The sequence below is a fragment of the Triturus cristatus genome, chromosome 9 (genome assembly GCF_964204655.1).
Source record: "Triturus cristatus chromosome 9, aTriCri1.1, whole genome shotgun sequence".
Lineage (NCBI taxonomy): Eukaryota > Metazoa > Chordata > Amphibia > Caudata > Salamandridae > Triturus > Triturus cristatus.
This window is the reverse complement of record NC_140592.1, coordinates 444788994-445942426: the sequence shown is the minus strand read 5'-3', so window position 1 is coordinate 445942426 and position 1153433 is coordinate 444788994. Positions and strand designations below refer to the sequence as shown.

The window sequence follows — 1153433 nt, the reverse complement described above, 5'->3', positions numbered from 1 at the left end:
TGTAGCTTTGCAATTGTGCAAAACAGTACATAGGAGTGTAATGGTAGACATTTGTTGGTTCTCCCCCGGGTATTCCTGTGAGACTCTCTGGATGCAGTGTGGCATGCAGCTTCTCCTCTCATTAAGTGAATGTCAGTGGTGGAATGGAAGGGCCACCGCCAGTCCTCTGAGCCAGCTCATGGTTCTTGTTGGCACGCTCTTTCACCCTGGTCTTGAGGTTATGCCACCTCCTCCTGACGTCCTTCAGGGTGCGCGGGGTGGTCCTTACTGCATTGACTTTGTTGACTATCCTTGCCCACATTTGATTTTTTGTGGCTAATGGTGTCTGTTGGACCATGCTTCCAAACAAATGTGGTTCTACTCTGATTAACTCATCTACCATCACTGACAACTCGTTGTCAGTGAATTTGGGCATCTTCTTCTGTGCCATGGTGTGTGTTGTGCAAATGGGTGAGAAGTGCAGGTGGGAAGGTGGTGGTGGTGATATGTGTGGTGTGTGTGTGATTTGATGGTGTGATGTTTGATGATTTGCCTCTCCTTTGTGCTATGGGGTTGGGCCCTTAAGTTGTGGAGTTGTGCAAATGATTCCGGGCAGGGAAGGGGCTGGTTTTATACTCAGCTATGTGGGTGGGTCAAAATGGAGCATTAATGTCAGGTGTGTTGTGTGGGTTGACCTGGGATTTGTAAATTTTTATTTGCCATGGGGATGTGTCATTGGGGTGTGTTAGGTGTTTTTTGAGGCTGAGCCAGGTATACAGCCACACTTGGCAGCCTTGTTGTGTGGTTGCTTTCGACCACCATTACTCTACCAGTGCGACCACAGCAGTCGGAATTCAACAGCCCTTCTGCCGGCTCTCCCATTTATCATTTGCTGCGATCGCGGCGGTGGGAAACAACTGATCGTTCCGCTGGCACCGCCATCGTATCGTAATTTTACTTGCGGTCATTCCGCTAGTTGAACGGCGGTTTTGGGTCTTTCTGCAGGAAATCTGACCGCCGCGGACAAATTTTCAACTGTTCTGGACATTACCGGCGGAGTTGCGTGGAATCCATCCGCAGTGGTCGGATTTTTCTGGTGGTGCATCCTAATCTGGCTGCTGGTTTTGCCGCGAGATATGCGAATGGTCAATTTCGGCTACCACAGCAGTCGGAATGCTTTTTTGATCACCATCCTAATCGACCCCATAGTAACCAAACACTTCAACAGTTCTAGAAATTAAGTAACTATAATTTTTATTCGACTTCATTTAGAGAAAAAATGACTGGTCATTGTGTATTATGGCTCTGTAATGCCAACATGAAGTTTTGTTGGTCTGAAAATCAACCATGATTACTTCATTAAGGAATCATGCCTTGATTATTCTTCCCAGGGCATTTATTGACTTTCTGTTTCCAAGGGTTATGCATTCATGAAGAGAGACAACTGAAACGGGATGGACATATCACCATCATCGACAAAGACTCCTTGATCTGCAAATACACACTGGCAACTACACTTTCCACTTTTGAGAGCTTATAACCTTCACTTGCTTTATCACTATCCTTCACATCTCAAATCAAAATGTATTGACTATTACAGATCCCTGTGCCTAGTAGGGCTGACAATAAAATGCCATGGGCAAAATCAACAGTGATATGGGCAATCCTAAATGAAAGTCATTCACTGCCCCAGAGAACCTTTTGCATCTCCATAATCTTGAAAGCACTCAACTCCCACCATTAAGTAAAGGAATGGCACTGAACACTATCATTGCATAGGCAGGCATGTTGGAATGTTTTCAATATCAACCGATTAGAATTTTTTCCTTTCTGATTTTCTCTTCTGATCTGCACCACAATATATTCCTTTTTACTGCAACCAAGGACAATGTTGTGTTGCTGTGCGAAAACATTTCCAAAGTGGCTCATGAGCTTCTCTTGCCCAGGCACAACCATATTAATCTATACAAGCAACTATCTACAATCTATTTATTTAACCCCACCACTCACTGGTTGTCAGATTAATGAACTTTGTCATGCTACTACTTTGCCTCGTACAATATTTCCACATAAATTCACTTATAATGGCACCTGTGAAAGGTCCTCCAGCATAAGTTATAGCTCAGTATTCCTACATGTACTATTGCCAAATAGTTCAATAAAATGGTATTGCAATGTAATATTCTGTGGCTACTATTTTTCGGGGTTGTACTTTGAGCTTGGATATCTGGCCTGTGTTGCAGGGCTAAAACACACTTAATGCTTAGTTTGTTTGTTGGATATGTATTTCTTCAATCAGCCACTTTCAAAATGTAAGCTTCCCTTTCTGCAACATGAGCGCCTAAGTCAATAACATTTAAGAATATCCATCAGGAGCTGAAACATAGGATTACTATGTAGAGCTAGGGAGTGCAGATTCATCATCCCCTGTGTTATAAAACCTGGACAAGACACCCCCTTCTCCAGACAGCAAAAGAATTGTCTATTGTCCTAACATTCTTTCTTGCAAATAACAGTAAAGTCTTGTATGCTGGTAAACATAGGATGAATTAAATCAAAAGTAAGGCTCTCTGTTTTCCGTTGTAACTGATTTTTAACAGATAAATATAGATAGAAAAACATTTAATTTCCTGTCTGTATTTATTTTTGATAGTGAATAAAAAACAGAAATTAGGGTGTTTTTTGAGTGATTCTAAATAACTGCTAGGCCACTAGCTGTGCGGAAATAGAGGACTTTTAGTAATGAGATTTATACAGTAGCACATATGCACCAGGTTTACACAAATGTTTATGTCTTCAGTGGGGCCTGATTATGATTTTGGCAGTGTGGTAGCAAACCTCCATGCAAGTGGTCCGCTTCGGCACTGTAAAACTTGTATATGGGCCACCCGCAAGGTTATGAGTTTCCACGTGTCTGGCAGGCTTGATTTTGGCATTCCCATGGTGGTGCCTCTGAAAACAGGCACCACAACAGGAACACCAAAAACAGTTTCTGCACGGCATGGTCTGAAAAGTCCATGCTGTGCAGGAACTGGGGTGCATTCGCAAAGGGGGGCATATGTTGGGCCCCCTTGCATGCACCCTAAGGCAACAAGGATCAACGGGGGCCCTGTAGGGTGAAACGTTTCAGCACTCCTTCATTGTGTTTGCTTTGTTTGCACTAAGTGAGCAGGGTATGCTCAGACATGGGTCCCTTGCTCACTTTGCCACTGGATTCAAGCTAGCCTGGCTGATGAGTGGTGTTACCCAGAAACCGGTCCTAGAATGCTTGTTTCCAGTCCAGTGGAAACCTGGCTTGTCAGTTTAGGCTGGACTGTTCTCATGAGGAACAGGGTCAAGACTGATTGGCACATGGCTGGGTCTGAACTGGGGTGGCTAAGTGAGCTAAAGAACGATGCAGGATTTAACCCAGATCTTATAGTGACTAGGGGTGAGTGCCTGAAAAGTTTCAGCACTACGACCATCATCTCCTTGTGTTTACTTTGGCCCAGTAGGTCTCCCATTGTTTCCTCTTCACCACAGTTTTCATGGCGGAGGAACCGCCATGAAAACCGTGGCGGAGAGAAAAGTTGTGATATGCTTGGTGGGACCGTGGTGATCCCGTCAAACATATTGCTGCCTCAAGACTCCCGTGCCACCACGAGGGAACCCAGGGAACAGCAGTTCCTTGGCAGCTGTGGCAGTGCAATGGCAGTCTGACAGGCCTAGTTGAAATAGGGCAGTTGAAGCTCTGATGCAGCGGTGGCTGGAGCGCCATCGCAGTGCTCCCATAAGTCTGGTGGTCCTCGGACCACCAGACTTATAATTAGGCTTTCCTGTTTTCAGTTTCTATTTTTGGTAAATTCTGGTGGGGGGTTTTCAGTGTTTTCTAGTGGTTTCAATACCTTAAAAAACAGTGGTTATCAGTGGTTACAAATTTCCGCGCCATTAAAAACAACAGAAACAGTTTTTTTCCGGTGTTTATGGAACTTTTTGCTTTTATTATTGCTTGCTTTCTACACTGATAGTGCATGGTATATAGAAAGTTTAGGTACATTATAAATGAGGTCCAAATACATTTTTACAAATCAAACTTATCGTAGTACACTATACAATACTTCTTCAGTAACTCTTTAGTCGTGCATGCTCGCTCTTTCCTTCCCATGTAAACTTTTATCTGTGAAAATGCCCTCTCAACATTGGCACTTGAGATAGGCAACGCTAAAATAGCCAGTACACAATTTGCTAACTTTGGCCTCTGACATAGCTTTCCATGCCAATACTGGTCCACCTGAAGATTATGATTCTCTGCAACAGGTTCTGCAAAATTTGCGTTGATCTGGGTGCGTATACCCTCAGAGTTCTTGAAGTGGTCACAAATGAGGCAGCACTTTTGATACTCCGGAGTACATTTCGCTTTATGGTAGGGATCTATAACTTGTGCAGAGTACCACAGTGAGGCTTTAAGGACTTCAAAGGTCATGGTTGGTGAATGGCTATTTCTCATACATTGTAAAATAAAAGTTTCTGAATTGCTCCTCAACATTTCTTTGTTTACCAAGTGACAAGCACTCTAACATGGAATATGGTGCCGTGCCAAGGTCACTGAAAGTTTCACCCAGCCTACTCTCAAGGAGATGTTTCACATCTACACCAATTATGCTGAACACTTTGCAAACAAGGGCTTTTTCAGACTCTATTTTTTTTCTATTATGTCCACTACAGCAGCCATGCTGTCCTATAAAAATCTAAGAATGCAGTAGAGTGTACTTTTTTTCAAATCACTATCAATATCTGACCAAAGATCCTCACTTTTCTTGCCTTTGGCATCATCACTCAGCAAAAGTTCTGTAAAGGGTTGCCTCATGGATAATATAGCATTCATGGCCTCTAGGACTGAGAACCATCAGCTAAGCTACACCGTTGGGATGACTCTTTCTTTGATGCCACACAAAGCACAAAATGAGAAATATTGGCATTTTAGTTTCTCTGCATAACAAAACAGTGCACCAAAATGAACTAAAATGTCTATAGCATTCTTCATTAACTCTGAAGATTGTAAAGATGCTTTCAGCATACCATCTAACAAGTGGCAAGGATCTCTTACCAGGAATCACTTTAGCTCAGGTATCGATTTTGACAGGTCATCACACAACTTTTTCATATACGTAGCTGAATCACAGTAAATACAAACAAAATCACTACAATCTTTGTTGAACTTGGTAAGAACTTTTTGCAGCAGCATTCAAAGTGACACTACGTTCCATGTTTTTCAAAAGTCGGGTGTCATGTTTTCACCAGTATCCCAGATGCTTTGTGACTGCACTCTTTTCACATATACCTGTCACTATACCTTGCATTGAATGTTTAAAGCCTGAGGTGTTTGGCAATTCTCCTACTGTCAATACTGACTTACTAGAAAAGGGGGCTGATGTATCAAGGGTTTTTACCCATTCTCTGTGAGTAAATGTGATGGTACATATTGGGAAAAATTCTTATGAAACGTACATTGTTCCCATCAGTGAAAGACTCAAACGTAGCCAAAAAATCTGATATGATTTTGATATTTCCTGATTTTCTACAGTTTATAAAATAAATATTCAACACCTAAAACATGCCTCTAACCCTTGAATCTTTAGACCAAAGACCATAAAACTGAAAAAAGGAAGAATAAACAATATTTTAGTGACATCCCTAAACAACAAAACTCAAGCAGAATAATGTTAGGCTAATCTTTCTTACTGCTACCTTATATAACAAAGTTACATTGTATTGGCCCTTTCAGGAAGAAATAAAGATGCCTCTTTCACTCTCCTTTTCCTTACTTTGAATGGCATTTAGTTTGCGGTTGTGCAAGGGTTTTTTCAGTGTTTATATGTTTATACTGGTGAGAGCTATTTCCCATCGGGTGGGGTTTTATCAGTTATTATAGGTTTAAACCTAAAACCGGACAGCCTACTTATAATTAGGCCCTAAGTGTATTGATGTATCATTTGTGGGTGTTCATGTGATTAAAACCTGTCAGGCATTCAGTTAAGAGCATACGTTTATCGGCTAGATAAATGGAGAAATTTACTAGGAGACAGAAATGTAAAAAAAAAAATACCATAGAACTAGGAACCCTAATAATAACTAATGAATTGTATGCAACCACCACCATTTTCTACCATCTTACAAAATAAAGAATGGGTGCATGACACCCGCATTTCTTATAGAAGATTCGAGTAGGGTGAAAGGTCATATTAGGGTGAAACCAAAGAAACAGTCACAATGTGTTTTTAAAGTCACCATTTGCAAATGCCACACCTAAAAAGTCCACCTCGTACCAGGTCTACAGACTCATTCCTCAAAATGCAACATGTGTAATATTTGTAATGAATTCTGTGAAAATGTCTTGACCCTAAGCCTACTGTAAAAGTTGTAAATTCATGTTATGTTGGAGCCAATGCTACTGGTACAGTGCACTTCAATACGCCATACATGTTGTCTAGAAAAAGACAGGTCTAGTTGCACCAATGCATAGAGGAGCTACTTCAAAAGGCTGATGACAGACTTCTGCAAAACTTCGCACTTCCATCCTCTTTTGCTCTAGAAGACATGCATGCTCATGAGGCTCGTAGTACCACATCGTGTGGGACCAGCATGCAAAGATTAGAGTGTACACATTGTGTGGGACCAGCACTCAAAGATAAGAGCATCTCATTCTGCATCTTGCCTGTGCCATCCCACCAAGACCAAAGTTCAGGTGATTGAGCTTCTGGTTTGTACAGTTAAAATCAAGTAGAATTCCTTTGGGAGGTGATTAGATAAGGGCTCCCATGCTCACACACTCTGGACCAAACCACTTCTAAACCTAAAATTGCAACTGTCCCCTAACAATTCCTGCATCCAAAATTGTATATACTACATGTTGTTTTGTAGCCTTATTCCGAATTGGCGCAGGTCATGGAGAGACATGCTTTTGTCGACAAGGGTTTTATCAGAAGTCATGCAATACAGAATAAATTGTCTTAGAATTGGGACATTTTAAACAGACAGTCATCAGATTCATCATACATTCAATGGTAAGTAGGTCCACAAACCTGGATCCACAAGTCTTTATTTAAATGCAAATTCTAAGTGATTAACCAAACCTTTTCATCTACTTCCACTTTTATTTAGGTCCTTAAATTCCCTTTCAGATCAGCATAAAGCTTATAACTAGATTTGATCCTTTCTGACGACTATTGGGCTCCTTTCTGAATTGCTTGAAGTTTATTTAAATGGTATTCAGCCAGTCAAACAAGCTTTATTCGACATATAGTCATAAAAGCACATAAAACATTTAAGTGGTAATACAATAATGCAATAAATATCAGACAAATTATAAAATAAGCATGTTTGACAAATGGGCAATTTATATACATCATAAAATACAGCAATAGATCGCTATCTTCTAGAGTAATCTCCACTATAGCAGTTGGTCAAACCCTAGCACAGGAAACACATTTCATGAAGCGCTATAAATAGAAATTCATACAAAAATGATAAAATCAATGTGCCTGAAAGATGTTTTAATCAATTATACGAGCACGTTTTGAACAGGTCTGGATTTCAACCTGATTATCCACATCCACCCTAGGTATTTTGCAACTGCTAAGGAGATAGGGGATGTGGTATTGGTACGCAGGATTCTTTCCGCTACCAGACTGCTTTTTGTCCCCATGGTCTTGCATATAGGGCTCAACCACACCCTTCGTGGTATTTCGTAAGCTGGGCAAACAAATAGCATGTGTGCAACTGATTCATTACATGCCTGGCAACTAGGACACTTGCTATCGCCTGATTTGTTCCACCTTGATGTAAAAGACCCTAAGGGCAGCGAACCTGCTCTCAGCTGAAAATACAGCTTCCTGTCCTGTGATTTAGTGACAGAGTCCCAATAAGGTTCCAGACTCGGGGTGATTTTAAAATCCAAGAATCTTCCTGTTAATGAAGAAGATTCGCTAGTTGTTAATTTATTGAATGCGACCATTTCCCAATATTCTTTTAAAACCTTTTTTGAGGGAAAACAAGCAGTTGCGGGGCCTCCCAAAGCATCGACATACCAATTTTGGCTAGGATATCTCTAATGCCATGAAGCCAACTGATTTTGTGGAAGGTGTCAGATTTTATTATATCCGTAAAGCCAGCGGCATAAGGTGCCAATTCTGGTGTAGTCCACAGTCTACACCAGTATAGCACAATACGTAGCTTTGCGGTGTCAAAAAGGGGTTTTCTCCCGAGATCATAAAACAACAGGCACAATGGCGTGCTTTGTGGAAGGTTGGTAATCCCCCGTAGGAACTTGTTTTCTGACAAGCTAAGCATGGATATGTTATCTAGTACCCATAATTCTACACCATAAAAAGCTGAGCTCACCACTTTAGTGTCATATACCTAATGTGCTCAAGACGTAGTGAAGAACCAGACCTTTTGGGCCTGGCGGCGCATGGTACGCCTTAATCTCCTGGGTTCTCCTGCTCAGCTACACAGAGACACGGGACACCCTGTTAGGCGTTAGAAGATCAGATTTATTAGCTGCAGCTAGTACAGTTATCCCAGAAGTACACAAGGTAGGTTCTTAGGAGACTGCCACTTCACTCTGTGGCGCACAATCTTATATACTACATAGGTGACATATACATTAACCAAATACACACCCAGAATATATAAGAAAGAGCCAATAAGGAAAGTTGGAAAACAGGACAGAACCAATAGAAAAGGTTTGAAAACAAAGTGTCAGATGACTCGAAGAAACCTCTCCTCCAACTGTGTTTGTCACCCCTCCCTCAAACTAATTTATTAACAGATCCGCAACTAACTTGCAGGTGGCGAGATACGTTTGTGTGAGTTGGAGGACAGTTGTGAAATGAGAGAATACTAGCAGAGGACCAGAGATGGCCAGACGATAATATAAAGTCAGAAGAGAATAGTGTGAACCAATAGATAGTTGAGACGGGGATTTGAAAAACCAGACAGGGATTAGTGTACTCGGCCAGTCCTAACACCAGCTTTGCAAATAGAGGCAGAAGGCTTATTTTGACACAAGGCTGCAGAAAAAGCAGAATAGACTTTGTTCGCCGTGCTGCCTGAGTGAAGGCAACACAAAATGGCGGCGGAGCACAAAATGGCGGGTCGATTCGATCACGATCGAAAATCGAATTTCCTCAGACCCTCCTTTTGCCAGAACTCAGGCAAGATAGACTCATGTTAATCTGAGTCAATGTCGATGGCCATAAGGTCATCGAGCTGTTGCTGTAACATCATTCCTATGTTCTCTGTTACTTGTGGTTTGGGTTTAGGGATGCACATAGTAGCACACAAGTCGCAGATGGCAGGACCACAGTACATACAAAGGCAACAAGAGAAAATAATGGTCAAAATCATTCCAAGGAATGTCAACGCTTTCCAACCCCATTTGGACAGTAGTCCCCAAAACCACTCCGTAAATTACCAATCTCCTTCGTCCTGATAAATCGACTCAGAGATTATATGCAACTTGGAGATAGCTTGGTATACTGTCGGAGCATCATTAGGTATGAAAATACAGCAACTTGACCCGATCAATTTGCACACTCCACCACGATCCGCAAGAACAAAATCTAAGGCAACTCGATTTTGTAACGTCATAAGACGATCCGCCTGTAGTTCTGCCGTGATGTTACTTAAGGCTCCTACAGTGATGTCTATTGTGGTTTCTACGACACAAACCAGTTGCCTTATATTTCTGCTGTTGGCCATTGGACCCCAAAAAGGAAGAAATCCTTTGAGGATATCTCCTCCCTCTTGTCCTGCTGTGTCTTTTGAATCAATAATCCCTCTGCCATATCTGTTTTGATGAAAGTTTGCAGAAGCGGTGTACGTAGGGGGCAGAAGGAAAGCTATATAGCAGGTACCAGAAAAACCAGTTGGCAACCACGTGTAAGCTCTATTGTGGCAGATAAAATACATGCCTTGAGATGGCACTAGAGGAGGCGAGTTCTGAGAGGAGTAAACGTATGTGTGAGAACAGCTGTTTCTTTGTATGGTGTGAGAAGCCCAATCATTTATTTGCAGACAGAAATTTCCCTGATGAGGAATAGTCCAAATTGGTGGAGATTTTCTTTGTTTAACCTTATCACTAAGGCTAGTGACATAATGGGTGACGTTCCAGTTTGTATACGCTTTCCTTTCGTCAACGGAAATCTTACTATTTTCCATGATTTTAGCCATAGCTACCATTCCCTTTATCAACGAGCTATGACTAAAATCTGGACCACCAATATATGAATTAACGGATCGTTTGAATTTACTTTGGTAGGCATTGGAGAAAATAACAAAATAGGCCCAAGCAGAACCCTCATAAGAAAAGGGGAGAACTAAATATGGCATTCCTTTCTCTGCGGTATGTGGCATAAGTCCACACACCCAACAATCAGTTGTGTTGACCACTAACTGGTGTTGATGTAATAACTGGACAAAGGAATTGTTATAATATTCAGTTCTTCTAATAAGTTCATGTTGAGGAAGGGTATGAAATAGATGTGGAAAGACAGTAGAAGAAGACGAAGAGGAAGAAGGAGAGCCAGCTTTTTGCTGCAGGACATAAACAATCCAACTTATAAACGCCAGAAGGATACACAATAATATAATAATACATAAGGTTATACTGAAACGACTGTACATTAATTTACAGAATTCTTTTTTCATTTCATCCTTTCTCTCTCTTTTGCCTAGTGTAGTTTCCATCTTTCTAATGGATGCTCACGGCAATCTTCCTCGATCACTTAATTATGATTATCTGCCGTCCTATGACACTGCAAGTCCTGCAGGCCTATTGCCACTACTCAGGTCACAATGAAGACTCCTACCGTGACCCTGCAACTGGGATAGAATGCTACACAGGAGAGAAAAACCTTAAGTGTTCTTTGGTCTGGGTCTCAGATTATAATGTTCTTTATCAGGTATGGTTTGGTTCTGGAACAATGTGCGTGGATTTGTCGTATCCAAGCGACGATGTGGTGTTATCGCTTCCTGCAGAATGTCGTCGTCCTCTTTTTCAGACAATGTCCCATTAAGGCGTGCATCGCTAAAAGGTACGAATCGTGGAACCTTTTCACTTTCAGAGTCACCAATGCCTCTATGCACCTATTGATCAAAAGGTAAAGGCAAAGGCACTTTCTTACAATGCACGCAGTGAATCCAGTTTTTCTTTCCTTCGACCTTTACTGCCGTTCTCGTGGTCAAAAGCACTAAACGAGGCTCTCTCCACCTGGGCTCCAAATTTTTCGTCCTTTGAAAATTCTTGGTGCAGACCCAGTCACCTGGTCGGATGGTATGACCTGGGTCTGTGGAGGCCTCTGGTAAAGCACTCTGACCCTGTTGATGGAGAACACGCAATTTAGTTTCGAGTTCATGCAAGTAATCAATCAACATTGGATATGGCAAGTCTGAGTATTTCCTAGGGCGAGGGACTCCCCATACATTAGCTGGACGCCCAAAGACCACTTCGTAAGGACTAAGTCCCAAACGAAAGTGCACAGCAGTTCGGGTGGATAGAAGAGCCAGGGGCAAAGCATCGGGCCAATTAAGTCCTGTACTAGCTTGGACTTTTGCCAGTTTTAACTTCAAAGTTCCGTTATAACATTCCACTAGACCTGCTGACTGTGGATGGTTTGCCGCGTGAAACTTTTGCTTGATACCAAGTCCCGCACAAACCTTTTGCATGACTTGGCCCACAAATTCGCTCCCATTGTCACTCCAGACAATGCGCGGCAAACCAAACCTGTGGAAAAATTCTTTCAGTAAGATTTTGGCTGTGGATAAGGCTGTCGTGTCTTTTAGAGGGTATGCTTCTATCCATCTTGAAAAGGCGCATACTACCACCAGAACGTATTTGAGATTGTTGCATCGTTCCATGTGTATGTAATCGATCTGCAACACCTCAAATGGATATGTCGGAGGAGCAAAGTGACCCGCTGGAGTTGGGGTTCCCTTTCCTGGATTGTACATTAAACAAACAATACAATGTTTTACTACATTGTCTGCGCATTTTGGAATTCCTTCGTTTTGCCACACTGGAGCCAAAAGCTTGCATATACCTTTCGCACTTAAGTGGGCTGGACCATGTGCCATAGTAACCACTGGTAGTACATAGGCATCCGGTAACAGCCAACGTTAGTGTTCAGATAACTCCACCCAACAACCCATCTCATCTAACATTCCCGTACTTTCTTTCCACCTACTTAATTCCTTCTCTGTGGCCTCTTTCTGGATCGATTTTACACTTTCTACTGTGTTCTCATACATTCCCCTCTCTCTGACCCAATTCGCAGGACCCGCCACATACATTTGACTTGTAGCGTCTCTCGCTGTCTTTTTCGCTACTTCGTCTGCAAATGCATTTCCTCAGCCAACATCATCTGTAATCTTTTTGTGCGCACTACACTTCACAATTGCTATTTGGGTGGGCAAGGCAAGTGACTCAAGAAGATCAGTCACCAACTGACCATGTTGGATTTTAGTGCCATGTGAAGTGAGGAATCCCCTCTCCTTCCAAAGATGCCCAAAATTGAACGCTACACCAAAGGCGTATTGACTGTCGGTGTATACGTTCACTCTTTTCCCTTTTGACAATACACATGCTCTCGTTAAAGCTATCAGTTCTGCTGCTTGAGCTGAATTGTGTCTGATGCGTGCTGTTTCCACAACTGTATGTAAAGTAGTTACAGCATAGGCTGAAACTGTATCTCCATTAGGCATTTTAAAACAAGAACCATCTACCCATAGAGTTCCATCCGGATTCTCTAGCGGCGTATCTCTCAAGTCAATTCTTCCTTTTGTCTCTTCCTCGGTACGGAAGAAACAATCTTGTTGCTCCTCAACACTTTTCTCATCTGGAAGGGGCAACAGAGTAGCTGGATTTAGGGTATTACATCGTTTGATGTGTACGTGACTAGCCAAAAGCGTCAGCTCGTATCCTGTTAGACGAGCACTCGTAAGATGCTGCATTTTCGTTCTGTTTAGTAAAGTATCCACTGCATGTGGTACCATGACAATGAGAGTATTATCCAACACCACTCCAGCAGACCGTCGAATAGAAATTGCTGCTGCTGCTGTCGCTTTGAGACAACTAGGCAATGCTTTTGCTACGGGATCTAACGTAGCCGAAAAATAGGCACATGGCCGCTGTTTGTCTCCAAATTGCTGTGTTAGAACAGACAACGCACAACCCTCTCTCTCATGAACATAGAGTATAAAAGGCTTACTGTAATCAGGGGTGCCTAGTACAGGAGCAGAACACAGAGCAGTACGTAAGTCAGTGAAACTCATCTGACACTCGTCAGTCCAAGGAAGAGGCTGAGGCATATCTTTCAAAGTGAGTGTCAACAAAGGCTTGGCCAACAGAGAGAAGTTAGGGATCCACTGCCTACAATAGGAAGTAATGCCCAGAAAGGCACGTACCTCCCTTTGTGTGCATGGCACAGACATTTGCGTAATCGCCTGAATTCGTTCTGGTGTTAATCGGCGTCCCTCCTTTGATAGGAGATGACCCAAATAGGTAACCTCTCAACGGACATATTGTAGATTGGAAGGTGAAACCTTGTGATTCAGATTAAACAAATGGCGTAACAATGCAACAGTGACATTTTCGCAAATATCTTCTGAATCAGCAGCGATCAACAAGTCATCCATGTATTGTATAAGAGTAGCACCAGACGGCAAATAAAAAGTATCAAGATGACATTTTAAAGCTTGGCTGTAAATGGAAGGACTTTCACAATAGCCCTGAGGTGCGCGCTTAAACCGGAAGCTTCGGCCTCCAAGAGAGAAACCAAAAATGTCCCTACCCTCTTCGGCAATGGGAATACTAAAGAAGGCATTCTTTATATCGATAACAGAGAACCAAGTCGCTGTGGAAGGTATAATTGTCAACAGAGCAGTGATATCTGGGACGACAGGAAATTGTGGTACAACAATTTTGTTTACCTCCCGAAGATCAATTACGAAACGATATACAGGAGGCTGAGAAAAATCAGTGCGTTTAAGAACAGGAAGAATAGGACTATTGCATATGTTTCCTCTCGTTTCCTCAACCACATCCTTCTGAATCAAATCATGAATGATTTCCAAAAGCGCTTTTTCACCTTCAGTGGAAATTCTATACTGAGGAATACGAGGCAATTCAACATTAGGTTTGAGAATGACAACATAAGGTGGAATCTCAAGACAGCCCACATCGTTCAGACCCGTGGCCCAAAGCGTTGTCGGAAGAGAAAGCAATTCAGGTGGAAACTGATCTTTGGACAAATACATAGGAGAAATCAGTTTCTGTCCTAGAGTAAGATGTACACCAGAAGGAGAACAATATATCGTAGCATGCATTCTTTTCAATAAGTCTAAACCCAACAGATTCTCACCGCAACCATTCGTCAACAAAAGTGGAGCTTCCAAATCATAAGGGCCAATTGAGATAGGCAGAGGGCAAGAAACCGGATTACGAACAGGGGCGCCAGAAAATCCTACAGATACATTCGTTAAGCCAGACAAAGGTGCCCCAGGGAGTTTAGAATGAATGATAGAACTTCTCATCGCCCCAGTATCTAGAAGAAATGGCTCTAAAACACCCATTGTAGTGACGTTAACATAAGGTCCATTCTGATCTACTGGAATCGATACAACTCCCTTGCTTTGTCCATGGCTGTCCTAGTTAGCATGAAGACTTTCGTTCCCGTCTTCAATGTAACAATCCTCATTGTAGTACTGTGTAGACCGAACGTTCTGCTGTTCAAAGTAATTCACGGAATTAGTAGGAGGAAGCGAACGCCGTTCTTGGGTCAACATACCCCGACCTCTACCTTTGTTTGCTGACTGGAGGCCAGCACGACCTCGTGAAGCAGGTGGTGTGCCATTACGCTGCAGTAAAACCGGACAACTATTCTTGAAGTGACCTTCCTCTCTACAATAGGCACATTGATTAGGTCCTAACAAAGGTCGCGGAATATATGGCTCAGGCTTTTGATACACCCTCTGAAACTGCGGAGGCTGTTGAAACTGAGGCTGAGCATAGCGAGGAGGATAAGCTTGTTGCAAGAGAACCTTCGTTTTCAATTCTTTCGTCTTCTTCGCTTGCTTTTCTTTTTCCTCTTTATCTCTGTTTTCATAATATTGTGCAGTAGCCAATATCTGGGCAGCAGAGGAAACAGCCCATGAACTTTCTGAATCTTTTAATTTGTGTGACCGCTTGGGAAGCAAATTAAATACAAATTTGTCCACAAATAATCGCTGCCCACCCTCTGTAGCCATATCTTGACCACTGTGATCAATAAATGTCTCCTCGAAACGAGTGAAGAAATCAGAGACACTTTCATCTTTCTTTTGTTTGCATGCCGCTAATTTATCCTAATTAACTCTCAATGCAGGCATCACCGTTTTCATTAATGTAATAATCCTACCGGGGAGTTCTGAAATCAAAGCGTCAGGCTTTGCACCACCCACTTGGTCTCTATCTGTGGCACTTATAACATCCCAAGTAGTACCTAATTCCTGTGCGTGGTTTTCCTTACGAATCTTAGCCCATATTGTCTGTGGGACTACATTTCCCATTAACATATCAATATCAGCTAGGTTCATGATGCAAGCATCAACTGTCTGTGTTAATTCTTTATAAAAACCCGCAGGGTTTTTACGAGGATCCGGTAGAGTCTGTTTTAGGGCCAAAACTTCAGATCTCTTCCAAGGGACATGTACCCATATACGCTGAAAATGGGCAGGAATAACTGGATTAGCACCTACTGCTGCAACCTCTTCCTTCCATACCGGAGGAACCTCTCTCATGGGATAATTTTTCAGTGTCAGTTTAACCGACGGATCAGAATGAAGGAAAGTCTGAGAGGATAATAAGTTTCTAAAGGAAATAAGTGTCCTTACAGCATTTTCAACTTTGGAACCCACAATAAGTCCTTTATCAAAGTCAACCTGAACATCTAACAAGCCCTGTGGAACCGAATTTAAATTCGCATCCTCCCATTCTTTAATGAGAGTATCGCACATTACATCGAAAACATATCTTTGCGTGGGTGCATTCCATTGTGAGAAGGTAGGCATAATATCAAGTACACTGTATTGGGGACCCTTTTGGATCCATTTTCGTGCGAGAGATTCCAATCTCTCTCGTTCTTCCAAATCTGGGAACTGACTACGAGATTGTCTTTGAGCAAAAGCCGGAGACACATTTAAAGCTTCAAAGAAAGGAGACAGAATACCAGTGACAGTGTCCGTGAGTCGCTTACGCATAGACGGAGAGTTGGACATGAGAATAGGAGACAAAGTATTAGGCAAGCTAATGGAAGGAGAACCAATAATTGCGGGAGGTGCAGAAGGCAAAGGAGATCGAAGATCAGGAGATGAGGGCAAAGAAGTCGAAGTTAATGGTAAAGCTGGCAGAAGCGGTAATACTGGAGGAGGCAAATATGGAAGAGCCGGAACAGGCGGAGGTACCGCTGGCGGCTGAACAGGCTACAACAACTGGGGTGCATTCGCACCTTGTGCATAGGGCAGAGGCAATCTCAATAAGTGAGGATCTTCTTCTAAATCTTTCTTATTTTCGGAAGGGGAAACAGGCAACACCGGATAGCATTTATCTATTGCCATACGATGCTGTCTCTCTGAGATTTCTGTCGCATTATCAATTTCATCGTTTTTAAACTGTTGGGCAGCCTGTATAATTGTCATACCCTGTGCTTTTCTATCTCGTTTTGCTTGCTTAATTTCTTTCTGTTTGGCTTCCTTACGCCAAAGGCGGAAAGAGTCAAACATTGCCGGACGGGCCTTTCTTTTGAACAAGACTGCTTCTAAATTGTCTAACACATCAGGATCAAAACTACCATTTTCTGGCCATTTTAGAACACCATCTTTCTTTGTGTATCGGGTCCACGCCTCGTTAAAGGCAATGGGGCCAATACCATGTTTTGAATAGAGCTCATATGTGGGAGATCCAACCGAAGGAATCGGACAAGAGTCCTCAAGCCGGGAATCCCTTTTACAACCAAAGCAACAAATTCTTCCAAACTTAGTCAGACCAGGCATCTCGTGATTCCACCGGACTGTTCACAAACTTCAAGGGGGTAAAACTCAGTTTACGCAGCACAAATGCACTTACCCCTCGGCTTCGGCTATTGCAATAGTCGAATCTAAGAGACCAGAAGATCAAAGTAACTAAGAAAAAACAAAATTGTGGGAGCGACCCACCAAATACTTAACTAAAGACGTCTTCTCACGCCAACAGAGGCCCGTCTCGCCTTACCATACATCACCAAAGAAAGGGCCAAGGCAGGGCGGCAGTCAGGGCAGCAGTTGTCAGTAGCCATCAGGAAGGAGTAACCACGCTGAAAAAGACCTTCGGACCACTTTCGACATACAGGGGTCGCTTAATGTGGCTCGCGAATCCTCTGGAATTTTCTTGCTGGGTTCCTCACGACCTTCAGGCAGAACCGGTACCACTGAAGCCGCCCCACATTGGGCGCCAGTTGAAGAACCAGAACCTTTTGGGCCTGGCGGCGCAGGGTACGCCTTAATCTCCTGGGTTCTCCTGCTCAGCTACACAGAGACACGGGACACCCTGTTAGGCATTAGAAGATCAGATTTATTAGCTGCAGCTAGTACAGTTATCCCAGAAGTACACAAGGTAGGTTCTTAGGAGACTGCCACTTCACTCTGTGGCGCACAATCTTATATACTACATAGGTGACATATACATTAACCAAATACACACCCATAATATATAAGAAAGAGCCAATAAGGAAAGTTGGAAAACAGGACAGAACCAATAGAAAAGGTTTGAAAACAAACTGTCAGATGACACGAAGAAACCTCTCCTCCAACTGTGTTTGTCACCCCTCCCTCAAACTAATTTATTAACAGATCCGCAACTAACTTGCAGGTGGCAAGATACGTTTGTGTGAGTTGGAGGACAGTTGTGAAACGAGAGAATACTAGCAGAGGACAGTGAAGGCCAGACGATAAGATAAAGTCAGAAGAGAATAGTGTGAACCAATAGAGAGTTGAGACGGGGGTTCGAAAAACCAGACAGGGATTAGTGTACTTGGCCAGTCCTATCACCAGCTTTGCAAATAGAGGTAGAAGGCTTATTTTGACACGAGGCTGCAGAAAAAGCAGAATAGACTTTGTTCGCCGTGCTGCCTGAGTGAAGGCAACACAAAATGGCGGCGGAGCACAAAATGGCGGGTCGATTCGATCACGATCGAAAATCGAATTTCCTCAGTAGGGCCCCTGAGAGTTGCCTGTGTTTCAGCGTAGCCATATCAATCTGGTGATTCCACTTGAGATCACTCTGTATGTTCACCCTTAGATATATGAACTCCCTAACTTGCTCCAGAGGGTGATTGTTCATTATAATTCCTCCTTTTAGAACTTTATGTTGGTTAAAAGTCATGAATTTTGTTTTCGACACGTTGACTTCGAGATCACGAGCAGTGCAAAAATCCTCAAGTACTTTCAGAGCTCGCTGGAGCCCGCTCGGGGTCTTCGAGATTATCAACGTGTCGTCCACGAACATTAAAATCGGGATTTTAGACTCGGCTAAAATCGGAGCATCAGTGTTCACACGGGTCATGCAGTCAACTACACTGTTAATAAACACAGTGAACAAGGTTGGCGCCATGACACAACCCTGGCGCACACCCGCTCAACAGGAAAGGAACTAGTAACTTGTCCATGGGAGCCCCAACGTATCTTAGCATAATTTACCCTCATGCATTCTCTTTATGAGAATCAAAATTTCATTGGGTAAGCCAAGTTCTTGGAGGGTAGTCCAAAGACTAGAGCGGGAAACAAGATCAAAGGCGGATTTTAAGTCGACAAAGACAGCATACAGACTGCCTTTGCCCAAGACCACCACTTTCCAGTGCATTAAAACAAAACGGAACACCTGGTCAATGGTGCTTATGGATGCACGAAAATCGGCTTGCAAAGGTGACAATATACTATACTCCTCAATCCAGTCCTGTATTTTATTGAGAATCAATCTCCCTAATAATTTTTGTGCTGAGTCGATCAGGCTGATGGTTCGATAATTCCCCGGCAGTGACTTATCACCTTTTGTATACACAGGGATTATTTCTGCTCCTTTCCACGAGACCGGTACAGTGGCTCCTTGTGCAATTGCATTAGCCAGTAGCATTATGTACTTTCCCCGTCTGGTTTTATCATGAAGGAACACATCAGCAGGGATGTCATCTGGACCAGGTGCTCTCCCTCCTACCACTGCACCAAGAGCTATCTCTACATCCCTGCTGGTAAAGGCCTCCTCTTCATAAAACACATGGCCTAGACCTTCCGTGGTTGGTTCAAATGGGCTGCATGTATATTGTGGTTCAAAATGTTTAACCCAGTCTTCCTGTGAGACATGATTATGTGGTGGGTCTGGAATGCCCTCCCTGTTCCACTTTATGATGTTCCAGAATTGTTTGCTGTCTTTCTTAATGCTGGCATCCTTGAGATCCTGCCATCTTTTGTCGTCCCAAGAACGTTTGGCTGTGGACATGGGTTTTTTATATGCCTGCCTGGCTGTACGTACTGCAACTGGTTCGCCACCTCTGATGGCCTTCCCTAGGAGAGCTCTTGACTGCCGACAATCAATTTTGTACCAAGGCTGGCTTTCTGGTTTGTTGCTTTTCTAGGCTTATGTAGTTTATTAAAATAAGTTTTCATACGAGAAAAAAAACTATCATGAAACCTAGCGACAATCTCAGGACCTGAGCTAGTGCGGCATACACTATCCAACGTTAATAAGGCATGATCAACATCCTTTGCCATCATTTCTAGGGCCCCTGGGTTTTCAACTATGCTTGACCACTTAAGTCGTCTCATGTCATTGGTAGGGACAACATCATGCAAGTGTAAATCAACCTCTCTACCGGGTGTTTTTGCCGGCTGCCACCAGCTAGAGGATACGCACAGGGAAATATGGTCGCTTTCAAGACGAACCCTTACTTCCATATCATCAATGGTATGCCAGAGTTTCAGACTCACAAGTATGTAATAAATCCTGCTTGAGCTGGATCCATTACTAAATGTGTTTGACCCTGGTCTATCTAGGGAAGTCCTACCATTCAGAGCCCTAAGCCCCTTCTCTAGGCAGATAGAGTTTATTTGGATTACCGCCTCTGTCCATTTCTTTATTGGAGCCAGCTCCAGTTTTGGAATTCCTCATTGGGCATCTTCCTCATCAGTAGTGAGCCATTTATCATCGATGAGTGGCTCAAATGTTGAATTAAAATCACCCTCTAGGATTATATTGCATCCTGGCGAGTGTAGTTCGAGGAGGTCTTCTAAAGCCGCTAGAACTTGAGACCTACCCCCTCTTGTTCCCCTCACGTAGATGTTATAGATGTCGACTTTGCCTATTATTCCCAGGTTTACTCTCACTACCTGGATGTCATTGCTGTTAGAAGGTAGTTCCTTAATGCTAATACCAAGTGCTTGCCGTACCCGTATGATCAATCCACCCGAGGGACGGCCTTTATACCCTTTTACTGCTGGCACATAATAATTTAAAAAGCCTACCCGATGATGTGGAGATAGAAACCACGTTTCTTGAAAACAACAGATGTCGAATAAGTCAATAAAAGTAAGCCAATCTGGTGATGAAAGTTTGGAACGAACTTCTGCAATATTCCATGATACCAGTGAGTCCCTATTAGTGGCGTAACCACTACATATTGGGTCTACATGATTCCCAGTAGGAGGACTACTGAGCCCTATTAGGCACACAAGTTCAGGTAATTGCAGGATTTGATTTTGAGCTAACATATTTGACATGCCTTGAACACCACAAGTCAAAATCCCTTGACTGCTTTCTCTAGTTGTAAACAAATCTTCAGCGCTATCAGTTCGAGATCTAGGTACTCCAATCAGTCAATCATTACATTCGAGCGTAGCTATCTATCCGCTCTTCTGCCAAATGCTCTATGTGGTTGTGGGGCTTACTCGTGGGCGGATTTTGCTGGAACTGGATAGACGAGTGGTCAGGTGAGCAAGTTCTATATTCTAATGCTAATAAGTTTTCAGCTAATGCATCACTCAGGAAGGTTAATTCAATACAGTCTAAGGGGTTGGTGGGAGAAGCGAGCCTACGCGCTTTCATAATATCGTCCCTTATTACTGAGCGGCAGCCCCTTACATGCCGTATCCAGTGTATGGCCTTGTTGGTCAGTGAGTCTGCATTTTCAATTTTGTTTTGCCCCAACTTCAGCACATTCACCATAAAAATTTGCTGATTATTTTGCGGCTTAGAAATAGCACAGTTCCCCCTCCCTTCACTGGTAACTCGCTGGTTAGTCAAAGGTATACCATTATTAATATTCCTACCCTGCTGTGGCTGTGTCCTAGGTGTAAGATTAAATAAGGGGCTGTCAGTGGTTCTAATGTTGCATAATACTTTGCTTTCAGAGGAAAACACTATAGGAGGATTATTTTGCTTGGTCACCTCGCTGCGCGTGGAGGTCACTTTTCTCTGCATTTCTCTATCTCGAGGGGTAGGTGATTTTACCTGGTCTGGTGGTTGATTATGTAGAGTGAGAGCGCTACAGGTTGGGCAAATAATACTAGAAGACCTTCCTTGTGTTAGGAGAGTAATCATAGATGTTAGGTTTTCCAACATTGTCTTCAGAGACCCTACTTCGGATTGAAGTGAATGTACTGCAAGGATAGTCTCATGTGTATCTAGAGTATGCTTTTAAGCCTGGTTATCAACCTGCTCTATGCTATTTACGATTGGGAATTCCAAGCACTTTGTACATCCCTCCAGCTGGGGACTTGACAATATGGCATATCTGTTAGTACAGATAACTGTGGGATCAATTAGTATGGGATGATGACCATCGAGTTCAGTGGAATTTGGGACGGTGTCAGAGGAGGCTTCATCCCTGCCAGAATGTATACGACTCTCGTCTATGATCTTGTTAGAACTCCTTTTATTTTTAAGAAACATGTTAGGGATATCAGAACGATTTTTTAGGCTATCGCTAATGGGATGTTATGTGCTGGTCAGGGAATTTTCTGCCACCTCATGTAGATTTGATTCACTTACTAACAGATCGTCACATTCCTCTATAAGTGTGTCAATACGATCCAGTACACAGTTACTAGCTGGATGTTTAGGTGCCCTCTTTGCTTTTTTCCCTTTACAAATTTTACTACCCATACCATCGTCTCCCCCCACTCACCCCCTTCCATAGACTTTCTTTTCCACATCTTACAGAGTACTGATGGTGTTTAAGCGAGTTTGCACAAGTCAACAGTGATTAGCAATTGGCGATTGTCCAAGTTGACCACAAAAATAGTTGAGGAAAGGCGAATATCACCTGAACAGTACCTTATCAATGTTATCACGATCCCCGTTTGTGCCTGCCCGAGTCTTCAAACGAAGGGGGGGTGGCCCTGCCCTGCCTCTTCCTGGCACCGACGGGCAAGGACGGACCTGCCCTTGGCCCGGGCTTCGCCCGGGTGCGGCCCGCGCGCATCACGCGCCATGGTGGTGTGAAGCGCTTTTTCAGCGCGCTGCCTGTGACACGCTCCTCCCGCCTGGGTAGCAAGGAATCCTGGGACTTGATGTCCCCAGAACCAACAAAGGACCTCAGGGCAGCAGTAAGTGTCCTCGAATAGCGCGTCCCGTGCCGCAGTGGTGTAAATCGCTTTTTCAGCTCGCCGCCTGTGAAATGCTCCTCCTGCCTGGGGAGCAAGGAATCCTGGGACTTGATGTCCCCAGCAACAACAAAGGACCTCAGGGCAGAAGTAAGTGTCCAAGAATAGCGCCTCCCGCACCGCGGTGGTGTAAAGCGCTTTTTCAGCGCACCGCCTGTGACACGATCCTCCCGTCTGGGGAGCAAGGAATCCTGGGACTTGATGTCCCCAGCAACAACAAAGGACCTCAAGGCAGCAGTAAGTGTCCTCGAATAGCGCATCCCGTGCCTGTGTAAAGTGCTTTTTCAGCGCGCCGCCTGTGACACGCTCCTCCCGCTTTGGGAGCAAGGAATCCTGGGACTTGATGTCACCAGCAACAACAAAGGACCTTAGGGCAGCAGTAAGTGTCCTCGAATAACACGTCCCGCGCCGCGGTGGTGTAAAGCGCTTTTTCAGCTTGCCGCCTGTGTCACGCTCCTCCCCCCTGGGAAGCAAGGAATCCTGGGACTTGATGTCCCCAGCAACAACAAAGGACCTAGGGGCAGCAGGAAGTGTCCTCAAATAGCGCGTCCTGCGCCACGGTGGTGTAAAGCGTTTTATCAGCGCGCCGCCTGTGACACGCTCATCCTGCCTGGAGAGCAAGGAATCCTTGGACTTGATGTCCCCAGCAACAACAAAGGACCTCAGGGCAGCAGGAAGTGTCCTCGAATAGCGCGTACTGCACCGCGGTGGTGTAAAGCGTTTTATCAGCGCGCCGCCTGTGACACGCTCCTCCCGCCTGGAGAGCAAGGAATCCTTGGACTTGATGTCCACAGCAACAACAAAGGACCTCAGGGCAGCAGGAAGTGTCCTTGAATAGTATTGTACTGAAGGCATAGGTGTGGAGGAAGGTAAATGTAATGGTAGCATTCTAAGTTGATAACTATTCATACAAACATACATACCATACACACAATAGAAGGTGACAAACTATAAGAAATAATCAATGTTAATATAGGTTAGTTCTGGTAACAAAATGTTATTACTCCAATCTTTATCCTGCACCAATCATTGGTAGCTCAAATATTGTTCAACATATTGAAGCAAATATTCTATCTGTCTGTCTGTCTGGGGGAGGGGGGTTAATAACTTGTTCGCAAACAATCAATCATATCTAACAGCCCAATATAGAAATTTGGTGAGCGGAAAACAAGTCCATCAAGGCAACAGAGTCCCCACCTGCCAAATTTAGAAATAACCGCCAAGCCAACAGGTATTTCTGAAACATTGGCAGGAACCATCATCACAGCAGCTCCTGTCCATGCTTTTATCAAATTTGTCCCATAGCCCCGTCAAATGTATTTTTTTATTTCAAAAAGAAAACTCAAAAGTGGGATTTTCAATTGGAATGGTTTTTTAAAATTCAATGCCCCACTGGCCATGAAAGTCTTCTCCCATGGCAAGGGGCATCTTTCCATTTTTACTGCTCCTTACAACCAGAGTTTTCCATACAGTGACAGGCAGGATAAAATAGCTATATGTCCATCTATATTGGGCGAGTGGCATGTAGCCATTTCTCCAACGGCCTTAACTCCATCGAATCATCGGAGAAGTTTGGCCACAGTGGAGACAAGTCTGATCTGCTCAAAACTGAAGTCAGTGGGTGGACCGCTATATTGGCTTAAGGATACTCTGTCGCTGTTGTGACGGAGTATGCCTACTGCCAATATATAAATCAGGACCTAATTCCTTCCACTAGGCAGATCAGAACTTGGATATAAACTGAAAGCCTCTGTCAGTAATCAAATTCTATGGAATTCCAAGGAAAAGCAATATGGCTTGCAAACATCTGTGATCATTTCTTAGAGGAAAATAACCCTGTTATAGTAATGAGAATTCTGACTTCTGATAAATGATCAACAACAACCAGGATCATTGAACAATTTTGACTCTCCCATGTCTATTACAAAGCCCGGGTGATATTTAAATTATGCTGATGTAATTCACACATTTTGAGGAGTTTTGCAATATGCTTGAAATTCCTAAAGTTACACCAGTACTCTACATCATGTAATTACGCTATTGTTTGCATCACATTTATAGCTTGTTAACAATGCAAACGACTATAAAGCAAGCAGCAGATGTTCTCAGCACAGTTAAAATGTATAGCTAAATGATGAATTTATATTTCACATTATGACACATAATTTTGCAGAATTTCCATGAAATCTCAAGTAATTATGCTAGTGCTTGAATTTTGCACACACCTACATGTTACAGACATTCCATGATATATATTTGGATAGAATACTCTTTTTACAAAAACTCAACCTCATCACTAGATGCTGGGTGAACCCTCTAGAAAGCTCCCAGAAACCTATTCTTTTACTGCTTTGGCAGATCTTAGAATTTACAGCAGTTTTGCTTTTCAGAGAGTGAAGCTATGTGACTGTTTTTTTCCCAAGACATGACTGCTAATAGACAAATGCTAAGCTTGATCCTATAACATCGGGAAATGAAGGAATATAGAAGTCTTTGCCTGTGCTCTGGTATATTTTTTGAGGGCTAAATTTGGATATCTTTGAATTCTACACATTTTGCAGTCATTCTATTTTCAGTCCCATTGAAGGAATAGTTTTTTCTCAAAAGGTCTTAGGGAGATCTTCTGTTTGCAGACATTAAATCATTACTCTTATCTTCATGGGTTGTTCAAATTAATGGATATTTTTCCCTGGGCATTACTAGTGAAAACTAACTAATTAAATAAATACAAGTTTCCAAAGTATAGTTTCTTTAAACAGATTGCAAACAAAGTCTCCCAAAAATATTTCTCACCAAATGATGACATGTACAACAAATAGCAAGTTAAAACGTACACCAAAGCACGGTAAAAAAAGCACTGTAGACATATTTGCAAATTAACATTTGTAGTAACTACTTTTGATATTCCTATTTTTAGATGTAACACTCCTGAATAAAATGGAGAACATGAAGGGTTATCTTTACTGTGAAGTTCACAATACTGAAATGTAATGAAATGTAAATTTGTAAAGCACACTCTTGCTTGGAGGCATCTAGGCTCCGACCAGACTGAAAGGCTAAAAGCAATGAAAGGAATTCAAATTATAAAGTGATCTATTGGTTGAAAAGCAACGTTTCAGACGTTTCCTGAAGGGGAGCAGTCCAGTCATTTTCTTAAGATAAGGAGGGAAGAGTATTCCAAAGGCACAGGTAACAAAGCTTCTGCCTCCCTATTTTGACCTTCTGACTTTTGGAACAATTATATTACCTGCCGAAGGACCTGAGGGGAGTAGAACAACTTCTGAAATCAGATTTTAATTCAGAGGATCTGTAGTGAACCAACCTCAGAACATAACCCCTCTGCCAATTCAACTTAAATAGTAGTTTGAGGAAATTTACTGCAACTGAAAAACTAGTTACCACATCCAAATAGACCTTTGGTGCAGTACTAGGGGGGTATAAAAAACACCATTAGTCATATTGCTTGTGTTGTAACATCCACACCAAAATTTAAATAGCATAATAAGTTGAAAAAGACAGTCAGCAATAGTTCCTCCTCAAACTAAAATGTTTAGTGGCTTGGACATCCTACATCCTCTAATAGAAACATATAACAATGAACCCTTCCTTATATAAAAAGAATTCTAATTTGTGATACTCTCCGTAACAAAGTTATCCTAGAGAATAGAATAATTTGGATGAGGGATGGAACAATAAAGTCATCACCACATCCATTTGCCCAAATTTACACTATTAAATAATGAATGCTACCATTATGCCTCTACTGTATATGCGTTGTATGCAGTCCGTCGCCTAGAGTGAATTGTTAACGATTGTTAAGGAAACAAAAGCAAAAAGTAAAAGTTGTATGAAACTAATTGGCTATAAAATGTCAAAGATTTTGAGTATTAAAAGAATTTACATGAAACATAAATTTAAGTGTTTTTTCTACTTTTGTCAGCCAATTTGGAAACAAAATAAAAAAATAAAAAAACATCCTAAGCAGGTGACTATATGTCTGATCCTACATTACTGTATGAAATAAAGTACTAAGTGCATTAACTTTTCTTCCCTCCTACACACGTATATTATTTCTACATTTCTACACAGCTATTTTAGAGCAAAGGAACTCTGTAGTTTGGCCAGGGTTCTCACATAGTAAAGTATTAGGAAAATAAAATGTGTTTAGTAAACTTGAAAAAAATTATAACAAATATTCTTTAATGTAAATGTATTTTATATATGTATTCTACATATAGAAGTACATTAAAAAAAGGCTTCAGCATGATGGATATAGTAATATTGTGATGTCAAAAATAGAGTGGACATAAATATCGAAGGTAATAATATCGTTTTTAGTCTTGTTTTTAATATCATTGCAAAATATATAATTTACTAACATTGTTGCATATAATGTTGTTTTTTATTATGTTTTGTTAAAATATTGTATTATTTTACATGTATCACATGTAGTTAATTTAAAAATATGTTGATGTTCTGTAGAGATTTTAAAAATGAATCATAATGTTTATTTTATTTAATTTTGATTTGTATTAATCAAAACATTAAAAGAAATTATATCTAAAAAAAATGTTGGGTTTGGAAGATTTTTAAAGTATTTACATTTATATTTTTTATATTTCAGAAAATGCTCAATTCCCAAATTGATAAGTACATTCTAAAATTATTTTCCCTGTTTGATGGGCGGATCCCCACCACGTCAGTCGTGGTCTACCCAACAATCAGTGACTCGGTCCAACAGTCAAATTACAATGACGGCAGTCGGAACAGAAACTGTGGGGGGAAAGACCGCCATCTCCGACAGGCTCTACGATCCCATCGCGGTGGCGGTCGTAATCCTATTACTTTAATGGCAGCGGTGCTGAGCAGTCACCGCCATTGGGATTATCATTGCCATTTGCCACAGCCTTTTCATGCTGGTTTCACCGCCATTGAAAGGCTGTCGGAAATGGCATTTGGAGGCTCCACACTGGGCCCCCCTCTGGTATGGGCTACTGAAAAGTGGCCCTGGTTTCAAAATCAGTGCCCCCACGCACAGACATTTACTGTGGGGCATGGCAAATGGTGCACGGATGTGCACACATTGTCCTTTTCTGTTGCAGCATGTGCTGTGTGCCTTTACCTGGGTCGCAGCACAAGCCGCAATGGAAAAGGACAAATACCGACCAACACACCGGTGGTCCTATCATATTTTGGCAGTCGGAACAACTGCCTGCATGTCAGCCGGTCTTCCGAAAGCTGTAATGTCTGGTGGCAGTCCCGCCTCCCGCCATCATATTCAGGCCCACTCTGTTCATGTTTAATAAAATGTAAACCTTTAAAAAATGTATGTATGTATGTATTCTCGCCCTGTTCATTTGACTGTTTTAATGATAAACTAATTCCAATTCAGTTTGTTTTTGGCTTGACTTTTCATAGATGTTAATGTTTTCTAGATTTGATTTGTTAATTACAGTATATATTTATTAAATATTTAAGTTACAATTTTATTGTATTTTATTGTCTGCAACTTACATTTTTTTTAATTTTTTTTATTGAAAAATGTTTAATGATATACTCAATAGTGCTATGTTGGGTGTATAGTGGAAGTGATTGTGGAGATTTTTTAAGCACATGTTGTTATATTTATATTTCATTTGGTGTTTTGGGTTTATAAGTATTGTATTTCTACATTTTTGTTTTAAAAATGTTAGAGTTTGAAATTTAAAATTTAATATTGAAAAAAGTTTGCTTCGTGTTTCATAATTGTTACATTTTTATGTTTATTCTTATATAAATTATCAAATATTGCTTCTATTAATGTTATTATTTTAATCTTAACAAAATCTATTTTCATTGTGTGTTTATATAAAAGTATTGTATGTATGTATTATGGTAACTTTTTATTATCTCTCAGTGTTTTATAAATGCATTATTCAATCAATCAATCAATCAATCAATTAATCAATCAATCAATCAATCAATCAATCAATCAATCAGAGACTCTGGAGCTCTCTCCAGCTAGAACTATAAGAGGAAACCCAACTGCTGACTTTTATGAAGGCATTAAAAACCTGCCTTTTTAACCTCTAACATCTCGGGTTAGCTTCTGCCGTTCTCGCTTTGAGCTAGTGCCTAGACACCCTTGGGTATTAGTTACACTATACAAATGTTTCTTTCATTTCATTTCAATCAATCAAGGGTGAGGGTCTCAAGTCGCTGGGGGAAGGTGTGGATCAGATCCATCTAAGTGCTGGGGTCATTCGAAGAACCAGGTCTTGAGGTCCTTCTTGAACTGGGGTAGTGTGGGAGATAGTTTGAGGTGGAGCAGTAGGGTGTTCCAGGTCTTGGCAGCGAGGAAGGAGAAGGATGTTCCGTCAGATCTGGTCTTGCAGATCCATGGGACGGTGGCCAGGGCAAGATGGGCGGAGCAGAGGTGTCTTTTGGGTGCAATGAAGGAGAGGTGGCTGTTAAGGTATGCTGGTCTGGGGTTCTGCAGGGCTTTGTAAGATTGGGTGAGAAGTTTGAAGGTAACTTTTCTGTCTGCTGGGAGCCAGTGGAGTTCGCTGAGGTGTTGAGTGATAAGGCTGTGTTGGGGAGATCAAGGACCAGTCTGGCTGCGACGTTCTGGACATTCTAGAGCTTGCTGAGGTTTTCCTGGATAACGCCAGTGTAGAGTGCATTGCCATAGTCGAGTCTGCTGCTGATGAGTGCAAGAGTGATGGTCTTTCCAGATTCAGTGGGGATTCATCAGAGGGTCTTTCACAGCAGGCAGTGGGTATTGAAACAGGCCGAGGATACTGAGTTGGTCTGGCGGTCCATAGTGAGTGATGCATCTAGCATGATGCCGAGGTTTTGTGTGTGGTCTGTTAGGATGGGGGGAGTTCCTAGCACAGAGGAACTTCATCATCCCATGTGGAGGGGTGGATTCCAGGATGGGGACTTCTGTCTTGTCTGAGTTGAACTTAAGGCAGCTGTTCTCCATCCAGGTGGTGACGGCTTTCATCTCTTCTTGGAAGTTGTGCCTTGTGACATGGGGTTCGTTGGTGAGGGAGAGGATCAGTTGTGTGTTGTCGGCGTAGCAGACGATGTTATGTCTGTGGTTCCTGACGATGGTTGAGAGGGGGGCCATGTAGATGTTGAAGAGGGTGTGGCTGAGAGAGGAGCTCTGAGGCACTCGGCAGTTGGTCTCTGTCAGTTCCGAGAGGTATGGCGGAAGTTTGACCCATTGGGTTCTGCATGTGAGGAAGGGTCGGATCCAGTTGAGGTCCTTGTCGTGGATGCCGGTGTCATGGAGACCAGTGGTTAGGGTGCGGTAGAAATGGTGTTGAATGCTGCAGAGAGGTCCAGGAGGATGAGGGCTGCGGTTTTGCCCTGGTTGAGAAGGGAGCAGCTGTCATCGGTGGTGGCGAGGAGGACAGTCTGGGTGCTGTGATTGCTTCAGAAACCAGATTAGGAATTAGGAGATGTCCAGGATGTTGTTTGTTTCAATGAAGTCAGCTAGTTGGATGTTGACAGCTTTTTCAATGATTTTGGCTGGGAAGGGGAGCAGGGAAATGGTCTGTTGGGTCCATGGAGGGTTTCTTCAGGAGTCTGTCAATTTCGGCATGTTTCCAGTTATCGGGAAAGGAGGCTGTCTCGAGGGAGCAGTTGATGGTTCGGTGTTATTTTGGTGTGATGCCAGGGGCGGCTTTGTAGAAGATGCGTTGCGGGCAGGGGTCTTATGGTGCTCCAGAGTGGATGCTTTTCATGGTCTTTAGGGGTCTGTGGTGAGTGGGGTCCAACTGAGCAGGGTCTGTTGGAGGGCATCGATTGAGGCACCATTCCACATGTGCCATGTCATGGAGATTGATACATGTGCTCTTATATGCAACAATACACATTACCAGAGACAAACCAACATCTCTGATACTTTGAGTATTGCATGTTAAGAAAGTAGATAGAAAACACAACAGCAAAATCAGAGTTCAGAGCAAACAGGACATTATGGTATTGTGAATGTTAGTGAAGTGTAAGTTAGCAGACTCCACTCCCCCAGCTATTCCTGTCAAGCTCTCAGAATGCAGAGAAAGGATTGTAATGGAGTGCTGGGAGGGCCATTGCCAGTCCTCTGGGCCTCCAGGTGCTTGTTGTTGCACCAGATACGCACCTTGAACCTGAGGTCGGTCCCCTCCTTCTAATTTCAAGTTGTGTGCGAAGGGTGGTACCAACAGCATTCATTGTTGACAAACCTGTCTCCCAATTCTGATTTCCTTCGGAGAGGAGTATGCTGGACTTGGGAACCAAACATTTGTGGTTCTACTCTAATAATTTCATCCACCATGACTGTAAATTCAGCCCCAGTGAACCTGGTGTTTTTGGGGCCAGGCTTGATTAAAAAAAATCTAAGTGACTATATAAAAGGAAATAAAAACAAATGATATTGGTGAAAAAGTGCAAAAATAAAATTAAAGGTGGTTGAGGGTGCTAAATGGTGAGGTGAGAGGAAAAAAGGGGGTTGCGTTGGGTCACAATGGTGTCTCCTGTGTTCTATGCCGTAGGTGAGAAGCAGAGGATCCTGGTCAGGGATGGGGTGTGTTTTATATCGTGATTTGCATGCTTGTCCACTTGGAAAACAAAAGACACACAATTGAAGGACGGAATGCAGAACAAATCAAAACATTCTCCCCCAGTCAAGAGATCTGGGTTAAATCCATCATTCTTTTGCTAACCATGCCACCCCAGTCTTGACCCTGTGCCTCATGGGAACAGTCCAGCCCGAACTGCCAATCCAGGTCCTCCCTGTCCCAGAAAAAACCATCCTAGGACCGGTTTCGGGGTTTCACCCCTCTTCAGCCAGGATAGCTTGATTCCAGTGGCACAGTGAGCCCGGGACCTACGTCTAGGCATACCAGGCGCACTTAGGGCGAGAAAGCAAAAGACACAAAATTGATGGACGGAATGCAGAACAAATCAAAACATTCTCCCCCAGTCAAGAGATCTGGGTTAAATCCATCATTCTTTTGCTAACCATGCCACCCCAGTTTAGACCTGGCCATATGCAAATCTGTCTTGACCCTGTGCCTCATGGGAACAGTCCAGCCCGAACTGCCAAGCCAGGTCCTCCCTGGATCAGAAACAAGCATCCTATGACCGGTTTCGGGGTTTCACCCCTCTTCAGCCAGGATAGCTTGATTCCAGTGGCACAGTGAACCCGGGACCTACGTCTAGGCATACCCGGCGCACTTAGGGTGAGAAGGCAAAAGACACACAATTGACGGACGGAATGCAGAACAAATCAAAACATTCTCCCCCAGTCAAGAAATCTGGGTTAAATCCATCATTCTCTTGCTAACCATGCCACCCCAGTTTAGACCTGGGCATATGCAAATCAGTCTTGACCCTGTGCCTCATGGGAACAGTCCAGCCCGAAATGCCAAGCCAGGTCCTCCCTGGACCGGAAACAAGCATCCTAGGACCGGTTTCGGGGTTTCACCCCTCTTCAGCCAGGATAGCTTGATTCCAGTGGCACAGTGAGCCCGGGACCTACGTCTAGGCATACCCGGCGCACTTAGGGCGAGAAAGCAAAAGACACACAATTGATGAACGGAATGCAGAACAAATCAAAACATTCTCCCCCAGTCAAGAGATCAGGGTTAAATCCATCATTCGTTTGCTAACCATGCCACCCCAGTTTAGACCTGGCTATATGCAAATCAGTCTTTACCCTGTGCCTCATGGCAACAGTCCAGCCCGAACTGCCAAGCCAGGTCCTTCCTGGACGGGAAACAAGCATCCTAGGACCGGTTTCGGGGTTTAACCCCTATTCAGCCAGGATAGCTGGATTCCAGTGGCCCAGTGAGCCCGGGACCTACATCTAGGCATACCCGGCGCACTTAGGGCGAGAAAGCAAAAGACACACAATTGATGGACGGAATGCAGAACAAATCTAAACATTCTCCTCCAGCCAAGAGACCTGGGTTAAATCCATCATTCTTTTGCTAACCATGCCACCCTAGTTTAGACCGGGCAATATGCAAATCAGTCTTGACCCTGTGCCTCATGGGAACAGTCTAGCCCGAACTGCCAAGCCAGGTCCTCCCTGGACCAGAAGCAAGCATCCTAGGACCGGTTTCGGGGTTTCACCCCTCTTCAGCCAGGATAGCTTGATTCCAGTGGGACAGTGAGCCCGGGACCTACGTCTAGTCATACCCGGCGCACTTAGGGCGAGAAAGCAAAAGACACACAATTGATGGACGGAATGCAGAACAAATAAAAACATTCTCCCCCAGTAAAGAGATCTGGGTTAAATCCATCATTCTTTTGCTAACCATGCCACCCCAGTTTAAACCTGGCCATATGCAAATCAGTCTTAACCCTGTGCCTCATGGGAACAGTCCAGCCCGAACTGCCAAGCCAGGTCCTCCCTGGACCGGAAACAAGCATCCTATGACCGGTTTCGGGGTTTCACCCCTCTTCAGCCAGGATAGCTTGATTCCAGTGGCACATCGAGCTCGGGACTTACGTCTAGGCATACCCGGCGCACTTAGGGCGAGAAAGCAAAAGATACACAATTGATGGACGGAATTCAGAACAAATCAAAACATTCTCCCCCACTCAAGAGATCTGGGTTAAATCCATCATTCTTTTGCTAACCATGCCACCCCAGTTTAGACCTGGCCATATGCAAATCAGTCTTTACCCTGTGCCTCATGGGAACAGTCCAGCCCGAACTGCCAAGCCAGGTCCTCCCTGGACCGGAAACAAGCATCCTAGGACCGGTTTTGGGGTTTCACCCCTCTTCAGCCAGGATAGCTTGATTCCAGTGGCACAGTGAGCCCGGGACCTATGTCTAGGCATACCCGGCGCACTTAGGGTGAGAAAGCAAAAGACACACAATTAATGGACGGAATGCAGAACTAATCAAAACATTCTCCCCCAGTCAAGAGATCTGGGTTAAATCCATCATTCTTTTGCTAATCATGCCACCCCAGTTTAGACCTGGGCATATGCAAATCAGTCTTTACCCTGTGCCTCATGGGAACAGTCCAGCCCGAACTGCCAAGCCAGGTCCTCCCTGGACCGGAAACAAGCATCCTAGGACCGGTTTCAGAGTTTCACCCCTCTTCAGCCAGGATAGCTTGATTCCAGTGGCACAGTGAGCCCGGGACCTATGTCTAGGCATACCCGGCTCACTTAGGGTGAGAAAGCAAAAGACACACAATTAATGGACGGAATGCAGAACTAATCAAAACATTCTCCCCCAGTCAAGAGATCTGGGTTAAATCCATCATTCTTTTGCTAACCATGCCACCCCAGTTTAGACCTGGCCATATGCAAATCAGTCTTGACCCTTGCCTCATGGGAACAGTCCAGGCTGAACTGCCAAGCCAGGTCCTCCCAGGACCGGAAGCAAGCATCCTAGGACCGATTTCGGGGTTTCACTGCTCTTCAGCCAGGATAGCTTGATTCCAGTAGCACAGTGAGCCCGGGACCTATGTCTAGGCATACCCGGCACACTTAGGGCAAGAAAGCAAAGGACAGACAATGGAACGGGCATGCTCAGTCGTAAGTCCTGTGCTCTCCATACCACTGGAATTAAGCTATCCTGGCTGAACAGGGGTGACACCCCAAAACCGGTCCTAGGATGCTTGTTTCCAGTCCAGGGAGGACCTGGCTTGGCAGTTTGGGATGGACTGTTCCCATGAGGCACTCTATCTGCCAGCCAACGGGCTATCCACTGAAGCTGCGCAGCCAGATGGTAATGTTCGAAACACGGCATTGCAAGCCCTCCCTGGTCAGTGGGAAGGTACAGCTTGGGCAATGCGACCCTGAGACGCGTGGCACCCCACAGGAAGTCCCGGAGGGATCGCTCCAATCCTGCGAAGAAGGACGCCGGGACATAAACGAGCAGATTGGCGAAATAGTACAGGAGATGGGGTAAAATCACCATTTTAACTAATGCTATTCGGCCAGTGACCGAGAGAGGAAGCGTACCCCAGAACCTCATCTGAGCCCAGACTGCGGATACTGCTCTGCCCAAGTTGCCCTCCACAAGATCCGCTGGCTGACGGTATATTTGGATACCCAGATAGCGAAAGGTGTCCGGTCGCCATTGCACCTGCACTCCCCCAAGATGATAACTCGGATCTTGGGTGTCAGCCCTGAACGCATAGAGGCAGGACTTAGCAGCGTTCACCCGGAGACCTGAGAGGGCCTCGAATTCCAGCAGAATACGCTCCAGGTCAACAGGAATGTGAGACACATTCCTGACAAAGACCAATAGGTCGTCCGCATAGAGTGACACTTGATGTGTCGCATCACCTAGGGGAATGCCGTCAGTCAGCTCCCAGCGGAGTGTGGCCGCCAGCGGCTCCATCGCGATCGCAAACAGGAGGGGCGAGAGCGGGCACCCCTGCCTGGTGCTGCGACCAATAGGGATGGCATCAGATATGTACGGCCCGGTTCTCACTCTCACCGTGGGGTCCTTGTACAAAAGGGCTGCCAGCTGGAGGAAGCCGAGGCCCAGCCTGAAGTGCGACAATGCCGCCACCAAATATCCCCATTCCAGGCAGTCAAAGGCCTTTTCAAGGTCTAAATCTAGGCAGCCCGCCCTGGGCCATTGTTGGACACTGTCTGACGCCACTCGAAAAATCGCCGCAAGTTAAGAGAGGTACTGTGTTTAGGTATAAAGCCATTTTGGTCGACATGCACCAGCGCCGGCACCGCTGGCGCCAGGCGCTCTACCAGCACCCTCGCCAGAATTTTATAATCCGCAGTAAGCAGAGCGAGGGGGCGGTAAGACCCCAGCTGGGTGGGATCCCACCCAGGTTTGAGCAAAGATACCAGATAGGCCTCTCGCATTGAACCGGGTAAGGGACGCTTCTCAAGGGCAGCCAAATAAAGAGTGTGCAATTTGGGTATTAGTGTTGCCCGATAGGTTTTATAATATTCCGCCGGGAGCCCATCGGGGCCCGGCGCCTTCCCAGTGGCCAAAGAGGCAACCGCATCCCTGATCTCGTCCGCAGTAAGGGGACTCTCGAGTGACTCCTTGTGCTCATCTGGGACCGTGGGCAGACAAGCAGCCTCCAAGAACTGATCCAAGTCATGTGCCCGCCTACATCCCGTCAAACGATACAGGGACGCGTAATGCGCCGTCATTACCTGGTGGATCTCCCACTGCGTGTACACCAACGACCCGTCAGGCCCGCATATAGCGCTTATCGGAGCGTGAACAGTCTCCTGCCTGAGCAGCCAAGCCAGTAGCCTCCCTGCCCTATCTGACGTGGCATGAACACGAGCCGAGTGGGCCGCATAATTGTGACAGTGCAGGCGCTCCAGCAGTTCGGCATGGCGCGCCCGAAGTCTCAGCAGCTGGGCCGAGTCACGACCACTGCCCTCCCCGAGCCGTTCGCACAAGAGTAGGTGAGATTCCAAGGCAGCAGGCGACAATGTGAGTTGCTTGCGGATATTCCACGTCACGCCTAAGCAATGCCCCCTGATGCTGGACTTATGGGCATCCCACTCTATCAGTTCGCTGCTCATGGTACCCTCGTTCAGATCAAAGAACTGCTCTATCGCGGTGCCCAAGGAGGCTCGGTATTCTATATCCTCCAGAGCTGCCAACTGGAGGCGCCACGTAGGGATTGGGGGAAGTCCAGGGTTCCATCGGAGGCATAGCCTAAGAGGATTGTGATCGGAGTGCGTCCGACCTAGATATTCTGTCTGATCTAACGGGGGAAGTAAAGGATAGGAGCCCACCACCCTGTCGAGATGCACATGGAGGTCATGTACCGCCGAGTAGTACGAGTAGACGTGGTCGTCAGGGTGTATATTGCACCACACATTGACCAAAGCCCAGCGCGACATCCAGTCATTCAGATCCTGTGCGTTCGAGCCTACTTGTGTATTACAGAGGGGCCGAAAGAACCGGTCAAGGTGCACGTCGAGGACCGAGTTGAAATCCCCACCCAGTAGCCAAGGGATACCCGCATACGGTGCTAGCACTGTGGACAGACGGGCAAGGAATGATGGCTGGTCAACATTCGGGGCATACAATGAGCCTAGCAATATGTGTTGCCCATTAACCCCTTCGCTGCCAGGCCTTTTCCCCCTCCTGTGCCAAGCCTTTTTTTGGCTATTTGGGGTAGTGCGCACTTAGGCCCCTGTAACTTTTTGACCACATTAGGTATCCACGCCAAATTTGCGTCCTTTTCTTCCAACATCATGGGGATTCTAAAGGTACTCAGGGTTTGTGGATTCCCCTGGAGGGGTCACAGAAATGAGCCAAAATACAGCAAAATTGTGTTTTTTTTGGAAAAATTTGAAAAACGGGCTGCAAATGAAAGCATCTGGGTTTTTCCCTGCAAATGTCATCAAAAAAGGGTTTGTGGGGTTGAAATCACCATTTTCCCAGCTTTTCAGGGATACCAGACTTTTGTCAGAAACCCAACATTTTTTACACAGTTTTGGCATTTTTCTGGGACATAGCCTATTTTTGCTATTTTTTTACCTCCTTCCAGTTAATGGCAGAAATGGGTACAAAAGCAATAATGGATCCTGGAAAGCTATACATTTCCGAGAAGAAGACACAATTCTGAATTCAGCAAGGGGTCATTTGTGTAGATCCATCAAGGTTTTTTTTATAGAAACAAACAGTTAAATATAGGATAAATTGGAAATTAGTTGAAAAAAACTGCCTTTTGTGTCAACGTTTTCAGCTGTAACTTCTTCTAATTATGACAGCTCTTTGAAAGCAATATACCGTTGCATCCGCTGGACATTACTGGTTGTGGGGATATATAGGACTTGTAGGTTCACCAAGAACCCGACGAACCCAGAGCCAAAAACTGAGCAGCACCTTGCAATGGTTTTTTATAATGTACCGGGTATATAGTAATTATTCTGTAAAAATGTGTACATGGAAAAATCGGTATCGAAGACACCTATGTATTTCTGAAATGGGAACAAAATATAGAGTTTAGAAACAGTAGATATTTGCACATTTCTGAAATTGGGAATACTCATACTAGCATGAGAATTATCAGTCATTTTTTAGAATGGCTTATTTTTTACACAATGTCTTTCATTTGGACGGCAGAAATGCATCGAAAGTCAATAGAAAATAACAGTTCCTTTACAAATCTGAATTACCCTAAGTCTCCCGATAAAAATGGTACCTCACTTGTGTGGGTAGGCATAGTGCCCGTGACAGGAAACGGCGCAAAACGCAACGTGGTCACAACTCAATATCGCAGTGAAAATTTACCCTTTTTTGGCAAAGTGCCTAGCTCTAGTTTTTTAACCCTAGCTCTGCGGGCACCTTTGGAAACCTAGCAAACCTATACATTTTTGAAAACTAGACACCCAGGGGAATCTAGTATGGGGTGACTTGACTGCCTCCCACCAGGGTCTGTTACCCAGAATCCCTTGCAAACCTAAAAAATTGTCCAAAAAAAAACATTTTCCCCACATTTCTGTCGTGGAAAGTTCCGGAATCTGCGTCGATCCACAAATTTCCACCCACCCCGCGTTCCCCAAAGTCTTACGAGAAAAACGGTACCTCACTTGTGTGGGTTGGCCTAGTGCCCGCGACAAGAAACGGCCCAAAACGCAACGTGGGCACACCTCAATTTCGCAGTGAAAAATGACTCTTTTTTGGCAAAATGTCTAGCTGTAGATTTTGAACCCTAGCTCTGCGGGCACCTTGGGAAACCTAGCAAACCTATACATTTTTGAAAACTAGACACCCAGGGGAATCCAAGATGTGGTAACTTGACTGCCTCCCACCAGGGTCTGTTACCCAGAATCCCTTGCAAACCTAAAAGATTGTAAAAAAAACCACATTTTCCCCACATTTCTGTTGTGGAACGTTCCGGAATCTGCGCGGATCCACAAATTTCCACCCACCCCGCGTTCCCCAAAGTCTTACGAGAAAAAACGATACCTCACTTGTGTGGGTCGGCCTAGTGCCCGTGACAGGAAACGGCGCAAAACGCAACGTGGTCACATCTCACTTTCGCAGTGAAAAATGACCCCTTTTTGGCAAAATGTCTAGCTGTAGTTTTTGAACCCTAGCTTTGCCGGCACCTTGGGAAACCTAGAAAACCTATACATTTTTGAAAACTGGACACCCAGGGGAATCCAGGATGGGGTGACTTGACTGCCTCCCACCAGGATCTGTTACCCAGAATCCCTTGCAAACCTAAAAAATTGTCCAAAAAAACACATTTTCCCCACATTTCTGTCGTGGAAAGTTCCGGAATATGCGTGGATCCACAAATTTCCACCCACTCCGCGCTCCCCAAAGTCTTACGAGAAAAACGGTACCTCACTTGTGTGGGTCGGCCTAGTGCCCGCAACAGGAAACGGCGCAAAACGCAACGTGGTAACATCTCAATTTCGCAGTGAAAAATGACCCTTTTTTGGCAAAATGACTAGCTGTAGTTTTTGAACCCTAGCTCTGCGGGCACCTTGGGAAACCTAGCAAACCTATACATTTTTGAAAACTAGACACCCAGGGGAATAAAGGATGGGGTGACTTGACTGCCTCCCACCAGGGTCTGTTACCAAGAATCCCTTGCAAACCTAAACAATTGTCCAAAAAAACAAATTTTCCCCACATTTCTGTCGTGGAAAGTTCCGGAATATGCGTGGATCCACAAATTTCCACCCACCCCGCGTTCCCCAAAGTCTTACGAGAAAAACGGTACCTCACTTGTGTGGGTCGGCCTAGTGCCCACGACAGGAAACGGCCCAAAACGCAACGTGGTCACACCTCAATTTCGCAGTGAAAAATGACTCTTTTTTGGCAAAATGTCTAGCTGTAGTTTTTGAACCCTAGCTCTGCGGGCACCTTGGGAAACCTAGCGAACCTATACTTTTTTGAAAACTAGATACCCAGGGGAATCCAAGATGGGGTAACTTGACTGCCTCCCACCAGGGTCTGTTACCCAGAATCCCTTGCAAACCTAAAAGATTGTAAAAAAAACCACATTTCCCCACATTTCTGTCGTGGAACGTTCCGGAATCTGCGTGGATCCACAAATTTCCACCCACCCCGCGTTCCCCAAAGTCTTACGAGAAAAACGGTACCTCACTTGTGTGGTTCGGCCTAGTGCCCACGACAGGAAACGGCGCAAAACGCAACGTGGTCACACCTCAATTTCGCAGTGAAAAATGACCCTTTTTTGGCAAAATGTCTAGCTGTAGTTTTTGAACCCTAGCTCTGCGGGCACCTTGGGAAACCTAGCAAACCTATACATTTTTGAAAACTAGACACCCAGGGGAATAAAGGATGGGGTGACTTGACTGCTCCCACCAGGGTCTGTTACCCAGAATCCCTTGCAAACCTAAACAATTGTCCAAAAAACCAAATTTTCCCCACATTTCTGTCGTGGAAAGTTCCGGAATCTGCGTGGATCCACAGATTTCCACCCACCCCGCGTTCCCTGAAGTCTTACGAGAAAAATGGTACCTCACTTGTGTGGGTCAGCCTAGTGCCCGCGACATGAAACGGCACAAAACGCAACGTGGTCACACCTCAATTTCGCAGTGAAAAATGACCCTTTTTTGTCAAAATGACTAGCTGTAGTTTTTGAACCCTAGCTCTGTGGGCACCTTGGGAAACCTAGCAAACCTATACATTTTTGAAAACTAGACACCCAGGGGAATCCACAACTTTCTCACAGAAAAATGTGTGATAAAAGTGATTTTTTCAGCTAAAATTGAGGTTTGCAGGGGATCCTTGGTAAGGAAATGTTGGGGGATCCACGCAAGCCATACCTCCCTGGAAGCCCCCGGGTGTCTAGTTTTCAGAAATGTATGGGTTTGGTAGGTTTCCCTAGATGGCCGCCGAGCACCGGGCCAAAAACCCAGGTGACCCCCCTTGCAAAACCAGGTGGTTTTGAGATAGGCAATTTTGATGTCACCTCAGTACGTTTTGGGCCCTTGCCTGTCGCGGGAACTTGGGCCTCCCACAAAAGTGAGGCACCAATTTTACCGGGAGACCCAGGGGAACGCTGGGAGGTGGGAAATTTGAGTGAGCCCGGTGATGCCACAACTTTCCCACACAAGAATGTGTGAAAAAAAGTGATTTTTTCAGCTAAAATTGAGGTTTGCAGGGGATTCTGGGTAAGGAAACATTGGGGGATCCACGCAAGCCATACCTCCCTGGAAGCCCCCGGGTGTCTAGTTTTCAGAAATGTACGGGTTTGGTAGGTTTCCCTAGATGGCCGCCAAGCACCGGGCCAAAAACCCAGGTGACCCCCCTTGCAAAACCAGGTGGTTTTGAGATAGGCAATTTTGATGTCACCTCACTACGTTTTGGGCCCTTGCCTGTCGCGGGTACTTGGGCCTCCCACACAAGTAAGGCACCATTTTACCGGGAGACCCAGGGGAACACTGGGAGGTGGGAAATTTGAGTGAGCCCAGTGATGCCACAACTTTCCCACACAAAAATGTGTGAAAAAAGTGATTTTTTCAGCTAAAATTGAGGTTTGCAGGGGATTCTGGGTAAGGAAACGTTGGGGGATACACGCAAGCCATACCTCCCTGGAAGCCCCCGGGTGTGTAGTTTTCAGAAATGTATGGGTTTGGTAGGTTTCCCTAGATGGCCGCCAAGCACGGGCCAAAAAGACAGTTGACCCCCATGCAAAACCAGATCATTTTGACATTGTTTCTACAGCGTGAGAATTTCGGCACAATATTGCAAGGAAAATGTGACAGACATTTTGAGGTTTGCAGGACATTGTGGATAAAATAACTTTTTGGAATTCACAAGCGAGACATCACCATGAACTCCTGTGGGTTTACGACTATATGCACAGTTGGTGGGTTATTCCTACATGGAACATACACCTTGGCAGAGAAACTAAAAAGACAAAGATTCCTGCACAGCCATCTATTCCTCAAACGCACACACATACTGGTTGGATATGACATGAGGGCGAGTGATGGTTCAGTATATTAAATTTTATTAACAAGAGATTTCACAAAAATGAAATGCACTGTCAATAATTAAATGGAGAAAAAACTGAACCCATGACTCGCAGCTCGTGAGCTGTAAAGCCACGGCAAGGCACCGACCGCTTTACAGGCCATTCACACACCTTTCATACGTGATACACACAAGACCATTCACACCACCAGGCACAAAAACAACACATTACAAAATTCACAAAAGGGACAAGGTACACCCTGCTTCAGAAAGGCAAATATTACTGCACAGCCATCTAATCCTCAAGCACACACACATACTGGTTGGATTTGGAACGAGGGTGAGTGATGGTTCGGTATATACAATTGTATTAGCAAGTGATTTCACAAAAATGAAATGCACTGTTAATAATTGAAAGGGCGAGAAACTGAACCATTGACTCACAGGCCATTCATACACCTTTCATACGTGTGAGACATACAAAACCATTCACACCGCCAGCCGCGGGCCCATCACCTAACAAAACTCACACCAGCACACAGCGCCATTCAAGGGCCCATCACTTTCACACGCCCACATTCCTGATACAGCAAATGCACAAGCTGATGGATTGCGTGGAGTGGCACTCAGCTAGCAGTGTGTGTAGTGACCAGCAGCAAGTCACTACTCACACACCGCCAGCCAAGCACCATTCCACGCACACCGCCAACCAAGTGCCAGTCCACACACACCGGCAACACATTTAGGATTTTTTTTAGACAAAAATAAAAACACAAACAAATCGCAAATAGATACAAATCTACAAACACAAAATCAGAAACTAAATACATTACACTAACGCCAACCTTGAAACAGAATCAAATTTTTCAAAGAATACAGACCAGGCAGTTCACTTTACCACTCATGAATGCTCCCAAAAATTATTTTGCGTGTGGTACGCTCTAAAACAAGCAGGGACACACAGCCCAGGTTTAGAAGGACAGTCGGGGCAGTACATACGAATCTCCTTCCGCGTACCTCTTCGCCAACAGAATCTGCATCTCCTAGTGGAAAAATCTTTTGCCGGTGTGGGAGGGATGAAATCAGGAAAGTGGCGATCTTTCAATCGAACCACATCCTCCACCACTCCAAATCTAGGAACACTTGCCTGTTCCACAACAACAAGGCTAGCTATCACAGAGTGCTGAAACTGAAGAAATTTCAACTTTGACGCAGGAGAACACTCCTTGAACACAATAAAAGCATTGAAATTTGCTAATTCGAAGAAATGGATGGCCAACTTCTTATACCAAACATAAGCCTTCCGAATAGCAGAGGAAGGTTCCAACCTCTGATCTACTCTGTCAACACCACCCATGTGCTTATTGTAGTCTAGAATGCACTCAGGTTTGCGCACTTCAGCAACCTGACCCCAAACAGCCACAGGTGAAGGACTCTCATCATGGATGGTAGTCAGCATGTACACATCCCTCCTGTCCACAAATTTTACAGATAGTAGTTCATCACTACGCAAGGAACTGCACTGCCACCTCTGAAGTTTTTTGCAAACAAGCTCTTTCGGATAACCTTTACGGTTAGAGCGGATTGTGCCACATGCAAAAGTGTCCAGTTTATACAATTCCTTAAATAATTGCACAGCAGTATAGAAGTTATCAAGGTACAAATGGTGGCCTCTGTTAAACAGTCTTCTAGCAAGATCCCACACAATTTTCTCTGAAACTCCAAAAGTGGACAGACAACCTGGGGGGTCAATAGTAGAATCTCTACCAGTGTACACACGAAAATTAAAAACATATCCTGTCCTACTCTCAGACAACATATACAGCTTAATTCCATAGCGTTCCCTCTTGCTAGGGATGTACTGCCTAAAAACCAAACGGCCCTTGAACAAAACCAAAGACTCATCAATACATTTTTCTTTCCCTGGAGTATAGATCTCAGAAAATCGATCTACAAAGTGATCAAGAACTGGCCGAATCTTAAAAAGACGGTCACAGTCAGGGTGATCTCGTGGCAAGGCCATAGAATTATCAACAAAATGCAGCATACGTAGCAAAAGTAAATACTGATTACGAGTCATAACTGCAGGAAATATGGCAGTTGCCAACAAGGGGCTAGTAGACCAATACGAAGCCAAGGTTGGCTTCCTTACCACACCCATCAATAAAGTCAAACCCCAAAACTTCTTAATCTCTTCCAGATATGTGGGAGTCCACCGGGTAGCTCTAGACTGGGACCTAAGTTTGTCGCTGTTGTCCCTCAAAAACTGTTCAGCATACAAATTCGTCTGCTCAACAATCTCACCCAAAAATACATCATCCATAAACAACTGAAAAAACTGTATAGGCAAAAAGTGTTCACAATCCACTGTACACCCTGCATCACTGCTAAAGGCAGGCAACACCGGCTGCACCATGTTTGGATCAAACCAAAGTCCAGCACTTCCAGTAGGAAGCCTAGCAGCCTCAGACTGCAATCCAGATGCATCTTGCACCATCGGCACAGCAGTTTCCTCCTCTAAGACAGGCACTTCATCCGCACCAAGAGTACCTTCATCTGCACTGAGAGTACCTTCATCATCTGATGATTCCATGTTGAGAGAAAACTCACTGCCAGACTCTTCCCCTCCCTCCTCTCCCTCAGACGCACTGTCAGTCTCATAATCATGCTCAGAGGAAGATTCAAGAAGCATACCAACCACCTGTTGAGCAGTCATTCTACGGCTAGCCATATTGCTTACTAATAAAGGTAACTTGTCAAACAAGTCAACAACAACAAACACTTTGTAAAATAATTAATAAACAAAAAGCACCTTTATCAAAAACTCATATATACTCCAAAACAATATCACTGACTTGCAAGAGGCAGCTAAACTACTCACCACCACCTACTCTGTACAGACACAGTATGGATCAACAATATCCCACTAAAAAAGAAAGAGAAAAGCAATTACACATAAGACTATGCAAAACACATTGCAAAGAATTTCATGCTCAAACCACTAACTAAATATGCCGCCATTATGACATCACTTACAAAAACATTCATTCAGACATTACAATATTACTCATTTGGAGTAAATACAACAAAAAAAAAATTCTTACCAAAACAATGCAACTACACAAAACTGCAGAACAACCACTGTCGAAACTGGAAACAGGAATCAAAAGCTTTAGACTAGAATAAAAAGGAGAAAAAAACGTTATTGTCACATATGCATATAATGCTCTAGACCATCACGTACTGCGCAAAATGTATTACCTGAACCTCCCACTTTCAAGAAGGAAAGATCAATGGCCCAATCCTTTACAAGCAACGCGGCGAGAATATGGTACTCAGCCTCAGCTCCGGACCACCCCCTCCCTCTTCCCAGTCCTTCAAAACAGACCTCAAAGTTCTCCTCCTGCAAAGACACTTCCAAACTTAATTCACACCCTCTCTATTGTCTGAAGGAAGTCTTTACATTATAGGAAATTCTGTTCTCCATGCCCGTAGAAGTGCCTTCCCAGTGTGTTCCTGTGTTTCGAGTGTCTGCCATTTATTGCACTTTTATACCTCTACTTGTACTTTGTACTCTTTTGTAACTTGCACACATGTTACTTTTCCTCTTGTAACGTATTGTTTGCTACCTCTTGTATTTTGTTTGCTTTTGATACATGCACAATTACCACCATTGCCTCATGTAACGTAACGTTTGCTCTTGTTTTCAGAGTGTCTGCCATTTATTGCAGTATTTTACCTCATGTGACATCCATCAGAGAGCTGCGTGAATAATTACCTGGTAATCCCCTCAGCACAATGCAAACATGCACATCCATGACACTGTTCAGGGATCTATCATCTACAGCTGACATTAAATGACCATTCATCATGGTCCCCCCATTAAAGCAGTGCACTTTGTGATCTGCATGGTACATGTTCTTTGCAGCAGGCACATTAAACCTCTGTGCTACCTTTCCAGGAGTCAACCCTTCCACTACACAAAACTCCATCTCTCTCTAGGAAGAACATTGATCACCAAAGTTATCATGACATTTTAATTGTTTCTGAAAATTGCTGGAGGCCAGGAAGGAGGCAGCAAGTTTTTTTCAAACCATAATTACTTGCAAACACTACGCACCGACCCGAAATAGGTACCCAGTGAGGTCACACCGTTCGCATCACCCTAACCTGCTCAAGGTTCATGTGACCTCAGTGACAGAGTCACAGCGACTGGATCACAGTTGCTCAAGGGTGTGCTGCTTCGTAGGCCTGCCCGCAAGACTGAAGATGAACTTCAGTATGGATTGTGGTGGACAGGCCTTCAAGGTTAACCCACAATTGACACCACTAGGGTACACCTGCTTGTGCTAAGACATCAAGCCTTCTAACGTCTAGTGGGGCCTTCTACGGTCTAGCATGGGAATGTGCTCCCTCAGTACAGTGGTGTGGTGGACTGGTCATGAATGCTGAACCCGGTTCCCCAGTTCCAAATTCCACAGCTCTGGCCATAGTGCCATATCCCCACTGAACACCATATTTGCCCACTGAGAGAAACTCGCACTGCCTTCAGCTATAACCTAATTGTGCCCGCTATAAACACTTGGATGTGGCTCAATTCAAATTATGCACTTGATAAGAGTAATATGCTGCCTAAAAAAAAAAAAAAAAAAAAGCATCCACTCATAGGGAATGCAAAGCATGTGAAATGTAAGCAGAAACAACATGGTTCCCTAAACAATCTCTCACTAACTATTCAGAAATCAGCGAGTGGTTTCACCTGAAAAGTTATGGACATGACTAGAGGGCCCTGAAGGGAACCGTTTCACTGTCCATTGCTTACATCCTTACAAAACGTAAGCAGTATGGTATAAAAAGACCACATCCATAAACACAGAGCCATGGTACACATTATGTTTCCCAATCCACCCATCAACCAGGTATTGCAGTACCTCCAGGAATGGTACACTCTCCCAACCTGGAAACAACAATGCTTTTCAAAGAAAGACCAGAAAACGAAAGTAGCACTTCACTGGCAAACTCTGTAAAGTGATGCTGGTGTATTTGGTTATTTAGTTAGGTATTTAATTCTCATACAAGAAATTCTATTTCTCTACATGCTGCTGCACTTTGGATTTGTAAAATTCAAAAGAGGGGCATTGCTCGGCATTTTTGGATCCATTTCACAGGGAAGCAACTAGAAAGACGAGCGTTTTTCAATTTTGGATCCATTTCACAGGGAAGCGACAACAGGCACACACGAACGAAGCAGAGCCTCGTGGCATGCCTGGGCCTTCCAAAGTGCCCCCACCCTAACCCAAACCCGCTGATGCAAAAATCCCCCCTCCCCAGCCCCAAAACTCACCTTTACTCTCCGACGCGCAGGAAGCAAATGGCTTCCTGCGCCTCGGAGAACAAAGGGGAAACCTCCAATGACGTCAGCGCGGCTCGCGCGCTGATGTCATTGATGACGCAGGGGGCGGGGGGGAGGCAGGGGAAGGTCTTCCCCTGCCTTCCCAGTAAAAAAAAAAAAGATCGACCACTCACGGGGGGAGCGCCAGCGGGTCCCCCGTGGCTGGGTGCCGTGACGAGCTGGACTCGTCATGGGCACAGCGCGACTGTGCTCCATGACGAGTCCAGCTCGTCATGGGCACAGAAAGGGTTAAGTCGCCCGGCTGGGTCGACCAGTACCTCAATATATGCGAACGGGGTGCCCGCCCTCACCCAGACCAACGTGCCCCAGGCGCGTGCTGAATATGTGGTTCCGAATAGCTTACCCCTCCAGCGGGTACGCAACCGGGCTATTTCTGTCCGTGTCATGTGAGTCTCCTGAAGGAGGGCTATGGCCGCCTTGTGTCTCTGCAGATAAGCGAAAATGGAATATCTACGCGCTGGCGTGTGCATGCCCCGAATATTCCATGTGATTATGTTAGTGGTGGCCATTTGGAACAATTATAGTCTGCATAGGTGGCGGGCCGGGGTCCGTTCGGCCAACATGGGGAACAGGAGCTCTATATGTCAAGCCGGTGCGATGCATTAGTAAACATAACAAAGAAACATATACGCGGTGCCAAGCATGCGAACTGAACAGCAAAACCAATATAACTGTCAGAGCAAACCCCTGTGCGGGCATTCGTCCAAACTGTAAGCTAACGCTTATGGAGTAAAACTAAGCCAGGTAGTGGCTAACGGGTGCTTATTGCGGCTTTAGCTGCCATGAGCTGCTCCCCTACCATGGTGCCCCCGCACGCTGTGGGTGTCTCCTGTGGCATGGCTTGGACAGGTATAGGCGGGTGACCTAACTGCAGCTATCTACGCCTCCTGTTGCAGATTCCGCCTGGCATGCCGTCCCCACCCTGGGGGCAGGGGCTCCCGTCCCCCCGCACTCACACAACTGCCAGCTAGACGCAGCACCGCCATCACACAGCCCTTTACCACTTTATACATCAGAGCCTTTAAGCAGTCGGCCGCCAAGACCCATTGTCTATCGCTTGGGGACGTGCATGTCAATGTGTGCTGTCTCCATGCCGCTCCCAGCTCACATGATCTGTTCGGAAGTCTGGGGGGTCACCAGCGGCATTAGTTGGTCCTCGGAGAGCGTGGTGGATGGAGAGGACGATCTGATGGTCTCAGGATCGCTATGCCTGTGAGTGTCCTCATCTCCCTGACTACTTGTAGATCCAAGGGTTGCCACTGCTGCCAGCGCTCCCTGGCGCTCCAGGCGTATCCGCTCCGGGCTAGGCGCCACTCCCGGGGCCAGTCCTGCATCTCTTCGGGACCCTCTCCGCCGCCTCCGCAGGGGCCTCATTCCCCTATGATTGCCAGGTTCCGGATCCAGCAGTCTCTGTCCACCACACCGCCCCGTCTCCTCTAGCCATTCCCAGACCTCCGATGGGGCATCGAAGAAGCGGGTCCCTTCCTTTGGGACCACTCTGAGGCGTGACGGAAATAGCAGAGAGTATGGGATCTCCAGGTCACCCAGCCGGCGCTTCACCGCCAGATAGTTTCTCCACCGCTTCTGCACCACCGCCGTGTAGACCGGGAAGAACATCACCTGCCCACTTCCCACTGCGATTGCGCCCAGCTTCCTGGTCTCGCGGAGCACCACATCTCTGTCCCGGTAATTGAGGAGTTTGAACAAGAAGGGACGGGGCCGAGCCCCCGGCTTGGGCCGCTGAGCTAGGACCCTGTGGGCCCGTTCCACCACAAACTGTGGGGAGAGTACCCCCGGACCTAGCAGATCTCGAAGCCATCCCTCGACGTATTGCTCTGGCTGTCGTCCCTCCTCGCCCTCCGGCAGTCCCACCACCCTGATGTTACTGCGCCGGGAGCACCCTTCGGCATCCTCGTCCCGATCCTCCATGGTGTGGACGCGATCTATTTAGTCCTGCAGGGTTACAGTATGGTTGTTCACCACTGGTTGGACATCCTGGAGGGCCTGGCGCTGTAGGGCCACCGTGTCCGCTAACTTGTGGTGGTCCGCATGAAGGAGGGTGAAGTCCACCGTAACCTTGTCGATTCAGGATTCTAGGGAGGCCTTTGTCTGCTCCAGCGTAGAGCCGATTCGCTCTACTGAAGCAAGCACTGTGTCCAATTTCTCCACCAGCGCCGCCGCCTTAGGCTCCACGCCTGCACGCGACTCTCCGCCATGGGGTTCGAGCCCGCCACCAGTGTCCGGCCCTCCTTTGGCATGTTTTGTAGCCGGCCCATGACCAATTGCTGAGCCGTAGGCATCTACTGGTACCTTCAGCACCAGGCAGGCGGCCCGGGCCTAGACCCCCAGTCCACCACAACAGTAGAGAGCCGACACCGTAGGCCACCGGCACCGCCGCGCAGAGTGGGGGACAGAGAGGGAAAGCCAGAGCCCTCCCCGCAGAGTCCGCCGCCACAGACCAGGAGACGCCAGACCCCCGCTACTCACTGATGCCACGGGACCACAGCGGTTGCCATTCGTCACTCCCCCGATGTGTCTGAATCCCTTTTCGGTCACCTCTCCTCCACCTGAGCATCGGTGTCCCCTGGATATTAGGGCTGGTGAATGTCCACCGCCCCTCCTCTTGGCAGTTGCTCCTGTGTAATTGCCCGCTGTTGGGGACCACTTCAGCGCTACAGGCGCGGTACCGGTGGTGACACACCTCAAACGGCTCCTCGGTGCCAGCTATGACAGGGTACTGCGTGTAGCGCACGCCATCTCCAGCGCCTACAGGTCCGTCCGTGCCTCTCCTAGTCCCTCGTTGTCTTACTGCATACATGGTTCCAGGCACCGCCACCACATGCCAACACCTTCGATGTGTGATAGGAGTCCAGGTGCTCCCCTCGCGCCAATGCCAGGTGGTCTCCCCCTCCTCCACCTCCGCTCACCTCGCTGACCGGCACCAGGTTGTCCGCTGGTCGCCCACCAGACTCCGGGGCTCCAGGCCTCCGCACAGGCACAGCAGGTCACTGCTCAATCCGCCCCAGCGAGGGCCACCCCAGTGTCCGGCGCCAGGCCCACCGCTCCACTGCTGCACATAGGGAGGTCCGCCTTAACCACCCGACCACCTCACTGCATCTGACCGGTCTGCGGAGCCCCTTCAGCGATCGCCGTCTAGCGCTCCGCCGGTCCACTCACCGGGTCACCTCAGGCACTTGGTCAGAGCCGTTGCAGCACCCCAGGGAGTCCGCAGGGGGCCCCCCGGCACCGCCACACCGCAAGGCTGCTCGCCACGCGGCGCCACCAGCAGGCCGCGATCACCTCCGCACCTCCGCCGCTGTCAGCACTACGTCTCTGGTGTCTCTTTATGTCAGGACAGCCCTGGCCGCTCACCACGCGACCGGTCCTGCTACCGCTGTCGCTGCTGGCCCAGGGCACCACATTCAGAAGTTCCAGCGGCTCCACGCCTCCTCCGTCACCGGTGCTCCAGCCCGTGCGGCCTGAGTCCCTCGTGGCGAGCCGCGGGCTAAATTTGTTGATGCGGCCGGCCGCAGCACACGCCCACCGCACTGCGTCTTCCGGCTCCAGCTCTCATGCAGCAGAACTGGAGCGCCTCACAGCCACGCCAACTAGCTCATGTTCTATGGCGGCGAGGGGGACACGGGGCTCACCATCGTTAGCGTCCAGAGTCTGGAAGAAGCCCAGCCAGGAGAAAGTGCCAGGATAACGGCACCGGGCGGCGGGAGCTTCACTCTCTTATGGCCATCGTGTAAGCGCACCCAGCCACACCCCACCTTAAAGCATGTTTATATTATCAAATATAATAAATGTTTTTCACAAAAGGATTAACTTTAAAATGATGCTATTTTCAGACACCATGGCACAAAGAGCCACATATATCACATCACAGAAAGGCAGACAATGGCCTTTGCACTAACCCTGGGCAGAGTACTCGTAGTGGCCCTCCGCAGAGTTCCACGGAATTAAAAAAAAATCTGTCGAACTCCACTCTGCTCCGCTCCCCCCTCCCATTACAAAATATGCTTGTACGTCTTGCGTGGACTGAGCAAACCCCTACGTACAGAGTAGGGGTTTGTGACCGGCGAGGACGGAGAGGAGGAAAGACCACGGCGAGGAGAAGGGCAGTCCAGACATGCCAGAGCAGGTTAGTGGGTTTTTTCTTTCTATTTTGTATTGGGCGTGGGCAGGGGCTAACTCCACTCCACTGTGGAGTCAGATTTTTTCCTGAACTCCGTGTTCCTAATGGAGCGCGTGTTGGCAAATCTCCAAAAACTCCGCTGGCGGATCGGAGTTCGCCACCCGGGCCTGCTATGCACATGAGAGACAAGTACAACCAATGAAAGCACAAGCACTAAGAATATTATTTTGTAAATGTACTAAATACTATACAAATGTTTGGTATTGAAGGGCTACATCAAAACAAACAATATTGTAGAGCACAACCACCCCCCAAATACAACAAAGACAGAAGTAAGGCACGTACTTCAAGATTGAAAAGGAGGCAAGCACTAGTTCCCAAAAGCCACTACTAAAATTCAAGACAAACTCCCTAAAGTAATTGAGCATAATACAAGTCAGTTGTCAGCAATTCCTAATGTAAAAATACTAATATCATGTACTAATAAAGACAAAAGGTAAACATTTGCTACCCATTGACGATACCAAGATGCACAGATTCCAGAACACCTAGGCACTAAACACAATTGTGAACCCTTCCTCTTTCATGACAAGCACAGTAATAACAGAAGAATAATCAAATTTGAATCTAAGACTGAGGCAATGTGAAGCATGGATGATGGATGGAACGTTTAAAATGTGCCCTCCACCACTCACACAGATATACTCCATAAATGATAACTCTCCTAACACTAACATACCCCTTATTTATGCACTGCTATCTAACAAACAAGGTGCAACATACTGTGAACTGTTAAACCACATCAAAATAAAAATGTACAACTACTTTTCACACATAATTATAAGAGACTTTAAAAAGGCAATGATACATACAATATTTAAAATATACCGACAAACTGCCATACAAAGGCTGCTTTTGTAAATTCATCTATAGCATTTAAAAATATCTGTTAAAATCTCCACTAAGGGTCTAATTATGAGTTTGGTGGTCCAGGAACTGCTGTGGGCGCAGTGGCGATGCCACCTCTGCAACCTTGGCAGTCCGACAGCCGTATTACAAGACATTTATTTACATGAAAGAAACACCGTTGCAGTCCCGGTGACAGTGACATCCAAATACGTGCGCTTCAGTCACGGAATAGGCCAATGAGCCTGGAGAGGCTAGGACTACCAGTGAAAGCACAGGCCGAATTATGAGTTGTTTAACAGCCGGTGTTACAGTGGCTGTCCAACCACCACATCTGAGATGGCAGAAAGGGAGGTATATAAGGTTGAATCTCAGCTCTACTCGATCGGCTTGTGCTGCCATGGAGCCGATCATACATGTCCTGCCACTGCTATACCAGCTCGATCACGTCTAAAATCCACTCCATTGCAGACAAGATCAGTGGTAAGTCATACAGTTACCATTTTCCATAGACTCCTCAGCAAAAAGGTGACCCACCATGGACCAGGCAAGTGTGTTGGGGTTCCTAAGTAAAACATATGTGAGAAGCAAAGGATCCTGGTCAGGGATAGGGTGTGTTTTGTAGTGTGATTTTCAGGCGTGTCCACTTCGCAAAATCACACCAACTGTGTAGTTTCTAAATCCATCCAATGGTCACTGTTGTGGTGATTTGTTGCATGCGTACCATCATCCCAGGACCCATGATATGTGTTAATATGTAAATTTATTGTCCATCCCAAATGCATGTTGCAAACAGGTATGCTACACAGTTTTTCTAGTGTTGATAATGTGAGATTGAAGTGAATACAAATACCATGAAGCCCTGTGAGTGGAAATGTAACCAAGATGCTATACTCCTTTTGCCCCTTCTCACTTGTCTGCCATGTTACAACTGATGTTCACTGATCATGCAGGTAACCGTTTGTCAAGTGTTGGTAAGTTGAGATAGATTGCACTACAACTACCATTAGACCCTGTGACTTGAACGCTAACCAAGATGCTATATTCCTTCAGCCCCTTCTCACTTGTCTGTCATGTTACAACTCATGTTCACCAATCATGCAGGTCACCATTTGTCAAGTCTTGGTAAGTTGACATAGAAAGGACACCACTACTACAATGAAGGCCTGTGACTGGAACTCCGATCAAGATACTATACTCCTTTGGCAACTCTTCACTTGTCTGCCATGTCACAAGTGATGTTCAATAATCACATGATGAACAATGTGAAATATACACCCAGGGTGTGTGTTTCATTGTATTCTACACACCTAGGCCTTGGAATGGTCAAATGCACGTTATGACAACACTGTGTTATTTGCAATGTTTTGCAAATATCATGTCTATCCCTATAGCTAAAATACCACATAAAAGCACATCTAATGAGCTGATGAAATCTACTACATGTCTTTAAATGTCTAGTAACCAACTTCAACTCCACGCAAATTGATGACAGTACTAATCTCTACCCATTTACTTTCAACCAAGGTCTCTATTTACTTTGACACAAACGATGTGGATGTAAATACCTCACTTCCACCAATAACAATGCTCTCTATATCTCAACAGGTCAATTGGCCAAGCACCAGCCCAGAGGTTGGACACCGAAGAGACTTCTAATCCACCAGTGTGAAGCCCTCAGCGATGACAACACTCCTGGAGATGTGGATGTGGACAACAGTCCTGACCCATCTGGTCAGCTTGGGCAGACGGCAATAGTGGGGCTCCCTGTGCCCACAACAACACCTTCCACCCCAGCTGCAACACCACAGCCAACCCCTGCACCCCCAAACTGTATACCTGGAACACTCAGTACCTTCCTGTGTCCCCAGTCCTGGATTCTGTGTTGGCTATCACCACCCCAGCCAGTGAGGAACCAGGACCCAGTAGGGGGGTGCAGCCTATACCAAGGGCACAAGACTATTGGGGTAGGGGTCATGGGAGGGTAACTGTGGGCCCACTGAGTGAGCCTATTTGGGTCACTACACCCAGGCTGCCATCACCCAAGTCCTGGAAGTCTAACAGGCTGCCAAGGTGTGATGGGCCCGGTACCAACCATCATCTGGAAATTGAAGCAGCTGCAGAGGGACACTTACCAGGGGAATGCTGGCATCCACACTGAGGTGGTGCATCAACACCATCATGGCCTTCCTGATTGGGGTGCTGTGGGGCATCATCAACACCACCCTCTGTAGGGCTTTTTCACCTGTAGCTACCCCTTCCTGTGGTCAAAGTCCATCCAGACCATCAACATCTGCCGCAGCCACAGAAAAGGAGTCCCTGTCAGAATAGGACTTGCTTGCATGCACCCCTGTTTCAGCACCTGCAGATCCCCCCTTGGGTATAAAGGGGGGACATCCATGCAAAAATCCAGGAGGTGGGTATGGTAAGATACCCACCTGCAAGCGACCTTGTCCCTAATTTCCTCCTGTGTGGGCGAACCATTCACTATGTGGACTATTCCTGCCCACTTTTCCATATCTGACAAGAGTAGTATGTAGGACTTTGGACACCAGACAATTTGGACTCTACAACGATGGTTACATCTACCATGGCCAACTATTTCACTTTTGGTTTTCAATGTTTAATTTATAGTGCACTTTTTGACCTTATGCTTGTTCACTTAAGTAAATGCAAACATCACCAAATCATTGTAATTTTCACATATACCAATGTAAATGTACTACCATGTGAACTTGCAATGACATAAATTAGGTATTTTTGGAAGCATGGGTATGTTGTATGTAAACAATTTTCAACTCAGGATCACTACCATGCCACAGCAACACATACATACAAGTGTCTGATCTGATAACATCTTCATTCCATTGTTCAATTCATAGGCTGACATGATGTCAGAAACACAGTAAATATGACATGACTCAATTCTTCTGTGTCAGTGATCACAATAAGCAGTTGCAGACCTCCACAACATGGAAGTAGGGGTTACATCTGAAAATATCCTCTACAATAGGCAACATTGAATTAGGTCTACATCATCAGATGAAGCCACATTGCCTACCTCATGACAGAAATCCTACATCAAATAAACAGACACATGTTAGTGCAACAGTTTCAGACCACATGGTCTTTCCAATCCAGTGTTGCTTGCATTTGGTGAAATGCCCACAAACAAATTTCAGTGATGTGCCGCAAGCACTTTGGCCTACAATGAGGAGACACATCAACAGCTACATGCAGTTCATACACAAGGAGGATTTAACCAATATGAAGGGAGAGTAGCATGAACTGGGCCCAACACAACATTGTGTTGGATCACATGATGGCACACATATTGCATTAGGACCAACACACCACAAGGAGCAAGTCCAATGGAAGCCATGCAACTTCCATCCTATCGCTGTGCAAGCTGTCTTGGTACTGGTTCTGTACACCAAAACTCTGAGACTGACATTCCCAGCTACAATCTATGTCCACTTCATACGTCTGAAGAGCATCATATACCTGCTAATGTCACAACTTTGAAATGTCCAATTGAAGATGCCATGGTATAGGAATCTAAAACAGGCCAACACAGAGAGGAATTAGCTAAGAAACAATACATTTGGCACAAATCCAATTGCCAACTCCTAGAGAACACACTCACAGACAACATTTACAGCTAAACAAAGCTACAGTTACAAAACAAACCCCTTTCCCCAGATTTTGTCAGAGCCATATATTCCTAGTATGCTGCATTACCATCCTCCTCACAACATCAAAACAACAGTTTCAATAATAGGCAAGGTTGTGGACACTGGGATGAATACCAGGGGGAAACAGGGAAAAAACAAAACAGCCATGGTTATAAACCCCAGAAAGAAGGGAAAAAGGGTTTGTAAGCCAGTGGGAGCACAAGATAGAGAGGCAGGGAAAATAGATAAAGCTCAAAACACAGACACCACTGATAGTGGTAATAGCACCAGGGTGCAACAGGTATCTAAGAGTGCCCTAGTTGAGGACCAGGCACATGTGTGCGACCTAGAAAAGTTTGAAATTCTACTAACAAAACTTTTGGATCCGATCATCAAAAAGCTTTCAAGTATAGAAGATAGACTAGCACTCATAGAAGGGAATAGTGGGTGGAAATCTGATACCAGACAAGTCACCTCACAAATTAACATAGTAGAAACGCCGTTAAGGGGCAATTCTAAGGTACATAATGGTGAAACATTAACGAGAAGAGAGGCCCCGGACAATACAGCTGATCCCTCTGTCCCATTAACTGAAACATTTACCACTCAGGGGCCCCAGGAATCTAAAAAGTCCAATAGCACCGTTGATAGACCAATGATCACTCGGGAACTGTTTTCCCCTGACCAACATCCCCAGGAACCTCTTTCGATTGATCTTCCATTGGAGTCCACACCATATACTGTAATCCTGAGTAATGTCCCCCAACTGAAGGACGGGGTCACAGAGGACTTTGGTCAACTTAAAAATAAATTGAATCAATGGTTTACTAATAATTTATACAGGGGACAGGATGTTAATAGATTCATAATAATGGCCCGTAGAACCAACTGGATTGGCAAAAGGACCAAATCCTTTAATGGTGACTGTATTGTTGTGAACTTTGATAACCCACATACTGCCAAGAAAATATTACAGGAATTTGATAAAGGTTATTTGGGTTCGGGTTCTAATATAGTCATTCTGTCCCTTAGTTACTTTTATTCTCACGAACCTTGGATGTACAGAAAGGATATTAGTAGTAAGGACTACACACATCCAAGGGCTTCTATGAGACAGAATTCTTGTCACCATCCACCTACTTGTTTCCAACCCCCGATGAACATGGTAAATCCCCCTCTCCCCTTAGGACTAGAGTTAAGGAATAGATACCTGCCATTATCAGATATCAATGAGTGTGACTGACTAATCCCTCAGTCATCAAGTGCAACAAGTTCCCATACTCCAATACAGGATCTCAGTAAAGACAGTGTCATGGTTAGCCCACTTACCCCTAAATATAACATTTTATCCTGGAACATCGCAGGGTTGGCTAGAAAAAGTAATGATCCACGCTGGATTGCGTTTGTCAACCAGTACATGATTATAAGTCTTCAGGAAACATGGGACATGGAAAACAATTTCTATCTAGATGGCTATAAGGCCTTCTTTGTTCCGGCCTCCCCTTCGACTAGGGGCAGGCCTAAGGGAGGCCTTGTAATTTATGTCTCACTAAATATCAAATGCCAGGTGCGTTTGATCACACACTCCCATCCTGGAATTCTAGCTATTACACTAAGGAAGGGGCATACTGAATGGGGGATAATACATTTTTATAATTCCCCATATATTCAGGCAGAAGGAGGAAATATAAAGTTATTGGCTACCTTTATAAAACAATATATGGCCAATATTAAGCACAGTTTGATTATTACAGGGGACTTTAATATTCACCCATGTGGTAATCCTTCTACCACATGTTTAGCAAACTTAAGTTACCCGCTAATATCGGGTTTTCACTTCGAACATACGCTGCATGGAGAGGAACTTAATGATTTCCTGTGTGATTTTGATATGGGGTCAGTCATGGCCTTTATGGGCTCGTCCACACTGTTCCCTATTCCAACTTTTATTGGAAAAGGGAATGGCACTTTTATTGACTATATTTTTATCTCATCATCGTTAGTACCCCTTTTAGGGGATTTTACTATTTTAACAAATTAATTTAGCGACCATAACCCGCTGTCGGTTTATCTTGGAGGTGTATTGTCTGACCCCATCTGCAATAAACCAGTTATAGGAGCTTTAAGACCTACTGATGGGAAAAGGAGGTTAAGGTGGACCCAAATATCACCCAGTGTTTTTAACGAAAATGTAAAGAACCAGTGTACTGGAGAAATAGCTACATGTACATCCGCTGGATCAAACGCAAAATGCGTCTTGGACGCTTTTTCAAATCTAACTGTGAAAATATCCAAACTACTGTTAAAAAACTCAGGACATACTGTCAACCAGGGCCCCAAATGGTTCGATGACAAATGCACAAAGGCGGCTAAAGCCCTAAGAGAAGCCCTGGCAAAAAAAAACAGAGATTCAACGGCAGTACGTACCTTGAGAAGGTCGTACAGGGATGCCTTAGCCTCCCGTAAGGCTTCTTTAAAAGAAGCAGCATGGGAAGAATTAGTTGACAGTAGCACTCTGAATAACAGTGCCAGGTTCTGGAAAGTTGTTAACGGCCCCCTTTTCCATCAGGAGGGAGGCGATGGTTTGGTGGCTCACATTGGTGAAGGTGATTGGGTTCATCATTTTGAAGCTATGTTTGATATCCCGGCTGAATTAAATATTAGCACAGTGAGTCGTGGGGAGGCTCCAGCCATATCCTTTACCGAATCAGAGATATTAGATGGTATCAATGGTCTGACCTGCAATAAAGCCCCGGGACCTGATGGGATTCCCCCAGATCTCTTTAAGTCAGACCCCCATTTTTGGGCACCCATCCTCTGCCCGGTTTTCAACGCGGCTGCCACAGAAGGATGTTTGAACAGTTGGGCATTGTCAACTATAGTGCCGGTCTTCAAGAAAGGCAATAGAAACGACACTAGCTGCTATAGACCAATATCACTTATTGATTCGGTTGTGAAGGTAATAGGGCGGGCTATCTTAAACAGGCTGAAGGAATGGGCGGCTGACAATAAGTTTTTAACAGACTGTCAGTATGGTTTTCACGCAGGGCGTTCTACCATCACACAGTGTCTAAACCTGTACCTACTACTTAATAAATATACTGTGGTGCATTCTGGCTCAATCCACCTCGCCTTCATGGACCTCTCATCTGCTTTTGATTGTGTCAAAAGGTCAAAGCTATGGCAGGCCATGGAGGCGAGTGGTGTAGATGTGGGGTTGATTAACTTTTTACAAGACCTACATTCTTCAACCCGTGCCAATGTTAGGTACGGTAAAGACCTGAGAGTCACGCATGACTTTTCAATTAAGAAAGGTGTTAGACAGGGATGTATCATGGCCCCGTTTTTATTTAATTTTTACATTAATGACCTTGAGAGGACCCTGTTAGAGACTGGTGCAGATTTTCCGCGTATAGCTGGACGGGGTATACCCGTTCTGCTATATGCGGATGATGCCGTACTACTAGCTAGAACGGAAATTGGGCTTCAGACCCTGCTAAACTCCTTTTATGGATTCATGAATAAGCTAGATTTAAAAATCAATTGTACAAAGTCCTATACTATGAGCTTGGGCAAACGCTCTAGTAAGACATTTATCTTTAAAACAGGAGGAGATCTAATTCCTAGCACCAAGGTGTTCTCTTATTTAGGTGTCTTATTCGACGACAAACTTAAGTGGGATGCCGCGATACACAAAAAAAGGGGGGAGATGGCTCGGGCCAATGCTGCAATCTTTAACTTTGCTTCCAAAATAGGGAAGAAACCAACTGGGGCTATGCTTCAGGTTTATAGAGCAAAGAGTATTGCCATAGCATCTTATGGTAGCGAGTTGTGGGGACTTGGTGTGACCAAACCTATACAGGTCGAGGAAAATAAGTTCTTGAAAAGACTTCTATGTGTTCCGCAGAGTACTCCAAACTTGGTGGCCCATGAAGAACTGGGAGTACCTTACATAGATGACCAGTTAGTGCTGGGCCCCCTGACTCTCTGGCTACAGTGCTGGCTTAATCCGGACATACCCTTGACACAAGGTATACTTAGGGATTGCCTGGCTTTAGAGAACAGGATACGAATCCCTTGGTTTAAACACATCAAAAGGGGATTCGAATTAATCGGTAGGGGTTCTCTATTTTCCAAGCCTGAAACGATCCTCAAAAAGGATATTCTACTGGTTAAAACCCTTTTTTTGAAATTTAGGACGCAAGAAAGGGAAGGGAACGAGCTTAACAAACCCAGTGTCCGGGCATATCTCACCTTAAAAACTACCCCAACTGTTGAGCCTTATTTAATGTCTTCTCTTACAACCCACGAAAAATTTTTACTAACTAGCTTTAGATGTAACACATACCACCTCTTAGTGGCTAGACCCAGAGTGGGTTATTCGGGACAGATGCTACCTGCTTGTGACTGTGACGGACATTCACCACAAAATTTAGAACACTTCATGTTTTTTTGCAAAATTTATTTAGTTCCAAGGAAAACCTACCTGATACCTATTTTAAAGAAAATGAACTTTACCCAGGTTAAACCCGCCCTAATGTTTTTACAATTACTGCACACGGATTGTATATATTTTATTGTCCGTTTTTTAAAATCTACACTGAAATCAAGAGCGGTTATGGATTGTTAAATCTGTCAAGGGAACTTTATTTTCCTTATTTTTTACAAACTTTTGGCCGTGTATCTTATTTTTGTATGTATGTGACTTTTTATGAATTTACACACTAAATTCGAAATAAAGTATCTTTTGATTTGAATAGGCAAAGTCATCGCTTCTCACACCATACTTACACTCAGGAGAAGAAGTTTTAGATGACATCTTGATGCAAATCCATTCCTTCCTCTTCACCACTATCATCCTAATCTTTTGCCATTTCACTTTTCTCCCCCAGTGCCTCTTCATGGCCAGCATCCTCGATGATGTAAGGGATGTTCCACTGCAAGGCATTGTTGTGGAATAAGCAGCAGGCCACTGTGATCTTACACACCTTCCTGGGTGAGTAGTGGAGAGTTCCCTCAGTCCTGTCCATTCCAATTCTAGTGGTCCCTTCCAGGCTGGAAGTGAAAACCATGTCCATCAAGTTACCAGGTACAAAAAGCATCAATCCCACCACGTGGAAGATTAAGGAGCGAGGAGTTCCAGGGGACCCTTCTTTAATAGGTTGCTGTTAGAGATGAAAGTTATATTTTGGGGCCCCCTGTTTGGAATAATTTTGAATTTTATTATTTATTTTGTGGTAACTGAAGCAAGTGTAATCCCCAACAATATTAAACTAGGTTAAACTTTTAGGAACTGCTTCACACAAAAAGAGATCATATATATCTTGCCAGAGCCCCCAAAATACTTATAATTGCACTAGAGAGGGGGAGAGATTGAGATAGAAAATTATACCGAGATGATATGGAGAGAGATCACCTTCCCAGCGGGCCCCTATAAAGCTAGGGGCCCTGTGCAATTGTCCACTTTGCCCATGCCTTAACCCCTTGAGTGCCGAGGACAGAACGGTTACGTGCTCAGCTGTGGCACTGGTGTGCCAAGGACGTAACCACTATGTTCTTGGCACACCACCACCTATTCCGTCTGCTCTAAACAGCAGAGAGATTTCCTTTTTTTGCATCGGGAGGTGGGGAAGAGCTTTCCCATCTCCCAAGGTATTTATTCATTTTTTAATGTAATGACGATCACTCGCATGTCACGCTGATGTCATTACATTGAAACTGAAACTGAAATGAGCTGATCGAATCATTACTTTTTCACTGTTTCAGTGCTCGTGGGGCTATCTCAGTCCTCCGAGCATGGAAACACACAGGAGAGGTATCGTTGGACAGGGGAGAATCTCCCCATTCCAATGGGAATCCATTCCCTAGTAGATCCCTGCTTTGAGATCATCGCAGAAGGGTGATCCCCAAGCAAGGATCCACCATTAGACACCAGGGAGGGGCGAATGCCCCATTATGAAAATGCCTTTGCTCCCCCATATTCATTTGAGCAAATTCAATCTTTTTGCCTACCCTGGGGGCAGAAAGTCCCCTAGACACCAGGGATTTGTTTTAGCACTTAGGGGTGGGGGCTACTCCAAATGGGTACTATAATGCCCTGCCCCTTCTAAACGATTGTCACTCTTTTTGTCCCCCCTGGGGTGCAGATGGAGCAATAGCCCCCTATCTGCCCCCGGGGGGCAGAAAGCCCACTAGGCACCAGGGATAATTGTTTTTTTTATAAAAGAGGGGTGGGGCTGCCCAATATGGGCTTGTCAATGCCCCCAACCCAACACAAAAGGGACAGTCTTTCTGCTCCCCCGGTAGGCAGATGGGGGTTATTACCTCCAATCTACTCCAAGCCCACTAGACACCAGGGATAATTTTTATTTTAGTACTTAGGGCTGCCCTAAATTAGCACTATAATGCCCCCACTCCTCCCCACAATTGCCACAGTCTTTCTGCCCCGAAAGCCCACTAGGCACCAGGGAAGATTGTTTTTGTTTTTGTTTTTTTATACATGAGGGTTGGGCTGCCCACAGTGGGAATGCCAAGGCCTCCACCCCCAACACAAAAGAGGTGGTCTTTCTGCACCCTGGGAGGCAGCAGGGGGGTTAACTCCGATCTGCACCCGGGGGAGGGACAGAAAGCACACTAGGCAACAGGGATTTTGTGCTTTGAATATGTAAGGGTGGGGGCTGCCCAAAATGGGCATGCCAATGCCCCCACCCCCCAGCCAAAAAAGGGACAGGCTTTCTGATTCTAGAACTTTCCATCACAGAAATATGAGGAAAATGTGTATGTTTTTAAAAGTTTGAGGTTTGTAAGGACCTCTGTGTAACAGAGCATGGTGGGAGCCATTAAAGTCATACCATATTGGATTCCCCTGGGTGTCTAGTTTTCAGAAATGTACAGGTTTGCTGGGTTTCCCTAGGTTTGTTGTGAGCTAGGGCCCAAAATCCACAGTAAGGCACATTGCAAAAAAAGGGTCAGGTTTCACTGGAAAAAGAGATGTGTCCATGGTGTGTTTTGGACCATTTTCTGTCATGGGTTCTAGGCCTAGCAACACAAGTAAGGTGCCCTTTTTATTGGGAGACTTGGGGCAATGCTGGGTGGGTGGATGTTTGTGGCTCCCCAGATATTCCAGAAATTTCCATCACAGAAATCTTAGGAAAATATATATATTTTTTTTACAGAGTTTGAGCTTTGCAAAGGACTCTGGGTAACAGAAGCTGGTGAAAGCAACACCAGTGACCCCAGCCTGGATTCCCCTAGATCTCCAGTTTGAACAAACATACAGGTTAGATAGGTTTCCCTAGGTACCAGCTGAGCTAGGGCTCAAAATCCACAGCTAGGAACATTGCAAAAAAAGGGTAAATTTTCACTGGAAAATGTGATGTGTCCACGTTGTGTTTTGGGCCGTTTCTTGTCGTGGGCACTAGGCATACACACACAAGTGAGGTACCATTTTTATTCGGAGGCTGGAGGGAATACTGGGTGGATGGAGGTTTTGTGCTCCCCATAGATTCCAGAACTTTTCATCACAGAAATGTGAGGAAAATTAGTTTTTTTAATACAGTTTGAGATTTGCAAGGGACTCTGGGTGACAGAACTTGGTGACAGCCACACAAGTCCCCAACTCTTGGATTTCCCTGGGTGTCTAGTTTTTAAAAATCAACAGGTTTGCTAGGTTTCCCTAGGTACCGGCTGAGCTAGGGCCCAAAATCCACAGCTAGGCCCATTGCAAAAAAGGTACGTTTTCACTGGAAAAATGTCATGTGTTCACGTTGTGTGTTGGGCCGTTTCCTGTCATGGGCACTAGGCCGACCCACACAAGTGAGGTACCACTTTTATTGGAAGACTTGGGGGAATGCTGGATGGGTGGAGGTTTCTGGCTCTCCACAGATTGCAGAACTTTCCATCACCGAACTGTGAGGAAAATGTGTTTTTTTCTCACAAATTTTAACCTTTGCAACAGACTCTGGGTGAAAGAACCTGGTGAGAGCCACAAAAGTCACTGCATCCTGGATTTCCCTGGCTGTCTAGTTTTTAAAAATGTACAGGTTTGCTAGGTTTCTATTGGTACCTTTTGAGCTACGGCCCAAAATCCACAGCTAGGCAAATTGCAAAAAAAAGGGTCAATTTTCACTGGAAAAATGTGATCTGTCCACATTGTGTTTTGGGCCGTTTCCTGTTGCAGGCATTATGCCTACCCACACAAGTGGGATACCACGTTCATCAGGAGAATTGGGCGAATGCTGAGTGGGTGGAAGTTTGTGGCTCCCCACAGATTCCAGAACTTTTTATCACAGAAATGTGAGGAAAATGTGTTTCATTTGACAAAGTTTAAGCTTTGCAAGGAATTATGGGTTACAATACCAAGTGAGAGCCACACAAGTCACCCCACCCTGTGATCCCCTCAGTGACTAGTATTCCCTAGATGCCGGCTGAGCTAGGCCCCAAAATCCACAGCTAGGCACTTTGCAATAAAAGGGTCAGTTTTTTGTGGAAAGACGTGATGGGTCCACGTTGCGTATTGGTCCGTTTACTGTCGCGGGCACTAGGCCTATCCACACAGTGAGGGTCCTATTTCTATCAGGAGACCTAGGATAACACAGAATAGTAGAACAAGTGTTATTACCAGTTGTTTTTCTCTGCATTTATACCTTCCAAATGTGAGACATTGGGTAAAAAAGGAGATATTTTGAAAAATGCCCTTCAATTCGCATGCATGTAAGGCTACCCACAAATTAAGAAATGTGCAAATAACCACTGCTTCTAAACTCCATATATTGTTCCCATTTTGGAAATACATAGGTTTCCTCTGTGCCTATTCTTCACTTTTAGAGGCAGATTTACAAGCCCCTTACGACACATTTACGCCACCGTTGCGTCACTTCTGTGACGCAGTGGCAGCGGAAACCATGTGCCACATTGTGACTTATTTACAATGTGACGCATCTAGGGAGATGCGTCACATTGTAAAGCCCTGCGCCACATTAAACCTGCATCAAGTTTAATGTATGCAGGGTGGGCGTTCCGTTGAAAGAAGCCTCGTAAAAGTGACGCAGTGAAATCTACAAGATTTCACTGAGTCACTTTTCATAGGACACTGTGACAAAACCGTATGCCTGCTTGAAGCAGGCAGAAGGAGTGGCGCAGCACGTTAGGTATGGGCGGTCCGTAGTCTTTGCTAGAGTTGCGTTGCACTTGCGACACGACTCCAGCAATGTGCCGCCCTTACGCTATCTGTTGGAACATGCATCTGTCTATCCCTGCGCCACAGTGGGCCGCATTGTAAATGCGACGCATCCATGGTGGCGCAAGGGTAGAAATGCGTGTCGCATCAGTACTGGTGCATCCCTGCTAGTATGCAGGGATGCGCCAGTCCTTGTAAATCTGCCCCTTTATATTTTACCAAATGAATTGCTGTATACCCGGTACACAATGAAAAACCATTGCAAGGTTCAGCTCAGTTATTGGCTCTGGGTACCTCGGGTTCTTGGTGAACCTACAAGCCCTATATATCCCTGCAACCAAAGTGGTCTCACAGATGTAACAGTATATTGCTTTTAAAGATCTGCCATATTTAGAAGAAGTTCCAGGTGAAAATGTAGGCACAAATGGCTGTATTTTTCAACTCAATTTCAATATGTTTTTATTTCTACTGTTGGTTTCTATAGGAAAACCTTGGAGGATCTACACAAATGATCCCTTGCTGAATTCAAAATTATATCTACTTTTCAGAAATTTATAGATTTCTGGTATCCATTATTGGTTTAACACCTGTTACGCCGCGGGCCGACTCATGACCCGCCTCACCACCCGTTACCTCTTCGCCGGCTATGGTGCGGCTCACGGCGACCCTCCCTCCTCTTCGGGGGTGCCGCGATACAGCATCGCAGCCCACTGTGGCGATTTCAACGACATCGTGGAAAGCACACCGATGCCTGTTGGTTTGCAGGCATGCCACATACTTGCACTGTGGCCCATCTGCTTCCCAAGGCACCTTGGGACATTACACTCACCTGCTGTGGACGTCTGGTGATCCCCCTTCCTTGGAGCCATATTATTGCACTTCACTCTTTTCCCTTCCCAAGATGGCGACACCTCTCCTTCCTGTTTTGTCACTTCCTGTTCCTGTATGTCACTTCCTGTATGTCACTTCCTGTTTTTTCTGTATATAAAGGATCAGAACCTTTCCTTCCTTGCGTTGCAACACTCCTTGTTCCTGCTGGTGTGTCCTCGCTTCTGTTAGTTCCTGCTGGTGTGTCCTCGCTCCTGTTGGTCCTGTGGCTCCTCTTTTGGTGATTCCTTCCATCTGTTGGCGCTTTATTCCCCTTTCGTCTTCTGTTCCAGCTTGTCTTCCAGTCTTCTCCTGGTTCCTTTTTGGGCTCCTGGTTTTCCAGTGTTTCGCTGCTCCTTGTCTTCTACTTCATTCCTGGAGTCTCATCATCAACATCAGAGGTTTTTTTCCCTCCAGGTATTTTCCTCTCGGGACTCCTTCTGGAGGGCACTGGCTGCTTAGGCTTTCATTGCTGGCAGGACCGTGGCTACCGGAAGGGGTTGGCCCTATCTCGGCCAAACCAGGACTTACAAAAACTGAAGCCGGGTACCGTCCCAATGCCTTGGGACTGGTAAGAAAGACCCTAAACCCGACAAAACACCCATTTCTACAACTAACTGAAAGGAGGTTGGAAGCACAAAAAATAGGAAAAATAGACTATGTCCCAGTAAAATGCCAAAAGTGTGTAGAAAATGTTTTTCAGAAAAACGAATGTTTCTCCCTGAATGCTGGGAACGTGGTGATTTTAGCACCACAAACCCTTCAATAATACCATTTGCAGGGAAAAAAGAGAGATGCTTTCTTCGGCAGCACTTTTTCCCCCACTTTTCCCCCAAACCCCTAAATGTAGCTGCATTTTGCCTAATTTTTTGGTCCCCTCCAGTGGAATCCACAAACCCCTGGTACCTATAGAATCCTCAGGATGTTGGAAGAAAAGGACCCGATTTTGGCATGGATAACTTATGTGAACAAAAATGTTAGTGGGGCCTAAGCACGTACCTGGCAGTGAAAGGTTAAAACATCTCTGTTGACATTTGATACATAGAAGCCTCAAAGACACCGAACTGATCTGTCTTCCTGTGTGCCTCTATCCTGATGTCGAGCTTTCTTTATTGAGTTATTATTCTTATGTGGCTATAAAGATTTAAATGAGTTATTTTCAGAGTGCAGTAAATTTTCATATACAACTCAAAAGTGAGAAAGACAGGCGACACCAATATCCAGGCATGTAAAAGCAAACGAAAGGGGATTCGTGCAAAGAACTGGTAGTAGAAACCTTTAACATTCTTAGAGTTCAGTCTTGTTCTACTCATGTATGAAAGGAGGTTTATGTTCCACATGTAAAGAATTGTTCTCCATATTGAGATATATTTTCCTTGAAAACCGGTTCCGTAATCCTGCCCATTATACAGCTGTACTATAAGATTAAGTCATTTTGGGCAGAGCGTGACATAGGAATAGGATTTGTAGGGCTGAGAAGGTGAGACCGTGGATAATTATTCGTAATTATCGTGTTCTCCACGCTTTAGTACGATCTGGGAAAATCTACAGTAGCGCAGTTTCTGTTTAATTATTTTATATAGTGAAAAAACATGTTAATTGAGTAGCCCTTTAGTTCCACACTTGTGCCAGCTGAGTGTTACACAAATGCCAATTACAGTGTAGGCGAATGAGTGATGCCGTGATTCATACAGCATCATGCACTCCACATTTACATGTGCAGACAAATGGAGACTCGCTTAAAACTGAGACATTCAAAACTCTGAAACCTTTCGACATTAAAATTCAATTTTACCGTCTTCTGGTGCATCATATAGCGAGAAAGATAATCGAGGATCTTGTAATTTGTTGGTAAATTGTAATGGTTTGTGCATCTGTCCAAAACATCTTGAGGCAGACCATAAAGTCAGCTGGTTACATAACTCAGAGTGACTGGAAACATGTATTGTTTTCTTCTTTTTTTTACCAGCAGAAACAGAATTCTAATGTTTTTAATCACTTTTCGTTCTCTATTCTCCATGTGCTAACCATTAAATGGTCTTTACCTATGTTCCCTCTTCTGCGCCCTCCCACATGCTGCCTTCCTGTCGCGCAGAGAGTCTGAAAGCGCGCATTTAATTCAAACCGAACACAAAGCAATTATCATCCTGAAATGGGCCATTAATTCCACTAAACTAAGGCGCTCATACTCTGCATTTTGTTTTGTTTTTTTGGCAGATTTATAAAGCGCAAACTCGACCCCGAAGGTATTGGAGCGCTTCATATAAGCCCAGTTACGTTGCACAAGGATACATTATTTTTAGGTTGAGTATTCAAGACCTCTTGTATATACTTTAGTATATACTTATATGTGTATGTACTTTGTGGGCTCTGGAGTTCAGCCCTAGGACTTGTCTGCTTTCGCTTAGGGACTTTTTTATGTTCAACTGCCTCTATTTAACTGTCTTGATATAAAACGACCAGCAGAGGTCAGTAAAATACCAGAATTGCTTTCTGCTGAGGGATTTTCTTTTTCAAATTTTTCTGGCAACTGCTTCTATAACTTTCTTGATTGAATACGACCAGCAGAGGTCACGAAAATACCAGAATCACTTCAGCATTCTCTAGATTCCAGTCCATAGAAATTGTCTTCCATGAGCACCCGTAGACAGTAATATTTTTTTCAAATCTTGTATTTTCAATGATATGACCACCGAAGGCCTGCTTTTATATTAAAAACAGAGTTTTGGACTATACCATTTCTCGCTGAAAGGCAAATTTCTCTCCATGTGATCCCATACCTGGCGTGTCACGCAGTTTGGTGCTTACTTTTCCTCCATGTCAAAGAACAGTAGATGTTTCAGCACCCAGGCTAATAATGTGCTGCATAGCTAAATACATATGAGGTCCCAAATGTGAGACCGATTGCATTGCAAATGATTGTTTTGGTAGGCACGGGGAAATTAAATGATTTACCATGAATCACAGGATGTGGACTCGACCCCGTGGCTCAACCCTTGGTTTCCCAGCTCCAAGGCCGGCATGCTATTGTGAGCCACATCCTCTTCCCATTGAACACTACATGAACATTTCTCTGCTGATTTACAACTGTTTCCCACCCTTATCAGGCCTCATCAAAGCTAAGCAAATGTTTAAATGTTTGTGATGCAGGTACTGACCTTGCTTGGCAACATTCAACTTTCCTGAAAGTGTGCCCTAATCACTCTCTGTCCGGGACAGTAAGGCCTGTACAGGTTTGGTTACACAAACTGCTCAAGAAGACATTTTTTCTTCAACAAAATAACATTTTAAAAGGCTTTGTACCATTCGTTGTTACTCTCAGCTCTCTCTACCATTGAGCCTATGAACATGGTAAAACCAGGCACTATTTCTAAATGGGTAAATGTAACTTTTTATAGATTTAAAAATGTTGACCAGTTTTCCTTAAAAATGCATATTTGATGCCATTAACAGTCATAACACAAACCCTAAGCAGAAATGTTGATTGACTCAGACAACAATAAGTAACTTATTTTAAAAAGACAAGACAACCCAAAAGTCTAATAGTTCTGGCTTTGGTGAGCTGGTGCGATGGTCAATTAAAATTATATATATCTATATATATATATCTATATATATATATATATATATCAAGCAGAAAAAACCCCCGAGCAGGGAGCCTCCAACCCTTCAGGGCGGCCTCTAGACCGGCACAGAGAAACCCGTTGGATTCGAGCATCGAAGCAACAGAGAATAGAGGACCATTTTGTGAAGAAAAGCTCTTTATTCAGAGGCAATGCCGCATACATGCTTCCTTAGTCCTACATGTTTCGGCTTCTCTTCTGCCTTGGTCACGGACAGGATGCGATGGCAATGTGATTCCATGCTGGCATTAAGTAATTTGACACACATGACTGTTAAGTGCCTCCAATTCCCATAATGCACCACAACGTATAAATAAGTCATTTATTCAAAAGACAATGCTTCATTTGCTGAAAAGTTCTTAATTCACTCAGAATTGTGGTGCATTAAATACGATATCCAAGTGGGAAAAGTCACGGACACACATTACTTTAGTATATACTTATATGTGTATGTTCAGTTCAGTTCAGTTCATTAAGTCTTTATTTCGATTATAAAACCATAAAAGACATTACAATCAATTAAAATTAAGCAAGTTAAAAATACTTAGTTAAAAAATGGTTGAGTCAAGACAGAAATAGCATTATTGTGAAACAATAACTTAAGATGTTTAAAAAAAGGTAATAATCCAACAGATCAGCAAACTCTGATATACTATAAAAACAATTAATTATGAGAATGGGATTTAGAATATGTCCACACAGCTTTGGTTGGTTAGTAAAAAGAAAGTGGTAAAACCAGGCAGGTATAGCAGTCTGAAAGATAAAAGTCTACCCCGGTCATTCATAAGATCAATAGCCCTACCTCAAGAGTCAAAAGGGTGGCAAATTCAAAACTGCCACGCATCCCACAAAATTAGGGCAAAACAGATTAAGACAGGTCAGAACAGTAGGCCCTTAATTTTTTGGCCCGTATCGCCCATGCCCAACTCAGGAATTTTGCCATGGCAATAACAATGATTTCCTGAGTGCATGTCTGTAGTAGTCTCAGGGCCTCTTTAGCAGCTTTCGTGCCAAGGGTGTTACAGATGGGTTTAAGCCATTTCAACCTTGGTAGCCTGTAGGCCGGGCAAACAAATAGGATATGGACGATTGATTCAGACTGTGCTGAACACGTCGGGCACAATTCTGTCGTTGGCTTGGACCATCTGCTTGAGAAAGCTCTAGTCGGAAGGGAACCTACCCTAAACTGATGGTAGAGCTTCCTGTCCATTGGTTTTAGAATAAAATCCCAATATGGTTCAAACCCGAGCTCATGTTTAATCAAAAGAAAATCCCTGGTCAGAGTTGGCCTTGTGATGGAAGACAAGCGCTTCGTCTTCACCATGTCCATGTAAACTGCTTTAAGCTCTTTTTTTGTCGGCAACGGAAGCTTTTCTGGGTTATCCCACAGTGTACTCATTCCCATTTCTAGCAGGGTTTTTTTAATATACTGAAGGCACTTGATCTTACTTAAACACCCTACCCCCCTAAAATCGAAAAGGGCTTTGGCATACAAAGAGAGCTCAGGGGTAGCCCAAAGCCTTCTCCACAGGGCTATAGGCCTGAATTGAGCCAGATCCTCGATGCAGAAACATCCCAGGTCCAAAAATAAGGGCACCAATGGAGTTGATTGCGGCAGACCAGTTAATGCCCTCATGAATTTATTTTGAGCAATAACCAGGGGGATAATGTCCTCATGGCCCCACAGTTCAGCGCCATGTAGGATTGCACTAGCAACTTTGGAGTTGTATATTTTAAGGGCGGGAGCTATGGATTTGGTGAAAGAGAGCCTATGCTCTTTTAAAAGAGCCCCAGCCAGCTGCGCATGCTTCAAAGCAAGCATGTCGATCTGTGGCTTCCAATGTAGCTTCATGTTTAAAGTTATCCCCAGGTAGGTAAACACTTCATTCTGCTCTAAAAGAACATTATTCATGTAGACTTTGCCCTTAATAGCTTTGTGCGTGTGGAGAACCATGAACGTTGTCTTATCCACATTGACCACCAACTCATGGTCGCAACAGAACTCCTCAAAACAAGACAGGGCCACCTGTAGCCCTGTTTGAGTCTTGGATAGAATCAAGGTGTCGTCCGCGAACATGAGTAGGGGTTTTTACAAGCCCCCCAAGGTTGGAGCATTAGTGAGGCACGTGGAATAGTACTGTACCACCCTATTAATAAATAGAGAAAACAGTGTAGGAGCGAGGACACATCCTTGGCGCACACCCTTTAACACCGGAAATCTATCTGTAACTTCTCCGTGTGTGCCCCATCGGACCTGTGCGTGGTTGGAGTCGTGCAGTTTGACTATCATTGCTAGCAGCTCCAACGGCATCTCCACATCCATAAAAGCTCTCCACATTTTGTTACGAGGTAACCAAGTCGAAGGCAGACTTCAGGTCAATGAAGGCCGCATATAGCGGGCCCCCACCTAGGGACATCACAAATCTAAGCACCTGATCGATCGTGCTGGTGTGGGGGCGAAAACCTGCCTGCATGGGAGATAATATCTTAGATTCCTCTATCCACAGCTGGATGCGACACAGTATCAACCTGGCAACTATTTTCTGAATGGAATCTATAAGGCTAATAGGCTTATAGTTGCCAGGTAGTGCACGGTCCCCCTTTTTATATACCGGTATAATAACTCCACTGAACCAGGTGTCAGGAATGCGCGCACTACTAGCAATGGCGTTAGCAAGATAGGTGATATAAACCACCCAATTGTCCTTATCATGGACAAATAGATCCGCCGGTACGCAGTCAGGGCCTGGGGCCCTTCCTCTCGGAATTAAGGAGAGGACTGTCTCAACCTCAGAATTGGTAAATAAAAGGGTGGGTATCAAGGAAGGGATTTTAAAATCTTCCAAGTTATTAGCGGGGGTCGAGAACTGGGCCATGTAGTACAAGGCCCACTGTTCCGGCGGTACATAATTAATAGGTGTAAAAGGTGTCCCGCCACTCCCCCACTTCACTAGCTGCCAGAATTTTGCCATGCTTTGCTCGTTACTGGCTAAAAGCAAGTCGTGCCAGCGATTATCGTCCCACTCCTTTATAGCTTTAGATTGGGTTGCTTTGTAATTTGCCCTGGCATGTTTAACTTCTCCCATATCTTTGGATCTAATGGCCTAACTTCTCCCATATCTTTGGATCTAATGGCCCTTGTCAGTAAACTATAAGCCTCTCTACAGGTTTTATTGTACCAGGTGGCCATTGGTACCCCTGCCTTTGCCTTCTTTTCACTGGTCTTGATAAAATATGATTTTAGTTTTGAAAACAGGTCTCTATGAACCTGGGGAACGATTTGGTTAATATCCTCCTGTGAGACACAGCTTTGAAGACAGGTTATTGAATGGGCATCCAGGGCCTGCATCGCGTCCAGATCCTCTTCCTTCTCAATAAGCCAAGACCATCTTACTCTCCTCATATCATTTGAGAGCGATACATCTGGTGGTATGTCCTCTATGACATTTTTATGGATATTTAAAAAGCCCGGGACCTTGATTGTCAAAATAAGTGGGTCATGGTCACTTTTTATGCGTTCCTGGACCAGCATGTCAAGAAGGGAGTGCCATGATTCAATATTAAGGAAAATAAAATCAATACGACTACTCCTTATACCATTGTAAAATGTATGCGCGCCCTTCCTGTCCGATCGGGACCTCCCATTCACTGCTCGCACACCCCTTTCCAGGCATAGCCCCTTAAGTTGCAAAGCAGCTTCTGTCCATTTTTTAATTGGGCGCAAATCTAGGGACGGGATATTCCACAGCAAATCCTCATCGGTACTTAAATTACCATCCTCTAGATCAAGCGGTTCGAAGGTGCAATTAAACTCTCCCATTATTAGCAAGTTCCACCCACCCCTCTGCCTATCCAGAAAACTATCAAGGAGGGCGACAGTTTCAGAGCGCCTTCCGCCTGGTTGCCCTCTAGCGTAGATGTTAATTATCAATGTATCTTGAACTTGGTCCATCCGAAGCCGTAGTGCCATAATATCTGGACTATCAATAGGGACGACCTCGACCCTGCAACCCATTTGCTGTCTCAACCAACAAGTGAGACCGCCAATGGGTCTACCTTTCCATCTCCCTTGAGCATGTTTGGAAAAATGTAAAAACCCGGGATGATATACCTCATCAATGGACCAGGTCTCCTGGAATACCAGAATGTCAAACTGTTCAATAAAAGCTGCCCAATCGCAGGATGCGATTTTGGGCAGAAGACCTGCAATATTCCAGGAGCCCACTGTCATAACAGACTTAAGGTGCCCCTGGGATGGGCTTTCTGGTAAGGGATAGGGAGGAGGTACGATCTCAGCCACCTGCTTGTCTGAGCCATAGGGACAATCAAATGAGATGGAACCTGCTAAGTGAGCATTGACCATGATTCCCCACCCCTCCATTCTCTGTTCCACTTGGACGGTGTGGACCCCCCCCCCCCCCGTGCTGGCCAGGGTTTTTACCTAATGCGTCCCGCTCCGTTATATTATCCCGAGTTCTTTGAGGGGAGTCGGGTGGGGTGCAAGTAGGGGGGCAATTACCATAGGCCTCAGAGTCCCTAAATATACCAGTCCCAGATATGTGTATGTACTTTGTGGGCTCTGGAGATCAGCCCTAGGACTTGTCCGCTTCCGCTTAAGGACTTTTTTATGTTCAACTGCCTCTATTTAACTGTCCTGATAGAAAACGACCAGCAGAGGTCAGTAAAATACCAGAATTGCTTTCTGCTGAGGGATTTTCTTTTTTTAATTTTTCTGGCAACTGCTTCTATAACTTTCTTGATAGAATACGACCAGCAGAGGTCAGTAAAATACCAGAATCACTTTAGCATTCTCTAGATTCCAGTCCATAGAAGTTTTCTTCCAAGAGCACCCGTAGACAATAATATTTTGTTCAAATCTTGTATTTTCATTGATATGACCACCGAAGGCCTGCTTTTATATTAAAAACAGAGTTTTAGACTATAACATTTCCCGCTGAAAGGCACATTTCTCTCCATGTGTTCCCATACCTGGCGTGTCACGCAGTTTGGTGCTTACTTTCCCTCAATGTCAAAGAACAGTAGATGTTTCAGCACCCAGGCTAATGTGGTGCATAGCTAAATACATATAAGGTCCCAAAGGCGAGACCGATTGCCTTGCAAATGCTTGTTTTGGTAGGCACTGGGAAATTAAATGATTTACCAAGAATCACAGGATGTGGAGTCGACCCCGTGGCTCAAACCTTGGTTTCCCAGATCCAATGTCGGCAGTCTAGCGTGAGCTACATCCTCTCCCCATTGAACACAACATGTACATTTCTCTGCTGATTTACAACTGTCTCCCACCCTTATCAGGCCTCATCAAAGCTAAGCAAATGTTTAAATGTTTGTGATGCAGGTACTGACCCTGCTTGGCAACATTCAACTTTCCTGTAAGTGGCCCAAATCACCCTCTGTCCGGGACAGTAAGACCTGTACAGGGTCGGTTACGCAAATTGCTCAAGAAGGCATTTTTTCTTCAACAAAATAACATTTTAATGGGCTTTGTACCATTTGTTTTTTCTCTCAGCTCTCTCTACCATTGAGCCTATGAACATGGTAAAACCAGTCACTATTTCTAAATGGGTAAATATAACTTTTGATAGATTTAAAAATGTTGAACAGTTTTCATTAAAAATTCACATATTATGCCATTAGCAGTCACAAACCCCTAGCAGAAATGGTTATTTACTCAGGCAACAATAAGTAACCTATTTTAAAAAGACAAGACAACCCAAAAGTCTAATAGTTCTGGCCTTGGTGAGCTGGTGCAATGGTCAATTAAAATTATATATATATATATATTCACTGAAAAAACCATAGGTTTCACACACGTTATAGTTAGGAATTAGCATTTAAAAAACCTTAGAAATTCAGTGAAAAAACCATAGGTTTCACACATGTTATAGTTAGCTGGACATTTTACTCGTAAAAAACCAATGAAATTGCCCCGTTATAGTTAGTTCAGCTAACTATAACTCGCGCGCCCGCAATGCACTGCTGATGACGTCACATATTACATCACTCATGACATGGTCAGTGACATCACTCATGACATCACTGATGACATCTCAAATGACATCACTGATGACATCACTGATGACATCATCCAGTGAATGTGTGTTTTTCTGAAAATTAAATATGTTTTATATATGTGTATCTCAAGGTCGATGGAAGAATAAATGGGTATATAAGTGTCTAAATGGATGATTTGTTTTTGAAAAATTGATTGTGTTACTAACTGATTAAGTGTATCTCTCACTTTGTGTATAAGTGGCTGCATGGGTTGGTGAGTAGCTACATGGGTGTCTATATAGGTTATTAGTTGTTTTTTTGAGTATCAGTCTGAGTGTCTGTATGGTACGGTGGGGGGTATTACGTAGTGCATAGATGCATGAATGAGTGACTCACTGTTTGTATGTGTTGAAGACAGCATGTGTGCAGGACTGTATGGGTGGATGAGTGTGTGTATGGGTGTGTTAGTGAGTGAATGACTGTCTCAATAGTGTCTTCAGGAGTAACTACATATGTTTTTAACTAGTATATGTGACTATTGGTGTATATATGTGAGTATATGTGAGAGGGAGAGATTGAAAGAGTTCCTGTATGAATAAGTATGTGTTTCTATAAGTGATTGTTTAAAAGACTAAGTATGTGTACGTTTCCGTAGAAGTAAGTATGGTGGTGTGTGTATTACTGTATATGCAAGTAAATGTATGTTTTATTCTTTATTAGCATGAGTGACTATGTGTGTGAGTAACTCTATGGATGAGTGGCATTGTGTAACAGGATGTATAGATGTATGAGTACATATGATGAGTGAGTACATGTATGAGTGACTGTATAGGACTGTTGGTGAATGAGTGGATGTGTATGTGGATCTTAGAATTACTGAAGAGGTTGTTGTAACTGGTATTGGTATGTCCATTGTTTTGAAATTTTTAGTCTCTATTTTTGAATGTGTGTATCAAAGCTTATATTAAGGTGAGAGGAGGTCTGCCACTCTATCACAAGGATGATGTCATCAGTGATGTCATCAGTGATGTCATTTGAGATGTCATCAGTGATGTCATGAGTGATGTCACTGACCATGTCATGAGTGATGTAATATGTGACGTCATCAGCAGTGCATTGCGGGCGCGCGAGTTATAGTTAGCTGAACTAACTATAACGGGGCAATTTCATTGGTTTTTTACGAGTAAAATGTCCAGCTAACTATAACATGTGTGAAACCTATGGTTTTTTCACTGAATTTCTAAGGTTTTTTAAATGCTAATTCCTAACTATAACGTGTGTGAAACCTATGGTTTTTTCAGTGAATTTCTAAGGTTTTTTAAATGCTAATTCCTAACTATAACGTGTGTGAAACCCATGGTTTTTTCAGTGAATTTGCAAGGTTTTTTAAATGCTAATTCCTAACTATAACGTGTGTGAAACCCATGGTTTTTTCAGTGAATTTGCAAGGTTTTTTAAATGCAATTTTTTTTTTTTATTCTTCATTTTTTTCAAACATATTTTTAATTTAATTTTCTTATCTTTTATAAAGACTATGCTTAAATTTTTAAAATCCTTAAATATTTTTTTTATATATATTTTTTAAAATAAACATGTAAAATTTATTTCCAGTTTTTTTTTTTTTTTTTTAATTTTTTTTTATAGTACGCGTACCGTAAGCTCACGGTAAGCGTACGGTTTACGCAACGCCCGTAATCTATCTACGCTGCTTGCGTATAGTTACGTACTTTGCGTAGCCGCGCGTACTGTGCGTGGGACGCGTGCGCGCTTACGCAACACGCGTACGTTACGCGGAAGTGCCGGGGAGTGACTGTTATGCGCATGCGCGCAAGCGCGTGTCTTTTTTACGCGCACGCGTACTTTTTGCCGTAAGCGTACCGTAAGCGTACCGTAAGCGTACGGTAGGTCATGTGATCTTGAAACACAACTTTTGATTGGTTGAAACTACTTTCAGTTCTAGAACTCTCCTACACCACACCCATTCCCCTCATTTCTGCTTGTGATCCCTTGGGAGAAGGAGCTGGTTTGTCTTTGGGATACGATGGCAGAACAGCAGAGCTCTTCTGAGAGTGAGGCTAGCACCAGCAGCACTGTCTTGAGGCAGAGAGCGAGGAAAGTAAAGCCTTCTTATGTTTGGGATTATTTTACTTTTCCAGAAGGCCAGCAAAAGGTGAATGCACCCTTAGTTACTTGCAAGCTGTGTAAGCGTGTACTTTCTAGAGGTAATCCTAACAGGAAGTATTCCTTTGGGAATCACACCATGAAGAGACACCTCCAGGAAGTACACAGAAGGACACATGGTCATCTTTTTGGAGGTAACTCTTCAGAAAGACGAGCCAGTACATCCACAGCAGCTCAGCCTGGACCATCATCTGCAGGGCAGACTCCTTCTTCTGCAGGTCAGGTGAGCCCTTCATCTGTGGGGGGAGAATCTCCTTTTGCTGGCCCTCTGGAAATTAACCCTCGGTTTGCGAGGGTTGAAGTACGGTGCGCCACTTGTCACGATCTAATTACTTATAGGGAGACCAGTGTTTCCCTGGTGAACAGTAAAATAGATCAGCACACTTGTCGTACCGTCTAATATTCCCAATCTTTCTTTCCTCTGTCCCTGCATGAACACAACGGTTCTTTTAAGAGCCAACCTTATCTTTCATCTTTTTTTTTCTTTTTTTTTAAAAACTTTTTTTTTTTTTTTTACCGTACGCGTACGGTAAGCGTACCTTTTTTTTATTTTTTAAAAAAAAACACTAAAAATCATTTATCTCATTACAAAGTCCAAGACGCAATAAATCTCTGCCTATAATTCTTCTATGCACACAGAGTCATGTTTTCACATTAGTGCCAAAACGAAATTTCTTTGCCAATTTGAAAGCACACTTACTGCTCTTTTTTTTTCGGGCCAAGTGAAAATCTCTTTTTACAATTTGAAATCACTTTTACAGACTGACACATTCTGAATCCTTTTTTTTAAAATTTATTTAAATGCACATGTCCAAGCTGTTTTTTTTTCAGACCACCACCGTGTGTATTCTCTGTGACTGCCTACACTCCAGCAGGGGCAACCAGCCTTAGTGATGCTGAATGTATTTGCATTACAGACTTAAACCTGAAAACCCCACTCGCTTCTAATTACTGTGCATGACTATACATGGCAAGCACATGGGTGTGTGCTAAGCCTCTGCTTCTTCCCCCAAAAATTCGCTCCCCCTTTCCATCTACTGCAACTGTGAAATCACCAGAGCAAGATGCAATAAATCTCTGCCTATAATTCTTCTATGCACACAGAGTCATGTTTTCACATTAGTGCCAAAACGAAATTTCTTTGCCAATTTGAAAGCACACTTACTGCTCTTTTTTTTTCGGGCCAAGTGAAAATCTCTTTTTACAATTTGAAATCACTTTTACAGACTGACACATTCTGAAACCTTTTTTTTAAATTTATTTAAATGCACATGTCCAAGCTGTTTTTTTTTCAGACCACCACCGTGTGTATTCTCTGTGACTGCCTACACTCCAGCAGGGGCAACCAGCCTTAGTGATGCTGAATGTATTTGCATTACAGACTTAAACCTGAAAACCCCACTCGCTTCTAATTACTGTGCATGACTATACATGGCAAGCACATGGGTGTGTGCTAAGCCTCTGCTTCTTCCCCCAAAAATTGGCTCCCCCTTTCCATCTACTGCAAATGTGAAATCACCAGAGCAAGACGCAATAAATCTCTGCCTATAATTCTTCTATGCACACAGAGTCATGTTTTCACATTAGTGCCAAAACGAAATTTCTTTGCCAATTTGAAAGCACACTTACTGCTCTTTTTTTTTCGGGCCAAGTGAAAATCTCTTTTTACAATTTGAAATCACTTTTACAGACTGACACATTCTGAAACCTTTTTTTTAAATTTATTTAAATGCACATGTCCAAGCTGTTTTTTTTTCAGACCACCACCGTGTGTATTCTCTGTGACTGCCTACACTCCAGCAGGGGCAACCAGCCTTAGTGATGCTGAATGTATTTGCATTACAGACTTAAACCTGAAAACCCCACTCGCTTCTAATTACTGTGCATGACTATACATGGCAAGCACAAATCACCAGAGCAAGACGCAATAAATCTCTGCCTATAATTCTTCTATGCACACAGAGTCATGTTTTCACATTAGTGCCAAAACGAAATTTCTTTGCCAATTTGAAAGCACACTTACTGCTCTTTTTTTTTCGGGCCAAGTGAAAATCTCTTTTTACAATTTGAAATCACTTTTACAGACTGACACATTCTGAAACCTTTTTTTTAAATTTATTTAAATGCACATGTCCAAGCTGTTTTTTTTTCAGACCACCACCGTGTGTATTCTCTGTGACTGCCTACACTCCAGCAGGGGCAACCAGCCTTAGTGATGCTGAATGTATTTGCATTACAGACTTAAACCTGAAAACCCCACTCGCTTCTAATTACTGTGCATGACTATACATGGCAAGCACATGGGTGTGTGCTAAGCCTCTGCTTCTTCCCCCAAAAATTCGCTCCCCCTTTCCATCTACTGCAACTGTGAAATCACCAGAGCAAGACGCAATAAATCTCTGCCTATAATTCTTCTATGCACACAGAGTCATGTTTTCACATTAGTGCCAAAACGAAATTTCTTTGCCAATTTGAAAGCACACTTACTGCTCTTTTTTTTTCGGGCCAAGTGAAAATCACTTTTACAGACTGACACATTATGAAACCACCATGTGTAACTACAACAAAAACAATTCCCATTTCTATTATTCATTTCTTAAGTTACCACATACATCCCCTCTCAAACTGTAAACTCACCTTTAAAATTAGTTAGTTGTGAAAGAAATGTGACACTCAAACAGCAGATTATCAGAGCCAGGATCTCTGTTCTCTACACCTCTCTCCTCTCAGCAGAACCAGATAATGGCAAACTTTCCCTCTATTTTTCCACACATATACATGTAAGTTTCAAATCTCAGTGCTTCCCCCTTTTTTTCAAATGTAATGACACATTTCTATTGGTTGAAAACCAACCCTTTTCCAAAAGTACCCTGCCCCCAACTTGACTTCTGCCTAGTACCCTTCCCCCAACTTGACTTCTGCCTGCTACCATAGCAACAGCTCATGGAACACTGCTGTGTGCAGTTAGGTCAGAAGTTCGACACACAATGTTTCAATTCCACAGAGCAAGAGTGCTTGACTTTTCAAACCTAACAGCAAATCCATAGTACTGTTCTTTGGTTACACATTTTTTTGTACCAATACAAAACATGCTTCTTTTAATTTTCACATACAGCCTAGTTTTTTTTCTAGAATGGTATGAAACAGCCAATCAGTTCTTTTTGTTTTGTAAAAAATATGTATGCCTCCATTTCCAAACTGTCTTTCTTTTCATATTGCCATTCTACTGAAAGACACCTCCTGAGTGCATCCAGTTCTCCTTTGAAGATGTTCACAGTGTGGATTGTAGGGCACAGCTATGTCTTCTGGAGTGAAAAGTTTGCAGAGAAAACAGATATGGTGAGAGACCTTGCTTTGCCAAATGTAGACATTAAATGGATTGGTCAGAGAGGGTTAAAGTGGCACCAATTGATGCCATTGGTGAAATCCTTCATTCAAATCCAACACCCTGACCTCATAATAGTGCACTGTGGTGGCAATGACCTAGGCACTTTGACTGGGGTAGGTCTGGAAATGCTTATGAAGGACACCTTTGCACAACTGTTTACACTTTTCCCTAAAACTGCCTTTGTGTTTTCCAACATATGCCAAAGGCAAAAATGGAACTGGTCCAATCATTTCTGTCCTCAGATTGACAAAGCAAGAAAGCACGTCAACAAATCTGTTTCTGCTTTCCTCCGTGACTATGGTATGGGTGCCATTTACCACAACAACTTGCGTTACGACATGCAAGACATTTATAGAGGAGATGGTGTGCACTTCAATGATGAAGGGAACAGAGTCTTCCTCTTGAACCTTAGACTCTGCATCGGTACTTACTTGTAGGTACCACTAAAAAAATGACTCCATAAACACAACAGCTCTTTTTAGAGCTCCCTAATTTCTAAACTCTTAAATCTGCTTTTCATTTATTTATTTATTTATTTTTTTACCGTACGCTTACCGTAAGCTTACCGTACGCGTACCCCGTGATTTTTTTTAAAATCAATAAATGTTTTTTTTGTACTTTTCTGTCCTTCTTTAACCCCCTTACAATTGTTAGGGGGTCTGTAACTCTCCTCATTGCCCCCTTTCCTTGTTTTCACTCTTTTGTTTCAGAGTGAAATACACAAAATGGCGGCCGCCGCTTCCTGGTTTCGGCCGATTCGAATGTTTACTAAGATCTAAGAGCCAATCAGAATCGCGCTCGCGCACGCCACCGTACGCTTACCGTAAGCGTACGGTAAGCGTACCGTAAGCGGGCTCAGATATATATATTGATTTAAAGGCTATTTTCTCAGAATCTACTGAACAGATTTACACCAAACCTACAAAAGGCACTTCCTTGACCTAGGGACTACCTCTCTGCCAAATTTTGAGTAATTCTGTTCAGCCGTTCGGGCTGTAGCTCGTTCTAAAGGTCCTATGGAAAAATGCATGGGAAAAACGCGTTTTGGGACCCCCCTTTTATCTCAGCCCCCGCTTGACGGATCCCCCCGAGACTTTCAGGGTAGGAGCGGAGCGTAGCGCCCCACCTATTTTGAGAAATTCGCGAGGATTCGTCGACCGGCGCCAAAGTTATTCAAAATAGAATGTTGAGGTTTTCCTATGGAAACGTGGTCCTAACTATAACTACCTACTGGCGACTGCCAGTAGGTAATATATATATATATATATATATATATATATATATATATATATATATATATATATATATATATATATATATATATATATATATATATATATATATATATATATATATATATACATATATTGTCACTTCTTGGTTGCCCTGCATTAGGAAGCACTCTGAGGCTGTTCGTAGGTCAAAAACCATTTATTGGTACAGGGGTGGCAAAGACATCGAACGCTTGAACAGTTCAGCCCAGTCCAAAAGCCTGACGCGTTTCGAAGTATAAAGAAACTTCTTCCTCAGAGGCAAGGACCTGCTGAAAGTATGCGCCCCGTGAACCAGCTCGTTATATTGCTGAAAGGTCCGCCCTGGATGGGCCACTCCCCTCGATCCAAGCAGGGATGCTGGGTCATGAATATATCCAGACACCCGGCCCTGATTGGCCGCTTGTCACACTGGGAGTGAGGAATGCTGGGCCTTGTGGTCCAAGGATCCCCGCATGATGAGCTGCCGCAATTTTCAGCCCGTTGATGGGCCTCGATGTCTGTATCACTCCTTAAATCCAGCACAGTCTCCCCAAAAAGAGGTCAGATGAATATCCGTCCTCCTGGCCCCCGATGATGGGGTGGTGCATTCCCGACGGCTGGACCCGCCGTCTCTAAATTGTCGCTTCTTGGTTGCCCTGCATTAGGAAGCACTCTGAGGCTGTTCGTAGGTCAAAAACCATTTATTGGTACAGGGGTGGCAAAGACATCGAACGCTTGAACAGTTCAGCCCAGTCCAAAAGCCTGACGCGTTTCGAAGTATAGAGAAACTTCTTCCTCAGAGGCGAGGACCTGCTGAAAGTATGCGCCCCGTGAACCAGCTCGTTATATTGCTGAAAGGTCTGCCCTGGATGGGCCACTCCCCTCGATCCAAGCAGGGATGCTGGGTCATGAATATATCCAGACACCCGGCCCTGATTGGCCGCTTGTCACACTGGGAGTGAGGAATGCTGGGCCTTGTGGTCCACGGATCCCCGCATGATGAGCTGCCGCAATTTTCAGCCCGTTGATGGGCCTCGATGTCTGTATCACTCCTTAAATCCAGCACAGTCTCCCCAAAAAGAGGTCAGATGAATATCCGTCCTCCTGGCCCCCGATGATGGGTGGTGCATTCCCGACGGCTGGACCCGCCGTCTCTAAATTGTCGCTTCTTGGTTGCCCTGCATTAGGAAGCACTCTGAGGCTGTTCGCAGGTCAAAAACCATTTATTGGTACAGGGGTGGCAAAGACATCGAACGCTTGAACAGTTCAGCCCAGTCCAAAAGCCTGACGCGTTTCGAAGTATAAAGAAACTTCTTCCTCAGAGGTGAGGACCTGCTGAAAGTATGCGCCCCGTGAACCAGCTCGTTATATTGCTGAAAGGTCCGCCCTGGATGGGCCACTCCCTTCGATCCAAGCAGGGATGCTGGGTCATGAACATATCCAGACACCCGGCCCTGATTGGCCACTTGTCACACTGGGAGTGAGGAATGCTGGGCCTTGTGGTCCACGGATCCCCGCATGATGAGCTGCCGCAATTTTCAGCCCGTTGATGGGCCAGCATCCCTGCTTGGATCGAGGGGAGTGGCCCATCCAGGGCGGACCTTTCAGCAATGTAACGAGCTGGTTCACGGGGCGCATACTTTCAGCAGGTCCTCGCCTCTGAGGAAGAAGTTTCTTTATACTTAGAAACGCGTCAGGCTTTTGGACTGGGCTGAACTGTTCAAGCGTTCGATGTCTTTGCCACCCCTGTACCAATAAATGGTTTTTCACCTACGAACAGCCTCAGAGTGCTTCCTAATGCAGGGCAACCAAGAAGCGACAATTTAGAGACGGCGGGTCCAGCCGTCGGGAATGCACCACCCCATCATCGGGGGCCAGGAGGACGGATATTCATCTGACCTCTTTTTGGGGAGACTGTGCTGGATTTAAGGAGTGATACAGACATCGAGGCCCATCAACGGGCTGAAAATTGCGGCAGCTCATCATGCGGGGATCTGTGGACCACAAGGCCCAGCATTCCTCACTCCCAGTGTGACAAGCGGCCAATCAGGGCCGGGTGTCTGGATATATTCATGACCCAGCATCCCTGCTTGGATCGAGGGGAGTGGCCCATCCAGGGCGGACCTTTCAGCAATATAACGAGCTGGTTCACGGGCGCATACTTTCAGCAGGTCCTCGCCTCTGAGGAAGAAGTTTCTTTATACTTTGAAACGCGTCAGGCTTTTGGACTGGGCTGAACTGTTCAAGCGTTCGATGTCTTTGCCACCCCTGTACCAATAAATGGTTTTTGACCTACGAACAGCCTCAGAGTGCTTCCTAATGCAGGGCAACCAAGAAGCGACAATTTAGAGACGGCGGGTCCAGCCGTTGGGAATGCACCACCCCATCATCAGGGGCCAGGAGGACGGATATTCATCTGACCTCTTTTTGGGGAGACTGTGCTGGATTTAAGGAGTGATACAGACATCGAGGCTTATCAACGGGCTGAAAATTGCGGCAGCTCATCATGCGGGGATCCGTGGACCACAAGGCCCAGCATTCCTCACTCCCAGTGTGATAAGCGGCCAATCAGGGCCGGGTGTCTGGATATATTCATGACCCAGCATCCCTGCTTGGATCGAGGGGAGTGGCCCATCCAGGGCGGACCTTTCAGCAATATAACGAGCTGGTTCACGGGGCGCATACTTTCAGCAGGTCCTCGCCTCTGAGGAAGAAGTTTCTTTATACTTCAAAACGCGTCAGGCTTTTGGACTGGGCTGAACTGTTCAAGCGTTCGATGTCTTTGCCACCCATGTACAAATAAATGGTTTTTGACCTACGAACAGCCTCAGAGTGCTTCCTAATGCAGGGCAACCAAGAAGCGACAATATATATATATATATATATATATATATATATATATAATCTACGGGCGGTCGCCAGTGGATAGTTATAGTTAGGACCGAGTTTCCATAGGAAATCTAAAAATTCTATTTTGAATAACTTTGGCGCCGGTTGACGAATCCTCACGAAATTTTCAAAACTAATGGGGCGCTCCGTTCAGCTCCTACCCTGAATGTCTCAGGGTGATTCGTCAAGCGGGGGCCGAGAAAAAACGGGGGTCCCAAAACGCGTTTTCCCCATGCATTTTTATATAGGACCTTTAGTCGAAGGTACAGCCCGAACGGCTGAACAGAATTACTTGAAATTTGGCAGAGAGGTAGTCCTCAGGTCAGGGAAGTGCCTTTTGCAGGTCTGGTGTCAATCTGTTCAGTAGTTCCTGAGAAAATAGCATTTAAAAGCATATAAATATCTATAAGCGCGCACCGTGCGCGCACCGCGTGCGCACCGCGCGAGCACCCTAACGTGCGCGAGCGTAATTCTGATTGGTGGTTACATGTTAGTCAACGTTCGAATCGGTCGAAATCAGGAAGTGTCGGCCGCCATTTAGTTTGTTTTCAGTGCGAGAGTGAAAAAGGAAGGTGGCGAATGTGAAAAGGGGGCAGGGTAGAGAGTTCCTGACCCCCTAGCCTTTGTCAGGGGGTCCCTGAGAAAAAATCGCGGGGGTGCGCATTTAAAAAACCGTACAAATTCACTGAAAAAAACATATGTTTCACACACGTTATAGTTAGGAATTAGCATTTAAAAAACCTTGCAAATTCACTTAAAAAACCATAGGTTTCACACATGTTATAGTTAGGTGGATATTTCACTCGTAAAAAAACAATGAAATTCCCCCGTTATAGTTAGTTCAGATAACTATAACTCGCGCGACCGCGACTCTATCACAAGGATGATGTCATCAGTGATGTCATGAGTGATGCCACTGACCATGTCATGAGTGATGTAATATGTGACGTCATGAGCAGTGGATTGCGGGCGCGCGAGTTATAGTTATCTGAACTAACTATAACGGGGGAATTTCATTGTTTTTTTACGAGTGAAATATCCACCTAACTATAACATGTGTGAAACCTATGGTTTTTTAAGTGAATATATATATATATATATATATATATATATATATATATATATATTATCTACTGGCAGTCGCCAGTAGATAGTTATAGTTAGGATCGTGTTTCCATAGGAAATCCGCAACATTCTATTTGGAATAACTTTGGCGCCGATTGACGAATCCTCGCGAAATTTTTAAAATAGGTGGGGCGCTCAGCTCCGCTCCTTCCCTGAAAGTCTCTGGGGGATTCGTCAAGCGGGGGCTGAGAAAAAGGGGGGGTCCCAAAACCCGTTTTCCCCATGCATTTTTCCATAGGACCTTTAGTCCAAGCTACAGCCCGAACGGCTGAACAGAATTACTTGAAATTTGGCAGAGAGGTAGTCCTCAGGTCAGGAATGTGCCTTTTGCAGGTCTGGTGTAAATCTGTTCAGTATTTCCTGAGAAAATAGCATTTAAAAGCATATATATATCTATAAGCGCGCACCGTGCGCATACGGTAAAACTTACCGTACGCGCACGCTGCCGTGCGCGAGCGCGATTCTGATTGGTTGTTAGATCTTAGTAAACATTCGAATCGGTCGAAACCAGGAAGTGTCGGCCGCCATTTTGTCTCTCGCAGTCTGAGGGGGTGAGAAACAAAGGTGGAGAACGTGAAAAGGGGGCAGGGTGGACAGTTCCTGACCCCCTAGCCTTTGTCAGTGGGTCCCAGAAGGACCCCCAAGGGCCAAAATTTCCTTGAATTTTTTTGCAAAAAATTGCGGAGTACGCGTAGCGTGCGCGTACGGTAGAAAAGGAAAAATTCCGCAAACCGTGTAACATGGGCGCGCGGTGCGCGAAGCGCACTGTGCGCGTATGGTACACGCACGGTGAAAAACCTTAAAAAAAATATATATATATAACTTAGCATTTAAAAAACCGTACAAATTCACTGAAAAAACCATAGGTTTCACACACGTTATAGTTAGGAATTAGCATTTAAAAAACCTTGCAAATTCACTTAAAAAAACCATAGGTTTCACACATGTCATAGTTAGCTGGACATTTCACTCGTGAAAAACCATTGAAATTCCCCCGTTATAGTTAGTGCAGGCAACTCTAACTCACGCGACCGCAATCCTCTGCTGATGACGTCAGATATTACATCACTGATGACATATTTGTAATATATGTATAGCTAAAAATTAATGTAAGAAGACATGGGTAAATAAGTGTCTAAATACAGTGATGTAATATCTGACGTCATCAGCAGAGGATTGCGTTCGCGTGAGTTATAGTTGCCTGCACTAACTATAACGGGGGAATATCAATGGTTTTTCACGAGTGAAATGTCCAGCTAACTATGACATGTGTGAAACCTCTGGTTTTTTAAGTGAATATATATATATATATATATATTCACTGAAAAAACCATAGGTTTCAGGGGTGTTATAGTTAGCTGGACTTTTCACTTGTACAAAACCATTGAAATTCCCCCGTTATAGTTAGTTCAGCTAACTATACCTCGCGCGCCCGCAATGCACTGCTGATGACATCACATATTACATCGCTCATGACATGGTCAGTGACATCACTCATGACATCACTGATGACCTCTCAAATGACATCACTGATGACATCACTGATGACATCATACAGTGAATGTGTGTTTTTCTGAAAATTAAATATGTTTTATATATGTATATCTCAAGGTCGATGGAAGAATAAATGGGTATATAAGTGTCTAAATGGATGATTTGTTTTTGAAAAATTGATTGTGTAACTGACTGATTAAGTGTATCATAGTGAATACATGGCTTAGTGAGTAATGTTTAAATATGTAAATATCTGTATCAGTCTCTCACTTTGTGTATAAGTGGCTGCATGGGTTGGTGAGTAGCTACATGGGTGTCTATATAGGTTATTAGTTGGTTTTTTGAGTATCAGTCTGAGTGTCTGCATGGTTCGGTGGGGGGTATTACGTAGTGCATAGGTGCATGAATGAGTGACTCACTGTATGTGTTGAAGACAGCATGTGTGCAGGACTGTATGGGTGGATGAGTGTGTGTATGGGTGTGTTAGTGAGTGAATGACTGTCTCAATAGTGTCTTTATGAGTAACTACATATGTTTTAAACTAGTTTATGTGACTATTGGTGTATATAAGTGAGTATATGTGAGAGTGAGAGATTGAAAGAGTTCCTGTATGAATAAGTATGTGTTTCTATAAGTGATTGTTTAAAAGACTAAGTATGTGTAAGTTTCCCTAGAAGTAAGTCTGGTGGTGTGTGTATAACTGTATATGCAAGTAAATGTATGTTTGATTCTTTATTAGCATGAGTGACTATGTCTGTGAGTAACTCTATGGATGAGTGGCATTGTGTAACAGGATGTATAGGTGTATGAGTACATATGATGAGTGAGTACATGTATGAGTGACTGTATAGGACTGTTGGTGAATGAGTGTATGTGGATCTTAGAATTACTGAAGAGGTTGTTGTAACTGGTATTGGTATGTCCATTCTTTTGAAAATGTTAGTCTCTATTTTTGAATGTGTGTATCAAAGGTTATATTAGGGTGAGAGGAGGTCTGCCACTTTATCACAAGGATGATGTCATCAGTGATGTAATCAGTGATGTCATTTGAGATGTCATCAGTGATGTCATGAGTGATGTCACTGACCATGTCATGAGTGATGTAATATGTGACGTCATCAGCGGTGCAAGACCCCGACCGACCCGCCAGACGTACTCCGCCGCCACCCTCTTCGCTCTCAACACCGGCCGACTACCGGAATGCCATCAAGCCACTCCAAGACATACCCACGGACCTTTCAGCTGCCACGCCTGCAAATTCACCTGCATCCGGACCAGCCCCGCACCAGCACCCGCCAAGTCGAACACCAGCAGCACCCACCTCAAGTGCATCCTGCTCAACACCCGCTCCGTCCACAGACACGCCATCGAACTCTGGAACCTTCTAGACACCACAGCCCCTGACGTTGCCTTCCTCACGGAGACCTGGATGAACGCCTCTTCAGCTCCCGACATCGCCATCGCTATCCCAGAGGGCTACAAGATCGTCCGGAGGGACCGAAACGCCAACCAGATGGGAGGAGGCATCGCCATCATCCACAGGAACACCATCCGTGTCACGACCAGCACCGACAACACCCTGACCAGCGCCGAACACCTGCATTTCCAGATCCACACCAACCCGAACACCACCCTCAGAGGCACCCTGATCTACCGACCCCCTGGACCACGCACGCAATTCAGCGAGGACATCGCCGACTTCGTCAGCCCGCATGCCCTCCCCTCCGCTGACTACATCCTCCTCGGAGACCTCAACTTCCATCTGGAGAACAACAACGACCACAACACCAGCACCCTGCTCGACAACCTCGCCAACCTGGGACTCAAGCAACTGGTGCCCACCCCCACCCACCTCGCCGGACACACACTCGACGCCGTCTTCTCATCCAGCACAGACATCGACTTCAGCCACGCCACAGAGCTTCAATGGACGGACCACAGCTGCGTCCACTTCACCTTCAAGAGAACGACGACCCACCAACACCAGCAACACACCGCCCGCAGAAGCTGGAACAAGATCACAGCAGACCAGCTCGCCACCTCCCTGAGCCAACACCCTCCGGCCAGCTCAGCGAACCCCAGCCAGGCCGCCGATAACATCACGAAGTGGATCAGCAACTGCGCGGACGAACTCGCCCCGCTGAGGACCCCGCCTAGCAGACCCGGCAGCAAGAAGGCCCCATGGTTCACCGACGAACTCAAGAGCTCCAAGAAGAACTGCCGAGCCCTCGAGAAAGTCTGGAAAAGGAATCCGACACCGGACAACAGGACCTCCTACAAACTTGCCACCCGGAAACACCACCAGCTGATCCGCGCCGCCAAGAGAACAGCATTCAAGGACCGGTTGGACAACAACGCACACAACAGCAAGGAACTCTTCAACATCGTGAAAGAGCTTTCCAACCCCAACGCAGGAAACAACGACATCACCCCATCGCAAGACCTCTGCAACTCCCTCGCCTCCTACTTCCACAACAAGATCACAGACATACACAGCAGCTTCAACAACCAGCCAACGCACACCACGACCGACCAGCCACCCCCCCCCACCACCACCCTCCACGCCTGGACCCCGATCAGCACCGAAGACACCATCCGCACGATGAACTCAATCCACTCCGGATCACCAACCGACCCCTGCCCTCACCACATCTTCAACAAGGCCGACGCTGTCATCGCACCCCACCTGCGAGACATCATCAACACTTCCTTCGACACCGCCATCTTCCCCGAGAGCTGGAAACACGCCGAACTCAGCGCTCTACTCAAGAAACCAACAGCGGACCCCACCGACCTCAAGAATTACCGCCCCATCTCGCTTCTCCCGTTTCCAGCCAAGGTCATCGAGAAGACCGTCAACAAGCAGATGGCCGCCTTCCTCGAGACGAACGGATCCCTCGACCCCTCACAGTCCGGCTTCCGAGCCAAACACAGCACCGAGACCGCCCTCATCGCCGCCACCGATGACATCCGAGCCCTGATGGACAATGGAGAAACAGCGGCCCTCATCCTCCTAGACCTCTCCGCGGCATTCGACACGGTCTGCCACCGCACCCTGGTACGGCGCCTCAGCAACATCGGAATCCAGGACAAGGCGCTGGAATGGATCATCTCCTTCCTCGACGGAAGAACACAGCGAGTCCGCCTACCACCGTACAAGTCAGAGGCCTCCGAAGTCATCTGCGGCGTCCCCCAAGGATCATCCCTGAGCCCCACCCTCTTCAACGTCTACATGAGCCCCCTCGCGGCCATCGTACGCAAACACCACCTCAGCATCATCTCCTACGCCGACGACACCCAGCTGATCCTCTCCCTGACCAACAACCCCGCCGCCGCCAGAGCCAACCTACACGAAGGGATGAAAGAGGTAGCCGAGTGGATGACGACCAGCCGCCTGAAACTGAACTCGGACAAGACGGAGGTCCTCATCCTGGGCTCCTCTCCCTCCGCCTGGGACGACTCCTGGTGGCCTCCCGCCCTGGGCACCGCACCCAAACCGACAGACCATGCACGAAACCTGGGCTTCATCTTGGACTCCTCCCTCTCCATGACCAGGCAAGTCAGCAGCGTCTCCTCGGCGTGCTTCAACATCCTACGCATGCTACGGAAGATCTTCTGGTGGATCCCCACTGAGACCAGGAAGACCGTCACCCAGGCCCTCGTCACCAGCCGACTGGACTACGGCAACGCCCTCTACGCCGGGACCACCGCCAAGCTCCAGAAGAGACTCCAGCGGATCCAAAACGCCTCAGCCAGACTCATCCTCGACATCCCACGATCCAGCCACATCTCCGGACATCTGAGAGACCTTCACTGGCTCCCCATCAACAAGAGAATCACCTTCCGCCTCCTCACCCACGCACACAAAGCCCTACACGACCAAGGCCCGAGCTACCTCAACAGCCGAGTCAACTTCTACGCTCCCAAACGCCACCTCCGATCAGCCAACCACGCCCTCGCCGCCGTCCCCCGCATCCGAAGAGCGACTACAGGAGGAAGGTCCTTCTCCTACCTGGCCGCCAAGACCTGGAACTGCCTCCCGTCCGACCTGCGCCTGACCCAAGACCACCTCTCCTTCAGGAAGAAGCTGAAGACCTGGCTGTTCGAGCAGTAGCGGCACCCCCCCCCCCCCCAGCGCCTTGAGACCCTATGGGTATGTAGCGCGCTTTATAAGTGTCACTGATTGATTGATTGATTGCGGGAGCGCGAGTTATAGTTAGCTGAACTAACTATAACGGGGGAATTTCAAGGGTTTTGTACAAGTGAAAAGTCCAGCTAACTATAACACCCCTGAAACCTATGGTTTTTTCAGTGAATTTCTGAGGTTTCTTAAATGCTAATTCCTAACTATAACGTGCCTGAAACCTATGGTTTTTTCTGTGAATATATATATACATATGCAGTTGCCTGTAGGTAGTTATAGTTAGGACCTATTTTCCATAGGAAATCCACAGCATTCTATTTGGAATAACGTTGGCGCCGATTGAGGAATCTTCGCGAAATTTTTCAAACTTTTGGCCAGCTCCGGTCCGCTCCTATCCTGAAGATTTCACGGTGATTCGTCAAGCGGGGGCCGAGAAAAAAGGGGGGTCCCAAAATGCGTTTTCCCATTGGACCTGTTGACGCAGCTACAGCCCGAACTGCTGAACGGAATTACACCATATTTGGCAAAGGGGTAGTCCTCACTTCAGACTCGTGCCTTTTGCTTAAATTGTGTAAATTCGTTCAGTAGTTCCTGAGAATATTAGAGTTAAAAAGATAGATATATCTGGGCGGAGCCTAACCACACATCTCATCGTGAGATCTGATTGGCTGTCAGTACTTCATCCAAGAAGTGTTGTCAGCCCTCTTGGGACCAATATACATGATAGTACCTCATTAAAAAGCATTGCAGTTAATAGAAGGTTTTACGAATTTAGTTACATTATAAATCATTTGTTGATGGTACCATACTCATTTTAGGAATAGTGGTGTGTTCTAAGGTGATTTTACCATGTGAAAAAGCTTTCTGCTGTGATATCATGAATCATGTTTGAGAGAAAACTATTTTCTCATGCTTTTCCCACAGAGGTTTGGAAGGTGATCTATAAGCTAAACTGAGACCATATTTTCTGTAAATTCACATTATCTTTCTCAGTCATGTGAGAATGAAGTCTGACATTCTCAGTAAAACATGTACATCCAACAAGGGCAGAGACTGTCAGTTGATTCCTTTGTGTTCTACTGCAGCTTCCCAGAGTGTACTAAAGAACAACTAGAGCGCTAACAGTCCTACTTATGACATATGTATTGCACACCTGAAGCCATCTTGATTGGAATAAAGTGGTAACACTTAAAACATTTATTTTACAAAGGAACAAAATGAGGGGGTTCATTTTGCCATAGAAATTATGATTAGTGCTGAAGAAAGAAAAATTAGGGCACAGTTTGAGTGACTTCTCAAATCCTCTTCTATTTCATTAAAAAATTCTGATATGCAGACTGAAACATGCAGTTTTAATATCAGCAGCAGACTTCCGTTGTGAGCAGTAGCTTTACTACAGTGATCTAATGAGCAACTAGAGTGCTAACATTCAGAATTTATGGCAAATGTGTGACATATCTGAATACCTTCTTGATGGAATCAAAGTAAAAAACTGAAAGCCTTTCCTACTGAGGAGACTGCAGTAAATGAGGAAATTAGGAAACTTCATAACAAATAAATCTCCCAAGATGGCCACCAGAGACAAAAGAACCCAAATGCAGCACAAATATCACCCAGATGTAGCCCACATGTAGCCCAATGACAGAAGTGTGCAAAACACTTATTTTTTGTGTATTTGCAGTTTTATATAGTGCAGACTTGTCAGGTATTGGAGTGCTTTACATGAGCATTGGTTACATCACACAAGATCAAATTCATTTTGGTTGTAGACATGGGGAGATTACGTGGTTTGACCAGAATCACAGAATGTTGAGCTGAAGCAGAAACTCCAACCTGGTTCCCCAGTTGGAAAGTCTGGAAGTAACACCACATCCTCTCCCCTAAGTGCAACATTTAATCAAGTGGTCAACTGGATAAAAAAACATAAAGATTACAAATAATTTAAAAGTTTTTTGTCGCTATTTGAAAACTCAGAAAATATGTCCTCATTTTAGTTTTTTAGAGCACTAACCATAATTTTGATGCGAATTAGACCCTCTCATATATGTAATTTCTAAAGGAAATGCTCTAGGTATTACAGTTTTGATTACATCAAAATGACGTCAGGCGTTCCACACTTTTGTAATAAATATAGAATGTTAGCAATCTAGTTGTTCATTGGGATACTGTTGAGAGACAGAGGCCAGGAGCACGGACTCTGAAAATTTGAGGCAGGTAGGAGAGTGCAGAGGCAACAATTTGACCACACTGGGCAGGCAGGAAGGGCAGTGGCAGCACAACAGACTATAGAGGGCAGTGGAAAAGGGGGCAGGGGCAATAAACCAACAATACAGGACTGGCAAGAGAGGCTGTGGCAATATAATAGACCATTGTGGGCAGAAGGAAGAGGCAGTGGTAGTACAACCATTTTTTTATAAAACCGTTTTTATTGCAGAACAATAATAGCAGCAGCATACATTCTTACTTTGCCAGCATCGCTGTTAACAATGCCACATGCCCCGTGGCCATTTGGCTAGTCGTACACAGCTCATGAGCCCACATCCCGGAGGCCAGGCAGCGATGTTCAGGGTATCATTATACTGGACTGTATGTTGAACTTTACTTTGTTGCTAACACAGTAAGGTGGCTACGTTCCGCTTTAGAGTTTTCCTCCTCCCCGTCCCCCGCCCCCCCAACACTGCCCCTCCCCCATCCCAGTCTCCATCCCCCTCCCTCCCCCCCCGCTGCCCGTGCCCACGCCCGCGACTGCGACTGTTCCCGGCCCTCACATCTAGTCTGGGGTACAATTCAGAAGTATATAACTATTCACTGTGTTTGTGTGGTTGGAATGCTTCGGGGGGCCCCGTTGGGCTCGGACGGCGGCCCGTCCTCCTCCAGCATACTATTACGCAGGGCTTGTACCAATCCCTCCCATGCCGCTGCCGCCTCCAGTGCCCTATCATCAGCCTTGCGGGTCGCTAGTTGATATCGAAGCGTGCTTTCACTTGCCGCCCATTTCTGTAGCTCCTTGGCCCACCTCCCGTGTGTGGGGCCCGTTTTTGACTTCCAGAGTCTCGTCACCTCCCTTTTAGCTAATAGGAGACCCATGTCGATAAATCGGATTGTATTTTTGTTTTTGGGTGTGTGAGGAAACCAGTGTAGGACACAGACCGCCTTGGTGTACTGTAAGTCCCTGTCCGTCACCTCAGTCAGCGTCAGTGGTAGTACAACCATACATGCCAACAGACCCGTTTCAGCCAGGAAACGGCCAATGTTTTTAGGCTCAAATGGGCTTCATTTGATCTGTCTCCAGTCTACAATCTCCTCTTTTTCAATGTAACTCAAAGGGGAAAATCAATACCCCAGTTTTTTTCAAAATCTCCCTCTTACCAAGTTCAAAATGTTCGCAAGTATGGTACATTGGATCATGGTAGGCAGGAGGAATTGGGGTAGGAACATGGACTCGGATATCAGAGGACAGGAGGGACATGGAGAAGTGCACCAAACTGACCCTACAGGGCAGGTATCATTGTTTGCAGCAGCACAATACACCACACAGAGCATGCGGGACAAGAGTGCAGCACAACAATCCATAGAAAGCAATAGGGAGGGGACAGGACCATGCACATGGACAACAGAGAACAGAGGGGAAAGAGGCAATGGTAGCTAGCTGACCATAATTTACAGACAGGAGAGAAAGCTGCAGCATAACAGACCAGAAAGGGCAGGAGGGATGGATCAGGGGCATCACAATGGAACAGACAAGCCAGGAGGGAGGGATAGGGGTCTGCACATGGAAACAGAGGGCTGGGGGCAAGGGGACAGTGCAGGAGCAGCAAGATGACCATGGAGGTCAGGCAGGATGGGCACTAGAAAAAAGACACACCATGGAGAGCAACAGTGAGACTATGATGGCATACACACAGACCATGGAGGGAAGGTGGGAGGGGGTCGATAAATCGGCTTGTATTTTTGTTTTTGGGTGTGTGAGGAAACCAGTGTAGGACACAGACCGCCTTGGTGTACTGTAAGTCCCTGTCCGTCACCTCAGTCAGCGTCAGTGGTAGTACAACCATACATGCCAACAGACCCGTTTCAGCCAGGAAACGGCCAATGTTTTTAGGCTCAAATGGGCTTCATTTGATCTGTGTCCTGTCTACAATCTCCTCTTTTTCAATGTAACTCAAAGGGGAAAATCAATACCCCAGTTTTTTTCAAAATCTCCCTCTTACCAAGTTCAAAATGTTCGCAAGTATGGTACATTGGATCATGGTAGGCAGGAGGAATTGGGGTAGGAACATGGACTCGGATATCAGAGGACAGGAGGGACATGGAGAAGTGCACCAAACTGACCCTACAGGGCAGGTATCATTGTTTGCAGCAGCACAATACACCACACAGGGCATGCGGGACAGGAGTGCAGCACAACAATCCATAGAAAGCAATAGGGAGGGGACAGGACCATGCACATGGACAACAGAGAACAGAGGGGAAAGAGGCAATGGTAGCTAGCTGACCATAATTTACAGACAGGAGAGAAAGCTGCAGCATAACAGACCAGAAAGGGCAGGAGGGATGGATCAGGGGCATCACAATGGAACAGACAAGCCAGGAGGGAGGGATAGGGGTCTGCACATGGAAACAGAGGGCTGGGGGCAAGGGGACAGTGCAGGAGCAGCAAGATGACCATGGAGGTCAGGCAGGATGGGCACTAGAAAAAAGACACACCATGGAGAGCAACAGTGAGACTATGATGGCATACACACAGACCATGGAGGGAAGGTGGGAGGTGGTCAGGGGCAGCTAGCTGACCACACAGGGAAGGTGGGAGGGGCCATGGCAGCACAGAAGACCATGCATGGCAAGCGGGAGGGTTAGTGGCAGCACAATGGCTATGATGGGCAAGAAGGAGGGTGCAGGGGCATGCACAAAGGACCATGGAGGATAGAAGGGAGGGTCAGGACCTGGGCACAGACAAGAGAGTTCAGGGGAAGGGGCCTCACAACAGACCGCGTGTGGCAGGCAGGAGGAGCAGTTGCAGCACAACAGACCAGGGAGGGCAGAAGAGTGTGGCAGTAAAATGGACCATGGAGGACAGGAGGAAGGGGATAGGGACATGGCGTATGGACAGGCAGGGTGGAGGTGGCAGGGACAGGTTACAGTCATCTGACAATGCTAGGCAAGTGGGAGGGGAGTGGCAGCTCAACAGAACACTCAGAGTAGATAGGAGTGGCAGGTCCATGGAACATGGTGGGCAAAAATGATGGAGCAGGGGCATGCACAAAGACATCAAAGGGCAGGGGGAAGGAGAATAGGGGCAGCAAGCTAAGCATAGAGGCTAAGCAGGAGGTCAATGATGGGCCATAGAATTGGGCAATGGAGGGCAGGAGGAGTGGACTGGTACATCATGCTAAATGGAGGGCAGTGGCAGCACATCAGACCATGCATGGCAGGAGGGAGGAGGCTAGTCCATGGATTCAGTCAACTGAGGATAGGGAGGAGGTGGATGGGGCAGCAAGCTAACTGTTCAGAGAAGGTGGGTATTAGGAACACTATTGTTTTTAAAATGTGTGTCTGTGCAAACTGCTTAAAATATGAACAAGTATGCAGCATAATCTCACTTTTATTCAGGAAGAAGAGGACGATTGTGACTGTGACTCCGGGCTCACTTGGCAGAAACACCTCCTGACGTTCCACCCCATCGTAAAATGTAATGCCCGTGAAAAGGGTAGGTGGACGCAGTGTTATTTAGAACATAGTCCTGAGAGCACGATTGAAAATGAAAACTAGATATAGTATATGGTATAAACTATGCACCAAAAAGTGTGATATAAGATGAACCGGGGTGAGAAATATAATATGCAATACATTGTGCGCCATGACAGATTCATTGGAGAGCGCGAGATAGCACAGGCACTAGCGCATGCTATGCGATATGCGCCTTGGAGTGTAATATGCACAGGGCAGTGTTGTGTAACCTAACTAGTCTCTAAAGTTGTAATATAAAATATGTGCTGGGGAGTGTAACGTTGCATATGCACTGTGACAAAGATATGGATCCCAGATTGTAATATGTATGGCATAGCGCTGTGCGTTATAACATAGGCCTCGAGGAAGGCACGTTAGATTGGGCAATATAACCCGTGCGAAGGCAAGTGTGGCATGACATATTCACGGGGTGGTGTTACAATGCACATGGGCTAGAGAGTATCATAGCATACGCACTAGCTGGTGGAATACAACACAGAGGTGTGTGGCACTCGGCGGGCACTGGTGGGTGTAACACAGCATTGGGCTCAGCCAGGAGCATGCTGTGACTCTCAAGTGAGGGTTATCTCCTTTCCAGAGAGTAAAATAAAAAGTATTACACATCCGGCGGTGGATGTGTGTTTTATTAACTGTGAGGGGGGTCTCTTGCATAGTTTGGTTGAATTTTTGTCGAATCCCCTTTGAATGGCTTGGTGTGCGTGTGTATTAAATGCGCCCGTCAATAGCTACCCATGTTTGTATAAATAAACAAAAAGGGTGTCTACTTGGAGAGTACCCACCAGCGGGCGCGCCGGGATTAGGCACGGTAGGGCGTCAGGCACATCAGAGCTTCACTAGCGGTGTAAATACATTCCACGTGGATTCATTGTATGCATAGTCGCCTTTTAACGAATATCACGCACATTTTCATGGTGATAGGTACATACGGTTTGTCCAGCATGTCCTAGGTGTTTCTATAAATATATATTTTTTTAAAATAATAAAAAAAACAAAGGCCGGCCCCGGGGGATGGGGTCCCTGGGGCCATAAGTGGCCTGAGGAGGGGGGCAACGCAGCCCCCCTCCTAAAGAATAAAAAAAAAAAGGCCATGACCCGGGGGTTAGGGTCCCCGGGGCCGATTAAGGCCTTGGGAAGGGGGCCACACGGCCCCCTTCCAAATGTATTTTTTCAACAAAAAAAATTAGGGTGCAGGTCCTGGGGGATGGTGTCCCCAGGGCCAAAAAATTAGAAAAAGAAGGAGGGGCACACAGCCCTCCTTCTTAAAAAAATAAAATAAATAAAAGACAGGCATCGCGCCGGAGGCCACGCCCCCTCCTTGCAGCACTCTGAAAACGCGCCCCCTGGCCAGTTGTAAGTTGGGGAATTAATTCCCCTTCAATACTGAGGGTCCCTGAGGGCCAACTAGCCCAGCAGGTATCTCCAGTATGTGCCAGGGAGCTGCGTTGCAGACAGGTGTTCTGAGGCCACGCCCCTTTTTACACCTCTATGCAACACAGCTCTGTGGCGCTTACTGGAGGTACCTAGTGGGCTAGTTTGACCCTAGGGACCTTTAAGATTCAAGGGGACTTAATCTCTCAACTTAGAACGGCCACAGGGCGCGTTTACACAGTGGTGGAGGGAGGGGACGGGGCCTGAGGTGACGTGTGCAAACACGCCATGTGGCGCGTTTTAAGTTGGGGAAATAATTACCTTTCAATCATGAGGGACCCTGGGGGCCCACTAGCCCACCAGGTGCTTCCAGTAAGCGCCACTGCGCTGCATTGCAGAGAAGTGGTCTAGGCCGTGCCCCTTTTTACATCTCTCTGCAACGCAGCTCTGTGGCACTTACTGGAGGCACCTAGTGGGCTAGTTGGACCCTAGGGACCCTCAGGATTCAAATTAACTTAATCTCCCAACTAAAAGCGGCCACAGGGCGTGTTTACACAGTGGTGAAGGGAGGGGACGGGCCTGAGTTAACGTGTGCAAACATGCCCTGTGGCTCGTTTTAAGTTGGGGAAATAATTCCCCTTCAATCCTGAGGGACCCTGGGGGCCAAGTAGCCCACCAGGTGCTTCCAGTAAGCGCCACTGCGCTGCGTTGCAGAGAGGTGGTGCAGGCTGTGCCCCTTTTTACACCTCTCTGCAATGGCGCTTACTGGACGTACCTAGTGGGCTCTTTTGCCCCTAGGCACCCTCAGGATTCAAGGGGACTTAATCTCCCAACTTAAAACGGCCACAGGGCATGTTTACACAGTGGGGAAAGGAGGAGACGGGGCCTGAGGTGACGTGTGCAAACACGCCCTGTGGCGTGTTTTAAGAGGTAGTTTTAATCCCCTGCCCTATTAATATACCAGGGGCTTACAGAGAAGGTCGTGCTAATCACAGGGGGACACCAACGCATAGTGTTCCCTAGTGTATGTAGGTGTTTTCACTGTATTCTGAGTGTCTTTTAACATAGATTTGGCTCTAGGACTGGTTAGTCAGACTCAGTTACCACCAGTATCCGTCTGAAAAAGTTGAGGGTACAGGATGATTTTGCAACAAGGCTTCTTTCTGCTCTTCTGTTTGTTCTTTCTGCACGTTATCCTTCTTCCTGCACTTTTCTTCATCTTTGAGGACTTCTGTTGCTTCTTTCTGCATTTCTTTTTTTTCTTTCTGTGCGTCTTTTCTTCTTTCTTCACATGTCCTGTCTCTGTAGGCATAGTTAGAAATTAACATTTAAAAAACCTTTTAAATTCACTGAAAAAAACATAGGTTTCAGGCACGTTATAGTTAGGAATTAGCATTTAAAAAACCTTAGAAATTCACTGAAAAGACCATAGGTTTCAGGGGCGTTATAGTTAGCTGGACTTTTCACTCGTACAAAACCATTGAAATTCCCCCGTTATAGTTAGTTCAGCTAACTATAACTCGCGCGCCCGCAATACACTGCTGTTGACTTCACATATTACATCACTCATGACATGGTCAGTGACATCACTCATGACATCACTGATAACATCTCAAATGACATCACTGATGACATCATCCTTGTGATAGAGTGGCAGACCTCCTCTCCCCTAATATAACCTTTGATACACACATTCATATAGAAACTAAAATTTTCAAATCAATGGACATACCAATTCCAGTTACAACAACCTATTCAGTAATTCTAAGATCCACATACACATCCACTCATTCACCAACAGTCCTATACAGTCACTCATACATGTACTCACTCATCATATGTACTCATACACCTATACATCCTGTTACACAATGCCACTCATCCATAGAGTTACTCACACACATAGTCACTCATGCTAATAAAGAATCAAACATCCATTTACTTGCATATACAGTTATACACACACCACCACACTTACTTCTACTGAAACTTACACACACTCAGTCTTTTAAACAATCACTTATAGAAACACATACTTATTCATACAGGAACTCTTCCAATCTCTCACTCTCACATATACTTACTTATATACACCAATAGTCACATATACTAGTTTAAAACGTATGTAGTTACTCATAAAGACACTATTGAGACAGTCATTCACTCACAAACGGACCCATGCACACACTCATCCACCCATACAGTCCTGCACACATGCTGTCTTCAACACATACAAACAGTGAGTCACTCATGTATGCACCTATGCACTACGTAATACCCCCCACCGAACCATACAGACACTCAGACACTCATATTGATACTCAAAAAACCAACTAATAACCTATGTAGACACTCATGTAGCTACTCACCAACCCATGCAGCCACTTATACACAAAGTGAGAGACTGATACAGATATTTACATATTTAAACATTACTCACTAAGCCATGTATTCACTAAGATACACTTAATCAGTCAGTTATACAATACATTTTTCAAAAACAAATCATCCATTTAGACACTTTTATACCCATTTATTCTTCCATCGACCTTGAGATATACATATATAAAACATATGTAATTTTCAGAAAAACACACATTCACTGGATGATGTCATCAGTGATGTCATTTGAGATGTCATCAGTGATGTCATGAGTGATGTCACTGACCATGTCATGAGTGATGTAATATGTGACGTCATCAGCAGTGCATTGCGGGTGCGCAAGTTATAGTTAGCTGAACTAACTATAACGTGGGAACTTCAATGGTTTTGTACGAGTGAAAAGTCCAGCTAACTATAACGCCCATGAAACCTATGGTTTTTTCAATGAATATATATATATATATTTATGTATATCATGAAAATGCAATTACATGAGTTAGAAAAATAAACAGAATAAAAGAGACACCACTCAAGCATGGCACCCAAATGATTCCCAAAAAAATAAAAAAAAATAATCATTGCACATAATTCTAAATAAACGGTAGCAGTATTTCCTAGCATGTGTACATAGTACAGATGTGGAGACCCTTTTTAGTTGTGTACATAATGGGAACATATGATTCGTATTTGCACAAATAAAGAGACTGTTGGGTTTGAATTGCAGCAACCCGAATACCTACTTTAAACATACAAGGTTTAAAAAATCAAGATTCTTTTGAAGTAGATGTGCACATGTGAACAGGCGAAATTATGTCATTCACATTGCAGGAGAGCTAGTGGTTGCAATTGGCTGACGCACTGCCCTTTGCTGAATTCTGTGATGGGTGAAAATAACACAAATGACAGCGAAATAGACTAAATGATTAAGAGGTATGACTCAAAGTATGTTATGCGATGTAAAGCTTACTTATACAGCACCAGTACACTGATGCTTCTTGGTACTATAATAACCTAACCGTAGTGACAGTGGTAGGGTCAGTTTAAGAATAAGCATGTTTTCAAGGGTAATAAGTGAGGATTTCAAATTAATGGATAAGGGTAGAGATTATTCATACTGTCTTTAACTGAGAAGGCACTGCTGCCCAAGGTGACAGTTTGGGGGGACTTAAGAAGAAACTTATCATTCGACCTTCAACTCAGTGGGTGCTTGTCCCAGCATTATTTACAAGCAATAAAATGTGGGAAGGGTTGAAAAACAGCTCTATCCACTATTAACTTAATAACATTTTTTTTATGGACCAGAAGCCTCTGTAATTGTTTTAGAAAAGGTGAAATATTTTGGTATTTTGGAACCTTTCATATCAAACGGGCAGCCGCATTGTTTCAGTGATTGCTCACCAGCTGAATGGAGTCACATTGTCATTATCAAGGCGGGTCTGAACATATGCTTTGATCAGAGGAATCCATTATATGCAACTGGCAGAGTATCTCATGTAGTTTTCAAATGGAAAAAAAGAGGCTTGAAATCTTGGAAGCATGAGGGCCAAACAAAAGTTAGCACCAGGATAGGTTTCCAAATAATAGATTGCTTTGTAGAAGTAGGGCAGGAGTTTATTATTGAAGGCCAGGTCAGACAAATCCAGTGTACCTGTGCCCCCAGAAATATTTGGCAACTCAGTCTTGGCTGGATTTAATATCAAGCAGTTCTGTGACATCCATGAGCTTATCAGAAGACTCTGCGCTGGGAAAGAAGTATTGTATTGGTCCATCACAACCTCAAAGCTCAATTGTGTGTCTTTTGTATACATATAACATTTCACACTCCCTTTCTTTAACAGTTGGACCAGAGGGTTCATGTACATATTGAATAAAAAGAGGTGAAAGTATCCAGGCATGAGGGACACCTTAAATGTGAACTTCGGGTTTCTACACATTCACAATGGCCATGATTTGAGAACTATATTTTAATTTATGATTTTTTTACATAAGAATTGTGAGGCAGCTAAAGCTGGCCCTGGGCCAGACCTAAAATGTATTTGATGCATACATCGATATGCATGAACCTCGTATTAGCACCTACATGCCATATTCATTTTTCAACCACAGCTTAAACTCTTTCGTAGACCAAACTTATAACTGTTTGTGGTGTCTTTGAACATTATATTTCTGGGTGTTGTGAGCTTCTCTAAGTACCTGATTTGCCAATATACAGGGAGTCTCTTATGATATTGAAAGATAAAACAAAACAAATCAGTAGGGTCAGTTTCACACAGTAGTAGTATCAGTGGCGGGCGGTACAGATCGGGGGTGGGGAGGGTTGGTGAGGGGGTTAAAAATAAATAAAAGATAAACTTACCTCAACATGTTTTATTAATTTTTGCAAGAACACATTAGCAATTCTGTTACAGGGTTGCATCGATTAGACCACACGCTTTTAGACCATAAAATTCTTTGCAGGCCCTGCATAACATTTCTTTTTCTGTCCCTGCATCGTCTCTCCAGGCTGGAACAGGGAAGCGGGAAGCACCCATCTCCCAGGCTCCCCATAGTCACTCACAATGCTGCAATTCATTGTTGTGATTGGTCTGAGCACCGTGGTTCATCGCTCAGCCAGGGAATGGGGGCCTGGGCATGTTCTCCATGCATGCTGTAGTGGAGCCTGCAAGCACAACATGCAATGTGCAGATGACTGTTTGGCCGGCCCCAGAGAGCAGGCCAAACATTCATGAGCACGTATGGAGTGCAAATGACTGCTCCCCTGCGCTACTGTGTAAGCAGAGCAGCCCCGTGCCCCACAAAGCTTCTGCAGCAGGGAAACATAACATGATAATAACAACAAGTTATTATCATTTTATGTTTCCTTTATTTCACTGCTGCAAAGCAGTGGGGTGACGCTCCTCCGAGAATCCACTGAGTAGGATCGGGTTTACAAAGTAATAAGCAGGAGTACTGGATTATGTGATTGTGTGGCAATTTTCACATAATTATAGATGTGCCCCATTTCCCACATAGTCCATCATCTGCTGCATAATCTTCAGATTTTAACAAACATTTTTTGGTTCTAGCTCAAAAATGCAGCAACATGTGTTGCAGCGCACTGAAAGGCTCTTTTCAAAGCTGGACTGGTCACCTTTTTGTTGCTTATTGCTATACGTGGGTCTTCAAATGGTACTAATGAGGTGCAACCAATGCTCAGACAGTGTTACCAAGTTTAAAACTGACAAAATGATGAAGTAATACTATTAAAAAACGTGCCTCATTATGCTGCATAGTTTGGCTTTTCATGCAACATAATTTACTCATCCCGCCGCATAATTTGGCCCTCTCCAGCCCCATAATTCCAGTGGTCCTGGTGATAAAGCAAGACTTCTCTTCCAGAACTTACCCTTTCACACCCCATGCTATTTCTTTTGAGTGTAGCTTTACAATGATAACTTGCTTGTGACCTAGGGGCATATCTGTAACAATGAAAGGTTTTGCGATTTCCAAATAGCGATTTTTAGAGAATCGCTATTTGGGAATCGCAAAACGAGATTTAATCAAAAAATCTCAAGTCTTTTGTGATTCCCTCATATTCCTTAATTGCGACTCGCAAATTGCGAGTCTCAATTAAGGAATTCCTTCCCATCCATTCCTATGGGCCAAAAGGCCCATAGGAATGAATGGAAATTGCATGCGCAAATTGCGAGTACCCAATAGGTACTCGCAAACAGTGTACGCAATTTCAAGGTTGCAAGGGTTCCAAAAGGACACCCTGTGGCACCCCTGAAATGTGCATGTGTGCACATGTGGTGCACATAAATGCCTATGATCACTTCACAGTGTCTCATTTCAACTGTCAATTGCGCACACAGTCAGGCAATGTGCACACACAAACATGCTATTACTGCACACAGGGAAACATTATTATAGGGAACATTGGTCCTTACTGGATCCTCTTTGTGAGTCTGACTCTACAGCACTCAATTGCCCCCATGTGAAAGGCCTCTGAAATAGTAGAAGTGGATGTTGTCCCATTAGATTGATCTAGTCATTAACTACTGTAAACCAGTCTATTTGTGACTGCAGCACAGTGGCTCCACTGAAAACATTTTTCACAACAATTTGGGCAAGGCCTACTTTACCGAGCACGCCATCTGAGGATGGAAGCTGTATCCGTCTTGGTCAGCTGGGCATTTGTAGATGTACTGACACTGATTAGCAGTGAGATAGTGCCCAAATACTAGGACTATGAATTTAAGTGAAAGCTACACTTGAGAATGTTACAATGCTTCATTGACACATAACTGTGTGGTCATCGCCATCATGCTCTCTGAATATGGGACTTAAGGTGGCCGTTTATCTCAAGTCTAACACTCAGTGGCCGCTCCTCCGCTAAGGCGGAGGAATGTCATCCCACTGCTTTTCAGCAGTTCAAAGAAGGAAAAATAAAATAATAACAATACAATGTTGTTATCATTTTATTTTTCTGTGTTGAAGCAGGTTTTGGGGTGGGGCTTGGCTGTTGTCACAGCCAGCAGGGGGAGGAGGAAATATGTGCACTTAAGTGCGCATGACGGTTTGGCCGTCTGTCTCGGTCAGCCAAACAGTCATGCGCACTTAGCATGTTCCCGACTAGGCTGTACTGCATAGCCTGGTGGGAAACATGCACAGGCTCCCACTGCCTGTCTGAGCACCGAACCACAGCACTCAGACTAATCACAACGTTGCTAACAGCAGCATTGCAATTGGCTTAGGGGAGTCTGTATGCTTCCTGACTCTGGACAGGAAGAGTTAAGCAGATGAGAGACGATGATAGAAGAGAGTCGGCACACTTATGAAGGTAAGAGATACATATATTTTTTTAACCCCACCACCCTTCTTCAGTACCAGCCACCAATGCTAACACTTAGCCTGATGGCCTAGTGAAGCTCTGCCGGACTGCACTGCGGCTGACCTTAAGTGTGTGCAAGCTCATAGCCAACCCAAGGAGTCCATAGAAATAGACCATGATAGGCAAGAAACACTCTATATGAACACAGATGAGAGACCCTGCCCAAGATCTATCTATTTCTCAGTGCATGTGCGTTATGTCCCAAATCTACCTGGGCTTCCATTTCCTCCCTCTACCAACATTTGCTTGTTGCTCATTGTTCCGCTTGGTAGAACTGTCAAGATCTAATCACTCACCTCCAAATCAGGGTCATGCAGAAGCAACATAGATTCCATCTTGGCCCTTGTTTCTTCAGTTCCAAAACCCCACCACAGATGCGGGAATTTGTCATGATGAATCTGCGGAAAGGGTAGAGCACTGAGACCGACAGCTCATAGTATTGTTGGTGTCAGCTCAAGATGTGGCTGCTTTGCCTTCAGATGTTTGCGGATGGCAGTTTCATTGGCAATTTCCTGTGGTATTTAGGATCATGATTGTTTTGCTACTGTCGTCTTCAAGGAATATGCAATCCATAGAAACATAAACTTTAAAAGTGATTGTCTGTTTTATATAGCAACTGCTTTCTTTTGTATGATATTTGAATTGGCTGTTTGTGTGCTTTTGAAATCTTGTTATATCAATCTGTGATAAAATCACACTGAGATAACTTTCCTTAATTCTCAGTGTCAATGCATGAATAAGAACATTGTTGAACCTCAAGCACTAGGGAATTCTCTGTGTCTTAATAACACTTTGTTTCTGATAATTTACTTTCAATAAGGAGTTTGTTACATCTAAATCTACGTAAAGTTGTACATCTCTTGCATTGTGGTAAATCAGACATTAGCCCAGATCTATGGACTGTACATTAAATGAGTTTTTTTTACTAGAGAAGCATTAAATAAAGATGACTTCTTGTTTTGTTTCCAGCTTTCGATGCTGTGAACCTTGAAAAGAGGTACTCCGAATCTAACAGGGTTAAGATCTTGCAGTCAGGAGTTGGAAAATTGCCAGCAGGAACTTGGTGAACTAAAGAAAACTGTGAGGATAATTTTCCACAATCACTCAGTTAGCAAGAGGGATCCGGAAAGAGGGCCTCTCCGCTAGAGAATCTCAAAGCTAGGCTGGGAGCCGTTGTTGGGCACAGTTTAAATAGGCAACCACTCCCAAGATATTTGTTTAATGTCAAGAGACTTTGACAGATTCTGTTTCACAATACAGGTCCTGCATTTGGTGTAACAACCCGTGGCATCCATGAAACAGTACATCAACAATATGAAGCCTGCTTTTTCTCTTACACTCACCCCTTCTCCTGCAATGATTGTCCCTCAAAGTCCCATCTCTTACTGACGTTGACATCATACTCAACTGCCTCATAAGTACTTCCTATGAAAATTATGTCTTACACTCTCCTTCTTAAAGCTCTGTGGAATCTCTCTCACCTCTACTTACCATTGTCAACCTCACCCTCACTCAAGACATCTTCCCAGTAGTGCTCTATTCTCTAGGCAAGCCAGATTGTCATAATATTAAAGAAACTTACTCTAAACCCTGATGACGTCATCAGCTACTGGCCCATTACTCAGCTACCCTTCATCATCAAGATCATAGAAAAAGCACTCTACACCCAACTCCAAGATCAAATCAATGCAAATCATCTCCTGCACAACTACCAACCTGGCTTCCGATCATACTGCAGCATGAAAACCACTACTTTACATAATATAGAAAATTACTGGGCTTCTCAGCTGCCTCCGGCACAGTCGACCATCCTCCCCTCATCTCACTACCTAGAGTATCAAATGGGATTCAGAAGTAATATCTTTTACTGGTTCTCCTTTCCAACTGCAAAAAAACAGTTGATGGACAGAATGCAGAACAATGTCATACATTCACCCCAGTACAGAGATCTTGGCCTAAATCCATTGTTTTTTTGCTCACCATGCCGTTCCAGTTTGAACCCAGCCATATGCAAATCAGTCTTGACCCTGTGCCTCATGGGAACAGTCCGGCCCAAACTGCCAAGCCAGGTCCTCCCTGGACTAGAAACAAGCATCCTTGGACCGGTTTCGGGGTTTCACCCCTCTTCAGCCAGGATAGCTTGATTCCAGTGGCATGGAGAGCAAGGGACCCACGTCTGGGCATACCCTTCCCACTCGGGTTGACAAATGCAAAAAACTGTTGATGGACAGAATGCAGAACAATGTCATACATTCACCCCAGTACAGAGATCTGGGCCTAAATCCATCGTTTTTTTGCTCACCATGCCGTTCCAGTTTAAACCCAGCCATATGCAAATCAGTCTTGACCCTGTGCCTCATGGGAAAAGTTCAGCCCGAACTGCCAAGCCAGGTCCTCCCTGGACTGGAAACAAGCATCCTAGGACCAGTTTCGGAGTTTCACCCCTCTCCAGCCAGGATAGCTTGATTCCAGTGGCATGGAGAGCAAGGGACCCACGTCTGGGCATACTCCAACTGACCAGTTCATTCAGATTGGCACCTCAAGAATCCAAAATATTCCTATCACCTGTGGAGTTCTGAAGGGTTTTTATACTGTTCCTATCATCTTCAACATCTACTTGGAGCCCCTTGGGGCTCTCCTCGCAGTTAACATCATCATAGTTCACCAATATGCAGACGAAACACAACCCTACTTTAAAGTCTCCTCCATTCCAGAAATCAGGCACCTCAAACACTGCCTACGACTCATCCTGACATAGGTGTCCTGAATCTACATGAGCTCAAGCCCACAAAGACAGAATTCCTTCTATTTGTCAAAAACAACAAGCAAAAGATGAACAACCATAGTTTAAGGACATGAACCTTAACAACTTTGATCCCCAACTTTCACAGATGCCAAGTCACCTGGATTTACTCTGAACACACTACCTCACCCCCAAAGAGTACAATGCCAAAAGAAACAGACAATCTGGCACCAGTTATCTCTTCTATGCAATGTGGAACTCTTTATTCCAATAAGCAACTTCAGAACCGCTATTCAAAGATTGGTACTCTCACGTTTGGATTATGGTAATGCCCATGCTCCATGGCCTCCCCGACTACACATTTCCCTTCTCCTTAAGGGTATTCTACATGCCGCAGCATGTTTCATTCCGGGCCTGAAGAAATATGATCATACCACCTCCATCCTGATGGATCTCCATTTGCTGTGCTTGCCAGCCCACACCCATGCTTATCTTGCACACAAGCTCACCTTCTCTGGTGGCTCCCAGGACATCAACAGCCAAGACACCATCAGACTGGAAACTAAGAAGTGGGAAAAAGAAAAAACAAGGCACCAGTCCCTTTCCATATATACAGCTAGGATCTGGAACAAATTACCTGCATCCATTAGAAGCACTCCAAGGCTGCTCTAATTTAGACTAGAGGTAAATACACGCCTCTTTAAACAAAACTACATCCTAATGCTGTAATATTACAATTCTGCTCCCAATAATTCAGCTACTTTATGTACCACCCATTAGCTGTATGTTGCCCAAGTACAAATCTCATGTCGCTCACTATTATGGTTAAATGGGATCTGCTTCTCTGGTGGTTTGGCCAATACTGTTGTTAGTGAATGGAACAATACTGACCCACACAAAACGTAGTGCTGAATTGTTCATATGCACTGCTCCCAGATAGCCTATATTGCCTCCTAAACAATGAGAGAGGCCAGACCTGGCAATCTTGTCCATGCTTAGACCACAACACCACTTTTTCCTTTTCTCTTAACTTTTCTAGCGACCAAAATCCACTGAGTAACATTTCCTCCCTCTTTTTTCCCGCACCACCCAAACTTTTTCTTGAAAATGTTGTGAAGCAGAAAATGGCAGTTAAAGTACAACACCAAAAATAATTTAAACACATAATCAATGCAAACCTCTGAGATGCTTGAACAGGACTAAAATATAGATATTGATGCATCAATGCACTAAAACACACGAGAAACATTATATAGCAAATAATCATTGGCAACAGAGTATGTCTGAGATTAAAGTACGAATCTATGCAACAAATGCACATCAGAGCGAGACATATGAGAGGGAGCCAACTAGAGTGGACATAGAGGGTTATTGGCATTAAGTGGTGCCTTATTCAGTTCAATGCAAGCACAGGGCTGCAGTGAAAGGGTACACCCAAACAACAAACATTATGTAAGAAATAGCTCAGTCAAGACATGATTGACAAAGTATCAAGCCAAAGGGTGAAAAAGGCTAGTGAAAAAAGCCAGTTGTTGAAAGGGGTGGACACAAAGCCTACTCGATGTATTTGCCTTAACAGCATGTGTGATTGACAGCTGCATTGTCAAAACCCTGACTTAAAACTGAGGGTGAAGAATAAAAGGGTACAACCATGCCAGGCAATTCAATTATCGAAACTATGAAACAGTATCTCCAATTTCTGCACCTCAATTAGAAGAATCTTGTCGAGATATTATCTGTGGAATGTGCAAAATGGGTGAATATTGAACTAGGTAAGTGGACTATTTCTGCTTGACAACCATGGCCACTGAGTGTTCACTGATTTTAAATCTGTGTATGTCTTAACTGGAAGCCAGAACACATACTGATAACAATGGTTTATCAGATGCTTTGCAAACGTCTCGTCTAAGTATTCTAAATGTATTGCATGTGTCTGATGATACTCAGGCCACTCAGAAGCGTTTGTGGGGCCTGAGGCAAAAATGATTTGCAGGTCCCTGACCAAGAGAACCATGTTGAATTCCCAGCTTCAAGATTGACCAAAGAATGTGACCATGGTCAATTACTTTTCTTCACTGTGACTCCTTTTGTGTAATCATCACTAGGGCTGGGCGAAAATTCCACTCTGCCGGCGGAGTTATTGGAGTTTTGCTGCAGAACGCAGAGTTCTGGCAAAACTTTGCCAACTTTCGTGTGGTTGAGTTTTTGCTCATGCATTGATCACCAATGTAAAGTTGGCGAGCGCAAATTTGTATCCCCCTAGCGTGAGTTTCAGGTGCTAGAACACTTCCCAGCGAGAATTCTCAACACTGGCGGTGGCAGCAGGTTGCAACTGTTCACATTGAGAAACCTGCTGCTTCATTAGAAAATGTACTCAAGCAGCAGAAAGAATCAGCACCCTCTGGGCACCTTGCACCAGTCCAAACAACCCTTACGGTGATTCAAGAGGTCAAAGATAAGCTTAGAAAGCTATCCAAGTGGTAGCAGTGGCGAGCAGCCTTCAGGTTTAGTCTTGAAGGAATGTTAAGCAGCTTGTTTTACCAGAGTGCAATCTTATAGTATTGGTTAAATGAAAGGAGAACCACACAGTTGTTATACAAATATATATTTATTGTTATAACACACGTTAAATACCTCACAGTATCTGCTACAAGTAGATAGACACAAAGAACACAATACTGTAGCACAGAAACAAGCATAAGTAGTACTAATACACAGTGGGCTCCGGGGGGAGACCAAACCATTTACTAAAATAGTTGTATAAGAACCACAACTCGAGTCCAGACAATACACCAGGAGAGATATTTGATGGCGGACTAATGCTTCTGCACCTCACACTAGTTTCAAATGTCGTAACATTCCAGCGCAACAAGCTCGGGCATCAGCCGTCAAGTGATGCCTCTGTGATTCAGATCCTAATCGAAGCAAGAGGTGGGCGTGCACAGGTAATGAAGTCCAGAGAGTTGGTATTGGGTTTTCAAAATAGTCTTTATTTGCAATTAATTATTTCTCACGATATGGGAGCATTACACACAGCCAATGCATTTTGTTCTCACATGGAGAACTTCATCAGGGCTGAAAGTGACATTAGGTTACATTTAATATAAGAAAATAATAACAAAAAAAGAAGAAAGGAAGAAAGACAGTGAGAGAGACATGAAAGTAGAAAAACATATTTAGCGAAATTGTACATGAAAGATAAGACATAATATCACCAAAATTAACAAAATAAATACTACTTGAGACAATGAGCACAAAAATATTAGACATTAGTGGCACACTTCAGTAGTGTGTACGGCGAGGGTATTCACTGCATTACAAACTATGGAGTGGGTCAGATGCAAAAGAAAAGGGAAAGTAAAAAATGTACTGAAGCATTGTGAAAGCAGGAGGACAGTATGTCTTAAAGACAGAGGTATACAGAGCACGCACAGGTTGAGTAACGCTTAGTTATGCGTAATAAAAAAACATTAAACAGTTAAAAGGAACTCTCGCTAGAGAGGGGAGAACAAGCACGTGGGCATTTGATTTGACAAAAATGGATGTGTGATTTAAAAACATGCATAGTAGCGTGGTGTGATATATAGGGATAGCAAGAAAAGAGAAGAAAGAGCTGAAAAAAGGTGGGAGAGCAAGCATATAAAAGCATTCGATTGAGGGATATTGAATGCGTGAACTAAAATCAATGAACATGGGCGTGGTAACATTGCAGGAAAAAGCAAAGAGAAGATAATCCATTGAAAAAGGCCCCACCAGTGAATCCAAGGCTGGACAATGCCAGGAAGTAAATTATCCATTGGAATAAATCTCACCTCAATAAGGCAAGTATCCTCACGAAACTGAAGTATGGCTACACAGAAAGTGCGCTCCAATAAAGTACACTAGGCACAATGTAGGACGTTCAAAAGGCCTGGTCCTGCCTCTGGTATTAAATCTGAAACTCAGAGGTACAAAAAGAGGGTGGGTCTTAGTAGTCTACATGGGTGAGGTGTTGGTAATAATGAACATGAGCGAAATTTACTCTCACCTAAATAAAGGCGAGTATCCTTATGATAAGGAAGAGATCATACAAAATCGCGCTCCAGAGAAGTACACAAAGCCAAATCTGGCCTCTGAGCGTAGATCTGCAATCCAAAAGTCAGAAGCAGTCGGTCAGAAATGTAAAACAGTTTAAAGATCCATAACTCACAAGGGATATAAGAATCCGGAGTAATGTGCTCTCACCTGTGTTGAATGAAGAAATTGTAGTAGAATTGTATGGTTGGTGCTCCAGGCAATAACAATTGACGCAATCTGAAATTCCCATGGCCAATTATGGCCAAAAAGCAAAAATCAAAGGTCAAGAAAGCTGACTGGGTGTGTAAGAAAAGTTTAAAAGGCCTTCATGAAAACAAGTAATTCTGCATACATGGAGCAGCAGCAACCATAGTGTGTTGCACCACTAACAAATCATAGACACCGAAAAAGGCATATGCCCGATTAGAAATCCTCTGAGTATAGTTACCCCAGAGCAGGGTGTAATGGAACCTAAGTACCTTAACAGATCACAGTGCCCGTTGAGAGCCCACCTAATCAGGACACGCGTGGAAAATACCATACGCCAGAAAAACCTCCAGAATAAACCGGGGACGTGAGTCAAAAGACATGTAGTATCTTAATCTAACCAGCGACATGCAGGAAGAACCACGGATGTCCTGGGTTGTGGTAGATGTATACGGAGAGCCCCAGAGGGATGGGGGATGAGCCGTGTAAATGTAAAAGGTGGGGAGGAGCCGGGGGAGGCAAAGGCAAGATGAAACCTCAGACGGGCTTACAGCAAAAACATCATGGCGCTGTCCCCTGAATTGAAAACTCCCACAGGCTTAAAGCAAAAAATCATGGCGCTGCCCCCAAGGCACCAGTTGGTAATAACGGGCTAACCATAAACCCCATTAAAGAGATATCCCTCCAAAGGGACGCCTTATCTAAAGGACCCAAGGAAGAGAACGGTAATCCCTAATATTCCTTACCACTCAAAAGCTATGATACCATCAGATTTGCCTTGGAGAGTCGTTCGCACCATTGTGCCTTAAGACACCGCACTTCCGGAAGAGGCGTGGCCGGAGAAACGTCATATACGTAAATGCAAAAGATCTAGAATGCAAAGATTACGAGCTGCGGAAAACTGAAACATCTTGTCCCGGAAGGTGGGAGGTCTGAAGTGTGGGAGTACTAACCAAAAGGGAAAAGGTGTCTAACACAAAGATAGCGTGGCCGCCATGTTGGAGATGTGAAACCGAGGTGAACTGTGTATGTAAGAACTAAAACTGCAGAAATAACCACCTATCAATCGGAAATCAATGTGGGAATGTCTAGGCCTTCATGGATAGGGGGTATGGTACAAGTCTGAAAGTCTCCGTTTTTTAGACAGTACAGCTAGAGAAAATGGAAATAAATATATAATCAATGTAGATAATTGCGTATCATCGTGGATGTCAAGTCTTTAAAAAAGGAAAAAGGGAATTAATAGTGTAGCAATAACCGCATATCAATGGTATAGAGTAACGAGAACTTGAGGAACAGGAATGGCCAAAGGCAGAGGGAGCCCCAGACAGCGGGGTATCAATAGTAGGGCCAGAATTTACCATAGACGACAGTGTACTTGTAAAAGCTCTTAGACAGAGCAAAGATATCAACAAGAGTAAATAGAATATAGTTAATTAGTAAGGGGGATTAAAGTGCATGTAGAAAATAAAAACAGGGTGTATGACACTGGGAAGGGGCCTCAATAGGTCACCCATGTTACAGTGATGTGCAAGTGAGTAGGGCAGACAGAACCGAAACATAAAATCCGAGTGAGAATAAATAAGCCAGGATTACATAATGCGCTAATGACATGTCACATGGGATTCTTTTTGAAAAACATTAGCGCAACAATGACCTTTTGCATCACTGGTCAGTGTATCACAGAAATAGACAATGACATATCCGATGGGTTACATGTAGGATAAAATACCAGAGATTTGGTAAGCATCACATCAGGATAGCTGTTGCTACACAAAGACATAATGAACGAAGACAAATAGAATTGACGTCGTAACAGAGTATAATATCAGGAGTCAAGGGGTATCATGAGTTGTAATTAAGAAAGAAATGCATCACATTATCGGTGTTGTGACAATGTGTCATAGAACGTAATTTGCATATCCGCATTGTCTTAAATTGAGTTCCCTGTTACCACCCCTCTGTCCTGATTCTATATGGTCAATACCATAAAACCAGAACGTATTTTCTCCAGGGTGGGTTTTGGCATAGTATTCTGCCAAGGGGTATTTTATGTTGCCATTCATAATGGCCCTCCGATGTTCCTGAAAACAGAACTTCAGATTTCTCTTTGTGCTTCCAATGTAAATCAAGTCACACGGGCACCCAATAACATAAATCTCAAAAGTTGTATTGCAGTTGATAAACTGTCTGATCGTCTATGAGGTGGATCCGTTGTGGCTGAATTTCTTAGTCTTATTAACCCCAAATTTCCAGATGTTGCAGGAACTGCAAATGTAAAACCCACTGGGCTATTCGGGGAGCCACGTTTCTCTCCTAGCAGTAGTGTTGACATAACTGGGGCACAGTTTGTTTCTAAGGGTGGACCCTCTTCTGTATGTGATAGAAAGGTTGTTGCAAATAGTGCCCTTAAGGCTAGGAATTGCTTGAGGGAGATGTCAATTGCGTATGAACAGCCTAAAGATCTCATCACTGTGGGTTGTGTACTGTGTTTTGAAGCGTACATTCCTGTTGTTCCCACATTCCCTCTTGCTTGTGGTTTTTTCTGACAAGGTGGTTTCTCGGTTGAAGGTGTGTGCCATTTTCTCTGCTGTGTCAAGGTTCTTAACAGTATAGCCCCTAGCCCCAAATCTCTTCTTTGCCTCAGTGATGTTCCCAATGCAGGTCTCTTCCTCACTGCAGTTGTGCCTGATTCTTACCATCTCGCCAAAAGGTATATTGCGAATCACAGAGCTGCCATGGGCTCTGCTGGCAGGTAACACACTGTTGCAAGCCTTGCTTTTGCGTTAGATGGTGCTATATACCACCCCATCCTTCCTATAGAAGTGTAAGTCCAGGAAATTATTTTTTTCAGGGTGAAAGTCCATGGTAAGGCTAACATTAAAGGGATTTCTGTTGAGGTATGCAAAGAAGTCCCGCAGGGAGGGCTCTGATCCTGACCATAGACAGATGATATCTTCAATGTACCTACCCCAGAACACAATGTGTTCAATCCACGGGGAGGCACATTTGCCCCAGGCATACTCGCTCTCATACCACGCCATAAATAGGCAGGCATGGGATGGAGCAAACCTGGAGCCCATGACGGTGCACTGTTTTTGATGGTACCAAGTACCGTTGCGGAGAAGGTCATCTCAAGGACCATTCCGTTGTGTTCATAGTAATCAGCACCCTCTTTATCAAGGAAGGACCTGACCACCGAGAGACCATATCGGTGTTCAATGCAGGTATATAAACTGGCTACATCGAAAGTCACAAAAAGCAGGTCTTCAGACCAACTAAGGTCTTTGAATTTAGTCAGGATGTCCTTACTGTCACGAACATAGGAGGGCAAAATCAGTACATATGGCTGCAGTTTGAGGCCCACATATTCAGAGAGTCTCTCAGTCGGGGAACCCACACCTGATATGATTGGCCTGCCAGGGGGAAAGTGCCCTCCCTTGTGTATCTTGGGTAGAATCTAGATACAAGGGTATTTGGGACTCTTTACTTTCAGATACCGATATTCATTGTTAGATAGCAGGCAGATATTTTTCCATTCTGTCAATTTCATGTTGATGTCCCTGGCGAGTGCACCCATACGGTTGGTCCCAACCCGTTCATAGCAATTGTTGTTGTCAAGTTCTTGCGCGATTTCACCCATGTAGGCTGGTGTGTTCATCGCGACAACATTGCACCCCTTGTCCACCTCCCTAATCACAATGTTGTGATCATTCTGTAGTGTAGTGAGGGCCTTTCTTTCACCAAAAGTCTGATTTGTAGGGGGTCTATTCCTAGACCTATTAGGGGTCTCCATTTTGTATAGTCCTTCAGTTACTTTTTCATAAAACAAACAAGTCAATGTTCGGTGGTAAAATGTGGAGGGAATACATTTAGACTTGGGCTTAAGGCCGCTCTCCGTGTTGAGGTTCTCTGTTATATTTAGTTTGTCAAGTATGGTTTGTATGTTAACATCTACATCCCCCTCCAAAGAAAGTAAACATTGTATATTCTTGATGTCCCCTACAGTGTGTGATGAAGGTGTTGAAGTGTGAGTGGACATAGGTACAGATTGCAATTTCTAATGAAAAGAATCTTTTGATTTGACAAATCTGATACATTTAAACAGGTCACCCTGAGTATCTACCAAGTTACCATCCTGGGTCTAACAGAAGTTAAGATTCTTACACAATAGTTTTTCCTCATCAGTATCAAGTAGTCTGTGCGAGAGGTTAACAATTTTCAAATCACTGTCATGCAATCCATGTGATGTGTCAATCTCATTACTAGAATTGGTTACTATCTCTGTTTCTTTTTGGAACGGGTTGACATCCTAAGATCTTCTTTGGTTGCCCATCCTGTGCCACCCTTTGGACCTAAGCCCTCCTCTCCTTGTTTTTTTTGGGTCTTTCTTTCTTTTTTTGTGAATGATTTGTAGCTTTGCTAGTTCTCTCTGAAAGGAGGTACCCTCCTCTAAAGGGTGGTCATTAGTGGTATTGCTTGATGCAACACTGCTCACTGAGGAGATAAAGATACTACTCGCTGGTCTGGCCTTGTTGCTCTCCTCTCTCATCCTCTTTCTATCGTCTGTTCATGTGATTTTTGTTGAACTTCTTGGTGAAGGTATAGATACGACCTTCTTTGTAGTCCCTATCATCGCGCCTTACTTTGCACATTTTCTTTTCCTTGAGATAATTCTGATGTTCCTCAATCACCTTCCTAAGTATCTTATAGTTCTTATCAATGAGCACCTTAAACTTCTCCGGCAGGCAAGAAACTCCTACAACAAGCACATCCTCAACTCTAAAAAAGAATACTTCAGATCGGAATTGGGGAATGCCACGAATAGACCCCGCAAGCTCTTTGAACTGGTCAAACACCAATCAAACAAGCTGGCCAAAACCCCTAAAGAATCCCCTAAGTCTCTTATATCTCCTCCTTCTTCGCTGAGAAAATCGCCTCTCTAGGAATCGAACTCAGTACCGCCTCTTGCTCTCAACCCCCTCATGACCAACCCCCTCTTTCTGCACTACCCTCACCTAAAAACAAAGCTTGCTGGACTGACTTCAAATACTATGACGAAGACTCCATTGCTAAAATCCTCTCTTCCTTAAACCCAAATAACCACTTCAATGACCCGCTAACATCCAACTGCCTTGCTGCGGCCTCCCATGCCATTGTTCCTTGCTGGACTGCGATAATCAACGCCTCTCTCCAGCAGGGATCGATTACGGACCCCTTGAAAGCCGGCCAAGTCCTCCCTATTCTAAAAAAAACAACGCTGGATCCTGCCTCACCAGACAATTTCAGACCCATCTCCAATATACCTTTGTTAGCCAAAGTGTTAGAGAAGTGCGTACAACACCAACTAAGTCAACACATCAACAACTTCCACCTACTCGATGACTTCCAATCCGGATTCAGACCGGGGCACAGCACGGAAACGACTATGCTCCACATTATGGATGACGCCCTCCAAGCCCTTGACCAAGGCAAAACATGCCTCCTAATCCTTTTAGATCTATCTTCCGCCTTCGATATGGTCAATCATGAAAAATTAGTCGAACGCCTTAAACTCAGGATAGGTTTGGACGGCGTTGTCCTAGAATGGTTCAGGTCCTTCCTCCATAACCGATCTCAGAGATTCCTCATTAACGGCAACCTATCAGCTCCCACCCCGGTCATGGTTGGAGTCCCCCAAGGCTCAACCCTGTCCCCTACCCTCTTTAATCTTTACTTAGAGCCACTCACTGAAGTTCTTCGCTCCGCCAATATCTCCTACCATATGTACGCGGACGACACCCAAATTTACATCAATATTTCATCACTCGAGGAGATCCTCGCCCTGAACGAAACCCTGATACTAACTGTCCAGTGGCTTGCCACTAACCAACTGTGGGGTTCTTCCGCGTTCGGGATCTTTGCACGGAACCTGGAATGAAGGTTCCGTGCAGGGAATGTGGAGCGGTCGGAGTTGGCAGTTGCTGCCGGGGAATCCGAGTGTCTGGATCGAAATAAAGAAGCTCTCCTTCGCTTACTTACATCGTCTTCTTTTCATTGGCGACGGGCTGGTCCAGCTCTCAGTTCCCCTTCATTAGTCCGGCGATGTCGTTTCCTGCCTGCACTGCTGTGTGACGACGAATCGTAGAAGTTGAGTCTTGTCTGTCTTGTCGAGCTTGGGGGATCGCCGGACTTGGAATCTTTCCCTGCTGCTCTCCTTCAACCTGATCTTCGCCGGTGAGAGCGTTTTGGTTTTTTTCCCTTTCTTCTGGTATTTGCTCGGCGCGTAGATCGGCGCGCGGCGTTAGCACGAGCGTCACGTTCTGACGTTCTTCGTCTTGTTGTGGACAGTAGCCTTGGCAACCTGGAGTTATGAGGCATGCGCTTTGAATAGAAGTAGCGCGTGTAGCCCAGCGCTACTTCTTGTTTATAGAGAAGTGTCATGATGGCACAAGGAGCAATTTAAAAGCCTCAATTCCACAATTATTAAGCTTTGTGGTAATGTACTGTCATTTTCACGTGAAAGCACTTTGTTTATGCAGGAAACGACAATATACAGCTACGTGCACATGTAGTCATTCTTAAGCAGAAGAGTGCATTTTTTTTTTTTTTTTTGAAGTTTCATTGGAAGTATTAATTCTTTTAAGTGACATTTGCAGCATAGTGTTAATCTTAGTGGCGGCAACTCACCCACGCAAGATTGATAATGGATAATATTGCTGCTCCACCTCCATTTTTACAGTTACCTGGTCCTCCTCCTATGCTATGGCCACAATGGAAGGCCACTTTTGAGGCCTATTTAGAAGCAATCGATGGTGACACTTTCACGTCCAAGAAAAAGAAGGCTTTACTAATGTACAATGTTGGTGCTGAGGCAAGGTCGATCCTTCAAACTTTACCTCTGGAGTCAGTGTGGACGTGCACCAGCGGTGGTGAAGATGGGGATGCACTAATTGTCGATGATTATGCTTCCTTGGTAAAAACTCTTGATAAAAGGTTCAATCCCAAGCGCAATGTAGTTCTGGAACGACACAAATTTTTAAAACGTGCACAGATGCCTGGTGAATCCATTGACGACTTTGTTGCGGCTCTCAGAATTTTGGCTCTCAAATGTAATTATAGAGAATTCCGTGATGAAATAATTTGTGATCAGCTTATTGAGCGTACGTGTGACAAGAAAGTTCAACAGAAGCTCTTATCCTCTGATGATCCTGATCTTGAGACTGCCCTTATCTTAGCAAAGAGGGTTGAACATTCTCAACTATGCATGAAAGAGTTGAATACACCTGTATCGACATCTGAAACCACTTCTGCATCTGAGGTCAAGCTGGTCACCACAAAAACTCCGGCTAAATCGACCAAGAGTATTAACGTCAATGCTTCCCGGACACCATCCGTGTTTAATTTCCCGAAAACAAGAGTTGAACAACATCCTTCGTGTTATCGTTGCGGCAGCACCTCACATCTGGGAAACTTCAAGTTTTGTTATGCCATAAATCAGACTTGTTTCAAGTGCGGCAAGAAAGGACACTTAGCGCGGATGTGCAAAGCAACTGTACCACAGAGGGTACCTCCTCGTACTGTGAGGACCATTGAAGAGGACTGTGTGTATGAAGATGATGAGCGCTATGAATTATTAATGTTATCTTCATCATTTGCACAAGAAGATGGGGTTGTAGAGATAGCTTCCATCGGGGAGGGTCAAAGAAGGAAAAGTCCTATGTGTATCATAAATGTGAATGGGAATGGCATGAAGTTTCTTGCTGATTCCGGTTCCCCTTTTACTCTGGTTAATGTCAAGGATTTTGAAGGTCTAGGCAAGATTCCAGTAGTTCACTCCAGCATAAGAATTTTTGCGTATGGTGGTAAAAGAGTGAAAGTAATTGGCAAATTCAAGGGAAAGTTAGAATTCAAGGATGAGTGCATTTACTGTACTGTATTTATTGTGGAGGAGGGTGCGAATTTATTAGGATGGCATGAACAAGGCGAACTTGGAATCATTCTTGATCCTAATCACGCTGATATGGTGTTGTCTAAACGGGAGGCTAGACAATACTATGCCAGTCTTTCAGAGGTTCCTCCAGTACGTACGATCACGACTGATGTGTGCGTTGAGAGTGATTGGTTTAAAAGTTATCCCGAGGTATTTAGTGGTAAGTTGGGCAAACTCAAGGGATTTCAACATCGCATAGTTCTCAAGGATGGTGCAAGGGCTGTGGCGCACAAGGTACGGAAGGTACCACTCAGTATGCGTGGGGAATTGAGGCTTGAGTTAGAACGGTTATGCGCACTGGGTGTGATTGAAGCTCTTGAAGGATCTGAGTGGTTGTCACCCATTGTTTTAGCGCGCAAGGCCGATAAGTCCCTCAGGATGTGTGTGGACTTGCGTGATCTGAACGCGTGCATCTGGGTAGATCGACAGCCCCTACCCAACATCAATGAGATGTTGTCGACTTTGGAGGGTGCCAAGTATTTTACTACTCTTGACATATCCTCTGCGTACCATCAAGTCGAACTGTGCAAGGACTCCAGACATCTTACGTCATTCGTGACTCCTGATGGTGCTTTCCAGTATTTACGCATGCCGTTTGGGTTGGCATCGGCTTCCGCAGTGTTCCAGCGTCTCATGGGGAATTTGTTCAGGAACACTGTGGGGGTGGTGTTTTTCCAGGACGACATTCATGTTCACGGGAAGACCATACAGGAGCACGATGTCAGGGTTAAGCACGTGTTGGACATAGTCAAATCTAGTGGTCTGACGTTAAGGAGGGACAAGTGCAGATTTTTGCAAGATGGAGTAGATTACCTTGGTCACCATATCTCCGCTAGGGGGGTAGAACCAAAAATGAAGTTACTGGATGCCATTAAGGACGCACCTGAACCCATAAACAAAGACCAGTTACGTTCCTTTCTGGGGCTAGTTGAATATTATGCCAAATTGGTACCCAACTTTTCAGACAGAACGGTATGTTTGCGTAGTCTTCTTAAGAAAAACGTGAAGTATACTTGGTCTGAGCAATGTGCGTCTGATTTTAAGTTACTTAAAGAGGTTATTGTACAGGCACAGCCACTCAAACTTTTCGACATCAACGACAAATGCATTGTCACCACCGACGCCAGCAATGTTGGTCTAGGTGCTGTTTTAATGCAGAGGAGATCGGACAATAAGGAAGAGATTTTTGCTTTTGCATCCAGAACACTTCGTGGTGCTGAAGGAACCTATTCTACCATCGAAAAGGAGGCGTTGGCACTATGGTGGGGTGTACAGTATTTTCGTAATTTTCTGTGGGGAAACAATTTTGTTCTCAGAACTGATCATAAGCCTTTGGTAGACCTGTTTACCACCAAGGGTGGTGGCAGAGCTACGCCTCGTATTGCCAAATGGCAGTACAGGCTGAATGAATTTAATTACTGTCTAGAGTACGTTGCTGGTGTGAAGAACTGTGTGGCTGACTGTTTGTCTAGGCTGCCTCTTTCTGGCAGTGTTAGTGAACCTGCTAATGATTTTGTGGAAATGGTGTGTGCAGTCAGCACTATTGCTGATACGGGAGCTGCTTTATCTGAAGGGGATTGGAAATTGGCCATTTCTGAAGATGTGGAGCTTTGCAGGGTAATCGATTTGGTAATCCAGGGCTGGCCCAACAGTGCCGCTATTCCTGAGGAATTGATTCCCTATTCGAGAATTAGTGATGAGTTGTCTCTGGTTGATGGGATTTTGCGCAGGGGCGGGCTCCTGGTGGTTCCCTTGTCATTACGGAAGAAAGTTTTGGACTTAGCCCATGAAGGTCATTTGGGCATTCGAGCAATGAAGCGGAGGGTGAGAGAAGATTTTTGGTGGCCGGGTGTTGATAGGTCCATCGAACATTGTGTCAGGGATTGTGGTGCGTGTGTGCTGAGCGACAAATCTCAAGTAACTTGTCCGTCCTCCGTTAGTCCCGTTGTAGTCAAGGAGACACCATGGTTTAAATTGGCTTTTGATGTGGCGGGTCCATTCAGTGGTTTAGGGGTTTCTCCCAAATACGGGCTAGTTTTGATTGACTATATGTCCAAGTGGCCAGAGGTTAAATTTGTGGATGGTATCAACTCTAGTGTGGTTATTACATTTTTGATGGAGGTTTTCCTTCGGGAGTGATTTCCAGAGGAGTTGGTGACAGATAATGGTACGCAGTTGGTGTCTACTGAGATGCAAAGTTTTTTGAGCAAGCATGGCATCAAACACACTCTTACCTCCCTTTACCATCCACGCAGTAATGGGTTAGTCGAGCGTTTTAATCGTGTCATCAAGGAACAGCTACAGTTGGCCTCCGTTAATAGTCTTGATTGGAAGGTTGTGATTTCGGATGTGTTGTGGGCAATGAGGACAACTCCTCACTGTAGTACTGGTATGTCTCCATTTTCCTTGTTGAGGGGTAGAGTTGCGGGTTCGAAGCTCAACAAGGATTGGATGCTAAGGAAGGTAGTGGATCCACTAAGGTTGGGTGCGGTGGCGGACGTTAGAGCTGCTACTCAGGCCAAGTATGGCTCTAATTGTCCTAAGCAGTCTTCTGTGTGTGAAGGTGATTGGGTTAGGATTAAAAAACCTGTTTTTGTTCGCAAGGGTTTTTCTCGTTTTTCTGCCCCTGTTAGGGTCAGTAAAGTGAGAGATCATGTGGTTGTTCTGGACAATGGCAAGGTCTGGAATAAGTCTGCTGTTTCTGTGGTACCAAAGTCCAAGGTGGAGTTTGTGAGAACCAAATTTGGTGTTGGTACTCAGGGTACAATTCTACCTTCCAGCATTGATATCCATGGTGGTTGCACTTCGGAGAATAATCTTGCTTCTCAACAGGGTCCTTTGAGAATCAAGTTTCTTCCTGCTAGGTCCAGGTCATCTCCTGTTAAGTTAAGGGATTATGTTAGATTTTGACCATCTGTATTTGGGGATTAATGCATCTATATGTGGGTAGTTTTTGTTTTTACGTAATGAGGGGTTTGTGTTGTTTGTGAAGGATGGGGGGTGTGTGGGGTTCTTCCGCGTTCGGGTTCTTTGCACGGAACCTGGAATGAAGGTTCCGTGCAGGCAATGTGGAGCGGTCGGAGTTGGCAGTTGCTGCCGGGGAATCCGAGTGTCTGGATCGAAATAAAGAAGCTCTCCTTCGCTTACTTACATCGTCTTCTTTTCACCAACTAAAACTCAATGCTAGGAAAACTGAATTTCTCCTGATCTACCCCCCTAAAGTCAACCCGGAGATACAGGTGTGGATCAAGGCCATCACAGCCTTAAATTGCCCGCCGACCATTGTGGATTCTGCCAAGTCACTGGGCATATTTCTCGACTGCAACCTGAACATGCGAGGCCACATTAACTCAATGGCCAAGTCAGCCAGATTCCACCAGAGCTGCCTTTGGAAACTAAAACCCTTCATCGATGCTCCGGTCTTAAAAATGGCAGTCCAAGCTCTAGTCATCTTCAGAATGGAATTTGGATGTTCCACCCTCATAGGATTACCCAAGATCTCCCTGGCACCTGGAGACTGATAGTAGCAAAAACTCTGTGGTGGCTATCAACTTGTCAGTTTGGGATTCTTCAGCTCTTGTGTCCCTGGATCTGGTTCCAGAGGATCAGCGAACTGACCCTTGGAGCCACTGCTGTAGGTTGGAGCTGGAAATCAACTGTTCCCCAAGCCAGGAGCCGCAGACACAGTCCAAACTCTGCTAGCCAATAGTGCAGCAGGTGCAGTTCTTGTGATGATGCAGCCCCTCTTTGAGCTCTTTCAAGGGCAGCAAATCGGTCCCCTTCTATGCTCTTTTCTCTTATTCCAGCTGAACTAAGAGGCAGTGTGCCAGGCGTGCCACATTTATACCAGGAAAGGGGACTATGCGGTTACTAGCCATTGGGATACTGGGTCCCCTCCAACCTAGTGATGTGTTTCCTGCAATGTTTGACATCTAGCAATACCAGAGTGCACCGTTCTTGCTCCTTTCAAAATGGCCTGGTCTTCCATAGTCATCAGGAGCACAATCGCTCACCCTAGAGGTGAGGCTAACAGTGGACTACACGCCCACGGGAAAACTGGTTTGGGGATGGGTTTTGCTTCTCTGGCTCTGTCTCCTAACAGAATAAAAGGCATCCTGCTTATCGGTGTAGTTGCAGTCAGCCTTTTGAGCTAGCACCCTGAGTGGCCTTCTGGGGAGATGAGGTCACACCTCGCTCTGCCACAACTGCCTTTGTTCCTGGGCGGGGGAGTCGTTCACACATCTCCCTAGATGGGCAAAAAGCTATCTACATGCCAGGGACTTTGTAAGGTCGCTGGATTAGCTGGAGTACAGAGTGGCAACTCTCTAAAAGTTGCTTTCTTTAATAGTGACATTCAATTCAAACAGGGCATCAGGTCGGGTTTAATGCCATGATTAATTTGATACCTTACTTGACCCACTTAGGTTTTCCCATTCAGAGGTTAGCCAGGCTGGGATGCCAGTTGGTAACCCTGTGTTAGCCGATAAGGCTACTAGCCTTTCCACAGTAAAACGACAATATGGAAGTGTTTCTGTTAAGTCAAATGCAAATTATATGCCCTACTTAATAATATATAGCTTCATGCAATAGGGCTCCATAGGCCTTCGTTAAGGGAGACTTACACATAATATACTAAGGGAAGTGCGGGCTTTGCCATTAGTTGTAATGGGAAAGTCGAACTAGCAGTGTAAGCATGGCCATCTCAGTCTACAGTGGGAGACTGTGAGCCATTGTGTCCTTGTCACATTCAGGGTGGCGCAAACAGTGCGGCAGTCCTGGAGGAAAACTCTGCCTTACCTACCCTAGGTACCGAAGGTACCACATACTAAGGCCTTAGAAGCAAGTTGATACTTGCCAATTGGGTGGATCTAATTCAACATACATTTTGCATAGGATTAGAACACTGACACTGAGGTCTAGGTTAGCAGGCCTCAGTATTCTCTCAGAGTCAAAAAACAGCAGCATCAGTCCAAAAAATAAGGGGGTGATCATACGAAAAGAGGCATTTCCTTACATTCCCTAAACCAATGTTTGCAAACAGCTTTTGTTCCCAAGTTTTGGCTGGTGATACCTCACCTAAATCACAGGAGCAAACATCCACCATGTGTACACAAATGGTAGTCCCACTTTGGGGTGAAATATAAGATTGCAACCAAAATGGACTTTGCTGCCACATCGTGATCAGAGCCTAAAAAGTTTCTAAACCACCTGCAGAGAAATATCTGACTATTCTGCAGAACAGAAAGCCACACCTACATAGCACAGGTTGTATCCTTGGATTAGATTCTCTACTAAGCACGCAGTGTCCCTCTCCATTTCTAGGAAAGCCAGAGTTTCCTCTTCTGGACGTTATATTTATTTTGCAGCATTGTAGTGGTGCCAGTGTACCATTGTGTGAGTGTGTACCCCACACTAACGTTAAAATGCCAACCTCGAATGTTCACTGTGAGCTTGCAGATATATATAGGTCTTTGGGGTTACAGGGACAAAATGAAATAATTGTTACAATGCTTACCCTGCTATCCCTCTACTATTCCCTGTTTGTTCTCTCTGTCCAGAAGTAAACGTGTCTCATCATTTTTCAAAAAAAGAGTTTTAAATTCTGTTTTTATTTTGATTGTACTTAGATAACTTCGTGGGGGAGGCCTCTGTAACCCTGACTTTGGCATGTTCATGGCTGTTTAGGTGTTTAATTTAAGCTGTAAACTATTGGCGTTTGAGGAATAGTTTTTACAATGCGACTTTATCATTGAAGACAAAATATATTACATTATTCTAGTCAGTAAAGAACGGCATGCAAGTGCACTCACTCTCTGTTCCATTCGTACACTCTTGTTACTAACAACACTCAGCCCCTGATTTCTCGTTTCCTCCCTGCCTTGCAGTGCTTAATTTGAGCAGGTGGGGCCCACCACCACACATTTTTGGGAACTTGGACTTATTTTTTCATCACCAGACTTTAACCAGGAACATGGTGGAGAGAGGCAGAAAAGGGGGAAGAGAGTTGGAAAAACAGCGGCAAGAGGAGAAATATGGATGATAATTAACCTGGAAGAGTGAAAGAAAGAGGCAGGGAGTGGAGGGTGGAGGATGAGAGAGGGATGAGGGATGAGGCAGAATCAAGACTAGCCAGCCTTGGTATTTGAGTGTGCATGTAGTTGCTAAAGATACAGCATGGCAACATCATTTGTTTACCAATTATCCTAGCCCAGAATAATTGCCTGCTTCATGCTTTATCATCGGGAGAAGTGTTATGCTTCAAAAAGAAAAATGCCTTTAATGTGAAGCTTGTCTCAGTCCATGAAACCAGCTACGCAGGTAGGTGTGAATTTAATTCCCTGTGTGCCTTTCAGAGAGGATTTGCAAATCAAAGATTACTCCCTGCTCAGGAATGAATGGGTTAAATACAGGTGAACTTTGTGAAGGCGTACGACTTGTGGGAGGGAAGGCTGGCTTTCTTGCTCAATGACTGTATATCTTTTGCTCTAGCCGGGTATAAATATCATATGATGGGAAGAACATTCTACAGAAATTAGGTCGAGAGGTCCCGCTTGAAAAGGAGCCAGTAGAAAGGATTTCATTTCAATCACCTGTGGGTTCCACTCTCATCTTGGAGGCAGGCCAGTAAAAGGTGAGTGTATCTGCATACTATCTGTAACTATCAGCAAAATATTTGAACACTGCCCAACTATGTGTTGCACTGTACCGGCTAGGCTGCTTTATTGAATTAAATCCACTCTCCAGTGGAGTAACACAGAATTATGGTGGCCCCCTCGCAGAATGTGGTGAGGGTCCCATTGAGCCTCCCATATTGGACATAAATCTTTAAGCCTGGTGAAGAATAGCTTCCCCCTGAAGGTGCCCCCCCCTTGCTGCTGAGGCTGCAGTGGCCAGTGTTAGCCCACCTTCACACTCTTGATTTTTGCATCAGCCAGTATCCAAAAGCTGAATCCATGATTCTTGTCTCTATACTTTTGCGTTCCATATTTAACATTCTAAATATCACAGCTGACTTCATCCTAGCTTTTGACCCGTTCAGGTTAACTTTGTGTTGTTGAGTTACTATGTAAGCTGCCCTGGAAGGCACCTCCCAACTTCCCTGGAAGGTCCTTGAGAGCAGATATTCTGCGAGCAGCATCTTGTTTTACCCCAAAAAGAGGCAATGAAATGTGTGAGGTTGAGTAGGTGAAAAGGGGAAGTTTAGGTGATAGCCAATAAATGAAATAGTTGTAAGAAGGAATATCATTAGCTGTAGTGACGATATGGGATGGCCGGATATTGTTTTCGTGTGGGTCAATACATTTTTCATCTCACTGACATCAAAAAGGAGGACACTTCCCATCTAATTTGCTTCTCTGTTTAAAGTTCGGGTACTTTGCGGACCCGATCTCCCTTCTCTATTTTCATTTGCTGTTGTTTTATTTTCTAGACACCACAGAAGTAAGGTCTAGGGGCCTGAGTTATATATAACCAGGTGATCCTGCCAGGTCCTCGGAGGAAGTTACTAAGTCGCCCTGGTTTAGGTACCACCCGTTAAATTTAAAATTGACTGCCAAGCTGCATTCAGTACCCTATTTAAGCACTTACTGTAAGTCCAGAAAATTTAGAATTATCTGAAAAAATTGTCTGCCCCTTAGACTTCGAGTCACCCAAATCCCTGTGGGACCGTTTGTGAAATAGACCACCATGACACCATAGAGATGCTACTTTAGCCCTTAGACCTTATATAACCTCCTACTTGCTGGTAAGGGGCTAGTGTCAAGTTCGCAGAGGGGACACCAGAGAAAGGGAACATGGCTCCTACGTGACCGTTTACTTTCTGTGACTTCCGCTGCCTCATGACCTAAAACTGTGGCTTTCAAGGGCAGTATCAGGGTTACCAAATGGCAAGCTAGGGTAGCGAGTTCTACCTCTGGTCACCCCAGCAGACATCCATGTTCTGACCTTCCCCACACGAGACCATCATGGATAAAAAAGAAGTTAAATTAATACACCAGGAAATACACTCGCATTTATATGACAAAATACGCATCAAATCCGATGTATTTTGAGCACTGCATGCACCATCATGCTGGAATTCAGAATGAAACAACCCCAAGATATTGCAGGCCATCAGAATGACCTGCAGCACCCTGTATTTGTTTATTTATGATAAGCATAGGATGACAGACAGGCACAAAAAAACTAAGCTTCAAGCAGCTATAGGCACCTAAGAAAGAGTATGCATTTTGGAAGAGGAAACTTTTACTTCCTTTTAATTTTTGTTGTGTTCTATATTTTATTTTATATATTTTTTTTTTATTTATTTAGTTTTTTGTAATAACGAGTTGACTTTATGCACGGTCATTGTCGATTCATGCTTTGATTGCAGTCAGATATTTATGCCACTGTTAATACTGAAATGTTCCACCCCTCTCAGGACAGGAGAGAACCACGAGCAGTGCGGGATGGAATTCAGCACAGCAATCCTGTTACTCCTAATCCTCTGCTTATCCTGCCTGATTCTTCTTCGCATTAGAAAAGAGGGGAAAAGGCGCGCGCAGCTGCCACCCGGTCCATCTCCGCTGCCAATTATAGGCAACTTGTTGCACGTGAACACAAAAGATATGGTATCATCGCTCAATGCAGTAAGTCACATTTAATAAACTAGGATTTTCTTGTTTACCTTTGACCTATAGCATAATGCTATTAAAGCATAATACTTTAAATATAATTTCAATGTCACTATAGGACTTAAAACATCTTAAATCAGTAGCATTGTAAGATACCTAGGGCCGGATTAGGAAGTGCTCGTTCTATTCCGACCTGTGCGTAAACCCCCATTTAGTAGGGCTTGGAATTCCTATGAAAGGATATTTATTGTAGTACTGGGTGGTAAATACTGTTCCGTTCGCGGAATTTGGCTACTTTTGCGTTCTGCGGTGAATGCAGAATTGCCCAAAATTCCGCGATCTGTGGCTTTGCGGAATTTTTTGCTTGTTAGAGCTTTTAAAATGCGTGTTCGCAAGATATTTCCCTCCAAGAGCACGCAAACAGCGTTCGCGAACAGGAAAAAAGCATTGCAAATGGGCGGAACAAGCAATTCCGCGTGTTCGCGGAACTCTGCGTGCTCGTGGAGTTTTTTTACCGTTTCGCTGAGCTTTGCGTAGCGCGACTACGCAAATTCCACCCACCCCTAATTTTATGTTTCCAGTAATTATCGGATGCGTTAAATACCTCGAAGCTCATTAAATTTTGGTAGGTCAAAGCATATAGTATTTACAGTATTGTGTGGATTTTGGTGCGTTAAACACTAAAACCTGCATGTTAGTCCCCATTCACTCATAATAGATGCTTTTTATTGCCTTCGATAAATAACGGGCTCCATGGTATCATTATTTATCAGGTGAGCTAATTAGCACTGACACTCGTAATCAGGTGCCCTACAATCAGTACATTGAGCCTTTGATCAATATGTTGAGTATGCTTGGATACGACCCATCAGTCTTCTTGTCTATTTTTATACAGGACAAATTATTTTAACTAGTGTAATGGTTAGATTAGGATAGGTAGCTAAGTCTCCCTGTGCAAAGAAGGAAAGTGGTCATAAAAGGATTATATAAAGGTATCACACCGCAAACAGTCTTGAACAGTGGATAACCAGCGAGCAATAAACATGGGAATTCTGCGAAGGGAGGATAAATTAATATTACGTGTTTGTCTACTTCCTGGTGGTGATCCGAATATAATCAGAGTCTAGTTTGCCACCTTCTGTGGTTGTGATCAGCTTAGAGATAGTTAGACAATCTGAATTATAGGACTGATGATAGTGGGAAGAGATGAGGGTGCTACAAGGACAAATTAAAAGTTGGTATCCCTGCCATAATATATAAATGCGTGGAATCATAGGGCCTCAGCTGGTATTTACATAGTAGTCTGAAAAAACACAGATAAGCAAAAGTTATTGGGATTTGGTAGAACACCTCTACAAGAGGACAAGATACCAACACCTTGAACGAAGCCAGGCTAACATTCTTAAAAGGATGGGCAATGGAGGTCAGATGTACAAAGCCATTTAGTGTTAACAGATCCTAAGATTTGCTAAATCAATGGGTTTGCCCTGCTAAATCACTTTTTACTAGTTACTAAATCCATTTTGTATATCGAATAACAATTTGGAAAGTGCATCCATTCCAACTTGCATTTTGGAATGCTGTGTTTCCATAGTTTGCCAGTGCAATTTCAATCGCAAACTATTTATATTTTACCAATGTCTTTCCTAACAGAGGTGGTAACTATTCAGAAAGGTAAAGTTAAAGTTTAGGTGGGAATGGGCAATGGTCCAGGGCACAACTGCCCGATCTTAACGTTTTTAGGTCTCGCCTGACCCAGCGCATGCGCTGGTCTGGCGAGACTTATTGAGAGGGCTCCAAAAAGTGCTACCAGGCCAGCCTAGACCTACAGTGCACGTGCGCGGGCGCGCGAGCCGCGCTTGACGCGAGTACTTTAACTTTCGCGGCCGCACGGCCGCTTTGATGTTTGATCGCGATAGGTCTCGCTTTTGGGCCCTTATAAGTATTCAGTTATGCAACTGTTGCATGGCTAAACACTTATAAGGTCCCAAAGGCGAGACCTATTGGCTATGCCAGTGCTTGTTTTTTTTTTAAGTCTCTTTTACCTACATAAGAAAAACAGGCTGCATTTAAACACAAATATTTAAACAGGTAAAGTGGTCTGCTGCCACCAACCCGGTGATTGCATCCAATCAGAGTGAGTGGCAATTTGTGACCTATCTCATGAGTAGTAGCAAGGTAGGTCGAATTGTGACCCACTCCTAATTGTGATTTTGCGAACTGACCTAATAATACGTAGGTTTGTTTAAAAAATCAGAATCAATTGATAAAATGACAGTGCGCAATCACTGCATGTCAATTGTTAGTACATCTTGCCTATCATCTCTTACTCTGGCGATACGTAGACACGCTCACTTCCATCTGCTCTGACCAACAGTAGCGGCTGCTACCAGATGGGAGTGATGAGGCGGGGAGGGGAAGGGAATGAAAAATAAAAAATAAAATACAGAAACACACGCACCTCGCTACAGCCGGCTGCCGCCTCTCCCCTGCCCTCTTCCTCGATTCCAGCACCAGGAAGCACCTTGGCTCCCAGGATCCCCACAGCCAATCACAAATCACAGTGCTGCAATGCAGCATTGTGATTGGTCTGAGAGTTGTGGTTTGGCACTGAGACAGGCAGTGGGAGCCTGGGCAGGGTCCCCACGCAGGCTTCATGCAGCCTGGGTGGAGACCATGCAAAGTGAGCATCAGGGCCGGACTGGCCGTAGCGGGAACCGGGCAATCCCCCGGTGCGCCGCACGGGTAGGGGTCGGTTTTGGGCCCCTGGGGGCCGTTTTTGTTACAGGGCCGTTTTTGCAGCATAGCTTCAAAATCGGACCTGTATCAAAATCGGCCGAAATCCGGCCCTGGCAAAGAGCTCGGCGGCACCCCCAAGCCCCGGGGGGGCCGGCCGAGCACTTTGCCAGGGCCGGTTTTGGTTCCCAGTCCGGCCCTGGTGTGCATGATGCTTAGGCCGGCCCTAGACGGCTGGCCAAAGCGTCATGCCCACTTGGAGTGCCACTACTACTCCCCATGCAGTGCTCTGGTGTCACGGAGCCCATCTCCACACTCATATGACAACTGAGCCACTGCAGTAGGAAAAATAAATTGATAATAACTTTGCTTGTTAATATGTTTTATTTTTCCTTCTTGAAGAGCTCAGGGAGCAGTGGGGTGATGCTCCTCCGCCTTAACAGAGGAGCTGCCGCTGCTGACCAACTTCAACAAGTAAAACTATAAAATTTCTCTTAAAATAGGAGCACATTTTTTGAGGTCGCCCATTTTTTCTAAGTTTTAACTAAGCTAGTTGAAGAAGTGGAGGCAATAAATTATGTTACAATAAAACAAGCAAGATGCGTGTTCATAATTTGATTTATCGCAACATTGATCTCGCCAACTTGCTGCTTGTTGACTGTTCCAAGCATCAACTAATCTAACCAAGATTGGGAATATTGCATTCAGACTTACCTTGGATTGGAAAAACTGGGACTCAACAGTGTCTCAGCCTTCACTGCCTACTCATCAGGCAGCACAAAAACATTAAGAGCCACTGGCTTGATCTATAAATTCCTGTCAGAAATTGCCCATTTGCTTCATCTTTAAAACAAGCATTGGCAAGACCAACGGGTCTGTTCTTGGCCAGAGCATTGGCAAAAAGGATGGGAGAGTTCACATGAAAGGAACAAACAGAATATGAGAACACAGGGTGGGAGAGGACAGAGAATGGCACATGGTGGAGAAAAGCACACAATGCAGAAAGAACAGCATAGGAGAAGAGAGGAGAGGACTAGGGAGAGAATTCGTGGACAAAAAGAAGAAAGCAGAGAATGAAGATTATTGTTTTGAGTGTACAATCAGAGAATGCAAGAAGGGACAGAGACCAAATGGTAGATCACAGGATAACAGAAGCAGAGGATAGAAGAGAACAAAAGATGGCTGCAGGTGAACGAGAGTGCAGGATGTAGTCGACCATAGATTGGGAAAGGGCACAGAAGAAGGGTGAGAACATGGCGCCTGGGACCAGAGGCTGGGAAAGAGTATATTATGGGAGGACTCATTCTATGATGGGAGAGGACAGGGTGGATGAGAGCCTGAAATTTGAAAGAACAGAGAAGAGAAGGGAGAGCACAGAATAGGAGAGGTAACATAACAAGAAATGATGAGAACCGAGGATGGAATAGTGGGAAATAGGAATGCAAATGAGCACATGTGGAATGTGGGAGAGAACAAGATAGATACATGGAGGAAATATACGACACAGGAATGGGGAGAGCACACAGAAGAACAGCATGTCGCTGGTTGCATAGTGTGGGAAAATGCAGCCACAGAACGAAACATTGAGAGCACAGAAGACAGATGAGAACTGTGGATCAGAAAGAACAAGTGATGGGAGAGCACAATATGTTACTGGGCTGACTGAAGAAGACAACAATTGAGAATAAAAGTAGGACAGTTAAATGCACGTGAGAATGGAGATGTGGATGAGAGGGTAAAGGGTGATGGGGCACTGGATGTACGTGGGCAGGAAGGACAAGAACACAGATTGGCTGAAGCACATAACATCAAGGATGAGAACACATTTGAAAGACACAGAAACGGGGAGCATCGAATGAGGGGTCACAGAATGCAATAGATTGGTCTGGGAGAGAGCACAGTATGGGGAACATAGGATCACAGAGCACAGAAAGACAGGTTCATAGTACTGAGGCACAGGACGGAGGAGGCAGTATCGTAATTGAAAACGGCATGATGGAATATTACAGTGCCCGGAAGAGCAGAGGATGGGTGGAACATAGGAGAGATGAACACACAACATGATAGAGAAGAACCTCAGAGGAAGAACTCAAAATCTGAATGGAACACAATGGGATATAGCTGTAGATGGGCGAGAGAATGCACGATGGAAGAGCACAGGATGAGGAGGCACAGCATATATGATTTTTGAACGGAATGGCATTAGAAAAGGTTTTATAGGACTAAAGAGGGCACAGAATAGGAGGAACCACACAACATGAAAATGCAGACTGGAATGAAAATAAGAGCAACCATGTTTTAGAAGACCAAACAAGATTCGGGAGCAAAGGCGGTGGGAGAACGTATAATGGTCGAGAATGGGCTGGGCAGATCCAAGCATGGCAGGCCATATCATAAGAGATCCCAGGAGAGGAAATGTTGAAAGACAAGTTGTGTGGAGAATGTACAAAATCACATGAGATGCTGACATTCACTATGTTATTGTAAGAGCAGCCGAAATATTTGGGATTTAGGCTGCTATACTGACTCCTGGCATAATAGTATTACTGAACCACAATAGTTTCCAACTTGTCCATTTCCCCTCAAAGTATGAACTACTGCTTCGTTTATTCCTCTTTTTCTGTGCTGTTGCTTACATTTACAAGAAACTTCCAGTTACATAGCAATGTTTCTAATACAAGTGCTTACCAATTCATTAGTTTGTGGCCGAAAATATGGAGTGATTATCTTGGTTCAAGTTTATTAAAGCTTGCTTTTGCCAAATAAATATGGAAGCCATAGGTCTTATTATGCGACATTATGCCAAACCTTGCAAGTGCATGCTTCACAGCGTTGTGTGTCGGTGATCAGGCTTGCTCTTCTTAGTCTGGCATTTGGCATCAGGTTACTGTGAAAAGTTTAGCATGGTATAGTTACTCTTAGATGACGCAACTAGATAGTCTTAGGTGGGATTTAATCATAGATATTCACATTAACCCTGTGAATACTCTATATATGGTAAATTTGTCATCATAAAAATACTTTGTATATGCTTAAATATGGTAACCTTGCCATCGTAGGAATACCTTTTATACCATGGGTACCTGATGGTCACTATATTTTAAGCCTGCTTCCATAATTGATGTAACACGGGTTTCTAGCAAACACGTTCTCCGGCCATTCATGAAATTATCTCTTTGATGGATTGTACCAATCCATAATTTTGTGTCTGTGTACTTTGTCTGCAATGTATTGGCCCTCTACAAGCAAACAATAAATATGGTTCATCTTTCACAGTTCAGTGAAAAATATGGCCCTGTCTACACCATATACTTGGGGCCCACTCCCTCAGTGGTGCTGAATGACTACTTATCCGTGAAAGAGGCGCTGATTGATCAAGGAGAAGACTTCAGCGGCCGAGGAGATGTACCTATGTTCTACCACTTCTCCCAAGGAAATGGTAAGAGTCTGTTGAAAGGATATCTAGGAACAATCACCATTTTAAACAAAATGTGTCTCTTAATGCTTAAGTGTAAAGTTTAAAATATGTTGCTCTGCTCTGAATAGTAGATGTCAAAAAACAGCAAGATGGCGGCATTGTTTAGTGGAGGATGTTTATAGAGCAGGTTTGTAACGGGAGGGGTCTCTGTGAACTTGAAAAGGGATATCTGCAAATAGATACAGTAGCTGAACAAACTTTAGAGAGGTCACTGCACTGTCTGAGTAGAACAAAATACAGAGGAGCTCACTGAAGGAGCATTCATGAAGGAAACGAGAAGGGACATTAAAAGAGGTGATCAACAACAGACAGACACAGAACCTCATTCCAAATGTTTTTTCTTATTCTGATGGATCCTGTAACTGAAATTACGGGCCCAATAAGAGTGGTTTGTTTAATCTGAATACTACTGCTGAGTGGTAATCACCTAGATTTCACCTGGTGCATGCAAGAGATGTTTCTGGGTGGAATAATTGGAAAAACAAGCAGAGATCAGCACTGTTAATCAGTTTCCCACATGCTACTCCCCAAACACCTTTGCTACCCATTATTTCCTTCCTCCAAAATCACAGTGATTCCCAATAACAGTAAGCTGGGGAATATAATGGGCCATTTGTAATCAGGACACAGATGCATTAAATCAAACTACACCAGCAATAGGTGTAATAGACGTAAATGGGGCAAATGAATTACTGGTAGATTAAAACCATTGATAAGACTACTGAAGAGCAATAGGGAGGAAATAAATCAAGCAAAAAATTAACATTTGTCTTGGACTAGTTCAAATCTTAAAAAGCGAACAGAAGACCAATTGGGTAAGGCGATGGAAGGCAGGTGGTTTTAAACAAGTTTTGAGGATAAAGCCAAGAGGCTACAGATATATCTGCTCAAGTGAGAAACTGAGCAAATGTATATTAGTAGAGAAGGATACAGAACATGATAACAAAAGAATGCATCTCTTCGTATCGCTGGCCAAGGAGTATAGGTTGAGGAGAGGGATCTAGTGAGAAATTCTATGTTCACAAAGCATTAGATATCTAGCATAATGAACTACAGGGACCTTGTAGAAACTGTTTCTAGTAAGCAAACTAGAGGAAAAACTTTAACTAGAAGACAACCATGACTGGAGGATCTTCTAAGAAAGTGGTAATTATTTATATGAGGGTTGTGTAAGAAGAGTGAAACCAAAGATTACAATCATAGAGAGCAAGCAATGAATCATGCAACAGGAGCAGCTTAGTGTGAGAGAGAGAGAGAGAGAGAGAGAGAGAGAATGTATTGAGTGTGGTGAAATAAGTGGATATGCCAGCTTCGGAAATATCTGACGCAGAGGACACAGAGCGGAGATAATTTGTGCCATGGGAACAGATTTGTTCACATCAATAATTCAATGGCTATGTACATGAAACCTGAAACACTCAAACACATACTTGGGCAGGTTGTTGTTGCTTCTGTTTACTCTATAACAGAAGGTTTAGTGCTAAGCTGCACATGTATTAGCTAACACTCTACAAACATTTACTTACAGATTAAACCGGTATTGCTGGAGCTCAGATTGCAGTGTGACTTGTTTGCTAGATCTAAGAAGCAGTGTTGTTTCACCTTAGTCTAATGATTGGAATGTGCAGTGCCTTTCTCCTTTAGGGGCATATCAACAAGCCGGTGAAAAAAAATTATCGCCGCTTTTGCGTCCGTTTTTGGACGAAAAGCGGCGATAATTTTGTCGCCCTATTAGCATGGACACGCTAACCCGTGATTCCATGCTTCAGCGCCCATTTTCTTATTGCCTTCCTCCTATCGCTAATGAGATGCGAGGTAGGCTTTCCCGTGAGAAATACAGCAAAAATAATCGCTAATGAAGGATCTCCCTATTAACAAGGGAAATGCTAACCTGTCTAGCGACATTAAAAGTAGCGCTAACCGGCTTTATCGCCGGTTCCTTACGCCTGCTAAATCTGTGAGTTAGCCATGTTTAACATGGGAGGTGGATCTTCATGCTGAGTCCACATCTCCCTATCGCCGTTTTTTTGGTTATCACTGCTTTTTTATCGCAGGTTATCCTGCGTTATTGCTCCTTATGGCCGCTATTGCCGTGAATTCTATCGCCTCGGCGATGCGCCTTGCTGATAGTGCGCTCACCGGGCGATAGAAGCCGGCGATAGGCGGCGTTAATTTTGTGCACGTTAAACACTGCCAGCGATAATTATCGCTGGCCGTTGATGTTGATGATATGCCCCCAAGTCTGTTGGCACGTCAAATGTACCTAACGACGTAATTAATAGTTGTTACCTTGTAATCTCATTTTACTTCTTAGATGTGCATCCTAATCGCGTTTAGCCCAGTCAAAGTTTTTTTCATGTACAACATGTGTTGGAATAGAAAGTTCCTAAAAAGCCATATTTATTTATTTACTCAATACTCAATAAGTTGGAAAACACTGTTCGCCACAGAACAGGTTCATGACACTTAAATAATGGTAGCTAAAGAACAACATCTTAGTACTCTGACATATCTCAAGAGCAACATAAATGAAGTCTGAGAATTTTCAGCATCACTCTTTGCATTTCGGTTTTAGAGGCTTTTACTCACACCACCTCTGGAAAACAGTGGACCTGTTAATTCTTTAAAAGTACCTGAATAAACAAGTACTTCAAGTCAAGTCAAGTCAAGTCTCGCTTTACTACTTGGTTAGATTTAAAATATAAAAACTGTACAATTAAATAAATTATTACATTATTATTAAAACCTTATTGCACTCTTCTGTGGTCACCCTGAACTAAGGAACATTCACGGTTTGTGGCCAGAGGATGAGACTAGGACTATCATGGCTAGAGAGTAAAGTTGACAGAATGGTTTCTGGAATCTGGACAAATGTTTTATAACAGTGTCCATAAAGTATGGATGTTCAGCTAGTAAACAATAAGTTTAAGGCATGGCCTACTCAAAGCCTCTTGCCTAAGGTGCAAGTCATTCTCTAAAGAACATCTGTAACTCTGGGATAATTAGTTGCCACTGATGGGATAGTCTTGTAAACAATTTTTTAATGTATGGCCTGGTGGTAGGAGCACTCCTTTGATGATAGTGGCTGTAATTCAAGACTAGGGACTTATTTAGAGTTTGACAGATCAAGACATCCATGAAAAAGATGTAGACATTCTGTCCACCATGTTTGGCATCAGTACACTCTTAATATGGTAGATGGAGCAACCACTTCTTTTTAGTAAATGTCGAACATCTGCCAAATTATATATAAGGTCCTTAGTGATTCTGCTTTGCACTCTTTCACTCAAAGGCACTGCTTAATTTGTATGTGAATGAGTGCCGGTGCCAAAAGCTCAGCTCAGAAGCTCGTGGCCAGTGCAATTATATCTCTTGGTAGAGGGCTTGCTTGCAGTACTTAATCCTAAAGGGGTTAGGCATTATCAGTGGAATTTTATAGGAGACTGACAGAAAGGAATTCATCTGGAAAGCAGAAGTTCAGCCTTGTGGTACTATAGGATGATCTCTCTCAATTCCTTTTAAAGGTAATAATTTCACTGAGTATTTCATAATTTGAAAATAATCAACATTGGTCATTATTGTATAATTTATGCAAAATTGATCTTTATTGAAAATTATAGTACAGCCAGCCAGCACGTGTTTCGAGAGATAACTCTCTTCTTCAGGGCTAATATTGTCCATTGATAATTGCATCCATGGTATATTTTTTACCAAACAGTTTCTTAGGTATAGGACAAAATTTGCCCTATTCATATATCAGAAATCCTGCCGCATCTACATGTGTTGGCTGGCTTTACAGGAGGGGAAACAGAGCATATCATGCCACCAAACCCTGGAACTCCTTACCCCTTTTTATTTGACTCTCTCCATACAAATCTTCAATCCATAAAGGTGGTCGAGGACATTATGTTCACCACTGTGATAGATTATTCTGCTTCAATTCTAAAGCTGACCCCAGGTCCAGTTGTCATCTCTGTACATTGAAAGAAACTGCAGCCACAGCTGTTCCGTTCAAAGGTTTGGTGGATGACAAATGTCAGTTTTACCAGCCGGTCCTCGAAGTCTTCAAAGTTTTAGTTTTTCTGAAGCAAACTCTGTAAGCGGGAGTTAGTTTGAAAAAAACCTATTCTTGACCATCACACACTTGGAGAGGTCTCCAAGGTTGTGGGGGTCATCATTTATTTCTGTCTCTCAACACTAGGTCTTTCCTGGTGGTAATCGACAAGAAAAACAGCATTACAACATCCACCTTAAGTAATGCTGAGGGTGCAGTGTCATTCCTCCGAAGACCCCAACTCCATTGAAATTTCAGAGGAAGTTTTCTGTTGACAGAGCAAAATGGGGCTTCGCTGATAGTAATCTTAACATCTGTCCATCTCCAATGAGGAAAATGCACTGGGGCTTTGAAGGACAGTGTACTCCATCGCACTTGCAACAGAGTACCCTGTCATTTAACTCTACAGGCCTGATTCACAAAGGGCCTCTGCACTTCTGGTAGAGCCCCACAGTCGTGGGGGAGTATTCGCACTTGGGGCGTAATATCTGTGATCAGAAAGCTCATTTCAGAGGTTCCACCTCAATTGTGGAGACTCCCCCATGACTGCGGGCACTCAGCCACAAGTGCAGAATCCCTTTGTGAATCCGGCCCTAGGTGAGGCCTTTAGTTTTACTTGGAGTTCTAAAAACAACTCTTTTCTTTGTTTTTGTTCTCATATCATGCAAAGGTGAGATATAGTAAGACCAGGATCCCATTCAGGCAACTTTACCAACCCGGATCATTCTCACCTCTCCTGGAACTGTGACGACCTTCTTGGTCTGAGGTCGAATACTGTCTTGAATCTCCTTTGAAAAAGTCACTAGTGGTGCCACCACTGTGCCAGATCCAGAATTTGTTATTGCGGAGCGAGTAATCATTGGGCTTTCCTTCCTGCCTTACCCTGTCGTCTTAACCTACTCTAAGAGTCATTCTTATCCCAGACCTCCCAGAACTTAATCCGCTTTCTTCCCTCTCTGCTCAGATCCAACCTCTTAATCTTGCACATTGATGTCAACCAATCATTTACTGTAGGGGGGCTGCTATAATCTATTTTATGCATATCTCCCATCTGGCAAGTAAAATTAATACAAACAGAAGATCTTTTTGCAGAACATTTAAATGTAAAGGGCCCGTTATCATTTGTCACTTCAAAAATAGTTAAGTCCACGCTTACCTCTATGTCTTCTCCCATTACTTAATTTAACACCTTACCCATTTCAGACCAGAATTGCTGTAATTGAGGGCACTCCTGGAACATGAGTGTGTCGTTTGCCTTTATCACTCCACATCTTGGACAACTTTTCACCACCTGTTTATTTATCTTGGTTAACTTCCCCAGCGTCCAATAAGCCCTGTGTAATGTAAAAAGAGGATTTTTCCTAAGAGGTGCAGATTGTATAACACACCATAGAGTAGTCATAGATACTTGCCATAAGTGTCTGAGATCCCTCAATGGCAAGTCTCTGTCCCAGAGCTTCATTGGAAGTGTGAAATCTTCTGCCCCTGCTAGAGATAAATTTTAAAACCAATATCATTTGGATATCTCCTTCCTTGGTCGGTCTCTACAAAAATAACTCTTGCAGTTAGCCTACAATGTGTTTCTCTAGCTGGCACTCAATAAAGACATCCATAAGTTTAGCTTAAGGAATATCCAGATTGTTTTGTAGTGCTTACACCATGATCCCATTTTCCAGATTGCTTTGTGGTGCCTACACTATGATCCTGTTTAGAGTGCTTGAAGTGCTCCTTGGAAAGTTGGACCTCAAATAGTTATCGAGCTGAGGAGAATTGCAGCATGTTAGAAAGATGCTATACAACATAAATTAACCCTGAATTTATTATATTTGTTTTAATACATCTTTATTTTAATTTGATCTTTTCCTCTCTTTCTTCCAATATCAGGGATAGCTTTCAGCAATGGAGAAAAATGGAAAATTCTGCGTCGATTCGCTTTGCTGACATTAAGGAACTTCGGGATGGGCAAGAGAAGCATCGAAGAGCGTATTCTTGAAGAGGCACAATATCTGGCCAAAGAATTTAGACACACAAAAAGTTTGTATCTGAAAAATGAAATACAATGTGTTGTTTTTCATTGTTTTGGATAGAGAGGGTGTGTGATGATACAATCATAGTGTTTCAGTTGTGCCTCGGTTTGAGATCTCTGATATTGACCAAAAAGTATCTGAGGTGTACTTTAATGCACATATGTTATATCCTTCAAAACTACTAGTAGAAAGTCATTTGGAAGGAATACAAAAAAACACTTTCCAACTGCACCTCCATATTACCCACATAGCATATAAAGTCATATAATATCCCTACTTCAAATGAGAGATCACCCTGAGGTAACCTAGTGAAGAACTGTGAGAAACAAGGGCTTTTTGCAGTGCCCCCCCACATTTTGCCCCCATTTTTTTACTACAAGATGCTGCTTTCTGGCTGATTGTGCCCTGGGTTCTACTAACCAGACCTAGGGTCTGTGCTCTAATTAAAAGTACATGGTAATTAGGTGTAATTACAATTGGTACTGGCAACCTACCTGTAAGTCACTAGTATATGGTAAGGGTGGGCAGGGCTCGCAGAGTTGCTCTATGCGGAATCCTGCGGAGTTGCAGAAAAACTCCATGGAATTCCGCGGAGTTCCGCAAGTGGGCAGAGTTGCTCCATTCGCCCATCCTGGCAGAAGAGCACTTACTTTTGTAGGAGCCAAACCACCGCTGCATGATGTGCAGGGGCAACAAGGTCCATCAGGGCACCCTGGATGCCTCCAGCCGCACCCCGGTCACCTGCCCACCATACAGTTGAAGGGCCCAGCAGGTTCAATGCCCAGAGTGACCTGCACCTGCCACGGAGCCGGCCTAGTGGCTGCACAGCCCCATGATGTCCCCCGCTGCACGGTACTGTCCTTAAATATCCTGGGCCAAGCGAAGGTGGTGGCTCTGCCTCAATGCCTTACCTTACTGTCCGCTGCCTGTAGGCTGGGGCAGAGAAAAAAACACGTCTCTTAGCTGGAACCCATTGTGCGGTTCAAACCTCGTTTTCAGTCAGTTTCTCTTGCAAACTGAAAATGAGGCTTGAACCACACAAGGCATTCGAGCTAAGAAAGCTGCACGCCCGAGGCGTCAAATCACTCGGAGTCTTGCCTTTCTGAATCTCCTGACTAAGATCTTTACAAATGGAAAAATGTCAAGGTACTATCATATCACACATCATCGGTGTGAATATGTGATGTTGCAACGTGTGGTGTTACCACACGGTAGGTAACAACGCGGTTGTTACATTGTCCGCGTTGTTACCACACATGGCATTACATCGCAAGTCGTTTCAATGACTTGCAGTAAATGGCGTGCTGGACTTAGGAATAGTATAAATTACTATTCCTACTCTAGTTAGCACAACAGCAGGGAAGGTGTTGGATATAAAGTCCAACACATTCCCTGCTGTTGCACGCCACCTAGCGCAAGTCATTGAAATGACTTGCGATGTAATGCCATGCGTGGTAACAACGCGGACGAAGTAACGTCCGCGTTGTTCTCAACCTGCGTGGTATTACCAGCGTTGTAAACACTGTCTCCCCATTGGTGTGCATCTACTGAATACGCAGTGCAGAGAACACTCTATCTAATGAAGATCCCATTGTCCCGAGTCCCGACTCCTGGTGCAGATGGGGCAAACTCCGCTACGTGGCAGAATCAGACTTTTTTTTTTAACTCCATGCCCTGAGTAGAGGTGGGCGGAATTAGCTTGGTTGCGCTACGCAATGTTCCGCGAAATGGTAAAACATCCTCGCGAGCACGCAGAAATTCCACGAACATGCGGAATTGCTTGCTCGCAATGCTTTTTTCCTGTTCGGGAATGCTGTTTGCGTGCTCGGGGGGAAATATCTCGCGAATACGCATTTTGACAACGCGAACAAGCAAAACATTCCGCGAAGCCGCGGAACGCAGAATTTTGGGCAATTCCACTTTCTCCGCGGAACACGAAATTACCCAAATTCCGCAAATTCGAGCGGACTTTACCGTCCAGGCCTAGCTCTGAGCGGAGCGCAGAATCGCAAAATTTCACAAACTCCGTCCGCGGAGCAGAGTTAACCACCCAGACTTAGTATATGGTAGGGCATATAGGTTTAGAGGCCCAGCAGGTTTAATACATTTAAGTATGCATTGCTCTGTTGACTGCTGTTATTTTAAAGGCAGCCCAGCTTTGCAGGCTGCTTCTAATATTAAATTGTATGCAAATTCGAATTAAAGGCACTTCTAGTGTCTAGAACTACCTATATTGTACATTGAAGTTACCCATAAGGTATCCCGTATGTGCCCCAGGAGTAAGGTGCCTTGTAACTATAAGCAGAGACATTATAAAATATGTTTTATCTGCCAGGGAAAAACTGCCAATTCGTTTTTCCCCATTGTAGCACATTGACTCTATATTCTAACATGGGAATACTTTAATAAAGTATAACTATTGATAGAAATGAGCTAAAAAAAATCTTATAGTATGCAAACGATGGTTAGAATAAATCCAACAACATGCCAAGTTTAGATTTGTTATAACTATCACGGACAAGAAGTTATAGAAATTGATTTTATGATGTGCTAACATCCAGCCTTCCAGCAGCCATTCCTGATCGGCCCGCCTTTGACAGGCTGAGCCAAACTATTCTGATGAAATATGAAGTGGCCCGCATAGAGACAAAGGACATCTAGTGGAAAGAGACCCGCTGCTGCAGAGCAAAAGGCAGGATGGGGGTGGAGTAGCCAAACTAGTCATCCTAAGAGAGAATGACAGTTAGGGCAGGACACAAACTCACCCCCACATCATGCACCCCCGGCCAGACAGGAGCCCCAGTGATTGAATTGACAGAGAGGCTAAAAGGGGAGTGTTAGGGAAAGTTAGCCATGCCAGTTGGATGGCTTAGCCAGATCTTGAACTCCAGTAGAGAGTTTTTCCATTTTGAATTTTCAAGGAATACTGCTTTCTGGGACTTGAATATGCCACACTTTGAAGACAGCTATCATACTTCTGGGTGGGACCCTGTACCCCATTGGTCAGGGCTGCCCCCCAGCTTGTCACCCAGGAATGGTGAAAAAATGGGAGAGGCACCCAGCAACTCCGATTCCTGCCTTGAAACTACCAGAAGAAGATGGACTGCTCTGCTGGTTTCTTGGACTGCACAAGTGACTCAAACTTTGACTTTGTCCTGGGCAAGCGTGACCAGATGTCCCAAGTTGGCACCTTTTGTTTTTAGGCACTGGAAAGTTTTTTGGGGCCTAGTACGAAAGTTCACCCGTCACCGCAACGGAGCACAGGACCGACCGCCGAAGTTGAGGCGGTCATGCCAGGCAAATTAGGATGCACCTGCCAAAATGGTGGCCGCATCCTCGACATTTACATTGCGGCGGACGGTGCTGTAATCAGCACCCACTGCAATGTTCATGCCCATGTTGAGCATTGCCATGCACAATGTGACAGGCACTGCGCACTGCCTGCCACCTTGTGCACGGAAATGCCTTTCCATGGCGGAGTCTCCGCCATGGAATGGCATGCATCCTAATATGGATGGCGGTGCCTGCAAGGCACTGCCACCATTACCCATACCTTTCCCGCCCGACCGGCATTCTGACCGGCGGAAAAGCGGCGGACGGTCTTTCCGTCCGTCGCGGTGCCTCTCGCCATACTAATATGGCAGGGGTGAAGATGGGTCATTTAGCGGGCGGATTGCCACCGCTGGGCCGACGGTGACCACCGCCGGCTCGACAGTGGCGGTCTGGCCGTGATCATCATGGGCCCCTTAATCTTTAAAAATTCATATCTCCGGTTCCCTACATTGGATTTTTGTCATTTTGGTGTCATTCTAATCATAACAATATTTCATATTTGTATACATGTATGGTGTTGGATTTCTATTGTGTGTTTTGTCTTATTTATTTAATGTATTGGTGCTCCTAAATGCTTTGCACACCTGTCTCCTAAGTTAAGCCTACATGCTCGCAGCCTGCTTCCAAGGACTGGGCAAGGGAATCATTTATTGAGCCCTTGTCTGGACCTTATATTGTGCTTGTGTCCTTATTACTAGCGGTAGTTACCTACCTACACCTATTAATGAACCACCTTCCAACAGGAACTCAAAAACATAAACAGAAACATATTATAGTTTTTGGGGGGGGCCAATGCAGCCATTAATACCAAAACAAAATCCCCAGAACTTACACACAAATTAATTACAACACAAGGGATTACCTGACCATCTTAAAAAGAATGACCAGTTTCTGAAACCTTAAAACACTCAGCCAGCAGCATCCAAAGATGCTAGCACACATCGTTCAGATTTAAAGCCAACAGTACAATGGTATGTAAAACTCACTTGCACTAATAAAACACACTAACTGCAGGTGTGAGTCTGCTTGATGAAATATGATAATGAGCTGACTTTCATCGAGATCTAAATCTCGGAGGTCAATCAACACAAACACTTTCTTTATCACAGAAGTGATTCACTTCTCCCGGAAACAAGCTCAATTTTTTGGGGTACAATCCTAGAATTATCAGTAACTTATTAGCACTGGCCCCAAAAAACTCATCTTAAGGGATACCGATCAATGGGTTAATAGCTCTGAGAAAAGATAAATATTTAAAAAAAAACTAGAGGCACTATTAAATATAGCAACGTATACAGTTGAACAAATCTGGAGATGTCGTTTAGAACTAATATCGAAACAACAATCTTAACAGGGCTACTCCAGTTTCGGCTCATGATGATGAGGAGTATAATGATTTTTTATTTATAGAGCACGAGCTGCCACCCAGGAAAGTGTTCTGGTACAAGAGGATTAAAGGTTGGGTGAACGAAAGGTTTATGTGATTAGATACTGTGTGGGTAGAAGTGAGTCTTAAGTGCTTTCTGAAATTATACATGATCTTCAATCGTCCTTAAGGGTGTGGAATGGGAACTCCATATTTTGGTTGCCAGATATAAAAATGATCAGCTTCCCAGTTGTGACTTGTCAACGCTGAGCATTTTCGAGAGCATTTTCAAGAAGAATTGAAGCTGCCGAGTGCGATGGCACAACTCCATTTTTTTTATCTGAAGAGTGGGCCAAAACTGTTTATACCCTGTGTGCAATACACAATGCCAGCAAGAAAAGCTTATGTGATGTGAAATGTGCACATGTTTTGTTAGGTTATAGATTAGTCATACTGTTGCATGTTGGATGCAGACAAAGAAAGGCATCAGAAAATTTGGCAAGCCAAGCTATAGGGAGTTGAAGTAACCCAGCTGTGCCTAGATTACTACCTGAACTACAAACTGGTAACAGAAATGTTCTAAGAAAGGAATAATTTTCTTGAGAAGCCTTACAAGGTAAAATAAAAATAATGACATTCTGTTGATTTGTGGAGGGAGTGAAAGTGACTTCTCGAATCACAATCTCAGGTTTTGGACATTTTTTGCCAGAATCAGTTGTTCACGGTGTTCAGATAGTCATTAGAAAGTTGGTTGTGAGTTTGAGTTTTTCCCTAGCAGGAGAAACTTTTTTTTGTCAGTGATACCTTTCATGAATATTCTCACATCTATTCAACTGCTGCAATTAGACATTTTGAGATGTTCAGATAAAAGTCAACTATGATCCTGTGTACTATACTATAATGTGTTTATGCAATATTCTGTACACTTTAGCAGCAGTGGTGATTGTACACCAGTAGAATCACAATTGTTGCTACATGGTACATAATATTGATTTGCAAGGACTCACATTACGTACATTGATACAAATCAACAGAGTATTGGCAGAAAGGATGCTTGAATGAGTGGTTGGCTGTATGCAGTAGTTAAAATTGTTAATAGTTTCTTAATAATTTGAACAAGTCATATTTTTTATTACATCAAAACATTTTTTTTATTTAGAAAGATGTTGTTTGACATATTTTATATTTAATATATCATATTTAAATATAGATTTGGAATACATTTCTAGTGTGGGTGATATGTGTGCAAATATCAGGATACACAACACATAATAATAATGGTGTTATATTTATACATTGCTCCTTCAATTATTGTCTTGGAGATCCGAATTACTTTCAGAGTGAGTAATATTGTGACACTATACCCATATTGAGCTTTTATAATGAAGTACAGAAGAGAGTTTTAGTTGGTGTTTAATAGTATTGTTCCTTTGTAATAAGGGAGATTACTCTTTTTCTGTTTCTGCTGGGTGATCACTAGTATGCCTACTACAATGACATAAAAAGTAGGTGGCCTCATGACTCCAATAAGAACACCCAATTGACCAGAGAGGACAGGAACGTGCAGCTGCCTTTCAGGTGAAAGACCTGGTGCCTAGAAGCCTCTTTGGCAATTTGGAGGCTGTAGTAGTGTCCAGAAATGACTTTTCTAACAGGTGCAGAAAAGGGAACATTAGGGTCTTATTTAGAGTTTGGGAGGAGGGATATGACATCAAAACTTGGCAGATTTATTACAAGTACCATAGGCTATAAAGCACTTGTAATAAGACACGTGTGGCATTCGCCACTTTAGTGACAGCGTATTCTGTCTAAGTACAAATTAAGTCCTCAATTCTTTTTCTTCCACATCTGGAGATTTGTGGCAAGATTTTGAGGCTTCCATAAAGGTGTCACACCATAGGTTTGTATAATAAACATGTATAGTGAGCTTGAAACTTTTTCTTGGGCTTAAAATGGTTTCACTAAGCCCTCATGGTAAAGTTACCCGGCTTTGTGTAGCCCTGCCAGGCTGCAGCTACCAGTCTAGACCCTCTGGAAGATTTTAAGTACCAAAAAAGGGATGAAGGTAATTCTAGTGATGGGGTGATGTAGCAAATAGTATTTAGACAAAATATTAAAATTTTAATACCGATCTATATAAATATTGAGTTGCAAATATCGTGGTACAGAAATATCATCATCAATAATATAGTTGACAAGCATATAGATTTTAAGTTAAGTAATATTGATATTAAAAATATAAAAGTGTTAATATCGATTACAAAAAAATCTATGTTGTTAATATCAATGTTAAAAATAACATTGCTAATGATATCGATTTTTAATTATTTTGTGTATTTTAATATATATGTTAATCGTATTTTTAGTAGTTTTTAAATGCAATTTAATAGTGTTTTGTCATTTTTAGTCTGTAGTCATGTGAGTTAGGGTGGGAACTAAATTATTTATAGTTAATTAATTATTTTCTTCCATTATTATTAATGATTTAATTGATAATTATTTATGTAAATTGTATTTTTTTTTAGCTAAGTTTGAGATGTGGGTTGTGGGCTGTTTAGGGGTATAAGGTGGGAAGTAAATTATTTATCATTAATTAGATATTTTTTAAATGATTATTAATTATTTAATTGATAATTATTTAGGTAAATTGTATTTTTTTTAAAGTTAAGTTTGAGATGTGGGTTGTGGGTTTTGTAGGGGTATATGGTGGGAAGTACATTAATTAATAATTTATTTTTGCCGCTCGCCGGACTAGCTTGCTGGATACTACGAGGCTGCTGTTTTCCCCTGCCTGGGTCTGCTGAACTTACCGACTCTGCTCTTGGGAGGTTGCTGTACAACATCGCTGCTCCGGGACTGCGAGGACCAGGGTGCTCGCTGTTGTCTTGATCCAGCACACCTGTGTCCTCTTCCCGGCCCCTCCCCCAGCCAGTACATTACCTCTCGCGGCCCCCGCTTCGCGGGTGCCGCTCGCCGGACTAGCTTGTTGGATACTACGAGGCTGCTGTTTTCCCCTGCCTGGGTCTGCTGAACTTACCGACTCTGCTCTTGGGAGGTTGCTGTACAACATCGCTGCTCCGGGACTGCGAGGTCCAGGGTGCTCGCTGTTGTCTTGATCCAGCACACCTGTGTCCTCTTCCCGGCCCCTCCCCCTATTTCCAACTTCCTTGTAATTTAAGAGTCCCGCCTCTACGCGCCAGCGGAACGCGCCCGGAGCGAAGACCGGGCTAAGAGCGGGCCGTTTGAGGCCGTGCGAGGTCTGGTCGGGGCCACCTTCTTTTGTTCTTTGTCCAATATTTCTGTGTTTGAGCCTAAATTGTTAAACCATTTTATTATTTTATCCCCACTGTTAAGTCAGGGGGTTGCCCTTGTTGTTGTTGATAAGCTATGTGCACCAGGTTAACACGGAGTAAGGCTGCCAAGGGCGGTCTCCCAATTAATGGTCCTATGGACGATTTTATCACCCGTACCAACACAGCTATAGACCATGAAATTTCCAAACTTCAGACTCGTGTCTCCCTGGAATTGACATCCGCTAGGAGACTGTCCCAGGTAATCAACCTGTCAAAAAAATCCTCCCTGGGCCATATAGCTACCGCGGTTACCCCGGTGCGTCCAGCTTTCCCCCATTGTGTAGTCACGCAGGTTGATGTCCACCATACCCCGACTTTTCCTTCACTCCCCTCTACTTTAGAGCCATCGACTCAGGATAGTACAGTGAATCTACCTACCATTTCTCTCAAGCAGGATGCTAGTTTTAATTCTCCCATCCCTGCAATTCTTTCACCTAGGTGCACCATTAGCAAAGATAACCAATCTAAAAGAAAATGCACCTTCCGGTCTGCTTACTGGCGTAAGAAGGCTAAAATTGCGGTTGCACAACAGCTGAAATTGTCTAGTGTTCCGGTTTCTAATCCCACAGGAGGGTGTGTTTCCAGGGAACAACCACAATGTGAGGGAGTTAAAGAGGGGACAGTTTCTGCTTTCTCCACTGCCTTTTCCACCACTATGGCAGAGGATGAGGGCTTACACGCAGAGAGTGTGGAAAGGAATGAAGGGGAATTTATAGGTTTAGTTTGGGAAACTCTTAAGAAACTTCTTTCCCCCCTTGATCTTAGACTCTCACGCATTGAGAATAATTTGCTTGAGATGGAAAAGAGCATTGTTGCTCTGCCACTCTCGGCCTGAGAAGTCTAGAAAATCAGGGCTTTCCTGTAGTTGAGCCATCACCTCATGTCCTAATTCCTCAAGTCCCGCAATCCCCCCCTCCAGTATCAGCTTTTACACGATCGGTTCCTACATTGGGGACTGTGGGTGTGGATCTTACTACCACCGCCCCTAAACTTAAGGCTCCCAAGCGCCCCACCCCTCAACCATTAGTTAAACCCAATGCAGGCGCACCGCATAGACCCCCTCCCAGTGAAGTGGCGTACCATCCAACTCAGAGCCCTCCTGTTAAGAATAACTTTAGAGGGGGCTACATTGATCTCCCTCCAGAGGCCAATGATTATGTGGTTGTGTTGACGGGCGTCCCCCAGATGGGAAATGGCCAATATGAGAACCACTGGTCTCTGAAGAATAAGATAATGCATTGGCTCAATGTGAATAGACCAATTCCCAATGGCCGGAGAAGTAGAGTCTTGATGGTACGTAGAATCCCCTGGGTGGGTCCCACAAGGAAATCTAGTCCCGGGGACTGTATAGTGGTGACCTTTGAGGACCCTCATACGGCACACCACATCTGTTCCTGGCCTATTGGCGAAGGTTCTCTTGTTATACCTAGGCCATTGTCCTTTTTTTATCCACCGCGCCCTAGATTTACACGGGAAGAGGACTGGTCTCTAGTACACCACCATAATTGGAGGAGTCATACCAAAAAATTCCAAGATTCCCCCTTAAACTGGAATGGCTTCCCAACCTCGAATAGGTTTGCTGGTCTTGAGGAGGTAGATTGACTCGTATGCCAATCTGCTCTCCAAGTTCCTTTACCACAGGTTATAGGGCTCACAGAATCTTTTCCTGTGTTGATTGATCCTTCTGTTGTTCGTTCTCTAGGCCTAGAGGGAATGCATTTTGTTTCACCTACAGAGGCGGGTTTGAATACGTCATGTATTTTTAAATCCCAAGTCGTAACGGAACGACTGTACCTACCTCGTATGATTCCCTCGCCTCCAATTCAGAATGTTTCAACAAATAGGAAGTTGACTGATGCAGCAATGGCTCCCTACCACCACCAGACTGAGCCACTGCTTAGGTTAAATAGAACTGCTGCGGGGGTGGCAGGACCTGTGTCCAATTTAGCTACACTAGATAACCCTCTAAGGCAGATTACCTCAGACGACCCCTTGCTAAAGATTATAAGTTGGAATGTGGCAGGGCTCGCCCGCAATTTTGAAATTCCTGAATGGAATGCCTTTTTGGCCTCTTATAACATCTGTCTTTTGCAGGAAACTTGGTGCCTTGAACCTAGGCATAGAGTGGGCTTTACGACCTACTTCGTCCCAGCTTTCCAACAACATGGATGTAAAGGTCGCCCGTCTGGTGGCCTTCTTATATGGGTCAATATCGCACTAGGTTTAAGTGTAAGCCAAAAGTCCACTCATTCTCCTGATCTTCAGAGGATAACCATATTATGCCCAGGGGGAAGGAAGCTAGAAGTTTTTAATCTCTATTTAAGGGGGGCCAGGGGCGGGTCATCAACTCTATCCTCTACAGGATTAAACAGTGATCTAGCCGCCTGCAGTATTGATTCTTACGTTCTTCTCGCAGGCGACTTCAATTGCTGTTTTGAACCTTTGGCTAGGGAGGATATTTTGGACACCTGGGATGAGGACACAAGGAGAGGTATTCCCACCCTGACCCTAGACCCGATCCCTAAATGGTCCCAGAGTGCGGTAGAAATCAATGCACTCTGTATGGAACACGACCTAAGATCAACCAACGGACGATCTAAATCGGATCCTATGGGTGCGCATACCTACAACAGGATGGGACATACCTCCAGAATAGACTATGTTATGTTGAATTACAATTTGTGGTCATTCCATTATGATATGGAGGTTATAGCGTCTTGTGATAGCGACCACAATCCTCTCTCCTTAACCTTGACTCCGCCCTGGCAGGTTGGGAACTTAATCAAGTTTCCCCACAAGTGGAAAACCTCTCATGAACTTGTACCTTCGTCCTGTGGCAGGCGCCTAAAGTGGGCTAAAGTAGCAGCGGACGAGGAAAGGATGGCTCAGGCAGGGACTATCATGTTAGCGGTGGGGCTGCGCCTTGATGCCCTGGGTGCTACCAGCCAAATTGTTTTACCAATATTCACAGAAACCATTGCGGTATTAAGCGATTTGTTTATTATACCCCAAATCAGCGCGAGGGTTTCTGCGAAAGGTGCTCCTAGGGCAAGAAATAAGTGGTATTCCTCTAAATGTCGGGTTGCTAAGGGGGAACTTATTTCCGCAGTGAAAAGCAAGGATCCAGGCAATATTAGATTGGCGAGGAAACTCTATAAAAAAGTTGTAGCAGAGGCCAAGGAGGCCCATGAATACAGTTTTTGGTGGGATCTAGTGGAGGCAAGCACCAGGAAAGACTCCAAGGGGTTCTGGGATCTGTTGAGAGCTAGGGACAAACCTCTTGATCTCCAGTTTACTTGTAATATCCCTGGTGATGTCTGGTTTGCCCACTTTTCCAAACTGTACTCCGTCCAATGTGGGGCATCCCATCTTAATACGGGTCTTCTCGCCAGTTTTCCAGCCGAGATTTCCACTAATGACTGCCCCTTCGGCACTGAGGAAGTTGAAAGGGCAATCAGCTGTATTGTATATAATAAGGCTGCTGGACCTGATGGAATTCCGGGCGACCTGCTGAAGAAATATCCATCACTGTGGAGTAGATTAATTGCCTCACTCTTGAATGAGGCTTTGCTGGGAGGTTCTCTCCCTGACTCATGGAGGGGCGCTGAGGTCGTCCCTATTTTTAAAAAAGGTTGTCGGGACGACCCAGCTAACTATCGCCCTATTAGCCTGCTCGACTCAACACAAAAGGTCGCGGGCAAAGTGGTATTAGGCAGGATCTTGCAGTGGGTCGAAGAAAACCGGGTTTTGTCAGATTTCCAGGCAGGTTTTAGGACAGGGATGGGTACCATCGAGCAGACGTTTCGCCTTTTAATGATATATTGGAAAGTGGTGTTCTGGGTGGGGGCAGTTTGTATTTAATCTTTATAGACTTGCGAACTGCCTTCGACCTGGTCCCACAAGTCCAATTGTGGAATGTCCTCGATAGGTTGGGCATACCTTCTTATTTGTTGGCCTTGCTCATAAAGTTTCATGAAAGCAACTTTGCTCAGATTAGATGGGGTACCCAGGGGGAAAAAACATCTCGCATTCCTGTAGATAGGGGCGTCCGCCAGGGGTGTGTGCTTGCCCCCACTCTGTTTTCTCTTTATGTTAACGGAGTGGTGGAGCATCTGCTTCAACATCCGTCAGATGCACCATCCTTGGCTGGTAGGAAAGTTCCTACGCTCCTATTTGCGGATGACACCCTCCTAATCTCAAAATCACCAGCAGGTATCCAAAAGTTGCTTTCTAGCTTTAAGACCTTTTGTGACATCAAGGGCCTGTCCATAAACATAAGCAAGACCAAATTCCTTGTTCTTAACCCCCCCCAGGAAAACTGTTGTTCCTCCTACCTTAGACTCTGTTCCTCTTGAAAGAGTCAATGAATTTGACTATCTAGGCATTCGACTGTGTGTTAATATGAGTTGGAAGGCGCACCACCAAAAGGTGTTTCTGACCCATAAGAGGGTCACAGGGGCCCTGCTCAAAGAACAACGTGCCTCATTTTTAAAATCTATTGGGGCACTACTAGACATTTATAGGGCAAGGGTGGTGAGTGCAGCATTGTATGGTGCGGAATTGTGGGGCACACAGAGAGTTGACATCTTGACCCACCTCGAAAACAATTTCTATAAAGATCTTATGAAGTTACCCCATAGTACCCCTACAATTCCCCTCTTGCTAGATGCAGGCACACGCCCAATTTGCGAGCAAGCTAGGCTACGTCCCCTTTTATTATGGGCCAGGATATGGAATGTCCCTGAATTGAGTAGCTATGCAGATGCCCTAAGCGAAATCTTATCCTTATCTGGCTGGTACAAGGTAACCTGGCTCAGGGAGGTTAAGCGACTTCTTTATGAGTTGGGTTTAGGAGATGCTTGGGTCAATAGAACAGCACCTTCAAAACAAATGCTAAAGAAGGCTTATTTGCTTTGGGTGGATAATGAGAGGTTGTGCAATCCTAATCATTGCAAATCTGTTGCCCAGTTTCTGCTAGTTAAGGAGCTCCCTTTTAGAGAACCTTACCTAGACTCAATCCATAACCCGGGTGACAGAGCATTATACTTTAAATTTAGGGTGGGTGTTCTTCCTTTAGGATTTCTAACTTCTACCTGGAAACCTCCATTCCAAACTATACCTTATTGCCCCTTTTGTGACTCAAGGGTTGAGTCCATAGCTCATTTGTTGTTTGAGTGCCAAGCTTATGTTGTGCCTAGGTTGAGATGGTTGAAGCCTTTATGTAGGAGTCTGGGCACAAGATCATATTTGGAAGCTTTACGCATATTGCGCTCAGATGCCCGTCCTTTCTTTGCCTGCTGTATGGCTAAATTTCTGGGCTGGGCTTGGAGGATAAGAACTGCAAAGAAACAGTTGATACAGTAATGTGTTTCTGCTTGTATTGGCTTTTAAAACTTGGCTATTACTTTATGTTTAAAAAAAAAAAAAAAAAAATTCACTGTTGATTCTGTAGGCTTTTATACTGTGTTTTGTCAAACTGTTCTTTTTTCCTCTTTTTTATTGATGTTATGTATTACTTTTATGACATGTCTTTATGTCGAAATAAAGTTCAAATACAAATTTATTTTTAGCTAATAACAAATATTTAATTCATAATTATTTATGTTAATTGTATAATTAATAATGTTTTTGAGTTAAGATTAATGTGCAGGTTGTGTGTTTTGCAAGGGGCATAGGGTGGGATGTAAATTATATATAAATATTTAAAAAATATTTATTATTATAATTAATTATTTAATTGATAAATGTTTGGGTGTGGTGTGTTTTTTTGTATGGGTGAAAGGTATTTAGGAAATGAAATATAATAATAAATGTTAATTGATAATAATTAGATAATAGATAATTAATTATGCAAATTGTGTAATTGTGAAACTCTTTAGGGCATATATCAGGTGTGACTTGTATTTGTAGGGGTAAAGTGTGGGCAGTTAATTAAATACAATTAATTTATTATTAGTTAATTATTAATGTACATTTTTTACTTGATAACTAATTATATACATTTCGTAATTATTATTTTTTGTAAATTCATAAATTAGTTGTGAGTTTTTAGTTTTGTACAAATACATTTTGAGAAGGTAATTCAAAATAATTATTTTTGCTATTCGTTAATAGTTATTAATATTGTAATTGAAAATTAATTATGTAAAATGTGCAAATATTATAATTTAAAACAACTTTTTTAGATATGTGTTGTGTACTATGTTGAGGTTTAGGGTAGAAAGTTGTTTAAGTACTAACCCATTTAAAAATAATCAATTATTTTTTTATTTATGTTATTTATTATTGCTTGTCTTAATTGTATTCTGCTTTTTAATTGTAAATAATATTGTAATTGAGAATATAGGGGGTGATTGTGATGGGGGACGGACTTAAGTCCATCCATTGTCATCCCAGGAATCGGGACTGCCCCCCCATATGGCAGCAGTCCCGCACATGCAATTACAATGCGACCGCCACTGTGGCGGTCGCATTGTGCATGTTTACCATTGCGGCGGGTGCTGCTGGCTGCAGCTTCCGCTGCAATGGCAAAAATGCATGTTGTGCATTTGCCTGCACTACGTGGCAGGCATCATAGTTGCACAATTCCCATGCCCCTGCACAAGGAGGTCCCGCAACGGGCCCCCAAAGTACATCCCCACCAGCCTTTGAATGGTGGTTGAGCCACCATTGAATGGCTGGCTTGAAGCAGCATCCTGCTAGGCACTTCCAAAAATTTCGGTTTCCTGGCCGGGTCCCACAGGCAATCATAACGATTGCCTGGTTCGGACCAGTGGCAGACGGGCTTTCCGTCCGCCAGCACACTGTCCGCCATCCTTATCTGATGGGTGGTATTTGGCTGCCGGTGGCGGTTTCACCGCTATCATAATGACCCCCATAGTTTGGTATTTTAATTATAATAATAATCATATTAAGTTTGTGATCTGTATTAAAGATTATAAAAATATGTAATTTGTTTATTGTGAAAACATATATATATATATAGAATTTTTAAATATTTATATTTTTTGTTATTTAGTATAGTTTTACAAATATTGTATTTTCTGGAAGTTAATTAGTCTGTTTCTAATGTTGCAGTGGGAGCAGTAAATGCAACCCTCTGCTATCCAATACTTTCCCTACTTTTGCACTGAGTGGAGTGGGAATAGTAAATTTTACCCCTCCGCAATCCAACACTCTCCCCACTGCTGCACTGACTGGAGTGGGAATAATACATTTTACCCTTCTGCAATCCAACATTTTCCCTATTTTTGCACTGACTGGGGAGGGAATAGTAAGTTTTGCCTCTCCGCAATCCAACACTTTCCCTACTGTTGTATTGACTGGAGTGGGAACAGTAAATTTTACCCCCATTGTTTGTCGACTAATTCTGCTGGTTTTGAATTCCAAACATTAAGCGCTGCCATCCTGGCCCTAATGCATGTGCTCTGGCACTAAAACATGACAGTATTGGCTAACTTCTAATTGGTATATTTAATTTTCCATTAAGGCTATTATTATATATGTTAAACAAAATATATGGAAATGTAAATATCACCTGTGGACTGCAGCACGTGTTCTGCAACCAGCTAGGCTGACAAAAACATAGCTCCAGGCCTGCTTGTGCAGCCTGGCTGATGCAGTCTTTAAACCTGCAGACATATCTTTAAAAATAGCCTTTTTTGATGGTAACGATCCACATGTTAAATATTAAATAGGTTACCCATAAGTAGGTCTTGAACCCCACAAGGTAGGGTGCCCCGTATTTTAAAGTGGTATGTGCAAGAACTCAGTGTGGTGTGCACCTACATTGAGTAGCCCGCAAATTACATATTCTTTGTAAAATCATACATCTGATATTTTTTGTGTGGGACAAGCTACCAAAAGGATTCATTAAAGATTATTCTTACTGATTCTACCACTATTTTTAATGCTCATTTAATATCCAATCAATGGTGAAGATTGTGTCTGCCAAAACCCTTAGCCTGCTAATTAGCATTAGCCTGCCAGCAGCTGACCCCTACCAGTGCTTACCCTTAATGAGGTGTGAAAACTGCTCTCAGAGCAGAAACAATGGCTTATGTCTTTTGGCAGTAAGACATGGGTGTGAGGCATGTGACTGACTCCTATCAGATAAGGAAGAGTAGTTGGGAAGAATTTAGGAACTTCCGTATCTTGAAGGAGCCTATGGTGAGGCTTACAGATTCATAGTTAAGTGCAAAAGGAGACCTGAGGAAGGGGGAGCTGGTTCCAAGACCATTTTGGTATTGAGAAGGAGGGAACTGTCCATTTGCCCAAACAAGCCCTTGGCTGGCATACCAGTCACCTCTAAGGACAAAAAAATGCCCATATTGGATTTGCCTCAGATTAGTACACTGTCAGATAGCTTGCAGTAAGACAAACAGGATGTGCTTCAACAATTAAGAAGCTTGCCCATGGAAGGTGTTTTCTCATTGGTTAGGAAGTGTCTAGAGGTGATTGCCCCCACTGGCTAGTGAGTCCTACACAAATACCACCTCACCCACAGCTTATTAGAAAACATTTGGACCTGAGGAAGAGAAGAAGGTTAGAGGAACCACTATCTGTAACCTGTATGGATTCCTGAAGGACAGGACCTGCTCCTTCTGTTCCCAGGACTGAGACGTGATAAGTTATGCAGGTTTGTAGAGTGCACAATCACCTGGGACAGTATCCTGGTGCTGAGCATGGGTGAGTCTAGGCACACCTAGTGGGACTACTCAACAAGCCAGGTCTTCAGCTTTTTGCAGAATTCAAGAAGTGAGAAGGAGGTTCATATTTGTAGGTCAGGTTGTTCCATGCTTTAGAAGCGATGTAGGAGAAGGCTTGACTGCCAGATTTGGTTTTCCACATGCATGGGGTTTGTGCAAGTCAGAGTCCAGATAAGCAGAGGTGTCTGGAAGGTTTGTGAAAACTGATGAGATTGTTGAGGTATGGTAGGCCAGTGTTATGTACTGGCTTGAAATTGTGGGTGAGGAGTTTGAATTGTGCTTGTTTGTGAATTGGGAGCCAGTGGAGCTCCTTCAGGTGTGGAGTTATGTGATGTGAGTATTGTGTTTGTTGATCCTGGCATAGAGTGTGTTCCCATATTCCAGTGTGCCTGTGACCAGAGCGTGTGTGACGGTTTTATGCGTGCTGAATGGGAGCCATTTGAAAATCTTCTTCAGCATCTTCATGCTATGGTATCAGGAGACAGTGACAGCATTGACTTGGATAATCATGCAGAGTTTGATGTCGATGATGATCCTGAGGTTCTTGGAATGGGCCGTAGTTATGGGTATCAGACCTATCTCTGTTGGCCACATGTCCTACGGTGATGTGCTCCTCTTACCAGTCATGTAGATGTCATCCATGGAGGCCATGAGGGCAGTTTCCATGCTGTGATTGGGTATGAAACCAGACTTTGTGGTGTTGAGTAGTTGGTGGTTGTTAAGGTCATCGGTGAGGTGTCTGTTGGTGATTTTCTTTAGGCGTTTGGCTGGGAATGAAAGCCGGTGGATCGGTGTGTAGTTGGCGAGCAGTGAAGTGTATGCTGAGGGTTTCTTAAGCAATGGGAGGAGAGTGTCATGTTTCCAAGAATCTGAGAAGGTCGCAGAAAAAGTGGAGGTATTCAGAATGAGTGTGAACATGATGCTGATGGGTTGCAGTCCTCTGGAGTAGGCATGGTGGGGCAGCAGTCCGATGGGGCCCCTGAGGCTATGGACTTCATGGTAGCTTCAGTTTCTTCTGGGGTTATGAGAGGCCATGTAGTTAGATGTGTTTTGGGGTAAGAGCTGGTAGCATCTGGCATGGTCTTTCAGGTCTGGCTGCATACTGAAGTAGCTGTGATGGTGGTGATTTTGTTGCTGAGGAATAGTTGCAGCGGTTCTGCAAGGTGGTGATTCAGTTGGAATTGGCCAATGATGAGGTGAAATCTTTCATAATGGTGAAGATTTCTTTACTTCTGTTGGTGCTGGCACTGATGGGGTCCACCAGAGCAGCGCGTTTGATAGCCCAGATCATTTGCTAGTTGCCTCTCAGGGTGGATTTGAAAGTGCTTCTGTCTGAATTGTCCTGACCCATTCTTCATTTGTGCACCAGTTATTTGCAGTGGATTTAAGGGGTCAACTGGCTGAACTCATGTGTGGCTAGAGGACACAACAAACTGCAAGAGGGCTTTTTCTGGAGTAACCAGCTGACCAGTAGCAGCTGGACCTGAACTGGACGCTGAAGGTGGCCTCTGTTTGAGTGAGCCCTGACCCCTAAGTGCTGCCCCCTGTGATCTTGGAAGCCTTAGAAGAGACCAAGAGGAGCTGCTCCAGAAAGTGTGAAAATTTGCCAATTATAAAATATTTGGCCTTTAGATTCCTCCAGAGCATCAGCAGACCTTGCAGCAAAGGTGTCCAATAGCGAAAGGACTTCTTAAAACGATACTAAGTCCAAAAATAGAAACTTTGACCAGGTGAAGGCACAAAGGTTATTCTTCTAATGAAAGTTCTTCGAAGGCTGCGAAATTCAAATTTTCCTGCTTGTAGATTTTACAGGCAAATCCAGCAGCTTCAGCTGGATGTCGTCTATGGCTATCCAATTTTGAGAAGACTTTGCCGGGTTTTGATTCCAGCAGATAAAATCTTTGACAGGGATTTACCTCTTGGTATAGCCAACATCTACTCTATAGGGGTCGGCCTGAAAAAGCTCCTAGGTCCTGTCAATGAGCAAACAGTTACTTATGATTGATGTTTACTTTTTCCTGGAGTTCTTTGCCAAAATATTTTTTTAATTATTTCTCCCGTTCTCCTTATTAGATTTTAGTTGTTTTGGTGTGAATATTATTCAGATTACCTTTTTTCCAACTTTTAACCCCTTCAGTGCCCGCCCCTTTCCCCGCCCTGTGCCGGCCGTTGTATTAGCGGGCGGGGTCTATGACGAGCTGGACTCGTCATGGGCACAGCGCCACCGCGGCCCATGACGAGTCCAGCTCGTCATGGGCACTGAAGGGGTTAAAAATTAGTTTTATGATGCTTATTATGTTGTATTTTGATTTTTTATTTGTTTCAATACTGCTAAATATTTTACTCACTTTTTTCTATGTTAAGCCTGGCTGCACTAGCCCTACATACTAAGGGGCAGATTTACAAGCCCTTTGCACCACCGGTGAGTCATTGTTTGTGACGTACCGGTGGCGCATTTTACTGCTCCATATTTACAAGGACCGGAAAAGCCACCCTGCGTGGCTTTTTTTGTCCTTGTAAATATGGCACCTTTGCACGCAGCACTTTGCGTGAAAGGGGTGTTCCATGGGTGTTACTGTGGGTATTCCCACACAACTCCCATGGAACCAGACACATTTCCAGATTTACGAGGAATCGTAAATCTGGAAATGAGTGTGTATGCTGCGCAGGGAGGCGCAACGAGGAGAAATGTATTCATTTGTCCTCGTTTTCTTTTCCTCTTTCTATGCGTGCTGCATTCTGCAGTCTGCAGCACACATAGAAAGAGGAAATCACCTCTAATAATTGTTCATGTACAGGAAGGTGTCCCTTCCTGCACATAAACAATCACTGAAACAATGACGTTTTTAAACTTCTATGCGTGCTAATGCAGAACACATAGAAGTTGGAAAACGACATTTCAGATTGTTTTTGTGCAGGAAGGGACCTTCTCCTGGACAAAAACAATCACCCCACGATGCAGCATCCTCGGTGCAAGGGTGCCTGTGCCGGCGCATGCCAGCAGTTTGTGCACCAGCGTAGGGGGAAGCACAGAGATGTGACATATTGTTGTAAATATGTTGCATCCCTGTGCTTTGAAAGTGACTCAGTGCGGCACAGCCAAATGGCTTGCAGCACGCACTGAGTCACTTTGTTGTAAATCTGCCCCTAGATGTTTAGCCCTTGTTCATTTATTGAACTTGTGTGTTATGCCTAACAGGTTTTGGACTTATTACTTGGGAAAGACTCACATCTTACCCAACTAATAACCCACTTTCTTACAGGATGAGTGTCACAACACCAAGACCTTGCAATTTAGAATTATGGATGGAAATCTGCTGTTACAAGCAGGACTTCATCCAACATTTGTAAGCTTTACACTATGAGTCACAAACCAATTCTGCCTAATTAAGATTAATTAGGCATGTCGTTTTAAACCCCTCATACAATATGTAATGGTACCTATTTGTACATAGATGGATTCTTCACTTGGGCGGGGGAGGAAACTGCGAACTGCGCAGAAAATAATAAAATGGCAATGAAAAGATTTCATTGCCCTTTTAATTTTTTACCATGGTGCTTGCTGTAGCAGCCAGCCTGCCCTGAGCCCAAAGATATATGGAACGTGTGCTTAACTGTCCGATTCTCAGCAGAGGACAGGAGCAGTGGCAGGCTGGGTGCTCCAAAGAGCGCATATCAGTTTGGACTGCTGACTTGCGCCACTCAAAGTGACGTGCACTTTGAAGCTCTCCACCTAACTGTCTTAGACAGCTGGGTGGAGACCAAGCACAGACCTAAAGTGCCTGAAGAATCATTCAGCCAGGACACTTCATCCAATCCTGGCCCTGTAGAGCAGTGCCATGATTGGTTAAGCAAGTCGGCTGGTCCTGTGTTGCAGGAAAGAGAAAGGTCGTGTCCGGAGTGAGGATCAGGTAAGTGGCTTTTTAGGTCTCACCTGACCCAGCGCATGCGCTGGTCTGGCGAGACTTATTGAGAGGGCTCCAAAAAGTGCTACCAGGCCAGCCTAGAGCTACAGTGCGCGGGCGCGCGCGCCACGCTTTACCGCGATTACTTTTGGTTTTGCGGCCGCTGTGATGTTTGATGTGCTCGCGATCACTTTCACTTTCGCGGCCACTTTGCATAGCCAATAGGTCTCGCTTTTGGGACCTTATAAGTATTTAGTTATGCAACTGTTGCATGGCTAAACACTTATAAGGTCCCAAAGGCGAGACCTATTGGCTATGCCAATGCTTGTTTCTTTTTTCAATAGCTAGCAGCTGCCACTGATTTTGATGTACATCCTTGGTCTACAAATAAGAATAGTTCATGAGGTTTTCAGCTTTTTTCTATGATTGATGTTTGTAAACAAGTAGGAAAGAAACATGTATTTTGATGTTGCTGGTGTTCTAGTCACACTGCAAGGTTGATTTCTGTGTATTTTACTGTAGAGATAAAGAGGGCAATATTCGCTGTGACATAAAAGGAAATTTAAATCATGGGCTGCAATATACGAGTATGTGTGTACCTTTTTAATCGATATTCATCCTAGATACAGAAACCTTGGGCCCGATTCACATAGGTAAACTGAGGCGAAAGTCTAACTTTACGACTTTTCAGTAGAGGCTCGTGGAGGGAGTTCGGTGGGGCAGTGAGGCGGGACGGGGGAGGGGCAGGGTGGAGAAATGTAAACACCGGAATATGGATGAACGGAGGTAAGTACACATTTAAATAAATAAAACGAATTTCGTTGCGCGCGCTGCATCGCAAAGTGCGATGCAGCACGCGCAAAGGAATTCGTTTTATTTATTTAAATGTGTACTTACCTCCGTTCATCCATATTCCGGTGTTTACATTTCGCCACCCTGCCCCTCCCCCGCCCTGCCTCACTGCCCCACCGAACTCCCTCCATGAGCCGCTGCTGCGACTTTTGGTCTTCAGAAAGGGCTTTTACTACTCGTAAATGCCCTTTATGAACACCAAAAGTCGCACTTTACGACTTTCAGTATTCACAAAAGGCATTTATGAGCAGTAAATGTTCTTTGTGAATACGAAAAGTTGTAAAGTTGTTAGACTTTCGTCTCATTTTACCGTTGTAAATCAGGCCATTTGTTTTGATCAAAATCACAATTGGTAAATGACTCTGCTTGATCATTACAACTTTATTATCTGTGAGTTATACTTCAGGAAATGTTAACATTTTTTAACAGATTCTTTGATTTTCAGTGAAATTAAGTTCGATGTCCATAAACTTCATTGTACTTCATTCCTTCCAGCATTGCCCTTTGATCCTACTTTGTACCTGAGTCGCGCTGTCTCCAACGTCATCTGCTCCATTGTTTTTGGGAACCGCTTTGACTATGAAGATGACAATTTTCGAACGTTGCTCAGCCTGATCAATGAGAACTTCCAGCTCATCAGCTCTATTTGGGGAACGGTAATGAGTGCATTTAATTGATGATGTCACTGAAAATGTAATCACATATCTGTTTACCTTATCTTCTTTTTTTTGTTAAATATTTCTTATTAATATTTGGAAAGCAGTAACAGTATATATAACAAAAAAAATATGACAATGGTATATATTACAGAGCAGTATAACTGTTAGTCAAATTCACGCATTTTTTTACCCTTCTGTTTATACATACCGGTCTCAATGTTATGAATACTCAACAACCTAGAAAGCCACATTTGAAAAGAAGGGGCCGTAGTATCTTTCCAGCCTGAGGAGATTAAAATCCTCAATACCGCAACCGACACAAAAACCAACGCTTCTTCAGCTTGAGATAGTTTTTGCTTATTATCACAACCCAGCAGCATCAGGGTAGGGGATAGATCGATCTTATGACCTAGCAGCCCCTCCCAAAACTTACAGACTTCCCTCTGCACTGGAGCAAGTGAGCTGCAATGGAAAAACATATGCAGGAGATCTGCTTGCCCAGAATTACATCTAGGACATCTATCATCCCCCCTGACCCCCCAGGCATATAATTTGGCTGGAGAATGATATAGATTAAATACTGTTTTGTAATGCTGGGCCCTCAGGTTGGTGGATCTGAAAACTTTTTTATTCAAGGAAATGGCCAGGTCTAGGTCAGCATCGGGGTCATCTAATTTCCGGGCTAGAGATGCTTCCGTTTTTTCCATATCATCTGGTATTTCCAAGATAAGCTGCTTATATACCAATTTAATCTTTTTAGGCCCTGCCATTAACAGTTCAATAACTGAGACAACCTCCATTGACAGGGGTTTTGGTCTCACTGCCTTTAATGCCCGGGCGACTTGACCATAGAGGAACCACTGATTGGTCAGAATACCATACAAATGTTAGATAGTATCAAAACCAAGCGGAGCATGGTTCCCCCAAATATCGCCTAGAAACCTGATACCAAAATTTCTCCAAGTCTGTAAATTCCTATGAGACCCGACAAAGGGAAGTAAACTAGAGTTACAGAGCTGGAGGTAACGATTTACTTTAGGGATTTTACATAGCTTCGAGATAGACCTCCAAACCTCCCATACCCCTTCCAAGATCTTCAAACGAGGCCTCTTATAATACCTACGGTCCACCTCTCGCCACAACAACCCGACGGCCTGTTCCCCGATTAACAGCTCAAAGATAGAAGGTAGATCTGAGGTTAACAAATTAACACCATCAGAGTTAACCTCCTGTTGGAACAGGATGGACATTTGTGTCAAAAGGCATGACCAATGATACAATCTTAGATTTGGTAAGGCCAGACCACCCCTTTCCCTGGGGAGGGACATATAATTTGTTGATCGCCTAATCCTGCCATACTGCCAGACAAATTTAATAAAGATAGACTCCAGCCTTTTAATAATCTTCTCATCCAAAAATAAGGGTATGGCCCTAAACAAATAGAGAACTCTAGGGAAGATAGACATTTTTAAAACGTTTACCCGCCCAATCAAAGAAAGATGTAGCACGTCTATCCTCTTTAGCTCTTTTTCAATCGATTTTATGATTGGGTTCTCAGCAATTATTTCCCCGACTGAGGCGTTGATCTTAATCCCTAAATAGGTTGCTGACTCCACATACCTCGAGTCGGTTTTAACTATATTCGGGGAGCAAATTATTTGAGTTTTGGTCTCGTTAATAAGGTAACCAGACCTCTTACCAAATTCCTCTGCTATTTCAACCAAGGCCGTAAGCGCCTGCTGGGGATTATCTGTAATTATTGCCAGGTTGTCGGCATAGGCGAGGATTTTACTAGTATGGCCATTGCATACCACCAGACTAATCCTAGAAGACCCCAAGATTTTCTGAATAAGAGGGTCTATATAAAGCGCAAAGAGGATTGGGGAGCATGGGCAGCCTTGACGGGTGCCCCTCTTAATAACTAATTTCTCGGAGCTCTCACCCATAACCACCACCCTAGCAACAGGATCTACATACATTGCTTTGAGAGCTCTGATAACCTTTTCACCAAATCCTCTGCCCACCAATACACCCCAAAGGAAGTCCCAGACAACCCTGTCGAAGGCCTTTTCTGCGTCGAGCTGAATCATGGCGATCTCCCCTCCCCCTGCCCCCTGGGCGTCAAACAGTGCTATAGCTCTTCTAACATGATCAGTTGTACCGCGGCCCGGAATAAAACCATGTTGCCAGGGGGAGACAAGACCGCCAATGATCCTGCCCAACCTCTTAGCCCATACCTTAGAGTATAACTTTGTGTCAGCATTTATGAGCAAAATCGGGCGATAAGAGCCGAGTTTCTCCGAGGGTTTCCCCTTCTTATGAAAAACCACGATGTTAGTTTCTCGCCAGGAGGCTGGAACCACCCCCGTGAACATTATTCCGTTGAACAAATCCACTAATAATGGAATGAATACCGGTTCAAGACTTTTATATACTTCCAGGGGGATCCCGTCCGGGCCGGCGGCCTTACCAGAGGCTAGTTCGTGCAAAGCTTCTAAGATTTCCCCCTCACTAATATCCCTATCCAGTTCAGCCTTCTCCGAGGTGTTAAGACGGGGGCCGTTATCGTCCACATCGAGGCCTTGTTCATCGTCCTGAGCTTCTTCGTCATACAGGCGCTGATAGAAATCTTTAAAAGCCTGAAGAATCTCGTTTGGCTGTGTAAATATCTTGCCATTTTCCTCGACCAAGGAAATAATATTCCTGGCTCTCCCCTGTCTTATTTGCAGGGCCAATACTCTACCTGCCTGCTCCCCCGTTTCGTATCGTTTAGCCCTGGATGTCTGATGCTCTGCCGAGGCTTTATGAGTCAAAGACTTCTGAAGTTCAGCTCTGATTTTTAACAGATCACTCTGACTCCCCCTACTGTCCCTGCCCCTGATTATATCTCTCATATGCTGTTCTTCAGCTGTGGCCAGAATACCTACTAACCTCTCACCTTCCCTCTTGTCTTCCTTTCTTAATCTAGCACCGAAGCCTATGGATTCCCCCCTTAAAGCCGCCTTAAAAGAGTCCCAAACAATGATCCTGGAGGCACTATAGCGATTGGCGGCAAAAAACGCATCTGCCCATTTCAGAATATGCCCGGAAAATCTGGGATCTCCCAATAGTTGCCTCTCAAATGTCCACCTAGACCTGACCCTAACAGGACCAGATATTTCATAGGACAATATAAGCGGATTATGGTCGGACAGTATCTTCGGGGGTTTAGTTATTCCAACCTTATTTAATTCATTGGCAGAGATGAAGAAATAGTCCAATTTGGAGAATTTCTGATAGGGATTTGAGAAGTAAGTATAACCCTGATTTAATGGCTCTTTTGCATCCCAGACGTCCTTAAGCCCATGTGAATTAATGAGGGCCTTTATTGCCCTAAACACTCTTGGTTTTCTACCCAGATACAACACGGAGTTACTCCAATCAGCAGAGATATTGAAATCGCCACACATAATGATGGGGGCTGGCCAGGACGCAAGTTCTAATTCTAGAAAATTAAATAGCTCCGGATCGTCTTCATTTGCGCCATACACCACACAGAGTGTCTGGCCGCTTGCGAGTTCGACCAGAACCCATCTACCATTGCTATCTGATTTAGTCCTTCTAACTCCACCCAGAGTTTTTTTTACTAAGATCGCGACCCCCCTAGCTGTAGAGGATTGAGTAGAACATGCTACCAACTCAAAGCCAGTAAGGAACAACAATTTCCTTTTAGACCATGGAAGGTGGGTCTCTTGAAGGCAGAGTATATCAATTCTGTTATTCTTGGTAAAATATCCCAACCTTAAACGTTTCTTCCAATCATTCAACCCACCTATATTCAGAGAGCAAACCCTAATGCAGACCATCTTGACATGAAAAAACAACGGCCCTATAAACCTGCTTTTTAAACTGCTTCTGAAGCACTAACGCTAGTATCTGACAGAAAAGAAAAAACAAAAAGAAAAAGATAAACAAGGTGAAACAAACTGCTTTTTTTATCCCAATTTTCCCCCCATCGAACCCCAAACCTCCACCTCCCCCCCGGCCACCCTGAACTCCCTCCCTACCCGTGAGGTCCCCACCCCTGAGGCTATCCCTCACCAGGACCCCCCTAAGTGAGGTGCTCAGACTAAGTCTGTGCATATGATGGTAACGCAGTACATGAGTGAGGGCAATGCCGGAAAAGACCAAATAGTTAAAAGACCCCTAAATGCCCCTTAATTTAACAATATTTCCTTACATCTATTTTTACTCAGCAGAGCAAACAACAACCCCATCACCCCAATGAAAGAGAGATTGACACCCGAAGTCCAGTCTACCGGTTAGTCGGCCTTCTTCTCCAGAGAAGCCAAGTACTCCTTTGCTTTTATTTCTGACGAAAAAAAAAGGTCCTCACTTCATTAACCACTTTTAACTGAGCCGGGTTAAGAAGAAAGGCCTGGATTCTCTTCTCCTAGAATGGTTTGATCATTTCCCTCAAGCGCCACCTCCTTTCCACAGTCATATGACAGTAGTCCGGACGGACAAAAAAGGAAAACCCGTCACCATTCCTCCTAGCATTTGGCCTAGCCTTTTCTGCGATAGACTGTCTCAAAATGAAGTTTCCAAAAAATATTAGCACTGCTCGGGGTTTATCATCTTCCTTAGCGTTGGACCGGATCTTAAAGGGAGTACGATGAACTCGTTGAATCTCGTTGGCCCAATTCCAGCTTGAAAGCTCAGGAAATGCTTGATTAAAAAGCTTGATTATAAATGCCTTTATGTCCGGCCCTTCCATCCCCTCCGGAATCCCCAAGACCCTCAGGTTGTTTCTCCGGAGCCTGTTCTCCATCTCTTCCATTTTCCAGTGTATGTCTGTAACCTGAGAGCAATGGGCGTTCACTTTGCTAGTAGCCTCGGCTACCTCGGCCTCCGTAGACACCACCCTCTCCTCCAAATTTGAGACTCTATCAGCCGTATTAGTGCAGGCTTTCGAGAGTTTCCTAACCACTCCCTGCATCTTCCTCATGGCAGCCAGGACTTTGCGATTATCCTGGCGCGTTTCTTCTCTGTGAGCCAGGATCTCCTGATGAATGGCTTCCAGGAGGGGACGATCAGAACTATCCGCTACAGGTCCTCCCTGCAATGCTAAGTCGGGAGTGTGATCCCATCTCAATTCTCTGGAAGAGTGACCCATTTTCAAAGTCTGACTTTTAGCCACCGGGGGCCGCACAGTAGTTGAAGTAAGATCCTCCTCTGATTCTGAATCGGAGCCTAGGTAGGAGCTATGTTCTTCTTCTTTGGACCACTCCGCACCATCGGAAACTGAAAAGTAATATTCACTTGGCACTTTTTCCTTATCAGCATTTACGCCAGTTAGCAACAGGACAGTTTTCTGTAATTCTGTATTTGCCTCTGCTCCTGACCCTGACTGATTTTCCAATGTACTACTGCTCTCCTTCCCAGTAACTAGGGAGGCTTCAATAATATCCACGGGGGTCGGCTCATCGAGGGCAGCTATAAAAACTGAAGAGGTGGGGGCAGTGCATTCCTCCGAGATCGTACAGGGATTACTAAACATACTATCCACCAAGGAATTTGCGCCGACCCCCAGTAACTCAGAGCCCTTCTCCTTTTCCTTTTCCTTTTCCCTCCTCGCCTTGGGGAAAATATCTGCAATTGATGCTGCCGCCAGCCGGGTCCTACCTGCCACCTGCTGCTTCCTCTTAGATTGTGCAGGTAAAATTTGGGATCCTTGTGAGACCTCCACTCCTTCTGGCTCTATCACATCTTTTTGAGATTTTTCCCTGTACGGTATTGGTTTACCCCCCGCAGCCAACTTTGGAGCCATAACAGCCCTCTGTGCTCTCTGCACTCTGCTCTCCGCTCTCTGTACTCTCAGCCCCAGTGATTGAATTCCTCGATTGCCTCTGTTTCCAAGCTGGGAGCAGCACGTCGTCGCTCTCCGGTGCCTCGAGACGAGGCTCCGACTCCCCTCACTTCTGCGAAGTTCGCGAGTTCTGCAAGCAGAGAGAACGGCTGGAAACGCAGCCAAGGCGAGACGGAGAGCCAGCTTCCACTGCTTCAGCTGCTGACACCCGGTAAGTACTGACGGCATATTCGGTTTCAGTGATCCGTTATTCCGATTGTATTGATGAGTCCGTGACTGCGGGCAGACGCTCCTCGGGGGCTTAACTCATTGCCCTCACTACACTGCTGCGTCGGCATCGGTTACGGGGCCGCCATCTTGCCTTTCCCATTCCACAGTAGTGTGTTTGTGTTAGGGGGTGATGTGAAAGGTAAGTTGTGTAAGATAAGAAGCAATCCATTTGAAAGAATTGCCATGAATTCCAGTTTCGAATAGCGTATGGTGGGCAGTGTCAAATGCAGATAATATGTCTAGAAGAAATAAGCCAGCTACTCCGTTTTTGTCCTCAGTGAGTTTAAGATCACCCCAGATGGATATGATGGCTGATTCTATATGCTCTTTTAGTTTCCAGACTGGACTTCAGTAATGCCATTCTGGAGAGAAGTCCCTTCACACATTTAGCCCTACTCTAAGATGTGCTCTAATCAGGGCTGGACTTTTTTTTACAATGCAAAAACTATGACAATGTCACACCTGTTTTCCATGACCTTTTACTGACTCTGCTTCGCAGTCACAAGCCAATCCAAAATACATGTCCTTGCTCACAAGGCCATAGATAAGAAAAGCCAAACCTACCTCATGACTGAACTTATTACCATTCTCATGAAGTTCTAGGGGATGGAAAACTACTGACACTTTGCTGGTAAAAGTTCCCAAATTTAAGACTTCAAAAAACATTTTTCTGGTGCAGTGGTGTTAGCATAAAACCCTCCCCCTAGGCCAACCCAAAGGACATTGGAGCTCACATTATGAAATTCCAATGTCCAAAAATGAGTTGCTCTTTGCTTAATGATATAAAGCCTTGAGAGTACAAGTCGTTTTTTTGAGCCTGTGAAAATGAAAAAACGATCTTTCAAAACAAAAATCAGCAACCTGATAACTTATAGTCTAAATTATGAAGCCTGAGTTGCAAAAAATATAATGCAGGTTCTTGCTGAAACACATTGTTGAATAGATGGTGGCTTGGAATGATAGGTATCCAAGCAATCTTGTCCTCTTAAAGGGGATCAGTTTGGTGCAACACTTCAACACTACAGCATCTGTATATTCAAAGGGAAGTCTAGTCTAAAACTATTTAGGCAAATCATTGTGGTAGAAGTAGTATTGTAATGTTTGGTAGGCATAAAATAAACCTCTAATAATACTATAACAAATGGTCAATAGTAGACCAGGTCGAAATGTTCAGTATGCTAGCTTAATCTTGCAGAATCTCGCAAACTATGTGTTACGCTTGTTGTGTGAAATTCCCAAAATAGCTCATTAAACTACAGGAACAAAGCGAACAACCAAAACTAGCTTCTGTTGATCCCAGGACTTGCATTTGTTCCTCTGTTTTTTTATCATGAAATGGGTTCTTCATTCCAATGAGGACGTGAGGTTGTATGTTGCACTAAAATATAGCATTAAATGCTGGTTTTGAAATTCACATGATCCAGCCGCGGCCCGTTGAGGGAGTTCCGTGGGGCAGAGAGGCGGGGCGGGGGAGGGGCAGGGTGGGGGTTACTAAAAACCGGAATATGGATAATTGGAGGTAAGTAAACAATTAAATAAATAAAACGAATTTCGTAGCGCGCGCTGCATCGCAAAATGCAATGCAGCGCGCGCTACGGAATTCGTTTTATTTATTTAATTATGTACTTACCTCCAATTATCCATATTCCGGTTTTTAGTACCCCCCACGCTGCCACCCCCCGCCTCACCTCTCTGCCCCACGGAACTCCCTCCACGGGCCGCGGCTGACATGATTAGACAAAAGCAAATTGTGTTAATTTTGCACACTCCTAAAAAGCAATTGTGATACATGCAATGTCCTGGTCTATATCATGAAGGAAAGTGGGCTAAATTTGAGAAAGCGCATTTACCGCTTAGGGGCATATTATCAAGCACGGCGTTAAAATTATCACCGCTTTAGCAGCAGAAAACTGCCGCTAAAGCAGCGATAATGGGCTTGATAATATGCCGCAGAGAATTCCCATAGAAGCCCATGTTCTGGTGTCAACATGGGCTTCTATGGGAATTCTCTGCGGCATATTATCAAGACCATTATCGCCTCTTTAGCGGCAGTTTTCTGCTGCAAAAGCGGTGATAATGTTAACGCCGTGCTTGATAATATGCCCCTTAGTTTGTCTTTCGGCCTTGAACTCGGTTGTTTAGCTGGTATGGGTTTGCCGTTACTTAGGAATAGGTTTGCAAAAGAGTGTCCATGGAAAGAAGCACCTGATGTAAGAGAACAACAGAAAAAAGTACAACAGAAGAAAACTTGAAGGGCTGAAATCTGAAGTAACATTTTTCTTTGGCAAAGGAAGTCAAAACCAGCCGCGGCCCGTGGAGGGAGTTCCGTGGGGCAGAGAGGCGGGACGGGGGAGGGGCAGGGTGGGGGTTACTAAAAACCGGACTATGGATAATTTTAGGTAAGTAAACAATTAAATAAATAAAACAAATTTCGTAGCGCGCGCTGCATCGCAAAATGCAATGCAGCGCACGCTACGGAATTCTTTTTATTTATTTAATTATGTACTTACCTCCAATTATCCATATTCCGGTTTTTAGTACCCCCCACACTGCCCATCCCCCGCCCCGCCTCTCTGCCCCACGGAACTCCCTCCACGGGCCGCGGCTAGTCAAAACTGTATTGTGTGGTTGTATGACACTACATGAAGGTCAATAAAATCAAGCTACAATACCTACATTTTGCCTACATCACACAGCACTATACTGTTATTGTGAGGATATTTTTGTTATTCTTATTGGTGCATCAACTTACGTACTCTTACTTTGCAAGGAGTTGGTTAGAGCTATGTAGTGGCTCAATAATATTGTAATGCTGTATAATGCATGTGAAAGAGTGAGGCGTATGCCTATCAAATTCTTCATTAAAAGGAAAATACATTTTTATTTTTGAGAAAAAGAAATAGCTGTGTTTTCAGACAAGGTAATGAACACCTGGGAAACAGTGATTAAAAAGCATCTGAAGGCTGAATTGTGCACGAATATTCATTCCCCAGATGATGTATTTTATCCTTGCAGATGTACAACATGTTCCCCTCTATCATGAAACACCTACCAGGACCTCACAACAAAGTTTTTGACAACTTTGAGAAGCTAAGGCTGTTTGTGTTGGAGAGAGTCAAAATGCATGAGGCGTCGTTCGACCCCAGCTGTCCTGGGGACTTCATAGACTGTTTCCTCACCAAAATAAAGCAGGTAGGTGTGCCTAGCCAAAAACATTTCTGTAGCTGTGGTTGTGTGGCTATTGTAATAACTTCTGCTTTCCTTCTTATGCGTTTGTGTGTGTTCTGTGACATTGTCTTCAAAGCAGCCGCGGCCCGAGGAGGGAGTTCCGTGGGGCAGAGAGGCGGGGCGGGGGATGGGCAGTGTGGGGGGTACTAAAAAACTGGAATATGGATAATTGGAGGTAAGTACATAATTAAATAAATAAAACGAATTCCGTAGCGCGCGCTGTATTGCATTTTGCGATGCAGCACGCGCTACGAAATTCGTTTTATGTATTTAATTGTTTACTTACCTCCAATTATCCATATTCCGGTTTTTAGTAACCCCCACCCTGCCCCTCCCCCACCCCGCCTCTCTGCCCCACGGAACTCCCTCACACACCTGTTAAGGCATCATGCTTGATCACTAGGAATTTAGCTCCTCATGGGGAAGGTGCTGCAGTCCCCCACGGGCCCCGCGAGGGGGATCTTTAGTGGAGATCTTTTGAGAGGAACGACGTAGTAGTGCGTGAGGGTCTGGGGGAGTGTGCAGGTGAGTTAAAAATAACAAAAGGGTACCCTTAGTAATATTTATTCTCGGATCCGTTCGGTATGATAAAAAGCAGATAAAAGAACGTAATTACCCTTACTCCAGTGAGGAGGGTCAGTTCGTTTTCCAAAAAGTTGAATAGTGATAAAGGTCATTGGGTTGACATGTTTCACGCCCTATTGCTCCCTACCGGATCCTTGGCGTTTCATCAGGACCAGAATTGTTTTGCAAAAGTGCGAAGGTCAAAATCAGACAGGGGTCTAAGGAAAAGGTACACCTAGTTACATAAACCTGAATCAGGTGAGTGGTCGTTGTTGTCTGGTCACAGTCGTTTAGAGCCACTCCTACGTATTAGTCCAAACCCAAACAATACCCAGGAATGCCTCAGCGGGGGAAGCAGTCGTCTCAAAGGTTAGCAGATGAGGGCAGTTATGAATGCGTTACCGCAGAAGATCAATGTAAGGTTGCCTAGAGTGGCAGAAGGGGCTTTGGAAAAAACAACAGGTTCTCTGAAGTTGGTAATTTGGTGCCTGATTTGGAACTGAGTAGTAACAAAAAGGCCTTCAATTTTGTAGAAAAAGTGCCAAATTCTAAGTTGGTGAATTATTTTCTTTGGAGAACCTGCCATCAGAGTTAATTTGCAGGTATAGCCTCATAGGTGCCTGAATAGCCTCATACATCCCGCATAGGGACAAGATTTTGTGCCTCATGCAGAGTCAATACAGTTGCTGCCCAGAGATGACTGCACTACCTATGTCTAATCACCTGCCAATCCTGGGGAACATATTTATCATTGTTGTTTTGCTGCCCTTGTGTCACTCAAAGGGGCTCAAGGGCGACGCAACAACAAAGTCAGATTTATCCTGTGTAGTAGCCCTGCACGACTTGTTAAATTCAGAGTAATGCAACGCAAAAGGAGGCATCCGCTGGGCGGAGCTTGGGTGTTCCAATGCATCAACCCATGGATTTTGGCACATTCCCAGATTTACCATTAGTGGTAGATCTGGGAATGCGTCAAAATGCTACACCTCACCACGTGGGGCATAACGAGGAGAAATATCTTTTATTTCTCCTCATTCTACAGTACGCATAGAAAGAAGAAAATACTTCTTTTGTGCAGGAAGGTACAGGGTGCCTGTATTGGCGCTAGACAGCCAAGAGTGTGCCAGCACATGGAAGGGACAGGCATGTACCACAGGATGTTAAATACAGCTCATTCCTGTCCTTTCCCCACAGGCAGCAAGGTGGCTTGCTGTGTTGTGCTGCATGACAATTTGATAAATGTGCCCCTGTATCCATTAACAAAATCGGCTTTGGGCCAAACCCCTAAGGTGGCCACTCATTAAAGAATTGTCAGAAGAACTACCATCATTTAAAGGATTTTCAGCTTGTAATATTTTAGTTAATGTTGCGATTGGGAATAGGATCAACATAGAAGTAATTTCAAACCTCTACTTTAACTGGAAGAGGAAGAAAATTAAACAAAATCACACAAAATAACATGAAAAATGCAAGCTTTAGAATCTGAAATTCCCCCCAAAATTAATTAAATGAATAACTATTTCTTGGAATTAGATTTCTCACATACTTTGGAAACTCTCTGTGAAGCAATGTGATCCGAACAAGATCCACCTTCTCCTTTGCATTTTATGTACATAGGTAGCGTTATATTTTAAAACATAATGGTGTCGTACTGCATGACCTGCACGACTACTATTGCAGTCACTCATGAAATACTAGTGCAGGTTGATACTCTGGGGGGGGGGGGTGCTTCAGAATGCCTTGTTTTACCTCGAACTTGCCACTATAGCATAGGTGCAGTCAGAACTTATGCAGACTTTAATCAAAATGGCACATTAATACAATAGCAGTGCTAATTTAAGGACAAATTGGCAATTTAGTTATGGATTGTTTGTGAAAATATTCAGAATTTTGACTATTATATTGCGTTTAAAAGGAGGTAGACAACAGTTTGGTGATCGTGACATTGTGCATGTTTGTGACTCCTTATATTATGAGCTAGATCAAAATGCTTCTATTATTCATCATGTAGTGCTCGTGCAGAGCAGCTTTAAATGTGCAAGAGATATTTTTCCTTAATGTGTGGTTAATGAGGATTGAAAGGTATTTGTAGCGATCCTTCATAATGCACAATGCTCAGAAGCCCTTGGGTCTTGTTAGAGTTCCAGAAGCCACATCTCAGCTCCAAAAAAATCTGTTCCAAGAATTTATTTTATGATCATTATTCAGACCAGAGGTTTTGAGGTCTCCAAGGGAAATGCAGCTTCAGTGTGTACTGATTTTTTAATACATTATAATTAGAAAAAATGTTTTCGGCTTCAAGACTGATGTAAGCAATTGAATGTTGGAACATTTTAGAACATTGAGTATACACTTTTGGGTGAAGTTCTGCAAATAATTTACTTCTGATCCATGCTTGCTTGCATGAAACATTTTACAGAGGAAGGAGGTCATTTCCCAGCCCGCTAGGTCAGCGGAGGTCCTGGCTTCCCCTATGCTGCCTTCACAGATAACGACTGTCATATTTTGAGATCCCTGCCTGTCTGCTGGGATCTCACTGCTTACAATGCATTGATCGGCACAGTAGATGCATTTCTAAGCTGGTGCCATTTTTTTTGTTCCCAATTAGCAAAGTTTTCTGTTCTTTTTTAAAACCATGCTCTCAAAGTTCTTGTTTGTTTTAGATAAACAAAAAGCTATTGCCATTGTACTCAGTGAGTTTTCTCCCTGTGAACTAGGGGCCACTTATTGATTTCCATTCCATTGATTGTTTTCTCTGTGGCGGAGCGGGCATTGCCATGTGAAGCATGGCGTCCTGGGCAGGGAAATCCAAGGACAATCGACTTGTCCTAAATAGAGTGGGTTGACCATAATTGATCCCTCATGGCCCTTAGGCAGATGAGCAACCAGGTAAATGGTTTCAGCCATCTCTGGCCCTGACAGCGAAACCCATGGAGTTCCCCACTTCTAAATGGAGCACCTGAACTGCAAATTTGAGAGATGTGGCATCTGCTATTTTCTTTCTGGATGACCTGCATCCACCAAACTCAAATTACCCATTACCAGGTCCCCAGACCCTATGGTCCACCCTAATAAGTAACTTACATGGACAGCCTTCTCGTGGTTGGCTGGTGAGGGCTGAATAACACTGGCGCAAGGGAGCCAAATTCCAGTTTGCAGACCACAAGTGATCACAAAACCTTAACGTCTTTATTTTTATCTGGCCTTTCGCAGACAGTCTATATCTGATTTCAGGACCTGTCAGCAGAGACCAGTCGGCTCAGTCAAATCACAGTAGGATTTTTAGACTGCCAAACTCTAGCTCAAAATGCGCCTTCCTCAAAGCCCTTGATTACTTTTTTAGTGTTTAATTAGTAAAAAGATATAAGTGGGCAAACGAGTACATAGATATCCATCCGGGGGGCATCAGGTGAAAACGAAGATGGGAAGCAAAATAAGTTATATAGATATGAAGGCATGTTGATTTAGAGTACAAATCCTTGAAGCTCAATGTACTAGCACCTTTCTAGAATGCTTATCATCTCTGATGTCATCCGAGTTCTTTGAGCCTGTCAAACTTACCATTATACTATACTGTTGATTGCTTTTCAATATAATATTTAAATAAAGTTTTAAAAAGGAAAGAAAAGGAAGAACAGAATCCCAAAATGTGTCTAGGGTACCCAGTGCTGCTCGGTGCTGCTGTGGAAATTCCTGTGGGAGGTGATGCCACAGTATTAATATAAATCCACTCTATTAACTGGGCACAAAGGACGTATTCAGCTCCTTGTGCTAAGTTTGTAATTAAAGGTCTATTTCAGCATCTATTGAAATTCAGCTTGGCACAAGACAAGGCTGCCTTCTTTCTCACACGCTGTTTGCAACGTATATGGAACCTATTGTTTGGAAATTAGCAGCCTCACTTCCACCAGTTAGATGTGAAGGCTACAAGTTTATCGTCGCTGCCTCCACCAATGACGTAGTACTTGATATTGCAAATTTGGAGATGACAACTAAAACAAATGAAAAGTTAGCACGGGAATTTGGTATCGCCACTAGCTAAAAGCATTATAAATCAAGTCTTCCTTCATAAATATCTTTATTTGAATACAAGTGTATAATCATAAAAGAGCAAACAGATTTAAAATACATAAAATGATTGCGTAAGCAATTTCATATAAAATGCTTTAAAAGGCAAGATAAAAGATAATTCAAAATATTAAAATCATGCGATGCATCAGTTCCCTATAAAACACTCCCACCTAATTGGAGAATACTCAATATCACAGTCTAGTCAATAACAGAAAAATAACAGCTAAGAAGGCATATTCAGAGGACAATAATCAAAGGGCCTGATTATGAATTCCCGAGCCCATGGTGGAGGTTCTGTGGCAGTTTGGGCCCTCCGCACTAGTGGTCTGGCTGCAGTATTACGAGCACGGCAGTTCGAGCATTTTTGGGATCGCTGCAAATACCAGGGATCCGCGATCCCTGGAGGTGGCGCAGTAATCTGGGAAAGCAATATGCATGGTGGCACCAACATTCATTACGAGTTCCCCAGCCATAGCCTTTTCATGGAGGTGAGCTCGCCATGAAAAGGCTGGTGGTGGGGAAACAAAGGAGGCCCTATAGGGGTCCCTGTGCATGGGGATGCTGGCATGGAGGCACTTGTTGTGACCCCCTGTGTGCTTGCACCTCTGATCCTGCAAGGCATGGACCTGCTTAGTCCAGGCCATGCAGGAACATCCATTGGCAGTCCCACGGCGGTGCAGATATGACGCCCACTAGGAGCCTTTAAACTGCACGACCATGGGGGCACCACACCCCCTGCCCGCCAGACAACAAAATACTCGTAATCTAGTGGGTGGGCAATGGAAGAGTTTGGCAGCCCTGGAGCTAGGCGCTGGCTACTTTATTTATGTTTTTACACCTACTATTTTTCAATCGGGTGGTGTTGTGTCAGGTATGGGCCGATATTACAAACTATCAAACACCCTGACCAGTGCCGGCCACCATAAACAAAGGGTGGTGAGGCGGGTGGGGGCACGCAGAAGGCATCGTGCGGGAGGCATTGCGGTGTGTGAAGCATTCAGTATTAAAAAAAAACGTACCTTCAGCCACCAGCCATCTCCAGTGTTGCACTGCCTCTCCTCCTCTTCCTGTGTCCCAACAACCCTGGGATGAACTCCTATCCAATCCCCATGCTGCAGAGCAGCGCAGATATTGGTCTAAGCAGGCAGGAAAGATGCCCTGCTCAGACAAGGGAGTCTGTGGAGGTTTCTCCAGCCTGACTTCTCAATGTAGCTGGGTTGGAGAAAACCTAACTGCGCATGTGTGTTTTGGTCGGCTTGAGACAGCCGGCCACACACACATGAGAACTTGGGAGTGGAGTCCAGTAGCATTCCTCCTCTGCCCTCCCATGCAGTGGTCCCGCCCCTCCCAACAGTGCTGGCTAAGAGCTGGCAAATGTAAAATAAAACGATGCAGGAACATCATTTTATTTTACATTTGCTGGTTCTGAGCCTGGCATTGGGGCGACTCTCCTCCGCCATTGTGGAGGATCAGCCACTGACCCTGACTACATGCTGTTATTGTACGCACAACTTGAGGCATAAAGATACACTGTGATCTTCAAATATATATTTTATACCTTCGGACAAGGAGTTTTGGGCTGTAGGCATATTGGTTAGGAAGAATGAAATCACAAATAATCTACTGCATGCAACTGACTATGACTGTATCTCATGATAGCCGGGTCTGGTGGCTCAGTGGACTAATGTGTCTGCTGCAGGGGCCTGTGTTCGACCTCATGGTCACAGGTTCAAATCCCGGCAGGTCCACTCAGCCTTTCATCCATCTGAGGTCGATAAAATGAGTACCATTGAGTTGGGTAACAATAAACATCTGTTATTCAGCGCCAAGATACCCGTAGTGGTGAACGTGCGCTTTACAAATACATGTGTTATGATGTTATGTTATAGTGAGACACTGAAAACCCTAAGTTACCATAATCCAGAGCAATCACAAGGAATTTAATGGAGAAGGCTTAGAAAACAAGTATTGGAAATGTCAAATGGTCTCGCTTACCACTGTTCAGCGAACTACGTGATCAGCCTTTGCAACAGCAAAGGCTCCTCCGCAAAGGAGGAGGCGTGTCGTTCAGCTGGTTCAGAACCAGCAGCTGAAAAATAAAACAATCTTTCAATATTTTTCATTTGGGATGTCACCAGTGATGTCATCAGTGATGTCACTGACCATGGCATGAGTGATGTAATATGTGAGGTCATAAGCAGCTCATTGCGGGGCATGAGTTATAGTTAGCTCAGCTAACTATGGGGCATATTATCAAGGCCGGCGTTAAAAATGATCGCCGGTTTAGCGGTAGAAAACTGCCGCTAAAGTGGCGATAATGGGCTTGATAATATGCCCTATTCCAATAGAAGTTCATATTCTGGTGTGAACATGGGCTTCTATTGGAATTCTCCAGGGCATATTATCAAGCCCATTATCGCCGCTTTAGCAGCAGTTTTCTGCCGCTAAACCAGCGATAATTTTTAACGCCGTCCTTGATAATATGCCCCAATAACGGCTGAATTTCACTGGTTTTGTACGAGTAAAATCTGACCCTACTTATAATGTGCCTGTAACCTTTGTTTTTTTTAGTGAATTGCAAGGTTTTTTTAAATTCTATGTGCTAACTAGAACGTCCCTATTACCTTTGTTTTTTTGAGTGAATATTAAAGATTTATAAATGCTATTTCCTAAATGTAAAGTCCTTGTAACCTTTGTTTTGCTGTGAATTTCCATGTTTTTTTTAACTAGCAGTCGCGTTTGCAGAGTGGTGGCGAAAGGGGGCTGTGCCACCCACCAGCACTTAGGAATCTCACTGTGTAGGACTTACAGGAGGTACCAGGAGAGCTTCTTGGGCCCCAAGGTCCCTCAGGAATAAAGTAAACATCATGAGCCAACCAGTAGTGCACCACAAGCCGTGTTTGCAGAATGATGGAGAAAGAGGACGTGGCCGATAACACCTCTTAGCAATCCTGCCGTGTGGGACTTACTCGAGATCACATGAGGGGTAGTTAGCCCCCAAAGATGTCCTTGGTGGCAAGCTACCCCTCCTGTTACCTCCAGTAAGTCCCACACAGTGGGATTGATGAGACCTGGTAGGAGGCCACGCCCCTTTTCTCCACCACTCTGCAAACACACATCCTCATGCACTATTAGTAGACAGATGAAGTCCCATAGGCTATTGATGCTCCTTGGGGCCAACTACCCCTCCTGTTACCTCCATCAAGTCCTACACAGTGGGTTTGCTGAGAGGTTTCAGTGGCCATGCCCCCTTTCTCAACCACTCTGCAAAAACACCTCCTTGCGCTCTACTAGTTGGTGGTTGAAGTCCCTTTGGCTCTTGAGGGTCTTTGGGGGCCAATTAGCCCTCTTGTTACCTCCAGTGAGACCCACACAGCTGGATTGCTGAGAGGTGGTCAGAAGCCATGCCTCCTTTCTCCACCACTCTGCAAACACGCCTACTGGCACAATCCTGGTTGGGGAAAGAAGTGCACTTTAGTCCTAAGGACCTCTCAGCAATCCCACAGTGTGGGGCTTCCTGGAGGTACCAGGAGGCCTTGTTTGTCCCGTAAGGACCCTAACCAGCGAAGGGGACATTTTCCCCTAAACCTGGGCTGTTTTGAACACCATCCCTCGGGGCCTGCCCCTTTTAAAAATAAATAAAAAGGACGGTGGCCCCCCCTCCTGAGGGCAATTTTGGGCCCAGAGACCCGAGTCGTCAGGGACCCTGGCCATCCCTTTTTTAAATTAATTAATTTGTTTAAGTAAAGGAAGGGGGCCGTGTGGAACCTCTTCCCTGTGCTATTTTCGGCCATGGGTATGCCATACCCAGGGGCCTGACCCCTTTTAAATGTCTTTTTTTTTTTTTTTTAAAAAGGGAGGCGGTCCAAACGCCGTTTTTGGCCTGGACGACCCTATCTCTTGGGGTCAGGCAACTTCGCTGGGGACCGTGGGGGACGCCTGAAGGGATACGGCATTGCTTTTACACGCAGGGAGAGGCTGCCATGCAGATCCTTGTTTATAAAAGCAAAGCGTGCTTCCCTTTGAGAAAGCAAGAGCAAAATGCGGAGCACACTGTTTGCTATGGCATGGCGGGAGGCCATAGCAAACTGTAATGTCCAGGGGGTGGGCACCCCAGGACATTTCTGGAGCTGGCCCTGTGGGATGGCGGTTCCCAGGGCCAACTAGGGCTCCAGGAGGGGGGTTGAGTGGCCCCCTCCTTTTTTAGTTACGCCCAGGGAGGTGATGGTCCCCCTTAATTATTTTCTTTTTGTGCCCCTGGGAGGTGGCAGTCTCTGGGGCTGCAGTAGGCCAGGCAGGCGCCCTGCATTGCTAATGTAAAGTTCCCCAAGGATGTGGTGGTCCCCGGGGCAGCAAAGGAGGCCGTAGTGCCTCCACTGCATTTATTAGAAAGAATATATGTGCCCCAGGGAGGTGGCGGTCCCCCTGCATATAATTATATGACTGCCCAGGGGGGAGGCAGGGGGCTTTGAATAGCAGAATTATGCCCCCTGGACCTTTCCCCCCGGGGGCCAAAATTAAACGATTAAAATTATTTTCAACAGGAGTCGCAAATCCTATGTGACTCCTGCCTACAAGGCCTAGGGGGTCATGGGGTTTCCACCTTGCCCTCTTTTCTTTTGTTTAAATCTGTGACTCGGTTCAACTGAGTCTCAAGATTTCTGCCAACACTTCCAGGTTTCAAGTGTTGACAGCCAATCAGATCTCAGGCACGAGATCGGGAGGGGTTACAGATTCAATGCTGCCTTAGTTGTATACCTGAGAAATCTTTACATTTCTCAGCAACTACTGAACAGATTTACACTATTTAAAAAAAGAGTGCTTTCTGTACCAAGAGCTACCTTTATGCCAAATTTTGTGTCATTCTGTTCAGCAGTTCGGGCTGTAGCTGTGTCTAAAGTTTCCTACGGAAATGAACATGGAGGAAAAGCATTTTGGGACCCCCCCTTATTTCTCGGCCCCCACTTGACAGATCATTACCAAATGTTTAAGACAGCAGCTGAAGTGATTTGTGAATTTGTTTTGAAAATTTCGCAAAGATCAGTGAAATCGCACCAAAGTTATTTTCAAATGAAAGAATGCCAGGGCTGGTCTTATTACCTCCTGAGGTGACCACCATTGGGAGATAGCTGTTTGCTATGGCTAGACGGGAGCTTTACCGCTCCATGTCAAACTGCGCTCACTTTCAGCAAGCATAGCATTCAAAATGCTCTCGCTTGCTGAAAGGGAGCACAATTGCTTTGACAGAGAGTGAGCTGCATGCTAACAGCTCCATCTGTGTCAAAGCAATGCTGGCTCTCGCAGAAGGTGAGGAACCTTCAGGGATCAACATTGCCAAGCGGGTGCCCTGGGTGGGTCAAGGGCACCCACACTAGAAGCAGGGCCATGGGGGATGGGCTCCCCGGGCCTGAATTCATCCCAGAACGGCGGGCCACTTGGTCCCCTCGCTTTTTAAATTATGCTTTAATAAATTAGTAAAAAAAAGGCTGGGCCCCGGGGGATTTGGTACCCGGGTGGAAAATGGCCCAGGGAAGGGGGGCCATGCAGCTCACCTCCCCTAAAAAATGTTTCAACAAAAAAGGAAAAAAAACTCCAGCAAGTCGCCGGAAGCCACACACCCTTCACCACCACTCTGCAAATGCGCCTCCTGGTGCACTTATGCTTGGGGGATGAAGTCCCCCTTGGCTCTAGAGGGTCCTTGGCAGCCAACATGCCCTCCTGTTACCTCCAGTAAGTCCCACACAGTGGGATTGCTGACAGTTCTTTGGAGGCCATGCCCCCTTTCTCCACCACTATGAAAATGTGCCTCCTGGAACATTGCAGGTAGGGGGATGAAGTTCCAAACCAGTAAAATTCAGCAGTTACAGTTAACTGAGCTAACTATAACTCACGGACCCGCAATTCACTGCTTATGACCTCAGATATTACCTCACTCAGGACATGGTTAGTAACATCACTCATGACATGATCAGTGACAATAAAACGAGGCCCAAGGTATCGCCCCTCCCGATTAGCAATACATCAGCCACCCCCAGGGTTCTGATCCATCCCGGGGATCTCAAAATTAAAACAGGTGGAAGAGTTGTTTTTTATGGAAGCCATAGTTCCTCCGTGGATCTGAATTGCCAATAAAAAAAAATTAAGTATATGGCCCTGGTGTGGAGTACCTTTGGGACCACATCAGGCCTACGGGAGCAGTGTATCCCTACCCTGCCCCCTACAAGTTTTAAAAAACTTTTTTGATAGGACAGGGGACTAAGTCACTGAGTCCTAAAACGGCTGCCACCACATCTTTGTTGATGTGGTGACAGCCAATCAGATCTAACCTCAATATCTTGCGGCTCTGGGGACCCTACTTGGCATGAAATATCTATACATTTTTAGGCTTAATTTCTCAAAAACTACTGAACACATTTACACCAAATCGCAAAAGCATGCTTCTGGACCAACATCTAGATTTCTGCCAAATTTGTATAATTTTGTTCAGTCGTTTTGGCTGTAGCCATGTCTACTTTTTCCAATGAAAATTGCTTTGGAGAACACCTGTTTTGGGACCCCCCTCTTCCTCTATCCCTGTTTGAGAGATCACTCCAAAACTTCACAGGAAGGTCATGAGGTGAATAAACAATTTTTGGAATGTATTGTGTAGATTCGTCAAACAGTAGCAAACCAAACAAGCATTTGCAATGCAATCGGTCTCGCTTTTGGTGCCTTATATGTATTTAGCTATGCAGCACATTAGCCTGGTGCTGAAACATCTACTGTTCTTTACCATGGAGGGAAAAGAAGCACCAAACTGCGTGACACGCATGGTATGGGAACACATGGAGAGAAATAGTGCCTTTCAGCGGGAAATGGTATAGTCCAAAGGTCTGTTTTTAATAAAAAAACAGGGAGGGGGAGAAGTGCGCCAAGAAGCGCTGTACAGACAGTTCCAGTTACGTGGTTGTGAGAGAGCGAGTGAGCGAATGCTGCGGGAGTAGCAGAGCAGCGGGACGAACAGAGGAGCACACAACGGAGGGAGAAGAACGGTGAGAGGCTCCGGACCCGGGCATGAGCGGTGCCTGATTCTAACTGCCCCTCCTGCGCGGTTCGGCTCAACTCTGCTAAACTCCGCCAAACACAACTCATCTAGACCTGACCTGACCTGATTGTTAGGAGGAAGAGCCCCCACTGGAGACCTACTGGAGGCAAGCGCGGCTGCTCTTTAGCAGGTGGCCGCAGCAAGCGTGAGCCTCTGGCGACTTGCGGAGGTGGCCTGACTAGACCAGGTGCAGCCTGCAACTCAGCCTCGAGAGCCCCACTTGCCTCGTCCTCGCACCAGCTCCCTACCGCCTCACCATAATCATCTCTATTCCACCACAACCATCTCCATTTCGTCACTTCGCCTCCGGCCACAGTCACAGAACTGGCTCAGCCGTAATTCTAACTTGCCACAGAACCACTCCATTTTCATTCCACAGTCTATTGTCACCAGCACTCCTATCTGAAGAAGAAGACAAGGAGTGGGAGCTTGTGTCCAGGTGATACCCAGGCTTTTCCTCAGTTGTCCCCCGGCAGCCTAGCTTACCCAGCACCCATCAAACCCGGCTGCCTAGGTAGGACAATCAATCATTTAAATTGCAAAATAACTACAATCTTTTGCAACCTACAAGTCTCAAGATCCTTTTAAACAACAAATCATCAGGAAGACGGGCAGCCCCTCTTACCAGCAAAAGCTCCCTAAGAATGAGATCTGGGTGAGTGAGGAAAGCTCCAACAGGGCCCACTAAAAAAAGCGCAAAGATGAAGGCTTCCCCTGACTGCTTGGCTGCATCCACAGTGGCCCTCATGAAACCTCAATCACCTACAAATCTAAAACCAGACTTTGACTCAGGGCACAAATCTCAATTCTGGCAACCCTTGCTGCAAGCCCAATCCGTCAAAGCCCCCTGCCACATCAGGCTTCGGGGGGGTAGCCACGGCCCAGGAACATCAGATCAATGAAAGCCAAAATCAGGCCCTACAGAACCCATAAAACCTACGATAAAGAAGACTTCATTAAGGGACTACTTTAGGAGCACAGCACCAGCGATAGTCTTGAAGAAAAAACCTAGTCCCTTGGATAAGTTTCAGGCCCCCTCTTATACAATCACAGCAGCAGTGTTGCATCAAATTTTGGATCAGCCCATGATCCACGCGGCAATAGCACTAAAACTCCCAATCTCAACCTTACCCGATTACCAAATAAGGAGCACTAAAGTTCTGTCACCACAAGTCATGACCCACCCATGGGCTCATCTCAGCAACTTTAAACAATCGCATTTAGAAAGCCCTTCAGATACTCCTGACCAAGGTGAGCAAATGGTCCACCCAGAAGGGCCCCACGAGAATATAAATCACACCCCTTTAGACTTATCGTTCTTCATCAACAAACCTCAAAAGTCCACCGCCCAGGAAAACCCTCCATCAATTGACCTTAACGACCTTTGGTCACAATTACTGCACACCCTTAAAACCATGGCTGCAGCATTAACCTACCATTCGGACACAATGGACCTGCAGGTGCACCTTTTGAACACACTTGCGGGTGTACACCGCCGGGATTGATCAAAAACTTGAGGCGCTTAACTCACTCTCTATAAAAGCTCAATCCCAAGTCTAACTGGTCCAATCAGTATGCTGCTTCTCCCCCATTATTGACTCTCTATCGTCTTTACCTCAATTTCTTTCCTTAGTACTAACTGAAATTAAGAAGCTACCAGTGCCGGGGCCACCCGATTCTCCGTTCCAGGCTTTCAGCTCGGTCCAAGGGCCTACTCCTGTGGAAGTGCAACCTTTTCTCCGCATCTCACGGAGCCAGCGGATTGCAAAGCAATTCCCACTGAACCAACTCACCATCATAACACGCATTGGTTGTTGAAACGGAAAGAAAAAGACAGCGGAAGATCCGGAAAAACACATAAATGAAACCAAAATAAGTGTGAGTTATTTCCCAAAGATCAATTCAGAGTCACCAGGGGAATAGCCAGCTACGTCAGGAGCAAACCCGAGCTCGCAATTAATAGCGCACCCACTGGTTCCTCAGACAGAACTCTCACAAATTAACAGTCAAACAGCAGGTCCAGCTCAAAATCTACGGCTCTTCTCGCAGCTACCCACCGAAGCAACATCCGGACCTAACCAATTGCCAACAGAGGCGCCAGCATCCGACAAAGGGCGACCGGGAACTGCAAACTCCCAGACGCCACTTCTAGACGTCAGCTCCATCTGCCCATCTACAGTGGAGGACAACAATCTAGCCCTGCAGTGCACAGTTAAAGAGCTTGTCCACTTGAATCCCCCAAATTCATCAAGCCACCAACAGTTGGTGGTCGTGTGCAAAAGATCTCCCGTTTTACCTTTAACTACCCATCACCGAGAATTGTCTCTTCTTTTGCCCCTTATATGTACAACCAAGCTGGTCCCTGGAGAAAATTCAAAGCAAACAAAGTCGTTAACCATTGACAGGGTCTTTGCGCAAGCAACTAACAGCCCAGGCACCAAACTGCTGCTAACCCCAGAATACGTTTCCAGAGGCCCTCATGAGTTTCTTAATCGAGGGAACATTCTAAGACTTTTCAAATCATCCCCGCATTTAAGCACTTTGCAATCGAAAGACATAATTGCCATTGAATTCATTTTTTTTAAAAACAGACTTTTATTGAGTTTCACAAGATAACATATTCAAATCCCCTGCCCCCTAACAGGCCACCCAGGTGAACCAGAATGTAGTGAATCGATCAGTCCGCAAATCGGAGCTCAACGGCATATCTCTCTTCTCATAAGGCGTCGGTACAAGAATGCAGACCGTCCACAAGAGTGGTCCATTACCATAGAGTAACACAATCAAAAGACCCCCCCTCTCTCCCTGTCAAATCTCCCCCAACAGCACCCCCCACCCCAACCACCCTCCCAAGCATGTCGCCAGGATCTGATGTAGTCAAGTGGACACTGAAGCCTCCCGCGCTGCCTGACGGATTCCCCTCCCACAGGGCATAGCAGCAAGTATAGCAAGAGTCCAGGAGGAAGCTGCTTATCCCTGGTCCAGGGTCCTCCCCTCGCCCCGCACTCCCAAGAACATGGAGAAAGTCTCAAGGGTCACCTGCCCCAACCCCCTCCCCAGGCTCCTCCTCTCCGTCCTCAACCGGCTGTTTGAACAGTTCCAGGAGTGCCACCCATGCCCGGGCCATTTCCTGCGATTTCTCACTTTCATTCCGCCGAGCCATGCACAGCCTATAGTTCCCCTCGCTTCCCGCCCACTTCACCATCTCCCTATTCCACTGCAAGAGATTAGGCCCTTTCCTCGCCTTCCAATGAGAAGTAAGTTCCCGTTTGGCCAAGACCAACCCCAGGTCAATGAACTGGCTGGTGACCTTAGTCTTAGCAGTGTGCGGGAACCAATGCAACAAGCAGACCTCCGGTACCACCTCCAGTTCCCTCTCAGTCACAGTCCGCAAAGCAGTCGTCACCGCCCGCCAAAAGTCTCCCACCCGTGGACAGTCCCAGAACATGTGGAGGAAGTTTGCCCCATCTTGGTCACAATGGAACCGCGCATTTCGGGAACATTTCCATGGGCGCTCCATAATTCTGTCCCAGGCTTTTTCCGCAATGGGATCCCCCATATCCGCCTCCCACTTGAGTCGCAGTGCAGTCAGGGGTTGACGCATATCGCAGGTAATCCGCCGATAAAGGCAGGTCACGGCCTTAAAAGTCCCCGCCGCCATCACTACATACTGACAGGCAAGGGATGTGGTCGGCTCCACCAGTCCCTGTCGCCAGTGTTTCCTGATAGCCGCAGTTAAAGCTGCATGCAAGAGGAAGTCCCCCCGCAGGAGATGGTGCCGCTCCTTGAGGTCATCAAAAGTGAGAAGATTACCATCCTCATAGAGGTCACCCAGTGCCATAACTCCCGCCTCTTCCCAGGCCGACAACTGGCTCCAATCTCCCCTGTGAGGCAACACCCCACACATCCTCAAGGGGATATCAGGTGCATAGGGAACCGGAACATGCGTCCTCCAGGCTAAGCGCGCCCAGCATTGTCGCACCGCCCTCAAATCCGATGGCATCGAAGCATCTCTCATCGGAACTCGGAGCAGCACACAAGATAAATGGTGCCAGCTCGGGTCCGGCCCTCCCCGGTCCTCCGGGCGCCGGATGTGACGCGCCACCCACTTCGTGAACCACTGGAGCTGTGCAGCATGATAGTAGGCCTCCAGGTCCGGCAGCGCAAGGCCCCCCTCTCCCCTGGGCCTCCATAGAGTAGGTAACGCTACTCTCCATCTCCCAGCGCCCCAGATGAATCCCGTAATCAAAGTGTTCAGTTGCACAAAGAGTTTACCCGGGATCCAAACTGGGAGGGTCCCAAAGTAATAAAGAAACCTGGGCAATATGACCATTTTCACCAGGGCGACCCTGCCGGCCACAGACAATGGGAGGGTCCCCCAAAAGTAAAAACAGGTTCTCACCCCGCGCACTGCTCGCCCCACGTTGCCCTCCAATAGATCAGCGGGTGCATGATAAATCTGAGTCCCCAAGTAGGACAAACACCGAGGCTCCGATGGGACATCCCCCGGACGGACCACCCCGTCTGGCTCGGTGGGGAACAGACATGACTTGGTCCAGTTCACCCGAAGACCCGCCACCCTCCCCAAGGTCTCCAGCAGGCTCCGTGCCCCCTGCAGGGCCTCCCCAGCATCCGGCAAGAAAATGAGGAGGACGTCCTCATACAATGCTATGTGTTGCACTCGTCCCTCTACTAAGAGCCCCAGAAAATACCGTCCTGATCTGGCATGCGCAGCCATGGGCTCCAGTGCCAGCGCAAACAATAGAGGGGACAACGGGCACCCCTGCCTCGTCCCCCGAGCGAAATCAAACATCCATCCTCACTCTAGCAGTGGAAGCACTGTAGAGAAGTGCCGTCCATTGAACGAACCGTTCCCCCAGCCCAAATGCCCGCAATTCCTCAAAAAAGGTAAGGCCACTACAGACTATCAAAGGCCTTTTCAATGTCGACCGCGAAAATGCAGTCCTCCGCCTTGTCATATGAGCCGGACCCCAAGATCCGCAGAAGTCTGCGAACATTCATCGCAGTGGTATGGGAGGGAATGAACCCAGCTTGGTCCTCATGGATCAGTTTCAGCATATGGGGCATCAATCGACGAGCCAGGATGCGACTCAAGATCTTGTAGTCAAGATTGAGCATCGCCAGAGGTCTATACGAGGAACGATCCCACGCAGGTTTACCCGGCTTGAGAAGGGGGACTATGAGGGCTTCTCGCGTGGTGGCAGGGAGGGCCCCCTCTCGGTGCGCCGTGTTATAAAGCGCCACCAAGCAGGGAACTAAAACATCCATGTAAGCTGCATAGAATTCAACAGGGAGCCCATCAGTGCTGGGGTCTTATTCCTGGCCATGTGCTTTATGGCACTACGTACCTCACCCGCTTCAATGTCCCGACCCAGAACCTCAGCATCCGCAGCCGCAAGCTGCGGGAGCCCTGCACCCGGCACAAACTCCTCATCCCCCGGGCACCCAGGACCCAATCTGCTCCGGTACAGGTCAGCGTAATACTGTAAGAAGTGATCATTAATGTGCTTTTGGGAGCACAACACCTCAGCACCCTGCCCCCGCAGTTCGACTATCGGGGTCCGCCTGCGCGCCGGGTTGGCCAGCCAGGCTAGCAACGTCCCCACCTTATCGCGTTCCACATGCGCCTTATCTATGTAGGCCTTATAGTCATAGCAGCGCAACCTCTCGATTTGAACTGCCAATGCCTCTCGAGCCTCAAGCAGCCCCGCCTGCCTGTCTGGGCGCTCCGGACGCTCTTTCTCCAACTCGCGCACCTGCCGTTCAGCCCGCTGAACGTCCTGCAGCAACCCCCTGCACGCTCCCACCACCTCGCCGATACAGCGCCCCCGAACTAGAGACTTAAAGGCGTCCCATTCCACCACCAGGGATGACGCCGTATTGGCGTTGAGTCGAAAACAATCCTCTATGGCCGACCCAATGTTAGCGCGAAACACTGGGTCCTCTAACGTGTCGGGACGAAGCCGCCACGTAGGAATGGCAGGGCGATCTCTCATCCAGTGTAACACTGTCAGTAGTGGATTATGGTCAGAGGATGTCCTGGCCAGGTACTTACTGTGTACCATCGCCCCATGAACATCTGGAGAACCAAGGATCGAGTCCAACCGAACATGGAGAGCATGCAATGAAGAGAAATAAGAATAATCTCTCTCACCCGGATGGTGCACCCTCCAGGTGTCAGTCAGCCCCCACTGTCGCTGCCAGTCGCGCCTCACCATAGCCAATCGATGTACAGGGGAATCAGCAAGAGGGGGATGAGAGCGATCCAGGGAAACATCCGCAATGCAATTAAAGTCGCCCCCCAGGAGCACCGAGCCAGTCAGCAAGGGGGCCAATGTCCCAGACAAGTGCACAAAAAAGGAAGCCTGATCCGTACTTGGTGCATAAATACTCCCTAGAACAATGTCCCTACCATCCAATCTCCCCTTCACCTGAACAAATCTGCCATCCGGGTCAATTACCTGTCCAGTACTTTGAAACGGCACCCCCACCCGAACCCAGACCAGCACACCCCTTGCATATGCTGAATACGTGGTACAGAATACCTGTCCCCGCCACCTCCCCTGCAATGCCAGCGCTTCTTGCTTGTTCAGGTGTGTTTCCTGTAGCAGTGCTATCTGCACCCCACGCCGACGAAGATAAGCATGGATCATGTGGCGGCGAGTCATACTGTGCATCCCTCTAATGTTCCAGGACAAACACGTAATACCTACGGCGGTATCCATGGCATGGTAAAAATAATACTGTACATCCTATCTCCCCCTGCGACATGCTTGGTCCCACCCTCACCTCCCCCTACCCCAACACCCCAACTCCCCCAACTCCCACACCCCAGGATAGGTTCCCCAAAACTAGCCCCCATCCAAACTAAAAGAACCATCAACCTTGCCAACATGGAGAGTGAGACGTGCGCCGACCCAAAAGAGGACCTAGTGCCCCCAGCCAGCCCTCCCCCACCATATATGACAGGATCAACAACAGCCCTTCGGAGGCCCCAATAAGGTCATTCAAAGAGGGCCAAGTCCCCTGTGTTCGCTGGGGAAAATCCCCCTCCACCCGCCAGACCTGGGCTGCAGTACAAGGACATCCATCCCCGCCAGCCGACCCCAGTTCAGCCAAACAAGTCCACCGTCTGCGGGGTTATCACCGGAAGTTCAATCTCGGAATCCCCACTCGTGCTGCCATCCGGAGAGGACCCCGGGCTCTCCCTCACTCATCCAGGAGAAGCAGGAGCTGGCGCCACCCCGACTGATCGCCACCACTGCCCGCACAGCACTGTCCCGTTCACGGCAGTGGTCTGGCAATGAGGGAGCCCTCGATGGACTCACAATGTCAGGAGATCGTCTCTCTGCAGCGCTTTCCGGGGACCTCCGATCCAGTCCCGTCTGTCTAGTTTCCAGCCAGCGCCACGCATCCTGTGGGGTGGTGAAGAAGAGAGTGCTAGGGCCATCCACCACCCTCAGCCGCGCCGGGAAGAGCATCGCATATGGAATGCGCAGCCGCCGCAGTTTCCGCTTGAGAGCCACAAAGGAGGTACGCTGTTTCTGAACCTCCCGTGTGTAATCCAGGAAAAGCATCACCCTAGAGTTGTCGATTTGTTGGCGCTGTTTCTCTCGAGCTTGCTGCAGAAGGTGATCTCTATCTCTGTAGTGCAGCAATCTCACCACCATCGGTCTCGGGGGTGCTCCCGGCTTGGGAGGCTGCGCTGGGACCCTGTGAGCCCTTTCAAGGGCAAAAAACGGGGACAACCTCTCCGGGGCCACCTCCGATCGAAGCCAGCCCTCCAAGTACCGGACTGCCTCAACCCCCTCCGCTCGCTCCACAACTCCCACTATCCGGAGGTTATTCCTTCGAGAGTGCCCTTCACTGTCCTCCGCGCGTAACTCCAGTGTCCGCACCCTATTTTCCATCTGCGTCAAGGACTGTTGCAAGGCATTCACCCTATCCGGCACGTCCTCCAGCGTCTTCTCGGTCGCTTTCACCCGCTCTTTCAGTTTCCTGTGATCGTCCCTCAGCAACGCAAGGTCCACTCCAATAGTGTCTATCTTTGTTTCGAGGGCCTCCCGAGAAGCCGTGATGGCCTGCATAATATCTGCCAAGGACGGGCCGCTCGGAACCTCCACACCAGGGGTGCGTGTCACGACCTCCTCATCCTCCGACCGATGCTCCCCCTCTACGTCCTGGAGGGCCGTGAACCCCCTTCTCCTCGATGTCCGCCCCATCCTAGGCGCTCATCCAGGGCCCCAACAGCCACCACCAGCCTCAAGTTACCATCTACCCCAGCAGCGCTGGAGCAATGCAGCCAATCCACTCAGCGAGCCAGTTACAGTAGGTCAATCTCCGGACAGCGTTCGTTCAGGACGGGCAGCTATACCGGCATCTAGTAATCCAGGGGAGCTCAGGCTCCGGCTCCCGCACCCCCGCTGCCAGATTTAGGAGGACGGAAGGGGCCAGCACCCCGCCACCAACCAGACGCCGGGGTCACCCAGCCACCCGCGTCCACCGTGCTGCGGTGCAGAAAGGTGCCGCCAAAAGCCAGCCAGCCACCCACGGGCAGGGTCTCAGAGCCCCCAGTCCATCCAAGTATCTCCCAGCCACCGGTGGAGAACACGGGGCAACTCGAGCAGGACCCTCTGCTATTCCTCCAGCGTGCGCCTTCACCTCCGGAACTGTCAGCCCCTACGCGGGGGCCACGCTCCTGCACCGGCCAGGCAAGGGGCGGTCACCCGAGAGGGCAGCAACGCACCAACCCAACTCGCAGCCACTCCGGAGGGCTCACAGCCGATCCACACCTCCTCCGACAGGCTCCAGCCGCACCGGGGGCACCAGACCGCGTAGTCCCTCACCCCAACAGCTGCCTCTACTCCACAGCGATCGCTCAACAGTCTCGCCCCACCTCAGTTAAGTCCCAGCGTCATTCCGGGCCCCCAGCAGGAGGCAAGGAGCGGCTCCACTCTGCCATCCACTCAAAAGCCCGCATCGTCCACCACTCCGCTCTGCAGGCCGCTCCCCAGCGTCCGCTCCGAGCTGCCATCTTAGGATGAGGCAGCAGTAGCGGTCAGCCTCAACCCTCCGTTCAGCCCACTCTCCACGGACACCTTGCTCACCAGCCACCACTGCAGGGCAAGCTCCAGGGCTCTCCGCTGCTCTACCAGGCGATGCGGCCGCCATCTTGAGCCGATTCAGGTAGAAACGCGGCGTGGAGGAAAGACTGGCCCCACTCCTTCACCGGGACACCTCCGCCGTCGCAGGAGCGCCCTCCCGGTCCCCAGGTATGTTCAGTTAGTTTGGAGGACTAGGGGGCCCCCGTAATGGCTCAGGATCTACTCGGACAGAGGGAGGCCGCGGAGGAGCTCCGGAGTCCCCGTCCGTCTACATCGGCGTCAGGCCACGCCCCCCCATGATTGCCATTGAATTCATACCAACCATAGGAACCCATGGGGGAGAAGCAACCCAAATCCCACTAGCGTCTCCAGGAATTCAAGAACTGGTTCAGTCAAAACCTGATCAATTTATAACCTGGGGCAAATTAATAACAACACCCAGTGTCCCCCGCTATCCATTAATACTAGAAAACAATCAGGTTCATGCTCTCAGTGTAACTTCGGCTCCTTTTTCAGTACTAAAGTCAGCAAGAAGCCGTTCGCCAGCAGCAACCCTAGAGCATATAACTAATCAGCAAAATCCTGAAAGGGCAGACTGGTCATGGCTACCAGGATCTTGATCCAGAAGCCAGAACAATTAAAAGACCTCCCATCACGGTCTAACAATATGTTCCTGGAATATCAACGGATTTTAGCAGAAAAATCAATCTGCAGCCACCCTTGGCTTTTTAAAGGAACATTACATTATTCTCTTACCGGAAACCTGGGCAGTAGATAGTATCCCCGTTGAAGGCTACCCGGAATTTACGTCCTTTGCCTCAAGACAGTCTAAGTTCGGCAAGCCGAGCAGCGGCCTCACGATCTATGCATCAACCAAACTATCCCAAAGCATCAAACAGATAAAACTTGAAGAAGACTGGCTCTTCGGAATAGTATTGGGAAGCCCACCCACTGATAGCCAGTTACTCCCTTCAATAATTATATCTCTCCACGTACCATCGAGAAAAAATCAAAAATGGATTGTTTGACCAACATCGTTTGCAACCTACTAAGTGAGCACAGCAGCATACCTAACATAATTTCAGGAGATTTCAACACCAACCTCTATTGCAACCCGTCCGAGGACATAGGTATTGCTTCCCCAATGGTTCCCCACACCTCGCTTCACAATCGACCCCCGTAGAAAATAGACCATCGAAACTGGGGAAGTAAGCAGTCATCCAGCTAAGCAGCACAGGGTTCACTGTATTGAATTGGCACTTTCACATGGATACTCCTCCCGCCTGGACATGATCAGACGGCCGTACCCACTCCTTTTTGGACTTTTCTTTAGGGAGTAGTGAAATACTCCCTCTGATTGAGAGTTATTACATCACACCACAAGGCAAGAGCGACCATCATCCACAAATTATAACACTATCCACCAACATCTCACGTCATCAGGAACTTTCCCATACTCATTCAGGTTGTCATAGAGAGAACCTAAGGTGAATGAAATGGTCGGATGATGCGGCTCTCCCTTTGATGGAAAAATGTAACGCTCTACTACACTCATTACTGAATACAGATTCTTCGGTTATCAGTGGCTGGACTAGCTTCATTAACCAATTATTTGGAGAAGTTCCACCTAAGAGGAGCACCCAGCAACAAGTATTTCAATTCCGCATCCCTCCAGCTACAAAAAAATTAAAGGCACACAGAAACCGAGCCCTCCGCTCATCAAGGAAGAGCCCAGGTAACAAAACTAAATTCAACAACTACAAGAAACCCCAAGCAGCTTTCAAGTTTGCTAAACACAGTGAAAAACAAGCCGTCTCAGATCAATTTTGGGTCTGCCGCCTCTAACCAGTGAGCCACACCTCGTGGAGAGGTGTGGCTCACTGGTTAGAGGCGGCAGACCCGTAAGCAGAGAATCGGCCAGGGACCAGGGTTCAATTCCCGACGCGGCAGGGTCGTGGACCAGGGTCAAAACGGACTCGATAATTCTCGCCGCGGTACCTACTCTAACCAGGAACACACTCAGCAACTCTGGGCATTAAGCTTGCCTCATCTCTACAACGGCCCCCCACAGACGCCGGGGATGCCTGGTTTCACCTTGGAGATACCCAGAAAGGGACCATCTCACAGGGATAGCCAGGACGGGTTCCCCAGCGGTCTATAGCGCCCTGACACTTCCGAGTAGCTGTGCGCTGAATAAATTAAAATTAAATAACAAGCTTATTCATGAAAGCAAGAACCCCAATTCAAAGCAATTCTGGTCTCTCGTAAATATGGGCTTACAAGGAAAAAGCAGCCACAGTAGCGCAAACATCAGCGCAGACAAATTGAGCCAGCTTTTATCATCTCAGACTTTGGCAGGAAATATTGAAAAGTCACACCAGCCAGAAATATCGGGATCACCTGGATCACAATTACTTGGAGTCAAGGAATTCTGGGGAACAAACCCCTCACAGCCTGCACTAATGGTAGCCATCAAGAAGAGCGCCAAGCTGTGGTCATTTCATTCAGACAGGGCAATACTGTGAAAAAGGAAACATGCTTGGGCAGTGATTTCCAATTGTAAACCAGGCGTCAAGTCACCCTATTTATTAAGCAAGTTCGCACTTTATTGAAAACAAAAGTTTTTAGCTCTGAGGATGGGTGAATGGCCTTTTTTAGCAGACAAGAACTAGGGCTGATATCCAGAGCACCCAAAGTACATACACCTATAAGTATATACTAAAGTATATACAAGAGGTATTGAATGTTCAACCCAAAAATGGTACCCAAAGGCAACTGCCACTGGATAATATCTCTCTACAGAAACCAATATTTATTGAGAGGCCTGCATATCTAGCAAGTTTTCCCACTGTTCAAAAGGTTTTGCATTTTGATGGGATATAATCTTTTGTTTGATGTTAAATGGACATTTTATGGTTGAAAAACATTTTTGCATTGCATGAACTTGGCCACTCTTTGACATGACCCTGTTACCAAGGTTACACCCCTTGAGATCCCCACTTCTGTAACTATATGCATATTTAAGGACTGCATGCATTACGCAAGATGTAGTACCGAAATAGTGTAACCAAAACGTTGTCTGACAGAAATATCGTGTCTTGAATTTCGCCTTTTAAATTATCACGTCACTGAAGTCAGTAATATAAAAAATAAACGCAGTTGTAGGATTTTTTTAAAAACTATATTTAGTATACCATATGTCTGTGAAAGTATATTTAGCTAGCAATATTTTCAAAAAACAACCTTATGCAAAGGTAAAATATATTACACCTATTTATTGTGCACTAACGTGTCAGCTTGCTCTAGGTCTATGAATCATCAATACATTTCCCTCTTGAATAAAACATTTACCTGCATGCATAGCTTCTGGCTTTTTTCAGGAGTATGTTACCGTAATATATTAGTATTTGTGGAGCACTTTCTTACCCCTTGTGAGGCCCAAGGAACCTTCTGGATAGTCCGATGGCTTTATTTATATAGTGCTTCATACCCCCTGATTATGTTATGAGATGGACGGTCTGATTTTCGCGAGACTTTTAGAGGTCAAATTATGTTTTTGCTCTAAATTTATTTTAAGGGTAAAAACATAAAAATTATAAGTGCACAAAATGAAAAAAAAATTTTTTTAATTCTTTTATCTCTATTACTGCGTTGGTTTAAACACTAATGATGATGTTTGTGATCTGTTGCTAGGAGGAGAAGAACCCCAAGACTTATTTTCAGACTGAAACTTTAGTGATCACAACTCACAACCTATTCTTTGGTGGAACAGAAACCGTCAGCACGACCTTAAGATATGGATTCCTGATTCTCATGAAGCACCCGGAAGTGGAAGGTACAATGTAATATTAGACTGTGTCGCTCAGAACGGAAACTAAAAGATTAAAAACAACTGCTACTTCAAAAATTAAATATTTCTTCTCTGATGCATTGCTTGCACTTCCCTATTCAACAACTAATGCCTTATTGAAATTTTGGGGTAATGGAATATCTCTATGATTTCTAAAGAAAATGGTACATCTACATAAGCTACTGCAGTGAGTGTTCTTTTCCCTCATATTAATAGGCGTGGGCAAAATTTCAATTATGCTGTAGTATTCAGAGTAATTTTGGTAATTGTGCATTACTTTTTGATGTGAAATTGCAGATAATTATGTGATTACTTCATCTTGTATAATTTAGAGTAATTTGAGGGGAATTTCCTACAAAAATAGCACAGTTGGCGAGCACGAGCGGCAGTTCAAGCTCGCTTTTCATGTTCTGCTGAATATTTATTTTTTTGCAGTTTTATATAGCACAAACTCGACCTACAGGTATTGGAGAACTTTTCATGAGCATTGATCCAGCGGTAATTACCTGGTAATTTCCCCATTCAAAACCACATCACCTATGGTTTACCGCTGTAAAGGGTGAAAAATGATGGATCTTTTGATGATCGTGTTTCACCAAACAGGAGACTTTACATATATATAAAAATTAAATGCAAACAATATTAGAGGCAATAATGAGAGTGGTGAGTTATTTTAAATGGTTTTATTTAAGTCAAAAGTTAAGGTTCTCTGACTCTTTATTCATTAGTCAAATATCAATCAGGTTACAGAATTGAAAAATAGCATTAATACAGAACATATTACAGTCTGCATATAAGCATCACATATAGGAAGGGAAATGTGGCTCAAATTGTCAGTCAAAACTCTTAAAGAGTTTCTAAGAAAAAGAGTAAGTCTTACAAGGTTAATCAATAATTAATAATGGCAAAAATATCCCATAAAAAGAAATAAATGCAGTTTAGCACCTAAAATCTAAATCTGTTCTGATCCTTTCAGCTCTTTCCCTCTGCCTCTGCTTCGCTGTGCTAGTCTGTGTCTCTGTCTCAAGCTGCACCATAGCCCCCACAGAATGCAGCCCCTCCCTGTCTCTGTGTCCAGCACAGAAACTGGGCCTGGCCCTCAGAAAAATGAAAAAAGAAGAGAGAGGCAAAAAGCACTCCTCCCACTTTTAAGCCATATTTCAATAAAGGTTCACGTGCTCAGTCCTCATAGCTGGTCCAATCAGAACTTCAAGACATGTCATCTCCCCATGAGCTGACTGGATACGTCATTAATCAGGCTTGTTCCTGTTCAAATTTCAGTCTTGTGATTTATGAAAAAAAAAGTGTGTTCTTCTCTCCACGTTTAAACAGGCTACAAAAATATGCAACATTGTGTGAAGGTCGAAGGAAGCTGTAGGCAGAATTTTTAACAGAGCCCTTTGATTGAAAGTTGGGAGGGAAGAAGAACATATTCCAATGTAATGTTTCAAGGGCAAACTTCAGTTTGCCTGAGTCCACTAAAGCAAACTAAAATCACATGATTTTCTACACTGTGAAACACAATTCAGCAAATTTTTACTCTTGCAAAAATACATGATGCCATTTTGACAGTACAAATACATTTTCTAAATTAAGATGCATTCTATAGTGAGATCAGGCCCTATGTTTTCATCTTGCTTTTCCACAATCTGCGTGCCATTTTAGAACTCATGTCTGCAGCTTTTTGGTCATATAATAATGCATACATTTTATAGGTGAAATCTAAGCTCCATCAATTCACCCTTTTGATAAATATCAAATCATTGTACCTCAAATGATTTTGAAATTTATCACACTAATTTAATTTCACATGTTACATTTGTTTAAAGAACAAAAAAACATCATTAGTTGAGTCAAATATATGTTTTTCTCTACCTAAAATATTACAACTCATCTTTAGTACACAGGTGTCTAAAAGAAAACCTTACTAAATTAGTATGTTCTTTATCACTGGTTATTACAAAAGCTGAGCATATAACAATGTTACCTCTATTTCCTAGGCCACACAAATTTGGTCTGTAAGCAGATCATATATGGCCCAGCTCAAATGTTGTTGTGCAGATTTCTGTAAGTAGCTTCTTGGAACAGTTTGACAGTTCTCATTTATTTGTTTCAGCAAATTTTGGCTCCTTGTCACCTGCTTGCCTTCAGGGTGGCTCATACAGTGTGGCATCCTGTACTTTTTCCATGCATTTTGACCACTCAGGTGCTGAAAAACTCTGACAGAGCACCATCAATTCCGAGCACTTTTCCAATCCAAGCTTTTCACTTTTATTTTCACTTTGATCAGAATCAGATGTTTCAGCTATGTGTGCAAATGATTTTTCAAGGGACCACTGCAAATTTTTTGGATTCCCTTTCAGCCAGCTTTTTCCTACCTCCACTCGTAGGCCCACAGCACAAATTTCTTCTTCAGAGGCTGCATCTGACTCTTTCACCCTAAGGATACCGCTTTCATCTGAGTCAGTTTCCACTTTTTGCTTTTCCAGTGCCACCTCAGTTTTCTCTAGTGCTGCTTTAAACTCTGTGTGTTCCCTTACAGCTTGACTGACCCTCTTCTGTGGACTTTTGACCACTGCTGGCATTTTTTCTTGAAGAGGAGCTGTTTTATCAGGGGGACAAAAGACCATTCTTGTGTGAGAGGCATGCACCCATTTTGGAAGGCCACCACATTTCACAACAGTCTTTGCCAGGATCATTTGTAACAGGCATTTCCATTTCACAGCATCTCTCAGATCAAAGTTTTGACACCATTCATTATGTAGATCTTGTGTAGCAGCTAGCTGCAATCTGGTGAGAAACTGCACGCTCCACATCAGTCAGACCTTCACGGCAATGGCTAGTCTTTTCATTAGTCGTTTTCACAAGTGCATTTGCATGTAAATACTCAAGCAACTTTGGTGATGCTGAAACACAGTCTTTTGCAAAGTGTAACTCTGTGCTGCCTTTATGTTGCTTTATTATGCTTGAAACTTCAGGCAAATAGCTACAATCCACTTCTTGTCCAGTCTGTGGTTTTGCACTCATCATCTTTGAGACCTCATTATGATCTGATTTCAGAAAAACTGGCAATATATACCTGGGCATCAGCTTTTGCAATAACACATTTGAGACTAACAGGATACAATATTGTGCAACTGAATTAGCATTTCTCTTTCCCAGGACAACAGTGACTCTCAATTGAGAAATTATATTGCATGTTATGGTAAGGGCAATCAATCTCAAATTGTGGGCTGAGGTAACTGCTGACAGCCATGAAACTTTGACAACATAATGTATAGGAAGCACATCATGTGTTGTTCTTAATGTGTCATTGTTACCTTTCAAATATGGTCCATCTACAAAATGGTTGGGCTGAATCAGATGTTCATCATTAAAGTCTAACTTTGTTTTCAGGCAGAAATTCATGACATTTAAACATTTAGGTTCAGTTTGATCACAAACAATTTCATTTGCTGTCAGTAAGCTAAATACATTTGAATTTAGACATTTCTTGGTCACAGTATTTTCCCAAAACAACTCCACAAAGGAAGCAACCATTACAATAATTGGAAATTCCATTATTATAAACTCACTCTCTTTATGACTGACATCTACCACAGCTACTAAATTAAGGCAGCTGGGCATTTCTGTGACGTTAGGGTCAAGGGTCACTGGGAAATATGTCACAGACCTTTGAACGCATTCATGTTTTTGAACAGGCACTGAGAGAGCGCAGCCCTCCCTCTCACTGCACATCAGTGTATTTTCTTTTAACCCCTTCAGCGCGGCGCGGATTTCCGCGCCACGCTGAAGGTTCTGTGCGCGGGCGTGGCCATGACGGAATGGTTCCGTCATGCGCACAGCGCAACCGACGTGCATGACGGAACCGTTCCGTCATGCGCGTCGAACGGGTTAAATAAACTTGCATTACTAGTGCCGGGGCGCGACACCTTTTCTCTTTCAACTCTAGGAATGTTTTTGTGCAATTGTTGTCCAATGGAAGCGGATCAGACACATCCTTGTGTGTCAGCCTCAGTAAAGGCTTAGCCACTAGGGAAAGGTTTAGTAACCAATCACTACAGCAGCTAACCATTCCCAAAAACTTCCTGACTTCTTTCTGAATTTGAGGTGGATTCATCTGGTAAATTATTTCCACTCTCTCTGGTGACACCTTTCTAGGTCCCTTTCCAAGTATGTGTTCCAGACATTCATTTTCTTTCTGACAGTACTCCTCACTAGCTTCATGCAATGGCACTGTGACATGAACTTGGCAAAAATCAATACCAGTAAGCCATTCTTCAGCACATGGAATGTGAAAAAACATATTGGCTGGATTCGGTACCTCAGGACAACATGGAAAAATTATGCTATTAATCTCCTGCTCTAATCTGTTCTTTTTATTTAGTTTCTGCGAACCTATGATCAGAAAGTTACATAAACTTCCAATCAATTCCATCAAAAATCCTTTTATGTTTAAAATTCCTGCAACTGATGCTGTTCTTGAATACATGTCATCTAATTCTAATTTGAATAAGACATGCTCTGCACATTTTATTAATCTGACATTTTTCTCTGTGAACTCCCTTACTTCTGTGTTTATTATTTCTTTCAAATCAGAAGGTAATTTTTGAACTGTCTTTTCTGAAAACAATGCTACAGCTGTCTCTTGTTGGGCCATTTTAAAATGTACATCCTCATCAGGAATCTGAAAATTAACATTATCTGGTGTACAGTAATCTGTGCTGTTTAATTTGCAAAACAATTGTTTTTTCTGTCAGGCCTTGTTTCTGGAAATTATTCCCATTTGCTCTGGACAACTTATTTAAATTAATTTTAGCATTTTCCATATTTTGTGGGACAATTTGGGCTTGAAACATTTCTGCCATTGGTACCTGTTTCTGAACTGACATTTGCATTTGCTTAGCTGGCACCTCTTGCACCTGCATTTTTCTCTGTTTTTGCACATTTCCTACTGCTGCATCTTGTTTAAATTTAAATTTCTTCTTCCAGTGCTCAAAGCTGTCACAAAGATGGCAAAAGGACACTTTTTCCAGCAGTACAACAGCCGTACCTGAATTTGCACAAACCAAAACACCTTTATTTCCATCCTGTGGAACACCAAATCTTTCTTGAGCACTTTTTACCTCTGATTGTAAAACATCACCCTGTACCACAAGTGCATTCTCTGCAAACAGCTTATTCTGAAAACTTTTCTGTGCAAACCTTCTCTGTACCATCATAGGTTTTTCTTCAAATTCTTTTGGCTTCATTCCCTGTCCAGCACAATAGTAACCTTCATCCTTTAGGTGCCATTCTATCAGCTTTTGCTGTATGTGCACACTGATCTGATCAGAAAATATTAAACCAATAACCAACTGAGTCACAAAGAATATTATGCTGGTGGCATCTGGACATACTCTACCACTGTTTTGATAAAACATTAAACACACACTTTCACTAAACTCATAAACCAATTTTAGCTCCTGTTTTGTTCTTTTAATCTGTACCCAATTAACATATTTTGCTGGCACTCTGCCCTTCAGAAAAGTAATCACTGCTTCATTTTTCTCAACAACAAGAGAAAATGATGGTGCATTCATGCAAACATTTTTCACTGTCTCCTCACCTGGCCTTTGCACCGCAACTTTAGATTCAAACCATAATTCAGTTTGCATGGCAGTGTCAAAAATCATTTCCAAATTAGTACACAACTCCTTTAAAATTTCGATAAATCCATCAACTTGTGGGTACCACAGCATAAGTTTGTCCCTCAATTTCGGGAATGTATTCAGAAATTCTGCACATTCACTTTTGTTCCGTGGCACATGAACATGCACTTCTCCCACCATTTTTCTCAATGAGCAAGCAAAAGCTTCTCCCTCATTCTGCTTATTATTTTCCTCAACTAAATCTGGTGGTTTCTTTTTCTTATCCAGTTTCCATGCTAGGTCTGGTGGTTTCTTTTTCTTCTCATGTTTTCTTGTGCACTTGTCTCCTAATTTCTCAAACCCATTGCATTTAAAAATATATTTAGTTTCTGCAATGTGCAATTGCATTTCTGAAAAACACATTGTCTCATTTGCCTCATCATCCACATATACCCTGAAACTTTTCTGAAATGGAAAACTTCCTGAAACAATAATTTCATATTTTTTAGCCAAATCGGTCAGTCTACCATGTGTAGTTACTGCACATGTATTTATTTCCTTACTCAGGGAAATTAATTCTTTTTCCTGACACTGGTTCACATTTTCATGATTTAAATAGCAAGGACTGTTAATTTCTCCATGCTCAAATGTTGAATTTAAAACACTAAGGCCCACATGCATCAAAGCAAAAACCGGTCGCAAACGGGCAGATTCTCAGAATCTGCCCCTTTGCGACCGTTTTTTTTGCATTTGGGATGCATCATCCCAAAAGCAAAAATCGCAATTTAAGTAATCTCTAAATTGCGATTACTTAAATAGCGATAGCATTTAAGGAATCTCAAACTGAGATTCCTTAAATGCAATGCATTAAAGTAAAAATATTAGCGATTTCGCTAATAGGGGGAGCAAATTACCATGAAGTTGAACTTCATGATAATTTGCAATAACTTTGAAAAATGCACTAAAGTGCATTTTTCAAAGTTCCATTTTACAGACACACATGCCCTTGGGGCATGTGTGTGTGCAAGATGTACTCATATGCAGATTTCAGGGGTGCAACAGGGTGTCCTTTTGACACCCTGGCACCCTTGAAATTGCATGAGCAATTTGCGATTCTCTAATTGAAAATCGCAAATTGAGAAAGTCTTCCCATTCATTCCTATGGGCATCTAGGCCCATAGGAATTAATGGGGAGGTATTCCTTAATTGCGACTCGCAATTTGCGAGTCGCAATTAAGGAATGTTTAGAAATCGCAATTTTGTAAGCGATTTCTACATGCATAGCCTTTTGCTATTCCTTATAAGCGAATCCTTATCTTTCGCTAATAAGGAATCGCAAATGGCATTGTTGATGCATGTGCCAGTATGCTGTTTCTGTTTTTCGGGGTCTGGGTTAATTTGTTCCCCCATGCTTTCTATCTTTTTAATTACTGCTGCTTCCTCAAAGTAGGTTTGAAAAATCTCATCTTCAAATATATTTATTTTATCCTGGGCTGTGGGTGCTGTAAACACCATTTTTTCCCCATCTTTCAATGCTTGGACTGTCTGGGGTAATTTCTGTTCAATAATCTGTGCATTCTGAGTTTCTCGAATAAACCCTGACATATTTACTCCTTCTACAACTCTTTGAACCTTTTGAGTAGGGCCCATAATAATTTGAACAGTAATAATTTGTCTAGGCACTGTCTGTGCATCTGCAGCTTGTAGTTTTTTCACTGAATCAGTCACATTTAAAGCAGTAACACCTGGAGGTGTCACTGTCAGTGCTAAATCAACAGGTAGTGGGTCAATCTGAAATGTCTGCACATTTCTCTCTGTTCAACAGAAGCAGTAGCCACTGTAGTACTTACTGGTACACTATTATCAGTATTTTCAATGGGAACCACATAAAGTGGCGGACACTCAGTTAACAATGCATCCATTATTTCTTCCCCTGAATCATTATTTATTTGAAGCTTTTTATTATCATTAATTCCCTTCTCCTGCATCTGGTGCTTTACCTTTTTATCCTCACTTGCTTTGTCTCTTGCTGCTTTTTCCCACATGCTTAAGCCCTCAAATTGTGCAGCTCTAGATGGTGTCTTTCTTTCACATAACACTTCCCTTAATTTGTCAATAACTTGCAATTCATCTTTTGGAAACCTCAAAGGACCCTCTTTTTTAGTAATCTTGCACCATTGGTGAACCCACATACATGAATTTTGTCCCAAATTGGTAGACATAAAATGCACAGGTGTTCCTTCAGGAGCATCACCAACAAAAAACGAATTTTTCACTTTACCTCCAAACAGCTTCTTTAAACCTTTAAACAATTCCCTTTCTACAATATTTTAATGCAATTTATTTTCTCCAGTCCTGCCACAATTTACAGTTTCAATCTTTTTAACTCCTGCTACTGACAGGGCTCACTACACACCCACTGTCTCGTTCAGTGCCAGCGTGGTTCTTTGGGACGTCAGTTTTCCTCCTGCTACTAGCCCTCCCTTTACAAAACCTTAAGGCAATCTTTTTCTTATGTTCTCTTTTACTCAAAATATGTTAGTAACAACATAAAAACGCCACCATTATCTGTTTCGCTAACCAAAGTATAGTTTTCCCTCTGCCTCAGCTTCGCTGTGCTAGTCTGTGTCTCTGTCTCAAGCTGCACCATAGCCCCCACAGAATGCAGCCCCTCCCTGTCTCTGTGTCCAGCACAGAAACTGGGCCTGGCCCTCAGAAAAATCAAAAAAGAAGAGAGAGGCAAAAAGCACTCCACCCACTTGTAAGCCATATTTCAAGTAAAAGTTCACGTGCTCAATCCTCATAGATGGTCCAATCAGAACTTCAAGACATATCATCTCCCCATGGGCTGACTGGATACGTAATTAATCAGGGTTGTTCCTGTTCAAATTTCAGTCTTGTGACTTATGAAAAAAAAAGTGTGTTCTTCTCTCCACATTTAAACAGGCTACAAAAATATGCAACATTGTGTGAAGGTCGAAGGAAGCTGTAGGCAGGATTTTTAACAGAGCCCTTTCATTGAAAGTTGGGAGGGAAGAAGAACACATTCCAATGTAATGTTTCGAGGGCAAACTTCAGTTTGCCTGAGTCCACTAAAGCAAACTTGTCGGGACGGGGCAGTAAGTAGCCAGAGACCAGGTCTGCTGTTAAAAGGCTTTATTCCCCTGTATTTACTTTTTCCATACAAGGGCCTTCGTTTATACAGTTCTTTAGAGGGGTCCGTCTTCCTTGACTTCCCACGGGGAGTATCAGTCCTTTTCTTCTCAAGGGTGGTTGATGTCTCCTCTTCTCGGGTAGGGTAGGAGTCTCTGTATGTGGTTTTCTACCGTCTTCGGATCTGGTCTCGTCCTCCGGACTTTCCCTCGCGAGTGGGAGAAAAGGACAGATAGGGAAGGGGTCAGTTATCGTTGGTCAATGTAATGGAGGATTCCCAAGGGACCGGGAGTGAAGGAGTACAACCAAAACAAAATAGTGCTTTCTGAACATGCACTTTAGTGAAGGATTGGAGGTGGGTGCGTTTAATGCAAAGGGGAGAGGGGGGGAAGAGAAGGAACAACGCTGTTGCGACAGATCTACGTTCGCACTGCTATGTTTGTCCTAAACGCCGCGACTACACTGGCGCCCTCTCCCGCCTTCCCAACACCCTTGACAGCCGCTCCCGTACCTGTAGAAGCCACGCACCCCTTGGTACGTGGCTCGGGGATTAGCCGGGTCGTTGGCCTCCTGGCTCGCCTTCCGTTGCTCCTTCTTCCTCGTTGGTTCCCGTCTTCGTCCTCTCCGATGTCGACTGTTCCTCAGACCTCCGAAATGCCTCCTCTCCCGTAGTCTTCGCATCCGTGTTGCTCGCGCTGGTCGCATGCCACACCTCCTTCGGGGTTTCCGGATATTTGTCCAGTGAGAGTGCCATGACGTTGCTGGAAGGTGGGGCTTCATGTAGACTCGGACTCAGTTTAAAGGGGCCGTGGTTCCTCTCGTGTGGAGACGCCGACTCCCAGTCATCCAGGCTTTCTCTCCAATCTTCCTGATGGGGAGAAAACAGAGGGACTGAAGGGGAAGAGGCAGACCACCAGTCATTCGTGCCCTTAGAGGTATCGCGTGTCGGGACCCCCTTGTCACATTCCTCCCCATTGGACTCTCCCGATCGGGGAGAGAAGGGGATCTTGAGAGATAATTTGCATTCCCGTTATCCTTCCCTTTTTTGCTTCTCACTTGAAAGGAAAAGGGCTGCAGAGACAAAAACCAGCGAAGCACCCTGGGGTTTTGTGTCTTATTTCTATACATCCATTGTAGTGGAGCATGGTCGGTGTACAGGAGAAATGGACGGCCCTCTAAGTAAAACCTCAATTTATCTATCGCCCATTTGACGGCTAAGCATTCCCTCTCGATTGTGGAATATTTACACTCCCTGGGGAATAGCTTCCGACTAATGAAGAGAATGGGGTGTTCCATCCCATCGTCTCCCTCCTGTGACAACACCGCCCCCAGACCTGTGTTTGAGGCATCTGTGGTTAGAACAAACTGTTTTTGGAAATTAGGGGAAATGAGAATTGGATTGGTGGTAATCAGGTGTTTCAGGGACCTGAAGGCTTCCTGCATTTCTTTGGATGGGTTCAAAAGTTGTTTGACTTGGACCTCTTTTCGTAACATGTCTGTCAGAGGGGATGCAATGTCGGAAAATCCGGGAATAAATCGACGATAATAACCTATCAAACCTAGAAAGGATCTTAACTCACGTTTTGAAGTGGGAAAAGGGGTGTTGGTGATGGCTTTTATTTTCTCCGTTTGAGGGGCTATTATCCTGTCCCCCAAGACATAGCCTAAATATTTAACTTTGTGGAAGGATGCCCGCGATTTTTTTGAGTTGATATGTAGTCCCGCCCGTTGGAGGGTTTGTAGGATGACATTCAGGTCCTGTAGGTGTTTTGACCAGGTTGGGCTAAAAATGACAATGTCATCTAGATAGGCTGAACAAAAAGAAGAAAAAGGCAATAAGATGGAGTTCATTAGCCTTTGAAATGTGGCGGGAGCGCCATGTAAGCCGAATGGCAGGACGTTGAACTCGAAGAGACCCTCATCAGTTGAAAATGCTGTTTTCTTACGGTCTTCTTCTTTTAAGGGCACTTGCCAATAACCTTTGGTAAGGTCGAAGGTCGTGATAAATTTGGCATCCCCCAGCTTCTCAATTAGATCGTCTACCCTGGGTATTGGGTAGGCATCGAAGTTTGAGATGGCATTCAGGGCCCGAAAATCCATGCAAAAGTGGGTGCTTCCATCGGGCTTAGGTACCATGACAATCGGCGATGATCAGTTACTGTGGGATGGTCTGATCACACCCAGGCGAAGCATGTCTTGCACTTCTCTCTTTACGTCCGCCCGTCGAGCCTCTGGTATTCTGTAGGGCTTCTGTTTGACATGTTTTCCCGGTTGAGTCTCTATATGGTGTTCCGCAAGAGTCGTTCGACCTGGTAGATCCGAGAAGATATGGTCATACTTCCGGAAGAGATGTTGAAGGTCTTCTTTCATGCCGCCTGTCAGCTCTTCGTTAATGGGAAGCTGAGATAACGTTGTATTTCCTGATGAGGAGGGCAGGATTAACTGAGAATCTTTCGGTGGGGGTCCTAGCCATTTTTTTAACATGTTTATATGAAAGCACTGGGTCCGGTTGGGGGTCATTTGCAGTCTATAGGTTGTTCTTCCAATGGTGCTGCGGACTGGATAGGGGCCAGACCACTTGTTTTGAAACTTCTGCGCAGTGGTCGGCAACATGACCAGGGCCCAGTCGCCAATCTCCAATTTTCTCCATGTTTTCCCTTTGTTGTAGCTTCTCTTTTGTCGTTCTTGACTTTTCCTCAGATTACAATGGGCCATGTCACGTAGTTTTCCCAGCTTAGATTTGAGTCGGCATGTATAGTCTAGAAGGCATCTTCTGTCCGCGTCTGCTTCGTTTTCCCACGCATCTTGTGTAATTTCTAGTAATGAACGCGGCATTCTTCCATACAGGAGTTCAAAGGCAGAGCAACCGAGGCTGCTTTGGTCCTGTGCCCGTATCACATACAAGGCTAAGGGCAAGAGTTGGTCCCATTCTTTTTTTTCCACTTCCAACATTTTCTTCAGGGTTCCTTTTAGCGTCTTGTTGTATCGCTCAACCAATCCATCAGTTTGTGGATGGTAAACTGACATTCTAAGATGATCTAGGTTTAACGTCTGGCATATCTCTCCCATGAGCCGGGACGTAAACGGAGTGCCTTGGTCAGTTAAGATGGCCTTAGGAAACCCTACCCTTGAGAATAGTTCGATCAATTTTTCACTGATATTTTTGGTGGTAGGGGCTTTCAAAGGGAAGGCCTCTGGGAACCTGGTGGCGTAGTCCACTACGACCAGGGCATACGTATTACCCTTCGAGGTCTTAGGGAGGGGTCCTATCAGGTCCATGCCCACTCGTTCGAACGGGGTTCCGATCACGGGTAACGGTTGGAGCGGGACTCTTGGAGGTCGTTGGTTGTTTCCCCTCTGACAGATCTCACAGGTCTGGCAATATTGTAGGGTCTCTTTGTAAATACCTGCCCAATAAAAGAAACGTTGAAGGTGTTTTGTCGTTTTCTCTGCCCCTGAATGTCCGGCGACCAGGTGGGCGTGCGAATAGAACAAGATCTGCTCCCTAAAGACTTTTGGTACCAGCAACTGCAGGGGTTCGCCTTTTTTTGCTTCTCTGTACAAGAGGTCAGTATGGATTACAAAACGAGGGTACACAGGGGTTGGAGCGTCTTGGGTCTGGTGGGCCTTTTCCCATGCATTAAAAAGGGTGGGATCATTAGCTTGAGAAAACCTGAAGCTACCATCCAAAGCCCATGGTTCTGACGTAGTAAATGCCACTGGCTTTTTTTTTTTCTGCTAGCTGATTTAGAATCTCTGAGTGAAAAAGGGATAGAAAATGAGGATTATCAATTCCTAATATCAGATCTTCTGGAAGCGACTCTACCACCCCCACCCTTACTGTGCACGGCGAGTGGTCTTGGGTGTTTACTGTCAACCGTGCCACTGGATAGGTTTTAACGTCTCCATGAACGCATTTAATGTGTACTTTTTCTGTGGGTAGGAATTGCTCTTGTAGAACCATATCTTTCTGAACCACAGACTGCCTACACCCTGAGTCTAATAGCGCCTTTATCTTTTTATCGTTAACCCAGACACTCACGTAGAAGGAGTGGCCCATTTCAGCAGTGTACAACACTGCCCTTGGAATGTACCCAACCTCCATGTGTTCCTCCGCTGGTTTTCTGCGAGGACACATCTGGGCGATATGGCCCCATTCCCCACACTCGAAGCATTGGGGTCCCTTCAACGGCGGGGGCTCGACTTTACCAAAACGTGCTTTGGGGGCCTCTGAAAGGGGTTTTATCTTCTTGTCTGTTCTATTGTGTGAGGCTCCTCCTTTGCCTGCTTTTTCTATGTCCCATGGCATTAGTCTTGGTTGTGCTCGTGAGAAATTAGTCGCCATGTCGACAGCTTGTTCCACAGAGAGAGTAGAGTGCTGTCTGAGCCATCTTTGGGTACCATACGGAAGAGCTTCTATAAATTGTTCCAGAGAAATCTGGTTCATTATCTCTTCCTTCGTACTAGTGGAGGGCCGAAGCCACTTGTCTGCGGCCATCTTTAGTCTAAAAAAAAGAGTTTTAGGGTTTTGTCCGACGTTCCCCTTCTCTTTTCTGAAGCGTACTCTATATGCTTCGCTGTCGAGTCCCAGATGGTCCAGTATGACTTCTTTGACAATGGCATAAGGGGTGTTACCGGCGTTATTGGCCACTTGGTATGCGGCCTGCGCTTCTACACTCAGAAGCGGTGCTAAAAAGAAGGGCCATTTTTCTTCAGGCCACCCACAGGCTCTGGCCACTCATTCAAAATTAGAGAGGAAGGCGTCTGGGTCTTCTCCAGTGTTGTACTTCTGAAAGGAGACCCCGGAATGATGCGGATGGGTGGACCTCCCTTCAGCCGGCTGTAGTGTTGGGGCCGGTTGCACGACTCTCTGTAGGCTGTCTATCCGGGCTGTAACCGTGTCTCTAAATGCCTCTCGATCGGCTTGGGCCAACGTCAATTGTTGACTCACTGCCCATTCTAGTTTCTCTTGTCCGACTATGAGCTGTTGGACGACGGCCTCCATCACGGGCGTACTGATGGATGATGTGAAGGATCCCACTTCTGATACCAGTTTTCGGGACGGGGCAGTGAGTAGCCGGAGACCAGGTCTGCTGTTATAAGGCTTTATTCCCCTGTATTTACTTTTTCCATACAAGGGCCTTCGTTTATACAGTTCTTTAGAGGGGTCCGTCTTCCTTGACTTCCCACGGGGAGTATCAGTCCTTTTCTTCTCAAGGGTGGTTGATGTCTCCTCTTCTCGGGTAGGGGTAGGAGTCTCTGTATGTGGTTTTCTACCGTCTTCGGATCTGGTCTCATCCTCCGGACTTTCCCTCGCGAGTGGGAGAAAAGGACAGATAGGGAAGGGGTCAGTTATCGTTGGTCAATGTAATGGAGGATTCCCAAGGGACCGGGAGTGAAGGAGTACACCCAAAACAAAATAGTGCTTTCTGAACATGCACTTTAGTGAAGGATTGGAGGTGGGTGCGTTTAATGCAAAGGGGGAGGGGGGGAAGAGAAGGAACAACGCTGTTGCGACAGATTTAGGTTCGCACTGCTATGTTTGTCCTAAACGCCGCGACTACACTGGCGCCCTCTCCCGCCTTCCCAACACCCTTGACAGCCGCTCCCGTACCTGTAGAAGCCACGTACCCCTTGGTACGTGGCTCGGGGATTCGCCGGGTCGTTGGCCTCCTGGCTCGCCTTCCGTTGCTCCTTCTTCCGCGTTGGTTCCCGTCTTCGTCCTCTCCGATGTCGACTGTTCCTCAGACCTCCGAAATGCCTCCTCTCCCGTAGTCTTCGCCTCCGTGTTGCTCGCGCTGGTCGCATGCCACACCTCCTTCGGGGTTTCCGGATATTTGTCCAGTGAGAGTGCCATGACGTTGCTGGAAGGCGGGGCTTCATGCAGACTCGGACTCAGTTTAAAGGGGCCGTGGTTCCTCTCATGTGGAGACGCCGACTCCCAGTCGTCCCGGCTTTCTCTCCAATCTTCCTGATGCGGAGAAAACAGAGGGACTGAAGGGGAAGAGGCAGACCACCAGTCATTCATGCCCTTAGAGGTATCGCGTGTCGGGACCCCCTTATCACAAAACTAAAATCACATGGTTTTCTACTCTGTGAAACACAATTCAGCACATTTCTACTCTTGCAAAAACACATGATGCCATTTTGAAAGTAAAAATACATTTTCTAAATTAATGTGCATTCTATAGTGAGATCAGGCCCTATCAGGCACATGCATCATCATAGGGTTTTGCGATTCCTTAATAGCGATTATTAAGGAATCGCAATTAAGGAATAGCAAAACCCTATGCATGTAGGAATCGCTAAAGAATTAGCGATTCCCACAAATTCCTTAATTGCGATTAGCAAATTGCGATTCGCAATTAAGGAATGTCTTCCCATTCATTCCTATGGGCCTCCAGGCCCATAGGAATGAATTAGAGATTGCGGGAGCAATTTGCGAGTACCAGTAGGTACTCGCAAATTGCTCCCGCAATTTCGATGGTGCAAGGGTGTCAAAATGACACCCTATTGCACCCATGTATGTTCACTCTGCACAAATGTTGCATACACACATGCTCTAAGGGCATGTGTGTGGGCAACATGTAACTTAGAAAAATGCAAAGAAGTGCATTTTTCTAAGTTTTCGCAAATTACCATGAGGTCCAGCCTCATGGTAATTTGCTCACGCTATTAGCGAAATCGCTATTTTTTAAAGTGTAATGCATTGCATTTAAGGAATCTCAATTAGGGATTCCTTAAATGCAATCGCTATTTAAGGAATCCCAATTTAGAGATTCCTTAAATAGCGATTTCTGCATTTGGGATGATGCATCCCAAATGCAAAAATACCGGGAGCAAAGGGTCAGATTCTGAGAATCTGCCCGTTTGCGACCGGTATTTTGCTTGATGCATGTGCCTGTATGTTTTCATCTTGCTTTTCCACAATCTGCGTGCTATTTTAGAACCCATGTCTGCAGCTTTTTGTCATATAATAATGCATACATTTTATAGGTGAAATCTAAGCTCCATCAATTCACCCTTTCTATTGTAATCAATTTACCCTTTACCAGTTACATTACAGAAGGACACATTCATTTTGTAAGCACAGGGAGATTAAGTGATTTGCCCAGAATCACAGGATGTTCAGCCAATGCTGAGACTCAAACCTGGTTAACCAGTTCTAAAGTCGCCAACTCTGGCTAATACGCACGCCCATGTTGAGGGTGGCATTTTGCACGAAGAGAACAGTACTATATGCAGGTGCTAAGTTGGGGGAAAATGCAACCCCAAGAGCGCATTTAGCCAGTGCTGGTGGATGCCTGTGCAAGCTATTAATTTTCTGTTGCATTTAGCGCTGTCTTAACACAAAAAGCATCCTTGCGTCCATTTTGGACATTTTTGTTCTAAGAAATAGTGCTAAATGCAGAATTAGTCTTCTATCGTGATTCAAGAATAATCTTGCAGAATTTATAGGCAATTTCGCATGATTACGCTACATGGATTTATGCAAGTTATGCCCAACTCTACATATTAGCACTATGGTGGATAAAATTCTAACAATGAATTGTTTGCCAGATTTAGCACTTCATAAATAAATTTAGAGAATTGTCTGCTAATTCCCTAATATCAAAGAGGCCCTGATCTCTGTATTTATGCATTTATGTGTATATTCACTGTCACTTCTGATTTTAAGTGACCTTGACTATCAAAGAAAGACTAGAAACATGCCACAGCAAAAGAACTACACTTTTCTTTTATTGGTTATTGTGAAAACTTTGCAATGAGTAGGTTTCACTTACTCTTGGATTACTCTTTACTTACTACCAAATTTCTGTTGTAAGCCAGGAGTACCCCAATGCTAAGTAACAGCAACGTTTCTTGAATCAGTCCCACAATATTACTTTTCCTTTTTGGATGTGTTTCAGACCTCTCTTAGTGGCAAAATCACCCCATGTCACGTGTGGCATCTTCAGCCGGTCCCAATTGTTAGGTTGCGGGATAGTGTTATATATGAGTTCCATGGGAAGTCATTATCTAAAACACAGTTTTAGAAACCTGGTGATTCACTTTCCTGACGTAAGAGCAGTAAAAGATCAGTAGTAGAGCCCCAGTCTTCAAGGCTCTGGTCAGATTGATGGAGATCACACTTGATCACCAGACCTCTGCAAACCCGAGGGAGGTAGGGCAAGTGTGGGTGGTTGTCCTGTGCCATGAACTCTAATTTCCTTTGTCATCTGCGCGCTCACGCTGACAGGATAAATCAAGCTGAAGTAAAAAGTATCTCTCAAAGAGCTGCTGTCAGAACCACGTTGACTCTCCACCCTCCACTCTCAGGGCCTTATATACAAGAAAATGCCGCAGCGCGGCACTGCAAGCCCTTTGGCTGCGCCACCCTGTGGCACTTTCAAAGCACAGGGATGCATCATATTTACAACAATATGACGCATCCCTGTCCATTACCTTGTCCTGACGCACAATTGGCTGCCATGGTGCATGGGTGCCTGCGTTGCAGGGAGATTGTTTCTGTGCAGGAAGCGGTACCTTCCTGCACAAAAATGATAACATAAAATAGGTGTTTTCCTCTTCCTATGTGTGCTGCAGAATGCAGCACCCCTTGAAAGAGGAAAAATAAGGAGAAATTTAAAAATGTCTCATTGTTGCGCCTCGCTTAGCCACCCCTGGGGTGGCGTACCATTCTGACGTATTTCCAGGTTTACGAATTCTCGTAAATCTGAAAATGTGGCAGAATACATGGGTGTAGCGTAGGAACAGCCACAGCAACACTCATGTCATGCCCCTTGTTAGAATCCGGGTTCTCTAGTTGGCACATGTAGGTACTTGTATCAAGCAGGGAACCTTTCTTCCAGTCAGGGTAGGGGGGTACACTCCAACAATAACCCCTGCTCACCCTCTAGGTAGCTTGGCGCGAGCAGACAAGGCCTATCTCTGAGCGTTTAGGTTAAGCATTTGTGAACACACACACAGTAACTCAGTGACAACCCCACAAATGGACTCCACACTGGGATATATAAAAAAATAACACTTTATATATACATAGCACAAGACCAGATAATGTTTAAACAGCCCACAATACTTATTAGACAAAGAGTTCTTGGGTTTAGCGTAGTTTTAAAGTTTGGTGCGCTTCGTTCCTTTCCGTACGCTTTGTATGCTGTAAAAACTGCTTGGGAACGGGTCTCACACACACTGTAGGCACTTCGGGATGAAGCATACACCCTACGGTGCGAACAGGCACAGTACCTTTATCTTTTGGTGAGTTCGTCACGGATGCTGCGCTGACATCAAGCGCGATGTACGGTGCGTTGTCCTCCTGGTGCGATGCATACTACGGTACGATAGACCTTGGGCGTGCAGGGCTTCAGGGGACGGTGCCTAGGTACGGTGCTTTCAATGTTCATCGCGGCATTCACGCCGTACCGGGAGATCGGCAATCTTGAGTTGAAATGCTGGACACAAGCGAACAGTACGCACCGCTCAGGGGAGACGTACACGACTACCGTATGCACCGTAGCCTATCCAAAGCAGGGGAAAGGAGTGTTCGCTGGGCAGTACGATTCGTAGGGGATAGAAGCAAGTACGGTTCGCAGTCCTTCCGTTACGGTGCGAGCTACGGCTCGTAGGGGCCTGTTAGTCGCGTTGCTCAGGCCGGACGATACCTTCCTTTGCGGCGCGAGCTACGGCTCGTAGAGGGGCCTCAGACGCTTTGTTCGGGCCGGACAGCAGGATACCAGCTTGCAGGGGGTACGCTGCGATCAGCGAGACGTACGCTGCAGTTCGAGTCGAAGATGCGGGGAAAACAGTCCGTTTTCCAAGGCGATCTCACGGCGGTGAAGTCCACTGGTCCTGGGACTTCGTTCAGGGGGAAAGCTCACTCACAAGCCCTTGGAGATTTCTCAGCACAAGTCAAATAAAAGTTTCTTGAGTCTTTTCTTCCTCTTCTTCAGCAGCAAGGCAACCACTGCAGGCCAATCCCCCAGGTCAGGGACAGTACTCCTCCATGCAGCTTTTCAAGTTCCTTCAGGTCGGACAGAGGTTTCTTCTTGGCAGGACAGGATCTAGTTTTTTAGGAGCAGGGCTCCTACATTTATACCACAAATCCTTTGTTCTCTCAGGCCAGGGGGACCCTTGTCTAGTTCAGTCCAGTTCTGGAGCACTTTGTTGATGCGATGCAGGCTTCTTCTTTCAGGGTGCAGGGCAGAGCCATCAGACGCTCCACAGGGGGTGGAGCCAGCATTGTGGTGGCAGAGCACAGCCCTATTCAGAGTCCAGGTGTACTCCTCCCACCCATCTACCGACCAATATTCCTATTCACCACCAGGCTACCTAGTCCTGCCCCTCTGGGTTTCCCCAGCCCTGTCACTCACACAAGCCAGACAGCAGATACACATCACACAGAGGTGGGCTGAAATGGTTAGGCAAGCAAAGGCCAACTTTCTAAAAGTGGCATTTGCAAACGCAGAATATTAAAACAAACCTTACTAAAAGATGTACCTTATTATTCTGAGTTCAGGCATACTAAACTCGATTTTCTACCACGTTCCCTGGGTCTGTTAGGATCATAGGATGTAACAATCTTAACAGCCGATTCAGGCCTATGAGAACAGGGTAGCCTTACAATAGTAATAAACGAAAATGGCTGTAATTCACTATTAGGACATGCCACACACATCAGGGCTTGTCCTACCTTATGCTACAATGCACCCTGCCCTTGGGCCTACCATAGGGGTGACTAACATGAAGTTAAGGGAAGGTTTAGGGACTGGCAAGTGGGTGCACTTGCCAGTCAGCATGTCAGTACCAGACTGCCCGCAGGTTCTGCAATGGCAGACCTAGACACATTTTACCAGGCCGCTTCTGTGGGTGGCACAACCAGTGCTGCAAGCCCACCAGCGGCATTTGTATTTACATGCCCTGGCACTCTGGGTGCACTTTACTGGGGTCTGATAGTAAACCAAATAGGCCAATCATGGAATCCAACCAACATAGAAACTTTACATAGGGAGCACTTGCATGGTTGGCAGTGGCACAGTGCTCTGAGCGGCCAACACCATAAAAACACATGAGGCACAGCGACAAAAAAGTGGAAGGGAAACTCACGCCAAGGTGCCAGGTCTAACACCCCTTTCATTCAAAGTGTTGCGTGAGAAGGGGCCATATTTACAAGGACAGGAAAAACCGCGCAGGGTGGCTTTACCTGTCCTTGTACACATGGGGCAGGAGGTTGTGCCAGCGGTGCATCACAAAAAAGTGATGCACCGGTGATGCAAAGGTTCTTGTAAATAAGCCCCTCAATGTGATGGCTTGGTGCAGGGAGAGAGAGGGGATGCTAACCAATTTAGAAACTTGTCCAAAGAGTATACAAAAGTCTAGGTATACATGTAACATAGTGGCAATTTATGTCTGACATACAGCTTTCTCTGGTTTGCTTTATTAGCCAGTGTATACAATAAATTCTCAGTAGTATTACTGAGAGAGGAAAAACAACAGGAGTGATACAACAGTCATAATTTCTATTGTGGTGGTTTGAGGGTGTAGGTATTTCATGGCACTGGTGCATCTCTGTTTAATGTTACTATAAAATGTAACCATGTTCTGTGTCTGACTGAACTACACCAGTCTCTACAAAACATAGTTTATGCAGCTAATAATACTGATGCCAGTACAGTAAAGGAAAGAATGGTCAAAGCGGCTAGAGCTGAGTGGATCCCCAAAGGATGTGTTACTTTTAACTTTTATATAGGCAATGATTGGGAAAGAGTAACAACTTTGGAATCTGATCTGAGCTTGATGTGATTTGCACGTGGTTTTTGGTAGCTTCCAGCCAATTCAGAGAACTCTGACCAAAAGTAGGCAAAGAAATGTTCTCCAAATTCGAAGTCAAATTAAAATCTTAAAAAGAAAAGCTGATTAATTGGATAGGAGCCAGTAACATTCTTGAGTTTTCTTGTTTAATTTGAGGATCCCATGTATTTCTTACTTTGTCATACAAAATTTTGTATCCATGTTACATACATGTAGCATTCATTTTACATGTATGCGGCATGTGTTATACAACAATTTTACATGCCTGCATATTCACTGAATCAGGCCACCAGCAAACATTGACCCCATGTGGACCTGGATGTTTTCCTCAGGAAAGTCCAGATATTTCTCCTGAATGGGAGTCTTTTGTCCTCTCCAACTCAGATTCGTTATGCCTCCCTCCCTCCAGTTCTCCATCGGGTGTCTAATACTTCCATCCCACCCTGTCTCAACAGGCTTGACAGATAGACCTTCCCCATAAAGCCTACTGTTAACTAAAATGTCCTTTTGACTTATAGGGTACTTCACTGCACAAGATGACAACATACTGCACTCCCTACTGTATTCCAGTTTCAATCAGGTCTCCTTGCCAGACCATCTCTGAATCAGGTACTCGGCATCCATCTTGTTTCTCAGGGTCCCTGTGGCCAACTCCCTCCGAGGGTGTCCTGTGTCCCCTGCTTTTAACTGTCCACACCTTTCTTCAGGTCCCCGTGCTCATATTACCCCAGTTTTGCGCCTCTGACCATCATGCCCTTGAACAAACGCCCCATCAAGGTCTTACATCTCTGAAGTTGTCTTCTTCCTCCCCAACAGCTTCCTCTGTGACTTTGCCTTATGCAAGAGATGTAAAGAGTGATAATGATGTATGGCATTTAATGTTACTGCAAAATATGGTTTGATGGATACAAACGCACGCAATCATGGACATCCACAATAAACACACATACAGTCACCAGCTCCTACATTCATCTATTCACTCAACTAATCAATTTCACAGAGGAACTGAGAACCAGCTGTGATCAACATGGTCAGGGTTTTACTAGATGAAAGATACTGTAATGGAAGAGAGTAATATTCAATTAACAGTTCATATGCTGTGATTTTAAAGGGAAAGGTCTAACCAGAAAGCATCTTCTATGTAAATGTCGTAGCTGCCGCTTGGTAAAATGTACAAAATTGATTCCTGGAGCTAAGCATGCTCTTAGGCTTAGCTAATTTAAAACATTTACTTTAAAGTTTTCGGTTTCTCTAAAACTGTCCTACTTGTGAGCTGTGGACAGAAGGCAGCATCCCTTCATTCTCACCCACCTACTCACTCACTCTACAATGCATGTAGTTAGCTTCCTGGGCTTAACGGCATGCTCCGCCACTTTGGAAACGCAAGGCTGCACCATATTTACAAGAATGTGGTGCAGCCTTGCATTTCCCCCTGTGATGGCGCTAAGTTTAACAACTTAGCACCAATGCAGGCACCGCAAGGGTGTCTTTGTGCAAGGGAGCAATGGTTATGTGTAGGAAGGTGTCCCTTCCTACACATAAACAATCCTAAAATGTAATTTTGTAACTTTCATGTGTGCTGCTTCATGCAGCACACATGAAAGTTACAATAGCATTTTTTAAAACGTTTGTTTATGTACAGGAAGGGACACCTGCCCATAAACAAACCATGGCATTTTGCTTTTTCCATGTGTGCTGCACTAGGCAGCACACATGGAAAAAGCAAAAACGAGGAGAAATAATGCATTTCTCCTCGTTTCACCAACTTAAGACCAGGATTTTCCTGGCCTTAATTTTGGCGCTGCCTCCTATGTACGCCACCCTTGTACATATGGGGCAGCATCAAATACAGTGGGTGTTGCGGTGGAAGGCCACTGCACGCCCCTTTCACGCTAAACATAGCGTGAAAGGATGCCTTATGTACAAGGCAAGGTCACTATCGCCATGGGAATGTCACAAAAAGTGACATTCCCGTGGCAATAGGGGCTTGTACATATGTCCCACAGTGTCAACTATTCACAGAATCGGATGAATCAACGTGGTTACACACTCATACATTGCCCAATTCATCTACACTAGCATCCACAGAACACCTAAAACACACACACGCAAATTGTACAAACACGCCAACTTACACAACAGTACAACACTAATGCAAATCCAGAATTCTTCTACGGGTTTTTAATAATTCTACTGAAATGCACTGTGTTTGTGCTTACATCTCTCCCATGATGGAACTGAAATCAAGTGGAAAATGGCTGTTACAGTGAAAAAAAAACCTTTAATTGCAGCATAGTACGCCCACTGTGAAAGTGATAATAGTGAAGGTGGAGTTACTAGTGCATTGAAAAAAACAGGAAATTGTGAAATTTTGATACTCAAAGTCCTGTGAAAAAAGTGACAAGTTTTACGTAATTTTCTTAATAATAATGTTCAATTTATTAGAGTTTGCGGAACATACACAAAGCCAAAATAATTCATGAAATAGAATCAAAACATCTACAACAACTTTACAGTTGCCCTTCAGTGGCACAGCTGTCCTTCCAGAGTGCCAAGAGGGATAAACAAGACTCATAGCAGACTCGGTGGGGCAGATTTACTAACACTTGACTCAGTGCAAAGCATCAAGGCAACTTGCTGGGCTGCATCAAATGGAGAGGGCAGGAATGTGCAGTATCTACTATGATTTGTCACATTCCTGCTCTCTGTCTATGGTGGTGCACTAGTGGTTGCCAAGTCTCAATGCAGGTACCCTTGCACTATGTGCCTGCATTGCAGGGAGGATTGTTTTTGTGCAGGAAGGGACAACTTGCTGCACAAAAACAATACTCTGAGTCTTTTTCCTGCTTCTATGTGTGCTGCAGAACGCAGCATAATTAGAAAGAGGAAAATACTAGGAGAAATAAATATCTGTTTTACCTCGTTACGCCTCCCCTGGAGAGGCGTAGCATTTTGACGCATTCCCAGGTTTACTACTGTTAATAAATCTGGGCATACAAAAAAGTGAACCGTGAGTGGGTGCGTGAGAACACTCAAGCTCCACCCATGGAACGTCTTCCCAGGGCAGAGTAACGCAAGGCAACAACTTGTGCTATCTTTCCTTACTCCAACCATGCAAGGTGGCTGGCTTGGCATAGTAAATCTCACTTATGGGCTTTGCAATGCAAGCCCTTAGAATATCTAGGCGAGTGTTTTTAAGCAATGGACAAAGCCAGCCTTTTATAGTGGCATGATATTTAAGATGAGAGAACAATATAAGCAGGAGTGTTGTATGAAGAAAGCAATTGGATGTTATTTAGATTTATCATTATTTGATGCACCACAATGCAACACAGTAAGACAATTTGGAGCGAGCAGGAATGCGCCACATTTACCAACATATGGCAAATTCCTGCTCTCTGCAGTGGTGCAATGTGTGCTGACGAGAGGTACATACGGGCACCCTTTCACCATAGTGCAAGTGTGCTTGCCTTAAGGCAGGGTTGTTTTTGTGCAAGATGGTGGTACATGTTCCTGCACAAAACAATCCTTAGAGGCATTTTCCTCTTTCTAAGTGTGCTGCAGATTGCAGAGTAAAAAACAAAGAGAAAAAAGATATTTCTCCTGGTTGTACCTCCATTGGGGAGGTGTAGAATTTTAGTAACAGAGTAACGCAAGACCGCAAATTGTGCAGTCTTTTTTCACGCCACATTTACAAAGCAACACAGGGCTATGCAAGGTGTACTTGCGAAGCATTGTAAATCTGACTTAAGGATTGTGTTGCCCTTGCATTCCCTTCCGTGACGCAAGGGCAATGCAATCCTTTGATGAATCTGGCTCACGTATATTTTTGTTCAGATCTGTATTTACCTTGAAGAACTGAAAAGACAAGAGGCGTTTGGCAAAGCAGGAGCAAGCTGGTTTAATTAAACGCAGCACCCAGGAGAGCATCGGCAGAGACATGTCTGAAGATAGTCTCAATGTACTGAGGTTTGGGCCGCACATTCATACAACTTGTGTGGTACAATAAACCAATTTAGTATTCTTACATTCTTGTACAACTTGTTTTACCAATGTCTAGCCATAAACCAGAAATCCAACCAACTGATAAGGGGACGCAGATTGCTTTTGACTTTGTGGAGCGCTAGTGTGGGCCAGTGTGTATGTGTCCAGATTTTCGGCATGAGGAGCGTATGATCACTACGTGTGGTGTGTATTGATTGGCTGAGTGCTACTAACTTCTGTGGCATCTGACTTTGTGGTATTGTGAAACTTGCGCCTCTCGCCGATCTGGGTTTTCCTTTGCATGCTTTTGTCTTTGGACTAGGTGTAACACCACATGTGGTCTATCAATCAGTAGGCTTGGGTTTTGGGTCACAGGGCATGGCCGATTACGTATCTCTGACTAAGAGTTGATGGGGAGGTCATCTTGGGTGAATTCAACAGCAATGATACAAGTTCATTATTGTGTTTACATATAACCTGGCAGTCGTTGATATCATATTTACCGAAATTTTCACTATTAAGCATACAGATAGTTTAGTCTTCTTCGACATTGTCTTTACTGATATTAACAATGTTATGTGTGCATTAAGTACGGTGTACATCAAGGTCCCTGCTAATATTAACATTGCTATGCATGCATGGGTTTTGCCGTACATTGATATTGCATTTATTGGTATTGCCGTTGCTATACATGCATATTGACATTGCATTCATCATTATTAACATTCTTCCCTCTAGTGGAATTTTCAACTACATCATTTTCCTTGTACTTCATGACAGTGACATTATTCAAAACAGTGTGTGCTGCTGGGGTGTCTGTTATCCTTTCCCTAGCTATTTGCAGACCATGTAATTTGAGGACCTATTTTTCACAGCAGTAAATCCCCACTTGTAGGAAACCATACAATAGAAGTACAACACTGACAACAGGGAGTAGTGATGTGTATAGCCTGGCTAACCATAGGGGGAGCCATGAGAAAATACCATGAAACCAGTCCTGGTCAGGGGCACCCTCTCCTTCCTCATGTCTGCTTGTAGATGATGCAACGTTTGGATGGCAGGAGCAATAGTTCAATTTTCAAGATCATTCTCAAGTGCAACAGGAAGCCCTAATCTTGGCAAACATCCCTCCCTCCATCATGGCCATCAAGTTCAACACATACCGGTGTTACATCACCATGAGGCGAACAGCTCTTAATTCTTCCCTGATAGCATTTAGGCAGAGCTCAGGGTCAGTGATAATTTTTAGTAGTTCCCACCTGGTTATTTGCTTTTGTTTGTAAGGTGAAGAAAGGTATGAACCCTCCTGCGTTCACCTTATTGTCCGAGAACAGTCTGAATTCTTCCAGTGTGTCCTTGTACTGAGACCAACCAAAATAGTCAGCAGCTCTTCTTCTTCGAGCCTGATGCAGCAGAGTTGATTTCATCCATAGCGGATGTTGGAGCAGCCAAGACAGATCTTTTCCTGGAATGACCAGGGTCGGGGTGTGTATGGTCACAAGGGCACAGAGGCCCCACCATCCAGGAATGAGGTGGGCATAAGCAAAGTCACCACAATAGCAAAAAAAAATCCATTTGTGTGGACGTGGCCCATTGCATGTCCGGTATGTGCAGTGCCACTTTGCGGTTGACATTCGTATCCAATAGTATCACCCCTTTGCCTCTAAAACACAAACAATACTGTGTACATTTCCGTACAATTAGGGGTTGCCCCTTCCTGTCCAGCCATGTGTACCTACTTATCTTGGTCCCCAGATTTCCTGGCATGGGGTAACTGTGTTGCCATTCAATGCCCTCCCATAGGACTAATTTCCCGTAGCGTCATTGAGGTGGATGGACCTACACTGGAATTCCATACAAGGGGTTCCATTAATAAAGACTGCCCCAAATATTTTAAGGGCTACCCCAGGACCACAGACAGAAGCAGGAGCGGACTTATTAGTGCACCGGTGCGACAGCTTTGCTACATCTAAGAACTTATTTTCTATGACATCTCGGGCCAAACAGTGTACTTCCCTACAGTCCCCTGTCTGCGCATCCGGTCTAACTCGGTATGAATGTCACTGGGATCGGTAAAAGGTACAGTGCTGTGGAATTGGCTTTGTATCGGGAGAAGTTTATCACTACTCTATAGGGCTTCCCTCGACTGGGTTGTATCTTTGCCCTAATCCTACAGAAGTACAGGAGGATGAAACATTTGGCTTTCTCAGGGGCTATCTCTTGCGGTAAATAAAGTCTGTCTGTGCCTACAGGGTGGGCCGTCAATGAACATATGTAATATGACTTGTTTGTGGATTGGGTTCCCCCAATAGTCATGTGCTGAAAGCATGTTTTGTGTAGAAATGCGCCGTATAGTGCATGTGGAATGCTAGCGTTGGGCTCAGTGTAGGTGTAAGTGAGGTGTGAGAACTTGAAGTCCCTGCGCATGCGTTGTAAGAATGTTGAGGCGGGTTCTTTGGAAATAGGCAGATTTCTTGTTCTGAGAGGGTACAAGAACACCCAGGCTAGGAACAGAGTGTAGAAGAATGCAGAAATACATAGCTTAAAAAAACATTTGTAGGCTGTATGATGGTCTTCGGGGTAGATGTCTGCCGTCTGGGCACGCAGAGGTGTCTTGACTTGATAAAGTGTAAAAAAGAGTCTGTTTTTAAGGCAAATAAATGTCTGTGTTCTCGCAATTGGTACTGTTAAAGTTTCATTTGGGAGCTCCTGCCAAAGGGATGGTGAATGCTGTAAACATGGTGCACTTGCGGTTAGATCACATACCTGTTGGATAAGAGCTGGGGTTATTGGTTAACTTGGAAAAAACACAGCGTTACACAGTTTTAGGAACAATTGCTGTGCTTACCCTTTTAGAGGTACACTCTACAGTTTCATTTGTGTTCGTGAAACTTCCTATTAGGGTATTGAAAAGTGGTGAAAGCACCTTTTAGAGGATGGAGAGTTTAAGCTGGTTTTAGTGCTATTTGTGCTTTGGTTCCCCCCTCTCCTTGCTACGGTGGGGGACAGTAATTTCCTCTGTGTGCGGCTCTGTTACACATGTGTGTGACGTTTTACCGGTACAAGAGTGTCCTTTTGACCTACACGAGCTGTGTGTAATGTGGGGGGAAGTGGATGTTTAACTTTTAGGTTGATGCTTCCATTGTCACTTGCATGTCCCTCCTATCTCTGCATGGGTTGTGTAGTGAGGGTCTCATTTAATTAAGTTGTCTTATTGGTCTATGCCCTCTTTCTGGAAGGTTGAGAATTTTGGGCTGCTTCTGCTGGGCATTTACCTGTGGTTTGGGTGATGCTGTTTTTCATGTAGTATGCTGGAGGTAGTCAGTGGGTTGCTCGTGATCCCCTGTATGTCCCTGCAGGGGAATGACTGGGATTGTATTTGTTTGCTGTTGTTTCGACTAGAGTCGGGCATGCAGGTGAGATTTGTCATGGTTGGCCTGATGTGGGTAACGCTAATGGACTTAATGGATTTTTTGCTACAGACTGGGGTTATGTGGTTGCTTTTTTTGGGGTTTTGAGGACATCTTTAACCTAAGTGAGTGAGGAACCTGGCTCCCAACACCAGAGCATTTTGCCTCATTTTGGAACAGTAGGTGGGCCTCCATTTGGTGAAAACTGTAAGGTGGGCCAGAAATACATGGCTGGCTCGGACTGCTAAACCTGGGTGCCATTTTTTATGCCCCAGTCGGGGTCCCCCTGCCCCTTCATCACACTGTCCTCCCCCAGTGGAGTGATCAGCAAGTTCTGACCCGAGGATCAACAGCAAAGGGAGGCCTAGGCCCCTTTGGTCCCCTGGATGGCGAATTACTACATGATCTCCTGATCGACCGAGTATTTTGCAGACCTCAAAGCTGTTGCAGATGTAGGTAAGGAAATGTATCTTAACAAGGGTATGAATGTGATACATCTTGTTGGGGAGGTCTTGCACTACTGCGTGTTTGTATTCCGTGATTGTCCAATGGCTTTGCCTCCCTAAACAGTACCTCTCCCTACCGCGGCTGTGGCCCTGGTCCTTGCTGGGCTCTCTGTCTTCTGTTACTGTTGCCATGTGCTCAGCCAACCATCTGGTCCCTGCTATGGCGAGGCACTGGTTGCCGGATTTCCCTGGGGCTGATTGTACGATGTACTGGCACTGCTCTTTGATTGATTTTGTTTGGATGGATATTTTGTGGAGGCTGCCTTGAGACTATTCCTTTCTTCTCAAGATATGCTTTTAAGTGACATTGGCTGGCCGTGTTGCCCAGTCTCTGACAATAGTGGCACTCTATGAGGCCTGGCTGTGGCCAGCTTCCCTGACCTTTGCTGCAAGGGTTGGGAGGATATCCCCTGGGATCTGGGGGTGGAGCTTCTTTCAAGACTGGCAACAATTGGAAGGTCACACCCAATGTGGCCCCCTTGAAGGCAGTCTTCTTCAATTTGTGCTGGACTAATTTGACAGTGCTTCTTTGGGCCTGCTTTTCCTTGTCCAGCTCCTGTTTTTTCTGGTAATAATGTAATATGTGAGCCTGTATCTCTTGTTAGTGTTTGGTATCAAGCCCCACTATGCCATCTAGTCTGATCTGGATCTCAGTGGGTAGTCCATTTTGAGGATGTTGTAAAAGAATGCAATCTAGGGATCTGCGTCGGTCCAGGGCTGTCCTGTCTCTTGCCCCCATCATTCCCTCATGCTATCTAGGAAATCAGTTATGGTCTCCACAGACTTCATGCTTTCTACCATCAATCCTATCATGTCTGGGCAGTCCAGGAATATCTCCCTCAAATCCATCTATATCTGGTGACTAACTGAGTTAAAAGAGATCCTGTCATGTTTGATGTTAATCAGTTTGACTGCGGGGATGCGGGCGCGAGAAAACACTGTGTTGGTCTGCTCCCTGATGAGACTGCTGAGAAAACCTTTGATGTCACCTGTGGCACAGTGTTTTTCTCGAAACAAGTGATCCACTTACCTGCCTTGTCCATCAATTGGGGCAGTTTCTTCCTGAGCCCTTCCTTATCCATTTATGCCCAAGGCATTTTAAATGGTCCCCTACACACATTTCTGTAGCAGTGGACATATTTTGGCACTGAGTGGCTCTGTCGGCTTCTCCCTGACATAGCACTCCTATCGCCTCAGGCATCTCTGCATGTAGGGTTAGTTCCATTGCGGATTCTCCCTCCATGCCGAATACATTCCTCTGCAAAGGTCATGTTTTCTGGTTCAAAGGATCCCTCCTCCGCCCAGGGTCATTCATACTGGCCCTTCCTTTTGGTCCAGTAGGCCAGTCGATGGCAGAAGAGCCACGCAAAGGCATCACCTTCTACTCTGGACATTAGCTCTCGAGGGGACAGTTTGCCTGACAGGCATGCTCAAGGGGAGCGGTGGGCGTCCTTGTTACTGCTCTCCTCATGCTCGCGTAAAGGTGCCATTCTGCTTCTCCTGTGCCTTCATTGTGTTTCTGTTAGGCTATCCTGACTTTTTATTTCTTGGTCGGCCCCTCTTCTATGCCGATGGGCGGGTGGCATGTGCATTTCTGTAAAGGCGTGTAACAAGAGGGAGAGAGAGGACTAGTTAGCTAGTCCGAGTCCCCGAGGGTTTATATGTGATTAAACAAAGAGGACTAGCTTAAGTTGACCAAAGTGTTACAGTACTCAAATTAGTTCTGTCACGGGCACCTTGTTGGTGTATTCATGAAGCCCTCAACCACCAACCTAGTTGGTGGCATGCTTCATCATCGGGCCCACCCAGTGACACCTAGTATGTCCCGGGTGTGCTACGACGCCTGATTACAGCGGAGCTGGTATATTGCTGAGAGTGCAGTGAGGTTGGGTGAGTTGTGATTTAAAACGGCTTGGTGGTGGTCCCAGTACCCGAGGGTAAATTAAATTTTAATAACTGAGCCGTCACCAGCGGTTAAAAGTAAGGCTACAGGACGCGTGAGGGTGGCGAGTTACTGCCCCCTGCGTCCTTCAGATGGTCGACATGTTTCAGCCAGTGCCTTAGAGTATTCTGGCTTTCCTCACGACCGTTTTTAAAAAAAAAAGGTGTGGTGAAATAAAACAGACTTAGTGTTGTGGTACAGACTATGTGATACACTCACTAAGGCGTTTTTCTATATGTGAGAGGAGGATTCCCTTCTCATGCATACGCTTTGGATTATTAGTCAAGGCTTCCTGGAGGGAAGCGGTAAGGGGATGACCAGTCTTTCTGGTCAGTGCCTGCCTTGTACCTGTTGTCCCGCCGTCGTCCTCCGGTAGGACATATAGAAAAACGCCTTAGTGAGTGTATCACATAGTCTGTACCACAACACTAAGTCTGTTTTATTTCACCACACCTTTTTTTTTTTAAAACGGTCCTGAGGAAATCCAGAATACTCTAAGGCACTGGCTGAAACATGTCGACCATCTGAAGGACGCAGGGGGCAGTAACTCGCCACCCTCACGCGTCCTGTAGCCTTACTTTTAACCGCTGGTGACGGCTCAGTTATTAAAATTTAATTTACCCTCGGGTACTGGGACCACCACCAAGCCGTTTTAAATCACAACTCACCCAACCTCACTGCACTCTCAGCAATATACCAGCTCCGCTGTAATCAGGCGTCGTAGCACACCCGGGACATACTAGGTGTCACTGGGTGGGCCCGATGATGAAGCATGCCACCAACTAGGTTGGTGGGTGAGGGCTTCATGAATACACCAACAAGGTGCCCGTGACAGAACTAATTTGAGTACTGTAACACTTTGGTCAACTTAAGCTAGTCCTCTTTGTTTAATCACATTTCTGTAAAGGGCCATTCTTCTAACTCCGCCATGGGATCATTCTCATGTGGGCCCAAGTCCTAGCTTTGGTTTCCTCCAGGGGAGGATGAGCTTTTGTCCCTCCCTGCTGGGCTTACCAGGCAAGAGATCTTCCTCTTGCTAACCTTAGCTCACGCCTCTCCTCTAACTCTGACCTGGGCTTCCTCCTTTGCTCAATGCTGCGTGCTGTTCTTCTGGATAACTTCTTGGCCTCAAGCTCCCTCCCTGATGCTTCCTCTGCAACCTGACCATACCCCAGAGTAGCATGTCCTGGAGCTCCCCCTCTGCGTCAGACATTGGAGGGCTAGGACCCCTGCCTTCCCCTCCACTGGTGGAATCATCTTCCAGACCTTCTACAAACTTCCCTCGGACCTTAGGGCATTCTGTGGGGCAGTTAAAATGTATGCTCCTCATTCTGCTGGGACCTGATGGGTCACAAACAATGTGTAGGGGGTCGAATTTCAAGGGATCCTGACACTGAAATGAAAGGGGGCTGACTTTGCCTGGGCTGGTTGGTTCAGTGGCCTTCTCCCCCTGGGTCTGGTGGCTTGCTGTCTGGGTAGGGCCCACTAGCCTCCTCGACATGTGGATTGGTGTAACTCTGCGCAGGGGCAACTGAGATGGCAGTAGTCAGCGAGATCACATCCTTGCTGGTGTATGGTGTGATAGGTGAAGGGGATGCAGCGTTTACATTGCATGCGGTACAACGCATGCAATAACAACGTGGTCGTTACAATTACCGCGTTGTTACAACGCTAACCATTACAACCCAAGTCGTTTCTAAGACTTGCTGTAGGGGGCACTCTAAACTAAGGTGTAGTATAATTTCATTATTCTAACACCTTCCCTATTGTTGCGCAGGCTGGAGTTGGAATAGTAAATTATACTATTCCTAAGTCCAGCGGGCCCCCTACAGCAAGTCACAGAAACAATTTGTGATGTAATGGTATGCAGTGAAACAACGCGGTCGTTGTAATGACCACGTTGTAATCGCATGCGTTGTACCACATGCGATGTAACATGGCATATTCTAGGTGAAGATGCCTTGTATATAGCCTCAAGGATAGTCTTGTAGGGCGGGGCCACCTCGAAGATGGCCCATAGTTTTAGTAGGGCATCTCTCTTAGCCCTTTTCTGACCTGCATACCTGGTCTGTATGTGTGTTCTTGTGTGTTCGAGGGTGTTGGTGTCGAAAGTTCCCCCCATGGCATGGCAATGTGTCTCCATTTTCTGAGCCTATGTGAGGAACCCAGCTTGCATTTGGCTTAGCGGGGTGTTCATGGTATTTAGGGAATTTGTTAAGGAGTTTGCAAACTTTTGATGTTACGAGATTTTTGAATGATTACAAATTCTACTCTGATTGAGGGGAAAACTGTGTACACAGGGTTATACTAAAACAATCTTTTGGTTACAAGCTCTATATAAACGGATGCATCAAAAACGTTCAACAATTTGACAAAGACAAAATACAATGAAATAATAATCTGCACAAAAAGTGCAATGGTTAGTTCAGAACAAAACAAGTTAATTTTAGCAAAATAGCAATTATGGAATTTCGATTTGTGTAAAAATAGTTAATATGTCATAGACACAATACTTACTAGAATGGCATAACATTTACAAATGAAATACAATTGCAAAATTTTAACAGTGCCTCAACATCAACAATACATACAATGGAAAACCTAAAAGAGACTAGAAGAGGAAAGGTTGAAGGAAAAATAATTATTTTGCCACCAAGAAAAACTTAGCCCCATCGTAGTGTCGACAGCCCAAGGAGAGGGGTGCTCTGTGTGGTACACAGAGCTAAGTAAGCCCGATAGGTGGTCAGTATCAGTTAGGGGTAAAAAATTAGCAACAATTTTTGTGGAGAAAAAGGAACAACTGACAAATGTTGGCCCTCTGAGGTTATCCACAATCTTTACCTTATTCACCATCGTTTGAATTTTCCCTAATGTCTGAATTACACCGTATATCACTCCCAAGGGTCAAGCGTACCTTCTGTGTCTCACCTAGCAGTCCAAGTGAAAAAATCCATCTTCTCACTTCTTTTAGGCACTGTCAGTGTTAAGAAGCCAATAGTCCTAAGAAAACTCCTTCATTAAAAACCTAAGATCAAGGTAGTTACCCTTTTTAACACACCAAGTGCCTAAGTGTACCAATTGTGTGCGCTTCACGGTTCAAGCTAAATAAATAAGTGACCCTATATAACACACCAAGGGTCCGGGGTTTAATCAGCTGAGTCACGCCCAGCAGTTCCAGTGAGAAAATAAGTGGCCCTTTATAGCATGCCAAGGGTCCGGGGTGTATTAGTGGTGTATGCTCAATGGTTCAAGCGGAAAAAAACTGTACCTAAGATCACCTTTTCTAATGTGCTGGCTAGGGAAATAAGTAGCGCTTGTCCTAGTTTGCCCCATGTTGAAACTAAGGATCAGATGTAGACTCTTACACTGTGACAGCTGCCTCCGGATGGACCTCCGCCCCGTGGATCCAGCAGAACCTCTAATCAATTATAGCGTCTGCTCACTGATCTTGTTGCACAGATGTGAATCCATTCAGGCAGGGGTCTATCTTTCGGCAGCATTAATGCTCAATAAACCAATCTCTCCTGGCTGGCTCGCCAAAATGTTGCTCGGATATGAATTTAGCTGGGAGAAATGAAAAGACAAGAAGCACTCTACAAAACCGGAACAAGTTGGTTTTATTAAATGCAGCGGCTGGGAGAGCATTACTCTTGATGTACAGAACTTTTGGCTGCACATTTATATAGTTTGTGGGGTTCAATAAACTAATTTAACATCCTTACATTCTTGTACAACATGTTTTACCTACGTCTAGGCATGAACCATAAATCCAACCATCTGGCAAGGGTACGCAGATGGCTCTCGACTTTGAGGAGAGCTAGTGTGGGCCAGTGTGTATGTGTCCAGATGTCCAGCGTGGGGAGGGTGCGATCACTACGTGTGGTGTGCATGACTACATGTGACATCTGACTCTGCGGTATTTTGGGATCAGGCACCTCTGGCCAAAACGTGTTTTATTGGGGCCAATTTCTTCAAGCCTGTTGTAGCGTAGCTGCCTATCTGTGGGATTGATCTGGGTTTTCATGTGTGTGTATTTGTCTTTGGGCTAAGTGTAACATCACATGTGGCCTATCAATCAGTATGCTTAGGTTTTGGGTCACATGGCCGGTCTCACCACATACCTTTGACTCAGAGGTGATGGGGATGTCATCTTGGTTGAATTTGACAGCAATGATACAAGTTCATTATTGTGTGCACATATATACTGGCGGTCATTGATATCATATTTACCAACATTCTCATTATTATGCAAATAGTTGTGATAGCCTACACCAACATCATCTTTACTGATATTAACATTGTTATAAATGCATAAAGTATGGTGCATATCAACATGGTCCTTGCTGATATGAACATTGCTATACGTGCATAGCTGATGGTGTACATCGATATTGCATTTATAGATATTGCTGTTGCTATGGGTGTACATTGACATCACATTCATCAAAATTAACAATATTGTACTGTATTAGCTGCGGGACAAGGTGCTTACTAGGGCATGTTGGAAAGTGCACATTTTGTTTACTTTGGTATTACTAAAACATTAATTGTGTTTACTTAGGTATTACTTAGGTATAATGGGAGCAGTGGATTGTCCATACTTAGCCATTAAGAAAATAATGAACATGTGCTTATTGTGCCAATATAGAGAATGCGCAATATGCATACTGAACATAGGTTCAACATGCTTAACGAGATATTGTTAAACAAGCCAAACCTGAACGCTGGGTCGTACTGTATATATAAAATGCTAACTGAGGAACAATGGGACATTTGTGGAAACTGTTCACAATGTGTAAATGAGGCATTTTAGCAAATGCATATTCTTCATGCTTATAGCAACATAATGAAAATTATGCGATGTCAATTTCTTTTCAACATAAAAATGAGACCACTTTCAGATGTTATCATCTCCTATAGTCTAAACTGCCATTTGTACACTAATAATAAGAATCAAAAGGAGAGGGAGGAAAGGTACTAGAGGCAGTTCACTTCCCCTGGTATATATGTTTTATCAAAGAGAACTAGCTCTGGAGGGGGTGCTCCTAGCGTATGTTTGTTTTGGAAAGGAAACACATTATGTTTATAGTAAGGCCCTCACTCATCAACCTAGTTGGTGACATGCTTCAACATCGGGCCCAACCCAAGGCACTGAGTGCACCTTGGGTGTGCTACGACGCCTGGATACAGCGGAGTTGGTATTGTGCAGTGAAAGGAAGTGAGTGAATGTTAAAAAAGCTGTCCTAAGGGGCCCTGGGATAAAACATGACTATTTTTAATGAGTGGGCCCTTGGCAATTAATAAAAATGAGAGTCAGATATTTAAGGAGATCTTAAGGTAACTCCAATATCCTAGTCGGTCAACATGTTTCAGCCATGCTCTCTTAGTGGTATTGCTTTCTTCAGGACCTATGTGTAGTGCAGAGTGAGTGGTTTAAAAACGTGTTATTAAAATACCATATATGTGACACAAGCGTTAAGGTGTGATATGTGGTAGAGGAGGATTTCCTCTAGGGGCGCTTTCCTGTGGGGAAGGAAAAGACAAACAAACATACAGAGAAATATTTAACATACTGGTTTGGTTGTTTCAGGAGAAGAGTGTCCGTGCTCTTATGCTGTCAAAGGCACAGTGAGGACGGGGTGTGGCGTAATTAGTTATACTAGACGCCTGGTAATTTATGCTCAGAGTTTAGGGCAGTGCAGTGGTGTTCGGGCAGTGTAGGGGGTTGTGCTGGGGGTTGGTGTTTCTGGGTTTAGGGCAGTGCAGTGGTGTTTGGGCAGTGTAAGGGGTCGTGCTGGGGGTTGGTGTTCTAGGGTTTAGGGCAGTGCAGTGGTGTTCGGGCAGTGTAGGGTGTCATGCAGGGGGTGGTGTTTCAGGGTTTAGGGTAGTGCAGTGGTGTTCGGGCAGTGTAGGGGTTGTGCGGGGGGTGGTGTTTCAGGGTTTAGGGCAGTGCAGTGGTGTTTGCACAGTGTAAGGGGCCATGCGGGGAGTGGTGTTTGAGGGTTTAGGGCAGTGCAGTGGTGTTCGGGCAGTGTAAGGGGCCAAGTGGGGGGTGGTGTTTCAGGGTTTAGGGCAGTGCAGTGGTGGTCGGGCAGTGTAAGGTGTCATGCAGGGTGCTGTGTTTCAGGGTTTAGGTCAGTGCAGTGGTGTTCGGGCAGTGTAGGGGGTTGTGCGGGTTGTGGTGTTTCAGGGTTTAGGGCAGTGCAGTGGTGTTGGCGCAGTGTAGTGGGTCATTCTGGGGGTGGTGTTTCAGGGTTTAGGGCAGAGCAGTGGTGTTCGGGCGGTGTAGGGTGTCATGTTGGTGGTGGTGTTTCAGGGTTTAGGGTAGACCAGAGGTGTTCGGGCAGTGTAGGGGTTGTGCTGAGAGTGGTGTTTTAGGTTTTAGGGCAGAGCAGTGGTGTTCGGTCAGTGTAGGGTGACGTGCTGGGGTTGGTGTGTTAGGGTCTAGGGCAGTGCAGTGGTGTTCGGGTAATGTAGGGGGTCGTGCGGGGTTGCAATTTCAGGGTTTAGGGCAGTGCAGTGGTGTTCGGGCAGTGTAGGGGGTCATACTGGGGGTGGTGTTTCAGGGTTTAGGGCAGTGGTTTTTGGGCAGTGTTGGAGGTCGTGCTAGGGTTGGTGTTTTAGGGTTTAGGGCAGGGCAGTGGTGTTCGGGCAGTGTGGGGTGTCGTGCTGGGGGTGGTGGTTCAGAGTTTAGGGCAGTGCAGTGGTGTTCGGGTAGTGTAGGGGGTTGTGCTGGGGGTTGGTGTTTCTGGGTTTAGGGCAGTGCAGTGGTGTTCGGGCAGAGTAGGGGGACGTGCCAGGGGTGGTATTTTAGGGTTTAGGGCAGAGTAGTGGTGTTTGGGCAGTGTAGGGGGTTGTACTGGGGCTGGTGTTTCAGGGTTAAGGGCAGTGCAGTGTTGTTTGGGCAGTGTAGGTGGTCATGCTGGGGGTGGTGTTTCAGGGTTTAGGGCAGTGGTGTTTGTGCAGTGTATGAGGTCGTGCTGGGGATGGTGTTTCAGAGTTTAGGGCAGTGCAGTGGTGTACGGGCAGTGTAGGGGGTCATGCTGGGGGTTGGTGTTTCTGGGTTTAAAGCAGTGCAGTGGTGTTCGGGCAGTGTAGGGGGTCGTGCAGGGGGTGGTGTTTCAGGGTTTAGGGCAGTGCAGTGGTGTTCGGGCAGAGTAGGGGAGTTGTGCAGGGGGTGGTGTTTCAGGGTTTAGGACAGTGCAGTGGTGTTCGGGCAGTGTAAGTGCTGTGCAGGGGTGGTGTTAAAGGGTTTAGGGCAGTGCAGTTGTGTTCGGGCAGTGTAAGGGGTCGAGCGGAGAGTGGTGTTTCAGGGTTTAGCGCAGTGCAGTGGTGTTCGGGCAGTGTAAGGGGTCATGCGGGGTGTGATGTTTCAGGGTTTAGGGCAGTGCAGTGGTGTTCGGGCAATGTAGGGGGTCATGCGGGGGGTGTTGTTTCAGGGTTTAGGGCAGTGCAGTGGTGTTCGGGCAGTGTAGGGGGTCATGCAGGGTAGTGGTGTTTCAGGGTTTAGGGCAGTGCAGTGGTGTTCGGGCAGGGTAGGCGGCCATGCTGGGGGTGGTGTTTCAGGGTTTAGGGCAGAGGTTTTTGGGCAGTGTAGGAGGTCGTGCTGGGGTTGGTGTTTTAGGGTTTAGGGCAATGCAGTGGTGTTCGGGCAGTGTGGGGTGTCATGCTGGGGGTGGTGTTTCAGAGTTTAGGGCAGTGCAGTGGTGTTCGGGCAGTGTAGGGGGTTGTGCTGGGGGTTGGTGTTTCTGGGTTTAGGGCAGTGCAGTGGTGTTTGGGCAGTGTAGGAGGTCGTGCTGGGGGTTGGTGTTCTAGGGTTTAGGGCAGTGCAGTGGTGTTCGGGCAGTGTAGGGTGTCATGCAGGGGGTGGTGTTTCAGGGTTTAGGGTAGTGCAGTGGTGTTCGGGCAGTGTAGGGGGTGTGCGGGGGGTGGTGTTTCAGGGTTTAGGGCAGTGCAGTGGTGTTTGCACAGTGTAAGGGGCCATGCGGGGAGTGGTGTTTGAGGGTTTAGGGCAGTGCAGTGGTGTGGTGTTCGGGCAGTGTAAGGGGCCAAGTGGGGGGTGGTGTTTCAGGGTTTAGGGCAGTGCAGTGGTGTTCGGGCAGTGTAAGGTGTCATGCAGGGTGTTGTGTTTCAGGGTTTATTTCAGTGCAGTGGTGTTCGGGCAGTGTAGGGGGTTGTGCGGTTGTGGTGTTTCAGGGTTTAAGGCAGTGCAGTGGTGTTCGGGCAGTGTAGTGGGTCATGCTGGGGGTGGTGTTTCAGGGATAAGGGCAGAGCAGTGGTGTTCGGGCGGTGTAGGGTGTCATGTTGGTGGTGGTGTTTCAGGGTTTAGGGTAGACCAGAGGTGTTCGGGCAGTGTAGGGGTTGTGCTGAGGGTGGTGTTTTAGGTTTTAGGGGAGAGCAGTGGTGTTCGGTCAGTGTAGGGTGACGTGCTGGGGTTGGTCTGTTAGGGTCTAGGGCAGAGCAGTGGTGTTCGGTCAGTGTAGGGGTTCGTGCTGGGGCTGGTGTGTTTCAGGGAGTAGGGCAATGCTGTGGTGTTCGGGCAGTGTAGGGGTTTGTGCTGGAGCTGGTGTTTCAGGGTTTAGGGCAGTGCAGTGGTGTTCGGGCAGTGTAGGGGGTCGTGCTGGGGCTGGTGTTTCAGGGTTTAGGGCAGTGCAGTGATGTTCGGGCAGTGTAGGTTGTTGTGCTGGGGCTGGTGTTTCAGGGTTTAGGGCAGTGCAGTGGTGTTCAGGCAGTGTGGTGGGTCGTGCTGGGGCTGGTGTTTCAGGGTTTAGGGCAGTGTAGTGGTGTTCGGGCAGTGTAGGGGGTCGTGCTGGGGCTGTTGTTTCAGGGTTTAGGGCAGTGCATCGATGTTTGGGCAGTGTAGGTTGTCGTGCTGGAGCTGGTGTTGCAGGATTTAGGGCAGTGCAGTGGTGTTCGGGCAGTGTAGTGGGTCGTGCTGGGGGGGTGGTGTTTTAGGGTTTTCGGCAGTGCAGTGTTGTTTGGACAGTGTAGGGGGTCGTGCTGGAGGTGGTGTTTTAGGATTTAGGGTAGTGCAGTGGTGTTCGGGCAGTGTAGTGGGTCGTGCTGGGGGTGGTGTTTCAGGGTTTAGGGCAGTGCAGTGGTGTTCGGGCATTGTAGGGGGTCGTGCTGGGGTGGTGTTTCAGGGTTCAGGGCAGTGCAGTGCTGTTCCAACAGTGTAGGGGGTTATATTGGGGGTGGTGTTTTAGAGTTTAGGGCAGAGCAGTGGTGTTCGGGCAGAGTAGGGGGACATGCTGGGGGTGGTTTTTTAGGGTTTAGGGCAGAGCAGTGGTGTTCGGGCAGTGTAGGGGGTTGTACTGGGGGTGGTGTTTCAGGATTTAGCGTAGTGCAGTTGTGTTTGGGCAGTATAGGGGGTCGTGCAGGGGGTGGTGTTTCAGGGTTTAGGGCAGCGCAGTGGTGTTCGGGCAGTGTCGGGGGTCTTGCTGGGGGTGGTTTTTCAGGGCTTAGGGCAGAGGTGTCTGGGCAGTGTAGGGGGTCGTTGCTGGGGGTGGTGTTTCAGGGTTTAGGGCAGTAGTGTTCGGGCAGTGTAGGGGGACTTGCTGGGGGTGCTGTTTCAGGCTTATGGGCAGTGATGTTCGGGCGGTGTAGGAGGTCGTGCTGGTGTTTCTGTGTTTAGGGCAGTGCAGTGGTGTTCGGGCAGTGAAGAGGGTTGTGCTGGGGCTGGTGTTTCAGGGTTTAGGGCATTTGCAGTAGTGTTCGGGAAATGTGTAGGGGGTCATGCTGGGGCTGGTGTTTCAGGCTTTAGGGTAGTGCAGTGGTGTTCGGAAAAGTGTTGGGAGTCGTGCTGGGGCTGGTGTTTGGGGGTTTAGGGTAGTGCAGTGTTGTTTGGGAAGTGTTGAGGGTCGTGCTGGGGCTGGTGTTTCAGGTTTTTTTGGCAGTGCAGTGGTGTTCTGGCAGTGTAGGGGGTCGTGCTGGGGCTGGTTTTTCAGGGTTTAGGGCAGTGGTGTTCAGGCAATGTAGGGGGTCTTGCTGGGGGTGGTGTTTCAGGGTTTTGAGCAAAGGAGTGGTGTTAGGGCAGTGTAGGGTTCATGCTGGGGCTAGTGTTTTAGGGTTTTGGGCAGAGCAGTGGTGTTCGGGCAGTGTAGGGGTTCGTTCTTGGGGTGGTGTTTTAGGGTTAAGGGCAGTGCAGTGGTGTTCGGGCAGTGTAGGGGGGCTTTCTGGGGATGGTGTTTCAGGGTATAGTGCAGTGGTGTTCGGGCAGTTTAGGGGGTCTTGCTGCGGGTGATGTTTCAGGGTTTAGGGCAGTGCAGTGGTGTTCAGGCAGTGTAGGGGGTCGTGCTGGGGCAGGTGATTCAGGGTGTTTTGCAGTGCAGTGTTGTTCGGGCAGCGTAGGGGTTTTTACTGGGGCTGGTGTTGCAAGGTTTAGGGCAGTGCAGTGGTGTTTGGGCAGTGTAGGGGGTGGTGCAGGGGCTGGTGTTTAAGGGTTTAGGGCAGTGCAGTTGTGTTCGGGCAGGGTAGGGGTCGTGCTGGGGCTCGTGTTTTAGGGTTTAGGGCAATGCAGTGGTTTTCGGGCATGTAGGGGGTCATGCTGGAGCTAGTGTTTTAGGGTTTTGGGCAGTGCAGTGGTGTTTGGGCAGTGTAGGGGGTGATGCGGGGGCTAGTGTTTTAGGGTTTTGGGCAGAGCAATAGTGTTTGGGCAGTATAGGGGGTTGTTCTTGGGGTGGTGTTTCAGCGTTTAGGGCAGTGCAGTGGTGTTTGGGCAGTGTAGGGGGTCATGCTGGGGTTGGTGTTTTAGGGTTTAGGGCAGTGCAGTGGTGTTCGGGCAGTGTAGGGGGTCGTGCTGGTGCTGGTGTTTTAGGGTTTAGGGCAATGCAGTGGTGTTAGGGCAGTGTAGGGGGTCGAGCTGGGGCTAGTGTTTTAGGGTTTTGGGCAGTACAGTGGTGTTCGGGCTGTGTAGGGGGTGATGCTGGGGCTAGTGTTTTAGTGTTTTGTGCAGAGCAGTAGTGTTTGGGCAGTGTAGGGGGTCGTGCTTGGGGTGGTGTTTTAGGGTTTAGGGCAATGCAGTGGTGTTCGGGCCGTGCAGGGGGTCGTGATGGGGCTGCTGTTTGCGGGTTTAGGGCAGTGCAGTGGTGTTCGGGCAGTGTAGGGGGTCATGCTGGGGCTGGTGTTTAAGGGTTTTGGGCAGTGCAGTGGTGTTCGGGCAGTGTAGGGGTCGTGCTGGGGTTGGTGTTTCATGGTTTAGGGCAGTGGTGTGCGGACATGTAGGGGATAATGCTGGAGCTAGTGTTTTAGGGTTTTGGGCAGTGCAGTGGTGTTTGGGCAGTGTAGGGGGTGATGCTGGGGATAGTGTTTTAGGGTTTTGGGCAGAGCAATAGTGTTTGGGCAGTATAGGGGGTTGTTCTTGGGGTGGTGTTTCAGGGTTTAGGGCAGTGCAGTGGTGTTTGGGCAGTGTAGGGGGTCATGCTGGGGCTGGTGTTTTAGGGTTTATGGCAGTGCAGTGGTGTTTGGGCAGTGTAGGGGGTCGTGCTGGTGCTGGTGTTTTAGGGTTTTCGGCAGTGCAGTGGTGTTCGGGCAGTGTAGGGGGTGATGCAGGGGCTAGTGTTTTAGTGTTTTGTGCAGAGCAGTAGTGTTCGGGCAGTGTAGGGGGTCGTGCTTGGGGTGGTGTTTCAGGGTTTAAGGCAGTGCAGTGGTGTTCGGGCTGTACAGGGGGTCGTGATGGGGCTGGTGTTTCAGGGTTTAGGGCAGTGCAGTGGTGTTCGGGCAGTGTAGGGGGTCGTGCTGGGGCTGGTGTTTCAGGGTTTAGGGCATTTGCAGTGATGTTTGGGCAGTGTAGGGGGTCGTGCTGGGGCTGTTGTTTCAGGCTTTAGGGTAGTGCAGTGGTGTTCGGGCAGTGTAGGAGGTCATGCTGGGGCTGGTGTTTGAGGGTTTAGGGCAGTGCAGTGGTGTTCGGGCAGTGTAGGGGGTCATGCTGGGGCTGGTGTTTAAGGGTTTTTGGTAGTGCAGTGGTGTTCGGGAAAGTGTTGGGAGTTGTGCTGGGGCTGGTGTTTGGGGGTTTTGTGCAGAGCACTAGTGTTTGGGCAGTGTAGGGGGTCGTGCTTGGGGTGGTGTTTCAGGGTTTAGGGCAGTGCAGTGGTGTTCGGGCCGTGCAGGGGGTCGTGATGGGGCTGCTGTTTGCGGGTTTAGGGCAGTGCAGTGGTGTTCGGGCAGTGTAGGGGGTCATGCTGGGGGTGGTGTTTCAGGGATTAGGGCAGAGCAGTGGTGTTCGGGCGGTGTAGGGTGTCATGTTGGTGGTGGTGTTTCAGGGTTTAGGGTAGACCAGAGGTGTTCGGGCAGTGTAGGGGTTGTGCTGAGGGTGGTGTTTTAGGTTTTAGGGGAGAGCAGTGGTGTTCGGTCAGTGTAGGGTGACGTGCTGGGGTTGGTCTGTTAGGGTCTAGGGCAGAGCAATGGTGTTCGGTCAGTGTAGGGGTTCGTGCTGGGGCTGGTGTGTTTCAGGGAGTAGGGCAATGCTGTGGTGTTCGGGCAGTGTAGGGGTTTGTGCTGGGGCTGGTGTTTCAGGGTTTAGGGCAGTGCAGTGGTGTTCGGGCAGTGTAGGGGGTCGTGCTGGGGCTGGTGTTTCAGGGTTTAGGGCAGTGCAGTGATGTTCGGGCAGTGTAGGTTGTTGTGCTGGGGCTGGTGTTTCAGGGTTTAGGGCAGTGCAGTGGTGTTCAGGCAGTGTGGTGGGTCGTGCTGGGGCTGGTGTTTCAGGGTTTAGGGCAGTGTAGTGGTGTTCGGGCAGTGTAGGGGGTCGTGCTGGGGCTGTTGTTTCAGGGTTTAGGGCAGTGCATCGATGTTTGGGCAGTGTAGGTTGTCGTGCTGGGGCTGGTGTTGCAGGATTTAGGGCAGTGCAGTGGTGTTCGGGCAGTGTAGTGGGTCGTGCTGGGGGGGTGGTGTTTTAGGGTTTTCGGCAGTGCAGTGTTGTTTGGACAGTGTAGGGGGTCGTGCTGGAGGTGGTGTTTTAGGATTTAGGGTAGTGCAGTGGTGTTCGGGCAGTGTAGTGGGTCGTGCTGGGGGTGGTGTTTCAGGGTTTAGGGCAGTGCAGTGGTGTTCGGGCATTGTAGGGGGTCGTGCTGGGGTGGTGTTTCAGGGTTCAGGGCAGTGCAGTGCTGTTCCAACAGTGTAGGGGGTTATATTGGGGGTGGTGTTTTAGAGTTTAGGGCAGAGCAGTGGTGTTCGGGCAGAGTAGGGGGACATGCTGGGGGTGGTTTTTTAGGGTTTAGGGCAGAGCAGTGGTGTTCGGGCAGTGTAGGGGGTTGTACTGGGGGTGGTGTTTCAGGATTTAGCGTAGTGCAGTTGTGTTTGGGCAGTATAGGGGGTCGTGCAGGGGGTGGTGTTTCAGGGTTTAGGGCAGCGCAGTGGTGTTCGGGCAGTGTCGGGGGTCTTGCTGGGGGTGGTTTTTCAGGGCTTAGGGCAGAGGTGTCTGGGCAGTGTAGGGGGTCGTTGCTGGGGGTGGTGTTTTAGGGTTTAGGGCAGTAGTGTTCGGGCAGTGTAGGGGGACTTGCTGGGGGTGCTGTTTCAGGCTTTTGGGCAGTGATGTTCGGGCGGTGTAGGAGGTCGTGCTGGTGTTTCTGTGTTTAGGGCAGTGCAGTGGTGTTCGGGCAGTGAAGAGGGTTGTGCTGGGGCTGGTGTTTCAGGGTTTAGGGCATTTGCAGTAGTGTTCGGGAAATGTGTAGGGGGTCATGCTGGGGCTGGTGTTTCAGGCTTTAGGGTAGTGCAGTGGTGTTCGGAAAAGTGTTGGGAGTCGTGCTGGGGCTGGTGTTTGGGGGTTTAGGGTAGTGCAGTGTTGTTCGGGAAGTGTTGAGGGTCGTGCTGGGGCTGGTGTTTCAGGTTTTTTTGGCAGTGCAGTGGTGTTCTGGCAGTGTAGGGGGTCGTGCTGGGGCTGGTTTTTCAGGGTTTAGGGCAGTGGTGTTCAGGCAATGTAGGGGGTCTTGCTGGGGGTGGTGTTTCAGGGTTTTGAGCAAAGGAGTGGTGTTAGGGCAGTGTAGAGTTCATGCTGGGGCTAGTGTTTTAGGGTTTTGGGCAGAGCAGTGGTGTTCGGGCAGTGTAGGGGTTCGTTCTTGGGGTGGTGTTTTAGGGTTAAGGGCAGTGCAGTGGTGTTCGGGCAGTGTAGGGGGGCTTTCTGGGGATGGTGTTTCAGGGTATAGTGCAGTGGTGTTCGGGCAGTTTAGGGGGTCTTGCTGCGGGTGATGTTTCAGGGTTTAGGGCAGTGCAGTGGTGTTCAGGCAGTGTAGGGGGTCGTGCTGGGGCAGGTGATTCAGGGTGTTTTGCAGTGCAGTGTTGTTCGGGCAGCGTAGGGGTTTTTACTGGGGCTGGTGTTGCAGGGTTTAGGGCAGTGCAGTGGTGTTTGGGCAGTGTAGGGGGTGGTGCAGGGGCTGGTGTTTAAGGGTTTAGGGCAGTGCAGTTGTGTTCGGGCAGGGTAGGGGTCGTGCTGGGGCTCGTGTTTTAGGGTTTAGGGCAATGCAGTGGTGTTCGGGCATGTAGGGGGTCATGCTGGAGCTAGTGTTTTAGGGTTTTGGGCAGTGCAGTGGTGTTTGGGCAGTGTAGGGGGTGATGCGGGGGCTAGTGTTTTAGGGTTTTGGGCAGAGCAATAGTGTTTGGGCAGTATAGGGGGTTGTTCTTGGGGTGGTGTTTCAGCGTTTAGGGCAGTGCAGTGGTGTTTGGGCAGTGTAGGGGGTCATGCTGGGGTTGGTGTTTTAGGGTTTAGGGCAGTGCAGTGGTGTTCGGGCAGTGTAGGGGGTCGTGCTGGTGCTGGTGTTTTAGGGTTTAAGGCAATGCAGTCGTGTTAGGGCAGTGTAGGGGGTCGAGCTGGGGCTAGTGTTTTAGGGTTTTGGGCAGTACAGTGGTGTTCGGGCTGTGTAGGGGGTGATGCTGGGGCTAGTGTTTTAGTGTTTTGTGCAGAGCAGTAGTGTTTGGGCAGTGTAGGGGGTCGTGCTTGGGGTGGTGTTTCAGGGTTTAGGGCAATGCAGTGGTGTTCGGGCCATGCAGGGGGTCGTGATGGGGCTGCTGTTTGCGGGTTTAGGGCAGTGCAGTGGTGTTTGGGCAGTGTAGGGGGTCATGCTGGGGCTGGTGTTTAAGGGTTTTGGGCAGTGCAGTGGTGTTCGGGCAGTGTAGGGGTCGTGCTGGGGTTGGTGTTTCATGGTTTAGGGCAGTGGTGTGCGGACATGTAGGGGATAATGCTGGAGCTAGTGTTTTAGGGTTTTGGGCAGTGCAGTGGTGTTTGGGCAGTGTAGGGGGTGATGCTGGGGATAGTGTTTTAGGGTTTTGGGCAGAGCAATAGTGTTTGGGCAGTATAGGGGGTTGTTCTTGGGGTGGTGTTTCAGGGTTTAGGGCAGTGCAGTGGTGTTTGGGCAGTGTAGGGGGTCATGCTGGGGCTGGTGTTTTAGGGTTTATGGCAGTGCAGTGGTGTTTGGGCAGTGTAGGGGGTCGTGCTGGTGCTGGTGTTTTAGGGTTTTCGGCAGTGCAGTGGTGTTCGGGCAGTGTAGGGGGTGATGCAGGGGCTAGTGTTTTAGTGTTTTGTGCAGAGCAGTAGTGTTCGGGCAGTGTAGGGGGTCGTGCTTGGGGTGGTGTTTCAGGGTTTAAGGCAGTGCAGTGGTGTTCGGGCTGTACAGGGGGTCGTGATGGGGCTGGTGTTTCAGGGTTTAGGGCAGTGCAGTGGTGTTCGGGCAGTGTAGGGGGTCGTGCTGGGGCTGGTGTTTCAGGGTTTAGGGCATTTGCAGTGATGTTTGGGCAGTGTAGGGGTCGTGCTGGGGCTGTTGTTTCAGGCTTTAGGGTAGTGCAGTGGTGTTCGGGCAGTGTAGGAGGTCATGCTGGGGCTGGTGTTTGAGGGTTTAGGGCAGTGCAGTGGTGTTCGGGCAGTGTAGGGGGTCATGCTGGGGCTGGTGTTTAAGGGTTTTTGGTAGTGCAGTGGTGTTCGGGAAAGTGTTGGGAGTTGTGCTGGGGCTGGTGTTTGGGGGTTTTGTGCAGAGCACTAGTGTTTGGGCAGTGTAGGGGGTCGTGCTTGGGGTGGTGTTTCAGGGTTTAGGGCAGTGCAGTGGTGTTCTGGCCGTGCAGGGGGTCGTGATGGGGCTGCTGTTTGCGGGTTTAGGGCAGTGCAGTGGTGTTCGGGCAGTGTAGGGGGTCATGCTGGGGCTGGTGTTTAAGGGTTTTGGGCAGTGCAGTGGTGTTCGGGCAGTGTAGGGGTCGTGCTGGGGTTGGTGTTTCATGGTTTAGGGCAGTGGTGTGCGGACATGTAGGGGATAATGCTGGAGCTAGTGTTTTAGGGTTTTGGGCAGTGCAGTGGTGTTTGGGCAGTGTAGGGGGTGATGCTGGGGATAGTGTTTTAGGGTTTTGGGCAGAGCAATAGTGTTTGGGCAGTATAGGGGGTTGTTCTTGGGGTGGTGTTTCAGGGTTTAGGGCAGTGCAGTGGTGTTTGGGCAGTGTAGGTGGTCATGCTGGGGCTGGTGTTTTAGGGTTTATGGCAGTGCAGTGGTGTTCGGGCATTGTAGGGGGTCATGCTGGTGCTGGTGTTTTAGGGTTTAGGGCAATGCAGTGGTGTTCGGGCAGTGTAGGGGGTCGTGCTGGGGCTAGTGTTTTAGGGTTTTCGGCAGTGCAGTGGTGTTTGGGCAGTGTAGGGGGTGATGCAGGGGCTAGTGTTTTAGTGTTTTGTGCAGAGCAGTAGTGTTCGGGTAGTGTAGGGGGTCATGCTTCGGGTGGTGTTTCAGGGTTTAGGGCAGTGCAGTGGTGATCGGGTCGTGCAGGGGGTCGTGATGGGGCTGGTGTTTCAGGGTTTAGGGCAGTGCAGTGGTGTTCGGGCAGTGTAGGGGGTCTTCCTGGGGCTGGTGTTTCAGGGTTTAGGGCATTTGCAGTGATGTTTGGGCAGTGTAGGGGGTCATGCTGGGGCTGTTGTTTCAGGCTTTAGGGTAGTGCAGTGGTGTTCGGGCAGTGTAGGAGGTCATGCTGGGGCTGGTGTTTGAGGGTTGAGGGCAGTGCAGTGGTGTTCGGGCAGCGTGGGGGTGTTCGGGCAGTGTAGGGGTCGTGCTGGGTTTGGTGTTTCATGGTTTAGAGCAGTGGTGTCCGGGCAGTGTAGGGCGTCTTGCTGGGGGTGGTGTTTCAGGGTTTAAAGCATTGGTGTTCGGGCAGTGTATGGGGTTATGCTGGGGCTGGTGTTTCAGGGTTTATGGCATTTGCAGTGGTGTTCGGGCAGTGTAGGGGGTTGTGTTGGGGCTGGTGTTTCAGGTTTTAGGGTAGTGCAGTCATGTTCGGGCAGTGTTGGGGGTCGTGCTGGGGCTGGTGTTTCAGGGTTTAGGACAGTGCAGTGGTGTTCGGGCTGTGTCGGGGGTTGTGCTGGGGCTGGTGTTTCAGGGTTTTGGGCAGTGCAGTGGTGTTCAGGCAGTGTAGGGGGTCGTGCTGGGGCAGGTGATTCAGGGTTTTTTGCAGTGCAGTGTTGTTCGGGCAGTGTAGGGGTTTGTACTGGGGCTGGTGTTGCAGGGTTTAGGGCAGTGCAGGGGTGTTCGGGCAGTGTAGGGGGTGGTGCTGGGGCTGGTGTTTTAGGGTTTAGGGCAGTGCAGTTGTGTTCGGGCAGTGTAGGGGGTCGTGCTGGGGCTGGTGTTTTAGGGTTTAGGGCAATGCAGTGGTGTTCGGGCAGTGTAGGGGGTTGTGCTGGGGCTGGTGTTTCAGGGTTTAGGACAGTGCAGTGGTGTTCGGACTGTGTAGGCGGTTGTGCTGGGGCTGGTGTTTCAGGGTTTTGGGCAGTGCAGTGGTGTTTGGGCAGTGTAGGGGGTAGTGCTGGGGCTGGTGTTTCAGGGTTTAGTGCAGTGGTGTTCGGGCAGTGTAGGGGGTCTTGCTGGGGGAAGTTTCAGGGTTTAGGGCAGTGGTGTTCAGGCAGTGTAGGGGTCTTGCTGGGGCTGGTGTTTCAGCTTTTAGGGCAATGCAGTGTTGTTGGGGCAGTGTAGGGGGTTGTGCTGGGGCTAGTGTTTCAGGGTTTAGGGCAGTGCAGTCATGTTCGGGCAGTGTAGGGGATCATGCTGGGGCTGGTGTTTCAGGGTTTAGGGCATTTGCAGTGGTGTTCGGGGAGTGTAGGGGGTCGTGCTGGGGCTGGTGTTTCAGGGTTTAGGGCAGTGCAGTTGTGTTCGGGCAGTGTAGGGGGTCATGCTGGGGCAGGTGTTTCAGGGTTTAGGGCAGTGCAGTAGTGTTCGAGCAGTGTAGAGGGTCATGCTGAGGCTGGTGTTTTAGTGTTTAGGGCAGTGCAGTGGTGTTCGGGCAGTGTAGGGGGTTGTGCTGGGGCTGGTGTTTCGGGGTTTGTGGCAGTGCCGTGGTGTTTGGGCAGTGTAGGGGGTCGTGCTGTGGCTAGTGTTTTAGGGTTTTGGGCAGAGAAGTGGTGTTGGGGCAGTGTAGGGGTTCGTGCTTGGGGTGGTGTTTCAGCATTTAGGGCAGTGCAGTGGTGTTCGGGCAGTGTAGGTGGTCGTTCTGGTGGTGGTGTTTCAGGGTTTAGGGCAGTGGTGTTTGGGCAGTTTAGGGGGTCTTGCTGGGGGTGATGTTTCAGGGTTTAGGGCAGTGCAGTGGTGTTCAGGCAGTATAGGGGGTTGTTCTGGGGCTGGTGTTGCAGGGTTTAGGACAGTGCAGTGGTGTTCGGGCAAAGTAGGGGGTCGTGTTGGGGCTGGTGTTTTAGGGTTTGGGCAGTGCAGTGTTGTTCGGGCAGTGTAGGGGGTCGTGCTGGGGCTGGTGTTTTAGGGTTTAGGGCAATGCAGTGGTGTTTGGGAAGTGTAGGGAGTCATGCTGAGGCTTGTGTTTTAAAGTTTTGGGCAGTGCAGTGGTGTTCGGGCAGTGTAAGGGGTGATGCTTGGGCTATTGTTTTAGGGATTTGGGCAGAACAGTAGTGTTCGGGCAGTGTAGGGGTTCATGCTTCGGATGGTGTTTCAGGGTTTAGGGCAGAGCAGTGGTGTTCAGGCAGTGTAGGGGGTCTTGCTGGTGGTGGCATTTCAGGGTTTAGGGCAGTGGTGTTCGGGCAGTGTAGGGGGCATTGCTTGGGTGATGTCTCATGGTTTAGGGCAGTACAGTGGTGTTCGTTCAGTGTAGGGGGGCTTGCTGGGGTTAGCGTTTCAGGGTTTAGGGCAGTGCAGTGGTGTTCAGGCAGTGCAGGGGCTCGTGCTGATGGAAGTGTTTCAGGGTTTAGGGCAGTGCAGTGGTGTTCAGGCAGTGTAGGTGGGCGTTCTGGTGGTAGTGTTTCAGGGTTTAGGGCAGTGCATCGATGTTTGGGCAGTGTAGCTTGTCGTGCTGGGGCTGGTGTTGCAGGATTTAGGGCAGTGCAGTTGTGTTCGGGCAGTGTAGTGGGTCGTGCTGGGGGGGTGGTGTTTTAGGGTTTTTGGCAGTGCAGTGTTGTTTGGACAGTGTAGGGGGTCGTGCTGGAGGTGGTGTTTTAGGATTTAGGGTAGTGCAGTGGTGTTCGGGCAGTGTAGTGGGTCGTGCTGGGGGTGGTGTTTCACGGTTTAGGGCAGTGCAGTGGTGTTTGGGCAGTGTAGGTGGTCATGCTGGGGCTGGTGTTTTAGGGTTTATGGCAGTGCAGTGGTGTTCGGGCATTGTAGGGGGTCATGCTGGTGCTGGTGTTTTAGGGTTTTGGGCAATGCAGTGGTGTTCGGGCAGTGTAGGGGGTTGTGCTGGGGCTAGTGTTTTAGGGTTTTCGGCAGTGCAGTGGTGTTTGGGCAGTGTAGGGGGTGATGCAGGGGCTAGTGTTTTAGTGTTTTGTGCAGAGCAGTAGTGTTCGGGTAGTGTAGGGGGTCATGCTTCGGGTGGTGTTTCAGGGTTTAGGGCAGTGCAGTGGTGATCGGGTCGTGCAGGGGGACGTGATGGGGCTGGTGTTTCAGGGTTTAGGGCAGTGCAGTGGTGTTCGGGCAGTGTAGGGGGTCTTCCTGGGGCTGGTGTTTCAGGGTTTAGGGCATTTGCAGTGATGTTTGGGCAGTGTAGGGGTTCATGCTGGGGCTGTTGTTTCAGGCTTTAGGGTAGTGCAGTGGTGTTCGGGCAGTGTAGGAGGTCATGCTGGGGCTGGTGTTTGAGGGTTGAGGGCAGTGCAGTGGTGTTCGGGCAGTGTGGGGGTGTTCGGGCAGTGTAGGGGTCGTGCTGGGTTTGGTGTTTCATGGTTTAGGGCAGTGGTGTCCGGGCAGTGTAGGGGGTCTTGCTGGGAGTGGTGTTTCAGGGTTTAAAGCAGTGGTGTTCGGGCAGTGTATGGGGTTATGCTGGGGCTGGTGTTTCAGGGTTTATGGCATTTGCAGTGGTGTTCGGGCAGTGTAGGGGGTTGTGTTGGAGCTGGTGTTTCAGGTTTTAGGGTAGTGCAGTCGTGTTCGGGCAGTGTTGGGGGTCGTGCTGGGGCTGGTGTTTCAGGGTTTAGGACAGTGCAGTGGTGTTCGGGCTGTGTCGGGGGTTGTGCTGGGGCTGATGTTTCAGGGTTTTGGGCAGTGCAGTGATGTTCAGGCAGTGTAGGGGGTCGTGCTGGGGCAGGTGATTCAGGGTTTTTTGCAGTGCAGTGTTGTTCGGGCAGTGTAGGGGTTTGTACTGGGGCTGGTGTTGCAGGGTTTAGGGCAGTGCAGGGGTGTTCGGGCAGTGTAGGGGGTGGTGCTGGGGCTGGTGTTTTAGGGTTTAGGGCAGTGCAGTTGTGTTCAGGCAGTGTAGGGGGTCGTGCTGGGGCTCGTGTTTTAGGGTTTAGGGCAATGCAGTGGTGTTCGGGCAGTGTAGGGGGTTGTGCTGGGGCTGGTGTTTCAGGGTTTAGGACAGTGCAGTGGTGTTCGGACTGTGTAGGCGGTTGTGCTGGGGCTGGTGTTTCAGGGTTTATGGCAGTGCAGTGGTGTTCGGGCAGTGTAGGGGGTAGTGCTGGGGCTGGTGTTTCAGGGTTTAGTGCAGTGGTGTTCGGGCAGTGTAGGGGGTCTTGCTGGGGGAAGTTTCAGGGTTTAGGGCAGTGGTGTTCAGGCAGTGTAGGGGTCTTGCTGGGGCTGGTGTTTCAGCTTTTAGGGCAATGCAGTGTTGTTGGGGCAGTGTAGGGGTCGTGCTGGGGCTAGTGTTTCAGGGTTTAGGGCAGTGCAGTCTTGTTCGGGCAGTGTAGGGGATCATGCTGGGGCTGGTGTTTCACGGTTTAGGGCATTTGCAGTGGTGTTCGGGCAGTGTAGGGGGTCGTGCTGGGGCTGGTGTTTCAGGGTTTAGGGCAGTGCAGTTGTGTTCGGGCAGTGTAGGGGGTCATGCTGGGGCAGGTGTTTCAGGGTTTAGGGCAGTGCAGTAGTGTTCGAGCAGTGTAGAGGGTCATGCTGAGGCTGGTGTTTTAGTGTTTAGGGCAGTGCAGTGGTGTTCGGGCAGTGTAGGGGGTTGTGCTGGGGCTGGTGTTTCAGGGTTTGTGGCAGTGCAGTGGTGTTTGGGCAGTGTAGGGGGTCGTGCTGTGGCTAGTGTTTTAGGGTTTTGGGCAGAGAAGTGGTGTTGGGGCAGTGTAGGGGTTCGTGCTTGGGGTGGTGTTTCAGCATTTAGGGCAGTGCAGTGGTGTTCGGGCAGTGTAGGTGGTTGTTCTGGTGGTGGTGTTTCAGGGTTTAGGGCAGTGGTGTTTGGGCAGTTTAGGGGGTCTTGCTGTGGGTGATGTTTCAGGGTTTAGGGCAGTGCAGTGGTGTTCAGGCAGTATAGGGGGTTGTTCTGGGGCTGGTGTTGCAGGGTTTAGGACAGTGCAGTGGTGTTCGGGCAAAGTAGGGGGTCGTGTTGGGGCTGGTGTTTTAGGGTTTGGGCAGTGCAGTGTTGTTCGGGCAGTGTAGGGGGTCGTGCTGGGGCTGGTGTTTTAGGGTTTAGGGCAATGCAGTGGTGTTTGGGCAGTGTAGGGAGTCATGCTGAGGCTTGTGTTTTAAAGTTTTGGGCAGTGCAGTGGTGTTCGGGCAGTGTAAGGGGTTATGCTTGGGCTATTGTTTTAGGGATTTGGGCAGAACAGTAGTGTTCGGGCAGTGTAGGGGTTCATGCTTCGGATGGTGTTTCAGGGTTTAGGGCAGAGCAGTGGTGTTCAGGCAGTGTAGGGGGTCTTGCTGGTGGTGGCATTTCAGGGTTTAGGGCAGTGGTGTTCGGGCAGTGTAGGGGGCATTGCTTGGGTGATGTCTCATGGTTTAGGGCAGTGCAGTGGTGTTCGGGCAGTGTAGGGGGGCTTGCTGGGGGTAGCGTTTCAGGGTTTAGGGCAGTGCAGTGGTGTTCAGGCAGTGCAGGGGCTCGTGCTGATGGAAGTGTTTCAGGGTTTAGGGCAGTGCAGTGGTGTTCAGGCAGTGTAGGTGGGCGTTCTGGTGGTAGTGTTTCAGGGTTTAGGGCAGTGCATCGATGTTTGGGCAGTGTAGGTTGTCGTGTTGGGGCTGGTGTTGCAGGATTTAGGGCAGTGCAGTGGTGTTCGGGCAGTGTAGTGGGTCGTGCTGGGGGGGTGGTGTTTTAGGGTTTTCGGCAGTGCAGTGTTGTTTGGACAGTGTAGGGGGTCGTGCTGGAGGTGGTGTTTTAGGATTTAGGGTAGTGCAGTGGTGTTCGGGCAGTGTAGTGGGTCGTGCTGGGGGTGGTGTTTCAGGGTTTAGGGCAGTGCAGTGGTGTTCGGGCATTGTAGGGGGTCGTGCTGGGGTGGTGTTTCAGGGTTCAGAGCAGTGCAGTGCTGTTCCAACAGTGTAGGGGGTTATATTGGGGGTGGTGTTTTAGAGTTTAGGGCAGAGCAGTGGTGTTCGGGCAGAGTAGGGGGACATGCTGGGGGTGGTTTTTTAGGGTTTAGGGCAGAGCAGTGGTGTTCGGGCAGTGTAGGGGGTTGTACTGGGGGTGGTGTTTCAGGATTAAGCGTAGTGCAGTTGTGTTTGGGCAGTATAGGGGGTCGTGCAGGGGGTGGTGTTTCAGGGTTTAGGGCAGCGCAGTGGTGTTTGGGCAGTGTCGGGGTCTTGCTGGGGGTGGTTTTTCAGGGCTTAGGGCAGAGGTATCTGGGCAGTGTAGGGGGTCGTTGCTGGGGGTGGTGTTTCAGGGTTTAGGGCAGTAGTGTTCGGGCAGTGTAGGGGGACTTGCTGGGGGTGCTGTTTCAGGCTTTTGGGCAGTGATGTTCGGGCGGTGTAGGAGGTCGTGCTGGTGTTTCTGTGTTTAGGGCAGTGCAGTGGTGTTCGGGCAGTGAAGAGGGTTGTGCTGGGGCTGGTGTTTCAGGGTTTAGGGCATTTGCAGTAGTGTTCGGGAAATGTGTAGGGGGTCATGCTGGGGCTGGTGTTTCAGGCTTTAGGGTAGTGCAGTGGTGTTCGGAAAAGTGTTGGGAGTCGTGCTGGGGCTGGTGTTTCGGGGTTTAGGGTAGTGCAGTGTTGTTCGGGAAGTGTTGAGGGTCGTGCTGGGGCTGGTGTTTCAGGTTTTTTTGGCAGTGCAGTGGTGTTCTGGCAGTGTAGGGGGTCGTGCTGGGGCTGGTTTTTCAGGGTTTAGGGCAGTGGTGTTCAGGCAATGTAGGGGGTCTTGCTGGGGGTGGTGTTTCAGGGTTTTGAGCAAAGGAGTGGTGTTAGGGCAGTGTAGGGTTCATGCTGGGGCTAGTGTTTTAGGGTTTTGGGCAGAGCAGTGGTGTTCGGGCACTGTAGGGGTTCGTTCTTGGGGTGGTGTTTTAGGGTTAAGGGCAGTGCAGTGGTGTTCGGGCAGTGTAGGGGGGCTTTCTGGGGATGGTGTTTCAGGGTATAGTGCAGTGGTGTTCGGGCAGTTTAGGGGGTCTTGCTGCGGGTGATGTTTCAGGGTTTAGGGCAGTGCAGTGGTGTTCAGGCAGTGTAGGGGGTCGTGCTGGGGCAGGTGATTCAGGGTGTTTTGCAGGGCAGTGTTGTTCGGGCAGCGTAGGGGTTTTTACTGGGGCTGGTGTTGCAGGGTTTAGGGCAGTGCAGTGGTGTTTGGGCAGTGTAGGGGGTGGTGCTGGGGCTGGTGTTTAAGGGTTTAGGGCAGTGCAGTTGTGTTCGGGCAGGGTAGGGGTCGTGCTGGGGCTCGTGTTTTAGGGTTTAGGGCAATGCAGTGGTGTTCGGGCATGTAGGGGGTCATGCTGGAGCTAGTGTTTTAGGGTTTTGGGCAGTGCAGTGGTGTTTGGGCAGTGTAGGGGGTGATGCTGGGGCTAGTGTTTTAGGGTTTTGGGCAGAGCAATAGTGTTTGGGCAGTATAGGGGGTTGTTCTTGGGGTGGTGTTTCATCGTTTAGGGCAGTGCAGTGGTGTTTGGGCAGTGTAGGGGGTCATGCTGGGGTTGGTGTTTTAGGGTTTAGGGCAGTGCAGTGGTGTTCGGGCAGTGTAGGGGGTCGTGCTGGTGCTGGTGTTTTAGGGTTTAGGGCAATGCAGTAGTGTTAGGGCAGTGTAGGGGGTCGAGCTGGGGCTAGTGTTTTAGGGTTTTGGGCAGTACAGTGGTGTTCGGGATGTGTAGGGGGTGATGCTGGGGCTAGTGTTTTAGTGTTTTGTGCAGAGCAGTAGTGTTTGGGCAGTGTAGGGGGTCGTGCTTGGGGTGGTGTTTCAGGGTTTAGGGCAGTGCAGTGGTGTTCGGGCCGTGCAGGGGGTCGTGATGGGGCTGCTGTTTGCGGGTTTAGGGCAGTGCAGTGGTGTTCGGGCAGTGTAGGGGGTCATGCTGGGGCTGGTGTTTAAGGGTTTTGGGCAGTGCAGTGGTGTTCGGGCAGTGTAGGGGTCGTGCTGGGGTTGGTGTTTCATGGTTTAGGGCAGTGGTGTGCGGACATGTAGGGGATAATGCTGGAGCTAGTGTTTTAGGGTTTTGGGCAGTGCAGTGGTGTTTGGGCAGTGTAGGGGGTGATGCTGGGGATAGTGTTTTAGGGTTTTGGGCAGAGCAATAGTGTTTGGGCAGTATAGGGGTGTTAGAATCCGGGGTCTCTGGTTGGCGCAGGTATGCACTTGCGACAAGCAGGGACCCTTTTCATCTAAGTCAGGGCAAAGGATCACCTCTTTAAAAATAACCCCTGCTCGCCCTCTAGGTAACGTGGCGCGAGCAGTCAGGCTAAATTTCCAGAGGGAATATGGTTAAGCGTTCAAGTTGTCCCACACAATAATCACCACCCCACCACACAAAAGACACAAGGCTGTATTTATCAAAAGTAGAAGTCTTTATATAAAAGGGTTTTCTTTTAGGCAGGTTGAATAAATACAGTTCTCTTAGCGAATCTCAATCCAGTTACTCTCAAAATGCTTTACGGGCAGTCCACAGTTGTAAAAATGGCACAGTTCTCTTTAAAATAGGTTTCTTAGGTCTTCTGGGCACTTCGTAGCGCCTTTGGGGTGCCCTTGGCAAGGTTTTTACAGTGCCTTGCCGTTTCCCACGCTTCTCGCGTGAGCCGGAGTACGCTTGCCGAGTCTCACTCTTCTCGAGTGAGCACCGGTAATGCTTTTCAATGCAGTACGGTTAAAACGTAGGTACGGTTCGAACCTTGCTGTTCCCAGGGTAAGTACGGGTCGAACCAAGGCTGTTACGGCTCGAACTCAGCCAAAAGGAGCACTTTTCAAAGCGCCATTATTTCAGCTAGCAGTACGATGCGAACCAGGCACAAGTATGTCTCGAACCCAGGAGCAGTTCCAAAGCAGTTACGGGGCGAACTGGGCTGACTTCTTAGTACGGTGCAAATGTACGGTGCGAACAGCGGTACACTCAGGCACAGTACGTCCCGAACCCAGGATTTACGAAGGCAGTACAGTGCGAACCCAGCAGCAGTTCAAAAGCAGTTACGGGGCGAACTGGGCTGACTCCTCAGTACGGTGCAAATGTACGGTGCGAACAGCGGTACACTCAGGCACAGTACGTCTCGAACTCAGGATTTACGAAGGCAGTACAGTGCGAACCCAGCAGCAGTTCAAAAGCAGTTACGGCCGTACGCAGGTTAGTACGGGCCGTATTTCTGCGCGCAGAGCCACAAATACCTTGGTTCTTTCACTGCAAGTGTTCGCGGCGGCCTGCAGAAGTCAGCCACGAGTGTCCCACGTCGCGTCTTGGTCCCGGCTCCTCCGTGGACGCGGATGCTTCGTGGGGGGCACTCCTTAGTTCCACAGCACACCAGCGAGGGCAGAAGCAGAGGGGGCAGCCTGGGGGCGAGATCTCAGCGCAGCGCGCTGTCGGCTTCGTCCGGTTGGGGCGAACAGTGCACACAGGTCCTCACGGTGATTTCTGCAGCCCGGGGGGGTCGCAGGGCTCGATGTTTGGACAGGGATCTCCTCCGTACTTTGCGAGCACGGCTCGAGGGGGCAGTTGCTTACTGTGTTTAGGCTTGTGGGCCCTCACGATGCTCACAGCTACTCCGGCGCAGAGGTCGCGTTGCTCAGGGAGATTTAAGGCACAAGCTTCTCCGGGGTCAGCGGTGTAGAATCACCCACAGCAGTCTCTTCTCCTTCAAGGGGGGGGTAGCGCCCAATGTTCCTGGGGCGCAGTTCAGGAGGCAAGTTCTCTAGCAAGCCCTTGGAGATAGTTCAGCACAAGTTGATGCAAAGTCTTTTCTTTAAGTCTTTTCCTCTCCTTCTTGTAGCAAGGCACCCACTGCAGGCCAGTCTCACAGGTCAGAGACAGTAGTCCTCCTTCAGCTTTCCCAGGTCCTTCTCTTCGGGCAGAGGTTCGTCGTTGTGTAAACAGGATCTGATTTCTTAGGAGCCAGGCTCCTACTTTTATACACCAATTCTTTTGTTCTTTAGCGCCAGGGGGCCTGGGCCTGGCTCAGTCCAGTTTTTGGAGCACTGTGTTGTGGATGACTCTGCGCTTTCCTTTCAGCAGCAGGGCAGAGACATCAGCCGCTCCACAGGGGGCGGCGTCGGCTTTGTGCTGGCAGAGCACAGGTCTATTCAAGAGTCAGGGTGTACTTCTCCCACCCATCCTGGTGTAATCTCTCTACCCACCACCTGGCAGCCAACCTGTCTCTGGGGTTTCCCCAACCCTGCTCCTTACTGTTGCTAGGCAGAACACACACACACACAGCGCAGAGGCGGACTGAATGGCCAGATCAGTAAATACTAACTTTCTAAAAGTAGTATTTACAAACGCAGGATATTAAAATAAACTTTACTAAAAGAAGTATTTTATTATTCTGAGTTCAGGCATACTAAACATAACTTTCTACCATGCTCTATGAGTCCACTGGGATTACAGGGTGTAGTAATTCCAGTAGCCCATTCTGGCCTATGGAGAGCAGGTAGCCTTCAATAGTGAAAAACGAAAATGGCTGTAATTCACTATTAAGACATGCCACACACATCAGGGCATGTCCTACCTTATGCCTATAATGCACCCTGCCCTTGGGCCTACCAGAGGGGTGACTAATATGTAGTTAAGGGAAGGTTTAGCGACTGGCAAGTGGGTGCACTTGCGCAGTCAGCGCGACAGTACCAGACTGCGCGCAGGTTCTGCAGTGGCAGATCCTAGACACATTTTACTAGGCCGCTTCTGTGGGTGGCACAACCAGTGCTGCAAGCCCACCAGCAGCATTTGTATTTACAAGCCCTGGCACTCCTGGTGCACTTTACTAGGGGCTGACAGTAAACCAAATAAACCAATCATGGACACCAATCAATGTATACATTTTACCATAGGGAGAGCATATGCACCTTAGCACTGGTCAGCAGTGGTAAGGTGCCCAGAGTCATAAATCAGCCAACACCAGGTCAGAAAAAATACAGGAGGAAGGCAAAAAGTGTAGGGATGACCCTTCAAAAAGGGCCAAGTCCAACAAGGGGGTTGTTCTTGGGGTGGTGTTTCAGGGTTTAGGGCAGTGCAGTGGTGTTTGGGCAGTGTAGGGGGTCATGCTGGGGCTGGTGTTTTAGGGTTTATGGCAGTGCAGTGGTGTTTGGGCAGTGTAGGGGGTCGTGCTGGTGCTGGTGTTTTAGGGTTTAGGGCAATGCAGTGGTGTTCGGGCAGTGTAGGGGGTCGTGCTGGGGCTAGTGTTTTAGGGTTTTCGGCAGTGCAGTGGTGTTCGGGCAGTGTAGGGGGTGATGCAGGGGCTAGTGTTTTAGTGTTTTGTGCAGAGCAGTAGTGTTCGGGCAGTGTAGGGGGTCGTGCTTGGGGTGGTGTTTCAGGGTTTAAGGCAGTGCAGTGGTGTTCGGGCTGTACAGGGGGTCGGGATGGGGCTGGTGTTTCAGGGTTTAGGGCAGTGCAGTGGTGTTCGGGCAGTGTAGGGGGTCGTGCTGGGGCTGGTGTTTCAGGGTTTAGGGCATTTGCAGTGATGTTTGGGCAGTGTAGGGGGTCGTGCTGGGGCTGTTGTTTCAGGCTTTAGGGTAGTGCAGTGGTGTTCGGGCAGTGTAGGAGGTCATGCTGGGGCTGGTGTTTGAGGGTTTAGGGCAGTGCAGTGGTTTTCGGGCAGTGTAGGGGGTCATGCTGGGGCTGGTGTTTAAGGGTTTTTGGTAGTGCAGTAGTGTTCGGGAAAGTGTTGGGAGTTGTGCTGGGGCTGGTGTTTGGGGGTTTTGTGCAGAGCACTAGTGTTTGGGCAGTGTAGGGGGTCGTGCTTGGGGTGGTGTTTCAGGGTTTAGGGCAGTGCAGTGGTGTTCAGGCCGTGCAGGGGGTCGTGATGGGGCTGCTGTTTGCGGGTTTAGGGCAGTGCAGTGGTGTTCGGGCAGTGTAGGGGGTCATGCTGGGGCTGGTGTTTAAGGGTTTTGGGCAGTGCAGTGGTGTTCGGGCAGTGTAGGGGTCGTGCTGGGGTTGGTGTTTCATGGTTTAGGGCAGTGGTTTGCGGACATGTAGGGGATAATGCTGGAGCTGGTGTTTTAGGGTTTTGGGCAGTGCAGTGGTGTTTGGGCAGTGTAGGGGGTGATGCTGGGGATAGTGTTTTAGGGTTTTGGGCAGAGCAATAGTGTTTGGGCAGTATAGGGGGTTGTTCTTGGGGTGGTGTTTCAGGGTTTAGGGCAGTGCAGTGGTGTTTGGGCAGTGTAGGTGGTCATGCTGGGGCTGGTGTTTTAGGGTTTATGGCAGTGCAGTGGTGTTCGGGCATTGTAGGGGGTCATGCTGGTGCTGGTGTTTTAGGGTTTAGGGCAATGCAGTAGTGTTCGGGCAGTGTAGGGGGTCGTGCTGGGGCTAGTGTTTTAGGGTTTTCGGCAGTGCAGTGGTGTTTGGGCAGTGTAGGGGGTGATGCAGGGGCTAGTGTTTTAGTGTTTTGTGCAGAGCAGTAGTGTTCGGGTAGTGTAGGGGGTCATGCTTCGGGTGGTGTTTCAGGGTTTAGGGCAGTGCAGTGGTGATCGGGTCGTGCAGGGGGTCGTGATGGGGCTGGTGTTTCAGGGTTTAGGGCAGTGCAGTGGTGTTCGGGCAGTGTAGGGGGTCTTCCTGGGGCTGGTGTTTCAGGGTTTAGGGCATTTGCAGTGATGTTTGGGCAGTGTAGGGGGTCATGCTGGGGCTGTTGTTTCAGGCTTTAGGGTAGTGCAGTGGTGTTTGGGCAGTGTAGGAGGTCATGCTGGGGCTGGTGTTTGAGGGTTGAGGGCAGTGCAGTGGTGTTCGGGCAGTGTGGGGGTGTTCGGGCAGTGTAGGGGTCGTGCTGGGTTTGGTGTTTCATGGTTTAGGGCAGTGGTGTCCGGGCAGTGTAGGGGGTCTTGCTGGGGGTGGTGTTTCAGGGTTTAAAGCAGTGGTGTTCGGGCAGTGTATGGGGTTATGCTGGGGCTGGTGTTTCAGGGTTTATGGCATTTGCAGTGGTGTTCGGGCAGTGTAGGGGGTTGTGTTGGGGCTGGTGTTTCAGGTTTTAGGGTAGTGCAGTCGTGTTCGGGCAGTGTTGGGGGTCGTGCTGGGGCTGGTGTTTCAGGGTTTAGGACAGTGCAGTGGTGTTCGGGCTGTGTCGGGGGTTGTGCTGGGGCTGGTGTTTCAGGGTTTTGGGCAGTGTAGTGGTGTTCAGGCAGTGTAGGGGGTCGTGCTGGGGCAGGTGATTCAGGGTTTTTTGCAGTGCAGTGTTGTTCGGGCAGTGTAGGGGTTTGTACTGGGGCTGGTGTTGCAGGGTTTAGGGCAGTGCAGGGGTGTTCGGGCAGTGTAGGGGGTGGTGCTGGGGCTGGTGTTTTAGGGTTTAGGGCAGTGCAGTTGTGTTCAGGCAGTGTAGGGGGTCGTGCTGGGATTCGTGTTTTAGGGTTTAGGGCAATGCAGTGGTGTTCGGGCAGTGTAGGGGGTTGTGCTGGGGCTGGTGTTTCAGGGTTTAGGACAGTGCAGTGGTGTTCGGACTGTGTAGGCGGTTGTGCTGGGGCTGGTGTTTCAGGGTTTTTGGCAGTGCAGTGGTGTTCGGGCAGTGTAGGGGGTAGTGCTGGGGCTGGTGTTTCAGGGTTTAGTGCAGTGGTGTTCGGGCAGTGTAGGGGGTCTTGCTGGGGGAAGTTTCAGGGTTTAGGGCAGTGGTGTTCAGGCAGTGTAGGGGTCTTGCTGGGGCTGGTGTTTCAGCTTTTAGGGCAATGCAGTGTTGTTGGGGCAGTGTAGGGGTCGTGCTGGGGCTAGTGTTTCAGGGTTTAGGGCAGTGCAGTCGTATTCGGGCAGTGTAGGGGATCATGCTGGGGCTGGTGTTTCAGGGTTTAGGGCATTTGCAGTGGTGTTCGGGCAGTGTAGGGGGTCGTGCTGGGGCTGGTGTTTCAGGGTTTAGGGCAGTGCAGTTGTGTTCGGGCAGTGTAGGGGGTCATGCTGGGGCAGGTGTTTCAGGGTTTAGGGCAGTGCAGTAGTGTTCGAGCAGTGTAGAGGGTCATGCTGAGGCTGGTGTTTTAGTGTTTAGGGCAGTGCAGTGGTGTTCGGGCAGTGTAGGGGGTTGTGCTGGGGCTGGTGTTTCAGGGTTTGTGGCAGTGCAGTGGTGTTTGGGCAGTGTAGGGGGTCGTGCTGTGGCTAGTGTGTTAGGGTTTTGGGCAGAGAAGTGGTGTTGGGGCAGTGTAGGGGTTCGTGCTTGGGGTGGTGTTTCAGCATTTAGGGCAGTGCAGTGGTGTTCGGGCAGTGTAGGTGGTTGTTCTGGTGGTGGTGTTTCAGGGTTTAGGGCAGTGGTGTTTGGGCAGTTTAGGGGGTCTTGCTGTGGGTGATGTTTCAGGGTTTAGGGCAGTGCAGTGGTGTTCAGGCAGTATAGGGGGTTGTTCTGGGGCTGGTGTTGCAGGGTTTAGGACAGTGCAGTGGTCTTCGGGCAAAGTAGGGGGTCGTGTTGGGGCTGGTGTTTTAGGGTTTGGGCAGTGCAGTGTTGTTCGGGCAGTGTAGGGGGTCGTGCTGGGGCTGGTGTTTTAGGGTTTAGGGCAATGCAGTGGTGTTTGGGCAGTGTAGGGAGTCATGCTGAGGCTTGTGTTTTAAAGTTTTGGGCAGTGCAGTTGTGTTCGGGCAGTGTAAGGGGTTATGCTTGGGCTATTGTTTTAGGGATTTGGGCAGAACAGTAGTGTTCGGGCAGTGTAGGGGTTCATGCTTCGGATGGTGTTTCAGGGTTTAGGGCAGAGCAGTGGTGTTCAGGCAGTGTAGGGGGTCTTGCTGGTGGTGGCATTTCAGGGTTTAGGGCAGTGGTGTTCGGGCAGTGTAGGGGGCATTGCTTGGGTGATGTCTCATGGTTTAGGGCAGTGCAGTGGTGTTCGGGAAGTGTAGGGGGGCTTGCTGGGGGTAGCGTTTCAGGGTTTAGGGCAGTGCAGTGGTGTTCAGGCAGTGCAGGGGCTCGTGCTGATGGAAGTGTTTCAGGGTTTAGGGCAGTGCAGTGGTGTTCAGGCAGTGTAGGTGGGCGTTCTGGTGGTAGTGTTTCAGGGTTTAGGGCAGTGCATCGATGTTTGGGCAGTGTAGGTTGTCGTGTTGGGGCTGGTATTGCAGGATTTAGGGCAGTGCAGTGGTGTTCGGGCAGTGTAGTGGGTCGTGCTGGGGGGGTGGTGTTTTAGGGTTTTCGGCAGTGCAGTATTGTTTGGACAGTGTAGTGGGTCGTGCTGGGGGTGGTGTTTCAGGGTTTAGGGCAGTGCAGTGGTGTTCGGGCATTGTAGGGGGTCGTGCTGGGGTGGTGTTTCAGGGTTCAGAGCAGTGCAGTGCTGTTCCAACAGTGTAGGGGGTTATATTGGGGGTGGTGTTTTAGAGTTTAGGGCAGAGCAGTGGTGTTCGGGCAGAGTAGGGGGACATGCTGGGGGTGGTTTTTTAGGGTTTAGGGCAGAGCAGTGGTGTTCGGGCAGTGTAGGGGGTTCCACTGGGGGTGGTGTTTCAGGATTTAGCGTAGTGCAGTTGTGTTTGGGCAGTATAGGGGGTCGTGCAGTGGGTGGTGTTTCAGGGTTTAGGGCAGCGCAGTGGTGTTTGGGCAGTGTCGGGGTCTTGCTGGGGTTGGTTTTTCAGGGCTTAGGGCAGAGGTGTCTGGGCAGTGTAGGGGGTCGTTGCTGGGGGTGGTGTTTCAGGGTTTAGGGCAGTAGTGTTCGGGCAGTGTAGGGGGACTTACTGGGGGTGCTGTTTCAGGCTTTTGGGCAGTGATGTTCGGGCGGTGTAGGAGGTCATGCTGGTGTTTCTGTGTTTAGGGCAGTGCAGTGGTGTTCGGGCAGTGAAGAGGGTTGTGCTGGGGCTGGTGTTTCAGGGTTTAGGGCATTTGCAGTAGTGTTCGGGAAATGTGTAGGGGGTCATGCTGGGGCTGGTGTTTCAGGCTTTAGGGTAGTGCAGTGGTGTTCGGAAAAGTGTTGGGAGTCGTGCTGGGGCTGGTGTTTCGGGGTTTAGGGTAGTGCAGTGTTGTTCGGGAAGTGTTGAGGGTCGTGCTGGGGCTGGTGTTTCAGGGTTTTTTGGCAGTGCAGTGGTGTTCTGGCAGTGTAGGGGGTCGTGCTGGGGCTGGTTTTTCAGGGTTTAGGGCAGTGGTGTTCAGGCAATGTAGGGGGTCTTGCTGGGGGTGGTGTTTCAGGGTTTTGAGCAAAGGAGTGGTGTTAGGGCAGTGTAGGGTTCATGCTGGGACTAGTGTTTTAGGGTTTTGGGCAGAGCAGTGGTGTTCGGGCAGTGTAGGGGTTCGTTCTTGGGGTGGTGTTTTAGGGTTAAGGGCAGTGCAGTGGTGTTCGGGCAGTGTAGGGGGGCTTTCTGGGGATGGTGTTTCAGGGTATAGTGCAGTGGTGTTCGGGCAGTTTAGGGGGTCTTGCTGCGGGTGATGTTTCAGGGTTTAGGGCAGTGCAGTGGTGTTCAGGCAGTGTAGGGGGTCGTGCTGGGGCAGGTGATTCAGGGTGTTTTGCAGGGCAGTGTTGTTCGGGCAGCGTAGGGGTTTTTACTGGGGCTGGTGTTGCAGGGTTTAGGGCAGTGCAGTGGTGTTTGGGCAGTGTAGGGGGTGGTGCTGGGGCTGGTGTTTAAGGGTTTAGGGCAGTGCAGTTGTGTTCGGGCAGGGTAGGGGTCGTGCTGGGGCTCGTGTTTTAGGGTTTAGGGCAATGCAGTGGTGTTCGGGCATGTAGGGGGTCATGCTGGAGCTAGTGTTTTAGGGTTTTGGGCAGTGCAGTGGTGTTTGGGCAGTGTAGGGGGTGATGCTGGGGCTAGTGTTTTAGGGTTTTGGGCAGAGCAATAGTGTTTGGGCAGTATAGGGGGTTGTTCTTGGGGTGGTGTTTCAGCGTTTAGGGCAGTGCAGTGGTGTTTGGGCAGTGTAGGGGGTCATGCTGGGGTTGGTGTTTTAGGGTTTAGGGCAGTGCAGTGGTGTTCGGGCAGTGTAGGGGGTCGTGCTGGTGCTGGTGTTTTAGGGTTTAGGGCAATGCAGTGGTGTTAGGGCAGTGTAGGGGGTCGAGCTGGGGCTAGTGTTTTAGGGTTTTGGGCAGTACAGTGGTGTTCGGGCTGTGTAGGGGGTGATGCTGGGGCTAGTGTTTTAGTGTTTTGTGCAGAGCAGTAGTGTTTGGGCAGTGTAGGGGGTCGTGCTTGGGGTGGTGTTTCAGGGTTTAGGGCAGTGCAGTGGTGTTCGGGCCGTGCAGGGGGTCGTGATGGGGCTGCTGTTTGCGGGTTTAGGGCAGTGCAGTGGTGTTCGGGCAGTGTAGGGGGTCATGCTGGGGCTGGTGTTTAAGGGTTTTGGGCAGTGCAGTGGTGTTCGGGCAGTGTAGGGGTTGTGCTGGGGTTGGTGTTTCATGGTTTAGGGCAGTGGTGTGCGGACATGTAGGGGATAATGCTGGAGCTAGTGTTTTAGGGTTTTGGGCAGTGCAGTGGTGTTTGGGCAGTGTAGGGGGTGATGCTGGGGATAGTGTTTTAGGGTTTTGGGCAGAGCAATAGTGTTTGGGCAGTATAGGGGGTTGTTCTTGGGGTGGTGTTTCAGGGTTTAGGGCAGTGCAGTGGTGTTTGGGCAGTGTAGGGGGTCATGCTGGGGCTGGTGTTTTAGGGTTTATGGCAGTGCAGTGGTGTTTTGGCAGTGTAGGGGGTCGTGCTGGTGCTGGTGTTTTAGGGTTTAGGGCAATGCAGTGGTGTTCGGGCAGTGTAGGGGGTCGTGCTGGGGCTGGTGTTTTAGGGTTTTCGGCAGTGCAGTGGTGTTCGGGCAGTGTAGGGGGTGATGCAGGGGCTAGTGTTTTAGTGTTTTGTGCAGAGCAGTAGTGTTCGGGCAGTGTAGGGGGTCGTGCTTGGGGTGGTGTTTCAGGGTTTAAGGCAGTGCAGTGGTGTTCGGGCTGTACAGGGGGTCGGGATGGGGCTGGTGTTTCAGGGTTTAGGGCAGTGCAGTGGTGTTCGGGCAGTGTAGGGGGTCGTGCTGGGGCTGGTGTTTCAGGGTTTAGGGCATTTGCAGTGATGTTTGGGCAGTGTAGGGGGTCGTGCTGGGGCTGTTGTTTCAGGCTTTAGGGTAGTGCAGTGGTGTTCGGGCAGTGTAGGAGGTCATGCTGGGGCTGGTGTTTGAGGGTTTAGGGCAGTGCAGTGGTTTTCGGGCAGTGTAGGGGGTCATGCTGGGGCTGGTGTTTAAGGGTTTTTGGTAGTGCAGTGGTGTTCGGGAAAGTGTTGGGAGTTGTGCTGGGGCTGGTGTTTGGGGGTTTTGTGCAGAGCACTAGTGTTTGGGCAGTGTAGGGGGTCGTGCTTGGGGTGGTGTTTCAGGGTTTAGGGCAGTGCAGTGGTGTTCGGGCCGTGCAGGGGGTCGTGATGGGGCTGCTGTTTGCGGGTTTAGGGCAGTGCAGTGGTGTTCGGGCAGTGTAGGGGGTCATGCTGGGGCTGGTGTTTAAGGGTTTTGGGCAGTGCAGTGGTGTTCGGGCAGTGTAGGGGTCGTGCTGGGGTTGGTGTTTCATGGTTTAGGGCAGTGGTGTGCGGACATGTAGGGGATAACGCTGGAGCTAGTGTTTTAGGGTTTTGGGCAGTGCAGTGGTGTTTGGGCAGTGTAGGAGGTGATGCTGGGGATAGTGTTTTAGGGTTTTGGGCAGAGCAATAGTGTTTGGGCAGTATAGGGGGTTGTTCTTGGGGTGGTGTTTCAGGGTTTAGGGCAGTGCAGTGGTGTTTGGGCAGTGTAGGTGGTCATGCTGGGGCTGGTGTTTTAGGGTTTATGGCAGTGCAGTGGTGTTCGGGCATTGTAGGGGGTCATGCTGGTGCTGGTGTTTTAGGGTTTAGGGCAATGCAGTAGTGTTCGGGCAGTGTAGGGGGTCGTGCTGGGGCTAGTGTTTTAGGGTTTTCTGCAGTGCAGTGGTGTTTGGGCAGTGTAGGGGGTGATGCAGGGGCTAGTGTTTTAGTGTTTTGTGCAGAGCAGTAGTGTTCGGGTAGTGTAGGGGGTCATGCTTCGGGTGGTGTTTCAGGGTTTAGGGCAGTGCAGTGGTGATCGGGTCGTGCAGGGGGTCGTGATGGGGCTGGTGTTTCAGGGTTTAGGGCAGTGCAGTGGTGTTCGGGCAGTGTAGGGGGTCTTCCTGGGGCTGGTGTTTCAGGGTTTAGGGCATTTGCAGTGATGTTTGGGCAGTGTAGGGGGTCATGCTGGGGCTGTTGTTTCAGGCTTTAGGGTAGTGCAGTGGTGTTCGGGCAGTGTAGGAGGTCATGCTGGGGCTGGTGTTTGAGGGTTGAGGGCAGTGCAGTGGTGTTCGGGCAGTGTGGGGGTGTTCGGGCAGTGTAGGGGTCGTGCTGGGTTTGGTGTTTCATGGTTTAGGGCAGTGGTGTCCGGGCAGTGTAGGGGGTCTTGCTGGGGGTGGTGTTTCAGGGTTTAAAGCAGTGGTGTTCGGGCAGTGTATGGGGTTATGCTGGGGCTGGTGTTTCAGGGTTTATGGCATTTGCAGTGGTGTTCGGGCAGTGTAGGGGGTTGTGTTGGGGCTGGTGTTTCAGGTTTTAGGGTAGTGCAGTCGTGTTCGGGCATTGTTGGGGGTCGTGCTGGGGCTGGTGTTTCAGGGTTTAGGACAGTGCAGTGGTGTTCGGGCTGTGTCGGGGGTTGTGCTGGGGCTGGTGTTTCAGGGTTTTGGGCAGTGCAGTGGTGTTCAGGCAGTGTAGGGGGTCGTGCTGGGGCAGGTGATTCAGGGTTTTTTGCAGTGCAGTGTTGTTCGGGCAGTGTAGGGGTTTGTACTGGGGCTGGTGTTGCAGGGTTTAGGGCAGTGCAGGGGTGTTCGGGCAGTGTAGGGGGTGGTGCTGGGGCTGGTGTTTTAGGGTTTAGGGCAGTGCAGTTGTGTTCGGGCAGTGTAGGGGGTCGTGCTGGGATTCGTGTTTTAGGGTTTAGGGCAATGCAGTGGTGTTCGGGCAGTGTAGGGGGTTGTGCTGGGGCTGGTGTTTCAGGGTTTAGGACAGTGCAGTGGTGTTCGGACTGTGTAGGCGGTTGTGCTGGGGCTGGTGTTTCAGGGTTTAGGGCAGTGCAGTCGTGTTCGGGCAGTGTAGGGGATCATGCTGGGGCTGGTGTTTCAGGGTTTAGGGCATTTGCAGTGGTGTTCGGGCAGTGTAGGGGGTCGTGCTGGGGCTGGTGTTTCAGGGTTTAGGGCAGTGCAGTTGTGTTCGGGCAGTGTAGGGAGTCATGCTGGGGCAGGTGTTTCAGGGTTTAGGGCAGTGCAGTAGTGTTCGAGCAGTGTAGAGGGTCGTGCTGGGGCTGGTGTTTCAGGGTTTAGGACAGTGCAGTGGTGTTCGGGCTGTGTCGGGGGTTGTGCTGGGGCTGGTGTTTCAGGGTTTTGGGCAGTGCAGTGGTGTTCAGGCAGTGTAGGGGGTCGTGCTGGGGCAGGTGATTCAGGGTTTTTTGCAGTGCAGTGTTGTTCGGGCAGTGTAGGGGTTTGTACTGGGGCTGGTGTTGCAGGGTTTAGGGCAGTGCAGGGGTGTTCGGGCAGTGTAGGGGGTGGTGCTGGGGCTGGTGTTTTAGGGTTTAGGGCAGTGCAGTTGTGTTCGGGCAGTGTAGGGGGTCGTGCTGGGGCTCGTGTTTTAGGGTTTAGGCCAATGCAGTGGTGTTCGGGCAGTGTAGGGGGTTGTGCTGGGGCTGGTGTTTCAGGGTTTAGGACAGTGCAGTGGTGTTCGGACTGTGTAGGCGGTTGTGCTGGGGCTGGTGTTTCAGGGTTTTGGGCAGTGCAGTGGTGTTTGGGCAGTGTAGGGGGTAGTGCTGGGGCTGGTGTTTCAGGGTTTAGTGCAGTGGTGTTCGGGCAGTGTAGGGGGTCTTGCTGGGGGAAGTTTCAGGGTTTAGGGCAGTGGTGTTCAGGCAGTGTAGGGGTCTTGCTGGGGCTGGTGTTTCAGCTTTTAGGGCAATGCAGTGTTGTTGGGGCAGTGTAGGGGGTTGTGCTGGGGCTAGTGTTTCAGGGTTTAGGGCAGTGCAGTCATGTTCGGGCAGTGTAGGGGATCATGCTGGGGCTGGTGTTTCAGGGTTTAGGGCATTTGCAGTGGTGTTCGGGCAGTGTAGGGGGTCGTGCTGGGGCTGGTGTTTCAGGGTTTAGGGCAGTGCAGTTGTGTTCGGGCAGTGTAGGGGGTCATGCTGGGGCAGGTGTTTCAGGGTTTAGGGCAGTGCAGTAGTGTTCGAGCAGTGTAGAGGGTCATGCTGAGGCTGGTGTTTTAGTGTTTAGGGCAGTGCAGTGGTGTTCGGGCAGTGTAGGGGGTTGTGCTGGGGCTGGTGTTTCAGGGTTTGTGGCAGTGCAGTGGTGTTTGGGCAGTGTAGGGGGTCGTGCTGTGGCTAGTGTTTTAGGGTTTTGGGAAGAGAAGTGGTGTTGGGGCAGTGTAGGGGTTCGTGCTTGGGGTGGTGTTTCAGCATTTAGGGCAGTGCAGTGGTGTTCGGGCAGTGTAGGTGGTCGTTCTGGTGGTGGTGTTTCAGGGTTTAGGGCAGTGGTGTTTGGGCAGGTTAGGGGGTCTTGCTGGGGGTGATGTTTCAGGGTTTAGGGCAGTGCAGTGGTGTTCAGGCAGTATAGGGGGTTGTTCTGGGGCTGGTGTTGCAGGGTTTAGGACAGTGCAGTGGTGTTCGGGCAAAGTAGGGGGTCATGTTGGGGCTGGTGTTTTAGGGTTTGGGCAGTGCAGTGTTGTTCGGGCAGTGTAGGGGGTCGTGCTGGGGCTGGTGTTTTAGGGTTTAGGGCAATGCAGTGGTGTTTGGGAAGTGTAGGGAGTCATGCTGAGGCTTGTGTTTTAAAGTTTTGGGCAGTGCAGTGGTGTTCGGGCAGTGTAAGGGGTGATGCTTGGGCTATTGTTTTAGGGATTTGGGCAGAACAGTAGTGTTCGGGCAGTGTAGGGGTTCATGCTTCGGATGGTGTTTCAGGGTTTAGGGCAGAGCAGTGGTGTTCAGGCAGTGTAGGGGGTCTTGCTGGTGGTGGCATTTCAGGGTTTAGGGCAGTGGTGTTCGGGCAGTGTAGGGGGCATTGCTTGGGTGATGTCTCATGGTTTAGGGCAGTGCAGTGGTGTTCGTTCAGTGTAGGGGGGCTTGCTGGGGGTAGCGTTTCAGGGTTTAGGGCAGTGCAGTGGTGTTCAGGCAGTGCAGGGGCTCGTGCTGATGGAAGTGTTTCAGGGTTTAGGGCAGTGCAGTGGTGTTCAGGCAGTGTAGGTGGGCGTTCTGGTGGTAGTGTTTCAGGGTTTAGGGCAGTGCATCGATGTTTGGGCAGTGTAGGTTGTCGTGCTGGGGCTGGTGTTGCAGGATTTAGGGCAGTGCAGTTGTGTTCGGGCAGTGTAGTGGGTCGTGCTGGGGGGGTGGTGTTTTAGGGTTTTTGGCAGTGCAGTGTTGTTTGGACAGTGTAGGGGGTCGTGCTGGAGGTGGTGTTTTAGGATTTAGGGTAGTGCAGTGGTGTTCGGGCAGTGTAGTGGGTCGTGCTGGGGGTGGTGTTTCAGGGTTTAGGGCAGTGCAGTGGTGTTTGGGCAGTGTAGGTGGTCATGCTGGAGCTGGTGTTTTAGGGTTTATGGCAGTGCAGTGGTGTTCGGGCATTGTAGGGGGTCATGCTGGTGCTGGTGTTTTAGGGTTTAGGGCAATGCAGTGGTGTTCGGGCAGTGTAGGGGGTCGTGCTGGGGCTAGTGTTTTAGGGTTTTCGGCAGTGCAGTGGTGTTTGGGCAGTGTAGGGGGTGATGCAGGGGCTAGTGTTTTAGTGTTTTGTGCAGAGCAGTAGTGTTCGGGTAGTGTAGGGGGACATGCTTCGGGTGGTGTTTCAGGGTTTAGGGCAGTGCAGTGGTGATCGGGTCGTGCAGGGGGTCGTGATGGGGCTGGTGTTTCAGGGTTTAGGGCAGTGCAGTGGTGTTTGGGCAGTGTAGGGGGTCTTCCTGGGGCTGGTGTTTCAGGGTTTAGGGCATTTGCAGTGATGTTTGGGCAGTGTAGGGGTTCATGCTGGGGCTGTTGTTTCAGGCTTTAGGGTAGTGCAGTGGTGTTCGGGCAGTGTAGGAGGTCATGCTGGGGCTGGTGTTTGAGGGTTGAGGGCAGTGCAGTGGTGTTCGGGCAGTGTGGGGGTGTTCGGGCAGTGTAGGGGTCGTGCTGGGTTTGGTGTTTCATGGTTTAGGGCAGTGGTGTCCGGGCAGTGTAGGGGGTCTTGCTGGGAGTGGTGTTTCAGGGTTTAAAGCAGTGGTGTTCGGGCAGTGTATGGGGTTATGCTGGGGCTGGTGTTTCAGGGTTTATGGCATTTGCAGTGGTGTTCGGGCAGTGTAGGGGGTTGTGTTGGGGCTGGTGTTTCAGGTTTTAGGGTAGTACAGTCGTGTTCGGGCAGTGTTGGGGGTCGTGCTGGGGCTGGTGTTTCAGGGTTTAGGACAGTGCAGTGGTGTTCGGGCTGTGTCGGGGGTTGTGCAGGGGCTGGTGTTTCAGGGTTTTGGGCAGTGCAGTGGTGTTCAGGCAGTGTAGGGGGTCGTGCTGGGGCAGGTGATTCAGGGTTTTTTGCAGTGCAGTGTTGTTCGGGCAGTGTAGGGGTTTGTACTGGGGCTGGTGTTGCAGGGTTTAGGGCAGTGCAGGGGTGTTCGGGCAGTGTAGGGGGTGGTGCTGGGGCTGGTGTTTTAGGGTTTAGGGCAGTGCAGTTGTGTTCGGGCAGTGTAGGGGGTCGTGCTGGGGCTCGTGTTTTAGGGTTTAGGGCAATGCAGTGGTGTTCGGGCAGTGTAGGGGGTTGTGCTGGGGCTGGTGTTTCAGGGTTTAGGACAGTGCAGTGGTGTTCGGACTGTGTAGGCGGTTGTGCTGGGGCTGGTGTTTCAGGGTTTTTGTTAGTGCAGTGGTGTTCGGGCAGTGTAGGGGGTAGTGCTGGGGCTGGTGTTTCAGGGTTTAGTGCAGTGGTGTTCGGGCAGTGTAGGGGGTCTTGCTGGGGGAAGTTTCAGGGTTTAGGGCAGTGGTGTTCAGGCAGTGTAGGGGTCTTGCTGGGGCTGGTGTTTCAGCTTTTAGGGCAATGCAGTGTTGTTGGGGCAGTGTAGGGGTCGTGCTGGGGCTAGTGTTTCAGGGTTTAGGGCAGTGCAGTCGTGTTCGGGCAGTGTAGGGGATCATGCTGGGGCTGGTGTTTCAGGGTTTAGGGCATTTGCAGTGGTGTTCGGGCAGTGTAGGGGGTCGTGCTGGGGCTGGTGTTTCAGGGTTTAGGGCAGTGCAGTTGTGTTCGGGCAGTGTAGGGGGTCATGCTGGGGCAGGTGTTTCAGGGTTTAGGGCAGTGCAGTAGTGTTCGAGCAGTGTAGAGGGTCATGCTGAGGCTGGTGTTTTAGTGTTTAGGGCAGTGCAGTGGTGTTCGGGCAGTGTAGGGGGTTGTGCTGGGGCTGGTGTTTCAGGGTTTGTGGCAGTGCAGTGGTGTTTGGGCACTGCAGGGGGTCGTGCTGTGGCTAGTGTTTTAGGGTTTTGGGCAGAGAAGTTTTGTTGGGGCAGTGTAGGGGTTCGTGCTTGGGGTGGTGTTTCAGCATTTAGGGCAGTGCAGTGGTGTTCGGGCAGTGTAGGTGGTTGTTCTGGTGGTGGTGTTTCAGGGTTTAGGGCAGTGGTGTTTGGGCAGTTTAGGGGGTCTTGCTGTGGGTGATGTTTCAGGGTTTAGGGCAGTGCAGTTGTGTTCAGGCAGTATAGGGGGTTGTTCTGGGGCTGGTGTTGCAGGGTTTAGGACAGTGCAGTGGTGTTCGGGCAAAGTAGGGGGTCGTGTTGGGGCTGGTGTTTTAGGGTTTGGGCAGTGCAGTGTTGTTCGGGCAGTGTAGGGGGTCGTGCTGGGGCTGGTGTTTTAGGGTTTAGGGCAATGCAGTGGTGTTTGGGCAGTGTAGGGAGTCATGCTGAGGCTTGTGTTTTAAAGTTTTGGGCAGTGCAGTGGTGTTTGGGCAGTGTAAGGGGTTATGCTTGGGCTATTGTTTTAGGGATTTGGGCAGAACAGTAGTGTTCGGGCAGTGTAGGGGTTCATGCTTCGGATGGTGTTTCAGGGTTTAGGGCAGAGCAGTGGTGTTCAGGCAGTGTAGGGGGTCTTGCTGGTGGTGGCATTTCAGGGTTTAGGGCAGTGGTGTTCGGGCAGTGTAGGGGGCATTGCTTGGGTGATGTCTCATGGTTTAGGGCAGTGCAGTGGTGTTCGGGCAGTGTAGGGGGGCTTGCTGGGGGTAGCGTTTCAGGGTTTAGGGCAGTGCAGTGGTTTTCAGGCAGTGCAGGGGCTCGTGCTGATGGAAGTGTTTCAGGGTTTAGGGCAGTGCAGTGGTGTTCAGGCAGTGTAGGTGGGCGTTCTGGTGGTAGTGTTTCAGGGTTTAGGGCAGTGCATCGATGTTTGGGCAGTGTAGGTTGTCGTGTTGGGGCTGGTGTTGCAGGATTTAGGGCAGTGCAGTGGTGTTCGGGCAGTGTAGTGGGTCGTGCTGGGGGGGTGGTGTTTTAGGGTTTTCGGCAGTGCAGTGTTGTTTGGACAGTGTAGGGGGTCGTGCTGGAGGTGGTGTTTTAGGATTTAGGGTAGTGCAGTGGTGTTCGGGCAGTGTAGTGGGTCGTGCTGGGGGTGGTGTTTCAGGGTTTAGGGCAGTGCAGTGGTGTTCGGGCATTGTAGGGGGTCGTGCTGGGGTGGTGTTTCAGGGTTCAGAGCAGTGCAGTGCTGTTCCAACAGTGTAGGGGGTTATATTGGGGGTGGTGTTTTAGAGTTTAGGGCAGAGCAGTGGTGTTCGGGCAGAGTAGGGGGACATGCTGGGGGTGGTTTTTTAGGGTTTAGGGCAGAGCAGTGGTGTTCGGGCAGTGTAGGGGGTTGTACTGGGGGTGGTGTTTCAGGATTTAGCGTAGTGCAGTTGTGTTTGGGCAGTATAGGGGGTCGTGCAGGGGGTGGTGTTTCAGGGTTTAGGGCAGCGCAGTGGTGTTTGGGCAGTGTCGGGGTCTTGCTGGGGGTGGTTTTTCAGGGCTTAGGGCAGAGGTGTCTAGGCAGTGTAGGGGGTCGTTGCTGGGGGTGGTGTTTCAGGGTTTAGGGCAGTAGTGTTCGGGCAGTGTAGGGGGACTTGCTGGGGGTGCTGTTTCAGACTTTTGGGCAGTGATGTTCGGGCGGTGTAGGAGGTCGTGCTGGTGTTTCTGTGTTTAGGGCAGTGCAGTGGTGTTCGGGCAGTGAAGAGGATTGTGCTGGGGCTGGTGTTTCAGGGTTTAGGGCATTTGCAGTAGTGTTCGGGAAATGTGTAGGGGGTCATGCTGGGGCTGGTGTTTCAGGCTTTAGGGTAGTGCAGTGGTGTTCGGAAAAGTGTTGGGAGTCGTGCTGGGGCTGGAGTTTCGGGGTTTAGGGTAGTGCAGTGTTGTTCGGGAAGTGTTGAGGGTCGTGCTGGGGCTGGTGTTTCAGGTTTTTTTGGCAGTGCAGTGGTGTTCTGGCAGTGTAGGGGGTCGTGCTGGGGCTGGTTTTTCAGGGTTTAGAGCAGTGGTGTTCAGGCAATGTAGGGGGTCTTGCTGGGGGTGGTGTTTCAGGGTTTTGAGCAAAGGAGTGGTGTTAGGGCAGTGTAGGGTTCATGCTGGGGCTAGTGTTTTAGGGTTTTGGGCAGAGCAGTGGTGTTCGGGCAGTGTAGGGGTTCGTTCTTGGGGTGGTGTTTTAGGGTTAAGGGCAGTGCAGTGGTGTTCGGGCAGTGTAGGGGGGCTTGCTGGGGATGGTGTTTCAGGGTATAGTGCAGTGGTGTTCGGGCAGTTTAGGGGGTCTTGCTGCGGGTGATGTTTCAGGGTTTAGGGCAGTGCAGTGGTGTTCAGGCAGTGTAGGGGGTCGTGCTGGGGCAGGTGATTCAGGGTGTTTTGCAGGGCAGTGTTGTTCGGGCAGCGTAGGGGTTTTTACTGGGGCTGGTGTTGCAGGGTTTAGGGCAGTGCAGTGGTGTTTGGGCAGTGTAGGGGGTGGTGCTGGGGCTGGTGTTTAAGGGTTTAGGGCAGTGCAGTTGTGTTCGGGCAGGGTAGGGGTCGTGCTGGGGCTCGTGTTTTAGGGTTTAGGGCAATGCAGTGGTGTTCGGGCATGTAGGGGGTCATGCTGGAGCTAGTGTTTTAGGGTTTTGGGCAGTGCAGTGGTGTTTGGGCAGTGTAGGGGGTGATGCTGGGGCTAGTGTTTTAGGGTTTTGGGCAGAGCAATAGTGTTTGGGCAGTATAGGGGGTTGTTCTTGGGGTGGTGTTTCAGCGTTTAGGGCAGTGCAGTGGTGTTTGGGCAGTGTAGGGGGTCATGCTGGGGTTGGTGTTTTAGGGTTTAGGGCAGTGCAGTGGTGTTCGGGCAGTGTAGGGGGTCGTGCTGGTGCTGGTGTTTTAGGGTTTAGGGCAATGCAGTGGTGTTAGGGCAGTGTAGGGGGTCGAGCTGGGGCTAGTGTTTTAGGGTTTTGGGCAGTACAGTGGTGTTCAGGCTGTGTAGGGGGTGATGCTGGGGCTAGTGTTTTAGTGTTTTGTGCAGAGCAGTAGTGTTTGGGCAGTGTAAGGGGTCGTGCTTGGGGTGGTGTTTCAGGGTTTAGGGCAGTGCAGTGGTGTTCGGGCCGTGCAGGGGGTCGTGATGGGGCTGCTGTTTGCGGGTTTAGGGCAGTGCAGTGGTGTTCGGGCAGTGTAGGGGGTCATGCTGGGGCTGGTGTTTAAGGGTTTTGGGCAGTGCAGTGGTGTTCGGGCAGTGTAGGGGTCGTGCTGGGGTTGGTGTTTCATGGTTTAGGGCAGTGGTGTGCGGACATGTAGGGGATAATGCTGGAGCTAGTGTTTTAGGGTTTTGGGCAGTGCAGTGGTGTTTGGGCAGTGTAGGGGGTGATGCTGGGGATAGTGTTTTAGGGTTTTGGGCAGAGCAATAGTGTTTGGGCAGTATAGGGGGTTGTTCTTGGGGTGGTGTTTCAGGGTTTAGGGCAGTGCAGTGGTGTTTGGGCAGTGTAGGGGGTCATGCTGGGGCTGGTGTTTTAGGGTTTATGGCAGTGCAGTGGTGTTTGGGCAGTGTAGGGGGTCGTGCTGGTGCTGGTGTTTTAGGGTTTAGGGCAATGCAGTGGTGTTCGGGCAGTGTAGGGGGTCGTGCTGGGGCTAGTGTTTTAGGGTTTTCGGCAGTGCAGTCGTGTTCGGGCAGTGTAGGGGGTGATGCAGGGGCTAGTGTTTTAGTGTTTTGTGCAGAGCAGTAGTGTTCGGGCAGTGTAGGGGGTCGTGCTTGGGGTGGTGTTTCAGGGTTTAAGGCAGTGCAGTGGTGTTCGGGCTGTACAGGGGGTCGGGATGGGGCTGGTGTTTCAGGGTTTAGGGCAGTGCAGTGGTGTTCAGGCAGTGTAGGGGGTCGTGCTGGGGCTGGTGTTTCAGGGTTTAGGGCATTTGCAGTGATGTTTGGGCAGTGTAGGGGGTCGTGCAGGGGCTGTTGTTTCAGGCTTTAGGGTAGTGCAGTGGTGTTCGGGCAGTGTAGGAGGTCATGCTGGGGCTGGTGTTTGAGGGTTTAGGGCAGTGCAGTGGTTTTCGGGCAGTGTAGGGGGTCATGCTGGGGCTGGTGTTTAAGGGTTTTTGGTAGTGCAGTGGTGTTCGGGAAAGTGTTGGGAGTTGTGCTGGGGCTGGTGTTTGGGGGTTTTGTGCAGAGCACTAGTGTTTGGGCAGTGTAGGGGGTCGTGCTTGGGGTGGTGTTTCAGGGTTTAGGGCAGTGCAGTGGTGTTCGGGCCGTGCAGGGGGTCGTGATGGGGCTGCTGTTTGCGGGTTTAGGGCAGTGCAGTGGTGTTCGGGCAGTGTAGGGGGTCATGCTGGGGCTGGTGTTTAAGAGTTTTGGGCAGTGCAGTGGTGTTCGGGCAGTGTAGGGGTCGTGCTGGGGTTGGTGTTTCATGGTTTAGGGCAGTGGTGTGCGGACATGTAGGGGATAATGCTGGAGCTAGTGTTTTAGGGTTTTGGGCAGTGCAGTGGTGTTTGGGCAGTGTAGGGGGTGATGCTGGGGATAGTGTTTTAGGGTTTTGGGCAGAGCAATAGTGTTTGGGCAGTATAGGGGGTTGTTCTTGGGGTGGTGTTTCAGGGTTTAGGGCAGTGCAGTGGTGTTTGGGCAGTGTAGGTGGTCATGCTGGGGCTGGTGTTTTAGGGTTTATGGCAGTGCAGTGGTGTTCGGGCATTGTAGGGGGTCATGCGGGTGCTGGTGTTTTAGGGTTTAGGGCAATGCAGTAGTGTTCGGGCAGTGTAGGGGGTCGTGCTGGGGCTAGTGTTTTAGGGTTTTCGGCAGTGCAGTGGTGTTTGGGCAGTGTAGGGGGTGATGCAGGGGCTAGTGTTTTAGTGTTTTGTGCAGAGCAGTAGTGTTCGGGTAGTGTAGGGGGTCATGCTTCGGGTGGTGTTTCAGGGTTTAGGGCAGTGCAGTGGTGATCGGGTCGTGCAGGGGGTCGTGATGGGGCTGGTGTTTCAGGGTTTAGGGCAGTGCAGTGGTGTTCGGGCAGTGTAGGGGGTCTTCCTGGGGCTGGTGTTTCAGGGTTTAGGGCATTTGCAGTGATGTTTGGGCAGTGTAGGGGGTCATGCTGGGGCTGTTGTTTCAGGCTTTAGGGTAGTGCAGTGGTGTTCGGGCAGTGTAGGAGGTCATGCTGGGGCTGGTGTTTGAGGGTTGAGGGCAGTGCAGTGGTGTTCGGGCAGTGTGGGGGTGTTCGGGCAGTGTAGGGGTCGTGCTGGGTTTGGTGTTTCATGGTTTAGGGCAGTGGTGTCCGGGCAGTGTAGGGGGTCTTGCTGGGGGTGGTGTTTCAGGGTTTAAAGCAGTGGTGTTCGGGCAGTGTATGGGGTTATGCTGGGGCTGGTGTTTCAGGGTTTATGGCATTTGCAGTGGTGTTCGGGCAGTGTAGGGGGTTGTGTTGGGGCTGGTGTTTCAGGTTTTAGGGTAGTGCAGTCGTGTTCGGGCAGTGTTGGGGGTCGTGCTGGGGCTGGTGTTTCAGGGTTTAGGACAGTGCAGTGGTGTTCGGGCTGTGTCGGGGGTTGTGCTGGGGCTGGTGTTTCAGGGTTTTGGGCAGTGCAGTGGTGTTCAGGCAGTGTAGGGGGTCGTGCTGGGGCAGGTGATTCAGGGTTTTTTGCAGTGCAGTGTTGTTCGGGCAGTGTAGGGGTTTGTACTGGGGCTGGTGTTGCAGGGTTTAGGGCAGTGCAGGGGTGTTTGGGCAGTGTAGGGGGTGGTGATGGGGCTGGTGTTTTAGGGTTTAGGGCAGTGCAGTTGTGTTCGGGCAGTGTAGGGGGTCGTGCTGGGATTCGTGTTTTAGGGTTTAGGGCAATGCAGTGGTGTTCGGGCAGTGTAGGGGGTTGTGCTGGGGCTGGTGTTTCAGGGTTTAGGACAGTGCAGTGGTGTTCGGACTGTGTAGGCGATTGTGCTGGGGCTGGTGTTTCAGGGTTTTTGGCAGTGCAGTGGTGTTCGGGCAGTGTAGGGGGTAGTGCTGGGGCTGGTGTTTCAGGGTTTAGTGCAGTGGTGTTCGGGCAGTGTAGGGGGTCTTGCTGGGGGAAGTTTCAGGGTTTAGGGCAGTGGTGTTCAGGCAGTGTAGGGGTCTTGCTGGGGCTGGTGTTTCAGCTTTTAGGGCAATGCAGTGTTGTTGGGGCAGTGTAGGGGTCGTGCTGGGGCTAGTGTTTCAGGGTTTAGGGCAGTGCAGTCGTATTCGGGCAGTGTAGGGGATCATGCTGGGGCTGGTGTTTCAGGGTTTAGGGCATTTGCAGTGGTGTTCGGGCAGTGTAGGGGGTCGTGCTGGGGCTGGTGTTTCAGGGTTTAGGGCAGTGCAGTTGTGTTCGGGCAGTGTAGGGGGTCATGCTGGGGCAGGTGTTTCAGGGTTTAGGGCAGTGCAGTAGTGTTCGAGCAGTGTAGAGGGTCATGCTGAGGCTGGTGTTTTAGTGTTTAGGGCAGTGCAGTGGTGTTCGGGCAGTGTAGGGGGTTGTGCTGGGGCTGGTGTTTCAGGGTTTGTGGCAGTGCAGTGGTGTTTGGGCAGTGTAGGGGGTCGTGCTGTGGCTAGTGTTTTAGGGTTTTGGGCAGAGAACTGGTGTTGGGGCAGTGTAGGGGTTCGTGCTTGGGGTGGTGTTTCAGCATTTAGGGCAGTGCAGTGGTGTTCGGGCAGTGTAGGTGGTTGTTCTGGTGGTGGTGTATCAGGGTTTAGGGCAGTGGTGTTTGGGCAGTTTAGGGGGTCTTGCTGTGGGTGATGTTTCAGGGTTTAGGGCAGTGCAGTGGTGTTCAGGCAGTATAGGGGGTTGTTCTGGGGCTGGTGTTGCAGGGTTTAGGACAGTGCAGTGGTCTTCGGGCAAAGTAGGGGGTCGTGTTGGGGCTGGTGTTTTAGGGTTTGGGCAGTGCAGTGTTGTTCGGGCAGTGTAGGGGGTCGTGCTGGGGCTGGTGTTTTAGGGTTTAGGTCAATGCAGTGGTGTTTGGGCAGTGTAGGGAGTCATGCTGAGGCTTGTGTTTTAAAGTTTTGGGCAGTGCAGTGGTGTTCGGGCAGTGTAAGGGGTTATGCTTGGGCTATTGTTTTAGGGATTTGGGCAGAACAGTAGTGTTCGGGCAGTGTAGGGGTTCATGCTTCGGATGGTGTTTCAGGGTTTAGGGCAGAGCAGTGGTGTTCAGGCAGTGTAGGGGGTCTTGCTGGTGGTGGCATTTCAGGGTTTAGGGCAGTGGTGTTCGGGCAGTGTAGGGGGCATTGCTTGGGTGATGTCTCATGGTTTAGGGCAGTGCAGTGGTGTTCGGGCAGTGTAGGGGGGCTTGCTGGGGGTAGCGTTTCAGGGTTTAGGGCAGTGCAGTGGTGTTCAGGCAGTGCAGGGGCTCGTGCTGATGGAAGTGTTTCAGGGTTTAGGGCAGTGCAGTGGTGTTCAGGCAGTGTAGGTGGGCGTTCTGGTGGTAGTGTTTCAGGGTTTAGGGCAGTGCATCGATGTTTGGGCAGTGTAGGTTGTCGTGTTGGGGCTGGTGTTGCAGGATTTAGGGCAGTGCAGTGGTGTTCGGGCAGTGTAGTGGGTCGTGCTGGGGGGGTGGTGTTTTAGGGTTTTCGGCAGTGCAGTGTTGTTTGGACAGTGTAGGGGGTCGTGCTGGAGGTGGTGTTTTAGGATTTAGGGTAGTGCAGTGGTGTTCGGGCAGTGTAGTGGGTCGTGCTGGGGGTGGTGTTTCAGGGTTTAGGGCAGTGCAGTGGTGTTCGGGCATTGTAGGGGGTCGTGCTGGGGTGGTGTTTCAGGGTTCAGAGCAGTGCAGTGCTGTTCCAACAGTGTAGGGGGTTATATTGGGGGTGGTGTTTTAGAGTTTAGGGCAGAGCAGTGGTGTTCGGGCAGAGTAGGGGGACATGCTGGGGGTGGTTTTTTAGGGTTTAGGGCAGAGCAGTGGTGTTTGGGCAGTGTCGGGGTCTTGCTGGGGGTGGTTTTTCAGGGCTTAGGGCAGAGGTGTCTGGGCAGTGTAGGGGGTCGTTGCTGGGGGTGGTGTTTCAGGGTTTAGGGCAGTAGTGTTCGTGCAGTGTAGGGGGACTTGCTGGGGGTGCTGTTTCAGGCTTTTGGGCAGTGATGTTCGGGCGGTGTAGGAGGTCGTGCTGGTGTTTCTGTGTTTAGGGCAGTGCAGTGGTGTTCGGGCAGTGAAGAGGGTTGTGCTGGGGCTGGTGTTTCAGGGTTTAGGGCATTTGCAGTAGTGTTCGGGAAATGTGTAGGGGGTCATGCTGGGGCTGGTGTTTCAGGCTTTAGGGTAGTGCAGTGGTGTTCGGAAAAGTGTTGGGAGTCGTGCTGGGGCTGGTGTTTCGGGGTTTAGGGTAGTGCAGTGTTGTTCGGGAAGTGTTGAGGGTCGTGCTGGGGCTGGTGTTTCAGGGTTTTTTGGCAGTGCAGTGGTGTTCTGGCAGTGTAGGGGGTCGTGCTGGGGCTGGTTTTTCAGGGTTTAGGGCAGTGGTGTTCAGGCAATATAGGGGGTCTTGCTGGGGGTGGTGTTTCAGGGTTTTGAGCAAAGGAGTGGTGTTAGGGCAGTGTAGGGTTCATGCTGGGGCTAGTGTTTTAGGGTTTTGGGCAGAGCAGTGGTGTTCGGGCAGTGTAGGGGTTCGTTCTTGGGGTGGTGTTTTAGGGTTAAGGGCAGTGCAGTGGTGTTCGGGCAGTGTAGGGGGGCTTTCTGGGGATGGTGTTTCAGGGTATAGTGCAGTGGTGTTCGGGCAGTTTAGGGGGTCTTGCTGCGGGTGATGTTTCAGGGTTTAGGGCAGTGCAGTGGTGTTCAGGCAGTGTAGGGGGTCGTGCTGGGGCAGGTGATTCAGGGTGTTTTGCAGGGCAGTGTTGTTCGGGCAGCGTAGGGGTTTTTACTGGGGCTGGTGTTGCAGGGTTTAGGGCAGTGCAGTGGTGTTTGGGCAGTGTAGGGGGTGGTGCTGGGGCTGGTGTTTAAGGGTTTAGGGCAGTGCAGTTGTGTTCGGGCAGGGTAGGGGTCGTGCTGGGGCTCGTGTTTTAGGGTTTAGGGCAATGCAGTGGTGTTCGGGCATGTAGGGGGTCATGCTGGAGCTAGTGTTTTAGGGTTTTGGGCAGAGCAATAGTGTTTGGGCAGTATAGGGGGTTGTTCTTGGGGTGGTGTTTCAGGGTTTAGGGCAGTGCAGTGGTGTTTGGGCAGTGTAGGGGGTCATGCTGGGGCTGGTGTTTTAGGGTTTATGGCAGTGTAGTGGTGTTTGGGCAGTGTAGGGGGTCGTGCTGGTGCTGGTGTTTTAGGGTTTAGGGCAATGCAGTGGTGTTCGGGCAGTGTAGGGGGTCGTGCTGGGGCTAGTGTTTTAGGGTTTTCAGCAGTGCAGTGGTGTTCGGGCAGTGTAGGGGGTGATGCAGGGGCTAGTGTTTTAGTGTTTTGTGCAGAGCAGTAGTGTTCGGGCAGTGTAGGGGGTCGTGCTTGGGGTGGTGTTTCAGGGTTTAAGGCAGTGCAGTGGTGTTCGGGCTGTACAGGGGGTCGGGATGGGGCTGGTGTTTCAGGGTTTAGGGCAGTGCAGTGGTGTTCGGGCAGTGTAGGGGGTCGTGCTGGGGCTGGTGTTTCAGGGTTTAGGGCATTTGCAGTGATGTTTGGGCAGTGTAGGGGGTCGTGCTGGGGCTGTTGTTTCAGGCTTTAGGGTAGTGCAGTGGTGTTCGGGCAGTGTAGGAGGTCATGCTGGGGCTGGTGTTTGAGGGTTTAGGGCAGTGCAGTGGTTTTCGGGCAGTGTAGGGGGTCATGCTGGGGCTGGTGTTTAAGGGTTTTTGGTAGTGCAGTGGTGTTCGGGAAAGTGTTGGGAGTTGTGCTGGGGCTGGTGTTTGGGGGTTTTGTGCAGAGCACTAGTGTTTGGGCAGTGTAGGGGGTCGTGCTTGGGGTGGTGTTTCAGGGTTTAGGGCAGTGCAGTGGTGTTCGGGCCGTGCAGGGGGTCGTGATGGGGCTGCTGTTTGCGGGTTTAGGGCAGTGCAGTGGTGTTCGGGCAGTGTAGGGGGTCATGCTGGGGCTGGTGTTTAAGGGTTTTGGGCAGTGCAGTGGTGTTCGGGCAGTGTAGGGGTCGTACTGGGGTTGGTGTTTCATGGTTTAGGGCAGTGGTGTGCGGACATGTAGGGGATAATGCTGGAGCTAGTGTTTTAGGGTTTTGGGCAGTGCAGTGGTGTTTGGGCAGTGTAGCGGGTGATGCTGGGGATAGTGTTTTAGGGTTTTGGGCAGAGCAATAGTGTTTGGGCAGTATAGGGGGTTGTTCTTGGGGTGGTGTTTCAGGGTTTAGGGCAGTGCAGTGGTGTTTGGGCAGTGTAGGTGGTCATGCTGGGGCTGGTGTTTTAGGGTTTATGGCAGCGCAGTGGTGTTCGGGCATTGTAGGGGGTCATGCTGGTGCTGGTGTTTTAGGGTTTAGGGCAATGCAGTAGTGTTCGGGCAGTGTAGGGGGTCGTGCTGGGGCTAGTGTTTTAGGGTTTTCGGCAATGCAGTGGTGTTTGGGCAGTGTAGGGGGTGATGCAGGGGCTAGTGTTTTAGTGTTTTGTGCAGAGCAGTAGTGTTCGGGTAGTGTAGGGGGTCATGCTTCGGGTGGTGTTTCAGGGTTTAGGGCAGTGCAGTGGTGATCGGGTCGTGCAGGGGGTCGTGATGGGGCTGGTGTTTCAGGGTTTAGGGCAGTGCAGTGGTGTTCGGGCAGTGTAGGGGGTCTTCCTGGGGCTGGTGTTTCAGGGTTTAGGGCATTTGCAGTGATGTTTGGGCAGTGTAGGGGGTCATGCTGGGGCTGTTGTTTCAGGCTTTAGGGTAGTGCAGTGGTGTTCGGGCAGTGTAGGAGGTCATGCTGGGGCTGGTGTTTGAGGGTTGAGGGCAGTGCAGTGGTGTTCGGGCAGTGTGGGGGTGTTCGGGCAGTGTAGGGGTCGTGCTGGGTTTGGTGTTTCATGGTTTAGGGCAGTGGTGTCCGGGCAGTGTAGGGGGTCTTGCTGGGGGTGGTGTTTCAGGGTTTAAAGCAGTGGTGTTCGGGCAGTGTATGGGGTTATGCTGGGGCTGGTGTTTCAGGGTTTATGGCATTTGCAGTGGTGTTCGGGCAGTGTAGGGGGTTGTGTTGGGGCTGGTGTTTCAGGTTTTAGGGTAGTGCAGTCGTGTTCGGGCATTGTTGGGGGTCGTGCTGGGGCTGGTGTTTCAGGGTTTAGGACAGTGCAGTGGTGTTCGGGCTGTGTCGGGGGTTGTGCTGGGGCTGGTGTTTCAGGGTTTTGGGCAGTGCAGTGGTGTTCAGGCAGTGTAGGGGGTCGTGCTGGGGCAGGTGATTCAGGGTTTTTTGCAGTGCAGTGTTGTTCGGGCAGTGTAGGGGTTTGTACTGGGGCTGGTGTTGCAGGGTTTAGGGCAGTGCAGGGGTGTTCGGGCAGTGTAGGGGGTGGTGCTGGGGCTGGTGTTTTAGGGTTTAGGGCAGTGCAGTTGTGTTCGGGCAGTGTAGGGGGTCGTGCTGGGATTCGTGTTTTAGGGTTTAGGGCAATGCAGTGGTGTTCGGGCAGTGTAGGGGGTTGTGCTGGGGCTGGTGTTTCAGGGTTTAGGACAGTGCAGTGGTGTTCGGACTGTGTAGGCGGTTGTGCTGGGGCTGGTGTTTCAGGGTTTAGGGCAGTGCAGTCGTGTTCGGGCAGTGTAGGGGATCATGCTGGGGCTGGTGTTTCAGGGTTTAGGGCATTTGCAGTGGTGTTCGGGCAGTGTAGGGGGTCGTGCTGGGGCTGGTGTTTCAGGGTTTAGGGCAGTGCAGTTGTGTTCGGGCAGTGTAGGGAGTCATGCTGGGGCAGGTGTTTCAGGGTTTAGGGCAGTGCAGTAGTGTTCGAGCAGTGTAGAGGGTCGTGCTGGGGCTGGTGTTTCAGGGTTTAGGACAGTGCAGTGGTGTTCGGGCTGTGTCGGGGGTTGTGCTGGGGCTGGTGTTTCAGGGTTTTGGGCAGTGCAGTGGTGTTCAGGCAGTGTAGGGGGTCGTGCTGGGGCAGGTGATTCAGGGTTTTTTGCAGTGCAGTGTTGTTCGGGCAGTGTAGGGGTTTGTACTGGGGCTGGTGTTGCAGGGTTTAGGGCAGTGCAGGGGTGTTCGGGCAGTGTAGGGGGTGGTGCTGGGGCTGGTGTTTTAGGGTTTAGGGCAGTGCAGTTGTGTTCGGGCAGTGTAGGGGGTCGTGCTGGGGCTCGTGTTTTAGGGTTTAGGGCAATGCAGTGGTGTTCGGGCAGTGTAGGGGGTTGTGCTGGGGCTGGTGTTTCAGGGTTTAGGACAGTGCAGTGGTGTTCGGACTGTGTAGGCGGTTGTGCTGGGGCTGGTGTTTCAGGGTTTTTGTTAGTGCAGTGGTGTTCGGGCAGTGTAGGGGGTAGTGCTGGGGCTGGTGTTTCAGGGTTTATGGCATTTGCAGTGGTGTTCGGGCAGTGTAGGGGGTTGTGTTGGGGCTGGTGTTTCAGGTTTTAGGGTAGTGCAGTCGTGTTCGGGCAGTGTTGGGGGTCGTGCTGGGGCTGGTGTTTCAGGGTTTAGGACAGTGCAGTGGTGTTCGGGCTGTGTCGGGGGTTGTGCTGGGGCTGGTGTTTCAGGGTTTTGGGCAGTGCAGTGGTGTTCAGGCAGTGTAGGGGGTCGTGCTGGGGCAGGTGATTCAGGGTTTTTTGCAGTGCAGTGTTGTTCGGGCAGTGTAGGGGTTTGTACTGGGGCTGGTGTTGCAGGGTTTAGGGCAGTGCAGGGGTGTTTGGGCAGTGTAGGGGGTGGTGATGGGGCTGGTGTTTTAGGGTTTAGGGCAGTGCAGTTGTGTTCGGGCAGTGTAGGGGGTCGTGCTGGGATTCGTGTTTTAGGGTTTAGGGCAATGCAGTGGTGTTCGGGCAGTGTAGGGGGTTGTGCTGGGGCTGGTGTTTCAGGGTTTAGGACAGTGCAGTGGTGTTCGGACTGTGTAGGCGATTGTGCTGGGGCTGGTGTTTCAGGGTTTTTGGCAGTGCAGTGGTGTTCGGGCAGTGTAGGGGGTAGTGCTGGGGCTGGTGTTTCAGGGTTTAGTGCAGTGGTGTTCGGGCAGTGTAGGGGGTCTTGCTGGGGGAAGTTTCAGGGTTTAGGGCAGTGGTGTTCAGGCAGTGTAGGGGTCTTGCTGGGGCTGGTGTTTCAGCTTTTAGGGCAATGCAGTGTTGTTGGGGCAGTGTAGGGGTCGTGCTGGGGCTAGTGTTTCAGGGTTTAGGGCAGTGCAGTCGTATTCGGGCAGTGTAGGGGATCATGCTGGGGCTGGTGTTTCAGGGTTTAGGGCATTTGCAGTGGTGTTCGGGCAGTGTAGGGGGTCGTGCTGGGGCTGGTGTTTCAGGGTTTAGGGCAGTGCAGTTGTGTTCGGGCAGTGTAGGGGGTCATGCTGGGGCAGGTGTTTCAGGGTTTAGGGCAGTGCAGTAGTGTTCGAGCAGTGTAGAGGGTCATGCTGAGGCTGGTGTTTTAGTGTTTAGGGCAGTGCAGTGGTGTTCGGGCAGTGTAGGGGGTTGTGCTGGGGCTGGTGTTTCAGGGTTTGTGGCAGTGCAGTGGTGTTTGGGCAGTGTAGGGGGTCGTGCTGTGGCTAGTGTTTTAGGGTTTTGGGCAGAGAACTGGTGTTGGGGCAGTGTAGGGGTTCGTGCTTGGGGTGGTGTTTCAGCATTTAGGGCAGTGCAGTGGTGTTCGGGCAGTGTAGGTGGTTGTTCTGGTGGTGGTGTATCAGGGTTTAGGGCAGTGGTGTTTGGGCAGTTTAGGGGGTCTTGCTGTGGGTGATGTTTCAGGGTTTAGGGCAGTGCAGTGGTGTTCAGGCAGTATAGGGGGTTGTTCTGGGGCTGGTGTTGCAGGGTTTAGGACAGTGCAGTGGTCTTCGGGCAAAGTAGGGGGTCGTGTTGGGGCTGGTGTTTTAGGGTTTGGGCAGTGCAGTGTTGTTCGGGCAGTGTAGGGGGTCGTGCTGGGGCTGGTGTTTTAGGGTTTAGGGCAATGCAGTGGTGTTTGGGCAGTGTAGGGAGTCATGCTGAGGCTTGTGTTTTAAAGTTTTGGGCAGTGCAGTGGTGTTCGGGCAGTGTAAGGGGTTATGCTTGGGCTATTGTTTTAGGGATTTGGGCAGAACAGTAGTGTTCGGGCAGTGTAGGGGTTCATGCTTCGGATGGTGTTTCAGGGTTTAGGGCAGAGCAGTGGTGTTCAGGCAGTGTAGGGGGTCTTGCTGGTGGTGGCATTTCAGGGTTTAGGGCAGTGGTGTTCGGGCAGTGTAGGGGGCATTGCTTGGGTGATGTCTCATGGTTTAGGGCAGTGCAGTGGTGTTCGGGCAGTGTAGGGGGGCTTGCTGGGGGTAGCGTTTCAGGGTTTAGGGCAGTGCAGTGGTGTTCAGGCAGTGCAGGGGCTCGTGCTGATGGAAGTGTTTCAGGGTTTAGGGCAGTGCAGTGGTGTTCAGGCAGTGTAGGTGGGCGTTCTGGTGGTAGTGTTTCAGGGTTTAGGGCAGTGCATCGATGTTTGGGCAGTGTAGGTTGTCGTGTTGGGGCTGGTGTTGCAGGATTTAGGGCAGTGCAGTGGTGTTCGGGCAGTGTAGTGGGTCGTGCTGGGGGGGTGGTGTTTTAGGGTTTTCGGCAGTGCAGTGTTGTTTGGACAGTGTAGGGGGTCGTGCTGGAGGTGGTGTTTTAGGATTTAGGGTAGTGCAGTGGTGTTCGGGCAGTGTAGTGGGTCGTGCTGGGGGTGGTGTTTCAGGGTTTAGGGCAGTGCAGTGGTGTTCGGGCATTGTAGGGGGTCGTGCTGGGGTGGTGTTTCAGGGTTCAGAGCAGTGCAGTGCTGTTCCAACAATGTAGGGGGTTATATTGGGGGTGGTGTTTTAGAGTTTAGGGCAGAGCAGTGGTGTTCGGGCAGAGTAGGGGGACATGCTGGGGGTGGTTTTTTAGGGTTTAGGGCAGAGCAGTGGTGTTTGGGCAGTGTCGGGGTCTTGCTGGGGGTGGTTTTTCAGGGCTTAGGGCAGAGGTGTCTGGGCAGTGTAGGGGGTCGTTGCTGGGGGTGGTGTTTCAGGGTTTAGGGCAGTAGTGTTCGTGCAGTGTAGGGGGACTTGCTGGGGGTGCTGTTTCAGGCTTTTGGGCAGTGATGTTCGGGCGGTGTAGGAGGTCGTGCTGGTGTTTCTGTGTTTAGGGCAGTGCAGTGGTGTTCGGGCAGTGCAGAGGGTTGTGCTGGGGCTGGTGTTTCAGGGTTTAGGGCATTTGCAGTAGTGTTCGGGAAATGTGTAGGGGGTCATGCTGGGGCTGGTGTTTCAGGCTTTAGGGTAGTGCAGTGGTGTTCGGAAAAGTGTTGGGAGTCGTGCTGGGGCTGGTGTTTCGGGGTTTAGGGTAGTGCAGTGTTGTTCGGGAAGTGTTGAGGGTCGTGCTGGGGCTGGTGTTTCAGGGTTTTTTGGCAGTGCAGTGGTGTTCTGGCAGTGTAGGGGGTCGTGCTGGGGCTGGTTTTTCAGGGTTTAGGGCAGTGGTGTTCAGGCAATATAGGGGGTCTTGCTGGGGGTGGTGTTTCAGGGTTTTGAGCAAAGGAGTGGTGTTAGGGCAGTGTAGGGTTCATGCTGGGGCTAGTGTTTTAGGGTTTTGGGCAGAGCAGTGGTGTTCGGGCAGTGTAGGGGTTCGTTCTTGGGGTGGTGTTTTAGGGTTAAGGGCAGTGCAGTGGTGTTCGGGCAGTGTAGGGGGGCTTTCTGGGGATGGTGTTTCAGGGTATAGTGCAGTGGTGTTCGGGCAGTTTAGGGGGTCTTGCTGCGGGTGATGTTTCAGGGTTTAGGGCAGTGCAGTGGTGTTCAGGCAGTGTAGGGGGTCGTGCTGGGGCAGGTGATTCAGGGTGTTTTGCAGGGCAGTGTTGTTCGGGCAGCGTAGGGGTTTTTACTGGGGCTGGTGTTGCAGGGTTTAGGGCAGTGCAGTGGTGTTTGGGCAGTGTAGGGGGTGGTGCTGGGGCTGGTGTTTAAGGGTTTAGGGCAGTGCAGTTGTGTTCGGGCAGGGTAGGGGTCGTGCTGGGGCTCGTGTTTTAGGGTTTAGGGCAATGCAGTGGTGTTCGGGCATGTAGGGGGTCATGCTGGAGCTAGTGTTTTAGGGTTTTGGGCAGAGCAATAGTGTTTGGGCAGTATAGGGGGTTGTTCTTGGGGTGGTGTTTCAGGGTTTAGGGCAGTGCAGTGGTGTTTGGGCAGTGTAGGGGGTCATGCTGGGGCTGGTGTTTTAGGGTTTATGGCAGTGTAGTGGTGTTTGGGCAGTGTAGGGGGTCGTGCTGGTGCTGGTGTTTTAGGGTTTAGGGCAATGCAGTGGTGTTCGGGCAGTGTAGGGGGTCGTGCTGGGGCTAGTGTTTTAGGGTTTTCAGCAGTGCAGTGGTGTTCGGGCAGTGTAGGGGGTGATGCAGGGGCTAGTGTTTTAGTGTTTTGTGCAGAGCAGTAGTGTTCGGGCAGTGTAGGGGGTCGTGCTTGGGGTGGTGTTTCAGGGTTTAAGGCAGTGCAGTGGTGTTCGGGCTGTACAGGGGGTCGGGATGGGGCTGGTGTTTCAGGGTTTAGGGCAGTGCAGTGGTGTTCGGGCAGTGTAGGGGGTCGTGCTGGGGCTGGTGTTTCAGGGTTTAGGGCATTTGCAGTGATGTTTGGGCAGTGTAGGGGGTCGTGCTGGGGCTGTTGTTTCAGGCTTTAGGGTAGTGCAGTGGTGTTCGGGCAGTGTAGGAGGTCATGCTGGGGCTGGTGTTTGAGGGTTTAGGGCAGTGCAGTGGTTTTCGGGCAGTGTAGGGGGTCATGCTGGGGCTGGTGTTTAAGGGTTTTTGGTAGTGCAGTGGTGTTCGGGAAAGTGTTGGGAGTTGTGCTGGGGCTGGTGTTTGGGGGTTTTGTGCAGAGCACTAGTGTTTGGGCAGTGTAGGGGGTCGTGCTTGGGGTGGTGTTTCAGGGTTTAGGGCAGTGCAGTGGTGTTCGGGCCGTGCAGGGGGTCGTGATGGGGCTGCTGTTTGCGGGTTTAGGGCAGTGCAGTGGTGTTCGGGCAGTGTAGGGGGTCATGCTGGGGCTGGTGTTTAAGGGTTTTGGGCAGTGCAGTGGTGTTCGGGCAGTGTAGGGGTCGTGCTGGGGTTGGTGTTTCATGGTTTAGGGCAGTGGTGTGCGGACATGTAGGGGATAATGCTGGAGCTAGTGTTTTAGGGTTTTGGGCAGTGCAGTGGTGTTTGGGCAGTGTAGCGGGTGATGCTGGGGATAGTGTTTTAGGGTTTTGGGCAGAGCAATAGTGTTTGGGCAGTATAGGGGGTTGTTCTTGGGGTGGTGTTTCAGGGTTTAGGGCAGTGCAGTGGTGTTTGGGCAGTGTAGGTGGTCATGCTGGGGCTGGTGTTTTAGGGTTTATGGCAGCGCAGTGCTGTTCGGGCATTGTAGGGGGTCATGCTGGTGCTGGTGTTTTAGGGTTTAGGGCAATGCAGTAGTGTTCGGGCAGTGTAGGGGGTCGTGCTGGGGCTAGTGTTTTAGGGTTTTCGGCAATGCAGTGGTGTTTGGGCAGTGTAGGGGGTGATGCAGGGGCTAGTGTTTTAGTGTTTTGTGCAGAGCAGTAGTGTTCGGGTAGTGTAGGGGGTCATGCTTCGGGTGGTGTTTCAGGGTTTAGGGCAGTGCAGTGGTGATCGGGTCGTGCAGGGGGTCGTGATGGGGCTGGTGTTTCAGGGTTTAGGGCAGTGCAGTGGTGTTCGGGCAGTGTAGGGGGTCTTCCTGGGGCTGGTGTTTCAGGGTTTAGGGCATTTGCAGTGATGTTTGGGCAGTGTAGGGGGTCATGCTGGGGCTGTTGTTTCAGGCTTTAGGGTAGTGCAGTGGTGTTCGGGCAGTGTAGGAGGTCATGCTGGGGCTGGTGTTTGAGGGTTGAGGGCAGTGCAGTGGTGTTCGGGCAGTGTGGGGGTGTTCGGGCAGTGTAGGGGTCGTGCTGGGTTTGGTGTTTCATGGTTTAGGGCAGTGGTGTCCGGGCAGTGTAGGGGGTCTTGCTGGGGGTGGTGTTTCAGGGTTTAAAGCAGTGGTGTTCGGGCAGTGTATGGGGTTATGCTGGGGCTGGTGTTTCAGGGTTTATGGCATTTGCAGTGGTGTTCGGGCAGTGTAGGGGGTTGTGTTGGGGCTGGTGTTTCAGGTTTTAGGGTAGTGCAGTCGTGTTCGGGCATTGTTGGGGGTCGTGCTGGGGCTGGTGTTTCAGGGTTTAGGACAGTGCAGTGGTGTTCGGGCTGTGTCGGGGGTTGTGCTGGGGCTGGTGTTTCAGGGTTTTGGGCAGTGCAGTGGTGTTCAGACAGTGTAGGGGGTCGTGCTGGGGCAGGTGATTCAGGGTTTTTTGCAGTGCAGTGTTGTTCGGGCAGTGTAGGGGTTTGTACTGGGGCTGGTGTTGCAGGGTTTAGGGCAGTGCAGGGGTGTTCGGGCAGTGTAGGGGGTGGTGCTGGGGCTGGTGTTTTAGGGTTTAGGGCAGTGCAGTTGTGTTCGGGCAGTGTAGGGGGTCGTGCTGGGATTCGTGTTTTAGGGTTTAGGGCAATGCAGTGGTGTTCGGGCAGTGTAGGGGGTTGTGCTGGGGTTGGTGTTTCAGGGTTTAGGACAGTGCAGTGGTGTTCGGACTGTGTAGGCGGTTGTGCTGGGGCTGGTGTTTCAGGGTTTAGGGCAGTGCAGTCGTGTTCGGGCAGTGTAGGGGATCATGCTGGGGCTGGTGTTTCAGGGTTTAGGGCATTTGCAGTGGTGTTCGGGCAGTGTAGGGGGTCGTGCTGGGGCTGGTGTTTCAGGGTTTAGGGCAGTGCAGTTGTGTTCGGGCAGTGTAGGGAGTCATGCTGGGGCAGGTGTTTCAGGGTTTAGGGCAGTGCAGTAGTGTTCGAGCAGTGTAGAGGGTCGTGCTGGGGCTGGTGTTTCAGGGTTTAGGACAGTGCAGTGGTGTTCGGGCTGTGTCGGGGGTTGTGCTGGGGCTGGTGTTTCAGGGTTTTGGGCAGTGCAGTGGTGTTCAGGCAGTGTAGGGGGTCGTGCTGGGGCAGGTGATTCAGGGTTTTTTGCAGTGCAGTGTTGTTCGGGCAGTGTAGGGGTTTGTACTGGGGCTGGTGTTGCAGGGTTTAGGGCAGTGCAGGGGTGTTCGGGCAGTGTAGGGGGTGGTGCTGGGGCTGGTGTTTTAGGGTTTAGGGCAGTGCAGTTGTGTTCGGGCAGTGTAGGGGGTCGTGCTGGGGCTCGTGTTTTAGGGTTTAGGGCAATGCAGTGGTGTTCGGGCAGTGTAGGGGGTTGTGCTGGGGCTGGTGTTTCAGGGTTTAGGACAGTGCAGTGGTGTTCGGACTGTGTAGGCGGTTGTGCTGGGGCTGGTGTTTCAGGGTTTTTGTTAGTGCAGTGGTGTTCGGGCAGTGTAGGGGGTAGTGCTGGGGCTGGTGTTTCAGGGTTTAGTGCAGTGGTGTTCGGGCAGTGTAGGGGGTCTTGCTGGGGGAAGTTTCAGGGTTTAGGGCAGTGGTGTTCAGGCAGTGTAGGGGTCTTGCTGGGGCTGGTGTTTCAGCTTTTAGGGCAATGCAGTGTTGTTGGGGCAGTGTAGGGGTCGTGCTGGGGCTAGTGTTTCAGGGTTTAGGGCAGTGCAGTCGTGTTCGGGCAGTGTAGGGGATCATGCTGGGGCTGGTGTTTCAGGGTTTAGGGCATTTGCAGTGGTGTTCGGGCAGTGTAGGGGGTCGTGCTGGGGCTGGTGTTTCAGGGTTTAGGGCAGTGCAGTTGTGTTCGGGCAGTGTAGGGGGTCATGCTGGGGCAGGTGTTTCAGGGTTTAGGGCAGTGCAGTAGTGTTCGAGCAGTGTAGAGGGTCATGCTGAGGCTGGTGTTTTAGTGTTTAGGGCAGTGCAGTGGTGTTCGGGCAGTGTAGGGGGTTGTGCTGGGGCTGGTGTTTCAGGGTTTGTGGCAGTGCAGTGGTGTTTGGGCACTGCAGGGGGTCGTGCTGTGGCTAGTGTTTTAGGGTTTTGGGCAGAGAAGTTTTGTTGGGGCAGTGTAGGGGTTCGTGCTTGGGGTGGTGTTTCAGCATTTAGGGCAGTGCAGTGGTGTTCGGGCAGTGTAGGTGGTTGTTCTGGTGGTGGTGTTTCAGGGTTTAGGGCAGTGGTGTTTGGGCAGTTTAGGGGGTCTTGCTGTGGGTGATGTTTCAGGGTTTAGGGCAGTGCAGTTGTGTTCAGGCAGTATAGGGGGTTGTTCTGGGGCTGGTGTTGCAGGGTTTAGGACAGTGCAGTGGTGTTCGGGCAAAGTAGGGGGTCGTGTTGGGGCTGGTGTTTTAGGGTTTGGGCAGTGCAGTGTTGTTCGGGCAGTGTAGGGGGTCGTGCTGGGGCTGGTGTTTTAGGGTTTAGGGCAATGCAGTGGTGTTTGGGCAGTGTAGGGAGTCATGCTGAGGCTTGTGTTTTAAAGTTTTGGGCAGTGCAGTGGTGTTTGGGCAGTGTAAGGGGTTATGCTTGGGCTATTGTTTTAGGGATTTGGGCAGAACAGTAGTGTTCGGGCAGTGTAGGGGTTCATGCTTCGGATGGTGTTTCAGGGTTTAGGGCAGAGCAGTGGTGTTCAGGCAGTGTAGGGGGTCTTGCTGGTGGTGGCATTTCAGGGTTTAGGGCAGTGGTGTTCGGGCAGTGTAGGGGGCATTGCTTGGGTGATGTCTCATGGTTTAGGGCAGTGCAGTGGTGTTCGGGCAGTGTAGGGGGGCTTGCTGGGGGTAGCGTTTCAGGGTTTAGGGCAGTGCAGTGGTTTTCAGGCAGTGCAGGGGCTCGTGCTGATGGAAGTGTTTCAGGGTTTAGGGCAGTGCAGTGGTGTTCAGGCAGTGTAGGTGGGCGTTCTGGTGGTAGTGTTTCAGGGTTTAGGGCAGTGCATCGATGTTTGGGCAGTGTAGGTTGTCGTGTTGGGGCTGGTGTTGCAGGATTTAGGGCAGTGCAGTGGTGTTCGGGCAGTGTAGTGGGTCGTGCTGGGGGGGTGGTGTTTTAGGGTTTTCGGCAGTGCAGTGTTGTTTGGACAGTGTAGGGGGTCGTGCTGGAGGTGGTGTTTTAGGATTTAGGGTAGTGCAGTGGTGTTCGGGCAGTGTAGTGGGTCGTGCTGGGGGTGGTGTTTCAGGGTTTAGGGCAGTGCAGTGGTGTTCGGGCATTGTAGGGGGTCGTGCTGGGGTGGTGTTTCAGGGTTCAGAGCAGTGCAGTGCTGTTCCAACAGTGTAGGGGGTTATATTGGGGGTGGTGTTTTAGAGTTTAGGGCAGAGCAGTGGTGTTCGGGCAGAGTAGGGGGACATGCTGGGGGTGGTTTTTTAGGGTTTAGGGCAGAGCAGTGGTGTTCGGGCAGTGTAGGGGGTTGTACTGGGGGTGGTGTTTCAGGATTTAGCGTAGTGCAGTTGTGTTTGGGCAGTATAGGGGGTCGTGCAGGGGGTGGTGTTTCAGGGTTTAGGGCAGCGCAGTGGTGTTTGGGCAGTGTCGGGGTCTTGCTGGGGGTGGTTTTTCAGGGCTTAGGGCAGAGGTGTCTAGGCAGTGTAGGGGGTCGTTGCTGGGGGTGGTGTTTCAGGGTTTAGGGCAGTAGTGTTCGGGCAGTGTAGGGGGACTTGCTGGGGGTGCTGTTTCAGACTTTTGGGCAGTGATGTTCGGGCGGTGTAGGAGGTCGTGCTGGTGTTTCTGTGTTTAGGGCAGTGCAGTGGTGTTCGGGCAGTGAAGAGGATTGTGCTGGGGCTGGTGTTTCAGGGTTTAGGGCATTTGCAGTAGTGTTCGGGAAATGTGTAGGGGGTCATGCTGGGGCTGGTGTTTCAGGCTTTAGGGTAGTGCAGTGGTGTTCGGAAAAGTGTTGGGAGTCGTGCTGGGGCTGGAGTTTCGGGGTTTAGGGTAGTGCAGTGTTGTTCGGGAAGTGTTGAGGGTCGTGCTGGGGCTGGTGTTTCAGGTTTTTTTGGCAGTGCAGTGGTGTTCTGGCAGTGTAGGGGGTCGTGCTGGGGCTGGTTTTTCAGGGTTTAGAGCAGTGGTGTTCAGGCAATGTAGGGGGTCTTGCTGGGGGTGGTGTTTCAGGGTTTTGAGCAAAGGAGTGGTGTTAGGGCAGTGTAGGGTTCATGCTGGGGCTAGTGTTTTAGGGTTTTGGGCAGAGCAGTGGTGTTCGGGCAGTGTAGGGGTTCGTTCTTGGGGTGGTGTTTTAGGGTTAAGGGCAGTGCAGTGGTGTTCGGGCAGTGTAGGGGGGCTTGCTGGGGATGGTGTTTCAGGGTATAGTGCAGTGGTGTTCGGGCAGTTTAGGGGGTCTTGCTGCGGGTGATGTTTCAGGGTTTAGGGCAGTGCAGTGGTGTTCAGGCAGTGTAGGGGGTCGTGCTGGGGCAGGTGATTCAGGGTGTTTTGCAGGGCAGTGTTGTTCGGGCAGCGTAGGGGTTTTTACTGGGGCTGGTGTTGCAGGGTTTAGGGCAGTGCAGTGGTGTTTGGGCAGTGTAGGGGGTGGGGCTGGGGCTGGTGTTTAAGGGTTTAGGGCAGTGCAGTTGTGTTCGGGCAGGGTAGGGGTCGTGCTGGGGCTCGTGTTTTAGGGTTTAGGGCAATGCAGTGGTGTTCGGGCATGTAGGGGGTCATGCTGGAGCTAGTGTTTTAGGGTTTTGGGCAGTGCAGTGGTGTTTGGGCAGTGTAGGGGGTGATGCTGGGGCTAGTGTTTTAGGGTTTTGGGCAGAGCAATAGTGTTTGGGCAGTATAGGGGGTTGTTCTTGGGGTGGTGTTTCAGCGTTTAGGGCAGTGCAGTGGTGTTTGGGCAGTGTAGGGGGTCATGCTGGGGTTGGTGTTTTAGGGTTTAGGGCAGTGCAGTGGTGTTCGGGCAGTGTAGGGGGTCGTGCTGGTGCTGGTGTTTTAGGGTTTAGGGCAATGCAGTGGTGTTAGGGCAGTGTAGGGGGTCGAGCTGGGGCTAGTGTTTTAGGGTTTTGGGCAGTACAGTGGTGTTCAGGCTGTGTAGGGGGTGATGCTGGGGCTAGTGTTTTAGTGTTTTGTGCAGAGCAGTAGTGTTTGGGCAGTGTAGGGGGTCGTGCTTGGGGTGGTGTTTCAGGGTTTAGGGCAGTGCAGTGGTGTTCGGGCCGTGCAGGGGGTCGTGATGGGGCTGCTGTTTGCGGGTTTAGGGCAGTGCAGTGGTGTTCGGGCAGTGTAGGGGGTCATGCTGGGGCTGGTGTTTAAGGGTTTTGGGCAGTGCAGTGGTGTTCGGGCAGTGTAGGGGTCGTGCTGGGGTTGGTGTTTCATGGTTTAGGGCAGTGGTGTGCGGACATGTAGGGGATAATGCTGGAGCTAGTGTTTTGGGGTTTTGGGCAGTGCAGTGGTGTTTGGGCAGTGTAGGGGGTGATGCTGGGGATAGTGTTTTAGGGTTTTGGGCAGAGCAATAGTGTTTGGGCAGTATAGGGGGTTGTTCTTGGGGTGGTGTTTCAGGGTTTAGGGCAGTGCAGTGGTGTTTGGGCAGTGTAGGGGGTCATGCTGGGGCTGGTGTTTTAGGGTTTATGGCAGTGCAGTGGTGTTTGGGCAGTGTAGGGGGTCGTGCTGGTGCTGGTGTTTTAGGGTTTAGGGCAATGCAGTGGTGTTCGGGCAGTGTAGGGGGTCGTGCTGGGGCTAGTGTTTTAGGGTTTTCGGCAGTGCAGTCGTGTTCGGGCAGTGTAGGGGGTGATGCAGGGGCTAGTGTTTTAGTGTTTTGTGCAGAGCAGTAGTGTTCGGGCAGTGTAGGGGGTCGTGCTTGGGGTGGTGTTTCAGGGTTTAAGGCAGTGCAGTGGTGTTCGGGCTGTACAGGGGGTCGGGATGGGGCTGGTGTTTCAGGGTTTAGGGCAGTGCAGTGGTGTTCAGGCAGTGTAGGGGGTCGTGCTGGGGCTGGTGTTTCAGGGTTTAGGGCATTTGCAGTGATGTTTGGGCAGTGTAGGGGGTCGTGCAGGGGCTGTTGTTTCAGGCTTTAGGGTAGTGCAGTGGTGTTCGGGCAGTGTAGGAGGTCATGCTGGGGCTGGTGTTTGAGGGTTTAGGGCAGTGCAGTGGTTTTCGGGCAGTGTAGGGGGTCATGCTGGGGCTGGTGTTTAAGGGTTTTTGGTAGTGCAGTGGTGTTCGGGAAAGTGTTGGGAGTTGTGCTGGGGCTGGTGTTTGGGGGTTTTGTGCAGAGCACTAGTGTTTGGGCAGTGTAGGGGGTCGTGCTTGGGGTGGTGTTTCAGGGTTTAGGGCAGTGCAGTGGTGTTCGGGCCGTGCAGGGGGTCGTGATGGGGCTGCTGTTTGCGGGTTTAGGGCAGTGCAGTGGTGTTCGGGCAGTGTAGGGGGTCATGCTGGGGCTGGTGTTTAAGAGTTTTGGGCAGTGCAGTGGTGTTCGGGCAGTGTAGGGGTCGTGCTGGGGTTGGTGTTTCATGGTTTAGGGCAGTGGTGTGCGGACATGTAGGGGATAATGCTGGAGCTAGTGTTTTAGGGTTTTGGGCAGTGCAGTGGTGTTTGGGCAGTGTAGGGGGTGATGCTGGGGATAGTGTTTTAGGGTTTTGGGCAGAGCAATAGTGTTTGGGCAGTATAGGGGGTTGTTCTTGGGGTGGTGTTTCAGGGTTTAGGGCAGTGCAGTGGTGTTTGGGCAGTGTAGGTGGTCATGCTGGGGCTGGTGTTTTAGGGTTTATGGCAGTGCAGTGGTGTTCGGGCATTGTAGGGGGTCATGCTGGTGCTGGTGTTTTAGGGTTTAGGGCAATGCAGTAGTGTTCGGGCAGTGTAGGGGGTCGTGCTGGGGCTAGTGTTTTAGGGTTTTCGGCAGTGCAGTGGTGTTTGGGCAGTGTAGGGGGTGATGCAGGGGCTAGTGTTTTAGTGTTTTGTGCAGAGCAGTAGTGTTCGGGTAGTGTAGGGGGTCATGCTTCGGGTGGTGTTTCAGGGTTTAGGGCAGTGCAGTGGTGATCGGGTCGTGCAGGGGGTCGTGATGGGGCTGGTGTTTCAGGGTTTAGGGCAGTGCAGTGGTGTTCGGGCAGTGTAGGGGGTCTTCCTGGGGCTGGTGTTTCAGGGTTTAGGGCATTTGCAGTGATGTTTGGGCAGTGTAGGGGGTCATGCTGGGGCTGTTGTTTCAGGCTTTAGGGTAGTGCAGTGGTGTTCGGGCAGTGTAGGAGGTCATGCTGGGGCTGGTGTTTGAGGGTTGAGGGCAGTGCAGTGGTGTTCGGGCAGTGTGGGGGTGTTCGGGCAGTGTAGGGGTCGTGCTGGGTTTGGTGTTTCATGGTTTAGGGCAGTGGTGTCCGGGCAGTGTAGGGGGTCTTGCTGGGGGTGGTGTTTCAGGGTTTAAAGCAGTGGTGTTCGGGCAGTGTATGGGGTTATGCTGGGGCTGGTGTTTCAGGGTTTATGGCATTTGCAGTGGTGTTCGGGCAGTGTAGGGGGTTGTGTTGGGGCTGGTGTTTCAGGTTTTAGGGTAGTGCAGTCGTGTTCGGGCAGTGTTGGGGGTCGTGCTGGGGCTGGTGTTTCAGGGTTTAGGACAGTGCAGTGGTGTTCGGGCTGTGTCGGGGGTTGTGCTGGGGCTGGTGTTTCAGGGTTTTGGGCAGTGCAGTGGTGTTCAGGCAGTGTAGGGGGTCGTGCTGGGGCAGGTGATTTAGGGTTTTTTGCAGTGCAGTGTTGTTCGGGCAGTGTAGGGGTTTGTACTGGGGCTGGTGTTGCAGGGTTTAGGGCAGTGCAGGGGTGTTTGGGCAGTGTAGGGGGTGGTGATGGGGCTGGTGTTTTAGGGTTTAGGGCAGTGCAGTTGTGTTCGGGCAGTGTAGGGGGTCGTGCTGGGATTCGTGTTTTAGGGTTTAGGGCAATGCAGTGGTGTTCGGGCAGTGTAGGGGGTTGTGCTGGGGCTGGTGTTTCAGGGTTTAGGACAGTGCAGTGGTGTTCGGACTGTGTAGGCGATTGTGCTGGGGCTGGTGTTTCAGGGTTTTTGGCAGTGCAGTGGTGTTCGGGCAGTGTAGGGGGTAGTGCTGGGGCTGGTGTTTCAGGGTTTAGTGCAGTGGTGTTCGGGCAGTGTAGGGGGTCTTGCTGGGGGAAGTTTCAGGGTTTAGGGCAGTGGTGTTCAGGCAGTGTAGGGGTCTTGCTGGGGCTGGTGTTTCAGCTTTTAGGGCAATGCAGTGTTGTTGGGGCAGTGTAGGGGTCGTGCTGGGGCTAGTGTTTCAGGGTTTAGGGCAGTGCAGTCGTATTCGGGCAGTGTAGGGGATCATGCTGGGGCTGGTGTTTCAGGGTTTAGGGCATTTGCAGTGGTGTTCGGGCAGTGTAGGGGGTCGTGCTGGGGCTGGTGTTTCAGGGTTTAGGGCAGTGCAGTTGTGTTCGGGCAGTGTAGGGGGTCATGCTGGGGCAGGTGTTTCAGGGTTTAGGGCAGTGCAGTAGTGTTCGAGCAGTGTAGAGGGTCATGCTGAGGCTGGTGTTTTAGTGTTTAGGGCAGTGCAGTGGTGTTCGGGCAGTGTAGGGGGTTGTGCTGGGGCTGGTGTTTCAGGGTTTGTGGCAGTGCAGTGGTGTTTGGGCAGTGTAGGGGGTCGTGCTGTGGCTAGTGTTTTAGGGTTTTGGGCAGAGAACTGGTGTTGGGGCAGTGTAGGGGTTCGTGCTTGGGGTGGTGTTTCAGCATTTAGGGCAGTGCAGTGGTGTTCGGGCAGTGTAGGTGGTTGTTCTGGTGGTGGTGTATCAGGGTTTAGGGCAGTGGTGTTTGGGCAGTTTAGGGGGTCTTGCTGTGGGTGATGTTTCAGGGTTTAGGGCAGTGCAGTGGTGTTCAGGCAGTATAGGGGGTTGTTCTGGGGCTGGTGTTGCAGGGTTTAGGACAGTGCAGTGGTCTTCGGGCAAAGTAGGGGGTCGTGTTGGGGCTGGTGTTTTAGGGTTTGGGCAGTGCAGTGTTGTTCGGGCAGTGTAGGGGGTCGTGCTGGGGCTGGTGTTTTAGGGTTTAGGGCAATGCAGTGGTGTTTGGGCAGTGTAGGGAGTCATGCTGAGGCTTGTGTTTTAAAGTTTTGGGCAGTGCAGTGGTGTTCGGGCAGTGTAAGGGGTTATGCTTGGGCTATTGTTTTAGGGATTTGGGCAGAACAGTAGTGTTCGGGCAGTGTAGGGGTTCATGCTTCGGATGGTGTTTCAGGGTTTAGGGCAGAGCAGTGGTGTTCAGGCAGTGTAGGGGGTCTTGCTGGTGGTGGCATTTCAGGGTTTAGGGCAGTGGTGTTCGGGCAGTGTAGGGGGCATTGCTTGGGTGATGTCTCATGGTTTAGGGCAGTGCAGTGGTGTTCGGGCAGTGTAGGGGGGCTTGCTGGGGGTAGCGTTTCAGGGTTTAGGGCAGTGCAGTGGTGTTCAGGCAGTGCAGGGGCTCGTGCTGATGGAAGTGTTTCAGGGTTTAGGGCAGTGCAGTGGTGTTCAGGCAGTGTAGGTGGGCGTTCTGGTGGTAGTGTTTCAGGGTTTAGGGCAGTGCATCGATGTTTGGGCAGTGTAGGTTGTCGTGTTGGGGCTGGTGTTGCAGGATTTAGGGCAGTGCAGTGGTGTTCGGGCAGTGTAGTGGGTCGTGCTGGGGGGGTGGTGTTTTAGGGTTTTCGGCAGTGCAGTGTTGTTTGGACAGTGTAGGGGGTCGTGCTGGAGGTGGTGTTTTAGGATTTAGGGTAGTGCAGTGGTGTTCGGGCAGTGTAGTGGGTCGTGCTGGGGGTGGTGTTTCAGGGTTTAGGGCAGTGCAGTGGTGTTCGGGCATTGTAGGGGGTCGTGCTGGGGTGGTGTTTCAGGGTTCAGAGCAGTGCAGTGCTGTTCCAACAGTGTAGGGGGTTATATTGGGGGTGGTGTTTTAGAGTTTAGGGCAGAGCAGTGGTGTTCGGGCAGAGTAGGGGGACATGCTGGGGGTGGTTTTTTAGGGTTTAGGGCAGAGCAGTGGTGTTTGGGCAGTGTCGGGGTCTTGCTGGGGGTGGTTTTTCAGGGCTTAGGGCAGAGGTGTCTGGGCAGTGTAGGGGGTCGTTGCTGGGGGTGGTGTTTCAGGGTTTAGGGCAGTAGTGTTCGTGCAGTGTAGGGGGACTTGCTGGGGGTGCTGTTTCAGGCTTTTGGGCAGTGATGTTCGGGCGGTGTAGGAGGTCGTGCTGGTGTTTCTGTGTTTAGGGCAGTGCAGTGGTGTTCGGGCAGTGAAGAGGGTTGTGCTGGGGCTGGTGTTTCAGGGTTTAGGGCATTTGCAGTAGTGTTCGGGAAATGTGTAGGGGGTCATGCTGGGGCTGGTGTTTCAGGCTTTAGGGTAGTGCAGTGGTGTTCGGAAAAGTGTTGGGAGTCGTGCTGGGGCTGGTGTTTCGGGGTTTAGGGTAGTGCAGTGTTGTTCGGGAAGTGTTGAGGGTCGTGCTGGGGCTGGTGTTTCAGGGTTTTTTGGCAGTGCAGTGGTGTTCTGGCAGTGTAGGGGGTCGTGCTGGGGCTGGTTTTTCAGGGTTTAGGGCAGTGGTGTTCAGGCAATATAGGGGGTCTTGCTGGGGGTGGTGTTTCAGGGTTTTGAGCAAAGGAGTGGTGTTAGGGCAGTGTAGGGTTCATGCTGGGGCTAGTGTTTTAGGGTTTTGGGCAGAGCAGTGGTGTTCGGGCAGTGTAGGGGTTCGTTCTTGGGGTGGTGTTTTAGGGTTAAGGGCAGTGCAGTGGTGTTCGGGCAGTGTAGGGGGGCTTTCTGGGGATGGTGTTTCAGGGTATAGTGCAGTGGTGTTCGGGCAGTTTAGGGGGTCTTGCTGCGGGTGATGTTTCAGGGTTTAGGGCAGTGCAGTGGTGTTCAGGCAGTGTAGGGGGTCGTGCTGGGGCAGGTGATTCAGGGTGTTTTGCAGGGCAGTGTTGTTCGGGCAGCGTAGGGGTTTTTACTGGGGCTGGTGTTGCAGGGTTTAGGGCAGTGCAGTGGTGTTTGGGCAGTGTAGGGGGTGGTGCTGGGGCTGGTGTTTAAGGGTTTAGGGCAGTGCAGTTGTGTTCGGGCACGGTAGGGGTCGTGCTGGGGCTCGTGTTTTAGGGTTTAGGGCAATGCAGTGGTGTTCGGGCATGTAGGGGGTCATGCTGGAGCTAGTGTTTTAGGGTTTTGGGCAGAGCAATAGTGTTTGGGCAGTATAGGGGGTTGTTCTTGGGGTGGTGTTTCAGGGTTTAGGGCAGTGCAGTGGTGTTTGGGCAGTGTAGGGGGTCATGCTGGGGCTGGTGTTTTAGGGTTTATGGCAGTGTAGTGGTGTTTGGGCAGTGTAGGGGGTCGTGCTGGTGCTGGTGTTTTAGGGTTTAGGGCAATGCAGTGGTGTTCGGGCAGTGTAGGGGGTCGTGCTGGGGCTAGTGTTTTAGGGTTTTCAGCAGTGCAGTGGTGTTCGGGCAGTGTAGGGGGTGATGCAGGGGCTAGTGTTTTAGTGTTTTGTGCAGAGCAGTAGTGTTCGGGCAGTGTAGGGGGTCGTGCTTGGGGTGGTGTTTCAGGGTTTAAGGCAGTGCAGTGGTGTTCGGGCTGTACAGGGGGTCGGGATGGGGCTGGTGTTTCAGGGTTTAGGGCAGTGCAGTGGTGTTCGGGCAGTGTAGGGGGTCGTGCTGGGGCTGGTGTTTCAGGGTTTAGGGCATTTGCAGTGATGTTTGGGCAGTGTAGGGGGTCGTGCTGGGGCTGTTGTTTCAGGCTTTAGGGTAGTGCAGTGGTGTTCGGGCAGTGTAGGAGGTCATGCTGGGGCTGGTGTTTGAGGGTTTAGGGCAGTGCAGTGGTTTTCGGGCAGTGTAGGGGGTCATGCTGGGGCTGGTGTTTAAGGGTTTTTGGTAGTGCAGTGGTGTTCGGGAAAGTGTTGGGAGTTGTGCTGGGGCTGGTGTTTGGGGGTTTTGTGCAGAGCACTAGTGTTTGGGCAGTGTAGGGGGTCGTGCTTGGGGTGGTGTTTCAGGGTTTAGGGCAGTGCAGTGGTGTTCGGGCCGTGCAGGGGGTCGTGATGGGGCTGCTGTTTGCGGGTTTAGGGCAGTGCAGTGGTGTTCGGGCAGTGTAGGGGGTCATGCTGGGGCTGGTGTTTAAGGGTTTTGGGCAGTGCAGTGGTGTTCGGGCAGTGTAGGGGTCGTGCTGGGGTTGGTGTTTCATGGTTTAGGGCAGTGGTGTGCGGACATGTAGGGGATAATGCTGGAGCTAGTGTTTTAGGGTTTTGGGCAGTGCAGTGGTGTTTGGGCAGTGTAGCGGGTGATGCTGGGGATAGTGTTTTAGGGTTTTGGGCAGAGCAATAGTGTTTGGGCAGTATAGGGGGTTGTTCTTGGGGTGGTGTTTCAGGGTTTAGGGCAGTGCAGTGGTGTTTGGGCAGTGTAGGTGGTCATGCTGGGGCTGGTGTTTTAGGGTTTATGGCAGCGCAGTGGTGTTCGGGCATTGTAGGGGGTCATGCTGGTGCTGGTGTTTTAGGGTTTAGGGCAATGCAGTAGTGTTCGGGCAGTGTAGGGGGTCGTGCTGGGGCTAGTGTTTTAGGGTTTTCGGCAATGCAGTGGTGTTTGGGCAGTGTAGGGGGTGATGCAGGGGCTAGTGTTTTAGTGTTTTGTGCAGAGCAGTAGTGTTCGGGTAGTGTAGGGGGTCATGCTTCGGGTGGTGTTTCAGGGTTTAGGGCAGTGCAGTGGTGATCGGGTCGTGCAGGGGGTCGTGATGGGGCTGGTGTTTCAGGGTTTAGGGCAGTGCAGTGGTGTTCGGGCAGTGTAGGGGGTCTTCCTGGGGCTGGTGTTTCAGGGTTTAGGGCATTTGCAGTGATGTTTGGGCAGTGTAGGGGGTCATGCTGGGGCTGTTGTTTCAGGCTTTAGGGTAGTGCAGTGGTGTTCGGGCAGTGTAGGAGGTCATGCTGGGGCTGGTGTTTGAGGGTTGAGGGCAGTGCAGTGGTGTTCGGGCAGTGTGGGGGTGTTCGGGCAGTGTAGGGGTCGTGCTGGGTTTGGTGTTTCATGGTTTAGGGCAGTGGTGTCCGGGCAGTGTAGGGGGTCTTGCTGGGGGTGGTGTTTCAGGGTTTAAAGCAGTGGTGTTCGGGCAGTGTATGGGGTTATGCTGGGGCTGGTGTTTCAGGGTTTATGGCATTTGCAGTGGTGTTCGGGCAGTGTAGGGGGTTGTGTTGGGGCTGGTGTTTCAGGTTTTAGGGTAGTGCAGTCGTGTTCGGGCAGTGTTGGGGGTCGTGCTGGGGCTGGTGTTTCAGGGTTTAGGACAGTGCAGTGGTGTTCGGGCTGTGTCGGGGGTTGTGCTGGGGCTGGTGTTTCAGGGTTTTGGGCAGTGCAGTGGTGTTCAGGCAGTGTAGGGGGTCGTGCTGGGGCAGGTGATTCAGGGTTTTTTGCAGTGCAGTGTTGTTCGGGCAGTGTAGGGGTTTGTACTGGGGCTGGTGTTGCAGGGTTTAGGGCAGTGCAGGGGTGTTCGGGCAGTGTAGGGGGTGGTGCTGGGGCTGGTGTTTTAGGGTTTAGGGCAGTGCAGTTGTGTTCGGGCAGTGTAGGGGGTCGTGCTGGGGCTCGTGTTTTAGGGTTTAGGGCAATGCAGTGGTGTTCGGGCAGTGTAGGGGGTTGTGCTGGGGCTGGTGTTTCAGGGTTTAGGACAGTGCAGTGGTGTTCGGACTGTGTAGGCGGTTGTGCTGGGGCTGGTGTTTCAGGGTTTTGGGCAGTGCAGTGGTGTTCGGGCAGTGTAGGGGGTAGTGCTGGGGCTGGTGTTTCAGGGTTTAGTGCAGTGGTGTTCGGGCAGTGTAGGGGGTCTTGCTGGGGGAAGTTTCAGGGTTTAGGGCAGTGGTGTTCAGGCAGTGTAGGGGTCTTGCTGGGGCTGGTGTTTCAGCTTTTAGGGCAATGCAGTGTTGTTGGGGCAGTGTAGGGGGTCGTGCTGGGGCTAGTGTTTCAGGGTTTAGGGCAGTGCAGTCGTGTTCGGGCAGTGTAGGGGATCATGCTGGGGCTGGTGTTTCAGGGTTTAGGGCATTTGCAGTGGTGTTCGGGCAGTGTAGGGAGTCGTGCTGGGGCTGGTGTTTCAGGGTTTAGGGCAGTGCAGTTGTGTTCGGGCAGTGTAGGGGGTCATGCTGGGGCAGGTGTTTCAGGGTTTAGGGCAGTGCAGTAGTGTTCGAGCAGTGTAGAGGGTCATGCTGAGGCTGGTGTTTTAGTGTTTAGGGCAGTGCAGTGGTGTTCGGGCAGTGTAGGGGGTTGTGCTGGGGCTGGTGTTTCAGGGTTTGTGGCAGTGCAGTGGTGTTTGGGCAGTGTAGGGGGTCGTGCTGTGGCTAGTGTTTTAGGGTTTTGGGCAGAGAAGTGGTGTTGGGGCAGTGTAGGGGTTCGTGCTTGGGGTGGTGTTTCAGCATTTAGGGCAGTGCAGTGGTGTTCGGGCAGTGTAGGTGGTCGTTCTGGTGGTGGTGTTTCAGGGTTTAGGGCAGTGGTGTTTGGGCAGTTTAGGGGGTCTTGCTGGGGGTGATGTTTCAGGGTTTAGGGCAGTGCAGTGGTGTTCAGGCAGTATAGGGGGTTGTTCTGGGGCTGGTGTTGCAGGGTTTAGGACAGTGCAGTGGTGTTTGAGCAAAGTAGGGGGTCGTGTTGGGGCTGGTGTTTTAGGGTTTGGGCAGTGCAGTGTTGTTCGGGCAGTGTAGGGGGTCGTGCTGGGGCTGGTGTTTTAGGGTTTAGGGCAATGCAGTGGTGTTTGGGCAGTGTAGGGAGTCATGCTGAGGCTTGTGTTTTAAAGTTTTGGGCAGTGCAGTGGTGTTCGGGCAGTGTAAGGGGTGATGCTTGGGCTATTGTTTTAGGGATTTGGGCAGAACAGTAGTGTTCGGGCAGTGTAGGGGTTCATGCTTCGGATGGTGTTTCAGGGTTTAGGGCAGTGCAGTGGTGTTCAGGCAGTGTAGGGGGTCTTGCTGGTGGTGGCATTTCAGGGTTTAGGGCAGTGGTGTTCGGGCAGTGTAGGGGGCATTGCTTGGGTGATGTCTCATGGTTTAGGGCAGTGCAGTGGTGTTCGGGCAGTGTAGGGGGGCTTGCTGGGGGTAGCGTTTCAGGGTTTAGGGCAGTGCAGTGGTGTTCAGGCAGTGCAGGGGCTCGTGCTGATGGAAGTGTTTCAGGGTTTAGGGCAGTGCAGTGGTGTTCAGGCAGTGTAGGTGGGCCTTCTGGTGGTAGTGTTTCAGGGTTTAGGGCAGTGGTGTTCGGGCAGTTTAGGGGGTCTTGCTGGGGGTGATGTTTCAGGGTTTAGGGCAGTGCAGTGGTGTTCAGGCAGTATAGGGGGTTGTTCTGGGGCTGGAGTTGCAGGGTTTAGGACAGTGCAGTGGTGTTTGGGCAGAGTAGGGGATCGTGTTGGGGCTGGTGTTTTAGGGTTTGGGCAGTGCAGTGTTGTTCGGGCAGTGTAGGGGGTCATGCTGGGGCTGGTGTTTTAGGGTTTAGGGCAATGCAGTGGTGTTTGGGCAGTGTAGGGGGTCGTGCTGGGGCTTGTGTTTTAAAGTTTTGGGCAGTGTAGTGGTGTTCGGGCAGTGTAAGGGGTGATGCTTGGGCTATTGTTTTAGGGATTGGGGCAGGACAGTAGTTTTCGGGCAGTGTAGGGGTTCATGCTTTGGATGGTGTTTCAGGGTTTAGGGCAGTGCAGTGGTGTTCAGGCAGTGTAGGAGGTCTTGCTGGTGGTGGCATTTCAGGGTTTAGGGCAGTGGTGTTCGGGCAGTGTAGGGGGCATTGCTCGGGTGATGTCTCATGGTTTAGGGCAGTGCAGTGGTGTTTGGGCAGTGTAGGGGGGCTTGCTGGGGGTAGCGTTTCAGGGTTTAGGGCAGTGCAGTGGTGTTCAGGCAGTGCAGGGGCTCGTGCTGGTGGAACTGTTTCAGGGTTTAGGGCAGTGCAGTGGTGTTCGGGCAGTGTAGGGGTCGTGCTGGTGGAAGTGTTTCAGGATTTAGGGCAGTGCAGTGGTGTTTGAGCCGTGTAGGGGGTCATGCTGGGGCTGGTGTTTCAGGGTTTAGGGCAGTGCAGTGGTGTTCGGGCAGTGTAGGTTGTCGTGCTGGGGCTGGTGTTTCAGTGTTTGGGGCAGTGCAGTGGTGTTCGGGCAGTGTAGGGGGTCATGCTGTGGGGTGGTGTTTCAGGGTTTAGGGCAGTGCAGTGGTGGTCGGGCAGTGTAGGGGGTCATTCTGTGGGGTGGTGTTTCAGGGTTTAGGGCAGTGCAGTGGTGGTCGGGCAGTGTGGGTTGTCGTGCTGGGGGTGGTGTTTCAGTGTTTAGGGCAGTGCAGTGGTGTTCGGGCAGTGTAGGGTGTCGAGCTGGAAGTGGTGTTTCAGGGTTTAGGGCAGTGCAGTGGTGTTCAGGCAGTGTACGGGGTCGTGCTGGGTGTTAGAATCCGGGGTCTCTGGTTGGCGCAGGTGTGCACTTGCGACAAGCAGGGACCCTTTCCTCTAAGTCAGGGCGTAGGATTACCTCTTTAAAAATAACCCCGGCTCACCCTCTAGGTAACGTGGCGCGAGCAGTCAGGCTAGATCCCAGAGGGCATTAGGTTAAGCATTCAAGATATCTCACACAATAATCACCACCCCACCACACAAAGACACAAGGCTGTATTTATATCAAAATAAAGTTCTTGATATAAAAGATTTCTTCAAGCAGGATGTCAAAATACAGTTCTTTCACTTAAATAAGGTTCCAGTTACTTTAAATGCTTTTTAGGCAGTCCACAGTTCTTAAAATGGCACTTTTCTACTTATAATAGGCTTCTTTGGGGTTCTGTGCGCTTCGTAGCGCCTTCGGTACGCTTCGTACTAAGTTTTGGACGTCTCTTGCCGTTTCTCACGCTTCTCGTGTGAGTACGCGTACTCGGGACGTGAACCGTACGGACCGTACCCTCGTAGGTACGTGTCGTACACGTTCGGTACGCCTCTTCCCAAACCTCACGCTTCTCGCGTGAGCAACGTACTATACTTTTAATGAGGGACGGTTCGTACCTTTCCGGGTCGCTTCGTACAGTCGCTCCGAAGGTTGCTAAAGTGCAGGCTTTACGCGTGAGCAGCATAGCGGGTCTCAAGCGTCAGTACGGCCCGAACCAAGCAACGGATGGGTCGTACCAAAGCGCTGAACACAGTACCTTGAAATTCTTTTTGGGCAAAGGTCCTGGTGGCTCCAGAAGTCGGTGAGGGGTGTCCCACGTCGCGTTGCTGTCCCTGGAGGTCAGAGGATGGCGATGCTTCGTGGGGCACGTCTAGGCTTCCGGACATGCACCAGAGGGTAGAAGAAGGAGGGGCAGCTTGGGGGCAATTTCTTCAGCGCGTCGCGCTGCCGGCTTCACAGAAAGGACACACAGGGCTTCGTAGGTCCTTACAGGGGCTTCCACGGCCAGGGGGGTCACGGAGGCTCGGCGCTCGGAGCCTAGTCAGTTTCTTCTTTGCGTTGCGAGCTACGGCTCGGGGGGCAGATGCTTGCAGTGCTTGGACCAGGTAGACAGGTCTTTGCGGTGCTTGCAGTAGCCCCGGTGGCAGATGTCGCAGTGCTCAGAGGAGGGGCACACAGGTCCTCAGGGGTCAGCGTCACAGGATCGCCTCCAGCAGCTTCTCCTCTTCTTGGGGAAAGGTAGCACCCACTGTTCCTGGGGCGCAGTTCAGGGGCAAGTTCACAAGCAAGCCCTTGGAGATTGTTCAAAGCACAAGTTGATTCAAAAGTATTTTCCTTTAGTCTTTTCCTCTCCTTCTAGCAGTCAGGCACCCACCGCAGGCCAGTCTCTCAGGCATAGAGACAGTACACCTCCATGCAGCTTTTCCAGGTCCTTCTCCTACAGGCAGAGTTTCTTCTTGGCGCAAACAGGATCTGATTTCTTAGGAGCAGGGCTCCTTCTTTTATAGCACAATTCTTTTGTTCTTTGTCGCCAGGGGGCCTGGGCCTGGCTCAGTCCAGTTTTGGAGCACTTTGTTGTAGTGACTCTGCTCTTTCCTTACAGCAGCAGGGTAGAGACATCAGCCGCTCCACAGGAGGCGGAGCCGGCATTGTGGTGGCAGAGCACAGGTCTATTCAGAGTCAAAGGTGTACTCCTCCCACCCATCCTGGTGTAATCTCTCTACCCACCACCTGGCAGCCATCCTGTCTCCTGGAATTTCCCAGCCCTGCTCCTCACTGTTACTAGGCAGAACACACACACACACAGCAGAGGCGGACTGAAATGGCCAGGTCGGTAAATACTAACTTTCTAAAAGTAGTATTTACAAACGCAGGATATTAAAATAAACTTTACTAAAAGAAGTATTTTATTATTCTAAGTTCAGGCATACTAAACTTGACTTTCTACCATGCTCTCTGAGTCCACTGGGATTACAGCATGTAGTAATTCCAGCAGCCCATTCTGGCCTATGGAGAGCAGGTAGCCTTCAATAGTGAAAAACGAAAATGGCTGTAATTCACTATTAGGACATGCTACACACATCAGGGCATGTCCTACCTTATACCTACAATGCACCCTGCCCTTGGGCCTACCAAAGGGGTGACTAATATGTAGTTAAGTGAAGGTTTGGGGACTGGCAAGTAGGTGCACTTGCGCAATCAGCGCGACAGTACCAGACCGCGCGCAGGTTCTGCAGTGGCAGACCTTAGGCACATTTTACTAGGCCGCTTCTGTGGGTGGCACAACCAGTGCTGCAAGCCCACCAGCAGCATTTGTATTTACAAGCCCTGGCACTCCTTTTGCACTTTACTAGGGGCTGATAGTAAACCAAATAAGCCAAACATGGACACCAATCAATGTATACATTTTTCATAGGGAGAGCATATGCACCTTAGCACTGATCAGCAGTGGTAAGGTGCCCAGAGTCATAAAACAGCCAACACCAGGTCAGAAAAAATACAGGAGGAAGGCAAAAGGTTTAGGGATGACCCTGCAAAAAGGGCCAAGTCCAACACTGGGGGTGGTGTTTCAGAGTTTAGGGCAGTGCAGTGGTGTTCTGGCAGTGTAGGGGGTTGTGCTGGGAGTGGTGTTTTAGGGTTTAGGGTAGTGCAGTGGTGTTTGGGCAGTGTAGGGGGTCGTACTGGGGGTGGTGTTTCAGGGTTTAGGGCAGTGCAGTGGTGTTCGGGCAGTGTAGGAGGTCATGCTGGGGGTGGTGTTTCAGGGTTTAGGGAAGAGCAGTGGTGTTCGGGCGGTGTAGGGGGTAGTGTTGGGGGTGGTGTTTCAGGGTTTAGGGCAGACCAGAGGTGTTCAGGCAGGGTAGGGGTTGGTCTGAGGGTGGTGTTTTAGGGTTTAGGGCAGAGCAGTGGTGTTCGGTCAGTGTAAGGGGACATGCTGGGGTTGGTGTTTTAGGGTTTAGGGCAGAGCAGTGGTGTTCGGTCAGTGTAGGGGTTCGTGCTGAGGCTGGTGTGTTTCAGGGAGTAGGGCAATGCAGTGGTATTCGGGTAGTGTAGGGGTTCGTGTTGGGGCTGGTGTTCCAGGGTTTAGGGCAGTGCAGTGGTGTTCGGGCCGTGTAGGGGGTCGTGCTGGGGCTGGTGTTTCAGGATTTAGGGCAGTGCAGTGATGTTCGAGAAGTGTAGGTTGTAGTGCTGGGGCTGGTGTTGCAGGATTTAGGGCAGTGCAGTGGTGTTCGGGCAGTGTAGTGGGTCGTGCTGGGGCGTGGTGTTTCAGGGTTTAGGGCAGTGCAGTGTTGTTTGAACAGTGTAGGGGGTCATTCTGGAGGTGGTGTTTCAGGGTTTAGGGCAGTGCAGTGGTGTTCAGGCTGTGTAGTGGGTCGTGCTGGGGCTGGTGTTTCAGGGTTTAGGCCAGTGCAGTGGTGTTCGGGCAGTGTAGGGGGTTGTGCTGGAGCTGGTATTTCAGAGTTTAGGGCAGTGCAGTGGTGTTCGGGCAGTGTAGGTTGTCGTGCTGGGGCTGGTGTTGCAGGATTTAGGGCAGTGTATTGGTGTTCTGGCAGTATAGGGGGTCATGCTGGTGTTTTAGGGTTTAGGGCACTGCAGTGGTGTTTGGGCAGTGTAGGGGGTCATGCTAGGGCTGGTGTTGAGGGTTTAGGGCAGTGCATTGGTGTTCGGGCAGTGTAGGGGGTCATGCTGGGCCTAGTGTTTTAGGGTTTTGGGCAGTGCAGTGGTGTTCATGCGGTGTAGGGGGTCTTGTTGGAACTAGTGTTTTAGGGTTTTGGGCAGAGCAGTGGTGTTCGGGCAGTGGTGGGGGGTGCTTAGGGTGGTGTTTCAGGGTTAAGGGCAGTGCAGTGGTGTTCAGGCAGTGTAGGGGGTCTTGCAGGGCATGGCGTTTCAGGGTATAGGGCAGTGGTGTTCGGGCAGTGTAGGGGGTCTTGCTGGGGGTGATGTTTCAGGGTTTAGGGTAGTGCAGTGGTGTTCTGGCAGTGTAGGGGGTAGTGCTGGGGGTGGTGTTTCATGGTTTAGGGCAGTGATGTTCGGACAATGTAGGGGGTCTTGCAGGGGGTGGTGTTTCAGGGTTTAAGGCAGTGGTGTTCGGGCAGTGAAGGGGTCTTGTTGGGGGTGGTGTTTCAGGTTTTAGGGAAGTGCTGTGTTGTTTGTGCAGTGTAGGGGGTCGTGCTGGGGCTAGTGTTTCAGGGTTTAGGGCAGTGCAGTGGTGTTCGGGCAGTGTACGGGGTCGTGCTGGGGCTGGTGATTCAGGGTTTAGGGCAGTGCAGTTGTGTTCAGGCAGTATAGGGAGTCATGCTGGGGCAGATGTTTCAGGGTTTAGGGCAGTGCAGTAGTGTTCGGACAGTGTCGGGGGTCGTGCTGAGGCTGGTGTTTCAGTGTTTAGGGCAGTGCAGTGGTGTTCGGGCAGTGTAGGGGGTTGTGCTGGGGCTGGTGTTTCAGAGTTTTTGGCAGTGCAGTGGTGTTTGGGCAGTGTAGGGGGTCGTGCTGGAGCTAGTGTTTTAGGGTTTTGGGCAGAGCAGTGGTGTTCGGGCAGCGTAGGGGTTCGTACTTGGGGTGGTGTTTCACGGTTTAGGGCAGTGCAGCGGTGTTCGGGCAGTGTAGGTGGGCGTTCTGGTGGTGGTGTTTCAGGGTTTAGGGCAGTGGTGTTTGGGCAGTTTAGGGGGTCTTGCTGGGGGTGATGTTTCAGGGTTTAGGGCAGTGCAGTGGTGTTCAGGCAGTGTAGGGGGTTGTTCTGGGGCTGGTGTTGCAGGGTTTAGGACAGTGCAGTGGTGTTCGGGCAGTGTAGGGGGTCGTGTTGGGGCTGGTGTTTTAGGGTTTAGGGCAGTGCAGTGTTGTTCGGGCAGTGTAGGGGGTCGTGCTGAGGCTGGTGTTTTAGGGTTTAGGGCAATGCAGTGGTGTTTGGGCAGTGTAGGAGGTTGTGCTGAGGCTGGTGTTTCAGTGTTTAGGGCAGTGCAGTGGTGTTCAGGCAGTGTAGGAGGTTTTGCTGGGGTTGGTGTTTCAGGGTTTTGGGCAGTGCAGTTTGTTCGGGCAGTGTAGGGGGTTGTGCTGGGGCTAGTGTTTTAGGGTTTTGGGCAGAGCAGTGGTGTTCGGGCAGCGTAGGGGTTCGTGCTTGGGGTGGTGTTTCAGGGTTTAGGGCAGTGCAGTGGTGTTCAGGCAGTGTAGGTGGGTGTTCTGGTGGTGGTGTTTCAGGGTTTAGGTCAGTGGTGTTCGGGCAGTTTAGGGGGTCTTGCTGTGGGGATGTTTCAGGGTTTAGGGCAGTGCAGTGGTGTTCAGGCAGTATAAGGGGTTGTTCTGGGGCTGGTAGTGCAGGGTTTAGGAGAGTGCAGTGGTGTTCGGGCAGTGTAGGGGGTCGTGTTGTGGCTGGTGTTTTAGGGTTTGGGCAGTGCAGTGTTGTTCAGGCAGTGTAGGGGGTCGTGCTGGGGCCAGTGTTTAAGGGTTTAGGGCAATGCAGTGGTGTTTTGGCAGTGTAGGGGGTCATGCTGGGGCTTGTGTTTTAGGGTTTTGGGCAATGCAGTGGTGTTCGGGCAGTGTAAGGGGTGATGCTTGGGCTATTGTTTTAGGGATTTGGGCAGAACAGTAGTGTTCAGACAGTGTAGGGGTTCATGCTTCGGATCGTGTTTCAGGGTTTAGGGCAGTGCAGTGGTGTTCAGGCAGTGTAGGGGGTCTTGCTGGTGGTGGCATTTCAGGGTTTAGGGCAGTGGTGTTCAGGCAGTGTAGGGGGCATTGCTGGGGGTGATGTCTCATGGTTTAGGGCAGTGCAGTGGTGTTCGGGCAGTGTAGGGGGGCTTGCTGGGGGTAGCGTTTCAGGGTTTAGGGCAGTGCAGTGGTGTTCGGGCAGAGCAGGGGGTCGTGCTGGTGGAAGGGTTTCAGGGTTTAGGGCAGTGCAGTGGTGTTCGGGCAGTGTAGGGGGTCGTGCTGGTGGAAGTGTTACAGGGTTTAGGGCAGTGCAGTGGTGTTCGGGCCGTGTAGGGGGTCATGCTGGGGCTGGTGTTTCAGGGTTTAGGGCAGTGCAGTGGTGTTCGGGTAGTGTAAGTTGTCGTGCTGGGGCTGGTGTTTCAGTGTTTGGGGCAGTGCAGTGGTGTTCGGGCAGTGTAGGGGGTCATGCTGTGGGGTAGTGTTTCAGGGTTTAGGGCAGTGCACTGGTGTTCGGGCAGTGTAGGGGGTCTTGCTGGTGGTGGCATTTCAGGGTTTAGGGCAATGCAGTGGTGTTCGGGCAGTGTAGAGGGTCATTCTGGGGCTGGTGTTTCAGGGTTTAGGGCAGTGCAGTGGTGTTCGGGCAGTATAGAGGGTCGTGCTGGTGGTAGTATTTCAGGGTTTAGGGCAGTACAGTGGTGTTCGGGCAGTGTAGGGGGTCATGCTGGGGCTGGTGTTTCTGGGTTATGGGCAGTGCAGTGGTGTTCGGGCAGAGTAGGTTGTCGTGCTGGGATTGGTGTTTCAGGGTTTGGGGCAGTGCAGTGGTGTTCAGGCAGTGTTGGGTGTTGTGCTGATGGTGCTGTTTCAGGGTTTAGGGTAGTGCAGTGCAGTTCAAGCAGTGTAGGGCGTTGTGCTGAGAATGGTGTTTCAGGGTTTAGGGCAGTGCAGTGGTGTTCTGGCAGCATAGGGGGCCGTTCTGGGGGTGGTGTTTCAGGATTTAGGGCAGTGCAGTGGTGTTCGGGCAGAGTAAGGGACCGTGCGGGGGTGGTGTTTCATGGTTTAGGGCAGTGCAGTCCTTTTCGGGCAGTGTAAGGGGTCATGCGGGGTGTGGTGTTTCAGGGATTAGGGCAGTGCAGTGTTGTTCTGGCAGTGTAGGGGATTGTGCGGTGGGTGGTGTTTCAGGGTTTAGGGCAGTGCAGTGGTGTTCGGGCAGGGTAGGGGCACATGCATGGGGGTGGTGTTTCAGGGTTTAGGGCAGTGCAGTGGTGTTCGGTCAGTGTAGGGGGACATGCTGGGGTTGGTGTTTTAGGGTTAAAGGCAGAGCAGTGGTGTTCAGTCAGTGTAGGGGTTCGTGTTGGGGCTGGTGTTTCAGGGTTTAGGGCAATACAGTGGTGTTCGGGCAGTGTAGGGGTTCGTGCTGGGGCTGGTGTTGCAGGGTATAGGGCAAGTGTAGTGGTGTTCAGGCAGTGTGGGGGATCGTGCTGGGGCTGGTGTTTCAGGGTTTAGGGCAGTGCAGTAATTTTTTGGGCAGTGTAGGTTGTCGTGCTGGGGCTGGTGTTGCAGGATTTAGGGCAGTGCAGTGGTGTTCGTGTAGTGTAGTGGGTCGTGCTGGGGGTGGTGTTTCAGGGTTTAGGGCACTGCAGTGTTGTTTGGGCAGTGTAGGGGGTCATTCTGGAGTTGGTGTTTCAGGGTTTAGGGCAGTGCAGTGGTGTTCGGGCAGTGTAGTGGGTCGTGCTGGAGGTGGTGTTTCTGGGTTTAGGGCAGTGCAGTGGTGTTCAGGCATTGTAGGGGGTCGTGCTGGGGGTGTTGTTTCAGGGTTTAGGGCAGTGCAGTGCTGTTCCAGCAGTGTAGGGAGTTGAGTTGGGGGTGGTGTTTTAGGGTTTAGGTTAGAGCAGTGGTGTTCCGGCAGTGTAGGGGGTTGTACTGGGGGTGGTGTTTCAGGATTTAGGGTAGTGAAGTGGTGTTCGGGCAGTGTAGGGGGTCATGCAGGGGGTGATTTTTCATGGTTTAGGGCTGCGCAGTGGTGTTCGGGCAGTGTAGGGGGTCTTGCTGGGGGAGTTTTTCAGGGTTTAGGACAGAGGTGTTCGGGCAGTGTAGTTGTTAGAAATGGTGATTTCTGGTTGGCTGAGGCTTGCGCAAAAGCCAGGCAGAAACCACCACTCTAGTCAGGGCTGGGGAGTTACACGCCAAAGATAACCCCTCCTCACCCCCTTGGTAGCTTGGCACGAGCAGTCAGGCTTATACCGGAGGCAATGTGTAAAGTGTTTGCGCGCGCACCCAGCAACAACATCCAAGGCCCACCACAAAAGAAACTCCACACAAGGTATTATATAAAAATAGCCTTTGTATTATACCAAAACACATTAGATAATAAATACACACTTTACAATGTGCCACTGGCATGGGCAGAATTTACAGGGGGATTATCTACATGGGACAGGGCCTCATGGACCACTGTCAGGAATAAGCACTTTTAGAACTAACACTTTAGACCATAGGACATACAATCACTGTAGCACCAATCAGAAAATGTAGCGCACAACCAGTAACCACTGGTAACAGGTAAGTACCACCTACGCAACCCTAACCACCTTAGGAAAATATACGCAGGGAATCATGAACACATCAGCGTAACCTATACCAGGAAAAACCCTCTCCTACGCATAGGTACACAGTTAGAAATAAACATGGCATCAAGGCATTGCGCAGGCGTAAAAGTACACCGGTAACAATAATCAGGTACCCTAGGTGAGGGCACCACACAAGATAACTGGCCCTAGGCCAACTTGGCCTATCAGGGGCTCAAACGCCCTTTGTCCAGCAGAGTCAGGGCTTGACTGCGCAGGCTGCGCAAGCCACAGTGTAAAGGGCACAGCCTAAACGTTGCAGCTGCCCACTAAGTGCTGGGCAGCTGGCAAAATGAGCGTGGGCACCACTGTGCCTTTCAACAAATATTACACACGTTGGAGCCTCTGGTGCTCGTGATGAATAATGCCCCCAACGTTGGAGCCTTCGAGGCTCTAAACAAATGATGGGGCCAAACGTGGGAGCCTCACAGGGCTCGAGATCACCAAAGAAATGCCCCCGAAAAACGTTTGAGCCTCTTGGGCTCTGAAAACAATATGCCCCTGTGGAGCCTTCTAGGCTCTAAACAAACAATGCGCCCCGCGTTGGAGCCTCACAAGCTCTAACCAAACAATCTGGGGGACGTTGGAGCCCTCTAGGCTCTTTAACCTCTCTGCCCCCTTTACCATTGGAGTCCCGCTCGGGGGACTCAAAACTAGTAATGCCCCCGGGGTTGGAGCACACTCGGGCTCTGAATCGAACAAGGCGGGGCCGCTCAGTATGGGAGGAGAGAAGCCCCTACTCACCGGCAGCACTCGTCGGCTTCGTGGGTTCTTCTCTCGCGGCTGGGCTGGTGGCCGTCACGGCACTTCTCCTCTTTCTTCTTTCCTCTGGGGGAGCACGGGGTAGGCTCCCATCCGCTTCCTCCAATGACGCCCTCACTTCACCCGGGCCCCCTCCTGGGACCCGGGACTCGAATGCAACCCACAGGTCAGCACATCCCAGTGCGGGGTGGGCTCCCGTCTGGGTCGGGGGATGCGGTGCTTCTCTTCCGGCTACAGGAGTGCGGGGTAGGCTCCCGTCCGCTTCCTGCTCACGCCCTGCCCACATCCTGCAAGGGCTGCCTGACTTCCTGGGTTTCCCTGGCCGCGGCGGTAATTCTCCGGCCGTAAGAGGGGTAGGCTTCCTTGTAATAAAACCACAGAAAGTCCTTGGCGGGGTGGGCACCCGCGACAGCACCAGTATGCGGGGTGGGCTCCCGCTATAAAAATAATTAAATAAGCGGGGTGGGCATCCGCCAACGACCGCCACAATGCGGTGTGGGCACCCGCTTTAAATCCCGGCAACAGCGGGGAATCCCTATGTCGGGGTTCTCCCGCAAATCCTTGCAGCTCAGCGCGGCTGGCCACAAGTGAGGCGCTCCTCAGTCCAGACAAGGCACTTCTCAGTAAATCAAGGTGTAGCGCTTCCCAGGCGCTAGGTTCAGGGAAAGTCTTCAGGAAAAGTCTCAGAAGTAGGGGGGGCAAAGACTGAGCCCAGGGGCCAGCTCACAGGGCCCTCCAGCAGGGAGGCAGTCCCCAGTGGCGGTCTCTCCTGGCACCCAGCAGCAGCAGACCCACCTCCAGTTAGGATCAGAAGAGAGAACACTGTACATGGGGTCACAGCCCCTTCTTATACACAGGTTTACCTTTGTCTCAAGGTGCAGGGGAGGGGCGAACCAGTTACAACTGGTTCCTGAGCACTTTGTCTTTCTCAGCCCCTCTCCCTATTCAGAGAGCAGGCCACATGGGGCAGAGCCAGCATTGTGTGGGGAAAGCCCAGCCCTATTCAGGTCCTAGGTGTACTCCTCCCACCCATCTGGCTGCTGATCTCCCCATTCACCACTGGGTGACTCCTCCTGACTCTGGGGATTCCCTAGCCCGTCACATGACCTCAGCCAGCCAATCACCCGACAGGCAGTCACTGCACATTCATGCCAGCGTCTAGAACTGGCACTTCCATACTAGCTACATGGACACCGCACACATCATTGCGCAGCATTTAATCACACGAGTCCGCACATACCAAACTCGCACCTGCACTCCCCACGCATCAGGAACTACCAGGGACACATACATTCCCCCATGCATTCCTATGGGAGGGCCGGCCAACCTCACTACACGCACGCACTTTACCCTGGGACACAACGGTAAAGTGCGCAGAAGCCAAAAATTACTAACACGGACGCAGGCCCGCAATGGCAGGGACACTCTCCGTTTTTACGCCACTCTGAATTCACGTGGTTCCCTCTGAAAAAACTCGGCGGACTAACTGGGCTACCCAACTGGTACTCCTCAGCTGTCCGCGTCCAGGACCAGGCCCTAGGCCACCCAGATACCACTGGTCCTTGACTATCCACAGAGTGGGGGGTAGTAACCCCTGGCACATAGCAACCATTCTCCACTCTACCCCTCATCAGGGCAGTTCTAAACTGCCACTGATCCTCCAGCCTAGGGTCTGTACCCTCAAGCTCAAGGCTCTCCTCCCCCTACCTCTTCTTCTAGGGTTCCGTCCTCTCTTCCTCTGAGAGGCGACCTCATAACGTAATTCACCCACCAGCTCAGGACCTGTTCCTGTGAACTGGTCTCCCAACCTACGGTTTAGTGCAGTGGTGTTCTGGCAGCGTAGGGGGTCGTGCTGGGGGTGGTGTTTCAGAGTTTAGGGCAGTTCAGTGGTGTTCGGGCAGAGTAAGGGGCATTGTGGGGGTGTGTTTCATGGTTTAGGGCAGTGCAGTGGTGTTCGAGCAGTGTAGGGGGTCATGCAGGGGGGTGGTTTTTCAGGGTTTAGGGCAGTGCAGTGGTGTTCGGTCAGTGTAGTGATTCGTGCTGGGGCTGGTGTTTCAGAGTTTAGGGCAATGCAGTGGTGTTATGGGCAGTGTAGGGGTTAATTTTGGGGCTGGGGTTGCTGGGTATAGGGCAGGGCAGTGGTGTTCAGGCAGTGTGGGGGGTCGTGCTGGGACTGGTGTTTCAGGGTTTAGGGCAGTGCAGTAATTTTCAGGCAGTGTAGGTTGTCGTGCTGGGGCTGGTGTTGCAGGATTTAGGGCAGTGTAGTCGTGTTCGGGCAGTGTAGTGGGTCGTGCTGGGGGGTGGTGTTTCAGGGTTTAGGGCACTGCAGTGTTGTTCGGTCAGTGTAGAGGGTGATGCTGGGGCTATTCTTTTAGGGTTTTGGGCAGAGCAGTAGTGTTCGGGCAGTGTAGGGATTCGTGCTTTGGGTGGTGTTTCAGGGTTTAGGGCAGTGCACTGGTGTTCGGGCAGTGTAGGGGGTCTTGCTGGTGGTGGCATTTCAGGGTTTAGTGCAGTGGTATTCGGGCAGTGTAGGGGTCTTGCTGGGGGTGATGTCTCAGGGTTTAGGGCAGTGCAGTGGTGTTCGGGCAGTATAGGGGGTCTTGCTGGGGGTAGCGTTTCAGGGTTTAGGGCAATGCAGTGGTGTTAGGGCAGTGTAGAGGGTCGTACTGGGGCTGGTGTTTCAGGGTTCAGGGCAGTGCAGTGGTGTTCGGGCAGTGTAGAGGGTCGTGCTGGTGGTAGTATTTCAGGGTTTAGGGCAGTGCAGTGGTGTTCGGGCAGTGTAGGGGTTCATGCTGGGGCTGGTGTTTCTGGGTTATGGGCAGTGCAGTGGTGTTCGGGCAGAGTAGGTTGTCGTGCTGGGATTGGTGTTTCAGGGTTTGGGGCAGTGTAGTGGTGTTCAGGTAGTGTAAGGTGTCGTGCTGGAGGTGCTGTTTCAGGGTTTAGGGTAGTGCAGTGGTGTTCAGGCAGTGTAGGGGGTCGTGCTGGGGGTGGTGTTTCAGGGTTTAGGGTAGTGCAGTGGTTTCCTGGCAGAGTAAGGGGTCGTGCGGGGGTGGTGTTTCATGGTTTAGGGCAGTGCAGTCGTTTTTGGGCAGTGTAAGGGGTCATGCAGGCTGTGGTGTTTCAGGGATTAGGGCAGTGCAGTGGTGTTCAGGCAGTGTAGGGGGTTGTGTGGTGGGTGGTGTTTCAGGGTTTAGGGCAGTGCAGTGGTGTTCGGGCAGTGTAGGAGGACATGCAGGGGGGTGGTGTTTCAGGGTTTAGGGCAGTGCAGTGGTGTTCGGTCACTGTAGGGGGACGTGCTGGGGTTGGTGTTTTAGGGTTAAAGGCAGAGCAGTGGTGTTCAGGCAGTGTAGGGGGTCATGCTGGGGGTGTTGTTTTAGGGTTTAGGGCAGTGCAGTGCTGTTCCAGCAGTGTAGGGGTTCGTGTTGGGGCTGGTGTTTCAGGGTTTAGGGCAATGCATTGTTGTTTGGGCAGTGTAGGCATTCGTGCTGGGGCTGGTGTTGCAGGGTATAGGGCAGTGCAGTGGTGTTCAGGCAGTGTGGGGGATCGTGCTGAGGCTGGTGTTTCAGGGTTTAGGGCAGTGCGGTAATTTTTTGGGCAGTGTAGGTTGTCGTTCTGGGGCTGGTGTTGCAGGATTTAGGGCAGTGCAGTGGTGTTCGGGCAGTGTAGTGGGTCGTGCTGGGGGTGGTGTTTCAGGGTGTAGGGCACTGCAGTGTTGTTTGGGCAGTGTAGGGGGTCGTTCTGGAGGTGGTGTTTCAGGGTTTAGGGCAGTGCAGTGGTGTTCGAGCAGTGTAGGGGGTCCTGCTGGGGGTGTTGTTTCAGGGTTTAGGGTAGTGCAGTGGTGTTCGGGCAGTGTAGGGGATCATGCAGGGGGTGGTTTTTCAGGGTTTAGGGCAGCGCAGTGGTGTTCGGACAGTGTAGGGGGTCTTGCTGGGGGTTGTTTTTCAGGGTTTAGATTGGGCAGTGTAGTGTTAGTGTTTCAGGGTTTAAGGCAGTGCAGTGGTGTTCGGGCAGTGTAGGGGGTCATGCTGGGGCTGGTGTTTCTGGGTTAAGGGCAGTGCAGTGGTGTTCAGGCAGTGTAGGTTGTCGTGCTGGGATTGGTGTTTCAGGGTTTGGGGCAGTGCAGTGATGTTCGGGCAGTGTAGGGGGTCATGCTGTGGGGTGGTGTTTCAGGGTTTAGGGCAGTGCAGTGGTGTTCGGGCAGTGTAGGTTGTCGTGCTGGGGGTGGTGTTTCAGTGTTTAGGGCAGTGAAGTGGTGTCCAGGCAGTGTAGGGTGTCGTGCTGGAGGTGGTGTTTCAGGGTTTAGGGCAGTCCAGTGGTGTTCAGGCAGAGTATGGGGCATTGTGGGGTGGTGTTTCATGGTTTTGGGCAGTGCAGTAGTTTTCGGGAAGTGTAAAGGGTCATGCGGGTGTGGTGTTTCAGGGTTTAGGGCAGTGCAGTGGTGTTCAGGCAGTGTAGGGGTCGTGCTTGGGGTGGTGTTTCAGGGTTTAGGGCAGTGCAGTGGTGTTTGAGCAGTGTATGGGGTCATGCAGGGGGGTGGTGTTTCAGGGTTTAGGGCAGTGCAGTGGTGTTCGGTCAGTGTAGGGGTTCGTGCTGGGGCTGGTGTTTCAGAGTTTAGGGTAATGCAGTGGTGTTCGGGCAGTGTAGGGGTTCGTGCTGGGGCTGGGGTTGCTGGGTATTGGGCAGTGCAGTGGTGTTCAGGTAGTGTGGGGGGTCATGCTGGGACTGGTGTTTCAGGGTTTAGGGCAGTGCAGTAATTTTCGGGCAGTGTAGGTTGTCGTGCTGTGGCTGGTGTTGCAGGATTTAGGGCAGTGTAGTGGGTCGTGCTGGGGGTGGTGTTTCAGGGTTTAGGGCACTGCAGTGTTGTTTGGGCAGTGCAGGGGGTCGTGCTGGAGGTGGTGTTTCAGGGTTTAGGGCAGTGCAGTGGTGTTCAGGCAGTGTAGTGGGTTGTGCTGGGGGTGATGTTTCTGGGTTTAGGCAGTGCAGTGGTGTTCGGGCATTGTAGGGGGTCGTGCTGGGGGCTGTGTTTCAGGGTTTAGGGCAGTGCAGTGCTGTTCCAGCAGTGTAGGGGGTTGTGCTGGGGGTGGTGTTTCAGGATTTAGGGTAGTGCAGTGGTGTTCGGGCAGTGTAGGGGGTCGTGCTGGGGGGTGTTTTTCAGGGTTTAGGACAGAGATGTTCGGGCAGTGTAGGGGGTCTTGCTGAGGGTGGTGTTTCAGGGTCTAGGGCAGTGGTGTTCGGGCAGTGTAGGGGGACTTGCTGGGGGTGGTGTTTCTGGCTGTAGGGCAGTGGTGTTAGGGCAGTGTAGGGGATCTTCCTGGGGGTGATGTTTCAGGATTTAGGGCAGTGCAGTGGTGTTCGGGCAGTATAGGAGGTCATGCTGGTGTTTCAGGGTTTACGGCAGTGCAGTGGTGTTCGGGCAGTGTAGGGGGTTGTGCTGGGGCTGGTGTTTCAGGATTTAGGGCATTAGCAGTGGTGCTCGGGCAGTATAGGGGGTTGTGCTGGGGCTGGTGTTTCAGGGATTAGGGCAGTGGTGTTCAGGCAATGTAGGGGTCTTGCTGGGGGTGGTGTTTCAGGGTTTTGAGCAGAGCAGTGGTGTTAGTGCAGTGTAGGGGGTCGTGCTGGGGCTAGTGTTTTAGGGTTTAGGGCAGACCAGAGGTGTTTGGGCAGTGTAGGGGTTTTGCTGAGGGTGATGTTTTAGGGTTTTGGGCAGAGCAGTGGTGTTCGGTCAGTGTAGGGGGACGTGCTGGGGTTGGTGTTTTAGGGTTTAGGGCAGTGCAGTGGTGTTCGGGCAATGTAGGGGGTTGTGCTGGGGCTGGTGTTTCAGGATTAAGAGCATTTGCAGTGGTGTTCGGGCAGTGTAGGGGGTCGTGCTGGGGCTGGTGTTTCAGGCTTTAGGGTAGTGCAGTGGTGTTCGGGCAGTGTAGGGGGTCATGCGGGGGCTGGTGGTTGAGGGTTTAGGGCAGTGCAGTGGTGTTCGGGCAGTGTAGGGGGTTGTGCTGGGGCTGTGTTTCAGGATTTAGGGCATTTGTAGTGGTGTTCGGGCAGTGTAGGGGGTCGTGCTGGGGCTGGTGTTTCAGGCTTTAGGGTAGTGCAGTGGAGTTTGGGCAGTGTTGGGAGTCGTGCTGGGACTGGTGTTTGGTGGTTTAGGGCAGTGCAGTGGTGTTCGGGCAGTGTAGAAGGTCGTGCTGGGGCTGGTGTTTCAAGGTTTTGGGCAGTGCAGTGGTGTTCGGGCAGTGTAGGGGGTCGAGCTGGGGCTGGTGTTTCAGGGATTAAGGCAGTGGTGTTCGGGCATTGTAGGGGTCTTGCTGGGGGTGGTGTTTCAGGGTTTTGAGCAGAGCAGTGGTGTTAGGGCAGTGTAGGTGGGTCATGCTGGGGCTAGTGTTTTAGGGTTTTGGGCAGAGCAGTGGTGTTAAGGCAGTGTAGGGGTTTGTGCTGGGGCTGGAGTTTGGGGGTTTAGGGCAGTGCAATTGTGTTCTGGCAGTGTAGAGGGTCATGCTGGGGCTGGTGTTTCAGGGTTTTGGGCAGTGCTGCGGTGTTCGGGCAGTGTAGGTGGTTGTGCTGGGGCTGGTGTTTCAGGGATTAGGGCAGTAGTGTTAAGGCAATGTAGGGGGTCTTGCTGGGGGTGGTGTTTCAGGGTTTTGAGCAGAGCAGTGGTGCTAGTGCAGTATAGGGGGTCGTGCTGGGGCTAGTGTTTAAGGGTTTAGGGCAGACCAGAGGTGTTTGGGCATTGTAGGGGTTTTGCTGAGGATGATGTTTTAGGGTTTTGGGCAGAGCAGTGGTGTTCGGTCAGTGTAGGGGGACGTGCTGGGGTTGGTGTTTTAGGGTTTAGGGCAGTGCAGTGGTGTTTGGGCAATGTAGGGGGTTGTGCTGGGGCTGGTGTTTCAGGATTAAGAGCATTTGCAGTGGTGTTCGGGCAGTGTAGGGGGTCGTGCTGGGGCTGGTGTTTCAGGCTTTAGGGTAGTGCAGTGGTGTTCAGGCAGTGTAGGGGGTCATGCGGGGGCTGGTGGTTGAGGGTTTAGGGCAGTGCAGTGGTGTTCGGGCAGTGTAGGGGGTTGTGCTGGGGCTGTGTTTCAGGATTTAGGGCAGTGCAGTGGTGTTCGGGCAGTGTAGTGGGTCGTGCTGGGGGTGGTGTTTCAGGGTGTAGGGCACTGCAGTGTTGTTTGGGCAGTGTAGGGGGTCGTTCTGGAGGTGGTGTTTCAGGGTTTAGGGCAGTGCAGTGGTGTTCGAGCAGTGTAGGGGGTCGTGCTGGGGGTGTTGTTTCAGGGTTTAGGGTAGTGCAGTGGTGTTCGGGCAGTGTAGGGGATCATGCAGGGGGTGGTTTTTCAGGGTTTAGGGCAGCGCAGTGGTGTTCGGACAGTGTAGGGGGTCTTGCTGGGGGTTGTTTTTCAGGGTTTAGATTGGGCAGTGTAGTGTTAGTGTTTCAGGGTTTAAGGCAGTGCAGTGGTGTTCGGGCAGTGTAGGGGGTCATGCTGGGGCTGGTGTTTCTGGGTTAAGGGCAGTGCAGTGGTGTTCAGGCAGTGTAGGTTGTCGTGCTGGGATTGGTGTTTCAGGGTTTGGGGCAGTGCAGTGATGTTCGGGCAGTGTAGGGGGTCATGCTGTGGGGTGGTGTTTCAGGGTTTAGGGCAGTGCAGTGGTGTTCGGGCAGTGTAGGTTGTCGTGCTGGGGGTGGTGTTTCAGTGTTTAGGGCAGTGAAGTGGTGTCCAGGCAGTGTAGGGTGTCGTGCTGGAGGTGGTGTTTCAGGGTTTAGGGCAGTCCAGTGGTGTTCAGGCAGAGTATGGGGCATTGTGGGGTGGTGTTTCATGGTTTTGGGCAGTGCAGTAGTTTTCGGGAAGTGTAAAGGGTCATGCGGGTGTGGTGTTTCAGGGTTTAGGGCAGTGCAGTGGTGTTCAGGCAGTGTAGGGGTCGTGCTTGGGGTGGTGTTTCAGGGTTTAGGGCAGTGCAGTGGTGTTTGAGCAGTGTAGGGGGTCATGCAGGGGGGTGGTGTTTCAGGGTTTAGGGCAGTGCAGTGGTGTTCGGTCAGTGTAGGGGTTCGTGCTGGGGCTGGTGTTTCAGAGTTTAGGGTAATGCAGTGGTGTTCGGGCAGTGTAGGGGTTCGTGCTGGGGCTGGGGTTGCTGGGTATTGGGCAGTGCAGTGGTGTTCAGGTAGTGTGGGGGGTCATGCTGGGACTGGTGTTTCAGGGTTTAGGGCAGTGCAGTAATTTTCGGGCAGTGTAGGTTGTCGTGCTGTGGCTGGAGTTGCAGGATTTAGGGCAGTGTAGTGGGTCGTGCTGGGGGTGGTGTTTCAGGGTTTAGGGCACTGCAGTGTTGTTTGGGCAGTGCAGGGGGTCGTGCTGGAGGTGGTGTTTCAGGGTTTAGGGCAGTGCAGTGGTGTTCAGGCAGTGTAGTGGGTTGTGCTGGGGGTGATGTTTCTGGGTTTAGGCAGTGCAGTGGTGTTCGGGCATTGTAGGGGGTCGTGCTGGGGGCTGTGTTTCAGGGTTTACGGCAGTGCAGTGCTGTTCCAGCAGTGTAGGGGGTTGTGCTGGGGGTGGTGTTTCAGGATTTAGGGTAGTGCAGTGGTGTTCGGGCAGTGTAGGGGGTCGTGCTGGGGGTTGTTTTTCAGGGTTTAGGACAGAGATGTTCGGGCAGTGTAGGGGGTCTTGCTGAGGGTGGTGTTTCAGGGTCTAGGGCAGTGGTGTTCGGGCAGTGTAGGGGGACTTGCTGGGGGTGGTGTTTCTGGCTGTAGGGCAGTGGTGTTAGGGCAGTGTAGGGGATCTTCCTGGGGGTGATGTTTCAGGATTTAGGGCAGTGCAGTGGTGTTCGGGCAGTATAGGAGGTCATGCTGGTGTTTCAGGGTTTACGGCAGTGCAGTGGTGTTCGGGCAGTGTAGGGGGTTGTGCTGGGGCTGGTGTTTCAGGATTTAGGGCATTAGCAGTGGTGCTCGGGCAGTATAGGGGGTTGTGCTGGGGCTGGTGTTTCAGGGATTAGGGCAGTGGTGTTCAGGCAATGTAGGGGTCTTGCTGGGGGTGCTGTTTCAGGGTTTTGAGCAGAGCAGTGGTGTTAGTGCAGTGTAGGGGGTCGTGCTGGGGCTAGTGTTTTAGGGTTTAGGGCAGACCAGAGGTGTTTGGGCAGTGTAGGGGTTTTGCTGAGGGTGATGTTTTAGGGTTTTGGGCAGAGCAGTGGTGTTCGGTCAGTGTAAGGGGACGTGCTGGGGTTGGTGTTTTAGGGTTTAGGGCAGTGCAGTGGTGTTCGGGCAATGTAGGGGGTTGTGCTGGGGCTGGTGTTTCAGGATTAAGAGCATTTGCAGTGGTGTTCGGGCAGTGTAGGGGGTCGTGCTGGGGCTGGTGTTTCAGGCTTTAGGGTAGTGCAGTGGTGTTCGGGCAGTGTAGGGGGTCATGCGGGGGCTGGTGGTTGAGGGTTTAGGGCAGTGCAGTGGTGTTCGGGCAGTGTAGGGGGTTGTGCTGGGGCTGTGTTTCAGGATTTAGGGCATTTGTAGTGGTGTTCGGGCAGTGTAGGGGGTCGTGCTGGGGCTGGTGTTTCAGGCTTTAGGGTAGTGCAGTGGAGTTTGGGCAGTGTTGGGAGTCGTGCTGGGACTGGTGTTTGGTGGTTTAGGGCAGTGCAGTGGTGTTCGGGCAGTGTAGAAGGTCGTGCTGGGGCTGGTGTTTCAAGGTTTTGGGCAGTGCAGTGGTGTTCGGGCAGTGTAGGGGGTCGAGCTGGGGCTGGTGTTTCAGGGATTAAGGCAGTGGTGTTCGGGCATTGTAGGGGTCTTGCTGGGGGTGGTGTTTCAGGGTTTTGAGCAGAGCAGTGGTGTTAGGGCAGTGTAGGTGGGTCATGCTGGGGCTAGTGTTTTAGGGTTTTGGGCAGAGCAGTGGTGTTAAGGCAGTGTAGGGGTTTGTGCTGGGGCTGGAGTTTGGGGGTTTAGGGCAGTGCAATTGTGTTCTGGCAGTGTAGAGGGTCATGCTGGGGCTGGTGTTTCAGGGTTTTGGGCAGTGCAGCGGTGTTCGGGCAGTGTAGGTGGTTGTGCTGGGGCTGGTGTTTCAGGGATTAGGGCAGTAGTGTTAAGGCAATGTAGGGGGTCTTGCTGGGGGTGGTGTTTCAGGGTTTTGAGCAGAGCAGTGGTGCTAGTGCAGTATAGGGGGTCGTGCTGGGGCTAGTGTTTAAGGGTTTAGGGCAGACCAGAGGTGTTTGGGCATTGTAGGGGTTTTGCTGAGGGTGATGTTTTAGGGTTTTGGGCAGAGCAGTGGTGTTCGGTCAGTGTAGGGGGACGTGCTGGGGTTGGTGTTTTAGGGTTTAGGGCAGTGCAGTGGTGTTCGGGCAATGTAGGGGGTTGTGCTGGGGCTGGTGTTTCAGGATTAAGAGCATTTGCAGTGGTGTTCGGGCAGTGTAGGGGGTCGTGCTGGGGCTGGTGTTTCAGGCTTTAGGGTAGTGCAGTGGTGTTCAGGCAGTGTAGGGGGTCATGCGGGGGCTGGTGGTTGAGGGTTTAGGGCAGTGCAGTGGTGTTCGGGCAGTGTAGGGGGTTGTGCTGGGGCTGTGTTTCAGGATTTAGGGCATTTGCAGTGGTGTTCGGGAAGTGTAGGGGGTCGTGCTGGGGCTGGTGTTTCAGGCTTTAGAGTAGTGCAGTGGAGTTTGGGCAGTGTTGGGAGTCGTGCTGGGACAGGTGTTTGGTGGTTTAGGGCAGTGCAGTGGTGTTCGGGCAGTGTAGAAGGTCGTGCTGGGGCTGGTGTTTCAAGGTTTTGGGCAGTGCAGTGGTGTTCGGGCAGTGTAGGGGGTCGTGCTGGGGGTTGGTTTTCAGGGTTTAGGACAGAGATGTTCGGGCAGTGTAGGGGGTCTTGCTGAGGGTGGTGTTTCAGGGTCTAGGGCAGTGGTGTTCGGGCAGTGTAGGGGGACTTGCTGAGGGAGGTGTTTCTGGCTGTAGGGCAGTGGTGTTAGGGCAGTGTAGGGGATCTTCCTGGGGGTGATGTTTCAGGATTTAGGGCAGTGCAGTGGTGTTCGGGCAGTATAGGAGGTCGTGCTGGTGTTTCAGGGTTTACGGCAGTGCAGTGGTGTTCGGGCAGTGTAGGGGGTTGTGCTGGGGCTGGTGTTTCAGGATTTAGGGCATTAGCAGTGGTGTTCGGGCAGTGTAGGGGGTCGTGCTGGGGCTGGTGTTTTAGGGATTAGGGCAGTGGTGTTCGGGCATTGTAGGAGGTCTTGCTGGGGGTGGTGTTTCAGGGTTTTGAGCAGAGCAGTGGTGTTAGAACAGTGTAGGTGGGTCATGCTGGGGCTAGTGTTTTAGGGTTTTGGGCAGGGCAGTGGTGTTCAGGCAGTGTAGGGGTTTGTGCTGGGGCTGGAGTTTGGGGGTTTAGGGCAGTGCAGTTGTGTTCTGGCAGTGTAGAGGGTCGAGCTGGGGCTGGTGTTTCAGGGTTTTGGGCAGTGCAGTGGTGTTCGGGCAGTGTAGGGGGTTGTGCTGGGGCTGGTGTTTCAGGGATTAGGGCAGTGGTGTTCAGGCAATGTAGGGGTCTTGCTGGGGGTGGTGTTTCAGGGTTTTGAGCAGAGCAGTGGTGTTAGTGCAGTGTAGGGGGTCGTGCTGGGGCTAGTGTTTTAGGGTTTAGGGCAGACCAGAGGTGTTTGGGCAGTGTAGGGGTTTTGCTGAGGGTGATGTTTTAGGGTTTTGGGCAGAGCAGTGGTGTTCGGTCAGTGCAGGGGGACGTGCTGGGGTTGGTGTTTTAGGGTTTAGGGCAGTGCAGTGGTGTTCGGGCAATGTAGGGGGTTGTGCTGGGGCTGGTGTTTCAGGATTAAGAGCATATGCAGTGGTGTTCGGGCAGTGTAGGGGGCCGTGCTGGGGCTGGTGTTTCAGGCTTTAGGGTAGTAGAGTGGTGTTCGGGCAGTGTAGGGGGTCATGCGGGGGCTGGTGGTTGAGGGTTTAGGGCAGTGCAGTGGTGTTCGGCAGTGTAGGGGGTTGTGCTGGGGCTGTGTTTCAGGATTTAGGGCATTTGCAGTGGTGTTCGGGCAGTGTAGGGGGTCGTGCTGGGGCTGGTGTTTCAGGCTTTAGGGTAGTGCAGTGGAGTTTGGGCAGTGTTGGGAGTCGTGCTGGGACTGGTGTTTGGTGGTTTAGGGCAGTGCAGTGGTGTTCGGGCAGTGTAGAAGGTCGTGCTGGGGCTGGTGTTTCAAGGTTTTGGGCAGTGCAGTGGTGTTCGGCAGTGTAGGGGGTCGAGCTGGGGCTGGTGTTTCAAGGATTAAGGCAGTGGTGTTCGGGCATTGTAGGGGGTCTTGCTGGGGGTGGTGTTTCAGGGTTTTGAGCAGAGCAGTGGTGTTAGGGCAGTGTAGGTGGGTCATGCTGGGGCTAGTGTTTTAGGGTTTTGGGCAGAGCAGTGGTGTTCAGGCAGTGTAGGGGTTTGTGCTGGGGCTGGAGTTTGGGGGTTTAGGGCAGTGCAATTGTGTTCTGGCAGTGTAGAGGGTCATGCTGGGGCTGGTGTTTCAGGGTTTTGGGCAGTGCAGTGGTGTTCGGGCAGTGTAGGTGGTTGTGCTGGGGCTGGTGTTTCAGGGATTAGGGCAGTAGTGTTAAGGCAATGTAGGGGGTCTTGCTGGGGGTGGTGTTTCAGGGTTTTGAGCAGAGCAGTGGTGCTAGTGCAGTGTAGGGGTGGTGCTGGGGCTAGTGTTTTAGGGTTTAGGGCAGACCAGAGGTGTTTGAGCAGTGTAGGGGTTGTGCTGAGGGTGATGTTTTAGGGTTTTGGGCAGAGCAGTGGTGTGCGGTCAGTGTAGGGGGACGTGCTGGGGTTGGTGTTTTAGGGTTTAGGGCAGAGCAGTGGTGCTCGGTCAGTGTAGGGGTTTGTGCTGGGGCTGGTGTTTCTGGGTTTAGGGCAATGCAGTGGTGTTCGGGCAGTGTTGTGGTTTGTGCTGGGGCTGGTGTTTCAGGGTTTAGGGCAGTGCAGTGGTGTTCGGGCAGTGTAGGGGTTCATGCTGGGGCTGGTGTTTCAGGGTTTAGGGCAGTGCAGTGATGTTTGGGCAGTGTAGGTTGTCGTGCTGGGGGTGGTGTTTCAGTGTTTAGGGCAGTGAAGTGGTGTCCAGGCAGTGTAGGGTGTCGTGCTGGAGGTGGTGTTTCAGGGTTTAGGGAAGTGCAGTGATGTTCAGGCAGTGTAGGGGGTCGTGCTGGAGGCGGTGTTTCAGGGTTTAGGGCAGTGCAGTGGTGTTCTGGCAGCATAGGGGGTCGTGCTGGGGGTGGTGTTTCAGAGTTTAGGGCAGTCCAGTGGTGTTCAGGCAGAGTATGGGGCATTGTGGGGTGGTGTTTCATGGTTTTGGGCAGTGCAGTAGTTTTCGGGAAGTGTAAAGGGTCATGCGGGTGTGGTGTTTCAGGGTTTAGGGCAGTGCAGTGGTGTTCAGGCAGTGTAGGGGTCGTGCTTGGGTTGGTGTTTCAGGGTTTAGGGCAGTGCAACGGTGTTTGAGCAGTGTAGGGGGTCATGCAGGGGGGTGGTGTTTCAGGGTTTAGGGCAGTGCAGTGGTGTTCGGTCAGTGTAGGGGTTCGTGCTGGGGCTGGTGTTTCAGAGTTTAGGGTAATGTAGTGGTGTTCGGGCAGTGTAGGGGTTCGTGCTGGGGCTGGGGTTGCTGGGTATTGGGCAGTGCAGTGGTGTTCAGGTAGTGTGGGGGGTCATGCTGGGACTGGTGTTTCAGGGTTCAGGGCAGTGCAGTAATTTTCGGGCAGTGTAGGTTGTCGTGCTGTGGCTGGTGTTGCAGGATTTAGGGCAGTGTAGTGGGTCGTGCTGGGGGTGGTGTTTCAGGGTTTAGGGCACTGCAGTGTTGTTTGGGCAGTGCAGGGGGTCGTGCTGGAGGTGGTGTTTCAGGGTTTAGGGCAGTGCAGTGGTGTTCAGGCAGTGTAGTGGGTTGTGCTGGGGGTGATGTTTCTGGGTTTAGGCAGTGCAGTGGTGTTCGGGCATTGTAGGGGGTCATGCTGGGGGCTGTGTTTCAGGGTTTAGGGCAGTGCAGTGCTGTTCCAGCAGTGTAGGGGGTTGTGCTGGGGGTGGCGTTTCAGGATTTAGGGTAGTGCAGTGGTGTTCGGGCAGTGTAGGGGGTCGTGCTGGGGGTTGTTTTTCAGGGTTTAGGACAGAGATGTTCGGGCAGTGTAGGGGGTCTTGCTGAGGGTGGTGTTTCAGGGTCTAGGGCAGTGGTGTTAGGGCAGTGTAGGGGATCTTCCTGGGGGTGGTGTTTCTGGCTGTAGGGCAGTGGTGTTAGGGCAGTGTAGGGGATCTTCCTGGGGGTGATGTTTCAGGATTTAGGGCAGTGCAGTGGTGTTCGGGCAGTATAGGAGGTCGTGCTGGTGTTTCAGGGTTTACGGCAGTGCAGTGGTGTTCGGGCAGTGTAGGGGGTTGTGCTGGGGCTGGTGTTTCAGGATTTAGGGCATTAGCAGTGGTGTTCGGGCAGTATAAGGGGTTGTGCTGGGGCTGGTGTTTCAGGGATTAGGGCAGTGGTGTTCAGGCAATGTAGGGGTCTTGCTGGGGGTGGTGTTTCAGGGTTTTGAGCAGAGCAGTGGTGTTAGTGCAGTGTAGGGGGTCGTGCTGGGGCTAGTGTTTTAGGGTTTAGGGCAGACCAGAGGTGTTTGGGCATTGTAGGGGTTTTGCTGAGGGTGATGTTTTAGGGTTTTGGGCAGAGCAGTGGTGTTCGGTCAGTGTAGGGGGAAGTGCTGGGGTTGGTGTTTTAGGGTTTAGGGCAGTGCAGTGGTGTTCGGGCAATGTAGGGGGTTGTGCTGGGGCTGGTGTTTCAGGATTAAGAGCATTTGCAGTGGTGTTCGGGCAGTGTAGGGGGTCGTGCTGGGGCTGGTGTTTCAGGCTTTAGGGTAGTGCAGTGGTGTTCAGGCAGTGTAGGGGGTCATGCGGGGGCTGGTGGTTGAGGGTTTAGGGCAGTGCAGTGGTGTTCGGGCAGTGTAGGGGGTCGTGCTGGTGCTGGTGTTTCAGGCTTTAGGGTAGTGCAGTGGTGTTCAGGCAGTGTAGGGGGTCATGCGGGGGCTGGTGTTTCAGGGTTTAGGGCAGTGCAGTGGTGTTCAGGCAGTGTAGGGGTCGTGCTTGGGTTGGTGTTTCAGGGTTTAGGGCAGTGCAACGGTGTTTGAGCAGTGTAGGGGGTCATGCAGGGGGGTGGTGTTTCAGGGTTTAGGGCAGTGCAGTGGTGTTCGGTCAGTGTAGGGGTTCGTGCTGGGGCTGGTGTTTCAGAGTTTAGGGTAATGTAGTGGTGTTCGGGCAGTGTAGGGGTTCGTGCTGGGGCTGGGGTTGCTGGGTATTGGGCAGTGCAGTGGTGTTCAGGTAGTGTGGGGGGTCATGCTGGGACTGGTGTTTCAGGGTTCAGGGCAGTGCAGTAATTTTCGGGCAGTGTAGGTTGTCGTGCTGTGGCTGGTGTTGCAGGATTTAGGGCAGTGTAGTGGGTCGTGCTGGGGGTGGTGTTTCAGGGTTTAGGGCACTGCAGTGTTGTTTGGGCAGTGCAGGGGGTCGTGCTGGAGGTGGTGTTTCAGGGTTTAGGGCAGTGCAGTGGTGTTCAGGCAGTGTAGTGGGTTGTGCTGGGGGTGATGTTTCTGGGTTTAGGCAGTGCAGTGGTGTTCGGGCATTGTAGGGGGTCATGCTGGGGGCTGTGTTTCAGGGTTTAGGGCAGTGCAGTGCTGTTCCAGCAGTGTAGGGGGTTGTGCTGGGGGTGGCGTTTCAGGATTTAGGGTAGTGCAGTGGTGTTCGGGCAGTGTAGGGGGTCGTGCTGGGGGTTGTTTTTCAGGGTTTAGGACAGAGATGTTCGGGCAGTGTAGGGGGTCTTGCTGAGGGTGGTGTTTCAGGGTCTAGGGCAGTGGTGTTCGGGCAGTGTAGGGGGACTTGCTGGGGGTGGTGTTTCTGGCTGTAGGGCAGTGGTGTTAGGGCAGTGTAGGGGATCTTCCTGGGGGTGATGTTTCAGGATTTAGGGCAGTGCAGTGGTGTTCGGGCAGTATAGGAGGTCGTGCTGGTGTTTCAGGGTTTACGGCAGTGCAGTGGTGTTCGGGCAGTGTAGGGGGTTGTGCTGGGGCTGGTGTTTCAGGATTTAGGGCATTAGCAGTGGTGTTCGGGCAGTATAAGGGGTTGTGCTGGGGCTGGTGTTTCAGGGATTAGGGCAGTGGTGTTCAGGCAATGTAGGGGTCTTGCTGGGGGTGGTGTTTCAGGGTTTTGAGCAGAGCAGTGGTGTTAGTGCAGTGTAGGGGGTCGTGCTGGGGCTAGTGTTTTAGGGTTTAGGGCAGACCAGAGGTGTTTGGGCATTGTAGGGGTTTTGCTGAGGGTGATGTTTTAGGGTTTTGGGCAGAGCAGTGGTGTTCGGTCAGTGTAGGGGGAAGTGCTGGGGTTGGTGTTTTAGGGTTTAGGGCAGTGCAGTGGTGTTCGGGCAATGTAGGGGGTTGTGCTGGGGCTGGTGTTTCAGGATTAAGAGCATTTGCAGTGGTGTTCGGGCAGTGTAGGGGGTCGTGCTGGGGCTGGTGTTTCAGGCTTTAGGGTAGTGCAGTGGTGTTCAGGCAGTGTAGGGGGTCATGCGGGGGCTGGTGGTTGAGGGTTTAGGGCAGTGCAGTGGTGTTCGGGCAGTGTAGGGGGTTGTGCTGGGGCTGTGTTTCAGGATTTAGGGCATTTGCAGTGGTGTTCGGGAAGTGTAGGGGGTCGTGCTGGGGCTGGTGTTTCAGGCTTTAAGGTAGTGCAGTGGAGTTTGGGCAGTGTTGGGAGTCGTGCTGGGACAGGTGTTTGGTGGTTTAGGGCAGTGCAGTGGTGTTCGGGCAGTGTAGAAGGTCATGCTGGGGCTGGTGTTTCAAGGTTTTGGGCAGTGCAGTGGTGTTCGGGCAGTGTAGGGGGTCGTGCTGGGGGTTGGTTTTCATTGTTTAGGACAGAGATGTTCGGGCAGTGTAGGGGGTCTTGCTGAGGGTGGTGTTTCAGGGTCTAGGGCAGTGGTGTTCGGGCAGTGTAGGGGGACTTGCTGAGGGTGGTGTTTCTGGCTGTAGGGCAGTGGTGTTAGGGCAGTGTAGGGGATCTTCCTGGGGGTGATGTTTCAGCATTTAGGGCAGTGCAGTGGTGTTCGGGCAGTATAGGAGGTCGTGCTGGTGTTTCAGGGTTTACGGCAGTGCAGTGGTGTTCGGGCAGTGTAGAGGGTTGTGCTGGGGCTGGTGTTTCAGGATTTAGGGCATTAGCAGTGGTGTTCGGGCAGTGTAGGGGGTCGTGCTGGGGCTGGTGTTTTAGGGATTAGGGCAGTGGTGTTCGGGCATTGTAGGAGGTCTTGTTGGGGGTGGTGTTTCAGGGTTTTGAGCAGAGCAGTGGTGTTAGAACAGTGTAGGTGGGTCATGCTGGGGCTAGTGTTTTAGGGTTTTGGGCAGGGCAGTGGTGTTCAGGCAGTGTAGGGGTTTGTGCTGGGGCTGGAGTTTGGGGGTTTAGGGCAGTGCAGTTGTGTTCTGGCAGTGTAGAGGGTTGAGCTGGGGCTGGTGTTTCAGGGTTTTGGGCAGTGCAGTGGTGTTCGGGCAGTGTAGGGGGTTGTGCTGGGGCTGGTGTTTCAGGGATTAGGGTAGTGGTGTTCAGGCAATGTAGGGGTCTTGCTGGGGGTGGTGTTTCAGGGTTTTGAGCAGAGCAGTGGTGTTAGTGCAGTGTAGGGGGTCGTGCTGGGGCTAGTGTTTTAGGGTTTAGGGCAGACCAGAGGTGTTTGGGCAGTGTAGGGGTTTTGCTGAGGGTGATGTTTTAGGGTTTTGGGCAGAGCAGTGGTGTTCGGTCAGTGCAGGGGGACGTGCTGGGGTTGGTGTTTTAGGGTTTAGGGCAGTGCAGTGGTGTTCGGGCAATGTAGGGGGTTGTGCTGGGGCTGGTGTTTCAGGAATAAGAGCATATGCAGTGGTGTTCGGGCAGTGTAGGGGGTCGTGCTGGGGCTGGTGTTTCAGGCTTTAGGGTAGTGCAGTGGTGTTCGGGCAGTGTAGGGGGTCATGCGGGGGCTGGTGGTTGAGGGTTTAGGGCAGTGCAGTGGTGTTCGGGCAGTGTAGGGGGTTGTGCTGGGGCTGTGTTTCAGGATTTAGGGCATTTGTAGTGGTGTTCGGGCAGTGTAGGGGGTCGTGCTGGGGCTGGTGTTTCAGGCTTTAGGGTAGTGCAGTGGAGTTTGGGCAGTGTTGGGAGTCGTGCTGGGACTGGTGTTTGGTGGTTTAGGGCAGTGCAGTGGTGTTCGGGCAGTGTAGAAGGTCGTGCTGGGGCTGGTGTTTCAAGGTTTTGGGCAGTGCAGTGGTGTTCGGGCAGTGTAGGGGGTCGAGCTGGGGCTGGTGTTTCAGGGATTAAGGCAGTGGTGTTCGGGCATTGTAGGGGGTCTTGCTGGGGGTGGTGTTTCAGGGTTTTGAGCAGAGCAGTGGTGTTAGGGCAGTGTAGGTGGGTCATGCTGGGGCTAGTATTTTAGGGTTTTGGGCAGAGCAGTGGTGTTCAGGCAGTGTAGGGGTTTGTGCTGGGGCTGGAGTTTGGGGGTTTAGGGCAGTGCAATTGTGTTCTGGCAGTGTAGAGGGTTGAGCTGGGGCTGGTGTTTCAGGGTTTACGGCAGTGCAGTGGTGTTCGGGCAGTGTAGGGGGTTGTGCTGGGGCTGGTGTTTCAGGATTTAGGGCATTAGCAGTGGTGTTCGGGCAGTATAGGGGGTTGTGCTGGGGCTGGTGTTTCAGGGATTAGGGCAGTGGTGTTCAGGCAATGTAGGGGTCTTGCTGGGGGTGGTGTTTCAGGGTTTTGAGCAGAGCAGTGGTGTTAGTGCAGTGTAGGGGGTCGTGCTGGGGCTAGTGTTTTAGGGTTTAGGGCAGACCAGAGGTGTTTGGGCATTGTAGGGGTTTTGCTGAGGGTGATGTTTTAGGGTTTTGGGCAGAGCAGTGGTGTTCGGTCAGTGTAGGGGGAAGTGCTGGGGTTGGTGTTTTAGGGTTTAGGGCAGTGCAGTGGTGTTCGGGCAATGTAGGGGGTTGTGCTGGGGCTGGTGTTTCAGGATTAAGAGCATTTGCAGTGGTGTTCGGGCAGTGTAGGGGGTCGTGCTGGGGCTGGTGTTTCAGGCTTTAGGGTAGTGCAGTGGTGTTCAGGCAGTGTAGGGGGTCATGCGGGGGCTGGTGGTTGAGGGTTTAGGGCAGTGCAGTGGTGTTCAGGCAGTGTATGGGGTTGTGCTGGGGCTGTGTTTCAGGATTTAGGGCATTTGCAGTGGTGTTCGGGAAGTGTAGGGGGTCGTGCTGGGGCTGGTGTTTCAGGCTTTAGGGTAGTGCAGTGGAGTTTGGGCAGTGTTGGGAGTCGTGCTGGGACAGGTGTTTGGTGGTTTAGGGCAGTGCAGTGGTGTTCGGGCAGTGTAGAAGGTCATGCTGGGGCTGGTGTTTCAAGGTTTTGGGCAGTGCAGTGGTGTTCAGGCAGTGTAGGGGGTCGTGCTGGGGGTTGGTTTTCATGGTTTAGGACAGAGATGTTCGGGCAGTGTAGGGGGTCTTGCTGAGGGTGGTGTTTCAGGGTCTAGGGCAGTGGTGTTCGGGCAGTGTAGGGGGACTTGCTGAGGGTGGTGTTTCTGGCTGTAGGGCAGTGGTGTTAGGGCAGTGTAGGGGATCTTCCTGGGGGTGATGTTTCAGCATTTAGGGCAGTGCAGTGGTGTTCGGGCAGTATAGGAGGTCGTGCTGGTGTTTCAGGGTTTACGGCAGTGCAGTGGTGTTCGGGCAGTGTAGAGGGTTGTGCTGGGGCTGGTGTTTCAGGATTTAGGGCATTAGCAGTGGTGTTCGGGCAGTGTAGGGGGTCGTGCTGGGGCTGGTGTTTTAGGGATTAGGGCAGTGGTGTTCGGGCATTGTAGGAGGTCTTGCTGGGGGTGGTGTTTCAGGGTTTTGAGCAGAGCAGTGGTGTTAGAACAGTGTAGGTGGGTCATGCTGGGGCTAGTGTTTTAGGGTTTTGGGCAGGGCAGTGGTGTTCAGGCAGTGTAGGGGTTTGTGCTGGGGCTGGAGTTTGGGGGTTTAGGGCAGTGCAGTTGTGTTCTGGCAGTGTAGAGGGTTGAGCTGGGGCTGGTGTTTCAGGGTTTTGGGCAGTGCAGTGGTGTTCGGGCAGTGTAGGGGGTTGTGCTGGGGCTGGTGTTTCAGGGATTAGGGTAGTGGTGTTCAGGCAATGTAGGGGTCTTGCTGGGGGTGGTGTTTCAGGGTTTTGAGCAGAGCAGTGGTGTTAGTGCAGTGTAGGGGGTCGTGCTGGGGCTAGTGTTTTAGGGTTTAGGGCAGACCAGAGGTGTTTGGGCAGTGTAGGGGTTTTGCTGAGGGTGATGTTTTAGGGTTTTGGGCAGAGCAGTGGTGTTCGGTCAGTGCAGGGGGACGTGCTGGGGTTGGTGTTTTAGGGTTTAGGGCAGTGCAGTGGTGTTCGGGCAATGTAGGGGGTTGTGCTGGGGCTGGTGTTTCAGGATTAAGAGCATATGCAGTGGTGTTCGGGCAGTGTAGGGGGTCATGCTGGGGCTGGTGTTTCAGGCTTTAGGGTAGTGCAGTAGTGTACGGGCAGTGTAGGGGGTCATGGGGGGGCTGGTGGTTGAGGGTTTAGGGCAGTGCAGTGGTGTTCGGGCAGTGTAGGGGGTTGTGCTGGGGCTGTGTTTCAGGATTTAGGGCATTTGTAGTGGTGTTCGGGCAGTGTAGGGGGTCGTGCTGGGGCTGGTGTTTCAGGCTTTAGGGTAGTGCAGTGGAGTTTGGGCAGTGTTGGGAGTCGTGCTGGGACTGGTGTTTGGTGGTTTAGGGCAGTGCAGTGGTGTTCAGGCAGTGTAGAAGGTCGTGCTGGGGCTGGTGTTTCAAGGTTTTGGGCAGTGCAGTGGTGTTCGGGCAGTGTAGGGGGTCGAGCTGGGGCTGGTGTTTCAGGGATTAAGGCAGTGGTGTTCGGGCATTGTAGGGGGTCTTGCTGGGGGTGGTGTTTCAGGGTTTTGAGCAGAGCAGTGGTGTTAGGGCAGTGTAGGTGGGTCATGCTGGGGCTAGTGTTTTAGGGTTTTGGGCAGAGCAGTGGTGTTCAGGCAGTGTAGGGGTTTGTGCTGGGGCTGGAGTTTGGGGGTTTAGGGCAGTGCAATTGTGTTCTGGCAGTGTAGAGGGTCATGCTGGGGCTGGTGTTTCAGGGTTTTGGGCAGTGCAGTGGTGTTCGGGCAGTGTAGGTGGTTGTGCTGGGGCTGGTGTTTCAGGGATTAGGGCAGTAGTGTTAAGGCAATGTAGGGGGTCTTGCTGGGGGTGGTGTTTCAGGCTTTTGAGCAGAGCAGTGGTGCTAGTGCAGTATAGGGGGTCGTGCTGGGGCTAGTGTTTTAGGGTTTAGGACAGACCAGAGGTGTTTGGGCATTGTAGGGGTTTTGCTGAGGGTGATGTTTTAGGGTTTTGGGCAGAGCAGTGGTGTTCGGTCAGTGTAGGGGGACGTGCTGGGGTTGGTGTTTTAGGGTTTAGGGCAGTGCAGTGGTGTTCGGGCAATGTAGGGGGTTGTGCTGGGGCTGGTGTTTCAGGATTAAGAGCATTTGCAGTGGTGTTCGGGCAGTGTAGGGGGTCGTGCTGGGGCTGGTGTTTCAGGCTTTAGGGTAGTGCAGTGGTGTTCAGGCAGTGTAGGGGGTCATGCGGGGGCTGGTGGTTGAGGGTTTAGGGCAGTGCAGTGGTGTTCGGGCAGTGTAGGGGGTTGTGCTGGGGCTGTGTTTCAGGATTTAGAGCATTTGCAGTGGTGTTCGGGAAGTGTAGGGGGTCGTGCTGGGGCTGGTGTTTCAGGCTTTAGAGTAGTGCAGTGGAGTTTGGGCAGTGTTGGGAGTCGTGCTGGGACAGGTGTTTGGTGGTTTAGGGCAGTGCAGTGGTGTTCGGGCAGTGTAGAAGGTCGTGCTGGGGCTGGTGTTTCAAGGTTTTGGGCAGTGCAGTGGTGTTCGGGCAGTGTAGGGGGTCGTGCTGGGGGTTGGTTTTCAGCGTTTAGGACAGAGATGTTCGGGCAGTGTAGGGGGTCTTGCTGAGGGTGGTGTTTCAGGGTCTAGGGCAGTGGTGTTCGGGCAGTGTAGGGGGACTTGCTGAGGGAGGTGTTTCTGGCTGTAGGGCAGTGGTGTTAGGGCAGTGTAGGGGATCTTCCTGGGGGTGATGTTTCAGGATTTAGGGCAGTGCAGTGGTGTTCGGGCAGTATAGGAGGTCGTGCTGGTGTTTCAGGGTTTACGGCAGTGCAGTGGTGTTCGGGCAGTGTAGGGGGTTGTGCTGGGGCTGGTGTTTCAGGATTTAGGGCATTAGCAGTGGTGTTCGGGCAGTGTAGGGGGTCGTGCTGGGGCTGGTGTTTTAGGGATTAGGGCAGTGGTGTTCGGGCATTGTAGGAGGTCTTGCTGGGGGTGGTGTTTCAGGGTTTTGAGCAGAGCAGTGGTGTTAGAACAGTGTAGGTGGGTCATGCTGGGGCTAGTGTTTTAGGGTTTTGGGCAGGGCAGTGGTGTTCAGGCAGTGTAGGGGTTTGTGCTGGGGCTGGAGTTTGGGGGTTTAGGGCAGTGCAGTTGTGTTCTGGCAGTGTAGAGGGTCGAGCTGGGGCTGGTGTTTCAGGGTTTTGGGCAGTGCAGTGGTGTTCGGGCAGTGTAGGGGGTTGTGCTGGGGCTGGTGTTTCAGGGATTAGGGCAGTGGTGTTCAGGCAATGTAGGGGTCTTGCTGGGGGTGGTGTTTCAGGGTTTTGAGCAGAGCAGTGGTGTTAGTGCAGTGTAGGGGGTCGTGCTGGGGCTAGTGTTTTAGGGTTTAGGGCAGACCAGAGGTGTTTGGGCAGTGTAGGGGTTTTGCTGAGGGTGATGTTTTAGGGTTTTGGGCAGAGCAGTGGTGTTCGGTCAGTGCAGGGGGACGTGCTGGGGTTGGTGTTTTAGGGTTTAGGGCAGTGCAGTGGTGTTCGGGCAATGTAGGGGGTTGTGCTGGGGCTGGTGTTTCAGGATTAAGAGCATATGCAGTGGTGTTCGGGCAGTGTAGGGGGTCGTGCTGGGGCTGGTGTTTCAGGTTTTAGGGTAGTGCAGTGGTGTTCGGGCAGTGTAGGGGGTCATGCGGGGGCAGGTGGTTGAGGGTTTCGGGCAGTGCAGTGGTGTTCGGGCAGTGTAGGGGGTTGTGCTGGGGCTGTGTTTCAGGATTTAGGGCATTTGCAGTGGTGTTCGGGCAGTGTAGGGGGTCGTGCTGGGGCTGGTGTTTCAGGCTTTAGGGTAGTGCAGTGGAGTTTGGGCAGTGTTGGGAGTCGTGCTGGGACTGGTGTTTGGTGGTTTAGGGCAGTGCAGTGGTGTTCGGGCAGTGTAGAAGGTCGTGCTGGGGCTGGTGTTTCAAGGTTTTGGGCAGTGCAGTGGTGTTCGGGCAGTGTAGGGGGTCGAGCTGGGGCTGGTGTTTCAGGGATTAAGGCAGTGGTGTTCGGGCATTGTAGGGGGTCTTGCTGGGGGTGGTGTTTCAGGGTTTTGAGCAGAGCAGTGGTGTTAGGGCAGTGTAGGTGGGTCATGCTGGGGCTAGTGTTTTAGGGTTTTGGGCAGAGCAGTGGTGTTCAGGCAGTGTAGGGGTTTGTGCTGGGGCTGGAGTTTGGGGGTTTAGGGCAGTGCAATTGTGTTCTGGCAGTGTAGAGGGTCATGCTGGGGCTGGTGTTTCAGGGTTTTGGGCAGTGCAGTGGTGTTCGGGCAGTGTAGGTGGTTGTGCTGGGGCTGGTGTTTCAGGGATTAGGGCAGTAGTGTTAAGGCAATGTAGGGGGTCTTGCTGGGGGTGGTGTTTCAGGGTTTTGAGCAGAGCAGTGGTGCTAGTGCAGTGTAGGGGGTGGTGCTGGGGCTAGTGTTTTAGGGTTTAGGGCAGACCAGAGGTGTTTGAGCAGTGTAGGGGTTGTGCTGAGGGTGATGTTTTAGGGTTTTGGGCAGAGCAGTGGTGTTCGGTCAGTGTAGGGGGACGTGCTGGGGTTGGTGTTTTAGGGTTTAGGGCAGAGCAGTGGTGCTCGGTCAGTGTAGGGGTTTGTGCTGGGGCTGGTGTTTCTGGGTTTAGGGCAATGCAGTGGTGTTCGGGCAGTGTTGTGGTTTGTGCTGGGGCTGGTGTTTCAGGGTTTAGGGCAGTGCAGTGGTGTTCGGGCAGTGTAGGGGTTCATGCTGGGGCTGGTGTTTCAGGGTTTAGGGCAGTGCAGTGATGTTTGGGCAGTGTAGGTTGTCATGCTGGGGCTGGTGTTGCAGGATTTAGGGCAGTGCAGTTGTGTTCGGACATTTTAGGGGGTCGTGTTGGGGGTGGTGTTTCAGGGTTTAGGGCAGTGCAGTGCTGTTCCAGCAGTGTAGGGGGTTGTGTTGGGGGTGGGATTTTAGGGTTTACGGCTGAGCAGTGGTGTTCGGGCAGAGTAGGGTGACGTGCTGCGGGTGGTGTTTTAGGGTTTAGTGAACAGCAGTGGTGTTCCGGGAGTGTAGGGGGTTGTACTGGGGGTGGTGTTTCAGGATTTAGGGTAGTGCAGTGGTGTTCGGGCAGTGTAAGGGGTCGTGTAGGGGTGGTTTTTTAGGGTTTAGTGCAGCGCAGTGGTGTTCGGGCAGTGTAGGGGGTCTTGCTGGGGTGTTTTTTCAGGGTTTAGAGCAGAGGTGTTCGGGCAGTGTAGGGGGTCTTGCTGGGGGTGGTGTTTTAAGGTTTAGGGCAGTGGTGTTCGGGCAGTGTAGGGGGACTTGCTGGGGGTGGTGTTTCAGGCTTTAGGGCAGTGGTGTTCGTGCAGTGTTGGGGATCTTCCTGGGGGTGGTGTTTCAGGGTTTAGGGCAGTGCAGTGGTGTTCGGAGAGTGTAGAAGGTCGTGCTGGGGCTGGTGTTTCCAGGTTTAGGGCAGTGCAGTGGTTTTCGGGCAGTGTAGGTGGTTGTGCTGGGGCATGTGTTTCAGGGTTTAGGGCATTTGCAGTGGTGTTCGGGCAGTGTAGGGGGTCGGCTGAGGCTGGTGTTTCAGGCTTTAGGGTAGTGCAGTGGTGTTGGGCAGTGTTGGGAGTCATGCTGGGGCTGGTGTTCGGGGGGTTAGGGCAGTGAAGTGGGCTTTGGGCAGTGTTGAGGATCGTGCTGGGGCTGGTGTTTCAGGGTTTTGGGCAGAACAGTGGTATTCGGGCAGTGTAGGGGGTCATGCTAGGGCTGGTGTTTCAGGGTTTCGGGCATTGGTGTTTGGGCAATGTTGGGGGTCTTGCTGGTGATGGTGTTTCAGGGTTTTGAGCAGAGCACTGGTGTTAGGGCAGTGTAGGGGGTCATGCTGGTGGTAGCGCTTTAGTGTTTTGGGCAGAGCAGTGGTGTTCGGGCAGTGTAGGGGTTCGTGCTTTGGGTGGTGTTTTAGGGTTTAGGGCAGTGCAGTGGTGTTTGGGCAGTGTTGGAGGGCTTTCTGGGGATGGTGTTTCGGGGTTTAGGGCAGTTGTGTTTGGGAAGGTTAAGGGGTCTTTCTAGGGGTAATGTTTCAGCTTTTAGGGCAGAGCAGTGGTGTTCAGGCAGTGTAGGGGGGCGGTCTTGGGCTGGTGTTTCAGGGTTTAGGGCAGTGCAGTGGTTTTCTGGCAGTGTAGGGGGTCGTACTGGGGGTGGTGTTTCAGGGTTTACGGCATTGCAGTGGTGTTTGGGCAGTGTAGGGGGTCATGCTGGGGGTGGTGTTTCAGGGTTTAAGGCAGTGCAGTGGAGTTCGGGCGGTGTAGGAGGTCGTGTTGGGGGTGGTGTTTCAGGGTTTAGGGCAGACCAGAGGTGTTCGGGCAGTGTAGGGGTTGTTCTGAGGGAGGTCTTTTAGGGTTTAGGGCAGAGCAGTGGTGTTCGGTCAGTGTAGGGGGATGTGCTGGGGTTGGTGTTTTAGGGTTTAGGGAAGAGCAGTGGTGTTCGGTCAGTGTAGGGGTTCGTGCTGGGGCTGGTGTGTTTCAGGGAGTAGGGCAATGCAGTGGTGTTCGGGCAGTTTAGGAGTTCGTGCTGGGGCTGGTGTTTCAGGGTTTAGGGCAGTGCAGTGGTATTCGGGCAGTGTAGGGGGTCGTGCTGGCAGTGGTGTTTCAGGGTTTAGAGCAGTGCAGTGGTGTTCGGGCAGTGTAGTGGTTCGTGCTGGGGCTGGTGTTTCAGGCTTTAGAGCATTTGGAATGGTGTTCGGACAGTGTAGGGGGTCATGCTGGGGCTGTTTTTTCAGGGTTTAGGGCAGTGCAGTGGTGTTCGGGTAGTGTAGGGGGTCGTGCTGGGGCTAGTGTTTTAGGGGTTTTGGCAGAGCATTGGTGTTCGGGCAGTGTAGGGGTTCGTACTTGTGGTGTTGTTTCAGGGTTTAGGGCAGTGCAGTAGTGTTCGGGCAGTGTAGGGGGTTTTGCTGGGGGTGGTGTTTCAGGGTTCAGGTCAGTGCAGTAGTGATCGGGCAGTGTAGGGGGTCGTGCTGGGGCTGGTGTTTCAGGGTTTAGGGCAGTGCAGTGGTGTTCGGGCAGTGTGGGGGGTCATGCTGGGGGTGGTGTTTCAGGGTTTAGGGCAGTGCAGTGGTGTTCGGGCAGTGTAGGGGGTCGTGCTGGGGCTTGTGTTTCAGGGTTTTGGGCAGTGCAGTGATGTTCGGGCAGTGTAGTGGGTCGTGCTGGAGCTGGTGTTTCAGAGTTTAGGGCAGCGCAGTGGTGTTCGGGCAATGTAGGGTGTCATGCTGGGGCTGGTGTTTCATGGTTTAGGGCTGTGCAGTGGTGTTCAGGCAGTGTAGGGGTTCATGCTGGGGCTAGTGTTTTAGGGTTTTGGGCAGATCAGTGGTGTTTGGGCAGTGTAGGGGCGTGCTTGGGGTGGTTTTTCAGGGTTAAGGGCAGTGCGGTGCTGTTCGGGCAGTGTAGGGGGACTTGCTGGGGGTGGCGTTTCAGGGATTAGGGCAGTGGTGTTCGGGCAGTGTCGGGGGTCTTGCTGGGGGTGATGTTTCAGGGTTTACAGAAGGTCAGTGGTGTTTGGGCAGTGTAGGGGGTCGTGCTGGCGGTGGTGTTTCAGGGTAGTGCAGTGGTGTTCGGGCAATGTAGGGGCTCTTGCTGGGGTAGTGTTTCAGGGTTTAGGGCAGTACAGTGGTGTTCGGGCAGTGTAGGGGGTCATGCTGGGGTTGATGTTTCAGGGTTTTGGGCAGTGCAGTGGTGTTCGGGCAGTGTAGGGGGTCATGCTGGAGCTGGTATTTCAGAGTTCAGGGCAGTGCAGTGGTGTTCGGGCAGTGTAGGGGGTCATGCTGGGCCTGGTGTTTCAGGGTTTATGGCAGTGCAGTGGTGTTCGGGCAGTGTAGGTGATCGTGCTGGGGCTGGTGTTTCTGGGTTTAGGGCAGTGCAGTGGTGTTCGGGCAGTGTAGTGGTTCGTGCTGGGGCTGGTGTTTCAGGCTTTAGGGCATTTGCAATGGTGTTTGGACAGTGTAGGGGGTCATGCTGGGGCTGTTTTTTCAGGGTTTAGGGTAGTGCAGTGGTGTTGGGGCAGTGTAGGGGGTCGTGCTGGGGCTAGTGTTTTAGGGTTTTTGGCAGAGCATTGTTGTTTGGGCAGTGTAGGGGTTCGTACTTGCGGTGTTGTTTCAGGGTTTAGTGCAGTGCAGTAGTGTTCGGGCAGTGTAGGGGGTTTCGCTGGGGGGGTGTTTCAGGGTTCAGGTCAGTGCAGTAGTGATCGGGCAGTGTAGGGGATCGTGCTGGGGCTGGTGTTTCAGGGTTTAGGGTAGTGCAGTGGCGATCAGGCAGTGTTGGCGATCGTGCTGGGGCTGGTGTTTCAGGGTTTAGGGCAGTGCAGTGGTGTTCGGGCAGTGTGGGGGGTCATGCTGGGGGTGTTGTTTCAGGGTTTAGGGCAGTGCAGTGGTGTTCGGGCAATGTAGGGGGTCGTGCTGGGGCTGGTGTTTCAGGGTTTTGGGCAGTGCAGTGATGTTCGGGCAGTGTAGTGGGTCATGCTGGAGCTGGTGTTTCAGAGTTTAGGGCAGTGCAGTGGTGTTCGGGCAGTGCAGGGGGTCGTGCTGGGGCTGGTGTTTCAGGGTTTAGGGCAGTGCAGTGGTGTTCTGGCAGTGTAGGGGGTCGTGCTGGTGTTTTAGGGTTAAGGGCAGTGCAGTGGTGTTTGGGCAGTGTACGGACTCATGCTGGGGCTGGTGTTTCAGGGTTTAGGGCAGTGCATTGGTGTTCGGGGAGTGTAGTGGGCGTGCTTGGGGTGGCGTTTCAGGGTTAAGAGCAGTGCGGTGGTGTTCGGGCAGTGTAGGGTGTCTTGCTGGGGCTGGTGTTTCAGGGTTAAGGGCAGTGGTGTTCGGGCAATGTAGGGGGTCTTGCTGGGCGTGATGTTTCAGGGTTTAGGGCAGTGCAGTGGTGTTCGGGCAGTGTAGGGGGTCATGCTGGGGGTGGTGTTTCAGGGTTTAGGGCAGAGTGGTGGTGTTCGGGCAATGTAGGGGGTCTTGCTGGGGGTAGTGTTTCAAGGTTTAGGGCAGTGCAGTGGTGTTCGGGCAGTGTAGTGGTTCGTGCTGGGGCTGGTGTTTCAGGCTTTAGGGCATTTGCAATGGTGTTCGGACAGTGTAGGGGGTCATGCTGGGGCTGTTTTTTCAGGGTTTAGGGTAGTGCAGTGGTGTTCGGGCAGTGTAGGGGGTCGTGCTGGGGCTAGTGGTTTAGGGTTTTTGGCAGAGCATTGGTGTTTGGGCAGTGTAGGGGTTCGTACTTGCGGTGTTGTTTCAGGGTTTAGTGCAGTGCAGTAGTGTTCGGGCAGTATAGGGGGTTTTGCTGGGGGTGGTGTTTCAGGGTTCAGGTCAGTGCAGTAGTGATCGGGCAGTGTAGGGGATTGTGCTGGGGCTGGTGTTTCAGGGTTTAGGGTAGTGCAGTGGCGATCAGGCAGTGTTGGTGATCGTGCTGGGGCTGGTGTTTCAGGGTTTAGGGCAGTGCAGTGGTGTTCGGGCAGTGTGGGGGGTCATGCTGGGGGTGTTGTTTCAGGGTTTAGGGCAGTGCAGTGGTGTTCAGGCAATGTAGGGGGTCGTGCTGGGGCTGGTGTTTCAGGGTTTTGGGCAGTGCAGTGATGTTCGGGCAGTGTAGTGGGTCATGCTGGAGCTGGTGTTTCAGAGTTTAGGGCAGTGCAGTGGTGTTCGGGCAGTATAGGGGGTCGTGCAGTGCAGTGGTGTTCTGGCAATTTAGGGGGTCGTGCTGGTGTTTTAGGGTTAAGGGCAGTGCAGTAGTGTTTGGGCAGTGTAGGGACTCATGCTGGGGCCGGTGTTTCAGGGTTTAGGGCAGTGGATTGGTGTTCGGGGAGTGTAGGGGGTCTTGCTGGGTGTGATGTTTCAGGGTTTAGGGCAGTGCAGTGGTGTTTGGGCAGTGTTGGGGGTTGTGCTGGGGCTGGTGTTTCAGGGTTTAGAGCAGTAGTGTTCGCGCAGTGTAGGGGGTCTTGCTGGGTGTGATGTTTCAGGGTTTAGGGCAGTGCAGTGGTGTTCGGGCAGTGTAGGGGGTCATGCTGGGGGTGGTGTTTCAGGGTTTAGGGCAGTGTAGTGGTGTTTGGGCAATGTAGGGGGTTTTGCTGGGGGTAGTGTTTCAAGGTTTAGGGCAGTGCAGTGGTGTTCGGGCAGTGTAGGGGGTTGTGCTGGGACTGGTGTTTCAGGGTTTAGGGCAGTGCAGTGGTGTTTTGGCAGTGTAGGGGATCGTGCTGGGGCTGGTGTTTCACGGTTTAGGGCAGAGCAGGGGTGTTTGGGCACTGTAGGGGGTCGTGCTCGGGCTGGTGTTTCAGGGTTTAGGGCAGTGCAGTGGTGTTCGGGCAGTGTAGGGGGTCGTGCTGGGGCTGGTGTTTTAGGGTTTAGGGCAGTGCAGTGGTGTTCGGGCAGTGTGGGGGGTTGTGCTGGGGTGGTGTTTCAGGGTTTAGGGCAGTGCAGTGGTGTCCGGGCAGTGTAAGGGTTTGTGCTGGGGCTGGTGTTTTAGGGTTAAGGGCAGTGCAGTGGTGTTCGGGCAGTGTATGGGGTCATGCTGGGGCTGGGGCTGGTGTTTCAGGGTTTAGGGCAGTGCAGTGGTGTTCGGACAGTGTAGGGGGTCATGCTGGTGCTGGTGTTTTAGGGTTTAGGGCAGTGCAGTGGTGTTCGGGCAGTGTAGGTGGTCATGCTGGGGCTGGTGTTTCAGAGTTTAGGGCAGTGCATTGGTGTTCGGGCAGTGTAGGTGATCGTGCTGGGGCTGGTGTTTCTGGGTTTAGGGCAGTGCAGTGGTGTTCGGGCAGTGTAGTGGTTCGTGCTGGGGCTGGTGTTTCAGGCTTTAGGGCATTTGCAATGGTGTTTGGACAGTGTAGGGGGTCATGCTGGGGCTGTTTTTTCAGGGTTTAGGGTAGTGCAGTGGTGTTGAGGCAGTGTAGGGGGTCGTGCTGGGGCTAGTGTTTTAGGGTTTTTGGCAGAGCATTGTTGTTTGGGCAGTGTAGGGGTTCGTACTTGCGGTGTTGTTTCAGGGTTTAGTGCAGTGCAGTAGTGTTCGGGCAGTGTAGGGGGTTTCGCTGGGGGGGTGTTTCAGGGTTCAGGTCAGTGCAGTAGTGATCGGGCAGTGTAGGGGATCGTGCTGGGGCTGGTGTTTCAGGGTTTAGGGTAGTGCAGTGGCGATCAGGCAGTGTTGGCGAGCGTGCTGGGGCTGGTGTTTCAGGGTTTAGGGCAGTGCAGTGGTGTTCGGGCAGTGTGGGGGGTCATGCTGGGGGTGTTGTTTCAGGGTTTAGGGCAGTGCAGTGGTGTTCGGGCAATGTAGGGGGTCGTGCTGGGGCTGGTGTTTCAGGGTTTTGGGCAGTGCAGTGATGTTCGGGCAGTGTAGTGGGTCATGCTGGAGCTGGTGTTTCAGAGTTTAGGGCAGTGCAGTGGTGTTCGGGCAGTGCAGGGGGTCGTGCTGGGGCTGGTGTTTCAGGGTTTAGGGCAGTGCAGTGGTGTTCTGGCAGTGTAGGGGGTCGTGCTGGTGTTTTAGGGTTAAGGGCAGTGCAGTGGTGTTTGGGCAGTGTAGGGACTCATGCTGGGGCTGGTGTTTCAGGGTTTAGGGCAGTGCATTTGTGTTCGGGGAGTGTAGGGGGCGTGCTTGGGGTGGCGTTTCAGGGTTAAGAGCAGTGCGGTGGTGTTCGGGCAGTGTAGGGTGTCTTGCTGGGGCTGGTGTTTCAGGGTTAAGGGCAGTGGTGTTCGGGCAGTGTAGGGGGTCTTGCTGGGCGTGATGTTTCAGGGTTTAGGGCAGTGCAGTGGTGTTCGGGCAGTGTAGGGGGTCATGCTGGGGGTGGTGTTTCAGGGTTTAGGGCAGTGTGGTGGTGTTCGGGCAATGTAGGGGGTCTTGCTGGGGGTAGTGTTTCAAGGTTAAGGGCAGTGCAGTGGTGTTCGGGCAGTGTAGTGGTTCGTGCTGGGGCTGGTGTTTCAGGCTTTAGGGCATTTGCAATGGTGTTCGGACAGTGTAGGGGGTCATGCTGGGGCTGTTTTTTCAGGGTTTAGGGTAGTGCAGTGGTGTTCGGGCAGTGTAGGGGGTCGTGCTGGGGCTAGTGGTTTAGGGTTTTTGGCAGAGCATTGGTGTTTGGGCAGTGTAGGGGTTCGTACTTGCGGTGTTGTTTCAGGGTTTAGTGCAGTGCAGTAGTGTTCGGGCAGTGTAGGGGGTTTTGCTGGGGGTGGTGTTTCAGGGTTCAGGTCAGTGCAGTAGTGATCGGGCAGTGTAGGGGATTTTGCTGGGGCTGGTGTTTCAGGGTTTAGGGTAGTGCAGTGGCGATCAGGCAGTGTTGGTGATCGTGCTGGGGCTGGTGTTTCAGGGTTTAGGGCAGTGCAGTGGTGTACGGGCAGTGTGGGGGATCTTGCTGGGGGTGTTGTTTCAGGGTTTAGGGCAGTGCAGTGGTGTTCAGGCAATGTAGGGGGTCGTGCTGGGGCTGGTGTTTTAGGGTTTTGGGCAGTGCAGTGATGTTCGGGCAGTGTAGTGGGTCATGCTGGAGCTGGTGTTTCAGAGTTTAGGGCAGTGCAGTGGTGTTCTGGCAATTTAGGGGGTTGTGCTGGTGTTTTAGGGTTAAGGGCAGTGCAGTAGTGTTTGGGCAGTGTAGGGACTCATGCTGGGGCCGGTGTTTCAGGGTTTAGGGCAGTGGATTGGTGTTCGGGGAGTGTAGGGGGTCTTGCTGGGTGTGATGTTTCAGGGTTTAGGGCAGTGCAGTGGTGTTTGGGCAGTGTTGGGGGTTGTGCTGGGGCTGGTGTTTCAGGGTTTAGAGCAGTGGTGTTCGGGCAGTGTAGGGGGTCTTGCTGGGTGTGATGTTTCAGGGTTTAGGGCAGTGCAGTGGTGTTCGGGCAGTGTAGGGGGTCATGCTGGGGGTGGTGTTTCAGGGTTTAGGGCAGTGTAGTGGTGTTTGGGCAATGTAGGGGGTTTTGCTGGGGGTAGTGTTTCAAGGTTTAGGGCAGTGCAGTGGTGTTCGGGCAGTGTAGGGGGTTGTGCTGGGACTGGTGTTTCAGGGTTTAGGGCAGTGCAGTGGTGTTTTGGCAGTGTAGGGGATCGTGCTGGGGCTGGTGTTTCACGGTTTAGGGCAGAGCAGGGGTGTTTGGGCACTGTAGGGGGTCGTGCTCGGGCTGGTGTTTCAGGGTTTAGGGCAGTGCAGTGGTGTTCGGGCAGTGTAGGGGGTCGTGCTGGGGCTGGTGTTTTAGGGTTTAGGGCAGTGCAGTGGTGTTCGGGCAGTGTGGGGGGTTGTGCTGGGGTGGTGTTTCAGGGTTTAGGGCAGTGCAGTGGTGTCCGGGCAGTGTAAGGGTTTGTGCTGGGGCTGGTGTTTTAGGGTTAAGGGCAGTGCAGTGGTGTTCGGGCAGTGTATGGGGTCATGCTGGGGCTGGGGCTGGTGTTTCAGGGTTTAGGGCAGTGCAGTGGTGTTCGGACAGTGTAGGGGGTCATGCTGGTGCTGGTGTTTTAGGGTTTAGGGCAGTGCAGTGGTGTTCGGGCAGTGTAGGTGGTCATGCTGGGGCTGGTGTTTCAGAGTTTAGGGCAGTGCATTGGTGTTCGGGTAGGGTAGGGTGCAGTGCTGGGGCTAGTGTTTTAGGGTTTTGGGCAGTGCAGTGGTGTTCAGGCAATGTAGGGGGTCATGCTGGGACTAGTGTTTTAGGGTTTTGGGCATAGCAGTGGTGTTTGGGCAGTGTAGGGGGCGTGCTTGGGGTGGTGTTTCAGGGTTAAAGGCAGTGCTTTGGTGTTCGTGCAGTGTAGGGGGTCTTGCTGGGGGTGGCCTTTCAGGGTTTAGGGCAGTGGTGTTCGGGCAGTGTAGGGGGTCTTGCTGGGGGTGATGTTTCAGGGTTATGGCAGTGCAGTGGTGTTCGGGCAGTGTAGGGGGTCATACTGGGGGTCGTGTTTCAGGGTTTAGGGCAGTGCAGTGGTGTTCGGGCAATGTAGGGGGTCTTGCTGGGGGTAGTGTTTCAGGGTTTAGGGCAGTGCAGAGGTGTTCGGGCAGTGTAGGGGGTTGTGCTGTGGCTGGTGTTTCAGGGTTTTGCGCAGTGCAGTGGTGTTCTGGCAGTGTAGAGGGTTGTGCTGGAGCTGGTCTTTCAGAGGTTAGGGCAGTGCAGTGGTGTTCGGGCAGTGTAGGTGGTCATGCTAGGCCTGGTGTTTCAGGGTTTAGGGCAGTGGAGTGGTGTTCAGTCAGTGTAGGGGGTCATGCTGGGTCTGGTGTTTTAGGGTTTAGGGCAGTGCAGTGGAGTTCGGGCAGTGTAGTGGTTCGTGCTGGGGCTGGTGTTTCAGGCTTTAGGGCATTTGCAAATGCGTTCGGACAGTGTAGGGGGTCATGCTGGGGCTGGTTTTTCAGGGTTTAGGGCAGTGCAGTGGTGTTCGGGCAGTGTAGGTGGTCGTGCTGGGGCTAGTGTTTTAGGGTTTTGGGCATAGCAGTGGTGTTTGGGCAGTGTAGGGGGCGTGCTTGGGGTTGTGTTTCAGGGTTAAGAGAAAAGTGCTTTGGTGTTCATGCAGTGTAGGGGGTCTTGCTGTGGGTGGCCTTTCAGGGTTTAGGGCAGTGGTGTTCGGGCAGTGTATGGGGTCTTGCTGGGGGTGATGCTTCAGGGTTTATGGCAGTGCAGTGGTGTTCGGGCAGTGTAGGGGGTCGTGCTGGGGGTGGTGTTTCAGGGTTTAGGGCAGTGCAGCGGTGTTCAGGCAATGTAGGGGGTCTTGCTGGGGGTAGTGTTTCAGGGTTTAGGGCATTGCAGTGGTGTTCGGGCAGTGTTGGGGGTTGTGCTGGGGCTGGTGTTTCAGGGTTTTGCACAGTGCAGTGGTGTTCGGGCACTCTAGGGGATCTTGCTGGGGCTGGTTTTTCAGGGTTTAGGGCAGTGCAGTGGTGTTTGGTCAGTGTAGGGGGTCATGCTGGGTCTGGTGTTTTAGGGTTTTGGGCAGTGTAGTGGAGTTCGGGCAGTGTAGTGGTTCGTGCTGGGGCTGGTGTTTCAGGCTTTAGGGCATTTGCAATGGCGTTCGGACAGTGTAGGGGTCATGCTGGGGCTGGTTTTTCAGGGTTTAGGGCAGTGCGGTGGTGTTTGGGCAGTGTAGGGGGTCGTGCTGGGGCTAGTGTTTTAGGGTTTGGGGCAGAGCATTGGTGTTCAGGCAGTGTAGGGGTTCGTACTTGCGGTGTTTTTTCAGGGTTTAGGGCAGTGCAGTAGTGTTCGGGCAGTGTAAACGGTTTTGCTGGGGGTGGTTATTTCAGGGTTTAGGTCAGTGCAGTTGTGATCTGGCAGTGTAGGGGGTCGTGCTGGGGCTGGTGTTTCAGGGTTTAGGGTACTGCAGTGGTGTTCAGGCAGTGTTGGGGATCGTGCTGGGGCTGGTGTTTCAGGGTTTAGGGCAGTGCAGTGGTGTTCAAGCAGTGTAGGGGGTCATGCTGGGGCTGGTGTTTCAGGGTTTAGGGCAGTGCATTGGTGTTCGGGCAGTGTAGGGGGTCGTGCTGGGGCTAGTGTTTTAGGGTTTTGGGCAGTGCAGTGGTGTTCAGGCAGTGTAGGGGGTCATGCTCGGTCTGTTGTTTTAGGGTTTAGGGCAGTGCAGTGGAGTTCGGGCAGTCTAGTGGTTCGTGCTGGGGCTGGTGTTTCAGGCTTTAGGGCATTTGCAATGGTGTTCGGACAGTGTAGGGGGTCATGCTGGGGCTGGTTTTTCAGGGTTTAGGGAAGTGCAGTGGTGTTCGGGCAGTGTAGGGGGTCGTGCTGTGGCTAGTGTTTTAGGGTTTTGGGCAGAGCATTGGTGTTCAGGCAGTGTAGGGGTTCGTACTTGCGGTGTTGTTTCAGGGTTTAGGGCAGTGCAGTAGTGTTCGGGCAGTGTAAACGGTTTTGCTGGGGGTGGTTATTTCAGGGTTTAGGTCAGTGCAGTCGTGATCTGGCAGTGTAGTGGGTCGTGCTGGGGCTGGTGTTTCAGGGTTTAGGGTAGTGCAGTGGTGTTCAGGCAGTGTTGGGGATCGTACTGGGGCTGATGTTTCAGGGTTTAGGGCAGTGCAGTGGTGTTCGGGCAGTGTAGGGGGTCATGCTGGGGGTGGTGTTTCAGGGTGTAGGGCAGTGCAGTGGTGTTCAGGCAGTGTAGGGGGTCATGCTGGGGCTGGTGTTTCAGGGTTTAGGGCAGTGCATTGGTGTTCGGGCAGTGTAGGGGGTCGTGCTGGGGCTAGTGTTTTAGGGTTTTGGGCAGTGCAGTGGTGTTCAGGCAGTATAGGGGGTCATGCTGGGTCTGGTGTTTTAGGGTTTAAGGCAGTGCAGTGGAGTTCGGGCAGTGTAGTGGTTCATGCTGGGGCTGGTGTTTCAGGCTTTAGGGCATTTGCAATGGTGTTCGGAAAGTGTAGGGGGTCATGCTGGGGCTGTTTTTTCAAGGTTTAGGTCAGTGCAGTGGTGTTCGGGCAGTGTAGGGGGTCATGCTGGGGCTAGTGTTTTAGGGTTTTGGGCAGAGCATTGGTGTTCAGGCAGTGTAGGGGTTCGTACTTGCGGTGTTTTTTCAGCGTTTAGGGCAGTGCAGTAGTGTTCGGGCAGTGTAAACGGTTTTGCTGGGGGTGGGTATTTCAGGGTTTAGGTCAGTGCAGTAGTGATCTGGCAGTGTAGGGGGTCATGCTGGGGCTGGTGTTTCAGGGTTTAGGGCAGTGGATTGGTGTTCGGGGAGTGTAGGGGGTCTTGCTGGGTGTGATGTTTCAGGGTTTAGGGCAGTGCAGTGGTGTTTGGGCAGTGTTGGGGGTTGTGCTGGGGCTGGTGTTTCAGGGTTTAGAGCAGTGGTGTTCGCGCAGTGTAGGGGGTCTTGCTGGGTGTGATGTTTCAGGGTTTAGGGCAGTGCAGTGGTGTTCGGGCAGTGTAGGGGGTCATGCTGGGGGTGGTGTTTCAGGGTTTAGGGCAGTGTAGTGGTGTTTGGGCAATGTAGGGGGTTTTGCTGGGGGTAGTGTTTCAAGGTTTAGGGCAGTGCAGTGGTGTTCGGGCAGTGTAGGGGGTTGTGCTGCGACTGGTGTTTCAGGGTTTAGGGCAGTGCAGTGGTGTTTTGGCAGTGTAGGGGATCGTGCTGGGGCTGGTGTTTCACGGTTTAGGGCAGAGCAGGGGTGTTTGGGCACTGTAGGGGGTCGTGCTCGGGCTGGTGTTTCAGGGTTTAGGGCAGTGCAGTGGTGTTCGGGCAGTGTAGGGGGTCGTGCTGGGGCTGGTGTTTTAGGGTTTAGGGCAGTGCAGTGGTGTTCGGGCAGTGTGGGGGGTTGTGCTGGGGTGGTGTTTCAGGGTTTAGGGCAGTGCAGTGGTGTCCGGGCAGTGTAAGGGTTTGTGCTGGGGCTGGTGTTTTAGGGTTAAGGGCAGTGCAGTGGTGTTCGGGCAGTGTATGGGGTCATGCTGGGGCTGGGGCTGGTGTTTCAGGGTTTAGGGCAGTGCAGTGGTGTTCGGACAGTGTAGGGGGTCATGCTGGTGCTGGTGTTTTAGGGTTTAGGGCAGTGCAGTGGTGTTCGGGCAGTGTAGGTGGTCATGCTGGGGCTGGTGTTTCAGAGTTTAGGGCAGTGCATTGGTGTTCGGGCAGTGTAGGTGATCGTGCTGGGGCTGGTGTTTCTGGGTTTAGGGCAGTGCAGTGGTGTTCGGGCAGTGTAGTGGTTCGTGCTGGGGCTGGTGTTTCAGGCTTTAGGGCATTTGCAATGGTGTTTGGACAGTGTAGGGGGTCATGCTGGGGCTGTTTTTTCAGGGTTTAGGGTAGTGCAGTGGTGTTGAGGCAGTGTAGGGGGTCGTGCTGGGGCTAGTGTTTTAGGGTTTTTGGCAGAGCATTGTTGTTTGGGCAGTGTAGGGGTTCGTACTTGCGGTGTTGTTTCAGGGTTTAGTGCAGTGCAGTAGTGTTCGGGCAGTGTAGGGGGTTTCGCTGGGGGGGTGTTTCAGGGTTCAGGTCAGTGCAGTAGTGATCGGGCAGTGTAGGGGATCGTGCTGGGGCTGGTGTTTCAGGGTTTAGGGTAGTGCAGTGGCGATCAGGCAGTGTTGGCGAGCGTGCTGGGGCTGGTGTTTCAGGGTTTAGGGCAGTGCAGTGGTGTTCGGGCAGTGTGGGGGGTCATGCTGGGGGTGTTGTTTCAGGGTTTAGGGCAGTGCAGTGGTGTTCGGGCAATGTAGGGGGTCGTGCTGGGGCTGGTGTTTCAGGGTTTTGGGCAGTGCAGTGATGTTCGGGCAGTGTAGTGGGTCATGCTGGAGCTGGTGTTTCAGAGTTTAGGGCAGTGCAGTGGTGTTCGGGCAGTGCAGGGGGTCGTGCTGGGGCTGGTGTTTCAGGGTTTAGGGCAGTGCAGTGGTGTTCTGGCAGTGTAGGGGGTCGTGCTGGTGTTTTAGGGTTAAGGGCAGTGCAGTGGTGTTTGGGCAGTGTAGGGACTCATGCTGGGGCTGGTGTTTCAGGGTTTAGGGCAGTGCATTTGTGTTCGGGGAGTGTAGGGGGCGTGCTTGGGGTGGCGTTTCAGGGTTAAGAGCAGTGCGGTGGTGTTCGGGCAGTGTAGGGTGTCTTGCTGGGGCTGGTGTTTCAGGGTTAAGGGCAGTGGTGTTCGGGCAGTGTAGGGGGTCTTGCTGGGCGTGATGTTTCAGGGTTTAGGGCAGTGCAGTGGTGTTCGGGCAGTGTAGGGGGTCATGCTGGGGGTGGTGTTTCAGGGTTTAGGGCAGTGTGGTGGTGTTCGGGCAATGTAGGGGGTCTTGCTGGGGGTAGTGTTTCAAGGTTTAGGGCAGTGCAGTGGTGTTCGGGCAGTGTAGTGGTTCGTGCTGGGGCTGGTGTTTCAGGCTTTAGGGCATTTGCAATGGTGTTCGGACAGTGTAGGGGGTCATGCTGGGGCTGTTTTTTCAGGGTTTAGGGTAGTGCAGTGGTGTTCGGGCAGTGTAGGGGGCCGTGCTGGGGCTAGTGGTTTAGGGTTTTTGGCAGAGCATTGGTGTTTGGGCAGTGTAGGGGTTCGTACTTGCGGTGTTGTTTCAGGGTTTAGTGCAGTGCAGTAGTGTTCGGGCAGTGTAGGGGGTTTTGCTGGGGGTGGTGTTTCAGGGTTCAGGTCAGTGCAGTAGTGATCGGGCAGTGTAGGGGATTGTGCTGGGGCTGGTGTTTCAGGGTTTAGGGTAGTGCAGTGGCGATCAGGCAGTGTTGGTGATCGTGCTGGGGCTGGTGTTTCAGGGTTTAGGGCAGTGCAGTGGTGTTCGGGCAGTGTGGGGGGTCATGCTGGGGGTGTTGTTTCAGGGTTTAGGGCAGTGCAGTGGTGTTCAGGCAATGTAGGGGGTCGTGCTGGGGCTGGTGTTTCAGGGTTTTGGGCAGTGCAGTGATGTTCGGGCAGTGTAGTGGGTCATGCTGGAGCTGGTGTTTCAGAGTTTAGGGCAGTGCAGTGGTGTTCGGGCAGTATAGGGGGTCGTGCAGTGCAGTGGTGTTCTGGCAATTTAGGGGGTTGTGCTGGTGTTTTAGGGTTAAGGGCAGTGCAGTAGTGTTTGGGCAGTGTAGGGACTCATGCTGGAGCCGGTGTTTCAGGGTTTAGGGCAGTGGATTGGTGTTCGGGGAGTGTAGGGGGTCTTGCTGGGTGTGATGTTTCAGGGTTTAGGGCAGTGCAGTGGTGTTTGGGCAGTGTTGGGGGTTGTGCTGGGGCTGGTGTTTCAGGGTTTAGAGCAGTGGTGTTCGGGCAGTGTAGGGGGTCTTGCTGGGTGTGATGTTTCAGGGTTTAGGGCAGTGCAGTGGTGTTCGGGCAGTGTAGGGGGTCATGCTGGGGGTGGTGTTTCAGGGTTTAGGGCAGTGTAGTGGTGTTTGGGCAATGTAGGGGGTTTTGCTGGGGGTAGTGTTTCAAGGTTTAGGGCAGTGCAGTGGTGTTCGGGCAGTGTAGGGGGTTGTGCTGGGACTGGTGTTTCAGGGTTTAGGGCAGTGCAGTGGTGTTTTGGCAGTGTAGGGGATCGTGCTGGGGCTGGTGTTTCACGGTTTAGGGCAGAGCAGGGGTGTTTGGGCACTGTAGGGGGTCGTGCTCGGGCTGGTGTTTCAGGGTTTAGGGCAGTGCAGTGGTGTTCGGGCAGTGTAGGGGGTCGTGCTGGGGCTGGTGTTTTAGGGTTTAGGGCAGTGCAGTGGTGTTCGGGCAGTGTGGGGGGTTGTGCTGGGGTGGTGTTTCAGGGTTTAGGGCAGTGCAGTGGTGTCCGGGCAGTGTAAGGGTTTGTGCTGGGGCTGGTGTTTTAGGGTTAAGGGCAGTGCAGTGGTGTTCGGGCAGTGTATGGGGTCATGCTGGGGCTGGGGCTGGTGTTTCAGGGTTTAGGGCAGTGCAGTGGTGTTCGGACAGTGTAGGGGGTCATGCTGGTGCTGGTGTTTTAGGGTTTAGGGCAGTGCAGTGGTGTTCGGGCAGTGTAGGTGGTCATGCTGGGGCTGGTGTTTCAGAGTTTAGGGCAGTGCATTGGTGTTCGGGTAGGGTAGGGTGCAGTGCTGGGGCTAGTGTTTTAGGGTTTTGGGCAGTGCAGTGGTGTTCAGGCAATGTAGGGGGTCATGCTGGGACTAGTGTTTTAGGGTTTTGGGCATAGCAGTGGTGTTTGGGCAGTGTAGGGGGCGTGCTTGGGGTGGTGTTTCAGGGTTAAAGGCAGTGCTTTGGTGTTCGTGCAGTGTAGGGGGTCTTGCTGGGGGTGGCCTTTCAGGGTTTAGGGCAGTGGTGTTCGGGCAGTGTAGGGGGTCTTGCTGGGGGTGATGTTTCAGGGTTTATGGCAGTGCAGTGGTGTTCGGGCAGTGTAGGGGGTCATACTGGGGGTCGTGTTTCAGGGTTTAGGGCAGTGCAGTGGTGTTCGGGCAATGTAGGGGGTCTTGCTGGGGGTAGTGTTTCAGGGTTTAGGGCAGTGCAGTGGTGTTCGGGCAGTGTAGGGGGTTGTGCTGTGGCTGGTGTTTCAGGGTTTTGCGCAGTGCAGTGGTGTTCTGGCAGTGTAGAGGGTCGTGCTGGAGCTGGTCTTTCAGAGGTTAAGCCAGTGCAGTGGTGTTCGGGCAGTGTAGGTGGTCATGCTAGGCCTGGTGTTTCAGGGTTTAGGGCAGTGGAGTGGTGTTCAGTCAGTGTAGGGGGTCATGCTGGGTCTGGTGTTTTAGGGTTTAGGGCAGTGCAGTGGAGTTCGGGCAGTGTAGTGGTTCGTGCTGGGGCTGGTGTTTCAGGCTTTAGGGCATTTGCAAATGCGTTCGGACAGTGTAGGGGGTCATGCTGGGGCTGGTTTTTCAGGGTTTAGGGCAGTGCAGTGGTGTTCGGGCAGTGTAGGGGGCGTGCTTGGGGTTGTGTTTCAGGGTTAAGAGAAAAGTGCTTTGGTGTTCATGCAGTGTAGGGGGTCTTGCTGTGGGTGGCCTTTCAGGGTTTAGGGCAGTGGTGTTCGGGCAGTGTATGGGGTCTTGCTGGGGGTGATGCTTCAGGGTTTATGGCAGTGCAGTGGTGTTCGGGCAGTGTAGGGGGTCGTGCTGGGGGTGGTGTTTCAGGGTTTAGGGCAGTGCAGCGGTGTTCAGGCAATGTAGGGGGTCTTGCTGGGGGTAGTGTTTCAGGGTTTAGGGCATTGCAGTGGTGTTCGGGCAGTGTTGGGGGTTGTGCTGGGGCTGGTGTTTCAGGGTTTTGCACAGTGCAGTGGTGTTCGGGCACTCTAGGGGATCGTGCTGGGGCTGGTTTTTCAGGGTTTAGGGCAGTGCAGTGGTGTTTGGTCAGTGTAGGGGGTCATGCTGGGTCTGGTGTTTTAGGGTTTTGGGCAGTGTAGTGGAGTTCGGGCAGTGTAGTGGTTCGTGCTGGGGCTGGTGTTTCAGGCTTTAGGGCATTTGCAATGGCGTTCGGACAGTGTAGGGGTCATGCTGGGGCTGGTTTTTCAGGGTTTAGGGCAGTGCGGTGGTGTTTGGGCAGTGTAGGGGGTCGTGCTGGGGCTAGTGTTTTAGGGTTTGGGGCAGAGCATTGGTGTTCAGGCAGTGTAGGGGTTCGTACTTGCGGTGTTTTTTCAGGGTTTAGGGCAGTGCAGTAGTGTTCGGGCAGTGTAAACGGTTTTGCTGGGGGTGGTTATTTCAGGGTTTAGGTCAGTGCAGTTGTGATCTGGCAGTGTAGGGGGTCGTGCTGGGGCTGGTGTTTCAGGGTTTAGGGTACTGCAGTGGTGTTCAGGCAGTGTTGGGGATCGTGCTGGGGCTGGTGTTTCAGGGTTTAGGGCAGTGCAGTGGTGTTCAAGCAGTGTAGGGGGTCATGCTGGGGCTGGTGTTTCAGGGTTTAGGGCAGTGCATTGGTGTTCGGGCAGTGTAGGGGGTCGTGCTGGGGCTAGTGTTTTAGGGTTTTGGGCAGTGCAGTGGTGTTCAGGCAGTGTAGGGGGTCATGCTCGGTCTGTTGTTTTAGGGTTTAGGGCAGTGCAGTGGAGTTCGGGCAGTCTAGTGGTTCGTGCTGGGGCTGGTGTTTCAGGCTTTAGGGCATTTGCAATGGTGTTCGGACAGTGTAGGGGGTCATGCTGGGGCTGGTTTTTCAGGGTTTAGGGAAGTGCAGTGGTGTTCGGGCAGTGTAGGGGGTCGTGCTGTGGCTAGTGTTTTAGGGTTTTGGGCAGAGCATTGGTGTTCAGGCAGTGTAGGGGTTCGTACTTGCGGTGTTGTTTCAGGGTTTAGGGCAGTGCAGTAGTGTTCGGGCAGTGTAAACGGTTTTGCTGGGGGTGGTTATTTCAGGGTTTAGGTCAGTGCAGTCGTGATCTGGCAGTGTAGTGGGTCGTGCTGGGGCTGGTGTTTCAGGGTTTAGGGTAGTGCAGTGGTGTTCAGGCAGTGTTGGGGATCGTACTGGGGCTGATGTTTCAGGGTTTAGGGCAGTGCAGTGGTGTTCGGGCAGTGTAGGGGTCATGCTGGGGGTGGTGTTTCAGGGTGTAGGGCAGTGCAGTGGTGTTCAGGCAGTGTAGGGGGTCATGCTGGGGCTGGTGTTTCAGGGTTTAGGGCAGTGCATTGGTGTTCGGGCAGTGTAGGGGGTCGTGCTGGGGCTAGTGTTTTAGGGTTTTGGGCAGTGCAGTGGTGTTCAGGCAGTATAGGGGGTCATGCTGGGTCTGGTGTTTTAGGGTTTAAGGCAGTGCAGTGGAGTTCGGGCAGTGTAGTGGTTCATGCTGGGGCTGGTGTTTCAGGCTTTAGGGCATTTGCAATGGTGTTCGGAAAGTGTAGGGGGTCATGCTGGGGCTGTTTTTTCAGGGTTTAGGTCAGTGCAGTGGTGTTCGGGCAGTGTAGGGGGTCGTGCTGGGGCTAGTGTTTTAGGGTTTTGGGCAGAGCATTGGTGTTCAGGCAGTGTAGGGGTTCGTACTTGCGGTGTTTTTTCAGCGTTTAGGGCAGTGCAGTAGTGTTCGGGCAGTGTAAACGGTTTTGCTGGGGGTGGGTATTTCAGGGTTTAGGTCAGTGCAGTAGTGATCTGGCAGTGTAGGGGGTCATGCTGGGGCTGGTGTTTCAGGGTTTAGGGTAGTGCAGTGGTGTTCAGGCAGTGTTGGGGATCATGCTGGGGCTGGTTTTTCAGGGTGTAGGGCAGTGCAGTGGTGTTGGGGCAGTGTAGGGGGTCATGCTGGGGCTGGTGTTTCAGGGTTTAGGGCAGTGCATTGGTGTTCGGGCAGTGTAGGGGGTTGTGCTGGGGCTAGTGTTTTAGGGTTTTGCGCAGTGCAGTGGTGTTCAGGCAGTGTAGGGGGTCATGCTGGGTCTGGTGTTTTAGGGTTTAGGGCAGTGCAGTGGAGTTTGGGCAGTGTAGTGGTTCGTGCTGGGGCTGGTGTTTCAGGCTCTAGGGCATTTGCAATGATGTTCGGACAGTGTAGGGGGTCATGCTGGGGCTGGTTTTTCAGGGTTTAGGGCAGTGCAGTGGTGTTCGGGCAGTGTAAGGGGTCGTGCTGGGGCTAGTGTTTTAGGGTTTTGGGCAGAGCATTGGTGTTCAGGCAGTGTAGGGGTTCGTACTTGCGGTGTTGTTTCAGGGTTTAGGGCAGTGCAGTAGTGTTCGGGCAGTGCAAACAATTTTGCTGGGGGTGGGTATTTCAGGGTTTAGGTCAGTGCAGTAGTGATCTGGCAGTGTAGGGGGTTGTGCTGGGGCTGGTGTTTCAGGGTTTAGGGTAGTGTAGTGGTGTTCAGGCAGTGTTGGGGATCGTGCTGGGGCTGGTGTTTCAGGGTTTAGGGCAGAGCAGTGGTGTTCGGGCAGTTTAGGGGGTCATGCTGGGGGTGGTGTTTCAGGGTGTAAGGCAGTGCAGTGGTGTTCGGGCAGTGTAGGGGGTCATGCTGGGGCTGGTGTTTCAGGGTTTAGGGCAGTGCATTGGTGTTCGGGCAGTGTAGGGGGTCGTGTTGGGGCTAGTGTTTTAGGGTTTTGGGCAGTGCAGTGGTGTTCAGGCAGTGTAGGGGGTCATGCTGGGTCTGGTGTTTTAGGGTTTAGGGCAGTGCAGTGCAGTTTGGGCAGTGTAGTGGTTCGTGCTGGGGCTGGTGTTTCAGGGTTTAGGGCATTTGCAATGGTGTTCGGACAGTGTAGGGGGTCATGCTGGGGCTGGTTTTTCAGGGTTTAGGGCAGTGCAGTGGTGTTCGGGCAGTGTAGGGGGTCATGCTGGGGCTAGTGTTTTAGGGTTTTGGGCAGAGCATTGGTGTTCAGGCAGTGTAGGGGTTCATTCTTGCGGTGTTGTTTCAGGGTTTAGGGCAGTGCAGTAGTGTTCGGGCAGTGTAAACGGTTTGCTGGGGGTGGTTCTTTCAGGGTCTAGGTCAGTGCAGTAGTGATCTGGCAGTGTAGGGGGTCATGCTGGGGCTGGTGTTTCAGGGTTTAGGGCAGTGCAGTGGTGTTCAGGCAGTGTAGGGGGTCATGCTGGGGGTGGTGTTTCAGGGTGTAGGGCAGTGCAGTGGTGTTCGGGCAGTGTCGGGGGTCATGCTGGGGCTGGTGTTTCAGGGTTTAGGGCAGTGCATTGGTGTTCGGGCAGTGTAGGGGGTCCTGCTGGGCCTGGTGTTTCAGGGTTTAGGGCAGTGCAGTGGTGTTTGGGCAGTGTAGGGGATCGTGCTGGGGCTGGTGTTTCAGGCTTTAGGGCAGTGCAGTGGTGTTCGGGCAGTGTAGCGGGTCATGCTCGGGCTGGTGTTTCAGGGTTTAGGGCAGTGCATTGGTGTTCGGGCAGTGTAGGGGGTTGTGCTGGGGCTAGTGTTTTAGGGTTTTGGGCAGAGCAGTGGTGTTCGGGCAGAGTAGGGGGTCATGCTGGGGCTGGTGTTTTAGGGTTTAGGGCAGTGCAGTTGTGTTTGTGCAGTGTAGGGGTTCGTGCTGGGGTAGTGTTTTAGGGTTTAGGGCAGTGCAGTGGTGTTTGTGTAGTGGGCAGCGCATGCGCTGTGTTGGTAGGCGAGACCTAAAACGCATTGCACCAAGATGGCTGCCAACACTTTCTAGATTTAAGGGTTGGCAACCAATTAGAGCCAAGCTTGTGCTTGTGTAGTTAGGTCCCGCCCAGATATATAAAGATTTTTTTCTTTTAATATTTCGAAAACTACTGAACGGATTTACAACATTTAAAAAAAGTTTCCTTTATGAACCAAGCACTACATTTTTGCCAAATTTGGTGTAATTCCGTTCCGCAGTTTCAGCTGTAACCGTGTCTAAAGTTTCCTATGGGAAGTTAATTTTTTTACCTCTATTTTTTGAATTTCTCAAAAACTACTGAACGGATTTACACCATTTAAAAAAAAGGTCTCTTTCTGAACCAAGGGCTACCTTTTGCCAAATTTGGTGTAATTCTGTTCAGCACAGGTTTTGTGCAAGTGAAATGTCAACCTGACTATTAAGTTCTTATAACCTGTGGTTTTTTGCAGTGAATTTTTTAGTTTAAAAAAAATGCTAATTCCTATCTATAACATCCCGAAACCTGTGATGTTTTCAGTGAATTTCTAAGATTTTTTAAATGCTAATTTCTAACTATAACGCCCCTGAAACCTTTGGTTTTTTTCATTGAATTTCTAAGGTTTATAACTGATAGTCATGGTTGCAGAGTGGTGGAGAAAAGAGGCAGGGCCTCCAACCAGCTCTCAGGAATCTAGCTGTGTAGTGCTTACAAGAGGTACCAGGAGGGCCTCTTGTCCCCCAAGGTCCCTCTGGAGTAAAGTGGACTTCATACCTCAATTGTAATGAGCAAGGAGGAGTATTTGCAGAGTGGTAGAGAAAGAGGGGCATGACAATCCCACTTTGTGGGACTTACTGGAGGTAACAAGAGAAGTAGTTGGCATCAAGGACATCCTTGTGGGCCAACTACACCTCCTGTTACCTCCAGTTAGTCCCACACAGTAGGATTGCTGAGTTCTGATAGCAGGTCATGCCCCCTTTCTCCACCAGTCCAGAAATGCTCTTCCTTGCATGCTCTTGCTTGGAGGATGAAGTCCCCTTCACTGCTGCGGGTCCTTTGGGGCCAACTAGCCTACCTGTTACCTCCAGTAAGCCGCACACAGTGGGATTGCTGAGAGGTGGTCGCAGGACATGCCCTCTTTCTCCACCACTCTGCAAAGGCACCTCCTGGTGTGCTCTTGGTTGGTGGATGAAGTCCCCTTGCTTCTTGAGGGTCCCTGGGGGCCAACTAGCCCTCCTGTCAATTCTAGTAAACCCCAAACAGCTGGATTGCTGAAAGGTGGTCAGAGGCCACACCCCCTTTCTCCACCACTCTGCAAATGTGCATCCTGGTGCACTGCTGCTTGGGGGATGAAGTCCACTCTAGTCCTGAGGCTCTCAGGACTCAAAGGGACCTCATCGCCCCACCACCAGTGCGCCAAGAGGCGCATTTGCAGAGTGGTGGAAAAAGGGGCATGGCCTTGGACCTAAGGACCCTCAGGAGCGAAGGGGACTTCATCCCCCAACCAAGATCATGCCAGGAGGTGCTTTTGCAGAGTAGTGGAGAAAGGGGGCGGGCCTCCTGTGAGTTGCCAGGTTCTTGATCTATTTGGGCATCACAGACCTAACACCCATGGGCCTGATCCATTAAAAAAAAGAAAGGGATTTATACCCTGGGGACACGATCTGCTGGAGCTAGGCCTAAATTTATTTTCTTTGATAAAGCGAAGAGGGGCCCCCTCGCCATGCCATTTTCGGCATGTGGACCCATCCCCCAGGGCCAGGCCATTTCTTAAATTTTTTTTTTTTATAGTGGAGGCCTATTTCTTCCCCGGGGACCCCATCCCCCCGGGCCTGCCCTTAAGCTTTTTATTTTTAAATAAATTGTTAGAGGGGCATGCGCGGCCCCCCTCCCGGGTCATATTCAGCCCCGGGGACCCCATGCCCCAGGGCATGGCCAGCTGGTTAAGAACCACGGGGGGAGCCTGAAGGCCCCAGCGGTCCAGGCCACCTCCCTCCTCCTGCGAGACTCAGCATTGCTTTTTACTGCCAGGCAGCTGCTTAGATGCAGCTACCTGGGGGTAAAAAGCAAAGTGTACTCGCTTCGAACTTTGCTCTCGCTTCTTCACAGTGAGTATACTGTTTACCATGGGATGGCAGGAGCACTGCTCTCACCATCCCAAACAAACAGCAATGTCCTGGGGGTGGGCACCCTGGGGCTTTGCTGGAGCCAGCCTTGGGGGGGTGGCGTTCCCCAGGGCCATTTATGGCCTCACATCCAACAATATTAAAGCCCTGGAGAGGTGGTGGTCCTTGGGGCTGTGTGGGGGGGGCTTGAGCCCCCCCCAAACGTTATTTTTCAATGTAGCCCCAGGAAGGTGGCAGTCCCCGGGGCTGCGGGGGACCATGTGGTCCCCGCATTCAACATCATTTGTCCTGGGGAGGTGGCCATTCCCGAGGCTGTGTGGGGACCCATGGGGGCCCCAGCATCTATTATAATCATTGCCCCCGGGACCTGCCCCACCCGGGGGCTTAAAGAAAACAAAGTGTGGCAGGCCCCACTTCATTTGTTTTTAAACTTTCAGCTAGATTCAGAGATCAATCACGAATCCTGCCTTATTATTATTTTTTTAATGCTTTTTTGGGGCCTTGGGGTCCCTGTGAGACTCCCTGAGCAGGCCTAGGGGGTTAGGGTGCTTATACTCTATACCCTTTTCTTAATTTTTAACATTTTTTTTACCATTATGGCTGCCAACTGTGCAAAAAATGTTGCCCCTTGTGAACAGTAGCAACTTTTTCATTTGTTTCCCTGCCATTTTCAGTGCAGGCAAGGAAATAAATAAAAAGTCCACTCACAGTGGGTGGGAGAATTTAATATGCTCCTTTCCGCTGGGAGTGGAATTAGTGTTTACTCTCACTTGGCAGGAGCTTTAACATTGCTCCTGACAAGCAAGAGCAAACATACTATGTCCCTGGGGTAGGAACCACTGCACATAGCAGGAGCCCGGTCTGTGAGATGAGGTATCCAGGGCCATTATTTCCTCTAGCAGGGTGGCCTCACGGGCCCCCTCCCTTTCGTATGCACAGTCGGGCCACGGGGGATGGTCTCCCCACAGTTGAACATGGCCCCAGAAGGGGGGATTCGCGGCTTTCCTTCTCCATTTATTTTAAGGCCGGGACCCAGAGGATGGGGTGTCTGGGTTTGGAATCAGACTGGGAGGGGAGCTTCTTTGTCCGTCTTCCTGTTTTATAAATCACTCAGACCCCGGGTATGGGGTCCCCTGTGACAAAGTCACCCCAAGACTCTCCCCCATTGCCTCTCTCCCCGTACTGTAATTTGGCTTGGGTCTCTGGGCCAGAATTAGCCTGGGAGGGAGGTTCTGCAGCCCCCTCCCCATTCATAAAATCAGCCAGGCCATGGGGATATGGGGTCCCTGGGACTGAAACCAGCCTTGGGAGAAGGCCATGTGCACCCCCTATCCTTTGATACAAAAGGTGTTTCCCCTAGGACCTGGCCCACCCAGGGTAAAAGAAAAGCAAGTGAGTAAAAACACGCTTTTTTTCAATTTTGCCACAAAAATGTATATATATATATTTTGCCGGTTTGGTGTGGCATGAATCGAGCAGCATGCTGGGTGCGTCCAAACAGTGATTTTATTAAACAATGGAGGGACATTAACAGCGGCACCACTATGGTTTATACACTGTGAACTCCAAAATCCAGAGGGCACTTTAGCACACGCCCACAAGGGCGGGACTTTAAAAACATTTGCAGGTGCGATACGAACTGCATAGCTGTTGTTCACCAGAAGCCAGCCAGTGAATAATGGAATCATCCTGAAACGCGTGTGGCATTTGGCAGAATCTGCGCTGAGAGGCCGTACCTGCGTCTGCTGCTGCTCACCAAGCAATAAAAGGCATATCTAACATCACGAGTGGAGTCTTCTCTGTGCGAGCAGTTTCTTATGGATTTATATATATATATATATATATGTCTCCCTTTGGCGTTCCTCCTCTTGAACACCCCGATCTGGCGGCACCCACCCAACATACTCAGACTCCACTGTTTCCAGGTCCGTTTTTAAAAGTTCATATTTATTTGGCTTTCAAATGGCACAAATGCACAGTCCTTATCTCCACAATCTCGGACCGACGCGTTTCAGCGAAATGCCATCTACTATATATTCATATTTAGTTGCAGTACTTGTAGAGCGCAAACTCTAATTTCCAGAGGTACATGGGATTTCACTGTGTTGAAATTGTCACATGGTCTATCTAATAATGTGCTAGGGGAAGGGGCAATTTATTAGATCAAGTCAGTTACTTTGAAAAGAGCCAAGTTTTAAGATTTTTTCTGAATCTAACATAGTCACTAGTCAGGCTGAGGTCCAGGGGTAAAAGCTTCCACTGGACTGCTGCAAGAAGGGTAAAAGAGCAGCCTCCAACTTTTACCATTTTGACTAGATTGGTTTTGGCTAAGGCTAGATTGACTGATCTCAAATTTCTTGTAGGTTTGTAAAACTCAACCTTATTATCTTTTTAATGGTACATAAACGCTTAGCTTACTATTTATGGAGTATAGTAATACAAATTAAAATCTACAGGATTGTTGTGAGATGTTTTTAATATAATGACAATGATTTCCATTGAGCAGGCCTATCTTCTAAATAAAAATTGATAGAGTCTCCTTGCTTAAGTTCATACAGCTTGTGACATTGTGCTTTCCTGGCAGCATCTGGAAGGTACTTAGGGGCATATTATCAAGCACGACGTTAAAATTATCGCCGCTTTAGAAAACTGCCGCTAAATGGGCTTGATTATATGCTGCAGAGAATTCCAATAGAAGCCCATGTTGACACCAGAACATGGGCTTCTATGGGAATTCTCAAGGGCATATTATCAAGCCCATTATCGCCGCTTTAGCGGCAGTTTTCTGCCACCAAAGCGGCGATAATTTTAACGCCGTTTCTTGATAATTTGCCCCTCCATTAGTTTCTTTTTGGTTCCTGTGCTCAGGATCTCCCTACTCTGTGTGGACACTAACAGCTGATGCCTCTTTTCTGTGCCCTTTTGAGATTCACAAGTGTCTGTGCACCTTTTGGCCCTTTATTATCCAAGCAGGCATGTTGAAAAATGTCCTTCCCTGAAGGGTCACCCCAAAAGTTTGGCTTCCTCCTTTTCTTTTTCTGACCTTGTTTTTGATGGCTTTAGGGCTCTCAGCATTTTCCCACTGTAATCAGGGCTAAAGTGCATGTGCTTTCTTCCAAGCATGGTAACATTGGCTAATACCCAATTGGCATATTTACTTTACTTATAAAGTCCCTAGTAAAGTTCACCGCATGTTCTCAGGGCCTGTAAATTAAATACTACTAGTAGGCCTGCAGCACTGATTGTGCCATCCATTTCATTAGCCTTTCAAAACATGTCTCAGACCTGCCACTACAGAGCCTAGGTGTGCAGACTACACTGCCATTTAGACTTGACATTTAAAACACTTGTCAAACCATAAACTCCTCTTTTATAATATGGAAGTCATTCCTAGGTAGCCCACGTGGAATTGTTTGTTCGTGATGCTTTTTTCCTGTTCGTGAACGCTGTTTGCGTGTTCGGGGGAAATATCTTGTGAACATGCATTTTGAGATGCGAACAAGCAAAAAATTAAGCGAAGCCGCGGAACGCAGAATTTTAGGCTATTCCTAGTTCTCCGCAGAACGCGAAATTACCCAAATTCCGCAAATTCCGCGAGTGGAACAGAATTTCCCACCCAGGCCTACTAGAAAACACAGGACCCACATCTGGGCATGCCCGTCCTGCGGAGGGTGACAAATGCAAAAAGAACAAATGATGGATGGAATGTCGAACAAATCAACCATTCACCCCCGGTCACAGATATGGGTTAAATTCATTGGTTTTGCTCACCACGCCATCCCAGTTTTGCCACAGCCAATGCAAATAATTCTTAACCCTGCTCCCCATGGGAACAATCCAACCAGAACTGCCATCCCATGTCCTCCCGGGACTGGAAACAAGCATCCTAGGACCGCTTTCTGGGTATCACCCCTCATCAACCAAGCTAGCTTAAATTTAGTTGCATAACGAGCACTGGACCCATGTCTGGGCATACCCTTTTCTCTTAGGGTGACAAATTCACAAAGAACAGATGATAGAAGGAATGCCAAACAACTCAAGCATTCACCCTCAGTCAAAGATCTGGGTTAAATCTATCATTTTTTGCTCTCCACACCCTTACATTTGGACCCAACCATATGCAATTCAGTCTTGACCCAGCTCTCCATGAGAACAGTCCAGCCCAAACTGCCTGACAAGGCCCTTCTCTCACGTGGCCCATAGGGACATTGTTGTCTCCACTAAGTTAGCAGGAGCACGCTGCAGCCTGCCTGCTGCTTTGCGCACATTACTACACGTCTTTATTTTTTAAATAATTTCTATGGCTATTTTCACATGAGAACTCATCACTGTGTTCACTCACTGCACGTTCCTGGGATATTGACTGAACATTATGTGCAAGGTCGTACAACAATGACCCATGTTATTTTGTTCTGGCCAGGCCTTTGCCCTTAGACAAAACATACCGATGCTGCTGTTGTTTGGACAAACGTACTTTGATCTTATTGGAATACACGCACAGGTAGCCCACACTTTGAAAGGGATCTTTTCAAGGAGAAGAGCGAGACAGCACCTATGATGTAGACCTACCATCTATCGGCTAAGGTATGGGGTCTGCCGACAAAGCCTAGAGATCTCCTAATATATATTAATGCTGCATCTTAGCAAGGGGAGGGAGGTTAGTCTCTATTGTCTTTCCATTATTACATCTACCTTCATGATATATGGACTAGCTGCTATGCTGACTGTATTTGTACTATGCATATTCCAACTTGTTTTGGCATGTATACTACATGTTAGGGCACGTTAGTTAAAATAAAGATTTTAAATTGTTTTGTGTCTCTGTCACATCTTATTGTGGACAAGTACAAGAGTGTGAGCGAAAGGGTGTGTCTTGTTACCGCGATTCCTGAGACCTAAGAGTGTTGTGTTCTGGGGTGTCTAATCATTTGTTTCTATGTGAGAGAGCAAGTGAGACACAATAGCTAGTCAGTCCTGGGCTCATGGGTACTAAGGTGGTAGGATTACTCAGTCCCTATACACGAAGGCCCTATAATCCTGCTCGAAGTTCTGTGCTTGTGCAGAATCCCTGCAACATTGCGCCCTGTTAGAAATGGGATTTCTGGTTGGCTAAGGCTTGCGCCAAAGTCAGGCAGAAACCACCACTCTAGTCAGGGCAAGGAAGTTACACGCCAAAGATAACCCCTGCTCACCCCCTTGGTAGCTTGGCACGAGCAGTCAGGCTTATCTCTGAGGCGATGTGTAAAGCGTTTGCGCGCGCACCCAGCAACAACACCCAAGGCCCACCACAAAGGAAACTCCACACAAGGTATTCTATAAAAATAGCCTTTGTATTATACACAACACATTAGATAAAAACACACACTCTACAATGTGCCAACAGGCACGGGCAGAATTTACAAGGGATTATATATACAGGGGACAGGGCCACCTGGACCACTGTCCGGAATTAGCACTCTTAGAACATAGGAAATAAAATTACTGTTGCACAAAATTACACCTAGCACACAACCAGTCACTACTGGTATCAGGTAAGTACCACCTACGCAACCCTAACCACCTTAGGAAAATATTGCGCAGGGAATCAGGACCTCACTGGCACCACCTGTACTAGGGAGAAAACAACCACCTAAGTATCACAATACCTGTAGGGGTCTAAGCACATAAACACATGATGCATAACATTCAGAGGTGTAAAGCAAAGCACATGACGCATAAACACATTCAGAGGTGCAGGAAAGGTACAATGGCGCAAAAACTCACATTAGCCACTATCTGTGGCAGTCCCTGGGCCAACTGGCCTAGTAGGGGCAAGGACGCCCTGCGTCCAGAAAAGTCAGGGCGCGCCGGCGCAGGCTGCGCCAACCAGCGCGCACAAAGCACAACCTACACGTAGCAGTTGCCCACTAAGTGCTGGGCAACTGGAGAAATGCTGGGGCCAACGTTGGAGCCTCCCAGGGCTCTGAAACAAATGAAATGCCCCCTAGAGCCTCGCAGGCTCTAAATAATACTGTGCTCCTTCGTTGGAGCCTCGTGGGCTCTATACAAACAATGAGCCGTCGTGTTGTAGTGCTACTCGCACTCGAGACCAGTCATGCCCACGTTGGAGCCTTCACGGCTCTTTAACCAAAGAAAATGCCCCCTCGAGCCTCGCAGGCTCTCTCCACAAAGACTGCCCCTCTCGTTGGAGCCTCGGGGCTTGGGAACACGTTGGGGCGGCCCGCTGCCTTCCGGGGCCGCCCGACACTCGCACTGCCCTGGTGCCTGGGGCAGGCACGACAGAAATGCCCCCACTGCCGTTAGAGTCCCACACGGGGGACTCTTTCACCCTGCTGCCCCCGTAACGAGGCGTCCCGCACTGAGAGCATTGGCGCTTTCCCCACTCGGCCCCCACTCACCGGGATGGCTGCTCCGGTCTCGGCAGCGCTGCTCTTCCTTTCGCCCGGGCCCCCTCCTGGGACCCGGGACTTGGGGAGCGGAGCCTGCCGGGCTCCGAGCGTCCGGATTCCTCTCTCCTCCGGCCAGTGCAGGAGCGCGAGGTGAGCTCTCGTCGCTTCCTGCTTCCAGGTCCCGCCCACGTCCCAGTCAGCGTTGCCTGACTTCCTGGGCTGCGGCGGTGAATTGCGATCGTGGTGACACGGGGTGGGCACCCGCGAGGGGGGGTGAAATTCACTACGGCAAGGTCCCTGGCGGGGTGGGCACCCGCTAGGGATATTACTTTACCAATAAGCGGGGTAGGCTCCCGCAAGCACCACAATGCGGGGTGGGCACCCGCTTTGAAGAGGACGGAAATAGCAGGGAATCCCTACATCGGGGTTCCCTCGCCGATCATTGCAGCGCAGCGCTGCTTGGCCACAAATAAAGCGCTCCCGGCGCTAGAGGTGAAACCCAGAGCGCTTCCAGGCGCGCAGGAGAAAGAAAAGCGCTTCCAGGCGCTTAGGGGTGCAAATAAAGCGCTCCCAGCGCTTTAAAGCGGATAACAGCAAAGTCAGCAAAGTCCAGGACAGTTCTCCCTTGCAGGCAGCAAGGCAGGGGTGGGGGGGGGCAAGGCTGGACCCAGAGCCAGCTCCCTGGGCCTCCAGGCAGGGAGGTAATCCAGGTGGCGGTCCTCTGGTCCAGCAGCAGCAGTAGCAGCCCCCCTCAGGTAAGATCCTGGCAGAGAACAGCTTCTGTGGGGACACAGCCCCATTTTTATACAGGCCAACCCTTTGTTCTGGGTTCAGGGTGAGGGGGAAAACCAGTCGCAGCTGGTTGGGGAGCACCCTTGATGTGCTCAGCCCCTCACTCTATTCACTGGCAGGGCTAGGGTCGTCAGTCGCACCACAGGGGGCGGGGCCAGCATTGTGTGTGGAAAACCCTGTCCTATTCAGGACCCAGGTGTACTCCTCCCACCCATCTAGCTGCTGATCTCCCCATTCACCACTGGGTGACTCATCCTGACTCTGGGGAATCCCTAGCCCGTCACATGACACGACCAGCCAATCACGCGACAGACACACTGCACACAGAAGTGCCCACTTCTAGAAGTGGCACTTCCACACTAGGTACATGCACGCCGCACACATCATCGCGCAGCATTCACTCCCACGAGTCCGCACATACCAAACTCGGGCCTGCACACCCCACGCATCAGGAACTACTAGGGACACATACATTCCCCATGCATTCCTATGGGAGGGCAGGCCTATCTCACCACATGCACTCAGAGCACGCACGCACTTTACCCTGGGACACAGGGAAAGTGCGCAGAGACCAAACAATCACCACACCAAGTCACCAATAAAAAGCCAAAAAGTCCAGGGGTGAACCTGCCAGAAGGGCCAAGTCCAACACGCCCAACGTTTGGTCTGGTACTTATTCATGAGACCCCTTATTAGCGCTTCTGTTTGTTCACAATTTCCCTCTCACCAGTTTCCGGAGGCCTCCGTGGTGGGGGGGCTTAGCCTCCAATAGTTGTATATTTATAGGTTTTTCAAGACAACATTTAAAAGGTTGTTCTTAACCCTGTTTTGTGGCACTATTTTCATGGTTTCTTTCTTCTATTTTTAAACATGGCACAACCAGTCACTATTGCAGCACCTAACCGTGTGGCGGTTACAGCACATTTCACTCAACACAGAGTCCCCAATGCAGGGGCTGACATTATTTTTGTTGTCGAAGCAGAGCCTTCTTTTCGCTTCGAAGTGTCTTATTCTTGGGTTACATTCCCCGCTGTGGATGGGAATGATAATTTGTTTCATGAATATACGAGAGCTGCTGCTCCTTATGCATTACTTGAAGTTCCGTTAACAGCCTGGGAGCATATTGTTTGGTTTAATGGCACCCTTCCTCACCCTCTTACTATTGTTCGTATGGGTCCTTTGTGCATTGATGGGGCTACTTGTCCGGTTTTACACCCCATCCAACTTATATGAATATTACTGTTGCAGAGCTACACCTGTTAGATATGCAGTTGCTTCATATTGACAGAAGTGTCATACAATATATGTTATGTGCACTTCAGGCGGCTATGCCTGGAGCTATTCCTCTGCCAACAGGACATGAGGGTGGTCTGGTCATTAGCACCATCATGATTAATTTGTTGATGGGCAAACGTCTTCAAAATCATGATGACTTGCCATTTTGACTTGCACAAAAATTTGAGCAACTTGAAGCTGTTTTTCCTCACACTACTCCTGTTGAAAAACACAGGATCCTCACAATGAGTTTGCTGAGTGGTCTGATTCCCACTTTAGTTGGCTACTCCACTTGGGGGACGATGTTTCCTTCAGTGTATACAGTATGCTTTGGGACTTCCACCATGAGCGTTCTTCGGTGCATTCTGAAAAAAGTACAGGATGAGCACGGGGCTGGTCAAGCCCTCGATTTGGGGATGAAGTTAGTGGGAAAGTTTCCAAATGTCTCCGATATGATTTTGGCCAATATTAAAGGTGAAGCAGTTTGCTAACAAGAACTTCAATGCCTAGCAGCAGTGCCGGACCTGGATCAGCAGCGACAGTTGCCGATTATAATGGAAGATGTGTATACATCTTTGGGTCGCAACAGTTTGGGGATCAGACCATTTGCTCAGCCACAGACAAAACCCCCTCCTGAAAAGGAGGGTTGTCCGGTCTTTCCTAAGAAGGCTTGGAATAAGTTTCATCGGCAGCAACAACAGAAGCCAGGTTCACGTGCTGGTTTGCCTCCACTTGACGCTTCTGAGCGTAGATATGATTTGTGTGACCGCTCTAAAATTAAGACATCTGAGAGGTTCCAGGTTCCTAATCCTCGTTTTCCTCGTTCCTTTCAGGAATCGTTGGATCAACAGTTCGGCGGGGGAGGACTTCAGGATTTGGGAACATTGGTTACAAATTCATCATTGCCAAGTCTCACATCGCCTTCTTGTTGGCTCTTTTTCTTGGTTATGAACTCAATAATGAAGGTAGGGGTTTCGCCCCCCACTTTCTAGAGAAATATGCTCAATTTCAACCTCCATCTACATTAAAAAAATTACAATATTTACTTGGTTTCTTGAATTTCAGAGGACATTCATTCCTGATTATGCCCTGCGTATCAAACCCCTTTACTCTTTGATACAACCTTCTTTTTCGTCATCCTGTTGGCTTCCAGAACATACCACAATTTTTTGGTCTCTACAGTCTGTTCTGCTTCCGACCAACTTCTTGTTAACATGTGATAATTCTACAAATTTGGTCATAAGGATTGTACCAGGGGCGTTGGGCTTTACTTACTTGACGTTCAATGAGGGGGACACTGTACCCATTGCATATAAATCACATTTGTATACTCCCGCTGAGATGCGTTTCTCTTCTACAGACATGATTTTGAGCAGATGGCTATTCTGATGGAACGCTCTCTGGCTTAGGGAAATCGCATTTTTATGGTTTCGCTATTACCAGCTTTAGAAGCAGGTACAAAAGCTAGGGTCCTGAATTCCAAAGCCTTGCATCCAAGTTGAATCCAATGGCCTAGTTCTTGATGTCGGCTGATGTCAACTTTGTCTTTGACCCTTATTTGCAAACACATGAGTTTCTACAATATAAACATGTTCATCCTCTGCCTTTATCATTACTCCCGCTTGATCAGTACAAGTGCATTATTTACACTGATGGCTCTGCGCAGCCCGCCAATGGTTCGATAACATGCATATTCAGCAGCCTGTGCAATTGTGGCAGGCACAATAGTTGATGGTGATTTCAAATCTTCCTTGGTGCACACACAATCTCTCGGGGATTGCAAAGCACAATTGGCAGAGTTGCGTGCTTTGTTTTTGGCTCTTGAGTTCGCTAATCCTGATGTTCCTACCCTGGTGGGTATGCAATTCTTTTTACTGTGTACAATCCTTTAATGACATTTTGTTCTTCTAGACAGAAAATGATTTTCGTGATTCTACTGGTAGCTCAATTAAGTACAAAATGCTTTTGGTCCCAGTGGCCGCTCTTAAGGAACGTTTGCCACTCACACATGTTAGTCATTCTTTGGGCAATCAATGTGTAAAAGCACATGCTGTTGGTAATCCTATGGCTAATGAGGCAACCAAATCTACAATAGTCACATGTTCAGTAGCAGCAGTCACTAGGTATATGACTAAAATTGATGATGATATTTTGGCGTCTATAGCATCTACGACAGAGAGAACAGAGTTTCCCTAAGGTTTCCCTTCACATTACACATATCACTTGTCTTCTGATCAAATTCCATTTGTGACAATTCCATCCATTGGTGATCAGCTGATCCCCAACGAGGACCGGAGACTCTCTTTGATCATAGCTGCGCATGAAGGCGCTGCTTCTGAACATGCCGGAGTGACTGCAAATATTTCCCTTTTACTGCAATGTTTATGGTGGTGTGGTTTATACCAACAGGCACGTACATATGTTCTTTCCTGTGACATTTGTCAACAGATTAAGCCTTCAACTTTTTCACGTCTGCCCCACACTCAGCTGTACATTACAAATCAGCCATTTGGCTGTATTTATCTTGATCACTGTGGTCCCTTAACTTCTGATCATGTTTTTAAGTATATCTTGGTTGCAGTGGATTAGTGACTAGTTTCTTTGGTTTTAGCCACAACTTAGTGCTGACACTCCAACTGTTATAAAAGATTTGTGTGTCTTTGTCGTGACATTTGCCTGTTGCACCTTCCATTCTGACCAAGGTCCTGTGTTTGAGTCTAAGGCTTACCGTGATGCGAATGAGTCTCTGGGCTGGTGCAGGTGCACTTTTCTTCTCCATATCGGCCTGAGGGCAACTCTGGTATGGAGCGGGTGAACTGTGACTTAAAGGAAACTTAAACAGCTAGGATATTAGGTATTGGCAGGGGCTGGTTGATTTATCTATATGGTGTTGAACGTGCACTTAACAATCTCCCAAGAAGATCTCTGGGTGGGCAGACCCCATACAAAATGCTCTTTGGCATTAAAATGTTTGTTCCAGGCCTTGATATTCTAGACGTTGGGGTGGCCGCCGCAACGTTTGACGTAGATAACCATTGTGCTGTGTTACAGGAACTACAAAAAGCTTGTGATTCACAAGCAAAAGCCCATTTGCCCTCTTACACGGATGCTGCGGTGCTGATTCCTTTTATGGGCTGGCTTCCTAAAGTTGGCGATGTGGTCTACAAAAAGGTTGAAGATAAAAAGGAATTTGGTCCATCATACTGTGCACCAGTCAGAGTCCTTGGTTTGAAAGGCACCTGTACTGTGATTCTGCCTCCACTACCTGGTCGTAAGGAGAATTGTAACATTTCCATTGAAAATGTCAAGCTACAACATATGACCAATACTGAATAGTATGCCTCCAAGCAGCCCATGTCAGGATCTTTCATTGACCTTCACCGAATACTCCCCAACAAATGGACGGGGAGATGGAATCTTCAATTGATTTGTTGCCTGTTTTACCGTCTACATCCACAACTGTGGATACTGAGTATTCTTCTTCTCCAGTTGAAGTTCTCATTGACATTCCTGAAAGTACAATTCATTTACCATCCAAAGCAGAACTAACCCTGTTGTTTCAGCTGGGGTCCAGTTCTTACTATATGGATCGTACTAGCTTTTCTTCTGCAACGTCTTCGTTGTCATCATTAGTGGCAGATGCCCCCTACACGCACCAGTTTTTTCATCTCCTGGTTCAAAGACTTACCTGGTCCCGACCTGGACATACATCTGGATGGTGCTGACAATGATTTTCCTCTTCATGTGGACTGGGTTCCCGACCACATTTTTCCTTTTTGATTAATGGCCATTACTTACCTCAACGCTCTGCTGGGAACTTGGTTGAAGGCGTTCTGGACCCTCACAAATCATCTCATAAAATGAAACAAAATCAAGCTCTAGTTAATATTTCAGCATTCCCAGTTGTTGATGGCACTGTTTGGGATAAAGTACCATGCAATATCCATAGCCCAACCGAAATTTCGAATTTTCCTAACATTTTCCGCGTTTCCTTAGGAGATGTGGTTTTGCCTGACATACACTGTGATGACTGGGATGTTAACGCTGTTTATTCATTGTTTTCCGTTTTAAAATATTACACTGCTTTTGACACTGAAGATTTGTATTTGGCAAATTACGCTGATTTATTCTGTTTCCAACATTATGGCCATTACTTTTTGCACAAAACTAATACTCACAGACCATTTTTTTGTTATACCCAGTGGAAAAATTGGCCTACCCCGTTACCAGGGAGCTCACAAACTCAATGGAGTACATTTTTGTATTTCACAGGTTACAAACTTTCTGACCCTGTGTCCTATTTTTATAAATTGAACATGCCCACTCAAACAAAAATTAAGCTGACCCATACCAAATTGGTCTGCTCCTTGTCCTTCATAACTAATTTGTCTGTGAAAGGTTATGAATACTGGAAGAACATGGTCAATATAAAATCAATTTGGGCGACCAAAAATTGGCAGGTGCAGGGCACTGAGTCATTGCATTGCGCATGCCTGATACTGTCTCAGCTCATATTTTTAAATGAGACGGTACAACAGACTACTTGTTTTGGTTTAGCCACAGCCAAAAATCTAAATATTCCATCCATTCCATTATTGACTCCTTATGAAACATGGCTAACACATACCAACTACACAATTGAGGATTTGACTGCCATGTTTCAGAATGGCACACCTAATTCTTCCACTATTGACCCTTTGGGATCGTTACTGTGGCCAACGAGCTCCAAATGCAAGTCAATTGCAATTTTTGAATGCCACAAAAGGTTTTACACAAAGTAGAGGTGATCCATGTGTACCACAATCCCATACAGTTACCTCATATTCAGTGGGTAAATTGTGTCAGCAATTGTTGGACCATTCCATATTGTCATCTGTGAAACACCACCTTTCTCTCTTGTCGGATGACATTGATCAGGCTGATTTTCTTTTAGGTCCAAAGTCCCCTTGAGCAAAATGTTTTGTTTGTGCAGCCTATAGTTAATTTTGGAAGCTATTGCAAATGGAAGCAGCTGTGCGCCTATGCCAAATTGACCAAGCAAGTTTAGAAAAAGTTATTGCGGTAGTCGACAACAGCATTAATACACTGTCTTTCCCTATATATACTTTGGATAATAATGTACCATCAGTCATTGACACTGTTCAACATTAAGTGTCTGTTTTGTGTCATGGTCAAAATCAGTTACGTTCTGTAATGCAATTTGCATGGACATTCCAAATGCTCAAAAGTGCAGAAGTGCTGTGGGATTACCTGAATGCTTCTGCACTGTTTTTGCTATATAATTTGACTGATAAAAATAAATGAATGTCAATGAAAGATGCCACATATACATTGTTACATATTGAACAATTAAAACAGTTACCATTTTCTGTTGCAGAGACTGATTCAGTTATATGGTTAATACATGGGGTTATTTCATTGCCTATCTCACTTTTTCAGTTCACGGCCTGCATGAAACTCTATCTAGTTTGTAGATATGAGCCCCTCGGCAGTAGCTACATTCATGAATTATAGCTGTTGCCTTTCACCTTTAGATGTCAACGAGCGGACAAGACGTTTTCCTTACAGGGGAGGATTGCGATTCAACAGTAGGACATTACCTAGTCTGTAAACTAGTTAAAGTTCACGGAGCCTGCAACATCTCGGTCCCTAGTTTGGCTTGCTTTCTAAAAGGTACCCCTGTCCTAGCTATTATTTCCGTGCTTACTCTGCTTTCTAATGGGATTTTTCTAATTCTAAATAACCACAACTGCTGCAGCTTACCGGCAGGCATCCCTATAAAAATAGTAACAGTTTCCCGACGTGTTACATGTTGCAGCAATGCCCTGTTTCCACCCCGCATGGGATTGTAGATAGTTTGCTTTGGCCTTCCATTCCAACTTTGAAGTCAGATTTCAATAAGCTAAGCAGACTCAAAGCGCTATTGTTTCAACAAGAAGTGGCTCTCACATCAGCTCTTGAGACCTTTGAATTGCAGGTGCCGAGAACCGCAAGTGAGATTCACCACTGCTAAACACGAATCTCCCACTCCATTTTGGAGAATTAATTCACCAAATATTTAATGCGTCTGATACTGAGGGCCTAGCCCACTTTTTAAACTTGTGGAATCCGGCCTTGTCACCTCCTTTCAGACTATTTTTGGTGTAATACCCGCTTTTATTCATTCTGTTTTTTCCAGTGCCTTTGGAGGGTTTCCCCTGGTGCTCCTGTTATTTTGTGGCGTACTTGTACTTCTATTGTTGCTTCACAATGTCTGCTCGATTTGTGGAGCTGCCAAACCTTGTCCAATTGCAGCTATATTGTGACAGGATAAGCCCGCTTTTTATGGCAGTGCCATTGAAAGCTCTTGACATCGACTATTGACCGACCTTCCATTATGCCTACTGCACCTGCGTGCAACCTGTGTTCCACTACCTCCGGCGACCTTTTCAATTGTACCTGGATGTCTGCCTCTCCATTACAACCTGTGCTGCCCTGGTTTAAAAACTGTTATTGGGTCCGTTAAAGGCCCTTGACCAGGAATATTCCATGGGTAGGCGATTGGTGTGCGATTCTTTACTTGGACCAACGGCAGACTTGTGTACCTGTGCTCGAGCACAGTGCCTCATAGATCGGAGATTCATTGAGGTTGCCCTGATATGTTCCCAACAACTTCTGGATATGAGGAGCATATGTGCTTGTTTGACTTGCTCAATTGGATGGCATGCCTTTTTACTATGGAAGGTTCAGATAACATACTAGAGTTTATGAGATTCCGATTTTCACGGAACATTTCTGAACCTGAAGATTGGCTATGAATGGATATGTTTTTGGGTACCCAATTGGCAATTTTTTAAATTTGAAACAAAGATTTTTTTGGTTCACAAATAGCCTGCTTGGGATACCACTGAGGCGCTTTGCCTCTGCTTGCCTCTGACTTTTGTCTTAGCATTGGGCTAAAAACCTGGCCAAGGGGAGGGTGTCATGTGGCCCATAGGGACATTGTTGTCTTCACTAAGTCAGCATGAGCACGCTGCTGCCTTCCTGCTGCTTTGTGCACGTTACTACACATCTTTATTTTTTGCAATAATTTCTATGGCTGTTTTCACATGAGAATTCACATGAGAACTCATCACTGTGTTCACTCTCTGCATGTTCCTGGGATTTTGACTGAACATTATGTGCAAGGTCGAACAACAATGCCCCTTGTTATTTTGTTCTGGCCAGGCCATAGCCCTTAGACAAAACACAACAATGCACCTGTTGTTTGGACAAACCTACTTTGGTCTTATTAGAATACATGAATAGGTAGCACACACTTGGAGAGGAACCTTTCCAGGGAGAAGAGCAAGACAGCACCTATGATGTAGACCTACCATCTATAGGCTAAGGTAAGGGGTCTGCTGACAAAGCCCAGAGATCTTCTAATATATAATAATCCTGCTTCATAGCAAGGGGAGGGCGGTTAGGCTATATTGTCTTTCCATGATGACATCTCCCTTCATGATATATGGAGTAGCTGCTATCCTGACTATATTTGTACTATGCATTTACCTGCTTGTTGTGGCACGTATACTGCATGTTAGGGCACGTTAGTTAAAAAAAATTATTTTAAACTGTTTCGTGTCTTTGTCAAATCTTATTGTGGACAAGTACAAGAGTGCCAGTGAAAGGGTGTGTCTTGTTACCGCGATTCCTGAGAGATCTGTGAGGGTTGTGTTCTGGGGTGTCTAATCATTTGTTTCTCTGTGAGTAAGTAGAAGAGCAAGTGAGACACAATAGCTTGTCAGTCCTGGGCTCATGGATACTAAGGTAGTAGGATGAATCAGTCCCTATACACTAAGGTCCTATAATCCTGTGCATAGTTCTGTGTTTGTTCAGAATCCCTGCAACACTTCCTGGACTGGAAATAAGCATCCTCGGGTCAGTTTCAGGGTATCACCCCTCATCAAGCATGGGACCAACATCTGGGCATACCCTTCCCACTTAGGGTGACAAAGGTAAAAATAACAGATGATGGATGGAATGCTGGACAAATCAATCATTCAACCCCAGTCACAGATCTTAGATAAATCAACTGCTGTTTTACTTGCTATGCCATTCCAGTTTGGATCCAGCTACATGCAAATCAGCCTTGACCCTACTCTTCATGGGAACAATTCAGCCTGAATTGCCAGGCCACCTCCTCCCTGAACTGTAAACAAGCATCCTTGGACTGGTTTTGGTGTATCACCCCTCATCAGCCAGACTAGCTTGAATCTGGAGACATAGCAAACAAAGGACCCACGTCCACTTTGAGTGACAAAAGTAAAAAGGATACATGATGGACGGAATGCTGAACAAATCAAACATTCACCACCAGTCACAGATCTGGGTTGAATCTATCATTTCTTGCTCGCCATGCCATTCCAGTTTGGACCCAGCCATATGAAAATCAGTCTTGACCTTGCTCCCCCTGGAAACAGTCCAGCCTGAACTGCCAGACCAGGTCCTCTCTGGACTGGAAACAAGCATTCTAGGACCAGTTTCAAGGTATCACCAGTCTAGCTTGAATCCAGTGGCATAGCGAGCACGGGACCCACATCTGGCCATACCCTTCTCACGTAGGGCGAGAAATGAAAAAAAAAACAGGTGATGGACAGAATGTCAAACAATTCAAACATTCAGCCAAGTCACAGATCTGGGTTAAATACGCTGTTTCTGTTCACCACACCATTCCAGTTTGGACCTAGCCATATGCAAATCAGTCTTGACCCTGCAGCCCATGGAAACAATTTAGCCCGAACTGTTATCCCAGGACCTCACTGGACTTGAAACAAGCATCATGTGACCAGATTTGGGGTATCACCCCTCATCAGCCAGGCTAGATTTAAACTGGTTGCAAAGTGAACACAGGGCCCATGCCTGGGCGTACCCTTGCCACTTACTTGACAAATGCAAAAATAACCAGATAATCAATGAAATGCAGAACAAATAAAACATTTACCCCAGTCACAGATCTGGGTTAAATCCATCGTTTTTTTGCTTGCCACATCATTCTAGTTTGTATCCAGCCATATGCAAATCATTCTTGACTCTGCTCCCCATGGGAACAATCTAGCCCGAACTGCCTTCCCAGGTCCTACCTTGACCAAAACAGATGATAGACCCAATGCCGAACAAATCAAACATTCACCCTCAGTCAGAGATCCTGGTTAAATCCATTGTTTTTTGCTCACCATGCCATTCCATTTGGATTTCGCCATATGCAAATCAGTCTTGACCCTGCTCCCCATTGGAACAGTCCAGCCAGAACTGCCAGGCCAGGTTCTCTCTGGACCTGAAACAAGCATCCTGGGACCAGTTTCGGGGTAGCACCTCATCAGCCAGGCTAGTTTGAATCCGTTGACAGAGCGAGCACAAGACCCACATTTGGAAACACCCTTCCACTTAGGATGATAAATAAATGGGTACCAGATGATGAAGAGAATGCTGAAAAAACTAAGCATTCACCCTAAGTCACAGATCTGGGTGAAATACATTGATTTTTCGCTTGAGAAGCTATTCCACTTTGGACCCAGCCATATGCAAATAAGTCTTGACCCTGCTCCCCATGGGAAAAGTCCAGCCCAAACAGCCAGGCCAGGTCCATCCTGGACCTGGAAACAATCATCCTGAGACCGGTTTACCAGTAACACCACTAATCAGCCAGGCTAGCTTGAATCTGGTGGCATAACGAGCACAAGGCCCATGTCTGGGCATACCCTTCCCACTTAGGGTGACAGGTAACAAATCAAACATTCACTCCCAATCACAGATTTAGGTGAAATCCGTAGTTCTTTTTTTCACACCTTGGTATTCCAGTTTGGACCTAGCCATATTCAAATCAGTTTTGACCCTGCTCCCCATGGGGACATTCCAGCCTGTCCATCCTCTTTTTGTGTTGTGTAGAAAGATGGCATTTTTCTGCTCTTAGCCCTGTTTGCCTGCATCCTGTCTCCAATACACATCTGAGGTGAGTGACAGCTGGGCTTTGTCCATTTCCTCCAAACAGTCACACACAAAGTGAGCCTAGGTGTGACTGAGTGGCCATCCACACCCCTGATTAGTCACCCTGGGCAGGATGGGAGGGAGGAACTGACACACCTGAATAGGCTGTGTCATGGTCCCACCCAAATGGCTACACATGCATATCCCCTGGAGTGATTCTGGAGCCAGAGTTGGGAGAGAGGACCCCTGTTCACTTCAAAGTCCTTCTTTAAAGACACCCTAACTTCAAAGGCACAATGAGGTATAAGAACTGGATCTCTGACCTCACCAAAGGAGACACTACTGGACCTGTGAATAAACTTTGCCAGGGGAAAGAGTGTTGGGCTGCTACAGGGACTGTCACTCTGCTAGACTGATTCTCTGGAAAAACTGTGTTTGTGCTCTGCTGTCTTGCTGCCTGCTACCCTCTGCCCTGCTGAGGAAGAACTGGACTCTTTGACTTATACGTAGAGTGATCTCCAAGAGAATTCTGACTTGACTCTTGTTTTAAGACTCAGGGATATCAAGGTCTCCTGTGCCTGGTCCATGAAAAGTGGATCCAGGTGCTTTCTCCAGTCGACCCCACAGATCCTCTGTTACATAAGGCAGAATCAACACATTGCCGCTGTTGCAGGAAGAGAACCGGTGCCTCACACTTGGAACCAACGCTTCGCCACCTTAACCAATGCATTGGACCAACTGCATTGCCGCCACTGCAGGAGAGACAATCGACCATCTCTTCAATGGTGTGGGAAAACCCGGTGCATCAAACACAAAACTGATACATCTCCAAACTGGCGCTTCATCTTCAGAGCCGGTAGAAAGCCATTGTTGCATGGGGAAAAATCGACGAATCACCATGACTGCAGGACTGACACCAACGCATCGGTTGGTTGCGACCAGGATCAAGGTACTTTTGTTCAGCAGGCCATGCGTGGCTCCTGTATCTGACCTGCGCTCCTTCGCGGTTGGCCTGAGCTCTTGACTTTGCCACAGTCCAGCAAGATCAGATAACCCCATTGGCGCTTATTGCTTCTAAGCGCTATATTTATCTTGAATTCAACTTATTTTATTTTTGTCATTTTGGTCTTGTTGTCTTTGTAAAATCATAATCTATTTTTCTAAGCTGGTGTGCAGTCTTGTTGTGGTGTTTTACTGTGTTACTTACTGTTTGAAGTGTTTCACAAATACTGTACACATTGCTTTTTAAATTAAGCCTGTCTGCTCTGTGCAAGCTACCGGAAGGTGAGAAAAGGTTTATTTATGGTGTGTATTTGACTTACGTGAATAAGATTGCGGTTTCTTCTTGGACAGGGTGCATACCACTGCCATCCGGAAACCCAATTTCTAACAGGGCGTTTTGGGCCCTCCTCTCCTGCATGGGTTATGCCCTTTCCTCATTCTGGATCTGCCCAGGTTGCACTTGGGTAGTGGTCTTTTGTTTTCACCATTGCTATAGTTTTCAGCTCACAAGGCTGGCTAGTTATCTGTGCTTGGTTCCACTATCTCTTACTCCTCGACTCCTGGTATGACTGAGCTTTCTTAGTGCTGTAGTACATGTCCGGCACCTATGCAGTATAAGGTGCTAATGGTGTCCCCTTGATTGGTTTATGCTAGGTTGTATGCAACATTCCTGTAATTTGCTTATGAATAATTTTGCTTAATTCCATGAAACACAGAACTGGCATTAGGTGCCATATTAATCATTATAGACACGAGGACACAGTGTACACAAAAAAGGACAAAAATCTACAAGTGCATTAGACAGCAATCACACATGTTCCTGTCATTTATGCTGTTCCTATGTTCATGTGGTAATTTCTTCTTGCAAATGATTCACAATTATGCAAAATGGTGCAATAGCATAATTTAGAAAAGGTGACTTGTGGTGTCTATGCATTCATTCTTAGTGCACTTCTTTTACATATAAATGTTAGAACGTTACTTAACAAGCAAAATACAAAATGAAGTGAGATTACACCAGTGCAACAGAGATTTTGCCTCGGTCCTGCTTATATCAGTGATTTTTTTTTGTCTTAGCACTGCTTAGGTCGAACTTGGGATTGCTACTCATCTGCTGCTTAACCCCTTCAAGTCTTTGCTTGTTAAGCTTGCAGTTGTGCGTTCTATCCTGTGGCATTTGAGAATTTGGAAATGTGTGTTTTTGAATGGTGTGATTACTTTATGATGCCCTATTGCTCATGAACATATGTGATTCTAAACAGGTCGGTTATTGTTCGGACCTTCTGGTTGGGTGTTTTTCCTCCCTCTAATTTCCCCTTGGCTTTTGTGATCCAGTCTCTTACTATGAACCTTACAGTAGATTGGATGGTTTATGGCAAGCTAGAGGTTTTTGCTCCTCTAAAACCACTGCCCTCTGGGGAAACAGCGTTGGTGTGACTGCTGGCGTTGGGAAGGCCGATAACTGCAGACGTCTGAGCTGCAGTGTTGGTACGGCGGTGCGTCGTGCACTTCACGAGCAGTGCTCCTGATCTCGGTGCACGTCGTGGCATCACGGAACAGTCACTGATGGTGTCAGAGATTGCTCTTCATGCTTCTTTTAGGTTTCTTTCAGCTCCTAACAGAAAGGGAAAAAAACAAAGGCCCAAAACTGGGAAAGGCACCTTCTTGCAGGTCAGAAACCCAGCACTGGAGTTCAGGGGAGTTGGGGATGAAGTCGTTGTGTCCCTGAGACTTCAGAACAAGAGGACTGCACACACAAGCCCTTGGAGACTCTTCCTCAAGCAGGTTCTTACCAAAGTTCCAGTCTTTGTCCTTTCCTTGGCAGAAACAGCAACTGCAGGCCAACCCCACACAGAAAACAGAAAAGGGGCGGTACTCCTTCTAACAGCTCTCCAGCTCTTCTCCTTGGTAAAGTTCCTCTTGAGTCCAGAAGTGATCTAATTCTCGGGGGTTTATGGTTCACTACTTATAGTTCATTTTGTCTTTGTTCTCTTTGTGGAAGAGGTCTATGAGCCCAGTCCAAGCCAGCTCTGTCCTCTCAAGTGCACCATCACTACAGGAGGTGGAGGCAGCATTGTGCGGAGGAGACACTGCCTATTCAGGTGTAAGTGAAACTCCTCCCACCACTCTAAATGCAGCCAAGGTCTATTCAGCTCAGCTCTGAGTCACCCAGGAAAGGCAAGACATACCTCAACCCCCCGGTGTCTGTCAACAGTTAATGCACATTTCCAGCCCCTGTCACTCCAAAACCAGGCAGTCAATGCACAAACCAGCAGAGGCACACAGAATGGTTAAAAAGGAAAATTTAAGCGCTGAGAACTAGCGCTCGCTTGAATCACTTTCTCTCCTGAGGCACAGCCGAGAGCCACGCTACTCTGTTCGATTTTAAACTGTTTATTTGTGTGATTTTAATACACTGTTTATCTACCTGTGTGTAACGAAGGATTCATCTTGGCCACTCCCAGACCCCCTAAACAGCCGATTCAGCGCTGCAGCGGGCGGGCGAGACCAGCGTTTGATTGTAATTGCCGCCTCTCTCGCCTGAGCAGGCCACGCCCACTTATTTAGGCCACGCCCCCTTTCGCCAAGCGTATTTAAGCGCTGAGAGCTAGCGCTCGCTTGAATCACTTTCTCTCCTGAGGCACAGCCGGGAGCCATGCTACTCTGTTCGATTTTAAATTGTTTATTTGTGTGATTTTAATACACTGTTTACCTACCTGTGTGTAACGAAGGATTCATCTTCACCACTCCCAGACCCCCTAAACAGCCGATTCAGCGCTGCAGCGGGCGGGCGAGACCAGCCTTGATTGTAATTGTTGCCTCTCTCGCCTGAGCAGGCCACGCCCACTTATTTAGGCCAAGCCCCCTTCACCAAGCGTATTTAAGCGCTGAGAGCTAGCGCTCGCTTGAATCACTTTCTCTCCTGAGGCACAGCCGGGAGCCACGCTACTCTGTTCGATTTTAAACTGTTTATTTGTGTGATTTTAATACACTGTTTATCTACCTGTGTGTAACGAAGGATTCATCTTGGCCACTCCCAGACCCCCTAAACAGCCGATTCAGCGCTGCAGCGGGCGGGCGAGACCAGCCTTGATTGTAATTGCCGCCTCTCTCGCCTGAGCAGGCCACGCCTACTTATTTAGGCCACGCCCCCTTCGCCAAGCGTATTTAAGCGCTGAGAGCTAGCGCTCGCTTGAATCACTTTCTCTCCTGAGGCACAGCCGGGAGCCACGCTACTCTGTTCGATTTTAAACTGTTTATTTGTGTGATTTTAATACACTGTTTACCTACCTGTGTGTAACGAAGGATTCATCTTGGCCACTCCCAGACCCCCTAAACAGCCGATTCAGCACTGCAGCGGGCGGGCGAGACCAGCCTTGATTGTAATTGCCGCCTCTCTCGCCTGAGCAGGCCACGCCCACTTATTTAGGCCACGCCCCTTTCCAACCTCCCTTTCACCTGTATATAGGATGTGTCCATACCGGAAGCGCAGCGGACGTGCGCAGCGGGCGCGCCGTTTGCGCGCCGAAGGCGCGCCTAAGGCAAGCCCGTCTGCGCCCGTCCGCGGCCGGACGGGGCCCGGGCCATGTCACTCTGCCCAAACTACTACCTTCACTCCCAGGGACCTGATTGCTCTACACTCACTGAGGTCACTGGACACCACCAGCTCCACATGCCTGCAACAACTAGGTATTCATCAACCTCGGAGTACCTTTCCTGAGTTACAGTCCCTCCCGTCCCTTCTCACTTCTGAACCCTCAGTTCTTCCTCCTCCTCCTAAACCCCCACTCGCTGAGGTACCCGCTAATATGGAATTAGCGGTTATCTACCTTAATACTCGTTCACTTGTCAGACACCAACTTGACATCTTCCACCTCCTAGACTCGGACCGACCCGACGTTCTTCTCCTAACCGAGACTTGGCTGAATGAGGATTCCTCCCCGACATTCTAGCAGCCATCCCTCCGGGGTATTATATACTCCACGCCAATAGGCCCGCCGGCAAACTAGGAGGCGGCGTAGCCGCCATTATCAATCTCTCCCTCACGTTCACTTCCCTCTCCCTCCTCACCATCCCTCAGGTGGACTGTCTGGGAATTAGACTCGAATCCTCTGTCTCCCCTCTTACCTGTGTTCTGGTATACCGTCCCCCACAATCTATGCCTAATTTCTATTCGAATTTTGGTGACCTACTCTCTCAGCTTACCATCAACAATTCCAAACTCCTAGTCCTGGGAGACTTCAATTACTGGCCGTCAGATACCCATGAAAGCCCCCAATCCCTGGCTTTCACTGATCTTCTAACTGGGCTTAATGGTATCCAACACATTCATCTACCCACTCACCCCAAGGGCCATATCCTTGACCAGGTGTGGACCTACAACCTCGAAATCAAGTCGCTCACGATCTCACCCTGCCACTGGTCCGACCACCACTTAATTTCTTTTCTCCTTCTGGTCCCTCCCCCGCCCCCTCGCAGCCGAGGCCCCAGCTTCCATGCTCGCAACTGGAACAAAGCTGACCTTGATTTATTCATCACTTCTTTAACATCTTCGGTCTCGGCCACTCTTGGCCCCATCGACTCCCAAGAAGCTGCACTAGTCGACTGGCTAGAACATGCCAGCGACAAGGTTGCCCCCCTTAAATTAATAAGATCCAAGCGCCCCCACGACGCACATCGATGGTTTTCCGATAGTCTCAAAACCTTAAAACTAGGTCTCCGCCAGGCCGAGCGCCGCTGGCGCAGAAGCTACGATCCTGCAAAGAAACCACTCTTTCTAAAATTATTGGGAGAGTACAAACTAGCTATATCAGCTGCTAAAACCGCCTACTTTTCCACCAAAATCCTCAACTCTGCGCAGAAATCTAAAGATATCTTTGCTATCGTAGACGAGCTCTCACACCCGGACAGGGTAACTCTCAAACCTCTTCCGTCTCAAGCACTCTGCGACTCCCTCAACTGTTTTTTTATAGAAAAAATTATCAAAATCAAAAATAGCATCTCCTCCACTCCCCCGGCTATACCCTTCACTGAGGCTGCACCGTCTGTCAACCCTCATCTTCTGACTCAGTTCCCCCCGATATCAGAAGAAGTCTTCATCAGTCTGCTTAATAAAGTCTCCTCTGGTTCCCCCACAGATTGCTGCCCCCCCGTGATTCTCCGGGCTGCCTTCTCAGCCTGCACCATCCCTCCACTGGCCCTCCTGAACAACTCCCTTCTGCTCGGTGAGGTTCCCAGTCAGTTTAAGAACCGACCCTACGATCATGGCCAACTTCCGTCCCATTTCCCTCCTTCCCTACCTTAGCAAAGTACTTGAGTCATATGTCACCAGCATCCTCAGTTCCTTTATTGAGGACTCCAACTTCCTGGACCCTCAACAGGCTGGGTTTAGACCAGCCCACTCAACCGAGGCGGTCATTCTCTCTGTAATGGAGGAACTCCGCAGAGGCGCTGACTCTAACGCCAGCCAAGCCTTAATCCTTTTGGACTTGTCGGCAGCCTTTGACACGGTCGACCACTCCATCTTGGTCGACCGTGTCAAGGAGGCTGGTATTGGAGGGACGGCCCTTGACTGGGTTCGCTCCTTCCTGACGAACCGCCACCAATCTGTTCGAATCTCCCAATTCTCGGCGGATAGGATGAAACTCACCTGCGGAGTCCCGCAGGGCTCGTCTCTGTCTCCGCTCCTTTTTAATTTATACCTTACCCCCCTGATCCGCTCCCTCCGAGGAAGGAATGTCACTGCATTTATCTATACAGATGACATTCAGCTCATCTTCAACCTTGACTCGCAGGAAGCGGCCCAGGACTTCCAGTCCACCCTTTGTCATATCAGCGACTGGATGGGCGCTCACCGCCTCAAGCTTAACCCCGACAAGACGGAGCTCGTTCTTGTCGGAGGCCCAGCCAATCCCTGGAACTCCACCTTCTGGCCCCTTTCTCTTGGCATCCCCCCTAGTCCCGCTGATAAAGTAAAAAGCCTAGGGGTCTACATCTCACAGGATCTTTCCATGAATCATCAGATCAGCGCCACAGTTTCCTCCTGCTTCCATCAGCTCAGAAAAATCCGAAAAATAGCTCACTTCCTGACCACTGAAGCTCTCACCCTGGCGTTGTTGGCGCTAGTCATCTCCCGGATTGACTACGCCAACGCCCTATACGCAGGCATTCCGCAATACCAAATAAAGAGACTTCAGTTAATCCAGAATCAGGCCGCCCGTCTAATCTACCGTCAGCCAAAACATCACCACGTCCGTCCCCTCCTCAAAGCCCTTCATTGGCTTCCTGTGTCGGAACGCTGCAAGTTCAAACTTGGCTGCCTAACCCATAAATCCCTGCCCGGCATCGGCCCCTCTTTCATCTCCTCTCTTCTCCATCCGTACGTCCCCCCCAGACACCTCCGTTCCTCCCGTCACGCCCTCCTCCAGACACCTAGGTTCAGGCGTAAAAAGCACGGAGGCCTTAGATTCTCCTTTCTGGCCCCCTCACTCTGGAACTCTTTACCTTTGGACCTCAGACTCTCCTCTTCCTACCCTCACTTTAGGTCTCTCCTAAAAACTCACCTTTTCCGCGGTGTCTATACATAAAGTTCCTCTTTCTCCCCTCTCTGCCTCCTCCTGGGTTAGTGATCAGCGCCAAGAAACCGTCCGGTGAACGCAGCGCTCTATAAATCCTTTTTACATTACATTACATTACCACTTTCTAAAAGTGGCATTTTCAAACACACAATTAAAAAACTATCTCCCTAACAAATGTGTCTTATTAAATTCTGAGTTCAGAGAATCTAAACTCCATTTCCCTATCTTGGCCCTATGGACAGGTATGCTTGTAAGCTGTAACAAAGCAACTCCCATGTTAGCCTCTGGGGCAGATAACCTTTAAATAGTGAATAATGAAATAAACAGTATTTCACTATCAGGACTTGTCACACATACCAGTACATGTCCTACCTTTCACATACACTGCAACCCGCCCATGGAGGTACCTTGGGCCTACTCGAGAACCGTCTTACTTGTAAGAAAAGGGAAGGCTAGGGTCTGGCAAGTGGGTGACTTGCAAGGTCGACATGACAGTAAAAACTGTGTGCAGGCACTGCAGCAGCATGTCTGAGATACATCTCAGAGGCTACTTGGGTGGGTGTACAACCAGTGCTGCAGGCCCACTAGTAGCATTTGATTTACAAGCGCTGGGCCCACTCAGTGCACTTCACTAGGGGCTTACCAGTAAATCAAATATGCCGAGCATGGATAACCAATCATGATAACAATTTACACAGGAAGCACTTGTACTTTGACACTGATCAGCAGTGGCAAAGTGCCCAAAGCATCTAAGCCAGCAAATATGAAATCCAGCACAACATCACAAATACAGGAGGTAGAGGCAAAAAGTCAGGGGAAATCATGCCAAGGATGCCAAGTCTAACATAAGAAATGTGAAAAACATATTACCTCGAGTAAATTAACTTCCAGGCCTACTAGAACCATGAAATGTAGCAGACATGTAAAATTTAAAGGGCACTCCAGATTAATAATAATACAGGATTCATATTAGAATATTATATATATGAGTACACAATGTGATATACCAACACTAAAAGCCATTGCTGTCAAAGCAATAGAAATTAAGGGTTATGTTTTCAAAATCTACCTCCCACCTTTGAATTTGCGGGGAGGCACACATTTTTTACAGTAATTTGTTCCCAAACAATTTCAGTACTTCTGCTTTTATATCTTCATTATCACTGTCTTCATCGTCCTCAAAAGTGGCAAGTGGGAAAGTTTGGGCAGTGCCTTTATTAGCTTCAGTGCTGTGACCACAGATAAATTCTAAGGCATAACAAAATAAACTGATGGATAGATTGCTTGAACTAATCTCAGCCACTGGTGATCACTGTGGCCATATCACGATCCATAATTTTTGCCCACTCTGCCACTTCAGGTTGAGCCGTGCCATATGCAAATCCGTTCTGAACCTGCTCCAATGGGAAAGTCCAGCCCAAACTGCCAGACTAGGTCTTCCCTAAACCAGAATACAAGCAACCCTGGACAGCATTCACCCTAATTAAGGCTCATCAACCAGGTGTTCGCTTGGTTTCAGTGGCATAGCGAGCACAAGACCCATGTCTGGGCATAGCCGTCACACTTAGGGCTTCAAAAACAAAGTGATGGATAGAATACTTGAACTAATCTCAGCCACTAACAATCGCTTGGTCCTAGGTTGCTTGTGTTTCCATTCAACAGAAAATATAGCACACCAGACCCACAGAGGGATCTGGAATGCTTGAGAGGAGTGTTTACCTTGGATCAAGGTGGTACAGATGAGTGGCTAGAGTGCTAAGAGTGTGTGGTGGTGGTAGAGTAATCAGAGAAGGTAGACATGGACGGCTTGCCCATCAGTAGATGGCTAGATAGCAGCAGTGACAGTGCATGTAGAGTGTCTGGATCAGATTCCAGGCACAGGTCCATCAGCAGGAATGGGAAAGCTATTTTTCTCCAGTAGAAGCAGCTCATTTACAGTAAGATGAGAGGATCCACGTCACTGGACCACAACATTTAACAGTCATATTGGTGAAGAACAGGTCCTAATTGGGCTCTCAGCAATGAGGTTGCTGTGCAGGTTTCCCCTGGTGGGTGCATATGAATAATTTAAGATTGGGCTGGAAAGAGTGACAGGCTTTGGTCGGATACTCTGGTAAGGTTGCTTAAACCTGAGTTGGAAAATGCAGTGATATTGTGTCAGCTTTCTACAATACTGCCAAACTGTATCATCGTTACACTGTGAATCCAACTTAACAGCTGAGACCAGGGTATAAAGGCAACAACATTGATCATTCCATGAGGATTTCATATTGGCTTAATTTGGTCTTCTGTGTGTGGAATTTGTCTAAGGTACCAGCACAGCGGGCCATCTTAATTGAGTTTCTGAGAATGGCTTAAATTGCTTCTCTCTACCTTGCCTTGACTCTAGGTGATATGCACAGTGGAAATGCTGATCTATTCCAATAGCCTTGTAAACTGCCTGTATTACTGCTGATACAAAGTGTGCCCTGCAGTCACTTGTGATATGGTATGGTATTCCAAATCAATGGCTAAAATCTCAGAGTAACCACTTAGCTACTGTAATGGCATCTGCACAGACACAGAGGTTCCCTTCCATTCATCCATCCTGAAAACATATATATATGATGTATATGTAGCATCAGGCCATACCCTCTTATGTCAGGAATTCCACAGGGATCCGACCTCAACCCCCTGCTTTTTAATATCTACATCTGCCCTCTGGCAGTCCTGTTGAAAAGATGTGGACTGACTCTGTTTTCATATGCAGACAACACCCAGATCATGTTTTTTCCCTGTTGTCTGGGTGGGAAGTTACCTGAGGGAATCTCAACTCCTGCCTCAACCTTGTCTCAACTTGGATGAACACCAGTTCCCTGCAATTAAATAGTGACAAGACCAAGGTGATTATCCTGGGTAAGAATCCACAGCTTTGGGGGCCTCAACACTGGCCTGCCACTCTAGGTACGCCACCAATTACCACCAAAGAAGTGAAGAACCTGGGCTTCTGGCTCGACTTCACCCTATCTACGAAACCACAGGAGCCCAAAATACCCTCTACATGCTTTGCTACCCTGAAATGGCTGAGGAAGATCCTGTGGATGCTTCTTTTTTCTGCTCAAAGAACAGTCTTCCGGGCCATGACAGTGACAAGACTTGATTATGGTAACATCCTGTACATGGGGTCAGCCAAGACACTGATAAGACACCTTCAGGTGGTTTCAAATTCTGCTGATAGACTCCTATTCTGACTCTCTAAAAATTCCTCTGCAGCTGGCCTTCTTCGCCAACTTCACTGGCTCCCAAAGGAGAGCGAATACATGTTAAAGCACTTCGCTTTTTTTTTCAATTACATCGTTTTATTTGCATTTAACAAGTAAACAATCTTGCCATCCCATTCAGATTGGCTCAATTACCTCATGATTTGGAACATTGGTCAAGCATGTGTATTCTTCACTGGGGGCTTTACCTAGTCGAGGTGTCACAAGAATAGGTGGCCTCGTGAGTGCAATGATTACAGCACTTTGGTTTATGTACAAAATGTGCTCCTGCTCGGACCTCAGAACCTGCAAATGATGATTACTTATCTTCCCTGATGTTCCCTACACTTAAGCAGCCATCTTCTCTTTACAGTCCCAAGAGTTAAACACACCTGAATGAGTGACCACCCCTTCTCCCTTCTTGGCCCCATGCTATGGAACTCCCTCCCCAATTCCATAAAAGGCTCTGCTTCTCTATCTGTCTTTTGGAAACATCTAAAGACCTGGCTCTTTTAGCTTTCCAAACTGTGCTACCTGCTCTGGGAAATCCTGGGGATAGCTATGCACTATACAGCAGTATATTAGCACATCTGAAGGTTTCAAGGGGGGGAGTAAGAAGCAGTGTTGGTCTTGATACCCTTCCTGACAATTTGGGAGAGACAAATGGTACAGCAATAAATTTGGTCTATGGAAAAAAGAAAAATGATTACTAGTGGACTGCTCCGGTACATATTGTGACATCCCTACTGACATGGGGTGCTGCATGACACAACCTGATGAGGTTGGGCAGTAGAAATGTTGGTGCATTATCCAATGCTGTCTCTCCACGCCCCCTCAAGGTTTCTTTTACATTCTGCCTGATCTCGTACTGTTGTTTTTCACTTTCAGACGCTTGTTCCTTCCAGTGAGAAATCTCATTTAGCATTGGCACAGGGAATAAGTGAGTTCTTCTGGCTTATAGAGTAACATCAGCAGTTTAGACAAAAGCAGCATTGGTAGCAGCTGCATCTGATAAGGTGTGACCACTTGAAACATCATTATGGGTATTCTGGTGCGCAGAACACTATACTACCACCACCTTCTTGGGTAATTGTAAGGCAGTCAAAAGATTTTGAACATACTGTTCCTATCAATAGATGTTCTGACTGATCTTAGGAACTCCCCTTGAATCCATGAAAGCCCAAAGTTGTGTGTCACTCCAAACACCTACTTTGAGTCCAGGAACATGTTACAATATTTTCTGTGGCTGAAATGCAGGTTCTTATGAGGGCTAACAGCTCTGTAACATGGGCAGAGCTCATATTCGGCAAAAGGCAACTTTTCCCAATCTGACACATGCTTCTAAGACATGATCCATTAAAATAATATGTTTACTTTCTGTCAAGAATGGCCACATCAGTTAAGCCCACACAGGGTCTAGTTATATGTGCATTAACAGTGATACAACCCTAGGGCCCCCCATCCTCACTGGTGCACAGTCAAAAGACAGGTTTTAGGGTTAGGCACTTGGTCAGGATAATGTGAAAAGCAGGCAATTCATTTAGTTATTTTAATTTATTAAAAAACTGGAAAAGTTTGACTGATAGCTAAAACGACATCCTGGCACTGATAACTACATGAGATTAAACTGATCTTGTGCAAGCGATCTTAGCAGGTGTAGATTCAAGTTTATAGAGCATTCGTGAATGCAAGAAAATCATTATTAAAGAAAGCGGAGAGAGGCGGACAGCAACATTGCTGCCATCTGTGCAAAATTTTCTGAATTTGGGTTGGCAGAGTAAATTGGCATCAGAGCAACAAGTGTCCTGGCATTTACCTCTGTAAATTCTGCTGGAGGTACAAACGGTCTAGTAAGGTAAATGGTCCTGTGTACCAGACAAAGTGTTTCAACTTTTGTTATTTTGGGTACATGAAGCCAGTATCAAGATTGCAATAGGCTTTAAAGCAAAGGCCTGTCTCTAAAGGGATAGTGCAAGTCTGACAACAGCAGTTTGCATATGATATATTCTTTTGAGAAGGTAGTCTGGTACACCCAAAACAAAGATCATTGGCATAATCCAACTTGCTTCGAATGTATCCCTGGACCACCAGAGAACGCATAAGAATAGGAAAAAGTGGGGTAATATTCTGCATTAACTGCAAGAAAGATAACGTGTTGATGACAGTTATGTTACCTGATTAATGAGAGTAAGTGCTTCATCTAAGTGGAAACCTAAGTTCCGAACAGAGGTTGCAGGTATAGGGGAGGTATCCTTAGAATACTGAGTTACTGCCAAAAATCTGCTGTAAGTGTATGGAAAGGAGTTCCTAGAGAGCAGTAGCATATCTTCATCTTATCGTAGTTGAATTTTAGAGAATTCTGACTAAGCCTGGTGGTTATCGCATGCCCACAGGAATGGAAAGTCTCAAATGGAGTTTGTTTAGATTGCTTCAATGAGTGGCATCTGCTAAATTGATCAAATCTATCCTGTGGTTGTGGATTAGCTGGACCAAGGGTTTTAGGCACACATTGAAAAGGTGAGGCTCAATAACAACCCCTGAGGTATTCCCTGACTAGTCAAGTCAAGAATAACTTTATTTACGAGAACCATAAAAAGATTAGCAGCATCACAAGATAAAATACAATTCATCAAAAAAACATAAATATCCAGCTAAATCATACCATTCTTTTGTCATAAAAATAAAACAATTTTTAGGCAGCAAACTGTTATCCTAATAATCTTCATGCAGTTGTACTCATAGTGCTTCCTATTCGCAATAGAACCCCTTATATAATTAACTACTGCAGAGCAAATTTCAGGGATTGCTAATGATTGTAAAACCTTCAATGTACGAATGTGTAAAATAATATAAAGTGCATAGTGCTTTGACTGGAGGAATTATAACAACGTCAGGGCGTGAGCATGCCTGACCATCTTCCTTGGTGTGGAAAGGCCAGCAGAAAGTACACGGTGCATAAACGAAACCTTGTTAAATAAAATCGGAACTTGGAGTTGATGGAAAAAGTTAAATATAATTGTAAAGGGGCAGGTAACAGACGAGGCTCTCCCATATTGCCATAATGCTGACAATTGTGCATGTTGCTCCTAGTAGGATACGCTTTTTTTAAAATGATCTTTGCATTTGGAGGAATACTTTCAGGGTTTTCAAAAAAGTGTTCAAGACAAATCTCCTGATATTTTCTCCCCTTAGATAATGGAACCAGGGAATCATTAAAACATTGTCTGATTGTAAGCAGTCTTTGATGACATCTCTCGAAAACATTAAGTCATCCGAGAGCCAGATCTTAACCCAAAGAAGTAAAGGGGCACTGCCTATAGGGTCTTCAATTAACTCTAAGTCCAATTCCTTATTACAAAATAGGGTAGGAGCACTTTCTGGTAGCATCAATAATCTTTTAATAAATGTATTTTCACGAGCTGATGATTTTTATCATGGCCCCAAATCCCCGCCCCATACGTGGCAATAGGGAGACATTCTCCCTGACTAACTGGTCTGAATCCAAAATATAAAGGGGGAAGATGAATCGCTTGACTTCTGTTTTCAAGGTAAGACTTGTACCACCCAAGTGCCAGAAATAAGAGAAATGGGGTCATTGGTTGACTGAGGTTTGAGCCCTGGTCAAGCAGCAGCCATAATCCCTGGCCGGGTGAACCACAAAAACTCACTAAATTAACCTGTGCTTAACTCTGGATATCTTTGCCAAAAAATCAGTCAGACTTTACTTAGAGACATTGTGTAAAGTATTTTTGCAGCACACACACAGTAATAAGGTGAAAACCCAACACAAGGAAAATCCCTCACCAATCTAGAAAAATAGAGTAAAGTGTAATAATTCTTTGACACCAAAATGACATAAAAAATAATAAGAAGAACCAGAGTTATGAATTTTAGTAAAAACTAGCGCCTAAAAGATCTAAACGTCAACTGTGTAACAAAATATACAACACATGTTAAAAAACATGGCTAACTGTGATGGCATTTGGTTCGGATACAAGAAGTGGATTGGGCCCAGTCAGCGCTTCCCTTTGGACTTAAAAGACATTTTGAGAAAAATGTTGTGAGAAGGGGCACGGCTGCAGCAGTCTCAGAGGATGGAGTGTTATCATTGAGGAGCCTTGGGTCAAAGCTTTGGTGAAGATTTCTACACTCAGACTTAATCCCTTATGTGGAAGTTGAGAATCTCCAGCGGGACGAGGCAGGAGGCTGTAGCCGAAGACGGTTCCGGAAGCTTGGATACCTCTTTGGTGAAGGACTGCTGAACAGGATTCGTTGCTGTGGAGAAGAAAATAGTAAAAGCAGACACAAAGTCAGGTCGACTGGCAATGCAACTTAGACAGAAACAGGAGCAGGTTAGTCCTGTTCTCTCCTGGGTTCACAGTGCAATTTTTAGCCAACAATTGTCTAAGTCCTCAGTTTTGGTATTTTGCTTTCTGGGCATCTATTAGCACCACAACCAAGGGGCCAGGACTGGGTGGACACCACTTGAGGGTTCTGAACTCACTCAGACTGTGTCCAGGTGTGGGTTCAAGATGGTGAGAGGTTTCTGAGGTCCCTGTTTGGAATATGAGGACAGCAAACTAGCCCTTGGAGTCCATTTGATAGTCATGAGCTCAGGTAATGATGTAGGTCTCAAACAGCAGGGCTGGCCTGTGAGGGTTCAACGCAGGCTCCAGGCAGCAAAGCAGTCCTTCCAGGTACAGCAACGCAGTCTTTCAGAGTGCACAGCAGTTCACAGCAGCATGCAGGACTCCAATAGACCATCCGCAGGTCCGGAAAGTAAACTGAAGAGTGGATCTGGTGGCCTTATTTTCAGACCAACTGTCTCCTTTGTAGTTTGGGAGAAGTTTCTTGAGTTTTATCTTTGAAGTGCATGGAATTTCCTGACCCCCCCTGCCCTGGTTCCAAGCCGGCTACAGTGAAAATATGGAGGTAATAAGTCCTTTGTGTGCAGAGCTCAGCCTATTCAGTGGCAAGGGGGCCTGTGCTTATCTACGTTCACCCATCCTGCCAGCAGATGGCCCATTCAGGCACATCTAATACCTCTATTGTGTGAATGTCTGGGAGGAATTCACAAAGTCTGTCAGTTATACCCAGTCATTTGACCTAAGACATATTGCAGGCAGAAAAAGGCTAAGGGCAGGGAAATAACTCACTTTCTAAAAGTGGCATTTTCAAATAGTAAAGTGCACAGAGCCTAAGAACAACAAAAATGAATTTCAGCAACAAAATGGAGGTACGAAGGCATAACGTTGGGAGGAAGACCGCCCCAATGCTGGCAGGTTTAACAAGCCACCTGGCAACAATAATATATTATACTGGGATAATAGTTCTGTACAGAGGTGGTAGATTTTTGTAGTGAGGAGGATTGCAATCACAGAATGAGGCACTGCAACAATTAGATCAACAGTCAGCACAATATTTTCTGATGCTTCCACAAGATTTGCAGCATCTGCCACAGAAGTTGTGACCGGGTTAGAATGTAAGGATACTCTTTGGGTTTTATCTTTTATACTGATTCCCGTGGGTATATACCAACACTGCCAAGTACAAATCCATTACATTAATGCAAACAAAAAGTAAAAGGTTTGGCATAATCATGAAGACCTAAGGCAGGTGCAGAGCTAATGCCTGCCTAATGTTCACATAGACCACTGCAAAGGTTCAGGGGTACCTTTATTTTCACATGATCCAGAAAAGGGTTTGCTATTTTGGCATAGCCAGAATCCACTGTCTGCAATAACGAGCTATGCCCAAAAAGATGCATTCCTTGGAGACGATTGCAGAGCAGGACAATTTATAAATAGATTTCATGACCAAGGTGTTGCACTCGGGAAGGCAGAACTGTACTTTCTCCTTTGAAGCCTCATGCCCATTATTTGTCAATCCAGGAGACAGATGGACTCATCCTTTCAATAAACTAGAGTGACACATGCTAAAGGCAGATAATTAATATATTTGACTAAAATAAATCCCTGGGTGAAAACCAATGTATCTAGATCCTTCTTTGGTGCCTGGGAAAAGCTGGAAGGGGAACCTATACATCTTTGATGAAGTTGGTGCACAACGTTAAGACACAGAATATGAATGAGAAGAGATACTGACTATTCTCATGTATGGGTATGGAGAAGAAAGCGGAACAAATGTCAAAATACAATAAACCATTGGGCTTTTGCTGGGATACAAGAAAAGATGGTGGCTGAGTTGGGAACCACAGAGTAGCTAAGGTCCTGTATGAGACTGTGCATGTTGGCTTTTCCCACCTTGCGTATCAGGAGAATAAGGGTGTTACTTCTACTAACAATAGATACTAAAACCCTTTTCTTAATTGAAATTGATATTACAGGGCGAATACTTTCCTCTGCCTCAGGTTTTAACAGATACTGGGATAGTCTGGGTACCTTTTACTGAGAGGCTGCTGTCACCCTCACTGGCTCCATTGATGATATGAACTCCACATCATTGGGCCCTGTGTACTACAGTGTAGATGGGACTGCTGAATGTAACTCAGTTAAATCAGGAGGCATGGTAGTTTCATTCACATTAGTTGGCTAATTTGTGCTCTCAGACAATAGTGTGAATACTTTGTTTTCTTGTTGAGAAGGTATATTTAAAAATACACCTTGAGAGGGCATAATACAGTAAAATTTAATTTATAGAGAATGAATGAATCAATGAAACAGTCTTGTATAGCACAACAGTTGCTCCCTTAAGAGCGTTCCAGCACTGGGAGCTGGGGGAAATAGGAAGTGGTTTAAAGATTGAAAAGATATGTGCTCAAGCTTTTTTGCTTAAATATATGAAGAGGATGTTACTGTCTGACAGACTAGTTGGGCATGCTGGACTTAAGAAAGGGGAATGTTTAGCCCTTATGGGTTCCAGAAACTTATATGTCAAATACACTCTGAAATTCCTCCGTGAACTGAGTGGAGTTTTCGCAGATGTTAGGGAACTCTTTCTTAATGCTCATTAAATCAGAGGGATCTAATGGAGGAGGAAGAGTTCTCATTATCAGTGTGACTTGAATGAGGAGAAGGAAAACGTCTCCTAGACAATGATTCCGTAGTCTGTCTCAGATTTTTAGAGTAATAGTAGGGCTTCATTACCCTGCAGTCTGTATGCCCAAAACAGACTTTATGCTGGTCCTAGACTGATCCATGGTAGTGTAGTCAGCCTCTTCACTGCTTGCTCGCACCTCTCTACTGGATGCTTTACTGTAATTCGGTCATATTGCAGTGCTTATTTGCATGTTACCCCCTTGTTCTGCTGCCCCTGGCAGTTACAAAGGCACCACTTTCTTTCCAGGTGCACCTGGGGATGATCCTCCAGCCCCTTCAGTTGGCATGTGGAACATAACCAGTAGTTGCTTCTCTCTCATGCCCTCAATCTGTTTCTCTTTTTCTTGTACCTCAGTAATCTGAGGGAAAAGATATGGGCAGTGCTGAAATTATAAAGAAATATGTGCTGGGGCCCAAAGATTTGTGAAGAATCCCAAAGCCGTCACTACTGAATTTTGGCATGCTCAATAGCAAGGGTGCGTATTCTTTATCCCACCTCAAGCCTCTTTTATCCATCACCAGACACCCCCAGATCCTTTATTTCACGTTTGCAGGTTCTTTTTTATCCCTGCTTTCTCCCTTTCCCATGTTTTTCCATCTTTCTCAACCTTCTTCGCTCTCCCTGGTGTGTTTTTCTCTTTCTTGCTCTGGGTCAAAGTCTAATTGGAAAAATTGAGTGCTAGTCCCAAAAAAAGAGTCCCAGTGAGCCCCACCCGTATCAATTGACAGAAATTAAGTACTGGATATGGAGGAGAAGACAGAGAACTCTCAGTACTGGCCCAAACTCTGTCCCTAAGGTTACTTATCTGGTGCTCCAATTGTTCTGGTATATTTCTCATACCTTGGACTTAGAATTTATGTGTAGGCTTGCGTGCCTCCTCTTGCCATTGGAGGAAGAGAGGCCATTGCTCAGCATCTGTTTTATTTTTTATGATCCTTCAATTTCTTCTGTAAGTTTGCTCATCTCAGTATATCAAAGGTAACTTGCTCAGGAAAGGACTTCTTCCCAAAGTGATTACCACCCATTCTCATAAGTACATGCACTTCCCTTTACTATATTGTTCAAAGAGCGTAAGGGCATGAGTCCCTTTCGGTGGGGGTTGCCTGCATTTAGAATTCTTCCCAGCATCTTAGCTCCTTATTGCTCTCTCGCACCTGGGTAGCTAGGAAGGGATCCGGCTGCCTTTTCTGCACAGTTCATCTCATGTGGAGGGGGTCGATAGGAAGGGAGATAAAAAATGGGGTAGTTTTTCTCAGTTATAAATCTTCTAACAGATATCAGGGAGGGCCGAAAGGTATAGTACACTTCACACCCAAAGATCTCCTTGTGTTTTATGAATCTTCAGTCGACACCCAGTGAGCCTCGTTAAAGGTTCAGGTGGATAGATCAGAGGGTCTTTTTCTCACACACATGCATACTTCAAGGGTCTGTGTTTCAGTGGCTAGCACTTCTACCTGTCTTATTGTGCTATTTCTAGGCCGACTTGTGCTAAACTATGAATTCAGATCATATACATTTTCTGTTGACTGGACTTCTCTCAAGCCTACTTGCAAAACCAAGGGGCATATCATCAAAGGCCATATCGCCGCTTTCCTGGCTTCAAAAGACAGAAAAGCGGCGATATTCACATCGCACTATCAGCAAGCTCGCGCTAAGCCTTGTTAGCACTAGTTTCCATGAGTTTGCTCCCGTTTTCTTATTGCCCTGCATGTCATCGCTATTGACATGCAAAGTAGGCGGACTGGAGCAAAACTACATGGAAACAGTCGCTAACAAGGCTTCGCTTTATCAACAAGCCTGCAGCAGACTCGCTTAGCGACAAGATTAATTGCGCTAAGCCCCCTTATCGCAGGATCTTAACACCTGTTTAAAAGTCGACTAAGCCATCTACATAATGGGAGGTGGATTGTAGGGTTAAGGTCACTGGGGCATATCAGCAAGGATCTCCTCATCTCCTCCAATTTAACTCTTGTTTTCAGGCGATACTGGCGCTTTTCGCTGCTATTGCTGGATTTCATATCGCCTCAGAGATAAGCCTTGATAATAATGCGCTATCTCGGCATTAAAATCCAGTGATAGCCGGCGATATGAGAAAGAGCGCTAAGCACGCTTTGCGATATTTATCGCAAGTTGTTGTTAATATGCCCCCAAATTCTTTATTGTCAAATTTGATGCATGGTCCATTAGCAAAATACACAGTCATAACAAAATACAATTAATTCTGTAAAATGTATAAAAGGTTCTAAAAATTTACAATAAATCACAAAACAAATGCACAATTATATACAATTCATAAAACATCTCCTCGTCAGAAATTAAGCTAACCTGTCTCACAATATTCACTCTTATAAGCCAAAGCTAGACACATAAATGTTAAAACAGTAAATACTTTATGAACACTGATGTCAGTTTTGCATAATGTCATTGCATTTACAAGGTGTGTTTTTCCTCATTAAACAACATAGTAGTACAATTCATCTGGCTCTTGGTCTTGAGTAGGCTAGGCAAAAGAACAACATATACTCCTCAGTTACCTCTGTGAGGATACATGCAGGGCATACCTTTGACACAGAGGATCACCATGTAGATGTAAAAGTGGCTAATGCCACAATACCATGTTGCAGGGATTCTGCTCATGCACAGAACTATGCGCAGGAAACAAGGACCTCAGTGAATTGCGGTGTACCAAAAACTCACCTCAGTACCCAGAACCCCTTATCCAATTAGCATCAGTGTCTCATTCGTTCTTCGTATCATCTCGAAGCTACCAATGATTAGACAACCCAGAACATTCGACTTCGAGTACTCTCAGGAATGGTGGGAATCAGAAATACCTGTTCGTTATTATTCTCATATCATTCCACAACAAGAGTAATCAGTGACACAGTAAAGTTTAAAACGTTTATTTTATAAACTACGTGTCCTAAGATGCAGTACTTTGGCTAACATAAGCAGACAAATGATTAAAACTAAAACCATCAGCATTGTTACAAAACCATAGAAAATGAAGGGAGAAATCATATTACAAATGATAGTGGAGTACAACCACCCTCCCTTTGCTAGTAAGCTAGTATTACTAAACTAATAGAAGGTCTCTAGGTTTGAATGGGGAACCCCATACCGTAAATATCAGCTTAGGAGAATCACATCACAGGATCCGCTTTGCTCTGTGCCTGGAAAAGTTCTTCTCCAGAATGTGTGTCTAATGCATGCAAACTGCAATATTAAAGGAGCTCGAGTTTCAGATATTTGCAGCTGTGTGCGTGTTATGGCTAGAGCATGGGCCGATCAACCTGAATTCAAAAGCATACATTGTTTGTTGGCCCTGACTGTTTCTGCACACAATGTTCAGACCAAGGTCGCGGTGCACGTCTAGGGATGTGAACAACAGACAGTTCTCATGTGAAGAAAAAGGCAGGCAAACAGTTTTCATATAATAACATCGATCTGCAGTGTCGTGTGCAAAAGCAGCAAAAAGTGGCAAGATGGCGTTTCTAACTTCTAAGACGCTTATGCTAATATAGCAATGTGTGCATCTAAAACTCCGTCCCCACTACAACCATAATTATACGTCAAAAGCAGAATCTTGTACATGATGAGTTTAATTTATTTCAGAAACTCCTAAGTGTTAAACACACATTTTTGGACTAAAATAGTGTGGGATCAACTTCACAACTAATTCCTTGTTGTCTCCTACACAATGACAACTGTGCAACTATTTCTAAACCACCCATATACAACGATCAAACAATACAGGCCATGCAAAGCCACAAGGGAACAAACATAGGGTAAATGCAGTTAGACTTCACCTACAATTTGATTCAGTCTTGCTCAAGCTTCAAGGCGAGTGCTGAGCCATGCTCAACCCAGTCCGCCTGGAGAAACTACCCCTTATATCTGGTGCTTGGGGTCGTCATGTGAAGTCCATTCCAGTGCTCTCCTGTCCACTCTTTTCAGAGTTGAATTTCCCATCTATGACAATAAATCACAATGAATCGGGAAGCTATGAAAGTCTAACTTGAATGTAATGCAAAACAAATGCAAAACAAAGAATCAGGAGATAATTGTCCTTTCAATGAAACAGAGGTCTCACCCAAAATGGTCAGTTAGAGCATGTAATGCAAAAATGTATACAAATTTGAATGGTTTATATGTATGTATTTCTTCATATAAGTTTATGGGGTGCACAGGATATTGTAGGCCAGTTGTTAGAAATGGATTTTCTGTTTGTTTAGGTTATGCACCTAAGCCAAGCGGAATCCACCTCTTTACTCAGGATAAGGGGATCACACGTGTAAAATAATTCCTCCTCACCCCCTTTGTATCTTGGCTCAAGCAGTCAGGCTTATCTCAGAGGCAATGTGTAAAGCATTTGCACATAGCAAACAGTAATACTGTGAAAACTCTACAAAAGGACACCATTCCAGTTTTAAAAAACAATCCAATATTTATCTATGTAAAACAAGACGAAAACTGTAAAAATCCTACATACAGTAACCAAAACTCAAAAATTACAAACATAGACTTTATACTGTCCATTGAAGTCGATAGCTCCGTCCAGGACTGTCACAGTGTTGTGAAAATACAAATCCAAAACTTCCGGCTGGACTCATTAGCACGGGCCAGCTACGGTGTCAGGGAGACCTACCTTTAAAGTTGAACCTTGTGGTGAGTTCTGGAAGAGCAGCATAGGCTGGCATCAGTTCTTGAAGTCAGGGCTGGAGTCACCGGACCATTGAAGTCGCACGCATTGCAGGTCGAACTCCGTGAGTTTGAAATCAGGAGCGCCGGCATCAGCAGGCATAAGGGCTGGTATATGAAGCGAAGCATTGCAACGTGCGGTGCCCTTAGGTCGTGGTGCAGGCAGCGACTCAGTGACGGTCATCCAGCGGCGTCGGTGAGACCAGGGCTGCGGTGTGTAGTGGGGCAGTGCTCATAGTGGTGCAGACAGGTCACGGTGCAGGCAGTGGCATCGTCATTGCTGTAGCGCTGTCTTCGGTAGAGCCAAAGCTGTAGTGCGAGACGTGGCAATGCGGTGTGAGGGGCCCACAGTTCACGGTGCAGGCAGCAGTGGCAGTTGATGAACTGGAGTCGATGGCGCTTGAATTGTTGGGCCAAGGCTGCGGTGTGGGAAGGGGCAGTGCATAGTGTAACTTACGAGCGGTGCCCTCAGACCACGATGGAGGCAGTGACGCTGATGTCAGCTTGGAGCGTTGTCATCACTGAGACCAGGGCAGCGGTGCAAAGTGGGACAGTGCTCTGTGTTCTCGTCGAGAACGGTCCATGGGTCAAGGTGCAGACAGCAGCACCGGAGACGACATAGCGGTGTATCAGGGATGGCAGGGCAGGTGGTATGAAGAGAAGCGGTGCTGAGTGCGGTTCCCACAGACCACGTTGCAAGCAGCGGCTCAGTAGCAGCAGCAGATGGCGGCGTCGGTGAGACCAGGGTTGCAGTCTGAAGTACAGCGATGCCCTCTGCAGTGCCTTCAGGCCACTAAGCCGGCAGCGCCATCATTGACAGCATTGGGTTACCTTTCTCCTTTGTGGCAGCTGAAACCTCTAGTTCCAGAAGCTGGCAACCAGAAGATGTTGAAGTCTATGATTTCCCTGAGACTTCCAACAGCAGGCAAGCACCGCATCAAGCCTCTGTAGATACTAACTATGCAGAAAGAACAGTCCAGTCCTTTTCCTGCACAAGAAAGAAGCAGCAACTGAAGGCCAATCCAACAAAGCAACAACAGCAAAGAGGCAGTACTCTTCCTGGCAGCCCTTCCAGCTCTTCTTCCTGGCAGGTTCCTTAGTCCAGCAGTAATCTAAAGTTCTGGGGTCAGGGCCCCAATATTTATACTACATTTTCCTTTGAAGTTGTTTGAAACAAAGTTCCTCTAGTCCACATGAACCAGCTCTGCCTGGCTCAGGCCAGATTCACTAGAGGAGGTGGAGACAGCTTTGTGGAGGACAACCACAGTACATTCAGGCGCAAGCGACAACTTCTCCCACTACTCTAAATGCAGCCAGATCAATTCAGCCTGGCTATGAGTCACCCAGGAAAGGCAGGACAATCTCAACCCACCCTTGTGTTCGCTAGTGTGACTGCACATCCCGGGGTCCTGTCACTCCAAACCCCGATGGTGAATACACAAATGGCCGAGGCACACAGGATGGTAGAGCAAGAAAATATCCACTTTCTAAAAGTGGTATTTTCAAACAAACAATATAAAAATCATCTTTACTAAAAGATGTATTTTTAAATCCTGAGTTCGGGAAGCCTAAACTCCATTCCTCTATCTTGTTCCAATGGAAAGGTACGCTCGTAAAACGTTACAGTGCAGCTCCCATGATACAGACAGCCTTTTAATAGTGAAAACTGAAATACAAAGTCTTTCATTATCAGGACATGCAAAACACACCAGTACATGTCCTACCTATCACGTACTCTGCGCCCTGCCCATGGGGGTACCTTGGGCCTGAGGGGTGCCTTACATGTAAGAAAGGGGAAAGTTAGAGCCTGGTAATTGGGTGCACTTGCAAGGTTAACATGGCAGTAAAAGTTGCATGCAGACACTGCAGTGGCAGGTCTGAGACACCTTTGAAAGGTTACTTGTGTGGGTGGCACAACCAGTGTTGCAAGGCCACCTGTAGCATTGGATTTACAGGCCCGGGGCACACACAGTGCACTGTACTAGGGATTTACTAGTAAATCCAATATCCCAATCATGGAAAACCAATCAAAACACTATCTACATAGAGAGCATAGGCACTTTAGCACTGGATAGCAGTGCTAAGTTATCCAGTGCTAAGTTCCCGGAGACCTAACACCAACGAACAATAGGTCAAAAGCAGGAGGTCAAAAAGCAAAAAGTCTGGGGGTAAACCCACTGAAAAAGACAAGTCTAACACTGGTTTAGAGGGCTGCCTCTGTTACTTTTCCCATTTACTCTAAGGCTAACTGCAGCAGGCCCAGGGAGGCTCCAGGAGAGAGCAGAAGAATCTGTGTGAGGGAGAAGCAGAAAGAATGGGATCAGAAAGGGATACCAGAGAGAAAGAATAGAAGATGAGAGAGTGTTGATGGATGGAAAGAGGCAGGAGCGGCCTAGGCAGGTAAGAGCGGTGGAGTGGTGGGGTGAAGTAGGGGGGGATTCGACAGACGGTGTTGAGGGAAAATTAAATAAATACATTGTTTTACCTCATTGTCGTCTGTTGCCAGGGCTGCTTTAGATTCTCCAGTCGCACTCTGCTTATAAAGATCGAACAGATCATTTGCTCCAGCAAAGTTCTGCAGTTGTGTTATAGCCAGCTTCTCCTGATGCTCAAAGTGTCATCATTACAGGGGGATATTCTCATTAGGTATTCCAGGTCTCATACCCAGTAAAACGTCACTGCTTTTCAGTGTTATTAAGAGACCTGCAAATATCAGCTAGAGTCCAATTGTAGATTTTAGTGGTTGATTTTGAAGAGCATGCCATTATTAGTTATTTCAATTGCATTCGAGTTATTGCACATCACATTGCATATATGTTCTGGGGCTGTATTACATGGGGTAAGAACATTCCTGAGGTGCATTTTCACTTAGCAATAGATCACTCTCGAAGTTATCTTGTAGCAAAAACATGACATCATTTATTCAGAGTTTTCCATGATTACAAAGGGCAAAGAAAGTTGTTGCTGGTGATTTTGTAGGGTTAGCCACACACAAAAAGTGCAATGGAAATTACTTTGAATTTCAGTTCTCGTAACATATAAATAACATAATTTAGCTGAACTTGTTTCAAATAGAATTTCATTCAGATGACACTCTTCTGCTTTCCTGTACTTCATTGGGGCTCCAAAATCAATTGAATACATTTCAGGAGTTCTGCTCCATCCATGGGCTGGAGGTGAACACCTCCAAACTAAAGATTATGGTGTTTAACCCTACCAAATCACACAGAGGGAACTCTCCCATTAAACATAGAACTATTCCAGGTAGTAGGTAAATTTGACTACCTAGAAATCAGTATTGATAAGAGCAGGGCATGGAAATCCGATTTGCTGAAGAGCGAGGCGGTTCTTTTACACTCTGCCTCTGCCATCACCAAACCATTCAGGGCAACTACCCCTAAGCCTGTATCCTCAGCTGTTGAGGTTTATAGGGCAAAGGCACAGGCAGCCTCTTTATATGGTGCTGAGATTTGGAGGCATTCTACCACCAAAGGCTTAATATTTAAGGAAAGCAACTTTTTGAGAATTCTATTTAGCCTCCAGCAGAGTGAAACCCACCCTCCCACTCTTCTATGACGCAGGATTAAAAAGGGTGGTGTCATGTCCACTAGAAATGGACATTGTTTTATAACTAGGACAGCAGTCTAGCTGGTCCAGACAGAAGTGAGATGCCAGATTCCTGGGTGGAGACAGAAAGCACTAGTTTTTCCCCCTCACCACATTGAGGGAAGCAGAGAGAGGAGAACGTGTGGAGAGTAGCTCCACCTCAGTAGGCCGTGTATAAAAGCTGAGGAATTGATAAAGATTAGTTAATAGCCTTTTGCCAGGTACTGTCTCTTATGCAGAGTGTTATGCCTGCCAGTGCTGTGAAGAGAAACCAGTCCAGAACATGACAAATATGTGATCTAGCAGTGCTAAAACCGCTTCTCTACTGGGCGAGACTGTGGTCAACCCCTGAACTTTTCCACTACAGGCTAATTCTGGAGGACATCACGTCCCACGAAAACGCTCATCTTCTCCTCTGGCTAAAACATTTCAAATTCCATCTATGTGACCTGGCCTTGAGTGATATTTGGACTAATTCATCTTCAATGGGGGCAGAAACAAAGGGTAGAGTCAGAGCAACATTCTAGGATAAAAGAGTTAATAACAATTACCAAAAAGTGAGTTCTGGGGGGCTGGTAAAGGTTTTCTTGGCTTGTAAAGTTGTCCCTGCCAAGGAAGCACACATGGACCAGATTCAACCACTAATGGCATGCACATTGTACATTAAGTTTAGACTAGGAACACTCCATGTTAATTAATCCACACATAAATGGAAGTGTTGCCAATCTATTCCCCCAAACTGTGATACTTGTAAACAGCCGTTGAGGATGTTGAATACGTCCTCTTTTTTTGTCCTGTTTATGTTGGATCCAGGCAGAGATGGATCAAACCACTGTGCACACTCTGAGGCATGAGGATATAGTGGGAGGCCTACTCAATTTTGAGGTGGGAAACTTTCCAGATAGTGGTATATGGTGTTAGTCTATATCTTTACACAGTGTGGCTACCCAGGAAATAGCAGGGGGCATTGTTTTACCAGGATGTATTTTTGTTTTAATCATCGATCAATACTCATTCATATGTCCCATGATGTTCTTAGATTGTGGTATGCAGGTACTGTAGCTCCTGTACTTTTATTAGGAAAGGGTAAGCTGATATATTATAATTTTCTTTAATCCAAGCTCTTCTGTTATGGTCAATTAATGGACTGTGAATGGGAACCTATAGTTTTTTATGTTTTAATTGAGTCTTGTAACTTGTAAAAATGGTATTATGTGTTCAACTATTTTAACAGAACAAAATTAGATTTTGCAAATATTGATTATGAAGAACCGAAATAAAGATTAACTGAACTGAATATCACTCAATTCAGCAGAATGAGTAATATAGTTTTGACACTACAAAATGTTCATTTTATAAAGGCCACATATTTTGTTCACAAACTATACATCAAACAAAACACCTTAACTCTAATTGCTCAAAATAGGCCCTCCAAATGAACACATATATGCACTATATATGCAGTTACTGCGATTAATGGCATATTCAATATTAATGCTCTCTTCCAAACCAACAGGGGATTTATGGTGGGCAAGGTACAAAATAGAAGTAATGAAACTAGAAGAGCAAATATTTGGGGAAAATAATTTAATAGGATTTACACTTTCTTTTTACACCGCATTTTAATGGTGAGCAACCCCTGCCTATGCCAGTAACCAGATGCTTGTTTTGCAAACTAATATATTCTATATATATAATGTCTAAGCAAATGCAGTATGGTCAAATGTCTTCCAACGTTTTGATAAGACAGTGTGGGAGGTCTGATAATGAAATCTTGATAGTTAAGAATTTTCGAAAAAGAGTCAGTGAGTGGCTGGCTGGCATTAGAAGGACCAGCTTTAGGGGGTTGACATGGTGAGCTGGTATTGTCCATAAGGCTGAGATTGGAAGACCTTAAGTAGATATGTAGACTATACTTGTCTTAAAGTGCTTGGAAATGTGAGTTTGATGCCCTTTACAGAACCAGTGGATGTCATTTTTTCTTGTCGGGGTTACTGTGATTACATTCCTGAGCAGTGACCTCTAGAAGTGAAAATATATTCTAGCAAAAGTTGTATATCTTTCTGGGCAGATGGTAACTAGGGTTGTTATGGCTGGATAGAGAAGTTATCTTGTTTGTTGATCTACTTTTACATTGGTGCCATCATTTCCTATGTACACTGTTGATGCAGCTGGCACTATTGGCTATTCCACAAACCCTTGCCAGACCTGCGCCTCTCCAGGCAGCATTATTGCACCTAAACAACATTGGTACCTGACTGTGCCAACAGCATCTATACACCTGCAAAAAGACCCCCACACTGGAGAGTGTTGAACTGAGATTGCCCTTGCGAATATTAAAACATTTGCGCAGCCACCCCACAATACAAAATTGATTAATTTAAATTATTTTTTTTTGCTTAGATATGAATATTATGGTTTTCCTATGTCTAAACACTATAAAGGTGCTCAATACAATGGCTTGATAAATAGAAAAGGCTGAGGTGAACTTGTTGGGATTTGAAATTGTGATCTCCGGGGAGAGGTGTGATGCAGCGGCCAGGGTGGCTGACTCCGGGGGGCAAGGCTCACTGTTCTAGCCCCAGTGGCAGTTCAGCTCAACATCATGTGACCCTGGGCCCTTAGAGGTGATAAGTTGCTCTTTACAAATCTGGAATTATCATATAACTATATGAATATCAATGACAGCTGCTTAACTTATACTGATTTTACTTGCATGTACATGACAGTCTGGTTCATGAATACATGTTCTTTTAGTTGTTGTTACCAAAGTGACAAATGATCCATACAAATATGGTCCCCTACACGGCAATCTCCATGATGAATACCAACTTAAAGAATTTAAATTAGCTTCTAGTGAGCCCAATCCAACACACCCCTGGTCTGTTTCATCAGGACTGACAAGTTGGGATTCTACAGAGGGTTTCAAAGTCAGTTTAAAAAGGCTTTTATACATTTTTTCTGGAATGGAAAATAGGGAATCCATGCTATTTATGATTAACTTATATGGAAAATGTATTTGAAGCACTGGGTTGGGGGATCATAATCATTGTACATGTGTAGATGACTGTTTAACTTTCAATACCCATCTAGATATGTTTGTTATAAACAATACCCAAAGCTAGAACTGGGGAGAACAGAAAATCCTCAGATCCATGTCAACTGTGTTGAGGTGTCAGGCAGGGATATTTATTTCCCAAACATTTGGACTTCCATTCGAGCACTGAACCTGCTTTCGGAGAAAGGATATTGGGAATTAGAGAATTGAAATAACTGGGATGAAAAAATACAGTGTCATAATATAGAAATTACCTCGTGCTATAGTTAAACAACCTGCAGTAGTGGAGTAACCATGTTGGTGAGAGGAGTGCTGCGATTTGGACCGGTTTCTTGGTTAAGAGTCACTAGTGATATGCTCTGACATTTTCCCCTTTATTATTCGGGTCCAAACAATTGACATTATCTGAACACTATCAGTCATTGTTTTAATGTTCCTCTTTGCCTACCCTCGCATCTATGGAGGGGTTTCTTGGCATGTCAAATTCTTCTTGATTTTTGAAATCATCTTTGTTTCATCCACATTCACGTTTGTGACCTGTCTTATAAAACTTTTAAATTTCTGTAAATCGATTTTTCCTTTCATTTCTATTTTTTAGCTCCTTACAATTATACCTTTGAGTTGGGTAACAATTCACATCTGTTATTCAGCGCCAAGATACCCTTTGGGGTAAATGTGCACTTTGCAAATACACATGTTATGTTTCGTTATCCCGACCTATACACATTATGGCCTGATCTAAAGTTTGGCATAAAGTTTGCTCTGTTGCAAAGGTGACGGATACACAACCCTCCTTATTAGAAGTGCATTATATCCTATGGCATTTATAATAAGGTGAATGGGGTGTTTGTGATATTTGTGACAGACTAACCCATCTGCCAAACTCTAAATCAGACCATTACAACCCAATGGTATATTTCACCTTCTCTATAATTGAAGCATGCCTTATGGTTTAGACAATTTGACCATTCATCTTTCTCTATGCCCTCCTTCAAGGGTACATACAGCAATAAAGCCCTGAAAGTGCTCCCTCATAAAATATGTCACCTATACCCAGTATATCACTCTTATAGATACCTTGTACATGACTTAGGTCTCTCTCATTATCAAAACAAAACAAAAGATGGCAGAGCGAGATTGAAATTTAATTTATAGCCTCTTTCCAAACAGCAAAGCTCCATGAGGAGATTGACAGCGTGATTGGTCGTAACCGCAGTCCCACTATTGAGGATAGAAGCCGAATGCCATACACCGATGCAGTGATCCATGAGATTCAAAGATTTGCTGACATCATCCCTATGAACCTCCCACACTCAGTCATTAGAGATACACAGTTCCGTGGATACATGATCCCCAAGGTATGCCAGAAAATTGCATTTCTCAAGCTTTCATTATTATGAATGTTGCTGCATTTCTGCTATTGTGTTTTTTAAATAAAAAGAATTACATTTTCCTACACTTATCTATAATGAGACTGGTTTCTTTAGGAACACACAGTTGCATTTTTTAGATGGTCTTAGGGTCTGCTATAAGTACACAAGGCCCTGTCTGTTCAAAGTCCTTGAATCCTTACATAATAATACATACATAATATTATTGTTTAAATCCATATTTCCTTCATTATACACGATTTCTATTTGCTGTTGCTCTTATGCTGTTTCATGTTTAAATTGCCTCATATTACATTTGCCTGGTATTGATTTTGCACCGTGGAATGGTGGCACGCATGTTTAAGTGGGGGTGGCATTTCACAATAAAATAATGTAGTAATAACAATCAGTGTAAGGTGTTGCTTGCTCTCAATAATTCTTTCTTGGGTTTTCTTTTCAGGGCACCACTGTTATTCCAGTGCTTTCATCTGTGCATTGTGATCCAGCCCATTACAAGGACCCCACATGTTTCAACCCACAACATTTTCTGGATGAGAATAACAGATTTAAGAAGAATGATGCCTTTATGCCTTTTTCCACAGGTACCATTTTATGAATGCATTTCAGATGGGAAACAACCTTTACAACGTGGTGTTTACCACATTGCACCTTTACCATGCATTTTTTACAACGCATGTTTAAGAATGCATATGCTTTTACAATGTATGCCTTTACCACACATTTGAGGTAGGTTCGGGGGTGTGGGTGGTCTCCACCACAAATACATTGGGGCAGATTTACTAGCACCTTGTGACAATTTTGTGATGCCTTTGCATCACTTTTGTGATGCAGCGGTGGCGTAAACAGTGCAGCCAATTTACAACGTAGCGCATCTAGGGCGATGCGTCACGCTGTTTAGCTCTGCGTCACATTGAACCTGCGTCAGGTATAATGTATGCAGGGTGGGCGTTCCCACGCAAGAAAGCCTTGTAGAAGTGACGCAGTGAAATCTACAAGATTTCACTGCCCCACTTTTAGGATGCCACTGTATCTAAACCTTATGCCTGCTTGAAGCAGGCATAAGGAGTGGTGCAGTACAATGAGTATAGACCTCCCCATGCATTGCTGGAGTTGCGTCGTGCTTGCGGCACATCTCCAGCAATGAAGACTTTTGGGCCAACAGATGCGTAGAATTTCTGACCCATCTGTCAATCCTTGTGCCGGGTTCGTAGTATTCTGCGCATCCATAGTGGAGCAATGGTATCGCAGGCAGCGCAGGGAAACTGACGCATCTCTACAGATGCAACAGTTTCTTATAAATCTGCCCCATTTTTTATAGATACAAATATATATTTTAACAATGCTTAGTAAAGGCATACGTTGTAAAAGCAGATGCGCTCCCCAAAAAATGTGGGGTGAAATAATTTGTGGTAAAGGCATGCAGAGTATTTCCCTGTGTTCTTCCGTCGTACAACTCTTTCAGATTAGCATCAGGATATATTTGTGGGGGCACATTAATGAGGATACCATGAGGTTGCATTAAACAACATTGTGAAACAACATTTACAAAATGCAAGTAGAGGATACCTATGGATAGCTGCTATTCCCGAGGTGTTCCATCTATCATGCTGGAGAACCTTTGCATCCATCAAGTTCTCTGAGTTGAACCCAGTTTCTAAAAGATTTTGGCACTTTATGAAGGACCTTAAAATCTGATTATTTCCAGAGCACTAATTTCATAACTAGCTTCAAATCATACTAACTGTAAGTGGTCCGATTGCCACCCGGGTGACTGCTTATAGTTTCTGCACACTGGCTATTGATTGTCACAATATGGTTCTTCATAAGTGGTCGTATCCGCTCCCTTTCTGCTGATAGCTCTTGTCTGCGTGATCGACCTCGAAGGATGTAAAGGGCATTTTAAATGCAGTTTTAATTATTGATTCTGACTCCGATGTGTTTGCAACCTGTAGACCAATGTGAACCATGATATTTACACCTTCTTCGATGACTGATAAAATTAAACCAATATTTTTCGATTAAAATAGCTTTGGTTATTAGTCACCACAGATAATTCTAACTATAGAGCATGTAGTATAGGGTTGTTGTTGTTGTTGTTCCTGTTACTTCTGATGCTGTTCCTGTTGCTGTTGTTGCTGCTGCTACTGCTGCTGTTGTTCTGCATGAAATAAATTGAAGAATGGAACTTTAATGATCATGTTTGACAGTTGTAGGTGATATAGCCACAAATGAAATGAAATGTACTTTTTAAAATATTCTTATTGTTTTAGGGAAGAGACTCTGCCTGGGAGAAGGCCTGGCTCGCATGGAACTGTTCCTGTTCTTCGTTACTCTCCTGCAGAACTTCACTTTTAAGCCTTTAACGAGCCCAGAGAAAATCGATTTAACACCAATGATTTCTGGTTTGGGGAAAGTTCCACGTCCGTACCAGTTATCTGTAATTCCACGTTAGCATAAATGAAAGAAAATCTGACAATGTTAAGAGCCCATATCTCTACTGAGTACATTGACCAGAGTCATGGGATCATCAAGTATGAGATACCTTTAGACCTGCTCAATCCTCTCACTTTGGAGTCCTCTATAGGCAGCCTGATTTTGAGGTAGCTCGGGCACCATGATATAAACTATTCATTCTTAGCCAAGTAGCCATAGCATATCCTTTGTGGATTCTTAAAATATACGGAACCAGGTTATTATTCTTTTAGAAAACTGCTTCCAGTTGGATACCAGCAAGTCGTCCGATTATTTACCAAAATGTATCCCTTCAGAAATGCTTCTATTTAATTGAATTTCATAGCCTTGTCTGTGATCAAGAAAGCTTTCAATATGTAAGCAAGAATGAAGATAAAAAAATACAAGTAACAAAATAGAGTTTTAGCTCTGATTCTACCACAAATGAAAGGCCTTTTATAGAGCCTGGAGATTTGACAGGGGAATGAACAATGTGGGGAAATGCCCATGTATATTTTAAGCAGCCTTGATAGAGAAATGTCTGTTTATTCTTTATTTTGGATTACTGCAATCTCTGGATCCTTAAGATCAACCTCTGCAGTTCTGTTGTGATGTCTTCTTTATTTGTGCTATGTACTATGTATGGCTTTGCATGAAATAGGTACTGGGGCACTAAAGGGATAGATTTGGTGTAACACTTTAAACCTGCTAAAAGTGCAGCATATCCCAAAAGGACTGCTTTTACAAGCCTGGTGTACTAATGCAAATCACTTCTGGGTACTGTTCCGGCTGTTCTCCTTTCCCCATTGTTTTTTTAGATTGACTTTGAAGAAGTGTGTCAAGGGGTTTGGGTGATGGCTTGCTAGCAATATTCTTTACTGCTGAAACACAATGGCATCTGCTATTTGGCAGTGTCCCTCGTAGTCTGGTTGTTCTGGTGAAACATGACATTTTGCCACTCATATTTGTCACTAAGTCAGACATATTTTGTGTGACAATAGTGTGCCTGGCTCAAGTATTATTTAATGTATGGCAAATACTGAGATTGTGCCTTGCCTTTTTAGATGTAGATATATGGAGAAAACTTGCAAGGAACTTGTGTGCTAGTGTGGAGGTGTACTGAGAACAAAGGAAAGGTGACAGGCAAGACAGCAAAACATATCAAACATGTAAACTAGTGAAACATACATGACTTCACTGTTAATGTCACATATGTCTCAATACACAATTGGTAGACCAAGGAGTCACTGCAATTACTGTTTTTATGGGGTGTCCTTGATTAAAAAAACTTCCAAAGTCGCAGAGCATAGCCAGAGTGAAACATTTAAGTCCGTTAAATCAAAACTCTGTAGGAGTAAATCCAGCTCTATGATCTAAACTAAAAGTTACACCTCAAAAGCCACAGTTTTTATCAGTGAAGTTTTATGGAGCCTTCTGTTGCGTACACAAATTAATGAACCCTTTTCTATTGCAGAAAGGGCTACAGTCTTTTACGCTCTCTGCTTCTAAATGGTACTCCAAGCTGTAATCCTTAAACATTTGTTTCACAATATCCCTCTAACTGTGTTAAATTCAATGCGTAATTAAAAATAAAATAAGTGCCAGAGCCCTCATAATGAGTCCACTCCAGTTTGCACCACACAATGCCCCTGCCAGCCCAGCCAATGACAGTACAAACACAGTTACTAACCATGACACTCCTACAAATGTAACAATTTGGACTATTCCAGGCCCCTAAAGCTACGATAATGGCTTGGATGGTAGGTATATGCCATTTTAAGGTATATTGAATTAATAAACAAATGTTGCTATGCTCATCTCTAAATAACCAAAATTTAACAAAATTTAACAAAATAAGACAGACAGTGTCACCATGTGGCAGCTTGCCATAAGTGCTGGTATTGGTAATTAAGTGCTGAGCCCCAGAAACCACTGGCTGAAATTAAGCACTGGTTAAAATGGTTGCTCCTAAAATCCTTTCAGGTGGAGGGCATTTGACCATAGATGATGCGCCTAGCCATCTATTCCAAAGGACCATTAGGGATCAATAGGAGACATAATATTAATTAGGAGAGGGAGAAACATAATTTTTCATAAGAGGGAGAAATGAGAAAAGACTTACAAAGTGAACAGTTCATAGTATAGCCTTAACTCGGTGTCCATTGGTCAATATTTTTTAAGTTGTTAACCCATCTGTTTTTTAAATACACACTTGAAGACTGTTGTGATTTGTTGTGAAAAGTGCTTTCATTTGAAACCTTTCCCTTCAATAAAGCACATTCTCCACAGCATTTTTTATTTTCCAACACCATCTTAGGAACCAAGACGAGTATTCACAGATTCCTTGAGAGGTACACGATATAAAACGTTTATTGCATGATGTGATTCTATCAATGTTGAAGAAACATGAGAGACTGATAATCAAGGTAGATAGTATGCAGGTACAATTGACAGTACTCAAATCAAATATGTTTACTTTGAGCACAATACTCAAAAAACTTGCAAGTCAAAACAATCACTTATGATAGTTGTGTAATTTATACATCCATTTAGTGGGTGTGATGTAGTGAGAAAAACAGTGTATCGGATATAATAAATTTATGAATGAAAATCATTTATTATGTGTGCAACAGTATATGTCACCCACATCACATTGTTTTCTTATTATCACCCCTTATCTTTGCTGGGTTCTTTTCTGCCATGCCCTTTGAGATATCCAATGTTACTAGAAACATAGCTAGTGCTCTGAAAAAAATTGGGCTTGATTCAAAGTACTAAGGCCATAATTTTTTCTTGAGGAAGATTAAAGAGGATACATAATAAGAAAATATGGCATTGACTCATGTACAATGGGTCACGCTGTGCCATACAATATACAATTCTGTTTATTCTCTGGTCCCAAGTTGCCACCGCAAATCACCAAGCCTAAACTCAACCTCAGAGTCTTTTCAATGGTTAGACTAGGTCTATCTGGAGTTCAATTCCACTCTACCACCATTGACAGATTCCACTCTGTCATACATAGTTCTGTCTCACTGTTAATTTCCCCTTTTGATGACTGACCCACCCATAATAAACAAGCATGTCCAAAATATGGGCAATCCAGCAGAGATCAAATAAAACTTGATGTAGGCAACCACAAGAGTGCTAAATTCACAGCAATCTTTATTACATTCATCATGACTATGTGATTCTGTTCCAAATTTTGTTTTGTTAATTTTCTGTTTCCACACACTCTTAACATAAAGGCTCAGTATGTGTAGTACAATATACTGAATAACTTCTTAAACATACTGGTTTGAATAAAATCGACTGGCAACATATTTATAGTCATTGAATTCAGCTCTGCATATTGCCTACAGGCGATAAATGTATAAGATCTTGGTAGTCAGATCTTCATACTTATGTCTAAATCATATTATTCTAGACCTTTGATGGGCTAAACCTAGTGCTCAATGTGAAATATTTGGCTCCATCATAGCGACTGAAACAGATGACCAAAAGTGCAATGCATTCTTGTCCTTCCAATGGAAATCTTCAAACAGAACCACCTTCCGACTAGATTGTGTAACTATGAGTGATAGTTTTGAAAATACATGTGAAAGACATACAATAGTTCTTGAGGGTTTAAATATAAAAACTGAGCTATAGGCAAAATGAAGCATTTGGACTTTTTTTGCCACTTAACCTTGAGTACATTGGATTACACCTTCAGGAGTTAAGGAGTAATTTAAGCAATTAAAGAGAATATAAAGGCAATTCAACTCATCAATGAAGTACCATTGATAAATGTAAGGTTAATGTGAGTCCCTATGATACAAAATACTCATAGGGAAAATGGGGAGGACCACGAATTTGTTAAAACTTCGAAATTGTTCGATTTTGCCTTGAACATCCTTAGGAAGACAACAGGTCTGCTCTTGTTATTTGTGTATTTTGCTGTCACAATTGCGATGTCCCTTCACTCAAAGGCTTTGGATTATTAAGGCAATGAGATCTGATTTTGACAGTTCTAATGAGCCGTCTTTTCATGTGTATAGATTCAAAAAGATATTTTTAAAAATGTGAAAATAACACATCTCCCTCGATTTCAGCAAGACACTCCAGAAAAAAATAAAGAATTTAATATACACATTATGCAAAACACCTGTGTGGTTTTGTATCACTTTATGTCTCCATCTACCTGTGTGGGGACCTTAAGGACAGTCATCATTTCTTCTTCTATCTTACATTGGCAATGTGTATTGCCTTGAGTCAGACCATATGAATATATTATACAGAGACATGGGCAGGTGTTTAGTTTTGTGATATAGTTTTAAACATATGTCTTCCTTGTGCACGCCTTCGTTAACACTACATGTTGCTCGGTGGAGATTCATTGTTTTATTTCAATCATTTATGTAATATAAAATCCATCCAAATATTTATAAAATGAATACACTTCACAACTGCATCATAAAAACGGCATATTTGAGCAAATACATCTTGTAAAGGCAATGGTTTATCAATAAATCTATTCGACTTACAAACCATGTAATAGTATACTGTTCCCTTCCTCCCTCCCCAACAGAGCGTTTATCCCTTAAAGTGCAACTTACAGAAAATCACAAGCAGCTCATATGGAAGTAAACATCACTTAGCAGTCAGCAAACCAGCTTTTACTGAAAAAAACAGATTTTTCCTCTCCTTTTAGACAGAGGCGTCCAAGAGTGCCTCATTGCAGCAAGATTACGAGGGCATCCACATGCGAAATATTTCCATGGTATTAATCTAATACGATCTCATTTAAACATAGGGGCATATCAGCAAGGCAAGGCGATAGAATTATCGCCGGTTTTGCGGCCGTTTTTGGCCGAAAAGCGGCAATAACTTTATCACATAATTAGCAAGCTAACGCGTGAAAACTTGCGTTAGGGTAGGATTTCCTAACGCCCAGCTTTGCGTCTCTAATGAGATACAAAGTGGGCGCTCCTGACCTGACCTGACATGAGAAATGTCTCTAAGTGACATTTCTCCTATCATCAAGCCCCACGCTATGAAGCATAGCGGCAAGAAAAGTAGCGATAACCCCTGTTATCCCTACTTTCCTTACGCCTGCTTCAGGACTGACTTACCCATGATATCCTATGGAAGGTGGATATTAAGTTTGTGAGTCCCTATCGTCAAGCTAACGCCACATTGCGTGAGATTATCGCTGGGTTTCCAGCGATAATCTCATGTTAGGCAGTTAGCGTGAGGATTGTTATCGCGTTTGAGATAAGCGTTGCTAATAGCACGCTATCTCAGCGATGAAAATCCACGCTAGCCGGCGATAATTATCCTAGCGATAAGTGCGCTTAACAATAATTATCGTCGGTTGTTGCTGGTATGCCCCATAGTTAGTTAATATCATGAATATATGAATAGCATGGATCAGGGATTCTGTATCTGTGTTGAACAGGTTAGTTTAGACCCTGTGCAAAAATCACCAAAGAGTAAAGCATCCCTAAATGTTTCCTTCCATGTGAAATCAGTCTACCGGGAAACAAGTTTACACAATTTAAGATGTATCAAATAAAGTTTAAAGGGAAAGCTTTAAACACTAATTAAAATGCCTAAATATACTACTCTTACAGACAGCCTGCCACCAGCTCATCCATCAATCAACTCCTTTACATAAAATATTGATTGGGCCCTTGGAGAGTTTTACGTAATCGGGAGGGCGTTGCTGTAGGATTCATCTCCAATACCCACACCACTTTCATACTCAGAACGAATTTTCCCTGAAATACATCTAAAAACAGTCATCATTTCTATATTTTCTTAGGCGCATATCACTTGCCAAAATCATAGTAGTAATTCACATAGCGGTATTGAGTAATATCACTAAGGTGGTGGGTGCTTTGCCGTTAATACATGTTAAATTTACGGTCAGTGTTCATAAAAAGTGAACAGAACATGCACATTAATGATGAAGCACTGTCAACATTGTTACTTCCTTAAGGTCAATATTATAGCCGTATACCAAGAGATATATCCGTGGTTAAAGGCCAAGAAACAAGGTTATTGGCCTATACCACAGATGAAGGCCTATACCGTGCAAGAAAACCTTTAACAACTGTTATAGCCTGAGGCTGTAAGACTTGAAGACTATTAGAACATTCCACCCAAGGCATATAGAATGCTATAAATTTTAAAGAGAGTAACAAAAAGACAAACCTTGGAATGAAGGAGCAGAAGGCTTATAGAAGCTATTATGAGCCCGAGCCACCTCACTGTCTTCAGTGGAGCTCCCAGCATTCCAATGTTCTAAAAAAGCCTTACAGCACACCATAGCGGGCTATATCACCATTAAATGTCCGCTCCAGCGTTAAAGGCTTGAGCCAAAAGCAAAGGCCTTTAACAAGGGAGCGGGCCTTTAATGGCTGGTATACCCCACTTCCACGGGCTATCTGGCTATTAGAACATTCTGCCCCTTGGGGCTTGAGGGGGTTGAAATCCCTGAGGCTCTGAAGCCTTTGATTCACAGGTGTTGCTTTGATAGTTCAATGGCTAATAGCCATGCGCAAAGCCACGGCTATTAGCGGTTGAACATTCACAGCAATAGCTGTGAAAGGGGCTGGAGTCAGACCCTCATTCTCCCTGGCTCGGCAAACAGCCTTTTTCTCAGAAGCTGTGCAGCATACCCCCTCACTTCTTCCAAGGCTCAAATGATTCTGTGATCTAGGAGAGGAGGGAAGGGGAAAGCTCCGATGTGCCCTGCAGCACCTTTGCTTTCCCCTGCACGCTCCATTTATTTGGAGAGGTAGTTAAAAGATAAAGTTGCAAGGGCTGTGTATTAGAACACTGAAATGACAGCAGTCCTGCACAGATAGTGAAGACAGACTGAGAGAATGTTTCCATGGGTCCCATCGCCATCAGCGAGCAAAGTGGGAAAAGTACAATTTTAAGTTAGCAGGAGGCAGATTGACGGTTTAATGAATAGCAGAATACCTTGGACATGAGATTAATAACTAGTTCAGAATGTCTTGCCAGGGAATGTTACAGAATGTTCGAATGGTTCTATCTCCTTAACTAATGACACATTCAGGGCAAACAATAAGGTTTATATCATGAAGAGAAGCCACTATTAATACATTTTCTTTCTGACATGATTCTGATTTGTTCAAGAAAGTGAGAGTCTGGGAGGACTATTTGCTGGCCACGTATCTGGTTGTTTTGCCAATCTATTATGTTATTGAGTTTGTATACTTTTAAAGCCTTTAGTCATATTTATGTGGATTTTTTGATTTTTGTTTTAACACAAATGGGATGCAGTTCAAATATCAATTGTCACATTAACATCTACTAAACAAAAACACTTTCATTACTGTATGGGCAGCTCTTATGCATGGTCTTAGTGTTCTTGGTTATGAACATAATAAAAAAGACTCCAAGACTCCAGAACCCACAATCCATATTTTGGTATTATTCTTAAAAGACAATGACCAGAAGAAAACTGGCTGGTTTTCTTCTGGTCATTGGCTTTTAAGAAAAATTAAAAGACTGAACGCATCCGAAGATATTTCTCTCATTTGATGGCTATTATACTGTAGTGCTTGTATATATTTACATACTATTTAACCTACTATTATGTGTGTCGAGGTCATTGTTTTATGTTGCACTGTGAGGGTCTTACCCACACTAAATTGGGGGGGTTATACGGCTTCTCCCAACTCCTAGTTTCACCATACTGACTTTGTATCCCTTCAGAATTTTGCGTCTATTAAGCAGAGCGCCTAGTAATTTCCCTGACCTCTAAAAACCCTTCTTTAGAGTGTTTCATCTTTCAGCACAGGTCACTTCATACGCTGAACTCTGGTTCCTCGTTATTGCGTCTATGCTTGCCAGATACTAACATTGATTTCTGTCATGAAATCACTAACTAGGTAGACGCAGCATGAAATTGCAGGCCCCACTACACATAACATCTCTCAGCACTGTGGTTCTAAGGGTTAAGGTGAGTGGAGTTTGGGAATTGTTGTGTTCATTCATGTCAATGCTGTGAAGATTGAGCTGTGTGCACTTGGCAATCCAATTTTTTTTGGGCTTTGGAAACCTAATAAAGTGATTTGAACCATCAACTAAGACAAATCATCTAAGTTTACAACTTTGGAAATACACAAAGACCATTTACGAGTAATATCTTTATGTCCGCACTCAGGCAGGATCTGCACACTGAGTGCAAACATACAGATAGTACTCGTTAATGCCCTTTGTGAATTCCCAAAGTCAAAAACTTAGATGTTTGGTCTAAATTTAGACCAAACATATAAGTTTACCTTTGTGAATCAGGCCCCTGGTTTTAATCATTGTGTTTATTTTAGTTTTATCTCTCTAAGTATCAGCTCTGGCAAAGCAGATGATTCAGGAGCTCAGCAGGAATAAATTAATGGCTAGTTTCACTGTGGCCTACTGAGAGATGTGCAGAAGCGAGGAGTAGACAATATGAGAACAAGTGAAAAGGCTGTGGGCGACAGCAAATTACAAGGGAGGAAATGGTAGATGTTCACATAGGTACCAGACCTGATTTAGAGTTCGGTGGGAATAGAAAAGCCTCTGAATACCAGAGGAAATGCTAAATCAGGAGAACAGCACAAGTGTCACTACACAGCTGTCCCTTGATGTTACTTTTAATTGCATCTTTAAGTTTAAGTATTGTGTCTTGAGTTTGTGTGCCAAAGACATTCTTTACCCATCTATTCTACACTTCTTCTTCAAAAAAAAAAACCTTCAGCACCGTTTATACTCCTTATGGCATCTTTTCATGTGTTCAAGTCCGCAGTACACACAAAGCTTACCAAGTATTCAGGGCAAGGTCATCTTTCCACCCCTCTTACACACTTAGATCTGATCTAGCAAGTCCATTTAATCAGAAAGCCAAATTTTGGGATAGAGGAAGGACCTTCCGTTATCTCATGAGAGTGTGGTCTCCTCTTTCAAAATCACTGTAAACAACGGTAGCCTTTTGACACCTGCCTCAGCACACAGGGTGATCATACGTGGGCTCTGGAGGTACCTTTTCTCACCAGGATTGAGATCCACATCAGGACTCTGTGACCAGAGCCAACTCACTAGGATGTAGGGGACTGACAGTGGTGGTATTAATACAATTCCGGGACAGACCATTGTACCAGTCCACTGCTAGGGAACATAGCCCAGTGGTCTCACCCAAGTTTTTAAATTCGCATTCCAGTCCTGTACAACCATGTTGCACAACCATCCATGCAAGGCTTGAATGTTGCAAAGTGCATACCATTTAGTAGGATTAGAGGATGGGGCTACAGAGTGTTTGTAAAATAGGTGGCTTTACCCACATTTGGATCCATTTTGTACTTAATACATTCTAGTGGTTCATAAGATGGAGGGTGAGAGGAAGAGCCCAGAATGTAGATGTGAATAGCAGGCCTCCCCTCAGACCATTCAATGAATCCGTTGAAGTGAGTCAGACTGAGGAGTATTAAGATAAAGGAGCTAGAGGGCCCCTTTGAAGCTATGGAGTAAGGGAGTTTCTCTCTGTCCTTTCCTTTTCCATTATTTTCTGAAATTGCTACCTATTATGCAGTAACAGATAGTTAAGTGGGGCATCTTCCCTTGCCTTTGTGACCTTGTTTTGGGTTTTCCCAGACAGAAGTCTCCTAGCTCCACCATACCATGCTCTTCATACCTCGAGACAAAGACTCTGGCTGGACAATATGAGTGGAATAAGCAAAAGGGCAGAACTGACAAAAACTGGTCACTGAGCTGACTGATCGAATACACAGCTACTGTCATGTCTACAGCCTTAGAATAAAGATGGTGTGGAAACTTCCAGCAAGGGTGCTGGGATTTCTCTTCCAAATTCCAGGGTCCCACACCATTGGCAACTGAGAAACTGTTTTGTGTTCCACCTACCAAGGTGGGGTATTCACTGCCAGCTCCATTTGCCAGATGTGGGACAGGAATGTGGGGAAGTTCAACAGCCAGCTAGGAAAATCTGCCTTGGAATCTGCCTTGAAGGAAGGAACTGACAGACAGTTTGTGGGGCATTGGAGGTATTTTTGAAAGAACACAATACTACACAGAAGATGAAAGGCAGTAGTTATGATGAATTGTGAAAATGTTGTGATCTAGAGAGAAAATGCACATGCCAAAAATATACGTAAATATATATACACACATATAACTGGAAAGATGCCACAGGATATTTAAACTTGTGGAACTTCGTCAGAACTCATGGACTTCCAGAAGATCTGCAAAGTATACGGAGACCATTCTACTGATGACCCAAGACTTTAAAAATCATAATGCACAACACATTTACTGATTTATGACACAAAAAGATGAAAGTGCATCTTGCACGCATTAGACACAGTAAGATATGAAACTGGGGCAAGTAGAGTAGAAGCACTATAAAAGCGTGCTTTAAAACGAAAGATGAAGAAAACATATTTACAAAACAATACAAATACATATGAATGAGTTGCATTAACGAGATTACTTATGAAAATGTTGGTTATTGTCATTTACTGATGAAACAATGTGGTATTAAAAAAACAGCCTAGTGTTTCTATGCATCATGTAGAAACGTTGGTGCAAAAATGTGAAAATGCTTGATAAGAACTTGAAATTTAAACTGATAATACTAGTGGTTCTTTAGTTTCTTAAACGTTTTTTAAAACATTGTTACATGAACTTGAAAAGTTATATACTCGTGAAAGTTGAGGAAAATTGTGATTCTAGGCTATTTTTAACATTTGTTATTATTATATGATAATACTTGTTGAAAGTTTCACTTTATTTCCTGTTTGAAATGATTTTAGTGCATTATATTTGAAATAGGCTTAGAGTTTATTTAATTTAAAATTGACATGCAACTGTAAGACCTTCTTTCAAATGGGCTCTTACTTTAACAGTGACTTATTCCTAAGCCTGATACAATGGTACAATGCAGCTTAGTAACTGTTACTTTATTGTTCAACTACAAGTGAAAAATGTGACATTCCTTAAAAGTTTCTGTAACGTTCACAATGAAATTTTCTTGTGGGAACCGAGTCTTTAATTGCTACATAGACTCACACTTTGTATACTTTTTCAATGTTGTGAGGCCTGTGAGGACTATAAATCTATCATTTCTTATGACTACCATGGGAAACCATTGTATACGTACTAATGTTCTAGGCGACATTATGTGAATCGGAGCACAGTACAATCGTACGACAGTGCTATGATGTAGCATCACTAGGAACTCTACAGAGAATTTATAAAACAAGAAATCCCAGAGGAGCAACTCTGATGCCATACTTTTTTCTTTTCCCCATGCGAGAGGACCGATTTCTTTTGATGATTATAAAGAGCCATACTTTGTACTTTGGACTGCCTTTGCTGATGCTATAGTCGGTGGCTGATGGACTGAGACTTTCTTTGCTGAACAATTTTCACATTCTTTGTTTTCCCTTTTTGTCTCATGTTAATGGACTCACCCTCAATGGACTTTTAACCTTGAACCCTTTCCACGTTTCCTTAGGATTGTGAGCTGTTAGATAAATGAACTATCCTTCTGCCTTTGATGGTATTAGGATTCTGTAACTCCTTAAAATGATTTATATGATAGCCATCCTTTAGAGTTTGGCCTAAATGCTTTGTATTATACTGCAAGCTGTGATATTTTTAACTGCATTGCTTAATAGACTGCTTATTGCCATGAATTTCTAATCTTTAATAAAACAACCAAATGAATTTCATAACTATTACTCAGTCTTGTCGATGCTTCCATTAAAACTGTGCTATTTCTCCAATGATTTAAATGCTTTGTAGGGAGAATCAGCTAGCTTTTTCATAATATGAAGTTCTGCTTCATTTATTCTGCATAGACGTGGCAGAACATCTGTTCTGCATAATTTTAGTCCGACTTAACTTCTTTAGGAGGTTAGGTCTTCCAATTGTAATTCTTCATTTCTACAGCATGGTCTCGAGAGTGGCGTACTTAAATCTGATTCCAAATTTGTGAGTTAGCTTTCAATTTATGGTCCTCATTGGACAGATAACATGGTATTTTGGTCACCCTAATTTCAATCCTTCCAGTCGGCTGAGAAAGAATCATCAAAGGATCATTGCCTCAGTGATAAAGGAAAATGCTGCAGGTTGTCTAATCGCAAAGGGCCCAGTACAGTTAGAGTAGTAAGGAGAATAAGAATACAGAAAATGTTTACCACGCTTGAGCTGCAACAAAACTTTTGTAGCAGCGCTATGGTTCTGCCTAGTAAAGTGAGATTTTAGGGTGACAAATATAGTCCTTTCCCCAGGGTCGAAGAGTCCAACATTTTTAGCTCGGCAAAATGAAGGATAAATGGAGTGCTGATGGAGTACTATTTGTATAGAGCCGACAAGAAGCAGCAATATAGTGTGAGTATTAACCCCTTTGCTGCTAGGCCGAATCGATATTCGGCCTAGCAGTAGATATTTGCACATTTCCGAAATTGAGAGTACACATACTAGCATGAGAATTATAGGTCATTTTTCGAAATGACTTCTTTTTTACACATTGTCTTTCATTTGGAAGGCAGAAATGCATCGAAAGTAAATAGGTAATAACAGTTGCTCTACAATTCTGTGTTACCCTAATGTCTCCCGATAAATATGGTACCTCATTTGTGTGGGAAGGCCTAGTGCCCACACCAGGAAACGGCTCAAAACACAACGTGGACAGACCACATTTTCACAATGAAAAATTACCCTTTTTTTGCAAAATGCCTAGCTGTAGTTTTTGAACCCTAGCTCTGCTGGCACCTAGATAAACCTAGCAAAACCAAAGGGGATGATGGACGGAGTGTTGAACAATGCAAGCACTCACCCCCCAGTCAACTGATCTGGGTTTAATCCATCATCATTCTTTAGCTCACTCCGCCACCCCAGTTCAGACATGGCCATGTGCAAATCAGTCTGACCCTGTGCCTCATGGGAGCAGTCCAGCCCAAACTGCCAAGCCATGTCTTCCCTGGACCGGAAACAAGCATCCTGGGACCATTTTCTGGCTAATCAGCCATCATCAGCCAGGCTAGCTTGAAGCCAGTGGCAAAGCGAGCAAGGGACCCACGTCTGGGCACACCCTGCCAACTTAGGGCGAATGAAGCAAAACCAAAGGGGATGATGGACAGAGTGTTGAACAATGCAAACACTCACCCCCAGTCAACTGATCCGGGTTTAATCCATCATCATTCTTTAGCTCACTCCGCCACCGCAGTTCAGACATGGCCATATGCAAATCAGTCTGACCCTGTGCCTCATGGGAACAGTCCAGCCTGAACTGCCAAGCCATGTCTTCCCTGGACCGGAAACAAGCATCCTGGGACCGGTTTCTGGCTAACCAGCCATCATCAGCCAGGCTAGCTTGAATCCAGTGGCAAAGTGAGCAATGGACCCACGTCTGGGCATACCCTGCCAACTTAGGGCGAACAAAGCAAAACCAAAGGGGATGATGGACGAAGTGTTGAACAATGCAAGCACTAGATAAACCTAGCAAACCTATACATTTTTGAAAACTGGACACCCAGGGGAATCCAGGATGGGGTGACTTGATTGGCTTTCACCAGGTTCTGTTACCCAGAATGCATTGCAAACCTAATTTCTTTAAAAAAAACACATTTTCCTCACATTTCTGTGGTGGAATGTTTAGGAATCTGCGTGGATCCACAAAATTCCACCCACCCAGCGTCCCCCAAAATCTTTCGAGAAAAATGGTACCTCACTTGTGTGGGTAGCCCTAGTGCCCATGACAGGAAACGGCCCAAAAGGCAACATGGACACACCACATTTTCACAGTGAAAAATGCCCCTTTTTTTGCAAAGTGCCTAGCTGTAGTTTTTTAACCCTAGCTCTGCCAGCACCTAGGGAAACCTAGCAAACCTATATATTTTTGGAAACTACACACCCAGGGGAATCCAGGCCAGGGTGACTTGACTGGCTCTCTCCAGGTTCTGTTACTCAGAATCCCTTGCAAACCTAAAAAAGTGTCAATAAAAAACACATTTTTCTCACATTTCTGTGGTGTAAAGTTCTGGAATCTGTGTGGATTCACAAAATTCCACTCACCCCGCGTTCTCCAAAGTCCTTCGAGAAAAATGGTACCTTACTTGCGTGGGTGCGTCAAGTACCCACAACAGGCAAGGGCCCAAAACCTATTGAGGCGACATCAAAATTATAGAGATGGATTATTAGAATTGACGAGTGGTCATAAGTAACTAAACTGCTGTGAGAACACTGATATTCCTACATTAAATAAACCAAGAGGACATAAATAACGAATTAATAAACAATTAAGTGTGACACCGTATCATGCTCCTAAGTTGAGTAGAAGAACTACTGTGGGACAAACATGGTAATCATTCAAATCAGTAGCATATAATGCAGTTAGCCCAAGTCTGGATATGCAGGAAAGGGGGGGGGAGAGGAATTGAGACAATGATTGTCATCGAATTTAGACTTTGAATTAGATACATTCCTAGCCGTTGCAACCAGTCTCCACCAGTTACATGAAATTTTGTCAAAACTACAGTAGAGTGGTCCAATCCTCCAGTTGGTTGAGTCCTGTATGTATGCTACCTGTACAAAGGATCCATTTTAGTTCCTCCTTATTGAGTAGTTATCCAATGTCAGCGCTTCTTGGTGGAGGTTTGATTACACTGATGACTAAACCATCTGATGTCAGCTTCGGTGTGTCCTTTGATGGTGAAGTGGTCCATCAGTATGGCATTTGGTGTCTTGCAACGAAGGCGGCTGCGATGTTGGCAGATCCTGATCCTTATTTTCTGAGTGATCTACCCAATGTGGATCATATTGCAAGGGCATAGGATAGCATACACAACATTAGAAATGTTACAGTTTGAAAATTGTTTCAGTTGCATCTTTACATTGCCAAAAGTGAATTCCTAATATTCAAACTGACAAGTGACACCGAGCGAAAACCGCTCCCATTGATATCCCTGTGACCTGCTGATCAAATTGGTCGTCAATCAGAAAGAAATTTCTGGTGAGACATAGTTCAAGTCGTTGTAAAATTAAGATGGTCGGAACAACATGTGGGAGAGGTCTTGTGTCCAATATGTGTTAAATAACCTGTAATCCCTCCAACTGGGGAATGTTTGTATAAAGTGATTCTACATCAAGAGTGCAGAGGATGTCTGAATCGATGTCAAACGGATGGTGTTCTATCTAATTTACTATTTCCATGCTATCCCTTATGTAGCAGAAGGTCTTAGGAACAAAGTCCTTGATAAAAAAGTTTACATATTGGCCTAAGGGTTCTAAAATGGAACCACAACCCGACACAATCAGGCGGCCAGGAGGGTTATGGATATTTTTGTAAATTTTGGGTAGAGTATAAACCACCGGTGTCTTTGGAGATTTGGTATTTAAGTAAAGGTATTCATTCTGCCTCAAGTAACCCAGAGTTCTGGCTTCAAATATAATCTTTTGAATTAATTGTTGGTGTTCTTGTGTAGGGTCAGTTGGTAATCTACAGTAGTGGTCAGTATTGGCTAACTGTCGGGATATCACAGTTTGATAGAGTTGAATCTCTTGGATCACAATTCCCCTGTTCTGTCCGCTGGTTTAATTACTAAATAGTGGTTGGTCTTTAGATCAGTAAGGGCCCTTTTCTCATCTGATGATATATTGTAAGGAATGAAGCGTTGTGTGGCCGCTAGTTGAGAGACTTCATTAAGCACCATTTTCTCAACGGTCAGAATTTCACCAGGGATCATGTTTGAGGGTGGTGAGAAAGTAGAAAGGGGCCACAAAGAGGTGTTAGATATGTTGGTCTGTGTGCTGTTCATCAGAAACTAAGAGTGTAACAGGATCTTACAATAGAATCACAAGAGTTCGGTCTGTAGGTCTAGGTTGTTAGGATGAATGGTAGGTACAAAGTATAAGCCCTTACTCAATAAGGATTGTTCACAGTCTGAGAGAAGGTGTTTAGAAAGATTGAAAATGGGTACTGCCAATTGGTTGTTCATGTGAGGGGATTGGTCCCGGTCTATTGCCATTGGTAACATTTCTGGTGAGTTTGTCATTTGCCCAGTGCATTGAACCAACACTCCTGTTTTACTCAACATCGTTTCGGGGGTTTGTTCTGGCCACGCCCTTAAAAAGGTTGGTTTGGTGTTCTGGAGGAGGTACTGGTACCTTCTCCCAAGTGAGAGCCATCCGATGATTCTGCTGATGTATCAGAGAAAGCAACCAATGTGTTGCGTTTGTTAAACCTACCCCAATGGCGTGTATTATGCAGGTTAGAGTAGTTCCTGTCAAGTAAAGGTCTTTATTAAGTTAAAGGTATGTTCTCTCTAGTGAGTATGATGTAATGTCTTTCTTGACCTAGACCGTCTTTTTGTTCTGTTCTACCCTGTAAAATTCATCAACTGTTTTCTGGACTTGTTCCAAAAACTTCTTGCATTCAGCTACAGGGTTGTTCTCCTTGATTTGCCTTTCTATATCATTAATTTCCTCAGTCAGTTTCTGGAGTGTTTTAGCTGTTGTGTATATTCCTAACACCATTCAGTGCAAGGAACATGTAGTGCCGATATAGCCAAAATTTGTTAGGTATTTGTTGTTATCCGTAAAAACCCCAGGAATGTTTCTAACCTGTGGTCTTACTGGAATTATATTAGCCTTAAGATACTCTGTGAGCATTCAAATTATGAGTTGCTGCCTCACATACTTCTTTTTACACTTTTCTTACTACTCAGTAAGTGAACTGTTAGTGGTGTATGGTGTTTCTGCAGACTCAGAAAATAAGGAGGGTCCTTCTAGGATTTTTTTTATATATACGTCAGAATATAATGGGGCATGATCTGACATGGTACTTTTTGAAAAATTAAGAAATAGGGGCAATACGGAAGGAGGGAGAGTAAAGAGTACAATGTAAGTGACCCACTTCTGGAAGTAGATGATAGAGTTAGGACTCTTGCAATCCTGTGATTGCGCTAAACAACTTATTAACAAACAAGGGAACCCAATAGGATTAGCCTGGCACTTTAGGTATAAGTATGCTACAAACACAGTGGTCCCTCACAAAAGGAATAGGGGAGAACCAATAAATATAAAAATACAATGACATTTATATTACGTTGTCCAGCTGGACGAGAATAGTTTAATAATAGGAGAATTTGTGACACAACAATAAAGGGGGAACACAAACTCTGTGTTAATCAGAGTACGAACAAACAGAAAAGCTCAGGCATATCTTAATGCTTGGAAAATAATTCAACACTTGGCAAGCATAAATGAAGAAAAGCAATATAAATTTCATTGTATTTTTATATTTATTGGTTCTCCCCTATTCCTTTTGTGAGGGACCACTGTGTTTGTAGCATACTTCTACCCAAGGTCCCTGACCAATCCTATTGGGTTCCCTTGTTTGTTAATAATAAATTGGGTGGCATTAAAGGCATTTTTTAGAGGGCAAATTGTTGCTTTTTCTACTGCCCATAGACGTGAAGAGAATATACAATTGGTTAATCTGAATAGGGCGGTTGATAATTCCATATCCGCCTATACCTTGGCCCCAAGCAACAGTGCGCATACATTATTGACAGAGGCTCAGCAGAGGCTCTGTGAATTCTTTTTCACAAAAGAAACTTTGAGCCACTCCTCATATCTTCAGCAAAGATATGAGACAAGTGAATTTGACCGACCTCCAGTTGGCAGTCCCGACCGCAGTATTAGGATTCGACTGTGCATGGTGCAGTCACACACTCCCATTTCTCTATGGGAGCTTGTGTTGCGTTCGGAAACCGGCCGCAGCACAAGCTTCCTTAGAGAAATGGGAGTTTTGTCAATCCCTGCACAACTGACCATGTGTGCCCCCAAGGCCACCAACCGGGGCCACTGTTGCAAGGGGGCCCTGCAAGGGGCCCCCAAAGTTGCTTTCTGACAGGCTTTTCATGTCTGAAAGCCCAACATGAAAAGACTGTGGGAAACAGACAATGTAAACCCGACGGTGGAAACACCGTCCTTAAGGGATTATGTGCCAGTGCCGACTGGCCGATGGGCTCCTTAAGCCTGTCGGAAGCTAGACGGAATGGCCGGCCTGTTTCAATTCAGATCGTCAGATTCATAATACGACAGTCGGGATTGAAACCGAAGATGTCAGTCGGAAAGCCTCCGACAGCAGGTCGTTTTCTGGTTCTGCAGAAAAGGTTTCCAACAGGGCAAAGATTCAATATTAAACATATTAAGTATTGTAAGCAGCCTTGAGTTATTAGACATGATCGCCTCTACATGACAATTTCTACATAACATAGAAGACTGTGTACATCAGATACTAACCTTTGTACTTGCTCTTGTTTTGCTTCAGAGGATTGATTCTCTGCAAAGTTTTCACCACAGTATGAAGGCTGCAGGTTGTATGATCTTTAGCACATTCAGACCTGGTATTTTAAGTGAATAGCCGCTCTTTGAACAAGTTTTGCAAAGAGTGTACACTGTTCTTAGTAGATACATTTAATACTCTGTGGGATATTTTGCATAAGAGTTTCACTTTCTGTAAATAATGTAGTACAGAGTGAACTCTCTCCATAGAGTAAACAATGCTTACAGTACCCACTTTTCTACTTATATCAACTCAATTTCTCAATGTACGTTCAGTGGCTGTGAGGGGTTAGATACAGATAAAAGCTGTCAGTAGTAGGGCATTCATTTCGGAACACACAATTAATTATCTTGTTAAACGTGGTTTTCTCTGAACAGTTGTATACAAATTGAACACTGTGTGCAATGAGGTTTCCCATACAACTTTGGCTGAATGTTAATCTGAACCCATGTTTGCATGCACCCCAGTTCCTGCTATGCATGGACTTTACAGTCCATGCTGTGCAGGAGCTGTTTCTGGGGTTCCCATTGCTGTGCTCATTTTCAGGGCACCGCAGTGATAGGTAACGTCAACACAAAAGACCGCCAGACACAAGTTACACTTTAATGTGGTGGGCGGCCGCAACGTCAAACTCGTAATCCGGCCCTATGTCTCATTCAGGAGACCCAGAGCAATGGTGCTGTCATGAGCTGACTGAACTACTGGTAATTGTTGAGAGAACTGGGTTTCCTTGTTTGCAGGTACAGTCATGGACAGAGATCAGATTGTCCATACAGATAAACTGCCTGCCGCTTGCCCTTGTTCATTTATGGACGCTAATCACAACTGCATGGGTGCAATGTCAACTGTGTTATCTTTATATTAAGATAGGGATAGCCAAGTCACTGTAGCTGAGCAGATTGCTGAACCCTCCCTGAGGGCTTCCAACTAGCGAGGGCTCTGGTGGACTGGTTAACGACCTACACTTAGTGATTCCCTAGTCAACTAGTTAGGGTAGGTGGGATAGGGAGGGAGACTGGGGCAGGGTTTACTGCCTTCTTGACTGCTATTTGAGCTGGGATGTTTTAGAGGTACTGCCTGTGAGTGGGACGGTGTGAGTAGGTTTCAATGTGTCTTATTAGTTACTGTTTTGTTTCACGGTTTCTTGAAATGTTATGCTTAGTGAAGAAAAGTTTGGGACATACATTGTGCTTTTCTAGGTGGTTCACCCATGTGGCCAGCAACTGGCTATTGCTCGCTGTCTTTACATGAAAGGTATGGGAACCATGTATAAATTCATAACATGGAATGTCCCAGGCCTGAACAATCCTTTTAAATGTAATAGGGGTACGCATACCTTCAGAGATATGGGGGGTTGGTGGCCTTTATCCAGGACACCCACTTGTTGTAGAACTGTATTAAGTGTGCAAAGAAAAGATGGTTGGGCTAATTCTTTGCCACATCATACTCGATCTAAGCCCATGGAGCCCTGATATGGGTGGCCCTGGTGATTCCATTTAAGTCCATGAGAGCGTGCCTGGATACTGAAGGTCGCTATGTTATATTAGAGGGCATCCTAGATGCACATGATCTGTGCCTTGTAAATGTCTACGTCCCAAATACTGATGAGGGTTCCTTCATGGCTGCCGTATTGAGGGCCACGCATATATCCCCCGGAGTAAATGTTATACTGGCAGGCGATACCAACCTCGCCTAGACAGCCAACTGGATCGATTCTCCCCCTCTTGGACTCCAAGCCCCACGTAACCTCTGCTTTATTGTTGCTCACCCACGCTTTCAAGGCATTACACACCAACGCGAATTTCCACCGACCTATCAGGGAACTCTGTTCCAGATCCCTCTCTTTAGCAGCTACCCAGTGTATCTGCTGTGCGAACAGTGGGCTCCTTCTCCCACCTGGCAGCCAAGACCTGGAACACCCTTCCCCTGCACCTCAGAGCAGCACCATCACTCCAACAGTTTAAGAAGGACCTTAAGACCTGGATGTTCAACCAATGGAAACAGGCAGCATGATCCTGCTGCAGGGCCCCACAGTGCCTCAAAACTCTCACGGGTAAAGCAGCCATGCTATACAAATCATGATTGATTGATTGACTGCAGGCGCAGAGCAGCCTTGATTTGCTCGACATTTGGTGCCAGCACTACCCAGACACAAGCATGTATTCTTGTTATACACCAGCAACAGATACATATAACCATGTATACTATTTCTTCATTCTCACAGCTGCAGCCCACTACATTTCGAACCACTCTCTACCCTTAGTTACATACTCACTGCACAGACAGGCACTGAAAATCCCACTGTGGAGGCTTGATGCAGACCCACTTATCGACCCGGTATTCTGAGGTACACTGTCATGGCATTAAAGCATTATTTTGAACAAAACTGGAAAACGGCGAGTAGCAGGGCCACGGAATGGGATGCCATGAAGGAGGTGATTCAAGGGGTATGTCTGACCACATCAGTTGGGATATGACGTACTATAGAGAACAGTTTGACATAAAAATACGATGAGCGAGACAAGCTGGAGAAGTTGCTTTCCGCTGATGAAACACTCTTGAAATATTGGGATGGACAGTGATACACTGTAGTAGAACTATAGGACCAACTGGACAAACATAGTAAGAATGTGGGGCAACAGCGCTCGTAATTGGAGGGGGTTAAGACAACCCATTTGTTGGCCCGCCTAATTAGATAAGAGACACAGTGGCAGTCTATCCTGGCAATTAGCGACCATGGCAATAAATACTGTATTTGCAGAACATTTGAGACAGGTGTATGCTGGCCACAGAGTGCAGGGGGAGCCCAAGAAGTGTCTTAATACTTGGAGGAACTATCATTGTCACATCTTATCTCGGAAGACTATGAAACATTGGGCGCACCTTTGAGTAAACAATAATTGTTTGGTGCTGTTGGGGCTCTGAAAACTGCTAAATCACCAGGAGCCAAGGGCCTCCCTGAGCAATTTATAAGGAGTTCACGGAAACTCTAAAAGATAAATTATTACTGGCACTGACCGAGGGATTAGAGAATCATGAACTTCCACAGTCACTGCAAGAGACTTTAATAGTGGTAATACTAAAGCCAGGGAAGTATCCCATAGAAACAGGTTTGTATAGACCTGCCTCTATGCTAAATGTGGACCTAAACATCCTTAGTCATGTGCTGGCGGCAAGGCTCCTACTCCATCTCCCTCACTTGATACACGATGATCAATTGGGATTGATTTCCTGGAGAAACACTCTATGAAACCTACTGTGGCTTATACACGTTATGCATGCACCAGAATTACAAGACGATCAATATGCTCTGGCCTTTCTAGATATTGAGCAGGGCATTGATTCTGTGTGATTGGAATATGTCTGGGAGTTACTCCATAGAATGGGACTGATAGCCCAGTTTGTGAATTGGATTAAATGACTCTACACAAAACCACGAGCAAGAGTACGTATGGAGCACTATGTCTTGGCGGAGATAGCCTTACAACGCGCCACCCAACAGGGATGCCTCATATCTTTACTAATTTTGCCATTGCAATGAAACCTTTGGCTGGTCATCTCCAGCAGTCCTTTAAAGTATGGGGTATAGGGATAAGTAACATATGATTTCACTGTACGCTGATGATGCAATGGTTTACCTGAGACAGTGGGACATCTCTATCCCAATACTACTGAACATATTTAAAAAGTTAATGGAATTATCTACAGATTAAAGAAAACAGATTGCTCCAATTCCCGATTGGTTGGCTCGGAGGGTTGCCCGTGGAGCAGCTGCCATAGGCAGGCCTGCTCTGGATGGTTGTCAAGGTCCGGTACTTGGAGATACATATCATGCATGATGCACAACAGTTCTATGTACAAAATATGGTATGGGGGTTGATGGTGTGCGCCCCTCAATTAGTTTTAGGAATACACTGCACTTATCTTTGATGGTTAATATGGCACTCAGAAAGATGGTGGTATTGATGCAATGCTTATATGTCATGTAGGGAACCTTCTCTGAAAGACCCAGGAGTGTGTGCTGTGAACTGGACACTCTCTTCGTAGATCTCCTTTGAAGTGGCAAGAGATGTAGTTTAGGACTTGCTACATTAAAGAGTAAATCGGACAAAGGGAGAATGGAAGTTCCGGATTTGGAGCTTTATTACATGGCAGCCTAATTACAACATGCTGTATACTGACTAGATGGAGAACACAACTGGGAGAGATCCCGTCTGAGTGGCACACATGATGGGCATCAGCTTGGAACACTCTTGATGTGTTGAGGGAGGCTGTCTCCCAATTTCCTGTACCTGATCTGACGGATGGCCAGACTTTGGGAGTGGGCAGTCAAGCCGGTCATACAGTGGGTGCCCTATGCACCGGACCTGGATATCTAGATTATATGTCCCTCTGAACAGCTGACCCGACTGATGTCCATTGAGAAATGGCAGGAAGGGAGATGTCTAATGCTCTGTGACCTGTACCCAGAGGGCCATTTTGTTACCCTACAAAATGCAATGAAGACATTTGACCTAGGTCCTGGTTAATTTCTCTATTATGCTAAGATCGCAGCCACAGCGCACCAGCTATTGCCTCCCAAGGATTGATCCAAGATTCCCGCAGGGGTCTGGAGGGTATCAGTGAGTGTGAGGTTTAAACAGTTACAGTATAATATTGTCCACATGGCCTACCTGTTTCCCAAATGGCACCACACTAAATAAGCATTGAGATTGACGCTGTCCTAGGTGAGAAGCCGCAGGGGCTTATTTTTCGCATATGGTCAAACATTGCCCACTGATAGTTGCCTACTGGATAGAGATTCTGATCCAAAGTTACCACTTGATGGGATATCCCACACACAATCAATAATTATTTGCTGGGGCTTCTCCCAGACAGGCCTAAAGGCCGAATAAGTAGGCGCTTCACTGTACTAGTCCTCACTGTGGTGAAAAGGCACATAGTTGTACGATGGATGGGCCACCCACCCCCAACTTGGGAAGCATGGGAGAAAGACCTGCTGTAATGGGCAGGAGCAGAGATGGGGCATATGAGAAGGAACAAAAAAGATGAAAAGTCACAGGATGCCTTTCTTGCCCGAAGCACAATCGCGTAGGCACTGCTGGATCCCCTGATTAGACGTAATCTATTCGTGACCCGTTGAGTGGCTCGGGACACTATTGTGGGGATGGGGAGGGGCTGGCTGAGTGCCAAGGCTCTCACATTGGCAATAAATACACAGGAGCCTACCGTGATGCATCAATAAATTCTGAGATGGGGATTACTTGCGGGATAAGAAATCATATCTACATGGAAGCTTCAGGGGTGGGGATGGGTTGGTGGGGTTAATATGTTTACTTGAATATTGTCTGGTAAAACTGTTTGATTACATCTTACTTCCAATTAGTGCATAGTGTAATGCCAGCAATGTCTTGATTGCTCCTTGTATCCTATATGCAAATTATAAATGCTAATAAAGAAAGATACAAAAATAAACCTATGGGTTTTGGGCATGACAGCGGTGAGCAATGATTAGTTCACGATGAACATTCAAGACACTCTTTCTGCGAATAACTGTTTGACAGTAAAGTCAGCATGTGGCAGTCCCCGCATAGGGCTTTACAACGTTGTGCTCCTGCCAGCTGACTTGAACATGGGGGCCAGTTAGTGGAATGGTGGGTGGGGAAGAAGTACCAGATTGTGGTCATAATTCAGTGGCCATGCCTAAAGTGAAAGGATCCACAACAGGTGAACATCTCCAGATCCAGCAGAGGTTCCCTCCTCTAGTCGGGCCAAATCCAACTTCTGCCTCCTTTCTGTTCACACCAAGTGGGTGGAATGCATGACATGCAGGTGCTTCTTCATTGTGGTTGTCCCAAAAGAATACTGCTGCCCTGTTCCATGTGAGATGACTTACGTGAACAAAAAAGTCAACTGCTGGGCGTTCACTATCTTCTCCCTTGGTGGGATACTGAAGAATTGCAAAACCACTGACTCCTCCAGTTGTTACTGTCACTCCTACTCCTGCTTCTCCATAGCAGTCGCCTCCTCTTCCTCCTCCAATGCATCTGGAGCAGTACGAGCAGGTTGACATCCTTCAGTCATGTCTGTAAAATATCCCCCTACTGTTTGGCTTCTGAATAGGTCAAAACCACAACAGAACTGAGCCAGAATAGAAACTAACTTTGCTACTAATGCAGAGTACTGCAGTACTACCAAGAGAATACCACAATACCAGTGACATCCTCCCAAAAAACAAATGGGATATTGCTACGTAATGTTAGTATACAACCTATGCCCTGCTTGCAAGCAGTCCTTGGCAGGTAAAAAAAACGAAGATTCCTTTACTTATAAATCATTTCATGAAAACAAAACACAGAGTAAAATCTGGGATATAAAAGTGTGGCCCAATTCTACCCAACAGAAAAAACAATTCTACAGAACATTTAAGTTTTCACATAACTTCAAATGTACTCCATTACATAGGGACATGTTTTACATTCTAAAAACCCTAAGAAATTCACCAAATAAAAACCAAAGGTTAAAACTTAGGTAGGGGTTATTACAATACAACAACAACAGATTTAAACTACACAAACATTAAAAATACCATAGTTATAGTTAAAAAAAATAAATATTGAAACATGATTTATACTTCTAATAGTTAGGCCTGGGTGGAGAAACCCACTCTGCTCGCAGAGTTTGAGGAGTTTGGGAACTCTTTGTTTGGCTTGGAATGCAGAGTTTCTGATAAATTCCACCTTCCACTGGGTAACAGAGTTTTTGTCAATTGGCACGTGCGAGACTTATTGTGGCTCACGCTGCCGAGCACGATAAGACTTGCCGACTGCTAGCAAGTGTGCAGCTGTGTGCAACACATGGCAGCCACCAGTGCGGCTATCGCAATTTTTTCATGACATTGGCAAACGTGATCCTCCCAATGCCTTGTCCATCTCCTGGTCACCTTTCATTTGGATTTGGAGCTGGAACGACTCTCTATATCTGCTGCATATATACCATTGGATTTAAGGATACTTTCAAAAACTCTTTTAAAAATTGGTTGTTTGTTTGATAGAGGGAATGCACCAGCATTTATTTGCACTTTTATTTGATTTTAAAATGTATTATGGTGGGTGGCCTGCTGTTTCAGTAGGGGCCTAGCTTTATTTTTTTATTTCATTTTTCTTCTTTTGTAAAGGATTCATGTTTTACTGTTCAGTAAATTTTCTCCATGTTTGTTAAATTTGCAATATTTAATTATTTTCCTATGTGGCCTAATCTGTCAACGGACCTCCAGTCAGTAGGCCCAGGCCAGTACTAGTCATGGGTGCATGAAACAACTGTTTCTGGGATATATGTTGTTTCAAAACATCATTTAGAGCTGGGATGGCATACAATTGTATTATAAATGTGGAGTTCTTCTGTGTTTCACGTTTTATGTGTTTACAAACGTGTGTATTTGGGATAGTATTTGATATCGCTTAGAAGGATATCTGGTGACTTGATGTATACTTCTAAAGATCAGTAAATTTTTGTTTTTAGCATTGCTCTGAATTGATGCTAGTATTTTCTTCAATATTACCAATGCCACCTTTGTCTGGCCAGGATGTGTGTGGGTGTTTCCCATAGGCCACCATTGTCTTTGTTCTCCATGCCATGTGGCCAGGGGCCATTTTGTTCAGTCAGTGTGTCCATAGGCCTGAATGTTTTCTTTGAAGTGGTCATGCCTCTTTGTTTGCCGCTTGACCATGTGGTTTGTGGGCATTTGCAGCCAATGTGCTTTTGCCATAGGGCTGCATGTGTGCTTTGTTGTGGCCATGCTGCCTTGTTTTTTGTTGTTGAGTGACCATGTGGCCAGCAGCCATTTTCTGTAGCCAGTCAGTGTGCTTTTGCCATAGGCCTACATGTGTTATTTGCAGTGTCCATGCCTCCTTGCCTGTTGTTGTTGTTTGGCTATTTAACCAGCGCCCATTTTGCGCAGTCAGTCAGTGTGCTTTTGCCATAGTCCTGCTTGTGTTCTTTCTTGTGGCCATGGCTCCTTGTTTGCTGCCTGACCATGTGGTTGGTAGCTATTTTGTGTAGCAGCCAGTGTACATTTGCCATAGGCCTGCCTGTGTTATTTTTTGTGACCAGGCTTCCTTGCTTGCTGTTGTTGTTTGACCATGTGGTCGGTGGCCATTTTGTGTTGCCAGTCAGTGTGCTTTTGCCATAGGCCTACATGTGTTCTTTGTTGGAGCCATGCCTCTTTGCTGGCGGTCATTTTGTACGTCCACCCTTTTTTCCAGTTTTCAAAGCTTTAAACACTAATCAAAAGGACTAAATATACTACTCTTACAGACAGCCTGCCACCAGCTCATCCATCAATCAACTCCTTTACATAAAATATTGATTGGGCCCTTGGAGAGTTTTACCTAGATGGGAGGGTGTTGCTGTAGGATTCATCTCCAATACCCACACCACTTTCATACTCAGAACGAATTTTCCTTGAAATACATCTAAAAACAGTCATCATTTCTATATTTTCTTAGGCGCATATCACTTGCCAAAATCATAGTAGTAATTCACATAGCGGTATTGAGTAATATCACAAAGGTGGAGCTTTGCCGTTAATACATGTTAAATTGACGGCCAGTGTTCATAAAAAGTGAACAGAACATGCACATTAATGATGAAGCACTGTCAACATTGTTACTTCGTTAAGGTGAATATTATAGCGGTATTGCCTGCTACCAAGAGATATATCCGTGGTTACAGGTCCAGAAACAAAGTTATAGGCTCATGCCACAGATGAGGGCCTATACCGTGCGAGAGAGCCTCTAACAACTGATATAGCCTGAGGCTGTAGGGCTTGAAGACTATTAGAACATTCCACCCACTGCATATAGAATGTTATAAATTAAAAAGAGAGTAGCAAAAAGACAAACATTGGAATGAAGGAGCAGAAGGGTCATAGCAGCTATTATGAGCTCGAGCCACCTCACTGTCTTTAGTGGAGCACCCAGCATTCCAATGTTCTAATAAAGCCTTATAGCACACCATAGCGGGCTATATCGCCATTAAATGCCCGCTCCAGCGTTAAAGGCTTGAGCCAAAAGCAAAGTCCTTTAACAAGGGAGCGGGCCTTTAATGGCTGGTATACCCCACTTCCACGAGCTATATGGCTATTAGAACATTCTGCCCCTTGGGGCTTGAGGGGGTTGAAATCCCTGAGGCTCTGAAGCCTTTGATTTACAGGTGTTGCTTTGATAGTTCAACGGCTAACAGCCATGCTCAAAGCCACGGCTATTAGTGGTTGAACATTCACAGCAATAGCTGTGAAAGGGGCTGGAGTCAGCCCCTGATTCTCCCTGGCTCGGGAAACAGCTTTTTCTCGGGAGCTGTGCAGCATACCCCCACTCTTCTTCCAAGGCTCAAATGATTCTGTGAGCTAGGAGAGGAGGGAAGGGGAAAGCTCTGGTGTGCCCGGCAGCACAGCCTCTTACCTTTACTTTCCCCTGCACGCTCCATTTATTTGGAGAGGTAGTTAAAAGATATGTTGCAAGGGCTGTGCATTAGAACACTGAAATGACAGCAGCAGGCCAATATCAATATATAATAAAGGCCGCTGCTGCTTCATTGTCTTCAATGGAGCTCTGAACATTTCAATGTTCAAATACATTTTTAATCCGGACCATTGATATACTCACCTATAGGCAATACTCAGTCCTGCACAGATAGTGAAGACAGGCTGAGAGAATGTTTCCATGGGTCCCATCGCCATCAGCGAGCAAAGTGGGAAAAATACAATTTTAAGTTAGCAGGAGGCAGATTGACGTTTAATGAATAGCAGAATACCTTGGACATGAGATTAATAACTAGTTCAGAATGTCTTGCCAGGGAATGTTACAGAATGTTCAAATGGTTCTATCTCCTTAACTAATGACACATTCAGGGCAAACAATAAGGTTTATATCATGAAGAGAAGCCACTATTAATACATTTTCTTTCTGACATGATTCTGATTTGTTCAAGAAAGTAAGAGTCTGGGAGGACTATTTTCTGGCCACGTATCTGGATGTTTTGCCTATCTATTATGTTATTGAGTTTGTATACTTTTAAAACGTTTAGTCATATTTATGTGGATTTTTTGATTTTTGTTTTAACACAAATGGGATGCAGTTCAAATATCAATTGTCACTTTAACATCTACTAAACAAAAACACTTTTATTACTGTATGGGCAGCTCTTATGCATGGTCTTAGTGTTCTTGGTTATGAACATAATAAAAAAGACTCCAGAACCCACAATCCATATTTTGGTATTTTTCGTAAAAGCCAATGACCAGAAGAAAACTGGCTGGTTTTCTTCTGGTCATTGGCTTTTAAGAAAAATTAAAAGACTGAACATTTCTCAACGCATCCGAAGATATTTCTCTCATTTGATGGCTATTATACTGTAGTGCTTGTATCTATTCACATACTGTTTAACCTACTATTATGTGTGCCTAGGTCATTGTTTTATGTTGCACTGTGAGGGTCTTACCCAAACTAAATCGGAAGTTATACGGCTTATCCCCTCTCCTAGTTTCACCATACTGACTTTGTATCCCTTCATAATTTTGCGTCTAGTAAGCAGAGCACCTAGTAATTTCCCGACCACTAAAACCCTTCTTTAGAGTGATTCATCTTTCAGCACAAGTCACTTCATACGCTGGACTCGGGTTCCTCGTTACTGCGTCTATGCTTGCCAGATACTAACATTGATTTCTGTCATGAAATCACTAACTAGGTAGATGCAGCATGAAATTACAGGCCCCACTACACATAACATCTCTCAGCACTGTGGTTCTAAGGGTTAGGGTGAGTGGAGTTTGGGAATTGTTGTGTTCATTCATGTCAATGCTGTGAAAATTGAGCTGTGTGCACTTGACAATCCAAATTTTTTTTTGGGCTTTGGAAACCTAATAAAGTTATTTGAACCATCAACTAAGACAAATCATCTAAGTTTACAACTTTGGGAATTCACAAAGGCCATTTACGAGTAATATCTTTATGTCCGCACTCAGGCAGGATCTGCACACTGAGTGCAAACATAAAGATAGTACTCGTTAATGCCCTTTGTGAATTCCCAAAGTCAAAAACTTAGATGTTTGGTCTAAGTTTAGACCAAACATATAAGTTTACCTTTGTGAATCGGGCCCCTGGTTTTAATCATTGTGTTTATTTTAGTTTTATCTCTCTAAGTATCAGCTCTGGCAAAGCAGATGATTCAGGAGCTTAGCAGGAATAAATTAATGGCTAGTTTCACTGTGGCCTACTGAGAGATGTGCAGAAGCGAGGAGTAGACAATATGAGAACAAGTGAAAAGGCTGTGGGCGACAGCAAATTAGAAGGGAGGAAATGGTAGAGGTTCACATAGGTACCAGACCTGATTTAGAGTCCGGTGGGAATAGAAAAGCCTCTGAATACCAGAGGAAATGCTAAATCAGGAGAACAGCACAAGTGTCACTACACAGCTGTCCCTTGATGTTACTTTTAATTGCATCTTTAAGTTTAAGTATTGTGTCTTTAGTATGTGTGCCAAAGCCATTCTTTACCCATCTATTCTACACTTCTTCAAAAAGAAAAAAACCTTCAGAGGTGCCAGGGGAACAACACCCAAAGACCCCTGAGTTCCTTCCCGTCTTGGTGCACAAATCAACAGAGACACAGGCTTCTCGATGGTGGCGTCAGAGACCAAGGTTTATTTACTGCAGGGACACAGAAATCATAGGAACCACACAAAGGCAGAATCTACGAGACTGTTCGATTTGCAAGAAGTGGGTTGCTCCTTAAATACACGAAATATGTCTTTAGGCAACATTACACAAATATTTCTCATGCCCAACCCGGTAACCCAAACAGACAATAAACATACATCAAACAATAATTAGTCGTAGGTTTTCGGTATTCGATCATGTCTCCTTGTCAGTTTTCCATTCTTTGCCCGATCCTCCCCATCATAAAAATCGTAACCTCCCCATTGTAAAAGCCCAGAAGGAGAGGAGCAGAACCAGGTGCAAGGGATAGAAAAATAGGATAAGAGGTGTTTATGGATCGTAAACGGGCATGGCTACCGTCTTCGGCCTCTCAATCTGGACAATGGACACGAGAACCAGTATAGCAGGATTGGCCTCAGGCAGGGGAGGCAGCTTGATTCTGCCTAGTCACGCAGCGTCAGCTTTCTCGGGGTTTGAGCTTACGTGTCCTTAACAAGGTGATTCTGCCGGAGTCATCGCTCGTCCATTGACTATGTGAGGGCAAGAAACAAAATGGATGCCGTATCTAAAATGGATGCCATGATTTAGCAACAGAATGCCCTATTTCTCAGTGAATTCATGCTCGTTGCGCAGCGAAAACACTGTCATGTATATAATGGATCATTTGCGGTTCATTGGTACCAAAATCGTGTCAGTACTACGATACCGAATACACGGGTTCGGATCGCTACAGAACCTCAGACCGTCCTTTTGCCCTTACATAGGCAATAGCTCACTCTATATCAGAGTCCATCTCTATGTTCATCAGGTCACTGATATGTTGCTGGAGCATTATTCTATCTCGTGGCGTATCTCCAAAAACAGGTGGTCTTCTTACGCATGTTGAAACACAAAGGCCACACAAGGCAGGACCACACTGAACAATGAGACAGCATGAGAATAAAAATACCAATGCAACACCAGTGACTATCTGAACCTTCCATCCCCATGCAGATAACAGGCTCCAGAACCATCCCATTAGTGACCAGTTACCTTCCTCTACATGAATAGAGTCAGAGATTTTGTGTAACTTAGAAATAGCCTTATATACCGTTGGTGCATTATCTGGGATAAAAACGCAGCAACTCGATTGGATCATCTTACATACCCCACCTCGATCTGCAAGTAATACATCAAGAACCATACGGTTCTGTAACGTCATGAGGCGATCCACTTGGAGCTCAGCTGTCAGATTACTAAGGGCACCCGCAGTTTCTGTAATAGTGGATTCAACTACCCGTGTTAGTTGACGTAAGTTTCTACTGTTGGCCATAGGCCCCCAGAACGGAAGGAAACCTTTGAAGAAGTCTCCTGCTTCTTGGCCAGCAGTGTCTTCCTTACTGAAAACACCTCTCACAACTCTAGTTTTGTGATAATCCGGTGCAGCAGTGTATGCCGGAGGCAACAGTTGAGCGATATAACATGAACCTGAAAAGTCAGCAGGCAGCCATGTATATGCTCTGTCTTTGCAAACAAAATAGGTGCCCTTAGCAGCTAAGAATGCAGGGGAAGACTGTGACGGGAAAACGTATGTTTCGGTACAGTCACTCTTCCCTAGTCGAGCTTTCGGATTCCTCCCATTTCCTTGCAAACAGACCTGACCTTGGTGGGGTACGACCCAGATCGGAGTCGAGCTTTTACGTTTGTTCTCACCCAAAGTAATGCCATATTCCGTAACATTCCAACCCATGTAAACTCGCAATTCATCCTTGGGAATAAACGGAGTGTTATTGACATCTCTAACCATGTCAGTAATTCCCTTTACCAAGGCTCCATTAGCGGAGTTATACCTAGTGGAACGCGGAGGTCGCAGGGGATAGGTCTCTAGGGCATAGGCGAACATGGTCTGAAATGCCCAGAATGATCCATTATAACTAAAGGGCAGAACCAAATAAGAGATACCCTTGTCCATGGTATGTGGTATCAAGCCACACACCCAGCAGTTTGTTGTGTTAACCACTAGTTGATGTTGGTGCAAGAGCTGAATGAAAGTGTTATTTATAAACTCGGAGCGTCGAGCTTGCTCATGTGCAGGAAAAGGATGGAAAGAATGAAGAGAAACAACAGTCGGAGAAACAGAAACCTGGGGAGATACTGTAGATGTAACAGGTGCAAAGATCAATTGAATACCAAAAATAATTCCGCCTGCCAGAGTTATAAAAACAATCAGTAGTGTCAGAGCACATTGCGTTAGAAAACATTTGCTATACAATATTTCATACAGTCTCATCTTGTGAGCATTTATGACGTTAGCCCGTCGCAGTTCAGGAAGCTCCATCTTCTACAACCGTTCGTAACGGATGGTTTGTACCTGTTAAAAAATTGCCTCTGTCTACCCTGGGAGTTCCCAAAATAAACAGAAGAAACCGACCTTGTGTCAGGTTCCCTGCAAGCTAAAACAAGGCACACGTTACGACCCTACGGTAACCCAGATGGCAAGGTGAGAGAACAACAAAAACAAAAAAAGGTAAAAATTATAGAGCGAACTTCCTGACTGAATGGAAAGCGATGAGATCAATACAGTTTTCAGAAAGAAAGATAATTATGCAATGTTATTGGCTCATAGAATGAGAACGTAGGTTATATCTGTATTTTCCGGGTCTTGTCTGGTCTTGAAACAATTGTTCTACAGGTACAGTAATGTTCGAGTCCACAGGTAACAAATGTTCGCCTTGTATAACACTCTGTTCAGGGTTTGAAGGCACAGTTCCTGGTGGGATATCAGAGTTCTGTGTTTTAGTTCGTTTGTCCGTTATGTACTCTGCATCACTGAAGGGAATGAGCCTAGGAACAGGTTCTGTCTCGGATGCACCAAATCCCTGTCTAACCCAGTTGTCGTAGGGGAGTGGGAGAGGGACACGATTCGTATGGCTAGCATGCACCCAATTCTTTCTTCCAGCTAGGCGAACAGCAGTTCTTGTTGCCAGGAGCACCTGGAACGGGCCCACGAATCTTGGTTGGAGGTTCCGGGTTCGTTCAAAATTCCGAACCACAACTTGATCACCGGGTTTCAATGTGTGGCCTGGACTCTCTGGCAGCTTAGGCAAGGATTCGAATACCTGTTGATGAATAAGGCTCAATTTAGCAGTCAGATCAAAAAGGTAATCAATCAACATTGGATATTCGATCTGTTTGAATTCTTTTGGCCTAGGAACTCCCCAAACATTAGCAGGACGACCGAACACAATCTCATATGGGCTAAGCCCTACTCGAGAGTGTACAGTCGCTCTAGTGGATAGTAAAGCTAAAGGCAGTGCGTCTGGCCAGGAGAGACCAGTGGAAGCTTGAATTTTAGCGAGTTTTAGCTTCAAGGTACCATTGTACCTTCAACCAAACCTGCTGACTGTGGGTGATTCGCACTGTGGAATTTCTGGACGATTCCCAGACCCGCACACACACTCTTCATAACTTTCCCTACAAACTCACTTCCATTGTCCGACCAAACAATCCGTGGCATACCATATCTGGGGAAGTACTCCTTGAGGAGGATTTTGGCAGTAGACATAGCAGTGTTATCCTTTAACGGATACGCCTCAATCCATCTTGAAAAAGCACAGACTACCACTAGGACATATTTGAGATTATTACACCTGTCCATGTGGATAAAATCCAACTGAATCACTTCAAAGGGATAAGAAGGGGGAGCAAAATGACCAGTTGGGATTGGGGTTCCCTTGCCAGGGTTATGAATCAGGCATATCATGCAATTTTTCACCACTCTTTCCGCACACTTAGTAATTCCGTCGTTCTTCCATACTGGAGCTAACATTTTACAAATCCCTTTCGAACTAATGTGCGCCGCTCCATGCGCCATCGTGACTACCGCAAGTACATACGCATCAGGTAACATCCAACGCTGCTGTTCAGACAAATCAACCCAACATCCACTTGAATCCATTTTACCCGTTTTCTCCTTCCATTCATTCTTCTCATTTTCCGTTGCTTCATTCTGGATTGCCTTCACACTTTCAATCGTATTCTCACACATTCCTGATTCAGCAATCCATCTTGCAGACGTTGCAACGTACATTCGGCTCATCATGTTCTTGGCCGTCTCTTTGGCGACCTCATCAGCAAACGCATTCCCACGGCCAACATCATCCGTAATCTTTCGATGTGCACTGCACTTCACAATCGCAACTTCATTCGGTAGGGTCAGAGATTCCAACAGGTCGTTGACTAACTGTCCATGTTGGATCTTAGTCCCATGGGACGTGAGAAAACCTCTTGCTTTCCACAGCCGTCCAAAACTATGTGCTACGCCAAAGGCGTATTGGCTATCAGTAAACACATTCACTCTCTTTCCCTCAGCTAAAACACACGCTCTTGTTAATGCAATTAATTCTGCAGCTTGGGCAGAATTCTGACTTACTCTTGCTGTCTCAACAATCGTACTCAAAGTCGTAACTGCATACGCGGCCGTCACATCACCATTCTGTAGTTTAAAACATGATCCATCGACGTACAAGGTGCCATCTGGATCTAGTAACGGAGTATCTTTTAAATCAATCCTACCTTTTGTCTCTTCCTCAGTTCTAAAACAACAATCATGGGGCTCTGAATCACTCGACTCTTGAGTAGTCAGCAACAGCGTTGCTGGATTCAATATGTTGCATCGCTTGATCTGAATGTGACTTGCCAAAAGTGTCAGCTCATAGCCTGATAGTCTAGCACTGGTGAGGTGCTGAGTTTTCGTTCGATTCATGAGTGTATCCACAGCATGTGGAACCATGACTACTAACATGTTGTTCATGACTAGTCCAGCAGACTGTCGAATAGACACTGCAGCTGCTGCTGTAGCTCTCAAACAACTTGGCAATACTCTGGCTACCGGATCTAATGTGGATGAGAAATATGCACAAGGCCGCTGTTTGTCGCCAAATTGTTGCGTTAAAACACTCAACGCACAACCTTCTCTTTCATGGACATATAAAGTAAACGGTTTACTGTAGTCAGGAGTACCCAACACAGGGGCTGAACACAGCGAATCACGTAAGTCGGAGAAGCTCTGTTGACATTCATCAGACCATGGCAAAGGGCTCGGAACACCTTTTCCAGTCAGGGCTACCAATGGTTTTGCCATGAGAGAAAAATTTGGGATTCATTGTCTGCAGTATGACGTAATACCCAAAAACGCACGCACTTCTCTTTGTGTGCTTGGTACAGTCATCTGTGAAATTGCTTTGATTCTTTCTGGGGTCAACCTTCTTCCCTCCTTTGACAAAAGATGACCTAAGTAGGTCACTTCTTGGCAACAATATTACAGTTTAGAAGGTGAAACCTTGTGATGTAAGTCTGATAAATGACGTAATAAAGAAATTGTAGCTGTTTTGCAAGTTTCCTTGTCATCGGCGGCCAGTAAAAGATCATCTACGTATTGGATCAGAGCAACACCAGGAGGAAGTACAAGAGCATCTAGTTGACCTTTTAACGCTTGGCTGTAAATTGAAGGGCTCTCACAATAACCTTGTGGAGCGCGTTTGAACCTGAAACTGCGACCACCTAAGGAGAAACCAAAAATGTCTCTACTTTCCTCGGCTATCGGAATGCTGAAAAAGGCATTCTTCAAGTCGATCACTGTAAACCATGTAGCTGAGGCAGGAATCAACGTCAATAATGCAGTGATATCTGGAACCACAGGAAACTGCGGAATCACTATTTTGTTAACCTCTCTGAGGTCAATCACAAATCTGTAGATTGGAGGTTTGGATGGGTCCGTGCGTTTCAAAATCGGCAGAACGGGATTATTACAGACATTTCCTCTGGTTTCTTCTATCACATCTTTCTGTATTAAGATTAAGTCTTTCACGATCAGTAAAAGTGCACGTTCACCTTCATTCGAGATCCGATACTGTGGGATTCGTGGGAATCTAACATTCGCTTTCAGACTTACCACATAAGGGGGAATTTCCAAAAGGCCTACATCATTAGGACCAGTTGCCCAAAGAGTATCAGGGAGAGAACGCAGCTCCGGTGGGAGCTTATCCATCGACATGTACATTGGAGAAATGACTCTTTTACCCAATGTCAGCTGTACTCCCGAAGGAGAACAGTACAGTGTCGCATGCAGGCGTTTCAACAGATCTAAACCAAGCAGATTCTCATTACAACCTGTTGTTAGGATTAGGGGTGCTTCTAGTTCGCATGGCCCAACAGAAATTGACAAAGGACTAGAGACAGGATTGTGAACAGGGGCGCCTGAGAAACCTACTGAAGTGTTCGTTAAGCCAGACAAAGGTGCGCCAGGGAGTTTCGCATGCATAATTGAACTTTTTGCCGCACCAGTATCCAACAGAAACGGTTCGACCACGCCTGATGTAACTACTGCGAAATAAGGTCCACTCTGATCAACTGGAACTGATACTACTCCCTCTCTTTGTCTGTGGCTGTCCTAGTACTCGTTTTTCTGAATCTCTTCATTATTCTCATAGTAATCCTCAACATGATACTGTGAAGATCTACCGAGTTGCGTAGATTGTCCATTTCGCTGATCGAAATAATTTGATGAGCGATCAGCCTGTGGAGTCATTGTACCACGTCCTCTACCTCTAGGAGCTTGCATAAATCCACCATTTCCTCTCTGAGCTGGGACGCCACTGGTTTGTGCGTGTAGTGCTGGACATTCGTTCTTATAATGGCCCTCCTTTTTACAATAGGCACACTGATTCCATGCTAACTGTTGTCGGGGTAATCCATAATTAAATCTTTGGGACGTCCCTTGCTGGAATTGTGGCTGTTGCTGAAACTGGGGTCGCTGCTGTGAATCTGACTGATTCGAACGAGGCGGGTACGCCTGTTGCAAAAGAACTTTAGTTTTTAAATCTTTTGTCTTCTTTTCTGACTTTTCCTTCTCTTCTTTCTCTCTATTCTCGTAATACTGAGCAGTTGCAAGTATTTGTGCTGTCGTCGACACTGCCCATGCACTCTCAGAATCCTTTAACTTGTTACTAAGCTCAGGCAGTAAATTAAACACAAACTTGTCGACAAACAACCTCTGACCACCCTCAGTACTCATATCTTGCCCGCTGTGGTCTACGAAGGTCTCTTCAAATCTAGTGAAGAAATCAGAGACGCTTTCGTCCTTCTTTTGCTTGCATGCTGATAGTTTATCCCAGTTTACCCGTAACGCTGGCATCAGCGTTTTCATCAAATTAATTATTCTGCCAGGTAAAGCAGCAATCAGAGGCTCAGGTTTAGCACCACCAACTTGTTGCGCGTCTGCCGCTATAATAGCTGGCCAATCACCTCCTAAGGCGACTGGGTGGTTCTCTTGCCGGATCTTGGCCCATATGGGTTGTGGCACTACATTACCAAATAGCATTTCGATGTCTGCTAAATTCATGATACACGCTTGGACCGTCTGCGTTAACTCTTTATAATAACCAGCAGGATTTTTACGCGGGTCCGGCAATGCCTGTTTTACTGCTAATACTTCGGCCCGCTTCCAAGGGATGTGTATCCACACTCTATGGAAATGCGCCGGGGCAGCTTCAATACCATTAACCGCATCAGCTTGGACTGCATCGCGTCATATGGGTGGAACTTCCCTCATCGGATATTGACCTCGTCTTTTCCTAGTAATCAGTGAACCCTCAGGGTCACTTGGTGCTTGAAAAGGAGAATCATCCCTATAAGCTAAAATCAGTTCTATTGCTTCTCTTACGTCTGAACCTATCACCATTCCTGCGGCGAATTTTTGCTGCACATTTATCAAATCAGAGGGGACGGAATCTAAATCATCATCGTCCCATTCCTCACGCACAAGAGAACACATCACGTCAAAAACATAACGTTGAGTTGGTTCATTCCATTGCTTAAAGGTATCTAACACTCTTCGTGCATCATACTTCGCAGCTTTCGACATCCACCTAAGAGCTGTCGAATCTAACATTTCTCGTTCCTGGGGACCAGGAAGCTGGCTACGTCTCTGTGTAGAGTCAGAAACGGGGGTCCCAATTAAAGACCTGTAGAGAGGAGTTAAGATGTTAGTTACAGAGTCGGTTATTTTCTGACGAACAGAAAGCGGAGTCAGAATGTTTGCAGAGTTCGGGAACAGGGCAGCTGGAGCAGATGAAATAGTAAGGGTGGGAGTAGCAGGTAAAGCAGTTTGCGAAACGACAGGCAAAGGCGGAATAGGCGACCCAGGAAGAGGGGGTGCCGAGGGAACATTAACCACGGAAAGGACAGGAGCTGGAATCAAAGGAAGTGGAACAACTATTCCAGGCTGACCAGCAGCTGGCTGCACAACAGGTGGTAACTGTGGTGCTGTAATACCCTGTGCATACGGTGGGGGTGATCTCAACAGGTAAGACAACAGCGGATCCTTTTCAGGGTCCTCTATCGGCTTAGCAGGACAAGATGGCAAGACAGGGTAGCATTTATCAATCGCCAAATTATGTTTTCTATTTGCCATCTCTATTGTCTTCTCAGTCTCGTTGACATGCAACTGCCTAGCAGACTCCATTAAAGTCAACCCTTTCTCTTTCTGTTCCTTCTTCGTCTTCCTAATTTCTCTCTGTTTGGCTTCTTTACGCCACACAAGAAAAGAATCAAACATTGCCGGCTGGGCTTTCCTTTTAAACAACTTCATTTCTAGATTGTCTAGAATTTCATTTTCAAAACTACCATGCGGTGGCCAACTAAGGACACCATCTTTCCTGGTGTAATGGACCCATACTTCATTATAAGCAATAGGACCTACACCGTGTTTACAATAGAGCTCATATGTAGGAGTTCCAATCGGAGGAACCGAACACGGATCCTCCAACCGGGAATCCCCGTTGCAACTTAAGCAGGACAGGAAACAATTACTACCGTTAGTCATTATGAACTAAGAACAGATTCCGACCAAAATGCGCAAAGAACTTAGGCCTACCAAATAAACCAATACCAAAACAAAGATTATCTTAACAAGAGCAACCAATGACAATCTACGAATTCAAAAACAAACGTATCCAGAGGGCAAAACGAGAGCAACAAAGCACAACCAGACTGAGCGCAACCCACTTAATAATTAACTGAAATGTGGAAGACGTCACCAAGGAGAACCCGTCTACGTCTCGCCGTACTAAGGTCTGCACCTCGGGTCCAAGACAGGGCGACAGTCAAGGCAGCGGTCCTCTGTAGCCGTCTAGGAACGGGAACCCTCGTGGAAGAGATCGTCGGGCCACTTTTACGACATACAGGGATCGATGAAGCGGGGTACCTCCCTCCGGAATCTTCACACGAAGCTCCTCGAAATCTTCAGGCTTTGGACCGGTACCGGATGACGTCGCCCCACGTTGGGTGCCAATTTGAGGTTCTGGACTTTTAAGAGTCCAGAGGTGCCAGGGGAACAACACCCAAAGACCCCTGAGTTCCTTCCCGTCTTGGTGCACAAATCAACAGAGACACGGGCTTCTCGATGGTGGCGTCAGAGACCAAGGTTTATTTACTGCAGGGACACAGAAATCATAGGAACCACACAAAGGCAGAATCTACGAGACTGTTCGATTTGCAAGAAGTGGGTTACTCCTTAAATACACGAAATATGTCTTTAGGCAACATTACACAAATATTTCTCATGCCCAACCCGGTATCCCAAACAGACAATAAACATACATCAAACAATAATTAGTCGTAGGTTTTCGGTATTCGATCATGTCTCCTTGTCAGTTTTCCATTCTTTGCCCGATCCTCCCCATCATAAAAATCGTAACCTCCCCATTGTAAAAGCCCAGAAGGAGAGGAGCAGAACCAGGTGCATGGGATAGAAAAATAGGATAAGAGGTGTTTATGGATCGTAAACGGGCATGGCTACCGTCTTCGGCCTCTCAATCTGGACAATGGACACAAGAACCAGTATAGCAGGATTGGCCTCAGGCAGGGGAGGCAGCTTGATTCTGCCTAGTCACGCAGCGTCAGCTTTCTCGGGGTTTGAGCTTACGTGTCCTTAACAAGGTGATTCTGCCGGGGTCATCGCTCGTCCATTGACTATGTGAGGGCAAGAAACAAAATGGATGCCGTATCTAAAATGGATGCCATGATTTAGCAACAGAATGCCCTATTTCTCAGTGAATTCATGCTCGTTGCGCAGCGAAAACACTGTCATGTATATAATGGATCATTTGCGGTTCATTGGTACCAAAATCGTGTCAGTACTATGATACCGAATACACGGGTTCGGATCGCTACAGAACCTCATACTCTTTATGGCATCTTTTCATGTGTTCAAGTCCGCAGTACACACAAAGCTTACCAAGTATTCAGGGCAAGGTCATCTTTCCACCCCTCTTACACACTTAGATCTGATCTAGCAAGTCCATTTAATCAGAAAGCCAAATTTTGGGATAGAGGAAGGACCTTTCGTTATCTCATGAGAGTGTACTCTCCTCTTTCAAAATCACTGTAAACAACGGTAGCCTTTTGACACCTGCCTCAGCACACAGGGTGATCATACGTGGGCTCCGGAGGTACCTTTTCTCACCAGGATTGAGATCCACATCAGGACTCTGTGGCCAGAGCCAGCTCACTAGGATGTAGGGGACTGACAGTGGTGCTATTAATACAATTCCAGGACAGGCGATTGTACCAGTCCTCTGCTAGGGAACATAGCCTAGTGGTCTCACCCATGTTTTTAAATTCGCATTCCAATCCTGTACAACCATGTTGCACAACCATCCATGCAAGACATGAATGTTGCAAAGTGCATACCATTTAGTAGGATTAGAGGATGGGGCTACAGTGTGTTTGTGAAGTAGGTGGCTTTACCCACATTTGGATCCATTTTGTACTTAATACATTCTAGTGGTTCATAAGATGGAGGGTGAGAGGAAGAGCCCAGAATGTAGATGTCAATAGCAGGCCTCCCCTCAGAGCATTCAATGAGTCCACTGAAGTGAGTCAGACTGAGGAGTATTAAGATAAAGGAGCTAGAGGGCCCCTTTGAAGCTAGGGAGTAAGGGAGTTTCTCTCTGTCCTTTCCTTTTCCATTATTTTCTGAAATTGCTACTTCCTATGCAGTAACAGATAGTTAAGTGGGGCATCTTCCCTTGCCTTTGTGACCTTGTTTTGGGTTTTCCCAGACAGAAGTCTCCTAGCTCCACCATACCTTCCTCTTCATACCTCGAGACAAAGACTCTGGACAATATGAGTGGAATAAGCAAAAGGGCAGAAATGACAAAAACTGGTCACTGAGCTGACTGATCGAATACACAGCTACTGTCATGTCTACAGCCTTAGAATAAAGATGGTGTGGAAACTTCCAGCAAGGGTGCTGGGATTTCTCTTCCAAAATCCAGGGTCCCACACCATTGCGAACTGAGAAACTGTTTAGTGTTCCACCTACCAAGGTGGGGTATTCACTGCCAGCTCCCTTTGCCAGATGTGGGACAGGAATGTGGGGAAGTTCAACAGCCAGCTACAAAAATCTGCCTTGGATTCTGCCTTGGAGGAAGGAACTGACAGACAGTTTGTGGGGCATTGGAGGTATTTTTGAAAGAACGCAATACTACACAGAAGATGAAAGGCAATCAGTAGTAGTTATGATGAATTGTGAAAATATTGTGATCTAGAGAGAATATGCACTTGCCAAAAATATACGTAAATATATCGGCAGAACTCATGGACTTCCAGAAGATCTACAAAGTGTACGGAGACCATTCTACTGATGACCCAAGACTTTAAAAATCATAATGCACAACACATTTACTGATTTATCACACAGAAAGCTGAAAGTGCACCTTGCACGCATTAGACACAGTAAGATATGAAACTGGGGCAAGTATAGTAGAAGCACTGTAAAAGCGTGCTTTAAAACGAAAGATGAAGAAAACATATTTACAAAACAATACTAATACATATGAATGAGTTGCATTAACGAGATTACTTATGAAAATGTTGGTTATTGTCATTTACTGATGAAACAATGTGCTATTAAAAAAACAGCCTAGTGTTTCTATGCATCATGTAGAAACGTTGGTGCAAAACTGTGAAAATGCTTGATAAGAACTTGAAATTTAAACTGATAATACTAGTGGTTCTTTAGTTTCCTAAAAGTTTTTTAAAAAATTGTTATATAAACTTAGAAAGTTATATACTCGTGAAAGTTGAGGAAAATTGTGATTCTAGGCTATTTTTAACATTAGTTATTATTATATGATAATACTTGTTGAAAGTTTCACTTTAGTTCCTGTTTGAAATGATTTTAGTGCATTATAATTGAAATAGGCTTAGAGTTTAATTAATTTAAAATTGACATGCAACCGTAAGACCTTCTTTCAAATGGGCTCTTACTTTAACAGTGACTTATTCCTAAGCCTGATACAATGGTACATTGCAGCTTAGTAACTGTTACTTTATTGTTCAAGTACATGTGAAAAATGTGACATTCCTTAAAAGTTTCTGTAACGTTCACAATGAAATGTTCTTGTGGGAACCAAGTCTTTAATTGCTACATAGACTCACACTTTGTATACTTTTTCAATGTTGTTAGGCCTGTGAGGACTATAAATGTATAATTTCTTATGACTACCATGGGAAGCCATCATATACTTACTAATGTTCTAGGCGACATTATGTGAATCGGAGCACAGTACAATCGTACGACAGTGCTATGATGTAGCATCACTAGGACTCTACAGAGAATTTATAAAACAAGAAATCCTAGAGGAGGACCTGCTCTGATGCCATACTTTTTTCTTTTCCCCATGCGAGCGGATCGATTTCTTTTGATAATTATAAAGAACCATCCTAGATAAACCTAGCAAAACCAAAGGGGATGATGGACGGAGTGTTGAACAATGCAAGCACTCACCCCCAGTCAACTGATCTGGGTTTAATCCATCATCATTCTTTAGCTCACTCCGCCACCCCAGTTCAGACATGGCCATATGCAAATCAGTCTGACCCTGTGCCTCATGGGAACAGTCCAGCCCGAACTGCCAAGCCATGTCTCCCTGGACCGGAAACAAGCATCCTGGGACCGGTTTCTGGCTAATCAGCCGTCATCAGCCAGGCTAGCTTGAATCCAGTGGCAAAGTGAGCAATGGACCCACGTCTGGGCATACCCTGCCAACTTAGGGGAACAAAGCAAAACCAAAGGGGATGATGGACGAAGTGTTGAACAATGCAAGCACTAGATAAACCTAGCAAACCTATACATTTTTGAAAACTGGACACCCAGGGGAATCCAGGATGGGGTGACTTGATTGGCTTTCACCAGGTTCTGTTACTGATAATGCATTGCAAACCTAAATTTCTTTAAAAAAAACACATTTTCCTCACATTTCTGTGGTGGAATGTTCAGGAATCTGCGTGGATCCGCAAAATTCCACTCACCCAGCATCCCCCAAAATCTTTTGAGAAGAATGGTACCTCACTTGTGTGGGTAGGCCTAGTGCTCATGACAGGAAACGGCCCAAAAGGCAACGTGGACACACCACATTTTCACCGTGAAAAATGCCCCTTTTTTTGCAAAGTGCCTAGCTGTAGTTTTTTAACCCTAGCTCTGCCAGCACATAGGGAAACCTAGCAAACCTATATATTTTTGAAAACTACACACCAAGGGGAATCCAGGCCAGGGTGACTTGACTGGCTCTCTCCAGGTTCTGTTACCCAGAATCCCTTGCAAACCTAAGAAAGTATCAATTAAAAACACATTTTCCTCACATTTCTGTGGTGTAAAGTTCTGGAATCTGTGTGGATTCACAAAATTCCACTCACCCCGTGTTCTCCAAAGTCTTTCGAGAAAAATGGTACCTTACTTGTGTGGGTGGGTCAAGTACCCACGACAGGCAAGGGCCCAAAACCTATTGAGGCGACATCAAAATTATAGAGATGTATTATTAGAATTGACGAGTGGTCATAAGTAACTAAACTGCTGTGAGAACACTGATATTCCTACACTAAATAAACCAAGAGGACATAAATAACAAATTAATAAACAATTAAGTGTGACACTATATCATGCTCCTAAGTTGAGTAGAAGAACTACTGTGGGATAAACATGGTAATCATTAAAATCAGTAGCATATTATGCAGTTAGCACAAGTCTGGATATGCAGGAAAGGGGGGGGGGAGAGGAATTGAGACAATGATTGTCATCGAATTTAGACTGACTGTGAATTAGATACATTCCTAGCCGTGGCAACCAGTCTCCAGAAGTTACATGACATTTTGTCAAAACTACAGTAGAGTGGTCCAATCCTCCAGTTGGTTGAGTCCTGTCTGTATGCTACCTGTACAAAGGATCCATTTCAGTTCCTCCTTATTGAGTAGTTATCCAATGTCAGCGCCTCTTGGTGGAGGTTTGATTATACTGATGACTAACCATCTGATGTCAGCTTCGGTGTGTCCTTTGATGGTGAAGTGGTCCATCAGTATGGCATTTGGTGTCGTGCAACGAAAGCGGCTGCGATGTTGGCAGATCCTGATCCTTATTTTCTGAGTGATCTACCCAATGTAGATCATATTGCAAGGGCATAGGATAGCATACATAACATTAGAAATGTTACAGTTTGAAAATTGTTTCAGTTGTATCTTTACATTGCCAAAAGTGAATTCCTTATATTCATTTACAAACTGACAAGTGACACAGTTTTCACATTTGGCATGACCGGATAAAGGCTCCAAAACCCAGTGGTCATTGAGTTTAAGTGCAGGTTTTCAGGTGGCAGTGCTGCTCTGACAAGATGGTCTTTTATATTCTACTTTTGCAAAATGCAAATAGGGGTCGTTCGGGGTTCAGATTACCTGCATTGAGTACCTCCCAGTGTTTGAGAATATATTCTCTTCCTATGTTGGAGATTGGCGACAATGATGTAACACAAACCATACGATCCTGTATCGTTTTGGGTTTGGGAGAAAGAAGGGAGTCACGTGGGCAATACCAAGTTCTTTTCAGTGATGTCCGCATTAATCTGCATGGGTAGCCCCTTGCCGTGAGTTTGTTTGATAAAACACCCGCTTCACAGAAGTAGTCATCCTTGAATGAGCAGTTTCTCCTAATATGGAGAAATTGAGAAAAGGGGAGTGCGTAACGTAGAGCCCGTGGGTGGTGACTTTCATATCTTAGCAGTGTGTTGTGTTCTTTGGATTTCCTATACAAGCTAGTAAAGAGTTCACCAATCTTATGTTGTATATTGAGATCAAGGAAGGAAATCTCAGTCTTTTTATTTTTTTTTTATTTCTTTTTTTTTATTTTTTATTGAAGTTGAATGGTGTCATACATATACAGAATGTAAAATATAATATATAAACAATTAAGAAATAATGCCCAAGACTTCCTCGTAGAGCATTCCCCGCTTTCAACAATGAATATACACTGATAGTTAATTTACAATTTTCCATACTCAGCAGGCACAGAGATTATTTATAGAAATTAATCAAAAAAAGTCCCCCAGGTTTTTTCAAATGTCCTTCCCCCCCCTATCCTCAAAGCGTAGCTTCGCTCACTCCTCTTTACATTCCGCATTTTGGAAAACCATTCGAGCATAGATGGAGATTGATTTGTACGCCAATTTTGAAGTAACAGCGATCTGGCAACAGCCATACAAATATAAACTAGTTTAACAAATGATACAGATAAATTAAGGTGGGAATCGTAACCATAAAGCATCAATTTTACATTTGAAGATATCTGAATGTGACAATTAGAGCTTAAAAAAACAAAAATGCCCTCCCAAAATGCTTTAACCAAGGAACAGTCAGCAATTACATGAGTCCAATTTGCAGGGGCGAAATTTAAGCATCGAAAGCAATTTAGAAGATCATTACTGTACATTTTGGCTATTACCGCCGGGGTACGATACAAAAGCCATTATCCATTAAATAACATTCTACGCCAGTTGGCTCCCCTTAATGTAGAAAAATTAAGCTTATTAATAGTTCGCCATGTAGACAATGTCAAAACATGATTTTCTTGTTCCCACCATTTTTTTACAGCTTTAGCGCACACATCCCTTTGTCTTGATTGAGCAAGACAGCATTTCCACTCTCCAGGTTTCCTTATCAAATTATCATTAAAAAAGAGGTCATTGTTTAAGGAAGAGATCTGAGTAAATGATGAGGGAACATATTGCTGAAGAAATTGATAAATTTAAGTATAAGAACCGGTCAACAAAAAATTTCTTGGAATTAGTAATCGCATCTCCGTCGGTGTTATCCACCTTGCATATTGTAAAAAATCACCCACTTTACTAAATCCGGCATTTTAATCAACGGAGATGAGGAATGAAACAGGGATAGAGAATATCTTTTTAACATGGCCATACGTTTCCTGAAAAACCAGGCAATTACTTTGTACCTAACCAATTTAGGAGATTTAGGAACTTGAAGGGGGGGAGAAATCTGACTTTCCGAAAAAATTAAATCAAAGAAAAAACTAATAAATACATTAGAGTTTGATATTGGAGATTTAAATCAAGTCAAGTACTGAGCAAAGTAAGCATTATAATAATCTCTAATATTAGGTAATGCGAGACCACCGTTATCCAAATCCTCATAGAGAGTATTCAGCGCAATGCGAGGCGTTTTGTGTGCCCACAAAAAGCGCATAAATATAGATTCGATTTTGGTGAAAAAACGACCCGGAAGAAAGCAGGGAATCGTTGAGAACAAAGAATTAAACAACGGTAAAATTGACATTTTAATCAAGGAGACGCGGCCCAAGATTGATAGTGGTAATTTATTCCAACGAGTAAGCATTAAGTCAACTTTCTGAAGGAGGGGTTCGAAATTAAGACTAAAGAAATCTGTAACTGAGGCTGTGAAAAAAAAAACCAGATATCGTTTGGGTTTATTATTAATGCAGCCCCTGAGGTCTGGATATAATTCAGGTTTATGATTGCCACAGATCAATATTTCTGTCTTTTTTTTATTAATACGATAACCTCCGAGAGTCTCAAATTCCTCAAAGAGCTGAAATACACTAACTTGAGACTGCAAATCGGATTTAATGAGAAGCATAATATCATCAGCGTAAAGTTTTATTTTTGACATTAATGGAATCGAAAGCAGAATTTCTGCACACTGCCGAATTGCGATTGCAAGGGGTTCAATTAAAAAAGCAAAAAGAATTGGTGATAGAGGGCAGCCCTGGCGTGTACCCCGATTAACTGACACAGATCCCACTGTCAATGAATTAATGATAATATTTGCTCTGGCACCCGTGTAAAGATTGCGAATAAAATTAATAATAATTAATGGGATGTGAAAATATTGCAAAATAATAAAAAGAGTTTCCCAGACCACCAAATCAAAAGCTTTTTCCGCATCAAATAACATAATTAAAGCTGGGATCCCCAATGTTCGAAAATAATCCAGGGCTTCCGAAAGATAGTGGGTATTAGTCATCAATTGTCTGCCAACAATAAACCCATTATGATCTTCATGAATCAAACCCGGGGCAATGTGGTTAAAACGCGTAGCGAGTAATTTAGTAACAATCTTATAGTCTGAGTTTAACAAGGTAATGGGGCGATATGAATTAGGATCCTTGGCATCCTTCCCCTTCTTCAGAAAGCTGACCACCGTGCCCTCGCGAAACGAATCTGGGATGGAAGCTCCAGCGAGCATAGAATTAATGAGTTGTAGAAAAAGATCAGAGAAGGCAGGAAAAAAAACGTTAAAATATTCGGCAGGTAATCCGTCGGGTCCGAAAGTTTTCCCTGATGAAAGTTCTTTCACTACCGATTGTAACTCTAGTAGGGAGAATTCACTGACCATATTTAACTGCTCAGATTCGGAGAGGGAAGGGATCACCTCCCTTCTCAAAAAAGCGTTTAGTTTTAGCTGATCTATTTCATGCTTTTTCTGGTGAGACATAGTTCAAGTCGTTGTAAAATGAAGATGGTCGGAACAACATGTGGGAGAGGTCTTGTGTCCAATATGTGTTAAATAACCTGTAATCCCTCCAACTGGGGGATGTTTGTATAAAGTGATTCTACATCAAGCGTGCAGAGGATGTCTGAATCGATGTCAAACGGATGGTGTTCTATCTAATTTACTATTTCCATGCTATCCCTTATGTAGCAGAAGGTCTTAGGAACAAAGTCCTTGATAAAAAAGTTTACCTATTGGCCTAAGGGTTCTAAAATGGAACCACAACCCGACACAATCAGGCGGCCAGGAGGGTCCTGGATATTTTTGTGAATTTTGGGTAGAGTATAAACCACTGGTGTCTTTGGAGATTTGGTATTTAAGTAAAGGTATTCATTCTGCCTCAAGTAACCCAGAGTTCTGGCTTCAAATATAATCATTTGAATTAATTGTTGGTGTTCTCGTGTAGGGTCAGTTGGTAATCTACAGTAGTGGTCAGTATTGGCTAACTGTCGGGATATCACAGTTTGATAGAGTTGAATCTCTTGGATCACAATTCCCCTCTTTTGTCCGCTGGTTTAATTACTAAATAGTGGTTGGTCTTTAGATCAGTAAGGGCCCTTTTCTCATCTGATGATATATTGTAAGGGATGAAGCGTCATGTGGCCGCTAGTTGAGAGACTTCATTAAGCACCATTTTCTCAACGGTCAGAATTTCACCAGGGATCATGTTTGAGGGTGGTGAGAAAGTAGAAAAGGGCCGCAAAGAGGTGTTAGATATGTTGGTCTGTGTGCTGTTCATCAGAAACTAAGAGTGTAACAGGATCTTACAATAGAATCACAAGAGTTCGGTCTGTAGGTCTAGGTGGTTAGGATGAATGGTAGGTACAAAGTATAAGCCCTTACTCAATAAGGAATGTTCACAGTCTGAGAGAAGGTGTTTAGAAAGATTGACAATGGGTACTGTCAATTGGTTGTTGATGTGAGGGGATTGGTCCCGGTCTATTGCCATTGGTAACATTTCTGGTGAGTTTGTCATTTGCCCAGTGCATTGAACCAACACTCCTGTTTTACTCAACCTCGTTTTGGGGGTTTGTTCTGGCCACGTCCTTAAAAAGGTTGGTTTGGTGTTCTGGAGGAGGTACTGGTACCTTCTCCCAAGTGAGAGCCATCCGATGATTCTGCTGATTTATCAGAGAAAGCAACCAATGTGTTGCGTTTGTTAAACCTACCCCAAGGGCGTGTATTATGCAGGTTAGAGTAGTTCCTGTCAAGTAAAAGTCTTTATTAAATTAAAGGTATGTTCTCTCTAGTGAGTATGATGTAATGTCTTTCTTTACCTAGACCGTCTTTTTGTTCTGTTCTACCCTGTAAAATTTATCAACTGTTTTCTGGACTTGTTCCAAAATCTTCTTGCATTCAGCTACAGGGTTGTTCTCCTTGATTTGCCTTTCTATATCAATAATTTCCTCTGTCAGTTTCTGGAGTGTTTCAGCTGTTGTGTATATTCCTAACACCATTCAGTGCCAGGAACATGTAGTGCCGATATAGCCAAAATTTGTTAGGTATTTGTTGTTATCCGTAAAAACCCCAGGAATGTTTCTAACCTGTAGTCTTACTGGAATTATATTAGCCTTAAGATACTCTGTGAGCATTCAAATTATGTGTTGCTGCCTCACATACTTCTTTTTACACTTTTCTTACTACTCAGTAAGTGAACTGTTAGTGGTTTATGGTGTTTCTGCAGACTCAGAAAATAAGGAGGGTCCTTCTAGGATTTTTTTTATATATACATCAGAATATAATGGGGCATGATCTGACATGGTACTTTTTGAAAAATTAAGAAATAGGGGCAATACAGAAGGAGGGAGAGTAAAGAGTACAATGTAAGTGACCCACTTCTGGAAGTAGATGATAGAGTTAGGACTCTTGCAATCCTGCGATTGCGCTAAACAACTTATTAACAAACAAGGGAACCCAATAGGATTAGCCTGGCACTTTAGGTATAAGTATGCTACAAACACAGTGGTCCCTCACAAAAGGAATAGGGGAGAACCAATAAATATAAAAATACAATGACATTTATATTATGTTGTCCAGCTGGACGAGAATAGTTTAATAATAGGAGAATTTGTGACACGACAATAAAGGGGGAACACAAACTCTGTGTTAATCAGAGTACGAACAAACAGAAAAGCTCAGGCATATCTTAATGCTTGGAAAATAATTCAACACTTGGCAAGCATAAATGAAGAAAAGCAATATAAATTTCATTGTATTTTTATTTTCACTGAAAAAACCATAGGTTTCACACATGTTATAGTTAGCTGGACATTTCACTCGTACAAAACCATTGAAATTCCCCCGTTATAGTTAGTTCAGCTAACTATAACTTGCGCGCCCGCAATCCACTGCTGATGACGTCACATATTACCTCAATCATGACATGGTCAGTGACATCACTCATGACATCACCGATGACATCTCAAATGACATCACTGATGACATCACTGATGACGTCATCCAGTGAATGTGTGATTTTCTTAAAATTTTCAATATCTTTTATATATATAGGGAAAGGCCTGTTGAAAAATAAGTGGGTGTACAAGTGTGTAAATGGATGATTTTCTGTGGTGCGTAACTGACTCTATAAGTGAGTCATTAAATGTATCTTACTGCAGACTAGTGACTAAACTGTGTGAATGTCTGTATGTGTCTGTATGTTGGTGTATAAGTGGCTGCATGGTTTTGTGAATAGCTATATGAGTGTCTATATGAGTTATTGATTGCTTGTCTGAGTATCTGTATGGGTTCCTGAGTGTTTGTGTGGGTAGGGTGTGTGTTACTCTGTGACTAGATGTGTGAGTGGGTGATTCAGTGGGTGCATGGTTTTAAGAGTACATCTGTGATGAACTGTATGGTTGAGTGAGTGTATGTATGTGTGTGTTAGGGATTGAATTTATATCTCAGTGGTACATTTGTGACTAACTACATATGTGAAAGGCAGTATATATGTGTGTAAGAGTATATAAGTGGCTAGATGTGAGAGTGTGTGATTGTGACAGTGACTGTATGGATGAGTGTGTGCTTGTGTCAATGATTCTAATAGAGCATAAGAATGTGATACTATTTTTGTGAGTAAGGGAACTTGAGTGTGTATAACTGCATAGGTGAGGAAATGGCAGTGTGATTATTTGCATGAATGACTAGGTGTGAGAGTACCTCTATGGATGATTGGTAGTGTGTGTGTCTATATAGGTGTGTGTATAAATGCATATGATACTTTTTTATGGAGTGACTGTAACTATGAGTGACTGTACAGGTGAGTATGTGGAGGTGTATGAAGACCTAAAAGTTAATATGTGGGTATGCAGTTATTGGTATTGCATTATGTATGGATTTGAGAATGGAACTCTGTAATTTTGAGTTGGTATATCAAAGGTTATATAAGGGTGTGAGAAGATGTGGTAATTTATCACATGGATGACGTCATCAGTGATGTCATCAGTGATGTCATTTGAGATGTCATCAGTGATGTCATGAGTGATGTCACTGACCATGTCATGAGTGATGTAATATGTGACGTCATCAGCAGTGGATTGCGGGCGCGCGAGTTATAGTTAGCTGAACTAACTATAACGGGGGAATTTCAATGGTTTTGTACGAGTGAAATGTCCAGCTAACTATAACATGTGTGAAACCTGTGGTTTTTTCAGTGAATTTGCAAGGTTTTTTAAATGCTAATTCCTAACTATAACGTGTGTGAAACCTATGTTTTTTTTCAGTGAATTTCCAAGGTTTTTTAAATGCTAATTCCTAAATATAACGTGTGTGAAACCCATGGTTTTTTCAGTGAATTTGCAAGGTTTTTTACATCCTTTTTTTTTCTTTTTCTTTTTTCCTTTAAACACTATGCTACCTATGCATATATTCATGGATTTACTGCATTCTGCAATATGGAAAGATTCACCTTTTTTAAATAAATGGTTAGATATAGTTCTATAACATAGTTAATATCTTTAAGAAACCTTTATCTTTTTTTTTTTTTTTATAATTTTTTACCGTGCGCGTATGGTAAGCTTACCGTAAGCGCACGGTTTGCTTTATGTACGGTGAGCGTACGTAATCTTTATACTCCGTGTGCGCATGCTTACGCAATTTACGGACGCGTCCGTACTTCCTGCGCGACGCGTAAGCGCATGCTTCATAAGCGCACGCGGGCACGCACGTTACGCGTAAGCGTACGAGCGTGCCTCTAATGCGCATGCGCGCGTGCGCGTGTCTTCTGTACACTCATGCGTACTTTTACCGTACGCGCTCGGTAAGCTTAACGTGCGCGTACGGTTGGTCATGTGATCAAGAAACAACACTTTTGATTGGTTTAAACTACTTTAAGTTCCTGAATCTTCCTACACCACACCCATTCCCCTCATTACTGCTTGTGATTCCCTAGGAGAAGGAGCTGAATTGTCTTTGGGATACAATGGCAGAGCAGCAGTCCTCTTCTGAGAGTGAGCAGGGCAGCACCATCATTAGACAGAGAAGGAGGAAACAAAAGAATTCTTTTGTTTGGGAAAATTTTACATTTCCAGAGGGGCAGAAAAAGGAAAATGCTCCATTAGTCACCTGCTCACTTTGTGAGCGTGTCTTATCGAGAGGTGATCCAAGGAAGAAGTATTCCTTTGGTAATCACACTATGGTTAGACACATTAGGGATGTACATCCCAGGACTTTTGCTCGACATACTGAAGCAACCTCTCCAGTAAGTCACCCGAGCACATCCGCAGAAGCTCAGCCGAGTACATCTTCGGCAGCTCAGCCGAGCCCTTCCTCTGCGGTGGGAGCATCACCCTCTTCTGCTCCTCTGGACATCTACCCTCGGTTTCAGAGAGTACAGATAAGGTGCAACACTTGCTATGCTCTTATTGCTTACGGGGAGTCTAGTATTCCTCTCATAGACAATAAGATTGTGCAGCACAAGTGCGGTACCTTCTAATATTCCCATTCTTTCTTTCCTCTGTCCCTGTATTAACACAAGGGCTCTTTTAAGAGCCACCCTAGCTCACAATTTTTTTTTTTTTTTTATCACTTTCTTTTTTAAAAAAAATTGCCGTGCACGTACGGTACGCGCACCTTTTTGAAAAAAAAAATCCACTTGCCCAAACAGCTGTTTTTATGCTGAATACAAACCATCACAGTTCTAAAAATCAAGCTGCGCCTTTCCTATGAATGCCATTCTTACAGAACCAGACCAACACAAATTAATTCTCTGACAACAATTCCTTTAGTGCACACAGACTCATAGTGTGATTGTAGGCAGAAAACAGTATTCCTGAGTGATACCAGTACACCTTAACATATGGTGAAGACATACTCCATAATATCTGACATGTTCAAGGCACTTAAATATCTTCCTTAACATAAAATGTAAAACACAACTTTTAAAGTGCTACGAAAATGTACCATGCTATTTTCAAATGTGTTTGCATTTGCCTCTCATTTGAGAGAAAGTGATTTCTGCTGAATGCTAACCATCATAGTTCAAGTAAAAAAAATGCCCATTTCCTGCAAGTGCAAGGCTAACATACCAAGAGCAACACAAATTAAATCTCTGATAACAATTCCTGTGTGCACACAGACTCATAGTGTGATTCTAGGCAGAAAACATTATTTCTGGGTGATACCAGTACACCTTAACTTATGCTGAAGACATTCTCAATAATATCTTACAAGTTCAAGACAATTAAATATCTCCCAAAATACAAAATGTGAAAAACATCTTTAAAAGACCAATCACATTTCTATTATTTATATCAAAATGCACCACATACATTCCCTCTCAAATTCATAACTCACCTTTAAAAGTAGTTAGTTCAGAAAGCAATGTGGCACTCAAACAGCAGATTATCAGAGCCAGAATCTCTGAGCTGTACACCTCTCTCCTCTCACCAGAACCAGTTAATGGCAAAGTTTCCCTCTCTTTTTCCACTCATATACATGTTAACTCCAAATCACAGTGTTTCCCTCATTTTTTCAAATGGAATCACACATTTATATTGGTTGGTAATTTCAACCCTTTCCAAATGATCCCTTCCCCCAACTTGACTTCTGCCTGCTACCATAGCAACAGGTCATGGAACACTGGTGTGAGCAGAGAGGTCAGAAGTTCAGCACACAATGTTTCTAATCCAAAGAGCAAGAGTGCTTGACTTTTCAAACCTAACAGCAAATCCAAATTAATGTTCTGTGGGTACACATTTTTCTGCACCAATACAAAACATGCTTGTAAAAATCTAAACATACAGCCTAGTTTTAACTGTAAAATGGTTTGAATCAACCAATCAGTTCTTTAAAAAAAAAAAAAAAGTATGTTATCCTCTATTTTACATCTTTCTTTCTTTTCATATTACCATTCTACTGAAACACACCTTCTGAGTGCATCCAGATCTCCTTGGAAGATGTTCACAGTGTGGATTGTAGGTCACAGCTATGTCTTCTGGAGTGAAAAGTTTGCAGAAAAAAGAGGTATTGTGAAAGATCTTGCTTTGCCAAATGTAGACATTAAATGGATTGGTCAGAGAGGGTTAAAGTGGCACCAATTAATGCCTTTGGTGAAAACCTTTCTACATCTCCCACAGCCTGACCTTATTATTGTGCACTGTGGTGGAAATGACCTAGGCACTTTAACTGGGGTAGGTCTGGAAATGCTTTTTAAGGACACCTTTGTGCAATTAATGTCACTTTTTCCACAAACTGCCTTTGTATATTCTAATATATGCCAAAGGCAAAAGTGGAACTGGTCCAACCAATTTTGTCCACAGATTGACAAAGCAAGAAAGCACGTCAATAAGTCTATTTCTGCTTTCCTCAGAGACTATGGTATGGGTTCTATATACCACAACAACTTGCGTTACAACATGCAAGACATTTATACAGGAGACGGTGTACATTTCAATGATGAAGGGAATAGAGTCTTCCTCTTGAACTTTAGACTCTGCATCGGTACTTACTTGTAGGTACCAAAAATAAACACTCAATAAACACAACAGCTCTTTTTAGAGCCAACCAACATTTAAATATTTATTTTTGATTTTTAATTCTTTTTTTAAATTTTTTTTTACCGCCGTACGCTTACCGTACGCGCACGGTACGCTTACCCCGCGATTTTTAAAAAAAAAATTAAAATGTATTTTTCACACTTCTGAGTCTTCTTGGACCCCCTGACAAAGGCTAGGGGGTCTCCAACTCTCTACCTTTCCCCCTTTTCACGTTCTCCACCTTTGTTTTTTAGTGTGAGACACACAAAATGGCGGCCGACACTTCCTGATTTCGACCGAGTGGAATGTTTACTGTCATGTAACAACCATTCAGAATTACGATCGGGCACGGCATTGTGCGCGTACGGTAAGCTTACGGTGCACGTACGGTGCGCGCTTATAGATATTTATGTACTTTTAACTGCAATTTTCTCAGCAACTACTGAACAGATTGACTCCAGATATCCAAAAGGCACATCCCTGACCTGAGGACTACCTCTCTGCCAAATTTCAATTAATTCTGTTCAGCCGTTTGGGCTGTACCTTGGACTAAATGTCCTATGGAAAAATGCATGGGGAAAACGCGTTTTGGGACCCCCTTTTTTCTCAGCCCCCACTTCACGAATCCCCCCAAGACTTTCAGGGTAGGAGCGGAGCAGAGCGCCCCACCTATTTTGAAAAAGTCGCGAGGATTCATCAACTGGCGCCAAAGTTATTCAAAATAGAATTTTCAGATTTCCTATGCAAACACGGTCCTAACTATAACTATCTACTGGCGACCGCCAGTAGATAATTTATTGGTTCTCCCCTATTCCTTTTGTGAGGGACCACTGTGTTTGTAGCATACTTATACCCAAGGTCCCTGACCAATCCTATTGGGTTCGCTTGTTTGTTAATAATAAATTGGGTGGCATTAAAGGCATTTTTTAGAGGGCAAATCGTTGCTTTTTCTACTGCCCATAGACGTGAAGAGAATATACAATTGGTTAATCTGAATAGGGCGGTTGATAATTCCATAACCGCATATACCTTGGCCCCAAGCAACAGTGCGCATACATTATTGACAGAGGCTCAGCAGAGGCTCTGTGAATTCTTTTTCACAAAAGAAACTTTGAGCCACTCCTCATATCTTCAGCAAAGATATGAGAAAAGTGAATTTGTATGCAGGTTTCTGGCTGGGTCAGCAAAATGTAGAATTGATTCAAACTGTATTAAAGCAGCAAAAGACTAAAACCCTGTTTAATAATATTAGAATACAACCAGTGGAAGTTGCACAGACATGTTACCAACATTGTGAAAAAATGTATAATGCTGCTTTGATGAACTCTCTCGTGGCAATTATGGGTTAGTTAGGGGCAATTCCACTCCCGATCCTGATGGCAGCTTAGGAGGATTCAATTATAACATCAATAACTTTGGCTGAGGTGCAACAAATGATTAAATCTCTTATCAATGCTAAAGCATTCGGAAAGGATTGCCTACCCGCTGAAATTTACTTGAGGTACATCAGGTCCGCTGGGGATTTCTTCAGGAGGGGGTTGAGCTCTGCGTTTTTTAAGCTTCCATTCATACGCAAAATCCTTGTTCATCCTTCCCATAACCGGTGTAAATCAGAAACCAAATTTTTCCTATGTGAATGCCCTATGAGATTGACAGATGATTTCAACAGTTAGGGTACATTCAACTCCCAACCCTGATGGCACTCAGGCGGATTCAATTATAACATCAATAACTTTGGCCAACGTGCAAAAAACAAATAATCTCTTCCAATGCTAAAGCATTCAGTAAAGATTGGCTTCCCGCTGAAATTTACTTGAGGTCCATCGGGTCCTCAGAGGGTTTTTTTAGGAGGAGGTTGATTTCGGCGTTTTTGATGCAACCATTCATACTCAAAATCATTGTTCATCCCTCCCATAACTGGTGTAAATTAGAAACTACATTTTTCCCTATGTGAATGGCCAGTGAGCTTGACAATTGATTTCAACAAGTAAATTTTGTGTCCTTCTATCACCTTGGGTTTCTAATACACTTAAGAAACCCCATCAAAGTTTACAATGATTATAATACAGCTTCAGCAGTTTTCTCAATATACTGGAAGCCTTTAAGATATGCATCAGATGCTAAATAGCTAACTTTTTTCATTCAGCATCTGTGTAGACCAGGCTGATGTGCAAAGTCCTCTAAACCAATTGTAATAAATTAGAGAATAAAAACCCAAAGGGAAAATAATTATCCTGCAAAAGGATAAAGGTTTGAAGGAAGTATTTTATGTTTTGGACTAGTGAATCTGAGCACCATTTCAACAATATAACATTGTTTTGAGAGGTGCACTCCCCATTCTAAAATATCTCAATCAACCTTAAGTAAAAAAAATGTATTCCATTTATTGTGTGCTATGCAGGCCTAGGGAACTGCCTGTCTCCCAAAAATGTAATCAACTTCACAAATTCAGGATCAATTTGGCCTGAAGTAACTTGTAGTGTCCTTTGTAGCCGGTGCACCCATGCAGCCTTAGCTACCTTTTCACCATTAATTGTTTTCCGTTTTTTGTCCCCTTTTTCATTGTAGTACTCCGATCTCTAATAAATATTCATTAGGATCACAGTCTTCAAATTCCTTTGATTGGTTATACGGTCCTTGCGGTAAGCATATCCCTTGCTACTGCATGACACACAATAGTCCTTTGAACAATTAGAACACACCTGATCTATTTCTCTTTAAATTAATCCTATAGGTACTGCTGTGATTAGCCCTTACCAAGAACCGTGCTGGAAGGTCAGGGTATGTTGAGAATCCAACTTAGTGCGATTGACTAAAATTCACCATCCGGTGTAATTCAGAAAACTAAGACCTCCACCAACAGGTTATGGTCTAAATAGAAATGAACACGAAATTGGTATATGGAAAGTGATGTGATTAAGCATAGAAGAATACATACTCTCTATGCGCAACATGGTGAGGTTTACCATAATTGCGATTAATCTGTTAAACACTTGAACTCCGCCAGCCAGTTGGAGTCGTGAGTTGCCGAGTCCGCTTCTACAGAATACGCCACCAAAAGTGGTCGATTACTGTGGGTTGAAAGAATTCAATTAGGAAATTGTCCTGCCAGGATATGAGTAAAGGAGCAATGCGCGCTTGCCTGTCGAAGTTACCTCTCACCTTTGGAGCCGCGCCGTGTATCCCGTCTGACTTGATCAGCGTCGAGTGCGGCCGCCCTGGAAACTGTCAGTATATGACAGCTCACTGATGGAGGCCTGCTTAGTCTTTCTATGAGTACTTAAGGGTGCAGCAGCTCAGCGGAGCTGGCGTACAAGAATGATGTCAGAGATCACTCACTGGTTCTATTGCGGAAATCAAAGCCTGTTAAGGACTCGATTCTAGGTGAATGTCAAATTGAAGAACATAGACATCTGGGAGTATAAAATATATAAACGGCAATGTGTCATCCCTAAGTTAATGCTGATTAATTATATCTGAGATTTTCGGGAAGAGTCTTGTTTTGAGTTCAAGGATAATCAGTGACATTTTAACATTTTAAAGGACCACATAGCTAGGTGAACTATGTCAGAATTCCGTGGAAGCTAAGTAGACAATTGTATATGAATATATATAGTGACCTAAAATTCATTATGCTAGTCCAATGTCCATCACTATCTGTGCATACAAAGGAAAATTTAAACAAATTCATGTGTGCATGTGTAATATTTCATGTGTTACATCGGGAACATATAATTACATCTGATGTATACAATGTCACAGATTATATTATACATGGGGGAGAGATTGGCTTACAATGCATTGTCACATTCTTAATTACATGATACTAGGCGGTCCAGATATAATGGACATTACATAACAATCATGATGGAAACATAGACATTGAGGACAGTATATAGCAACATCAGAAGTGTAATCACATGTTATATTCAGTGTAGTTGGAGTATATATGCCCTAGATCCGTGTCTGGTTTGATCAACTATAAGTCAAGTCTGGTATAGTGACTAATTTACAGCCTACCCATCTGATGGTAAGTCTCTTCTTGCTTGTTAAGTCCCCGATTCACGGAGTCCAAACTATGAATCCACCTACACTCCTTGAAATTAAGAGCAGAGAGTATTGTACCTCCCCTCGGGTGTGGGTTGACTTTTGTTAGTACCCACCACTGTAGGTTGTCTGCCGTATGGCCCACAGCGGAGTAGTGGTCCACTAAAGGAGCCCCCTGTACCTTGCATCAGATCCTACTACAATGTTGCAGGATCCTGGTTTAAATTCTTTGTGTAGTTTGGCCAACGTACACTTTCTGACAGGGGCGACTGATGGCGTAAATGATGTTATAGAGTTTAAAGTAGTAAATGTTAATTCCACTAATATTTAATACAATTGCCCGGACTTTCATGTCCTTTGGAAAGCCCCCGACCTGCTGTCGGAGGCTTTCTGACTTACATCTTCGGTTTCAATCCCGACTGTCGTATTATGAATCTGACGATCTGAATTGAAACAGGCCGGCCATTCCGGCTAGCTTCCGACGGGCTTAAGGAGCCCATCGGCCAGTCGGCACTGGAACATAATCCCTTAAGGACGGTGTTTCCACCGTCGGGTTTACAATGTCAGTTTCCCACAGTCTTTTCAGGTTGGGCTTTCAGACATGACAAGCCTGTCAGAAAGCAACTTTGGGGGCCCCTAGCAGGGCCCCCTTGCAACAGTGGCCCCGGTTGTGGGGCTTGGGGGCACACATGGTCAATTGTGCAGGGATTGACAAAAACTCCCATTTCTCTACGGAAGCTTGTGCTGCGGCCGGTTTCCGAGCGCAACACAAGCTCCCATAGAGAAATGGGAGTGTGTGACTGCACCATGCACAGTTGAATCCTAATACTGCGGTCGGGACTGCTAACTGGAGGTCGGTCAGTCCCGATTCCACAATTGTGTATATAAAGATACAAACACACACACAAATATATATAAATAAATATATAAATATATGAACTAATGTCCACAATCTGAGAACTGAAAAATTCCACTTATCCAAATAGCAGCTCCACAAAAGTCTCTTATTGTTCACACAATCTCAATCACTGCCTCAGCCAACACAAGTTTCGTGACACAGGCAATTCTTAATTATTTCTTAAAGTTCTGAAGAATCATATCTCCTTCTCACACTAGTTTCCAAATAAAAGATCTTCTCCACTCGTGACATGTTCTATGACATCATTTATAACATCACTGATGACATCTCAAATTACATCATTGATGACATCACAGATGGCATCATCCAATGCGTAAGTTAGTTTGTTTTATAGTTTTCATAGTGGCATGTATCTACCAGACCACTATTCTACCTAATTTTGTACACCCTGTGTTCCGCTAATGGGTGTAAGTGTCTACAAAACACATGTGCTCCTAATTCATCATAGGTGTGCAGAGGTATTGAACACATTATATATCTTTGTATTGAAGAGTATGTCTGTGTACAGGTGACAGTTGATGACTTGTGTTCAGCATGTTCCACTCACGTTTTCTGGTTCAGCAGAAAAGGTTTCCAACAGGGCAAAGATTCTATATTAAACATATTAAGTATTGTAAGCAGCCTTGAGTTATTAGACATGATCGCCTCTACATGACAATTTCTACATAACATAGAAGACTGTGTACATCAGATACTAACCTGTGCACTTGCTCTTGTTTTGCTTCAGAAGATTGATTCGCTGCAAAGTTTTCACCACAGTATGAAGGCTGCAGGTAGTATGATCTTTAGCACCTTCAGCCTGGTATTTTAAGTGAATAGCCGCTCTTTGAACAAGTTTTGCAAAGAGTGTACACTGTTCTTAGTAGATACATTTAATACTCTGTGGGATATTTCGCATGAGTGTTTCACTTTCTGTAAATAATGTAGTACAGAGTGATCTCTCTCCATAGAGTAAACAATGCTTACAGTACCCACTTTTCTACTTATATCAACTTAATTTCTCAATGTAGGTTCAGTGGCTGTGAGGGGTTAGATACAGATAAAAGCTGTCAGTAGTAGGACATTCATTTCGGAACACACAATTAATTATCTTGATAAACTTGGTTTTCTCTGAACAGTTGTATACAAATTGAACACTGTGTGCAATGAGGTTTCCCATACAACTTTGGCTGAATGTTAATCTGAACCCATGTTTGCATGCACCCCAGTTCCTGCTATGCATGGACTTTACAGTCCATGCTGTACAGGAGCTGTTTCTGGGGTTCCCATTGCTGTGCTCATTTTCAGGGCACCGCAGTGATAGGTAACGTCAACACAAAAGACCGCCAGACACAAGTTACACTTTAATGTGGTGGGCGGCCGCAACGTCAAACTCGTAATCCGGCCCTATGTCTCATTCAGGAGACTCAGAGCAATGGTGCTGTCATGAGCTGACTGAACTACTGGTAATTGTTGAGAGAACTGGGTCCCTTGTTTGCAGGTACAGTCATGGACAGAGATCAGATTGTCCATACAGATAAACTGCCTGCTGCTTGCCCTTGTTCATTTATGGACGCTAATCACAACTGCATGGGTGCAATGTCAACTGTGTTATCTTTATATTAAGATAGGAATAGCCAAGTCACTGTAGCTGAGCAGATTGCTGAACCCTCTCTGAGGGCTTCCAACTAGCGAGGGCTCTGGTGGACTGGTTAACGACCTACACTTAGTGATTCCCTAGTCAACTAGTTAGGGTAGGTGGGATAGGGAGGGAGACTGGGGCAGGGCTTACTGCCTTCTTGACCGCTGTTTGAGCTGGGATGTTTTAGAGGTACTGCTTGTGAGTGGGATGGTGTGAGTAGGTTTCAATGTGCCTTATTAGTTACTGTTTTGTTTCACGGTTTCTTGAAATGTTTTGTTTAGTTAGGAAAAGTTTGGGACATACATTGTGCTTTTCTAGGTGGTTCACCCATGTGGCCAGCAACTGGCTATTGCTCGCTGTCTTTACATGAAAGGTATGGGAACCAGGTATAAATTCATAACATGGAATGTCCCAGGCCTGAACAATCCTTTTAAATGTAATAGGGGTATGCATACCTTCAGAGATATGGGGTGTTGGTGGCCTTTATCCAGGACACCCACTTGTTGGTGAACTGTATTAAGTGTGCAAAGAAAAGATGGCTGGGCTAACTCTTTGCCACATCATACTTGATCTATGCCCATGGAGCCCTGATATGGGTGGCCCTGGTGATTCCATTTAAGTCCATGAGAGCGTGCCTGGATACTGAAGGTCGCTATGTTATATTAGAGGGCATCCTAGATGCACGTGATCTGTGCCTTGTAAATGTCTACGTCCCAAATACTGATGAGGGTTCCTTCATGGCTGCTGTATTGAGGGCCACGCATATATCCCCCGGAGTAAATGTTATACTGGCAGGCGATACCAACCTCGCCTAGACAGCCGACTGGATCGATTCTCCCCCTCTTGGACTCCAAGCCCCACGTAACCTCTGCTTTATTGTTGCTCACCCACGCTTTCAAGGCATTACACACCAACGCGAATTTCCACCGACCTATCAGGGAACTCTGTTCCAGATCCCTCTCTTTAGCAGCTACCCAGTGTATCTGCCGTGCGAACAGTGGGCTCATCCTCCCACCTGGCAGCCAAGACCTGGAACACCCTTCCCCTGCACCTCAGATCAGCACCATCACTCCAACAGTTTAAGAAGGACCTTAAGACCTGGATGTTCAACCAATGGAAACAGGCAGCATGATCCTGCTGCAGGGCCCCACAGTGCCTCAAAACTCTCACGGGTAAAGCAGCCATGCTATAGAAATCATGATTGATTGATTGACTGCAGGCGCAGAGCAGCCTTGATTTGCTCGACATTTGGTGCCAGCACTACCCAGACACAAGCATGTATTCTTGTTATACACCAGCAACAGATACATATAGCCATCTATACTATTTCTTCATTCTCACAGCTGCAGCCCACTACATTTCGAACCACTCTCTACCCTTAGTTACATACTCACTTCACAGACAGGCACCGAAAATACCACTGTGGAGGCTTGATGCAGACCCACTTATCGACCCGGTATTCTGGGGTACACTGTCATAGCATTAAAGCATTATTTTGAACGAAACTGGAAAACGGCGAGTAGCAGGGCCACGGAATGGGATGCCATGAAGGAGGTGATTCAAGGGGTATGTCTGACCACATCAGTTGGGATATGACGTACTATAGAAAACAGTTTGACATGAAAATACGATGAGCTAGACAAGCTGGAGAAGTTGCTTTCCGCTGATGAAACACTCTTGAAATATTGGGATGGACAGTGACACACTGTAGTAGAACTATAGGACCAACTGGACAAACATAGTAAGAATGTGGGGCAACAGTGCTGGTAATTGGAGGGGGATAAGACAACCCATTTGTTGGCCCGCCTAATTAGATAAGAGACACCGTGGCAGTCTATCCTGGCAATTAGAGACCATGGCAATAAATACTGTATTTGCAGAACATTTGAGACAGGTGTATGCTGGCTACAGAGTGCAGGGGGAGCCCAAGAAGTGTCTTAATACTTGGAGGAACTATCATTGTCACGTCCTATCTCGGAAGACTATGAAACATTGGGCGCACCTTTGAGTAAACAATAATTGTTTGGTGCTGTTGCGGCTCTGAAAACTGCTAAATCACCGGGAGCCAAGGGCCTCCCTGAGCAATTTATAAGAAGTTCACGGAATCTATAAAAGATAAATTATTACTGGCACTGACCGAGGGATTAGAGAATCAGGAACTTCCACAGTCACTGAGAGAGACTTTAATAGTGGTAATACTAAAGCCAGGGAAGTATCCCATAGAAACAGGTTTGCATAGACCTGCCTCTATGCTAAATGTGGACCTAAACATCCTTAGTCATGTGCTGGCGGCAAGGCTCCTACTCCATCTCCCTCACTTGATACACGATGATCAATTGGGATTGATTTCCTGGAGAAACACTCTATGAAACCTACTGTGGCTTATACACGTTATGCATGCACCAGAATTACAAGACGATCAATATGCTCTGGCCTTTCTAGATATTGAGCAGGGCATTGATTCTGTGTGATTGGAATATGTGTGGGAGCTACTCCATAGAATGGTACTGAGAGCCCAGTTTGTGGATTGGATTAAATTACTCTACACAAACCCACGAGCAAGAGTACGTATGGAGCACTATGTCTTGGCGGAGATAGCCTTACAACGCGCCACCCAACAGGGATGCCTGATATCTTTTCTAATTTTGCCATTGCAATGAAACCTTTGGCTGGTCATCTCCAGCAGTCCTTTAAAGTATGGGGTATAGGGATAAGTAACATATGATTTCACTGTACTCTGATGATGCAATGGTTTACCTGAGACAGTGGGACATCTCTAACCCAATACTACTAAACATATTTAAAAAGTTAATGGAATTCTCTACAGATTAAAGAAAACAGATTGCTCCAATTCCCGATTGGTTGGCTCGGAGGGTTGCCCGTGGAGCAGCTGCCACAGGCAGGCCTGCTCTGGATGGTTGTCAAGGTCCCGTACTTGGAGATACATATCATGCATGATGCACAACAGTTCTATGTACAAAATATGGTATGGGGGTTGATGGTGTGCGCCCCTCAATTAGTTTTAGGAATACACTGCACTTATCTTTGATGGTTAATATGGCACTCAGAAAGATGGTGGTATTGATGCAATGCTTATATGTCATGTAGGGAACCTTCTCTGAAAGACCCAGGAGTGTGTGCTCTGAACTGGACACTCTCTTCGTAGATCTCCTTTGAAGTGGCAAGAGATGTAGTTTAGGACTTGCTACATTAAAGAGTGAATGGGACAAAGGGAGAATGGAAGTTCCGGATTTGGCGCTGTATTACATGGCAGCCTAATTACAACATGCTGTATACTGACTAGACGGAGAACACAACTGGGAGAGATCCCGTCTGAGTGGCACACATGATGGGCATCAGCTTGGAACACTCTTGATGTGTTGAGGGAGGCTGTCTCCCAATTTCCTGTACCTGATCTGACGGATGGCCAGACTTTGGGAGTGGGCAGTCAAGCCGGTCATACAGTGGGTGCCCTATGCACCGGACCTGGATATCTAGATTATTGTCCCTCTGAACAGCTGACCCGACTGATGTCCATTGAGAAATGGCAGGAAGGGAGATGTCTAATGCTCTGTGACCTGTACCCAGAGGGCAATTTTGTTACCCTACAAAATGCAATGAAGACATTTGACCTAGGTCCTGGTTAATTTCTCTATTATGCTAAGATCGCAGCCACAGCGCACCAGCTATTGCTGATGCTCCCTGAGGCTCCTTAGACACACACACTTGCTACTTTATTGTCAATGGCTGAAGGGCATAGTATTGTTACAAACCTTTATCAAGCACTGCAAAAAGACAGACCAGTTAAGCTAATATGAATCGAGGAGACATGGCAACGTCTGAGTGACAAACCTCTCTCTCCCAAGGATTGGTCCAAGATTCACGCAGGGGTCTGGAGGGTATCAGTGAGTGTGAGGTTTAAACAGCTACAGTATAATATTGTCCATATGGCCTACCTGTTTCCCAAATGGCACCACACTATATAAGCATTGAGATTGGCGCTGTCCTAGGTGAGAAGCCGCAGGGGCTTATTTTTCGCATATGGTCAAACATTGCCCACTGATAGTTGCCTACTGGATAGAGATTCTGACCCAACGTTACCACTTGATGGGATATCCCACACACAATCAATAATTATTTGCTGGGGCTTCTCCCAGACAGCCGAAAGGCCGACTAAGAAGGCGCTTCACTGTACTAAGCCTCACTGTGGTAAAAAGGCACATAGTTGTACGATGGATGGGCCACCCACCCCCAACTTGGGAAGCATGGGAGAAAGACCTGCTTTAATGGGCAGGAGCAGAGATGGGGCGTATGAGAAGGACCAAAAAAGATGAAAAGCCACAGGATGCCTTACTTGCCTGGAGCACAATCGCGCAGGCACTGCTGGAGCCCCTGATTAGACGCAATCTATGCGTGACCAGTTGAGTGGCTCGGGACACTATTGTAGGGATGGAGAGGGGCTGGCTGAGTTCCAATGCTCTCACATTGGCAATAAATACACAGGAGCCTACCGTGATGCATCAATAAATTCTGAGATGGGGATTACTTGCGGGATAAGAAATCATATCTACATGGAAGCATCAGGGGTGGGGATGGGTTGGTGGGGTTAAGATGTTTACTTGAATGTTGTCTGGTAAAACTGTTTGATTACATCTTACTTCCAATTAGTGCATAGTGTAATGCCAGGATTGTCTTGATTGCTTCTTGTATCCTATTTGCAAATTATAAATGCTAATAAAGAAAGATATAAAAATAAACCTATGGGTTTTGGGCATGACAGCGGTGAGCAATGATTAGTTCATGATGAACATTCAAGACACTCTTTCTGCGAATAACTGTTTGACAGTAAAGACAGCATGTGACAGTCCCCGCATAGGGCTTTACAATGTTGTGCTCCTGTCGAAGCCAGCTGATTGGAACATGGGGGCCAGTTTTTGGAATGGTGGGTGGGGAAGAAGTACCAGATTGTGGTCATAATTCAGTGGCCATGCCTAAAGTGAAAGGATCAACAGCAGGTGAACATCTCCAGATCCAGCAGAGGTTCCCTCCTCTAGTCGGGCCAAATCCAACTTCCGCCTCCTTTCTGTTCACACCAAGTGGGTGGAATGCATGACATGCAGGTGCTTCCTCATTGTGGTTGTCCCAAAAGAATACTGCTGCCCTGTTCCATGTGAGATGACTTGCGTGAACAAAAAAGTCAACTGCTGGGCGTTCACTATCTTCTCCCTTGGTGGGATACTGAAGAATTGCAAAACCACTGACTCCTCCAGTTGTTACTGTCACTCCTACTCCTGCTTCTCCATAGCAGTCGCCTCCTCTTCCTCCTCCAATGCATCTGAAGCAGTACGAGCAGGTTGACATCCTTCAGTCATGTCTGTAAAATATCCACCTACTGTTTGGCTTCTGAATAGGTCAACAGAACTGAGCCAGAATAGAAACTAACTTTGCAACTAATGCAGAGTACTGCAGTACTACCAAGAGAATACCACAATACCAGTGACTTCCTCCCAAAAAAACAAATGGGATATTGCTACGTAATGTTAGTATACAAGCTATGCCCTGCTTGCAAGCAGTCCTTGGCAGGTAAAAAAAACTAAGATTCCTTTACTTATAAATCATTTCATGAAAACAAAACACAGAGTAAAATCTGGGATATAAAAGTGTGGCCCAATTCTACCCAACAGAAAAAACAATTCTACAGAACATTTAAGTTTTCACATAACTTCAAATGTACTCCATTACATAGGGACATGTTTTATACATTCTAAAAACACTAAGAAATTCACCAAATGAAAACCAAAGGTTAAAACTTAGGTAGAGGTTATTACAATACAACAACAACAGATTTAAACTACACAAACATTAAAAATAGCATAGTTATAGTTTAAAAAAATAAATATTGAAACATGATTTATACTTCTAATAGTTAGGCCTGGGAGGAGAAACCCACTCTGCTCGCAGAGTTTGAGGAGTTTGGGAACTCTTTGTTTGGCTTGGAATGCAGAGTTTCTGATAAATTCCACCTTCCACTGGGTAACAGAGTTTTTGTCAATTGGCACGTACGAGACTTATTGTGGCTCACGCTGCCGAGCACGATAAGACTTGCCGACTGCTAGCAAGTGTGCAGCTGTGTGCAACACATGGCAGCCACCAGTGCGGCTTCCGCAATTTTTTCATGACATTGGCAAACGTGATCCTCCCAATGCTTTGTCCATCTCCTGGTCACCTTTCATTTGGATTTGGAGCTGGAACGACTCTCTATATCTGCTGCATATATACCATTGGATTTAAGGATACTTTCAAAAACTCTTTTAAAAATTGGTTGTTTGTTTGATAGAGGGAATGCACCAGTATTTATTTGCACTTTTATTTGATTTTAAAATGTATTATGGTGGGTGACCTGCTGCTTCAGTAGGGGCCTAGCTTTATTTTTTTATTTCATTTTTCTTCTTTTGTAAAGGATTCATGTTTTACTGTTCAGTAAATTTTCTCCATGTTTGTTAAATTTGCAATATTTAATTATTTTCCTATGTGGCCTAATCTGTCAACGGGCCTCCAGTCAGTAGGCCCAGGCCAGTACTAGTCATGGGTGCATGAAACAACTGTTTCTGGGATATATGTTGTTTCAAAACATCATTTAGAGCTGGTATGGCATACAATTTTATTATAAATGTGGAGTTCTTCTGTGTTTCACGTTTTATGTGTTTACAAACGTGTGTATTTGGGATAGTATTTGATATCGCTTGGAAGGATATCTGGTGACTTGATGTACACTTCTATAAATCAGTCAATTTTTGTTTTCAGAATTGCTCTGAATTGATGCTAGTATTTTCTTCAATATTACAAATGCCACCTTTGTCTGGCCAGGATGTGTGTGGGTGTTTCCCATAGGCCACCATTGTCTTTTTTCTCCATGCCATGTGGCCAGGGGCCATTTTGTTCAGCCAGTGTGTCCATAGGCCTGAATGTTTTCTTTGAAGTGGTCATGCCTCTTTGTTTGCCGCTTGACCATGTGGTTTGTGGGCATTTGCAGCCAATGTGCTTTTGCCATAGGGCTGCATGTGTGCTTTGTTGTGGCCATGCTGCCTTGTTTTTTGTTGTTGAGTGACCATGTGGCCAGCAGCAATTTTCTGTAGCCAGTCAGTGTGCTTTTGCCATAGGCCTACATGTGTTCTTTGTAGTGTCCATGCCTCCTTGCCTGTTGTTGTTGTTTGGCTATTTAACCAGCGCCCATTTTGCGCAGTCAGTCAGTGTGCTTTTGCCATAGTCATGCATGTGTTCTTTCTTGTGGCCATGCCTCCTTGTTTGCTGCCTGACCATGTGGTTGGTAGCTATTTTGTGTAGCCAGCCAGTGTAAATTTGCCATAGGCCTGCCTGTGTTATTTGTTATGACCAGGCTACCTTGCTTGCTGTTGTTGTTTGACCATGTGGTCGGTGGCCATTTTGTGTTGCCAGTCAGTTTGCTTTTGCCATAGGCCTACCTGTGTTCTTTGTTGGAGCCATGCCTGTTTGCTGGCGGTCATTTTGTACGTCCACCCTTTTTTCCAGTTTTCAATGCTTTAAACACTAATCAAAAGGCCTAAATATACTACTCTTACAGACACCAGCTCATCCATCAACCAACTCCTTTACATAAAATATTGATTGGGCCCTTGGAGATTTTTACGTAGACGGGAGGGTGTTGCTGTAGGATTCTTCTTCAAATACCCACACCACTTTCATACTCAGAACGAATTTTCCCTGAAATACATCTAAAAACAGTCATCATTTCTATAGTTTCTTAGGCGCATATCACTTGCCAAAATCATAGTAGTAATTCACATAGCGGTATTGAGCTTTGCCGTTAATACATGTTAAATTGACGGCCAGTGTTCATAAAAAGTGAACAGAACATGCACATTAATGATGAAGCACTGTCAACATTGTTACTTTGTTAAGGTCAATATTATAGCGGTATTGCCGGCTACCAAGAGATATATCCTTGGTTAAAGGCCCAGAAACAAAGTTATAGGCACATGCCACAGATGAGGGCCTATAATGTGCGAGAGAGCCTCTAACAACTGATATAGCCTGAGGCTGTAGGGCTTGAAGACTATTAGAACATTCCACCCACTGCATATAGAATGTTATTAATTAAAAAGAGAGTAGCAAAAAGACAAACATTGGAATGAAGGAGCAGAAGGCTCATAGCAGCTATTATGAGCCCGAGCCACCTCACTGTCTTCTGTGGAGCTCCCAGCATTCCAATGTTCTAATAAAGCCTTATAGCACACCATAGCGGGCTATATCGCCATTAAATGCCCGCTCCAGCGTTAAAGGCTTGAGCCAAAAGCAAAGTCCCTTAAACAAGGGAGCGAGCCTTTAATGGCTGGTATACCCCACTTCCACGGGCTATATGGCTATTAGAACATTCTGCCCCTTGGGGCTTGAGGGGGTTGAAATCCCTGAGGCTCTGAAGCCTTTGATTCACAGGTGTTGCTTTGATAGTTCAATGGCTAACAGCCATGCGCAAAGTCACGGCTATTAGCGGTTGAACATTCACAGCAATAGCTGTGAAAGGGGCTGGAGTCAGCCCCTGATTCTCCCTGGCTCGGGAAACAGCTTTTTCTCGGGAGCTGTGCAGCATACCCCCACTCTTCTTCCAAGGCTCAAATGATTCTGTGAGCTAGGAGAGGAGGGAAGGGGAAAGCTCTGGTGTGCCCGGCAGCACAGCCTCTTACCTTTGCTTTTCCCTGCACGCTCCATTTATTTGGAGAGGTAGTTAAAAGATATGTTGCAAGGGCTGTGTATTAGAACACTGAAATGACAGCAGCAGGCCAATATCAATGTATAATAAAGGCCGCTGCTGCTTCATTGTCTTCAATGGAGCTCTGAACATTTCAATGTTCAAATACATTTTTAATCCGGACCATTGATATACTCACCTATAGGCAATACTCAGTCCTGCACAGATAGTGAAGACAGGCTGAGAGAATGTTTCCATGGGTCCCATCGCCATCAGCGAGCAAAGTGGGAAAAATACAATTTTAAGTTAGCAGGAGGCAGATTGACGTTTAATGAATAGCAGAATACCTTGGACATGAGATTAATAACTAGTTCAGAATGTCTTGCCAGGGAATGTTACAGAATGTTCAAATGGTTCTATCTCCTTAACTAATGACACATTCAGGGCAAACAATAAGGTTTATATCATGAAGAGAAGCCACTATTAATACATTTTCTTTCTGACATGATTCTGATTTGTTCAAGAAAGTGAGAGTCTGGGAGGACTATTTTCTGACCACGTATCTGGATGTTTTGCCTATCTATTATGTTATTGAGTTTGTATACTTTTAAAACCTTTAGTCATATTTATGTGGATTTTTTGATTTTTGTTTTAACACAAATGGGATGCAGTTCTAATATCAATTGTCACATTAACATCTACTAAACAAAAACACTTTCATTACTGTATGGGCAGCTCTTATGCATGGTCTTAGTGTTCTTGGTTATGAACATAATAAAAAAGACTCCAAGACTCCAGAACCCACAATCCATATTTTGGTATTTTTCTTAAAAGCCAATGACCAGAAGAAAACTGGCTGGTTTTCTTCTAGTCATTGGCTTTTAAGAAAAATTAAAAGACTGAACATTTCTCAACGCATCCGAAGATATTTCTCTCATTTGATGGCTATTATACTGTAGTGCTTGTATATATTCACATACTGTTTAACCTACTATTATGTGTGCCTAGGTCATTGTTTTATGTTGCACTGTGAGGGTCTTACCCACACTAAATTGGGGGGTTATACGGCTTATCCCCTCTCCTAGTTTCACCATACTGACTTTGTATCCCTTCATAATTTTGCGTCTAGTAAGCAGAGCGCCTAGTAATTTCCCTGACCACTAAAACCCTTCTTTAGAGTGTTTCATCTTTCAGCACAGGTCACTTCATAGGCTGGACTCTGGTTCCTCGTTACTGCGTCTATGCTTGCCAGATACTAACATTGATTTCTGTCATGAAATCACTAACTAGGTAGACGCAGCATGAAATTGCAGGCCCCACTACACATAACATCTCTCAGCACTGTGGTTCTAAGGGTTAGGGTGAGTGGAGTTTGGGAATTGTTGTGTTCATTTATGTCAATGCTGTGAAGATTGAGCTGTGTGCACTTGGCAATCCAATTTTTTTTTGGGCTTTGGAAACCTAATAAAGTGATTTGAACCATCAACTAAGACAAATCATCTAAGTTTACAACTTTGGGAATTCACAAAGGCCATTTACGAGTAATATCTTTATGTCCGCACTCAGGCAGGATCTGCACACTGAGTGCAAACATAAAGATAGTATTCGTTAATGCCCTTTGTGAATTCCCAAAGTCAAAAACTTTGTGAATCGGGCCCCTGGTTTAAATCATTGTGTTTATTTTAGTGTTATCTCTCTAAGTATCAGCTCTGGCAAAGTAGATGATTCAGGAGCTTAGCAGGAATAAATTAATGGCTAGTTTCACTGTGGCCTACTGAGAGATGTGCAGAAGCGAGGAGTAGACAATATGAGAACAAGTGAAAAGGCTGTGGGTGACAGCAAATTACAAGGGAGGAAATGGTAGAGGTTCACATAGGTACCAGACCTGATTTAGAGTCCGGTGGGAATAGAAAATCCTCTGAATACCAGAGGAAATGCTAAATCAGGAGAACAGCACAAGTGTCACTACACAGCTGTCCCTTGATGTTACTTTTAATTGCATCTTTAAGTTTAAGTATTGTGTCTTGAGTATGTGTGCCAAAGCCATTCTGTACCCATCTATTCTACACTTCTTCAAAAAGAAAAAAACCTTCAGCACCGTTTATACTCCTTATGGCATCTTTTCATGTGTTCAAATCCGCAGTACACACAAAGCTTACCAAGTTTTCAGGGCAAGGTCATCTTTCCACCCCTCTTACACACTTAGATCTGATCTAGCAAGTCCATCTAATCAGAAAGCCAAATTTTGGGATAGAGGAAGGACCTTTCGTTATCTCTTGAGAGTGTGCTCTCCTCTTTCAAAATCACTGTAAACAACGGTAGCCTTTTGACACCTGCCTCAGCACACAGCACCTAGTGGTCTCACCCATGTTTTTAAATTCGCATTCCAGTCCTGCACAACCATGTTGCACAACCATCCATGCAAGACATGAATGTTGCAAAGCGCATACCATTTAGTAGGATTAGAGGATGGGGCTACAGTGTGTTTGTGAAATAGGTGGCTTTACCCACATTTGGATCCATTTTGTGCTTAATATATTCTAGTGGTTCATAAGATGGAGGGTGAGAGGAAGAGCCCAGAATGTAGATGTCAATAGCAGGCCTCCCCTCATAGCATTTAATGAATCCACTGAAGTGAGTCAGACTGAGGAGTATTAAGATAAAGGAGCTAGAGGGCCCCTTTGAAGCTAGGGAGTAAGGGAGTTTCTCTCTGTCCTTTCCTTTTCCATTATTTTCTGAAATTGCTACCTCCTATGCCGTAACAGATAGTTAAGTGGGGCATCTTCCCTTGCCTTTATGACCTTGTTTTGGGTTTTCCCAGACAGAAGTCTCCTAGCTCCACCATACCTTCCCCTTCATACCTCGAGACAAAGACTCTGGACAATATGAGTGGAATAAGCAAAAGGGCAGAACTGACAAAAACTGGTCACTGAGCTGACTGATCGAATACACAGCTACTGTCATGTCTACAGCCTTAGAATAAAGATGGTGTGGAAACTTCCAGCAAGGGTGCTGGGATTTCTCTTCCAAAATCCAGGGTCCCACACCATTGGCAACTGAGAAACTGTTTAGTGTTCCACCTACCAAGGTGGGGTATTCACTGCCAGCTCCCTTTGCCATATGTGGGACAGGAATGTGGGGAAGTTCAACAGCCAGCTACGAAAATCTGCCGTGGATTCTGCCTTGGAGGAAGGAACTGGCAGACAGTTTGTGGGGCATTGGAGGTATTTTTGAAAGAACGCAATACTACACAGAAGATGAAAGGCAATCAGTAGTAGTTATGATGAATTGTGAAAATGTTTTGATCTAGAGAGAATATGCACTTGCCAAAAATATACGTAAATATATCGTCAGAACTCATGGACTTCCAGAAGATCTGCAAAGTGTACGGAGACCATTCTACTGATGACCCAAGACTTTAAAAATCATAATGCACAACACATTTACTGATTTATGACACAGAAAGTTGAAAGTGCACCTTGCACGCATTAGACACAGTAAGATATGAAACTGGGGCAAGTATAGTAGAAGCACTGTAAAAGCGTGCTTTAAAACGAAAGATGAAGAAAATATATTTATAATACAATACTAATACATATGAATGAGTTGCATTAACGAGATTACTTATGAAAATGTGCTATTAAAAAAACAGCCTAGTGTTTCTATGCATTATGTAGAAACGTTGGTACAAAATGGTGAAAATGCTTGATAAGAACTTGAAATTTAAACTGATAATACTAGTGGTTCTTTAGTTTCCTAAAAGTTTTTTAAAAAATTGTTATATAAACTTAGAAAGTTATATACTCGTGAAAGTTGAGGAAAATTGTGATTCTAGGCTATTTTTAACATTAGTTATTATTATATGATAATACTTGTTGAAAGTTTCACTTTATTTCCTGTTTGAAATGATTTTAGTGCATTATAATTGAAATAGGCTTAGAGTTTAATTAATTTAAAATTGACATGCAACCGTAAGACCTTCTTTCAAATGGGCTCTTACTTTAACAGTGACTTATTCCTAAACCTGATACAATGGTACATTGCAGCTTAGTAACTGTTACTTTATTGTTCAAGTACATGTGAAAAATGTGACATTCCTTAAAAGTTTCTTTAACGTTCACAATGAAATGTTCTTGTGGGAACCAAGTCTTTAATTGCTACATAGACTCACACTTTGTATACTTTTTCAATGTTGTTAGGCCTGTGAGGACTATAAATGTATAATTTCTTATGACTACCATGGGAAGCCATCATATACTTACTGATGTTCTAGGCGACATTATGTGAATCGGAGCACAGCACAATCGTACGACAGTGCTATGATGTAGCATCACTAGGACTCTACAGAGAATTTATAAAACAAGAAATCCTAGAGGAGGAGCAACTCTGATGCCATACTTTTTTCTTTTCCCCATGCGAGCGGATCGATTTCTTTTGATAATTATAAAGAACCATCCTTTGTACTTTGGACTGCCTTTGCTGATGCTATAGTCGCTGGCTGATGGACTGAGACTTTCTTTGCTGAACAATTTTCACATTCTTTGTTTTCCCGTTTTGTCTCATGCTAATGGACTCACCCTCAATGGACTTTTAACCTTGAACCCTTTCCACGTTTCCTTAGGATTGTGAGCTGTTAGATAAATGAACTATCCTTCTGCCTTTGATGGTAGTAGGATTCTGTAAGTCCTTAAAATGATTTATATGATAGCCATCCTTTAGAGTTTGGCCTAAATGCTTTGTATTATACTGCAAGCTGTGATATTTTTAACTGCATTGCTTAATAGACTGCTTATTGCCATGAATTTCTAATCTGTAATAAAACAACCAAATTAATTTCATATCTATTACTGAGTCTTGTTGATGCTTCCATTAAAACTGTGCTATTTCTCCAATGATTTAAATGCTTTGTAGGGAGAATCAGCTAGCTTTTTCATAATATGAAGTTCTGCTTCATTTATTCTGCATAGCCGTAGCAGAACATTTGTTCTGCATAATTTTATTCTGACTTAACTTCTTTAGGAGGTTAGGTCTTCCAATTGTAATTCTTTATTTTTACAGCATGGTCTCGAGAGTGGCGTACTTAAATCTGATGCAAAAATAACAATTGATGGACAGAATGCAGAACAATATCATACATTCTCCCCAGTACAGAGATCTGGGCCTAAATCCATCGTTTTTTTGCTCACCATGCCATTCCAGTTTGAACCCAGCCATATGCAAATCAGTCTTGACCCTGTGCCCCATGGGAACAGTCCAGCCCGAACTGCCAAGCCAGGTCCTCCCTGGACTGGAAACAAGCATCCTAGGACCGGTTTCGGGCTTTCAGCCCTCATCAGCCAGGATAGCCTGATTCCAGTGGCATGGAGAGCAAGGGACTCACGTCTGAGCATACCCTTCCCACTCGGGGTGACAAATGCAAAAATAACAATTGATGGACAAAATGCAGAACAATGTCATACATTCTCCCCAGTACAGAGATCTGGGCCTAAATCCATCGTTTTTTTGCTCACCATGCCATTCCAGTTTGAACCCAGCCATATGCAAATCAGTCTTGACCCTGTGCCCCATGGGAACAGTCCAGCCCGAACTGCCAAGCCAGGTCCTCCCTGGACTGGAAACAAGCATCCTAGGACCGGTTTCGGGCTTTCAGCCCTCATCAGCCAGGATAGCCTGATTCCAGTGGCATGGAGAGCAAGGGACTCACGTCTGAGCATACCCTTCCCACTGATTTGCATATGGCCATGTCTAAACTGGGGTGGCGTAGTGGGCAAAAGAACGATGGATTTAACCCAGATCTCTTGACTGGGGGAGAATGTCTGCATTGTCAGCATCCCGTCCATTAATTGTTTGTTGTAACGCTTTTCGCCCTAAGTGGGATGGGTATTCCCAGACGTGGGACCCGTGCTCACTACGCCACTGGAGTCAAGCTATCCTGGCTGATGACGGCTGATAGCCAGAAACTGGTCCTAGGATGCTTGATTCCGGTCCAGGGAAGACATGGCTTGGCAGTTCGGACTGGACTGTTCCCATGAGGCACAGGGTCAAGACTGATTTGCATATGGCCATGTCTAAACTGGGGTGGCGTAGTGGGCAAAAGAACGATGGATTTAACCCAGATCTCTTGACTGGGGGAGAATGTCTGCATTGTCAGCATCCCGTCCATCAATTGTTTGTTGTAACGCTTTTCGCCCTAAGTGGGATGGGTATTCCCAGACGTGGGACCCGTGCTCACTACGCCACTGGAGTCAAGCTATCCTGGCTGATGACGGCTGATAGCCAGAAACCGGTCCTAGGATGCTTGATTCCGGTCCAGGGAAGACATGGCTTGGCAGTTCGGGCTGGACTGTTCCCATGAGGCACAGGGTCAAGACTGATTTGCATATGGCCATGTCTAAACTGGGGTGGCGTAGTGGGCAAAAGAACGATGGATTTAACCCAGATCTCTTGACTGGGGGAGAATGTCTGCATTGTCAGCATCCCGTCCATCAATTGTTTGTTGTAACGCTTTTTGCCCTAAGTGGGATGGGTATTCCCAGACGTGGGACCCGTGCTCACTACGCCACTGGAGTCAAGCTATCCTGGCTGATGACGGCTAATAGCCAGAAACTAGTCCTAGGATGCTTGATTCCGGTCCAGGGAAGACATGGCTTGGCAGTTCGGGCTGGACTGTTCCCATGAGGCACAGGGTCAAGACTGATTTGCATATGGCCATGTCTAAACTGGGGTGGCGTAGTGGGCAAAAGAACGATGGATTTAACCCAGATCTCTTGACTGGGGGAGAATGTCTGCATTGTCAGCATCCCGTCCATCAATTGTTTGTTGTAACGCTTTTCGCCCTAAGTGGGATGGGTATTCCCAGACGTGGGACCCGTGCTCACTACGCCACTGGAGTCAAGCTATCCTGGCTGATGACGGCTGATAGCCAGAAACCGGTCCTAGGATGCTTGATTCCGGTCCAGGGAAGATATGGCTTGGCAGTTCGGGCTGGACTGTTCCCATGAGGCACAGGGTCAAGACTGATTTGCATATGGCCATGTCTAAACTGGGGTGGCGTAGTGGGCAAAAGAACGATGGATTTAACCCAGATCTCTTGACTGGGGGAGAATGTCTGCATTGTCAGCATCCCGTCCATCAATTGTTTGTTGTAACGCTTTTCGCCCTAAGTGGGATGGGTATTCCCAGACGTGGGACCCGTGCTCACTACGTCACTGGAGTCAAGCTATCCTGGCTGATGACGGCTGATAGCCAGAAACCGGTCCTAGGATGCTTGATTCCGGTCCAGGGAAGACATGGCTTGGCAGTTCGGGCTGGACTTTTCCCATGAGGCACAGGGTCAAGACTGATTTGCATATGGCCATGTCTAAACTGGGGTGGCGTAGTGGGCAAAAGAACGATGGATTTAACCCAGATCTCTTGACTGGGGGAGAATGTCTGCATTGTCAGCATCCCGTCCATCAATTGTTTGTTGTAAAGTACTTAAATCTGATATCAATTTTGTGAGCTAGCTTTCAATTTATGGTCCTAATTGGACAGATAACATGGTATTTTGGTCACCCTAATTTCAATCCTTCCAGTCGGCTGAGAAAGAATCATCAAAGGATCATTGCCTCAGTGATAAATGAAAATGCTTCAGGTTGTCTAATCGCAAAGGGCCCAGTACAGTTAGAGTAGTAAGGAGAATAAGAATACAGAAAATGTTTACCACGCTTGAGCTGCAACAAATCTTTTGTAGCAGAGCTATGGTTCTGCCTAGTAAAGTGAGATTTTAGGGTCACAAATATAGTCCTTTCCCCAAGGTCGAAGAGTCCAACATTTTTAGTTCGGCAAAATGAAGGATTAATGGAGTGCTGATGGAGTATTATTTGTATAGAGCCGACATGAAGCAGCAATATAGTGTGAGTATTAACCCCTTTGCTGCTAGGCCGAATCCCTCCCCCCCCCCAGTGCTAAGCCTTTTTTTTGCTATTTGGGGTAGTTTGCACTTAGGCCCCTGTAACGTTTTGACCACATATGGTATTCACGCCAAATTTGCGTTCTTTTCTTCCAAAATCATGGGGATTCTAAAGGTACCCAGGGTTTGTAGATGCTCTTGGAGAAGACCCAGAAATTACCCAAAATACAGCTACATTTTTTTGAAAAATGGGAAAAAGGGCAACAGTTGAAAGCGACTTTTTTTCCCCAGCAAATGGTATCAACAAAGGGGTTGTGGTGCTGAAATCACCATCTTCCCAGCTTTCAGGGACAAGCAGACTTTTGTCAGAAAACCAAAATTTGTACACAGTTTTGGCATTTTTCTGGGACATAGCATATTATTGCTATTTTTTCTGCTTTCAACCTCCTTCCAGTTAATGGTAGAAATGGCTATGAAAGCAATAATGGATCCTGGAAAGCTATACATTTTGTTTAGATCCTTCAAGGTTTCTTTATACCAAATTACAGTTAAATATAGGAAAAATTGAAAATTAGTAAACAAAAACAGACATTTGTGTCAACGTTTCACCTGTAACTTTTTCTAATTATGACAGCTGTTTGACAGCAACATACCGTTACATCCGCTGGACCTTTCTGGTTGTGGGGATATATAGGAGTTGTAGGTTCACCAAGAACACAATGAACCCAGAGCCAAAAACGGAGCAGCGTCTTGCAATGGTTTTTTATAATGTACCGGGTATATAGCAATTATTTTTGGAAAATGTATACATGTAAAAATCTGTATGAAAGGTACCTATGTATTTCTGAAATGGGAACAACATATAGAGTTTAGAAACAGTAGATATTTGCACATTTCCGAAATTGGGAGTACACATACTAGCATGAGAATTATAGGGCATTTTTCGAAATGACTTCTTTTTTACACATTGTCTTTCATTTGGAAGGCAGAAATGCATCGAAAGTAAATAGGTAATAACAGTTGCTCTACAATTCTGTGTTACCCTAATGTCTCCCGATAAATATGGTACCTCATTTGTGTGGGTAGGCCTAGTGCCCACACCAGGAAACGGTCAAAACACAACGTGGACACACCACATTTTCACAATGAAAAATTACCTTTTTTTTGCAAAGTGCCTAGCTGTAGTTTTTGAACCCTAGCTCTGCTGGCACCTAGATAAACCTAGCAAAACCAAAGGGGATGATGGATGAAGTGTTGAACAATGCAAGCACTCACCCCCAGTCAACTGATCTGGGTTTAATCCATCATCATTCTTTAGCTCACTCCGCCACCCCAGTTCAGACATGGCCATATGCAAATCAGTCTGACCCTGTTCCTCATGGGAACAGTCAAGCCCGAACTGCCAAGCCATGTTTTCCCTGGACCGGAAACAAGCATCCTGGGACCAGTTTCTGGCTAATCAGCCGTCATCAGCCAGGCTAGCTTGAATCCAGTGGCAAAGTGAGCAATGGACCCACGTCTGGGCATACCCTGCCAACTTAGGGCGAACGAAGCAAAACCAAAGGGGATGATGGACGAAGTGTTGAACAATGCAAGCACTAAATAAACCTAGCAAACCTATACATTTTTGAAAACTGGACACCCAGGGGAATCCAGGATGGGGTGACTTGATTGGCTTTCACCAGGTTCTGTTACCCAGAATGCATTGCAAACTAAATTTCTTAAAAAAAAAACCATTTTCCTCACATTTCTGTGGTGGAATGTTCAGGAATCTGCGTGGATCCGCAAAATTCCACCCACCCAGCGTCCCCCAAAATCTTTCGAGAAAAATGGTACCTCACTTGTGTGGGTAGGCCTAGTGCCCATGACAGGAAACGGCCCAAAAGGCAACGTGGACACACCACATTTTCACAGTGAAAAATGCCCCTTTTTTTGCAAAGTGCCTAGCTGTAGTTTTTTAACCCTAGCTCTGCCAGCACCTAGGGAAACCTAGCAAACCTATATATTTTTGAAAACTACACACCCAGGGGAATCCAGGCCAGGGTGACTTGACTGGCTCTCTCCAGGTTCCGATACCCAGAATCCCTTGGAAACCTAAAAAATTGTTAATAAAAAACACATTTTTACTCACATTTCTGTGGTGTAAAGTTCTGGAATCTGTGTGGATTCACAAAATTCCACTCACCCCGTGTTCTCCAAAGTCTTTCGAGAAAAATGGTACCTTACTTGTGTGGGTGGGTCAAGTACCCACGACAGGCAAGGGCCCAAAACCTATTGAGGCGACATCAAAATTATAGAGAAGGATTATTAGAATTGACGAGTGGTCAAAAGTAACTAAACTGCTGTGAGAACACTGATATTCCTACATTAAATAAACAAAGAGGACATAAATAACAAATTAATAAACAATTAAGTGTGACACCGTATCATGCTCCTGAGTTGAGTAGAAGAACTACTGTGGGACAAACATGGTAATCATTAAAATCAGCATCATATTATGCAGTTTGCCCAAGTCTGGATTTGCAGGAAAGGGGGGGGGAGAGGAATTGAGACAATGAATGTCATCGAATTTAGACTGACTGTGAATTAGATACATTCCTAGCCGTTGCAACCAGTCTCCACCAGTTACATGAAATGTTGTCAAAACTACAGTAGAGTGGTCCAATCCTCCAGTTGGTTGAGTCCTGTTTGCATGCTACCTGTACAAAGGATCCATTTCAGTTCCTCCTTATTGAGTCGTTATCCAATGTCAGCGCCTCTTGGTGGAGGTTTGATTATACCGATGACTAACCATCTGATGTCAGCTTCGGTGTGTCCTTTGATGGTGAAGTGGTCCATCAGTATGGCATTTGGTGTCTTGCAACGAAGGCGGCTGCGATCATGGCAGATCCTGATCCTTATTTTCTGAGTGATCTACCCAATGTGGATCATATTGCAAGGGCATAGGATAGCATACATAACATTAGAAATGTTACAGTTTGAAAATTGTTTCAGTTGTATCTTTACATTGCCAAAAGTGAATTCCTCATATTCAATTACAAACTGACAAGTGACACAGTTTTCACATTTGGCATGACCGGATAAAGGCTCCAAAACCCAGTGGTCATTGAGTTTAAGTGCAGGTTTTCAGGTGGCTGTGCTGCTCTGACAAGATGGTCTTTTATATTCTACTTTTGCAAAATGCAAATAGGGGTCGTTCGGGGTTCAGATTACCTGCATTGAGAACCTCCCAGTGTTTGAGAATACATTCTCTTCCTATGTTGGAGACTGGCGAGAATGATGTAACACAAACCATACGATCCTGCATCGTTTTGGGTTTGGGAGAAAGAAGGGAGTCACGTGGGCAGTACCAAGTTCTTTTCAGTGATGTCCGCATTAATCTGCATGGGTAGCCCCTTGCCTTGAGTTTGTTTGATAAAACACCCGCTTCACAGAAGTAGTCATCCTTGAATGAGCAGTTTCTCCTAATATGGAGAAATTGAGAAAAGGGGAATGCGTAACGTAGAGCCCGTGGGTGGTGACTTTCATATCTTAGCAGTGTGTCGTGTTCTTTGAATTTCCTATACAAGCTAGTAAAGAGTTCACCATCCTTATGTTGTATATTGAGATCAAGGAAGGAAATCTCAGTCTTGTTGTGTGAGAGAGTGAATTTTAAGTCATGACAATTGTTGTTGAGCCAATGTAAGAACTGTGTTAAGGTTTCTTCAGTGTCATGCCAAATCAAAACAAATTCATCTATATATCGTTTCCATAGCGAAATACCTGTATGGAAAGGGTTAGAGAGTGTCAGGATTTCAGTCATCTCAAGATGATCCTTGTAAAGAATGGCAAAATTGGGAGCGAAAAACCACTCCCATTGATATCCCTGTGACCTGCTGATAAAATTGGTCGTCAATCAGAAAGAAATTTCTGGTGAGACATAGTTCAAGTCGTTGTAAAATGAAGATGGTCGGAACAACATGTGGGAGAGGTCTTGTGTCCAATATGTGTTAAATAACCTGTAATCCCTTCAACTGGGGAATGTTTGTATGAAGTGATTCTACATCAAGAGTGCAGAGGATGTCTGAATCGATGTCAAACAGATGGTGTTCTATCTAATTTACTATTTCCATGCTATCCCTTATGTAGCAGAAGGTCTTAGGAACAAAGTCCTTGATAAAAAAATTTACCTATTGGCCTAAGGGTTCTAAAATGGAACCACAACCCGACACAATCAGGCGGCCAGGAGGGTCCTGGATATTTTTGTGAATTTTGGGTAGAGTATAAACCACCAATGTCTTTGGAGATTTGGTATTTAAGTAAAGGTATTCATTCTGCCTCAAGTAACCCAGAGTTCTGGCTTCACATATAATCTTTTGAATTAATTGTTGGTGTTCTCGTGTAGGGTCAGTTGGTAATCTACAGTAGTGGTCAGTATTGGCTAACTGTCGGGATATCACAGTTTGATAGAGTTGAATCTCTTGGATCACAATTCCCCTCTTTTGTCCGCTGGTTTAATTACTAAAAAGTGGTTGGTCTTTAGATCAGTAAGGGCCCTTTTCTCATCTGATGATATTTTGTAAGGTATGAAGCGTTGTGGGGCCGCTAGTTGAGAGACTTCCTTAAGCACCATTTTCGCAACGGTCAGAATTTCACCAGGGATCATGTTTTGAGGGTGGTGAGAAAGTAGAAAGGGGCCGCAAAGAGGTGTTAGATATGTTGGTCTGTGTGCTGTTCATCAGAAACTAAGAGTGTAACAGGATCTTACAATAGAATCACAAGAGTTCGGTCTGTAGGTCTAGGCTGTTAGGATGAATGGTAGGTACAAAGTATAAGCCCTTACTCCTTAAGGATTGTTCACAGTCTGAGAGAAGGTGTTTAGAAAGATTGAAAATGGGTACTGTCAATTGGTTGTTCATGTGAGGGGATTGGTCCCGGTCAATTGCCATTGGTAACATTTCTGGTGAGTTTGTCATTTGCCCAGTGCATTGATCCAACACTCCTGTTTTACTCAACCTCGTTTCGGGGGTTTGTTCTGGCCACGCCCTTAAAAAGGTTGGTTTGGTGTTCTGGAGGAGGTACTGGTACCTTCTCCCAAGTGAGAGCCGTCCGATGATCCTGCTGATGTATCAGAGAAAGCAACCAATGTGTTGCGTTTGTTAAACCTACCCAAGGGTGTGTATTATGGAGGTTAGAGAAGTTCCTGTCAAGTAAAAGTCTTTATTAATTTAAAGGTATGTTCTCTCTAGTGAGTATGATGTAATGTCTTTCTTTACCTTTTTGTTCTGTTCTACCCTGTAAAATTCATCAACTGTTTTCTGGACTTGTTCCAAAAACTTCTTGCATTCAGCTACAGGGTTGTTCTCCTTGATTTGCCTTTCGATATCATTAATTTCCTCTGTCAGTTTCTGGAGTGTTTCAGCTGTTGTGTATATTCCTAACACCATTCAGTGCCAGGAACATGTAGTGCCGATATAGCCAAAATCTGTTAGGTATTTGTTGTTATCCGTAAAAACCCCAGGAATGTTTCTAACCTGTAGTCTTTCTGGAATTATATTAGCCTTAAGATACTCTGTGAGCATTCAAATTATGAGTTGCGGCCTCACATACTTCTTTTTACACTTTTCTAACTACTCAGTAAGTGAACTGTTAGTGGTTTATGGTGTTTCTGCAGACTCAGAAAATAAGGAGGGTCCTTCTAGGATTTTTTTTATATATACATCAGATTATTAATGGGGCATGATCTGACATGGTACTTTTTGAAAAATTAAGAAATAGGGGCAATACGGAAGGAGGGAGAGTAAAGATTACAATGTAAGTGACCCACTTCTGGAAGTAGATGATAGAGTTAGGACTCTTGCAATCCTGCGATTGCGCTAAACATATTATTAACAAACAAGGGAACCCAATAGGATTATTCTGGCACTTTAGGTATAAGTATGCTACAAACACAGTGGTCCCTCACAAAAGGAATAGGGGGGAACCAATAAATATAAAAATACAATGACATATGTATTGCGTTGTCCAGCAGGACGAGAATAGTTTAATAATAGGAGAATTTGTGACACAACAATAAAGGGGGAACACAAACTCTGTGTTAATCAGAGTACGAACAAACATAAAAGCTCAGGCATATCTTAATGCTTGGAAAATAATTCAACACTTGGCAAGCATAAATGAAGAAAAGCAATATAAATTTCATTGTATTTTTATATTTATTGGTTCTCCCCTGTTCCTTTTTTGAGGGACCACTGTGTTTGTAGCATACTTATACCCAAGGTCCCTGACCAATCCTATTGGGTTCCCTTGTTTGTTAATAATAAATTGGGTGGCATTAAAGGCATTTTTTAGAGGGCAAATCGTTGCTTTTTCTACTGCCCATAGACATGAAGAGAATATACAATTGGTTAATCTGAATAGGACGGTTGATAATTCCATAACCGCATATACCTCGGCCCCAAGCAACAGTGCGCCTACATTATTGACAGAGGCTCAGCAGAGGCTCTGTGAATTCTTTTTCACAAAAGAAACTTTGAGCCACTCCTCATATCTTCAGCAAAGATATGAGAAAAGTGAATTTGACCGACCTCCAGTTGGCAGTCCCGACCGCAGTATTAGGATTCGACTGTGCATGGTGCAGTCACACACTCCCATTTCTCTATGCCCCCCAACCGGGGCCACTGTTGCAAGGGCGCCCTGCAAGGAGCCCCCAAAGTTGCTTTCTGACAGGCTTTTCATGTCTGAAAGCCCAACATGAAAAGACTGTGGGAAACAGACATTGTAAACCCGACGGTGGAAACACCGTCCTTAAGAGATTATGTGCCAGTGCCGACTGGCCGATGGGCTCCTTAAGCCTGTCGGAAGCTAGACGGAATGGCCGGCCTGTTTCAATTCAGATCGTCAGATTCATAATACGACAGTCGGGATTGAAACCGAAGATGTCAGTCGGGAAGCCTCCGACAGCAGGTCATTTTCTGGTTCTGCAGAAAAGGTTTCCAACAGGGCAAAGATTCAATATTAAACATATTAAGTTTTGTAAGCAGCCTTGAGTTATTAGACATGATCGCCTCTACATGACAATTTCTACATAACATAGAAGACTGTGTACATCAGATACTAACCTTTGTACTTGCTCTTGTTTTGCTTCAGAGGGTTGATTCTCTGCAAAGTTTTCACCACAGTATGAAGGCTGCAGGTTGTATGATCTTTAGCACCTTCAGACCTGGTATTTTAAGTGAATAGCCGCTCTTTGAACAAGTTTTGCAGAGTGTACACTGTTCTTAGTAGATACATTTAATACTCTGTGGGATATTTTGCATGAGAGTTTCACTTTCTGTAAATAATGTAGTACAGAGTGAACTCTCTCCATAGAGTAAACAATGCTTACAGTACCCACTTTTCTACTTATATCAACTTAATTTCTCAATGTAGGTTCAGTGGCTGTGAGGGGTTAGATACAGATAAAAGCTGTCAGTAGTAGGGCATTCATTTCGGAACACACAATTAATTATCTCGATAAACTTGGTTTTCTCTGAACAGTTGTATACAAATTGAACACTGTGTGCAATGAGGTTTCCCATACAACTTTGGCTGAATGTTAATCTGAACCCATGTTTGCATGCACCCCAGTTCCTGCTATGCATGGACTTTACAGTCCATGCTGTGCAGGAGCTGTTTCTGGGGTTCCCATTGCTGTGCTCATTTTCAGGGCACCGCAGTGATAGGTAACGTCAACACAAAAGACCGCCAGACACAAGTTACACTTTAATGTGGTGGGCGGCCGCAACGTCAAACTCGTAATCCGGCCCTATGTCTCATTCAGGAGACCCAGAGCAATGGTGCTGTCATGAGCTGACTGAACTACTGGTAATTGTTGAGAGAACTGGGTTCCTTGTTTGCAGGTACAGTCATGGACAGGGATCAGATTGTCCATACAGATAAACTGCCTGCTTCTTGCCCTTGTTCATTTATGGACGCTAATCACAACTGCATGGGTGCAATGTCAACTGTGTTATCTTTATATTAAGATAGGGATAGCCAAGTCACTGTAGCTGAGCAGATTGCTGAACCCTCCCTGAGGGCTTCCAACTAGCGAGGGCTCTGGTGGACTGGTTAACGACCTACACTTAGTGATTCCCTAGTCAACTAGTTAGGGTAGGTGGGATAGGGAGGGAGACTGGGGCAGGGTTTACTGCCTTCTTGACCGCTATTTGAGCTGGGATGTTTTAGAGGTACTGCCTGTGAGTGGGATGGTGTGAGTAGGTTTCAATGTGTCTTATTAGTTACTGTTTTGTTTCACGGTTTCTTGAAATGTTATGCTTAGTTAAGAAAAGTTTGGGACATACATTGTGCTTTTCTAGGTGGTTCACCCATGTGGCCAGCAACTGGCTATTGCTCGCTGTCTTTACATGAAAGGTATGGGAACCATGTATAAATTCATAACATGGAATGTCCCAGGCCTGAACAATCCTTTTCAATGTAATAGGGGTATGCATACCTTCAGAGATATGGGGGTTGGTGGCCTTTATCCAGGACGCCCACTTGTTGGTGAACTGTATTAAGTGTGCAACGAAAAGATGGCTGGGCTAATTCTTTGCCACATCATACTCGATCTATGCCCATGGAACCCTGATATGGGTGGCCCTGGTGATTCCATTTAAGTCCATGAGAGCGTGCCTGGATACTGAAGGTCGCTATGTTATATTAGAGGGCATCCTAGATGCACATGATCTGTGCCTTGTAAATGTCTACGTCCCAAATACTGATGAGGGTTCCTTCATCTCTGCTGTATTGAGGGCCACGCATATATCCCCGGAGTAAATGTTATACTGGCAGGCGATACCAACGTCGCCTAGACAGCCAACTGGATCGATTCTCCCCCTCTTGGACTCCAAGCCACACGTAACCTCTGCTTTATTGTTGCTCACCCACGCTTTCAAGGCATTACACACCAACGCGAATTTCCACCGACCTATCAGGGAACTCTGTTCCAGATCCCTCTCTTTGGCAGCTACCCAGTGTATCTGCTGTGCGAACAGTGGGCTCCTTCTCCCACCTGGCAGCCAAGACCTGGAACACCCTTCCCCTGCACCTCAGAGCAGCACCATCACTCCAACAGTTTAAGAAGGACCTTAAGACCTGGATGTTCAACCAATGGAAACAGGCAGCATGATCCTGCTGCAGGGCCCCACAGCTCCTCAAAACTCTCACGGGTAAAGCAGCCATGCTATACAAATCAAGATTGATTGATTGACTGCAGGCGCAGAGCAGCCTTGATTTGCTCGACATTTGGTGCCAGCACTACCCAGACACAAGCATGTATTCTTGTTATACACCAGCAACAGATACATATAGCCATGTATACTATTTCTTCATTCTCACAGCTGCAGCCCACTACATTTCGAACCACTCTATACCCTTAGTTACATACTCACTGCACAGACAGGCACTGAAAATCCCACTGTGGAGGCTTGATGCAGACCCACTTATCGACCCGGTATTCTGGGGTACACTGTCATAGCATTAAAGCATTATTTTGGAACAAAACTGGAAAACGGCGAGTAGCAGGGCCACGGAATGGGATGCCATGAAGGAGGTGATTCAAGGGGTATGTCTGACCACATCAGTTGGGATATGACGTACTATAGAAAACAGTTTGACATAAAAATACGATGAGCTAGACAAGCTGGAGAAGTTGCTTTCCGCTGACGAAACACTCTTGAAATATTGGGATGGACAGTGACACACTGTAGTAGAACTATAGGACCAACTGGACAAACATAGTAAGAATGTGGGGCAACAGTGCTGGTAATTGGAGGGGGATAAGACAACCCATTTGTTGGCCCGCCTAATTAGATAAGAGACACAGTGGCAGTCTATCCTGGCAATTAGCGACCATGGCAATAAATACTGTATTTGCAGAACATTTGAGACAGGTGTATGCTGGCCACAGAGTGCAGGGGGAGCCCAAGAAGTGTCTTAATACTTGGAGGAACTATCATTGTCATGTCTTATCTCGGAAGACTATGAAACATTGGGCGCACCTTTGAGTAAACAATAATTGTTTGGAGCTGTTGGGGCTCTGAAAACTGCTAAATCACCGGGAGCCAAGGGCCTCCCTGAGCAATTTATAAGGAGTTCACGGAAACTCTAAAAGATAAATTATTACTGGCACAGACCGAGGGATTAGAGAATCAGGAACTTCCACAGTCACTGAGAGAGACTTTAATAGTGGTAATACTAAAGCCAGGGAAGTATCCCATAGAAACAGGTTTGTATAGACCTGCCTCTATGCTAAATGTGGACCTAAACATCCTTAGTCATGTGCTGGCGGCAAGGCTCCTACTCCATCTCCCTCACTTGATACACGATGATCAATTGGGATTGATTTCCTGGAGAAACACTCTATGAAACCTACTGTGGCTTATATACGTTATGCATGCACCAGAATTACAAGACGATCAATATGCTCTGGCCTTTCTAGATATTGAGCAGGGCATTGATTCTGTGTGATTGGAATATGTGTGGGAGTTACTCCATAGAATGGGACTGATAGCCCAGTTTGTGAATTGGATTAAATTACTCTACACAAACCCACGAGCAAGAGTATGTATGGAGCACTATGTCTTGTCGGAGATAGCCTTACAACGCGCCACCCAACAGGGATGCCTCATATCTTTACTAATTTTGCCATTGCAATGAAACCTTTGGCTGGTCATCTCCAGCAGTCCTTTAAAGTATGGGGTATAGGAATAAGTAACATATGATTTCACTGTACGCTGATGATGCAATGGTTTACCTGAGACAGTGGGACATCTCTATCTCAATACTACTAATCATATTTAAAAAGTTAATGGAATTCTCTACAGATTAAAGCAAACAGATTGCTCCAATTCCCGATTGGTTGGCTCGGAGGGTTGCCCGTGCAGCAGCTGCCATAGGCAGGCCTGCTCTGGATGGTTGTCAAGGTCCGGTACTTGGAGATACATATCATGCATGATGCGCAACAGTTCTATGTACAAAATATGGTATGGGGGTTGATGGTGTGCGCCCCTCAATTAGTTTTAGGAATACACTGCACTTATCTTTGATGGTTAATATGGCACTCAGAAAGATGGTGGTATTGATGCAATGCTTATATGTCATGTAGGGAACCTTCTCTGAAAGACCCAGAAGTGTGTGCTGTGAACTGGACACTCTCTCCGTAGATCTCCTTTGAAGTGGCAAGAGATGTAGTTTAGGACTTGCTACATTAAAGAGGAAATGGGACAAAGGGAGAATGGAAGTTCTGGATTTGGAGCTGTATTACATGGCAGCCTAATTACAACATGCTGTATACTGACTAGATGGAGAACACAACTGGGAGAGATCCCGTCTGAGTGGCACACATGATGGGCATCAGCTTGGAACACTCTTGATGTGTTGAGGGAGGCTGTCTCCCAATTTCCTGTACCTGATCTGATGGATGGCCAGACTTTGGGAGTGGGCAGTCAAGCCGGTCATACAGTGGGTGCCCTATGCACCGGACCTGGATATCTAGATTATATGTCCCTCTGAACAGCTGACCCGACTGATGTCCATTGAGAAATGGCAGGAAGGGAGATGTCTAATGCTCTGTGACCTGTACCCAGAGGGCCATTTTGTTACCCTACAAAATGCAATGAAGACATTTGACCTAGGTCCTGGTTAATTTCTCTATTATGATAAGATCCCAGCCACAGCGCACCAGCTATTGCTGATGCTCCCTGAGGCTCCTTAGACACACACACTTGCTACTTTATTGTCAATGGCTGAAGGGCATAGTATTGTTACAAACCTTTATCAAGCACTGCACAAAGACAGACCAGTTAAGCTAATATGAATCGAGGAGACATGGCAACGTCTGAGTGACAAACCTCTCTCTCCCAAGGATTGGTCCAAGATTCCCGCAGGGGTCTGAAGGGTATCAGTGAGTGTGAGTTTTAAACAGCTACAGTATAATATTGTCCATATGGCCTACCTGTTTCCCAAATGGCACCACACTATATAAGCATTGAGATTGGCGCTGTCCTAGGTGAGAAGCCGCAGGGGCTTATTTTTCGCATATGGTCAAACATTGTCCACTGATAGTTGCCTACTGGATAGAGATTCTGACCCAACATTACCACTTGATGGGATATCCCACACACAATCAATAATTATTTTCTGGGGCTTCTCCCAGACAGGCCTAAAGGCCGAATAAGTAGGCGCTTCACTGTACTAGTCCTCACTGTGGTGAAAAGGCACATATTTGTACGATGGATGGGCCACCCATACCCAACTTGGGAAGCATGGGAGAAAGACCTGCTGTAATGGGCAGGAGCAGAGATGGGGCATATGAGAAGGAACAAAAAAGATGAAAAGCCAGAGGATGCCTTACTTGCCCGGAGCACAATCGCGCAGGCACTGCTGGATCCCCTGATTAGACGTAATCTATTCGTGACCCGTTGAGTGGCTCGGGACACTATTGTGGGGATGGGGAGGGGCTAGCTGAGTGCCAAGGCTCTCACATTGGCAATAAATACACAGGAGCCTACCGTGATGCATCAATAAATTCTGAGATGGGGATTACTTGCGGGATAAGAAATCATATCTACATGGAAGCTTCAGGGGTGGGGATGGGTTGGTGGGGTTAATATGTTTACTTGAATGTTGTCTGGTAAAACTGTTTGATTACATCTTACTTCCAATTATTGCATAGTGTAATGCCAGGATTGTCTTGATTGCTCCTTGTATCCTATATGCAAATTATAAATGCTAATAAAGAAAGATACAAAAATAAACCTATGGGTTTTGGGCATGACAGCGGTGAGCAATGATTAGTTCACGATGAACATTCAAGACACTCTTTCTGCGAATAACTGTTTGACAGTAAAGACATCATGTGGCAGTCCCCGCATAGGGCTTTACAATGTTGTGCTCCTGTCAAAGCCAACTAACTGGAACATGGGGGCCAGTTAGTGGAATGGTGGGTGGGGAAGAAGTACCAGATTGTGGTCATAATTCAGTGGCCATACCAAAAGTGAAAGGATCAACAGCAGGGTAACATCTCCAGATCAAGCAGAGGTTCCCTCCTCTAGTCGGGCCAAATCCAACTTCCGCCTCCTTTCTGTTCACACCAAGTAGGTGGAATGCATGACATGCAGGTGCTTCCTCATTGTGGTTGTCCCAAAAGAATACTGCTGCCCTGTTCCATGTGAGATGACTTACGTGAACAAAAAAGTCAACTGCTGGGCATTCACTATCTTCTCCCTTGGTGGGATACTGAAGAATTGCAAAACCACTGACTCCTCCAGTTGTTACTGTCACTCCTCCTCCTGCTTCTCCATAGCAGTCGCCTCCTCTTCCTCCTCCAATGCATCTGGAGCAGCACGAGCAGGTTGACATCCTTCAGTCATGTCTGTAAAATATCCACCTACTGTTTGGCTTCTGAATAGGTCAAAACCACAACAGAACTGAGCCAGAATAGAAACTAACTTTGCTACTATCGCAGAGTACTGCAGTACTACCAAGCGAATACCACAATACCAGTGACATCCTCCCAAAAAAAACCAAATGAGATATTGCTACGTAATGTTAGTATACAACCTATGCCCTGCTTGCAAGCAGTCCTTGGCAGGTAAAAAAAACACTAAGATTCCTTTACTTATAAATCATTTCATGAAAACAAAACACAGAGTAAAATCTGGGATATAAAAGTGTGGCCCAATTCTACCCAACAGAAAAAACAATTCTACAGAACATTTAAGTTTTCACATAACTTCAAATGTACTCCATTACATAGGGACATGTTTTACATTCTAAAAACCCTAAGAAATTTACCAAGTGAAAACCAAAGGTTAAAACTTACGTAGGGGTTATTACAATACAACCACAACAGATTTAAACTACACAAACATTAAAAATACCATAGTTATAGTTTAAAAAAATAAATATTGAAACATGATTTATACTTCTAATAGTTAGGCCTGGGTGGAGAAACCCACTCTGCTCGCAGAGTTGGAGGAGTTCGGGAACTCTTTGTTTGGCTTGGAATGCAGAGTTTCTGATAAATTCCACCTTCCACTGGGTAACAGAGTTTTTGTCAATTGGCACGTGCGAGACTTATTGTGGCTCACGCTGCCGAGCACGATAAGACTTGCCGACTGCTAGCAAGTGTGCAGCTGTGTGCAACACATGGCAGCCACCAGTGCGGCTTCCGCAATTTTTTCATGACATTGGCAAACGTGATCCTCCCAATGCTTTGTCCATCTCCTGGTCACCTTTCATTTGGATTTGGAGCTGGAACGACTCTCTATATCTGCTGCATATATACCATTGGATTTAAGGATACTTTCAAAAACTCTTTTAAAAATTGGTTGTTTGTTTGATAGAGGGAATGCACCAGTATTTATTTGCACTTTTATTTGATTTTAAAATGTATTGTGGTGGGTGGCCTGCTGTTTCAGTAGGGGCCTAGCTTTATTTTTTTATTTCATTTTTCTTCTTTTGTAAAGGATTCATGTTTTACTGTTCAGTACATTTTCTCCATGTTTGTTAAATTTGCAATATTTAATTATTTTCCTATGTGGCCTAATCTGTCAACGGGCCTCCAGTCAGTAGGCCCAGGCCAGTACTAGTCATGGGTGCATGAAACAACTGTTTCTGGGATATATGTTGTTTCAAAACATCATTTAGAGCTGGGATGGCATACAATTGTATTATAAATGTGGAGTTCTTCTGTGTTTCACGTTTTATGTGTTTACAAACGTGTGTATTTGGGATAGTATTTGATATCGCTTGGAAGGATATCTGGTGACTTGATGTACACTTCTATAGATCAGTCAATTTTTGTTTTCAGCATTGCTCTGAATTGATGCTAGTATTTTCTTCAATGTTACCAATGCCACCTTTGTCTGGCCAGGATGTGTGTGGGTGTTTCCCTTTATCCACCATTGTCTGTTCTCCATGCCATGTGGCCAGGGGCCATTTTTTTCAATCAGTGTGTCCATGGCCTGAATGTTTTCTTTGAAGTGGTCATGCCTCTTTATTTGCCGCTTGACCATGTGGTTTGTGGGCATTTGCAGCCAATGTGCTTTTGCCATAGGGCTGCATGTGTGCTTTGTTGTGGCCATGCTGCCTTGTTTTTTGTTGTTGAGTGACCATGTGGCCAGCAGCCATTTTCTGTAGCCAGTCAGTGTGCTTTTGCCATAGGCCTATATGTGTTCTTTGTAGTGTCCATGCCTCCTTGCCTGTTGTTGTTGTTTGGCCATTTAACCAGCGCCCATTTTGCGCAGTCAGTCAGTGTGCTTTTGCCATAGTCCTGCATGTGTTCTTTCTTGTGGCCATGCCTCCTTGTTTGCTGCCTGACCATGTGGTTGGTAGCTATTTTGTGTAGCCAGCCAGTGTACATTTGCCATAGGCCTGCCTGTGTTATTTGTTGTGACCAGGTTTCCTTGCTTGCTGTTGTTGTTTGTTGTTAACCATGTGGCCGGTGGCCATTTTGTGTTGCCAGTCAGTGTGCTTTTACCATAGGCCTGCATGTGTTTTTTGTTGGAGCCATGCCTCTTTGCTGGCGGTCATTTTGTACGTCCACCCTTTTTTCCAGTTTTCAAAGGGATATTAATAGGAGATGGCTATGCCTATTTGTAGTTATTCATTTTTTTTCTTTTCCCTGGTAATAGCTTAACATTATGCTTGAGGATCATTGCAGTATTTGTAAATTAACAAATGTATATTATATGCTTTTTACTTCTTTCACCTGCTGTCCCCAGCAATGGGTTTATCACAGTCCCCTAGTATCCCCTAGTAGAAGTAGACCAGCAATTAATTGTTGTTATTTTTAGGTTATTTTTATTTGTAATATTTTAATTGTTTAATTTTTCATTGTTTAGTTTTAATTATTTAATTTTTGTTTTCTTATTTTATTTAATGTATTTTTTATTTACATTTTTAAAATTTAAATTTGTGGTTTTGACACGTTTTCCCACCATCCACTCACCAAACACCCTCCTTAGGTGCGCAGCCACACAACAGCCTTCATTTTATTTTTATTTTTTTTACTTTATTGCAGTTTTTTAATACGAATACAGTATTCCATATCAAATGTAAACATAACAATCAGAGCAATTAACTGCAGCGACTCTCTTGCCATCAAATCAGAAGAGTTCCATAGCATACCACATAGCTATGTCAGTTGTTCACTGTTGCATCTCACATCCCATTCTTCCACCCTCCATTCACAACATTTCAGTGCATATGTTCATATCTTATCTATCCTGATGTATCCGGATGTGCAACCAGGTAAGCAGTTACGACGTCCAAATATCCTTCGGTCTGGAGGCTGCAGGTAGTTCCTCTGCATATGTGTTAAGCTGGTTCCTGTAATATACAACATCTCTCAACCATTGATCGACCTTAGGAGCAGACCACCCCAGTCCCTTGCTACTTGTCTTTTAGCTAGCAGTTTTGAAACCGCCACCAGCCTTCAGATGCACAGCTGTAATGTTGCGCTTGATCCCAGCAGGCATACGTGTGAGGTGCACTTCACCTTCTCCAGCACCATCTCTGCTAAAATCTCAGCTACCCTGGTCCAGAAATTATATACAGGAGTGTAGTGCCATGCCAAGTGTATAAATTCAGCATCTATTTTGCTGCATCGGATGCAGCTAGAGCTCTCTGTGAGTCTATATCTGCACAATTGGCTGGGAGTGTAGTATGTTTGTTGCAAGAATTTGAAATGGATTATTCTGTGGTTGCAATTCTCAGTGAGGGGTCCTGATAGTGCACAGCATGCTTCCCAAGTCTGCGTGTCTAATGGCATCTCTAGTGCGGGGTTCCATTTGTCTAGGGTGCCCCCTGGTCCTTCTTGTTTATCTTTAATGAACGTCTTGTATAATCTGGCTGGTAAACCTTTTTAATGAGGTCCTCATCAGTATCGCCTGTAATGCCATTAGTGGTGTCAGTGCAGCTGGCAATTGGGGATACAATGCCCATATAGCAGCTCTGGGTCTGGCATATACAGATATCTATATTACTGTTGGAGGCTGCTGAGCAGTGAACGTATCTAGTGATACAAATTGATCTTTTGGATATAGGTCCCCTAATGTAGTGAGTCCCGCCTTGGCCAGAATATCCATTGTCAGAGGTTCCTGTGTTTAGAGGTTCATGTGTAACTGAGACTTCTGGGTTGCCTGCGAGGGATAGCACAGGCGCCTAAATAGTTCCATATCCTGCCCTCCTGCTCAATTTCTGCCATACACTTGAGGTGCAGTACATAGTATTTATCTCAGACTGCGCAATCTCTGGTCGTTTGTGCAGCAGGATAGCAGAAAAGGGAACAAGGTGTGCACAGTCACATTCTACCCCTGTGTGTGGCAGGTAAGGAATCTGGTGGTACCAGAAGTGAGCAAACTGCGCCTGGGCGCACAAGTAGTATCATTTCACATTTCAGGCCCCGAATCCCCTGCTCATATGGTTTTGTCAGTACGTCCCATCTACATCTTGGTTGTTTACCAGGTCAGGACAGTTTTACCATGCATGACTTGAGCGTATTAAAAAAAATGCCTCAGGTAGCGGTATCTGTATATTGATAAACATATATAGACATTTGGGCAAAATGACCATCTTCATAATGGCGGTGCAGTCTGCCAACGAAAATGGCAATCTGATCCATCTGGTAAATTGTCCCATTAGTTTTGTAATCACCTTGCCATAGTTTGCCCTTATCACGATGTCCGGGTCCCAGTGCACCCACACCCCTAGATCTCTGACCGGGTCCTCACACAAGAGGAAATTCCATGTCGTACTGGTTGGTGTTCAGTGTGAGCAGAATGGTGGCAGACTTATACCAGTTTATACTGAGTCCAGAATATTGCTCCTGTTTTATATATTCGCATATAATATGTGCAAGATTCAGTTCTGGGTCTCGCACGTAGAGTACAATGCCATTTGCGTATAGCGAGATGGCGATCAGGCATGTTTGAAATCGCAAGGCCGGCATTGCATGCCTCTGGTGCAGTATGCATTGTAATGGTTCTAAGGCTATAGTGAATAGTCAGTCAGTCAAGAATACATTATTCCGCAACTTAATGCCATAAAAGTGAACATATCAAACAAAGGTACATTTCATTGACAAATTTTAAAGCCAGAATTTAAAAAAGCATTCTTAATATCAGTCAGAGGACTGAGTTCTAAAATACATACAGTGCAAAAATATTGAATAAAGTGCAAAGTGCGAAGATCAGATACAATCAAATGCAAAAGTCCCCATTGATGACACGAAGAGGGTCTAAAAATAAAAACATATAAAAACTAATGACAGTTAAAAAAAAAATTGTTTTCCTACACCTAATGGCTCCTGTTAAAAAACTTGCAACCCCAAAACAGACCATGGGAAAGGATAACATTTGAAGGTACAGTAGGGCGGGCCTGACTTGAGAAAAATGACAATCTCTGAGTAATGGTAAAATGAATCTCTAGCGTAAAGAAACATAATAATCACAAAAGAAAAGAAAATGAAGAGTATCCTGCTCAGAGAAATTGTTACAGGGACAAGGTTTTAAAGTGCCAGGTTTTGAAAAGCCTTGGGGAAGAACCAAGAACCAGGGAACCATTTGCAAATGAAATCTCTTTAACACAAAACGATGGAAGGGGTTGCCAACGATGAGTAGATATGGCTGAACTTGATTATTCATAGATAGTGTAACATATCCTCTCACTGTTGGTTTTACCAACTCCTTTTCTTCCCTGAGTCCCTGGCGCTTGATCATGAACTGCTGTTTAATATTTCTAATTTTAGGTTTATCCAAGGATTTAGGGCTAAAAAATATGTCAGGACAGCCTAACCATTTTGTCAAATCCCTTAAGTACTTTAGCCAGGGGAAATGTTCAGCTATTTTTAAGGTTACAGTCAGTAATTATTATTTGGTTTAAGTTAATATAGGGCTTGCCCAAACTCTCAACCAGCGCAATAGGGGGGCTACCGCTATCAGGTCCGATATATATCCCACCCCTAGCTCTTCATGTAGTATATATGCAGGGGTGGAGGGCGGAACTGCCAAGATCTTACGTAAAAACTTGTCTTTGTCATGCTGAATGTCCTTTCCTTCCTTATATCCCAAAATATCGCAGCCATAAGTTGCCATGGGGATGCATTTTTCTTTGTATATCTTCATCAGGGCCGGAATGGGTTTAGACCCTAATCTTTTGGCAAAATGTAGTATTGCCCCCGTCGCTCTAATGAGAGTATTCTTTTTTGGCATAATTTGTGGGCATCATGACCCGCACTCATCAAAAAGTACCCCCAAATAGGGGAAGGTTGGGACCTTTGTTAATTCGACCCCTTTACAGTAAAATTGAATCTTTTTGTGGGACTTTCCAGGACCGATGGACATAGTATGTGATTTCTTAAAATTTGTGGAAAGGTCTAAAGAGTCCATAAAAACTATAAAACCATCTTAAATTGATTGAAGGCCCACGCAGTTCTGGCTAATATAACCGTGTCATCCGCGTATAAAAGTGCGGGGAACATCTTGTCACCAAACCTAGGGATGTCTTTACAGCTAGCTGTCAGAAAATCCCCTAACTTAGTTATATATAGTGTGAATAGGAGGGGGGCCAGGTTACAACCCTGACGTACCCCTCTCTTCACATCCCAGGGGGTTATCAAATCACCATTACTGTTATGTCTGACAGCAGCTGTATTATTTTCATGGATGGTGTGCAAAAAAAGCCACAAGCTCTGATTCAAGACCCATATCACTTAAAATTGCCCATAACTTTGCTCTATTACTACAGTTGAATGCTTGCGTCAAATCCATGAACGCCAAATATATTATACCCTTTTTTGCAATAGTATATTTTCCTACCACTAAATGTAAATTTAAACATTGGTCCAAAGTCCCTTTTCTTGGCCTAAAACCATATTGCAGATTGGAAATAACATTTCGGTGGTCCAGCCATGCCGTTAGGCGATTAAGTAAAACTTTGCCCATTATTTTTGGTGAAGAATCTAGGAGTGAGATCGGCCTGTAGCATGTAGGCTCGTCCCTGGTGCCCTTTTTATAGATGGGAACAATGACTGCCTTTCCCCAGGATACTGGGTATCCATGTGAACACGCAGCATTAAAAACATTAGCCAAAATATTAGCCCAAACAATAGGATCAGCTTTGTATAGATCTGCCGAGACCCCGTCGGGGCCCAGGGCCTTACCACTAGATGTAGATACGATTTCTTTATGGACCTGCTCTACACTAAAGAGTGGCGTACTTCTTTGCCCAACTTCTCTATACTCCTTAGATTCTCCTAAATTTGCATCACTAAAAATATGGCCAAAATGCAAAACCCATTTTTCAGCTGGAATTAGGCAATCAATATTAGAGTTAGGAGTTTCGGAAAGGAAAGGACGGTTGACTACTGACCAAAAATTGGAGCTATCTTTCAGCACACTAGCTTGTTTTAAGGCATCCCATGCCTGCTCCCTTAACTGCTTCTTTCTATTCTGAACTGCTAGCTTATAGGCCTTTCTTTTGTTCCTGATTTCTGCTTCATCTCTAGGGATAGATTTTAGGGCCTGTACAAGCTCCGTGTGGGTCGTTGAACATGCACCATTAAACCACCTTATGGCCTTCGGGCGTCTGGTCCCACCCACAGCCGTGGGGTTAAATTGTATTTGTTTTGTTAGTTTCCCGAAGGCTGCTAAGATAGAACTACCCTGTATGTCAGGGTCTAGACAGGATTCAATTTCAGGGACACAGACTGTATACAAGTTATTCAGAAAGTTATCTGGGACTACCGTTTCCCACTTTAGCCTGCAAGCCTTGTCTTTGGTGCTAATATCTTTGTTTGTTTGTTCTACACCCCAAATCGCCAGCTTCACTCCGCCGACCTCGCCCTCGCCACCGTCCCACGCATACACAGAACCACCACCGGCGGCAGATCCTTCTCCTACCTCGCCGCTAAGACTTGGAACACCCTCCCCACCCATCTGCGTCAGTCCCAGGACCTGCTGACTTTCAGAAGACACCTCAAGAACTGGCTGTTCCAGAAGTAGCTGCTACGCCCCCCTCAGCGCCTTGAGACCCTCACGGTTGAGTAATGCGCTATACAAATTGATTGATTCATTGAATATCTTTGTTTGTTAGACAAATGGTAGGTTCTTCAGTTTCGATAACAGGAAGTGATATAGCAACAGTAAGGCGGTTAATGTCACTAAAACCTGACCAGGTAACAATTAAGTCCTCGGTGAACAAAGCTAGTGGTGCGGACAGTAGAATATAATCGATGGTGCTTGGCCTTCCATTCCCTACATCAGTGGGTACTGACGCCAAACTGTCTATTTGCTGAAGGCAACATAAATTCTGATTTGAGAGAATGCCTTCAAGCAAGATACCTGAAAGTGTGTGCTGCTCAAAATGAGTAAGTGAAGCAAAATCTCCCCCTGGTCCTGGTTTGTAAAACAGTTTAAATAACATTGATGGATATTAAAATCCCCTAGGATTATCACATGATAATAAGATTGTTTGTTCTTCTCATAATATTCACAAAACTCCTTTAAGTCTTGCAAATGTTCCAACTCATGCCCTCTGGAAAAAGAATAATAGAAATCTACCACTAACACAGTAGCACGGTTCTTAAAAGACAGTTTTACTGCCAAGACATTTTGTGATTTACATTTAACCAGACGTGTCCTGCAAGAGAGCTTCAGTGAAAAGATTTGGAGCAAACCCCCTCTAGCTCTACCCATGTTCGATGGAATAGCATGTTTATAAAATGAAAGGAAACCATCTAAATAGAAACAATCATTTGCTTCCCAGGTTTCCTGGTGGGCAATAATGTGATACATAGAGAGAAAATGTTCCCAATGTGAGTTTCCTCTTTTAGACCTTTTTCCCGCTATGTTCCATGAGAGGACCTTTTCACGGGCAGCTATAGTGGGAGTTAAGATAAGAGGAGTTCCAGGGGATTTAATAATTATTTCAACAGGGTCCAGGGCTGATAATATATGGGTGTTTTGGGTCATGTTAACTGGAGATGTACCCTGACATATTTTGTCTTCTAGTCGTAGTCAGTCATTTTCATCCAGATTCTGGAGACTAGTTAGGGGTTGAAAACGGTTACTCATTGGTAAGATATTATCTATATTGGTTTTGTTGACAAGCCTACCTGGTTCTAGGGGTAGCTGCCATTGCCATTACGTAGGACATGTGCGCTGGCTAGGGGGATACAAATTTTGTAGCGAGACTACTGTAATTGAGGAATTTGAGCTACTCTTATATGCACAGCTCGTTAACATCTTAGCTTTCTCAGGGTTCTGAAAGTTGACAACTATGCAGTCTCCTACACCGATCCTTTTTGTTTGGTGGCCTATCCACCCCACTCTTCTGGCCATAATGATGTCAGATGATATGCTCGGGCCATTTATACAATTTTTAGTACACCAATAAGTAACTTTATGTATTAAGTCTTGGGTAGTTTCCCTAGATTCTTGGAAGAGAGAAGGGACCTTCAGTAAGACCGCTACTAAGGGGGCAGATGCAGGAGCAGATCGAGTATACATTGATTCATACCCTTAGTTTTAACATGAATAGGTTGGGTACGTGTAGGCAAAAGGACCCTCTCAGTGTTTAGAGGTCTACTCGTCTGGTCTACCATGAAATTCTGGGCTACAGATCTTGTTTCTTCATTCACATTTGATTGTCTAATTCTACTGGGTGTTTCCTATGTCCCTAAGACATTTGAACATGGGCCAGATGAAATTTGGTTCCTATTCCGAGATTGGGTTTCTGCCCCTTCCCCTGTTGGTTTAGGCACAAGTGACATAGTACATTTATTACAATTGGTGATAGAGTCATGAAATAGTTTCTGAACCTTTTCCACCTTTAGCGTTATTGGGGCTAAAAGAGCTTTTGTCATTGACTCCAGCTTTACAAATAAAGTATCCAATAGCTGTTCTAAATTCAAACCAGATTGTGATGGTATTTGTGTCCGTGTTTGTGTCTGTGGGGACTTCCTCGAAGACTTATTACAGGCAATTTGTTTTCTCTTGGGCGGGGGTAAGTCTGCGGCCACATCATTCCCATCTGTTATTTTAGCAACCAAAGTATTAGGTGACATATCAGGTAAATCAGGGGTGAGCATTTGACATAAAGGCGCAGCAGCAGTAGCATTTGATGAACCGTCTAAAGAACCCACAATGACTGCTGGTTTTACTTGTGCCCCATCCTTGCCTGTGGCATGATTCTGAGAACACTTTCCTGCCTCCAGTGATAGCTTTTTCTCTGTCAGGGCTATCTCTTGCGTAATCGCATATGCAGCTTTAGTTAGAAAGGAATCAAATGTACTAGCCATACACAACCCAGAGGTCCCCCCATGTGAAGCGGGTGTTTTCCTTTTGCCAATATGCAAACGCTGAGCCCAAAACCCCAGTATACCCCTATATTAGGTCATGGTAAAGTACTGGGGTGGTTAGTGCTAATGGGGCTAATTGAAAAGTGCCTTGCTTTTTTGGCTGATTTTTCCGTCAAAATTTTCCAGTGTACAGTTAGAGCATCCGGGTAAAGACAGCCGAGGGATTTGGCCCAGCCCAGCCTCCTCCGGTCGCTGACGGGTGCAGACGGGCCTGCCCTTGGCACGGGCTTCGCCCGGGCTTTTCCCTGGCGCATCCTGCATTGCGGGAGTGCGCCGCTGTTCTTATGCGCATCCAGGCGCGATGGCGATATGTTGGCGACCCTTCCTGCCGCTGGGGCACCTGGATGATGCAGTTCTCTCCCCCCAGTCTGCCTGCAAAAGCTTCCCTTGCTGCGGGAGTGTGCCGCAGGTCCTATGCGCCTCCAGGAGCGATGGCGATACGTTGGCGGCCATTCCTGTCGCTGGGGCACCTGGATGATGCAATTCTCTGCCTCCGGTCTGCCTGCAAAAGCTTTCCACGCTGCTGGAGTGCGCCGCAGCTCTTATGCGCCTCAAGGCACGATGGCAATACGTTGGCAACCCTTCCTGCCACTGGGGCACCTGGATATAGTGAATAGTATTGGTTACAATGGGTACCCTTTCCTGGTGCCTCTACATATTTAGACAGGATTTGAGATATATTTGTTCTGGCTATCAGACTTTTACACCAGAGTCTGATCCATTGCAGAAAAGCCTGTGGCATACCCATGCGGTGTAGTACCATAAACATGTATACCCTCTGTATGGAGTCAAAAGTTTTAGCAGCAACAAGTAACACTGTTGCGGCTCTCATCTCCGTGTCCAGCAGGTGCTGAATAGCAAACATTGTTCGCAGATTATGTGAGGTCGATCTAGTAGTACCAAACTCGGCAGGAGCGGCTGCAATCTAGTGGCGATAATTTTTGACAATATTTTGGTGTCTATATTTTAAGGGACAGCAGTCGATATGACTCGCATCAATTTGAGGTCTTCTCAGGTTTCAGTATTGCGACTATGAGGGCCTCATGGAGTGTTGAGGGCAGTCTTTTCTTTTCATAAGTGTCCGGATACGTTGCATGTGGATGTGGAGCTAGCTGCTATATTAATGTTTTGTAGAATTCTCTCAAGAGTCCATTCCCGCCTACAGCCTTCCCATTGGGTAGTGTTCGAATGGCTTCCTTAATATCCTCAAATGTTCTCCACTGCACTAGGTATTCTCTTTGCCTAGGGGATAGCCAGGCCAGGGCTATATCTTCTAACTACTCAGTAATCTGAGCATCAGGCGCCCCTCCTGTGGACCATAGAGTTTTGCGTAGAAATCCACGAATGCTGCTATAATTTCAGGTGTGCTATGGCGTGTCACTTGGTTATCATCTTCTATGTCTATTATATGTGTTTGTATCATGAGCTCTGCTATTTAGGAAGCTAAAGTGTGACCTGGTCTGCCGCACTCCCCATATGTCGTGCCCTCCATGGCCTAGACTTAGGATGCACTTACTGCTTGGCTACTTTATTATATTCTGCTATCTACTACGAGATTTTAGCCAGTGTGTCCCCTGAATGTTGCTTATTGTAGCTACACTCCAGTCCCTGTAAGGTATCTTCAATATATTTCCGCCTGTTGCGTAGTGTCTTTAGAACCCCAGCCTGGACTCCCATACATTCCCCTTGAATGGTGACCATGGATGTCTCCAAAAACATCCTTATCTATTCCACTGATCTCATGTTTTCCTGGGAAAAGTGCATTATCGCCCTGATTATGCTATCTTTGAACACTGAGTCCAGTAGGGAGGAGGGCTGTAGTCTCCACTGATATGGTGGTCCATTCTGTGTGGATAGTGCCATCTCTAACAAGACCGGAGCATGGTCAGACAACGTTCTAGCCACATGAGACACTGTCATAGTCCAGGTGCTAGCCTCCCTCGACACTGTCCAGTAGTCTAACCTTGACCATGTGTTATGTACTGACAATATGTGTGTCTCCTTCTTTTTGCCCGATGTCATATCCTCCATTCATCTACCAACCCTGTGGCATCCATAATAGCATGGATAGTGCGGGCCACCTGTTTCCCATGCCAGTCTGAGGTTGTTTCACCATCTATTTGGGGATCTAAGTATGTGTTCAGGTCTCCTTTTCTTCATATCACCACTGATGGCTTCAGAGCTTCCAGTCATTCCCAGACCTTATTATAGAACTCGGGGTCATTTACGTTAGAGCCATATGTATTAACAATGGTCACCATAGTGCCCTGCAGTTTGCCCTTTAATGCTACAAACCTCCCCATCTGGCACCTTTATTTCCCTCAGTTGTTTTCATAAGGTGCGTTATTTGTCTCAGGGCAATTTGTATATTATGGCAGTCGAGAGAAGCCATCACCTGCCTTGTGTTTTTTTGGGTTGTTGAGCCTCCTTATGTTCCAAGTTAGAAATCTAATTATTTCTCCTCGGCTTGTCATGAAATGTTATTAATTGGCAGTAGGGTATGATGTATAATGCACTACCTCACAATTAGCAGTGGTTTTCGTACATGAGATAGCAGGCACTGCTGCTCCAGTTCTTGAATAAAACAAACACTCCCACCCAGTTTAGCACCCCAATCATGCCTAAGCCTTCCGACCAAACTCTGGGGGTGTGGTTTAATTTTGAAATGCACTGTTGTTGTTAGATATTTAGAATAATAATGATAACTTAAAATAGCCACCCTGAATTATATTAGCTGTACTAATTCCACCTGCAACAATGCCATGTTTCATTAAATGTTTTTCTTGCTTGTTTGCTTTTAGTTGCACAAGAGACATCACCCACAGTACTGCCAGTCATGGGGTATGTGAAAATGAACAATGACCATAGCTCAGCAGACTGGCAATAAAGTATCTGGTCTGTCCAGTGTGTCTGCTGAGCATGTGTTTAATGGAGCTTGCGTAATCATCACAGTGAAAAGGACCAGTCTCTAACCTCAAAACGTGGAGAGATTGACCATGTTCAAAAGAACAAACTGAAATATCACAGGATGAGAATGAGGCTGATTGGTCAGACTCAGATCAGAGTGTGTTAGCTGACTAACGTCTATGTGAACCACGTAAGTTTGAAGACAAACTCTACTTCCCTGACTGAGTAGGCCACCATAGAGCTTTTGTCATTGAATTGCTTTGCCAAAAAAAAATGGATATACCTAGGGGAACATTATATTATTTTGTTTGTTTGTGTCTGAGTGACTTATACAGCCTCGCTAATTTATGCCCATGTATGGCTAGATTGGAGTTGGATCAGTATGGAGTGCAGAAGCCTCCTGCCAATTCTCTGCAAGGACATTGGAAAGACAATCTCTGCTTCCATCCCATGCCTATCCTTTCTTCATCCCCTAGCAGTTCTGCCCCAGATCATTTGATTTACAAGACTGGCCAATATGTGTTGCATGCATCAAAGAGGATCGACAATTGGATTGGAACAGGTAACTATTGCACCAATGAATGATATATGAGTGATTATGAGTGATGATTCATGTGGTGGCAGTGAGGGAGGGTATTCAACTATAATTTATAAGGTTGATTGTGTAATGTGCAATGCTTGTGGCCTAATGGGTGATCAGTTTTCCTCAAGGTGATTTGCCCCTTCCCTTTGACACTTAGCGTGATTTGCTTCCCTTGTCGACTCCTTTGGTTTCTGATTCACACACTCTTCAATGACTAGACCAGTCCATTTAGTTAACAAACATGAATCTACACAAAAATAATCACTCAATGATTCTCTTCCAACCGCCAGAAGAGGGAAGTTATCAACTTCTGAGAAGCCAACATGATGATGACTGTAAGAGGCTTACTCAGCTCTATGGATTGGTGAGAGGTGCAATAATTTGCGAAATACATTGCTATTGTGTGTGCTGCTGAAATGTGAAATTCCTCTATTATGTGGTCAGGTTAGGTGGGGGCCTGTTGTTGTAAGTAACTGGAGACAGACATGTGATGTTGCATCATCACATTATTCACTTGGCTAAATGTTATCATTATAGTTGTGAAATTGCCCAGTACATGCAGCCACTTATCTGTGATTGGTTGTAATGTGCTCTCACTTCTCAGTTAATCAATCGCACAGGAGTCATAAAATGAATGATTGAAGCAGACTATGCTCTTGCTCTGCCTCTGAGTCTTCTTGCTACACTCCTCACAAAGCTTACCTTCTGTCCTTCTCCCTGATTCTACAATATAATTTCTGTTTCACAATCTGCAGGCCTTCTCTTCTCCTGGACAAAAGGTGACAGTTCCATAATACCCCTGCTTACCTTTCCGGACCGCTTCAGCCAGGCCCCAAGATTGACGGACAATCCGAGAAGAAAGCAGATGCACCGCCCAATTTGGCAATACAGTATAATTTTTAGAACTGTTTGGGTTCACTTCACGCCTCTATAATTTGTATTTTTCAAACTTAGGTGGCAGAACATTTAGATATATAAAAATAACTTGGTTCTCTGGGGCTAAAGGACTGTTTGCAATGCATTTAACTGAACTGTGTCATACTCATTCCTTCATTTCCTTCCAAAAAAGATTGATGATGATGTGCTGCTCATCACCCAGATGATTATTTTCATTGTGTAGTGTTTTTCTTTGTTAAACCCGTCTCCAAATCCCCCTTTCCATCTATTCATCAAACCTGTAACCTTCCACCACCCGGTCTGTGTGATTAATTAAGGAGTGCCTTCGTTTTCACCAAAAATGGATCATACACTTGGTTGGACAGATGTGGTGAAAGCGTAATCAACTCACTGCAGGATCTTTTAATATCTGAGCAATAGCCCACACTGACCATATTTACCCTCCCACGCAGAAACGTGATCCATATTTTAGATATAGAAGAACATCATTCATCAACATCATTATTCAGGCCTTGTGTTGCATAAACGCTTAACCTTGTCCACTCCAGACTTTGAGTATACTTTTGCTTACACAAGGATTTCATAGCTTTAGTTTTAATGAAATACTAGGTCCCCATTGCTCAAAAAAAGCTACTATTGCTATTTTTTTCAAGTATTCTTTGTTGTGTCATGGTGGTACAAGTCTGGTCTCAATCTTCTACAGATATCATATAAATATAACCCACTTACTCTGTGTTTTTCTTTGGAATTAGATGCCTGAGATAGATAATCCTATCATTGAATCCTGCTGGAGCTCATCTTAGTGGGAGTGGGACCTTGCTTGTGATGCCTTTCCTGTTAGTGCGCTAGGCTGCTACTCCTACCCCCACCATAAAGAACTACACCTTGAGAAATCCTGCAGTAACTAACGTTTTGGAAGATTGAGAGCGGTAGCAGCCATAGCTTCATCTATTCAGTTAGAGAACTATTTAGTGAAATGAACTAGTTTAGTTAGTAAGTAACTAACTTCTACTGCAGATAAGTAATTGTTTATCTAGGTTGTTGTAGGCAATATACGTCATGGCAGCATACCTCTCTAATGTTCAAGTTACTTACAGTAGGTAGTAAGACAAGGGTATTAAACTAACTATAACCGGTATACACTTTGAAAAACAAATTAAAAAACAGGCTGCACAAAAAGGCAGCAGTGCAAAGTAAAATGAAGCACAAAATACTACTTCAGGTATAAGGTATGATAAAATAATGTTTCCCTCAGCTTTTTCACAACAAATAAATCCACCCTCCCCACCCACAACAGGCCTACCCCTCCCCCAAACAAATCACCTTATCCCCAACCAATTCCCAAAGAAAACTGTCCAACAAAGTCCAAAGTCTAGGTACCAAGTTCCTTCCCAATTTCCACTCTCTTCACCCACAGCGAAAGTCCCTCCCTTCAAAACAAAAAATTAAGAAAGGGCTAAAGGAGGACGTCATCTAGGTGGGTCCGGAGGCAATCAAGGCTCAGCTCTATCCAGCCATCACATTATCAAATTGGTCCATCCTCTTCAGGAGGTGGTGCTGTAATTGCCTGTCTGAGCAGCAGGGTGGGGCAGCAGTGGCTGTTAGGACCCCTGAAAGCTGGCGGCGGTGATGGCAGTGATATATTGGCTGGGAGGCTGAGGCTAGTTAGTAGACAGAGGCAGATGCTTCTACCTCCTCATCCTCCAGGGCCACCAGTAGGGGTGGATGGTAAAGTCCGCTCCTCTGGTGGAGTTTGTGGGGTTTTGCCACTCTGATGTAACATAGAGTTCAGCAAAAACTGCACCAACTCAGCAGCTGAGCGGCATTTATCGGCACACTCACCCCTAGTCTCAGCAATCCCGTTGTGGGGGACTTACTTGTGGTAAAAATAGGGGTTCTTGTTCTTGGCCTCCAACGACCCTCAGCAGCCAAGGGGACTTCACCCCCCCACCAGTAGTGTGTCAAGAGACCCTTTTGCAGAGTGGTTGAAAAAGAAGGCGGGCCTCCGATAATGTCTCAGCAATCCTGCTGTCGGGGTCTTACTTGTGGCAACAATCCTCAAAGGACTCTCAGCAGCCAAGGGGACTCCACCCCACAACCAGTAGTGTACCAGGAGGCCCCTTTGCAGAGTGGTTTGGAACGGAGGCAGGGCCTCCGATGACATCTGAGCAATACCATTATGGGGGACTTACTTGTGGCAACAAAATGGGTTCTTGGTCCCCAATGACCCTCTGAAGCCAAGGGGACTTTATTAGGGGTGGCGGAGCAATACTGTGGCCGGTCACAGAACTCTGTTGTATTTGGTGGAGTTTTTCGGCAACTCCGCAGAATTCCATGGAGTGAAACTCTGCAAACTCCACACAGGCCTAGTCACCAGCTAGCGGTATTCTGCATGGATAATGTCCAGCCTCAGTTGCTGCAGCCAGGTCGAAGGTGATGGTGGACCAGCAGGAGTAGTTATAGCAAGAAAAAAAGGCAAAAAGAAGAAAGACAAATTGCAATCAATGCTCTGTGCAAATATTTGTTTAAAACTGAATAGTGGCACAGTAGCAGTACATGGCTGGTCCCATTTGGCCATTGGAATTTTATGTGATTTGGGGGGTCACAGGTCCATTTTTTAGCCACACATGCCCCACATAAAAAGCACTGACAGTCTGGCTGAAAAGAATAAAGACAGAATAACACCAGATTTTCTTTTAAAGGCTTTCCTAGTAAAAATCTAAACATATACTTTGTGTGGAAATATAAAAATAAACTACCTCTCAATAATGAGTAAGGCATTGTGCGCTATGGAGTGGAAGTTGCTTTGCAAAATTAATGGAAGCATGTTAGCCTGCCCATCAGGTACTTTGCTACTCTCAGCAGTCTGCAGCTGGGACAGCTGTAATGGGCAATTATCTTACTTTAATTCCAGTGGCCCTGCTCTTCTTCAAATCCCTTTCCAAATTCTACTCTAAAGAGACAGATGAATAATACATAAGATACTATGTCACAAATAAAATGCGGATATCCTGTCTGCCGTAGTTAGACGGTGGGAAAAATGATGCCCTACACTACAGGGAAAGGAATGGGATAGATAGGTTGCATTTGGCATTTTCATCACAGAGTATCCCATCTGCCAAACATGAAATCAGGCACTTAGTCCCACTTTACTCCCTGGCCTCACGCTTCAACACAAATTATTTCCACCATATTCATTCACTTGGCAGTAAGGAAAGAAAACTTAACTTTAACCCTGGGCGTAGTTCGCGAAGTTGCACTACGCGAAGCTACGCAAAGTGCACTTCGCACTATGCGAGCTGCGCGTAGCACTTCGCGAACTGCATAGTACCCTGTTCGCACTGTGCAAGATGTCGTTTTCAATGATTGCTCAGTGCGGACAAGCATCCGGCACTGTGCAATCATTGAAAACGGCATCTTGCACAGTGCGAGCTGTAGTTTTCTGCTGCTCGAGTAGATTTTTACTCGAGCGGCAGATTTCTCAACGCGGACTGGTAGTTTCTCATCGCGAGCGGTCGTGAGCATACACGACCACTCGCAATGAGAAACCTGACCTCCTCGCATTGAGAATCTCGCCGGGTTGTTCATTTTCAATGCTCGCGATCGGCAACTTGATGTTGCTGATCGCGAACAAGAAAAAAGTCTCACCGGGATGTCATTTTGCTTGCTCGCGGTCGCCCACTTGATGTTGAGGATCGCGAGCAAGCAAAAAATGACCGCTGCACTACGCAATGCTACGCTACGCATGTTTGCACTGTGCTACGTGCAATTCGCGTGGTGCGAAGTAGCGCAAACTTCGCAAACTACGCAAGCATAGCGTAGTGCTTTGTCCAGGCTTACTTAACTTACTCTACTGCAGGGTAAGTTCGAGGATAAGGCCGGGTAGGTAGAGCTTTTGCTATAGAATAGTGGGGCGTTACTGATCATTATCATGTGCCCAAGCTTTGGCTTCTTCAGTCACAATGTGTTTGGTTTGCAATGTATTGAAATCTTTGTAAATGCAACATTAACTGAAGCAGACACACAGCCAACACTGCAGTCATGATGCTACACTAGGTCATTGGTGGCGAAATGCCATGGGCAGGGAGGGAGATCATGAATGATGATGGATGGGATACGTATCTGCCTCACTTAATGAATAAAGTAAATGAGTCAAGTGAGTAGACCCAAAACGAAAATAACCCCCACTTTGAACTAAAGCTTTGACAAAACCAAGTAAGAGAAATTGGTGAGCACTCCCCTCTCCAGAAGAGCTTCCTTGTTTCTTCATCCTAGCAATTATTCATTCATTTTTTCATTCTTCTATATTCATTCATCAATAGCCACCAAGATTTAAGCTTTACTTTCTGTCATCCTATCTTTCACCAAAATTTCCAATCCATATATCCATCCATTCAGTATCCACCCATTTCACTATCCTTTCACTCAACCATCCATTTACCTAATAACCACCCATGCCTTCTTTCACACACCCATGCATCCTTTCACACATGTACCATTTCACTCATCCTTTCTTTTAACCTTCCTCTCTATCCTGTTTCCATCAGCACATCACTCATTATGCAAGCTTTTGCTGAGTTGCAGATAATAGAGGCCATAAGAACTCAGCCACTGCTGTGGCTGCTATAGAGGGGGGTTCACGAGTCACAAGTCTTGTCTCCCTTGTAGCTTGTGAGTATAATAGTAATTGTCAATAAGCAAGCAATGTGACTAACCACCGCCTGTCCCAGCTACTGCTGCATCTCCCACTCCAACCACCACTGCAGAAGAACCTGTGCCGGCACTGGTGGTCTGTGTGGCTATTAAGAAACATTACACATGTTTTTAGATGCCAGATATGCCTCCCCTTATTTTTAAAATAAAATAAAAAAAACACAATACATTTCGACAGTTTGGTTAGTAGTTTCTTCTATCAAAATTATCGGCAACTTGATGTTGCTGATCGCGAACAAGGAAAAAGTCTCGCCGGAATGTCATTTTGCTTACTCGCAGTCGCCAACTTGATGTTGAGGACCGCGAGCAAGCAAAAAATGACCGCTGCACTACGTAATGCTACGCTACGCATGTTTGCACTGTGCTACGTGCAATTCGCGTAGTGCGAAGTAGCGCAAACTTCGCAAACTACGCGAGCATAGCGTAGTGCTTTGCCCAGGCTTACTTAACTTACTCTACTGCAGGGTAAGTTCAAGGAAAAGGCCGGGTAGGTAGAGCTTTTGCTATAGAATAGTGGGGCGTTACTGATCATTATCATGTGCCCAAGCTTTGGCCTCTTCAGTCACATGATGCTACACTAGGTCATTGGTGGCAAAATGCCATGGGCAGGGAGGGAGATCATGAATGATGATGGATGGGATACGTATCTGCCTCACTTAATGAATAAAGTAAATGAGTCAAGTGAGTAGACCAAAAATGAAAATAACCCCCACTTTGAACTAAAGCTTTGACAAAACCAAGTAAGAGAAATTGGTGAACACTCCCCTCTCCAGAAGAGCTTCCTTGTTTCTTCATCCTAGCATTTATTCATTCATTTTTTCATTCTTCTATATTCATCCATCGATAGCCACCAAGATTTAAGCTTTACTTTCTCTCATCCTGTCTTTCACCAAAATTTCCAATCCATATATCCATCCATTCAGTATCCACCCTTTTCACAATCATTTCACTCAACCATCCATTTACCTAATAACCACCCATGCATCCTTTCACACACCCATGCATCCTTTCACTCATATACCATTTCACTCATCCTTTCTTTTAACCTTCCTTTCTATCCTGTTTCCATCAGCACATCACTCATTATGGAAGCTTTTGCTGAGTTGCAGATAATAGAGGCCATAAGAACTCAGCCACCGCTGTGGCTGCTACAGAGGGGGTTCACGAGTCACAAGTCTTGTCTCCCTTGTAGCTTGTGAGTATAATAGTAATTGTCAATAAGCAAGCAATGTGACTAACCACCGCCTGTCCCAGCTACTGCTGCATCTCCCACTCCAACCACCACTGCAGAAGAACCTGTGCCGGCACTGGTGGTGTGTGTGGCTATTAAAAAACATTATACATGTTTTTAGATGCCAGATATGCCTCCCCTTATTTTTAAAATAAAAATTAAAAAACGCAATACATTTCGACAGTTTGGTTAGTAGTTTCTTCTATCAAAATTATCACTTTGGACATTTTGTTGGTTGACAATGTCAGAAAAGCCAGGTAGTCAAGCCAACCAAAAATGTTTCGTAATGGGGGGGCAGAGCTATAGCCTATGATGAGGACTCTGAATCATTGAAGTGCAATGATGGGGTGGAATAATGGTTGATGAATGACACATGGTAGTGGTTGGCAAATGCAAGTATGGGGCCTCATACATTCCCGTGATGCTGCGCTATCATGTAAACTACTGGTAAACTGTATAAATGAATTGCAGCACAATATTGGGGGAGACAGAGGGTGGACATGATCATGGCCACTCTTTTGTTAACAATTAGAGCATGACCAAGAAAAAGAAAGCCTTTTCAACAAACATGCGGGGTGAATAATACTAGCTTACTTTGGCCTGCAATTTTAACAGTAGGCAGTAGAGTACCAAAAATCTGTTCTTAGTCATACAGTACCACAAGATATATAGGGGGGAGGGAAAGCTTACTAACAAAGCAGCAGACAACTAGATACTAGTACAGACAGGAGAAAGTTAACTATAAAAAATACATGAAATATGTAAAAAACGGATAATGCAGGGATGCCAAGAATTTTTTTTAAACTGTATAGGGGAGTTGGGAAAAAAAGGAGACAGTATAAAAAAAGAAACAAGGCAAAATGAAAGGTAGTATAATAGTGGGCAGAGGTCAAAGTTAGGGAAATAATAAATAATAGAACTTATTGGGATGAGAAGAACCTTCAGCAGCGACTCTGGTGGACGGCGCTTCCAAGAAGGCTTCCGGGCTGCCCCTTTTCTTGCCCTTAAGTGCTGATGTAAGAAATAACGAAGCTAAAAAATAGATTGGGGGCACAGTTAATCTCCCCAAACATATTATGGCAGGCAAATTCAGATTGCCTATAGTACTAGTATCGACTATTGAGTCGGCCATACTAATCATCAAATCCCTATTCTAAATTTCCTCAACAAAAACTACATTTGGAACTAATGAATTGTAATGAATGATCTTTGATTCTATTCTCATTTCTCAAACCCCTTGATGGACCAACTCAGTCTCCCTTTTTTGCAATGCATAGATGCACACTACACATCACTTAGAGATTACTCTGGACTGCATGAGCTACATAAAGAAAGTCACAGAGAAAGCTAACTTACTGATATCACTAATACATTATGTTAGTGGCAGAAGGACAGAGGAGTCTGCAATGACTTCTTAAATAGTTAGCCAAAGCGAGCATAAACAAGTGTAAATATGTAGCTCCAAGCACCTGGCTAGCTGAAACTGGATCACTTAATATTCTTAACGTAAATTTAACTTAGCTTTCACCATGAACAGCATGCTATGCGATAAACTAATGTTAGTATTGTGGAACACAAACACAACAAACAATTCCTGCAATATCCACACCTAGCAGATCGAGCAGGTCCTGCTTGTGGTCGATTATGTCCCCCCAGCGGTGCGCCAGCTGCTGTTGAGTGTGCTGGACTTTGGTGATGTGCATAAAAAGACTAATGCTGCCACCTCCACCTAACAAAAATTGCACATTGTCGTCCCCTTTTCTTGGGGACGACAATCGCAAGGTAGGCGGCTGCTGGGATCCTGGCACCACTGCTCACCTGCATCCCATACTCTGCCATGGCTCTGGGTGGGGGTAAAAAGAAAAAAGACAGGAAAAGGAAGGTGAACTAAGGAGGTGAAGCAAAAAATAAAGAATTTTAAAAAGACACAGAAAAATACAAAAACGTAAAATACACAAACAAAAATACACAAACTGATACAATAAATAAAACTGAGAGGTCGATGATTTAGACAGAGAGGATTGAGTTAAGATTGAAAAACTAGGCCCAGCACCGTGAACAGAACATGAACAGAACAGAAAACTAAATGGGTGCACGCATGCGAACCGCGTGGCACAGTTTGAGCAGTTTCCTGTGCAAGAACGCACTTTGCGCTGAGTAAAACAAAAAAGTCATGCAAACAGGTGCACCGAGCAGTTAAGCCTGTTCGCAGAACTCCCCGAGGCGCAGCGGAGTTCTTTGGGCACTTCACGGAGCTCTGAATATCGGGACTCCGCAAATTCCACTGAAGTCTACTTATAGTACGGTCCACAATCTAACATGAAATATCTACATCAAGGATATGGTTTAGCAATACAAAAATGGTCAGTTAAAATTATAGAGCATACCTACAGTAGCTAGGCTAGAAAACTATTGTTTGTACTACGCAGCAGATTTTGATCCACGGGCTCACAATTCTGAGTCTTTGGACATGAGCCTTCAAATCATTTGGACCCTATCTTACTCACAGGGTAGGTGGGCAATTGTTCAGGTCATGTTCAATTCTAAAATACTTGCTCCTGCATGATATACGGACCTAATTGAGATGACCCAGGGATATTTGATTTCTTAAAGCTTGAGTTGTCCAGCTGGCTTGGCACAATGGTGTCATAAGAGGGTTTTTATTGTATTATGAGTTATAAACTGGATACAACCCACTGAGCTGCTATTCTGCAGATGAATGATACCAGGCGGACTATCAAGGAGCTCATCAGAGTGCATGGGCTAGTTGAACTCTGGCGAACCTTATATGCAACTTCCTCTGGTTACACTTACTTCTCTGACCCTCATGACTATCACTCTAGAATTCATATGATTTTCGCGGCTCAGGCCCTAATCAATAAATCTAGAGTGGAGATTTGCCTAAAGATCAAATCCAATCATCATCCTCTAACCCCATGTCATCTTGGATACCTGAAAAACGTATGTAGTGTGGCTACTGCTCAATTTGTCACCCAACAGATTAAGGATTCAAAAGTCCAGATGCAGTCTGCTTGCTTAGAATTGATGAGGTGGGAGCAGAGGCACTACCAGGCAGTGCTGACTAATAGCTGTGATGAGCCAAAAGTCAGAGGCAAGACAATAAAATGCTAGAAATGCCTGGATCGTGTACAAAGAGAGAAAGTGGCTGCTGCCTATCTAAATGGTTGTGTCAGTCTGTGTGAGTATGGCGAGAAAGTGGGTAAATTTTTGGCATATAAAATTGCAGAGAGCAGACATCTAACTGCAGTCCAAGGTATTTAGTATGGTCACAACAATAAATATTATGATCCTCGAGAAATCCTCAAGACCTTTAGGCTATTTAATCAAGAACTTTATACCAAAACTTGCCAGTCAGGCTCACAGAAAATCAAGGAATACATTCAGACAGCTATAGTATCCAAGCGTAGCCCTCTTTACACGCAGGCACTGGAGGAATCGAGTACTATTGAGGAGGTTATGAACTCCATTAGAATACTTCCTTCAGGTAAGGCTGCCAGTGTTGATGCACTCCCTATGGACTTAATTAGGACATTTAGAAGTACACCGGCACCTTTTCTTTTGACCGTTATCCGGCAAGCGTAAAAAACAGAGGAGAACCCTACTCTTTGGGGTCAGCAAAGATTGTGATTTTTCTTCAAAAAGGTAAGCCATCAGAAGAGACAGGGTCTTATAGTCCGATCTCTTTGATCAACGCAGATGCTAAAATCTTCCCGAAAACCTTGGCTACTAGACTTGCGATCTGCATTTAAGAGCTTGTTTCCCCCCAGGAGCATGGTTTGATTCCGGGTGAAGACACTACCAGTCCTATTAACACTGCCATAGCGCTGTTCGATGCCTCTAATGCCCTTGGTATATGCGCTGGTATTATATTACTCGTCACCAAAAAGGCAATTGGCCGAGTTTTGTGGCCTTGTATGTGGCTAACTTTGCAAGCCATGGCCATTGGGAATCAGTTTTTAAGATGGATCCAGTTCTCATATCAGTGTCCAACGGCTAGTATTGTGGTGGCTGGTTCTATTTCTTCTTCATTCAGGATCACATGCAGCACCAGACAGGGGTGTCCTTTATCCCTAGTGACATTTGCTCTTTATTTGGAACCCTAGCAGTGACATATAGTCTAGCACGCTGGGATCTCCCCTGTTTCGATACATGGCTATGACATCAAAATAAGCGCGTATGCGGATAATATTGCAGTGTAATCAACTGATCCTCTACACTCTATTGGGCTAATTGCCACAGAGACTGAGAGATTTGGGGAGTTCTCAGGGCACTGACTTAATGTGCCCAAAACTCAAATCATAGTTCGTTTTTTAACACCTGCGAACAATCCTCACATAATTCCAGTTGCTTCATACTTAGGCATCAAGATTACCTCTTCAATCAGTTGCATCATTTTGTTAAATTATGAACAATTGCTCTGCTAGTGCACCACGAAGATGCAGGCCTGGAATAATCTTCCAATAAGTATAACCGGCCGGTGTAATATAGTGAAAATGAAAATCTTACCCACATTCTTATATCTGTTTCATGCTATCCCTCTACGGGTCCACTTTCTTTTTTTCGGGAGGTCAGAAGGAGCTATTGGGAGCTTCTTGTGGGGATACAAAAAGGGCTAGGCGCCCTCTAAATGTGTTTAAACTTCATCCTCTAAAAGGTAGCTGGGTGCTGCCAGATTTTAGGATCTATTTTTGGGCCTCTTTTGGATCTTGTCCACTTTCCCTTTTGGTTGATGGACAGCCTTCCTGTAGTTCTTCTCCATATCATATCAGATCCTTATGGGCAGTGACTGGAAGTTCTTACTGACTAGGCTAACATCCCAATTATTTTAAGCTGATCCATTTTGAGATAATAATTGATGTTCGAAGAATCTGATCCCAAATATGCCTGGCTTTTAAGATTCCAACTCTGCACACAATTACACAATGCTTTTGGGGGAGCCCCTCATTACCAGCTATATTCCATGATACGGTTTCCAAGTCATATCTTTTCGGTGGCCTCAGCATGGCCGGCGAGTTATTAAATTCTCAAGACTTTTGCTGCTTTTTTGACCTGCAAACATTGTATGACTTGCCACATAAAACTGTTTTTAAATATGTACTTGTCTGATTATTTTAAACATAGTTTTCCCATTGGGTCTGTTAATGATGATTCATAACTTTTTGCGCATCTGTATAATAAAGATGGGCATTTAACTATTTGGCCCTTCTATCGTATCCTTATTGGGAAGAAAAAGACAATCTTGGTTTTTTGGCAAGTAAATGGTGTTTAAAGATTGGATCTGACCTGCAGGTGTCTTACCTCATCACTGCTTTTGAAGCTATATATTCCTCTATCACATTGGTGAGCTTGAAACTCCAACAGTTTAATACTTTAAGGGGCAGATTTACAAGCCCCCTGCGCCACCAGTACGGCACATTTTGTGACGTAGTGGAGGCGCATTTCACTTCTCCATATTTACAAGCAGAGGAAAAGCCACCCTGCGTCACTTTTCCTCTCCATGGAAATATGGCCCTTCACACGAAGCACTTTGCGTGGAAGGGGCGTTCGATGGGTGTTGCTCTGGGTGTTCCCACACAACACCCATGGAACAAGACACATTTCCAGATTTACAAGGAATCGTAAATCTGGAAATGCGTGTCATTGCTATGCCTCTCCAGGGAAGGCGTAGAAAGGCGCAACGAGGAGAAATGTTTTCATTTCTCCTAGTTTTTTCCTCTTTCAAAGCGTGCTGCATTCGACAGCAGGCATTGACAGAGGAAAATGCCTGTAGTGATTCTTTTTGTGTAGGAAGGTGCCCCTTCCTGCACAAAAACATTCTCCCCCATGACGCAGGCATCCTTGCACCATGGTGAAGGGTGCATACGCTGGCGCACGACGGAAGTTTGTGTGCCAGGGCAGGTGGAAGCACAGGAATGCAACATATTATTGTAAATATGTCGTATTCCTGTCAGCCGCATTTTGCGATGCAGGGCGCGCAACAAAATTTGTTTTATTTATTTAATTCTTTACTCACCTCCAATTATCCATATTCCGGTGTTTAGTACCCCCCACCCAGCCCCTCCCCGCCCCGCCTTTCCGCCCCACGGAACTCCCTCCACGGGCCACGGCTGATTCCTGTGCTTCGGAAGTGCAGCAGCGTGGCGCAGCCAAAGGGCTTGCGTTGCCGCGCTGCGGCACCTCCTTGTAGATCTGCCCCTGTGTATTCTGTATTACACCCGGGGAGAATATGCAAGTGGAAAAATTGTTAAACTGGGAATGTGCGCTCCCCTCAATGTGGGCTACAGGTGGCAGATATTGTTCACGTGTTTGCCAGTTGCCCACATTTAGCATCTTTTGGGGCTGCCGTTACTGGTTTTCGTTCTCAGGCTTTAAACTGCAACTTGCAGCTAGACGCTAAAGATGTATTGTTAGGCTTCAAGCGAGGGGCTGATGGGCGGATTTTGCTGTTATTTGTTATGATCTTGTCATCGCACGGTTATGTATAGCTAGAGACTGGTCTATAACTACACCCCCTACAGTCTATCATTGGATGCCATTACTGGGTCAGGTCATTGAGATAGAGATGGCAAAGAGGAAGAAAAGGAGAAAGCTTTTGTCTCTGCTTTTTGCTAGTTCATAAATGACCTCTTCTTTTTGGCATTGGTTAATCCTACCTGGTACACTTTGACTGTCTGTCTTTGCATGTAAATGTCTTGGTGTGTGCCATTTCTTACTGATTTTGTAAACCCTCCTTTTTCTTTTCTTTTTACTTTTTTCTTGGTTTTCCTCTCTCATTCCCTATTTATCTTTCTTTGTGCCCCCTTGTGGGGTTCTTACGTTACCGCGTTCGGGTTCTTTGCACGGAACCTGGAATGAAGGTTCCGTGCAGGGAATGTGGAGCGGTCAGGGTTGGCAGTTGCTGCCGGGGAATCCGAGTGTCTGGACCGCATTAAAGAAGCTCTTCTACACTTACCTGTTCCGTCCTTTTCGTCTTCTTTTCATTGGCGACGGGCTGGTCCAGCTCTCAGTTCCCCTCCATTTGTCCGGTGATGTGGTTTTCCTGCATGTACTCCTGGGTGACGAAGAATCGTCGAAGTTGAGTCTGGCCAAGCTTGGATGATCGCCGGACTTGGAATGCCTCCTGTTTTTCTCCAATCTCATCTTCGCCGGTGAGATTATTTTGTTTTTTCTTTGCCTCTTCTGTTCCTCGGCGCGCAGATCGGCGCGCGGCGTATGTCTGAGCCTCACGTTCTGACGTCCTTCGTCTCCTTGCGTACTGTTGCCTTGGCAACCTGGAGTTACGAGGCATGCGCTTTGATTAGAAGCAGCGCGTCTTGCCCTTCGTCTCCTTGTGTACTGTTGCCTTGGTAATCTGGAGTTATGTGTCATGCGCTTTGATTTGAAGCAGCGCGTGTAGCCCAGCTACTCGAAGTGTTTTGATGGCACACGGGTCAATTTGAAAGCTTCAGAATTTTAAGCTTTGTGCTATGTACATGAAAGCACCTTCCTTGAAATATCAAATTTACAGTTATGTGCACATGTAGTTTTTTTTTTCCCTAAGCAGAAGAGTGCATTTCTTTGGAGGTTTCATTGAAAGTACCGGTTTTTTTTTTAGTGACATTTGCAGTATTGTGTTAATCTTTGTGGCAGCAACTCACCCACGCAAGATTGATTATGGATAACATTGCTGCTCCACCCCCATTTTTACAGCTACCTGGCCCTCCTCCTATGCTATGGCCACAATGGAAGGCCACTTTTGAGGCCTATTTAGAAGCAATTGATGGTGACACCTTCACGTCCAAGAAAAAGAAGGCTTTATTAATGTACAATGTTGGTGCTGAGGCAAGGTCAATCCTTCAAACTTTACCTCTGGAGTCAGTGTGGGTGTGTACCAGCCGTGGTGAAGACGGGGATGCACTAGTTGCTGATGATTATGCTTCCTTGGTAAAAACTCTCGATAAAAGGTTCAATCCCAAGCGCAATGTAGTCTTGGAACGACACAAGTTTTTACAACGTGCACAGATGCCTGGTGAATCCATTGATGACTTTGTTGCGGCTCTCAGAATTTTAGCTCTTAAATGTAATTACAGAGAATTTCGGGATGAAATAATTCGCGATCAGCTAATTGAGCGTACCTGTGACAAGAAAGTGCAACAAAAGCTTCTGTCTTCTGATGATCCTGACCTTGAGACTGCTCTTATCTTAGCAAAGAGTGTTGAACATTCTCAACTCTGCATGAAAGAATTAAATACTCCTGTGTCTTCATCCGAAACGACTTCTGCATCTGAGGTCAAGCTGGTCACCACAAAAGCTTCACCCAAATCGACCAAGAGTATCAATGCTTCCCGAACACCACCCTCGTCTAATCTTCCGAAAACAAGACTTGAACAACATCCTGCGTGTTATCGCTGCGGTAGCACCTCTCATCTGGGAAATTTCAAATTTTGTTATGCCATAAATCAAACTTGTTTCAAGTGCGGCAAGAAAGGACACTTAGCACGGATGTGCAAGGCAACTGTACCACAGAGGGTACCTCCTCGTACTGTGAGGGCCATAGAAGAGGACTGTGTGTATGAGGATGACGAGCGCTATGAATTATTAATGTTATCTTCATCTTCGACACATGAAGAAGGGGTTGTAGAAATAGCTTCCATCAGTGAGGGTCAAAGAAGGAAAAGTCCTGTGTGCATCATAAATGTGAATGGGAATGGCATGAATTTTCTTGCTGATTCCGGTTCCCCTTTTACTCTAGTTAATGTCAAGGATTTTAAAACTCTGGGCAATGTTTCACTAGTTCACTCTAACATTAGAATTTTTGCGTATGGTGGTAAAAGAGTGAAAGTAGTTGGCAAATTCAAGGGAAAGTTAGAATTCAAGGATGAGTGTATCTTCTGTACTATATTTATAGTGGAGGAAGGTGTGAACTTGTTAGGATGGCATGAACAAGGCGAACTTGGGATTATTCTTGATCCTAACCATGTTGACATGGTGTTATCTAAACGGGAGGCTAGACAGTACTATGCTAGTCTTCCAGAGGTTCCTTCAATACATACTATCACGTCTGATGTGTGCGTTATGAATGATTGGATTAAAAGTTATCCTGAGGTATTTAGTGGTAAGTTGGGCAAACTCAAGGGATTTCAACACCGCATAGTTCTCAAGGATGGTGCTGTTGCTGTGGCGCACAAGGTACGGAAGGTACCACTCAGTATGCGTGGGGAATTGAGGCTTGAGTTAGAACGGTTATGCGCACTGGGTGTGATCGAGGCTATTGAAGGGTCTGAGTGGTTGTCACCCATTGTTTTAGCGCGCAAGGCCGATAAGTCTCTCAGGATGTGTGTGGACTTGCGCGATCTTAATGCGTGCATCTGGGTCGATCGACAACCTCTACCCAACATCAATGAGATGTTGTCGACCTTGGAGGGTGCCAGGTATTTTACTTCTCTTGACATATCCTCCGCATACCATCAAGTCGAATTGTGCAAGGACTCCAGACATCTTACGTCATTCGTGACTCCTGATGGAGCTTTCCGTTATCTACGCATGCCGTTTGGATTGGCATCGGCTTCTGCAGTGTTCCAACGTCTCATGGGAAACTTATTCAGGAACACTGTGGGTGTGGTGTTTTTCCAGGACGACATTCTTATTCACGGGAAGACCATACAGGAGCACGATGTCCGGGTTAAACATGTGTTGGATATAGTCAAGTCTAGTGGTCTGACATTAAGGAGGGACAAATGCAGATTTCTGCAAGAAGGGGTAGATTACCTTGGTCACCATATCTCCGCTAAGGGGGTGGAACCAAAAATGAAGTTGCTGGATGCCATTAAGGATGCACCTGAACCCATAAACAAAGACCAGTTACGCTCCTTTCTAGGGCTTGTTGAATATTACGCTAAGTTTGTACCCAACTTTTCAGACAGAACTGTGTGTTTGCGTAGTCTTCTTAAGAAGAATGTGAAGTACACTTGGTCTGAGCAGTGTGCGTCTGATTTTAGGTCTCTCAAGGAGGCTATTGTACAGGCACAGCCACTCAAACTTTTTGACATCAACGATAAATGCATAGTTACCACTGACGCCAGCAATGTTGGCCTTGGTGCTGTTTTAATGCAGAGGAGATCGGACAATAAGGAAGAAATCATTGCTTTTGCATCCAGAACACTTCGGGGTGCTGAAGGAACTTATTCTACCATCGAAAAGGAGGCATTGGCACTATGGTGGGGTGTTCAATATTTTCGTAATTTTCTGTGGGGTAACAATTTTGTTCTCAGAACTGATCATAAGCCTTTGGTAGATCTGTTCACCACCAAAGGAGGTGGCAGAGCTACGCCTCGTATTGCCAAATGGCAATACAGACTGAATGAATTCAATTATTGCCTGGAGTATGTTGCAGGTGTGAAGAACTGTGTGGCTGACTGTTTATCTAGGCTGCCTCTTTCTGCCAGTGTTAGTGAACCTGCCAATGACTTTGTGGAAATGGTGTGTGCAGTCAGCGCTATTGCTGATACGGGAGCTGCTCTATCTGAAGGGGATTGGAAACTGGCCATTTCTGAAGATGCGGAGCTTTCCAGGGTAATCGATTTGGTAATCCAGGGTTGGCCCAACAGTGCTGTTATTCCCGAGGAATTGATCCCCTATTCAAGAATTAGTGACGAGTTGTCTCTGGTTGATGGGATTTTACGCAGGGGTGGGTTACTGGTTGTTCCCTTGTCTTTACGGAAGAAAGTTTTAGACTTAGCTCATGAAGGTCATTTGGGCATTCGAGCAATGAAGCGGAGAGTGAGGGAAGATTTTTGGTGGCCGGGTGTTGACAGGTCCATTGAACATTGTGTCAGGGATTGTGGTGCGTGCGTGTTGAGTGACAAATCTCAGGTAACTTGTCCGTCCTCTGTCAGTCCCGTTGTAGTCAAGGAGGCACCATGGTTTAAATTGGCTTTTGATGTGGCTGGTCCATTCAGCGGTTTAGGGGCTTCTCCCAAATACGTGCTAGTCCTGATTGACTATATGTCCAAGTGGCCGGAGGTCAAATTTGTGGATGGTATTAACTCTAGTGTGGTTATTAAATTTTTGTTGGAGGTTTTTCTTCGGGAGGGATTTCCAGAGGAATTGGTGACTGACAATGGTACACAGTTGGTGTCTACTGAGATGCAAAGTTTTTTGTGCAAGCACGGCATCAAACACACACTTACCTCCCTTTACCACCCACGCAGTAATGGGTTGGTTGAGCGTTTTAATTGTGTTGTCAAGGAACAGCTACAGTTGGCCTCTGTTAATGGTCTGGATTGGAAGGTTGTGATTTCGGATGTGTTGTGGGCAATGAGGACAACTCCACACTGTAGTACGGGTGTTTCTCCATTTTCTTTGTTAAGGGGTAGGGTTGCCGGTTCGAAGCTCAACAAGGATTGGATGTCAAGGAAGGTTGTGGATCCACTGAGGTTGGGTGCGGTGGCGGATGTTAGAGCTGCCACTCAAGCCAAGTATGGTTCTAATTGTCCTAAGCAGTCTTCTGTGTGTGAAGGGGATTGGGTGAGGATTAAAAAACCTGTTTTTGTTCGTAAGGGTTCTTCTCGTTTTTCTGCTCCTATGAGGGTCAGTAAGGTGAGAGATCATGTAGTTGTCCTGGATAATGGTAAGGTCTGGAATAAGTCTGCGGTTTCTGTGGTACCTAGGTCTAAGGTGGAGTTTGTAAGAGCCAAATTTGGTGTTGGTACTCAGGGTACAATTCCATCTTCCAGCGTCAATGTGCATGGGGGTCGCATTTCGGAGAATAATCTTGCTTCTCAACAAGGCCCTTCGAGAACCAAGTTTCTTCCTGTTAGGTCTAGGTCATCCCCTGTTAAATTGAGGGATTATATTAGATTTTGACTTTCTGTAGTTGGGGGTTAATGTGTCTATGTGTGGGTAGTTTTTGTTTTTACGGTATGGAGGGTTTGTGTTTTTTTTGTGAAGGAAGGGGGGTGTGTGGGGTTCTTACGTTACCGCGTTCGGGTTCTTTGCACGGAACCTGGAATGAAGGTTCCGTGCAGGGAATGTGGAGCGGTCAGGGTTGGCAGTTGCTGCCGGGGAATCCGAGTGTCTGGACCGCATTAAAGAAGCTCTTCTACACTTACCTGTTCCGTCCTTTTCGTCTTCTTTTCACCCCTCTTCTGTCCCTGCAAGTTGTTTTATTGCTGTTCTGTATGCTAGTCTGTTATTAGATATTGTGTTGAATCTGTAGCTACTTGATAGGTGGAATTCTTTCCAAATAAAACTTTTAAAATCAACAACAGCACATTTTTTTAAATATACTCGGTAAGTCTGCTTTGCTGGACTGATTTTGCATTGCATTCTAGTTCGTCCAAATAGTACACGGCGCAATTGAATTAGCTTATCAATCCATTTTTTGTTTTATTTTCTGTGTTAAAAAAAGTGCATCATACAGCTCCACAAAGCCTACAGTTTCAGCCATAGCCTTCCACAGAGCCATAGAGTAGTGTGTACAAAGTGTCTTTTAAAAGGAGCAACCCCCTATTACCATCACCATTTTAAAATTAGAAATTACAATTGTTAGGAACTCGACATTGTAAATCAATTTGTTCACTATATGTTAACCCAATTTGTTCGCAGGATTTCTTAGGAAAAAACATATTGGAAAAATACATATCATATTACTTAAATGAATCTACCACAGCAAGTTCATTGAGTAAAATAGTCAAACGAACCAGATTCACATTTATCCACTCCAATTAATATATGTTTTTATTTTCTCTTATGTTTTATATTTTTGTATTCCATTGAACCAAGTTGGTGAATTACCTCGACTACTCTTATGATTCATTTAAACTTCCAGACGCTGTTCCCATAGCGCGTACACCTAGGGAGCTGCAATTCCTAATAGATGAGTTTGTCTCCATTATGAAGGGGTTGTACCTGTCTCCTAATTTTACTAAATTATTTATGATGGAGCTAGGTTGTTGAGGGACTAGCAGGGGCGGCTGGTGACATTTGAAGGTGGTGAGGCGTGGAGGTCCGAGTTTAGTGCCCGGTGGTGGGAGGGGGAGGGGGGCTCGGGAGGGTTAAAGTGACTTCTGCCAAACAGAAACAATGCCTGATGCCTCCTTTCGGCAGCCAAAGCTCAACTCCGCGTGCGCACAAATCTATAAATTAAACCACCCAAGCCACAATCGGGAATTTCTGAAAGTACTGTACACGTGCGCTACTCTAAGACTTCTGCACTGCAGTCACCACCACAGTCGATCTTTTACATTCGCACCTCCTCTCATAACTATAATTAAAGTCTGGCTAGCGCGAGAATGTAATAGCGCAGAGGAAGTAAATCGTGAAAATCATAATTTAATGAGAGAAGAGGGCATGCTTGGCATTGAGGCTGTAATTTCCCCCATGCAGGCATGCCATGTCTGTTAAAACATAATTGAAACTGTGAATGTTATGCCACATCAATACTGTTTTTCCAAGTGTTGACAGCACCTCTACATTAATGTTATGAGGGTTCCCTCAAGAGGAACCCAACATTTTATAATTCTCTTTGGCTCAAATTTAACCCATCGCCTCGTAAGCATTTTTTAGGCGGAAAGAATATTATTACAGCCTTGACAGGAAAGGATAGTAATAAAATGTCTCTTCATTAATGGGCCACGGATTTCTGTAAAAAAGAAGACACAGTTTTTATTTTTTTGTTGCATATTTATATAGCGCGAACTTGACCCGAAGGTATTTGAACGCTTAACATAGCACCAGATTTACATTACACAAAGTGATTTGCCCAGAATCACAGGATGTGGACGCGACCTCGAGGCTCGAACCCTGGTTTCCTGCACCAGAGGCGGCAGCACGCTGATTGCAATGTGAAGCCAATCCAGGGAGGGAAGCCTGGAACGAGCGCGCTTCATGGGAGATTGTATGCTGCAATCTGTGATTCGGTAGAGAGAGACTGCGCTGGCAATTCATTTATGACCCGTTTGTTGCATAATGTGCAGTAAGTTACAGCTCCCAAACAGGTACCGGCGATTACATTTAAAGCCATAATTCCAAGAAAGTTTCAACTGTTGTTCGTAATACCAATTTTTATCACCTTCCTGATCATAAAAACATATTAAAAATAGCACCAAAAGGTTTTATTGAGACAATATTTTACAGAAACTGGATTATTTAATTTTGTGCCTACCTGGCGTCACTCTGCTTGTGCTTTCCTAGCTGCCGAATCGATTCATTATTTTTCAACACAACCTGCATCGTTCGTGAATGTTCATTAGCGCCACCCGCTACACTATTTATTTTGCACGATCCACTTACCAAGTGACATAGATCTCTGCCCAAGAAACACATCAAGGCCTGTGGCGTGTGAGAGGCTGGAGGGAGAGTGTTCTGCAGTGCGGTGCTGTGACTGTGGCCGGTGCCGTCTTGAGCAATGCACAAGCTCCCGCCTCCCATTGTCCAATCAGGAGGCCTGGGACTGGCGCGAAGGAAAAGGGTGTGTTCCGGTTCTGGCGACCCACTGCCCTGCCCCTTGCCATTGATTTCAGGGGCGCAATGCTGAAGACGCCTGGGGCGCAGCATGGGCGCCCCATTTGAAACCAGGCATTTTCCGCTTTCTTTGGCCACTCTCTTCATGATGACATCACTCTTTCCGTATGTGCTTCCAGGGCGAGCAATATTCCTCGCCTCGGCCAGCACATGCGCAGGAGGTCTCTGACCTGCTGTGACCTCGTCGTCGTCCGTACCATGAAGAAAAAAAGTCTGAGTCAGACAATTTCGTTTAATTGTATTCATGTATTGTCTATGTATTGTGATCGACACATGGGGCAGAAAGCACTTCTTTTGAGGCTGCTGCATTGGCAACGCCCCATTCGCTCCTATGCACCAGCCGCCACTGGGGACTAGATCAAAAAACAATAAGGCACTCTTAGTCTAGCCAAGGTCCCGGCTTTCACATACCTCGGCGTCTTATTTGACACCAAATTAAATTGGAAACATTTGAAGGAAGAGAAGCTAAGGAATATTAAATCCTTGGGAGCTATTGCAAATTATGCGCACAGATTAAGCACATGGTCTCCGGGGGTCATTTTAAAATAATATCAGTTGTTTTACATCTACAAGGTACTGTATGAGAGTGAGATCTGGGGGTACATGGCGGTTGATAAATTTTTAAGGCGGATTTTGAAAGTCCCTCAGGGAGCTCCCGTTTACTTTGCAGATGAAGAACTAGGGATTAAGTCTATAATTAACCTAGTTGCGTTTAAGCCCTTGCTGTTTGGGTGACTGTCTGGTCCAATACGGCGGCATCTTTTAATAGAGCAGTAATTTTGGACTGCATCTCACTTGACCAAGCTTTTAAAATCTCTTTGCTAAGTTATGGAAAGGAAACTTCTTCATCCCTGGGAAGAGCAGCTTTTTTTAATGAAATATGGCACAATGAAGCAACAGGACAGAAAAATTGATCAAAGACTTGTTTTTAAGAAAATCCATTGCAGACCATGAGAGCATTGAGCTCAGAAAAGCCACATAAGAGGACTTGTTTTAGTTAAATCAGTACAGGGCATTGAGACTTATCTCTCCATTTTAAGTAGAGCCCATGATATATTTTTAATCACTCGTTTTATATTAAATGTTTCATCATTTAGTGGCCTCTTCTTTGGGCTTTGTTTTATGTGTAGAATATAAAGGGCCCCTGTGGCTGTGACAATAGGGTCTCCACAGGAGACTCTACATTTTGTATTCTTATGTAAATATTTTACCTATTCTAGGCGATTGTATCTTCGGCCTTATTTGAAAGAATTGGAATTCAGGCATGCTCATATAGCCCTCTTACATCTGAAACTTGTGCCTAATTTTCGCACACTTTTTGTTGTCACAAATTTTTTAAGAGCAGTATTGAGATCAAGAAATTCGAGACATAAATTGAGGTATACAGGCACCCCAGCGATTTGCGCAAGTGATGATATATTGTTTTAATGGATTTCTTATTTTTTTTTTATCTTTGTATCTTTTATGGCTGTTATTACTGCCGAATAAAGATTATTATTAGTATTATTATAATTATTGTTATTATTATTATGAACCCCTTCAATGTGCATGACGGCCGGGAGCCGTTGTGCGCAACGGTGCTCTTGTGCACACAATGGCTCCTGGCAGTCATGGCACATGGCCCCAGAAATCCCTCTGGTGCAGTCACCAGAGGGATTTCAATTTCTCCCCTGTTTCCTCAGGAGCTGAGGAAGAACTTCTTCAGCTCCCTTGCCCCCCCCCACCATTTCAGTGAAATGACGATCAGCACGCATGTCGGGCTGACGTCATTTTACTGAAGCCGAACCTGAAATGAGCCTTTAGGCCCATTTCAGTTTCACTTTCTATTTCAGCCCCCTGAGCAAATGATGGGAGGGGTATCATTGGAAAGGGGAGAATCTCCCCAGTGGATCCCTGCTTGGGGAACAGGATCCACTCACTAGACACCAGGGAGGGGGGAGCGGCCCCTTGGGCAAGGACCTTCGCTCCCCTCATAAAAAATTGGCATGTCAGTCTTTCTGCCCCTGGGGGGCAGAAGAGGCTGTAGCCCCCAATCTGCCCCCCGGGGGGGCAGAAAGCCCACTAAACGCCAGGGATTTTTTTATGGCGAATTTGATTTTAGGGTGGGGGCTGCCTGAAATGGGCGTGCCAATGCCTTCGCCCCCCCCGCCACCATTACAGACTTTCTGCTCCCCCTGGGGGGCAGAAAGCCCACTAAACGTCAGGGATTTTTTTGGGGAGCATTTGTTTTTAGGGTGGGGCCTGCCCGAGGCAGGCACCCCAATGCCACCACCCCCGCCACCATTACAGCCTTTCTGCCCCCACTGGGGGGCAGATGGGGGCATTAGCCCCCAATCTGCCCCCCCCAGGAGGCAAGAGAGACCACTTGACGCCATGGAATTTTTTGTTGCAATATGTAATTAGGGTGGGGCTACCCAAAACGGGCATGCCAATGCCCCCACCCCCTCTCAAAAATGACAGTCTTTCTGCCCCCGGGAGGCAGATGGGAGCTGTAGACCCCAATCTGCTCGCGGGTACTTGGGCCTCCCATACGAGTGAGGCACCTTTTTTATCGGGAGACCTGGGGGAACGCTGTATGGTAGGAAATTTGTGTCAACCCGGTGATGCCACAACTTTCCTACACAAAAATGTGTGGAAAAAGTGATTTTTTCTGCTACATTTGTGGTTTGCAGGGGATTCTGGGTAAGAAAAGGTTGGGGGATCCACACAAGCCATACCTCCCTAAAATCCCCGGCTGGCTAGTTTTAAAGAAATGTGTGGGTTTGGTAGGTTTTCCTATCTGGCCGCCGACACGGGGCCAAAAACCCATGTGACCCCCCTTGCTAAACCAGGTTGTTTAGTGATAGGCAATTTTGATCTCGCCTCAATACGTTTTGGGCCCTTGCCTGTCGCGGGTACTTGGGCCTCCCACATGAGTGAGGCACCATTTTTATCAAGAGACTGGGGGGAATGCTGGGTAGTAGGAAATTTGTGTCAGACCAGCGATGCCACAACTTTCCCACCCAAAAATGTGTGGAAAAATGATTTTTTAAGCTAAATTTTAGGTTTGCAGGAGATTCTGGGTAAGAAAAAGATAGGGGATCCACACAAGCTATGCCTCCCTATAATCCCCCCGAAGTCTAGTTTTCAGAAAGTTGTGGGTTTGGTAGGTTTCCCTAGCTAGCCGCTGAGCATAGGGCCAAAAACCCAGGTGACCCCCCATGAAAAACCAGGTTGTTTTGTGATGGGCAATTTTGATGTCGCCTCAATACGTTTTGGGCCCTTGATGTCGCGGGTACTTGGGCCTCCCACACGAGTGAGGCACCATTTTTATCGGGAGACCTGGGGGAACTCTGGGTGGTAGGAAATTTGTTTCAGCTCAGTGATGCAACAACTTTTCCACAGAAAAATGTGTGGAATAAAGTGATTTTTCAGCCAAATTTGAGGTTTGCAGGGGATTTTGGGTAAGAAAATTTTGGGGGATCCATGCAGGCCATACCTCCATGGAATTCCCCGCGTGTCTAGTTTTAAAAAATATATAGGTTTGCTAGGTTTCCCTAGGTGTTGGCAGAGCTAGGGTTCAAAATCTACAGCTAGGCACTTTGCTAAAAAAGGGTCAGTTTTCACTGTGAAAATGTGGTGTGTCCACGTTGCATTTTTGGCCGTTTCCTGTCATGGGCACTAGGCCTACCCATACAAGTGAGGTACCATTTTTCTCTGAAGACTTTGGGGAATGCGGGGGTGGGTGGAATTTTGTGGATCCACGCAGATTCCAGAACTTTCCACCACAGAAGTGTGAGGAACATGTCTTTTTTTGGGGCACAAATTTTAAGGTTTGCAAGGGAATCTGGATAACAGAACTTGGTGAGATCCTGTCAATTCACCCCATCCTGAATTCCCGTGAGTGTCTAATTTTTAAAAACGTATAGGTTTTCTAGGTTTCACTAAGTGCCGGCAGAGCTAGGGTTCAAAATCTACAGCTGGGCACTTTGCAAAAAATGGGTCAGTTTTCACTGTGAAAATGTGGTGTGTCCACGTTGGGTTTTGGGCCGTTTCCTGTCACGGGCACTAGGCCTACCTACACAAGTGAGGTACCATTTTTCTCGGTAGACTTTGTGAAACTCAGGGTGGGTAAAATTTTGTGGATCCACACAGATTCCAGAACTTTCCACCACAGAAATGTGAGGAAAATGTGTTTTTATTTACAAATATTGAGGTTTGCAAGTCATTTTGGGTAACAGAACCTGGTGAGAGCCAGTCAAGTCACCCCATCCTGGATTCCCCTGGGTGTTTAGTTTAAAAAAATGTATAGGTTTGCCTAGGTGCCGGCAGAGCTTGAGTTAAAAATCTATAGCTAGGCACATTGTACAAAAAGGGTCAGTTTTCACTGTGAAAATGTGGTGTGTCCATGTTGCGTTTTGGGCTGTTTTCTGTCGCCGGCACTAGGCCTACCCACACAAGTGAGGTACCATTTTTCTCGGTAGACTTTGGGGAATGCCGGGGTGGGTGGAAGTTTGTGGATCCTCTCAGATTCCTGAACTTTCCACCACAAAAATGTGAGGAAAATGTGTGGTTTTTTGACAAATTATGAGGTTTGCAAGGGATTCTGGGTAAAAGAACCTGGTGAGAGCCAGTCAAGTCACGCCATCCTGGATTCCCCGGGTGTCTAGTTTTAAAAAATGTATAGGTTAGCTAGGTTTCCCTAGGTGCCGGCAGAGCTAGGGTTCAAAATCTACAGCTAGGCACTTTGCAAAAAAAGGGTCAGTTTTCACTGTGAAGATGTGGTGTGTCCACGTTGCGTTTTGGGCCGTTTCCTGTTGCAGGCACTAGGCCTACCCACACAAGTGAGGTACCATTTTTCTCGGAAGACTTTGTGAAACACAGGGCGGGTGAAATATTGTGGATCCACGCAGATTCCAGATCTTTCCACCACAGAAATGTGAGGAAAATGTGTTTTTATTTACAAATATTGAGGTTTGCAAGGCATTCTGGGTAACAGAACCTGGTGAGAGACAGTCAAGTCACCCCATCCTGGATTCCCCTGGGTGTGTAGCTTTAAAAAATGTATAGTTTGCCTAGGTACCGGCAGAGCTAGAGTTAAAAATCTACAGCTAGGCACATTGCACAAAAAGGGTCAGTTTTCACTGTGAAAATGTGGTGTGTCCATGTTGCGTTTTGGCTGTTTCCTGTCGCCGGCACTAGGCCTAACCACACAAGTGAGGTACCATTTTTCTCGGAAGACTTTGGGGAATGCCGGGGTTGGTGGAAGTTTGTGGATCCACTCAGATTCCTGAACTTTCCACCACAAAAATGTGAAGAAAATGTGTTTTTTTGGACAAATTATGAGGTTTGCAAGGGATTCTGGGTAAAAGAACCTGGTGAGTGCCAGTCAAGTCACGCCATCCTGGATTCCCCGGGTGTCTAGTTTTAAAAAATGTATAGGTTAGCTAGGTTTCCCTAGGTGCCGGCAGAGCTAGGGTTCAAAATCTACAGCTAGGCACTTTGCAAAAAAAGGATCAGTTTTCAATGTGAAGATGTGGTGTGTTCACGTTGCATTTTTGGCCGTTTCCTGTCGCAGGCACTAGGCCTACCCACACAAGTGAGGTACCATTTTTCTCGGAAGACTTTGGGGAATGCCGGGGTGGGTGGAAGTTTGTGGATCCACTCAGATTCCTGACCTTTCCACCACAAAAATGTGAGGAAAATGTGGGTTTTTTTGACAAATTATGGGGTTTGCAAGGGATTCTGGGTAAAAGAAACTGGTGAGAGCCAGTCAAGTCATGCCATCCTGGATTCCCCGGGTGTCTAGTTTAAAAAAATGTATAGGTTAGCTAGGTTTCCCTAGGTGCCGGTAGAGCTAGGGTTCAAAATCTACAGCTAGGCACTTTGCAAAAAAAGGGTCAGTTTTCACTGTGAAGATGTGGTGTGTCCACATTGCGTTATGGGCCGTTCCCTGTAGCAGGCACTAGGCCTACCCACACAAGTGAGGTACCATTTTCCCCGGGAGACTTTGGGAAATCCACACAGATTCCAGAACTTTCCACCACAGAAATTTTAGGAAAATTTGTTTTTTTTACAAATATTGAGATGTGCAAGGGATTCTGAGTAACAAAACCTGGTGAGAGCCACACAAGTCACCCCATCCTGGATTCCCCTGTGTGTCTAGATTTCAAAAATGTATAGGCTTGCTAGGTTTTCCTAGGTGCCGGCAGAGCTAGGGTTCAAAATCTACAGCTAGGCACTTTGCAAATAAAGGGTCAGTTTTCACTGTAAAAATAAAATGTGTCCAGTTTGTGTTTTGAACTGTTTCCTGTCGCAGCCACTAGGCCTACCCGCACAAGTGAGAAACCATTTTTATCGGGAGACTTAGGGTAACACAGAATTGTACAGCAACTGTTATTACCTATTGACTTTCGATGCATTTCTGCCTTCCAAATGAAAGACAGTGTGTGAAAAATAAGTCATTTTGAAAAATTACCTATAAGTCTCATGCTAGTATGGGTACTGACAATTTCAGAAATGTGCAAATATCTACTGTTTCTAAACTCTATATTTTGTTCCAGTTTCAGAAATACACAGGTGACTTTCATACTGATTTTTCCATGTATATATTTTCCCAAATTAATTGCTATAAACCCAGAACATAATGAAAAAACATTGCAAGACGCTGCTCAGTTATTGGCTCTGGGTTCGTCGGGTTCTTGGTGAACCTACAAGTCCTATATATCCTCACAACCAGAAAGTTACAGGTGAAAATGTTGGCACAAATGACAGTTTTTTTCAAATACATTTTCAATTTTTCCTATATTTAACTGTTAGTCTCTATGAAGAAACCTCGAAGAATCTACACAAATGACCCTTTGCTGAATTCAGAAATGTGTCTACTTTTCTAAAATGTATAGCTTTTCAGGATCCATTATTGATTTCATATCCATTTCTACCATTAACTGAAAGGAGGTTGAAAGCACAAAAATAGCAAAAGTAGGCTCTGTCCCAGAAAAATGCCAAAACTGTGTACAAAATGTTGGTTTTCTGAGAAAAGACTGCTTGTCCCAGAAAGCTGGGAAGATGGTGATTTCAGCACCACAGCCCCTTTTTTGATACCATTTGCAGAGAAAAAAACAGATGCTTTCATCTGTAGCCCTTTTTTCCCATTCCCCCCCCCCCCCAAAAAAAAAACAAGTGCATAGCTTAATCTTTGATATATGCATATGCCACTGGCAGGATCATTCAGGTAGCCGCATCTGCTGGATGAGGTTCAGAGGAGGCTGCATGCCTGTCCTGGACTGACCTTTGCAATCCTCAGGAGACTGCTGAAGGGGGAAAGCCACTGCTTTGGGTTTTCAGAGAAATGTCTGCTTGTCCCTGAAAGCTGGGAAGATGGTGATTTCAGCACCACAACATCTTTTTTGATACCATTTGCAGGGAAAATACCAGATGCTTTCATCTGTCGCCCTTTTTTCCCATCCCCCCCCAACTTTTGTTTTGCTGTATTTTGGCTAATTTCTGGGTCCCCTCCATGGGAATCCACAAACCCTTTAGAATCCTCATGATGTTGGAAAAAAGGATGCAAATATGGCGTGGGTACCTTATGTGGTCAAAAAGTTACAGGGGCCTGAGCGCGAACTACCCCAAATAGCCCAAAAAATGCTTAGCACTTAGGGGGGGGAAGGGCCTAGCAGCAAAGGGGTTAATGATAGTAATAATAATAATAATAATATGTTTTATATTTTTGTATTCTATTGAACCAAGTTGAGGAAGTACCTCAACTACTCTCGTGAATCATTTGAACTTCAAGTGATGTATTTCTTGATTTCAAATTCTATTGATCACCCCTTTATCACTTCCTGCTTCTGTTAGTTTTCAAGCATATAGAAAGTGAAGACACTTACTATTTCAACTTTTCACAATTTCACAACCTATCCTTTGTTTTTCCAACCATTTTTCAATTTATCTCCATTTCCTACCAACAATAAATGCTTCTCAACAATCCAATGTTAATGCTTCTAGGTTAAAAGTACATTGTGCTAAATGTGTACACTTCGCTCCTGTCCTTTACACGTTCCCTAATATTGTAAACATTCAATACATTAAGGCTCAAGCGCAAATTGATTTTTCTGTAAACAATGACTGGTTTGCCAACATTCCACTCACTGTGCAATTTTCACATCCTGTCCCTTTGGAACTTTAACAATCTTATATGGCTGTTTAGGCCCGGATGCTCTATAAAGACCGTCGCAAATTGCTTTAAAGGTTTCTTGCTTAAAAATATGTATCTGCAAAAATCTGAAAAGATGTGTCTTGAGACAATCCTGGTCCTAAAGTCTATGTTTCAACCATGCCAGCTCTCACTATAGGCGTTTATATATATATAAAGATGTATAGGTATATATATGTATGTAGATAGATAGATAGATAGATAGATAGATAGATAGATAGATAGATAGATAGATAGATAGATAGATAGATAGATAGATAGATAGATAGATAGATAGATAGATAGATAGATAGATAGATAGATAGATAGATAGATAGATAGATAGATAGATAGATAGATAGATAGATAGATAGATAGATAGATAGATAGATAGATAGATAGATAGATAGATAGATTTTCTTAGGATCAAAATAATCTGTACAGAGCCCATGGAATTGGACAGGCATATTCTGGCCACATCAAAGAGATTTTAAATAAAAAAATATCCTCCCAACGTATCAGGGAAGCATAAGAGAAAGTACAGGACATCAACAGAACAACACTTCTACTTCAAAAGAAGGATAGTTCACAAACAGCTAAAGCAATCAGATTTATAACAACATACTCAAAGGAATCAGTACAGATTCATGAAATACTGACAAAGCACTGGGCAGTGTTGAAAATGAATCCCACAATTTGGGATTTAATAGGTGATCAGCCTCAAGATACATTCAGGAGGGAGGGCACCCAGTCTAAAAGACAAATTGGTGAGGACCCCTTACAGTAACCAAATGAAACCCTGGCTACAAAAGCCTGTTATCTGGAGGTGTGCAAATTGTAATGCCTGCAAAATTGCAATAAACAAACAGAAATCCCAATTAGCCAATGGGCAATATAAAACAATCAAACACCACATCACATGCAGAAGTCGCTTCATTATCTATGTAATTTGAATGACTCTGTGGCCCAAAATATTGTAGAAGTACGGTGTGTGAAATCGAAAAAAGAATATTGGATCATGTCTGTGCGATTACTAATTGAGGCATGAGGTATGCAGTGGTCAAACATATGTAACTAGCATATAACAGTGATAACATAGCACACACACAAACACCTTCACATACACATATATATCAGACAAAAACAATGTTCCCAGTAAAGAACAAAGTCAGCACACCACAGTGGAACTCCAAGGAGAACTTGTATTTTTCTAAATCAAGGAAATGACATATTCATCTACACGTTTCAGTTGCTGACAGCAACATTGTTCATATAGATATATATATACACACACATATACTGCCTACATGATCCCCAGCACTTTCTCTTACTCTGCCTGCTGCTTCTCCTGTGAGCTTCCTCCTCCCATTACTCCGGAAGCACACTAACCAATGCACCTGGAACAATACTTACATGAATGATGCACATTCAGATCTTGCCTGCCTCCTCCTCAGTACTCATGTCCTTGTCAATCACGCCAGCTCTATCTGGTCACAGACCTCCCACCGGACCTTCTTTTCATAACCAAAACCTACCTGATAACAATGTTAGCCCCTGACATCACAGTGGCCCGCCCCCCTCCTACATCAGCTACTCCACCACTTCTGTGAACTCCAGTACTCACCAGGAACATCTGGCCTTCAAGCTTCAAATCTCCAGCAACACCACCCCAGGGGCACGGGGGGGTTCTCTTCTGCTAACCACCCAGACCACTGACCAATGCAAAAAACCCCATCATGGAATTCATTGCCTCCTTTGTACTTCACTCCAGCTCATTAGCTCTTTCATCTTAGTCGGGGGCCTGAAGCACCTGAAAGACCACACAGACCCCAACACCTCCAACTTCAATACCCTTGAACTCACTCAACACCTGAAGGCCCCCACCTACACCATAGGACAGATCATCAACCCGCTCTTCATGAACATAGACAATCCACCCCCTTCAGCTGGACAGACCACTCCCTGATAAGCTTCAGCCTACACATCCCCCACCAATGTGGGCCTACTCCCACAAAGACTATGTGGCAAAACTAGACCAAAATCTCAGAAGAACCTCGGTCCAGTGAATTCCAAACCAACTTTCCCCAATTCTAAGACACATTTCCACAAACTATCACTCAATTCAACAACTGAATCACCAACTGAGCAGACTCCATGGCCTACTTAAAATCACTGCCTTCTCCAGAGCAGGACCATAAGGAAGCTGGTACAAGGAAGAGCTCCTACTCCACAAACACTACTAAAAGCAGCTGGAGTGCCGCCAGATGCTTATACATAATGGTAATGACAGAGGAACCTTCAAATCAGCTCTTTAACACTACCACCAGTCAATCAAAGACACTCAGCCCTGACTGACTGAATCACAAAAAGTTCTAACGCCAAAGAAATCATCACTATTGTAAAAGACGTCATCTCCTCAACTGCTAATGCCACCCCCATCACCCTTCCAAATACCTCTGCAATAAGCATCTTGGGCTTCTTCCATAATAAAATCAGCATTATATGCAAAACATTTTCCATCCCACCAGACCATTTCTTCCTCACCACCAAATAAGACAAGCCACTTAGGGCCTCATGTAGGTAGCTAAATACCGGTCGGTAACGGCCGAAATTCGGTAAATATCCCGTTACCGACCGGTATTTAGCTATTTGAGATGTAGGAGGCATAATTTCAGGATTCGGTAAATTACCGAATCGGTAAAATACCGATTTGGTAAATACCGAAACCTGAAATCATATGTAGGGAGCACTCTAAAGAGTGAAAATCAGTATTGAGAATTTGTTATTTACCACCAAATACAGGTTGGTGATAAATAACGAATACCTTGCAAAAAGTAATATTTTGCAGATTTAAGAGTGCCATGTGGCAGACATACATGCCCTTAGGGCATGTATGTGCGCCACATGTGCACACATGCAAGATTCAGGGGTGCAACAGGGTGTCAATGTGACACCCTGCCACCCTTGAATATGCTCCCCCCATTACCGAATCGGTATTTACCGAATCGGTAATGAGGCATACCTTCCCATTGATTCCTATGGGCCTCCAGGCCCATAGGAATCAATGGGAAGGTATGCCTCATTACCGAATCGGTAAATACCGATTCATAATTACCGAATTTTTCCGATTCGGTAAAATTTACCGAATTATTACCTACATCACATTTACCGATTCATAAATACCGAATCAGTAAAATTCGGTATTTATGAATCGGTAAATGTGATGCTACCTACATATGGCCCTTAGGAACCACCATTATATGCTGGCTGGCGATCTCAGTAACAGAAACAGCCTCAACTATGTGATCTGTCCATCCTGGAGCCCCCTCGAACACATGCCCTTACTTCATCATTGCCATCTCATCTCAATCCTCAACATATCCCTGCAGGAAGCTGGCTATTTATGTAAAGTAACAATGTAGGGGTACACCATGCAAATTGTCCAGATTAGCCTAATTGGTTTACAGGGCTTAAATGAATAATCTTAAATGATGTGATAGTATGGTCGAGCATTTTAGGCTTATCATCAGATGGTAGTTTTATGCATTTGTTGTACACACAGAGTCAATATATGAGATACACACTTAAGAGGAAACTTAGGACCAATTTAGAATGTTATAACATTTTAGGCACCAAGATCTTCAGGGGGTCAAGTAAGTACTTTAGACTTTATAAAGCCTCAGGGACCTCCTCCTGTTGTGCTTCTCCTTCGGTGGGTCGATGACCAACAACACAAGGTACCGGGTAGTTACTTTCAATTGCCTGCAGATTCAGGGGAATGGCTGCTCCACTCCAAGGGAGATTCTTCCTGGTTGTTGAAGTTTCTGGATGGTCCTTCACAGCTTTGGGAGGATGCACAGCTTCTGGACGAGGTGGGTCGGTGCAATTGTTGAGATTCCATCAACAGACAGGGTTTGGGGCCAAGTAGTGGTAAAGTCCTCTGCTCCTTTCGTGACTGCTCTCCTTTGTCCTTCCTTTGGTGTCCATTAGACAAATCTGACCTCCAGGTGTCAGGGGGCTGCCTAAAGACTGAATTTAGGAGCATTAAGGGAAGTGTAAGTTAGTAGCCAATTGGCTACTTGCCTTTGTGTTGACGACACCCCCTACCCACTTCCTGTGGAGAGTGAGCATAAACCTAACCCAGAGTTCCTAGTTTCACCATAAACAAGATGAAACCCTTCTTCAAGTGTCCACTTCAGGTGGCCCCCCCAGAGGTGTGCCTAGCCTGATAGTGCACCACATCTACTGACTAGCTAATTTTCCTGCCTGCTCTGGTGCCAAATAGGCCCCAGGGCAGGGGCTGAGATTCTTCAGGTCTAGAATAAGCCAGAGTTGCATTTCAAACGCAGCAGAGGCTTTGAAGCATCTGGCCTTGGTATGCAAATTCACTAGCCATCCTGCTGGAGGAGGTGTTATCACCTTCCTCCGGAGCAGGCTTTGTTCATGACCTCTGAGAGCATTGGCTCTCCCAAGCAGGGGGTCAGAAACTCATCTGTGGTGGCAGGCTGGAAGAGTCCAGTCAGCAAACACACTAAATGACTGGTAGGTTTCTAGCGGTATCTCTAAGGTGCACTCAGGGTGCATGTCAAAATAAATCCAACACTGGCATCAGTGTGGATTTATGAAGACAAAGTGTTTGATACCAAACATCATTATTTTCAGTGAAGCCATTATGTAGCTGGGTAACTCGTAAAGACCAGTGCCCAGTACACATGCTTAAGATGGCTTACTGATCACTTGCAATGTTGTGGCAATGGAGCCAAACATCACAGTGGCATATCTTCTCATGTAGATATGTCCTCACATATAATATAATGCACCCTGCCTTAGGACTTTAAGGCCTGCTGTAGGGGTGACTTACACATAGTATACGCAGTTTGCGTGGGCATGGTCACTTTGCTTGCAGTCTATCCATTCTCTCAATATTCCCAGTCTCCCTGAGTCTGTCAGTGTTCCCCGAGCCTGTCCACTTTCTTCCTTATGTACTTGCTTCCCCCCTGTGTTTATTGGGAGAGCACCAGCACTTAATTATTTGTAAATTAACCACTGCCAGTCTGCCAATTCTTCCACAGGCATGAGCACTTTCCTCTCAGTCTACCTGGTTTCTCTCAACATGCCCGTTTGAGATCCAGTATGTGAGTTCACCCCAGTCTGCTCCTTCTCCTCTCGGATCTGTCCACTTCCCCTTCTGCTTGTCAGCAATAAGCCTCGGAATCAATGCAGATGCCCTGAGACAGACAGGCTTGCACACGACTTGGTTAATAGACATATTCACAGCCGAGTAGTGTGATAAGTGGGATATTCAACCGGCACTTCCATAAAGAAAATACGTGATCCAAGTGATATATGTTTCTATAGCAGCAGGTGCAACCACCGGAGTAGCACACAATCTTTCAGTCGTGGAAGGATGGCCAGTGTGCTGCCAGCAGGCCTGCCCCGGTGGATGTGTGCATGCTTGTGCTGGGCGTGAAGTGGAGAAGAGTTACAGAGGAAGCTTGCAAACAAAGTCACCCTGACCGCAAAAACTGTTGGTGCATGTAGGGCGGCAGTGACAGCAATGTAGCTCCTCACTCCAGGGATTCTGGCTCCCAGGCACAACTTGGGATCAGGTTGCAGAAGGACTACAGTTGGCACGGGCCACCACTCTTGGGTCCATCCTTGTAGAATGCATTTCTCCTTCAGCTAACCATAAAACAATGTCAACGATTTGGTGGTGAGACCACAAACTTGCCAGTTGTATATTTCAGATGGGTAGTAGTTCTTGCTCACAACATTAATCAAGGAAAGGCTAGATCTGGGGTCTCCAACCTTTTCTGTAAAAGGAGCCAGTTATGTTCAATGAAATGCATCTAGAGCTATTAAATTATTAGTGTTCAACTAGTGACCACATCAGACAAGTTTTCATTAGTGGTCACCCCATGTGAGATTACCAGCAGGGATCACCCCAGCACATCAACCAGGGTTGCCAGCAGTAATGTAAAAAGGCTTTTTTAAAAAAAAATTGGAATGTCTCTACATGGGTAATTGATGGCAGCCATAGCTAAAATGCCAAGGTAATATTAGTAATATTGTTTGATTTTTCACTAAAAAAAACAGATTTAAATATATTTAGGAAATCATGTTTGACTCCAAACATCACTTTTTGAGTTCTGACACACAGCAGCACTACTTCCATGTAGCTGGAGAGAAGCCAGGGCTAGATCACCCACCCGAAGCCTCTCTTCTGTTGTTTGTGAGCAAGCATTAAGTAGTGAGAACTCGTTCAAAGTTTTAGCCAGAACAAATCGGCCCTTCCTTGTAATACATGTTGAAAACCAAACATTGCAATTGGATTCAGGGTTGCACTGGGACAGCTAGAAAAGTGGCCCATGTTTGCAAATGGGGGCAGTTTTGAATCTGTAAAGACTTGCTGTATGTGTTTTGCAAGGTATGGAAGACTGTATGGATTTGAACTGTCTGTAGGCCATGTTTGTTTAAATAACAGAGAAATCAACAGTACAGAACAGACCAGCAGAACAACGAACAGTTCCATGAAGAGCTAAAGACATCGGATCACACACGGACATTGTTAGTCCAGCCCATGGGGTACTGCCTGTTTGCCCTTCCAGTCCGACTCTGTTTGCCTCTATAGTGTGTGCCAAAAGATGTGGTTAGGTGATAAGGGGGCAGCGCGAGGAACATTCCTGGTAAAAATCAACACATATTAACCCATGGCTCTTACTAACTTTATGGAGCACCCTACACCCTTCGTGGCTTCATGATTACCTCCAACCTCGGTATCTATCCTGACATGTATCAACATACTCATGCAATGCATGCAAGAGAAAATTAGCGATCCTGCCTACATAGTTTTTAGATGAGTGAACCAGTAGGTAACCGCTCATTGAGACCAGGGTATAAATGCCTGCTCCTCAATGCTAGACTCAGCTGGCACAAGCTGGTAATAGTGTCATAGCTTGGGCACAGGAGTGAAGGTCACCTATGATAAAAGGAGTACCAGTATCTGACGGAATCCAACACTCAGTTAGGGGCATATTAACAAGGGCTGGCGATAAATATCGCAAAGCGTGCTTAGCGCTTGCATATTTATCGCCGGCTATCTCTGGAATTTATCACCCGGTTTGAGCGTTATTAACAACGCGCATCGCCGAGGCGATAAAATTCCAGAGATAGTTGGGATATCGCTGTTTTCCATGGTGGAAAACGGCGAAATCCTAGATGATAGGGCCTGTGGTCTTAGCCACAAAATCCACCCCCCATGTTAAGTATGCCTTAATCAGGAATTTAACAGACGTTAAATTCCTGCGTTAAGGCATACTTAATGCGATTTTAAAAATCGCTACCCTCCCTTGTTAATATCGCGAAGCTGCCTTCGCAATATTTTCCCAAGGGAGTCTTGTCAGGCACGCCTCCTTTGCATCTCATTAGAGATGCGATCGGAGGCGTGCTGCAAACGGGCGCTAAGTCAGCAAGACACCCGATAGCGTGTCTTTGCTGATAAGGCGACGAAATTATCGCCGCTTTTCGCCCGAAAACGGATGCAAAAGCGGCGATAATTTCATATCGCCGCCTTGTTAATATGCCCCTTAGTGAGCAACATAACATAATCATTTAGAGCACAGGCTTGGAGACTCGGTTCACAGGTGTCTTGCACCTCAACACAGGCTCGATGTGCCAGAATGAGTTAAATGTGGAGCATGGTGTCACAGGACACCGTGACGTGGACTTTTAATCTCACACATGCTACTGAAACTCCCTCTGGCCATGTCAACGGCGAGGCGACCACTGGAACAGGCGTAGCACTCTGCCAATAAAAGCAGATTCACCTAGTATGACCTGTCCACAGTGCCTAGGCTGCCAACATTGCAGTGGAAACACAAGTTGTTACAGTTACAATAAGAGGGAGGTGAGTTATAATGGATAGCATTTCCTGCTTACCTGCTTGCAGGATTCAGGCAGGAATCTCGGATATTGACATGAGCTCTTATTTAACACAGAGATCTCAAGTCATTTCAATTCAGTTAGCATGGAGTAAAAACATCTTCCTTGGAACAATGCATGTCTCGGCTGGGACATGACACAAAGACACACACATCCAGCCAGTACAGTGATGGGAGTGAGAAGCTCTGAATAGCTTGACCACATGCTGCTGCTACCAGTAGCTTCACTGCAATGCATGGCTACACTGGCAGGTGATCTCTGGTGTAGCTGAAAGCAATCTGGTTCATCCTCATGGTAGCCCTTCCCATGCAACCACCTTTGGCCCCGATTCACAAAGGTAAACATGAGAGAAAAGTCTAACTTTAGGACTTTCAGTGTTCACAAAGGGCATTTATTACACACAAATGTCCTTTGTGAATAACGAAAGTAAAGTTCAACTTTTGGTATTCACAAAGGTGCATTTGTGAATAGTAAATGCCCTTTGTGAATACCGAAAGTCAAGAAAGTTAGACTTTCGTTCCATTTTACCTCTGTGAATCAGGCCCTGTGTGTATTAACACAGATTCCCTTTCTACACGGAACTATAGACAGTGATTTGCACCAAAATCTTTCTTCTTCCTGACAGATGCTTTTATTTCTCCTGTGTGTTTCTTTTGTGCATGTGCACTGCATTCTACAGCACACATACAAAGCGGAAAATGCCTCAAAGTATATTCAGGAAGGGACTCCTTCCTGTACAAGAACTATACTTATCACAAGGTGGACACAATTGCATTTTTTTTGTGTGGAATTTTATATAGAGCGAACTAGACCCGAAGGTGTCAGAGGGCTGTGCATGACCACCAGTTACATTACAGACGGGCACATTCATTTGTGTTAGGCACATGAAGATTAAGTGTTTTGCCCAGAATCACAGATGCATTATTGTGCAATTGTCGCCGTTGGCGCATGACAGCTAAAACTCTCCCAGCACTGGCCAAGGAGACAGCGCAACAGCACCACATCTTGGTTGATATGGCACTGATCTGCTCCCTCCTATTTATCCCAATTGGAGCATCAACTTTACTTGCTGCTCTACATGCATATTGCATGATTTCTTTCTAAATGCAGCCCCAGGTCTCAAGGGTGATACATGCTTTTTCTCCCCATGTGTCTTATACATCATTCTGCTGTATTCTTTCAGTATATATGGCACAATGGTATCTATAGGTCGTGTGTCTGCTAAAGTTTTAAAGTAAATTTCAATACATATTTTTAAGACTTTTCTGTTGGTGTTACATTTGGCACAATTTGAAGATAAATGCAGTCTAAATCGGAAATTATTTTAGTGAAATGTTGCTATTGAATTATTATAAGAAGCTGACATTCAGCAGAAATAGCTCAATGTCAAGTAAAATATGAACCGCCTTCAGAAGTTCTGTCAGCAATCTAAACGTAAATCAAAGATTGTAAATTGCTTAGACAAGGGGTTATTTGTGTTTCCATTTTGAGGTGGCATGGCTCATCAAATTCGGTTGGATTTTTCACATTGGAGCAAGGCCAAGGCTGATTAGCACATGGCTGATACCATACTGGGAGAAAAACAAAGGAATAAAATGTGATTCACATGGACCGCGATTGGCTGAGATTAATTTTAAGGTCCCTTCCACAACTTTGTTGTTAGTTGCAGTAGTGTGCCATACCACAGTCCTGTACTCACTGTGACTCAGGATTCTAGCTACATCTCAGAAATGTTATGTTATGTTAATTAAATTTATAAAAGCGCACGATTACCCTAGGGTGTCCTGGCACTGAGTTCAGTTTAAGCGATGGTCAGAGGGGATTCAATGAGTAAAGAGCCAGGTTTTCAGACCTTTTCTAAAAGATAGAAGGTCTCCGGCATTTCTCAGAAAAAACGGAAGCTCGTTCCAAGCTTTGGACGTGCAGGTAATAAAGTTCCTGCCTCCCCAGCTGGATTTCCTAACAATGGGGATCTGAGCATTTTTTGCTCCTTTAGACCTCAGGGTCCTTGGCGGGGCATACCATTTACATTTTTGCCTCAAATAGTCAGGGCCGGTACCGTTGAGAGCCTTAAATGCTATGCATAAGGCCTTAAAACGAACTCTTTGCTTCACCGGGAGCCAGTGTAGCCGGGATAACTCTTTTTTTACCGAAACAAATTTCGGTATGCCTGTCAAAAGCCTGGTGGCTGCATTCTGAGCTATCTGACGCCTATTAAGATGTTGATTTTGCGCATTCAGATAAATGCCGGTACAGTAATCTAAGTGTGACATAATAGGACTGTGACTACTGTCCTAAAATCCGTTTGGGAAAGAAAGGGTTTAATCTTCCTCAAAATTCGCAGGATCAAAAAGCAGGAGGAAACTACTGAGCTCATGTGATCATTGAACGTCAGTCTATTGTCCACAATGATCCCTAAGTTTTTTTACTTTCAGAGTTGGAATGGGCTGATTTCCCAACTCTGGGGGCCACCAATCCGGGATCCAAATATGAGGGTTATTACCAAATACAATCACCTCAGTCTTATTTGAGTTCAGCTTTAAACAATTTAGCACCATCCAGCCGACTATGGCTCGCATACAATCATGGAAGCGCGCTCCAGCCTCCTTTTCATGCCCATTTTTGATGGATAAGATGACCTGTGTATCGTCTGCATATGAAGTTAACTAAAAACCAAAAGATCTAATCAGTACAGCTAACGGTATTGATGGAGCGGGTAGTACAAAATTTTGTATAACCTCCATTTCTGCATGTTTATATTAATCCAAATAATCTATTAATTGTAATATTATTAATCTGTTTGCAGTGATATCTAATCAACTGTATTAATGAAAGAAATACATGTGGGATTTGCATTTGCATGGCTGAACTAATTTGTATACTAATATATGTACGCATATTAATGTTAGGAAATTAGAATATTGCATGATATATGTTGCTTTTGTGATGTAATTGTAAGTTGCACCAGATGACATCGTTGGGTGAATATAAACGCTTTGAATGTTGCTATTATGCTTGATAATTACATACACATAGTGGAGTTAGTGAGGGTTTAACATTTTATTAGCTATTTCAAGGGGAACAACCTTTACAACGCAACTTTTACAACGCACTACACTTACAACGCATTTTTTACAACGCACAATCCATTACAACGCATGACATTACAACGCATGACACTACAATGCATTTTTAAAAACTACCTTTACAACGCATTACATTACAACGCATACTACCATTACAACGCATACCATTACAACGCATAATATAGTAATTTTTACCCCTATACCATCCAACACTTACCCTACTGTTGCACCCCCTGGAGTTAGAATAGTAATTATGACCCCTATACTATCCAACACTTACCCTACTGTTGCACCCCCTGGAGTTAGAATAGTAATTTTTACCCCTATACTATCCAACACTTACCCTACTGTTGCACCCCCTGGAGTTAGAATAGTAATTTTTACCCCTATACTATCCAACACTTTCCCTACTGTTGCACCCCCTGGAGTAAGAATAGTACTTTTTACCCCTATACTATCCAACACTTACCCTACTGTTGCACCCTCTGGAGTTAGAATAGTAATTTTTACCCCTATACTATCCAACACTTACCCTACTGTTGCACCCCCTGGAGTTAGAATAATAATTTTTACCCCTATACTATCCAACACTTACCCTACTGTTGCACCCCCTGGAGTTAGAATAGTAATTTTTACCCCTATACTATCCAACACTTTCCCTACTGTTGCACCCCCGGGAGTTAGAATAGTAATTTTTACCCCTATACTATCCAACACTTACCCTACTGTTGCACCCCCTGGAGTTAGAATAGTAATTTTTACCCCTATACTATCCAACACTTACCCTACTGTTGCACCCCCTGGAGTTAGAATAGTAATTTTTACCCCTATACTATCCAACACTTACCCTACTGTTGCACCCCCTGGAGTTAGAATAGTAATTTTTACCCCTATACTATCCAACACTTACCCTACTGTTGCACCCCCTGGAGTTAGAATAGTAATTTTTACCCCTATACTATTCAACATTTACCCTACTGTTGCACCCCCTGGAGTTAGAATAGTAATTTTTAACCCTATACTATCCAACATTTACCCTACTGTTGCACCCCCTGGAGTTAGAATAGTAATTTTTACCCCTATACTATCTAATACTTACCTTAAATGCAATTTAATGTTATGCGTTGTAATGGTATGCGTTGTAAAGGTAGTATGCGTTGTAATGGAAATGCGTTGTAAAGGTATTTTTTAAAAATGCGTTGTAGTGTCCTGCGTTGTAATGTCATGCGTTGTAATGGATTGTGCGTTGTAAAAAATGCGTTGTAAGTGCATGCGTTGTAAAAGTGTGCGTTGTAACGTCATACATCCCTATTTCAATGTTTTAATTACGTTTTGTGTTTGTTTTGCTTAAGTTGACCGATTGGGCCTTCGTAAAGCTGGCTGACTTTGACTTGACGGCCCTAGTCACTGTTCCACGAGGTTTCGGGTGAAGTGCGCCTGCGCCACTGCCAGCAACAAGTGGCCTCGTCCTGACCCCAAGCAAGATGTATCCAGCAAGGTCGCACTGGGAGAGTTGCCAAGACTATTAAACAAAGGACTGTCTTTAAAACCGGAACCAGCAAGTGTGATGTCCTAACCAAATAGACTATGTAAGAACTTCACCGAACGACCCCAAACCCACCAATCAGGACTGCCTAAAACTGATTTATGTTACATTTTGACATTAAAATCATTATAAAAGATGGTAGAATAGGGAGTTGACATTACTCTTCTTCTTCTTGTTCGTGAACGATCTTGCTGCGAATTCCCTGACGTTATGCTGACGGAGAGAACGGTGACACTGCTGGACAGCTGTTTTCTCTGAATCTCTGACAGACTGAATTGCTGCTTGACTTTTGATGAATTAAAGACTTTTCACGACTTGATTGACTTAGAGGACAACTAATAGCCAGATTAGGTAAATATGATGTTTTGTGGTTTGGTTTAGGCTCTATTAAATTTAGCAACTAATTAGATAAACAAAGTAATGTTGGGTTGTTATTTAAGAGATTAGATTAAGATTGAATATAGAATTGAGTTACCAAATATCCAAATTCAACTAACTAATCCATCGACAAAGTGAGGGGAATACCTCGAGGTTCTGAGTTTAATAAAGGTATTCAATGTATATTCATGTAAATTAAGTTCTTTAGGTGAAAAGGTATTCCTTTCATGTCAGCGTTTGGAAAATGTATCCCTCCCGTGAGAACGGATCAATGAAGTGTGAGTGTTGGTGTTATGGGCCCCACCAATGAATGCATTGAGTGAATGTGTTAGTATGATATTTGGTCTATGACGAAGGGAGGATTCGACATTCCACACTGCATCAGTATCACATAAATATTAAAAAGAGTGGGGCTGAGTGAGGACCCTTGAGGGACCCCGCACGGCAGACTAAACGGCCCCGATTTGTGGTTATCCAGGTCGACAGTTTGAGTTCTATCGGCTAGGAAGGATTGAAGGAGTTTCCAAGCAACTCCACAAACCCCAACTCCAGACAACTGATCCATCAACACCCTATGATGGACCGTGTCGAAGGCTGCTGACAAATCCAACATTTTCAAAACAGCCTTCCCACCACAATCCAGAGCCTCCCTTATCTCTTCACATGATTTAATTAGAGCAAGTTCCGTAGTGTGATTTGCCATAAAGCCATATTGAGTCCTGTCAAAAACATTGTTGTTATTACAATAAGAGCTAAGTTGAATGTTCATGGCTTTCTCAATAATTTTAGCGGGCAGCGGAAACCGAGAAATAGGTCGATAGCTTGCAGGATCAAGTGGGTCTAAGGTTGTTTTTTTTTTAGAAGAGGTAAAATAGATGCCTTTTTCCAATCGATCGGAAAGATCCCAGTAGAAAAAATGCTATTAATCAATGGGCTTAAAACGGAACAAATAATTTCCGGAAGCAATTTAAGTATTGAAACTGGGCAGGGGTCACTGGGGAAGCCTGATCGAGCAGAGCTAAGGAGTTTAACAGTATCTTCCAGCTTGAGAGGTAAAAACTGGTCAAAAAAACTAATCTGAAATCAGGTTCTTTTTGGATAGAATTCCCTGGAAGTAAACCTACTTCATACGATTCCGGGGAAAAGGTGGAAAAGATACCTTCAACCTTTTGAAGAAAAAAGGTGGCCAGAGTTTCACACAACTCTGGACTACTATCCTTTTTTATAACGTTAGATGAAGTTACATTTTTCACCGTTTTGAAAAGCTCCTTAGGGTTTGATCTGGCATGAAGAATTTTTTTTGAAAAGTAGCTCCTTTTTGTGGCCAGCAACAACTCTTTATAGACTTTAAGACTACGCTTATAGCACATTTTGTCATTGATGTTGTAGCTGCTTCTCCAGATTCGCTCAAGTTTTTTGCAAGCCAGCTTCTGCTGCTTGAGCTCATCAGAATACCACTGAGCCGAAGGATGAGCACGCTTAGGAGTCCATATAGTGACAGGAGCCAACGTTTTACAAGCTAAGTCTATCCACTCAGTATGAGACTTGGTGGCTTTATCAATCTCAGAAGAGGTAAAGAGCTTGTCAAAGCCTACTCTAGTTGTGAACCCTCTAAGTTTTTCCACGCCCTTTTTTCCAGCATCTTCAATTGGGCCCTATTCAAAATTGGATCTATTGGCTCCCTCAACTCAAAAAATACAGCACTGTGGTTTGACCACGCCAGAGGGAGTACCTCGTGGAAAGATGTGTAAGGATTGTTAGAAAATATCCCATCTAAGGTGTGTCCTTTAAGATGTGTGGGACCCACCACGAGCTGCTTGAGTTCCCCAGTTTCCATTACCCTATTCAAACAAATAGTGTCTGAATCATTAGGATCCTCAAGATAAAAATTGAAGTCACCGAGTACCGTAAAAGCGTTTAAGCTCATACCATCTTCAAGCAGGGTGCCAATCGAATCCAAAAACCCCAATGTCGGGCCAGGTGGATGATGAAGGAGCACCCCCTTAAAGGTACTGAAACCCTGAGCATTGATGTTAAAGAAAAGTGCTTCACAGAAGGTATTGGGTGCAGGATGGAAAACTGAATTCAAAGAGTTATGATAGATGACAGCTAACCCCCCCCCCCTTTCCCCAGGGGTTTATCTAAGGAGTAACAGGAAAAACCTGGGGGCATGGCTTTCACTAGATCAGGCCCGAGGCTTGATCTGTCCAGGCTTCCGTTATAAATGCAACTTTGATATTGTGTCCTTCTAAGAGAAGAGCACATTCTGTACTATGCTTAACTAAAGACCTGGAGTTAAAAAAACACATTTAATGTGTCTAGTGCCATTACAGTGGTTTCAAGTAGGCGTATTATGAAGACCACAGGCTGGCTGATCAGGAAGGGTAGGCAGCTGTAAGCCACAATTAGCATATACCCCGACTGATTGATTAACTCCTTAATCCACCATGAACCTGGGACATCTCCATGTACTACCTCCTGGCATAAGCTCCAACAGCTCCCGTTTAGTATACCTCCTTATATCTGGGTACATGCGGACAGGGCTTGCCTTAGGCGCGCCTTTGGCACGCCGGCGGCGCACCCGCTACGCGGGTCTGCTGCACGTCCGCGTCAGCATGCCTCTTATATAGGCAGCGTGAGACGTCTAGAGCGCGAACCCCAACCTCTCAAAATAGCCGCCCCAATGAACAGTAGAAAGTGCAAATGAGCAAAATAGCAGCAACCAGCCCCGCGCTACCTTTAGAAGAACTAAAATTGGCAACAGCAGTAAAACGAGATAAAAGGTAAGTTTTAAAATGAATCTGGGTTAGAAACAGCAAGAGCGCTACCTTTCTGTGGTCTAAGTAGTGTGAAACAGATCTGGGTTTGATGGCTTCCTCTATGGAGAAGACCTACCTTGCACTTTGTGCTGGGCTGTTCTGATTTGGACAATATTAAAGCTGATTTAATAAGTCTGGGCTCTGTCTGGAGTGGAGATGTATAGTGAGTGAAAAACAATGGCTTAGAATATGGGCCGACCGACTGCCAGTTCCTGAGATTAATTCACGCATTTCTTCCATCCCTTTACCTATTTGATAGGAATAAATCCAACCTTCCAGTTCAGAAGGTAGCAGTGATATTTTGGTCCTCAATTCCCCTAAGATTGTTAAGCAAATATTTTGAGTAGTTAAGAAGACTACTCAAGAGAACGTGTTCCCCTCACAGAGAGCAGCTCTCCTGAGTCTGTTGGACTCCCACTATCAAATAGATAATCAGGTCGGGAATCTTGTCTTTATTGCAATGTTATTTGCCCAGTCTTTAATCACTACCTATTTGCAATCCCCCGATATCCCTAGTTTTGAGGGTGATAATCATCTCCCAACAGAAAAAAAGAACGGAGGAATGGTGGGACTATAACCTCAACCCCTTCCACTTGGAATACATAAGCAGTACTTACCCAGTTTTCCTCCTAAACTATCAAGCTCCCAACAGGAAGGCCGGTCATCCAGGAGGGAGGGCTTGTCGTAATAAATGGGAGGAGGTCAACGGGACCAGTAGTAATGAAGATTACTGGTAAGTAATAGGGCAGTACCCCAGGTCCCTCCTGTACTCGTCCCATTCATGACAAGTGGAGAATACTGAAGCCAAAAACATGGCCTTCCAAAACCCTCATGCCCAACAAGGAAACCACACCAAAGGCAGCAACCCAAGGGAAGCAAAAGGGAGAAGTGCAGTAAACAACTGGCAGAGCACCAAAACAGGAAAGCACCCTACTAAAGAGCAGGGTCGCACCCACCCAAACCAAGGAGGAAACGACCAAGACAAAGAAGAGGAAAACCCACAGAGGGCATCCAACACAAACCAGGAACCCCACGAGCCAAAAAGGTATAAAAAGAAACCGTAAAAAAAAAACACCAGAGGCCACCAACAACAGAAGGACAGTGCGGAGGCCAGACAAGGAAGAAGACCCCAAGCAGCCAAACCGACCAGCAAGCCAGAAACAGACCAACAGGGACACAACCAAGGATCGGAAACCGGAACCAAGAAAAACAGAAGGCGACAGCGCCACCAGTGAGGCAGCCAACCAGGGAAATGAGAAACAGAGCATTCCCAACTGCCAAGTGGAAGGGAGCACGCCACAAAGGCAACCAGGTCAAGAAACCAATGCTGAAAACGAGGCACCTCACAGAGACCCCAAAGGCAAAGCCCCAGAAGAGAAACAGGGGCCAAAGCAACCAACACCACTAGAACCCAGTGGACCAGAGAAAACAAAGCCCCAACAGGACACGAAAAACCCACAAGGGCGCCCACCAGACAAAAGGCTGACAATCCCAGCACCACCCAGCAGCCACACCGACCCAGCAGTAGCACAGACACACAGTGAACCCCAGCAAGAACTGAAGGGAAGCCCTGGCAGCCTAACGGACAGCCTAACGGACACACAAGCAAACCCAAAGAATGACAAGGGGACAAAAGGAAGACCCCAAAGCCCCCGTCGCAACCAGGCACGAAGGGTGAAAAGGACCAACTGAAGGACAAACCCCAACAACACCGGGCAGTCCCACTATAGACCAACCCAAAAAAGAGGGAGGAGAGGGCCTGCCAACAGGGCAAAAGCACAAACCCAAAGGACCAACCAAGGGCAGGACCACCCAGAACAAACCAGGAAGCAGGGGATCAGGGCCAGGCACCACCCCTCCCAACCCGAGTGACCTGGCGGCCAGAGAGCCCAGGGGACAGCGCTACCAAAACCCCAAAGAGGAGGACCAGGCTCCAGGAAATAATGGCCAGCACCAACCATAGAGCCGACAGAGGAAACCGCCAGCACCCAGTCCGGTAGACAGAACCAGAGCGGGAGCCCAGGGACAGGCCAATAGGTAAAGGTCAAGGCACACACAAAAATGCTAGGGAAACACGAACACAACCCCTGGAACGCCGCCTGACAAGGCCACTAGAGCCAGAAGGGAGCAGACTGTAGCACCCAAAACAAAACCAGCCTACAAAATGTGGAGAGAACAAGCAGGTGGACCAGACAGCCAGACCCCAACCCCAACTGAATCGGAAAGGACAGGAGAACAGCCAGAGACCAGAACCCCGTGAGGCGCAACACCCCACAAGGAACAAGGCCAGCAACAAAGCCCTACCAAAGGAAAGGCAGAAGGGTGGAAAAGCACAAGACCCAGACCCAAACCAAAACAGGGCCAGACACAAAAGACCAGATCAGCACGGGCAGGCGAGGCAAACCCCCAAGGCCATCGAGACCGGGGCGAACCAAAGAACAAACGGGAACAACAGGGAAGACGCCCCAGGAGGAGAATAAGGGAGATACATTGATAAAGAGATGTTGCCCGACTTGCTGAAGCAAGTCAAGTCCAATATGGGGTTTCATTGCCATGATGCCCCCAGTACTTCTGGGGGTTTGTTGCTGCACCAGTTTCAGAGTTCAGCTGTGGTGGATGTCCCAGTCCATCCCTACATCCATGAGGTACTGCTCTTGGTTTCCCACACTGAAGCTGTTGGTTGTTCAGGGTCCTTAGTTGCTACCGTACTATCCGTCTCCCCTGAGGTTGACCACAATGTTGAACATCCCATGGCTGTGGCTGTCAGTTTGGAAGATGAGCGGCAGGGGTGGCGGCGTCTGGGTCTTCCGGAGCATTTAGCATTGGCTCTGCAGCAGTTACAGAGCCTTCTGCTCTCCTGTCTTATGGTCGGCATTGGGGGAATTTCCAGCATTTGTGTCAGGCTCTGGCCTTGTACCCTCTGGATTTTTCCCTGCTTGAGGTCCTGCAATTTCTCTGGAAGGTGTTTGAGAAAGGATTGTCTGTTTCCACTTTACATGCTCAGTGGGTGGCAATTAGGGCTTTTCGTTCCCCTTGGGGAATTTGTCAGATGTGGATGACTTGGTTTCTAGTTTGCTGCAGAGTTTTTCCTTTGCCTGTCCTGTGGTGCAGCCTTTTTTTCCTTTTTGGGACCTCCCGTTGGTGTTGTGAGCTTTGGTGGCTTCCCCCTTTGAGCCTTTGTCGTAGGTGGATTTCAAGTTTGTGACTTTGAACGTGGTCTTTTGGTGGTCAGGCTACTGGTGGAGTTGGGTGTTTTGATGACCCGCAAGCTTATTTAGTCCTTTACGGCTGATTATGTGGTCCTTCGGTTGGATTCTGTGTTTGTTCCCTAGGTTCTTTTTCAGTTCCATCATTCCCAGGAGTTGGTGTTGCCTGCTTTGTGCTCAGAACAGGAGTCTGGCAATGACCTTCCTTGGGCTTTGCTGGATGTTTGCTGAGATTTGCGGAATCTCTTTGGATCACACCCATCCTTTTTGGAAGTCTGTTTGTATCTTTCAGGGGTTCCTCTCGTGAGGGAAAAGGCTTCTTCTTTTTCTTCCACTGGTCACTGCCTGAAGCAGGTCACCATGTCGGCCTGCTCCCTTTCAGGTTTCCTTCCTCTGGCGGGTGTGCAGGGGTGTTCTACCCATAGGATGGTGGACTCCTCGACTAAGGTTTGGGGGTGTCCCTGTCTGAGCTCTGTAGGGAGGCTACCTGGGCTTCTGTTAATACCTTTGTGCGGCATTATCACATGCAGAATGTGCTGGGGTATGATGCTAATGTTTTCCTTTATGTCTGTCCCAATAAATCACTGGTTTTGTTCATTGTCTTGTTTCCTGGTGGTGTGTTGTTTGATGAATGCTGGTTGCTTCTTGGGTATTCTCACATGTTTTAATGAATGGGATGAGGACAGGAGGGACCGGGGGGTAATGTCCTATTACTTACAGGTTCTCTTCATTACTCCTGGTCCTGTTTTCCTCGTCCCATTCATTTCTTCCCTCCCTCCCTCCGCGACTTGCCAGCGTTATCTGTGGCTTGGTAGTTCAGAGGGAAAGCTGGGTATAAGACGTTTATGTACTCACAGGGGGAGGGGGTGGGGTAGGGCCAGCATTAATTTGTTCTTTGTTTCTATCTGTCGACAGGAATGGGATGTGATGCTGGTGCTGCTTCTGCTGAGCTGGAGTGGCGCTCCTCTTTGGTCCCTGTCTGGCTGCCAGGCTGTTCTGGATGGGGTATCTTCTGTGCTGCCTCCTGGCCTGCCGGGCTTGCTGGGAGGCTTGGATGTTTCCTGCCAGCTCTTTGAGGTGTGGGCCGGCCGGCCCTTTGTAGCTGGTGCGCTGGCCTACCAGTTGTTCAGGTTGGAGGGAGCGGCTTCCTAAGGCCTAGCCGGGTGGGAGACACGCCGCGGCCACTGGTTCCCATGCCTTCCTGCCTCTTCTCTGTTCTCAGCAGTTGGGTGTGGTTGGGCCTGCTTTGTTCCTGGCAGTGAGACCGCCTGGGGATACCCGTTGCTGTGGGAAGGAACGACTTTGATGCCCCAGGATTTTCTGACGACCAGGCTGGTTGCTTTCCTCCTGCCCTGGTGTGGATGCTGGTGGTGCTCCTTGGGCTGGCTGAAGGGGAGCCTTGTTCGCGTTTGAGTGTCTCCCGTAGCTGTTTGCTTGTTTTCTGCTGGGTTTTCCCGGTGCTGTAAGCTGGCTGTTGGTGCCTGGTCTCCTCTGTTCTCTGCAGTTCTACCTGATTGGGAGTACGCCTGGGAACTTGGTGCTGTGGAGTATGGTGTGCAGCCTTTGGCCATACCACATGCAGCCTCCTGATCTCGTCTGATCTCTGAAGGTAAGCAGCCAAAGAAAGGAATCCAACACCGCTGTGTGGTATTTACTTTCAGGCCGGCTTTTGTAATCGCTGCCTCCCAGCCGACTGTCCCCACAACGCCTGACTTCCTGCAACATCCAACGGAAGTCAGGCAATGCCGCCCCGGAGAGAACCACCTCTCGAGAGCCTCCGGTAAATGAAGAGAAGAAACAAACCGCCGTACCTCCTAACGTGCCCGGTAACCCAGGAGGAGTGGCCCAGATCCCCCCTGCAGGACCAAACCGCCAGGAGGAGCCATGACTCCCCCAAGCCAGGCAGGGAGAGAGCTAAGAACACCAGAGACATCCCCTCCGCCCGGCAGCAGAAACGTAAGTATACAGGAGTTCCCCAAGCTCCTGCTCGTTCTATTCTGTCAGTAGAGAGAAAAAACAAACAGAGGGAATGCTGGGTATAGTACGTTTATGTACTCCCAGAGGGAGGGGGTGGGGTAGGACCAGCATTCCTTGATTCTTTTTTTCTGATGGTGGGATAGGATTATCTCACTTGTTTTAAGGACTGGGATGAGGACAACAGGATCAGGAGTAATGAAGATTACCGGTAAGTAATACGACATCACTACCTATTGGCAATCCCTTGGTATCCCTAGTTTTGAGGAGTGGGTTGCGAATATGAAGAAAGTTAGCCAATGGGAAGCTTGGTTTCATACTAAGGTCAATAGATGGACTACATACTACAGAAGTTGGAGAGAGTGGGCTTCTAGGGTATAGAAGGTTGGAGAATATGATCATGCAAGTTATTTGTAGCAGGTTATGAAGTAGTTTTCCCTAGCAAGTGTCTGCCTTTGGTGGTGGTAAGAGTGTGTTGCAGGGTCACTTAAGGGGGGGGTTGGGTAGGAGGGAGTTGGGAAGAGATGATTGTGCTTCATTTTACAGATTTCATGGGGTCATCAAAGAAGATTTTGGAGATCATATTTTATGGTGTATTGTCTAACTATTGTTGGGAGTGTAATTTATCTAGTACGTGTTTTCTTTTGAAATTGACTGAAAGTCCTGCATATTCAGCTTTATAGTAATCATTTTCCAAATAATAAAAACAGAATATGGATGTGATATATTTTCTAAACTCTTTCTTCAACTGGACTTTTTGCAATAGCATTTGCAAAGGCCTGGGGCCTTATTGTACAATGCGGCGCCTTTTCCATGTTAACATGGGGTGTGCTTTTCAAAAGATGCCCCCAGCGCTAACAAGAAGAGTGTGCTGTATTAGATTGAACGACTGCTCTCAGGGCAGCAAAGAACTTGTGCTACCCTGAGGGCTGCCCATTCAAGTGAAATATGGAGCCGTTTTGAAGCAGCCATTCCATGTTTCACTGTGCGAGCAGCAATCTGCCAGCAGTTTTAAGAGAGGTCAAAGACCCCTTTCAGGGGGGTGCAGTGAGTGACTACTAGGGGATGTGTAGGGGGTACATAGGACCCCTTTTACCCTCTACAGAGGGCTGACATCAGGGGGCCCACTGACAGTGTACCACCTTTTAGGTGGCGCACTGTCAGCGCGCCTCCTGATAGTTTCTTTACCTTTGCGCCCACTGCTCTAATACAGCGCTGGCTCCGAGGCAAAGAAATTCCCTCCTTAGCATGGGGTGCTATATGTGCCAGCGCTATATGTGTTAGAGAGGGGGCTGCACAATTGTCTGTGACTCCTCCTGTATTACCAAAGTGCCCCCTGGTAGAGACACCTGTTGCACCCATGGCACGCTTGTGTAATACAGTTAATGATGTGTTCTTTCCATCCATCTTTCGGGTCTCTGTGCTTCACATCATTTTGTTTCTGCTGCTGCACTACAGTTCTAAAATCCACTTGAGTTCAAATGAGGATTAATGATTTTGAAACTTTAGGTAAAGACGAAATAAATACGCAAACAGAGAGAGAGAGAGAGAGGAAGGGAGTGCAGAAGAGAATCTGGTATATCTTCCTTACTCGTGTCCTGACTGAACTTTATGATTGGAAGCAGCTTTGATTGCCTTCTTTGGCCTGAAACCTTATGTGTGCAAATTATGTCCTCATGGGTCAAACAAGCGCAGCCCAGTCATTTATTTGGCGCGTTCTCTCAAAAATTGTCAAATGGGCTAAAGGTGGGAGGGAAAAAGGAACTCGTGGTAGATGTCACAAGGACTCACTTGCACATTAAAATGAAAGAGTTAAATACAAAATTGGAGGGGGTGGAGTTTGAATCTTTCCTAGAACTTTGCATAGGGAGTACAAAAGAGAGCCAGGCAGAGAATAGCAGCCTTTTGCAGGACATCTTTTCCAGAACCCTCTGCCACCTCCTGCATCAGAAAATATTAACTGAAGTCGCTAGACAGTCACAGTAAGTCTTTATTGCTGCAAGAAAGAAAAGATAGCTTTATCGTGTGTTGGGAGGAACAGGGTGGCTGCGACATAGGTTATAGTCAAGGCATTTTTAGTCATATAGGGGACAAAGAGGACCACCGACCAATCAGATAGGGCTACTGCGAATTATAGAGCATTTTTTGTAAGACATAGAGAGAGAGAAAAAGGGTTATTGAACTACGTTGCAAAGTGTGTGCCACCAAGGAATGGGGCTTCCTCGAGAGTTCCAGTTATCTCTCTGCATTTAAAACCAGGCACTGGGGTTGTAAACCAACAAGTGCGCCCGTATGGTTTTAATGTTGAAGAACATATATTTAAGTGACCTATGACTGTGTAGGCAGTGCTCACTTATCTCATACAAACAACAAGCATGGGTAAAGTCAATAGTTCTGGCTTGTCTTAGACATATGTTTGTTTTGTGAAATATGCAGTAATAAAAAACGCAGAGCAGCCCTCAAATACTGATCAGGCGACATGCCATTTGAAGCACTGGATTTTAGTTTGCATGTTTCAAGCCATGGCATTAATTACATAGTAGACACCTCTTGGACAGGATTCCTAGTTACACTTCTTTGGCAACTCCCTTTTCAGGCGTCCCCAGCCTTTTTTATCCCACTTAAAGCACTGCATGAGAGTGCAGTGTTGTACCTGTCTTGCTAAGTTTCTTACAAAGTTAGTTCCCAGTTAAGAGGCAGACCTACTATGGTGGGCAAAATATATTGGCACCTTCCCTTGCTTCCCTCTGTTGTCCCCATATGACCCTATGTCTTCCCATTAAGACCATTTTATGGTCATTTTTTTTAAATATTTAAAGTGGCAACAAAGATCTAGCCAGCGCTTAAATTGAGAAAAAAAAAGCAATCAATCAATCAACAGCATTTGCACAGCGCAACACTATCATCCCCGGGGGATATCTGGGTGCTGTGTCTCCATTGAAGAGCCAGGTCTTGAGTCTCCTTCTGCTGTCTGCCAGCAAGGGCTGTACAAAGCTGGAGGGGAAGGTTGTTCAAGGTCCTGGCAGCGATGTGGGAAAAGGAGTAGCCACTGCTGCGGCTGCGAAGGATGTGGGGAGTGTGTGCGGGGGCGAGTGAAGAGGAGAGCCGGTGTCTAGAGGTTTGGTGGAAGTTCAGTCGATGGTTGATTTAGGCAGGTCCTAGGTGAGGGAGTGCTTTGTAGGCATGTGTGAGGATCTTGTACTGGCATCTCTTCTGAATAGGGAGCCAGTGGAGGTCTCTCAGGTGGGGGACTATATGGGTTAGTTTGGGGAGGTCCAGAATGAGTCTGGCTGTGGCGTTCTGTATGATCTAGAGTCTTCTGAGGAGCAGGGTGTAGATGCCGGCATAGAGGGTGTTGCTGTATTTGAGGTGGCTGGTGACGAGAACCGGAGTGATGGTCTTTCTAGTGTTGGTCGGGAACCATATGAAGATCCTGCAGAGCATGCAAAATGTGAGTAAGTAGGGGGAGGCAACTGGGTTGAACTGTCATTTCATGGTCAGTTGGCTATCCAGGATTATGCAGAGGTTGCATGAATGGTTGCTCGGTGTGGGTGTAGGTCCAAGTTCTGCAGGCCACCAGTTGTGGTCCCATGTGGAGGTGTTCTTTCTGAAGATCAGTACTTCAGTTTCGTCAGAGTTGCGGTGAAGGCAGTTGTCTATAATCCATTTGGCTATGTTGGTCATGGTGGTGCAGAAGTTGGTTTTGGCATTGGAGGGGTCCTCATGAGCGAGAGAATCAGTTGAGTGTAATCTGTGTAGGAGTTTATGTTGAGTCTATAGGATCTGACGACGTCTGCGAAGTGGGTCATGTACATGTTAAATAGGGTGGGACAGAGTGATGATCCTTGTGGTACACCACATATGATGTCTTTGAGGGCACAGGTGAAGGGAGGCATTTGGATGCTCTGTGTGCGTCCTTTAAGGAAGGAGGTGATCCACTTGAGGGCGTCTTGCTGTATGCCTATGTTGTAGAGTCTGTTATGATGGTGTTGTGGGAGACAGTGTTAAACTCTGAAAAGAGAAAGTAAGAGTTCTGGTGCCTGAATCTCTGCTCAGAAGCTGGCAGCCAGCACTATTACACCTCAGATCACTGAATACCAAGGCTGAAAGTCCTTAATAAACTACCACAAACGCCCTGCTCATTCAGCTCACTCCTGCAGGGTTCTACTTGCTCCCTTTGTGATGGTTGTGCCATCTTTCTCTTCCTCCTTTTTTGCAATCTTAGTGTTACTCCCTCTCTTGCACAAGGCAAATATATGGTGTTAAAAAATAAGTGCCCACCCCAAAAAATAACCACCAGCTCAACTGAGCTACATTCTGAGGTCAGCATTTAAGTGTTTAACCGTACACTTCGGGCCTCAGTACAGCACAACCAATGTGCTATAATGTTCATGCCCATAGGGCCTCAGCATCGAGGTTACCTTGTGGACCCCCAGTTTAAAGACAAGGACTAGCTGCTAAAATGAAAAGCAGGTGTTGCGCCACTTGAGCACAGACAGGTAGGTTAACAGAAGAGAACGGAAGAGTAGTTGTGGGTTGGATATGCTCTGTGTGCATGGCTGTGTGTGTGTGCATATCTGTTTTTTTGCATCTGTGTGCATAAGAGAGAACAGAAGGAAGAAAGAGAGAGAGAGAGAGAGAGAGCGAGAGGGGGGAGAGAAAGAAGTAGGAGCAAGGGAAGGAGATAGAGTGAGATTATACAACAGCTCAGGAGCTGCTATTTCCAGATTAGCTCATGTACTGTTAATTTTGAATTGTAAAGTTGGGATTCTACAGGTCCTAATGTATGCATGGAAAATTGTTTCCCTACTACTAATGTGTAGCAAAACACAAGCCATAATGTGGTTGCAATGGGCCCTTCTTACCCTATGGCTTCAGTCAATCAATCAATCAAAGGCTTTATTTCGATAAAAAGATATCATAAAAGCATTACAATAAAAACAATAATTCATTTTAGCTTAAAAGTAATTTTTTACAATAAAAATGGAAAGTATCATAAATAAGTTTTTTTTTTAAACGTATTAAACAATTATTTTGAGCCCGTTAGTTCTAATGCGCCATGCCCAAGATAAAAATTCAGAAAGGGCACAAGCGTACAATGATCGGGAATCAGACCTTAGAATGCGTAGCGCCTCAACATGCTGCCTAGTACCTAGTGAGCAGCATAAGTGTTTGAGCCATCTACTTCTTGGGAGCGTGTACGCTTGGCATTCAAATAGGAAGTGTGCTACAGTCTCCCTTCTAGATATACAGAAGGGACAAAATTCTGTCGTCTGTGCAGGAAGGTTCCATCCAGATGTAAAAGCATGGAGTGGGAGAGTCCCGGTCCTAAATTTAAAATAAAGGGTCCTATCAAACGGTCTCTCTATAATATCTAAATATAATTCCCGGAAGGGCAGGTCTTTGAAACTCAGAAAGTCCTCCGTGAGTCTACCTAATATACAGTTAGAGTTCTGTTGGGATGCAATCCAGTTCCAATATAAGATTTTAAGTGTAGCTTTCGGTGGGGAAGACCTGCTTTCCCATGCAGAGCTTAGTCCTAGATTGCAAAGGAGGGTTTTCATATCTTTCAACCATTTAATCTTATACCACCCGGGAAGTGACATAACTTCAGAGAGGCCTTTGGCGTAATTGGCTAATTCCGGGACACGCCACAACCGAGCCCATAGCAGTAAAGGGCGAAATTTCGCCAACTCATCAATTGGACGGCAACCCAAATCAAGCAACAGTGGGGTCGTGGGAGTACTCTGAGGAAGTGACATAATAGCCCTACAAAACTTTCGTTCAGATCTTGCCAACTCACTAGAGTTACATGAGCCCCATAGTTCTGCCCCATAAAGAGCAGCGCTGACTCCCCTTGCTGTATAAATTTCCATAACAGGGGCTATGGGTCTAATTGCGCAAGAGCGCTGTTCCTTTAGGAGTGCCCCTGTCACCCTTTTGTGTACTAGCAACATTTTGCATAAATGGGGGGCCCAGAGCATATTGTGTGTAAGGCGAATGCCGAGATAATCGAACACATCCACCCTCTCTAGGGGTACAGAGTTCAACCTCGGAGGACGCACAGGTTTCTTTAGTGGGTTCATCACGAGGAATTTCGTCTTGTCTGCATTAATTACTAGGCCCCTTTCTGCACAAAAAGACTGAAAGCTATTTAATAATTTTTGGAGGCCCATTGGGGATTTGGAGAGTAAGAGTGTATCATCCGCGAAGAGGAGGGTGGGAATGCATTCCCCCGCCAGGGATGGTTCGTCTGAGGGGTCTTTCAGCAGGTATTCAACCACACCATTAACATAAAGAGAGAACAGGGTGGGAGCCAGTACACAGCCCTGGCGGACCCCTCTCTCTACCGGAATTCTGTCAGTTTTTTCTCCCTCCCTGCCCCATCTAATCTGCGCATAGGTGTTTTCATGCAACCTTACGATTAGGGATAGTAAATAATGCGGGACCCCCAAATCAGTGAGCACTCTCCAAAGGGTTGCTCTCGGTACTAGGTCAAAGGCAGTCTTCAGGTCGATAAAAGCGAGGTAAAGACTGCCCTTGGCCAAGACCACCACCTTCCAGTATACGAGCAGTAACCTAAAGGCTTGTTCGATTGTGCCAGTACCTACTCTAAAACCCGCCTGGCGGTCGGAAAGGATACTGTTTTCGTCGATCCATTGGAGTAGTCTGACCAACAGGACCTTGCCAACCACCTTTTGGGTTACATCGAGCAAACTTATGGGTCTATAATTGGATGGATCGTCCCTAACCCCTTTCTTAAAGATAGGCACAACCTCCGCGCCCTTCCATGATGCGGGAATGGGTGCACCCCTGCTAATAGCATTAAGGAGAGTATGGATCAATTTTCCCCATTTCAGAATGTCGGAGCGCAGCAAGTCCCCAGGAATGCCATCAGGACCAGCGGCTTTTTGAGGCCTGATGGTGCTGATTGCGTATTCGACTTCTTTGGTAGAAAAAACTAAATCTACCAGTTCTGGCCCGCAGGCAATAAGAGGTACAATTAAGCATGGGTTGCCAACGGGTTGATCGACTGTCATAAGTGGGACAACAGGATTGGTACAGTCCGGCAACCAGGCTTGTTCTTTATTAGAGGGAGTTAAAGCAATAACACTGGCTTGGTTAGAATATAATTTGGAGAAGTGAGTGACCCACGCCTGGCTGGTGATGTTACATGTTATAAGCTCATTATCCGGTCTGCTTCTGGTTCTGATTGTTTCCCAGAAGCGTCTAGGGTCCTTTCCAGAGCTAGCCTCTTTTAGGGTACACCAGTACTGTAGGTCCCACTCCTTTCTAGCATTTGCCAGGATTTTCTTATAATTTTTCCTGGCTCCCTGGATCTCTACTTGAATTTTGCTTTTAATGGCCCGGATCAGAATGGTTTTAGCATATCTGCAGGCAGGTGTGAACCACTCCTGCTTGCCCCTAGGATTTTGAGCTGCCATTTTTTTTCTATGCCCACACTTTTTTTTAAGGAAAACATTTCCGATGGTCTCAAGAGTTCCCTCGAAAATGGATGTAGTCCTTCCTATGAGGGGAGGAGTTAAGTCAATGTTGTCCAGTTCGGTTTGGGAAGCCATAAGGATTGTGTTAATAGTATTAAGCTTGATTTCATTCCCTGCGACCATCTTCCACTTCAGACGTCTCCCGCAAGAGGAGACAGAAATAGTGTCTGTTGACCTGGGAGAAGGTTTGAGCACTTCATTCGGCCAGGGATTCTTAAGGGACAAGGAAAGCGAGTTATGATTGCTTTCGATAGTAGGCAAAACTATCATATCCTGAACCATGCCCCAAAGAAAAAAATCAAGCATGATATAGTCAATCCTTGAGGTGCGGTTCTCTCTATTAAATGTGACCGCACCCATAGGGTCAGAATTTGTGCGGCCATTGGCAGCTCTTAAGCCAAACTCTAGCGTTAAAGCATTCAGCTGGATCGCTGTTCGTGACCATTTTTTAATCGGGGGGATGGTTAGGGTAGGAATACCCCATCTAACATCATCCTCACCTGGGTCAGAAATATCGACCACTGTGAGAGGCTCATAAGTACAGTTAAAGTCTCCCGCAACCAGGACCTGGCCTACAGCTCAGTTATTCCTAAGTTCCCATTCGAGGGAAGACACTGTCGAGGACATTGAGCCAAGTTTGGTACCTCTAGCGTAAACATTATACAGATCGAGGGTAGGACCCATATGGGGACCTCTTAAAGAAATTCCTAAGATATCAGGGGAATAAATTTTTTTCCGGTCTATTCGATAATTCAGGGCAATATTTACCCATATGAGCAAGCCTCCAGATGGCCGACCTTTGCCATTTCTGGGGAGATTGGCTGGGACAAAGTACGTGACATATCCAACCCGGTAAATCGGTTCTAGAGACCATGTCTCCTGAAATAGGCAGATCACATGAGCCTCTACTAGGGTGTTCCACTCAGGTGAGCACAGTTTCCTTTGGAGGCCCGCTAGGTTCCAGCTTAGGATCTTTACCGTGTCCAAAGAATAGCAACAGTAAATTTTAGGAGGACTAAGGCAATCATTCGGAGGTTTGGATACAACTGAAGTAGAAGTCGGACATAGACATGGAGATGGGACCTGGAGGAATTCATGGACGGAAGGCTTCTGAGTGAAAGGAGTAGGGTTAATGTCATTGGCAGTTTTAGGAGGGCTATCCGGAGGTTGAGGCTGGTTAGAGAAAATATAGTCAGCAACATCCGTACCTTGTCTTGTGCATGGTAATGGTCAGTCTACTGTGTCTAGGCAACTAAATCTGTTGGTCAGAAGTATATCGCTCCAGTCTACAGTGAAAGGTGCAGCCATACTCCCATAATCCTGCCAACCATCCCGCACCCTTCTACCGGCCCAGTTAGCATCTTGGGGCCCACCCCCTCCTGGAACAGGACAATAGGTAGGCGAGGAGTAGAAGAAAGAAAGCCTTCTCGTCTCTATACCATCATGCATGGCCCGTGTACCACGGCGGCAAATATAGTCCGCCGTGTGTGGGTTGTCAAAGTTTACAATAACACAATCCCCCCGGGTCCGTTTCTTTTCACTACTTTTCCAGGATACCCTGCGTACCATTAGAATCTTGCTGGCATGAAAGGGTGGGAGCGGTCTATTTATAGTGAGCCAATGCTGCACCTTGTTCTTTAGGGACCCCAAAGGCTCCTTTGCGTTGGGCCTTAAGTCTGGGACACCTGTCATAATTACAACGTATGGGCCAGCTTCGGGTGGTAAGTGTATGTGCTGGCCGTTCACATCCCTATCTTTATCGATGTTATTCATTACCCCAGGAGATTTAGGTAGTATACGATTCAAATTTGTAACTGGGGATTGTGATTTAGCAGGCTCCACAACCTTCTTGCAGTCATCTGCGGGTGGCTTAGGTTTTTTGTTCCAATTTTTGGATGGTATTGGCTCCGTCCTCATAGCTACGTTATTGGGCTCCCCAGGTGTAATCAGCTCCATACCCATCCCTTCTTTGGGAGAGACAGCCAAGGGAGATATATTCCTAGATGCTAACAGTTTTTCGATGTTTAGAAGCGATAGTTCTATGGGATGAATATAGGATTTAATAAGTTCATCTATTCTAGACAAAAGAAGATCGTTAGCCTCACAGGTCTTGCATCCCTCCCCCAAACTAACAGGGGCCCTAGGCAAGGTTGGGTTCAAAGAAGAGGCAGGGTTAGCCCTAGACCCTCCCTGCGCGGGAGTACTTTTGCTTTGTGGCCGGCTGGTGGGGGCTTTTTTTGTAAATTTACGTTTGCATCTTTTCATCTCCCTAGCCTTCTTGGTTTTGGGGATAGCACCTTCCCTCTTGCCCCTTAATACGTCAGTATTGGGGGACACCTGCCTTGAGCTCCTAAAGAGGGCTGGCGTCCTCTCAAGGGTCTCGCTAGATTGTATATCCGAGGAGGGCAAAGATGCCGAAAGATCAACAATGTTTGGCACTCCATGCGTCTCGGCCTGGACTGTAATTAGGGGCCTAGACTCCCTTGGGTTTAAAGGTGACTTAGATAGTGCTAGAGTGCCTATAGAAGAACGTCTCGCCAAGGCCAGGTTTTGGGACACCCTACGTTCTAAGAGTGATATGCCTTGGTTAATTGCCTCGTTCGCCCTGGTGAGTGCAGTGCAAAAGGCAACAGTTGTAAAAATAGATACTTCCGGGGCAAAGTTCAAGGAGGAGAGTCCAAACCAGTCTTACCCGAACTTTTGGCGGGTTTGAGCGAGTCCACTACAGGAGGCTGATGAATGCTTTGCGCGCCTACAGGGCGCTCTCAGGCGTCACACAACAACAAAAGTCCTTTGAAGGCCTGCCTCAGGCCACAGCGTCCGTATCCACAAACACAGCCTGGCCAGGACCCATGTACCGATGTTGGGAGAATGGCCCAGCCCAGTCTGGTCCGGTCGGGGACGGGCAAGGACGGGCCAGCCCTTGGCCCGGGCTTCGCCCGGGCGCGGCCCGCGCGCGTCCCACGCTGCGGGAGTAGAGGCGGCCTTTAATCCCCCCCGGTGCCGCCTGGTAACGTGGATGGCAGGCGCCCGGAACTGGGGATTGTGGGAATGAGAGTATCGCTGGCCGTTTCCCTCACGGCTATGCAAAGGATTCGCGGCCCTCCCGCCGGCTTTCCGAGATCACAAACGCCGTTCCCCTCACAGCAGGACCGACAGCCTTGACCAGGTGGCAGCAGGTAGGAATTTCAAGCGTCCCGCGCTGCGGGAGTAGAGGCGGCCTTTAATCCCCCCCGGCGCCGCCTGGTGACGTGGATGGCAGGCGCCCGGGGATTGTGGGAATGAGAGTATCGCTGGCCGTTTCCCTCACGGCTATGCAAAGGATTCGCGGCCCTCCCGCCGGCTTTCCGAGATCACAAACGCCGTTCCCCTCACGGCAGGACCGACAGCCTTGACCAGGTGGCAGCAGGTAGGAATTTCAAGCGTCTATGGCTTCAGTGTCCATGTACCTGTTGCATTAGTGATAGTTACATACTGGTGTGTATCAATTAAATACATCGAAATCAGCCAAGTCGCCTCAGTCTAGTGGTGTTAGGAATGATCCTGGTGACCAGCACAAAGATTGAGTTAGGCCAGAAACTATGCACTGTGAAAGGGAAAAAATCAGTATGCTCTGTGGTGAAAATATTTGGACTGTCGTTCCTCTGTGTGCCATGCTATTTTCACAGCACTTTTCAGGGGACTACACCAAATAGGCATTTAGAGTTCACTGTTTCTTAGTGATGCACTGTTTCTCAGCTGATGCATGGCTTGGCAGTAGATTTTACCATTTAAAAAAGCATTTTTTTTCAAATCAAAACATATATTTAATCTGGACATACTGAAAGGATCATTGCGGGATTATCTGATGATGGGATGATGGGCTGCATTCTTTTAAGAGTCCACAGGTGGCAGTGTAGTTAAATGCCACATGTACAAAGTGAAAGTTAACTCTCGTCAGCATTTGTTTTTGCTTACCTATCAGGATGTTTTTTAGTCAATCAATCAGTCAGTATTTGTAGAGTGCTTGCCTTCACCCCTAGGGGCATCTGGCCCCTTAAGGTGCTGTATCTTCATTGGTCTTGAGTCGCTTTCTGAACCCCCCTGGGAGGAAGCTGTTCGGAGGTGGAGGGGTATGTCTTTCCAGGTCTTGGCAGCAATGTAGGAGAGTAGCGGCCTTCCCTGCGATTAATGCTGGTGGGTGTTCAAGGGAGAGTGAGGTAGAGCGCAGATGTCTTGAGGGCAGGTGAAAGATCAGTCGATGGGTGATGTAGGATGGCCCTTGGTTGTATAGGCTTTGTAGGCGTGTTTGAAGATCTTGAACTGGTAGCCCCACTGGATGGGGAGCCAGTGGAGATCTCTGAGGTGAGGGGTGATGTGGGTCCACTTGGGGAGGTCAGGATGAGTCTGTCTGCGGTGTTTTGTATGGTCGGGAGTTCTTTGAGGAGCTGAGTGGATATTCCGTTGCTGTAGTCTAGACGGCTGGTGACGAGGGCCTGCATGACTGTCTTTCTGGTGTTGATCGGGATAAATCTGAAGATTCTGCAGAGCATGCAAAAGGTGTGGAAGGACAAGGAGGTGACTTGTTTCATTGTCAGTTGGCTGTCGAGGATGATCCCAAGGTTGCATGTGAGCTGTCTGTCTGTGTGGGCGTTGGTCCAAATTCTGCTGGCCACCAGCTGTGGTCCCCTATGGAAGTGTTCTTCCCGATGATCAGTACCTCTGTTTTGTCGGAGTTGAGCTTGAGGCAGTTGACTCTCATCCATTTGGTTACCTCTGACATGGCGCAGCAGAAGCTTTGTTTTGGTGTTGATAAGAAACCTCGGTCAGTGAAAGGATAAGTTGAATGTTGCTGGCATAGGAGATTATGGTGAGGTCACGGGATCTGCCGAAGTTTGCAAGGTGGCTCATGTAAACGTTGAACAGGGTGGGGCTAAGGGATGATCCTTAGGGTACACAGCAGGTGATGTTCTTGGGTGCGGAGGTGAAGGGAGGCAGTCGAATGCTCTGTGTACAACCTGAGAGGAAAGAAGTGATCCATTTGAGGGCGTTTTGCTGTATGCCGGTGATGTGGCATCTGTCAATGAGGGTGTGCTGGGAGACAGGGTCAAACACAGCAGAGAGGTCGAGGAAGATCATGGCCTTATTTTCTCGATGGTCAAGAAGAGAGCTGATGTCGTCTATGGTGGTGATCAGTGAGGTCTCAGTGCTGTGGTTGGCACAGAATCTTGATTGGGGAGTCGAGTAGGTGGTTGAGTTCCAGATATTTGTTGAGCTTTTGTTTGATAACTTTCTTAAGTACTTTGGCCGGGAAGTGGAGAAGGGAGATCGGTCGATCTCTGAGTTCATTTGGTGGGCCGAGAGCTTCTTTAGGAGAGGTCTGGCTTTTGCGTGTCTCCATCCATTTGAAAAGGTGGCTGTGGAGATGAAGGTGTTGAGAATGCTGGTGAGCTTCATGCTAATTGTGTTGTTTCTGAGAAATGGTGGGGGCAGGGGTTGGTGCGTGCCCCGGAATTGTAATGGAGACAACATGATGGTAGAGGTGGTCTGCGCAGTGAGTGGAGACCAGGTGGTTAGCTTTCAGTTGCTTGACGTTGTTGAGGTTGGGGGTGGTGAATTTAGGGTCAAAGTTGTTGTAGGTAGTGGCTATCTTTCTGTGGAAGTAGTCCAATAGGAAGTCACAGAGTTCTTGGGAGGGGTGGATGTTGTTCTCAGTGGCTGAAGGGTTGCTGAATTCCTTGACAATCTTGAATAGTTCCATCATGAGCGTGGCTGCAATGTCAATGTGATTGGTCATGGCTCCTCAATTGGCTTCCTTGATGCACCGGTGATAGTAGCTAAGGGCTGCTTTGTGGGCAGCTCTGTTGGAGGGGTCATTGGAAGCGTGCAATTGCTTCCCGAGTTGGTAGCAGTTGCTCTTGGTGGTTCTGAGCTCTGGTGTGTACCAGCTGGTTTGTTTCGAGGCTTTGTTGGTTTTAGCTGGTTTCAGCTGGGCAACTTCATCTGTGGATTTGGTTGATCTAGGTGGCAAAGGTCAGGACGACCTGGTTGAGATCTGCTGAGGTTTCAGGTTGTCTGGTGCTGAGGGATTGGGTCCAATTGCATCTTGGTAACTTGTCCCCAACTGTGGTGGGCAGCACCGTGGAGCTAGGTGGTTGTATGCTGGGCTCAGCTGGGCATGGTAAAGTGGCCGAAGGAGTGGTCAGTCGAGGTGAGCTCTGTGACATTGGTGGATTTAAGTCTGTTGCTGGAGGTGAAAATGGCATTGAGTGTTTGTCCAGTTTTGTGCATCGACTAGTGACTAGTTGGGTGAGGCCGATGTTGTTGAGGTTCTCCAGGCGGGTAGGTGGTGTTAGTGTTGTTGGAGTTGTCGATGTGGAAAATGAGATCTCCAAGCAGGACGTAGAGGTGGTGGTCAAACCCAAGGGGTCGATAAGGGTTGGCGATGACGTCGCAGAAGGCTGGTCAGGGTTCCGGTGGTCTGTAAGCAAAAGTGCCTCTTATTGTGGTCATGGCTTTGATTTGTAGTCAGAAGCTGTGGTGTTCCATGAGGGACGTGGGATTGTTGTTGGTGATAGTGCATCGTAGTATGGTTTCCTTGATGATCATGGCGATACCTCTACCATGTTTGTTTGTGCTGTCTCTGTGTATCATCTTTTCACCAATGGGTCTGGGGGTGGCGATGTTGGAGTTCGTGATGGGGTTGAGCCATGTTTCGTTGATGATGGCCACATCACAGGAGAGCATGGTGATGGTGTCCCAAATTTGTGGTGCTGCACAGCATGAGAAGTGGCAGTGGTGGCAGGTGAAGGGTCCTTTGGTTGATCACAGGGAGGCTGTGAAACAGTTGTTGTTGCTGCATCGGTGTAGCAGTGGATGGTGGGAGGACCAGGGTTTCTGGCGCTTGGCACGACCCAGGTGCAGACCGGTGCAGATAAGCTTGCCTCTGGTGCAGCACAGCCACGCAGCAGCCTCCATAAGTAGCCCTTGGGAGGTGGTAGGAGCTGTCAGAGAGGCGGGAGTCTGGGTGTGTGAACCAGTGGGAACCAGCAGGTGGGGAAAAAACAGCAGGAGAGCAGAAGGGCGAAAAACCAAATACAATTGCATGATGACAATCTCAAATAACTCAACAGCAAAAGCACTATATTCACAAAACTATGACGGATGCCAAAAACCAACAACAAGTACCTCAATGGCAGAAGAAATATATTTACAAAACTATGCAAAACTATACTGGAAGCTTAATCAGAATCAAAACTACTAGGAGGCAGACCGCAGCCCTGATCCTGGGAAGACTCGGGTCTTCAGTCGAGAGGCGGAGCTGTGAGGCTGTGAGCACTAGTTGGAGGCAAGGGAGAAACAGTTTGGAGACCAAGGGTTCAAGGCTCTTCACTGGGGCCTGCATCAGTAGTCCTTGGGCGATGGGAGGGGCTTTCATTGAGGCTGGAGGCTGGAAGCAGCAGAACCAGCGGGCAGGGGAAAAATAGTGGGAGATTGGAAGGGTGAACAGCCAAATACAATTGCACGATAACAATGTCAAATAACAAAATGGCAAAAGTGCTATGTCTGCAAGACTATGATGGATGCCAAAAACCAACCACAATTACCACAATGGGAGAAGCACTATTTTGCACAACTATGTAAAACAATGTTGATACAGTTTGATTCAGCACTACGTTGTTGGAAGAAAATCACATAGTGTGCATTCAGAGATATTTCCACCATGTATGAAATGTGATAAATTACGTTATAGTATATATTTTTTTTTACCAATGTAGATTACTGACAATTATATGCTGATGTAACTGTTACATTTCCCTGGTCACGTAGAGGTGCAATGCAGCTGTTTATAGTGGTACTGGGCACTCAATATCCATTATGAAGGAGGGATTATTGAATGACGTACAATAACATGTAATTAGCACTACAGTTACTTTTTCATGGGGATGTTGGGGGTTTAATGGCTATTACCTATACCTGGTACTGTTATTTAGTAAATGATGAACAACAAAAATCGACATAGCTGTGTTCGTCATGGGAGATTATGGGTGTCCCATTGCTATTGAATCTGTTTAGGAAACAAATAGGATTGTTCCAGGTAGGAAATTGGGAATGATGGGCATTAAATGGCTATTACATATACCTGGTACTGTTATTTAGTAAATGTTGAAGGAAACTGGGCATAGCTGTGTTTTGGAAGGGGGGTTACATAATCACTGACTATATTTGGGGATGTATTAGGATTGCTCCAGGTAAGAAATGGGAATAGGTTTTTTTTGCATTGAGAAAGATGGAAGCTAAATAATTTTTACATATTCGTTCCACTGGTGATTTTATAAGCAAATGATAATATTACTTTACTCACAGGGTTTTGTGGGCCTTAAACATAAGTAGAATACAATTTTCTCCATATTATAATGGTCCTGTCATGAAAATGGGAATAGATAACGTTTACATGGGGCATTATGGAAATTTAAGGCTGCTACATGTCCTGGGCACAGTATTTTAAATAGCCCTCTTGGAATAATGGCCATAATGATGTCTACAAAGGGAAGGATGGGTGTTCAATGGCTGTAACATGATTCTGCTACTGTAGAGTATTGACTTGTGGAAATTGGCATACATGGTTTTTACATGAGGATGCTGGAGGTGAAATCATTGGTAAATGTACCTGGTGCTATTATTTACTAAATGTTGAAGGTAAATAGGGGGATTTGGGCATTATGAAGTCATTGAATTTATTTAGAAATGCATTAGGATTATTCAAGGTAGTAAATACAGATTGGGATTTTCTACATCGGGGAAGATAGGAGTTTAATGGCTTTTAGATATACCTGCCACTCTATTTTCATGAGTATTGTAAGGAATGGCAATAGCTACTTTACTTTCAGGGAACTATGGGCTTTAAACAGCTCTTTAACCATATTTCCCATTGTTAGAAATGGGGTTTCTGGCTGCCTTGGGTATGCACCTAAACCAGGCAGAACTCACTACTCTAGTCAGGGCAAGGGAGTTACACACCCACGATAAACCCTGCTCACCCCTTGGTAACTTGGCTCAAGAAGTCAGGCGTATCCCAGAGGCAATGTGTAAAGCGTTTGCACAACCCACACACACACAAGTAAGTGACACAATAAATACACCACAAAAGAGACACCACACAGATGTATATAAAAAATATGTATCTGTATTTCACATACACATAGACCAAAACAACATGAACCAATAATCAATTTGCTAACTAGGTATTTATCATAACATCACAGTTAGTGTAATAAAGTAAAGAGTTCTATGTTACACACGTCATAAGAACACCATCACTGTACATATTATGCAGGTCCTGAAATGATACTCATTATCCTGCCATTGCCAGGTATAAAATGACACGTATCATAACATCAGGGTTGGAAATGCAGCAGGTAATCAATAAATCACATGAATCATCACACATCACCATAACACCATTACTGTGCATATTATGCAAATCCTAACAAAGTAAGGCTCAAATTGACATACAACATAACCCCATGGGAATTAAGATGCAGTAGGTAATGAATACAAACATATGATTCACCATAACATGTCGAGCCCTGTACTCCTGGGCTGCTATTATGTATTATTAGGTAATTTCCACAACACTTTGGTGATAGGAGACGGCGAAGGGCTCAGAAGCACCTGCGCCTCTATTACAAGCAATATGTTTCTTTTGGACAGGGCAGCTTAAGGCAATATCAATGTGTTCAAAACAGCACTCATATCTCTACAACCATGAAACCATTGCCCTAAAGTATGGTAAGTCACACATCCCTTGGCAACTCGAGTACTCGGTTGGATGCAACCCAATCTCCAAGACCACTCGGGCCAGAACAACATGGAGACACACCAGGCCATTTGGGAAATACCGCTGTGGGCAATGAGCAACCCCCTGCAGGCTCAAGTGGGAAGCCACCCATACTCTAGCAGAAGTGGGAGACATTGCTCCGTCCCCCGCATACAGGATTGGAGAGGCAGCTGACCACCTTTGCTCAGTGTAGCTGCACTGGGCCCAGCTTATCCCCAACACCTGCTGTGGTGGGAGTGGTACTCGCATCCCTGGGGACCCGCTCCTGCAGCAGACAGGGGAGGCAATGTCCCGCTACCCTCCAGTGACGTTCTGTGCGGTGCCTTCAGCAGAGTGGCATGACCGCACTCCTCGACACTGGTTACAAACAGGCTACCGATATGAAGAGACAGCTGGAGACATGAACCCTCAGCACGGTGTCTTCTCCACAGGCACTGTGGCTCTCCAATAGGAAAGTTCTCACAAGAGGGATTTCAGACAGCCAGCAAGCGGATCCTCAGACTAGGAGATGGTACCACAAGACAGCACTTCTTACCCAAGGCTGCATACGTCACAGCACCTTTCCGAAGGGGGGGAGTGTCAAGTTGAAGAGCACTCACGTTGCCACTCCAGATGTATGAGAAGCACGCTCATCGCTAATTTTCCACGAGGTCAAACACAGGCCCGTACAGTGGACGCATTAGTCCAGTAAGCCACAAGACCAGACTGATAATGGCCATAATGATTTCTACTTGGGGGATGATGTGTGTGAAATGGCTATAACATACACTTGCTACTGTAAGGTAGCAAAGTCTTTTGAGGAAATGGGCATAGATATTTTTTTACGTTGGGATTATAGGGGTTAAAAGGCTGATAGATATACCTTGTACTGATATTTAGTAAATGAGAATAGCTGTATTGTGCATGTGAGATTATGGGCATTACATGGTCACTGAATATATTTTTAAATGCATCATGATTGTTCAAGGTAGGAAATAGGGATAGGGATTTTCACATTGGGGATGGTGTGAGTTAAATGGATTTTACATATACCCGCCACTGCATTTTCATGAATACTGTAAAGAATGACAATAGATACTTTACTCACGGGGGATTATGGGCTTTAAACAGCAGTTGAACACAGTTTCCACTATATTATAATGGTCCTGTTAGGAAAAGGGGAACAGGGGGGATTGTTTACATGGGGGATTTATATCTTGATGTTATATATACTCCATTGCAATGGCAACAGAGTATACATACCATCAAGATTGTGGTCCACCGCCAAGTTTAAAAGCAGTAAAACCTTAGGTTTAGTCACAGAGGGGAATACTCTGTCCCTGCCGTGATTAAACCCCTCCAACGGCCCTGTGGAGTAAGGGCCTGGTGGAGGCACACCTCTAATTTTGCCCACCTAATTCACCATTTAGCATGTTTAGCATAAAAGAGTCTTTCTTGTTATAGGAATCAACCAGACATATAGCTCCACCAACTAAGAATGGCCATTGCACCACCATCCACAGAATAAAAAAAGAGCTAATAATCTGTTACTCCGTTCCGTGTCCCGGCCAGGTGAGGTTTCCCATGTTGAGTCAAATTAAGCTGCAGGCTGCACTCCTGGTGATGCCCTTCCGTCAATTCCTTTACGTTTCAGCTTTGCAACCATAGTTCCCCCAGAACCCAAAGACTTTGGTTACCTGGAAGCTGGTCGGTGGGTCATGGGAATAACGCTGCTGGATCGCTGGTCGGCAATGTTTATAGTCTGAACTATGACAATATCAAATAATCTTCGAACCACTGACTTTTGTTCTTAATTGATGAAAACGTTCTTGGCAAATGCTTTGGTTCATCTTGCGTCGGTCCAAGAATTTTTATATCTAGTCACAAATATGAATGCTCTCTACTGTCCCTCTTGGTCATGGCCCCAGTTCAGAAAACCAACCAAATAGAACCAGAGTCCTATTCTGTTATTCCCAGATCAAGTATTCAAACAACTGGCCTGCTTTGAGCACTCTAATTAAGTAAATGCTTCGGACCCCCAGGGCACTCAGCAAAGAGCATCAAGGGGTGCACAGAGGCCGGGATTGGCACAGGTGGTAGGGTAGCTCCCCTCGCGGCAGACTGCTAGATTCTTAACTTCATCATTGATATATGCTATAGGAGCTGGAATGACTGCTGCTTCTGACACCAGAATTGTCCTCCAAAGTATCCTCATGGAAGAACTTAAAGCGTACTCCTTCCAATAACAGGGTAACATGGCCTCGAAAGAGTCGTGCACTGTTATTTTTTGTCACTACCCCTTCAAATTGGGAATGGGTAATTTGGATCCTGCGACCTTCTTTGGATTTGGTAGCCGTTTCTCAGAATCCTTATCTGGAATCGAACCCTTATTCCCATGGTTACCTTTGTAGGCAGAGAATGTACCATTGGAAGTTGATCGGGCAGACATCTGACTGTATCGTCGTCATCACAGTGATGTGCAATCGGCCAAGGTTATCTAGAGTCACCAAAGCACCCAGGCGAACCTGGATTGGTCTTGGTCTGATAAAAGCACAAATCTCGGGTGTTCAGCACTCATCAGCATGCATTACCTTTAGAATTACCACAGTTATCAGAGTAACAGATGGAGTGATCCAAAGGGCCATAACTGATTCAATGAGCCAATTCACTGTACAGGGTGTTCATACCTACAAGTGCATAGCTTAAACTTTGAGATATGCATATGCCACTGGCAAGATCATTCAGGTAGCCGCATCTGCTGGATGGGGTTCTGAGGAGGCTGCATGCCTCTCCCGGACTGACCTTTGCAACCCTCAGGAGCCTGCTGAAGGGGGAAAGCCACTGCTTTGGGTTTTGTGAGGGGAACAGGTCAAACACATGGGCACAAATGGGCCTGCCTGTCTCCATGATGATGGGCAGGAGAGGCGGGCCGAGGTGTAACCTGAGCGAGACATAGGGGTGCCAGCCTGGGCAGGGGGGACACCTCACGGAATGTTTGTTCTGAGCTGCTGTGAAAATGTGTTGGGTGGAGGAAGGCAACGGCAAGGCTTGCGGGGCCCTTACCACCATGCCGCATTCAAGTCCTGGGCAACCCGACCTCTTCCACTGTGGTCGAGCCACTGGCAGGTGCAAGCTGCCAGGCTGATTGGCCTTCGCTCTGCTGGGTAGGGCCTCCACGAAAGGCAGGTCCTCTAGTCACACGATCCTGGTGGGGTGGGATCTCTTTGCTTGAAACAACAGCTGAGGCTAATCAAGCAGTCCATCCCTAAATTGACCAAGCATGCCCGATCGATCAGAGTATGGTGCTGACCAGACGCTTCCCATGTAGGCCGCCCCACAAGGGGATGTTGGCTTTTCGCCCCTGTCTGCTCTCCAGGTGGGCAGGCTGGCAGGAAAAGTGAGTCCGACAGGGCTGGCAGCCAGACAAGGACCTGGGCTCTTGGGGGTCTAGGCATACCAGCTTGGGCCCTGGTGGCACCTGGGTGGCAAACGATTGGACCGCAAGGGGGTCCTGAGCACTGTTCCCTCTAATTTATTTCCTCTGTGCGGGGCAGTGTAGGGTCTCTGTGTACTGCAGTCAAGGCTAAACATGCCAAGAAACCCACCATGAATGCATTCGTAACTACAAAATTTACTGGCAAATATCAGCCCAAATTTTTGTTTACAACAAGATTAAAATTAAAATGGCTCATTTCCATACATATAGCTTCATGTAATACTTGCTCGAAACATGTATACAATGTAGATACACACACCATGACATGCATTGTTCACATAGGAGTGAACACTCCAGGACAAGACTGTAATGACAGGACTTCGAAGAATGCACCATTATAAGATTTTTCTGAACATTCCCAATTGGAGGACTGTTCATTCTACTTTGCTACCATCAGTAAGTAGAGAGTGTTTGAACCTGTCTCCCTGATTGTATGTGCATTTGTGGAGAAGTTCAGAAGGTGTGCAGACAGTTTGATCTTGGCTCTTCAGTAAGGCTACTGACAACATACAGACACTATTCCCGCCAGTGCTAGATCAGAGGTTGTTCTCACATTATTACACACATGCTACAGTAGTTTGAGTGGACTGATATTGGTAAGCGATCTATAAAAGACGCATGGCTAAAGTGTAACTCAGGGCCCGATTTCGATGGCAGTGAAACGGCCACCGACAGCCCATCTGAATATACACACACACACAAAAATATATATATTACCTACTGGCGGTCACCAGTAGGTAGGTATAGCTAGGACCTAGTTACCATAGGAAAATGGTAACATTCTTTTCCCAATAACTTTGGCGCCGGAAAATGAATCTTTGAGAAATTTTTAAAACTGGTGAGTCGCTCCAGTCAGCTCCTGTTCTGAAAGTTTTGTGGTGATTCGTCAAGCGGGGGTCGAGAAAAAAGGGGGGTCCCAAAACGCCTTTTCTCCATGTTATTTCCCATATGAAATTTGGAACAGGCTACTGCCCGAACTACTGAACGGAATTACACCAACTTTTGCTAAAAGGTAGCCCTTGGATCAGAAAGAGACCTTTTTTTAAATGGTGTAAATCCGTTCAGTAGTTCCTGAGAAAATCAAAAAATAGAGTTCAAAAAATCGATTTCCCATAGGAAACTTTAGACACGGTTATAGCAAAAATTGCTGAACGGAATTACACCAAATTCGGCAAAAAGGTACTGCTCAGTAAGCGGCCTTTTAAAAAATGGTGTAAATCTGTTCAGTAGTTTTTGAGAAATTTAGAAATAAAGATAGTGATATCTATGGATGGTGGATCAGCGCGCCCTCCCGTTCACGAGCTTCATGCTAATTGGCTGTCAACACTCCAAACCAGGAAGTGTTGGCAGTCATCTTGTGCCTCGGTAGAACCAAGGCACAAGAAAACAGAAAAACAAATGTGCAAAACAGGAAAAGGGGGCAGGGTAGAAACACCCTGACCCGCTAGGCCTGCTCAGGGGGTCCTAGAAGGACCCCCAGTGCCAAAAAAAGCATTTAAAAAAAAATAATCGCGGATCTGTGGAGGATCCGCGGATCCAGACGAAAATAAAAAAAACAAAGCGCGGGCTCCCGCGCTTCGTGTTAATAAAGTCCATGGGCGGGCCAGGTGAAAAAAAAGTGTGGGGGGGCCCCATTCCCCCCCACACTTGCCCCAGGGACCGCCACCTCCCTGGAGCTTGATGAAATAGGCACAGGGGCACGCAGCCCCCCCAAGCCCCGGGGACCGCCACCCCCGGTGCTTTCATTAATTGTAGTCGGGGGCACACGGCCCTCCGCAGCCCCGGGGACCGCCACCGCCAGGGCTTTAAAAAAAATAAAATTAACCTGTGTGGGGGGCTGGGGCACTAATTATTCAAAATAGGGGGTCCGTAACACTGCATTAAGTGGGAGGGGGGCTGTGTAGCCCCCCCTCCTGGAGCCAATGATTGCCCTGGGGACCGCGACCACCCAGGGCCGGCTCCTGCAGTGTCCCGGGTTGTCCACCCTGGGACACTGCTGTTTGCAATGACAGGGCGGGAGCCTCGCGGCTCCTGCCCTGTCATTGCAAACTCTGCTTTGCCTCATTGAAGTGAGAGCAGGGAAACCTGCTCTCGCTTCAATGAAGCAAAGCAGAATTGCTTTTCCATGTCAGCAGCTCCCCTTGTGGAAAAGCAATGCCGGCTCCCGCAGGACACGGGGAGCCGGCGGGACTGTGGGGGGATTGGTGACCCCCTCACGGTCCCCAACGGATAGTGCCAGCCCCGGGGGATGGGGTCCCCATGGCCAGAAGTGGCCTGGGAAGGGAGCCACGCAGCAACCCCTCCCCTAAAAACTTTTTTTTTAAAAAGGCAGGCCGGCCCCGGGGGTTGGGGTCCCCGGGGCCGTAATAGGCCTGAGGAGGGGGGGCCACGCAGCCACCCTCTGAAAAAAAATAAACAATGGCCACGCCCCGGGGATGGGGTCCCCGGGGCCAGAAGTGGCCTTGGAGGGGGGCCATGCAGTCTCCCTTCCAAAGAAAAAAACAATAAAATAAATAAATGAAGGCCAGCCCCGGGGCCAATAGAGGCCTTAGGAGGTGGGCCACGCAGCCCCCTCCATAATAAAAAAAAAAATGTGGCCATGCCCCAGGGGATGGGGTCCCTGGGGCAGAATTGGCCACGGGAGGGGGGCCCACGCTGCCCCCTTGCCGTAACATATTTTTTTTTTTAAATGGGGGTCAAGCCATGGGGTTGGGGTCCCAGGGCCTCTAAAATAGAAAAGGAAGGGGGGTCACACAGCCAGCCTTCTTTAAAATTTTTTTACAAAAGACCGGCATCGCGCTGGATGCCCGCCCCTCCCCTGCAGCACTCTGCAAACGCATTCCCTGGCGCGTTGTAAGATGGGGAAGTAATTCCCCTTGAATACTGGGGGTCCCTGGGGGCCAACTAGCCTACCAGGAACCTCCAGTTTGAGCCACGGAACTGCGTTGCAGAGAGGTGTTCAGAGGCCACGCCCCTTTTTACACCTCTCTGCAACACAGCTCTGTGACGCTCACTGGAGGTACTTGGTGGGCTAGTTGGAACCCAGGGACCCTCAGGATTCAAGGGGACTTAATCCCCCAACTTAAAACGTGTCACGGGGTGCATTTGCACAGTGGTGAAGGGAGGGGGCGGGGTCTGAGGTGATATGTGTGCAAACATGCCCTGTGGGGCATTTGAAGTTGGGGAATTAATTCCTCTTCAATCCTGAGGGTCCCTGGCGGCCAACTAGCCCACCAGGTACCTCCAGTAAGCACCACAGAGCTGCATTGCAGAGAGGTGTAAAAAGGGGCATGGCCTACGAGCACCTCTCTGCAACACAGCTCCCTGGTGCATACTGGAGGTACATGGTGGGCTAGTTGGCCCCCAGGGACCCTCAGGTTTGAAGAGGAATGAATTCCCCAAATTAAAATGCGCCACAGGGCGTGTTTGCACACATGTGACCTTAGGCCCCGCCCCCTTCCTGGGCCACCTCTTTTGCAGAGAGGTGGCCCAGGCCATGCCCCTTTTTACACCACTCTGCAGGTAAGTGGTGGGCTAGTTGGTCCCCAGGGACCCTCAGGACTCAAGGGGACTTAATCCCCCAATTTACAACACACCAGGGGGTGCGCTCGCGCAGTGGTGCAGGGAGGGGGTGTGGCCTGATGTCTCAAGTGCACGCGCACTGTGGTGCATTTTAAGTTGGAGAATTAAGTCCCCTTGAATCCTGAGGGTCCCTGGGGGCCAACTAACCCACTAGGTGTGTCCAATAATTGCCACAGAGTTGCATTGCAGAGAGGTGTAAAATGGGGCATGGCCTTGGACCACCTCTCTGCAACGCAGCTCTGTGGTGCTTACTGGAGGAACGTGGTGCGCTAGTTGGACCCAGGGACTCTCAGGATTCAAGGGGAATTAATCTCCCAACTTAAAACGTGCCACAGGGCGCCTTTGCACAGTGATAAAGGAAGGGGGCGGGGCCAGAGGTGACGTGTGCAAACACGTCTGTGGTGCATTTTAAGTTGGGGAATTAAGTCCCCTTCAATCCTGAGGGTCCCTGGGGGCCAACTAGGCCACCAGGTACCTCCAGTAAGCGCCACAGGGCTTCGTTGCAGAGAGGTGGTTCAGGCCATGGCCCTTTTTATACCTCTGTGCAACACAGCTCTGTGGCGCTTACTGGAGGTGTCTGGTGGGCTAGTTGGACCCCAGGGACCCTCAGGATTCAAGGGGACTAAATCTCCCAACTTAAAACGGCCACAGGGCTTGTTTGAACACATGTCACCTCAGGCCCCCTCTCCCTTCACCACTGTGCAAACGCACCCCGTGGCAAGAGGTAGTTTTAATCCCCCTGCCCTATTATGTACTAGGGACTTACAGAGGAGGTCATGATAATCACAGGGGTACCCCAACGTATAGTGTGCCCTAGTGTATGTAGGTGTTTTCACTGTATTCTAAGTGTCTTTTAGCATAGCACTGGCTCTAGGCCTGGTTAGTCAGAGTCAGTTACCACCAGTACCCGTCTCAAAAAGTTGTGGGCACATGATGGTTTTGCAACAAGGCCTCTTTCTGCTCCTTTGTTGGTTCTTTCTGCACTTTTATTCATCTTTGTGGACTTCTGTTGCTTCTTTCGGCATTTCTTTTGCTTCTTTCTGTGCTTTTTTTCTTCTTTCTTCACATGTCCTACCTCCGAAGGCATAGTTAGAAATTAGCATTTAAAAACCCTTTGAAATTCACTGAAAAAACCATAGGTTTCAGGTCTGATATAGTTAGGATTTAGCATTTTAAAAACCTTAGAAATTCACTGAAAAAACCATAGGTTTTAGGGTAAGTTATAGTTAGTTGGACATTTCACTCGTACAAAACCATAGAAATTACCCCGTTATAGTTAGTTCAGCTAACTATAACTCGCGCCCCCGCAATGCACTGCTGATGACGTCACATATTACATCACACATGACATGGTCAGTGACATCACTGATGACATCACTGATGACATCTCAAATGACATCACTGATTACATCACTGATGATATCATCCATGTGATAAATTGATGCATCTTCTCACACCCTAATATAACCTTTGATATACCCACTCTAAATTACAGATGGCCATTCTCAAAACGATTGACACTCCAACACCAATACCTACATACCCACTCGCTGATTCTTAGGTCTACATCCACTCACTCATCCGTACAGTCACTCATACTTATGGTCACTCAGTACAGGACTATCATATGCACTCATACACCTATATAGACACTCACACACCAGGACTCATCCAGAGAGATACTCACACATCTGGTCAGTTATGCAAATAAATAATCACACACCCATTTACTCACCTATACAGTTATACACACACCATCTCACTTACTTATACAAATACTAGAACATTCTTATGCCCTTATATAATCACTAATACAACCACACACTCATCCATACAGCCACTCTCACATTCACACACTCTCACTTATAGCCATTTAAATACTCTAACACACATATATACTGCCTATTAAATATGTAGTTACTCGCACATGTACCACTAAGATATACATTTACTCACTAACACACCCATACACACACTCACCCACCCATGCAGTCCATCACAGATGCACTCTTAAAACCATGCACCCAGTGAATCACCCACTCACACATCTATGCACAGTCACACACACCCCACCCACACAAACACTCAGCCACCCATACAGATACTCAGACAACCAATCAATAACTCATATACACACTCATGTAGCTATTCACAAACCCATGCAGCCGCTTTAACACCAACAGACAGATGGATACAGACATTCACACAGTTTACTCACCAACCCATGCATTCAGTAAGATACGTTTAATCACTCACTTTTAGACTCAGTTACGCACCCACTAAATAAATCCTCCATTCAGACACTTATACACCCACTCATTCTTCAATACTCCTTTCCCTATGTATATTAAACTTAGTTAAACTTTACAGAACACACAGTCACTGGATGATGTCATCAGTGATATCATCAGTGATGTCATTTGAGATGTCATCAGTGATGTCATCAGTGATGTCATCAGTGATGTCACTGACCATGTCATCAATGATGTAATATGTGACATCATCAGCAGTGGATTGCGGGGGCGCGAGTTATAGTTAGCTGAACTAACTCTAACGGGGGAATTTCTATGGTTTTGTACGAGTGAAATGTCCAACTAACTATAACTTACCCTAAAACCTATGGTTTTTTCAGTGAATATGTATATATATATATATGTATTCACTGAAAAAACATAGGTTTCAGGTACGTTATAGTTAGAAATTAGCTTTTAAAAAACCTTAGAAATTCACTGAAAAAACCATAAGTTTCAGGGACGTTATAGTTAGTTGGACATTTCCCTCTTACAAAACCATAGAAATTCCACTGTTATAGTTAGTTCAGCTAACTATAACTTGCACACCCGCAATGCACTGCTCATGACATCACATATTACATCATTCATGACATGGTCAGTGACATCACTGATGACATCACTGATGACAACACAAATGACATCACTGATGACATCATCCAGTGACTGTGTGTTTCTGTAAAGTTTAAATATGTTTCATATGTATTCCAAGGTGTATTGAAGAATGAGTGAGTATATAAGTGTCAGAATGGAGGATTTAGTAGGTGCGTGACTGACTCTATAAGTGACTGATTAAATGTGTCTTACTGAATGCATGGGTTAGTGACTAAACTGTGTGAATGTCTGTGTCAGTCTGTCTTTTGTTATGCAAGCTGCTGCATTGGTTGGTCAGTAGCTACATGAGTGCCTATATAGGTTATTGATTGGTTGTCTGAGTATTTTTTGGGGCGATTGAGTGGGTGTGTGGATGGGTGAGAGGTGTGTGACTCTTTGCATAGATGTGTGAGTGGTTGATTCACTGGGTGTATGGGTTCAAGAGTGCATGTGGAAACAGCTGTAAGGGTGCGTGAGTGTGTGTATGGGTGTGTTGGTGAGTGAATGGATTTCTCAGTGGTACATGTCCAAGTAACTACATATGTAAAAGGCAGTGTATGTGAGAGTTGAAGTATATAAGTGACTCTACATGATAGTCAGTGAATGTGAGTCTGGCTGTATGGATGAGTGTGTACTTGTATCACTGATTATATAAGAGAGTAAGTATGCGTTAGTATCTGTATAAATAAGTGAGGTGGTGTGTGTATAATTGTATAGGTGGGTAAATGGGAGTGTGATTGATTCTTAGCATGACTGACTAGGTGTGTGAGTAACTGCATGGATGAGTGGCGGTGTGTGAGTGTCTGTATAGGTGTATGAGTGCATATGATAGTGTTGTATTGATGAGTGATTGTATGGATGAATAAGTGGATGTGTGTGTAGACCTAGGAATCAACGAGTGCGTATGTAGTAACTGGTATTGGTGTGTCAATGATTTAGAAAATGGTAGTCTGTATTTTACAGTGGGTATATCAAAGGTTATATTAGAGTGTGAGGAGGTGCATCACATTTTCACATGGATGATGTCATCAGTGATGTCATCAGTGATGCCATTTGAGTTGTCATCAGTGATGTCACTGACCATGTCATGAATGATGTAATATGTGACATCATGAGCAGTGCATTGCGGGTGCGCGAGTTATAGTTAGCTGAACTAACTATAACAGTGGAATTTCTATGGTTTTTTGTAAGAGTGAAATGTCCAGCTAACTATAACGTCCCTGAAACCTATGGTTTTTTCAGTGAATTTCTAAAGTTTTTTAAATGCTAATTTCTAACTATGACATCCCTATTAAGTCCCCTTGAATCCTGAAGGTCCCTGGTGGCCAAGTAGCCCACCAGGTACATCCAGTAAGTGCGACAGACCTGTGTTTCAGAGAGGTGTTCTGAGACCCCGCCCCTTTTTACACTATGCTGCAAACGCGACTTATGGCGCACTGCTGCTCACAGGATGAAGTCCACTTGTGTCTTGAGGTCCTCAGGACACAAGAAGACCTCGTCGCCCCACCAGCAGTGCCCTAGAAGCCGCTTTTGCAGAGTGGTGTAAAAAGGGGCGTGACCTTGGAGGACCTCTCTGCAACACAGCCCTGTGGCGTTTGCAAGAGGTACCTGGTGGACTAGTTGATCCCCTGGGACCATCAGGATTGAAGGGGAATTAATCCCCAACTTAAAACGCGCCACAGGGTGTGTTTGCAATGTGGTGCAGGGAGGGGGGTAGTGCCTGATGTGACAAGTGTGCAAACACACCCTGTGGCATATTTTAAGTTGGGTGTTTAAGTCTCCTTGAATCCTGAGGGTACCTGAGGGCCAACTAGCCCATGAGATACCTCCAGTAAGCGCCACAGAGCTGCTTTGCAGAGTGTTATAAAAAGGGGGCATGGCCTTGGGCCACCACTCTGCAACGCACCTCCCTGGCGCTTACTGGAGGTACCTGGTGGGCTAGTGTGCCCCCAAGGACCCTTAGGATTGAAGGGGACTTAATTCTCCAACTTAAAATGCGCCACAGGGTGCATTTGCACACTTGTCTAATCAGGCCATGCCCCCTCCCTGCACCACTGTGCAAACGTGCCCCCTGGTGCATTGTAAATTGGGGGATTAAATCCCCTTAAGTTCTCAGGGTCCCTGGGGTCCAACTAGCCCACCAGGTACCTCCACGAAGCGCCACAGAGCTGCGTTGCAGAGAGGTGTAAAAAGGGGCATGGCCTCGGACCACCTCTCTGCAAGGCAGCCCTGTGGCGTATACTGGAAGTACCTGGTGGGCTAGTTGGCCCCCAGGGACCCCCAGTATTGAAGAGGAATTAATTCCCCAACTTATAATGCACCACAGGGCACGTTTGCAAAGTGTTGCTGGGAGGGGCCGGCCTCTGGCAGGATGCCGGTCTTTTTTTAAAGAAAATGTTTTAGAAGGGGTGCTGTGTTTATGCTTTTTTTGGGCCCTGGGAACTGCTGAACGGAATTACACCAAATTTTGCAAAAGGTATATCTTGGTTCAGAAAGAGCCCTTTTTTTTAAATGGTGTAAATCCTTTCAGTAGTTCCTGAGAAATTCAAAAATAAAAAAGTTTCAATATCTAGGGACACGGTGGATTTGCGAACCCTCCTGGGCAGGAGCTCCACTCTGATTGGCTGCCAACACTCCAAACCAGTGTTGGCAGCCATCTTGTGACTCGGTAACTGAATCACAAGAAAAGAGTTGAAAAAAGGTTGAAAAATATGAAAAGGGGGCAGGGTAGAAACACCCTGACACCCTAGGCCTACTCAGGGGGTCCCACAAAGACCCCCAGGGCCCCAAAAAAAATGTTGTTTTTAACATGTGGCTAAATTTGCGCTGGGGTTGCGAATCCCGCAAGATTTTTTTTAATGAAGCGCGGGCTGCCACGCTTCATTTAATTGAGGCCCCTCGGTGGGCCAGGTCCCGGGGGCATTGCCACAAAATATTAGCGGGGGTTAAGTCCATAGCAGGTGCTGTACTTTTATATCTTATTGCAATAACTGAAAGCTCGTAAAGACACAAAATCAGGCCGGGTGGCACGCTACGTCAATCAAATAAATAAATGCATTGGCCACACAACTATTAGACCCCCAACCCCCCTTTTTTCATCTCACTAAAGCCCTGAGCACACCTCCTCCTTGATCGGAGTATGTGTCACTGGAGCAAACCTCCTCACCCCCTGACCCCACTCACCTGAGACCCTGCCCACCCTGCCTGGAGATAGCAGAGGGCATGCGCCCAGGGTCCTGCCTGAAGAGGTGTGAGGTGGGTTGCGCCGGATATGAGTGTGAGGTTTGATGTCTGGGAGCACACCTGTTCCTGGCAGTAGTGTGAGTTGAAGTGAACTTGTCTTCTCGACCACTCTCTCAAGATGTGTGAGTTGTACAGTGTTGGTGCGTGACGCCCCCCACTGACAAGAGTGCGAGGTGTGTGGTCTACTTTGCCCTCTGCCTGACAGGAGTACGAGATGCTGTGTGTTGGATCATCACAGACATGGTGTGCCTGAGGACAGGAGTGCGAGACAAACGACCCCAGACCCAGACACCTACCTCCACACCCCTCCTCCCAAGCTCAGCCCCTGTCAAGCTCCAGCCGCTCGCCTCCCACATCATCTACCGATGTTGGCAGACAGCACCTCACTTTCCTCGCCTTGTTTATTACTGACACTGGGATCCTGCTCGCAAGGGACGCCAAGGACCACCCGGCTGGCAGCAGCTTCCCCTCCGCTCCAGGAGCCCTTCCCCGAGCTGTCAAAGCTGAACTAGGCTCCTGACAGCCCCCTCCCCTCTGTGGCCAGCAGAGGCGATATTTAGGGAAATTTGGAGAATAAGAGAGAGGGCGATCCGAGGTCCAGATTGCTCCCAGCTTGAAGATACCCCCACCTCACGCGGAAAACCCTCGCATTCCGAGTGTGGGATCCGCAGATCTCTTTTCTAACATACCTAAAGAAAATTTTTTTTTCTGTGGACTGGCGGGCACCAATACAGTCTGAATGCCCCGGTGGAACCATTTCACGTCTTTTACTGCAAAAGGCAGAGACGATCCAGCGAGGAGCCTGAGCAAGCCTGGTTACCCAGGGGAAAGGGTAGACACCACAAGCAGGGGCACCAGCCGAGCCCAGGGGCCGGCAGCCTCTCCGGCAGAGTGCGCGGCTCCCGACTGATTACCGTTCATCTTTTGGGAGGTGGGAGCAGAGGTGGCAACCCCGGGCTTGGAGGGTCAGAAGGCTGTCCTGGTCACCAACCCCCTCCCAGCACCTGGATGCAGACTTTCCGGGCCCCACAGGTGTGGTCACCGTGTAAGATGGAAGGAGGCCACGGATGGGGGAGTTCCGGACACCCATCAGCTGCTGAATGTAGATCGCGCCACCCACTTCCCTGTCACCCCCACAGGGGGGAAAGCAGCGAGATCCCCGGGGCTGAGGGCTGGTCTGCCTCTTAGCTCACGTGTGGGCAGGGCCCGGGTGCCAGGCGCTTCTCCTCTTTACAACCATGCAGGGGAAGGACGTTTGCTGAAGGGAGGAGCACTCACTGAAGTTGCCCGCTCTCTGCTAGTGTCACATTTGTCTTTCCTGACTTGAGAAGCCGGCAGAAGCTCGCGGTTGGCCGACGTTACTGTGCTTACTGGAGTGTGGATTGCTGTGGGTGAAGTGGCGGGGAGGCGCATGAAGTGCCTGGGGGTTATGGTGCGGTGATTATGTGGTGGGTCCCGGAATCTGGTCATTCATGGTGGTGTGGCTGTTAGCTGACAGTGCTGGTTGGTTAGTTATTGAGTGACGAGGTGCACTTTCCTCTAGGTAGGTGGTGGCCCGTGGTCCCCAAAGTGCTGTAATCTCATTTTCCAGTGGTACTAGGGGTAGGCAGTTTATACAGGCATACCTGTTGGCGCACCGCCATAAACAAAAACAGTTCATTATTATGTTGAAATTGTTGGGCATAGTGAGTGAGGTAACTGTAGTAAGTGTGTGTTAGTGGGTTTTCCCTGAGATGGTTTTCCACGAGTGGCAGGCATAGGTGGGTGATGAGCACACAGTGTCAGGGGTGTTGTGATGTGCTTTGGGCAGGTCTGTTGTAGCTCCTAGAGGTGGGGTGGCTAGGCAGAGGTGTTGTACTGGCTGGTTGATGTTAAGGTGAGTTTGGAGAGGTGTTCGGGTACCTGTTAATTGTGAAGTGGTTTTGGAGAAAGGCCCTGGTAGTTGTTGGTTGGGAGGTGATTAGGGAGAGACTGGTAGCGGCAAGTGGTTTAGAAAGAGGCCTTCTGATAGCTGGTGGGGGTGAACAGCTGTGGGGGTCTTCTCCTGACCAATGGGGTTGAAAGGTTGAAGGAGAGGTCTTCTGGAAGCTTCTGGTGGTGAAGTGGTCAGGAAGAGGTATTCTGGCAGCAATTGCCTACCAAGCGCTGCCCTAGTCATTGGCGGTAACCCGCAGTTACCGCACGGTATCCGGCGGTATGCATGGGACCTGGGTTGCCAGTCGCCGCTGACCAGTGGCTGCAGGGTTAGCATGGCTCGGCAGCGGGGCAAGTACATCCTCCGTCCCTCCCCCAGAGGGTGGACAGCACCCATGGCGGAGGTCATCACCAGCGGGCTGATCCAGCAGAAGCGGCAGGCGCAGGAGCTGCACGTGGACCGGCCCTGGGCGAGCAAGAGGCGGAGCAGCTCCAGCAAGAACCGCGGCCTGTGCAATGGCAACCTGGTGGACATCTTCTCCAAGGTGCGCATCTTCAAGCTCCGCAAGAGGAGGCTCCCTCCATACTTCCCTGTATGTCTGTCTGTCTCTGTCAGCCAGCTCTGGAGGGGTGCTGCGTGCTGGGCCGGGAGCGGCACGGACGCTTCAAGTGGTGTTGGTGTCTGTGAGCAGTGTTTAATTGGAGGGGTGCGCGCAACAATAGGGAGCAGGGAGCACGGCTCTTCGGCTGTGTGCTTGTGTCTACCCGCGCACACTCTGAACTCACGAGAGTCCCTGAAAGCAAGCACACACAACCCATCATCCATCCACTCATCCACACATCTGTCTGTCTGTCTGCCTGTCTCTCTACCTGTCTCTCTGTCTATCTGTCTATCTATCTATCTATCTATCTATCTATCTATCTATCTATCTATCTATCTATCTATCTATCTATCTATCTATCTATCTATCTATCTATCTATCTATCTATCTATCTATCTATCTATCTATCTATCTATCTATCTATCTATCTATCTATCTATCTATCTATCTATCTATCTATCTATCTATCTGTCTGTCTGTCTGTCTGTCTGTCTGTCTGTCTGTCTGTCTGTCTGTCTGTCTGTCTGTCTGTCTGTCTGTCTGTCTGTCTGTCCGTCTGTCTGTCTGTCTGTCTATCTATCTGTCTTCTCTGTCTGTTCATCTACATACCCATCTGTGTATCTGTGTGTCTGTCTATCTGTGTACCTGTCTATCTGTCTATCTGTGTGTCTGTCTATCTGTCTACCTGTCTGCAGGGGCGTAACACAGGCCCCCGCAGCCCCCGCAGTGAGGGGGCGCCCCACGCTCCAGGGGCCCCCTCACACTGGGAGTCGGCTGAAAGAGCAAGGCAAGCCTCTGCCTCATAAGTCTGTCGTCTTCGGGAATCTCAATTGGAAATAAATGGTCATGGTGCCGCACGCACGGTCTGCCTCCTCCTCGGGGCCCCCACCACGCTCCAGGGGCCCCCTCACTCTGGGAGACGGGCAAAACTGCACACATGCCGCACGCACTGTCTGCCTCCTCGGGGCCCCCACGCTCCAGGGGCCCCCGACCCCTCACTCTGGGCTGGCAAGAGGCAGTGCAAGGCAAGCCTCAACTCAACAGTGTTCGGAAATAAAATAATAAATCAGGTGCTCAAAACTGCGCGCACGCCCGCGCCCACGGTCTGCCTTCTCCCCAAGTCCCCATAAATTAAACGTTGGTTGCATGCCAATGTGACGGCCACTAAGCCTCGCTTCATAATTATGGTGCCATGTGCGTGCGCACGTCCTGCCGGCGCCGACCTGCCAGCCTAAGCCTTTAAAACAATAGTTAGTTGGTGAGCAGTACGTACGCCCGGGCGGGGCCGGCTGTTCATAATTAAAATGGTGCGTGCATGCATGGGCGTGGCGGCGCGCAAAAGTTGTTGTCAATACATCTGCGCGGTGCCGCGATCTTCAGGGTGGGGACGGGGCTTGTGACTAAATCGTGCCATTGTCATGCGCATTGTAATTTAAAAGTGCGCGTGACTTTTAGTAGTTGGGTGCGGCCGCCGACGTGCCAGGAGGATAATTAATTTATAGAAGTAGAGACAGACAGAGTACTACTAGCCCCTGCCTGGTGGCTAGTCTCGCCAAGTTGCCCTGTCTTCTGCTGCCCGCTCACCTCCCCCGAAGCTGCAGGCCAGCCAGGCCTAAGGTGAGAAAGAATATGTCCGAGGAGGCAGGTCAGGATATAGTGGGTCGAAACGGCCTTCCACTGCCCTTGTGCCGCTCAGCCTCAGCTGAGGTCGGATTGAGTGGAGCGCCTCTGCCTCAGAGAGGTGGGTGGTTGGGTGGTGGGGTGGTGGTTAATGGAATCCGGCCGCCGGCCGGGCATGGGGCCCTGCCACTCCACTGCAGATTTATTCTGTTTCTGTTAGTTATACATTTGCGCCAGATCAGATTGCGCTTTCCTATGCACAATCATGCTTAATTGAAGCCCGCACAGCAGGCCCGGTTCTAGAGGGTGGGCCGGGTGGGCCAGGCTCACCCAAAATGAGCCTGGCCCACGCAAACATGAGCTTTGCCCCTCGCAGTGAATCTGCCAACGATGCACAACAACAATAAAACAAATTCAGATAACTTGTGATTTACGATCCCGCTGCAGAGCAACCTGTTGGTAGTTTTTAAATGCCGATAAACTGAATTTTATGAGACTAGCTCAGTGGGTTACTGCCTTTGTCACAGAGATCCCTGTGTTACTCGCCGGTTCAGAAGTTGCAATCCTAAAATAGGACAGTGACCAATGAACTGTCATCAAAGAGCTGCATACAAACTTCGCTTTTTTGTGTTGTGATATAGTTAGAACTTCTCCAGTCTTTCATTATTCTAATGTTACTAAAAGGAGTTTGTTTGGGCAGTTATACACTTTTATCAGTAAAGCCAATCCCCAACCACTGGAGTACTCTTTAAATCCTGAGTTTGTGCTTCTCCAGACCAAACCCTCGTAAAATATATTGCCCACCAGTATGGATGACATGCGATTCCTATACCCTGTAATCCTCATTGGCTTATAAAACATTCCCCGTAGACTGATTTATTGTTTCTGTATAATGTGTGCAGTTATGTAAAGCACATTGACACCCAACACTGATATGAGTAGCGCTATACAACAAATGAAATGGATATGAGAGAGGGGCAATGGAGAGATGAGGGGCACTGGTGGAGGGTGACAGTGAGGGAAGCCAAGGAGGATGTCATGGGGCATGAGGAAACTGCGGAGAGATGAGGGCACTAGTGGAGAGTTGCAGTGAGGGAATCCGAGAAGGAGGTCATGGGGTGGGGGGAGCTATGGAGAGATGAGGGGTGCTGGTGGAAGGTGGCAGTGTGGGAATCTGGGGGGAGGCCATAGGGTGGGGGGACTACAGAGAGATGAGGGGCAATGGTGGAGGGTGGCAGTGAGGGAATATGAGGAGGAGGCCATGAGGGGGAGGGGCTACGGAGAGATGAAGGGCAATGTTGGAGGGTGGTAGTTAAGTTATCTACAGAGAAAGAGGTCATTGGTGGTGTGCCAAAAAAGAGCACTAAAGCCGGCCCTGTCATGGCCTTTTTGTTTTCGTTTATTTCATTAACAGTCCAGTGATTACGACAACTTTGGAGAATACTTTAAAGTGCGTGCTAATTACATTCACTGCTATATTCAATTTTTTAAGTTTGAAGGTGATTTTACTATTGTTTTCTACTGGGAATAATGAAAGTGGAACTGGATGGTGACTGATATTGGGCTGGGGCCCAAGGTCAGCTGTGAGATAAGGTGCAATGGAGAGGGGTGGTAGAAAAGTGGATAATCAAGCCTGTAAGGGAGCGCGCTGCAGAATCAGGGGTCAGGTGGAGGTAGTAATGAAGAGGGTTTCTGCCTGAAGGCTCGCACAGAGGGAGCCCGAGTAGTGTCACCTGCCTGATACTGCCAACTTAGAAACCTCCTCTTCCCATCAAAGGGACATTACATGGAAAAAAACACTTTTTGAGAGTGATAACATTTAGAAAGAGACTTGGAAAAGAGTGCGTTTTACTGGGCCTTGTAAGACTAAGTAGAGATAAAAGAGGGCCCAGAAGCAGGCCTGGTTAGATATATAAGCGATAAATCGGGCCAGCAGTGGCCCACCCGAATGCACCCTTGGCCCACCCAAATAAAAATTCCTGGAGCCGGGCCTGTCGTACAGAGAGCTATATAATAACAATGTTAAACATGTTAAGTCAAACCCTAAGGCTATTTCTACTGTACTGAAGGCCAGGGCCCTACCACCACTTGTTGCTCATCAGAACCCATGCAAAGGAAACATGACCTCAGCATTTTACTGCGCGCGATGAGCTGCCTGCCGCTGCGCTGCCAGTGAGTAGACAGATGCCTTCAAGTCAGCAACTAGAGCCAAATTACGGGCGGGGGGGGGGGGGGGGGATGGTTTTAAGAAAAATTTTTGTGGGTGGGGCCTGAATCTTTAAGCAATAGGCAGAGTGGAGGCTGTGGAGCTGATTTCGGGGGGGGCTGAATCTTTAAGTAATAGGCAGAGTGGAGCTGCAGGGGCTCTTAAAAGGGGTGAAACAACAGCAAGGCATCATTAACATAGAAAAAGAAGGCAGCATGAACGGAGAACTAGGGTTCAAATCCCACCGTTCACACAGTTGACCACGTGTTATCCTGGGCATTGGGCAAGCAGTTAACCTTCTCCACCTTTCATCACCTGCTGAAAATTGCTGGGAAAGTGACGCGCCAAGATGGCTGATAGCACCGCCCTCACAGATCTGGGAATTCTCTTTGGCTGAGCTAATGAGATGTTAAATCATAGAGACTAGTCGGTGAAGAGCTGCCCGCCCAATCCTTCATTTTACATTGGCTAACAGGCTTGTCTATGGACACCCCCTGGGAAAGACGTCTTACTTGCACACACTCACCCCTGACCCCTCATCTCATGTCAGATTTCCACCGAAAAGTGCGCGAAATACTGCAATTGGTCAAGATGCAAAACTATGTTAAATAAATAAATTAAGTGTAAGGTAACATGGTTCCAAGGATTACGAAGCTGCTGTATTAGGTCCAGTCTACTCTGTTGTAGGACGGGACCATAAGGGCCGGGCCTGCTGCTAGATTTTTAGAATACATGTACAGTTAATGTAGTCCGATTTAGACCCTGGCCCAGACAAGTTATGACCTTTCTCGTCCGGGTCAGGGCCCAGGAACTGCTGGCTTATAATGCAGTCCCAACAGCAAGCAGCCCTTCAAGGAAAGGTTAGCCAAGAGCCTTTTTACCGTGCTGTTCATAGCCCAAGTGGGCATTCTTCGGAGAGGTCATTCGGCGCCTGCAGCACCCTGGCAGTGGGCGCAGCGAGGGGGCACCCTTCCATGAAGGCAGGAAGCAGGCCTGCTTTGTGGTAATTGGGATAAGCACCAAATGTGGCGCAATGCTCCTCTTATTAGGAGGTTAATTATAATTTATTCCCCGTGTCCTGACCCACTCCCCTTTCCGAGTGCTTGAAGTACAGTTCCTGCCACAGACTTTCTTTCACATGGTATCGCAAACTTTGCTAAAGTTCACGAAGGTGCTGCGATGTGTGGTTTCTTATTTACGTGACTGTTGTGACTTTTTTTTGTTTTATAAAAGGTACATTTGTAAATGCCGCATAATTTTACAGTATTGGATTTGGCTATATTAAAGTGCGGGAAAACATATTTCGCATTGGTATAATGTCACACGGGGCTTAAACTGAGAAACTTCGCTAGGTGCGAAAGTCTGAAGTTTGGGTTGCGCACCCCGGCCATTCCGGTTCAGTGTTCCCGTGTCTAGGGATAATTCAGTCTACAGTGTGCCATCCACAGAAAAACTTGTTCATTCTTTGTGGATGAGAAATACATAATTTAAATTAAAACCTGAGGTATTAGACTCTAATCATTAAATGGTTCTCCTTGGAGACTTGTGTGGATGTCATTGTAGCTCATTGACATCATGCATTCATTAAGTAGCGCTGCCTTTTTGCCTGGCTGTGCATCAAGCAGTTTAGAGTCATATTTCTTTAAATTGCAGTTTATTTGTGTCAGGGATGTTTCTTACACCTGTCTTTACTTACTGTCTTAAATTCTCTTTGTTATAAATTGACATGAGCCCCATTGCCAGTCTGACAAGTGGCATCAATAAATGAGTTAACAAAGTTGTTAGGGTTTATAAAGTGAGTTAATATTAAAATATTCATTGAGCTGTTAATTACATTTGAGACCATAACAAAACATTGCTAAATGATTTATGAAAAACCCTTAGTTGGTCTCTGCTGCACTTCAGATGAAGCTTGGCCAGACGTACAGCTACGTAATGAGTGGGAGCGAAAAAAGAGGATCCGGAGGCGATTAAGACAGAAAGAGGGGAAAGGAGAGAGCGGAATGGAAGGAAGGAGAGGTGGGGAGACAACAGGAAAGAGAGTAGAAGGGAGGGAGGAAGAAAGGAAAAGGAAGTGGTGGAGAGAAGAAAGGAGGGTGGATGGTAAGTATGGGAGAAAAGCTAGAAGAAAGATGTGGTAAGGCAGAAATGAAGAAAGGACAGAAGGAAGAAAGCTTGCAAGGAGATGGGGAGAGTGATGGGGTAAAGAAAGAAGAATGGAACAAAGAAAGAAAAGAAGAATGGAGCTACAGAAAGGGTTGAGGGAGAAGGAAGAGGGGGGAAGAAATGGAAAGAGTGGAGAGTGAGAAGGGAAGGAAGGGAAGTAGGAAAGAAGAGAATAAAAAAGGAAATAATAAAAGAAAGGTTGGAAAGAATGAACAAAGGTCGGAGGGAGTGAATGTCGCGCATTTTCAGTTGCCCATTTTGTAGCCTTAGTGTGGTAAGGGGTGATCTAAGGGCTTCGTGAGTGTACTTGCATTTTCTAATGCTGATAAAGGCAGATTGAGGGTCCTATCGCCACAATATATGGTGGTCAGCAGGAACCCCCCCCAGTAGTCAGCAAGGATAGCCTCAGACACTTTAGCCACCCTTAATGTGGTGGAGGTAGTTAGTTCTTTCCTGGCTGGCAGAGCTCAGCATGGTTTCATCTCCTAAGGCTGATAAAGGCAGATAGCAGGTCCTGTCACCACAATGCCAGGGGTCAGCAGGATGGGGCCCACCCAGGAGTCAGTAAGGATAGCCTCAGACATTGTAGCCACCCTTAATGTGGTGGAGGTAGTTAGATTTTTCTTGGCTGGTAGGCCTCAGAATGTTTTCATCTTCTAATGCTGATAAAGGCGGATAGAATAGACTCCATCAACGCACTCAGCTGGTGAAGCTGACATTCAGAGGGCTTAACAAACTGAGAACTACCAATTATGTGCCATGCTGCTTTCCTACCAAGTCTGTGCCGTGCTGCCCTACTAAATCTGTGCCGTGCTGCCCTACCAAATCTGTGTCATGTTGCTGTCCTAACAAATCTGTGCCATGCTGCTGGCCTAGCCGAAACAGTCAATGCCGGGTAAGCCTCTTTCTTACCCTGAAATGTCATTTGTTACTAATAATGAAAGTGGGAGTTGTTCTGAGAGGAGATTCCAGAAGGCCAGGAGGATGCTAGAAAGAGCAGGGGTCTCGTCTCTGAGATCTATGAAACGTTTTGGGTGGCCTGGATGGAGCCGGGGTGAGGATGGAAGGGTGAGATGAGGCAAGCCGATTCGCTCGTGCGTTGTCAGGGCAGCAACCTACTAAGGCTTTGTCTCTCGTGCTGTCATGTGCAGGGTACCAGTCTGGGTCGGATCTGAGCGACTAGCTGGCCAGGGCTCGGTCTCATTTGAGAGCCATGGAGGTGGGCTTGCGGCATGAGCCGCTGCTCAAATTTAGGATTATTTGGCCTACCAAGAGTAGCTGAAATCTAGTGCTTTTAAAGTTTATGCAGCTTCTGCCAAGCTCGCCTGCCTTGACTGCTTTCCACTTCTCTTCCTCCTTCATGGGGCATACTTGTTCAGCAGTAATCAGTGTCCCCATGCAAGACGCTCTGGCTTGCTGAAGAAGTGACTGTTTACATTTTTAGTTGTTGTTTCAACTGTTGTCCTGCCTGGCATTAAATCCTCTTGTTCCAGCCTGAACAGTCACCTCAGTTCACGTCACAGAGCGCTCAGAAATGGAGGTAGACGTGTATTTACAGTCACTCAGGGCAGCTTGTAAAATTCCGAGCCCAGTTTGCTGCTGCTAGGGCGTGCTTGATGGACTCTGGCATTTGTGTCTGTTCCGTCAGGCTCCCGAGATTTCAGCAAGAGTTTGACCACTTTCCCTTCCTATATACATTCTGCATAAGTCTGACAGGCCAGCCCTTGATAAATTGGGGCATTTAATGTGGTGAGAACAGGGGGCCTCTGCAGGCAGACATTCAGGCCAGCGAGGAATCCACAGTAAGATGGGGTAACACAGGCAAGGTGATACCATGATAGCAGAGAGAGAGGGGGTGGCAAGAGAGAGAGAGATGGGGAGAGAGAGAGAGGAGGGTTGAGAGAGAGAGGGGGAAGAGAGAGGGAGAGAATAGACATGTTGATTTCTGGGACATATATAGGGTAATGGCGTGGACGAACATGAAAGATACAGTATCTGTACAACCAGGGTAGCCCCCAACAAGTGTAGGTAGGTGGGAATAGGACAGCATAGGCAAGGCATGACTAGAGAATGCAAGCAGCACAAACCATGGGCCTGAGGCATGATGACACCCGAAAGCCTAGGCATGCTGTGACCAAAAAAAGAGGGCCCCCACTCTGCCTATTCCTTACATTTGAAACTTACATTTACTGCTGTAGAAGTGTGAAAATGCTTTTCATGAAAAGGAATATAAAGTAGGGTTCCCAAAGAAAAAGGCCAGCCATGTGTTGTTTAAAGACACTGAAAGACCTCGTCTTGACAGTAAATATAGGGTTATAGATAAAAATGTATGTATTCATTTGAAATGGACTGTTCGAAGTATGTCCAGAGAAGTGCTGAAAATACAGCTTTAGGTGACTGCTTATTTTTGTCCTGTGTGGGGCATCAAAATAATGAACAGGCAACCCTAACCTTACACAAAAACGACCACGACGCAAAAAAAAGCACTTCGATGAACTCTGTGAAGACCAAAGACTGTGCAATCCTGAAGACAATTTTAAGGTGTCTGTGTTTTATGCTAACATAAATATTGTTTTAAATCAGATAAAAACTCGATTTGCGGGTATGAACACCATAATCCAATGCTCTAATTTCATGATGTCTTCAGAAATCCTCAGAGCTAGTGAGGAGGAGTTGTTTGAAGCAGCCATTAAGGTTGCAAGCCACCTTAAGCATTGAGAGATGGCAGCTCATTACGAAAAAGACTTATCCCTAGAGTTTCCACAACAACTCATCGCTTTCAAAGCAGTGTTGAAAGAACAAATACAACTTATCTCAGGTGGCACAATAAAGGATCTGGCTGACCTTTTATTTTTGAGAAACCATGCAATTCTGCCCAGTGTTTTGGATGTTGCAACAGCACTGAAACTTTTTCTAAGAATTCCAGTTACTGTAGCCAGTGCAGAAAGGTCCTTTTCAAAGTTAAAATTAATCAAAAACTATCTCCGAAGCACAATGACGCGGGAAAGGCTGTCGGGGCTTGCAACCTTAAGCATTGAGAGCGATCGAGCAAAAAAAATAAATGTGAAAGCTTTAACAGAAGAGTTTGCACGAAGAAAGGCAAAGAGGCAAACATTCTTTCAGTCAAGTACATCTCTCCAATTCAGTGAACCAAGCAGTAGTAGCCTTCAGCCACCAGTCTAATTTGCCAGTCACTCTTCCTGGTGTAAGCAGTCTTCGGCATTGTGTTCACTCTTTAAGTATTGTTTTCTGCTGTACCAGCCTTCAAACTCTGCAATAAATTTCATCAGGCTCCTGCAAGTACTGTTCCTACTTCAAGTCTGATTTTCTAAATATATCTGCTTTGAGTTCCATGAGGAAGCAGTAAGTAATATGGTATTCTGCCAGTATATCATACTTTAAATATTGTTTGCTTATATATAGGCTACCTCAATATTCTGAACATACGTTTATAGAAGCAAGAAGAAATGTATTCAGTTTAACCTGACAAATATACACCCCCTTAACACTTTCTTTTGCACCGACAAAAGGGAATTATTATTGTTTTGCGGGCCACTTAAATATTTGCGCCTTTATGCACAAACTAAAGGGGCATACTTTGTCGAAACTGGTTTAATGTTTATGCTCCTAAACTTATTGTTTTTATCACTCACGTTGAAATATTTGCACCTTTATGCACAAATAAAAGGGGCATTGTTTGACTGGACGGGTTTGATATTTATGCTGCTAAATTGTTATTACTTTACCAGGCACTTTGAAATATTTATGCCTTCATGCACAAACAAAAGGGGAATTAGTCTGACTAAATAGGTTTAATTTATGTATGCTGCTATCTGCTGTACTTGTTACTGTTTTGCTAGTCACTTTGAAACATTTGAGCCTTCAAAAAGGGAATTGTTAGTTTAAACTGGTTTGATTATTGGATGGTGCTGTAGTTATCTGTCACTTTGAAATGTGTGTGCCTTTATGCACACACCAAACACGGAATTGTTTAACTAACCTGGCTTCATTTTTGCATACTGCTAGACTTGTTTTTACCATGCACTTTGAAAATATTTTCACCTTGATGCAAGAAGAAAGTTGGATTGTTTTACAAAACATGCTTGATTTTTGTATATTGCTGAACTGGTGATTGCTATATTTTGCACTTTGAAAGTATTTGCACTTTTTCTTTTGTTTACCAACTACAGTTTGTATATAGATTGTCATTAGGTACTTGCTGATAGGGTTTGTTTTTATTCTACATGCAGTGTTATTTATGGTGTTGCTTGCACTTGTCTGTAATACGTCTACCTTAAATCTTGTATTTAGCATTGTTTACACTACAGAAATGATAAATCAAAACAGACAAACATCTGCATCAATGTTCTGAAGCATCCAAACAGTTTTCTTCCTCAGCATTGTGTGCCTGTCTGTTTTACAGTGCTTACTAATAAAGTAATTATGATTAAAATTGCTTCCTCAGTTCACGTTATTATCATGCACAACCCTTGACAGTCGCTAGTGTGTGGCATGCAGATAATTCACCAGTCTACTTCTCTTGACTTTCGCAGTATACTGAGTTATAGCTTGTGTACATTGTCACTTGAGTTTTTAAGGAATTTCATGTTTAGGTTGGTCTTTCAAAGTTTCAAGGTATTGTCAATTCTATTTCAGACCCTTCATAGTTGTTCTTTGTTCTTCAGCCATAGTCATTTCCTGAGATAACAGGATCGCTCCTTGGCATTGTTCTGATTGCTGCCTCAGTTAAATAATCTGCTTTTGACAGTATTGCTACAAATGGCGTAGCTTGTATGCAAAGAGTGTTTCCCACTTTCTCATTAGAACTTAGAGAAAGACAATATGGAGGCATTTCATTTAAATGTTGGAGGTTTCAAATCAAAAATGCCCGATTTCTGGGTGGTAGATGGTGGGCCGCGCCGCCGGGGGAGGGGGGGCCCCCTCCATGTGCTTTGCAGGGGGGCCCCCTCAAGTTTCGTTACGCCACTGCCTGTCTGTCTATCTACATACCTACCGGTCTGCCTGTCTAGCTATCTCATTTACAGACCCCGCTACATTTTCACTTAGTCAACGGCATTCAGAGCACTGTAGTTGGTGCCCAGACCACAAAGGGTTAAAAGACCATAGCAGATGGAAAACGGGCTATCGGATCCTGACACCATAAAATAACAGTGGTCCATCTAATACTCACATAACTTGTATCCATGTCCATTAAGAATATTTATCTGTCCCTCCTCAGCCACACATTATAGGAGCACAGTAGGCAGAACTAGGCAAGACAACAACTACTTGAACCCCGGCATAGAAATCGTAAGAAATGAATGAGGGATTTGTCAAATTTCAACACAGAACGAGTGACCTGGGTGTGTTTTTTAACAGTACACATTGGTGCCCATTTATTGAATAAGAGAAAACGACACATATCAAAAGGGGAATGCCACAGGCACACATAAACACATGCACAACACTTTTACATACATACATATGCGTATCATATGCACATTCATGATTGAACGTTCAAACCATAATAGGGAGATTTAGGCGAATAAGGTTGAGAGCCGAACTTCTCAGTGAAAGAGCAACACCTGCGTGTTACCCTCTGTGAATGGAAGGATGACTTGTAGAATGCAACCATGAGAAACTCTTATTCCTTTGTCCGTTCTCTGTTTCTAGCCTATCCTTTTCACTTTGGTCATTCTTGTAATCCCTTTTTTCGCCATAATGCTTCTTTCTTTCTTTCTTTCTTTCTTTCTTTCTTTCTTTCTTTCTTTCTTTCTTTCTTTCTTTCTTTCTTTTTTCATTATTTACCTTGCCCCCTCATCCTTCCTATGTCTTTTCTCTCCTCTCATTTTCTTTCCATTTCCTCCTCCTTCCTTTTCATTTTCCTTTTTTTCTCCCTTTTTCTGTTCCTTTCCTTTCATTTATTCCCTTCTTCTTCTCGTCTTTATTATTTCCTTTCTTATTTTTCTGCTTTTTTCTCCCCCTTCATCTTCTCTGCTTGCCTTGCCCTCTACTTTAACCTCCTTTTGACTGCCCACCTCTCCCCACCCCCCCGAGCCCCTCTGCCACTCCTCTCCACATCGTCCCCGCTTGTGCTGCTCGTGTGAGGTGCGCACGGAGAGAAGACGCTTGAGGTCAGGGTGAGCGATGTAAGCCCTCTCAGGGAAGAAGCTTCCACTGGTGCACCAAGTACAGTGGCACCGGGTCCCAGCGTTTCGAGGGCCCTAGCTCACTAGGCCCATTTCCATCTTTGCACCTGGGCCCAGGATACATTGGCTCCGCCTCTGAAGCCCACCCCATTAATGTTATCTTCCGAACAAACCCACCCAAAATAACGCACACATTTGCAGTCTGCGGTGTCATCGACAGCTAGTGTAGTGGTTTAAATGCAAGCACGTGAAAGTGTGGTGCAGCGGCCAGGTTGCCTGACGCCGGACCACAGTGTTCACGGTTCGATCCCCAGCTCCGGCGGCAGGTTAGCCCAGCACCATGTGACTCTGTGCAATAGCGTGCTTAATCTTACCGACCGCCCCCAGCGCCAGGACACCTCTCCGGATGTAGCTGTGCGCTTTACAAATGTTGGTATAATGCCAAAATGCATGTGGCTGCGCCTCCAACTGCTCGCCACAGTCCGGGGTGGCCCCTGTAATGTCTTGTGGGACACAGAGTGCCAATATTAGCCACATTCACCAGCCCTCCCGCAGCAACATACAGGTAGCATAAATAAGCAGACAAGACAACTTTTTGGTGGAGAAAATTGCTACAGGTTTATTAGCATACCAAATATGCCAACATGGTGGGTTATCTTACAGGCGATCCAAAGGCAAGTCGCCCCTCGCTTCCTACCACCTGATGGCCCAACTTGCAACGTGGTCTTAGCCAATCGGTGCTTAGCGGTTGTGGTGAGGGGATAGCCCCTCCCACTTCCAGTGAAACATTGGTCCACCATATAACTCACGCCCCCCCCTACGAGGGGCGGAGCGTTCAAGCGAACCCCGGTTGTACAGGTTTCCAACCGCCTGTAGGACAGATGGGGCGCCGTCGCACCCCAGGGGCCACCGCACAGACTTCCTGGGAATATTCAGCCTCAGCACCCTTTGTGCTCCTGAATAGGGTACCCCTGAGTACCTTTCCACCTCTGGATCGCCATGCAACTCCGTCTGCAACACAAATAAAAAGATTAGAACATCCTTCCTCCCCTCACCCTGATACGCTGGGTAAGCGGTAGGGAGGGAGTCGGCGTCAGGGTGAGGGGACAAAGAGGCCGCCAGGGGGGCGGGGGAGGAATATATACCTCTCCCTGAACCCCACCCCGGCCGGAAGTGACGAGTGGGGACCCCAAAAGGGGTCTCTGGCAAGACACTAGGCTGCCCAGTGTGCCATCTTGTGGCACTAAAGGGGCCGCGCTCTTATGAGGGTCCCATGCGGGGACTTTGTCGGTCAGCCCGCATAGTGCCAATATCGGCCACACTCACCAGCCCTCCCGCAGCAACATACAGGTAGCATAAATAAGCAGACAATACAACTTTTTGGTGGAGAAAATTGCTGCAGGTTTATTAGCATACCAAATATGCCAACATCGTGGATTATCTTACAGGCGATCCAAAGGCAAGCCGCCCCTCGCGGCCTACCACCTGATGGGCCAACTTGCATCGTGGTCTTAGCCAATCGGTGCTTAGCGGTTGTGGTGAGGGGATAGCCCCTCCCACTTCTGGTAAAACATTGGTCCACCATATAACTCACGCCCCCCCTACGAGGGGCGGAGCGTTCAAGCAACCCCGGTTGTACAGGTTTCCAACTGTCCGTAGGACATATGGGGCACCCACCGCACAGACTTCCTGGGGATATTCAGCCTCAGCACCCTTTGTGCTCCTGAAGAGGGTACCCCTGAGTACCTTCCCGCCTCTGGATCGCCATGTAACTCCGCCACAGCCCTGGGTGTGGCGACCGTCGCAGCCAGGGCCCCCCACCAAGGCCGGCGCTCCTACTTACATCCCGCTATTTCCAGGGCCTCCCCTAGGTCCAGGTGGAACAAGTCCATGCCTATTCTGGCGAGATGTATCCCATCGTCCTCGAAACACCCTGTGGATTTAGCATGAAGCAAACCATGTCTTATGAATCCAAACCCCATTTGTTCGGTGAATTTACGCATCGCGCAATTGACTCTCCTTCGCGCAGCCTCCATTGCCTCCCCAGATTGGGCTCCCTGCCATAGGAGCTGTGGGGTGATCTACGACCACCACAGTTCACATATCCCTAACTGATTGCTTAGTTTGCAAATAGTGGCTTTCATGTTTTGAAGCAATGTCCTTTTGCCCAGTGCCATCAGGTCGTTGCCCCCCAGGTGAATAACCAGCACGTTGGGGGGACTGGTCACTCCCCCCAGTCTCTGTTGAAGTTTGTCCAATAACCCATTCCATCGCATGTCCGGGTACCCTAGCCAAGTTATCTTGCTGTTTGAAAAGCCATGCCTCCACTTCCTGCTCGCAGCCCACTGTGCCAATCTGCTGACGCCAGAATGGCCAATCACCCAGACCTTTGTTCCTGGTAAATAAAGAAATGTGATGTTGCAAAACGTTTATTAACAACACAGCACGCCATAATGAAACATTAAAATTACACTGACACCACACTGCCGCCAGTACCCGGAAAACCGGTTCCTGCGAGCAAACCAAATAACGTGGCTCATGGCCATACACAATTGCAAACAGAAACTTAAACACCACACCATGCCTCCGTCACTCGCCATGACCTGGCCGTAGAAAGGCCCATAAAGTTTGGGGGCTCATGGACGTATGTATCTTTTGAAACAATGGGATTGCCAACACCCCACTTGTTTGATACCCTCTGCTGGCAAGCCTTCCTTAAATGCTGTAGTTGCTGCCCCTATGCGGAAGGAGTGGCTGCAGAAACGCTTGCTAGGGTCCTTGTTGCCAGACAACGCCAGGCACGCATGCATAACGTGTTCCACCTGGTACTTAGTAAGGGGCGTGCAGTCTGCATGTATGAAAAGGTAAGCGTCTGCTGCCAGGCACAGGGCCAAATAGGCGGCGAACAGCCTGACTAGGCAATACCTGCCCTTCCCCAGACTGCGCAGCCAGAACACCCTTCCCTTTATGCTCTGATCAGTCTTAGACCTTCTTAGTGTTACTTTGAGGGAATCCCCAGAGAGGACAACATCCTGCCATTTCAGAGCCACCCCAGACTCATCATTCTTCGATCTGGCCACCAACTCACTAATTCGAAGTGCCCCAAAGAAAGCCAGGCTGAACGTGGCAGCAAACAATGCCCTCTCAAACTCCGAGTGAGTGGCCTTGTGCATCCAATCTAGCATCCCCTGGAGTGTCTCAAAGTCTATAGGGGACCTATTGTCCGGTGCCTTAGGTTCACTCCTGGCCCACCCTTTTAATGCCGCTCTGATCACAAAAGATCTAGTTAGATCTGACTGCCCCTTGAGTCTAGCATGGTGGCCGATTGCTGCAAGATGGCCCGATATCCAAGAATGACTCTTCCCATTGTCTTTAGCCCACAATATGAAGGACTGCACTCTGGTTGCTAAAGATAGTTCGCCTTCATCCCATGGGCCCGTCACCGAACAGAATTTTTGCATACAGGACTTATATCTCTTGTTTGTCCCAGGCGCTAGGGATAGCTCGCCCAGGCCCCTCATTCGCTTTTCCACTTCAACAGGAACCAAAGGTGTGCTGGGAAAGGGGTCCCCTCCTCTCTCGCTCTCGGCCATGCCTCCCGGAACCGGCACTTCTGAAAACGAGAGAGAGCATCAGCTGCTGTGTTCTGTACGCCCTGAATGTGTCGCGCTCTGCATTCAACATTGTTGTAAAGACAAGCCCGCACCAACTCCCTCAAGAGGCACAGAACCAGGGGACAACTCGCTGACTGTGAATTGATGGCCTGCACTACCGCCAGATTGTCAGACCAGAAAAGGACCCTCTTGGCCGCCAGTGTTGTTGGCCATAAGTGGAAAGCCCCACAATCGGGAATAACTCTAATACTGTGATGTTGGTCGTGATCCTTTTCTTGTGCCAGGCATTGGGCCATTTCTCGGCACACTATTCCCTGTCTAGGATAGCCCCGAATCCTTCCCTGCCTGATGCATCTGTATGTAGGCCTAGGTACGGGCTACCTGCCCAGGGAGCCCTCCAAATTACTGAACCGTTAAAGTTGGCCAAGAAATCTGCCCACATGGCCAGGTCCAGTCTCATGCCTTTGCTTAGCTTGACCATGTGGTGCTTTTTTAAGACCCTGGCGGTGGCCCTGACCAGCCTTCTGCCAAACACTCTTCCAGCTGGTAGGACCCTCGCTGCAAAGTTCAGTTTCCCTAAGAGCCCTTGAATGCATTCCAGGGTGGCCCTGCCCTGCGCAACCACAGACTGAATGTGTTGTGCGAGGTTGCGTACCTTGTCTGTAGACAATCTGGATTCCCCTGCGATGGTATCAAGCTCTATCCCTAGAAAAGTTAAATCTGGGCTGGACCCACCGTTTTACCTGGCGCAAGGGGGACCCCCAAGTGACTGGCCAGCTGTTCAAAATCCTCAAGGGCTTGCTTACAGTCCTGCGTGCCATCACTCCCAATGAACAGGAAGTCATCTAGATAATGGGTCACCCCTACAACCCCATAGGTATCCTGGAGGGCCCATTGCAGGAAGCAACTGAACGCCTTGAAATATGCACATGACACAGCGCAACCCATGGGCATGCATCTGTCAAAAAAGTACCTGCCCTCTAGCTTGAACCCCAACAGGTGATGGCTGCTCGGGTGAACTGGTAGCAGGCGAAAAGCCGATTCGATGTCCGCCTTTGCTAACCAGGCCCCTCTGCCTGCCCTCCTGACTAGGTCCAATGCAACGTCCAGAGTACAATAAGACACAGAGCAGGTGCCCTCCTCTAGCCCATGGTTAACTGATGCCCCTTCTGGGTAGGAGAGGTGGTTAATCAGTCTAAAAGCCCCTGGGTCCTTCTTGGGCACCAACCCCAGGGGAGAGACCACAAAGTTGTCCAGTGGTGGTTGCAGGAATGGACCCGCCACCCTGCCCAAAGCCCTCTCCTTCACTACCTTGGCCCAACTACCTCTGGATGCTCTCTTGCAGATCTGAGGTTGTCGGCCTTTCTCCTGCCCAGGGGGCCCACGTAGGGGATCTTAAAGCCTTCAATAAACCCCAAAAGCAGTGTGCGGCTATCTGTTACGTTGGGGTACCGTCTGAGAAGAGGAGTGATGTTATCCAGGCTGACAGGGAAAGGGCCTTTGGTGGAGAGCCTGTGTGATGTTGAACTGGCTGCGGTGAGAAGGTAGGTGGGGTGGGGGGAGGGAGGGATCTGGTTATCTGTGGTATTTCTGCCTCAACTTTGTTGCCCGCCTTTGTCGGCTGGCTGCCTATCCTGCTTGGTGTGGCAAGAAACCGCTGGGTGGGGCCCGCCACATCTGTTACACACATGCAGGAACTTGCACGTCTTACCCCAGGAGCATGATCAATTGTTAAAAAGGCGGCATGTACCCGGGGGGGACCTCTTGAAACCTCCCCTCTGTCTCCCTCCCCTACGTGTCCCACGAAAGGACTGTTTGCCCCTTGTGCCTGCTTGAAATGACCCCTGGAAGACGATTGTCCCCCCTGTGCATTTCCTTGGGGGCCTACACTCTGCTGTGAACGGGAACCCATATGGTCCATCCAAAGCTGGACCTCTTTTTAGTCCCAACCCATCTCCGGGCACTGCGACATCTTCCTCCTGAACTCCCTATCATAGTTCAACCATCCATTTCCACCCCACCTCATGGCCTCATTATGTATGGTCCTGGAGTATTGCACCAACCCTGGTCCCTGCTCAGGAAACTTCTCCATAGTCACAGATGCTAGGATGGAGAAAGCCTCTAGCCAGTTAGCTATGTTCTTCTCCGGCCAAGGCTGGTATTTGACTTTTTTGTCATCCTCCTTCGCCCCCATTTTCCTGGCGTCAAGCCCCTCTTGGCCCAGCATCTGCAGGGTAAAAATGTTGACAAAATCTCTCCTCCAGATTCCTTCTTTGGCTGCCTGGGGCACTTGCCAGGCTAGTGAACAATGCCCAGACATCAGGGGGGCAGTCGAGACTTGTTGGACCATGGTGGGCAAGGGAGTGGGCGTGAGGGAAGACACTACAGCTGCAGCCCCCGTACTTGTATTACCTGGCAGAGTAATCGGGCTGGCTGCTAGGGGAGGAGCGAGACGGGTGTTCGCGCTGTGGTAAGCCCCCCAGAAGTGTGTGTAGGAGGAATACCCGCTGCCGGAGTTGCTCTAACCTGCCTCCCTGGCTCACCCACACCTGCTGACCATACACTTGACGATGCTAATGTGGCTCCTTCCTTAGTCCCCCCACTGGAGCACAAATGCGAGGGGCTGATGGACACAGAGCCTGCTTGAAGCTGAGACATGAAACTGTTCATAGTGTCCATGAGTTTGGCAAGCTCATCCCTAGTGGCGTAGTTACCTTGGGCCGCGGTACTGTACAACAGGGTGGGAGGCCCCAGGGGCGTGGGAGCACCCAGTGCCGTAACGACCTCCTTGGAGGCCTGAACTGCTCTGCTTCTGGGTGGTGGCAGTGGATCTGCCCGGAAGTCTCTGGACGTGTGTTTGCGGACCCACTTGGGTCTAGATGGGCCTGCCTCTGCACCGGGTTGCTGTTCTGGAGGGGGAGAATCGCCGACGATCCTAGAGTCCTCCTGCTCAGGGGCATTCATAATGCCATTGGCCCATGCCAGGCCTTTGATCTTGGCCATCTCCAAAAAATGTGCCCATTGTGCGTCCTGTGAAGTGCCCGGCATCGAGTCCTCCAACTGGGATCTCTCCGGGAAAAGGGGGGGGGAGCCCTGGCAATCCATGCCACCCTTTCGAGTCCACACGGGCCCCTGATCTGAGGAGAAAATTTTTGGGGTCAAAACATGATATTGCTTGTTTGTTATTGGCGGACACCTAAGCCCCCGCTTCCCCAGACGCTCCTTGCCCCCCCCATTCCCTATACTTACTTATTGTGCGGTACCGGGAGAGGACCTGGCTCGCTCAAAGTGTGCCCTGCGTGTGGTGATGAAGTGGGTGGGCTGGGGGGGAAAAAGAAAACGTAAGCTGGGACCCTGGTGCGCGAAAGTGACCTTAATCGCCCACCCGCATTGGTCCCTGTGGTCCCCCAGTGGGGCCCGGAGATGTCTCTCCGGCGTCAGGGTGAGGGGACAAAGAGGCCGCCAGAGGGGCGGGGGAGGAATATATACCTCTCCCTGAACTCCACCCCGGCCTGAAGTGACGAGCGGGAACCCCAAAAGGGGTCTCTGGCAAGACACTAGGCTGCCCACTGTGGCATCTTGTGGCACTAAAGGGGCCGCCCTTTTATGAGGGTCCCCTACGGTGACTTTGTCGGTCAGCCTGCATTATAGTGTTCCACAGGAAGCTGTAACCCCAGACACTCCCTTGAGGGCTGGACACACTGCACCCCCACACTCATCCATCACGGGTGTCACAAGTGACGTAGCCCCGCTAATAAAAAGGTCCGGGTGCACGTGCTCGAGGCCAGTTTACTGTACTACAGATCCAGTGTCTGCGTCCCTCATTTCCGCACCATGTGGGCCTGAGGCCCAACACTACCGCCCCCTACACAAATGCACCTCATACCTCTCGCCTGCATCTCAGGCTCACTGATGAGTCAGGTGTTTTCTACAGTTCCTAATACTGGTTGGTAACCAGCCAGATTCCAAATGCTTACAATTTTGGACAATCTGTTGCAGTTACTTTCGCCCAAAATCACTGGTTGCAGTGGAGCGGTGAAGCCTGGATAAACCAGACTCACCTAGTGACCCCCGCCCCAGATCCAGCTATCAGAGGCAGTTGTTGTGTAGCTTTCCTTACACAAGTGGGACATCTCTTGATATCTCGGGGCACAGAGGAGTGGTAACGAGCGCACTGCTTCGCACACTTTCACAAATCACGTACCCTAGAGGGATCTTGGTGGTGTAACCGTCAGGCACCAGTGTGACGCGAGCGCTGGTTTAGAATTGCTTCTAGTCTCTAGTCGTTTCTGCTTCCTTTTGTCTTCAGGGAATTTCACCCCAGATTCAAGATGCAAACAGAAGCTGAGTAAAGATCTCACGAGTGGCAGGGGCCTACTTTTGGAAAAAAAAAATCCCTGGCGCTACCGACCTAGATGTGTTTGTGAAGCGTCCTGACACCCTACATACACTGTGATTGGCCAAAGGAAAGATCCGTTCTCACCCACACTGAGACGTCAATGGCAGGGTCGGTCTCTCGACTGCTTTCAGTGCAGTGCCTGTGAGAGAGACCTCTAAAAAGCCCCCTCGTATCTAACACCTCTTCCCAACACCCTGATTGCATACGGAGACATCCTCTATCAGAGGAATTCACACCCTGCTATAACTGCTGCTTAAGTATATTTGAATGTCAACAGTAGTTGGAAGATGCCAAATGTGGGGGTCACACTTTGAGTCAGTCTGTGAGCTTTGTGGAAAAAAACACCCTCACCCCAATCCTATGTGATTGGCGAGCCAGGCCTTGAGGTCTGCCAGTCAGCAATTTAACGAATTCACCCTATTTCACTCTGTAAAATGTAATATTTTGTGCTTTCATTTTAACCCCCTCCACACACACACACACACACAATTGCACTGGTAACTTATCCAACATAAAATGGGTGGCAGATAGACTATAAACATAGAGCAGCAAACGGAGGTTCTAAATAAAACAATTTAAAAGTGTGACTGTGCGCCTTTCTAAAATATCCGTGATTAGAAATTGATACGTAAGGGCATTTTTTTCAATTATTCATTCTTCCCAAGCTTGACTTCTAGTACTTTTAAAAGCACATTGGCAGCACTCATTATAGAATCTTACTAAAAAACACACGTTTAAATGTACCCGCTGGCATCTATCTCGTCACGTGCACACTTAGACAAATGAAAACATGAATTTGGAAACAACATTTTAGCTTGAATTTGTGGCTGTGGCGTCTGGGAATAGCCACTTTGAACATATCCTGATGCCTAAACAATTGTCAATATGTGCATAATGCTGCCCACACCACTATGATAACAACAGATATCATTTGAATGAACACCAACACAATAAAAAAACGCCTTCATGTTAGTATTGAAATAGCGGAAAAAACAAGGCCGTATTATTCAATCATAGCGCTGGTCGCAAAGATGACCTTCACATTACACTGCTGCACTGAATATCTGGACATGCTGAAACTAAAACACACATATTATTCACGAATAGGCCAGTGGCGCAACGAAACTTGAGGGGGCCCCCTGCAAGGTATATGGAGGGGCCCCCTCGGGGCTCAATCAGGAGCTCCCTGGCTGGAGCATTGTGCTGAGGGGGCACCCTGGAGCTTGGAGGGCCCCACGCACCGTGGGGGATCTGACAGCCTGTGTTACGCCCCTGGAATAGGCCCCAGGTGAAATTGATTGCAAAGTCACGTTAGATTTCTATAGTCGAGCCCGGCTTAATATAGTTCACAGCGCGGGCGGGGTTGCACACCCACCTTGCACCCGCATCCCGGTCTAGAGCTGTTACTCAGATTTCCCACATGGGTATTTAAAAGCCAAGGTAAGAGTCAGCTGATATGTCGCAAGCCTTTAGATAGAGTCAAATGTCGTGTTCAACATCTCCGTAAACGACTACTGCTCCCACAATGCATTTCTAATGTTCCATGCAAGTACGGCAGAATTAAAACAACGGAGAGCTGATCAAAATCTGGCAATGTAGACAAACTATTTCTTGATGGTGTGGTGACGGCTATCTCTTAATTGAATTCAGTGCTTTATTTGAGAGTGCCCCCGGGCTTTTTTTAATCAAAGCGCGGGAGCCCACGCTTTGTTTGTTTTATAATTTCGGCGGGATTCGCGACCCCATCGTGAATTCCGCCGAAATAATTTTTAATATAGGTTTTTTTTTGCCCTGGGGGTCCTTGTGGGACCCCTTGAGCAGGCCTAGGGGGTCAGGGTGCTTCTACCCTGCCCCCTTTTCTTCTTTTTCAACCTTTGTTTTACTGTTTTCTTAACATTTCTCAGGAACTACAGAACGGATTTACACAATTTAAAAAAGGTCTCTTTCTGAACCAAGGTCTACCTTTCTGCCAAACTTGGTGTAATTCCGTTCAGCAGTTCGGGCTGTAGCTGTGTCTAAAGTTTCCTATGTAAAATTACATGGGGAAAACACGTTTTGGGACCTCCCTTTTTTCTCAACCCTCGCTTGTCGAATCACCCCAAAACTTTCAAGGCAGGAGCTGACCGAAACAGGTCACTAGTTTTGAAAATTTCACGAAGATTCGTCAACCGGCGCCAAAGATATTGAGGAAACAAAAAATGCTTTTCCTATGGAAACTAGGTCCTAACTATAACTACCTACTATATAGGTGCATTTGCAGAGAGGTGTGAAAAGGGGGCGTGGCCTCAAACCACTCTCAGCAATCCAGCTGAGTGGGGCTTACTGAAGGTACCTGGTGAGCTAGTTGGACCCCAGGGTCCCTCAGGATTCAAGGGGACATAATCACCCAACTCAGAACTCACCAGGAGGCATGTTTGTAGAGTAGTGGAGAAAGGGGGCATGGCCTGTGTCCTCCTCTCGGCAACCTCACTATTTGGGGCATACTGGAGGTGTTAGGTAGGCTAGTTGGCCCCTAAGGACCTACAGCAGCGAAGGGGACTTTAATATCCATCCAAGAGCAAGCCAGGAAGTGTGTTTGCAGAGTGGTGGGTAAAGGGGGCGTGGCCTGCTATGAGAACCTAGCAAACCTGCTGTGTGGGACTTACTGGAGGTAATAGGAGGGATAGTTGGCCCCCAAGGTTGACACTAAAATGGCCCTTGGAACCCTAAAACCCATACCCACCATGAACCCTAAAATTACCCTAGTCACCCCAAATCCCATACCCACTCTGAACCACAAAATTACCCCTTGGCAATCCTAAACCCAAAACCACACTTAACCCCAAAATTTACCTTGATACCCCAAAATCCATAACCACACTGAACCCCAAAATTAACTTGGCACCCAAAAACCCATATTCACCATACAATTGTCCTTGGCACCCCAAAACCCATATCCATACTAGAATTACCCTTGGTACCCCAAAACCCATACCCACCTGAACTCTAAATTTCCATTGGCACCTCAAAACCCATACCCACCTTGATCCCCAAAATTTCCCTTAGCACCCAAAAACTCATACCCACCCTGAACATTAAAATTGCCCTTGGCACCCCAAAACCCATACCCACCCTGAAATCTAAAATTGTCCTTGGCACCCCAAAACCCATACCCACCATGAACCCTAACATTACCCTTGGCACCCCAAAAAATACCCACCCTGAACCCTAAAATTACCTGATATATACTTACCTTATACTTACATGTAAAACACATATACCTTTATCATTCATGCATTTACAACGAAATTATACAGCATTGCACTAACTAGAATGTTCTGTGATGTGTGTTGTCAACTGTGTGGAATGCAGAATGTGTTTAGTTGCTGCAGGACTTGGTGCAGAATGGTTGCAGCCAGAGCATTTTCTCTTCTGGGTCTGGTAGGTTTCATCCTTATTAACCTAACTCACACATTCTTGGTTTCATGCAACATATTCAACATATCTATATGTCACTGCAATGAGCCTAGGCACGTCAAACCTGAAACCAAACAGTATCAGCATGCTGCGCATCATGCCCTTTTATGTAGATTTGTCCATTACCTTTAAAAGTGCATTAATCTCCGACGGCCCGAAATACCTGGGAGTTTTTCTATCTGACTCGCCGAGAGTTGGGTGGGACAGGAATATAGTTCCAATTTGGGCACGGACGAGGGAGGAGATGAAAACTTGGTCACAGATACCCCTTTCCATGTATGACAGATCGGGCATTTTTAAAATGGTGTCCTTACCTCGCCTGTTATATTAATTGCAGAACCATCCATACCCGGTGCCACCCTCGTGGTTTCATCAAGTAAACGCGGCGCTGGGGCAGTTTCTAGGGGCAGGGGGTGCGTCCAGAGTGGCGCTGTGGACCTGCTTTTGGTCCACATACTGTGGAGGGCTGGCCACTTCCGATATTCAATCGTATTATATGGCTTCACAGTTACTGGTGCTGAATGAATGGTGGTATGGGAACCGAGATGACCCCGCCTATGAGGTGAAACGGAGGCTCATGGGAAAGTCCACAGTACGTACCCTTTTGTAAACTGCATCGCTGCACAATTTTTTTTTATCAGCCACCCGGGTGGTATTTCAAGTGCGAAAACAATCCCTTCGTAGAATGGGCTGGTGGAATCAATTTATTAGGGAAATCCCACTATGGCATAATGGTCAGCTACCGCAACTAGCGGCACTACCTGGATTCAAAGGTTGGGACGCCATAGGTATGTCCACATTAGGGGATGTAATGGGGGGCATTGTCCTCAAGTCCTTACAAGAGCTTCAACATGAGTATCACATGCCCAAAACTCAGTTCTATAAATACCTTCAGTTTCGACATGCTATCCCCCCAAGAATTGCAGGGCTAGAGGCGCTTCCTGAATTTAGTCCGATAGAGGCCAAAGTCTTTATGGGAGATGTCCAGGATCACAAGATTTCAAAGATTTATCAATCCCTGTTGACACACAGTTCCACTACGCTTGATAAACTCAGAGAGGCCTGTGGGGGGGATGTAGGCCAATTAAGATGGGGCTGACTGGATGGATGCGTTGGCCTCCGCTAGAGGAGCGGCAATATTGATAAGACTACATTTCATTCAATTCAAATACCTTCACCGGGCCTATTACACAAGGCTCAGGCAGTGGAGGGCTGGGCTGGTAGCTTCTCCGTTGTGCCTGAGATGTGATCGGGAAGAGGGAACCCTTATTCATACCATCTGGCACTGTACAGTGCTTACAAAATTTTGGAAAGGGGTGCTGGCATGTTTGGCAGAGGTACTGGGATGGGAGCTCCCTTCTTCACCGAAACTGAAAATTTTACATATCATGGAGATATTCGTGGGTAACATATACAAGAGGCACTTATTGTTAATGGACTTGACCTTAGCCAAAAGAGATATAGCACGGTTATGGAAGGCAACGACCTCACCTTCCCTGTCGGCGTGGAAAAGTGGGTTGGATTTTAACATGGGGTTGGAGATCCCGATATTTAAGGCCAGGGGTTGCCCGCAAAAGCACCCCAAAATCTGGAAGAGATGAGCAGACTATAGGGGCCTGGAACTAGACCCAATACCCCCGATTGATTCACCTGTATTTGCTCTGAATCATAGTCTCTAGAGTTGAGTGTTGGAATTGTAATGGAGGGGTGGTTCGGCCAAATGTTGGGATTTATGGCAATGACCGTAGTGTGGCTGTGTGCCGGTGCAACAGGGGGGAAGGTGGTGTGGGGTTTATGATGTTCATGTTATGTTGAATCTTTGATATCGTTGACAAAATTTTGTAAAGTAGTGGTCAAAGGCAATGACTTGTAATGCTGGATATGGCATTATACAGCATTCCTGGATAATGCCATATCCAGCAGGACGCTTCCTGGTTTAAGGAGCACTGCGCTCTATACGACTTTTGATATAATAAAATGTGTTTAAAAAAAAGAAAGTGCATTAATCTGCAAGGCACGGGTCATGCCCTGAGTGTCGCCTCTGATTGTGAAGTCCTGCAGCTGCCCATCTCTGACAGTAGTGCGGAAAGGGGCGTGTGGGAGCCACTTGCTGCGCAAGTTGTGACCCTCTATGCAACCCAGATAGCTTTAGGGGCTCCATCCTTCATCCAATTTTCAAAAATGGCTTGGCATGTTCACCTAGCAACTATAGGTTAATAGCAGTGATGGATGTTGAATAAAAATATTTTTCAATGTTAATACTCCATGATCTGGAATCCTGGTCGCACGACAATGGAAGAATCCGCTTAAATCAAACTGTCTTTTAAATGGGCCAAGGTACTTCAACCAATCTTATAGACCTGAGTCTAATCAGGAACAGAGCAAAAACAACTAGGACACCCCTTTACCTGTGCTTTGTAGACTTTAAAGCAGCTTTTTATAACCAACTTTTTATTGATTGGTAGGGAGGGACAGTCAGGCAAATTACACAGCTGTACGCCTACAACCACTGAGGCCAGCAGCAAGAACCATAGCTGTATAGTACAAATGCAAGAAGACAAAGCAGAGCTCCTGCACCGCGTATCATAGGGTCAGCAATATACGCTATTCACAAGGTCTCATCCCGGTTCAGTAGGCCTTGTATCCCACCGCCCCCTCGTCCTGGGCCCGCTTTCAAGTACGTGCAGCATTGCCCCACCAGCTGCAGCCCAGCACAGTTTACCGCATATGTCCCGCATAAAACCCCCCACAGAATGTCTGCAGGCACAGATCTAGGAACCTAAAGATCAAATCGAGCAGGTGCAGCAGTCATTGCAGCCTAGCCTTCAACAGGGGGCCCAGCTAGGCCCTGCACGAAGGGCAGTTTATCGGCCCTGCGCCCATCATTACCATGCGCAAGTCAAGTAAGCAACACACACTGGGCCAGGCTCATACCCCCGTCATTCGCCAGGTCGCAAACCTTCCGTGCAGTGCTGTGTGGGGCTTCCTATTAACCCCATATCCCTCATAGAGTCCGGGGCTCCGGATATGACTCGTCTGCTCAATGCTATCTTGACAGTGATACCTCGTTCCACCTCCCTAAACCCTGAAAAGAAAACAAACCAATAACTAGGGACAGGGGGCGGGAAGAGCGGGGAGGGAATGCCGGGGGAAGGAAGAATGGATCTGACTAGGGGGCGGGGACTGCAGGACCTCTCCACCCATATTCCGTTTCCCTCTCCCAATCAAGATGTGCTGTCCCCTGGGGGCCCCTAGTACAGGTATAATGGCGCGCAGGAGTGTAGCGGGGGGATAGGACCATAGCGCCCCCCTCTAGAGATTGTGACCCCCTGTTGGGAAGGGCAATTGCTCTGTGGACCCCAAGTATACCCCGGATTAGGCGGGCAGATTTCATCGTCAAACAGTTTAAGGGCCCTTAGTCGCGGCGGCTGAAGCCTAGCATGCTCTATCCTCCCTAGGTGATCTACCAGAGGCTTCCAAAGAGTCCTAAACTTAGTGTCTCTAAATTGAAGGCGTGCCGTGAGCAGCTCCATCGCCACCACCTGCCACAATCGGGCGAATCTCACATTGATAGAAGGTGTTTCTGCCTTCTTCCAATATATCGCTACTGTTTGCTTTGCTGCGCCCAGCATGTGGAGGCTCAAGTGCCAGTCACGGCCCGTCATGGCTCGCCTAGACGTAGGTCGGAGACCCAACACAACAGTGAGGGGGTCCTCTGGCAGGGGGTATCCCAGCAACCGTTTAATGTGGCTGAGGACTTCCTTCCAGTATGTAGTCACAAGCGGACACGTCCACCAAATGTGGATGAAGTCACCCAGCTCTTGGGTACAGCGCCAAGAGAGCGGGGAGACACTGGGGAACATCTTCTGAAGTCGTGCAGGGGTATAGTACCACTGGGTCATCACCTTGTAGGCCGATTCCTGTTGGGGGATGCTACGGAACGTTCTGGGGATGTCTCGCCAGAGCCTTGTCCACTGCGCAGGAGTGACCCCTGAGCCGGAGAGGTTCTGCCACCGCAACTGGTATGGGTGAGGGCCGAGATGCTGTGCGTGCTGGAGCACTTTGTATATGCGGGAGATTAACCCCTTGTAGGTGCCAAATGTACACGCTAAGTGCTCGAACGGAGTGGACGGTCGTGTGGCCGCCCTCGTCAAGGCGAATCCCTGCACCCAATGTCGAAGTTGTATGTATTGGAATTTGTCCTTGTCCGCTAGTCCAAATTCCCGTTGGCATTGGGTAAAGGTTTTGAACTCCCCCCTGTAAACAGATCTCGGATCGTCCTGCAACCGGATTCGGTCCAGTTCTCAAAGTAGAGCGGGTGGCATGCCGGCGGAAACTGGGGGTTGCGTGCAATAGGGGTGTGAGGGGAGGGAAAAGTAGTGAGTCCCCTACGGACCACCACCCTGTCCCATATCTCCAGAACCGTCCTAGTGGGGATTGCCATGTACGCACTGCGGTGACGCGCCGCTCGAGGCAGCCAAGCGTGATCCCAAATCGGGCGACACGTAACTGCCCTGTCCATGTGGAACCAAACTTTCTCGCTTTCCCACGCTCCCCATTCCAGAATGAAGCGGAGGTGCGACGCCCAATAGTACTCCAGGAGGTTGGGGCAGGCAAGAGCCCCCCTATCCCGGGGGAGCTTCAAAATTTTATTAGAAAATCTCGGCTTCTTACCCTCCAGATAAATGAGACCAGGTCACGCTGCAGCCCCTGAATTTGGTGTTCCGGGATGGGCGTCGGCAAAGTTTGAAAAAGGTAGAGGATCTTTGGCAATATGGACATCTTGATTGCGTTGAGGCGGCCGAGCCAGGAAAGCGGTAAGGCTTTCCAGGAGCGCAAGTCATCCGAGACTGAGCGTTTACACTCCTGCCAGTTGGCCTGCGTCCAGGTGGCCAAGTCCGGGGTCAGGTTAAGGCCAAGATATTTTACCGATCCACTAGCCCATTGGTAAGGGGCACAGGCCCGCAACGCCGCAATCTCCTCCTCCGGGATCGTGAGGTTAAGCACCCAGGATTTAGAATGTTTAATTTTAAGCCCGGATGCACTCTCATAGGTTTGAAGCAGCGAGTGCGCCGCCGGGAGGGAGCGTAAGGGGTCGGATCACGTGAGGAGGATGTCGTCAGCGAAGAGCGCTATCTTGTGGTCACGGCCCCGCAAGGAGATGCCCGTGATGGCCGGGGACTGACGAATTAGGATAGCGAGCGGCTCCACCACTAGGGCAAATAGTAGGGGCGACAAGGGACACCCCTGTCGGGTGCCCCTGCAAATAGGGAAAGGCTGCGTTAGCTGACCGTTCACTCGCACTCTAGCTGCGGGAGAGAGGTAGGGGGCCATGATGCGCACCTCCATTTTAGGTCCAAGCCCTGTCTTCTGTAGAACTGCGCGGAGGAACGCCCAGTCCACCCGATCGAATGCTTTTTCAGCATCGAACGACAAAAGGCAGGCTGGGATTCCCCAATGCCTGGCCTTCCCCCAATGTGGGCTATGCGGCGTACGTTGTCCGCACCCTGACGTTGGTGAATAAACCCCACCTGGTCCGGCTCAATAAGGGTGGGCAAATGAACGCAGAGCCGTTTGGCCAGTATTTTAGTATACAGCTTGAGATCGGTATTTAGCAGGGCTATGGGCCGGTAAGAGGAGCAAAGAGTGTGGTCTTTCCCTGGCTTCGGGATGAGGGCTATCTCTGCCATCGCCATGTCCGGAGACGGCCCCCCAGCCTCCGTAAAGGAGTTAAAGAGACGCAGGAGGTACGGTTGCAACTGCGGCAGGAAGGCTCGAAAGAACGCCACCGGGAGCCCGTCTGGCCCGGGCGTTTTGCCTAACGGGAGGTCTCTCAGTGCGCCCGCTATTTCCTCCAGAGTGATAGACTCCTCCAGAGGCTCGGAGTGGTGTTTACTCAATGGCTCCCAGTCGCACTCGCTCAAGGCTGCCGATATCAGTGCGGGCTCCGGGGGCTCTCCCGCATACAGAGAAAAGTAATAGTCATGAAACGCCTGAAGCTTGACAGCTTCAGTGGTCACCCAGGTTCCCCCAGCCCCCTTCAGCTTTGAGATATGAGCCTTGGCTGCCTGCGTGCGCAGGCGCCGCGCTAGGACAGCACCCACTTTGTCACCTCCATCGTAAAATCGCTGTCGAAGATCAAGGAGCGCCCGTTCCGCCTTGTTCGTCCTATGTACGCGGAGCTGCCCCCGGAGGACCGCCAGTCGTCTCCGATGCACCACTAGAGGTCGGTCCTGGTCCATTTTTTCCAGTGTCTTAATTTCGCGCTCAAGCTTTATTTCGTATAGCCGGGCCTCCCGCGCACGAGCGGCGGCTATAGCGGTGAGAGTTCCCCGTATCGAGGCCTTGAAGGCATCCCATACGAGGGGGAGGGGGGTTTCCGGTATATCATTGTTATCGAAATAATCCTGAATAGCCTCCCGTATTTCTTCCCTAACGACCGGGTCCCGCAAAACGTGGTCTGGGAACCGCCAGCGACGCGTACGGGGTGAGCGCGCCAAGCGCTCATGGAGCAGCAGCTCCAAGTGAGCATGGTCCGAGACCGAGATACTCGAATGTGACGCCGATATCGTGTCCCTAAGCAGGGGATGGGAGACAAAGAGCATGTCGATGCGTGAGTAGGAGCGGTGTGCATGGGAGTAATACGTGTAATCCGTCAGCCCCGGGGAGTGGTAACGCCAGATATCTACCAGGTTTAAGGCAGTGAGGGATTTTTTCACTGCTGCGGACATGGCCCCCACCCCATGAAAGGCTCCTCCACAGCGATCCAATGCCGCGTCCCACACCAGATTGAAGTCACCTCCCACAATGAGGTCCGAACTCACCGGCTCAAGGTAGTCCCGGATTATCCTGCGCAGAAAGGCATCTTGGCCCTGGTTGGGGGCATAAAGATTGCAAAGTGTAAGTGTGCGATGGCCTCTCGCTAGCTCAACCTTCAGGAATCGGCCCTCAGTGTCCCTAACCACTTTCGCATCCCCCTTTGGGAAGCCCGCCCGACAGAAAATGGCCACCCCTGCTGTCTTGGTGAGTGCTGTAGACCAAAACCTATGGGGGAAACGCGGGTGGGCCATTCGAGCAACATCAGCTTTAAGGAGGTGCGTCTCCTGCAGGAAAATTATGTCCGGGCCTTGCAAGAGCAAATATCTCCAAATCTGGTGCCGTTTGCTAGGCGAGTTAAGCCCCTTCACATTCAGGGAGACAACCTTCCAGGAAGGTACCGTGGACATGATTATTGATCAGCCAGCGCAAACAAGGTCGCCAAGATCCCCCAGGCCCCCAGGAACCCCCCCCGCCAGAGGGGTAGGAGAAGGAGAGGTAGGAGGAAAGATGAAGGGTAAGGTCGGGGGGAAGAACAGAAACAACAAAACAGCCAACATGGCCAACGAGGCCTATTCCAGTCAAGGGAGTTGCCAGGCACAGAGGCACAGGCTATCCCAGAGATGTCACTCTCCCAAGAATAGGAGCGGGGGTCCGTCGGCACTATCACTGTACATCAAGGACACCAGGGGTAACTCCGGGCCACCGCCCCTTAGGTGAAGTCGCCGTGTCAGAAAGAGGCAGGCGTCAAGCCCACCCCACCTGGGGTGGACATGTCGTTGAAGTGGGGGTCAAAGCAGAGAAATAACTGGGCAAACAGGCAGCAAGCCCCCCGTCCCGGGGGCCCGCAGCGAGGACAGTCTCAGAGACATACAGAATCATTTGGGGGCGGACTCCTGCGATCCCACTGGTGACGAGCCCCCTTCCAAGGATCGGATGTGCTGTATGATGTCCTGCTTGTCCCGCGACGATCTACTGGCAGCAGGAGAGAGAGATTTCCCTGGGCGGCGCACCCTGGACCAGCTGGGCTTGAGCGGGACACGTGGCCCGCAGTGCGGCGCGAGGGACTGACCGGTGGGGTGTCCGGGATCTGGAGCAACTGTGCCGCTTCTCGGTATGAACGCAACACCCGGCGTCTGGACTCCCATTGGAATATGAGGGCGAAGGGATGGCCCCACTGGTAATGGATGTTAAGGTCCCTCAGCTTATCGGTGATCGGTCTGAAGTCTCTCCGACGGCGGAGGGTCGTAGGGGCCAAGTCCTGGAATAATTGGATTGAGGCCCCGTTGTACCTGATTTCGGGTTTGTCCCGAGTCGCCCTAAGGATGGCCTCCTTTTCGACGAAGAAGTGGACCCGCGTCAGGATGTCGGGTATTAGGCCAGGCCTCCCAGGCGGCCCAGAGACCCTATGCGCCCGGTCCAGGGTCGGCGGCGAGGCGTCATCGTCCCCCCGAAGTTCATGGAGGAGGTCCGCCACGAAGGCCATGATATCATTACCCTCCGCTCCGATCGGGACGCCTCGTATGCGTATGTTGTTGCGTCTCCCCCTTTTTTCCAAATCCTCCTGTCGGATCTGGAGCTCCACATGCTGCTCCTCCAGGGTCGCAATCCGCTGCCACAGGCGCTCCTGATCCTCTGTGCGGGCGTCGAGAGTCTTTTCCATATCATCCACCCTGTCCCCAAGCTCACCCACATCTCTTCGGAGCTCCTTCACGCACGCCTGGACCTCCGTACGCAGCGAGCCAATTTCAGACTTGAGGTCCTGCATGAAGAGTGCCATGAAGGACTGCGTCACCGGCTCAGCCGAGGCCCTGGCCCCCGTCGACGAGGGGCCCGCCAGCGCCGCGCCAGGCTTGGTCCAAAGGTCCTTCCCCGTAGCATCCTTAGGGGCCGCCGGCGGCTCTTTCCCCGGCTTAGTGCGCGTCATTCTGCGGCTCCACACCTCCTCGATAGGGGATCCGCCACCACAGCCCGTCCGGTCCACTCAAGGCCCGATCTCTCCGCCACAGCCACCGTACAAGCCAGCTAACCCCCAATGGCTCTGAGGGAAATCGGCTCGCAGCCCAACGTCCACCCTCTGCTCCGGGTCTGGTCGTCAGAGGCCTAGGTCGCAGCGCCGTAGTGCGTAGGCCCCAGGGCGGGCGGCACAGGAGGCACCGGGGTCCGTACCCGCAGGGACCGCCTCAAAAGCATGGGCACCGCCAGTCACTGTGCCAGAAGGGCTCCGTCTTAGCCAGCAGCAGTCACAGAGTCCCCGATGCCGTGTGACCCGCTGCCCCCTCCGCAGTGTCCTCACCGCGCCCCGGGGGTGTCTCGGTATTCTTCTGCCGGAGGACAAGATCCCCACCGCCCACGTGGCGGGAAGCCCAGCGGCAAGCGGACCCCGTCCACCAAGGGCCCCGTCAGTTCCACACAGCTCGGTCCCTCTCCCCTCAGAGTCTTGCTGTGCCAAGCAGGGTTGGGGCGCGCAGGTAGGGGGGCGAGCTAGTCGTCCAGGCGGCGGTCCCTGTCAGGGCCTGGGCAGGAGCGCTGCAACAACCCCAGCAACGGATGCAGGCCAGGGTGTCTCTAATAAAGGGCCCAGTCCAGGCGCTCTGCTCCCAGCCCCACCTCAGCTCCGTCGTCCCCACAGCAGGCAGCGCCTCCAGCAGATAGCGCCCCCAAAGTCGCCAGGGTAGGCCCCACCACAGCGGCAGTCGCGGTCGTCCCCGCCTCCGCAGGCCTTCCGCCCCCTCAGCAAGCCGCCGAAGAGTAAACTCGGGGCTCAGGCATCCATCGTCCTCCTCACCTCAGTCTTTGCCGCTCGCCCTGCACCTCTGGAGGCCTCAGCTTCCGGCAGCCCAGGCCGCCTCCTTCACCGCTCAGCAGGCCCGGGGTCTCAAAATGGCGGGCTCGCTCTCAACAGCAATGCCGCCCCATCAGCGCTGCAGCCCCCGTCGGACTCCAAGGGCACCTCACCGCCGCTTCTCGGCTCCCGCGTCGTCACCCAGAGCCTCAGGGCAGCTCCGCCAGCCGGTCTCGACACTCGGCCACTCTGCTCCGCTCTCTCCGGGCACTTAAGATGGCGGGCGCACCCGCTGCAACCAGGGCCTCTCCGCAGCCACGGCCACGATCGCCGCTATTATGCAGCCCGGAGCTCCTCGAGTCGACCGGAGGCAGCCCGCTCCCCTCCGCCGCCTATTCGCCCCCTCTGGAGGCGTCACCCCTGCCGTTGAGACCCTTTCTGATGTGGATTCTTTCGGCGGCGGCCTGGAGCCCCGGCAGCGCACGTCTCACGCCATTGCCAGCCTGGCCACACCCTCTTAAAGCAGCTTTTGATGGTGTCCCCCGGGACAAATTATGGGTCAAGCTTCAGCGATGGGGCATCCCATTGAACATCCTACAAGCAATTAGGCTGGTATATTCGGACACCTGGGTCAAGATTAAAATTGGAGATGACTCCTGCATATCAAGGAAGGTGCAAACATTCTTAGGCGTAAAACAGGGTGTGTCCTAGACCTCTTCCTCGTTAACTTATTTTTGGTAGATCTCTCCACTGAGCTAGTTGAACAGAAGCCTCACGCTCTGACCATTGGAGGACAACAAATGTCACATATCCTCTACGCTGATGACCTTGTGCTGTTCAGAAACACGCGAATAGGACTTCAAAGGCTGCTTAACACTCTGGGAGCTTAAACCCAAAAGAATGGCCTGTAAATACAATTTTTGAAAACAAGTGTGATGGTGTGCAATCGTCCTTCTTAGATCAATCGAAAATGGCTTATCAAAGGAAACAAAATTGACGAGGTCAAACTCTACGTATACCTAGGAGTGAAAATAGACGCAAATGGCTCCTTTGTTTCCCAGAAGAAGGCGACAAGGGTGAAAGTGCAGGCCCACATTTATGGCTTCTCGTTACTGGCCAGATCTATTCAAGGCCATGATCTAAAGCCCATGAGATCAGTTATGAAAGCTAAACTGCTGCCAACGCTTACATACGGAATGGGGATTATGCTGGGTGATGATGCTCTTTTGTTAGAAAAACTGAGGATAAGAGCCTATAAACAAATCTTTAGGCTCCCCAAGTCGACCTCTGCTGCGCAAATCCGGCTAGAATTTCTGCTTCCAAAGCAGACACTTGCTAGACAGGCGGCGTTTGTAAAGCTTTGTCATAACCTGCGAGCAGCAGCTGAAAACACTCTAGCTAATCTAGTCTGGATCGAAATTAACTTGCAACGGGGCAATGGTGCTCACAGGATATTTTTAGAAAACAGTAATATGACGCTTGAACTGGGTGACCTCTGGACCTCTAATATATCTGGGCAAATCTTTAAGAAACTAGTAAACAAAACCCTACTAAACTGCAAAGTTGGGTGGCAGAAAAAGAAAGCCTGTCAAAACGTCGTCATGGGTGGCTGGTGTTGAAATCATATTCCACTCTAAGAGAAGCAGTCCTGCTAGCCGCTTCTTACCACCGGAAGATCAAACAGTCCTTTCTGGCCCTAGAATACGGAGAAATACCCACATTAGACCTCATGCCAAAACAGAGGATGTCCGGTCTAAGTGAAGACCTGTCCTGCCGTCTATACCACTAGGAGGTTGAAACTCTGCTACACCTTGTCTGTTTGTCCTGTTTTGACAGTTCAACAAAGATTTCTATTAAGACGGGAGTTCCGTGAGCGGGGAATTAGATTGTGCAGGCATGCACTGGTAGAGTCCATGGACCCAAACAGCACTATGCTGAACATTAGACTGACTCAGTTATTGAACTGTTTTAAGAAAGTGATCAGCTAATAGGATACACAATGTGTAATCTGGAGGGGGTCCCTGAATGTAATTCTAAAATGTAATAACTCAGAAACCTCCTATGTTAACTTATCATGCACAGAAACTGTTTAGGACAGGCTGCTGGGTATTGAAATCAGCAGCTCCCTATCCTGTTAGGCTCAGACAACTACTTTGTCTATTTTTGTAGTTTTAATGATGTCAAGTCTTGCATCATTGCTCTTTAACAGCGGGACTCATAGCCCATCTGGCACTGTATTCATACCTGCCTCGGCCCTGCTTATATGCACCTCAACTACATAGATTAATTTACTTAAGGGACTTTTTAGCTATCTGTATGGAAAGCTTGCATTTTTAGACATTAACAATCAGCCCCTGTTTAGTCACTTTTATCCAACATAGCTTAGTGTTTGGTATCCCGACTAAAATACCTAAGAAAAAAAGTTGAAGAAAGCAAAGGGCTTGTAGCGCAATGATTGGTAGCTGTACTGGTTGTATGACAAATCCCTTTTTATCCATATTTATGTATTTTTAAACTGTGATTTTGTTTATGGATTTAATTGACTAATAAACTTACATTAAACTCTTTAAAAAACCTCTCTGCGACCCTGACTCACTACCCAGTAAGAAGAAGAATAACCTTCTACTCATGCTCTCACCTTCTACGGTGGGTGCTTTTTCACCCAGGATCACTGCCACTGCTCCCTGAACTTCTTGAAGCAAGCAACAGTTTTTGTTCTACTCGTGTTTTAGAAGCAGCAGCTACAAAACTTCTTTCTGTGACTTATTAAGTATGCGCACTTAACAACAGAAATTGTGCGTTCAGTGCAGTTAGGGTGCGCACGCGGCGCAGGAGCGCACCCTATAGGGCAATCTGGTCTGGAGTACCCTGTCCCCAATAATCCAGAGGAAGTCTATCCCCTTTTCTTGTAATCTGTGCACACCGAGTGAAAGAGGGGACCATCTGCAAAATGCACCTGACCTACTGGAGCACTAGCTGGGCTCAAAGATGCAAATGGACCCTCATCAGGACTTCCAGGGAAGCTGGCCATCTGGATGCACCATAAGAATGTACAGCACATGATTTGATGGCCAACAACTCAGAGCAACCAGATGGCTGGGCTCGTAGGGCAGCCATCTGATTGTGGCATTCCTTAACAAAAAGGCTTCCGCTCTCCCTTAGAAGAGACAGGGACCCTAAGGCCTGTTCTCAGATCCCCAGCTTGGCCTCAGGTGACAGGGGCCTGAGGTGCTCTGGCCCAGGGCCTGGAGCTACCTTAACATGCCGTCAAACTGGGGAAGGTCTTTCCGGGGCCTGTGGGATCCCATCATTGGTGCTTTGCCAGGCAGTGAGCCATAGAAGGAAGCCATGAGCCTGGGGGCAACCACCAATGGCTGGCCTGTTGTTCTGACCTGGGGTCTGATCAGACTTTCTCTACAGAGGCTGCCAGGAAGGCTCCCTGGGACCACGGGACTCCTCCCTCGTCACGTCGATAAACAGAAGATGGAAGCAAAGAAGGGGGCTCCCAACCCAGGAGCCACCAGAGCCCTGGCCTGGGGCCAGGTCAGAGCTCCTGAACCTGTCCAGAGCTTCTGAACCCAGCAAAGAAGGGGAAGCTTCCATGGGACATCGTCTCAGGCCCTTTGTGTCATGTCAGGATGGGGGACAGAGCCCAGGATAAAGGAGGTGCCCACCCCAGGGCCAAGCCCTGGCCAGGGCACACAGAGAAAGCCTCCCAGGGCTGGTGGGACCCAGTCCTGGGCTCTTTACGACCCTGTGGACTGGGGTAGGGGGCTCAGTGCGAAGCTTCCACCCATAGCCAACTGAAGCTCTGACATGGTTCCCGGTCAGAACTTCTCTTCCGCTCGTCCTGGGCACTGTACAACATGGAGGGCTACAGAAGAGAGCCCAATGTCCTAGTGGGCTTGCAGACCCAGGCCCTCTGGTTCATAGGGCTTGTAAGCCTGGAGCTGCTGGATCCGTGATCCTACAGAGCCCGTCCCATTAGTTTTTTGGCTCACAAGCCCTGACTGGGAGGAGGGCACAGTCAGGTGTTTTCCACAAAGCAGCCTGCCGCCAAATAGGCCTAAGTGTGTCCAACAACCAGAGTCTCCAAGCAGGCTGTCCTGTCTGGGACCCTGGAACCCTGCCCCACATACATTGTGGCAAAGAAGGTCTATGAATGGAGCCTGTGCCCTGCCGGCGCTCTGACCACGGGCACAGCTGCAGCTTCCCTCACTGCTAGAGTAGTGAGAGAAAGCTTTCTGGGTGTGCTGCTTTGCTTTGCAAAGCCCTGCTCTCATGGAGAGATGTGTGGCATTGAACAGTAAGCCTTCAGTGGGCCTGCTAATGGAACCTTGTGGCTACGCGGGACATCAACAGTCACTGCCTTCAAGACAGGGCCAGTGATCTGCTAAGGCCTTCTCAGAGCTCTCCTGGGCTTGTGCTCCAGTTTGGCGCCCTGGGAGGGGGGGCTTAGCCTTCATGTAGGGCTGATCTCTTCTCTGGGCCAAACCCAGTGGAGGAGCAAGAGAGTCCTCCCCGGTCTGCAGCCAACCAGACCTGGGTAGTGACTGCCACCACCATACAATAGGCTGAGGGTGCTGCCTTAGGTGGGTACATTCCACCTTCCTGGAACCAGGGCCTGGGGAGCCAAGGAGGGTTAAGCCCATCCTACCACAAACACACTCCCCTCGGGCTTGCCTAGGAAGCCAATTTTCCTCAACTATTAAGGCCCCACGATCCCGAGAGCCCCCAAGTCGGTCCGCTTGCCAGCTGGTCAGCGATCTGGTGACCAGATGACCTGAGCGCACTTAGCGACCAGATGGCCCCAGCTAACCCAGGGACCAATTGGCCCAGACTGACCCAATGACCAGATGGTCCTGGCTGACCAAGTAACCAGATGGCCCAGGCCAACCAGAGAAACCCAGACCTCAGACACACTGCAATTCGATGATGATAAGAGTGCCAATGAACTCTGAGGCAAGCATTTGGATGCTGCTTACCTCTCAGTGACTCCTGCAAGGGAGGAAGAGGGATTCTGCTCTGGCCATCTGGTCACCCTGCTAACCTGCACGGTATCGTAGACCTGTCCCTGCACCCAGTGGCACAGGTCAGGAGGGGTAAGCCACTGTATTCACCAGCCCTTAAAAGCCCACAACCTGAGGCAAAAATAGTGATTGCTATTTCCTGGAAGGAATCATGCCAATATTGTGACAGGTATATGTACCAGCCATTTAAAACCCATCATCCCCATCTAGAAAACCACTATCACTATTTCCTACCTAGAACAAGCCTAACATGGTCCCTGGAATTTGCAATGGTCACTTAGCACCTATAATCCCAGTGTAGAACACAGACATGTCCATTTTCCTATGACAATTACCACATAACAGTACCAGGTATTTATAACAGCCATTAAACTCCCATCATCCCCATGTAAAAACAAGCATTGGCATAGCCAATAGGTCTCGCCTTTGGGACCTTATAAGTGTTTACCCGTGAAACAGTTGATGTTGTTGTACCAAGGATATTGTGCTGCATAACTGAATACTTATAAGGTCCCAAAGGCGAGACCTATTGGCTATGCCAATGCTTGGTTATTGAGGCAAGGCCTGGACTAAGTATATGCCAGAAATATTAGGGAGACTGAAGCGATTGTGAGATTTGTGAACGGGAAGTCACATGTGTGTTGCTTGTTGGAAACAGTTTTGGAAAGCCTGTTAAAGTTTGTAGATCACTTGTCATCGGAGGAAACAATCAGAAGTGAAGAAAAGCTTGGCCTGGTCTATTTTTTCACCACTCTCACTGTGTCACTATGTAAGTAATGAAGTTTCTAGAAGTCTTGTAAGCACCTAGTGCTGCTGAGGAAAAAACGTGAACTCCCCATATCTGATCTGCTTTACGAGTATGCGCCTTGTTGGTAAAATACCAACGCTTTTTGTTTAAAAAAACAAACTTCTTTTGACGACGGACTTGAGCTGGAAAGGGATTTAATGTTGGTATTGATTTTCTTGCTTTTCTATTAGAAGAGACACACTTACACTGGTTACCTTCAATGTAGCACGTAAAAGAAACGGCGAGCGGCAAACAGCCATCTCTGAAGCAGCAAAACCTAAGCCAGCATTCTGTGTGGCAGCCACTGTGGTAAATCCACTGCAAGAGTTCTGCAATATGCAGAGAATTCCGAGAGAAGGACCAAAGACTGCTACGAATGGGACACCGGAAAAGTACACCACAAACATATCCCTAGATCAGACGATACCGTTGCTTAATAGAAACGCAGATGAAAATCAGCACTGTAGCAGATACCACCCTCTTGTTAATATAAGTACAAGTAGACACTGCTACATCTCATACTTTTGCTAAGAGAAGCATAAATAACAAGCATTGGCCACACGGCCGTGAAAGTGACATGGACGCGCGGCCCGCGAAAGTGAAAGTGATCGCGATCAAGCGCGGCGAGTGAAGCGATCTGTGGTGGGGGAGGGGGAGAAGCAGGAGTTGTGTGACGGAGGAAAGACAGATGGCGGCTGCACGCATGCACGCGAGCGTGCACGCAAGCTTGAGGCCACCAAAAGCCTGTGGCAGCACTTTGAAAACCCACACACTAAATGTCTCGCAGAGCAGTGCATGTGCTGGCTCAGCAAGACCTAAAAATAGGTCTTTCTCAAACAATTGACTAGAATACAGTAGCAGGTATATGCAGAGCCACTGGAATTATGAATTTTCGCTACTACCACCTTATCAGCAAAAATATTGATTTGCTGCATTTGCCGCATAATCTATTATCTGCTGCACAACCTGCCCTTTTTAACAAAAAAATGTTTCTTACTCAAAACGATCAAAAGTTACTAAAGTGCAGAAGGCATTTTTCAATTGTTGGACCACCTCCTGTTGCTTGTTCCTTTGGGTCAGTGCCACAATGGCAATCATGAGATGAATCCTTTTCCAAGATAGTGTTAACATGAAAAATTACAAAATAATTAGGTAAACATATCACAAAATGCGGTTCATTATGTAAATGTTGCCTTTTCTTGCTGAATGATTTAGTCAAACCTGTTGCATGGTGTATTCCTCCCCACTGCATCATTCAATTGGTCCTTGGTATAAGTTAACAGCCATTAAACACACATTATCCTCCATGTAGAAAATGTCTGTGCTAATTATCCCAAGAGGACAAATTAAAAAAACTTTGTCCAGGATATGCAATGGCCATTTGTTAGCCATCCTCCCCCATGTTAAAATTAGGAATTCTTATCTTCCTAGTAGGGGCCATTAGCATACAGTGGCAAATGCATTCTTCGTACTTTTAAAACCTATAATCTTTGTGCAACAAACATGTATCATCATTTTCTTACAGAAATCATGAAAATGCAGATGCATGGATCTGTAAAAGCCATATAACTCCCATCATCCTTGATATAGATCCCTATCCCTATCCCTATTTCCTACCTTTTGCAAACCTAATACATTTCCAAATATATTCAAGGGCCATGTAACGCCGATAATTCCCCATGCTAAATACACCTATGCTATTTACCTTCAACATTCACTAAATAACAGTCCCAAGTCTATGTACCAGTCATCTAACAACCATTATCCCCATGTTAAAAGTGTGCATGCCCATTTCCTCAAATACACGTCACTACAGTGGAAGCTATATGTTACAGCCATTTCACACCCGTCATTTCTATGTAGAAATCATTATAGCATTACCATTTCCTTACAGAAATCAGGAAAATACAGTGGCAGGTATATGTAAAAACTATTCAACTCCCATCATCCCCTATGTAAAAAAACCCTATTCCCATTTCTTACTAGTAACAATCCTAATACAGTCCCAAATATATTCAGTGACCATGTAACCCGCCATAATCCCCCATGCAGAACCCAGCTATGCCCCTTTTCATTCAACATTTAAATAACAGTACCAGGTATATGTAATAGCCATTTAATGCTCATCATTCCCATGTAGAAAATTCATATCTCCATTTCCTATCTGGAACAATTCTAACATATACCTAAATTGATTCTATGGCAATAGAACACAAATTATCCCCATGCAGAACACAACATACACAAGTAAGGAATCATTTATATCGGGAGAAAAAGGGGATGGTATGAAATTTGTGCCGTGAGGTGATCCCAAACAGAAATGTGAAGAAAATGCAAATTATTTAGCTGAATTAGAGGTCTGCGGGGATTCTGTGTAAGAAACTGTTGGGGGATCCATGCAAGTCACACCTCCGTGGATTCCCAGGGTGTCTAGTCTTCATAAATGTCTGGGTTTGGTAGATTTTCATAGATGGCCACCGAGCCCAGGACCAAAAATGCAGGTGCCCCCTTGCAAAGACAGGTCATTTTGTGTTAGATAATTTTGATGTCTTCACGATCCCCGCAGATTCCAGAACTTTCAATTACAACAATGTGAGAAAAATTTGTTTTTTTAGTCAAAGTTTGAGGTTTGCAGAGGATTTTAGGTTAAAAAAATGTGATGACAGCCACGCAAGTCACACCTCCCTGGACTCCCTGGGTTTATAGTTTTCAGAAATATCTGGGTTTGGTAAGTATCTCTACATGGCCACTGATGCCTGGAAGGAAAAACGCAGGTGCCCCCCTTGCAAAACAAGTTGTTTTGTTATAGATTTTTTTGATGCCTCCACAATACGTTTTGGGATATTCCCTGCTATGGGTACTTGGCCCACCCACACAAGTGAGCTAGCAATTTTAAAGGCAGACATGGGCAAATGCTGGTTGATAGGATCTTTGTGCTGGCCCTATGATCCCACAACTTTCCCACACTGAAATGTGAGGAAAATGTGATTTTTCTAGCTAAATTTGAGGTTTGTAGGGAATACTGGGTAAGAGAATGTTGGGGGATCCACGCAAGTCACAGCTCCCTGGACTTCCCTGTGTGTCTAGTTTTCAGAAATGTCTGGGTTTGGTAGGTTTTCATAGCTGGCTGCTGTGCCCCCTTAAAAAAAAGGTTGTTTTGTGATAGATAATTGTGATGTGTCCACAATACCTTGCCTGTTGTGGGCACTTGGTCCAACCACACAAGTGAGGCACCTTTTTTCTCTGGAGACTTGGGAGAATGCTGGCTGGTAGGAAATGTGTGGTGGCCTGCAGATTCCAGGACTTTTTCTCACCGAAATGCAAGAAAAATGCATTTTTGGGCAACGTTTGAGCTTTGTAGGAAATTCTGGGGAAAAAATCCTGGTGTGAGCCATGCCAGTCATGCACTCCTGTACTCTCGTGGTTGTCTAGTTTTCAATACTGTACAGGTTTGGCTATGTGACAGCTGAGCTAGGACACAAGATCCACGGCTACCCATAATGACACAAAAAAAACAAGGAGTTCTTACTAAGGGCCATCTCACCCCCACAGGTATAAATATGATACTAATTTGTAACAGTTAATCCACTACTCACATTGGTTAGTTTCAAGACCTCCAGAAATGCTGGCTTCAAAGCACACATACTTATTAAAGTATCCAGATACTGAGAACCAAGCCTTTTGAAGGCGAGCCATAAAGCCATTTCAAGGCACCAACCACTTTATGGTCCATTCCCAAGCCATTCACACACCGCACACATGACTTTCATACCGCCGGCCACTGGCCCAATACAACAAATCAGTGCGCTCACATCAACATACCGCTGCCATGCAAGGTCCCAGCACATGTATACGCCAGAGTAGGAATCATTTGACTACATTTTGCCACCTGTTAAGTAAGCGCCTCCATCTTTCTGAACATTACCGAATGCATGCCGAGTGAACTTTTACTAATAGCTCCCATGACAGCCACATGAGGCTTAGGAAGCCAAGTCTTTCATGTGTCTTTAGCAAACTCACTGTGCCAAATCCAACTCCTTTCAGTTTATGGATGCATGTTGGGGGTGTCTGAGTAAGCAATCTACCTTTGAAACAAAGGCAACATGCCGGGGAATTTTCCAAAGTTTTCTAAATAGAACAGCATAAACTATGAAGAACAGTAGTTTTTGAAAACACAGTGTAGTCCGTGAGAATGTAGCATTTGTCCCATGCACTGATATATGCAGTGCTGTGACTGTAATGCACTTATAATACAGCAAACTGAACATCTACTAAGCTCTACGTAGGATGAACATGGCAAGCAGGTCAAGCATTTACTCATACATCCCATTGGAAGTCACTATTGTGTGAGTGCGACACCAATAGGTTTGAATCAATAGGTGAAGGTGAAGTCATGGCATGTGTAACTGTACTACCTTGACTATCTGCCTTCTACCTTTGCAATAGTCCTGGGAAAGCACACCTACTGTAAGATGTTCTTACCAGTTCATGTCTCTGTTCTCATCAGAGATCTGACTAATCCTGTATAATTGCCAAGTGAATCTTTACTAATGCCTTTCATCCCTAGCTACTTGAAGCTCAAGAAAACGTGTCTTTCATGCGGCATCACAGCACTTCCTGTGCTGAATACAACTTCTTCCAGTTCGTGGATGCAAGTTAGGGGTGTTTGAGTATGCTTTCCTCCAAGGGCTTACTCCTCGAACAAAGCGAGCATATTTACCATAAAAAGTAAGGCAAACATTCTGGGGAATATTGCCTAAGTTCTCTAAAGTAATAAGCCAAAATAATGTCCTGTAGGACTCATTCACGAACACTTCTACTTTTGCTTTGAAAGTGTGAAAACTCAATTACTAACCTGTATCATAAGCAATTCTACAGATGTGAAAAAAAACATCATACATGATATTGTGTCCTGGACCCTTTTTCAATAACATTTATTATGATACAAGTTACTAATTGAGTTTGCACACTTTCAAAGCAATCAGAAGTGAGGGTGAATAAGTCCCACGGGTCATTTCTTTGACTTTTACACTTACTCTGGTTCTCATGGGCTTTCAGGGTGTTTCTTGTGTTTTATACATAAATGCCAGAAAAGCACTTCACAATCTAATCAAGCCTTTACAACTTTGCCACACAGGGTACTCTGTGACAAAGTGGCCTAAGTTCTGTCCACCATTATGTGCAGTCTCTGGACTATAATGCACTTGTCAATCAGTGAACAGGACACCAACCATGTCCTGACAGAGGACTAAGGTATCGAGCAGGCCATAAGGAACCCCATGATTTCCTCAAGTAGAGGCACAATAACTCTACAGCTGCTTGCCTAGTGAAGTAGTGGCCTGTAGAAGATAGGTATGGATGCACAGCCATTTATTTATTTATTTATTTGTGTATTTTATAAAGCGCACAGCTGCCCCAACGGGGCGTCCCGGCGCTGAGAACTCTGGGAAAGGAGAGCCAGAAATGGAGGACCTGTCTAGGAGGAGAAAAGATATGTCTTCAGCAGTTTACGAAATGCTGATTCTGATTGGCTGGTACGTAGAGCTAGCGGGAGCTTGTTCCAATTCTGAGAGGCACAGACCTCAAAGGTTTTTCCACCTGCACGAACTCGTTTAAATCGTGGGGTGTGCAAGAAGAATAGGGAGTTGGAGCGCAATGTCCTTGAATGGGCATACGGTCGCAAGATGTTTTTCAGGTGTGCCGATCCAGACCCTTGAGAGGCTCGGAAGGCCAGCGTCATTGCTTTGAAGACACTTCTTTTAGCAATGGGTAGCCAGTGCAGTTTGCGTAAAAGTGGAGAGACATGGTGTCTAGCAGGAAGTCTCTCTACAAGCCGGGCGGCAGCATTTTGGACTGTCTGAAGTTTATGACACAGGCCTGCTGAGATACCAAGATAGAGGGCATTAGCGTAATCGAGATGGGAAATTATCAATGCCTGGATAACAGTTTTGCGGCAGTCCGCCGGCAGGTAGTTAATAAGGCGTTTAATGGTCCTGATTTTAGCGAAACAGGAAGCAGCCACTGTCTGTACCTGATTACTGAAACTTAGATGATGATCCCAACGTACTCCTAAATTTTTCACTGAATCTTTAGGGGTAGGGGCTTGGCTTAGATCGTCTGGCCACCAAAGGCTAGAGTCCAAAGGAGAAGGAGAGTTGAAAAACAGGATCTCCGTTTTTCCTGCGTTGAGTCGGAGGGAGTTAGCGTCCATCCAGCTAGAAATGTCCCTGAGGCAGGATTTCAGCGGATCAAAGGCAGAAGCAGAGGGGGTGTCAAAAGTAAAAAGAAGCTGAATATCGTCAGCATAGGAGGTGGATTTAATCCCTGTCTGAGCGATCAGCTTAGCCAAAGGGGTAAAATAAATATTAAAAAGGAGCGGACTCAGGGAGGAACCCTGGGGAACTCCCCATTTAAGTGGTCTGGCAGGGGAGGTATAGGGAGGGGTGAAAACCTGCTGTGTGCGGTCCGAAAGATAGGATGTGAGCCATTTCAGCACAACACCTCCCACACCCAAGTCCTCGAGCCTACTCAGCAGGATCTTGTGAGAGACGGTGTCGAATGCTGCTGATAAATCCAGCAGCACTAGCACCGCCCTCGATCCCTGGTCAAGCGTCCACCTCACCGAGTCCGCCATTTCAATAAGGGCAGACTCCGTGCTGTGGCCCGACCTGAAGCCATGCTGGGAATCATGGAGAAGTCCATTGGACTCAATATAGTTCGCCAACTGAGAATGCACCAGTTTCTCCAAGATTTTTGCTGGTGCAGGCAAGAGGGAAATGGGTCTGTAGTTACTAGGTTGGTCGGGATCCAAGTTGGACTTTTTAAGGATAGGGACCAACGAGGCATGTTTCCATTTAGCAGGAAAACAGCCCAGTCTGAGAGAGCCATTCCAAATATGGTTCAGATGAGGGTTAAGTAGAGAGGCAAGTTTTTTGTACTGCTTGGCTGGCCAGGGATCATTAGGCGAGCCTGATTTACAATTGAGTAGTTCAGCCATAGATTCGGCTTCCGAGACGGCTGCAAAATCGGATAAGATAGGCAGTGATGGCGAGAGAGTGGTGGGCTTTTCTTCCCAACCTAATGTGTCGAGGGTGGGGAAAGAGGAGTAAATGATTTCTATTTTATCCTCAAAAAATTTGGAAAGTTTATCACATAATGATTGTGAAGCAGGCTGAGTCCGAGTCAGCGCGTGGGGGTCTGTGAAGGATCTGACTATATTAAAAATCTCCCTAGCGCCATTACTGGCGTGCATGATTTTGGAGGCTAGAAAGTGTCGTTTGTGCTTCTCAATCAGTCTCCTATATTCTTTAAGGGCTAATTTATAGGAGATTTTGCTGTCGATGGTGTAATTCTGTCTCCAGAGGCGTTCAAGAGATTTGCAGGAGGCCTTTTTCTGCCTAAGCTCATCAGAGTACCAGGGTGCCGAAGGTGCAGCCCTATAAGTTTTGATGGTTTTAAGGGGGGCCAGAGCATCAATGGCCTGACTAAGCCATGTGTCCAAGTGGTCAATCTGTAAATCCGGGTCAAGGGACGGGCAGGGTTGAGTATTTTTTAAATATTCCCGGAGCGTCTCAGAGGTGATGCGGCTCCAATTTCTTCCAATTGTTTTGGGAATGATAACGGGTCTAATGTGACAAGAAATGTTGATCTCAAAAGGAATAAGGAAATGGTCCGACCAAATGACCGGGGTAGGGGGAGTCGCCCGAATAGATGGTAGGTTGGAGCAGATCAGGTCCAGAGTATGACCCGCTTTATGCGTAGGTAAAGATATTATTTGAGCTAGGTTACAGGCTGCAAGCGTAGAGATGAAGAGCTTGCTGTGCGAGCAAGACTCATTGTCAACATGGAGATTGAAGTCTCCCAAAGCGGTTAAGTTAGCATATCGTGTACTAAGCTGAGTAACATAGTCAGCTAAAGCAGGTAAGTAAGAGGTATTAGAGTGAGGGGGGCGGTAGATGAGAATTCCAGAGCAGGAGAAAGAGGGGGAGATATGAACAACGAAAGGCATACCCTCTATACATTCAATTTGATTGAACGGAGGGAGGGTAACCGACCATTTGGAATTATGAATTAGAGCAATCCCGCCTCCCTGTATATTATTTGGTCTATTGGCGCAAACAATACTGTAGCCCTCCGGTAAGGCCAGGGTGATTGCGGGATTCGTGGTGTCGTTCAACCATGTTTCGGTTAAAAAGAGCAAGTCCCAGTTGTTGTCCCGAAGGGACTGCCAGATGTCAATGGCATGTTTGCTCAGTGAGCGACAGTTAATCAGCGCAGCTCTGAGAGTCAGGGGGGACTGGGCTCCATAAGTGGAGGGAGAGTTCGATGAGTGTATTATGTTGATGCTAGGATCTGAAGCCGGAAGAGTGAAATTACAGACAGGGCAAGAATAAGCCAGGCTCCAAGTGTCTGAAATAGAAAGCGGGCAGGTCACACATAGTGGGGGTCTCACAGACATCAGCTCAGTCCGAGAGTATATTGCAGTAGTGTGGCTGAGGGGGCGGGGAGAAAGACCGGCCCCGGTCGCGTCCTGATCGCGGACGAGCGCAGACGAGCTTGCCTTTAGCGCGCCTTCGGCGCGCAGTCGGCGCGCCCGCTGCGCTCGTCCGCTGCGCTTCCGATACATACACATATTTATGAAGATGTGACGAAGGGAGAGGGCGTGGCCTCGGAGTGGGCGTCTCCCAATCAGGGCGTGGGGAATGGCGGTCACGAGAGGTCGTCAGTTTCGCCCTAATCAGCGCTCGTTATGCTGCGCGAAAGGGAACCTGCAGACTGCAGCTGTGTAGCAGGCAAAGTAAGTAAGTTCTATTTAAAAGCAGAATTTTAGCAGTTTGTTAAAAATAGAGACAAGCACTATCAATCTGGCTACTCCCGGCTGAGCCTCAGGAGGATTCGAGAGTTATCTGATCGTGTACAAAGCAGCGCGTCTCTTATCAATGCTCTGCAGGGGGCGTGGCCTTGGAGTGGGCGTCTCCCAATCAGGGCGTGGGGAATGGCGGTCACGAGAGGTCGTCAGTTTCGCCCTAATCAGCGCTCGTTGTGCTGCGCGAAAGGGAACCTGCAGACTGCAGCTGTGTAGCAGGCAAAGTAAGTAAGTTCTATTTAAAAGCAGAATTTTAGCAGTTTGTTAAAAATAGAGACAAGCACTATCAATCTGGCTACTCCCGGCTGAGCTTCAGGAGGATTCGAGAGTTATCTGATCGTGTACAAAGCAGCGCGTCTCTTATCAATGCTCTGCAGGGGGCGTGGCCTCGGAGTGGGCGTCTCCCAAGAAGGGCGTGGGGAATGGCGGTCACGAGAGGTCGTCAGTTTCGCCCTAATCAGCGCTCGTTGTGCTGCGCGAAAGGGATCCTGCAGACTTCAGCTGTGTAGCAGGCAAAATAAGTAAGTTCTATTTAAAAGCAGAATTTTAGCAGTTTGTTAAAAATAGAGACAAGCACTATCAATCTGGCTACTCCCGACTGAGCCTCAGGAGGATTCGAGAGTTATCTGATCGTGTACAAAGCAGCGCGTCTCTTATCAATGCTCTGCAGGGGGCGTGGCCTCGGAGTGGGCGTCTCCCAAGCCATTGAAATGTTTACATAACAGCAGCTCCACCTCACTCAATTTCCCAATAGTTCTTTACTGAATGATACAATGTAAAACAATGTGTCAATAGCGAAAAATTTCATATAGACTTTTAAGCAACGTGACCGGAACTAGTAAAAAGATTCAAACATAATTCAATTTCAAGAGTTATAGAATTCGGTAAAACAATTGGAAATTAATGTTTTATACAATAACATTGTATGTCATATTTACCATGTTCAGAATTTTCTTTGGAGATCTGTGAATGATAAATCAGACATGTCCCTGACTAAGTTCAGCTTTGTAAATAATTCCAACATCTATCTAGGACTTCCAATGTGTAACATCACCAGATAATTTAATTAAAGGATTTGACCTTAAGGAAGCTCTGTTAGTATCTTTGAGACCAGTGTGAAAAAGTGTATCTGCAGAAAATTAGATCACTGTTTGAGGGGGTGAAAGCCTAATCAAGCAGCCACCAAAATCCTTGTCAGGTTAAAGTCACAAGCATACCCTAAATTAACCTGTGCTCAACCCTCTGGTAGCTTGGCACAGAGCAGTCAGGCTTAAATTAGAGGCAATGTTTAAAGTATTTATGTAGCAAATCACACAGTGATAAAGAGAAAAATGGCAGGAGACGTACCCCACATCCATTCAGACAAAACAGAGTAAACTTTCATATATAATGTAAGACTAAAATGACAAAGATGCAATCACTAGAACCGGAGATATACACATTTAAAGATTTAAGTGAAAATAGCACCAAAAAGCATAAAATGCCACCTGTGGTTATTTAATTGCAGCATAATGAGACACATTCACACAAGTATTGACCAACCACAATAGAGCGAAGACCAGCTACAGGGAACCAGTTATACTTGCTGAGCAAAAGTACTTAAAATCCTGGCCGTGAAGCGATGCAGAGTCCTGTGTGAAGAATGTGCTGTGCAGCTGTGATTCCCAGAGGCTTCGAAGCTGCGGTGTGAGGTCATGAGTTGTTGTCGAGGGTAGCGTCAACAAGGGGCTTGTGATGTGAAGTCCTGCACTGAGATACGTAGTGCACAAGCTGGTTCCGAAGGAATGGTGTAGCTTGCTGTGTGGAGTCCTGCGTCCTCATCGAGGATGCTGTTGACGATGGGCATGCAATGTGAATTTCTGCAAAGCGGAGGTTCCTGCAGGGCTGCAGGCAGCAATGCAAAGTCCAGCACTGGGTACGAGTCATGCACCGGTTCCGATGCAGAGTCTGGAGATGGGATGTGTGGCACAGCGGCTTCAATGCAGAGTTTTGGTGAGGCAATGCATTGCCTAGCGGCTCTGGTGCATCAGAATTGTTGGTGACACATTTGAGCTGGCAGAGCACCTTCAGGCTCACTTCCAAGGATTCAGGCCTGGGGTAGCTCCACCTGGAAGGGTAGGACTCACAGCTAGCAGAGTCTAGGGTGCCGATTACGATCCGGTAAAAATATTCCCCGTACGACTCGTATCCGGTCTTTTTACCGTACGAATCGTACAAGTGCCGTACAAACTGCCAATTACGATTCGCATGGTAAAAAGTCCATACGAATCGCATTGGGAAGTATTCCCCACACGTCCTCGGGTCGGAAAATGTGTCCGACACGTCCACTGAAGATTTACCGTACAAATGTGAAAAGTGAAGTCCGACCGCGGAATCACGATCCATCCCGTGCGTCCGATGTTACAACCGTATGGAAAATGCACCGTACGGACCGAACTCCCATAGCAACCATGGAGACATGTGCCGGCATACGCGCCCAACACTCCCCCCAGCCCCCGTACGTTCGAGTCGTACCCCCGTGTATGTACACCCCCCTCCCGTGAATGTACACCCGTATACGTGTCGTACCCCCCGTGTATGTACACCCATGTACGTGTCGTACCCCCCCTGTATGTACACCCGTGTACGTGTCGTACCCCCCGTGTATGTACACCCCTGTACGTGTCGTACCCCCCCCTGTATGTACACCCGTGTACGTGTCGTACCCCCGTGTATGTACACCCCTGTACGTGTCGTACCCCCCCCTGTATGTACACCCGTGTGCGTGTCGTACCCCCGTGTATGTACACCCGTGTACGTGTCATACCCCCCCTGTATGTACACCCGTGTACGTGTCGTACCCCCCGTGTATGTACACCCCTGTACGTGTCGTACCCCCCCCTGTATGTACACCCGTGTACGTGTCGTACCCCCGTGTATGTACACCCCTGTACGTGTTGTACCCCCCCTGTATGTACACCCCTGTACGTGTCGTACCCCCCGTATATACACCCGTGTACGTGTCGTACCCCCGTGTATGTACACCCATGTACGTGTCGTACCCTCCGTGTATGTACACCCGTGTACGTGTCGTACCCCCGTGTATGTACACCCCTGTATGTGTCGTACCCCCCCTGTATGTACACCCGTGTACGTGTCATACCCCCCCCTGTATGTACACCCGTGTACGTGTCGTACCCCCCGTGTATGTACACCCCTGTACGTGTCGTACCCCCCTGTATGTACACCCGTGTACGTGTCGTACCCCCGTGTATGTACACCCCTGTACGTGTCGTACCCCCCCTGTATGTACACCCGTGTGCGTGTCGTACCCCCGTGTATGTACACCCGTGTACGTGTCATACCCCCCGTGTATGTGCACCCGTGTACGTGTCGTACCCCCGTGTATGTACACCCGTGTACGTGTCGTATCCCCGTGTATGTACACCCATGTACTTGTCGTACCCCCCCTGTATGTACACCCGTGTACGTGTTGTACCCCCCGTGTATGTACACCCGTGTACGTGTCGTACCCCCATGTATGTACACCCGTGTACGTGTCCTACCCCCCTCTACGTTCGTGCCGTACCCCCGTGTATCTACACCCGTGTACGTTAGAGTCGTACCCCCACCCGCGTATGCATGGAGCGTACCCCCACCACAACATTCTAAGCACGGAGCGCACACCAGGCCCCAACATCACAACCACATGTACGAGTCGTACTAAGCCACACACAAGGACAGCACTGTACAACAAAATGGCCCATGTACACACCGTACACACGCTAAAAACGCACGTACACAACCAGGACAAACCAAAACGACACAAGAATACACCATTCGAATGGCACAAAGCCACAAAACATGTCCAACAACCACTAAAACAACACATTCCCTGACCTGCAACTGCCAAAAACAAACAGAGGCCCAAAACACCACCACTCCTTATAACACACCCACCCAAAGTTCAAACACAGCCACACCCACCAATGGACCAATAAAAAGGGCCCACACACACAAACCATGAACCTTTGCAACAGACTCACTGCTGCCAGACCCCACAGACAACCTACAGCACCATACTAGAAGCTTTACCACACCTTACACTTGCACACCTTCACACACACACCTTCACAAACACCCCCTCATCACATTCACACACACACCTGCACAACCACACCCACACACCCACAACTATCCACACACACCCCCCCCACCATCCACACCCACACCCCTCACCATGCCCACTAACAAGAATCCAAAGTTCACTAGCCGAGAGTTGGAGGTCCTTGTCGATGAAATCCTCAGAGTCGAGCCACACCTCTTTGGAACATTGGTCAGAGAGACCAGCACTTCAGCAAAAACAGCCATGTGGCAGACCATCGTCGATGCTGTGAATGCTGTTGCGGACACCAGAAGGAACAAGCAGGAATGCCAAGCCAGGTGGTACGATCTGCGGAGGAGGGTCCGAGCCAAGATGACGGATGAACACAACCAGGCCAACTTCACTGGAGGAGGGCCGTCCCGCAGACCCGTACACTACCATCCCTGGGAGGAGAGGGTGATAGCCAATCTGCCGGTGGAGGCAGTGGAGGGATTAGGAGGACTCCGAAACCCGGTTGAGTACACAAACAACGCACCTCACATGGGGGGAACGTCATCCACAACCAAACTCACAAACAGGCACGCAACCACCCCAAGCTATCGCATGACTCAACCACACTCCATGAACACGCACATGCCACTGCCGCCACCATGCCCCATGCACCCAGCTGGACAATGTCAAGTCACAGGCCACAGAAGACACCAACACATGACACGGTAAGCCGGATGGCGGGAGGGTGGGCCCCAAAAATCACATAGTGCAACTCAGAAGCAGACAACAATGCCCCCTGCCCATATGGCCTAGGTCACAGCCAGACAAACAGTGTGTCCCAACACAGGAATGACTTGCCAGCAAATGGCGGACGCCTTGCATCAACACATGGGGGTCACGGCACGTTCTTGCACATGACAGCAGCTAATGAACAGCCAACACTGTGAAAGAGTGGCAGCACACACCACCACAGCAGCAGTGCAGACACAGACACAACACCCAATGGGTGCCTGGAGATCAGAAACAAACTCACATCAACAATCCAAGGCCCATTCAAAGATCTGCTAACAGTGTGTGCACAGTAAGCTGGGCTGAGGTGACAGAGGGTGACACACAGAGGGAGGGAGAGGGGGACAGAGAGGGAGGGAGACACAGGGAGACGGACAGAGGGAGGAGGCTGACACACAGAGGGAGGGAGAGGGGTACAGAGAGGGAGGGAGACACAGGGAGACGGACAGAGGAAGGAGGCTGACACACAGAGGTAGGGAGAGGGGGACAGAGAGGGAGGGAGACACAGGAAGACGGACAGAGGGAGGAGGCCGACACACAGAGGGAGGGAGAGGGGGACAGAGAGGGAGGGAGACACAGGAAGACGGACAGAGGGAGGAGGCCGACACACAGAGGGAGGAAGAGGGGGACAGAGAGGGAGGGAGACTCAGGGACACGGACAGAGGGAGGAGGCTGACACACAGAGGGAGGGAGAGGGGGACAGAGAGGGAGGGAGACACAGGAAGACGGACAGAGGGAGGAGGCCGACACACAGAGGGAGGGAGAGGGGGACAGAGTGGGAGGGAGACACAGGGACACGGACAGAGGGAGGAGGCTGACACACAGAGGGAGGGAGAGGGGGACAGAGAGGGAGGGAGACACAGGAAGACGGGCAGAGGGAGGAGGCCGACACACAGAGGGAGGGAGAGGGGGACAGAGAGGGAAGGAGACACAGGGACACGGACAGAGGGAGGAGGCTGACACACAGAGGGAGGGAGAGGGGGACAGAGAGGGAGGGAGACACAGGAAGACGGACAGAGGGAGGAGGACGACACACAGAGGGAGGGAAAGGGGGACAGAGAGGGAGGGAGACACAGGGACACGGACAGAGGGAGGAGGCTGACACACAGAGGGAGGAAGAGGGGGACAGAGAGGGAGGGAGACACAGGAAGACGGACAGAGGGAGGAGGCTGACACACAGAGGGAGGGAGAGGGGGACAGAGAGGGAGGGAGACACAGGAAGACAGACAGAGGGAGGAGGCCGACACACAGAGGGAGGGAGAGGGGGACAGAGAGGGAGGGAGACACAGGAAGACGGACAGAGGGAGGAGGCCGACACACAGAGGGAGGGAGAGGGGGACAGAGAGGGAGGGAGACACAGGGAGACGGACAGAGGGAGGAGGCCGACACACAGAGGGAGGGAGAGGGGGACAGAGAGGGAGGGAGACACAGGGAGAGCACATCAGCCTTGTGGTGTGTGGGAATGTCTGCTCGTCAGCAGGTGGACTGCGTGCATGTAGACAAGGGTGGCCAGTGCCAGCACCCCCCCTCTCCTCCATGGCAAAACACAGGGCCATGTCACAACCTGTGCACGAACACAACGACAGCTACCTGCATCATATAAGTGTGTGGAACAACTTCATGTGCCCACGTACAGTACTACACGGAAGGCGCCAATGCACAGCTCGCCACACCTGCCCACTCCACTGCTGACTGCAGTCACACTTGACGCAGCAAGTAAGACTGTGCCACACATAGGTAAAGTCGCCAAAGCTGTGTCCAAGGGACATACCCATGCACAAGTGCACTGTGAGTGGAATGCAAGACATATCCAAATTCCCAGAGGAAATCTTCCAACTTTGAAACTAATGAAACATGGATGTTGCATGGAACAAAATTAACATTGTCTCTCTCACACACAGGTCAACGTCGTGGATCACCCCCCAACACTGGGGAAGAACACTCACAGGACCCGGCTCGGCGGGATAAAGGAGCCACCGGCAGCGACGACTCTCACCACCCTGTGGACCAACCCGACGCCGACCAACCTGGCCCCTGTGGTGTCCAACGACCTGCAGCACCTGCGTCAGGTACAACGGGGCCAACCACCACCCCCACTCCTGCCACATCCCAGGAGACACCCAGGATCCCTGCCCCACCACCACAAAGCAGCCAGGCTGGCCAGGAGGGACACAGTGTCCCGGCACCCAGGAGGAGGCAGGCGACAATGCCACCCCTCAGGGGTCCCGGAGACCCGATGTGCCCACAAGGGCAGGCCAGGTGCAAGTGGGCAGGGGTGGTGGGAGTGGAGGACAGCGGAGGCGCCAGCCTGACCAGTTGGCTGGGGAACCGGTATATTCCCATGTCCAAAACATCCTGGACACATACCGGCAGGACACCACGGGCATGGCCCAGGTTGTGTCCATCCTCGAGGGGATCAAGACCCAGCAGGCCCAGCAACATGCGGAGCAACATGCCTGTCTACGGCAACACCAACGGAGGATGGAGGACAGACAGGCTGAGCTCGTGACGGTGTTCACGGGAATTCACAGCACACTCCGTCGGATGGCCGACAACATGGGCAACCCTCCCTGTGCCAGAAGGCGTAGAACATCACCACCCACAGGGAGGGATCAGGAGGAGGAGGAGGAAGCATCCGATGGAGCATCCCAAACATCGTCACGGCCTGCTTCTGAGGGTCCCCGCAGGAGGGCGGGTCGTCCACGTAAAAGACCGTGAGGGCCGGCGGTACAGCACCATCTCCCAGGACACCTGCCTGGCACCTGGCCCACTGGAGCAACAGCGGCACAGCATCAAAAGACATTCTCTGCCACATGGCCTTGCTGGTCACTCTCTGCCCAATGCTGACAAAGACTGTGGCATGGACTCTGAGGATTTCTAATGGCAAGGACACCAACTCCCCTAGTGAACTTTGGATTCCACACACCCGGGAAGCCCCTCATGTCAACCCCCCCCACTAAAATAAAAAGTCACACCATGACGAGAAGATGCCTGCTGGTTGCATTATTACCTTACATGTGTCTTGTAAAGTCTAAACATGCCTGAGTTCTCATTTGACTTCAACTATCCACACCCTGGGGCCTGAGTCTGGCACAGGACACACGGGTCACAGTGTATTAGGCAAGACAGACATGGAGCACCATACACACCCGTGATGGGCCCAACCAGCTGAGGGGGTGGCCGCACAACCGTGCCGACAGACATATTGAGTACAGCAACAGTCATGCGCAGAGGTCAGGGATCATGTCGAGTGTCCTGGGGGGCATCCAGGTACGTGTAGACAGGTGGCAGAACCATGTCCTGCAAGCTTGAGTCAGGTGGATGCAGAGAATGTTGGCCTGGCCAACGTTGGATGCATGGGGATGGCACATGTCACAATACCCACACAGTCATGGACATCATGCACAATACACAGTCTAATCCCACACAAACAGCCTGCATCTTGCTACTCGACACATAGACACATAGCCAATATCACGGAAAACCATGCCAGACATGCCGGATGCACCGTGGCAACACACCAGCATTGACTGAGAAGAGGCACCTTTGAGGCATAGGGACACCTTTATTAGTCATGTATTTGGGATTGCAGAGGCAACTAGGAGTACACATGAACATGTCATGTGGAGTTACATGTGGGTCCAACACTGGAACCCCCCTTCTGCTGCACAAATGCGTGATAGCCATGGAACTGGCACACAAGTGTCGGCTAACAGCTAAACACCCCCTGCTGCTCACGGAGAGACTGCCATACACCATTGATCCGCTGATGTGGAAGTCCCACAGCATGTCAAGCCAAGGCAAACCGTATGTGTCCGAGGGCAGTGTAACACACAATGATGCCATCATCACATTCCACAATCCCATCACTGATGACTGTCAACAAGTCAGACCATCTATTCAGGTGTACCCAGCTGCATGTAATGTGTACCATGGTGATGCGACATGTCTGCAGAGGAACCAAACATAGACAGGGGCAGTGTGCATACATCGTGAACAACTGCCATACCCAATACACCCCTGATGCATCCCTTACCCTAAGGAGACTTCCAAACTTGTCCGTGCGTGTAACGCTGAGTCAGCACACGATGACGTGTCCATGAGGAATAGCAGTGCCACAACAATGCAACCAGCAGACGGCATGCGCAAGTACCTGGGGATGAGAGACACACAAGAAGTCAGCCACAAAAAGCACAGCCACTTGCATGTGCATGTACTCGACACATGTAAGGATGACAACATGCCAGGTCACAATTATGACTGGGGAAATACACATCACTGCCACCATCACTCCAGTGACACATCCACACACACCTTTGACTCACGTGGCATACATGCAGATGGACACACACATGGCAACACATGCCACACGGGGACCAATGCGTGCACACACAGACACTGGTACTCACCACTAAGCAAAGAAGTCGCGTATGAGCCGACTCCGGATGTCCTCTTGCAGCTCCACATCCTCCACATCACTAGCCCCATTGCCAAGACCTTCGTCCTCCACGGGTGGATGGTCCTGATCATCTTGATCCAGGATGAGTGGCACAGCTTTCTCAACTGCCATATTGTGCAGCATGCAGCAGACCATGAAGATTTTGCAGACCTTCGCCGGGGCATATGGGAGGGCGCCGCCGGTCTTGTGGAGGCATTGGAATCGGCTCTTCAGGAGGCCAAACGTCCTCTCTATCACTCGCCTTGCCCGGCCATGGGCGGTGTTGTAGCGGAGCTGGGCCGGCGTGATGGGGTTGCGGAGAGGTGTGATCAGCCATGGCATGTTGGGATAGCCAGCGTCCCCTACATGGAAAGCACATGGACATAAGTAGGACAGGAGAAGCCGTCGTGCTGGAAGTTTACGCAAAATACAGGATAGACAGACTGTACCCACCAACAACACATGCTCGTTCGTTGCGCAGCTGCGTCATCATTTCAGGCACCCTGCTACGCCTCATGATGTAGGCATCGTGTGCTGATCCTGAAAAACGAGCACAGACATGTGAAATCACCATGTTGGACAGACACACCACAAGGGCATTGATGGAGTGGTAGTGTTTGCGATTCCTGTACGCTACCTCCTGTGCCTGTGGTGGTACCAAAGCCACATGTGTCCCATCTATGGACCCAATGACATGGGGCATCCCTCCCAGGGCATAGAATCAACGCTTGACCCCAGTCAACATTTCAGAGGTTGGGAAATGGATAAACTCATCCAGGTGAATCAACATGGCCTCTAAGAAATCATGCAGCACACGGCAGAACATGCTCTGGGACATGCTACCAACATGAGCTATGGTATTTTGAAGGGTACCCGTGGCAAGAAAATGTAGGGCTGCCATTACCTTCAGCTTGGGTGTCAGTGCCGTAGGATACCTGTGCAGCGGTTGCAGGTGTGGTGCCAGTCTCGCCGTCAACTCCAGAATCAACCGTTGTGGGAAGCGGTAGCACCAGATACAGTCATTCTCCCGCATGGCAGCCAAGTCCGGAATTGGTCGGGGAAGAGGCGGCGCTCTGCAGTAATTTGGAAGTGACAAGGAAGAGTGAGTGCACCACAACAACAATTTATTTGTACTGAGCACATGTTAATCTGTCTATACACATATGCTACATACGGAGTCAGGTATGTGCCACATGCCCTGGATACGTATGGCTGCCAGGTGACACTCCTACCAAGACCCAGCTACACACGGAGATTGTGAACCTCCACATGCCATGGCATGGGATTAGCTGTGGCCCAGTGTAAGTGAACAGCCAGACGCAAGACAGGAGTGACATACATCCACACATCAGCAGAAGTAGGATGTCGATTTCAGAGACTGGTAGAGGAACACTAGAGCCACAGGTCACATGACATTACACTAGGACAGCCCACACACCTTGCCATTAAGGTGTACATGTGATGACTCACCACACATTCATAGAGAGAATGCAGACATGTCCTTGTTACGCTACTCCGTGTCCCATGCATACATACGCACCTCACATCCGATACCACATGTGGCATGGTGTGCGGAACAGTGTGCAATGTCAATCTACACACAGACACATGTTGGTTCCTGCAACAGCTGCAGCTTTTTGGGAGGTCCAACATCAAGCTAATGCGAATCCCCCACACATACATGACAGAGTCACATCGTGCACCGTGGGTAGTGACATGTCAGGTGTGGTAACCCCTGTACCGGACCTCAGGGGACACTTCGTGGGTTGGTGTCCGTGCCATGCCAGTGACGCTTATCCCAAGTGTGCAGTACGACATGCACACATGTCAAAGGAGTCAAGGGCATGCCTGGCACACATTGCACCGTTACACATTACATGTGTACACATCTCATCATACATCTGGTGCCTTCTCGACTCAGGAGTAATGTGCCACATCACAGCCTTTCACACCTGTGCCCCACACATGTAGTACTGGCCAGACAATGCCTTGATGTCCATCCATGGACAAGTATGTCAGCCCTATTCCTTCCTGAGTGCTGCCTGTCACCACTGTGATGTGTGAAAACCACCGTACTTTTGCTAAGAGGGCCTGTGTACATTCCCGTATCACTATGGGAGTGCTGCCGTATGTGTACCCATAGTGATGGTGAGCGTACAGGCGTGTGTACGGTCCGTACCACCATGAGTACGCATACGCGAGAACACCCATAGTGGTACGGCCCGTACACGTGTGCGTACATTCACTATCACTATGGGTGACCTCGCGTATGCGTACTCGTGGTGGTACGGCCCGTACACACGCCTGTACGTTCACTATCACTATGGGTGCCCTCGCGTATACGTACTCGTAGTGGTACGGCCATTACACACGCCTGTACGTTCACTATCACTATGGGTGCCCTCGCGTATGCGTACTCGTAGTGGTACGGCCCGTACACACGCCTGTACGTTCACTATCACTATGGGTGCCCTCGCGTATGCGTACTCATAGTGGTACGGCCCGTACACACGCCTGTACGTTCACTATCACTATGGGTGCCCTCGCGTATGCGTACTCGTAGTGGTACGGCCCGTACACATGCCTGTACGTTCACTATCACTATGGGTGTTCTCGCGTATGCGTACTCGTAGTGATAGTGAGCGTACAGGCGTGTGTATGGGCCGTACCACTACGAGTACGTATACGAGAGGACACCCATAGTGATAGTGAACGTACAGGCGTGTGTACGGGCCGTACCACTACGAGTACGCATACGCGAGGGCACCCATAGTGATAGTGAACGTACAGACGTGTGTATGGGCCGTACCACTACGAGTACGCATACGCAAGGGCACCCATAGTGATAGTGAACGTACAGGCATGTGTACGGGCCGTACCACTATGGGTGTTCTTGCGTATGCGTACTCATAGTGGTACGGCCCGTACACACGCCTGTACGGGCCATTGCTATGCATTTGGGGTGCCCTAGGGCCCCGGAACGCACCATACCTTTGTGTGAAGCTCAAAATTACATAGGGGACACATGAGGGACAAGTATTAAGGCCTACATGCATGCTGGTTGTCATGGAGACCAAGTTTAAAGTTTGAATTTGTTCTGGAAGGTGCACAGCAGAAGTCAGTTGGAATGAATCTACTTTGTTGCAATGTGTTTGTGGGGTTGACATCATGCTGAAGAAAAAAACACAATAAGAACCCACTGACTGTGCTAGGTTTGAAGGGATTGGAGGAAACATAGGATGCAAATGTGAGTGACCAATCACTCTGTACTCCTGTGCATTAAACAGCCCAGCAAGGCAGATATAAGGCTGCCAGGTCCCATGAGGGAGCACTTGCCTGCACATCTCTGGATTCCACGACCCAGCTGCTGCTACTGATTCCCTGGAACTATGTCAAGGTCTGTGGAGAGGTCACAGCCCTTCACCCTGGAGGAGAACATGGCTTTGCTGGATGTGATCCTCCCACAGTACCCCATGCTGTATGGGCGTTCAGGGTATCAGGTGAGTGCAGAGTCCACTGGCACAGACTGTGTCCCTTTTTTGTGACTGTGACTTCTGGCATTGTGTCCAGGTGTCTCACACATGCTATGTGCTGTAGGGGGGTCCCGGGGGGGAATGCCTGATGTCTCCCAGCCAGAGCATGCAGTGGTGCATGTCTGCCGTCCTCACTTGCATCGTGTTTAATGTGACAATCGCTGCATGGTGCATGCCACATTCTGCCTGTCTTATCCTCCTGGGAATGTTGCCTCTACAGTCCTCATGTGATTATGTGGTCAGCCCAGTGTGGCAGGTGACTGTACCCACAGATGTGTGTTTGTTCTGTGTACCTGTGCTGAGAGTGTCCACATGATGTGTTCGTACCCTGGACATCGGTGTGTGTGTAAGTCCCCTGTCATGTGGGTGGGTGCATATGTGGAGTGTAGCACCCCAGCTGCATGAGGGATGGATATACCCTGGCCATGTGATGTGAGCAGGGAGCAGTGCTGTGTGTCTGACGTGAAGAGCCAGCCCCCCACCTGTGAGCCCCCCACAGTCTAGTGGCACATGTGCAGAGTGAGGTTTGTCGCTGCATTTGGCAATGGCAGGTGAATGTCCTGTGCCTGTGTGTGTCTGTGTACTCTGCTGCGGTAGCGTCAGTGGCCTGTGGCATGTGACTGCTTAGAGGTGCTGCACATTATCCTGGTGTAGCTTGTGATGCACAGTGTGAGCCTGGATCATTGATTGTGTAGTTGCCCTCATTCCACCTGTGTACTTTCAATGGCACGTACTGCTTTTGCCCTTCCCCAGAGGATCATGTCCCTATGACAAAGGTGCAATGCGTTGGATGCATACTATGCCTTGTTGTAAACAGCAAATGTGTTCTAATATGTGTCTCTGTGAAATGTGCCAGGTGTATTGATGTAGTGTCACTTGTTCATCCTCACAGGTAGGCGCCTCTGCCAAGGAGCAGATATGGCTGACCGCCGTCAGCGCCGTGAGGAGTGCGGATGGTCGGAAGCGGCGCCTGTCCCAGGTGAGGAAACGCTGGCAGGATATCCGGTGCTGGACGCGGAGGATCGCACGGGTCCTGCTGGGGGACTCACCTGAGAGCCATAAGAACCGTGGGCGCCGCCGACTGAGCCACATCCACAAGCGTGTGCTGCCGGTGGTCTTTCCAGACTTGGAGAGGCGCTTACAGGAGATGCAGCAGCAGGAAGGGGGTAGGTACATGTGTGCTTGTTGTGTTTCACCAGCATTTGTAAGTGCACAGTTGCATGGATACACTGCCAGGGTTTAAAGGTGCTGTGCAGATCCAGTTACCCACTGTATAGCTGTGCTCTCCTGCCTCCCTTCCCCTCCTTGCAATGTGTTCCCTGGTCTGTGTGTAGTCCCTCCTTCACAAGGTTATCTAGGCTGGCACTTTCTCCACGTGAACTATGCCTGTAGCATCATGTGTGGGGGTGGTGTGTAACCGGTTTTGGGACCTAGCCTGTGCCCTGTCCAGTTCAGTACATGTGGGTTCCATGTCAGTTGGCACTGATGCAGAGTCCAGACATGGGAGTTAGTCTCACAAGTGTCATGCCTTACAGTGCGCATGTCCTATGTTGTGGCCTGTGACATGATGTGCATGAGTGTGCGATACGCATAGTGCAGGGATGGTGGCGTGTGTTGCAGTCATTCCCATTCAGGACCATGGAGCTGTGTTGCCACTACTGTCCCCTGGGGCATGTTTTCCTAGGTGTCATATGTGTCATCACAAAACGTGGACATTCTCAGTGTCTACAGCATAGGTTGTGCTCTGTGCCATTGTCCCCTGGCACCATGTATATTGACGTGAAATGTAGTACAAGTGTCCACTGTACAGCCTGACCTGATTTTCCTTGTTCATAGTCACAGTGGCCAGTGCCTGTGTGTCTTGTTACAATCATCTGATGCCGGCCATTTGTATATGATTATTTGGACAGGCGCACCTCGGGTATTTGGCGTCCAATCTTGCATTTATGCATCCCCTGTGTATTTCACCCAGACTAAGAGGTGTACGTGCCACCTGTGTCTCAACAGATTGTCTCATGTAGAGGGTGGTTGGTGCGGGGCAAGCCTACATGTCAAAACCTGAAATCTCCTTGCTAGTTCTGGCCAGTGTGTGATGTTTGGCTGGACATACACTCAAGGTGCAGTGAGCCAGTCATGTTGGGCATGTTTTCAGTATTACCTATGCAGCATGTGCCTCAAGCTCATGGAATTTGTCCCTCCTCATCCCTATTGTCGGCAACGCTGTGTGGTGCAGATGCAGTGCTGGATTGTCCCCAGGGCCTGGCTCCTCTGTCAAACTCCATTTCATGTCATTTGCTATTGTGTCATGCTCTCCATGGATTTTCATTGGCATGGTGGGTCAACCAACTGTGTGTTGCATGCCCTACATCTGTACCTTGTTTTGTAGATGTTACTGATCTTACTTTTCAGGCTATGCACTGTAACCTACGTAGATTGGACTCATGTGACATATGTATGCAGGTGTGTGATTAATTGCTGTCTCTTCACCTTGCCCACAGCATCGTCGGGGGACACGGAGGGAGACATGAGCACAGACGGAGCGGAGGGACCGAGCACCAGTGCCAGCATTGACATCATGGCTGGCACATTGAGTGGTACAGAGGCGGAGGAGAGTGAGGCCGAGGACCTGTCCACTGGCACCACCGAATATGAAGCCGACGGGTCCGAGGATGAACTCTCCGAGTGGGTGGAGGCTGCACCACCAGCTGACAGCAGCACAACATCGCACCCCGCCCCCTCCATTGCCATCAGCCGCCTCCCACTTGCTCGTGTCCCTTCCCAACGTCCACGGTCACCACATGTCTCCTTCCTGCCAGGCACCGCACCCCCTGCCCCTGTCTCCACTGCTGCCGCCAATGCCGAGTCTGTGGACATCCAGCGGCAGTTGCAGGTTGGTCAGGCTGCGATCCTTAATGTCCTCCATGGCCACAGCCAAGTGCTGCACAACATGGAGGCATACTTGGAGGGCATTTTTTCATCGCAGGCTGACCAACGGCAGTTGCTGAGGTCCATCGACTCGACACTGACTGCAGCAGTGGGTCTCCTGCAGTGCTACGTCCCACCCCCTACCCCTGCCCCATCCACACTTCCCACTCCCATGCCTGTCCCACGTACACCCAGATGTACGCATGCACACACCACAACAGACACAGAAACCACACCAGCAGGGAAGGTCATACGCACACCTCCTGGCACGCACACACAGGGTGAAGTAGGCACACCCACTGGGTCGGGGGCAAACGTAAGACACGCAGCCAGAGTGGGAGTCTGCATTCCACCCAATCCACTCCCTCCAAATCCGCTGCCCTCAGCTCTCCTGGCCACATATCACACAAAGACTCCTTCATGGCCGGTCTGTCCCTGAGCCCCACAGTGACACCACCCCTCAAGCGGTCAAGGGAGTCCCCGGTCAGGGTGGTTGATTCCCCCCCCCCTGTCTACACCCTCCCCCAGTGGTGCTGCGACCCATCCCTCTGCCCCCCCCCTCCTTGGGGCCTGTGGTTCCTTCGGGTGCAGGGGATTCCCTGGAGGACCTTACTAAGGTGTGCAGCGAGATCCTGGCCTCCGCCTTTGGCCCTGCCCCACCCCCTGTGGTGGAGTCCTCCATCCCTGCACCCACGACACCTACCCTTCGCCCTCCTGTCCCTGCGGTGCCTGGTTCTTCCCCCCCACATGATGCCCTCACCCCTGTGGAAGACGACGGAATCTAACTGTGCAGGCAAGCTAGGGGACACGCATCCCACTGTGTCCCCCATCCAGCTGTGACTTCTGGACTGCCCTATGGGCTTTGTAAATATTGAACTTCCTACAAACAAGATTTTTTGGTTCATGCTGAATAAAGCAATTTATTTTTTTCCTCTTGGAACACTACTGCTTTGCTGGTATTGCTGTTGGTGGGGCTGCTACATGGTTTTGGGTGGTGTTCATGTGTTGGGTGTGTGGGAAATGTAGTAGTGTGCTGGTCATAGGGTACGCGGGTGAGGGTACGGCTCGTACATACACGGTTGGGGTGGGGGGTACGCTCCATGCATACGCGGGTGGGGGTACGGTCCGTGCGTACCCGTGCCCACGCTGTGGAATGCTTGTGCGGGCCGTACCCAGGCCTTTGCCACGTGGGTACAGCCGCCCCGCCATTGTTGGGGTGACGTAGGTGTGGGCGTGGTACGACTCGTACCCACGCTCTTAAGGCGTGGGTACGGGACGTACCTGTATAGTTGTGTTGCCGGTTCGCGTCGTCAGGCACTTCCGTTGTGGCGGACGCTGGCTTTGCTGGACACGCCCCCACCCCCTCGTAGTGACCAGGGCCTGGGGGTCAGGTATGTCCAGGGCATGTGTGCTGTGTGACTTTGGTGGTGGTTTTGTGGCCTGCCCCTGGTCCTGCCCCCCCCCCTTTCCCCCCTCCCTTAGTTGTTCTGACCTTCTGCGGCGTCTGCGTCCGAACCTGTAGAGGAGGTCGACTGCTATGAGGGCCGGGATGACACGTAGGTTCGGGTCCATGTCTGTCCGTCGCGTACAGGTCCTCCTTGTTCGCGTCGTCCTGATTTCCCGGCAGTTTTTGGCAGCTGGAAAATATTGTCCGTGCGGGATGACGTCGGTGCGAATCGTAATTCCTGGTTCGTGAATGGCAGGCTGCGTGCGTCCCGACGTCACGTCGGCGCTTTCCCGGATCGCATTTGTATGTTTATTTTGGTCGGTCGGGGTTTTGTACGAATCGTACGGAAATGGTGTTTCCGTGCGAATCGTAATTCCATGTTTGTATATTGTTACGACCGGGTACGCGTCGGACGGAGAATATGCTCCGTCCGACGGTTCGTACCCGGTTTTTACAGGATCGTGATCGGCGCCTAGGTGCTGGGTTGATGATGGGGGCAGCCTGTTTTGTCCATGAGGCTTCTGATCAGGAGGGTCAGCCAACTAACTCTTGGAGTCACTCTGGTGTTCCTGGGTTCAAGATGTAACTGCAGTCCATCTCACTCAGGCAGGATGGCAGCTGGGCAGCAGTGTAGCAGGGCAGCACAGCAGGGAAGCAGAGTGTTAGACCTTTTTGCAGCAATGAGCACAGCAGTCCTTTTCTGAGTCCTCAACAAGTCTAGATGTGTACTGAAGAGTTGGAGTCTGAGGTCCAAAATTTATACTTGGTGCTCACTTTGAAGCAGGAGAACCTTCAAGAGTGTTCCACCGCCCTCCCAAGGTGCTTAGAGTTCCCTGCCTCCCTGTCCATGCCCTAGCTTGCCTAGGATCACAAAAGATCTGTGTCAAACTCTTTGTAAGAGTGCTCAGGTAGAGCTTTTGTTGTGTGCCAGTGTGGTATGTGACAGCTCCTCCCCCTCCTCGAGACAGAGTGTCCTATCCTGCCAACACCTAGCTTCCCTTTGTCTCACTGTCTGGGAGAAATACACAAAGACCAACTGCCAGCTACACTTAGTCATGTGATCCAGGGACAGGCCGCAGGCACCAAATGGCTTGGGAAAGAAAATGCCAACTTTCTAAAAGTTACATTGTTAGAGTTGTGACTAAAAACCTGACTACATTAAAGAAGGCCTTTATTTACAATTATTTACAGATGAAATTCTACCTATCTATCTGCTCCCAATTTAAATGTATCCCTTACTAAATTAAATTTGGTAACCCAATGTTCTCCCATGGGAGAGTTAGGCCTTGCAGTAGTGGATAATGAATCTAAGAGTTTTTAACTATCAGAACATGTAAAACTTAAAAGTACATGTCAAACATTTTAAATATACTGCACACTGCCCAATGGGCGGTTCAGGGCTTACCCAAAGGGTGACTTAAATATATTAAACAGGAAGGTTTAAGACTAGCAAGAGGTTTATTTTGCCAGGTCAAAATGGCAGTTTCAAGCTTCCCACGCTGGCTGAAATGGCATCCCTGAGATATGTTTAAAGGGCTACTTAAGTGGGTGGTAAATCAGTACTGTAAGACCACTGGTACCATTTAATTTACTTGCCCTGTGTACATGTAGTACCACCTAAATAGGTACTACCAAGCAAATTAAAAGTGGCAATAGGGTGTAACCCAATTTTAACATTAGTAAAGGACAGACCATAAGCACTATAGCAGTGGTTATATGTGCAGAGGCCTAAAAACAACAAAAACAGGTTCAGAAAACAAGAGGGTTAAGGCAAAACGTTGTGGCATGACCCTGCAGAAAGGGATAAGTCCAATACTATCATAATATAAAATGGCTGTTTTGTATCTTTAAGAAGTAAAGATTTTCTGAATAAATGTATGTTAGTAGAGACAGTGGGTAATGCAGGTAGTGGTAATGGGCATGTCATATTTTCTACAATTGTAAGCTAAGTAGGGAGGGTAATGTTAAAGTGAAACCAAAATGATGCTAGTTGAACAATGAAGGCAATATGATAGTCATTGAACTCTGGAAAAGCTAATCTGTCAGAATATTCAGAACATTTAAATTTGGCATAACTATTTCTAGGAGGTATGGGATTCCACACAAAAGTGAATATGACAGATTGTAATTGTTTATACAATTGTCGGGAGAAAACAGTTACAGTGAAAAGGAAATTTGAAACCCAAGTTACCATCACCATTTTTATCGATTGTACTCTACACCAGAAACTTAAATGAAGAGGACACCATTTCTCAAGTTTGTTTCTACCTGCAGCAGTAACATAATCATTAGTACGTTATATACAAATGATGGCAGTGGTTTCAAGAAAATAGCCAGCACCTCTGTTAAGTTTGCAAACGTAATCTAACTCAGTCCTAGGGCGTGCTCAATGTAAACACTGTGCCACCAACAGTGTTGCCCAGTACATGGAAAAAGCTTTTTCCAGAACTTCAAATTGAGAATTTAAGCAACAGAGCACAGCACAATAAACAGTTCCAACTGACTATTACGTCAGTAAGCTATTTAGTTTCAAGATTTGCAATCAACAAACAAACAGTATAACACAGTCTTGACCATAAGTGGATCAGTTCTTGATATGTTGACACATAGATGAAGCATACACACAGCCGACACGTGTTTCCTTATTTGACAACTTTCTCAAGGCTCAGAATCAATGTCCAATAAAGTTCATGAACTTTTTCAAATTCGAGCAGGGAGCGACACGCATATGGGCTATCACGGAAGACGACCGTTTTCCCAGAGGCTTGGTACACTGCCTCCGCTCGTCTATTAGAACGAGTCTTCTAGTTCTCCTGCTGCTAGGAGGGACTATACGCTGCATTTTTGCAAGCTAATTGTAGCATCTCATGGATACTTATGGAACGGAGTAATATCCCTGAACCCCTTCTAAACAGAAGTAAAGGATGTTCAAATCGATTACGTTTTCTTTATTTGGACACTGATTCTGAGTCTTGAGAAAGTCGTCAAACGACGAAACACGTGTCGGCTGTGTGTATGCTTCATCTATGTGTCAACAAATCAAGAACTGATCCACTTATGGTCAAGACTGTGTTATACTGTTTGTTTGTTGATTGCAAATCTTGAAATTAAATTGTTTACTGACATAATAGTCAATTGGAACTGTTTATTGTGTTGTCGGTCTTTTGCTTAAATTCATAATCATTAGTATGTTTCATTGTGTGTTGTATACTATTTACATAACGAAGTTTATTTTGGCACCAAAAAATGTTGTATGGATGGATCACAGTTGTTGTACATTGAACATTCTAGCAGAAAAATTCAGTTTCAGTTCAATTGAGAGTATACCCCGAAACCAGTGAATGGTCATTACGTACATTAAAAATAGCAGAAATAAAGTTAACAAGATCAGAAATGAATGATACCACATCATCAGCTTATACAGATATTTCCAATAATAATGCCTTATAAAGTTGGGAATATATGAGGAGATTCTGGAGGTGACCAGTAGCTAATAAAAAAGGAGGGGAGACAGAGGACATCCTGGTCTAATACCTCTAAATAAATGGAAAGAATATATTTGAAGAGTAACCCTTAACATAATTTTTTAGCAGAGGTGAGTGTATATAGGACATTAACCACAGCATTACGTTAGGACCGAATTTGAAACAGCTCATCACTGTAAATAAAAACTGCAAATGAACTTTGCATCCAGTGCCAACGGACCCAAAGGTGGATCAGCATTGGATACATCAGATAAAACATGACAGATAAGCCTAGAATTGTGAGTTGAAAGACAACCTTTCATAAAGCCTACTTGTTCTGGATTAATCAAGGAATCAAGTATCTTAGACTGCCTATCAGGGAGAATCTGTGCATGTAGCTTACAATCATAATTAATTAAAGAAACTGGTCTATAATTTGAAACTATGGTGGAATCCTTATCTTGTTTGTGGAAAACTACAAGTGCATCATAAAAGGAACCTTAAATGGAGGATTCATGAGAAAATGCATGAAAAAATGATGATAAACATGGTTCTAATTGTACAGAAAATTCTTTATAGAATTCAGCAGAGATGCCATCTGGACCAGGAGCTTTCTCAGAACTGAGTGAGGTTATGGTAGACCTTATTTTATTTAATGAAATAGGAGATTTAAGCACCAGTTTGGCAAGTTATCTCCCTGATCTCTTAGTCTAAAAGTGGATCTTAACGTTATTATTTGAAAATTGTACGCCCGTTCTTTGCTAAGTAATGATTTATATTCATATCCAGGTTTTTCCAAATTAAGATTTGTATAGGAAATAAAAGGTTTTTCATATTCATACTCTAGAAGGTTCTCCTGCATATTTAGAGATGGCTTTTTTGACCAATGACATCTGAGTAGTAAATTGTTTTATTTCACAAGCCATAGAGAAGGTAGCTGCATCCCTTATGGTGGCTTTGAAGGCATCTCATATTATGATATGAAGTCTATCTGTTTGATGATTTGCCAAGAAATATTGACAAATGGCATATAATAATTGGATTCTATTGGTCTCATTAAGAGTAGTTTCTGTGTTCATTCTCCAACGTGGTTTAGGGGCTGAGTAATTATCTAGCTTCATATTGATTGAGATCATTGCTGATCAGAAAAATCAATTTTAAGGATTTTACGTTGAGGACCTATGTGGCATAAATTTCTAGAGGTAATTAGATAGTAAATTCTGGAGTATGAAGTAAAGAGATTGCATTGGAAAGTAAATTTCCGCTGAGCAGGGAAGTGTAGTCTCTAAATGTCTAGCAATTGGGTTCTTTAAAAAAAGTATTTGAAGGTAATAAGATATTTTTAAGGGAGATTAAATTTAGATGAAAATAGACGATCTTGTAGAGGATTGTGTGTAAAAGTAAAGTTGTCACCAATAATCATTGTACCATTACCTAATTTAACAATTTCAAAGGTTACATGTTTCTAAAAGATAGGGTCATCTTCTGTGAAGCCATAGATATAATCCAAACAAATGTAAAGTGTTTTTTCAATCGCAACCTTAATACACAAGTACCTGCCATTAGCATCACAGTGTTCATGCAAAACTTTAAAAGGATTTTTCATGGAGAACAGAATAGCTACCTCATTTTTCCTACTAGTGGCAGGAGAGGAAACAAATCGACCAATCTGCCCTTTAGGCATTGATGATAAAATTGCTTCATCTAACTAAGTCTCTTGTATGAAACAGATGTCAGCTTGATGGTGATGGAGGTACTGCTGATTTTATTATGCTTAACTGGGTGTTGAAGCCCTTTCACATTTAAGATACAATTTTAGGGTGAGAAGAGGATGCCATGAAATGTAAAGGAGAAATTAACATTTAAAGGAATAATTGGAGAGACTAGAGAAAAAAGTAGAGAATACTAAGTAGCTCATAGGGGAAAAAAGAAAACATGTAAAAACAACATATACAATAGAGAAACAATGAGTAAACATTCAGGGCCTGATTCACAAAGGGTTTTCGCACTTGTGGTGGAGGCCCACATTCGCAGCTAAGCCTCCACATTTGGGGCAGAATCTCCAAAATGAAAGTTCTCATTGCGGAGAGCTTTCCATAAGTACGGAGGCTCCCTCATGACTGCTGGGCCTCTGCCATGAGTGTGGAGGTCCTATGTGAATCAGGCCCACAAATTTTAATGAGGCCCAGAGGGCTAAGCACAGGCAGTAACAGAACTAGAGCTCTGAAACTAGACAGGATGAATAGTATATGATCAGAGATTTGTTGCAATTTCAGGTGGCATGTGGCAGAAGTGTACTTGCTTGAGCTTACATGTTAGTGAGATGATGCTCATCTAGAATGTCAATTAGATCCTGAGAAGCACTGAAATCTTTACAATCTTTACAAATCCTCATAATAGATGGGTGAAATATGCCATATTTATAACCAATGCCTTTGAGACGAAGTTGTAGAGGGGCAAACTGGTTCTGAATAGCAATAGTTTACCTTTGCAAAGACCTGATGGATGCTATTTTATTGCCATTTGCTATGAGAGATAATATTTCATGAGTTGCTTTCCTAATCATTACCAGGTGTTGTTGTGAAGCACTTTAAAGATCATGTGACGAGGCCTGGATACAGCAGATTACCTGTGAGATTGAATTCAGTGAGCCTTATCAATCGCAAAAGGATCCAGGTATTTGAATTTCAAAAGCTGTCGTTTTTAGGTAGGAGTTATATTACCGGCCTTCAACATTTTCGGCAAGTTGAAAACCTAAAGATTATCTTGCCTATTTTATTTTCCAAATCTAGAAGACAAAAAGGATATCAAAGGACACTAGGAGACCAATAGAAACATTTGGTCAATTATAATCTGATTGTTTCTGATCTGGATTTCATTATCAGAAGGCTAGATATGTCATGTTGAATGTGCTTTATATACAGACTTATAACATCTATGTTATTACGAATTGCCTGAATTTCTTCTCTCATTTTGTTTAGGAAAGATCCTTGTGCTTCCACACCGTTAGCAGTACAAGGAGTGGGTGAAGTCATCTATTTCCTTTTATGGGAAGCTGTATAAGAGTGCTTGTCATTAGGCAAGGAAGACTCAGCCATTTATAATAATGTCTATGCCACTACTCTCTAAACACCAGTCTTCTTGTTTTGCCCCTATTCTTGCTCCCACTATTATCCCTTCTTCGCTGAATTTTGGTGAGCCAATTGCCTGTAAAACCCCCGCTGCTGTTTCTTATTGTATAGCTAGACACAAAGTCCTTTCTTGGAATATAGCTGGTTTATCTAGTAAAGTCGCTTGTCCAATATGGGGCTCCTTTATAGATCTCCATCAAATTTGTTGTTTCCAAGAAACTTGGGCAAGACAACATTACCATCGAGAGGGTTTCGCCAATTTTTCAATTCCGGCTGTGTGGGGTGGCCACGGCCGTCCCTCAGGTGGTTTAACTATTTGGGTTGCTACTCATTTGGGATGTAGTGTTACGAATTTAGAAACTGGCTCCGATGATATTTTATGTTTGATATTGGACTGGGGCTTAGATACTAAGCTAGCGGTGATTAATGTCTACGCTAGGCCTGTGAGTTCTTGTGCGGAATCCCGGGTGATTGATGCTCTGTCAAATGTCTTAACCAGGATCCCTGATCGCATAATGCTTCTTATAGCTGGTGATTTTAACTCCCATTTTGAACCACTTGAGGGGCTGGTGGACCAAATAAATTCAGAGGAGGATGAAATCTGGAACATCACTCAGGTTGCAGGCCCAATGGCTAGGGCTTGGGCCCCACTGGCTATTCAGATTACTTCCCTGACAATGGTCCATTCAATTAGGGCTTGTAATGGACGAACCATCTCAGACAATCCCCCAAGGTCCACCTTTAATAAGTCAGGCAGGGAGGCCAGACTCGATTATATTTTTGTTCAAGCCAAGGAATGGAATAGAGTTCTTGACTTTCAAGTCATTTCAAGGGGGGAGAGTGATCACAACCCTTTGATACTGGATGTTTCTCTATCAGGTCTGAGCCCTCTCGATTTACTGCCACCAGCGAATACGGAGACACTGGGCTCTGCTACTCTTACAAATAACAAACGCAGAATTAAATGGAATAAATTGGTCGATAATCACCAAGAATTATCCCAAGTCTACGCAGTAGTGGCTTTTACACTAAATAATGTTGTAGAAATTGCAGAGCAGTATTCCTCTTTCATTTATTATGAAAAATTGGCTAGCGCCAATCAGGAATTATTTTCTACCCTCTCTGGTCTATTTAATCCAATTGCCCCTTGTAAAAAGGGATCTGCAAATCGGCCCCACTGGTACAATAGGACCTGCAGATTGGCCAAGAGTGATTTGCTGGATGCAATAAAAAAGAAAGCTAGTAAGCTTGACATCCAACATAAGAGACAGACTTACAGATCCCTAATACATTATGCTAAATTGGAGTGGGCTTCTGAAAATTGGGATAATTTAACATCTGCTTTACAATCTAGAGATTCACAGAGATTTTGGTTGATTGTGGCTACTGGCACAACCGAACCTCCCGCAATTGTAAAAAATAGTATTGCCCCTGAAGTATGGGAAAGCCACTTCAGTTCTCTTTATAAAGGGCTACCATCTGCCTCGGAGGCCCCTCTATATGCTGTACCTAGTCAGGATCAGGTTAATTTCCCGTTAAGTGAGATTCAACTTGCAATTTCTCTGCTTCCTGCAGGTAAAGCACCAGGTTTGGATGGGGTACCAGGAGACCTATACAAACATGAACCTAGAGTTTGGGCACCATATTTTACATTATTATTCAACGCAATCCTTGATGGCTTGCCTATCCTTTCTACCTGGCTCGGTGCTGAAGTTGTGCCTATTTTCAAAAAAGGGTCCCCCTTGCTGCCTGGAAATTATAGGCCTATCAGTCTGATAGATGTTGCCCAGAAACTTTTCTCGAGGTTGATTCTTGACCGTATCATGGAATGGATAGAGACCTCTGGGATTCTGAGCAACTATCAGGCTGGTTTCAGAAAGAGCGTTTCCACAACTGACCAGATCTTTAGATTGTGTATGCTCTTCTGGAAAACAGTAAAGATTGAGGGGGGCTCTCTTTACACAGTCTTTGTTGACCTGCGTGCGGCCTTTGATTTAGTCCCACGCACGAAACTTTGGACTGTGTTACAAGATTTAGGTCTTCCGGGCCCTCTTCTGCATATACTAGTTCGCCTTCATACCAATAATTATGCGAGGGTAAGATGTGGTAGAGATGGTACACTATCAGCTAGTTTCCCAGTCGAAAGAGGGGTAAGGCAGGAATGCGTTTTGGCTCCTACTTTGTTTTGTTTGTATGTAAATGGTCTCATTTCTCATCTAAACGATGTGCCAAACAGAGATGCTCCACGGCTTGCGGGCATTGGCATTTCTGCCATTATGTTCGCCGACGACACCCTGCTTTTAGCTAAGACCCCTATGGGTCTCCAACGTGTCCTCGATGGTTTCGTCTCATTTTGCATTGATCGAGGGCTAGAGATTAATACGGCTAAAACCAAATTTATGATTTTTAATCCCCCCAGGTCTCTTCGACCTAATCCCACCATAAACGGTATTAGCCTAGAGAGAGTCCACACCTTTGAGTACTTGGGTTTAACCCTGAATGAAAAAATGTCTTGGTCCCACCACCAGATAAAATCGAATTTAAAGTTAACCCAAAGGGTGGGGGGAATTCTGAAATTATGGAATCAATCCATGACTCATCCTATCGGTCCGCCTCTGGAAATCTATAAAATGCAGGCACGTGGGGCCTTAACATATGGCGGCGAACTCTGGGGCATTGATTGTGCCCCGGAAATTGCCGCTACGGAAAACAAATTCTTACGGAATTTGGCTGCCCTTCCATCTAGTACGCCGCTTTTCCCTCTAAGGCTCGACATGGGATTGAGACCGATAAAGGAGGAACTTGGTGTGAAGCCCCTAACTTTTTGGAGGCGTCTTTGGACAACCCCAGAACTCTTGAGCTATCGTTCGGAACTTACGGAACTTTACTTACACCCAGCTTTAGGCAACATTCCATGGCTTAAGTACGTTAAATACGAACTTTCTAGGCTGGGCCTTCTGACCCTGTGGACAAAACCTCTAGAGGCCTGTGCAACTATATCTCGTAAAGAATTGGTTGCATTATATTATAACTCTAATCGCTCTGTATCTTTTGCAAGTGATAAACTTGGACCAATGACCACCACCTTCCTAACTACGAAGGATTACTATAAATTGGAAACAGTGTTGAATGATATTAATCCTATTCCCTTGAGAAAATTATTTTCACAATGGAGATACAACGCACTTCCGATTAGAGCCCTCACCAGCAAATGGCACCCCCCTACTCTAAAAAATTGTCCTGCTTGCTCTAGTGAGCTAGAGGACGATATTCATTTAATGTTTTTTTGTCCTGAATATACTAAATCTAGGAAAAAGTGGATTATTCCCAGCTGCAGGAATTGGGGCTTCAGGCATTACTTAGATGCCTATAGGCTGCTGAAAAGTGATTCATCTTCTCCCACTGTATTTGCCATTAGTAAGTATCTAGCAGCGGTATGGAATATTAGAAGAATCCATTTGCCGAAATGAAATTCAAAATTGCTTACTATGTGGTTTTGCTGCTGTATCCACTCTTGACTATAGATGTTTTTTTATTTTAAATCCTGTTTTTTTTCTTCTGTTTTTTCTGATTGTAACTGTATGATTCTTTTATGATTCTCTGAGTCAAAATAAAGATTTAAGAAAGAAAGAATAATGTCTGTGAGAAAAGATGTGAAAAAATTTCGTAATACGGGGTGAAAAAGAAAAAAATAAGTCACTGAATTTTGCCAAAGAATATAAATGAGTATGCAAAGTAAAAGGGCAGATCATATTTTGATGAAAATGTGTGCTTGTTGCACTTCAAGAATAGAGTGCGGCCCAGCCTGTACTCAGGCATGTCCTTTGCTGGGATATGATGACGCCAAACTGACTGGGATTGTTGGTTATGAACTGCTGACAGTACCATTAGACGAGCTCTTCAAAGAATGGCACCCAAATGCAGGAAAGGTGCAAAGAGCCAAACATGGCACCACAATACCCAGCACTTCAACAAACACTCACTGTGGTATTCTTTTCAGATCCTTGTGGTTGTTGAAAAGAGGAGAGGCTGGTAAGCTAGAGCGCCACATCCATCTTGCAATGTGCGCACTGCCAAGCCCATTTGATTGAAATAACAACAGGGTGACAGTCAAGGAGTAAGTAAGACCCTCTAATGATAAGAACTCTAAACCAAATACAGGTGGCAATTATGTACGCATCTTGAAGTGATTCATTCTTGTAACACTATTCAATCTGGAAATAATAAATCACTGGTCATATGTTTATACAAACATATTGCAGCAAATAAGAGTCAAGTTGCTCACATACTTGAAAGGATAGCCCTGCTATACTGGTTGCAGAAATGTAGCAATGTCTCCAAATGTTCCAATACTAGTTTATGTGGTAGGTGTACCGCAGAATTGAAACTGAGGCCTCTCTGATAAATAAAGTTATCTATTGGATCAGGTTTGTTAGACCTCATCACTCAGTAATTCACAGTGATATTAGACTTGGAGGTAGAGTGATTGTCAGAAATGACCATCCTTTGCTTGGTGTACCCCCAGAATTTTTTGCCTTAACTTTTTTTGCTGGCTGTAGAACTCTGTGCCCTTTACACCTAATAACAAGGAGTTAGGTGCCTGTGTTTCTCCTATAAACTTGATAGAATTGGTATACCCCTAATTGCATATATTAGAAACCTTCAAATTCATAATGTGTGGTACAAAGTATTTCCAGGGCATGTAAGTTAAGTTAAATGTAAAAGTGGACTGCAACACCCATTGCACGTCCACTACAGTGACAGCCCAAAACACAGCTTCAGGCATATCACTATAGACTGACTGAACCAGCTTTTAAACTCCAATTCTACCTGTCAAAATGAACCCATTTGACAGGTGAACACCTATTAATAAGTCCACACTAAGCAGGCTCTACTGCCTATAAGGTAGAGTGCTTGGTATTTAAAAGTAGGGCATTTAGAAATGTAATGTTACCAATACACACAAAGGTAAGGTGGCTGTGTAGTATTCCCTATTACTAAGATTCTGATGTGGAAAAGGGGTGAGAAGAAGAAAGAACAATTGTTAGACCTGGAATTCTTAGTGTGGTTCCCCCTGACATTTTGCGTTCTGACCTCCTGTTTTTTGCTGGCCTTAGGAATTTGAGCACTGTGCCACTGCCAACCAGTGCTAAAGTGCATGTGCGCCTTACTTACAACATGATAAAATTAGGTTATCCACAATCTGCATATTTGATTTAAGTATAAATCCCTAGTAGAGTGCACTGCATTCTGTCCATCAACTGTTGTTTTTGCATATGTCACCCCGAGTGTGACGGGTATGCTCAGACGTGAGTCCCGTGCTCTCCATGCCACTGGAATCAAGCTGTCCTGGCTGAAGAGGGGTGAAACCCGAAACCGGTCCTAGGATGCTTGGTCCCAGTCCAGGGAGGACCTGGCTTGCCAGTTCGGGCTGGACTGTTCCCATGAGGCACAGGGTCAAGACTGATTTGCATATGGTTGGGTTCAAACTGGAATGGCATGGTGAGCAAAAAAACGATGGATTTAGGCCCAGATCTCTGTACTGGGGTGAATGTATGACATTGTTCTGCATTCTGTCCATCAACTGTTGTTTTTGCATTTGTCACCCCAAGTGGGACGGGTATGCTCAGACGTGAGTCTCGTGCTCTCCATGGCACTGGAATCAAGCTGTCCTGGCTGAAGAGAGGTGAAACCCCGAAACCGGTCCTAGGATGCTTGGTTCCAGTCCTGGGAGGACCTGGCTTGGCAGTTCGGGCTGGACTGTTTCCATGAGGCACAGGGTCAAGACTGATTTGCATATGGTTGGGTTCAAACTGGAATGGCATGGTGAGCAAACAAACAATGGATTTAGGCCCAGATCTCTGTACTGGGTTGAATGTATGACAGTGTTCTGCATTCTGTCCATCAATTGTTGTTTTTGCATTTGTCACCCCGAGTGGGACAGGTATGCTCAGACGTGAGTCCCGTGCTCTCCATGCCACTGGAATCAAGCTATCCTGACAGAAGAGGGGTGTAAACCCACAACTGGTCCCAGGATGCTTGGTTCCAGTCCAGGGAGGACCTGGCTTGGCAGTTTGGGCTGGACTGTTCCCATGAGGCACAGGGTCAAGACTGATTTGCATATGGTTGGGTTCAAACTGGAATGGCATGGTGAGCAAAACAACGATGGATTTAGGCCCAGATCTCTGTACTGGTGTGAATGTATGACATTGTTCTGCATTCTGTCCATCAAATGTTGTTTTTGCACTTTTAGAAAGTTGACACTTTGTTTCTGCAACCATTTGGTGCCTTTTTCCTGTCTCTGGAATACACAAGTGGGGTGGGTGACAGTTAGCATCCTGCATTCCCTCTAGAGAGCCACACACAAAGGAAGGGTAGGAGGGACTGAGTGACCATCTACATGCTGAAGGATCATCATGAGCAGGATAGGACAGAGGAGCTGACACACCTGAAAGGGCTGTGTCCTGTCCTCACACATAGGGTTGCATACCCTCCTGTAGTAAGTCCAGAGACAGAGCAGGAAACAAAAGAGACAGTACACTACAAAGCACCTCTTTGAAGTCTTCCCCACTTCAAAGGCTAAACTGGGTATAAGTACTTGACTTCTGACACCATTAAATTAGAACACTCCTGCATCTGAGGACATTCAACCAGGAAGAAGGACTGCTATGCTGCCAGGAGGCACTGCCACTTTGCTGAACTGCTTTGCTGAGTTGGCCTGCTGTCAGCTGCTTCTTGCCTGGGAGTGAGAAGAACTGGACCTGCATCCCCGAACCAAAGTATCTCCAAGGGCTTTTTGACTTGCCTCCTGTTTCTGAAGACTAAGAAATATCAAAGACTGCCTTCTTTAACTTGCAACTAGCACCTGGACTCTGTCTGCTTTGCCAAGTGGTGCAAATCTAGTCCTAGGCCCTTAGAATTGAGTTTTCAGTGCTGCAACCAAGAAAATCCATGGATCAATGATGTTGCACAGATAGGAACTGTTGCATATCTCTCCACAGCGAAGCATCGCCGCTGCTGTGTGACGCATCGTCCTCTGTTTCTGACACATCTCCGACTTTGGATGGCTCAGCATCAATGCATTGCTCTGTGCTGCTCTCATTGCCTACACCCCAGTGGTGCAAAGACAATGCATCACCCTGATGTTCATTGCATTTTTACTCTTGACGCACCTTCGACTCTAGCAGCTTGGAACTGACACATCGCCTACATCTGCTGAAACGACAGCGACACATCGCCTCCTTTGCTCCATGAATCGACCATGACGTTGATGGATTCAGGGTTCTGTTCAGCGGACCAAGGCTGGTCCTTGTGTCCAACCCGCACTCAATGGTTAATTTAGAGTGTGTTACTGACTTACCCTGACTAGGATTGTTCATGCTTCGACAAGGTGCATACCACTACCAACCAGAAACCCAGTTTCTAACACCAATCCTTTACAGGAGGAAACCTCACTCACATAATGTGACATGCTATATCATAGGCAACCTCTCCCCACCATGCTATGACAAACCCACAAGGGCAACTCCACCTTCTAGTGGACCCGATGGAGGGAGTTCTTAGATAAGCTATTTTCCTAGACAACAAAGGGGGATCCATACAAAACTAAAAGTACCTGAAGATGATGGAGTTTTTTTCACTTTTACTAGTGGTAGCCTCTGGTGCATCTAAAAACAACTATGCCATGGCGTGAGAGTGCAATGGTTTCTGACCCGCGTCCTTGTGCCAACATGTTTCGGCCCTAATTTTAATTGCCTCTACTGGTCGAGGCCATTCGTCAGGGATGTGGTTCCCAAAGAGCCTAGCCTAACAAAATATAAAAGCCATGCACTGAAAAGACTGTAGTGATTCCTACTAGGTCTCAGTAATGATTTGCTCTTACTAAGGGGCTACTGCCATACAGTCTGGGGAGTGAAGATGTCCTCTGCACTCACACAGTCATCAACGAATCCATCGTGCCGAGATACCTATAGTACTTTCTCGCCCAGCTGCACAGTTGACCACAGTTGGCTCATAGTGCTCTCGGGTGATACTTTTAACCTGAAATATTAATATGTATGGTTCCCCTAATTACATTTCTTTTTGTTTTGGTGTCATTTTATTTATTAACATTTACTCTATGTGTCCAAATTGTTTGAAGTTCATCTTGTGTTGTGATTTGACTTTATTATTGTTTTGTTACTGCATACATAGTTTACACATTGCCTCTAGGTTAGGCTTGTCTGCTTTGTGCTATCACTATCGCTACCTAGGGGTTGAGCTCAGGTTATTTATTCACTCTAACAAAGATTGTGGTAATTGCTTAAGGTTGGTCATCACTTCCCTTAACTAATACCTATATTTCTTTCAGAGATGTCGGTACTCGCTATAACTAAATACATTTTAGGCAATAAGGATTTAGGTGAAGATTTAATCAGTAGTGAGTATAAATCTCTCCCCATGCTTCACACAGGGATTCAAAGTAAGTGTGCCCCTCCGGTAGAAAAATCCAGTCTCAACAGGGATGACCCAATGTCAAGACTTTTGTTGAAGGTAGAGAGTCTGGCACACTATTCTACAAAATCGAGTGGCTCAGAAATCAAATTCCTGGTCTTGCTTTACAGTCTCAAATTAATATAGAAACAAAATGCATGTATCAGAACCCCTAATTAAACATAGCTCTGGTAGTTTAACCCTGAATTAGTTTGATAGTTCCACAAAAGTTAGATAAACAGATGCAGACTGAGTGTCCTACTGATATAGATAGTTTATTATGTATCTCTTGAAACGTTGCTGGGTTAATATCTAAGAATGGTTGTTGCTTCAGATATTTACATCACAATCGCCTATTTTTAAAAACAACTGGAATTTTGCTCCTTACAGTTACATTGGCATCAGTATCCCTACACTCGCCTCGCACTGAGAGAGCCCCGTATGTGGACTCACAATTTGAGAAGATGTTAGGTTGGGGTGCCGAGTGAAAACTTCAAACACACCTCCAAAGACTTACAATATATTGAATTGACTTTTTCAGCTAGATATACAGTATTATATTCAACTACTACAGCTGTTCACCTTCTTGTAAACGTTTGTGTGGAAAGAAAGAGATCCTTTCATTACTTTACCATTTACTGGTAAATAGAGAGTCCACCACCTACCTACACCACCAACACTCACTCTGATAGTAGCTGGTGACTTTAACACAAGCTTTGAAAATATAGTCTGTTTTACTGAGCTTATAGAAGAAGTGGTTGAAATATTTGTGTATTCCGCCAACTCAGCTCCTCATTCTTGTTCTTCCCAAGAAAGATGCCAAACAATTTGCCCTAGCAAGTTATATTGCCAGCCACTAATGTAAGAACCAGGGGTGCCTCCTCCGTAAGGGCGGAGGAGCGTCACCCCAGGGTCCGTGCCAGCAGACGATAAATAAAATGACTATAATACAGTTATTGTCAGTTTATTTATGCTGTCTGTCTGAACCCCGCAATAACTATAGAGTGGGCTGGGCATGTCAGGGAGGAGGATTAGAGTGCACTCACTCATAAGTGCGCATGTGAGCTTGGCAGGTCAAACACACATGCCCACTTACGCTTCTCCAACCCAGCTGTGTTACACAGCCAGGTTAGAAAAAAGGATCCAATGCATCGTCTAAGTGGCAAACAAGGCCTCTCAGACCAATCCTGGCACTGCTGTTATGTGAAAGCAGCGTCTGGATTGGGCGTGATCCTGTGCCCAAGGGCCCATCTCCTTCCAGCCCGATGGCGATGAGAGGAGCAGTGAGGCAGCCATCAGCAGAGTGGCAGGTAGTTTTTTTCATTTTCATTTATATTATTTCACCTCTTTCACCCCTTTCTCCCCAAATCCCTGCCCTCCCCCCGCTGTCAACCTACCACTTAAGATAAGCGGTGTCCGCCACTGGTAAGAATACAATCTGACTTCCCTCTTAAATGTAAGTTTTTTTATTCCAATTTTCTGAGTCAAAAGGACTGTCATTTCTTTAATCGTGTGTGGGTGGATATGCATGATGAGAGTGACCATATTCCACTCACTGCCTCTTTAAAGAGGGATATTGCTAATAATGGTAAGAGAAACGCGGACAATTCCAGTGCAAATCTCACGACTGACATCACCCAAAAACAAAGTTAGAAATGGGAGGATGTAATTAGGAAGAATTCTCTCTCAGGTGTTTAATGCCCAACCCTTCAACTGTCTGAAAGGGCTATGAATGAGTTGACAACTCTCTCACAAATGAAGCACTGATAATGAAGTTAAGTCTGCAAATTCCAGTAGAAGTGTAAAAGGCACCTATTCTTAGTATGATGTAGGCTATGCAAAGGCTATAAAAGTACTTATGGCCTCCTTTAAGGAAAACAATAACATGACATCATTATGATGCATGAAATTATAAAGTTGTATTAATGAAAAGAAAGAAGCATGGGTATCAGACTTATTGAGCAAACTAGTAGAGGTATCAAAATCAAAAGATCATCCGAAATGTGGGCCCATTCTCCTTAGTTTCTGCACTATACTTGCAAGAAAAAGGCTCTAAAAGCATTAGACGAACAAAAGGCTGGAAAAGCTCCAGGTCTTGAAAACATTCCAGTTGAACTTTTTAAAACAGAACCTGTTACATGGACCAATATTATGCAGCACTTTTCAAGAAAAAGGTCTAAGGAGGCTCAGACAAATTGCAGGGCAATAAGCATATACAATCTTTGGTCTTATTATGTTACATTGTGTTGAATCCTGGCTTGAAAATAATGAAGTATTTTCTCACTGCCAGGCTGGATTTCCAAAAAGTATCAACACTGAAGTACAATTGTTTAGGCTTGAGGCCTGATTTAGATCCAGTGGATGGGTTACTCCATCACAACAGTGACAAATATCCCCTTAGGCGAAATATAAATCCCGTAGGCTATAATGAGATTTATATTTCGGTGGACAGGATATCTGTCACTGTTGTGATGGAGTAACCCATCCACAGAGATCTCCTTCAGGCCCTAAGCCTCACAATTGCATAGTATACTGTGCTGAAGAGAAAATCACTGTATTTGGTTTTGTGCAATTAAAATCTGCATTTGCTAGCATTCACTGTGACCTCTTATTGTCTATCTTATCTATTCCTGGTGTCCCTGAAGATGAGTTATCTATTGTGATTATGTTACACAAAGATCATTTTGCAAACGTATGATGGGACCCTGATGGTGAAACAACAGAGGGGCAGATTTACAAGCCCCAAACCAAAACCAAAGGGGATGATGGACGGAGTGTTGAACAATGCAAGCACTCACCCCCAGTCAACTGATCCAGGTTTAATCCATCATCATTCTTTAGCTCACTCCGCCACCCCAGTTCAGACATGGCCATATGCAAATCAGTCTGACCCTGTGCCTCATGGGAACAGTCCAGCCCGAACTGCCAAGCCATGTCTTCCCTGGACCGGAAACAAGCATCCTGGGACCGGTTTCTGGCTAATCAGCCGTCAACAGCCAGGCTAGCTTGAATCCAGTGGCAAAGTGAGCAAGGGACCCACGTCTGGGCATACCCTGCCAACTTAGGGCGAACAAAGCAAAACCAAAGACGGAGTATTGAACAATGCAAGCACTCATCGCCAGTCAACTTATCTGGGTTTAATCCATCATCATTATTTAGCTCATTCCGCCACCCCAGTTCAGACATGGTGTAATGACAAACTTTAGATCTCCCCTGGACCAAGGAATGTACCGTCACTTTCCCAGGGAGAGAATATCAGTTCCAAACGTATGGAATATAACATATACACAGCACTTCCTAAGGTGGGCAAACTTTCAACACTCCCCCAAAGGCAAGGCAAGAAAACAATAATTTGCGCATCACTTGTCAGGAGTAGCACAACTTCCTATAACACAATTACCTGCTAGAAGGGAATTTACCCATCCTTCTACAACATAATACTTGACCAAGAAGAGTCAACACCTCCTGCTACAAGGAAAAGACGAATTGGTATATCTGGGATGTATTTATTAGTAAATAGCACCACACAGTAAGCCAAATGCACCTATCATAGCAGACTCTAACATATCAATAGTATTATTCAAACACAATCAAGGCAAATATATATATGTAGAAATATATATGTATGGATATAAGAATCAGAAAATAAGAAGGAAAGGAGAGAATCAGTAAAGGATCAAGAGACAGTTAGTAGCAGAGACACCTCACCTAATGCTCCATCATTTCACCCCACTTTGTTCAAGGGGAGTCCATTGCTTGAACCAGGCGAAAGCTCAGAGGTGAGACCAGCCTCCACTCTTCCGTGACAGCACGTCTGCTCCACGGATGAACTTCCACCAGGCCAGTGTAGACTCCCCTTTTTAATAACACAGCGAAGCTTCTAGCAAGCCTCGCCACCTAGTTTTCATGAGAGCCCGTACCAGCTTGTTTCAAGGTCACAGCAACGGTTGATCAGGCCCTTGCTATGGCTACGAGTCAAACCATGTACATTCCTCCGATAAGAACCAGTTCTCTCTAGTCAGAAAAAACAGGAGGAAAGCAAAACATGCCCTCTTCTTCGTGCAGGCACAGAAAATGGCTTCAGCATGAAAATGGAATTAGTTAAGCCATGCACACAGAAGGGCCCAAAGCAAGATGGAATCAGAAAAGCAAGGATGACATGAAACCATGTCAAAGGAGCACCTATAATTCTCATCCACACAACTTACAAGCACCACTGTGCACACAGAAAAGTTTGAAGCAAGGTAAAGTCAGAAGGCAGAATGACATTAGACCACGTCAAAGCCAATAGGTCAAAGTCATAATTCACCTAACCCAAATAACATTATACACTTAATCCCTCAGTATACAACATTGAGCACATGTGTGCACCACCACCCACAAGACTGCACCTCAACATCCCACACCTTCTATTCTTGGAAAGACTATTCCACTAAAAGACAGAAGAAAAGCAGGCATATGCAAACCCATCCCACATTAAGGCTAAGTTAACATAACACACTTAAGTCAGTACAAAATGGTGGTGGTTGAGGATCATCATAGGGTGTTAGACCACAAAAGTGGCTCATTCACCACACATGGCCATATGCAAATCAGTCTGACCCTGCGCCTCATGGGAACAGTCCAGCCCAAGCTGCCAAGCCATGTCTTCCCTGGACCAGAAACACGCATCCTGGGACCGGTTTCTAGCTAATCAGCCATCATCAGCCAGGTCTGAACTGGGGTGGTGGAGTGAGCTAAAGAATGATGATGGATTAAGCCCGGATCAGTTGACTGAGTGTGAGTGCTTGCAATGTTCAACACTCCGTCCATCATCCCCTTTCTGTTTTGCTTTGTTCGCCCTAAGTTGGCAGGGTATGCCCAGATGTGGCTCCCTTGCTCACTTTGCCACTGGATTCAAGCTAGACTGGCTGATGACGGCTGATTAACTAGAAACCAGTACCAGGATGCTTGTTTCCGGTCCAGGGAAGATATGGCTTGGCAGTTCGGGCTGGACTGTTCCCATGAGGAACAGGGCCAGACTGATTTGCATATGGCCATGTCTGAACTGGGGTGGCGGTGTGAGCTAAAGAATGATGATGGATTAAACCCAGATCAGTTGAATGGGGGTGAGTGCTTGCAATGTTCAACACTCCGTCCATCATCCCCTTTGGTTTTGTATTGTAAAAATCACACATCCATGGTGGCGCAACGGTTTCTCAGGGTGGCGCTGGGAAAGCGACACATCTCTACAGTTGCGTCACTTTCTTGTAAATCTGCCCCTGAGTCTTTTAAAGTAAACCAGGGCATTCGCTGAGGTTGCATTTTGACACTCCCACTCTTGTTCACAATTATTAAATTAGTAAACTTGCTTAGTAAATGTATTAGTAATGCACCGCGACTAGGTGGCCAAACAAAAAAATTCACACTTTTGTTCACTGATGGCATTTTATTATTTTCACTAACTCCAATCAGTGGTGCACAAAACATTTCAGATCACTTTGAATACAATCACAATAATCCAGTTTTAAGTATTATTTAGTCAAGAAACGAATTTATGGTTTTTAATCCACACTAGAGTTTATGGTACATTGTACGTTAATTGTGCATATTACTGTACGCCTCTTGATCCTAAGTGGGACCTGAATGTGGAGGCTCTTCGCCATACCCCATTTCCCAATGAGATTAGTGGGCACATAGCTATATACTTCACTCTCAACGTGGTATCTGCATACTCGTGGGGGGTTGATTGGGACACATTCAAGGTAGTTTTGCATGGCGATTGTATACACACTAAGTTTGGCATTAAAAAGAGGCTCTTACAGGAGCTCTACTCAGTCGAGCACAAGGTGTGAGACGCTGAGTGGCGCACTGCGATGGGTCATTCACAGCTTCGTCCCTGCGGGATTCGAGGTACAATATGAACTGCACCTAACTTGATTGCGGAAGGTGCCCTACTGAGAATATGACACGAGACAAAATTGTGAGGAGGATAGAGCAGGTCAGCTCCTCTCATGGCTGTTGAGAGCCGAGCGAATGAGAACACCAATCTACGCAATCTGGGATGATGTAAGTTCACTTCAAGACAGTCAGGCTGACATAAATGCCATCTTTGCACAATAGTACCAAACTTTTCAACCCCTCTGCACACTTATACTCGGAGGTGACTGAATACCTGGAGCACCTGGACATCCTGAGACTTTTCGGGGCCCAGCGGCTGCACCTGGAAGTCCCCATAACTCTAGAGGAACTTGTGACAGTGATCGAGCAACTTCCATCAGGAAAGGCAGCTGACCTGGATGGCCTCCCGACAGAGTTTTACTATGTGTATAAGACCCTTCAGGCCCCACGCCTGCTCACTGTGTTTAAGGAGGCATTTGAGATGGTGTCCTCCCACAATCTCTGGGAGATACCCTGATTGTAGTGTTACCCAAGCAGAGCTGTGACCCTAATGACGTTTAGAAATACAGCCCGTTGCCGCTGATTAACACTGTCCAGAAGATCCTGGGGAAACTCCTAGTGCTACATATAGAACAATATCAGCGTGCACTGGTCCACTCAGACCAGTGCAGCTTTATACCAGGCCGAAGCACTGCATTAAAATTCTGGAGATTGTTCCATGTAATGATGCAAGCTCAGTTCAGAGGAGACACACTGATCCTTCTTTCAACGGATCTCAAAAAAGCATTTGATGTAATGTTATGGCCCTATGTGTTTGCAGTGTTATTGAAATTCAGTTCAGTCCTAATATATTATGATGGATCAAACTCCTATATGAGCAACCCTTTGTGGTGGTCCACACAAGCTTGGAGGTATTGTGTGCATGGCCCATTAGGATGGAGACCATGCAGGGCTGCCCCCATCCTCTTTGTCCTAGTGATGGAACCACTAGCCCAAGCGCTGTACAAGAAGGTCTCTTATTGGGGCATCTGATTTGTCCAGACCACCCGCATGTGTCTATGTATGCGGATGACAGATTTAAATATCCAGAAGCCCACAGCTGTCACTACCCCCAGTGATGGTGCTTCTGACACAATTTGGTCAAATTGCAGGACTGTCAATAAATTGGGATAATTTTGCATGTTCCCACAGGACTCGGCAACTGCATCCATTACACAACCAGGTGTGCGACAATGATACCATGAGAGGATGATACATTTCAGTACTGTGAGTCCAAGTCTACAGGGATGAGACCAGGCTCTACAATAGTAATTTGGGACTCATGCAATTCACTGCCTGACAGTCCATAACCTTCTGGTGTGAACTACCATGGTGACTAATTGGCAGAATAGCGATTGCTAAAATGTTGTTGCTGCCCAGAGTCCTATACTATTTAAATCGCTGCTGCTTCTCTTTCCTGATGATTCTTTTGGGACATTGGCATGCTACTTCAGCCAGTGGTCCGGGCCTCCGGTAGAAGCAGAGCAGCGTTGGCCAGCCAGCAGCACCCTATCGACGACGGAGGCCTAAGGCTCCACATCACGAGACATACCACTTGGTGGGCCACCTACAGTGGCCGATGTGGTGGCTGGCTCCAGAGGAGGTTGCGGCATCTGCGAAGAACTCCAGAAAGAGATAAGCCCATTACCCTTTATGATACCTCTGAATGCGCCCAGGGCCGTTAGAGTGACCAGGAACTGCAGGCAGCGGTTCCTGAGACGTACCACACTGGGTGTTGTGTTTACCCCAGAGATCCTGCTTTAGATCACCCCTTGATTCAAAACATTGATGACGCACCATAACCACTGAGTGAGAATAGAACCAGGGTGCTAACAGTAGGTGATGATATTTTTTCTGATTGCACCCTTCATACCCAGAACTCCCTAGTTGACCAATGGGAGCTAGGGTTGGGCCACTTCCTCATGCACATTGCACTAATGAGCCTGATAGTGGATTCATGGTGGGGGGCGGCGGGTGGGTGAGGTGGAGCCTCAAACAGATGCCACATTACATAGCCTACTGACACAAGGGGCAGATGGCCGTGGCCAAACACTCCTCTATGGGTCGATCTCGGCTTCATTGCACAAGCCTGTTAAATATACTAGAAGTGTAGCAAGAAACCTGCATGTTAAATATACCCAATTTAACTATTTACATCAAACTTATTTGACGACAAGCCGCTTGGCGGAAATGTGTAGCGGGCTGGCAGACACTCAACAGGGGTGTCAAATGCCTGGCACATTCTTCATACACATAGTAGGTTCCTGTGGCTTGATCACATGATGCTGGACACTCTTTGTGGCAACTCCATGAGATGTCACAGGCAGACAGCTTGCCGAAGACAAAAATACATATTTATTGATTTAGGACTGGCACGTACATTTTGCAAGTACCAGTCCTAAACTCCTAAATCAATAAATCTGGCAGTATGTTTATGTTTCGTTGACTGTGGCTGTAGGCCTAGTAGATAATGGTTCTTTGTCCATCGCAATGTCATGTAAGGCGAGGCAACCCCCGAAAATGGGACATGACTGAGGGATGTGGAGAAATAGACCAGGGCTGAAATTGCAACTTCAAAAAGTATTATTGCAGCAGACAGGAAACCATGGACTTGGCTTCCTGGGAGACCCTACTGACAGCAGTGCATGTGAAGACATATGAAAGACCTCCTTGAATACTCCCACCCTGCCAACCCCTCACCTGCTACTTTGCACTTGGCACCAAGTGCTAGACCTGGCCACCCTTCGCAAGGGCTGTTCTAATAACGGTGCACTGCACAATGTTGAGACAGTGAGAGGCTGTTTTTCACAGTTCAGCAAAGTGTATTTGCAGCACTCTCCCCAGATACATGACCAGAATGATCTTGCTGAACCCACTCACCTGCTCCTGATCCCCCCATTAACTATACATAGACTAACACAGTAAAGACCTGCGGCCAGGTGTTATTGTTTAATTGGCTAATGTCTACTGGCCAGAATTTGGAGTAACCATAGCCCATTGGAAAAACTAATCCACACAATATACTTATACACTTACCTCGGAACAATTTATTCTGTATCTCATCAGGAAATGTAAATGCTGTATGATACAGAGAAATTATCATGGGAAATCACAATTTGTTTCTACTGTTACTATAAAATGGTCAATAAAAATATTTTAAAAAGAATAGAGTGATCCACTATGTCAAAAACAGCAGAAATATCAAGGATAAGAACCTATTACTGTTTGTTGTGGTGAGCGTGAATACTGTAACGTGCAAGCTCAGTCAAATCAAATACCCAAAATAAAAGCCAGATTGAACAGAATAAAGATGATCATTGGTCAGTAGAAAAAAGCTGACTAAAGACATACACTACAGTATTTTTTAAAAGATTGCAAGCAGAGAAATAAGCCAAACGTTTGAAACATGATTGGGGCCAAGAGCAGGTTTTATCAGTAATAGAAGGACCCCACCAGCTTTGAAATGAGATAGGATGAACCCAGAAGAGAAATAAAGATTGAACGAGTGATCAGATAAGTGAGATGCAGTAGATTTAGATCTGGATAGGTAGAAATGAAAGTCCAGTTCTGAGATGGCCTGGAACTCTAAACAGTTAGAGTCCAAGAAGGGTGAAGTAGATTCATGGGGAGAACAGAAATCAAGAGAAAGAGAAGGGATAGCTTGATAAGTTGAATAAAAAGCGGTCAGAATGCTAGATTTTTTTGAAGTTTTTGAAGTGAAGTAAATAAACAACTGATCTGCTGAATAAGAAGTTGGGTCATCATTGTGAGGAGGTGTAAGGGACATAGATTTATAGGACAGTTTAAGGTTTCGTTCTTTTGTTTTATTTTCAAAATAAAGGTTTAATTCTTAAGGTTTCTCTTTTCTTCGTTCTTCTAGGTTTCATGGAACTCCAGCCTCCCAGCAGGAAATCACACTGAAAAGAAAAAAAGAATCCAGGGGTGAGTCCTTACATATCCTCTGTTTTATTATACAGTGAGAAAATAGGGGGGGTGTGAAGGAACACCTAGTGCGTAGTGTACAGCCATTACCAACACCAGGTTTGTAGTCTTAATAATAGTGTAGGATATCTAGTTACCACCACTGTTACCAAAGCTTATCCTTTGGTGAGAAGTGTAGGTGATTGTGCGGAGGAGTGACCACAATGTTCCAACCATGGAGTGCTTAACCCGTGCAAAGAACAGGTTTACTTTAAACCCTGTAACTGGCTCCCTCCCATTACAAGTCTCCCGCCTCTCTCCTTCCCAGTATACAGCTCCATACCTGGCTAAGCCACGTTCTTTCTGGAACTTGGCTGGGCGATGCACTATGCCAGGGGCCTCTCTATTCATTCCCATCCTGGCCCCAAGCAAATGGTGGCAGCTCTGTTGCGACCTACGCATCCTCGGGATTGCAGTCAGGATGATAGGTTGTACTAAACATCACCAGAGGAACGACTCTTCTGCTGTTGGGTTGCTCACAGGGTGGCAATGCACTCTTGGCTTTCTCTGGAAGACACCAAGAGGATTTCATCTCACTGCTATCTCCTCTAGTGCAACCAACCTCTTGCAGATTCCTTTTGCACGGAATTACTTTTGGGGTCTTTTCCTGCATGTCAGTAGTGACCTGTTCCCATTGGAGGCGTCATCACTACATGGTCATCTCTGTAAGGTGATCTGGAAGGGGAAACAGACCTGCTTGTCTGCATCCGATCATCATCAACCCGCTGCAGAGAAAGAGGGGTTGGGGCTGGTAAGGGTTTGTCAATGACAACATGCCAGGGTATGGGTTTGTCCTCAATGTCCCCAGTGTGGTCTGCCTGAGAGGAGGAGAATGCTTTTTGCCAATAAGAAATGTTCCTAGGCAGATATGAGTTGAGAAACAACATTTAAGTGAGTGGAGAGGAAGCAAAAAGGACAAAAGGGGTCCTATTGTTGCTAGAATATGAATTTACCTTGAAAAAACAAAAGACAAGAAGTGTTTGGCAAAACAGGAACAGTTGGCTTGATTAAATGCTATAAAAGGGAGCATGGTTACAAAAGCGGGTCCGGGGACTGTCTCAAAATACATTAGTTCTGAATCCCATTTTGGAGCACTATACAGCAATTTAGAGATCTTATTTTAGAAAGAGGAATATTAGCCTAGTCCTGGAGCTGTAAGTCACGCCACCTGATAGCGAATGCAGGTGATCTCAACCTTACCTGGACACGGTAAGGGTCAGAGGATGAAGTGTCCAGATGTCTGACATGAGGAGCGCATGATCACTATGTGTATTGTCTGTGCTGTGTTCTGATTGACTGAGTGTTCCTAACTTCATGTGGAATCTGACCTTATGTTTTTTTGGGAACATGTACACCCCTCTAACCAGAAGTGCGTTATTGAGGTCAATTTCCTGGGACCATTGTGGTGTTGCTGCCTATCTGTGGGACTAATCTGGGTTTTTCCTGGTTGCATGGTTGTACTGCTGGTAACGTGCCAGCCCACCTGTGATCTGTCAATCAGTTGCCTCAGGCCTAGTTCGCGGAGCCTGCCTAACCATGTATTTCTTACTAGGGGTTGATGGAGAGGGCATCTCGGGAGATTTCAACAATAGTGTTTTGATCATGTTTTTCAACATACCCGTATCGTTGTGTGTATCGACATCAATCTTAACATCCCCCTCCAATTGAAATTTCAATTACATCATTTACTCCACACTTCATTACAGACACATTGTTAGAAGCGTGTCCTTTTTCAGTTTTAACTATTACTACTTCCCTAGTTACTTACATTCTACCCAATTTGAGGACTACGTTTTTACAGAAGGAAAGCCCTAATTGTAGGAACCCAAGAGTACAAGAATGAGAACCGGCAGTAATGACAAACACAGTCCCATACTCCACCTCTGAAGCAAGGTAAACCAACTTTTGTACCATTACTGCTCTGAGGCACCTCCCTCCTGACACATGTAAGTTTGTAAAAGATGCAGTGCTTGGATGCAAAGAGAGAGTGTCACATTAGCCATCTTGTTGCCTGGGATGAACGTGCAACAGGGCGCACCAATCTTGGCACACACCCCTCCTTACATTGCGGTCATCAAATCCAATATATATTGATGTTGCATCAACATGAGTAGGATGGCTCTTAGTTCTTCCTTGATCATCACATTAAGGCCAAGGCCAGTACTGTTCATTGTTTTCAACAGCTCCCATCTGGTTATTTGCAGCCAGTAGGGGTTTGCATTCAACCTTTATGGTGAAAAAGGGTACAGACCCTCCTGCATTTACTTGTGTGTCGGTGCACAGTCTGAAATCCTCTGGATTATCCTTGAGCCTTGAGCCCACACAAAATAATCAGCAGTTCTTGAGCCTGGTACAAGAGTCGTCTTCTTCTGTAGCAGATGTTGGAAAAACTCTGACAGACCTTTCTCAAGAGATGGCCAGGGTTGGGTGTGTATGGTGACCAGGGAGCAAAGTCCATGCCATCCGGGGATGAGCTGAGCATTTGCACATTCCCCACACTGCCAGTACAGATCCATCAGCATGGAGGTGCCCCATTGCATGTCTGAATGTGCAGTATTGCACCGCAGTACTCATTCATGCCGAGTAGAATCGTTCCTTTACTGCTGAAACACAAGGAAGACAGTATAAGTCTACATACAATTTGGGGTTGTTCCTTCCCCTCTAACCATGCATACCTATCAATCTCAGTGTCCCATATTTCCTGATAGGGGCTATCTATGCTGATATTTAACCCTCCCCCTACATGACTCATTTCCCTTCATATCATCGAGGTGGATGGCCTCACATTGGAACTCCATGTCTGCCATCCATTTGTTATTGAAGAAGACTGCACCAGACACGCTAAGGGCCTCCCTGAGGACACATAATGAGAGCTGGAGTGTACGTTTTTGTGCATTTCTGTGGTGGCTTTGCTACCTCCAAGAATCTCTTTGCTGGAAACTCCCTGGGCTAAACAGTATACTCACCTATGGTGTCCCTCTTGCGCATCCCACCTAGCTCTGTTTAAATCTCGCTAGGCTTGGTGAAAAGGTACAGTGCTGTGTGATGGCTTTTCTATCAAGTTATATTTACTAGTACGCTATGGTGGTTCTACTCTGTTGGGTTGAATCTTGATCCTAATTCTACATAGGTACAGGTGGAGAAGAAATGTTTCTCCTTTGGGGACTACTTCTTGAGATAAGTAAAGTCTCTCTGCGCCTACTGCATGTGGTATCAGTTGAAACATCACCTAGCTGATTTCTGGGCACCCACAGAGGTCATGTGATGATACACTGCATTGTGTAAGAGCGTGCTGTGTAGTGCGTGTGGAATACTAGCGTTGGGTTCAGTATAATTGTAGGTGATGTGGTAGAGGTTACTAGGCAAGCCTACAAAAATGTCAAGATAGGCTCCATTTGACTAGGCATATCTCTGGATATGGATGGATGCGGCCACGCCTATACTAAACAGAGGGTATACAATGTTTCAATATGTAACTTTTGAACATTGCAGGTCTCGGGATGATTTCCAGAGGATACATTTGTAGTCTTCTGGTGATCAGGGGTTTCTTTTGCTTGAATAAAGTGTGAAAAAGGTCCCTTTGCAAATGTCCTTAACAAAAGTCTGTGGCCTTTGACTTGCACACTTGGGCCTTGTTAGGGTTCTGAAAGTAATCCCTGAAGAGGTTGTGGTCCTCCGTTAAGATGGTGCACTTGCAGTCCACTGCAGACCTGTTGTATAAGAGCTGCAGTTTGTAGCTTAGTTTAGAAAATCATGCATCCTTATGTATCATCATACATCAACCTTGGGGGTTCCTGTGCCTTTCATTTTGAGATGTGCTGTTTTTCACTCACACAATTTAAGAGGGTTACCAGAAGGGAGCCCCATTTTGAGCAGCTTCTTTAAACCAGTGATGGGTGCTTATTCATGGGTTGCCTTTACTCATGGGTAATTGTATCTCCCCCCTCACCACTGCAGGGAGGGATGTTTAGGTATGTGGGTATTTTTGTTTATTTAGCTGCTATTTTATGGACATCTTCAGTCTTCTAGTCTCCAACTTTCCCTAATTTGTGTGGTGGTAATTTGTTGATGTGAGCAATGTGTTTTGACCTATGCGTGCGCAGGGCAATGTTGAAGAGAGGCTGTGTCGCAATTGGCTGTTGGTTAATGATCGCACCGTGCTCCTAGGTCACGTGTCTGCTCCTGTAGTTCAGCCATGCGGCATGCAGTGTGATTTTTCCCTTAAGGCACCAGGTGTCCTGGCGGTGCTCTTTTTCTAGACTTCTTTTGGGCTAGTTTTGGGCTTCTTTTTGTGCTTCCTTAGATGTTAATGTGATTTGCTGTCCCTACTGTTGTGTACCGGAGTGGGCCAGAGAGCTGCTCTGAGTCCCCTGTGATTCCGGTGTGCCGATGTCTGAGATCAAGCCTATGGTTCGTCCCCGGACGGTGTGTGTTAGACCTTGTGAGATGGCTAATCACTAGGCCGGGTAGTGGGGAATTATTTCTGGATATCTCGTGCGGAGCTGTGATGGACATTTGTTAACTCCCTCCCTCCCAGCACCCACTCTTCCACTGACCCCGGATATTTGGGCCTGCCACCCCTGGCAGTGACCACGGGCTTCAGACCGGCAACATGCAACCCTCGCTGTCTTGAGGGCCAGGATCCTGTGAGAAGGCTTTGGATGCTTGAAATATTTTGAGGCAAGGAGAAGGCAACATTTTGTTGAGGTGAGGGTCAGGTGCAAGGCCAGAACTTTGTTGATATTCACCTGAGGTGGGCAATGGAGTTTACTAAGGCTGGCGGTTTTTGGTGAAACCCCCATCCCGGCTCAGCACCATGCAGTGCCTTACAATCTGCCAGACTATGTGCCTGGACTTTGGTGTTTTTGTGAGGTCATCATCATCCCTAGTGCGTGGGAAATATGGCTCCTGACACTGGAACATTGCCTTGTTTTGGAATTGATAGGGGGGCTCCACTGGCTCGGAGGTAGTTGAATGATGGGGTACTTTGAATTGGGACCAATGCTAGTGACTTGGGTGAGGGGACCTGGGTGTTCATTTTTATGGGTTTGTCGGGGAGCCACCCTGACCCTTGTCAGAGTGCCCTCTGCCACGGGGCATGGCCAGGCAACCTCGCCTCCAGGGATCAGCAGCAGAGTGAGGCCAAGGCTCCCATAGGCATCCAAATAGCAGACTCTAACGCGGATTCCTGATCCACAGCAGCCCTGAATGTTTCCCAAACACAAGTAAAGGTTTTGAGTTTTCTCCTATTGTTTTGTCACTAGTCGCTTTTCAAACTTCCTCCATTGCTCCTTTTTTTTAGAGGAAGTTAGCAACGCAATCCAAACTAGTAAAAGCAGCAAATCCCAGCTGACTTGTAAAAACATATCATCAATTTGTGGGGACCCTTATTGACCCAAGTATTGAGGGCCAGTTGTACACCAGGTTTTCCACCATTGTGGGGAGGATCAATTATTTTACCAATATACAAAAAAGGAGACTGCCTAAACCCAGCGTGTTAAAGGCCAATCTCCTTGATTGACCCCCTAGCAAAGATAGCAGGATGCATAATCTTGGAAAGACTACAGCATTGGGCTGAATTGCATGGTAAACTGTCAGACCTGCAATACGGCTGCTGTCTCAGGATTGGGACGATAGAACAGAGTCTCAACCTAAATATGTTAATTAGGAAATATGCCAAGATTGAAAAGGGGAAGACCTACCTAGCCTTTGTTGATCTTTCGTTGACCTTTGACTGCGTAATACATGCCAAGCTTTGGTCAAAACTAAAAGACATGGGGTTGGAGTTGCCAATCATTAGCTTTCTGAGAGACTTATATTCAGGGTGTAGAGCCAAGGTTAGATATGGTGCCAGTAGTGAATGCAGTGAAGTTTTTGGCGTGGAGAGAGGGGTGAGACAGGGGTGCGTCCAGGCCCCCTTCCTGTTTTCATTATACATAAACAGTGTGGGGGAGGAGCTTGTGGCAGCTTCTAAAGATTTTCCACAAATAGGTGAGCACCCGGTCCTGGCCCTCCTCTACGCCAATGAAGCAGTTCTCATGGCTTGCACCCCATTGGCCTTACAGTCATTGCTTACCAACTTTGTCGAATACATGAAGGAATGGGTCTCCAAGTTAACCAATCTAAAACTTTTATTATGAAGTGCGGGAAGAATAGTAAGAAATGCGGAGACATAGTAATAAACGGAACAAAGATTGGCTTCACTGACACTTTCTCTGTACTTGGAGTCCGATTTGACAGGAATGGATTGTGGAACAAGGCCATTGACAATAGAAATAATCTTTTTAGTAAGTCTTGTTGGGATTTTCAAGACAATTGGGAACCAACCCACCTGAGATTATTATGAAGATATGCAAATCAAAATGCCTTAGCATAGCACTTTATGGGGCGGGCATATGGGGACACAAGAAATATGCAGAGGTGCAATTAATAGAAAATACATTTTTAGACACCTTCTAGCAACCTCCAAAAGTACTTCAGTATATGTATCGCATACCAAACTTGTGCCCCTTTTCTTACAAACTTAATTAAGTTAGAAATTGTGGCATAAAATCTGGACCTCAGAATACACAGACCTCAAACAAGCAATAATAGGTGATTGTCTTAAATCAACTTCATATTTGCGCATAGCATGGTTGACGTACGTCCAGCGGTTCTTTTGTGACATGGCTCACCCTAAATATTTTGAGACACCGGAACTGCTAGTTTCTATTAGCAGAAAATGTTGAAAAGGGATGCTTTGACGCATTTTGAAAATCTCAAACTGATAATTGAACTCCCAAAACCAATTGTTTTAAAAAATCAATTGATATTAACTACTTTTAATATGCAGCCTTATCTCAAAACTGTTTTAAACTCACGGCACAGGTTTGTTCTTACACATTGAAAACTGGACATATTCCATTGTTTATTTAGTTTCCCTACTATGAATGATTGTTCCACAAAACTGATAAACTGTCCCTGCGAAGACAGGATGCCCCAGAACACTATGCATGAGGTTGTTTTTTGTAGATTTAATACCCAATATAGGAATCAGTATATCTTTCCGATGATAAGACAGTTACGTTTCACACAATGTCGTCCTGCATATTTGATTTTGCAATCATTGCCAATGTTAGAAATTTGTTGTGGAATATCATTATTTTTATGGGCTGTTTTTTATGTTAGGAAGAACATGACATTAGTTACTACCTAGAACATGGCAAAAAGAGTATGTACTCGTGGGGCACAAGCAGAAAGGTTACTGAAACAAGAGAAATTGAAAAATAATACGAAAAACATTGCACTACTGTATTTTAATAATTTTAGGAATATGCCTGTAGAAACGTTTAATAATAAATCTGGCAACTACATGTTTCAATAATCTGAGCCCTTGCTTTTAAATGTACTTAATTGTATTTTATCAGATGTAATGAAATGAAATCGATGAATGTTTTTTCCCTGTATATTTGCTTTTTTTTATTTTTTATTTGTTTATTGAGTTTTTAGCAAAAACTGAACAGAAGATACATTCACTTTTCCACAAAAGTAAATAAAAATGAGCAGGTCACATACAGTGTATTAATACAGAATCCTTAGCACACAGAAGTTATATCATTTCAGTGTTGACAGTGTGATCCAACAAAACAAAATTATTTATATATATAATGATAAGAAGCTTGAGTCTTTAGTTTTTCTTTGGTCCAAACATTTATTCTCACAAACTGTGATTCAGTTGAAAGCCAGATGAAAACACGTGTTTCGTCGCCTTCAAGTATTAAACTTGCGACTTTTTCAAGGCTGGAAACGCTTAAAACTGTGTATATTATCGTGCAGTGTTAATTCCGACCCACACGGTCCTCCGGCGCGGGTGAAAGTTCTTTAAACGTAGGTGATTTCAGAGGTCGAGAGATTCCGGTGGGAGAAGGACTCCACGTCTATTGATACACGGACCTGTTCACCACTAATATCGTGCTGAATGACTGACTTCTGAAATCACCTACGTTTAAAGAACTTTCATCCGCGCCGGAGGACCGTGTGGGTCGGAATTAACACCGCACGATAATATACACAGATTTAAGCCTTTCCAGCCTTGAAAAAGTCGCAAGTTTAATACTTGAAGGCGACGAAACACGTGTTGGCATCTGGCTTTCAACTGAAATACAGTTTGTGAGAATAAATGTTTGGACCAAAGAAAAACTAAAGACTCAAGCTTCTTATCATCATATATATAAATCATTTTGTTTTGTTGGATCACACTGTCAACACTGAAATGATATAACTTCTGTTTGCTAAGGATTCTGTATTAATGTTTGCACTGTAGTTTCACTACAGTAACTTCAGAGGAGTCTAGTGGTTCTCTTCTTCCTTATAGCACCAGACTAATAGCAAAACTACATAATAACCTAGTGAATTTTTCCAAGAGCGCCATCCCTATCATAACATAGCACCATTCTGTTGTACTCACATACATTGTACAATACGTCACTTGAGTAGTATGAGGAGGAGTAGGAGGGTCATTGGCATTCCATATACATAGCATCAGCAGTACAACAGAGGCATCCCCCATGGAGACACATACCAATCAAAGAGACAATAATCCCACATTGGTGTCACAGGAGTCAACATCCACTTCGCCATAAAGCTACTACTGGTGGACTTTAGATAATATAACACACAACATTATTCCGTTGGCTCTGCAGCAGCGAGGCGATTGGATTCCTGGTATTGAGCAAAAAGGCCCCAAAAATTCAAGGAACAGGAGGAAGGAGGGAGCAGTTCGCTGTATATGTCTGATTGAGGATTGCAGTACACCATATCTCTTTCCCACTCAGCAATTGTAGGTAAAGGCCCTTGCATCCATCTCATGGCAAGCCTGCGTTTGGCCAAGAGAAGGCCCATTGCTATCAGTTTATGCAGTTTTTTACGCAAAGGTTTCGTGTATCCCAGTAATGCCAATAAAGGATCAGGCATGATAGGGGAGCCCACAATGGCGGTGAGAGTCTCAAAGATTTGATGCCAGAACTCCGCCACCGGAGGACATAACCATGCCAAATGGTAAAAGGCAGTACCCGGACATTTGCAACGTTCACAGCAATCAGAGTCACGCAACCCATACCTGTGCAATCGTTCCGGCGTATAGTGAACCCCATTGAGAAATTTGAAATGCACCAATCTGTGTCTACCATTGAGAGAGATTTTGCGGGTGAATAAAACCAAACGTCATCCGAGAGCTGCTACCCGATGTAGGCCTGCCAAGCCAATCGAGCTTTCGTGTAAGGAGCTATCATAGCTTGTAAGGCCGAAACATACAGTTTAAAAACAAAATTAACTGGAGACTGAGATCGGAGTAATAAGGACAGAGGAGGGGAGTCCATAGGTTCTACTAACTCCTCACCCAACACTTCTCGCAATGCATGCTTTGTGCGGTAAAACTGAAACTGCGTCAATGCAGAAGGTCGCTCTCTGTTCGCAATTACAACCTCCCACTTGACCATCTTACCAGCTTTAAAAAGATCACCTATTTCAGACAACCCGAGACTATGCAGAGCACTGAGCACGCCTCTGTCCGAACTAAAAACGAACCAGTGGCATCACTCTATATGCATGCGCTTCAAATATAGTTGAGCTCCGGCGAACACACCAAGCAGGGTGTGCCACGCATGAGCAACAGAGCGATACCAAAGGGGATGATGGACGGAGCATTTGAGCAAATCAAACGCTCACCCCCAGTCAACTGATCTGGGTTTAATCCATCATCATTCTTTAGCTCACTCCACCACCCCAGTTCAGACATGGCCATATGCAAATCAGTCTGGCCCTGTGCCTCAAGGGAACAGCCCAGCTCGAACTGCCAAGCCATGTCTTCCCTGGACCGGAAACAAGAATCCTGGGACTGGTTTTGGGTTCATAACCCTCATCAGCCATGCTATCTTGAATCCAGTGGCAAAGTGAGCAAGGGACCCACGTCTGGGCATACCCTGCCAACTTAGGGCGAACAAAGCGATACCAAAGGGGATGATGGACGTAGCGTTTGAGTAAATCAAACACTCATCCCCAGTCAACTGATCTGGGTTTAATCCATCTTTATTCTTTAGCTCACCCCAGTTCAGACATGGCCATATGCAAATCAGTCTCACCCTGTGCCTCATGGGAACAGTCCAGCCCGAACTGCCAAGCCATGTCTTCCCTGGACCGGAAACAAGAATCCTGGGACCGGTTTCGGATTCATAACTCTCATCAGCCAGGCTATCTTGAATCCAGTGGCAAAGTGAGCAAGGGACCCACGTCTGGGCATACCCTGCCAACTAAGGGCGAACAAAGTGATACCAAAGGGGATGATGGACGGAGCGTTTGAGCAAATCGAACACTCACCCCCAGTCAACTGATCTGGGTTTAATCCATCATCATTCTTTAGCTCACTCCACCACCCCAGTTCAGACATGGCCATATGCAAATCAGTCTGACCCTGTGCCTCATGGGAACAGTTCAGCTCGAACTGCCAAGCCATGTCTTCCCTGGACCGGAAACAAGAATCCTGGGACCGGTTTCGGGTTCATAACCCTCATCAGCCAGGCTATCTTGAATCCAGTGACAAAGTGAGCATGAGCAAAAGAGTTCACCGAGTCGAGGATACCGCAACGCCGATCCGGAGCTCTAGTTAAAAGCCAAGGCATCGGCTCGGGAGCAGCAGCAACTCTTTCTATATGAAGATGCGGCAGAGTTTGGGGGCCTTGTACCCAGGCATGCGCGTGGGACGCCTGAGCTACCCTATAATAAAGCTTGAAATCAGGAGCACCTAAGCCCCCAGCAGAGCATGGTAACATGAGGGTGTCCATGGAGACACGCGGCGTCTTTCCCGCCCAAACCAGTCTGCCCATCAACACCCGCAATTCCTTAAACAAATGCCGTGGAACAACAATGGGAATGTTCACAAATAAAAAGAGAAGGCGAGGCAGTACCACCATCTTCATCAGGGAAACTCTACCCACTAGGGATAACGGGAGCCGAATCCAGCTCTCCACGTCCTCACTCAATTTTGTTATACCTCCACCATAGTTTGCCTGGATAACCTGGTCAGCGTCCGAGTGAACTCGGATACCAAGATAACAGACCAGGGGGCATATGTATCAAGTTCCGTTTTTGCAATTCTCAAATAGCGATTTTTAGAGAATCGCTATTTGAGAATTGCAAAACGAGATGTAATAAAAAATGTGTAAATGTTTTGTGATTCCTTGGCATTCCTTAATTGCGATTAGCAAATTGCTAATTGCAATTAAGGAAAACCTTCCCATTCATTCCTATGGGCTATGAGGCGTCTAAGAAGACATCCACTGCCGGGATATCCGGACGGGTGTGCTGCAAAGCACCGAACACCGTGGGGAGATTCTGTGTAAGCGTGCGGCCCGGAAAAAAAAACAACCTGTTCAGGCCCAATTAACTGAGGCAACAGTGGGGAGAGACGGTTTGCAAGGATCTTAGCAAATATCTTAGTGTCCACATTCAACAAAGAAAGTGGACGGTAAGAGGAACAGAGGTGTGGTTCCTTATCTGGCTTAAGTAAGGTAACGATCAAGGCTTCCCGCATTGTCTGTGGCATAATCCCAGCAGCGCCAATTTCATGAAACAGCGTGGCCAACTGGGGAATCAATAAATAGCTAAAGGCTTTATAAAACACAACTGTGAGCCCATCATGTCCAGGCGCACTGCCTTTCCTCATAGAGTTCAACGCTAGTCGGATCTCCTGTAGCTCTATAGGACACATTAAGAACGCCCTATGCCAGTTTTGTAACCAAGGGAGTTTGATATATTCCCGATATTGCAGAATGTCCGCATCACTAGGGGAAACCTTAGAGATATAAAGCTCCTGATAGTAGTGTCGGAACTGATCAGTAACGACCACCGGATCAGTCTCAGTGGATCCTGAAGCTGAAGCCGAAGAGGGGACATAACTGGAGCCCACCCTGCGCCTTGCCATGGCTGCCAGGACCGAACCTGGTCGACCCGCCTCCCCGTAAACACAAGCTGTAGCATATTTTCCCATATGCTTAACCTCGGTGTCCGCCTCATCATTAAACTCGGCAATCACGGATTTCAGCAGGTCCTGCAGTTATGGCAAGGACCCCCGAGATAGTTCGTCCTCTAAAGCGGCAATTCGGGCTTCCAACAGCGCCAGTCTACCACGGATGGAACGGAGTACCCACGCGTGTTTGCTGATGGCTATAGCTCTAATGTAGACCTTAAAAGATTCCTAAACTGTGGGATAGGAATTACTGTGCCGATATTTATCGCAAAGAACTCTGAAATTGCATCACTGAGCTCCTCCTTAAAGACCGCATCTAGCAACGAATAGGGGGAGAACCTCCACAGGAAGGGGGAGGCCCACGCAGAGGAACAGATAGAGTGAACAGGATAGGCGAGTGGTCCGAGAACGTCTGTGCCAACACCTCACAGTCCTGCACTGTGGGCAACAAGGGTTGCGAAATGAGCCAGTAGTCAATACGTGTGTGTATGTCGTGTGGGGCTGAGTAGTGTGTGAATCCACCCTTATACCGAGAGCGGGCCCTCCACACATCAACAACCTGCAACTGTATAGACACATCAGCATTCGCCCTGGCAGCAGCCGAAGGTGGCCTCATGGGACCCTTAGAGCGGTCTAACAGTGGATCCAAGACGCAATTACAATCCCCGCCCAACACTACAGATGAAAGGGCGTGTGACTGACTAGCCCGGGAGAGAGAATAATAAAACTGTGGATTGTCATAGTTCGGGCCGTAGGAGTTGACTACCAATATATCAATGGAGGAATTATAGCAGCAAGAAATGGTGTACCTGCCAGACGGATCCGCCTCGCAACACTCCATCAGGAGCTTCACACCAGGATTAACCCAGGTCAGGACACCCCTAGAGTGTGAGGTAAAACCAGCGGCATGAAAATCTCCTAACATACGGCTACTTGTCAGCAGGCTACAGCTGGGATGGAGGTGCGCCTCCTGCAAGAGAGCGATGTGAACCTCTTTTATCTTCAGATAGGCTAGAATTTTGTGCACTTTCTATGGTCATTAAAACCCCGAACGTTCCACGTCAAGAATTTCAGGCTCTTCCGGTTAGTCATACGGACCAGTAATTAACAAGGAAAGTGAGCAATTTTCAGTGCCATTCACAGCATTAGATGGACGCCCCACCCTCTGGGACAAGAAAATATAACCACCACATGTGACCTGCAAGAAGAAAACGTCAAAAATATACAAAAAAGATCCCCACATCGCCACCCCCGCCCACGCCTTGCATACCCCAACCAAGCAAGAGCGACATTCAACCCTCCCAGGAATGACACCCACTGAATAAACCCAGAAAAAAAGAAAATAATGACCACAAACATCATCCCCCAAAACATTCTCAACAGCAACGGATAACGCTTAGGGGCGGATGTTACCCAACAATCTCGAGCAACATTCTCCGAGAACCATCTCACCTTAAGCAAATAGTAGGCCTCAAAATATTCACTATGCACTTCGGAGAGGCCAAGAACAACAAGATTGTAATAGGTAGCATATAATGAATAGGCATCAAACAGGAAAATAGTGCCGCAATCAGCGAACATCATCATTATAAGGAAAAGAGTCCCCCCTCCCACTGTAGCCAGAGAAACAGCAGCGGAGACCCGAACAGCTCCAGCCAGTTCACAAGAAGAAGCAAATGGGACCCAGTGTATGCATTCAGTCATTGTCATCCAAAGTGTGCGGCGAGGAATCGCCATCTGTGCCCTCGTCCTGCGCTCTTCTGTGTTTACCTTCTACCTCCCAGGATTTCAGCGCCTTTTATAAGGATTGCGGATCAGTGAAAATATGCAGTTTGCCATCGAGAAGTACTTTCAGCCGTGCTGGATAGAGCATAGCATACTCGAGGTGGTGATCTCGCAGCTTACGCTTTAAGAGAACAAACAGCGCCCGGGCCTCCTGCACTTTGACAGTGAAGTCGGGAAAGAGGAAGAGGAAGGAGCCCTCATATTGCAGTGCATCCAGTTCCCTCACCTTTCGGAGTGCGGCATCTCTGTCTCGATAGTTGAGGAACTTAGCAATAATGGGCCGAGGGGAGCACCAGGGTGGGGTTTATGGCCCAGTGAGCGATGTGCCCTCTCTACAACAAACATAGCGGAGAAGGTTTCAGGACCCAGCAGCATTTTGAGAAGCTGCACTATGAAAATTTCTATGGGCCCAGTAGGTGTGGATTCAGGGAGGCCCATGATACGGAGGTTGCAGTGCCTTGATCTAGCCTCCAAATCCTCAGCGGGGTCCAGTAGCGCAATCAGCGCCTTCTCTACTTGCCGCTGTGTGGTATTGGCATCAGATTGGGCTTCTTCTGTTTCCATGATATGGTGTTCTGCCATATCCAGACACTCCGCGTGCGTGTCGACTCTTTCTATCATCCGATCCATTCTGTAGGCCAGTGTGTCTATCTTGGCGTCTATAGCAGTTAGACCATGCTGCATAGCAGCAATAATTTGTTTTATATCATTCACTGGGTCATCCGCAGGGCTATCTGGATCAGCTAACGCCGAGTCAGCTGCCTTCTCCTGCCGCCGAGACTTACGATGTTCAAACGTTAGTTTGGGCTGGGGCTTATCAGGTTTACCCATGTTGGCTCCAGAGGCGTCTACGATCTCCGCCCTCAAAGTACAGCCAAAGATGCACACTTTCACCCGCCAAATCCCGGGATCAGGGATGTGGGAGGACCGGGAACTGCACGGGGAGCAAGAGGGTTAAACAGACAGAGGAGCTGGACTATCAATATGGCCTCACTGGTATCCCGCCACCTCATTGGTGAATGACGGTGTGTTAGGTTCTCAACACCAGCCAAACCGGGGTCTTTGTGTTGCAACAAATCAGGCCCCAACCAGTACAGGACTTCGAGTTTATTAGGCCTGCTCGACCCAGAATACCACTGCTAGTACCACACGGGCCTCAGCGCAGACTATGGGGCACAGGTAGCACATCGGGCGGCCGAGGGTACAGCAAAGGCGTACCTGTTCGTCAAGGGTCGCTCCCCAGGTCCGCGGCAGACGTAGCACACCAGGCTCCAGATCGCGACGGCTCCGCAAGGGTGATCCGGAATGTCCGCACGGCGCGGGCCACGTCCAGGGGCCGCGGCAAGCAGAGCCCCAAAGAATGCTGCTCAGCATCCAGGCCTCAGGCGCAAAACTCTTGTCGGTATGCCAGATCCGAGCCGCGATGTTGGTAAGGGGGCGCCAGGCGACCACAGCGTGCTCCCCTGACCTCGCCATAGTTGGCGTGCACATCAGCCGCGTTTCCAGGCTGCGCGCCCACAGGATTATCGGCGGTCAATATCTCCGGTACCAGGAGCACTACAGGCAGTCAGACAGCTTCAGCGGACTCAGCGGAAGGCCGATATCACAGCCCCTGCCTCCGTTTCTCCGTTGTGGGCAGAGGAGGCCGCAAATCATGCAGACATCTAGACAGTCAGGGAATATTTTCCTCAGAGCCGTCCATATCTGGAGTCTGAAGAAATTGAGTGTGACCCCGTCATTGGTCTGATCTCTGAAGAAGCTGCTGAGCAGACCCTTGACATCGCCTAATGCTAGGTTTATCTGCCCGGTGTTTTTCTGAAAACATGAGATCCATTTTCCTGCACCATCCATCAATAGGGGCAGTTTAGACCTGAGCCCTTCTTTATCCATCTGAGCCAATGGCACATAGATGATCCTTGGCGAGCACTTCTGCAATAACAGGCATAATTTGGCTGGGAGCTGCTCCGCTGGTTTCTCCCTCACGTAGTGCTCCCAGGAAATACTACATGTAGTTTTTCCATGACAGCCATGATCTCTGTTTCCAAGGATCCCTACTCCAGCCAGGGTTTATCAGACTGACCCTTCCTTTTGGTCGAATGGGTTAGCAGGGGGCAAAATGGTCATGCAAAGACCTCACCTTCTTCTCCAGTCACTATCTCTCTGGGGGTAGTTTATCTGACCAGCGCGATCTGGGGAAGCAGTAGTCGTCCTCGTTGCTGCTCTCCTTGCGCTCACTACATCTTAAGTGGGTTTAAACTAGGCTACCTTGATCTCTTATTTCCTGGATGGTCCCTCTCCTCTGCCGATAGGGGTCTCCCCTCTAATTCTACTTTAGACTCCTCTCTGGATAGAACCCTGGGCATAGCTCTGCCTTCCTTGAGGGAGGGCGTGCTGCTCTGTTCTCTCTTGGCGCTTCTATGGTGAGAGCTCTCACTCTCTTTCCATCCTTAACTCACACCTCTTCTCTACCTTCTGCCTGGGCTGCCTCCTTCGTTCAGAGCTGAGCATAGTTCTCCTTGATGGGAATTTGCTCTTGAACTCATCTATCATCTCCTCCCCTGCTTGAGCATACCCTGGGGGAGTATACCCTGTTTGTCCCCCCTTGATGTCAGACCCCAGAAGACTGGAACATTTTTCCTTGCTCCCACTAGTGGTGTCACTGTCCAGAATGGCTATGAACCTCCCAGTCACCTGAGAGCGTTCTACTGCACGGGTTGGAGTACATGCTTCCCGCGCCGCTGGGGCTTGATTGGTTGAATATGATGGATGGGGTGGGCGAACTTTGAGGAACTCTAGCACTGAACTGGGATGATGCTGGGATCGCCTGAGACTGACAGTTTGGTAGCCTCTCCATCCAAGATCTAGCGACTTGCTGCGTGGTGCGGGCCCTCCAGCTCCCACAACTGGCAGATTGGCGTAACCTATTACCGGAATGACTGGGATGGCAGGCATCAGAAAGAGACCCTCTGTTCCTGCATTTGGTGAGGGAGGTGCTGACGCCTTGCTTGCATCCTCTGGAAAGGAATTGTCATTCTGGCCTCCTCGAAGATGGCCCAAATTCCTTCTAGCCATCTTTTGCCCTGCATATTTGGCCCAAATGTGTGTCCTTGTGTGTTCTATTATGTTATTGTTGAAAGTTCCCTTCTCTGTCCAGGGGAACCCGTGTACCTTAGTGTGTGCATGCCATTCAGGGCAAAACTTGTCTTGCTTTTCAGACATTTAGACTCCATGATTTAGTTGGGAACTTTTTAAAAGGACCGGTATATTCTAACTTCACAGGTCAAATATTCCAGAATTCTAATCTGATCATGGGGAAATATGTACACAGGATTATGCTGGTGCTAACTATTTTACTAGGAGCTCAGCCTTTGACAAATATGCATAGAAAATAGACTTGCACAATAAACAAAAAAAACTGCACAGTAAGGGTTACAACCTGAAAGAAAATGCATTGGTTTATTCAAAAACACTTTGACTTTTTAGCACCAGAATTGCAGATATGGGATAACGATTCATGGGAATGGCAATTCCTTCAAATGTACATTAAATCATTAACAAGACTCGGCCTTCTACACAGTTGCAATAATTTATCAGAACGAAAACATAAAGAATGTAACATTTGAATGCCACAGATGTAAATCCGTTCGGGCAGGGTGCTTTTCCTTCAGCTGCAGTCAGGCTCGAAGAACCAATCTCTCCTATCTGGATTGCCAAAATGTTGCTGGAATGTGAATTTACCTTGAAAAAACAAAAGACAAGAGGCGTTTGGCAAAACAGGAACAGTTGGTTTAATTAAATGCCATGGCCAGGAGTACAGTTGCAGAAGAGGGTCTGAGTACCGTCTCAAAATACATTTGTTCTGAGTCCCATTACATACAGTCTTTGGAGCATCATAAACCAATTTAGAGATCTTATTTTAGAAAGAGAAATGTGGGCCTAGTCATGCAGCTGTAAATTAAGCAACCTGATAGCAAATCTGACCACATATTTCTTACTCAGGGTTGATGGAGAGGGCATCTCACGACATTTAAACAATAATGATTCGGTCTCGTTTTTGAACATACACGTAACGTTGCGTATATCAACATTAAGATTAACATTATATTCAAGCCACAGATATTCAAATTTACTGGGAATTCTTTGAAGGGTTACAATTTCTGCAAATACCCCGGGTTGACTGGACTTTGCCACATGTCTGAAAGAGAGCACAAGTATTAAGACCATTAGAGAGTGCTGGGAAGAGTGAAAATGTAGCTTGGTCAAGAGGTAGAGTCAAGAGATTGTACAGAAGAGGCAAAGTGTCACAGGCTGAGACTGCTAATAGATGAAGAGCAGAATTGTGTAGTTGTTTCAGAAGAAAGTAGAAAACGTAGATGAGGCTGGTGGAACAATTTCAGTGCACCTCAAGGAGTTAACTAGCATAAAATGACCAGAAGGAGGAAATAGAAATAGGGAAGGCGAGGAAAGAAAAAGAAAGCCGGAATGGAGGAAAACCATTCCTCTATGAATACGTGTGAGCAGAGACTGCAACAAAGTAAATTCAGAAGACTCAAAATGTAGGCGTAAAAGAAGGATAAATGTCTAATTAGAAACTTGAAGATTACCGCTGTCGAAAACAAACTATGATGAAGTGTCCAGGATACAGGAAAATTAGTATTCGGATCCTCAAAAAACAAAATAAGTGGCCGATGCAGGTAAATAGATAATGGGAAAACCCAAAGATGTAGGCAAATCAAAGGAAATTAAGTGAAATTCGCAAGGTCAGGTCAGGTACTGCTTATACCCTTAGCGCGCTGGTATGAGCGCTCTGCTCGCTCTGCATTTTAAACTCCAGTTTTGTTCTTTTTGTCATTTTGGCTTTTACTGTTCCCCTGCTTTTAGCAGGACCTGGGTATAGATCCCCCCCTCCCTCTTACCGCACGTAAAATTGACTAAAGCACCGTCATTTGGCGGGTCCGGGTTCCGTGGGTGGTCCTGGGTTGCAGCTTTAGGCGCCATCTTGCTTTGGGCTTTGTTGTTTGTTTGCGGGCGCCATCTTGGAGCGTATTGACGCTCGCTCGGCTCCAAGGAACACCTATTTAAAGTCGTCCTCTCCCGCGCAGCGGGTACGCGCAGTGGGACGCCGTCGCTTAGCCGGAGTCGTGCCTGAGTCCTGCCCGTCTGCGCCCGTCCGCGCTAAGGACGCGCAGGGCGCAGCGGGCACCTGGGGTCCTTGAGAGTTGGTCTCGGCTCTCGTTACCATGCTGGTGTACTCTGGCGACACTCTGCGGGGTATAGGTCGTTCAATTGTGAGTTGTACCCTTCCCCCTATACACCCACTAGTGGGCTCCTTTCACTGTGCGTGTGGAAGGTGGTCTTTGGATCCCCCTACCCTGAGCTCACGCGAAAATCCTACGGTTGCCCTTAGTAGGAACCGCGCCGAGCATTCCCTTCGCATCTTCAGCCTGAATGCCAGGTCTCTGGTGCTGCATTATCAGGCCGTGTTTGACCTGATACAGGAAGAGGCCCCGGACATCGTAGCCATCACCGAGACGTGGTTGAAGGATGACGATGTGGCCATTATCAACTTGGCATTTCCCTCTGATTTTTCGGTTTTTACCCTTAACCGATCTACTAGGGGAGGGGGTATTGCGTTGGCCATGCGACCTGGCCTCACTGGTAGTTGGTCTGGTTTGACCATTGCGGGATGTGAAAGTGCGGTGTTTAAGATCTCGGTCACCCCACATTTCACACTCTCGGGGATGGTGGTTTATCGCCCCCCTGGGAGTGATGTGGCGTTTAGAGCGGCCTTCCCCGACGTGGTTAGTTCCTTGGTAGTAGGCTGCTCCAATTTCTCGATTTTGGGAGACCTCAACTTACATTTTGAGAACCTTACCTTCCCCTCGGTTAGCGGTATTCTTGCTGACCTGGAGGCCCTTCAACTGGTGCAAATGGTTCGACAGTCTACTCATACAGGCGGCCATACCTTAGATCCTTTTTTCACCAATTTGGCAGACGCTGCTGTCTCCGCCGTCACACCTCTTGGCTGGACGGACCACTCTTTGGTTACCATCTGTACCCCTTTGCCGGGAATGATTACTGTTCCCCCGGCAAAGCTGGTTACAAGGCGGCAATGGAGTAAATTACGGCTGGAGGACTTACATCGTGTCCTCGCCGAGGAGCCTTTAGAACCTCCGATGCTGGTTGACTCGGGTTACGAGAAGTTCTGCTCCTGGATCTCCAAGGCGCTTGACGCCCTTATCCCAATTACCGCTTGTAAAGTCAGCTCCAGGGACTCCAGTCCGTGGTACGATGGCGCCTTACGTACTCTCAAGGGTAGTTGTAGGCGAGCAGAGAGGGCTTGGCGGAAGGCGTACGATAGCGGGAAGAAAGCTATTTATCTCGCCTCCGTCAAATTATACCATCGGGCTGTTTGCCAAGCTCGGGCAGCTTACTACGCTACTGAATTCGGCAACAGCTCCAACCCCTCTAAAACCATCTTTAAAGTGATGAAGGATCTTTTGGCAAAGCGTGCCTGTATCACGACGACTGGTTCCACCACTCACTGTGAGGCTCTCGCTCGGTTTTTTTTGGAAAAGGTCCAAAACATCTATCGGACGTTGTGGCCATTATCAACTTGGCATTTCCCTCTGATTTTTCGGTTTTTACCCTTAACCGATCTACTAGGGGAGGGGGTATTGCGTTGGCCATGCGACCTGGCCTCACTGGTAGTTGGTCTGGTTTGACCATTGCGGGATGTGAAAGTGCGGTGTTTAAGATCTTGGTCACCCCACATTTCACACTCTCGGGGATGGTGGTTTATCGCCCCCCTGGGAGTGATGTGGCGTTTAGAGCGGCCTTCCCCGACGTGGTTAGTTCCTTGGTAGTCGGCTGCTCCAATTTCTCGATTTTGGGAGACCTCAACTTACATTTTGAGAACCTTACCTTCCCCTCGGTTAGCGGTATTCTTGCTGACCTGGAGGCCCTTCAACTGGTGCAAATGGTTCGACAGTCTACTCATACAGGCGGCCATACCTTAGATCCTTTTTTCACCAATTTGGCAGACGCTGCTGTCTCCGCCGTCACACCTCTTGGCTGGACGGACCACTCTTTGGTTACCATCTGTACCCCTTTGCCGGGAATGATTACTGTTCCCCCGGCAAAGCTGGTTACAAGGCGGCAATGGAGTAAATTACGGCTGGAGGACTTACATCGTGTCCTCGCCGAGGAGCCTTTAGAACCTCCGATGCTGGTTGACTCGGGTTACGAGAAGTTCTGCTCCTGGATCTCCAAGGCGCTTGACGCCCTTATCCCAATTACCGCTTGTAAAGTCAGCTCCAGGGACTCCAGTCCGTGGTACGATGGCGCCTTACGTACTCTCAAGGGTAGTTGTAGGCGAGCAGAGAGGGCTTGGCGGAAGGCGTACGATAGCGGGAAGAAAGCTATTTATCTCGCCTCCGTCAAATTATACCATCGGGCTGTTTGCCAAGCTCGGGCAGCTTACTACGCTACTGAATTCGGCAACAGCTCCAACCCCTCTAAAACCATCTTTAAAGTGATGAAGGATCTTTTGGCAAAGCGTGCCTGTATCACGACGACTGGTTCCACCACTCACTGTGAGGCTCTCGCTCGGTTTTTTTTGGAAAAGGTCCAAAACATCTATCGGACGTTGTGGCCATTATCAACTTGGCATTTCCCTCTGATTTTTCGGTTTTTACCCTTAACCGATCTACTAGGGGAGGGGGTATTGCGTTGGCCATGCGACCTGGCCTCACTGGTAGTTGGTCTGGTTTGACCATTGCGGGATGTGAAAGTGCGGTGTTTAAGATCTTGGTCACCCCACATTTCACACTCTCGGGGATGGTGGTTTATCGCCCCCCTGGGAGTGATGTGGCGTTTAGAGCGGCCTTCCCCGACGTGGTTAGTTCCTTGGTAGTCGGCTGCTCCAATTTCTCGATTTTGGGAGACCTCAACTTACATTTTGAGAACCTTACCTTCCCCTCGGTTAGCGGTATTCTTGCTGACCTGGAGGCCCTTCAACTGGTGCAAATGGTTCGACAGTCTACTCATACAGGCGGCCATACCTTAGATCCTTTTTTCACCAATTTGGCAGACGCTGCTGTCTCCGCCGTCACACCTCTTGGCTGGACGGACCACTCTTTGGTTACCATCTGTACCCCTTTGCCGGGAATGATTACTGTTCCCCCGGCAAAGCTGGTTACAAGGCGGCAATGGAGTAAATTACGGCTGGAGGACTTACATCGTGTCCTCGCCGAGGAGCCTTTAGAACCTCCGATGCTGGTTGACTCGGGTTACGAGAAGTTCTGCTCCTGGATCTCCAAGGCGCTTGACGCCCTTATCCCAATTACCGCTTGTAAAGTCAGCTCCAGGGACTCCAGTCCGTGGTACGATGGCGCCTTACGTACTCTCAAGGGTAGTTGTAGGCGAGCAGAGAGGGCTTGGCGGAAGGCGTACGATAGCGGGAAGAAAGCTATTTATCTCGCCTCCGTCAAATTATACCATCGGGCTGTTTGCCAAGCTCGGGCAGCTTACTACGCTACTGAATTCGGCAACAGCTCCAACCCCTCTAAAACCATCTTTAAAGTGATGAAGGATCTTTTGGCAAAGCGTGCCTGTATCACGACGACTGGTTCCACCACTCACTGTGAGGCTCTCGCTCGTTTTTTTTTGGAAAAGGTCCAAAACATCTATCGGACGTTCCCTTGTACAGGGCCTCCGGTTGAGCCCCCGATCAACATCTATGGTGTTTCCACCAACATCTATGGTGTTTCCACCTTGCACGTGCTGCCCCCGCTGACATCAGAGGGGTTTGACCTCCTGGCTCTGCAGGTCAAATCAGGGTCCCCCGCTGATCCGCTTACAGCGACTCTTTTTAGAGAGCAGTCGTTTGTGGGACGGGCCGTGGTTCACTCCTTGATTAACATCTCGTTGGAATCAAGCACGGTACCCGCTAGCTGGAAGCGGGCAGTGGTTTCTCCCATTTTGAAGAAGCCGTCCCTGGATCCAGATAAACCTGAAAACTACCGGCCCATCTCCTTACTTCCGTGGCCGACCAAAGTGTTGGAGGCCCATGTCAACAAAGTTCTTTCTGCTCACCTTATCCATGCTAACATCTTGGATCCCACCCAGAATGGGTTCCGTGCTGGACACAGCACGGAGACCGCCCTCCTCTCCATGGCTGAACACCTTCGCACGGTGTTGGATGCGGGACAGACAGCAGCGCTCGTCTTATTGGACTTGAGCGCCGCGTTTGATACTGTTTCGCATCCTATCCTGTTGCATCGCCTGGAGGAGATTGGGCTGGGTGGACCTGCCCTCCAGTGGTTCCGGTCTTTTCTAGACGATCGTTTCTTTAGCGTTGCCGTCCCACCGTTCCAGTCCCAATTCCATCCTTTGAAACAGGGGGTGCCGCAAGGATCCTCGCTGAGCCCCACGTTGTTTAATCTCTACGTGAGACCGCTGGCTGAGGTCGTCAAGCAATGGGGCATGACTATGGTCTCATATGCTGACGACACTCAGCTAGCGGTTACGATCAGCGGGGATGCGGACCGGGATGCCCCCAGGTTTCAGAGTGGACTTAGGGCGGTGGCGAGCTGGATGAAGAACAACTGTCTCCAGCTCAACGCCAAGAAAACAGAGATCATGATCGTAGGCAAGAGATCGGAGCTATGGGGGGACAGGTGGTGGCCTATGGAGCTGGGGCCGGCCCCCCTTCCGGTCACGGAATTAAAGAACTTAGGAGTATGGATGGATCCCTCCCTCAGCTACGTTGGCCACACGAAGAAAATCGCGGCCTGTTGCTTTGGTATCTTACGGTCGCTTCGCCCTGTTTTGAAGTTCTTTGACCATCGCACCAGGCAGCTGATAGTCCAGGCTACAGTGTTATCTCGCCTGGACTATGCCAGCTCTCTTCTGGTAGGGTCCAATGTGGCTGAGGTTACCCGCCTCCAACGTGTCCAGAACGCTGCGGCGAGAGCTATTGTTGGCCTACCCCGTACTTGTTCTGCCTCCAGCACATTGAGATCACTGCACTGGCTGCCTATCAGGGCCAGAATTCAGTTTAAAGTGCTGTGTATGGCGTTCAAGATTCTGAGGGGGGTAGGTCCCCCTATTCTTGCGGACCTTTTGTCTTGGTATGTGCCTACTCGGCCCCTGAGATCCATGGGTCATGCACTCACTGTAATTCCCCGATACAGGCTGTGTCGGGTCGGTGGCCGTTCTTTCCGGGTCAGAGCAGCCGAGCTCTGGAACTCCCTTCCTGTAGAGTTGCGACTGCTAGATGATCTTTTAGTCTTTCGTAAAGCCTTAAAAACCTTTTTGTTTTAATAAATTCACTTTCCTCCTTTCTGTTGTGTTTCCTGTGGTGTTGCATTTTTACCTGCCATGCGCCTGGACGCCCCTTAGCTGGGGCAGCAGTGCGCATTACAAATGTATGTAACATAACATAACATAACATAACATAACAAGACAAAGTAAACTAAAATAGGAGTTGTAGCAGCAATAGAACGATTGTGATAAAGGAGACCACCCCACCGCTCCTCCATCTAATCGTAGGAGTGGGCAAAACAATTACTGAGAAGTCGTCAGAGCTGCTGATATAGTGGAATCATTATGACCTTCCCATGTTTCTGTATTAGACAGAAATTGAAGTTTTAAAGACATCAATATATCTAAAACACAAACATGTTTGTTAGATAAAGTTAGGGCATTCTAAAGACCCTGCTTGATACTGAGAAGTAAGATTCCAGAACCTGAGGGTAAATATGGTATCAGTAGCATCACTTAGTCTACAAATTCAAATTAGGTGGTCTGTAATGGTGATGCGAACTAGAATATGCACTTTACACAAACGTAAACCACAGCAGCCATTAAATTAATCTGTGCCTAATCATCGGGTAGCTTGGCACAAATAGGCCACACAAACAGTAACACAAGAAAAATACAACTTAAGAAAAATCCTAAACCAATTTTGGTAAAAAGCGTACATTTGTATAAATAAAATGACACCAAAAAGGTAAAAATCCGATCAGTAAACTGGAAATATTGATTTTAACACTTTAGGTGAAAATGGCGCAAAAATTGCAAAAAGCACCACTTGAGGATATCCGGTCATGATATACTGGGGAAAAAGTCACAAGTTCAGGGCAACCTTGATGCAGCATGGGCCAGATACAGGGACCAGGTTTATCCCACTGTATATACAGTCTTAAGTCCAACACAAAGAGTTCCGTCCAGTTTTCGGCATGAAGAGCAGGTAACCTGTTGTGGATATTCATTTCTGTTGGCACTGTCACGGACTGTTGCTCTTGATGCAAAGTGCAGGTCTCATGTTGCCGATTGTCACAGACAGTAGCTGTCACTGAGAAGAGCAGGTTCCTCTAAATATTTTTGTGGTTGGTTGTCACAGGCGGCAGAGTTTTGGCTCAAAGGGGTCTGTTTGTGTTCATGAAAAGCCCAAACTTCAGGATTTTCACCTTTTTTTACTTCAGGAGGAGTTCTCTCTGATGCCAAACAAAGGTACAGGACCTGGGGGGTATCTCTTGGGGACCAAGACCCACTCCAGCAGAGGCCAGCATCAGGCTGGTCCAGTTTGGGCAGGTCAGCTCTGGGCAGTTGCAGGGAGGCCTCTGGAAGCTTGTTGTGTCATTGCAGCTCCCACAGGCGGTCAGCCAATTGACCCTTCAGGTCACTATGGGAATCCTGAGATCATAGCAAGCAGACCAAATCTTCCTTCTTCAGGTTGCAAAGCAGTCATTCCAGCAGGAGGAAAGTCCTTCTGGGAGCTGGGCAGTCCTTCTTCTGAATGTTCCACAGGTCCAGCAGTGTTCTGATTAATGGTTCTGAAAGTCCTATCTTTATACTTAGTGCCAGTCTCTGTGTTGGGGAGTCCCATGGGCAGACAAAGAACCATACAAAGGTAAACAGTGACAATAACCTTGACATTACGGGGTAGCACAGACACTGATTTCTGAGTGTAGTGGACACTCTGCACATTGAAGCCTGCTTCTAAAACCTTTTCAGTCCATTAGAAAGTGTTCAGTCTCAAAATTACAAAAAAGTGCAGATTACTATCAAAGTGATGTGTAATATTGATAAAACTAGATAAATGGGTTTTGAAGTTACTGCTTTTCCCTTATTTATTTTCTTTACAGTTGAGGAACCACATTGTCATTAGAAAATATTATTTTTATGCTTTATGGATTTGTAGTGGATCGTATGTTGTCATCTTTATTTCTTAATTGTCAATTGAATATGCATGGACATTGTAATATTCCAAACTGCCATGGATACCACCAACAGTAGTCATGGCACCATTGGAAATGATATTTGTCAATACTGATATTATTGTATGGTAAGGGCCTATCCATTAAAAGAATGCATTGACAATTGGAATATGGGTTCATTCCTGGAGAATCACTGATACATATGGAAAAGAGGCAAACAGTTACTTTGGCAAGAGTCACAACTGTAATTTAATGTTTTCATTAATAGTGCTGTGAATGGTCGATAAATAGATGTTGGAGTGGGAGATTTCATTCACTCTGATATTGTATTTTAACAACTGTAATTCAGGTGGTGAACAAATAGAAAACATTTAATTATGCTTATATTTATTTAACTCTATTTCTAAAGGGTTTCGATTGCTGATTATACTCAATAGGCAATAATTATCGCACACTAAAGTAAAGAATTAATTTTGTAATGTTTTATTTTGTAATAATCCATACACAATCACTTTTATATGCTCCCTTTTTTCACCCTGCTCTATTTTAATGCAGTGTTACACAAAGCTTTTAAAACCATGACACAATTTTTAGAACAAACTTTCATGGCCCACCTAACTTTCTAGGACGAGGTAGGCAATTTTTTAAATGTAACAAAAGCACTGTGTGGTAGTGCAGGGTCATTTACAGACAGCACATTTTCCATTGAAATGTCCAATTAATTTACATAGACATACATTTTTATTGATAAAACTGTATTGCACACAAATGATAATGTGTGAAAATCGGGTTTCAGTGAATAATTATCATTGGTTTATCTCCAAGGAAAATCACTTGATTTGTTTTGATCCTATCAAAATCTTTGTTTCCATCACATTTCAGAATTACATTAAAATGTGCTTCATTTTTTCTTTCCTGACAGCTTGATGTGTACAGTTCCTTTACAGATATTTACATTTTGCTTGTTACAAAAATTAAATCCATCAGCCTTTCCTGTCACACTCTCTATATCCCCACAAGATTCTCACATAATTCACCTTACTTTTCTTTCTCTGACGGCGAAGCGAGAGAAATTTGTAAACACCCATCCCCATGTTAAAAAACATAAACAGCAATTTTTCAGAAAATATAGCCTGACATTCGATCTTTGTCATTGAAGTGCAGAAAATGTGACAATTGAAGTAGGCATCTTTATTATTTGTTTGGACTTTTTCCGACCCACCAAAACTCAGCATGTGACCCCGAGTGGGATGCGACCCACAGTTTGGCAAACACTGGTCTAATGCCTTCTATTACAAGCTGTGACTTCTGAATATTTCATTTTTAAATCATATTCTATACTCAGTAGAGTTTTTTTCTGATCGCTGAAAACCACTCAGGAAGAATAAAAATAATTTCTTATCTGTTAACACAAAGAAGGTAGATCTGTTAAAGAACAAAAGAAGAGCAATTGTAGATCACCTCAAGAAATGGAACATATGTATAGCCCTCCAGCAGGAGACTCTCTTTTTATTCTGAGAACTAGAAAAAATAAAACATAAAATGGGCAGGAGTGAAAATCACTACTGTTATTCTACAGATGTAGGGGCCTAAGTATCCTTAAATAAATATGCGAATGTTGATTTCAACAAAGTTATGAAATGCTTGATAGGTAGATCGGTTGTAGTGGTTGTTTCCATAAATTATGAAAATGTACTGATACAGCTGTCCATTGGTAGAGAAGTCATTGGGAACAACAAACGATGGCTTCAACTTCTTCAGCCCCTGTCTTATTATACGCATTGTGTCCTGCCACTCACCCAAACCACCCTCTTGCAAAACATCTTTCCCAACCTAATTTAAAAGAAAATATACCCAGCATCCTACTACATACTGACATGATCCCCAGCATAACCCACTGTTGTCAATCCCAGATATCAAAACAAAACATGTGGGTGTCCTGCATCCGACAAAAAAAACATTCTGTCCTGCATTTCAGCTACAACACCCTCTCTTTCGAGAATTCCATCTCCCTGCCCCTCTGCCAGCATATATGTGCTTTTCCACCCTTTCAAAATTATAGCAGCGAATAACCAGATTCAGAATCTGGTATTCATGCTAACGGTTCACAGTGGGATCTATGCATAACAAAATCCCCACCTCAAACACCTGTGCTTTATTCTGACCTTGGATAGGCCCAATGACGACACCTCATTTTCGTTCAAATCGCCACGGTGGTCCTGTCTGGACCAAACCCTCTTCTTATACCACTTGTTCCGTTATGAGCCTTTGACGTGGAAACATCTCAAACCATCTTGGTACCATTTCCAGTATAATCTATTGCTGCCACTGTTTTGGGTTTTCTAGGAAGAACTACCATTTGTACTAAAGTACAATCTCCTTCTCTTTTGTTTGTGAACAGCTTATTTTGAATCAAATGCACTAAGACACAGGCTGTGTATTTATAGAGTGTGAACCTAGCAGAAAAGCAGAGGACCGCTGTTGAGGGTCAAAGGCAGAAGCAGAGTCAGCCTGTGATTGGAGGGGTAGTTGGTTCTAAGTGTGAATGTTACTACACCATAATGTGGTGTTATTTAAAGAGGTTGACCTTCAGCTCTTTTCTCTATTGGAGCAGGTTTGAGGCAGTCCTTATTGATATGGGAATGTTGTTCCAGATCCTAGGTGCGTAGATGCAGAAGTCATGTATTCTTGCATTTCACTTTTTCACTTCGTGATCTCCACTTCAATCAATCAATCAGGGAATCATAAGCGAGCTACTCACCCATGAGGGTCTCAAGGTGCTGAGTGTCCGCAAATCTGTTTAGCCGAAGAGCCAGGTCTTGAGGGTCTTGCTGAAGGTGTTCAGGGAGGGGGCGTGTCTGATGTCTGCCGGTAGCTCGTTCCAGGTCTTGGCTGCAATGTGAGAGAAGGATCTTCCTTCTGCTCTGGCTCTGTGGATGCGCGGAGTTTCGGCCAATGCAAGGTTGGAAGATCGGAGGTTTCTTTTGGGTACGTGGAAGTTAATTCTGTTGTTGGGGTATTTGGGTCCATTGTTGTGTAGGCATTTGTAGGCGTGAGTGAGGATTTTGAAAGTGACTCTTTTCTCCACGGGGAGCCAGTGGAGACTTCGTAGGTGTTGGCTGATGTGTTTGTGTCGGGGTATGCCAAGGATGAGTCTGGCGGTGGTGTTCTGTATTGTCTGGAGTTTGTGGAGTAGGGACTCATTGATGCTGGCGTAGAGTGCGTTTCCATACTCCAGTCTGCTGGTGATGAGTGCGTGGGTGACTGTCTTCCTTGACTCAGGGGGGATCCACTTGAAGGTCTTGCGGAGGATGCGGAGGGTGTTGAAGCAGCTGGAGGTGACGGCGTTGACCTATCAGTTCATGGTGACTGATTAGTCGAGTACGATGCCGAGGTTCTTGGTGTGGTCTGAGGGGGTAGGTGGGCTTCTGAGGGCGGTCGGCCACCAGGTGCTGTCCCATGTAGAAGGGGTGGTACCAAGGACGAGGGCTTCTGTCTTCTCGGCGTTGAGCTTCAGGCAGCTGTTGGTCATCCAGACTGTGACATCTTGCATTCCTTTCTGGAAGTTGAGTTTGGCAGTGGTGTGGTCTTTGATGAGGTAGAGGATGAGCTGGGTGTTGTTGGTGTAGGATACGATGTTGAGGCCGTGTTTTCGGATGCTGGCTGCGAGGGGGGCCATGTAGATGTTGAAGAGGATGGGGTTCAGTGATGAACCCTGTGGGACTCCGCAGGTGATTTTCGTGGGGACCGAGAGGAAGGGTGGGAGTCTGATCCTTTGGCTTCTTCCGGTGAGGAATGATCGGATCCAGTCCAGGGCTGTTCCTTGTATGCCTGCGTCGTGTAGTCTGGCGACTAGTGTGCCGTGGCAGACGGTGTTGAAGGCCACTTATAGGTCGAGTAGGATGAGGGCTGCATAGTGGCCTTGGTCCAGGAGGGTGCAGATGTCGTCTGTGGCAGTGAGTAGGGCAGTCTCTGTGCTGTGGTTGCTTGGGAATCCGGATTGGGACTGGTTGAGGACAGGGTTCTGTTCAATGAATCGTGTCAGTTTCCTGTTTACTGTTTTCTCTGCAACTTTGGCTGCGAAGGGGAGGAGCGAGATGGGCCGATAGTTCTTGAGGTCGATGGGGTCAGCTGTGGGCTTCTTGAGCAGGGGTCTGACTTCTGCGCGCGTCTAGTCATCTGGGAAGGTGCCTGTTTTGAAGGTGGTGTTGATGGTGCGTTGTAGTTTGGGTGCGATGGCGGCAACGGCTCTGTGGTAGATGTGAGGGGGGTAAGGGTCAGTGGGCGCCCCCGAGTGGATGCTTTTCATGGTCAAGGCGGTGTCTTTGGCCATGATCAGTGTCCAGTTGGAGATGGTGGGCTGACTGGTGTTTCTGGGGGGCAGGGGGCGGGGGGACAACTGTGGCACTTGGTGGATGGTGGATGAAGTTGTATTAGAGGTTTTTGATCTTGAGGTGGAAATAGGTTCCAAGCTTGTCACAGAGGTCTTGGGATGGGGTAATGTCTGTGGCTTCACTGCATGGGTTGGTGAATTCTTGAATGACACAGAAACGTTCCTTGGAGTTGGTGGAATTGGCCAGGATTTTGTTGTGGATGAAGTTCCTCTTGGTAGCTCCGATCTGGTTGTGGTACTCTGTCATGGCGTCCTTGTAAGTGGAGTGGTTTTTGGTTGTCTTGGTGTTTCTCCAGTTCTTCTCCAGGCTTCTGCAGGTGTGTCTGGCTTCTTGGAAAGCGGTGGTGAACCAGGCGGCTTTCCTGAGGCGTTGTCTGTCGGGGTTGCGTAGCGGTGCGAACTGGTCTGCACAGTTGGAGATCCAGGTGTGGAGTTCTCTGGCTGTGTTGTTTGCGTCAGGTGCCCCGGTGTGAATGTCTCGGGTGAAGTTGGAGTTAAGTTGCTCATCGGTAACCTTGCTCCAGTTCCTTCCTGGTGGGCGTGGGGCTGGTTTGGGTGCCTTGGGTTTGTTGATGGCCAAGTGTACGCAGTGGTGGTCGGTCCATGGCGGCTGCATTGTGTGGCTGAATTTGATGCTGTTTCCTGCCGCGAAGATGGGGTCGAGGGTGTGTCCTGCTCTGTGGGTCAGTGTGTTGATGAGTTTTTTAAGTCCGATGCTGGCAAGGTTGTCACAAAGGATAGTGGAGTTGGGGTCGCTGGGGTTGTTAAGGGTGGATGTTCAGGTCTCCAATGAGTATGTAGTTTCTTGAGGCGATGGCCTGGGGTGCGATAAAGTTGGTGATGGTGGTGGCAAAGGGTGTTTGGGGGCAGGGGGACTGTAGACGAGGGTTCCTCAGAGTGTGGCTTTGGGGATGGTCTGGATCTGGAACTTCAATGAATCCTGGCTGCACGCGGGCTGATAGCTACCAGAGATGGTGAGCTTTTGAGCCAGATAGGCAAGGGTGCTCATCAGGATGGCTTTTTCAATGATGCAGCTGATTTTGAAAGTGCTGCTGGCTGGCAAGGACAGCCAGTGGAGTTCCAGTAGGTTGTGAGTCATGTTTTCATACAACTTCAGGTCCTTGAAGAGGCGTGCTGCTGCATGTATATTGTCCTTAAGAGGGGCTAATTGGGAACCAGTGATGCCACGAAGAAGGCCACCGCCAACATCCAAATGCAAGAGTGCATGCGTTTGAACAGACATTCTAAATTCAAGTTCTAAGAGGAACTATTCCACTTTTCTCAGCAGAGAGAGCTGGTACAAGGCTGTCTTAGTTTTCTTGGAGATTTGTTCCTTGAGGTTGAGATTGATGGCCAGGGTAAGTCCAAGTGACTAGGCATTGTGTGAAAGTTGGGGTTTAAATCTGTTCAAGTACATGTCACCTAACCAGGTTTCTACTAATTGTTGCCTGTTGTTTTTAGTGAACAGCAGGAATTCTGTTTTGTTTTTGTTACGCTTCAGGTAGTTGCTAGATATCCAGGTCAGGATGAGGTACAGCTGTGCTTCAGGCACTGTATGCCAAGACCAGAGGAGACCTTCAGATAAAGTTGTAAATCATCAATCTGTTGGTGATTTTTAATGTGGCATCTGTGAGAAAAGCCCCAGTGTTGAAGAAGACAGGAGACAAGATGAAACTGTGAAACTCCATAAGTTCTTAAATCTTCTAGGACTTGAGATACCAGTGTGAATGAAATGGTGTCAATTGGAAAGATAGGAATGAAGCCAGTGAAATCCAATTCAAGACTTCAGAGCCTGGATGAGGATGGGTTAGTTGGGTTAGTTGGTAGTAATGAAGGCAGGAGAGTGGGAAGTAATATCAGGAGGCAGTGGTAATATCTTCCGACTGTAAGTATGCACCTGTCAGGAACAATGGAGGGGCTTGGACAGCCGGGTGATTGAGAGTTTTGAGACACATCCCCTAAAAATTGTGGCAAACCAGCCAGGGGCAGCTTGTTCATCAAGACTGGTGAGCTGTAAAAGGACAGACGGTGGGGTTTCCAAGATCCTGTTTCTAGCAGTTCTGCTTAATAGGTGAACTTTTGGTAGAACAGCGCCAGGCAACTGTTCACTTTGCATTGGATGGGCAACTTGCTGTATTAGTTTGTTAATTGTTGCTTCATCCCTCATATTTGCTATTTTCTTTCTATTTCAATTTCTTTCTATTTCCTTTTTCTTTAGGTCCCTCGGTTCCCTGACTTATTATCTGCATTTCGACCTTAATTACATATTCTTCTTTGGCTTTAGTATTTTGCTTTGCTTCTGTTGCCTATTACACCTTGTTCCCAGGATTGCTAGTGACCTGACTTGTATCATCTGTTGCACCAGCTTACACTCATGTTGTCTTTGGTTTCAAGCAGCCTGCTGAGGCCAGTATGCAAAATCTTGTTTTGTAAGATTAATGTAAACGTTTTGATGTCAGTTAATGATGCTAAATATACCAGTTTTACATACACTTAGTGCATGCCTAACCTGACAAGAATTAGGCCTGGGCTAAAAATCCGACATTTGACATTTTTGCATTCCGTGGAGAGCGTGAAAATGTCAAAATTTCCACAATCTGCATTTTACCGGAAATTTTTTGCTTGCTCGCGCTGTAAAATAATACATTCTCGCGTGCGCGCGATCGCCTTACCTGAATCCCCGCGTTCGCCGACAAGTTTTCCCCATCTGGTCGCGTTCTCCACGAGATGTTGGATTGTTGGTAGCCATTTGCGCTGTTTCCAGACAGTTCGCGCCCGCAGTAACGTCATTCGTCGCGCGATCACGTCTTTCTTCTCGCGATCATGCACCGCGAGACAAGTGAAAACAAGAAGGCCGCGCCCGCGAGCAACCGCATGGGTAAGTTGGCGAGCCGCGACCATGCAGAGAATGCCGCGAAAGGGCGGAAAAAAACGTCCGCATCTTCGCGATATTTCCGCATGTTTGCGGATAACATTTTGCGATAATTTGCGAAAGTGAATTTTGCAAATTCCGCCCACCCCTAATAAGCTTGACATCCTGAACCCCTAAAAAATGGTGATAGACAAGACAGTCATATACTAGCTATCTCTTGTCTCTCTAACTCCCATTCCCCTCTTTCCCCCAGTATTTAGTTCTGCTTTCAGGATTTCACCTTGTATTAACAGAAGCACGTTCAGGGGAGCTGGGTGAATTTTCATCATACTCTGCGTACATTTTTGAGTCCTGAAAGCATGTCTACAATGGTAGACATACTTTCAGAGTTGCTGTCTCTGTGCTGCAGCATAATTTGAAACCAGATTGATAGCTGTGCAGGAGATAGTATTGATGTGATCTTAAAGTTGTGCATTGACTGCTTTTTGGATGATCTTGCTGATGTAGGATAGATTAGTGATGGGCTGTAGTTCACAAGGCCAGCAGGGTCTAGTGAAGGTTTCTTTACGATGGGAGTATCTGACCAGTCTTGAGAGCTTCTGGGAAGATGCCTTGAGGTGAGCAAGGAACTGTAGATGGTGAGTATGTTTGAGAGAGATTCTCCAGGAAGGGCTTCAATAAGCATAGAGGGAAAGACATTATTGCCATACACAGTGGCTTTGAGGGAGTTGATGTGGGCAACGTCCGTGGCATACAGGAGTTAAAGAAGGCCTAATGTGAGATGCAATTGGGAGGAGTGGGTGTCAGAGGAGATGGAAGCTTTGTGTTGTCAATGTGTTGTCACAACTTCTGTATGTTTTTTCCTAAAGAAATGTTTGATGGGATTGCACTTGCTCTTGGAGTGTGTGGTAGAAGGGTCAATCAAGAGGTTAACGCAGTACTTGATAGTTTTGAAGACTGTTGATATTTATTATTTGACCAATGAGTTGTCTATGTGTTATGCAGAGGGGCTTCTGTAGCCTGAGGTAATCAGGGTATTGTTTTTCTCTCATTTCTTTCCTGTCTGTACATGAGACGTTTAATGGAGGCAAGCTTTTTGGAGTACCAGATACTGAAGGGTTTGGCTTTCATGTGTGTGTTATATTTGATGATTGATGATGTCAGTTTGACGAGGGTGTCTCTTGTGTTTTTTTCTTGATTCAGTTTCCTGGGAGTGACTGAAGATAGTGGGTTGGGCGTGTTGGAGGGGTGAGGTGAATGGGATGTCCTGTAATTCATCTCTGAAGTCCCTGTTCTGTCAAGGAGGCCTGTAGATAAGGTGGAAGATGCCAAACTGAGTTGTGAAGAGTGGGCAGTGGCATGTGAGAATTCCATGGAGCTGAGTGTTACTATTTGCCTTTAGTGCCGGATGAGGAGTATTTAAGAATGATGTAGAGCCTTCCTCTCGTCTTATGAAAATTATCTGCATACTGGATTCTGTAGCCTATAGTTAAAAGAACATTTTGCATGTGGAAGGGTGAGCCTTGCTTCTGGCATGAAACATGCATCAAGGTTGTGATAAGTGGTGAGGTGTGCGATGTCTGGAGCATGAAGACTGCAGAACATACATTATTAAGCATGAGAAGGAACTTGGGTAATGTAGTCTGAAGGTGTGTTGTGATTCGTGGGATGTGTCTGAGGTTGGGTCTATGTATTATGAGGATGCTAGGTTAGTGTGGTCTATGTCTTGGTGGGAATGTTAGGATTGACAGTATGATGTGTTGGATGAGAAACATGATCATATCTTATCCTGTAGGTAGCAGTGGACCTGGGGTTCGAGCCGACAGACCTTCTAGGCCTGAACAAGTCAAAGAGGAGATGCCTTTGATGGTGTTCACCCTTTGCTTGGTCCATCTAGGTGAAAGGAAATGTTGAGTTCTGGAGTAAAGTAGAGAGAAAACAGGAAGTAACATCATTTCCTGTATAAATAGATCCTGGGGAATAAAGTCTGATTGTCTAGCTACTTATTTTAATCATGGTTTTGGGAAATCCAGTTAAATGCCCAGTAAAATATGTTAACCTGCCTATGTGCTCCTTCTTATTTGCTATAATAAGAGTGACTTTCTGAAGGAAGGGAAGATGGATTTGATTTGCTTACCACAGTATCATTGTCATACTGCGAAATTACTCATATATATAGAAAACAAAATAAACCTCTATGTCAATCTCGCAGTTAACATAACCACGCATGCACTAAAGAAAGCTGATTTATATATTAGAGAACTGCATCTGAATATATGAGCATGGCAACCGTGCAATGTTTTGTCTCATTTTGAGTGGCTAAATGCCAATAAGATACCTGAGTCTCTTGCTTGGCACAGAATGTCGATACGACAGCTGGTGACCTGTATATTTGGTTTCTCCTCAGCTGCCTAATCTTTTCAAATACCATGACACAAACAGAGCATGGATGAATACACAAAGCTGTGGGATTTTACGTTCATGCTGAAGCAACACTCCTTGGCACCAGGGAAGTGTTGCAGAGTGCATTAACTAAATTATTGCTGACACTTTTCTCCCAGTAATTGAAGAGCTATCCCATCCTGCCTATTTCAGTTTTCTGAAATTGTGTAGTCTCCTGTAGGACACAAAATCGTCAACCGCTTTGAGGCTTTTGTTGTTATTTTCTATCCATATCAACAGAACATATTAGTGGATACACCCGGTGGGATACTCAACCAAAGTGAAAGAAGGCCACATCCACCTCAATAAGTCATTGAGAGATTTAGCATTGATGACTATTTTTGCTAATGCTGGAGCACTCCTTATTAGTTGTTCCCCTTGGAGAGCTTTCACTGACCCCCTCATGAAAAATCTGTTCAGTCCCCTGCAACTTGGGTTTGTAACTCCACACCCCTCTTCAGTATATTTGGTGCTTTGGTAGTGGTGTGCATCTGTTTGGCAGTCAATATAATACATGAATGCCTTCCTTCATTATTCATTTTTCTTTGTGGATGTAACAATCTGTGTGTAGCTGGGCTCGGGCCTCTATCTTGGAAACCCTGTTGCCTTTTCTGAGAGATTTGGGAAACAAGAGATTCAGAACTCTACCAGAACCAGAGATTTGTGCAGCGTCCAAGCTTGGCTGAACCGCTCTTGACTGGATGAGCAGTCCAGTCTACTCATCTACCCAGCAATGGTAAAACACCACTTGTGCTATCTGGCTAGTGACCGCCCAGTCCACATTTCAGATTCCATTTGACTCTCTCCCCTTCTTCTGGTGTAGATAGCCTGCCAAGGACCCCTCCCCCCAAAAAATGCCCTTGCTGCCATGGAGGGCTTAGGAGCAGCAATGTGTGGGCGGGACGACCATTTATAGGGCTCTGCCACCCCTCAGCCCCCCAGCACCCATGATTACTTGTTCTCACCTCGATTTAACCTTCAAACTCGGCAGAACCGGAAGAAGGCAGGATGCCATATCTCAACGGGGAACAACCTTTACAACACAACTTTTACAACGCACTACCATTACAACGAAACTGTTACAACGCAAATGCATTGACAACGCATGCCATTACATCGCAAGTCTTTACATCGACTTGCACTAGATGGCGTGCTAACATTAAAAATAGTGTAGTTTACTATCCAAACACCTTCCCTACTGTTACGTGGACTGGAGTTAGAATAGTAAATTACACTTTTTTAATGTTAGCACGCCATCTAGTGCAAGTCGATGTAAAGACTTGCGTTGTAAAGACTTGCGTTGTCACTGCATTTGCGTTGTAAAAATTTTGTTGTAACAGCATGCGTTGTAAAAGCATGCGTTGTAACATCATACATCCATCTCAACAGGACATAGTATGTCAGGTCACACCAAAGAAGTCTAAGACAATGTATAGGCTCTTTGTCTCTGTTATGTTATCAAGGCGAGTAAAATATATTTCATTCCGCCAGAGGCCTTTATAATCTAATATCTGTATGTTTTTCCACAGAGTTTTATCTTTGTATTATTTCACTGTATTGCATGTTATTTGAGTGCAAGGCATAAGCATCATGTGAGAAGTCTAGTCCGATAAATAGTTTTAGTTACATTTTGTGTGCCTGTGGTGGATTTAAACTTGAAGTTAACTTGTGATTATTTTAGGAATGCGACCAACGGACGTGCTGTTGAGAAGACAAAGCTGAGACAACTATATAACTTGTGTTCCTTGTGAGAATCGTAGTTCAAATAGGTCTGACATATTTAATGTTCTGTTGGGGAAATGCATGTTATAAATCTGATTAAATGTAAGAATTACTGGGTATTGACAAATAATATGTGCGTTTGAGAGTCCTTTGACAGCTGACGCACCTGAATGGTATTGAAGGCCTGTCCCATGTGCTGATGTTGGATATTTGGGCTGTGTTCTGTGTAACATGCTCTGTTGGATGTGGGGGTTTCCTGTCAGTGAAAACAGTGCAGGCCTTTCACACAAAACTATATAGCCGACACAACAGTCGTTTCATTGCCAAGAAGCATTAAAAAAGTAAGATTTATTTTTTCTGCTATTTTTATAGCGCAGACCTGGACTCAGGGACAGTGGTGCGCTTTTGATTCTGCATGATACATGTTCAGTAACTTCTTTAAAAGAGATAGGAATTCACAGTAACATAAACAATTGCAAAGTGTATAGGGGGTCAGTATGAAGTTGCACATGAAGTCCATAGGATGTTGCACAAGGAGGGGTAGTGTAACCAACACCATAACTTGAACTATAATAAAAAGCTGACTCTCGAGATTGTTTATGAAGGGTAGCAGATTAGGATTGAAGGCCTAATTCAGACCCTGTAGAATGGACTATCGTCCGTCAGGTTGGGGAGGACTTAATGTCTCCAGAACTGATGGACTGCAGCTGTCATTCCTGCATGTTGAAAGGAACCGCCATCACGGCAGTTCTTTTTAAGGCGCAAAAAGTTAGTGGATGGTCGCCATTGGTTTTGCGAGCTGTCCACCACACTTTTAACATTTTTGGTGTTTTGAAACCAAAAAAAACGAATGCCCCTTGGACCTTGGAAATGTTCTACCTGGGTGTGAAGGTCATCATTTTTTTAAAATGTCCATTAAAAAAAAAGAACATCAGATCATCCATTCTAAACTGGGTGGGTGGTGTGATTGCGTTACTTTGATGGCCCCTACTCAGTTGGACCATCAGAGGTAGCTTTTTGTTGAAGAAACCAACAGAAACTGAGTCAATTAATAGCTAACAGTCCATCTGTCTCTAAATGAGGTGTGTGGACCTTGAGTTTTGTGGACAGCGTTGTCTGTCACTTTTGTGCTGGAGTACCCTGTCTGTCAAACTCTAATTCACCATTGACGCTGGACATACCTGAAGGCACAGGTTGTGCCTACGGTATCCTTCCACATAATATCTATGGGACTAAAATATAGAGCTGTAAATGTTGTCTGACAAAAATATTGTGACCCAAATCGGGAAGGACGAGAGAATACGACAATAGCACGCAAGTGCAATGGAGACTGACAATTGCAGTCTTTGAGGTGGAACGCGACCATTTGGCATAAGTTCCTTTACTGAAGGTGATTGCAGGTACGCTGGACACAAGCAGCCACTCGATTTGGTGTGAAAAAGGACTGAGATGAAGATCGGTTCCCCAACAGCCCTGACGAAGTTGCCTAGATTGTTTGGCAACAAAACATGTTGGCCTTTTGCGAATGGAAGAGGCCTGCTTTTTAATCAGAGGACGCTCACAACTTTTAATAAAGGATGTGCTGTATGTGAGTGATATCTCACTTTTAATTCGTGAGAACTTTGTTCTCTCTGCAAGGTTGGAGACAAGCGAGCACTGAGTGAGTTACAGAGTCTCAGTGCTGTCTGTCAGACACTTTTCTATGTTGTTTGACTTCCCACTTCTAGTACACACCTTTCTTTCTTTTTTCTATATTCTTTTTGAGGCTAAGAAAGCAACCGATGATGATAACATGGGCATACTGGCGAGTACCATCCAGCAGCTCTGTGGGTTTGCGTATGTGAGGTGCTTTCTAGCCTTTTCTCACATTTTTTCATTTTCTCATATTTTGAGTTCTTGTATACACATTGATGTGATAGCTTTGCTAGCTGTCCACCAAACTTTTCACATTTTTGGTGTTTTGAAACAAAAAAAAACGAATGCCCCTTGGACCCTGGAAATTGTCTACCTGGGTGTGAAGGTCATCATTTTTTTAAAATGTCCATTAAAAAAAAGAACATCAGATCATCTATTCTAAAGTGAGTGGGGGGTGTGATTGCTTTACTTTGATGGCCCCTACTCAGTTGGACCATCAGAGGTAGCTTTCTGTTGAAGGAACCAACAGAAACTGCGTCAATTAAGCGCTAACAGTCCATCTGTCTCTAAATGAGGTGCGTGGACCTTGAGTTTTGTGGACAGCGTTGTCTGTCACTTTTGTGATGGAGTACCCTGTCTGTTAAACTCTAATTCGCCATTGACGCTGGACATACCTGAAGGCACAGGTTGTGCCTACGGTATCCTTCCATATAATATCTATGGGACTAAAATATAGAGATGTAAATGATGTCTGAAAAAAATATTGTGACCCAAATACTGCTGACAACAATATCACTCCAGTGAAGATAATAGCAGATATTCTTCACTCAACGATGCAAAATTTTTGCATACGATATTTATTTCAGACAATATTTTCGCTTTGAATATTCTGATGTACAACTATTTCTGTGCTCTCACCACTACACTGGAGAGTCCACAAGACTGTTTGGCAGGACTTCCTTGTGAATCTCTGATGCAGAAAGTGTACTCCTTCGCCTGTGTAACTGCAACAGTTGTTGCCTTCTGTTATGTCCATGAGGTCTGTATGCCATGGAGTCTCAGAAAAACTGTAAATCATAGACCATGGACAATAAACCTATTCTCTGCCTATGGCAGATTTTTTAAAAAACGTGTATTACATGCTGTCATATCATGCTAGCACAAAGGAACTTTGTCTGGATAGATTATGTGCAGCATGAGCTCTACTCCTTGAATACCACATACTGAGTCCTAACTCCACCAGGCCTTTATAACATGGATAGCAGTCCAAATAATGTACTTAAGATTTTTTTCCCAACCCCTGGTAACACTGAAATTGATGTTATCGCATCAAATGTTACAGAACAATACATTTTCAGAAATGCCTCTAATCATATTTAAATTGATTAAGAAAGAAGGCGCTATGCTTCCTACTGAGCTAAACTGGGTAGTTTAAACGAGGGCGTTGGGGAAGTAATTCAGTAATCCTTCCATTAAATTTGTTCATTCAAATTGAGCTGGTTAAGTAGTTAAAATGTCCAATTTTTTGCTTACAAACTTGTAGATCCCAATTTCAGCTGGTCTCTTGAAGCTTCGAAAATGGCGTTTATCTCTCTCATCAACAGTCTCCAGGGAGTCTCCATCGTTTTATTCTGTCAGCTTGACTGTTTAGTTTCCGGACATTTATTTCCTCGACATGAAGCTCTAATACAGTTGCCAATCATCAGTGACGGGCTGGCCTATTGGTATAAGTTAAAAATGCCCTGATTTGCAAATGTGAGACACTGTTTTAGCTATGTCATTCGCTTATGGGGGACACTTTTATGGTGCACAGGCTTATTTCTTTTCCAGTTCGACGCTGCCAATAAATACACCTCAGTGGCTGAGGCTTCTTCCCCAGACCTAGTGCATGAAAATGAAATATGCCACGCGGGAGCTGCGGTCAAACCTTACTTTATTCTTCAGCATAGACTCACACACTGCACATGATATCATACTTTTTATTGACCACACACTGAAACCACCACCAATTATGCTGTTTCTGTCTGGAGTCTGCGCAGAACCACGAGAGTCCTAGTGCGAATAGTCTCAATATGCCACATCTCCCCTTTTTCTTAAATATAAAGTAGTGAAAATCACATCTGATCAATTAGTCGGCGAGGCGCCTGCACTTGTCTGTTGGCTCCATGATCTGAGATGATCTAGGTCAGGGAACAGCCTTTACCACGAAGTTTTCACCACGAAATGCAAGTACAACGCATTTTTTACATTGGTATTACTTTTACCATGCTAGTCTTTACCAAGCAAGTCTTTACACCGCATAAATGTTTGAATTGTTGACTATGCTGTATTTAGTTTATATATATTTCAAGGGTAAATAAAAAAGGGGGGGTTGGGGGTCTCCCCCCGAAAAGGAAAGCTGTAATCGACATAAATGTAATGTTTTTTAAATATATAGTTTCGTTTACAATATTGTTTGAAGATTATTGTATAATTTTCTAACAGTAGATGACAGTGTTACACTATGATTGGATTTTTATGTAACTGTAAGCGTGGTAAAAGTGTTTGTGTTAGTGGATTGTGTGGTAAAGGTATGTCAGATGTGAGTGAATTTAAATGCGTAGTAGTGGTATGCTTTTGAAAATCTGTGTTGTAAAAAACGTGCGTGGTAAAGTAGTGCGTGGTAATGTCATACAACCATCTAGGTCCACCCTTATGGGGCAACGGAGGCAGACCTGATAGCGGGGTCAACTCACACATGTTTCATGACTCGACAAACTTCATGGTAGGTGTTTGAAATATGATGTGTCCTGAGTGATAGTTTGTCCAGAAAGACCTGCTGTCACCATACGTCCTTTACATGCCACAAACTGAGGAGGATCAGGGTCACAGGGAGTGTCTGTTTTCCGTGTTGGTCTCTATTTAACCAGTACTCATCCAAGATTGTTTCCTGGGCATGGGGGCGCTGGTCTGCATGGGTTTTCATTTTTCTTTTCTTAGTCACATCAGTGTCTCGAACTTTGTCGCTGCTTACTAATCGATCCAATGTCCAGTGAGGTAGTTTTGTTATAATCGCTCTCCAAAATAGCAAGGTGGCCGGACTCTCACAAGTTGTGGAGTGAGGAAATGATCGATAGGCCCAGAGGGCCTAACATAAGGCTTGGTTCAGTTTGATTTCTTCCCTGTACACTCAATTAATGACTCTCTTGAGGCTGACAATGAATCATTCAACTACTCCGTTAGTTTGGGGCCAGAGTGGTGTACTTTTTGGCATGTGACGGTGAGTCAAACATGAAATTCTGTGAACTCTCTTCTATTAAACAGTGTGCCATTGTAAGATTTGAATTATCGTTGCAAAGATGTCATCAAGTCGTTCTATGACTTTGCCATGAATTGTTGAAAATAGGTCTTTAACCAAAGGAAAACATGAATATTCGTTGTTGACTACCATGAGATGTAGTCCATTTCCTAAAGGCCCAAAGAAGTCGACAGCAACCCTTTCCCAAGCGTGGGCCGGAATGTCAGACATTGCCAAGGGGTACTGTGTCACCTTAGGTGATAAACAATTGCAAATATGGCATGCCTTCAGCTCCTTTATATACCCTCAGGTACTCACACTCAATCTCATAGAGCTCTTTTGGTGGCTACAATACCACACTGTCCTTCATGTGCGATCTCAATTACCATCTGTCTTACCTTTGGTATGATGATTTTCTGGTATGAGGATTCTCAAGTCTCTTAGGATCATGCCTTCTTGGGTGACTGATAGCTCATCTTGTAAATTGTTTTATTATTTTTAAGTCAACACCATCTGCAAGAGGCCGGGAACTTCTTCATGATTGTGTAGCCATATTTCTTTGATGATGCTCATGTCTTTATCAGTGTTGGTGGCAGCAATGATTTGTTCCACTGACGGAGCCCCTGGTTTGCTGGATATCATGATGAAGTTGAGATATGCTTTAGCTGTTTTGTATGTTGAACTGTGACGATGTAGCTGCACTCATGAAAAGTAATCAGCTGGATTTTGATCTGTCCCCGGTTTGTGCACAATCTCATAGTCATAGTCTTGAAGTGTTAGCCCCCATCCTTCAATGCCAGGGGGCATCTTGGCCTTCAGGTTTTCGAAAATTGTGAGTAACGCCTGATGGTTTGTTTTCCGTGGAGGAGTACATGAAAATGTTAACAGGCCTACAGCCAGATTCTCCTTCTCAAGCTGTGGGTAGGCATGCTCTATCTCAGACAGACTCTGATTGGCATAGGTCACAATGTGTCTGAGCATTCAGATGGCCATTGTGTTGAGCAGGGATTTTCCCTAGCCCTACCAGGCTCGCATTAACTGGTATTTTGGTATGTAACTTGGGGCCGAAGTAGGCCATTTCCGCTGTGTTCTCAATTGCATGATTAACATTAATGAAACTCTTGTCATATTCTGGAGACCATTGGAAGAGTACATTCCGTTTTATTGGGGCACCCACTGTAGCAAAGTTGCAAATGTATCTTGAGCAATAACTGTCCATGCCTAGAAAGGAGCGCAGCATGGTCGGGGGGGGGGGGGCGGTTGCCATATGAATGGCAGAGTCTTCTCCCATCTGAGAATACATGCCCCCAAAAATGTTGAGTTTGGTTTTGTGAAACTTGCACTTTGCAGCATGAGGCCTGCATCACTAAGTAACTGGCACACTTGGTTGGGAGCTTTGTTGAGTTCATGTTGTGTTTTCCCAAAAACCAGTATATCATCACTGTAATTAAAGGTATGTATAGCAGGTTGAATTACTCGGCGTATAACATCCGGCAGCTATATCAGCAGCCGAAGTCACTCCAAAACTCATTATCTTATATCTGAACAAACCAGCATGAGTTGCAAAGGTAATAATGTACCTGCAGTTCTCATCCAGTTCGAGTTGATAGTATCCTTTATTTAAGTCAAGACAGGTAAATACTCTAGGTCCGTTCTATTGCACAATCATATCCGATATGTGAGGACAAGGGTATCTTTCCCTCTCAATGACTTTGTTTGCTTAGTGCACATCAATACAGATGCGCACTGACCCACTATTGTCCTTTTTGGCATTACTAGTATGGGCGAAACACATGGCATGGGACCTTTAGAGCGTTCGATGATATCATACTTTAAAAGTGCTTCCAGTTGTTTCCATACAGCTTCTTGCAGATGAAAATTAACTCTATGATGTTGCTGAGCAACAGGGCAAATGGCCTCATTGGTATGAAGCTGTAATTTCATTTTCTTACGTTTTCCGAGGCCCTAAAACAATGGTGGGAATTGACTTGTGATCGCTGACTGAGCACAGAGGTTGTAGTTGAGGGATATCATTTCCATGTCAGCAGAGGTGGCCAAACTGTGCAAACAGGCACTCAAAGAAAAAAAGATGACTTTTTGTGTTGCATTGTCGCTGTGAATGACCCATAGCTTAGCAGTGTTTCAGACATGGCCCAGTGTATACCTTCATGCCTGATGGAGTGAGGTAAGGCACGGGAGACTATAGTCTTCTTTACAATCAGCTAACCATACATGTGCACATGGCACTCTGGTAAATACCATTAGCACACACTCATCTTCTTCATTGGTACTCAATAGTGATGTTGAAGAGCCTTTGTACGATGAGCTTGATGACAATTGATCTAGACCTGTCTCCACTTGTCATAGCTGATGTTGCTCTTTGTTTTTGTCGGATTGATAAGAGTGTTTCAGGAACGTTCTCACGTCCATCTTGTCTTTCCATTGTGATGCACTTTTCTTAGCTTGGCATTCACTTATGAAATGGTTCTCTTTCTGACCTCATTTAGACCAGTCTACTTGGTCTTAAGAAATGCCATAAGCAAATCCCCAGGTTCTCTGTTTCAACAAATGGGTGGGCTTCGGATAAGCCTGCTTCTGGACCTCAAGTGGCAGCAAAATGGGGCTGGTTGTTAGGAGCCCTGAATTCAATCAGACTTTTACAATGACAAAGCACTCTGGCAATCAACTCCCCAGATCAGGTTCTGAAAGTATGCTACTGGAACAACAACGGCCTGGCTAACAAGTTGGAAGACCCTGACATCCTTCAATAGGTCTGCTCATTCCATTTAGTGCTCCCACAAGAGACATGGACACAGATGGCGTTTCCCCTGGAAAAATACACAAATCACTTTGGGGCAGATGTATGACGGTTTTTGCATGCGCAAACAGGTTTGCGAACCCGTTTGTGCATGCAAAAACCAATTGGGGTATGTACCATTCCAAAATAGCGAGTGAAAATTTATTTGCGACTCACTATTTTGGAATTGTGAGTCGCTATTAGGAGGAGGCGTTCCCTTCCTAATAGCGAGTGCAACCCCATGAACAAATGTTTTGCGACCGCAATTGCGGTAGCAAAACACTCGTAAGACACTGTTGTACATTCTATTTAGAGCCTCACAATTTGCGTCTCGCAATGAGTCACAAATTGCGAGGTGCTAAATGAAAGGGTCGTACATCTGGCCCTTTATCCCAGCAATCAAAGAACTCAAGTATGGGTACAGCAAGGGCGGTTTTGCCATTTACATATCTGCTATCATTGCAATGTCGGGAACAGGAAAGTAATGTCAGGAACAGGACAGTAATGATGCAGGACTGAAGGTAGTAGAAATGATGCTCAAAATATCCATCGGTCAAACCAAGAAAATCACCTCGAAAGATGTATACTGAGCTCTTTGAGTAGCTGATTGACATCAAAATAGGCGTAAGATCTGAGAGGCCCACTAATGACCTACTCATATCAGGGGATTTCAATATGTGACTAATGAGCGCACTACCTGCTAGCGAGGTCACAGAGGCTCATAACAGTTACTGGTTGATACCCTCTCAAAACACTCCCTGTTGGCATAAAGAGGACAAGAGAGGACAGTCCTTACAAGGTAACCTTAAACACATTGGCCTCAGAGCTCTAAATGGATGTATACACCCCAGACAAACCAGAAGACCTCTCATACATAACGTCCTCTGCGGCATCTCTAATTGATTACACCTTTGTGAGCCTCCCCCTGCAGAATACTATCTTCTCCTTTGGTGTCAGGGAGAAATCAAAAAACGATCATCAACCTCAAGAGATAGCCATTGACATAGGCCCTTGACATAGGCCTAAATGACTTTGCACATGTGGTAGACCACGGGAATAAAGGGCACACAATCAACCTCAGATGCACTACTGACTCTTTTCCAGCATTGGCAATTGAAGCTAAACAATTGAGAGCATCTACATTTTCGCTGGATGAAGACCTTCTGATTGGATGGGAAAGGTTTACCTCCAAATCTTTCAACCTGCATGCCAAGCCAGTTAGGGCCAAGAAAATGATGCTAGCACACTACAAGGCCCTCCCCCCAGGGCAGAAAAATAAATATACAATAAGAATGGCCAAAAGGTGGGCAAACTATATATGGAGAGCACTCCAAAGGTCTCCAAGGGGACTCTACAGGAGGAGAGAAAAATTCTAAAAAGAAGATTTACAGGGAGCAATGGGATTCTTTCTGGGAAAACTGTTGCATGATATTAAGACAACAATCCTGTGAACTTCTGGCAGACTGGTAGCTGAGTAGGCAGACACCTGCCAAATGTGGCTTCCTCCAATATCTCAGGGTCAACCTGGTATCAATTCCTGCTTGATCATTTTAAACCCGTATCACAGCGAGGCCAAGCTGGTGTTCAGGCAGATGATTCGGCGCCCTCAAAAACCCTGCTAAAGCACCATTTGGGAAATGATTGAAAATCTACTTGGGGCACTGTCTCCACAAGAATTGTTCTGAAACAAATTGTAAAGGGTCACAGAGAGGTGGGGCCAGTCAGGCCTGAGTGGAATTCCACCTGCTCTTTACAAGAATGACCCAACATTTTGGGCTGCACAGCTAACACCGCTCTTCTCTACCATCTTGCAGCTTAATCGTACCTTCCCCCCTCATGGCAAGGATTGATTCTGGCGCCAATCCTCAATGAGGCAACAAGGAGGTCCCTGGGAACTATAGATCGGTAGTTCTAATCAACAAAAACACCAAATATTTCACAGGGGTGCTACTGGAAGAGCTGAAGCAGTGGGCTGAGGCCAATGCCATCATTCTGCAATACCAAACTGGCTTCAACAATAATACAGGGACCTCATTCAACATCATGACACTCTCCCTATTAACCAACTGGGCAAAAACCCATGACCTCTCAGTTTATCTGGGCTTCATCGACTACAAGTCTGCATTTGCTAGGGTTGACCGGGTGAAGCTGTGGTGGAAAGTGGCCAACCTAACCTTCTCGGATGGCTTGCAAAATTGGAGATAGCTCTTGATTATTCAGGCCAATCAGAACTATGCAAGGCCTTAAGCAGGGCTGCATCCTTGCTACAACACTATTAAACGTGTTCCTATCAGATCTTACTCTGACTCTTAATGCAGTTAACACTCATCTGCCCAAACTAAGGGGCTTTCCACTTTTGAATCTGCTATATGCAGATGACCTTGTCTTGGTTTGCTGGAAATCCCAAGACAGAACTTTGAATCGAGAATCGGGTCAAGTGAGGTTGGGAAATGGGAGAGCTTTACTACAACTATGGCGGCATATGCTGCTAGGATTAAATCAACAACTCAACAGAGATTTAGCGACGTGAAGCCTGTCACAAGCTGCCAAAATAGAAATCAAGCTCACTAAAAATTCAATTTATCGTGCATTGAGACAACTTCGACCCAAGCCAACTGACAAAATACAACTAGAACTGTTGCAAAAGGTGCTGTTGTGAAAACAAAAAAGGGACACTAATAGATCTGCAGAGGACGATATCTGGGCAAAATTACATGTTGACATCAAACAGAGTAATAGTGCTAGATTCTGGAGAACTATGAATCAATTCATTGGTCCAGCCCACAAGAATCTCTTCTAACGTTTCAGAGGACGTATGGGTAAATTACCTCAGGACTCACTTCCACCAAGATACGGAACTCATGGCTTTGGATCAAGGAACCCAAATTGCTTCAGGAGGCGTAACAACCAATACTGCCGGAGCAGTAAGCAACCACATGGTTCTTGGAAAATCAGAGGGAGATCTACCAACAGAGGACACTCTAAAGAACAAAATTAGTACCAGCAAAAGGCAAATAGGGAAGGGAAGGAGAGAATGGGCCCCAGACCCAAATGGCATACCACCGGCACTTTATAAACAGGATGCAAATATATGGGCCTTAGCGTTGGAACCACTTTTCACAGAAATAAGTTTGCTGAACATACTGCCGTGCTCCTGGAGAGGATCAATTATTTCACCAATATTCAAGTCAAGCAACAAATCTCTACCACAAAACTATCAGCTAGTGTCGCTCATGGACAATGAGGCAAAGTTCGTTGCAGGAATGCTACTAGAAGAGCACCAGGTTTGGGCCAATGAGAAAGCTGTAATCCTACTAAATCAGACTGGCTTCACAAAAACAGTTGGGACAGCCACAAATATACCAACTATGGCAATGCTAATGGTTAAGGCAGAATCTGTACAGATGCCCCAACACCTTTGTTTTATAGACCATAAGGCAGCCTTCAATTATGTAAATCCCAACAGCCTATGGTCCAACCTGCACAGTTGGGGGATCCAATAGTCCCTATTAAACCTGCTGATCAATCTGCACATGGATACATGGGTTCAGATAAAGTTGGGCGATGGGTCCTTACTGTCACGATATATACCAACTGAAAAAGGGCTTAAACAATTATGTGTTTTAGCTCCCACACTGTTTAATTTATTTCTAGCAGATCTTGTCCCGCTTTTAAATAGTTGTATCTCACACGCCTGAAAACTAGGAGGTTTATTACTACCAGGTCTCCTATATATGGACAACATAGTCCTGATCAGCCAAACGCAAGTAGGCTTACAACATCTTCTAAACGGTATGCAGGACTATTCTAAAGCAAATGGTCTAACGATGAATCTGGAGAAAACTAGACCCATGACAGTCTTGGCTTTGACCCGATTTGAGGACACATTGGAATGCAAATATCTTGGCGTGAAGATAGATAAAGGCGGCCGTTTTTCTGCACAGAAAAGCAGCATTAGGCATGAAGGCCTTGCCCTGGCAATCTGTTTAAAAGCACTAAACATCAAATAAAATGGCCCATCAATCCTGCCCTTTGTGCAGGTGGCTCATGCTAGGATTCTGCCAACAATTGCCTATGGCAGCGAGGCACGGAGAGGAAGAGATCCTAAAATACTTGACACTACAGTAGCAGCTTCTTATAGGGTCATTTTTGGTCTGCCCAAATATACCTCACCTGCGCAAATCAGGCTAGAATTTGGTAAACAGAAACAGTCTTTTGTGAGACAAGGGGCATATATTATTACCCGGGACAAAGTGCGGAAATCTGCTCAAGTAACTCTAAATGAGCATCTATGGAAGGAGGTACAACAACAAACCACTTCACCCGCTGCCAAATCTCTCAAAAGCAGCCTGCACAATATGGGGCTGAACCAGCTCTGGGATACACCACCAAATACCAGCACGTTAAAAAAAACTGGTCTGGAAGACAGTCAAACATTTTTCATTAACTGAGGATAAGACAGCTCTCTCGAAAAGGGCACATGGGTGGATGACTCTGAACACCTATACGGCTCCAGCTGCTAAAAATTATTTTGATATGGTCTATGCCAAAACCACAAAAATCAAGTTTTTGAAGTACAGATGTGGTCTGTTACCTTGTATGCTGCATTTCCCACCCTGGCTAAAGGAAAAAGAGGTCTCTACCTGTTGCTTATGCGGCTCTGCGCCATAAGATCTGCTGCACCTGCTGTGTACATGTAAAGAACTTTTACAAGAATGGAAACAACTGCTAAAATGCCACTTCAACCAGCGAGGGGTACGCACTAGGAGACAAGCGCTGTTGGCATGTTTTGCACCCAGTGATCCACAACTGAACTGCTGCCTAGTAAAGTTCCTAAGGTCATGCGAAAAGAAAATGCAAGCTCAATAACTACTAACCATTTTTTAACATCAGGAACAAGTGCAATGCTAGCATGGAGGAATAAAGAGGAAGCTCCCTACTATTTACTCTTCTCTTGGCACTTATGCACTTTATTAAAGTCTTAAGCACTCTTTGCACTTTGTACTGAAGTATGACATAAGCAGTGAAGGGAAGTTATGGACTGAAAATAAGTACCTTCAACCCTTAAATAATATGTGCAAATTCAAAAACAGTTTGGTTAGGAGAACTTCCTTTTCCTCTCTCTGTTTACAACACTGACTCAAAAAAAAAGATAAATATATGATATATAAACTACGAACATTTTATATGTATAAATGATTTTAATTGATGATTATATTTGTATTGCAATGGTTTTAATTAACTATGCAAATAAATTAAACTTGAAACTTTTCTTGGTTTGCAGAACCAAGGTAAGCTTGCAACGCATTCTTGATGCTACCTCAGCCTACTCTTCAAGGAAGAAGTCCCGTCGCTCACATCAATTCTGCAGATGGCCCATGCAAATAAATTTCCAACCTTGACCTATGGAAGCGAGGCTAATATGTTACTCAAGGTGTATAGGTCAATTTTCCAGTTACCGTCACATTCTTTGCCTGCCCAGATTAGGCCATGGAGTTTGGCATTGTCAAACAGTCACTTGCACAGAATGTGGCCTTCACGGTGTGCTGCCACAAACTCAAATAGGCAAAGGAATGCTCCCTGGACTAATATCTGTGGTCCTAATTGGAAGCAAGGCATGATTCCCTGGCAAGTACTTGCCTGCTACATGCCCTGAGTGCTCTTGGCTTAACCAGTGCTTGGGACTTACCAATTAGCCATCTGGAGTTCAAAACGCTGGTTAAATCAAGTACACAGTTGTTGTCATTGCTTGAGGACAAGGATTGCCTATTTTGATATAAACATGGCAGGTTGAAACCTCAGTGCTACCTAAGCAAACCCTACAGTGAGTGGACCAAGACACAGTTCCTGAAATATAGGCTGGGCTTACTACCAACCTCAAGTCACTATCTCGAATTGATTAGACGGGAAGTGCAAGGTAACTTTCGGCTATGTGACCAGGGTCAGGAAGATATAATTCACATCATGTGTCTGTGCACCACCTAATGGAGGACCAGCATAAGCTCCTAAGAAGAACATGGAACAAGCGTGGCAAATGTCCTATAGGGAGCCAGTGATGGCCTGTTTTGAACCATGGAATATTAGGTTGCACTGTGGAATGGTGCAATTCCATTGAGATTCAGAAAAAAGATTGAGGCCAGGGCCCCAGCTGTTGCAGGGGAGGGAGGTGACTTGCTGAAACAGTTAAAAAACTAGTTAAGAATATCTCAATGTACGTCAACCTCATTAATCCAATTAAGCTGATGGCATAATCCTCAAGGCCACTGTTTGCTTATCTCATGGCGGTGCTTCATACCTTGTTCCATTGGCACATGGGCTGGAATGGCGGAAATAGCCTATGGCCCTTAATTCTCTGCTTCGGTGGGCAGTTGCCCTCGGATGCTGCCCTTAAAACTCACCCTTTAGTCATTTGCTGTAAGAAGGCACTTGTGGTCGTAGATAGCATTCGATTAATCGACCCTGCTGCTCCCGCACTTTTTACCGATAATGTCCACTGTACTATTCTCATCTCATCCTTGTACGCCGCACCCAAATCCTGTTGTCATATTTATTACCTATATACAAACATTTCAGGTATAAAAAGCCCCAAGGCACCTTTGTTGCTGTATTTTCACATTATAGCTACAATCCACTGCACTTTACCCTCTACTCTTGCACCTTCCGATCACATATCCCGTAACTATAGAATCGCAGCCCTGGGGAAGCATGGGTGTACTTGTAAATAGGCCCTATTTTTAGGGCGCACACAATTGACATTTTCATGCTGCCAATTCACTTGGCTTTAAAGCCTAGGGGCCCATTTTAGATTATAGTAAGCTATAGGGCAGGATGTGTGCCTCCACCACAAATTCTCTAAAACACTTTAACTCACATGGGTTCTCTGCTTTTTTGCAATCCTGATAATACTTTTAATGATAATGATTTTTGTGTATGTTTTATGCACTTTACTAATGTTTTATTTTGTATGGCATTATAATGGTTTTTAATGAATCACCCCATAAAGACTTATAATTAAATGGTTCACCTTCCCCCAACCTTTGCAGATCTGCCCAATGGCTGGACATTTACCTTCATGGGGGAGTGAAAATCTACATCGGAAACATAACTTTGATTTCCTTAAAGATATTGACTTAGTTGCATCTTGTTTCTGTTTGTGCTTACTTTTCAGGGTCAGGACTGATTCAGTGTGGGCTGTTCCCACTGCCAAATCAGCAGCTTGTCGTTCTGCTCATTCTTCTGCTCTCACAGCCATCAGCTTTGATTCTGAACTATGTGTTTCTCTCAACAAGCACCTTATGAACTAATCAGAAAGGCAGCTGTGGGAAACCAGGACTTTTTGCTGTGTCCCCCCACTTTTTACTCCCATTTTTACTACTAGATGATGGTTGTCTAACTCTGATTGTGTCTTGGGCTCTGCTAACCAGACCCAGGGCCAGTGCTCTGTATAAAAGGTATTATATTATTAGCGAGTGAGAAGGACGCCGCCGCAGACCCACCCCCGGGCTCCTAACTTGCCGCCTTGCTCACCTCTCCCACCTCGCACGTCCTCCACATATGAGCGGAGATTAAGGGAGATAAAGAGCACGGTTCCAGCGAGTACTACGTGGCTACAGCAGGCGAGTACGCCCGTTTTTTTGTAGTTGTTGCACCGGCCAGGGAATTTTCCACGCGGGAAAGAACAAGAACAAAACAGAGAGTAGCTGCAGGAGCCTGCCCATCGATGATACTTCGCCACCCCTTCTGAAATGGAAAGAAGATCCATATGAACTGTATGTAGAAGCTGAGGCAATGCTTTAGCGCATTTGTGGCCAGAACACTGCACTGCGTTGATCCTCACCATTCCTCGCCCGCCTGTCTTTCTGCCTTCCTGCTGAGGCAACAAGCTAGCAGTGAGTCCTGTCAGCGGGGGGTCAGTTTGGCAACTGAAGCACACAATCATTGAATAATCAATTGGGTGGAGGTGGTAGCATTGGCGAGAGGTGCCCTAAAAAAAAAAAATTGCGCTCTGGGCGTGTACTTACCTCGGGGACGCGCAGCGCTAGGAGTGTGGACCTTGCTGTTTGGAATTCGAAGGAACTACCAAGCCCAGAACACCTTGGGGGCAGTATCACCACCTGTTGCTCCTCCCTTCTCCTGGCGGCGGACTTAAAAGCGCCTCGCGCCTCCCGCTTCGCGGGACGCACAGTGGGACACGCCGGGCTAAGCCCGGGCAAAGGGCGGGCCGTCTACGGCCGTCCAAGGCCGACCAAGGCTGGGCTGGACCCCCTGTTGTTGGCCGTACAGCTCTCATTAGCCGCTCAGGACTAAGGTGATTGAAATAGCTTACAGCTTCTTATTTATTTTTCATTTTTCTCACTAGTTATACCTGTTATACTTCAGCCATTCCACGTTAATTGCTGTGTATAGGCTCTTACTGTTTGGGAACACATTGTTAGCACCTTATCGTACGCAACTAAGTATAATGGCAACACGCTCTTCAAAATCTAGACACTCTTTGGTGGGGGGCTCAGTTAGGGGGACACTAGACAACTTTATCACTAGGGCCACTACTGTTCTAGAACAAGAGATCGCTATTACAGAGCGCCGTTTATCTTTGGATCCTATTTATCTGAAGCGCTCGTCTCTGGGTCATATTCAACAGGTCCTGTCACCCCCAAACAGGAATATGGGCCCCGTTCCCATGGATAATGTTGCCCCCCCTTTGCAGTCACCTGATAAAATGGATACAATGGCTACTTCAAAGCCTTCTAATACATGTTCCCCCAACCTACAATCATCAATGGATATTTCTCTTGAGGACCCAACCCCAATTCAGCCCACCAAAACGGCTAAGATAAAACACACAAAAATTAGACCCACCCCTTTTAAGCTCGCTGTAAAAAAATCATCTGCGCCAAAAAACAAAAAAAGACGAAAAGACCATCCTTCTGAGCCTCTTATCCTCAGGCCTCAACTTACACCAAACTCAATGAGAGCCGGGCCCTTAAAAGACTTAAAAGACTTGACACAGCCTCCTATATCACCTTATTCTAACTTACTGGCTGACATAGAGCTTTTGGTAAAATCTCTACTTTTACCACTGATGGAGAGAGTTAAAAACATAGCAAACCAGTTAACCTCACTGGAAACTTTACATACATCATTCGCCGCATTAAATAGCGATATAAACACTTTTCTATCTAAAAACTTTACTCCAGTTACTATGCCTTCTCCATCCACTCAAATAGTCACTCAGTCTAGCACTCTGAATCCGATGGACACCACTCCCGTTCCCATGCCTACAGTAGGGAAAAAACCTATTGCCGAAGGGGCTCCAATAGGAGATCATCTCTCCCACCCTGTAGTCCCCTTGGGTAAAAATGCCAAGTGGCAGTCCCCTTTAAAAAATTAGAGTGGAAAAGACTTTCCACATCGACCTGCCCCCTGAAGCAGCCCCCTACGTAGTAACACTTACTGGCGTCCCAGAGCTTACCCAGGGTCAAACGGAGAGTTATCAAGGACTTAAAAACAAAGTAGTACACTGGTTAACCCAAAATAGACCACTTCCCCCTGAAATAAACGGCGAAATATTGCACGTGAGAAGACTGAGATGGTTGGGTTCTAGACCCAAGGACATACAGGGCGATATAATTATAATCAACTTTAGGGATCGCAGGGTATTACCCCATATAGTGGATTGGTATACTCCGAGTAGGGGCGCGGGTATCTCAACGTACGATCTGAGTTACTTTTACCCCCGCTCCCTCCTGTCTAATTCCCAAATCCCACATCCATCGCTGAGGACTAACTCCGAGGCCCACCGTCCCACTCTCCCTACTTCCAATAGATTCGCCATTCTTTCCGGTTTTGATGAACAAGATTGCCTTTCTAATTTTGCTCCCTTGGAGGATAACTTCCTTAACACAAATATCCCGCCGGCCACTTCAGAACCTGATATTCTTAATGTCAAAAAGAATACCCCGCTCATGGACAACCTCGGGAGCAAGCAGCTCGAAGGCATCGCTCCTCTTTTTGCTCCCTCTGAGCAAATGAGCGTAACTGGTTACTTATTACCCAATTCTTCTTTGATTACTCATTCTATGAGGGATATCTCCTCTCCACTAATCCCCCAGAATTTGCAAGAAACAAACGAGACCTTAATAGATCCTATGATCGGTAATCCCCGTACGGATGAAACTCCACTGGGTGATAGTCTTTTGTCCTGGAATGTCGCAGGTCTTTCTGACAAACTGACCAACCCTGCATGGGTTCAGATCGTCTCCCGTCATAGCATTATTTGCTTACAGGAAATATGGACTATCACCGAGCTTCATCTTTTAGGGTATCAGACCTTTCATACCCCAGCTTCCCCAAGCCTTCATGGCAGAAGCAAAGGGGGCCTCGTAACTTACATTAAACCGATTTATTAAAAATAGAGAACCAAAATAAATCTGACTCATTAATCATTTGGCTGGGTGATTTCAACTGCCCTCTGTGTTCACAGAGCATTAAAGGCACCTGTGGAATGGTATCTGATATCGATGATTCTTCTTCTAGCCACTTCCGACACTCTAAACTAGGAGACTTTTTAAATGGCTTAACATCCTACTTTAACCTATCCTATGCCAACGAATTATGCATTCCACCTAAGTGTTTTAAACCCACTTATAACGAGAGAGGTAGTCACACAATAATCGATTACATACTCATATCTTCCAGGTATTCAGGGCTTATACGTAACTGGGAGACTCTTGATTCTGTAATCAGTGACCATTACCCAATTGGGTTGATCTTAAATCTCACCTCACACGCTAAGCACAAGGTTAGGCAGAATACTCCCTACACCCAACCTCTTCAGCCAGGAACCACCATGGGGCTTTACCTTAAATGGGACAAAGTAGTCCCTTCCACCTTTTTAAATTCACTGGTGAAGAACACATACGATCATATCCAAACATGTCTATCACTCTCAGACAATCCGCACGCGATAAGTCACTCCTTTTCTAAAATCTTATTGGAAACAAAAAGACAGCTCGAATGTGCCCCAAGGAAATCCTCTTCCTCTAGTAACTGTTGGTTCGATAGGAACTGTTCTAAAGCTCTGCGACTCCTGAAAGCTGCTTTAAAATCTAATCCCAGAAATCGCTTGGAAGTCCAGCAAGCTAGGAAAAATTACCACACTATACGCCAGGCCAGGAAAAATCAGCTGAAGTCAGAGGCCTGGCAAGCTCTTATGGAAGCTTCCACTAAGAGGGATAACACCGCTTTTTGGAGGGCAGTCAACGCCCCTTTTTTTTGATCTTCACAGCCTCCAATGTTGGACTCAGCCATAACTGCTGAAACTTGGGTTAAACACTTCAGTGCCCTATATAATCCCCTTGATCCGGGTGACCAACTGAATGAGAGGGGAAGTAATCCTAACCCCTTCCTAGATTCAAATACTCCTACTCTTTTTCCCCTGAACATTTCCTTCGAATATGTCGAAGTATTGATGGCATTAAAAGAAAGTCCTTCCGGGAAGGCGCCAGGTCCTGACTGCGTACCGATAGATGTTTTTAAATCACAGCCAGACCTTTGGGCACCTTTGCTTACAAACGTTCTGAACTCACTGAACATAACAGGTTTCATACCCACCTGGCCTGAGGCAGTCGTTGTCCCGATTTTTAAAAAAGGCGAGAGAGATAATCCCGCCAACTATCGCCCAATTTCACTATTAGACTCTCTCATGAAGGTAGCTGGGCGAATTATTTTAACTAGAATACACGATTGTATAAATGGCCAAGACATCATTTCTAATCTGCAATATGGCTTCAGACACGGCAAAGGTACTATCGAGCAAGGCCTGAACTTGTCTCTCATAATAGCTAAATATACTCAGGCCAAAAAAGGCAATCTCTTTATTACCTTTGTAGATCTGAGCTCGGCATTCAATTGTGTTGATCATGAGCTTTTATGGGTCTCCCTTGCAGAGATAGGTTTAGACCCCTTCATCCTTTCATTTATTAAAGAACTGTATAGGGACGCATCAGCCCGCGTTAGGTATGGCAGAACGGGAGAATGTACTGACAGTTTTTTCATTAGGCGTGGCGTTAGGCAGGGTTGCATATTAGCTCCCCTGCTTTTCACCCTTTACATCAATTCTGTTGGTCATCATTTAAATAGAACTTTTCATGATTACCCTACAATAAATGGTAAACCCATACCTATCCTGCTCTACGCGGACGATGCAGCAATTATGTCCCAGACACGAAGGGGGCTACAAAGGGCAGTAAATGAATTCACTGACTATATGTCAAAGAGAGGCCTAAATGTTAACACCTCTAAAACCTTTACAATGTCATGTGGCCTAGGGACTGGGAAAAAACCATGCTCTATTTTTTTAAACGGTCAAAAACTGGACAGCATTGATAGTTTCTCTTATTTGGGCATTACTTTCAATAAAAGGGGTACCTGGCGTGCCGCAGCTCAAGCTAGGGGGTAAGCTTTGTCCAAAGCCATAGGCGCATTGACCAACTTTTCAAAAAAACTTGGGGGCGGCCCGATTAACCCCTTAATTCAGATTTATCGGGCGAAGTGCATCTCAGTTAGAACTTATGGAGCTGGGATCTGGGGGATTGACTCCGTTGACCAAATTCAACACCTCGAGAACGCCGTTTTGCGTTATCTCTTGGCTGTCCCCTCTGGTACATCTACCTACTTGGTACACACTGAATTAGGTCTTACACATATTGCGGATACGATTAATTGCTCCCCACTCATCCTATGGCACAAAGTCTGGACCAACCAAGAGACTCCTTTTAACAGAGAAATCATCAAAGACTGTCTTAAACTGAACAAGGTCAGGAATATTAAATGCTTGAATTATGTAAAGAATTTGTCTTCGGACTTAGGACACCCAGAATTCTTTTCTGACCCCTTAGCCTTAAGTAAAATAGCAAGAGTTACGCTAAAACGTCTTGTCCTAAACCACTTGAGCAGCCAGCGATGGGTCTCTGAAAAACAAAAGAGTTCAATCGTGGAATATCAACACTCGACCATTACAAATGGGATCCAGCAATATCTACTCCTAGAACCATCGCCTTTTACTTGCATGCTCCTGACCCGTTTTCGTACTGACTCTTTTTTCAGATTTTTAACTTTTCCTAACCCAAACTGTTGGTCTACTGTCATGGAGAAATGCCCGTGTGACGGCCTATCTACGCAACCCAATATACACTGTATCCTATTCTGTAGATTTTACCAACTGCCAAGGACTATTTTTTTGAAACCTTTGCTCAAATCATGGGGTTTACGCTCACATAGAGTGGCTTATTATAAATTAAAGTCCCTGGATACCCCTTTAGCCTTGGCAGCCATGTCATCCTACTTGAAAATGACCATGAAGCTGAGGGCTACAATGCAGACTTAGTTGATACCTGTCTTAAAAGTTCTATCGTGTATCTGTAATTTTAATTGAATTTGAGATTGTTGTAAAATAATTTAAATTTTATTCTATTAACAAATTTTATCTGTATGTAATTTTATGATATTGTTTTTACATATCGAATAAAGTTCATTATCTATCTATCTATCTATCTATCTATCTATCTATCTATCTATCTATCTATCTATCTATCTATCTATCTATCTATCTATCTATCTATCTATCTATCTATCTATCTATCTATCTATCTATATTATAAATAGATATCATTACAATTGGGATGACAACCGACCTGTAAGCCCTTAGTAGATGATAAGGCTGGTAGGTTTAGAGGCCCAGCAGATTTAATACACTTAAGAGTGCACTGCTGTATTACCTACTGTCATTTTAAAAGCAACCCTGCTTTGCAGCCTGCTTTTAAAAGTAAATTATATGCAAATTCGACTTTGGAATTACAGGTACTTCCAAAGTCTTAAAATACCTTATTTTTACATAAAGTCACCCCTAAGGTCTCCCCTAGGTGTCCTAGGGGTAGGTTGCCCTGTAACTATACCCAGGGGCATTATAAAATATGTTTTATATGCCCAGGTGAGGGTAAAAACTGCCTATTTCGTTTTTCCTCATTATAGCGTACTGCCTCCATAGGCTAACATCGGAATACTTTAATAATAAAGTATAACTATTGATAGGAATATACCTTAAAAACTTAAAAGAATAGTCATTATAAATCCAAAAACATGCCACTGTTAGATTTATTATAACAATAACAAAAAATAAATTATAGAGCTTGATTTTCTGATGAGCCAAAATCCAGCCTTCTGGCAGCCTCTCCTAATTGGCCAGCCTTTGGCAGACTGACCCAAACTGTTCTGATGAGGTGTGAAGTGGCTCACCACCACATCCTGCACATCAGCCAGGCTGGAGCTCCAGTAATTTAATTAGCAGAGGGGCTGAAAGGGGAGTATTAGGGAAATTTAGCCACACCAGTGAGCTGGCTGAGCCTGAATTTAACCTCCAGAAAATAGTTTTTCTATTTTCGATTTTTAAAGAATGGTGCTTTCTGGGACAAGAATATGCCACACTTTGGTGGAAGTTCTCATACATGAGGGTAGTACCCTGCATGCCATTGGTAAAGAATGCCCTCCTGCTTGTCATCCAGGAACATTGGATAAATTTGGACGCACTGCCTAGCAACTCAGATCCCTGCCTTGAAACTATAGGAAGAAGATGGAGTGTCCCGCTGACCCTTGGACTGCACAAGAGAGGACTGCAATAATAAAGACTGCACCTGCTGTACACTTTGGTTATCAGCCCAGAGAGGACTTTGCCTTGCTTTCAAAGGTGAAGCATTGGAATCCCTGATAGCAACAGGTTAAAAAAGCTCCACCTGAATCATCTCCACATAGAAGAACCTAGCTGGCCAGCGTCCAGTGGACTTTTAAGGATTTTGCCATGTACAGTGTACGAGAAGTAATCCTAATATCCCAAGGAGCAACTTGGAGCTTCTGGAACTTTGGATTGGTGTTGTGAACATGTTGAAACTCCAAAAGCATCTTCTGGAAAATGATCCAGAATTTTTAGATCATTTAGGGAACTGTTGGAAAAAAGCTCCATAATTTGCCTGATCTGTCGTCGAGAGTCATGCCGGCGTGACAAATCACAACTTAGCCTGGATTTTTGGTTTGTCCCACTGAAAGCACCGGAGCTCAATACTTTCAGGATTTCACTGAGGCCTCACGTTGAACCAAGCCACCATCATCGACTTGAAACACAGCCTGACAAGGTGCCTCACTCATAAATCACAAAAAGGAGCTCATGAGGGAACACATTGAACGGGTCGCCCTCCCCTCACAAATGATAATAAACATAAAAGACCTGATTGAAGAGGGCAAAAACAAGTTTTCTTTTGTAAAACTGGAGGGGGGGGCTACAACCTCAACCCACTTGCTGGTTATAACCAATTACCAGTCTTATCCAGTCCCCAAATTCCCAGGAAAATTCTATATTTATAAACATATGTTCATCAGTCCACTCTCTACAACAGACCCTCTACTGAAAAGGTGTGTGTAAATAACAAAAGAAATTGTGTGAAGGTGAGAGAGTCCCTCACATGCGCTTCACCAGAGGAGCTGCTGGTAGGTTCTCACCAGTTTGCCCATGTTTGATTGAGGTGAAAATAATCCAGAAAATATAACTCAAATGAGGATGTGAAATTGGGATCTAGAAGAAGAGAATTATTAAAAGGCCATCTGCAGGGGTTAGGAGAGCAGGAAGGTAGATACAATTGGAGGGAAACCGGGGCATGATCTGAAATTTGGATTGATACAATATCAGCAGAACGTAGAGACTGCGAGATATTGTGGGATACAAAAAAGTGATCAATACGAGATTGTGTTTGATGGGCAGGGGAAAAATATGTATATTCTCTTAAAGTGGGATTACAAAGATGCCAGGCGTCAACAAGCCTCCTTTGTTTAATAGTATGAAGAAAACGTTTGTAGGCTTTATTTGGTGTGAAGGTAACTGTGGAATTACGATCTATAAAAGGATCGACTATCTGGCTACAATCACCGTCTAGAATAAAATTCTCATCAGGATATTTGATAAAAATCTGATTTAGGTCAGACCGAAAATCGGAGTCATTAACTGTAGTGGCATAGATATTTAACAAAGAGACTGGAACCTTCCCAATTGATAATTTAGTATACAGCCATCTTCCTACATCATCTGAATCCTGGGAGATCAGTTGTGCACATAACGATTTATGACATAAGGTAATAACTCTATTTCTTTTACCATCACCAGGGAAGAAAAACCCATCACCCACCCAACCTCTCTTTAGTTTTAGAGATTCTTGTACAGTAAGGTGCGATTCCTGGATTAATGCTATATTGGCACCTAAATGCCCCAAATGTGACAAAACACGTTGTCTTTTAATGGGAGAGTTTCAACCTTTGACATTCCAAGAAACAAAAGTTAGAGACATAAACAGATTTTGAGAAGTAAAAAGTAAAATAAATCATACCACACATGAAGGGGAAACATTGTAGACCATATCATGAGATATAAATGCCAAAAACTGTAAAGCATGGAAAAACTGAAAATATCAACATGTATGAGAAGAAGAGAAGGAAAGAGTAATACAAAAATACGGGAAAGAAATGTTGTGAGAGAGAAAGCAATCCATAAAACAAGAAAAAATACAACATTTACAGAAACAAGGGTGGGTAAACATACCTGTGAAGAGCAGTATTCAAGCAAAGGTGGGAGGAGGATGAGGCCACATGGGATAGATGGTTCGTCGGGAGTCCACAGGGAGATGACGAGAGGAGCACATCACATGTTATATAATATGGGGACGACCACAAACATAAATGCGAAAACTGTAAGAGAAGCAGAAGGATTAATACTTAATAATAAGCATAATAAAACTATGGAGATGATAAAGAAGAGAACAACTCATGAATATCAATAAGAAACAGAACAAATTATATAACGATCAAAGTTCCAAGTCAGAGTTTCCTGAGAAAAAACAGAATAACATAAAGGAGCATCATTTAAGAGGTTTTGGGACCTGAAGTATCCATGTTTTCAATTTTTCATGCATTGATGAAGCTTCTTAGTCTGACCGGGTCCTCATAAGTCGCAGTCTTATTTTTGTATGGAACTTTAAATTGGCTGGGGTGAAATAGGCCAAAACGAGCTCGAAGTAGACGAAGATATGGTCTCAAATTAAGGATTTCCTTGCGCCTGTCAGAAGTAGATTTGGCAGAGTCTTGGGAGAAAAATAAAGATTTCCCTGACCAAGAAATATGCTTTAAAGATTTAACAGCAGCAAGGCCTTTGAGGAGATCTGTCTATTCAAGAAAATACATGATGACACCCCAAGGGTTGCGTGCCTGGGAGATAGATGCTAACTGGTGACCTAACCTATGAGCCCCTTGGATATTAAGGTGAGTATCTTTAGGCAAATTCAGAAGCTTGGGAAAAAATGACATTAGAAATCATATAGGGCCAGAGCCCTCCAATCCTTCAGGCAGACCATAAAGGCGCAGATTGATCCTTCCCTTCTGTTCTCCAAATTTTCGACTTGTTCATGAAGAGAAGAGACTTGGTTTTGAAGAGACTGAATTGTGCTGGTAGCGGATCCAAAAGACACTATGTTCATCTCTACTGTGTTCAATCTTTCCTCCATTTGGGACCATTTATTCGTAGGATGTTGCAACTTAGAATTGTTTTTTTTCCATTAATGGTCTTAATGCACGTATTTCTTCCAACAGGAGGTCCATCGAAATGACTGAAGAGACTTTGTAGGAGAAGGTGGATCTTTTTTGAGGCGCTTAGTAGTAGCTTCTCCATCTGTGGATGAAACAGAGGTGCCACTGGAGTCAGATGCAGAGCTACCCTTATGTATAGCAATCAAAGAGTCCTCCATATTTGAACATTTAAAAAAAAATTGTGGAATTCTTGATAAACTTATGAGCAGGAGAAGAAAAAGAGGTGTTTGTCTTCTTCAAACATCCCATAAATAAACTTGCTATGGGATAATGAACAATGAGGCAAGCATCACAAATATATTTATGCAGAGCATAAAGAAAGTGCCCATAAAGGAGGAAAATACTCAAACGAAACCCCCCATGAAGTGATAAAATAGGCAAAAGTCAAACAGGTAGCATAATAAAGCAATGCCTTGGGCAAAAATCTGTATATAGGAAGCTAAGCAGATTAAAAGAAGCAGAAGCGACAGGCAACTGTGAAAAAATAAAAAGCCTGAAGAAACTCTGAAGAAATAAGCTCCCTAATGAGGAAAGTCCTTTAACTCTTAAGGGAAATCTGCTTTGCGCGCCTCAGCAGGGCATATAACATGGCTGGCATTCTGAGGTGATTGAAGTCATTGCGAGCAGTGAACGCTTCGCGATAATCACAGAGACTGCAGCCATGAAGAAACGTTGCCGGGTCTCATCGCATCGTCATGCGCTCGCACAGGACTCAGGTAAGACCCTGGGAGCGCTGTAAGATGCTCGCAGCTTGTACTGGGTCCCGGTGGTGTACCCAGATGCCGCCATTACCCGTGGACTCCAAGCCACGCCCCCCCCAGATACCATCTTAATTTCACACCACATATTGATATTCAGGAGGGGAGGGTTAAGGCCATTGTCGGTGCATTGTATAGGATGGATGCTGCATTGGGCCATAAATTCACCAAAGTGCTTAGAGAGACATATAATGCTTAAAGTGTTAGTTTGCTGCTGTATCGGTGTGAGGAACTGCCCTTAAAGTATTGAAGAAGGATGCTAACTATAGAAATGAATGTTTGGAAAAAATGTCTAGGCACTACCTAGAGGAACTGTATATAGCACATTGAGGCTCGAATTGGGCCTCACCAATGTACTATTTAAGTACAACCAAAGGTTCCTTAACTACTGGCTCTGTCTTCTTAGCGCAGATGCAGGTTCCTTAAGGCAAATTATATAATCCTGCTTGCAGGAGAAGTATGATGACAGGTGGGTGGCTGACCTAGTGGGTATTTAGGCATCTCTAGATGTTGCAGTAGGGGAGAAGGGTTGTCAGTTAAACAACAATCAAGCAAACCGTAAAGGAAGGCTGTAGGAGGAGTGAAGTAGCAGATCTGTGTCATCTAAAGGGCGTGAAAGAGCCTATGCCCACCTGCTCGGTACAGTTCAATGTCAGATCTCCGATAGTTCTTTTTAGCAGCATGAATGTGTAGAGGGAAAGAAAGGTCATGAGTTATTTGAAATACAGTGTAACACAAATGGCTACATAAGAACCCAAATGGACCTCCATATGAAGGTTATTCAGTTTATTGCAAATTCAAAAATAGTTGGACATGTACAATTCTCAGCATGAGGGTATAGAAATACAAAGCAAATAAAAGGATGATCCTTCTGACAAGGTTCACTCGATGGAGCATGAGAAGAACATGAAGCTCAATTAGGATTAGGCATGAGATGAGGGAACATAAGCTCAAGTCTCCTTGCTTCTGCACTTCTTCCTGGTGCAGCATTTAATTTTAACTAGCCCTACAATAACACTAAATAGTATGAAGCAAACGTTTGTAGGCTTTATTTGGTATGAAGGTATCCGTGGAATTACGATCTATAAAAGGATCGACTATCTGGCTACAATCACCGGCTAGAATAAAATTCTCATCAGGATAGTTGATAAAAATCTGATTTAGGTCAGACCGAAAATCGAATAATTAACTGTAGTGGCATAGATATTTAACAAAGAGACTGGAACCTTCCCAATTGATAATTTTGTATACAGCCATCTACCTGCATCCTCAGAATCCTGGGAGATCAGTTTAGCACATAACGATTTATGACATAAGGTAATAACTCCATTTCTTTTACCATCACCAGGGAAGAAAAACACATCACCCACCCAACCTCTCTTTAGTTTTAGAGATTCTTGTACAGTAAGATGTGATTCCTGGATTAGTGCTATATTGGCACCTAAATGTCCCAAATGTGACAAAACACGTTGTCTTTTAATGGGAGAGTTTCAACCTTTGACATTCCAAGAAACAAAAGTTAGAGACATAAACAGATTTTGAGAAGTAAAAAGTAAATTAAATCATACTACACATGAAGGGGAACAATTGTAGACCATATCATGAGATATAAATGCCAAAAACTGTAAAGCATGGAAAAACTGAAAATATAAGCATGGATGAGAAGAAGAGAAGAAAGGAGTAATACACCAATACGGGAAAGAAATGTTGTGAGAGAGAAAGCAATCGATAAAACAAGAAAAAATACAACATTTCCAGAAACAAGGGTGGGTAAACATACCTGTGAAGGGCAGTATCCAAGCAAAGGTGGGAGGGAGATGAGGCCACATGGGATAGATGGTTTGTTGGGAGTCCACAGGGAGATGACGAGAGGAGCACATCACATGTTACATAATATGGGGAAGACCACAAACATAAATGAGAAACCTGTAAGAGAAGCAGAAGGATTAATACTTAATATTAAGCATAATAAAACTATGGAGATGATAAAGAAGAGAACAACTCACGAATATCAATAAGAAACAGCAACAAATTGGCTATAATACAATAGAACAAATTATATAAAGATCAAAGTTCTAAGTCAGAGTTTCCTGAGAAAAAACAGAATAACATAAAGGAGCATCATTTAAGAGGTTTTGGTACCTGAAGTATCCATGTTTTAAATTTTTTATGCATTGATGAAGCTTCTTAGTCTGACCGGGTCCCCATAAGTCACAGTCTTATTTTTGTATGGAACTTTAAATTGGCAGGGGTGAAATAGGCCAAAACGAGCTCGAAGTAGACGAAGATCTGGTCTCAAATTAAGGAATTCCTTGCACCTGTCAGAAGTAGATTTGGCAGAGTCTTGGGAGACAAATAAAGATTTCCCTGACCAAGAAATATGCTTTAAAGATTTAACAGCAGCAAGGCCTTTGAGGAGATCTGTGTATTCAAGAAAATACATGATGACACCCCAAGGGTTACGTGCCTGGGAGATAGATGCTAACTGATGACCTAACCTATGAGCCCCTTGGATATTAAGGTGAGTATCTTTAGGCAAATTCAGAAGCTTGGGAAAAAATGACATTAGAAATCATATAGGGTCAGAGCCCTCCAATCCTTCAGGCAGACCATAAAGGCGCAGATGGATCCTTCCCTTCTGTTCTCCAAATTTTCGACTTGTTTATGAAGAGAAGAGACTTGGTTTTGAAGAGACTGAATTGTGCTGGTAGCGGATCCAAAAGACACTATGTTCATCTTTACTGTGTTCGATCTTTCCTCCATTTGGGACCATTTATTCGTAGGATGTGGCAACTTAGAATTGGTTTCTTCCATAAATGGTCTTAATGCACGTATTTCCTCCAACAGGAGCTCCATCGAGATGACTGAAGAGACTTTGTAGGATAAGGTGGATCTTTTTTGAGGCGCTTAGTAGTAGCTTCTCCATCTGTGGATGAAACAGAGGTGCCACTGGAGTCAGATGCAGAGCTACCCTTATGTATAGCAATCAAAGAGTCCTCCATATTTGAACATTTAAAAACATTGTGGAATTCTTGATAAACTTATGAGCAGGAGAAGATAAAGAGGTGTTTGTCTTCTTCAAACATCCCATAAATAAACTTGCTATGGGATAATAAACAATGAGGCAAGCATCACAAATATATTTATGCAGAGCATAAAGAAAGTGCCCATAAAGGAGGAAAATACTCAAACGAAACCCCCCATGAAGTGATAAAATAGGCAAAAGTCAAACAGGTAGCATAATAAAGCAATGCCTTGGGCAGAAATCTGTATATAGGAAGCTAAGCAGATTAAAAGAAGCAGAAGCGACAGGCAACTGTGAAAAAATAAAAAGCCTGAAGAAACCCTGAAGAAATAAGCTCCCTACTGAGGAAAGTCCTTTAACTCTTAAGGGAAATCTGCTTTGCGTGCCTCAGCAGGGCATATAACATGGCTGGCATTCTGAGGTGATTGAAGTCATTGCGAGCAGTGAACGCTTTGCGATAATTACCGAGACTGCAGCCATGAAGAAACGTTGCCGGCTCTCACCGCATCGTCATGCGCTCGCACAGGACTCAGGTAAGACCCTGGGAGCGCTGTAAGATCCTCGCAGCTTGTACCGGGTCCCGGTGGTGTACCCAGACGCCGCCATTACCCGTGGACTCCAAGCCACGCCCCCCCCAGATACAATCTTAATTTCACACCACATATTGATATTCAGGAGGGGAAGGTTAAGGCCACTGTTGTGCATTGTATAGGATGGATGCTGCATTTGGCCATAAATCCACTAAAGTGCTTAGAGAGACATATAATGCTAAAATTGTTAGTTTGCTGCTGTATCAGTGTGAGGAACTGCCCTTAAAGTATTGAAGAAGGATGCTAACTATAGAAATGAATGTTTGGAAAAAATGTCTGGGCCTACCTAGAGGAACTGTATATAGCACATTGAGGCTCGAATTAGGCCTCACCAATGTACTATTTAAGTACAACCAAAGGATCCTTAACTATTGGCTCTGTCTTTTTAGCACAGATGCAGGTTCCTTAAGGCAAATTATATAATCCTGCTTGCAGGAGAAGTATGATGACAGGTGGGTGGCTGACCTAGTGGGTATTTAGGCATCTCTAGATGTTGCAGTAGGGGAGAAGGGTTGTCAATTAAACAACAATCAAGCAAACCGTAAAGGAAAGCTGTAGGAGGAGTGAAGTAGCAGATCTGTGTCATCTAAAGGGCGTGAAAGAGCCTATGCCCACCTGCTCGGTACAGTTCAATGTCAGATCTCCGATAGTTCTTTTTAGCAGCATGAATGCGTAGAGGGAAAGAAAGGTCATAAGTTATTTGAAATACAGTGTAACACAAATGGCTACATAAGAACCCAAATGGACCTCCATATGAAGGTTATTCAGTTTATTGCAAATTCAAAAATAGTTGGACATGTACAATTCTCAGCATGAGGGTATAGAAATACAAAGGAAATTAAAGGATGATCCTTCTGACAAGGTTCACTCGATGGAGCATGAGAAGACCATGAAGCTCAATTAGGATTAGGCATGGGATGAGGGAACAGAAGCTCAAGTCTCCTTGCATCGGCACTTCTTCCTGGTGCAGCATTTAATTTTAACTAGCCCTACAATAACACTAAAGTGGCATCCCTAAACTAAATCATGAGTAAAGGACAAACGAGAGAGGTACCCTTCCTAAGAAGTCACTTCAGCATCAAATGGGTCAGACGTATGAAGCCACAAGCAATAGAAAGAGCACATCTGTGCATAGGTGCACTCTGTCAAGAGTTCAAACGAGGATGGAGTAGCTCTATCTTTCTACATAACAACATATACATACTTATTCATCAAAAGTCCCAGGATTCTTTTCTCCTCATAGTCGCAAAAAGGGCTCAGCCACAATCTTTTCCATGATGTCGACCCCCTTCACAGCCTTCTCCGCATACACGTCCCTCTGTAATAGCTTGTCGTTGGACTTTTCTCCGTCTCCTGTGTGAAAGCACCACCCTCCACCTTATCTCCTGCAACCAAGAGAACTGTATCTCCTCCATTCTGTAACCTTGTCTAATGAAACAATACCCCTACTTTTCTCTAGTACACAGTCCACCTGCACTACAAACGTGAGACAGAAATAATCTGCAAATTTCATATACGAAGTTAAACATCACTGTTAGAAAGGAAGACTCTTCTAATAAAATACAAGTCGAGGCCTATGAGTCAAGCTAAGTAAATAAAATCACCATACAGAGTAGGCTAGCAACTACATCAACCAACTACATTAATACACATTTTTGTATTCATCGTTAACCTAGAAAAGCACATATGTTCATTAATACATCAGTGAATCGCATTTGTTAATAGACCCTAAAATGAGTTACATCGATTACCATGGTAAGTAGACGTTCAAATCACTAATTATTGAACCTTACATTGGGTTACATTACGTTTCACAGTAACACATTAGTTGATTCACATTTTCTTCTAATTTGTAATTCTTTCATAACAATGAATAATACATGAGGGCATTTTACAAACAATTACACTGCCCTCCTAACAGGTACCCTATGTAGAATACAAATCCTTTGGCCCATTAGGGGCATATTCAAGCTTACCTGTGGGACGTAAAGAGTACCCAAAGAAGGAGGTGGGCACTGAAGATAAGATTGGGGCAGGTACCAGCTTTTGTACGTTGGAAGCAGGTTTGGCAAGCTGGGTTCGATATAGCGAAGTGTCCTTTCTGTTGGAGGGAACCACTGACCTTTTTGCACTTACTTATAACTTGCTCCCATTTTTCTGCTAGTAGAAGAACAGTGTTGTTACCGACCTTCAAATCAACTCAGATTCACCATACAAAGGGTCTAATGCAATTGATTTTAAGTTGTGATAACAAACCTTTGTGTTGTGCAATAGGGAAATTGTTGTCCGTCGTTTACGTCCAGTTAATTAAGCAGAAATGTTTACTGCATTAAGGATATGGAATGGGTATATTGAGGTCACTATGTCTGAGTTATACCCTCAGAATTAGAATGGGTATTTTGTGAAAAGGTCGTTTTTTAATAGTATTCTGTGTAAAAGTACATGTATTATGCAAATTATTTGCTTTATTTTGCACTCAGAAAAAAGCATTTTTGCACGTTAACAATTGATCATCTTTGGCATTGACAAGATTAATGGCTGCTTTGATTACATGTGTATGGCCTAGAGATGTTTGTAGAATTATAATTTTTCCTGAATTATCATTGATTATTTTCGAATTTAAGAAATTGCTCTTTGTACATGGTAAAATGTTTATCCAATGTCCATCTCACTCATTTAATCAAGAGGTGGACAAAATTGCAGTTATAATGCCATTGCCCTTGTTAGCACCTTAGTGGATTGTATTTTGTACAAAGATAATGTTAAAAACCCAAAAACAAGATATTAGAAAGGAATGTAATGATATCAAAAAAAGTTTCTATTATACAGATATTCTATTCCAAGCACAGATTGTCAACAACATCCAGTAAAAAGTCCAAAATTCAGTCCAAAATATGGAATTTTACTGACTCAATCCTCCGGGAGTCTTTTAAATATGTGCAACATCCAATATGATATATGTTCGTGTTAAACAGATTTTTCAATCAACTCAAGCCACCAAATGTCATCCCTTTGGGAAAATGCGCTTTTTTCTGTGGCATTCCGATCTGAGACACAGAGGATCAAGATGAAATAGGGGGTATAACACAACCCAGGCGAAGAATTGAGGATAATTAAGGAAAGGAAAGTTTAAGCTTCGTTTCAAGCAATACAAAAAATCTTTGGCGAACTCAAACCTGAAGAATTCCTAAAGGGACGAAACGCGTTGGCTTGGGCTGATTGAAAAATCTGTCTATCGTATTAAATTTCATGTTGTGCATAAACCTCTGTTTACCATGGAACAGAATTACAAGTTTGGTTTTATTTAACACATCTGATAATTAGGGACACTTTAAATAAACCAACATGCAAGTCATACCTGCCAAAATCTTACAGAGGAAAACACGGTATTTACCGTAACATGCGGATTTTGGTGCATTAAATACCAAAATCCGCATGTTATTCACCATCTATGAATAATAGGTGTTATTTATCGCAACCGTTAAATAATTTATCCCGTGGCATCGTAATTTATGTGGAGTGACAAATAACACCTCAACTCATAATGATTATGAGTAGAGTGTTATATTTTGACCTGTGCTTAAACCCCTGTCAGAATTATGAGTTATGCGTGAAATACCTCAAGCTTCATTTAAATTCGGCATGTCAAACCTAGCAAAATTTAACATGGGGAAATGTGTATGGGATTTACTATACCATGCAGCTTTCTGTGTGTTAGGAAAAGGCCCAGAAAAAACATGTGCAATTCGGTGTATTAAAAACTGATTCCACATGTTATGCCTCATTTTCCTGTTGCTAACGCGGAATAGGAGGTCTTTATCACACGTGGTAAATAGCACTCATTGAGGTGGGGTAGTGGTATACACAACCTGTGGTAAATATCCCACCATATTTCGAAAAACTTGTAATGGAGTGCCATAGGCTTTCCAACAATGTAAAACTCACAACATGACCTGCTAGTGGGTTTGTAAAGGAAGGGATGAATGCTTTGATGTGCTTAGCACCTTGTTTTTTTCAAACTGCTAGATGAAGGCTTTAATTAAAAAAAATAATGTCCATGTCTAGCTCACGGTTAAGTACATAATTACATTTGCTTAAAATAAATCGTATTTCTTTAGTAGATTTTGATTATCTGAGCATGGCAACCGTGTAATGCTCTTTCAGATATAGAGTGCTCGAATGCCCGCCAGCTACCCTAGCCCCATAATTGACATTGATTGTTGAATGCAACAGCTGGTGACCTGTATATCCGGTTTCTCCTTAGCCTCCAAATCTTTCAAAATACCAAGAAACAAACAATGCATGGATGAATACACAATGCTGTGGGATTTATATGCACGCTCAAGAGCCACTTCTCGGCACCTGGGAAGTGTTGCAGACAGTAATAACTAAAATCTTGCCGAAATATGTGGCACAGTAATTGAAGTGCTGAACATCCTTACATAAGGTGAAGAGCTGTTCTATCCTGCCTTTTTCAGTTTCATGTATGATGCCGGATGTCTTCTCCTGTAGGACGCGAAATGGTGAAATACTTGGAGGCTGTTGTGTTGCGTTGTCTTGTTATAGTAGTATGCGTACACTTTAGGATTGTCCTCACCTACTGTAAACGGAGGCCACATCCACCTCAACAGGCCACTGACAGACTGAGCGTTGATGACATTTTTTTGAATGCTGGAGCTCCCCTTATTACCTGTTCCCCTAGGAGAGCATCCAGCCCCTTATTCAAAATCTGTTCAGTCTCCTTTAACTTGGGTTTGTAACTTCACCCCCCCCCCTGCAGTGTAGTTGTTGTTTAAGTAAAGATGTGTGTTTGGAAGTCTTAGGGCCTGATTCACAGAACTAACTTAAGACAAAATCCTAAACTTACTACCATTTTGGTATTCACAGAAGGCACTTACTCATTTCGGTATTCACAGAAGTTAGGAGTCCTAACTTTAGGACTCCTAAATGCCTTCTGTGAATACCGAAAGTCCTAAAATTAGGATTTTTCTCAGTTTAGTAGTAGTATAGATAGGACTTCTAACTTTAGGACTCCTAAATGCCTTCTGTGAATACCGAAAGTCTTAAAATTAGGATTTTTCTCAATTTAGTAGTAGAAAAGTTAGGACTCCTAACTTTAGGACTCCTAAATGCCTTCTGTGAATACTGAAAGACTTAAAATTAGGATTTTTCTCAGTTTAGTAGTAGTAAAGTTAGGAGTCCTAACTTTAGGACTCCTAAACTGAGAAAAATCCCAATTTTAAGACTTTCGGTATTCACAGAAGGCATTTAGGAGTCCTAAAGTTAGGACTCCTTACTTCTGTGAATACCGAAGTGAGCAAGTGTGTTCTGTGAATACCAAAATGAGTAAGTGCCTTCTGTGAATACGAAAATGGTAGTAAGTTTAGGATTTTGTCTTAAGTTAGTTCTGTGAATCGGGCCCAATATGTTGTGTTGAATGGAGTCCTTTATTGGTGTATGTAACACGTGTAGATTTTCCGGGATATGGGTCACTCCCAAAGGAACCCTGTTCTCTTTCTCAGAAAATTGACAAAATACCTCCACATTCCACCAGAGCTGAATATTTGCTCAGAATCAATGTCTAGCTGATTCCGACCTGGCTGGATGATAGTGCAGTTCCCTCATCTGCGCACTAGCAAAACACCACTTAGGATCTCTGACTGGTGACGTTCCAGTCCACATCCTGAATTCCTTTTAATTCTCTTCCTTTTTCCAAGTGTGGAAAGCCTGCTAAGGGCCCCACTAAGATGCTTGCTGGTATGGATGGCCCAGTACTAGGAATTTGAAGGTGGCACGCAATTTGATCTGGCTTTGGCTTCCCTCCGGGCTTCAGGTTACTTGTACTCACCTCGATTTAACCTTCAAACTCTGCGGCACCATATCAAAGTAGGACGCCGTATCTCAATCAGGACACAGTGTGGTGGGACACAGCCTTTACAAGGCAGGCTGAGCCACATGTGCCGTTACTTGAACCGCACATCTGCCTTAGCCACGCATACACGTGGTTAAGGCAGATAGTGGTCTAGTGTCCGGATGGGCAGGGAGAGGAGCATGAAGCCTCGGAACAGGAAGCTCTGGAGGCAGACACATAAGTGGGGCCGGGGAGGTGGTTTTTAGGGGTCGGTTTTAGGGCACAGGGCGAGGTGGGCGTTAGGGTAGTGTCTTGAAGAGGTATGGGGTTTTAGGCATCAGGGTGGAGGGGAGGGGAGGGTAGTTTTAGGCTTGGGTTTGGGGGGTAGCTTTTAGGGGTGGAGGTTGGTTTTAGGGCTCAAGTCAGGGGGTGTCAGGGTAGATTTTTGAAGGGAGCATGGTTTGAGGGTGGAGGGGAGGGGTTGTTTTAAGGGCTGGGTTTGGGGAGGTAGTTTTTAGGGGTGGAGGTCGGATTTAGGGCTCAGGGCTTGGGGAGCGGGGCAGACTTTTTAAAGGGGGGCAGAGTTTTCGGGCTCAGGGTGGGAGGGTCGGATAGTTTTAAGGACAGGCGGTAAGTTTTAGTGCTCAAGGTGGGGGGCTAGGGTCGGGCCGTTTTTGGTAGGGAGCAGGGTTTTAGGCCTTAGGGCGGGGAAGGGGGGAGTTTTAAGGGCAGGGCGGGGTCGGTTTTAGGGCTCAGGGTAGTTTCTTTGAAGGGACAGGGTTTTAGGGCTCAGGGCTGGGGAAGGGGTAGGGGTAGTTTTAAGGGCAGAGTGAGGGTATGTTTTAGGGCTCATGGTGGGGGATAGGGTCTGGGTAGATTTTGTTAGGGGCAGGGTTTTAGGCCTCAAGGCTGGGGGAGGGGAAGGAGTAGTATCAAGGGCAGGATGAGCTAGGTTTTAGGGCTCAGGGAGGGTGGGGGGCTGTGGTAGGGGGATCGGATTTTAGGGTTTAGTGCGGGAAGGGGGTCGGAGTAGTGGTAATTTACCATGCATATCCTCTTAGCAAACATGCCTTTACAACAAAATTTGTTGTAAAGTCATGCGTGGTAAAGGAATGCGTGAATGAGATGCAGTCGTTGTTGCGATCGCGTTGTAGAGGCAGGTGTGGTTCAGCCCTGCTTGATTCTGTCATACAACCCAGTGTGGCAGGTACCCCTGGAGAGGGTAAGACAACATAGATGCGTTATGTTGTCATTTCTACTCCCCATTTCTGCCATTTGCGTGGCACCACTGGGCTTTTGGAGAATAGTCTTGCTTGTGTTACAGTTCAAGGGATCAAATCAACTGGACTTAAAGTGGTGTGGTGCTGTCTAGTAATGGAGAACATTGACTTAAGAGAAAAGTCAAATATATCTGAACCTGTCAGAGATCATTTCTATGTAATATCTGTATATGTGTCAAAAGAGTTTCATGAGTGTGCTGTTTCACTGGGTTTCTTGGTATTCTGTTGCAAGACTTAAGTACTATGTGAAAAGTCTTGTCAGATAAATAGCGTCAATGAAATGCTGTGTGCATGTGGTTGGATTATGCTTTGCATGCGCATGTTTCACGTATCTATGTTAGTGGGGGAAGGGGTGTGCTGTTGAGATGTCAAGGCTCAACGAATATATGGCTTTGGACCCTTGTTGTCCGGATGATAGCTCACACAATTCTATTGTGTTTTAAGTTTAAGGTGTCCTGTTGAGGAAGAACAACAAAAGAATAATTACTAGGTTTTGACAAGTAATACGTGCTTTTGAGAGTCCTTTCTCATCTAGCGAGATGGCACTTCTGAACAGTACCGGAGGCCTGTGTAAAGGTCTGTCCCTTGTTTTAAGGTTAACTGTTCGCTTGGTGCATCTTAACTACTGACGTTGGATGAATGTGATGTTTTCTATGTCACACAATCTGTTTCTTGTCAAGAAAGGCATACGTGAAAACAATGCAAGCTTTCCATATTGATAACAACTGACGACATAGTAGTCTTTTTTATTAACAAAGGTATTGAAAAAGTAAGATTTATTTTATTTTCTTCTGGTATTTTTAGATCATGGACATAGACACACGGGGACTGGAGGGCTTTACATACCACATAACACATGTACAGTGTACTTCAGCAAGAAAAAAATGCAATTCACAGTAGCAGCAGTACAAATAGACAGAAAGTATGTTGCACAAGGAGGGTAAATGCACCCTACATCTTAAAATGAAGTTTGAACAGTTAAGTCTTGTTATGAAGGCAAGAAGGTTAGGATTAAGTTTTACGGTTTCAAGGATCTGCAGAAGAAGATAGGATGTGCTTCTTGTCAATTGATCTCCAATGATATGCGGTCTGTCTTTGAGGTAAAGCAGAGGATGGGCATACAGAACAGTTTGCTCTGTTATGTGGAGTCACTCCAGATGTTGACCTGATTTGTCAGGAGTAGCCCTCACTGAGTGCTACACTACCCTATAATGCATAAGTATTAACCCCAGTGGGAGGTATGCCAAACTGCCCTGGTTAGGTGTGAGACTACTGGCATGAGGTCACTTAGGCCCTGGACAAGTACACAACCATTTTACCTGCTCACGTTTAAAGTTGACATCTTTCTTGAACATTGACATGACACACATTTGCTTGTATGCCCATATTATTCTCTGAAATGGCTTTGCTTACATTTACATTTCTTCTTCAGCAGATTATCAGAGCCTTGAACATTCTGTACGAGGACTAGGTTCACTGCACAAAATGTTGATGTTTGTTGTCCGCTCCTTGACAGCTTTGAAAGAATATAATCAATAATGACAGCCTGAATGGTACTTCGGCACAGTAACATGGGTGAAGTTTATTATAGAAACAACATCACTGCTTTGTTTAGACAGAGGAGCATTTCGCTGACACTGCCGAGGTCGCCTCAGGCCGGAATTCCAGCCCAGCTGAATCCTGCTTACCTCCTGATAAGGATGATGCCCAGCTCTACACCAAGATGGGCTCCCAGATGAAACATACACACAGGTAACTGGGGAGTTAGATCAGCCTAAGACATTCTGGCAGATTCACACACCCTAGGCAAACTAAGATAGGGAGTGCTAGGTAGGATCATAACTATAATCATATGCGAACATATAATCCATGTAAAGGCACAATGGTTGCACTAATCATTTTCGTTACCATTATTGTGATGCTGAATGTTTTAGTACCTTCTATTAATTATTGCAGCACATGTATTTTACAGAAGGATCAATAAATGTTTGAAATGCCAATTTGGGTATTTCATATGTCTTTCCTTTGGGCATGCATGCGTCACTAAACAAGTGGGTATATATCTGTTTTCAAGATTTCCTTAGGGAGTCAGGGTTGTCATGTTCTGAGATTGCACATACCACCTGTTACCTTGCGGGGTTAGGGGTTCAGATGGTGCACTGTGAGCTAGTCAGGACTAAGGCCAACATATCCTGATGGTGTGTGTGTATTCAGGCTAGCACAGGTTTGACATTTATGTTGTCCAAAACGCCCAGCTCTCCTACACCGTGATCCCACGCACCAGAAAAAACAGATCAGGAGGCCGCTCCTTCTCCTTCCTCGCAGCCAAGACTTGGAACGCCCTTCCGCTCTACCCCAGACAGACAGCATTGCTTCCCATCTTCGTAAGAAACCTCAAAACCTGGCTCTTCGACGGACCCCCTCCTTGATGGATTGGTGCCTGCAACCCCCCACCCCCACCCTCAGCACCTTGAGACCCTTCCTGGTGAGTAGTAGCGCTTAATAAACACCTGATTGATTGATTGATTGATTGACAGTCTTATTGGGAAAGTATGAACTATAGTACACCACCAAGAACCCAAGTGTTCCTCAGTTCCTTTCTCCTGCATGCCTGCCATGGATACTGCACTGTCCCAGGGTCTCCTCTGTCTTTGGTTTGCACCAGGCTGAAACAAGCAGACCGACAGTTCCATTTTGGAGTTTCCCAGTGTAGGGAGAGGAGAACAGATCAATGGCTGCTATGTCACTGATGCAAATACAATGGCAGAAAGAGCATAGAATTCCACCTCTCATAGTGGGAGGAGCATTCAAAGGAGAAGAGCCAATAGGGAAGCAGGCCAATTCCATCAACCTTCTGGAAGGATAACAGAAGGATGAGGGGCCAAGCTGTGTATCAACTGTGTATCAACTTTTAATTGCAAGTCTTAGAGAGTTGGGTTGGAAAGCTGGTCACCCTCAAGATGTCTCCTAATCATTCCTTGCAGGCTATTGAGTGAATCATGGGGAAAGGGTGTGAAATGTCTACTTGTAGGATGGGAGTTTGTTTGTAGGCACCCTCCTGATTATGACTTATCATTCCTTGCAAGTGATCAAAGCAGGCAGTGTGGTCCCTCACTCCTGGATCTCATAAAGCCCGGAATGCTAATTAAGAATTAAGCGAAGGGTTGGCATTCGCGCTGAGTGAAACAGGAAGGGCTAGTAGGCTTTCCCTGCAGAGAAGGATTGCTGAAATATGACTGTAAAAATACAACATGAAAGAATAAAGGACGGCTCTTTTAAAAAGACACTCATAGACTTTGGAACTTTGGGACCACCAGTTTTCCTCTGGTGGTTTTAGGACTAACCATCCATGCTGGAATTATGGCCCTCTCTGGAGGGTCATTCCAAACTTTTTGTCTTTTGTCTCCTGTTTTTGCTGGTTCTTTTTGTTGGCCTTAGAACTCTGAAAACGTTACCCCTGCTAACCAGTGCTAAAGTGCATGTGCTGCCCCCTAAACACGATGACCTTGGTGGGTACCCAATTGACATATTTAGTTTACATGTAAGTCCAATATAAAGTGGTATACCATATACCCAGGGCCTGTAAACTAACAGCTACTAGTGGGCATTCATCACTGATTGTGCCACCCTCATGAGTACCCTTTCAAACATGTCTCAGGCCTGCAATTGCAGGCCCTATGTGGGCAGTTTACTGCCACTTTGACTTGGCATTTAAAACTACTTACAAAGCCTTAAACACCCCTTTTATTGCATATTAGCCACCCCTAGGTAGGCCCTAGGCAGCTCTGAGGACAGGGTGCTATGTAAGTAAAAGGTAGGACATGTATCATTATGTCTTACATGTCCTGGTAGTGACAAACACCCACATTTGTTTTTCACTACTGTGAGGCCTACCCCTCTCATATGTTAGTAGTGGGAATTCCTTAATACACTTTTAAGCTGTAATTCCTCATCAGAGAGTAGTACCTTTTTCATGTTTCATATTTTGGAAATGGTAATGATAAATACTCCTCCCTGGTGAAGATAGATTTAACATTACTGTTTAAGAAATGACACTGCACTTTGTGCATTCCTTCTAGACAGTCACAACAAAGGAAGTGAAGGTTTGTCTGAGTACCCATCTACATGCATCTGCATTCTGATGGCCTTACCTGGGCAGGATGAAAGAGAGGGGCTGATACTTCAGTTGAATAGGCAGTGTCCTGTCCCCCACACAAAGGACTGATTATCCACCCCCACCCCCACAGATAGCCTGGCAGACAGGACTGGGTTTAAAGGGTTATCTGTGCACTTCAGAGACCTGCTTTGAAGTCTCCCTTACATCAAATACACTTTTGTGTATAAGTACTTAGGTTCTAGAAATAAACAGCAAAAGGCGCACCACTTCTACGAATGTAAGTAATATCAAATTAGTCCATGTACATAGATATTACTTACATTCGTTGAAGTGGTGCGCCTTTTGCTGTTTATTTCTCACTTTGCCCCAGTATCTGGGGAAGTATTGTGTCAGCGGGTACTACTCAAGAGCGCACACATAGGGTGAATTTGAACTATCACCAACGAATTTAATGGGTTAACTGATAATCCGGTGCTGTCCTAGAGGGATACCGCTGGCTTTGCTCCTTCTTGCCTACTTAGGTTCTAGACCCTGTAAGCAGACACTGCTCAACTTGTAGCTGAATCTCTGACAGAGGAACTGCTGTGCTGCTTAATGGACTCAACTGGACTGCTAATCTGGAAGGCCAGCTAATATGGTGTTTGACCTGCTGCCAGCTGCTCTCTGACTCTGCTGAAGAAGAGCTGGACTCTGCCTTTACTCCAAGTGATCTCATAGGACTTGTTGACTTACCTCCTGTTGCTTGAGACTCAGTGATAATAAAGTCCCTAACCTTGCTCTTGTGCCTGGCGCATTGGAAGTGGCCCAGATACTTGCAAAACTGATTTTGAGGCATCTCCTGTCTGCATGTAGCAGAACAGGTGCATTGACCCGGTTACAGAAGTAAAATCTGCTCATTTCTTTGGATCCAGCCCTTTGCCTCTGGAGAATGATGCATTAGACAGCGGATCACCCCTTTTGCAGCTTGGTGAGATCGATGCATCCCCTCAACCGCGTAGAAGAATCTGCTGCATCAACTCCAGCATCCGCCTTCAGAACTGATGCACTGCCTTCACTGCATGGAGAAGATCGACGCATCCTGCGCCAGCAGGACTCGTCATCGACGCATCTCGTTGTTTGCAACCAGGAAAGGTGTTTTGTTCACCTGGGCCTGCATGGGTTCTGTGGCCCATTGCCACTTTATCACAGCCAGTCTGAACTTTAACTGTGTCCCAGTCCAGCGTGACCTAGAGTAACCTTTTTAGCACTACTTGTTTCTAAGTGCTTTACTGCATTTGTTCCTTTAAATTCAGTATCTCAAATTCTATAGATGGATTTTTGTCGATTTGGTCTTGTTTTGTTTATGATATATTAATCTATTTTTGTAAACAAGTGTGGAGTCTTTTCGTGGTGTATTCATTGTGTTACTGTGTGAGTTTGCTGCACAGATATTTTACACATTGCCTCTTTAGATAAGCTGACTGCTCCGAACCAAGTTACCAGAGGCTTAGCACAGGTTATCTTTTAGCTTGTATCTAGCTTACCCTGACTAGAGAGGTGGCTCCTGCCCGGCCTGGGTGCATACCTTGCCAACCAGAAATACAATTTCTAACAAGCCTCCTGCTGTACTTAAAGATGGATTGTTATTTTGAGATAATCTGCACTACTCTAGCAACTTTGTTGTTCGTGGCATTATTTCACAAAAACCTTTTTTTGTTATGCAGGTTAGTTTCAAGTTGAAGTATTCTTGTGGTGTTGTTTTGGGAGTGGGGTTTATATAAGATTTTTTTTGTATTCGAAAAAAGGAAAATCACAGCATATAGGGTGGATGAGAAGAGGCATAATTGTGTGTTTTTTTGGTTGACCAGCTAGAAGACTGCTACCACGATCAGGTGGAAATGCACTTGGACTTGGATTGCTGACCCAAAGTCTGAGGAAGTGATACAAAACAGGTTTGGAGTTGAGTCATAGGCATGGTATAATCTATGTGAGTTTACCAGTTTGTAGAAGTGATATATGTCCAAGTGAATCTATTTCCAGTGGTTGGAAGAATGACCATTTGGTGATTGATCTATCTACTAGGAGGTCTGGTTTCTTGGAAGAGGTCTAGTTTTTATGAATATTTTTGTATTTTCATTGAACAGAATATGACAGTCTTTTTGGCCATGATACAAACGCTTGAGATGTTTGGGGAACGCATGGGATTTGTGCAAATTGTTATTAGTTCCAAGAGGATTCTTTGATGATTGGTGGCATTGATTATCTGCATGAGGTCTTCAAGGTTTTTCCTTTGTTTCTTAAGGGCCTTTATAAAATGTGTTGGTCTCCAAACATTTCCCTGTTTACTGGTTGTAAGTTTACTAACATTACAGTTGTTGGAGTACAAATGTTTATGAGGTCTGGTCTGCTTTAAAGGATTAATGTGCAGTGTTCATTATGCTGTTCCTTGTTACCTTTATATAAATGTCAATGGGTAAGTCAGTGGAATTAGAACATTGAAATTCTGAGTAATGGTTCTAAGTTCTTCTGATGAATTCTTAACATACTTTAGGGGTCTTTTCACTATTTTGATTAGGTTTGGTGGACCTTATTTCTAGAAGTCATTCTGTATGATCTATATTTGTGGAGGATGCAATATCCTTTAGGGATTAGGATCTCAAGGGAAGGAAGCACTGTCAAAGAAAGAAGAGCAATGTCTCTGTGATGAAGATTATATCAAGAGCATGAGAGGATAGAACATTGGCGATCTCATAAGCGAGTGCTTTGGCAGTTTTTGAATTGATGATTTTGCAGTTCAAGGCTAGTGAGGTGGGTTAAAGTGGGATTGGGAGATATATGCTAGCATTGCCGCTGAGAATCCGGATGTTGCTATGGATCCTTCGCCAAGGATTTTTTTGATGGGTAGGTTTGAAGGCTTTGGTGTTATGAATCAGAAAGATGAGTAGTGGAGTTTTGGTAGACACAAATGTAAGGTGGAAAAACTAAAGGCAGGTCAAAATTATAGGGACATCAGGAGTATAGGTAAGGTGCAGAAGAAGTTCTAATAGTATAGAGAAATGCATGGAGAGTATATGTCACTACAAGGGGAAAGATGGTGAAGGGAAAATGAAGGAGGTGAGTGAGGGCACTGTACGTGGCTTTACTACAGATCAAGATCAAAGATGAGGGCTCAGTGATGGTAATCCTACATGTTAGACCTGGCACCTTGGCGTGAGTCTCCCTTCCACTTTTTGTCACTGCGCCTCATGTGTTTTGCTGGTGTTAGCTGCTCAGAGCACTGTGCCACTGCCAACCAGTGCCACAGTGCAAGTGCTCCCTATTTAAAATGTATATGTTGGTTGGATTCCATGATTGGCTTATTTGGTTTACTGTCAGACCCCAGTAAAGTGCACCAGGAGTGCCAGGGCTTGTAAATACAAATGCTGCTGGTGGGCTTGTAGCACTGGTGGTGCCACCCACAGAAGCGGCCTGGTAAAATGTATCTAAGGTCTGCCATTGCAGAACCTGCGTGCAGTCTGGTACTGTCATGCTGACTGGGCAAGTGCACACACTTGCCAGTCCCTAAACCCTTCCTTAACTTCATATTAGTCACCCCTATGGTAGGCCCAAGGGCAGGGTGCATTGTAACCATAAGGTAGGACAAGCCCTGATGTGTGTGGCATGTCCTAATAGTGAATTACAGCCATTTTCATTTTTTCACTATTGTAAGGTTACTTGTTCTCCATAGGCCAGAATGGGCTGTTAGAATAGTTACATCCTATGATCCTAACCGACCCAGGCAAAATGGTAGAAATTCGAGTTTAGTATGCCTGAACTCAGAATAATAAAATACATCTTTTAGTAAAGGTTTTTTTAATATTCTGTGTTTGCAAATACCACTTTTAGAAAGTTGGTATTTGCTTTCCTGACCATTTCAGCCCGCCTCTGCTATGATGTGTATCTGCCTGTCTGGTTGTGTGAGTGACAGGGCTGGGGAAACCCAGAGGGGCAGGGCTAGGTAGCCTGGTGGTGAATAGGAAGATTGGCAGCCAGGTGGGTGGGAGGAGTACACCTGGGCTCTGAATAGGGCTGTGCTCTGCTACCACAATGCTGGCTCCACCTCCTGTGGAGCGGCTAATGTCTCTGCCCTGCACCCTGAATAGAAAGGCAGAGTCATCTCAACAGAGTGCTCAAGAACTGGTTTGGACTGGGCAAAGGCCCCTCTACCCCAGAGGAACAAAGGAATTAGGGGTATAAGTATTGGGACCCTGCTCCCAAGAAATTAGATCCTGCTGAAACAAGAAGAACCTCTGCCAGAGGAGAAGGAACTGGGAAAGCTGTAGGAGGAGTTCTGTCCCTGACCTGGGGGATTGTCCTGCAGTGGTTGCCTTGCTGCTGAAGGAGAGGAGAAAGACTACTAAAGACTTTGCTTCAACTTGTGCTTTGAAAAGATCTTCAAGGGCTTGAACTGAGCTTGCCCCCTGAACGAAGTCCCAGGACCAATGGACTTCACCCCCAGCTCCCCAGAGTCTTTTGGAAGTGCCTGGTGCTGTTGTTGGGCCTTCTGAGGGACTGCGTGTCGCAAGGAGCTGGAAGCGCGACGCAAGGAAGAGAAGCGTGCCGCCGTCGGAGCTGTTGCCGTCGCATCTCGCAGAGAGTGTCGCCGCTGCAGCATCGCATTGAGCGGAAGCGTCTCGCATCATTCCGGAAGTGTCTCGCAACGCCGAAGAAGCGTGTCGCCATTGCAGCCATCGTAGCTGTCGCATTGCACCGCATCGAGAGAAGAGTCTCGCATCGAGGAGGAAGTGTGTCGCCGTCGCAGCCATCGTAGTTGTCGCATTGCACCGCATCCAGAAAAGCGCCTCACATCCACGGAGAAGTGTGCCGCCGTCGGAGCCGCTGTCGTCGCATCTCGCAGAAGGGGTGTCGCAGCTGCAGCATCGCATCGAGCGGAAGCGTCTCACAACGTCGGAAAAGAGTGCCGCTGCCAAGGCCGCTGTCGTCGCATCTCACCAAAGGGGACGCCGCCGTAGCTGACGCATCGAGTCGAGCCATCTCGCAACATCGGAGAAGCGTAACGCATCTGGAAGATCCCGTCTTTATTTCTTTTGCACCAAGAACTTCAACGCATCTGCATCGCTGCAACACTTTCGTTGCCCTGCGTGTCGCATCTGAGGTACATTGACTTAAAGTGTCGCATTTAAGAACTTAAGAGAAACTAAGCAATCTTCTACCAACTAAGCAACCGTATTGTGTATTTTTTATCGTTTAATGGTCTTGTGATAATCCTATATAAAGAATCCTTATTTTTAATATAAATACCTGTGTGGTGTCCATTTGTAGTGTTGTCACTTGGTTACTGTATGTGTTCACAAATGTTTAACCTATAAGGCTCTGAGATAAGCCTTGTCTGCTCGCGCCAAGCTACCTAGAGGGTGAGCAGGGGTTGTTTTAGTAGTGTAACCCCTTACCCTGGCTAGAGGAAAGGTTCCCTGCTTGTCACAAGTACCTACCTGTGTCAACCAGAGAACACGGATTCTAACATTGGTGGTCAGCGGTGGGGATTCTGGACTTGCATTTGTGACTCATGTACAGTGATTGATGAACACTACTTAGTGAGTGCAGACCTTAAACGCAACCAATACTTGTTGGTAGATTTCTTTTTGGGACTTTCTATTTTTGAGTACTGCCAAACTTAACCATGGTGGAGAAAGCAGCATCCATAGTCTCTGAGAATACTGAGTTGGAATGGGAGGAAGAGAAATTGGAAATCTACACTGCCAAGCAGCTGAAATCCTTTTGCAAAAACTTTAAAGTTTCTACAACTGGATGTAAAAACAAGGCAGAGTTCTACAAGGCGCTGAGGGCCTGGGTAGATGCAAGGAATGCCATTGATGGTGATAATGCAGAGGAACAGTTAGATGGGCCAGAAGGTCTAGGTGGAAGGAGAACCCATTCCCCTGCTGGTAGCAGTGTTTCTAACCACAGTCTATCTCCAGAGGAGCTGGCAGATAGAAAAGAGTGTAGGATGCATGAATTGGAGCTGGCCAAGCTCAAATTAAGTGGGCAGTTAGAATTGGAAATGCAAAGTAGGAAGTTAGCCCTGGAAGAAAAGAAGCTGCAATATGAACATGAAAAAGTTTTGAGGGAGATGGAGCTAAAAGCCCAGAATTTAGAAAAAGCTCCCGCTGGTGGCAGCACACCGTCAGTGCAGGCAGAACCAAGAGTATACATACCCAAAGATGTAGTGAAAGAATTTTTAAAAAATGATGACATAGGGCAGTGGTTTAAGGCCTATGAGGTAGCCATGTCTTCCCACCGGGTCCCTGAGAAAGATTGGGGAGCGGGGTTGTGGGGACGGTTCCTTAGTGAGGGGCTACACTGCTGGATTTGCCTTCAGATGATTATAATTCCTATCCCCATATGAAGGCTGCTTTGATGTCTAGGTATGGGTTGACCCCTGAGTTGTATAGGCAAAGGTTCAGGGGTTGCACCAAGATTCCAAACAGTACATATGTTGAGTATGTGACTTTTTTTTGCAGAGCATTGGATGGTTGGGTGAAGGGTAGCAAAGTTAATGATTTTCAAGGGCTTCTTGATTTAATGGCATGGGAGCACTTGTCTAGTAATTGTTTTCCTGAGCTACGCCAGCACCTGATTGATAGTAGGCTGACTAACCTTAGGAAGCATGCTGAGGAGGCGGACCGCTGGGTCAGTACCAGGGTCCCCAAGGGTCAAGTGGGAGATTCCGCCAAAGGTGGGCAGGGTCCCCAGCAGAAGAGTGGGGGGGACAAGGGTAAACAGAGGGAGTTCCAGAAGAGGCCCCAAAGTATTCCCCAAGGGAACCAAGGGAAAGGTTCTCAGCCTCCCCCACCACAGAAACCGACCGGGGCCCCGACAGGTACACCTGTTCAGAAGGGGCCCATCAAATGTTACAAGTGTGGTAACATGGGGCATTTTGCCTCTGATGTGAAGTGTCCATTGTTTGGTAAACCAGCACCCACTGGTGCTCCCTCCCGGCAGGTGACTAGTGTAGCCCTGGGGGAGGAGATGGGTGTCCAAGGTGGGTGGGGTCCCACAGAGATGTCCCTTGTCTCATTAGGAGACTGTGAAGTGGTCCCCCAAACCCAGCTGCCTGAGAACACTAAAAAATACAGGCAGTGGGTGACCATAAATGGCCATAGGGTTGAAGCTCTCAGAGACACAGGAGCCAGTGTGACGGCTGTCAAGCGCCACCTGGTGTCTCAGGAGCAGGTTGTCCCAGGAGCATTCTATCAGGCTGTTGCTGCCGACAACACCGAGAGTCACTGCCCAGTGGCTCAGGTTCCCTTTCAGTGGGTGGGGTCTCTGGTACTCTTCAGGTAGCTGTGAGGCCCACCATGCCTGTAGACTGTCTGTTAGGGAACGACTTGGAGAGCTCACCTTGGGCTAAGGTGGAGCGGAGTGCTCACCTGGAGATGTTGGGTATGCCGGATTGGGCGTGTGTCACCACACGGTCCATGGCAGCCAGTAGAGGTACTCAAGAGGTCCTGGAGCCTGAGAGGGAGGCCCAGGGACCGGCCTTAAAGAGAAGGAGCAGGGGGCGCGGGAAACCGGCTCCTGAAGTTCCCACGGTCCAGGAGGAAGCAGACCTTGAGGGGGATGCCCTGGAACCTACAGGGGAACAGATAGCTGAACTGGGGGACCTGACTGAGCTGACCCATTGGCAGCAAGAAGGAGGACCCTCCAGGGAAGAGTCCTGCAGGGAGCAGAAAGAATGCCCTTCTCTTGTGGGTATGCGGCAGCAGGCTGCAGACCAGGCCAACGGTGATCAGTCCAGAACACATTTCATTTACTGGGAGAACGACCTCCTGTATTCTGAGCCTAAGGTTGCTGAGCCTGGGTCAGCCCGTGTGCTGGTGGTACCCCAGCGCTTCAGAGCCTTCCTACTGGGGCTGGCTCACGATGTGCCCTTAGCAGGACATTTGGGGCAGGACAAGACCTTTGAAAGGCTTGTCACCCACTTCTTTTGGCCCCAAATGCGCAGTAGTTCAGACACTCACTGCAGAACATGCCAAACTTGCCAGGCAAGTGGGAAGAGTGGAAGGAAGCAGAAGGCTCCACCCTAACCATTCCCTGTGGTCGGTACCCCATTCCAGCGAGTGGGGATTGACATTGTAGGGCCACTGGACCCCAGGACAGCGATGGGAAATAGGTTCATCCTGGTCCTGGTGGACCATGCCACCCGATACCCGGAAGCCATCCCTCTGAGGACAGTGACGGCCCCCGTGGTGGGACGTGCGCTGATGGGAATTTTCTCCCTAGTGGTATTCCCTCTAGAGGTGGTGTCTGACCGGGGTACCAATTTCATACCTAAGTATATGAAATCCCTTTGGCAAGAGTGTGGTGTAACCTACAAGTTCACCACACCTTACCACCCCCAAGGAAACGGGTTGGTTGAGAGATTCAACCGAACCCTCAAAGGCATGGTAATGGGCCTGGAAGGACCCATGAGGCGTAAGTGGGACGTCCTCCTACCATGCCTTCTTTTTGCCTACAGAGAGGTGCCACAGAAGTCTCTAGGGTTCAGTCCCTTTGAGCTTCTGTATGGACACCCAGTGAGAGGACCTCTAAGTCTGGTCAAGGAAGGCTGGGAGCAATCTCCCAGGAAACCTTCCCAGAATGTATATAGCTGCATGCTGGCCTTCAGAAATCAGACTAGGTGTTTCAGGGAACTTGCTGAGGCTAACCTGGAAGCCAGCCAGGAGGAGATGAAGCGGTGGTACGACCGGAATGCCACTATGGGAGAGCTTCAGCCTGGACAGAAGGTATGGGTCTTGGCCCCCATGGAGCCCTGTGCGCTCCAGGATAAGTGGACCGGTCCCTTTGAGGTGGTGGAGCGCAAGAGTCCGGTTACCTACTTGGTGGACTTTCGGTCTCCAAAGAACCCCTTAAGGATCCTCCATGTCAACCGCCTCAAGCGGGCATGCTCTTAGCAACAGATGCTGGGATGGAGGAGGAGACCGAGCCTCTTCCTGACCTCCCGTCAGTCAAGGAGCAAGATGGGTCAGTGGATGGTGTCATCCTCTCTTCCGCCCTGACCCCTGAGCAACAGAAGGATTGTCGTCAGCTGCTGGGACAATTTTCTGATCTGTTTTCCCTGGTTCCCGGTGTCATTGATGGGTGCGTCCGTGATGTGGACACTGGGGATAGTACACCTGTGAGGCACAAGGCCTACAGGGTGCTGACAGGGTAAGGGCCTGCATCAAGGAGGAGGTCTCCAAGATGTTTGCCCTTGGGATAATTGAGTCCTCAAGCAGTCCTTGGGCCAGCCCAGTGGTCTTGGTCCCAAAGGCTGCAGCGCCGGGAGCCACACCTGAACTCCGGTTCTGTGTGGACTACAGAGGACTCAATTCGGTCACCAGGACTGATGCACACCCCATCTCCAGAGCTGATGAGCTCCTGGATCGGCTAGGGGCTGCCAACTACCTCAGCACGTTTGATTTAACATCTGGGTACTGGCAGATGGCCTTGACCGATGGGGCCAAAGAGAGGTCAGCATTTTCCACCCCTGATGGGCATTACCAGTTCCGGGTTATGCCCTTTTTGGATGAAAAATGCCCCTGCCACCTTCCAGAGGTTGGTCAACCAGGAGTTGGTTGGGCTGGATTCGTTCAGTGCAGCCTACCTGGATGACATTGCAGTGTTCAGCTCCACATGGGACGAACACCTGCGCCACCTCTGGGAAGTGTTGATGGCGCTGCGGAGGACAGGCCTCACGATCAAGGTGAGTAAGTGCCAGATCGGGCAGGGTTCAGTGGTGTACTTGGGGCACCAAGTTGGGAGTGGCCAGGTGGCACCCCTTCAACCCAAGATAGAAACCATCCTGAATTGGGAGTCGCCCAGAACCCATACAGAGGTGAGAGCCTTCCTAGGTCTCACCGGGTACTACAGGAGGTTTGTCGAGGTGAGGAAATATGAATTTTGTGATCAGTTATGTCCCCTATCGTAGACCCCAACGGCTCCATGTGCATGTTATACGTACATGTATGTTCCCTCCAGTTCCAGTTTTGAAGACGCAAATATATGTGCGTCCACCGTCAACATGTCCTCTTTCAGATCCGCCATGAATGGGTCAGATATTCCATTCCTAAGTATGAAATGCCACCGACTTTATGTGGTTCACTTTCCACATTTTACAGATTCAGGCGAGTAGGCCCTGAATTCTGTCATCAAGCCTTTTCCTGCCTTCTGCCTTTGAAAGCTCCAGTCTGAGCCTGCATCTGTATCCATGAACTTTGTCCTACTCCCTGCGCGGCTAACGGTGCCTGATCCAGCCTGTCGCCTGCCAAAAACTGTATTTCACCTTCAAGATTATCTACTCCGCTCCTCATCCGATGCATTCCTGTCTAGTAGTTTAGGTAAACATTCCTCCAGCTACCGTGCAAAGGGCCAGGCCTCGCTGTCCTCATGCAAGTAATTCATAGCCCCGTTACCATGGAATATTCCTACCCCCTCGCATCTAGTGTAGACACTTAGACGCTTGTACACGCACTAACAGTCAGTATAGAATAGATTCTATCCTAGAGACCTCTCCTTTTGGATAACACAGTTCTTTAAACATAGGATATTAGATATGATTTGGGATTAGGTTGACATGACCCCCAGACTTCTGTCTCCACATGTAGAGCTAAATGTCAAGTCCCCTTCACCCTCTAGTTGCACGTCAATCACACGTCATGCGGCTGCGCGCGCATCTCTGCCAAATATTTCTGCTGACATTGCAGGATTCTCTTATGGATCCACCCACTTGTGACATCATGTATGATGACGTTTATTAAATTACGCCCATATATCCGCCTCTATTAGTTACGTATGCACCTTTTATCTGTACTATCAGCTGTTACGCCTCTTGCATCTGTTTCACTGTAATGTATTTTCTATAAAACTGCTTATCTGTCAATAATGTATGCGCTTCCTTCCTGAACTTTCGTGGTGATGGAATAGAAAGCCTGCAATTCGAATTGTATTCCTTTGTATAGGAATAAAGCCTTTTAAAACCTCTAATACCACGGATTCTGCCTCTTATATTTACTGAGTTATTCTTAATAGATTTTACCGCATAAAAATAGTACCGGTAATGAAATATTTACCACATAAATTGGCGCCCGAATAGGGACACTTTCTCATCTCACGCGCCGGCGGTGCGTTGCAGGCCCGGTCTCCTGCCACAAGCTGAACGGACAAAAAACGCGTACCTGCAGGATTTCCTGTATCTCCCTCCGGCCAAGCGGGGACGACTGAGGCTGCGATCAACACCCAGACGAGGCGGTGAGAAGTGCGAAGTATCCCGACCAGAGCCTAGCTGAGAGAGCAAGATCCGAGGTATACAGAGGCCCACCAGGTTCCGAAGTTCCGAGTCCAGTCGAGTCGAGTCCAGTCCGGTCCAGTTTCAGTTCCGTTCCGAGGCCTTCCGTTCCGAGCTACCCGGTGAGTACCATTACCGGGGAGGCATTTAACGTGCACATAGTCTGTGCCGGTCAAGACGGGTTTGGGTACACAAATCCGGTCTGCACTGTTTCAGCAGTGTATCTGTACTGTTTAGCAGTATATATAGTATGTCTAGCATATAAATAAGTATTATCTAATATCAGTATTATGTCAGTAACTAGTTTTCTATTAGTTATCATCGTTCGTAAAACTGTTAAGTGTTAAATGTTTTAAATACGTTCTATATATTGTGGTGTGAATGACTGTTCATTATTGTGTCTCTTGTATAAAGTGTGTTCTAGTAATAAGGTCTAAAAATGCCGCTCTTTTCGAAACTAAGACAGATCAAAACTAGAAAAGGCGTACTCGAAGAAGCTGTTCCCATCCCACCTAGGGACACTCCAGGGTACTTTATGTATCATAAGCATGGCCTAGATGCCGTATTATTTCTTGATTTATGGGTGGACTACACCAAAGAGTTACCAGAGAGTCAGAGATGGCCCGCAGCGGGGACCTGGGATGCAGATTGCATCATGAGAGTGGAAGAAGAATTATGGAAAAAGAAAGCTAGACAGTCACAGAAAGATGCCATTGAATTATGGCGTAAAGAATCACATAGACGTACAGAAAAAGCACTCAGACAGGAAGAGAAAGGTAGAGAGAATTCAAATAAAACCCGAGAACATCTATTACTTGAGGAAGGTACCCGAGTAAATTCAGAACAAGTAGATAGACAAAGAAACACTCTTATGAATGGTATGTATCCTCTTCTGGCCGAAGGGTTACCTAAGGCTACCCCGGAAATACCAAAAGACTTAACTCCTCCATTGCTCCCGATAAAAGCACATCCCAAAACACATCCCAAAACAGCAAAGGACGTTTTCCTTTCCTCCTATTTAGATGACGCAGCTCCCGAGTATGCTAATGCCATACCACCCACACCGCTTGCCGATGGTGTTCAACACCAAGAGCATCCGTCTGTATCCCCGCAACTACAAACTCCTACACAAGTTCCCACAGGTCCGTCCGTTTCTACAGTTTTTCCCGCATCTACAATCTCTATCCTACGCCCAACGAATCCCTTTGTGCCTAGCACCTCAGATGGTGCTACAGGAGGTACGACAGACATGTTTGCCACCCCGCCGCGAAATAAACAGACCCTTAGAGATTTAGCACTCCAACGTACACCCCAACTGGCGACATCCGACATGTTTAAAGAACAGCTTGTGGATTGTAGATACGACCCAGTACCAGGTAGACAGGACAAATTGCTCATATCATCACTACGTATACGACGAGCTACATTATATTTAATGACAATACCAGGAATGGGTGAACACCTAGACGAAATATATCGCTTTGTCCAAACAGGGCGAGGTCCAGAAAGTATTAACGAAGCTATGGAATACCAGAAAGTGGATGTCCAAAGACAACTACTACGTTTTTTCATAAATTGTGTAATTAGGAATCAAGACAGGCCTGGGGCAGATCACGATACCATGCAAAGACTTGCCAAATGGGGTCAGAACATATCAGAAGAGAAACATGATAGACAGGCGTGTATAATCGCCATGTGTCGAAAGATCCGCAAGGAAGTAGAACGAATACATAAAGAAAGACGAGAAACAGACAGAGTAGAATCAGAAGAAGAGGAGGAGCAGGAATCAGAGCAATTAGAAACGATAGCTTATGTAGGTAGAGGAAGACCCCATAATAATACCAGAGGTTTTAACGACCCGATACGTCCAATACGTCCAGAATATAATAGACATTTTCCAAACCCTATGTTAAACACAAGATCTCCTGAACACCTATTCCAAGCCGTTGATAAATTACTCCGAGATCGAAGGGGGTACCACATGCTCGATTCCATGGACGAACAAGAATTAGCCAGATCAGCAGTACAGTGGGCTGACAGTCCCGGCGAATACAATGATGATGTACTTGCACACACGTTTCTGAATCTTGACCCATACGAACAGCGTTTAGCTAGTATATACATGATTCAACACCTCCTTATATTATATAAAAGCCAACACTCCGATCCAGGACCCTTACCTGACATATTGACAGAACTACTCACGAATATATGGAGAGGGTCAGGTACTGATTTGATTAAGGAAATTCTAGAATTTCGAAACCAATATTTAACTTTCGTATGCCCAGAACACGTTCCAGTTCCCATCATGGGAAGAAGAATGTATCACATAGATAGACAGAACCCGTTACGAGAAGTACACCCAATCAGAGGTGACGGTAATAACTTCACACGCGTGTTTGTGTACACGCCTATAACTAAATTGGAATTATTAGAAATGAAGAAAGTAGTACCCAGCCATGACAAGGATCCAGCAGGTTTCCACCGTGAAATAAAAGACATGTTACTCATGGGAGAGTATACCTACCCCGACATTATGAAAATATTAAAAGTCCTATTACCCGCCGGTGTTTATGAGAAACTCAAAGAAAAGGAATGGGAGGTGGGAGACCAAAAGATAGATTGGATAGCATTAGAAAACGAAGAAAGGGCCTGAGCTGCAGGAGCAGGGCTTGGGGAAAAGACTACAGCACTAGCTGGATTACTAATACAGGTATTGCCACGTTTATTAACTACGAAAAAGGAAGACTGGGGTGCAATATCAGCCTGTAAACAAAAGCCAGATGAAGACACTAGTGATTTCTATTCCCGATTTGAAAAATGTTTTAGTATAAATAGTGGCATAAAAGCCAGTAGTGAGTCATATCCACATCTGTTTGTGACAAAATTAGTCGAGAATTCTCTGCTGCAAGTCAAGAATAGAGTATTGAAGTTCGAAAGTACCTGGCAAGGTAATACCCCATCACAGATGTTACAGATGTTACAATATCACCACAATAGAATTAGAGAAGAACAAGAACATGAACAAAGACGTATGAAAGATACAAAAATGAAAATGCTTGTTGCACAGTCAGTTCCAGCCGATGGTCATCAAAGGGGTGATTCCGCAGGTCCTACGAAAGGGACATGCAACTATTGTAAACAACAAGGTCATTATATACACGATTGTCCAGTCCTGAAACATAATATTGCCACAGGTAGAACCCAGGAGAGACCACGTCTACCTAGACAGGATCAGAATCAACAACAAATCCCTCAGCATGCACAACCTAGGTTAGCTCCGCAACAACTAGCTCCGCAACAGGCAGCTCCACAACAGATCATAGCACCACCACAAGCGCAGCCTATTGCTGCAACACAAGCAACAACACAACAGATGTATCAGTATGCACAAACAGATTATCCCGATTATCAGCGATTCACATGAAATAGCCTAGAGAGGGAAGTTGGCTTACCCCTTATTGAGGTTCCTGTAGACCAAGAGGGACCTTATGTACATAGTGAACTATTAGGGGAGGACAGAAAGTTTTTACTTGATACAGGGGCAAGCAGAACAACTATAAGACGCAGTGAAGTTCCAGGGGCACCCCTCTCAGGCTCACAAAATATTTCCCTTGGATTCTCAGGAAAACCTATAATTAATGACGTAACACAACCTCTTCCACTTACAGTTGGTCCATTGACACGTACTACAGACTTATTGCTTACTAAATCATGTCCAGAAAACTTGTTAGGTGTAAAAACATTGAAAGCTCTAGGAGCCATTATATGTTGCTCTCCGGAGGGAGTACGATTATTTTTACGTGACTTTAAAGGTCACTACGTGTCCAGAGACATGGATCACCGACTGCAGAATTTACCTACACATTTATGGGCACAAGGCCCCACTGATGTTGGTTGCATGAACATTACACCATATCGAGTTACACCGAAAACAGGAGTAGTACTACCACGAATGCGACAATACAAGTTACCACCAGATGCTGTAGTGGCTTTACTGCAAATCATTGACGAGCTCATTGCACAAGGAGTGGTTGTCGAAACCGACTCCAATGTATGTAATTCCCCGATAATTCCGATTCTTAAAAGGACGGATCCAAAAGCACCACCAGTATATCGATTAGTTATTGATCTGCGCGAATTAAACAAATGTATTGTACCACAATACCCTGTGGTCCCAGATATCTCTTCATTACTAACAGCTATTGATTCAGAAGCAACGTTCTTCACTGTAATTGATCTCAAGAATGCTTTCTTTAGTGTCCCAATAGATCCGGAAAGTCAATATCTGTTCGGATTCAGTTTAAATGGACGAAGTTTTAAATTCACACGCGCACCTCAAGGATTTACAGAAAGCCCCAGCATCTATAGCCAAGCACTGAAACGAGAACTTGACAGTATCCACATGCCAGCTAACACTGCCTTGCTTCAATATGTCGATGATCTGCTGATCACCGCCCGAAGCGAACCTGAATGTGAAACAGCGTCACTGACGGTTTTGAAATTTCTGGCCGACAAGGGGCACAAGGTGTCCCCTTCCAAGCTGCAATTCTGTGTCCAGCGAGTTGTTTACCTTGGGCACTCGCTGTCCAAGGAGGGAAGGCAGCTTACACCTGATCGCATCCAGTTAATTGCTAACATGCCACCACCCAAGACACAAAAGGAGGTGCGGGCTTTTATAGGCCTCACTTCATACTGTAGGCAGTGGAACCCTCAATATGCATTTCTAGCAAAACCACTCATTCAGTTGACAACACAGGAGGCAGCCACATCGGCTGTCCTCCCTTGGACTCCAGAACATACACACGCCTTTGAAAGCTTAAAGAAAGCTTTATGCCAAGCACCTGTTTTAGCAACACCATGTTACAGTAAACAGTTTACACTCTTTGTTACAGAACGCGACGGTACTGCTTTGTCAGTGCTCACTCAGGAACAAGCAGGATCACACAAACCATGTGCTTATTTCTCTAGTACATTAGATCCAGTAGCTCAGGCTCTTCCTGCGTGCCTGAAATCGGTGGCAGCAACAGCTTTAGCAATCAGACAAAGCGATGCCATAGTGTTAGGACATCAATTGACAGTACAAGTACCACACGCAGTAGAGGTTCTCTTGAACCGCACACAAACACAACACTTGACTATAGCGAGACTCGCGGGTTACGAATTAACATTGTTTCAGCCACACATAGAAATCAGACGTTGTAATACGTTAAATCCTGCCACACTGTTACCAGTAGGCGGAACAGATCCATTGGCACATGATTGTGTCGAAGTCATTACTATCACGACGAAACCCAGACAAGACTTGACAGACATCCCTTTGTCAGATCCAGACTTGACATTGTATGTAGATGGGTCATGTATGAGAACAAGTACAGGAGAGTTAGTGGCCGCTTACGCAGTCACAACAGACACTGAAGTCATTGAAACAAATTGTATTAACACTTTGTCAGCTCAAGCAGCAGAGCTCATCGCTCTGACACAAGCCTGTATTCAAGCCAAAAATAAGAAAGTCAACATATACACAGATTCACGTTATGCATTCGGAGTCGTCCATGACTTCGGCGTACTGTGGCGAGAGAGAGGTTATTTAACTTCTCACGGTGCCCACATCCAACACGGACCCCTTATTCAAGCCCTATTAGACGCGATTCATCTACCTACTGCAATATCGATTATGAAATGCAAAGCCCACACAAAAGTTACCGATATCATTTCTCAGGGTAATGACCTAGCTGACAGAACAGCTAAACAGACTGCTCAGAATCAGACTCACACAACTGACATGACAAAGACAATAGTTCCGACACCAACACATTGCATGACAGTTAAGGATCCCGCCCTTGATGTAATTGACATACAGACACATGCTACACCAGAAGAAATAAAGAAATGGACTGAATTAGGAGGGATCCAAACGGATCAAGGATGGATGACGAAGGAGAAATCTATATGGTTTCTTCCCGACTCAATGGTTCAAGTCATCATTAACACTATACATAGTCCAGCGCACCTAGGAGAAAAAGCTATGCTAGACAGCATTCAACACATCTGGTTTAACAAACATTTACGAGCAGCAGCTAAACAAAAAGTTCGTACCTGTATGATATGTTGTCAGTTTAATCCAGGTAAAAGCATCCCCGTAGAGCAGGGTGGATTTCAAACTCCCGATCATGCTTTTGAAGTCCTCCAGATGGATTATATCCAGATGGAACGATGTCGAGGATTCAAATATGTTCTCGTAGTTGTCTGTGCTCTTTCCCGTTGGACAGAAGCATACCCGGTTTCAGATTACACTGCCCCGACTACTGCCAAACAGTTAGTTCGAGAATTCTTCCCACGGTACGGTTTACCACGTGCTGTCTACTCAGATAACGGCCAGCCGTTCTCATCCGAACTAATGAAACACGTTTCCCTATTGTTAGGCTACCAATGGAAATTCCACTGTGTCCGACATCCCGAGGCAGCAGGTCTCGTGGAACGCCATAATCAAACTTTGAAAATTAGATTGTCCAAAATATGTAGGGAAAAAGGTGTCGATTGGATAGTAGCCTTACCAGTTGCGCTCTTTTACATGAGAATGGTAGCACATTCTCGAACAGGGCTATCCCCGTACGAGGTGATCTTCGGTAGACCACCAAATATGTGGGGGACGCCTATACCTCGCAAAATCACTGATGTTGACTGTAATATGCTGACAGATTACCTGGCTTCCTTGATGTCTGCACTACAATCTTGTCGTTCACAGGTAGCCGCAGCTTTTCCCGACAATACTGAGGTGAAGCCCCATGACGTGGTTCCTGGCGACCTGGTTTTGGTCAGGAATTTTGACCGAAAGACCCAACTAGAGCCTAGATGGACATCGCCAAAGTTGGTTCTACTAACTACAAGGACAGCCGTGAAGATTGAAGGACGCAAAGGGTGGTTGCACTCGAGTCATATCAAGAAATTTTATGGACTACCATCTAGTGTGAACGTTCAGCCCTGCATTCCCTCACAGACAGACTCAAAGCTCCCCTTGGCTGAATTAGCAAACTCTGAACTTTACAAACTAAAATTGAGGTCTAGTAAGTCAGACAATTTGATTGTTTAAGTCCTCTTCAAGGTGAATCGGTTGAATTTGTCTCTGACATGTATTCTCTAGACCGGAATAGAGAAAGAAATCAACAGATGCAGCTTAAGAAGCACGCGTATTGTAAATCACTTCGTAGTCACTGCACAGTAACATTATTAATTTTGTTTTTTCTAAGTCTTCTGATCATCATTGTCAGCATACTATTGCACATGTATTACCCTATTCTTAAGCGTGTTTACAATGTAACTGCGGAACATTCTTTTAGCGAATTACCTCCGCATGAGTTGTCCTATAGATTTGCGCTGCGCACCAACACATTCATTAGTATGTTACATCATTCCCATCAGACCAGCAATGCCACAAATTGTTGGATATGTGGCCGACTCCCTCCCTATCAGAACTATAAGGGAGTTTTGCCCCTCTTTCCCTATCCGTTCACACACAATGGCTCCTGTGGAGCATGGTTTAGTTTGATAAATTCCCTAGATTCAAATTCCGCAGTTTATCAAGACAACTGGGTATGGGGAAACCTGAACCTAGTTTTGCTTAAAGTCTGCTACCCTAACAAGGAGGGACTCCCCAAAAGAACAGGAACTGATCTAGAAAATGAAGTATATGGATTAGGTAATTTTACACTTAACCTCATGATCCTGAACGTTGAATCTGAAGCTACACCAATCTTGCCCGCCATGTCGGTATTCCCAGTAAAAGGGGAATTATGTGTAAGAAAGAATGGTTCCATACATATGGGCCATAGTAAATGCACCACTGTAATAAAATTCAGTGATCAAGGCAAGTATACATTTAGAGCTTCTCGTCATTCCTACTTCATATGTGGCCAGACTGCATATATACGTCTACCTCTAGATTGGGATGGTACCTGTTACATAGCATTCCTTCTGCCACCTGTTTTCCTAGCTCCTCCTGATTATCATAGAAATACCCATTTAGTACACAATAGACAGCAGAGAGATCTCCCAATTGTCGATTACACTGAAACAGCATGGGAAAAATACACAGATTTCAATAAAGGTTTCTTTCCCTATATAGGTACAGTCACTAATAGTGAGCTGATACGTAGATTAACCAGAACCCTTGAAGCAGTAGTGAACGAAACTATTTCCGCCTTAGGCAATTTAACAGAAGAGCAGTCTGCTATGCGGATTGTTGTGCTTCAAAATCGTCTTGTCCTTGACGTCATCCTGGCCGATAGGGGCGGAGCTTGTAGGGTCATCGGATCAAGTTGCTGCATTTTCATACCAGAAAATTCGCCGTCAGTATATAAAGCCATAACTCGCCTTCATAAGATTGTGAGCCAGATACACCAGAGTCCAGGCACCTGGACTTGGTCCGGTTGGTTTTGGAGCGTGTTGTCAGCCTGGGGATGGAGAATCCTATCCTTCCTAGGTATTGGCTTTCTCATACTATTCAGTTGCTGTTTATGTCTACAATGTGGGCCAGCGATTTGTGGTCTGTGTGCCACATCGTGTATCCCACATCCAAGTTTTCGCTCAAGATCCCGGAAGAAGAAAGAAGAACAAATGATGCTATATGAACAGATCGATGGATTGATGAAGATCGATATCTCCTGAGGGTCCGTAGGGGACAAGGAGGGAATGAGGAAATATGAATTTTGTGATCAGTTATGTTCCCTATCGTAGACCCCAACGGCTCCATGTGCATGTTATACGTACATGTATGTTCCCTCCAGTTCCAGTTTTGAAGACGCAAATATATGTGCGTCCACCGTCAACATGTCCTCTTTCAGATCCGCCATGAATGGGTCAGATATTCCATTCCTAAGTATGAAAGGCCACCGACTTTATGTGGTTCACTTTCCACATTTTACAGATTCAGGCGAGTAGGCCCTGAATTCTGTCATCAAGCCTTTTCCTGCCTTCTGCCTTTGAAAGCTCCAGTCTGAGCCTGCATCTGTATCCATGAACTTTGTCCTACTCCCTGCGCGGCTAACGGTGCCTGATCCAGCCTGTCGCCTGCCAAAAACTGTATTTCACCTTCAAGATTATCTACTCCGCTCCTCATCCGATGCATTCCTGTCTAGTAGTTTAGGTAAACATTCCTCCAGCTACCGTGCAAAGGGCCAGGCCTCGCTGTCCTCATGCAAGTAATTCATAGCCCCGTTACCATGGAATATTCCTACCCCCTCGCATCTAGTGTAGACACTTAGACGCTTGTACACGCACTAACAGTCAGTATAGAATAGATTCTATCCTAGAGACCTCTCCTTTTGGATAACACAGTTCTTTAAACATAGGATATTAGATATGATTTGGGATTAGGTTGACATGACCCCCAGACTTCTGTCTCCACATGTAGAGCTAAATGTCAAGTCCCCTTCACCCTCTAGTTGCACGTCAATCACACGTCATGCGGCTGCGCGCGCATCTCTGCCAAATATTTCTGCTGACATTGCAGGATTCTCTTATGGATCCACCCACTTGTGACATCATGTATGATGACGTTTATTAAATTACGCCCATATATCCGCCTCTATTAGTTACGTATGCACCTTTTATCTGTACTATCAGCTGTTACGCCTCTTGCATCTGTTTCACTGTAATGTATTTTCTATAAAACTGCTTATCTGTCAATAATGTATGCGCTTCCTTCCTGAACTTTCGTGGTGATGGAATAGAAAGCCTGCAATTCGAATTGTATTCCTTTGTATAGGAATAAAGCCTTTTAAAACCTCTAATACCAAGGATTCTGCCTCTTATATTTACTGAGTTATTCTTAATAGATTTTACCGCATAAAAAATAGTACCGGTAATGAAATATTTACCACAAAGGGGTATGGCAACATTGTTGCACCCTTGACAGCGCTGACTTCAAGGAAGCAGCCCAGGAATGTGATTTGGACTGACACCTGTCAGAAATCTTTTGAGGCCCTGAAAGCTGCTAAGTGCACGGCTACCGTGCTTTTGGCTCCCAACTTCTCCAAAGAGTTTATCGTTCAGACAGACGCTTCAGATCATTGTATGGGGGCTGCTCTTTCACAGATTAATGAAGAGGGCCTAGATCAACCTGTAGCCTTTATTAGCAGGAGGTTACTACCACGGGAACAGAGATAGAGTGCTATTGAGCGTGAGGCATTTGCTGTGGTCTGGGCGCTGAAGAAGCTAAGACCCTACCTGTTTGGGTCTCACTTCCGGGTTCAGACAGACCACAGGCCCCTCAGATGGTTGATGCATATGAGGGGTGAGAATCCAAAGATGTTGAGGTGGTCCATTTCCCTACAGCGTATGGAATTCACGGTGGAACATCGCCCTGGCACAGATCACGCCAGTGCTGACGGTCTGTCCAGATTTTTCCGCCTTAGTGATGAGGAACTCCCTGGGGTAGGGTAGTTCTCCCCACTTTTCAGCTGGAGGGGACACATGTTAGACCTGGCACCTTGGCGTCAGACTCCCTTCCACTTTTTGTCGCTGTGCCTCATGTGTTTTGCTGGTGTTAGCTGCTCAGAGCACTGTGCCACTGCCAACCAGTGCCACAGTGCAAGTGCTCCCTATTTAAAATGTATATGTTGGTTGGATTCCATGATTAGCTTATTTGGTTTACTGTCAGACCCCAGTAAAGTGCACCAGGAGTGCCAGGGCTTGTAAATTCAAATGCTGCTGGTGGGCTTGCAGCACTGGTTGTGCCACCAACAGAAGCGGCCTGGTAAAATGTATCTAAGGTCTGCCATTGCAGAACCTGCGTGCAGTCTGGTACTGTCATGCTGACTGGGCAAGTGCCCACACTAAACCTTCCCTTAACTTCATATTAGTCACCCCTATGGTAGGCCCACGGGCAGGGTGCATTGTAAGCATAAAGTAGGACAAGCCCTGATGTGTGTGGCATGTCCTAATAGTGAATTACAGCCATTTTCATTTTTCACTATTGTAAGGCTACCTGTTCTCCATAGGCCAGAATGGGCTGTTAGAATTGTTACATCCTATGAACCTAACCGACCCAGGGAACATGGTAGTCATTCGAGTTTAGTATGCCTGAACTCAGAATAATAAAATACATCTTTTAGTAAAGGTTATTTTAATATTCTGTGTTTGCAAATACCACTTTTAGAAAGTTGGTATTTGCTTGCCTGACCATTTCAGCCCGCCTCTGTTATGATGTGTATATGCCTGTCTGGTTGTGTGAGTGACAGGGCTGGGGAAACCCAGAGGGGCAGGGCTAGGTAGCCTGGTGGTGAATAGGAAGATTGGCAGCCAGATGGGTGGGAGGAGTACACCTTGGCTCTGAATAGGGTTGTGCTCTGCTACCACAATGCTGGCTCCACCTCCTGTGGAGCGGCTGATGTCTCTGCCCTGCACCCTGAATAGAAAGGCAGAGTCATGTCAAGAGAGTGCTCAAGAACTGGTTTGGACTGGGCAAAGGCCCCTCTACCCCAGAGGAACAAAGGAATTAGGGGTATAAGTATTGGGACCCTGCTCCCAAGAAATTAGATCCTGCTAAAACAAGAAGAACCTCTGCCAGAGGAGAAGGAACTGGGAAAGCTGTAGGAGGAGTACTGTCCGTGACCTGGGGGATTGGCCTGCAGTGGTTGCCTTGCTGCTGAAGGAGAGGAGAAAGACTACTAAAGAGTTTGCTTCAACTTGTGCTTTGAAAAGATCTCCAAGGGATTGAACTGAGCTTGCCCCCTGAACGAAGTCCCAGGACCAGTGGACTTCACCCCCAGCTCCCCAGAGTCTTGTGGAAGTGCCTGCTGCTGTTGTTGGGCCTTCTGAGGGACTGCGTGTCGCAAGGATCTGGAAGCGCGACGCAAGGAAGAGAAGCGTGCCGCCGTCGGAGCTGTTGCCGTCGCATCTCGCAGAGAGTGTCGCCACTGCAGCATCGCATCGAGCGGAGGCGTCTTGCATCATTCCGGAAGTGTCTCGCAACGCCGAAGAAGCGTGTCGCCATCGCAGCCATCGTAGCTGTCGCATTGCACCGCATCGAGAGAAGAGTCTCGCATCGAGGAGGAAGCATGTCACCGTCGCAGCCATTGTAGTTGTCGAATTGCACCGCAACCAGAAAAGCGCCTCGCATCCACGGAGAAGCGTGCCGCCGTCGGAGCCGCTGTCATCGCATCTCGCAGAAGGGGTGTCGCCGCTGCAGCATCGCATCGAGCGGAAGCATCTCGCAACGTCGGAGAAGAGTGCTGCTGTGGTCGCATCTCGCCAAAGGTGACGCCGCTGTAGCTGACGCATCGAGTCGAGCCTTCTCGCAACATCGGAGAAGCGTAACGCATCTGGAAGATCCCGTCTTTATTTCTTATGCACCAAGAACTTCAACGCATCTGCATCACTGCAACACTTTCGTTGCCCTGCGTGTCGCATCTAAGGTACATTGACTTAAAGTGTCGCATTTAAGAACTTAAGAGAAACTAAGCAATCTTTTACCAACTAAGCAACCGTATTGTGTATTTTTAATCGTTTAATGGTCTTGTGATAATCCTATATAAAGAATCCTTATTTTTAATATAAATACCTGTGTGGTGTCCATTTGTAGTGTTGTCACTTGGTTACTGTATGTGTTCACAAATGCTTAACCTATAACGCTCTGAGATAAGCCTTGTCTGCTTGCGCCAAGCTACCTAGAGGGTGAGCAGGGGTTCTTTTAGTAGTGTAACCCCTTACCCTGACTAGAGGAAAGGTTCCCTGCTTGTCACAAGTACCTACCTGTGCCAACCAGAGAACCCGGATTCTAACACTACATTATGCAGAGAAGGATTTTTTTAATGACCTCAGCAAACAAGTAGCCCTGGGGGAGTGAGGTTGGATGTCTTGTTGTGAAAAGCCCAAAGAGAATAAAAAAGCCTGTAGGAAATGAGGGTGGCGTACACAGTGACAGGGATCATTGGTCACTCAAAAGCCCTGGTGGGGTACATAGTGACTTTTGGACAAATTAGTGACCTCAATGAGCCAATAGCACAGTTAGAGTAGATCTTGGGCCCATGGATGTGAGCATTACTTTATTAGGCAAGCTTAGCAGGTAATACAAATTCATAGTGATTAATGAAGAAAATCTTTTTGGTGACCATTATATGTGGAGCACTTTAGACAGTATAGAATACTTTTAGGATGGCTAATGACTCTGGGAAGATGAAGTAGGGAGAGAAGATGGCAATATGAGGCTAGTGTGGCTAAATATTGTATCATATGCAAAATTCAGTAAAGGGTAATTGAGAGCCAGAATATTAGACAATTGATGACTGCATCAGACTGTGCTGAAAACTTTCCTTTGGTGTCATAAGTTCAAGACGCATGTTTAGGCCATCTCTGTGGCACCTCTCAATATGACTGTGAGGTAGAGTACAAGGGCTAGCTAAAAGGAGACTTCTTCTGAACATGAGGTGTTGAAACCTCCCACTGGTAGGCCCTGGTGATGGTGAGGCAGAATGAGGTTAGCTAACAAGGATGCAGGCGATGCTGGGTAGGTAATTGTTATAGCCGTGTACCCAATCTGGCAACCAAGTAGAGCTGGAGGTAATCCACTCAACATTGTAGTTAAAGGTCTTTATAGTGAGGGAGCCTTTAATAGACTTGATGAAGAAGAGTGTTCATTTATTGCACCTATGCCAGTAACTGGAAATGGTGTGTAGAGTGAAGTTTGCTACACGTACGGATCACATCAGCGGGGCTGAAAATAGGTTCTAGAGACCATAAGCCAAAGTCAGTGCCAGAGAAACCCTCTCAATATGACTGTCAAAAAGATTTTAAAGAAACTCCCAATGCTAGGACTGCCAATGCAGCTGGAGTGTGGTTTACAAGTTTGTTGGAAGAATAGATTCTAGGAGTGTAGGATAGCTGTTGTGGCTGTGACATTTGAAATTGAGCCTGTTCCTATTTCAGAATGTGACTTTGCATTGAAAGGCCTGTGTTCCTAAGTAATCATCCCTTGCTTTCATTAAGCAGCCATCTTCCAGTTCAGATGAATAGGAGTTCAATGAGTTAGACTTCCTGGGGTAAGAAGCAATGCTGCGGTCGGAAGCTGTCGCCTGGTATCCCATATTTATAGGGCACTAAGAGAGGACCTCGAGGTTCGCCCGCTTCCGGTTCAAGCGAAGTGGGATGCAGTATTAGAAGAGCCCTTAACTGACTCCGAATGGAAAAGGGTATATGAAGGAGTTAAACAGATTAGCTCCAATACCAGATACAGGCTTACACAATTTGATATTGTTCATCAAACCTATCTGACCCCGCTAGTGCTTCACAAACTATACCCGGATCGCTCTGCTTGCTTCCCCAAGTGCGGATATAATGAAGCCCTATTCCTGCACATGTTATGGGAATGCCCGAAGCACCGACCCTTTTGGGGCGCAGAACTCGAGCGCTTACGACAAGTAAGAGGATGGACGCTACCCCAATCCATTAGGGAAATACTTTTAGGCCTTCTTCCCAGCCCTAAGGGGAAGAATCTTACCCGTAGATTTCTCCAACTGGGACTGGTGCTGGCCAAGAGAAGGGTGGTGTTTAGTTTGATGGGCTCCCGACCTCCCAAGGTGGACAGCTTGGCTAAGGATCTACAGGAATAGGCAACAGCAGAATTAATTAGAATGAAGAGAGTCAGGAGAGATGAAGAGTTAGAAGAGGATGCTAGAGCCTGGTATATGTTGATCTCAGAGATCCCAGTGGGGGAGGCCCCGACACGCAGGGGTAAGGGGGGATGCAAACTGACCAAGTTGCACCTGAAGTGGAGGTGCAGCAATGAGACGCTCTCCAGCTGGACACCGGATAATCATCCTGAGATTAGAAGTAGCTTTATGAAGTGGTACATGGCAGGCACAGTGAATTTATGAGTGAGTGAATGGGGGGGGGGAGGGGGCGCATTCGTAGAGTTTTATCTGTTAAAGTTTATTTATTGAAAATCTTTAATCCAAACCAAAGTAATGCAACGAGCATTAGTGCAGATATCCGCTGTACATATACTCCTTCTAGACAGGAAGATATTGTTTCTTTCACAATTGTTTCTCTTCTTTTTAGTGAATACGATTTTATGAAATATGTGAAAACTCTTGAGACTATACTGTATGGTTATTCTGCAAGACTGCACTGTACTGAAAATTCGGACATAATTGTATTGTTGTAATGTGTTCAGATGATTTAAACCCTCAATAAAAATTAATAAAAAAAAAAAAGAAGCAATGCTGTGGAGGAAGTCAGAATAGATGCATGTGGAATGGGGTCTTCAAAATAGAGAAGAGGTTTAATATGGAGGAAGTGGGTTCACTTGTGCCTCTAGAGCCATACGTCAGTTGAACTTGGAATGATACAGATGATGGTTTGCCCTCTCAGATGGCCAGCTTGGACAAAACCTCATAAACGATAGCACATACATTTATTAGACATAGACCAGTGCAATGTATTTGTGATACAAACACAATATAGAACAAATTATGTTTTAATACAGTGGAATTTGGGTGTGTTTTTTATTTGACTCCGGCCAATACAGGTCAGTAGTGTGATGAGTGTAATAAAGTTTTCAGGTTGATCTGAACCCATTTGCAAGGATATGGTGGAATTATGTATATATTCGCTGATTTACAAAGCCGTAGAGCATTACCCTCTTTCCAAGGAGGATTTCCTTGAGGACAACTACAGAGTATTTTACAAGTAATATAGAGTTAGTCATTTTTCAAGGAAAATGTTTGTATTCCCCTGTAAATGATATACAAGGTACTTGGAGAGTTGCTAAGTGTTAGACCTGGCAGCTCTTGGTGTGGTTTCCCCATGTCTTTTTGCCTCTGACCTTCTGATGTTGATTGTATGCTGAATTTCATTTTTTGCTGGTTTTAGGACTCTCAAAGTAGAGACAAGGAAACCCTATTGATCAGAGGGGACCAAGGGTGGAAAGTTATTTATAAGAAACAAGGTCCCATTCAATTAAGGATAGGTATAATATCGCAATTTTCCAATCAAAAATTGGATTATAGAGGAGGAGCCTAGCGCGCAACCAAGATGGCCGCATAGGTGCGAGGCTCCCGAGGACCTCCGCAACCTCCTACGTTTATCTTGTCGTCATCCTGCATCGGTTGAGGGGACTGTGTCGGTGAGCCTGAGCCGAGGTGGTACCCGTTTCCCGTTTTCGAATCGGACCTCGAGTGCCGGAGTGAGCACCGACTGAAGTTTGCGGCCTACTTCTCTCCTGACCCCGGATTCGCGTTTGGGGGCGACCCAGTGGCAAAGTGAACAACAACGGCGGGCTGGGCCTGGCGAGTCGCGTACCCCATACTTTCACTTTCACTTTTGCGCCCTCTTGCCGTCGGCGCTCGTTGTGTTGGGGTGGCCTCGCTGGGAGACCCTGCCTGCCTGCCTGCTTTGGCCCGCTCTGCCGTCCTGGGGTGGCCCCTGGAGCTCGCGGCCTTGACTGCTTGCTCTCCGCTGCGTGGCTGGGGCGGGTGTGAGACCCGCGACGATGGCCACGAGGCAGGATGTGGATCGGTTGAAGGCCAAGTCGACCCGGCGTGGCACCGCACATCAGGCCAACATCATGGACCGCTACACCCTCCCGAAGGGGTCTCCCGGCGGATCGCACAAGTCCTCTGAGTGCCCCCCGGATGCCCCGGATTTGCCTACGGATCTGTCTCTGCAAGACGTCATGAGCGCCATTGCTGAGATGAAGGCCTCAGTGGGCCAGCAGTTTGACACTTTAGCCCACAAAATCGACGCGGTCCTTATTGATGTCAACCTTGTGAGAGCTGATCTCTCTAAGACTAACGATCGGGTCGACTCTTTGGCCCACACCGCGTCGGGCCTCACGACTGAGGTGGCGGCCCTTCAAACGGAGGTGCACCGGCTCCGTCAGGCAAGTGCGCTCATGGATCGGCGCCTGGAGGACTCCGAGAGCCGGGCCCGGAGGAATAATATCCGTATCATCGGAGTACCCGAGGGACGGGAGGAGTCGGCGGCGGATCTCTTTGTGGAGGACCTGATCACTACCCATCTCCAGCCTCGAGGACTGAGTAAATTCTTTGCCGTGGAGAGAGCCCATAGAGTTCCCGGGGGCAGACCGAAGGTCGGAGCCCCTCCGCGGCCTCTTATTGCCCGTATTTTTAACTTTCGGGACAGGGATGTGATTTTGCAAGCTTCCAGACTGCAAGGGCCGATTAAGCTGGAGAACATGGAGGTGAACTTTTATCCTGACTTTACCCAAGCGGTCCAGAAGCAGAGACTGAGTTTCCTGGGCGTCAAGCGGCGGCTTCGAGGCATGAACTTAAAATACGCCATGCTCTTCCCGGCCAGGCTGCGGGTTGAGGTGGAGGGTCGCACTCACTTTTTTGACCGTCCTGAAACGGCCGGGAACTGGCTGGACACTTTGTCTGGGGGTCCTGATCGGGATGGCGGGGGGGGGCTGCGGGAGGAGACTGCCCACCGGACCGGGTCTGAGGTACTGATGTGAGGGCTCACTCCGGATGCTGCCACTCTCGGCCAAGCTTAGGGTCTCTTGTCTGTTGTGTTTTATCTCCCCTCTTTTGGAGGCGGTGCGGGGTCTTGAGGGGGTGCTCTTTCCTCCTCTAGGGGGTCTTACTAGTTTCAATTACATAGGGGCGACAGGCACACTGCAAGTTGGGGGGGCTGTCTGGGCTCATGCAGGGGTGCAGGAAGGGGGGAGTTCTGTTGGGGCGGTTGGGTTGGGGTGGGGTATTGTTCATTTGTACCACAAGGCAAAAGTATTGTTGTTCTATTCTTAAAGTGCTCTCTGGGGGACGATTGATCGCTTTCGGCTATGATGGGGGGTAGGGGACTGAGTCTTTTGTCCTGGAATGTTAATGGACTGGGGGACAGGATAAAACGGGGGTGGTCCTGCAGTTCCTAAAACGAATTTCATCTGATATAGTTTTTCTGCAGGAGACACACCTCATTGGAAACTCCTTTCGTGCTATGAATCGACGGGGCTACCGCCTCCTGGCCCATTCGGGCTTCACGTCTGGTTCAAGGGGTGTGAGCATCATGGCCAAGACCTCGCTCCCGTTGGAAGTTGATGAGGTGCTCCATGATGACAGGGGACGATACACGGTTCTGGTGGGTAGAATGGAGGGCAGAGTGATTGTTTTCGTTTCTGTTTATGTCCCGCCAGGGTTGCAAACGAATACTTTTGCGGATCTGGGGCGCCTCCTCCTTGGCCTTCCGGAGGGGATTCTAGTGGTTGGGGGGGACTTTAACGCTGTGGTCTCCGGAACTGAGGACCGCCACCCCCCTAGGGATCTCCCCCGTGCCCAAGCGTGGTTGTCCGGCCTCTTGGATACCTTGGGGCTGGTGGATTGTTGGCGTTTGAAACACCCTACACAGATACAGTACACCTTTCATTCCGGGGCCCATGGCAGTCTTTCGAGGCTAGATTATGTCCTGGTGCCAGCGGCGCATGCGGGGAGGGTCGGGGAGGTGCGCCATTTGGCGCGGGGTATTTCAGACCACTCCCCGCTCCTGTTGCACTTCGACATTGTCCCGAGGGGGGAGGGGAGGATGGTCCCGATTAATTCCTGGTACCTGCGCGACCCCACTATTCGCGCAGAGTTGGTTAAATCCCTTAAGCGATATTTTGAGGATAATGTGGGGTCTGTGTCCTCGGCGGTCTCTCTGTGGGAGGCGTTCAAGACGGTACTCCGGGGGGAGGCCCTGTCCCTTATTTCCCATTCCCGGAGGCGCGAGCGGGAGGAGGTGACCCGTATTGAAACTGAGATAACCGAGTTGGAGGGTGATCTAGAATGTGGGGTGACGGATGACAAATTACATGTTCTCCGACTCAAGCAGGCGGCCTATAAGGCCCTCGTCACGGAGGCGGCCAGGGGCCTCAGTAGAGAGCAACAGGGGAGACTGTATGACGTGGGTGATAAGGCTGGTAAATTGATTGCGTGGCTGGATAAAAAGGAGAGAGCGAGTCGAGTTGTCCCGTCGATTGAGAAACTGGATGGTGTGTGTGTCACTGAACCGGGAGAAATTGTTGATTGCTTCGCAGAATATTTCCGTGGGGTGTATTCCCCGGTATCTTCCCGCTCGGAAGAGGATTCTCATGCCCTGCTCAGGGACATTGCGCTGCCTTCCCTTTCGGAGGAGGACAAAGTGTCGTTGGACGCCGCCCCAACATCTGAGGAAATTGCCCTCGCCATACGTTCGGTCGCTTCCGGCAAGGCCATGGGTCCTAATGGTTTTCCCATCGAATTGTACAAGCTGCGACTGGATACGCTGGCGCCACATCTCCGTGCTATGTTCCTCGCGGCCCGTTCGGAGGGCTCCCTCCCGCTGGACCAGCGTCTGGCCACTATCGTGGTGATTCATAAGGAGGGGAGGCCGCGGGACCGGGTCACGTCCTACAGGCCCATTTCGCTGCTGAATGCGGAACCCAAAATTCTCGCCAAGGTGTTGGCTAATCGGCTGGTTGGCGTGGTGTGTGATCTGATTCACCAGGATCAGTCCGGCTTTATCCCTCATCGCAACACTGCGCTCAACCTGCGGCGTTTGCATGGGGTGCTCGCGCGGGTCCCGTTCATACGAGAGCCGGCCATTTTGGCGTCCCTGGACGCCACTATGGCGTTTGATACGCTTGAGTGGCCATATATTTGGGCGACACTGGCGAAGTTTGGGTTTGGCCCGGGATTCATCGGTTGGGTGAAATTGTTGTATTCCGGACCGATGGCGCAGGTGGCGGTGAACGGTAGAGTGTCGGCTCCGTTTGAGCTGGGCAGGGGCACGCGGCAGGGCTGCCCGTTATCACCGCTCCTCTTCGCGCTTGCCTTGGAGCCCCTGGCGGAGTGGCTGCGGTGGCATCCTTCTATCCGTGGTCTCCGATGGACCCCCGAGTATGAAGATCGCGTATCTCTTTACGCTGATGATATTCTTCTATACCTGGCTTCCCCGCGTAAATCACTGATTGTACTAGTTGATGTATTGCACTCATTTGGCCTCAACTCCGGCCTAGTCATCAATTGGGCTAAATCTTGTGTGTATGTCCTTTCCGGGGAGGCTCCTATCCTTCCGCGGGGTTGTCCTATTCAGATCGCTCCGCAGGGATTTAGGTACCTGGGTATCTTCATTACCCTGGACGTGGAGGCCCGCTATAAACAGAACTTGCTTCCCCCCCTCCAGCGCCTGAAGGATGACGTGGCGCGTTGGAAGCGCTTGCCGCTCTCGCCGCTCGGCCGGGCGGCATTGTTTAAGATGATGTCGCTGCCACGTTTCCTGTACGCTTTACAGAATACAATGGACGTTGTCCCGGCGCGCTACTTTCGCGAGGTGGAGAGTTTGCAGCGCCGCCTGTTCTGGGAGGGTAGGCCGCGTATCGCCCTGGCGAAGCTGACGCTCCCGTGGTACGATGGGGGGGTCGCCCTCCCAGACATCAAACGGTATTACTGGGCCTCCCAGCTGGCTGCGATAAATCACGGCCTTTACGGGCCCGCTCTAAACCCGGCCTTTGAGATGGATAAACTGTTACTGCCGGGTGGCGACTATAATCGGGCGCTTTATTCTAGCTCGCTCGACGCACGTCTGACGGGCCCTACGCGGGTCATGGTACGAGTGTGGCACGCGGCAAACTTGGCGATGGGGTGGAAGGATCGGTTGACCCAGGCGACGCCACTATATGCATCTGAGCGGCTGGGCTCCCTGTGGACCTCGAAGGGCTTTGAGAAGTGGGACATGATAGGCATCAGCAAGGTGGGCGATCTCTGGACGAGGGGGGGATTCAAAACGCTCGATGTGCTGCGGACGGAATTCCAGTTGCAGGACAGGGAGTACTTTCGATATATGCAGATCCGTCACGCGTTGTGCTCCGTATTCCCGGACGTTGCCTCCATCCCGGAGTACTCCCCTCTGGAAGATAGAGTGCTAGATGGGCATGTACCGGACGGCACGATCTCATTAATTTACAAAAGCTCATCAATGATCGCTCGGGACTGCTGACTAGCCTTCGTGAGGCGTGGGGGGCTGATGGACTGGAGCTGGATGACGAGGACTGGGTGTCTGCGATGGCCTCCCCGAAAGAGGTGGCCATACCGGCTCGCCTTCGCTTCGTCCAGCTCAAGATACTCCATAGGGTCTATGTTACGGGGCCGAGTCTGATGCGTATGGGCTATGCCATGGACGGATTGTGTAAGCGTGGGTGTGGTTCTTTGGGGACCTTTCTCCATATTTTGTGGGAATGCCCGGAGGTGGTGCGATTCTGGCGTGGTGTGCATGTGGTTTTGCAGGCGGTCACGCATGTGCCGCTGCTGCCCGAGGCTAGGAGATGTCTCCTGAATGTGTGGGAGCCAACCGACTACTCAGTGCCGCAGACGTGGTGGGTGACTCTGGGATACATGGTGGCTAAGCGTGATATTGCGCAATTGTGGGGTTCCCAGAGGTTACCAACTGTCTCGGCGTGGAAAGACAACATGGATTGCTGTATGTTTCGGGAAAAGGTGGTGTATGTTGCGAGAGGTAAGCCTGGGAAATGGGTGAAAGTGTGGGGCCCCTGGAACGCCTACCGTGGGGGAATCTGTACCCCGCCGCTGGCGCCTGATCCGTCACCGGCCCCATCTCCTTAGCCTGCTTGTCTCCCGGGTTCTGGGCATCGATTCCACTTTGTCTCCGTCCCGACCTATCCCCCCCCTGCTATTCCTGTGGATCGGTAGGATCCCCCCCTGGGGAGCACATGCGGCTGTTTCGATTGTGGGTTGCCTTGTGGACTTGTTTTCTCGTTATTTATATAAAAATGAAACCGTTGTGTGGGGTCCGAATGGTGCGACTGCCGACGCTTCTCTCCACTCCTGTGATCTCTCTTCTGCCGCAGTATGTGTTCCATTGCTTGTATTATATGCTCTTCCTGTTTGCTAGCGGCCGGCCTGAAGGTTGTAGGCCCATCTTTGTATATCTTTTGGATTCTGTAATAAACGGTTTCAAAAAAAAAAAAAAAAAAAAATTGGATTATATGTTTTATTCAAAAAATGATTTAGATATAATGCAATTACTACGAAACAAAAATATATGTGATGAAATAAGTGAGCAGCCCGTGAGATGTAAAAGGAAATCAGCCGATTTCCTAACCGCAGGCAAGTGACTTAAAATGTGACTTTTTGTGTTTGTGAAATAAAGATTATTGAAAGTCACAATGGATCAACATCTCGTGCTCAAATAAAAAATGACAATGTATCATCAAGAGATTAGAGATGTAGGTCGACGACGTTTTGATCCCCAAAGAAGTGGTGGGATCTCTTCAGGACTAACCGATTGATGGAATGCCTGGGAAAGTATGCCCGGGTAGGTAAGGGAAGAAGGGGGGGGGGAACGGGAAGGAAAAGAAAGGAGGGAAAGGATTATTAAAATAGAAAGGAAAAATTAAAGGCGATTGCACTGCAGGGCGCATTGGGCAATTCCAGGATAAGATGCGCTGGAGAGGGAAAGCAGTAAGCATGCTAGGGATACAAATTGCAGGAGGGGTGAGAGGGGGTGGGGTAGAAAGAGGATGTATGGTAAGAAAAATAGAAGGTGAGGGAGCACCAAGGTGAGGAAAAATTCCATAAATTAGGGGACAAGTATAGGAGAATTAAGGAAGAGGGAATGGGTAGAGAGAATGAGATGTGAAAGGGGAGTGGGGTAGTGCCTTAGGGGGATGGAAGAATGGAGGTGGGGGAAAGAGAGAGAAGGAAGAACTTACTGTGAAATGGACAGCAGAAAAAGGTAAAGTTGAGCGAGATCCGCTTCGTTTGGACAAGGAGGTCAAAATCAGCCGGACCGTGAGTTGCACGTATCTGCGCGCGTAGGCAGATTGCAGTTCTGGTAGGAAGGAGCGGAAGGGGTCCACTGTCCCGCGGAAAAGGACCTGTGGGCGAGATGGTAAGAGTAGGGGGAGTGAAGGGGATGGAATGTCGCAGGGCCGCATGGGGGCCGGAGGAAAAAGAGGGTAATAATTACCTGGGAATAGTGTCAATAGTCTTAAGGAACCATCATGGTTATGGATGATGGTGGAGTGTTCGCGAGTGATCAATACAAGCACTCTATACGTGGTGCCAGACGGCGGAAGCTCAATCGTTGGCAGCCGAACTGGAGGCGGGAAAAGGGGGGAGTGAGTGCCGGTAGTTGGCGTGATGGAAGCTAGGACAAGGGCCGGTGGTAAGGTAGGGTGATAATTACCTGGGAATTAGGACAAAATACTTGTAGGTCCGTATAGGTCAAGGAAGACGGCAGAGTTCCCGCGAGTAATCATTCCTGGGGGCCGGACAGCGGAGAACCAACTGTAATCAGATGAATGGTAGAGGTTCTGGGGCGGGAAAAAGGGGGAATAAGTGCCGGTAGGGCGGACATTAGCCGAAGGTTTGGGGGGGCTGATGGGAGTAGGCATAGCGATCACATCACCTGAAGGATGATCAGCTGGATCTCCGTAGCGAGAACAGTGCTCGCAATGAAGTTCCCAGGTCTGCAGCGAGTGTCGGACTAGGAGGGACGGGCATTATGAATTCTCCTACGTAGGAGAGGGTGTGCGATGACATGGGGGGCATGTCCCGAGTGATGAGTGAAGTGGAAGGGGAGAAGAGGCACGGGACGGGGAGAGAGGGGCGGCGTGGCCATGTTGGAATGGGAAATTAGGAGTACATACATGTGAGTAGGAAGGCACAGTGGGGTGAAGGGGAATACATGTAGGGGGAATACCCAGCACCAATGGCAAAGGGAGAGTGAGGTTGAAGAGTGAAGGTGTGGGGAAAGTCGCTATAGTAAGAAGGAGTAAAAGGAGTAAATGGAATAAAAAAAGCGGGGGGAGGGGGCAAATCAGTCACAGTATGTGGACAACACTATCAGACAATGATGGTTTACAGAAGATTGGACCAGTCCTCCAGTCGGTTAAGCCCAGTATGCAGGCTGTCAGTACGAATTATCCATTTTAGTTCCTCTTTGTCCAAAATAGCAGCAATGTCAGTGTTCCTTGAGGGTTGTTGAATCACGTTAATTACTTGCCATCTGATGTCGTCCTCAGTGTGGTTCAGGTTGATGAAATGGTCCACAAGTGGCGCATTAGGTGTTGTGCAGCGTATACGACTTCTGTGTTGGCAAATCCGAATCCTGATCTTTTGCGTCGTTTGTCCAACATAAATCAAGTCACAGGGGCAGGTAATAGCATATATCACATTGGTGGTATTACAGTTTGAGAAATGTGAAAGAGTGACATTAGTGTTACCATGCACACATTTTTTTGTGTCTTTAGTGAGGTTACACACGCTGCACTTCCCGCACTTGAAGTGGCTTAGTAGTGGTGGTAAGCCCCATGCGCCTCTAAGGGATTGGTCCTTTGTCTTGTTGGGGAGTGCGGCCCTTACGAGGTGGTCTTTTATGTTTTTGCTTTTTTTTAAAGCAAAGAGAGGGCGTTCAAACTTCAAAGTGCCAGCGTTAATTGTTGGCCAATGTTTTAGAATGCATTTCCTAACTGTGTTTGAGATGGGTGAGAATGTGGTAACGCAAACTATCTTGTCGTCCCTTCTTTTCTCTTTGGGACTGAGTAGTGTGTCCCTAGGGCAATACCATGCTCTTTTAAGGGCTATTTTTACTAGTTTACGTGGGTAGCCCCTGTTGGTCAATTTTTTGGAAAGGATGGAGGCTTCCGCAAAATAGTCTTTCTTAAGGTAACAATTGCGGCGTATTCTAAGGAATTGTGAGTAGGGAAGGGAGTCTCGCAGGGCTCTGGGCACTTTACCACTTCTGTCCAGTGCTAAAGTGCAAGTGCTCTGTGTCTAAAACATGATGGCAATTAGTTTATACTTGATTGGCATATTTGATTTACTTGTAAGTCCCTAGTACAGTGGACCGGGGGTGACCACGGCCTGTGAGTCAAATGCTACTAGTGGGCCAGCAGCACTGATTATGCCACCCACTCAGTAGCCCTTTAATTATGGCTTAGTCCTGCCATTGCAGTGTTCCTGAGTGTAGTGTTAAACTGCCATTTTGACTTAGCAAGTGCACCCAGTTGCCAGGCCCAAACCTTCCCTTTTATTATATGTAAGTCACCCCCTAAGGTAGGCTCAAGGCATATCCATTAGCTGGATGCAGTGTGCTTAAAAGGTAGGACCTTTACTGTTGTGTTTTATATGTCCTGGTAGTAAAAAACTGCTAAATCCATTTTTTACTTTTGTTAGGCCTATCTCTCCAATAAGGTAACATGGGGATAGCCTTGGAACATCTTTGAAGTGTAATTTCCCATTGGGAGCAGATAGAAATTAAGAGTTTGGTGTCTATTAGTATTACACCTCACTGAGCAGTCCGGAGCACCTGAACAAGACTACCACTACACTGTGTGCATAATCACCTGACACCTATGAAAGGGTTCCTTAGTAATCACTTCTCATATCATCTTGAGGTGTCACGTGCATCATCATTGGGACAGAACTAGCAATGTCTCAGTGGACGTACAGCATGTACACTTGACATCAAAGACATGAAAATTCAGGATAGGTACATCTTATGTTCAGGGTTTCAATCAGGGGCTTGTTATTGTACATTCAGGTTGGGTATCCTTATAGTCAGGGTTCACATCAAAGGTATATACATGCAGGACAAGTAAAGAAAACAAATATCCAATAAACAAAAACATAACTAGTATCTCGCTCTCTTGAACGTTATAAGCAAGTGATAAGGGCATCTCCTAGTTCACAGTGCTCTGCACTTTTCTGTCCAACTTTACACCACTAGAGAACCAAGCGTGTGACTCTCGATATTTTTTAATGTCTCAGGAACTACTAAACGAATTTACACCATTTAAAAAAGCACTCTTTCCGACCCAAGACCTACCTTTTTGCTAAATTTGGGCCCCGCTTAAGGAATCACCCCGAAACTTTCAAGACAGGAGCTGACCTGAGTGAACCATTAGTTTTGAAAATTTTGCGAAGATTCGTCAAACGGCGCCAAAGATATTGGCAAAAGAAAAAACACTTTTTGAATAGAGAAACAAGGTCCTAACTATAACTACCTACTGGCGACTGCCAGTAGGTAATATGTATAAACATGCCTATGTACACATATACATATATTCACTAAAAAATGAAAGGTTACGGGAACGTTATAGTTAGGTTCAGAATTTACACACACAAAACCGCAGAAATTCAGTAGTTAGAGCTATCTCAAGTAACAATGTCTCGTGCCCTAAGGTAACCATAACTCACGCGTTCACCATGCACAGTTTTCGTCATCAATAATTTTACAGCAGAAAACGTAACCTTTCTCCGTGACATTCGCCTACCTACTTTACGCATACTGAAATGCAGGACTTAGAGGCGGCTCTGACCGAGGACCGAGGACAAGTTGGAGCAGGCGTTGGGGGTGCTCCACACAGGGAAAGCGATGGGGCCTAATGGAATACCGGTAGAATTTTACAAAAAAACGGCCACAATTGTGGTGCCCCATTTGCTCAATATGTACAATGATAGTTTGCAGAAGGGAATACTGCTGAGGGATCAACGCTTAGCTACCATTGTAGTAATACATAAATCAGGTAAACCACCGCAGAACTGTGCGTCATACCGTCCGATATCCCTAATCAATGCAGAAGCCAAAATATTAGCAAAAACACTGGCACTTCAATTGCAACCGCACCTCCCCACACTAATACACCCGGACCAATCAGGCTTTATGCCGGGTCGTAATACAGCCCTCAATCTTAGATGACTGAATGGAGTAATGTCCAACATATCTACCATACAGGAAGACGCGGTAATCCTATCACTGGACGCACACATGGCGTTTGACCTCGTCGAATGGCCATTTTTATTCGCGGTGCTCCAACGAATGGGTTTTGGCCCTAAATTTCGAGCATGGATCTATCTCTTATATACAAAACCCATGGCGCAAGTGGTGGCGAATGGGCGTATCTCAGGAGACTTTTCATTGGGCCGGGGGACAAGGCAGGGCTGTCCTCTGTCGCCGCTTCTCTTTGCGTTAATACTGGAGCCACTGGCGGCGTGGATACGGCAGGATCAGATGATCCGTGGGATGAAGTGGGAGATGGGATGGGAGGATCGTATCTCGCTTTATGCGGATGATGTTTTGTTATACCTGACGTCCCCGGCACACTCAATTGTTAGCTTGCTAGACATCTGCACCGTGTATGGACAGGTTTCCGGATACACGATAAACTGGAAGAAATCCCTACTATATGTCCTATACGGGCCCACTACGAGGCTACCGCCCGGTTGTAGACTGCAAGTAGAAACCAGGGGATTCAAATACCTTGGAATATATATCACACCCCAACAAATACTTTTCATTGAGGAGAACCTCACGAAACCACTTGACAAGTTCCGCCACGATGTGAAACACTGGAGGTCTCTCCCATTGACGCTGTGGGGCAGAGCCGCCCTCTTTAAAATGATGGCGTTGCCAAGATTCCTGTATGCCCTACAGAACACGCCGTTTCCGGTCCCCCTGGAATATTTCAAGGCAATTGATGCGGAAGTCACTACTTTACTATGGGACGGGAGGCCAGCACGTATAGCGATGCACAAGTTAAATCGAAGCTGGTATGATGGAGGGATCGCTCTGCCCAATATAAAACTGTATTATTGGGCGGCGCAACTTATGATTATAAACCAGTGGATACATGCACCACAGGAAGAACCAGCTTTCCGACTAGACAGATATGTCCTGCCGGCTGATCGCATACTGAGGGCCCTATATACGAATGCAAGGAACAACAACCTCATGGGCCCGACAGCACACACAGTCAAAATATGGCACACTGCGCAGCGAGCACTGGGGTGGGAGGGTAGATTGACGCAGGCTACACCGCTCTGGGAAACCCAATGGCTGGGTAAGCTGCACAACACCAAGGGATTTAAACAATGGGACCTTATAGGCATCTATAAAATAGGAGACCTTTGGGTGAAAGGCGGGGCCGTTCCCTTTGCACAACTGAGAGAAAAGTATGACATGGCCCGACCGAAACTTTCAGATATATGCAGATCAAGCACACATTGCTAAAAGCAATACCACTAGATACTCAGCCGCCGGAGGCATCCCCACTGGAGGATAGACTCCTTACTGACCACATGACCACATGGGCCATTTCCCAAACCTACCGTAAAATTAAAAATAACCAGCTGGACCCCATGGCATCCCTACGGGACCACTGGCGGGATGACGTGGGTGCACTGGACGAATCGGAGTGGCAGGAGGCATTAGCATCACCAAGAGAAGTGGCGATCTCCTCCAAACTCAAACTTGTACAGCTAAAGATCCTTCACCGCATATACTATACACGCATCCTGTTGCATAAATTGGGACGAGCACCCGACCCCTTGTGCCTACCACACTGTGGGCAACCAAGCAAATTTTTTCATATAATATGGGAATGCCCGCAGATTGTACCTTACTGGGAAAAAGTTATGAGGGTAATTGCAAGAGTGGGGGAGGCTGAGGTCCAACCGGAGCCAAAGAGGTGCCTCCTTAACATATGGGAACCAACAGACTTGAACCTGAGGATGCAGGAATGGGCGACACTGGGGATGACAATTGCAAAGCGTAATATAGCACTGAAATGGGGTTCGGGGCTGCCCCCCACATATCAACATTGGAGAAATTACATGGATAACGCCATGGTGACGGAACGAGCGGTGTACATGCACAGGGGATGCCCCAAGAAGTGGTCCAAAATATGGGGAAAATGGAACGAATTTAGGGGGAATATATGTGAACCCCCACGAGCCGAGTCAAGCTCAGACGCAAGTGTATAAAAGATGGCTTTTGTGGAGATGTGGTGGTGGTTTGCTCAGCTACTAAGAGTTGTGTTGGACAGGCTGGAAGTTAAAACGAAAAAAGAGGTTTAAGTTCACATGGTCACGACACAGAAATAATGTATATTATATGTTAAGTAGTAAATACCCTCAGGTATTATGTTGTAAAGAAAGAACAAGTGGATCAGGTTTATTAATGTTTGCAAAAATCAATAAAATGTTTTTTTTTTAAATAATAATAATTTTACAGCAAATGTTGCAGTGATATTATCAATGATGTCATAGAAGATGTCATGAGTGATGTAATATATGATGTAATTAGCAGTGCATGGCGAAGGCTTGAGTTATAGTTACCTTAGGGCACAAGTAAAAGTTACTTGAGATAACTCTAACTATAACTGCTGAATTCTATAGCTTTGTGTATGTACAATCTAAACCAAACTTTTCGTCCCTGTTAGAAATTGGGTCTCTAGTTGGCAGAGAATTGCACCTTATCTAGGTAGGGACCACAATTCTACTCAGGGTAAGCTAGATAAAAACTTTAAATGTACCTGTGCTCACCCTCTGTTAGCTTAGCTCAGAGAAGGAATGCTTCACTCAGGAGGCAATGTGTATTTGTGCAACACACCTACATAGTACCACAACGAAAACACCACAAAAAGACTTCACACAGATTTAGAAACATAGTGAATATTTATCTGAGTAAAACAAGAAAAACGATAAAAATTCAATCAGTACAAGGGGAGATATGAATTTTTAAAGAGTAAATATAAAAACAGTGCTTAGAAGTCAATACAGTGAAACAGTTACTTGAGAATGCGAGCGACTGGGGTAAACCTAAAGTTCAGGCCAACCACGATGGAGGGCACGCCGGCGACACACCTCACACTGGTACAGCTGAAAAGGTACCTTGGATGGAGCACAGCATCGATGCTGAGGACATGGTGCGTCAATTTTTTCCACACACATTCATCAAGCTCAGTTAAGATGCAGGCAATGTGTTGTTGTCGAGCTGCACAGAAAATTATCACCGGGCTGCACAGGCTATAGAACCGCTGTCGTCCAACAGCTTCTGCATCAGCATCGATAGGGATGCATCTGTTCTGATCAACTCAAAGATGGGATGCATCTGTTTTGTGGCAAAACATCAGCAGAGCCCACTTCTGAGGCTCAGTACTGGAGTCAAGGCAAAGTGGCAATCATTATAGCACAGCAGTCTTTACTTCAGCAGAGTTTTTCCCCGGTCCAGTAGTGTACTGTTTTGGTAGGGTCAGAACTCCAGTACTTATACCCAATTGTGCCTTTTAAGTAGAAGTGACTTCAAAGCAGCTCCTTGAGGTGCACAGGTCCCCTTTCATCTCAGCCCTTTCTGCTAGGCTATCTGTGGGAGGGAATCAGAGTCCTTTGCGTGGGGATAGGACACAGCCTACTCAGATACAAGTGTGAGCTCCTTCGCTCCCTTCCTGCCTTGGAAGGCTATCAGCATGAAGATGAGTACTCTGTCACACCCATCCTTCCTTTGCTTGTGGCTAGAGGGAATGCACAAATGGTAACTGGTACTGAGCCCATACGTGTATTGGAGACAGGCTGCAGCATACAGAGCAATATTGAGAGCAGAGAAATGTCCACTTTCAAAAAGTGGTATTTCTAAAATAGCAATGTCAAATCAAACGTAACCACCAAAGAGGATTTATTATTACCGTTCCAAAGGTATGAAACATGATATAGCCATTCCTTTCTAATCAGGAATAACAACTTAAAACTGTTTTAAGGAATTCCCAATGCTAGCCTATGAGAAGATTAGGCCTCACAGTAGTGAAAAATGAATTTAGCTGTTTGTTACTACCAGGACATGTAAAACGTAAAAGTACATGTTCTACCTTTGACTCAAACAGCACTGTTAGGGCTATCTGGGGCCTACCTTAGGGTGACTAAAAAGGTGAGTTTGAGATGAGGCAAGTAGCTTTAAATGCCAAGTTGAAGAAGCAGTAAACTGCACACGCAGGCCTAAGGCAGATTTGAAAGGCTACTTGTCTGGCTAGCACAATCAGTGCTGCAGGCCCACCAGTAACATTTAGATCACAGGCTCTGGGTATATGGTATACCACTTTACAAGGGACTTAAAAGTAAACTTAATATACCAATCAGTTATATGCCAATGTCACCATATTTAGAGGATAAACACATACACTTTAGCACTGGTTAGCATTTGTAAAGTGCTCACAGTCCTAGGGCTAAGAAAAAGCTATAACAAAAAGTGGAGGCAGTTCTAATGCATGTACCTCAGCTGAAAGAGAGGCATTCTATTCAACCTCTAGAGAGTTCTCATCAAAAAATAGGGGAAAACCTGGATAGACCATCAGAATTAGCGTGGTTTACCACTAGCCTGTGCTCCACCCTGAAGTCCATGTCCTGTTGAGAAATCATCTACCTCAACAATTTTTGATTCTCACACCTCATTTGCATGAGACACCTGAGGGGCCGGTGGTCAGTTTGAATCAAGAAGTGAGTGCCAAACAGGTATGGCCTCAACTTTTTCAGTGCCCAGGCCACAGCAAAAGCGTCTCTGTCTATTGTATTCCACCTCTGTTCCATTTGGAGTAATCTCCTGGAGAGGAAGGTGATAGGTTGATCCAGGCCCTCTTCATTTAGTTGTAATAGCAATCCCACTATGCCATGTTCTGATGCACCTGTCTGAAAGGTACAATCCTTGGAGATGTCAGGGGTACTTTTTTCTACTATTATTAGTTTTTTGTAGCTGTTTAGGGTATCTTTGTATTCTTGTCTGAGTTGGGTATCGTAGTTAGTTCTCCATTTTTTCTCTGCTCTTCTACACGTTCGTTTTTGTGTTTTTAGAGCTTCTGAGAACCATGGTTGTGAGGGGGTTTATCTTTTTAGAGTAGCCTTTTTTTGTGGGACTGTCAGATTGACTGCCTTATCTATCCATTCATTGAATTGTTTGCAGGCTATATTGCTATTGTCGTCAAATGTGGGGTGGGATGTTTGGAGTTTTTCTATAAATGCCTGGTTGTCAATTTTAGACCAGTCACGATAGGTTACTTGCTTAATATGTTCCACCGGTCTTCCGGTGTCCTCTTTAACTTCCAGGGTGAATCTTACTAGTTTGTGGTCTGACCATGGGATTGGGAGAGTGTCAATTTTATTTAGGCTCTGACATGATGTGAAAATACCGTCTAGCGTATGTCCGGCATTGTGGGTATCTAAGTGTACTTTCTGTTTCAGGTCGAAGTTTGCCATTGCATCAATGAATGCTGCTATCTTAGGGTCTGAATTTTTCTCTAGATGCAGATTGAAATCACCTAGGATGGTATAGTCTGGACATGACACACTAGATTCAAGAAATGGACTTAGCAAGTCTATTAAGGGAGTTTTTGCACTAGGTGGTCTGTATATTAGTATTCCATTAAACGTGTAATTGTTTGTAATTTTTATTTGGAAGGTTAATGTTTCGCAGTCTGGGGTACTACCTTTATATGAGGTTTTAATTCCAAGACCTTCCTTTGCTATGATTGCTAATCCTCCTCCCCGTTTTATTTTTCTGTCAACTCTGGAGAAAGAGTATCCCTCCGGAATCGCTAAGGCCAGATCAGCATCTGATGCCTCGTCTGCCCATGTTTCGGTAATGAATAATATATCAATATTTTGTTCATCTATTAGTTCGGATGTCTGAATATTATGTTTGACCAATGACCTGGCATTAATCAAACCTGTTTTCAAAATATGGTTTCTATATCTTGGAATCTCGGATTTATCCATGTTTTTAACGGGAAGAAAGTCGAATGTAAGTGGGCATGACAGACATTTCTTACCTTCTTTGTGTGGCTCAATTTGAGCACATGTGATGTTTGGTCTCAGCCCTCGAAGTTCCTGGCTGGAGTATTTCCACAGTATTTTATCGGGGTTATTTTGGACAGGGGATATGGCCCTGGGCCCGGTCTTGGCGCGGACGGGCGCAGACGGGCTTGCCTTAGGCGCACCTTCGGCGCGCCATCGTCGCGCCCGCTGCGCGCGTCCGCTGCGCGTTTGTGGAGGGCACATTTTCTAGTGGGATGGGAGGGGGTGTGGCCTGCGTCGGTGGGCGTGGCTTGTGCTCGCTCCGATTTTGGCGCCAAGAACTCCGAACCGCCGCAGACCTGAAATCGGCAGCGCGGGGAGTTCTCAACAGGTGAGGTGGGGGAGTGCTCTGGGGTATCGTGCAACAGTTTTAAAGTGCAATTTTCAGTTAAAAGCAATTTTTTTAAAAACAGTGCAACAATTTATTTAAACACGAAAATTTTAAAAGTAATCTTTAAAATCAGTTTAGTCTCCCGGCTATCTCGCCTCAGGAGTGGTTAGTCTCTGACAGCGGCCTGTGTTCCGCTCGCTCTTAAGGTCTAGCGAAGGGGGCGTGGCCTGCGTCGGTGGGCGTGGCTTGTGCTCGCTCCGATTTTGGCGCCAAGAACTCCGACCCGCCCCAGCCCTGAAATCGGCAGCGCGGGGAGTTCTCAACAGGTGAGGTGGGGGAGTGCTCTGGGGTATCGTGCAACAGTTTTAAAGTGCAATTTTCAGTTAAAAGCAATTTTTTTTAAAACAGTGCAACAATTTATCTAAACATGAAAATTTTAAAAGTAATCTTTAAAATCAGTTTCGTCTCCCGGCTATCTCGCCTCAGGAGTGCTTAGTCTCTGACAGCGGCCTGTGTTCCGCTCGCTCTTAAGGTCTAGTGAAGGGGGCGTGGCCTGTGTCGGTGGGCGTGGCTTGTGCTCGCTCCGATTTCGGCGCCAAGAACTCCGACCCGCCGCAGCCCTGAAATCGGCAGCGCGGGGAGTTCTCAACAGGTGAAGTGGGGGAGTGCTCTGGGGTATCGTGCAACAGTTTTAAAGTGCAATTTTCAGTTAAAAGCTATTTTTTTTAAAAACAGTGCAACAATTTATCTAAACACGAAAATTTTAAAAGTAATCTTTAAAATCAGTTTCGTCTCCCGGCTATCTCGCCTCAGGAGTGGTTAGTCTCTGACAGCGGCCTGTGTTCCGCTCGCTCTTAAGATCCAGCGAAGGGGGCGTGGCCTGCGTCGGTGGGCGTGGCTTGTGCTCGCTCCGATTTTGGCGCCAAGAACTCCGACCCACCGCAGCCCTGAAATCGGCAGCGCGGGGAGTTCTCAACAGGTGAAGTGGGGGAGTGCTCTGGGGTATCGTGCAACAGTTTTAAAGTGCAATTTTCAGTTAAAAGCTATTTTTTTTAAAAACAGTGCAACAATTTATCTAAACACGAAAATTTTAAAAGTAATCTTTAAAATCAGTTTCGTCTCCCGGCTATCTCGCCTCAGGAGTGGTTAGTCTCTGACAGCGGCCTGTGTTCCGCTCGCTCTTAAGATCCAGCGAAGGGGGCGTGGCCTGCGTCGGTGGGCGTGGCTTGTGCTCGCTCCGATTTTGGCGCCAAGAACTCCGACCCACCGCAGCCCTGAAATCGGCAGCGCAGGGAGTTCTCAACAGGTGAGGTGGGGGAGTGCTCTGGGGTGTCGTGCAACAGTTTTAAAGTCCAATTTTCAGTTAAAAGCAATTTTTTTAAAAAACAGTGAAACAATTTATCTAAACACGAAAATTTTAAAAGTAATCTTTAAAATCAGTTTCGTCTCCCGGCTATCTCGCCTCAGGAGTGGTTAGTCTCTGAAGTCTTAGAGACTTCACTCTTGACGCTGGCCCTCATCTTATCCAACAACCTGTAAGGTGTATTCATAACAAGGAGGTGTCTACATCATGGATACACGGGTGAATTGTCCCATGATTAAAGGAGAAAAAGAAGAGTACTGCCCTAACACTTGGAGGCAGTCACTCTGCTGTTCAGGAGTTAGAGTGGGGAAAGAGATCACACTTTCCACAGACCCATCTTTCTCCTTGGAGTCCAAGAGGTCAGGGAGAGGTTCACTCTCCTCTTCTCCATCCATCACCAACAGCATGGTGAGCTCAGACCTCTTAAATTGGGGTTTGAGGCAATTGATGTGAAGCACCCTGGGTCATAAGGTCCACTAGGCAGGTAGCCTTACAATTATTTTCATCATCTCATAGGGCCGAGTCCAATGGTCCTGGAGGGCCCTTGGTTGTACAAGTTCCATCACCCACACTTTATGCCCAGGGTGTAATTCCACAGTGGTATAATTTTGGTTATACCACTCTTTCATCACAGCCTGACTGGCTTCCAAGCTGTCAGAAGTAACCCTGGGCGCAGGACTACGCTAAGCTTGCGTAGTTTGCATTGTTTGCGCAACTACACGCTACGCGAATTGCATGTAGCACAGTGCAAAAATGAGTAGCATAGCGTAGCGGGCATTTTTTGCTTGCTCGCGGTCCTCAACGTCAAGTTGGCGACTGCGAGCGAGCAAAATAACATCCCGGCGAGACTTTTTCCTCGTTCGCAATCAGCAACATCTAGTTGCCGATCGCGAATGTGGAAAATAAACCTCCCGGCCAGATTGTCAACGCGGGGAGGTCAGGTTTCTCATTACGAGTTGTCACATATGCTTGCGACTGCTCGCAATGAGAAACTACCAGTCCGCATTGAGAAAGCTGCTGCTCGAGTACAAATCTACTGGAATGGGCCGAAAACGACCGCTTGCACTGTGCAAGATGAGGTTTGCAATAATTGCACAGTGAGGACATGCATCCGGCACTGTACAATCAGTGTGAACAGCATTTTGCACAGTGCACTACGCAGTTCGCTTAGCTCGCATAGTGCGAAGTGCACTTCACGTAGCTACGCATCGCGCTACTACGCAAACTATGCCCAGGGTTAGTCAGAAGCTTACTTCCACAACTTAACTATCTGACATCTGAAGGCCAGCATGTAGCCTACTACATCTAGGGTTGTCTCCCTAGGAGCTTGTTACCACCCCTCCTTCACCAGACTTCACCAGTACAGAAGCTCAAAGGGGCTGAAGCCCACTCCCATCTGTGGTATGTTCAAATGCACCAGAGATGTTTGAGTCAGTTTAGTCAGCATACCCATTTTGGTGATTTGACATGGTTTGGCATGCACTTAATTGAAGGTAACTTTCATTTGTGAGGGAATTGTGTTTCAAAGTCACTTTGTTAATATGTTCTGTTACAACACAATAGTGAAGGAATTAGTTTATTTTGTCTGGGTGATGGCTTGTGGCACAGAATACATTTATTTAGTACTGGTGCAGAATTACATGTTTCATTATCATCATCATTTACACAAAGTCAGCACAATATTTTCGGTCTGGTTTTGATATCTTATTTTAATTTTCTCACTTTCTATTTTTGTTGCACAGGCTGCATGACAGTTGAGGGCAAATTACAATTGTGTAGACGTGCATTGTGTAACAACAACACAATCAAAAGTGGGATGGACGGTGGTCAATTATATGCTATTTGTTTAATTGCAGTGACCCCTGAGGAAGGCCAATCAATGGCCGAAATACATTGGGTCTTTAAACAAACTAACATCACATGATGTGGAAGGGGGAATTCCCTTGTGTTGTGTTGAAATGCCTAGATAGCAAAACTAAAGCGGATGATGGACGGAGTGTTGAACAATGCAAGCACTCACCTCCAGTCAACTGATCTGGGTTTAATCCATCATCATTCTTTAGCTCACTCCACCACCCCAGTTCAGACATGGCCATATGCAAATCAGTCTGACCCTGTGCCTCATGGGAACAGTCCAGCCCGAACTGCAAAGTCATGTCTTCCCTGGACCGGAAACAAGTATCCTGGGACCGGTTTCTGGCTAATCAGCCATCATCAGCCAGGCTAGCTTGAATCCAGTGGCAAAGTGAGCAAGGGACCCACGTCTGGGCATACCCTGCCAACTTAGGGCGAACAAAGCAAAACCAAAGGTGGATGATGGACGGAGTGTTGAACAATGCAAGCACTCACCCCCAGTCAACTGATCTGGGTTTAATCCAGCATCATTCTTTAGCTCACTCCGCCACCCCAGTTCAGACATGGCCCTATGCAAGTCAGGCTGACCCTGTGCCTCATGGGAACAGTCCAGCCCGAACTGCAAAGCCATGTCTTCCCTGGACCGGAAACAAGCATCCTGGGACCGGTTTCCTGCTAATCAGCCATCATCAGCCAGGCTAGCTTGAATCCAGTGGCAAAGTGAGCAAGTGACCCACGTCTGGGCATACCCTGCCAACTTAGGGCGAACAAAGCAAAACCAAAGGGGATGATGGACAGAGTGTTGAACAATGCAAGCACTCACCCCCAGTCAACTGATCTGGGTTTAATCCATCATCATTCTTTAGCTCACTCCGCCACCCCAGTTCAGACATGGCCATATGCAAATCAGTCTGACCCTGTGCCTCATGGGAACAGTCCAGCCCGAACTGGAAAGCCATGTCTTCCCTGGACCGGAAACAAGCATCCTGGATAGGCATTCATTGACTATGGTTTAACATTGAGCTTGTTTGGACAAGAATGGTTTATGGAATGAAAACTGGAAGAATAAAATGGGCTAGTTATGGAAGACGATTTTGGAATTTATTTGTGAGCAAATTTCTCATTCAGCTGTGCATTCTGCACTGGTGCCTGATGAGACTCCAACCTGACTTTAACATAACCAGTACCCACGGATGGAGGAGAGCACTTCAGGGTTGCACGCAGTAACAATCATTAGCTTTTTAGTTTTCTCAAATATACATCAAGTTTGAAATATGGTGTGCATTCTACCATATGTGATGAAGTTCCAAATTCTTTTTTGTCCACTCCCTTTTCTCTGACCAGGCCCCCAGTCTTTGGGACCCAGACAGGCTTTGCCAGTATAACCTCCACTTCTCTAGTGGCAGTGCGTTATGTTTGGACAATGCTTTGTTAAGCCTAGATTACTTTGAGTTCCTATAAAAAAGCCAACATGATGTCAAATGGTGTTTCAGCTGCCACAGTGCTTACACTATCGAGGTCTCGTACCCACATTCTCACACTAAACAGGAGTTCATAAATTGTACGACCCACTACGGATTTTCTTGGCATGTTGTTAAGTGCCCTCTGAACTCCATATAGGTGATTGATCCAACTGCCACCCGAGCCTAGTACCCTAGCTGTTAAGGATTGCTTTAAGTCACGGTTCTTCCTCTTAACGACCAAATGTTCCTCGGGGAGGAGTACCACACGGCCACACCCAAACTCCTCATGACTATTTTGTAGGCTCGAGAGCTAAACGCCTGACCCTGTTCACAATGTAGTGAACCAAATGCGTATGTCCCGATACAGACTCGCAAATCCTTTATAACAGTTTGAGCGTCAGCTAAGCGCTGTGGTCAAATCTACAGGAATCTGGAGCATGAATCCACTGCCACCAAGATGTCCTTTTAAGCCTAATCTGATTGTAAGGGGCTACAGTGGTGCAAATAAACATATGTAGAGGTGTCTGTGCTGGACGTGCTATGGTGGAGCCTTTCATCTGCTGGAAGATGTTGCATTTAAGTGCAATGTCCTTGGTCTGTTTTGATAGACCTGGCCACCAATAGCGGTGCTTCAGTAATGAAATTGTAGCAGTAATACCTGCGTTAGCAGAACCCAGCCAACTCAGTGTATGAATGACATGAGCCCGTGGCAGGCCTTCTTTTAGCTTTGCCACTTGTGCCCAAAGCATCTTGTGCCTTACTGTGCAACCTTTGGAATCCCTAAATGCATTCTGGCCCCAATAATGTAAATATTTGCTATAGGACTGGACACAGTAAAATGAATCACACACAATTAGTGTGGGGAATTCACGATCCGTATTTTTTCGTGCCAGTATCAGAGTTTTTAGTTCACTCAGCTGCGCTGTACAGTCCCCTAGGGACTGAGTGTGTGTTTTTCCAGGAAGGAATTTTCCGTGTTGCAGGCACCCTTTTACAATTGCGCATCCCGCAGAATATTGGTGTTTCTTTCCTACGGCCGGCTGGGCAGAACCATTGGCATAAATGATACATTCATATCGATCTAGAGCCATTATTTCATTCGGCACAGGATATTCTTGTTTGTACTGCAGAAATGCTTGTGTTTGTAATGTAGAGTCAGATCTCTAATCTACATCTGTTGCAGTGAGAGAGTTAGCCCATTGAATCCATCATGGATGTAATGGGAAGCTTGCTTTTGTAACGGCCTCTAGGGTCGGTACCGGGGTCACAACATTTATGTGTTTCCCAGTGCTCTTTCTCTCACTGCAAGGGTCCGTTAGCAAGGATGGAAAAGTAATCACCATAAATACAATAATAAGTTACATGAATAGTTTTGATAAACAAAATCGAAATGAATTGTTTTCAACCTTTGGCTTCAACCAAAAAATATATGTATATGGAAATTAACCCCCCCGGAGTAAATTTAAGACACAAACGGCAGAAAAACAAAAAGCAAAAAACAGGTGTCCTAGTGGCCTTGTTATCAAAGTCGGACTCCTTGAAATTCATCATACATGTTGACACTCACATGCACTGGATTTAATTTCCAACCAAGGTGGTTCATATTTCAATAAGCAAGTTTTCACAGGCACAAATTATATGTGACCTGTTGTATGTTAATACAGATTATTAACAAAACAGATGTTTTGCTGTAAATACACCATTGGTATTTGGTAGTGTTTTTTGCTATGCAATAAGTGACCTGAGTATTTTATTAAATTGTTATTCACTGTTTCTTGATTTTGTGCCTGTATGTGTTTGTATGTTTGTCTTTTGTCATTTTTTACACCAGTTTTTTTGTTTTTTTGCTCCTTATTTCTTAAATTTACTCAGGTGGGGGTAATTCCCATATATATGTTTTTGGCTTGAAGCTATATGTTGAAAATAAATAATTTCAATTTTATTTAGCAAAACTATTCATGGAGCTTATTATTGTATCCATGGTGATTACTTTTGCATCCTTGCTAAGGGACCCTTGTTCCTAACAACACTTCAGTACCCTTGGTCTCTTATGATCCCAGGTTTTTCCTTGTCCACTGAAAGCTGTCTTCCACTACAGCAGTGCCGCTGTGAGTATCTTGTCAGTTGGTGCAAAACGCATTTCAGTATTCGTGTACAAGTGTATCAGGCGTCCTCATATTGTCAAGGTTCCGCAAATTGTATTTTCTCTTGGTGTATTCCTGTTGAGGAGACTCACTCATGACTGTGTTTTTTTTTCAATGCTCACTTAGATTCATCCTTTTCAGAATCGTTCTTAACTATCGGTTTCCCAGGTCTGGTTCCAAGATTATCTTTACCTACTGAAGCATATGTTTCTTTGATAATCTTAGGCAATTCTTGCTCCAGCTGTGTAGGAGTGAATTCTCTCAGGCATTCGCCTATAGCCACTGTTGCTGGCTCCTCTTTCATGCTACTTAACATAATGGCAGAAACCTGGGCAAAATTGCCCATCAATTTCATCCCCAGATCTATGTTAGGCTCTGCCCCATAATCATTTTGTATCTGATTCAATACATCTGGTATAACTGCTATTGAAGGGGTACCATGTGCTCTGGTGTAAGCGGCAGTGATGATTGTACCCAAAGTGACACAATCTTCTATCGGGGGAGCCAACCCCATTGGCAAACAAATTGTTGGTATTCTGTGTTTTTTCTGCAGGCCTGTATGGGGTTACGCTGCTTCAAGCTGTGCTGCTCTATGCTATCCAGAATGGGATTTGCTTCCGGCTGGTGGGAATCTTTCCCATAATGGCGTTGAGTGTTTGGAGGCTAATACCTGTAGTAGCCAATTGAGGTTGTGCAGTCTGAGCAGGTTGGACTGCCAATGTTCTCATTATGTATTGAGTAAGATTTATGCTACCGACCAAGCTTTTACTTGATGTGTTCAGTGATCCTGTGGGCACCTGTGCTGCACTTCCTGTGCACACTTAGACATGCCGTCATTACATTTGGGGCTGACCTTACCACTTGGCATGTGGCTGGACTACATACATTAGGAGACCTGTAAAGCGATGGTGTCTTGTTACCCTATAAGGACCTAGCAGGAGGCATGGACTTGCCAGCAGGGCAATTTTTGCTACGCTGGCACGTGTGTGGGGCAATATGACTACTGAGCCACAGTCGCATTTAGTAATACAATACTTAAAGGCTATGGTACGGGTAGTAACATCATACATTGGTTAACTGGCTCGTTGCTGACTCACATGACACCTCCACTGACATGCTTGCAAGTTCTTTGGGAGGAAGATCTGGTTTGTCCCTAGACATAAAGGGAATGGACAATGATCATGGCAGGACCTACACACATCCCACAAAATGTGAAATTCCAGCTCATACAATTTTACATCGTGCATAAAGCATACCCCCCCCGGAGTGCTGTGTTGTACAACAATTTTGGAAACTGTTGGAGAGTAGAGTGTTGTACAATAGAGAGTACTGGCAGAGAGTCAAGTGGAGTGAACGGGTATACAGTGGAGTACAGTCTATTAGAGTGGCTTAGAATGAAGTAGAGTTTTGTAGAGTGGAGTTACATTTTTGTAGGCTTCAATAGGGCCCACACCAGAGTCTCCATTTTAGCTACACGTTTTAACTTGACATCTTTTTCTAATGGTCACTTTTTACATGCTTTCCACTTACACAACATTGTACTTATTCTGCATGCAACACATTTCTTAGCAGGTAAATTATCATTTTGTCGGTAGCCTTTGTCCAAGGTTAGGAATATTGAAAACGATGCCCTTGGGTTTTGTTGTCTGGTTGGAGACAGCTGTAAGACTCCAGACCAACCATTGCCTCAGCTCTGCACCTTTGACACAGTGCGATTAGAACAGTGCTGTTATTATATGAATTGTCGCTGAGCTAACTTTGGCGGAGGAGCACTTTTGCTGGGATTATCCTCAAAAACTGTGCACTGTGACAAAGATGCAGCCCTGCTGACTCTAACCATCCTCCTGCAAAGGATGATAGCCTGCTCTACACCAGATTGACGTCCCTATACATCATACACAGGTTTAGGGGTTAGGCTGTCCGAAGAGATCTAGTGAACGGTACTCCCACTATGCTCTGAATAGAGTAGGCAGTATTAGATAGGAGTATAAATATAATCATATTCACACAGTAATGCCATAATGGCTGAACTGTGTATCTTTCTAACCATTCTCGTAATGCTGGTTACAACACTTTGTTTTGTCCTCCTAATACTTGCAGCTCACACTTTCTATACAAGAATACGATTGTTTCAATAAGTGTTTGTAAAGCCAAATTGTATCTTTATTGTGTTTACCTTGGGCATGCAAAAGTAAAACGATGAAAGGGTAGATCTGTTTCCACATTTTCCCGCGGGGAATTAGAGTGGTCATGTTCTGGGGTTGCAGATGTCATCTGGTAGCCTGATAAGGTTAGGGGTTCAGATAGGGCACTGTGAGCTAGCTAGGAATTGGGCCATATTATTCTAATTATATCAGTGGACTCAGTCCAGCGTAGCATATAGTGGGGTAGGGTAGAGTGTAATAGCATATAATGTAGTGCCGTTCAGTGGAGTGGCGTAAAGTGTAATAGCGTACAGTGAAGTGGTGTACTGTGAAGTGGTGTAGACTGGAGTGATGTATTGTGGGGTCGGTTGGAGTGTAATAACATACAGTGGAGTAGGGCACAGTGGAGGGGAGTAGAGTGGAATACCATACAGTAGAGGGGCCAAGGTTGAAGTTGCATACAGTGTAATAGTGTAGAGTGGAGTTGCATTCAGTGGAATAGAGTAGAGTGGAGTCCAGTGGAGTGTTGTAGAATAGAATAGCATAGAGTGGAATAGCATAGAGAAGAATAGCATAGAGTGGAGTGGCATACAGTTGAGTGACGTAGACTTGAGTGGTGTAGTGTGGAGTGGGGGAAAGTGAAATAGCATATAACGGATGGAGTGGTGTAGAGTGGAGGGGTGGTCAATGGACTAGTATAGAATGGAGTGGCATGGAGTAGAGTGGTGTACACTAGTGTGGCATAGAGTGGAGTAGCGTATAGTGGAGTGGCATACAGTAAAATAGCATAGAGTGGAGTGGTGTACAGTAGAGTGACATAGACTCAAATAGTGTATAGTATTGTAACGTACAGTGGCGTACAGTGAAATGGTGTAGACTAAAGTTGTGTACGCTGGAAAGGGGTAGAGTGCCATAGCATACTGAGGAGTGGCATCCAATGGAATAGCACAGTAAGAAGTGGGGGAAAATGAAGTAGCATAAACTGGATTGGTACAGAGTGGAGTAGCATACAGTGGACTAGGCTAGACTGGAGTGGCATAGAGTGGTATGGAGTAGAGTGGAAAAGTGTATTCTGGAGTAGACTATAGAGAAGTGGCACACACTGGAGTGGCATACACTGAAGAGGTGTAGAAAGTAGGTGAATACAGTGTAATAGCGTAGAGAGGAGCTGTGTACAGTGTAACAAAGTAGAGGGGATTGGAGTAGAGCAGAGTGCTGTGCAGTGGAGTGGCATAGAGTTAATAGTGCATAGTGGAGTACCGTACGATGGTTTCACATATAATAGGTAATGTAGACAGGAGTGTCATACAATGGTGTACAGTGTAATAGCATACAGTGGAGTGGCATACACAGTATAGTGTTGTAGAGTGGAGTGTCATACAGTGGAATATAATAGAGTGGAGTGCCGTACAGTAAAATGGTATAGTCTGGAGTAGCATATAGTAAAGTAGTGTTCAGTGGAATGGTGTATAGTAGAGTGACGTAGCGTAGAGTGGCGAAGAGGGGAGGTGTATGCAGTGTGAGATCGTAGAGTGTAGTGGCATACAGTGATGCTGCGTACAGTGTAATAGCGTATAGTGGAGTGGCATAGAGGGGAGTCTCATACAATGGAGAGACATAGAGCGGAGATGCATACGGTGGAACAGCATAGAGTGGAATACAGTGAAGTGGTGTAAAGTAGAATGGAATAACATTGAGAAGAATATTGTATAGGCTTGAGCTGCATAGAGTGGAGTGGTGTATACTGGAGTGTCTACAGTGGAGTGGGGGAGAGTGAAATAGCTTAAAGTGGAGTGGCGTAGAGAGGAGTGGCGTTCAATGGACTAGCATGAACTGGAGTGGCGTAGAGTGGAGTGGTGTACACTGGTGTGACTTAGAGTAGAGTAGCGTATAGTGGAGTGGCATACAGTGGAATAGGGTAGAATGGAGTAGTGTACAGTAGAGTGCCATAGATTGGAATTGTGTATAGTGGAATAGAATACAGTGCTGTGGCCTACAATTAAATACTGCAGACTGGGGTGGAGTATACACTGGAATATCGCACAGAGGAGTGGCATCCAATGGAATAGCGTAGAATGGAGTGGCATGCACTGGAGTGGCATGGAGTGGAGGAGCATACAGTGGAATAGCATACACTGGAGTGACATTGAGTGGAATGGCATAGAGTGGAATAGCATATAGAGGAGTGTCATACCCTGGAGTGGCATACACTGAAGAGGCCTAGAAAGGAGCTGCATACAGAGTAACAGCGTAGAGTGGACTGGCATAGAGTGCAGTTGTGTGGTAGTTTCATAAATGTTTGCAAAATTTCGTGAAAGCACAGCGATTACAGATATCCACTAAATTTAAATGTATGATTACTTAATAAATACTTACCCTACTTACCTGTTTTACCCAAAAAGCATATTTTCTACACCATAATGTATAATCCTGCCAAATTTCATGTAAATCCATTCAGCAGTTTTGGGCTGCATCAAGTACAATAGTCTATGGAAAATGCATTGGTGAAAAATTGCGTTTTGGGACCCCTTTTATCTTTAAACCCCCTTAAAGATTCATCACAAACATTTACATCATCCCACAATGTAGAAAATGCTATAGGTCTTCAAAGTCTTGTGGTGGTTCAACAAATGTGTGAAAAGCTATTTGGGAGCTAATCTCCAAGGAATTCCTATCTTTGGGAATATTATGGATAACTACAGAGTGGCTATCAGATTTAATGTGATTGCTTTCTTTTTATATATTGTATTTTTTATGAATTAGTCTATTGGTTTAAATAATTCATATGACCATAAATGTGTCTTTTAGTTGCTCTTGTAGTAATTCTGAAACTTTACATATGAAATACATTTTTGGCATTTCCTTGCTCCTTTTAGCAAGTTCAGGCTATAGGGGGCACGTGCATCATCCTATTTACTGGCAGAATCGTCCCCTTTGCGACCGGTAAATAGCCTTTCGGGATGCAATAACCCCAAAACCATTCCCAAAATAGATCATCGCAAATTTTGCGATGACCTATTTTGCGAATGCAGTTACGGAATCACAATTTGCGATTCCCTAAATGCACTGCAAGAAGCATTCTCAGAATGCGACTTTGCATTAAGGAATTGCAAATTACCATCAACGTCAAGTTGGTGGTAATTTGTAATTCCTTAGAAAAATGCACAAAATTGCATTTTTCTAAGTGCCATGTGGCGCACACACATGCCCATAGGCTTGTGTGTGAGCCACATGTGCGCACATACCAATTATGTAGGTGCATCAGGGTGGCCTTTTGGCCCCCTAGTACCCTTGAAATTGCATGTGCAATATGCAATTAGCTATTTGGTAATCACAAATAGCGAATGGTTTTCTCCTTCATTCCCATGGGCCGCTAGTCCCATAGGAATAAATGGGAAAGAATTCCCTAATAACGAGTCGTAATTTGTAATTCGCTATTAGGGGAAGTGTAGGAATAGCTAACCTACACTCATAAGCAATTTCGATTCCTTAATAGTGATTCCCTAATAATCGCTATTAAGGAATCGCAATTGCTTTGCTTGATGCATGTGCCCCCAGATGAAGCCCACAGTGAATGAAAGCCAATATTTGTTGTTTTAAAATGTACGATTTTTTTTTCTAATGGCCAATTATCATGCCCTCCATATAGTAGTTTGTGTAGCTCACTCCTAAGTCACTTTCCCATTTAGTTTCACAGGAGTGCAGAAGGAAGTTGGTTTTGTTCCGGCTTATTGGGCATAGTTTTCTTTTGTGAGCCAGAGAGACTGCACAGAAAACTTATGTAGATCAAGATGCATTCTATTAGTTATGTATTTTTTGTGACCATAAATAGCTCTTTCAGCTGATCATGTAGTTAATCTGAAACTTCACATATGCAGTCTAGTTTATGCTTTGAGCTTCCTTGCTAATTTTAGCAGGATTGTGCTACGTATGTAGGCCAACGTGAATAAAAAGCAATCACTGGTATTCTTATATAAATTGAGATTATTAATGTTCTCCTAGTGGCCAATTATCATACCCTCCAAATAGTAGTTTTTGTGGCTCACTGCTAGGTGAAGTTTTGGTTTAGTTGCACAGGGCTGCATGAGAAAGATGTTTATTTTGGCTTGTTGGGCCAATTTTATATTGTGAGCCAGAGAACATGCAAAGACAATTGATGTAGCTAGACTGCATTCTTTCAGTTGTTCATGTAGTAATTCTGAAACTTTACATATGCAGTCTATTTTAGGTTTTGTAATTCCATGCTCCTTTTTGTAGTAGTGTGCTGCAAGATATTACTAAGCTGGTGGCCTTTATTACTTCATAATCACACCATAACATCACATGTAAAAGCAAAAAAGAATCATTTTCATAGTCTAATTTATTTTGCTGTGAAATTTCATGACAATCCATTCAGCCGTTTTGCCGCTACATGAAGTAGAAAAGTCTATGTAAAATGCATTGGATTTCAAGTGTGTTTTGGGACCCCCCCTCCTTTTCTCTTTGCACAACCTTGACCAAACATTCAATCCTCTGACAATGTAATGGGTGCAATAGGTCTGTAAAGTTTCACAGATATTCGTCAAACCTTCCAAATTATAGGTATTTTTCCAAATGTTTCTAGGATTGGAGGTAGAATAGGAAATCTCATCACTACATTGAGCTGAATAATTTCTGAATTTGTCGTTCAAAAAGTTTTTTTGCATTTTGTCTACTTTTTTGACAATTACATTTTAGAATTTCTTTTGAGATGTTTATGTGACATATTTAAGAATTTGGAATATTCACCTACCTTGCCTCCTTCCCCCACCCCTTTGGTTTACCCCTTTTTCCTTTCCTTGCAACTATTTAAAAACTCCTGCTCAGTCATTAACTGTTGAACTTTAACCCTGTAAACTCTTACCTTCTTATCAAAACATCTACCTCACTAAGCATCTCCTATCTTAACGTCCCCTTATGCCTGCTCCCGGAGTAACTTTTTCCCAACCATAAACTTAACCTGTAAAGATGTAAAAAACTAGCTACCAAAACACCACTCAGAAAATTCCACATCTGCCTATGACTTTTCTGGCCCCCCAATTAAGAACGGTTTAGGATACCTCCGTATATCGAAAGACCTTTCTAGGACCTACTTTTTCTGTACCAGATATAGCTCCATCCCAAAGCGTGACAAGTATACACCATCATCCCTGAAAAATTACACTGCTGCATACTTCAGCTTGGGATGCTCTACTCTCCCGAAACCTTCCTTTCCACAAAATAATCGCATATCCCTATTGATTTTCCTCCTGGCCTTGCCAATTGCAGCAGGTCGTTCAACCCCCCTCCAATGCCTTCTAGGAATGAACTCCGTTCAGATGATAAAACATCCAGACCATTGACGCTTAATCTCCAAAAGGTTCCCTTTTGTTTCAGTAGTGCTAACCGTTTACAAACCACAAGGCCATTCTCCCCAAGATGCCAATCAAAATATCAGGGCAAATGTTATCCCTAATTTGTTAGTTCAAACAGGGAATCAGCTCATGCCATCTCATGCCACCCTTCCCATGCCAAGAGACATTAAATAAAGATGTGTCCAAACACAGGTTCAAACCTTTTCCCTTATTTATTTCATGGCGTTCAACCCCTTCAACAAAAGAATTACCAACTATGCAAATGGACAGCTCCGCCGTAGCTGGCCCTGCCACTGCACCCGAAAAGACACATGCGTAAGTACATGGCAAACTATGTACCACAGTACCCTGTCTCCCCCAACTTAGCATATGTTTTAAAACAATCAGAAGTTCTGCGCCCAAGCGCATGCTCCTGTACTTCTCCCAGCACTGCTTCACTGCATCCACAGCTACCCTGATCTGAAAAGAGTGGGTACCATATTCACCCGGGGTCTCCCCTAAAAGCAACAACACTCTCTGCATCACCCACAGTAGCTACGCTGTAGACACCCCTTTGCCTGAAACCCTGCGAACCCCCCCTCCTGAGCCAGGTGCTGCTGTCCCTCTCAATGTACACCCCCATCGCACCGGACATGCCGCCTAGACACCTGTGGCCACCATTGCTACCTACTTCCCTGTTCCCCTCTCCTCTGGTCTGTCTTTGATTATTTGAGCTTCACCATAACCACCCTTTCTCACACTTCACCCCATTGCAGCCCTGCCAAGCCTTTCCTTCACAGCAGTTCAGAAGCCCAAAAGGCACCAAAGTACATCAATGACATTAAGGTAGAGAACAATGTTGTTTCCTCCCTATTTCTGCAAATTCTCTGTATGACCTTTAACAAACAAGACAACAAAGCTTTAGATACTGGTCTCCTAACTCTGGGCCTAGCCCCCTTCTCTCTAACCCAGCCTTCTAGAATTCGCCGGGCTAGTTCACCCGCCAAAGGGGCATACTCCCACCACAGCTTCCCCATGAAAGCGATCCCTGCCAGCTTGCCTGTAATCATGACTTTCAACAGGCCTCTGTCAATCATTGACAAAATAAACTGTACAACAATCCTCTTCCCTTGCCCACATGTCCACAATATTCTGAGCCCTCCTCCATGAACTTCAGTCAAGCCTGGCTATATGCCCTCCCAGTGGCGACGGCCAACAACCCTATCACCAATTGCAGCATCCTTTGTCTCCTATGGACCACATCACATCCAGCACTGGTGTCTTGCAGTTTTACCCCTCCATGGCTAGACCATGGAACCTCTCCCACTTTGAAGGAGACAAAGCGTCCGCAATGTAATTATTCACCCCTGGCACATGTCTGGCTAGAAAGAAAATATCATGCTTCAAACAACCGAGTAAGAACACTCTCATCAGCTTGAGTACCTGTGCATCCCTAGCAGATTGCTTATTCACCACTTGTACTACTGCCATGTGTCCACCCTGAAAATGACCTTCTTGTATGCCAAATCCACTGCCCACACTGTTAATGTTTTGACTAGAGGGAATAACTCCAAAAAGGCAATGTCGTGGCCACTCTTCGGCGGACCATCTGCCCTGCCAGTACAGCCCAAAACCAATAGTATATGAGTATATGTGTACATCCCATTCCCACTCCTTTTGGTGTCACCATTGAAATGCCATTGAAATCCTCCATTTATGCCACATGCGTAAGTCTTCCTTCATCCTTGCGGACAAGTGCATGTGATGGTGTGGCATCGTAAAGCCTGCCAATGACCTGCTCAATCTCCTACAAAAAGACCCCCCTGTCTGTACTACTCTGCATGCAAAATTAAGATGCCCTAGCAGCACTTGTACCTCTCTAAGGGCCATATGTATCAAAGGGTTTTACCCATTCTGTGTCTATGGGAAAATGTGCTCATACATATGGCCCTAACTGACATATTTTGTCTGGCCAGCATGTCGTCTATCAGCATCAGCATATGTCACTTTTTATCCCTCGGTAGGTGTGCCTCCATTGCCACTGAGTCCAACTCAATGCCCAGAAATGACAACACCGTACTTGAACCTTATTTCTTCTCTGGGGCCATGGGCACACCCAATAGCCTTATGAGCTCTTCGAAACTTGTCAGCTGTTGCTGACAGTCTGTTGAACTGGGTTGACCAACCAGGAAGAAGTCGTCAAGGTAGTGTGTCACCATCTCTTTACCTGTCTCCCACGAGGAAACCAATTGCAAGAAGGAGCTGAGGCGCTCAGACAAGGCCCAGGAGATGGAACAGCCCATAGGCAATGCTTTATCCATGAAGATTTGTCAGTCGAACTGTGTTCCTAACAACTGGAAGTCATCAGGGTGCATTGGCAGTAACCTGAAGGCAGACTTTATGTTACATTTTGCCATCTCAGCACCCTTGCCTACCTTCTCCGCCAATCCCCTGGCTACATCCACTGACAAATATGAAACAGATGTCAAGTCCTCTGATATAAAATTGTTAACCCTCCTGGGGATGATAGGTGCTGTATCAATCTAAATTGACCCGGTTCTATCTTGGAGACCATCCCAATTGGTGAAATTATTATGTCTTCGATAGGCAAATCTGTGAATGGGCCCTCCATACGCCCCTCCTCAACATCTTTGAACAATTTGGCCCACACTGTTGCCTTGTGTGAATTCACTGATCTCAAATTCTCTGCCCACCTGGCAGAAAGAGGCCCCTCATACCCCAGTTGAAACACTTTTCTAAAACCGCGACTCAGTATTGTGTCATCCTCTCGGCAGGGATAATGTGCCAGCCAACTATCTTAGCATTCTTGTTTAATGGGTGTATGAGCCTTTTCCCATGGTACGTTGTGGTCCCTGCTGCCCCTAAAATGAACCATTTTGCAGGAAACCATGGATAAAACGCTGCCCTTGCCCGCTGTATCCTTCCTCGAAGCAGTGTACCAATGAGTGCCGCCCTGTGCACTTCGAGCACTCATGTCTGAAATTAAAGTATTCACTCATGCAGGATCCTTTATTGAAATCTCAACAGGCCCCATGTACTTCCCCAGACAATAGTGCGCTCAACTAAGCTTTAAGTCATAGATTTAAGCGTATTCCAGTACTGGAACTACCCAGACCGGACCCAGTAGGAGTGGGTAGGTCGAGACACTTCATGACACTGGCGCGAATTACATGAGAAACATGTTGACCTTTTCACCAATAGTTACTCTTAAATCTAGGAATTAAAGCTTAGTTGAGCGCACTATTGTCTGTTTTTACTTAGGGTAGGAGACCCATTGATTAAAGTTTGTTGTCGCTGGTAATCCCAATCCTATTTTAGATTCACTCTCAAACCATTCATCTACACACTTCTGGCCCCTCACCCCCACTTCACCATACGGCTATTGGAAAAAGATCTCCGCTAAAGTGCCCCTACTATAGGGAGCCCGTTGGGTATTGCACCGCCGACCCAACGAGGAGCTGCCCAGATGATGAAGCATGACACCCAACAGGGTGTGTGAGGGCATTATAATCCAACCTTGAATCTCACAGTTGGGTTGGTCCTATTCATTTCCCTTGCTCTGACTCCGATCACTTAGGAACAGCATAACCTTCTTTTTAAAGAATTGTTCTGGGGCACTTATGTTGGACCTCCCTCTTCTATTGAGAAAAAAAGCTCCCCAGTCCCTTCTTTGTATTCTCTCCCTTGACCGTACCATCTGTTCTCCTCAGTAGTGCGGAGCTGCACTGAACTCTCCCGAGTCTGTTATGTCCTGCGCCTGCTGATCCTGCAAAGAAAAGGTAAGGTCTGGCAAGCCAGAGTTAATGCCCCTGCCTACTCCTGCCAACCTTGGGCCTCAACACCACTGCCAATTACCCCCCTCCTGCCCCACCTCTGAGTTATCCCAACCTGCCCACCCACTGTCATCACCCCATCTAAATCCGGCTGTCTTGCCTGTTTCCTCCCCACCACAGCTGAATGCCACCTGTCGTGCTGGAGCACCCCCCCTGGCGTGTATATACACTGGGCGGTGGCATAACCTCCACCCCATGATCCTCCCCAAGGGCCCCATCCTGCTCCTCCTCCTCACTCCACTCCAGCATGGCCACCACTATGGCTGATGCGGTGCCCCGGTCCCGTCCACCCTCCGTGCCCTCTCCTCCTGCCACACCAGGGCCTGCGGCTGCACCTCCACCTCCAGCCTCCTTCCATGAGGCCCTTTCAAACCAACCTCCCAGCTCAAATGATGCTGGTGGCCCCCACCTCATTCACGCCTAATCTCCTCTTTTGGCAGGCCTTCCCCTTCTTTGCCCAGCAAGCTCATGGTTCCCTCCTTGCTCTTACCCCCAGGATGATTTCCTCCTTCACTTCCAATCCCCCCTCCCCATGCACCCCTTCACCCCTGCCCTCTTGCCTTCGGCCTGCACCCTCCAAGAATGCTTCTCCCCAAGGTCCTTTTCCTTCCCAGCCTCCCTATCTTTGGGCTCAGACCGTTCACCACCCCGCTCTTGCGTACCCCCCTCCCACACCCCAACAGAAACGGGTAGCTTTTTTCACCCTTCCTCCCTTCTGTGTGTCACAAGCGGCCTCTCTGGTAGCAGTGGCCTCCTGACTTGGCTCTCCGTTCCGGCCCCGCCTGGTCCTTCAACAAACTGGAGCGGGGATGCCACATGGCACCCCGCACCCTTCCCTTTACGCATGTGGCTGCTGTCTGCCCACGGCCGCGTGCATTTACCGGCTATATTCCAGAGGAACGTCGGGGCCGCGGTGGTGAATAGGCCCACACAGCCTCAGCCACCCTGCCAGCTGCACCTCGTGCCACCCGCGCCCCCTGCACTGCCAGCACCACAGGGTCCATGTGTCCTGCTTCGTGAGCAGGCACATGGTTTCCACTACACGAGGCTCGCCGACAGACATCCCTGATGCATAGGTGAGCAACCATCCAAATCTGCTTTGACCACAATACCTACCTGACAAAAGCCCCGCACCAAACTGCACAAAAAATGCCCAAACTGTCTGAGCAACTGCAAAAAGCTGCCACAACTACAAAAACTGCCTGTAGCACCCAGCACCCAGACCGGCTGCTGTGTCACCTTACTAAAATGGTAACACAGCATACAAAATAGCTGGTTAAATATGCTCACTCCCCCAGTTCACAAAACGCCCAATGAGCCTAATTGGGTTCTCGCCCGCACCACTGGCCCAAAAAAACCCCGGTTGTATAATCCTCCCTGGCCCCTCCAAAGCCACATTGGAGAAGAGCAGTAACTAGACACCCATTTGTGGAGGTTGTCAGTTTATCTGGCGGGGGGCCAACTAAATTGTGTGTTTTCCCGCAATGCTTCCCAAAGATTCTGGTTATGTTTTTTCCTTAAGTGATTGGTAATGTTGACAATCGGGGGAGGGGTGCAGAATTTAAGATGTATTTGACGACAACGCCTCCTGGCTCGGTGAATAATGGGAGCTGCTGTGCCCCGCGGACTGGCCTGGATGCTGGAACTGCTGTTGTGTTGTCCTGCCCTGCAGGAAGGCTAATGCACTTTTCAGCGCTGTGACAGCGATCATGGCATGCAAAATTGCAGTGCCTCCTGGTGTAGTGAATAATGGGAGCCCTAGTCCTCCCCGGACTGGCAGAAAATGCTAGAGCTGCTGTTGTAATATCCTGCACCTGTTGAAGGCTAATGCGCTTTTTACCGCTGTGGCAGTAGGAGGGGCCGGCAAACGGCAGCGCCTCCTGGTGTGGGGAATAATGGGAGCTGCAGTCCCTCGTGGACTGCCCTTGATCCTGGAGATGGTGATGTGGTGTCCCCATCTGCTAGAAAGGAAATGCGCGTTACAACACTGTGGTAGAGGGCGGTGCATGGCAAATGGTGGTGCTCCTGTCAGGGTTAATAATGTGAGTTGTAGTCCCCGGAGGACTTGCTCTGATGCTGGAGCTGCTGTTGTGGGGCATTTATATACTATGGTAAAAGAAATTTGCATTAAAAACAAATACACTTCTTTAAAAATATTAAGTGTGCTTATTTATTTAAATAAATATTTTCTGTTCATTTTTTTGAAAACTAGCACAAACATAGTTAATTAGTTCACTCTAAGACAAATATGTTTAAATGTCATATATATGTTTGAAATATTTTTACCATATTTAATTACTATGCATTAAAAATAGTTTTTAGAAAATGTTAATAATATTTTGGAGCAATATCTTTTTGTTATTCTATTGTTATTTTAAAAATGCTATTTAACTGTAACAGGTATTTTGCTAGTCAAAACCTTTCTGCTTTCTATATTATTTACAGTCGAAATGTTTGTATTACATATTTCAGTCATTTTTATTTTAGGACTAGAAATCCAACATTTTGATAGTAGATATGTTAACATTGTTATTTTGGTACATAGCTATTTTTGTAACTAATATTTAGGTCTATACCTTTGCTTGTGACAAGATACTAACAGTAGCTTTCAGGTTTCTAATAGAAACCAGTGTTTACTTTTTGTTCTATAAGTGTTGGAGCTCATCTGTTCCTTATCTAAAGCCGCTCTCTTCCAGAGGTTTCCAATCTGTTTCTTCGAAAGGCATCTCTGATATATGGGCTATTTAGTAATCAAGAAAAAGCCAGTGGAGTTCCACTTTGAGACACTTTGGTAATTTTGTTATTAAATGTAACGCTATAAGAAACTCCCCTTTAACAGCAATCACTACCTTAATATTACACCCCAGGCAAGACTAGAAAAATTCCCCTTTCTGTTGACCTAAAGTCCTTTAGTTGTTATTATATAAGTACCTCGACAGATGTGTTCTGGGAATGTTCCAAAATATGATAGTGCTGAGAGGTTGTGATTGCCGGAAAGGGAGTCTTTATGACACATAGAAAAATATTAAGGATCGGAGAACCAGAAAGGCATTTAGCTAGATATCCAATATGTCTATTTATATGATCACTGCTGGCTACATCTCTTGGCTACAAGTCTTGGGAAAAATTCAGATCCACCAATATTACTAGGTATAGAGAATCTTTCTAAAATATTTTCCATTTCTAGAAAAATGCTTCTCTGCAAATTAGTAGGAAATCAAGAAATTTGAAGTAATTTGGGACAGATAGTGCTCACTATTCCATTCTTATACACTTTGAAGAGGGTGAAATAAAAATAAAAGTTCTAGGGCCTCATGTAGGTAAATAAATTTTACCGTTTCTTAAATACCGAGCCGTACCGAATCGGTAAATTAGAATCGGTAAGTTATATGTAGGTAAAAATTCGGTAACAGTTACCGATTCGGTAACATTCGGTAATCACGAATCGGAATTCACCGAATCGGTAAATACCGAGGTGGTATTTACCGAATCGGAAAATACCGAGGTGGTATTTACCGAATCGGAAAATACCGAATCGGTATGTACGGAACCGTTAAGTAAAATCACATGACTTGACGAAACAGCTAATCCCGTGCAACCACAGCCCACCCAACCAGGAAGTGGCCACACCCAGGCAGGTGTACATAATTAGCCGACCCTGGAGAGGCTTGGAGTGCAGAGGAGAGGCAGGGAGCCGGTGCCTGTGCGAGCGGGAAAACGAACATCATGTCCAGCCAGAGAACACAGAGAGACGGAGGGGAAAGGAGGAGGAAGCTGAAATTTAGCCCCAAGGAACTCCAGGTGCTGGTGGAGGAGGTGGTGAAGCAGCACCAGAAGCTGTTTGGAAGGCAATCCCTGCAAGTGCCTGAGGCTGAAAAGCGCAACATATGGCTGGCCATCCAGGCCCATGTGAATGCCGTGGGAGTGACCCACAGGGACATAGAGGTCCTAAAGAAGCGCTGGTATGACCTGAGGATTGTAACCAAGAGGAAGATGGGCGACATCCAGAAGGAGGCCAGCCAGACTGGAGGTGGAACCAACAGGGCACCTGCCCTCACCGAACTGGAGGATCTGGTGGGGGCCACAATCGAGCAAGAGAGCGTCGTGGGTCTTGGGGACGCCGACAGCTCTGCCAGAGCCGCCACACAACAAGGTAAGACGAAAGCACAGCAATGTAGCACCCCCTATCCCTATCCCACATCCCCCAATGTGAAACGAGAATCACACTGCAGTCCACACGTGTCAGTGCAGACAGGCAATGCATTCCGGGAGATGTAGTCAGGGAAACACCAACCATGACGTAAATGTTACAGGGCAACAAGGCATGTCACGCACTCGAGGCACAAGGAGACAGAGGACATTTCGGAATGTGAAATTATGTATTGTGACGCTTTCAATGCAGCCCTTCGGGGACACTGAGCCAATGTTGTATTTCTGTCCACAGATGTGACATCATGCAGGACAGGGCATGCTGCAGGAGAGACGGCACACCGGCCACAAATATCACCTCTAGCCAGCACAAGTTCAGACCAGGGAGCAGGCCCACTGGCAGCCGCACCACCAACACAGGCAGCCTCGCCGCAGCCAGAGCCAGCATCACCTCACCCAGAGCCAGCATCACCTCACCCAGAGCCAGCATCACCTCACCCAGAGCCAGCATCGCCACTCATGTTCGAATCACCGGCCACATCTCCGCTTGCAGGTGTGGGAATGAGGAGGCGTCCAGCAGCCAGGCTACGAGCCTTAGACACCTCGTCAGACGACAGCATGGGCCCTGAAGAACTCTCCAGGCCCCAGGAAGGGAGCCATGCCACTGTGCCCCACACCTCACAGGCAGCACAGACGGGAGCAAGAGGGCGCCGCAGGTCGCGTGTCCAGAGTCCACCAGCACCCATTGACGGCCATGGTGTCTTCTTGGGTCTCGAGGGCCAAATGTTGAAGCAACAGCGCCTGCAAACAAAGGCAGTCATGACAGTCCAGAGGCACATGCGGGTGATGAAAACTACATTACTCAACATGGACACTAACATCAGCGGCATGGCTGCGGGCATTCGGGACATGTCCCAGTCAGTCCAGCAGTTGTGCAGCAAATTGGATGCTGACATCGAGGCACGGCGCCGGGAACGGCAGAGAAGGGACACTACCAACAGGGCACTCAACCGTCTGGCAACTGCGACTTCTCTACTGTGCCGGCGCTCTGTGACGATGCAGGAGGGCCTAACACACTGCTGCAGCGACCTGTCTCGGGGGATGGTGCAGGTGACAAGTGCACTAGGGGTGCTATTGACTAGTCAGGCGTCGACAACTGCTGCAGGGGATGCTGCGGAGAGCATCGACACCAGCAGCAGGAGCAGCATCACACCCCCCATCCCAGAAGCACGCAGGAGCAGCAGGCGGCTTGGGGTTGGCTCTAGTGAGGATGCACAGGCCATGCCATCCACCACTGCAGCGCGTATGCGCAAACATTGATGTGGCCCTGCTTAGCCACTTCCCAATGGGTGACGTAACCCTGGACATACTCCTTGTATAGATGTTATATTGCCAGATTGGCTTGTTCATGTGTTCATGGCGTGGTGCCACATTAAAACCACGTCATGACTAATCACAACTGGCTGTGTCCCCTTACTTACTCAGAAATAGTTGCATGTGATCTCTGCCCGTCTCTCTCTCCCATCGATTGCAGTTGGCACTCTAGCTGCGTTGCCCTGTGGCTGGCCTGACTCATCCTCGTTGTCCTCAAAATATGTTAGTTCCACATCTGTACCTTTTTTCGTGGCAAGGTTGTGCAGCATTGCACAAGTGGCAATAATCTTGCAGCAGGTGATGGGTGTGTACTGGCGTGCGCCTCCGCTCTTGTGGAGGCAGCGGAACCTGCTCTTCAGTAGTCCAAACGTGCGCTCCACCACATTGCGTGTTGTTTTGTGTGCCACGTTGTATCGTCTCTCACTCTGGGTTGCTGGGTGTAGGTAGGGAGTGAGGATGAATGACCGGCATGCATATGCACTGTCGCCTATATGAGTTGAAGGGAAACATCAGTCACATGCCTCTTTACACTATGATTTGCAGGTTGCAAGGGGCGTCACTGTTACTCACCTAGCAGGTATCCCTCTCCAAATTCTCCGGCACTCAGTCGTGTGTAGATCCCACTATTCTGGAAGATGTACGAGTCGTGGGTGCTCCCAGGAAACTTTGCGACAATATCTGTGATGATGTTCCCTGCATCACAGATCACCTGCACATTGATGGAGTGGGTGGACTTCCTGTTCCTGTAGATGTGCTCTGTGTCAGCTGGTGGACAGATTGGGATGTGTGTACCATCAATACAGCCGATGACATGGGGGAACTGTGCCATGTGATAAAAGTCAGTTTTGGTTTTCTGCAGTGCAGCCTGTGTGTTGGGGAAGCTGATGTAGTGGTGCATTCTCTGCATCATGGCATCCAGGAACTTCCTGAAGAAACGTGACAGGCAACTCTGGGATACACCACCCACCGCAGCTATCACCACCTGATAACTGCCGATGCCAGCAGATGTAGGCTGCAGAGCACCTGCACATGTGGGGGTATGGCGTGCACCCTTCTTATTGGCTGGTCCAGGAGTGGGTGAAGGTCCCTGATTAAGTCCATGATGGTTTCGGGGTGTAGCCTGTACCTCTCATGTATCTCTGCATCAGTCAGGTGGAATAGTGTGATGCGCTGTCTGTAGATGCGTTCCTCCCGTCGCCAAACCCTCAGTCCTGCTGCCTGTAGACGTAGGCGCCTTGCAATGACATACATAGCGGCCATGTTGTCCACGCTGTTGCATTTTGGGATTGCTAATATGCACTGTTGATGGTTACCACCTGCTTTCAATCCGTGTTAATTACCGACTCTTATTTACCGATTTTCTTGGATTTCTTAATTACCGAGTGCTCCTACATGTCATTATCATTTTTACCACTTCATATTTACCACTTCATATTTACCGATTCGTTAAGTATGTATTCGGTAACTCTGATTCGGTATTTTAGAATTCGGTAAATATGATTCGGTATTTACCGCCTCATATTTACCGAAAAGTCGTTTTTGGACTCCTACATCTCACTTGTCTGAATACCGGTCGGTAACGGCATATTTACCGAAAATCGGCCGTTACCGACCGGTATTTGGCTACCTACATGAGGCCCCTAATGAGAATATTTGATTTTGAGTTTTTGTATAGAGCTGCATGTCTTCCAACTACTTCAGGCTGAGAGGTGAAATAAAAAGGAAAAGGAGTTAGTGTGGAATAAGTGAAAGGAGAGTGACAGTGCCCATTGGTTATATGGAGTTTAGTTGAAAAAACACTATGTCGGTCGGAAAGCCTCCGACTGCTAGTTGGAAGTTTTCCGATGGCAGACAGAGGCTTTCTGACTGACACATGATATCAGTGGCCAGAACGTAAACAGGCCGGTCATTTTGACTCGATTCCGACCGGCTCTCAAAGTCTTCCAGCAAGTCAAAACCGCACCGTAATCCCCTATGGACGGCGTTTCCACCATCGGGATTACGATGTCGGTACCCCACAGCATTTCTGTGCATGGAAAGGATGTCGGAAAGCGACTATGGCGGCCCCTAGCAGGGCTCTCTTCACCCTGTGGCCTACGGTTGGTGGTCGAGAGTAGGGGTGGGCGGAATTTGCAAAATTCACTTTTGCAAATTAGCTCGAAAATGTTACAAATCTCCGCAAACACGCAGAAATATCGCGAAGATGCGGAAGTGTTTTTCCCGCCTGTTCGCGGTATTTTCTGCGTGGTCGCGGCTCGCCAACTTACCCATGCGGTTGATCGCGGGCACGGCCATCTTGTTTTCACTTGTCTCGCGGTGCATGATCGCGAGAAGAAAGACGTGATCGCACGATGCATGACGTTACTGCGGGCGCGAACTGTCGGGAGACAGCGCAAATGGCTATCGACAATCCAACATCTCGTGGAGAACGCGGCCGGATCGGGAAAACTTGTTGGCGAACGCGGGGATTCAGGTAAGGCGATCGCGCGCACGCGAGAATGTATTATTTTACAGCGCGAGCAAGAAACAAATTATCGCTAAGCTACGGAATGCGGAAATTTTGACATTTTCGCGCTTTCCGCGGAACGCGAAAATGCCAAATTATCGCAATTTCCGCGAACGGAACAGAATTTTGGCCCAGGCCTAGTCGAGAGGGTACCTGAGGTATCCCCCTGATAAAACCCTGCACTGTGTGGCAGGAACCATGGGGTGCTTGCCACAGGGTGCAGGATTTTACACACAAACCCATTTCTCTATACTAGTCTGATTTTACGGCCGTAACACAAGATCCCATAGAGAAAAGTGAGTATGTGACCACACAGTGTTCGGTTGCATCATAATCAGGTGGTCAGAAATGCTGACCTGAGGTTGGTCAGTTCCAAGTCTGAGACGGTGTCGGTCGGAAGTAACTCAAACCTACATCGTAATAAGCCACTATAAGTAATTAGTTTCCAGGACTTTGCTGAAACTTTTGAAGTTTTGTTCATCTGGGGGTCCATCACAGGCGATCCTAGACTCTCAGAGCTCAACTACCTAGTTATTTCTTCTGAAGGTATTCTGAGCTATAAATTTTGCTATGGCAAAATAGAGCTTTTTTGGGGCACAGAGTGGGCAGCTATTTATCACAGGTGTCTTGGGACTCTGCCTCAGTAAGCTCAACACAGTGATGATGAGTGTAAAGCAGAGGTGCATCTCATTGTCATTATAAATAGGAACCAATAGCAGAATGCGAGAAAAAAATCCATCAAAGATATGGGAGTACATTTATCAGTATGAAGAGGCCAACAATCACTTACATAAATGTTTGAAAATATTCATCATTTAGACATTACCCTAGATTCTTCTTGGATCCTTCATAGAAAATTGATGCACAGGGGATCTGTCCAACGACAACAATGACACATCACCACCATAGTTTAGAAGCCTCAAGGACATCCTTCATGGCCATGGCCATGGCCATCTCAGAGTTCTATTTTTTGGATGGCAGAGAAAACAAAACATGGATCGCTGGCTAATACGAAAAGAAGATGGGGCAAGGACGATAGATACATAAAAAATTCTGTTTTGTTATGAAAGAAATTGAGTCTGTGTGCTTTGTGGGTGACCAGACATGGAGAATCGATCCGTTCATAAAATGGCTGCATTTCATCCAAACTAGGGACAACAGGTAAACCAATATCCAGTCAGGAGAACAGATCAATGGCTGGTTTATCTTGCGTCAGTTGGGTTGTAGAACCATTGAAGACACAGTATTATTCCACTGTCACAACATAAAGTCCTAAAACACATGTGGGGCACTTAAATGATTAAAGCTGTGACAGCACTCTTCTTCAGGAAAAATGATAACATAAATATTTTCAAAATCGATAACATTCACAGCAGCTTGTTCTAAGGAATAATATTTCCCTTTAATCCTTTGTCCCAAAGCCGCTACTTGTCGTATTTTAATTGCTGCTAAGGGTCTACAGCTCTAAATGCAGATGGGCCTGAATGAGAATAAATAACTCATATAATTTTGGGAAAGGGGAATGCAACACGCATAGTCAAAGTCAGTCGTTGTAGCTATGTTTTTAAAAAGCACAATCACATCCCCTTGAAAAGCTACATTCAGCAATTTCATGATGAATGGTGCAGTACCAAATGCCACCAACTCGAGGTCCTTTGAGTCACCCATAAGTCTTTGCAGTAGCATGTGGTAAATAAAATAAATATTACCTGACTGAATTTCGTACGGAGTCTTAAAATAAAGTAAAATAGCTCAAAATAACAAGAGGCAGAATCCGTGGTATAAGAGGTTTCTAATGGGCTTTATTCCATTCAAAATGGCCGACTCGAGTCGCGGCCCTCAGGTTCCGTCACCACGAAGGTTCAGGAAGTGAAGTACAATAATTTATTAACAGACATGTATTTTTATAATAAGTACATTACAATGAAACGAATGTAGAGGGCGTAACATTTGATAAGAAAAATGACGTGACAGTGACATAATCGAAACTAGGCGTAATAAGGAATAAAAGAAACATGATTGGTTAGAATTATCAGACATAGGTGGATCTATAAGATAATACTTGGCATAGATGCGCGCGCGGCAGCATGACGTGTAATTGACGTGTAACTAGGGGGTGAAGGGGACTTGACATTTAGCTCTACATGTGGAGACGAGAAGTCTGGGGTCAAGTCATCCTAATCCCAAATCATATCTAACATCCTATGTTTAAAGAACTATGTTATCCACAAGGAAGGACTCTCGGACAGAATCTATTCTATACTGACTGTGTGCGTGTACAAGCGTCTAAGTGTCTATATGAGATGCGAGGGGCAGAAAACTTTCCATGGCAACAGGGCTATGAATCACTTGCAGGAAGACAGAGAAGCCTGGCCTTTTGCTTGGTAACTGGAGGAAATGTTTACCTAAATCACTGGACAGGAATGCATCGGCTGAAGAGCAAAATAGATAATTCGAAGGTGAAATACAACTTCTTGGCAGACAAGCGAAAACTGGCCGAGGCAGGCACCGTTAGCTGCACAGGGAGTAGGACAAAGTTCATGGATACAGATGCGAGCTCAAACTGAAGCTGTCAGAGGCTGGGAGCAGGGAAAGGCTTTGAGGACAGAATCGGGCCTACTCGCCTGAACTGTAAAAATGGAGTAACTTAGCCATGTAAAGTCGGTGGCCTTTTATACTTAGGAATCGAATATCCAGCCCATAGATGGCGGATCTGACAGAGAACATGTTGACGGTAGACACACATATGTTTGCGTCTTAGAAACTGGAACTGGAGAGAACATACATGTACTTGTAACATGCATATAGAACCGTTGGGGTCCAAGATAGGGGACATAACTGACCAGGGAAATCCACTTTTCCACATTCCCTCCTTGTCCCCTTACTTGCCCATCAAGAAACATTAATCTTCATCATTCCATTGATTTGCTCATGGAGCATCATTTCTTCTTCTTTCTTCTTCCGGGATCTTGAGCGAAAACCTTGATGTGGAATACACGATGTGGCACACAGACCACAAATCGCTGGTCCACATTGCAGGCATAGACAACAACTGAAGAGCATAAGAAGGCCAATACCTAGGAAGGATAGAACTCTCCATCCCCAGGCTGATATCACACTCCAAAACCACCCGGACCACGTCCAAGTGCCTGGATTCTCGTGTATCTGGCTTACAATCTTATGAAGGCGTGTTATAGCTTTATATACAGATGGCGAATTTTCTGGTATGAAAATGCAGCAGCTGGATCCGATGACCCTACAAGCTCCGCCCCTATCGGCCAGGATGACGTCAAGGACAAGACGATTCTGGAGAACAACAATTCTCATCACTGATTGTTCCTCTGTCAGATTGCCTAGGGCGGCTATAGTCTCGTTTACTACAGCTTCAAGAGTCTTGGTGAGTCTGCGTATCAGCTTACTATTTGATATAGTACCTATATAGGGAAAGATACCTTCATTGAAATCTACATACTTGTCCCATGCTGTCTCAGTATAATCGACAACTGGGAGATCTCTTTTCTCTCTAATGTGTACTAAATGAACATTTCGATAATAATCAGGGGGAGCTAGGAAAACAGGTGGCAGAAGGAATGCTATGTAACAGGTACCATCCCAATCTAGAGGCAGACGCATATATGCCGTCTGACCACATATGAAGTAGGAATGGCGAGAAGCTCTAAATGAAGATTTGCCTTGATCACTATATTCTACTGTAGTAACGCATTGGCTATGGCCCATATGTATGGAACCAACTTTTCTCACACATAATTCACCCTTAACTGGAAATACTGACATAGTGGGCAAAATTAGTTCAACTTCGGATTTGGCATTCAAAATCATAAGATTAGGCGTAAAATTACCTAATTTATACACTTCATTTTCTAAATCAGTTCCTGTTCTACTGGGGTGACCCTCCTTATTAGGGTGACAGACTTTGAATAAAACTAGATTCAGATTTCCCCATATCCAATGTTGTTGATAAACTGCTGTGTCTGGGTCTATGGAATTTAATAAACTAAACCATGCTCCACAGGAGCCATTGTGTGTGAATGGATGTGGAAAGAAAGGCAGAACTCCTTTGTTATTCTGATAGGGAGGAAGTCGGCCACACACCCAACAATTGGTGGCATTACTAGTCTGATGGGAATGATGTAACATACTAATGAATGTGTTATTGCGCAGCGCAAGTCTATAGGATAATTCATGTGGCGGTAGGTCACTAAAAGAATGTTCATCAGTTATATTGAAAACACGTTTAGAAACAGGATGATATATGTGCAAAATCATACTCGTAATAATTACTAAAATACTCAATAAAAACAAAATTAATAATGTCACAATACAGTGGTTACGCAGTAATTTACAATAAGCATGTCGTTTCATTATGATTCTGGACTCTACATGATTCAGACCTAAGGGATACATGTCGGGACAGATTCAACCGCTTCACCTTGGAGAGGACTTAAACAATCAAATCGTCCGACAGTTTAGATCTGGACCTGAGTTTCTGTTTATAGCACTGAGAGTCAGTCAGTTCAACAAAAGGAAGTTTTGAATCAGTCTGTGAGGGAGTGCAGGGCACAGTGTCTATATCTGAAGGTAGTCCATGAAATTTTTTTATATGGGTGGAATGCACCCATCCTTTCCGTCCTTCGATCTTCACAGCTGTTCTGGTCGTCAGCAGGACCTGCTTAGGCAACTTCCACCTAGGATCCAATTGGCTTTTCCTATCAAAATTCCGAACCAGGACAAAGTCCCCGGGGACCACGTCATGGGGTTTCGCCTCAGTGTTGTCGGGAAAGGCTGCAGCTACCTGTGAACGAGAAGATTGTAGTGCAGACATCAAGGAAGCCAGGTAATCTGTCAGCATATTACAGTCAACATCAGTTATTTTACGTGGTATAGGCGTCCCCCACATATTCGGTGGTCTACCAAAGATCACCTCATACGGGGATAGCCCTGTTCTAGAGTGTGCTACCATTCTCATGTAAAAGAGTGCAACTGGTAATGCTACTATCCAGTCGACACCTTTCTCTCTACATATTTTGGACAGTCTGATTTTCAGTGTCTGGTTATGTCTTTCTACGAGACCTGCTGCTTCGGGGTGTCGGACACAGTGGAATTTCCACTGATATCCCAACAGGAGTGAGACATGTTTCATTAATTCGGATGAGAAAGGCTGGCCGTTATCTGAATATACAACACGTGGTAAACCGTACCGTGGGAAGAATTCTCGAACTAGCTGCTTGGCAGTAGTCGGGGCAGTGTAATCTGATACGGGATACGCCTCTGTCCAACGGGAGAGAGCGCAGACAACTACGAGGACATATTTAAATCCTCGACAACGTTCCATCTGAATATAATCCATCTGGAGGACTTCAAAAGGATGGTCAGGAGGCTGAAATCCACCCTGCTCTACGGGAACACTCTTTCCTGGATTAAACTGACAACATATCATACAGGTACGAACTTTTTGTTTAGCTGCTGCTCGTAAATGTTTGTTGAACCAAATGTGCTGAATGCTGTCTAGCATAGCCTTCTCTCCTAAATGTGCTGGACTGTGAACTGTAGCTATAATGGCTTGAACCATGGAATCGGGGAGAAACCACACGGATTTCTCTTTCGTCATCCATCCTTGATCTGTCTGGATCCCTCCTAGTTCAGTCCACTTCTTTATTTCTTCTGCTGTGGCATGTGTCTGTATGTCAATTACGTCAAGTGCGGGATCCTTAATTGCCATACACTGTGTTGGTGTCTGAACTATTGGCTTTGTCATGTCGGATGTGCGATTCTGAGCAGTCTGTTTAGCTGTCCTGTCAGCTAAGTCATTGCCTTGAGAAATGGTATCAGTAACCTTCGTGTGTGCTTTACATTTCATAATTGATATAGCAGTGGGTAAATGAATCGCGTCTAACAGAGCATGAATGAGGGACCCGTGTTGAATATGTGTTCCATGAGAAGTTAAATAACCCCTCTCCCGCCAAAGCACTCCGAAGTCATGTACGACTCCAAATGCATAACGTGAATCAGTATATATGTTGACTTTCTTGTCCGTGGCTTGAATACAGGCTTGTGTTAGAGCAACAAGTTCTGCTGCTTGGGCTGACAGAATATCTATACAATTTGTTTCAATAACTTCAGTGTCTGTTGTGACTGCATACGCGGCCACTAAATCTCCTTTACTTGTTCTCATGCATGATCCGTCTACATACAACGTCAGGTCTGGATCTAACAATGGAACGTCTGTCAAGTCTTGTCTAGGTTTCGTCTTTATTTCAATGATTTCAACACAATCATGAGCTAGTGGGTCGGTTCCAATTACAGGTAATAGTGTAGCAGGATTCAATGTATTACACCGTCGGATCTCTATGTGTGGTTGAAACAATGTCAGTTCATAACCAGTAAGTCTTGCTATGGTCAAGTGTTGTGTTTGTGTTCGGTTCACAAGAACCTCTACTGCATGTGGTACTTGAACTGTCAATGGGTGTCCTAATACTATGGCATCGCTTTGTCTGATTGCTAAAGCTGTCGCTGCCACTGATTTCAGGCATGCAGGCAAAGCCTGAGCTACGGGATCTAATGTACTGGAAAAATAAGCACATGGCTTGCGTGATCCTGCTTGATCCTGAGTGAGTACTGATAAGGCAGTACCTTCGCGTTCTGTAACAAAGAGTGTAAAATGTTTGCTATAACATGGTGTTGCTAAAACAGGTGCTTGACATAGAGCTTTCTTTAAGCTTTCAAAAGCTTGTGTATGTTCCTGAGTCCAAGGGAGAACAGTCGATGTGGCTGCCTCCTGTGTGGTTAACTGAATGAGTGGTTTTGCTAGAAATGCGTACTGAGGAATCCACTGTCTACAGTATGAAGTGAGGCCTATAAAAGCCCGCACTTCCTTTTGCGTCTGCGGTATTGGCATGTTTGCAATTAACTGAATGCGATCAGGTGTAAGCTGCCTTCCCTCCTTGGACAGCGAGTGACCAAGATAAATAACTCGCTGAACACAGAATTGCAGCTTAGAAGGGGACACCTTGTGCCCCTTGTCGGCTAGGAAATGTAAAACTGTCAGAGAAGCTTTTTCACATTCTGGCTCGCTTCTCGCGGTGATCAGCAGATCATCGACATATTGAAGCAGTGCTGTATTGACTGGCATGTGGATACTGTCAAGTTCTCGTTTCAGTGCTTGGCTGTAGATGCTGGGGCTTTCTGTGAATCCTTGAGGAGCGCGTGAGAATTTAAAGCTGCGCCCATTTAAACTGAATCCGAACAAGTATTGGCTTTCCGGATCTATTGGGACGCTGAAAAAGGCATTTTTGAGATCAATTACAGTAAAGAATGTTGCTTCGGAATCAATTGCTGTCAACAATGATGATATATCAGGGACCACAGGGAATTGTGGTACAATACACTTGTTTAGTTCACGTAAATCAATAACCAATCGGTATACTGGCGGAGCAGTAGGATCAGTTCGTTTAAGAATCGGAATTATCGGTGAATTACATACATTGGAGTCTGTTTCTACAACTACTCCCTGGGCAATTAGTTCATCAATGATTTTCAACAAAGCCACTACAGCATCATGCGGTAACTTGTATTGTCGCATTCGTGGCAGTACCACTCCTGCTTTCAATGTAACTCGATAGGGTGTAATGTTCATGCAGCCAACATCAGTAGGGCCTTGTGCCCATAGATGCGCTGGTAAGTTCTGTAGTCGGGAATCCATGTCTCTGGATACATAGTGACCTTTAAAATCACGTAAAAACAATCTTACTCCTTCCGGAGAACAACATATTATGGCTCCTAGTGCTTTCAGAGTTTTAATTCCTAACAAATTTTCTGGGCATGATTTAGTAAGCAATAAATCTGTAGTTCGTGTCAAAGGTCCTATCGTAAGTGGTAGAGGCTGTGATACTTCATTAACAATAGGTTTTCCTGAAAAACCAAGGGAAACATTTTGAGAGCCTGAGAGGGGTGCCCCTGGAACTTCACTACGTTTTATGGTTGTTCGACTTGCCCCTGTATCGAGTAAGAATTTTCTATCTTGACCTAATAATTCACTATGTACATAAGGTCCTTCTTGATCTACCGGAATCTCGATAAGCGGTAAGTCAACTTCCCTCTCTAGGCTGGCTCATGCGTAACGCTGATACTCAGGGTATTCATACTGTGCAGTCTGATACATTTGTTGTGTTGTGGTTTGTGTGGCAGTAGCAGGCAACGGTGGTGCAGCTGGCACAAACTGTATGGGTTGCTGTGAGGCTGGCATAGACTGTTGCTGAACTGGCACGGACTGTCCATGCTGCATAGCTCCTTTTTCATTCTGATCTTGTCTAACTAATCGTGGTCTCTCTTTTGCAATACCTGTAGCTATATTTCGTTTCAGGACTTGACAATCATGTACATAATGGCCTAGTTGTTTACAGTAATTGCAGGTTCCTTTTACAGGAACTGCAGAATCACCAGAATGTGTCACACCCTTTTTGTGACCATCTGCTGGTACTGTCTGAGAAACTAGCATTTTCATTTTTGTATCCTTCATGCGTCTATGCTCGTGTTCTTGTTCATCCCTAATTCTATTGTGATGATACTGTAACATTTGTAACATTTGCGACGGAGTGTTACTTTGCCAGGTACTCTCGAATTTCAATATTCTATTCTTTACTGGAGGTAATGCATTTTCCACTAATTTTGTCACAAATAAATGTGGATATGAGTCACTACTTGCTTTTATACCACTATTTATACCAAAACATTTTTCAAATCGAGCATAATAATCACTTGTGTCTTCATCTTGCTTTTGTTTACAGGCTGTGATTGCACCCCAATCTTCCTTTTTTGTAGTTAATAAACGTGGCAGTACCTGTACTAGTAAACCTGGTAATAGTTTAACTTTATCCCCGAGCCCTGAACCTGCGGCTCGGCCCCTTTCTTCCTCTGCTAATGCTGTCCAGTCTATCTTTTGGTCTCCCACTTCCCACTCTTTTTCTTTCAGTTTTTCATAAATGCCAGCAGGCAAAAGCACCTTTAATATCGTCATAATATCAGGAAAGGTGTACTCTCCCATCAGTAACATGTCTTTAATTTCTCGGTGGAAACCCGCTGGGTCTTTATCATGGCTAGGTACTACTTTCTTCATTTCTAATAATTCCATTTTTGATATAGGTGTGTAAACAAATACACGGTGAAACTCATTGTCTTCGCCTTTTATTGGGTGCACTTCTCGTAGAGGATTTTGTCTATCCATGTAGTACGGTGCTCTTTCTCTGGGGGCCAGGGAGAGAGAATCTGGACTTACAAAAAGGACATACTGTTTACGTGACACTAATATCTCTTTAATTAGCTTGTTACTAGAACCTCTCCATCTATACGTAAGTAGTTCCATTAATATATCAGGTAAAGGACCAGGATCAGCATGTTGGCTCTTATATAATATGAGGAGTTGCTGAATCATATAGATTCCAGCTAAACGTTGTTCATCTGTACTGAGGTTGAGAAACGTGTGTGCTACGGTCTCATCACCATATTTTTCAGGACTAACAATCCAGTGAACGGCTGACCTGGCTAATTCTTGCTCATCCATGGAATCGAGGAGGTGGTAACCTCTTCGTTCTCGTAGTATTTTATCTGCGGCTTGAAACGAATGTTCAGGAGACTTCAGATTTATTACAGGCGTCGGATACGTTTTGCTATTATTTGGACATACAGAATGTATTGGATCAGAAAAACATCTAGTATTTTCACAAGATCTTCCTCTGCCTACATAGGCTATGGTCTCTGACTGTCTTGCAGAGTCCCCTGATTCGGACACTTCATCTTGCTCAAACTCGTCTGTTCCCAATCTCTCTTCATGAATACGCTCTATTTCTTTACGTATTTTTCGGCACATGGCTATTATACAATTTTGCTTATCGTGTCTCCCTTCTGATATATTCTGACTCCATCTTGTAAGAGTAAGCATTGCATTCCGGTCTACCCCCGGACGATCTTGATTTCTGATCACACAGTTTATGAGGAAACGTAACAGTTCCCCTTGTATCTCTACTTTCTGGAATTCCATAGCTCTGTTAATACATCCTGGATCTCGTCCTGTTTGAACAAAGTGATATATGTTATCTAGATGCGTAGCCATCCCTGGTAACCTTGCTAAATACTCTGCGGCTCGCCTGATACGTAATGATGCCAGAACCATTTCATCCTCTTTACCAACCACCGGGTCATACCTACAATTTACAAGAAGTTCCTTAAGCGTACGTTCATTTACGAACTTAGGTGTACGTGAATGTGCTGACTCTTGAAAAACAAGTTTATTTATTCTAGGTGGTGTAAAAGTATTGCTAGCACCTCCCGTGGCCCCATCTGGGGCGTCGGGTGTGAAAGGGTTCGTCGAACGTGATACAGCAACTATGGGTGTCGATACCCCTGTAGAGTCGACTGCGGAAACAGATGCGGAAACAGATGTGCTTGCCGGAGCTTGCATCGGGACTTGCTGTTGCACGGGGACAGATACCTGATCCTGACGTTGAATCCCTCCGCCAGACGGTCTATGTGGTGTGGCGTTAGCATACTCGGGGGCTGCATCATCTAGATATGAGGAAAGGAAAACATCTTCTGCGGTTCTGGGATGCCCCTTTGGATGTACCTTAATTGGAAATAACGGGGGTGGCAAGTCTTTTGGCACCTCCGTAACAGCCTTAGGTAGTCCTTCGGCTAGAAGGGGATACATACCATTCATAAGAGCATTTCTTTGTCTATTTACTTGTTCTGATTTCACTCGGATACCTTCCTCAATTAATAGATTTTCTTGAACTTTATTTGAACTTTCTTTACTCCTCTCTTCTTGTCTACGTGCTTTTTCTGTTCGTCTATGAGATTCTTTACGCCATAACTCAACGGCGTCTTTCTGTGACTGTCTGACCTTTCTTTTCCATAACTCTTCCTCCACTTTCATGATGCACTCTGCATCCCAGGTTCCCGCTATGGGCCACCTTTGACTTTCCGGTAATCCCTTGGTATAATCTACCCATAGATCAAGAAATAATATGGCATCTATGCCATGTTTATGGTACATGAAATGCCCTGGAGTGTCTCTAGGAGGAATAGGAACTGCTTCTTCAAGCACCCCTTTTCTGGTAGTAATCTGTCTTAACTTCGAGAAAAGCGGCATATTGACAACTGACCTGATACTTACTCTTGAACTTACTTAATACGAGAAACACAATAGTGAACAGTGAACAATGAACAGTCATTCATACCACAATATGCAAGACATTTTCTGAATACTTTAAACATTAAACATTAAACATTTAATAATGGTCGACAATGATGACAGTCTGCTTAACTAATCACCACGCTGAATTCTTGACAATAACTGAATACTTCGGAATACTTGATATACTGCTAAACAGTACATATACACTGCTAAACAGTGCAGACCGGATTTGTGTACCCAAATCCGTCTTGACCGGCACAACCTATGTGCGCGTCAACACGCCTCCTCGGCGATGGTACTCACCGAGTAGCTCCTTGAAACGGAAGGCCTCAGAGAATGGACAGGACTCGATAACTACGGACATCGGACCCTCTGGACGTCGGAATTTCGGAAAACCTGGTGGGCCTCTGTATACCTCGGATCTTGCTCTCTCAGCTAGGCTCTGGTCGGGATACTTCGCACTTCTCACCGCCTCGTCTGGGTTGATCGCAGCCTCAGTCGCCCCCGCTTGACCGGAGGGAGCTTACAGGAAATCCTGCTGGTACGCGTTTATGGTCCGTCCAGCTGTGGCAGGAGACCGGGCCTGCAACGCACCGCCGGCGCGTGAGATGAGAAAGTGTCCCTATTCGGGCGCCATTATGTGGTAAATAAAATAAATATTACCTGACTGAATTTCGTACGGAGTCTTAAAATAAAGTAAAATAGCTCAAAATAACAAGAGGCAGAATCCGTGGTATAAGAGGTTTCTAATGGGCTTTATTCCATTCAAAATGGCCGACTCGAGTCGCGGCCCTCAGGTTCCGTCACCACGAAGGTTCAGGAAGTGAAGTACAATAATTTATTAACAGACATGTATTTTTATAATAAGTACATTACAATGAAACGAATGTAGAGGGCGTAACATTTGATAAGAAAAATGACGTGACAGTGACATAATCGAAACTAGGCGTAATAAGGAATAAAAGAAACATGATTGGTTAGAATTATCAGACATAGGTGGATCTATAAGATAATACTTGGCATAGATGCGCGCGCGGCAGCATGACGTGTAATTGACGTGTAACTAGGGGGTGAAGGGGACTTGACATTTAGCTCTACATGTGGAGACGAGAAGTCTGGGGTCAAGTCATCCTAATCCCAAATCATATCTAACATCCTATGTTTAAAGAACTATGTTATCCACAAGGAAGGACTCTCGGACAGAATCTATTCTATACTGACTGTGTGCGTGTACAAGCGTCTAAGTGTCTATATGAGATGCGAGGGGCAGAAAACTTTCCATGGCAACAGGGCTATGAATCACTTGCAGGAAGACAGAGAAGCCTGGCCTTTTGCTTGGTAACTGGAGGAAATGTTTACCTAAATCACTGGACAGGAATGCATCGGCTGAAGAGCAAAATAGATAATTCGAAGGTGAAATACAACTTCTTGGCAGACAAGCGAAAACTGGCCGAGGCAGGCACCGTTAGCTGCACAGGGAGTAGGACAAAGTTCATGGATACAGATGCGAGCTCAAACTGAAGCTGTCAGAGGCTGGGAGCAGGGAAAGGCTTTGAGGACAGAATCGGGCCTACTCGCCTGAACTGTAAAAATGGAGTAACTTAGCCATGTAAAGTCGGTGGCCTTTTATACTTAGGAATCGAATATCCAGCCCATAGATGGCGGATCTGACAGAGAACATGTTGACGGTAGACACACATATGTTTGCGTCTTAGAAACTGGAACTGGAGAGAACATACATGTACTTGTAACATGCATATAGAACCGTTGGGGTCCAAGATAGGGGACATAACTGACCAGGGAAATCCACTTTTCCACAAGCAGGGTGCAGTATCTAAAGCTGCTACGAGAGGTCCCTTCCGTCAGACACAAATGCTCATGAGAGCTGCCTGCAGTACCTTGAGCCATTACTAGAGGTCCCTTCGTCAGACACAAATTGTTGCTGTACCAAACTACGGTATTTCAATCCGTTATGAGAGGCCCCTTGTTAGATACAAAAGTATTTGCTGTAGCAGGCTGCACGGACTTAAGCCGTGGGACCCCTGAGTCAAATGCAAGTTTCCCACAGCTGTTCAGCACCGCCCCCTCACTCTCTAGATAACAAAGATTTATGATGCACTTACATGTCGCCATCTATTGAAAGTAGAAGAGAACAATGGCAGAAAAATCTCAACTGTGCTTTTATTTTCTGGCAGCAGGTCATAAAGATGATTTGGTTACTACATGTAAACATGCATATTCAATTTTGTAAATCTCATTATTTTTACTTGCTTTCTATCGTCTAAATATGTATCCCAATTCTGGGTTTTTGATGGTGATAGACATTGCTGAGGCTCTTTTTTTTCATCATCCAGTGAATGTGGTTTGGTTCGTTATTTAAATATTTATTATATATATAGCAATTTGCATTGAAGAATGAGTGGATATATAAATATAAATATCTGGATGGAGGATTTAGTAGCAGTGTGATCGACTGTTTACATGACTAATTTATAGTGTCTCACTAAATATATTGGATAGTGACTAAACTGTGTGAATATCTCTATCACTTTGTCAGTTGGTGTGTTAACTGCTTTTCCAGTTGGTTACTAGTTATGTGAAAGTCTACATTATTTATTGATTAGTTAACTGAGTATTTGTATGGGAGAGTGAATGTGTGTGTGGTTCGGTGGGGGGTGTGTGATTGCCCAAAGATGTGTGAATAGTTGATTCAGTAGGTATATGAAGTTAAAACTACATGTTATAACAGTTGTTTGGGTGAGTGAATATCTTTATGGGTGTGGCGAAGAGCCAATATATGTCTCAATGGTACATGTCCAATAAACTAGGAAAATAAAAGCCAGTCTATTTGTCAGTTGTTGTATATAAATAAGTATACATAAGACTCAGTGATTGTATGAGTGACTGTATGGATAACTGTATACTTGCAATAGTGTTTTTATAACACACTAAGTAAGAGTTATTATCTATATGAATAGATTAAGGGGTGTTTTTATAAGTGTATAGCTAAGTAAAAGTAATTATGATCCATTGTTTGCATAAGCGAGTAGGATGACTTCATAAGTGATTAGGATAAGTGCTGGTGTGTAATGTCGATATAGGTGTATGTGATAGTGTTCTATTGATCATTGACAGCTTGTATGAGTGAATCTATAGGTAAGTGATTAGATGTGTGTATAGATCTAAGAATCACTGAGTGGGTGTTTAGAAACTTGTATTGGTGTGTCAATTGTTTTAAATCTGGCACTCTGTATTTTACAGTGAGTGATGAAATGTTATACTAGTGTATGATGAGGTGTATCTGATTGTCACGTGGATGATGTCATCAGTGATGTCATCAGTGATGTCATTTGAGATGTCATCAGTGATGTCACTGACCATGTCATGAATGATGTAATATGTGACATCATCAGCAGTGGGTTGCGGGCGCGCGAGATGTAGTTAGTACAACTAACTATATCGGAGGAATTTCAATGGTTTTGTTAGAGTGAAATGTCCAGCTAACTATAACACCCCTAAAACCTATTGTTTTTTCAGTGAAATTCTAAGGTTTTTAAAAAGCTAATTCATAACTATATCAGGCCTGAAACCTATGGTTTTTTCAGTGACTTTCAAAGGATTTTTAAATGCTAATTCCTAACTGTATCAGGCCTGAAACCTATGGTTTTTTCAGTGAATTTCAAAGGTTTTGTAAATGACAATTTTTAATGTATTAATTATTATACTGATTATTTTGATACTGATTTACTACATTTTGTAAACTGTTTATTTTTAGATATTTAATTTTTTTAATTACATTATACATTACAATACATAATATACTTTCTCAGAATGAATTACTTTAGTTTAAATAATTTGCAAATAGGCAATAGACTTTTAAGTACAGTAGTTACAGTTGTTGCAATGGGCAACACAATTTCAAATACAATGCAACATTGAGCTCAAGGTGAATTTCTAGTCAAATGCAATTAGTTACTTTATGGATTACTTTTCTAACCACAGGACTGGATCCTAGATTCAGTCCTTGGACATCTCCTGTAAACAGATGAGTAAAAGCGTTTTGGTTACAGTAGTTATTTTTAAGGAATATTATTGTATTTTAAAAGTTGACACTTTGAAAATGTTTCACATAGAATCACCAATGTTATCCTAAGGCAGAAAATTCACTTAGCAGGTAAGTAGTGTTATCGTTACTTCTTCTTACTCAGTGGTGGATCCTGGATCCAGCACCGACCAACCTCCTGTAAACAGTTGAAAGAATGTGTTTAAGTCATACAGACGATTTTTTAGGAATATTTTTAGTTTGTGAAAATAGACACTTAGAAACTTTTCTGATGAAAACCACACAATGGATTCGTATGGAAGGAAATACAAGTTACTGGTAAGTACGCTTAGAAATACTTTTCAGGGTCAGTGCTGGTCTAAAAGATGCAGCACTGGGTTCTCTCCTGATAACAGGTGAGTAAATCGGAATACGTAGTTCGGCTGATTTTAGAGGAATATTTGTATGTTTCAAAATTGGACACTTCGAAAATTTTCTGCTGAAAACCACACAATGGATTCCTTTGGAAGGAAATACAAGTTACAGGTAAGTACGCTTAGAATTACTTTTCAGAGTCAGTGCTGGGCTAAAAGATGCAGCCCTGAATTCTCTCCTGATAACAGGTGAGTAAATCGAAATTCGTAGTTCAGCAGATTTTAGAGGAATATTTGTACAATGGTGAAGGAAGGGGGCGGGGCCTGAGGTGACGTGTGCAAACACGCCCCGTGGCGCATTTTAAGTTGGGGAATTAATTCCTCCTCAATCCTGAGGTCCCCTGGGGGCCAACTAAACCACCAGGTACCTCCAGTATGCGCCAGGAAGCTGCATTGCAGAGAGGTGTTCAGAGGCCATGCCCCTTTTTACAACACTCTGCAACGCAGCTCCGTGGTGCTTAGTGGAGGTACCTAGTGGGCTAGTTGTCCCTTAGGGGACCTCCGGATTGAAGAGGAATCAATTCCCCAACTTAAAACGCACCACAGGGCGTGTTTGCACAGTATCACCTCAGGCCCCGCCCCCTACCTTCACCACTGTGCAAACACGTCCCCGGGCGCGTTTTATGTTGGGAGATTAAGTCCCCTTGAATCCTGAGGTCCCCTGGGGTCCAATTAGCCCACCAGGTACCTCCATTAAGCGCCACAGAGCTGCGTTGCAGAGAGGTGTAAAAAGGGGCGTGGCCTCAGAACACCTCTCTGCAACGCAGCCCCCTGGTGCATACTGGAGGTTAATGGTGGGCTAGTTGGCCCCCAGGGACCCCCAGTTTTGAAGGGGAATTCGTTCTCCCTCTGTAAAAGCGCCCCTGCAGAGTGATTAAAGGAGGGGGCGTGGCCTCCTCCCCGATCCCGTTTAAAAAAAAAAATAATCTTTTTAAGAAGGGAGGCTGTGTAGCCCCCCTTCTTTTTCTTATTTTTTGGCCCTGGGGACCCCAACCCCCAGGGCCTTTCCCCTAATTCATTTATTTTGTTTAAACTGTGGAGGGGGGACCACACAGGCATTTATCTGCCCCGGGGACCCCATCCCCCGGGGTATGGGCCTTTTAAAAAAACATATATATATATTTTTAGGGAGGGGGGCTGCGTAGCCCCCCTCCTGTGGCCACTTAAGGCCCCGGGGACCCCATCCCCCGGGGCCGGCCATTGATTTATTATTATTCTTTTTTTTCTTTTTAACAGGGAGGGGGGCCATGTGGCCCCCCTCCTGGGCCACTTACGGCCCCGGGGACCCCATCTCCCGAGGCCTGGCCACCTCGTTGGGGACCGTGGGGGGAGTCCCAATCCCCCCACTGTCCCAGATGGCTCCTGCTTTCTGCGGGAGCCGACATTGCTTTTCCACATGGGGAGCAGCTAACATGCTGCTCCCTATGTGGAAAAGCAATCTGCTTTGCTTCATTTAAGCGAGAGCAGGTTTCCCTGCTCTCGCTTAAATGAAGCAAAGCAGTTTGCAATGACAGGGTGGGAGCCGCGAGGTTCCCGCCCTGCCATTGCAAACAGCAGTGTCCCGGGGGCCGGCTCCCCGGGACACTGCAGGAGCCGGCCCTGGGGTTGGCGGTCCCCAGGGCCATCATTGGCTCCAGGGGGGGCCGTGCGGCCCCCCTCCCACATAATTTAAAGCCCCGGGGGGTGGTGGTCCCCGGGGCTTTAAATCCCGCTTTTTTCATCAGCAGGATGCGTGGACCCTACGCGCATCCCGCTCTTTAAAAAAAAAAATAAAGACATTTTTGGGGACCCCCTGAGCAGGCCTAGGGGGTCAGGGTGTTTCTACCCTGCCCCCTTGTCGCGTTTTGGGCCTTTTTTTCGGTTTTCTTGTGCCTCGGTTCTACCGAGGCACAAGATGGCTGCCAACACTTCCTGATTCAGAGTGTTGGCAGCCAATTAGTATTCAGCTCGTGCTCAGGGAGGGTGCAGGGAGGGTGCGCGGATCCTTCGAGGCCATAGATATATATGTACTTTTAACTCTAATTTTCTCAGGAACTACTGAACGGATTTACACCATTTAAGCAAAAGGCATGAGTCTGAACTGAGGACTACCTCTTTGCCAACTTTGGTGTAATTCCGTTCAGAAGTTCGGGCTGTAGCTGCGTCAACAGGTCCTATGGGAAAATGCAGGGGGAAAACACATTTTGGGGCCCCCCCTTTTTTCTCGGGCCCCGCTTGACTAATCACCGTGGAATTTTTAGGATAGGAGCGGACCGGAGCTGGCCAAAAGTTTGGAGAATTTCGCGAGGATTCGTCAATCGGCACAAACGTTATTCCAAATAGAATGTTGCGGATTTCCTATGGAAAATGGTCCTAACTATATCTACCTACTGGCGACCGCCGGTAGGTAATATATATATATATATATATATATATATATATATATATATATATATATATATATTACCTACTGGCGGTCGCCAGTAGGTAGTTATAGTTAGGACCACGTTTCCATAGGAAAACCTCAACATTCTATTTTGAATAACTTTGGCGCCGGTCGACGAATCCTGGCGAATTTCTCAAAATAGGTGGGGCGCTACGCTCCGCTCCTACCCTGAAAGTCTCGGGGGGATCCGTCAAGCGGGGGCTGAGATAAAAGGGGGGTCCCAAAACGCGTTTTTCCCATGCATTTTTCCATAGGACCTTTAGAACGAGCTACAGCCCGAACGGCTGAACAGAATTACTCAAAATTTGGCAGAGAGGTAGTCCCTAGGTCAAGGAAGTGCCTTTTGTAGGTTTGGTGTAAATCTGTTCAGTAGATTCTGAGAAAATAGCCTTTAAATCAATATATATATCTGAGCCCGCTTACGGTACGCTTACCGTACGCTTACGGTAAGCGTACGGTGGCGTGCGCGAGCGCGATTCTGATTGGCTGTTAGATCTTAGTAAACATTCGAATCGGCTGAAACCAGGAAGCGGCGGCCGCCATTTTGTGTATTTCACTCTGAAAAAAAAGAGTGAAAACAAGGAAAGGGGGCAATGAGGAGAGTTACAGACCCCCTAACATTTGTAAGGGGGTCAAAGAAGGTCAGAAAAGTACAAAAAAAACATTTATTGATTTTAAAAAAAATCACGGGGTACGCGTACGGTAAGCTTACGGTAAGCGTACGGTAAAAAAAATAAAAATAAATAAATGAAAAGCAGATTTAAGAGTTTAGATATTAGGGAGCTCTAAAAAGAGCTGTTGTGTTTATGAAGTCATTTTTTTAGTGGTACCTACAAGTAAGTACCGATGCAGAGTCTAAGGTTCAAGAGGAAGACTCTGTTCCCTTCATCATTGAAGTGCACACCATCTCCTCTATAAATGTCTTGCATGTCATAACGCAAGTTGTTGTGGTAAATGGCACCCATACCATAGTCACGGAGGAAAGCAGAAACAGATTTGTTGACGTGCTTTCTTGCTTTGTCAATCTGTGGACAGAAATGATTGGACCAGTTCCATTTTTGCCTTTGGCATATGTTGGAAAACACAAAGGCAGTTTTAGGGAAAAGTGTAAACAGTTGTGCAAAGGTGTCCTTCATAAGCATTTCCAGACCTACCCCAGTCAAAGTGCCTAGGTCATTGCCACCACAGTGCACTATTATGAGGTCAGGGTGTTGGATTTGAATGAAGGATTTCACCAATGGCATCAATTGGTGCCACTTTAACCCTCTCTGACCAATCCATTTAATGTCTACATTTGGCAAAGCAAGGTCTCTCACCATATCTGTTTTCTCTGCAAACTTTTCACTCCAGAAGACATAGCTGTGCCCTACAATCCACACTGTGAACATCTTCAAAGGAGAACTGGATGCACTCAGGAGGTGTCTTTCAGTAGAATGGCAATATGAAAAGAAAGACAGTTTGGAAATGGAGGCATACATATTTTTTAGAAAACAAAAAGAACTGATTGGCTGTTTCATACCATTCTAGAAAATAAACTAGGCTGTATGTGAAAATTAATACAAGCATGTTTTGTATTGGTACAAAAAAATGTGTAACCAAAGAACAGTACTATGGATTTGCTGTTAGGTTTGAAAAGTCAAGCACTCTTGCTCTGTGGAATTGAAACATTGTGTGTCGAACTTCTGACCTAACTGAACACAGCAGTGTTCCATGAGCTGTTGCTATGGTAGCAGGCAGAAGTCAAGTTGGGGGAAGGGTACTAGGCAGAAGTCAAGTTGGGGGCAGGGTACTTTTGGAAAAGGGTTGGTTTTCAACCAATAGAAATGTGTGATTACATTTAAAAAAAAGGGGGAAGCACTGAGATTTGAAACTTACATGTATATGTGTGGAAAAATAGAGGGAAAGTTTGCCATTATCTGGTTCTGCTGAGAGGAGACAGGTGAACAGAACAGAGATCCTGGCTCTGATAATCTGCTGTTTGAGTGTCACATTTCTTTCAGAACTAACTAATTTTAAAGGTGAGTTTTCAGTTTGAGAGGGTATGTATGTGGTAACTTAAGAAATGAATAATAGAAATGGGAATTGTTTTTGTTGTAGTTACACATGGTGGTTTCATAATGTGTCAGTGTGTAAAAGTGATTTACATTTGCCCCTGAAAAAATAAAAGAGCAGTAAGTGTGCTTTGAAATTGGCAAAGAAATTTCGTTTTGGCACTAATGTGAAAACATGACTCTGTGTGCATAGAAGAATTATAGACAGAGATTTATTGCGTCTTGCTCTGGTGATTTCACAGTTGCATTAGATGGAAAGGGGGAGCGAATTTTTGGGGGAAGAAGCAGAGGCTTAGCACACACCCATGTCCTTGCCGTGTATAGTCATGCACAGTATGTACAAGCCAGTGGGGCTTTCAGGTTTAAGTCTGTAATGCAAATACATTCAGCATCACTAAGGCTGGTTGCCCTTGGTGGAGTGTAGGCAGTCACAGAGAATGCACATGGTGGTGGTCTGAAAAAAAAAGAGCTTGGACACGTGCAATTAAATAAAGCAAAAATAGTGGTTTCATAATGTGTCAGTCTGTAAAAGTGATTTCAAATTGTAAAAAGAGATTTTCACTTGCCCCTGAAAAAATAAAAGAGCAGTAAGTGTGCTTTGAAATTGGCAAAGAAATTTCGTTTTGGCACTAATGTGAAAACATGACTCTGTGTGCATAGAAGAATTATAGACAGAGATTTATTGCGTCTTGCTCTGGTGATTTCACAGTTGCATTAGATGGAAAGGGGGAGCGAATTTTTGGGGGAAGAAGCAGAGGCTTAGCACACACCCATGTCCTTGCCGTGTATAGTCATGCACAGTATGTACAAGCCAGTGGGGTTTTCAGGTTTAAGTCTGTAATGCAAATACATTCAGCATCACTAAGGCTGGTTGCCCTTGGTGGAGTGTAGGCAGTCACAGAGAATGCACATGGTGGTGGTCTGAAAAAAAAAGAGCTTGGACACGTGCAATTAAATAAAGCAAAAATAGTGGTTTCATAATGTGTCAGTCTGTAAAAGTGATTTCAAATTGTAAAAAGAGATTTTCACTTGCCCCTGAAAAAATAAAAGAGCAGTAAGTGTGCTTTGAAATTGGCAAAGAAATTTCGTTTTGGCACTAATGTGAAAACATGACTCTGTGTGCATAGAAGAATTATAGACAGAGATTTATTGCGTCTTGCTCTGGTGATTTCACAGTTGCATTAGATGGAAAGGGGGAGCGAATTTTTGGGGGAAGAAGCAGAGGCTTAGCACACACCCATGTCCTTGCCGTGTATAGTCATGCACAGTATGTACAAGCCAGTGGGGTTTTCAGGTTTAAGTCTGTAATGCAAATACATTCAGCATCACTAAGGCTGGTTGCCCTTGGTGGAGTGTAGGCAGTCACAGAGAATGCACATGGTGGTGGTCTGAAAAAAAAAGAGCTTGGACACGTGCAATTAAATAAAGCAAAAATAGTGGTTTCATAATGTGTCAGTCTGTAAAAGTGATTTCAAATTGTAAAAAGAGATTTTCACTTGCCCCTGAAAAAATAAAAGAGCAGTAAGTGTGCTTTGAAATTGGCAAAGAAATTTCGTTTTGGCACTAATGTGAAAACATGACTCTGTGTGCATAGAAGAATTATAGACAGAGATTTATTGCGTCTTGCTCTGGTGATTTCACAGTTGCATTAGATGGAAAGGGGGAGCGAATTTTTGGGGGAAGAAGCAGAGGCTTAGCACACACCCATGTCCTTGCCGTGTATAGTCATGCACAGTATGTACAAGCCAGTGGGGTTTTCAGGTTTAAGTCTGTAATGCAAATACATTCAGCATCACTAAGGCTGGTTGCCCTTGGTGGAGTGTAGGCAGTCACAGAGAATGCACATGGTGGTGGTCTGAAAAAAAAACAGCTTGTACACGTGCAATTAAATAAAGCAAAAATAGTGGTTTCATAATGTGTCAGTCTGTAAAAGTGATTTCAAATTGTAAAAAGAGATTTTCACTTGCCACAGAAAAAATAAAAGAGCAGTAAGTGTGCTTTGAAATTGGCAAAGAAATTTCGTTTTGGCACTAATGTGAAAACATGACTCTGTGTGCATAGAAGAATTATAGACAGAGATTTATTGCGTCTTGCTCTGGTGATTTCACAGTTGCATTAGATGGAAAGGGGGAGCGAATTTTTGGGGGAAGAAGCAGAGGCTTAGCACACACCCATGTCCTTGCCGTGTATAGTCATGCACAGTATGTACAAGCCAGTGGGGTTTTCAGGTTTAAGTCTGTAATGCAAATACATTCAGCATCACTAAGGCTGGTTGCCCTTGGTGGAGTGTAGGCAGTCACAGAGAATGCACATGGTGGTGGTCTGAAAAAAAAACAGCTTGGACACGTGCAATTAAATAAAGCAAAAATAGTGGTTTCATAATGTGTCAGTCTGTAAAAGTGATTTCAAATTGTAAAAAGAGATTTTCACTTGCCCCTGAAAAAATAAAAGAGCAGTAAGTGTGCTTTGAAATTGGCAAAGAAATTTCGTTTTGGCACTAATGTGAAAACATGACTCTGTGTGCATAGAAGAATTATAGACAGAGATTTATTGCGTCTTGCTCTGGTGATTTCACAGTTGCATTAGATGGAAAGGGGGAGCGAATTTTTGGGGGAAGAAGCAGAGGCTTAGCACACACCCATGACCTTGCCGTGTATAGTCATGCACAGTATGTACAAGCCAGTGGGGTTTTCAGGTTTAAGTCTGTAATGCAAATACATTCAGCATCACTTAGGCTGGTTGCCCTTGGTGGAGTGTAGGCAGTCACAGAGAATGCACATGGTGGTGGTCTGAAAAAAAAACAGCTTGGACATGTGCAATTAAATAAATTTTTAAAAAAGGTTTCATAATGTGTCAGTCTGTAAAAGTGATTTTCACTCGGCCCGAAAAAAAAAGAGCAGTAAGTGTGCTTTCAAATTGGCAAAGAAATTTCGTTTTAGGACTAATGTGAAAACATGACTCTGTGTGCATAGAGGAATTATAGGCAGAGATTTATTGCGTCTTGCTCTGGTGAAAATAAGGCAAAAATATTTTTTTGAAAAAAATGTAAATATGTATACTGTATTATAAATTGTTAAAAAAATATTAATTATTTTTTCTTTTTTTTCAGATCGATATAGAAAATTTTCGAAAACTACAACCATTTTTAAAACTATTTTTTAAAAAAACAAATGAATAAATATTTTTTTGAGTGAGTATGGTAAGTCAATAATAATAATTGTAGTCTCTCAAGGACCTTGTAATGTGATAATTGATTTTTAGTGTTTTTTTTAAAAAATAAAAAAAAGGTACGCGCACCGTACGCGTACGGTAAAAAAAAAAAAAAAAAAGGTTTTAAAAAACATATGTAAAAAAAAGATGAAAGATAAGGTTGGCTCTTAAAAGAACCGTTGTGTTCATGCAGGGACAGAGGAAAGGAAGCATGGGAAAATCATTCAAAGCTACAAATGTGCTGATCTATTTTGTTGTTCACTAGGGAAACACTGGTCTCCCTATGACAAATTAGACCTTTACAAAATGTGCAATGAATATCAACCTTCCGAAATCGAGGGTTGATTTCCAGAGGGCCAGCAAAAGGAGATTCTCCCCCCACAGATGAAGGGCTCACCTGACCTGCAGAAGAAGGAGTCTGCCCTGCAGATGATGGTCCAGGCTGAGCTGCTGTGGATGTACTGGCTCGTCTTTCTGAAGAGTTACCTCCAAAAAGATGACCATGTGTCCTTCTGTGTACTTCCTGGAGGTGTCTCTTCATGGTGTGATTCCCAAAGGAATACTTCCTGTTAGGATTACCTCTAGAAAGTACACGCTTACACAGCTTGCAAGTAACTAAGGGTGCATTCACCTTTTGCTGGCCTTCTGGAAAAGTAAAATACTCCCAAACGTAAGAAGGCTTTACTTTCCTCGCTCTCTGCCTCAAGACAGTGCTGCTGGTGCTAGCCTCACTCTCAGAAGAGCTCTGCTGTTCTGCCATCGTATCCCAAAGACAAACCAGCTCCTTCTCCCAAGGGATCACAAGCAGAAATGAGGGGAATGGGTGTGGTGTAGGAGAGTTCTAGAACTGAAAGTAGTTTCAACCAATCAAAAGTTGTGTTTCATGATCACATGACCTACCGTACGCTTACGGTACGCTTACGGTACGCTTACGGCAAAAAGTACGCGTGCGCGTAAAAAAGACACGCGCTTGCGCGCATGTGCATAACAGTCATTTCCCGGCACTTCCGCGTAACGTGCGCGTGTTGCGTAAGCGCGCACGCGTCCCACGCGCAGTACGCGCGGCTACGCAAAGTACGTAACTATGCGCAAGCAGCGTAGATAGATTACGGACGTTGCGTAAACCGTACGCTTACCGTGAGCTTACGGTACGCGTACTATAAAAAAAAAAAAAAAAAAAAAAAAAAAAATCTGGAAATACATTTTACATGTTTATTTTAAAAAATATATATAAAAAAAATATTTAAGGATTTTAAAAATTTAAGCATAGTCTTTATAAAAGATAAGAAAATTAAATTAAAAATATGTTTGAAAAAAATGAAGAATAAAAGAAAAAAATAGCATTTAAAAAACCTTGCAAATTCACTGAAAAAACCATGGGTTTCACACACGTTATAGTTAGGAATTAGCATTTAAAAAACCTTGAAAATTCACTGAAAAAACCATGGGTTTCACACACGTTATAGTTAGGAATTAGCATTTAAAAAACCTTAGAAATTCACTGAAAAAACCATAGGTTTCACACACGTTATAGTTAGGAATTAGCATTTAAAAAACCTTAGAAATTCAGTGAAAAAACCATAGGTTTCACACATGTTATAGTTAGCTGGACATTTTACTCGTAAAAAACCAATGAAATTGCCCCGTTATAGTTAGTTCAGCTAACTATAACTCGCGCGCCCGCAATGCACTGCTGATGACGTCACATATTACATCACTCATGACATGGTCAGTGACATCACTCATGACATCACTGATGACATCTCAAATGACATCACTGATGACATCACTGATGACATCATCCTTGTGATAGAGTGGCAGACCTCCTCTCACCTTAATATAAGCTTTGATACACACATTCAAAAATAGAGACTAAAAATTTCAAAACAATGGACATACCAATACCAGTTACAACAACCTCTTCAGTAATTCTAAGATCCACATACACATCCACTCATTCACCAACAGTCCTATACAGTCACTCATACATGTACTCACTCATCATATGTACTCATACATCTATACATCCTGTTACACAATGCCACTCATCCATAGAGTTACTCACACACATAGTCACTCATGCTAATAAAGAATAAAACATACATTTACTTGCATATACAGTAATACACACACCACCATACTTACTTCTACGGAAACTTACACATACTTAGTCTTTTAAACAATCACTTATAGAAACACATACTTATTCATACAGGAACTCTTTCAATCTCTCCCTCTCACATATACTCACATATATACACCAATAGTCACATATACTAGTTTAAAACATATGTAGTTACTCCTGAAGACACTATTGAGACAGTCATTCACTCACTAACACACCCATACACACACTCATCCACCCATACAGTCCTGCATACATGCTGTCTTCAACACATACAAACAGTGAGTCACTCATTCATGCACCTATGCACTACGTAATACCCCCCACCGAACCATACAGACACTCAGACTGATACTCAAAAAAACAACTAATAACCTATATAGACACCCATGTAGCTACTCACCAACCCATGCAGCCACTTATACACAAAGTGAGAGATACACTTAATCAGTCAGTTACACAATCAATTTTTCAAAAACAAATCATCCATTTAGACACTTATATACCCATTTATTCTTCCATCGACCTTGAGATATACATATATAAAACATATTTAATTTTCAGAAAAACACACATTCACTGGATGATGTCATCAGTGAGGTCATCAGTGATGTCATTTGAGATGTCATCAGTGATGTCATGAGTGATGTCACTGACCATGTCATGAGTGATGTAATATGTGACGTCATCAGCAGTGCATTGCGGGCGCGCGAGTTATAGTTAGCTGAACTAACTATAACGGGGCAATTTCATTGGTTTTTTACGAGTAAAATGTCCAGCTAACTATAACATGTGTGAAACCTATGGTTTTTTCACTGAATTTCTAAGGTTTTTTAAATGCTAATTCCTAACTATAACGTGTGTGAAACCTATGGTTTTTTCAGTGAATATATATATATATCTATATTCACTGAAAAAAACATAGGTTTCAGGGGTGTTATAGTTAGCTGGACTTTTCACTTGTACAAAACCATTGAAATTCCCCCGTTGTAGTTAGTTCAGCTAACTATAACTTGCGCACCCACAATGCACTGCTGATGACGTCACATATTACATCACTCATGACATGGTCAGTGACATCACTCATGACATCACTGATGACATCTCAAATGACATCACTGATTACATCATCCAGTGAATGTGTGTTTTTCTGAAAATTAAATATGTTTTCTATATGTATATCTCAAGGTCGATGGAAGAATAAATGGGTATATAAGTGTCTAAATGGATGATTTGTTTTTGAAAAATTGATTGTGTAACTGACTGATTAAGTGTATCATAGTGAATACATGGCTTAGTGAGTAATGTTTAAATATGTAAATATCTGTATCAGTCTCTCACTTTGTGTATAAGTGGCTGCATGGGTTGGTGAGTAGCTACATGGGTGTCTATATAGGTTATTAGTTGGTTTTTTGAGTATCAGTCTGAGTGTCTGCATGGTTCAGTGGGGGGTATTACGTAGTGCATAGGTGCATGAATGAGTGACTCACTGTTTGTATGTGTTGAAGACAGCATGTGTGCAGGACTGTATGGGTGGATGAGTGTGTGTAAGGGTGTATTAGTGAGTGAATGACTGTCTCAATAGTGTCTTTATGAGTAACTACATATGTTTTAAACTAGTGTATGTGACTATTGGTTTATATAAGTGAGTATATGTGAGAGTGAGAGATTGAAAGAGTTCCTGTATGAATAAGTATGTGTTTCTATAAGTGATTGTTTAAAAGACTAAGTATGTGTAAGTTTCCGTAGAAGTAAGTGTGGTGGTGTGTGTATAACTGTATATGCAAGTAAATGTATGTTTGATTCTTTATTAGCATGAGTGACTTTGTTTGTGAGTAACTCTATGGATGAGTGGCATTGTGTAACAGGATGTATAGGTGTATGAGTACATATGATGAGTGAGTACATGTATGAGTGACTGTAGAGGACTGTTGGTGAATGAGTGGATGTGTATGTGGATCTTAGAATTACTGAAGAGGTTGTTGTAACTGGTATTGGTATGTCCATTGTTTTGAAAATATTAGTCTCTATTTTTGAATGTGTGTATCAAAGGTTATATTAGGGTGAGAGGAGGTCTGCCACTCTATCACAAGGATGATGCCATCAGTGATGTCATCAGTGATGCCATCAGTGATGTCATCAGTGATGTCATCAGTGATGTCACTGGCCATGTCATGAGTGATGTAATATGTGACGTCATCAGCAGTGCATTGCGGGCGCGCGAGTTATAGTTAGCTGAACTAACTATAACGGGGGAATTTCAATGGTTTTGTGAAAAGTCCAGCTAACTATAACACCCCTGAAACCTATGTTTTTTTCAGTGAATTTCTGAGGTTTTTTAAATGCTAATTCCTAACTATAACGTGCCTGAAACCTATGGTTCTTTCTGTGAAATTCAAAGGTTTTTTAAATGCTAATTTCTAACTATGCCTACAGAGATAGGACATGTGAAGAAAGAAGAAAAAATGCACAGAAAGAAAAAAAAGAAGTGCAGAAAGAAGCAACAGAAGTCCTCAAAGACGAAGAAAAGTGCAGGAAGAAGGATAACGTGCAGAAAGAACAAAAAAAAGAGCAGAAAGAAGCCTTGTTGCAAAATCATCCTGTACCCTTGACTTTTTCAGACGGATACTGGTGGTAACTGAGTCTGACTAGCCAGTCCTAGAGCCAGTGCTATGTTAAAAGACACTTAGAATACAGTGAAAACACCTCAATACACTAGGGAACATTATGCGTTGGGGTCCCCCTGTGATTAGCATGACCTCCTCTGTAAGGCCCTAGTATATAATAGGGCAGGGGGATTAAAACTACCTCTTAAAACAGGCCACAGGGCGTTTTTGGCACACGTTAACTCAGGCCCCGTCCCCTCCCTTCACCACTGTGTAAACACGCCCTGTGTCCATTTTTAGTTGGGAGATTAAGTTCATTTGAATTCTGAGGGTCCCTAGGGTCCAACTAGCCCACTAGGTACCTCCAGTAAGTGCCACAGAGCTGCGTTGCAGAGAGGTGTAAAAAGTGGCACGGCCTGGACCACCTCTCTGCAATGCAGCTCAGTGGCGCTTACTGGAAGCACTTGGTGGGCTAGTTAGCCCCCAGGGGCCCTCAGTATTGAAGGGAAATTATATCCCCAATTTAAAACGTGCCATAGTGCGTGTTTGCACACGTCACCTTAGGCCCCGTCCCCTCCATTCACCACTGTGTAAACGCGCCCTGTGGTTGTTCTAAGTTGAGAAATTAAGTCCCCTTGAATCCTAAGGGTCCCTAGGGTCAAACTAGACCACTAGGTACCTCCAGTAAGTGCCACAGAGCTGCGTTGCAGAGAGGTGTAAAAAGGGGCTTGGCCTCAGAACACCTGTCTGCAGCGCAGCTCCCTGGCGCATACTGGAGATGCCTGTTGGGCTAGTTGGCCCTCAGGAACCCTCAGTATTGAAGAGGAATTAATTCCCCAACTTACAATTCGCCAGGGAGCACATTTGCAGAGTGCTGCAAGGAGGGGGCGTGGCCTCCGGCGCGATGCCAGTCTTTTATTTATTTTAATTTTTTAAGAAGGGGGCTGTGTGGTTCCCCTTCTTATTCTAATTTATTGGCCCTGATGACCCCCTCCCCCAGGGCCTGTCTCCTAATTATATTTTTTTGACCCCAATCGCCAGGGCCGGCCACTGTTTTTTATTATTTTTAAAAAATATATATTTATAGACACACCTAGGACATGCTGGACAAACCGTACGTACCTATCACCATGACGATTTGCGTGATATTCATTAAAAGGCGACTATGCATACAATGAATCCACGTGGAATGTATTTACACCACTAGTGAAGCTCTGACATGTCTGATGCCCTACCGTGCCTAATCCCGGTAGACACCCTTGTCGTTTATTTATACAAACATGGGTAGCTATTGACGGGCACATTTAATACACATGCACACCAAGCCATTCAAAGGGGATTCGACAAAAATTCGACCAAAACTATGCAAGAAACCCCCCTCACGGTTAATAAAACACACATCCACTGCCGGATGTGTAATACTTTTTATTTTACTCTCTGGAAAGTGGACGAACATCACTTGAGAGTCACAGCGCTCTCCTGGCAGAGCCCAATGCTGTGTTACACCCACCATTGCCTGCTGAGTGCCACACACCTCTGTGTTGTATTCCACTAGCTAGTGCATATGCTATGACACTCTCTAGCCCATGTGTACTGTAACACCACCCCGTGAATATGTCATGCCACACTTGTCTTCGCACGGGTTATATTGCCCCATCTAACGTGCCTTCCTCGATGCCTATGTTATAACGCACAGTGCTATGCCATACATATTACAATCTGGGATCCATATCTTTGTCACAGTGCATATGCAACGTTACACTCCCCAGCACATATTTTATATTACAACTTTAGAGACTAGTTAGGTTACACAACACTGCCCTGTGCATATTACACTCCAAGGCGCATATCGCATAGCACGCGCTAGTGCCTGTGCTATCTCGCGCTCTCCAATGAATCTGTCATTTCGCACAATGTATTGCATATTATATTTCACTCCCGGTTCATCTTATATCACACTTTTTGGTGCATAGTTTATACCATACACTATATCTAGTTTTCATTTTCAATCGTGCTCTCAGGACTATGTTCTATATAACACTGTGTTCACCTACCCTTTTCACGGGTATTACATTTTGCGATAGGGGGTGGAGGGTCAGGGGGTGTTTCTGCCAAGTGAGCCCGGAGTCACAGTCCCAAACGTCCTCTTCTTCCTGAATAAAAGTGAGATTATGCTGCATACTTGTTCATATTTTAAGTAGTTCGCACAGACACACGTTTTAAAAACAATAAAGTTCCTAATACCCGCCTTCTCTGAACAGTTAGCTTGCTGCCCCATACCCCTCCTCCCTATCCTCTGTTGTGTGAATCCATGGACTAGCCTCCTCCCTCCTGCCATGCATGGTCTGATGTGCTGCCACTGCCCTCAATTTAGTATGATGTACCAGTCCACTCCTCCTGCCCTCCATTGCCCAATTCTATGCCCCATCATTGACCTCCTGCTTAAACTCTGTGCTTAGCTTGCTGCCCCTATTCTCCTTCCCCCTGCCCTCCGATGTCTTTGTGCATGTCCCTGCTCCATACTTTTTGCCCACCATGTTCCATGGACCTGCCACTCCTATCTACTCTGAGTGTTCTGTTGAGCTGCCACTCCCCTCCCACCTGCCTAGCATTGTCAGATGACTGTAACCTGTCCCTGCCACCTCCACCCTGCCTGTCCACATGCCATGCCCCTATCCTCTTCCTCCTGTCCTACATGGTCCATTGTACTGCCACACCCTTCTGCCCTCCCTGATCTGTTGTGCTGCAACTGCTCCTCCTGCCTGCCCCATGCGGTCTGTTGTGAGGCCCCTTCCCCTGAACTTTCTTGTCTGTGCACAGTTCCTGACCCTCCCTTCTATCCTCCATCGTCCTTTGTGCATGCCCCTGCACCCTCCTTCTTACCCATCATAGCCATTGTGCTGCCACTAACCCTCCCACTTGCCATGCATGGTCTTCTGTGCTGCCATGGCCCCTCCCACCTTCCCTGTGTGGTCAGTTAGCTGCCCCTGACCCCCTCCCACCTTCCCTCCATGGTCTGTATGTATGCCATCACAGTCTCACTGTTGCTCTTCATGGTGTGTCTTGCTTCTAGTGCCCATCCTGCCTGACCTCCATGGCTATCTTGCTGCTCCTGCCCTGCCCCCTTGCCCCCAGCCCTCTGTTTACATGTGCAGACCCCTATTCCCTCCCTCCTGGCTTGTCTGTTCCATTGTAATGCCCCTGATCCGTCCCTCCTGCCCTTTATGGTCTGTTATGCTGCAGCTTTCTCTCCTGTCTGTCCATTATGGTCAGCTAGCTACCATTGCCTCTTGCCCCTCTGTTCTCTGTTGTCCATGTGCATGGTCCTGTCTCCTCCCTCTTGCTTTCTATGGATTGTTGTGCTGCACTCCCGTCCCGCATGCCCTGTGTGGTGTATTGTGCTGCTGCAAACCCTGATGCCTGCCCTGCAGGGTCAGTTTGGTGCACCTCTCCATGTCCCTCCTGTCCTCTGTTATCCAAGTCCATGTCCCTACCCCATTTCCTTCCATGATCCAATGTACCATACTTGCGAACATTTTGAACTTGGTAAGAGAGAGATTTTGAAAAACAACTGGGGTATTGATTTTCCCCTTTGAGTTACATTGAAAAAGAGGAGATTGTAGACAGGAGACAGATCCAATAAAGCCCATTTGAGCTTAAAAACATTGGACGTTTCCTGGCTGAATCGGGTCTGTGGGCATGTATGGTTGTACTACCATTGCCTCTTCCTTCTGCCCACAATGGTCTATTACATTGCCACAGCCTCTCTTGCAAGTCCTGTATTGTTAGTTTGTTGCCCCTGCCCCCCTTTCCACTGCCCTCCATAGTCTGTTGTGCTGCCACGGCCCTTCCTGCCTGCTCAGTGTGGTTAAATTGTTGCCTTTGCACCCTCCTACCTGCCTTCAATTTTCAGAGTCCGTGCCCCTGGCCTCTGCTTCTCAACAATATCCTAATGAACAACTAGATTGCTAACATTCTATATTTATTACAAAAGTGTGGAACGCATGACGTCATCTTGATGTAATCAAAACTGTAATACCTAGAGCATTTCCTTTAGAAATTACATATATGAGAGGGTCTTATTGGCATCAAAATTATGGTTAGTGCTCTAAAAGACTAAAATAAGGACATATTTTCTGAGTTTTCAAATAGCGACAAAGCACTTTTAAATTATTTGTTATCTTTATGTTTTTTTATCCAGTTGACCACTTGATTAAATGTTGCACTTAGGGGAGAGGATGTGGTGTTACTTCCAGAACTGCAGACTTTGCAACTGGGGAACCAGGTTGGAGTTTCTGCTTCAGCTCGACATTCTGTGATTCTGGTCAAATCACTTAGTCTCCCCATGTCTACAACCAAAATGAATTTGTTCTTGTGTGATGTAACCAATGCTCATGTAAAGCACTCCAATACCTGACAAGTCTGCACTATATCACACTGCAAAAACACAAAATAATAAGTGTTTTGCACACTTCTGTCATTGGGCTATATTTGGGCCACATCTGGGTGATTTTGGGCTACATTTGGGCTCTTTTGTCTCCGGTGGCCATCTTGGGAGATTTATTTGTTATGATGTTTCCTAATTTCCTCATGTACTGCAGTCTCCTCAGTAGGAAATCCTTTCAGTTTTTTACTTTGATTCCATCATGAAGGTATTCAGATATGTCACACATTTGCCATAAATTCTGAATGTTAGCACTCTAGTTGCTCATTAGAGCACTGTAGTAAAACTACTGTTCACCATGGAAGTCTGCTCCTGGTATTAAAAGTGCATGTTTCAGTCTGCATGTCAGAATTTTTTAATGAAATAGAAAAGGATTTGAGAAGTCACTCAAAATGTGCCCTCATTTTCTTTCTTCAGCATTAATCATAATTTCTATGGCAAAATGAACCCCCTCATTGTGTTCCTTTTTAAATTAAATGTTTTAAGTGTTACCAGTTTATTGCAATCAAGATGGCTTCAGCTGTGCCATACTTTTGTCATAATGAAGACAGTAAGCGCTCTAGTTGTTTTTAAGAACTCTCTGTGACATTCTGTCATTGGGCTATACTTGGGCTGCATCTGGGTGATATTTGGGCTACATTTGGGCTCTTTTTCTCTGGTGGCCATCTTGGGAGACTTATTTGTTATGAAGTTTTCTAATTTCCTCATTTACTGCAGTCTCCTCAGTAGGAAATACTTTCAGTTTTTTACTTTGATTCCATCAAGAAGGCATTCAGATGTGTCACACATTTGCCATAAATTCAGAATGTTAGCACTCTTTTTGCTCATTAGATCACTGTAGTAAAGCTACTGCTCACTAGGGAAAACTGCTGCTGGTATTGAAAGTGCATGTTTCAGTCTGCATGTCAGAATTGTTTAATGAAATAGAAGAGGATTTGAGAAGTCACTCAAAATGTGCCCTAATTTTTCTTTCTGCAGCACTAATCATACTTTTTATGGAAAAATGAACCCCCTCATTTTGTTCCTTTTTAAATTAAATGTTTTAAGAGTTACCACTTTAATCCAAGCAAGATGGCTTCAGGTGTGCCATACGTTTATCATAAGTAGGACTGTTAGCGCTCTAGTTGTTCTTTGGAACACTCTGGGAAGCTGCAGTAGAACACAAAGGAATCAACTGACAGTCTCTGCCCTTGTTGGATGTACATGTTTTACTGAGAATGTCAGACTTCATTCTCACATGACTGAGAAAGATAATGTAAATTTACAGAAAATAAGCTCTCAGTTTAGCTTATAGATCACCTTCCAAACCTCTGTGGGAAAAGCATGAGAAAATATTTTTCTCTCAATCATGATATCCCAGCAGAAGGCTTTTTCACATGGTGAAATCACCTTAGAACATACCACAATTCCTAAAATGAGTATGGTACCGTCAACAAATGATTTATAATGTAACTAAAGTCTTAAAAATTTCTATTAACTGCAATGCTTTTTAATGAGGTGCTATCATGTATATTGGTCCCAAGATGGCTACCAACACTTCTTGGATGAAGTGCTGATAGCCAATCAGATCTCAGGATGAGATGTGTGGCTAGGCTCCGCCCACATATATATATGATTTTACTTTTGATTTTCTCAGGAACTACTGAACAGATTGACTCCATATATGCAAAAGGCACATCCCTGAGCTGAGGACTACCTCTCTGCCAAATTTCAAGTAATTCTGTTCCGCCGTTCGGGCTGTACCTTGGACTAAAGGTCCCTATGGAAAATTGCATGGGGAAAACGCGTTTTGGGACCCCCCTTTTTTCTCGGGCCCCGCTTGACGAATCCCCCCGAGACTTTCAGGGTAGGAGCGGAGCGGAGCGCCCCACCTATTTTGAAAATTTCGCGAGGATTCGTCAACCGGCGCCAAAGTTATTCCAAATAGAATGTTGCAGATTTCCTATGGAAACACGGTCCTAACTATAACTATCTACTGGCGACCGCCAGTAGATAATATATATATATATATATATATATATATATATATATATATATATATATATATATATATATACATTTTTTTAAAGTCACCCTACTATAGACAGTCACTTGTCTATACAGCACAAGGGTAATGGTTACTCTTAAGGAACAGCTCTATAGCTGTTTCCTTAAACGTGCCAGGTAGTAGCCATCAGGGATGGCATAGTGATCAGTAGTGAGACTCTGTGGGGATGAATTATAATGTGAACAGTGGCGACTGGCATGTACCAAGGGTGGTGGGCAGGGGGACACTCGGCAGCACAGGCCCCGCTTCATCCCGACACTCAGTTCTGGACAGGTTAGTTGCTGAAATATAAAATGGATTTAAATGAACTTTAGTGCCATTTGTTGTTTTGGCTCTGCCATTGGACTTTTCTTAGTGGGGAGACACTCCTTTGCTCAAACGGAGGATCCTCCCCTAGATGTGAAGGCTCTGATGTGAAGAGAGTAACAACAGCCAACTCATGAGGGTAAAAGAAAGGGTGATACACTCCCATGGAGTTCTGAAATGTCAAATGCTACAAAAACACATAAAAGTAAAAAGTGGTTTGTTATGTAAGCAGTTGAAGGATAGAACTCATTCTATCAAAACACAGTGAAACTAAAAAAATCAAGAAGTGGGACAAAGACAAGAACTGTGAGGAAATCGATTGGATTAGGGTCATGAAGCTGATATAGGCAAGAAAGTCATTGAAGCATGAATAAGAGACAGTCCCACAGACCACTCAAAGTATGTGTTAAAGTGCTGGTAGCGATAGGCGAACCAGGAAGCTAAAACTGTCTGTTGAGAGACCAAAAAAGGAATCCAATAAAGGGACGATAGTATAGTGTAGTATGTCCCCATTACAATATGTCCTAACAGAATATGCTGAAGTTAAATCTATTTTTATTTACTGCAGTCTGTCAGAAATCCCATTTAAAAAAAATACTTTCCCTTTTTTCACACCTTCATTTTTTCTTCGGTGCCTCCTTCCAAATGGAGACGATGTGGTGGGAGAAAGGGGGATATTGACAGCTGAAACTGGAAACGTGTGCAATGATAAGAAAGTGTTAAACATAAAGCTGCAGGAAGGGTGGAGTTACAATCTCACCTGATAAAATCCCTGGGATTCGCTGCAGAGGGAGAAGAAGAGAGGCTCAGGTACAAAGAGAGACACAGCCTCTGGAGGACGTCCCATTCTGAACTAGAGAACTGATCACCACCTCCTTCATCAGAGAGCATCTGCAGAGGCTGCTGGGCCCTTAAACAGTAAGTCTACTTTGGTGGTGTAACTTAGAAGAGCAAGCAAAGCGTCATACTGAATTAGACGTGATGCTGGAACAGCAATGTGTTTCCTATAGGGTTCTTGGCAACGTTTAACATTAATGGCTGCTCGGAGGACCACCGAAAAAAGCAGAGTGGCATAGGAGCACAGGCAATCGAAGGGTCTTCTTTGGTTTTTGAACAGAAGTGGAGAGGAAATTGGGTTGGTGGACCTGCTTGTGTTCCTAGCATGAGCCACTAAGGTGAAGAATGAGACAAGAAACGATAGCCCAGCGATGGCCGTCGATCACTCTGCATGTGTTAGAAAAGGCAGTGATTTATAGGTTAATGTGATGGAAACTAGAAAGCTTGATCTCACAGATTTATTGATGAGTCACAGACTTACACAAGGATTGTATAACCTGCAACAACAACACACCGATCCTCCAGGGAGTACATGAGTTGTGATGCTCTGCAGCCATAGCAGTTTGCAAGCCAGCAACTGAAAAGCATGTGGGGAGTTCTTCTCTTTGATATAGCGATTGTTACTTCAAAGTCTTGCAAAGTGTTTGCCATTGTCGTTGATCTCGAGAGAAGTCTCGTGCCCATCCTGGAGCCAGATCCCATTCTGCAAATATAAAAGCTATTAGAGAGTCACGCACACTCTTGAGCACTGACAAATCTATTGCACAAATATCTTTGTTTCATGGGCTGTAGCGAAAAAGTGAATTGTTTTGTGTTAAGAATCCTTGTGTGACAAGAAGTGTAATGACTTATTGTAGTTTTGAGGTGTAAAAGAAACCCTCATGCATTTCAATGGAAGCAGTCCCGAGGTGGAGGGGCGAGGGAGGCGATACATCAGACCACCGAGGTGAGAGATTTGGTATGAACTTGTGGGACTGGAAATAAACAGGCAAGAGATACCAAGACTCTTGATTACAGAACGTGTACATTAATCAGCATCCAAAGTGATATCTATAAGGCCAGATTTGTAATCAATTGGCATCAGTGCAAAGTCAACAAAAGTGATGCAAATTGGTGCAAAGTGTTGACTCTGTAGTTACTTTCCAGAACAAGACTTGTGTTGCGATATAAAGTTGCATGGAAGTAACACAAGTAGTAGCAGCCGCGGTCAGTAGTAGGAGTAACTGGATTCCGGAGGTTTACAGGTAAGTTAACATATAAATTAATAAAACGAATTTCGGTGCGTGCACTGCATCCCCAAATGCGATGCTGTGCACGCAACGAAATTCGTTTTATTAATTTATATGTTAACTTACCTGTAAACCTCCAGAATCCATAGTTTACTAACCCCCACCCTGCCCCTTCCCCTCCCCACGTCACCGCCCTGCAGTTACTCCTACTACCGACCGCGGCTGAGTAGTACTACATGCTACTTTACGCTATTCCCTTAAAGGGGTGTCCCAAGGGTGATACATGGACATTCCCAACAACCACACATGGTTTTTGGTGCCAAAAATATATGCTTCCTTGAGGTAGGAAGAAACAACTTTTCTAACTTTGTACGTGTGCTGTACTGTACAGAACGCAAAGTGGGAAAAGTAAAAAATTAAATCAAGCATAATGCTTTGGAGTAGAAAGGGCCCTTCCAGTACAAAATCTATGCTAGACTCATGCAGACACCGATAAGAGAGCATCAACACCATATAGTGGTAGATATGCTACTGTTCTGCTTTCTCCATGTCAGGTAAAGCAGTGCAGCGACTTTGGTTGTGGCAATGTGTTGCATGAAAAAATATGAACTCTGCCCCATGGTGTTTAGTGCAAAATCTGATGGATACATTTCTACATTTCACTTTGCCACAATTGCTTTTATTCTCCATTTACAGAAAATCTGTTAATTGTAAGCCGACATAGGGCATATCTTCAAGGGAGGTGTATGGGAAGGAATACCCCCCTTATAATCTTTCAGTCAGGGCACCACCTAGGAGTGACTGCCTAGTGTAATTGTTAGTCACAAGTATTTCAAGTTAGGGAGGGTAAGTGCGTCCTAGCATGTGAAGTGCAGGCAGCTGGGCTTTAAGTGGAGCGGGTCAAAATCAATTTTGAAACAGGACACTAATGGGCTCTTTATTCATGGCCTTAATTTTTCTGGTGAATACCCAGATTGGTTTCTCAATAATTATTACCCTTTAGGCAATCCATATCAGCGACGCAGTCTCTGTTTACATTTCACATATTTTATTTTGTCTTGCATGACATTACTTTCTTCACCAGATGTAATGTTATTGTAGTTTCATCGTGCATCATATTGCTCTTGCATTGTGCAAACTGCGTCTCCTCCAGTCGTGTTGGTGAGTTCAGGTTGCTTTTGAGTGTTTATGACAGGGGACGATTAAGAGCTATTGAACTGAGACTTAAGGCAGTGCGAGTTTCTCACGGTTCCTGTCAGTTGGTCATGAAGGTGTGCCCCTCAAATCTTTGGCCTCACTCCATAGTACACAGGGCAATGGTCACACATGTTCCAAATGCGACTACGGGGAAGTCTGTAAAGTAGATACACAGCCAGAGGCAGCCACCATAGACAAAAAGAGCAGGGCAGGGGAGGGGGCGCAGGTGGAGAGGGAGCAGGGAGGGGTGAGCATGAGAGGGGGCACGGGGGAGTGTTTAAAATAATATAAAAAAATAAAAAGTCACGTTTACCTTCTGCCTGCCGCCTCCCCATCGTGCCTTGGTGCTGGGACTTCCTTGTCCCTTCAGACACACCGCTCAGTGCAGGGATTGGCCTGAGCAGCCTAGAGAGATGCCCTGCTCAGACCAGGGGGTCTGTGGGGTTTCTCCAACCCGGCTGCTCAATGTTGCCAGGCTGGAGAAACCTAAGTGCGCATGTGAGATTTGGTCGGCCTGAGATGGCCGGCCAAACACACATGAGCACCTAGGGAGTGCACCTTGCACTGCTCCTCCCCCTCCCATGCCTTGGCCCGCCCCTCCCTGTACACGCTGGCAGGGCCAGAGGCTTAAAAATAAAACAATATTGAAATATCGTTTTAGTTTTTTGCTGCTGGCTCTGAGCCAGTGGGGAGACGCCCCTCCGCCATTGCAGAGGGCCGCCCCTGTACACAGCTACCAATATATGGACAGCACCAAAGGAAAAAAAAAGGTAGTGCTTACAATTGAGTGGACAGATTCTGTGCGTGGCATATGGCAAAATAGAGGTGGTGAAAAGCAGTACATGCAGGAGAGAGTGAAAACAGTGCTGAAGAAAAAAGAGATGGTGTTTGAGATACAGATGGATGACTTTAGAAAGATGTGGGGTGAAAAGGGGTCAAGGGCCTAACAGATGGGTTGACTGTAGAGGTGTAGGAAGCTGGCTCTGTACATGGTATATCATTAAGTGGTTATTCGTATCCAGAGATTTCCCCAGAAGTGTACAGGGCTCAATGAAATCCGAAGTGCTCTATTTGTGGTAGTGGGTGAGCAGCCTTAGGCCTAATACAGAGGAGCGTAAGACATTAGTTATGCACACAGTGATACATAAATAACACATGACTAAAAAAGGAGATCCACATCAATTTAAAAAAAATAAGCTTCTTTCATGATTCATTTTAAGACCAAGATGTTCACAAAAAAGTCAGTAAATCTTTCAGGAAAAATACTTAATAGATTAACAAGTGGGCACTACATTTTCAAGCTTTACAGTGTTAACCTATGAAGAAAAACAAGAATGCTGTCTTTCAGGTTAGTACACGACTTACAGTCCCAGTCTTCAGGACTTCGAGGTCAAGATCAGGCAAGATTCAGATTGGCATCAAAACTGCACCACCAGCTGCACAGGGGCAGCTGGGTGCTGAGACCAGATTTGGCGTTGGTGCCCAATGTTAACCAATGGAGACTAGAGGTTCTTGAAGATGCACTGCTCACAGGTGAGTGAAGCAATGTCAGGGGTCGATCTCCTGCAATTAAGGTAAGTACAAGGGGGACCACAAGGCAGCTCCAAACTTACCCATTCAACAGCACAGTGGCGGCCGGGTGCAGAGTGCCAACACAGCATAGGGCGCTCAGTGCAGTTCAATACAACTGGTCGAGGTTCAAGAAAGGCTGCAGGCTCAGAACAGGAAGCCAGACGAAGAAACCCACAGCTGCATAAATAAGGAGAGACACTAGGGGGTGTAGGGACACCGCTGGTGAGGATCCCAAAGGCCCAGGGACTTTGAGTGCAGGGGTTTCCTTAGGCATCGGGAAGCTGGTTACTGGGCAGGTCGCGGTCAGGGGGAATCTTTGAGATGAGGCTGCAGGCGTCAAGGTGAAGTTTGGCAGGGGTCAGCCTTATGGTGGGCTCATGCTCAGAAGTGCTGGGGAATCTTCACAGGACTGGAGGGCCACTGGGACTCGGGCCATAGGCGTCAGGTGCAGAGGTGGATCCAGAGGTGAGTTTGCAGTTCCTCCAAGCAGTGTTCCTTTTTTGGGGGGTGGTTTATTCTGGACAGGTTCACTGTCCACAGGAGATTGAGAGTCTTTATCGAAGGAAGCTAGTCCTTCCAGGACCATGAAGGTCACTTGGTCCTGCAGGACAAGTCGTCTTTTTGTACCAGTGGCGAAAGGCAGTAGACAGACCGGCAGGCCTGGCGCAGTGTCAGTCACTGGTCCTTCGTCTCTCATGCTGGCGCTGCTCTTTTGTGTTCGGGCTTCTTAGGTCATCATAGATCTGATTTCAGGGTCTAAGGGAGCCAGCTAAATACTAGATTTAGGGGCATTACAGGGGAGTAACAGGTAGGGACCAATGGGTTCCTTGCCTTGGGTGTCTAAATCCAGTATTATGCCACCCTCCTGTGGGAGAGGGCATAGACCTAGCTCTGATTGGATAAGTCCCATCATCTTCAAGATGATAAGTGTCCTTTACGTTGTCTCCAGTACTTGTAGGATGGAGTTGGCGAAGCAGGCACACCACTTATTCTTAATAGGTTTTTCCGCCCGCTCTCCAGTCAAAAGTGGGGGTTTGAACCGGGGGCTGCCATCTGCTGCTAGTAGCAGAGGCTGGGGTCACATTACAAAGGCGGCAGGCCTTGTAAGCTTACCTCTCAAGTACAGTGCCCATCCTGGGGAGGAGGTTCTAACACCTCCACCCAAGATGTGCTTTGTTTCTAGCCTCTTAGAGCAGTGCTCTCAACCCAGGGGCCCAGAAACATGTCTGGTGGTGGCAGGCTGCCTAAAGCTAGTCAGAGACCACACCAGGTTTGCTAGGTTTTCATGGGGTACCTTTGAGGTGCCCTTTGGGTACTTTTTTCAATAAATCCCACACTGGCATCAGGGTGGGTTTAATGAGAGAAGTTGTTTCATACCAAATACTCCTGGGTTCAGTAAAGCCATCATAGTGCTGGGAAACTTGAGTTGTCAAGTTTCCAGCTCATGTACTCTCTATGGCTTCACTGGCACTTACAACATTAAGAATAGACTCAAATATTGTAGTGGCATATATACTCATGCAGATACGCCCACACCAGAGATATAGTGCACTCTGCCTTAGGGCTTGTAAGGCCTGCTAGAGGGGTGACTTACTTGTACCTTAGGCAGTGCTGCTGGGCATCGCGCACATGCAGTGTGTCATGTTGACTTTGATGTTTTATCTCACCAAGGCATGCAGGCTGCAGTAACAATTTGCATGGCTTCGGTGAGTGTTGTCCTTAGGGGACCCTCTTCACTCCCAATGCCCTAGGTACTAGAGTGCCTTTTGCAGGGACTTACAGGAGGGTCTGAAGTGCCAATCGTGTTGCAGTTTTAATTGAAGAACACTGGTACTGGGAACCTGGAAAGCAGGGACACAGTACTCTAAAATATGGGGGGTTGTACTGCAACACAAACCCACTTTTCCACAAGAGGAAAAGTTGTGTCGAGGGGAGAAGAGAAGTAATTGAGCCACTCAAAAGATCACTACCTCTTCTGCAGACCTTATTAATGTTTGCTTCACAGTCTCATATTTTCAGAATTGAAACATTTTCAATTCTAATTATTCACAAAAAAATCCTTATTGTTACTCACTTATTTGACACTGCCAATAAGGACTGGCAAAGTCAATAGGCCTGGCTGGTTTTCGGCATAGGTCCATTGCTGTGTTATATGTCTGGATGCAATAATAGGAAATATACAGAGAGGAACACAAATAGCAGCCCACTGTGTGAAGCACAGGATTTTAGTTCCCATGCTTTAAGGCCTAGTCCTTAATTACATAGGTCACACTGCTTGCAACGGATTTTTATTTCTGTTTCTTTTGACACCCACCTCTTAGAGAGCCCATCCCCCACAATGACCACCACATTTTTCCTCCCATTTAAAGCACAGAATGCAGGGCACAAAGTGGTTGTGCACTGTCTAATTTAAAACTGTGTACTCACCCCGAGAGTACTTGCCTGTCACTCACAATGTCCAGCTGTGCCTAGATGACCCTAGGGACCTGCCACACAAGGAATTGCAGGCGACAACGATTTTTGCCATGGTGCCTGAGGCTCAGGAAACTGTTCCAGAAGCTAAGTCAAGTCTTTCGCTCTGTGTCACCAGCAGAAGTGCCACGTTTTCATCTCCTGCACACAGGGGCGTTGCTTCAGGGGGGTATTTGAGGTGTTACACTCACACCAAATGTATTTTCTGCTACATAGTTGGGTACAGGTGCTTTCAGTTGGGTATGCTGATGTGTCTATTGGATTTCACCAGAACTTTTGACATGCAGACAGACAAAAATGCACACACTCTGTTTTGAAAGTCTCAAAAAAGTGTTGGCTAGTTTACAAAATGTTGTATTTTTTACTCTGTACTCTACCAATCTGCATTCTTCTCCTGTTCCACTGCCCATTTGACCCTCCCATGGGCCGTGGTTATCATATAATGTATGTTTACATTATATGCATGCATGATTGTTGGAAAACCTGAAGCTCACACACTCGCAGATTTGCTGACCAGCTACACCCCTGCCCACGCACATGTGCATGAAGAGTTGTATGTGGAGCTGCCATTGATCTTTGGTGGCACTCGAGGTTAGTGACATTCCTTCCTCATCAGCAATTTCTCTGCAGGTTTTAATCGTGTCAGTCCCCAAAGCACTATATTACATGGTTCCCTCAGGTGTCACCCATCTGCCCCCGTAGTTGTAGAAGTGGATGGGCCAATGTGACAATGTCATTAGGTATATAATTCAGCACAGCATTAGTGAGCCTGATCTCGCCAAGTGTCAGTACACCTTTATTAAGAAGCCAGCATATGAATGAATAATTTTTGTAGTGGTGCTTCATGCTGTTTCACTCTGAAGTGCTGTAAGTAATAGGGTTCTTGGTGTTTGATAACTCTGGTGATTTAAAAACAACTTGATACAGGTAGGGATCGGTGTAATCTCTGCTCAAGGGTCTGAATATGTATCAAATAACTTGGCGGTTTACTTTGCCTGTTCACAAGCAATGCTTGTAATGCTATTCTTCAGAATTGTATTGTAAGATAGCCCTTGGAAGAGTGTTGCAGAAATCCCTGCATAACCTTGGGTTGAAGGTAAAATGTCATTACAAAAAGCTACTTGCAGCAAGTAGCGCATACCTTGGATCATTGAGGAGTTTTGCTCAATTATTTATTGTGTCCAACATGTACCTCAAATGAGTGTGTGTGTTTTCATCCTTCTCTAAATTCCTATTTACATTCTTACCTGAATGAAAATTCCTGGCATGTTAGCTGTTAAATTCAGGGGTTTCAGATGAGAATCTTAATAAATTGCTGGGTAGAGGTATCCTATGTCTGTGCCAATAAAAACTTGGCAGCAAGGTGATGAAGTAAAGTAATTTAGGCATGGTACTGAGAGGGGACCTAGTAGAAGCATGGCAGAACTGTACACAGAGCTGCTTTTGTCTGACCCTCAATTTTCTACATGCAAATCTGAGGCAGTATATCCTCCTGTAGAGTTTTGATTAGATTCATTAGTTTTACTAGTTGTGTTATTTGTATTTGAGGAAGGGATTTGTTTACTAAGAAACTCTGATTGTTAGACTTGGCATCCTTGGCATGGTTTCCCCTGACATTTTGCCTCTCCTTTCTGTATTTTGGACTGTGTGCTGGATTTAGTTTTTGCTGGCTCAGATGCTTTGGGCACTTTGCCACTGCGGATCGGTGTCAAACTGCAAGTGCTCCCTGGATACATTGTAATTATGATGGGTTATCCATGACTGGCTTGTTTGATTTACTGGTAAGACCCTAGTAAAGTGCACTGACGGTGCCAGGGCCTGTAACTCAAATGCTACTAGTGGGCATGCAGCACTGGTTGGGCCACCCACACAAGTAGGCCTTTTCAAATTTGATTAAGGCCTGCCACTTCAATGTCTGTGCACACAGTTTTTGACTGCCATGTCAACCAGACAAAGCGCACCCACTTGCCAAGCCCTAACCTTCCCTTTTTGTACGTGTAAGGCACCCCTAAGGTAGACCCAAGGTACTGCCATGGGTAGGATGCAGTGTATGTGAAAGGGAGGACATGTACTGGTGTGTTCTACATGTACTGGTGTGTTCTACATGTCCTAATAATGAAATACTGTGTATTTCGTTTTTCTCTATTGCACGGAGAGCTCTCCCATAGGCTATCATTAGGGCTACCTTGTAACATTTTATAAGTGTAACTTTCAATTGGGAACAGTTAGAGATTTGGAGTTTAGGATCATTGAACTCAGAATTTAATACCACACATTTTAGAAAATGTGATTTTTAAATTGTGTGTTTGAAAATACCACTTTTAGAAAGTGTGCATTTTATTGTTTAACCATCCTGTGTGCCTCTGCCTGCATTCACTCTAGACAGTCACAAGGGGGTTTGAGATGTGTCATACTAATCCTGGGTGACTCATAGCTAACCCTGGGCGTAGTTTGCGTAGTAGTGCTATGCGTAGCTATGCAAAGTGCACTTCGCACTATGCAAGCTACGCGTAGCTACGCGAGCTGCGTAGTGCGGTAGGGAAAATGCTGTTCGCACTGATTGCACAGTGCCGGATGCTTGTCCGCTCTGTGCAATCATTGCAAACGGCATCTTGCACAGTGCAAACAGTCGTTTTCTGCCCCTCTAGTTGATTTGTAATCGAGCGGCAGTTTTTTCAACGCAGACTGGTAGTTTCTCATCGCGAGCAGTCGCGAGCATACGCGACCACTCGCAATGAGAAACCTGGCCTCCCCGCTCTGAGAATCTCGCAGGGAGGTTTATTTTCCACGAATGAGGAAAAAGTCTCGCTGGGATGTTATTTTGCTCGCTCGCGGTCACCAACTTGACGTTGAGGACCGCGAGCAAGCAAAAAATGCCTGCTACGCTACGCGTTTTTGCACTGTGCTACCTGCAATTTGCGTAGCGCATAGTTGCGCAAACTACACGAGCGTAGCGTAGTCCTTCGCACAGGGTTACTCATAGCAAGGCTAAATTTATCTTTCTACATTTAGAGTGGATTTAGAGTGGTGGGAGGACTTTTCACTAGGACTCAAATAGGCTGTGCCTGCTGTGCACAATGCTGTCTCTACTTCCTGTAGTGAAGCTGGTACAGGGAGGGCCGATCTGGGTTTAACTGAGCTCAGAGACTCTTGAAACAAAGACTACAAAGAGAAAATGGAGTATATGTATTGTACCTAAAACCCCAGAACCTTAAATCACTTCTGGAACTAACAGGACCCTGCCAAAAAGAAGAGACTTGCCAGGAGGAGTACTGCCCCTTTGCTGTGTGTTTCTTTGTTAGGTTGGCCTGCAGTTGCTGCTTCTGTATGTGGGCAGAGTAAATGACTGAAACGTTTGCCCTGCTGTGGTATCCTGCTTAAAAAAGATCTCCAAGGGCTTGATGTAGAGCTTGATGCCTGTTCTGAAGTCTCAGAGACACAAAGACTTCACCTGCAGCATCCTTGAACTCCATTACTGGGAGTGCTGACCAGCCTTGTGGTACCACCTGAAGTTCTGGTCCCCTGGAGATTGTTCCTGCTGCAAAGAACTGAAAAGAACTAAAGCAAATCTGAAAATCGACGCATCTCCCTTCCTACACCTGTTTTTTTGATGCAGCACCGCCACCATGCGACTGAAGAATCAACACAGTGCCTTGTCAGCGGCTGAAATATGTGCTGCACGCTGAGTCCAGTGCACTGACCCCTGAAGTCCGAGATCACCGCACTGACCCCTATGCATGCCTTGCGGTGCAGCTTAGAGAACTGGCGCATCTTGGGATTGTGACTGAGGATATCAGCACTGCATCTGTTTGTCGCTGCCGCATCAACCTCCAGCGCAACCTGGATTTCCGCGGATCGTGCCTGTGTACCCTGCAACACCAATTCAGCACCTGCAGACCATAACCATCTTGGAATCAATGCTTCACTTCCTCCTCCAGTCCAGATTTGACCCATCACTTCTCCTGCGTGCAGGAGAACTGTCATATCACCCCCCAAGGGCTCAAGAACTGATGCTTTGCTGTGTTTTGCAGTGCGACAGTTGGGTGCAGGAAGTTAGCGCCCTCCGAGAGAGATGTTTTATCATGAAGCTGTGATAAGGGGCGTTTTCACGGCTCCTGTCTGCACGCAATTCACCGACTAAATTGGAAAACAAGCTTAACGCATAAAGGGAAGGTGTGCATTCGCTCAACTATGACTTATTTGCTGTGTTTTCCGACACTTCCCTCCTCTTCGGCTGTTTTGCCTGGTGGATTTTGGCACCTTTGAAGGTACATTGTGTAAACTCACGCATCCATAGATTTCAATTGACAGAATTCCTTGGAACCTTTAAAAAGTCATATGTTGATATATGTGTGTTGGTTTTTTGTTATTTTGGTCTTGTTTGGTTTAGATAAAGATACATTATGTTTCTAAACTGTCCTTTCGTAGTGTTTTCACTGCATTACTGTGTGTGTTTTGTACAAATACTTTAAACATTGCCTCTGAGATAAGCCTGTATGCTCATGCCAAGCTACCAAGGGTTGAGCAGGGGGTATCTAAGTGTCTAATCCACCTTACCATGACTAGAAGGAAGGGTCCCTGCTTCGACAGGGTGCATACCGCTGACAACTAGAGACACCCATTTCTCACACACTTGTAATATTTATTTGAGTTAGAATTGATCATTTTCCATCCTGTTGTCTCTATTCTGTTCATTGTTTGGTTTTATTAACCTTTTTTCTGATATCTTGTAAGAGAAAACACACAGCTGTAGTTTCATTCTTTTGATGAATATTGCTGAATTAGTTACAACAGGAAGTGATCTGTAATTGTTTTTGGGTGCCTTCGATTGTGCAGCATTGGTTTGAGGGTCTTTATTGAGAGGTACCTTAGCCATTATGCCACTAGGAACGTAAATATGGTCAATGGGTTGTTGGTCTTTTTGAGAAGTTGTGATTGTATTGCGATGAGGTTAAAATCCTTAATGAGAACTTTCTCATCTATCACCCCATTTGTATTATTCTCTAAACTGTTTCACTTCATCCAATAACAAATTAAAAACTGAGGGCAGTGTTTTAATTTTCTCAATAATGGGAGAGAGATAACTCTTCTTCGCCCTTGACCCAGTGAACTAGGCTATTTAGTTATTCAATCTTTGTTTTTTATCTATTTCTCACACAGATAGTGCAATGTTATGTAACAGATCATCTTGGGTTTTTAATTTACTTAATTGATAGCAAATTGCATTAACACTTGCATCTAAGGTGTTGAATATGGTGCTTAGTAGTAGTGTTGCAAATTAGAAGCCCATGGAATGAGGTTGGGGAGAGTGAATTTTTTGACTGCAAAGGTGCTCTATCAATTAAAGCAAATGATGCCAGAATAGAATCAAAAGTGGATTCTGACCCTGTTGAGATTGTGATTACCGAGTGGGGATATATAGGTGTCATCAGTGGCGTAGCTTGGTCGGTGAGATTGGGTGGGTGCGAGCATCAGATTTCCAGACCATCACGTTAGCATATAATGTTAAAATATATTATGTGACAAAGAGAATGCATGAGATGGGCTTAAGAGGCAGTGGGAAGAGAGAGAAATACCTATTAATAGGATAACTAAAGAAAAGAAACACAATATTTTGTAAAATAAACATTTTTTAGGGCTTTCAGAACAGAGATGAGAAAGAGTATGTAGTTTTTATTTTCAGCGGGTGTATGCAAATATGCAAGGTGAAATCCGATAGACACTCACCAAACCTCACTGAATGCACCTTTGCCCAATTATTCACCTGAAAATACAGTTATTAGGGGGGTTGGGTAACACCCCAAACACCCCACCTAAAGCTACGGCCCAGGGTGTCATCTTGATTGGAGAACAAGAAGTAAAATAGTTCATGGCTTTTGGGCAAGTGTTATCATTAGATTTTGTGGTATCTTTAAAATCAGGGGTGCTGCTGCTTAAATTTTGGGCAATAAAATGTAAAGTGTTTGAGGAACTACAGGTGCTGTTTTTTAAAATTGCATAAGGTTTACAATTAAACATTTGTCCTTTTATACACCTGAAATCCTTCTTCGTGCTCTTTGCTTGCCAGAACACATTTTAAATTAAAAAAATGTGGTCCATTGCCAACCTACCAGTGCGAACTCACAGGCTCTCTGCATCCCAATTAATCATGGGACGTTGAAGCTTATTGCACATTTACAAGCAGGTGAAGTGTCAAAGCATTTTTTATCGCAACCCTATGAACCTTTGTTGTACAAGTTATTTATGGAAGTGGCTAACCAAATAGTGCATAATCTATATTATTTACCAAGTGGCCAGCGCAATAGTACATAATCTATGATATTTAGCCAATGATGATCTATTTGACTGGGAGCTGGATTAACAGTGTGAAGGCGGTCTTTATTTAGCTGAATATGAAGAAGAAAGGGATTCCAGTCAATGGTAGGGTGATATCCCATCTTGTAATGGGAAACAGCAAGTGTGAAGCATTTTAAAGTAAGTGTGTATGCAAATCTACAAACATATGTACAAAAGTATGTGCATGAATTAAGCTACATTATTTATAGATAAAACAAACTAAATCAGTCAGTCAAACCACTTTATTTGATTAAATAAAATCATAAAAGTACATACACAATACACAATATGGTAAAATCATATAACCCAATAAAACATACGAGCGACTTGTTCTAATTGTGGTCCTTTTCTTGAAGGGGAATTGTGCTTTCTTAGAATTACAAACCTGGCTACACAGCAGCAGTTTACAAGTAGCAGCAAGCAGGGAATGCAGAGAGATAGGTGATATCCGGGCCACTGAGGGAGCGGCACTTAAAGTAGGCTATTGTTGCTTGGGGCACAGTGCTTTGGGACAATTGCAGAAGGTGAATTGGTTAAGGGACAGTAATGGGGCTTCTGTGGAACAAGGGAAGGGAAAGCAGGAGACAGGTAAGCAATGCATCAGGAGAATTAATGAGAGTAAAGTCCATTCACGTATCTACCAGTTATAAAAAATCATTTTCATACTATTTGCCCAGCAGAGTGTGTTTCAGGCATAGATGCTTATTGGTCTCATGTCATGAGTGGCCCCTCAGCCAAATTTACATTTTGAGTCACCCACAATGTATCTTGGGAATAGTAGTTTAATTTTTAACATGCTAAAAAATGTTTCAAGTCCTGCCGCTGCCGGGCTCTCATTTTTGTCCTTGACAATGTTGTCTCAGGAAAAGAAATCAGGAAGCCAAAACAAGAAAAAAAAACTCTGAGTGACAGGCGTGGAGGCTGTACATGGCTAATGTTATAGTCATTGTGAAGGGGACCTGTGAAAAGAAGGAGTAGGACTGGTAGGTGAGCAGATTTAACAAGTAGGAGGATAAGGACCAGGACAAGAAGAACCGGGAGGGCTAAGACAACCAGAGGCATGAGGACCAGGGCAAGAACCAGTATTGCCAAGGCCATATGGAGCAATAGCAAACAGACAAGAAGGGCAGGTACAAGGAAAAAAGGACTAGGGGTGCTGGGACCAGGGCTAGAAGGATCAGGGTGGCCAGTAGGATCTGTAAAAGGGGGATCAGGACCCAGACCAAAGAAACAAAAGAACAGGGGAAGCAGGATCAGAAGTCTCTAGACCAGCACAATTGAGAAGGGGTAAGATAACCTGAGCTCACTAGCCCGGACCAGAGACACAAGGACGACCACGGGCAGAAATAGCATACTCAGGCCGGCAGTTCGAAGAGGACCTGTACCACTAGAATAATGGAAAGAAGGACCAGAGACGGGAAGGCCAAAGACTACAGAGATCAGTTCAAAAGCAAATTTTCCAGGATCGAAAAGACTACGACCAGAATGGACCAGGGCTAGCAAGACCCAGCAGAATATAAAGGGCCAAGAAGTCCAGGTTCAGTGGGACCAGGATCAGAAGGTCCATGAGGGTCAGATTTTAGGGGACCCTAAACAAAGATGACATGGGCTACATGAACTAGTGTGACCCACAACATGGAGGAGGACCAGTGACACAGAAATAAGGAAGTGCTAAACCATGAATATCATTACTGAGATGACCATGACTCAGGGGATCAGGGTCAGATGGACCAGAACAAGATGGAATAGGCAAACCAAGAAAACTAGTAGTACTAGGATGGAGCAAGAGGACCAGGATACTAGGAAGTGTGTGGGTGGAAACCAAGGCCAATGAGTCCAGCCCAAGAAGACCTGATAAAGAAGGACCGGACAAATGAGTATGAGCACTAAAACCAAGACTACATGGACTAGAGGGTCCAGGAGCATTAGGAAGAGCGAAACCAAGGTGATTACATAACCAGAGGAGTAGGACCAGGAGGACCAACTGACCAGAATGTTGGATAAAGAGGATAAAAAGATTGATGACAGGAAGCCAGTGAAAGAGAAAACCCAAGATACCGACGAGCAGGGGCAGGACTACATGGCAATTGTGACCAGACACCCTGGGACTAAGAGGTATAAGGCTAGGAGTTTATAAGGCTAGCATCAACTGGAAGTCAAGGTCCATCAGAACTAGGAAAGGTTACAAGTTATTGCAGAACCATGGGGACATGGAGCAGGAGGACCGGGTCCAGAAGGATCATGACCAGATCGAAGAGGACTATGAAGATCAGGACCAGGAGGGCAATAAACACAGAGGACCAGAGCAAGGAGGACAAGGTGGACTAAAAGGATTGTGAGCAGGAGGGCTGGAAACAGGCTTAAGAGGACCATGAAGATCAGGACCTAGAAACTAGGGCTTGGATCATCAAGTCGAGCAGAGCAATTATCTCAGGTAGCAGGACCAGAGTGAGAAGGATCACATGTAAGAAGGCCAACTAAAGTCCAGAAGACCAAGGGGACTGGCCAATTTAGACAATGGTGGCCCAGGGGATCAGGGCCAAAATTACCAGGTTTAAGAGCAGACAAACAAGGAGAACTTGGATGAAGGATCTGCAGTACTATGAGAACATAGAGGACAAGGACCACATCCGAGAGGACTAGGACAACCCAAACCAGGAGGACAAAGACTGAGATGACCAGGACACAGGAGTCCAGACAGACCACAAGGGACCAGCAGGATCAAGGCCTGCAATACCATAGCTAGGAGGTTCAAGATGAAGAGAACCAGAACATGGTGAGTAGAGTCAAAATGGCCAGAACAGAACAGGGATAGGATTGGCCAATACTGTGGGAACCAAGAAGTGCCAAGGTGGACAAAATACAAGGTTTATGATGACCAGCACAATATAACAGAAAGGACCAGGATGATGCAAACCAAGGAGACCAGGACTAGAATGACTGGTGGACCAAGTTCAGGAGAACTAGGCTCAGGGGAACCAAAATATAGGGACCAAGAGAATCAGGGCAATTGAACACAGAATGACAAGAAGGACTATGAGCAGCAAGAACAGAATGGCAATGGCCAGAAGAACGAGAGAAGGGAGACCAAGGACTGAGGCAGCCAGAAAGATAATGGTACACTTGGTCTTCATTGCTGGGTCATCCCCAAATGTTTGCCTTCACCCATCCTGTTTTCTGAACCTGTTTTTGTTGGCTTTAGCTCTCTATGTGCTTTACAACTGCATATCAGTGCTAAAGTGCTTTTGCTCTCTCCTTAAACCTTGGACAAACTGGCCTACACCTGATTGGCACATTTAATTTACTTATAAATCCCTAGTGTATGGTACAACATGTAACCAGGGCCTGTAAATGACATACCACTAGTGGGCCTGCAGCACTTATTGTGCCAACCACCAAAGTAGCACTTTAAAACGTGTCTCAGATCTGCCATTGCAGCCGGTAGTGCAATTGTAGATTGTCAATTAGACCTGGAAAAATTAACCTTTAGCCAGGCCTAAAACTTCCTTTTTTATAAATATAAGGTATCTTTTTGGTAGGCTGTAAACTTTCCACACGGTGGGGTGCATAGTGTTTAAAATGTTGGGCATGTGTTTTTAAGTTTTACATGACCTGGTAGCAATAAACTCTCAAATTTGTTTTTCACTACTGTAAGACCTACTTCTCCCGTAGGATAACATTGAGTTACCTTATTACATTTAATAAGTGCTAACTGTTGATTAAGGACAAGTAAAAAAAGTCTCAAGTTTGGCCTCAAATAAATTGCAATTTAAAATCCCACTTAATGGTCAAGTCGGATTTTAAGTCACAATTCTTAGAATGGCACATTTAGAAAGTTAAGTATGCAAAACAGTGATTGATAAACTGCTTGAATTAATCTCAGCCTCTGGTAATCACTCGGGCTGCATATCAATCGATCAGTATTTTGTATAGCTTTTCACCTCAGTTTGGGCCCAGCAATATTCAGATCAGTCTTGACCCTGCTCCAATAGGAGCCGTCCAGCCCAAACTGCCAAAACCAGGCCCTCCCTTAAACACCCCACAAGCAACCCAGGACTGGTTTCACATTATTATGAGCTCATCAGAAGGGCACAGTTTGGTTACAGTGACACAGTGTGCACAGGACCCACGTCTGGGCATATATGTCACAATTAGGAGGGAAGCAACAACAACAAGGTGATGGAGAGAATGTGTCCCGAGCAATTGTCAATGACTGAAAATATTTCAAGCATTCCATCCATCAACATGTTGTTGTTGTTGCCACCCTAAGTGCGGCAGGAAGGCCCAGACATGGGTCCCGTGCTGTCTGTGCCAATGGAATGAAACTATAACTGGCTGATGAGCAAATAATAAGGATGAAACTGGTCCTGGGTTGCTAGTTTTTCAGTTAAGGGAGGACCTGGCCTGGCAGTTTGGCCAGAGCAATTGCCAGTGGATGAAATTTATTCAAGCATTCCACCCATAACCTTGTTGTTGCACTTCTAGAAATCTGGCATTTTCTTGTCGTAACCATTGGGTGAGTATTACCTGTGTCCTTGCTCACAGGACTCTGAATAGCTGGCATTTGGCCTTTATGTATTCTTTCCAGACAGTGAGATAAAGGGGGACTAGGTATTGGCAGGATGGGCCATCCTACCAGGATGGGATGGGCAGAGCAGTTCCATGCCTCACTTACATTTCAGTGGGCCACTGCCAGCACACTTACAAAGGAACTGGACAACATCCTTTTGTCACCCTAGACTGCTTAGAGCATGGGCAGGGGAAGAAATGGCATTTCCAGACCGAGGTATTGTCGGTAGACAAGACGTTCCACCAATTCAAAGGCTGGCACTAGCTATTAATATTGGATCCTAAGATCAACTCTTCAGTCAACTCATGGACCTGCAAACATTACATAAGAAGGACTGCCTTGTTCCCCAGAGGACTTCGCTGCTGATTTAGGCCTACCTTGTTTTTTAGAGGACTGCCCTGCAGCTTGAGGCCTTCCTTGTTTAACAGAGTAATGCCCTGCAGCCAGAGATTTGCCTTGTTGTCCCAGAGGACTGCCCCACTGCTTGAGGCCTGCTTTGTTCCCCAGAGGACTGCCCTCCTGGTTGAGGCCTGTCCTGTTCTGAGAGAATGAAGACTGGATCTGCTCTCTTCTCCCCAGGATAACCTTAGTGATTCCATGGGTAAGTTGACTGACCTGCTGTTCTGTTATACAGGGACACAACAATTCCAGAGGCTTCCCTGCACATTCAGAGCTGATCTGTGCAACTGGCTCTACCTACACCTGCAAATGGCACTGCCTGAATCAGCAACTGGACCTGCCTGGACCTGCAACTGTTCCTGCATGGGCAATGCTGCCCCCTCCTGAAGTAGGTTCCTGTCCCTGACCCCCAAACGATGCCTCCCCAGGCCATGGACCTGGCATCTGTTGAGCTTCTCAAGAATAGTCCTGAAGTTATGAACTCTGCATTTTTTCAGTGGGACTAACCTGGTCTCCCTATCTGGACTGCAATCCATCGCGGTCGGCCTGAACTTGGCGCTTTGACCAGGTCACAGATAAGTTCCAAGAGGATCAGGAAACGAAGGACTAGGGGTTACCAGAAAGAAGATCAAGGCAGAGAGGATCAGGAACCTGAAAACCAAGAACAGGAGCACCAGATTGGGAGAGATAAAGCAGGAGTTAGGACCAGAGACTTCGGGATGAGGATGACCCCAAACAGTAGGACAAGGCTGCAGGGCTAGGAACAGGATGGCCAGGAAGATGAGAAGCAGAATGGCTCCGCCCAGGAGGACCAGAACAAGAAGGTCCATAGCCAATTGATATAGAACCATGAGGAGAAAGAGCAGGAAGATCAAAGCCTGGAGGATCATGACCAGAGCAAGAAATACTATAAAAGTTTTAAGCAAGGGCGTTATGGCCAGTAGGAAAAGGGGGCCAGACGAAGCAAGGAAAACATGGTGATCAGTACTAAGGATACCAAGAGTATGAGAATCATGGGGAACCAAGACCACAGCAAACATAATTAGAAGGATTAGGACCAAGAGGACCAGGAACAGGCTTAGGAGTACCAGGGGGACTATGACATTAAGACCATGGCCCAGTGTATCAAAAGGAGCAGAAGGTCCAGGAACTGGGGGAAAAACAACCAGGGTGAGAAAAGTCAGGAGGGGCAGAAAAGTCAGATATAGGAAAACCTAGGGGACCAGGAGAGCCAAGATCAAATAAACCAGGTTCAGAAGGACCCAAGCAAAGAGAACCAAAACCAAGAGGGCCCAAAACAGTAGGTGCATTGCCAGAAAGACAATGATGACAAGGCACAGGGCCAGGAGAATCAGGAGGATCCAAACCCGGAGGGCAAGGGTTAAGAGAGTGAGGTCTAAGTGAACCTGGACATAAAATACCAGGTGGACAAAAAGAACCAGTAGGACCATGTGCTAGTGTGCCAAGAATCAGATGCACAGGGTACGGAGAATCAGAAGGACTAGGTCAAGGGAACATGGGTCAAGAGCACCAGGAAAGAGCAGAAAGAGCTAGATAAAGGGGGTCTGGAAGTACTGGGATAGTCTATAGGACGAGGAGCAATAGAATTCGGCCTACAAAGACCCAGACAAGATGGAATAGAAGCAAGATGATCAAGTCTAGTGGGATGAAAACCAGGAAGAAAACACAGACAGTGAAGACTAGTGCTAGGCAAACCAGACTGAGGGCCTGATTTAGATCTGAGCGGACGGTTTACTCAATCACAATAGTGACGGATGTCCGATACACCAAAATATAAATCCCATAGGATATAATAGGATGTATATTTCGGAGGACGGGATAAGCATCACCATTCTGATGGAATGACCCACTGGTGAGATCTAAATCAGGCCCTGAAAGTGAGAAGGACTAGGAGTACATGACCTGGAGAAAAAAGAGCAGATGTTCAGTGTTGGACTTGGCCCTCACTGTAGTGTCACCTCCAGATCTTTTTCATTTACCTTCCTGTTTTCTAAAACTGTTGTTGTTGGCTTTTAGGAATCTCTGCACTTTACCATTGCTAACCAGAGCTAAAGTGCTTATGCTCTCTCTTTTGAACATGGTAAAATTGCCTTACACCCAGTTGGCACACTCAAATAGCCGTTTTAAACATGTTTCAGGCCTGTCACTACAGTATGTGTGTGCAGTTTTAAACTACCATTTCAACTTTGCAAAATAAATCTTTTGCCAGCCCAAACCTTCCTTTTTAATGCATATACGTCACCCCTAGGGTAGGCCCTTAACAGCTTCAAAGGATAGGGTACAGTGCATTTAAAAAATTGTGCTTTTAAGTTTCACATGTCCTAGTAGATAAAAACTCATCAATTTGTTTTTCACTACTATGAGGACTACCTCTCCCAGCGGATAACATTGGTTTAACTTATTATATTTAATAAGTGATAACTTTCAATTGCGAGCTGTTAGGAATATCGAGTTTGGTGTCTACTGAATTGTAATTTAAAACATGTAATTGTAAAGTCAGATTTTGAGTCACTATTCTGGAAATGACACTTTTTTGAAAGATGGCATTTTCTCGTCCTAACTATTTGGTGCCCACAGCCCACTCCTGGGTCACATGACTAGGTGTAGCTGGTAGTTGGTCTTTGTGTATTGCTTCCAGACAGGAAGACAAAGGGAGGCTTGGTGTTGGCCAGATGGGCCACTCTGAGGTTTAACGAAGAGGAGAATCTGTCACCTAAACACACTTGCACATCATAATGGCTCTGCCGGAACACACTCACAAAGGGTCTGCCACTAGTCTTTTGTCCCCTGAGAGTCTGGGTTTAGAGCAGAGAGGAAGGGGATGCCTGACAACTCAGGAGGGAGAAAACCTCCAGACTCTTCTCCTACTTCAGTGGGCAGCAGTTATAACTAATGGACCCTCAGACCCAGCTCTTCAGAACATCTCCAGCTCTATGGAAGACTCAGAAGGAGTACTGCTGTGCTGCTTTGCTGCAAGAAAGACTGTCACTATGCTGCCCTGTTGCATTTCCCAGCTGCCCTGCTTCTTGAGTTAAAGACTGGTTGTGCATCCTGAACCCAGGACCACCAGAGTGACTCCAAAGGCTAGTGGGCTGGCCTCCTGACCAGAGCCTCAGGAACAAAAGGCTCCAACCACATTGAACCCAGTAACTGGACTCTTTCTTCTGTGACTTCTAACCTCCCACGTGGTGCCACCCCAGTCATTAAACCTTGAAAGTGGAACTGAAGGTGCACTGCTTTCCCAGCTGTGGTCCCAGGAAAACCATGCAGTGCAACACATTCCCTTGCAAGACTCCACATCGGAACTGCTGCGCGATGCATCACTGACACAAGAGTTTGTATCGCAGCCCTCATCCTCATCGGAACTGCTGCTGCGCTTTGCATCCTTGACGCAGGCTTTCGTCTCGCAAGCCCCTCGTCGAAAGCATCCTCGAAGATGATGCAGAACTCCGTAGAACTTCGCAGGACTCTGCATCACAAGTCCCGCCACTTATTCGAAACCATTCGGTGCTGACGCATCTTTGATGCAGTACTTTGAATCGCAAGCCCCTTGTTGACTGCATCCTTGACAAAAATGCAGGACCTCACGTCATTGTGTCGCAGTTTCCCAGAACCGACGCTGGGTGATGCATCTCCACCCCAGGACATCACATCATCTTTGCTAGACGCAGAAATGTGCATGCTCCACAACCAGGAGTTAAGGTACTCTTGTTCAGTAGGCCTAACTGGGTCCAGCCCACACTCCATCGCGGTAAGCATAAACTTGTGACTTTTTCCCAGTCCGGCGCGACAATATATCCACAACTGCTGCTTAGTGTTTCTAGGCACTGTTTTTATTTACAAATACAAAATTGAATATCTCTGGTTCTACTGATTGGATTTTTGTTGTTTTTGGTGTCAAGCAATTGATTACATTTTATTCTATAATTCTAAATTTGTGTGGGATTTTCCTTGTGTTGTGCTTTCACTTTTTTTACTGTTTGAAATGCTGAATATAATCTTTACACTTTTGAGCCTGACTGCTATTGTGCCAAGTATCAAAGGGTCAAGCAAAGTTTATTTTGAGGTTTCCTTGTGACTTCAACCTGAACGAAATTGTGGCTGCCGCCTGAGTAGGGTGTCACCTCCCTCAACCAGTAACCCAATTTCCAACACCCCGGCAATCAGAGCCAGCAGGACAAGAGCTGAGAGGACCAGGGCAAGTAGGACCATTCCGACAACAACCAAGGTTACCATGGCATACCAGGACAAGGAAGAATAAGATGAGGAGGAAAAGGAGGAACAGGGCAGGGTCAGCCAGGATGAAATGAGCCAGTAGTATCAAGTTGTGTAGCTAAGAACAGAATGACGTGAACAAGGAGGATCAGGACTAAGTGTACAAGTTAGTGCAGAACCAGGTTGATAAGGAGCAGCAAGAACAGGGTCAAGAGTATAATGATACATTTGAGAAGGACCAGAAGAATTAGTCAGATCAGGAAGAGGTGGACTAGGGCCCTTAGAAATATAAATCAGTTGTGGGGGATTAGGTGGAATAGAAGAACCGGCATAAACAGTACCAGGGCAAGGGGGCAGGGGTGGCAGAGCCAAGAGGACCCGGACCTGAAGTAGAAAGTGGAGCAGGAAGACCAGAATGTGGTGTAGCAGGACCAGGCTGGAGAGCATCTGAGGGACCAGAACAACCAGAGCCATGAGGACCATTGGGACCAGCGAAGAACCAGAACCTTTTGGGCCTGGCGGCGCAGGGTATGCACTCCGTCTCCTGGGTTCACCTGCTTCGATACACAGAGACACAGGACACTCTGTCGGCGTTAGAAGATTGGATTTATTTAGCTGCAGCTAGTACAGTTATCCTAGAAGTACACAAAGTAGGTTCTCAGGAGACTGCCACTTCACTCTGTGGCACATCAGATTAATACTATACAACACAGGATTATTAACAGGACACACGCCCCAAGCAAAGAAGAAAAGAGCCAATAGGATAAGTGGAAAACAATTTGGAACCAGTAAGAAGGGTTCGAAAACAGAAAGATCAGATGACTCGAAGAGTCCTCTCCTCCAACTGTGTTTGTCATCCCACCCCCGAACTTAATATATTAATAGATTACAACTGACTTGCAGGTGGTGAGATACGTTTGTGTGTATTGGAGGACGGGCATGACACAAGAGAATGCTAGCAGGAGACAGTGAAGGCCAGTTGATAAGATATGATCAGGAAAGAATGGTGTGAGCCTACAGATAGTTGGAACAGGGATTAGAGAAACAGACACGGATTAGTGTACTCGGCTAGTACAAACACCAGCCTCGCAAACAAGGCCGAGGACGTATTTTGACACCAAGCTACGGGAAAAGCAGAAAAAGACTTTGTTCGCCGTGCTGCCTGAGTAGTGGCAACACAAAATGGCGGCGGGTTACAAAATGGCGGGTCAATTCGATCGTAATCGAAAATCGAAGTTCCTCTAACCCTCCTTTTGCCAGTACTCAGGCAAGATAGACTCACGTTAATCTGAGTCCACATCAATATCCATGAGATCATCAAGCTGTTGTTGTAACATCATCCTTATGTTTTCTGTCACTTGAGGTTTGGGTCTTGAAATGCACATAGTGGCACAAAGATCACAGATAGCGGGACCACAGTGCATACAAAGACAACAAGAAAATATGATTGTCAAAATTACTCCAAGGAATGTCAATACTTTCCAACCCCATTTGGACAGTAGTCCCCAAAACCATTCCGTTAAGGACCAATCTCCTTTGTCCTGATGAATAGACTCGGAGATTATATGCAACTTGGAAATAGCTTGGTATACTGTCGGAGCGTCATTAGGAATGAAAATACAGCAGCTTGACCCGATCAATTTACACACTCCACCACGATTAGCAAGAATAAAGTCTAAGGCAACTCGATTTTGTAAGGTCATAAGACGATCCGCCTGTAGTTCCGCCGTGATATTACTCAAGGCTCCTACAGTGATGTCTATCGTAGTCTCTACAACACGGACCAGTTGCCTTATATTTCTGCTATTGGCTATTGGACCCCAGAAGGGAAGAAAACCTTTAAGGAAATCTCCTCCTTCTTGTCCCGAGGTGTCTTTGGAGTCGATAATTCCTCAGCTGAGACGGGTACGGTGATAATTGGCAGAAGCAGTGTAAGTAGGGGGGAGAAGAAAAAAGCTATGTAGCAGGTACCAGAGAAACCCGTTGGCAACCAGGTATAGGCTCTATTATAACAAATGAAATAGGTGCTTTGTGACGGTACTAGAGGAGGTGAGCTCAGAGAGGAATAAATGTATGTGTAGGAACAGTTACTTTTTAGTACAGTATCAGAAGAGCGTTCGTTTATCTTTAAACAGAAGTTACCTTGATGCGGTACAGTCCAGATTGGTGAGGATTTCTCTTTTCCCATTTTATTATTAAGACTTGACATGTATTGGGTGATGTTCCAATTAGTGTATGCTTTTCTTTCATCGATAGAAATCTTGCTATTCTCCATGATTTTAGCCATAACCACCATACCCTTAATCAAAGAACTATGACTAAAATCCGGATAATTAATTTGTGAAGCAACAGATCGTCTGAATTTACTTTGATATGCATTTGAGAAGAATGCCCAAGCGGAACCTTCGTAGGAGAAAGGAAGAACTAGAAATGGTATTCCCTTCTCAGTAGTATGCGGCATAAGACCACATACCCAACAATCAGTTGTGTTAACCACTAGTTGATGCTGGTGTAATAGTTGAACAAAAGAATTATTGTAATACTCGGTTCTTCTGACAAGTTCATGTGAAGGGAAAGTATGGAAAAAGTGTGGAGAGATAGTAGAAGAAGGCAAAGAAAAGGGAGGGGAGGTGTGTTTTGGCTGCAAAACATAAACTATCCAACCAATAATCGCCAAAGTAATACATAATGATATCAAAACACATAGGGTTATACTGTAACGACTGTACATTATTTTACAAGATGCTTTCTTTGTTTCATTTCTTCTCTCTTCAATACTTGGTGCAGTTTCCATTTTCACTAGTGGATGCTCACGGCAATCTTCCTCAGTCACTAAAATGACGATACTCTACCGTCCTATGACACTGAAAGATCCTGCAGACCTATTGTCACTACTCAGGTCATGACCTAGACTCCTACCGTGACCCTGCAACCTAAACAGAACACTACACAAGGAGAAAGAAGAATAAAAAAGTCTTAAGTGTTCTTTTGTCTGGGCCTAAGATTGTAGCGATCCTTCCCAGGTACACTCTGATCTTGAAACAATGTTTTTGGTTCAGTCGTGTTCAAGCGGCGGTGTAATGGAATCGCTTTCTGTAAGATGTCGTCGTCCTCTTTCTCAGACAATGTCCCATTCAGGTGTGCATCGCTAAAGGGTACGAATCGTGGAACTGTTTCACCTTCGCAGTCACCAACCCCTCTGCGAACCCACTGATCGAAAGGCAAGGGCAAAGGTACTTTCTTGCAGTGCACACCGTGAATCCAATTTTTCTTTCCTTCAACTTTAATTGCTGTCCTTGTGGTGAGAAGAAACATTCGGGGCTTCCGCCATCTGGGCTCCAAATTCTTCTTCCTCTGAAAATTGCGGATGCAGACCCAGTCACCTGGATGGATGGAGTGACCTGGATCTGTGGAAGCTTCCGGCAAAGCACTCCGAACCTGTCGATGAAGGACATGCAATTTAGTTGTAAGGTCGTGCAAATAGTCAATTAACATTGGGTAGGGCATATCTGAGTACTTTTTAGGACGAGGTATTCCCCATACGTTGGCCGGACGGCCAAACACCACTTCGTAAGGGCTAGGTCTCAGACGAGAGTGTACTGCAGTTCTGGTGGATAGCAGAGCTAACGGTAAAGCATCAGGCCAATTAAGTCCCGTACTTGCTTGAATTTTCGCTAACTTCAATTTCAGGGTCCCATTGTAGCATTCTACTAAACCTGGTGATTGGGGATGATTTGCCGCATGGAACTTTTGTTTGATTCCAAGACCTGCACAAACTTTCTGCATGACTTGGCCAACAAATTCGCTCCCATTGTCACTCCAGACAATGCGCGGCAATTCAAATCTGGGAAATAATTCTTTAAGAAGGATTTTGGCTGTGGATAAAGCTATGTTGTCTTTCAAAGGGTATGCTTCTATCCATCTTGAAAAGACACATACTACCACCAGAACATATTTGAGGTTGTTGCATCGATCCAAATGAATATAATCGATTTGCAACACTTCAAATGGGTATGTCAGGGGAGCAAAGTGACCTGCTGGTGTGGGGATTCCCTTTCCTGGATTATACATCAGACAAACAATACAATGCTTTACTACATTGTCTGCACATTTAGGGATACTTTCATTCTGCCAAACTGGAGCTAGAAGTTTACAAATGCCTTTTGTACTAAGGTGAGCTGGACCATGAGCCATAGTAACCACTGGGAGTACATAAGCATCTGGCAACAACCATCGTTGATGGTCGGACAATTCTACCCAACAACCCATCTCATCTTACATTCCCGTACTTTCTCTCCACTTGCTTATCTCTCTTTCTGTAGCCTCTTTCTGAATCGTTTTTACGCTTTCCATTGTATTCTCACACATTCCTCTTTCTGTGACCCAATTCGCAGGACCTGCCATATACATTCGACTCATTGAATCTTTCGCTGTTTTCTTTGCTGTTTCATCGGTAAATGCATTTCCTCGTCCAACATCATCCGTTATCCTCTTGTGAGCACTACACTTCACTATCGCAATTTGGACAGGTAAAGTAAGTGACTCAAGGAGATCAGTCACTAACTGACCATGCTGTATCTTAGTGCCATGTGAAGTTAGGTAACCCCTCTTTTTCCAGAGACGCCCAAAATTGAACGCGACACCAAAGGCATATTGACTGTCAGTGTACACGTTCACTCTTTTCCCTTTTGATAGTACACAAGCTCTCGTCAGTGCTATCAATTCTGCTGCTTGCGCTGAGTCGTGTCTAACACGTGCAGTTTCCACAATCGTATGTAAGGTAGTTACAGCATAGGCTGAAACCGTATCCCCATTAGGCATCTTAAAACAGGAACCATCTACCCATAGAGTCCCATCTGGATTCTCTAAAGGTGTGTCTCTCAAATCAATCCTTCCTTTTGTCTCTTCCTCAGTACGGAAGAAACAGTCATGTTGATCTTCAATACCCTCCTCATTAGGAAGGGGCAACAAAGTGGCTGGATTCAGAGTATTGCATCGTTTGATGTGTACGTGACTAGCCAATAGCGTCAGCTCGTAACCAGTTAAACGTGCACTCGTGAGATGCTGTGTCTTTGTTCTGTTTTGTAAGGTATCCACTGCATGTGGCACCATGACAATAAGAGTGTTATCTAACACTATCCCAGCGGACTGTCGAATAGAAATCGCTGCGGCTGCTGTGGCTTTGAGACAAATAGGCAATGCTTTAGCTACGGGATCTAACGTAGCCGAAAAATAAGCACATGGTCGCTGTCTATCTCCAAATTGCTGTGTCAAGACTGATAATGCACAACCTTCTTTCTCGTGAACATACAGCGTAAAAGGCTTAGTGTAATCTGGGGTACCCAGTACAGGAGCAGAACACAGAGCAGTACGTAAATCAGTGAAACTCTTTTGGCACTCGTCAGTCCAAGGAAGGGGCTGAGGTGTATCTTTTAAGGTAAGTGCCAACAAAGGTTTGGCGATCAAAGAGAAGTTAGGGATCCACTGTCTACAATAAGAAGTGATTCCCAGAAAAGCACGTACTTCCCTTTGTGTGGATGGTACTGACATTCGCGCAATTGCCTGAATTCGTTCTGGTGTCAATCGTCGTCCCTCCTTTGATAGGAGATGACCCAAGTAGGTAACCTCTCGACAAACATACTGTAGTTTGGAAGGTGAAACCTTGTGATTCAGCTTGAACAAGTGATGTAGCAGTGCAACAGTGACATCTTTGCAGATATCTTCTGAGTCAGCGGCGACTAACAAGTCGTCCAAGTATTGGATAAGAGCAGCAGTAGACGGCAAGTGAAAAGTATCAAGATGACATTTCAAAGCTTGGCTGTAAATGGAGGGACTTTCACAGTACCCTTGGGGTGCGCGCTTAAACCGGAAGCTTCGGCCTCCAAGAGAAAAAACAAAAATGTCCCTACTCTCTTCTGCAATTGGAATACTAAAGAAGGCATTCTTTAGATCAATAACAGAGAACCAAGTCGCTGTGGAAGGTATCATAGTCAACAAGGCAGTGATATCTGGAACCACAGGAAATTGTGGAATCACAATTTTGTTCACTTCTCGCAGGTCAATCACAAACCGGTACACAGGAGGCTGAGAAGGATCAGTACGTTTAAGAACGGGAAGAATAGGGCTATTGCATGTGTTGCCTCTCGTTTCTTCGACCACACCCTTCCGAATGAGATTGTGAATGATTTCTAAGAGCGCCTTTTCACCTTCAGCAGAAATTCGATATTGTGGAATACGTGGTAATTCAACATTGGGCTTGAGAGTGACAACATAAGGCGGTATCTCAAGACAACCCACATCATTCGGACCTGTGGCCAAAGTGCTGTCGGAAGAGAAAGCAACTCAGGAGGAAATTGATCTTTAGACAGATACATTGGGGAGATCAACTTCTGACCTAGAGTGAGATTTACGCCTGAAGGAGAACAATATATGGTAGCATGCATCCTTTTCAATAGGTCTAGACCCAACAGATTTTCACCACAACCATTCGTTAACAGAAGTGAAGCTTCCAAATCATAAGGACCAACTGAAATAGGCAAGGGACAAGAAACTGGATTGCGAACAGGGGCACCAGAAAATCCTACAGAAACATTTGTTAAGCCAGACAAAGGTGCGCAAGGGAGTTTAGAATGAATGATAGAACTTCTCATTGCTCCAGTGTCTCATAGTAGTGACGTTGACATAAGGGCCATTTTGATCTACTGGGATTGGCACAACTCCTCTACTTTGTCCATGGCTGTCCTAGTTGGCATGAAGACTCTCATTTTCGCCTTCCACATAATGGTCCTCATTATAATATTGAGTGGATCTCACATTTTGCTGATCAAAATAGTTCATGGAATTAGGAGAAGGAAGGGCACGCTGTTCTTGAGTCAATATACCTCGACCTCTACCTCTGTTTGCTGACTGGAGGCCAGCACGACCTCGTGGAGCAGATGATGCTCCGTTACGCTGCAATAAAACCGGACAACTGCTTTTAAAATGACCTTCCTCCTTACAATAGGCACATTGATTAGGACCTAACAAAGGTCGCGAAATGTATGGCTCAGGTTTCTGATACAATGTCTGAAACTGCGGTGGCTGTTGAGTTTGAGGCTGAACGTAACGTGGCGGATAAGCTTGCTGTAAGAGAACCTTTGTTTTTAGATCTTTTGTTTTCTTTTCTTGCTTTTCTTTTTCTTCTTTGTCTCTATTCTCGTAATATTGTGCAGTAGCCAGTATCTGGGCAGAAGAAGAAACAGCCCAAGAACTTTCTGAATCCTTTAATTTGTGTGACAGTTCGGGAAGCAAATTGAATACAAATGTATCCACGAATAATCGCTGTCCACCCTCAGTAGCCATGTCCTGACCACTATGATCGATGAATGTCTCTTCGAACCGAGTAAAGAAATCCGAGACACTTTTATCTTTCTTTTGTTTACATGCGGCTAGCTTATCCCAATTCACTCTCAATGCAGGCATCATAGTTTTCATTAACGTAATGATTCTACCAGGAAGCTCCGAAATCAAAGCGTCAGGCTTTGCACCACCCACTTGGTCTCTATCTGTATTAGCTATGGCATCCCAAGTAGCAGCCAGTTCCTGTACATGATCCTCTTTACGAATCTTTGCCCATATTGTCTGTGGAACTACATTACCCATTAGCATATCAATATCTGCCAGATTCATTATACAAGCATCGATTGTCTGCGATAATTCTTTGTAATAACCTGCAGGGTTCTTACGAGGATCTGGTAGAGTCTGTTTAAGGGCCAAAACTTCAGATCTTTTCCATTGTACATGTACCCATATACGCTGGAAGTGAGCTGGAATAGCTGGATTAGCACCTGCTGCTGGAACCTCTTCTTTCCATACTGGAGGCACCTCTCTCATAGGATAATTTTTCGATGTCAGTTTAACAGACGGATCAGAATCAAGAAAAATCTGAGAGAACAATAAAGTTCTATAAGAGATGAGTGTTCTTACAGCTTCCTCAACCTTGGAACCTACAATAAGTCCTTTTTCAAAATCAGTTTGGATATCTAATAAATCTTGTGAGATCGGACTCGAACTCACATCTTCCCATTCCTTAATGAGAACGTCGCACATTACATTGAAAACATACCTTTGTGTAGGTGGATTCCATTGCAAAAAGGTAGGCATAATATCAGACACACTATATTGTGGACCCTTCTTGATCCATCTTCGTGCAAGAGAATCTAGCTTCTCTCGTTCCTCGAAGTCTGGAAACTGACTACAAGATTGTCTTCGAGCAAAAGCCGGAGACGCATTAAGAGCTCCAAAGAAAGGAGATAAAATACTAGTGACAGAATCTGTGAGACGTTTACGCATAGACGGTGAATTAGACATTAGAACTGGAGACAGAATATTAGGAGAATTATCAAGAGAAGAACTAGAAATTACAGGAGGAGCAGAAGGCAACGGAGAGCTAGGATCCGGCACTGAAGGCGTAGAAGTTGAGACTAATGGTAAAACCGGCAAGGGCGGTAATACTGGAGGAGGCAGATGCTGAAGAGCCGGAACCGGCGGAGGTACTACCAGCAACTGAGTAGGCTGTAACGGCTGAGGCACATTAGCATTTTGCGCATAGGGCGGAGGCAACCTCAATAAATGAGACATTAGGGGATCTTCTTCTATATCTTTCTTGTTATCAGAAGGAGAAACAGGCAACACCGGATAGCATTTATCTATCGCCATGTGATGTTGTCTTTCTGAGATTTCAGTCGTATTGTCAATTTCATCATTTTTGAACTGTTGCGCAGCCTGTATAATCGTCATACCCTGTGCTTTCCTATCTCGTTTTGCTTGTTTAATTTCTTTCTGTTTGGCTTCCTTAGGCCAAAGGCGAAGAGAGTCAAACATTGCCGGCCGACTTTTCTTTTGAACAAAACTGTTTCTAAATTATCTAGCACATTAGGATAAAAACTACCGTTTTCTGGCCATTTAAGAACACCATCTTTCTTCGTGTATCGAGTCCATGTCTCGTTAAAGGCAATGGGGCCAATACCATGTTTCGAGTAGAGCTCATATGTGGGAGTACCAACCGAAAGAATCGGACAAGAGTCCTCAAGTCGGGAGTCCCTGTTACAACCAAGACAACAAATTCTTCCAAACTTAGTCAGGCCAGGCATTTCACAATGACTCTGGACTGTTCACAAACTTCAAGGGAGTAAAACTCAGTTTTACGCAGCACAAATGCACTTACCCTCGGCTTTAGTCTTTGCAGAAACTAAATCTAAGATACCTAAGGACATCAAACAAAGAACCAAAGTTGTGGGCGCGACCCACGAAAATACTTAACTTAACTAAGGACGTCTTCTTCCACCAACAGAGGCCCGTCTATCGTCTCGCTTTACCATACATCACCAAAGGAATGGGCAAAAGCAGGGCAGCAGTCAGGGTAGCGGTCGCCAGTAGCCGTCAGGAAGGAGTAACCGTGCTGCAAAAGACCTTCGGACCACTTTCTACATACAGGGGTCGCTTAGTGTGGCTCGCGAACCCTCCGGAATTTTCTTGCGAGGTTCCTCACGACCTTCGAGCAGAACCGGTACCACTGAAGCCGCCCGACGTTGGGCGCCAATTGAAGAACCAGAACCTTTTGGGCCTGGCGGTGCAGGGTACGCCCTCCGTCTCCTGGGTTCACCTGCTTCGATACTCAGAGACACGGGACACTCTGTCGGCGTTAGAAGATTGGATTTATTTAGCTGCAGCTAGTACAGTTATCCTAGAAGTACACAAAGTAGGTTCTCAGGAGACTGCCACTTCACTCTGTGGCGCATCAGATTAAATACTATACAACACAGGATTATTAACATAACACACGCCCCAAGCAAAGAAGAAAAGAGCCAATAGGGTAAGTGGAAAACAAAGCGGAACCAGTAAGAAGGGTTTGAAAACAGAAAGATCAGATGACTCGAAGAGTCCTCTCCTCCAACTGTGTTTGTCATCCCACCCCCGAATTTAATATATTAATAGATTACAACTGACTTGCAGGTGGTGAGATACGTTTGTGTGTATTGGAGGACGGGCATGACACAAGAGAATGCTAGCAGGAGACAGTGAAGGCCAGTTGATAAGATATGATTAGGAAAGAATGGTGTGAGCCTACAGATAGTTGGAACAGGGATTAGAGAAACAGACACGGATTAGTGTACTCGGCTAGTCCAAACACCAGCCTCGCAAACAAAGCCGAGGACGTATTTTGACACAAGCTACGGGAAAAGCAGAAAAAGACTTAGTTCGCCGTGCTGCCTGAGTGGTGGCAACACAAAATGGTGGCGGGTTACAAAATGGCGGGTTGATTCGATCGTAATCGAAAATCGAAGTTCCTCCCCAGATCAGGACCAGAATGAACAGTTCCAGCCCACAAGGACCTAATAAGGATAGTCCGGACATATGGACTCAGTACTAGGTAGACCACGAGGGCAGGATCCAGGCCAAGGAGAATCAAGGTGACCCAAACTAGGAAGACTAAGAATGCAAGATCTAGGAGAGCCAGGACAACAGGTCAAGGTGGTAAAGGACTCAGCAGGCCAGCAGGATCATGGTGTCGAGAATCAGTAGTAGCTTGATCAGGAGCCCCAGGAATGGGCAATACAGGGGAGAGTAAAAGCAGTAGTAGAGATGGTTGATAACATCAGGCTGGCTTTAGATAAAAGAGAATCAGCTATGCTGGTTCTTTTGGACCTGTCAGCCACCTTCGACACCATCTGCCATGACATTTTAGAACAATGGCTCTGGGAGGTGGGGGTCCGAGGGAAAGCTCTGGACTGGATGAAAAACTATCTAAAAGAAAACTCCACTACTCTAAACTGATTCTTGGTCTATTTGATGCCCAAACGCACCAGTATATCATTCAAACCTCTATACTGGCTCGATTGGACTACTGCAACGTTATTCTTTTGGGTTCTAATAAGTCTGTGTTGAACCCACTGCAGCGGGTCCAGAAAACTGCAGCACGCGCCATCTTCGCCCTTCCCAAGTACAGCCATGCTTCCAATCTCCTCCTCCGCCTACATTGGCTGCCCCTCGAACACCGTGTTCGGTTCAAGGCGCTCTGTATCACGCACAAGGTCCTGACAGGGATCGGGCCAGACATTCTTGGCGAACTGTGCGCCCTCTACTCCCCACCATGAGCGCTGTGCTCAGCTAATTTGCTCCTTGCACGAATTCCACGCATACGAAGGACCAGATCTGGCCGTCACTCCTTCAGGCGACTAGCCCCCTCCTTATGGAACTCTCTTCCTCTACACATCCGCAGCAACCCTGAACACCAGGCCTTCAGACGCCTTGTGAAGACCTGGCTCTTCTCTCAGCTTTAACTTCTCGTTTGCTCCCCGCTTAGTCCTGCTTCAGCGCTGGGACGGCTCTTTGCTGAGGCAGCCAAGTATTTTAATCTAATCTAATCTAACTACTGTGCATCTAGATACCCTGGCCTCATGTAGCAGACCAGAAAGCATTGGAGTTCCCCAGGGGTCAATCCTGAGCCCTATGCTTTTTAAACTTTATGTAACACCTCTGGCCAGGATAATCAGGTCTTATGGGTTTGACGTTGTGTCATGTGCTGTTGACACTTGGTCCTGACCCTACAGACACAATGATCTGGTTTAAAAACTGTCTGACCTACATCAACAACTGGATGGGCAACCACAAATTACAGCTTTACGGCAGTAAAACTGAGATCATTCTGTTCGGCAGGGCCGAAGAGTACTGATCTAGCAGATGGTGGCTCCAGGCATTGGGCCAATGCCCATCCCCAAAACAAGTAGTCTGCAACCTTGGAATAATGATTGACAACAAGTTATCCATGAAAAATCATGTCAATCTTGTGCTGGGTACCTGTTACGGCATCCTGCGGAAGCTACGCAAAATCTTTAAATGGCTACTTATTGAAGCCAGGAAGCCTTTGTTCCAGGGCTTAATTGTAAGCCGTATGGACCTTGATCAGGAGCCCCAGGAATGGGCAATACAAGGACAGGTGAAGACTAAGGCCAGGAAGACCAATGTCAGGAAGGACTACAACCAGGAATATCTGATTCAAACAACCAGTTCCAGGGTGACCAAAGCTAGTCATACCAGGGATAGCATGTGAATCAGGAGAACGAAATCAACCCAGAAAAAAGAGGAATTAGAGTAGGACCATGAGAAGGACCACCACAAGAAGACATGGAAGGATCAGGAGGAGAATGAAGATGACCAGGAGCAGGAGGACACCTATGTTATTCTAGACCACATGTATTAGGATAGCCCTCTTTCAAATGGTTCTTATTAATACTTCTTCGATTTAAACAATGTTTGTCCATCTGTCTGAGACATACATAAAAAGAATTGAACATACATGGTAAAATTCATCATAAAATATTAGCATAATTCATAAGCAGTTACAAATGCATGCATGTTTTTGAATAACCAGCTAATTTAAAAAAATGTCCTACTCTAAAACACACCTCTCATCATTTAACAATTGTAAAAACTAAAGTGCTACTCTGCAGTGTTAAAAGTGCTATTTTTTAAATTAGGGTTAGCAACTTTTAGTAAAACCAGCATAATATTTACAGAAACAGATCGAATGAAGTAGCGATTGGTAGGAAACCCTATCATATGGGCACACATATGTGGAGGAATCGTAAAGATAGCCAAAAGGAAAACCAAGCAAGTATCCAACTATACCTGCTCTGAAAATGAAACAGCGAGGACCTTTACCAATTTTGGTTGCCATTAATAAGTAAGATTCTATGCCAATACTTGTTTTCAGGTTGCATAGCTATTCACCATAGATTAACAGATGGCACATTACCCCTGGCAATGCATTTTTTTTGTCCAGGAACATTGACTTGATTTGTTTTTTGTCCTCCATGCTGATGGGGATCAGATGATCAGCAAAGATGGATGCCCCAACTCTGGTAGGTTTCTATAAACATATGAAAGCCAAGGTTACTTAATTGCTCAGCATAGACCCAGGATGGCGGGCCACTTACCCTACTCTGTGGGGATGTCTTGTAAAAATGACCGAGGGGCAAAAAAGCAATGCCCTCATTTGTAGATTCCAGACACTTAAGAAACAATAGCAATTTCCCCACAAAGATAGAGTTTCTGAAGTTTACAACCACACAGTCTCCAGGTATATTTTTGTTATTCAAATCTAACCAGCCCACCATTCTGATCAAGGAGATCTGGTTGAAATTAGATAGACTGAATCCCTTATTGTGTGACAGCCTGTGAGATATTTAATTAAATAGCTGCCCCCCCCATTGCCCTCTGATCACTCCTGCCAGTAACAAAATATATGGACAGGCGTAAGGGGTGAGATTAATGACGGTCTTGTATGACACTTTTGGGGACCTTGCCAAATTAGAGCCCACATGGGGCTGTCCTCCGTTAGCAGGGGTCGTCTTATGAAGCTCCATTGTGCCAATGCCCAACGCCATTGCTGCACTTAGACATATAGTCTTCTGTCAGGAAGTCTATGTAGGAGATGACAGTGACTGAGCCTAATGATAATGAAGTGTGAGATGCAAAAGAGGAAAAACCTACACAAACAAGAGGCAGAGAAGGCGGGCAGGATAGAGTAGACAAAGCAGTAGATTTGGTTACACTAGCCTCAATCTGGTTCAAACATTTGCGAATTGGTTGCAACTGAGCCTTAAGTATCAATTTAAATCTGTTGCAGCACTTCTCAAGAGGTGACAGTTAAGCACCACTAGACATAGGAATTGCCTCCTGAGTAATAATATAGTTCTGTGTCATTACACCCCCACATGCCCTGTTTCTTTCTTTTTGCTGCTGGTGCCGCAGGGGAGGTCTAACCATCAACAGCCTGCAATACCGCTAAATTATCTAAGCAATCATCAGCTAGTTGGGTAGCAGGGGCTGATGTGGTTTTGATATAAGGTATAATATCCGAACTACTTGCAGGTCAGGTATGCTCAATAGAGTCTCAATTCTGTGAGGGCAATTTTCTTAGAGACGACCCATATTGCTCTCTCCAACATGCTATCAATAGACGTGCCTTTATACTTTGGGGTGAACTTATCGCAGTCCTTCTCGTCCCTATTTCTGTAGAGGCTTCAGGCATAAGGCTTAGAAGGGCTAACAAAAACACAAGAAAGTAAATGACAGAGAGGTGGCCCGAGCCAGCCTCCACAGAGCTCTGACGGGCTCACACAGGCTTGTTCTTTGCCATGTCTTTGACCAGGCCACACCCCATGCATGTCCAGCTCACCGGAGATCTAAGGCATGCTTTAAAAGTGATGTGTAGCTGTCCGACTACTCCTCTACCTGGCAGGCAGCAAGAAGCACTGAAGGCCGAAGTAGTCCTGCCCCAGCAGTTTACAGGAGTATCCCGCACTGTGGGAATCTGAGGAGCGATTTAAGTGCAATGTCCAGCTGCCCGCCTTTACTTCCTCCTGGTGGACAGCACAGAAGCACTGACAGATTGTGGGTGAAGTAGTCCTGCCCCGGCAGTATTCCGGAATATTCATGCTTCATATGCTGTCAACCCCTAGTATCTTCCACTCTATTCAGTCCACGTGTAGAACTGGTTAGTGAATATAACTCTGGATTGTCACAGTCTAACCTCTGTGTGATAGCAAATGTTGTCTGATGCTAGCATGGTAGTCTCAGGGCAGAAGGAGAAACTTGGCAAGGGGGTCTAAAGGTAGATGGGTGAAGGAGTGTGGTCTGTGATTAGGTCTTCCTGAGAAATGACATAGGCTAGAAGATTAGAGTGAGGGGTAGTTCAGAGGTTTCTCTTGTTAAGGCAAATCCTTTCTTAAGCAGGTCCTGACATTTGTCTGTGCCTGATGACTGTTCATAAGGACCTATGACTGCCAGAGTCCAAGATCTTGCACTTTACTGCATCCTTGTTTTAGATACTCCTGCTTGGAGCCATCACTTTTGCTACTGCTGTGATAGCACAAAGGCAGAGACAGATCTACAGTCAGAAAATAAGATTTAGAGCATGATCACAAATCAGTTCTGAAACCTCGAAAGTGGATCCACATTATCTGTCTAGAACATTAGTATAAAAATGGAGCTGTGAAATGATCGATCCTTAGGTCACAATAATGGAGGTAACAGAAAGTCTTATTTACTACAATATTTGTAATAAAGAAATTAAGAAAATATTGCTGTCAGTTTCTTTTGTTCTGTGTTGTTATGCCTATATGATTTTCTCTGATTTCCTGGGATCATTCCTACATATTCTAGTGACATTTAGTTCAATTAATTATAGTCATATTCCTTTGCTAATAAAGAAGACATTATCCATGAGTTTAACAAAAAGTGGGGATTACTTGACTCCTCCAGATCCTTCCCTCCATACCTTAGCACAGAAAAAAGTTATTCCTGTCTCGAGAGAAAAAAGAGGCAATGGCCATATCTGGTTTGTAGCCTGAAGCTCAAACTCCACCCTTAAGAATAACTTGCTTTTATTCTTTGTGCAATTTCTATTTAGAAAGAAGAGGCAGTGGTCATCTCTGGCGTGCAACCTGAGTTTCCTCAATCTGCAATGTTTTTCTCTCTCCTTTATGTTGGGTAGAACTCAAAGATAATCAGGGTAGGCCAAAATGTCAGACGTCCTACTGGTAGAACTTCAGCTAGAGGGAATGGCCCGGCATCCTCTGTATTCTGAATTGGAGATCAGCTTTAAGAGATGCTCCTAACCCAGTCCCTGTAAATGCCTGGGTCCTGCCTGTCTGTGGTCCTATTATCTCTGACAAAGGGTTCAGGGAAAGGTTGTTTACTTGAAGAGTGCAGTGGACTACAATATCATCCCTTGTGTATCCTCGATTGGAATCAGGGTAGACAACCTCCCCAACCTTCAAATACTGTTGTCTCGTCAATGAGTATTGCCCGTATCAGCCCAGTTCTAGGCCAATAAACCCAGTTTCTTCATGGGTTCTGCTGTAACACTGCTGTTTATGTACTATACCTCGCACTGTGTTGCCTTTACCTGATAAGACTCTTTTCAGGTAGGATCTGCTTTGACACTTGTCAGGGGGACCCCAATCACCACACGTTGTTCTAGTTTCTTAATGACCAAGGAAGGGAGTACTCTGCAGAGTGCTCGATAAGCCGTTGTGTGTCCAGAGTAGGTATCTGCATGACAGCCTGTCTCCCAGAGGCAAGAGTACATCACCTAAAGTCTGCACTTCCTTCTGGAGGAGTTGTTAGATTGTTTAGTACCTAGAAACCTATTTGCCCGACTTCTCAGTGACATAAGGTGAGTGCCTGCCTGCATTAAGAGCGACATTCCAATAGGAGATGCTCAGTATTTACCCGACATGAGAAACAACCAGGAGATAATGAAACAAGGAGTTGACTCATACCATGAAGGGTCTTCCAGTTTGCCTGAGCAGTTCCCATAGTGAATTAAATCAAGACATGCAACTAAAGACCAACATTGTTTCATCCAACTTCCATGCTATAGCTGCCACAGCAGAGGAGTTGTTGCCATTGGTACTAAATCCCTGATCTGTCTTTGGAGGCTGCAACTGCTAAAGATAAGCACCGACTAGAGATCTGGCGGAAGAGCTGCAACTGTTGAAACCAAGTACCTGTCTGCCTCCAGTCTGGAAGGCTTCTTGCTGCATATGAGCACACTCTATACAGGTCTCCCATGCTAGTGCTGCCCAGCAGATCTAGTAAAACTGCCTCTGTGGTCCCATATCATTGACATTGCTGCCATAGAATCAGGGTGTCAGAATGCACCTGCAAACACCACAAGAGCTTATTTTACTGAGCATCTGAAACCGGATCTAGTAAAAAAGATGATAGGCTGAACACATCTATGCAAATCATCTGTTAATAACCATAGATGTTGCCTCTGTGAACTTGTAACAGTACAAACTACTGAACTGATCTATGGATTAGCCAATTACGCAATGACTAAGCCAAAACTTTGTATAAGAGAATGTAGACATAAAGGAGAACTCCTACAACTGGGCGAAGGGGCCATCTGGGGTATTGTGCTTAATTGGGATTTGTAGATGAGATTATTACCCGGCAAATGTATTCCAATTTGGAATGTGCAGTCTTTCATTTTGCTGTGAGGTTTAACCACTTTTGATTTACTAAGATAATAACAGGGCTAGATAATACTTTATTGTGTCTATTGGTTGATTGTTGAGTTTTGAGCTCCTGTTCTCTGGGAGTTTTCTCTCAATTCATACTCCCACATGCTGCAAACAAACAATGTGTTTGCGTTAGTAATTGCAGCAGTAATAATCACAATGAAAGACACATTTTTAAAAAGTGTTGGTTTCTACTTTTGAAGATTATCTTTTTGAGAACCAGTGATGATTAAGCTGGACATATGAATAACCATTAATATTTTTGATACTTCCAATGCCCTCCCCCAAAAAAGCCAAGTTGAATATGCGGCACTGATTGGCTTATATCTCAAGATGCATCATTATAATATCCATCTTTTTCAGAGAGTGGTTTCTGTGTTTTGTTACCTAATATTTACTGTCCTAATAAGAAAAAAGTAATTGTAAACAGGGGGAGAAGCTGAGTCAGCTACTGTGAAATATGCAACCAATTTAATTTGTTTAGGACTAGGCTAATTTGCCACCCATAACGTTCTCTGTATGTCTATATTGAGCCTGGGTCATGGTGAGGGTATTGTTGACAAGAGAGAGAGAGTGCCATTTTCTGCTGTTGAAGGATCTTTATGTTATGGCTGCATTAAATTAATCCATCCTATTTCATTGTGTAGCTCTAGTTATTTATTGGAGTGATTAAACTTGCTGTCACCACACAGATGGTCATACATAAGCCACATTAGAGTATACTGGTATATATCCACCAGTTTGATTCTATCTATCTCATGATTTTCTGTCACACTCCAGGCGTACGTGCTCCTTCAAGACTGTTCTCACACAATTGGATACATGTTGCCTAAAATTTTTATACAAACCCACAACCTACCAACAGAGCACAACCACAAGAAGATAAGTGTCTGAAAATGAAACTCTCTCTGAAAACTTTCTGCTTCACTTCATGCTTAAGCACAACCACAAGATCACTATAAAATGATTGGAACACCCTTCTGATGATCCAGAAGTGTGTTGGTGCCTTAACAGGCGCAAGAAGCACTAAACAAACTTGCAGTACAGTCCTGGAGAAGTGTTTCTTTCTTTAGTTGTCTAACTTTTCCTGTAGGAACAGGTTAGAACAGCATGAACTGGTCAAAATATGTTTGTTTATTCAAGGTCAGGAAGCCCTCTCCATCTGCTCTCATTATCTCAGAGACCAATTGCAACATAGGAATTTGGGGATAAAAGGGTTTCTCTTGAGCAGGAGGAAAACAAAGGTGACAAAGGGGCTATGTTGGTAGCCTTCTACTCATCCACCAACTGTACCTGGATTCAGGCAGTTGGGCTTAGGATGTAGGCTGCCCACACTTGAATATTACCATGGATTAAGACAGCCTACTGCTGGAAGACCACAAACTAGTGAAGCATGCACCTGAGCTCAAATGTACCCTCACCATTTACCTAGTATCAGTAAACCACACATACAGAGCTTTCATACAAGATGAAGGCAGGAAACCACAACTTTGGGCTCTTGACAACCAATAGCCAGTATCACCACCGTAATACAGGTTAAAGGTTGTGTACCCATATAATATTAATCTGCTGCTACCAGGGACCGGTTGCTGTATAAGTTACGTGATGGCCAGTAGCCTGTCTCATTTAGAATTGGCACAATTTCAGTATGAGCCCTTCCAAACAGAAATGCAAAAGGAAGGAAGACATGCAGAAGGCATAAAACATGTTCCATTCACCCGAGGGAACACAGAGCAAGCCAGAATAATTGACAGGTTAGGATGGTATAGAATTTACAAGCAATGCAAAGGACTTTCCTTCTAATAACTTAGTCACACTTTTCTGATCCTAGGAGTGTGATATAATAATCACCCTCTTGTGTTCCCTCAACATTTCATGATGAATAATCTGAGAAAATTTCAGATGTTTCTATATTTTCCTGATGCTTTGTTTGTTAATATCAAGTACAAGAAAAATATAGAGATTGAAGAATCATTTCATTGTCGGTGTAGGGGACACAGAAAGTGGCTTGTTGAAATACTGCATGCATCTTATTTACATGCAGAAAATAAAAGCAGTTCTGAGACTCATCTGCAGTGCACCTCTGTAGTTATACTTGTTGACTCTGTACCCTAGTACTGACTGTATGAAATCACTGCTTCACTATATGTTAAAAACTATTAAGTATTTACTGAGAGGATAAACAATACTCACAAGTATGGACCATCAACTATGTCAAATGCCTTGTAAAGGTAACGCATGGAGGCTGCCTTTTTGCTCTCCATGCCACTGGAATCAAGCTATCCTGGCTGAAGAGGGGTGAAACCCCGAAACCGGTCCTAGGATGCTTGTTTCCAGTCCAGGGAGGACCTGGCTTGGCAGTTCAGGCTGGACTGTTCCCATGAGGCACAGGGTCAAGACTGATTTGCATATGGCTGGGTTCAAACTGGAATGGCATGGTGAGCAAAAAAACAATGGATTTAGGCCCAGATCTCTGTACAGGGATGAATGCATGACATTGTTCTGCATTCTGTCCCTCAACTGTTATTTTTGCATTTGTCACCCTGAGTGGGACGGGTATGCCCAGACGTGGGTCCCATGCTCTCCATGCCACTGGAATCAAGCTAACCAGGCTGAAGAGGGGTGAAACCCCGAAATCCGGTCCTAGGATGCTTTTTTCCAGTCCAGGGAGGACCTGGCTTGGCAGTTCAGGCTGGACTGTTCCCATGAGGCACAGGGTCAAGACTGATTTGCATATGGCTGGGTTCAAACTGGAATGGCATGGTGAGCAAAAAACTATGGATTTAGGCCCAGATCTCTGTACTGGGGTGAATGTATGACATTGTTCTGCGTTCTGTCCATCAACTGTTATTTTTGCCTTTTAAGACTGGCACATTTGGAAAATGGAATATGCAGGATATATCCTTGATCCACTGTTCCTGTCTCATCCTTTTATAGAAATTAGAATTGAATAATGACGTCATTATCAAACATGCAGTAATTTAGTCATATGTACTTCCTATTTGCTGAACACAGTTACAAAGACATCTTACAAAACATTGACTGACATTTGGCTAAGTACATACATTCTATTTGTTAAACATATTACTCCATCATTTAGAGTTTAGAGTTTAGGGGAGAGGGAACTTTGTTGCTAACCCAACAGAGATACCCTGTCTGTCCAACTGACCTCATCTTGAGTCATGCAGACCATGAGTATTCCATTGAAGATGATTCTGTTGGTTCCCATGGCAAAATACTTCCACTGACAGAGCAGAGGCCATCAGAGGAAGAACTTTACACAGTCTGTGGTAAGGGACAGCAAAAAAATAACAACACCCACACCCTGGAAGAAAACACTCAGGTTGTGGGGGGCATTCGTTTTTTGTTTTTCAGCAATAAACCCCAGCTTTGGTTGTTTGTCTTTGAAAAACAAAAGAATTCAAAGGTTTTGACAGCTGGCGGTATTGTCCATCAAACCTTTCCAACATTGACAGGAATTGCTAGGAAAAAGTTCCTTTCAATCTAGAGAGTTATCCCCAGGGCCCGCAGACAACAAGTTTAGCGGGTGGAGGTCATTCTGGATGGCAGAGCCATTGTCCGCCGCCATCCCAACAGAATTAATGTGGTCCACTAACTCTAAACCAGGCCCATAGTTTTGATCCCTTTTATCATAAGATTGGATTGAACCCTCACAAGTGTACTGCATTGAAAACTTTCCCCAGGAGCCTAATAAAGCTGCTTTTATTTTGATTTGATCACCCTAAATCTCAGATGGAACCATGTCATAACACGTTTCCAATTCTGGCCTTCGCTTTAAAAAATCATTGCTTTTAGGTGTTTTAGTCTCATATGTTTAATTGAACTGAACCAGACTTATCATTACCAGAATGCACTGATCTGCTGCAGAAAAGTTGTGTTCTGTTAACCTGAAGCCTTAATCCAATATCTGGGCCTGATACATTCCCATGATTTTGTAAGGAAGAGCAAGTACATAGCAGTGGACAAGTAAACAGCTTCACCTAGTCTTGCAAAGGTTCTAATCATTTTTGTCTTAAGCCACCTCTGTAGGTTAACTTAAAAGTGTGTATCATTATCATTATGTACAAAAGCCCATTCACAAGCAGGATAATTCATTTGACTCTAAAAAGGACGCTTGCACTTGTCTCCAAAATGCAAGTAAGAGGGGTCGTGAAAGGGGAGGTCCTCCTTTCCATTTTCAATTAGGAGTGGAATTTATCGATAGTGTATGTCAGCAATTGCGGTCGCAACCGATTAATGAGCTTTCAATCCACAATTGGGATGGTAACTGATTTGCAAAGGGAAATGGTTCCTGTTAGGACCACTTCCCCTTTGGGAATTAGGTTGGCAACCTCAGGAGAAGGCAGAGGTCCATAGGGACACTGCCACCTCTGGCTGGAGGCTTTTTTTTAAAGTTAGCACTGGTTCATTTAAGGTGAATATTGGTGCCCTGTCCCCCTGTAAGCCACCACCCCTGTGATTATAGCCAATTACAAAGGGCCCCAAAATGCCACCTGCCTAATGAATATTAATTAAGCAGGTCATTCTGCAATCACCTGTGATTTAGCATTTTGTGAACCATTCTATTGCAAATGCAATAATACATCAGGACCCTAACTTGCATAAAGAGATGAATGTCAACTATGTCCACTCCTTGTTTGTAGTTCTGCCTGGTGGTAATTGCCTGTTGAAATCTGTATAACACAGAATAATAAACATTGTAAGCCATTCAGACAGAAGCTGGGTGAATAGTAAAGGTTTGCTGATGTTTGCATGACTATGGCAAGCAGTGCATGTTGCCTGCTATTTAGCCTGCCACCAGGTGAATAATGACGTTTCTTTTTTACTTACATGGCCGATGGTCAAATAGTATAGAATTCCTGCTATTCAGTCAGCGGTCAGGTAAATAAGGTTGTTTCTTCGCTGTTTCCCAGTGGCACATACTGTCTGCTATTTAGGCAGCAACCAGGTAAGCAGTGAAATCTCTTTGCTATTTGTAAGGCCACTGATCAAGCATCACTCCACATCAGTTCTGCTACTGAGCCTGCAGCCAGCAACTAGTGAATCTTCTTTGGTATTTTCAGGGTCACCAGCTAAATAGTACATCATTTCTGCTACTTAACCAGCAGCCAGGTAAATAATGAAGTCTATTTCTAGTTTGCATGGCTGCTGGACAAACTGTAAGTAATATATGCTATTTTGACAGCAATGGGGTAGAGAATGCAGTTTCTTTACTAACTGCTGGAGAGCTGTCCAAACAGTACATAATGTCTGTCTGTTAGCCACAGGCAAGGTAAAAAGCAAAGTTAATTTACAATGTGTATATCTACTGGCCAAATAGTACATAACCTCTGCTATTTATTCAGCGGTTGAAGAAATAGTGACGTATACTGCTGGCCAAACAAAAAAAGAATCTCCAATATTAAACCAGAAGGCAGATGAAAAAGTGAAGTTTCTCTGCTATTTGCAAAGTCGGACAAATAGTAAATGATCTCCTGTATATAGCTAGAGGCTGAGTAAACTGCAGAGGAAATTAATTGCTTAACGTGTTTCCTGCTAAGTAATCGCCACCAATGAATTGTTAAATTTAGGTTTCGAAATCCAAGAGCTTGTATGGTGCAATAACAAGTGGCAAATCTAAATGACTTTTAAGTCAACCAAACAAGACAATTTAACTTGTTTGTCATTCATATTTTTTCTGCAAATCTCAGGGATCAGTGGGAAGGTGCCCAATGGCATATTTGAAGGGAATTAATTGATGCATATAGCACTTTTTTTATTTAAATATCTTTTTATTAAGGACATGAGCAGACAATCAAGAAAGCATACATTCTTGAGCAAACACAGTGCTCGAATCATACTTTAAAGGCAACAAACCTGGATAGACATAATCAACATTGTAGTACAATTTCAATGAAGCGATGGCAGTTTTACTGAATCATCACATCTACCAGCTGGCGGGGGATCACATATTCTGCCCCTATATTCATTCCAGGCTTCCCAGACCTGTGTCCACTTCGCTGGGCAACCTCTAGATATATATATATATACTTTTCTCTGTCACCATCCATCAGTCTATATCTTTCCGTCACTCATTTAGAGTAGGTGGGTCTCATGCCTTCACACATAGCACTTTTACTGTCACAAAGCCTCCAGTTCACACAATGATGGTTTTACAATTACAAAACTGCTGGCAGCAATGTAAACAAGCATTTTCAATGCAATCAGTCTCACCTTTGGGACCTTATATGTATTTAGCTATGCAGCACATTAGACTGGGGGCTGAAACATCTACTATTCTTTAACATAAGGAAAGTAAGCACCAAACTGCGTGACACGCCAGGTATGGGAACATATGGAGAAATATTGCCTTTCAGAGGGAAATAGTATAATCCAAAGCTCTGTTTTTAATATAAAATCAGGGCCTTCGGTGTTCATATCACTGAAAATACAAGATTTGAAAAAAATATTATTGTCTACGGGTGCTCGTGGAAGACAATTTCTATGGACTGGAATCTAGAGAATGCTAAAGTGATTCTGGTATTTTACTGAACTCTGCTGGTCGTTTTCTATCAAGAAAGTTAAATAGAGGCAGTTGCCAGAATTTTTTTAAAAAGAAAGTCCCTCAGCAGAAAGCAATTCTGGTATTTCACTGACCTCTACTGGTCCTTTTTTATTAAAACAGTTAAATAGAGACAGTTGAACAGAAATAAAAATTCCCTAAGCAGAAGCAGACAAATCCTAGGGATAAACTCCAGGGCCCACAAAGTACATACACATATAAGTATATACTAATATATAAGTATATACTAAAGTATATACAAGAGGTCTCGAATGCTCGACCTAAAAAGGCATTTTACAACTTGAAAATTAACTTTTTACTCTGAAAGTGAACTTTAAAATTACAAATGAAATGGGAAGGTTAATAGTCATCTTTGACATTTACTATGTAATATATCAATACTTTGTGACCACAATTAAAATTCAGAAACCATTATTCTGTGGAAGCACCGAGGGGCATATCAGCAACAACCAGCGATAATTATCGCTAAGCGCGCTTAGCGCTTAGTGCTAGGATAATTATCGCTGGATTTTATCGATTTTAAAGCGATAAAAATTCCAGAGTTAGCTGTCAAATGTGCGATTATCGCTGGAAATCCAGCGATAATCGCACAACAATTGCTGATACGTTGTTGATAGGGCAGGGCAGACTTAGCCATTATATCCACCTTCCATTGGATATAATGGCTAAGTCAGATTGAAAGCAGGTGTAGGAAAAGTAGCGATAAGCGCGGTTAGCGCTACTATTCTTATCGCCATGCAAGTTAGCGGGAGGTGTGTTGATAGGAGAAATGTCGGTTAGCGACATTTCTCCCGTTATTTTTGTGTAGCACGCCCACTTTGCATCTCATTAGAGATGCAAAGCTGGGCGTTGAGGGAAAGGACGCTAAGGCAAGGATTCACGCGATAGCGTGACCTTGCAGATAATGCGATAAAATTATCGCCGCTTTTCGCCCGAAAACAGACGCTAAAGCGGCGATAATTTTATCGCGGCACCTTGATGATATGCCCCCAACCACGCAAATTGTTATTACTCCTCTTTTAGTGAAAGGTTTGTAGCCAACCTTTAGTATAACACAATACAGCATGTTCAGGAGCTATGTAAGCTTCTTTAACAACAGTTGAGGTACCCGAGGCAGGCAGGAACAGTGGCTGTGCAAGTTTACCCAGTGGAGTAGTAAGGGGGGGCAGTCCGCCTTGCCTTCGGCCGCAGGGGCAGCAAACACAGGAATCGATCGCTCCACCCCCACTCTTCTGGCCACCGCAGGTGGCAAAGGTTGGGACCGCCACAGGCGGCAAAATGCCTAGCTACACCACTGAGTTTACCGTACACAGAACAGATTTAATACAAGCAGTTGCGATGCATGCTCCTACACACACACACACACGTGCGCACACACACACACACACACAAACACACATGAATGAACCCAAGCAAAAAGGAGTCGACCAAGAGAGGGGGCCATAAGGTCTAGGAGTGTGGGACACATATGCAGGTGGTACAAAAGGGCAGGCTTGAGGGGTGGCAAAAGGGCAAAAGACATCACGCAGAGCTCTGAAATGCTTTGTCCTAGAAGAGCTTGAGCATCACTATGTTTAAGTGTAGCAAGACCTTTTATGGAATTTCTTGCAAAGATGGCCTGAAGAGGATGAAAGTCAGAAAACAACCACTGATGTGAATATCACATGCGTTACATACGCACATACTGATAGACATACTAATTGTATGAATAAAGTCAAAGTGTTGCTACAATACAATACATTCACAAAACACATTTTCCAAATACCATGAACATAAGAACTGCATGTAGCATGTCAGTATATGACACTGGATGTCATAAGTGCACAGCATATCTTACCTTTGTAAATTGATGCACATCCATTGCAGTGCTTGGATACCTCACCATCCAATTGTCACCCAAGAATCAACTTTCTTAGTAACTCAGTAACATGTACAGTGGAATGCTGGATTTTTTTTAATGAAACAGATACTACTTCCCTAGGTGTTAAATGTTCCAATACTTTATCCTGCCATGCCAAACCCTATAAAGGATTATTGCTCTTTTTGTAGCACGTTGCAGCATCAAAATATTTAACAGCGCTGGCTCACTCGAAGGGGGGAGTGACAGGATGTGTGAATGATAATCTATAGGTGTGCTGAGAGGATAATAGACATTTTACCTCTGGAGTATTTCTGAATAGGGTTAAATTCCTGCCACGAATGTGTCATTTATTATTTCAATGAACTTTAGTTTTGTTGACTTTTCTTGCTCCCACAAAAATACTATGAAACCACAAATTTATTTACAAAACAACACATTGAAAAGCATACAATGTACCAAAGTTATGCATTTTCCACATCCTGTGTGCATGCTTCTCCTGACTTTCAGGTGGTCTAGATGTATGTAGCAAACTGAACATCGGGGGCAAAGCCTATAAGAAAACAGGCTTTGTATTGACTTCCCCCACTTATTTGCCCCATTTGGACTATTAGCTGGTGGTTTTTCGACTGTGAGAGTGCACTGAGACCTGCTGTCCAGACCTCAATGCCAGTGTTCTGACCCATTGCAAAAGGTATGTTTAATTGGATACAACTAATTGTCAAGTATTGACTTATTTATAAATCCCTAGTATATGGTACCCAGGGTACCAAGGGCATGTAAGGCAGAGTGTTCACTCAGGGCTGCAGCACTGTATGTGCCACCCTGCATGTAAAAGTGACAAAATGGAGCCCAGACTTCCACTGCAGAAAGACAGGGCAGTGTGTGACACTGCTAGTTCAACTTTGCCATTACACCTAATGACAAAGCCACCCCTTCCCTTAGTTATAAATGTAAGTCTCCCCTAAGGAAGGCCTATGGAGTTCTAGGGCAGGAAGATATATATTATTAAGTAGGACATATTATTTTCAATATGTCTTAGCAGCAACCCTTTTAAAATTGTGGTTTGCTATTGAATTTTAGGGGACCAGTGGCTCCCAGAGGGTTACCAGCTTGCACCACAGCCCGGCTAGCTTCTAAAAGGGAGTGCCTAACAGGGTCATGTAAGGTAGCAAATTAATTGTGAAATTAAATCCAATCTGATGGATAGGTTTAAAGCAAATAATAAAGATAACCAATTTTTAGAAAGTTGCCCACTCTGCACTCCAGCTAGTCCAGTAGTCTCAGAATGGCACCAATACTTATACAGAGATCTGGCCACCTGGAGAGATTTGCGAACGACTCCTAGACCCGGGAACAAAGGCAGTTGTTGCAGAGCGAGGTATCTCCTCCTCTCCCAGGATGGCCACTCAGGGTGTTAGCCCAACAGGCTGGCTTCAAAGGTGAAGGTGCCTTTGAAGGGGCACTTGTGACAACATCCCTGAACAGAATGGCTTTTGTTCCTACAGACAATGACGAGACAGAGCCAAGGAAGGGAAACCTGTGTTACATATATTAGGAAACTTCGCCCCTAGAGAGGTCGAGACCCAGTAGCCCATTGGCAATTGACCCCATGATCACCTCAGGGGACTTTTATGGGATTTGTAGGAGAACCATGGCACCCCTTCCCCGTGTTCATTTTGGAGAAGAAGAAAGGACCAAAGAAGGACTGCTCTGCTGCCTTTAGTTTGCACAAACAGAGGCTGCATAGTCAAGAGGTCTGCTCCTGCTGCACTTTTAGGCTAACAAGACTGGGACTGTGCCTGCCGTTCCTTACCAGGGAAAAGTGGTTTACCCACCTTCACCAATCCCAGTGACTTTGAGGATCAGTCTGCTGATCTCCTGGTACCAGTTCCAGAGACACAAGAGCTGAAGGTGGCCGAGTGGACAAAGTGGTAGTCACTACAGTTGCCGTGCTCCTGCCAATCGCCGGAAACATCGAGAGACAAATCTGAGATAGCCAAAACTTGCACTTATGTCTGCCAGACACTGGAGTGCTAACTGTGAGCGCAGATCAACACAGATTTGCACAGCATTTCTACTGTCCTTTTTTGGCACCACCACCATGGGCAACACGGTGACATAGGACTGGTGGAGCGCTCAATGATATCATGCTTCAAAACATTTCTACTTCTATCTCAACAGCTTCTTGCAAGTTTAAAGTGACTCTGCAGTGCTGCTGAGCGACAGGGTGAATGTCATTATTAATGTGAAGTTGCATCTTCATTGTCTGAGCCTGCCTAGGCTGTGAAACTGCAACTAAAATTGACTCACAACTTTAGATTGAATGTAAACATTATAATTGAGAGATATCAGTCCCATGCCAGAGGCGGTGGCAAAACTGAGTAGGTAGGCCCTGGATAAAGCTTCTTCGAGAACGTGAATTGCACTGACACTGTTTTATGTTTCATTGTCGCCGTGAACAACCCTTAACTCTGCAGCCGTTTAGAAGCAGCCTATATGTATACCTTTGCATTTGATGGGCTGAGATATGGAACAGGAGACAGACTCTTGAACTTTTCAGCTGGTATGATGTTAATTAACACACCACTGTCTATTATAAAGGTTATGGGACAGCCTTTACTGCAATTTTGGGGCAATGTTAAAATTAATTCATGTGATGGTTTGCCTTTGTCTTGTTTTTTTCATCCCAGGCGGCCAAATCTACATGTGCATGTCGCTCGTTGGTTGTTGCTATTATCGACATCTGTCCTCTTCACTGGTACTAGAAAGTGACATCAACAAGCCTATGTAGGATGAACTAGATGAAAATCAACTCTGTCTGGCTTCTACATGTCGCAACTAGTGTTGTTTATTTGCTTTGTGGGCATGATGAGAATGCTTCTGGAACCTTCTGGTGCCTATTTTGTCTTCTTGCTGTGATAGATTGGTTTCTATTTTGCTTTACAAACTGTTATGAATTGTTTTTCTATCCCGCACCCCTGGCACGTTTGTCCTATGGCGGGACATTTGCCTTCATTTGGAAATGAGAACCCACATCGGAAACACAACTTGTTGTTCTTTGCAAAGATCGACTTGCATGCATCTTTTCATCATCAATGCTGATTTTTCACTGTGCCAGCTTTCATATCAGCGGCTTGTCGATCGGCTCTTTTTTCAGCCCTTGCAGCCATCAATATTTTCTCTAAACTGAGCGTCTCTCTCAACATGCTTCTTCTGAAGGAGTCTGAAAGACATCCATCAATGACTAGGAGACGTTTGGCTTCTTCATCCTCAAACTCACTAAATTTGCAGTGTTTGAGGAGCATACCAAGTCTTTCAACAAACCGGTCCATCATTTTACCAGTTTGCTGTCTTGCTTGATGGAAAATGTACCTTCATAGTCGATATTTGGCAGTAAATTAAACTTGGCTTCCAACGCGTCCGTGAGTTGATGGTATGAGGCTGTATCTGCTTGCGATATTTCCTTATCACTTCTTTTACTCCATTACCGGCAAGGTTCTTTAGGTACTTAATGATTTTCTCATCATCTACATCTTGTAGAGTGTCTATGAACTCATCGAAGGTCTCAATTCATGCAGTCCATCTGGCGCCAATATTCTTTTCTTTTGCTGGGGCATCGTTCTTTGCGCTCTTTTCAACTGAATTCAAGAGTATATGCTGTTCAGATGGTGTCAGCTGTTCTGGGTCAGTACCTCCTGTAAGCACTGGCCCTGTAAGCACAGGTCCATCTTGACAGTAAGTGACGGTTTCATCTTTTGGGCTTATTTGTCACTGTTTTCAGCTTTTTACGTTGTATCTGGTTGTGGCTGCCTTTAGCGTCTTAGTTTTGTATCAATGATGGCTCTGTGTTAGGTTGTAGTGCAGTATCTTTTCTTTTTGCCTTACCAGTAGGTTTCTGGAGGGCTTTCAAAGATACTCCTCTGCATGGCCTTCAACTTCTTAGTGGGTGTTAGACCTGACATCCTTGGCGTGGGTTTTTCCCCTATCTTTTGCCTCTGCTACCTGGATTTTTGATGCTGTGCTGAATTTCGTTTTTGCTGGTTTAGATGCTTTGGACACTCTGCCACTGCTAATCAGTGCCAGAGTGTAAGTGCTCCCTGTGTAAAATATCATATTGATTGGATATACCTGATTGGCATATTTGTATCACCATGAAGTCCCTAGTAAAGTGCACTGTGTGTGCCAGGGCTGGTGATGACAGATGCTACTAGTGGGCCTGCAGCGCTGATTGCGCCACCCACACGAGTAGCCCTAAATGGTGTCTCAGGTCTGCCACCGCAGGCCTGCCTGCAGTCCCTGGACTGCCATGTCCTCCTGGCCAGTGTCCACACTGGCCGGGCCTAACCCTTCCCTTTTTGTGCACATCAGTCATCCCTATGGAAGGCCCAAGGTACCCCCCTGGGCAGGGTGCAGTGTATGTAAAAGGTAGAGCATGTACTAGTGCAGGTATCATGCTCTGGTAGTGAACAGCTGCCATTTTGTGTGTTCACTGCTGCAAGGTTATCTTGCTCCATAGGCTAACATGGGGGAGGCTGGTGCCAATGGCCATCAGCCTATCTTCTCATAGGAACAAGATAAGACATGAGTGTTTGATATCCCTGAGCTCAGCATTTAATAACACATCTTTTAGGAGAGGTTGTTTTTAAATCCTGAGTTGGAGAACAGTACTTTTTAGAGAGTAGCTGTTCTCTTGTCTGACCCTTCTGTGTGCCTGGGCATGCTTGTGGATTGGCTGTCTGGTTTGAGAGTGACAGGGGCTGGGGAGCCCCCAGGAGGTTGGATGAGTCAGCCCTTTGCTGAATGACTGCATTTGCAAGTAGAGTGGAGGGAGGAGATAGCACCTGGGAGTGAATAGGGCTGTGCCTGCCTGCCACACTGCTGGCTCCACCTCCTGCTGGGCGGCTGACGACTCTGCCCCTCACTCTGAAAGGAAAGCAGAAGCCAGGAAAACAAAGTGCTCCAGCAACACCCAGAACTGGATCAGGCTGGGCTCAGGACCCACTTGCACAAAGACTTCAAAGACTTTTAGGGGTATAAGTACAGGACCCCTGACAACAGATTTTTAGATTCTACAATCAAGAGGAACCTCTCCCTTTGTTAAATAAAAATACAAACAATAATATCACATTTCTTCATTAACCCCTTCCCCGCTCATGGCGGAACCACTCCGTCATGAGCCACGGTTGCGCTGTGCTCATGACGGAGTGGTTCCATCATGCTACGGCCGTTGGCGGCCGCTCCGCCCACGTGGCGCTAATTCCCCGCCTGTGCGGGCGATTAGCGCAGTGGGCGGAGACGTGACGGAACCACTCCGTCATGAGCACAGCTCAACCGTGGCTCGTGACGGAGTGGTTCCGTCACGAGCACAGCGCCACCACGCTGCCCCCAAACCCCCCCCAGCGCCGCGGCGGAATTCCTGCCGCGACGAAGGGGTTAAGTCGCTGAGGGACTTGCACTAGTCGGCCAGATCGAGTGGTATGAGGTGTCTGAGAAGCACCCTTATCGGGCACCAATGGCACAAGTTTGGAGTTCTGACTGATAATGACAGCGCCGAAAGAACTTTTACTACCAGTCTAGAACTGACCCTTTCTTTGGACACAGTTGTGAGAGGCCACTGGTTCTTTTAAATACAATCAAAAATATAAGAATACTGAGCATAAAATACAGTAAATAGGTAAGCATAATAGGTATGATTGATAGGGGAGGTATGGAAATTGTGATAGGTTCCCTATGAAAGGTAGGGTATGTTACGAAAAGTAGGTTAATTTTGGTTTTAGGTACAGTAGGATGCATTGAAAGGAGCTTGGTAGGCATGCTAGATAGGTGGGTGTGGTAGGTTAGGTATAATAGGTAGGTACAATAGGTAGGTTAGGTATGGTGGGAGATAGAATTGTTGTCTTGCATTATAACATTTGGACTATTAAAGCATTTTCTAGGCTTCTTTCTTTTAAATGATCACATATATAATGAGAAGCACAAACAATGGCAGTCATTAATAAAGCACACTTTCTGATTATAGATAAGTGATTTATTTCATTTGATGCTGTGATTTATTTATGTTTCTTTTTATATTTACAGCATGAAGTCTATAATACCTGTGTGTAGAAAAATGCCTCCTTTTGCATGATAAACCACATTTGTTTGGACTGATGCTCCTGTTTTTGCAATGGACTCTGCTAACAGGCACAAGTGCATGTGATAATTTTCCTAAAACAGGTCGAATTTGGCTATACTCCTGATTGACATTTTTTAGATAACAGTAAGTCCCTAATGTGTGGTTTGAAGTCTACACAGAGCCTGTAAGTTAAATGTCACTAGTGAACTGTAGCCCATATTATGACATTACTAAAGTGACAATGCAAAACATGATCGCAGGCACACCACTAGTAAGCTGGATGTGCAGGTTTAAACTGTAGGTTCGCCCTGTCAAATAAGCCATTTTGACAGGCCTTAACCATCCTTTTAAATATTAATGTCACTCCTAAGTTAGCCTTAAGTGCCCATACGGCAGGGTGCATGGATTTAGGAGCAGGACATTTATACGTTCAATGCCAACCATATCATAGTGAAAAGGCCTAAAAAGCTGTTTTCTCTGTAGCAGAGTTAGCTGAATCATAGGAAAGCACCCAGAGTTATCATTAAAGTTAAATAACGTTATCTCTGCCGAGGAACAACACAAAAAGTTAAGTCTTGGACTTTTTAAAATGTCTATTACAAATCCAATCAATTGGCAACTATTTCACAAAAGGTACTTTTAAAAGCCACCTTTAACCTGCCTAAAGCCTCTAGAAGTTAATTTGCATGAGCTTCCAACTGTCTCCCAGGACCTGAATAGTTGTGCACTTCATCCCAGAGCTGAGACAATGTCCTTGGATATGGGAGGTGAATTGGCCTGATGACCATTCTGGGTTCGAGCACCCAGGAAGACTGAGAGTAGGATCACTGAGCCTGGTTGCAACAGGTGGAATTGCTGGCTGGTTAAAACAAGTGATGGTCAGGCAAAAGGTGTGTGACAAAGTATTGCATGACCCTGTCTACTCTTCTCAGCTGGGCAAAGCCTCCCTCACCCTTAGACACCCTATGAAGAGGGTGGATATGAGGAGGTAATTGGACGATTACTCTTTGGCAATCTTCACTACTTCAACATCCTTCCTCATACTAGTATTGGTAGCCCTCACCTTCACTTTAAGGTGTGCTGCTCTCAGTTGCAGGGCTGGCTCTAGGGTGGTGCGACAGGTGCAACCACACCTGGCGCTGACCATTTGGGGTAGGGGGTGCTGTGCTGAAACATAACTTATGGTTTTAAAAGCACCTGCTCCAGAGTTCCCTGAGTGTCAAGCAATATTCTGACATCAATAAAAATGTCAAGATAACTCTGGTGAATAATGTTTCTACCGGAGAGAGGTCAGAGTTTTGTCCAGTAACAGTTTTAGTCATCATAAATTGGGGCAGAGGGTTAATATGCCTGTGCAAAGAACCAGTACCATGCAGATCACAGAACTGTATTTTATGTGGATAGCTCAGTGGATTATTGCTTTTGTCACAGAGATTTGTTTATTACAGCACTTAAAAAGTTACAGTCCTAATATAGAGCAGTGACTTATGAACAGGCAACAAAGAGCTGCCTGTGATATGTATAATGTAGGTTAGTACGCAATGTTCTTTCCCCTATTGTTTCATTACCCATTCCCAATGTTCCTATAAAGGGTTCATTTGGTAGATGAACATTGTTGTTAGCAAAGCCAACCCCACTCAGCACTTCAAAACAAATAGACCGTATGTGAAAAAGGTGCTATGGAGAGATGAGAGTCCGCGTTGAAGGGTGGTATCGAGGGGATCCTTGAAGGAGGTCATTGGTGGGGGGGCAACAAAAACTGTTGTTGCAGCTTGCGCCACCAGCACTAAAGTTGCCCCTGCCCCGTTGGATTTGTATATGGCAGGATATTGTGTGGGTGTGAGTCCCCTTTATCTCATCCATCCATGTTAGAGAGAAATATATATGTTATGTTTTTCTTGGGTCACTTAGTGTTTGGGAGAGGCCTAATACCAGAATCAATCAGTACTTGGAGAACAAGGTGATGTCAGAGAGATTATAGTAAGTATATTGCTGCTTTGCAACCACTGTCTAAATAGTCTCAGGGGGAGATTTACAAGCCCCTTTTGACCCTTGCTCCGCCATTGCATCACTTTTTTGATGCAACAGCGGTACAAACAATGCGGCCAGTTTGCAACGTGACGCATCTAGGTAGATGTGTCACGTTGTAAAGCCCTGCGTCACATTATGCCTGCACCAGGTATAATGTATGCACGGTGGTCGTTCCCATGCCAAAAGCCATTTAGAATTGACGCAGTGCAATTTTGTAAATTTCACTGTGCCACTCTATGCCTTCACTGCTTCAAAATCCCTCCACCTGCTCAGACCAGGCGTAAGGAATGACGCAGGGCTTTTTGTATTGGACTCACCTATCTGTTGTGGCACATTGCTGGAGTTACGTCACTTTCATGAGCAACTCCAGCAATGCGTCACTTTTGTGCCAACAGAAGCGGCAGTAGCATTGTAAATACAGCGGTTCCATGGTGGCCAAGGACATTTGGCACTGGCGCAAGGAAACTGACGCATCTATGCAGATGCATCAGTTCCTTGTAAATCTGCCCCCAACTGCTCACCTTTAAAAAGTAGTAGCTTTCATCTATTATTGTTTTAGTGCCTTTTACTGCATGCCTGCTACAGTTCAGTGTTTACTGATAAGCTTCAATCCAATGTTTTCTATAAAGATTAATTGATATAGTTACACTGCACTTTGGGCAAAGACGGGTAAAACCTTCCATGGAGAAAGTGCGGTGGATGGTAAAGCGTGTGTGAGGGTGTTAACCTTCAGGATATTGGTGAGGTAAAAGTTGCGGGAATCTATATGTGGGTAGGGCCTAAGGAAACAAAAATGTCAACGTGAACACCAGTGGCGTAAGTATGCCTCCAAAAAAAAGCAACTGTGAGAGGGTCAGCTGAGGTAACCCTATAGAAGTGTGAGCAAAGACTGCTTGTGACTTATTGCACTGCACAGTGATAAAAGGTACGATCTACTTATAAATATGGACAAAAATATGGCAATGCATGTAGCTGGTGTTCAATGATCAATTCCCACATAACAAACACAACACTTGCAGCCATAAAAAGCATATACGAGAGGTTTGCAGAGCCGAGGAGATAGTAAATTGATTCAGGAGAACACAAGAGAAAAAAGCAAATTCTCTTTGTTTTTCAACTTTGTCGAAGCTGGCAAGAATGCACTTTCGAAAATTTCTGGTGAGCCATAAAGTTAGATATAGTTTCTTTCAGTACAAAAGTTTAACATTTTCCTTTCTTTTTCTTGAAAAATGAATTCACTCCATACATCTGAGAAAATGTTTTATTCCTTGTCTTTTGCCTTTAGATCATTGCGAGATAAACTTTAATGCCCAAGTTACAAGCACCTATTAAGGTAATGAAGGCGAGACTCATTCCTGCGCTTACATATGGGTCAATAGTTTTTCGAGGCAAACATAGCCAACTGTTGTATACATTACAAATAAAAGTTTTTAAATCAATTTTTAGGATCCGAAAAAATGTTGGACAAGCTATAGTTAGATTGGAGCTTGGTTTGTTAAACCAAACATTGGTGAGGCAAGTTGCGTTTTTAAAATGTCTACTTGCATTTATGTGGTGGCAAGAAATGAATAAGAAAGGGTATACCAGCCCATGGAGGTTATATTTAACGGAAAGTTTCAATATTTTCAAGCTCCCATCTTTTGGGGATATGGTTTGAAATAAGACTGTTTTAAAACAGATTTCAAATCAATCAACTAAATTTGTATCATTTTTGTTATATCAGGATATGACCGCAAAGAAAAGCATGCCTGGTCGGTTATTAACTCGTATAATAAAATTGAGCCCCAATCCTATCTAACCTCTTTTTTTAAACTGGCGATAAGGGATATATTGCTTAATCTTAGGTTTGGCCTTTATCCAAAAAAAGATGGGATCCCTAGATGGGTACAAGATTGGCAATCACAAAAATGTAGATTATTTGGCTGTACTAATGAAACATTATTGCACATTGCATGTATTTGCCCCAAATTGCGTCAGGAGAGATTAATACTTTTAAAACCAATATTCAAGGATCAAGGGGTGAGAACGTGTCGCTAAGCGATAATACTGTGCCTTCAAGATCGTATTATTAATTTAACAGTTCACTTTGTTAAATGTATCCTTTTAGCTGAGAAAAAATTGGCTCAGGGCGATGTTTTGGTCATATTATGAGAATAGAAAGTGGCTATGACAGTAACTATATTGTTACTCCCAAACTGGTAATTTAACTGGATAAATTTCAACTATGTCTATTTTTCGCTAATGATATAGTATCTAATGTATAAGGAAATCTTAAGAAGCACGGATGCACTTTATACATTAAGCATTAAGATTATAATTGGACTGAATATGTGTTTATCTCATGTATAGCTTCTTTTAAGGAGCTGCATAAAGACCAGAGAGAGGGTTCAAAGATTAATTGTATGGATGGTTTTTAGGAATATATATGGTGATTAATAATGAAATGCAATGTTTTACCAGGTTATGAATGAAATATTGTTCTATGGTAGTATGTGTAATTCCAATGGCTATTGAGGTATGTCATTACTTCATCTGTAAGTAACATATGAAATAGTTTGGTTTTATAAAAATGTGTTGTTTTTATTATAATGATTTTAATTAATTGGACAATAACGAATATAAGAATAATATTATGTTGTATTCTTTCATTATAAAAACATTGTATTTTTTTCTTCAACTTCTTAAAAAGTAAATATAATTCCTGCATCCGAGGGACAAGGCATTACACACTATCATCATATCCTGGACTTGTTCATAGGTTTGGCGGAGCCGTACTGCTCGATAGGATACTGCTCTGCTTGATTACAAGTGCCCCGGGGATCCTACTGGTGGGAAACAACCATTACAATGTGAATGTTACAATGGGTTGCCATTCCAACGCGGTTGTTACAACGCAACTACCATTACATCGCAATGCCATTACAACGCATATGGGTGGGTATGGGTTTTGGGGTAGCAAGGGTAATTTCAGGGTTCAGGGTGGGTTTGGGTTTCGGAGTGTTAAGAGTAGATTTAGGGTTCAGGGTGGGTATGGGTTTTGAGGTGCCAGGGGAAATTTTAGGGTTCAGGGTGGGTATGGATTTTGGGGTGCCAAGGGTAATTTTAGGGTTCAGGGTGAGTTTGGGTTTTGAGGTGCCAAGGGCAATTTTAGGGTTAAGGCTGGGTATGGGTTTTGGGGTGCCTGGGGTAATGTTTGGATTCAGGGTGGGTATGGGATTTGGGGTGCCAGGGGAAATTTTAGGGTTCAGGATGCTTATGGGTTTTGGGGTGCCAAGGGTAATTTTAGGGTTCAGGGTGGGTATGGGTTTTGGGGTGTTAGGGGTCATTTTAAGGTTCAGTATGGGCTTGGGTTCTGAGGTGCCAAGGCAATTTTATGGTTCAGGGTGAGTATGGGTTTTTGGGTGACAAGGGTAATTTTAGGGTTCAGGGTGGGTATGGGTTTTGGGGTGCCATTGGTAATTTAAGGATTCAGGGTGGGTTTCAGTTTTGGGGTGCCAAGGGTAATTTTAGTGTTCAGGGTTGGTATGGGGTGCCAGTGGTAATTTTAGTGTTCAGAGTGGGTTTGGGTTTTGGGGTGCCAGGAGTAATTTTGGGGTTCAGGATGGGTATGGGTTAGGGGTGCCAGGGGTAATTTTGGAGTTCAGGGTGTGTATAGGTTTTTTGTGCCGGGGTAATTTTGGGGTTCAGGGTGGGTATGAGTTTTGGGGTGTCAGCAGTAATTTTAGGATTCAGGCTGGGTTTGGGTTTTGGGGTGCCAAGGGAAATTTTAGGGTTTAGAGGGTATGGGTATTGGGGTGGTAAGAGTAAGTATAGTATTTTAGAGGGTTTGGGTACTGGGGTAGTAAGGGTAATTGGGGAGGTGAAACATATTTTATATAGATAGATAGATAGATAGATAGATAGATAGATAGATAGATAGATAGATAGATAGATAGATAGATAGATAGATAGATAGATAGATAGATAGATAGATAGATAGATAGAACAAATCCTGGCTCGCTGCCTCCTTCCACCGGCGCAAAAATAGGTACGGACCACTCAAATGGATTCAAGTGCAAATTCGGTGTTTTATGCAAGAATAATCCACACGGCAACCAGTCAGTCCTGGCCAGTGCCCAGCATAAAATATATATATATTCCTTAAGCACTTTTACCAATTGTATTCCTTTACCACGCATGCCTTTGTCTTGTAATGGCATGAGTGTTAAAGGCAGATGCGAGGTAAAAGTTTGCAATGTAATGGCAACGCTTTGTATTAACACTTCCGTTGTAACAACCGTGTTGTAATGCCATGCGATGTAATGGCATGCGATGTATCGTCAAATATTCGGTAAAAACAAGTGATGGTCAGGCAAGCTATGTGCAAAAGTACAGCCTGACCCTGCTACTCCTCTCAGCTGGACACAGTCTCCCTGACCCCTTTGACACCCTCTTTATTACTTGGTCCCTGAACCGGACCCCAAATTGTCCCTGAAATAGGTGGTGTTGTGGGTTTGATTTCAGAGCCAGAATTCACAGCTATAGAGAAAGGTACTAGAATGTCATCAGAGGATTTCCTGCATTTCTCATTAAGAGGTGTTCTTTTGACATGGTCAAACTATGTCCCATTTAAATGGGTCAACCAGAATATAGTACCAACACTGCCCTGCAGAGGCGTTTGGAATGGCAAAGATATGATTATATATTATAAGTTACACCATATTTCTATTAACTAACTATTACAGATTAAGGTCCTTATTTAAAGTTTGACAGAGAGGATACTCCATTGCAGCTGCCCTCTTACACAAACTCTTCGTCCTCCCAACTGAGTTACAGATGGGCGGGCCTTCAGTATCCCAACAACGGCTTTGTCCCCAGGATAATGCTCTAGCGGACCAATGGAATAGGGACCATCTGAGTTTTGCGATTCAATCACCTGCCAGTTTAAGAGTTGGTAGCCAATTTTTACTGTCCTTCTTTGCAGCATAAAACTTGGCAACAAGGAACAGTAAAAATATTGAAATTATCCCCATATCATGAGAGACAAGTCCCAAAGTGTGGGTGTCATTAGGTTTAGATTTTTCAAAAATTAGGTCCCACCTTGGTGAAATGTCCATCAATTTAACAGTACCATCTGTCAAACTTTTAAAACATTGACATGATCTGCCTTGACAGCGATTCTTGCCAATGACAAGAAATGTCTGCTGAGCTGGTGGACACCTCTAAGCGCAGAGACCAGGTATGCTGGCAAGGAAACAGAGTATTTACTTCATCACCCTGACAGAGTACAAACCGTATTTCACGTTCTAAATGAGTCCCTCATTTATTTGGATTGTACCTTCGACACAGTGGGCTCAGTCCTAAAATCTATTTGGCTTACACACACATAGGCCTTTTTTACGAGTGGAAAACTACATTTGCCCTTCTCAAAAGTTATTTTTCCATTTGGATAAGGGTCCGATCACATAAAGATCTTTCTATATATTTGATTTGACACATTCAACAAGTCCCATGTATATACTAAACTGCCCCAGTCATTACATTCCCTCACATTTTATTCTCATGCAACCTGTACTAAGGAAAGATCAAATTAGTGGTTGATTCATTTTCTTGGCTTCTAAACAGCAGCATAACCTTCCTCTTTCTATCAAAAGTATTACTAGTCCTCTTGCATTATGAAAAAGTAAAAATCTACGGCTTTGAGTCTCCCTAGCCAGGTTGTCTTACAATACTCCTCAGCACCAGGATGCCCAACAGTGTAATAGTTTGCATTTAAAAAAATATGTTTTTTCATTAATTCAAGTCCATGGATTCCTGAGTACTAATAGCTTTTGAGTCAATCAGGTCAGATGATATAGAAAGCCAACAGGGGTAGCTCCTTAAAGTCAATGTATGATTTGCTCAAAGCCTCTGCTTAGCCTGACATTGAAGTAATAAGAGGGAACTGCACTAGTGGAAAGCTGTTGTGGCATTGTGTCATGAAATTACCTGCCAGTAGAAAATCCTTATTTTGAGATCCATTTCAAGCTTATGCTTCTGTTTTCTCAGGAAGCTAGTGGCCTAATGAAGTATTGTCTACATGGATCAAGACGTCCTCAATACCAGAACCTTTTACAGGATTCAACTACAGGTTATGGATCAAATTCAGAATCTTGACATACTAAGCAAAAACTTAGCTTAAAGTGAGGATCTACTCTTAGCTGAACTGTACAATCCCCCGTTTGCCTGGAATTGAGAATGGAATGCTTCAGTGAGCTAATGTGTTGCAAACTGGTCACTGAAGATGCCTGTGGTTAAACATTTGTTGAAGAAAATGTTGTTAAATTCTTCTCAGTCTTTGAACTATATTTCAAAATCTAATCTACAGTTCGCGAAAAGCTGAGGGAAAAAGGGGCTATTAGAGAAATATCTCAATAAAATGAAGCTTATGAGGCTCATTATTTGTTTCCTGGTTTGTGTCTGTGCACTGATACACTGCAAGGCTGTTGGGTGAAAGGAAATTGTACCCTCAGGCACAGTGGTCATCGTACCGCAGTGTTTTTAATGTTGACGCTGACTGAAGTGGCACTGGGCCTACTGAGAGCCTACAACAAATTATGCCTTTGTGCCCAAACACACTGAGACACTGGTACAGCCTTGACGCTGTTCCAGCCTAAATTACACAAATACCAATGCGCCTGAGGGTACAACAACCTTGCAGTGAGTACAATTCTGAATTAGTCATGTACCACATGGTTCCCCATCACCACAGAATCAGACCGCAGTCATTCACTACTTGCCAATATGTCCCAGGCATTATTTCTGTCCTGATGAGACCCCTGTATTACGCTGAGGATTGAATCGTCATTGTCATATAGCAAACAAACAAAGATATTGGACATTGGCTTAATAGTTATTGATTGAATATGTTGTTTGTTTTTCTCAGTAAAGAAATTCGCAAACAAAAATGTGACTAAGGATTGCCTTCGTTTGTTTTTTAATGCGCTTGGCTGTGGTTTTTCTTTTTCACTGGGACATATTGCACTTCTATGAGCAATTGTAATTCAATATACTATTACAAGTAATACTTGGTGGTCATGAATTCTTGTTTCCTGTTTACATTTAGTGCACCCAGCCAATTTTTGACTGTTACATCTTTTAATTCTTGTTCACATTAAAGACCTGATTACAAGTTTGGTGGTGCGGTGCTGGGTCTGCCCCGCCACCGCCCTGCCAAACCTGTGGTGAGGCTGCCCCCCAGATTATTAGTATTTCTTAGGTCTGCCGGTCTTTTTTGGGCACTCCTACTGCTGTGCCTTGAAAAACAGGAACTACAATGAGAACTCCAAAAACAGTTCCTGCACGGCATGAACTGAAAAGTCCAAGCCATGCAGCAACTGATGCAGCAACTGGTGCGCATGCACACAGGGGGGGGCACATGTTGTGCCCCATTGTGCATCCACTGGCGGAGGAGGCACAGAGGACCCTGTAGGGCGACCTTTGTTTCCTCTCCACCAGGGTTTACATGGAGTAAGAAACTCCATGTAAGCCCTAGCGGAGAGAAAACCATTAATATGCTTTGTGGGGCTGCGGTGGTCCCACCAAGCATATGGATGCCTCCTGACCACCACAACTCCACCAGGGAATTGCGGCTCCCTGGTGACTGTGGTGGTCCCACTCCCCAATTCGTCATCAGATCGTCATGCCACCACTACCGCAGCACCCCCGCAAGTCTGGCATCCGTGGACCACCAGGCTCATTATCTGGGCCTAAGTGTACACAGCCATTTTGACTGATTAATCTTTAAATGATTCAAATGAGACCAATGAGAACCACTGTAAATTTAAAGTACTGGTAGCCCATGTTCCCATAGATTTAAGGGTGGCTCTTGTTCCACAATACTTCTAGAAAGTTGGCATTTTCCTGCCCTAACTATTTGGTGCCTGAGACCTGTTCTGGAGTCACATGACTGGGTGTAGTTTGCAGATGGACTTTGTTTATTCCCTCCAGAGAGCCACACAATAGAGGGATTAGCTCTTCCCCTATGGTCCATCACTGGCAAGATGCAGGGGCAGAGATGGGCACAGCGCCACATACAACTGGATGGGCTTTGCCCTTTCTTCACACAAAGGACTTGTCGCCATTGCATTGTTCATGCAGCCAGCTTGGAACCAGGGCAGGGGAGGCAGGAAACTTCAAGCATTCAAATGGAAATCTCTAGAGACTTCTACTACTTCAGAGAAGGTGCCAGGTGTAAAAATAGGACCCTCAAACCTTTCACTTTCTAGACCTTTGGAAGGACTGTCAGAGGATTGCCTGCCCCTCTGGACTGCTGTGTACTTTAGAGAGCTGCTTTGCATCACCTGGAAGGTCTGCTCTGCTGCCCAAAGCCTGCCTTTAACCCTCAGACACCTGCCCTGCTGCTTGAGCACTGTTCCAATGCTGAACAAAGGACTACCAGAATGACTCCAAGGGATAGAAAATAATATGTTTGTGAATCTTTTAGATGTGACTGTCAACTACTGCAAAGGGCTGGCTGTGTCACTTGTTAGAGCTGTCACTGCTCTCCTGCATCAAGGGCAGTGCCATTACCTTAGTCCTGAAGACTGTGTCTTGGTTATGAAGCACATTGGAAGACTACCTGGAACCTCGCTGGAAAGGCTCTTTCCAAGTTATACTGGTGACCAATAAATGGATGAATGAATGTCATTTGTAAAATGCACAGCTGCTTCCCAAGAAGAATCTCAGGACTAAATAAAGCCAGTAGAGCAGAACAATGCTTATTTTAGACTCCTTTATGAATATATTGACACCATGGATGTCAATGACTGCTATGTCTACCCAATTGCCTGCTTCAGTAGCTGAGGGTATCACATATCACCATATTCCCCTCACTTATGATATTTCCTAAAGTATTTTGCTTAGGCCCTGATTACAAGTATAGGTGTGATTTAGCTTCCCTGCTATATAAGGAATCCACGGGGTACGTTATTTATCGGGTGCGATACATAGCACCTATTATGTATTTGCGGGAAATAACATGCAGATTTTGGTGTTTAAAGCACATGGGTATAGTAAATAGAGTACATATTTGCCACGTTAAAAATCGTCAGGTTTGACCTACCGAAATTTAACAACGCTTTATGTATTTAATGCATAAGATAATTATTGGATGCATTAAATACCTGAAAACTAGTAATTCCGAACCATGCGTAAAATGAAGTTTATGCATGGGTCCGAATTAACCTACCCACTCATAATCAGGCCCTTAGTCTTTTACATTGACAAGCTCATTTTGGTTATTTCTTAAATTATGATTTGATTTTCGCAGAAGTCCTCATGTACAAACATTTAATCCCACAAGCTAATGTGAAAGAGAGGAACACTGTTTGGAGCTTTTTCCAGCCTCTAGATAAGATTGACACTGCCCATGCCCATAGATAGAATGTGATATGTTCCATGACGGCTGTTGTGAAGAAAAGTAGTGATGACTTAGAGCACAGCTTTTCAAACTTTTCATGTTGGTGACATATTTTGGGACACAGTAGGGCAGTGTAGCGAGCGAGCGTAGCGAGCGAGCCCGAACCACCTAAGGGGCATTCGGGCAGGTTCTCCCCCGGAAGAAAATGTTGAAATAAAAGTGGGCAAATGGTGCATTTTCAAGCAAATTTGAGAAAGCAGGAAGGTTACTAAAGCAATTGTGAATCTGTTTTAACAAAGACAATGACTGGCAAAAGTGGGTGTAAAGTTAGGTTTGTGCCTGAAGCATGAATATAATCATGCACACATTGACACAAGCCCCAGTGATTTACGGCACAAAGAGGGCTGGTTCACGCACTGCCAACCCTTTCAACCATGCACAAAGATCACCTGCTGGCGAGCGAGCCCAAACCACCCAAGAGGGTTTCGGGGGGGTTCTCCCCCCGGAGAAAATTTTGGGAAAAAAGTGGACAAATGGTGCATTTTCAAGCAAATTTGAGGACACAGCAAGGTTAATAAAGCAATTGTGAATCTGTTCTAACGAAGACAGTGACTGGCAAAACTGGGTGTAAGGTTAGGTTTGTGCCTGAAACAAGAATATAATCATGCACACATTGACATATGCCCCAGGGATTTAGGGAACAAGAAGAGCGGGTGCACGCACTGCCAACCCTTCCAACCATGCACAAAGTCTGCCTGCTGCCTTGCTGAATATGAGTTATACAAAAACCCGTTCAGGAAGGGGAAATTGTGAGTGGTAAAGCAATCATGCAACTTATCAGCTGGTCTCTGCGCATTGAACTCAGATGGGACCACTCTCCGTTTCTAAGTGCTGTAATATACAGGCAATATAGTTACCAATGTTTTGGCAGTATGGAAGGGTGAGTCAATATTGCTGTAATTCTGACTGATGTTTTCAGTCACAGAAAGACACTGCACCAAGAATGTCCTGAAAACCTGACTTCACACCGTTTCCTAGTGAGATTTCTCAGTGAAGCAGGATAAAGTGCTATGAATTTTCCTGATTAACCATGGACCATTCTCTTGTGGGAAACCTGTAACAATGTCCAGTGAGTGATAGAGCAACACAACTAAACAGCATTATGTACAGTTGAATACCACATTCTTCATAAGTCATAGCGCTTCTTTCCAATAAAAAGTCTTATTATAGTTATAATAGTTCCTTCCAGCATGCAGGGCCCCCACACAATACCAGCAAGGGCCTATAATAGAAGATACATTGAATGGTTCATTGCATGAGAAAAAGAGAAATATACGAACAATCTACTAATATCTCCTTAATAAAGGTCTGTACAAGTTTTCTTATTTTAAAATGGGAAGAACAATGTGAAACTAATAATGGCTCACAATGAACTATCCCATCTGAAATCATAAAAACTGAATTCCATTCCCTGGCGATGCTCGCAAACAAAACCAACTCACCCCAGTGACCTGGCTGTCAACCGAAGCCGTCACTTAAGAATACTCCAGTAAACATAGATACCAAACAGTAGGGTATTACAAGACAGCCCCACAAGCTCTACCCCTGACATCGTCATCCAAATCCAAGAGGAAAAATGCTTCTTTGCTACACAGCTCAAGACCAAAGGATTGGCATCACCCAAGCAGGCAAATAACATAAAATGCATTCTGAAAAATGATAGGGGCGAAAGCAATAAAATGGATGGCAACATTCAGAACATGAACATATGCTAGTAATGCACTTACAGGAGAAGGAAAGTACTCTATGAACCCAAGATGTTAGGCATTTTTCCTTCTAAAAACGCACCAACACATCAAAAGTTACAAAAAAGGCCACACATTTGGCCAGACAGTAAGACACCCTTTTCAAAAGTTAATTGGTCGCATTCTGTTTGCAAATTGCTGTCTGCACGTGTTAAATTGGCACTAACGAGGGCACACGTTTGCCGGCAACATTAATGTGTTAAAATGAGAAAATAGTGGAATAATGTTGCTACCATGTGTGCTGCATTATGACACCGGGAACATTTTGTGGACTGGTGTAATTCCCGCCACACAGACCCATTACAAGCAAAGTTGTCAAATGTTCTGATTTTTGTGCTGTCTTGCCTTGGGCCCAGTTGAAGGTTACTTGTTGCCCCTTTCAGCCTTTTTGTATTTACCAGACTTACCACCCTAAGGTTGATGAATCTGCAGTTAGATAGATTAGCAACCAGAAAGATCCTTACTGCTGGTAAGTAACTTCTTCATCTGGAGCCAGTGATTTTGATAGTTTTAGGATGGTCTAACAGTTGGCATGGTTTTAGATTCCTTTTTTCCTAGATTCAGAATTATACATTAATTAGAGGTCTTCAAAATATAAAAGGTTTTTCCATTTGAAATTGTACTGCAAGCATACATGCTGGGTCCCACCTCTAAAGAACTTGTCTTCTGAATGTATCTGCCATGTTGATTCCTGGAGGTAAATGGATTAGGCTGAGTTTGTGATGTGATAACCTGCAAATGGCCACATCCATCTATCTGACATTGCTGCTTTTAGAAACTTGAAATGATTTAAGTTCCTCGGTGTCTGTATCGCCAACAAAGTTCTGAGTTTCACCATTCGTGAACACGACACACGTTGAGCACTGCTCCCAGCTCCACAGTGACGAAACTGCTTGATTTCTTAGCCTATAGCAGAAGGTTCAGGATTGAGTCAGGCTGTCCCATTTTGAGTGGCTTTCATAAACAGTTAACCAAGTCTATTAGTGAGCTAGTGGAAATCCTGAGGAAAAAATAACATAAAACCAAGACCAATCTTTGAAGACCAGGACCTTTTTTATGACTAAGTGGACGTACCACTCTTCCACCATTAATAAAACAAAATGTACTATTGCTGGGGGCTTTTTTCCGGTGGTTGGTCTTTTGAAGTTGTGCAACCTCAACGGCTATGTGCCAAGGACATACAAACAGGTAGTAAGAATCGTACTGCAAGAGAGGAAATTCCAGCAACGCACAAGTTGTATACTCTGTTAGAATATGTACATTCGCAAGTACTTGACAGTTGCAGCAAACAAAATTGAGGCCTGGATGTTGAGTCCCATATTACCTCTAATATTTACCCCCTGCTACTTTTAGTGATCATTAATCAGATTGTGCTGATTGAAAATTTCAAGCCAAGGAGTTTTGACCTGGGTGGTTGGGGCATCTTTTAATTTTTTCTTTTCTTTGCAAGATTAAATGAGGGGCTTATCCCTGATGACTCTGAGAATAACATTCTAATTCCCCTGCGACTAAGGCTTTCATTAAATTATTTACAGCAACCAATTGTAGTTATGTTAAAGATAAATTCTTAAAGTATGAGTCATGGTTCTCGGACTTCGTACGTACTTGGATGTCTGCTTTGCCCCATTAAGTCAGATAGGAAGTGTTCATGGCAGTGTGCAAATGCGTGCACTTATAGACTTAAAGAGGGTAAACATTTACTGTGCACCTTTCCAGAATGTTCCACACTGTGGCACATGCTGCGAAAGGGAGGGATGCGTCAGTCTATGCTGGAGCCTCTCTTAAAGTGCATAGGTATTTTTCTTTGACTCAGGTCAGCTTCCCTTAGTGGTGCTGAAGGCCAGCATTTCCTGCCGATGCTCAGGCTCACCTTTTCCTGCCAGCGATAAGACCGCTCTTTATCTATCAGTGTTCTACCTTCAACCCTTCCCTCTGTGGTAAACCGCGCTCTCCTGGGCGCTGACATCGTCTGGCCAGCCATCGGCCGCCATCACTAGGGCAGGCCCGAGCCTCAGCTTGCAGCAGGCCGCAGACGGTGTATTGGCACACTCCTGTCATCTCCGCATCGGGAACGTAATTAAGTGAGAATCTGGATATCAAACCAGCCTTACACGGGAGACGGCTTTCCTAGAAACGGGTGTCGCTTCCTCACAGCCAGCTGCGAGGTGGCGCGTTATCACAAAGCGCTGCCGGATCATTGCAGGGACACCCCATCACAACAGCTACGCACGTGTGTTGCGTTATAGCATGGCTACTCACAAACATTCTCTCTGGCCAAATTTACAGTGTGGTTTGTCTCTGCCTCTATCTGTCTGTCTGTCTCTGTCTGTCCCTGTCTGTCCCTGTCTCCCTCCCTCTGTCTACCTCTCCGTCTCTCTGTCTCTGTCTGTCTCTGCCTCTATCTGTCTGCCCCTGTCTCTGCCTCTATCTGTCTCTGTCTCTGTCTCTGTCTGTCTCTGTCTCCCTCCCTCTCTCTCTCTGTCTCCCTCTCTCTCTCTGTCTCCCTCCCTCTCTCTATCTGTCTCCCCCCCCTCTCTCTCTCTCTCTCTCTCCCTCTCTCTCCCTCTCTCTCTCTCTGTCTCTCTCTGTCTCACTCTATCTGTCTCCGTCCCTCTGTTTCCTTCCCCCTGTCTCTGTCCCCCTGTCTCTCTCCCCCTGTCTCCCTCCCTCTGTCTCCCTCCCTCTGTCTCCCTCTCTCTCCCTTTGTCTCCCTCTGGATGTCTCCCTCTGTCTCCCTCTCTCTCTGTCTCCCCCTCTCCATCTCCCTCGCTCTGTCTCCCTCTCTCTCTGTCTCCTGCCCTCTGACTCCCTTTATCTGTCTCCCTCTCCCTCCCTCTGTCTACCCCGGACTCCCTCCCTCTGTCTCCCTACCTCTGTCTCCCTCTCTCTCTGTCTCCAATGGTTTCCCTTTCTCTGTCTCCCTCCCTCTGTCTGTCTCCGTCTGTCTCCCTCTGTCTGTCTCCCTCTGTCTCCCTCCCTCTGTCTGTCTCCCTCCCTCTGTCTGTCTCCCTATGTCTGTCGCCCTCTGCCTCCCTCTCTGTCTCCCTCTGTCTCTGTCCCTCTGTCTCCTTCCCTCTGTCTCCCTCCCTCTCTCCCTCTCTGTCTCCCTCTCTCTGTCTCTCTTCATTCTGTCTCCCTCTGTCTGTCTCTGTTTCCCTCCCTTTGTATCCTTCCCTCTGTTTCCCTCCCTCTGTCTCCCTCCCTCTGTCGCCTTCCTCCCTCTGTCTGTCTCCCTCCCTTTGTCGCCCTCCTCCCTCTGTCTGTCTCCCTCTGTCTGTCGCCCTCTGCCTCTCCCTCTGTCTCCCTCCCTCTGTCTCCCTCCCTCTGTTTCTCTCCCTCTGTTTCCCTCCCTCTGTCTCCCTCCCTCTGTCTACCTCTGTCTCCCTCCCTCTGTTTTCCTCCATCCATCTCCCTCTATCTGTCACCCTCTGTCACCTCACCCCAGCTTTCCGGGCACCCACACAGCCGCACCCGAGCACTTCACAGGTCTTTAAAAGACCATTTACTTGTTAATGAGGCTTTGTTGTGAATCGCCCGGCCCCCGTAGAGCAGAGTGTCTAGGAATGCCTCTTATTTAGCAGCAGTTATGTGCTAAGTGCCCGCGACACACCCACCATTTGTAGGCGACATAGTACTGTGTCGGGAACCACAGTTTGGAAAGTTCTGACTTAGAAGATAGAAGAAGGATGATTGAGGAACGGAAGGAAACAGGAAAAGATCAAGGGAAAGGTAAGTAAGGCAAGGAAGAACTTGAGCTTAAAGAGTCAGGGGTCCAACCCGCGTTGACTTTAGATTGGCAGCAATGAGGCAAGTTATGTATACATAGATGTTTGAGTGTAGTCCACACAAAGTTCATGGGAAAGTGAAAACTCAAATTTGGAGGAAACACATAGCAAAAAATCTCCATAGTCTATTGTGTGTGCTTATTTCAAGTTGTCTAGAAATTAGTCTGACGCTTGCTATTCAGCTGTAGTCTTTCTGAAAATCTAGAATGAAGAAAAATTAGATGATCATAACCTGGGATTTCCTGGCAGGCCAAAACGTACTAGTGCTTCTGAAATAGTAGGAGATATTTTTGCTATAGAGGCTAAATTGGCTAGTAGTACAGCTGGATTGTTGTTGGCTGTTGATTCTGAGATGATAGCCATTAGGTCTATGGTTCTACAGAACAGCCTTGAGTTAGATATCCTTCTTGCTAAGCAGGGCAAAGTCTGTAAGACGTTGAAGGTTTAACAATGTTGTACCTACACTCTGAGTGGGGTGATGAAAAAATGTCTTAAGAACATTACTGAACTAAAAGAGGATTTGGTAGAGCTAGAAGCTACAGGTGCATGTGAAACAATTGGAAAATGATTTGCTGCTGTAGGTACTTGGTCTGGAAATGTAGATAGTGGAATGTTGGCTCTATTTTAAAACCTATGATAATCAATTCAATTTGTGTGACTTGTTAGTTTGCTATGGTACAGGGTACAAGTGCATAGGGTCAAAGAAAGGAACTCAAAAGGAAGTGAAGGGAAGTAGAATTGGAGCATGGTCAACTTAGGTTTTATGTTGAGATGAAGCACCTGGAAAACACAAGGAGTAGGATGCTGAAGACGACTACATTTTGAGCTGGTCTCAAGAGAAAGATTAATGTGACACTGTGATGGCTGTCCTGGCCATCAGTTCGAGGATTGGAGCAGCCTAATCTTAGGGTCCACTTTTCATACATCATCTATATACATTTTAGAAATACATATGTCATACATATGTCATTTATGTTCAAAGTGTGGACTAACTGACATGTGTTGTACATTTGAATGAACTGCTAATATGTAATCATTAACATCATTAAAGGTTCACTAAGTGTATTAGATTGATCAATAGACTGATGTAACCATATTCGTTACATATTCACGTTTAATAATTATTGTTTGCTTTCCACTGATTTATTACACTGTAATGTGCATCCATCTTGATTTTTTAATTAACTTAGTTAATATTAGGCCATAGCTGAAAATGTTCGATTTAACGATGCAAGTTTGATGTGTTCTCTCCTCTGCAAGTGAGATATTGTACTTCTTTCTAGCTTGAAAAAGGTTTCTTGTTAAGTTTTAGACTGCTGAAAGTGAGGTCTGGTAGAAAAATCTTGGCAACAATTGTGGAGCAAGGGTAGCAAAAGAAAGACAACTGTTCATGATGTACCACAGATGTGCACCTAAAGTACAACAGATGTGCACCTCATTGGGTGGATTGGCAACATAGGGGGTATGACAACTCCCCTTAAATTAGGTTATGGGGTTGGCTCCCAGAGGTGGGAACGAGATATCGATTTTCTGGAAACTGTCAGGTGTATTTTTAATTGGTATTTCATAGTTAGTTAAACTTTGAGAGTGAGCAGATCTCTCGCTCTCTCCTGGATTTGTTCGAGTGTAAAGCTTCATGCTGAACACTCTTTCATTTTCTTTGAACTTCTATTTAAGATCAAACACATGCTGCCACCTTTTATGCTTCCCCTTCAGAAATTCTGTTTAGGGTGCTCCGTCTTATCTTATGTTCGAGTAGAAAGGGAAGGTTTCTTTATTGAACACCTGATCATATCAATCTGTTTCCTCTGCGTTGTAATTTTGAATATTTTATATCTCATTTTATTACGACTTGAATTACTGGAAGATTTCGGCCTTTCGACTGCATTGTGATATCTTTTAAATCTGTTTTTGTTTTGCATATTTACTGGTTGGATTATTTTTTTTTAAAAACCTTCATGTTGGAGATAGCTAATTATTGGTCTTCATTGTGAAGCCACATTGGTTTCACAGAGCTAGGAATGTATTTCTGATGTTAGTTTCCTCACAACGCTTAAAATAGACTATCACAGGTCCATAAGACCAGTGGATGAATTTGGTTGATGATTTTACTAAGAGATTGATGTTTAAATACTCCTGCCCCATCAGAGTCAGTTCTCTCCAAACCTCTACTTCAGCTCCTCAGTGCTCATTGCAGGGAGACTGGGGAAGCATTTGTTCATCTGTTCTGAAATCTTCTGTTTGCATTCAAGTTATGGCAGGAAATGATCAACATTGCAAACATCTAGTGGTCATGACCGGAGATCATCACCAGGAAAATCAGCCACATTTTTAAGAATGGGGCAGAGACCAAGGAAGTGGCGGAAAAAAACGAAACTTTGAAATAGGTGATATTCAGATGAAGAGATTGAACGTACCAATGGTAATTGATAGCCCGGTGTTTAATCTCTCAGACTGTGCCTTACACATGCCAGAATTAAGCCTTCTAACAAAAGACCTTTCATTTGTCCCTGCAAAACAGCAAACAATGCCAAACTAAAGTCTGAAATAATGGAAATCTGCTGGGAAAAACATCTAAAGTTATCTAATCTGAAGGTTGCTGGCATCATGCGCCAGCCACCAGTGGGACACCATGGCATGATTGGGTTTATTCTTGCAAGGCCTAACTCATCAGCTCAAGATAGCCCATTGCTCTGAAATACAGTCAATATCAAAGTGACATGTTCACATTTTCGTACCTCCTGTAGCCATTTTACACTTTTACAAGTTAGACTAAATAGTATAGAGTTCAATCTCAAGTTTGGTAAAGAACCTAGTATCCTTTCCAGCTTGCTCATTGCCTTTCTCAGGTTTATCTATGGAGAACAAATGACTCTACCCAATTCTAGCAAAACCAAATCCTCTTCCAGTGATTGTTCAATCCAGCTCCTTCAAATTACCTTGGGCAATAGAAATGGCCACCGCCAATTCCTGTGGCTGAAGCATACTCTTTTTGTGTGCTCTTCAACAAGAAACTATCCTTCACCCCACGTATCAATACAGTGTTTAAGATGGCATCCCATTAACTTCACGTGCCAAAAGGAGTTCTGTCATTGGTTCATTATTGGGAGAAACTCTCCCTAATTCTCACCGGGGTAATCTCAAGGTTGGAGTACTCCAGTGCTATAAACCAGCCTTTTCAGCACTTTGCTCTCATAATTCGAAATCAAAACTATGTAGCATTACTATCGTTCAGGTTGAAATCTCATTACCGCAACATGCTGCCCCACAATCTCGCCACAAACTCCCTGAACAAGAAAGTGGGTCGTTCACAACATTCTTAGGGGCATATTTACAAGCCACTGTCGCCACCACAATGTCACTTCTCAGGACATTGTTGTGGCAATAGGAGCTTTGCCTTATTTACAAGGCAACGTTAAGCCACCTAATGTGGCATAACACAGCCTTGTAAATAAGGCCCCCTTTCACGTTACACTAAGCGTGAAAGGGATGGGCAATGGGTGTTGCGGTGGGAGTTCCACTGCAACACCAATTGATTTTGTTGCTGCCACCTATTCACAAGGGAGGCGTAAGTAGGAGGCAGCACCAAAATTAAGACCGGGAAAACCTGGTCTTACCCTAGCGCAACGAGGAGAACTGTTTAATTTCTCCTCGTTCTTGCTGTTTTCATTTGTGCTGCGTTGTGCAGCACACATACAAACAGCAAAACGCCATTGAAGGTGTCCCTTCCTGCACATAAACAATCATTTAAAAAAATGAGGTTTGGCAATTTCTATGTGTGCTGCATTAAGCAGCACACATAGAAGTTACAAAACACCACTTAAAGATTGTTTATGTGCAGGAAGGTAGACCCCTTTTTGCACATAAACAATCTTCCTCTCAACACAGACACCCTTGCACTATGGTGCAAGAGTGTCTGTGTTGGCACTAGGCTGCTAAATTTAGCACCAGTGCAGAGGGAAATGCAGGGCTGCACCATAATTTTGTAAATATGGTGCAGCCCAGCATTTCAGAAGTGGTAAGCTAGGAAGGCTAACGCTGCACTAAGTCACTTCTTAATAAATATGCCCTTAATTTCATAAGTTGCTTCATGACCAGTCACCAAATTACATGGCATAACATTTAGGCTTGTACTATCCAGTCCTAAGCCTTAACTGCACCTGTTACTTACCTTTTGCATCTTCATTTGATACTCTGAAGTGACTACCTTAAATTCAGAAGCTCATTTAGGACACACTTCTTCACCCAGGCATTCAGTTAATCTCTCAGTAATCACGCAAGCCTTACATAGATGGAGCTTAAGTCATGCTTGATCAGCTGCTTAAGACCAACTTTGCCTCCACTTTCAGGCCCTTAGCACTCTGACTTTTCAAGGCTTTGTCTTCTCAATTACACACATTTGGTAATGTGCCATCACAGACGCAATTTTGTTACTTTTGATCAAGTTGATTTTACCCTATGGTTCCTGATTCATGCCTTTTATTGCCCTGTCATCAGCTCCCTTTCCCAAAATGATCTCCATTGTCCTCAAGAATAAGTATTGAGCTTGGTGACACAAATCTTGCCCCCAGCAATAATCATGTTTGAATGAACAATACTGGGTGTAATAGGCCACCCTAGTAAAAGGGAAATACACACAAAACTGAACTTAACATACAAGGAAACACAAGCCTCCACAATTTGAAAAATGCAAACGCCATGATCATGAAGTCAGTGTGTGTGAATAGTAAGGAATATTCATACCAAATAGAGAAGATTGTGTTCCATAGATACAGCAACTGCATAAAGTGATACCCTACGGAAACCTATTATCCAGCCCCACATATGAACTACAAAGCAAATGACATCTTATTCTAGAAGAAGCAAAAAGAAGGGGAAAGATCAACACCATTGAGCATGCCAGTTTATGGATTATATTTTGAAGTCCCCCCACAATTTCTTTAATGCCAAAGAACCACAAACATTTGAAGCAACCCTGTTGAAGATGATGGCTTCAGGGTGTAAATCACTATTGAATCCAAAGTTCAAACATGAGGACTCATAACCAAAATCTTTCATTACAGCATCCAAAGCCTACATAAAAGATAACACATGTGTAATCCATTTAGTAGAAGGATTCTCATTCAATACTAATTATCACATTTCGGACACAATTGACATGGAGTTCATTTACACAAACAAATTGCAAGATGAAGCACTGGACAAGACTGACAAATTTCTGGAAATAGGAGAAAGACCATGAGCAGTAATCAACCAAATCTAATTTTAAGCGAGCGATATTCTCAGTAAAAAAAAATTATAACCAAGAGGATTAGTACATTCAAATCAAGGGGAGAGTTATGTGTTGTTCCCTTCCTCCAGAGTTAGCAAATAATTGCATGACTACATATGAAATCTGGTGACTCCTCAAGAATAGATGCCATGCTAACATTGTGAAAAAATGAAAATATTAATTGCAACATTTGTTTGTATTTGTGAAGAGACCAAAGATCAGCTAGAAGCCTGAACCATAGAACAATAGACATTAAATTCAGTAGTACAGTAGAAAAGATACATTTCCTATACTTTTTAATATGGCATATGAAGCTCCCTTAAATGCAACTGGCTACATGAAAGAAATATCAAAACACCGTTCCACAAACAGAAGTGGTTAACCTAGAAATCTGATTAACTATGAGGGTGATACCCTAGAAAGAGAAGTAACTACAAATAATTTGATCAGGAATTCGAAGCAAAGAGGGTTATCAAAGAAACTATTGCAAAACTGCAAAAATTAGGCATGTTACACACCAAGGGCAGACCTCCTAAGAAGATCAACTAAAAAGATGGAAACTCTCCTTGTCTGTGCATCTGCAACCATTAAAATTAAAAAGATCATTAGAAAAAGCTGCCATATTCTGAACACAATGGGATCTGAACTTCAGACACCACTCTTCAGACTAAGGAAGAAAAAGTAGCCTGATGTTAGGCTTACAGGGGCAAAGGGAGGGGAGATTTTTAAATTATGTTTGTTTTAATAATTATTTTAAGGCGTACATTTATATTTTAAAAATTCTAGAATATTACACATTTATATGTATAGTTTAACATTGTTCTTGTTGAATCCGATAATGTTGCATCAGTTTTTATTATACGTTAAATATATTTTCACAATTTTGATTTTGTATAAATATTCCTAAATTTATTTCTAAATAATGCTTTTTATGTTCATGTATCTTTTTTTTAATGGTCAATACAATTAAAATATTTTATAAATGAATGTATGTAATATTGCAATGTTTATTAAGATTAAATCCAAAATAAAACATATTTTTAAACGCTATGTATTTGTTAAATACTCAATCTGCATTTATTAAATATTGAAGTGAACATGTTGATTATGTGTTTTAATTTTCCGATTGTTTTAAATAAACTAAATACTTAGCAACAGTTTTAATAGTTGATTTTTGGGATTATAGGAGACTATGATATCTGAGTATTTATTTAACTATTTATATTTTATTTCATATTTGAGATTTTAATTGTAAGCTTTGTATTTGCAATTTGTTTTAAAAAATACACTTTGAAATGTAATATTTAATTTTGAAAATTGGTATTTTGTGTTTGGTAATTGTTAACATTTTTAGTATAACTTTAAATAAATGATTTTAGAAATGATAAAAAGGTAAGATAATTTAAGTATTTTAAAATCCATTTACATTTTATCAAAATGTTGTGCATATGCGTAGTTAATACGAGCCTTATTGCGATTGAGGCCGGTCGGACTGCCACCCACTATTGTGGTGGGCGAGAGATCGCCCTACAAGCAGGCCGAGAACCGGCCACCGCATTTTGATTTGACCATTATGCTGGTTCTCCGTACCACAGCGACGTGTGCTGCAGCCAAGGCAAAGGGCTGCAGCACAAGCCGCTGTGGTACGGAGAACCTCCTGCACGTCCATGGACTGAGTGCCATGTACCATGTCGTGCATGGCACATGGTGCATTGAGGTGAGAGGGCGTACTACATGTGCCCCCAGGGCCACTTTACAGTGGCCCACAATGGACAGGGCCCCTGTTTGGGAGCCCCATATCCCTTTCTGACAGCCTTTTCATGGCATTCTTCCTGCCATGAAACAGCTGTTGAAGATGGGATATCACAATCCTGACGGCAGTGCCTGCCTCTGCACCGTCGCCATTCAGGGATACGACTCAGACCGCCGCCCTGTTGGAATCTCCGATCCTGGCAGAGGTCTTCCCTTTGACTGCTGTGGGTCTGACCACCGGAATAGTAATCTGTCGATCGGACTGAAGGGTTGTCGGCATTCGGACCGGCACTGATGGCCTGTCGGTGGCGGTCTGACTGCAATCGTAATCAGGCCCTGTATGCCCTAGTATATTGTTTGAATGTATATTTAAATTTTATCACTTTATAAATTTTTTAAGTCATTTTAAAATTATTTAATTTACTTTGTAAAAAAATGGAATCTGAATTTTTAAGTTATTACCTTGTAATGTTAATAATATTTATATTATTAGTACACTTGTTTCAGAAAAATGCTAATTTGTAATTAAGGAATATTTAACTTAAATCAATATTTTGTGTTTGATTTTTTAAATTTTTATTTACATTAAGGATTTTAATGTTGATTCTATTTATTTCTAAATATTGTCAATATTGTTTATGTTTTATTTTGTTATAATTAATGTCTAGAGTATTGCTCTAAATTGTAAGTATTAATTCCAATAAACATTTACTGCTGTTTACTGGTTTCATAGGGTTTGCAAATAGATCTGTAGTGCTGTGGAAATAGTAAATGTGACCTCTTTAGTGTCCAACACCTACCCCAAAATGTACCCAGGCCGATGTCAACTTGGCAGGAAATCCCATTGTCACCCCTAAGGAAGGCCCTTGGTAGCCCATAGGGCAGGGTGCCTTAGAATTGAAAGGTTACACACGTACTTTTTAGTTTTCCATGTCTTGGTCCTGAAAAACTCATGAATTTGGTTTCCACTACTGTGCTGGCCTACCCCTCCCACAGGATAACATTGGAGACTCCTTATTACATTTAGTAAGCTGTAATTTCCAATTGGAAGCCTATGCTAACTCATGTTTGGTATCTTTGGAATTGTAATGAAAAGCTCTATTTAATGGTAAAGTGAGGTTTGTGATCACTATTTGGACAATGTTTAGAAAGATGGCATTTTTCTGTCCTTAGCACTTTTCCATGCTTGCAGCATGTCTTGGGTCACATGACTGAGTGTAACAGACAGTTATACAACAGATGGATTAGGTGTGCCTGAATAGGCCATCTGCTGGCATGATGGGGGCGGAACTGAGCACAGTCCCACTTAAGAATTAAATAGGAAGTGCTCTGCCTTCACACAAAGGATTTATTACCTCCACAGCCAGCTTGGAGCCAGGTCAGAGGAGTCAGGAAAGTCCATGAACTTCAAAACCACTGTCTAGAAGCTTCTCCTACCTACTAGAAGAAAGGCACCAAGGTATTAAAATATAAGACCTCAGACACCAAATCTTCAGTTCACTCCTAGACCTATGCAAGGACTCTCAGAGGACAGCCTGCTGCTGTGATCTGCTGTGTACTTTACAAGACTGCTTTGCTGTACCGGGAAGGGCTGCTTTGCTGCTTGGAGCCTGCTTTGAACCCTCAGAGGCCAGCCCTGCTGTTCAGCACTGCATTTTTACCTGAACCCAAGACTACCAGTGTGACACCCAGGGCTAGTTTGCTGGCCTCCTGTTCAGAGCCACAGAGACACAAAAGGCCCCCAATATCTTGAACCCAAAACTGGACCCAGCCTGAATTATTTCTGGACTGCCAAGTGGTGTCTCATCAGTCCTGGACCCTAAGTTGTGGAGCCCAGATGACCAAATTTCAAAACTAAGGAACATTCTTGGCCAAAAACTGCTCTTGGAATCAGGAGGAGATCGGGACCAACCTGCTCGCCTATCTGCCCGAGATACAGCTCTGGACGGATTGACTTTGCTGCTTCTCCCGCTATGTTCTTCTTCGTTGCAGGAATTTCTGGTCAGTGGCTCTTCACCTGAGGGGTATCTGGCCATGTGGAATTGCCTTCTGCTACTGCCCTCTGCTTTCCCTGCTGGAGATTTTCTACTTAAAAAAGAAAAGAGACTAAGGGCCTGATTATGACTTTGGCGGTGTGGATGTGGGCTGCCACTCCAAGGCCCCGCTCGCACACCACCAGCCATTTGCACACTGCCTGCCAGATTATGAGTTTCCTCATGGTCTGCGAGGCGGTGCTTTGGTGGTCCCGCGGTGGAGCTGTTCTAAGGCTCATATGTGAGCCATAGAACTGCAGTGCTGAGGGAGTGCCATAGCCCGTTCCTGTACGTCATGGGCTGTGCAGTCCATGCTGTGCAGGAACAGGGGGCATACAGACAGGGGGCATAACATGTGAACCCCGGAATGCATCCCCTGGCCTGGAGTCAACAGGGGACCCTAAAGGGCCCCCTTAGTTTCCTCACTGGCATGAAAAAGGTATAGTGAGGAAACTCGCAAAATGCTTGGCGGTGCGCCGGTGGCACCACAAGCATATTGTGGCCTCACACCGCTGCAACACTGCTGAGGGATCATAGATCCCTGGGGGATGGCAGAGGTCCTTTGGCGGTCCAACCATCAAACTTGTAATAGGGCAGTCAGACTGCAGGCGCTGAGGTGCCCACACCACCACCATGGGCTTGGCAGTTCATTGGACTGCCAAACTCATAATTAGGCCCTAAGTCCGAATGTAGAGATCTTCACCGCGGCTCAAACCAAAGGCTATCCAACAACAGCGCTCTCTCCTCCGACACCTCCTGGAGCCTTGCCATGCTGCACTTTACTTTCTAAGAACATTTTTCCCAACATTTCTGCTAAGTCCGAAGGTAAGTTCTGACCGGGCCCAATCCCCTTCTCATATCTGAACTGCACTCAATAGCGGTCTGACATATTTTTGGACTTTGACCCAGTTTCCCATGACTAGATTTCAGCAGTTGGTGCTTTGATCTCACAGGTGCTAGTTGTCACTAAAAACTTTAAAAATACATACCGTTGGCTCTACTGGTTAGATTAGTGCCATTTCAGTGTCAAATAGCTTGTTAAAATGTACTCTATTTTTTTAAATTATGGCGGGACCTTTCTTGTGTTTTCACATTATTGCTATTTTTGTGCTGCATAAATACTTTACACATTGCCTCTAAGTTAGGTCTGACTGCTTTTTGTGCCAAGCTACACAGGGTTAAGCACAGATTAATTTAAATGACTTTTTTAGATCACCCTGTAAGGGATTGTGGCAGCTGCTTGACCAGGGCTCACACCCCAATTAACCAATTGACCAATAACCCAATTTCTCATGCAACACATTCTCTAAAATGGTTTATATTGGAATGGGAATAGCAAATTTTACACCTTTAGTGCCTGATTCCGAGTGTGGTGGTTCTCGGACTGCCAGACTCGTGGTGGAGCAGGGGGTGGCGGTCTTCTGACTGCCACTTCGCGACCTTGGTGGTTGTGCCCCCCTGAGGCCGCCGACTCCACATGGGAATCGCCATTCCCTGGTGGTGGCCCGGCGGTCAAGAGGCATCATTATGCTTAGCGAGACTGCCGCAGTCCCACCAAGTATATTACGACTTTCCTCACCACCACTGATTTCATGGAGGTCTTTACTCCATTAAAAAAGTGGGAATGAGATAGGAAATGGGGCCCTACAGGGCTCCATTGTGCCACACTCCATGTGGATGCACACTGGGCAGCACAACATGTCCCCCCCTGTGTGAATGCACCCCCAGTTACAGCACAGCATGGAAAACACATGCTGGAAATATACACCAGTATGATGTGTATCCGTGTCACTAGAGGAGAGCACATTTCAAAAGTTCCTTCTTTCATCCATGTTTCACATTGGCTCAGTCTTAGGAGAATGTTTTCAGTTGCAAGTAGGAATATTTTTCTGTCGTTATTGTGATTGTCATGTAGGAGGAAGGGTTCATCATTATCTGTAGTGGTTAGGTATTCTGGTATCTAGTATTATCCAGAGGCAGCAGGGGTTTGACTTGTGTTTAGTAAGTGATATTAGTTGTTTTAAAGTAGTAATTGCATGCAGTTGATTTTTAAGGTGCTTAGGTACTTTAGTGAGTATGTCTTTTAAAATGTTTGTAGTGTTATTCTGGGATCTAGCGCTTGCCTCTTTTAAATGTCGAAGTGTATGTCCTATGCCTATCGTTGTTACATTTGAAGGGGTGGTTGTGTTCCCTGGCATTAATTACAATATTGCTTTTCATTGTAGCACTCCCATAACCAGCATTTCTGTCAAAAGTAGTATATTTTCAATTTATGTTCTCATTGCTTGTGCTATTTTGACTACATGTGTATCCCATGTGAGAAAGCAAATGTTTGACTTTCTCCCATGTGATATATGTGGTTCTTTCTGCCATTTTGTCTGAAAGTAGTATAATATGAAATAATACTTTTGTAAAAACGTTTATTATGTTTGCTAACCTAATTTAAACACACTTTTAGACATTTTACAATTTGCACTTATATTTGTGCTGAGGCTTTAAGTTGCATTTGATTTTCATCTATTTGCCTTTCATATAGTTGAAATTTAGGCCAACAGGCTCTTCTTTCCTGTTGTTTTTAGATTTATGTAACAAATACAGGTTTGATCATTGTTGTGGTTTGGTGGGGTTTACATTTAAGTTTTATGCCAGTTTAATGTACAGGGGTTGATATAGTTTTATTTTTATAGCTGTTTTAATTTTCTTATTTTGAAAGTCCCTTTGTCCAGGTTTACTTGTGTGCAGTTGTAGGTTTTGGTGTGTAGTACTTAATTTTTTTTTTTTTTTAGTATTTAAGGATTATTACAGATAATAAAACAGAGTGTACTAATTAATTTATACATTTGCATTTTGCAATTATGTTAGGTTACATTGCATTTAAAAAAAATGTAGACTTACTTTTGAATGTGGCTTGTTATTTTGTTGAAGTCTGGCTTTCCTTTGTGCAGTGCATGAAAGTATCCTTTTAATGTAGTTCTTAAGTTTCTCCTGCAATTAAATTGTGGGATTTTTTGCTCTCTCTATAGTGTTCAGTTAACTAAGTTTATATTTTTATTGAGTAGTTTGTTTTTCAGTAAATTGTGTTGACTATTTTACGTGTAGTTTGAATTGTTTCTTTTCTGTTTTACGGACGAAAAGGAAGTACTGATCTTTGGCAGACACATCGCCCTTTGGAATGACTCCTGGTGCCCAGAGAAGCTCAAAACTACCCCACACTGAAATACTAAGCCCGCAACCTCGGCATCATACTGGACAGCGAACTCTTCATGAAATGTCAGGTCAACGCCTTTGCCGCGGCCTATTTCCACACGATCCATATGCTCTGCAAAATCTTCAGATGACTGCCCGTCAGCACCAGGAAAACTGTGACACAGGCCCTCATCACGAGCCGGCTTGACTACAACAACGCACTCTATACTGGCATCACCTCTAAATTCAAGCAAAGACTCCAGACAATCCAGAATGAAGCAGCTAGACTGATCCCCAACCTGCCCTAGACCACCCAGCATCTGAAAGACCTCCAATGGCTCCCCATTAAGAAGAGATGTCAGTTCAATCTCCTGACCCACTCCTACAAAGCCCTCCACACCCAAGGACCACACTACATGAACCACCACCTAACCTGCCACCAACCAACCATAAAAGTCAGCTCTGCACACTTCTCCCTCGCTCACACACCACATATCCACCTCAGCCATATTGGGTACGCTTGTTCTCTCACTTCGTCGCCAAACCCTGAAGCACTCTCCCCCTCCACCTCTGCACTTCACCCTCACTGAGCCACTTCAGGAAGGGACTCAAGACCTGGCTCTTCAACAAATAGCTGCAGCACAGCCCCAGGATACCCCACGGGCTGATAAGCCGCGCTATACAAATTCTACTTGATTGATTGATTAATATGTGTTTTTGTTGGATTGTTGTATGAATAATATATGTTAAATGGCAAATGTATTTTTATAATTTTTTTGTGTGATTGTAATATTTTTTTTTTCTAATAATGTTTGATTTTTTAAAAATGTGATTAGATTGTGTAGTATATGCTAAGTCTGGGAAATGGTCCTTTATGTGATTTATTTAGTACGTACTTACATTTTAATGTCATACTAGAGAGATATATGGCGGAAGACACTTAATAGAGCATGCAAGCTTTTATTGATACATCGAATTCATCCAAAGAAACACAGGTGTACCTAAAATTATGTAATTTATGAAAGCATTAACGAAGCCCCTCAGAATTTGCTTTGCACCCAATGCTGAGACGCGTGGCATAGTCTGTTTCATATGTTCATAACACAGCGTGTTGATTGTGGGAGTTTGGTGCAGCAACTGATGCTTCAACATCTTTTGCCCAGCCTTCAATAGAAATTTGTCCTTCAGTGCTTGGTTGTTTTAATACATTTGTTTTATAGTTTAATAAATTTTTTTAGGCTTTTAAATTAATCAATGCAGTAACATAATTCAACAAGCTTTTTTGCACTACACACATTAAGAGAGATTAATTCATTATCTTAAATAAAACCATTTAGGGGCAGATTTACAAGCCCCTTGCGCCATTTTTGCGTCACTTTTCCCATGTTAAAAGTGACACAATAGTGGCGCAAGGGGCTTATAAATCTGCCCCTTACTATTAAGTAGTTGGGTTCATCAACTGTGGCACTATGACTGTAACAACTAATATTTCAGTCCTCCATTAAGGAGCAAGTGAAAATTCATAGAGATAAGAAAAAAATGAAATTTTAGTGAGGTCCAGCTTGGAAAGGGTAGAACAAAGAGGAATATACGCGCAGAAAGCATGATTAGGCAAATTAGGGAATGGAGGGGATACTAGTTAGGAGGCAGAGAGTAAGTAGTGGGAGGTCAGATCCTAGTGGTGGGCCAGATCCACCATATGTCTTGTTATTCCATATCAGAAGAGCACACAGGAGGAGTAGACTGATGTGAGGTGATAGAGGGATTCTCTGATTTATGCTCTTTGAATTGTATTAGCATGGTGTCTCAGGCTGCTAATATGAGATGTTTTCTTATTCTTCAGACTTCCTCCCAATACAGCACAGAACTTTCTGCTTCCTCCCAACAGAGCAAAGCCCGAGACCACTAAAGAAGGGACGGGGATTGCTGTGCACACCAACATATAGTTAGTATTTGCTTAGCTAAAATAAGGGCTAAATTAGCAAAGCCTACCCACATCTTAAAGTTTTCCTCCTTTGAAACATACCCAGCACTGTAACTTTACATGAGCTGAGTGTTGTTCCTTCTGCAACTGTAGCTGACAGGGCGTTTACCAAATGCCAGAAACTGGAAATATCTGGGCATGCCCAAATCATGTGCCTAAGGTCAGCTGACAGCATCCGCAATCTAGGGCAGGTCCATTCAGCCGATGAGAACATACAGTTTATTCGAGAAGGTGTGAGGTAAGCCCTATGAAGAATCATAAATTGAATGTTCTTAAATCACGCATTTCTAGATATAGAAAGAGGAGATCCAAGTGTTAGCGTCCATTCAGTGTCATGTTGGGGGCGCTCTAAATCCTCCTCCCATTCCTGACGGAGTTGTCTCAGAGAGATCCCAGTGTGATCTCTAATGGCACTGTAAATCCACATGATTAGGTGTTGACCCGTTCCCTAGGTGTGTAGCACATGCACCACTGCATGTGTTGGTGGGTCTGTGTCCATCACACCCCACAGCATCCTGAGGGCTCCTAATAACTGATCATGTAGTAGAAATTGAGTTGGAGGAATGCTATTTCTCTGACATATCAGATCAAATGTGGAGAGGGGTTGGCCTAACAGCTAGGACGGTCGACCTCGAATCAGGGGGACTGGGTTCAAGTCTTGGCAGTGACACTGAACATCCTGTGATTCCGGGCAAATCACTTAATCTCCCCATGCCTAACAAAAAATGAATGTGTCTCCTCGCATAACGTAACTGGTGCTATGTAAAGCGCTCTGATTCCCGATTTGGGTCAAGTTCGCGCTATATAAAACTCTGCAAAAAAAATGTAAGTAAGTGGTCATTCTGAAACAAATCCCCCCTATATCAATGGAATGCTCATACCAGCTTGATAATTGATCACAGGAAAGAGTCCTGATAGACCTTGTAACGATGTGGCTGGACAGTAAGGGATTGTGCTCTTTGTAAGCTGAAAGACTTATGCCGAGCACTTCCGAGCTATCCACACATGTAGTATGCATGAATGATGCAGCTTAGAATTAGGATGAAGAATTTATTGCATCAAATGGGGGGCAAGGGGCTATCCCCATGGTGGTTTCAAAAAGATTACCAGATATCTATCTGGCCACCCATTGCAGCCGTGCTTTTACGAGAACAAGCCTCAAAGGACGGCGCTCCCAGCCCTCCACTTCCCACTGGTAACTGAAACTTATTTATGACAACCCTACGTCGCCCGTTGTCCCAGAGTAAATCTCCCAATGCCCGGTTTAAGTCAAGAAAGAATCGCCACTTAGGAAATACTGGGACGTTAATAAAGTAATATTGTAGTCAAGGAAGGGCAATCATTTTTGAAAGGGCTATCCTACCCACCAGGGCCAACAGCAATCGTTCCCAAAACCACATTTAAGATTTAAGGGCAGAAAATGCCCGCTGTAAGTTAACAACAAATAGGCCTTGTTGAGAGTGGTAAAGGTGAACCCCAAGATAATGGACTGCACCTGTCTCCATGTCAATGGCTTTCAAGCCTAACTGAATTACCTGAGTCAGAGCATCATAGCTAAGCTGCAAAATGAATGATTTACCCTAGTTCACCCGTAGTCTGGCCATCTCTTCAAAATCACGGAAGACTGCTGAATTGGGGACGATATCAGTTGATGCATCCCACAGAGATAGCAGTACATTGTCAGCATACAGGGACACCACATGCATTTCTCTGTCCAGTGGGATGCCTCCTTTTACCACCACCAAATGAAGTAGCTGAGATAGGGGCTTCATAGCAAGTGTAAATTAGATTGGTGACCGAGGGCACCCCTGCTATGTTCCACGCCCTATGGTAAAAGGCTTCAAAATCAACCTTACTATGCGTACTTAAGAAGTAGGGTTTGTGTATAGTACCATTGTATAAGCTAAGAGATGCCATTCCAAACCCATTGCCCTGAGTATATCAAATAAGTGGTCCCAAGATAAGGAATCAAAGGCCTTTCAATGTCTAGTATAAGACAAGCTGCCAGAGGATAGCACAGAGAGGCCTTATCCATAACATGAAAAAAACGTCTGGTGTTATTAGATGTGTTGCTCCCTGGGACAAATTCATTCTGATCCAGATGGATCAGCATAGGTAATAACTGCACATAACATTCTGCTAACACCTTACCGAGGATTTTATAATCTGCCCCTAATATAGCTCTAGGGCTTTATGGGGAGATCAGAGCTTAGTCTCAGCCAGGCTTGAAGGAGGGAATGAGAAGAGACTCCTAGAGAGAAGCTGGGAGAGAATGTGTAGTAAGGGCTTCATTGTAAATTTCAACCAATTTTGGTGCGAGAAACATTGAGAAACAAACATAGTATTCTAGTTGTAGACCGTCTAAACAAGGAGTCTTATTTCGGGCAAGACTATGTATAGCATTCTTCCCTTCCTCTATAGAGGTTAGGCTGTCAAGTTCCTCACATGTGATAACGGTAATAACTGGTAAGTCTAAGGGATCAAGGAATTGCTAAATGGGTACAGGCAATGACTGATATAGTGTAGTGTGATAGGAGCGAACTGCTTGTGATATGTAAATTTGGGTTTGTAGGGCTGTTCCACCATCCTGTGCAATCTCTGTGATTAGCAGAGTCTGCACCTCTTGACGAACCAGCCATGCAAGAATGTGCCCAGGCTTTCACCTGTCGCATGAACGCAAGGAGTATGTTCTGCATCATTATAACATTGGAGGTGTCCTAGCAGTGAGGCGCAACATGCTTTCGAGTCACTTAGGGTGCAACGTGTTAACGCATCTGAAGGGTGAGGATTATCCAGATTTTTTACTTCCTCTTCAGTGATCCTCAAGCTCCGGGACAGCTTTCTATTGACCCCAGATATAATTTGCAAGGAAAAGACCCTGGTTACCACCTTAGAAGAGTCCCATTCTATAGTGTGACTTGTAGCTGTGGCATGATTTTCCAAAAAGTAATGGGTGATATGTGTATGCTGCTTTTCACAAAAGACTGCATCAGTTAATGTGTCCTTTGAAAGTCACTACGTAGGGGCTAGGGAATGCCGCATACCCCACCTAATAACTATGATGTGAGCAGCATAATCAGACGGTACCCGCCCAATGTAGACACTGTGTGTCAATCACAAGATAAAATCGGAGAAGCAAAGAAAACAGTCTAGTCAAACAAATGGATCATGGGGGCAGAGAAGTGAGAGTATAGACGCAGATGTGGATTACAAGTTCTCCACTCATCAAGGAGGGTCCATTGTTGAGTCCACTGCCTAAATTGCCTCAAATGCTGACAAGCCAGGGAAATGGAAAGTGGTGGGTGGGATCGATCAAGAGAAAGATCTAGAACGCTTTTATAATACATTTTTATATGTGATGCTAGCCATTCATATTTCTGATATGGATTTCGACGTTTGTTTGTGTCATACATTATGAGACTATTGGTTTAGATATGATTATATTCAAATATATGGATGCAAATATTGCTCATCTATAATAAACGATTTGAGGGTTCTTCCAGACTAAACAAGCAGTTTTGTTTAAATAAAAATATATCACCATGAGAGCAGGACTACACGAGTTGTGTATATGCTGATTACAAACACACACCCTACATAAGTCAATGTCAACATTTCTCACCCTTTGCATAGATGCCATTCAGTCAGTACCAAGGGTTTACATATCTTGCTTATAGAGCATAACTGAACAGCAATGTAAAGATTTAATAACAATTCATGTGCTAACATTTTACTTTTTTTGTCCCCAGCTAAACCTCTTCATTTGCCATTTGTGACTGCAGTATTGTATAACAAGACACCAACACACCAATATCAGTCATCAGAATGGATTTCAGCAGTACGACCATACTTTTGTTGGTGTTTGCCATCACCTTTCTGATACTTACCTATGTAAAAATGCTGGCAGAGAAACGAGAATTGCCACCAGGCCCGATGCCCCTACCGCTGATTGGCAATCTGTTACAGCTCAAGCTTGGGGACATCGTTCGATCGCTAATGTCGGTATGTTTGTTTGTTTCATTATTTTTTTCTAGCTATATCTCAGTGCTGGCCACATGTGGGGGCTCATGCCAAATGTGGCACTGGTATTGGTAGTCAAGCATCCCTGCTCTACAGATGCAATGTGTTTGAATTTTGTCTCTCAACACTGCTTCTCCATCCAGGTCCATCCCCCTAAAATCGGAAAGGCACTTAGGGGTTGATTACAATGGCTGAAGGCCCGCCATCGCCAGCCATGCGGTGGCGGGCCCTCCGCCATCGGACAGCAATCGCCCGCGCCAAATTAGGATGGCGGGGGAAATCTGACCACAACCGTGGCGGGCACAAACACCACCCGCCACGGATCCGTCACAGGCAATCGTTCTGATTGCCTGGCAGAGAGGTCAGCATCTGTAAAATAGTGGCGGTGCCTAGCAAACAATGCTGGTTACAGCCAGCCTTTCCATAGCGGGTAAACGGCCTTTGAAAGGCTGGCAGGGATTGGTTTCGGGGGCCCGTTGCGGGCCCACCTTGTGTTGTGGGGAGTTGGTGATGCACTGGAGGCACCCTGGAACCCCCTATATTTCCCTGCACTACGTTACAGGCTGCCACGTAGTGCAGGGAAACGCACTACATGCATTTTTAGGTCGAGCCTAGAGTAGCGCCTGCGCTCCTTGCTCGACTTTTAGTAAGGGGGTTTTCAAAGTGCTACCCACACGCTTTTCCTGGCCTAAAGCTTGCGTGCATGTGCGCGTGAACGCGCGCAGCCGCCATCTGCCTTTGACGAAACATGGATATACCTCATTATTGAGAGCGCGTGACAGACGTTAGCGTACCTCTGAACAGCAGACTGACATCACACGGTCACCCTACATGTGAAGGAAGAGCACAGCCACGGTGAAGGCTTTACTGCCACCCAGCAGCGCTTCTCGTGCACATTTCATCCCACTACGCTTCTTGTTTTTTAGACTCTTGCTTATATCTCTGCCCACTCTGCTTGGTTTTTTTTCTTTCTCTTGATTTTTCATCCCACTCACAACCCTTGGACCTGCACATGCCAGCCACAAAATCCCGCGGCAGCGCCTCTCCGCACTGTCAGCTGCGTCTCCGCCAGAGCAGCTCTTCTTTGCTACCATTTTGAAACTCTAAACTATAAATTAAATTATTGCGGGACAAGGGCTTCTTTTGTGCCACTGCAAGCCTGCATGATTTTACGAATAATAGGACTGAAAAGTGATTTATATCCCGGGTTCAGGGGTCACGCCGGCACACACGACTCTGTGGTGGGAGAGGGCGGCACAGTGCAGCGTTAACCCTTCCGGGGTCAGCTGCTCCTGACCAGCAGCACGAGGCCCTCGGGCGCTCCTGGTGGCGCTGGGAAAGCCTGTTTCACATGGCGCCCATACTCCAATGCAGTGCCTGGAATGGAAAAATAGAAGTGCAGGTAGTCTGTACCAGAGTCCCTGCTTGTTTCTGAGAAGTGCCGGTACTCTCCAATTAAAAGTATTACATTTCTCTTGAAAAGTGTTTCTAAAAAAAAAAAAGCATTGGCATCGCCAATAGGTCTCGCTTCTGGGACCTTATAAGTATTTAGTTATGCAGCCAATATCCTTACTGCAACAACATTAACTGTTGCATGGCTAAACACTTATAAGGTCCCAAAGGTGAGATCTATTGGCTATGCCAATGCTTGTTTACATTGCGGTGGGTGCTGCAGCCAGCAGCACCTGCCGCAATGGTAAAGATGCAAGATAGCGGTTGCATCGTGATTCTACATGCAGGACTGCTGCCATGCAGGCGGGTCGTCACAAGCACCACCACGATGGCGGAAGGACTCAAGTTCACCCGCCATCGTAATGACCCCCTTAGTTTGCATAGTTATGAAAAAGTTGTATGAAAATTGCTCAAGTTTGTGCACACCTAAAAAATACAACCACAGCATTTCACTCTAAAACTTAATGCAAAAAAACCACAAGACCCGCAAACAGCAGCTGCACGTGTTTTTGTTGTTCCTGTGAGCTCGGCACATAATTACACAGTGTGGCATAATGGCACAATTCCGGGAATTTTATGCAGCAACTATAACACAAAAAAATAACCAAAATGATTTGCAAATCATACCTACTGATTTATAAAAAAAATCATAAGTCGGTATTTAGGTTGATTGTTTGCAGTACAGTGCCCTATTCCATCTTCGAAAAACATGTTAAAAACAAGTAGAAAACATCCATAATTACATATTTCTCTCCACACCATGAAGCTCTGCAAAGAATTCAATTTGACAGGATGTACTGAAAATGCATTGAGAATTTTGCAGCACCAATGTACTTGCTTGATTTGTCACTATAACAAATCATGAAATCCTGGGAAATCCATTAAACAAGGAACTAATTGAGTGGGGTGGAACAACCCCACTTGTCTGATGCGTTGTTTCTCTTCCCTGATTCTTACCATTTCCAAATGGTGTCTCTCCAAATTCATCATTTATCTCTCTCCTTGATGGGGTTAGGAATCTGTGGAGGTTTGGATAACTACATTGCTGTGCATTTAGTATGGTTATTGCTAAAGCACTGCTAAGTGTTTTGAGAGAAGCAAAGAAAAAAATAACCTATCAGTCTTTCATAGTATACCCCTAGATTCACTTGCTTAAATATGTTATTTATTTTTTTAAGTTCACAAGTCCTGTTCAGAAAGATTGAAAGTCCTGTCGCCAGAGGAATCTGTGGAGAAACAGGTCGCAAAAGTGTAGCGGCTATAAGTGTATTTATCTATCAGTTGGCATTATATGTATAAGAAAAAAATGTTTTAGGTCTTGTATGTATCATATAAGTAACATCATGAACATACACAGAAAGGAGGTTGGAGGTATTACTCCAGCCCCTTGACTGCTAAGCTTTTTCCACTTGAAAGCTAACCCTTTTTTGGCTATTTGTGGCACTTCTCACTTAACTAACACCTAACTGTTTTCCACATAAGGTATCCAGAACACATTTGCACCCTTTTTTCTCAACATCCTAGGGATTCTAAAGGTACACAGGGTTTGTTGGTCCCTGTAAGAGAATGAGAAAATAACCAATATACCACAAAAATTTGAGTTTTATTTTAAATAGATAAAAGTGCTCTGCCAAAAGTTGTAGGCCATGTTTCCTAATTTTTGTGCTTTCAAACCAGTTTGTGGTGGAAACCGGTGTAGAAACCACGAGTGATCCCAGAAAGCGATCGATGTCTGAGAAGAAAACAAAATTCTGAATTTAGCTTTGCGCAATTTGTTTAGATTCCTGATGGTTTTATCAAAAAACAAACTGGTAAAATTAAAAAATATTGAAAATGAGTAAGAAAAAACAGTCATTCCGAACAATGTTTTCATCTGTAATTACTGGCCATGATGGGTGATTTACAAACGCAATATATATCGTACGTCACTTGACCTTTCTAGTTAAGGGGATATATAGGATTTGTAGGTTCCCTAAGATTCCGAGGTACCCAGAACTCCCAATTGAGCGCTCCTTACATTGTTTTTTCATTGTGTAACAACTATACAGCAATTCATATGGTAAAATATAAAGATTGAACAATTGGTCAAAAGGAAACCAGATGCTGAGTTTAAGAGCAATGGTTATTTGTACATCCTTGAATTTGTGCTTACCCATACTAGTATGGGGTTCAGAGAGCATTTTTCAAAACAAATTCTTGCTTTCACACTGGCTTGCATTTAGATGGCTCAAAGGCAGAGAGATCCAATTGGGAATAACACATTTTCTACTATTCTGTGTTCTACCAAGCCACCCCATACAAATGGTACCTCACTTGTGTGAATTGGCCTAGTTATGGTGACAATAAAGAAGCACAAAATGCAACATAGACAAATCACATTTTCCCACTGAAAACAGACCCTTTTTTTCTATGTGGGTAGCTAAGGATTTTGGACCCTAGTTCAGCCGGCACCTAGGGAAAACTAGCAAAACTGCAATTTCTTTTTAAGTAGATACCTGGGGGGATTTCTGATGGGTGACTTGTGTTGCTCTCACCAGGATGTTATGCCCAAAAACCCTTGAAAACCTCAAACAATGACTTAATAAACACATTTTCCTCACATTTCTGTGATGAATAGTTCTAGAATCTGTGCGGAGTCACATATTTCCTACCACCTATCGTTCCCCTAAATCTCCTGAATGGTACCTTACTTGTGTAGGTAGAACTAGTGCCTGCAGCAGAAAAGTATCCGAAAAGCAACATTGACACATCACAGTTTTCTTACCCACAAGCCCTCGCAAACCTCGAACCTTGATTAAAAACACACATTTTCCTCACATTTCCTTGAGTAAAATGTCTGGACTCTGCAGGGAACCTCACATTTCCTACCATCAAGCATTACCCCAAGTAACCTGAAAAAAATGGTACTTTACTGGTGTAGGTAGGCCTAGTGCCGCAACAGGGATCTGCCAAAATACATTGTGAAGACATCAATATTTTCTGTCACAGAAATTATCTGATAAGACAGAAAGGAGAACTACACATCCCACAGGCGGGGGGCTGTCACAGGTGGGACATGTGTGGTGGGGGTCTTAGCCATGGTTGCTGGTGATCCAAGGCCCGGTGGGAAAAGGGCTCCTCTGAGGAAAGAGGAAATGATTCGGAGAAGGTGTCTGAGATCAAAGGAAGCACGAAGGGAGCCAAGGTAAGCCGTGGGATCGCCATTCAATTGATGCTTCACTATACACTTCAAGGCAGGGACAAAGCGTGTGCATGTATTTCTCTATTGTTTATGGCACCATGTAACCACAACCAAGGGCCATGCAGGCTTAGAGTAAATAGCAGTTTCAATATAACAAGACCTGATCATCAAGGCACATCTATTTAAGGGAATTATATAAGTGGGGGTAAGGGTTCCATATTCTCCTCCTCCATATAGACCCCTCGTTTACATTCCGAAGTAGTGACCTCCCACTTTAATGCCTTCAATTTTAAAAGAACACAATTTTTTCTATATTTACGACTGACAGTCACCGAACCACAGTATCCCCAGCCAACATACAAGGGTACTGCTGTGAAAATCACAAAAATCACCGCAATCTTTATAAAGAATCTGAAAAAATGCTTAAAAGGCAAGATGGCACCTCACGTGCGCACCACCAGTAGAGTTTGCTGATTGGTACTCACCAGCAAAGCTCACTTGTTTCATCATTGGTAGCCATCTTGCGGTTAGGAAAAGATAAGTGTCCAAAAACAAGCAAAAAAGGTGCTGAGAAAGAGTGAAGTGAGTGTATCACAGACCACAAAAGCGACCATGTGAGAATAAAATTGAAATAAGTAACACATTAACGAATGCCAAATATATTGTTCACTTGTGTACTTATTCAAATTAAAACCGGTTGCCGTTTATGCATACCACTTAATACTGAGCTGACATGTTTCATTGCCACTACAAGTTTATGGCAATTTTCATTAGGGCAGTGAGGTCGTCTAGCACCAGTATTGGACACTGAATTTTTCTTTTACAGGGACTGTCAGAAGTAAAAACACAGAAAAAAGGAAGATACATAACCAATTACTCTCGAGGGTTCTCCTTAACCACAATGTGTCTAGAACTCTGTATTCATTACACATGTGTTATATTACCATAACTGAGCCAATGTCCTTCATACCAGCTCTCCTCTTATGTCACTCATTAGGCAGGACTCCATCCATGAGTCTTCTCAATGACTGCACTCAATCGTAGTGTCAATCTACAGAGCGATAAAGTTATTAAAAACACCTACATACATTTATCCATCTTTCGGCCCAAAACCACTCGTACTATGGCCGTTTCCATGCTTATAACTTTAAGTTTGTAAAATCACGGAGCGCACCGCTAACAGTTATCGGCGCCTTCCCTAGTGGATCTATACATCTCTCAGCTCCGTTTTTTCACACACTGTCCGTAACTTAAATCTGTGAAATCATCAGGGGCGCCGCTGGAAGTTGCCGGCCCCTTCCCTCGTCAAACCTCACACACATACTTCTTAGTTGCCATATACTCGATTATACCTCTGATAATGCCACTCACATATCAAACATCTTACTTGTAAGGCTACGAAGGGAATCGCAAAGAGATACCGATCTCACCCCCATTTTTTGTCAAGTAATTATGGCCATCTCTCTATCGGTGTAATCGTCCTTACCGCCTATACCGTCTGGAAGCGTGTTGTCTCAGCCGTGACTGACAACAAGTACGCGCTTCACACCTAAACGCGCTGAACGGAACTGACATCACGTGACCAGTCATCCGTCTCGGGGGTCATGTTGGAGTGTAGTAACCCTCTCAAAAAGCTCCTTTATTCACGCACATAAAATAGGAAAAATAATTCGTTTTCACTAGTCATGAGGTACTTTTAAATTCTTATTAATTTAAAAGGAGTTTTTTACCTTTAGTCATTTTTAATTCAGGCTATTCTTATTCTACAATAGGAGAAGCGTGGACTACTGCAAAACCACGTAAACACAGTTTCATTCCACAGCTTTCTCACTATAACTACTTTTCATAGTGTGTTTGCCAATCCCCTATTTTTTTTATTATATATAACTGGCGCAATACTTAAATGTATTTAGAAAATACTGTGTAATGGTCAACATATCTTGTGACCAAACACCATTTTTTGAAGGCCATTTTTAATTGTGCAAAAGGGAACTGGTTACATACAATTACAATTATTCCCAACTCTTAGTATAAGATCCTGTTGTCATGTGTATGCCATTATTATGATTTGGAGTTTCCAAGGATCAAAATGCTTCACTCTCGGACACCAAAAATAAGGCTCACCATAACCAGACAGTTGCATAGTGGATTTTGATACTTGACTTTATTCCATTCTATAAAGTCATTCAATCGAATGTATTCACTTTTCTCCTAAAAAATCCAACGTGCTTCCTTCGAGGCCAAAACCTTCTCTATACTCTGCGGGTCACCCACTACTTTCTCCAATACAACCCAGGTCAAAGAATGTTTCTGCTCATAACAATTCTTTACTAATTTGGTGGTTAACTTCCCAGCTCTAATAGTGCTAAAATGTTCCTGCACCCTAATTTTGATCTTCCTGGTTGAGAGCTCTATGTAGTGTATACCACATTGACATGTCAATCTATATACCACATTCATGGTATTGCAGTTAGTAAATCGCGTCAGATGCCACACCTTGCCTGAGTTCAAGGTTACATTTAGAGTTTTCTTAGTAATGTTACACAAGGAGCACGTTCCACAAGGGTACTGCCTGGGAGGGATAGTTGTTTCTTTCTGTTGTTGTTGCGACCTCTCTCGGGTATGTACCAGTTTATCCTTTAGGTTAGCTGACCTTTTAAATGAAAATCTCGGTGGAGGCATTTTAAAGTCTGTAAGAGAAAGTAACCCCTAGTACTTCCGTATAGATTGGCTAATACGGGTTGCCAATGGGTCAAAAGTCATCACCACAGGGACACATTCATCCCTGGTTCTTTCAGTTTTCTCCAGTAATACACTGCGAGGGGTATTTAAAGCTCTTTTCTTAGCTCGATTAACTATTTTACGAGGATACTTCCTCTGTTTAAGTTTATCACTCAACCCCTCTGCTTGTTCCAGATATGACTCTGTGGTCGAGCAGTTCCTACGGTACCGCAGGAACTGCCCTACCGGCAGATTGTCTCTTAGTGCCCTGTGGTGGCATTATTGATAAAGTAAGAGTGAATTCTTGTCAGAAGGTTTTTGATGAACTCCAGTACTCAGTGTATTATCATCCACATGGATGTCCATATCTAGATATACAGCCTCCTTACTGCTATATGTCCATGTAAAGCGTAAACTGGCATCTTGATGGTTAAGCCAGTTGAAGAATTCCAATAGGGCTTCCTCACCATCTGACCAAATACAGAGCACATAGTCTATATACCGCTTCGAGAGGTGTAAATTCCTCTGGAAGGGGTTAGACTGATGATCTATGATGTGCTCTTCAAACTGGCCTACATAGGTACAGGCCAGACTGGGCGCAAAAGTTGCGCCCATAGAAGTCCCCGTAGTTTGTAAATACATGTCATCTTTATAGCAAAAATAATTACGGGTAAGTGCCAATTTAATGCATTGCAGTACAAAAGTCTGCGGTGTGGCATAGAACCACTGTTGTTCCCCCAAGGCCCGTGCTGCTGCCACCAGCGTGGCGTCTTGGGGTATACAAGTGTACAGTGATTCTATATCAATTGTAACTAAAAATTCACATGTAGGATCAAAATGGATATCTTCCAAGATATTTAAAACCTCAGTAGTATCTTTAATAAAGACTGTTGTTTTATCACCGACTCTCTGAGAAAAAAATCAGCAAATTGTGATGGGGTTCCAAAACTGATTGGATCCCCGACACAATAGGTCGACCTGGAGGGGGACGTTGGGGTTTTTGTATTTTTGGAAGAATATAGAACGCTGGAGTTCTAGATTTGTCATTAATCAGAAACTCTGCTTCTTTTACTGTTATCCATTTATTCTCCTTGGCAATTCCTACCATGTCCCTGATGGTCTCCTGTAGTTCAGTTATTGGGTCACGACTGAGGGGTCGATAGTTGTTACGTACCCCCAGCAATCTTTTTACTTCTGCATCCTCATCAGTGGAGTTCATAACCACTACTGCCCCACCCTTATCAGCTGATTTTATGGTAAGTGAGTAGTTATTCTGTAAACTATTAACTGCATCCCAATCCACCCTGCTCATATTACCGAATTTCTGAAGCGTACTACTTTGTTCGAATGTTGTAATATCTTGTAGTACCTTATTTTCAAATCCCACCACCTCAGGCCCAATCATCGTATTTGTGGGACAGAACTGAGATTTCTTTTTAGTGTGGTACTGAATAACGAGGGGGAGTCCTGCGGTTTGTTTGCAAAAAACGTTTTCAATTTTATCTTTCGCATTGTCCCATGAAATTCCACTCTGCTAAAGGAAATTCTGGAATTAGAAGAAAGTATGAAGTGAGATACTACTCTCACGGAAACCAAAGAACAACTCTTGAGAATTCAAGAAGATCTTAGGGATTATAAGAACTATATGATTAATCAAAAAATCAAAGGCTTGAAATGCAACCTTAAAAGGTATTCCCATGAGTGGGCTTTTCCATACGTGGAGGACAAGCATTATCAACCGGGACCAGAACAACAATGCTTTGTGGGGCAGGCAAGGCGTAGGAGACAGCAGACCAGACGCACACCCCAGAACTGGACCTTTGATAATACTTCTAGTGAAGAAGAAGAAGGGGGACCACAAGCAAACTTCAATAGGGTTAGGTTTAACCAGCAGGATAATACCAGCGAGGATCTAGGGGCATTACTCCGGTCTTTTTTAGGACAAAGCCAAAGGGGCAACAGAGGGGGAGGCCAGATAGGCAGAGGCCAAGGACGGGGCAACCAGAGCCAGTCATGGCAAACATACTCACCCCGGATAACACGCATTCGGGGCGGAATCAGATTTGAACAGCATAGTGTTGAACCTGTCTGACCATACTCTCACTACAAGTGAAGTAAGGGTTTTAAATAAAGGACTGGGATTTGTCCCCACACCGATCCATGATGCTTTTAAATGCAGAGTGGAATTTCATGAGACAATACGAAAGATAATATTGAAAACGTTTTTTGCAAACAAACCGCAGGACTTCCCCTCGTTATTCAGTACCACACTAAAATAAAATATCAGCTCTGTCCCACAAATACGATGATAGGGCCTGAGGTAGTGGTATTTGAAAATAAGGTACTACAAGACATTACAACATAGTACGCTTCAGAAATTCAGTAATATGAGCAGGGTGGATTGGGATGCAGTTAATAGTTTACAGAATAACCACTCACTTACCATCAAATCAGCAGATAAGGGTGGAGCAGTGGTGGTTATGAACACCACTGATTATGATGCAGAAGTAAAAAGATTGCTGGGGGTACATAACAACTATCGACCCCTCAGTCGTGACCCAGTAACTGAACTACAGGAGACCATCAGGGAAAAGGTAGGAATTGCCACGGAGAATAAATGGATAACAGTAAAAGAAGCGGAGTTTCGGATTAATGACAAACCTAGAACTCCAGCATTCTATATTCTTCCAAAAATACTCAAACCCCAACGTCCCCCTCCAGGTCGACCTATTGTGTCGGGGATTCAATCAGTTTTGGAACCCTTATCACAATTTGCAGACTTTTTTTTCAGAGAGTCGGTGATAAAACAACAGTCTCTTTTGTTAAAGATACTTCTGAGGTTTTAAATATCTTGGAAGATATCCATTTTGATCCTACATGTGAATTTTTTGTTACAAATGATATAGAATCACTGTACACTTGTATACCCCAAGACGCCACGCTGGTGGCAGCAGCACGCGCCTTGGGGGAACAAGAGTGGTTCTATGACCCACCACAAACATTTGTACTGCAATGCATTGAAAATTGGCACTTACCCGTAATTATTTTTGCTCTAAAGATGACATGTATTTGCAAACTACGGGGACTTCTATGGGCGCAACTTTTGCGCCCAGTCTGGCCTGCATCTATGTAGGCCAGTTTGAAGAGCACATCATTTACCATCAGTCTAACCCCTTCCAGAGGAATTTACGCCTCTGGAAGCGGTATATAGACGATGTGCTCTGTATTTGGTCAGGTGGTGAGGAAGCCCTATTGGAATTCCTCTACTGGCTTAACCATCAAGATGCCAGTTTATGCTTTACATGGAAATATATCAGTAAGGAGGCTGTACATCTAGATTTGGACATCCATGTGGATGATAATACACTGAGTACTGGAGTTCTTCAAAAAGCTACTGACAAGAATTCGCTCTTACTTTATCAATCATACCACCCCAGGGCACTAAGAGACAATCTGCCGGTAGGGCAGTTCCTGCGGTACCGTTGGAACTGCTCGACCACAGCGTCATATCTGGAACAAGCAGAGGGGTTGTGTGAGAAACTTAAACAGAGGAAGTATCCTCGTAAAATAGTTAATCGAGCTAAGACAAGAGCTTTAAATACCCCTCACAGTGTATTACTGGAGAAAATTGAAAGAACCAGGGATGAATGTGTCCCTGTGGTGATGACTTTTGACCCATTGACAACCCGTATTCGCCAATCTATACGGAAGCACTGGGGGTTACTTTCTATTACAGACTTTAAAATGCCTCCACCGAGATTTGCATTTAAAAGGTCAGCTAACTTAAAGGATAAACTGGTACATACCCGAGAGAGGTCCCAACAACAACAGAAAGAAACAACTATCCCTTCCGGGCACTACCCTTGTGGAACGTGCTCCGTGTGTAACATTACAAAAGAAAATCTAAATGTAACCTTGAACTCAGGCAAGGTGTGGCATCTGACGCGATTTACTAACTGCAATACCAGGAATGTGGTATATAGATTGACATGTCAATGTGGTCTACATTACATAGGGCTCACAACCTGGAAGATCAAAATTAGGGTGCAGGTACATCTTAGCACTATTAGAGCTGGGAAGTTAACCACCAAATTAGTAAAGCATTGTTATGAGCAGAAACATTATTTTACCTGGGTTGTATTGGAGAAAGTAGTGGGTGACCCGCAGAGTATAGAGAGGGTTTTGGCCTCGAAGGAAGCACGTTGGATTTTTCAGGAGAAAAGTGATCAAATTGGATTGAATGACTTTATAGAATGGACTAAAGTCAAGTATTAAAATCCACTATGCAACTGTCTGGTTATGGTGAGCCTTCTTTTTGGTGTCCGAGAGTGAAGCACTTTGATCCTTGGAAACTCCAAATCATTATAATGCCATACACATGACAACAGGATCTTATACTAAGAGTTGGGCATAATTGTAATTGTATGTAACCAGTTCCCTTTTGCCCAATAAAAAATGGCCTTCAAAAAATGGTGTTTGGTCACGTGATATGTTGACCATTACACAGTATTTTCTAAATACATTTAAGTATTGTGCCAGTTATATATAACAAAAAAAATAGGGGATTGGCTAACACACTATGAAAAGTAGTTATAGTGAGAAAGCTGTGGAATGATACTGTGTTTACATGGTTTTGCAGTAGTCCATGCTTCTCCTATTGTAGAATAAGAATAGCCTGAATTAAAAATGACCAAAGATAAAAAAAACTACTTTTAAATTAATAAAAATTTAAAAGTACCTCATGACTAGTGAAAATGCATTATTTTTCCTTTTTTATGTGGGTGAATAAAGGAGCTTTTTGAGAGGGTTACCACACTCCAACATGGCCCCCGAGACAGATGACTGGTCACGTAATGTCAGTTCCTTTCAGCCCGTTCAAATGTGAAGCGCGCACTTGTTGTCAGTCACAGCTGAGACAACACGCTTCCAGACGGTATAGGCGGTAAGGACGATTACACCGATAGAGAGATGGCCATAATTACTTGACAAAAAATGGGGGTGAGATCGGTATTTCTTTGCGATTCCCTTCGTAGCCTTACTAGTAAGATGTTTGATATGTGAGTGGCATTAGCAGAGGTATAATCGAGTATGTGGCAACTAAGAAGTATGCGTGTGAGGATTGACAAGGGAAGGGGCCGGCAACTTCCAGCGGCGCCCCTCGTGATTTCACAGATTTAAGTTACGGACAGTGTGTGAAAAAACGGAGCTGAGAGATTAATAGATCCACTAGGGAAGGCGCCGATAACTGTTAGCGGTGCGCTCCGTGATTTTACAAACTTAAAGTTATAAGCATGGAAACGGCAATAGTACGAGTGGTTTAGGGCCGAAAGATGGATAAATGTATGTAGGTGTTTTTAATAACTTTATCGCTCTGTAGATTGACACTACGATTGAGTGCAGTCATTAAGAATACTCATGGATGGAGTCCTGCCTAATGAGTGACATAAGAGGAGAGCTGGTGTGAAGGACGTTGGCTCGTTTATGGTAATATAACACATGTGTAATGACTACAAAGTTCTAGGCACATTGTGATTAAAGAGTACCCTCAAGAGTAATTGGTTATGTATCTTCCTTTTTTCTGTGTTTTTACTTCTGACAGTCCCTGTAAAAGAAAAATGCAGTGTCCAATACTGGTGCTAGACGACCTCCCTGCCCTGTTGAAATCTCTATAAACTTGTAGTGGCAATGAAACATGTCGGCTCAGTATTAAGCGGTATGCATAAACGGCAACCGGTTTTAATTTGAATAAGTACACAAGTGAACAATATATTTGGCATCCGTTAATGTGTTACTTATTTCATTTTTATTTCCACATGGTCGCTTTTGTTGTCTGTGATACACTCACTTCACTCTTTCTTAGCACCTTGTTTGCTTGTTTTTGGACACTTATCGTTTCCTTACGGCAAGATGGCTACCAATGATGAAACAAGTGAGCATTGCTGGTGAGTACCAATCAGCAAGCTCTACTGGTGGTGCGCACGTGAGGTGCCATCTTGCCTTTTCACAATTTTTTCAGATTCTTTATAAAGATTGAGGTGATTTTTGTGATTTTCACAGCTGTACCCTTGTATGTTGGCCGGGTATACTGTGGTTCGGTGACTGTCAGTCATAAATATAGAAAAAATTGTGTTCTTTTAAAATTGAAGGTATTAAAGTGGGAGGTCACTACCTCGGAATGTAAATGAGGGGTGTATGTGGAGGATGAAAATATAGAACCCTTACCCCCACTTATATAATTCCCTTTATTGGATGTGCCTTGATGACCAGGTCTTGTTATATTGATACTGTATATTGAGTAGAGGGCGACCTGGTTGTTGTTCTTTTTCCCTCTATAACTCCTTATTGTTTGTATATTTAGAGTAAATAGCCCCATGCACCCCTCTCTTACTTCATCAACTTGTGGAATTCTGCTGAATCTCACAGGATTTTTCAGCAAATCCTTGTAATTCCGCCAAGCGAAATTCTGCGAGCTCCAGCCATGCCTAATGTAGACCACAGTCAGTTCCCTTTTACTCTCATGGTTGCTCCTAATACTTGAGTTACACGTAGCACAATTTAAAACCTATAGGCACATTGAGGCCAGGATTAGAAGGTCACTTGGGGCAGTACATACAACTGTCCTTTCGTACTCCTCTTCGGATGCAGATTCTATATCTCAGACAAGACACTTTTTTTGGGTGTTAGAGTAGTGTATTCAGTAAAGTGGCGATCTTTCAACTATCACATCCTTCACGATATTGATTCTCGGAGCACTTGCTAGCTCAACTGCAACAAGGCTGTCTATTACAGACTGTTGAAACTGTACAAAAGTAATCTTGAGAATCTGGAGAACAATCTTTGAAAACGACATATGCATTGAAGGATGCCAAATGAAACAAATGAACATTCAGTGTATGACTTTTGAACAGCATTGTGAGTAGGTCTGGGTGGAATTTCAATGATGCCAGAATAACTGAAGTAATTTAGGTACATCCGTATTACTCTTTGGCACAGGGTTACTGATATTTACAAAATTGCTCCTCACACAAGAGCACATTTAGCGAATACGAGTGGTTGCTGACAAGAGCTGTTTCTTGGCACAAAATGCATCCATTTCTCCATTTTGTATGAAAGGGTGCATTTTGTGCTGAGAACATAGTGACAAATGTTGGTAGTGACTTTGGGGAACATCTTACCCCACGGCCCTGTTTCGTGAGTGTTCACTATTTGTTTCTATTGCATTTAGCACTATTTCTTAGCACAAAATGCATCCTTGTGTCCACTTTGGACACGAGGGGGGCGTTTTGCACCAAGAAATAGAGCTAAATACAGAATTAATCTTCTCATGTAATTCAAATGTAATCTCACAGAACTTTTAGGTAATTTCGAGTGATTATGCTGCACTGAATAACGTGAGCCCCCAGACTCCCGACCACCCTCAGTATGCTGGAAGAGGGATGGATTATGAAGAGAAAGTGGTGAGGGTTGAGACTTACAGATTGAGTTGGAGAGGGAAAATAACTAGACTTGATACCTCTGGCAAAGGCGGAGGCCATGTGGAACAGTCCAGGGGGGGTTGTTGTGGTTTTACACTATTACCGGTCATTTTCAGAGTGTGACTAGTTAATAACACCATATACTATCTCTACGGTTGGTTGGAGTGATAATAGAGCAGAAGAAGGGGTGTGGGGAGAGTTGGGTGAATTGTTTTTAACTTTAATATTCTATTGTTGTTCTTTAAGTAACTGGTGAAAATAACTGTGCTGAATTTGAACTGGATGCTATGGAAAATTCAATAAATGTATTGTATATAAAAAAAACAGACACAGGTGAAGTGCTTTCATCGTGAATAGTAGTGAGAATGTGGACATCTCTTTTATCTGAAAATTTCAAAGCAACACATTCATTACCGAGCAAAGTACTGCTCTGTCCAGCTTCAAGGCTTTTTTTACAAGGAAGCTCTCTGGGGTGACCTTTATTGTTAGAGCAGATTTGCCACATGACACAGTGCCCACTACAAACAATTCCTTCATTTATTTCAACTTTATTTAGGTTCAAAGAACCATATAAGTACATGATAACAACCTCTCAATAAAATATATGTCAGATAAAAAGGTATCCAATTCATTAAAATACATCTCTGTAGTAAATTAATGTTATAAACGGTCTGTGTACAAAAATAGGGCACAAAATGCATCCCCATAATGAGGTGATTCCATATCCTCTGATACACAATTCGTTACAGAAAATAGTTTAAAAGATAAGGACAAATTGCAAACGCTATGCATCTATTTATGCTAGATCACGCAAGAGTAACTCCCTGCTAAACAAAGTGCAGTTTAGGCAAAATCCTCAAGAAGGGTCTACTAATATAAAATATGCGCTAGGAGGGTCCTCTATGCTGAATGTAATGTCTAGCAGTGTGCACTGGTTTGAGAATACTCAGGCGTTACCTAGATAAAGTGCGTAGATGATAATGTTAAAACATCAATGAGGACGGCTTTTGTTTTGGTTGCGATCACCCTAAAAAACATATTAGCATATAACACAGATTAAAATTAACCTCAACTTTTGGCAGATATTCGGAATTTATCATTGTATGGTGTGGTGTCAGAGACTGTGAAGCAGTAAAACATAGTGTGCTCTAGAAATGTTAAAATTTCAATCTTCTCTACCTTCCTATAAGACTCAAGGCATGCAAAAATCTACTAACGTCAAATACAATTAATTGTGAGCTATCAGTTTTCAAAATTCTTAAGGCCTCCTTAATAGGATATGTGCAATGTTTTCTTCGGAGTCTAGCAACATAAAGTGCATTTGGTTTTCCTCCCTACTATTTGACCAGGCTTTTTCATAGATTTGATATGGCTGTAATTGAGTTAATCTGGAGAGTCTCGTATGGAAACTTCATAAAAATTGTTTTTGCTAGTTGTAGCTGGATTTTGTCCAGATAAGGTTCAAATTCGGCATTGGCTTGAAAAATAGAAATTATGTAGTGAGTCTTCCCATTTTGCAATCAACAGGGACCATGCCCGATACAAAATCCCAATAAATGTGCTTTAGTTCTTTCTCAGAGTTTGCGGTCAATGAACTAGGGTCAGTCCAGAATCTGCTCAAGCCCAACTGATGGAACCAATTACGCATGTGACGGAAGCAGGGATAGGTAAGCTGGCTGTCAAGTTCGAACAACTCTCTCAGACCTTGTCTATATGGGTTTAGTTCTTCCGTGGCCGAGATTCTTGTCCAGTATAGTAGGGGTCTCAGTATGGCTAGATGTTCCAATCTCTTGATACCAATATCATAAATAATGGGACCAAGAGTGTATTTTGGGGGAGAGATATTAACATCCAAATTACTTTGTTTTCTCCCATAACAATTTAATTCAAATTCTCCCAACCCCATAGTTCTTCCCCATAAAGGGCTGCTGTCTGGCCTCTATATCTATAAACCTCCAGAGCTGGGTAGATCGCCTTAGTCTAGGTAGAATGCTGCTTTTTAACAATTGGCATAGCGTTTTGAAGCAGGACTATCGTAGCCTTGGAAACTGGATACATGCTCCAGTGGTGTTCGGTCGATTGCTATTTCAGTCTTGAGACATTATGTGGAATGTATTTCAAAGCCTTTTAATCTGAAATAGTCATTAAAATTATCAAGTAGCCTTTGTAACCCCCTTGGGGTCTGGGACAGCAAGATTGTGTCATCTGAGAACATTAGTGCACAAGTAGGGACCCCTCCTAGTTATGGTGAATCATGGGTGCAATTTTATGCAGGCTGGACTATGTCATTGACACACAGTAAAAAGATAGTAGGTGCAGGGTGCAGCCCTGCCTCACCTCCCTCATGACAGGAATGGCCTCCGTAAGTTCCCCCAGGTCCCCATTGCTCTATTGCAAAATTGTCTTGGTGAAGCCTGACTATCTGTGTCAGGATCTCTACTGGTACACCTTGATGTCGTAATGATTCCCAAAGGAGACCCCTTGTTATTAGCTCAAACGCAGCTTTCAGATCAATGAATGCAATGCACACAAGCCCTGTCTTTAATTTAGCGTATTTCCAAGCTATACATGACAGTCTGAACACCTGATCACTCATGCTTGTTTTGGTTCTAATCATTAACCACCACAAGGGCAGCCCAAACCACCTGAACCAGGGGCATTCAGTACTTATTCCAAACAAAGGTTCAGAGTGTACAATTCACAGTAAATGGCCGCAATTATTGGAGGACACATTTTTCTGTTTGATGGAGTTTTATGCAAAGTTCTGAAACTCCTCCTTTTATGTAATTTTCTCCTTGTCTGCCACTTGTCTGGTTATGTATGTTTTTTATATGTTATATGTACCAGCTTATCATACTGAGCCCTGTTGATATGTTTCACTGAATAAATGTTGTATGCTTTTTCTATTAGGGCCTTTCTTCCTTTTTCTTCTTGTATCTCAATGTGTGCATTGTTATACATATAATTTGTGTTTCATTAATTGTTTTTTTATATTTACTGTGAATTGTACACTCTGTTTTCGTTCTAAAGCCAACCTGGCATGTTAAGAGAATATCATGCTCTATTATCCAGTAGTTTAATTTATTCAGTAACTGTTTTGCATAGAGTTTTTTGAGGATGTCTAATAGGCTTATACGCCTATAAATGGCCGGGTCGTCCTTGCTTCTCTTCTTGTGGATGGGGACTATTTTGGCCCCCTTCCATGATTCTAGAATAGGTGCTCCTGATGCCACTGCATTGCTTAATAAGTTGACATACGGTACCCATATTTCTAAGTCATGCTTCAAGAGGTCCCCGGGTATGTTGTCAGGTCATGGGGCCTTCCGTGATTTAATGGAATGTATAGCTGCTCTTGGCTCTTCTTTACTAAAGTGCAGGGTCGTTTCTAGCAGTTTATGCGATGGAGCCTCAATGGGTTTAGTAGGATATATGCGAGGCTTTGGAGCCCTAGAGTATAATTCATAGAAGTGTTTGCACCTAGTGCCTGGGTCCAGATAATGGTCTGTGTCAGTTCTGCCTTTTTTGGATCCGTGCTATTATTCTCCGAAAAGTAGCCTGGTCTTTAGTTCTGGCTGCAATAATAAGATCATCCCAATTTGAATCTTCCCAACTTTTTGATGCCACTTTTAGTACTTTTTTATTTTCTGCCCTAAGTTGCCTTACCTGTGCCACATTTTTGGTCTTGAATGCCACTATTAGTCTTCTATTGGCTAATGAACACTCCTTGTTATACCAGGGGGTGTTGTATGAGCTCCTGGGAGCTTCTGGGCTCAAGCCTGTTTTTGAGGCTTGTTTAAAAACACTTTCATGCTCTCGACCAAGCAGTGCTGAATTTGTACTATTGATAAAGTATCTGGGCGTACATTACTATAGGGGATAAGAGCGTCATGAAAGGCATTATAGATGCAAGTGAGGGGCTCAATTCTATTAATTTACCAGACCATTTAACTGACAAGCGATTATTGCTGATTGACAGCTGTGAAAACGTATTCACTGTGGCAATAGCTTGAACACCAATCAGCCTCCCTGTCACAGTTAAACACAGTGGGAAATGATCACCCTCTTCTCTGGAATCCACTTTGAAATCGTTCAGGTAGCCCCAGTGTTTGGCGCTCACCATAATGTAGTCTAGTCTAGACTTGGTTGCACTCCATTTGAAAGTGTGGGCACATTGACTATTCAAGGGAAACCGACCATTGCGAGACCTCAGCTCTGTGGTAAAGTGGACTAGTTGCATGGCCGCTGATTTACACAGAACCAAGTAATTTATATTTAAAGAGGCAATTCCTTTAGCCAGGTCTTCATCCTCAGAAATTGATTCTAGCCCCATTATGGGTTCACATTTACAATTGAAATCTCCGCTATTGAAGGCAACTTGCTCTGGCTGCATAAAATCAAAGGCTCTATCTAACTGATGCATCCCTGGGGACTCTGTAGAGCATAATCTTTGTCTTATATAAACATTAAAAACATACAAGTACATTCTGTGGGACGTTCTTAGCTTCAGCCCTAGGATATCTGGGGAGGGGATGATCATAACATCTATGGTAATGCTTAGGTTGATCTTTACCCATATAAACAACCCGCCAGAGGGCATCCCTTTTTAGAGGGTGTTGCACCAACACTAAATGTCCTATACCCTAGTTTATGTGGGGGCTCAATAAGCAAAGATTCTTTGAGCAGACAAAGGTCATATTTCCCTATATATTCCTGCCAATCTGGGTCTGTACGTTTTTTTCGTTTTAGCCCCACTATATTCCAAGAGATCATCAGAACATTTGGTGCAGGTATCTCAGGGTAAGAGTCAGGGCTACATTTGGATTGTGTGTTTGTATTGCCCGTGGTACTCAAGGGTACTTTCCTCTCTGCCTGAGTTTCTTGCCTCTCCAATTGGCCTACCATTAAAAGGTTACGATCAACACCTTGAGAGTTTAGTGTAAATCCACTATTAGCGCTATTTGTGACCCATCTAGCCAGTAGATCTGCAGATTCCAGGTTATCAACACTCAGGGGGCTGTACAAGGGATTTCCTGGCTCCTCCCTTGCTCCGTGATTATCGTTCTTTTCAAAGGTGGTCATATTCAGCTTAAATCTTATTCTGGGCTCCATTAGTTTGTGTGTATGTAAATCAAGGGCTATCAGGCCATCCACAATGGATTTGGACCAAAATACTAATAGTATGTCATCTAAATTCCCAGTGGTGCTATGAAGACGTTTAGCTTTGACTATATCAGACCTCACAATGGATAAACATTGACGGCTATGCCTAATGCAGTGTATCGCCTTATTCCTTAAAGAATCCTCATCGTTCCGACCACCCTTTTTTTTAGTTTGGGAACATTTGTCATAAATACTTTGTGGGCTCTCTTCTATTTCTATTGTAATGCATATCTTTCAATATTTGCACATGTGTATAAAGACATTTTCTGCGTATAAATGGTGACACTTAATGAAAAGTCCTCTAGCAAGTTCCAACACAATTGTTTTAGTGACTCCAAAAGTGGAAGGTTAGACGGGAGGATCAATTGGAGAATCCCTACCAGACTATACCCTTAAATTCTAGGCATATTTGGTGCCACTTTGGCATAGCATATACAGCTTAATACCATAACGTGCTCTCTTACTGGGAATGTATTGTCTGAAAAAAAACAGCCTCTAAACAGGACCAGAGATTCATACCCATATATCTCCTTCCCTAGAGCATAGATCTCTAAGAAACAGTCTACTAAATGGTCATAGACAGGCCAGGCCAGTTCTTCAAAGGATGGTCACAATCAGTGTGATCTTGTGGCAATGCTGTCTCACAATATCCATAAAATTCAACATTCACTGCAAAAGGAAATATCAACCTTGACTCATGGTTGCTGGAAATTTAGCAGTTGCCATTAAACCCCAGCACTGCATAATCTCATGGAGATGTTTGGGAGTCCAGCAGGTAGTTATATGGTGGGTTTTAAGTGTGCCACTATTCTGCATACAAAATAGTTCTCTGTATTGACTCTACACCCTTCAACACCACTAAAGGCTGGCAAAACAGGCTGCACCATGATATGGGTAACCCAAGGTTAATTCAATTCCACTGGGAAGTCTTCCAGCCCCTAGCTGCAATCAAGCTTACTCCCGTGACACTAGCAGCATATTAGGTACTTCATCAACACTAATAGAGGATTCATCATCAGATGATTCCTCTTGGACAGAAAATTAACTGCCAGAATCTTCACAATGGGGCTCTGCCTCACATTTAGAGTCAGTCTCATAGCCATGTTCAGAAGCATCTTCAAAAAGAACACCAACAACCTGCTTGGCAGTGAGCCTTTCAACAACCATAATGCTCACTAATGAAACTGACACAGCAATAAAACAACAATAAACAACACTGTATCAAATTCGTACTTTACAAAATATGTCTGTGTCCAACAGTATATAACTATTGACATAAAATGAACTAGAAAAAACTATCCATACAAACCACACAATTAACTTTATACTCCAAAACAGTACCTCTCACTTTCTAGAGACCTCTAGACAGTGGATCACCCCCACTTACTCTACAATGACACAGCAAGCACTAACGATATCTCACTAGAAAATAAGATACAAAACAAAATACAAACAAGACAGTAGAATACACATCTTGCACAAATCCAATCACAAATTTGAAATATAATAAAACAAAAGCTAAAAATGCTATAATTACTACAACAGTAAAAAAACAGATTCAAGAAGGGCAATAATACTCATTTGAAGGAAATATTACCACAAACGTTTCCTTAACAAACACCTGCAATTACACAAACTTAAGATCTACCAAGACCGAAACCTCCAGTAAGAGTCTTAATCAATGAAATCAAAAGCTCCGTACACACACACACACACACACTTATGCCCTGGTATGTAGTGGTTTTCTATCACCCATGTTGGCAAACGAGAAATCTGATATAACCCCAGGGGAGTGGAAGCATAGGACATGTTTGGCCTATACTGGGAGTGACCACTTCCCAAGGGACAGCTTCAACAACATATATCAATAAAGAAAATCCTGGTGTCTACTGGTATTCCACCCCCTGGGCGCATATCCACCTAAAAAGTGGCTAATCTGCCCCAGGGGAGCAGAAAACCACCAACATATCCATTTCAAAATGTGGAGTGACCCCCCAAGTGGTGGCTCCCTGACATGTATGTAGGATGAGTGCCTGTTGTCAGGTGGTTTCTGCCCCTCTTGGGGGCATATTGGCCTACAAAATGGCCAGTCTGCCTCAGGGGGGGGGTGGAAAATAGCAAAAATCATATATTCCAATAAATGGGGAGTGACCCTAGCACAAGGGGCTACTCCCCGCAGCAAAGAGACATCCCTAGGTGTCTAATGTGTGCACTCCTGCTGCCAGATTAGGGGCGGTAGAATATAGAATATTCCACAAACAGCCAATTTGCCTTTGAAGTGAGAAAGAAATATAAGACTAGCCTATGTCCCTGTCACAGAAGTAGCTAACGACTACAATCTACTAATAGAAAACAATTACTACCAACAAAATGAAAACAAATGTAATCCCCTAATGGACTAGTTTGAAGACAATCTGGTTGGCAGACTGCATCACCCCCTACACAGATGCCAACCCAAATCCCAGATGCCATTGTGGAATATCTATGATAGCACCTTGACACATAAAGCCAAAAGAAACAACACAGTGTAAGGATGGCACAATGCCTTCCAATCCACAGTAGGCAGAACTCAATCTAAAATATGCACATTTACAGAAGCATTACAAAAAGCGCAAAGGTACTAAGAACTAAGAATGGAGCAATCTGTTTGTCCCTAAAAGAAAGCCCACAAACGTAAAGAATGTGCAACATGCTACAATTGAACGTTAAACTCTTGATAAATAACAAAGGATACATTACTGAGGGCCTGATTATAACTTTGGCAGTCCTACAGCAGATGGTGCAATGTGCCGTCCGCTATAGGTCAGCCAAAACCATGCTGCTGCTGCCTTCCAGATTAGGACTGCAATCCTGGTCTGGCTGGTGGTTCTGCGGTGGTCTGACAGCTGTGGTCCTAACATGCAGACAGCCGCTGTCAGAGCACTGACTACACCTTCCTGCATGATGTGGCATACAAACTACTTTGTGCAGGAACTGGGGGTGCAAATACAGGGGGGCACTACATGTGCCCCCTTGCATGCCCCCTAGTCCCATGAGTGTCAGGGGGATGAGTGTCAGGGGGCCCTGCTAGGTTCCCTTTAGTTGCCTCTCTGCCACCTTTTTCATGGCAGTAGACAAGAAACCTGTAATGTGCTCCGCGGTGCTGCAGAGGCAGCACCTGCATATTGCTGCCCCTGTCAACACTGCCTCTGTCGCACGGGATCCTTGGTATTGGCAGAGTCGGTGGTCAAGTGGTGGTCTGACTGCCACACTCAAAATACTCCAGGTGGCAGTGGTCAGACTGCCACCACAACGTACTCAAAATCAGGCCCTTAGAAATGATGGCCAAAGAAATACTATAAAAAAATCTTAACCCACTAAAGTCCTGAAAAAGCATAACAATCTGTACATAAACATGCCAAATCTATTTTTTTATAATAATAAATATCATATTTTATTTAATCAGTCAAACAACTGTTTAAAATAACAATATTAAGAAAGACAGATATAATAAAATGATATGTAATTTATTAAAAGGTATCAGCAACCAAAACAAAATTCAATCCATCACATAAATTAGTAACAACACATAATCCAAACAATTCTACATAACAATCATTTGTTTCCGGACTGCCAGCCATTTCATTGACTAAAGACCTCCATAACACAATTGGCGGTCCTTAAACTTGCAGCATGCATGGTGGTGCCACAGTGTCACTACCAGCATAAAACTGAAGACCTGACCACCGTGCCACATTCCCTGGCCACTGTAGCCGTACAATGGTGGTCCGACTGCCACTGTTGTGATATGGTAGTTGGACCTCCGGTGAGGCAGTGGCTGGACTGCCACCTCTGCGCCCCGTGAGTCGGACATGGGAAATGGGCATGCAGATGGCGGAGGGACCGCCACCGACGAGCCGGCAGTGGCAATCCCTCCGCCATTGTAATGAGCCCCTAAATTAGGCCCATACAATAAAACACACTACAATAAATTGCATACTAGTTAACACTTACAAACAATATTACATAAAATGATATTTTCAACATTGATATTTTTTACATCAATATTAAAAACAACACTAAAATCTATATTTCACCTTCGATATGCCTGTCTGCAATATTTTTGAGGTCTCAATATTCTTGACACAATATTTTGGTATCATGATATCTTTATCTTGATATTCTGTCCAAAAACCTTGAATCAAGGGTGATTTTGTTTTGTACCTAAAAGTTGTTTTCTCGTAAAAGTTATTTTGAACATCAATTTCATATGTGCTTCTATAGTTTTCCTCTCACATGCTACTATTGCTCCAAAGGTAAACTTGCACCTAAATGTGCTGTCAAATGTGCTGTCAAGGAAACCAACGATAAGGTCACATTGATGCATAACTTTTATAGTGAATGTGACCTGTTAGTAGACATTTTCTCTCTGTTGTGAGTGGTAGATGACATCTGGATTTTGTGGGTCTCCCTCATTTAATTTTCTTCTTAAAATAAAATGCCTATATGTTTTTCAGTTGATATAATGACCACCAAATTTGATAAGACTTGAAGGTGCATATAATAACCCCTCAGAAATTATTTTCCCCCTGGCATATGCAAAACTACCCTCAAGCACCGCAGGTCTTAGGTTCTGAGTTTATGCCCTCAAGGTGACAGTGCCGATCCTAGAGGAAGGCAAGAGACTAAGAAGAAGGGTGACTTCGAACGAAAACTGGGTACGAGTGCAGGAAAGAGAAGGGCCAGCGATGCAACATTGTCATTCCAGGAGACTAGCTGAAGGAAAGTATGAGTTGGAGTGTTTCTCATAGTGAATTGTCCTAGAATCAACCCTGAGGGCCAACCTCAAAAAATATAATCAGTGACATATCCCATTGTCTCAGAATAGGCTCCACTAATACTGGATTATTATATTTTCTAGAAACAAAACATCATCAGAGCTTTGGTTATTTATGGCTCTCTATTTATTTTCATGGGGGTTAACCCCACCAACGTAATAAACAAAATGTGGTTAGCTCACAACACCAGCCAATTAGAACCTCTTTAAAAGCCACTATAGATCTTACACAACCAGCAAACAATCCCTCAGATAAATGCATGGTTCGTCCAAGCTGTACCAACCAACATTCAAGTTAGGGACACAATACAACAACATTTTCAAGCAAATTTATAAAAGTAAAAAATGATAAAATCAAAATGATACAAAAGTTAAACAGACTAAGGGCCCAATTATCATTTGGCAGTCCCGGAGTGGGCTCCAGCATCTCCAGGACCGCCAAACAGGGCCACAGGCTCCACACCCGATTACAAGTATTTTTGTAGTCTGGTGGGCAGTCCTTTGGTGTTCCCATGGCTGTGCCTTTCAAAAAGGCACTGCAATTGTAACGTCAAAGCCCGATCCTACATGGCATGGACTGTCAAGTCCATGCTGTGCAGCAAAGGGGGTGCATGCACACAGGAGGGCACACCATGTGCTCTCCGCATGCATACCACAGGCCTGAGGCAGCAGGGGTCCCCGTAGGGCCCCCTTTATTTTGTCACCACCAGCATATTCATAGTGGGCTCACAGCCATGAAAATGCTACTCATAATATGCTTAGTATTGCCACAGTGGCACCACCAAGCATTTTAAGGCTTCCCGACTGCCGCACCACCTCCGGGGATCAAAGTTTCCTGGCGGTTACAGTGGTCTCACAATGCTCTGATTGCCGTAGTTGTAATAAGGCAGTTAGAACACTGGCCAGGTGGTCCCCGACAGCCACCGCACCTTCACTACAGGTTCGACGGTCCTAATGACTGCCAAACTCTTAATCAGGCCCTAAGGGATCCAGAGGTATGGGCTAAAAAAATGTAAGCAAAAAAGTACTCATAACTTGAAAAACCACCACTCATTGTCAATGCTTGTGGTAGATTAGGATCTAAGCCCAATTTCAAACAGACCATGATGGAGCAGGGATGGATTAATTGATAAAAAATATCACATTTTCTGGTTTATTCTCAAAAGTTTTCAGCCAAGCAAGGTAGATGGTTCAAGCTAGTGAGGGCTCCTCAAAGGTGGGCCTACTGTCATAGGACTCATGATAACCCTTTCTGTTTTGTTGGCAAACGCTCTGAGTGGTACAAATCTAGGGTATCTTTGCCACCTTGTGTGGCCCCATCGTTTACATATCAAGTTGTATGCTTCTCAAAATTCTCCGAAGTGGAAAAGCAGAAAGAAGTGGCTGAGTAGGGCTTCTCAATGCTACACAACTCCACTGTGAGGTCAGAATAGGACAAACCAGAAATTATTGACAGCATAGGTACCACACTGACTGGGATAAACTCAGCACATCATCCCAACCCTCTGGAAGTCAAACAATACTGTATCCTTCTACTTGTTGATGCTGAAAATGTTTACATCTATACATTATGTCATTCATCATGTCAATAAGGCTTCTAGGCACAAGTTCCTTCTCCAGCCAAGACCCTAATTAGTTCCATTACAGTACACTAACAACAGGCCAGCTGGATCTTCTCCAATGGAAATCATTTCCTGTAAATTTTGTATCACAATGGCAGTGAGCAAAAGACCAGGAAGCTGACCATTGGAGAGCAGTCCCACTTCCTGGGTACCAGTGGATATAAGGAGTCAGGCATACATCTTCTTTCTTTCTTCAGATGTTCTTCCAGGTCTATACATTTACTGAGGAGGTAATGATGGATTTATTATTGGGTGCACTAGCCAGTGACTGGAAAATTTCCTGGGCACAATGCAGGCAGGATTCCTACCAAATGGCAACCTCCATTTTCAACACTTCCTCTTTCACCTTACAGTAAAACTTCCTGAGCCTTACATTCCAGATAGCACTAGACAGGTTGCCCTCTAAGGAGCCCTTTTCTCTATTGTGGGGACAGCATTCACTACTTGCTTTTGGTAGAGTTGAATGTGTGAGATACCCCTCTTGATTAAACAGTTTCTTACAATAGGGTTCCTATTTGAGATTTTCAGGTGAAGGGGAAAGGAGTGTTGCAGAATTCCTTTCTGATGGATGTCATTGGTTCCTGATGGCAGTGGTTAGGTAGCTCATTGCAGATAAATGTACAGTGTTCGCGATACGACAATCTTTGAGGCTTTAAAAGTGAGTATATTGTTTGCTGGCGGTTCTGAACTTCTTGTCTAATTGAGATCCTAACAACAGACTTGGAGGAAAGACATCCATCAGAACTGGTTCTGTGCTGGTTGACTTGTACGAAACAGAAAGTATACTTTTCGAAAGTTACTTTTCACCCACAAATTCCCAAAAATTACTTTCATCCTTGAATTTAATTTTTTATAAAAAGTGGAGAACAACTGAACCAAGCTTTTACCATTTCCTGTAGGTTAATATTAAAATTGCCTTTTAATCACATTTTGGCATGCTTGGGAAAAAATGGGATTATCCTCCCAAGATCTACCCCCAATATATCAGCACCAGCCTTTTGCTACATGTACCCCATATGCCAAGAATTTCCTCCAATATGCCAGCACCAGGGTGTTTCAGCAGATGCCCCAGAAGCTAAAAAGTATCTCTTACTTGCAAGTACCATTGTTTTGCTGCATTGCTCGTTAACCAAGAATTACCTTCAGTGTGCCAGTACCAGCATATAGCCATTTCTGTCCCATCAACCAAGCATTACCTTTATTATGCCAGTGTTAGTATTTAATCACAGATGTCTCTTATGTGAATCATTACCTTCAGTATGCTAGTGCCATCATTTTGCCAAGTGAGCTCATAACACCAGATTGAGCTCACACTTTCACCCAGTCTCACTCATTCGGATTGTTTCCATCCATTCATTCACAATCATTCTCCCTCACTCTCAAGTGCACTCACTCTTATATTCACTCATGAGGATACCTTCATCTTATGGTAACCATTTAGGCTTTATTAATAATGTAACATACCATGACAAAGCATAACATATCTCATATTTTCTCACTCACACTAACTTGCACTCATTTTTATTAGATGTGAAAGGCGCTTGGTTACTCCAGCTCGAAGTGTCCCTGCACTAGATTCCAACTGAGAGCCTAGTGAGAGAGCCAGCTAGAAGCAGACTAATGATCTAAGGATTTCCTGAAAAAACAAGTTTTCAGACGTTTTCTGCAAAGAACTTTGGAGGATTCTAGATTTAAGGGTAGCAGATTCCAGAGTTTGTCAGCCAACCAGCTAAAAGAGTTGTCACCTAGATGTATTCTGCTAATTTTAGGGATCACTGTCTGGACAGTCCCAGAAGACCTCAAGCATCATCTTGGGAGATATGGTTTTATCAGGGGGTAGAGATATCGAGGCCCTTTCTGATTGAAGATTCCAGGAACAGTGTATAGAGCTTTGAAATTCTCTCCTCAACAGGAAGCCAATGAAGCTTAGCAAGAGCTGTGGCAATAGACGGGAGTCTAGGAATGTTCAAAAGCAGACATGTTGCAGCATTTTGCACTTTCTGGAGTATTTTCAGCCTACCCTTTGAGGCCCCTAAATAGAGCACATTACAGTAATCAATACATGATACCACAAGAGCTTGGGTTACAGATTTTTTCAGTGGAATCAGGCATGAGCCCTAAGATTTTCCAAATCATCGTTAATGTTCCAAAGCAGGTTCCAACGAGAGCAGAAATCTGGTCATCAAAAGATAGGGTGGAATCAAACCAGATGCCAAGATTTTTCACCTTTGGTTTCGGAGTGGACATAAGGCCTATTTTGTTCGGCCACCAGGCAGTGGACCATATAGAAGGTTGTTTTCCTGCTACCAGGATTTCGGTTTTACCTGCATTAAATGTAAGTCAGCTAGAGTCCATCCATTTAGCAAGGTCTGCCAGGCATGCTCTGAAGTCAACTGTGCCTTTGCTATTGTCCTGCACCAAGGTTATGATCAATTGGGTGTCAGCAGCTTAGGATACTGTTTTGACAACATGGTAATAAATTACTTCAGCAAGGGGGTGCATATACAAATTAAATAAAGTTGGCCTCAGGGCAGAGCCCAGTGGCACTCCCTGCTGCAGAGGTAGTATCTTGGAAGTATAGGGCTGCTGAAAATTCTGAAACGTCTGACCTTGAAGGAAGTCTGCAATCCAGCCCAGAACACAGCCCCCTACCCCAAGCCTCAATAGATGTTGTAATAAAAGACCATGGGACACCATGTCAAAGGCCGCACTTTGGTCAAGCGTGACTAAGGCAGCGGTCTGGCCCTCATCAGCAGAGAGACGCAGTGACTTTAAAGCCAAGAGAGGGGCAGATTCTGTCCTGAAGAGTGGTCTGAAACTGGACTGGGACTCACATGGTAGTTCCTTCTCTTCCACAAAATTCATCAGCTGCTGGTTGACATATTGTTTAGCAATCTTAGCAAAGAAAGGTAGTAGAGATATAGCTCTCAGATTTTCAGGTTTGGCAATATCTAAAGGAGGATTCTTTAAGAGGGGAACTATCATGGAGTGTTTCCAATCAGATGGAACTCCTCCAGTAGAGAAGGACTAGTTTAGTTAATTACAGACAATGGGGGCAAGGGCCTCCAGACCCCATTCAATTATAGTAGAGAGGCTGGATCGAGTTGAGATCTAGATTTCACTTTAGAGAGTAAAAGGTGAGTCTCAGCCACCGATATACTTTTTAGACTAAGGCAACCTCCTGATGGAATGTATGGTATTTGCCCCGATAAAGGGAACTGGAAGTTCATAGCACTCTAAGGCAAAGACACATAGATGGTGTCTATTTTCTCTAGAATATAGAATGCAACCTGATTGCAGTAATCAGGTGAGGGAGAGATTGTAACAGAGACTCATTCCAACAAAGTCAATGACTTAACTATCTGAAAAAGCTCTCTAGAGGAGTTTTTCGACAGCTCGATCTTCTGGGCATAGAAATGTGCGCACGTGTTTCTCAGTTGTTTATTATATTCTTTCAGCGCATTGAGGTAGGTATTTTGTATCATCTACATTATAGTTCCTCCGCCAGAGGAGTTCCAGACATTTACAGGCTTTCTTCATCGCTGAGAGTGCCTCAGTAAACATTCTGCAGAAGCATTTGAGCGAATACTAGTAATTGATTTCATGAGTGCTAGAGATTCCAAAGCATTGTTAATCCATACTGTTACTTGACGGTTGGCAGTATGGGGTTAGGTGTTAAGTTCTGGGGTTTCCTAGTTCAAAGCTGCAGTAAAGACTGGTGGCGTTATCAGAGACCATTTACATACTCTTCCTGCATGGCTTGGACATTGGTAGAGGAGGTTTCTGACATCTTAAGGGGGGCCATATAGTGGTATGACTATGCAATGGGGATGGGATAAACCAAATCCACCTGCATGGAGTTTGTGAAAACTGGATCGAGAATATGAAGATGTGTATGGGTGGAAGTTTGCACTGGCTGGTTAAGTTGAAACATCCTAAGATCTTCTCACCATTGGCTATCCCAGTGGAGACAAAAACAAAGAGAGTTGCACAGGACATCACAAACATATGCTCAACCCTGCCCCTTTTTTCTGCCCCCTAAGGTTTTGTTCTAGAAGGATCTAACTTTACAACTTTCCCCCACTTTGGGTGTGTGCTGCATAGTGCAGCAACCATGAAAAGTGGAAAACGTTTGAAGAAATCAAAGTTTTTCTCCTTTTAACACCTTTGCTTCAGAAATGCATTATTTTATGTTTCAAAACCCTGTCAACTATTGTTAGTAGCAAGGGTTTGGCGTCAAAAGCCACGGGTGGTTGTAAAAGGGAAGGCCCATGAACCACCAACTGAAAATGCCCATGACACAGAGTTTTTTTTTTGTTGGAGAATTTTATATAGGGCGAAATAGACCCAGAGGTATCAGAGTGCCTTTACAGGAGCACCAGTTGCTTTACACAAGGACACATTCATTTTTTTCTTTTGTTAGGCACAGGGAGATTAAGTGATTTGCCCAGAATCGTAGAATGGTGAGCGTCCCTGCTGAGACTCGAACCCGGTTCCCCACTACTAGGTCCACCGCCCCAGCCGTTAGGCCACATTCTTACCCCATACAAAATAGCGCAAATGATTTGTAAATCTGGGCCTTTGTTCTTACTCATTCTGGACAAATATTCCTAATTCGTTTCAGGACACTTACAGCTCACCAAAGTCTCAAGTTGTAATTGAGTAATGACTCTTCAGATGTTACATTAAAATGTCCCTCTTTGGCATTTCATTGGCACTTGTTAGATAGATATTTTCTGTCCATGACAGTGATATTAAAGTAGGAAAGGAAAATCAGAGATAATGTACTGTAAGTTGCCACACTGTGATGCAGCAGTACAAACATGGGCAAGTACCCACCAATTCTTTTCTGGCTTGTAGATTTTGCCATGACAAAATTAGTTGTCTGTCAGGATTTGCTCACTTTAGTCTAATAATCAAAACAGACAGCAATGTTTCTAAGTCTTTGTTAATGCGAATTCATGCCTGCTAGAAATTTTAAACAATTTAAAATTTGGAAGGATTAAAGAAATCTAATATCAAAATATGCAGAAACATTCAGCTCCTGTGGTTGGATAATTATTTCCAGATAATTTAAATGTATACTTTTCAGAAGGATTTGGGGATTTTTTCGCACAACCAAAATACTGTTGACCATGTGGTGTTATTTTAATTTATCAACCTATTTTTTTAAGATATACCACATTTATTTAATGTCTATTTATTTTGTAGCACCGTGATTGCATTATTTTATTTTTATTTTTATTTTCAGTTTTTATATGGTGTTCAACTTTATTTATAATTTTTTTAATTAGATACTCGATCATGTTTGTCTGTCGTCACTGTTGCTGACTATAATGTTTTTTTACAGCTCCATAAAAAGTATGGACCAGTCTATACAATTTATTTGGGAAACAAGCCAAGTTTGGTGATCTGTGGCTATGATGCAATGAAGGAGGCCCTGATTGATCAAGCAGATGACTTTGCTGACAGGGGAGACTATCCTGTGTTCCTCAGCTACACAAAAGGGCATGGTAAGTTCAGTAATTAATCAAGGTTTTTTAATGGCCACTCCTAGCAAGACTAATAAAGTAAGTAATTTGCCTTGATTTGAGTAGCAATGAAAAATCTTTTCATTTTTGGCAGAAATGTTATATTAGGAGAAAATGCACTGGCTGACTTGCCACATCCTTACTATCCGTATAGTAGTGAAAACTTCACCACTGGATTCTTCTCCTTATAGCATTTCTTTGTGAAATGGCAGAATTTTCCACTTACCATACGAGCAGTAAGAAAGCCAGCTTTGGTACACTTCTGAGGTCTCAATATGCACTCCCAAAATCAAGTTTTTGGATTAGAAAATATAATTTTAAAAGAAATCTACATTTGCGTACTGGGACATATATGGACTGTCACAGAGTAACAATGAACTTCAAGAATTTGAGACTCAGTCAAACTAGGAGTACTTTATTAAGACTTTTTAAATACATATTTGGCTACTTAACTCTCAGACCTGTTTAGTAGGAGCAATTAATGACCCAATTACTTATTGGATTTTCCATTATTCCAAACCAAAGATTTCCACGTTATGAGGTTGAGTCCTTACCCTCGAATCAGCTGCACCCTTGCACTGAAAACAGGAAGTTAGCTCCCCAGAGATCTAGAAACTCTTTCTTTTTAAGAGAACCAAAATCCCCTTAGCCATCAAAAAATATCAAGCTCAAACAACACACTGTAGGAGAACAATTTCTTCAATATAATATTTCTCTTCATTTGCTTCACTTCATCAATAACACTGAAGTCTTAAGCTGTGAGACTGGACATACTGCTTTAATATAGTAACAGAGACAACAACAGGTAATATTATAAGCCTCTTTAGTGGGTTTTCATCTATTTAGCTGTGCATGTGTCAGGGTAAGTAACTTATTATGTATGAATGTTTCATCAATTTGTTTGCTTTACATTGTGTTCACTTACATACATTTTATATATATATATATATATTCACTGAAAAAACCATAGGTTTCACACATTTTATAGTTAGCTGGACATTTCGTTCGTAAAAAACCAATGAAATTCCCCCATTATAGTTAGTTCAGCTAACTATAACTCGCGTGCCCGCAATCCACTGCTGATGACGTCACATATTACATCACTCATGACATGGTCAGTGACATCACTCATGACATCACTGATGACATCTCAAATGACATCACTGATGACATCACTGATGACGTCATCCATGTGATAAATTACCGCATCTTTTCACACCCTAATATAACCTTTGATACACCGACTCAAAATTTCAGAGTTCCATTCTCAAAACCATAAATACTCCAATAGCAAAAACTACATACCCACTTATTTACTCTTAGGTCTACATACACCTCCACTCATTCACCTGTACAGTCACTCATACTTACAGTCACTCCATAAAAGACTATCATATGCATTTATACACCTATATAGACACTCACACACCACCAATCATCCATAGAGGTACTCTCACACCTAGTCAGTCATGCAAATAATCACACTCCCATTTACTCACCTATGCGGTTATACACACTCAAGGTCACTGACTCATAAAAATAGTACCACATTCTTATGCTCTTATAGAATCATTGATACCAGCACACACTCAACCATACAGTCACTCTCACAATCACACACTCTCACATCTACCCACTTATATACTCTTACACGCATATATACTGCCTTTCAAATATGTGGTTAGTCACAAATGTACCACTGAGATATAAATTCAATCCCTAACACACCCATACATACACTCACTCAACCATACAGTTCATCACAGATGCACTCTTAAAACCATGCACCCACTGAATCACCCACTCACACATCTAGTCACAGAGTAACACACACCCTACCCACACAAACACTCAGGAACCCATACAGATACTCAGACAAGCAATCAATAACTCATATAGACACTCATATAGCTATTCACAAAACCAAGCAGCCACTTATACACCAACATACAGACACATACAGACATTCACACAGTTTAGTCACTAGTCTGCAATAAGATACATTTAATGACTCACTTATAGAGTCAGTTACGCACCACAGAAAATCACCCATTTACACACTTGTACACCCATTTATGCTTCAACAGGCCTTTCCCTATATGTATTAAACATATTAAAACTGTTTAGAAACACATACTCAATGGATGACGTCATCAGTGATGTCATCAGTGATGTCATTTGAGATGTCATCAGTGATGTCATGAGTGATGTCACTGACCATGTCATGAGTGATGTAATATGTGATGTCATCAGCAGTGGATAGCTGAACTAACTATAACGGGGGAATTTCATTGGTTTTTTACGAACGAAATGTCCAGCTAACTATAACATGTGTGAAACCTATGGTTTTTTGAGTGAATTTGCAAGGTTTTTTAAATGCTAATTCCTAACTATAACGTGTTTGAAACCTATGGTTTTTTCAGTGAATTTGCAAGGTTTTTTAAATGCAAATTTTAGATTTTCTTTTTTTTATATTTGTTTTTTTACAATATGCTACCTATGTATATAATTATTGATTTAATGTATCCTGCAATATGGGATGGCTCACCTTTTTTAAAAAAATGTTTAGATCTAATTGAACAGCATAGTTAATATCTTCTACAAACCTCTAAACATTGTTTGTTTTTTTTTAAAGGGATTTTTACCGTGCGCGCACCGCAAGCTTACGGTGCGCACACGGTACGGTACAAGTACGGTGCGCGCACGTTGTTTCCATAGCTACGTGCTACATGTGCGTACGCGTACGTGATTTACGTACGCATGCGTACTTCGTCTTCGATGCGTACGCGCGGACTCCGTACGCGCATGCGCGCGCGCGTGGTACGCGTGTTCGCCTTACGCGCATGCTCCTAATGTGCATGTGCGCGTGCGTCGTACGGGCGTGCACCGTATGCACATGCGCGCGGCTTACGTACGCGCATGAGTACTTGTACCGTGCGCGCACCGTAAGCGTACGTTGCGCGCACGGTAAGTCATGTGATCAAGAAACAACACTTTTCATTGGTTTAAAGTACTTTCAGTTCCAGAATCTTCATACACCACACCCATTCCCCTCATTATTTCTTCTGATTCCCTTGGAGAAGGAGCTGAACTGTTTTTGGGATACAATGGCAGAGCAGCAATCATCTTCTGGGAGTGAGCAGGAGAGGCTTATCAGACAGAGACAGAGGAAACAGAAAGATTCTTTTGTCTGGCAATATTTTACATTTCCAGAGGGGCAGAAGAAAGTCAATGCTCCATTAGGCACCTGCAAACTTTGTGGGCGTGTCTTATCTAGAGGAGATCCTAAGAAGAAGTACTCCTTTAGTATCTTCACTATGTTCAGGCACATTAGGGATGTACATCCTGTGACTTTTGCTCGAGCTACTAGAGAAACCCCTCCAGCAGCTCAGCCAAGCACATCTGCAGAAGCTCAGCCGAGTACATCATCGGCAGCTCAGCCGAGCACTTCCTCTGCGGTGGGAGCGTCACCCTCTTCTGATCCTCTGGACATTTACCCTCGGTTTCAGAGTGTACATATAAGGTGCAATACTTGCTACGCTCTTATTGCTTTTGGGGAGTCCAGTATTCCCCCTATAGATAATAAGATACAGCAGCACAAGTGCGGCACCTTATAATATTGCCATTCTTTCCTTCCTCTGTCCCTGTATTAACACAACGGCTCTTTTTAGAGCCATCTTACCTCTTAAATTTTTTTTATTTTTTTAATCATTTTTTTTCACCTCTTGTGTTTTTTTTAAAAATAAAATGTTTTTTCACCCTTCATGGTCCTTGAGGGACCACAAGGGGAATGAGAAAAGCAGAGTGAGGAAAAGTGAAAAAAAGGGAGCATGAAAGTAAAGGGCTGAAAAATACAGATATTTCAAACTTACCTGACCCACAAAATAAATTAATTATAAATAAATATTTTTTTTTTAATTGCGAGAAAAAAGGATTAATTTTACTAAATTTTCTTTCTCGATCTGAAAAAAATGAAAAAAGTATTAATATTTAACAATACATTTTAGAATACAGTAAACATATTTTCATATTTAACAAAGTAATTTTTTGCCCTTTTTTTGCTGTTTTCAGAATATATTGAATTTCACTGCAAATTGTGAAACCAATTGCATTCATCACTTAACAGCGGGCAAAAAAATTAACAATCTGAAAGATTGTTTAAAAAAAGCCCAGAATCTCTTCTAAGTAAAACATACCTTTATAGAAATGTAACATATTTAATAAAAATATCATGTAAGAACAATAACTTTTTGCAATAAATATCGTCTGTAAATCTTGTTGCTTAAGCACATACACCAAAATAATATCTGTCAAAGAAGTCCACAAGAGAAATTTTTACCTTTCCATGAGGCCAAATGGTAATTTTTAAATTCTTTTTTGATGAAATATCCAATGGTAATCCAATAAAATCGCAATAATGGTTTGTTCAGATGGTGCAATTTGTATCTAAAATTTTGGTTTTAGAAAAATTAAGTAACAATTTGGTAAATCATAAGGCAAACGTTGCTTGAAAATCAATTAAGAATCATTACACAGTGTCCATCCTTTTTCACATTTAAGATAAACTGTGTAATGACGAGAAGTTATAGAAGGCCCATCATCAAAAATTATTGCAACTGCAACAAAAGTTTTTCCAGATATTGATAATTGATTTCCTGTAAACTTCTTTATTAAAGTGTCCAATTTTGTTCCATCAGCTCTACAACGTTGCATCATTAAAATTACATACTGTCCATATTTCTTTAAAAATAACATTGATAACAAAAATGTAATTCTGCAGCACTTCATAGAGACACATGTTCTCAAGATGATGACTTCTTTTTGGGTAATATGTGTCCAACATATTTGTTTTCAAAATGTCTGTACTTTCTGGTTCAAACTCTGCTAAATATTCAATTTCTCGAATAGATTTCAGTACCCGATTTCGCATTCCTGCAAGGCCTAAACTTACCCAAATTATTCTTCTGGATTTGGAGTACAGACTTGCAGATGATAACCTATCTGAGCATTCATAAGAGCCAATTTCTCGATGCGATAACATCTTTAAACTGAAACTGTATGGCTTCTTACTGACAGTCTTCTCGTGAGAAATCTCTTCCCACATTTCCTTCAATTCTGTTTTCTCAGATTTAGTGATGTATGATGTGACATACCGAGCAACAGCAATAGAATTGTCTGCCACATACTGAATATCCATGTTAGCATTCCACATGGATAAAATAACTGGGTTGTAGTCATATATGTATTTCGACTCTTCTTTTCTTATTAGGTTATAGTTATTTTTTGGCGATTTTCTTGTAATAGTATGTCGCATAGCTGACATAAAACTGTTTACCCTTCCTTTTGAAAGGACAGGTCTTGGAAATCCAAATCAACATTTTGTGTAGAATTTTTCTTTGCTCTTGTACTTTCTTCGACAGTATTTTCCACACCGATGATTTTGAAAACGTAGAACTTGCTCTTTTAACTTTTTCTCTTGTGTGCTTTTAGGTATAGCACATGTTGCATATTCTTCAATGAAACTTAAAACTGTTCATCTGCATCTGTTCCAAATTTTGGGGCATCCTTGATCCACAACAGCATATGAATATGAGGAGCACCTCTTGCTTGGTACTCTTTTCTCCAAAAGAAATCCACAACTTCTCCAAGAGGTGGATTTTTTTTATTGCAGATGAAGGACATCATAGCCTCAAATCTATGATTAAAATATCTGCAAACATTAACCGGATCCAATGAGCACAATTCTCCTGCTGTCTTGTATTCGATGTTTTTAATGTTAGAATTTGCCTCTCGAAGAAAATCCAGTAAATCATCCCAAGCGTACTCGGCACAGCTTAGGGTAAGGAACCATGTTGGAGTTCCTAAATTCCGTAACATGCATTTTAATTCTCCATGGCGTCGGTACCAATATTCATTCGTCCCACGCTGACAAGCCATGAGATTGATCAATTGTGTTTCCAAATGATCATCCCGGTGCTGCACTTTGTCCATAAAATCCTTAGCAGACACATTATGTAGATGTACTCCACTTTTTAAAATGTGATTTACTGCATAAGATAGTGCAGACAAGTCGCTTTCGAATAAAAGATGAAACAAATAAGGAATACTTTGACGAAATCTTGGATCTTCTGCATATAATCTTGTAGTCCGATACTCAGAAGCTGAAACCTGTTCTGGGCGATCATCGTATCGTCCACCTTTTCCTGTAGGAAACAGCTGGGGAAAACATCGAGCTTCCAAGCTCTTCTCCCATACACTAACGGGAGTTCCTTTTGCTTTCTTCATCTGAAACAGATCAATAGTGTCTCCCATAACTTCTTTTGAATGAAGAGGATGTATGCTAAAATGTTCATAAATTTCTTCTTCTTTTGACTTGTCCACTTTTTCAATTTGCCCAGTTGGTGTTTCTGTGTCTTCTTGTAAATCTTCTTCATCTTCATCTATATAAATTGATTCATACCATTTATTATTCCTTTTCAAATATAAATTTGCTCTTTGTACTTTCCGTACATCTACCAGCTCCTGCCAAATCTTCTTATTCTTTGTAGGTATACCATTAACCAGAATAACTAATGGTTCAGTTTCCAAAGTATCTGCATCAATAGTTTCCATATTTTTTTTCAAATCCAATGGCAAATACACCACTCTTCCTTTTAAACCTCTCAGTAAATCTGAAGGAGGTAATTTACCAGTTTTGGGCTCCATACGTACTATGGTCTGGAACGGATGAACACATTGAATGAGTATAGACTCATATGTATTTAAATCAGAAAGTTCGGCAGGAATAGCATCCAATTCTAAATTGTTATGTACAGCTCTGGCCGGCATTCTATTTTCTTCTAACTTATTATAACAGTATTTACAAATACGCTGATCTTCACCCAATTCATAACAATTTTCCAGAAATATATATGTTGCAAAATCCTTCCACTTATAATTATCTTCATTTTCACTTTTTTTATACAGATCAACATTCCTTGTTTGAATTTTGTAATGACTTCTCCGGCAACAAATACAAGTAATAATTGGTCTTTCATTGGAGATGATAGTAAATATTTCATCTTCAAAATTTTTAGTAACAGTGAGTTCTACATTCTCTTCCACATTTTCCTCATTAACTGTGTCCTTTTCTGCACTTTCTTTTTCTGGAACGAAGTAACAAAACTGAATCTCATCAGTAACCTTCACTACATCTGATACAGATCCACGGAACAGAGCATTATTTAACTCATTTAACTTTACTGCTGGACTTTTAGCAAAATACAATGTTCTCACAAACTTTCTCATTTCAGTATGATGAACAGCCAGCATGCTAAAATGGTGAAAAACACTTTGACACACTTTCCTAGATAGACAAGCCAGAGAATGTCCTTGCAAACCAGTATTCTCTCTCACTCTGCATGGATCTAGTCTTTGAAGCACCTTAATCTTCTGTTTTACACTCTTTTTACTAAATTCTCTTAGAAACTCACGTAATTTATCAATAGATTCCTGACGCACAGTACAAATACTACTACAATTCCAAGTGTACACTGGGGCTTTTGGACGTCTCCCCATAGCCTCAGCAGCCATCACTTCTTCCTCATTTCTTGGAACCATTTTCTCCTTTTCCATCACACAACCATCTCTAACTTCATATGCTCTACCATTGGTGTCAACTGCATGCAACAAGCTATTACTTTGAAGATAACTCTCTTCATTAAAAAATGGTTCAGTACTTGATCTGTGCTTCCATTCTCCCAAGAACACTTTACAAAAGTTACTTTTTTTCACTTCTCTTTTCCTTTTGCTTTGTGACTTCATTGCATTGACTAATTTATCTAATCTACGCATCCTATTCAAAATTAAAATGAAAAGTTTTCTTTTTATTTCCAAAGCCTTACTTACAATATTTTCTATACATTTTTTTTTCTTAATAAATTTAGTTTTTTTCTTATATTTTTTCACATCCTTTAGCAAATTTAACATCACTCTTCTCTGAAACATTTTTCGACGAATGTTTTTAAAATCTAATTTTCGTGTTAAATCACTTTTACTTACTTCTGATTGTACATTAGCTTTTGTTTTTTGCTGTTGACTCTGTTGTTGCTTTGTACCTAAAACACTGTTTGTTTTACATTTATTTTTTCCATTTTTTTGTTTTTTGAAGATCTTTTTTAAGAAATCTCTACTCTGCTTACCAGTAGACTTTTTCTTTTTGCCATCACCAGCTTTTCCTCCTATTTTTTTTTCTCCATTTTTGTCCAGATATAGTTGTTGTTGCTTTTCTTTCCTCTTTCTTGTCCTTAAAGGCATTTTTTAATTTTTTCACTGTTGCTCAGCAATACCTGCAAGAAACTGTTAAAAAAATACCTTTTTGTAATTATAATTCATTTAAATTTTTTTTTAGCTTTTCAATAATTTAAAATGTTTTAGCTTTTGCCTCTCATTTGCGTTTTAGTGTTTTCTGCTGAGTGCTAACCACCACATTTGAAGAAAACAAGCTGTCCCTTTCCTGCAAGTGCATGTTTTATAGAACAACTGCAACACAAATTACAACTCTGGCCACAATTTCTGTGCGCACACAGCCTCATGGTGTGATTCTAAGCAGAAAACAGAATTTGATTGGCAATTTCAAAGCACATTTACTACTGTGGTAGAGCAAGTGATAATTACTGTTACAGCCTGACACATTTTCCTTGTAGATTACAGAGGCAGAAAAGAGCACATGTCCTTACTGCTTTTTCATACCATGAGCATGTGCAACCTGGGTGACTGACTACACTAGAGCAAAGGAAATGAGCCCTGGTGACGTTGAATGTGTTTGCGTTACACAGTGCTATCTGAAACAGCACACAGAGCTGAGTAGTACGCATGGGAGTGTTGGAGAAGCTGCTGCATGTGTGCCAAGAGTGTGTTTCTGGGGACTGTGTATTGTCTGGTGCAAGAGAAATGAGCAAAGAGACTTCCAAAACTGCATGAAGACTGCTGGGATGTATGTAACAGTGCATGTGTGCTAAGGGTTATTTTCAGTTTTGAACATATGGCAACTACCTGTGCCTTTGCTATTTTGAAAGGGAAATCTACCCTGTTGGTTTCAAATGTTTTAGATTTTGACTCTCATTTGCAATTTAGTGTTTTCTGCTGAGTGCTAACCACCACATTTGAAGAAAACAAGCTGTCCCTTTCCTGCAAGTGCATGTTTTACAGAACAACTGCAACACAAATTACATCTCTGGCCACAATTCCTGTGCGCACACAGCCTTATGTTGTGATTCTAAGCAGAAAACAGAATTTGATTGGCAATTTCAAAGCAGATTTACTACTGTGGTAGAGCAAGTGATAAGTACTGTTACAGCCTGACACATTTTCCTTGTAGATTACAGAGGCAGAAAAGAGCACATGTCCTTACTGCTTTTTCATACCATGAGCATGTGCAACCTGGGTGAGTGACTACACTAGAGCAAAGGAAATGAGCCTTGGTGACTTTGAATGTGTTTGCGTTACACAGTGCTATCTGAAACAGCACACAGAGCTGAGTACTATGCATGGGAGTGTTGGAGAAGCTGCTGCGTGTGTGCCAAGAGTGTGTTTCTGGAGACTGTGTATTGTCTGGTGCAAGACAGATGAGCAAAGGGACTTCCAAAACTGCATGAAGACTGCTGGGATGTATGTAACAGTGCATGTGTGCTAAGGGTTATTTTCAGTTTTGAACATATGGCAACTACCTGTGCCTTTGCTATTTTGAAAGGGAAATCTACCCTGTTGGTTTCAAATGTTTTAGCTTTTGACTCTCATTTGCGTTTTAGTGTTTTCTGCTGAGTGCTAACCACCACATTTGAAGAAAACAAGCTGTCCCTTTCCTGCAAGTGCATGTTTTACAGAACAACTGCAACACAAATTACATCTCTGGCCACAATACCTGTACGCACACAGCCTTATGGTGTGATTCTAAGCAGAAAACAGAATTTTATTGGCAATTTCAAAGCACATTTACTACTGTGGTAGAGCAAGTGATAATTACTGTTACAGCCTGACACATTTTCCTTGTAGATTACAGAGGCAGAAAATAGCACATGTCCTTACTGCTTTTTCATACCATGAGCATGTGCAACCTGGGTGAGTGACTACACTAGAGCAAAGGAAATGAGCCTTGGTGACGCTGAATGTGTTTGCGTTACACAGTGCTATCTGAAACAGCACTCAGAGCTGAGTACTACGCATGGGAGTGTTGGAGAAGCTGCTGCGTGTGTGCCAAGAGTGTGTTTCTGGAGACTGTGTATTGTCTGGTGCAAGACAGATGAGCAAAGAGACTTCCAAAACTGCATGAAGACTGCTGGGATGTATGTAACAGTGCATGTGTGCTAAGGGTTATTTTCAGTTTTGAACATATGGCAACTACCTGTGCCTTTGCTATTTTGAAAGGGAAATCTACCCTGTTGGTTTCAAATGTTTTAGCTTTTTGACTCTCATTTGCGTTTTAGTGTTTTCTGCTGAGTGCTAACCACCACATTTGAAGAAAACAAGCTGTCCCTTTCCTGCAAGTGCATGTTTTACAGAACAACTGCTACACAAATTACATCTCTGGCCACAATTCCTGTACGCACACAGCCTTATGGTGTGATTCTAAGCAGAAAATGGAATTTGATTGGCAATTTCAAAGCACATTTACTACTGTGGTAGAGCAAGTGATAATTACTGTTACAGCCTGACACATTTTCCTTGTAGATTACAGAGGCAGAAAAGAGCACATGTCCTTACTGCTTTTTCATACCATGAGCATGTGCAACCTGGGTGAGTGACTACACTAGAGCAAAGGAAATGAGCCTTGGTGACGTTTAATGTGTTTGCGTTACACAGTGCTATCTGAAACAGCACACAGAGCTGAGTACTACGCATGGGAGTGTTGGAGAAGCTGCTGCGTGTGTGCCAAGAGTGTGTTTCTGGAGACTGTGTATTGTCTGGTGCAAGACAGATGAGCAAAGAGACTTCCAAAACTGCATGAAGACTGCTGGGATGTATGTAACAGTGCATGTGTGGTAAGAGTTAATCTGTATTTTGAAAACAGACTGCCCCTTTCCTGTGCCTGCAATTCTTACAGAACAACAACTTCACAAATTAAATCTCAGACAACAATTCCTATATGCACACAGACTCATGCTGTGTTGGTAGGCACAAAACACAGGCTGCCCCTTTCCTGGGACTGCAAGTTTTACAGAACTAATGCTAATTTCAAATGTGTTGCCATTTTCCTCTCTTTTCTTTCAAAGTGATTTCTGCTAAATCCTAACCATCACAATTAAAAAGAAGCTGTCCTTTTCTTTCAACTGCAAGTCTTACTTTTCAACAGCAACACAAATTAAATCTCTGTCAACAATTCTTCTCTGCACACAGACTCATGGTTTGATGGTAGGCACAAAACATTATTCCTTATTGTTACCAGTACACATTAACTTATGGTGAAAACATACTCCATAATATCTTACAAGTTCAAGACAGTTAAATATCTCCCAAACCTCAAAATGTAAAACATAACTTTTGAATAAGATTCACAATTCTAATATTTTTCTCAAAAATCACCACATACTTCCCCTCTCAAACTCATAACTCACCTTTAAAATTAATTAGTTGTTTAAGAAATGTGCCACTCAAACAGCAGACTATCAGAGTCAGAATATCAGAGCTCTACACTTCTCTCCTCTCTCCAGAACCAGTAAATGGCAATGTTTCCCTCTCTTTTTTCACACATATACATGTTAATTTCAAATCTCAGTGCTTCCCACTTTTTTTCAAATGAAATCACACATTTCTATTGGTTGAAAACTTCAACCCCTTTCCAAATGTACCCTTCCCCCAACTTGACTTCTGCCTGCTACCATAGCAACAGCTCATGGAACACTGCTGTGAGGAGAGAGGTCAGAAGTTCAGCACACAACGTTTCAAATCCAAAGAGCAAGAGTAGTTCACCTGTCCAACCTAACAGCAAATCCAATCTAATCTTCTGTGGGAACACAATTTTCTGAACCAATACAAAACATGCTTCTAAAAATATACACATACAGCCTACTTTTTTCTGTTAAAAGATTTGAATCAGCCAATGTGTTCTTTTTATGTTAAAAAAATATGTATGCCTCCATTTTACAACTGTCTTTCATTTCATATTGCCTTTCTACTGAAAGACACCTCCTGAGTGCATCCAGATCTCCTTGGAAGATGTTCACAGTGTGGATTGTAGGTCACAGCTATGTCTTCTGGAGTGAAAAGTTTGCAGAAAAAAGAGGTATGGTGAGAGACCTTGCTTTGCCAAATGTAGACATTAAATGGATTGGTCAGAGAGGGTTAAAGTGGCACCAATTAATGCCTTTGGTGAAAACCTTTCTACATCTCCCACAGCCTAACCTTATTATTGTGCACTGTGGTGGAAATGACCTAGGCACTCTAATTGGGGTAGGTCTGGAAATGCTTATTAAGGACACCTTTGTACAATTGATGTCACTTTTTCCACAAACTGCCTTTGTATATTCTAATATATGCCAAAGGCAAAAGTGGAACTGGTCCAACCAATTTTGTCCACAGATTGACAAAGCAAGGAAGCACGTCAACAAATCTATTTCTGCTTTCCTCAGAGACTATGGTATGGGTTCTATATACCACAACAACTTGTGTTACAACATGCAAGACATTTATAGAGGAGATGGTGTACACTTCACTGATGAAGGCAACAGAGTCTTCCTCTTGAACTTTAGACTCTGCATCGGTACTTACTTGTAGGTACCAAAAAACACACAATAAACACAAGGGCTCTTTTTAGAGCCACCTTATATCTAAACACTTAAATGCGATTTTTTATTCTTTTTTTAAAAAAGATTTTTTTCGGGTGCGCGCTGGGTGCGCGCACTCGGCGATATTTTTTTCAAAATATAAATCTTTTTTTTTGCCCTACAAGGTCCTACTGTGACCCCCTTACAATGCCTAGTGGGTTAATATCCCCCCACTCTGCCCCCTTTTCACATTCTCCCCCTTTGTTTCTCACCCCCTCTTTATGTGAGAGACAAAATGGCGGCCGCTGCCTCCTGATTTCCACTGATTAGAATGTTTACTTACTTCTTACAACCAATCAGAAGTGCGCTCGCGCAGTGCCAAGTGCGCGCACCCAGCGCGTACGCTGCACGCTTACAGATATATATATTGTTTTAAATGCTTTTTTCTCAGGAAATACTGAACAGATTTACACCAGACCTGCAAAAGGCACTTCATGGACCTTATGGCTACCTCTCTGCAAAATTTCACTTAATTATGTTAAGCTGTTCAGGCTGTAGCTGCGACTAAAGTCCCTCTGGAAAAATCCATGGGGAAAACGTGTTTTGGGACCCCCCCTTTTTCTCAGCCCCCACTTTACGAATCACCCCGAGACTTCCAGGGTAGGAGCTGAGCGGAGCGCCCAATTAGTTTTGAAAATTTCACAAAGATAAGTCAATCAGCGCCAAAGTTATTCAAAATAGAATTTTGAGATTTCCTATGGAAACTCGGTCCTAACTATAACTATCTACTGGCGACCGCCAGTAGATAATATATATATATATATATATTATCTACTGGCGGTCGCCAGTAGATAGTTGTAGTTACAACCTAGTTTCCTTAGGAAATCTCAAAATTCTATTTTGAATATCTTTGGCGGCGGTTGACGAATCCTCGCGAAATTTTCAAAACTAATGGGGCGCTCCGTTCAGCTCCTACCCTGAAAGTCTCGGGGTGATTCGTCAAGCAGGGGCCGAGAAAAAAGGGGGGTCCCAAAACGCGTTTTCCCCATGCATTTTTCCATAGGACCTTTAGACACAGCTACAGCCCGAACGGCTGAACAGAATTACTTGAAGTTTGGCAGAGAGGTAGCCATAACGTCAAGGAAGTGCCTTTTGCAGGTCTGGTGTAAATCTGTTCAGTATTTCCTGAGAAAATAGCATTTAAAAGCATATATATATCTGGGCGGAGCCTAACCACACATCTCATCCTGAGATCTGATTGGCTGTCAGCACTTCATCCAAGAAGTGTTGGCAGCCATCTTGGGACCAATATACATGATAGCACCTCATTAAAAAGCATTGCAGTTAATAGAAGTTTTTAAGACTTTAGTTACATTATAAATCATTTGTTGATGGCACCATACTCATTTTAGGAATTGTGGTATGTTCTAAGGTGATTTCACCATGTGAAAAAGCCTTCTGCTGGGATATCATGATTGAGAGAAAAATATTTTCTCATGCTTTTACCACAGAGGTTTGGAAGGTGATCTATAAGCTAAACTGAGAGCTTATTTTCTGTAAATTCACATTATCTTTCTCAGTCATGTGAGAATGAAGTCTGACATTCTCAGTAAAACATGTACATCCAACAAGGGCAGAGACTGTCAGTTGATTCCTTTGTGTTCTACTGCAGCTTCCCAGAGTGTTCCAAAGAACTACTAGAGCGCTAACAGTCCTACTTATGATAAACGTATGGCACACCTGAAGCCATCTTGCTTGGATTAAAGTGGAAACTCTTAAAACATTTAATTTAAAAAGGAACAAAATGAGGGGGTTCATTTTTCCATAAAAAGTATGATTAGTGCTGCAGAAAGAAAAATTAGGGCACATTTTGAGTGACTTCTCAAATCCTCTTCTATTTCATTAAAACATTCTGACATGCAGACTGAAACATGCACTTTCAATACCAGCAGCAGTTTTCCCTGGTGGGCAGTAGCTTTACTACAGTGATCTAATGAGCAAACAGAGTGCTAACATTCTGAATTTATGGCAAATGTGTGACACATCTGAATGCCTTCTTGATGGAATCAAAGTAAAAAACTGAAAGTATTTCCTACTGAGGAGACTGCAGTAAATGAGGAAATTAGGAAACTTCATAACAAATAAGTCTCCCAAGATGGCCACCAAAGACAAAAGAGCCCAAATGTAGCCCAAATATCACCCAGATGTAGCCCAAGTATAGCCCAATGACAGAATGTCCCAGAATGTTCTTAAAAACAACTAGAGCGCTTACTGTCTTCATTATGACAAAAGTATGGCACACCTGAAGCCATCTTGATTGGAATAAACTGGTAACACTTAAAACATTTAATTTAAAAAGGAACACAATGAGGGGGTTCGTTTTGCCATAGAAATTATGATTAATGCTGAAGAAAGAAAATGAGGGCACATTTTGAGTGACTTCTCAAATCCTCTTCTATTTCATTAAAAAATTCTGACATGCAGACTGAAACATGCACTTTTAATACCAGGAGCAGACTTCCATGGTGAACAGTAGTTTTACTACAGTGATCTAATGAGCAACTAGAGTGCTAACATTCAGAATTTATGGCAAATGTGTGACATATCTGAATACCTTCATGATGGAATCAAAGTAAAAAACTGAAAGCATTTCCTACTGAGGAGACTGCAGTACATGAGGAAATTAGGAAACTTCATAACAAATAAATCTCCCAAGATGGCCACCGGAGACAAAAGAGCCCAAATGTAGCCCAAAATCACCCAGATGTAGCCCAAATATAGCCCAATTTCAGAAGTGTGCAAAACACTTATTATTTTGTGTTTTTGCAGTATTATATAGTGCAGACTTGTCAGGTATTGGAGTGCTTTACATGAGCATTGGTTACATCACACAAGAACAAATTCATTTTGGTTGTAGACATGGGGAGACTAAGTGATTTGACCAGAATCACAGAATGTCGAGCTGAAGCAGAAACTTCAACCTGGTTCCCCAGTTGCAAAGTCTGCAGTTCTGGAAGTAACACCACATCCTCTCCCCTAAGTGCAACATTTAATCAAGTGGTCAACTGGATAAAAAAACATAAAGATAACAAATAATTTAAAAGTGCTTTGTCGCTATTTGAAAACTCAGAAAATATGTCCTTATTTTAGTCTTTTAGAGCACTAACCATAATTTTGATGCCAATAAGACCCTCTCATATATGTAATTTCTAAAGGAAATGCTTTAGGTATTACAGTTTTGATTACATCAAGATGATGTCAGGCTTTCCACACTTTTTTAATAACTATAGAATGTTAGCAATCTAGTTGTTCATTAGGATACTGTTGAGAGGCAGAGGCCAGGGGCACGGACTCTGAAAATTGAAGGCAGGTAGGAGGGTGCAAAGGCAACAATTTAACCACACTGAGCAGGCAGGAAGGGCCGTGGAAGCACAACAGACTATGCAGGGCAGTGGAAAGGGGGGCAGGGGCAACAAACCAACAATACAGGACTTGCAAGAGAGGCTGTGGCAATGTAATAGACCATTGTGGGCAAAAGGAAGAGGCAATGGTAGTACAACCATACATGCCATGGATTCAGACAACAGAGGATAGGGAGGAGGTGGATGGGGCAGCAAGCTAACTGTTCAGAGAAGGTGGGTATTAGGAACTTTATTGTTTTTAAAATGTGTGTCTGTGCGAATTACTTAAAATATGAACAAGTATGCAGCATAATCTCACCTTTATTCAGGAAGAAGAGGACGTTTGTGACTGTGACTCCGGGCTCACTTGGCAGAAACACCCCCTGACCCTCCACCCCCATCGCAAAGGGTAGGTGGACGCAGTGTTATATAGAACATAGTCCTAAGAGTACGATTGAAAATGAAAACTAGATATAGTATATGGTATAAACTATGCACCAAAAAGTGTGATATAAGATGAACCGGGCGTGAAATATAATATGCAATACATTGTGCGTAATGACAGATTCATTGGAGAGCGTGAGATAGCACAGGCACTAGCGCGTGCTATGCGATATTCGCCTTGCAGTGTAATATGGACAGGGCAGTGTTGTGTAACCTAACTAGTCTCTAAAGTTGTCATATAAAGTATGTGCTGGGGAGTGTAACGTTGCATATGCACTGTGACAAAGATATGGATCCCAGATTGTAAGATGTATGGCATCGCGCTGTGCGTTATAACATAGGCATCGAGGAAGGCACGTTAGATGGGGCAATATAACCCGTGCAAAGGCAAGTGTGGCATGACATATTCACGGGGTGGTGTTACAGTGCACATGGGCTAGAGAGTGTCATAGCATACGCACTAGCTGGTGGAATGCAACACAGAGGTGTGTGGCACTCGGCGGGCACTGGTGGGTGTAACACAGCATTGGGCTCTGCCAGGAGCACGCTGTGACTCTCAAGTGAGGTTCGTCTCCTTTCCAGAGAGTAAAATAAAAAGTATTACACATCCGGCGGTGGATGTGTGTTTTATTAACCGTGAGGGGGGTTTCTTGCATAGTTTGGTCGAATTTTTGTTGAATCCCCTTTGAATGGCTTGGTGTGCGTGTGTATTAAATGTGCCCGTCAATAGCAACCCATGTTTGTATAAATAAACGACAAGGGTGTCTACTTGGAGAGTACCCACCGGCGGGGGCGCCGGAATTAGGCGCGGTAGGGCGTCAGACATGTCAGAGCTTCACTAGCGGTGTAAATACATTCCACGTGGATTCATTGTTGCATAGTCGCCTTTTAATGAATATCACGCAAATCGACATGGTGATAGGTACATACGGTTTGTCCAGCATGTCCTAGGTGTTTCTATAAATATATATCGTTTTTTAAAATAATAAAAAACAAAGGCCGGCCCCGGGGGATGGGGTCCCCGGGCCCATAAGTGGCCTGAGGAGGGGGGCAACGCAGCTCCCCTCTAAAAGAATAAAAAAAAAAAGGCCATGACCCGGGGGTTGGGGTCCCCGGGGTCGATTAAGGCCTTGGGAGGGGGGCCACGCGGCCCCCTTCCAAATTAATTTTTTTCAACAAAAAAAATTAGGGTGCAGGCCCTGGGGGATGGGGTCCCCAGGGCCAATAAATTAGAAAAAGATGGGGGACCACACAGCCCTCCTTCTTAAAAAAATAAAATAAATAAAAGACTGGCATCGCGCCGGAGGCCACGACCACTCCTTGCAGCACTCTGCAAACGTGCCCCCTGGCCAGTTGTAAGTTGGGGAATTAATTCCACTTCAATACTGAGGGTCCCTGAGAGCCAACTAGCCCAACAGGTATCTCCAGTATGTGCCAGGGAGCTGCGTTGCAGACAGGTGTTCTGAGGCCACGCCCCTTTTTACACCTCTATGCATCAGTGATGTCATGAGTGATGTCACTGACCATGTCATGAGTGATGTAATATGTGACGTCATCAGCAGTGCATTGCGGGCGCGTGAGTTATAGTTAGCTGAACTAACTATAACGGGGGAATTTCTATGGTTTTGTACGAGTGAAAAGTCCTGCTAACTATAACGCCCCTGAAACCTATGGTTTTTTCAGTGAATATATATATACATAAATATATATTATAATTTACATTTATGTGTCTTCTTTCCCACAAGAAGAAAAGAAAATGAGCCATCCTTCCTTGACATGACTACAATCACTGTTGTCATACTGTCGTCATGTTGAATTAGCATCACACATGGAAAGGGACTGCAAAAGTAGTGACTACTGGAAAAGGAATTGCCATATTTAGAAAAATACATTCCAGGTATAAATGTAACAGCAGTACATGAGATGCCACTCATGTGCCACAAAGCATCCACTAACTAGCTCCAACAGGCAATACTGATGGTACAGAGATGTAGACCCGGTCAATAGAGAGAGTTGCATGCTAAATAGTCAATTGAGGCATTTAAACTAAATGACTGAGCTCTTTGATTAGATATGCCCAACATTTTAAATGGAAGAAAAATGAAGAGCAGATACTCAGAGCAGTGAAAATCAATTTATAATTAATCAAAGTTGAGCAACATCTCATAAACTTAATACCTCTTGTGAAATTGTGGTTCACAATGATCTGCTGGTATTTTGTTCAACTGCTGTAGTCTCTTTCCATCCTTCAGGATATGGAAAGTGATCTACAAACCTAGATTCCTTAACCAAAAATATATACTTTGGAATATTCTATTCTTAAACGATTAAATTCTTCTCTTTCCTGACTACTCTCAGGAGGTTCAGCAGCAACGTTGTTCCTACCTGGAGGTCAAGTAGAAACTCAGGGCACTTGGCATCCCATACTGCCTCTTATTTCCTGCCAGTAAATGATCCGAGTAATCTATGTCAACAAATCCCATTTTTTTCACACCCTGGAGTCTGCCTGCTTGTGGCTCATGGAAGAACGCCAGTTTCGTGAACAGGCTGGGAACCCCCCGAGGGGGACCCAACCTGCCGAGCCAGCTGTGACAGCAACAGCACCCAAACCACGGCAATACTGTATTTGCTCACAGAAACAACGCCACAACAATCACTTCAAATCCCCCTCACTATCTCCACCAAGCATGCAGTCAGTCTCCCACTCCAACAGACTCTTTATAGACCTCTGAAGCAGTGGAGCAGCAACTGCTGGATAGGGAGGACTACCTGTACTTCATAATGAATATCACGCAGACACTGACTTCTCTCATTGACCCACCCTGTGAGTCCTGTGCTATTAACTGTCTTTGGGGCACCAAGGCCTCCATGCTTGAACCTGATCATTATGGTCTGAGGGTCATCAGTTTTCCTAGATTAAGGAGGTATCCACTACTCCATTTCCATTACTCCGTTACCATTTTCCAAATTGTTTTGCACCTCAGTTTTCTTTTTCAAGGTGAAAGATGCTTCTGGTGTAGAAATATGGGGTGCTGGGGTAGAAGTATGGGTGGGAGGATGTTGGAGCAGTGGGAACTCAGTAAGATTTTGCTGATCATCCTGATTTGTTTGTACCTTTGTTTGTTTTTACTTGCTCTCAGACACACATCTACAATGCATCTCACGCACCATGACCTGAGGCACGGCTCCCTATTCTGCGCTACTGTCACACATATTTTCCTCCTGGTGCGATGAGGAGAATTACTCTTCTACTTCACAACCACATTCAAACTCTTTTCCCCTTGTTATAGCCTCTCTATGAGTACTGTCCTGAAACATTAATGATCTCTTTGACCATGTGAAATGCACTGCAGTTCTCAGTTTTGCACACAGACATCTCCCTGAGAACCTAATGCTCTAAGAGACCCACCTCATGCAAAACCGTTTCCTGCAGAGACTACAACAGGGTTTTCAACTCAGGATACTCTTGTGGGTCCCAAGGGGTGGCAATCTTATTGCATTGCTCCTTTCCTATGATTACTTGCCCTCACTGGAATGCTTAAGGGCCAAAACATCAACGTAGTAAGTGCTTATGCTCCCCAAAGCAGCTCTAAGCAATCTCTGCAACCTTTCAAAGATCCTCCTAGACCTCCCACAGGGGTTAACCTTGATAGACTGTGACTTCAATACAGTTCCTGTCCTGGAGGCCTGTACCACAGACGAACTGCAAGTGTAATTCTACACTAACAAAGGCTCAGTCACCGCTGTTGGCACCCTCTGGGCTGCCAGTAAGGCGACCACGAGGGGATGTGCAAAGGGGCAAATTTGGGCACAGAAGCATTCCCGCTCCCTCCATATCACTCAGCTAGAAGCCAGCGCCCTACCTAGAGGGAAGCCTTGCGGCAGACCCACACAGTAAAGTTTCCCAATGGCTAAACCTCCTGCATGAGGAAATTCACCTCCAATCGCTGGAAGTCACCAAAATTCTATGGTGTGTCACAACAGCTAGAGTTTATGGGTGGGGGTATAAAAGTGAGAAGCTACTGTACTGTTTGGTCTCCCATCAACTGGTGAACAGATTGTGTCTGAAATCACTGATGAGCATGATAACACTTCCCATGCTCTTCCAGAGATAGCTCAAAACTCTGCCTATTACTATCATCACCTATACACGGAGTCCTCCGGAGAGGACCCTGACTCTCTCTCCTTGTTCCTTAATGACATACCCCTTCCTTGCTTGTCCCAGGCCAAAACCTGAATGCTGGATGAGCCTTTCGCTGAGGAGATAAGCACAGCTCTGTCCACTGTGACCCACGGGAACATTCCCAGCCTTGATGGACTCCCTGCAGAGCATTATACAACATTCCCTGATATACTGACTCCCCAACTTCTGGCCCTTTATAATGACACAGAAGGGCCCCTTTCCCCCGAAGGTAGACACTGCCACGGTTGTGGTGATCCTGAAAACACAGCCTCTTTCAGCAGAGTGCGCCGATTACAATCCAATATCCCTCATCAATGGTGAGGTCAAGATCGTGGCAGCACTGCTGTCCATCCTTCTCAAGTAGGTCACACCTTGATACATCCAGACCAATGCCGATTTATGCCAGCCTGTAGCACGAGACATTGCCTCCGGCACCTACAAGTGGCCCTGGCCCACTGTCATCTCCTTCCACCTGATGTAGCCTTACTTTTTCTTAGCTTTGAAAAATCATTTGAAACAGTCAACAGGGGATACCTGCCACTAGTACAGATATGTGACAGGATCAGGCACCGTTTTTGTGGACTGATTCAGGCTTTATGCTCCAACCTCACAATGCGAGTCCAGATTAATAGTGTTCTCTCCAGTGACTTCTGCATTGGATGAGGGACTAGACAGAGTTGCCCCCTGTCCCCACTCCTCTTTGATCTGACGAGTGAGCCACTTGCGCACCTCTTTTGTAATGATGCTCCAATATGCGGCTGGAGATGGAGTAAGGGTCACAAAGACTGCATAGACTTATATGCCAATGATGTCCTTCTTTATCTTGCAGACCTCGCAATGAGTGGTCCTCATTGCCTCCGCATCCTTCAGTACTTTGGGGAGGTCTCAGGGTGAACCCCTCTAAATCAGTGCTGGTGATGCTGGCCCTGACCTGAGACTGGTTTGACTGGCAGGACAATATTCTCTTCCTCTGTCTCAGTTTTAAATACCTGATTGTCTGGGTAGCATTAAGCCCTGAACTTACCTGGTCCCTTAACCTCGGACCCTGGCGCGAAAGGCTAAATCTGACCTCTCTAAATGGCAGTCCTTCCCCCTGAATGTAATGGGTCGCACAGCCCTTTACAAAATGATAATCCTGTCAAGGTTTCCTTATATCTTTCAAAATCTCCCTCTCCGGATCTGGTTCCAGGCCCTAGGTAGGGTTGCGACCCCTTCCTGTGGCATGGACCAGACCCTGCTTCACCCTTGCTCACTGCCAGCATGCCCCATATGAAGGTGGCCTGGGTGGGCCAATCTATACCTCTATTACTTAGCCTCTCACCTCCTGGTGATTCACAACTGGTTTAACGGGGGCCGGTCAGATCCCACCTACAGACTAGGGCTATCCCTTTTAGGGTTTTCCCAAATACTGGCCATGCTCTATGACTCCCCGATCTCACACAGCACCCCTCCCGGTAACTAAAACTACTCTTCTGGCTTGGAGGACCACCCAATGCCACACTCACTGGGACACAACACTCACACAGCAAATGCCCCTCTGGCACGGTACCTGATTGCATTTTGGCACCAGCATTGGAAGGCACTGGGAGGTGGAACTTTATAGGTATTTCAGTGCTGGGCAATGTGTGGTCAGATACAGATATGTGATCCTTTCAGGAACTCCAAGACTCCTACACCCTTACCAACACACAATTTTACAAATACCTTCAGTTGTGACATGCTCTTCAATCCCATGTCTCTCAGATGGACCCTCTCCCTGAGTTCAACCTGCAGGAAGCCAAGCTCCTTATGGGTGCACTGGGTAAGGTTTGGATCTCCAAAATTTACCAAGTTCTGATCATTAACGCCCCAGGCACTCTGGACCACCTCAGAACCGGGTGGAAGAACTGTCTGTGTCCCCTTGAAGACAACAACTGGTGAGACACACTGAAGACACCTAGGATTCCACCTATCTCTTTCAGGCTGTGCCTGATTCAAACATCAATCATCTGTGCCTCTGCCCCACCAAACTGGTAGTTTGTTCACCTCATTTAGGGGCTTGCAAGCACAGAGCTTCCACTATTAAAGCCTCAGTTAGTTCCGTTGGTTGAAACCCTCAATCAAAAACATATCCGCCACAGGGCTTGTTTATGTTCAGATTACAGTCGCTGGATGCCACTGCCTGAGACCACCATGCAATGTGGTCCCAGATATGGAAATCTATTAATGACCCATATGCGCAGATGTCTAACATTTGTAGGCTACTTTAAGGTGCCAAAATCCTACAATTATGTAAAACTTGTAAAGATTGATAGGTCCTCCTCAAATGTAAGCAGTTATATTGTCCCATATTGTTCACTAAATCTTCAACAGCTCCTAGTCCCAAGTCACCACCATCGTACAGCTGTCCTGATTAACTTCTCCCAAGTAGGGACATTGGTTCTCTTTTCACAATCTTCGGTTTCTCCTGAAAAGTTTTTCCTATTCCCCAGCCAAATTTAATGCAATCGTCTAGATGCCCAAATCTCTTTTTGTCATCTCCACTCTGTGTGTGTGTGCATACATGGGTTATGTTATGGCTTCTTTATGTGTATTTGTATATTTTAAAACAGTCTTTCAACAAAAACCAGGAATTAAGTGGTTACATTTGTGCAATAAGGTAATGTTATATATAATAGCCCTAGTGGCTATACGAAAAAAAAAATTCTTGTCAAAGGTATGTGTAATATGCAAGCCATGAGGAGTGTTTTGTCATGGAATTGTTATCTATATTTTTTTTAATGTCTTTAAACAAAACTAGATCTGAAGTGGTTAAATTTGTGAAGAAATAGGTCCCGTAACTATTATGAGAATCGTTTGCCATGTCCTTCTCACTGTAAATTAGCTGAAAAGAGATGTTATAGTTAGGTGTTAAAATGGGTAAAAGTCTAACATTAAAACACCGAACTTTGGCAGTTATAGTTCAGTGAACTAACTATAACTTGCCCCCCACAATGCACTGCTAGTGATCAAACATATTACCTCACTCAAGACATATTAAATGACATCATTGATTACATCACAGATGACATCTCAAATGAGTTTTTTGAGGAGGAAAATATTTTAGCCATGGAGAAAAATGGCAGTAATGCAAAGGCATTTCTGCATGTACAATTGATTGTACTCTATATACAATCACAAGTATATTTGCTGACATCTGCTTGGGAATTCCTAAACCTTTTCCATAAATGAACCTGTAACTATCGCATCCAACTACTGACATAAACCCTCTGTGACAGTTTTGTAATTTTTTGAGGCGAGAATGGAAACATATATCCTGAAGTGTGAGAGGAACAAGGATTTTATTGTATTCATTTTAAAATGAACCAGTTGGCAAACCCAAACTATACTCTTTTGTTGCTCAAAAGACAAATACAGTGGTTTATGAGCAAGCAATGCAGTTTATCATCCATCATCTGTAGGGCCACTTTTTTAAAGTCCTGCACTATATGTGCGGACACTCGGCATCCACTGATAGTATGATTTCAACACATTGTGAATTTTAGTTTTTTAAAATATGTTTTTCCCCATCCATGACACGGTTAAAACTACATTAGAGAATTGACAAACTGTGACACATTAACACCTGCAAACACTGGTGGTAAATGTGTATATAAAATGTGTGAATACAGACAGCAACGCTGTTGTAGCATGCCCTATGTTATTTGTGCTGAGAAAAATGCTAAATTGGGTGGTAAAGCCCAGGTTTTATATCTTGTTTTAGCACTGCTATTTAAAAAAACACTCTTATGTCTCATTCGACTTTGTGATCTTGAATGATACATATTGTTTAGTGTATCATGTGGTATATCTGTTTTAAATATGTTGTTGTCATGTGTAATGCTTACCAGCTCACAGTCAGGTGCTACTAAAACTTAAATAATAGTATGTTCATTTGAATTATTGGTTGTGAATATCTAGCTGAGACTCACTGTACACATTGCACATGTTTAGCTGGGCCAATCTCCATTAAGGGCTGGGAAGCACTCTGGGATGTACCCTATTTTCATGGAGGTAAAAGGCTCACGGCTGAGATAGATAGTCTTTATAACATGTCATCTACTGTCATCATCAGCTGCGGCTCCTCCACGAGAGCATTGGAGCATCAGGCAAACACACAAAAATAAAATGCCATAATAAAGCCATTTTATTTTACCTCTGTCTCTCGCTGTGTATGTATAGCAGGAGTGTGAGGTGGGGGCAGGCTGAATCCTGCTATTGCAGGATTACTGCTGCCACTTTCAGTGCGCATGTCGGGTTGGCCGGCTGGCTACCGACGGCCAGCCCGACATGTGCACTGTAGAGCCAGCAATCCCTAGTCTGTGAAACAGCCAGGAGATTGATCGCACAAGATCCCAGCCTCAAAATAAGTGCTGGGTTAGCCTGCTTCCACCAATTGTGAAGCTGCTCTCAAGCAGATAACAGCAGCTTCAGGATTGGTTGGATTCACATTCCACTGAGCAGGAAGGAAGTCCTTCCATACCAAGAATGCCAGGGAGAAGTACGGCATCATGGACGGTGAATTTGGCGTCTTCACATTCCACCATATTTTTTATGCAGTAGCCGCCACTGGTCATTATTCCTTTCTCCCAACTCAAAATTGAGGTGCCCATTCAGCAACTGGTTATGCTGATTTCATCGCAAAATTCAAGCCATTTTTATGACATGTCATGTTACCCTATTGCGCGTAATTTTTAGCAATATATTTGGGTAAATGCATTTCAAAATGTATTGCTTGACCATCCACAGTAACTCTAGTCTCTAGCTGATGTGTGCATAAAATGCACTATTTTTTTCACATCCCCTATGCCCTTAGTGCGGTGATATTATTGAGCAGCACTCTCATTCTAAAAATTATCCCAGCACCACTGTTCACAGGGCTTAACAGCAGATAAAGTAAAGTCCATCGTGCTATAGAAAACTCAAAGTATTATGCAGTGATTGGGGTTTCAGTTTAAGTGCCTATTTGAAATAAGTGTTGTTGTTTTATTAATTTCAAGTTTTATTCCATTCATGTTTTACACGTTTATCACCTGCGACTCCTAGTATATTACTTTCTATGATTCCATTGGAATCAAATATCACGTGACGTCACTTACACTTAGGTGATGAAGTGACATAATTATCCTAAGTTGTTTAAGAACATGAGAACTTACATGCATATGTGTGAAAGCCCCATGATTTTGTTAAGTCTGTTGTAGGGGTCGGCTCTAGGGTGTTTCTGATTGGTGTAGCCGCACCTGGCGCTGATCTCTCAGTTGTGTTTAGAAATAACTTATAGGGTTAAAAGCACCCAGTGCAAAAAATATTGTGTGTCAACCAGTTTTCAGGCAACAATAAAAATGTCAAGATAACTCTGGTGATTAATGTTCCTGCTGGAGAGAAATTGAGTTTTGTCTAGTGGCAGTTCTGAGTCATTATAAAGTAGCACTAGGGGTTATAATGCCTGTTTACAAGAATGTGTACCATGCATCATAGAACTGTATTTTATGTGGATGGCTCAGTCGGTTACTGCTTTTGTCACAGAGATCCGTTTTTCTTTGCAGTTCATAATTTACAATTCTAATATAGCACAGTGACCTATAAAGTCTCATAAAGGAGCTGCATGCAAACTGCAGGGACTAGGGTTTTAACTTTCTGATGTCCCCTGTATTTCATCATCCTAATGTTGTTAAAAGGATTAGTTATGGGTAGAAATACATTTTTATTAGTAAAGACAATCACTGTGGTACGTTTTAACTCCAGAATTTGTGCTTCTCCAAACCAAACACTCTTACAAAATACTTCCTATCAGTTTGGATAACATGTGATTCCTACTCCTTGTAATCCTATTTGTCTTATGTAACATTGCTTCAGACTGATTTACATACTTATGATTCACTGTCTCTGTATGATGTGTGTGATGTAAAGTGCAGGGACACTACACTGAAATGAGTAGTGCTTTAAACCACATAAAATTCATGTGAGAGAGGGGCTATGGAGAGATGAGGGGTACTCTTGGAGGGTGGTAGTGAGAGAATCTATGGAAAAGGAAATCACTGATAGGTGTAAGCCGACCATATTTATTGTTCTGCAACATATAAACATCCCACAATGCATTTTATCATGATCCCTTTTTTCAGGAATCGGTTTTAGCAATGGTGAAAAATGGAAGGAGCGCCGCAGGTTCGCCCTCCTGACACTCAGGAATTTCGGGATGGGGAAAAGAAGTATTGAGGAGAGAATTCAGGAGGAGGCCCAGTATTTGGTCAAAGAATTGAAGAAGACAAAAAGTGAGTATTTTTGATGCTGGAGATGGATAACATGACAACGAGGGATGACTGTTAAACTATCCTGGTATATTGTTGTTTTGTAGAGTTTTAGAGGAAAAATAACACGTTTTTTGTCGGAAAATCATAGTCTTGTTTTTCTAGGGAGTCATGTGTGCGAATTATTCTGGAAATTTTTATTTTGGACTAAAATTGTGAGCCTGGTTGTTACATTTTTTTCTTCCATTTTTGGTTCTCAATAATTATACTAGCTGAAAGACTATAGATCAGGGCACTTTCTGTATTTCTCCGTTGCCTGAGTAACTTGGATCCTACTGACCGATTCTTTTTAGGTCCATGTCCCAAAATAAGTTGTCCACGCAGTTCCCCGTAGCACTGTGCTTCTGCCATTTGTGTACCTGATTTACCACTATGAACTGGGAATAATGTGTGTAAAAAAACGTGTGCCTATTTTGCATGTCTTATTATCCCATTTTCATTTTCTCTCAAGAGAATTTATTGCTATAACTGGGGAATTTACCTTAGATCCCTGTTTTAGTATACCCACAGGTATATATGCCCATGTGAGTAGAAATACTCTTGCTCTGATTGCAGCGATGTTTACCTCCATGTGAGTGAGTCAGTCAGTCACCCATTTTGCAAGTGGAAGAATGAAGTGAGTGATTAATGTGGTGATTGATTAAAGAAAGTGCCACCTGCCTCTAACTGCTGCAACATTGAACTCATGTTGTACTTAGCTTTTACTGCTTGCCATTGAGTTGACCCAATTGCTTTAAATTTACAAGCCAGGAATTGTTTTTTTATTGTATGTCTTAAATTTATCTTTACTCCTGTTTGAGATCTTTGTACTCTTGCTTTTTCTCAGCGGCACCCGTTGACCCTACGGTCTTCTTCAGCCGCACTGTTTCTAATATTATCTGTTCCATCGTCTTTGGAAGCCGATTTGATTACGAGGACAAGAGACTTCTGGCAATTGTGAACACAATCAATGAGAACTTTAAGATCATGAGCAACACCTGGGGAACGGTTGGTACACGAGCTGCCCAAGCATACTGTACAAAATGTGTTTAAGTCTTCACCCCTCCAACCTGACTGCCACGCTATTAATATATAATTTTACATGGACTCGTTAACTTTCTCACCACATGCTATTGATCAATTTAATTAAGTCTTTGGCATTGCCCCTGACCCAAGCCATTGTTTACCAGCTGAGGGTTATAGCAATAAGAAAAAGTCAGGAAGAAGGAAGATGAATGGAGTTTGGTAAAAGCAGGTAAAGCAGATTAGAATGTTATATAATCAATGAAAGCTCAGAAAGATACTGCCCAAATAATTACAATAGAGGCGCACTCTATCCTCTGTTATGCTTGTTTATATGACAGAACCAATATAGGAGATGCTGAGGTAAATGTTTTTAAATAGTTCATGCAAATGCAAATTACTGCTAAATTGACATCATACTAGAAAGACTTAGTGTAGCTAATGAACACATTACTTATCTGTAATCTTCATTACACTGAATCGTAGTCCTCCTCATCACAGTCCTTACTTTCTTGAGGTTTAATTCCTAGCACAGGCTGTAATGAAAAGACTGGCTATAAAACAACATAGTCCCCTTTCTATCTCCATTAACCCAGCGGAATAACACCTCCGCTTCCCTCCCGTTCTCCTGTTTTTAAAAGAATGCAGGGAGGTGCAAATTGAGGCATGGGAGAGAGGGATAGTTGGACTGGAGTGAGGAGGACTACGATTCAGGATAATGAAGAATACCAGTAAGTAATGGCTTCATTTCCCGCCATTTGTTCTGCTAGTTCCAGTCCTTACTTCCTTGCGGATATAACACGTAAAAACACAGTGTAAGAGTTTGCAACAACTACATGTTGATGAACACAGAATTTAGTAGGGTGACAATTACTTTATGGCAGAACCCAAAACCACAGCCCTCAATTTTCTTTCTGTTTAGACAAATCCAATTTAAAATGATTGACAAACGTTTGTGGGAAACACCGCTGCCCTGCATATCTCTCTGAGAAAAGCTCCCGCAGCCTCTGCCTTGATTACCGAAATGGATCTTGTAGATCTACCCTGTTCGTCACCTGGTGGATACATCTGCACTGAACAGTATACCTGGACTACTGCCAACTTCACACACCAACAGAGAGTAGGGGTAAATATCTCCTTTATTTTATTAGCCATACCAAAAGTTACAAACAGGGAGCTGGAGACTCGAAAGGCCTTGAACGGTCCAACTAAATCAAATGTGGCCTACGGACAGCTAGATACGATGGTTCACCAGGGTGTAACTCTAAAGAAAAAACTGTGAGAACTATTTCTTGAGACAGATGACATTTTGAATTAACTTTTGGGACACATTTTGGGTCTGGTCTTTAAACTACCCAGTCTGGAGAAAAATTCAAGAAAGGGTGGGCGATAACTAGAGACCCAAATTCTCTCAACCTTCTGGTTGAATGGTTAGCAATGAGGAAGGCAACCTTAGCTGACAGCCATGAGCACTGAATTAGCTCTAAAGGCTTGAAAGGGGCTTCCTGATGACCCTTCAGCACAACTGAAAGATCCCAAGTTGGAGCCATACAAGGAACAACCAGTTGTCTGAGCCTAGGATCTTAAGGAGCCTATGAACCAACATGGCTACCCAAGACATATCAGAAGAAGAAGAAAGGCTCATATTGCAGACCACTGGGGCGAAAAAAGTAATTGGCACCAAGCTCTTCAAGAAACACACACGCAAAAATTCCAAAATATGAACCTGGTTAATATAATCAGGTTTCAAAAGTCTAGCTAAACGCCAAAACTTAAGCACCCTCCAATGTTTAGAATATGACTTGAGAGTGTGTATTTTCCAAGATGACTGTATATCTACTGCCACCTGATGAGAACATCCCAATTTCTCGAATCCTGCCCTCTCAATTCCCTGGCCACTTGGCTCAAATGGCAAAGGACCTCCAATGAGAGATTGGGAAACTGAAGTGGAGGAGGAGGTCACAGTGGAAGGACAAAAGACTCCTCCACTGTCATATAAAGCACGTGAGAAAACCAGATCCTCTGAGGCCAAAACAAGGCAATCAGAATCACCATATGCTTTGTCTTCGGAATCCTCTGAAGCACCTCTGGAGGAGGGGAATTGCAGAGAAAGGATACAAATTCACCTTGGGCCACAGGACAGAAAAAGCATCCACTGCTAGAGGCTGAGGATCTGGGATATCGGAATAAATTAGCGGGAGCATAGCAGTCTGGCATGATACAAAGAGGTCAATCTCAAGATACTCAAAATGAACACAGACCAGACTGAAGTTAAACCGAGATGCGATAATTGACCGATGATGGTAAATCCAGACTGAGAGCATCTGCCTGATGGTTGAGTTTGCCTTGAGCATAAACTGCCTTTACTGATAGGAGATGTCTTTCTGCCCAGAAAAAAAATCTCCTTTGACAACTTGTTCAGTTTCCAATTTCTTGTCCCCCCTCGCCTGTTAAGGTAACATCTGGCAATCATATTGTGTGTTCTCACCAACAGATTTTCCACCCAACTGAGAGTGGAAGATTTGAAAAGCCGTTCATCCAAATTGTCACCAATTCTCTCCAGAGTGTGAGCTCTCTTCCTCAATCCATTAACCCCTCACCCCCTGACTCTGGAGAACTGCTCCTATCCCCGAAGGCTTGCATCTGTAGTGAGAAGCAGCGGAATGGGCAGATGGAATGGAATCCTCCTCATTAGGTTCTCTCACACCAACCAGAACTGGAGATCCTGAACTATTTGAGGATTGACAGGAACTAGGTCCTTGAATTCCGGAGACGCTTGGTCCCAGTGCTGTAGAAGATGATTTAGGATGGGTTTCAAATTGAACCATATCCAAGGCACCACTGCCTTGTATGTAGCCATAAACCCTAGGACATTTAACTATATCCTGGTTTGATCTGAGTGGGCTGACAATAGGCTGCAATGATTGGGCTCCAAAGTGATCATCCTCCTGTGAGGGAGAAACACTAAACCTTCTTGTGTGTTGAATCCCACCCCTATAAAAGTAACTTGTTGTTGAGGTAAAAAATTGGAATTCTTCAGATTGATGATCAGTCCCAAGTGTCGGTAAAGACTGTAATTCATTAAATTAACTACCCTCTTTCACGTGCAACATGGAACAAAAAATGTAACTCCTCTTTCTCTCTGGGTATGTCCTGCTCCTGTGTGTGCATCCTGGTTTTTTTTGCACCGGATGCACATCCGTTGACCTCGACTCTAGGAGAAATGTGGCGCTGGAGAAAGCCTTCACCCCAGATACATAGTTGTATTGCTGGCATTGAGAAAGATAGCTTGCTGTTACTACTTTTTCATGATTCTCAAAAATGCCTTGGATAGCAGAAGTGGCATCACGCACTGTTTGACCTTAATGACATTACAGGAAATTACCTCATATTACATATGACCCCCAATTCTTCCCATAAAGTGATCCCATGACATTAACCCTGATTACATAATACCGCAATAATTGACATTGCTGAAGTTCCATAATAAATGGATGATTAATATACTAACACATCACAGACAAATGTCTTTTAAAGATACCACCTATATAAACTTTGCTCTTTGTGCCCTTTTATTTAAAAAAAATTACCTACATTGTGCCAGGGCCAGCTTTTTGTCATTGGTGCCCCTCATGCCCTAATGCCAAAATGTACATGAATATTCCTGTGACAGAATTTTTCCATAAATGCCATCTAAATGTCATAGGTGACCATTATGTAAATAATAAGCACTAGTATCTGAGGTCCAGCATTTTGTCATGGTTGCCTCCTCTCATAAGCCACAATCGTCCTCTCTAATGACATGAATTACCTCCAATGTGCCATGGCCAGTATTTTTCCACGGGTGCCCCACATGCCAAGAATCACCACTAGAATGGCAACTCTGGTAGTTCACTATGGGTGCTGATTTATATCAAGACATACCACTAGTAAGGCAGTATCAGCATTTTGTGACAGGTGCATTTCATGTTAAGAATTGTCTGCAACATACCAGTACCAGTATTTTGCAATGAGTGCCTCCATACACCAAGAATGACCTTCATTGTGCTAGGGCAAAGGCAGACTCAAAATGGTAACACCAAATTCTTACTAAATCCCATTTACATTCACTCACACTCATTCTCACTCAGTCTTATTTATGCACTCTCACTTGCACTCATTCATTCTCATTCTCACTCACCCTTACTCTCACTCATTCCTACTCATTTACACTCATTCTCACTCATTCATACTCTGACCCACTCATACATTCTCAGTCACTCACACGGGCTCTCAGTCCTACCCACTCACTCTTACTTACTCTCAGTCTAACTCACTCATCCTCCCCATTATTCTAAACTCACATTCAATTTTTATCTTACTCACTCATACTTTGTCACTTACAATCACTTGCACTCACTGTTACTTTGTCACTGTTCCATTCTCACTCACCATGACATACAATCATTACTGCTCACTCATTCTCACTCACACTCTCTAACACTCCCTCACGCTCATTTTTGCTCTTCCATTCTCATTCATCTACTCACACTCACTTTCAGCTATACTTACTGTGACTCCCTCATTCCTGCTAACTGTGACTAATTTAAGCTAACTTACTGAGACTCAAGCACACCTATTCTCCATCACCACCTGCCACTCACTCTCACCCACTCACTTCTATTTATGCACACAAAGACTCACATGTACATACGCGCACACTCAGACATAAACACTCTCTTTCTCACACAAACTAACTCTCAACTGACTGCAAACAAGCACACAACATACATTTAAAAGTATTTTTTCCACTTACATTACCTGCCAGAAAAAGTCTTGTTCCAGCTCCTTGTGGTTTATTTTATATTACATTCATAGTGACTAATAAACTATTGTTTACTATTAGTGTAGTAAAAAATGGATAGCATACAAAGAGAGCAGAGCCTCAACGACCAAAAGAGCGAGCTGCCCAGTGTTCTTGGCACTAATTTCGCCAGCTTAGTGGTGAGGGCTCACAAAAGCAATGCCAGGGGTCACAAGAGGCAAGCCAGAAGTCACAGCTGTGACCCCCTAATGACCCCTAAATGACATGCATGTACCTTTCATGGAAATCTATTGATTGAGCATTGACAGCAATAACCAATTGTCCCTATACCCTTCATGCTGAATTTTGGGACCACACCAACACACAGGGAATATGCTGAGAACGAGAATCTGTATGGTAGGATATGGTATTATATGTTATGATATGATATGGAGTATGGCATGGTATGGTAGATTCTATAGTGCTTACTTTCCCTGACGCGATGCTGAAGTGATTTTCGAAGGAACCCATTAGTTCATTATTTAGTCACGCTTAAGTGTTAGTTTGACTTGCGGTTTTCATACTGTGGCATGCATTTTGCTATACATGTTCATGCACATTTATTGTACTGGTTCCTTATACATGCAGATCCTTTTATAGAGGTTAAAGTTGCATGTTTTGAGTTGCAGGGGATGCTTAACACAGCTTGCAACTTTTACACTATATTGTGTTGTATTCAACACCTCGCTGAAGAGAAACTGACGAGGTTTGTGAACTACTAGAAAGCGACTCTGTGAACTTAGAAACAATTACAAAGATCTAATGTCTCCATTTTTCGGAAGAGTGAGTTTACATTGAACAAATGTCTACTTCTTCCCTTTGTTTACTTGTTGCAGATGTACAATATCTACTCAGATATAATGGACTACCTCCCAGGAGAACACCAACGGATTTTTACAAACTTTAACAAGTTGTCAGAAGTGATTCTAGGTGAAATGAAATCTCATTTGGAAACACACGATGCCAATTGTCCCAGAGACTATATGGACTGTTTCATCACCAAGATGGCAGAGGTAAGAAGTGATATTTGTTTTTTTTTAAGTTTTGAAAAAGATATAATGTATTGAAAAAGAAAAGGGAAAGGGTGAAAAAAGGGGAAAAAATAAAATATAAATATACATAGATGATAACTTTGAATTCTTCCGATAATACAGAAATAAAAGATCATACATCAATATAACAAGATAAATACAAATGTACTAAAAAATCTGGTCAGGTAATAGAACAATGCATAAAATATAATAAAAACAATACTGAGAACAATAATGAAGAAAAGAACAAATGTGAATGTCAAGGCGGTTTCAACACTTCTTGGTTCAAAATTTGAGGCACAGAAAAAAGCTTAGCATGAGGATCTATAAAATCTGTAGCTGAGGACCACATAAACAAGCGTTTGGGAGCTAAGGAAATTGGGAACACATAAGCAGTATCTAACCTGTGATTATGACACCCGGCATACCACCAAGCCTGAAAGGATAAGTCGGTTAAGTTTTTCCAATGTTTGGTAATTTGTTGAAAAGCTACTCCCAAGAGCAAATCCAAAACCTGTAAAGGTAAAGGACAGCTCGACCAATCTGCAGATAGAGAGCCTAAGAAAATATTAGTAAATGAAAAAGGAACCGTCAAATGAAATATTTGGGTAATTTGATTCCACACCTTCTGCCAGAAATCCTGAACAAAAGGACATAAAAAAAGTAAGTGATGTAAGTCAGCATTATGGGACGAACATGACCAACAAACATCTGGGAGTTCAACCTTGAACTTATGTAAAAAAGAGGGAGAGAGAAGTAACCTATTGTATATAAAAAAGAGTTTTTGCGTGGTATTAGCTGCTCTGGATGTTTTCCTTATTTTGAGCCAAATGCGATTCCAAAGTGAAATAGGCCAATCAACTTGAAGGTCACCGTGCCAATCCAATTCTATCTTAGTTTTTTCTCTATGAGGGATTAGTTTATGTAAGTATTTATAAATTGCTGAGGCTTTGGGACCAGAACTTAAAAATGTAGAAGCATTAATAGAAGGATCCATCAATTGACCCAGGGAAGGGATAATTGTCTGAATTGCTGTGTTAAAAGCATGTTGTAATAGACTATATTTATTAGAAAAAGAGGTAGGGAAGTTAAACATCCGTTTAGTTTGAGAGAAAGATAAAATTGTGTCATTTTGAAAGAGCTGATGAACCCAGAGGAGGCCTTTCTGTCTCCAAGATTTCCAATATATGGATCTAGTGTTGACCAATATACGATGATTATGCCAAATTGAGGAATTAAGAAGGGAATTGAGATCAGAAGAGCCCTTTAATAAAAAAGGGTCTAATAATTTATTTGTAAGTTTGATAATGGGTGTAACTACTTTTTGAGGTTTCCTGGAAAAAGAAAGGAATTCTGAGAAGGAGAGGGGAGCAATAAAGTATTGTTCAAGTGATACCCAGAGAGGAGAGTCTTCAGAGGGGTTATTAAGCCAATGAGAAGATTGTCGAAGAATAAAAGCTTTATGGTAAGAAGGGAAATCAGGGAAATTTACACCACCTTCTGTTTTAGGACGCCGAAGATTTGCTAGTGACATTCGAGCCCTCTTCTTACCCCAAAGAAAAGAAGACAGCAGAGAGTTAATTTTCTTAAAATATTTTTGAAGTATAGTGATAGCAATATTACAAATAGTGAATAAGACAATTGGGGATAGCATCATTTTTATGGTATCTAACCTCCCCCACCAAGAAAAAATCAAGGGATGCCATCTATCAATAAGAGAAGAAATTTTTGAACAACAATTATCTAAATTAATGGAGACTGAAGAATGAATAGAAGGGGAAAAATAAGTTCCTAGGAATTTTATATGATGTTTGCTCCAAGAGAAATTGGTAGATTTAAAGTCTTCTTTAAAGGTATATTTAGTTAGGGGTAAGATTTCGCACTTGTCATTGTTGAATTTATAACCAGATATGAGGAATAAGATTGTGTTTCAGATAAAAAAGCAGGTAATGTGCGAATCACCAGAAATAAAATCTTGAAAATCCGTATTTTGACGAAGTCTACACAAAAAGGGTTCTAAAGCTAAGTTAAAAAGAAAAGGGGAAAGCGGGCAGCCTTGACGAAAACCTCCACCTAAGGAAAGTTTGAGGAGATGAGGCCATTAACAAATATAGCAGCTTTAGGGTTTGAATACAATAAAGATATCAGCGAAATAATTTTAGGACCAAAGCCGAACCATTTGAAGGATGAAAAAATAAATGGCCAGTAGACTCTATCAAATCCTTTCTCTGCATCCAATGCTATGGCCGATAAAGAATCAGATAAATGAGAAGATTTCGAAAGAATATAAAAAAAAACGAGTATTATCTGTAAGAAAGCGACCTTTCACAAAGCCCAATTGCACCTTACCTAAAAGATACGGAAGAAAGGATTCTAGGCGTAATGACAGTGATTTAGAGAACAGTTTATAATCAATGTTAACCAAGGTGATTGGTCTGTAATATTTGCAGAGACGGGGATCTTTATTGTCTTTAGGGATAAGACAAATGAGAGCTTCCAAAAAGGAACCTGAAGCAGAACCAGACTGTGAAAAAATATTCAAGAGTTTATGCAATTTAGGAAGGAGAAGTTGGGAAAAGTGAGAAAAAAACTCAACGATGAATCCATCAGTACCTGGGGCTTTGTCCTTTTCAAGAGTATGTAGAGCATTATGAAGTTCCTTCAACGAAATATCCATTTCTAACGGTTGAAAATCAATATCACGGTCTGAGATATTAGCAATAGAGGAAAAATAATCGGAGATGGATTGATTGGTAGGATATTTTTCGGGAGTATACAAAGAATTATAAAACGTATGAAATTCCTGCAAAATCTCCGAATCCTTAAATCTAGGTGTCTGTTGAGAATCTAGTATTGAGTCAATATTGAATTTGTTTTTCTTTACTTTGAGATAGTTTGCCAATAATTTACCTGATTTGTTATTACCACCATTAAATTTTGCACTCGATTTTAACAAATAGAAGGAGGTGTTGTCAGTAGATACCTTATTGAATTTGATTTTGGTAGCTACTAAAGCATCTAAAGAATCTTTTGATTTAGATGTGTAGTACTTATGCTCTAGGGATTTCATTTTAGTAAAAAGGTCTGTGGCAGATGTTCGGGCTATATGGCATTTCTTAGAAACAAAATTAATAACAAAGTCATGTGCTGCTGCCTTAAAAGCATCCCAAATAGTAAAAAATGGAAGAGCATCAGATTAATTAAAAGAGAAATATTCATTGAAGAAAGAAGTGAAAGAAGATGTAAAGGCAGCATCGAGTAGTAATGAATTATTGAAGCGCCATCGTCTGGGGGCAGAAGATTTATGAAGAATGTCTAGAGAAAGGGAGACTGGGGCATGATCAGAAATTAAGAAGGAACCTATGTCAGAAGAAATTAAAGACTGAGAGAGGACATGCAAAACAAAAATATGATCAATACGTGACTGTGAATGGTGCACTGGAGAAAAAAAAGTGTATTCTCTCAAGGAGGGATTGCATAATCTCCAGGCATCAACTATGTGTCTATGTTGAAAGGAGTATAAAAAAGCTTTATGTGCTTTAGAGGGAGTAAAAGAGGAAGTGGTATTACGGTCAATAAAAGGATCGACAATCATGTTACAATCTCCAGCTAAAATCAAATTGCCTTGAGGGAGTTGCATTAATTTCTCTGAAAGGTGGGACCAAAAAGAAAAATCAGAAATAGTCGGGGCATAAACATTAAATAATGTAAGAGGGGTCTTCTTTACCACTAGTTCTGTATGAAGCCATCGACCTATATCATCATTCTCTTGAGAGATAAGTTTAGCCTGAAGAGACTTATGACAGAGGGTAGCAACGCCATTGCGTTTGCCATCACCCGGAGAAAAGAAAACCTCTCCAACCTAGTCTCTTTTCAACTTCAGGGATTCGGATTCATTGAGATGAGTTTCTTGAATCATGGCTATATCAACATTCAGTTTAGAAAGATGTGAAAGAACACGTTGTCTTTTAATAGGGGAGTGTAAACCCCTGACATTCCATGTAACAATATTTAATGTCATCAAAAAATCGTTAAGAAGATAAATAAGATAAGACCAGATAAAACAATGCATTTATCAAACAGTAACCTTAAATCTATACTAGTGACATAAAATATATTAACAATTGAACAACAAGTAATATATTTAAACAAAGAATTACTTTTCAGATCAAAAAGAAAGAGATAGGTAAAGAGAATAATAAAAAGGAAAGAAAAAAGGAGGGAAATTTGAATGTGAAACTGAATTAAGAATAAAAAAGAGAAACCAAAACTAGAATATAGCGAATGGAATTTAATGTATAAAGAGGTCACAGGGAGGATGAATAGTAAAAATGAGGAAAAGGAAAACAATAAAAAATAGTGGGTAAGACCATGGAGTGACAAAGGAAGAGGGAAATGATAGAAACATGTGTGATTAGAAGAAAAAAGAGAGAATAAAGAAGAAGAGGTAAGAGTTGTAAAGAAGAATATGAGAAAAAGGATCATATCCACATAGAGATCAAAACAATGGGAGGATGGGGGGAGAGACCACACAGAACGATGACGTACCCAGACTCCATGAGGTAAGGCGGGGAAGACTTCGGGATGAAAACAACATTCAAAACTAAAAGGTCACGCACATGAGGTTAGAATCTGTGTAAAAAGAAACAAAAAAAATGGTTAATATAAACAGGATGGAATATATCATGACACACTATGGCATAAGACGTAAGGTTATAACCTGAAATGGAAGAAGAAAATGAGAATCAACAAACTATTATACCAAGACAAAATCCATTTTTAAAGTTCTGTAAGTAAAACAACATACTGAAACGCTAAATCCTATTCCATTATATAACGGAAGAAGAGCTATTCAGAGGGTAATAAGAACAGAGAAAGCCATTATACCATGGGAAAAACTATACTAAACTTCTATAGTTGAAAGAACCCACTAAGGATATAATCCCTATTCAAATATACTCCAGAATAAAAGCTATTTAAAGCGAGTGCTGGAAATGTCCATCTTTTCTGGGCAATGTGCATTGAAGAAACTCTTTAACTTTGTTGGGTCCTCATAAGTTGTGGTGTTATTGTTGAGAGTGACTTTAAACAAGCAGGGCTGAAGCAATCTGAAACGTGCTCCAATTGAGCGCAGTGCTGGACGCATATCGAGGAATTATTTGCGCCTATCTGCTGTGGACTTGGCATAGTCTTGCGAGAAGAATAGCTGTTGACCTGAAAATGAAATACGCTTTAGGAGCCTAACTACAGAAAGCACTTTGAGAAGGTCCGTATACTCAAGGAAATACAATATAACTCCCCTTGTGCCTTTCGATAAACCATAAATGCGAAGGTTGTTGCGTCTGTTTCGATTTTCAAGGTTTTAAACCTGTTTTTACAAGGATATAATTTGGGAATGAAAGATGTCTACTTTGTTGTAACAAGCACTGAGAGTTTCAACATTATGTTCAACCTTGGTGACTCTTTCTTCCAATTTTTCCCATCGATCGGTTAGGATTTGTATTTTAGAGTTTGTCTCCTCAACAAATGGCCGCAGAGCTCGAATTTCCTCCAGAATGAGATCCATGGAGACAGACGAAGAAAGCTTCGGTGGAGAAGGTGGATTTTGCTTAATGCGTATAGTTGTTATCTTAGTAAGAGAAGAGGTGCCACAAGTCGCAGTCGAAGGAGAAGTTGTTTTGGGCGAAGGTGTTTGGGAGTCTTCCGTTTTAATGAAGTTCACACGTGGTTTTGAATGGACAAGAAATCTACGATGTGAAGATAATTGTGATGAAGATGCTCTTTTTAGCCTACCCATGCAATGGGAAGAGTTAAAACCTATACAGAAAAGGTTATGTAAACCTGCAAGGTATAACGTAAGTGCGCAATTTCACATAATATTAGTGGGCAGGGCACACTGTAGCAGAATTTGTATACCTTTGGCATTGGACAGAATATCAAAACATACATTTACCAGTAGACATGAGGTGATATATAACGGTACTATCTGTATGCTCAAAGGGAAGAGATTGCATGTATGAAATGCAAGTCGCCACAGTACATTACAAGATCATGCCTATGCCCAAGCAAACCATACCACATGCATAACTTAATATCATATCCAAGAGAGCCACTTTAAATAAAGAATCTCGTGGAATTCTCATCTAATAAATGTAGGCCCTGAGAGGAACCAGTTAAGAAATGCAGATATTAGCACATACACATTTTAGCAACACAGAAATAAGGTTACAGAAATGCCCATCCAAAACCTATTAATACAAGCATATGAAAGTAATGACCAAAAACGCCTTTCTACATGACTATTAGTGTGAGACATCCATAGTCAGTGAGCTGGGGTCAGTAAAAGAATAAAACATTTCTGCTGTTGAGGAAATTCAGCGCACGATGGAGATAATCTCCTTTCAGTAGGTGAAAGTCAGTAATGAAGTGAATACTGCCACTTTAAAAAGCGTGCAATACAAATAATCTCCTCAGTAGGCAAGCTAATGTTGTGGGTTAAAATAAGTTAGGTTTAATGAGAGGAAAGTGTGTGAAATGTGAGATACCATAAGTCATTACAGAAGCATGTCTATAACATAATGAACACAGCATGCTAAACTTAATGCTAGATCCAAAACACTCATTCTAAATAAATAGCTGTGAGGTACCTCCATATACCATTGCAGGCTTTGGAAAAATCAACCAAATAATGCAGACAATTCCACACAAGCAAATTAGCAATTTAGAAACGAGGTTACTAGTATGCCTAATCAATGCCTACAAATAAAAAGGATAAGTGCACTGAAAAAAGGCTAAGTTTCACTTTCCTTCTTAACATCTAGTGCCAGACAGCAATAGTCATTTATGTGAAAGCAGTAAATAAATCATTGCCTCCTTTGAAAAGACACAGCGCGGGGTAAAAGCTATTTCTTCAACACTCAGACAGCTTTGAAGTGACAGTTGCTTTTCTATTTAGTTAGGAATTTTCAGAGTACCAGAAAGGGGCATTGCAGGTCAAAGAGAGGCAATAAATAGTTGCAGAACTTAGGGGCATATCAACAAGGGCTTTATCTCTGCTTTTTTGGCTTTAAAAGCCAAAAAAGCAGAGATAAAACTAGCGCCCTATCAACAACAGGGTGCTAACACGCAAATTTGCATGTTAGCACCCTTTTACTCTACGCTTCCCCTTGCATCTCTAATGAGATGCAAAGGGGGCGTTCCAGAGTAAAATAATAGTATAAATGTCACTAAGCGACATTTCTCCTATTATCAAGAATGTCGCTAACCCTGTTAGAGACAAAAAAAGCAGCGCTAACCGCGGTTAACGCTGCTTTTTTACGTCTGCTAATTTTCAGACTTAGCCATGATATCCTATGGAAGGAGGATATCATGGCTAAGTTTGCCTGTCCCTATCAACCAGGTAACGTGTGATTATCGCTGGGTTTCTAGCGATAATCTCACGTTAGCCTGTTACCGTGTAGATTTTTATCGCTATTGAGATAAGCGTTGCTAATAGCACGCTATCTCAGCGATAAAAATTCACGCTAGCCGGCGATAATTATCCTCACGCTAAGAGCGCTGAGCGATAATTATCGCCGGTTGTTGTTGATATGCCCCTTAGATTGTTAACTTCGATATTATTTCCTTGTTGAGCGTGAAGTCATGCTGTCAGCAGAGAGATAGGGCATATCAACAACAACCGGCGATAATTATCGCTCAGCGCTCTTAGCGTGAGGATAATTATCGCCGGCTAGCGTGAATTTTTATCGCTGAGATAGCGTGCTATTAGCAACGCTTATCTCAATAGCGATAAAAATCTACACGCTAACAGGCTAACGTGAGATTATCGCTGGAAACCCAGCGATAATCACACGTTACCTTGTTGATAGGGACAGGCAAACTTAGCTATGATATCCTCCTTCCATAGGATATCATGTCTAAGTCTGAAAATTAGCAGATGTAAAAAAGCAGCGTTAACCATGGTTAGCGCTGCTTTTTTTGACTCTAACAGGGTTAGCGACATTCTTGATAATAGGAGAAATGTCGCTTAGCGACATTTATACTATTATTTTACTCTGGAACGCCCCCTTTGCATCTCATTAGAGATGCAAGGGGAAGCGTAGAGTAAAAGGGTGCTAGCATGCAAATTTGCGTGTTAGCACCCTGTTGTTGATAGGGCGCTAGTTTTATCTCTGCTTTTTTGGCTTTTAAAGCCAAAAAAGCAGAGATAAAGCCCTTGTTGATATGCCCCATTGTGCGGGATGAAAAACGGCTTCCTCAGCGCACGAGCCACAATGGAGTAACGGCTGTCAATACCTCATCTGTGGGCGCAACGCGCTTTTGAAGTGAACAGCTTGTCAGAAATGAGACGAGAGACCTTCTATCAGAAAGCGCTCATATTCTGACTTCCTTTCAGTTAAATTGCCATACATTCAGAAGCGGTTGGTGCGAGAAAATTCCTCAAAGACCCCCGACGCCCCAGGCGAGTCACGGGAGTGCCGCCATCTTCCTCGGGCGCTAGCCACGCCCTCAAGAAGTGATATTTGGTTTAACAAAAGGTAAAGGTGGGAGTCAGAGGGGGAAACTTAAAACTTAGAATATATTTGCAGATAACATGTAGACAGGACTAGATCAGAGTATTCTGCTGTTGTCAGCAATGCACACAGCCTCACCATTTTATTTGGAATCCATGTAGCACCAACCTGATTTAAACTTCGTGAATGGTGCCACCTGATGGGGATGCTATAAAAGACTGCCTTAATCACCATGTCAATGACCATGACAGCACTCCACCTATTGAAATACCACTGACCTTACATAGTTTTAATATGTCCCTTCACCTGCCCAGCGCTAAGTGTTCGTCGTACATGAACTTTAAAGCTCCGGTCATTGTAAAGTCCAACATCTTCACTGCTAGGATGTGCATCAAAAAGACTTAGCATACATACTCCACCTTTGTGCTCCTGAGTGTAGACTGCCGTTTCCTCGATGACGATTGAAGGGCGAGTCAGTCAGTCAGTCAAAATCACTTTATTTGATTATTCAAAATCATAAAACAGGTTAAAATACCCAACACGTACAAAACATATAATACTCAAAATCCATCATTAATAAAATACAGCTCTAAAAATTCAGCAGTGAACTATAAAATACATAGGATAAAGAGGAGAATCCATTGTTAAAAAAAAATGAGCAATTATGATTTCATTTCTTATTCTCCTTGCTCTAATTGCTGCAACCATAAAACTAGCAATGTTAAAAAGTTCCCAGCGGCTATTCAACATCTGTAAATATGTTAAGGCTGGTCTAACCTGCACAAAGCCTTATCTTTTAAAATGGGAAAAGTAAAACGTTTCCGAATCCGTAAGTAGTGGTCGCAGAACATTACGAAATGCAGAGTATCTTGTCTCAAAAAGCTATCACAAGAACAGGGTCCCAGATCCTCTGACCTGTTCCAGCCCAAGGGTTCGGCCAATAAAAAGTGTAAAATGTTAAACCTAAACCTCGTCAAGAGAAACGAATGTCGGGGCTTAGTGTCTATGTCCAAATAGGGCTCCATCATTAAAGACGTTTTTAAGATCTGATGGGCACAGACTGTTGGTTTTGATAGCTCTATTGCCTCTCTTTCTGCGGATGCCAAACGTAAAAACGAAGTCTTTGCCTACCCCAGATCTTTTTTAAATATTATTTCAGGGTTGTCAAATACTTCTGGGCGACCCAGCACCCTTGCAATGCTGCTCACATGACTAAACCATGGAATACTGCTCTGTCCAATGCGATGCAATCGCGGATAATCTCTTGGTTCAGCACTAATGCTGGGTTACACCAGATCGAAATCCATTTAAGAATAGGGGCCATTTTGATTAAGTCAGACACATAACCAACACTCAATTCTTCATGGACTGCAAACGAGGGCGTGGTCTGGGGGACTCAGAGCAGACTTCTTAGAAATGTGTTTTCCACAAATAGACGTTCCATGCAATTGCAATACCCCCAAATGTCCGATTCATAATTTACAATGGCAATACACTTGGATTTGTATATCTGTATCATTGCCTTCATTGGTATGGCACCGAGCCTACGGGCAAAATCAAGTTCTGCGCCTGAGGAGCGTGCCATGACGATTCTCTTTGCTCTCCTCTGCAAGAGCACCTCTCATCAAATAAGACTCCTAGGTACAGAAATGAAGAAACCCTGGTTACTTCATTTCCGTCACACCTAAACGTCTTAATTTTACTGGGCCTTTCTCCCATGCTCATGACATGTGATTTGGAAAAATTTTACATTTAGGTCCAAAGAACCCATAAAATCTGCAAATGAGGATAACGATTCCTGGAGCCCCACCGCGATACGTGCCAATAGTGCTGCGTCGTCTGCATAAAGTAATGCAGGAATCAAATGATTCCCTTAATGAGGGATATCCCTGGCAGCGCTACACAAGACCACATCTAGGTTATTGATGTAGAGGGTGAAAAAACAGAGGAGCCAGGACACAGCCCTGTCTGACTCCTCTAGTTATATCAATCCTCTGTGTCAAATTACCCATTTGGTCAAACCTTACAGCTGCCGATAAATACCTATGTAGATCAGACAGAAAGTACACGATGTTCTTGTCCATAACCATTGCTAACAACTGATCCCAAAACTTTGATCTATTTACTCGGTCAAACACCCAGGATAGATCTATAAACGCTAGGTAGAGAGTCCCTTTTTTAGCTACTGTATATTTCCCTATTAATAAATATAGGTTAAGGCACTGATGCAGGGTGCTTCTGCCCTTACTAAATCCATATTGAAGATTAGACAGAATACCACGTTCATTGAACCAACCGGTTAACCTGCTGAGGACCACTCTCCCCATCACCTTAACCGTAGAATCAATCAGTGATATGGGCCTGTAATACCCTGGCTCCCCTCTATCACCCTTTTTGAATACTGGGACAATGATTGATATCGATCAAGATTTAGGCATTCCCATTTTACATACTATATTTAAAACATTAGCCAGTAACTTAGCCCATAGAGAAATATCTGATTTAAAAAGATAGTCCGGAACCCCGTCAGGCCCCGGGGCTTTATTGCTCGTCATTTGGGCAATGGCTACGGCCACTTCACGTTCGGAGAAGTGCGAACTGTATGCACCGGTTAAACACATGGGCCCTGTATGTGCCTGATCATGCTGGCCACTATAAATATGTTTAAAATGGTTATACCATAATTCTTCTGGGATATTACATTCAACAACGTTACTCTCTTGACCAGAAAAGAACGGTCTGTTTATGATCTCCCAAAATTTGGCGCTATTCTTAATCACATCGACAGATAACAGATCCTCCCAGGCCTCTTGTTTAACTTCCAGTTTGCACGTACGCCATGCCTGTATATACTCTGCCCTTGCCATAACTAGTAAGTTTCTGTCCCGAGGTTTTTCTTTCAGGACACATAATAATTTCTGATGGGCAATAGTACAGTTATGGTCGAACCACCTCTCTATCTTGTGGAATCCCTCTTTATTGGGTAGGGAGAGTGCACTAGCTATCTGCTTACAGATCCTATCCAAGGCTATGGCAATCACTGCTCCCCCCTGAGAACTATCTTGACAAATAGCAATCTCAGTCTCTACAGTGTTTAACAGGTCACCTAAAAAAAGGTCTGGTACCACCTTATCCCATTTCAATCTGCGTCCTTGACCTCTAGTTTTTATCTTAGGAGCCAGGGTCCCTGGTTTTACCATTGCTGTGATCTTCAGACACCCTCTCAGACTAATATGAATTGGGTTGTAGTCTCTATAGTGAGACCATCTAGCAGTATAATCTAAAACAAGAGGAATTAGGGTTGTATTAACAAAAATAAAATAAATAGTGGAGAGAAACCCTCTACCCTTAATAGAAGGGATGTCCTCACCAGCTTTCGAAATATTTGGGAGGGCCAACCCAAAGTCAGCTGTAAAAACCGCCAAGTATCCCCCTTGAGGAGAATGTTCGAATTGGGTCCCTGGGCTTCTTCCTGGCCCGAGTTTGTCGACAACCTGACACTTTTTGTTACATAAGTGAATATTAAAATCACCTAATAGAATAAACGAAAACTGACTAACTTGGGACTGCTAAGTTCCTGGGGGGGGCCTGGAGGATTAGGCAGAGGCTACTTAAGAAGCACCAGCCTTTGTGCCATGCCCAAACGTCGCTTGACCCAGCCATAGCCCCTAGAATTATCTGAACTGGCCTATTGCTGTTGTATTTGTCTTTTCCTTACATTGTTCAGATTGCTGATCACCTCTCTCCTTGGCGTTTATGAATAATGCTGATTAGATATTGTCATAACTCCTTCTTGTTTTTATTTATCTTAACCATTGTTTTTATATGTTTTATACTTTTATGATATTTTATATATCGAATAAAGTTTTTTGACTGACTGACTGACTGACTAACTTGATTCTCCCTATATAGATCTAAAAAGTCATTAAGTCTACATAAATGTTCATTTGTAGATACCTTATCAAATGAATTATAAAAGTTGAGAACGAGTATTTTATAAGCACCCAGAGGGTTAATCTCAACCGCTAGGCAGTTAGCAGACCCTGTTTCCAATTTACGGTGACTACCCCTCAATTTTAGGGAAATCAATGTTAACAGGCCACCCCTCGCACGGCCCGCAACCGAGGGCCGAGCAGCCTCTATAAAGGAGGTATTACCATCCAGCCAAAAAACACTTTCAGACTCCCATGTTTCCTGAAAGCCCAGAATGTCATACACCCTCACCAATTCAATCCAGTCTGAGTCATCACTCTTAGTCTTGAGACCGGCTAAATTCCTACTGAGAATATTCAGAATATCTACCCCTCTTTCTATAGCCCTTATCGGAGTGCCCAAACTAGGGGTATCCCAGGTGTTAACATACTTGTGGGTTGTAAATATGGGGTTCTGGTTAAGTTTGTGATTCTGTCGAGACAGGAGCATACTGCCCTGCCCCATATGTGACCTTTCTAAGGGATAACTATGCCGCGGTATGGAATTCTCGGCTTTGTTTCTCACAGGGGGGCGATAGAAAAACCCTAAGGGGAGCGCTCTTATCTTGCCCATCCCACGGATGCCAGGCTCTTTAAACCATGAACTTGCTACATTAGCCCGATTAAAATTAATAACAACACAGTCTCCCTCAACCGACTTCACACCATGTCCAACCCACCCCACACGTCTAGCCATAATAATTTGTGACGCAGCTTCAACCCCACCTTCTAGGACCTTTGAACACCAATGCTTAACCTTGCGAATCCATCCAGTTGGAGGCTCAATTATGTTATCTTTCAAACAAGGTACCCCTACCAACACTACTACCAGGGGAGTAGACTCCGGGGGTAGGAAGCCTACAATTGTTTTCCTGTACACGTGGGGATTGATTAAGTCGTACTCTACTGACAGAGTTTGCTGGCTGTTTAGACTGTAATTGGTGCCCTATAAGACTATGCTGTGCACTAGGAAGTAACTTCTCATTGTTAATGGGTAAGTTATTGGGGTCAGATATTGAGATCCCATGATTGGGGGCAGGGATTTGGGATACGGTGTGCGGGCATGCATGTAAATGACCTGTGGTTTCTTGATCCAACAAATCCACCTTACCCTTGAAGAAATCAAAACCTTCTCAGGGGTTTCACTGATACACCTGGTCCTTTTAAACCAACAAAGAAGAGATTGTCACAGAAGCTGTAATATAAAAGACTTCTTTTTATTAACCTCAGATGAGGGAGATTGTTTCACACTGTAATCTCAAGTCACTGTAGGAGGCATTCTAAGGAGTACAGAGAACAGGGGCCTTATATAACCACACAGGGGCTCAAAAGAAGGCGGTACAAGTACACATGAGAAGAGTTACACACATAGATGGTCATACAGAAAATGCACAGTCAACAAGTAGGAGGAGTAGTGAGTTGCTGACATCAGTTAGAACAGTCTGACAGTTCTATAATAGGAGCAGGTGCATTCTACTACCTAGGCCCCTCTGAGCATGTGCAAGGCTCTGGAAGAGGAAGAAAGCAAATGGCTAGCACATAGCTAACTAAAATGGCTGCCAAGTACAAAATGGCTTTCAGCTCATGCTAACAGATCCCTGTAATCTTTAACACCCTGAGCAAAGTTGTCAATCCTACCCTCATTAAAGGACCTCATTATTTTTAGGTGCTCGTTTATTGAGGACAATTTAATCAACATCTCCATCAACCTCCAATACATTTTTAAGGCAATTTGTTAGAACTTCTTTGAATGCCCCCACAAAAGTCTCGAGATGTGAATAAATAGCATTTTCCACAACAGTAGCAAAATTCCCCAAAGGTCCATTGGTCCCCCCATTCTGAGAGTCAGCATTATTCGCCCCCGATTTCAAACCCTTTCTGCACTTCTTCTTCGGTATAGCCCCCGTTGAGGCGCCAGGTACTGCACCTACTGGCCTTCCCTTATTAGGTGCCTTGCATCCACGGATAGTAGGCAAAATATCTAAAAACACGTCCGTGACTGTTGCCTCCTTGTCCCCGAGTTCTGAGACAGAGTTAATACCATTTAACATGGATGCCACGGTTTCACTTTGTGACACACCCGGGGTGCTCTGTAAGACCTGTAAGGCCTTATCTGGTCTGCTTATTCCACCTATGCCCAGCTGCTTCTCAACAACATTGATTTCATCATTTAATGCCCCGACAGCTGTCGTAAGATAAGAAATGATGGAGGCGCAGTTCCTGGGTATTTTGGCTTTCACTTTTGCCCCGTCAGAGTTAGGAGGCAATTTGCGCTTACCTATAGTGTGTTACGGGTGACAAGTACCTGGTCCAGACATTGCAGCCAAGAGGATTGGCCCAGCCCAACCCCAAACAGTCACGGACGGGCGTCCCGCGGTGCGGGAGCCCGCCGTGAAATTTGAAGTGCCTCTGGGCGCGGGACGATAACAGCGATGCCGGTGGTCACAGGGGAGGCTGGGACTGATAGTCCTTGTCCCCCTCCTCCTCCTCACACGCGGCAATGCAGTACAGCAGGCATCCAAACGAGCTTCCCGTGCTGCGGGAGCCAGCTGTGAAATTTAAAGTGCCTCCGGGCGCAGGACAATAACAGCGATGCTGGTGGCTGCGAGGGAGGCTGGGATTGATAGTCCTTGTCCCCCTCCTCCTCCTCACACGCAGCAATGCAGTGCAGCAGGTATCCAAATGGTGAAAGGGCGAGTCACCTAAAGCATTTGGACTACAGCACTTATCAATTCCAGCTACTCAATGACAAATGATTACCAGCTCGGGAACATGAATTTCACACACTCCATAGACAAACAGATCTTCCTAGCACTAGAATTCCAATGCTAACCCTTTCCAAAGTAGCAGGGGAGCATCATTTTCTTACAGCTTCTAATGTTCCTTTCACTATTTTCCCCACTCTTCTCTTTTTCTGTAAGATCGATATGTAAAATTCCATATATCATGCACTTTGAACAAAAACTCCACAAGTCACAGATATATCAATATTTAATATGCTCTACACAAAGCACTCTGAAAAGAGACTCTATATATATTACACATTTTCAATATTTTCTGGTGCGCTGTAGAACAGACATCTAGGTCCCTGTTACATATAGGGCATACTTTCTCTGTTTCCTCCAAGGCACACCTCTAAACAGATGTGCAGGGCGCAAACAGGGAAACTGCAACCTATTGTAGTGAATGTGATGCTCCCAGGGCAGCCATACACTCATGCTGCCCTGGGGGCAGTGCATTCAAGTAAAACAGGGAGCGGCTGCTTCATAGGACCCCACAGACCTCCAGGGGGCTCCCATCAGGGGGCACACTGACAGTGCACCTTGTTTTTGTGGTGCACTGTCAGTGCGCCAGCCGACAGCTTATTTACCTTTGTGCCTGCATCCATAATATAGCACAGAGGCAATGAGATTCCCTAATTTGCATGGGGCCATGCCCCATGCAAATGAGGGAATGCCCTCTTGAGATAGCGCTGGTACTACATGTCAGCCAGTGCCTGTGGCCACTTCTGTAATACCATTGTGTCCCGGAGGCACACAAAGCGGGTGCAAATGCCCATTGCACCCCCAGGGCACAATGTGTAATGTGGCCCTCGTGTTCATAGAATCTTTTGTGTCATTTAGTGCAATGCTTGGCTTAGCTTCTCTAAGGCCTAACATTTGTCTTTACAACTTCTAAATTCCTGAATTGTTATTCAAACACTAGCTATATACATGTGTTTTATAATATCTGGTAAGTGGAAATAAGTCAAGTCGTTGTTTAAGATTTTAACGTAAACACTTGTATGTTCAGGACGTGCAAAACCAAAAATGGAAACAAGTCAAATTATCAACATCATAAAGAGAAAATGTATGTTTCTTTTTCACCAATTGATCAATGGTTTGAGTAAATTGTGACTTTCATCCACAAAAAATTGCATTCTGGTCCTTTTACTTTTGTTTTTGTCATTCTCATTGAAAATGCCTTAGAAAAGGCTTTTAATTGTACATATGTATATTTTTACAAAAAAACATAGTTAAAAGTGAGCTATGTTTTTTGCTGGAATGTGTAAAACCACTAAAATATACCAGTTATGTTCATGAACACACACATCACACAACATAAATTACTTCAGTCCACCATGTTGTTCTTTTCTTATTTGTTTTTCTGTATCTATGCCATTGGCAAATAGGTCTTTTTTGGCTTCTGTGAAAGAAATCAGGCACTCAAAAAACTCATAGCAGTCTAAAATAAGTTTAAAGCACAAATAACCCACAAGTATCACAGATATTCTAAGTTCAAAAAGCTATTTCAATAGAAGACCGTGCACTTTGTGGATTGGTGTAGGGCATGCGCCCAGCCTGCCCTGGGCGCCCATCCACCACTTTGTATGGCCTTTGGCCATGCACGGTGGTGGTTGAGTTTAGGGACTGGGGTGTGCCAACCCTGTTACCAACTTAAGGCAGGATGTGCACTGCAGGAGATGGACACAGGGCGTGGCCTGCAGCTAGTCCTTCCATCCAAAACCTGCAGCCGACACTGTGTAGTGGGGATTGGTCGTTCTCCTGCCTTCCAAGCAAAGCAGCACACTCATGTTTGTCGGCGGTGGCTGGCACAGGTAAGAGCAGTGGGGCGGGGTGGGAGCAGGGTGGGGTGGTGGTCGGGTAAGTTAACATGTGATGGGATAAGTTAAATTAAATTTTTAAAAAGAAATAGAACCACTTAACTTGCGCTCACCACATCATTAAGGCAGGGTGGGGGGCGGGGAAGTCGACATACGACGGAATAAGGTAAATCAAATTTTAAAAAAATAAAACCACTTACCTTACGCTGACCTTATCACCGATGATATATTTTTTTAATTTAATTTAACTTATCCCGTCATATGTCGACTTCGACGACCCCCACCACACCGCGCTTACCTGTCCCGGCCACCACTGATGTTTGTATTTCCTTGTGATTTTTATAATGCCTGAGTCACACACAAGATGGCTGTTTTCTATGTGCCTGTATGCCACTGACCACTGCCCTAGGGTTAGTTACCTTTAGGGCTGGCCCCCTTGCTGTAGAATTGTTTTTCTCAGAGATAAGATGACAATAACTGAAGTGTACACATTATGCTGGAGAATATGTGGGTCTGACTACAGCCTAGACACCTGCTTGCCTGTCTAGAGAGGGAAGGATAGGTCCCGGTCCAGCAGGAGGAGAGACAATCCAGGAGGAAATGCCCAACTCTTTTACCAGCATGTGGAGCACCCACAAGAAGCCGAATTACCTGGGAGCGCAATTTGGCCGCAACCTGAGTTAAGAATGGGAGTCACTTGTCCTTCTTGCTTGTTTTATGTGGCAAACTATCAGAGGCAACTACAAAACCGAAGCAACAGTTCATTGTGTGTCACCCTTACAGGATGCTCAGATAGGAACTTTGTGCTGCTGCTGCCTTGATAGCCTTTGAGAATACAAAGAGCCAGCACAGGGCAAAAGCTGCAGTCAAGTACCCTCTAACCAGGCCAATACACTGATCATTCCCAACATACTATGAGAGAAGCAAGGCTGCTGCTGCCTGTGATCCTGTTCCATTGACAGAGACGCTAATAGTATTACTATGAGGAGTACACAGCGGGCCATGCACAGAGCTGTGCTTCATCCAGCAGGAAACGTGAGGTCTTCATCTCAAAAGACTGAGAACCTGTAATATGAACTCATAAAAGATAGAGGAACCTGCTATTGTCTCACGGATCACTGTCTATGACCACCAGCCCTCATTTTTAAACGTTGACAATCCCTCTTGTAAAGTCATGCACTAATTCAAAGACTGGTGACTCTTTGCTACAGCCTCATGCCAGCTGAGCCATCTTTACTGTGAAGAAATGGTCACAAGTTCCAATAAATCCAACAATATATACTTGATTATTTCAAGCAGTAACTCCCCACACAAAAACTTTTTTTGTATATTGGTACTAGAAGGTTTGCGTTTCTTTTTATGAATTCTCAACTGAGGGTACCAGAATGCAGTGGAACAAGATTTGCAGTTAATAAATAGTAACAATAAATAAAGCAAATTAATGAGTGATACACAAACTGGGTCAGTGGGAGTTGCAGGCACATCCTACATAAAGAGTAACTTGACATATCTCAGTAATAGTAATCAAAAGCACAATCACAGTGAATGGGAAATAGCAAACAACAGAAACAAAGAGCAAGCCTTTTGTAAATTTATATATCTTGGTTGCTCCAAAGGACATATCAACATTTTCTTTTTTTGGCCAGATCATTAAAGCATGTGCATATAAGGTAGCGGCCATAGAAGTAATGACTTATACAGGGAAAAGGTTTAAAACACAACTTTGCAACATACTGACTAAGAGCCAGATGTACAAAGCATTTTTGTGCTCGCAAACCGGCCAATTCGCAGAATCTGCCTATTTGCTAACGCAAAACGGCTTTTTGAAATGTACAAAATCCTATTTGAGATTCAGTAACCTATTACGGAATCGCAAATTGGGTTTGCAATTCCGTATTAGGAAGGGGCGTGTTTAGGGATACCGAATTGCAGTGGTATGTGTGAATGATTTGCAACTGAAATGCGGTCTTAAACTTTTGCATTTTACTGCTTTCTTCAAGTAGGTGATAACCCGATTGCAAATGGTAAGGGTTCCCCAGGGGGACCCCTTCTCCTTTGCGTATATTTGTTTAAACATTATTTTAAGTGCAGGCAGTTGATCCCATATACTACTGCCTACTCTTTAAAAATTAAAAGAAAACATTTAATTTTTCTGTTTTGAAAACAGGCTGTATTAAGGAAAACAGGCTATATTTAAAAAAAAAAAAAAGAAAGATTGCTTTATTTAAAAGCAATCACAGACATGATGGTCTGCTGATCCCAGAAGGCCACCATCCATGTGATTTTTGTGGTTCCGAATGGCTTGCAAACCGAGTCCAACCTCATTAATATTCATGAGGTAGGTCTATTTGGGATTCACTGGGAATCACAAAATGTGTAAAACATACATTTGTACATTACTGTTTATGATATCATACAGTAAACACGTACCTTGGTGCACTCTAAAATTGTTTGATACCCTGTTGAAGCATTTCCAACTACCACTAAATCTAGACTAACAGATTTGAAAATAACAGATGTCCCTTATGTTTTGAAAGCAACCCTGAAATACTGATGAGTGGGCCCACCTTTGTCCTTGTGTAATAATCAGTTTATGAACGATATATCAGATTATCAGAAGATGCTAATTGCTAGACTAATTCGCGCAACAGGCATTCATTGCTGGGAGATCAGATATTGTCCATAAAAGTTGCAAATATGTCCCACACAAGTCATCACATACATAAAAATGTCTACACAAGCACATGCACTCAGTGCAGACACATCTGTCCCCTTAGATATCACTGTATGTTTTTCTGTAATAGCTAAGGACTCGGGCCCCTATTTATCAAGGTTTCCCGTTGCCATTGTGCCACTCAAGGGGACACAAGGACGAATCAAACCCTAAATGAGATTTACCATGCCATGAAAACCACAGGTTTGTCAGGATGAAGGTCCACCAGTTTACAGCAGTTCCGCTTGACTAGGCAAGCTTGTACAACTACTGGCCACCTCAGCTTGCGTAAATAATCAACCATATCATTGACTGACACTTGAAGAGAAATGTCTCTCTTGTTGAAAATGGCAAAATGTAAATTATACATCAATTATCTAAAGGTTGAAGAAGGCTGACACATATCTCTTTTCTGTACATATTCTGATTTTGTTCTATTTTTATTTCTCCATTTGCTGAGGTTACTGATTTTCTGGGAGAATGCTAAAGTTATTTTTAATCAGACCTTAAAACCATGACTGATTGATCTGCTCAGGCTCGAAAAGGCCAGCTTGAGACCTCACCAGGGTGATAGGGCCAGGGTAATACATTACTGTGCATTAATTCAAGATATAGAGATGTGAAGATACTATTCATAAACCCCTTTGTGAACAGCAAACTATGGCAAACTTATACAAAAGCATAAGCTTACCTTAGCTTACCTTTGTGAATTAGGCCCGACATCTTTCATGGTGCCATCTCCGACACATAAACAACATACTAGTGGAAAGTGCTTGGGGGGGGGTTCCCTGATATTTCACTTTTAAAATGCAACATCAAACTCTTCACATACCAAGAGTGCCACCACGAGAGAGCAAAATTCTTCCATTCTAAATATCGGGGCTTATTTGAATGAACAATTAAGAAGAATGTTTATCATTCCTGTCCTAATAACCCTTTGGTGTTTCATTTTCAGGAGAAGGGTAACACCTCAACTGCATTTTATGACTCAGCCTTGTTAATGAGCGTGAACAACCTGCTGTTTGGTGGGACTGAAACTGTCAGCACCACCCTGAGATATGGATTCTTGATTTTGATGAAATACCCCAAAATAGCAGGTAAATACGAAGAACATTCCGTTTGCTGTGATTAAATGCTCCTATTTTCGCCCAAAAGTTTTTTTTTGTTATGTTTGTTTAGCAAACGTCTTTGTAGTTGAACTGAGAAGCTCAATCATTAATGGCATGTGAGGCAGAGGCAGATGCCTTTTGTAGTGTCGTAGTGCAGCAGAGCACGACACCGACACGTAGTTATTTATGATGTACTTTATTTTACCCCTTTCCTTTACCCTGCCCCTACTCTAACTAACTTTCCCCGCCTTCGCTCCTCCTCTTCAGTCCCTGATTCTCCTCCCACCTCATGTGCTGGTCCTAGTGCCCAGCACGTTTCATGACATTACATCTTCCCCTTCTTAAACAATTTGAACTACTTCAAATGTGTCCATGCATGTCAGAGTATACAATAATAGAAAACGCCATAGTTACAGTTCTTCAATTAGGCGAACGGGTCTTCGATGATTTCGCTGCGGCTGGAGGGATATCTCTTGAGCCGCCCGTTCCCCTTCAACAGGAGGCATGGCAGGTTGACGATCACTTGCTGACTCATGTGCATCTCCTTGGACCACACTGCGGGCTGCGGGGTGCAGTTAACGCTTCTCTGACCTGGGGCATGCACTTCTGAAAATGCGTCACATTCCTTGTTATTCTCTTGTCCTCCGATTCAACTGTGATCATGGTCCTTTTTTGTTTCGTCACCACTAGGGGGCATGCATGATATCGACAGACTGCTTTTCTCTGTTGTTCTTGTCGCACTAATACCCAGTCTCCTTCCTGGATAGATGGCTGTGCAGCTTTTCTTCGTCTGTCTGCGTATTCCTTCATCTTCTCCTTTTTCAGTCTGTCTCTTGTGGCTAAGTCTTCATGCTCAGATTCTTGAAGCATGCCACTGGCTGCGTCTTCCCAGACTGGTATTCTTGTGCGCACGGTGCGACCCAGCATTAGTGTTGCCGGACATCTGCCTGTGGTAGTATGCGGTGTGGTTCGATATGCTCGTAATACCTCATTCTGGTGGTCCGTGATAAGTGTGAAGTGTTTTCCGTAGATAAAGATGTGAAAATGTTTGCAGGCCCAGACTATCGCCAGGCTTTCTTTTTCCGGCTGAGAGTATGCCCTCTCTGTGTCTGTGAGACTCCTACTGGCATATGCTACAACATACCGCTGATCACTCTCTCTGTCATATTGAGCTAATATAGCTCCAAGTCCTACGGGACTCGCATCCACGGTGATTTCGGTTTTCCTTCTAGGATTGAAATATGCAAGGTTATTGGCAGATTCAACCGCAGCTTTGATTGCATGAAAGGCTTGATCACATCTCATGGTCCATTGAAACGGGTGTCCTTGTTTGGTCAGCTTCCTCAGAGGGTAACTGATGGTGGCATAATCCTTGATGTATCGTGCACAGTGGCTTGCCATGCCTAAAAATGAACGCACATCTCCAGCGTCTCGCGCCCTGTGGGTATCATTCAACGCAGCAATCTTTTCTGGATCGGGTTTCATTCCTGCGCCTGAGAAGATGTGTCCGAAGGATTTGTGAAATTCACATTTGTCTTTGTTTAAAGTGAGGTTGGCGTCTAACAGAGCATGACAGACTCGGTCCAGCACCGTGTCATGTTCTTGCAGTGTCGCGCCATAAACGAGGATGTCATCACTGTAGTTCAGCGTGTTGGGAATGTGATGAATTACTTTCCTGATGGCCTCCTGAAAAATCTCAGCGGCAGATGAAACCCCAAAGCTGAGTCTTTTGTATCTGAACAGGCCTTGGTGAGTCGAGAATGTGGTGATATATCTCAATTTCTCGTGGAGCTCCAGCTGGTGATAGCCCTTGTTAAGGTCTAGTTTGGAGAATATCTGCACACCGTTGAGTGACGCAATCATGTCACTGATGTGAGGCCCTGGGTGCCGTTCTCTTTCGATGGCGGTGTAGGGTGCTCTCATATCTACGCAGAGACGCACTTTGCCAGCTGATCACGTTTTGGGCACTACAACCACTGGAGAGACCCAGGGAGTGGGTCATGATGTCCTCTCGATGATGTCAGCCTGGAGAAGGTCCTGCAGTTCCTCCTCTGCAGACTGTTGAAGGTGAAACTGAATTGTTCTGTGATGTTGAGCAATGGGAGTTACACGTTCATTTATGTGCAGTCGAACCTGACAATGAGTCATCTATCCAAGTCCGGTGAATAGCTTACGAAACTTGTGAAATAGGTCAACTTTGTACAAAATTTCAACTAGTCGAAGTCGTTCCGCCGTTGGCAAGCTAAGAAGACAATCTGCTTCAGGACCATCAATGGCATGAATGCGGGCTGGAATAGTCCTGTCTTTGTATGTGAGATTAGTCGGGAATTGTCCCAAACACGGGAGAGGTTCCTTTGACATCCAGGTGTACACCCACACGGCAGCTTTATGCAAGTGCGGTGGCGGATTCATTTTCTTGTATTCTGCAACTGAGATATAGTTGAGAGATGCTCCACTGTCCAGCACAAACTTGGCTAAGTGCGTGTCCATTTTAAGGTCTAATCACGGTATTGCTTCAGCCGGTCCGGATCCGCGACCATGCAGACATACTCATCACTGTCTTGCAATATTGGTGACAGCGACCTTGACTCACGAAATTGAGATCGACGGGATTGGTATGTCCCATGAGAATGACGGCTGGACTGTGAAGACCCAGTGGACGAATCTCTGCGGTCCCACACTGCTTTGGCATGATGACGAATGTTGGACTGTCTGTAATTGTCTCGGTGATTGTCTTTGCGTGGTGCTCCGCACACATTCTCAAAGTGGTTGTCCCTGCCACACTTCCTGCATTTTTGGCCTAATGCAGGGCAGGTCTCGGTGTGAGGGAAGTCATATCCACAGCGATAGCATTTAAGCTGGCGCTCCTGTCTTTTGTCAGTACTACTAGTACTGCGATGACTTGTATAATGAGACTGCACTTTGGATCTGGATGGTCGTTGTTTTGCAGAGTGGACCTGTTCACGTTTTTCGCCTCTTCCAGCTTCCATTTTCTTGGCATGTTCTTCTGCTTGATCATGTTCTTGCGTCATTTCTCTGATTTCATCCAGAGAGTAGCTTTTCTTTAATAGATGTCTACGTAATGACACAGACTGGCATCCTTCTATGATTCGTAGGCGAAGTGCGTCTTCTGTCGTGAAGGAGTCAAATTCACAGTAGCGAGCCAACCGTCGCAGTCGCGTAATGAAAGTACACATGGGCTCATCTTTTTCTTGAGATGCCAGGTTGAATGTGTACCTTTCATAATCAATGTTTCGTTTGTGAAGAAACTTTCTGTTTAGCACATCACGCACATTGACATATGACAAAGCAGCATCAGCCGGAAGTTCCTGACCAATGTCTTTCCCGATTAAATTGCGTAGTGCAATCAGTTGCTGCTCCTCCTCAGTCACATGTGACCCTTTTATGAAGTCTTTGAAGTCCTCTAACCATTCTTGCCAGCGAAGGCCCATGCCTCCCCCTGATATGAGGACTAGGGGTTCCAGCGGGCGTAGAAAAGGGACTCCGAGCATGCCAAGTCTGTGTCCACCCATTTGCGCGGTGGACGTAGGCAACTCCGGCCCGGTGCTGGTACTCGCAGAGGCATGACTCTGTCTTGATGTGGGTGATCCAGACATGATATACGACTGTGTAGGAGACAGTGAAACCACTCCCTTGTAATGGACAGTCTAGCAACGGAACCTCGCAGCGCCTGTCACTCGGCTTAACTCAATGTATGTGACGCTTATCTGCACTTGGATATTGTATAGACACACCAGCAGGGAGCTCAGGAGAAATGCAGTCCACGTAGTATGCTAATGTGGTCTTGTAGTGTAGTGTAAAGCATGTAGTACCTCTTCAGCAGAACATTTGCCAATGCTTGATGCTAATTTCAGCCATTGCCTGACTTCAAAATGGCAGCCGGGCACTCCTCGCAAGGGGATTGGTGGAGATGCCTGACTTAAAGATGGCCACCGTGAGATCGCACTCCTCGCGAGACTAGCAAGCCCAACTCACACAGTGGCAGCAGCTGGGACACAGACAGGTACCGGTACCTCAACGCTGATGGATTCAGCTACCGGGCGCCTCACGTGACTCAGCATTCCTCCCTCGATGTCAGCAGCAAGACGGGCACTCACCGCCCACACCACGTGACCGGGGTGGGCTCCCTGGTCGCGAACAGCAAGATGCACCTTCGCAGGCACGCACGCGACTGGGGTGGGCTCCCGGATCGTGACATGAAATGCAGCACTCACAGGAACGAAACGTGACTGGGGCGGACTCCCCAGGGTGCGGCAGAGCTCCGAGGCAGCGGAGCCGACGAGCAGCTCGGCAGGGGCACAGCGCGACCGGGGTGGGCTCCCGGTCCGCGTAACAGCACAGCTCCGAGGCAGCGGAGCGCACACCAGGATGCAGGTAAGTGAGGCAGGGTCCACGACCACTCCTCGTTGCCAGTTGTAGTGTCGTAGTGCAGCAGAGCATGACACCGACACGTAGGTATTTCTGATGTACTTTATTTTATCCAGGGTCGGCTTTATGGCGGTGTGACCGGTGCCACCGCACCAGGTGCTGACTCTTCGAGGGGGCGCCATGCTTGGAAGTATTTTATGGTTTTTTTAAAGCACCTGCTGCTGCATTGCTGGCCTCCTGCAGTTTTCATACAATAAAAATGTCAAGATAACTACGGTGATTAATGTTCTTCCTGGAGAGAGAAGGAGTTTTGTCTAGTGGAAGTTTTAACTCATATTATGGTAGCACAGAGGGCTAATATGCCTGCTTCAAAGAATGTGTACCATGTAGATACGAAAGTGGATATAGTTTAAATAGGTCAGTAATTTTGTCAGGGAGATCCTTTTGTTACTAACAGTGTAGATGTTAAAATCCTGTCATGGAACGGTAAGCTAATAACTGTAAAAGAGCTGCATGCAAACTGCAAGGTATAGATTACAGCATTATAATTTTCTCCTCTGTCTTTCATTAATCTAACGTTTCAAAAAGGGTTCATTTCGGTAAACAAAAGAAATCCTTATTATTAAATGTAACCCCAAACCATGGGGTTATGTTTAAGATTCTGAGTCTGTGCTTCTTCAGACCAAGCACTCTTAAACTAAAATGTCTACCAGTATGGATGGCATGTAATTCACATTGTAGTCTTCTGGGTTATGGAACATTTCCTATACACTAATCTACACACCTTTGACTGATTGTCTCTGTGTAACATGTGTGTGATGTAAAATGCTCTGACACCCTACATTGGTATAGGAGGCACTATTTAACTAGTTGAAATTATATATCTGAGAGAGAGTGGTTAGGGACACTTGAGGGGGCACTGTTAAAGGATGGTAGTGAGGGAGTATGTGGGGGGCGCCAACAAACATTGTCGCACAGGGTGCCACCAGTGCTGAAGCTGGCCCTGATTTTACCCCTTTCCTTTACCCTGCTCCTACTCTAACTAACTTTCCCCATCTTCGCTCCTCCTCTTCCATCCCTGGTTCTCCTCCCACTTCATGTGCAGGTCCAAGCGCCCAGCACGTTTCACGACATTACACATTTGATGAGTTTTTATGTTGCACATTGTTAATTGACTGTTAACTTGTCATTTGCACTTATTGACACATATTTTTTTTGTTTAATGTAACTTTGTATTCAGTGTTTCCAGCGCTGTGAAGCAAGGTTTGCTCTTTGTATTTGCTGCTTTTTTATAAATTAAAATCAATACAAACTATACAACGATTAGAGTAGCACAAGGCCATTTTTAGAGAAAAAGATTATCTGTGAAAAAGAGAGCAAAGTCATTAAATACTTAATGACATCTTCTGAGGTGCGCACGAGGACGCTGAAAAAAGCGCACAGAGCCGTTCGGTTTTTAAATTCACATGATATTTTTATTTTTTTAAATATCTTTATTTGACTTTGGAGTATATGGTTACTAATAATACTGTACGCCATCGATAATGTGACAAACGTATGTTCCATTTACAGCCAGAATGGTGCAGGCTATAACTTTCACAATGGTCTCGTGTGTGCGCCCTGCCTGATTGTATTTGTTATATTTAGTGAAACTATGTTACTGGAGAAGTAGGCGTTATTTTTATGAATATCGTGTCTCAAAACAGAATTCGGGGTGAAGGAGTGCTGCCAATACAGAACCGGAAGGGTATGCCAGTCACAACCGGAATGTAGGGTTGGCAAGGTATCAAGGAGGGGTGGGTGAATGTATAGTCAAAGTTTTGTGTAGGCCACTCGCCTGGTCTATCCAGGAGAATACTTTTATTCTAGAATTTCCATTATAATCTGCATTTCTGAGTTGTGGGTTTGTGTTAGTGGACCTCTTTGGGAAGGTGTATGTGGGTGGAGTTTTAATGGCTTTTTGAAAGTTTAGTTGGGGCTGTGGCTGGCCGGGGCATAAAATGGTGGGTAGTCTTGGGTTTCTTTGCTGTTTCATATCTCACCTGCCCACCATGCCTCCTGTAAATGACCACATCTAGATCTTAGTAGCTCTGTGAATGGGGAAGCAGCAGGGAGCCTGATGGAGTGAAGTGGAATGCTTTCCAGGGCGATCCGAAGAGAACAGAGACAGTACTCTCCCTTTGACTGTGTGGCCTGTTAACTGAGTGTGATCAGCATGGGGATGATCCCAGTGACGATGATGCAAGCCTATCCTCACGGTCCCCATGCAGTGGATATTGGATATGGTCAGTGTTTTTACTCTTTCTGTGCTATACTTATATTAAAATTAGAAACTTTGGCTGAGGGATTATTTCCCTTTTCTTGGAGAGGCCATTATATTATAGTTGTATTAGATCTTAAATGTATTAATCATTGTCCAGAGTAGGGGGTCTAATCATGTTGACTTTATATGCATTTTATAGATTTCGGTGAGGAATTCATTATGGGTTGCACTATGGGGGATCTCTGGTGTCAGAGCATGCACATTTTGACAACCACTAGTGAGTGTGCAAACTATCTTCTTCATTGGGAGTTGATGTCAGGTATGGAGTCAGTGTTTTTGAGTGGCTGAGGAGATTTGATCAGTTGATTCATTCAGTGTCTTCATATGTTTGATCAGCTCACATTCAGGTGCAAGCACAACCATAAATATGTTCCAAACTGTAGTTTGCATTTTACAACACCAGTAGTTTGAGTCAATGTTGAGGTCTGCCATGTGTAAATGTTGAATGTTAGACCTGTCAGCCTTAGGGTGGTCTTCCTCCAAACGTTTTGTCTACTGACCTCCATTTTCCAGCTGGAATTCCTTTCTGTTGTCCTTAGGACTCTGCACTTTCCGACTGCTGACCAGTGCTAACGTGTTTGTGCTCACTCCCCTAAACATAGTTAAAGTGGTTTACACCTGATTGCCATATTTAATTTATGTAGTAGTACCTTGAAGAGTGGTATGCCATATACACAGGGTCTGTAAATTAAATGCTAACAGTGGGTCTGCAGCACTTATTGAGCCCCCCAATTAAGTAGTCCCTTAAAACATATCCCAGGTCTTCCTTTGATGCCTGATTGCAGTTTTAAACTGCTAATACGACTTGGCAGCATAGGCCCTTACCAAGCCTTAAACTCACATTTTATTGCATATGTCACCTCTAAAGTCTGCCCTAGTAAGCCCATAGGGCAGGATTCGTTGTAATTAAACTTTTAGACATGTAATTTTCAGTTTCACATGTCCTGGTAGTGATAAGCTCCTTCACCTGTTTTTCCGTACTGTGATGCTCATCTGTCCGATAGTATAGCATTGAGTTGCCTTGTTTCATTTAATAAGTGCAAACCTTTGATTGGGACCAGGTAAGCTTTTCATTTTTGGTATCCATGAATTTGAAATGAAAAATCCTCTTTAATGGTAAAGTCGAATTTTGAACTGCAATTTTGATAAAGAAAGTGTGCATTTTCCTGCTCTTAACCCTGGGCCACATGACTGGGTGTAACTGACAGCTGGAGTTTGCGAATTTCTCCCAGACAGCCACACAATAGAGGTATTAGGTGTGCCTGAATAAGCCATCTGCTGGCAGGATGGGGGGCAGAGCAAAGCACAGCCCCACTTGCAACTAAATAGTCTGTGCTCTGCCATCACACAAAGAGCTTGCCTCCTCCGCCTTATCAATGCAGCCATATTGGAACCAGGGCAGGGCAGTCAGGAAATTCCAAGCACTTAAAGAGAAACTGGAAACTTCTCCCAACTTCAAAGGAATCACCAGATATAAAAATATGACCCTCAGATCCACTCTTCAGTTCACTGCTGGACCCATAGAAGGACTCACAGAGGATTGCCTGCCACTCTGAAAGACTGCTTTGATGTACCACAAACCTGGAGCCTGCCTTGAACTCTCAGAGGCCAGCCCTGCTGTTTGAGCCCTGCATCTTTACCTCAACCCAGGACTACCAGAGTGAATCCAAGGGCTAGTTTTCTGGCCTCCTGTTCGGAGTCACAGGGACAGAAAAAGCTCCCACCATCTGTAACCTGCACCTGGACCCTGCCTGGGTGAGTCCTGAACCCCCAAGTGTGCTCCACCTGCCTTTTACCCTTGGTTGCGATGCTTAAGGTGCCCAGATAACCAATTTCCAAAACTAGAGAGTTAGAAAAGGTTTGGCTAAAAACTGCTCTGAAAACCAAGGGAAGACCAGGGCCAACCTGCTTGTTGGTCCATCCAAGGTGCATCGCTGGTTGGCCTGACGTCATGGCGGCTCCCACTACATTCTTCGCCGCAGCAGAAAATCCTGTTCAGTGGTCCATCCCTAAAGGGGTATCCGATCCACCTAGAATTGTCTTTGGCTAAAGCCTCTTGCCTCGTCCCGCTGCGGCTTTTCGACTTCCAAAATAGTGAGTAAGTCCAAACTTAGAAATCATCACAGTGACTTTGTCCAACGGGTCCCCGATGTCGACACTCCCTCCTTGGACACCGCCTGCAATCTTGCCCTAATGAACATTGCCCTCTCAGAACAGTTCTCTTGAAAATGCTTCATAAATCTGAAGGTAAGCACGCCTGGGCCCAATTCACTGCTGGTATCCGAATGACACTCCATCGCAGTCAGCCATATTTTTTAAATTTGACCCGGTCTTGCACAACTAAATGTCTGCGGTTGGTACTTTGATCTTTTAGGTGCTAGTTTTTGCTAAAAACTTTAAAAATTCATAACTCTATTCGAATGATTGGCTTTTTGTCGTTTTGGTGTCAAATAATTTAATACATTTGCTCTATTTTTCTAAATTGATGTGGAATATTTCTTTCACTTTATTACTGTTTGTGTGCTACATAAATACTTTACACATAGCCTCTAAGTTAAGCTTGACTGCATTTTGTGCCAAGCTACCCAGTGTTAAGCACAAGTTAATTAAGTGTCTTTTTGTGGTTCACCCTGCGGCTGCTGCTTGACCAGGGCTCACACCACAGTCAACCAACAACCCAATTTCTCACACAAAATTATCCAGTACCACTTTTATAGTATTCTAGAATAAGAACATATGAGCCTGACTTTTCTCAGGCCACCAACATGTGTCTCAAACAAAACACCACATTTTTCTGTGGCATGGGCCTGAGTGACAACGTTCACCCAGAAGTGCTCGTTTTTATGGGGTTCAAGAGCAGTTCAATGATGATAGTTTTGTTTCAGTCTGATACCAGGCCTTTACATGAGGCCCACAATAGGAAGTCCCTTTGTAACAGTAATGTCCTGATGATTTGTGTTAATATGCCTTTGTGTGGTGTAATAGAGCACCTGGGTTAGTGCTATAATTGCCAATGCTGTGTGTCACACTCAGTAGCTTAGTAAATGTTTTTAACTGGCCTCTTTAGAACATTGGTGAAAATTAGTGTGTGCTGTATTATGGTTTGATATGAGGTGAACATGGACCACCTGCATATGGTTTGTAATAACAAAACAGGTGTGAAGAGTTCTGAGGTGATTCTGAGGTGATTCTTTGAGAAGTGACGTAGTGCAAGCCAAATTGAGGGATATGAATTATTAAAGGAATAAATCTTCTGAATCGGTTTGCTAAAATGTTTGCCAGGATTATAATATCTACATTTCAATAAGTATATTGGCCAGACATGTTTTAGAGTAGGTGATCCTTACCTGACTTTATGATCATAGCTATTGTTGCTTTACTGTTGAGTGTTTGCATATATCCTGTTGTTCTGGCCTCCTTGAATGCCCTGTATAACATCTTTATTATATTGGGCTTGCCTGTTATCTAGAACTTACTTGAGAAGTCTTCTTTCTGAAGCATTTTGTATCATGGAGTGACTTCTTCTGCAAACTTTTCCTTAGGCATCTCTCCTTACAGTAATTTTCTTCAATGGTCTGTGAATTTATGGAGATGTAGGTGCTCCATGAAGCAAGCTTTTTCTTGCAAAGTATGCTGATAATTGGAGTAATATACTTATTTTGTACAGATAGCAAAGGCGTGTGTTATATCTTGAGAGTGTGTAAGTAATAGCCAAGCCTTGTCTCTTATGGTGTGGATGGCAGATTATAGCAGATTATGCACTTTGCTGTATGAGTAGTGCAGTCTGCATCTGCCTTTTCTCCTCTCTCATAGTGATTTTGGCAGATGCAAGTAAGGGAATAGTTTGATTTGTCAGTAAATATCAAATTAATAGCACTTTTTCTTTTTACAGCTTGTTTAATAATTATGCTGCAGGATGTTGATTATATCTAGACATGAGGTATTCTGTTTTTAGTTCTAACCATAGTTGTTTGCTGCATCATTACTTTCACTTTTGTGGCCTGTTTCACAAAACATGCACGTTTGTGTAAGTTTACTATTTGGTATACACAAACTACGAGTTTAACTTTACTAATAGTAATTTTATGATGGTGGAGACTCCACATTTGGGGTGGAGAACACTGTGTTAAAAAGAAAGGACAGTCCTATCTTTTTATGTGCGAAGTTTCTGCTTTTCTGCAGTTATAAAATTACTGTTAGTAAAATTAAAGTCAAAGTTGGTGAATACCAAAATAATAGTAAACTTACACAAAAGTGTACGTTTACCTTTGTGAAATAGGTCCTTGTAGTGTCTATCTCATAAATTATTCTCTTAGTGTGGCTTTGCACGTAGACCACAGGACTTCCTTTGAGGGTGTTGAATACTCATTGTCTTTCATATATAGTTTCACATTACAACAAAGTGCTTGTTTTTCATCTGACAAGCAGGAGCTGGAAGTGGTGTTCCTCTAAGGTTTTGGTGGTGTCTTAACCTGGCCCAAGTGTAGGTACAGAATCAAAGGTGCATGGTTGGAGTTTTTACTTTCCGCTATCTCACATTTGGGAGTAGGAGCCTTGTGCATCTGACAGAAAGGTGTAGTGCATTTCAGTGGGATGTGATAATCCCCCTATGTGTATCTTTGCTATTGTCTTGTATTATGTTTTTCAGGGTTGTACTACTGAATATCAACACCAATAATATCGAGATACGTACTTGAGCTCAAACTACACCATAGAGTAAATTCATTTTTTAGATCTTTAAAAGTACTCTAAATTGACTTAGAACAAAACCTTTGATTTTAGAATGTTTTGAAATTTGATCTAAACTGATTTTTAATCCGAACTTTAGATTTTTCTAAATTTGTTCTATTTATTTTTTTTTTTAAATATATTTTATTTGAAGATAGCTCGTCTATTCATAGTACATATGTAAGAGACAGAAAGAAATTCATTAATAACAGAAACAGCGTATTTACACAATTACAACTGATGATTAAAAGCCATACATAGTTCATGAACTTAAAAGGTCTATGATGTACGAAAATTCACATCAATATTATACAATATAATTTAACAATATTTTAAAAGCATATCCAATCGAAGAATGTAGCAGCATGCTATTATAGTTTAATCCGAGTCTTCCCACAAAGCCTTGAACTTCTTATAGGAGCCGGCTCTTAAAGCGTACGTTGTTTCATGCTCTTTAATCCTGTTCAATTTACTAAATAGCTGTGTAGGGGTGGGAATGTAATTCAATCTCCAATTTTGTAGGATCAAAGATCGCGCAGCTAAAACCAGGATAAATATCTGTTTTTTTTGTAGCATAGTGGCTGTAAACCCTGTGGAGTATCCCAAAATGTTGTCTGGGTATCTAGTGAGTGGGGGACTTTAAAAATATCATGACAATATCTATTAATGCTTTCCCAAAATCCACCTAGTTTCGGACATTCGCAAATAATATGAGTCCAGTTCCCCCTCCAGTTAAATTGCATCAAAAGCAATTTGATTAAATCTGGGGATTGATTATGTGTAGGAAATCTGGAGTACGATACAGCAGCAGCTTGGAATAAAACTGCATCCGCTTAAAATTAGCCGCTTTCAGCAAGGTGCTGTTATACCTATTAATCTGATTCCAGTCCATACTGGAAATATGTAACCCTTCCTGGTTTACCCATTTTTTGTGTGCTCTTTGATGCAATGTATTTGCCCCTTTGGTCCGGAACAGAGAAACCCAACCACTTATTGACATACGATGCGTGTGATATACTAATTTCTCTACGAGCTCGCTGGCATCACAGATATGTGTAGGGTTAAATTTCAATAGAAAACTTTCAACCCTCGCAAATGACCATTACATAATGACTCAACTGTGTTTAAGCGTTGGTTCTATTTCAGACCAGGTCTTCCAGCCTCCCATCAAAAAGTCTCCTATTTTACTAAAACCCTGGTTGTTCCAATTGGACATAATTTCTGGTTCTAATAATAAATCTTGCCCTATTTGGATATCCGAAAGGAGGGTTTCTCCATTTATAGTGGGGATCAAATAATGTTTATATAGCTGTTTTTTCCATTTAATGCTCCATTGAAGGGTTTTATACCTTACTTTTTTTAGGAGTTGTTATTAGACGCATAAAATCTTGGATTAGATATTCCTTATCAATTAAGTCAAGAAAAAAATTATTGCACCTATTAATATTTAGGACCTTCATAGTTCTATATGTGGTGTGTGCACAGTTAGCATAATAGTACTCTTTCAAATCAGGAAGAGCTAGTCCCCCTTCTGATGCTGGTCTAAAAGGCATATCATTGAAAGCCTAGGTGCTTTATTTGCCCATATAAATGTAGAAATAAGACCTTGAACTTCTTTAAAAAACTTCATTTGGACTGCATTAGGAATAGCTAGAAAAAGGAAATTAAAGAGAGTCAATATCATCATTCGAATTATGGCTACTCTGCCTATTATTGAAACCGGAAGGTCTTTCCAATTTGACAGTTTTTTCTTTAGTTTATGTATGAGGGGGATATAATTTAAATCATAAAGATCGTTGATGTTTTCTGTTAAGTATATCCCCAAATACCTCTTGGGTCGTGTATTAATCAATGGAGCTAAATCCACTAATAGCGAGTCAGGTGTGCAATTGCAAAGCAGAATCTCTGTTTTAGATGTATTTATTTTATAACCGCAGACAGATTGAAATTCCTTAAATAGATAAAAAAAATTGCACCTGCACTTCCCTTTCAGGTTTTAAGAAAAGGGCTATGTCATCTGCATATAGTTTATTATTAGTCATTCCAGGCATTGGGGATGTTGTGTTGCCTACAGTACGAATGGCTATGGCCAGAGGTTCTATAAAACAAGCGAAAAGTAGAGGAGAAAAGGGGCATCCTTGTATGGTCCCCCGGACTACTCTGCAGGCCCCCACCCTCTTGCCATTCACTATTATTTGAGCCGTTGCCCCCTCATAAAATTTTGAAATAACTGTAACCAACTCAGGGGGAAAACCAAACTTTGCTAGTGAATAAAAAAGTATTTCCCAACACACCAGGTCGAAAGCCTTATCGGCGTCTAAAAGCATGATCTGGGTTGGAGTCTTATTATGTATAAAATAGTCCAGTGCTTTAATTAAAAAAGTGGTGTTAAAAGAGAGTTGACGCCCTGCGACAAAGCCACATTGGTCTTTATGAATTATTGACCCAATACAGTTGCTGGTTCTATTGGCTAATAATTTAGCAAGGATCTCATAATCTGAGTTCAGCAAATTGATAGGTCTGTATGAGTTTACATCCTCTTCATCTTTTTCTTTTTTTTTAAAACTAACAACCACAGCGGTGCAAAAAGAGGATGGTATTTTCCCACAGTGTAAAATATGATTGGCCAATATTACAAGTTCGTTACTCAAACTTGCGCTAAATTTTTAAAACAATTCAATCGGGATACCATCTTCCCCGCAGGCTTTACCATTGGCCATTGATTGAACCACCCCCTCCATTTCTTGCACTGAAGCATCAACCATTCATTTTATACGTTGGTCTGAAGTTAGTTCTGGAATTTGTAATCCTTTAAAAAAGAGGTCTAACTTCCTACAATCTACCTCTTGTCTGATGGAGTAAATGGGTTCATGATGGCTGACCAATTCGCTCTGTATCGTATTCTCATCTGTGGTGCGTCTCTTAGTGAGCTTGTTAGTCAATGCATGCACCCTATTCTGAGATAGTTTATCTTTAATTTGCCAGGCTAGGAATCTACCTGTGAATTCACTCTCTTCATACACTTTCTGTAGATAAGCAGAATTAGAGGCATGAACTTTGGTGTAATAATAATCTTGCCTTTCCTGGCATGCTAGCTCTAAGGCCCGTTTCTTCCTAGCACTTTTTATCCTTTAGATATTGCTCCTTTGTGAGCCTAACTTTTGCTTCAAGAAGATTTCTCTCTAACTATTGCGCCTGCCTGGAAGCGATCTATTTAGAGGATATGACCCCACGGATTGTGGCCTTAAAGGCCTCCCATACATTCTCTAACAAAGCGGTGCCCTTATTAATACTAAAAAACCCATCTATTTCCCCCTGAATTTTCCTACACCAATCTTCGTCTTCCAACTGTATTCTATTAAATGTCCATTTTAGGGTTTTTTCATCCCTGCCTATTCCTGATATTTCTAGTTTTAATAATGCATGATCCGAAAAACTATTTTGTGTGTAAGTACAGTTAGTTTGAGACAATTCTTTAGAAATTAAAAAATAGTCAAGCCTGGCGGCCGAGTTATGTTTTGCTGAATAACACGAGTTGAATAGATCCCCTAAGGCCTGGGCAAAGACAGCTCCTGAGAATGAAGGGGGGGTGACCCCTTCAATGACCTCCTAGGAGAGGAGGATGATGATAACCTTTCCATTTCTTCTGGCACCAGGTTCATACTTCCAGCTAATCGGGGGAGGGTGGGTTCCCCTGCAGTGGGCCCACCGAGGTCCATTAGAGGGACCGAACTTGAGGCTCAGTTAGCTTCCATAGCTTTTTCAAAGAGAGGAAGTTGGCCCTAGCTGAGAAGTGGGCAAAGGAGAAAGAGAAGAAATGGTGGCAGTGACAATTAGAAGGTATTGAGATGTCTAGGGGCGGTGTGTTTGCTCCCAGACTTTCCAAGGGAAAAGTTCCCATGTATGTAGAGGGGGATGATTTTTTTTTTTTTGCCAAGTATTTTTATTAACGTTTTCATATGATAATCACATTGCATGAATATACATGTAAATTTACATTGTTACACATGTTTCCGATCTGCGGAATCGTGGTCATATCTCCAGTTTGAGAGTTTTATAATACACAGTGTAAGTGCCGCTATAGACGATGTCACTCAACTTTGCATGTCCTTTTGCATATGGAAATATCTCCTTCCCTTTTTCTTTTTGCCAGTGTGTTAACTACTGGTTACGATATGGAATTACTAACTGGGGAGGTCTAACTGGGGTAATGTCCTTATATTTCAGGGTATATGAGTCAAACGGGGTTTCGAGGCTACTGGATGTCTTTTTTATACTTATGAGTAGTGTTAATTGGTCGGGCATCTGCCCACCCGTCGCCATCTATCTGATTGTCGTAGTATGGGGATGATTGCGTTGTCGTGCCCTGTTATGTACTTGCTGTTGGGTGGGAACCATCATGTGTGCTATCAATCTGGGTCTGTGGTTGCGGGTCTATCGGGGTTTGTGGCAGGTGTCAGAGTTTTCTGGCATTGTTTGCTGTTTGAATTGATACAGCAAGAGGGTCCACTCCATGGGTATAGGGTGCTTACGTAACCCCTTAACCTCCTCCTCCCGGAGTGTTTCTTCCTCCGCTGCTGCCCATTTGTTAACTGCTCCCTCCCAGGCTGCTATTGGGGGTCCCCCAGGTGCTCGCCAGTGCATAGCCATGCCTCTCTCTGCTAGTAGTGTGGCTAGTGAGGCGAAACAAATTGATACTTTGTGCTGTTTCCGTCTCCGGAAGATTCCAAGTACGCAGGCCTCCCATGTGTCCATGTTAGGTAGACCCGTGAGTTCTCTAAGTGTCTCGTGAATAGTGTGCCAGTTGGATAGTGTGCCAGTATGGACCTATTGTAGGGCAGGCCCAGAACATATGGTAGAAGTACACATCCAGTATTTGACATCTGGGGCAGTGGAACTGAGTGGATGGATAAAATCGCTGGAGTCGCGCTGGTGTTTGATATGCTCTGTGTAGAATGGTAGCTTGTCAATCTTTAAAGAAGGGATGCTCGAGAGATACAGGAAGAGTAGGGTTTAAGTTAACCAAGTGAGGGTGACAAGGCTCATACACTCTTGCATGCGCCAAATGCAAGTATTATAGAATTTCATGTTTCTAAAGCAGATTGATAGTTATATCCCCAGATTCTTTGTCACCTTATACACTATGAGTCTGGGTGACTTATTGATATTAATACCACAATACTATGGGTAGAGCAGCTTTCTTAATATTACCATACTGATCTGACTTCAATCATGCACAGATGCGTACTAAGCTCTACTTTAAGATCAACAAGCTACTACTTAGTGATGGACAAGTTACCATCTTGATTACTATAGTGATCTAATTTTAATCTAACTATAATTATGTACTTATTTGTACGTAGCTCTACTTAGTTATCGACTAGCTATTATCTCAATGAAACACGATTGTATATACAACAACGACCCAGATGATTATTATGACATTATGAGCTTTCCTCCTACTGTTATTTAGACATGTGCTAGAAACAATTTTGGGAGTCTTGTATACTTGTTACAATCACATAGTGACAAATCCGATCCATGCACAGATATAAATGACGTCTCATTTAGTGATTGATAGGCTAATATCGTCACACATATTATTCTACTTGTACAATAATGACCCTATGTAGGATATGACGTTAGGGATTTCTTTTGAGTTTTACACAGATCCGTGCTAGTGAAGTTTCGGGGCTTTAGAGCAGTTTCTCATAGGCATCTACCGTTAACCGGGCAGGACACTACACCTATCATGGCGGCTACACTAATCAAAACATCTCTGATAGCTCGCGTGCCAGTTGATGGGGCTATATTATGGCCCGTCACTTCTGGGTCTGACACCCACACGGCCATACCGAGGTGCCGTGGTTGGAAGATATCGGAGACGCTGCCACACACATGTACTTACGCTGAGCTATATAGCAACATATTAGGGATTTTGCAGTTCTATACCGATAGCTACATATTAGTATGTTCTGCGTACAGCGCATCGCGAACTTATCTTTAGACGCCGCTTAAATACGGACTTTAGGACACAACACTAACAAGTTTGTGTCGGGTAAGTGGCACAGATGTATACACTTTTAATGTCCTTTTGCTAATTCCACCTAATGCCGCCACTCAATCGGGGAACACAAGACACGGCGATGTCCCCTTATATACTCTCGATCACCCACCCTGATACTTTCACAGGCACGGGTTAGCACAATTATGATCTCCTTCGTAACCGCTCCTGCGGACATCGGTGCATTTCACTGCTCCACCGGGTCTATTTTTCGCCGGCATGTACCACATTTATTCTTTGCTTATATCGATCTATTTAACGCGAGACACGCAATGCTAATGATAACTCTCACTATGCACGCTATGTCTTGATTATGTCTCACGCCTCGGTCTTGAACAGTCAAGCACAACACCCGCTTTCCCACCCAATCATTAACGATTAGAGGCTGCATGTTTTACCTTGTCCTTATCACCATGCCTTATTTAGTTGCTGCCACTCCTAGCTCGCATGCTACGACATTATACTGCCACAGAGGTGCACCGTTCACTTGGGATGCAGGTTTTTGCAAGTATCTTCCTGGGGTCTATAACATTCTGATAATCCTCATTTTGAATTGACAGATATATTGAGGACAGAAATAACTACACATCTTTGGACTTTCCCAGCCGTGATTAGGCTGGAACGGAATTAGAACCAGCCAGAAGGTATGTCTCTGATATAGTTTTGGGCCTAGATTGGCCCTCCCTCCTTCCCTTTCATGTATATATACAAGATAAGTATACAGGACCTTAATATTCTTATACGTCTTTCAGGCTCATAACTTATTCTGGTATACATACAGGTAGGCCTGGGCCTACACCCAGTAACTATTTACCACCCATTCACAACATTAACATAATTATTATGCACACTTGTCCCCGCTTTTTGTGCACCATGTCAGGTATTATGCAGCACTATGGATCTATGTACCAGACATTGTGAGATATTGTATTGCATCAATAGGCACTTACGCGGTGTTGTCACTGATCACATCGATCTTGACTTACATTCCTGTAAGATAATGTTTGATATACGTTCGCACATTTGGGACCACCTGCACATCATAAATAATGTATTCTTCAACTGTGCCTGCATGTAGGGGCATTTACTCTGTTTTGTATATGTTTTTCCAGCCTTGAGGAAGTCGCGGGTCTCTTGTCCCGATCGACGAAACACGTGTTGGCTGGAGCCACTACAGGAGAACATTAAACTCATCCATACATGCCATGATTGTTTCTTTACTATAAGTGATTGACTTTGAATATTGTCTTATGTGTGCCAGGGCTTGATGTATATCTCTGTGTAGGCACTAGACGGCTGGATTGTTCTTACTCAAGTAACTACATATGAGAGGCTTTATAACTCAATTCTGACTAGCCCCAAGAGCTAGCTGTAGGGCGGTTGAGAACCAGTATGAGGGGGTAGACTCCAAGAAGGTGGGGTTAGGCACACAATAACCTAAGGAGGGAGGTGGTAAGCCCATCACAGAGACTCCCTCAGTACCCCAGAACACTAAAAGGAGGAGAGCAGATCCCACCCCAACTCTGAAAAGCTAGGGCAGGAGAACCCAAAGCTGAAGAAGTACTTGGATAACAGAGTGTGTTTTGACTGCCAGCAGTTTGGTCACTTCAGGGGTGACCCTGCCTGTTCCAAGAAGGATGGTTAGCACTGTGCTGTTCAGTGTAGCCATAGAGGGGGACTCCTCAGATGAAGTCCTCCTAACATGCTGTTGGGAGACAGGGCCATATGGTAAGCTGGTGATTCTTGGGAGTGGGAGTAGGCACTTCCACTCCATTCAGGTGAATAGGATCGCTGCCATTGGCCTGTGAGACACATGTGCCAGTCACACTATAGTGAGTGACAGGTTTGTATCTCCAAACATGTATGTGCCAGGAGAAACAAGGAGAATAAAGATAGTCCCAGGTGAGGTCACAACCAAACCTGTGGTCATAATGCCCCTAGGATGGGAAGGTACCCTTAGCCGCAATAAAGTGGTAGTCAGCGTGGACCTCCCGGTAGATTGTCTGCTGGGCAATGACCTCCCGGAGGTTGGTCAGATCCCAAGTGGGAATATCACCCAAGGCACCCCCAACCCAAAGTTCCTGGGGAGTCAGTCCCTACAGTTATGAAACAGTGGTCCCAAAAGAAAGGGGAAAAAGAATAGGAAAGGTAAACCACTTTTAAAGAGAGTTCCAGTGAACCAAGTGTCTTCTGTCCCAGTAAGGGAGAAACCCAGAGTTGGCACTGGTGAGGCTTCACCTGACTGCAGAGGAAGTCCCGAGCAGTCAGGCAGCTATCAAAAAGCAGAGTTCCACCCCTGCATTGATGGAAGGGAGAGTGGAAGAAGGGTGTCTGTCAAAGGATGTGGTAGCCCCCCTCTAAACAGCAAGAGAGGTTCTAGGTACCCACAGTTGCCCCTAGAGCAGCTCAGCCACCTGTCAGTGGAGAGCTGAGAGTGTGGTTCTGGATTCTGGCAGCTTTCAGTAGCTTCTGCTGGGTGCTGGCCTTCATGGCAGTGCTATTCTTGGCATTGGAGACAGACACCATGGCCAAAAACAAGTAAGCCCCCCTGCCCCTGTTGGTCATGGTGGGTTTGCTCAGGTGTTGGGTAACCTTTGTGGATAAGATAAGGTGTCGCCCAAGTAAAGTTATGAATAGGGAAGGTGAGCATTAAGAAGTCCCCATCCTGGAGTGCATCCAGTGGACTTTTAAGGATTTGGCCTGGTACATTGTGGGAATTGTAGTTCCAAACTTCAAAGGACTATCTCATACCTTCTAGACCCTTGGATTTGTGTTTTGTACACTTTGAACCCTCAAGAGGAACTTCAGGAAGAAGTTCCAGAAGTTTGGAGAAGTCTGGAGAAACTTTTTGAAAAAACTTCAGAAGGTGACCGACTCGACATCGAGAGTCAAGCCGGTGACCTTCAATCGTGACCCGGCCTGAATTTCAGATTTGTCCCACTGAAAGTTTCGGAGCGCCAGACTTCCAGGATTTGACCGGGGCCCAGCAGAAAACCAAGCCAATGACGTTGATGTTAATCTGGCCTGAAGAGGAACCTCAATCTAAGTCGAGAGAAAAAGCTCCAGAACAACTAATTGTGAAAGTAAAATTTTAACTGAGGCCTCCCGCTTAGTGTATCCAACCAGGGCTTCATCAGGTTCTTCATTCAACTTTGACTTTGTCCCCATCAAGCATTACCAGGTGTCCCAAAGTGGCACTATATGTGTTTAAGCATTAGAAAGTGTTTATTCCTTAATTGTTTATCTGTGATTCGCTACATTGGATTTTTGTCATTTTGGTGTCTATTTGTTCATTAAAATAAAACCTAGTTTTTAAATTAGTGTTGGAGTTTTATTGTGTGTTGTGTCTTTTTTATTTCATGTATTAGTGTTTTTAAATGCTTTAAACACCTGTCTCCTAAGTTAAACCTGCCGGCTCCTTGCCAGCTACCAAGGGTTGAGCAAGGAATTAATTTACTAAGACCACTAACTGAACATTCTAGTGTTCAATGACTATAGCAACTGCTGATTGATTGGGCAGCTGAAATTCCGACATTCCATCAAATATGCAGTATTATGACTGTTAATTGATATTTCTAATGCAAATTTGAATTGAAGCTTATACTAAATTTGCAAAGTTGATTAGGATTCATAATCGTTAACTAGGTCTCCAGACAAATCGCATACAAGCCAGTTTCAATATTTGCTTTCCAAACTTTGGGGCATATCAACAACAACCGGCGATAATTATCGCTCAGCGCTCTTAGCGTGAGGATAATTATCGCCGGCTAGCGTGAATTTTTATCGCTGAGATAGCGTGCTATTAGCAACGCTTATCTCAATAGCGATAAAAATCTACACGCTAACAGGCTAACGTGAGATTATCGCTGGAAACCCAGCGATAATCACACGTTACCTTGTTGATAGGGACAGGAAAACTTAGCCATGATATCCTCCTTCCATAGGATATCATGGCTAAGTCTGAAAATGAGCAGACGTAAAAAAGCAGCGTTAACCGCGGTTAGCGCTGCTTTTTTTGTCTCTAACAGGGTTAGCGACATTCTTGATAATAGGAGAAATGTCGCTTAGCGACATTTCTCCTATTATTTTACTCTGGAACGCCCCCTTTGCATCTCATTAGAGATGCAAGGGGAAGCGTAGAGTAAAAGGGTGCTAACATGCAAATTTGCGTGTTAGCACCCTGTTGTTGATAGGGTGCTAGTTTTATCTCTGCTTTTTTGGCTTTTAAAGCCAAAAAAGCAGAGATAAAGCCCTTGTTGATATGCCCCTTTGTTCCTAAAAAAATATGCTACATTGATTTTATTGAGCACTCTTACTCCCTGAGACACTAAATTCGGTTATAGACGCAAAATAGTAACAACCTGTCTGGGTGTGATGGGATGACTATTGGCTCTAGGGGGCATATCAACAACAACCGGCGATAATTATCTCTAAGCGCACTTAGCGCTAGGATAATTATCGCCGGCTAGCGTGAATTTTTATCACTGAGACAGCGTGCTATTAGCAACGCTTATCTCAATAGCGATAAAAATCCTCACGCTAACAGGCTAACGTGAGATTATCGCTGGAAACCCAGCGATAATCTCACGTTACCTTGTTGATAGGGACAGGCAAACTTAGCCATGATATCCTCCTTCCATAGGATATCATGGCTAAGTCAGAAAAATACCAGACGTAAAAAAGCAGCGTTAACCGCGGTTAGCGCTGCTTTTTTTGTCTCTAACAGGGTTAGCGACATTCTTGATAATAGGAGAAATGTCGCTTAGCGACATTTCTCCTATTATTTTACTCTGGAACGCCCCCTTTGCATCTCATTAGAGATGCAAGGGGAAGCGTAGAGTAAAAGGGTGCTAACATGCAAATTTGCATGTTAGCACCCTGTTGTTGATAGGGCGCTAGTTTTATCTCTCCTTTTTTGGCTTTTAAAGCCAAAAAAGCAGAGATAAAGCCCTTGTTGATATGCCCCCAGATTCTTACCATTTACGTAAACTGGTGTTGATCAATTTCTGATTGGGCGTTAGGAAAAAAAAATATTCCAGGTGGAATTCTGCTAGTCTTCCAAAGGCTTTACCAAATAGTCTAATGTGGTGAAATTAGTACTCTCATAGAACATAATCTCAATCTTGCACAGAAGAAATTTTGCTCACAAGGAAAGACAAAGGCACCTCAGTGCAATATGCTTAGACAGTTAAATTTAATGCACTTCTGTACCAAACAGCAAAGTTGTGAACATAGGCGGGTGAAAAATTATCAAATGTTTTGATATTCAGCAAATCCCTGGTTACTGAATGCTGTACATGCTGCTGGTCATAAAGGACATTTAGCCTCATTTGGAGGATGGTGATAAATTGGGGAAATGTGCTTTTGTTCACCTCTGAGTTAAGTTATGCAGCTTTGTAGAGTGCACTATCACCTGCGAGGATATGCTGGCACTGAGAAGGTGTGAGTCTAGCCACTAGAAGTAATCAAAGAGAGAGCGAGGGATAGGGCAGGGGGTGTGTCCTGTTCCCCAAATAGATATTAGACTTAAACAATGTGGACAAACCCACTATGTGTAATGTAAATTAATCACTGTATGTAGTAAATACATGGACCCATTAGGTGCTTTTAAAAGACCCCACACACACCAACCTAGTTGGTGTCATACTTCATCATTGGGGTCCCAACCAGGCGGCCAAGTGCCCCCCGGTTGTGCTATGATGCCTGATTACAGCGGAGCTAGTGTGGTGCGTAAGTGTGATGTGTGGTGGGATTTTACAGTTAAAAATATCTCTGAGAATCCTTGCCTTTAATTTTAATGTTGGCGGCTCAGGATATATGAAAAACTAAAATAAGTGATGCAACTAATCTTGAATTATTATCATTTAGTTGGCTAATTGTGGCGGTCTACATGTTTCAGCCCGTGAAGGGTATTAAAAGGGCTTTCTTCAGGACCAAGTGGGTGAAAAGTGAGTGGCAAAGGTGAAGGATGCCACGTGAAACCTGTGCTGTACCTACACACGCACTAAGGTGTGTGGTAAAAATGTCAGTGTACTCACTGGCCCTTGAAAAACGAAAAATTCCTGTTGGGGAAGAAAAGATAAGGAAAAACATATAGTATCGCAACATAAAATGCAATATTAGTGACTTTTAGTTGTTGTAGTCATTGTCTGTGTGACTACTACAGTCATTGGCTATGTGGCCCATGCCAGTGGCAACATGCAGGAGATTCTGTGCATGCAGCACCTATCTATGGTGAGCAGTTCGGTAAATGGTGCGCGTTGCATGGCGCTAGACAGTGAATGCCACAGTGGCGGTGCCTGACCCACGGAGCCCCGTGGATGGTTGCGCTGGCTCCCTGTGCTGTATAATGGCTGTGCTTAATGTGGCGCTGTGTCGCTTATGGCGCCACTAAAGTTAGTTACTAGTGGACTGGTGTGCGCGAGATGCATCAGTGCTCATGCAGACTGTTATGCACATTTAAATGGCAAAGGTGTTTGTAATATGGGTTAAAAGTAGGCCTGGGCAAAAATTTCGTTCCGTTCGCGGAAATTGCGATAATTTGACATTTTCGATTTCCGGTGGTGAGTGCGAAAATGTCAAAATTTCCGCTTTCCGCAGCTTGCCGATAATTTGTTTCTTGCTCGCGCTGTAAAATAATACATTCTCGCGCGCGCGCGATCGCCTTACCTGAATCCCTGCGTTCGCCGACAAGTTTTCTTGATCCGGTCGCGTTCTCCATGAATTGTTGTATTGTTTTTAGCCATTTGCGCTGTCTCGCGACAGTTCACGCCCGCAGTGACGTCATGCGTCGCGCGATCACGTCTTTCTTCTCGCGATCATGCACCGCGAGACAACTCAAAACAAGATGGCCGCGCCCGCGAGCAACCACATGGGTAAGTTGGCGACCCACAACCATGCAGAAAATCTCGCGAACATGCAGGAAAAAAACTTCTGCATCTTCGCGATATTTCCGCTTGTTTGCGATAATTTTAAACATTTTCGCAATAATTTGCGGAAGTGAATTTCGCAAATTCCGCCCACCACTAGTTAAAAGTGAACAAATGGAAACGCGCAAAATTAAAATTAAAATTAAAACATGCACTCAAAAAGTAAATAGTTACAATGATTTTATAGTGTTCGCATATATCGAGGCTCTGGGGGCTAGGGAACTCTTTCACAAGTCCGATCTGTAAATTGAAAAAGGTTGCCATGATGAGCCAGGAAGGCTCGGTAGGCTTAGCTCATTAGCATCATCGGAGCACGCATAGTCTTATTTGGATTGAAAGAGGTGTCCGCTGTCAAACCTGAATAGGTCCCCCGTGGTCGCAGCTGGCGCTCGGTCTCGGTGGGGAACCAGTGTCAGTAGTGAGCAGATAAGACCCGGTACGTGCAGGCGTGCATGTCCGGGTTGGAGCATGACTCGGCATCCTGTTCCATAGCGCATGCACACGCGTGCTGGTAGTATCTGGTAAGGGAGACAGAGATGGGGCGTCTGATTCGGAGGCCATCTTGAAGAGGGGTTTAGGATCGAGTAATTCAATGTACTGGGGCCAAAGAGTCCTTTCAATGAGTGTGTAAAGGCAAATGTAGATATGGCGATTCTCAATGTGGGCCAAATTGCTGGGGCCAAAGAGTCCTTTCAATGAGTTTTTTAGGGCAAATTTGGATATGGCGATTCTCAATGTGGACCACATTGGCGGCATCAATGGTGAGAATGCGGGCAAATGCAGCATTGGGCAAGGGTGTGTGTTTGCATTTCCGTAGTTGCTGTTGTCCACAGTGTTTCGACGTGGGGCTAGTGAGTGTTACTCAGCCTATCTGTCACAGTGTTGGGGGCAACCCTGGAGCAGACAGGTGATGGTGGGTCAGTGCCATGAAATACTGTTAACTAGACATGTCTAATGGGTAGCTAATGGATACCGCCAAAAGTTTGGTGATTATTGTCTGTAAAGGCTATTCATGGAATATTGTCATTCAAACCTGTCTTGTGGGTGGAAAGGCAATAAATACACCTCTGTTCTTTCTGTAACAGTTGTTGCTGGATGTTGAGCATGTTGAGATCTAGAGCCTCTATGATGACCCAGCGCATGTCGTTGGTTGTGTGTCATGCCTCGAGGAAATGATTTGTCATTTTGCTGGTGTTTCTCTTGCATCTTATGTGCTCCGATGTTCACAAATTCTGGTTTTTACTCTCCTGTTTGTCATCCCAATATAGGTTAGATTGCAGGGGCACACAATGCGGTATATTGCGTGTGCTGTGCTGCAATTGGTATGTTGTTGCAATTCCCATGTCTTGCCGGGTTCCAGTTGAAGGTTTTTAGTGGTTGCAGTAAGGTGACATACACTGCAATTACCACAGGCGAAATGGCCAGTGACCTTTGGAAGTCCCATGCGTTTAGGACGGTGTTCCCTTGCTTGCGTTCTTGGGTCGGTCTATTGGAAACCAGTGCGTCCTTTATGGATTTGGCTTTTCTGTGTGATAATAGTGGGGGGTCCCAATTGAAGTTCCCTGTCTTTAGGATTTTCCAGTGTTTCCTTATGATATCAGAGACCTTGTTGGAGGCCGAGTTGAAGGTTGTGACACATGTTAGTGGCATGTGTGTAGCTTCACGGGGGTGTGCCTCAATGAGCCCTTCTCAGTTTTGGTTTCTCTCTTTTTTCTTTGCCTTTTCAGTGATGTGTTTGGGGTAACCACGGTCTTGGAGTTTGTTGTTCAAATCCTTGATTTGATTTGATTTGATTAATTTACATTACACATAGTGGGTTCGTCCACATCGTGAGTCTAGCCACACCTAGGGCCTGGTGGGACAACTCAAAAAACCAGGTCTCCAGCTTCTTGTGGAAAGGAGGAGGCCCTTTATGTAGCTGCAGGTTATTCCATGCTTTAGGAGAAGGCCCGACTGCCTGGTATGGTTTTCTTTATGTGTGAGATTTATGCAAGTAGGAGACTGGGGTGTCTGGAAGATTTGTGAAAGCAAAGACGATTGTTGAGGTATGGTGGCCCATGTTATGCAGTGCATTGAAAGTGTTGGGGAGAAATTTCAAATGAGCTTGTTAATGAATGGAGAGTTAGTGGAGCTCCTTCAGCAGTGGTGTGATGTAAGAACAGCGTGGAAGGTTGAGAGTGATTCTGGCTGCCAAGTTCTAATCATCTGCAGCCTTTTGGTGAGTCTTTTGTTGATCCCGGACTAGAGGTTTTTCCCGTAGTCCAGTTTGTTGTGACCCAAGCGTGTGTCACAGTTTTCCGGGTGCTGATTAGGATAGGCACCACTTGAAACTCTTACTCAGCATCTTTAGGGCATGGAAGCATGAGTTGGTGACAGCATCGACTTGGGCTGTCATGTTTAGTTTGCTGTTGATGATGATCCCGAAGTACTTGGTGTGGGGTTGGGTGTTGGTCCTAGATCTGTTGGCCCCCAGGTGGAGCCCCACAGTGATGTGTTCTTCCTGAAGATCACAATTTAGATCTTGTAGTGTTTAGCTTCAGACACTTGGCCTTGATCCTGTGGGAGGTTTCTGTTGTGCAGGCATTGAACTTGATCCTGGTGCTGGGTATCTTGTCTATGAGGCGAGAGAATGAGTTGTGTTGTTGGCGTAGGAGAGTATGTTGATATCATGAGAGCAGATGATGCTGGCTAGAGGGATCTTGTAGGAGTTGAAGAGTATCGGGCTCAGGGAGGATCCTTGCCGAACTCTGCATATGAGGTCACTGGAATCCCAGGTCTACAGTGCCAACCTGACTGACTGGGTCCTTACAATGAAGAAGGAGCAGATCCATCCGAGTGCATGTCCTTGGATTCCAATGTCATGTAGGCGTTGGAAGAGGATGGGGCAGGTCAAATGCTGTGGAGAGGTTTTGGAGTGTCCCCTCTATCCAGAGTCATGCAGATGTCATTAGTGGTAGGGATAAGAGCATTTTGCATGCTGTGGTTGAGTCTGAAATCAGACTGAGTAATGTTGAGAAGTTGTTGGTCGTTGAGGAATCCTGTGATGGTCTATTAATGATTTTCTCTGAGACCTTGGTTAGAAATGGTATCAGGGTGATTGGTCTGTAGTTGTTTGGCATTAAAGGGTTCTCAGAAGGTTTCTTCAGCAATAAGAGGAAAGCTGCATGTAACTGGGAAGGTTGTAGAAGAGGTGGAGGCATTCAGAATGTGTGTGAGCATGCTACTGATGAGTTGCAGTCCTCTGAAGTGTGTTAAGTGGGGGCAGGGGTCCGATGGGCCTCTGAGTGGATGAACTTCATTGAGGCGGGGGTTTATTCTGAGGTGATGATGGGCCATGTGGTTAGCATCGGTTCTTTGGATAAGATCAGGAAATTGTGGCAAGGTCTGTCAGGTCTTGTTGTGGACTGAAGTTGATGCAAATGGCAGTGATTTTATCGCTTAAGAATTGAGAGATTGTTGTAGAGGTCCTGTGAGAGGGTGATTGAGTTCGAGTGGTGAGGAGAAATCTTTCACAGTGTTGAAGATTTCTTTGCTTTTATTGGTCCTGGCATCGATTCAGTCCATCAGAGTGGTGCATTTGGTGGTTGCAACTTAGGGCAGATTTGAATGCTCTCCTGTCTGCAGGCGAGAATGCTGAACTCGATGAGGGTGTGGTCTGTCCAGTGGGCTGGTGTTGGCTCATCAACTCGGTTGTTGTTGGATGTTGCCAGAGTTGGTGAAAATAGGGTGCAGGAGGGGTCCAGCAATATGGTTAGGTCCCTTTACTCATTGTGGGAGGTCCAGGCTTCCAAGTTTTCAATAAGTGTTCTTGAGTTGGGGTTGGGATGGTCTTCCAGGTAGAAGTTCAGGTCTTCAAGTAGGATGTAGTTACTAGCATCAAGGATGAGTGTTGCAACACAGTCTGTGATGGTGTAGGTGAAGAAGGTGCATGGTTCCACTGGTCTGTAGATGAGAGTGCACCTTAGGGTGAAGTTGGCTGTGACATGGAGTTTGAATGACAGGCCTTCCATGTTGGAGGATGATGTGTCCATGAATGTGGTGTGGCTGATGGTGTTCTTGTGGATGATGACGATTCTTCCTCCGGGCTTGTGAAGTATGCATTACCTGCCAATATTGTAGCCGAAGGGGATGGCTGTGGCAATGTCAGGTGCCACTGCAGGGTTCAGCCAGGTTTCTGTCAGAAAAAGTATGTCAGCGGCAAAGACTTGCAGCAGAATTCCGATCTCTGTGGTGTGTTTGGTGAGTGAGCTGGTATTAAGGAACATGCATGTAATTGTCAGTAAGTTCACCCTCCTCATTTAGAAATCAGGGAATGAGCTTTGGACCATGGAGGATGTGCCAGTGGCTCAGCTGTAAGAAAATTAGATAGCAATAAGAATGGCATCTGATGACCCCCTCTTATTTAGGGAGAGATTCTGTTACTAGGTTCACTTCTGTTTTTTCTTAGACTTCCATGTAAACCACAGCAATCCCAATCACAAAACAATCCTTAAATATCTGTTGCATACTGTAAGACAACTTCAAGAGAGAGCAATGCCTCAATCACAATGTCTTATTTAGAAAAGCATGTCATTAAAGGAGGTCCCTGTCTGTCCTCTGGAGTACCCTTTCCAAGTTTTTAAACATGACAGGGATGATCACATAATTACAATGGGTAATAATGTATGGTGGATCAAAATATTTATGCAAAGACCTTATACTTGGCATTTTATGTTTTTCTCAACAGAAAAAATGCATGCGGAGATCGACATAGTGGTTGGCTCAAACCGCAGCCCAAATTTTGAAGACAGAAGCAAGATGCCCTACACAGATGCAGTCATCCATGAGATTCAAAGATTCGCAGATGTCATCCCGCTGAGCCTTCCCCGTGCTGTGGCTCGTGACACCACATTCAGAGGCTATAAAATCCCAAAGGTATTGCATAATTATTCTGCAATAAGTGGGTACACAATTAAAACAATTTAGTGACCGATAAAAGGCATTTTCCATTATTTGCATACGGGTTCTAATGAAAGTAAATGTAGAGCATTCATAAGCATACTCTATTATATTGCTGTTGATGAACCACTCAATACACAGATGAGTAAATCTTTACTTCGCACGGTCAAACTGACTTGTCATGTACAAACTAAGAGGATGATTTAGAGTTTGGCACATATGTACTCTGCCGCTGTTGAGACAGAGTACCCTCTCCGGCAAATTGATGGTCCGCACATCTGAAATACAGTCAGGCGTACCTTAAGTATGTTAGCGACTGAGACTATTCTGTCTCTGTTGCTGACATACTTCTCTGATGACATAATGGTTTAATAGCCCTTGGAGGTTTGGCCATTCGACTGCCCTTGCGATTTACAGTGGGTTGTTGCATGCCTAGTGTCTACTTTCCCTTACTGTCATATAAAACCTGGCTGTACAGAACTGCAAGAAATGTGTAAATGACAACTGTATCATAGAAGAAACCGCCCATGGTGTAGGAGTCATTAGGTTCTGTTTGTTCAAAAACAAAATTTTGCTTAGGGATTTTGTATTTGAACAATTAAAACAAGTAAAAAATTAGAAGGAGGGTACCATCAATTTGATGATACCATCCTTCAAACTTTTAACTCATTGACATGAACCGTCATGCAAACGGTTTCTGTCGATAAATAGCGATGTCCCCTGTGCCAGCAGCCATCTCTAAACTCAAAGCACAGGTCAGGGGACTGAGTATTTTACTTCATTTCCCTGATGGAGTACAATCCTTACTCCAAACTCTATATCAAGCCCTAATACTCTTTGTAGATTTTTCTTTAATCAATTCATATGTTTATCTGTTTAAATGTACAAGTACACATTAAGTTGGAAGGTGAGTGTTTCCTGATACTAGATGTATATTATCTAAATCAGGAATCTGGCAGTTCAATTTAATGCCAGAGTGTGCTCTGTAGACCTTCAGATTGCATTATTTTACTTTCCCTTATAGCAGGCCCCAAATCAGCTTCTTTGATTCATCTTGAGAATCTACCACCGTCTAAATCAAACAGCGTCCTTCAGTTGAACTGAGTCCTGCCAGTCTTTAGCAGTCCTTCTTTGGAATTAATTTCACTGGTTGCATAACATTCACTTCTATTCTTATCTGTACCATTGTCCTGCAAGGTCATGTTCCACATTGCTGGCTGTAAGCAAAGTATCCTTTATCATCAGACCTTTTTGAATCTTTGATTTTTAGTGAGCTACACAAGAACACACTAACACATCCCAAAAGAAGACAGTTCGTTGATGCTATTCTCCACATAGGGCTGGCAAACACCTTCCCATTGTCCTATCCTTCACCCACAAAGACAAAGAGACCATGAATCTGTTCCTGGACATCAAATTCAGGATGGCCTTGTTGATACAGAGTTTTAGGGCTTCAAGTATTATCAAAAGATTCTCCCCCATACAAATATGTAGGTACAATTCCTGTAGCTTAACATGGTAGACTCCCAGAACTAGCGTATGCCTTAGTACAACATTTTTCATTCTTATGCTAGAACAGCCATTAGGTGTTGGTTCCTTGGCCCCAAACTTCTAGCAAGTGTCTATACTGCTTATCATACCTCTAGGTCACAGCACCACAGACTGTTGCCATTTCATCTGAATGGCACACTATTTAATCCTGTCTGTGGGACAGATCCAATCTAGTTCTCTACATATGGGTGTTTGAAGGTTTGAAGTTAACAATGGTCTGCCTCAGGTTCTGGGCTTTCTTCTCTGTGCTCAGGGCCACAATTAATGTGGACAATGCCACAGACTTTTTCTAAATCTGGACGCAGACAGAAACACATTTTCCACAACACTGGCAGTAGATCTGTGCTTAAGGATCATCTTGAAGAGTAAGATCCATTTTGTCTCTTATATTTCAAGTGCTCCAAATCAGACAACCAACAACCTTAAGCAGTGTCTCCAGACAAGTCATGAGTGGCAGTTGAAACATGCATCCCTTGACACTCCTGTTGAAATCTGTACGGAGTTGCTAAAGCAATTGTGGCCTTGTGTCCTCAGCAGTTTTATAGTCACAAAGGTCAGGTTTGAGCCTTGCAGCTGCAAAATGGTTTTATTAAATGTACAAATCCCAAATTGCAATTCGGTAACACGTTTCCAAATCGTAGTTTGGGTTTCAGCATAAATACAGAAACGGTATTTGGAAGGGGCATGTAAAGGGCATCCTTTCCAAATGCCGATTCTTTAGCTCATGTATTAATGTTTTGCCAGTAACAAAACATTAATATTTTACCACCAATTCAAATTTGGTGGTAACCATTCACAAGAGGAGAGTGGAAAGCGAGAAAGGATAGACCTAACCATTCACAAACAGGTAGGGGTCCCTAAGAGACTCTTGCCTTTTGTGATTATTTTTATGAACAGGCAGTGTGTGGTTCCTGGGACCACTACTTGCTCCTCAAAAATGTTTGTAAGAGTATTCATTTTTTCAAAAAACCATACTCTTTTCCTATTAGGAAAATGGCTGATTTATAAAAATGCTTTATTTAAGAGCAACCACACACATGGTGGTCTGCTGACCCCAGCAGGCCACCATGCCTGTAAATCTAACCAATCATATTGGGTCATGATTTGCAAACTACCTCATACATATTAATGAAGTGGATCGAATTGTGACTCTCTAGGAACCAGTAGGAGTCGATGTGCAAATTGCACCCACTTCTACCGAATTCATTTTAGTAGATTCGAAATAAGAAATCACAAATTCGAAATTGTTATTTGATGCAATTTTCGATTTATTATTAGGCATCTTTGTATATCAGGCCCTTGAGATTTGTAATGCAATATAATTGCACATCAGTGAATAAGCCAATATTAAATATAGAAAAAAACATTTCATATTGTTATGTAGTGGGCTGCGCATAAAAATGGAAGAGTCCGATTTACAAAATTAAACTTATACTTTTGTGTAAGCTTACTCTTTTTCAGCATACACAAACCATGATTTAATAGTAACTTTATGACTGCAGAAACAGTTGGGGTGGAGACCTCCGCAGATAAAAAAATATTCCGGTCTCTACAGTTGTAAAGTTACTATTAAATCATAGTTTGTGAATACCGAAAATGAGTGAACTTACACAAAACTTCTGATTTGGAGTTATCATTTGAGAAGAATAAAATTAAGATTGAGCTGGTGCAAAAATATTGTCAATCAGCTATGTCTTCAGTACATCTGCTGCATCATGGGAGGGTAATGCTGTTTGGAGGAGGAGAAGGACTCATCTGACCCTATGGGCTATCATGCTACTTGCCAAACTCTAGAACAGGCCCTTAATATTTGTTTCAGCCGGATATGTTGTACACCAATTTTAGTTACCAGTTAGCAGCTCATTTATAATACCGCCGCCGCTCAATAACGCTTTTCACAGAGCTGTATTTTCTGTATAGGATTCAGCCAAGATCAGATCACAGAAACTGAGAGTTGAGGGGCAAGGAAAGGTAGGAACAACTAATCAGGACATTACTAAAAGGCACAATTATCATTTTTACATCACTCTTGTTTATTATTCGAAATGCTTAGAGGAAAATAAGGAATTTAAGCAGAAGATCAAACCTATTGCTCGATATTTTTGAGACCAGAGCATTATGTTTTATATCGACTTGTATTTAGATTGACTCCAAAGTATTGAATGCCAACAAATCATCAAGGTATGTAGAAGCACACTTCTCTATAAATGCTCAATATAACAATATGTTAGTAGTCTATGTCCCGGAGTCTGTATAGGTGCAGGTCGGTATTAGTGACCTTTGCGTTTTGAAATATAACCATCATTGATCTATACTCTTTGATCTTAACTCAAGAGGTTCCATCTCTCAGGAAGATCTGGAATTCAAATTCATGCTGTATATGATTTTACCATATAGTAAAACATATTTGGTACACATCTTTTATTTTAAATTGCAAATTTATTGACATGAACTCTCACTTCATAGGATCCCTGGCCCCCAAACTGGTCACGCTTTATGCTTATTCCCTGAGACTGGGCCACCTGCCAGACTCCACTCGAGCCGCGACAGTTATACCCCTGCCTAAGACTAACATAGTGGGAGCACCTCCATCAGCGTTTCGCCCACTGTCCATGTTAAATATGGACTTCGAAATCCTCAGCAAGGTTATGGTGAACAGACTGCTCCCATACAGACAGACCCTAGTATATTGACCTCTGAATGGTTTCATCCCAAACTGAAGCACATCCTTAAATCTTAGGAAACTGTATCATGTACTCTTTCACCCTGAAATGCAGACTAACCAGGAGGCGTTTATAGTGTCTGTAGCTCTTGAGAAGGCCTTTGACTCTATAAGTTGGGATTTCCTCTTGAGAGTCATGGACCGGATGGGTTTGGAAGAGAGATGGAGTAAGTGGGTAAACCCTACTTTACATGGACCCAATGGCCCGGGTGAAAACTGGCACCAACTTTTCTGTTAATATATGAAGTCAATAAGAGGACCAGGCATGGATGCCCACTGACCCCCTGCTCTTTGCCTTGGTAATAGCGCTCCTGGAAGAGATGTTTCAGACGGAGGGCAGTGATCGGGCTGCTGGAGGACTTTGGGGTGCTGTTCCGGCTGAGGGTTAATAGAGCCAAGAAATGTATATTCCCCTGAGCAAGAGAGACACCCGACCACTTAACTTCCCCAAGGACTTTTTGCTGGCTGCCACAACTTTTAAATATCTGTTAATAAGAGTGTTCCATGAACTAGACAACTTGCAGGATGGCAGCATAGGGACATCCTCAGCTCCCTTTGGTCATATATAGCATTTTGGAGAGCTTTGCGCCTGTCTCTGATGGCGCGACTGTCGATCACCAAGATGGTAATGCTCCCCCGTTATCAGTATTTCTTTACAAATCTGCTGATTAAGCTACATGCCTCTTGGTTCAGACAGTTAGATAACCTCCTCCGTGAACTGATATGGGATGGCGGGTGCAATAGAGTCGCTTTTGAGATCCTGAAATGCCCACAAGGGATGGGGGACTGGGAGCACCTGGATTCTTACTATATTACCTAGCAGCACAGCTGCGGTGGATAGATAAATGGCTTGATGAAACCCACAAGCATGACCTTGATTTCTTACGGCTAATAACTAGTCGGGGGCGGCTGCTGGCATGCCTTTTATGCCCTGCTATAATTATCCAGCGACTCACTGGATTGCTGTGAGTGGCATTACAATGCTGGCACCATTGTATTGTAAGAACCCGGACAGCTCTTTTATAGGCGCCTGCTTTGGCGCTTGTGGGCCTCCCCCATGGAGGGAGACCCCATTACTTGTGCCCAACTGTCAGAGTGGAAGGAGGCAGGGCTTGTTACAGTGGGAGACTGTTTCCTGCAGAGAGCCCTCATTCCACCAGAGGACTTGTCCACTTCCTATGCATTACCCAGAGGCCAGTTTCTGACGTAGAAAGCATTAGTATGGACGTTTGCAGACATGTACGCCATGGGTAGGGACAAACTCTCACATCATATGGTTCTATATCTGCTTCTTTCTATGGGCTCCGCCTGACACCTGGTGACCTGGTTTTGCAGAGCGCTGAATGAGATGGGGAGGTGACCATTAGTGAACCTGAAGGCAAGATGGGTGGAGATGTTGGGACAAGATATCACTGACAGGGAGTGGGGGAGAATACTAACCTATCCCAAGCAAGTCTCACAAAATACCCAACTGAAATATACACAATTTAATTATCTACACATGGCATTTCTCACCCCACACAGACTACAACTAATATATGGGGGACCCTCGGGCTGTCCCCGCTGTCAGGTGCTAGATGTGGATTTCTGCCACATGACCTGGGCTTGCCACGTTATGCAGATATTTTGGACTGTGCTCCTACAGAGGCTCCAGACTACACTAAGGGCACAATGCAGATTTGTCTCTTGGAGGACTTTCCCAGGCCCAAATCATGCAAAGTGGGTACTAGATTTACAGACTTGGTCCTGGCTCAATGCAGAATCACTACGGCTTGGGAATTAGACAGGGGTCCAAGTTTAGAAACATGGGAGAGGGACGTCATGCTTTGGGTGATGTCGAACGGACAAGCCATTAGAAGGGAAGACGCCCAGGAAATACGCAGACACCCAGTAGCCAATTTGTGGCAGGAGATTTTGACAGCCTGGGAACATTCGGAGGCTGTCACTGACTCCGATCCAGGGAATTATGTGGACGGGGCTGGGAGTTCAGATGATTAGGATGCGGAAGAGGGGGAACAGGGAGGAAATGTCAAATGAGATTGAAGGGCCTAAATTCATGACTCGCAAAACCCTGCAACATATACCCAATGACAGACCTATCTGCCGCTAGTCTGGTACCCACCACTGGTCTGGGCCTTGCCCCCTTGTCTCCAGGACAGGGCTTGTTAGGAAGTGTCCACTGACGAGTCAATTATAGCCTAATGGCTGATATGCACACACCCCTATGATTGAGGTAGAACTAGCTCTCACACCACCTAGCTCCCCAACCCTCCAGACCCTGTTTACAAGACCCATTGTCTTGTTTGTGTTTTTTAGTTCCTTGTTTATGTTTTTCCCCGGTTCACCCTGCCAATATTGGCCTACACACTGGACATCTGTATTCTACATTACAGATAATTACCTAGTCACTACTGCCAACCACGTGGACCTATATAATTCCCCGAACACTGCAACATAAAGATACTAGATGCTGTAGTGATGTATACATGTCTTATTGATATCCATACCTGAGAAATATAGGCTCCTTTGAGACCGAAACGGACTGATATGGAATATGTTGGTTAATAAAATGCAAACAATTAATGATTAGTGATGTACACAATAATACTTAGATGCTAACAAAAATATATATTTTTTAAACTCTCACTTCGATTTCAGGGCACGTATGTGACTCCTCTGCTGTCTTCAGTCCATTATGATCCTACAAAGTTCAAAAACCCAAATGCCTTCGATCCTGGACATTTTTTAAATGAAGATGGATCTTTTAAGAAGAATGATGCCTTGATGCCCTTCGCTGCAGGTAAAATGACATAGAGGTTAACCTTGCAGTCATGTTGCATATCATTTATGGCACAGTCTTTCTAGCCAGCAGCCTTTTTTTAGCTTACCTAATACAATATGACCATGCATTCAGAAGACGCTATTAGTGCAACATAATTTTACAAACTTTTTATCCAACACTTTCACCTAAGATCACCATAGGGCCTTTTTCAAACGAGAACTTCGTTTGTTGATTGACATACACAGCAAAACATTTTAAAAACAGAACCTTAGCATAAAAACAGTAATTAATAGAACTTCAAAACACAGTAAAAAACTTCACCAGTCTATCAATGGAAAAGGACTTAATGTGCAAAGTGCAATGACCGGTATAACATTTAAAGTGCATTTAGAATCAAGTCTTTGGCAAGGACCATGATTACTGACAATGGACCATAAAGTGACAGCCAATTGTGCAAAGCAACCGTCCAATAAAAAGGTATAAGTAGCAGTTGAGAAATCACAAAATAGAATGAAAAAGCATAAAAGTGAACCAGCCCGTAACTACTTAAGAGAGCGGTAAGCATTTCGTATGAAAATTGTAAAAGCAATGTTTAGACCTATGTTTTCTGGCATTAATGCTGCAATAATTGCTTGTCTGCACGTTCGGATTCCCAGCCTGTTCCACTCAATTTTCAATTTATGTCTACGTTGTGACATAAAAGATGGGCAAAGACAGACTATATGCTCCATGGTTTCGGGAGACAAGCCGCACCCCCTGCAGATTACGTCCTCTGACGGACGGCGCCAGACGGGAAGATCTTTTAGAAATTGCCATTCGCCTAGTCTGGCGGCCATAAAGCTAGTTTTTAGGTGCAAGGAGTAGGTGCAGGATAGGTAGGAAGCGGGAGCTAACCGACCATATGAGGACATTGTAGCCCAGGCGTGTCTGCGTTTGGCAAATTGGGCTTTATCAATAATCAGGGACCTCATGCGAATACAGTTCTTAATGCTAGTTTTAAATGCTGATTTACTAGGGTTGAGGTCCCATAATGCACCAGCAGACATTTCACGGATCGAATCCTTAAAAAGGCGGCTGTAAGGGCCGCTTCGATTTGTCTGGGAAATATCCAGCCAAATTAAGGACTCCAATGATCCTGGCTTTGCCTGTCTCAGTTTGTGGCACAGGTTTAGATACAGACCAGTGGCTGAAATTTCATAATTTAATAGACCGAATTCTAGTCTGATCTGAGCAGCAGAAGCTGATTTGGGCAAGTGGAGGATTTTTTTGTAAAGTTTTGTCACGTGTTGGTTAAAAGAGGAATTTAGTTTCCCCCTAAAAATCTCAGCGCCATAAGTCAAAGTGGGCCCAATTTTTGCTCTCATGACTTCCAGTAATGGGGACAGGCTTGGGCCAGACAGATTTCTTGAGAGCTTACAGAAGCTTACCTGAAGGTTCATGGCTTTTACTGAGATAACCTTACGTTGTTGGTTAAAGTTACCCCTGGGGTCAAAAGTGACCCCAAGATATTTGTAAGTGTTTCCTATGCTGAGGCTAGAGTTGTTAAACAGCCAACCACCCCCATGGTATAGCTTTCTACCAAAAGTGACAACCTGGGTTTTCTTTAGATTGACCTCCAACCCATTCGTGGTTGTATAGACTTCCAGTCTGTTTAATAGCCTTTGCAGCCCTACCCGTGTCAAGCTAAAAAGGACCAAGTCGTCAGCATACAAAAGGTTGCTTATCGGGACGCCTCCCATCTTGGGCGGGTGACTGTTCGTTTCTTCAAGGAAGGATGGCAGATCTGCAATGAACAGATTGAAGAGAAGGGGGCCAGCACGCATCCCTGTTTGACTCCTCTAGTTGTCATAATTTTCCGAGAGAGATGCGTGCCGGTCCCCAACTTCACTTGTACCCACGTGCCCGAATGAAGTTGGATGATCGCGTCCAGGAGCTTATCTGGGATCCCCCATTTTTTTAGCTTCTCCCATAGAGCTGCCCTTGGTACCCGATCAAATGCAGCTTTAAAATCTATAAAGCAACAAAAAACCATGCTAGATGTGACTAATGCATTGTTGACAATGATAGACAATGATAGTAAGTTGGTCATGGTACCGGAGGAGGTAGTGAAGCCAGTTTGGTTCAGTGGAATCAGATTATTCTGCTCTACCCAATCTCTCAGTTCCCCCAATAATGTTCCTGCAAAGAACTTAGCTTCGATGTCTAACAAGGCTATTAGTCTATAATTGTTTGGGGATGCATGAGAGCCGGACTTGTAAATCGGGTGGATTATTGCCCCTCGCCATGAGTCCGGGATGGTTGAACTTGTCAGTACATAGTTGAAAAGATTGGATAGATATCTCGACCATAAATCAATGTTTGTTTTGAACAAGGACTGTGGTAGGCTGTTTGGACCGGGAGCGCCGTCGGATCTTGCTTTTACAAGAACTTTGGTGACCATTTCTTGCGTGACTTGCAGATCTTCACTTTGTATATCTGAACGGACCATCGAGCTGCTCCTGATCGATTGTGGAAGAAGTGACAGTTGTTTAGGAACAGATAAGACTGTAGACACAGAGACCTCTGAGGCCCTGAAATGGTCGGTCAGATAGGCTGACCAGGTCGCTTCTGTGATGTTTGCTGATCCAGATCTGGAGGAGCTACCATTTAGTTGGTTGATTAAGGCCCAGAATCTTTTAGAGTTACAGCTTTTGCTCTCCCAAAGAAGTTTGCACCAAAATTGGGTTAGATGGCGTCGTTTATCAGATTGGATTGCGACCCTGAATAATTTTTGGATTGCTTTGAGCCCATTCGAAAGTTCATTATTTCCTGGGGATAACTTAAGAGATCGCAGTGCTTTGTCTCTAGATTTCTTCAGTGCCTTAGTGTGACTGGAGATTTGGAACTTGCGGCTAACGAGGGCCTTGTGGGCGTGATGGCTAGAAGGAAAGCAAGTTGTCAGTTGGGAGCAGAAAGATGACCATGCACCCGTGGAAAAGACCGCTGTGGAGGTGCTTCCTGTGATAGATACCAAACAAGCTTCCATAATGTTAGGACTTATATCGTCATTCCATTTTAGCCGTTTTAGGTTTTGGGTGTATATTCCTGGGCATGTCGTTGAGGCAAGTTTATGAAAGTCTGGCTGAATATTAAGGGTAACAACTTGGGGACGGTGATCACTTCCTGAACGGGGCAGAATACTGTAGTTGGTCAAATGATGGAACAGCGCTGAATTACAGATGGTGTAATCTAAATAGGAGCGTTTGCGGCCATTTGACCAGGACCAGTTGGGGGGAGTATCATTCGCAGATCTCCCATTCATTACCAGGAAACCAATACTTAAAAATTGCAGCACACAGAGCTCACCGAGGCCACAATAGGCTTGGTGTGGGGGTTTGGACTGGGCCTTGAATTCCGGAGTTGATAATGGAAACAGCCCTTCGTAATCGGTGGAATTACCCTGGAAAAAGTTGGTGTTAAAATCTCCAGTAATTAGGTAGTCAAAGTTGGGATAATCCACCACCAGGTCACACACAATTTTCATTAGACGCCTTAAGTGGGCCTTCTTTGAACGGGTGTTAGGGTTGATATAAACATTAAGAAGAAAAAGAGAACGCTGGTTATTCCATGCACTGATTTTAACACCAAGTAACCAGTCTTCGTCAAAGGTCAGTGTCTCAATCGGGCCTTTTAGGTTATTTGAAACATATATCGACAGACCACCTTTGGGATGGCCAAAAAGACAGGATCTAATTGCCGGTTTCCAGAATTCCATGAAACCTATAACTGGGCTAGATTGAGAAGCCCAGGTTTCTTGAAGTGCAATTAAGTCATGACCAAAGATGAAAGAATGGATCTCTGAGTTAGTAAGTTTCTGAGAAAGACCACTAATATTCCATGAACATAGGGAGAGCAAGGACTGTGACTGCGGAAACGGAGTGGTTGAGGAAGGATGTAGAGGGAATCCTGATTGAGCCTGGGCTATCGGATGCTCATCACGTGGTCAATCTAATGTATTGCGAGACAAAGTGGCTGGAAGCCAGCCCCAATCAGAAATTTTATCAAAGTTCAGGGGATTAGACCGTCCATCTTCGGTCGATTGAAGTGATCCTAAGGCATTTTTGAGGATTGAATATGGCCTATTTTTCTCCCCACTTAGCAAAGTAGGGGGTTGTTGAGTTAACACTGTGGGGTATCCAGGCGTGGAATAGGGGTAGATTTTGATGCCCCATTTCCGAAATAGGGGCTTTTGATCTAAGAATAGTTGTACCCAAGTGATAGACTTAAGGGACACCACGGTTACCTCAGAGGGTTGGGAACCCCTTGGGGGGAGAAATTCGATTGACTCGATGTCGTCCGAAGACAAGGCCCCAAAACCCGGAACGCAGTTGACTAATTTAATTATATTTGATCTGTTGAGTATATCCTGCCGACCTTTTGATTTGTATTCGGGGGCAAGGAGAATTTTTAGAGAATGTGTGTCTCTAATATCAGTGTCGGAAGTCCGGGATGAATTAGACTGTGAGAGATTAGCACTTGGAGTATCTGGGTGTGGTCTCTGAAGGGGCCGGTGAAGGGCCCGTGTGTCTTGCCCGGATGACCGAGAATCTTTTAATAAGGTTGATATATTATTGAAGATTGTTTTATGAATTATGGGACTACGTCGGGATGCAGTTGACAACGCAGCCACTTGAGGTTGAAATGATGCAGATAATGGCCTCATTGTAGTTATCTCAGTGGAACTGCCTCTTGGTTCGTTTGTGGCCGGCTGCGATTCTGAAGGCCCATTTTCCGGTGGAGCAGGACTTAGCTCAAGACTGCTCAAAGGAATCTGTTGGTTAGTGGTTGTGATTATGTCAGCCTTGTACGGGCTTCGAGACGAACTTACTGGTGATGCTAAAGGTAGTGAAGTGTTGGGGATGTTTTTGTTGGTAGCGATTGAAAACAACGGAAATAATTTAGGAAGGTCAGCTTTGGTGTTAAGTCTTGATTTATTCCGTTGTTTTCGTTGACGCTTGCGCTCTCTCTTACTACAAGGAGGCATGGGGGGTGAAGCGTTTCTGGGATGGGGGAGCCACGACCGCTGAGATGAGACTTGACCCTGCCTTATTACTAACGGAGCCATTAGGAAGCCCATTTATTGTCTGAGGGCTTATAGCAGCTTGTACCAATGGGACCGTCAGACATACAGAGCCTTGGGATGGATGAGTGACGTCTTGATGATCCAACTGTGTTGTAGAGCTTTTTTGTTCCTCGTTCGTCTGGACCCCAGAAGCCGTTGATGTTAGGGTAAGCGCCTTATCTGATTCGTGGGTTGGAAGAGATCGAGGGGGTTGATCGAGCCGAGGCAGAACGGCGCTGCCCTTCAGCAGTTTTACTTCATTAAGGACACTGGTTAAAAAGTCTGGGAGCGAGGAGAGGGAATCAATAATAGGCGAACAGCAACAAATTGACTGAACCAATTTTGCAGATGCTTGCGCACTCATTATTAGATTGTTAAGTTTGTCCAGCTTGCTGTCGATCCCTGCTGTGAACAGAGCTAAAGTGTTCAGTAGGTCCACCTGAGTGTCCAATTTGTCCGAGTGGTAATTTAGGGCAGTGACTGTAGCTTGAAAGGTCTGAAGTAATTGGGGCCAAACGGTCGGGGTTGTGACAGGATCATGGTGAGGCTCCTTTTCTGATCTTAAGTGGGGCGAGTTGTTAGGTGAAGAAAAAGTGATCATGGAAGAAAACGACAGGTCAACTAGCCGTTGATCTTTTAATTCTGACTTTTGTAAAACCTTTGAAGAGGTTGAAGTAACTGCTTGGGGTGAGAGTAGACGCTGTTGTAGTTTAACTTGGTCAGGGCTCCCCTCCAAAAAGTTTAGGACCTGCGGTGAACCGGAATTGAGCGTGACAGAAGTGGAAATTAAGTCGTTGTGACTATGAATTTGTGGAAAAATTAAGTGAGAATGAGGCACAATGGGCGTCGTCTCAAGCGCCTGAGGATTATGTGGAGGTATGACCAAAAAGTTCTCTGATTGCGAAACATACGGGACTGGAAGACTTAGATTGTAGGTTGGACTCACAGACGGTTGCTGATTGGAGCAGTGCTCTTCGATAACAGGTACATGGGGGAGGGAGGGCTGACTTAGTATGCGTTGGTGATGGCTTGAACCCGGTAATTGAGAGATAGTCAAAGCACATTCTGAAACAATTTCAGGAGCTGACCCAAAAATGAAAAGGTCCGGATCATGAGCCAGGGTGGTGGATAACATGGGGAGAGAGTTTGACTCAGAGGCTTGAATTGGATTGCTAAGCTTGGTTGCGCCCGGGGCTTTTTTAAAGTAGTCCAGTAACGAATAGGATTTTGTGGGGCACGCAGGGGATATATGAAGTGGATGCATGTCGCTTTTGTTAATATGTTGCTGTCCCTTTGGAATGGGAGACCTCGGTGGATCCCTGGACTCTGGAGCAGTCTCCGGAATGACCAGGGCGGACTCCGCAGCTGCGGCCAACCGTTTTAATTTCTTCCGTTTTAAGGCTGGAGGGGCTTTTCTCGTATTCCCGGATCTCATCACTTCCGTTGTTATGGAGGGCTTGTTAAGCCTGTGAGTTGGTAGACTGGGTTGTCGGCCCTTAGTCAAAAATACCCTTAATTGCCGGGAGGCCAACCAAACTGGAGTGTGTTTACTGGAGCACGAGGGGCGTAGGGAACCGGGTTGACTCCCGGACCGGCCAGACCAGGCTTGCTAGGATTATCAGCACGGCCGCGACTGAAAGAACGGACTCAGCTAATTTTACAGCTTGGACAAGGGCACCCCCCCGCTTCTTAAACCCACCCAACCACTTGCTGATCCCTTGCCCTTGGTCGCGGCCTCCCAACAGTTGCGCCCAACGGCTTTAGGGGGTAAACCCTTGTAACTAGGCACCCCGCCAAACTCCCAGTACTCCGCCCCCCCCACAAGCCTTCACGCCCGCAACCGGCCGGATCCAAATACCGGTAAAGTCGCAACGCGGCTGCAGGGGGGGGAAGGGGACCGGGCCAGCGGAAGGGCCGAATACCCCCTGGGCCGTGGGAGCAGTGCTGGGTGCTGATAGCAACGGGCTGGGGGGTTGAGGGGCGCGGGGGGAGCAGAACTGTGGCTGGAGAGCTCGGTAACTGGCGAGGAAACAGGCGACCAGAGCGCTGACTAACTGCCGAATGACCGAGGCAAGGAGGGGTAGAGGTGGAACTGAGCGACGCGGAGCGGTGGACTAGGAGCCCAAAGCTGGCAGAGGGCAGGTGATGAGAAAAGCCAGAGCCGGAGCCAGGGCCGGGGGCAGTCAGGAAAGGGAGCCCAAGGCTTTAGATACCACAAGCAGAGGGGGGGGGCGGAGTGTGAGGGCGGGGGCACAATGCGACGAGTGGAGGAACTTGGTGCATAGGGCTTAACAACCACACACCCCCAAGTCCACAGTCGACTTACTTGGTGCCGATTGGTGCTGATTTTGAAGCTGCTCCGCCGCTCCGCCTCCACGTCTTCCACGAGGCTAACTGGCCTCTGCCCCCCGCTCTCCGCTGCTGCTGCAGCCGCTACCAGCCGCTACCAGTCACTCCCGCTGGACCGCAGATATCACTGATATCGCCGGGTCTCAGCGGGTCTCTACGAGGTCTCACGCACCTCTCCGGACCGCTCAATCGCAACGCGGCGCGACGCTCAGCTCACACAGCTCCGCCCACAATGCCTCGGCCGCGGTCAGCTGACGCTCGACGCTCGATGCTCGTCACGATCGTTGACACTCCTCCTACCACAGTGCGCGGCCCTGTAACATTGATTGACATGTTTAGTCATTACTGCCGCCTTATTGGTTACTTTCTATTTTTTGAAACTTTCTATCAAACAAAGGCAAATGTATATGACAAATATTAAATATGGACTTGTGGAAATTTTCCCAAGTTTATATTGGGTGAATTATAACCCAAGGGATCCCATGGAGAATTCTTGCTTTATCAAGCAATGCATATAACCGTAACATATGACATGCCGACTCCTCATTTCATTGGAAAGCATTTAATCAAGAATTGACTCATGTGGACACTGGAATTTGGCTTGCAGTTAGTGCCAACTCAGGGGCATATCAACAAGGGCTGGCGATATAATTATCGCCGCTTTAGCGTCCGTTTTTGGGCGAAAAGCGCCGATAATTATATCACATTATTTCCTTGAATCAGCTCCTGTTTAGTTCACGCCTCACTTTGCATCTCTAATGAGATGCAAAGTAGGCGTTCCCTGCAAAAACTAAGGGAAAATGATCTCTAACTGCCCTACTCTGTATTTACAATACGGCCCAGGACACCCTTAGCGATGAAAAATACAGCGTTAACCACTGTTATCACCGGTATTTTCATGACTACCCTATCTATGACATGGGAGGTGGATTCAGTGGCTGAATCCACATCTCCCTATCATCAAGGTTTCTTCTATCGCTGTGGGAATATCGCTGGTTTAACAGCGATATTCCCGCATAACCCCACATTTTTAATGTAAAATTTATCGCCCTGGAGTAACGCGTTGTTAATAACGCGTTATCCGGGCGATAAATTACAGCGATAGGCAGCGATAAATATAAAAGCGCTAAGCGCGCTTTGCGATGTTTATCGCCGTCTGTTGCTGATATGCCCCTCAGTTTTTTAAAACACTTCACATTTCGCAAGTATACCAAAAGCCCTCCCTCGTTATTGAGTTATAATGGGCCAACACAGTTACCCAGGACTCCAAAATAGATTTCAACTTCGGATCTCTGATCAAGATATTGAGGCGACAGACTCAAGGTTGTAAGCCTGCTTGAGGAGCCCTAACACTTCTTAAAGATGGGTCAGAAGGCCTGTGGCTTGGGGATTTGACAGAGCTGTCTCCAGGAACAGTAACATGTTCTAGAACTGCACACCTCTCTATGGTGTCCAATTCCAAGTCCATTTGTAAACATTTGGCCAAGTGTCAAAGCACACTGTCAGTTGCTTTCTGAGGTTTATCCAAAGAGCTTTGTTTTTAAGGTTCTAAACTTTTTTCAATCGGATATCTTCACCAGCAATCCACATCAAATCATAGGCTTATATAATCAAAAAGGCAAAGTCTCCAGTGAGAACTCCTCAAATACAAACCGTACTTAGGGCCTATAACCATATTCTTTCTTTTGGGCTTGTAAATGTAAAGCGTCTTAAATTGACTGTAGACCTTAGAAGTCGACAGCCAAGAATGCAATGCTTGTTCCTTTCAGAGTATGAAGGTTGAGCAGAATTGGAGAAGGCTTCTGGCATACCTGGCAGACATCAACTTGCTATAGATGCAGGAGTGTGACATGTCCTACTGCAAGCGACCAGTTTCCACGTTTCTTTAGTTTCCATTGGAAACAGAGACCTTTAGGTCACACCATTCTCACTCAAAAGCACCTTCCTTTTACGCAGAATCGATTGCTTATAATTATAGCATGAAGTCAAAACCCATAACCAGGCATTTAATTGATAGCTGAGGGGTTCTTTAGGTCCTTGTGCAGTACTCATTGTCAAACCAAGGATGATTCCAGGGTTAAGTTTTTTCCAAAGTAACTAGTGGCATAATGTGTCAAACTCTCTATTACACAAGCAGTCACACCAACCACAGATGTAGCATTATCTGAGGGCCTAAGAACAGTCTCAACATAAGTAAGCAATAAGGCCATAAGTTCAATCAATCAATCAATCAACATTTGTAGAGCGCACTACATACCCGTGAGCGTCTCAAGGTGCTGGGGGGTCACTGCTGATCGAACAGCCATGCCTTGAGTAGCCTCCTGAAGGTCAGCAGGTCTTGAGTCTGTCGTAGGCTCAGTGGGAGGGTGTTCCAGGTCTTGGCGGCGAGGTGGGAGAAGGACCTCCCGCCGGTGGTTGTTCTTCAGATGCACAGGAAGGTGGCGAGTGCAAGGTGGCGGAGCGGAGCTGGTGGTTGGAGACGTAAAGGAAAGTCGTTTGTTGAGGTAGGCTGGGCCGGTCTTGTGGAGTGCCTTGTGTGCGTGGATGAGAACCTTGAAGGATATCCTCTTGTTGCAGCCAGTGCAGGTTTCTCAGGTGGGGGTGATTTGGCCGTGGCGTGGTACGTCGAGGATCAGTCATGCCGAGGCGTTTTGCATGTGTTGCAGTCGTTTGATGAGCTTGGTTGGGGCTCCCGCGTAGAGGGCGTTTCTGTAGTCGAGTCTGCTGCTGACAAGGGCCTGGGTGACTGTTCTTCTTGTATCTGTCGGAATCCACCTGTAGATCTTGCGGGGCATGCGGAGGGTGTTGAAGCAGGAGGAGCAGATGGCGTTGACTTGCTTGGTCATGGAGAGCGTTGAGTTGAGGATGATTCCCAGGTTGTGTGCGTGGTTGGTGGGTGTCGGGGCTGCCCCCAGTGCTGTCAGCCACCAGGAGTCATCCAAGGCTGAAGGGTTGGAGCCGAGGATGAGGACCTCCGTTTTGTCCGTGTTCAGCTTCAGTCGGCTGGTCTTCATCCAGTCAGCAACGGCCTTCATTCCTTCGTGGAGGTTGGCTTTGGCGGTGATGGGGTCCTTGGTGAGGGAGAGGATCAGTTGAGTGTCGTCGGCATAGGAAATTATGTTGAGGTCATGCTGCCAGGTGACGTGTGCGAGCGGGGCCATGTTACTGTTGAACAGTATTGGTCTGAGGGAGTACTTTATCATTCTCTATCACCTTAACAGATAGGTTGAAAAGTTGCCAAACACCCAGGGCCTATTTACAAGCTGGTTTGTGTCACTCTTGCACCACACAACATGGTGCAATAGCGATGCAAACCATAAGTCAGATTTATGAAGCCATGCAAGGCCACTTTGCGTGGCACTGAGTGGCTCCATAAATCTGGAGTGAGGCAGTGCAGCGCAAATCACTGCGTTGCCTTACTCTGCCCCGGGACGATGTTCCATGGGCATAGCGTGAGTGTTTCTATGCAACTCCCATGGTTTTTGACCCTTTTCTAGATCTACCAGAACTGGTAAACCTGGGAATGCACCAAAAAGATACACTTTGGCAGGAGAAGCGTATCAGGGTGATATATCTTTATTTCTCCTTGCTACTTCCTCTTTCTATGTGCTTTACATTCTGCGGTACAAATAGAAAGAGTAAAGTAGCTCTCAGGATTGTTTTTGTGCATGAAGGTGTTCCTTCATGTACAAAAATAATCCTGCATTCAAGGGTGTCTGCATTGGCGCTTGGATGCCAAAAGGGTGCCAGCGCAAAGGAAAAGGCAAGAATTTGCAGTATTGCCTTAAATATGGTGCATTTCTGCCCTTTTCCTCTCATGCAGTCGAGGGCAGCAAGGTGAATTGCTGAGCGGTGCTGCATGTCTTTTTCATAAATAGGCCCCAAGGGAATAATTTAGAGGCTGGTGAAAAAGGAACATCCAGAGTACACCGGCAGATTTTTCCGGCTAATCTCTCAGTTCTCCCACTTGATCGAGTTTGTGATTGTGGTGCAAAATCCATTGGCTGGACGGTTATCAGATGATGTGCAGCTCCTTTCAGGAATTACTTGGTAGGATCCGCTCAAAGCATTAGTTCTTTACAGTCATGCTGTTATACCATTGGTTCCTTAGATTGATGTGTGCCTGGTGATGCCAAAAACTCTTATGCATGCGGATTGATCCAATACAGAATCCACACCACACTGCTGTCAGCCCATCTTCACTTTAGAGTCAGTTTTTTTCCCGGAGTCATGGATGCATGCCTTCACCGCAGTGTTCCTGTTCTAGCACTGCAAGCCTAAGCGAAAGTTGCACTACTGCATTTGCACTTTAACCACTGGCTAGGGTATGCCGGAAAAATGCATAAGGCTACCTAATGCATAATTGAGCATGATTTTCAGTGGATAAATCCTATTAGGTGTTGAATTACAAAACTGCACTAGACATTCCTATTACCAGGTGGAGTTCTGGTTCGCAGCAGCTTCAATGAATTTTAAGGATGAGGTATCATATGCTGTTACTAGGTGATGTTCTTGCAGTCTGGAAAGATTGTTCCATTACAGGGATAATTGTGCAAAAAGCGTACTATTCGTTCTTTTTGTGAAAGAAATATAATGTATTAAAATAAAGAGGAAAAATGAACTAGCACTCAAACAGTAGTGTACATTTCATGTTCAAAAACAGATAGTTACAATAAGCATGTAGATAAGTACAAGTCTAGATCACACAAAGATTAATTTAAATAAAATAGAAAATCAAAAAAACAAAATGAGTAGCAGTATCAACAAAATGTTACTTGTTGGTATAACAATGCACGGCTCCCAATCTTCCTGCTGATGAACACCTTCCAGCCAGTGTTACTTTTCATTTTTACAAGAGTTGTGATGCGTTAGGAAGACACCATCTGGATCATCCATTGTTCCCTGTCCCCTCAATGATTTCACAATACATCCACTACTGCTTCTTTCACACGTCGACACCTTGGCTAGAATACCCTGGGCATTATTTATTGAAGAATAAATATACTTTAATTTCTGAGGCAAATGATCACTCTTCTCAAAGGCATAATCAATTGTGTGCCAGTTTTCAGTAAACATGTTTTTTTTGCATTTTTTCTTTCTGGCAGTGTCACTGGGTGAACTTGAATATCGTAGTACAAACTGGTACTTTGAGCGGTGCAACCTGTCACCATTGATGAATTTCAAGGGACATGTACAAAAGGCATTCTGCACTATTGCTGGATTACAAACATTTAGTACCACAACTGATGAAGTTCTGATTGGCAACAATAGTGTGCTGTCTAATTTCAAAGTATTAGGTGATCTTTTGAAGATTGGAATCATTGGGCCTGATTGCGAGTTTGGCGCACCGGTGCCAGAGCAATGCTGCCTCCGCTGCGTCCGCTGTGCCAAACCTGTGTAAAACCGCCCAAGGACCGCAGACCGTATTATGGGTTGGAAATGCACAACTTGTAATACGGTCAGCGGTTCTTTGCTATTCCCATGGCGGTGCTGGAAAATAGGCACCGAAACAGCAAAAAAGTTCCATATCAAGTCCATGCTGTGCTGGAACTTTGTGGGGGTAAAGACATGTTGTGCCCTCCTGAATGTATCCCCATGGGCCCCCTTTGTTTGTGCACCACCGGCCTTTTCATAGCAGGGCTCCGCTCAGCATATTGCATTGTGGAGCTCCTGCACCACCACCAGGGAATGAAAGTTCCCTGGTGCAGCTGACGGTCAACCGCCACAACGAGTTTAGAAGTCGTAATACGGCGGATAGTGGATCGCCACTGCTGCACCACTGCTCATCTGGCAGTCGGAAGGCTGTCAAACTCATAATCAGGTGCTTAGATTTATTTCAGAGGTGGTAGGACCACACACCTGATACAAGTTGCTTTCCTCTGCCTAGCACAATTTCTGTGGTACTATACAACACAATACTGCTTTATGACATGACTAAATAGGCAGTTACAGGGAGAGTTTTTTTTTAATAGTATTTATTTTGTATATCCTCAATATATCATTTATCCATTGATCATTAATGAATGATTTGAACTGATTCATTTTTCAGTAGTGTTCGTGTATCATGGAAAGCTATTTTTGGTCCCTAGCTGAGTCAGAACTTCTTGTATATCTCTTTCACATGAAAGAGATAGCATGGTTGCAGACATAACAAATGGAAGCAGAATCTTTGGTGCGAAATCACAGACATGAAAAAACAGTTAGAAATGTGTTGCAAACAAGATATTATAATCAGTTTAATGTGAGTTAGATTTATACAAAATTCTGTAACTCCGACTATGTTCAAACAAGTCGAGATGCTCTAGTTTACCTGTGATAATTTGTAGCATGCAAGAGAGTGGCGGCTCGCAGTGGGAGTGCTGCAGGGCGGTTTGGTGGGGGAGAGGCGGGGGGGTAGTGGAGTTGGACATACGACGTCCACAAGTAAAGCAAGTAAATAAATAAATACAACTATTTACCTTACGCTCGCTGCAACGCCCACTTTAATAAAGTATTCCCATGTTAGCCTATGATCAATGTGCTACAATTGGGAAAAATTGGCAGTTTTTCCCTAACCAGGGCATATAAAACATATTTTATATTGTCCATGCTTATAGTCACAAGGCGCCCTACCCCTTGGGCATCTAGGTAAGTCCTTAGGGGCACCGTGTATGTAAACAAAAGGTAGTTTAAGACTTTGGAAGTACCTTTAATTCCAAAGTCAAATTTACATTTAATTTAATTTTAAAAACAGTCGCTTGATTGTGAAATTAAAGAACTCCTGTTAGATTAATTTGATGACAATCGACTTCGTTTAATTTCTACTTTGTGGCAATTGAGGGTGCTTTTTTGTCTTTGTAGACATGGCAAGAATACTTCTGGAACTTTCTGGCATCCATTTTCCCATCTCGCCATGAGACACGTGGTTTCTCTTTTTCTTTGCAAACGACTATGAAGTGGTTTTCCGAGCAAAAAAAAGTACAAAACTGAAAAGTGAAGAAACAGAAAATAGAGAGGTCATCTTAAATCGTAGTCCAATGTATAAGTAAAATCAAACAAAGCAGTCCCATGTATAATCCAGTTTTTGTAAGGAGCGTATACCTTTAGCCTTAGCCAATGCGTGTTCCCTCTCAAACAGGTCTCTCATGACTCCCCACCACTCTAAGAAAACAGGAGGATTAGGTGAGATCCATGCTCTTGAGATACAGAAGCGAGCTGCCACTAGAGCGATGGAAAAAAAGATCTCAACACTTGGTTAGCATCCTCATTGTACCCTAACATAATCTCCTTGATGGTAGGATGGAAATCTAGACCCAAGCGGCTTCCAATTGATTGGGTTACTTCCCCCCAGAAAGTATCAAGCATAGGACAAGTACAAAACATTTGCACAATATTAGCTGCAGCCAATCCGCACTTTGGGCATAGTGTCCTATCTCCCCCATCTCCCCGTGCTGTTTGTGCCCATTTCACAATCTTTTCAGGAGTGTAATACAGCATGCCGATAGTTCGAAATTGCTGCAGCTTTAAGCTTATAGAGTGGATAGAACTATCTAAAATATCTAAAGCAGAGACAATTTCTGCAGGAGTAGTAGTTGTGCCCAAAACCTGACTCCATTTGGTGGGCAGTCGTTGGCTATCATCTCTTCTACATTGACAGAGCTGTAGATACATTGTGCTTATTTGTGATTGGAATTTGAGATGCAGGTCAGTAAGTCATAAGTATGTGGTGTTTGAGTCATTTGTCGTCTTAAGAAATAGTCTCTTAGCTGTAGATATTTTAAAAAGAATTGTTGAGGGAGGTTGTGTGAGGATTGTAAGGATGCAATAGTACGGAAGCCATTAAGATCATACAGCTGCCCAAGCCATTCAATCCCATGGCTTGTTGAGCAATAGGATCATGAAATACTTCTGGGATGGTAGGATTATCCCAGAGCGGAAGATGGGAGACGCACACTAAGGAGTATATTCTCAAGAATGTGTGATAATCATCGCAATATTAATTTAACGCAACTTTGCACATCGCAGGCTATCGCGGGAAAATAACTCTGTGTCAACATAGTATTCGTAAGCCGGCGGCACCATGCGATAGGCCAACGATAACGTGTCAAAGTCAAATGAACGCGATAAAGTCAATGCGACGCCACAAAAATGCGAACTACAAAAGCAAAAAAGCTGCGATGAGGCCAATCGCGAGACAAATATCTGCGAAAACCAGCGACAGGCCTGCAATTCCCACATGTCATGCGGGAAAAAGCACTTAAAAGAAAGGTAGAGAAAAACAAACTGCTTAGCAACATGGACGCACCCGGACCGAGTGCAGAGGCCAACGCGAACCCCACAAACCCCACAGACCACCAGCAAGGAACCTTGTGGTCGGGGAAGGCAAGGAGAAGAAGAAGAGGCAGACAGGGTTCAGTCCGCAGGAAAACCAGATCAGCGTCACGGAGGTGACAGAACACTAACATCCACTGAACGTCAACATGACAAACGTGAATGCAGTCGGAGTGTCGAGGAGGTATATGGAGGAGGACAAGAGGCGCTGGCATGATGTCAAAAGCCAAACCAAGCACTAACCCGCTGCGAACAGGAAGGCAGCAACGGCGACTGGAGGTGGGAGTCCTGCGTCACAGGGTGGAGACGGCTCAAGAAGTTGGGAGTTCGGACACAGCTCCATAGGACCTGACACAACATCAACAGGGTGAGAAATGACCAGGGATTGGGGGGACGGAGGGAGATGGGCACAATGTCACACATGCACAACGATGTGTAGCACACCGCACACACATGATGACCCTGGATCATGTCCCTGATCCCAGTGGCACACTGCAGCACACACACATAGCAATAACAGCACATCCAACGACAATGTGGCACAAAGTGCAACACTGCAAACCAGAGGCCACAACTGGGTTCGCTCATGCGCATAAACAGGCCAATCACATCTAACATAGCAGGAAACTGCGAGACGGAAATGCATGTGTGCAACCACACATCCATCATGTAGTCCAAATGTCCACTGTACCGCATCAAATATACAGCACCACCCAAACAGTCACAACGTATATTGTCATAACGTCTGCATGTAAACTAGAATAATGCACCAACATACATGTCAACACAATGTCAACATGCATCTCCCCTTCACATTGCAGAGGGACAAACAACACCTCAAGCAGAGCAGACCAGACTACTCACCAGTGATGCTGGAGATGACCACCACACCTTCGACACCAACACCCTACAACAACCCATGGACATCTCAGGCAACCCACCCCCAGGAGCAGAGCAGCCAAGCTACATAGAGGAGACCCCAGCCCCTGCACAGCCCACGCAGCAGGAAGCACCCGCCACCACGGCTGGCTCCCAACACTTCACCTAGACACACATCGCATTCCAATGCCAGGTGTCAGAATGCCAAAAGGAGGTGTCCGAACAGGTGCGGGTGGGCTCAGAGCTCATGGAAGCTGAAGTAGACCACATACGTGGGTGTACAAGTCTCATCAGGGACCACCTACACCCCACAAAGGAGACCCGCACCGTGACAGAGACACATGCATTTGCACATTTTATGGAATAAACCATGCCCAGAGCCCCGGAATCAGCATTCACACCCCCACGCTGTACCTCCATACGACGGCCCAGTCCACTCCCCTTACGTATTGAGAGTGTGACGACAGAGCTACATGTCCGAGGTCTTACGCGCTGCCAGCAGTGACATGGTTGCGTCCGCTGTACATAGCACAATGTAATGTGGTAGGCCCCGGGGACCTCACACATACATCATGACAACACCGACACACGCAGATAGTTAGTGGAACTGGCTAGGGGCACGTGCGCCCTGCCCCTGTATTATCAGGGCCACATGTACAGTGACACCTGTGCTGGATGGGTGTGGGGTGAGTGTAAGCCAGCCCGCATAGAGTGGTTGGTGCTGGCAACAACTTGAACAGTGAACACCATTAAAACGTAAACAGAAAACAGGAGCGTTACAGAGATAACTGCGGAGCATCATGGTGGTAGCCGGAGCAAGTAAAGAGGCCACCCAAATGGCAAACAGAAGTGTCAGTGAGTTGCAGTGCACAGAAGGTTGCGGCACTAGAGCTGAGCGTGCTCATGTGAAGAAAATGTCTAGGATAGTGTCCCTTTGGGTTATTCCTGATGCAGCTGCAGTGGGGTGTGTTTCACATGCATCATCTTCCTTATCATCGTCCCAGGTCTCCCACACTGCTTGAGGTGACATTGCTGCGTGAGCTCACCACAGCACACAACTCTTTCAGAAATGGTCCATGAGTCGTAGTGCACTGAGTCAGTGGCACCTGGAGTGCTGAGCAGGGTAACAGGCAGATGATGGCATCCACGACAGGTGTGAGCAACTACGTTAGTCTGCCAGAATGGCTGTTTCGACTCTGGCAGTTGGCATTTGGAGGTGGTTCTGGTGGTGGTGGCATGTGCCTCCTGTGGTGATGCGATGTCCGGGCTGGTCAGTACTCGATTTAATGTGTGAGTCCTGGTGGACCGCAATTGAGGCCGGTGGCAGGGGACAGCACAGGGCCACAGACACATGGCGTTGATGACCCCAAGGCCATCGTCACAGAGGCCATCCAATATCTCACCGGGTACCTGACTTGAGCTGCACAGAGTTAGTGGCCCTGGATGCACTGCGGCCGGCACAGGCACACCGCCAGAGGACGGTGACTTGCGATGCAGTGAGATGAGCCCTGCAAGATGAGCGGGTCCTCATCGATGTCCGAGGTGAATGTGGCAGAGGGTTGTGGGGGACAGTGGAAGGTGTACTCCAGGGCATGATGCAGAGGGTAGAAGCCATCCAGAAGCGGCAAATGGAGGAGTGGAATGCTACAGCCTCGTTTTTGCAAAAAATCAGTATCACCAAAATGATGATGAAGACAACCCCCAGTCCATAGACTCAGTCGCCGCCAAAGTTCAACCTGAAAATGTCCATGGCTGTCGGGGAACAGGCTTAGTGGCACCGGAGCTGATGGGGTATGCTGTCTCTGGTGAGGCCAGTGCAATGATAGAAAAGCAGCCATAAATAAATCAAGACTGAGTTCCCAATGTGTGACCTACTCGGCCGCATGGTAGGCCCAAGGCAGTGGTCAGCAGGGGCCCACAGCCATGTGTCCTTGGCTCGCGAGGCACAGAGTTAGTGACACCAGAACAGTTTTTGGCAGTGTTCGATCACCTCCGTAACGAGGATCCTTTTTTCCTCCGGACTGAACCACGTCTTCCTCTTACTCCTCTCCATGCGTTCAATGATATAAACGATGCCACACACAAATCAAGACTCAGTTCCAACTGTGTGACCTGCTCGACCGCAGTGTAGGTCAAAGGTAGTAGTCAGTAAGGGACCACAACCAGGTGTCGTGCGGATGCTTTGCACAGAGTGATGGCACCACATCGAAGGGAGAATAGTGACATCAAATCATCCATGATTATATACTCTGCCACTGCGTAATCAAGACGCAGTTCCAAATGTGTGACCTACTTGTCCACTGTGTATGCCTGTGGAGTACGTCAACGAGAAAGTCGTACTGCGGGCCTTGCTCGAGGAAGCCGTGATGGTCTGAGCAGGCTGCCAAGGTCACGGGCCTCGGGCTCGGAGGATGCATTGGCAGGTGGTGGGCCCTCCTTGACACACACCGGTGTCGGCAGGTGAGCAGTGAGGCCTGGCTGCTTAGGGGCGGGCAAGACGGGTTCAGGGACCAGCGGCACACAGGATCACAGGCAACTCCGCTCACAACAACGGCGTTGGCCTCGTGGCAGGGTGAGAGTCACCGCCCTGGCAGAGACGTTGGGCATTCTGGAAGAGAACAACGCCCAGGGCTACGTGCTTTTTCTTCACACCCCTACGGTGGCCTAGTGTACGCAGGGCCAGCCCACTCCGCTCACGCTTACAGGGGGGGGACGTAACAGGCTACATTTCCATGATCTTCCCCACTGGCTAAGATGACATGGTTGCGTCCACTGTCCAATACACTCCATACACCAGTGGTGTAAGTCGACATGGATATGGGTATGGGTGTGGTCTGCATACTGAAGTCTGTACAGCACAACTCTGCCAAACTTGGCATTGTCTACATACTCATTCATGCGACACTTGCCTCCTTTGCACATTCCTGGTGCCCACCTCTCCACACAATCTGCTATGTTGTGGCTGATGTGCCCTTCTGTTGAAGGATCATGTACATGGCTAGTCCAGGTTGCCACAGTAAGTTGTGCTGTCGTGGCTGGTGGATGGGCATGTTGTATGTGAGTTTGTAGCGTGTGCATTCCCAGTGTTGTGAGTTGCATGGTTGTGGAGTTGAGGTGTGTGGTGTGTTCATTTGGTACTTACTGACGAGCAGTGCATTTCCACGGGTGCCATCTTGGTAACGCTGGTTGATGATGGGCTGTTGGTAGGAGTGGTATCATACACACTGCCTGGGTAGTTGGCGACGACGTTGGTGGCGAATCCCCGGTGGTCAACTGTTGCCTGCACATTGATGGAATGCGTGTGTGTTCTGGTGTGGCAATTGTCTGCAGTGTCACCAGGTGGCACAAGTAGGACATGTGTGCAGTCAATTGCCACCTAACACGTGCGGAAGGCAGCCTGCGCATTGGGGGGAGTATAGGTATTGGAGTAACAAGCTGATGATAGCATCCATGACAGTTGTGATGAACTTTGATAGGACTGGATGTGAGACTCCTCCGACTCTGGCGGATGTTGGTTGAAAGGTCCCTGAGGCCAGCACAGCCAGCAGCTTCGTCTGCAGAGGGATGTTGTTGTCAGCTGTGTTGGTACCGTCAGCCCGTGGGCGATGGTGGTCAGGATGCATAGGATGGTTGTCCTATTGTGCCTGTCATAGGCAATGACATTCTCTGGTGTTGGCTCTGTGAGGCTGGTGCGATTTCTGATGGTGCGCTGTCTCGGTCTGCGCTGCCTCTGTGGTGGTCCAGGGGGCGGGGTGGATATGGGGGTGGTGACGGTCCTGGGTATGGTGGTGGGAGGTGTTGTGTCCCTGTTGGGGCTCTGCGCTTCATGATCAGTGGCTCCATGGCATCTGTTGGACTTCAGGTGTGGCTGTGCTCCATTTTCTGTTGCTGGTTGTTGTCCGACTTTGCGCCAGGTCAGAGCAGGTGTTAAATTCCTGATGCTAACACGCCTTATCGCCTGTTTTGGGATTTTATCGCCGATCGGGCTGGTTGTGGTGAATGTTGAGGTTTGGTGATGTCGCAGCTTTTTGCTCGGAAACACCTACTCTGCATCTCATTAGTGTTAGTTGCCGGGGTCATCCGTGGCGATGTCTTTTGCGGCTGCTATCACAGGTAAATTGGTGTTATCGGCTGTTAGCACCAGCCTGTGAATGGGGCGCTATATTTATTGCGACTTTGGCTGCGCTAAAGTGCCGATAACTATACTTGAGACTATGCCCCTAAGTCTTTAGAGGACATCAAGCAGTAATTTAGAATCTCATGCCATACACGTACTATGTCCCTGACAAAAACACATTACTCTCCGCCCCTAGTGCAAGAAAAAAACAAAAGTAGAAATTCTTAACAGATAGAAGACTTTGAAGGGGCCCTGTAAATGTCGCCCAGTAATAAAGTTGCAGCCCTCCTTGCTTATATGGAACCGAAGTAATCTGATAGCACAACGCACTTACTTATATCCCCATATAAAGCTCATTATCCCACCTTCCAATTTTTTGGAGAAAAGATTCGGGACACGTAGAGGGATAGCATGGAACAGATATAGTAACTTGGGCAGAATAGTCATTTTGATGATATTGCATCCACCAATTATAGTTATTGGAAGTTTATTCAATTTCTTTAAACTTTTAACAACTGACTGCCACTGTGGCTCATAATTAAGTTTCCATATCTGTTCGACACGTGGAGAGATATGTACCCCCAGGTAAGTTGTAGTTGTGCAGCCGCCCATTTTTAATACAGCCAAATTAAAATTACGAGGAACTTGGGGTTTGTGAGGATTCAATTTATAGCCTGAGAAGCAGCCAAATTTGCCCCCCTCCTCTTGTATTGATACTAGTGCGGACACCGGATCGGAAGAGAAGACCGCTATGTCGTCGGCATAGACAGTAACTTCTAATTTGCGTGGCCCAATACTGAATGGAGCATTGTGGGCATTGTGAGTAAGTACTCTAATAAACGGCTCAATGTACAATGCAAATAGCAATGGGGAAATTGGACACCTTGCCGAGTGTCACGATGTATCTGAAAATGGGCAGAGTGTAGCAGGGGCGTAACACTGGTCCCTGCATCCTCTGCAGTGTGGAGGGGCCCCCGAGCTGCAGGGGGCCCCCTCAGCACAGTACTTAGGCCTGAGCGCTGCGTAATAAATCCGGAGCGGGGCCCCTCCATTTACATTGCAGGGGGGCCCCTTAAACTTTTGTTATGCCACTGGAGTGTAGGTTAGTGTATATTAATTTAGCCTGCGGGTTAGTTTATAGTGGCCGGACCCATTTAGTATATCGACCATTTAGCCAATTAGTGATTAATGGGGCCCATAGCCCATCCCATATGCCTCGATAAACGCTTTCTCAACGTCTAATAGCACCGTCCCCATGTTACATGTTGTCTTATTAGCAATATCAAACACGGTAATAGCTGTGTTGACGTGAGCCATGGTGTCTCTGCCTGCTAAAAATCCATGTTGTTGATCAAAGACTAAACCAGGCTTAAGAGGGGCTAACAGGTTAGTCAATATCTTGACAAAGATGTGAACATCTGAGTTGATAAGAGAAATAGGGCGGTAGGACCCACAATCATCAGCTGGTTTCTCCTTTTCAGAAAATACTAAAACAATGTTTGTCGTATTCCAAGATTCAGGCACCTCCATTCAGTTTCCGATCTGATGTATGACATCGCTCATTAGCGGAAGAATAAGGGTCTTGAAAATTGGATAGAACTTGATTGGCAGGGTATCATTCCCAGCAGCCTACCCTGATGGTAAAGCAGCAAAGAAAAGCAGAAAAACAGTGGACAGCCATGATAAATGACTTTTACTTTTCTTTGTGACTTTCTTCTTTTTTTTGTTTTTTGGGAAAGGATAGTTCATTCAGCTAGAGTCATTTCTCAGTATGTTGCCACCAGTTTCGCTTCCACATCCGAGTGGAAGAACTGCGAGTGCCCATCTTTAATAACTTTCAAGCGAATTGGTTCCTGCAAGAACACCTGGGCCTCAGTTGCTTTTCAAGGATCAATAATCTATTGAGTCCTCCACCTCTTATCCATCGTGCTTTTGCAGAAATCTGATTTTACAGAGAAAGAAAATGAATCAACAATTCCTGGTGTAGTAGTACCGGCCTTGATAGCAATGGCCTGTCGTAGGAGAAAGTTACCAACATATATGAGGAGGGGATGGGGATGTGGTAGGTTGGTCTGGCCAGATTGATTCAGCATGATTGGTACTCTATGAGGCCTTTATATTTGGGAATCCCAATCCCAGTCTGCCACATCAGGAAAGGCTTTTTGAAGCAGTTGTACAACGAATGTCCGTCGATCAGAGCCCTCCTTGCCTTCCGGGATCCCAAACACTTTTAAGTTGTCCCGGCACTGCCGGTTTTCCATGTCCTCAATTTTCGCATGTAAGGCAGCTAGCTGATTATTGTGGGCCCGGGTAAGACTAGTAGAAGATGTGACCGCTTCTTCGTTATCTGCCAGACGTTGCTGTAATTCTACCACATTGTTAGTAAGTGAACCCACCTTGCTGGTTACTGCTGATAGTGATTGTTGAATCATAACATTGTCAGCCCTGAGCTGCTCATAATGTTCTTGTGCCTCATCTCTTTGTGTCTGTAATGCCTGTAAGATTAAATGAAGTGATGGTTCTGATGCCTCTAATGCCTCAATGTTGGATGTGGTGGCCTCCTGTGTTGTCGATATGGAGAGGTCGGCTAAAAGAGCAGAGTCAGATGGTAGCGCAACATCTTTTGATAAATGCCCAATGTTAATATGTATTTCTAAAGATGGGAGAGGGTTCTGATTGACACTGAACCACCGGCCAAGCCAGAATTAGAAAGTCTTGAGATAATTGCCTGTACCTCCCCTTTAGAAGTGACCCATTTGCTTAGGCGGATGACCCCCACTCCCCCTTTCGCGTGTGTTATAACATTACCATAGGGTCAAGTCTTGCTGTGAAGCTCTGCGTTCTTTTTAGAGCCCCTGGTAGGTTTGACAAGCTTAAGATTATGCTTCCTCTTAACCGAGAAAAGACTGGTTGAATCGTTAAAGTCCTCTAAAATATCTTGCGATGAGTAACTTATATTCTGTGGCAGTAGAGGTGAGGGACGCAGGGCAGCAACCTCTCTAAGGTGTTCAATAGGTGAATCATTTATTTGCTCATCTGGTCCCAGACAGATTGTATCAGCTTTTTGAGAAGATAGCGGGGTCCCTGAAAGGGGAGTTTCTAAACCAGCAGTTGATTCTGCGTCCCTCGAGTTGTCCCCTGAATATAGACAGGCTACATTGCTACCCACAGCTTCATTCAAAGTAGGCATCCGTGGCAGCGGTGGAGGTTGCAACAATGAAAGGTTAGCGATGTTTAAACACACAACAGTAGTGCTACCACTAACCTCTAATTGACTGTCTGGCAGGGTAAACGATTGTTGCAGCATCGACTGTGGTATTGCAGCCAAAGTGTCCCCAGGATGTATGCCTCCTGAGTTCACCAATTACGCACTCATGCTGGCTAAAGCTTCATCCAAACCGGCAGGGTTTTCCTCTCATCTGTCAGATCTCTCCCTGTGTCCAAACTGAACTGCACCATTATTGTATCAGCAATGGCTGCTTTGGGAACAGCAGAGAGAATTTCAGCTGCCTTTTCCGAGTGGAGCAGCATCAAGATGGGTCTCCCCATAATGGGTGCATTTTTCTTGTCCGCACCAACCACCTGCTCTTGTGGGTGTGGATTGGTAGTTGCGATATCATTCACAGTTCTCAATCTCTGCTGCGCGGTGTTGGTAGCAGCCAAATTCAAGGACCCCCGCTCCTTGAAACAATGACATTGGGTGGAGCCATAGTGTTGGCTGAGAGCAGACTAGGATAGTGGAGGGCAGAGCAGCCAGAGCCGACCAGTCGGTGGGAGTAGGTCAGCACACTCCAAAGATGGCTAAAGGGTTGGGTATCCCAGCGTAGCATCTAATACTTTTAATGTGGGTAAGGTTTTTTAAAATATAGCTAATTCACAAATTCAGTGCTTCTTCTCCTGTTTGTCCATATACTTTTTTCAGAAAAGAGCAGGCGATAAATAGCGTTTTGCCGACGTTGTCATCGAGGGAGCTCAACAGACATGTTCCTCACGGCAGAGTGAATCCGCCATCATCCTTCTCTCCATGGAAATGAAAATCCACATCAGAAACACAGCTTTCCTTTCTTTGAGGATGTTGAATTACGTGTATCTACTTTGTGCTTGTGTTTACTCTTCATGACTAGTACCGATTACCTCTTTGCTGTTCCAGCTTCCAAGTCGGCAGCTTGCCAATCTGCTCTTACTTCGGCTCTTGCAGCCAATTGCGCTATTTCTAAACTGACTGTCTTTCTCAACATGCATCTGCTGAACGAGTCTGAACGACAGCCATCAATGACTCAGGCGCATTTCTTCTTCATGATTAAATTCACTAAATTTACAAAGTTTGATAAGCATGTCAAGTCTCTCAACACACTCATCCATCGTTTCACCAATTTGGTGGCTCGCTTGATTGAAAATTTAACTTTCATAGTCAATGTTCGGCGTCTGATTGAACTTGGCTCCTAATGCTTCTTTAAATTTTACAGTATGAGATTGTCTCAGTCTGTGAGATTTTCTTTATCACTTCATTTACTCCATCGCCAGCAAGATTCTTCAGATGGTTATTGATTTTCTTATCATCTACTTCTTCTAGGCCATCTATGAAATCATCGAATGTCTCAATTCATGTAGTCCATGTGGCACCAATATTCAATCAATCAACCAATCATAGCATTTGTAGAGTGCGCTACTTACCCGTGAGGGTCTCAAGGTGCTGGGGGATGCTGCTACTGCTCGAAGAGCCAGGTCTTGAGGAGTGTCTGAAGGACAGCAGGTCTTGGGTCTGCCGTAGGTGGATGCAGGGGTGTTCCAGGTCTTGGCAGCGAGGTGGGAGAATGATCTGCCCCCGGAGGTCGCTCTTCGGATGCGGGGGACTGTGGCCAGGGCGAGGTCGGCGGAGCGGAGCTGGCGGGTGGGGGTGTAGAAGCTGAGTCAGCTGTTGAGGTACGCTGGTCCGGTGTTGTGGAGTGCCTTGTGTGTATGGGTGAGGAGCTTGAAGCTTATCCTCTTGTTGATGGGGAGCCAGTGCAGGTCACTAATGTGGGGTGTGATGTGGCTGCGGTGAGGGATGTCGAGGTTCAGGCATGCAGAGGTGTTCTGGATGCGTTGAAGCCGTTTCAGGAGTTTGGCCGTGGCTCCTGCATAGAGGGTGTTTCCGTAGTCCAGCCTGCTGCTGACGAGGGCCTGGGTGATCGTTCTTCTTGTTTCGGTGGGGATCCACCTGTAGATCTTGCGGAGCATGCGGAGGGTGTTGAAGCAGGAGGAAGAGACGGCGTTGACCTGCTTGGTCATGGAGAGGGTGGGGTCGAAGATGACCCCTAGGTTACGTGTTTGAGTTTCTTTGCCATTGCAAATGGTGATGATAGTTTCAGGATTGCAGTGGCACCAAATACTGCGCACTTTTCTGCAGCCATTAAAAAAGTTCTCCAGGGGGAGGAGCCTAGCGCTTGACCAAGAAGGCCGCGTGAGCTTAGAGCTCCCGAGACCCTCGCGCCCTCCGTCGACTATCCTGTCTCTAATCCTGACGGTATGCATGGCACCGTGTTGCTGAGTTGTCAGGGAGGCGATTGATACTATCCGCGGTCGGATCGCCCATCGGGAACCGGACTTACGACGGGCGAAAGATTGCGGCCTAACTCCCGGAGATGCCAGGGGCTAGAGTTGGCAGGATGCCCGACTCCTAGTTGATCAACAACGGCCTGGTGAGGTGTGAACTGTCGGACGGAGGCCCTCGCTCTTTCACTTTCGGTTTCGTTCCCTTTGTCTGCCCGGACACTGTAGAGCTCTGGGTGGCTTTATAACCCCAGGGACGCTCGGCGGGCTACTCTGGCAGCACAAGGCGGACCTGCTCACTCCTTATTCCTCTCTCTGAGAGGGAGCGGTCTTCACTGCATTGGGCTGCCTGGAGTCCATTATGTCGGGCAAAGCAGAAGGGGATCGGTTGAAGACTAAGTCCACCAGGCGGGGAACGTATTCCCAAGTCAACAGTATGGACCGCTACGCCCTCCTGAAAACATCGCCAAGTGGACCGAGCCAGGCGCCGGATGCCCAGAAGGAGGACTCGCCTGGGACACCGGAGCTATCCCTGCAGGATGTCATGGGCGCGCTTGACGGGATGCAGACCTCGATGGGGAGGCAATTCGAGGCCCTGGCGCATAAGGTGGATGCCATCCTGGTGAATGTCAATTTGATCCGCTCGGACCTGGGCAAGACAAACGAACGAGTTAAGAACCTGGACCACAAGACCACGGGCCTCGCTGATGATGTCGCGGATTTGCAGAACGAGGTCCGGAAGCTGAGGGCCGAGAGTGACCTCGCCGCCCGCCGTCTGGAGGACTTCGAGAGCCGGTCCAGGTGCAATAACGTGCGCGTCATCGGGGTCCCGGAGTCCTCGGATGAGGCTTCGACGGATCTGCTTGTGGAAGATTTGGTCCTCAATCATCTTAAGCCTAAGGGCCTTGGAAAGTTTTTTGCGGTGGAAAGGGCCCATAGGGTGCCGGGCGGGCGGCCCAAGGCGGGTGCCCCGCCGCGGCCGATTGTCGCCCGGCTCTTTCACTTTCGAGACCGGGACGCTATCCTGCAAGCTTCGAGGGTGACGGGCCCAGTCCCCTTCCAGAATGCGTCGGTGAATTTTTATCCGGACTTCACCCAGCATGTGCAGAGACAGAGGCAGAGCTTCCTGGGGGTGAAGCGGAGACTTCGGGAACTGGACCTGAAGTATGCCATGCTTTTCCCCACCAGACTACGGGTGGTGCATGAAGATCGGACATTCTTTTTTGACTCTCCTGTTATGGCCGACGAATGGCTGGACGCTTTGCCCCGGCGACGGACCGGGGACGACACAGCCGAGCATGGAGACAGTGGCCGGAATGAACAGGGCTGATATCTCAAAGCCGACCTGACTTGATTTAACCATGCTTGAAGATTTGAACAGAGTGCAGTAACTGTGGAGGGTTGCGGGAGGACGAGGGGTGCTCTTTTCCTCCCTTAGGGTACTTTTTGTAGATTTTTGTTTTTGTTGGGCGACAGGCACACTGCAAGTTGGGGGGGCTTCTTAAGCTGCAGCAGGGGTGCAGGGTGGGGGGAGTTTTTGGGATTTTGAGTTTGTTGTTGGGGGGTTTATTTCTGCAAGGCATGATGATTATCCTCAGGGCTGTTCCATGGTGGCGCCTCGGGTGCGGGGTGGGCCTCTTTCTGTTTGAGGATGGGGGGTAGAGGCTTAAGTGTTATAAGCTGGAATGTTAATGGTTTGGGGGATCGCATCAAGAGGGGGATTGTGTTGCAATTTTTGAAACGCTCAATGCCAGACGTTGTCCTGCTGCAGGAGACGCATCTCATAGGCAATACGTGCTATGCCCTGAATAGGAAGGGGTATAAATTCATTGCACACTCGGGATTCTCTTCTGGGTCCAGGGGTGTGGGCATCCTCGTTAGAGCATCGCTGCCTTTTGAGGTGGACTCCACCATTGTTGACGATAGGGGGAGGTTTGTGGCGGGGCGGTGGGAAGGAAGGACTTTGGTTTTGGTTTCAGTTTATGTCCCGCCGGCCCTGCAGGCCTCCACATTTGCTGAACTGGGCAGGGCTTTGCTGACTCTCCCGGGGGGAATGCTGGTAGTGGGAGGGGATTTCAACGCTGTGGGTTCCGGACTGTTGGATAGATACCCGCCCAGGGACACAGGGGGGGCTCAGAAATGGCTTCCAGACTTCCTGGATACATTTGGTCTGATAGATTGCTGGAGGCTCCGGCACCCCACACAGAGTCAATACACGTTTCACTCCGGGGCGCATAGTAGCCTCTCCAGGATTGACTACCTGCTCACTCTGGCCGCACATGCCTCGTTGATATCCGAGGCGAGGCACATGGCACGCGGTATCTCTGATCACTCGCCAGTGTGGATCCGGCTGGATCTAGGTCGGGAGGGAGGAGGGAGGGTGGCCCCCATCAACCCATGGTATTTCTGAGACCCCAAGATGCGCAGCGCCCTGGTAAAGAAGGTAGATAATTACTTTAAGGACAATCTGGGAACCGTGGACTCGGTGGTGTCGCTGTGGGAAGCTTTTAAGACTGTGCTTCGGGGGGAAGCCCTTTCCCTTGTGGTGGCTGCCAAGAATCGGAGGGATGGCGAGGTGCGGCAGGTGGAGGAGGAGATTGCGGCCCTTGAGGGGGATATGGAGGAGGAGGTTACAGAGTCCTCATTGCATGAGCTTTGCCTGAAGCAGGCGGAGTATAGGGACCTGGTGACGAACGCCGCTAAGACCCTCAGCAGGGAACAACAGGGCCGCCTGTATGACGTTGGGGATAAGGCAGGGAAACTCCTGGCGTGGCTGGACAGGAAAGAACGGGTCAATAGAGTGGTGCCAGAGTTGATTGGAGAGGGGGGAGAGGCGATCGTGGAACCTGAGGGGATTGTGAAGTGTTTCGCGGAATATTTTCATAGGGTTTATTCCTCTGTGTCGGACAGGCCGCCCGAGGACTCGTCTGATCTCCTCCGAGATATCGAGTTGCCCTGCCTCTCTGACATAGATAGGGACGATTTGGATGGTGACATCACGGTTGACGAGGTGGCGGGGGCGATTCGCGCGTTGAACTCGGGTAAGGCCTCTGGACCGAATGGACTGCCGATCGACCTGTACAAACTGTTCCCGGATAGGGTCGCCCCTCATCTGCGCGCCATGTTTTTGGAGGCGCGGGGGGATGGGATCCTTCCGTTGGACCAGCGGCTGGCGTCGATCGTGGTCATACATAAAGAGGGTAAACCCCGAGATAGATGCTCCTCCTATCGGCCCATTTCACTCCTCAACGCTGAGCCGAAAATTCTGGCCAAACTCCTGGCTACCCGTTTGATTAGGGTACTTGGCGATTTGGTCCACCCGGATCAATCTGGCTTTATCCCGCACCGAAATACAGCATTGAACCTTAGGCGTCTTCATAGCGTCATCGCCAGGGCGGGCACGCTGCGTGAACCGGCTGTTGTGGCATCTCTTGATGCCACGATGGCCTTTGACACGGTGGAGTGGGCATATTTATGGGCCGTGCTGGCCAAGTTTGGTTTCGGTCGCGGTTTTGTGAGTTGGGTTCGGTTGCTGTACGAGGGGCCACTAGCGAATGTGGTGGTGAATGGACGGGCATCTACTCCGTTTCAGCTTGGTAGGGGTACCCGGCAGGGCTGCCCCCTGTCGCCTCTGTTGTTCGCCCTCGCCCTTGAACCGTTGGCTGCGTGGATACGTTGGCACCCGGATATACGGGGCCTTCGGTGGTCGTCTGATCATGAGGACCGTATTTCGCTCTATGCCGATGATATCCTGCTGTATCTTGCCTCACCTAAGAAGTCACTTATAGTGGTCTGTGACGTACTCGCATCGTTCGGTAGGAACTCGGGGCTTGTGATTAATTGGGGCAAATCGTACTTGTACGTTCTTAGTGGCGAGGTCCCACCGATCCCTAGAACATGTTCGATACAGGTTGCCCAGCAGGGTTTTGTGTATTTGGGGATTTTTATATCCTTGGATCCTGCTGTGCGCTATGAGAGGAATCTGCTCCCCCCCTTGGCACGCTTGAGGCGAGATGTGGAAGGTTGGCGGAGGCTGCCGCTCTCCCTCGTTGGGCGTGCGGCCCTGTTTAAAATTATGTCTCTTCCCCGCTTCCTCTACGCTCTCCAGAACACCCTGGACTGGGTACCGGCCAAATACTTTCGGGAGGTCGAAGGCCTCCAAAGGACGTTGCTGTGGGATGGGCGGCCGCGAATAGCCATTTCAAAGTTGACGCTCCCATGGTACGATGGGGGCATCGCGCTCCCAGACATCCGACGGTACTATTGGGCCACGCAGCTGAGCGCGATCAACCATGGGTTTTATGGCCCTGCCCTCAGCCCTGGGTATGCCATGGATAGGTGGCTGCTGCGCGGCGGCAACTACTACAGGGCGTTGTATTCGCGGTCCTTAGACTCGTCCCTCACGGGGCCCACAGGTGTGGCGGTGCGCGTATGGAAGATGGCGACTGACTCGTTGGGCTGGAAGGATAGGCTAACCCTCGCTACCCCATTGTTTGAATCGGAAAGATTGGGAAGACTCTGGCACACGAAGGGCTTTGATAAGTGGGATCTGATAGGTATATCCAAGGTGGGAGATGTACTGCATAAGGGGAGGGTGAAGTCTTTCGAGGAGTTGCAGACTGAGTTTGAGTTAGGGCCCTCAGAGTATTTCAGGTATATCCAGCTGCGTCACGCCCTCCGATCAGTCCTTGTTGAGGGTGAGAAGGTGCCGGAGGCCTCTCCCCTTGAGGACCGAGTCCTTGATGGTCATATGCCCGAGAGCACGATCTCGCTCATATATAAGAAGTTGATAAACGTCCGGGCAGACTTGCTATTGGGGCTGAGAGAACAGTGGACCAGGGATGGTCTTGAGTTGGATAATGAGGACTGGCAGTCAGCGGTTTCTTCGCCTAAGGAGGTTGCGATCCCGTCGCGTCTGAGGCTGGTGCAGCTTAAAATACTGCACCGGGTGTATGTGACGGGGCCAAGGCTGGTCCGCATGGGATTCTCGGAGGACGGCCTGTGCAGAAGGGGATGTGGTATGGTGGGCACTTTCCTGCACATCATTTGGGAATGTGGTGTCATTGTGGAGTTCTGGAGGAGAGTCCATGCAGTTATGGGGGAGGTGACGGGCATTGTGGTACAGCCGGAGGCGCGGTGCTGCCTCCTGAACGTCTGGGGGCCCACTGACCTCAATGAGGCGCAGACCTAATGGGTGACTCTGGGTAACATGGTAGCAAAAAGGGATATCGCGCGGCTATGGGGCTCCTCGGGACCCCCTACACTGACCGCGTGGAAGGAAAACATGGATTGGAGCATGTTTAGGGAGAAGACGGTCTACTGCTCTAGAGGTCGCCCCCGGAAGTGGCATGCCCTCTGGGGGCGGTGGAACCAATACAGGGGGGGAATATGTCTTGCCCCCGACCTGGAACCTCCCGAGGAACAGCTTTCCCCCCGACCTACTTTCCAGCACAGCTAGGTTTTAGTAACTGTTCTGGGCCTCTGCTGTTCCCCTTCTTCCTCCGTACACAGTCTTGTACTTAGTAGACGAGTGGGGTCCGGTCTCCCCTGGGGGCCTCCGCCATGGGCTCACAATGTCCTTGCCTTGCTGGGGTTTGTTGTTAGTTTTTTCTGTGTTATTTAAAATTGAACCTTTTGCATTATTCTTTGAACTGCACTGGGGACACATCACTGTATCTAACTTGTAATGCTGCCGAACCTTCGGGCTGTCGGCTGAATAGCTGTGTCCTGAATTTTGAAATAAAGGTTTTCAAAAAAAAAAAAAAAAAAAAAAAAAAGTTCTCCAAAGGCTTTTTCGGTGCAATGGATGCCACTTGCTAATTTGCACACATTGGCGGCTTACCCAGGCTTGCGCATCACACCTGATTCAAGGTCATGTGGAACTGCCCTTGCTCAAGCCAGTAAGTATGCTTCTGCTATGTCACCGGGTTGTCATGCCTTTAGCGTTTTCTCATCCTACCTGGTTGTGGCTGCCTTTAGCGTTGATTTCCTTTTTGTTGTACCTAGTTGTGACTGCCTTTAGCATTTCTGCTTTGTATCAATGATGGTTCCGTGTTAGACTGTGGTGCAATATCACTTCTTTCAGCCTTACCAGTGGGTGTCTGGCGGATTTTCAAAGATACTCCTCTGCAGGGCCTTCAACTTCTTTGAGGGCCATATATGGGCTGGTAAGGGGCTTCAAATCCACACCCGCCAACCTCAAACTGCTTCTCATCTAAGAGGCAGATGTGGCACACATGAGCAGTTTTCTGTAGCATTGCAAACTCTAAGGGAGACTTTTCTTGTTACTTCGGGGCACAGATCCTGCACTCGTCGCCAGTCATAGTGTCCTCCTTAGCTGGGGAGCATGCAAAATGAACACACCACTTCCAGAGCTCATTACAGAAGTCTTGATTCATCAGCGTACAGCATTCAACTGAGCTTCTCATTGTCTCCTAACAGTTAATAACCACACCTTAACACCTCCCAAAATGATTACGTAATCCCCTCATTGCGTCCCCCTAGAACCACAAGGTCCTGGCGCTCACAGTCATTAGACATCACAGCCAATCAAACCATCTCAAATGTTTGAAAAAATCAAAACATCGATGTTTTAAATATTTGTGCTGATCAAAACTGCTGAATAAGCATGGTTTTTAAAGTCACAAACATGTCAAAAGATTTAATTGGGGCATATGTTCACTATAAAAAATAATCTTTTCACATCAATAATTAAATATGTGCCTGCAAATAAGTCACCATCCATACAACACAAAGTACATTTAGCTTCAATTGTTTGCCACCCGTAGGCATCCCAACATCCTCCAGTACATGGACACACATTAAGAATTGTGCATATCAGAGATTACTAGCACTGCAATATTCTGAACAGTTTATAGATTGCACATCAGGCGTCATACCATTATGAGCTTCACTGCCTCTGTGTAGAGGTGAAAACTGTTTGTATGCACCAGCACTGCGTAAATCACCTCTTTTAAACCAATATTTCCCTAAAATATTGATTCATTTTCAGAGAGTGCAGCTTTGAAACACTGAACAAGGTTTGCCTCCTTCCATTTCTGATCTGTGCTGTCTAAAGTAATGCACTAACTCTGAGTGATATTGGGTTAAGTTAATTGACTTTATGGACTGCAGGTGCTTGGCTCTATGCTGAGGCAATGGAGCCCATCATGATACTGCCCTCTGGGCTGTATCCTGATAAAGGCACAGTCAGTGGTTAATTTGAGTTGGTGGTTGTCGGTAGGGCCCGCAGGCACACATTTTTGGGGACTGACACTTATTTGACTTTGATCCAGACCAAAGGAGGAAAAAACTCACAAGGGAGAAAGAATGAGAAAAAGAAGGACAGAAAAACTTGACAAAGGGAGAAAGCAGGAATCTGCAAGAGTGAGATAAATGGGCAGGGAGTGTCTCATGGTGGATAGAAGTGGCATGAGATGGCATAAAGACAACATAGCCTTGGTATTCTGCACCCAGCTCTTCGATAGTAAAGTCTGTGGACTTTTGAGCGAAACTTTGAGGCCCACACTTATGCTTTTTCAAATTAAGCATTAGGTAGAGTCAGCATAGACCTGAGCACTTGCTCCTTTTGTTTGTGTGTGAGGCGTCAAAAGTTCATGCAAGTAACTTGGAATTTCTCTGAGTTAATGCATGAGTTTTAGGTAGAACAAGTCAGAAATGGTGAGCAGAGATTGCAGCTCTCTGTTTCCGACTTGTTCTATCTAACGTTCATGCATTAGCTCAGGGAAATTCCAAGTTACATGTATGAAATGTACATGGCCTAGACACAAAGGAACAGCTCTTCTGCTCGGCGCTGAGCCAGTACACCTGATCATGACACAGCTCCAGGTGCTGGAGATGTTCAAGAATACAGGAAGCAGGGAGGAGATGTGGCCTAGTGGCTAGAACTGCACATCTTGGAACTGAGGAACCAAGCTCCAATCCTGGTATCAGTTCAAAATAATGTGGTTATGAAAAATTACACTATCTCCCCTCACTTGCTTTAAAAATTGTGAAACTTAAATCACTTCTCTTGTAAATGTGCTCGCGCCACATTTCCGCTAACTGCATTAAAAAAATAATAATAATGCAGCAGTCTCTTAGTACATGGCATTGGTATAGGATGCATCAGTAATGGGCATATTTACAAGAGATTACACATTTGAAAGGGGCTTTCTTTCTCACTGTTGCCATCTGAGGCCCCAACAATGTCATTGGTGAAAATTACCTCCAGATATCAAGCAGTATCAAAATGGTTAGGTAGAGATCCTAATGAAAGTGCCCATTCTACTAAAGGTCCACCAATCGACACACGGCCCAGGAAGAGGCTGTTTAGTTTACTAGCTTTTAACAGAATAAGTTATATGACATTCAATATATATAGACACAAACAGCCTTATGCATCAACCCAAAATCCAGTCGGTAAAATACCGATTCGGTAATAGCTCCCGGTATTAAGGAAAAATACCCAATCCCAATGCATCAACCCAAAAGCAGAAATCGCTATTTAAGGAATCCTTAAATAGCGATTCTTTAAATAGGGATTCCTTAAATACCGATTCCTTAAATAGCGATTGCATATAAGGAATCCCAAAGTGAGATTCCTTAAATGCAATGCATCAAAGTTAAAAAATTAGCGATTTCGCTAATAGGGGGTGCAAATTACCATGAAGATGAACTGCATGGTAATTTGCAAAAACTTTGAAAAATGCACTTTTGTGCATTTTTCAAAGTTTCATGTTGCGCACACACATGCCCTTAGAGCATGTGTGTGTGCAACATATGTGCACATATCATTTTCAGGGGTGCAACAGGGTGTCCTTTTGACACCCTGGCACCCTTGAAAGTGCTCTCGCTATTAGCGATTCGGTAATACCGAATCGCTAATACAGACTGGCTTTACATTCATTCCTATGGGCCTCCAAGCCCATAGGAATGAATGGGTAGGTATTCCTTATTACCGATTCGGTATTACCGAATCGGTAATAAGGAATATTAAGGAATCGCTATTTGAATAGCGATTCCTACATGCATAGCCTTTTGCTATTCCTTATTAGCGATTCCTTATTTTTCGCTAATAAGGAATCGCAAATGGCATTGTTGATGCATAGGCCCCAAAGTAAGTTACCAAGTTCATGGAGACAAAAGACTCACTTGACCATTTCTGTATTTGCAGCACCATGTTAAAGGTTTCAAGACTGTGTGAAAAAACAGAGTGGCATATTAGCAAGGGCTGGCGATTTAATTATCGCCGCTTTAGCATCTGTTTTTGGGCAAAAAACGGCAATAATTATATCGCAATATCATCAAGGACACTCTAGTGCATTTTCCTTGATGTAGAACCCGTTTTTTCACAGCCTCGCCTTGCATCGCTAATGAGATGCAAAGAATGCGTGGCTGTGAAAACAACACATGTTAATATCGTGAATTGACGTCTGTTTAACGTCTGTTAAATTCCTGACTAAGGCATACTTTTAATGGGAGATGGATTATGCTGATAGGACCACAGGGTCGTATCAGCAATGTTATCGCTGTTTTCAATGGAACATCGCTGGAAAACCAGCGATGTTCCATTGAAAACACCGCTATCACTGAAATATTATCACCACATAGCTATGCATTGTAAATATACCGTTATCATGGCGATAATATTCAGCGATAGCCGGCGATAATATTTCTATCGCTATTTACGGTCAGCGATAAATATCGCTGGCCGTTGATAATATGCCCCAGAGTTTTCTACATACTTATTTTCTGCATTGTGAAGCTTGCACATGCCCTCCCTTTTCCCACTTACCCAAGGTATGGTTCTCCGTTGTCTTCGTCAAGGCCAAGTTGTAATCGGAACACTTGCCAAGGGCACTAGAGAATCTTAGGTGTCACACTATTGTGCAGGGAAAATAGACCTGATATCAAAAAAGCATATTTTTTCGATATGCATTGCTCTCTTGGGGCCTGATTTCTGGTTTTACAGATGGGAATTTACCCTGCGGGAGTAATTCTTCCACCGCCCTGAGGGGGTATTGATCCAGCGGGTTACCAACCTCAGGTACTCAACTACCATACACTCACCTAGGCCCATAAACTCCCACACATTCACATAGGCTAGTAAATCCCGCTGGGGAGTCAATTTTATGATTACTCTAGATTAGTTACCTGCTAATTTAACTAATCTTTCACTGATCATAAAGTTCTTTCCTCTGGTCAATGGATCTTTTAGTTGGAACTAGTTGATGGTGAAATGACATAGATCTAATTTCTTTCTGGTTTGAAAATAATCACAGACTCGGGAAAGTTTAAAATGTTTATCTGGTTATTTTCACGAGAGCAAATTCATAAACAGTAAGAACTCCGTTTATCCATGGAAAAAAGACAAATTACTCAATTAGGTAATTCTTCTATTCAAACATTATTACCAACAATGACAGTACCTGGAGAGTAGAGGAAAAAGAGAGAGCAGTACAATGACATACTACACAGAAATATATTTACCAAGAATAGTGTGGAAACCAACCCCTGGCCAAGGAGCTGAGAAGGTGCCCTGGGACAGATCAGGTGACAAAGCTTCAGGACAGGTTACCGGACAGGTTAGGTGACCTCTTCTAGATACGACGCCTGCATATTACCCCTCTCTGACACTATCCTCCTCCTCAATTCTTCCACGATCTTCTTCTAATTCTGATTAAGTTTAGGATCTAAGTTATGCAATTCGATTCTTCTTCAGCATTTGTTCAGCTCTCGGACAGCATCCCGATCTCTCAGCATCTCAGCAACACGAGCATATCTAACTAACTAAACTACCTCAATAATACTTTCCTAATGGTATGTACCACCCCTAAAGGTTTCAAATTTATGAAACTCCTAATTCTGATTGGACGAGTAAGGGAGGATGATCATCACACCATGCTAAGTTTTAAAAATGTTCCCTAGTTCGTTGTTTAGTGTTCCCGCTCCTTAATGTATTTTCCCAAGCTTTATTTCCCACCCGCATTTCACATCTTTGTCAATAAAAAGAATACATATAACAGTTGTCTTGATCATCCTGCAGGATGTCCTTCACTTTCCCAGGACATGTTGCGGCCTTGGACGGGATCCAAGCACAACCTCCTGGCTTCTGGCTGGTTGTTACTGTGCCAGCGTGAGGAGTCACGTGTAGTATAGACTTTAGCATCGCTCAGGGGCCCAAATACGAACTAATAAACAGGTCAAAAAGAAACATGTTAAAATCAAAACAAAATGATTTCACTGTATACCACCTATCTCTACTCTAATCTAAGGGTGGACGGAATTTGCGAAATTGCCTTTCGCAAAATTTCGCAAAACGGCAAAAAATGTCAGCGAACACGCGAAATTTCGCGTGCTCGCAGAGATTTTGGGCTGATTAATGCATTACTGAATTTGACCTTCAACTCAGGCACCTGCTTTATTTATATCTGTAAGTGCTTCCTGTTGAGGTATAATGTTTGTGACAGGAGCATCGTGTCAGAAGGAATCCTGCCCTGCATATTTATCAAAGAAGATGCCACTGTTTTGTGCAATACCTCTACTCAACTGGAGTACTTTCTACTGGCTAATCAGTAAGTGCTACCTCGGTGGGTAAATGTATAGTGCTTTTCCTACACTACAGCTGCGTAAAGAGCCAGAAGAGTTGTCTCCAGCGACCATGTGTGTCTGTAACTTTTGCCACCGCGCCAATGGGCGCCGGGGTCCCTTGAGTGAGCTGTCCATCATAGTGGGGAAAGGGCGGGAAGACGTTGCACACCGCTGGTGTGTGGGCTGGGGCCAAACGGCGGGGCTTCTATGCAGTTCACATGCCTCTTGTTTATAAAGGGTCAGAGACCGACCAGAGAAGCAGATGAGGAGACAGAACCTCCTGGTGTCAGGAACTACACGGGGATTGCGCTCGAGAAACTCATGGATGCACAGACCTCCATCAAGGATTACAGCCAATTGTTGACGGTAGATATGGGGAGAAAGCACACCTGCCTAGCCTCCACTGTGCTCACGAATCTTTTGTGCTGATTAATGCGTTACTGAATTTGACCTTCAACTTGGGCACCTGCTTTATTTAAATCTGTAAGTGCTTCCTGTTGAGGTTTAAAATGACAGGAGCATCATGCCAGAATGAATCCTGCCCTGCATATTTCCGTTCCGCCGCGGATCACGGAAGTTTCGACATTTTCGCATTCCGCGCTGAACGTGAAAATGCCAAAATTTTCGCGAGCGGAATGGAAATTGTCGCCCAGCCTTACTCTAATCCCATTTACTTGTTATAGGTCTCCCTGCATTAGCATTTAGTAAACAGCATGTTTTAGTTTCGGCAAGGCAGATGCTTAGCATTTGAGTTTCCAAGAGGCCATTTCAGAAGCAAGTGCGCGAAGCAGAAAATTCCCTCCAACCAAATTCTCATCATACTGTTTAGATGCAGTTGTCGCATGCGCAATACAGTTTCCCGCGTTGGCATCCATTTTAAGTTTCACTCAAGTTACTTTTTAGTAAAACACATATGCAAGCATCATTCTATCTAGAATATGGAATGTGGTGTACGTTAGTTTACACAAAACATAATAAATACAGTGTTACACGTTATATGAGAGGATCGCATCCGAGCAAGTCTCTTTTATACGAGTCCTTGCTCCTTCAATCCTCTCTCTGATGGTATTTTATGCCATCATAAAATTACCCATCACCCAATCAGATGCCAACTTTAGCACATCTCAATTCCCCTTTCTATATTTGCTTTTCCTTCCTTATTATTGCCTTGTAAACTTTTCATCCTTTTGTACAGTTCGCCTTTCATTTTGTTGAACTGGATTTCTTCATGCTTTCTTTTTTTTCCCTTTTCGTTCACTACATATCTCTTTCTTTTTCTACAACATTTGCACCATATCATTATTGCTAAAACTAATACTGTTATTCCCAATATGGGTATTGTTAATTGAAATATAATACTCTTGCCTATATTAGTAAACCAAATCCCTATTGAAGTAATACTATTTGTTAATATCTTCCATACACTGTCAACTTCCAGTGGTTTTAGATCTTCCTCCAGTTTAGAAATATTTTTAATGTACCCTCTAATTTCGACACTTTTGTCAGGAATATAAGTGCAACAATGTTGCGCTTACAGCATTTTACAGACTCCGCCTTCCTTTGCCAATAATATATCAAGAGGAAGTCGATTTGTAAAACCATTGACCTTATTGCAACCATTTCAGTATTGATCATTAAGAAACCTCCAGCAGTATCCATCGATAGACAATCAACCACTGTTGATAAATGGCAAATTGTTTGTGAGTTTAAAATGACTCCCACTGAAGGTATCAATGCACTAAATATGTCACCTACTATTTCTGAAAAAGTAGCTCTTTTTATGCGTGTTAGTTCCTTTGTGTTTTCATTGCTTCCAGTGATTCTTTCTACATGATAGACTTTAGGGAATACTATTTCAAAATAGCAACTCCCATACCAATGTGCAAGCAGCCTAAAATAGGCTTTATTACCACACATATAATAGACTCCAGGGAAAACTGGATCTGTTCCACCTTTTAGTCTCCATCCCCCAATTACTAAGAAATTATGTTCACATTCACTGGAACCAATAAATACATTGTTATAGTCAGTTTTTACTCTATGGAGACAGATTTTCCCTTTCTTTTCAAAATCTAAAGACATCGCAGCATGAGTCTTGCCAGGAGTATAAATCTCCTCTTTCTCAGCCCATTGAGGAATCTGAGGTTTCTTTTCAGAAACTTTTCTTTTGAATTTGTGTCTCCTTTGCTTAACTAAATTCAAAAATACCTTTTCTTCTTTGTGTAATGAACATGTTAAATTACTGTTGTGTGCTTCTGCTATATCTATTGTTTTCATGGTTAAGAAATATTCACCCATAAACTGTGCGTCTTTAGTACTAAGAACTGGATTCATACTCTTTCGAATAGGAACCTCTGAAAAACATCACATCTACGTTAGAATAATAATACAGTAATTTTCCTGTTCTATAAAATAAACTTGATAATATACTACATGAAATACCATATGTTAATGGTAAATGGTGGTAAGTAACACCTTCTGCTACTGATGCTGGTAATTTCATACACACATAACAATCACTAACCTTCATAGTATCTACATACTGTACTAATAATTTTGTGAATACTTTTAAAGCTGTGTCATTATTTGTCACAGTGTGATGTAAGTCTAACTCATCTGGTGCTTCTAATGCTACTCTATCTCCTTTGATGTTAGCTACCTTTTCATTTTGTTTTTGTCTTCCCGCAACCCTATCATCAGACATTTTGGACTAAGAAGATTTCTCTTCTTTTTTCTTTGCTTTTGTGAATCTTATGTTTTAGACTTCAAGAGGGTCTCACTTTTCCTTCGTCAATCTGCTCTACAATTAATTCTTCATCACTTTCTTTCGAATTCTTCAAGAATCACATAGGTCCATTCAGGACCTTCAAACTTATTGTTCAAAATTCGTAGTCTTTGGCTTCTTCGCCTAGGTTTCTCAGTCAATTGCCCAGATTGACTAGTGACTTCATTTACTTGTTCATGTTCTTCACTTATTGTTCTTAAGCGATATTTTAACCTTTTAACACCACCTGGCCAATTATCACCTTTTCTGACCTTTTTGCTTGTACTGCACTTTCACTTTCCTCGTCTCTTTCAAGTATTCATTTATTTTCGTTATGTTGTGGCACAATTTGATTATCTTCGTCTTCAGCCTGTACATGTTCTTCTTCCTCTATTTGGCCTTTTTCAGATCGTATTTTGTCTTGTTCTCCTTCTTCCTGAACTTGTTCTTCTTTTTCTAACTGGTCCTGCTCAGGTCTTACTGCACTTTGGTTTTCTGCAGCCTGGACGTGTTCTTCTAGACCCATCTGTCCCTCCTCAGATTCGTGAATGTATTGGTTCAGCTCTGGCTGAGTATATTGTTCTTTCCTTGTCTGATCCTGCTCAGGGTCTCCAACAGTTTCATTCACCCTTTCCCGAGCTTGTTCTTCTTCACCTGTCTAGTCCTCTCTAATTTCCTGTCTTTCTAGTCTGGCCCTGCTTCTTGTTTTAACAATCACCTCGGGTATGTCAACCACTGGTATCCAGTCTTCCTGACTTGTACTTGGTTGTTCTTGGTCAGCTACGTCAGGATCTGTTATTCTAGATCCTTCAGCTGCACAACCTTCAGCAGCCCCAACTGCATGAGTTAATTGAGGTCCCTCTTCGTCAGGAGCTGGTACTCTTTTGGTATGGCTGGCATGTATCCAGTTAGGTATACCTGTACATTTCACTGCTGTTGTTGTAACCAGTATAACCTGATGTGGCTTATCCCACCTGGGTGCTAGGCACGACTCTTGAGTGTGATTCTTCACCACCACCCAGTCGCCGGGATTCAGATCATGTGTTTGATTCGGCTTTCTGGCAACTGCATCTTCTCCACCCTGATGAGAGATAGAACGCACTAGGTCAGCCAATCCTTTGCAATAGCCTAATACCAAATCATCAGTTATATTCAACAGTTTGCGTCCTGGTATAAATGCTTGTCTCATTGCTCTTCCCATGATAATTTCATGAGGACACAATCCTGTGTTTCTGTCAGGAATACTTCTGAGTACCATCAGAACAAGAGGTAAGGCATCTGGCCATTCCAATGAGGTGGATGCACACACTTTTGCCAGTCTAGATTTTATTGTGCCATTCATTTGTTGTACCATTACAGACACCTCTGGGTGATATGCACAGTGCAGTTTCTGTTCAATTTTAAATGCTTCACAGATTAATCAAATTATTTATTTGTTAAACTGAGATCCTCTATCTGATTCCAAAGTTACTGTTAAACCAAATTGTGACATTAGCTCCCTCAACAGCAGTTTGGCAACTGCCATGCTGTCATTTCTCCTAGTTGGGTATGCCTCCACCCACCGGGAAAACAAGCAAACAATAACAAGAACATACTTCAGTCCTCTGCAAGCTAGTAATTGGATAAAGTCTACTTGCAACCTCACAAATGGTCCTTCTGCTTTCCAATCTTTCCCCAACTGACCACTGTCTTCCTCCCTGGATTTATTTGTTGACATGTTAAACATCTCTCGCAAAGGCTCTCCGCGCCAGCCCTAAATCTCGGATTATACCAATCCTGTCTAAAGAGCCTGATCATGGCGTCCCTGCCTACGTGTGTGTCTCCATGATACATTCTGGCCATTTGTGAAAGTAAACAATCTGGCATCACTGCTCTGCCATCTGGATAAATCCACACGTCATCCTCTGTTCTTCTCTGACATCCTACTTTTATCCACTCCTCCTTTTCACCCCTTTCCACCTCATCCTGCAGTTGTCTTACTTCCTCCCATGTTTCTATTCCTGAGAGTAGCATAAGTTGGCAGCTGATTCCACTTGTTTCAATTTTCTTGTGTACTGCCAATTTATTTCTGGCACAGTATTGGGCAACCTGGTCAGCGTATCGATTACCAGCTACCACATAGTCATCTCCTGACTGAAGTGCAGCACAATTGACCACTGCCATTGCTTTTGGCAATTGGATTGCTTCTAGCAATTCTTTCACAAATGTCCCATTCTTAATAGGGGATCCTGAAAAAGTCATGGAATCCTTCTGCATCCAGAGCTGGTCAATATTATGCACAACCCCATACCCATACTGGCTATCTGTAAAAATGGTTAATTTCCAATTTTTCACAAATTTGCAAGCTTTAATCAGAGCTATCAATTCGGCTACTTGTGCATATTTGACTCCTGGTAAATAGGATGCTTCAACTATTCCAGCCAATGTGCATACTGCATAAGCAGCACTTAATCCTCCTTCCTCATGCCTCATGCATGAGCCATCTTCAAAGAGCTCATGCTCAGATTCTTTCAGGGGCTCTTCCTGTATGTCTGGACCAGGTTTAGTGCATAATTCAGTCACATCCAAACAGTCATGCTCAACCTCATCTCTTACTTCCTCTCCATATACATCTGGCAATAGTGTAGCAGGGTTTAGCGTAGTACACCTGACCACTGTCACATTTTCAGCACCCAAAATGATTCTTTCGTGCTTAGTCATTCGACTAGGAGTGAGGTACTGTGTTTGTGTTCTTGTTAAAAGAATCTCAACTGAATGTGGAATATACACCTTCACAGGAGGTCCCATCACCATTGACTCACTTTGTTCCAGACTCATACAGCTGGCAGTTACTGCTTTCAAATAAGGGTGGGCGTAGTTCGCGAAGTAGCACTTCGCGAAGCTACGCAAAGTGAAGTTCGCACTATGCGAGCTACGCGTAGCACTTTGCGAACTGCGTAGTAACATGTTCGCACTGTGCAAGATGTTGTTTTCAATGATTGCACAGTGCGGACAAGCAACCGGCACTGTGCAATCATTGAAAATGGCATCTTGCACAGTGCGAGCTGTAGTTTTCTGCTGCTCGAGTAGATTTTTACTCGAGCTTCAGCTTTCTCAACGCGAACTGGTAGTTTCTCATCGCGAGCGGTCGCGAGCATACGCGACCACTCGCAATGAGAAACCTGACCTCCTCGCATTGGGAATCTCGCCGGGAGGTTTATTTTCCATGCTCACGATCGCCAACTTGCAGTTGCTGATCGCGAACAAGGAAAAAGTCTCGCCGGGATGTCATTTTGCTTGCTCGCGGTCGCCAACTTGACGTTGAGGACCGCGAGCGAGCAAAAAATGACCGCAGCACTACGCAACACTACGCTACGCGTGTTCGCACTGTGCTACGTGCAGTTCGCGTAGTGCGAAGTAGCGCGAACTTCGCAAACTACGCGAGCGTAGTGTAGTGCTTCGCCGAGGCTTACTTTCAAACATCCAGGTAATGCGGACGATACAGGGTCCAAGGTAGCAGAAGAGTATGCTACTCGACTTCGACTTAAACCATGTCTTTGTGTTGAAACAGAGTGCACAACTTTCTCTTTCACAACAAAATAGTGCAAATTCTTTGGTGCAATCTGGCATACCTAGAGCAGGAGCTTCACACATGCAATTTCGTAGGATCACAAATGCTTCCAAGCTTTCATCATTCCATTCTACTGGGTCCTTTGCCCATTTCTTGGTCATTTGTATTAAGAGTTTGGCTAACAACGAAAAACCTGCAATCCATTGCCTACAGTACCCCACCAGTCCACCACTCCAAGGACCATCCTAATCTCTCTTTGGGACTGTGGTAACTGCATTTGTTTTATTATCTCTATTCTTTCGGGGGTCACTTTCCTCACTCCTTGTTCTATTTCGTGTCCTAAATATCTGACTCCAGTTCCACAAAATTGTAGTTTCTCTGGTGACACTTTGTGTCCACCGACACCCAAATGATTTAATAGGGCAATCAAATCAGTAACACAATCATCTCGTGACTTTGATGCGACGAGTAAGTCGTCGATATATTGAACTAAAACTGATTTTCTAGGCATCACTAAAGTTTCTAAACACCTTTTCGAAATTTGATTGAATATTGAAGGACTTTCTGTGTACCCCTGAGGAACTCGATTCCAGACTAAGATATGGTCCTCAAACTTAAATGAAAAGAGATACTGGCTGTCGGGGTGTAAAGGAATGGAGAAAAAGGCTTGGCATGAATCAATTACAGTAAACCATCCTGCCTTCCATGGTATCTGATACAGAATTACTGCTGGATTGGGCACCACAGGGCAACAGGGCACTACAATTTTATTGATTTTTTGTAAATCTTGGACTATTATGTATTTCCCGCTAGGTTTCTTAATGCCAATTATAGGCGAATTACAAGGACTGCTCATGATTTCCTTCAAAATGCCTTGTTTAATCATACAATCAATTTCTGCTGCAACACCAGCCTTAACTTCAGGACTCATTTTGTACTGTTGAGTATTTGGATAAACTGCACCTTCCTTCACAGTCACTTTCACTGGGTCTACATTTGCCCTCAACCCTACTTCTTTTCCTGTAAAATCCCACACTTCTGGGTTCACTGTCGTTTTTAATTAATCAGGTAAATCATCTTTTGTCATTAATGAATACATCTTGTCTACCTTTGTGCCTTGTTTTTCTAACATTATTTTATAGACCCCGTCTTAATCAGGGGTCTGAAATGTAACACCATCCGGTGTGCAAAATATTGCGCAATTCATTTTACACAATAAATCTCTCCCTAGCAAATTTACAGGACTGGAATCACACAGCACAAACTTGTGCATTTCCCTAAAGTTGCCAATTCGCACCTCCATTGGTTCTGTAACTGGGGTTCTGATCTGTTTATTTGTAACGTCCACTACTTGGATGGCTTCTCTCGAGAGGGGTAGGTTTGGGATGATTGCTGTTCTCACAGTAGAACGGGTAGCACCAGTGTCCAACAAAAAGGTAATATCCTTTCCTTCAACTTTACCATCAATATATGGACCTGACTGATCTACTGGTAAGGATGCATCAAGTACGCACTCCTCCTTCTCCCCCCTCAGGCACCGCCATTGTTCATCTCCGGAAAGATAACTATTCTGCAAAAGAAACTGTGAAGTTACAGAATATTTCTTACCACTTTCTCCTGGAAATCCGGTATCCGCACTGTATTTTGCTCTGTTCACAAAATTTGGCATAAGGGTGGCAACTGACTCTGTGGATTTACAACCAGCTGCGGTTGACTCAATATCACTTCATTCTGCGTCTGTGGATTTAAATTTTGATTTGGGCCATTATTAATCTGAATATTTTTATACTCGTTTTTCCAATGTCCCAATTTTCTGCACCCATGACAAGGAATTTTTTTCTTTGCTTCCTCCATATTCATTCGTCCTCTTTGTTTTCCCCCATTACTATCATTCTGACCCTGCCCTCTCACATGATCATCTGTCTGATTATTTAATTTAAGCTCTTGATGTTCTGCCAATTTCACTTGTGCCCACATCACTTTTTCCTCCAGCCTTTTACGTCTATTTTCTATATCGTCCCCACAATACTTGGCGTATTTTAAGATTTCATCAATAGGTTTTGCTGGCCAGCACAACATGTGCTGCTGAATCATCTGGGAGATTTCTGGCCTTAAACCTGACACAAAACGATATACAAAATGACCCATGCCTTTGTCTCCAATATTCTCAAAACCGCTATACTGCTTGAACACCTGTAATAGACGCTCATAATAAGCATGTACAGTCTCATTTATTTCTTGTGTTGTTCTATCTATTTTTACCCAATCTGTTTCTTTCGGTGGGATTTTCCCTTTCAAGATAGTGATCACTTGGTGATACTTCTTCATTACCTCTTCTGAAGGAGCACCTATTTTCTCATCTCTTGGGTACTCTTCACTAAGCCAATCAACTGTGATTTTACATTCTGTCCATAAATCAACAGGCACCACTATGTCAAATAGACCATCCAAATCTTTCAACAAAACCTTTGAAACCTTCACAAACCTTTCAACCTGTCGGTACCATTCAATGGGTTTTTCTCTTAACTTCGGTAAATCATTATTAAATGACAAAATATTTTGTTGAGTCCATGGAACAGGTACATATCCCCTTCCTGTTACTTGTCTCATAGGACACAATCTTTCTGCCTTTCCGGATTCTTTCAATATAAATTCAGATGTCAATCGGTTAGTCTGTGCTTCTTCCTTTTACCTCATCCACCTAGTTTTCCACTTGTCCAGATCTCCCCATTTTTGTAATATGGTAATTAATTCCTTAATCTGTCAGTTCCTTCCAGACACATTCATGTTTTCCAAATCTTTATCAGAAAATTCTGCTCTATATGGCTTCTGTAGTACTTTAGATCTCCCTATTTCAATCCACATTTCAGAAGCAAGATCTGTCAATTTCTCATGAAATGTCTTTGCATTTCTAGTGATGCTTCTACAAATAAGCAATAATTCTTCTTCATTGTAAGCATTTAATCTGTCTTATCCCACATTTCCAGCTATCATTTCTTCCAATTCCACTTTCAATTAGTAAATGTCTAAAATCTTTATTGGTTGTTTCGGCTTATCAATTCCTTGTGCCCATCTTTCTAATTCTTCTGTGGATACGATTGTGGCACTCTTAAATCCTGTAGATGTTTCTAAGTGTATTTCTTTTGAACAACTAGGTGCAACTCTTCTCGGGGTTTCATTTATCTGTCCTCTTATCGGTAAATCCATTAAGGAAATGACCGAATCACATTCACTGGCTTGATCATCAATTAGTATTTTTTCTTTTCTAGGTTCGATTGGGGGAGTTGTCATATCTGGTGGTTTGGGACAGTTCACTTTAGCCCCATATAATGGAACAACTGGACCTATAGTCACTGGTATAGTCAGTGCTTCAGGATGTGTATTCAATTGGGTTATTTTCTGTATCAGTACTTCCCTATTTGTATTCATTGCTTCTCTTTCCTTTTCCTGAAGTACCCTTCTATTCATTGGGTCATATATAATCTGTGGAACCAAAGGTGTTCCCAAAACAGGGGCGCTTGGAGTAATTCTATTAATTCCTTCCTGATATGGCGGTAGGTTTTTCGTTAAAATATCTTCCATAAACTCATCTTCTGATTCCCTACAACCTGTCTTTGTTAAATGCTTAGTTTTTCCTGTGCACTTGCCTCCTGACTGTTCTTCAGCTATTAATACAGGATACAGTCACTCAGTAACCATTGCTTGTCTCCATTGTTTCATCTGACTCTCTCGCGATTCGCGCATCTGTCTATGGAAAAATCCTCCATAACTTCTGCTGCTTCTTGATCTATCCCGCTCAAATGCCTCAGTTTCCCATTCTTCCAATGCCTCATATTACGATAATCTAGGTCTGGGCTCTAATTCATTCATCCGCATTCTCAAATTATGAAGGATTCTCCCATTAAACGTACCATTTTCAGGAAACGCTAACACTCCATCACTCTTGGTATACTCTATTCAATTTTCTAACCACACACAGGTATGGGAGCCTCTCTCCATCATCATAAATGATGCGGGTGTCTTTGGGGGTAGAATAAGAATTCCTTCTCTAGTCTTAATGGGTTTATCTTTCTTAAAGTAAGTAACTTTTAATTTTCTGCATAACTGACATCTTTCTCTTTTCCCCGTACATTTTTGGTGAAGATCTTTTTATATATTCGTCTCTGGCAAATCCTAAATATCTCCTGTCTGGGCGATTCCCTATTAGTGTTGGATCGTATTTCCACATACAGACTCCACTATCCAATACTATTACAGCTTCTATTTTAATAACCAATTAGATCCTTCCTCACACTCGAGGTTTGACCAATCCCAGAGTGGCTTCTATTCTTTTGACCAATCAAACTCGGGCTCATGCTATTCGTCTAGCCAGTACTAGCGCTGCATTTCTGTGACGTCAGTATCACTCCTTACTACTGACCCCTCCTTTAGAATTTCGCGTCAGTCACACGCCCACTGTTTCAACCAATCCCAGCGCGGCCCTCTGTGACATCAGTGCCACTCCAGCAACTGACCCCTCCTTCACAAGGTAACACCCAAAAATTATTTTCTTACAATTTTCTTAAAATCTTCATTAATAACAACATTAAAAAAACATATGCTACTCCGTTTGTTCCACTAAAACCAAAGGATAGTTGTTTTCTTTTACTACGAGTAAAACCTTCCACTTACTCTTCACATACTGCGAGTAAAACCCTTCCATTTGCCCTTCACTCAAGCTCCGATGAACCTGTGACTCCTTCAGCATTACCCTTTCTATGTAATATAGCACCAAAGTTTCACCAGCGAACTCTTTTGCTATCAATCACTCTTACTTGCAGACGAGAATAGTCCCTAATTTAACACTGCCAGCCCTGCATAACTTTTCAGTGCCATTCCAACAGACGAGAAACCTCACTGCAGTGTAGCTTCCATTTACCACCCGCTTTTCATTTCCCGGTAATTTTCAGACAACATAAAACAACGACAAACAGGTTTTAAAACATAAATCAATAATCAATAATCACCAAACTAGCCAATAAAAAACCATAGCTCTGCTACAGAAAACTGATCCAGCGGGTTACCAACCTCAGGTACTCAACTACCATACACTCACCTGGGCCCATAAACTCACACACATTCCCATAGGCTAGTAAATCCCGCTGCGGGGTCAATTTTATGATTACTCTAGATTAGTTAACTGCTAATTTAACTAATCTTTCACTGATCAAAAAGTTCTTTGCTCTGGTCAATGGACCTTTTAGTTGGAACTAGTTGATGGTGAAATGACATAGATCTATCATTTCTTTCTGGTTTGAAACTAATCACAGACTCGGGAAAGTTTAAAATGTTTATCTGGTTATTTTCATGAGAGCAAATTCATAAACAGTAAGAACTCCGTTTATCCATGGAAAAAAGACAAATTACTCAATTAGGTCATTCTTCTATTCAAACATTATTACCAACAATGACAGTACCTGGAGAGGAGAGGAAAAAGAGAGAGCAGTACAATGACATACTACACAGAAATATATTTACCAAAAATAGTGTGGAAACCAACCTCTGGCCAAGGAGCTGGGAAGGTGCCCTGAGACACATCAGGTGACAATGCTTCAGGACAGGTTACCGGACAGGTTAGGTGACCTCTTCTAGATACGATGCCTGCGTCGTACCCCTCTCTGACACTATCTTCCTCCTCAATTCTTCTGCGATCTTCTAATTCTTTGCCTAATTTCCCTCCTCGATTCTTCTGCGATCTTCTTCTAATTCTGATTAAGTTTAGGATCTAGGTTCTGCAATTCGATTCTTCTTCAGCATTTGTTCAGCTCTTGGACAGCATCCCGATCTCTCAGCATCTCAGCAATACGAGCATATCTAACTAACTAAACTACCTCAATTATACTTTCCTAATGGTATGTACCACCCCTAAAGGTTTCAAATTTATGAAACTCCTAATTCTGATTGGACGAGTAAGGGAGGATGATCATCACACCATGCTAAGTTTTAATAATGTTCCCTATATCGTTATTTAGTGTTCCAGCCCCTTAATTTATTTTCCCAAGCTTCATTTCCCACCCGCATTTCACATCTTTATCAATAAAAAGAATACATATAACAGTTGTCTTGTTGATCCTGCAGGATGTCCTTCACTTTCCCAGGACATGTTGCGAACGCGGCCTTGGACGGGATCCAAGCACAACCTCATGGCTTCTGGCTGGTTGTTACTGTGGCTGCGTGAGGAGTCACGTGTAGTATAGACTTTTGCATTGCTCAAAGCCCCAAATACGAACTAATAAAGAGGTCAAAAAGAAAGATGTTAAAATCAAAATGAAATAATTTGACTGTATACCACCTATCTCTACTCTAATCTCATTCACTTATAATAGGTCTCCCTGCATTAGCATTTAGTAAACAGCATGTTTTAGTTTCGGCCAGGCAGATGCTTAGCATGTGAGTTTCCAAGTGGCCATTTTAGAAGCAAGTGCACAGAAGCAGAAAATTCCCTCCAACCAAAGACTCGTCATACTGCGAAGATGCAGTTGACGCATGCGCAAAACAGTTTCCCGCGTTAGCAGCCATTTCAAGTTTCACTCGAGTTACTTGTTAGTAAAACAGATATGCAAGCATCATTCTATCTAGAATATGGAATGTGGTGTATGTTAGTTTAGACACAACTTAATTAATACAGTGTTACACGTTTTATGAGGGAATCGCATCCGAGCAAGTCTCTTTTATACGAGTCCTTGCTCCATCAGTATCCCCTGCCAAATTTAGAGATGACTGCCAGTCAAGCGGACATCTCTTGCATTTACAGGAATCGCTGTCATGGCCGTTCCTGTATAGCATTGAAAGTTTGAAGGACTGTCCTTCAACATGACGGAGCCATATGTCAAGTTTTTAATTTTTTATATTTTCAAAAAGAAAATCCCAAACGATATTTTCTTTTTGAAAATAAAATAAATATTTTGAAGTTTTCACTGCTCATTACCACAGAGTTTTACCTGGTGGTGATGGACAGTGAAAACTGGCGGCCATGTGTTTGCCTACTCTAGGGTGGGTGAACACACCGTCAAACCACCAATGACCCTTACTCAGTCGGTCCGCTAAAGGTGTATGTGAATGGTGGAGACGGTGTAGTCTCCACTGTCTACATACTGAATTTCCACCTCACTCTAAATAAGGCAGGCAAAACTCTGCTTTGTGGGGAGGGTACTCTATTGCCATTGGGACAGAGTACGCTCGATGCCAAAGTTCAAATGAGGTTCTTAATATTTCCCTTTTAGACACTCCTATTAGTGGTTTTGTTGTGACTTGTTCCAGGCTTAATTTTAAGTGTGCCCGCACTGTGTGTGGTTGCAGAATATAATTCCAAATGGTGCTTCACTTCAAAAGTTTCTACTACTGCTTCGAGAGACTGCTGTTTTGCTTTTTCCCACTAGGGACCTCATTTACGGGGTTTGACGCAAGGAAGCGCCGCAAGGAATCGCTGCGCTGCCCTGCATCAAAAGAAAAGGGCAGGAATGCACAATATTTATAAGATACGGCGCATTCATGTCCTTTCCCCCTGCCCTGGCACACAATGGGCTGCACTGCGCAAATGCAGGCACCCTTACGCCATGGTGCAAATGTATCTGCGTTGTAGGGTTGATTGTTTTTGTGCAGGAAGTAACACCTTCCTGCACAAAAACAATCACAAGAGGTGTTTTCCTGTTATTATGTGTGATGCAGAATGCAGGACACATAGAAAGAGAAAACAACTAGGAGAAATAAGGATATTTCTCCTTGTTGCGCCTCCCTAATGCCACCCCTGGGGTGGCATTAGAATCTGACGCATTCCCAGGTTTACGATTACTTGTAAATCCAGGAGTGCTTCAGATTACATGGGTGTTACAAGGAAACACCCACAGCATCATCCATGGAACACTCTTTTCACACTGTGTTCTTCATGAAAGGGGTACATATTTACAAGGCAATGAAAAGCCACATAAAGTGTCTACATGGCCCTGACAATATGCGGCACATTATGCCACCGGAGCATTGAAAAGTGCCGCTCCAGTGGCACAATAGACCCACTAAGGGCTAATAAATGAGGCCCTAAGTCCCTAAACATTCACCAATCCATCCAACCACATTGAAGATTCATTCATCTATCTATGGACTCACTCACCCATTCATCCCTACAGGCATTTATCCATGTATCCAGCCACCAGTGCTTCATCTCACCCACTCATTAATTCACTTTCCTATTCAATGACCCACTCAGTTCAATTACCTGATACTCTCATTAACTCATCCAGACAACTGCACACACATTTGTCAATCAATGAAAAAGCGCTTTCAATTCCAACGAAAAGCAGACTGTTGGCTTTGTCAAACCTTGCATGTATTTATCTGCAACTGCTCCATACAATCCAGTGAACAAAAGGCAACGTTCAAAATAATTGAATGTCCTCAGCGAGGCTGCTATATTTTTCAGGTGTCTATGGAATGAGCGTGGTGTTTGTCGCAGGGAATATCCAGTGGCGTAGCTAGAGCTTGTGGCGCCCGGGGCTATCCCTCAGATTGCCCCCCCCCCGGCGGGAGGGCATGCACTTCAAAAAGGTCAGAGAAAAACGTAATATCGCCGCTAATAGTTAACTTGATCATGCAAGTTACATGCACATACATGACACGGTCCAAGGCTACACAGTTGAATACACCGGTGACTGGCAGTACAAAAGAGAACACACAGACGGCATGATCTATCTGGGGACTCAGAAAAACCTCATATGCCATCCATCAGAGAGCTGCGTGAACAATTACCTGGTAATCCCCTCAATACAATGCAAACATGCACACACATGACACTGTTCATGTAACCTTCATCTACAGCATTAAATGACCATACATCATGGTCCCACCATTAAAGCAGTGGGGACCTGCACGAACGTGATGTGCTCTGGGGACCCAAAACCAACTTAACAGTGTCGGAGCCTGTGATTCTTTATCTTTCAAAAACAGCAAATTAATTATTCACAGGGAATGACTCACTGTGTGCCCTTAAAACTAAACGCAGCATAATGGGGTCAGTCAGCTCCACCTTGCCAACACAGACGAGATACAAAGCCCACTCTGGTGGCCCAAAGGCAACAACCAGGGGTCTCTCCCTGTCATTACTTCCAAGCAGCACCAACCAACTCCCTGGGAATGAAAAGACGTGTGCTCTTGGTACCCAAAACCAGCTTGTAATAGTGCATCTCTCCTTCACAGCAGCCTCAGCACACACATGGTGCACAGCCTGCCTGGGGGCCCAAAGCTAAAATACAGGGCAGGGCGACACATTATGATCACAATCCTTAAACACAGTTGTGGGGGCCATGGGAACTTGTTCAACTCTATCCAAGACCCGGGACAAACTGTTCCGGCGCTGCGGCACTCCTTGAATATTCAGAAGAAACAAGAAATATTAAACCACAGTGATGTCGGCCAAGAATGGTCAATGTTTCGAAATAAAGAAATGCACAGGGCAAATAAATAGATACAAGACAAAGACGACATCAAGCATGTTAAGTGTGATTGTCAGCTGCTAAAATTTAAGTGAAATACATCTAGATTAAAGGAAGTAGATGTACATAGGTGAGTCTTGAGCATTCCAGGTAGGCTGCATTATGCTAAACTTACATGAGATGCTGTTAGGTGTGTCTATTTAAATATATTGCCAAACTAATACCACACATACATTATGGCTAAATTAAAGAAGACAATAACAATAAAACTGAAAATTAAGGGATGTAAAGCCAGGGAATCGAACCCTGGATGTACATGAGATAATCATGGAGATTATGGGATGCGCTGTATTGTGCTATACTACTGTGCCCCCCTGTTATATGTGCCCATTAAAATCTATTACCAACATAAGTTAAAATAATTTGAGTAAGCTACATCTGAATTATACATTAGAGAAGAAAATTGTGCAATCTACATGACTTATATGGGGGTACTGCCAAAGAGATTCAACCCTTGATGTGCATGGACAAGTCACAGATGATACACAGTAAGAAGAGTTCTACTGTACATTGTTGTTTTGAGTAGTTCCAACGTCAGTTGGTAAAGAGCAGCCTCAAAGTGCATAGCTGCCAAGCTTTCAGATTGCTGGGTGTGATATTTTCATAATTTTATTGCAATTATGAGTCCGCCGCCGCAGACATTTGCACCAGTTTTAGTCTTCTTAGAGTTTCTCATTGCTCAAATGGGTGTAATTACTGATATATATATATATGTTTCCCTCGTCTTCATTGCTTGAGTTTTTCTCGCAAAGAAGTGTCACTCATAGTCATTGAAATGTCACTCACAATTACAATTGAATTATGAAAATGTCACACATAGCAATTTGAAACCTTGGGAGCTATGCTCATAATCGTTGAAATGTCAATCATAATTACACTGAAGTTATGAGAAAATGTCACACATCTGAAACCTTGGCAGCTATGCTGCCACTCTGCCACTTACTAAATATCCCCTTACCCCACTCAGCCTCCAGCAGCACTCCACAGTGGTGGCAGGCAGAGCCAGGGTCTCTATGGCAGGGGTTGGTTCACGTCTGGGGACGGAGGACACGAAAGAACCTGGGAGGGCAATGCACAGCAAGACACACTTGAGGGGACCTCATGGAAGAGGACGTGATGCAGGAAGAAAAAAGAACGTGCAATAACATGGTCAGGCTTGTGTCAGAGAGCAGCGGTAGGTAATGAAGGAGTAGAGGAAGGCAAATTGGTAGAGGTACTGTAGATGCACATACTTAGGGGGGCGACCAACAGGTGAGACAGGAAGAGAATGAGGAGGGCCAGTGTGAGCGAGAGAGGCCAGGGAGTGATGAAGAGAATGTGGAGTGTGTGAGGGAGAGAGGCCAGGGAGTGATAAAGAGAATGAGGAGGGTTTCCAGAAAACGGCATTAGCCGCTTGGGCAACCGGAGAGAGGTCTTCATTTTCCTAATGGGCTGGAAGTGCAGCCAATGGTGGGAAGCTGAGAGCCGCCTGTCCTGTGGGCTGAGCGTGTAACCTACCCCCAAGTCTACCCAGGGCACAGGAAGGGAGCCACTGCCGAGAGAGACACGGGCTGGGAGGCAGTGCCAGGGCAGGGCTGCTCTGTGGAGTGCAATGCTGTCAGCTTCAGACATCCATTTTTTGAATGTAAATGGTCGAGGATCAACTAAGCCCCTGGGTCCAAGCTGTTACATTCTTCCTCAATGTGGAGTGGGATTTTAATGTGTGTAATGGGTCTTAATTTTGGAAGTACTGCTCAGATGCTGGAACCACAAGATTTGTCTGTTAACATTATTATACACCCAGTCATTGATCGCTTATGGAATGCTTTCTGAAGCCCCATGCCTCTTCTCTGTGGTGAGCCTTTCAGCTTCAAACCGTTTAGAGCTGTGCTCACCCATTCTTTGAACGTAAAGGGTTGAGGATCTTTAACACTGTGTGGCCATTCAACCCTAACCATACATATCACTATCCCCATCGCACATAAATGTTCATTGTAAAATACTAGCATGCATCGTAGCCAGCAGGATAAACCCACTGAGGCTCAGTCGGATGCCTCCAGATGAGGCAGCTTAAAAACAGTCACCACCACAGAGCAATGCCACACAACAAACATGCACACATATTTTTGCCACACATCAGGATTTTTTTTTTGGGTGGGCCAAGGGTGCATTTGGGTGGGCCACTGCGGGCTCGATTTGTCGCATATATGTCTGGGCAGGCCTGCTTCAGGGCCCTCCTTTATCTCTTCTTAGTCTTATAAGGACCAGTAAAACTCACTCTTTTCCAAATCTCTTTCTAAATATTATCACTCACAAAAAGTGTTTTTTCCATGTAATGTTCCTTTGATGGGAAGAGGATGTTTCTGAGGTGGGAGTATCAGGCAAGTGATACTACTCAGGCTCCATCTGTTTGAGCCTTCATGGAGGATCCCTCTTCATTACTACCTCCAGCTGACCCCGGACTCGGCAACGCTCTCCCTTACAGGCTTGATTATCCACTACTCCTCTCTCCAGTGCACCTTATCTCACAGCTGACCTTGGGCCCCAGCCCCATATCAGGCACTATCGGGCTCCACTTTGCTTTTTCCCGGTAAAAACATTAGTAAAATCACCTTCAAACTTAAAACATTGAATATAGCAGTAAATATAATTAGCAGCACTTTAAAGTATGTTCCACAGTAGCCCTTATGACCCGACTGCTAATTAAATAAACAAAAACAGAAAGGCCATGACAGGGCCGGCTTTAGCGCTGTTGCGGAAGTCTTTTTTGGCGCCACACTAATAACCTCTTTCTCCGTAAATACCTTTACTACCACCTTCCAAGAGTGCCCCTCGTCCCTCCATGGCCCCCCTAGTGACCTCCTCCTCAGATTCCCTCACTGCCTCATGCCACAAGTGCCCCTCATCTCCCCATAGCCCCTCCCCCTCATGACCTCCTCCTTGGACTCCCTCACTGCCACCATCCACCAGTGCCCCTTATCTCTCTGCAGCCTCTCCCCCCTCATGACCTCCTCCTCAGACTCCCTCACTACCACCCTCCACCAGTGCTCCTCATCTCACCCTAGCTCCCCCTCCACACCATGACCTCTTCCACGGATTCCCTCACTGTCACCCAGGGCACAAATCCTAAAAAAAGAAGTGGGGGGACGCTGACGTCACAACAGGAAGTAAAGTCACGAAAGTGGCTTGCACCATCAGACTCATTGCCTCCCCTCGCTCACCCCTTAGATGCCATTGCATCAGAGAAGCCAGCGCGTGAGCAGCGTTCTGAATGAGCTCCAATCTCGCCCCAGAGAGGCCAAAGAGTAAATGTGTGGCTCCATTTGCTCCAGTAATCGAGCTCCCGTTAAAATAAGTGAGGGGACACCGTCCACCCGCCTGGTACCCCGACTCGAGCCCTGCAGTCACCCTCCACCAGTGCCCCTCATCGCTCCACAGCCCCTCCAACTACCTCCTCCTCAGATTCCCTCACTGCCACCCTCCACCAATGCCCCTCATCGCTCCGTAGCCCCTCTCTCATATGCATTTGTTGTTTAGTGCTACTCATATCAGTGTAGTGTAGTGTGTCAGCACTTTACACCACAAACACATTATACAGAGACAATCATACAAGTATGTAAATCAGTCTACAGGGAATGTCACATAAGCCAATGAGGATTACAAGGTGTAGGAATCACATGTCATCCATACTGGTGGGCAGTATATTTTGAGAGGGTTTGGTTTGGGGAAACACAACCTTAGGATTTAAAAGAGTATTCCATGGGGGTCAGCTTTACTGATAAAAATGTATCTCTGCTCAAACATACTCATTTTAGCAACATTAGAATGATGAAAGACTGAGGAAGCTCTAACTATATCACAAAACAAAAAAAACTATACCATTCATGTTTGTATGCAGCTCTTTGATGACAGTTCATTGGTCACTGTCCTATGTTAGGATTGTAACTTCTGAACTGCAAGTAACACAAGGATCTCTGTGACAAAGGCAGTAACCCACTGAGCTATCCACATAAAATACAGTTCATCTGCACTTAAAAACTACCAACAGACAAACGATTGCTCTCCAGCAGGATCATTAATCACCAGCGTTATCTGGGCATTCTGAATTGCGTTGGCATATTGTGTCCTGCATCGGCCATGAGAAGGATAAAAACTGTTTAAATGAAGCGCACACGAAGTATGTGTCCTGCTGGGCCTGCACATATTTTTTAAAGAAAAAAAATAGTAACACATTCTCTTACCTACTAGTCGAACTTTGTGTCACAGCCTGATGTGATAAGCAGCTGCAGGGGTCAGGAAAGGGGAATAGGAATAAACAAACTTATTTTCTCCGACTCCGACCTGTGCTGCACAGAATTGGGTCCTCACGAGAGTGCGTAGTGGTGAAGCGCGTGACGCGTCACCACTACGTTCTCATCGCGAGGCCCTGGAGCAGGCTGGGATGGGACGGACCAATATGAAGTCTTGGCTCTAGTCTTGCCGAACCGGAACCGACCGACGTCATGATGGCAAGACAGCACTGCAGCAGGCGCTGACGCACTGGCGCACAAGTAGGTCTGCTGGTCAGGTGCGCGCAGTGCGCAGCGCGCTCACTGCGCTGCTTGAAGTTTAACTTTTTAACTGGGCCGCCGGCCGCACGCGTCGTTGCGGCCGCGGCGGACTTTATAATTTATTTAGTGACAGTCAAGTCTGTCCCTAAATAAATTATAAAGGCCGCCGCAGCCGCAACGGGCCACCAGTGCTGAGCGGCCGCCCTAAAAATAGTGCCGCCTGGGGCAGTCCGCCCCCACCGGCCCCCCCTAGCTACGCGGCTGGGAATATCTCACTCTTCTGCAAACGATTTTTGCATATAAACCAACTTGAAATAATGAAACGGACACATGGCTGTGGTTTACTCCATCAAATAAGTCGCTGCTCATTAGTCCCTTTAACTTGCTGGAATTTCAATCTATAATAACTGTCTGTGTATCAAGAAGCCAATTAATGCTCAATTCCGTGTCTTATTTTATAATCCAGAAGCCTGTTTCAGTTAAACAAAACATCCTTTGCTCGATGCCGCCGTTGATTTTTTATTTGATAATCTCATATCACTACCTTCACGTCTATTTCGACACTGTCTCTACTGCTGCTGACCATTTCCTGAGGATCAGCGGGCATATTTGCATGGGCATTGCACCACCAGAGCGTCACTTTTTGTGATGCTCCAGTGGTGCTGTGCCCTGCTCCATATTTACAAGGCAGTGCTGCGCCACTTTGCCTGCCAACGCCACCTTGCAAATATAGTCCTCCTCGATGCAGTTTTCTGCGGCAAAGGAGAATACAATGGCTGTTGCTGTGGGCGTTCCCAAGCAACACCCATTGATTTTTCACACTGTTCCATATTTACAAGGATCTGCAAATGTGAGGCAGCGGCACAAACTTACGCCTCCCCAGGGGAGGCATGAGTGGCACACAAGGAGAAATACTTTTATTTCTCCTATTTTTTGCTCTTTCTATGTGTGCTGCATTCTGAAGCACACATTGAAGGAGCAAAATGCCATTGATGATTGTTTTTGTGCAGGAAGATTTCCCTTCCTGCACAACAACAATCATCCTTGCTAAGCAGGTACGCTTGCACCATGCTAGGCTCCTTTTTTTGCACTGGTGCAGAGTGAGTACAGGGATATGCCATATGGTTGTAAATACAATACATTCCTGCATGTAGAAAATTACGCAGCACGGTGCAGCAAAATTGATAGCGGCATCGTGCTGCATCATTTTCTTTGTGAATATGCTCCCAGGTGTTTTAGGCTAATTAGTAACCCTGGGTGTAGTGGGCGTAGTGGGGCTACGTGGAGCATCGCGTAGTGTGGCCAAATCTACGCACACTCACGCGCTCCACGTAGCCCCACTACGCGCCGCCCGCCCGCCCTTTTTTAAAAATAATTTAAAGTATTTTAAAAGTAAGAGAAAATTCCTTACCTGCGGTGCAGCGTCCCGGGGCTCCCTCTTCCTGGTTCATGGCAACTTCTTCTCACAAATGCGCATGCGTGGACGCCCACGCATGCGCATTTCTCGCTAGAAATGCGCATGCACGGGCGTCCGTGCATGCGCATTTGTGAGAAGAAGTTGCCGTGAACCAGGAAGAGGGAGCCCCGAGACGCCGCACTGCAGGTAAGGCATTTTACTTACTTTAAAATACTTTAAATTATTTTAAAATGAGGGTGGGCGGGAGGCGGGAGGCGGGTGGCGGGCAGCTCTGCTCCGCCGTGGTGTGTGCGTAGCGCTGCCTGCTACGCCTACTTCGTGAACCGCGAAGCAGGCAGCACTACGTACACTTCGTGGGCGGAGCGGAGCACTATGCCCACCATTACTAATTAGTTAAATGGAAGCAAAACAAGACTACAATGACCAGAATGCATGAGGCTATCACACAAACAATCTGACTGGAAATAGTGTGCATAATGCCAAAAGGAGGTGGTCAACCTAACTAGAGATCAATACTTCTTTCTTACTTACTTTTTCTTTACGCCACCCTTAGCTTTATGCTGAATTAACTACGCTGGTTAGATTCACCATAAGCACTAAAGCTTGTGCCACAATACTCATTGAACACAAATGTTCAGTATCTCTAAAATGCCACATACCAAGTCACACATCTCTCTTTTGGGCAGTCTTCTGCTACATCACTGAATAAAATGTGAATTGTTTTTCTTTTCCTGTTTACTTAGGGAAGCGAATCTGCCCAGGAGAGAGTCTGGCCAACATGGAGCTATTTCTGTATTTCACCACCCTCCTGCAGAACTTCACCTTCAAGCCCCTGATGCCCCCAGAGGAAATTAACCTCCAACCAGTAGGCAGCGGACTCGGAAATGTGCCAATCTCTTACAAGTGCCACATCGTTCCTCGTTGATGAAGACGTGCCTCCGCTTTCAAATCTTTAATCAAGATACTGTTTTTTCTGTCTGTCATTGATTTGCTCCACTTACATGGAGCAGTATGCAGTAGAGGTTGATCTCAGAGAAGCTAGGTAATAGCCAAAGCCATATAGATTTGAATGTTTTGCTAGTCTGTGCCAGTGATGATATATTTTCTTGACACGATCGCAAAAAAACGCAGAGTTAGTATGGCAAAGAATAAACTTTCTGTTAGTTTTCTGATTAAGGAGTGCATTTCTAGTTATAAATGCATCCCAAGTGCAGAGTTAGGCTGCTTGATAAAATTGCAGGCTAAGATAACCAGTTTACAGGCACCTCAGATAGTGGTGGTGTCTTCAGGTTGTCCATTAGTTATCAATACTCAACCTGGCATGAAATAAACTCATTATATCATGTCATGACGAAGGTTCCACCTGAGAGAGTACAGGGCTGAATACCTTGAAACAGTCAGATTAGGTAACAACAATGTGGGATATCACGCTCAAGTACATGAACAAAAAAAGTGTAAACACAGGAACTTAAATAGATCAACATATGTTGATGTAGACCCTGAATGATATTAGTGTGAACTCTCCTGGATCACTCAGTCCAGCTCTGTAGGGATTGTTTTTATTTGGGACAGAAAAGCTGCCTACATCATACTATTGTTTATTATTCTGAAGGGTACACTTGTTAACATTTAGGACTTAAACCTCTTTTAGAAACCGTGCATGATATAAACCTCAGGAGGGACTGGGGTGACCCCTTCACGTCTAGTCATTACTGACAATGTCTAGTCCAGAACCTATCACCAACAAATCCTTTATTTCAGGTGTGTTTGTCCAATTAGATTAATAGAAGCACAAGAACACTAGCAGACCCAGAATGCACTAGGCTATCACTCATCACTCTAGGACTAGAAACAGTGGGGGAGATTTATGTTAGATTTGCGCCACTTTTACGGCGCAGTTGCGTCACTTTTGTGACGCAGTGGCGGCGTAAACCATGCGCCACGTTGCGCCCTATTTACTTCGTGACGCATCTATGGAGATACGTCACCGTGTAAAGCCCTGCGCCACATGAAACCTGCGTCAGGTTTCATGTGGGCGTTTCCACGCAGGGGGGGCGTTCCGTCACAGGAACGCCCCTGAAAAGTGACTCAGTGAAATCTATAAGATTTCACTGAGTCACTTTCCCAACGCTGATGTGTCAAAACCCTGTGCCTGCTTGAAGCAGGTGTAAGGCTTGACGCACCATGTTAGGTACGGGGTAGGTTGGCACAGTGCTAAAGTTGCGTCGCGCTTGCGACACAACTTCAGCACTGCGCCAACCTTACGCTGGCAGATACGTCACGCATCTGCTTGTCCTTGCGCCATGAAACACCGCATTGTAAATGTGACGCATCTGCGGTGGCGCAAGGGCAAACTTGCGTGACGCATTTTCCCTGGCGCATCAATGCTGATTTGCAGGGATGCGCCAGGGAACATAAATCTGCCCCAGTGTCCTTATTGAGCTGAAGGGAGGTGATCACCAAAGGAGGGAAATTGAAATGGATAGACGCCTGCACCATTGAAACCAATGATGGAGTAAACTACAAATATTCTGGTGCAGGAGTGCAATAAAATATATACAATTATCAAATACTTTGTAGTACTCAGCTCACAATATAATTCATAATGGTGCCTCCTATTCGGCCAACATTCTCTTGCACAAAACTGTGTGTGCATATGCTGGGATTATAATCGGTAGCAAAACAGTGCTTCAGTGTCGTAGTCGGTAGGAAAATTAGGGCACTAAATGCATGTCTTTATACGCAGTCCCTTACTTTATTTCCAATCTAGTTTTTCTTGTGTCAGTTCGGATCATATGTACATAAGCAGAGAATTCAAAAAATGGCTTGTCATCCCACACATTGACTGGTCGAGAAGATGAGGAGCTACAATGAGCCTAAGACAACCCTGAGTACCATTAAACTGTGGTCCCGGGTGGGGGGGGGGGGCTTGGTGGTCTCACACCGCTTTGGTCAGAAATTGATTTAAGACTCTACAATTCAATTTGGCATTCTTTTTCTGATCTGAAAAGATATCAAATGACTGGAGAACATTTCTGTTATATGAATTATCATCACTTAATTAGTAATAATGTGTTATTATAAACATGCACTACTTGCATCAACAGCCTGATCAGTAGATCCCTTCAGTCACTGTATTCCATTTCAGAAGGAGGTCACCCTTGAATATGCTGGACAGCTTTGTAAATGTCACCAATACTAATGGACAGTGGGTCTGCGTGTACTGATTGCCATTTAAGTGTGGTGGCTTCAAAATGCCATTTCTATGCCTACGATAAAATAATTCATAAACTACTAAATATTTCAAGATTTAAATTAGAGAGGGCATGAGTATGTGCACCTATCAGGGATAGCATGCTAATAGGATAATTACACTGATAGATAGATGGTATGGGTAATTGACTGTCAAGTGGAAGTCAAGTAATCATGAAGAGTTGGTAAGAGTTTTACTAAGAAGAAAGATAATGTGTATGATGCTAGGTTAAGGGTTTCAGAGGGTAAAGATTGTGGTATGAACAAAGTTATGTCATTACTAAAAAGCTTAAAATTCGGAAACCTCTAATGTGGAGCTGCACACTCGGCCAGGGAACCAGACAACAGCCGAATCTAAAAATTCCATAATGATTGTCCAAATTGATTTGCATTACAGGCACAATTCATCAATAACTCTAAAATGTGCCTGCTTAAGGCTAATTCCTTTTTTCACGACTTTCCAATTTCTTGATTAATTTGTACTTTAAGTATACATGTTAAGTTTACTACAAATTCCAGCCCACTCATTCTCTCTTTGTGCAACTAAATGCTCTTCATCTATAGAAAAGTTTTAAGTGATTTTCTTTTTTTGAGAGCTTCCTGCCAGACAATTTAGGAAGCACTCTGTCCAGACATTGCACCAATTAGCTGTGCAATTTGATGTTCTCAATTTGTTTGAGTAGGAGACAGAATAGGATAGTAAACCCAGTTTCATGCATAAGTGAGATATTAATACCCCACTAGCACTGCAACAAGTCTCTTTGAATAGTTGCTAAGCCATAATTGAATCTGTGTATAGAATCTTGCAGACAAAGAATGCCTTGAACGAAAATGGCTATTAACTATCGTGAATCAAAAAACGTGTTCTCCTGTAAAGAGGAATAATTTCATTGTGCTTAAGACTGGTGATGAAAGACCTATTATTTGGCTTTTTAGAAGGTGTTGACCATGGAAGCTACTAGGCACAAGGTTTTTTTGCTTTTTAACTATGGAAGGTTTTTGCTGCTGGAAGCTTCTGTTGAACTGAGGAGACTACATGATTACTATATACTGCTTCTTTGAAAATAAAATGCTGTTCATTTATTTAGGGTCTAAGTAAGTTCACAGTGTTTTCTTCATTAAATATATATATCGTAGTCTTGCACTCTCGTGCATAGGCAGAAATTACTTTTCTGTGTGTGTCTCATTCTTTTAAAAAAAGTGGGAAATATAATCCAAAGAATAAGAAAAGTAGGACATTATGAAGAAAGAAAGCAAGGGAAAAACGTTTACAGTTTCAAAGAGCTCAAGAATGTAATAGTCTCAAACTTAACCTATCTAACCTAAACCTTATACTTATTTTTTTATGAAAATCTGAGCTGAACTTCAAATTAAATTATTGAAATCAGAATCTTCTCTCTTTTCAAATTCAATTTCTTTGTCATTATGCTTCCCTTTACTGTTGACACCTCTGTTTCGTTATTCTTGATTACATAGCTAAAGCTCCATTTTACTTTCGAGCTCTATTTTGCTGCTCTTCCTCATGTCTCTCAAATTTCTTCTTTTGTCAGTCATCCAGTTATAACCTTTTGTTTATCATGCATTCAGCTCCCTAAAATATCATGAATTTGCATCTTCTTTACATTTTTATTTCATATATCCCATACATTAGATAAAATCATTTCAATACTATATATTGTGTGAATGTTGGATTTTTCTCCACCAAATGTATAATACAAACTCTTTCTTTTACCACCCAGTTTTGTGTTGAAGATGTTTTCTAATTTCCCTTTTCAGTTCAGCCTCTGTTTAGCTTTGAACTTTGCTGTAGATCATTCTTTTTAATATTGCCCCTTATTTCATTGTAATTCTGTATCTTTTCATACTGCATTCTGAAACATTATTGCACATGGCAGTCGCAATTAGAAGCACTACCACAGATTACTACATCCTACCCCGTGTTTGGATTATACACTTCACCAACCTATATTCAAAAGATATTGTTGCAGGATCATTAGTTCATACAGTATCTGGGTCTTATTCATCTATATCAACCTCTGTAAGTAATATCTCCCTTTTCTCATTTAATAAGTGCAAGAAAGGCAATAAAATTAGGAAAATCTCCAAGCTCAGATAAAGTCCTGGGGGATGTTTTTTGATCAGAGATGGAGGTATGGGGACCTTATATAAACCTGTTGTCATATAGAATAATGTCTGGAGGTAGTGGTCCTGAATGCTAGAAGGGGTTCTATATCTTTAAGAAAGGCATAGAGAAGTATCTGGGAATTATAGACGTATCAACTTATTAGATCATCCTCATAAAATATTTGCCAGATAGCTCCTAGATAAGCTTCTTGTATGGATGAGTAAAACACAGGCCTTATAGCCCTATGAAGCTGGTTTTAGGGAAAACCAGTTCCATTGATCAAGCCTCACAGTTCGCTCTCATCTGGAAGAATTTTAATCTAAAAAGGAGTCCCTCTATGTGGCATTCATTGACTTGAGGGCTGCATTTGAACTCATCCCTCAAAACAAATGTTGGTACACACTCAAGTCAATGGGTATTCCAGTGTGGTCATTAGACACTCAAATTATACTCCATGAACATAACTAAACACAGGTGTGCTGGGGCAGACAGGGAGAGGTAAGATCGAACAAGGGGTAAGGCAAGGGTGCTTCTTGGCTCAACCTTTTTTTCCTCCTATATTTTAATAAAATAAAGCCATTGATTTCTTATATAGCTGTGCTCACAATGCTCCCAAATTAGATGACAAGCCTGTTCCAGCTCTTTTATTTGGTGATGATACCCTTTTAATGTCAGACACCCCAATGGGCATCCAAATCCTGCTTAATAAATGTAGTGATTTTTGTGGCATGACAGGCAAGGAGATTAATATTTCAAAAACTAAATCTATGACTTTAAGACCACATAAGTCATTTGAGGGTTGAATGAGGCTGGAGGGGCAATTACTTGATAGGGTCAGCCAGTTTGATTACCTGGGGATTAAGGTGGATAATCTATTCTAGTAGAATGCCCAATTGGAGGAGAGTAGTGTATTATTGACTCGTAGGGCGTGAGCAGTCAGGAAAATGTAAAGCGCTACAAGCAGTAGATCTGTGTTGCCAGTTTTTGAAGTTTATAATGCCAAGGCCCAGTCTTATACAGTGTGGAAATTTGGGTAATGGTTTACCTAGCAGATCTGGCTCGAAGGGAAACCCACTTCTTAAGATCACTACTCCATTTATCAAAAAGTACTCCCTCCTTACCTCTTTACTTTGATCTTGGCCATAGAGTATAGGGGATGTAGCAGCCCTCAAAGCATTCATTTTCTGGGGTAGACTATGCTCTACACCAGAGCTATCCTCGTGAAGGCAAGGCCTTCAAGAGCTTTGGCGTTAGACAAGGCATTATCGTTGATGTGGCTGCTCCGTGTTAAGTTATGGTTAGGGGTTTTGTGGCTGGAAACTGGCACAAAATAGCATTTATTGCAAGAGCTAGAAAGGATATTGTAAAAGCTTCCTTCTGGAACCACCATTTGGAACAATGGCAATAATCCTTGAGAAGTTACAGTCTTACTGATGATTGTTTGGCTCTTAAATCTTTCCCCCGCTTAGAACACTACATGGAGGATACAACACTATGGCAGGCTAAATCCCTGTACATCAAGTTCAGATTTGGAGGTCTATTCACTAATAGTTTCACATCTAAATAGAAATATAGTTCTATCTCTCCTGTGCACTATTTGATCAGCAAAAATGTTAACAATAATAAAAAGAATTGCCCAGCTTTAAAGAATGCAGGAAGGAAGTGATAAGACATATCTGTTAAATATTGGTTTTTGGCACTTTCTCACTGCATCCAGAGTGTTTCATTATGATGTAAGCCCGGCTATTATCTTTGTTCTTAATACGTTTTTAGACACTGTATGGCTTCGTAGGAAGCAGCTAGGGGCCCTATTTTAACATTTTGATATTATGATTTTTAATGGATTTTAAAAATCGTGGAAGTCACCTAATTGATATTTTGTATATATAATGTCTTTATGTATATTAATTGTATGGTAAGCTTGTCTTGTGTTTTATGGGGTGTATCCCTGAAATAAACATATGATTGATTGATTGTATCTTTTCAGAATACATTTTAAAATCATTTTACAAAACCTAAAAAAGCAATAAAATATTTCTTAAATACTGTGTTATTTTAATGTCTTCCATTCATTTTTCATGTCGCATTTTTTTTGTAAAATGCAGATTGTAAAACCGTCTGTTTTGTTGTAGATTCCCAGAAACATTTATACAAAGAATATTTATTTGATTTAATTTTTTTTATATGTGGTTCCAAGTTAAGCTTGCTGAAGTTGACAAAAAAAGTTGTATAATGAAGTGCGACTTGATTTAAAGGAGAATGGTGCTTTGAAAAACGACATATGGCCAAT

General features: G+C 45.6%; 2 protein-coding genes across 9 annotated transcripts; both read left to right on the top strand.

Annotated features, from left to right (window-relative positions):
• Nucleotides 1-127708: 127708 nt before the first annotated feature.
• Nucleotides 127709-414899, top strand: LOC146798111 (cytochrome P450 2F3-like). Its single transcript, XM_085625326.1, has 10 exons — nt 127709-127843; nt 129632-129839; nt 135837-135999; nt 141977-142126; nt 164132-164292; nt 173429-173605; nt 198179-198320; nt 408033-408220; nt 408693-408834; nt 410524-414899. Exons 2-10 carry the CDS (start codon nt 129660-129662, stop codon nt 410703-410705), a joined length of 1485 nt encoding a protein of 494 aa, XP_085481452.1. The 5' UTR covers nt 127709-127843; nt 129632-129659; the 3' UTR covers nt 410706-414899.
• A 153187-nt stretch (nt 414900-568086) lies between these two features.
• Nucleotides 568087-1153191, top strand: LOC146798110 (cytochrome P450 2F3-like). Of its 8 annotated transcripts, none has more exons than XM_085625334.1 (13): nt 568104-568207; nt 689219-689280; nt 930909-930956; nt 935651-935732; nt 962569-962821; nt 994617-994779; nt 1021706-1021855; nt 1022718-1022878; nt 1028573-1028749; nt 1049523-1049664; nt 1078836-1079023; nt 1085979-1086120; nt 1146510-1153191. In XM_085625334.1, the coding sequence occupies exons 5-13, from the start codon at nt 962645-962647 to the stop codon at nt 1146689-1146691; spliced, it is 1482 nt and encodes a 493-aa protein (XP_085481460.1). In that variant the 5' UTR covers nt 568104-568207; nt 689219-689280; nt 930909-930956; nt 935651-935732; nt 962569-962644; the 3' UTR covers nt 1146692-1153191. The 8 variants fall into 8 exon arrangements, with proteins under 8 accessions (XP_085481453.1, XP_085481460.1, XP_085481459.1 ...); XM_085625333.1 differs by having other exon boundaries at nt 935651-935784; XM_085625332.1 differs by lacking the exon at nt 935651-935732.
• Nucleotides 1153192-1153433: the final 242 nt, after the last annotated feature.

What these genes read in the sequence shown, in the direction of transcription:
- LOC146798110 (XM_085625327.1), top strand. Translation starts at nt 962,645, where the DNA reads ATGGATTTCAGCAGTACGACCATACTTTTGTTGGTGTTTGCCATCACC. An exon ending in CAGCTACACAAAAGGGCATG is followed by an intron (nt 994,780 to 1,021,705) that starts GTAAGTTCAGTA and finishes CCCTTTTTTCAG; the next exon opens with GAATCGGTTTTAGCAATGGT. An exon ending in GAGGCTATAAAATCCCAAAG is followed by an intron (nt 1,079,024 to 1,085,978) that starts GTATTGCATAAT and finishes CTTCGATTTCAG; the next exon opens with GGCACGTATGTGACTCCTCT.
- LOC146798111 (XM_085625326.1), top strand. Translation starts at nt 129,660, where the DNA reads ATGGAATTCAGCACAGCAATCCTGTTACTCCTAATCCTCTGCTTATCC. An exon ending in TGGTATCATCGCTCAATGCA is followed by an intron (nt 129,840 to 135,836) that starts GTAAGTCACATT and finishes CATCTTTCACAG; the next exon opens with TTCAGTGAAAAATATGGCCC. An exon ending in CCACTTCTCCCAAGGAAATG is followed by an intron (nt 136,000 to 141,976) that starts GTAAGAGTCTGT and finishes TTCCAATATCAG; the next exon opens with GGATAGCTTTCAGCAATGGA.